General features: G+C 43.4%; 2 protein-coding genes, 1 non-coding gene and 1 pseudogene across 3 annotated transcripts; 2 read left to right on the forward strand and 2 right to left on the reverse strand.

The window, feature by feature from the left end:
* Nucleotides 1–908: 908 nt before the first annotated feature.
* On the reverse strand, nucleotides 909–504,084 carry LOC124555826 (prostaglandin D2 receptor). The gene is made up of 7 exons (XM_047129893.1): nucleotides 503,695–504,084; nucleotides 215,366–215,543; nucleotides 153,035–153,279; nucleotides 71,585–71,679; nucleotides 49,021–49,137; nucleotides 29,922–30,026; nucleotides 909–2,336 (listed from the first exon to the last, which is right to left on the reverse strand). The coding sequence occupies exons 1-7, from the start codon at nucleotides 504,082–504,084 to the stop codon at nucleotides 2,231–2,233; spliced, it is 1,236 nt and encodes a 411-aa protein (XP_046985849.1). The 3' UTR covers nucleotides 909–2,230.
* Nucleotides 82,619–82,693, forward strand: Trnas-cga. Its single transcript has one exon. It is a non-coding gene; the product is annotated as a tRNA-Ser (tRNA).
* On the forward strand, nucleotides 134,494–134,610 carry LOC124556890 (annotated as a pseudogene).
* A 599,576-nt stretch (nucleotides 504,085–1,103,660) lies between the features above and the next one.
* On the reverse strand, nucleotides 1,103,661–1,107,244 carry LOC124555827 (formin-like protein 5). The gene is made up of 2 exons (XM_047129894.1): nucleotides 1,107,070–1,107,244; nucleotides 1,103,661–1,104,124 (listed from the first exon to the last, which is right to left on the reverse strand). The coding sequence occupies exons 1-2, from the start codon at nucleotides 1,107,242–1,107,244 to the stop codon at nucleotides 1,103,661–1,103,663; spliced, it is 639 nt and encodes a 212-aa protein (XP_046985850.1).
* Between the last annotated feature and the right edge of the window lie 46,189 nt (nucleotides 1,107,245–1,153,433).

Here is a 1,153,433-nt window from a genome sequence, read left to right on the forward strand (position 1 = left end):
ATGTTGACATTAGAGATGGCTGAATGCTACATTAGTAAGCCTCAAAATTTTTGTATTACAGCTTTTTTGAAAACCTGAACAGTTCTTAGTAACATTTTGTTTATCTGTTCACTATCATCATTTTGTTGCTTCAAATTGTACGTCACAAGCTTATATGTACTTCATTAATTATTTCATGGAATGCAACAGAAACATTTATCTTTTTGCCAAGCCAATAGTGTTTGTCTAATATATTTATAGTAAATTACTCTATTGTAAGATACTAGAAAGAGTAGGTTCCTTCTTTAAGAACTCCCAGAGTTAGATTTCAACAACAGAATGAGAGAAAAGGTGCATATAGTATGTACTTTCTTTGGTAAGAGAACTTTATTGAAAATAAACAAAATTATATAATGTGCATAGATAAAGAGTCTCATTGAATTACTTTTGTGAGTTCCTCATGAACTACCTTCTTTCACAAGTGACTTCAATCAGCACTTACAGGAAACATTCTCTGAACACTGCCTCATATTGACCGTTGTCACCTAGAAACTGACTTGGTCAGTTTCATCAGAGTATAATAATTTTACTATGTGTGGTAAAAGTTACCTAACTCATATAGGTATTCTACAAAATATCCTTAGACACCTGTAATTTTCCATTTGGAGAGTGAAAGAAAACATGCAGAAAAAACCAAATAGTGAAGAAATATTATCACCTCCATGACAATAATTTAAGTCTCTGATAAAAACTCCTGAGTGCTGAGTTGAGAAAATGAGGCAGCTTACCACTATTGAAAGATAAAATGTATCCTTAGGCCTATATACATTTTTATAGTAATAACATCATAAATTTATAGTCTTCAGTTATGCAATTATATTGTATGAACAGGTATTTGTTTGAAAGTGGCAAAAGGAAAAGTCATTAACTCTTAGATAAAAATATGCTATATTTTGAATCATTTATCAACAACAAACACATTAGGGTTGTTCAAATGTCACAAGTGTATCTGTTGTTATAAGCAATACTCATTCGTGAAACAAAAGGCAAAAGATTTTCTTGTGCAAAGTATGTGTACATTTTTAGTAATTTCATAGTAACATAAGAACATATGCTGGCTAACATTAAGTTGGCTTAAAATTTTACGTATATGGTAAGTATTCAGTGCTTTGCACTAGAGGCTGTTTCTCACTAGGGATGAATAAACATTCTGAATGAAAGCAGCGTATTCTGCATGCACACACAGTAATAAAAGTGGCAGTAATTCGTGACATTCAATGTCACAGCTATAGTGCATGGAATGAAAATTAAATCTCATGTGATTTAACAAAGTGTTTGACTCATCTGTCAGTGAATTATCATTGAAAACAACAGAATTATTTCATGAACCAATAAGTGAAACATGTTGCACAATAAATTCTTGCATGTGAATTCATATTAGAGTAGAAAAATGTATCCTTAAACAAATCAGGGACTGTATACAATTATTACTTTGAGTAAAATTGTCCTACATTTTAAGGATCTAGTTAGGATAAGATAGCATTTTAAAATGTGCAGTGATATGCATTTACAAAGACAACTTACAGTGTGATACAATCATTTTTAAGTAAAATCTTTGACAATTACATTGTAGTCTTATTTGTTATGCACTCAGAAAGGAAAATGAAACAGAATTTACAGTTTTTTCCAAAGTTTTTCACTTAACTTTGATTCAGATGTGATAATCAGCATTACATGTTAAATATAGCATTCATCTGTTGTAGGATAAGCTGTTGTTTAATATATAATAATATTCTTTATTTGTTATTAGAATATGTTGCTGAGATGAGCATCATGAATGATAAGTATAAATCTGAAATATGATCTAAATTTGTTTTAATGTTTCAGGATAACTCAACTATAGTTGTTCCTTAACACATAACAATGTTCTGTGTTGGCTATTAGAATGACTTATTTTAAACAGAATGATGAATAATAATATTATATAAAAAGTAAAATATGATATAGATTTGTCTAATATTTGAACAGGTGCTTCACAGCTTCTTATCTGAGGGTTGTTCAAAATTACAATAAATATTTCTTCAGTTCACAAATCTATGAGATACACTGTCAATTTGAGATTGAAGTTGGTAGGATTGTCATTCAGTAGTTATGCACCCTGAATACTAAATTTTCTTCTGTATTTGGAGGAATGTACCAAATACTTTCTCAAGTAGAACCAGTTTTATATAATCATAAATGCACCAAAGCTTCAGTACCTGTCATGAGCAAATACTAAGTTTGAGGTGCTATTTTGGTCTCTACCATTACTGCTGCTGCTGGAAGAACTCTGCTCTCTTTCAGTATCTCTGTTTTGCCTGAAAATACACGAGATGCATCATTACACAGGTGGATGTATGCATATATAATCTAATGAAGACATTTCTGAAACTGACAAGGGAAATTCCCCATTGGTGGTAAGATGGCTCAATGGATATCCCATTAAAAACTGAACACAGGTCAAGCACGAAAACAGGAAGAAGGTGTTCTAGGGGGGAAAAAAAGAAAAGGGAAAAAAAACAGTGAATAGTTGAAGGACTAGAAGTGCAATATTCAGCAACCTATAGTAGTAATGATGAGGTGATTAAGTGGTCATGGTGTTGAACTGCCATGTGGGCAAGCCATGTTCAAATATCACGAGTGGTAATTTTTTTCTTCTCTGTTTTCAAATTTGTGTCTGTGTTATGGTGTAACATCCATTTGCAACAACGAGATATAAGGAAGGGCCCTATAATGACAGTTGATTCTGCACAACCACTCTATTTGCAGTTGAAAGGAAGTGGCTTGTGAATGGGAATTACAAAAGTTTGATGAGAAGGTGACAAGTCAAACGAATCCTCCACCAGAAAACACATCTGGTATGTCATACACACCATTAGTGACAGTACGCGTGTCATATGATAGGCATCTCTTACTGACACATCTAATTTGTACACCTGGTAAGTGAGTGAGATATGCATCATTGTCCAATTTAGGCATACGTACAAATCTGAATGTGATCACTCTCAAGGAAATGATGAAAACATAATAGTTTGTTACATAGCCTGATACAAATGAACATAACAGTTTCACAATCACACAGCTTCTCTGTGCTCTGTCAAAACAAATGTTTTTAACATTTTTGGAGTTGCATTCTGTTTTTTTAAGTTTTGACTCTTGAATTTCTTTGTTATATCATAATTCACACCCAGCTATTTGTTGTTTTCATTTTTGTGAGATGTCTATGTGGTATCTCGCATGCTCTCACCATTCATAATGTTTACTTGTAATGGTAACGTATTCTTACCATGTGGCTTATATTCTGTAACCAGAGTATGACAACTGCCAAGACTACAGACAGAGAACAAACATTTCAATGACCAGTCAGACAGATCATACTATTGTGCAAAAAAATAAAAAATAAAAATAAAAGACATGAGAGAGATTTGAACACAGGTCACCAGCATGGCAGTCCAACATTGTGACTACCTTTTATTTGTTTATTATTGTTCATTGTATTTGATCATAGTGGATGTCACACGTCATCCATTGAAGTCCGTTATTGATCCCTTCACTCAGTTTTTTTACTACAGAAACCAGCGAGCTCTCTGACCAAATATGCTGAGCTACCGTGCTGGCTTAAACAATGTTCAAATGTGTGTGAATTCCTATGGGACCAAACTACTGAGGTCATCAGTCCCTAGATTTACACACTACTTAAACTAACTTAAATTAACTTATGCTAAGAACAACACACACACTCATGCCCAAGGGAGGACTCAAACCTCCGGCGGGAGGGGTCACACAATCCATGACATGGTGCCTCTGACCATGTGTCCACTCTGCGCGGCACTTAATCACCACACTGTTGCTGTTATAGATTGCTCTATATTGCACTTCTTGACCTTCCACCACTCACTTTTCCATTTTGCTGTATTCACAGTTCAGTACACCTTTTTCCTGTTTTAATGCTAGGTCTGTGTTCAGTTTGTGATAGACAATCCACTGAGCCATCTTACCACTAAATCTGAGGGGATGTGATGGGGAGTTTTCCTTGTTAGTAAGTGTGCAGTATTGCATGACATCAGTAGTTTATTGTGAACTCAACTTCAGAACCCAGTTAAAATGTTTAGATGGTCATGAAAAATAGATAATAATGACTTAATAAACTTTTGTAATCATTCACTCTCTGTGTTTATTAGAGTTTTCTGTGCATTGAAGTCATTTAGTAAATTTCGTGCCTTAGTTTTCAACTGACATTTCTTATTGTTTCTAGTGAAATATTTCAGTAAAAGTTTCATTCAGTGCTTTAACTTTACTTAGTGTTCCAGTGGCTGTTTGAATTTTTTGGTTTTAGCTAATAATTTTGTTAAGTTTTGTTGGTATTGGTATTAGCTGTGGTGTAGCAGTATTAATACGAGTAGTTGCTTTCTTAGTAGGCAGAGAATTTCGAGACCATGATTGCTAGTTCTTAAATAGTTCTACTGGTGTAACTGAACTTTGGTAACTTAGACGTATGGTTTTTTTAGTAACTGTAAAATTTTACCGTGAATGAGAAGTGTGGGCTCTGTCATAGGTTTGTGAGTAGTGGATTATTGTGGGATTTGTTCAAAGTATTTTCTCTGGGGGGAATGCAGTGGGGAAGCCAGTGGGCATTTTAGTGAGATCCTCTCCTGGGAATGCAGAGTCTGTAGTAGAAATAAGTTGACAGAGGAGCAGGAGCATAAGATCTGTGCCCTTCAGATGCAGTTACAATGTGCAAAGGAGGAACTAAATAGGTTGAGGAGGGTGAAGGGTGGTGGGGAACGGCAACTGGCAGTTGGCAAGAAGGCAGCTAGGAGGAGGTGGTATTCAGACAGTTTTACTTTACGTACATGCAATAGATACGACCAATTGTCAGATTTGAGTGGAAAGGAGCCTCGTGTAGCTGTAGATGTAGGGAACATGCAACAGTCCTTAGCAATTAGGAGGCCTAGGTTAGTTGTAAAGTCTAGCAGAAAGAAGGTTCTGCTGCTAGATAGTTCCCACAGTAGAGGTGTGGGCCAGCAGTTGCAGGAAGTGTTGGGGAGTGAGTACCAGGTCACCAGCATTGTGAAGCCTAGTGCAGGGTTGGCTCAGGTGACTGACAGCATAGGGGAGTTATGTAAGAAATTTATGAAGGAGGATCAGGCAGTGATAGTGGGTGGAGCAGGGAACAGTCTTGATAGGGACGGGGAATATGATGTAGGTGGTGACCTGGTTAAGATAGCTACTCAAACTGGTGGCACTAATGTGCATTTTGTGCAACTGTTTCAGGTCATGATCGGTCTTACCTTAATGCAGCTGTTCGGCACATTAACGGGGAGCTGGGGAGGGTGCTGAGGGCAGAGGGCATGGGTCACATCTCAGTGGTGCCATTTGGGTCTATCAGTAGATCAGGTTTCACTAGGCATGGCCCGCACCTCAATAGGTATGGGAAGGGGAGGCTGGCTAAGCTTATAGGTGACAGTGTAGTTGGTGGTGGTGGTGGTGGTGGTGGTGGTGGTGTCACTCATGGAAAAATTCCTGTAGTAGTTGGTGTTAGAGCTGCACCTTTTTTAGATTGAAGTCAGCTGACAGGTATACCTGCTTAAAGGAAATCCCTCTAAGTAAGGGCTCACCTTCCACGGATGTAATGTTTCCAAGTAGAGAAGGAATTAGCATATTTCATCAACATTAAGAGGGATTAAAGATAAAGTTAGTAAACTGCTTATAGATGTTGACTCTGAAATTATTGGTATATCAGAGCATCACTTAAATAATTTGACAATTCATAGGCTTCCTTTAACAGGCTACAGATTAGCTTGCTGTTTCTCAAGGAGTTCCTTGGGGGGTGGGTACGTGGCTATGTATGTAAAAAACAGTATTCCATTTGAGTCCATAGACATATCACGACACAGCACTGAACAAACATTTGAGTGTTGTGCAGCAGTAGTTGAATTTAGTGAAACTAAACTTCTAATTGTTGTTGTTTATAGGTCCCCTAACTCTGACTTCAGAGCATTTCTGCTCAAGCTAGAGAGGGTTCTTGATTCAATTTCCAGGAAGTACCAGAAAGTAGTTATATGTGGTGACTTCAATATAAATTTTGTATATGATGGTGCAAGAAAAAGGATATTGGTAGATATCCTAAATTCATATGATCAGATGCAGACTATTTTTTTTCCAACTAGCATGCAGGGGAACAGTAGCACAGCCATAGACAATATTTTTATTCATTCTTCATTACTAGATGGGCATTCTGTTAGTAAAAGTGTGAATGGCCTTTCAGACCATGATTCACAAATTTTAACACTAAAAGGCTTTTGTACTCAAACCAATGTCATATTTAATTAAAAACGATGTAGGAAAGTTAATCCAACAGTTATAGAGAGTTTTTTAAACCTTGTCAAGGAACTAGAGTTGCAGGATGTTTATAGTGCCAATAACATAGATGATAAGTACAATGCTTTCCTTAACACGTTTCTCATGCTCTTTGAGAGTTGCTTTCCATTAGAACATTCTAAATGGGGTACTAGCAGTAGTGGGCAGTCCAGGTGGCTGACTAGTGGGGTAAGGATATCATGTAGAACAAAGTGGGAATTATATCAAAATGTTAGAAGTAGTCACAATCAAGCTACAGTAGCCCATTACAAACAGTATTGTAAGGTACTTAAAAATGTTATTAGGAAGGCAAAGAGTATGTGGTATGCAAATAGAATAGCTAATTCACAGGATAAAATTAAAACCATATGGTCAGTTGTGAAGGAAGTGTCTGGTCAGCAGCACAAGGTCGATGATATAAAGTCAGTTCACAGCAAAAATATTTCTGTTACTGATAAAACAAATATATGTACAGTATTTAAGAATCATTTTCTGGGCATTGCTGGTGAATTAAATAAAAATTTAGTTTCTACAGGAAATCATATAACTTTCTTGGAAAATGCCTTTCTGAGATTGATGGCTGAAATACTCCTCTGTAATACAGACAAGATGGAGATTGAGTCAATAATTAAATCACTGAAGACTAAGGGCTCTCTTGGTTATGATGGGGTGTCTAGCAGAATATTAAAGTACTGTGCTGCATATGTTAGCCCTGTATTTAGCCATATTTGTAATTTTTCCTTTAGGAATGGTCAATTTCCTGAGCAATTAAAGTACCCAGTAGCAAAGCCGCTTTATAAAAGGGAGAAAGGGATAATTTAGATAATTTTAGACCTATTTCTATGCCATCAGTGTTTGCAAAAGTTATTGAAAATGCTGTGTATGTAAGGATAATTGATCATTTTATATCACATGATTTGTTATGAAATGTATAGTTCAGCTTTAGAAGCCATTTAAAAACTGAAAATGCTATATTCTCTTTTCTCTGTGAGGTATTGGATGCGCTAAACAAAAAGTTTTGAATGCTTGGCATATTTTTTGATTTAACTAAGGCATTTGATTGTGATGATCACAAAATATTGCTCCAGATGTTGGGTCATTACGGAATACATGAAGTAGCTCTCAATTGGTTGACCTCTTACTTTAGCAAAAGGCAGCAAAAGGTCATTATTCGCAATGTTGATAACGGCTGTGATGTGGGGTTTGAGTGGGGTACTGTCAAGTGGGGGGTGCCCCAGGGATCAGTGTTTGGGCCACTCCTGTTCCTTATTTATATAAATGATATGCTCTCTAGTATTATGGGTAACTCTCAACTTTGCTTATTTTCATTCACTGATGTCATATGGTATTTGCTTGGTAGTAAAGGATGTGGTGTGCAACATTGGCTCAGTTTCAAGTAGTGCAGTACATGACCAAAGTTCATTTCTTGTAGAAAATAAACCAATGCTAAATCACAGTAAGACTCAGTTTTTACAGTTTCTAACACACAATTCAACAAAACCTGACGTTTTAATTTCACAGAATGGGCATATGATTAGTGAAACCGAACAGTTCAAATTTCTATGTGTTCAGATAGATAGTAAGCTGTCATGGACAGCCCATGTTCAGGATCTTGTTCGAAGACTTAATACTGACATTTTTACTATTCAAACGGTATCAGAAGTCAGTGATAATTCGACACGAAAATTAGTCTACTTTGCTTATTTTCATTCGCTGATGTCATATGGTATTATATTTTGAGGTAACTCTTCCCATTCTAAAAGGATATTTTTGGCTCAGAAACTAGTGGCTCCGGCAATAAGTGGTGTGAGTTCACGAACTTCTTGTTGACCTCTGTTCATGAGCCTGGGTATTTTGACATTGGCATCTCAATATGTATATACCTTATTGTCATTTCTTGTTACCAGTATTAGTTTATTCCCAAGAATAAGCAGCTTTCACTCGGTTAATACTAGGCAGAAATCAAACCTGTATTTGGATTGGACTTCCTTAACTCTTGTGCAAAAAGGTGTGCAGTATACTGCTGCATCCATTTTCAATAAGCTGCCACTCGAATTGAAAAATCTTAGCAGTAATCCACGCACTTTCAAATCGAAACTGAAGAGTTTCCTCATGGGTCACTCCTTCTATTCTGCCGCGGAGTTCCTTGAAAAATTAAGCTGATTCTTATTGTATTGTTGATAGCGTTTGCTTAAACTTATGAACTGACTTTTTTCAGGTTCATGAACTTTTATTTTTACCTGTTATTACTTCTATGTTGTAATTTCATGTACTGACACTCTCCATGACCTTGGAGATTTGCTCTTCAATTTGGTCCTATGGAACTTGACGTGTAAATAAAAATAATAATAATAATAATAATAATAATGATGATGGTTGTGATGACTGGAAACCGTTCATAAAAAAGACAAGACACTGAATAAAATGCTCAACATTATTATTATTATTATTAAAACATTTAGTAATGGCATTTGCATGCTAGTTGGGACTTACAAATGTTTGAAACTAGGTATGGTTATAGGGAAAATTGTGAAGACAAAGCACATTCACGAACATGATGGGACTAGTATTAAAGGTCTAGAAGATGGGGTGAACTACAAGTACTTTGATATAGAGAAACATAATGAAAATGCTACAGGAGGATAAACATGTTGCTAAGAACTGAACTCAACTCCAAGAAAAAAGTTATAACTACAGGATCCCACAAAGTTCCTGTAACTGAATATAGCATTGGTCTCGTAGAACAGACCCAAAAAGACATTTTATCTAGAAATAGTGAGACATGAAAGCTGCATACCATGTATGGCATAATTCAGCCAACAAATTACACTGACCGACTATACATGACATATAAGGCAGAAGGGCGAGATCTGAGACAAATAGAGGCAGCTTACCATAATTCCACAGCTGGATTCATCAACTATTTGACCCAGCATGTGAGTGATCTGTTAATGCATCAAATAATATAGTCTGGGATTTTAAATGGACAGGATTCAGAAGTTACAGGTTATCAAAGAAATAGGAATAAGACTTTCTCAGACAGTGTTGCTGTCAATGTGGAAAACAGGTTTGATCTGTTGTCACAGTTGGAAACTGATGAGCCCCAAGTCAATGGAGGAGTAGACAGGACACAAAAACTTTCAAAGAATGTTTGAGAAGTAAGAAAAAGTTGTGAAGAAGAAAAACATTTTGTTGTTAGGTTGTTGATGTGGTAGAGGTGGTCAGCTGTTGCAGGATGAACTAGTGTCAGGTTGCCAGGTCACAAGTTTTTTAAAATAGTCCAAGTCTAGGTCAGATGATGGAGGATGTAGGTTCACTTTGCAAAGATCTCAAAAAGGAAGACACCGTGGTAACAGTGGGTGGGGTGGGCAACAGCATAGATAGAGAATGTAATTAGTCAGTTCAGGGTGACCTGGTAAAGTTAGCTTCAGCAACGAGACATATTGGTGTTGGGATTGTATCTGTTCTGAGGCACTATGACAGGCCTCATTTAAACTCTTCATCTACATCTACATCATACTCCACAAGCCACATAATGGTGTGTGGCGGAGGGTACTTTCGGTACGGTACCATCTGATCTCTCCAACCCTGTTCCACTCGCGAATAGTGCGTGGGAAGAATGATTGTCGGTAAATCTCTGTATTGGCTCTAATTTCCTGAATTTTCTCCTCGAGGCCAATACACGAGATGTATGTGGAGGTAAGTAATATATAGTCTGAGTCCTCCTGAAAAGTGCTGTCCCAAAATTTCAATAGTAAATCTGCCAGTGGAGTTTGTTTAGCATCTCCGTAATGCTCTCTCGCCAGCCAAACAATCCCGTGACAAAACGCGCCGCTCTTCGTTGGATCTTCTTCATCTCCTTTATCAGTTCTACTTGATAGGAATCCTGAGTCTGGTGTCTGCTTTTCCCACTATCTATTTTGTATGGTCATTCCACTTAAGGTCGCTCTGTATGTTTACGCTTAGATATTTTATGGCAGACACTGTCCCCAGCTGTTTGTCATCAATAGGGCAGCTGTACAGTAGTGGATTTCTTTTCCTGTGTATGTGCAATATGTTACATTTATTTATGTTCAGGGTCAACTGCCAGAGTCTGCACCATTCATCAATCCTCTGAAGGTCATTCTGCAAATTCTTACTATTTTCTGGCGTTACTAATTTGGTATAAAAAACTGCATCATCTGCGAATAGCCTTAAAGAGCACCCGACGCTGAACAGTAACTTTCCTATTACACTTCCATCTGGTACTCTGGATATTACCTTTACATCTGTCGATTTAGTTCCGTTAAGAGTGACTTGTTGAATTTTATCTGCAAGAAAGTCTCGAATCCAATCGCAGGTCTGCTACAATATTCCGTAAGCTCATAGTTTTTTCATTAAACGGCAGTGTGGGATGGTGTCAAATGCCTTACTGAAATCAAGGAACACAGCATCAGTCTGAGCGCCGTTGTCCACTGCGCTGTGGATCTCATGGAGGAACTGAGTGAGGTTAGTTTCGCTGGATCTCTGTTTGCGGAATCCATGTTGATTTTTATAGAGGAGCTGTTCATTTTCCAAGAACATCGTAATTCTTGAACATGAAACATGTTCCATAATTCTACAACAGATTGACGTCAACGATATAGGTCTATAATTGGTTGGATCTGTCTTATGGTATTTGTTAAAAACGGGAATGACCTGCGCTTTTTTGCAGTCATTAGGTTCCTTTCATTGCTCAAGCGATCCACGATAAATTACTGTTAGAATGGAGCAAGTTCTTTCACATAATCTTTATAGAATCTCATAGGTATCTCATCTGGTCCTAAAGTCTTCCCACTACTAAGCGATTGTACCTGATTTTCAATTCCGCGATCGGTTATCTCAATATCTGCCATTTCGACGTTCACATGACGATTGAAAGGAGGGGCAGTGTTTACGATCTTCCGCAATGAAACAACTTCAGAAGACCGAGTTCAGTGTTTTGGCCTTCTCTCTGTTATTTTCCGTTTTGGTGCCGGTGTAGTCGCTGAGAGAATGAATACATGATTTTCAGCCACTTACTGATTTTACATACAACCAAAATCTCTTAGGGTTTTTACTCAGGTCGGTTGACAATGTCATACTTTCCAAATCACTGAATGCTTCTCTCATTGCTCCCCCTTACACTCAATTTCACTTCGTTCAGCTTTTGTTTGTCAGCTAGGTTTTCATTTCTCTTGAATCTGAGATGAAGGTCTCTTTGTTTACGTAGCGCTTTTCTAACATGGCTTTTAAAACATGGTGGATGTTTCCCATCCCTTAAAAGCTTACTCAGAACATATTTGTCTAGGGAATATTCGTCCTCATCACCGACTATTTGATGCTGACTGCTGAGATATTCTGAAATTCGTATGATGTCACCCTTGCTGAGCAAATATGTCTTCCTACCTTCCTTAACTATCCTTGTAGGACCCATCATCATAGATGCTGTCACAGCCTTATGATCACGGATGCCTTCCTCTACATTAACTGATTCAATATTTTCAGGTCTGTTTGTTACCAGGAGGTCTAAGACGTTACCCTCACAAGTTGGTTATCTAACTATCTACTCAAGGTAATTTTCGGACAAGACATCCAGAACGATGTCACACGATTCCCTGTCTCTGGCACCAGTTTTGATGGCATAACACTTCCAATCTACACCTGGCAAGATGAAGTCATCCCCTATTACAATGGCATGACCAGTAAAATTACTAATGATATTCTGCAAGCTCTGTCTGAAGCATTCAACAGCTATAGATCCTGACCCAGGTGGTCTATAAAAGCATCCGATCACCATTTTTGACCATTCTTTGATACTCAATTTCAGCCAGATTAATTCACATTCGGAATCCGTGATAACCTTGCTAGATTTTATCGAATTTTTTACTGCAATAAACACGTCGCCACCATTGGCGACTAACCTATCCTTACAATAAACATTCCATTCTGAACTTAGGATTTCGTTGTCATTGACGTCTGGCTCCAACCAGCTTTCTGTTCCCAATACTATCTGTGCATTATAACCTTCAATAAGCAATACGAATTCTAGGTTGTTTCCTTGGATGCTCCTGCCTACTAAAATCATATTAATCTTTTCTATCTCTGATCTGCCAGGACCCAGATTCTCTGAGGTCGCTGTGGCTGATTTAACAGGCAAATCATGTTTATTCCCAAGGGAGGGGTCCTCTAACCTAAAAAAGCCGCATGTGCACGCCACACGAACTCCGCTACCCTAGTAGCCGCTTTCTGCGTGTAGTGCACACATAACCTATTAAGGGGAACCCTACAATTCTGCACCTGATAGCGGAGGTCGAGAAATTCACATCTGATACCATCACAGAGCCATCTGAGCCTCTGGCTTAGAACTTCTACTCTGCTCCAAACCAGAGGACTATGATCAGCCATGGGTACAATGCTACAAATAGACAGCTGAGCCTGCACTCCACATGTGTTGCTAGTTGCCTTCACCAAATCAGCCAGCCATCAAAAGGAGCCGATGGTGGCCTCAGAACCTGAGCAGCAGGTGTCATTTGTGCCGACACATGCCACTATGTGCTGCCGGTTGCACCCAGTGCGCTTGATAGCAACGTGCAGGGCCTCTTCCACATCACGGATGATACCTCCTGGCAAAAATACCGAATGCACACTGGAATTCTTTCCCACCTAGCATGCTATCTCCCTGAGGATCTCCATCACCTGCCTAACATTGCAGCTACCAATGACTAGCATACCCACCCTCTCTACTTGTCCAGACTGGGCAGGAAAATCGACCCTGGCATCACAGGACACACATCGTGTGCTGGGTCAGAGTTATCATCAACACTGGGAAGCACCTCGTACCTGTTGCTAAGATGTAGGGCGCCAGCTGCATGGCCTGCTCCCTCTTTTGCCTTCTGCCGAGTGACACATGAACCCACCACTGTCTGCCACCCACACTGGAGGGAGGACGTACTGGTCACATGTTGCGTATCAGAAGTCGCAGTGACATCCAGAGCAACAGGGGATTCCAGTGGCACCGAAGGTGTCGCAGGTCTCATCACTGGGGCACGTTGTCACCGCAACTTCGAGCATTAGCTAGAAGCTTGTCGACAGTAGACAATGCAGCTACCGGGTGTTTACAGACAGCGGCCAAAATTTCCTTGTGTCTGCTCACAACAAGCACAGTCCCTAGCGATATTGTATTGTGTATAAAATAGATATGTGGTCTAAATGGCACTACTGTGTTTGAAAATATACCAAAGGAGAATAAAATAACACTAAAAGTTGGTGTGCAGATTTCTCACTGAACTCTGAGACCGCAAGCTATTAACCAGAAATAAATTTCTCTAAATGGAAAATTTATACTAGGAAGCCGCCCTACACAAGGATATTAACAAGACTTCACTTCTTTGCAGAAGCACGCAAAAAAAAAAAAAAAAAAAAGGTTAAATTAATTTACAGTTTATCACCCAGGTGCTGCTGCTGCTCTGCTGCGCATCCTCTCGGCTTGGTGGCTGCCACTACATTGGATAGGACACTTAATTTAGAGGTGGAATGGCTGCTTCAATCAGGTATGGGGCCTTATGTCAGTGTGGATCCTGTTGACTCTGTCAGCAGTTGGAACTATACTAGGCATGGCATTCACCTCAACGGGAAAGGGAACAGAAAACTGACTGGACTAATAATAGCAAATAACTTGGGGGGGGGAGGGGGGAGGAGGGTCACTATCACAAGTGGTAAAGTACCATTGGTTACAAGTGACAGAACAGCAATTTTTATGGTAGGGAGGGCAGAAACAAAAGATGTTCAGAGAAAGGTGAAAATGACATTCACATAGGTAAAACAGGCAGTGAGACAGAAAATTTTAATGTAGACAATTCATGTAGAGGGTCTTTGATTGGAACTAGAGATATTCAAAAGTTGACAGAAAAATTAGGTTCATCCAGTTTTAATTCAGCCAGTACACAAAATCAGTTTTCTGTATTGGATCAGAATATCTGAGGACTAAGGGGTAAGCTTAATGAGCTGCTTATTTGTGTTGAAGAATTAGAGTTGAGCAAATCAGTTGATATAATCTGCTTCTCTGAACATCATGTGACCACTAGTATAGATATGATAAATGTTACAGGTTTCAAGTTACCTTCTTACTTCTGTAGAGTGAATATGGAGAAAGAAACTTTTGAATATTGATAGTAATAAATTTTGCTCATAGCAGCACTTAGAAGATTGTGCAGCAGAAGTAGTATTTCATAATAAATTCTTTATAATAGTAAGTATATACAGAGCACCTTCAGGAAACTTTAACCTCTTCATAGAAAATCTGGAAGCTCTGTTGTCCCATCTCTCAGTTGCTGGTGATGGATTCATCAGTGAACAATTATTGCAATCAGTAACACTGTCATTCAATTTAATGCCTACTGTGAAATTTGCAACGAGGGTATGTAAATGCTCTGAGACAGCTATTGATAATATCTTTGTACACAAATCTAGGAAAAAAATTCGTACCACAAAACCAATAGTAAATGGGCTATCTGATAATGACATGCAGCATCTTGTGTTAAATGTTGAAACTTGTCAGGATATAAAAAAGTCTGTTAGATCTGAGCACAGGAAGGTAATAAATCAGTCAAAAACTGATAATTTTAGAAGATTGCTCAAGGACATGAAGTGGATAGATGTTAACAATTCTTCTGACTAAAATGGAAAATGCAAATCATTCATTAATAAAGGTACTTCCTCTTTTGAAAATTGTTTTTCCCTAAAAGTAGTGCAAATCAAATACAATTCTAAAAATAAACCATGGATTACACAGGGAATAAAGATATCATGTGGAACAAAAAGATTGTATCTAATATCTAGGAACAGCTGTAATGTTAACGTTGTAATGCATTACAAAGGCTACTGCAAAATATTGAAGCAAGTAATCCAGGAATTGTAACAGCTTTATTATGAGAAAAAGATAATTATGAGATAATTATATCAGGCAACAAAATAAAGTTTGTATGGGATATAGTGAAGACAGAGACAGGTGGGGACAAAAAGGAAGGGGAACAGATAGCTCTAAAAGTAAATTAGACATTGTTAACATGTGCATGCAGTGCTGCAAACCTCTTACACAAGTACTTTGTTTCTGTTGCTGACAGGTTGGGGTTATCAGGCTTCATAAACAGTGCAATGGAGTGTCTGAGACCAGTATTACAAATAACTTTAGTAAAATGGAAATGACACCCACATCTCCCAAAGGAGAGCATCCATCATAAAATCTAAGTATTCTAGTGGTTGTGATGACATACAAGTTAATCAAAGAGTGCTCATGTGAGTTGAGTTCTATCTTAAGTTATTTGTCTAATCAATCTCTTATAAGCAGAACATTTCCAGACTGGCTAAAAGATGCTGATGTTAAACCTCTTTACAAGAAGGAGGATAAAGAGATATCATGCAACAGTTGACCAATTTCACTGTTTCTGGCCTTTTCAAAAATATTTTAAAAGATTCTGTTCAAACATCTCTTCAAGCATGTGACTGAAAATAATAAATTGTCCAAGTCACAGTTTGGGTTTGTTAAGGATTATGATATGGCGAAAGCTATTTACTGATACAATGGAAGCATACATAATTCATTAGACAACAGATTAGAGGCTACTGGCATTTTCTGTAACCTGTCAAAAGCCTTGGACTGTGTGACTCACAGCATTCACTTGACTAAATTAGATATTGTGGTGTCACTGGCAGTGTTGTGAGATGGTTTGAGTCTTATCTAACTAACAGGAAATGGAAGGTGTCATTGTGAATACCTGTGCAGCAAGCAGTCAGTCTTCATCTGATTGGGAATCAACTACATGCTGTGTTCCTCGAAGTTCCATCTTGGGTCCATTGCTTTTTCTTGTGCACATTAGTAACCTCTCATCTGTTACAGTGTCATATTCTAATTTTGTTTTGATTGCAGATGATACAAACACTGTCATAAATAGAAAGTCAAGTCAGACTTAGAAAGGGCTGGTAATCAAATTTTCATTGGCATCAATAGAAGGTTTTAAGTTAATTCACTGTCATTAAATTTTGAAAAGACCTACTATATGCAGTTCAGAACCTGTAAGATATTTCCTTCGAGCATGTGTATAACATATGACGACACACAGATCGAAAAGGTTGACAGTGTTAAATTTCTTGGATTACAACTCAATAATAAATTCAGTAGGGGAAGTGCATACCTCAGAATTTGCAGTGCAAATTATGTCAGATGTAGGAGATATAAATATAAAATAACTTGTATACTTTACTTGCTTTCATTCTATTACGTCATATAGGATTATATTCTCGGGTAAACCATGAAAATGAACCAAAGATTTTAGTGTGGAAGAGTGTTTAATAAGAATCATTTGTGGTGCCAGAACATCATGTAGAAACCTCATTCTGGAAACATCCCCCAGGCTGTGACTAAGCCATGTCTCTGCAATATCCTTTCTTTCAGGAGTGCTAGTCTTGCAAGGTTCGCAGGAGAGCTTCTGTAAAGTTTGGAAGGTAGGAGACAAGGTATTTGCAGAAGTAAAGCTGTGAGGATGGGGCGTGAGTCATGCTTGGGTAGCTCAGTTGGTACAGCACTTGCCTGCAAAAGGCAAAGGTCCCGCGTTCAAGTCTCGGTCCGGCACACAGTTTTAATCTGCCAGGAAGTTTCATATCAGCACACACTCTGCTGCAGAGTGAAAATCTCATTCTGCAAACATCCCCCAGGCTGTGGCTAAGCCATGTCTCCGCAATATCCTTTCTTTCAGGAGTGCTAGTCCTGCAAGGTTCGCAGGAGAGCTGCTGTAAAGTTTGGAAGGTAGGAGATGAGGTACTGGCAGAAGTAAAGCTGTGAAGACGGGGCGTGAGTCATGCTTGGGTAGCTCAGTTGGTAGAGCTCTTGCCCGCGAAAAGCAAAGGTCCCGAGTTCGAGTCTTGGTCTGGCACACAGTTTTAATCTGTCATGAAGTTTTGTATCAGCACACACTCTGCTGCAGAGTGAAAATCTCATTCTATGTAGAAACCTCTTCAAAGGACTGTGTGTTCTAACAACTGCTTCTCAGTATATTTATCCCTTAATGAAATTTGTTGCAAGTAACATATCTCTGTTCTCAACTAATAGTTCAATACACAGGATCAATGCTAGCAATAAGAACAATCTACATGAATACATAAAATCACTTACCTTGGTCTAAAAAGGGGTCCATATATTCAGGAACACACATATTCAATAAATTGCCAGCAACCATTAAAAAGTTGGTTTCAGATACAGCACAGTTTAAAAAGAGTTTGAAAGACTTTTTGATAGACAACTCCTCCTACTCTATAAATGAATATCTTAACAGGGATTGTTACACCAGTTTAAGTAAAAATGTCTGTTAGATTTCAGTTTTGACAGCAGTTTGTCACAACTGTCAAGATTATGCGTTTTGTGTATCATAAATTCATTAAAATTGCATAGCTGTTTCATTCTGACAGTGTATTAATTCTGTAAATATTAGCAGTTCCAGTTTACTATAATATATTCACCCATTTTGATGATCTCCTGACAAATGATCAGGGTAGTGAATATTATATTCAAATTCTGTATGTTTTTTATGTTATACTTTCTTACATGTTCCATACCCACAGGAATCATCTCATTATTGGCTCTATGAAACAGGAAACTGAATCTAATCTAATCTGATCTAACTGACTCACTTCTATGCAGTACAATCAAAATGAAAATCCAGAGTCAACTAAAACAAGTGTGAAGAAAGCAGTATGCACTGGTCAGTACCTAAATCACTTTGGGAACATAGATATTAACTGAGAGCAGACACATGTGGGATTGAAAAGAACTAGACTGGTGCTGCGGACAAAAAGAACTACACAAATGTTATCATAAAAACCACTCAATGTGGACTTTGTGGACTGTACTCTGAGTTTAAGGTCCATCAATTTCAGGCTGTTCTATCTTGGCAAAGAATGAATTCCTCACAAACCACAATAAGTTGTGCTCATACCTTCATTGTCAAATATGCAGAGCTCTAAGAGTAGCAGTTTCTCCAACAAATAGCACTGCCAAAAATGTAAAGCAGTCACAATAACTTTATGTAACTCTATACAGTCAACAAATATTGGGGGGAGGGGGGGTCTCCAAAACAGTAAGTTACAAATATCTTCCCATGCTGAGACCATTGCATAACAAGAGGAGCATATTATCAGAAGAGATTACATATTCTGAGTTTCTTGCAGATGTAGTTCTGGTATGGTATGGTTAGCAGGTGTATCACAGTATGGGAGTGAAATGACACAGTGTTTCGACATGTACTCCAAGGCTAAAGTACACAGTACAATACAATTCTTGTGGACAAAATGTCTAAAACACACAGCTTCACTGTAAAGTTCTTGTGGTATTGGACCAAACGCAATATTGTGTCCAGCCATGGTGAAATGGTGCCAACAGTTTTTCCAAGGCAGTACAGACATGAGTGATGCTGATCAGGCAGGAAAGCCATTGACACTGATCACAGACAACAATGCCCTGGCAATTAAGAAACTGATTTGCAGCAATTGCAAATGGTAACATAATGGTTCTAGAACTGCTCTGTGACCAAGGATTGGATTTCTGTCATCAAGAAATAGAACAATTCCAGAATTCGCAGGAGAGCTTCTGTAAAGTTTGGAAGGTAGGTGACGAGGTACTGGCAGAAGTAAAGCTGTGAGTACCGGGCGTGAGTCGTGCTTCAGTAGCTCAGTTGGTAGAGCACTTGCCCGCGAAAGGCAAAGGTCCCGAGTTCGAGTTTCGGTCGGGCACACAGTTTTAATCTGCCAGGAAGTTTTAATAGAACAATTGGTAGAATGTTCCAGTCATTGTTTACAGAGACTTCATGATTATCAGATGGAGTCACGTATATTGTGAGTATCCCATTTACCTTTAATAGAATTCTATGAAGTTCAAGCTTCAAAATACTGAGCGCTTCAAAATCTAAGGATATTAATATTTCTATATATGCATCCCTTCAAAATATAAGATGCAATTCCTGCTCTCCACATACCTGACCCAGATTCCTATTACAGTGGTCAAATAATGTTCTGAAACATGTATTGTAACTATAGGATTTGTGGCTACATTGGAAGTTCATTGACTTTATTTTTTTATCTCTACGTATTGTTTGAGCCAGCGGCCTTGCAGCAATGGTAACATCAGTTCCCATCAGATCATAGAAGTTAAGCACTTTCAGGCTTGAACAGCACTTGGATGGATGACCATCTGAGCTGCCAAGTGCTGTCGTCAAGTGGGTTGCACTCAGCCCTTGTGAGGCTACTTGACTGAGAAGCAGTGGCTCTGACCATGAAAACTGACAATGGCCAGGAGAGCCAAGAGCTGTGCACATTCCCCTCAGTGTCTGCATCCACTGATGCCTATGAGCTGAGGATGGCGTGGTGGTTGGTTGTTACTGTTAGATCTTCCGACAGGCCTATTCTGACAGAGAATATAATGTCCCAACTGATTGATTCACTCACTGACTCATCACCACTCAGTCCAAACCATTAAGGACATAAACTTGAAATTTAAGAAGGGATTTTTAGAAATTCCACCCCTAAAGGGGTGATATAGGGGAGGAAAGGTTTTTTTGAGAATATGTCATTATTAAGCCAATTTTGAAGCTAGACGTACGAAACTTGGTATTTGTTTTCTTAGTCAGAAATAAAGAAATACGTGTTTCAGCATTTTTAGAAATGTAATCGTTATGGGACTGAAATAGTTGGTGAATTTGTTTTTTGACAATAAATCATTGTTACAGAACTGATAAAGTGTTTTAAACTATATCCACAGAAATTAGTATTTGACTTATCAGTTACAAATAAAAAAATACATGTTTTGGTGTTTTTCTAAATTCAGCTCGTAAGGAGGTGAAATAGGGAATGAAATATTTTATGATATATCTTATTATGAAAGCATTTTTAAAGCTAAATAAATCTATAAAAATTTGAATTTGGTTTCTTGGTTGTAAAAAGAAGTGTTTTTGGAAAGTAAGGCCCTATGGGGGTGAGAGGTAAATGTTTTATGAAAGTATTTTATTTTGAAAATATTTTTGAAGCTAAATCTATGAAAACTGGTATTTGTATTCTTGGTTAAAAATGAAAAAATATATGTTTCACTATTTTGGGGTGATATAGTGCCAGACTGTTTCACTGATCCAACATCACTCAGTTCAAACTGCTAAGCATAGAAACTTGACATTAGGAGAAGGTGTGGATCATATACTGTAGGCATCATTTAAAATTTTTTGTTATGCTAAAAAAATTAAAACTAAGTTTATGAAAATTGTAAATCACTTCTAGATTAGTTATGAAGAAATATGTGTTAGGGGACAAAATTTTCTATGGAAATATCACCACAAGCAGGCAAAAGGCATGATTAACAAAAACCGTAGACTCCAGCTACCAGAATCACATTTTGGTCAGAAATATTTTCAGAAAAGACCATGTTTCCATCACTTTAATTAGCATGAAAAGCTTAGAAGTTGTTGCAATTTGTGGACAACATAAAAATTTGATTAAAGAAAAAAAAAAAAGAAAAATGTGCCTCTGTACAGTCTACATGAGTTTTGGTTGGTTGGTTGGTTGGTTGGTTTGGGGAAGGAGACCAGACAGCGTGGTCATCGGTCTCATCGGATTAGGGAAGGATTGGGAAGGAAGTCGGCCATGCCCTTTCAGAGGAACCATCCCGGCATTTGCCTGGAGTGGTTTAGGGAAATCACGGAAAACCTAAATCAGGATGGCCGGACGCGGGATTGAACCGTCGTCCTCCCGAATGCGAGTCCAGTGTCTAACCACTGCGCCACCCCGCTCGGTATGAGTTTTGGTCACAAAAGTTTTTGTTATATTGCTTTTAATACCAACAGTGTACAGTCTACATTTGTCATGAGAAAAGATGCTGTCCTCACACTAGAGACTACCAGAATACTCCTATAAATAACAGTATTTCCCTTTCTATTTTTATGTGTTACCGAGATGTAAGCAACGAGTCACATAATTCCATTTGCCAAAAACATCAACAACAATCAAAGACATGTTTGACCCCATAACTGATAGATGTATTTGATTAAACTCCATGTTGCTCCAGCTTGATCCAACTGACAGAGATGTTCAACAAGAACCTACTACAGTTCCTCAAACACTAAAAATTCTCAACATTTGTATGGTTTGTTGCTGAAGCAATCTTTACTATGTCTTGCCCTGACCCATGTCCATTTTGTTTCTTGCCCCATCCACTATCACCATATGATTTTCCTTCTCAAAATATCTGCACAAAGAACCCCCATCCTCTATCACTTGTATAAAACTTGCATTTGGTTTGAAGAAATTGCTAACTTGTTACTTGTTTCTTAAATCTTCTTGCAGCTATTACTCCACACTCTTTCCATGACTACTACAACAGTTGGACTTTACTCTCTCTGAAGTGATCATTTGTATATTAAATGCCTGTTCTGCCTTGGCTGCATCTACATTTGGTGCAGACTCTTGCTTATCTAACACATATAACAGGGCAAACTGTCAGTAACTGTTCTCTTTGTGTGACATTAGCACTTCCCAGTTTCTACTTCTCTCACATTAACCTTTTCAATTCCTTGCTATCAGTGTCAAACTCCTTCTTAAGGGCCATGATTTTTCTCTCCTGTTCAGCTATTGTTTTGTCTCATGCACAGACATTGCAATACCACAAAAGACGCTCATTTACATCACCGTTTCCCACACAACTGCTTTATGTCCAATGAAACCATCTATTACAGTAACTGCAATGCAGGCCAGAACTAACTTTCATATGGCAGTTCAAACACTTGACAACACTGGAATCTGTATCGACTAATACAACTAAATTATTATACACTACAGTCAACACTTGAGCCATATTGTACACTGCAGGTGCAGTTACACTCCTGGAAATTGAAATAAGAGCACCGTGAATTCATTGTCCCAGGAAGGGGAAACTTTATTGACACATTCCTGGGGTCAGATACATCACATGATCACACTGACAGAACCACAGGCACATAGACACAGGCAACAGAGCATGCACAATGTCGGCACTAGTACAGTGTATATCCACCTTTCGCAGCAATGCAGGCTGCTATTCTCCCATGGAGACGATCGTAGAGATGCTGGATGTAGTCCTGTGGAACGGCTTGCCATGCCATTTCCACCTGGCGCCTCAGTTGGACCAGCGTTCATGCTGGACGTGCAGACCGCATGAGACGACGCTTCATCCAGTCCCAAACATGCTCAATTGGGGACAGATACGGAGATCTTGCTGGCCAGGGTAGTTGACTTACACCTTCTAGAGCACGGTGGGTGGCACGGGATACATGCGGACGTGCATTGACCTGTTGGAACAGCAAGTTCCCTTGCCGGTCTAGGAATGGTAGTACGATGGGTTCGATGACGGTTTGGATGTACCGTGCACTATTCAGTGTCCCCTCGACGATCACCAGTGGTGTACGGCCAGTGTAGGAGATCGCTCCCCACACCATGATGCCGGGTGTTGGCCCTGTGTGCCTCGGTCGTATGCAGTCCTGATTGTGGCGCTCACCTGCACGGCGCCAAACACACATACGACCATCATTGGCACCAAGGCAGAAGAGACTCTCATCGCTGAAGACGACACGTCTCCATTCGTCCCTCCATTCACGCCTGTCGCGACACCACTGGAGGCGGGCTGCACGATGTTGGGGCGTGAGCGGAAGACGGCCTAACGGTGTGCAGGACCGTAGCCCAGCTTCATGGAGACGGTTGCGAATGGTCCTCGCCAATACCCCAGGAGCAACAGTGACCCTAATTTGCTGGGAAGTGGCGGTGCGGTCCCCTACGGCACTGCGTAGGATCCTACGGTCTTGGCGTGCATCCGTGCGTCGCTGCGGTCCGGTCCCAGGTCGACGGGCACGTGCACCTTCCGCCGACCACTGGCGACAACATCGATGTACTGTGGAGACCTCACGCCCCACGTGTTGAGCAATTCGGCGGTACGTCCACCCGGCCTCCCGCATGCCCACTATACGCCCTCGCTCAAAGTCCGTCAACTGCACATACGGTTCACGTCCACGCTGTCGCGGCATGCTACCAGTGTTAAAGACTGCGATGGAGCTCCGTATGCCACGGCAAACTGGCTGACACTGACGGCGGCGGTGCACAAATGCTGCGCAGCTAGCGCCATTCGACGGCCAACACCGCGGTTCTTGGTGTGTCCGCTGTGCCGTGCATGTGATCATTGCTTGTACAGCCCTCTCGCAGTGTCCGGAGCAAGTATGGTGGGTCTGACACACCGGTGTCAATGTGTTCTTTTTTCCATTTCCAGGAGTGTATTAAATAACATGACAGATAAAATGTAGTTATATGGAAATTTTTCAACTGTAGTCAGCAAAAATTAGAGCATTGAGCACACAGTGAAAAATTCAGAAGAAAATATTTAAAAAAAATACTGATCAGAAAACTAAATTATGATCACAGAACTGTCCACCCCAGTAGCTGAGTGGTCAGCGTGACAGACTGTCAATCCTAACGGCCCGGGTTCGATTCCCGGCAGGGTCGGAAATTTTCTCCGCTCAGGGATTGGGTGTTGTGTTGTCCTAATCATCATCATTTCATCACCATTGATGCGCAAGTCACCGAAATGGCATCAAATCGAAAGACTTGCACCAGTCTACCCGACGGGAGGCTCTCGTCACATGCCATATATATGTAATAGAAAGAAACATTCCACATGGGAAAAATATTTTAAAAACAAAGATTCCATGACTTACCAAACGGGAAAGCGCTGGTAGACAGACACAATAAAAAAACACACACACAGAATTTCAAGCTTTCGCATCCAACAGTTGGTTCATCAGGAAAGAGGGAAGGAGAGGGAAAGACGAAAGGATGTGGGTTTTAAGGGAGAGGGTAAGGAGTCATTCCAATCCTGGGAGTGGAAAGACTTACCTTAGGGGGAGAAAAGGACAAGTATACACTCGCACACACACACATATCCATCCACACATATACAGACACAAGCAGACATATTAAAAGGCATAGAGTTTCCTTCCCTCTTTCCTGATGAAGCAACCGTTGGTTGCGAAAGCTTGAAATTCTGTGTGTGTGTTTTTTTATTGTGTCTGTCTACCAGCGCTTTCCCGTTTGGTAAGTCATGGAATCTTTGTTTTTTTATATATATATATATATATATATATATATATATATATATATATATATATATATATATATATATATATGTATGTATGTATGTATATCTCACAGAACTAATATAGACAGAATGCTAATGTACCCAGAAAGATCATGTTATTCCCATAAATTATGGGTAAGTGATTTGTCAGCAAAGTGCTGGCACTCTACAGAGACCAACATGTGTTCCACAGTGTTCATATTTTGTGAATCTGATGATGAACACACCAACAAGAGATTATTTTCATGCTCCAGAAACCATTGTACATGATTCTGGCCATATGAATTCCCAGGTGAATGTGCCCCCAAAGCATAATACTGCCTCCATCAGTTGGTATCTGTCTACAGTGCATGTTTTGAGTAGCTGTTCACCTGGATGACAGCGTATCTGGACACAGCCATCAACCTGGTGTAACACAAAATGTGATTCATCAGACATGTGACACATTTCCAGCGATCCACAAACCTGCCTCTATGATACTGTGCCTACTGCAGTCGTAACTGAGAGATGTTGTAGAGTCAATACGGAAACACATAGGGGTCATGTGCTGCTGAACCCTATATACAACGATATGTGCCAAACAGTGTGCTCAGAAATAATTTAGCCTGCACCAGCTTTGTATTCAATCACCAAATCTGCCACAGACTACTGTCCATCCCGTTTCACATACTTGAAAAGCCTCCAATCTCCTTGTTCAGTGCTAAGTCACGTAATTCCAACACCTTGTGGCCTGCTCACAGTTCCGCAATCCTTCTACCATTTTCTATAGAAGCTCATGACAGTAGCACATGAACAGCTGGCCAGCTTTGCTGTTTCCAAGCTGCTTGCTCCTAAGTTCTAGGCCATAACAACATAACATTTGTCAAAGTCACTTATTTCAGTGGATTTCCCTATTTTCTGCTTGTATCTTTGCTGCAATGGGACCCCCATTCATCTCTGCTCTGCTTCTATACTTTTCTCCCATGTCCCATTCCTGCAGTACCACCAGTTGGATTTCAATCTCATGGTGGGCAGTGGTCACAATCATTTTCCCACAATAATTTTCACTCATCAGTGTAAAACCTATGAAGAACTTGCAGCAGATTTGATAGATGACATATATGCTTTCACAGGTGATCCTGCCTATAGTGGGGTAAGACATGCCTATGATGTGACTGGAATAAGGTGTGTGATAGGGTGCATGATGAAAGTTTTGCACATGGGTTTCTACCATAGATGTGTTATAATGGAGGGGGAGGCTGGAATACCATTGTAGCAACCAGGAGGGGGGGGGGGGGGGGGGGGAGGGGAGCATTAGTGAATATGAGTTTGGGAAGGATATTCCACATTTCATAGTGAGATGAGAGGTAGCCTTGATGGAGAATGTGGTTAGTATCTTCCATCTTTCCGTACCATATGTCCATCATATCACCGGTCAGGCACAAATGCAAGTCCTGTCCCATTCACCCAATCAGAACAACCTTTGCCAGCTGTGTTGCAGATGTATCTTACCCCATCAGTGACAGAACAATCTGTGAAATCAGCTGTATCTAATTTCAAATTCTGCCCATTCTGTGGGCATATTGTGTGCATCACCAGCTGTGGTCTGTCTACTTAAATAAGTGACCATAATAATGGGAAGATCAAAGGTGATCACCCTATGGCTATTTACTAAAATATGCTTAAGTCAAATAATGGCTTACTTAACCAATGAAAAATGCGACCCAGTTGCTCTGTAGAAATGTATGTTGTCACTGGTAGGTTTGGCTTTTTTGTTAAGCCATTCTCAAGTGGATTCATAACTGCCATACATGTGATGGATGTATACATATAGATGACTGAAGATGGAAAAACAAGGTTCCCATATGTTTGTGTACAGACTTGAGAATGGCTTAACAAAAAGCTGAAACTGTTAGCGGACTAAATAAAGTTCTACAGAACAACAGGAACAGTCCTTTTGCTAATGAAACAAACAGTTATGGAGCACATGGAGTAACTAGTAATGAATAATGTCTGTTTCACTACTTCTGGCTTCTGGAACCTGCACTCCCCACATCCTCTTTTCTCCTTCCAACAATTCAGCTGGTCTCAGTCTCTGCTAGTGGTTATCCCATGATAAACTCTGTCCCTGTTCCCATGACTTCTCTCTCTCCCCACTTCTCTCCCTCAACACCTCTATAAAACTTTGTTTCCATTTGGTTCACTGTTGTTTACTTTGTTCATCTCTTGGTCTCCCTCTACATTTTTTACCCCTCAATACTAAACTGGTAATCCCTTGGTGTCTGAGAATGTGTCCTACTGATTGATCTCTTCTTCTAGTCAGGTTGTGCTACAAATTTCTTTCCTCTCAATTCTGTTCAGTATTTCCTCATTAGTTATGTGATCTAGCCACCTAATCTGCTGCGTTCTTCTGTAGCACAACATTTCAAAAGCTTCTATTTTCCTCTTGTCTGAACCATTTATTAGCCATGTTGCACGTCTACACATGGCCACACTGCATACGAATACTTTCAGGAAACACTTCTTGACACTTAAATCTATATTTGATGTTAACAAATTTCTCTTCCTCGGGAATGCTTTCCTTTCCATTGCCAGTCTATATTTTATGTCCTCTCTACTTCAGCCATCATCAGTTATTTTGCTACCCAAATAATGAAACTTGTTTACTACTTTAGTGTCTTGTTTCCTAATTTAATTTCCTGATTTAATCAGACTACATTCCATTATCCTGGTTTTGCTTTTGTTGATGTCCATCTTATATTCTCCTTTCAAGACACTCTTCATTCTGTTCAACTGCTCTTCCAAGTTGTTTGCTGCCTCTGGCAGAACAACAGTCATGAGCAAACCCCAAAGTTTTTATTTCTTCTCCATGAACTTTAATTCCTACTCTAAATTTTTTTGTTCCTTTCATTTCTTGCTCAATATACAGATTGAATAACATTGGCAATAGGCCCTGTTTCACTCCCTTGTCAACCATTGCTTCCCTTTCATGCCCCTCAGCTCTAATAACTGCCATCTGGTTACTGCACAATTTGTAAAAAGCCCTTCATTCCCTGTATTTTACATCTGTTACCTTCTGGATTTCAAAGAGAGTATTCCAATCAACACTAGTAAAAGGTTTCTCTAAGTCTACAAATGAGAGAAATGTAGGTTTTCCTTTCCTTAACCTATCTTCTAAGATAAGTCATAGGGTCAGTATTGCCTCATGTGTTGTTATGTTTCTGTGGAATCCAAAATGATCTTCCCTAAGGCTGGCTTCTACCAGTTTTTCCATTCTCCTAATATAAAGAATACATGTTAGTATTTTGCAACCATGACTTATTACACTGATAGTTTGGTAATATTCACACCTATCAGCACCTGATTTCTTTGGAACTGGAATAATTGTATTCTTCTTGAAGTCTGATGGTATTTCACCTTACTCCCAGAGCCTTGTTTTGACATACACTCCTGGAAATGGAAAAAAGAACACATTGACACCGGTGTGTCAGACCCACCATACTTGCTCCGGACACTGCGAGAGGGCTGTACAAGCAATGATCACACGCACGGCACAGCGGACACACCAGGAACCGCGGTGTTGGCCGTCGAATGGCGCTAGCTGCGCAGCATTTGTGCACCGCCGCCGTCAGTGTCAGCCAGTTTGCCGTGGCATACGGAGCTCCATCGCAGTCTTTAACACTGGTAGCATGCCTCGACAGCGTGGACGTGAACCGTATGTGCAGTTGACGGACTTTGAGCGAGGGCGTATAGTGGGCATGCGGGAGGCCGGGTGGACGTACCGCCGAATTGCTCAACACGTGGGGCATGAGGTCTCCACAGTACATCGATGTTGTCGCCAGTGGTCGGCGGAAGGCGCACGTGCCCGTCGACCTGGGACCGGACCGCAGCGACGCACGGATGCACGCCTAGACCGTAGGATCCTACGCAGTGCCGTAGGGGACCGCACCGCCACTTCCCAGCAAATTAGGGACACTGTTGCTCCTGGGGTATCGGCGAGGACCATTCGCAACCGTCTCCATGAAGCTGGGCTACGGTCCCGCACACCGTTAGGCCGTCTTCCGCTCACGCCCCAACATCGTGCAGCCCGCCTCCAGTGGTGTCGCGACAGGCGTGAATGGAGGGACGAATGGAGACGTGTTGTCTTCAGCGATGAGAGTCGCTTCTGCCTTGGTGCCAATGATGGTCGTATGCGTGTTTGGCGCCGTGCAGGTGAGCGCCACAATCAGGACTGCATACGACCGAGGCACACAGGGCCAACACCCGGCATCATGGTGTGGGGAGCGATCTCCTACACTGGCCGTACACCACTGGTGATCGTCGAGGGGACACTGAATAGTGCACGGTACATCCAAACCGTCATCGAACCCATCGTTCTACCATTCCTAGACCGGCAAGGGAACTTGCTGTTCCAACAGGACAATGCACGTCCGCATGTATCCCGTGCCACCCAACGTGCTCTAGAAGGTGTAAGTCAACTACACTGGCCAGCAAGATCTCCGGATCTGTGCCCCATTGAGCATGTTTGGGACTGGATGAAGCGTCGTCTCACGCGGTCTGCACGTCCAGCACGAACGCTGGTCCAACTGAGGCGCCAGGTGGAAATGGCATGGCAAGCCGTTCCACAGGACTACATCCAGCATCTCTACGATCGTCTCCATGGGAGAATAGCAGCCTGCATTGCTGCGAAAGGTGGATATACACTGTACTAGTACCGACATTGTGCATGCTCTGTTGCCTGTGTCTATGTGCCTGTGGTTCTGTCAGTGTGATCATGTGATGTATCTGACCCCAGGAATGTGTCAATAAAGTTTCCCCTTCCCGGGACAATGAATTCACGGTGTTCTTATTTCAATTTCCAGGAGTGTAGATCAGAAACCAGATTTTAAATTGCAAGACATTTCCAGGGGTAGATGTTGATTCTGGCCAGAATTTATTGGTTGTGAACTGTAGATTAAAACTGAAGAAAATGCAAAAAAAAGTATGATATTAAGGAGATGGGACCTAAAACAGTTGAAAGAACCAGAGGTTGTTGAGAGTTTCAGGAGTTTTAGGCAACTGGAACAGGAGATGGGAAAACAGTAGAAGATAAATTGGTAGCTTTAAGAGTTGAAATAGTGAAGGCAGTAGAGGATCAAATAGGTAAAAAGACAAGGCCTAATAGAAATCCTTGAATAACAGAGGAGATACTGAATTTAATTGATGAAAGGAGTACATATAAGAAAGAGGAAAAGACCTTCACCCACCTCCTTCTTATTCCTGTCACCCACTCCACCTAATACACCTCCACACCTCCCCAATCTAGAGAGCCTGCAGTGCCAGAACAGTGATGCCAAGTGTGTGCTATGTGTCTTACACTACAACTAAAATTCATCACCTTTCATGCGCAAACACTAAGTTTGAGATGTTATATCGATTATCTTCAGAATTGCTGCTGCTTCTTCTAGAAGACCTTTGTGCACCTTCAGCATCCACGTTATCCCTGAAAATGACAAAAAATTGTAGCAAAGTTTTGTTACACATTTACATTTGTATAATTTTGTGTATATACCCTCTTTATGCCTTTTAAATACAGGCAACTATTTATGTAGAGCTAATTACATTGAGTTCATGGAGCACTGCAATATGGCAGTCTATGACATTTGACATGAGTGTTTCAATAAAGATATTAATACAGACAGATAATGTTTGCATAGTAGGTTGCTGAATGTCAATCCTTACATCAGCATATGTGACTTTCATATAGGATCATTTAAGCATTATTAGCTAGAAATGTTTCACAGGATCATATCTAATGTCAGTGGTTAGTGTTTAATATTTTGATAAGCTTGATTAATCTTCTCCTTCCATATATAAATGGAAAATTCATCATACTCTAAATACCTTTCCTTAATAGAGCATAACACATGATTCCACCATAAAACCTGCCCCTGCTGCAAAGCTACAAGACAGTGTCATGGCTCAGCATCTCATACAATGCTCAGATCATTATTAACAGTTTTCCTGTTGTGACAGTGCCACGACATTTAACAGTGCCGCCACGACAGTACGTGCAAACAGCGATAGAGGCGCTCCGCAACTCGGCTGAGTGCGGGAGCGCCACCTAGCTACGAACGGCGCCGGCCGCATGTCACGGCACGGCAGTCGAATAAGAGATACTGAGTTGTTATCATGCAACCAGCTATTGTTTCTAAGTGAGTGTGTTCGAATATCCATGCAATTATTGGTGATTAAAGGTTATAACACTTTTTGGCAACGAGGATGGGATATTTTCACTGTGTTGTGGATTTGTGTGTTCGTGACAGGGCAGACATGGAACAGCTTATGCAAGCGCTCATTGAACAACAAACACAGCTGACGGCTGCTATTCAGGCACAACAAACACAGCTGATGGCTGCTATTCAGGCGTTGTCGGTGTCGCTTACTCATCGTCTGTCTTCCGTTTCTCCACCTCCATTCCCTCCTTACGACGAGGCCGCTGAAGACTGGGAGGATTATGAGAAGCGTTTGCGGCAACACTTCTTGGCTTTCGGCATTGTCGACGCTCCTATGTGTAAGTCGTTATTTCTATCTTGGATTTCCCCATGGATCTATCAGCTGCTATCTCAGTTAGCCCCTCTGCGGGAACCTGCCTCTCTGTCCTTCCAAGAAATGTGTGACTTATTGTCTAACTATTACCGAAAAAACACCCACGTCGTTGCCGCCTGCGTGGCATACTACCAGTGTCGTAAGCAGCCCCATCAATCTTACCAGGCTTGGGCGGCGGAACTACACGGTCTGAGTAGGAAATGTTAGTTTGTCACGGACACTCATCATGAGTCTTATGCTGATTCAATGGTTAGGGATGCTATTCTATGGCTTGCTCCTGATAAAGAAGTTTGGCAACGTGCCCTACAACTGCCAAACCCGTCGTTGTCGGAAGTTCTAAGCATCGCTCAATCCTTTGAAGTGTCTCACACTGCTGGCGCGCAAATAGACGCATGGTGTGATGTAGGCGCTGTACAGTCAACTTTCGACACGGACAATTGGCCTGTTTCACAGGAGAACGAAGATGTGGCGGCAGTTCACTCACGTAAACAGCGTTGCGTTGGGCCGCAGTGCTCGCAGCGAAAACAGCAACCACAGAAGCAGGTTCGTTCCGCACTTCCTTCTTGTCCACGTTGTTTCGTACAGCATGACAGGGCCACGTGTCCAAAACGTTGGGCCACGTGTAATTCAATTAGGAAAAAAGGCCACATTGCTTCTGTGTGTCAGTCCCCTAAAGTTCCTGTCGACGAGGATGAGGCATCGGATATGGATGTTAACTGTGTGCTTTCTCAAACAAATAAGTTGTTTGTTACTGTTCGTGTTCTGGATAAAGACATTCACATGCAAGTTGACACTGGCTCTGCAGTAACTCTCATTAATTCTCGCACGTATTTGGAGCTGGGCTCCCCTCCCTTGTCTCCAGTTACGCGAAATCTGAGAACTTATAATAACCAGAAAATTTCTATCATTGGCCAGTTTGATGCTTCCACTGCCTACAAGTCTGTTGTTAGGCCCCTCACGTTTAATGTGGTGGATCATGCGGGCACTGAAAACCTGTTCGGTTATGATGCTTTCCAGTTGTTTGGGTTCTCCATTGATGATGATGTGCACCTCATATCTGAGGATATTCCGTATCAACAGCTGGATGGATTGTGTTCTGAATTTTTGTCCGTGTTCTCTGCTTGTCCGGATCATGCCAAGGATTTTGATGGCCACATTACTCTTAAACCTACAGCTCGCCCTAAGTTTTTCCGGGCACGCCCTATTCCTGTGGCGTTGTGTGCACCTGTCAAGGCTGAGATAGACAGGTTAACAGCTTCAGGGATTCTCCTTCCTGTTACCTCCAGCGAATAGGCATCGCCAATCGAGGTGGTTTCTAAACCAAATGGGAGTCTGCGATTGTGTGGTGATTTTAAAGCCACCGTCAACGCTCAGAGCCTCATTGACACTTATCCTCTTCCCCATCCTGAGGAGTTATTTACCAAGCTCGCTGAGGGCCAGTTCTTTTCCAAACTTGACTTATCGGAGGCGTACCATCAGTTGCCGTTGGATGCTTCTTCCAAGGAATTTCTCGTCATCAACACTCCTTGTGGGTTGTATCAGTACCAGCAGTTACCATTTGGTGTCGCTAGCACGCTGGCCGTTTTTCAGCGGTTTTTGGAACAGCTCATGGCTTCCGCTCCCGGCTGCATAAACTATCTGGATGACGTTGTTGTCACGGGGGCCTCCACTGAGGAGCACCTTTGCAATTTGCGTTCACTGTTTCGGGTTTTGCATTCGGCTGGGTTGAGGTGCAATCTGGACAAGTCACAGTTCTTCCAACCCTCCATTGTGTATCTTGGTTTCCACTTGTCCCGTGAGGGTATACATCCTCTACGTCAGCACATTGCGGCCATTAACGCTCTACCCCGGCCAACTATGGTCAAAGAACTTCAGGCGTTTCTAGGCAAGATTGCTTATTATCACAAATTCATTCCATCCGCGGTGGGGTAGCTCATCCTCTGCATCAGCTGTTACGCAAAAACGTCCCTTTCTGTTGGTACGACGAGTGTGAGCAGGCTTTTGTCTGCCTGAAGGCTCATTTGCAGTTGGCGCCTTGTCTTGCCACATTCCGTCCGGGTTAGCACTTGGTTCTGGCGACTGACATGTCACAGTATGGCCTAGGGGCTGTTCTCGCCCATCGGTATGAGGATGGGTCAGAACGACCCACTGCCTATGCTTCCAAGACCCTCAACAATGCACAACGGCATTACTCTCAAATCGAAAAGGAGGCGCTCGCCATCATTTATGCTCTAAAAGAGTTCAGCGTTTTTTTGTATGGCTCTAAGTTTCACCTCATCACCGACCACAAGCTGCTGGTTTCTCTGTTAAGCCCATCGGCATCGCTTCCAGATAAGGCAGCTCACCGCCTGCAACGTTGGGCCTTATACTTGTCTCATTTTCACTATGAGATTCACTATTACCCCTACGGCCCAGCACGCCAATGCTGACGCATTGTCGCGATTGCCGATGGGCCCCAACCCAGTTTTCGATTGTGATGAACTACTCCGTTTCCACATTGATGAGGAAGAATGTCATGCGGTCGAGGGTTTTCCACTTACAGGTTCGCATGTCATGTCGGCTACCGCGCGGGACCCGGTCCTGCGTCAGGTGATCAGTTTTGTTCAACGGGGTGGGCCGGGCATCGGATCCCCTTCGCAACTACCATGCCTTGCACCTTTGTGATGGTGTTGTTCTTCTGGCCACGGATGGCGCATCTCCACGGGTTTTGGTGTCAGCCTCTCTTCGCAAAGATGTTCTCAAACTATTGCATGAAGGCCATTGGGGTATTTCTCGGACTAAGTCCTTGGCCCGCAGGCACGTTTATTGGCCCGGTATTGATTTGGACATCACCCACATGGTTTCTGTGTGTGGTCAGTGTGCTCAACAACTGGCTGCACCTCGTACAATGCCCTATCCGTGGCCTGATCCGGTGCAGCCATGGGAATGGGTGCACGCTGACTTTACCAGCCCCTTCCTTGGTATTTATTGGCTACTGTTGATTGACGCCTTCTCGAAGTTTCCGTTTGTTGTTCGATGTCCGTCGCCCACCACTGCGGCAACGACGCTGGCTTTGTCCAAAATCTTTGTGCTAGAAGGTCTTCCATCCACGATCGTCACGGGCAATGGCCCTCAGCTCTCTTCGCAGGCCTTCCGTGATTTTTGTACTGGACAAGGGATTCATCATGTTACAGCACCGCCCTTCCATCCGCAATTGAATGGGGAGGTCTAGCGCCTTGTCCGCACTTTCAAAAGCCAGATGAACAAATTCCTTAGTGATTTTTCCACAGATGACGCTCTGCTGCAATTTCTGAGTTCTTATCGCTTCACGCCTCTGGGTGATCGCAGCCTTGCTGAACTCTTGCATGGCCGCCAACCGCGCACTCTACTGCACCTGCTTCACCCTGTCAGGCCTTGTGCTGTGTCCCTTAGTGTGGGAAAATACTCGGTGGGCACCGACGTGTGGGCACAAGGGTATGGATCTTGCCCTAAATGGATTCCAGGGGTGGTCAAGGCTCTTCGCGGCCGCCAGCTTTGTGAAATACGTACGGACAACGGCATGGTTGTTCGCCATTATGACCAGATGCGCCCACGAGTGGTAGCCACGCTGGTGCCACTGCCCCTTCCTTTTCCTCCACCAGCCCGAGAAGCCAGTCCTGTCGCTGCTGTCGATCTACCATAGGTGTTGGTGCAGCCGACGTCGCTACCGCTTCCAAGTATGCCGAAACTGGCCCCAGTCGCGACTCCGCCTTCTCCGGGACCCATCTCGCTGGAGCACACCCCCAGGTCCACGACACCTATGGATGCTGCTCCGGACTTTTCACCTATCATCTCGTCCAGGAGGCACGTTCCATGCATGAGCTTCCGTCCTGGACATTTTCGACCATACTCTCGTGTCTCTCCATGGGATCTTCTCGGGGCCTCGCAAGTGTTGTGACAGTGCCACGACATTTAACTGTGCCGCCACGACAGTACGCGCAAACGGCGATAGAGGCGCTCCACAACTCAGCTGAGCACGGGAGCGCAACCTAGCTACGAATGACGCCGGCCGCATGTCATGGCACGGCAGTCGAATAAGAGATACTGAGTTGTTATCATGTAACCAGCTATTGTTTCTAAGTGAGTGTGTTTGAATATCCACGCAATTATTGGTGATTAAAGGTTACAACATTTCTATACCATCAGGTCATATGATACTATGGAGAACCTTGGAACATAATCCATAATACTGGTACAGAAGTAAATTGTCAGAAATTGTGCAATGCAGACTCCACTCTGTGTAGCAGCCAGTATCTACTCTAAAAATTCTTAAAATTTAGGAAATAAAACCACCACTTTCTGAATGATCACACTCACATCATAAGAAGTTACTCACTACAGAGGCAGTTATGTCAGAATTGTAAACCACAATATTGTAATGAGGTTATATTATCCTGATTTCTAGCAGTTTCCTCCATTACTTTCACACCTCTCTGCACATTGATGGAAATGAGAGGCGGAAAATTGTGCTTCTGAATAGTGTGGGCAAATACAGTTTTCATAGTAGTACTTACTCAGCTTTTCCAATAGAAGAAAGAATTCTTTGTACTAGATAATAAGGGCAACATATTTGTGCTCTCAGCTATGGTTTTTCATCTATTTATCTTTTTACAGTACAGGAGATAGCAGAATTCCGACAACCATTTTTTCTTTGTTAATACAGTTAACATTATTTCACTGATATTGAAAACTCAAAAATTATCTGCAGTAATGCAAAATGATCTCAGTGATCTCCATAAATTTAGTATTTTCCCATTCTCTATATATTTACCAATTTGGAGATTTACTCTAAAAATCACCTTCTAATCTGATAACAATTAATTACTCCTTAATGCTTTTAATGCCACTATTCTAATCCTTTATAATGAGTTTTCCTAATGGGGCAAGTCCTAACTTAATACATCAACCTGACAAAAAAAACAAGTGAGGTGGCACAATGGCACACTGGACTCGTATACAGGATGATGGTTAAAACCTGCATCCAGCCATCCAGATTTGGATTTTCCACGATTTCCATAAATCACTCCACACAAATGCTGGGATGGCTTCTTTCAAGAGGCATGGTGGATTTCCTTCCTCATCCTTAACACAACCTGAGCTTGTGCTCCATCTCTACAGCTCTACTGACATCGACATTGAGAAGAAAAGAAAGACAAGGAGATGACAGCTACTGTTTAACATGAGGAGGTGAAAAGAAAGGAGAGAGAAAATGCTTTCATTGCTCTAAATATCTCCAGAGGGTAATCCACATTTTTGTGACCATAATAGAAAACCAAACAAATAAAGAAAAACCATGTAAAAATATAATAAGGAAATTACTATTCTTTTCAGTCACAAAAATAAATCAATTGTAGTTTTTACTGAAACTCAATCACTAAAATGTCAAAATGCCATCAAATGAAGCTAGAAAAAGCTTTTTCCTGTCAGATGCTAACAAAAATACCAATGGATAAGAGGCAACAGTCAGTTATAATACTCATACATTTCTATTTAGGGTATATAGGGTGCCATAGGATAGCTACTTTTCATTGTATAAATTTAAAAGTATGAGTAGGCATCTAGAATCCCTGATGAAAAAAGATGGAGCAAGAGTAGACAATTATGAATCTGCATTATTAATATCTCTCTTGTTCTGTTCAGTAGCTCATTATGGGATCTTAGAACCCAGAAGAGCCATGCTTTGTTGATTAATAGTCCTGTCTTCTCCAATATTCTTCTATGTATTTCAGTATGAAGGAACTTTTGTGCAAGTCTGCTACCATCTACAAGCAATAGTAATCTCTGGCTTTTATTGCACCACTACCTTTCAGCTTGGTAGCTATAACCTGTGGCCAAGCAAACAGAAAGTTGTCACCACATTCTCACACAAGATACTGTAAAGAGGCTATTCTGATATGTTGGAGGCCTCCACCCTCGTCCTAGAGCAAGACTAGTAACCATACATCCAGTCCCCATTGCTGTTGGTAGGGCTGGAACACTGTTGAAACAGCATGGTATGGAGGCCTGGCCCATTTCAGTGGTTATCTGAATTATACCATGTCCAAGCCTGGCAGTGTGCCATTTTTGGGGCCTATGTGATGAGGATTGATGTCCTGTCACAACAGGCCAGGGTTGAGTGGCCAAAACTACTACCTGCCCAAGCTATACAGTGCCTGTCATCATGCACAGCCAGTTCTGAGAGGTACTACATGACAGTTGTTGACCAGATGCAGCTCATCCAGCCTACTGCTAGTAGATACTGCCTCCACTAGCCATGGGGATACGGGCTGTGCCTACTCCTAGTGCTGTTGTGAGCTGAACTTGTGCCATTCAGCAGGGGGCCATCTGCTGGCTGACTTCTGGTTGCCTTGCATGCACACACTGTGCTACTACTGGACTGCATCCATGGGCAGCTGATGCTGTATCCTACAGTGGATTCTTCACCACTGTGCTTGGATGTTCCCTGTACTGGGCCCACTCAGGCTGTTAGTTGCTCATGCATCTGGTCCAAATGACATGACCAGCTTACTATGGAGCCTGTTGTTACTGTATGCCTGCCAACTACTTGGGCTGACACAGCACTACACTCGATAAGGTGCTGACAGTGCTTTGTAGCAGCTGCTGCCTGCTTCACTTATTGTTTCTTCACTACTTCGCTTGGCAACTCCATGAGCTGGCCACCTCCTGAGACATGTGCTGAGCTAAGTACACACAACTGCCCAAGAACAGCCTATTCCGCTGTGTGCTACAGCAGGAAGATGACATTTTGGCTGCTGTACTGATTGTAATAAATAAATTCATTATTGTTTCCTCACTACTTCTACTAAAGCTCTTCACCTGGTTCTACATACCTGCTATCCTGCCAAGCATCCTGCATTGTCATTTCAACGTGCAATGAGGTCAATAAATGCTCAAGCCATCCTGACTCAACTGCACTTTTATGCTACATGAGAGAGATGATTCTGACAACAGCACCTCTTAGAGTGTTGAAGAAGAAGACATGTGTTAAGCTTAAATAGGCTTATATTGGTAAATTTTTTACTATTTACAATTTTGTACTGAAGAATTTTTTTTGTATCTTTTAGCTGTTGTGTACAAAAAATGAGTGCCAAATGATAATCATAATAATTTTTAGAGATTTTAAGTTGAAAGTCCATTCCAGTAAACAGTTTCAGTCTATAACAAAATTTTATTAAAGTATACACTTTGCAGCAGAGTGAAATCTTTGTTTGGGAAACAATCTGTGCTGGTGTTAACTCCTTCTGTACTGCATCCTGTCTCCCAGAGGTGCCTTTTGTTATGGAATGATAACTGAAAAAACTGCTCAATTTCAGTTAAATTAATGAAAAGGTAGATAGAAAACAAATATGAAAAGTTGTGTGCCACTTATAATAAGATAATCAGAAGGTAATGACATTACTGATTACTGTCTTTCCCATTCCTTGATTGTCTGTCTGTACATCTTACTTACAACAGTTATCATTTTAACAGATGCTCAGTAAAGAAGTTTTACTACATATATAACATGCAATAGTTACAAATATAAACTGAAAGCATTTTTGCTTAAGCAAGAGTATATGAAGTACTTGCACTTTATGCAGAAATTTCTGCTTTTTTGTGGTGATTAATTGGTATGATCTGCTAAAGTAAACTGCAAGAAATTTTCTCAATTTTGGCTGAATGTAGAACTGGCTCACTCTGGATCCCAAGACGAGGGATGGTGAGAATCATCAGTTCTTTAATGCCATGTTCTCTCTACATGTTTCAGTGATTATCTTAAAAGCACATATGATGAGTAAAACTTAATCCTCAAGGAAGTGAGGTACAGGGAAGTTCACTGGTGTGGTATATAAGAATTCCATATATTTGTGTTAAGTGAGTGTTCAAGATGCAATTCTTTGTTTATAAGGCAATGTTTTAAAACATCAGTATCTCTGCTATAGATTGAAGTAACAGATGCAAATACCAAGAAATGTGTGTGCAAGTAAATGTTTCAGATTGTTGTTGCTACCTTGTTTGTTTTTGTCCCAGAAAAAGTGACAGAGATATAGATATTAAAGATTTTTCTTTTAAGCTACAACTGCAGTGTATCTTCAGCACACATATTTCTCATTAGGTTAGTTGTGTAACTGAAACTAAGAACAGTAGAAACAAAGCAGGGTCCAAAACAACAAACCTCAGAGCTGTGCCCTAAAAAACGATATTTGTGCAACTTCCAATGAAGCAAAAGCTAATATTAACAGGTCTGAGATGGAATGGGATCACTGGGTGATAAATACAGAGAATTTCGAATTCTCATGTGGTTTGCACCTGGAAATAAGAGAGAGAGAGAGAAAGCAAACATTTTGGACTGAAGAGTCAAAGAAACTGGTATACCAGCCTAATATCATGTAGAGCCCCTGTAAGCATGCAGAAGTGCTGCAACATGATGTGGCATGGGCTTGACTAATATCTGAAGTAGTGCTGGAGGGAACTGACACCATTAATCCTGCAAGGCTGACCATAAACCCGTAAGAGTATGAGGGGTTGGAGATCTCTTCTGAAGAGCATGTTGCAAGGCATTCCAGATATACTCAATGGTGGCCAGCGGAAGTGTTTAACTCAGAAGAGTGTTCCTGGAGCTACTCTGGTTGTGTGGGGTAATTCCAGAATTGTCCTGCTGGAACAGCCGAAGTCCATCAGCTATCAGAATGCACATTGAACATGATGCAGGTGATCAGACAGGATGCTCACGTACATGTCACCTGTCAGAGTTGTATCTAAACATTTCAGGGGTCCCATATCACTCCAACTGCACATGCCCCACACAGTTACAGAGCCTCCACCAGCTTGAACTGTCCCCTGCTGAAATGGTGGGTCTATGTATTCATGAGGTTTTCACCATGCCTGTACATGTCCATCTGCTCAATACAATTTGAAACGATACTTGTTCAACCGGGCAACATGTTTCCAGGCATCAACAGTCCAATGTCAGTGTTGACAGGCCCAGGTGAGGTGTAAGGCTTTGTGTCATGCTGTCCTCAAGGGTACACAGTGGGCCTTCAGCTCCAAAAGCCCATATTGATGACGTTTTGTTGAATGGTTCACACACTGACACTTGTTGATGGCCCAGCATTGATATCTGCAGCAATTTGCAGAAGCATTGCACTTATGTCACGTTGAATTGTTCTCTTCAGTTGTCATTGGTCCTGTTCTTACAGGATCTTTCTCCAGCTACAGCAATGTTGGAGATTGGGAAAATCCCTACTTCATTGCTACCTCAGAAATGCTGTGTCCCATCGCTCATGCACCAACTATAACATGACATTAAAGCTCACTTAAATCATGATAAACTGCCATTGTAGCAGCAGTAACTGATTGAACAACTGTGCCAGACACTTGTTGTTTTACATAGGTGTTACTGACTGCAGTGCTGTACTCTTCCAGTTTACATACCTCTGTATTTGAATATCCATGGCTATACCAGTTTCTTTGGTGTTTCAGTGTTCATGTTTTGTGGCTTTGCATTCACTTGTCCTAATGAAAGAACCTGACTGAATGCCTTGCAAGGCAGGAGCACAGCATTTAAGAGTGCATATAATCATATTTAGTAAGCCTTGTGTTCATGCCCTTGTCTATCTAACCAGAACTCACTGGTTGTGCATTTTTATAAGTGGAAACAGACTGTATTGTACTTGAATGGGTACATCACATCTTTAGTTTCCATCAGAAGATATTGATGTTGATGTCTTCAGTCCAAGGAATAGTTTGATACTGCTTTCCATTCTAGTACATGATATGTAAGACTCTTCATCTCTGAATAACTAGTGTAACATGTGGGGAAGCAAGTGAGGGTTCCTTCCAGCCACCACCTTTAGACGCACAGTCAATTGTTCTGTCTATTGTTCATGCTGAGTGCATTTCAGTGATATCACAGCCTGTTGTGATGTCATATTAGAGCTGATAAGGAAGCTTGTGTAGCAAAAATAATGTTGCCATTATATAGAGTGTACCAAGAAAGCAAGTTTGCAAAATTTCTTAAAAATTAATCACATACTTTGCAGATACCAGTGTTTTTATGAGTTATGGCCACTAAGGAATGACAGTAGAGAGCTGTGACTCAACAGTACTGTGTATTTCATATACAGCAAACAGCCTCCATGTCCATGGAGAAATATCTTTCAATTTGATCCAGGTATTCTAAAATTGATAATTTCATTAAATGTTGTGAAAATTGTTTAGATTAACTAACCTATGTTTTAATCCATCAGTATAGGTATTTTGCTGTTCAGGTGTGTGGTTTTGGAGCAATTTTAAGTATTAATCTGGCCAAAATGATGTCTTTGAGTTCTTTCAGAGCTCACAGCTAACAGTGCCACATCTTTAACAAATTCCTGTGTCTTTGTTTTGCAGATTATCCTTTAATGTTAAAAAAAATTATAAATCAAAAGAGAGATCCAACTTGGAATGCTATGACTGATCTATTTGTTCAGATGGTCCAAATTTTGCTGAAGGTCAAAGCAGCCACTAGTGAGTTACAGGTAGTTGTCCCATTTGCCACCCACTCTGCCAGACAAAAGCTGTACTCCTCAATGAACAAAAGTCAGCTGAAACCAGTCATTGTGGCACAAAGATTCCATCATTGTACTTGTCTGCACTCTGCCTCAGAAACCATGTTGTGTGTGAAGTTAGAAGATTTTTCAACATGATAGATGGTAGGCTTAGGAAGAATCTACCCACTTGAGTTGCTGAAGCACTGTAAATGTTATTAACTGTTTCTCATATAATGTCAACATGCCTAGTGAACAAGTTCTTTTCATTTTAAGGAACTTTAACTGAATTTTATGTTTTCAAGAAGGAAGCTATTAAATGAATTTTCCTGAGATAACTTGCAACTTCTCAGTTAGTTTATAAAGCTACAGTGAGTGTGGGCTCTGAATGTCAGTCATGATGGAAGAACTCTGTTGTGTTATTGTAGAAACAACAGCTGTAAAGAACTTGATCACTATAAATTTTTGAAGAGTTTGTGTCACAAAATGTATCTAGTCATCTACAGAGTGTTTTAAGAAGTCAGTTGTTGCCTCTTTACCTCCATCTCATAGCTGTGATGGAGAGTTGTTTCTCAAGGAAAACACCTGCAGATAGTCACTGCTTTTACCAGTAATTTTCATGTGACAATACCGTTTTTTGGAGCTGCTTCTGTAGAGTGAAATGGAGAGTTCATATCATCATAATTAACAGCAACTGACAACAGAACCATACACATCCCTAACCTACATTCACTTGATTGTGCTTACTGTAGTCAAGCCTTGATCTCCCTCAACGATTATTTCCCACTCTTCCATCTCTTGCCAAGTCGATTTTTCCTTGATGCCTTAGGATGTGTCACATCAACTGATTCTGCACCTACAGCTACATGACTACTCTGCATTTCACATGTAAGTGCCTAGCAGAGGGTTCATCAAAGCACTTTCACTCTAGTTCTCTGCTGTTCCACTCTCAAATTGTCAGTCAATTCTATCTGATAAGGATCCCATACTGAATAGCATTAGTCTAGCAGAGGACTTAAAAGTGTAATGTAGGTAGTCTCATTAGTAGGCGTGTTGCATCCCCAAGTAAGGTGGCACAGTGGTTAGCACACTAGCATCGCATTTGGGAGGATGATGGTTCAAATCTGCATCCAGCCATCCTCACTTAGGTTTTCTGTGATTTCCTTAAATTGCTTCAGGCAAATGCCTGGATGGTTCCTTTGAATCAACCAACCAACCATGTTGCATCTTGAAACTTCCTGGAAAATTAAAACTGTGTGCCGGACCGAGACTCGAACTCGGGACCTTTGCCTTTCACGGACAAGTGCTCTACAAACTGAGCTACCCAAGCTTGGGTAACTCAGTTGGTAGAGCACTTGCCCACGAAAGGCAAAGGTCCCAAGTTCGAGTCTTGGTCTGGCACACAGTTTTAATTTTCCAGGAAGTTTCATATCAGTGCACACTCCGCTGCAGAGTGAAAATCTCATTATGTTGCATCTTGTAAGTGTTCTGTCAATAAAATGCAGTCTTTGATTGTTTTCTTCCCCACAGTAGTATCTATGTGATCACACCAATATAAGCTGTTTGTAATTGTAATTTCTCAGTATTTAATTGAATTGGTAGCCTTTAGATTTGTGTGAGTTATTATGTTACCAAAATTTAACAGACTCCTTTTGGTACTCATGAGGATGATCTCACACTTTTCATTATTTAGAGTCAGTTGCCACTTTTACATTATACAGATATCATTTTCCAATTGGTCTTGATCTTCTGATAGCTCTACAACATGGAAAATTATAGCATCATCTGCAAAAAGTCTAAGATGGCTGCTCATATTGTCTGTTAAATCATTAAATGATGCTCCCCAAGGAATTGTTACAGCCCTCTGCTCTTTCTAATTTATACAAAATTTGTATAGATTAGAAACAGCAGAGGGCTATGACATTTCCTTGGAGAGTGCCAGATATCACTTCTCTTTTACTCAAAGACTTTCTGTCAATTACTATGAATTGCATCCATTGTGACAGGAAATCAGAAACCCAGCATACAACTGAGATGATACTTCATAGGCTCACAACTTGATTATAAGGTGCTTGTGAGGAATGGTGTCAGAAGCCTTTTGGAAATCCAGAAACATTGAATCAATTTTAGTTCCCTGTTCATAGCACTCATTACTTCGTTTGAAGAAAGAGCTGGTTTTTTTTTCCCCAAAAGAATTGTATTTTTGAACTCATATTGGCTATTTGTCAGTATATGGTTTTCTTTGACATAATTCACAATGTTTGAACAAAATCCTACAGTAAATCGACATTAGTGGTACAGGTGTGGAATACTCCTATTTCTTTTCTTTAGTATTGGTGTCACCTGTGCCACTTTACAATCTTTAGGTACATATCTTTTGTCAAGCAAGTGGTTGTAAGATATCTAGTGGTTCTTTATTTCAATTCTGGAATATTTACTTTGTCTCCTTTGGTGAAGGAACTTTGGGTAACTGTATTTAGTAACTCCACTTTTGTGGCTCTGCCATAAGTAACATTACCATCACTAGAATGAAATTTTCTCTCGACAGCAGAGTATGCGCTGATATGAAACTTCCTGGAAGATTAAAACTGTGTGCTGGACCGAGACTCGAACTCGGGACCTTTGCCTTTCGCGGGCAAGTGCTCTACCAACTGAGCTAACCAAGCAAGACTCACGCCCCGTCCTCACAGCTTTATTGTACTGGCAGAATTAAAGCTGTGAGAACGGGGCATGAGTTGTGCTTGGGTAGCTGAGTTGGTAGAGCACTTGCCCACGACAGGCAAAGATCCCAAGTTCGAGTCTCAGTCTGGCACACAGTTTTAATCTTCCAGGAAGTTTCAACATTACCATCACTATTTGGCATTGACGGTATTGATTGTGTCTTGCCACAAGTGCACTTTACATATGATCACAATCTCTTTGGATTTTCTGTCAGATTTTGAGAGAGAGTTCCATTGTGTAAACTATTGAAAGCATCTCACATTGAAGTTTGCCCTAAATTTCAAGCTCTCTAAAACTTTGCAAATGTAAGGTATTTGCATTCTTTCAAATTTTGCATGCTTTTTTCATTGCTTCTGGTAGTGTCCTCAGTTGTCTTGTGTACCATGGTGGCTTAGTTCTGTCACTTATTAATTTATTTGATATAAATCTCTCACTTTTGTGAGTACTATTTCTTTGAATTCAGGCCACATCTGGTCTATGCTTACATAGTTAGTTCAGAAGTAGTGGAGGCTGCCTATTAGGAAGGCATGAAGCAAATTGTTATCATCTTTTTTAAATAGATATATTTTGCATTTATCTGTAGTGGGTTTGGATGTGGGTTATTTAGTCTCAATACAATGACCTTGTGCTCACTAACACTGTATTCATCACAATACTCCAAATTTTTTGGGATTATTTGTTGCTAGGAAGTTGAGTATGTTTTTGCAACCATATACAATTCAAGAGGGCTCCCAAAATAATTGTTCGATCCAACTGTACTAAGTACTACTGAATTTAGGATGGACAGTGTACTTAACTCAGTGGCTACATACCATAAAGGTACAGCTAATTGATTCGAGAAACTGTCATTGTGTTTAGTGTCAACCCTTATCAGGTTAGAACAATGTGGTATTACATGTTGCTGTTATACTTGATCCAGCCATCAACCACACAGCAGAGTGCTGCAAGTTCCTGCCCTGCCAAGGTACCTGCAATTAGATCACAGCACATCATGCCTGCAGCAGCCATTGCTGTATCTGGTGATGCTACATTTGCTGGATACAGTGCTGCTGTCACCAGCACTAGCTGGCCTCTGAGAGCCATGTGGCATTATCACAATTTCCTGGTATTCTTCCACCAGATGGATTTATAGGATGCCACCCAGATGTTCACCAGTCAGTTGACATTGGCAACTCATAGCTGCAGTTCTCTGGGCCAAGAACCAACTGCACAAGCAGTCCCACAGTCAGGGCTCCAGTCATCAGAACATAGCACCAACTAGCTGGAGCCTACAACCTCACATACTGCATCCAAACCACCAAGTCTTTGTGAGTACTGCAGCCACAGACTGTGCCAACATGGGACATTTCCTCAACACATAACTGCTACTGAATTTAAGATGAACAGTGTACTTAATTCAGTGGCTACATACCATAAAGGTGCAGCTCATAGATACAAGAAACTGTCACTGTGTTTAGTGTCAACTCTTATCAGGTCAGAACAATCTTAAGTGGTATTACTTTGGAAGCTGTTTGCTGTTATATTTGCATAAGGTACTGTGTAATAAAGTTCCATTGTTCTTTTAGGTACCTAGGCAAATCTATCATTGTAGCGCACACCTCCTATGCACAGTCTTCAACAGATTCCTTGTTTTAGTCATTTTTTGCCATAAATTACACTTCTCTGGGATTCAGTTCGGTACCTCTTTATTAATTATGCAGTCTACTCATCTAATCTTCAACACTGAAAGATATTATTTCCAATCTTCAAAATTAAATGAAGTTCATAATCTTTATGCTTAATAAGGAATGTATCTGCTACAGATTATCATAAAATGTCTTTATGGAATGACTGAGATACCTGAAGTGTTCTGTCTTGTTTAGTTTCATAAAATGTCTTAGTAATCTGGATAAGAATACTGCCACACTGCTTATCCTTTGTGTGAAGCTCCTTCCTGAAGTTGCTGAATATAATTGATTATGATACATTATGATTGATCACAGTTGTTTGCAAAACTGTCTATTTGCAACTGGTATGTACAGATTGATAAACAATCATTTACGCTTTGATGAGAGCGCCTCATTGTACAAAACTGACAGAGGGTAATGCTATCCATCTGCTTGTGGAACATTTCTTTAAAAATATTCATGTGCAAAGATTAAACCTTTGTTTAGTCTGCATATTTAAATGTTTACAGAACATGTTATTTTTTGAGAACCATGATCCCACCATATATGAGTTAAATAATTTTATCTATGTATTTTATCATTTGTTATTGTGAATAGTGTAGGTGAGAAAAGTTTGTTAATGGTGAGATATATGACTGACAATGTAATTGCTGTGTACCAAGCAAAAGGTACACAACAAATATTGTGAGAGACAGCCATCACAAAGGCACAACCACTCACATTGCATCTCCATATGGTGCTCACGAACATTAACTTCTGTCTGCTTCCATGCCACTTCCTCTGGCACGTTGTGTGTCTACCAATAGTGGGGACAGCCAATAGGGAACACTGTCAACTGTGGACTATTTTGCTTTCACTTTGTACTGCCCAACATGGAATTTTCCACCAACAGGCACCAAAACATAATACACTGCAGACAACTAGACAGTTCTGCAACAGCAATTACCCAGCACCATTCCATGCCTGCAGTTAGCTCAGCACAGTACTCTCAAGACTACCTCCTGAAGTAGCAGTTGCTATTGACAGAGAACTACACCAGTAACAATGTGTCTGCAGACATTACTATCTTTGAAACTTAAAATACCATAGCCTTCAAAGAGAGAACATTTTTAGTTAGATATCACTGTATTAGGTTTAGGACATCAAGCACCACACATCAAAGTTAAGTACTATTTTGTCACATACTCTTAATAAATGTCATTTGTTGCCTCTTATTTTGTTGCCATATCTCTGTTATAGAGCACTCTATCATACCAGTACTTAATAATCTTAGCATGCAGTGGCAAGGACCCATAGCAGGAAAACATTTTTCTGCTACCATTAATGTTTGGGCTGAATTAATACTACTATTCAGTTTCTACATTCACAACAATAATGAACTCGTAAGTAATTCCAGTTAACTGACTGAACAGCTCTGTGATCCTAACATTGAGAAGCAATTAGACCACTGGAGTCATGCTTTAAATGGCGATGCTTTTTTTTCCTTACTTCATAATGATAAACTGAGACTGAAAATTAAAGAAGTATAGAAACATTTTCATGCATATTTTAAGATAATTTTTTCAGCTTGCTTACAAGGGAAATTCCCCATCGCATTCCCCTCAGGTTTAGTGGTAAGATGGCCCATCAAAACCTGAACACAAATCAAGCACTAAAACAGCAAGGAGATGTACTGCACTGTGAAAAAAGAACCAAAATAGAAGCAGTGAACAGTCCAAGCTCAAGATGTGCAACCTCAAGTGATTTGGAAGAACCATGCATTGTGGCTTTGTGATCATGGTTTTGGACTGCAAAATGGGAGATCTGTGTTCAAATCTCCCTCGTGCTACATTTTTTTCACAAAATTATGATCTGTCTGTCCAGTCATTGATGAGTCCATTCTCCTTGTGTAGTCCTGGCAACTGACAAACTATATATTAGTTATAGAATATGAGTCATGTGCTAAGAATATATTACTGTCATAGGTAAATGTGATGAATAGTGAGAGCAGGTGAGATGGCACATAAATCTCTCACACATATGAAAACAACAAATAAATGAGCATGAACTATGTTACAGCAAAGGAATTCAAGAGCCAAAACTTTCAAAACAGAATGCATGAGTCATAATATGTGGTACTTCAGTAGGAAACATAGGAGATACATGTGTGTAGAGGTCCATTCCTTACAGCTCGCCATCACAAATGGATATCATAAGGGAGATTTGAACATGGATCTTCCCTTTTGCAGTCCAACACCGTGATCACATAACCATAACACCGTGGCTCTTTGAATTCATTCAAGGTTGCACATCTTGAGCTTGGACTGTTCACTGCTTCTATTTTGCTTCTTTCTTCACAGTTTGGTACACCTTCATTCTGTTTTTATGCTTGATCTTTGACCACTTTTTGTTGGGTTATTTGCTGGGCCAACTTACCACTAAATCTGAGGGGTGGGGGGGGGGGGGGGTGATGTGGAATTCCCCTTGTTAGATCCAGGAAGGAGGGAATAAAGATCAGATTTTGGTATTTCATCATCAACTATTTCCTTATACAAACCAAACTCACTTATTTAGAGATGAATGAGCAAAAGCACCATCCAGGGCCAATTATAGGAACAATTTTTGCATTTGCATGAAGTGATTTAGAGAAACTAAGGAAAATGAACATAAATATGATGAGACAGATAAACTCAACTTCTGTTTAATTTAAGTGTTATGTTATAAACACTGTGCCACCTCACAGAGACAGTCCAGTGTCTACACAATGCAACACCATTTAAGGTAGGACAGTGCTGGACATTCAAGCAGCAAATGTATGGTCCAGAAGCTTCTGATGTTAAACATTTAATATCTCTAATTCAAGATCATTTTATTGTGTCATTATTTAAATCAGAATTTCACTTGAGGAAATATCAGAGTCATTATAATTTTGTAATATGGAAAAAGTAATTATCAATTCATATTAAAGTAATGTGAATAAATCTCAGATAAATACCCTGTGTACATGGAGAATCCTCTTTTGGATAATTCTTCATCTGGTTGTATGGTTGGGCTCAGGTAATGGTATACTTTATTGTCCTTCTGCTGCAGTTTTTCGAACCTCTTCATTAACCTGCAAGTAAAAATATACTGAAACTCAAAATCAGATACTGGATTTGGTTTCACATGAACAAGTGTATTTTTCTTCCAGTTATGAAATCAGACAGTGTAGTGACCCTTCAAACCAGTAGTTAGAACAGTCAACATATAAATACATTAAAAGGCCCATCCACTTGATATAACTATTGCACAACATTAAACACCACATTTAAAACATTTTAAGGTCTAATTATTGAGTCAGCACACTAATATTTTCAAGAATCAGCAACCTAAAACCTGACATTGTTTAATGGAGTAATAATATAATTTTGTGACCATGTAACACTCTCACAAATTAAATGTGGTCAATATTTTATTGAGGTAGCCCCTGTTTTTACAGCTATAGAAAAATATAATGAATGTTAGCAAATAAAATGGATCTATATTATTTTTAAAAAATACAATAAATTAATACAACACATTCGAGAAAGTTATTCTTTGCAGAAGAAATTTAAATGTAACTAACAAACAAACAAGAATGAATAGGATTTAAAAACATTTCACTTCAGCGTTTCAAAAATATGATTAGCATGGATTAAAATAAAAATATGAAAAAAATCTTGAACGTTTGGTGCTCTGCAGCTTTCAGACATTTATTAAGACATTTTTAATACACCATGAGCAGCACTACAAATGTTTTATTTGACAAAACTGGATTTTGAGTTTGTATCTCATCCTCAGTGGCATTTGATACAGAGGTATGAACAACTGTGTGTGCATCAATTTCTACAAAATGATAACTGTACATATATAGCAGTAATATAAGTCTACTTACATTATACAATTCTACAGCAATGACATGCTTGTCAGTTAATGTGACAGGATCTGAAATGTGTCCTAGAACATAGTATACACTTTGCCATGTACATTACTGCTATCAAATTTTAGGCAGTTATAATTCTTGATAATGTTTGTCATAACTGTCATAAGACATAATCACACATATAAATGATCTTGGAAATAACAAAAGACAGCTAATTTAGACTCTTTGACCAGTCAGTTCCACTTTTACTATACATGATAGTTATGTGAAATATTATCAAGATTGTCACTGCATAATATTTGATAGCAGTTATGTACATGAATATTGTGTACTGTGTTATAGGACATATCTGAGATCCTGTTTTATGAACTGACAAACATGTCATTGCAACAAAATGCATAATGTACGTAGACTTAATGTTCCTGCTACATACGTACAGTTACCATTTTGTAGAAATTGATGCACATGCAATTGTATCAGATGCCACTGAGGATGGGTTATAAACACAAAGACCAGTTCTGAGAAATAGCTGGCCGTGGTGGCCGAGCGGTTCTAGGTGCTACAGTCTGGAACCGCGCGACCGCAACGGTAGCAGGTTCGAATCCTGCCTCGGGCATGGGTGTGTGTGATGTCCTTAGGTTAGTTAGGTTTAAGTAGTTCTAAGTTCTAGGGGACTGATGACCTCAGAAGTTAACTCCCATAATGCTCAGAGCCATTTGAACCATAGTTCTGACAAATAAAGCATTTCTAGTGCAGCTCATGTACAGAAGATGTCCATTAATAAAACTATGAAAGCTTAAACTGAAAGTAAATAGTTGTTCAGAACACATTGTTTTGTGGGAGATGTTCCAGACAGATCTTGTGGAAAACTAAGCAATTAAAAGCAACAAACTGGATATTAAATATAAAAACAAAGATGAGGTGACTTACTGAACGAAAGCGCTGGCAGGTCGATAGACACACAAACAAACACAAACATACACACAAAATTCAAGCTTTCACAACAAACTGTTGCCTCATCAGAAAAGAGGGAAGGAGAGGGAAAGACGAAAGGAAGTGGGCTTTAAGGGAGAGGGTAAGGAGTCATTCCAATCCCGGGAGCGGAAAGACTTACCTTAGGGGGAAAAAAGGACAGGTATACACTCGCACACACACACATATCCATCCACACATACAGACACAAGCAGACATCTTTTCTGCTTGTGTCTGTATGTGTGGATGGATATGTGGCCAGGTTGGGAAAAAAGACCACTGCTTACTTGACTTCTTCAGCAGTGATGTTTCCTCCTGACAAGTGGGCAAACTAGGTGTAATAGACACCATTAGTGCTGTCAGTGACATTGAGAGAGGAAGCTTGCACAGTTACCTTTCTGTGAAAATGGTTAGTTTTTTCAGTCATTTGATGTAAGGTAAGTCACTCATATTACTTTAATTGCTTCACATTTATGTAGAGCAATAGATTTTTGCAATACCACAGTTCATGCAGTGCCTTTTGGCTTACAAATAAAATCAAGGATTATATTGTTTCATGTGTAAACCATTAATACAGACATGCCATCCAGTCAGGAAAATTGGCCATGCTACACATTGGGACAGAGGGCCACTGTTCCCAACTGTTCATTTTCAATCTGTTTATCCCAATGAGACTTATCTAATTCCATATTTTATGCATAGTATAACAACTGAAATTAAAATGTTACAGATTGTTTTATGCACAAAACTGGTAGTCATTTTCTGCTCTTCTGTAGGGGTTTGCTAGAGCTTCAAGATGCCAAGAAAATACATCCAGAAAACATAGCAACAAAAATGGGACCCTGTTGTGATGCGAAAGCCAATTGGAGCAGTAAAGAATGATAACATGCCTTTTTCAACAGCAGGAAAAATTTCAGTATTCCACATAATATGCTGAATATAATATAAATATAAATCCGCATATAATATGCAGTTCTTTAGAGAACACCATCTTAATATTAGTCTTAGAAAGTCAGAATCTGGCTCTATGGCTAGAGTACATGCACGTAATGAAATGAATGTAGACAAGTTTTCTGTTACCCTTAAAACATTGCAAGATAAACAATTTCATCTGGCTCATCATATTTGTAATGCAGCTGAAACCAGTTCCCTGACAGTTCAGTCCAAGAACAGCAAAGTGTTTGTTCTCAAAGGAAGATGACAAGTTGGAGCCATTACATTAGCTGGTAAAGGTTTGCTGTAAAATTTGTAGTGTGCGTGTCTGCAGGAGGAAATTTCATTCCCCTTTTTGTAATCTTCCCTATGCAAAAAATGAAGGTTAACCTTAAAGTTGGGCTCTGCCAGGAACTGAATTTGCATGCCACCCTGACAGGCGGATACAGAGTGAAAATTATTTGGATTGGTTTGAATATTTTCTATAACATCCAAAACCAATTGCTCAAGATCCAGTTCTACTAATCTTAGCTGGTCATTCTACCCATACTAAGAACACAGGTTTAATTGATAAGGCCAGAGAAAATCAAACAACTTTTGTGCACTTGCCCTCACACTATAACCACAAAATCCAAAACACAATAGCTTTTAAAAAAATTTGTTCACAATAATCCAGGTAGAACTATTACACAGTTTCATGTAAGTGCACTCTGGAGTGAAGCATTTCTTTGTACACCCATTGCAATAACAGCAATAAATGGCTTCAGGAAGTGTGGATTTTTTCTTCTAGATCCTAATGTGTTTACCAGTGAAGACTATACTGCAGCTGAGATTACTGATATTCCTTTGGATAGGGACGCCAATATTGTGCCTTGTTCTAATATTGGTTCTCCTCATTGTGAAACTGCTGAGCCTTCAGCAAATACTTACCCAAATTCTGTAATAATTATAAACATTTGGAAGAAGAACTACCAGAATACTTTAAGTATTTATTTGGTTCTATTTGAAAACATATTAGCAAAGCCAGCCCTTATTTTATTCTAAAATAATTACTAGATTTGTCAAAAGTATAGTTTGTGTAACTATATCTGTTAATTTCATTATTTAAAGAAATAATTTGGCCTAACATTTTTGACAGAAGGAACACATAAAAAGGTGGTATATTGCAATGTATTCAGTTAACTGATTGAGTTATGTTTTAATTGTAATTTCTGTAAATTAAACATCTAACAATGTATAGTTTCAGTACCTATTATTGTGAGGATATATAAAGGCCCAATTTTTGGTCCTGAGACAGTCAGTCCACGGCTGATTTTCAGAGGGGAATTCTGTATCAGTTAGGGTAGCAATAATACAGTGGAAATAGTGTAACACCAATAGGATGTGTGTTAAAACAATGACAGTGTCTGTTCAATTTATTTGAGAAATAGTGTCACACGTTCTGTATTATTCTGAAAGAACTGTGAACTGTGTGGTTAGGTTTTTACTGCTCATAGATGTTCAACAGCAAACTATTGTAGCAGTATGCTGATGTTTGCCTGGAAAGTATTAATGAGGCTTATCGAAGTTTACCAATAGTGAACTGGCCATATATCTGTGTAATGTTGGGCGGTTGTGAACAGTGAAAATAAAGAACAGTAAAGCACAACTGTGCAACTGTTGTCTACATCATTTATAGTAGTCAGTGTTGAACTTCCAACCCTCATTTTTCAGCCAGTATTAAAATGCAGTACGTCAACACTGAAGATGAAGAAACAAAGCAGGCAAAGGTCACACAATGACAGAGACTGCTTTTACTGCAAGGAAGTATTTTCTAGATCTAAAGAAAATGAAGGATGGTTAAGATGTCAAAGCTGTAAAATACTGGGCCCATGAACTGTGCGTTGGATGTGATAAGGATGATGACAACTTCATGTGCAAATTTAATACTTCACTTGATATTGTTTCTGAATGGATAAATTGTGACAGAATTAGACTGAAATAGTAACCCACAGTTAGTCACTGATTTCTCTGTTTACATCATTAGAACTAATTAATACTTCTCATTTGTTGACCTTTTGGTGCCAAAACTGTATTGCAACACATTTCTTTTTCAACTGTGTCATTGTTCTCCTAATAATAACCAATGTTGAAAAAAAACTATAAGCCTACTCATTTTTTGAACTAAACAGGTCTGGAAACTTTACGCCATTAGGTAGGGAAAAGGGGCCACTACTTAAGCATTCAGAAACAAGTTTATATATTCTGAAAAATATACTTTTACCTTGGCTATAAATACTTGGTGTGATACCTTAAAGTATGCAAATTCAAGATGTATATGCCACGAGCTTCTGTTAATAGCCATGGCTTCATGAAAATTCAATTTCACTTAGAATGGCCATTTTCCCCACATTTCCCTACAGATCATATTTTTCACAGTAACAAATCATTACCAGGCATGAAAGAACCAATAAATGTCAGAAAAAATACTTGAGCCAGCTGAGGACAGAATCTCTGGCCTTATAATTTGCATTATCGCTCCTACCTACTGAGTCACCCTTTTTTTGTTGAAATAAAGTAATCTCTTCAAGAAATCATTATGACAAATTTTCTTGGGAAAAAATAAAACTCTTCTTGTAGAAATACTAAGACTCTTCAATGTGAAAGAAATGTACTCATGCAAGATATAAAACTCTTCTTGGAAAACCGTCTCTTCATCGAATAGCAATTAATGACAAAACAAATGAAGTTTTTAAAGGAAGTTTAAAAAACATAAATTGTGGTGAAGTTTACAATGCAAGCTCTAATAATATTTCTTAGTGAGTATGTGCCTCTTTTCCAAAGTAATTTTCCTAAAAAAGATGTTTAAATTTAGTACTGGGAAGTCACTAACAAACTCTTGGATCACTGCAAGTACCAGAGTAGCTTCACAAGAAAAAGGGACACCTACAAAATAGTCACAACAAATCATGGTCCATAAATTCTTTCAGATTATAAAAAGTACTACAAAATATTAAGAAAAATGTTAAAAATCCAAGAACATACATGTTTGTCTGAAACTGACAGATCAGACAATAAAATAAAGCCACTATGGAATATTGTTAAAGGGCAGACAGGAAAAGAAGCTGTAGAAGTTGACATTACTTCTGTTAAAGAGAAAGGGAGTATTTTGGAAAAGACAGTTAATATGTAGCAAATATTTTTAACAATTACTTTTGAAAAATAAGAGAGAAAATTTGTGCATATAGTTTAGAAGAGGAAGCAAGATAGTACAACAAAGAAGTGATACAGAGGACATTAAATTGAATGGAAATTAAACTGACATCCAAATATGAAATAAGGAAGATCATTATAATTCTAAACAATAAAAGTTCTTGTGAAATGTATAACCACAGTCGAGTAGTAACTCCCATCCCTGCAGCAGCTCATCAAAACTCTTAAATACCTTGTGTGTTTGTGCCTTTATCAGGTACAGTTCTGCATTTTAATAACTGCGTAGAGCACAATACAACTCTGCATTGTGACAAGTGTGTTTTTGTTTAAAGAGTAAGTTACAGTTTTTAGATCCTTCAGTTGAGTGGTAGATTCTGTCCCTGCAGTAATTGGATTGAAGCACACCATTTTCTTTGTAAGTTGACATAGATTCTAATAAGAAGTTATTTATTTGGAATTTCATGTGTGCTCTTTAGTTTAAACTCATAAATTTCTTGCTTGCTTCTGTATTTATTGGGCACAGTTCCACATTTTAATAATTCTCTAGAATATACTTTTTCCATCTTTAATATGGATAGAGACTGTGATTGCTGTGTTCAGATGCAAGCTGAGTTGCTGGCTCTTCACTCACAGCTCCAAGCAGTAGTGACTTCAGTCATACAGCATGAGGGCATTGCCAATGGGCATCACTGATTGAGGGGGCGAGGGGGGAGGCGGGGGGGGGGGGAAGGAGGGCGACAGATGTGGGGCTCCAAGTGACATCCATTACCTCCCAAGTATCCCCCGGAACAGTCCACTATTGTGGCCACCCTGGGTACTGCCTGCACTGAGGTTGACCGCTCACTCAAGGTCGAGTGGGTGACAGTGGAAGGCTTTCTGGGGTGCTGATCAAAGGGCCTCCACAGTTTGTCTGAAAATCAAGTATCAGGTTCAGTCTGTGTCTGACAAAGATCCTGAGCCAGTTGTAGTCACTTGCTCTCAGGCGAAGCTTCTCAGCCTGCAAGATCTGGTCAGTCATAGAGGATGGGGTTACTGGTAGTTGGGAGCACCAATGTTAGGTGCATAATGGGGCCCCTTAGGGATATGGCTGTCAGAAAGAGTAAGAATTCCAGTGTTCAGTCTGTGTGCATACCACGAGGAGTCATCCCAGGTGTGGAATTGGTGATTCTGCATCCCATGAAGAGCATAGCATAGGGTGCAGTTGCTGCAGGTGGTGGCTCATGGCTGTAGCAATGCTGTGTGTTTTGGAATGGAAGAGATTTTTTTCTAGTTTTGGGCAGCTATCTGAAATAGTAAGGACTGCCAGTCTTGCTTTCAAGATGAAGGTGAAGGTCACCATCTGTAGTATCATTGACAGGAGTGATTGCAGACCTTCAGTACAGATCCGAATGGAGGGTTAGAGTCTTAGGTTCAGACGGTTCTGTGATTGTCTACGCTGCAGATTCCTCAACTTGTGCCATAGGGTGGTAAGGTTTTGGATTCTGCTTAATAGATTTGGGATCCACTACACACAGGAAACAGTTGCATGGGTAGCAGTGGCTGTGCAGAGAGGACTGGGTGGTTTTAGAGGTTAGATTGTCTCAGGAAACTACAGATATGGAGTCAGTGTAAAAGGGTGAAGGGCAAACACAGGACAAGGGTAGACCTTGTGACAAACAGTACTGTAATTGTAAACTGTTGTAGTTGTGGAAAGAACCAGAGATATCAGTGCTAATAGAAAGCACTGAAGCCCAAAACATTATAGGTACTGAAAGATAAGTTCAACTGAAATTTTTACAAAGGATCTAATGGTCTTAAGAAAGGATAGATTACAACAGTTGCCAGGGGAATGGTTATTGCTGTTAGGAGTAGTTTACCCTGCAGTAGTTCCTATGAGTTAGGAGGGGTAGAGGTCATGTTTTGATGATGGGAATAAATTAATAATTGGTTCTTATTACTGACCCCCAACTCAGATGATACAGTTACTGAACAGTTGGAAGAAAATTTGAGTCTCATTTCAACTAGGTACCCCACTCAGACAACTATAGTTGGTACTGACTTCAATCTACCCTATGTTGGCAAAAATACATATTTAAAGCCAGTGGTAGGCATAAAAGGTTGTCCAAAATTGTACAGAATGCTTTCTCCAATAATTATTTTCAGCAAATAGTTCATGAGCCCAGTTGAAGTATAAACAGTCATGAAACCATAACTTGACCTCTTAGCAACAAATAATCCTATGCAAATACAGAGCATCATTATGGATACAGAGATTAGTGGACACAAGGTCTTTGGTGCAAGACTGAATACTGTAACATACAAAAGCACTAAAAATAAATGCAAAATATACCTATTTAAAAAATCAAATAAAAATTCACTTAGGCCTTTTTAAGATAGAGTCTCTACTCCTTTCAATCTGACAATGTAAATGTATACCAGATGTGGTTTAAATTCAAAGAAATAGCATCATTGGAAATTGAGATATACAGGGTGATTCAAAAAGAATACCACAACTTTAGGAATTTAAAACTCTGCAACGACAAAAGGCAGAGCTAAGCACTATCTGTTGGCGAATTAAAGGAGCTATAAAGTTTCATTTAGTTGTACATTTGTTCGCTTGAGATGCTGTTGACTAGGCATCAGCATCAGTTGATGCTAAGATGGCGAGCGCTCAACAGAAAGCTTTTTGTGTTATTGAGTACGGCAGAAGTGAATCAACGACAGTTGTTCAGCGTGCATTTCGAACGAAGTATGGTGTTAAACCTCCTGATAGGTGGTGTATTAAACGTTGGTATAAACAGTTTACAGAGAATGGGTGTTTGTGCAAAGGGAAAAGTTCTGGGTGGCCGAGAATGAGTGATGAAAATGTAGCACGCATCCAGCAAGCATTTGTTCGCAGCCCAGGAAAATCGACTCACAGAGCTAGCAGAGAGCTGCAAATTCCACAATCAACTGTATGGAGAGTCCTACGAAAAAGGTTAGTTATGAAACCTTATCGTCTGAAATTGGTTCAAGCACTGTCTGCAGCTGATAAGATTAAAAGAATCGATTTCTGTGATTTTATCCTTGCTCAAATGGAAACAGATGAATCTTTCGTTTCAAAGACTGTGTTTAGTGATGAAGAAACTTTCCACACTAACGGGAAAGTCAACCGTCACAATGTCTGTATATGGGGCACTGAGAATTCGTGGGAAACAACTCAGTATGAACGTGACTCGCCTAAGGTGAACGTTTTCTGTGCCATTTCAGCCAATAAAGTTTTTGGTCCCTTTTTCTTCGAAGGTGCTACTGTAACTGGACTACAGTATCTGGAGATGTTAGAGAATTGGCTGCTCCCTCAGCTCGAACAAGAAGCACAACAATTCATATTTCAGCAGGATGGAGTGCCACCACATTGGCACTTATCTGTCCGTAACTACCTGAACGTCAACTACCCGAGGCGATGGATCGGCCGCCAGGCAGCCCGTGACAGAGCACTTCATCACTGGCCTCCAAGAAGCCTTGATCTTACCCCCTGCGATTTTTTCTTATGGGGGTATGTTAAGGATATGGTGTTTCGGCCACCTCTCCCAGCCACCATTGATGATTTGAAACGAGAAATAACAGCAGCTATCCAAACTGTTACGCCTGATATGGTACAGAGAGTGTGGAACGAGTTGGAGTATCGGATTGATATTGCTCGAGTGTCTGGAGGGGGCCATATTGAACATCTCTGAACTTGTTTTTGAGTGAAAAAAAACCTTTTTAAATACTCTTTGTAATGATGTATAACAGAAGGTTATATTATGTTTCTTTCATTAAATACACATTTTTAAAGTTGTGGTATTCTTTTTGAATCACCCTGTATATAACAAACAAACTAAGAAGAGTTGGTACTGATCCCTCATAGTGCACAAAACAGGTAAAAACAGTTGTGGAATCAGTGAGGAAAAGCATGCCAAATTTAAAAGAATGCAAAATCTTGTAGGCTGGCAATGTTTTATTGAAGCTCGAAACTTAGTACATTCTCCAATGTGAGATACTTTTAATAGTTTACACGATGAAACTCTGTCTTGAAATCTGGTAGAAAACCATAAGAGATTCTGGTCATATACAAGGTATACTAGTGGCAAGACGCAGTCAATACCTTCACTGTGTGATAGCAATGGTAATGTTACTGACTACAGTGCCCCTAAAGCCGAGCTGCTAAACACAGTTTTCTGAAACTCCTTCACACAGGAAGATAATGTAAATATTCCAGAATTTGAGCCACAAACAACTGCTAATAGAAGTAGCTTGAAAGTAGGTATCCCTGATGTAATGGAGTAGCTTCATTCACTTAATAAAGGCAAGGCCTCTGGTGCAGAGTGTGTAACAGTTAGGTCTATTTCAGAGTATGTTAATACAATAGCTCCATACTTAGTAGTCAAATACGACTACTTGCTCAATGAAAGATCACTACCTAAAGACGAAAGTTGCTCAGGTCACACCAGTACTTAACAAATAAAATAGGAGTAATCTGCTGAATTGTAGACCCATCTTACTAATGTCCATTTGCAGAAGGATTATGGAAAACATACTGTGTTTGAACATTATGAATTACCTCAAAGAAAATAATATATTGACAATCAGCCATTATGTACTGTTTGATAATGACATATTTACAAGAAACATTGTTTCCTACAGTGTTGGTAGGAACATGCAAACCTTGAATCTGAAGATCTCTACAACTGATAGGGAAATTCATTACTAAAATATAGTTTTAAAGAGTAAAAGTGTAGCCATGTAAGTGCAAGAATTCCAAGGTCATTGAAGAGGGACCTGAAACTGGCTCGTTTGAGAATTCTACATAAAATCTGCATGGCCCATTTTATGGCTGTAAAGACTTCATAGATCGTAACAGCAACCACTTGGAAGGTTATCTAATATTAGAATGGCATATGAAAGACCTCAAAATATGCTAACATTTGTATATAGTGGTTAACACAGTGAGGAAGTTTTCTTAGTGCAAAGCAAGCTAGATTGTCTTATTATGATCAATTTATCAATGTGATGATTACATTTTAATTATCTGTGGGTGTGGACATAAAAGAATTTTATATATAGAATGTATCATTTGTGAAGTAAGCTATAAAAATATTTCTGGAGCCTTTGATTTATACTAAGATTAGTAGCCATCAGGTTGGTTTTTGGCAAACTTTCTGTTGTAAATCAATTACATGACTGTTCTACTGTCTCATTGTCTGCATTTGATGTGGATGATTTTGTGGTTTCTGTTAGTATACATAGGTCATTAGCAAATAAAAAGTCTAGCATGATATGTTAATAATGACTTTGGTATATAATTCAAGCAGGTTTAAAGGTGGAGTGGTCACAATGCTGTACCTCGTGGGATACCAAATTTAATTTTTGCCTGCTAACAATAAAATGGAAGCAAGCACAGAAAAAGGGAAGGAAAGATACAGAACCAAAGCAGAGAAAGGAACAGAAAATATCACATCAGATTGTGGCCATGGGCCGATGAAAATGAAACAGGTAGAAGAAGTTTATAAATGTATGAGAGCATAAGTGCTTGTGGTCAAATGAAACATCAAGATCACTTGAATGATGAATCAATTTGTCTACCCCTTACTAACACAATGGACACTAGAAAGGTATTACAATACGACCATTTTTATGTAAAAGTTACAAATACTCTAATGGAAAAAAAATTCAATACCAAATAACAATTAATGTAAAGTAAGGAAACTTTGGGAATAAATTTGTCTAGGCAACATATTTAAGTGTTTAACACAGGTTAATATAAGGGAAAAATTTGGAAATTTGTGGTAAGGTCTTATGGGACCAAACTGCTGAGGTCATCAGTCCCTAAGCTTACACACTACTTAATCTAACTTACACTAACTTACGCTAAGGATAAAGCACACACCCGTGCCCGAGAGAAGACTCAAACCTCTGACGGGGGGAGCCGGGTCGACTGCGACAAGGTGCCTCCGACCACTTGGCTACCCCGCGCGGAAAATCTAATGGTGAGATAAGCCGTTGCAAATGTGAAATGCTAATTCATTAATACCCAGTGTAACCACCAGACAGTTGAATGAAAGCATGCAGACATGCATGTATTGTGTTGTACAGGTGCCAGATGTTAGCTTGCGGTACGGAGTTCCGTGCCCGTTGCACTCGATAGGTCAGTACAGGGACCATTAATGTTGTTTGTGGATGACGCCGGAGTTCTTCTCCGATGATGTCCCATATGTGCTCGATTGGAGACAGATCTAGTGATCGAGCAGGCCGAGGCAACATGTTGACGCACTGTAGAGCATGCTGGATTACAGCAGTGGTTATCCTGTCAGAAGACACTCCTGGAATGCTGTTCGTGAATGTGAGCGTGACAGGTCAAATCACCAATTAATGAAGAATTCTGCAGTCAGGGTGTGTTGGATGACCACAACAGTGCTCCTGCTGTCATATGAAATCTCGCCCCAAACCATAACTCCAGTTGTATATCCAGTGTGTGTAGCATGCAGACAGGTTGGTTGCAGGCCCTCAATTGGCCTCATAACCAACACACGGCCTTTACTGGCACCGAGGCAGAACCAGCTTTCATCAGAAAGTTACACCCTGCTCTCCAATGAGCTCTTGCTTGACACCACTGAAGTAACAAATGGCAGCTGTTTGGGTCAGTGGAATGTATGCAACAGGGCATCTGATTTGGAGATGTCCTTGAAGCAACTGATTTGTAATAGTTCACTGTATCACCATGGTGGCAACTGCTGCTCAGATTGCTACTGCAGATGCAGTATGGTGCACCAGAGCCATATGCTGAACATGACGGGCTTCCCCCTTGGCAGTGCCAGATGACCACCCGTAGCCTGGTCTTCTGTGATTGGCTACATTCCTGCCAAGTCTTCCTCCATTACTGCAGAAGGAACATCCACCTTCTCATAGCCCTATTACACAACCTTGTTCAAACTCAGTGAGTAATTGATAATGGTGTCTCTGTTGGCTTAATGGCATTCTTGAGTAACATCAACTCAGCACATCCAACCTCAAAGGCAACTAATGCTCAGGACCATTACAGCTTGTATTAAAGCAAACCTGATTTGCATATAAAATTATTGTGAAATCTGAATAATCGTCATCTTTCAAATGTAGAAACATGCCTACCAACTTTTGTTTATGCAGCAGAACTCCTTTTGGTGTTATGTTTTTTTTCCTGTCATTGTAACTTCTGTACATACTTAAATCAGTTTCATATTATCATAAAGAGGAGATCTTATGTGCAACTGTAACTGAAACTTCCACCATTTATAAATATTGTGATTATTTTTTGTGTCTACCATCCTCCTTCATAGAGGAAAAGACAGTACTTGAGGTAGCATGGTGTACATAAAAAGAATGAAAGAAAATCCTAATGTTACATGTACTACAAGCAATACCTGCTCATATAGCATAATGTCCAATGGTCTGGCTTGTGAGGTAGGAAGGTGAGCGAGAACTGAAGTGAATCCATGTGGCAGATAGTTGATGCACAAATCAGTGTGGTGTGGTTTTTAAATGGTTTACCATACTCGTTTAAACAAATTCTTGGCTGGTTCCCAATTTCCATCTCAGAAAATGTAACACACAGATAGTTAAAATATAATCACACTCAGAAGAAACTTTGCACAATTTACAGACACGTAACACACATGATTCACTTCCCCCAAATTTTTTCAGTGATAGGAGTCTAGTAGATAGTAGCAGCAAGGTATACAGACCTGTGTCAGTTGTATGTTATTCACATTGCAATAAGCTGGACATTATTGAAAGGGATTTGGATTTGGAGAAGAAGGACTGAAAAGAAGCTCTCTGAGAGCTTGAGATTGTCGGCTCATCCAGCACTCTCCCTGCCAGGTTGATGACAGTCTTAATATTGCTGGCTTTCTCCTCCTGTTGATGTCTGCCCAGAAGTCTGAGGAACTTTTGGCACTGTTTGTTGGTGGCTTTCTTCTTGTGGATGGTGTTGCCATGGGTTCCCCCCTGGCCCCAGGTATTGCCAACTTGTACATGGAGCACTTTGAAGTTGCGGCACTGAACACCGCTCACCATAAACCAAAGGTGTTCTACAGATATGTAGACAACACTTTTGTAGTGTGGCCCCATGGCAAGAAAAAACTACAGGCGTTCCTACGCCATCTCAGTGGCATACATGACAGCATCAAATTTACCATGGAGGTAGAAGAGAATGGCTGCCTTCCCTTCTTGGATATTTTGATCAAGAAAAATCCAGACAGTACATTGGGACACTCTGTCGACAGGAAGAAGACGCACACAGACTTATATCTCAATGATTAGAGCTACCACCATCCAGCACAATGTAACTCAGTACTGAACACCTTAGTACAAAGAGCCAGGTTGATCTGTGACAGTGAGAGTTTGCCGCATGAGTTAGCACATCTGTGGGAAACATTACATAAGAATGGCTACACTGAGACGCAAATAAAACATGCCTTGCATGCAGACAAGAAGTGGGAGGAGAAACAAGAAGAAGACGAAACAAAACATGTGGCGTTTCTGCCGTTTGCTGGACAGCCAACAGCCAATATCGCAAGAATACTAAAGAAGCACGAAACAACGACCATCTTTTGTGCACCAAAAAAAGTCAAAGATATACTTGGCTCAATCAAAGACCAACTGGGGCTGCAGATGCCAGGCATTTACAGTATTGAGTGCCAATGTAGGATGGAATATATCGGGCAGGCACAACAATGTATCTCCCAGCGCTGTACTTATGACTAGTACAGATGAACAAGTCCGCTGTAGCAGAACATAGCATTATTGAGAGACACACCTTTTAATTCGAAAAAATGTAGAAGCTGTGCAGTGCCAACGGTTTCTGGGACTTGATATTCAAAGAGGAAGTGGAGATACGTCTGCACAACAATTTAGTAAACAGGGATAGCGGTTTTCAGCTCAGTGTAGCATGGAATCCCATAATTGACAAAATACGTCAGGAACGCTCCAATCTGAAGGCAGTGGCATTCACAGAAAGATGGGATAGCCACCAGATCTCAATGCCGGTCCGCGCCACAGACCCCCCACCACCACCGACGTGGTACCCTCCTTCCGGAGGAATGTGATTGGCCAGCCTACAGTATCGGATGATGGCCGAGCAGCTATATAGATATGCAGAATGCAGCATCCCGACACTTTGCCAGAAGATGATGGATACGAAACTAATTGAAATATTGCAACAAGATGATGCCACCACTCTGCTGATAACCTGAGAAGAATTCATCAGTGGAATATGCCAAGAAACACTGAAATCAAATAGCTCTTTCACAGTCATCTGTCTTAGGTGGAAACTGGGAAAGGGAATTTTTTCACAATTATAGAGTAGACTGAGTCGCTAATGACATTACTCATAATATCTCCTTTAAATTGTACACTTCTAGCTGACTATGTTAGCATGGTCAATGTGCATCCTTTTTTAAGAATAAAAGTGCAGTAAGGTAAGCCTAATAGTAAAAAGTTGCTCATTCACTTGATAGTAAATCAATGTCCATCTTTGAAGATTCCAATTCCATAACAGATTTTGTTTGAGAAGTATTTAATTAACTGCATATAATGTGAAGCAGTAACTCGTACTATACAGCTCTTGTCTTATTATATATCTCATTTTCAGTAAAGATATCTCTTATCTCTTATTAACATTCAAAGGTTTCTTATTTAAAACACGAGAGAACTATTTATATAAATGATCAAGAACACTAGTTCCACCATAGTATCCAAAATTAACTAATTATATTAATTTCCTAATAAAGAAAACCTTCCTCTATTTGCATTCCACTGAATGGATTAGTGGAAACAGTATTTCTTGTTTTTATGAATTAATCTGCATTATGTATAGCATTATGAGCAATGTCTATTAATCAGTGTCCTATGCATTGACTCTTATAGCACAAAACAACTCATCACTTCATTTCCGATCATATGGAATTTATATAGCTTTATAGTGTGCATGTGTGTGTGTGTGTGTGTGTGTGTGTGTGTGTATGAGAGAGAGAGAGAGAGAGAGAGAGAGAGAGAGAGAGAGAGAGAGAGAGAGAGAGAAAGAGATCTTCACTGTATTTGTGACATTTGAAATGAAAACTGTATTAACTGTAATCAGAAAGATCATTTCGAAACACAGATTTCTGTCAAGTGTTTTCCTCAAATTATCAGACATTGTGTCTTTCATTTTAGATACATTTGCACTGATTGCTCTTCACATTTTGAATTATAGTTTTTGTTTCCTCTCTTCATGTCCTGATAGCTTGTCATTCTTATGAAAACAATGCTGAACATATTCCATGCTCGTTTAGAAAGGCATTACAAGCATAATGAAATATATAATATATAATGCATTGTTATTATGGAGTAACAACAGTTGGTTTCTGGTGGCCAAATAAGAATGATCTGGTACTGAATTGTTCTGGTGTCTCACGCAGTTTGAGCAATTGCTTCAAAAGTAATCTCCTGAGCTTAAACTTCAGCGCTTTGCCTACATAGCAGAGTGTTTTATTTACTGCCAAGCAGATGGCCCGTGTTCAATTCCTGGTACTGCCACGAATTTTCCCTTCGTGAAAGTACTGGAATAAGATACAATCAGCTTCATGAGGTCAACTGATGAGCTACCTGAATGAGAAGTAACAGCTCCAAAGTCTGAAACCCTGACAGTAGCTGCGAGTGCAATGTGATGTCACCACACCCTTTCATACCCTATGCAAACACTGCCATTTGGTAGAGGATGCAACAGTAGCCAGTCAGTGTCATATCATCCTGTGAGCCTGATCACAGAAGTAGTCCATCTCTCTTGGGATTTTTTACTTAAAAAAAAAAAAAAAAAAAAAGGAAAGAAAGAAAGAAAGAAAATCAGTTTATGCAATGTGACAAGTTGTCAGTTATGAGCAAACACCTATTGCATATTTTGTGTTAGTGTCTCAACACTTTGACATTGACATAATGTAAGGGGAGGAGGGGTCTGGTGTAGAGATGGGGGATCCGCTCCTGAACTAATTCATAGAGTTGAATCTTTCAAAGGAGTGAACAATCAGTGATTCAGAAAAAAAGAACGGTAGCTCCAAACGTTTCCCACAGCAGAGAGAGAGAGAGAGACAGAGAGAGAGAGAGAGAGAGAGAGAGAGAGAGAGAGACAGTCGGAGCAGACCAGTGGGGCCTCTGCTGGTCAGAGCACACTGCACGCCACACAACACAGCCAGCGCCGGCCTCTACCCTGCTTCTGCCTTGGCTGCCTGCATTGTGCAGTGCCCCATTGGATTTTGTGTTTCACATATGCCGTGCCCTCTCTGTGCTTCCTCTGCCACGTGCAGTGTCTGGCGCACCTTAACTTAGCATAGCACTCCGTCGGTGATCGTTTCAGTCGCACGGCCTGCCCTCTGGGCAGTTGACGCGAGCAACAGGACAGAGAGCCTCCTTGCGGAGAACATAAGAACTACTTGTAACAACCTGCTCGCAAGAGAACGGACGATTTGTCTCCGAGCGGGTGAGTGGTGGCAGTTCACCGCTCCCCCCACCCTTGGAACTCGCCCGCTCGACGCTCACCCCACCGTTCCCAACTCTAGCCAGAGCGTTGAGCAAAGCAACTCAGGTGTCACTCTGGTCTCTGTGGTCTTAGCTCATGCAGTAATACAGCTCACGGCTCGACCTGCTTGACTCAGCGCCTCTGCATCACAGTTCGTCTCTACTGGATATTGTTCTTCGTAGTAATACCGTTATGTATATTACATAATTATGTTATGTATACATCATTTGTTTTTATTTGTTTAAACTGATCAGATTAGGTTCCTGACGGCTCCTCTTACTATAGAATTTTTTATTATGGTCACTCGAATTTACACTTTAATTACGAGCGAACCGATAAACATATAGCAAAAGTGATACACCAATATTTTCCTTGTTTTACTCTGCAGAAGGCTATATGCAGCACTTTGGTCTTACAGTCAAATTTATATATTTTTTTCTTATTGTAGTACGGATTTTGTGATTTTAGGCGTCTTCGGAAGGAAATGTTCACTTTAAAAATATATGGCTTGCGATGTATTTGTACGAGGTTAATGAAATTTTAATACATTATAGCCAAATATATTGTTAATGTAAATCTCAAGTTACAACATTTTCTGAGCACCCACAAAACCATGATAGTGCAAAATAAATCAATAATCAAAAACTTTGTCATATCGTGGAAATTTCAATAAAAAATACAAAATTCTTACTCATTATCTGTGTTACTTCAAAATAGGATCAAATAAGATCAAAATACAGGTATAGTACTGGAATAAACCAAGTTTAAAGGGCAATGTGCCTTCCATTTATTTTCTGTTGTGAATGATTGGTGAGTCACGAAAAAGAGCTAGTTCATTTCAGGGAGTGAACAGTTCTGATCCGATCTCTGAAAAGAACAGTTTTGCCCATCTCTAGTCTGGTGCAGCGACGAATATAAAGAGCCTGTTAATCCTTAAAAAAGACAGTAAAGACTCTGGAAATCTTAGTTGTAATGAGTCACATAAAAGAATATTAAAGAGTGAGAAATTACTTGCATTGCTTTCAATATATATTTTTAAAACTGTTCAACTAATTTTAAAACATAAACAGAACACAGTCTGAACAAAGATGTATATATTTATAACAATATAACACTAAGTTACAACGTTACTTTCACCTGGAAAGGCATAACACAAAAGGTGCAAATAGTGACTGCTAATATATAGTGATCAAATATCTCATAAGTTTAAAGGGAAGCTGTTTTGCTTAATAATAAGTGTTATTATAGTATTAAACAATCTGTTCTAACTACAAGAATGCACAGAAAATGACAGACAAAACTCTTTATTACATCTAGAAATAACTTGTACAAGAAGACATGCTGGAGAGTGGCTACACTACTAGTCCAATAATTCTAGTCAGAATGTCAATATGTAACTGAGGGTGAGGTTAGTCAGGCCTGACTCTTTAAGCTGTTGGTTGACTGGTGGCATGCACGGAGGAGAGGCTACATGTGCACCCGTTAGTGGCGGGCCCTGATAGTCCTAGCAGCTACTGGCTTCTGTGACCTGCCTTACAGCTGTACACCTGGATACTGGATGTGGAGTCTATGAAGGTCACTACAAAATTCCTTTCGGAGAAAAAGACTATCTTCATTTGTACCAAATGTGTAACATATTTCCATAATTCAGAACAAATCTTGAATTCTTCTGTAATGAATAAATACATAAACAAAGCAACTGGAGAACAGAAAATCATGACCAATTGGATAAAAAATAATGAAGGTGTCTGTAATAGCTAACACCACTGGCATATCAAAAAGAGATTTAAAGAATGGAACATTTTGAGGAGGAAGCTCTTGAATCAGCACATCTAAAACCCGTCTGTTTCTTTAGATATGTGGCTGATACCTTCATTATCTGACCACATGGAAGAGATAAACTGGCAGACTTCTTCACACATATCAACTCCATACACGAGCATATTAAGTTCACCACGGAGGGGATGCTCCCTTTCCTAGATGTTTCGATTAGACGACAAGCTGACGGCACTTTGGGCCACGGCGTGTATAGGAAGAAGACACGCACCGATTTGTACCTATGTGCGGATAGCTGCCACCACTCGGCACAAAAGAATGGCGTGCTCAGAACTCTTGTACACAGAGCTGACACCATCTCTGACAGGGACAGACTCCGACAAGAATTGGACTGTCTGAAGACCATGTTTCGGAGGAACGGTTACGAGGAAGGGGAAATTCGGAAGGCTCTACATCCCACACCTGCAGCACCGGCGGAAACTAAGGATGAACCTCAGGAGGAGGCGGCCTTGCTATTATTCCATTTTGTGGGGCCTTATCCAGAAAAATTGGACGCATTTTACGTAAACACCGAGTGAAAACCATCTTCCATCCTCTGAGCAAAACCGAGAGCCTTCTCGGTAGTGTTAATGACAACCTCGGTCTACGTAAATCAGGGGTTTATCAGATACCTCACCAATGCGGGAGTGTATACATAGGTCAGGCCGTTCGTACCACTGAGGACCGATGCCGAGAACATCGACGGCACACTAGACTGCAACAGCCCAGTAAGTTGGCAATCGCTGAGCATTGCCTGAAGGAACTCCACAGCGTGGATTACGACCAAACCAAAGTCCTGACACAGACTTCCAAATACTGGGACTGTGTTATCAAAGAAGCTGTAGAGATTAGAGTAAGGGAGCCACAACTAAATCGTGACAGCGGTTACATCCTTAGCGAGGCGTGGGAACCAACGATCACCCAGATTGAGAAGAAAAAGGATATTTCCCAGAGTGTACTGACTATGGGGGAGGAGGGAAGAATAACGAGAGCGGTGCCGGCAGTCCCTTCTAAACGAGAAGATGTAGGACGCGGCACCCAGACGGTGGGAAAACGGACGCCGGACCTGGACCACGCGTGGGGCGCGGACCACACTGACTCGTAGGAAGCACCTGAGGGAGGAGGGAGATTGTCCTATATATACCTGGCGCCGGCCCACCACCGGTCAGTACATTGGTGCACTGACGGTGGCAACGTGGTCGATTGCCGAAATATTGTGTCCTGTGCACAATCATACCAGGCTGTTCACCCGAGATTTATTTCTTCAGATATAAAGTACATTTTAAAAGTGAGATAAATTGTGATAAGGGCTTGTGGAAGGAAGGTGACACACACACTGAATGATGTCAAAAAAATAAATGTGAAACTGGATTTCTAAGAAATATTTAGATAATTTAAAATAAAATTCTAACAGATTTTGTATGCTGAATTGTTATTGTGAGTGAGGAACTTCATTACAAGAAGACTACAGCAAAGTGGTGACACTGATTTCATCTGCTTGAAAGACCATGGTCAGTTGTTATTGGTATCTCCATCTCAAGTTTACTGAAATTTAATAAACGAGAATATTAGACCAAATGCATTTTGCTTTTATTTATAAAGCATCTTCAGTGGCCATTCTGCAAACTGGATACATATGTTTGTACATCTTTCATTTTTTAGATTAAAAACAGTATTTTGTATATAAAGTTGTGCATTTTACTTATGGTGTTCCTGCCCCATGTTTGCCTGTTCTCCAGACCCTGCTTCCTCCCTCTTGGTTAACGTAAGTATCATAAGCAAATTGCACACCAACTTTTTATGCAAAACACTATTTTTAATTTAAAAAACCAAAAATGTGTAAATATATGTATCCATTTGGAGAATGACCACATAAGATGATTTATAAGTAAAAGTAAAATGCATTTGGTGTAAAGTTCTCTTTACTTAAACTGCAATAAGCTTAAAATGGAGAAACTAATAATAACTTATTTTAAGAGTTGCTGTGGAAGATAGCCATGCAAAGAAATGTATTACATTCAGTGTTTTCTGGGATGCTAAAGGGATTTCTCTGAAAGGTTATCTTCCAAAGTGGAAAAAAATAACTGACAACCACTACACAAGTCTTCTGGAACAACTGTATAAAATATTGTATAAGAAGAGGCCTATATTTAAAAATCAAAATGTTACCTTTCATCAGAACAGTCCACCTGCCCATTGAGTTAGTTAGGTAATGGGAAAACACGCAAATCTGAAGTATAAATTGTTGGATCATCTACTCTGTTCACCAAAGTAGGTACCTTTTGACTTACACCTGTTTTCATACATGAAGAAATTTTCTAACCGGAAAAATTTAGAGCTTGATGAAAGGTTTATGGCAACTATAGGTATGTTTGTAAAATATTGGGAATCTCACTTCAAGAACTGCACCTAATCACTGGAAAAATGTAAGACAAATTTCTTTTATTTAAAAGAGTGTGGTACCATAAAAAGGAAATTTTGACATAAAATACTTAACGAGTCCCTTCTGGGCTAAAAAGTTTTACCTAATCCATAAATCTTCGAATTTAATAGCAGTGGATAGGGGTATTTGTGTTTTAAGTGTTGTTTCTAAGTTACTTCTGAAATGAAGATAAGGATTAATTAGATGCAATTTATATGAAGAAAAATTAAAACTTGACAGGTATTTTATTTTTCTTCATAACCTACAGCCCATTTGGAGCATGTAGTAGCTCTTTTCACTTTAATCAGTGTGGTCATGAAATTGTTTTATATCAGTAACCTTTTTTGTTGTTAACTATGAACCAAATATTATCTCAGTTGTGTGCTATGGTTTCATAACTAAGGTTTGTAGGTCTGCACATCTCATGTTGGTGCAAATCACGAAATTATGTCATTTTTGGAAGCTACTATGTACTGAAATTAACAGTCTACAATTTTTGAAGCAACCAGTAATACAATAAAATCTACTTCTAAGTTGCTGCTCAGAATCAGCAGACTAATCTTGTTCACTTCTGAAAAGATTCTGCTTATAACAGAGAATCTAAATGCAAAAATCTATGGGTGATGTTTAAGGCAACTAATCTGTTTATTATTATAGGTTCATAACAAGTGAAAAATGTAGCAAACTGACTGTCCATAAATTGATATATGGATACAAGTTACAAAATAAAAAATGACAAAAGCATTTACAAATAATAATTTAAATGTGTTTGTATACATTTACATTTACTGGTTACTTACCTACTGAGCTGCCAGTATGTGAAGATGACTATCACAAAAAGTGCAAAAAAGAGACCTCCTGAAACTCCTGCAGTGATGTAAACTGGAGTATTATCCTAAAATAAAAAGATGTTAATGCAGACCATACTATCCTATTCCTTACTGATGGTCTTAAGTGCAATACATTTGGATACTAATAATGTTATGAGGAAAAAAATTTAAAAATGGTTAATAGAATTTTACAGTGTACTAGATATGTAATAGAATTTATCAAGCAACAATTACAACAGCAGTTATCTGTATAGATGACACAAATTTGCATCCATATAAACTGTAAGCAGTGAAGATCATACAGTTACATAAATCATTAGTTATTAGAGTTATTAGAAACCTATTATTCCACAACTGTATACAGTGTAACAGACAAGAACAAGATGAATCTGAATCCCAGAACTACTTGAGTTTCTAGAATCTTCTGAAACAAAAGTGGTAAATGAGGAAAAATAGGAAATAGTAGTTCATTCATCTTTTTGTTTCTTTACATGGAACTGGAAGAAGCACTAATATCTCGTACAATAGGAAGTATCCTCTGCAATGTACTTCACAGTGGCTTGCAGGGTGTGGATGTAGATGTAGATGTATATGGTAGTTAAGACATGTAATCATTTAAGAGAAAGCTGGCAAATTAAAATATTTGTTACTTTTGCTCTGTGACAGTAGTACAAAAAAGAATAAGTTCTGTGGGTGATGTAAATCAGTTTTGTATAGTATTGAAGAAAAATTTTCCATTCACAATAAATGGATGTAAAGGAAATTTGACTTACATGATATAAAGGAAAATCATATGCTAAATTATTAAGGCAATGAGCTATGAAGCCGCAACCTTACTCACTTCATACATAATTTCTTAAAGTACAAATTGCTTCTCTATTACTAATATTTAATCATATTTCATTGGACTTGAAGTGAAATGTCTCCCATATGGGTAATGCCACCAATTAAAAAAAACTGAATCATGCTTTAGCTCTTTTTTTATTGTAGAATAAGGAACATTGTATTAATATTATTGTAACTCCAGGTGATACTTCATGTAGAAGGGTGTAAAGCATGGATGATTCACTGTTTACAGAGAGTAAATTCGTATATGACACATCAAAACATTGAATCAAAATTCTTACAATTTATGTGCCATTAATTGTGTAATTTCCCACTTCTGTTCCTATCAAAAACTGTTATTTCTTCATCTCATGTGTTAACTGGACATAATATTACAGACTTCTGTCTCCACATTATGCATAATCTAAACTTTATAAATACCCAATACTCAAGACCAGTACTATAAATATGTTTGTGATGATACAGAAAGTTTCTGTTAGTGACAATGCATAATAAAAACTTTCAGAAGACGCAAGTCCCAGTACTGCTAATAGAAACACTTAAAACAGTTCATAGCACTCCTAACTTTCAGAACAGTAAGATCATCATTATGAGAAGGTATACCAATACTGTACTCAGAAATTTCTGTGTAAGAAAAGATTTATAATAATTCAAAGAGAGCCTTTATGAATTCACAAAAAAAACCACAAAGTTGTATTAGTAAAGGAAAATGGCTGTTTTATGACTTGGATATGTTTAATTAACTTGTATTAATAATAATAATTTGGACTATGTTTATCAATTGAGTAGTTTCATTTTTTTTTATATTTGGACTCTCTATATAAGAGAGAGGGAAAATATACAAAACATATCAAGACAGTAATCATAGTAATATTGTGGGAGAGATTTTCAGCTGATGTGACTGTTCTGCAAATGATACTGACAATGTGACTATTTTACTTCATTATAGTGTTCATTTGATTGTTAACGTATAAATACACAATGTTTGAACTGTAAGCTAGCTGACTTCCACAAGGGGTTGTGGGGAGGGACTGAAATGAGAATGGCTCCCATGTAGGCTGCTATAGGCTGAGGAACCCTAATCTGTGAAAGTAGACATCACAGATGGAAGTGTATATAGCGTACATGTTGTTTGTAATTCAGACTGAAATTGTGTGATGTATTGACATATTCTGTAAAAATCTTATCACAAGGGAAAGGAACTGTATGAAATAGAAATAATATTTACAACACAATGAATGGCAGACTATTTTTGGCATTTATTGAAGCTTTTGTACTTCATATTTCAAGAGGTGAGGTCATATGGTTTCACTGTCATCTTGGTCTGTGTTCTGTGTGTGTGTGTGTGTGTGTGTGTGTGTGTGTGTGTGTGTGTGTGTGTGTGCGCGCGCGCGTGCGCGCGCCCAACTCTTACTCGCTTGTACCAGATGTGACTGTACTTGTAATTATTTCTTCAATAGCAATTTTGACAACGTCATAACATATTTAATATTCTTCCCCTATCTCTTGCACTTTACTGCAGTATCCTCCCAAAACCAAAGCTGTAACTGATTATAATGAAGTAAATGATCTGATGGTCTTTCCTTTCAGCCAAAAATCCCACAGCACACAGTTTTTTGGCCTGGTTATTTGCATGAACTGAGTGTACAGAGTGAAGTACAAACCACTAACACAACAGACGAAAGTGGCTACCTCACCCAGTATTATCAGCTAGGTAATGATGGCTGTTACCAAAAATTAATGACTGACCAAAGCCTTCTGATGCTTACCAACTTATACTAGTTCAGGTCCAGGGAACTAACAGAAACAGAAATTTCCCAACAAACTACATCAGATGCTGATGTAGGTTGGTCTGTATGTGATAAATTTGGCAAAGTGTCTGCTACTCAAACAATTCAAAATAGGGCTTATTTGTTGTAGATTCTATATCACTGAGATTTTGCTGTTAACAAATAAAAGAATTTGCTCTTCTCTCATGAATTCTGCTTCAGTTTCTAGAATGATTTTCATCACATGTTCATCTGGAGGAGAAATTTTAGCAAGTGAAATCATGAGAAAATCATAGAAAGTAGGAAGTTAGCTGGAGACGTTGCAGAAATGGTGTTGGGAGGCTACATGTTGCGTGAGTGTATATAGCAGCATATATATATATATATATATATATATATATATATATATATATATATATATATATATATATATATTAGTGGTCAGATGAATACTGTTAATACCCTGATATATGAAGATGAGGCACTGCAACTACATTAATTTCTCATTCTAGAGGTGCAATTGTTTGAGACTTCCTTTCATGGATCATCATACCAACCTACAACAAGCCACTTAATGGATGAATTTGTTGCAGGTGACTACATCCACCATATGGACTGAGCAGCAGGGACTCCAGATTTGAATTCTATAAAAAATGTCTGAGTACAATGGAGAGGAAATTTTCAATCTGAAACTTCTGGAAATTTTCAATCTGTGAACCACCACTAGTAACTCTTCTAGATCCCCATACAGATATTTCTCACTGATGGAATTAACTGCCCACAGAGATCTTGCATTACCTCATAGAGAGCATACTCTGTATGCATGTTAGGAATGAACATATGCCATATTAAATGTTTTGTCATCTTGGAAGAGAGTTTCTGAGTTTGAAAACTTTATATAAAATATATTTAAGTTTAGAAATTTGATGAGAATTACAACTGCAACTCCAAGAACATAGCATGTAACAAACTTCAAATTGGCCTGATGTATACTACATTCTTGAATATGCAAGTGATTAGCATTTCAGTACAATTGTAAAAAGTAGTTAGAAGTAATACCACTACACTATTTATGTGAGGGAAGATTACACAGTAGGTTTCTTATTCATTAACCACATTTTAATATTGCTTATTTACAAGGAGAAACATCTGACACAACATGTTAGAATTCAACAGCAGCAGGATTGCGAGCCATTGAGACTGTGCATTATTGTTCCATAATATGTTATTCATGCTATTCACAATCCCATGACTCATGGCTGTACAAGATCATACAGCCCTGTTACAGACCTTGGGTCAGAAAATGGGCTTGATTGTATCAAGTATCAATGCAAACAGTGTGACAGGATCATTGGACACAGAAGTGACACCATGTTACCTTTTCAGACAGGTTCTTGTTCTGCATTCTGCATCACAATAGAAGTGTCCATGTGTGGAGGCTCTGAAGGTAACAAAAATTGACAGATTGCTTTTGTCATTAACACTAGGGCACACCACTGGCAATTTTGACAGCAGATATTACATGCATTAGGGCTGGTTGCTGTGCATTACTTTTGAGGTCTCCACAATGGTACCTTTCAAGAAGATAACTTACAACCATATGTTGCCGTGTTGTCCTGATATACCTCAAAACAGAAAGCACTCAACTCTTTCCCTTGTTATCACTTTCTCCAGATACCTCAACAATTAAAAATTCTGGTCATGGGTTGCCAAGAGATTGAAATGCCACCATTTGACTGTCACTGTTATTGATGAACTCTGGCATAGAGTTGAAACAGCACAGAATGGCATACCCTTAACTTTCAGCCAAGCTCAGTTCAGCTTGATGCCCAGTCATTGTTGCTGCCAGAGATCTGTGTACTAAATTTCCCACCTTCTGTACACACAAATCCCCTGCAAATTTAATAACATGCTATTCCTAGTGTAACATACACTGGAGAGCCAAAGAAACTGGTACACCTGCTCAATATCATGTACGGTCCCCTCGAGCACGCAAAGGTAGAGCGACACGACACGGCATGGACTCGACTAATGTCTGAAGTAGTGCTGGAGGGAACTGATGCCATGAATCCTGCAGGACTGCACATAAATCAGTAAGAGTACAAGATCTCTTCTGAACAGCATCTTGCAAGGCATCCCAGATATACTCAATAATGTTCATGTCTAGGGAGTCTGCTGGCCAGCGGAAGTGTTTAAACTCAGAAGAGTGTTCCTGGAGCTACGCTGTAGCAATTCTGGATGTGTGAGGTGTTGCATTATTCTGCTGTAATTGCCCAAGTCCGTTTGAATGCCCAATGGACATGATGAATAGATGCAGGTGATCGGAAAGGATGTTTACGTACTTGTCAGCTGTCAGAGTTGTGTCTAGGTTCCATATCACTCCAACTGCACATGCCTAACACCATTAAAGAGCCTCCACCAGCTTGAACAGTCTCCTGCTGACATGCAGGGTCCACAGATTCACGAGGTTGTCTCCATACCCGTACACGTCCATTCGCTCGATACAATTTGAAATGAGACTCGTCCGATCGGGCAACGTGTTTCCAGTCATCAACAGTCCAATGTCAGTGGTGATAAGCCCAGGCGAGGTGTAAAGGTTTGCATTGTGCAGTCATCAAAGGTACACAAGTGGGCCTTCATCTCCAAAATTGCATACCGATGACGTTTTGTTGAATGGTTCACGTGCTGACACTGGTGGCCAGCATTGAAATCTGCAGCAATTTGTGGATAGGTTGCACTTCTGTCAGATTGACTGATTCTCTTCAGTCATCATTGGTCCCGCTCTTGCAGGATCTTCTTCTGGCTGCATCAATGTCAAAGATTTGATGTTTTACTGGATTCCTGATATTCATGGTACACTCATGAAATCGTTGCATGGGAAAATCCCCACTTCATCACAATGTCAGAGATGTTGTATACCATTGTACATGCACCGACTATAAGACCACATTCAAATCCACTTAACATCTCGATAACCTGCCATTGTAGCAACACTGACCCATCTAATAGCTGCGCCAGACACTTGTTGTCTTACATAGGCATGCCGACCACAGTGTTGTGTTCTGCATGTTTGCATATCTCAGTATTTGAATACACGTGCCTATACCAGTTTCTTTGGGTGTTTCAGTGTATGTATACAACAAGGAATACATGTTTTGCACACTGTCGTATGTCAAATATCTTATGTTTAACCTTTAGCACTTTGAAAAAAAGTACACTATAGTTTATAAATTTTGCTGTATTTAACTGAATTTATATACATCGATTTTTTTGTGGCATTTCATGTCTACAGTTTGCGTAACTTTTAATTACTGCTGTATGTAAATGAATTTATGTAGCTTTATCTTTTATATATTATAAATTAAACTTTTTACTGTAAGGAGTTGTGTGCCTGCAGAGCTATTGGCATAGAGTTGCCTTCAATTGTTAAGCCTAGGCCTTTAGTTTATTTATTCATTGTGAGATATGATTTACAGTATTTTACAAGTTTATAGCATTTGTGAGAGTTTGTTCAAGGAAGATGTGCATAATTCAAGAACTTTATCACAGAGCACACAATACTAATTGATCTACCAGGTGGAATTTAGTTTCATTGTTGTGCTAGACTATGTTAATCACACAGTTTATTTGCTGTTAGTTAGCTAACAGTCCAGGGAGTCACTGTTATCTTTTAGTTCTTATGCTTCTTGTTAAAATTAGGAAATATTCATTAAATGTGGTTTTCACTAATTTCAGTGTTCCCACATCTACCCGTCCTGTATTGGGAAAGAGGATTAATGAGCAGCCCTCAGTTATTTGTTAATATTATCATCTAGTTCAAGGTTTTTTTACAAGTGAATCATGTTGTTGTAGTACAGTCTGTAATGTAATATAACTCACTGATAACTGCTGAGCCCCTATATTAATAGTTTAATTGAAAACGTTGTTCTCATGCAACACTGATTTGCAATAGCCATTGTATAGGCACAAAGAGCCCTAATGCATTTTAATTGTCATTCTTACTCATTGTCTTCTAATGCAGGCCACAGTATGTTCAACACCTGGTTGGCAGAGCTTTTAGTTAGCTACAGATTGGCAATGGTCATTCATATAGATAAACAAATGGTTGGCATTGTATACTCATGGAATACTGCACAGTAATCACAGCTTGCCTGGTAAATAACACAGCTGCTTTTGTAAGTGCCTTAGATTTGATAGGATAGGAAATGCCCATTTCTGTAATACAGTAAAAGAAGGTAGGAGTGTATATGAGACATGTTTTGTACCTGGGTTATTCAAAACAGAATTATGATTGGCACTATTATTCTATGGCATTTCCCTGTCTGAGTGTGGTGAGTTGCCTATGATCTTGCCAAAAAGCTACAGCTTAAGTAAAATTTCAATAAATTAACCAAAATGACTGAAGAAGACTGGATAAATGGTTTTAAAAAAGAGAAATCCCAAAATAACCACAAGAAAACCATCAAGCAAGTACAACAGTGTTCTAGGTTTTGATGAAGCTGAAGCTGCTGTTTTTTTTCCAATTTGAACACTGTTTTCAAAAAAAACATGCTATGTATGTATTTTGCTATATTTTAAGATGGTGAAATTTGTTGGTTTCTTAGAAAATTAGTTTTATTATGTCTGTATTTCATACTCTATAAGGGTGTCAGTATTACCCAGGTACTCAGGGCAACACCAAAAGGTTGCAGGTTTGAGAAAATGGATATGCAGTTATGAAGATATTCAACATCCTTTTTCTTTTATTTTTCTCATACAGCTGTCCATCTAACATTCCAGGATCACACAGCGCATCATGAATTTTTCCATGCAAGTGACAGGATTCCAAACCAAAATAAAAAATCTCTTAAGGTGTCAGTATTCCCCTGGTGTCTTCTACACATAATGCTTATTGCGAGAATACATGAAACTGTCACATTTCTGTCTGTGCTGTATTTAAGTGAACTTTATAATTCAATGTGTTTCAGACCACTGATGATAACAGTCTAATTACTTTTTAAGGAAACATGTTCTTTCTTGAAATATTCTAAATTTGTGATTCACTACAGTCACTAAAAACATTTTATCTTCAAAATTTTATTTCACTAATAATTCTTTAGGATTAAAATATATTAATTGAAAGCCCCCATTCTCCACATTGCAGCTAACATTTTACTTTTTCTGGAAACTCTGTATTACTACTATTCAAAATGATTCTGTTCTGGTGCATTTGTATCTTAAAACATAATATACTTTTATAGTTTTGTAGCACTGATTTTTCTGATTATAAAAATATGTAACTTTCCTAGAATAACGTTTTGGTTTTTAAAATGTTCAGATTAGAAAATTTAACTTTTCTGAAAATTCTTGTGGGCTTTGGACATCCCCATGCACATTAAACCTCTGCTTCATAAAATAATGCATATCATTTTGCCATTTTTTTGCTTATACAGACTACAATTAATCCAGATAGCTTCACTGACTAATGTATTTTTGTATTTTTTTTACTTTTGTTGTAATTATATTATTATTAAAGCTGTAAATACTGAGTACTTTACAATTTTTTAGTTATTGTAGCATGTGTGTCTTTATGCAGGCATTCCATACAAAGTCATAGTTAGGGCTGAGCAGTTAAACAGTATAGATGTTATGTGTTAGTCAGCATTTCATAATCATCCTGTAACACTCCATGTCAGTTAGGTAGTGAACCTTCAGTCATCACCATGCTATTATTAAGTCTGTGATGAGTATTCAGTCAGTGCAAAACTTTGTCATTCACTTTATTAGTCAGTCACGCTTCAGCAGTCAAGGTGTTAGTTATTTGTGTTGTCACTTGTAAAATTTTGACAGAATATTCATAGACTATGCGAACTGCTGACTTATGTTTTACTGCCTGGCAAAATTACTACTTAAAAGTTTATCATTGTATTTTAGTACAATAAAGATAAATCAACTAAAAAGTAAATCTGACTGTGTTGTGGTGAATCATTATTAACTGTTTAATTCACTTAGTAGTTATCATAACACAGTTTTGAAGATCAATATCAAAGACACTTAAGAGAAAAAAAAAGAAAAAAAAAACATTTCGGTTGCTTTACAGGGTCTAAAAAGAGCAATAAGGCATTGATTGGGAGTGGGGTGGGTAGGGTGGTTGAGAGTGATGGGTTCAGTGTAGTGGTACTACCAGATAGGAGTAAGAAGTAGGTTAGATAGTTTCCTCAAAAGACATTAAGAATCTTTTTCCAGTTGTAGGATGGCAGCTGTCTTGATAGGGTGCAGGAAATCACTGTCACACCTTTACAGAATGTGAAATCCACACAATATCCTACTCATTCCTATACCATCATGAGACATTTACTTGAGGGTATCCCAGATGTAAGTCCTTAATCATATACCAATCCACCACATCCAACTGTAGCTCCGTCATGTGTATATCCTACCCAATCAAAGGTAGAAGTAAAAGCAGCCAGGACATCCACAAGTGTGGTGCAGTTACTCTGCTGTGTACACAGTACATATGATAACTAACTAGCTGCTGAACATGCTGCATACTACAACATAATTCTCTTCAAACGAGGCTGCATTATGTGTAGCCCAAAACCAACTGCTCTGAGCTACACAGGAAACTGTCATTCCAGCATATCATTTACTGATGCAATTCCTCTTCAATGATGCTCTTCCTCCCCACCATCACCAGACTCTGTAAACTACATAGGTGGCATCTGGTTGCTGTAGGATATCCTCTGTTTTAATATTCCTCACTTAAAACTCCATTAATCCCATTCTTTAGCTTCTCTCATTCTATGTATTTGCAGTAATCATGTACTCTGCTTTTATTTTCCATCCAGAGATTCTGCTAGCAAGACAAGGTTATCACTCACAGGCAGGGGCAGCTAGTATAAGATACCCACCAGATAGACCTATTACATGCATTCTGTGGAGGGGCAAACCACATGCATTCATACTCTGTGGAACAGTCATATAAGCTATGGCCTGTCAGCCTTACTGCCGCCCATGCGTTAACTGTTTTCACACACCTGACACTTGTACCCATTGGTGCCCGGCTGCCTACCAGGATGCACATGAGCTAGAAGAGCCTGGCCTTGGCCTTGCACCCCCATGTCCCCATACATATTTCTCCCTTTCTCTCTTTCCCATCCACTCATACACCTCCCTCCTTGAAATCTACTACTCATTCTCTCCTTCTTCTCCTCCCCCCTCCCTCCTCCCCCCCCCCTCTCTCTCTCTCTCTCTCTCTCTCTCTCATCACAAACATACATGCATACACACACTGACACACACTTACACTGATGAGCCAAACCTTAACCACTTGCGTACTTGCATGTTTGTCCACCTTAGGAAAAAAAAAAAAAACCAGGAACAGTTCTCATTTTATGGATCTGAAAAGTCCTTGGTAGGTTTCTGGAGGTATTTGGTACCAGATGTCTCTGAATAGATCATGTAATTCCCATAAATTTTGGACAGTTGATTCGTGTACACAGAGCGAGTGTCTGAAAGTGTCCCAGATGTGTTTCATCAGGTTTAGATTAAAGGAATTTGGCAGTCAAGACATCAACATGAGTTCCCTACCACGCTCCTCAAACCACTGTAGCATGGTTCTGATATTTGACAAGGGCAGTTACCCTGCTGGGAGATGCTGCTGCTGTCAGGGAAGACATCAAGCATGGCAGAATGCAGGTAATCAGCATTAATTTTCATGTAAAACTTCCTGGCAGATTAAAACTGTATGCCAGGCCGAGACTCGAACTTGGGACCTTTGCCTTTCACGGGCAAGTGCTCTATCAACTGAGCTACCCAAGCATGACTCACGCCCCGTCCTCACAGCTTTACTTCTGCCAGCACCTCGTCTCCTACCTTCCAAACTTTACAGAAGCTCTCCTGCGAACCTTGCAGAACTAGCACTCCTGAAAGAAAGGATATTGCGGAGACATGGCTTAGTCACAGCCTGGGGGATGTTTCCAAAATGAGATTTTCACTCTGCAGTGGAGTGTGTGCTGATATGAAACTTCCTGGCAGATTAAAACTGTGTGCCAGGCCAAGACTCGAACTCGGGACCTTTGCCTTTCGCGGGCAAGTGCTCTACCAACTGAGCTACCCAAGCACAACTCATGCCCTGTCATCACAGCTTTACTTCTGCCAGCACCTCGTCTCCTACCTTCCAAACTTTACAGAAGCTCTCCTGCGAACCTTGCAGAACTAGCACTCCTGAAAGAAAGGATATTGCGGAGACATGGCTTAGCCACAGCCTGGGGGATGTTTCCAGAATGAGATTTTCACTCTGCAGCAGAGTGTGTGCTGATATGAAACTTCAGGAGAGCTTCTGTAAAGTTTGGAAGGTAGGAGATGAGGTACTGGCAGAAGTAAAGCCATGAGGACGGGGCGTGAGTCGTGCTTGGGTAGCTCAGTTGGTAGAGCACTTGCCCGCGAAAGGCAAAGGTCCCGAGTTCGAGTCTCGGCCTGGCACACAGTTTTTATCTCCCAGGAAGTTACATATCAGCGCACACTCCGCTGCAGAGTGAAAATTCTCATTCTGGAAATTTTCATGTAGTCCACAGATGTCATAGTGCCTTGGATTCCTCCCATGGGTCTCAGTCTGGGTGAATGCCCCTCCCCTCCCCCTTCCCTCCTCCCTCCCCCTCTCCATCATAGCACAATACTGCTCCAATCAGCCAGTGGCCAGTGTCGATGCCTCAATGCATGTTTCGAGCAACCATTCACCTGGATTACAGCACATCTGGTCACGACCACTCACTGGGTGTAACAAGAAACATCAAAGTTGTTAAATTCTTATCTATGCTGTATTTCACTAAACTTTATTATTCAGTTTATAGTTTTCAGATTACTGATTATAAAATTATAATTAATTTTCATGAAATATTTTAAACTTATGTCATTAAAACCATATGCTATTCATAATTCAAATCAACTAACAGTTGTCTATTTTAGGCTCGAACTACCATGTCTAAAAGCACACTTTTTTATGTTTCCAATGAACATCTTACTTTATTCTGAAAACTGTATATTTAAAAAGTAATACTAATTCAAAATTGTCAATTTGAGGAAGCTTTATCTTAAAATGTGATCAATTGTTACAAATGTGTAACCTTGATTTTACTGCTTGCAAAAATGTTAAGTGTCCAAAATAACATGCTACTTTGTAAGATATTCAAATTAGAAAATCTAACTAGAAAATTCTTGGTGGTCTTTGGAAATCCATATGCACAATAAAACTTCCAGAGCAGAAAATAATACCTATCACTTTGGCATTTTTTGATTATAAAGCTTATAGATAATCAAAATACCTTCACCACATCATATGTTTTTGTATTCTTTCCTTTTGCTGTTTTTTTATATTATTATAGAAGATGTAATTATGGAGTATTTTACCATTTCGTAATTTCTATACTATGTGCATCTTTCTGTAGGTATCGTGCACAAATCCATAGACAGTCGTGGACAAACACTCAATTAGTTCAGACAATGTGTTTATTGAGTTAGAGGTGGTGGGTATTCAAACAGTCCAAATGCTACGTTATTCAGTCTGCATCTGTAAACTTGAATATTTTTTAGTCAGCTTCCTTAGTCCACCTCTGGTAGTCAAAATTTAAACAATTATGTTGGTCGGAGCTGGAAAATCAGCAGTCTTTGTGCAGCCTCTCATGTGTTACAAATCAGTCTGCTGCTGCTGCCCTAATTTTTTTCCCTTATAACTATTTACATAAGAATTTTCTCTGTGTTTCTAATGTTGCTGACGAATTTCTGTCTTAATTTTGATTAGGTGTTCATTTACACATTATTCCCTTAGAGATAGGATGCTATCAATGTTTTTCCCCCTGGTATTGGTATTATAAAAGCTGAAAATTTAATTGTGATGGGGCTCTGGAATTCAATAGTAGGAGAAGGATGAGAAGGAAAAATAGTAGGTGAATATGGACTGGGGGAAGGAATGAATGAGGAAGCCACCTGATAGAATTTTGCACAGAGGATAATTTAATCATTGCTAACACTTGGTTTAAGAATCATAAAAGAAGATTGTATACATGGAAGAAGCCTGGAGACACTGAAAGGTTTCAGACTGATTATATAATGGTTAGACAGAGATTCAGGATCCAGATTTTAAGCTGTAAGACGTTGTCAGGGGCAGATGTGGACTCTGACCACAATTTATTGGTTATCAGCTGTACATTACAACTAAAGAAATTAGAAAAAGGTAGGAAATTAAGGAGATGAAACCTGGATAAATTGAAAGAACCAGAAGTTGTTGAGAGTTTCAGAGGGAACATTAGGCAACAGCTGACTAGAACAGGGGAAAGAAATACAGTTCACGAGATGAAGTAGTGAAGGCAGCAGAGCATCAAATAGATAAAAGGACAAGACCTAGTAGAAATACTCAGATAACACAAGAGATATTGAATTTAACTGAAAATTAAAAAAATGCAGCAAATGAATCAGGTGAAAGGGAATACAAACTTTAAAAAATGAGATTGAGAGGAAGGGCAAAATGGCTAAGCAGGAATGCCTAGAGGACAAATGTAAGGATTTAGAAGCATAATTCACTAGGGTAAAGATAAATATTGCCTACAGGCAAATTAAATAGGCCTTTGGGAAAAAGAGAAGCAGCTGTATGAATATCAAGGGCTCAGATGGAAAAGCAAAGAAGGGAAAGCTGAAAGGTGGAAGGAGTATATAACGGCTCTATACAAGGGAGATGAACTTGAAGGTAATATTATAGAAAGGGAAGTGGATGTGGATGGGGAAAAGATGGGAGATGTGATACTGTGAGGAGAATTTGGCAGAGCTATGAAAGGTCCAAGTTGCAACGAGGCTGCAGGGATAGACAATATTTTGTCAGAACTACTGATAGCCTTGGTAAAGCCACCTATAACAAAACCCTTCCATCTGATGTGCAAGATAATGCGACAGGAGAGATACCCTCAGACTTCAAGAAGAATGTAGTAGTTCCAATTCCAAAGAGGGCAAGAGCTGACAGGTGTGAAAATCATTGAACTATCATATATTTAAAAACAAAGATGATGTGACTTACCATACGAAAGTGCTGGCAGGTCGATAGAAACACAAACAAACACATACATACACACAAAATTCTAGCTTTCGCAACCAATGGTTGCTTCGTCAGGAAAGAGGGAAGGTTGGACCAGCGTTCGTGCTGGATGTGCAGACTGCGTGAGACGCCGCTTCATCCAGTCCCAAACATGCTCAATGGGGGACAGATCCGGAGATCTTGCTGGCCAGGGTAGTTGACTTACACCTTCTAGAGCACGTTGGGTGGCACGGGATACATGCGAACGTGCATTGTCCTGTTGGAACAGCAAGTTCCCTTGCCAGTCTAGGAATGGTAGAACGATGGGTTCGATGACGGTTTGGATGTACCGTGCACTATTCAGTGTCCCCTCGACGATCACCAGTGGTGTACGGCCAGTGTAGGAGATCGCTCCCCACACCATGATGCCGGGTGTTGGCCCTGTGTGCCTCGGTCGTATGCAGACCTGATTGTGGCGCTCACCTGCACGGCGCCAGACACGCATACGACCATCATTGGCACCAAGGCAGAAGCGACTCTCATCGCTGAAGACGACACGTCTCCATTCGTCCCTCCATTCACGCCTGTCGCGACACCACTGGAGGCGGGCTGCACGATGTTGGGGCGTGAGCAGAAGACGGCCTAATGGTGTGCGGGACCGTAGCCCAGCTTCATGGAGACGGTTGCGAATGGTCCTCGCCGATACCCCAGGAGCAACAGTGTCCCTAATTTGCTGGGAAGTGGCGGTGCGGTCCCCTACGGCACTGCGTAGGATCCTACGGTCTTGGCGTGCATCCGTGCGTTGCTGCGGTCCGGTCCCAGGTCGACGGGCACGTGCACCTTCTGCCGACCACTGGCAACAACATCGATGTACTGTGGAGACCTCACGCCCCACGTGTTGAGCAATTCGGCGGTACGTCCACCCGGCCTCCCGCATGCCCACTATACGCTCTCGCTCAAAGTCCGTCAACTGCACATACGGTTCACGTCCACGCTGTCGTGGCATGCTACCAGTGTTAAAGATTGCGATGGAGCTCCGTATGCCACGGCAAACTGGCTGACACTGACGGCGGCGGTGCACAAATGCTGCGCAGCTAGCGCCATTCGACGGCCAACACCGCGGTTCCTGGTGTGTCCGCTGTGCCGTGCGTGTGATCATTGCTTGTACAGCCCTCTCGCAGTGTCCGGAGCAAGTATGGTGGGTCTGACACACCGGTGTCAATGTGTTCTTTTTTCCATTTCCAGGAGTGTATTTTTCCCGCGTGGAATGTTTCCCTCTATTACATTCATATCATTGAACTATCAGTTTGATAAGTCATAATTGCAAAAATTCTAACACAAATTCCTTACAGAGGAATGGAAAAACTGGTGGAAGCTGACTTCCGGGAAGATCAGTTTGGATTCCACAGAAATGTACAAACACACGAGACAGTATTGACCCTACAGCTTATCTTAGAAGATAGGCTAAGGAAAGGCAAACCAACATTTGTAGACTAAGAGAAAGTTTTGACAATGTTGACTGGAGTACTCTCTTTGAAACTCTGCGGGTAGCAGGGGTAAAATACACGGAGGAAAAGGCTATTTACGACTTGTACAAAAATCAGACAGGACGGGTATGAAAGGGAAGCAGTGGTTGAGAAGAGAGTGAGACAGGGGTGTATCGTATCCCCAATGTTATTCAATCAGTACATTGAACAAGCAGTAAAAGAAACCAAAGAAAAATTTGTATTAAGAATTAAAGTTTGGGGAGAAGAAATAAAAACTTTAAAGGTGTGCCAATGACATTGTAATTCTGAGGCAGCAAAGGACTTGGAAGAGCAGTTGAATGGAATGGACAGTGTCTTGAAAGAAAAATATAAGATGAACATCAACACAATCAAAACAAGGATAATGGAATGTATTCAGATTGAATCAGGGGACGGTAATGAAATTATATTAGGAAACAAGACACATAGTAGGTGAGTTTTGCTATTTGGGCAGCAAAATAACTAGTGATGGCTAAGTAGAGAGAATATAAAACATAGACTGGCAATGGCAAGGAAAGCCTTTCTGAAGGAGAGAAATCTTTTAACATTGAATATAGATTTATGTGTTAGGAAGGTTTTTCTAAAGGTATTTGTATGGAGTGTAGCCATGCGTGGAAATGAAACATGGATGATAAACAGATTAGATAAAAAGGGTATAGGAGCTTTCAAAATGTGGTGCTACAGAAGAATGCTGAAGATTAAATGGGTTAGTCATGTAACTAATGAGGAACTACTGAATGGGATTGGGGAGACAAGAAATTTGTGGCCCAACTTGACCAAAAGAAGGAATCGGCTGTCAGGACACATTATGAGACATCCAGGGATCACCAATTTAGTACTAGAGCAAAGTGTGGGGGGTAAAAATTGTGGAGGGGGTCCAAGATATGAATACAGTATGCAGATTCAGAAGGATGTAGGTTGCAGTAGTTATTTGGAGATGTAGGGGCTTGCACAGGATAGAGTAGCATGGAGAACTGCATCAAACCAGTGTTTGGACTGAAGACCATAACAACAACAACATTGTCACAATACAAATCTGTATCATATTTTGACTATTTATTGAGGAATACAATAATAAACTATATTGCATTTGATAATTACAGTACTAACTCTGGTCAAAATTGCATCTGTGACAGTTTTTTCAGAAAACACCTTTGTGAAAGACTGACAAACACTGAATCTACCACTTCAACTGAGATTTCTTTTGTAGTCAATTTATGCTCAATTACAGTGATACTGATAAAAATTTGTGCTGTCTCCAACTCAAATTACAAGCATACCAATTTAACTGTTTTACTGAGATTTATTTTAGCAAATAATGCACTAATTAATGATGCCGGTGTTCATTAAAGATTTTTTATGTCTAAAACTATTATGTAGTAACTACAGTGTACAGAAGCATTTCCTTTGAAATTATTAGAAATGCTGTCGCATCCACACAACATCTCATATTAACTACTCTTTCTTAGCTCTTTTTGCATTGAAATCCACCTCCCTTAATCAAAAGGCTGCAGTAACAGACTGAAAAATAAGTTATATGTTCTTTATAATGTGTTCAATTTATAAATATTTTGCAACTGTTCCTGTTAGTGCTGTGGTTCTGTTTTAAAGGAAGTTCCTTTAGTTAGTGAAGCTTACATCAAATGAATGGTTTGCTTTGACCATTCAGCTGCAATCATTTTCACCTTCTAAAGGGTATGCCCGGCCTGTGATGTGGTTTGTTAATGATGGGAAAGCATCCATATGCTTTATTATTTACCTTAATTTTGTTGTAAGATGATCTTATCAGAGATACCAGCATATGTTGGAAGCCTTGTGTGCTGTCTGCCTGAGATTCATATAAAGTTTGCCATGTTTGTATTCATGTTGTAAATGTTTTTGTGTCCTGCTTCTGAGGCAGAGATCAGGAAACAGGTCAGAGTTTTCTGGTTCAAGGATTCATCCTAACTCTGACTGATGTTCTAATCCAATGAGCCACTGTTATTCACATCAAATTCAACTACCATAGTTAGGTAACGATATAGTACCTATGTTAGTACAACTGCTTGATTTAAAAATAAGTTGTCATTTCTTCTTGCACTTAGTCCTTCTTTCTTTGTTAGGGCTGGTACAGCGCAAAAAGTACTGAACATAGGTATCAGTAACTTCCATTTTTCTTGATCAGCACAGTTTTCCAAAAATTAACATTTTTAATAATCACACACAGTTTTCAGAAAAGTGTCTCAAGCTTATGGAGCTAAAATGGTAGCCAAGAATTTTTCTTGATTCAAAGTGATGAAGGAAATTTCAATGAGCAAAAGTACTTGTAAATTAAAAATAAATTTACTGTTATGAAGTTTAGAGCTATAATGAAAAGAAAAATTGGGACTTTAACATCATGAAGGTTTGAATGTAATGAAAGGCATAAGTTTTATGACAGAAGAATAGTTGAGATGTTCATGAAAACTAAGGGGCTCATGCCCCATGAATCTGGATGAGAAAGATGTAATTTAAAAACCTTGAGCTGAGGCTCCATGAAAGCTATTTCCAGGTAACCTGTTAACAGATCCATAGCCAGGGAGGTTATTTTACCTCTAGAATATTTTACTGCCATAATCATTAAACTATACATTAGAGCAATATGCCCTTGGGAAATGTAATTACTGTTGTTTCCACATGCTTTCAGCAATATACAGTACCAACACAGCAAGGCCATTTTGGCCAATGTTACAAGGCTAAATCATCCAGACTGTTAACTCTGTAATTGCTAAAATGGTTGCCACCCATATGTTAGTTTGATCTCTCTACAGGTACCCCTCTGGTGTGGTCACACGTACATAACAGACATCTGTAGTGTTGATGAATGCAAGCCATTTCACTTTGATGATTTCTGTGGTTGGTTTCATGCTAAATATTCACATGTGTAGATTTCATAGTAATTTAAATCTACAGTTAAATTTAATACCCAACAATGATCCATACAGGTATATCATATATTTGAAAGATTCATCTAAAGAGTGAGAACTGTAGAGCAGAAATGATTTCAATTTGTTTTAAAATAGTTTTTCATTACCTAATGATACCTTTAATTCAAATATTTTTATGACTACATTCTTTGTGCCCTTCTGTGCAAGAGTAAGTGTAAATTGTGATTAGCAGAGGCCCCTTTTATTCCTAGTGGTATGTTTATGAATGTTATTTTCAAATTGTAACTTATTTTTAAGAAAACAATAACAAGAGAAAATATGTACTGTGATGCTTTTGTTAAACTGCCTAGTGCAACTGTTTGTTTTAATTGTTGCCTATATGAGATCTGAGGATGTGCACCAGGTATTATCCAAGACGTGCAATGAGAACTTTGTGTTTAGGCGTGGAACTGCCCCAAAATCTTATTTCATGTGTTATTAATGAATGGAAGTGTGCAAAATAAGTTGAATTTTTTGGTGCTTTCACCACAAAAGTCTTCAGTCAGACAAAGCAAATGTTACTTAACTTAGTCATTTGGGAAGCTCTATACTATGTGACTTCCAATTCAACTTCTCACAGAATGCTCATCCAAGAATTATGAACATTTGATTTTAGATATTTTCTTTTTAATATACTCTGTTATTATAGGTGATGTCATATCTTGCCTTTTTACAGAACTGAATTAATTTGTTTTTTTATTAAGTTAACCGACAGACAATTTACTGGAATGGAAAATGAAAAGCATTAATTAATGAACAGAGAATAGTGATGTATAGAACATAGTGATAGGTAAAGGTACCAGTATGAGATTATTAATAGGCTGTGAATCAGATTGATTTTTAGATCTGACTGAACAATATGTAAGATTTCCCATTTATCAGCTTACTAAAGTACTGGAGTCCTAACTGAAAACACCATGAGCCCAAGCATGCTGATGGCTTCTCACAAGGTTTATTCTGTTGCCTGGCAGATTAAAATTCAGTCAATAGTATCAAAGAGCTATTACTACATTCTTACATCATTTAAATAGTACTTTTGATAAGAAAGTAAATAAATACACCTCCAAGCAATTTGGAAGAGATATTTTGAGTGTAATATGAGAAAGACCTGTAGTGCTTTCCAGTAAATCTTCAGGAAGGTCATTTCCTTGAAGATAGTTACGTAAGTTAATAAAATATAAGTGGGAATATAAAAGGCTCTTCTGCACAGAAAAAGTAAATATCTTTATACACATGTTAGCCAAGGAAACATGGGAAAACATATTTTCGAAAACAACAACCGATGACTCGTACAACACTTTTTCTAGTACTTTCATGTTTCTATTTGAGATGTGTTTTACAAAAAAGCTTACAAAAATCAATGTCATACGAAGGAACAACAGCCAGTGGATATCACCTGCCATCAGAGTATCTAGTCAAACTCTAAAACATTTCAGTCAAATCAAAAGAAAAAACGAAAATAAACAATTCACAGACTACCTTAAGATGTATTTATATTTATGCCAAATTATATGCATCAAAGGAACACATGCTACATTTTTACTGTTATATAAGAGTAATGATAAGCACTAAGTATGAGCATTTTAATAATTTTTACTTCTATTTTGACAACTTAGTCACACCTTTTAATTTTTTAATTGGGGGCAGTTGGATAGAGAGAGAAAATTGGAGACCCCCAAACACCCCCTTCCAAAGAAGAAAGAAACACAGAAAGATGGAAGAGATACTAATCATCCTGCCATACAATGGAAAAATGGTCTGTTTCTGTATAAACAGTATGGCAGTTCCATTTTTTCTCCAGTATCAAATATAACTGGCATGAACCCAATAATTAATTTTAAAAAATACTTCCAGCAGTCAAGCAAACACATCAAGGTTCCTCAATGCTCCATTCTGACAGAATACAACAATAAAATGCATGGAACCGATTGAATGTGTCAAAATGTGAATCAGTACAGGATAAATATCCATAACAGGTAATAGTACTGGACAATTCAGTTGGTTATTGGATGCCACTGTACACAATGTACTGATACTCTACCACAAAAAATGAAAAGGTGTCAAACAGAAATTGTGCATCTCTACTTGAGGAGTGCTTGAGCACACCCTGTACTGCAGGAGTAAAGTAGATAGGATCCAGTTTGATGGAATGAAGCACCTGATTGCAAAAATATGAGATCCCAAAAAAGAAGACAATGTGTTGGAACAAACAGTAAGACATCAGCACATACCCAGTGCTATGTAATTTGGGACAGTGTGTAGAATGTTTTGCTGCTATCATACCATGTAATTTTTTGTTTTTGATTTTTAATTTGTACTCGTGTTTAATTTATTTCATTCAGTACAAAAATGTGTAATCTTTTGATATGCATGTCTCATTTTCTCTCAACAGTGCTTAGCATTACATATATATGGCACGGTATATTATATTTTCACTTTAAATGTTCTTTTCAGTGTAACAAACAAGCTGAAAGTAATCAATGTAAAAAATTAACAAAAAATTAATTCAGGCACTGATGACTTAAAGTACTAAATTGTTTGGAAATCAATACATACTCTTACCTGGTCCATTTTAAGAACTAGCTGCTGTTCAAAAGTAAGCAGTTGCAGTAGCTAATGTGTGAAAATGAGGCTCTGAAGAAGCAGAACACAACACAACTGAAGACTACAGCTTGTTTAACACTTCAGTTACGAAAAGAACACACACAACACAGCTACACTGAATGTCTGTGACATCACTTCTTTCGGTATGTCAGAAATTATCAAAATATCAGAGAAATGGATAAGAAGATATCTGTCTTCTGATAAGAATAACAGTGATAACACAAGTGCCTTTAGTGAGTGTGACATCTAAAGTAAGATGTACTGCTTTTACACTGTGAATCCAGAGATGTTTTGAGACAACTGGAAAAATGTGATAATTCGAAATAAATTCATTACTAAAATGTTTTGATTATAGTCTCGTGTTTGATGTGGATTTCATTTCTTTATCATTTCATGTTCACGGTTGGAACCCTCAAAAAAGTTCCCCTTCTTAGCAACATTTGCACTGAGAGACACTAGGTGTAGGATCTAAACCAAACTGCCACATGGCTAATTGTTCCGTCCTTTTAAGTACTACAGACTTTACTGCACTAGTGCTGACTGAACATTTACATTTCCGTGAATTTAATTAGCCATTTGAAATATAGGTGGAAATTATTTCACTAACTTATTTTGTTGAACAAAAGCAAATTGCAACCATTTTTGTTATAAGCCTAGCGTATATAGTTATTGAGATTGAAAAAACTACATTCTGACTGTAAGTAGGATTTTGATGGAATCCTACTTTAATCATTTTATCATCATATCTCACATATTTGATTACTTGTATCAAAAGGCTAAACTGCTTTCTCAAAGTAAATGGTTTAAATGGCTTTGAGCACTATGGGACTTAACTTCTGAGGTCATCAGTCCCCTAGAACTCAGAAGTACTTAAACCTAACTAACCTAAGGACATCACACACATCCATGCCCGAGGCAGGATTCGAATTTGCGACCGTAGCGGTTGCGCGGTTCCAGACTGTAGTGCCTAGAACCACTCGGCCACCCCGGCCGGCCTTTCTCAAAGTACAATATGTGTACATTTATACCAGATGTTAGACTGTCACTTGTAATGTTATGTTTTGCATTTTATGATGGATTTTCCTTTCTATATGAATGCTGTTCCAAATGACCTGGAGATATTTTTACTGGGAAATCTAATATAGTTGTTCATTCACACGGTACTGTTGGTTGTATTACCCACAGAGTTATCAGAGATATAACAGGTATCACCTGCTTTCACCATCTTATTACATTATTATTTGGCCAATAGTTACATTATCAAGGAGACAGAAAATGATCTTCATCCTCAACATCAGTGCCACTAAAGCAATAGTAATAAAAAATAATGAGCACAGAAATAATGATAGCTCATATCACTTGTGTTTGCCCTACTTTCTTGTTTTCATTATTCAGATAACATATTCTGAGATCTTATAAGTGCCACTTTGGAATCATCATTGATAAACAATCTTTTTTTCAATTGTTAGTGTTTGAAGATTTGAGGCACAAGCCATCTTTGAATTATCATTATAATTTCAGTAGTACATTAAGCAGCAATCCATGATAGCTATTCCAGAACAAGTGGTACAGTAGTGATATGTGACCTAATGAATGTCTTATGAAACAAATATCAGCTACATTTGAGCTATTTGATGAGTAAGCAGACACAGAGAGTTTCGATTTTTTGTGTTTTGTTGACCACAATGTAGAGGATAGCCATGATAGCAGCGTATATGAATGCAGACTACTGACAGTGTTACTTGGCTGTTTATAAATAAAGTGCTGATTCTCTAACCAAGTCTTGAATCTTCAATGTAGTGTCATCTGGCATATCTGTTATGGATGCAACACAAAATTAAAATATATGTAAGTAGACAGAAAGACTGGATAACAGTTGGAATTAGAATATCATGTGCCAGGAAGGAGGAACTTCACACAGAATGGAGGAGTAGTACACCCAAAGCAGTGAAAATACACTATACATGAGATAATGTAAAATCTTAAACTGTGTAATCAGGAAGGCCAAAACATTGCATCATACACAGCAAATTAACAGTTTAAATAAACAAAGCAAAAATCATATGAAAAATCATAAAAATCTGAAGCAAACAGATACAAAAAATTAGAACAATCCAGGGTAGCACAGTTCATAGAAAATGGGACAGACCAAAGTAATCCGAAACGGTCAGCCTCTGAACTTCATAAATGTTTCTTCCCCATAACCAAAAATATAGAGAACCAAAGGATGCAGGCCCCCTCACGATACATAAAACTACTTAATCTTCCCCAACACACACCAATGATGACATTGCATTTCAAATCCACAAAACTTAATCAAATAATAAAAGGCATCAGATCCATAAAAAGCACCAGCACTTCTGGGTACGACACTATACCAAATTATCTGGTGGCTTAATCAGCAACTTAACAGTCTGTGAAAAGCAGGTTATTTCCTTAGAGATTAAAGTGTGTTACAATGATGCTAATACACAAAGGCACTGAGGGAAATATAATCACTGACTATCAGCCTATCTCTCTGCTGTGAGTTCTTTAAAAAATATTAGAGAGGGTTGTGTGCGACAGGCTGTATGAACACCAAACACAAAATGACTTACTGACAACCTCCCAGTTTGGTTTTTGCAAAGGGCTCTCCCCAGATGGAACAATACTCAGTCTCACAAAAGAAATTCTAGGTGAACTGAACTGGAGATGGTATCCTATGGGGACTTTTTGTGATGTTGCTAAAGCTTTTGACTGCTTGAAACATAACACATTAGCACAAAAACTCCCACAGTATGGCATAAAAGACTAATCACTAGCTTGGCTAAAATCTTACTTACATAAAGGGAATAAAGAGTTGCTCTAACGGTTGCAGTTGACAAAATAACATCATTTTGGAGAACTACTCAGTATGGTGTTTCATGGGCCACTGATCTTCACAGTTTACATTAATTACTTCTAGTATCAAATGCGATACTGTTGGGCAAATATAGAATGTTTGTTAATTATACAAGTATCTTGATCAAAAGTGTGAAACTCTCAATGCAGATTACTGCTGAAACATAGCAAGTATTGAAAATTAAACCTTTCTAAAACAAATCTAATGCATTTTCAGACAGCAAGTAACAAGCTCTTGTAATATATATCAATAGTCGTAAAATAAATGGAACTTAATGTATAACACTTTTTTGGCATGCGAATGGATAATAAATTAAGATGGAACGAACATATTGATCACCTGCTCAAAAGGCTAAGCTCTTCAACTAAGCACTATTTCGTCCTATGTCAGGAGGGATATAAAAATACTGTCATGTTTCACATATTTGTAGTCTGATCTCATATGGTATAATTTTCAGGGCAAATGCTTCCAAATTGGAAAAGTTTTTAAACTGCAAAAACAAGCTGTGAGGTTGATCTGTGGTATTACAAATCAGATATCCTATAGGCATCTATACAAGATCCTTGGTGTACTGATGTTTAGAAGTATCTAAATCTCCTCACTGATGATATTAACATCAAAAACTTTTCTGAACTAATTGTGGCATTCACTGAAAGAGTTCTTCATAAATCACACGGTATATAATTTAAAGGAATTTATAGAAATACATATTACATAAAAGATGTATCATATTATGAATGGGGGACTGATGACCATAGATGTTAAGTCCCATAGTGCTCAGAGCCATTTTTTATTATGAATGATGATGTGATATTTTATGCTAATACATGCATTATCGCATACCCAATATGTATATTATTTGCAGTATTGTTTTCTTGAAACCTGGAAGGTGATATTTTATATCTTGTATGTATATTGTTTGCAGTATTGCTTATTTTTCTTCACTTTTTCTCCATGTTATAGTGCATTGTTTGACTTGTTCTACATTACAGCACAACTTTTGTACAGAATGTAATTTAATATGGTCAGATAAAATAGCAAATCAAATTTATTATTTTCGAGAATTATCTGCAGTGAGTGCATTACTGCCCTTATGTGACTTGGTCTAATTGTCATAATATCTACTCTATATTTTGAGAAGAATTTCTGGGATGCATATGGGCTTTTAAGATAATAATACAGCATTATTTTTATCATTTTTTTATTTCTGTTACAGCACTCATGAAATTATAATTACAATGCTTTAACAGAGTGATATTTATTAATAAATATTTGGTATAGCAGACATTTCATTCTCACAGGAAACACACATAATATATGATTCATTTTAAAAAAAATGTTGTCATGGTCTGATTAACATGCTTTGTGCTAGAAAAATTTATCTAACTTATCTGAATACTTTCTACCTAGATTTATTTCTGCAAAAGTAGTTAAAAATAGAACCACATACAACAATATAAGAAGCAAATGCTCCTGTGTTTTATTATACACATTACACATGTGATGTTCACATATGGATATAGATGGCTCTGACAAAATTGCAGAAAATTCTGCACAACTGACTAGAAGAACTCAAGAATTTTAAGAATGATAAATAGCACAAGTGTAATGTATAATGCAGCTTACACAATTTTTCTATGAAAATGGAGTAGAAAAGTAAAGTTGACCAAACAGTGAAATTCAGTATTAATATTACCATTCTCTAATGTGCATTCTTATGTTAAAGTATTTATCTTTGGTTACAAAATGGCACATACTTATATGAAATAAAAATAAATTGAATAGTAGACTAGGATTAATATCTTAACATTATTATGAGTATACATAAAGACGAGAAACATATGATATTTTTCAAACTAAATTGCAGGAGTGGTGTTTAAAATTGGATCTTCTACAGTTACAGAGGAGTCAGCATTGAGTTACTTTATATGATTATTTCTGACAATATGGCCATTCTACAGACTAGACTTTTTTCTGTGTAGTTATCAGACTGGAATGCTGCTGATAAATGTGAATAATAGTTAAAAACTGTCAGCCCTAGTTAATACATACAGTGTCATAGATAGCTTTACACTTATTTCCAAACAATACATGACATAGGTTTAATATAGTTGTCGTATAAATGGTTAACAACATTAATTTTCTTTTATTCAGTGAATATTTTTTCATTCTTATATTGTTAATTGCATAAAGAATAGAATGTTTCAGACCTGTCCTAGAAATGTTTGATACATTTTTAGAAAAGAAGAGGCATATGGAGGATATGGTGGTACTGAGGAGAAAGAAAAGGAGGGATGAGGAGGAGGAGGAGGAGAAAGCAGAGATAGTAGAGGAAGAGAAAGCTCTACACCATAAAAGTTAAAATTCCATTCTGTTAGATGATTTGTTTGTCATATTACATTGCACTTCCTGCAAACTTTAATACATTGTGTGTTAAGGTGATAAAAGTGTTATCATTTTTAATAAGATGTAATCCTTTCATAACAAGAGTGGTATATGCTTAATCATAGTCATGTACTGGAACACTACTTGCATAATCTACATTACAAAGTGAAACTCTTGCAACAAATATTACATTCTAGTCTCACTAAGGAAAGAAGGGAGAAAATACATCCAGCAAAGGTCATCTCCTCACATCTACTTTGGCCAAAAATTGATTAACTGAGTGTAAATGCCCAAATACAGAACATAACATATTACCCACATAAAAGACTAACATGCCTTGAAAATGAGTGTATTGATTTCTTTGTAACATAGATACAACAGAAATACGTTTTAGCTGGTATGTGGTACAAGTTTTCTGGAGAATAGTAGGAGTGAACATTGTGCATTGGCTTAAAACATTTTCACCTAATATTTCACCTAATATACCATTTCACCTAATTTGTAGATTATGGGAATTGTGGTGTAATTCAAATGAAAATAAGAAGTCTTATAGCTAAAATTTTACAGCATTTTTTAAAAAGTAGATCTCACTTGCAATTGATTGGCTTACCCTTATATCTGAAATGAACTATCTCACTCCTAATGCACTCATTTGATTGTGATTAACATAACTGTTGCCAATCATACTTACAGCTAGCCTAATAATTTTTCCATCACAAAAACGTATTTCTTACAAAGAAAAAAAATGGATCAGATTTTCCATAAGAACTGCCATGTATCATATAAAAATGACAATAAACTACACGGGCACTATTAGTATGAGTATTTATCAACAAAAAGTACTGATACTGTTAAGATTAACTGAAACCGTAATTTGATGTAACAGCAGTAGGGGGTTTATTTTATTAACATAATGTAAAAAGTAATACAGTTAAATAAATCTGGTTGTCAATTTACAGAACAGTGTATTTTGTAATAAACTTCATTCAACATATCAGTTTATTACCTCAATCTCCATCACTCCTTTTTACGAGCATTCAGGCTGACGGGGTTACGTTATTCTTAATCTGTCATGATGTGATGCCACAGATTGGATGACATTGAAAGTATGTCACCGTTATTTAGCTCAAGATGATGACTTTTGGTACATATAACTGATCTGTATGACTACCTTCTAATAACTTCCGTCAAAATGAACGGGTCATGTGGTACAAACATTAACATAAGTAAGTTATAATATTTTTGTTAATTATGTTATTATAATATTGTTGTCATCTGTATTTTTTGCTTACTATTGTAGTGTTACTTCATAATAACCACTGAAGGGCTACATTCCTTGCATCAAGTTAATTAAAATGTCATAATCTTCCAAGTAATCATATTAGTTTATTACACCCTTTGGAAAAACTTCAGTTGTTTTTGAGGATTAAAAGGCGTTATCAAGTTATCTCAGTAAAAATAAATGAGTATTAGTTCTGAGTAGTGTTTTGTTATAGTCCATAAAAGACATAATAGTTCCAAAACAGCAGAAAATATATTTGTGAAGGAGAAAAAGGAAAAAAGAGCATTGGTGTAATATTTTTACAACTAATCTGATTCAGTCATACAATAACAGGCATTCATACTAACATTTGCAGACACTGAAAGTAACAAATCTTCTGCAAACTGAATTTCACATTAAACTTTGGTAAGCTTCTACAAACAACACAAAGCTAGCAGTGCCTCAATGTGCCATTGCTTGAAGTCCAACTATTAATTTCTAGACATTTTTAACAAATGCTCTCTCTCAGAAGGCATAAGGGAACTAGTAAACCAATCGTAATAGCTAAATCATTTCACATGTTAAGCAACTCTGAAGAAAGTTTAAACATTTATTGTATAGTACAGCAAACTGTTCGGCATTTTTCATTCACACTTTGTGTAAAGTTAATAAACTTATCAACTGGCTCTAAAATTGAATTGTGCAAAAATATTAAGTTAAGAATTTGGAAAACAGTGCTGCATTATTATTGGTAACATACAAAGATATCTTTGGAAACACACAGAGGTGAGACAGTTTGGTTCCACATATCCTTTCAACTCATAAAATATGAGTGTGCTTGAATGTAGACGTATGTTGTTTCCTAGTTCGAAATCAGAATTATTATCAAGTAATTCCAAGTAAGGTTATGTAACATTGTTAAAAATCATAATGGAATATGTTTCACATTCAGTAAAATTTAATTCTGATGTATGTTACATAAGCTTTATTTACTTATCAAATATATTAACATCAGATTTGAAAGATTTTCTGATGTTAGATTACACTATGAATAGCAGAATGTTTGGAGCAGAAATTAAACTTATTAACTCATTTTTCACTGTAGAAATTGTCATAATTCTCTATTAGTCATTTGAGAAAAACTTCCTAATCTATGAAGTGTCATTCATGCAAAAATAGGAAAAAAACTTTTTATAATACATGTGTAATATTTTTCAGAATATATGCTTTAATAGAATGAATATTAGAGACCTCATTCTTTTTGTGAACTGCCAAGAGATATAACTGCTCTCTGTTATTAAACTTTTCTGCCTGAGATATGTAGAGTAAGCTGTCAGCTTAGAATGTATCCTACAAGATGTCAGTAACAATGGATATGAGTTCATTGTTGTAACACATGAGCAGCTACTATCCAGCAGAATAACAATGTTCCAGATGGTATAATGCCTGCTGTTCCATCTCATGAATCTTTTCTTCCCACAAGATTTTATCTCTTCAGGAGGACTGACTTTTTCTCTTTTTGTGAAAGAAAATGTAAGGCAGCATAAAGCAGATTCCTAAACTGAACTTTCAATTTAGATTCTCATATAGCTTTCATCGCATGCTACTTATTTTATAAACTGTCTCTTTTAACATAATATATTGTAATATTTCTCTTCACACAATGAGCCTACAAACAGCCAACTATTATGAAAACTGAGTAGGCCTTTAAGTATTTGTTATAAAGGAGAATTTTCAGCTTTTCTTTGGTATAGAAATTGTGTTGTAAATTCTATTATGATACATTAGAGACACTGTAACATGTGTAGAATTAGTATAAGGCAATGATGTTGGATATACATTCTGTGCAAAGTTCTGATGGAAGTATTAGCCTCCTATGGAAGTAGTCAAAAGTATTTTTGGTAATGTGAAACTTCTACTGAAGACAGCTTATGTTTGTCATATTATTTTTGTAGCTGTGATACCTTATAACTCTCGTTATACACACCATGCAATAGAAATGCCATTATTTTAGCAATATTACAGTATCTGTAGGCAGAGTGACCATTCCTAAAAGGAGGAGGAAGTGTTCTTGCACTCAGTACTGATATACATAAAGAGAACAATAATTTACAACATTCATAGACCTTTCATCTTAAATTACCAATTTTCTGTAAAACTCATTTAACAAACAAATTCTCTTGAAAGCAGTATAATGTTTTCAGAAGCAGTTTGTGTGCAGCATACCAGTAATTTTTATGCCAGATAATGGAAAATGTTACAATTTGTTCATGATTCTTACACTGTCATATTTATTCCATCTTATATTTTGTTACAGTTTTTGCCATACCCATAAACTGTAAAGGCTATTATCAAACCACCTCTTTAAGTACAAAACTGTTGGCATTTCCACACGCATAGTACATGTTGGCACTGCATATTGGTACTGATCAGTACTGTATTCAGCAAAGTTTTTCTAGTCATGACATGGCTTTGCATTTTTAAAGCTTGGATATTTCATATCAATTTACAAAAGTGGTATTATTTAATTTGTTAATAGATTCAGCTGTTGCAGCAAATTTGCATTATGTGACAAGCACTTGCTGTCCACTGTTTTGGCTGTTTAACCTGGCTATCATCAAAGGACTAACATCTCTTTGACAGTGCTCAAGTCACAAAAAGAAAAAAGGTAGACTGTGGTGGAAAGGTTCTCAAGTTAGTAGGATGTTCATAGGAAAACATAAGTCATCTACACAGTACATATTCAAGTAATGGTACAAAAAAGAATCAAAGAATACAGTCACTGCTGCTGCACTCCATTATCTGAACAGTTTGTACATTTATCAGTAATTGTGAACTTAACTTACTGAATATTAATTGCACTTTAAATGTCATACCATATAATGACAAGCATAACATATCTTGTATATGTCAATAATCTAATTATTGTATTTTAGAACAGAATGCTATTCTTGAAGCAATTCCAATCAATCATAAATTTCCACATCAATACTGTCCATCTTCACCAATACACCGCACCGTGCATGTGGCACTGCACAAATAAACTGAACCATTACGTGATGGATCAGTACCACCTCTCAGTGATCAAAAAAATGTGAAATATAACCACCTGACAGAACTAAAATTCATGATGTCTGATATAAGTGCCAAAATCAACAGATCCGATGTTCCGCAAGTGAATTCTGGTGGTCAGAGTTTACTACACTAACCTGGTGTAGCAAACTGAAGCAAATGTTTGATGGCCATCTTTCAGCTAGGCTGTGTTACTGTGGTAATTATTGAGAGATGAAAAGAGTGAAAAAAGTTAGGACTCACAAAGAATTTCATAAGAGCAGTGAGGACTATACATGATGAAAGTACATCTAAATCAATGAGTAGAGATAACTGTAAAGCCTTTAGTCCTAATGCAAGTATTGGGATTCACATCTAGTTTGATTTTTAAGTGGGAATACTCATTGAAATTTAAAATTTTGTCTGTCACTGTAGCCTACATTGTTTTGAATAGGTGTAACTGTTGTTAAGTTCTAGTCTCCTGGTCTGCCACTCTCCTTTTGTTTCAGTTCCAGGTCCCTTAGTAAAGCAAGAGCCAACTGCATTGGTCAAATCAATAGAGTAACAGAATACCCTATAGCAAACATGAGATATTCCTGTCGACTAGACAGATGACAAACCACGTCCAAACAATCCGCCGATTACCCGCTAAGAGGTGGTTTTTTAGTAGAGGGGTGGATGTCACAGCAGTCTGCTTCGCATAATCTGCGAGATAATGACAGACTTCTATCCTTTATGTAAGCTACTCTCAATCACCGAATACCCTGTTGAGCACAGAATAGATATGTATCAGAAGAAAACAATGAAACGTGTATGAGTGTATGATTCGGCCAAAAGTTTATAATTACTAGGTGTATGTGTGATAGATGCTTCAAGAAGAACTTTCTGTGGAGCTCGAGTTCTACTGTGAACGAGCAGAATGAAGAGATAGAAATGACATCACAACAGTACAACGTAATGTATCTTGTCACACAAATCCACTGTACTCGCCGCGCATGGGGTGGTTACCAGTAACAAAGCATTTCTGTGGTTTGGCTCCGATTACAGATAAAACAAAAGAGACGTGGATGATGGTAGAAAAAAGTACGCAACTGGAGCGACATTTGTATAACTGTTGAATGTTAAAAAGAGAGACCTTATAGTAAGAAACTATTCTTATTATGTTTGGAGAATTGGAATTTCGCGCGTGTTATGTGAAAGTAATATTTTCGGGCAGGCTGCAACCAGTCGGGTATATGGCCATAAGTTTTATTTTATACCATTAAGAGTATTAAAACACGAAAAATTCTGAAACAGTTCGTAATTTAATAAAAAAAAGATTAACACTAAATGCTTGAAAACAGTTATGAAATAAAATTGTAGTAACGCACTTGATTGATTGCTGTCGTTCTAAAATTCTTATAACTTCCTTATGTGTCCTGACACGAATCAATGATACTGATCCTATGGAAAAAGTGGACATGATTTTTTTCGCAACTGGACCAAGAATTGTATAATGATAAAGGAGGAAAGGCAGCTGTGACTAATAGGTTTGTTTTCAATTTCTTCGTGAAACATACACGAGTTTAGCCTTAAGTCCGACTAAAGTACTTTACATTAAGGGAAAATTGTCAGTGCAGAGCCAGTAAGAATCAATTTGTGGCTAACATGTGAGGACAACAGTAACAATATTGGTAGAGGCGAAAAGACGATCACTGAATAGGAAATTGTGTGTCACAACTTTTTTATTATTATCTTAAGTAGTGGGATACAGATATCTTTCAACAACAAAACATAATTCCCTTGCGGAACCATATACAACCGGTATATCGTTAGAGGTGGTTTTGTACGCATGCTGACGCTCTTACGAGTACTGAATCGGCCCATGGACAACTTAACATAAGCGCAAAGTTATTTGTTTTCGCATTTTCTGACCCGTTGTATTATTAAAGGAGTTATTATACTCGGCATCTTGTCATGTTGACTTTTTTTTATAATCTCATCCTTCCCAGAGATACATATCTTCATAGCGCCAACGTCAAGAGTTCGTTTCACTTATCCCACTAAATCGCTGGGTAACGAAGTTTTCATTTTTACGTCTTTCACTAATAGGCAACACAGAATTTTGGATGGATCGCAAATTACTTTGATTCATGTTTCCTTACGTTGCGTCTCAGCGGTCACTGTCATCACATCTGTATATGTGGGGAGCAGATCTAAGGAGCACACCAAAATGAAATGATGTAACGAACGAGATTAGTTAGCACGTGACATCGTAAGAAGGTATAAAGTAACAGAGAAACAAAAATATAGATGCAACGTATTCTGGCAGAGGGTACCGTGGATACGAGAAAAACTGCAAATCGTGACGTCTGCCTGAAATCCTACGAAGAAATCACAAAGTGACACTATAGTTATGTACGGACGTAGTACCACTGGCTCTCGTTGGCTCTACCCGCCAATAATATCGCTGCCCTACCGCAGCAAGAAAAATTGTATCTTCGTCAGATCAGTTCTCAGTAGTACGCGCTGTGAGCTACACGTTTTGTGTATGCGCCGTGAGAATAAAGGTATTCATAGTAAGTGACGGGAGTGCGAGTGATTATTTACCGTCGTAATTACCACGGCCGCTCCCAATTACCTACAGTTACATTACAGATTATCAAACCAGCGGACTATAAAGACACAAATTTAATGTCGAAATAAAATGATACAAAGATAATAATTTAATCTTTTTGTGTCATTTTACGTTGGCACTAAACTTATTTCTTTAACACCCAGTTGGGTTGCGGCAACTGACTATCTCAGTTAGATGTCCCAGTATTCCGTTTAACACTTTTCTGTACACTGTACGGTACGCTTTGACAAGAGACGTCGTATCTATAATTTTTGTTTCTTCATCACGGTATCTCATGTGCTCACTGGATCTGTATTTTGTACCATATCAATTTTGATGTGCTCCTTGCGCGTATGCCGACTGTCGAAGAGCGTCGTAAGAAAAACTCGAACGATAAAATAATTTGGCATCTAGGCAAAACCCTTTACGTAAGTCCTACAAGCGATTATTGACTTCTTTACTAATTTTCTATCCTATATTGCGCTACTAATTTCAAATCCTAACGATTCACTCTATTATTAGATTTAAAAATGGCTGTAGTGTATAGCACTTTGTTTACGTAAGTCAAGCCCTCAAAACATTCTGAACATTTATTTGCGAAAGAACTGGCGAAAATAACTCGGATGGAACGGTTCACGCGGATCAGCAACTATCTCAGGATGTACTGTTTGCACACGGAACAGTGTCGTATCTCCGACGCACTAATGAAATAGGCATATTAAGAAAAGCGCTACTACTCGCATTGGCAATACACGTTACACAGCAAAGTCGAGGACGTCGATAATTACCAGTAGCTGCAATACGCATAGAAGGCGCCGCTATTCGTAGCTTCTGGCGAGATAATATAAAAGATTAAAACACGAGAATGGAACATTGAGTTACCGTTGAGAAAATCACGTTAAAGGAAGCTTGTCGCTGTTTCCTAAGGCTCTTAACAGGGGTTTCGCACCCGATGTAGCAGAAAACAAACAGGCAAGAAGAAGCCGCACCCTGCTAACAAACACCACGAAGAATTGTAATAGCTCACACTCGCGAGTTTCAGCGATGCGATTCTCGTTACAGATGCGAGCTCGCAGGAGTAGGTAGAGCTGGTTTCCTCACTGCAGGTGATGAGCCAAAGACGTGTTTCCAGCTTGCTGCTCACTAAGATTCGCAAGGCGCCCTTAGACAGCCGTGGGCTGCGGCACGGGCAGCGGGGGCGGCGGCGGTGGGGGCGGCGGCGGGGGCGGCGTGGCGGCGCAGGCGAGGCTGGGCCGGCCGGCGCTGGAGGCGGGCTCGTGGTCGGTGAGCGCGAGCGACGCGCTGGCCGTCGCCGTGCTGGTCGAGCAGCGGCGGAAGACGCGCTTCAGCAGCCCGGGCACGCAGGTGCCGCGCCGCCGGTGGCGCAGCAGCACGTACACGTACGGGTCCAGCATGAAGTGCAGTGCCAGCAGGCACTCCGCCACGTCGAAGAACAGCTTGTACCGCGACCCCTCCTCCACCAGCTGCGTCATCGGGATCGACATCTGGAACACCGGGGAAACGGGGTCTGCAGATGCGAACCGCACTGACAGGTTCTCGAAAACTGACAAAGGTGAGCGTATCCGGAGGTGGGGGTGGAGCGACGGGGAGAACGCCGTAAGATACGAGGTGTGTGCCAAAAGTCGTAAAATAGATTTTTAAAAAACATTTATTAACAATATCTGTAGGTCGTATTCGTGTCGGGTCTTCGGCCGGATCGTATCGTCGTCTGGACACGATATTTCGGCGGTCCGTCTTCGGGTAAGTAGGCCGTCGCACTATCTCGCTGGAACTGAAATCGGACACTTTTTTCCTTCTTTCCTTATTGTATTTCGATGCCCCATCTGGGGCGGGCTGGCAGCAACGTATGCGCTGCTCTTCAGCCGAAAGACATTAATTATACAAAGGAAGACATCTGAAGGAACAAAAAGGAGAAAATATGGTGTACATATACATAAAAAAGGAGGAACAGTACGGAAGAGAACAGACAAAAAGCGGGCCACTATAAAATGCAGATAAAAACCGTAAAAAAATGAGTGCACACAAAACAAAACCACACACTGGATCGTAAAAGTATCGACGGATGGCGTAGCACGTAACAATCACTGGCAATAACACTACGTACAAGTCCGGCACACAATTAGAATCGCAGCTCTCGACGCACAGGAGAACGGCACCAAACGCGACACTGGCGTAGTACACTGATGACGATGACCAAACAGAGAGGATCTGCCAGAGGCGTACAGACGAGGGGGAAGGAAAGAAGGGGGGAGGAGAGGGAGGGGGACGGGCGGGTGCGAGCCGAAGAGGGAAGGACGTGGGAGGGAAGCAGTCGAGGAGGGAACGAGGAAAATCCACTCTGGGAGAAGGAGGGAGAGCGAAAAGGGGGCCCAGGGGAGGAGGGAGAAACAAGACAAGGTTACAGTTGGAAGGAAGTGTACAGCTCACGGCGAAGTTCAACATCCGGGAGGGGGAGGTGCTGCAAATTGCCCTGATGAAGGAGACGGAGGGTTCGGAGGTGGAGAGAGCGAGGGATACAGCGATAGAGGTGTGGCATCGGGCGGTGAGTGGAGAGGAAGGAGGAAACCGGCGAGTGGGAGGGGGGGAGGGAGGATCGAGCCTGTAGACAGTGTAAAGGATGCGGCGATGTTCGAGGAAAAGGAGGAGGTGGGGGAAGGGAATGAGGTCGTACGGGAGCCGCGTAGGGGAAGAAAGGAGGATACGGAAGGCGAGGCGGAGGGCGTGGCGTTCGAGGATTCGGAGGGCCTTGTAAAAGCAGGTGGGTGTGGAGATCCGGGCAATGCTGGCATAACAGAGGATAGGACAGATGAGGGATTTGTACGTGTGGAGGACGGTGGAAGGATGCAATCCCCACGTCCGGCCAGACAGGAGTTTCGGGAGGCGGAGGCGGGAATGGGCTTTCTGCCGGACGGTCGGGAGGAGAGGGGTCCAGGTGAGGTGACGGTCGAGGGTGAGGCCAAGGTATCTCAGTGTGGGGGTGAGCTGGATGGGGCGACCATAAATGGTGAGGCAGAAATCAGGGCGATAAATCGTACACGCCGCGGTGGCTCCTATTTTGCACCGACCGTGAGTGCACCGCGCGCGCGCGAACGTAACTGCCCTCTAGCGACAGGCACAACAGTGTACCAATGGTGTAAGCTTGCAGAAACAACAAATCGATATCAAACACTACTGACAGTTTTGATAATAACCGAAGCAGGGACTGTTGTTTCTTAGTGTCAAATAGAACAGGATTCCAAGACTTACTTAAAAGGATACCCCTTATCTCTTTTTATAATATTGTCAGATAGCCGGATTTCAATGGCTTCTTTCACTACACAGTCCGAATACCGCGACGCAGGGGCAACGACTTGTGACTCATCGTATAACATTTTATGTACTTCAGTAAGACAATGTTCTGCCACTGCAGATTTTTCTTCACAGAAAGCCCGGGGTCTACAAGATCCCCTGCCATTGTGGGAAAGCCTGTATCGGACAAACGATTCGTACAGTCCGTGATCGTTGCGTGGAGCATATTGGTCACGGGTGTTTATTTCAGCCAGAAAAATTTGCAATAGTGGAACATTATCATACTGAAGGACATAAAATGTTGTACGATTTCAGTTCCGGTGAGACTGTGCGACTGCCTACTCACCTGAAGATGGCGGCCAGGTGGACCGCCGAAATATTGTGTCCAGATGACAATATGGTCTGGCTCAAGATCCGACATGAATACAACCAATTACAACAGATAGCGTAGTGGCACAGCTACAAGGGCGCCATCTGTGTCTACCCTTTAATAGGGAATGCTCACAGCCAGAGGGCTCAGTGTGGTGCAAATGTGTGAAGCGAGCAGACAACGATGCCACGAAGACGCACTCGTGCTTCCTACAGCCAACTGAGCGAGTTTGAAAGGTGTCAAACTGCGGCCTACGGCCTTACGAGTGGCGAGATGGTCTTTTCGGAGAATTGCCACACAAGTTGGACGTGCTGCGTCAGTTGTGCAACGATGCTGGTATCAGTGATCGCGTGAACATTGTCACACCCGTAGGCGAGGTTCTGGACTTCCGCGCAGCACAGAAGCCCGCCAGGATCGTCGTACTGTAAGGACAGCAGTGGCTGATCTTACAGCTACCACAGCACAGATAAGAGGGCTTGTGAGCCCAGTCTTGTCAACACAAACTGCTGCGAACTGGTTATTAGCACTCGGACTACGGGCACATACACCTCTGGCCCATCTTCCACTCACACCACATCATCGACCGGTGTGGCCGAGCGGTTCTAGGCGCTTCAGTCCGGAACCACGCGACCGCTACGGTCGCAGGTTCGAATCCCGGCATGGATGTGTGTGATGTCCTTACGTTAGTTGGGTTTAAGTAGTTCTAAGTTCTAGGGGCTGATGACCTCAGACGTTAAGTCCCGTAGTGGTCAGAGCCATTTGAACCAATCATCGACGTGCACTGCTCGACTGGTGGCGTCAGGGGGTCACTTGGAAGGCGGAATGGCGCGTAGTGGTCTTTAGTGATTAAAGCAGATTCTGCATGCACCAAAGTGATTATCATTTGCGGGTACGATGTAGACCTTTTGAGCACTGTCTTGTAGAGCGCATTCGCTCAAGACACACAGGGCCCCATCCCAGGCGTTACGGTCTGGGGTCTGATAGTCTACAATTTTCGTTCACCTTTTGTATTTGTAGAGGGAACCCTAACCAGCGCTCAGTATGTCCAGAATGTTTTTAGACCCATTCTTTTGCCTTTCTTGCAACAAAAAGATGTGTTGTTCCAACAGGATAATGCTCGCCGATGCACCATTTTGTCTCAGCCGTTGCTGTAGTCGGACGAAAATGGAATGTGATGTAATAATTACAACAGGGACCGAGGACGGCGCCCAGTTCTCATATTGCGTGAGTACTGTGAAGCGGGAGATTTGAAAGCGATTCGATCTTCAAACTTATTTTATATCCAAACGGTACATTTCCGAATATGGGTTTCCTATCAAAACTAAACTGCCGGAGAAAAATTAATACACCCTTTTAGAGGTTTTCAGTTCATTCAAGATTTATTGTCGCTCGAGTTCGTACGGAATACACGAAATAATTACATTTACATATCTATAGCAGAAGCGCTTCTGAAGTACGACGTATCGACCCACGCTGAAACACCATATTGGTATGTAGTGTAGTCTCCACGGGCGGCAATGCAGGCGCTGACTCTGACGTACAGTCGACCGAGCAGATAGCGAATATTGTTCTGGGATACGTTATTCCACGACTTCTCGACCTGTTCGCGCAGTCCTGCAAGAGCTGTCGGTTGACGAGTCGTACGAGTCACTTCTTGTCCCACACATGCTCGATTGGAGATGAGTACGGAGATCGTGCTAGCAACGAAAGTTACTGCACGTCTTGCAGAGCACGTCGAGTTTCACAGGCAGTGTGTGGGTGAGCACTAACCAGCTGGAACTACACACCGCCATCCTGTCTGAAAACATTCTGACCGAACCGAGCGCTGGTTAGTGCCCTCTTCAGAAACACCAAAGGTGAACGGGAGTTGTTGACTATCGCATCGAGGACCAGTGTGTGTTTCGGGCGAGTGAACTCTGTGAGACAGCGCTCACCAGTATGGCGTTTGCGCAAACGATCATCAGTTGCGTGCAGGCAGAATCTGCTTTCATTGCTAAAGACCGTGGCGCGCCACTGTATCTGTAAGTGATCCTCTCACGGCACGAGTCGAGCCGTGCACGTCGATGCAGTGGCGCGAGTGGAGGACGGGAGGGGCTGGAGGTGTACCTCCCCGTAGTCCCGCTGCTCTCTTGCCTTTGATGTAGTAACTGTTCGATCTGACACTGCTGTCCTTACAAGATGACGATTCTGGCTGGCGTCTGTGCTGTGCGGAAGTCCAGAACCTCGTCTATGGGTATGAGAACGTTCACGTTATCACTGATACCAGCAACGTTACACAGTTGATACAGCACGTCCAACGTGTGTGGCAGTTTTCCGAAAGGACCATCCCGCCACTTGGAAGGCCACAATTTGACCCCTTTCAAACTCGCTCAGTCGGCTGAGGAAGCACCTGCGCATCTTCCGGTTGTCTGCTCGCTTCACACGTTTGCACCACACTGAGCCCTCTGGCTGTGAGCATTCCTTATTAAAGGGTAGACACAGATGGCGCTCTGGTAACTATGCCACTACGCTATCTGTTAGCGGACGACGTTGAAACCATTATCAGTACATCTACTATCGCCCAGGTGGCATACGCCGTCATCGGATCAAAACTGACGTCGTCTTTTCAGGAGTACTAATTTTTGTTTCTCCGGCAGTGTATATCTACTAAGTCCCCCGCTACGTCCCCCTACAACCTGTAACAGGAATTGTGAAACACTCTGTATTGTCAGAAGCTAATGAGAAACTCGCCAGAACCGAAAGAAGAGCCTGCGTTTATTAATGTTGTCTGTCAAACAAGTCATATGAGGAAGTTTTTTCTGTAAAGGCTGCACATGGAGAGCGTAAACGGGGTCAGTGGTGAAGGGCAGCACTTGCGCGCTGAGTGATGGCCCGCGGGCCGGCCGCTGCTAAGTAAACTACACATGTCACGCCGCCCGCCGGCTCCTGTATTTCTCCGTCACTTGTGCACTCATCTCGCTTCTCGGTGGGCGCCAACTGCACTTCTCATTTTTTGCCGCTCGCACCATCTATTTCCAGTATGCCTCACATGGCCGAGGAATACGTGCAAACGTACCAAGTAACAGAAGTCTCGTCGTCGCTCAGTACGGATGCGTTTGCGAAAACATTGATAGGCAGAATTAGTTGGAAGACATCGGAGCTTTCAGCAGTCGTTGTAGGTGAGGTGCTGTTACTGCGGTACGTCGCGTCGTCTTACACTTCGTGGAGAGGCTGCTGTGCAGAGGTGATACCGACATGGAGGCGGTATCTGTCGATTGCAGTACGACTGTCATTTCAATAGGTGCTACGGCTTGGCTAGATGAGCATCGTGCTCTTGTTGTGGTGGACTGTATTAGTAATGATGGTTCTGTGATTACTAGTCAGCAGCCAATTCGCATTCGGATCGAACATGACCGACACGATCCTGTTCCTGATAGAAGGACTATTCGAGTTTGGGTATCTGACTTCAGACCATCAAGTTCTGTACTGGAAAGAAAGTCTACTGGCCGACTGCGGACTGAAACAACGCCGGGAAATATGGCGGTTGTGAGAGCGTCCGTCCAGTAATCTCCAAAGTGTTCAGCACTTAAACATGCAGTTGCCCTCGGACTGTCTGATAGGAGTGTCTGAAGATCCGGCACACAGATCTTCACATGCACCTCTAGAAATTCTGAAAGAGCTGTTTCCTAGACGTCTTCTGTCTTTGCAAGGGAGGACGACTGTTCAAACCCGGTTTTCATGATTTCCCTAAATCGCTTCAGGCAAATACCGGGATGGTTCCTTCGAGAGAGCACGGCCAACTTCCTTCCCCATCCTTCCCTAATCCGATGGGACCGATGACCTCGCTGTTTGGCCCTCTCTCCCAAATCAACCGACCAACCGATCTTCGAGAGGAGATATCACCTGGCTATCAAAGTCACCCAATTTATCACCCTGTAATTTTTTTCCTTAGGGACACTTCAAAGCTCAAGTGTACAAACATCGCCCCATATTCCTGCAAACACTTAAGGACGCACTCACCCTGGAAGTGGCTGCCATTTCACCGGAGATGACACAAACTAGGAACAACTTCCGGGAAAGGCTTCCTCAATGTGTCATTAACAGAGGACACCATTAACCGGACATAATTTTAAAAATGAGATAGTGTTCACAAATGAAAGTGTTTTCTCTATATCGTTGTTTGTTTGTAGTTACTTTTTGAAATACGGCAGGTCTTTTTGTCGGACACTGCATCTGTTTACAGTTGTTGTTTGAGGTAAGCATTTCTCTTTCGTTTTTCTTCGTGCTATCCCTTCATACGAGGTCTATAGTTTTGTGTAGCTACATTTCTCACGTGTGATACGTTCTAATGCCACCCTGTGAGTAACTTGAGTTCAGATTTATATGAAGTATGCTCAGATGCGTAGGAGTACGATCGGGATGCCCTTTATGGATCCTCAAAAAAGTGTACAGGGTAAATATCAACATTTGATACAAACTACACCACACAGTTCCATAGAGAATAGCAATAAAAGGGGACTAATGAAAATATGTTCGTAACGTTTGTTCTTTTTTTTTTCTCTCTTTATCAGTGTTTCATCCTTCTCGACCTACACAAGCGAGGGTTGGGCTGCGAGTGGTAACATATCCGCTCTTCAGCGAGAGAGATTAATGAACAATATGCGAAAGTGATTTAAAAACTTTACATGGTGATAATACTCTCTCGAGCTTCCAGCCGCGTCAAATGGTTTAAAACCCTCTAGCTTGCGGTAGAGTACTTCTCGGCCTGTCAAGTGGTGACTGTCTTCTGATTGCTGCTACCGCCCTTACATAGCCGCGCTGCCTTCTGTGACGTCACTGGTGCTCGCTCCAGCGCCATAAAAGGCAATGTTCTCGTTGCGCGCCCGCCGCCTACGCTTCAACCTTTCGATGACCGAGTCTTCAACCGTGCTTAGCAGCAGGCCGCCGTCTTTACTGAGGGTGTTGTCACTAAATTTTTATCACGATTGCTTCTTTTATTACGCTATCGCAGAAATTATTAATCCGTGTAATAACAGATAAGTACTCTGCTGAAAGCTCTTGGGTTTTAATCCTTTCAGACAGGAATTTTTTTCTGGAGGAAGGGAAATGTTTCCATGTGGTAAAGCTCTTAGGTGGCTTTTTAATGGTTCTAAATGCAAGATTTATACAAAAATATGTGTTTTCAAAACATGCTTTGTACACTTGGTTTCATTTTATGGAATAAAATAAATGATTATAAAATATTCTCTATTGTAGTAAACATTAAAACGATCATGTAATAACTACCATGCAAAATAAAAATAATATTCAACTATACAGTGGAATACAGCGAACCAACCACAACCGTGCATTCTGGTCGTCCAAGTTGCTGCGAAGTGCTACATTGACTTGCTGATATTTTCACTGTGATGTCCCACAGTTGGCACCGTTTTCGCATGATTAAAAAGTTGAACATCCACAAATGTGTACCTCAGGTTTCCACTGGGAAAAACACTTCTGTTGCAGCTAAGACACAGTAAAAGTTAATGTACACAACTGCAACCAGAGTCTGAATGGGTTAAATCACATTACGCTGTAGGTAGCCTCAGAGAATTATATCAGTACATATCGCCGTTAAACCATGCATTCGTACTTTAGAAGATGTTGGTAATGTCGTGTGGCTAGGGCCTCCCGACGGGTAGACCGTTCGCCTGGTGCGAGTCTTTCGAGTTGACGCCACTTGGGCGACTTGCGTGTCGATGGGGATGAAATGATGAAGATAAGGACAACACAACACCCAGTCCGTGAGCGGAGAAAATCTCCGACCCAGCCAGGAATCGAACCCAGGCCGTTAGATATGACATTTCGTCAGCTACCAGGGACGGACTTAGAAGATGTTAAATGACATAAAGGTTTAAGTTAAAACGGCAATAATCTTATAGAGATTTTCTTAAGGTAAAAGCCGAATTTCTAAAAGATTAGGGGTGAGCAGGAGGCGATGAGCGTTTTGTGGGGAGTGTGTTGGAATGAAATGGGATGGAAAAGACGGAGATGAGGACCCTGAACAAAGTTCTTGGAAAGGGAAGGAGAACGGCGCTAAGACCCTGACATAGTGAAGGGATGATTCTTATGAAGCTGGAGGGATGTATGGACCTCTAGGCGTATTTCGTGGTTAGCCAGATGCAGGTGGTTCAAGTGTCATTGGAATAGACTGCGAATAGTGGAAGCTTTTCGGGATGTTTTGGTCCACCCGCGGTGGAGTGCAAGGATTGGGAATCATGGCCATGATTTTCATACTAGATGCCATTTTATTTTCTTCATGCAGCCTTCTGTTCGGAGGCATCTGGAATACATCTTCCGTACCCCATAGATCGGACGAGGTGGTCTAATTGACTGTCCTTCGTGGTCACAGGTTCTCAATCCCTCGGTCTTACACCTATGGGAGTGCGTGAATGATATAGTCAGAGACATGCTAGAAACACATATTTATGCTGCCTGTGACGGATTCTGGATGCAGGCTGATGAATTTGAACGAGAGTGAAAGCCCATGCTGCGATGTGTGCGTAGATGACTCGAAGTCTCTTCTAACACCACCTCCTGGCTAACTGACAGCCTGTCATCCACTTGAATGCATTGTACATGGTGCTGCATAGTGTGAGTTATACAGTCTCTGTCATCAAAACCACACATCTGGAGCCATAAATAAAAAAATTAGTCACCCCTACCGAAATCATTACAAGCATCACTTAAAACCGCGTAATTCCGCCCCTAGATTTGTGTCCGCGCTTTACCCGCTGTTCCAACATGTCCCATCGATTTTCTAAGGGGTTCAAGTGAGGTGATTTTGCACGCCTATTGTGATGTAATAGGCTGGGGCAGTGTTTCGGAGACCAGTTACATATTCTTTCAGCCCGATGAAATTTGCTTCTGTCGTCTTAACGCGCCTGTGTGAGCAATGGCCTTCTGCGAGGTGACCAGCTCGAAATGTTCACTGCATGCAGCTCCCGTCGCAACATTCTCTCGCCAACAGGTTTGAATGGACCTTCATTCAGTGCCTGCAGCAGTTCTTGTCGGGGTTGGAAGCCATTTTTATTCACAATTCGAGAAACGCGTCTCCGGTACCTCTCAGACAGGATCTTTTTCCGACCACTGTTCTAACTTCATGATCACGTGTGTTACACCACTGCTTGTAGACACTTTGAACAGTATACCACAAAGCACCAAGAAATCCAGCGACTTCCCATACCATATGGCCATGGACCCGGCCAAACACAATTGCTCCTTTTTGTCACTCTGTCACGTCCATGTTTACGTACAATGTCCGCTTGATACACAAATGTTTCACCGATCGCTACTGCCTTATGCCCACGCAGAGGCAGTGTGCACGCAGTTGAGCACGTGACTCGATCATTGTACCATGTGTAAAGGCTGAATGATTCACCTGTGCTTGCTCACTAGTGTCACTAATTTTCTGCGTGGTGAGCATATGTTCATAATAACGTGTACGGGGTGAACATTAATAAAATCGACACATTGTTACGATGGGTTCCTGACTGGATATGGAAGAACAAAGGTCCTATGAACATGTGTCCGGAAATGCATCGTTGCCACGGCAGGTCGCGCTGACGAATGACAGTTAGTGTGACCACGTGCCATTGTTCTTTTTGTGTTGTAATCGGTGTGATTGACGTAGCAGCAGAATGGTCCGATATTCATGTTGGGAAAAGTCGAGATGACGTTTGTGTACGACCAAGCAGATGGAAACGGTCGAGAGGTAACACGGCTATACCACGACAAGAAACCTCACAGACACCAACCGCAGCACACAACATTTCAAGCCCTTTTTGGGCGTTTGCGTGAGCATGGTTCTTTCACACAGACGAAAGTGGAGAGACGGCGAACTGTGCATACACCAGATCTGGAGGACTGCGTTCTACAGGATACTGAGTACAAGCTCCAGGCAAGTGCCCCCCCCCCCCTCCCCAAGCATGGTGTACGCCAAAGTACGATTATGTGTGTCGTGCATGACAACCGTTAGTATCTCTGTCACCTGAAAGGAGTATCGGCAGCGCATTTCCCTCTACGGGAAGCATTTTACACCGGATCATCACAATTACGGGATTTTTGTCATCCATCCTCTTCACAGTAGACTGTGTCAATCACACAGCCTGCAACACACAAGGAACACACGGCACGTGGTCAGAGGAACTGTCATTCGTCAGCGCCGTCTAACGTGGCAACGATGCATTTCCGGACACATGTTCGCAGGATCTTTTTTCCTCCATTTGCAGTCAGAAATCCGCCCCTGCAGTTTGTCAGTTTTATTGATGTTCAGCTTGTATATGTTCCTTATCCTTTCAGCCGTCATCATCTGAAGGATTTCGCGGTTGTGCAAAATGACCCTACACAAATTTGAGTTCAGAGTCAGTATATGATGCAGTCTCAGAAGGCTCAAACGGAAGAACATGGTCTCCAAAGAAAATTATTCCGGTTCGAATTCCGATTTGCCACACAGTTCACTTGTAAAAACCGAAAAATTCCGTATGTGCATAGCCGAAAGTAAAAGAATATGAAATTCAGAAGGCATCTTCTATTTTCGTAGCTGAGGAGCCAGCGTTTCGACGAAGGCACGAAGTTCGATCATCTGTTTCACCAGGGGTATTTTTCGTGGGGATGAGGGATTCACGATAAGTGGTCAGGGGTAGACTCGGGCTCAAGATATGTCGTAGTGGCTACGAATGATTGCTCCTCTGGTTTCGTAAGCCCACAAAAATGGTCGAGGCTTAGGTCTGCGGATGATATGCTTGTCCTGTAGACCGCCAAACGACGCCTACAGGGGTTGGGAAAAAAAGGGAAACACCGCGGGAAATGCACACTTGAACTTAAACGTAGATTTTTCTGTCGTAACCACAAGCTTCGGAACGACGAAGACGAACGGAAGACCAGAGATGGAGGTCAGGAAACGTCGGCCAATGGTGCGCGGAATTGGACCGCGCAGAGCTAGGAGCGACACCTGGAAGCAGGGAATATAAGCGCCGCCCCTGCCAGCTTCGGCCGCTCAGATCGGCCCAGTCTGCAACGGGATTAGTCGTGGTACGTTTCAAGTGCTTACTTGGACTTGGTGTACAGCAAGAACTCTACTGTTTTCATGTCACCTCTCGCTAGCGACATTTGCTGTAATCAAAGTTAAGTACTGTCAATTTGCTTTCTAAAAATAAAACTACTAATGTTATTTGCTTTCCGATGTGGCCGAGCGGTTCTAGGCACTTCAGTCTGGAACCGTGCCACCGCTACTGCCGCAGGTTCGAATCCTGCCTCGGGCACTGATGTGTGTGATGTCCTTAGGTTAGTTAGGTTCAAGTAGTTCTAAGTTCTAGGGGACTGATGCTCAGAGCCATTTGAGCCATTTGAATGTTATTTGTTTAAATTGTTGTGTAGCATTCCGAGAACGCAACATCCCTTAGGCACCCTGTAAGCAACGAGTGGGCAAGACCCCACACAGATACGTGTACTAACCAAGCTTACAGATGGCGCTTTTGTATTTGACCACGAATGGCACCTCTGAAATGTCCTCAACACACAAGCGTCACTCGTAGTCAGAACAGTGTTCTGTGTAGTTGTGAAAGCATTATGTCGCAGCTAAGTGAATTCGAAAGTGGGCAACTTGTTGGTGTTCATATGCTGGGTGATTCCGCGCCCAACGGAGCGGAAGTGTTTACTGTTCTAAGAGGCACAGTACTGAGGATTTGTATAACGTGGTGCCGAAGACATAAAACCTGAAATATGGAGCAATGGAAGAAAATCATTTGGTCGGATGAGGCTTGTCTCTCACTGTTTCCAATTTCTGGGAGAGTTTATGTTCCAAGAATGAAACACGGTTAGGTTCTGGTGATGATTTGGGCTGCAATATCGTGGTATTCCATGGGAATCGTGGGTACTTCTGCAAGGTCGCATTACTGAGGATTACTGTCAAGGCTTACGTGACCGTCCTGAGTGATCCAGTCCATCCCACGGTACAATGTTCGTTCTTCCACGGTGATGCTGTGCTCCGAGACGATAGCGCCACAGTTCACATAGCTCGCGTCGTCCGGGATTGGTTTTTGGTTTTGTGAGCAGGAGGATGAGTCCTCCCACTTTCTCTGGCCGCCAGAGTGTTGTACGACATGACATCATGTATCACGTTACTTTACTTGACACGTTACATTATATTAAGCGACATGGGTACTAGCACTACCAAGTAAAACGCGCGAATATGTCAAGATGTTTCGATTGAAGTGTCTCTGAAGCTGGCAGATGAGTCGAAAAGATAGTTTCCTTCTTTTCAACCCTAAATCCGCCCATGACGTATTAAACTTATTTGTGCTACGCTAGGAGCATTTTTCGTTCTAGTGAAGTAATAGCCATGGACGAGGCCGCGACGAAATAGCATGGGATTAAATGGAAAGGTATGTCCACAATACATATCTGAACTCAACTGAGTCTTTATCTGACCATTTACAACTTCAGCTGCAAGCCAGATGAGACAGCATCAGCACAACCGTTCGCTACTGGGGGAACTCGTTTTAGAGAAGAGTATTACGTCTTCAAAATTTTTTTAATTTTTGCGAATTTGGGTACCTCAAATTATAAATCTTTCCAGACGGTCTGCTCTTAAAAAACAACAGAAGCTCTGTAACGTTACACGTGGTGCGTAGATTTTTCAGCATCATCTGCCTCGGCTGGTTCGTTATTTTCCGAATTTTTTTTTCTAGGAACGACACCAAGGTTTTAGATCTCTTTCACTTTCTTTGCGAGGGTGAAAAATATTATTTTACTAACATCGTTGACGATAGCTTTCCTATAGCCCATTATATCACTGTTTCAGCCTTAGTGAACAACAGTCATTATCGTCCCACCCGCTCCCCTCCCCCCCCCCCCCCTCCCCAAAGAAAAGGAGAAAAAAATATGACTCACAAAAGCGGTCCTTGAAAGAGAAGTTGCAGCTCCGAAATATGTCGAACTTAAATAGACTACTACAATACTGTAATTGAAAATAGAATGTTTTGTTGATGTATGTATAAACTGAAAGGAGTTACGGATAGTTCACAACGTCAAAATGCTTGAGGCGTATTATACTTGTAGTGCAATAAACTTTAGACGCTCTAGATTGGGAGTCGAAATGCGAAACGGAAAGAAGGAAGGAAGATTAGAGGTTAATGCACCATCCACGGCGAGGTCATTAGAGACGAAGAACAACCCCTGATTACAGACACTTGAGGAGGAGAATCGGCAGTGCTCTTTGCGAAGGAACCATGCTGGCATTTGCCTAGTGCAATTTATGGAGACCGCGGAAAACCTAAATATGGATGGCCGGACGGGGATTTGAACCGCTGTCCTCCACAGTACGTGTCCGGTGTGCTAACTACTGCGCCACCTCGCCCGGTCGAAGTGTGAACTTGATCATCGCATAGTGGCTGCACACTAGAGCAAACACTTCTCACAAATTCCCGATAAATTGCCACGACGAGAAGTTAATTTCTGTTTAGGTATACGACACTACGTCAGCTGAAAAAGGTTCTTATTATTTCGTGTTTCCCTCTAATATAACTGAGGTGATTCTAGTGGATGGCAATAACGGCTTTGATTTAAAATTGATGGTCTTCTTCAATGGCTGAGTAATTCCGCTTTTATTTACCCATAAGCCTGATCTTAACGAGCGATATTGACGTCTCTGAGATCTTCGGCAGCGACTTTACTGAAACACACTTCCGCAGCACTGCTGCGAATCGACTACTTCTTGATACTCTAATAACAGATAACGTAAACAATATTTGTGACACCCTAAAGCTTTCCTTTCGAAAACTTCGTTATAATGAAACCGGCAAGAACACTCAAGATCGTTAAGACTTGGCAGATTTTCCGCGTGTCTTTCAATAACTTTGCTGTGCTTTATACGTGATATCGCAGCCAGCTGATTAGGAATTTACGATATTGTATAATAGCGTTTATTCTGGAAGTGTCGGGAGTAGCTAATACATTTTCACAGTTAATAGCGCGTTATCAAGCATCAAAAAACAGTTGACTTTTACTGAATGGGGAGCTATGCTCTTCAGTCACGTCCGTATTATTACTCTGTTTGTGACTTATATATGCTCTAGGATTCCGGTAAACACGAAAGAAAAAAATTCTGAAATTATTGTTTAAGTCACATATTTTGAAATAATTTATAAACTGTCGAAATCGGTTACGTAGACACTGCTTTCCAAAAATTAGAACAAAATCACACAAATTAATGACTCTCGTAGGATCATAAAACAGTTGATATGAAACTTGAGTATATTGCTACCACTGCAGTGGTGTGCCAACTTATCACACACACCTCAGACGCTACTATCCTCTGGCGTCATCTAAACATAGGAAACAACAGCATGTTTGAGAGTACAACGACAGGTGTTTCTGGGTGTGAGGGAGTACAAATGGGATGGCCAAACTTGTCTGAATGGCGTTGAGGTAATATTTAGCAGACAAACTGCGATCAGACAAATATGGCCAGATGGATGAACTTCGATATTCGCTAATCATAGACTGTGGAAATAATTCATAATCACGGGTTCGGCATTCAGCAGAAGCCCTCTCCCACGCCCTTGCAGCGGTGAAAGCAGCATTACGAAAAAATAATGTCGTTCGCTTCCTAGGGAGCACCGAGAAGCCGCCATTAATCACAACACACATCGATTAATGCAATGTATTGCTGTTCGGGGAAGTGACGTTATTTGCGACACAGTCAAGTACGACAATAATTTTGTACACTCGTGTTTAGAAAATACAGAACACCTTTAACGACTAGAGATGGGACGCTCATATTCACAGGACATGCACATCAGTATGTTCTTCAGAAATGATTAGCATTTCAGTCACCTCGGTTCAGCATGTTTCCTGTTGGCCCGCACATGGGCCCTGATAACTCGTTCCATACGTGATGGCATCGATGCTTACAAGGCGCGAATGGCGTCCTGTGGTATATCCATCCGTGCTGCAATCACTTGATTCCATAGTTGTCCGCAGCTCGTGGTCGTGCGGTAGCGTTCTCGCTTCCCACGCCCGGGTTCCCGGGTTCGATTCCCGGCGGGGTCAGGGATTTTCTCTGCCTCGTGATGACTGGGTGTTGTGTGATGTCCTTAGGTTAGTTAGGTTTAAGAAGTTCTAAGTTCTAGGGGACTGATGACCATAGATGTTAAGTCCCATAGTGCTCAGAGCCATTTGAACCATTTTTGTTCCATAGTTCATCTGTGGTGGTTAGCACTGGGTCACAGTGCTGCACCCGTCGTTTCACCATATCGCAAGCATTTTCGATTGGCGACAAGTCTGGTGATCTGGCAGGCCAGGGCAAAAGGCTGACATCCTGTGACACCAAGAAGACACATGTTCGTCCAGCAACATGGGGCCGTACACTGTCTTGCTGAAAAATGGCGTCTGGGGTGTTGTGCAGAAAGAGTATGGCTGCGGATCGCAGGATGTCATTCACGTAGGCCACACTGGTCACAGTGCCCTGGACACGCACCAACTACGATATGTGGCTGTACCCAACACCACCCCACACCACAACGCCTCGAGTTGGCGCTGTATGTCTTGTGTGGATGCACTCAGCCCTGATAGTGTACGATGTGTTACACTGTTTCATGCTGTGCCAGAGCCAATGAGGACGCCGATCTGTCCTGCAATGCAATTCCTATGAGATATCGATCTTCTCGGGGGGTGGTCTGGGTGGTGCGACCTGACCCATCTCGTTGTGTTCTACGGTCGCCCGTGAACCATTCTGCACACACTAGTTGCACTGGCGAAACACTCCGTCCAACACAAGCAGCAGTTTCCCGGATGGATGCATCACGTTCTCTCATGCCGATAATGCGCACCCTCTCAAACTCTCTGATTTGACGGTACGGTTCGCGTGTATGTCCGCTAGGCATCCTGCACGTCTGCCCAAGTCGTACTGATGCATTACCTTCCGTTTATAGATATAGATATTGACCTCGAATCAGCGGGCCAACATGGGTCGAATGCTAATCATTTCTGCAGAACATTTTATAAATGTACTGTGAATATGAGTGTTCTATCTCTAGTCATTAATGTGTTCTTTTTTTCTGATCGTGAGTGTATATTTGAAACATGTTCGTTATCCTATCACAAATTCAGAATCCAGAAATGTGTTTTGATGTTTTATTTATGCTTTGGATGACTGATTTTCAGTGCAGATGATACATCGCATTTAGAAGTGTCACAATTTTTCATATATTTCTTGAAATGCGGGAAGTGGCGTCTGTGAGTTGCACAGGTTGTTTAAACCAGAGTGTTTCGTATTGTACAGAACATACTGTATTATACGGACTATAAGACGCACCTCAATTTTTAAGCATTTTTAAAAATAACATTTTTACCATTTTTATCATTAGACAGCAGAGCCAGACTAAAAAATTCTTAGTTTATGCAACCGAACTGACCTTTAAAATCCCTGAAAATTACCATATGAATACCATTTTGCCGGTGTCCTTGAATGCATTTCAATACGTCATCTTCTAGTTTTGGTCAGTTTGCATTCAGTCCTCTATTTGCACATTTAGTCTTCTTCATTTTTTTCAGTTTTTCTTTACTAGCCCGCCAATAGCGTATGGTTTTTTTTCTGTTGGTGGAGGGCCGAAATGCCGCTCAGCTGCTCTGTTTCCGTATGTGCTACTACTTTCAATTTATATCCCGCGTCACACGAACACTTTTTTTATCATTACGAAAATAGCTACTAACAAAAATATTGTATTGTTACCGATAACATTAACCACTTGCAAGTCAAGTTCACTGGCACCGTAGACTGCAATGACGCACCATAGGCTTAGACAGTGTTCTGGGTTTGTGATGGTGGACGGAAGGGAGCCAGTGTTTGCAAGCTTGTGAATTCCTGAAACTCACGACCGTCACATCGGTGCCCTGCTGCTGTCAGTTGAATCGAGTGTTGCCAGATAGAGATAGGTTTCCCGCGGCATCGAATATATGGTCATTTTTAAGACTGGGGGGAATTTTAGATCAAACACAGGACATTTTAATATTAATTTCGAGTATAAGACGCATCTGAAATTTGGAGGCAATCTTTCGAAGAAAGAAGTGCGTCTTATAGTCCGTAAAAACGGCTTGGTCAAAACTACAAGTTTCATTTTGTTACAGAAAATAGTTTCGGTCAAAACTAGAAGTAAAGTCCTACAAACACATGTCCAGGAACGAAACCTTTTTGGTGTACAGGCTGTTCTCTCCTGTGATAGCCTATTCTGCCCTATGATAGCCATGTATCTATTGACACTTCAGGAGTTGTTGGGTACCACCTGTTGTCACACTAAGAATCAAATGGTTCAAATGGCTCTGAGCACTATGGGACTTAACATCTGTGGTCATCAGTCCCCTAGAACTTAGAACTATTTAAACCTAACTAACCTAATGACATCACACACATCCATGCCCGAGGCAGGATTCGAACCAGCGACCGTAGCAGTCGCGCGGTTCCGGACTGCGCGCCTAGAACCGCCAGACCACCGCGGCCGGCACTAAGCATCATGAACATAGAAAACACATTCCTGTAACGTCTCTACGCTGTCGATCGCTGAGGCTTACATCTATACGTTTAAATGGCCCCACATCAAGAAATCCAAACGATTAATTTCATGTGGATATGCAGCCCTCGCTATTGGACTTCCTCGACTAATCTATAGTTCATTGCAGGTTGAAATTAGATATTGCCATGAAGTGAGTAAAAAATGCGATGGGGGGGCGAGGGGGGGGGGGGGGGGGGACTGTGTGAAATCAATCGTCCGCAGCTCGTGGTCGTGCGGTAGCGTTCTCGCTTCCCACTCCCGGGTTCCCGGGTTCGATTCCCGGCGGGGTCAGGGAATTTCTCTGCCTCGTGATGACTGGGTGTTGTGTGCTGTCCTTAGGTTAGTTAGGTTTAAGTAGTTCTAAGTTCTAGGGGACTGATGACCATAGATGTTAAGTCCCGTAGTGCTCAGAGCCATTTGAAATCAATCCTTCTTATTCAAAGCCGCTGAAATAACCTGTTGAACGTTTTGAACTTCTTTTTCGGACGAAATTTCACATTCTGGACGTCGTTCTGCGTACATGATTCCAACCCGTTTATTAATACCATTAGCTAAATCATAGCAGAATATCGAATCCTTCTTTTCCATCGTGCTACAGTAGAACTCTGCTTCAGTGTTAACGTTGTTCACACTGCACGGAATCACTCGCTCTAATAGCAGTAAGATGACTCAGTGGTTGAGACACTGGAATTGACTGTGGGAGGACCATGTTTAAATCCCCGCTCTGTCACCCAGATTTAGGTTTTTTATAGTTTCTCCCGATCAATTAAGAAAAATATCGCGATAGTTCACTTGAAAGAGACACGGCCAATTTCCTTCCACCAATTTAGCCAATACCTGCCATTCACACCGTGAAGTACGTTCTAAACCTTGCCGATCACATGTCGCAGAGGATCGTCTTAATATTTACGGATTACGGCGTGACTGTAATGTCGCCATTGTGTACAAACTGTAAGACTCCTTCATAGGTTTTTTCCTCACATCCATTCAGAAACATCACTTAGATGGTCGCTGCACACGCTGTAACATCGGAATTATTAAGAAATTAAGATTTCATTGGTGGTAGTATCGCATGAACAACGTAAAAAAAAAACAACAGTGCATTCGTAGAACTGTCATTTGTACTCAGGAATTAATGTGAAAATGTTTCCGACGCAATTATGTTGTTTTAAGATCTTCAGTACGAAGACTGGCATGATGAAGCTCTCCGCGCTTCTGTATCCTCTGTAAGCCTCTTCATCTCTGCGTAACGACTACAACCTTCATCTATTTGAACGTGCTTATAATGGTCAAACCTTGGTCCCCTTCTACGATTGTTACTTCATATGCTTCCATCAGCAAACTGACGATTTCTTGATGCCTCAGGATGTGTCCTATCAACCGATCTCTCCTTTCAGTCAAGTAGTGCTACAAATTTCTTTTTACCCAGTCCAATTCGGTACCTCGTCATTAGTTATTCGACTTAGCATTATTCTGTAGAACCAAGTTTCAAAAACTTCTATTATCTTCTTGTCTGAACTGTTTATTATCCACGTTTCAGTTCCATACAAAACTACACCCCAAATAAATACCTTCAGAGAAGTCTCCCTAAAACGTAAATTTATGTTTGAGGTTAAGAGATTTCTCTCTTTTTAGAAACTCTTTTCTTTTTATTGTCAGTCTGCATTTACTCCTCTCTGCCTGGACCATTTGCACTTACGCGGTTGCCTACGTCACAAAACTCCTCTACTTCTTTTAGTATCTCATTCCCTAATCTGTCAGCATCACCAGAGATTATATGGCAACATTCTACCACTCTCTTTTAGATTTGTTGATGTTCTTCTAATAATCTCTTTTCAGGACTGACTACATACGCTCTCATTTGCAGAGACGACAGTTTAGCATAGCTTTCAGCTACGTCATTTGCTACGACCTAGCAAGGCGCCATATTCAGTTACTATAATTACTTCAAGAATGTATTCTGAACAGATAATATTGTGAATCATGTACCGTCAAGAGCGACGTTCATCATTAATGGAATAAAGTTAAGTATCAAACTAATTATGTCCGCTTTCTGAATTCTCATTCCTTGTCAGGTTCCAGACCTCACGTCAGTATAGTTCTTCCCTCCTCATGCCAGCCTGCGTGAGCTAAAACGCGTGCATTTCGGCCTCCACTCGTAACACAGTGTTGGCTCTTCTGCTAATACAAAACAAATGTCTACTGATTTGTATCTATTGGCGATCGGAAGAAGTAAGCGCTTCCACACAATTGTCACTGTTTTTAGCCACTCAAGAACAAACACTGATATCCTTGACAATATTAAGTCTGCTTTATATAACAGTATTGACTTAAGTTTTGAGGTTGTATTTCTGTAGCGGCACAAGGTAATTTTATTTGTAGACTAGCTGAGTATCTGCCATTTCCCAGGTACATATTAATTCCAATCTCCTATTAGTTCATCTCATTCTTCCACATCTCTCTGCCCATATCCTCCTTCATCCCCTCTCTTTCCATCTCCTCCACCCCCTCTTTCTGTCCATCTGTTCCGCCCACCTGTGTTGGTCTCCTCCCTCCCCCTCAGTTCTTCCCCTCCTTCCACCTCTAATTCCATCTCCTCTTCCCTCCACTCTCTCTCCATCTCTTGTTCTCCCCGCTCTCTGTCCATCTTCTCCTCTTTCCTTTTTCGCGCAACTCAATATTTATGACGTCGTATCATCTGAAATATGACACGTACAATAATATAATTTTGCATTTCCATCCAATGGTATGTAATAGTATGTTTTTTGAACAGAGCTAGTAACAAAAAAGTAATAAATTAAAACGTCATGCATGATGTGGCAGTATTTCACGCATCACAGAGTCTATGATCTAATATCTCCTGAACTATGTGTCGCACATGATATACTTTTGTAGACACGTTCAGTGGTAGACGTGAATGCTGTCTGCAAAATATGTCGTCAGTACGGTTTGTAGTAAAGAAGTAATAAATCACATTGACTTTAAAAGCCTATGGGATACCTCCTAATATCGTATCGGATCTCCTTTTTCCCGGCGTAGTGGAACAAGTCGCCGTGGGAAGGACTTAACTAGTTGTTGTGGGTCCTCTGCAGAACTACTGAGCGATGCTGCCTCTACAGCTGCCCATAATTGCAAATGTGTTGCCGGTGCAAAAACTGACCTCTCGATTATCTCATATAAATGTTCGATGGGATTCATGTCGGACGATCTGGCTGCCCAAATCATTCGCTCAAATTGTCTAGGTAAGTCTACAACCCAATCGCAAATAATTTTGCCTCGATGACATGGCGCATTTTTGTCCTTAAAATTTCCATCGTTGTTTGGGAACCTGTAGTTCACGAATGGTTGCAAATGGTCTCCAAGTAGCTGAACGTAACAATTCCCAGTCAATGATCGGTTCAGTTGGACCTTAGGAATCAGCCCGCTCCATGTAAACAAAGCCCACACCATTGTGGTGTCACGACCAGCTTCCACAGTGCCTCGCTGACAATTTGAGTCCATGGCTTCATAAGATCTGCGCCACACTCTAACCCTGCCATCGGCTCTTAACCAACTGAAATCCAGACTCCTCTGACAGGCCAAGGTTTCCTAGTCGTGTAGGGTCCAACCGACACGGTCAATAACCGAGGAGTGGTGCTGCAGGCGATGACGTGCTGTTAGCAAAGGCACTGGAATCGGTGGTCGGCTGCTGTAACCTATTAACACCTTATTTCGCCGCATTGTCCTATCGGATACGTTCGTCGTACGTCGCACATTGATTTCTGCGGTTATTTCACGCAGTGTTTCTTGTGTGTTACCACTGACAACTCGAGGCAAAAGCCGCTGCTCTCGTTCGGTGAGTGAAGGCCATCGATCACTGCGTTGTCCGTGGTGAGAGGTAATGCCTAAAATTTGGTATTCTCGGCACACTCGTGGCACTGTGGATCTCGTAATATTTAATTCCCTAACAATTTCCGAAAAGGAATTGCCTATGCGTCTACCTCCAACTACCATTTCACGTCCAGAGTCTGTTAATTCCAGTAGTGCGGCCATAATCACGTCGGAAACCTTTTCACACGAATCACCTGAGTACAAATGACAGTTCCGCCAACTCACTGCCCTTTTATACCTTGTGTACGCGATACTACCTCCATCTGTATATGTGCGTATCCCTATCCCATGACGCCGGCCGCGGTGGTCTAGCGGTTCTAGGCGCTCAGTCCGGAGCCGCGCGACTGCTACGGTCGCAGGTTCGAATCCCGCCTCGGGCATGGATGTGTGTGATGTCCTTAGGTTAGTTAGGTTTAAGTAGTTCTAAGTTCTAGGGGACTGATGACCATAGATGTTAAGTCCCATAGTGCTCAGAGCCAGCCTATCCCATGACTTCTGTCGCCTCAGCGTAAGATGTCATTCCTGACGCAGCAGTTTTACTGTGTGAACAGCAAAAATGTAGTAAGCGATAAAATTTTTCATAATTTTGTGGCTGCTGTCAATGATAAAAAGTTTCGTACAAGTTTGAAATTATTTGTAAAGCTGCAATCACTAACTCCTCTCATTCTCAGAAACGGCTCAAATAAAGTTTGCGAATTTGAACTACACTTCCTTTTCACTCCCGCCCCTTTGATTGTATGTGGTTCTTATCCCCATAGCGATCACTAGGTGATATGTGTACCAAGTTTGGTTGAAATCGATACGTACATACATACACATATACATACATTCATTTTTATAATTTGTATCCATGTATGGATTTTTAAGTACTTCTAACCGTCTTTGTAATTTCATCCGTTTGAAGTCTGTTAATTCCAGTCTTGGGGCCATAGTCACGTCATAAATGAATGTGAATATGCATTTTTTTAGAAGCTTCCTACTGAAACAACAGACAAATCATTGTTTTCGTCTTATAATTTTCAATTATTTGGTGCCCTTTTCAGGCAGACCAAGTCGCAATCTCTGACGACCTAAACTACATTGTTAGCATTGGCGTAATCAACTAGGACAGCTTATTACCCTTGATTTCTACTTCGTTTTAAATTTTCGGCTGTCCCGTTAATGAGATTCATTGCCAACAAGGATTTAAAATTTAAGGAAGAAGACTTGTATACTAGTCAGTGAGATAGAAGTATTGAGACTGTAAAATAAGATATTTGTTGTGGTAATGGTGTACATCAAGCGTCACAAAAATTCAGGCCGACAATGACAAACTAACTACAATAAAGGGAGAGACGCGGTAACTGATGTTCTTCAGTTCAGCAGCGTTGTTTGTGAGTCGTCAGCCACCGCTCGCTCTGGGATATCTGTCATACGTCAAACCGTGGTATTTAAAGAAAGCAGCTTGACGGTTGACTCGCGTTTATGTATATGTGTGTGTGTGTGTGTGTGTGTGTGTGTGTGTGTGTGTGTGTGTGTGTGTGTGTTTCAGAGGCAGAAACAGAGGAAAAGGAGAAAGATGTGTATTTTTGACACGAATACTTGGTTGTGTAATTGGAAACCATTTGAGAATCGTTGACAATATCGACGCAGGGTTTTCGGCAAGTGGCTGAATGCAATAGGGTTAGTATTTGTCAGCAGGGTCGATGTTCGTAACGTGTTTATCAGCCGAAGAGACTACGTTTTATTAATAGAAGCACTTACTTTTTCAATGGAATGCGGGAGCGTGGAAAATGGGAATACGGTGAGAGTAGCACGAATGTTATGGGTTACAGTGTGTACTCTTTTTCAAAACTGCTCATATGAATGTCGTTAGAGACGACAGAAATTAGTTTCGTCTGCTATGTCAAGTAAACGCCCGGAACAGGGCGAAACGTGCACTGTGAGACACTCTTGGACTTCATATTTATCGTACTTCTGCACTGAAGAGCCAAAGAAACTGGTCCCCAGCGAGCACGCAGAAGTGCCGCAACACGACGTGGCATTGACTCGACTAACGGCTGAAGTAGTGCTGGAGGGAACTGATACCAAGACTCCTGCAGGGCTGTCCATAAATCCGTCAGAGTATGAGGGGGTGGAGATCTCTTCTGAACAGCACGGTGCTAGGCATCCCAGATATGGTCAATAATGCTCATGTCTGGGGAGTCTGGTGGCCAGCGGAAGTGGTTAAACTCAGACGAGTGTTCCTGGAGCCACTCTGTAGCAATTGTGGACGTGTGGGGTGTCTCATTGTCCTGCTGGAACTGCCCAAGTCCGTCGGAATGCAGAATAGCCATGAATGGATGCAGTTGATTAGACAGGATGCTTACGTACATGTCATCTGTCAGAGTCGTATCTAAACGTATCAGGGGTCCCATATCACTCCAATTGCACACGCCCCACGCCATTACAGAGCCTCCACCAGCTTGAACAATCCTCTGCTGACATGCAAGGTCCATGTGTTTATGAGGTTGTCTCCATAATTGTACACGTCCATCCGCTCGATACAATTTGAAACGAGACTCGTCCGACAAGGCAACATGTTTCCTGTCATCAACAGTCCAATGTCGGTGTTGACGGACCCAGGCGAGGCGTAAATGTTTATGCTTTGTGCCTTGCAATCATCAAGGGTACACGAGTGGGCCATCGACTTCGAAAGCCCATATCGAAGATGTGTCGTTGAATGGTTTGCACACTGACATTTGTTGATGGCCCAACACTGTAATCTGCAGCAATTTACGCAAGATTTGCACTTCTGTTACGTTGAACGAATCTCTTCAGTCGTCGTTGGCCCCTTTCTCGCAGGGTCTTTTTCCGGCCGCAGCGATGTCGGAGATCTGATGTTTTACCGGATTACTAATATTCACGGTACACTCGTGAAATGACCGTGGGAGAAAGTTCCCACTTCAGCGCTACCTCGGAAATACTGTATCGCACCGCTCGTGCGCCGACTGTAACACCACATTCAAACTCACTTAAATCTCGATTATCTCTCGATTGTACTCGTAGCAGCAGTAACCGATGTAACAACTGCGCCAGACAGTTGTCTCCTATAGGCAGCGCCGTATTCTACCTCTTTACACATCTCTGTACTTGAATACGCATGCCCTGTACCAGTTTCATTGGCGCTTCAGTGTACTTCTGTTTGTAAAAAGTTTAAAAAACTATTGTCAAACATTATATTTCTTCTTCCATGGACTATACAACGCCGTAAAAATACGAACAATTCATAATGAAAATGGACATAGTTGTTTAAGTAGACAAAACGATAATGAGTACTGACGTGTACAGAAAAATACTTGGCTCTTCACATACTATCGCGTACGGAAATACGTTTATCGACATCTTCAGCGCATCAAGAAACATTTATAATTAACTAATTATATTACGCGTCCTATACACATAACATAGGAACCTCTTCTATTTGCCGACGACAAAACAAATATCGAAACAAGGTTGTCAACAAGCGGTAGTCCCTCATGCGGTGAAGAGAGTTGCATGTATTGATACTCTTTGTATTTTAATGTAACGGCTTGGTGAAACAAATACGCCTTTTTAAAATGAAGCCCTTTACTTTCGATAGTTCCGAAATAAGATGTACACTGACATACAGGGTGAATTCTACCTCCTGTGAAAAAAATTTGTAGATTGTTCGGCGATATTATCTGAGTATTTTTGGTGTAAGACACCCGTGGTTTCCAGTGGCTAGTTACAGAATAATTGCATTTCGTTTGATTTCGTACCTCCCTTTATCTCTGCGTCTGTCTTGCACTGAAAATATCTGCACAGCATTGGAAACGTCGACGGCATGAGCTGAGTGTTGTTTCGAAACAAAATTGTTCAGTGCACTCCCGGTGCGTGCTGCTGACAACAGTAATGCTCTCTTTACTTTTCGCCCTGAAGCTTACATTCAATTCTGCTCGGTCCTGTCTCGGGTTTGTTTTTTCCGCAGTACTAGTACAGGCGGCAACTAGAAAACTGATTCTCCTGTATTGGATGTTAGAACTGAAGATATTTGGTCTTCTTTACAGAAAAAGGTAATTTAAGCAATACAGCAACGTAACTGCACTACTCTGTAATAAGCGACGGGAGACTACGGGTCACTAATACCAAAATACGTGTAAAATACTCTCGTGTGCAAAACTTAAGGACGAAAGTAGTTTTCCCATGACGTGTCACTGCCAAATAACACAGCTGGATGAAACTTGAACCGCCGGTACAGCTAACTGAAAGGAATACGTACAGAAACGAATAGGAATGACACTGTTTCTGAACATAACAAACGGCGGGACACGAATTCTTAATGGGGTGCGTCATCACCAAGGATGGCAGTGCTCTAGAACGTGCATCCATTGTGGCCAAACGGTTTGTAACAAGTACGTTTGGTAAGGCGTTGCATTCCTCCACCAGGATGTCTCGCCACACCATAACACGTGGACCACCAAAAAGGATCATGTTCGACATTGCTCCTCGGTGCTTTACGAGTTCGCATTTCTCGCCATATGAGGGTATGTAAGCACCCACGAACATTGTTGATCGTGATCATTTTGGTGGTCAACGTGTTACAGTGTGTGGACGCCTCCAGATATATGAGCACGGTATACTCACCGGTCCAAGTTATTATGACAATGAACTCTTTTCTCGTGTGCGTTTTTCTAGGCGTGCGTTCGCCCCGATGTCGTTGTTGTGGATGACAATGCGCGAGCATCGAACAACGCAGGTGGAGAACGAGACGATATTCGGCGAAAGGACTGGCCTGCCCGTTCCCTCCAACTTGTGGGATGCGTTGAGGAGACGTACACTTGTAACAACGACCGTATAAAAATGGTTCAAATGGCTCTGAGCACTATGCGACTTACCTTCTGAGGTCATCAGTCGCCTAGAACTTAGAACTAATTAAACCTAACTAACCTAAGGACATCACACACATCCATGCCCGGGGCAGGATTCGAACCTGCGACCGTAGCGGTCGCCCGGTTCCAGACTGTAGCGCCTAGAACCGCACGGCCACTCCGGCCGGCAACGACCGTATAGCGGGCGTCAACTGCGCTCCTAGAACTCGGTATCAGTCTTGTGGCCACGATGCCATCCCGTCGTCACACAGCCTATTAACAACTACCTGTATGTACCGCCCTTTGTAAGATCCAGGGAATCATAATGACGTCAGTATAATTTTTGTCTTTGAATAAAAGTGTCATTTCTGTTCATCTCATTGCGTATTTCATTTAGTTATCTTTTGTACTCTATTGTAGCAGATCTTTCTGTGTATGGTCCAAGTTTCATCGAGTTATGTTGCTCGGCAGTGACACATCGTGCGAAAGTTACTTTAGTCCTTAGGTTTTGCACACCGGCGTATTAGAGAACAACCTCCGCAGTTTTGTCTGCGGGGTTCAAGCATTATGAATGTTTACGACAAATGAGTTTGCAAAAACAAACCCGGGCATATGTGTCCCGTGACAGGTTATCAGAGAACTGGTGGCAATTTTCTGCATGTTATTGCTACGTATCAATGTCCCCGTGGTAAAGGGAAGCCTAATAATGATTTACGAAATTCCTATAATTACAGCTGGCACTTGTAGGTTGTGCTGGCTTCAAGTTTCACTGTTAACCCTCTGCTCCATTCAGCATTGTCGCATCGAATTAGTTGGGCAACACAAAGAACAGATTTACAAAGCTGCTATCGCTCCTTTCCCAGGAAATTCGTGTCACAGAATTGCACGCACATACTGACGTTTGCCGCTTCACAAACGGAGCCTGAGCACCTCTAACGTAAGTTAACAACTTGGAATAATGCTTTATCCACTGATGAATGTTTGTTTTCGTTGTGCCTTGTAGTTTTTCCACAGTCGTCTTCGCGAGCCCTGGAGGTAATTATGAGTAACCCTGTATTTCCAGTTGACCCCACGTTGGAAAACGAAACGGCGAAAAATATACAATTCAAATTGTTACTTCTGATTACCACATTAACTAAAATAACCATACATTACTGTCTTTTATTCCAAAAAAATTTCTAGGTAAAGGATTAAATAATTATGGTTCGTATAGATAACCGCGCTGCATGCCAGCTTGCGAGAGAGGACGGGAGCCAGATCCGGGTCGAAGCCAGGTGTGGTTTTGAGCAAGTTTCCCAGGCTCTGGTAGGCAAATGCTGAGTCGCCCCACAATCTCTGCCTCAGAAAATACCATACGATTCACAGACAAATGGCGCACTCGACTTCACTTAGGTCAACTGACAAATGACGCGACAGGGCATCTGACCACTAAGTTAAGTAAAAGAAATTCGGCAAATCACATAAGCAGTGGCCCCTGTACAACGTTATATTTTATGTATTTATTTATTTACTTATTGAACCCGATCTGATTAGGGCCATCAGACCCTCTCTTGAGCCCTGTCTTACACCGGACGAGGGTTTCACATGTACAATATCTCTTTTACATCATAGTTTCCTAAGAAATAACAATTTTAATATAAAAAAGAGTATTAAAATGATTTGAGTGGTTGAAGCGGCAATTTTGAATAAGTAATACTGACTATGAACTAATAAACTTAATGCTAGCAGTACTTGTACTCCTGCAGCTGCTGCAAATAACAGTGATAATAGTAATAATAATAATAATAATAATAATAATAATAATAATAATGACGAAAATAACAGTAGTGATAGATATAAAAATAATTTAATGGTGTACAAGGCAGATGTTTTCTCATACACCGAGTTCCGAGGAAAGGAAATTGGAGACTGAGAAAGGAAAAAGGTCTGATTGGGAAGAAGGATGTACGAGAGTAACGAGTGCGTACAGGGACAATTGTAATTCTTATTGTTGCTTTAGTATATATGGCAACGGTCTTACCGCAGTGCTAACATCGGTTCCCGTGAGATCACCGAAGTTAAGCGCTGTCGGGCGTGGTCGGCACTTGGATGGGTGACCATCCAGCCGCCACGCGCTGTTGCCATTTTTCGGGGCGCACTCAGCCTCGTGATGCCAACTGAGGAGCTACTCGACCGAATAGTAGCGGCTTCGGTCACGAATACCATCTTACGACCGGGAGAGCGGTGTGCTGACCCCACGCCCCTCCCATCCGCATCCCCCACCGGGGATGACACGGCGGTCGGATGGTCCCGGTAGGCCACTCGTGGCCTGACGACGGAGTGAGAGTGCTTTGGTATATATGTCCTTAACTGCTTTCTGAAGCTGCAGATGTTATTCAGGTATCTAATATAATTCAGGAAGTTATTCCAGAGTAGGGTTCCTGCTACTGAGAAGGACTTCGAGCGTTAAGGTTGAGGAAAGATATAAGACCGTAGAGACGACAGAGGGTATCGAAAGCTCTGCGCTTGTCTGCACGCAGCCAGGACAGCTGTGAATGTCATGGTGAAATGTGATCAAAGGGTCATAGATCACAGATACAACGAACACAGGAATTCATAGCAGATTAGAAGCGTCGTCAGCTTTCCTGAGAAATAGCTTGCAAGATAACAGCGCTGAAATCGATAGCTGGAGGTATAAGCGTTTGTACTAGTTTCTTTTGAAATCAAGAGGGAAGAGCTTTTTATATTTTTGTAGGGCATAGAGAGATGCTGATGCCTTCTTGCACAATACAGTTACGTGCTCAGTCCAATTTCTACTTTCATCTATTATTTAGACTCTTTGCTGAAGGAGAGAAGTTGATATTTGTCCTACTTAAGGCTAAAGAGGTAGAGATTCCCAATATTTCGGGCTAATGAGCCTAGAATGAGCAACCATTAGCACCTGGATTTTAGATGGGTTGAGCTTTAACCCTGTATTATGGGCCCATTTTGGTCGTGCACACAGGTGAGTTTTGAGATTCTCGATAGCTGTCTTCAGGTTTATTGATTTTGCACTGGAGGCCATCAGTATACATGTCGTATTTGCAGTTGGACAAAGCAGATGGATGGCACATCATTTACGTACAATGAAAGTAGTAGAGGACTTAAAACGGAAGCCTGGTTGACGCCTGAAACTATCTGCCCCCACTGTGACTTTACGGTGCCAGACATGACGCACTGATGGAGAGACGTCAGGTATGAGCCAATCCACTGCACTGCACTTGGTACGGAAATTATGCTGCTAAGTATGACAAGTAAAACGTCGAAGTCGTCAGTGTCAAAGGCTTTGCTGAAATATAAACGCCAGGAAAGAGCGAGAACGGCGAATTGATATGAAACTGGATAATCACACAGTCAATGCTGATCTGTCAACCTACCGCAGCGTCTAATACACGCTACCGATTTCATAAGCTTATATCGTCCATATGAATGGAGACAGAAACTTAATCTTACGCATAGGACTACAAAGTATTTTTTTTATCGAAAGACTCAACCAGTTTTATACGTAAAAAATTGTAAATTTGTGGTAAGATCTTATGGGACCAAACTGCTTAGATCATCGGTCCCTAAGCTTACACACTACTTAATCTAACTTAAACTAACTTCCGCTATGGACAACACACACAGCCATGCCCGAGGGAGGACCCGAACCTCCGACGGGAGGAGCCGCGCGGACCGTGAAAAGACACCTTAGACCGCGCGGCTACCCCGCGCGGCTAGTTTTATAAGGGTATATCTTTTAAATGTATGCAAATACAACCTTTGGTAGCCTTTTACAATTACGTTTAGGATCGAAGTGTTCATTTACTTTTCACAGATGTTCAATGTATCTTCCACCGTATGCACAAAAAAAATCCAGAAGATAGTTAAAACCGAGCAGCACCTATCCGACTGGACTCGCATTCGGAAGGATGACGGTGGAAATCCCCGTCCAGTCATCCAGATTTAATGGTGCAAATGGCTCTGAGCACTATGGGACTTAACAGCTGAGGTCATCAGTCCCCTAGAACTTAGAACTACTTAAACCTAACTAACCTAAGGACATCACACACATCCATGCCCGAGGCAGGATTCGAACCTGCGACCGTAGCAGTCCCGCGGTTCCGGACTGCAGCGCCTAGAACCGCACGGCCACTGCGGCCGGCCGTTAAACCATAATTTACCTTTTTTTACAGTAGTCACACTCGTCCCAAACTTCTGTGAGCATGTCTGCAGTCACTATACGCACTACTGTTGTTATGGGCGTCGCTGTCCACCCAAAGATGTTGGAAGGGAAGGCAAATAAACGGAGTCTTTCACAAATTGCCACAAAAAAATCACATATTGTGAGGTGAGGTGACCTTGGGAGGCTAATGGTGCAATGCGAGATCCACGCGCCCCTTACGGTTGATCCATCGTCGAGGCAACCCATTGTTCAGAAAACCTCTCTTACATGCAAGTGCCAGAGCGATAGTCCAGTTGAAAAATCGAATGTTCGGCATGTTCTCGCAACTGTGGAAAAAGTCCGATCTCCAACGTTCCAGGTATGTAATTCCTGTAGACGTCTTTTCAACCAAAACGAACAGTCTGTTTTTTTTTGGGGGGGGGGGGGGGGCGCAAAACACAAGCAGCTTTGGAGAGTCTCTCACAAGGTCGGCTAGGGTATACTTTGTATGACTGCTGTCTTCCCGGTTCACTTTTTCGCTTGAATGGAACGTAGTCCCATCACTGGTCACTGAACGTTAACCTTAATGGTTACCGTCCATCTCCATGCTGAGAACGAACTCACTGAACTTTGCATGTTCTTGCTTATCACTTGTCAACAACAACGACTCTCACAAAGGGCAGATTATTATTACGCACAGCCTGTGAACGAGTATCTCGAAAACGGCGAAGCTGGTCGTATGTTCACATGCTACTGTAGTGAGCATCTACGGGAAGAGGTAGGAGGACAATGAAACTACTACTAGGCGCTACGTGGTTGGGCGTCCACGAAGTCGTGAGGTTTCGAGGCTTGTCTGCTCTGGCGATTTGTGGCATCTTTGCCGAAAGAGTATAATGCTGGTGCCCGCACAAGTGTGTCGGAGCACACCGTTCATTGTACACTGTTGAAAATGAAGCACCAAAGCAGACCACTTCTACGTGTTCACATGTTGACCCAACGACATCGTCAATTACGACTGCAATGCATATTGGACCATCGGGATTCGACCGTCGATCAAGGGAAACGTGTCGGCTCTTTGGGTGAATCACATTTTTGCTACACTGAATCGTCATCTCCACAAACGCCGTTATCGAGGTGAACGGCGGCTCGAAACGTGCAGCGCGCATCGACGCAGGCTGGTGGGAGCACTATTTTTCTACGGGAGACATTCTCCTGCGCTTGCATGGGACCTGTGGTAGTACTCGAAGGCACGCTGACAGCTGCGAACCACCCGCATCCTTTCATGGTCGATGTCTTTCCCGACTGCGATGTCGTCTTTTAGCAGTATAACTGTCCATGTCTCGGAGCCAGAAACGTGCTACAGTGCGCCATCACCACGAACGCAAATCAGCGGTCCGTTATTTATGCGAACTACATGACCTGTGCGTAGACATCTAATGCCACATACCTCCGCAAACCTACCAAAAAACTGTCGGATCACTGATACGCAGAATCACTGATGTATTTTGTTCCACAGTCGGACAAACAAGATGTGGTCGTAATGTTTTAGCTCATCGGTGTACATACTCCGCAAGCCGCCATATGGTGCATGGCGAAGGGGACCTGTTCCCACTAAAAATTTTTACCTTTACCGTTCAACTTCCAAATGGTCGAGGGGAAAACGACTCTCTATATCCCTCCGTACAAGCCCTGATTTATCTTATCTTGTCTTCGCGGTCCTCATGCAAGACGTGTCTTGCCGGCAGCGGAATCGTTCTGCAGTCAGCCACAAATACCGGTTCTCTAAATATACTCAACAGTGTTTCGTGAAAAGAATGTTATCTTCCTTCCAGGGATTCCCATTTGAGTTCACGGAATATTTCCCTGATAGTAGTGTGTTGGTCGAACTTGCCGATAACAAGTCTAGCAACACGTCTCTTAATTCCTTCGATGTCTTCCTTTAATCCGACCTAGTGCCTTTAATATTACCTTCCGAATATCACAAACACTGAAGCAGTACTACAGGATGGATGGCAGTAGTGTTATTACACGCGGTCGCCTTTATAGACGAACTATAGTTCCCTAAAATTACACTACTGGCCATTAAAATTGCTACACCACGAAGATGACGTGCTACAGACGCGAAAGACAGGAAGAAGATGCTGTGATATGCAAATGATTAGCTTTTCAGAGCATTCACACAAGGTTGGCGCCGGTGGCGACACCTACAATCTGCTGACATGAGGAAAGTTTCCAACCGATTTCTCATACACAAACAGCAGGTGACCGGTGTTGCCTGGTGAAACGTTGTTGTGATGACTCGTGTAAGGAGGAGAAATGCGTACCATCACGTTTCCAACTTTGATAAAGGTCGGATAGTAGCCTATCGCGATTTCGGTTTATCGTATCGCGACATTGCTGCTCGCGTTGGTCGAGATCCAATGACTGTTAGCAGAATATGGAATCGGTGGGTTCAGGAGGGTATACGGGACGCCATGCTGGGTCCCAACGGCCTCGTATCACTAGCTGTCGAGATGACAGGCATCTTATCCGCATGGCTGTAACGGATCGTGCAGCCACGTCTCGATCCCTGAGTCAACAGATGGGGGCATTTGCAAGACAACAAACATCTGCACGAACAGTTCGACGACGTTTGCAGCAGCATGGACTGTCAGCTCGGAGACCATGGCTGCGGTTACCCTTGAAGCTGCATCACAGACAGGAGCGCCTGCAATGGTGTACTCAACGACGAACTTGGGTGCACGAATGGCAAAACGTCATTTTTTCCGGATGAATCCAGGTTCTGTTTACAGCATCATGATGGTCGCATCCGTGTTTGGCGACATCGCAGTGAATGCAGATTAGAAGCGTGCATTCGCCATCACCATACTGGCACATCACCCGGCGTGCCATTGGTTACGCGTCTCGGTCACCTCTTGTTCGCATTGACGGCACTTTGAACAGTGGACATTACATTTGAGATGTGTTACGACCCGTGGCTCTACCCTTCATTCGATCCCTGCGAAACCCTACATTTCAGCAGGATGATGCACGACCGCATGTTGCAGGCCCTGTACGGGCCTTTCTGGATACAGAAAATGTTCGATTGCTGCCCTGGCCAGCACATTCTCCAGATCTCTCACCAATTAAAAACGTCTGGTCAATGGTGGCCGAGCAACTGGGTCGTCACAATACGCCAGGCACAACTCTTGATGAACTGTGGTATCGTGTTGAAACTGCATGGACAGCTGTACCTGTACACGCCATCCAAGATCTGTTTGACTCAATGCCTAGGCGTATCGAGGCCATTATTACGGCCAGAGGTGGTTGTTCTGGGTACTGATTTCTCAGGATCTATGCACCCAAATTGCGTGAAAAGTAATCACATGTCAGTTCTAGTATAATATATGTGTCCCACGAATACCCGTTTATCATCTGCATTTCTTCTTGGTGTAGCAATTTTAATGGCCAGTAGTGTATACGAACAAACAAAAGTCGACTATTCGCCTGCCCTATAACCGTCTTTACGTACCCCTTCCATTTCACATCGTTTTGCAACGATGCACATGAAAGTTTCATCACCGTGACTGTGTCAAGCGACACATCACTAATACTGTATCTAAACATTACAAGATTGTTCTCCTTATCATCTGCATAAACTTACATTTTTCTACATTAACAGCAAGATGCCATTCATGACACCAACTAGAAATGTTGCTAAGTCATCCTCTAGTTACTCGACGACGACATTTCCCTATACACACAGACTCATCCTTCTTAGTAACTAGCCTTTCTCTTTTAAGTTTCCACAGACGTTTTACATTGTCGCTTTATTTCCAGCATGTGCCGTAATTAAGAAAATAAATGTCGTATGGCATTTTTGGCTAGAATATCCCACGGGGTGGGTTCGGCCGCCTAGCGGAAATGGTGTTTTCCCCCGTGCGCATTGGCCTCTTTTGTTGCGGTTGTGTGAGAGTTGTATCTGTGGAATGTAGGTGAGTGTAATAGGTGCGCGTAGATTATAGTGTTAAGTTTGTGTTGTATGATGATGATGAGACAAGGGAGAGGGTGAAACCCGTTGCCAGCACATAGCCTAATCCTCTTAAGTAGCACCACGGGGGCAACCGACCATCCGACGGACGGATCACTATCAACAGTAAAACATGCCTTTACTTCACGAGAGACTGGAAATAGGTTTGGAATTTAATGCAGGACGTTGGTGCAAGAACTGGTGATCGTGAACTTTACGCCACAATTCTCCTTCCTTTGTTGGCCAAATACCGCCAGTGAAAATTTCATCCACCATCAGGACTGGAACTCGCTTACATCCAAGCTGAGCCCCGCCGCACAAACGTGCATTAGTCACGTCAAGGAGGCGGGGCTGCGCGGTATTCTTTGTATGTGGTAGATGTAAGTGAGCGGAAATGTTTGTCTAATTTTATTTGTTGTTAAACTTTCGGCGTCGATGTCCCCGCAATTGGTGGATCCCATGAAAGGATGCTGGGTCTACGAGGCAGTCAGAGCGGTCTGATGATTTACTCTTGTCTCAGTCGATGAACCTTTCACTCTGAAGGAAAGATTTGGTTTAACGTCCCGTTGACATCGTGGTCATTAGAGGCGCAGCGCAAGATCGTATTGCGTCAAGGATGAGGAAGGAAATCGGCCGTACCCTTTCAAAGGTACCATCTCAGCATTTGCCTGGAGCGATTTAGGGAAATCACGGAAAACTTAAATCTGACGGCCGGACGCGAGTTTGAACTGTCGTCCTCCCGAATGCGAGTCAAGTGTGTTAACCACTGCACCATCACGCTCGGTCTTTCATTGTGAGGCGACCTAATTAGTTTCAGTAAGAGATAATAGTGGGTAACATTGGAGGCATCTAATTTTACCTCTAAAAAGTGCTGGAGATTAATAGCGGTCAATAGAGCCTACTCGTCATTAAAAACAACTATTATCTTCAAGGTTGGCAACTCGTATTAGCAAATAAACTCATACATGTCATAAATATGTATGTATGTATTCATGTTCTGCATCCCCTCCTAAACCAATAGACCGATTTCAACCGAACTTGATGAACATGTGACATACAAGAATCGCTGTACTGGTAAGAAACACCTGCCTATCAAAGGGATGGGGGTGGGGGTGGAAACGGAGTGCAGCTGACGGCGCGCGAATTCTCAGACTTCATTCTCCAGTATTTGAGAACTGGAGCGCTTAGTTACTTGCAACGGACTTCACACATAATTTCAAACCTTTACGGAACTTCTTCTCGCAGACAACCCTTAAAAAATGATGAATGAAAAGAAAAGTATATCGCTTACTACATTTACGCTGATCGTACAGTAAAATTGCCGCACCAGGCACTAAGTTTTAATTTATTGCATATTTACTGCAAACTGTATTCGCAACACATTTTGCAGACCGTGATCACATAAACCACTGAATGTACCTGAAACATTACATCATTTTAGGACACACAGATCAGGAGATATGACGTCATAAATATTGAGCTACGTGAAAACGAAACTGCATGGACAAATTCGCTAAAGATACAGGTGAATATGGATATAAACATGTGTGAAATATGTAACAATATTGCCCATATAGCAGAGATGCTGATTCGCAGATAGGCACTCCCGGATTTTCAATTGTGAAATATGTAAAGTATATGTGACTTGTGCGTATGCGGCCAAAGAAGCGCATAAAAACCTCCTCTTAAACGCAGGGGTCGATTTCAGCCAAACGCGGTACACTATCTGGAAGAAATACTGTAGTGGTAAGAACCAGCAAACTATAATTGCGTAGGCTTCCGTGGCTAGAGTCAGTCGACATAAAAGGTTTCTGTGTTTGGTACCGCGTCATAATGTAAAAACTACTGCTGCTGAAAAAAAAAAAGACCCAGAAGAGGGCTCCTGCAATCGTGGCCGAAACGTTCGTTTTCTTTTTTCTCCAGGAGCAGCAATTTTTACATTATGACGCTGTACCAAACCCAGAAAACTTTTATGTCAATCAGCAAACTCACTTCGGGGAGGGGATGATAACGTGGAGAGAGTACGGGGGGAAGGAAGAGATGGACAGACAGAGGCGGAAAAAGGAGGTGGACACAAATCTGAGGGGGGAGAAGGAAATGGACAAAGAAACGGAAGAGGAAGAGATGGACAGAGAGGGGAGCAAATGGACAGAGAGAGCGAGGAGGAGCAGATAGACAGAGAGAGGGAGGAGTAAAAGACGCACAGAGAGAGGGGCTGGAGGACACGGGTAGAGCAGGGGTGATGGAGAAGGTGGACAGAGGAGGGGGGAAAGCGGACGGATAGAGTGGGAGAAGGAAACGGACAGAGAAAGACCGAGGAGGAGCAGATAGACAGAGAGAGGGAGGAGTAGAAGACGCACAGAGACAGGGGATGGAGGACATGGGCAGAGCAGGGGTGATGGAGAAGGTGGACAGAGGGAGTGGGAAGCGGATGAAGAGAGGGGGGAAGGAAACGGACAGAGGAAGAGCGCGGAGGAGCAAATAGACAGAGACAAGGAGGAGTAGAAGAGGCATAGAGAGAGGGGCTGGAGTACATGGGCAGAGCAGGGGTGATGGAAATGGTGGACAGAGGGAGGGGGAAGCGAATGGACAGAGGGGGAAGGAAATGGACAGAGAGAGAGCGAGGAGGAGCAGATAGACAGAGAGAGGGAGGAGTAGAAGACACACAGAGAGAGGCACTGGAGGACACGGGCAGAGCAGGGGTGATGGAGAAGATGGAAAGAGGGAGGGGGGAAAGCGAACGGATGGATGGGGTGAAGGAAACAGATAGAGAAAGATCGCAGAGGAGCAGACACACAAAAAGAGGGAGGAGTAGAAGACGTACATAGACAAGGGCTGGAGGACATGGGCAAAGCAGGGGTGATGGAGAAGGTGGACAGAGGGAGTGAGAAGCGGATGGACAGAGGGGTGGGGGGGAAGGAAACGGACAGAGAAAGAGCGAGGAGGAGCAGACAGACAGAGAGAGGGAGGAGTAGAAGACGCACAGAGAGAGGGGCTGGAGGACACGGGCAGAGCAGGGGTGACGGAGAAGGTGGACAGAGGGAGTGGGAGGCGGATGGACAGAGTGGGAAGGAAACGGGCAGAGAAAGAGCGAGGAGGAGCATATAGACAGAGAGAGGGAGGAGTAGAAGACGCATAGAAAGAGGGGCTGGAGGACATGGGAAGAGAGGAGGTGATAGAGAAGGTGGACAGTCGGAGGGGGGAAAAGTGGATGGAAAGAGGTGGTAAAGGAAACGTACCGAGAAAGGCCGAGGAGGAGCAGATAGACAGAGAGAGGGAGGAGTGGAAGACGCACAGAGACAGGGGCTGGAGGACACGGGCAGAGCAGGGGTGACGGAGAAGGTGGACAGAGGGAGGGGGGGGGGAAAGTAGATGAATAGAGGGGGTGAAGGAAACGGACGGAGCAGGGGAGATGGAAAAGGTGGAGAGAGGGAGGGGGGAAAGCTGATGCATAGAGGGGGTGAAGCAAAAAGACAGAGAAATAGCGAGGAGTAGCAGATAGACAGAGAGAGGGAGGAGTAGAAGATGCACAGAGAGAGGGGCTGGAGGACACGGGTAGAGCAGGGGTGATGGAGAAGGTGGACAGGGGGAGGGGGGAAAGCAAATGGATAGAGGGAGTGAAAGAAACATACTGAGCAGGGGTGATGGAGAAGGTAGACAGAGGGAGCAGCGAAAGCAGATGGATAGAGGGGGTGAAGGAAACGGACAGAAGAAGAATGAGGAGGAGCAGATAGACAGAGAGAAAGAGGAGTAGAAGATGCAGAGAGACAGGGGCTGGAGGACATGAGCAGAGCAGGGGTGATGGAGAAGGTAGACAGAGGGAGGGGGGACAACGGATGGATAGAGGGGGTTAAGGAAACGCACAGAGAAGGACTGAGGAGAAGCAGATAGACAGAGAGAGGGAAGAGTAGAAGACGCACAGACACAGGGGCAGGAGGACATGGGCAGAGCAGGGGTGATGGAGAAGGTGGACAAAGGAAGTGGGAAGCGGATGGACAGAGGGGGGAAGGAAAGGGTCAGAGAAAGAGCGAAGAGGAGCAGATGGACACGGAGTGGGAGGAGTAGAAGACGCAGAAGGAGGGGGGCTGGTGGACACGGGCAGAGCTAGGGTGATGGAGAAGTTGGACAGAGGGAGGAGGGAAAGCAGATGGATAGAGGGGGTGAAAGAAACGGACAGAGAAAGAGCGAGGAGGAGCAGATAGACAGAGAGAGAGAGGAGTAGAAGATACACAGAGAGAGGGGTTGGAGGACACGGGCAGAGCAGTGGTGATGGAGAAGGTGGACAGAGAGAGTGGGAAGCGGATGGACAGAGGGGGGAAGGAAACGGACAGAGAAAGAGCGAGCAGGAGCATATAGACAGAGAGAGGGAGGAGTAAAAGAGGCACTGAGACAGGGGCTGGAGGACATGGGCAGAGCACGGGTCACGGAGAATGTGGACAGATGTCGGGGGAAGTGGACAGACAGATTGGAGAACGAAATGGACAGAGAAAGAGTGAGAAGGAACTGATAGACAGAGAGAAGTAGGAGTAGCAGACGCACAAAGAGAGGGGCTGGAGGACAGAGGCAGAGCAGGGATGATGGAGAAGGTGGACATAGGGAGGAGAGATAGCAGATTTATAGAGGGGGTAAAGGAAACGTACTGAGCAGGGGTGATGGAGAAGGTGGACATAGGGAGGAGGGAAAGCAGATGGATAGAGGGGGTGAAGGAAACGGACAGAGAAAGAGCGAGGATGAGCTGATAGACAGAGAGAGGGAGGTGTAGAAGATGCACAGAGACAGGGGCTGGAGGACACAGATAGAAAAGGGGTGACAGACAAGGTGGTCATAGGGAGGGGGGAAAACAGATGGATAGAGGGAGGAAGGAAACGTACAGAGAAAGAGCAAGGAGGATCAGATACACAGAGAGAGGTAGGAGTAGACGATGCACAAAGAGAGGGTCTGGAGGACACGGGCAAAGCAGGTGTGATGAAGGAGATGGACAGAGGGAGGAGGGAAAGCAGATGGATAGAGGGGGTGAAGGAAATGGACAGAACAGGGGTGATGGAGAAGGTGGACAGAGGGAGGAGTGAAAGCAGATGGATAGGGAGGGTGAAGGAATCGGACAGAGAAAGTGCGATTCAGAGCAAAGAGACCGAGAGAGGTAGAAGTAGAAGAAGCACAGAGAGAGGAGCTGGAGGACACGGTCAGGGCAGGGGTGTTGGAGAAGGTGGTCAGAGGGAGGTGGGAAAGCGGATGGATAGAGGGAGTGAAGGAAACCGACAGAGGCAGACCGAGGAGGAGCAGATAGACAGAGAGAGGGAGGAGTAGAAGACGCACAGTGACAGTGGCTGGAGGACACGGGCAGAGAAGGGGTGATGAAGATGGTGGACAGAGGGAGGGGGGAAAGCAGATGGATATTGTGGGTGAAGGAAACGGACAGAGAAAGAGTGAAGTGGAGCAGATAGACAGATAGAGGGACGAGTAGAAGATGCACAGAGAGAGGGGCTGGAGGACAGGGGCAGAGCCAGGATGATGTAGATGATGGACAGAGGGAGGGGGGGAAGCAGATGGATATTGTGGGTGAAGGAAATGGACAGAGAAAGAGCGAGGTGGAGCAGATAGACAGATAGAGGGGCTAGTAGAAGATGCACAGAGAGAGGGCCTGGAGGACACGGGCAGAGCAGGGGTGATGGACAAGGTGGACAGAGGGAGTGGGAAGCGGATGGACAGAGGGTGGAAGGAAACAGACAGAGAATTAGCGACGAGGAGCAGATAGACAGAGAGAGGGAGGAGTAGAATGCGCACAGAGAAAGGGGTTGGAGGACACGGGCAGAGCAGGGGTGATGGATAATGTGGACAGAGGGAGGTGGGAAAGCGGATGGACAGAGAGGGTGAAGAATACGGACAGAGAAACACCGAAGAAGAGCAGATAGACAGAGAGAGGGAGGAGTGTTATATGCACAGAGAGAGGGGCTGGAGCACATGGGAATAGCAGGGGTGATGGAGAAGGTGGACAGTGGGAGGGGGGAAAGGATGTAGATAGAGGGGGTGAAGGAAACGTACAGAGAAAGAGTGAGGAGGAGCAGACAGGCAGAGAGAGGGAGGAGAAGAAGACACACAGAGAGAGGGACTGGAGGGCACCGGCAGAGCAGGGGTGACAGAGAATTGGACAGAGGGAGAGGGAAGCGGACAGAAAGGGGGGGGGAAGGGAACAGAGAGAGAAAGAGCGAGGAGAAGCAGACAGACAGAGAGAGAGCGAAGTAGAAGATGCACAGAGAGAGGGGCTGGAGGACACGGACAGAGCAGGGGGATGGAGATGGTGGACAGAGGGAGTGGGAAGCAGATGGACAAAGGGGGGAAGGAAATGGCCAGAGAAAGAGCGAGGAGAGCCAGATAGACAGAGAGAGGAAGTAGTAAAGGACGCACAGGGGGAGTGGCTGGAGGACACGAGCAGATCAGGGGTGACGGATAAGGTGGACAGAGGGAGGGCTGAAAGCAGATGGATAGAGGGGGTGATGGAAACGGACAGAGCAGGGGTGATGGAGAAGGAGGACAGAGGGAAGGGGTAAAGCAGATGGATAGAAGGGGTGAAGGAAATGGACAGAGAAAGAGCAATGAGGAGAAGATAAACAGAGAAAGGGAAGAGTAGAAGGCGCACAGGGAGAGGGACTGGAGGACACTGGCAGAGCAGGGGTGATGGAGAAGTTGGACAGAGGGAGGGGGGACAGCAGATGGATAGAGGGGCTGAAGGAGAATGACAGAGAAAGGGCGAGGAGGAGCATATAGACAGAGAGAAGGAGGAGTTCAAAACACACAGAGAGAGGGGCCGAAGGACAGAAACACAGCAGTGTGATGGGGAAGGTGGACAGAGGGAGGTGGAAACGGATGGACAGAGTGGGGAAGGAAACATCCAGGGAAAGTTCGATGAGGAGCAGATAGACAGAGAGGGGGAGGAGTAGATGACGCACAGATAGAGGGGCTGGAGGACACAGGCAGAGCAGGGGTGACGGAGAAGTTGGGCAGACGGAGTGGGGAATGGAGATGGATAGAGCGGCTGAAGGAAACTGACAGAGAAAGAGCGAGGAAGAGCAGATAGACAGAGAGAGAGAGGAGTAGAAGATGCACAGAGAGAGGGGCCGGAAGGCACGGGCAGGGCAGTTGTGCCGGAGAAGGTGGACAGAGGGGGGGAGAAAGAAGATGGATAGAGGGGGTGAAGGAAACGGGCAGACAAAGGGCGAGGAGGAGCAGATAGGCAGAGAGACGGCGGAGTAGAAGACGCACAGAGAGAGAGGCTGGAGGACACGGGCGGAGGAGGGGTCGTGGAGAAGTTGGACAGAGAGAGGGAGAAGCGGATGGACACAGGGAGGAAGGATATGTTCAGAGAAAGACTGAGGAGGAGCAGATAGAGAGAGAGAGGGAGGAGTAGAAGATGCACAGAGAATTGGGCTGGTGGACATGGGCAGAGCAAGTGTGATGCAGTACGTGTACAGAGGGAGGGGGAAGCGGACGGACAGAGGGGGGAAGGAAACGGACCGAGAAAGGGCGAGGAGGACCAGATAGACAGAGAGAGGGAGGAGTAGAAGACGCACAGAGAGAGGGGCTGAAGGACACGGGCAGGGCATGGGTGACGGAGAAGGTGGACAGAGGGCGGGGGAAATGGACAGACAGATGGGGGAATGTACGGACAGAGAAAGAGCGAGGAGGAGCAGATAGACAGAGAGAGGGAGGAGTAGCACAGAGAGAGGGGTAGGAGGACACAGGCAGAGCAGGGGTGATGGAGAGCGAGGAAGGAGGCAGGGGGGATAGCAGATGAATAGAATGGGTGAAGGAAGCGGACAGAGAAAGAGCGAGGTAGAGCAGATAGACAGGGAGAGGTAGGAGTAGACGATACACAGAGAGAGGATCTGGAGGTCACGGAAAGAGCAGGGGTGACGGAGAAAGTGGACAGAGGGATGGGGGAAAGCAGATGGATAAAGGGGGTTAAGGAAACGGTCACAGCAAGTGTCATGAAGAAGGTGGAAAGAGTTAGTGGGAAGCTGATGGACAGAGGGGGGAAGGAAACGGACAGAGAAAGAGCGAGGAGGAGCAGATAGACAGAGAGAGGGAGGAGTAGAAGAGGCACAGAAAGGGGGGCTGGAGGACACGGGCAGAGCATGGGTGACAGAGAAGAAGGACAGAGGGAGGGGGCTCAAAATGGTTCAAATGGCTCTGAGCACTATGGGACTCAACTTCTGAGGTCATTAGTCCCCTAGAACTTAGAACTAGTTAAACCTAACTAACCTAAGGACATTACAAACATCCATGCCCGAGGCAGGATTCGAACCTGCGACCGTAGCGGTCTTGCGATTCCAGACTGCAGCGCCTTTAACCGCACGCCCACTTCGGCCGGCTGAGGGAGGGGGGAAGGCAGAACGAAAGAGGAGGTGAAAGAAACGGACAGAGCAGGGGTGATGGAGAAGGTGAACAGAGGGAGGGGGGAAAGCAGATGGAGAGAGTGGGTGAAGGAAACAGACAGAGAAAGTGCGAGGAGGAGCAGATAGACAGAGACAGAGGAGTAGAAGACGCTCAGAGACAGGGGCTGGAGGACATGAGTAGAGCAGGGGTGATGCAGAAGTTCGACAGAGGGAGTGGGTAGCGGATGGACAGAAGGGGGAAGGAAACGGACAGAGAAAGAGTGAGGAGGAGCAGATTGACAGAAAGAGGGAGGAGTAGAAGATGCACAGAGAGAGGGGCTGGAGGACATGGGCAATGGAGAGGTGACGGAGAAGGTGGACAGAGGGATGGGGGAAAGCAGATGGATAGAAGGGGTCAAGGAAACGGACAAAGATGGGGTGATGGAGAAAGTGGACAAAGGCAGGGGGGAAGGCAGATGGATAGAGGGGGTGAAAGTAACGGACAGAACAGGGATGATGGAGAAGCTGGACAGGAGGAGTGGGAAGCACATGGAGCGAGGAGGGAAGGAAAGGGACAGAGAAAGAGCGAGGCGGAGCAGAGAGACAGAGAGAGGTAGAAGAAGAAGAAGCACAGAGAGAGGGGCTGGTGGACACCGGAAGAGCAGGGGTCTTGGAGAATCTGGACAGAGGGAGTGGGAAGCGGATGGACTGAGGGGGGGAGGTAACGGACAGCGAAAGAGCGCGGAGGAGCAGATAGACAGAGAGAGGGAGGCGTAGAAGATACACAGAGAGAGGGGCTGGAGGACACGGGCAGAGCAGGGGTGACGGAGAAGGTGGACAGAGGGATGGGGGGCCCGCATCTCGTGGTCGTGCGGTAGCGTTCTCGCTTCCCACGCCCGGGTTCCCGGGTTCGATTCCCGGCGGGGTCAGGGATTTTCTCTGCCTCGTGATGGCTGGGTGTTGTGTGCTGTCCTTAGGTTAGTTAGGTTTAAGTAGTTCTAAGTTCTAGGGGACTTATGACCACAGCAGTTGAGTCCCATAGTGCTCAGAGCCATTTTTTAGAGGGATGGGGGAAAGCAGATGGGTAAAGGGGGTGAAGGAAACGGACAAAGCTGGGGTGATGGAGAAGGCAGAAAGAGGGAGGGGGGAAGGCCGATGGATAGAGGGAGTGACGGAAATGGACAGAGCAGAAGTGATGGAGAAGCTGGACAGAGGGAGTGGGAAGCAGATGGACAGAGGGGGGAAGGAAACGCACTGAGAAAAAGCGAGGAGGAGCAGATAGACAGGGAGAGAGAGGAGTAGAAGATGCAACTGAGAGAGGGGCTGGAGGACACGGGCAGAGCACAGGTGATGGAGATGGTGGACAGAGGTAGGGGGGAAAGCAGATGGATAGAGGGGGTGAAGGAAACGGACAGAAAAAGAGCGAGGAGGAGCAGACAGACAGAGAGAGAGAGAGGAGTGGAAGATGCACTGAGAGAGGGATGGAGGACATGGGCAGAGCAGGGGTGACGGAGAATGTGGACAGACGTAGGGGGGGAAGCAGATGGATAGAGGGGGTGAAGGATACGGACAGAGAAATAGCGCGGAGGAGCAGATAGACAGAGAGAGGGAGGAGTAGAAGACGCACAGAGACAGGGGCTGTATGGCACGGGCAGAGCAGGGGTGATGGAGAAGGTGGACAGTGGGAGTGGGAAGCGTATGGACAGAGGGGGGAAGGAAACGGACAGAGAAAGTGCGAGGAGGAGCAGATAAACAGAGAGGTTGTGATGTAAAAGATGCACATAGAGAGGGGCTGGAGGACACGGGCGGAGAAGGGGTGACGGAGAAGGTGGACAGAGGGAGGGGAGAAAGCAGATGGATAGAGGGGGTGAAGGAAACGGACAGAGAAGGGGCGAGGAGGAGCAGATAGACTGAGAGAGGGTGGAGTAGAAGTCGCACAGAGAGAGGGGCTGGAGGACACGGGCAGAGCAGGGGTGATGAAGAAGTTGGACAGAGGGAGGAGGAAGCGGATGGACAGAGGGGGGACTGGAACAGACCGAGAAAGAGTAAGGAGGATCAGATAGACAGAGAGAGGGAGGAGTAGAAGACACTCACAGAGGTGGGCTGGAGGACATGGGAAGAACAGGGGTGATGGAGAAGATGGACACAGGGAGTAGGAATAGCTGGACAGATGGGGGAAGGAAACGGACAGAGAAAGAGCGAGGTGGAGCAGATCGACAGAGAGAGGGAGGAGTACAAGACGCACAGAGAGAGAGGCTGGAGGACACAGGCAGAGCAGCGATGACGGGGAAGGTGGACGGATGGAGTGGGAAGCGGATGGACAGGGGGGGGAAGGAAGCGGACAGAGAAAGATCAAGGAGGACCCGATAGACAAAGAGAGGGAGGAGTAGAGGACGCACAGAGAGAGGTGCTGGAGGACACAGGCAGAGCAGGGGGGATGGAGAAGGTGGACATTGGGAGGGGGGAAAGCAGATGGACAGATGAAGTGAAGGAAACAGACAGAGAAAGAGCAAGGAGGAGCAGAAAGACAGAGAGTGGGAGGAGTAGAAGACGCTCAGAGAGAGGGGCTGGAAGACACAGTATAGCAGGGGTGACGGAGAAGGTAGACAGAGGGTGGGGGGAAAGCAGATGGATAGAGAGGGTGAAGGAAACTGACAGAGAAAGAGCGAGGAGGAGCAGACAGACAGAGAGACGGAAGAGTAGAAGACGCACAGAGTGAGGGGCTGGAGGACACGGGCAGAGCAGTGGTGACGGAGAAGTTGGACAATGGGACGGGGAAACGAATAGACAGAGGGGGGAAGGAAACAGACAGGGAAAGAGCGAGGAGGAGCAGATAGACGGTGAGAGCGAGGAGTAGAAGACACACAGAGGGGCGGGCTGGAGGACAAGGGCAGAGCAGGGGTGATGGAGAAGTTGGACAGAGGGAGGGGGGAAAGCAGATGGACAGTGGGGGTGAAGGAAACGGACAGGGAAAGAGCTAGGAGGAGCAGATAGACAGAGACAGGGTGGAGTAGAAGACGCACAGAGACAGGGGCTGGAGGACACGGGCAAGGCAGGGGTGACGGAGAAAGTGGACACAGGAAGAGGGAAGCAGACAGACAGAGCTGGCAAGAAAACGGACAGAGGAAGAGCGAGGAGGAGCAGATAGACAGAGAGAGGGAGGAGTAAAAGACGCACAGAGACTGGGGCTGGAGGACACGGGCAGAGCAGGCGTGATGGAGAAGTTGGACAGAGGGAGGGGGAAATGGATGGACAGAGGGGGGGAAGGAAGCGGACAGAGAAAGAGCGAGGAGGAGCAGATAGAGAGAGGGAGGAGATGAAGACGCACAGAGAAAGGGGCTGGAGGATACAGGCAGAGCAGGGGAGATGGAGAAGTTGGAGAGAGGGAGGGGTAAGCGGATGGACGGGGGGGGGAAAGGAAACGGACAGAGAAAGAGCGAGGAGGAGCGGATAGACAGAGACAGGAGTAGAAGACGCACAGAGAGAGTGGCTGGAGGACACGGGCAGAGCAGGGGTGTTGGAGAAGGTGGACAGTGGGAGGGAGGAAAACAGATGGATAGAGGGGATGAAGGAAACGGACAGAGAAAGAGCGAGGAGGAGCAGATAGACAGAGAGAGGAGGAGTTGAAGAAGCACGGAGAGAGGGACTTGAGGACACGGGCAGTGAATGGGTGATGGAGAAGGTGGACAGAGGGAGGGGGAAGCGGATGGGGAGAGGGTGGAAGGAAACGGAGAGAGAAAGAGGGCACGAGGAAACGGACTAAGAAAATTGAAAAAATATGTATCTCCTCAACACCGTGTACTCAAATGGTTAAGAGAATAATTAGATTGGCGGAGAACTGCAGAGAATGGGTTGCTGGGATGGAAAGCTCGAAGGGAGAAGAGTGAAAACTTGTGTACAATTCTCGAAGAGGCGAGGGTTCGAAATGAACTGTAGATGCACACACGATGATAAGTAATGCGGTAGTGCGCTACAAAGTGAAGGGGAGTAAAGAGAGAGCGTACCAGCTGCGGCACCCAGCACACAACGAACATGATGCAGAGCACGGCCATGAGGCGCGCGAAGGCGACCTCCTCGGTGGTGGCGGCGTTGTACATGATCTCGGAGGCGGCGCCCGGCTCTCCGTGTCGGCTGGCGTGGCGCAGGATGCGCACCCCGAGGCGCCGGCGCCGGCCGCGGCAGCCCAGCTGGCACAGCGCGCGGATCACCGCCAGGTTGCACACCACGATGCACGCGCACAGCACCGTGCCTGCAACAGCAGCGCCGGCTGCAGGTAGCGTCTAATAGAATTAAGGGGGGCGGGATGTAGCCCAGTGGTCAGCGTGTCTGTCTATTACGCGGAGGATCCGAGTTCGATTCTCGGTACTGCCAGAGAGTTGCTCGGCCGAGTAGTAGCCACTCCGTATCACGAAAACGGAGGTGCGTGTGCTGATCCTACGCCCCTAAACACCGCATCCGAGTAGCACTCGGGCGAAAGCGTAGTAATTCGGTTGCCAAAGTCGTTAAGGTTTTAGAGAGAACTGTCAATGGAATTTTTGGTGTTTTAAGTGATTTACCCCACGCCTGGTGTCAGCCACATCAGGATCCGTAAAAGTTTCGACTTATCGTCGACAGGCGCGGATTCGTGATCTCTTTAAGCTAGGGGAGAGACATTTACACATACATTTATAAGTTAACGAGGTACATCGGAAAACGTACAGTATGTCTTAAGTAAGATACATAGTGTCTTCAGACAGCTTACTGACTGGTGACGTCATAGCAAATTCACGCTCCCACCGTTTGCGTTTTACCGGGATATTCCAAAGTGAATTAAATAAATTCGTTTCAAAAAATACTACATAATTTTTATACAAAATAGTTTATTCGCTGTAACATTTCTATTACTACCAATTGCTTACAGTTACAATACGTTGTTTTTAAAATTGAAAAAAATGATTTTTGCACGAAAACGAGTATCAACTTTTGGTGGACTATGTATAGTCGTTCACATATTAATAAATCGTGATGAATACCTTAATGATTTCAACTCTTTTTACATTTTACTCTTCTCAATTCATTAAATAATACATCCACATCTACATTATATGGTTACTCTGCAGTTCACACCTAAGTGCCTGGCAGAGGATTCATCGAACCATTTTCATACTATTTCCCTACCATTCCACTCGCGAATACTGCGTGGGAAAAAGGAACACCTAAATCTTTCCGTTACAGCTCTGATTTCTCTTATTTTATTATGATGATCATTTCTCCCTACGCAGTTGGGCGTCAACAAAATATTTTCACATTCGGAGGAGAAAGTTGGCGACTGAAATTTCGTAAATAGATCTCGCCGCAAAGAAAACTGCCTTTGTTTCGGTGACTGCCACCCCAACTCGCGTATCATATAAGTGACACTCCACCCCTATTGCACGATAACACGAAACGAGCTGCCTTTGTTTGCACCTTTTCAATGTCCTCCGTCAATCCTACCTGGTAAGGATCCCACACCGCGCAGCAATATTCCAGCAGAGAACGCACAAGTGTAATATAGGCTGTCTTTCTAGTGGGTTTGTCGCATCTTCTAAGTGTTCTGCCAACAAAGCGCAGCCTTTCTTTCGCCTTCCTCACAGTATTATGTATGTGGTCTTTCCAATTTAAGTTGCTCGTAATTGTAATTACTACGTACTTAGTCGAATTGACAGCCCTTAAGATTTGTGCGATTTATCGTATACCAAAAATTTATCGGATTTCTTTCACTACCCATGTGGATGACATCGCACTTTTCTTTGTTTAGCGCCAATTGCCACTTTCCGCACCATACAGAAATTCTCTCCAGATCATTTTGTAATTCGAACTGATAGTCTGATGATTTAACTAGACGGTAAATTACAGCGTCATCTGCAAACAATCTAAGGGGGCTGCTCAGATTATCACCTAGATCATTTTGTAAAACAGGAACAGAAGAGAGCCTATGACACTACCTTGCGGAATGCCAGATATCACTTCTGTTCTACTCGATGATTTACCGTCTGTCACTACGAACTGTGACCTCTCTGAGAGGAAATCACGAATCCACTCACACAACTGGGACGATACTCCATATGCACTAAACTATTAATAGCATCTCGCATTGACGTCCGCACTAAATTTCGTGCTTCCGTGAAACTTAGCCAGTCTTGGGGATTTTGCGTTCTTCTAAATTTGGCATGCTTTTTTCGTTGCTTCTGCAACAGTGTTCTGACGTATTTTGTGTACCATGGTGGATCAGTCCCGTCTCTTATTAACTTATGCGGTATGAATCTGTCTATTGCTGTCGATACTGTATCTTCGAATTTGAGCCATATCTGGTCTACACTTACATAATTAGCTTGGAAGGAATGGAGGCTCTCTTTTAGAAAGGCATAAATCGAATTTTTATCTGCTGTTTCAAATGCACTACTGGCCATTAAAATTCCTACACCACGAAGATGACGTGCTAGAGACGCGAAATTTAACCGACAGGAAGAATATGCTGTGATATGCAAATTATCAGCTTTTCAGAGCATTCACACAAGGTTGGTGCCGGTGGCGACACCTACAACGTGCTGACATGAGGAAAGTTTCCAACCGATTTCTCATACACAAACAGCAGGTGACCGGTGTTGCCTGGTGAAACGTTGTTGTGATGACTCGTGTAAGGAGGAGAAATGCGTACCATCACGTTTCCGACTTTGATAAAGGTCGGATTGTAGCCTGTCGCGATTTCGGTTTATCGTATCGCGACATTGCTGCTCGCGTTGGTCGAGATCCAATGACTGTTAGCAGAATATGGAATCGGTGGGTTCAGGAGGGTAATACGGAATGCCGTGCTGGATCCCAACGGCCTCGTATCACTAGCAGTCGAGATGACGGGCACCTTATCTGCATGGCTGCAACGGATCGTGCAGCCACGTCTCGATCCCTGAGTCAACAGATGGGGACGTTTGCAAGACAACAAACATCTGCACGAACAGTTCGACGACGTTTGCAGCAGCATGGACTGTCAGCTCGGAGACCATGGCTGCGGTTACCCTTGAAGCTGCATCACAGACAGGAGCGCCTGCGATGGTGTACTCAACGACGAACTTGGGTGCACGAATGGCAAAACGTCATTTTTTCCGGATGAATCCAGGTTCTGTTTACAGCATCATGATGGTCGCATCCGTGTTTGGCGACATCGCAGTGAATGCAGATTAGAAGCGTGCATTCACCATCACCATACTGGCATATCACCCGGCGTGATGGTATGGGGTGCCATTGGTTACACGTCTCGGTCACCTCTTGTTCGCATTGACGGCACTTTGAACAGTGGACATTACATTTCAAATGTGTTACGACCCATGACTCTACCCTTCATTCGATCCCTGAGAAATCCTACATTTCAGCAAGATAATGCACGACCGCATGTTGCAGGTCCTGTACGGGCCTTTCTGGATACAGAAAATGTTCGACTGCTATCCCTGGTTAGCACATTCTCCAGATCTCTCACCAATTAAAAACGTCTGGTCAATGGTGGCCGAGCAACTGGGTCGTCACAATACGCCAGTCACTACTCTTGATGAAATGTGGTATCGTGTTGAAACTGCATGGACAGCTGTACCTGTACACGCCATCCAAGATCTGTTTGACTCAATGCCCAGGCGTATCAATGCCGCTATTACGGCCAGAGGTGGTTGTTCTGGGTACTGATTTCTCAGGATCTATGCACCCAAATTACGTGAAAATGTTCACATGTCAGTTCTAGTATAATATATTTGTCCAATGAATACCCGTTTATCATCCGCATTTCTTTTGGTGTAGCAATTTTAATGGCCAGTAGTGTAGGTATATTTTGCGTTGATTTTTAGTGATTTTGGTTGATACGGTTTTGAGCCTCGCTACAGTGACCTTGTGTTCACTAATCCCTGTATCCGTTATGACGCTGTCTATTAGATCAGGATTATTTGTGGCTAAGAGGTCAAGTGTGTTTAGGCAACCACTTACAATTCGTGTGGGCTCATGAACTAATTGTTGAAAGTAATTTTCAGAGAAAGCATTTAGTACAATTTCGGAAGATGTTTTCTGTCCGCCACCGGCTTTGAACATGTATTTTCGCCAACAAATCGAGGGTAGATTGAAGTCTCCACCAATTATAACTGTATGAGTGGGGTACTTACTTGCAATGAGATTCGGATTTTCTTTGAACCGTTCAGCTATTATATCATCTGAGTCAGGGAGTCGGTAGAAGGAGCCAGTTATTATTTTGGTACGGCTGTCGAGTATAACCTCCACCCATAGTAATTCGCAGAACTATGTATTTCAACTTCACTACAAGAAACCTACTACCAACAGACACAAACACATCACTACCTACTTTATTTAATCTATCCTTTCTGAACACGGTTTGCGCCTCTATAAATATTTCGGCAGAATTTATCTCCGACTTTAGCAGACGACGAATTCAGCTTCAGTGCTTTCTATCAGCGCTTGAAGCTCTGGTACTTTTCCAAAAGAGCTACATTTTACAATACCGACTGTTGCTTGGTCGATTCTCGTCATTTATTTGCCCTGAACCCTTTGAGACTGGAGACTGCCTAACCTAAAGGATCGACCAGTCCACGCCAAACAGCCCTTGCTACCCGTGTAGCCACCTCCTGCGTGTAGTGGACAATTGACCTATTTAGCGGAATCCGAAACCCCATCACCCTATGGCTTAAGTCGAGGAATCTGCAGCCTACACGGTTGCAGAACCGTCTGAGCCTCTGATTCAGACCCTCCACTCGGCTCAGTACCAAAGGTGCGCAATCCGTCTGTCGACGATGCTGCAGATGGTGCGCTCTGCCTTCATCTCGCTAGCAAGACTGGCAGTCTTCACCAACTCAGATAGCCTCCGGAAACCAGAGAGAATTTCTTCCGATCAATAGCGACACACGTCATTAGTGCCGACATGAGCCACCACCTGCAGTTGGCTGCTCCCTGTACCCTTCATGGCGTCCGGACCCTTTCCATACCTTGGATGAATCCCCCCGGTATGCACACGGAGTGCACATTAGCTTTCTTCCCGTCCTTAACTGACATATCCCCAAGGGGCTCTATCACTCGCCTAAATTGGAGCTCCCAATGACAAGCAAACCCACCCTCTGTGCTTTTCCGCACCTCTCAGGAAGACCGGACACTGCCGCAACAGGCGAGGCTGCCCTTGCTCGATGAGAAGTACTTTCAGTAGTGGGCAGTACCTCATATCTGTTACGGAGGCGTAAGGGTACAGCCTTGCGGCCAGCACCAACTTTCGCCTTCCGGCAAGGGATTCGCGACCCCGCCACGGTTCGCCAATCGCCGTCAGGCAAGTGTCGACCGGCAGGGACTTCCGAATCCAACGGCGTAGTGGCATCAGAAATCGTAGGCGATGCTACAGGTTCCAGAGGCGCCATAGCGCTCGCCTCGTGTGTCCCAATGTTGCCGTGGCCCAGGGCAACAGCCTGGAGCCTGTCGACCACGGCCAACACAGCTAACAGCTGCTTACGGACGGTGGCCAATTCCCCCTGAATCCGTGCACAACAGGAGCAGTCCATATCCATCGCTAACAATTTTTTTCTCTCTCTTTTATCTCACAAGCCGTTCAAAAGAAACAGATGACTGACTACGAAGCGAATTTACACTGTTGTTGTTGTTGTGGTGGTCTTCAGTCCAGAGACTGGTTTGATGCAGCTCTCCATGCTACTCTATCCTGTGCAAGCTTCTTCATCTCCCAGTGCCTGCTGCAACCTACATCCTTCTGAATCTGCTTAGTGTAATCATCTCTATGTCTCCCTCTACGATTTTTACCCTCCACGCCGCCCTCCAGTACTAAATTGGTGATCGCTTGATGCCTCAGTATATGTCCTACCAACCGATCCCTTCTTCTAGGCAAGGTGTGCCACAAATTTCTCTTCTCCCTAATTCTATTCAATACCTTCTCCTTAGTTATGTGATCTATCCATCTAATCTTCAGCATTCTTCTGTAGCACCACATTTCGAAAGCTTCTATTCTCTTCTTGTCCAAACTATTTATCGTCACCCTTGTACAAATCCTCTATATACTCCTTCCACCTTTCTGCTTTCCCTTTGTGTTTAGAACTGGGTTTGCACCTGAGTTCTTGATATTCATACAAGTGGTTCTCCTTTCTCCAAAATTCTCTTTAACTTTCCTGTAGGCAGTATCTATCTTACCCCTAGTGAGATATGCATTTACATCCATACATTTGTCCTCTAGCCATTCCTGCTTAGCCATTTTGCACTTCCTATCGATCTCATGTTTGAGACGTTTGTATTCCTTTTTGCCTGCTTCATTTACTGCATTTTTAAATTTTCTCCTTTCATCAATTAAATTCAATATATCTTCAGTTACCCAAGGACTGCTGCCTTCACTATTTCATCCCTCAAAGTTACCCATTCTTCTTCTACTGTATTTCTTTCCCCCATTCTTATCAATCGTTCCCTAATGTTCTCCTTGAAACTCTCTACAACCTCTGGTTCTATCAGTTTATCCAAAAAAAAAAAAAAAAAAAAAAATGGGACTTAACATCTGAAGTCATCAGTCCCCTAGAACTTAGAACTACTTAAACCGAACAAACCTGAGGACATCACACCCATCCACGCCCGAGACTGGATTCGAACCTGCGATCGTAGCGGTCGTGCGCTTCCAGACTGAAGCACCTAGAACCGCTCGGCCACTTCGGCCGGCTACCATTTTGCAGTTTGTTCAGTTTCAATCTACAGTTCATAACCAATAGATTGTGGTCAGAGTCCACTTCTACCACTGGAAATGTCTTACAATTTAAAACGTGGTTGCTAAATCTCTGTCTTACCACTATATAATCTATCTCAAACCTCCCAGTATCTCCAGGCCTCTTCAATGTATACAAACTTCTTTTATGATTCTTGAACCAAGTGTTAGCTATGATTAAGTTACGCTCTGTGCAAAATTCTACCAGGTGGCTTCCTCTTTCATTTCTTATCCCCATTCCACATTCACCTACTACATTTCCTTCTCTTCCTTTTCCTACTATCGCATTCCAGTCACCCATGACTGTTAAATTTTCGTCTCCCTTCACTATCTGAATAATTTCTTTTATCGCATCATACATTTCGTCAATCTCTTCGTCATCTGCGGAGCTAGTTGGCATATAAACTTATACTACTGTGGTAGGCATGGGCTTCGTATCTATCTTAGCCACGATAATGAGTTCACTATGTTGTTTGTAGTAGTTCACCCACACTCCAATTTTTTTATTCTTTATTATACCCACTCCTGAATTACCCTTCTTTCATTTTGTATTTATAACCCTGTACTCACCTGACCAGAAGTCTTGTACCTCCTGCCACGAACTTCAGTAATTCCCACTATATCTAACTTTAACCTATCCCTTTCCCTTTTTAAATTTTCTAACCTAACTGCCAGATTAAGGGACCTGACATTCCACGCTCCGATCCGTAGAACGCCCGTTTTCTTTCTCCTGATAACGATGTCCTCCTGAGTAGTCCTCGCCCGGAGATCCGAATGGGGGTCTATTTTACCTCCGGAATGTTTTACCCAAGTGGATTCAAGCTGCATGCCCTCGGGAAACATTACGGCTGTAGTTTCACCTTGCTTTCAGCCGTTCGCAGTACCAGCACAGCAAGGCCGTTTTGGTTAGTGTTACAAGGCCAGATCAGTCAATCATCCAGACTGTTGCCCCTGCAACTGCTGAACAGATACCCCTCCGTTGTGGCTGCACCTACGGTACGGCTATCTGTATCGCTGATCCACGCATGGCTCCCCGGCAAAGGCAAGGTCCATGGTTCAGGAGGGGGGGGGGGGGGGGGGGGGGTAGGAGCATTAAGCTATGAAACAAATAAGTGAGCTATGAGTGCTACTTGCTGCTTATCCAACGGCGGCAGGGAGTTCACATATGTATAGTAAACTTTTATACAATTAATAAATATACCTTAAATGCTGCGATGAAGCCTTTAATTTTAAAACTGCTCTAAAATGCTATTTTTGTGATTTTGTTTTAAAAAAATTTCCTCTGGCAGGGCCTGCACCACAAGTTCAGCCTAGAGATCTATACCTCGTAAATATGGCACTGATACCAAAAGTTTATCGAGACGTGGTGGATCGTTAAAGCCATTAAGTGGTATCGATGTTCTGACGACATATACTGCAGGTTTATAGCATTAAAGCTGTCACTCATATGCAAGTCTTGGGTCCTAGACAGTAATTCAACCGCGTGTTATTAAAATTAACGCATTTTTGTGCAAAACTTAAACTAACGCTATTGTTAATACTATAGTTATGTCACACTTTAATTTTCCATAGTAAATGTCATTTCCAATCAACAGTGCCAAAAACCCTCTGCTTAAAGTAATTATAATAGCGCGAAACAGACATATCCTACACACCTCATAGTGCTTACGTAAGTCCTCATAGTGCAGATGCAGGATTTTAACTAAGTAGTTAAAACAAAGTGCACACCTCACTAAATTCACGTTTTTACGTTCAAAATCACTTCGCCTTCCAGCAGTATAATATGAAAAGCCACACTAATTACATTTTCAAATGATGATACGGCTATGTCAATATCATAGCCTGTCCTTCACCAAGCGTATTGCAACATAGGCGTACACTTTGATGCAGAAGATTGACTGTAAACGACAGAGTGAAGTTTGATGATGAAATAACGACCGTGTATCTTCACTTGTGAGTTGGCACATTGTAGTCTTAAAAAATCAGCAATCCTTCTGATACAGAGCTTATACTGCGGAAAGAAGGGGTTGGCAATATTTTGTTGTTTTCGGTGGTAACATCTTCAGCACAACATCTTCGTTTGGAAAACTTGCATCTAGAAGGACACGACCTGTATGACCTGACTAGAAATCACACAGCAATAGTCTCTTTTCACTTGTTACATGTTCCCCAAGGACTAAAGTTAGACAACGTTTCACGTGTTCTTTAGACATTTTTCCAATTTCGGTTGCCTCTACATGAACGTTTCGTGGGTCGGTTGTTTTAGTTTCTTTGAAATATTTGGGCCGAAAGTGCTTTGTGCTTCGGCCTTCTGCCCCTTGAAAACAAATGCATAGCTTGTTTGTTATTCTGACTGTCACTGATAAAGCAACATTAGTTGTGTAGCTGTGGGTAGACCTATCTACAGACTGCATCACACTAGCTGTATTTTTCTCTCCTCTGTGAAAATTGGAAATTTGTGGTAAGGACAATGGGACCAAACTGCTGAGGTCATCGGTCCCTAGGCTTACGCACTACTTAATCTAACTTAAACTAATTTACGCTAAGGACAGCACACACATCCATGCCCGAGGGAGGACTCGAACCTCCGACGGGGTGAGCCGCGCGAACCGTGACAAGACGCCCTAGACGGCACGGCTACCCCGCGTGACTTCTCCTCTGTGAGACAGTGCTGATGATGAAGACATGTCACACTGGAATTGACTCTGGTCGCAATTCAAAAGTTTCGTTTCTCCACACTCTGCTCTGTCATAAACATGTTCACTTCCTCCACAAGTTGTAGTGTCTTCTGGCGTATTCTACCATCGTTTTCTGTTTCCTTACATGTGACAAATGTGGTAATATGCCTATATGAATTCCAGATTCAGCTTTAAGATTGTCGATAAAAGAAATCGAAGCTTTGAAATTTTCCAATCCAACCATTTTAAACGCTTCTAGTGCCCACATTTGCAGATGTCAATAGCGAACTGTAGATCCATACGAACTTGCTCTATCAAACTGCGATATTAAATGCTCTTTTATAGTTTTCAATTGCGATAGTCTGTTTCCTCTGAAACGAGTTCCTGCTGGCCTTTTGATAGTTACATAATTTAGAATTAATCTGCATTTTGATTTACTTTTAATGCACTTATAGCGACTCATTAGTCTGCTAGAGGAATCTAAGCCACGAATGTAGTAGTCTTCACAAGAGTTCTCTAGTAGCCTGTAGTCAATATGTTCTAATACAGTGGGCCTCGATTGTTTGTGTGGAGATAGTTGGTGCTCACTTTCACTGGACGCTTCCTGTTGCTCTGGACATGTACTGCTTCAACAGTCACATTCAGGTCCAGCTTCTTCCTATCCTATCTGTCGAGCATATCGTCATCTACTTCTGTGTCATTCCCATTATATTTCTGAAATTATGATGATATATAGTGTAACTAAGAACTCTCTATCGTCAGCCCAGCCTTCATGTCCATATTCAGCACGTAGCAACTTTGTCCCTGACATTTGGACCACATTCGTAGGATTCATGCTCTTCATGATATCACTGTACACAGTTTACACAGAAGAGCGCATGCCAACACTCCAGAGACATATTCATACTGCAGCCATACCATTCCCGCATCACGAGCACTTGGTGCAGCTACACCATTCCACCGTCTGATGGCGCCGGCAGTTTTGCAAGGAAATAACACATGCTCTAGTGTTGGTCTAGGCATGGTTTCGTGCGGTTCCGAGCATTCGAGGACAAAGATGTCCCTTCTGAGATGGTTTACGTAATAATTCATTGAAAGTACAGGGAGTATCAAAAGAATCGTCCGACTTGGCGCGTCTGTGTTTCTGAAACTAATAAGCATATACAGTGAATTGTGTTTTTTGATGAGCGGGAAACTCAAAAAGTTTTTTTTCATCTCTTTTCATAGGTGTTCAATGTGCCCCCCCTCCCCAACCCCTCTTGAGATGCACGGCATATGTCAGTGCGGTACTCAGATTGTTCCCACACTGCAGCGAGCTTGTCTTGAGCTACAGGTTCTACAGTAGCTGTTATGGAATGTCTCAGTTCACTCACTGTTGTTAGTAATGGAGGCACATAAACCGAGACTTCATAAACCCCCACAAGAAATAATCATAAACAGTTAGGTTCGGTGGCTTTGGAGACCAGTAATGTATGGCTGAATCATTTGGTCCAGTGAGACCGATCCATCGTTCAGAAATCCTTTGATTTAAAAACTCCCGCACTTCCAGATGCCAGTGCGGCGGTGCCCCATCCTGTTGGTAAATAAAAACGTTCGACTCAGTCTCCAACTGTGGGAAAAGAAAGTTCTGAAGCATATCGAGATATGTGATTCCTGTAACAAAGAAAATTGGATCATACACCTTTTTCCTTGAAACTGCACAAAACACATTAAATTTTGGATAGTCCTTCTCATACTGTACAACTTCATGTGGTTGTTCTGTGCCCCATATTCTGACATTATGACGTTCCACCTTTCCATTTAAATGGAATGTAGCCTTATCACTAAACACTAAGCGTGGAAGAAAACTGTCATCCTCTGTCTTGCCAAGAACGAAAGTACAGAACTCGACACGTTGCTGTTTTGTCACCTTGACGAAGAGCTTGCAGTAGCTGAATTTTGTATGGTTTCATGTGTAAACGCCGACGCAACACACGCCAGACGGTCATCGGGATATGCTGAGGTGTAGCGCTGCACGGCGAGCGGATTTCGCCGCGCGGGATTAGCCGAGCGCTGGTCCTTCGAATGGTCGACGCAGGATAAATACATACCGCCCACAATGGCAGAAATGATCAAGATTATATGGCTTTCTGCCAGATTTATGATGCGACACCGCGTGATGCAGGGATTGTGATGCAGATGATAAATTCATTTTCACTCCCGCCCGTGACTAGGATTGTCATTTACTTTATTCATGTTACAAAAAAAAGAAAAGAAAAAAGGACGGCCTTTACGTTGATTTTATATTTTATGGTTTCCAAATTGTAAAAAAAAAAAAAAGTCCCGGTCTCAGCATTAATTTTGATTTACTTCTTCAGCTTCCAAAGTTATCGTAGATAAATTAGAGACTTAAATGTCCCAGGGAAATTTAATTTAAGATCTATAGTTTAAGTAGTGTGTAAGTTTAGGGACCTATGACATAAGCAAAAAAAAAAAAAAAAAGTTGGTAGAGCACTTGATAAAAAAAGAAAAAAAAAGCGGTCAAAGGCGCTGCAGTCATGGACTGTGCGGCTAGTCCCGGCGGAGGTTCGAGTCCTCCCTCGGGCATGTGTGTGTGTGTTTGTCCTTATGACAGTTTAGGTTATCTCCTTGTGAAACTATGGCGGATGCGGTCGGCGTCTGTCTCGGACAGTCGGGGATTGCCCAGCGATTTGCCTTTACGCAAACAACCTCTTTCTCGGAATTGTTCATGCCATCGTCTAATGCTCTGTGCTGTAGGAGGATGCACACCATACCTAGTACGAAAGTCACACTGAATGTTTGTTACTGACCGGCACTGCGCAAAACGTAGAATACAAATCGCCTTCTGTTGTCCCAACACATTTTTACTAGAACTGGTGCTACCGAACGGCAACCATGTAAAGCTCGACTGTTTGTGTGGTGTCACCGCCAGACACCACACTTGCTAGTGGTAGCCTTTAAATCAGCCGCGGTCCGTTAGTATACGTCGGATCCGCGTGTCGCCACTATCAGTGATTGCAGACCGAGTGCCGCCACACGGCAGGTCTAGAGAGACTTCCTAGCACTCGCCCCAGTTGTACAGCCGACTTTGCTAGCGATGGTTCACTGACAAATTACGCTCTCATTTGCCGAGACGATAGTTAGCATAGCCTTCAGCTACGTCATTTGCTACGACCTAGCAAAGCGCCATTACCAGTTACTATTGATGCTGTAAAACATGTACCGTCAAGAGCGATGTTCACCATTTACGGATTAAAGTTAAGTATTCCAACAGCTACGTCCTTTTTTGCTAAAGTCTAACTTCCTTGTCCTGTTCCAGACCTGACGCCAGCCTGCGTGAGCTAAAACGCGTGCCTTTCGGCTTCCTCTCATAGTGGGTTGGCTGTCTTGCCAATCCACAACAGTTTGCTCTTTCCAACAGTACACTGTTGCCGGTCGGTGTGGTCGAGCGGTTCTAGGCGCTTCAGTCTGGAACCGCGAGACCGCTACGGTCGCAGGTTCGAATCCTGCCTCGGTCATGGATGTGTGTGATGTCCTTAGGTTAGTTAGGTTTAAGTAGTTCTAAGTTCTAGGGGACTGATGACCTCAGATGTTAAGTCCCATAGTGCTCAGAGCCATTTTTGAAGTACACTGTTCACGCGCGTACCTCAAATAACATAGTTACGATTTTTTTAAAATCGGATGATTCTTTTTGATAAACCCTGCACATTCTTCGTGCTATTTTATTTGAAACTCGTGAATTGTATGGAAACCATGTTGTTCGGGCGATGAAAACAATTTTAGGCAAAAATTAACAGAAGCGATATAAAATCCTAATTTCAAAATTGTAAGTAATTGAAAATGTAGTAGTTAGTAAGAAAACGCCTTTTTGCAGGCACATGAATTTTTATTAATACATCCAGTAGAGCTTCACGCTTTTTTAACGAGGCATTCCCAGTGGGTGTCCGTGAATATTACACGACTTCTTGTTTTCATATATCCTCCAAAAGTAAACCCCGTTCAGAGTCGCATTTTTTCGTATAGTCATTGTAATTTCGTAACATAACATTAATTCGACTGACATTTTCGGTGCCTAGTGTGTCATTTGGTTCTGTAAGTGATGCCAACTTCCCCGATTTTCCTAAAATTCGAATTAATGTTACTAAATGACAATGATTTTACACTAAAAAATGTGACTTTCAACAGGTTTTACAAATGGGGGAAAGCTACATGATCTTCAGCTAATGAATTAGATGTTTACTGTAAGTACCTTTTCATCTTATTGTGAGATATTTACGTGTACTGTTTTAAATCTAAAAAACACTATGTGAAAACTGAAAATCATCTAATATTCCGGGATACCCATTGAGCATGCCTTGTTAAAAAGTCGAAACGGATCTGTGTATAGTAATAAAAATTCATGTGAAGCATACAAAAACGCAATTTTTTGCTTATTACTACAGTATATACATACTTGCTGTAAGAAATGGCCAACACAAGATACTTGTTAATCGAAAATGTGATGGAAAGATATGAATATTGAAATATGGCAAAAAATAGTAAAATTTAAAATCAGTATTATAGCAAGTTTTTCTTCTGTATTATTTTCTTTGTTTTGGCGCCAACATTTCCGAGAGACGCATGACTGTAACGTGGTAGAGATCTCACGGAGAGTGTTCCAAGACGGAGCTTTTTGCAAAAGTTTTTGTGTAGAGCTTGTGGAGTAATCATAGTGAGAATTATTCGAACTGAAAATTTGAATTCCTTCGACTACAATATGCTTTAATGATATTCTGTGTAAACGGTGTATTAAAAAGTGAAAAACATAATAAATGGAAGATTTCTGCAACTACAACTTTGGCTTGCAACACTAGGCCTATAATGAGAACCCAGTCCCTTGGAGTTCTGCATATTCCACATACGTTCCTGAGACCGATAAGTAGAACTACAAGACTGCAGCTAAAATAACCAGATTAATACTCGACCTCAAATTTATTGTGCTTTTCAGTCTCTCCAACTTCAGAAATAAATCTACAAACATATGTTCAACATATATGCGGTTGCAGGTTAAAACTGTTGATATTTTTCAAAACATCGGGGATCCAGTACATCGATATTTCAAAATAATTTCATTATCTGCCGTCGATTTATCGAGAAGAGGTATCAATATATCGCTATATCGAAAAAATGTCGAGGTAGCGGCCTTAGAGCTGTATATTTAAGTATTGATTTATTATTAGATATTCTGTACATCAACAAGCTAGCAGCCTGCTTATCCCTCTTAGAGCAAAATTGAAAGGAAAACGATGCAAGTTGACACTTGGATAGCCACTTCGCTAATAATGGTAACTGCATGTAAGTGGCACAATAAAAGTTGTCCGATGGGTCCGTCATTCGGTTTCGTCACGTATCTGATTTGTCCGGGATAATTCAAGTCGTCTTCCACGATTTTTCATTCCTGCAAACGCCAGTGACCTCTCAGTTGTAGTGTCAAAATTGCATGGTGAAGTTAAAAGTTGTAGTTTCTGTTGGTAGCGCTGACTACGTCAGCACTTCCGCTCACATGCCTCCGCCCACCGCAAAGACCAACTTGTCATTTAGATTTTTATACATCAGTTTCAGCAACTGTTTCTGAAGAATGCCGATGTGAAGAAATAGCACTCTAGTTGCCTTAAAATTGTTTTTAACGTAACTGGTGTGCTATTTCTTCACATCAGATATCTTGTTTTTTCATTCACACCGCCACCTCCCAGTGCAACTCGACTTCTTCTTTGTGCCACCTATACATGCTTCACACAGTCAAAGTAAAAGACTGGACGTGATGAAAGCTCAAAAAGTAGTCAGACTCCTTCACCTGGCGAAAGTAAAATTACGCTCTGTTACAATTTCGAAAGAACAATTTCAAATATTTACCAAACATTGGGATTAAAGTATAATATAAAATAAACATATCGGCAACCGACATTGGCATTTCGAGACAGACATATCGATATATCGGGAACAGAAGCGTCGCCGTTATTTATCGACATTCCTCGGAAAATACCTATATTTTATGAGCAGCCCTATTGCAGGTGGAAAGCACTACACAGCAGCATAAGCGATTTTCAATGGGACCCAGCTCACTAGAAATTTGGGACTCTTTTAGATCTGTCATTGATCAACTTTTTTCACAGTTTTTCCCGGACTATCAGCTTTAAAATCTGTTATGGTACTCGTTAACAAGGAGAAACCTGAAGGTCCCCTAGTTCTTGAGCCGCGTACCACTTGCACTACCGTGCGTCGTAAACCTGCCGCATAACCTTTCGAGGTCTACAACGACACGATGCCGTATATTATTCACATACGGGCAAAAACGTGGTTCACCAGAGCACATAACACGTTTACAGTCCACTGTCATCGGCTCTAACCAGAAAAACTTTGCAAGCAAGGATTGACCAGGTGTCGCCTATGTGGAATTGCGTTCCATCTGTAACACTTATATCGATTAGTAGAAAGTTTATATTAGGTAACTGTGTATCTCCGATATTGGAGTGTGTATTCTTTGGTAGTTAAGGTCATTCATTTGTGACAGGAAATTTAAAGTCACTGGAAACCAACCCTAAAAAGAACTGTCAAATTTTAGCTAAATATTTTCACTCACTTCTCGACTGCGAGCCTCCGACAGAACAAATATATTTCGAAAAACCCACATCCAATCCCGATTCAAATTCACCATCACTTAAAGAGGTAAAGGAAATAATCAATTCTTTGAAGAACAACAAGTCTCCAGGGGTAGACGGAATCATAGGAGAAGTATGGAAATTAAATGACAATAATCTCACACAGGCAACCCACAGAATTATATCAAATATTTGGAAAACTGAACAAATACCTGCAGAGTGGAAATGTCCATTAATTCATCCTCCCCAGAAAAAAGGTGTAAAAACCGATCCAAATAATTACCGGGGATTTCACTGCTCCCTGTAATATACAAAATTCCTTCAAAGGCCCTGTTAAACACACTCGAGGAACAAGCGGACCAATTAATAGGGGAGTATCGGGCAGGGTTTCGCAAAGGTCGATCTTGCATCGAACAGATATGGAACTTAAAAACAATTTTGCAAATGAGAAGATGTAGAAATACTGTGGTAACTTTTGTCGATTTTAAAAAGGCTTACGATTCAATAGACAGACAAACATTCAAAAATGTTTCAAATGGCTCTGAGCACAATGGGACTTAACATCTGTGGTCATCAGTCCCCTAGAACTTAGAACTACTTAAACCTAACTAACCTAAGGACATCACACACATCCATGCCCGAGGCAGGATTCGAACCTGCGACCGTAGCAGTCGCGCGGTTCCGGACTGAGCGCCTAGAACCGCTAGACAGACAAACATTATTTCACACCTTAGAGGAGTTCAGGATTGACAGCAAAACAAGGTCAAGTATTCAATAACAGATACAACCTCCAAAGTTAAATTCATGTGATAAACATCAGAAGCATTTCATATTCATACTGGTGTTCGCCAAGGAGATGGAATGTCCCCACTTCTGTTTAACATTGTTCTGAAAAAAATTGTGAGGACATGGGAAAAGGAAATAAAAGGAATTCAGCTTGGAATTAAAAAAGAGCAGAGAATTAGGGTGCAGTGTCTGGCTTTCGTGGACGATCTTGCCATTATAACGAACAATAGAGAGGAAGTCAAACTTGCATTGGAAAAACTACACGAAATCTCACAGAAAACTGGGCTACAAATCTCCTACGAGAAAACACAGCATATGGAAAACAAACCTGTAGGTAATCTTCCCATTACTACTCAATACGGGAAAGTGGCACATGTTGCCCTCTTCAGGTATCTGGGAGAGATAATCCAACCATCAGGACAGAACTCAATAGCCAATAAGGGTATTATCTCCAGATTACAAAAAGCATATAAGCTCACTTGGAAACACTATAATAAGAAATCTATTTCTGTCAATGCGACACTAAGGCATCACAACACAGTAGTCCTACCAGAAGCACTTTATGCTGCAGAAGCTACAGTGTTTCATGGTCATACTAAGATCAGAGAAATTGAAAAGCAGGAAAGAAAAATTCTGAGGTAAATATATGGACCAGTGTTTCGGGAAGGAATTTGGATGAAGAGGCCAACTAGAGAGATTTACAAAGACATAGAAACAATAACAGACACCATTAGAAAGAAAAGGATGAAATTTTATGGACATATCAGCAGGATGAATAAAAGCAGGCTCATAAGACAAATCTTTAAGATAGTAAACAAGAGCAAAAACAAGACAAAGTGGATCACTGAAGCAGAAGACGACATTAAAGAACTGGGGATCACACAAGACAACATAAACAACAGAGAGCAGTTTAGAAACATCATACAGAAACACACACTTAAACAAGAACATAAGGAGAACAGAACGGGAAAAAGATGGTCGGAGATCGCAAGAGAGAACACAGTGAACGTATGAAGAGAATTTGGGAATAACGAAGAAAGAAGAAGAAATCATGACTACTCAAGTTCAATCGCTCTCTCAAAAGGGAATAATCGAAAATAAAAATAAAAAAATACACATGGAAAAAGATAAATGATTGTTTAAAATAATGAATTTTTAGAGTATGTGTTTATTTAAGGTCATTGGTTAGTGACGGGAAATTTAAAGTAAGATAAATGACTGTTTAAAATAATGAATTTTTATAGTATGTGTTTATTTATAAGAGAAAGAATGTATATTGGAAGCTGGTTCAAGCTTAGGGCGCTAGTATTGTAAAATGTAAAAGACGTAGGGAAGTCTCTCTTCAGCGGAAGTAGCATGGCGCTATGTAAAAGGTGGTTTTGGCAGTCGAACTGGGCGGCTCCTTGGTGGGAACAGTACGCAGTCGGTGGCTAGCCGTTGCACGGTATACATCGACGGTGCCAAGAGAGGCAATTGGAGGCAGCTTTGCACGGAATTTTGCCACGGATGTGGATTTGGCTGTTGCTTGGTACACTCGGCAATATGGAATGGCTCTAATAAGTTGAAAAACCGTCGCCAAGAAGAAATTTCATAAGTATTCAAACATCAAGAGCCATGTGTAGAGTTAGCCGCCACGTCGCTTGCCACAACTTCGACACTATACCAACTTCATGCATACAGATATGTATCAGAGCATGGACCAGTTAATTTGTGTGAGGGATTTTAATAGTAATCCAAATGCTATAAATCTGTGTTTTGAACCGTATCATCTATCCTGATCATGAACCAACGCAGCCCCCCCCTCCCTAAGTGTTTATAAAACCGAGTATCCTGTTTCAAATAAACCAGAGATTTATTTATGTTTGTCAAATGTGCAAGGATCAACAAAAGTGAATTTAGTTAGAATTTTGCTAAAGTACTCTCAGCTTATTGCAAAATACCGTTTTGCAGAAATACTGTGCCAGATTGTGTATATGTTACTGTCTAAAATATCTGCTTCACAGGTGATGAAGAAGGTAAATAAGTTAAACTCGTTTGAAACATAATTTAGCCTTGATTACTATCATGAATGATGTTTTTTGAAGTTAATTGAGCTCAGTGTTGAAAATTTTGTTGAAAAGTAAAACATAAACTAGCCCAAGTGAAGTTAAGTAGTGACTTTGTTTAAATAAAATTTTGCAACTGAAATAATCATAGAGCTTGACGAGTGATACTATACCAATTTATGGGTCCCCACCACATTCTTCTCATATTATAAAGATAATTGGAATATTATTGCTGCTAAGGAAAACAAATATAAGCAGAGGGATATGAACAGTGTAATTGTAGTATCATTTATCTTTATTTGTGGTTTTTACTTGTCAGTTAAGACAGAGGCCCCTCAGGTCTATCTTTAGGCCTGCACTTCTTGCATTAACATTGCAGTACTGGCTCAAGTAATGATCTATTGATACGTAATCAGCATGGTTTCAGAAAACATCGATCTTGTGCAACGCAGCTAGCTCTTTATTTGCACGAAGTAATGGCCGCTATCGACAGGGGATCTCAAGTTGATTCCGTATTTCTAGATTTCCGAAAAGCTTTTGACACCGTTCCTCACAAGCGACTTCTAATCAAGCTGCGGGCCAATGAGGTATCGTCTCAGTTGTGCGACTGAATTCGTGATTTCCTGTCAGGAAGGTCGCAGTTCGTAGTAATAGACGGCAAATCATCGAGTAAAACTGAAGTGATATCAGGTGTTCCCCAGGGAAGCGTCCTGGGACCTCTGCTATTCCTGATCTATATATAAATGACCTGGGTGACAATGTGATCAGTTCTCTTAGGTTTTTCGCAGATGATGCTGTAATTTACCGTCTAGTAAGGTCATCCGAAGACCAGTATCAGTTGCAAAGCGATTTAGAAAAGATTGCTGTATGGTGTGGCAGGTGGCAGTTGACGCTAAATAACGAAAAGTGTGAGGTGATCCACATGAGTTCCAAAAGAAATCCGTTGGAATTCGATTACTCGATAAATAGCACAATTCTCAAGGCTGTCAATTCAACTAAGTACCTGGGTGTTAAAATTACGAACAACTTCAGTTGGAAAGACCACATTGATAATATTGTGGCGAAGGCGAGCCAAAGGTTGCGTTTCATTGGCAGGACACTTAGAAAATGCAACAAGTCCACTAAAGAGATAGCTTACACTACACTCGTTCGTCCTCTGTTAGAATATTGCTGTGCGGTGTGGGATCCTTACCAGGTGGGATTGACGGAGGACATCGAAAGGGCGCAAAAAGGGCAGCTCGTTTTGTATTATTGCGTAATAGGGGAGAGAGTGTGGCAGATATGATACGCGAGTTGGGATGGAAGTCATTAAAGCAAAGACGTTTTTCGTCGCGGCGAGCGGCGAGATCTATTTACGAAATTTCAGTCACCAACTTTCTCTTCCGAATGCGAAAATATTTTGTTGAGCGCAACCTACACAGGTAGGAATGATCATCAAAATAAAATAAGAGAGATCAGAGCTCGGACAGAAAGGTTTAGGTGTTCGTTTTTCCCGCGCGCTGTTCGGGAGTAGAATGGTAGAGAGATAGTATGAATGTGGTTCGATGAACTCTCTACCAAGCAATTAAATGTGAATTGCAGAGTAATCATGTAGATGTAGATGTAACTGTTATTAGTATAAGTTTAGTACAATTTTTGCTTTCTATGATTACTAGTTTGTACATTATTGATAACTACTGCCACCCACAGCTTAGTGTCCACTTCTATCCTGTGTGCTACGCAAAGGGAAATATTAATGAAATTAACTTCAGTAACTAACATTCAATTTCTTTAAACATATATTTCCAAATTCATGTGCCTAATTGGGCTGGCAACCGTTCATTTTTTCATACGTATGTGAATTTTTCTACTTTCATTAACCCCCAAAGTTTTGTTTTTCTGTTTATTGCACCATATTCAAAATTATAGTCCGATACCTTCATCCACTAGACGCGGTCAAAACTCAAAATCCTTTCAGAGGGTAACAGTAGTTTGTATGACTGCAGACTAATGTTATACGTGACAGGACTTATTGTTCAGTAGTTAGGCAAGAGTGGCGTATAACGTGTCACAGCAGACTAGTGTTATACGCCCATTCATTTGGTACAATTCTGTTTTGTGTGGGAAGGATCAGCGTTGATGTCCAGTGCAGCGTCGTCTCCCCTCCACGGACGATCTAAGGTTTATCTACATTCAGGAATAAGCTGATGTCCATTGCTCCTCCTCATTTCATACCAAAGTCTGAATTTACTACTTCTCTTCTGCAGTAATCAATCCTAGGAATGCTTAGCAGGAGATTTTCACTCCTCACGCGTTCCCAAATTCTTCTAAATTTCTGCGTAGGTCTTGCACGTCACATCATCCATCATTTGGTCTGCGTACGTCAGTCGTAGTCACCCTTTTGGTCTCTTCCCACTAACATACTTCTCTATTGCTATGTGCTAGGATCTCTCACGTCTCAGCAGATGGCCAGTAAGCTGTTCGTCAACTGACTTCCATAGGGTTCTCTCCTCACCCATTCGTTTCTAACCAACTCAGTCCACTTTATTTATTTTTATTTATTTACACGTGAAGTTCCGTAGTACCAAATTGAGGAGCAAATCTCCAAGGTCATGGAACGTGTCAGTACATGAAATTACAAGATAAAAGTAATAACCGCTAAAAACAAAATGTTTATGAGCCCGAAAAAAGTCAATCCACAAATTTAAGTAGACGCAATCGACAATACAACAAGAATCAGCTTACTTTTTCAAGGAATTCCTCGACAGAATAGAAGAAGTGAGCCATGAGGAAACTCTTCAGTTTCGATTTGAAAGAGCATGTTTGAATTCGAGTGGCAACTTACTGGAGCATTTCCCGCTCCCGCTCCCGCTTACCGCGAGCGGTCGCCTTACCATTTGGCTATCCGAGCGCGACTCGTGGCGTCAACCATGTGCTTCTACATCCATTATGTATATTCCCGTACAGGACACAAATTTTATTGGAAAGTCGCTCGCGCCGTTTTGGCGGATAAATACGACATTGCAGTGCCTGCAGGAACTTTCCACCGTAATTCGGAATAACACAGGCACTGCAATATCGTATCGAATGAATTTAGTTTCTTCTCTCCACCAATTCCCAGAGTCCAGGTTTCACAGCCATAACATGCCACACTTCAAACGTAAGATCTGTTGGAGGTAGTTTTTGCTTGAACAATTCCGCTCCTGACTTCTCCTTTTCTCCACCCATCCCCACTTATCTTACTTTATTTCTACGTCCGAGATAACCAACTTTTTTATCCGGATGGTATGTTTTTGCCGGCCGAAGTGACCGTGCGGTTAAAGGCGCTGCAGTCTGGAACCGCAAGACCGCTACGGTCGCAGGTTCGAATCCTGCCTCGGGCATGGATGTTTGTGATGTCCTTAGGTTCGTTAGGTTTAACTAGTTCTAAGTTCTAGGGGACTAATGACCTCAGCAGTTGAGTCCCATAGTGCTCAGAGCCATTTTGGATGGTATGTTTCCATACAAGAAACAGAATTTGAGCTAAACTAAAATCCAGAAGTATGTTTCTATAAAGCTGTATATATTCAACAACTATCCGATAGGCTTGCATCTTCACAGAATGATTCGACAATGGAGCTACAACGTAGTACCGAAAGCCAGCCATCCAAATTCTTCCAACAAATTTTCCCTTAATAAGGTGTTTTATTTTTGTCACCAGTCTTCTGACTGGATTGATGCGGCCGTCCACCAATTCCTCTCCTGTGCCAATCTCTTCATCTCCGACGAGTCCAATATTCGGCTTGTTAATGGTTTTAGTAATTATTGTTATTAGCTTTCTGTTGGATGGTTGGTAGATGGGTGCCGAGCTAGCGGTCGAGGGTTAATACAGTGTGTATTAATGTATTAGTAACACTAATGGATTGGCTATGGATGCGTAACTGGAAAACAGGGAGATAGAAACGACAGGTACTGTGTCTACGATTTTTGCCTAGGTTTTGACGGGCTGACTTCGAGACAGCTGAGGTTACACCAGTGGTTGAAGTTAATAAGGTGAATCTGGAGGGATCCTTGGATAGCCAGGAAGGTTAGGTGGAGCGAAAGGAAGATGATGTCGTCGGCGTAGTAAATCCAATAGACGAGGCCACGCAGCAGGGTAGATCAGTTGTATTGAGCACATACAGACATCAAGGCAGAACCATTCGTGGAGCGCTGCTGGAAAGTGCGCTATTGGGTATAGCTGTTGGTGGCTAAATATGAGCGGTAGGTAGAAAAAGAAGTTATAAGGCGGATATGTTTGTTTGGTAACGCATAGAAACGAGACCAGCATATCATACAAGGTCAGCGACTTTTTCATGGGCTAGGGAGGCAAAGATAGCGTAACGGTGTTTGTTCAGTCGTAGGGAAAGGAAGTGGATTAGGTTAAGAAGCTGAACGTCTGTAGCGTAATTGGGGCGGAAGCTGCACTGGGTATTAGGAAAGGGTGAGTACAGTTCTGGATGTACATGGATGCGCCGGGTTAGGATGCATTAAAGTCCCTTGCGCAAGACTAGAGTTGAACTAATGTGTCCGTACGATGAGGTTACAGTCTTCCTGTGTAAGTTTTGTTTTCGTAAGACGAACAAGTAGCAGATTGTACATTGTGATGTGGTTCTTTAATGATGTCTGACGCATTTGTGACTTGTTTACCGTAACTGTTTTGGCGCTGCCTACGGGCGACATTTGGTCCTCTCTGCGTCTTGGAATCCGCCGTTGTCCTAGGACCTAGGCCTTGAAAGCGTGAATCACGCTATCGCCTCCGCATGGGTGTCACGTGAAGACGCGCCGCTTCTATATTCCTATCAGGCGGTCTCCTGTGCCCCTCTCAATGTCACTGCCTCGCTGGCCAGTTCTTAGCGTCCTGTCATTTTGTCGCTCCCTTGTCCTCAGATACGGCTCGACAATTTTACCACAAATAATGGCTCTCGCAGAATATAACGCTAAGTACCTATCTAGAGCGATCAAATTTCATCTTTGGCATTTACTGAAAGTTTACGAGTTTATTTCATCGCTGATATGATGATTTAGGCATCCGAAACTTTTCTTATGCTGTGCTAGGAAAGTATTATATTACACGTGATGACACTGATATGCGATAACATTGATAGTATTCTATAACAGGTTCGCTCAACTGCCTCCCCTATTTTAGGCATGGTAATTCTTTCGCATTGTGTGAAGTATTCTGTCGTTATTCCTCTTTCGTAGCAGTCATTTAATAATTGGTCTTTCAAGTTTTTAACTAATTTTTTCAGCAGATCTGCAGGAACGCAATCGACACGAGTTGCTTTTCTTGCTTTGAGACTTCAAAGGGCATGTTCAAATTCATGTCTCATGATCTTATTTGATCCATTATAAATGGTTTTTGAAAGCCTGCGACTGTAGAAACAATAGGCTTGTTTATAAATAAATAAATCTTCTGCTACCAGTCACGATTTATAAACAAACCAGTACGAAAAGTAAAATAAAGAGAAATCGTGACTGGTAGCAGAAGATTTATTTATTTATAAATAAACCTATCGTGTCTCATGATTGGAGGACATTGCACTTCTCTTTCACAATCGTTGATTTCCTCGATTAGATTACTTTCGTTCTTGAATTCTTTATCATCGTACAGCAGTTCTATTCTTTTCAACGAGCATATATCTCATCATTGTCTATGAGTAATATTTCCTCATTATTTTAACTACTAATGATTGTGTTATACGTTTGTACTGAAGGGCTCTGTTTTCTTACAAAGTTGCTCCTGTTTTCCCTTTTCTTGATCTGGTTCAAATGGCTCTGAGCACTATGGGACTTAACATCTGTGGTCATCAGTCCCCTAGAACTTAGAACTACTTAAACCTAACTAACCTAAGGACATCACACACATCCATGCCCGAGTCAGGATTCGAACCTGCGACCGTATCAGTCCCGCGGTTCCGGACTGAGCGCCTAGAACCGCTGGACCACCGCGGCCGGCTTTTCTTGATCTTCTTGTATCTCTTCAGCAATGTTTTTGGCCCATTTCTCTTTTCTTCTCTGGTTGAGATGTGATTTTTAATTCTTTTGTACACATCTAAATTGTTTCCCTTCCTGAGCTTATTCCTTTACTGAATTAGATTTAGTATTTCTTCTGTCACCCAAGATTTTCTGGGTTCCGTGTTCCTCTATCCTAAAACCCCATATATTGCTTCAATTACCTCCATCTTGATATTATTCCGCTGCATTGGCTCAACACTTCCAATAACTATTTTATTGGTTATTTCTTCAAAAGCCATCTTCATTACTTCTTCTTTTACTCTTCATTTCTCTTCCACTGATCTCTTGGTTCTTTTACATGTAATGTTGCACTTGGATATCACAAGTGTATGGTCACTAGCTATGTTTCGACCTGAATAGCTGCGGAATGATTTTATCTACTTCTTTTGCCTTCATTTGTATATGATCTAACTGAAATCGTCTTAGCTTTTGTGTCAACCAAGTGTACATCCTTCTAAGAGGAACTCCAGATAATTTGCACGTAATCATCAATGATTTTGGTTGCAGAAATCTGCCAAATTTTCACCTCTTTAATGTTTCTCCTACTGTCTTACTGCCTGTGTGGGATCCTACTACCCATTAGTGCAACATTATCGTTTTCTTTAGTCAGTGTTAATAGTTCTTCATACATAGTCTGCATTTCTTCCTAGTCATGAACCGACGCTGGGAATTACGTCTGAATTATTATCAAATACACATGTGTATTACTTATTTTTACCATCATTAACTAATCGCTGACATGGTAAATATTGCGGACATTATTTGACCATTTTTTCTCTTGTTACAACTGCCACTCCATGCCTTCCTCTTTCCGCACCACCACTCTACACTAACGTGGCAAAAGTCATGGGAAACCTCCTAATATGTTGTCGGACCACCTCCTGCAACTCGACGAGACATGAACTCAACAAATCGTAATTGTCCCCTGTAGAAATATTGAGCCATGCTGCCTCTATAGCCGTCCATAATTGTGAAATTGTTGCCAATGCAGGGTTTTGTGCACGAACTGACCACTCAATTATGTCTCACAAAGATTCAATGGGATTCATGTCGAACGATCTGGATGGCCATACCATTCGCTCGAGCTGTCGAAAATGTTCTTAAAACCAGCCGCGAACAATTGTAGCCAGGTAAAATGGCACATTGTCATCCATAAAATTTCCATTGTGGTTTGGTAACATGACGTCCACGAACGGCTGCAAACGGTCACCAAGTGGCCGATCACCCAGGGGACCAGCCCACAGCCACCGCCAGCTTGCACAGTGCCTCCACGGCTTCGTTGGGCTGGCGCCACACTCGAACCCTACCACCAGCTCTTATTAACTGAAATAGGGACTCATGTGACCAGGCCAAGCTTCTCCAGTCGTCTAGGGTCACGAGCACAGGAGAGGGGCAGTAGGCGATGTCGTCGGTTCTCTGCTGCTGTCGCGCACTGACACCAAATTTCGCCGCACTCTTCTAACGGATACGTTCTTCGTACGTCCCACATAGATTTCTGCGATTATTTCACGCAGTGATGCTTGTCTGTTAACACTGAGAACTCAACGAAAACGTCAAGTGAACGCCATCGGCCACTGCGTTGTCCGTGGTGAGAAGTAATCTCTGAAATGTGGTATTCTCGGCACACTTTTGACACTGTGGACCACGGAATACTGAATTCCCTGAAGATTTCCCAAACGGAATGTCACATGCGTCTAGCTCTAAATATAAGTGCGCCTTCTAAGTCTGTTAGTTCCCGACGTGCGGTCGTAATCACGTCGGAAACCTTTTCACACAAATTACAGATGACAGTACCACCAATACATGATGTACGCTATACTACCGCCATCTGTATATGTGCATATCGCTATCCCACGACTTTTAGCATCACATTGTAAATTACTCTAAACTCATCACCGTAGAAATCTTCATTTCCTCCCAATCTTGTCTCACATAGAACTAGTATATCCACTCCATTCTTCCTCATCTGGTCCTTCGTTTCAACCAGTTTTTTCGTTTTCAGTACTGTTCGTACATTCAGTGTTCCAATCTTCATTGGGGTTTTAGAGGGATTTTACGTGATGATGACTCGCCTTATCTTGCCTTCCAGTAGTTAACTCGTAATTTTTGTAAACTTCCGTTGTTGCATTCTACTTTGGATATCCTTAAGATCTTTAATGGAGTTGTGTCCCGTTGCCTTCTATGTTCTGTGATGGTAACAAAGACGCATTGGTTCATTCACCTTCAGGGGCGGTTTTTCACCCAAGGGCAAACGACTGCCTTGACCTCAGTTCGCTCATCCATACTCGGAAGAGGCTGTTGGCGACATTTATACCGATGATCACTCTGTTGAGTTAATGGGAGTAATTTCTTTCTCAGACAGAGAAATTGACTCGTATATTGAGTATTGATAATGGTTGTGATGCAGCATGTCCCTGTGAAAATTTTGCGTGGCAGGTCTGAATACGTACAAGCACTGCTTAACATGCAAAATTGCTCGGAATCATTTAGAACTTTTTTTCTTTGCACTGGATATATGATTGGTTGAAATACTACCCAACCACATTTCAGTTTCAATCGGCTTCGAGGACATTATTGCTGAAGTACACTGTTGTAACAGCGATCAGTAATGTTAACCGAAAACTTAGAAGTGAACTGCTTCAGCGTTAGTGGATTCATTTGCCGTGTAAAGCTAAGTGATAACGAAGAGGATGGTTGCATTCATTTTGAGGTTGTTATTGCATTAACATTCAGTCACCAGCAGGGCAGTGTCATATACTACAACTCAGTGTATGCTTTCTAGTAGCTTTTTACGATGTTGAGTTGTGGAGAGTGTAAATGACTGACTATTACGACGTACGTGTCATTGGTGACCACACATACAGCAAATTCATGTTGCGAATAGGGCTACCTTCACGTGAAAGGTCGACAGATGTGGTTGGTAACGTTTACTTGTGTGTTTGCCATTTTATTAGTCTGGCGATACCCAGCTTAACTCCGTTTTAAAACTGTGGAGCCAGGAAAATGTTTTCTTTCTGTTCTAGTGATATCTGACAGGACACCGCAGTTGTTCCCGGACTAATTAATCCTCTTGTATTATTGACTGGCAAATAAGTTAAATCTATTTTGTAAAATCGTATACACTAGGACCTGCAGTTGATGTGAAGCTTCGTACACTCACACCCAGCCTCGGATTGGAATGAATGTTACGGAAACGACCCGAGCTTACGAATAAAGGACTACGAATACCAACATGGAATGTAAAAACATTACACGCTGCAGGGTAGACAAAAATACTTGATGTAGAACTAAACACAGCGCAGGTCGTGTGGCTAGGGCATCCTGTCGGGTAAACCGGTCGCCTGGTGCAAGTCTTATTAGTTGACACCACTTCGGTGACTTGCGCGTCGATGGGGATGAGATGATGATGAAGACAACGCAACACCAAGTCCTTAAGCGAAGGAAAGCTCCGAACCAGCTGGGAATCGTCATGCATGGCATTCCGTCGCGCTGACCACTCAGCTATCGAGGCAGACAACAGAGCGCAAGATGGATATTAAGCCCCCAAGCACAGAGAGAAAAACTATTCAGCCATATACAGCGGAAGCAAACATGGCCGCCATATATTTGGGACAGGATTTGCGGTACATAATAAAATAATTGTCATTGTGATGACACTAGAAAATGTCAATGAAAGGATATGCTACATCAGAATCAAAGATAAATGTAGAATATATCATTAGTAAGTGTTATGCTCCAACCGGGGACAAGGAGGAAGACATAAAAGACGAATGCTATGACACCTTAGACCAAATGTGCCGCAGATTACTACAGTATAACACCAAAATTGTGTCGGGAGACTTAAATTCCGCCGGCCTGGGTGGCCGTGCGGTTCTAGGCGCTACAGTCTGGAACCGAGCTACCGCTACGGTCGCAGGTTCGAATCCTGCCTCGGGCATGGGTGTGTGTGATGTCCTTAGGTTAGATAGGTTTAAGTAGTTCTAAGTTCTAGGGGACTGATGACCTCAGATGTTAAGTCCCATAGTGCTCAGAGGCATTTGAACCATTTTTTGAACTTAAATTCCAAAACAGGACAGGAACACCAATGGCAACCTCGTATACACTGTGTGATCAAAAGTATCCGGACACATGGCTGAAAATGACTTACAAGTTCGTGGCGCCTTCCATCGGTAATGCTGGAATTCAATATGGTGTTGGCCCACCCTTAGCTTTGATGACAGCTTCCACTCTCGCAGGCATACGTTCCATCAGGTGCTGGAAGGTTTCTTGGGGAATGGCAGCCCATTCTTCATGGAATGCTGCACTGAGGAGAGGTATCGATGTTGGGCGGTGAGGCCTGGCACGAAGTCGGCGCTCCAAAGCATCCCAAAGGTGTTCTGTAGGATTCAGGTCAGGACTCTGTGCAGGCCAGTCCATTACAAGGATGTTATTGTCGTGTAACCACTCCGCCACAGGCCACGCATTATGAACAGGTGCTCGATCGTGTTGAAAGTTGGAATCGCCATCTCCGAATTGCTCTTCAACAGTGGGAAGCAAGAAGGTGCTTAAAACATCAATGTACGCCTGTGTTGTGATAGTGCCACGCAAAACAACAAGAGGTGCAAGCCCCCTCCATGCAAAACACGACCACACCATAACACCACCGTCTCCGAATTTTACCGTTGGCAGGACACACGCTGGCAGATGACGTTCACCGGGCATTCGCCATACCCGCACCCTGCCACATTGTGTACCGTGATCCGTCACTCCACACAATGTATCTCCCCTGTTCAGTCGTGCAATGTCTACGCTCCTTACACCAAGCGGGGCGTCGTCTGGCATTTACCGGCGTCATGTGTGGCTTATGAGCAGCCGCTCGACCAAGAAATCCAAGTTTTCTCACTTCCCGCCTAACTGTCAAAGCAGTTGCAGTGGATCCTGATGCAGTTTCGAATTCCTGTGTGATAGTCTGGATAGATGTTCAAATGGCTCTGAGCACTATGAGACTTAACATCTATGGTCATCAGTCCCCTAGAACTTAGAACTACTTAAGCCTAACTAACCTAAGGACATCACACAACACCCAGTCATCACGAGGCAGAGAAAATCCCTGACCCCGCCGGTAATCGAACCCGGGAACCCGGCTGGATAGATGTCTGGCTATTACACAGTACGACCCTCTTCAACTGTCAGCGGTCTCTGTCAGTCAACAGACGAGGTCGGCCTGCACGCTTTTGTGGCGTACGTGTCCCTTCACGTTTCTACTTCACTATCGCATCGGAAACAGTGCAGCTAGGGATGTTTAGGAGTGTGGAAATCTCGTGTACAGATGTATGACGCAAGAGACACCAAATCACCTGACCACGTTCTAAGCCCGTGAGTTCCGCGGAGCGCCCCATTCTGCTCTCTCACGATGTCTAACGACTATTATGGTCGCTGATATGCAGTACCTGGCAGAAGGTGGCAGCACAACGCACCTAATATGAAAAACGTATGTTTTTGGGGGTGTCCGGATACTTTTGATCGCATAGTGTAGGTATGTTCGTCTTGCACAATGAATCATATGGTAATGGTATAAGGTTCATGAACTTCGTCAGGGCTAGTAACATGAAAATAGTCAGTATATCATTTCCCCATAAAGATACACATAAAGCAACATGGACATCACCGGATGGGCTAACTAGGAACCAAACAGACCATGTGTTGATAGAGAAAAAACATAAGAAGGCAATAACAGACGTTAGGACAATAAGAGGGGCTGAGGTAGAATCAGACCGTTCTCTTGTACTAATAAAGATGTAACAACCATTACCATAACAACCAAGCAAGAGCAACAGTGACAAAAGAGCCCAAAGGATAGATGTGAGTAGGCTACAAGAAGAGGAAGTGTTCAAACACTTCAAGGTTAAGCTTAGAAATAGATTCACAGAATTAGATAACAAAAGCAACAGGAAAGAAGATGAAGAAATCATTACAAAATGGAACAAGATAACAATAGTTATAAAAGAGACAGCACAGAAAGTACTTGGAGATAACAACAATAGCAATATCAAGTGCAAACCATGGTTCAATGAAACACGTACAAAAGCAGTTCAGGACAGGAAGACAGCCAGGCAGGCAATGATGAGCAATGACAAATACGAAAACCAAACAAAATACAGGAGAGCCACGAGAGAAATGAAGAAAGCAATCAGACGAGAGAAAATATCATTCATAAATAAACAGATAGTGAAGGCAGAGGACGACTACAGCCAAAACAACAGTAAAGAGTTTTACATAACAATGAGAAGCTATAGAAAGAAGAACAGAGCTAACCCTGTAATAATGATGGGTGAGAATGGAAAACTGATCACTACAAATGAAGGAAATATAGAGAACTAAAGGAGACACTTCAAAGAACTGCTGAACAACACGGTAGACACCTGCGACAACGAAAACAGGGCAGAAAACAACCACAGCGTATAACCATTAGCCGAAGAACTAACTCTGATGGAGGTGAAGGAGGCAATAAAAAGACTGAAAAATGGGAAGGCCCCAGGCATAGACATAATATCAGCAAAGCTCATCAAAGAAGGGGGAGACAAGACATATGAATCGTTAGCCGAATTGATAAAAGAGATGCGGAGGAAAGAAGTAATGCCAGAGGAATGGGGTTGGGTTGTTTCGGGGAGGAGACCAGAAAGCGAGGTCATCAGTCTCATCGGATTAGGGAAGGACCGGAAAGGAAGTCGGCCGTGCCCTTTCAAAGGAACCATCCCGGCATTTGCGTGGAGCGATTTAGGGAAATCACGGAAAATCTAAATCAGGATGGCCGGACGCGGGATTGGACCGTCGTCCTCCCGAATGCGAGTCCAGTGTGTTAGCCATTGCGCCACCTCGCTCGGTGACAGAGGAATGGAAAGCATTTGCTGTATGTCCCATATACAAGAAGGGAGACAAAATGTTGACGCAGAACTGTAGAGGTATATATCTACTATGCACGTGCTATAAAATAACAAATGGTTCAAATGGCTCTGAGCACTATGGGACTTAACTTCTGAGGTCATCAGTCCCCTAGAACTTAGAACTACCTAAACCTAACTAACCTAAGGGCATCACACACATCCATACCCGAGGCAGGATTCGAACCTGCGACCGTAACGGTCGTGCGGTTCCAGACTGAAGCGCCTAGAACCGCTCGTCCACACCGGCCGGCTATAAAATAACATCAAGAATTATAATGAACAGGCTCAATCCACACAATGAAGAAATATTAGATGTAGCACAAGTGGGGTTGAGAAAGAGTTAGTCGACAACCGACCAAATATCCACACAGAGATAAATACTAGATAAGAACTAGGAGCACAAGCTGGATACAAGGTGACAATTATTGAACTATATGAAATAAAATCGTCATAACTTCTGAACTGTTTCCGTTAGGACGTTCAAACTGCACGGTTGGCCGCGTGGCATGACGGTAATTAGTATGCGTATGCATGGTTCGGGTTAGCGACGAAGCTCACTTTCTTTTGGATGGGTTGGGCAATAAGCAAAACTGGCACATTTTGGGGACTGGAAATCCGTATTTCGCGATCGAGAAGTCTATTCCCCCTCAAAGGACGACTATGTGCTGTCCAATGTCCAGTCACGGAATAACCGGTGTGATATTCCTTGATGACTCAGTGACTACCGAATGGTTCGCGAAGGTTTTGGAGGATGACTTCATCCCCATTAGCCGAAATGACCCTGATTTCGACATGATGTGTTTCATGCAAGACGGAGCTCGACCCCATCGAAGGAGTAGAGTGTTTCATGTCCTGGAGGAGCACTTTGGAAACCGCATCTGTCTCTGGGGTACCCAGATGCCACTGGCATGGGCCTCGATTGGCCGCCATATTCTCAGGATCTGAACACATGTGTCTCCTCCATGTGGGGCTACATTAAAGACAAGTTGTACAGCAATAAGCCACAAACCACTGCTGAGCTGAAAACAACCATTCAGGATGTCATCGACAGCATCGATATTCCGAAACGTCAGCGTGTCACGAAGAATTTCGCTGTTCGTCTGCGCCACATCATCGTCAATGATGGCAGGCGTATCGAACATGTATGTCATAACCTAAATCCGAATATCTGTAGTGACGTTTACATGTTGAATAAAGTGTGTGCATGCCATAGTTCGAAAGTAATTTACGTTTTTTTCATATGGTTCAATAGTTGTCACCCTGTATGCTAATAGACTTCAACAAAGCATACGACAGTGCAATGAGAGAGGAGATGTGGAGGATAATGGCAGAGTGTGGGATACCCGGACAAGCTGATAAAGCTAACTAACGTGTGTGACGTAAAAACAGGAATGAGACAGGGAGATATTATATCACCAACCCTGTTCAGTTTGGTACTCAAAAACACCCTGAGGAAAAGTAACACTAGAATGAGCAGGAGTCATCATAGGGAAATAGATAAATGTTCTGACATTGTGGAGATAGGAAAGAGGATGGAAGATCTGGAGAAAATGGGAACTATACTGATGTATAAGCTAAGAAAGTAGGTCTAAGTATAGCTGAAAGTAAAACAAAGTTCATGGAAATAGGAACATGAGCTCAGATAGGGCTAAACCACCTACCAATCAGCAACCTAACACTTCAAAAGACAGACACGTTCACGTACCCCGGGCTGTGGACATTATATCAAAGACACCGTCCCTTTGACTGTTCAGGGATGTCACTAAACCTGCCCAAAGATGTAAAAAACCATGCATGAGCAGCGCCTATTAGACGGAGGGGATCTGACAGCCGATCAGTTCCAGTCATTCCACCAGGGAGGAGGTACACGGCTCGTGTTGTCTGTAATTCAACCAAGCCTACACGGTCAATACCGCGGTTCGGTCGCGTCCGCATTGTTACTTTGTACCAGGAAGGGCTCTCAACAAGGGAAGTGTCCAGGCGTCTCGGAGTGAACCAAAGTGATGTTGTTCGGACATGGAGGAGATACAGAGAGACAGGAACTATCGATGACATGCCTAGCTCAGGTCGCGCAAGGGCTACTATTGCAGTTAATGACCGCTACCTACGGATTATGGCTCGGAGAAACCCTGACAGCAACGCCACCATGTTGAATAATGCTTTTCGTGCAGCCACAGGACGTCGTGTTACGACTCCGTGCAGCGCGGTACAGATGGGCGCAACAGCATGTCGAATGGACCACTCAGAATTGGCATCACGTTCTCTTCACTGATGAGTGTCGCATATGCCTTCAACCAGACAATCGTCGGAGCCGTGTTTGGAGGCAACCCGGTCAGGCTGAACGCCTTATAGACACACTGTCCAGCGAGTGCAGCAATCTGGAGGTTCCCTGGTGTTTTGGGGTGGCATTATATGGGGCCGACGTACGCTGCTGGTGGTCATGGAAGGCGCCGTAACGGCTGTACGATAAGTGAATGTCATTCTTTGACCAACAGTGCGACCATATCGGCAGCATACTGCCGAGGCATTCGTCTTCATGGACGATAATTCGTGCCTCCATCTTGCACATCTTGTGAATGACTTCCTTCATCGACATCGCTCGACTAGAGTGGCCAGCATGTTTCCCAGACATGAACCCTATCGAACATGGCTCAAATGGCTCTTAGCACTATGGGACTTAACATCTGAGGGCATCAGTACCCTAGAACTTAGAACTACTTAAACCTAACCAACCTAAGGACATCACACACATCCATGCCCGAGGTAGGATTCGAACCTGCGACCGTAGCAGTCGCGCGGTTTCGGACTGAAGCGTCTAGAACCGCTCGGCAACCCCAGCCGGCCTATAGAACATGCCTGGGATTGATTGAAAAGGGCCGTTTATGGACGATGTGACCTACCAACTGCTCTGAGAGATCTACGCCGAATCGCGGATGATGCTGTAGTATATCGAGAGGTTTTAACAACGGAAAATTGTACTGAAATGCAAGAGGATTTGCAACGAATTGATGCACGGTGCAGGGAATGGCAATTGAATCTTAATGTAGACAAGTGTAATGTGCTGCGAATACATAGAAAGAAATATCCATTATCATTTAGCTACAATATAGCATGTCAGCAACTGGAAGCAGTTAATTCCATAAATCATCTGGGAGTAGGCATTAGGAGTGATCTAAAATGGAATGACCATATAAAATTAATCGTCGGTAAAGCAGATGCCAGCCGGCCGGTGTAGCCGAGCGTTCCTAGGCGCTACATTATGTAACCGCGCGACCGCTACGGTTGCAGGTTCGAATCCTGCCTCGGGCATGGATGTGTCTGATGTCCTTATATTAGTTAGGTTTAAGTAGTTATAAGTTCTAGGGGACTGATGACCTCAGAAGTTAAGTCCCATAAAGCTCAGAGCCAAAGCAGATGCCAGACTGAAATTCATTGGAAGAATTCTAAGGAAATGCAGTCCGAAAACAAAGGAAGTACGTTACAGTACACTTTTCACCCACTGCTTGAATACTGCTCACCGGTGTGGGATCCGTACCAGATAGGGTTAATAGAAGAGATAGAGAAGATCCAGCGGAGGGCGGCGCGCTTCGTTATAGGATCATTTAGTAATCGCGAAAGCGTTACGGAAATGACAGATAAACTCCAGTGGAAGACTCTGCAAGAGAGACGCTCAGTAGCTCGGTACGGGCTTTTGTTGAAGTTTCGAGAACATACCGTCACCGAGAAGTCAAGCAGTATATTGCCCCCTCGTACGTATATCTCGCAAGAGACCATGAGGATAAAATCAGAGAGATTAGAGCCCCCACAGAGGCATACCGACAATCTTTCTTTCCACGAACAATACGAGACTGGAACAGAAGGCAGAACCGATAGAAGTACTCAAGGTACCCCCCGCGACACACCGTCAGGTGGCTTGCGGGGTGTAGATGTAGATGTAGAATCTAGACCAACAGTGCCTTGATGAACTTGTGGATAGTGTGCCACGACGAATTCAGGCATGCATCAATGCAAGAGGACGTACTACTGGGTATTAGAGGTAACGGTGTGTACAGCAATCTGGGCCATCACCTCTGAAGGTCTCGCTGTATATCGCTGTATGGTGGTACAACATGCAGTGTGTGGTTTTCATGAGCAATAAAAAGAGCGGAAATTATGTTTATTGTTGATATCAGATGTGTGTGAAATCTTATGGCACTTAACTACTAAGGTCATCAGTCCCTAAGCTTACACACTACTTAACCTAAATTATCGTGAGGACAAACACACACACCCAAGCCCGAGGGAGGACTCGAACCTCCGCCGGGACCAGCCGCACAGTCCATGACTGCAGCGCCTGAGACCGCTCGGCTAATCCCGCGCGGCCAAAACTTTTTTTCATGTGTCTAGAACAAGAGAGCCTAACGAGAATTCAAGCCAGGGGAAGATGTCTAGGAGCTATACATAACATCATAAGATCAGTGAAAATAAAAAAAAAAACGGATAATAAACTCGTCACTGTTGAAAATAAAGTTCTGAGAGAAATATATGGATGAGTGAAAGAAAATGAGTAGCGAACATTTGGACAGTTGTCACATTTGTCAGCAGTTGCCACCACTTATCGTCGAGCGGTCATCGCACAGTGTCGCAGTATTCGCCGTGTGCCGCAGTGTGCGTTATTAATAGAGGCAACAGTCAGATGCTATCACCGACAGCGGAACTAGACTGGAATTATTATTGCGTTAGGCAGTCCTCATACACTGGAGTTAGGTTTAGACCGGTGTTCAGAACGTTAACATCAGTGCCACACCTTTTTATCAGCATCACACTAACACCGAGTATTTCTTCAAATGGCGATCAGGCAGTTTTGAGGGCGTTGCTGCAGCGTATATGCAACTTAGCGCGTCTTTAATGCGGGTATATAAGCACCGACATGTAGACAACAGATCAGTGTGGCATTCGTGTCTTTCCAACGCGCGTGCGGTGAGTGAGGAAACGTTATGGTGACGTTATTACCAAGTGTATCCACACAGAACCAACGTGTTATTAGTTTTTTCTTGGATACCGAAGGACAATCACCGATAGACATCCACTGGTGAATGAACAGTGTGTAAGGAGCAGCATGTGTGTCGAAAACCACCGTTGTGGAATGGTGCGCCTACTTGGGTGCTACTCGCGATTCGACTCAAGTGGGAGACAATCGAGCAGCCGCCTTATAGTCCTGATTTCTCCCCCCCCCCCCCCTCCCCCATAAGATTAGTATGCCTTCGGTCCCTTGGAAAAGACCTTGAAGGGTCGACGAGAATGAGCTTCAGGCAGTTATGGATTTTTTCAAGCAGCAGAACACGGTGTTTTACCAAATGGGTATCTTCAACTTGGTGCATTGGTTGGATGATTGCCTCAATGCTCACGGCGATTTTGCCTGATTGGCATACCGATGTTGGGGCTGTACGGCCTACCATCAGAAACTTCTTGATCGCCCCTTACCCATATTACTTAAATAAATGATTCTTAATTGTTTCTTATTGTGTTGTCAACATTACTTGTGGTGGAGTTCATTTTTGCCCTTTTACACGTCGGTTGCTACACACCGCTTCCTGCTACCTTTATGTTGGACGCCAAAATTATTTTGTGGCTACAACAAACAGCAACCTAGAAAGGGAAGAATAACTATTGAATTTCTCTTGTCTGGCAGAACAGCACGTAGTAAACTGTCACGGTGGTTATGACGCCATGCGTCACACGAAGTAGTCCCTCCACTTTAGTGCTGTTCTCGCTACCTACAATTGACATGAGCATCACAGTCGGCGGGCTACGTACAGAAACAAACACAACCAACTATAAGCAGTGAGCCTTAACAGGAAGACTGTTTTACGGCTAGGCACTCAGGACCCTCGGCACAACTAAAGTGACCTATATGTCAACAGTTATTTGTTTCTAGGCATATGCTTGTCAGAAAATTTTTCTATTTTCGACCAATATTTGTTGTGCCAAAACATGGGACACCTCTTTTAAACACTCTCCGATGGTGGAAGGCGCTCTCCAGAAAGAGACTTTTACTAGCGTGCAGGTGCACCTCATAGAATTTTTAGAAGTAACCGCCAGCATAAGATGAGTGGGCGAATCGTTAATACTGAAGGTTTAGCACGTGAACCACCGCATAATTTATGCCGCTAGGGCAGCGAGAAATGACGCCGCTGTGTGTCTGGCCGCAAGACGCGACCTCCCGGCAGTGCAGCTCGTGACATTAACCCTGGAATACTATTACGATTCCAAACGCTTCCATCCCTACACCTTCGTCGACTCGAGTACCACACGTACTTTTGGCCAGTAAAATGGTTAAAAGCTACGCAACGATAGAATTATAAACCATTTATTGAAGGAAAGTTAAAGAAAATACAGTCCAAGGTATACACGGTCTTCCCTCTCCAACAAATCACAAAAACTCGCACTGCACAGCTTCACAAACAAATTGGCATTGCATGTTTTTCATCGAGCGGGAACACTATGGAATAAGTATCCAAAAGAAAACTGCATAAACTCTTGCATAATGTGAGTGATGACGTGTCAAGAGTATCAAATACAAACAGTAGTTACACAAACAACAGAGGAAGAAAAGTACTTAATCAGTTTATCTAATGAATCAAAAGTAACTCGACGAAAAATGTGGAAACAGAGAAAGTACGTATCAGAATAGCCGACATAAAACCGAATACAGCACCCGGAAAAGAGACAAAAAATAAATCAAAGCTTGACTAAAGAATATGGGTACATATCGCAGTTGGCCTCTTGACTACAAATGATACGTTGAGAAAGTGTACAAAATCGACTGACACCCTCTGGGAGACAGGTAATTCATCCCGACAATGTGAATTTCTTCAGGCTTCTGATCGCACGTATTGCACACAGCCTTGTTATGTTCCCCGCACACAGTCGCATCACACGGTACACACTTGTTTTTGGTTATTCTTCACAGCTTATAGCTGCAGCCTCTGCAAATGTGGCGTTTCTTAGACTATGAGTGCTGGATTGGGGTGCGGCTCCTTGGCCTGCGTTGAAAATTGCTGGAGGAGGGATGGAGTTACTATTCCTTTTGTTTCGGGAACCGTTTAAAGACGTTCGTAACATCAACACGTTTTTATTCTCTGCTGCATGTGCCGATGTTGCCCTACAATATCTTTTCTTTCAACGAGCCATCTGCAAGAGAGAACATGAAATTCAGACACGCCATTCCTGTCTTAGACATTAGCTCGCATTTGGATGGCACCTAGATGTATTGGAAGTTGTCTCCAGAGGACGGAATTGTTGCCAACGACTGGGAAGCTCCTGAGGAAATTTTCCTTCTCGAACCATTCTCGTTACTTATGTTCTGCACATTTTTCGGTCGAGTATTTTTGGGACGAACAGTTGACTGTTTTGCTTTCTTCTTGCTTTTCGCAACAGACGCTCCCTTCTCAGTATGGGTCACCGTTGAGTTGAGTGTTTCTTCATCCCAATCTGATGCAGAGTGGATAGTATCATCGCAAACGATGTGTTTTTCTTCACGTTGTAGTCTTCGTCAGAATCAGCAGATGATGATATGTCAACATCTGATTCCATTGCATACATCCTCTCAGTTCTGTGTAATTCGTCAGGACCTAAAAAGAAAATGAAAGTTGTGGAATACGTACTGCAACCCACTTGATGCCGAAGTTCTCTTTTCATCAAACATCGAAACTGCAAATTGGTCGCTCATTACTAAACGTTCGTCGAATCGACGAGTTCATTTTGTTCGTGAATAGTGCACATCAGTCGTTTCAAAGAATCATCACTTACCCACACACCTATATCTTCGTAAATTCGACGCTTTAGCTTCGGGACGAAATATGGTTAACTGATCGAAGAGCGGCGTAGGTCACTTGAGCTGGCGGAATGAGTGAGCCAACTGGACTGCCGAGGACGGCGTGCGGCGTGCCCCTCCCGGCCGCAAAACGAGGGGGCTTATTGAAGGGAAATGTGCTCGTCCAATCGAAATCAATAGCATTCTAGAGTTAATTAAGATCTCGTCGGGATGGCTGGATACTGCTTAGCCAATATTGTGTGTCGAGAGATAAAGAAACGAGAGACGTATAGGTGGGCGTCCGAACAACTGGAAACCAAATATCATCGTCATGACCCCGTCGCCAGCCGCTAGTGCGTGCTTTGATAAACAGTGTAGCAGCAGCGTTTTACATTATGAAACAATGTGTCTACTATATGCGCATTTACTGTAGTTGAAAACTGAATTTACAGTTCAACACTAGCTTTTACATTATAATAAATTATTGCAAGATGGTATTAACATGACAATACAGTGCGCTAGGAATAAACTGAATGAGGTTGTTGTGTTTTAAACAGACTGCCATTGTATTCGGAAGGATAGAGACTCTAGCTCAATTGGCTGTACTGATTTAAGTCTTACGTGGTTTCCGTAAACGACAGACTCTCTGCCCGATCCTTCTCACACTACACATGAGATAACGTAAATGTCTATATTTCTTGTGTATGTTGTTCTGCAGCCTCAACAAATTGCATGAAATGCTTACTATTGTAGCAAGAAACCACCAGAGTTGAGTTTTATATTTTATTTACCGCTACCGATTTCGAGCGATAGTTCATTCTCAAGTGGTTCAAAAATGGTTAAAATGGCTCTGAGCACTATGGGACTTAACATCTGAGGTCATCAGTCCCCTAGAACTTTTTTTTTTTTTTTTGGGTCATCAGTCCACTGACTGGTTTGATGCGGCCCGCCACGAATTCCTTTCCTGTGCTAACCTCTTCATCTCAGAGTAGCATTTGCTTGACGTATTCCAATCTCTGTCTTCCTCTACAGTTTTTGCCCTCTACAGCTCCCTCTAGTACCATGGAAGTCATTCCCTCATGTCTTAGCAGATGTCCTATCATCCTGTCCCTTCTCCTTATCAGTGTTTTCCACATATTCCTTTCCTCTCCGATTCTGCGTAGAACCTCCTCATTCCTTACCTTATCAATCCACCTAATTTTCAACATTCGTCTATAGCACCACATCTCAAATGCTTCGATTCTCTTCTGTTCCGGTTTTCCCACAGTCCATGTTTCACTATCATACAATGCTGTACTCCAGACGTACATCCTCAGAAATTTCTTCCTCAAATTAAGGCCGGTATTTGATATTAGTAGACGTCTCTTGGCCAGAAATGCCTTTTTTGCCATAGCGAGTCTGCTTTCGATGTCCTCCTTGCTCCGTCCGTCATTGGTTATTTTACTGCCTAGGTAGCACAATTCCTTAACTTCATTGACTTCGTGACCATCAATCCTGATGTTAAGTTTCTCGCTGTTCTCATTTCTACTACTTCTCATTACCTTCGTCTTTCTCCGATTTACTCTCAAACTATACTGTGTACTCACTAGACTGTTCATTCCGTTCAGCAGATCATTTAATTCTTCTTCACTTTCACTCAGGATAGCAATGTCATTAGCGAATCGTATCATTGATATCCTTTCACCTCGTATTTTAATTCCACTCCTGAACCTATCTTTTATTTCCATCATTGCTTCCTCGATGTACAGATTGAAGATTAGGGGCGAAAGGCTACAGCCTTGTCTTACACCCTTCTTAATACGAGCACTTCGTTCTTGATCGTCCACTCTTATTATTCCCTCTTGGTTGTTGTAAGTATTGTATATGACCCGCCTCTCCCTATAGCTTACCCCTACATTTTTCAGAATCTCGAACAGCTTGCACCATTTTATATTGTCGAACGCTTTTTCCAGGTCGACAAATCCCATGAAAGTGTCTTGATATTTCTTTAGCCTTGCTTCCATTATTAGCCGTAACGTCAGAATTGCCTCTCTCGTCCCTTTACTTTTCCTAAAGCCAAACTGATCGTCACCTAGCGCATTCTCAATTTTCTTTTCCATTCTTCTGTATATTATTCTTGTAAGCAGCTTCGATGCATGAGCTGTTAAGCTGATTGTGCGATAATTCTCGCACTTGTCAGCTCTTGCCGTCTTCGGAATTGTGTCGATGGTGCTTTTCCGAAAGTCAGATGATATATCGCCAGACTCATATATTCTACACACCAACGTGAATAGTCGTTTTGTTGCCACTTCCCCCAATGATTTTAGAAATTCTGATGGAATGTTATCTATCCCTTCTGCCTTATTTGACCGTAAGTCCTCCAAAGCTCTTTTAAATTCCGATTCTAATACTGGATCCCCTATCTCTTCTAAATCGACTCCTGTTTCTTCTTCTATCACATCAGATAAATCTTCACCCTCGTAGAGGCTTTCAATGTATTCTTTCCACCTATCTGCTCTCTCCTCTGCATTTAACAGTGGAATTCCCGTTGCACTCTTAATGTTACCACCGTTGCTTTTAATGTCACCAAAGGTTGTTTTGACTTTCCTGTATGCTGAGTCTGTCCTTCCGACAATCATATCTTTTTCGATGTCTTCCCATTTTTCCTGCACCCATTTCGTCTTAGCTTCCCTGCACTTCCTATTTATTTCATTTCTCAGCGACTTGTATTTCTGTATTCCTGATTTTCCCGAAACATGTTTGTACTTCCTCCTTTCATCAATCAACTGAAGTATTTCTTCTGTTACCCATGGTTTCTTCGCAGCTACCTTCTTTGTACCTATGTTTTCCTTCCCAACTTCTGTGATGGCCCTTTTTAGAGATGTCCATTCCTCTTCAACTGTACTGCCTACTGCGCTATTCCTTATTGCTGTATCTATAGCGTTAGAGAACTTCAAACGTATCTCGTCATTCCTTAGTACTTCCGTATCCCACTTCTTTGCGTATTGATTTTTCCTGACTAATGTCTTGAACTTCAGCCTATTTTTCATCACTACTATATTGTGATCTGATTCTATATCTGCTCCTGGGTACGCCTTACAATCCAGTATCTGATTTCGGAATCTCTGTCTGACCATGAAGTAATCTAATTGAAATCTTCCCGTATCTCCCGGCCTTTTCCAAGTATACCTCGTCCTCTTGTGATTCTTGAACAGGGTATTCGCTGTTACTAGCTGAAACTTGTTACAAAACTCAATTAGTCTTTCTCCTCTTTCATTCCTTGTCCCAAGCCCATATTCTCCTGTAACCTTTTCTTCTACTCCTTCCCCTACAACTGCATTCCAGTTGCCCATGACTATTAGATTTTCGCCCCCTTTACATACTGCATTACCCTTTCAATATCCTCATACACTTTCTCTATCTGTTCATCTTCAGCTTGCGACGTCGGCATGTATACCTGAACTATCGTTGTCGGTGTTGGTCTGCTGTCGATTCTAATTAGAACAACCCGGTCACTGAACTGTTCACAGTAACACACCCTCTTCCCTACCTTCCTATTCATAACGAATCCTACACTTGTTATACCATTTTCTGCTGCTGTTGATATTACCCGATACTCATCTGACCAGAAATCCTTGTCTTCCTTCCACTTCACTTCACTGACCCCTACTATATCTAGATTGAGCCTTTGCATTTCCCTTTTCAGATTTTCTAGTTTCCCTACCACGTTCAAGCTTCTGACATTCCACGCCCCGACTCGTAGAACGTTATCCTTTCGTTGATTATTCAATCTTTTTCTCATGGTAACCTCCCCCTTGGCAGTCCCCTCACGGAGATCCGAATGGGGGACTATTCCGGAATCTTTTGCCAATGGAGAGATCATCATGACACTTCTTCAATTACAGGCCACATGTCCTGTGGATACACGTTACGTGTCTTTAATGCAGTGGTTTTCATTGCCTTCTGCATCCTCATGTCGTTGATCATTGGTGATTCTTCCGCCTTTAGGGGCAATTTCCCACCACTAGGACAGGAGAGTGCCCTGAACCTCTATCCGCTCCTCCGCCCTCTTTGACAAGGCCGTTGGCAGAATGGGGCTGACTTCTTATGCCGGAAGTCTTCGGCTGCCAATGCTGATTATTTATCAAAATTTAGGCAGTGGCGGGGATCGAACCCAGGACGGAAAACGTTTTGATTATGCATCAATGACGCTACCCGTAGACCGCGGGTACTTAGAACTACTTAAACCTAACTAACCTAAGGACATCACACACATCCATGCCCGAGGCAGGATTCGAACCTGTGACCGCAGCAGTCGCGCCTAGAACCGCTCTTCCACAGCGGCCGGCTACTCAGTTGGTGCTTACATGAAATAAAGATATTATCAGCATTTACAACTTTTGGTTGTATGTATAGTTTTTACGTACGTTATAACATCTTAGCTGTTGCCGGCCGGAGTGGCCGAGCGGTTCTAGACGCTACAGTTTGGAACCGCGCGACTTCCACGGTCGCAGGTTCGAATCCTGCCTTGTGCATGGATGTGTGTGATGTCCTTAGGTTAGTTAGGTTTAAGTAGTTCTAAGTTCTAGGGGACTGATGACCTCAGATGTTAAGTCCCATAGTGCTCACAGCCATTTGAACCATTTGATCATCTTTGCTGTTATTTTTCAGTTACGGCCTACTTTTGTTTTGTCATATTTTTACTTGACTGTTTATGTGTCAGAGATATCATTTGTTATTAACTTCATGTCTTTGATGGAAATCGATTTATATGTTATGTAAAACTTAATACTGTATTTTTGTTCTAAATTATCTGTTACTCATAAGAATTTGGACAAAGTTCTCAATGTACTTTGTATTTTTAATTTTCGATTATTCGTTTAAAATGTTACTTGGATTTTATGCCATGCGTGTGTAGAGTTATAGTTCTTCTAAGATGCTTATGTAGCTTACTTTATCGGCTCTATGAACGCTGGAAAGAGTAGCACATATACTGTAGACTGTCGATTTTCTCTTGTTCGGACGACACAGCAGTTTTCGCTTTTGTTTATATCTTCTTTTTATCTTGTAGCAAATTTTCATACAAACTGTCTACATGTCTCTGTACAAGCCCTAATTTTTTTTGTCTTTGCGGTCCTCACGCGAGATGAACCTTCGAGACAGAACAATCGTTCTGCAGTCAGGCGCAAATGCCGTTTCCTTCCTGGGATTTCCATCTGAGTGCATCGAAAATTCCCGTAATACTTTCGTGTTGACCGAATCTACCGGTAATAAATCTAGCAGCACGCCTCTGAATTGCTTCAGTGTTTTCCTTTAACACGACCTGCTGAGGATTTCGAACGATTTAGCAGTACTCAAGAATGCGTCACACCAATGTTCTATACGCTATCTTCTTTATAGATGAGCTATAGTTTCCTAGAATTCTCCCAACAAACTGAAGTCAACTATTCACCATTCCTATTATGGACGTCATGTGCTCATTCCATTTGATATCGCTTTGCAACGTTATGGTTCAAAATGGCTCTGAGTACTATGGGACTCAACTTCTGAGGTCATTAGTCCCCTAGAACTTAGAACTAGTTAAACCTAACTAACCTAAGGACATCACACACATCCATGCCCGAGGCAGGATTCGAACCTGCGACCGTAGCGGTCTCGCGGTGCAACGTTATGCCTAGACATCTAATCGACTACGGTATGTCCTGATCTTCGTAAAAGTGGTCCACGGATGAACAAAACAAGTATTACTACTGCTACTACTACTAACACTACGACTACCACTGCAGTTGTCAGGAAGTAATCCTGTTGTGGGAGTGTCGCCAGTAATGTTAGATAAGTCCGCAGGATTTCTTGGTGGTTGTCTTTGAAAGTAAAATATGGGGGCTTATAACTGAATACTTCACATCTGTTGGTTCCCACTGAAGTCCTCAATAGACTTACGTGATACACCACCCAGAAAACTAACTTCTGATACTCAAATGTTAGCCTGTATCCTTATAGCCAATTGAAGCAATTAAATATGAAATATTTCACTTTGTTAACATATTCCTTTCAAATCACAACATGCGAACCATAACAATTTGCCCCATCAATCACAATAAATTAGAAACATAAAAAAGATACATTTAACCAGAAAACAAACAATGAAATAATGACAAAATTATGGTAATGGAAATTCATTGTTGATGGCCATCAGGCAGTTACCTTAATTTTTGTGATTTATGCTATAAGGGGTGATCAAAAATGTTCGCCAGAGGGCGTTGCTTCAGCGTATATGCATAGTAGCGCGACTCCGATGCGGACATGTAGGCAAGTGGTTAGTGTGGCCTTCGAATGGAAACTTTTTGTTTTCCCCTTATGCTACAAAAGATACAGTTTTGATTAAATTAATTGTGGAAGTGTTCTGAGGTAGTTATAATGTTTTCAGAAACCTATTTATTGATAGATATGTTAACTGAACAATGTTGATAAAGGATTTCGTAATTGTCGAAATTTGGGAGCTACTGATGATGATTATGAGTTGAAAGAGACAAAACATCTATGGCCATTAGTCCATTATCATCCCTGCCCCCTCACTCCAGGACGGAATATAGGTATTGTGTAAAAAATGGCCCTAAGCACTATGTGACTTAACATCTGAAGTCATCAATCCCCTAGACTTCGAACTACTTAAACCTAACTAACCTAAGCACATCACACACATCCATGCCCGAGGCAGGATTCGAACCTGCGACCGTAGCAGCAGCACCTAGAACCGCTCGGCCACAGCGGCCGGCTAGGTACTGTGTACCCATCTGTCTGCGTGTAGAGTAAATCTGATGTGCAAGTATGAGATTGTTGTCTGAATGTTGGCGTACCTTCTGTCTGAGGAGGGACGTGGATACCAGCCCGGTACATACCTAGTGAGATGTGGGAAACCGCCTGAGAACCTCATCCAGGCAGGCGTGCTCCTCAGACCTCACCGTTTAGTCCGCGACGCAGATTCCATCCGAGTCAAGCTCGCTTCCTCACGTTAGCGCGCGCGTCTATCCGGGAGGAAGGGTGTTACTGACCAACGGTTTACTGTAATCAACACATTATTTATTTAAATTATCACTTTCCTAAAGAAAGTGGTAACTGAAGAAGATCATTGGTAGCTGCGACGTGTGTTAAGAATTGGGTATATTTGCTTGCGTTACATACATACATACTCTCACATATCGGCGATCACAGACTCCGAGGATCATCCGCCGATCTTACAACGTTCCTCCACAGATGGTGATCTTGTGGACTTTGGATTCAGGTCTCATGAACACACAGCTGCCGAAGGTCCTTCTGCAGTTCATCTTCCGTAGCTTCCCTGGTCTTGCAACTGAACGGATTCCATCAGGTTTTCCCGTAAGCACAGCTTTGGCCCGGCAAGCGTCTGGCCCCCTGGCAATGTGCCGTGCCGGGCTTACGCCTGTTCTCTGCGCTTTCAGTTTCAGAACGATGTTCCGTTGTTTCATCACGTCGTATCGTTCCCGGTTCTTTCTACCTCTCCAGGTATTTTCTTTGTGGACTGGTCCTAAGACCTTCCTCATGATCTCCCGTTCAAAGATCAACTTATTCTCTTCGCCTTTTTCTGAGGTGCTTAAGGTTTATGTTCCATATAACAACATTGGTGCACTCACAGCATTATGGTCTTAACTGACTCATTTTTTTGTCGACGTTATCTGCTCGAAGCTGAAATAAGTTTTAGACCTATTAGCAATACGTTGATTAATTTCTTATTTTAGGTTATTACGCCTGTTCAACCAGGTATTAAGGCATTAAAGATTTTCCATTCTAGCTATGTTCGATATCCCTACCTGTAACGGGTTATTATTAGAACCGTCTCTGGATACTTCTATCATTTCAGTCTTCTCCGCACTAATCCTCAGTCCAGTCTTACTAGCATTCTTTGCCAAGTCCCCCACGCATTCTGCTCTCTCTTCCTCTCACTCACTAAGGCTACAACGTCGTCTCTATACCCCAATAATTGTGTTCTTCCATTTAGCTCCATGCCTTTGCCTTCCCTTTTTATATCCCGAATTACTTTCTCCATGACCACATTAAAAAGGAATGGTGAAATGGCATCACCTTGTCTCACAGCTGTTCTGATGATGAGTTCCTTGGATAGCTCCGTGAGGAAACACATGTGTGGACGTCGTTTCAGTCGGACCAGGACGTGCAACAGTCGGTGCGGTTGTGGACCCGTCAGCGACGGACTGCGTTCTACGAAGCAGGAGTTGTTCGTCTCGTGTCCCAGTGGGAGAAGTGTCTTAACGCATATAGTGATTCCTTTTGAATGGAACCACACCGTGGTCCTGTTTTGGTGGGTGTTCGGTTTTCATTTGACTGCCCCTTATATAAATAGATAGTCTAGGGGTGTTGGGCGGTGATAAGTTGCTATAGAACCAGACTGCTGAGGTCATCGGTCCCTAGGCTTACACACTACTTAATATAACTTAAACTAACTTACACACCCATGCCCGAGGAAGGACTCGAATCTCCGACGGGGGAGCCGCGTGAACTGTGGCAAGGCGCCACAGACCGCGCGGCTAGTCTGGGGCAGAAGGAGTCTCCCGAAGAATTTTGCCAGGAGTGACCTTTCGCGGCGAGAGAAGGCACACCATCGGGAGATACAAGCTGTCGATTCCACTACGACTCCCAGCAATAACTATAACCGTTTCTCTAGATATTCAAAGGAAAATGCGTAATATCTGGAGTACCATAGGAAAGTGTGATAGCACCGTTGCTGTTCACAATATACATAAATGACCTAGTAGAAAGCGTCTGATACTCTTTAAGGCTATTCGCAGATGATGCAGTTGTCTATACCAAAGTAGCAGCGCCAGAAGGTAGTAAGAATTTGCAGAACGACCTGCAGAGAATTGATGAATGATGCAAGCCTTGGCCATTGACCCCGAACGTAAATAAATGTAACATATTGCGCATACACAGGAAAAGAAATCCACTACTGTACAGCTACACTGTTGATGAGAAACAGCAAGCGACAGCGTCTGCCGTAAAATATCTAGGCGTAATTATCCAGAGCGACTTTAAGTGGAATGACGGTATAGAACAGACAGTGGGAAAAGCAGACACCAGACTCAGATTCACTGAAAGAATGTTATGGAAATGTAACTCATCCACGAAAGAAGTGGCTTATAAAGCGCTCGTTCGCCCGAATCTTGAGATTTGTTCATCTATCTAGGGTCCCTATCAGGTAGGACTTATAGAGAAGATAGAGAAGATCCAACGAAGAGCGGCGCGTTTCGTCACGGGATCGTTTAGCTGGCGAGAGATTGTTACGGAAATGCTAAACGAACTCCACTGGCAGATGTTTCCTCCCACATATGTCTCCCGTATTGGCCACGTGGAGAAAATTCTAGAAATTAGAGCCAATACAGAGGCTTACCGACAATCATTCTTCCCGTCCGGTACCGAGCGCCGCGGGTTTCGAATCCGCGCCACACGGCACGGATTACCATTAGAGGGCTCTGCAGCCGTCACGCCGTAAGATGTGGCTGCGCCCACTCCTGGCCCACGCATAATGTGAGGGCGCCACGGTGGAGCACGTGGTCCCAGCGGCCAGCAGCTACGTACCCTATCATGTATTTAAGCGCCTGCCTCTCGCTGAGCGAGGGCAGACCTAGAGGGTTGGATCCTCTCCTTCGAAGACGACAGATTGCAGAGCCTGGGCTACCCTCAGGGTGGAACTTTTGTTGCTGTTGCTGTTGTTGTGTGTCTGTGTGCCGGCCCTAATCGTCCGTCCGCCATAGCCGCCGCCCAGTGCTCGCTGCTGCTGCTGCCGCCTGCCTGACCCCCCCCCCCCCCCCCCCCCCCGCCACCGCCGCCGCCTGAGGATTGTTGGCCGTCACCTTCTTGGCGACGTCGTCCAGCTGCTGCCCGGAGGGATTTACCGGACCGCTTTCATCGTCTGCTGAAGGGGCTGCCAGCTCGTTCACCGCCGCCGCCGCCCTTCACCGCTGACGCCGTTTCTCATTTCCTGCCGCCGCCGCCGCCGCCGTCACTGTCACTGCCGCCGTCACCTCCGTCGCGGTTTTCGCCCCCCTCTCGCACTCCACCACCGTGTCCCACCCCACCACCTCTATCATTTTCACCTCCCCCTCAGCTGCTCCGACCACCGTCACACGGAGCTCATTCGCCACCCCCATTCCTGTCCTTGCTTCCCTCCCTTTCCACACCGCTCCTGCGCCGTTTTCGGCTGTAGCTACCCCCAACTCTCCCTCCCTTGTCGCTGTCGCCCCTTCGCCACCTGCAGACTGCCCACCAGTCCCTGCACCACGTCCGACAGGCTCCGGTACGGATTTCGGCACGACGCTCCACGGTCTCTGTGCCACCCGCGCACCCTCCCTCTGCGTCATCTGCCCCTCGGGGGAAAACTCCCCCCGCCATCTCCCCCTGCAACCCATCCCCCAGCCCTTCTTCAACCTGTCCTGCCCACGAAACCTTCCAAATGCCCTAATGTCGACCCTTCCCCCGCAATCTCCACAGAGAAAACCCCCAATCCCCGTGACCCACTCACCCCTGTGGACGCGACCCCGACCTCAACCCCTACCACACCTGCCACCCGTGATTCTGTCCTCTCCGATCCCGACCCTCGATGCCCGCAACCTCACCCCGGCCGTCTGTAAATACTTCCGCAGTGCCCCCGTCTCCCCTCTTATTCCTCGCGAGGACTCGGTCCTCCTTAATTCCCCGATACCTCCTTCTGCACCGATCTCCTCTCCCAAATCCCACGCGTCCGATTTGGCCGACAAGCCACTCTGACCTCCTACCACACCCTGTCCTCTCCCAGTCGGCCTCTACCCTCCCGACATCCGCCGGCCTCCACCGCTACGATCACGGGGCTCAGCCCTGTGGTCACGGAGGCTGAGGCGTCGGCGGAACTCGATTCCCGGCCCAACATCGAAATCTGCTAGGCTCGTCGCATCATTAATGATGCCGGGCCGACTTATCTAATGTGGATATTCACCGAATCCTCCTCCTCTATTGACCGCTTCCTTACAGAGGGAGCCTTCATATACAATTGCCATCACAAAGTGGACCCCCCTGTTCCCCAGTCCAATCCTACCTCTGCCAACACTGCCTCAAGTACAATGACCACATTAGCTTCGCCCACAAGAACTGCCCTACCTGTCTCCACTGCAAAGCTTAAAGCTTCTTAAAAAACTGCCCCAACCTCACCTCTTCCCCCTCCTGCAACACCTGTAACGAATCCCATCCTACCTACTCCAGGAAGTGTAAAGCGAAGCCTCCTCCAGCCACCCACGAGCTCACCGTCCCTTCCTGTCCCATTAGTGACCCCGTCCACTGCAACAACTCGCTCCGCCCTCCCCCTACTGCAGAGGACATCATCCGTTTCATCACCATTGTGCTCCAAAACATCCACCCCTTCCGACGCTCCCACACCCTTTCCCAAATTGCCCTCGCTGCCCGTTCCATCTTCCATCATACCACCTATGCCACCTACTCCCACAACCAGGCCTACTTTACCTTCATCCCCCTCACCACCCTTGTATAACTCAACCCCTTCAATGTCACGACAACACTACTGTATCCTGTACCATAATATCCACTCTCTGCCCACCCACAAACTCCTCTTCCTCCACACCCTCCATCAGCATCGCATGGATGCCTTCGTGCTAAATGAAACCTTCCTTCAACCCTGTATCTCCATCTCCACAGCTCCTTACACCCTTCACTGCACCGATAACCCGTACCCTCTGGTGCGTGGCGGGGTTGCTATAGGCCACCTCAAGCACCTCCCTGTTCGGCCCCAACCTCTCCTCAACAATCCTGCTGAGCATCTCACCGCCTCTTCTTCCTCACCCTTACTGTCACCTGTGCCACCATTTATGTCTGCCCTCGAACCCCCATCCCGTACGTTTTCTTGGCCCACATTGACCGCACCTTCTTCACCTACGTGGTTTCCGCCTACCACAATCCACAGCCGTGCTCCTGCCGACCTCTAACAGTAGCATCGGTTTATCACCACCCTCCAGGGAGACCTGGTTCCCCTCTCCCAGCACACCAGACCCGAATCCAACACCACTTCTGATGTGATCGTTGCCTCTCCCAACCTCCTTGGGCGTATCAGCACAGATGTCTTTGACCTCATTTGCAGTGACCATGCTCCCATTCTCCTCACTATCTCTAATGGTCGCCATCCCCAGCCCATTCCTCGCCCTGATCCCTCCTAAACTTGTCCATAATTACTCCCGTGCCAGCTGGGATGCCTACTGCTTCCTGTGTCTTTTATTAGCATCGCCCACCCTTTGTTTTATGTTTTAACTTTCCACAATTTTCCGCCGTTTTACAATTTAAATCCCGTTTTATCGCCTGTTTTTATTGTTTCTTGTCTTCTGAAGTCCAGCGTACTAAGCTGGTGCCAGTATGCCCCCATTCGGGGGGAATCGAAATTCAATAAAGGAAAAAAAAAAAACTGAGCGAGGCAGTCTGATATTCTCGTGAGTCTATCGACATCTCGCCTACAGACAGCTTGTTGACTCTACTTCATTTACGTGGACGTTGTCGATTCGTGAGGTTTTCGCTTGTGACCCCGTTGCTTCTTGCGTGTTGATGTTCGTAAGGTTTTGCTCGGTCGTCCGTCGTTGTTCTTGCCCGTCCGTTCCCGTTCGTTTTGTTTGTTCGCGGGCTGCTCCTGTTTGGTCCCGCCGCGCTTTCGTTCTCGGCAACCCCGCGACCGGTTCGGTCGCGGTTACATCCCGTGCACTATTAGGGAGTGGGAGAGGGTTGGAGGGATCAGGTAGTACCCTCTGCTACACAGCATTAGGTGGCTTTTGGAGTATGCTGTAGATGTTGGTACGGGTACGTACACCACCAGCCATTGCCTCAGTGGCATCGAAGAAGACAGCGCAAGAGAAACGGAGATATATTTTAGTGGTGATCTACGTTTTAGTGGTTGAAGTAAGCGCAGGAAAACCCTCTCCCTAAATTTCATTTACGCCGTCTCAAAGGGTCAGCTATCAAGCTGGCAAATACACTGTCCTGAGTAGGATGATTAAAACCTAATTTTACTTTGTATCCCTTGTCTCTATTATCTTCAAACAGCAGCGACATAAACTGTCGAAAATAAGTTGCGAATAGGCTTTTATGGAAACTGGTGGAATTACACCTCAGTTCTGGTGGAATTACACCTCAGTTCCATATCCAAACACATAATACTTGTGTACATCTTCTACCATGAGCAAAATTTCGCATCGGAAAATATAGTACTGTGGATTTTTATTTTTTATTTCTGTGATTTCCGACATCCTCCAGGATGAGAACGGAGGATTTATAAATCTGAGGCCAACCTTTTGTTGGCAGATGGCTCTGTAATGTGAGACACATTAACCTAATGTGTATACATCGTGTCTCAGACAGACTAGTAATTGCTACGCTATTTGATAGCTGCAACGCAACGGTTGACCAAGATAATCATGACACTGCGTTTCAGTTGTTGCGTAAAGAGGCGATACATTGACCTTGTTAACAGACGCTGAATTAATTTGAAATCATTTCGATGAACAAATTGCGAGCGGTGGCTTCTTTCAGAATTATTCTTTGCCTAATATTTTAGCGAGATGACTTTCTACAGCCATCAGATAGTTAAGGAACTGCATTTTTAACGATCAGCTGAACAAATAGACATTTACTATTTACCAGTTTCGGTCTCTCAGGCCAACATCACAGGAATAAATAGCAAAAACATCAAATGAAAAAGCAGTTTATCTTTCTCTTACATGTTTCGCAAGTCCTCAGAGTTACAATAAGTACACACGACAATCTGTCACATGTCATGGTCTTAACCAGCATCAGAATGGTTTTACTATAATACACGACCATATATAAGGGAACTATCATAAAGAATTATCCCACTGACGCTATTTAAGCTCATAATACGCGATAGATTGTCATGTATACTCATTGCAATGTTAAGGACTTTCGAAACATCTAAGAGAAGGATGAACTGCGTTTTCACCTGATGTTTTTTGCCTTTTCTTTCTGTGACGATGGTTTGAGAGACCGAGACCGGTAGAGAATAAAGGACTCTTAGTACAGCTGTTGTTTAGAAATACGTTCTTTAGGTTTTCTCTGTTTATTTGATAATGGTTTATACAAGGTTATTATAAAAGATTGACCCGATTTCATAAATTCACTGTAGGTAGCTACATTAATTGACATATTATCACGAAAATCAAGACTTGCGTAGAAAAACTGATAAAGTGTTTTATTGTTGCAGCCGCACTTCAGATTTCCTTCACGAGAGTGCAACAGTAAGCAGTCTGCCGTAACAGTGAAACGACACTTTATAATTTCGTACGTAGCCCACAGAAGTCGACGAACAAAGGAAGTAGAGCTGAAGCCTGATCGCTCGCAATTGCTTCAAGCCCGGACTCGCGATGACAAAATCAGATGCTTTAAATTTCCGGCACAGTTGCAATAGCTTATGGAAGAGGGTGGGTTTTGTGAGATACTCATCTTCAGTGATGAAGCAACGTTCTTTGTGAATAGCACAGTGAACAGGCAGAATGTGCGATTGTTCTGTGCAGTCTCGCGGCCTAAAGTCTACGACTCCTTTTTCTTCTCCGAAAAGACCGTTACAGGACACGTGTATCCGGACATGCTTCAAATCTGGTTCATGCATCAAACGGAGACCGACAGCGTGGACTTCATCTACGGACAGGATGGCGCTCCACCACAATTCCAATATGATGTTCGTGAATTCTTAAACAGGAAATTGAGAAACCAATGTATCGGTAGGGGTGGGGTTGATCAGCAATTCATGTCATGCTCTCCAGACCTCACCTCATACCATATTTTTGTGTGGATTTATGTATAAGATCAGTGTTTACGCCTGCTCTACCAACAGATCTATTGGAACTGCGAGCTCGCATCAACAGCGTTTTGAACTCATTGACAGAGATGCTGCGCCGAAAGTGGGAAGAACTTGATTATCGCCTTGATATCTGCAGAATTTGTTGGGGCACATATGAAAGACTTGTAGTATGCTAAAACAACGCTTTTTCAGTTTTTCTATGTGGGTACAAAGCACTGTGACACTATGTCAAATAATATAGCTACAGCAAATAAAACTCTAACACTGATGAAGGAAACGTTAACTGACTCTAGCTCTAAAGTTAAACTCATGGGAGAAATTTCTGAACCACCTGGTTAACTAAGTGCTCGCCTACCTTCGGAACACAACGCTGCAGCGATTCTGCGTGGTATGTATTCGACAAATCCTAGGCAGATTTCCAGAGGTATGTGACACCAGATGTCTACGCACAGGTGACGCAATTCCAGTAAATCACGGGCCGGTGGTCTGTGTACACATAGTTAGTGCCCGATAGCGTCACAGATGTCACCCGTCGGATTCAGACCGTGCGAATTTTGGCGGTTAAGAGAGCAACATGAGTTCATCGGCATGCTCGTCAAACCACTGTAGTACGACTCTGGCCTTATAATATGGACGTTTAGCCCGCTGGAAGATGTCAGTGCCATCAGAAAAGATATCGACCATGAAGGGATGCATATGGTCCGTAATAATGTTCACGTAGTCCACTGCTGTTATGACACCTTTGTTTGCTACCACAGGTCCCATGGAGGCCCAGGTGAATTCATCCCAAATCATAATACTGCCCCCAGCCGCCTTTGTGTCCGTAGCTCGTGCTCTAGTGGCTAGCGTTGCTGCCTCTGAATCATGGGGTCCCGGGTTCAATTCCCGGCCGGGTTGGCGATTTTCTCTGCCCGAGGACTGGTTGTTTGCGTTGTCCTCATCATATACATCTACATCTACATACATACTCCGCAATCCACCATACGGTGCGTGGCGGAGGGTACCCCGTACCACTACCAGCAACTTCTCTCCCTGTTCCACTCCCAAACAGAACGAGGGAAAAATGACTGCCTATATGCCTCTGTACGAGCCCTAATCTCTCTTATCTTATCTTTGTGGTCTTTCCGCGAAATGTAAGTTGGCGGCAGTAAAACTGTACTGCAGTCAGCCTCAAATTTCCTCAGTAGCGATTCACGAAAAGAACACCTCCTTTCCTCTAGAGAATCCCACCCGAGTTCCTAAAGTATTTCCGTAACACTCTCGTGATGATCAAACCTACCAGTAACAAATCTAGCAGCCCGCTTCTGAATTGCTTCTATGTCCTCCCTCAATCCGACCTGATAGGGATCCCAAAAGCTCGAGCAATACTCAAGAATAGGTCATATTAGTGTTTTATAAGCGGTCTCCTTTACAGATGAACCACATCATCTCAAAATTCTACCAATGAACCGAAGACGACTATCCGCCTTCCCCACAACTGCCATTATATGATTGTCCCACTTCATATCGCTCTGAAATGTTACGCCCAAATATTTAATCGACGTGACTGTGTCAAGCACTACACTACTAATGGAGTATTCAAACATTACAGGATTCTTTTTCCTATTCATCTGCATTAATTTACATTTATCTATATTTGGAGTTAGCTGCCATTCTTTACACCAATCAAAAATCCTGTCCAAGTCGTCTTGTATCCTCCTACAGTCACTCAACGACGACACCTTCCCGTACACCACAGCATCATCAGCAAACAGCCGCACATTGCCATCTACCCTATCCAAAAGATCATGTATGTAGGTAGAAAACAACAGCGGACCTACCACACTTCCCTGGGGCACTCCAGATGATACCCTCACCTCCGATGAACACTCACCATCGAGGACAATGTACTGGGTTCTATTATTTAAGAAGTCTTCGAGTCACTCACATATTTAGGAACCAATCCCATATGCTCGTACCTTAGTTAGGAGTCTGCAGTGGGGCAGCGAGTCAAACGCTTTCCGGATGTCAAAGAATATGGCATCCGTCTGATACCCTACATCCATGGTTCGCAAGATATCATGTGAGAAAAGGGCGAGTTGCGTTTCGCAAGAGCGATGCTTTCTAAAGCCGTGCTGATGCATGGACAGCAACTTCTCTGTCTCAAGGAAATTCATTATATTCGAACGGAGAATATGTTCGAGAAACCTGCAACAAACCGATGTTAAGGATATTGGTCTGGAATTTTGAGGAGTTGTACAAACACCAGCATTGCGCTCTTTCGTCAGATCTACCACAGATCGCCACCTATACTCCTTATGGCACACAGAGAGGCCAAGCCTCCGACCTTTATGTTCTGTGATGTGGGACGATCATCCAACTATTTGCTGCCTTCTCGAGGTTTCATCGTCTTTCAACCACTTTCCATAGATGCTCATGACAGTAGGTTACAACGAGTTGAACATCAACATTTCCGAAATTCTCGTTTCCAAGCGACGGAGCATAACAACCCGCCTGTTGCCAAAGCCCCTTGTGTCAATGGATCACCTGTATAGTCGTGATTCCCCACTGTCTCTGTTCTGCTACCTAATAACTTCCAAAACACCGGACCTCATACTCGGGTTCTATTGGCGACAAAAAGGTAGGCTTCAGTGTTTCAGATAGCCCTTGGTATAGGGACCGTTTGTACACCCATCAGAAATATCGTCTTACTGTTACTGTCCTACAGTACAGGGCCCAAGTCTGAATACTACACAAAGGTCTTCCAGATTAGGCAAATGGAGCAAATCAGTTGGTTCTTTTTGCATTAAATATGGTGTAATACAATAGAAACGGATAATCTTGAGGAACTAATATCAATTTTAAAACAACATGCTGAAGAATCGGCCCCAGCAAATCAACGTAAAAAATATGCATGGTCAACTACGGAATGCGATGAAGTTCATGATGAAAGATGTCAAGCTTGGATAAAATTTCAAACTCATAAAACAGAAGAAAATGTAGTTAATCTCAGATACATAAGAAAAAAAATTCTTTCAAATTATCAGAAAAACAAAGCGGCAATATCAGAAGGATCTACTGAGTTCCATTGAAGGAAACTACTACAAAACCAATTCCACAGATTATTTCAAAGCCTTTGATAAACAATTACGTAATTACAACACTCCCACACTATTGATGAGAAATAAAGGTGGAAGAATAGCTCACAATAACAAAGAAAACGTAGAAATCATGGCAGAAGCATTCAACAAGCTCTTGAACTGTGGTGAATCTGAAAAGCTTTTAACTATAGACACAAGCAACTCTGTAAGAACCAATCCAAAAGATATACACCCATCTACAGTACAAGAAATAGAAATTGTACTTAAAGAAATGAGAAACTACAAAGCACGTGGTGAAAATCGAGTGTTTGCAGAAATGTGAAAGTATGCTAGTAAAACAACTCAGACATCTTAACATATTATTTTACAAAAAAACTGGGCAGCCGGAAAATTCCCAGAAGAACTGACCACAGTTATAATTAACCTACTTCATAAGAAAGGAGACAAAAGAGAGCCAGATAACTATAGAGGAATCTCGCTCTTGGACTGTACCTACAAGGTTTTTTCCAAGATTTTACACAATAGGATCAAAGAACAACTGGATAAGGAACTAGGGGAATACCAAGGAGGCTTCAGATCTTGGAGAATCTGTGCCGGACAAATAATTAAACTGAAATTTACTATGGCTTATTCCCGCAAACGAAAAAAGGCTCCCTCAATTACATTTATAGATTTTAAGAAAGTGTATGATTCTATCCGTAGACTCACTATTCAAAATTTTGATACATTTCGGACTCCACTCAAAATTAATTAAACTGATAGAACTTACCTTAACGAATATGAATTCGAAAATTAAGTTCAGAGGGGAACTTTCTAAATCATTCTTGGTAAAAATTGTTTTAAGGCAGGGAGACGGAATGTCACCACTTCTTTTTAATTGTGTCCTGGAATACATAATGAGGGAATGGTACAAGGACAATCCAAAGAACATTAAGGTTGGAACACAAGAACATGACAAAGTTGAACTTTTTAGGATTTGCTGATGACCTCATTCTTGTCGCCAACAACATTCAAGAACCCAAACAACAAATACAATCATTACAGGAAATAGTCCAGAGCGTTGGCCTTAAAATATCATTTGAAAACAGAAATAATGCTAACGGAAACGCCACTGGCAAACAAAATTGGAATCGGAGAACACGAGATAAAAATTTCTGGAAAGTTTAAATACTCGGGAGAAATAATAACACGCTACCTGAATGAGAAACCATCATGGAAGAGTAGAATAAACAACCAGATTAAAACACATCATGTTACCAATACCATATGCAACAAACAATGCCTCTCAATAGCCACAAAACTGAAAAAGTACAAAACAGTCACACAACAGAAAATAACATATGCTAGCGTAACTATGTTTTAAATAACTAGATGATTACTTGAAATAGAAAGAAGAATAATCAGAACAGTTACAAATACAAAATACCAAACAGACGGAATTTGGAGAATAGCTTCAAATTAAACAATTTATAAAGAAATAGAACCAGTGACAAGTACAATGAATAAGAAACGATGTCTTTCACCGTACATTTCATGTGGACAACAGAAAACAGAATTAGCAAGAGAATAAATGGGAAGCTATGGATTAGTAACAGCGGCATTTGGTGAATCTCAGAGATCAATGATGATGAAATTAGAGATTACGATGGAGGATCTGAAAGGCAAGACATACGCGCTCAAGATACTTCAGGAAAAATATGTCTCACTACCAATAAAAACAAACAGAGAATGGGAAGGGTGATTTCGGATGAGGAGAGAAGGGCACGATCTGAAAGGATGAATAGTATTGGGCCAACAGAAAACAGAAGAACCTAATTCATAATATTGACTAAAGTGGTCCAATGTTGGCCATAAAATAATAATTTTAATAAAATGTGGTCTGAAGTGGGCTCCAAGGGGCTTATGGAGGCACCATTTAGTTCATGAGCGGTTTCTGAGAAAGACCAAAAAACATAATTTTTGGAGCAGCGGATTACAAGACGGCTATGCCCAGCAAATGGCTGACATTTTTCCGATATATTGCTTAGATGCCGTTACAGAGCTTTAAATGTTACCCTACTCGTAAACGTTCGCTCATTTTATTCCACAACCACTGTCTACTGTCTTCCAGTATTTATTACTTTTCCATCTCTTTCCCACTCACACTGTTTCCTTCTCACTCAGTATAAAAAGCGCGTATATGCTTTTGGCAATCACAAATGTCAAATAGCACTAGAAATTCTCCCGAAAATCAACGAATGCAAGAAATTTTGAAATTAATAATCTCCGTGAGGTCTCTCCAAAACTTTTGGTAAATAATGCGATTCAGTGCGTCTTCTCTCAGATTCTTCGTCCTTCGAAAGCTCTTCAACTGAGAATGTGTATGATGAGTAAGTTTCTGAATTATGCTAATGGCCAGACGCTTTTTACGATTTTTATTTGTCGCGCGGAATTATCCGGATGGCATGGAAATCAGTAGATGTGATGTACATATGCAGGTAAACAAATTATTACACTTTCAGAAAAAAATGGATGATTTATTCAAGAGAAAGACCTTCACAAACTGAGCAAGTCAATAACCAGTTGGTCCATCTCTGGCCCTTATGTAACCATTTATTCTGCTTGGTATTACTTGATAGAGTTGCTGGGTGTCCTAAAGGATATCGGGCCAAATTTTGTCCAATCAAAATCCAGAGCTGTTTGGAGGGCCGTGCCCTTAATGCTCCTAAAGTTCTCCATTGAGGAGAGATCCAGCGACCTTTCTGGCCAAGGTACGGTTTGGGAAGGGGGAAGAAAAACAGTAGAAACTCTGAAACTTCCTGGCAAATTAAAACTGTGTGCCGGACCGAGACTCGAACTCGGGACCTTTGCCTTTCGCGGGCAAGTGCTCTACCAACTGAGCTACCCAAGCACGACTCACGCCCCGTCCTCACAGCTTTACTTCTGCCAGTACCTCGCCTCCTGAAAGAAAGGATATTGCAGAGACATGGCTTAGCCACAGCCTGGGGATGTTTCCAGAATGAGATTTTCACTCTGCAGCGGCTGGTGCGCTGATATGAAACTTCCTTTCTTTCCGGAGTGCTAGTTCTGCAAGTTTCGCAGGAGAGCTTCTGTAAAGTTTGGAAGGTAGGAGGCGAGGTACTGGCAGAAGTAAAGCTGTAAGGACGGGGCGTGAGTAGTGCTTGGGTAGCTCAGTTGTATTGGACTCGTATTCGGGAGGACGACGGTTCAATCCCGCGTCCGGCCATCCTGATTTAGGTTTTCCGTTATTTCCCTAAATCGCTCCAGGCAAATGCCGGGATGGTTCCTCTGAAAGGGCACGGCCGACTTCCTTCCCTAAACTGATGAGACCGATGACCTCGCTGTTTGGTCTCTTCCCCCAAAATCAACCAACCATCATCACAGATATTCGAAATAAACGAAACATTTTATGCCAGCACGGTAGCTCAGCGTGTTCGGTCAGGGGGTTAACTGCCCTCTGTGATAAAAAAAACTGAGTGAATGAATCAATAACGAACTTCAACGGGCGTCAGGGGACGTCCGCCACGAACAATTGCAACGAACTATAACGAACAAAATGAGATTTTAAAAAAATAAAAAAAATAAAAAAGTTGGTAGAGCACTTGCCCGTGAAAGGCAAAGGTCGCGAGTTCGAGTCTCGGTCTGGCACACAGTTTTAATCTGCCAGGAAGTTTCATGTCAGCGCACACTCCGCTGCAGAGTGAAAATCTCATTCTGGAAAGTAGAAACTCTCCTTGTGGTCAGGCGGCTATTATCTTCCTGAGACTGAAGCCCCCTTTGGCTTGCCACGAAGGGCAACAAAACGAGTCAGAGGATTTCGTCGATGTCGCATTGTGCCGTCAGTTTGCCATGGGCGACAACCAAAGAGGTCCTGCTATGGAAAGAAATGGCACCCCATAGCATCATTGTCGGTCCGTATGGCGGGCTACAGTCAGTTTGGTGTCCCACTGCTTCCTGGGGCGTCTCCAGACACGTCTTCGCTGGTCATCAGGGCTCAGTTCAAAGCGGGCTCATCACCGAACACAATTCTACTCCAGTCAATGAGTTACAGCCCGATGACGTTTCTGGACAGGCTCCAGACACTGGTAGGATACAAACCCGACTGTCGGTCGCGATACCTCCCGACAACCAGCAGTGATAGTCTGGGGTGCCATTTCATATCACAGCAGGACACCCGCGGTAGCCTTACAGAATATACGACAAGAGTTTCCACTGCTTGCCTTTGTGCTTGCCAAACGCTACCGTGGCCGACAAGATCGCCGGATCTCTCCCCAGTTGAGAACGTTTAGAGCATTATGGGCAGAGCCCTCCAACTAGCTCGGGATTTTGACGATCCAGCGCGTCAATTGGACAGACTTTGGCAGAATTTCTCTCAGGAGGACATCGAACAACTCTGTCTTTCAGTGTCAAGCCGAACAAATGATTACGTAAGAGCCAGAGGTGGACCAGCGCGTTATTGACGTGCTCAGCTTGTGAAGCTCTTTCTCTTCAATAACTCAGCCAATTTTTTCTGAAATTGTAATCGTTTATTTGTCTGTACATGTATTTCACACTTACCGATTTCCGTCCCATTCGGATAATTCCTCCGTTGTGCGACGCTTTTTTGTCTAATTTTTTTGACTTAGAGTCTGTAAGGGTTCGGAGATGCTTAGGTTCGCCAAAATGAGAAGACTTCAGTGGTGCGCAAATTGCTTTTGTCTATGTCATTAAAATGTCTACTGAGGATACAGAGCAGTGCAACGAGAAGTAGAAAAGTGGCGAAATGAAGAGAAGCACTCACCGAAAGTAAAGTAGAGGTATGCGTAGGCCACGTCCTCGGGTGCCTTGGCCTTCCTCAGGCGCACACACTTGCCGTCCTCAAAGTAGATTCCAAATCCGGTGAGCGGTAGGCACACCAGCACCAGCACCACGGCCCACAGGATGAAGATGGACTGTTTTATCATGTGGTACGTCACGTGCTGAAACAGAGAAAAGAGCGGTTCATTTCTCGTGTGCCACACCTACAGGGGTTGGACAACAATATGAAAACGCAGCGAGAAATGCATGCTCGAACACAAACGGAGATGTTAGGCAAGCCTGCAGGTTGAGATGTTGTATTTTACCACGAATGGTACGTGGGCAAGTGTCAGTCGTGGTCAGAAGAGTGTACTCTGTAGTTGTGAGTGCTTTACAACGGAGCTAAGTAACCTAGGGAGTCGAAGTATTTAGCGTTTTAGAAGACGCCGTATCGAAGATTCGTGCTGCACTCAAGGAAAGCGGAAAAACATCGTCCACTCAGTCATAACGCGGACGGAAGTTTGTGTTAAGTGATAGTGAGAGACGGTCATCGAAGAGGATTGTGACGAAATACGAGAAGACGACACCCGCAAAACTGCTGCAGAACTAAATATAGCACACATAAACCCTGTCAGCATCAGAACAATACGAAGGGATCTCCATAAACACGGAATTGCATGGCGAGCTGCAATTCTAAAGCCACTCATCAGTGATGCAAATGCCAGTAGCGCGGAAACGGGGCGCCGAAGTCATGGAGCAATGGAAGAAAATAATTTGGTTGGATAAGTCTTGCTTCACACAGATTCCCACCTCTGGTCGAGTTTACAAAAATGGCTCTGAGCACTATGGGACTTAACGTCTGAGGTCATCAGTCCCCTAGAACTTAGAACTACTTAAACCTAACTAACCTAAGGACATCACACACATCCGTGCCCGAGGCAGGATTCGAACCTGCGAACGTAGCGGTCGCGCGGTTCCAGACTCAAGCGCCTAGAACCGCTCGGCCACACCGGCCGGCTTCGAGTTTACATCCCAAGAGTTATATATGTCGGGGGGTGGTACTCCATGTGCTCTATGGTTTCTGAGCAGGACAGCATAACCGCCAACGATTACGTTATAGCTGATCAGGTCCATCCCGTGATACAAGTTTCCTTCTCAGTGGTGATGCTGTATTCCAAGACGACAGGTTCCCCGTACACACAGCTCGCAACGTCCAGGACTGGTTTTTAAAGTTTCGGTTTGAGGACGGTGCTGCAGCGTATATGCAACGCAGTGCGATTCTGGTGCGGGTATATAAGCACCGACATGTAGGCAAGGGGTTAGTGTGGCCTTCGAAAGGAAAATTTTTTATCGTCTCTTAGAAGTGCACGATGATGAATTGTCGCAACTTCTCAGGCCAGCACAGCTACCAGATTTCAATACCACTGAGCTTTCGTGGTCTACATTGGAGAGCAGTTTGCATAATTGCTATCCCCCTCCATCACCATTACCTGAATTCGTCAATATTTTGCAGAAAGTAGATTCTCTTGAAAATCATACATTCCGAGATGACTGGAAGCTCGTTTGAATGCCAACTGGTTTGATACGCCTTATTAGGCATGGTAGTGTATTGAGCTTTTTGTTGTTTCCATATTTTTCTCCACCCTATGTATATTAAATACTTACATTACTGCCACAGATGGACAAAATAAGAGTGGCTCGGAAAATATTTACAATAAGACGGATGCGGGATGTATCCTTGTTAATGATCATCCGATTGTCCTCTCCTCACATCTGTGAAACCGTGACAGGGCTGACAACGCAGTGTGTACTGTTGCCCCGTTTCACTGAAAATATCCATACAGTCGTTCATCTTGTGTGACGTGATCCTCATATGGAGTAAACGGTTGCTGGATATACCAGTTAGCACTAACTGTTTGCTGAAGAGTCTTATTACGATGCAAATACCAAATATTGCGCACCAAACACCAATTCTAAGATTATGCAACGCCTCTTCAAAGTACATACGGGGATTTTCTGATGCATAATGTAGCATATTCTGTCAGTGTATAGACAGTGACAGGCTCAAGCAAACCTCATATGAAAGAAGGAAAGAACCGAGGTTCCAAAAGTTCTCATTCCACTTCGCTCACAAACGAGCAGCAGAACTCAACACGCGATAGTTCGTCTGGGCCGGCCGAAGTGGCCGTGCGGTTAAAGGCGCTGCAGTCTGGAACCGCAAGACCGCTACGGTCGCAGGTTCGAATCCTGCCTCGGGCATGGATGTTTGTGATGTCCTTAGGTTAGTTAGGTTTAACTAGTTCTAAGTTCTAGGGGACTAATGACCTCAGCAGTTGAGTCCCATAGTGCTCAGAGCCATTTGAACCAGTTCGTCTGGACGCTATTAACTCATTCACAACAATAAATTTGTAATGATGCAGACGCAGGCCCTTTTTGATGGTATTAAACATTTTTGGAAGGTGACTATCAACAGCCGTCAAGGAATACATAAAATGAATGTTTGAGCATCAGGTACTTTTATTTTAAACCCAAATGTTCCTCGGTTTCAGTCACAGACCATTTTCACGGATTACGGTTAAAATATTTTATGTCAGAGTACTGCTCTGCTCACGCTTGTTATTAGTCCGTTTGCTTCTAAAAGTCCTCTGTTGTATACTAGAATTCAAGACATGCTCTACACATTAGACGTGACCATTATTTGAGTAATGACAAATGTGATGTTGTGGCTTAAACTGTTTTAATCTTAATCCACGATGATAGTCTGTGACTGAAACCTATCGATATTTGATGGTCAAACATGGATTTTATACTTTTTGATGGAGGTTGGACACGACGAGTTCTCAATTGCCACTTGCACAGATTGTCGTTGAGATTTCGACGGACTTTGTTCCAGGCTTTCCTTCACTGGAGCTATGTTTTCTGGTTTTCCAACTCTTTTTGAATAGTTGCGGTTTTTATTCGCTATATTGCTCGTTTCGCATCATTTTGCCACTACATCTCGTATTTCACACTGTGCTGGAGGTTTTGATAAAACACTCCCAGTATGAAGTACTTGCGCAAACAGCCCCGTACAAGTTTCTCACGAACGGTGCCTCGCAGAACGATCGACAATGAACTCGCGCTGTTTATCATGAGCATAATTTTGTGCTGGATTCATCTGGTCACTAAACACGTTTGCTCCTCTCTTTCAGTCAGACGTAATGACACACCGAAGTACACGATGAGTGTTCTACCTTGGAATACTTTTTTAGACTTGTACCTTTACCCAGATCTGTAATAGGAGTTTAATATATTTTCCTATTCTGTTTTTAAATGATGGCATTCGCTTTTTATATGCTGTCGTCTTGTTTGAAATTACAAAAATTACTATGGAAAAGTGAGATTTTTCCGAAGTGAAGCATGTTTCAAGGTACAATATGGTCATGTATCTAGGAACAAATATTGTGTTGAAATTCAGAATCGTTGCAGTCGAGAAAATCTTTTCAGTACTTTTTTTAGTCATCTATCTGTTACATTACTACTTTGCTGCACACCAATAATCCGTAAGTTAAATCAAATAAAGCAGACGTATTATCAAAAACCAGTTACAAGTTAAATACATTTTGAAACTGAAGCTATTGGAACCTGACCCAAATTTCCATTTTCAATACAAGTAAAATTGTGCAGACATAACGAAAACTCAGTTAATTTGCAAATATCCCTGCTTTGAAACACTTGTTGTTTTTCCCACCCCATCTACGAATATGTCGCCAGCTGCAATTGTATGGATTATTCTCACTCTAATAATGAATTTTCAGTTGGCACCAACAACATTAGATTTCTATCGAAACTGCCTAGTAGCCGATATCATAGAAGTACACTGACGGGAAAAAACACATCAAAAAACAGTTAATGTAGAGCAATGAAATTTCGGGAATACATTTGTCTAGGTAACATATTTAAGTGATTCACATTGCAAGATCACAGGTTAATGTAAGTGCGGCGTCATTGTAAATGTGAAATGCTGGTACATTATAACCGATGCGGCCGCCAGAATGCTGAATGCAAGCATACAAACGTGCATGCATTGTGTTTTACAGGTGGCGGACGTCAGTTTGTGGGCTGGAGTTACATGCCTGTTGCACTTGGTCGGACAATACAGGGACAGTTATTGGTGGCGTTGGCGTCCGATAATGTCCCATGTTTGCTCGAATGGGCGCAGATCTGGTGATCGGGCAAGGCAACATGTCGACACTGTAGAGCATGTTGGGTTACATCAGCGGTATGTGGGCGAGCGTTACCCTGTTGGAAAACACCCCCTGGAATGCTGTTCACGAATAGCAGCACAACAGATCGAATCTCCAGACTGACGTACAGCTTTGCCGTCAGTGTAGGTGGGATAACCACGAGAATGCTCCTGCTGTCATACGAAATCACATCCGAGACCACAACCCCAGGTGTAGGCCATTTTGTCCAGCACGCAGACAAATTGGTTGCAGGCCCTCAACTGGATTCCTTCTAATCCAACACGTGGTCATCACCGGCACCGAGGCAGAACCAGCTTTCATCAGAAAAGACAACAGATCTTCACCCTGTTCTCCAATGAGCTCTCTCTTGGTACCACAGAAGTCGCAAATGGCGGTGTTTTGGGGCCAGTAGAATGCACGTTACTGGGCGTCTGGCACGGAGTTGTGCTTGAAGTGACCGATTTGTAACAGTTCTTTGTGTCACTGTGGTGTCGACTGCTGGTCAAATTGCTGCTGCAGATGCAGTAAGGAGCACCGAACACGATGGTCTTCCCTCTCGGTAGTGCCATATGACTACCCGGAGCCCGGTCTTCTTGCGACTGTACATTCTCGTGGCCACCGCTGCCAGCAGTCATGTACAGTGACTACGTTTCTGCCACGTCTTTCTGCAGTATCGCAGAAGGAACATCCCGCTGCTCGTAGCCCTGTTACATGAGCTCTAAACTCATTGAGGCGTTGATAAGAGTGCCTTTGTCGTAGCGGTCGCGCGGTTCCAGACTGAAGCGCCGAGAACCCCTCGGCCACCGTGCACTCTTGGCTAACATCAACTCACTACGTCCAATCTCAAAGGTAATCATCCCTCACGATTGTGACAGCATGTACTTAAGGCAAACCGGATTTGCATCCTTATAGTGGCGCTACTTGCGCCACTCTTATGCGACTGGAGCGAAATTTGAATTGACATGATCTTTTAGGCGTACATGGGAGGGCAAATAGAAGTGGCCCGGGCGAGTGGATACGATCGAACGTGTATTTATGCATATAACCACACGCTGTAATGCGCACACCACATGTACGCCCGCCACGTGATCCACACCGGTTCAGACCGTAATGCGGGCTGTCTGTGTGAGTGGGGTTGTTAGCAGAGGTCAGTCGGGTCACGGTCCTAGCTGGCCACCCAGATCACCTGACCTCTCAGTGTGCGATTATTTTTTGCGGGGAGTCCTCAAGTCTAAGGCTCATCATAAACAAGCCTCATAGTCTTCAACAACTGTAGCAAAACATTTCAGACGAGAATGCAGCAATCCGAGCAGTCCAGCTTCGTTCCGCTTTGATCAACTTGCTGACATTGGCCCAAAAGTGCCAAGAGATGAATGGTGGTCACTTTCAGCGTCGGCTGTATTTCCTTTCCTTGGCTGTGTTTCTTTGCACCCTGGAACTCTGTTCTCCGGGCCACTTTTATTTCCACCAAGCTGTAGAAACACTGCTACCAACTTTCGTTTATGTCGCACAGCTCTTTCTTGGTGTTGCGGATTCTTTTTCGTCACTGTACATCCTTACTAGCTTCACTAATTGTTGTGGCCTATAGAAACTCTTGTTTCACCTGCAGACAGTTTCAGGACATGCTATTGGCGTGCTTGTGATTCTGTTTTGAAAATAAATAGGTTTCTGTACATTCCTTCCTTACTGATAAAGATGTATTAACATCGCACCAACGGCGCTTCATTTTTAGTTGAAAAACGTTATCAGTGACGATTTCAACCAGAGAAGTCAGGTAGCTGCAAAATTTGCCATGGTGAAATTCTTGGCTAAAAGGTTTTCGTGTTACTTACTGTGTGAAATTTAGTAAACTGTCAAGCTTTCTAGGCATACTGTCGTCACCTTTTTCAAATGCAAGGAAGTGACTATGTTTTCTTCTTTTTGCCCAGTAATCGACTTCATTATGAGGTAAACAAGTCGACATTTGATTTACCGTCGGAACTCGCGTGTTTTTTGGGCAAGTGATCGCGTTATATCGCTTCTAACTCAGTCCATCTTCTTGACATCATGACGACGTCGTGATGGCATTTACTACTTGGGCATCAAAGACGAAACGAGATAGTCTATTTATTTTACAATTAGTTTCTCGCTTGTGAAGGATGAGCCGGATTGCCCAAAGTTTGAGGTTAATTCAAATTAGATGTAGAAAGAAAACCGAGAACATTTTATCGATAGTAGTCTACTATTTCCGTTGGTGGCACAGCTGGTTATTGTCGATATAGTTCGTAAGAACTTCTTCATTTACGTTTCTAAATAAGAAAAACTACTCTGCTACTGCAGTGAATGCTATGTGAATTGGCTAGCTGCGTTAGCAGACCTCCCGTCGCGTATCATCGGAGTCCAAACTACCACTCCCATTCAGTGCATTGACAATCAACTAAAAAGCTCTTGATGATTTCAGCAATTCGCGCAGAACTGTTTTCACTTTCTGATAGCAGGAGAACGGTATTGACGAGCGTTGCCGATTTGCTTAGGGCAGCTATATCTGCTTGTCTGCTGCTGCAGTGAATGCTTCGTAAATTGGGGTGCTGGGTGGGCGGTGTTCTCGGGACTTTGCGACGCCGCCGACAGCTGCTTCGTTAGAGGCTCGAGGTTCTAGCCGCGTAAGCGGCCGACGGTAGAACACGCGCCTTTGTACGTGACAGTGTGAACCCAGTCAAGGAGACGAAGCGACAGCCGAACGGATTTCAAAAAGTGAATTACATATTACTACAACAGGCCAAGTAACTTGTGCTGAATACTGCACTACATTTTAAAGTGCGGCAGATACATGACACCATTTTGCAGTAGTCTCTGCAAACAACGGTCAGAACTTTCTGTCAATCGTACAGTCCATAGACGATAGAAGTCTGTTCCTTGATCATGGAGCAATTCGAGGAGGAGGAGGAGATTAGTGTTTAACGTCGTCGACAACGGGGTCATTAGAGACAAGCACAAGCTCGCATTAGGGAAGGATGGCGAAGGAAATCGGCCGTGTCCTTTCAAATGAACCATCCCGGCATTTGCCTGAAGCGTTTTAGGAAGATCACGGAAAAGCTAATTCAAAATGGTATGAACCGTCGTCCTCCCGATTGCGAGTGCTAACCACTGCGCCACCTCGCTTCGTGCACAGCAATTCGAGAACTACTGTGTGAACGTCCTCTTCATTGAAAAAACTGTTTTCCCACAGATGTCCTTTTAGCTTGACGGAAAGGTGGAATTCGCATGGTACACGATCGTGGAACCCAGCGTGAACACAATTTGCGACAGTGCAGACGATCTCAAAAGATGGAATGAGCACTGTCTATTGAGATGCGATTCTCCTGAACAGTGTCTACGATAGTCACTCTGCGATTGTTGGGAATCAGTTTCTCGATTGTCTGGACATTGTTGTCTGTGGTCGATGTCGATGGCCTTCCAGACAGGCATCACTCACATCTGTGGGTTTGGTCAAATAAAACTTCCTGGCAGATTAAAACTGTGTGCCCGACCGAGACTCGAACTCGGGACCTTTGCCTTTCACGGGCAAGTGCTCTACTGGCAGAAGTAAAGCTGTGAGGACCGGGCGTGAGTTGTGCTTCGGAAGCTCAGATGGTAGAGCACTTGCCCGTGAAAGGCAAAGGTCCCGAGTTCGAGTCTCGGTCGGGCACACAGTTTTAATCTGCCAGGAAGTTTCATATCAGCGCACACTCCGCTGCAGAGTGAAAATCTCATTTTGGTCAAATAGTTGGCACCATTTCACTACAGCTGGAGGCGACTTTGTACGATTATTAAGTTCGTGCGTAAGTCCGTAACGTTTTTGTTTTGCATGTCCGTATTCCGGTCGCTACTGGTTTATTTACCGATTGTCGTTTTTTTATTTGTAATTCACTATTGATATTCAAGTTCTGACATCGGTATTTTGTCATTTGGAGAGAGTCGAACTGTGGACGCTAGAAAATGGAGTCCTCAGTGGGGAAATCGGACCATTTCCGACATGTTCTTCTGTCTGAGTTCAATAGAGTGGTTAAAGCACCGGACGCAGCCAGAAACATTTGCACCGTGTGTGAGGATAATGCCATTGGACAGAGTAAGGCAAGGAAATGATTTTCTAGTTTTAAGGAAGATTGTTTTGACATGAATCACTCTCCACGTTCAGGAATACTTTCTAGGTTTGATGGAGACCGTTTAAACGCATTAATTCACAATGATCCACATCAGTGTACGCGAGAACTGGCAGATGTGATGAACTGTGATCATTCCGACATAGTGCGACATTTGCATGCAGATGGGAAAGTTCGAAAACTGGGTGTATGGGTATCGAATGCTCTAAGGCAAAATCACAAAAATCTGCGGGTGGCCACATGTGCATCTCTGCTTGCTTGAACAACACCGGCCATTCCTAGCCAGTATCGTTACTGGTGACTAGAAATAATGTCTTTGCGCTAACGTAAGAAATGAGTCCAAACAAAGCATCGACTGCCCGTTGAAAGACCTGCGCCCGTCCAAAAATAAAAAAAATAAAAGATAATGTTATGCATCTGGTGGAACAGCGACGGTGTGTGTGGTGTACTACGAATTGATTCCCCGAGTGTAACCGCCACTGCTGATATTTACTGTGAGCGTCTGAGGCGCCTTGCAGACGCAGCTCAAGAACAACGACCAGGAAGACCGCGTGAGGTGATGATACTCCACGATAACGCACGCCTGCATGCTGCTAGACTGACAAAAACGCTGTACAGGAGATGGGTTGGGAAGTCAGTTCGCACACACCTTATTCACCTGGTCTTGCGCCCTCAGATTTTCACCTTTTCCGCTCTCTGCTGAACAACCTTCAATGAACTTCCTTTCCGGATGAAAATGCGCTGCAGTCATGGACTGCGCGGCTGATCCTGGAGGAGGTTCGAGTCCTCCCTCGGGCTTGGGTGTGTGTGTGTGTGTTTGTCCTTGGGATAATTTAGGTTAAATAGTGTGTAAGCTTAGGGACTGATGACTTCAGCAGTTAAGTCCCATAAGATTTCACACACATTTGAACATTTTTTGAAAATGCGCTCCAAACATAGCTCGAGGCGTTCTTCGCCTCGCAACCACGTTATTTCTCCAGTCATGGAATCGAAAAGTTACCCCAGCGTTTACATGCTGTTGTAAATAGTGAAGAATAATATATTATTGATAACTAACGTCTCTGTCACGTGTCTCTGTTGTGTTTATTAAACTTAATGGAGAAACGCTACGAACTTATATACCAACTTAAATGTACTACCTTTCCCGACAATACGCTGCTCTTATTGCGAAATGGTCTTTGCGTGTGACGACACGTGTAACAGTTCCTACGTACAATGGGATGGAATTTCTCTTAGTTGTGCCAAGTATGTACAGTGATATAGTTCACGTAATATTCACCGCTTTGTGGATTACATCTTTTCTATCTGAACACCACTGGAGAACACTCAAAGTTTTTCATAGATCGATCCTCTCGTGGTGATCACTATCACGCTTCATCAGAAACACAGACGTCGGGTCTTGGTAACATCGCTTGAAAACACGAAACGACCATCATACCAGAGAACTATTTATTGTACTCATAGACGAACTGTAATCGCTCGTGTCAACATCCAGTCTAGGGTTTGGTCCCAGAATTAATATGTCGCTCCGTAGCGGAGTATGCCCAGTAATGAAACTTTCTGACAGATTAAAACTGCTTGGCGGCCGGGCACGCACTTTTAATCTGTCGGAGAGTTTCGCAATATCACGCAGTTTGTTAGTCGAGCGAATCTGTGAGACACTATTTCTCTGAAGCAATACACGATTAACGAACAGAATGCACTGGGGGGATATGTTGGACCACTATTTCAATGCATGACAATTGCTAAGGAGCATAGATATTGTTAGACAGGAGTAATCACACGCAGTATTGGACGGCATGAAACACAGTACATTCGTAATAGAGGTGGAATGGTATATTTGTATCGAAAAATGGTACAGATTTCACGACATGGGAAAGTAGGATAACAGATATAAGTAACGGTCATGTTCGATACAGGTGAGACTCCGATCATAAAGGTCGATGTCAGACACTCAGTAAGTAATATGCCCTCCTACGGCACTAATGCACATTTTGCACGTGTTACTCAAACTGGCTACCAAACTGCTGAGGAGCCCTTGGGGGGATATTGTCCCTCTCCTCTCTCAAGACGGTTTTCACATTTTTCACGGTTAGGAAGTGGGTGTTTATTGAGAAGCGTGTCTGCGAAGAGCATCCCAGACATACTCTATAGGGTTTAGGTCCGGGGAGTAGTTAGGTCATTCCATAGATTCAATATGTTCAGTTTGTAGTGTGTCCGACACCTCAGTGGCGGGTACAGAAAGTCGGGATCTAAACAGACAGACATGATCCACAGTAATCTCCCTGTGTTGTAACGGTACTCGCGCAAAGATACGTGTCCGCAGCTCGTGGTCTCGCAATAGCGTTCTCGCTTCCCGAGCACGGGGTCCCGGGTTCGATTCCCGGCGGGGTCAGGGACTTTCTCTGCCTCGTGATGACTGGGTGTTGTGTGTTGTCCTTAGGTTAGTTAGGTTTAAGTAGTTCTAAGTTCTAGGGGACTGATTACCATAGCTGTTAAGTCCCATAGTGCTCAGAGCCATTTGAACCTTTTTTTTTTTTTTAGCAAAGATACGCACCCGTGTCGGCCATTGTTCATAATGCCTGCCCACGCCATAATGCACAGGCCATACCGATCTCCTTCATGAACATTCTGTGGTGTGTAAGGTGTTCCGCTCGCTCGCTCGCTCGCTCGGTCGCTCTCTCTCTCTCCACACGAACTAATGGCCAGAATCACTTGCCACAGTGAAGCAAAATTCGTCGGAGAACATCTCTTTGGACCACTGTTGCTGACTCCACCAACATGCTTCCTACACCAACGAACTCTTTCTCGAGGATGACGCAGTTGAAGTGGGATGCCTTTAACAGGCTTCCGAGCATGCAAATCAGCCTGATTTAATCGCCGCGAAATGGTTCTGGTAGAGACATGTGTACCGGTAGCGGATACAAGGCCTGCATTGCCACTAGGGCTACGTACCGATGCTCTTGCGGTGTGGTGGTCCGCCTACGGTACGAGCACCTGCATGTTTTCGCGTAGCATTTCCACCTTCAGCGGCCTTTCTAATCACGAAATAGCACTTTTCGACAGACTTATTAATGTGGACACAGTAGTGACACTTGACCGGTTTCGAGTCGTCCAACTGCTCGCGCACGACCGTAAACATTTAAATGCTGTCTTTCAGACATGCTGCCGTGCCACACGGTATGTTGCACTAATCGGTTCCACAACCACCTTCGTCAAACACCGAACTGCATGAACTGTCGAATGCGTACTAAGCGTTCGCGCAGGCTTCGCTGCAGTAAACACTTCTCGCCTTCTACATATATTTTACTATTATTCTTCGGGTGTTCCGTAGTATTTGTCGGTTGTTCTGCAGCAATTGGCAGTTTTTTCTTAGCAAGCGTTCGTTGTTACTTAGCCCATGTCGGGCAGTGCATTTATCTCGTTTGGAGAGATCACTATAAATTCGAACAATTTTCGGAAACGTTCTCAGTAAGAGTTCTGTAACTATCTCATTGTAAGTAATGGCGCTGCGGTTAAGGTACTGGACTTGTATTTGGGATGACCTGGGTTCAGATCAACAACTAGCTATCTGAGCTTTTGTCTTGTGCATAATGAACTCCTCGTCAACGGAAAATTACAAATTAATCGTCCTTCCTTTATTATTTGAAAATATAATTGTTCCATTAAGCCGGCCGGGGTGGCCGAGCAGTTCTAGGCGCTACAGCCAGGAGCCGCGCGACCGCTACGGTCGCAAGTTCGAATCCTGCCTCGGGCATGGATGTGTGTGATGTCCTTAGGTTAGTTAGGTTTAAGTAGTTCTAAGTTCTAAGGGACTGATGACCACAGATGTTAAGTCCCATAGTGCTCAGAGCCATTTGAACCCATTTTTTTGTTCCATTAAAATCTTCGAATCGAACGGAGATTGTTACTATATTTTTCTATTTTATACCAATGTTTACCAAAATTGGTTGATCAAGAGAAATCTCATTATACCACAGACAACTTACAAGACAATACACAATGATTATGCTTGAAGAATCGTACATAACATCTGATCTTGACATTGCAGTATTGTGTAAACTACTTACAGGATGTAATCACAGCCTCTACGGGTCGTGGCATGGAATCAAAAGATACGTCCCTGCGAAATAGCAACTCTTTTTCAGTCAGGTAGCTGAAATGCCGAGAAAGGTAATCATTTATTTTAATCACGATTGGTAATTTACCTTTCTTTGCTGATCCTTCGTCGGTTCTCTACTTGTTTATCTTTGATTTTAAAAGTAATATTGATGTCGATATAGCTAAAATTTAACGTTTGAGGAAATATCTGATCTTTTGAATTAAAATCAACGTTCATCATCTAGACTGAGATAAAAGGCGTACTGAAGTATGTGGATACCTTTCAGGAACAACCAGGAGGATTCACAGTAATAATTCAGGAGGAATGAACAGATGCATAAGGTAAGGGAACATAGCGTTATCTTCCGACGGTGAAGAGCGCAACTTAGATGTGTAGATATTAGTTAATAACTGGATTATAGAAAAATCTAAACTCCAGAGCTAGCCATGAAATCTCACTTGAAAGAGGTCTTGAAGTGATTGTAGTAGGTAACACGAAGTTAATAAACATAAGTATCTCCGCTGCTTCTATAACAACGTCCTGAGGCACATTCAGCATCACTTTTGTGTTACATGATTGTTATCGCTCAGCACTACGTCACATTGATCTGAATAACGGTTATTTCATTTACACATGAATATGAATACAATTTCTTTCATTTTTTTTACTTTTTTAGCACCAACAAAAAATTGAAACATCGCAGGTCTCAAGAATTCAAGCGATATTTTTATGGGTAAGCTTCTCAAATTATTACATTCCCTTCATAGTTATTCTATGCTATACTCAGGTTTTATGAAGCAAATAGTTGGACCAAGCTGTTTTCTTTTCAGTTGTCTATTGCTTGCTTTTCGACGCACACAGACCTGTGTACCCCAAGAAAGTCTCACCAGCGTTTGGATCACTTTTCACTACTCTTTATAGTCAAGATGGCACACCACACTGGCAGACTTTCTCCTTTGTATCCTCTTCCTCCTTCCCCCAGAGGGAAATAGTCCAGTGTTTTAATGTACCACACTCGCAGTGGGAACAGTCCGGTTTAAATTCAAGTCTAGCGATGCTGATTTAAGAACTCGGTGGTCTTCATAATTCACGTATAGTGAATGTCGGAATGCCTCCTCGAACATGCAATGACCACTTCGCTCTCACCCTTCTCATTCTACGACTGACCAAGGGCACAGTCTCTAATAACCTAGACGTCGACGACATGTTAATTCGTAGCCACGGTTGAACTGATTTCTCGTTGTTTCTTGGTTTTTGGCGTCCGCATGTGATGAACGTTTAGTCATCCCAGATTTGGTACTTTTATTTCGGTGGAAAGGAAGTCGACGGCCTTCTGGTACTGGCGAAATGGGTCCGTGCTTCTCAATTCTAAGTCTTTGAATATTCGCTATCGGAGCTAGATATGGATGACCAGCCGCAACGAATGAAAGAGGCTAGCAGGCGTAGCAGATTCGACCTACATTTGCCTCCCATTTGGTGCCACAAGAGCAGGAGCGCTTACCGCTGGGCTCCGTAGTGAAATACTGTGAAGATGACGCAGCTCGTGTCAGCTATTCCACCAGGGCCCACTTAAAACGGAGTCTTAGCTTAACGAAAGTATGTTACACAAACAATGCTACCGACAATATTTGCACACGAGCAGACGCTTCCCCAGTCAAATTCCTGCACGGGATGTGCTTTGTACCGGCAACTCCTCTACGTTACTGTCACTAATATTCTTTCCATTTTGATATGTTCTTGTTGGATATCCAGGTCTGGTAACCACAGAGGCACAAGGGGAGGTACATTAGCTGGTTGGTTCAAATGGCTCTGAGCACTATGGGACTCAACTGCTGTGGTCATAAGTCCCCTAGAACTTAGAACTACTTAAACCTAACTAACCTAAGGACAGCACACAACACCCAGCCATCACGAGGCAGAGAAAATCCCTGACCCCGCCGGGAATCGAACCCGGGAACCCGGGCGTGGGAGGTACATTAGCTCTGCAGTCATTTAGGGAAACAATGGAAAATTGGGATATGGATAAACAGACGGGGATTTGAACACTGCTCCTCCCGGATGCGAAAACGCTATCGTAATCACAGAGTCACAACGCTTGGCTTATTCCTCTTGAGTTATTCAGAGTCAGCACGAGAGAATAATCACTCAAACGCGGTTCATTCCCATTAAAATCCCACAATGGTATTGCCACTTTGCCACGTTTTCAGCTGTAACGGAGATCTCTTTTATTATAAGGAGCTATCAAAAAGTTTTTGTTCGAAGGCCGTACAGTCCGGAATCGATATCCCAATCAGACAAAATCACCGCGAGTACTGAGAAAATCATCCTACCGACGCACCAGTTTGATAAAACACGATGTCCTCCTGCACATCCTCGTCCGACAGGAATCGCCGACCATCAAGGCGCTTTTTAAGCGAGCCAAGTCGTTACATTATCAGGGAGAGAGACCAGGGGGCAGGGTGGCCGAGTCTCTCCCATCTGAGTTGGCGCAACTTCTGCGTTACGAGATTTGCGATATGAGGACGTAAGTTAACATGGAATCGTGGAGCAGCAGCATCCCTCGGTGCACGATTCCACAACGGTGGTTTCCGACAGACGTGCTCTGCCATACACATTCTTCATTCTCTGCTGTATATCTAACGGCATATGTCTTCGGCAGCGAAGAAAAAAATAACAGGACTTTGGTTCTAATTGGTAATAACGTCGCCATAGCTGACGCTCCCGCATTTGCCACACGCAGAGAATGCGACTGTGGTATCGTTAAGAGATAGCGGTGCCACACCAAAGTCGGTAACCACAGACATCATCGAGGACTCGCTGCAATAAGCAGCAACCACAAGGCGCCCTCCCTGTCAGTATAGCAGCGTCCTCGCGCTGACGTCAGGGTGCGAGAGTGACCTCAGCTACATCAATCGACATCATCGTGTAGGACAGTGACAATTAAAGTTTCTGATGAAATGTGCTTTCGTAAATGTCGCATTTTGTATTGCAAGAGAACAGTTGTTAATTGGGAAGTCAAATCAGACACCATTCAGCCGAATAGTTTCCAAACTTATTTTACTTTGCTACCAGTTTCGGCGATTTACTACGCCGACAGTCGGCAGATGATGGTTGAAGTGATCGATATAACAAGCAGAAATCTACAGATATCAGAATTCGAATGTTGGCTCCTGTTATGACCAGAACAGAGGTGGAATCTTCCTACACGTCAGTCAGGAGCCTGAAGGTGGCGTAGTAAATCACCGAAACTGGTAGCAAAAGAAAAGTTTGGAAACTAGACGACTAAAAGATGTTTGGTTTGACATCCTGTATCGAACAGCAGGGTCCCGCAATCATCTCTGAAAAGATGCACATACAGGGACTGGTGTTATTTAGTGCGCCAAGTGATGCTTTCACAGACAGTGACAGTTTAAATCATCAAGCAATCCTGTGGCAAAGAACTGTGTGAAACTTAAGTAAATCCTTTATTCATTTATGTAACAAAGTGACCTAATATTTCACGTCTTCTAGTTGGACGAGCAGTCTCACAGAGCAATCAAAGAACCCACAGTTATGGTAGGACAACTTTAGTTTCGTCTGGTCACAACAGCCACATAATCCGTTGCCTACATATCGGTATTTGTTATACACTCCAACGGAAGTAACGCTACGATGCATTTAGGATGCAGTAACCCCCTCAAACGGTAATTTTTTCATCGCCCCTCATAAATTCGTTTAATGAAGGCAACAGTGATGTCACATTCCGTCGCAACATTTTCGATACATCGATAAACTGAGCGAACAACATACTAGTTATCCACTTAATAGAACACACTGGTCGCTTTGGAGAGCAATAGGTGGAATAGAATTGGTAGCAGACGGTCATATGATCATCCAAAGCTAACGTTAAGTCATGGCGGTGAAGTGGTGTATAAATGTCTGGCGGTTCAACGGAGTCGGTGTAGTAAGATGACGTGGAGACATAAAAGAATGGTAGAAAGGAGCAATCGAGGTTGGACGTCGTGCCCATGACAACACCGTTAGTGAAATAGTCTACATGGAATTGTGCCACTCGCAGCAATGTAATTAAGAAAGGTGTTCGTAAAAAGTCGTAATCGACAGAAGCGGATGCAAGTGTCACGCTTTGTCAATGACAACCGGTTTAAAACTCGACATACATTTCTGCTGGCTGTGGTTGCACGTCCTTCTCAGGCTGTGGTTGCACGTTCTTCTCAGGCTGTGGTTGCACGTTCTTCTCAGGCTGTGGTTGCACGTTCTTTTCAAGCAGGCTCCGAACGAAAATGCGTTGGATATTTGGGGTCGGTTACCTCCCTAAACGCCATGTCTTACAGCGGCATACGAAGCTTCACGTCTTCTGTTGGGCGAAAGAATTCAGATGATAGACAGTAGGTGATTGGATGCCTGTAGCGTAGTCTGACGAGTCAAGATTTTGCCTTTTTTTCAGATGAGGCAAGACGTCGAGTACAACGACGGCGGCATGAAGTAGCGTGTGTAGGATGTGGTTCATGTTGTAGATGTTTCTGCGATGTTTTGGGGGTGTTTTCCGTGCCATTCCTAGGACCGATTCACTCAGGTTACCGTAGACATCAACTGCGATTTTTTTCAGCATTCTCTGTGACCAGGCGAAGTCCTTTTTTCTACATCTTTATGATGAGTATGCTATGGAAACTCCCGTCTTTCAAGATGATGACAGCCGTTTTCACAGGGCTGGTTTGACGTAACTCGAGCACCTATCGTATCTTAACTGATCTGCTAAATTACGCGAGCGAACGTAGCAGTCATCGTACTGCATCTGCAGCAGCATTCTGACCAGCAGTTGGCATCACAGTGAGACGACGAGCTGTTACAAATCGGTTACTTCAAGGACAGCTCCGAGCCAGACGCCCTGTGGCGCGCATTCCTCTGACCCCAAACCACCGCCATTTGCGACCTCAGTGGTGTCAAGCAAGAGCTCATTGGAGGGCATAATGGAGGTCTGCTGTGTTTTCTGGCAAAAGCTGGTTCTGCCTTGTTGTCAGTGGTGGCCACGTGTTGGTTAGAAGCAGGACAGTTGAGGGCGTGCTTCCAATCTGTCTTCGTGTTAGACATACTGGACCTATACCCGGAGTTATGGTTTGTGGTGCGATTTCGTATGACAGCAGGAGCTCACTTGTGGTTATCCCACGCACCCTGACTACAAATTTGTAAGTCAGTCTCGTGATTCGACCACTTGTACTGCCATTCGTGAACAGCATTCTAAGGGATGTTTTCCAACAGGATAACGCTCGCCCAAATTGCACTGTTGTAACCACCATTGTCTACAGATTGTCGACTGTCGGCATTTTACCTTGGCCTGATCGATCACCAGGTCTGTCTCCAATCAGTCACATTCGGGACATCAACGCCAGCGTCATCCACAACCAGCATTAACCGTCCTTTTATTCGCCTACCAAGCGCAACTCCAGCCCACAAGCTGACATTCGGTACCTGTACAACACAATGCATGCACATTTGCCTGCTTGCATTCAACATTCTGACGGTTACACCTGTTATTAACGTATCAGCATTTCACTCTTCAGCTCGCACGTAAATTAACCTGTGACCGAGCAGTGTTAATCAGTTTGTTACCTAGGAAAATGTATTCCCGAAATTTCATTACTCTACGTTTGTTATTTTTTGGTGCTACGATTTTTTTCCCTCAGTGTACGTATGTGGAGAAATATTAAAGTTAATGGGCTCATTGACGTGGAAGATATTAAAGATTGGATACTGGGTCAGGGCAGGAAGGATGTATGAGATATAAAACGCCCTGGCCGTTTTGAAGGCAATATTTGGGGATTTAGCTAAATAGATTCAGTACAATTTTCAACTGGATGGTCGGCTAGAAATTTAAATCTCGCTCATTCCGAGAACGAGGCAAATATCCCAACCACTGTTCTTTTTGCTCAGTTTGTGTGAAAATGTATGAAAAGTTTCGTGAGGATGTTTATAACAGTCGTAACGACTGCTTTAGTGAAACCTCTGCCACTTCTGTAAGAAGACAGAGCTGTGGGCAGTGTGACAGAAGCGCTGAGAAGGGACTACAAGGCCGCCTGGGAATGGAAGGTGTTCCACGGCCGTCGCCTTGCGGTCATTGTCTTGCCGCTGACGGCCAAGTGCGTATCGTCTTGGCAATACTTAACAGGCTCTCGTTATACGGACAACCAAGGGGCCGTTTAATAGCCCAGCACGCACGGTGAATGGCTGGTTACTGCCATTTTAGCGTGTTCGGCGTCGCATCTCCTATGATGCCATAACAGATTAAACAAAGAGCAAATTAATCAGATTTGAAAGTAACGTTCTATCTGCCGGATTGAGGAGAACAGAAGTTCCACACTGCCGCCTAAGAAGAAAATTCGAGCGTACAGAATTTCAGACCAGCTGTATAACTGGACTGACGAGATTATAGCAAACATAGGACATCATGTCATGATTATCGGAGAGAAATCTTCAGTCGTAAAAGTAACTTCGGACGTATCTCAGGGGAGTGTTATTGGACCATTACATTTCGTAATATATATAAACGACAAAGTGGATGACGTCGGAAGCTCCACGAGGCTTTTCGAGGACGATGCTGTTGCATACAGAGGATACGTAAAGCTAGAAAACTTTAGCCAATCACAGGAAAACCTACAGAGGATCCATACATGGTGGAGGAATTGGCAACTGACCCGCTACATGAACAAATGTAACTTATTGCTCATGAACAGGCAGAAACACCCGTTATTGTACGATTACACGATTGCATAGCAATGACTGGCAGCAGACACATCCATAAAATTGTAGGAGTAATGCATACGTAACGATTTGAAGTGGAACGACGTCATAAAACCATCCGCAGGTAAGGCAGATGCCAGACCGTGATTCGTTGGAAGAATCCTCAGGAAATGAAATTCACCCACAAAGCAAGCAGCTTACAAAACCCTCGTTCGACCAATACCTGAACATTGCTCGGCAGTCTGGGATCCGTACTACGTAGGATTGATGGAGAAACAGGGAAGATACAAAGAAGAGCAGCATGTTCGTTACAGATTCATTTTCTAAGCGCTGTGGCGTGACGGAGATCCTCAGTAAAGTCATGTGGCAGACGCCGCAAAAGAGGCGTTCTCCATCACGGTGTGATTTATTATTAAAGTTCCGACAGCGTGCGTTCCTAAAAAATGTCAACCAATATAATGATTTCTCTAGTGTATATCTCGCGAGAAGGCCATGAAGGTGTACCAGCAATCGTTGCTCCCACGAAACATTTAGAACTGGACAAAGAAAAGCGGAAAGCGACAGCGGTACATAACGTACACTCCGCCACACACTGTAAGGTGAATTGCGGAGTATAGATGTAGGTGTACACATACATTGTGTTACACTGAAGTTTTCAGAAATTCAGCAAGATATAAGGTGGAGGATTTTGACGCACGCTCTGCTACTCACGGGAAATTTAACCCCTTACCAGTTGTGAGACTCGTGGTCCGGTATCCGGGCCAAATGTAATTACTACGAACCTAGCGCGTGGAACTTCACGGTCCTGGCGCACGGTACGGCCTTCGGGCGAAATGTGAACTGCATAGGTCTGGTCCGTGGTACCGTACGTCAGTCGGGAGAAGCTCGCACGTAAAAAATAAAAAACAAATAAAGTAAAAAATTTAAAAGGTAGTAGTGAAACAATGTGGGACTTCAAGAGATCCAAACTTCCATTACATGTGCCCGTATGTTTGGAATGATATCACACCCTTGAAGATTTGTGTTGTTGATTTTTGTAAGAGTGCTAATTATGTGAATTGTGAGCGTATTCAGGAATTGGAGATAAAAGCTATTGATTTATATTCTATTATATTGATTGATAATAAATGCTGTCGCTTATCAAATATTTCAGGAAAAACACATGTACTTACATTCCGTAAGTCGTGCGCGATTGTTACAACGTCGGACCGATTTGCCGAAACCTGGAATGGCTCGAAGGCCGGGCGATCGCGTTCACATTTTGGGTCCGAGCCGTTGGAACTTAAATCGTAAGATTAGGAGTTAATGATCTACTTCTCGTAGCGAAAATCCACAGCGTCTATAAATTCTTCAAACGATGTCATTTTCCGCTTTTGGGCGTAACTGCTTTTATTGTGCTGTTGCAATTTCGGCTTATGTGCTACTGTCAAGCATAAGATTCGATGTCATACTACGGCACAGAAACAGGTTAAAAACAACAACTTCCTTATAGTGCTGCGTCAGCCTTGGTGGAAGAAGTACGGTTCTTATCAATGACACTTGGAATAAACGCCTAAAATCGCTACTGCAAGAGTAAGAGCAGCAAGCAGCAGACACGAGCTGGAACACTATAACAACGTACAATGTGCTTTTGACCAGTTTGGTTCCCAAGTCACTCCTAGGTTTAAACACACCCGTACATGTTGGCTGTCTTCAGCAGAATGGATGAAAACTTCCAGCAAGACAACATGGCGTGTGGTGTGTCACAGGGCCTAAAATGTCCAACAGTAGCCGCACACTCCCCTGGTGTCACTTTGGAAGACCTAAGAATGACTGTATTGTGCTTTGTAGAGTCCTTTTCTTATACAGCACAGAAAAGAGGTGAACATGAAAATAGTCCAAAGACACAGTATGTGCCTTAAGCGTTTTATGATCCCAGCGCTGAATACGCGGTCGTGCCAGCATAATGGTAGAACAGTCTTCTTCGAATACAGATTTTCTATTACCTAACAGGGTTTCGTGAGAACAGCGTCGTATTTCTTACACGAATTTCCATTTACGCTCCCCGAAAATTTCTCTTGCACTTTCGTATCAGCTATACGTATCTGTTACGATCCTAGCAGTGTGTCCCCTGAGCTCGTTTGATGTCTATCGTTATGAATACATGATAAGAATTTTTCTGCCAGTATCGGGCCGGCAAAAGGAGGAGAGGTGGTCGTATAAATTGCCTCATCACCAGACTTTGCTTCAATATCCTGCATTAAATTCCAAACTTCTTTTTAGCGTCTCAAAAAGTAAGGGCATGCTACACTGTTGATTGTGATCGTCCGTCGGCTGTGGACGTTCGGTCCGGCGGTCCCCTCAGTGCTATTTGCTGGCACTGGGTTTCATCCACTCCCTTCTCTCTTCATCATACAATACAAACTTGACGCCACCCTACAAACAACCATTCCGGTCACCAACGCCCTACAGATACACTTAACACACAGCTTTCACACTTCGCGAAGAAAAGGTGTCACTGCGCGCGAAGAATGGAAAAAACTTTGCAATTAAACGAGTGAACCCCACTGGGTGTCTCCCGGCCAATCAAGTCATACGATAATTAATAATCAACCACCACTGCAAAAATACTCTGTATTTGATACTTAAATCAGACTATTTTTATGGTATGTATGGCTGGTATGCATGGCTGTTAGTTTTATTAATATTTTTTAAGTTTTATTTTTCTTGTGTATTACTATGCCTTTTGTAGAAATTGTTTCTGCTAATTCAACTTACGTTGTTGCTCCACTGCTTTCTATTTGGAACAGATCGCAAGATGGCAGGGGCCGAAACCGGTAATGCTGAATTGGCCATGTTATGCAATCGAGACGGACTCTAACAAACAAAGCGTCATAACACGGTCGCCGACTCATTTACAGACTTTATGTCTTCAGTTGATCAATTAATGTAGAAGAGTTCGCTGTGTTTGTTTTATTTACCACTTGGGCCCATAAATTGTGTAATTTCAAGTCTTCTTCTCTGTCAGAGTTGTTTTTGTGCTTCTGAATTTCTATGGCCTCTCTGTACATCCTGACACGGTGGTGATTATATCTTGAGAAAGTTTCAGTGGCACAGAGATTAATTTGGTGGTTCCCTGACCCAGTGCATTATCTGCTACTGCTAATTTATCCGTGATCTCCAGACGACAATATATATATATATATATATATATATATATATATATATATATATATATATATATATATAAATAATAATTTTAAATTTTTTCACAAAATTAACATGTATCGTCACATCAAGCAATGAATACAAGAAGAATTTGGCAAAAAGTAAACAATCGATTATTTTTAAGGACATAGTTTCACTCTGGAATATAATCTTCCAAATGTTCAGAAAATTAACCTGTATTATCATAAAAAAAATAGCCTGTGACATTTTTTTCCAGAACCCTTCCAACAAGTCTAAATTCTCCAGTCAGCTTCCCTATAACTGCATTTACATGATCGTCCCATTTCAAACAGCTTCTTAGAGCTATCCCTCGATACTTAACAGCGTGACACGCTCAAGATGTGCTACACTAACCTTGTAATACGGTAATTTCTGTAACAAAGAGAAAGAACCCGATAGTATCTAAAACTTACGGCCATTAAATAGAGCTGTCATTCGTTGCACCAAATGAGAATTTTGCCTTTCTGAATTTTGTTACCGTACTTTCCTGTAGGGAACAGTATCATCAGTAAACCATCGTATGGAACTGATAATAATGTTCTATAAATCGTTTGTGTTTACTGAGAAGATCAGCGGTCCTTTCGCACTTTCTTGGGGCGTATTCGATGTCACTTTTCTTTCTGTGAAACACTCATTTACCAGCACATCGTACTAGGTACTATTGGTCAAATATTCAAACAACCACAACATATTTGCGACGACATTTCGTACCATGGTATCTTGGTTAGTAATCGACGATATGGCACAGTGGTAAACGTTTTTTTGGAAATCTAAGAAGGGGGAATCTACCTGTTCACCAGTATCTGTTGTATGCAAGATATCATGTACGAAGAAATCTATCTATTCATCAGCATCTATTGTACGCAAGATATCACGTACGAAATGGCTCTGAGCACTATGGGACTTAACTTCTGAGGTCATCAGTCCCCTAGAACTTAGAACTACTTAAACCTAACTAACCTAAGGACATCACACACATCTATGCCCGAGGCAGGATTCGAACCTGCGACCGTAGCGGTCGCGCGCTCGTTATACATCACCCACTATGGGCGAACTTCATCAAGGATGTTAAAATATTTGGGCCAAAGCATAAAGGATTTTAAAGTGGTGTTACTACACTATTGTCGCGCGGTATTAGCTGAGCGGTCTGAGGTGCTGCAGCCATGGACTGTGCGGCTGGTCCCTGCGGAGGTTCGAGTCCTCCCTCGGGCATGGGTGTGTGTCTTTGTCCTTAGGATAATTTAGGTTAAGTAGTGTGTAAGCTTAGGGACTGATGACCTTAGCAGTTAAGTCCCATAAGATTTCACAGACATTCGAACATTTGAACTACACTATTCAACCATCATTTGCGCGTAGACTGTGTTTTTTTCAGACGTTATACACTTTTAAGTAGATTCTAAGTGTTTCTTCTTCTTCATCTGCATATCCATTAATGGATGTTGGCGACCACATGATGCATCTTTATTCTATCAAATGCAGCATGTAATAGTTGTTCTGCGCTTGATAACCATGTCCACTGCTTTATGTTATTTAACCTAGATATTGTTCTTCGCCCTTTTCTTCTTTTTCACGTAGTCTTCCCTTCGATTATCAGCTGTAGAAGCATATATTTGGTGTTCCGTAATATGTGTCCTAGATATGCAGTATTTTTTCTTTTAATCGTTGCCAACATTTCTCGCTGTTTGCGTATTCTTCGCAGTACTTCGGTTTTAGTTACTCTTGCTGACTAATGTATTTTAAGCATGCTGTAGCAAATCCACATTTCAAAGACCTCGATCTAATTTGCTGTTACCACTTTTAATGTTCATCCTTCAGACCGTATACAAGCGAGTGCATTCTATCTAAGTTGCCACACCTAATATCTGTTGTGCTAAACAGAGCAGTTACTAAGGAAATAAGCTAAAGATGATGTTTTAAGCTCAACAGTCAAGCTAGAAAACTTTAAATTCCTATCCATATCCTGTTACGTTAGACGCAAATTTTCTGTTTTGTTTATTGACTATACCTTGATTAGTATGTTTACTATGCTAAAAATACCGTAATGGTGCTAATGTGTTAAGATAATAAGGTGCACTGCAGAAATTACGCTGTAGTGAAACTGTCGAGACATGGTGCTCTGAGGTGCATCGTTATTGATAATGAAATCCAAAGGCTACATTTTTGCTAATGTACAAAGAGCACGAATGCACTTTTATTCTAACAAGTACAGCAGGTAAGTGTGAACTAAAACAATGGTGGGAACGAAAAGAAAAATTAAAATTTTGAGCAATCTGTTTTTCGCAAATCGTAATGTTTTACAGCAAATTATCGAAATCCTAAAACTGCTACAAAGCTGGCATTGTCGAAGAAATGACTGGTGCACCGTCTCGATCATTTCTGGCATGTTGCGTATGTTTGTCGCGGCTTCAAAACACGCCCACTCATCGACTAACTTCCGCGCGCGCGAAGCTGATTGGCTGTGGTTTCATGGCACTAGCGGAACGGTGCAATTCCGGTCTGTGGTTAGTTGGAAAATTTTGCTCGATATTATCATCACATTGTTTTCCTCCACCATACAGATCCTCCATCTTGCTCCTTACGTTTGCTTCAAAATACGTCACAGTATATTCCACTCGTTTGTCGAATATCATGACTAGCCTTGATAGATGCTGGTGGTTAAATCACTTGACTCGTGTGTGCTCTCTTGCTGGGCTGATAACGGAGTAGTCAGTCGTTATTGGTTGCAGGTGCTACCGCAAGCGCTTCTCGCTTCGTCGAGAGCTTGATAACGGCAATTAGTGTGCTGACGGCGCTGCGGAGACAGGCAGAGCCAAAGGCAAGCGGAAGAGCTGTAGCTAGGCCCATCTGCTGCCCGGAAGCCCGCGCAGGAAATCGTTTCTGATTCTAGCAGCACCGCGCGCCTGTACAACCACTCACCAGTTTAACCTCAAGCGTTTTTTTTCTGGTATTTGCTGCGGCAGAAAATTACGATGTGAATTTTCCAATTTTGACTAAACACACAGGTGAGACAGGAATTAATTAACACCGTAGTTACAGAACCAAAGGGTCTGTAAACAGAAACCAAAAACAAATTAAATGATCTATTGCTATGACTATTCCACGAATAAAACTGTTAGCCTAACACCTAGACGATTTAGATGACCGTGTTATTGCTTCCGCTCACTCCACCGTGAGCGGTGCGGTGTAATGTGTTGTAACTGGAAAGAGAACAGATCTACAATCTACGACTTAAAATCCCATTTTAGTATGGCAGAACAGATAATTTAACTATTGTAACTACTAGTAAGTGATGTGAGGCATACTCAGCAGCAGATTAACAATCGTTGGTCTGCTGTACTGGCCGGTATGAGTGTGATTTTTAGACGGTTATCGAAGCTTGTTTAGGTAAATGTTGGGCTGGTGTCAATCTCAACCTCAGGAAATACCGTATACAAACAGTTAATGCGATAATACACGGAAAAAATTTGTGCAATGTATTGTCATGACAGCCCACTATACCGCAATCTCATGACGTTTTCATCAGTACATGTATCTGCATATCCATACACATTTTAAAAATGGATGCGTGTGCCGGCCGGGGTGGCCGTGCGGTTCTAGGCGCTACAGTCCGGAACCGTGCGACTGCTACGGTCGCAGGTTCGAATCCTGCCTCGGGCATGGATGTGTGTGATGCCCTTAGGTTAGTTAGGTTTAAGTAGTTCTAAGTTCTAGGGGCCTGATGACCTCAGATGCTAAGTCCCATAGTGCTCAGAGCCATTTGAACCATTGAACTGCAAATCGCAAACAGCTGTAAGCGGAAAAAATAGAGCTACGAAGAGGCGTTGCGATAGAGACGTTAACAAAATCGCGTTGTAGGCACGCGAAGCAGCAACGCCTAACATACAGAAACTGTACATTTCTAACGTAAAACTGACGAAATGAATACCCGGATAGTGCCATGTTTGTCAGCTAGTTTACACAAATGCTTGAGATTTGGTTGCATTATGATTTTCTGCTTTCACAATAAGATCGTAAATTGTATTTTTCAAATATAATGTACTTATGTTTTGTTATATTTGTGTATGTTTGTTACATTATCGATCTAACTGTCAAAGATACAGTCTGCTTTAAAATTTTTACCTCTCCCCAACTGAGAACGTTTGGAGCATTATGGGCAGGGCCGTCCAACCAGCTCGGGATTTTGACGATCCAGCGCGTCAATTGGATAGAATTTAGCACGATATCACTCGGGAGGACATCTAGCTACTCTGTCAATGCCGAGCCGTAATTGCTTTCATAAGGGACTGAGGTGGACCGACGTGTTATTGATTTACTCAATTTGTGGAGCCCTTTCTCTCGAATTAAACATCCAGATTTACTGAAATTGTAATAACTTGTTTTTCTGTACATGTACGTCACATTTACCGACTTCCGTCCGTCCCATTCCTTCGCGGTGCGTCGTTTTCTTGGGTATATAACAAACAAAAGTTCATCACATTTAAAAAATACCATTTACGACCTTATTGTGTGAGTAAAAAAATTATAATACAAGCAAATAATATACATTTATACGAGTGTATATAGATATATGCGCTGATAACAACTTGACTATATTTGGGCAATGCTTGAAAAGGAGCCTTGCTCGGAACCGGTAACAATAAATACAGATTTATGTAAAGAAGCAGCTCTATTGGACTATGATTGCAACGCATTTCATAAAATTTGTAGCTGCGAAACAGTATACTAAAGGACTATTGAACCAGCTCTATTGTACTATGATTACAATGCATTTCATAAAAATTTGTAGCTGCGAAACAGTATACTAAAGGACTATTGAAGAAAAAAATTGCGTGCTTAATTGACAGATGGTACACACGATTTCAGGACATGTATCCGGCCACGAAGGTAAATAAAAAAATGTTCAAAAACAGCAGACCCTTTACGACGGGATAGACGCTAAGAAAGAGAGAGAAACTGTGGTATCGATAGCAACGATGCCACGGCGTAGGTGCAAGTTGATAAGTTGGCACTACGAGACACCGACGGCAGCGCCCTCTAGCCGGCGCTGTGGAGCTCCACGAGCTCCGCTCCAGATTAATCACATTTCATCAAGAGCAGACGGCTGGCGTACTTCGCTTCATATACCGACTTGCACTACGTACGACGGGTCTAAGGCTTGCTCATCATTGCAAAGTTATGTAACCATTTATTAACTCGTTTTTGCCTACAGTAAACATCTATAATTCACCAACGCAGTACCGACGTGTTTTACCTTTTCCTGCTCCTACTCACTTCCTACATTCGGCCAACCTTTCAGTTTTCAGGAGCAGATCCACGCGCTGCCTTCCAGGCGGAATACAAAAGAAACAATGCAAGTAGTATATGCATTAATACTAAACAACGGATACGATGTAATCTCTTACGATGAAAATGTGATATGATGTACCACAGTAGCGATTACAGAAACACTCGCCAGGCCACAATAATCCACAGAAACATGACAGGCACAAAGGGTAAATACTAAACAAAACAAGAAAAAAATTTAGGGAAGATTTTGGGATTAGGAAAAGGACAAGCAAAGGACTGGACTGAGATGACGCACAAGGTAAAACAAATTCTACGGGCACGTTACAAAGTGTGAGCGAGAGTAGGTCAACACAGAAACCCTTCACCTACATCTCCTCATTAAATGGGAACAAAAGATGGGTTGAGGAAATAAAAACATACACGGTCATCGTTGGGGTCCATCCGAAGGTTATTTTGGATAAAGACAGAATTCGAACTGAGATCAATCACTAACAGAGGTTGCACGAAACACAATGTGCAAAGGTCAAGAAGACTGATAAGAAGAAACTGGGAAAAAGCTCAGTGAAAGGAAGAAGAACTTCTGATAGGAGGAGAAGAGACAACCACGTACATCAGTTCTCTGTATGTCCATCTTTTAGAGATGGTTGCGGGACTCGGCAGTTCGATAGAGGATGTCAAATTAAACACCATTCAGCCGTCAAATTTCCAACCTTATTTTGTTTGGCAACCAGTTTCAGCGTTTTACTACGCTATCTTCAGGCTGCTGACCGGCGTGTAGGAAGAATCTACCCAGGTTGTGATCAAAACAGGAGCCAGCAATACTGGTATTAATAGATTTTTGCTGTAGTGACCACTTCAAGTGTTGTTACGCATCGTGCGATACCATACGAGGAAACGGAATTACAACTCTTGTTGAGGTTCTGAATTCCATTGACAGAGGTACACAATACACGACAAGTGCCATAAAGGACCCATACCGCGTTTCCCGGTATAATTTGAATGCACAACCTTGTCTTACGTGTTAAAACATTGCCGCGGCACCACTGAGTGCACATATTGTAACCGTTCATCATATTGTTATGTGGATTGCGAAGATTTGTTAATTTATAAACCCTAATGTACGGCTGAAACTAGGCTAGATAGTGGAGATGAGAGTTGACGGTCCTTCAGGGAAGGTAGAAGAAATATGGGACACAAGAATTAGAGCACCCATGCACGGAAAGTAAGGATCATCTGAGATTGTTTTGTAGACATGAGTATAACGGGATATGGCAACTGTGAACGAGACCTCGCGAAACGCACGAGGTATATTCAACAATCAAGTACGGAGATCCGAAGCACCTGCTACGTATAAAAGTACTTAGGTAGGTGCCCACGGTAGAGGAGGGACGTCAAAAAGTCCACAGTTTTCAGGCATTCGGAGACAGAGTGCTGCATGTGTGTGGCTTTCTGTCTAGCCGCGGACAAATACGTCGAGATCTTTTACATTCTTCCTCCTATAAGAGCCTTACTGGCACGCCACCATGACCAGGTGTGACGACATCACGATTACGCTCCCAGATCTTTCTCAATATGTCAACGGACTCACTCAAATTGCTCATAGAGTAGACACTCTTTGGAAATTTTTATTACTTGTCACCAGCTTTCAAATCTGTCATTTTAGTTCACTGTAAGACAGGGCATGTCGGATAGTATGTGATTCCATCAATAAACTGTGAGATAGGTAGCACAGATACTGTTCGCGTATATGGGAGAGGTGGGTTCAGTTCTTGATCGACCACGCCGATTTAGATTTCAGTGGCTTCCCCGAATCAAAGCAAATGATGATATGGTGCCTTCAAAACGGTCGCATTCGGATGCCTACCCAATTCCCGTCGAGCTTAACATCTATTCCGGTCGATGCTTTTTAATTAAATGAGAGGAACGCAGATGATTAGGTTGCTTTTCTTGGACGGCATACAGGCTACATCCCCAACCCATCTTCATTACTCTATTGCAAATGTTTTGCAATTTCGCTCTTTATCCGAAACACGAAATATTTCATTGTACTACAGAAGATCGTTTTTTCTGCTTTGGCCGACCCATTTTAGCCGGAAGTGCTGTGGAGCGAATATGTATAAGAAATGACATGGTGGCAACTGTCAAACCAGCATGTTCGAACAAAGAGTATTATTCGACCATGCAGCCAGATGTAACCAGCTTGCCTGAAAGTGCACCAAAGATACATTAACGGTTTACTTGATTTGATACCACGACGTATAACAGGTCTACCAGCATCTCTTATTTCGTGCCTGTCAGTCGTTATAACAGTTCATATTTTAATCTCTGAGTAATGGTACATTTGGTGATAAATAGCATTTTAATTAGTTGGTGATTACTCTAATTTTCAGCACGATCGGCTATGATTACATTCATTATTCTTAGCAAGCGAAGCATTGTGTATAAAATAATACCTATCTGGTGTTACCAACTCAAGATGGAAAATTGTGAGTGCACTATTTTCCTCCTATCCTTTCGGGGTGCACTCAGCTTCGTGATGCCAATTGAGGAGCTACTCGACCGAATAGTAGCGGCTCCAGTCAAAGAAAACCATCATAAAGACCGGGAGAGCGGTGTGCTGACCACGCGCCCCTCCTATCCGCATCCTCATTCAGGATAACACGGCGGTCGGATGGTCCCGATGGGCCACTTGTGGCCTGAAGACGGAGTGCTTTCAGAAATGAAAGGAATTCCTTATCACTAACACAAAGACGTTTTATCAATTTTTTTGACGCAAACGCTTGTTATCGAGTCTTAATCTGGTATTAAGTCTGCAACGTTTCGCAGGATGTCGTGAATCATCAGGAGCTTAGATACTGATAGCATTTCAACGTTATCGTTAGCGTGTAGTGAAGTACAGCTACGGAGAACCTTATCGGAACCGTCTACGATAATGTTCGATTTCAACAGTAAGCAGTTTATTAGTAAGTTGCCGATACAGACAAGATAAGTATCTACAGATTATTATCTCAACACATTGGTGTATCTAAATGTCACTGAGACATTCTGTTCCTGTGTAATTGGAAACTCGAGCACAAAGATTCTATATGAACATTTTGTAATTTGCTTTAGCAGCAGAGTTTCGACGCACATCAGTTTCACTACGTCAGAAACAGATGTGTAGTTTCACACTAGCCGGCTCCGTTCTGAATTTGCAAGAGAATGATTATAGGAATTCATTCAGAGTAGAGTCGAGCAACAATCATCACTTCTTTATATTATTGCGAATTCTTCAGCAGATGTGTCAGCACTACCTTCACACGAGTTCCTAGCCTTCTTTTGCAGTAAACATGTTCAGAACATAAATACGCTTGAATTCTTGGTGCTCGGTAGGTTTCATATATTTATTAAAGGACATCATGAGATGCACTAGAAATTATTATTTGCCAAAACCAGTTTCCGGGTTTATAGCTCATTATCAGTGGCATGTAGGCTGCGTGGCACGGTATCTGGCGTCTTAATCGCCATACAGCGATTACAGGGGGTCTTCTACAAAACATCTGCACTTGCGTACTACGAACACAGAAACGGAAGTACAATCGTTTTCATTGGTCAGTTTTTAAAGATGCCGTTTGCACGTCGTGGACGAGATTGTTTCGCACCACTGCGTCTACTTGATTCTCGTTTTCTCGTTTTCTGTGTACCCTCCCCAATCGCCCCATTCATTGGTACCAACTGTTATTCTTGCCACGTTCAAGTCCATTACGTCCCATTAGGGTCTTGCGTCACCAAGAGGGCTAGCAACGTGCTTTGCAAATAATTTCCAAAGTCGGTTACCATTTGTATGTATTACCACTGTGGAACCACTAATTATGCCATTTAACATTGAATCTGACAAGCGCATGCTGTTTAGTACAAATCTCCATGCGTTATTATTATTACTATTATTGTTATTATTTTCGATGGAAAAGTGGGAACATCATGTCCATTACGGTTAGCGAAACAGCGTAATTCGAAAACGAACAATCCACAATTAGCAGTGACCATACTCGCACCGAAACGGAAGATGACAAAGACAAGGCCGAAATACTGAATTCGGTTTTCCAAAATTGTTTCACCACTGAAGATCGTAACACGGTCCCTCCTTTCAATCGTCGTACCAACGTCAAAATGGCTAATTTTACACTATGCAACAGTTACGTCAAACTTCGTCAAGAATTGTCACTCCCTAATATTTGACTGAAGTAACATACATGACAATCTGTATACTATATGATAGGACAGATTTCAGATCCTATCGTATTAAATGACACGCATGTCATTGCTACAGAAGTACATACTGTAAGTAGACTCACAGGGTGACAATTACTGAACTATATGAAAACAAACGTAAATTAGTTACAAAGTACGGCGTGCACACACTTTATTCAACGTCACTACAGATATTCGGATTTAGGTTACGCCTGTCATCATTGACGACGATGTGGCGCAGACGAATAGCGAAATTCGACATTACCCGCTGAAGTGTCGGGACATCGATACTGTCGATGACCTCCTGAAAGACTGTTTTCAGCTCAGCAATGGTTTTGGGGTTGTCACTGTACACCTTGTGTTTAATATAGCCCTACAAAAAGAGTCGCATGTGTTCAGATCCGGAGAATATGGCAGCCAATCGAGGCCTGTGACAGAGACCTCTGGGTACCCCAGAGCCAGAATGCGGTCCCCAAAGTGCTCCTCCAGGTTATCAAACACTCTCCTGCTTCAATATGGTCGAGCTCCGTCTTGCATGAACCACATCTTGTCGAGATAGGGGCACTTCAGACAATGGGGATGGAATCATCTTCCAAAACCTTTACGTACCGTTCGGTAGTTACCGTGCCGTCAAGGAATACCGCACTGATTATTCCGTGACTGGACATAGCACAACACACCCTGTTGAGGGTGAAGAGACTTACCGATCGCAAAATGCGGATTCTCAGTCCCCCAAATGCGCCAATTTTGCTCATTGACAAACCCATCCAAATGAAAGTAGGCTTCGTCGCTAAACCAAACTATATTTACCTCTAAGTCCTGCTGGTCAATTCTGTGGACAATCGTGTTGGCGAAACGCAACTGTAGTTCCATGGCTCTGGGGCTTAATGGATGATGGGTTCCAATTTTGTATGGGAAGAGTTGCAGGTCGTCAACAGCTGTTTGTCGCAGTGTCTCTCGGTTGATTCCCACCTGTTTTGCAGCTCGTCTGATCGATTTCCAGTGGCCGGTTTGAAACAGAGTGCGTGTCTTCTCGATGGTTTCAGGCGTTTTCACCATTTTACGACGACCGACATTGTCAACGGTGTCATCTCGAAGGCCATCGGTTCTCTCAAACTTGCGGATCAACTTCTTGATTGTTAGCACACTTGGACCGGTTGTCTTCAGCTTGAACTCGGTGGCAAACTTCCGTTGAGCCGCAGTTGGGCTCTCACGTGCAAATGGCCGACAACAAGGCGCGTGCGCTTTCGAAAACTAATTCCCATCACGCCCTGCGGCCAACCGCGCAGTTTGAACGTTCTAACGCAAAACCGTTCAAAGATTATGACGATTTTATTTCGTATCATTCAATAATCGTCATCTGTAGATTACTGCTACTATACACACACTTCTCACTTTCTAGAAATCGAAGTATATACAGTTGTTCGTTCTGTCAGATGACACTGATTATGAGTTATAAACCCGAGAACAGATTTTGGAAAATAAGCATTTTTAGTGCAGCTCATGGTGTACAGAAGACGTCCTTTAATAAATACTCTGATTACATAACAGCTGCATTTATATTTCTGAAATATTGGTCCGTTCTTTAGAGCAGCCTAACAGCTTAGTAAACATTGTAAGACTGACAGGAGGCGTTCAAAAACACAGTTTGTGCAAGGTAATGTATTGCAGTGAAGTGGCATTGGAGCCTGCGGGAGACTGAATGGCATTTCCGAAGAGGTGCATAACATGTTGGACGCGAGGTATCAGTTGAGTATCGGCGTTGTTTCCGTTCAATAATAGTACGCGTGCTGGCCGGCCGGGGTGGCCGAGCGGTTCTAGGCGCTTCAGTCTGGAACCGCGCGACCACTACGATCGCAGTTACGAATCCTGCCTCGGGCATGGATGTGTGTGATGTCCTTAGTTTAGTTAGGTTTAAGTAGTTCTAAGTTATAGGGGACTGATGACCTCAGATGTTAAGTCCCATAGCGCTCAGAGCCATTTTTTGAGTACGCGTGCTGCTAGTCATTGTTCTGAACGGCAGCGGCATACGGATTCACGCATCAGACGAGTAGCTTTTGGTGATAACGCTGCACCCGTAGTGCGAATTACGACAGATGTTGCGCCCAGATTTCCACTGTGCTACTCGTCACGTTTCCTCGGGACCGTATGGACCACTTACCATGGTGAACCGAAAGACGCAACTTGACGAATTAACTGTGTAAAGTTTTACTTATCTATAACAGCAAATTTTACTTTCTGGGCCTCCAAGTTGTTCGTTCACTCTCCCGACCAGCGCGATCGCCAGACGTCAGCCCGTTGAGCGTGTTGGGATGACATCTGGTTCGGTTTAAATCACCGTAAAAATCATTCGACCGATTGCGACAAGACGAAACATGGAACACTAGTTTCCAGAGGCGATGTCTGACATTTCTATGATCGCCTCTTTGCCAGACTGCAGGACTACATTGTAGCTACACTGTACAAAAGAATTAAATGAACACCTTTTCGAAACCCCGTAATTTCCACCCATTAGGTTTGGAATTTGGGTCAAAAGCGGGTGCCGCCTTCTTCTATAATGGCGCAAAAGCGTGGCGCCCTTCGGACTTGACGACGCGTCAATTAGCAAGGTGTCGACACGTGCGGAATAAAGGCCATAGCTCACAAGTTCATCTGTAGTGTAATGGGGGTAATGGTGTAATATTCTCACCAAATTTCGCGACAGTTATGCTCAGCTAAACAGTGGAAAGGTCGTAACAGTTTCTCTTAGCCACATTTCACCCCTTCTTTTCTAGCCTGCGCGGGAGTTGTCAGAACGGCGAGGCCCGGCGTTGAAATCACGCGGTTTTCTTATGAGTGCCGTGGAAAACAGACCAGAAAAACTGCTGCTCGGAACTAGCACGAAAAGGTCACAAGGGGTGGGATAAAGGACTCAATGAAAGCACTCCGTTCCCCAGGGAATCGATTCCCATATTCCGCGGTCGCACACGACAGTTCGCAGTGCAATGAGCAACAGCATAACGTTATTAGCAACCTTTGGCAGTGCTGATGCCCTCGGGCGTTTCAACCTTTCTGTAAAGACACTTCGGTGCTGCCTCCCCGTTAAACGTGTCCTGACTCCTTTGGAGCGCAGCGCGACCGCCATTTTCGCTCTCCTGCACAGGTTGGGACCACCGGGTACCCTCGAACACTATTCTACGAAATCTGAATGTGGTCTGAATCAGCAAAGGGTGCTTAGGCTTTTCCGTCCCACCTATTTCGCCCTCGTGCGGCGTGATCACTGGGGATTGTGAGTTTTACACGTGCGTGAATAAAACGACAAAGGGTCCTTTTCAGACCCCCAAGTTCGGCAAAAGCCTCGGTGCCACCCAGCCACCTTTGTTGAGAACATTGAAAGTGTACTTGTACAGACAGAATCCGTGACGGGGGTCCCTGGTTCTTTCGCCACTACACTGCGTCTGATAGGCATCCGGGACTGGAGAGTGTCGAAGAGGTTGCCGGTCTCCAGGTCCCTAGGACTTCGTCACGGGTTCTCTTTGTACAGGTACATTTTTAAAATTCTCAATAAATGTGGGCGGGTGCCACCGATGGTTTTGCCGAACTGGGGGCAGGAGTCTTAGAGGAACCCTTTGACATTTTATTCGTGCATGTCTCAATGTCGCATCCTCCCACGATCACTTCACAGGAGGACACCAAATAGGGGTGCTGAAAAGCATAAGCAACCCTTGCTGCTTCATATCACGTTCAAATTTCGTCGAATGGTTCTGAACGGTTCCAGTCTGTACGCGAAAATTGCGTTCGACGGGGATGCAGCAGAACAGTTGCCTTAGACGAGGGTTGAAATGGCCAAGCGTGTCAGCAGTGTGAAGAACGTCTTCCTGCTGCTGATCGCACTGGGGAGTGGAGGCCCTAGGGACAGGGTATGCCACCCCCTGCCGCTTGTGAGCGGCGCGGCGTTGTGTCTGGAATGTTTTCTTCGGCCACTGATAAGAAAACCGCGTGATTTGAACGCTGGGCGTCACGGTTCTTACCTCCGTGGCACAGGCATCTCAAGAAGGGGTGAAATGTAGGTAAGAGGGGGTACACGTCCACGGTGAAATTTTGTTCCAATGTGACATCATTAACCCACCTCGCACCTCACATCAACGTCTGAGCTGTGACCTTTTTTTCGCATTCGAAGAACAGTTGAATGCAGGAAACTGAGAATGTTGGACATTTAGAAAAACAAATGAACCTCTGTATTAAAAAGATGGCAGTTACAGTGATGTGTAACGTAAACAGTGAACTGAAAGTGAACTGTAAGATGTCCACCTGGTTGCCAGATGAGAAAAAGCAGTTTGCTTAGATGCAATGAATTAGATGTTACCTGTAAGTACCTTTCCATTTCATAAACAAACGTTGAGGAACTGTTTTTAAATCTATAACGTAGATGTGAAACCATAACCTATGTGTAAAAATGGACAAATCGTGTAATATTTCAGGACATCCACTGAAGATGCCTTGTAAAAAAGGCGATACGCGTCCGGCTGCATAAATAAAAATAAAAATTTGGAACTGCAGCTTGCATAAAAGGCATTTTCTTTGAAACAACTGATTGATTAATTTATGGAAAGTGTTCAGACTGCAACTGTAGAAAACAAACACTTTCACAGTGACGACTCTGCATTTCGGCGTTTATAAATTTCACGAATATTTCTGTACGAAATCACAAACAATACAGGCGGGAAATGTTTGTGATGAGAGAATATGGAAACTGTTCCTACACTAAGATGTTCTTATCAATGGGAACATTACGTACGAAAGAAACTGGGTTTTACAAGGAATTTCCTTATTTATAAGAATTTTACAGGATTTTATATAATAAAAAAGACATGCTTTGTTTCAACGGAGCTCCTGATTGCATACTGTTTATTTCTGATCTTTTTAATGTTTTTTGAATGTTCTCTTGTAAATCTGTGGTGTTAAATAGCTTTATGACAAACAAATATGTACACATCTTTTAGTCTGATTTACTGGATGTACAGAGAGATTTGGTTTAACGCCACTAACAAATATGTGCACATGTTTTAGTCTATTGTGCTGAATGTACACAGAGATTTGGTTAAAGCCACTACTTTCATTTGTAGCTTTAAGTGCTGTTATGATTACCCTTCACTTTCTGTAAGCTTGCTTTGTACATGCTGATATACACAACATTTATATTCTTTTATTATGCAGGGGCCTGAAGATAGCAAAGTGAAATGCTGAAACTGGTAGTCTTCAAAATAAAATAAAATAAAATAAAATAAAATAACATCTTAAGTTACTCGGCTGTTGGTGTATTTCATTGCCATTCACAATTACTTAACCAGCCGATGGCCCCTGTCCATGATGGACCAACAGAGAAAAGAAACTGCAGTTACGTACCTACGTGCAAAACACATATACTCTCTTTATAGGTAACAGACGTCACAGATGATCTCGTAGCAGTGGATCATTATTTCCCTTTTATAAATTTTGGATTTAATGTAAGTCTGATTTTCAAAAACAAAATTTGGACTTGTTGTATTGACTTTGTGCGACATTAAAACGATATAATCGAAAAACATTGCGATTATGCGTCCTAGCATCTCGTTCAAACAAATCTGTAAAATCCTACTTGTCTTTCCACAAAATGAATCATATGAATCAGAATTATACTTATTTCAAGATGCTGCGGTGTTCAATACTAACTGAAGGGAAAAACTTCATTTGACCTGTAGAAATAGAACCTGAAATAAATTTCGGTGTAATGAGCGTATATAGACTTTTATGAAACCGTTATTTCATTGCCCTTTCAAGCCTATCAAAATAAGGTACACCGCTGACACTAAGTTTATGAATATGATGAACATAAAAGAATACACGTAACACCTGAAGTCAACGTTGGTGTAATGATTATATACAGTCTTTTATGTCATCGTTACTTCATTGACCTTTTAAGCATATCAAAATAAGGTATGCTATTTACACTCAGTTTATGAAAATGATGAAAATAAAATAAAACCGACGAGGGAGTGTTCTCCACGAAAGTGAAGGCCTAGGTTCGAGTTCTGATGCTGCACATAATTATGATCTGCTAAGGAGCTCACTTTATACACGCTAACAAAATACGAACTGTTCGTGCAATTTGTTCTACTGGTCTTTCACATTTACCAGACGGACTGAGTGACAGGATATTATGCAGATACGACACGTCACAGAGCCTCTGCTGTTCAGCTCTATCACGTATCTCAACACAAATTGTACATTATCTGACAGCACGCTGTGAACTGGAAGGGAGAACATAAATTTCTGTCACTAAGCTGTCATATGATATCGTTTCACACAAAAAGTACACGACTCATGTATCTCAGATCTGTCAGTATGGGCGTGGCATTGACCATTTCTTACATATTCTCAGTATTGCATACGAGAAACAGAAAGATATAAAAACTACATCGTTGCTGCAATGCACTAACTTCAAGGACTCATGCCTCGTCCAACCGCAGAATTAAGTAATGTTTTCCTAAAAGCAACGGGACAGATGCAAGTACTTTGTTAATAATAAAATTAATAATATTATTATTACACACGTTACAGGCCTTTATGAGACCACGTGAAGCATTTATGACTCCTTGTTCTTCGTGTTCTTCCAGTACTCTTTCATTTGTGCGCTAAGGGCCCTTTTCCTTTCTGCAGTCCACTTCGGTCTTTGGGCTTCAGGCGCTGTCTTCTCTCACATTACTTCCCACTTGTGTGTTTTGCGTCTACAGACCTTTCTCCAGATCAATTTTGACTTGTGCCATCCAAGGTGTATTGGTTTTGGGCCTCTGTGTGTCTGTTGGTGAGTTGGGGCCGTGAAATTTTAGGCGCCTTTTTCTGATGTCCGCTGATGGCTAGACAACTTCTCCGTGGTGTCTCTGGAGTGAAGCCTGTATCCTTCGTCTGTGAGTTTTGGTCCAATAATTTTCCTAATAATTTTGCTTTCCTCTGTGAGGGTTTTCTCTAGGTCGCCCTTGGCGTGTAGCGTGGCATTATTTGTTGTAGATACCCTGTGTTTTGTACAAGGCTCTCTTCATCTTCAGTAACCAGGTGTTCTGCGTGGTTTTTTCCTTTCCTGTCGGTTCGAGCACCTGAAAATTTCTTACTCTGTTGATCTTGCCATATTTTGTGTTTTAATTCAGTATGTAGAATTTCGTGCAGAAGAACTCTGATTTTTGGAAGGAGATCTGTAGCCCTACTTTTTCTGCGCACTCTTTGAGTACTTCTACCTGCCTGATTGTTGTGGTTTCGTCGTCTGCAAGTAGTGCCAGGTCGTCCACGAAGGCTAAACAGCCAACTTCCAGTTCATCCTTGGCTCGCCCTAGTCGCACTGGCTTCCAGCATCTTTGTAAATTCAGCTCTTTCTCCCATTCCTTAATGACTTTGTCCAACACAAGGTTGAAGAGGGGTGTTGAGTGACTATCACCTTGACCCATGCATGTCCCGATCTCAAAGGGTTCAGAGATTTCCCCCCTAAATTTAACTTTTGATGTCGTGTTTGTCGGTGTCTGTTTGATCAGTTGCAGTGTCTTGCTGCCCAAACCTTGTTCGTATAGGATGTTCAACAGTGGCTCAAATGGTTCAAATGACTCTGAGAACTATGCGACTTAACTTCTGAGGTCATCAGTCGCCTAGAACTTAGAACAAATTAAACCTAACTAACCTAAGGACATTACACACATCCATGCCCGAGGCAGGATTCGAACCTGCGACCGTAACGGTCGCTCGGTTCCAGACTGTAGCGCCTAGAACCGCACGGCCACCCCGGCCGGTTGTTCAATAATGACTAGCGGTCAACGGAGTCATACGCTTTCTTAAACACAACGAAAGTGCATATGATTGGCGTATTTCTAAGGGCTTTGATACTCGGCGTATTCTTCAAATTGAAGATTTGTTCTGCGCAGGAGCGATCAGGTCGGAAGCCCGCCTGGTACTCGCCGATCTTGTGGTCCAGCTGGTCCTGTGTCCTTCTGAGTAGGCATGCGTCTGTGGACCTCCTCTCGTGTCGAGGGTAGTGAGTCTGTATGCTTCTCTGTCGGTTCTTCCTCTACGAATTTCTCTGTGTCTTCTGAGGTCCTGGGCATTAATAATAATAGCCGGCCGGTGTGGCCGAGCGGTTCTAGGCGCTTCAGTCTGGAACTAGCCAGCCGGTGTGGCCGAGCGGTTCTAGGCGCTTCAGTCTGGAACCGCGCGACCGCTACGGTCGCAGGTTCGAATCCTGCCTCGGGCATGGCTGTGTGTGATGTCCTTAGGTTAGTTAGGTTTAAATAGTTCTAAGGCCTAGGGGACTGATGACATCAGATGTTAAGTCCCATAGTGCTCAGAGCCATTTGAACCATTTTGAATAATAATAATAATAATAATAATAATAATAATAATAATAGTTTTCCTCACTCTAGAAACTAAGTAAAGCGGACTGGCGTTGTCACATATTTTGCTTATGGTGTATAAATGATATGATACAAGAGCACTACGTTAGCTCTGTAATATGGAACAAAAATAAAAATTCCGAATCACCAAGATGCTAAAACAAAACAAAACAAAATAAGGCTTGTGTAGGTTTTTGTATAGGATCAGTTTACGTCCACATTCATTGAATTAATACATAAAAACGTATGTTGGAAACAATGTGTCTGTACAACGTTGCAAGTTCTTCAGCGATTAATACAAGGTGCGAGTAGTCTTACCATATTTACAGATGACAGCCAGCATGAAAATAAAGAAAGAACTAATACATGTGCGACATGGACTATGTTCAAGGAGAAGACTTATGTTTAGTCCATATCTCCGTCAAATAAGGTTCTCGAATCTTAGATAGTGTGTGTATATGGCCAAAGTCTGAAACACATTGCCAAGATGGCGGGTTGCATCATTAGTTTTGAAATGTAACAGACTCTCGTAACTATTTTCTGTTTTTATTCGTTTTTCAAATTTACGTTCTGTTAAGGCCTTGTCACACATTTACTCCAGTATTCTTTGAACGTTTCAGACGGGCTGAAGGCATAAAAAATGTATAGTTGGGAGTTCACAGTGTTAATTGTTATATGTTGTTGTTAAGTGTTACAAAAACTGAAAAAATATGCTACTGTCAAATGTCGAATTTTTGTATCATTCTCTTGTTCGCTTTTAGGAAACCAAACGGAGAACAGGTTTGGCGACACCATCTCTTGTGGGCCGCTTGAATTTGCACACGCAACGCACTGATTGGCTCACTTCAATGCTAATTAAATCAGAATCGGTGCAATATATTGAACTTTTTTTCTTAACCATTATTTCTCAGCGCAGCCTACCCTGAAACAGGATAACAAAACTTAAGGCTCTGTTTGGTTCACCAAACGAAATCATACAGAAAGAGCAGCAGTGTTATCACTTTTTTTTTAAATGACAGTACGTTTTAATTTTTCTGATCTGTTGACTAACAGAATGGTAAAAGAAGAAAAGAGAGTGGAAAAAGAGTGCAAGAAGGAGAGAGAGCAGGGGAGGGAGAGAAGGGAGTGTGTGTGTGTGTGTGTGTGTGTGTGTGTGTGTGTGATAGAGAGAGAGAGAGAGAGAGAGAGAGAGAGAGAGAGAGAGAGAGAGAGAGGAGGAGGGGGGAATTTCAGCGTGAGTGAACGAGGCAGAGAGAGGGAGGAATAGAATATGATGTAGTGAAAGAGAGGAGCACGGGAGGTGGGGGTAAGGAGAGACAAAGAGGTAAATGAGAGAGATGGAAGCTGACAGAGAAAGGGAGATCTGGGGAGTGTGTGAGATATATATATGGAGAGAGAGAGAGAATGGGCAATTGACGGCGTGACTGAGTGTGTGTGTGTGTGTGCCAGGGGGGGGGGGGGGAGGGGAGGGATTGAAAGAGGGTATCAGGGAGATAAGGAGACACAGGAGAAGTGACGTTTGATACCTAAAAGAGAGCCTTTAAATTATTAAAATATAACGATGGAAAGGCTTGCGATAAAGGGCCACACACGTAGAATGTGTGGATAGAGTGAAGAACAAGCAATTGAGGAGAAATGGCCAACCAGTCGAAACTAGCTACTCCGATTCATGGCAGCATACTGTAGTTTTAACTAGCACTTCAGTAGCTGATGATTTGGGTACATAAAAATGCAGTTAAGTCAAGCAGAGATGACGAATGAACATGTATTTGTGTAGGAGAGAAGTGGCTCTGATAGCGAGACGGCAATAACTGTGGCAGCGCTGTGGCAGCTGCCCAGCGGACGCCAAGTTGGGGAAACTTCTCTCGTAACAAGAACTTTTAATTACCGTAGTGTGGCGTTGTGAAGTGGGCCTATTGTGGTGAGTTTGGCGTTAACGAAGGCTCGGGATTAAGAACTGCTTCCCCTGCAAACAGTAATAATCCACTCGCTTGGGGTCTCGCTAGTCTTAATCGCCAGGCGCACCCACGCTGGCCGTATCACAGTCTAGCTGCCTCGATAACGATTCTTATCTCCCTGTACACACGGCTGAGCTGCTGCTGATACTTGTTTTCGTCTTAGCAGGAAGAAGCAAGAGCGGCCAGCGAACTTACTTCATAGTTTCTTTCCCACATTCTCGTTCTTAGTTACGGAAGAGAATATTGTTGTTATCCTTATCACAGTTGGCTGAAATTGCATTAATTATTTTTTGTTTTCTCTCATTGTATCAGTAGTACGACGTACAATCAGTTATGAAAGTTTCAATAAAAGCGTTTGTAAGTTAAAAGCGTTATTACCAAACAAAAATCTAGAAAATGTATAAGATAAATATTTATATTTCAAACCAAAATACACGTCTCAGAAAGGCTTTCAAGTCAGGTTACTCAAACATTTTACAATTAATTTACTTTTACATCTACATTTATAGGCAACTCCGCAAGTCACTGTACAGTGTACAGGGGAGAGTGCAGCGTCAAATATTATCCATGCTCTATCCCATCCCATTAGTGTACAGAACGCGGGGAAAATACTTGTTTATATCCCTCTGTACGTAAGCTAATCTCTCTTATCTTATTCTAGTAATACAACTTGAGATAGCAGTGGTGGCAGCACAATAGTCGCGCAGTTTTCTGAGAATATAATTTCTCTAAATGTATTCAGCAGGGTTTCGAGAGAACCACGTCTTCTTTCTTCCAAAGATTCTAGTTTAAGTTTCCAGAGAATGTCTGTTACACATTGATGTTGGCTACACCGACTGGTTACAATCCTAGCATCACGGCCTGAATTCGTCCATTTCTCCTTCAGGAGAATTATCAGCCAAAAGTAGTACGATGTACGAGTACAATGTTGGCAGGATGACAGGCACGTTTTGGCTGAATGTTCACAGGGATACTTTTAGTACTAACTTACCACACTATAAACTCTGAACGGAAAAGGCATTATAGGCCAGTTCAAACGAAAACAAGCACTCGAACTTACAAGGTATATACTACGAGAGATACCATTCGTTGGCCACTGTGAAATACGAGACACACACATATACACACACACACACACACACACACACACACACACACACACACACACAGTGTGTGTGTGTGTGTGTGTGTGTGTGTGTGTGTGTGTGTGTGTGTGTGTGTGTGTGTGTGTGAGAGAGAGAGAGAGAGAGAGAGAGAGAGAGAGAGAGAGAGAGATCTTGTTTTTCCCCACTATTTCGATCATTCAGTTTGAAATGCGATGGTGGTTCTTTTAACGTATATGACATTCAGTACCTTGTCTGCTTACAATGATATGCAACAGATACTTTTAAGTTTACAAATAATATTACTAACGAGATTCGTATACGTTGTTAGTGCCGTTTATGATAATACAAAAAAATTTTCTTAGCTATTAGACCCGATAATATTACGGTAGTCAATTTATTTTTAAAGTTTTCAGCTTAGCCGACTTTGGAGTCACGTACGTTGTGTAGATACCAATTCAATAATCACTTCAGTGTATTTCCATGCAGTATTTTTCTAATGTCTATGGCGGTTAAACCTATTTTCGTATATATTCCGTTCTTCAGGGTGAGTATATTCAATTTTGGAGTTTAAATGGCTCTGAGCACTATGGGACTCAACTGCGGAGGTCATTAGTCCCCTAGAACTTAGAACTAGTTAAACCTAACTAACCTAAGGACTTCACAAACATCCATGCCCGAAGCAGGATTCGAACCTGCGACCGTAGCGGTCTTGCGGTTCCAGACTGCAGCGCCTTTAACCGCACGGCCACTTCAGCCGGCGGAGTTTAAATCATTGATTCATTATAGACAAGTACAAGGCGAATAAATCACGTGCAAAAACTGATCAATTTTATATTGTGCGTACACATTCTGCTGCATACGTTTCTGAGACACATTGTGCCTGTGTGCAGCTATTGGTTCTCAGACGTTAATACCCACTTAATTGATTATGTGTGATACGATATCATATCAATGCAGGAGTAGGTTTAATAATGAATAAAAAAAACAGGAGTGTGGGTAGCCACTACAAACAGCATAGAGAACGCATTATCGTGGCGAAGATAGACACGAACCCCACGCCTACCACAGAAGAATAAGTTTATATGCCAACTAGCTCCACAGACGACGAAGAGATTGATGAAATGTATGATGAGATAAAAGTAATTATTCAGATAGCGAAGGAAGACGAAAATATAATAGTCATGGGTGACTGGAGTTCGATAGTAGGAAAAGGAAGAGAAGGAAACGTAGTAGGTGACTATGGAATGGGGGTAGAGAATGAAAGACGAAGCTGCCTGATAGAATTTTGCACAGAGCATAACGTAATCATAGCTAACACTTGGTTCAAGAATCATGAAAGAATGTTGTATACATGGAAGAGGCCTGGAGATACTGGAAGATTTCAGATAGATTATATAACGGTAAGACAGAGATTTAGGAACCAGGTTTTAAATTGTAACGCCGGCCGGAGTGGCCGAGCGGTTCTAGGCGCTACAGTCTGGAACCGCGCGACCGCTACGTCGCAGGGTCGAAGCCTACCTCGGGCATGGATGTGTGTGATGTCCTTAGGGTAGTTAGGTTCTAGGGGACTGATGACCACGGAAGGTAAGTCCCATAGTGCTCAGAGCCATTTGAACCATTTAAATTGTAACACATTTCCATGGGCAGATGTGGACTCTGACCACAATCTACTGGTTATGAACTGAAGAAACTGCAAAAAGGTGAGAATTAAAGGAGATGGGACCTGGATAAAATGACAGAACCAGAGGTTGTAGAGAGTTTCAGGGAGAGCATTAGCGAACGATTGACACGAATGGGGGAAAGAAATACAGTAAATGAAGAATGGATAGCTTTGAGAGATGAAATAGTAAAGGCAGCAGAGGATTAAGTAGGTAAAAAGACGAGGGCTAGTAGAAATCCTTGGGTAACAGAAGAAATAATGAATTTAAGTGATGAGAGGAGAAATATAAAAATGCAGTAAATGAAGCAGGCAAAAAGGAATACATACGTCTAAAAAATGAGATCGACAGGAAGTGCAAAATGGCTAAGCAGGGATGGCTAGAGGACAAATGTGAGGTTGTAGAGGCATATATCACTGGGGGTAAGATAGATACTGCCTACAGGAAAATTAAAGAGACATTTGGAGAAAAGAGAGCCACTTATACGAATATCAAGAACTCAGATGGAAACCCAGTTCTAAGCAAAGAAGGGAAAGCAAAAGGGTGGAAGGAGTATATACAGGGTCTATACAAGGGCGATGTACTTGAGGACAACGTTATGGAAATGGAAGAGCATATAGATGAAGATGAAATGGGAGATAAGATACTGAGTGAAGAGTTTAACAGAGAACTGAAAGATGTAAGTCGAAACAATGCCCTAGGAGTAGACGATAGACGATATCCCGTTAGAACTGTTGATAGCCTTGGGAGAGCCAGTCATGACGAACCTCTTTCATCTGGTGAGCAAGATCTATGAGACAGGCGAAATACCCTCAGACTTCAAGAAGAATATAATAATTCCAATCCCAAAGAAAGCAGGTGTTGACAGATGTGAAAATCACCGAACTGTCAGTTTAATAAGTCACGGCTGCTAAATACTAACGCGAATTCTTCACGAACGGATGGAAAAACTGGTAGAATACGACCTCGGGGAATATCAGTTTGGATTCAGTATAAATGTTGGAACACGTGAGGCAATATTGACCCTACGACTTATCTTAGAAGATAGATTAAGGAAAGGCAAACCTACGTTTCTACCATTTGTAGACTTAGAGAAAGCAATTGACAATGTTGAATCGAATACTCTCATTGAAATTCTGAAGGTGGCATGGGTAAAATACAGGTAGCGAAAGGCTACTTACAATTTGTACAGCAACCAGATGACAGTTATAAGAGTCGAGGGGCATGAAAGGGAAGCAGTGGTTGGGAACGGAGTGAGACAGGGTTGTAGCCTATCCCCGATGTTATTCAATCTGTGTATTGAGCAAGCAGCAAAGGAAACAAAAGAAAAATTGGGAGTAGGAATTAAAATCCATGGATAAGAAATAAAAATTTTGAGGTTCGCCGATGACATTGTAATTCTGTCAGACAGAGCAAAGGACCTGGAAGAGCAGTTGAACGGAATGGACGGTGTCTTGAAAGGAGGATATAAGATGAATATCAACAAAAGCAAAACGAGGATAATGGCATGTAGTCGAATTAAATCGGGTGACGTTGAAGGAACTAGATTACGAAATGAGACACTTAAAGTAGTAAAGGAGTTTTGCTATTTGGGAATCAAAATAACTGATGATGATCGAATTAGAGAGGACATAAAATGTAGACTGGCAATGGCAAGGAAAGCGTTTCTCAAGAAGAGAAATTTGTTAACATTGAGTATAGATTTAAATATCAGGATGTCGTTTCTGTAAGTATTTGTGTGGAGTGTAGCCATGTATGGAAGTGAAACATGGACGATAAATAGTTTAGACAAGAAGAGAATAGAAGCTTTCGAGATGTGGTGCTGCAGAAGAATGCTGAAGATTATTTGGGTAGACCACATAGCTAATGAGGAGATATTGAATATAATTGGGGAGGAGAGAAATTTGTGACGCAACTTGACTAGAAGAAGGGATCGGTTGGTAGGACATGTTCTGAGGCATCAAGGAATCACCAATTTAGTGCTGGAGGGCAGCGTGGACGGTAAAAATCGTAGAGGGAGAGAAAGAGATTAATACACTAAGCAGATTCAGAAGGATGTAAGTTGCATTATGTACTGGGAGATGAAGAAGCTTGCACAGGATAGAGTAGCATGGAGAGCTGCACCTAACCAGTTCTGGAATGAAGACAACAAAAACAACAACAACAACGCGATATCATAATCATACACGACTATTGTGAAAATTACAGCACCGTAAAGTAGATGCGCAAATAAAATGAAACAAATTAAGCATCCAAAGTATAGCATGACGTTTATGCAATTATAGTTAGATCCTCCATGGCTGCGTCTCTGTTCTCGCAGTATCTTGATCTACCGTAACTTCCACGAGCTACAATTCTCTGAATATGAAATTACGGTTGTGTCTTCAGTCGAATGTCTTTCCCTTCCCCCAATTTAAGGTCCCATTATTTCTTACAAACACTCCAGGGCAAAACTTGAACCATTATCACACGGACTTATGAGGATTGTACCACTAAACCAGACACATCTACAGCATTTTTCCCCTGCTTACATATCGCCGCGTCTGTAAATCACCTACAGAACCGATCGCAGCTCTTGCAGACGACCAGGAGCTAGTAATTATCAAGTAAGTCCGACGGCACGACTCAGTACCGTCTGGATCACCAAACAGACACTTCTCGGCCATCACTTGGCCAGTTGCCATTTTCTAGATTGAAGTCACCATGCCAGAAGTCAATTGATACGAGCATACCACTTCTTTTTAATTATTTAATTCTCTAGTTTTTCATTCATTCTGCGCCGAAGAGCCGAAGAACCTGCTACATCTGCCTAATATCGTGTAGGGTCCCCGCGATTACGCAGAAGTGCAGCAACACGACGTGGCGTGAACTCGACTAATGTCTGAAGTAGTGCTGTAGGGAACTGACGCGGTGAATCCGGCAGGGCTGTCCATGAATCCGCAACAGTAGGAGAGATGAAGATCTATTCTGAACAGCACGTTGCAAAGCATCCCAGGTGTTGTTGTTGTGGTCTTCAGTCCTGAGACTGGTTTGATGCAGCTCTCCATGCTACTCTATCCTGTGCAAGCTTTTTCATCTCCCAGTACCCACTGCAACCTACATCCTTCTGAATCTGCTTAGTGTATTCATCTCTTGGTCTCCCTCTACGATTTTTACCCTCCACGCTGCCCTCCAATACTAAATTGGTGATCCCTTGATGCCTCAGAACATGTCCTACCAACCGATCCCTTCTTCTGGTCAAGTTGTGCCACAAACTTCTCTTCTCCCCAATCCTATTCAATACTTCCTCATTAGTTATGTGATCTACCCATCTAATCTTCAGCATTCTTCTGTAGCACCACATTTCGAAAGCTTCTATTCTCTTCTTGTCCAAACTATTTATCGTCCATGTTTCACTTCCATACATGGCTACACTCCATACGAATACTTTCAGAAATGACTTCCTGACACTTAAATCAATACTGGATGTTAACAAATTTCTCTTCTTCAGAAACGCTTTTCTTGCCATTGCCAGCCTACATTTTATATCCCCTCTACTTCGACCATCATCAGTTATTTTGCTCCCCAAATAGCAAAACTCCTTTACTACTTTAAGTGCCTCATTTCCTAATCTAATTCCCTCAGCATCACCCGACTTAATTAGACTACATTCCATTATCCTTGTTTTGCTTTTGTTGATGTTCATCTTATATCCTCCTTTCAAGACACTGTCCATTCCATTCAACTGCTCTTGCAAGTCCTTTGCTGTCTCTGACAGAATTACAATGTCATCGGCGAACCTCAAAGTTTTTATTTCTTCTCCATGAATTTTAATACCTACTCCGAATTTTCTTTTGTTTCCTTTACTGCTTGCTCAATATACAGATTGAACAACATCGGGGAGAGGCTACAACCCTGTCTTACTCCCTTCCCAACCACTGCTTCCCTTTCATGTCCCTCGACTCTTATAACTGCCATCTGGTTTCTGTACAAATTGTAAATAGCCTTTCGCTCCCTGTATTTTACCCCTGCCACCTTTAGAATTTGAAAGAGAGTATTCCAGTCAACATTGTCAAAAGCTTTCTCTAAGTCTACAAATGCTAGAAACGTAGGTTTGCCTTTCCTTAATCTTTCTTCTAAGATAAGTCGTAAGGTCAGTATTGCCTCACGTGTTCCAGTGTTTCTACGGAATCCAAACTGATCTTCCCCGACGTTGGCTTCTACTAGTTTTTCCATTCGTCTGTAAAGAATTCGTGTTAGTATTTTGCAGCTGTGACTTATTAAGCTGATAGTTCGGTAATTTTCACATCTGTCAACACCTGCTTTCTTTGGGATTGGAATTATTATATTCTTCTTGAAGTCTGAGGGTATTTCGCCTGTTTCGTACATCTTGCTAACCAGATGGTAGAGTTTTGTCAGGACTGGCTCTCCCACGGCCGTCAGTAGTTCCAATGGAATATTGTCTACTCCGGGGGCCTTGTTTCGACTCAGGTCTTTCAGTGCTCTGTCAAACTCTTCACGCAGTATCATATCTCCCATTTCATCTTCATCTACATCCTCTTCCATTTCCATAATATTGTCCTCAAGTACATCGCCCTTGTATAGACCCTCTATATACTCCTTCCACCTTTCTGCTTTCCCTTCTTTGCTTAGAACTGGGTTTCCATCTGAGCTCTTGATATTCATACAAGTCGTTCTCTTATCTCCAAAGGTCTCTTTAATTTTCCTGTAGGCGGTATCTATCTTACCCCTAGTGAGATAGGCCTCTACATCCTTACATTTGTCCTCTAGCCATCCCTGCTTAGCCATTTTGCACTTCCTGTCGATCTCATTTTTGAGACGTTTGTATTCCTTTTTGCCTGTTTCACTTACTGCATTTTTATATTTTCTCCTTTCATCAATTAAATTCAATATTTCTTCTGTTACCCAAGGATTTCTACTAGCCCTCGTCTTTTTACCTACTTGATCCTCTGCTGCCTTCACTACTTCATCCCCCAAAGCTACCCATTCTTCTTCTACTGTATTTATTTCCCCCATTCCTGTCAATTGCTCCCTTATGCTCTCCCTGAATCTCTGTACAACCTCTGGTTCTTTTAGTTTATCCAGGTCCCATCTCCTTAAATTCCCACCTTTTTGCAGTTTCTTCAGTTTTAATCTACAGGTCATAACCAATAGATTGTGGTCAGAGTCCACATCTGCCCCTGGAAATGTCTTACAATTTAAAACCTGGTTCCTAAATCTCTGTCTTACCATTATATAATCTATCTGAAACCTTTTAGTATATGCTCGATAATTTTCATGTCTGGGGAGATTGGCGGCCAGCGGAGTGTTTAAACGGAGATTGGTGGCCAGCGGAGTGTTTAAACTCAGACAAGTGTTCCTGAAGCCACTCTGTAGCAATTCTGGAGTGTGGGGTGTCGTATTGTCTTGCTGGAATTGCCCAAGTCCATCGGAATAGACAATGGATATAAATGGATGCAGATAATCAGACAGAGTGCTTACGTCCGTGTCACCTGTCAAGAGTCGTTTCAAGATGTGTCAGGAGTCCCACATCACTCCAACTGCATACGGCACACACCATTACAGAACCTCCACCTGGTTGAACCGTCCATTGCTGACATGCAGGGTCCATGGATTCGTGAGGTTGTCTCCATACCCGTACACGTCCATCCGCTCGATACAATTTGAAACGAGACTCGACCAACGAACATGTCACCAGTCATCAACATCCAATGTCGGTGTTGACGGCGCCAGGCGAGGCGTAAGGGTTTGTGTTGTGTAGTCATCAAGGGTACACGAGTGGGCCTTCCACCTCGAAAGCCCATATCGATGATGTTTCGTTGAATGATTCGCACGCTGACACTTGTTGATGGCCGAGCATTGAAATCTGCAGCAATTTGTGTAAGAGTTGCACTTCTGTCACGTTGAACGATTCTCGTCAGTCGTCGTTGGTCCCGTTCTTGCCGGATCTTTTTCCGGCTGCCGCAGTGTCGGAGATTTATTGTTTTACCGGATTTCTGATATTCACGGTACACTCTTTAAATGGTCGTACGGGAAAATCCCCACTTCACCGCTACGTCGGGGAAGCTGTGTCCCGTCGCCCTTGCGCCGACTGTAACACCACGTTCAAACTCACCTAAATTTTGATAACCTGTCATTGCAGCAGCAGTAACCGATCTAACAACTACGCCAGACACTTGTCTTATATAAGCGTTGCCGACCGCAGAGCCGTATTCTGCCTGTTTACATATCTCTGCGTTTGAATGCCCATGCCTATACCAATTTGTTTGGCGCTTCAGTGTAAAAAAAACTAATGACAAATGAAAAATGAACATACCCAACAACGTGACAAAGAAATTTCTTATTTACCTGAGACAATGAGAGAGTGCAGAAAATGTAGTGATTCGAATGGCTATGCTGTGGCTATGCTATGCAGGATGGAAACTCAGAGTTCATAAAAACTGTGTTTGAACACTCTGTTGTTTTGTAGGGTTAGTATATGTTGTAGATATTCCAGGACGGTTCCTTCTAGTAACTATTAAAAATTCAGTCACGTCTGTGATGTGCACTGGAGGTGTCAGGTGCGTATCAGAGTTTCTCGTAAGTTATTTACCGGACAGTGATCAAGCTGATTAAATATACTGGAGATGTTTAATAAATCTGGAAACGGCCAGTAACTTTCTTTGTAAATCCCTTAGCGGCTTGTTATGTACTTTGTAGCAGCGGCCTGTATGCGAAGTTATTTAACTCAGGTTAAGATTGTGGACAGTGTTGAAGCATAGCACTGGAAAGCAATTAGTGTTTTAAAAGACTTAATCAGAATGACCATACTGAGATCTGCATGTACTCTTTTCACAGTGCTAGTATTCAGCACAGCAGTAGCTCGGCTAACTACTGGGCTCATATTCGTAAGGAGTGAGGTTGAAATAGCCTGTCCAGATATCCTGCTTTAAGTTTCCCACGTTATCTCTAATAAAATTAGGAGAATACCAAGATTACTTCCTTAAACATGGGTACAGTATGTTTTGTTCCTATTCGTTCCCTTTTGAGCTCGTGCCCTGTCGCCAATGACTTCGATGTCAACATGATACACTATGTAATCAAATGTATCCGGACAAATGGCTGAAAATGACTTAAAAGTTCGTGGCGCCCTCCATCGGTAATGCTGGAATTCAATATGGTGTTGGCCCACCCTTAGCTTTGATTACAGCTTCCACTCTCCCAAGCATACTTTCAGTCAGGTGCTGGAAGGTTTCTTGGGGATTGGCAGCCCATTCTTCACGGAGTGCTGCTCAGAGGAGAGGTATCGATGTCGGTCGGTGAGGCCTGGCACGAAGTCGGCGTTCCGAAACATCCCAAAGGTATTGTATATGATTCAGGTAAGGACTCTGTGCAGGCCAGTCCATTACAGGGATGTTATTGTCGTGTAACCACTCCTCCACAGGCCTCGCATTATGAACAGGTACTCGATCGTGTCGAAGGATGCAATCGCCATCCCCGAATTGCTCTTCAACAGTGGGAAGCAAGAAGGTGCTTAAAACATCAATGTAGGCCTGTGTTGTGATAGTGCCACGCAAAACAACAAGAGGTGCAAGCCCCCTCCATGAAAAACACGACCACACCATAACACCACCGCCTCCGAATTTTTTACTGTTGGCATTCCACACGCTGGCAGATGACGTTCACCGGGCATTCGCCATACCCACACCCTGCCATCGGATCGCCACATTGTGTACCGTGATTCGTCACTCCACGCAACGCTTTTCCACTGTTCAATCGTCCAATGTTTACGTTCCTTACACCATGCGAGGCGTCGTTTGGCATTTACCCGTGTGATGTGTGGCTTATGAGCAGCCGCTCGACCATGAAATCCAAGTTTTCTCACCTCCCGCCTAACTGTCATAGTACTTGCAGTAGATCCTGATGCAGTTTGGTATTCATGTGTGATGGTCTGGATAGATGTCTGCTTATAACACATTACGACCCTCTTTAACTGTCAGCGGTCTCTGGCAGTCAACAGACGATGTCGGCCTGTACGCTTTTGTGCTATACGTGTCCCGTCACGTTTCCGCTTCACTATCACATCGGAAACAGTGTACCTAGGGATGTTTAGGAGTATGGAAATATCCCGTACAGAAGTATGACACAAGTGACACCCAATCACCTTACCACGTTCGAAGTCCGTGAGTTCCGCGGAGCGCTTCATCATTCTGCTCTCTCACGATGTCTAATGACTACTGAGGTCGTTGATATGGAGTACCTGGCATTAGGTGGGAGCACAATGCACCTAGTATGAAAAACGTACTTTTTCGGGGTGTCCGGATACTATTGATCACATAGTGTATTAAACTCTATTCGTCATTCCTTCCAATCTTCGGCAGTTTCCGTGGATTTTATCGGCTACTGTTTGTTCGTTTGCCGTTCTAGCAGGCTGTCGATGCTGCAAATCGTTGAGTATAAATTTTTCACTTCTCATAACAATTTTCTCACCATAGACTGCACCGCATTTTTACAGTTTGCTTATCTGGCATTAATTACATCTGAACACTTCTTTTTATTGAATATCAGGTCGTTTGCATTGTAGACATACACGGCTGTAGCTGCTGGTTGCATCTCATCTTCCAGAAGCAACAAATAACAGAGCAGCTTAACTTTGAACACGGTTTCACGAGTTTAAATAAATGTAAATAACGTTTCACCCCGTTTCCCTTTCGGAGTGGGTAGCTCAGAAATAAGTAGTCGGCGCCAATAATTTCGTCAGATCTGTGCTGGCCTGGTTTCCTGGAATACATTGTGAGGATCATGTCGTCACGGTTGGCGCTCTTAAAGCTGGCTGCACTGAAACGTGATGAGGAGACTGGCGTAACAAGCCAACGAGGAGTAAGCGGCTTACTTCCTCTCCTGTTTTTAAGGGCAACCAAAGCTTTTAGATCAGGCGAATATGTGATGGGCCAAGAGGGTTAAGCAGGTTTTTCGTTGACAGGCTTCCATTTCTCGTAGCACACTTTTACACAAAGCGGTTCAGTTCTGATGCTTCAAAAATGGCCTGCGTAACTCACGGCTAATTCCCGAAATCTTCAAAAGACTAAGGACTCCTTTTGGACGGAGGTGTAAGACGGCTTCAGAGCGATTGTCATTACTGCTGTCTGTAACTTTATACGTTGTATTCTAGTATAATACTCTCAATGTTCATTTAAGAATCTACTTTCTTGCTGTCAACATAAACCAATCCCGTATACACAAAAGGTCTCATTGGACTCTCTACACTTACATCCTTGAATTACTGGAACAGATGAGTAAATATTCTTTTAAAAGTCCCTACACAAGTGGTATTTTAAATTATTCCAGAAATAACGACTTCGTCATAAATAATAATTGATAGCAAAATAAAAATAGCCTGCAGGAACTGCAGTGAGCATCAGGTCTTTGAATTCCATAGTTACACTGGTTGAACATTATCACGGGACGAAATTTCCGCATATGTCATCCGTTACAGTGATATATCGCCATGTACTTACTTGTAGAAGGTACTAACGAAAATGTATGACCTTGCATTACGAGCAACAGCACTCGGATATCAGCGAACAAGCTGCTCAGTCGGTCTGCAAGCTACGAATGACATAGACATGAGTTGCTATGACTGATGAACGGTTGATCAGCTTGAGATGTATCCACTGCAAAAGTCGTCATGAGTGCGGCTCAGAAATGTGATCACGTGACTGAAGAATGCTATTATTACATGTAGAATTGATGGATCTATAATTCAAATGGCGAAAAAGCATAATTTCGTCTCTCTCTCTCTCTCTCTCTCTCTCTCTCTCTCTCTCACACACACACGCACACAGTGAAAACGTATCAAATTCCTTACAGCAGGTTCTGAGATTAGCCATCACATACAGATAGAGAACTGTGGCGGGCGACTTCAATTTGTAATGCGAGTACCAGGTGTAGAAGTGTGAAACCGGAATTTAGTTGCAATAATTACGCGTCTGTTGTTCAAAATAATCCTCACTGCTATTTATACATTTCTCCCACCTTCCCGGCAGGCTACGAATGCCACACCAAAAAACCAGTTCTTCTTTTGAAGCGAACCAGTCAGCGGGCCATTTTCGCACATTTTCATACGAATTGAAGCGTTGTTCAGCGAGAGCGTGTCCCAGTGATGCAAATAGATGATAATCGAACGGAGCCAAGTCTGGAGAATAAGCCGCATGCCCTAGTATTTCCCAACTGAACGCCTCGATCGTTTCCCTAACCGGTTTTGCTGTGTGTGATGGGGCGTGATCATGGAGCAATATGACTTTGTGTTGCCTTTTTCCAAATTCCGGTCGTTTTTCACGTAATGCTCGATTTAAATGGATCATTTGCTGTTGGTAGCTATCAGTGTTAACGGTTTCACCAGGTTCTAGCAGCTCATAATAGATGACACCCTTCTGATTCCACCAAACAAAGAGCATTGTCTTCTTTCCAAAGCGATTTGGTCTTGCAATGGATGTCGATGGTTTGCTTGGATTCACCCAAAATTTACGACCCTCAGGATTCTCAAAATATATCCATTTTTATCATCTGTCACTATTCGATGCAGAAACGACTTTCTTTTGTATCTGCCGAGCAGAATTTCACAAGTGGTCTTTCGATTTGCTTGATGTCTTTCATTCAGTTCATGCGCAAATCATTTTCCCACTTTCTGCACCTTTCCCATAACTTTCAAGCGAAGAGAAACGGCTTTTTGCATCATATTCAATTGTTCCGTGAGTTGCTGTTGAGTTTGAGTATCATCTTCATCGAATAAGGCCTGAAGTTCGTTGTCTTCGAACTTTTTCGGTGATTTCCCGAGCTCGTCGTTTCTCATGTTAAAATCACCACTTTGGAATTTTTTGAACCACTCGAAATACTGTGTTTTCCCAAGAGCATGGTCGCCGAATGCTTCGACAAGCATTCGATGCGATTCTGCAGCCGTTTTCTTCAAATGTTAACAGAAAACCAATGCTATCCGCAAATCGTAGTTCGTATGCACAAAACTCGACATGTTTACGCGTTTGAAACAGATACCCATGTATGGAACTTGGGTTGCTGTGTGTTGACATTCGTTGTCAGCCTTTACAGCAAGCAGATGGCGCTGCAAACGCTGTCTCAACGGCCCTACACTGACGGCTAGCACAATTTGTAGAGATTCCGGTTTCATACTTCTACACCTTGTATGTATGGATGTCGAACGTTGCTAGTGTATCAAGCATCTACATCTTCTCCAGAGCCGTTTCAAGACGACCGTTAAATGTCGGACTGTATAATCGGATGACCTAAATGGCGTATTCAATTTACTCACAACCAACACCATACCAAAATGCAGTAGTTTAGTGAACATCGTAATTGGGACCAATGTGGGTTAACCAAGGAGTTGTTTCCAGATCAATGTCATACCTACGTAACGAGCAATTTTCGACAGAAACTAGTGTGGAGTGAACGAGGAACATGTATGATGTTCGAATGATGTTGTGATGCAATAGTTGCGGTGGATTTGCAATGGTTTTATGACGCAGTACAATGGTCATTGCGCGCACCAATATGCATCTTCCCAGCAGTGTCAGTAACAGGAGAAAGGTATTGTGATAAGGTATTTCAGGGATAAGTTCAATTTTCCAGTGGTCCAACGGATTCCTAAATCTACACACATCCACAGAGACGCTCTGCAAGCCACTATGCAGTAATACTCATAGACAACAGAGCCCATCCGCAATAGAGCAGCACGGAGAAGTAGAGAATACGCGAGGAAAAAAAGAGAATGTAAATTTCTGGATGTTAATTCCATGTGTACGGGTTAACTACTTTTGGGAGTCGTGTTGCGCAGAGGGTGAGTCACCTGAAGCTACCGATAATGGATATCAGCTTCGACCTGTAACGCAATGATGTGGTGTGTGAACTCATACATGCGAAAACAGAAACAGAACAGAACACTAACAACAAGTCCAAATTAGTTTTTGGAATGCAGGTTGTGGTGACTAACTGATCTGTAGCGTAGTCTGAAGTCTGTGTTAGGCTCAAAGGTGATAGTTTGATTATGAGAGTTTGCTAAGCAGTATCGAAGGCTTCAGTTAATCTCTAGACGATGATGTGCTCTCCTGAAGTCCCAATACTCATGGTAACAAGAACTGCATTACATTTCTTCATCAGCTGTCAAGCAGTTTAGTGTGCGACACGAGACACTGTTTGCTGGAGTAAGCGAATTGAATTAACACGTTGAATCATGATGATAAATAGTTGGCTATGCGATTGACAAGCCACATATTTATTAAATAACGAAGAAGAACATGAACAGAAAAAAAAATGAAATCACCGTTAGACTAAATCTGTGCGCACAGCTCGATTTAAGCCATCTTCTACTCTCCAATATTCATAGGAGCTTTTCTGCATAGCTTGCTGGACTCTTGAGACAAAGGTTATTGAGGAGACAGTAGGAGAGGGGTACTGGCGGAAGCGTAACTGTGAGGGAGGTTGTAAGCCGTATCTGGACAGCACAGTTGTTAAACGCATTGAAAGACTCCGTCTTGGAGTCCCGGTCCAGCACACAGTTTTATCTGCCAAGATATTCCACAACGGCGCATACTACACTGTAGACAAAGAATCATTCACTGGACGAAGATGTTAAACGAAACAGCTGCCATTATGGGCGTACTGGTACTACATCGCCCGACAAAAGAAAGTAAAGCACTCGGAAGAGGAGGAGGAAATGAAGCTTCACAGGCTGAGCGAATGCGTGGCGTTATTCGAGTGATTATAAAATCGAATCAAATTTATTAAAACTTGATAGAATGAACCCACTTATGGCGTTGCGCCATCTCTGGCCCGGATGTGTACACTGATTCGGTTCATAAGGCCTTTGTATTCTCCCCCGAGGCAACCTGGCACGCATCTTAACAAGTGCTCTTTGATATCACGGATACTGGCACTGTGATACAGTTGACGTCCGAGTTGGTCCCATGCATTCTATTGGAGACAGATCTGGTGATCTTCCTAGCCACGGGTGCACCTGAACGCTACGCAGACAGTTCATAGAAACACATTCCGTGTGTGGACCAACATTGCCCTGTTGGAAAATGGCGCCACAATACTGTAGAGGAAGACAGAGATTGGAATACATCCCGCAAATAATTGTGGACATAGGTCGCAAGTGCTACTCTGAGATGAAGAGAGGTTAGCACAGGAGAGGAATTCGTGGTGGGCCGATCAAACCAGTAGAAGATTTATGACAAAAAAAACTGTCGCAAGAGAGGTACACATGAGTACGCAGCATGTCCGTGACGTACAGTTGTGCCGTCAGAGTTCCTTCAGAGACAAACAGCGCTGTACATAAGTCGTACCCCACGGCGCTCCGTACCATGTCCCCAGGAGTAACAGTGGAAGAATGTGACCTCTCGCCCGGTCGCCGCCACACTCGCCGACTGTGCTCATCTGGGGTAGTGCAGAATCACTGAACAGAACGCGACGCCACTCATCAGCAGGCCACGCTTCCCAGTCACGGCACCATTCCAAAAGCAGCCGCTTGTGTTGTGCTGTTAACGACAGCCTACGCAGATCACCAACCAGTGGTGTGGGATGACACAAAATGTTGCAGGCTGTCCGTTACTTCTTCTACAATGGCAGGCGCTGATGTGTAGGGGTTACGATGTGCTCGGTGCACAGCACTGCGATCCTCCCTAGTGGTGGTCAAAGGCGGCTAATCAGAACCTTGACGACGAGCACAGCTGCCCTAACGTTCACATCCAGTCCAGCAATGGGCTACTGTCACATCTGAATGCCCCATAAATCTGGATATTGCACGAATAGACGAGGCGACCGACTGGAGGCCTACAATAACATCCATTTCAAACTGTGTCACGTGACGATAACGCTTCCCCCTACGACTACGTGGCATCCCCGTGTGCTTTACAGTGATGACTCAACATACGACGTTATTCGCGCCCCCATACTCTGAGGTGAAAAAAGTAATGGAATGCCTCCTATTATCGTGTCAGCTCTCCTTTTATCCGGCGTAGTGCAGCAACTCGGCGTGGCATGGACTCCACTAGTCGTTGGAAGAAATATTGCAGCCATACAGAAATATTGAGCCATGCTGCAGCTATAACCGCCCATAACTGTGAGTGTTGTCGCTAATCTCTCGACTATGTCCCATAAATATATTGGATGTGTGGCCAAATGATTTGCCCGAATTGTCCAGAATGTTCTTCAAACTAATTGCAAAGAATTCTGGTCCACTGACATGGCGCACTGTCATCCATCAAAATTCCATCGCTGTTTAGGAAAATGAAGTCCATGAATGGTTGCAAATGGCCTCCAAGTAGCCAAACAAAACCATTTACAGTCAACGATCGATTCAGTTAGACCAGAGGAGCCAGTCCAGTCCATGTAAACACTGCCCACACGATTCTGGAGCCAACTCCAGCTTGCACAGGACTTTGTTGAGAACTTGGGTCAGTGGCTTCGTGGGGTCTGCGCCACACTCGAACCCTCCCATCAGCTCTTACCAACTGAAATCGGGACTCATCTGACCAGGCCACGATTTTCCAGTCGTTTAGGGTCCAAATCATATGGTCACAGGCCCTGGAGAGGTGCTGCATTCGATGTTGTGCTGTTAGCAAAGGCACTCGAGTCGGTTGTCTGCTGCCGTAGCCCCTTAACTCCCAACTCCGCCGCTCTTTCCTAACGAATACATTCATTGTACGTCCCACATTGAATTCTGCGGTTATTTCACGCAGCGTTGCTTGTCTGTTAGCAATGACAACACATAAACGCCTCTGCTCTCGGTCGTTAAGTGATGGCCGTCGGCCCCTGCGTTGTCCGTGGTGGGAGGTAACGCGTGAAATTTGATATTCTCGCCACACTCTTGACACTGTGGATCTCAGAATTCCCGAACTATTACCGAAATGGAATGTTCGATGCGTCTAGCTCCAACTACTGTTTCGCGTTCAAAGTCTGTCAATTTCCGTCGTGCGGCCACCTTTTCACATGACTCACCTGAGTACAAATGACAAATTCGCGAATGACTTTTTTACCTTGGGTACGTGGCACTACCGCCCTCTGTACATGTGCATATCGCTATCGCATGACGTTTGTCACCTCAGTGTATATTCTGTCAGGCCCGGTAGCGACACCCATCACGAACAACATTAGCCCATCATGTAGTACTTGCTGGTGTGGAATTTTTTGACACTGTCTTACAGAGTAAAGGTAAACGCTGATGACGATACATCCGTAGGTTGAGAACAGCAATATTAGTTGCTACATTAAGTTTGTAGCCAGCGGTCGGCTGGGCACCTGTCCGTCGTGCTCAGGTGACCGTCGAAGGCTGACGAAGACACCCCCGTCCCGCAATTTATTAACGCGCTGTGAGTATTCCGCGTATGCTTTAACATTTTGGTCAGACCGACCACACTATCCAGCAAGCAGCGCCCTCGCTGGTCGATTGCGGAGCTCAGCTGTCCTCCGAGTTGCCGCTCGTCGTGGCCATCGACCACTGTTTGATCTTCGTTTAGAGCAAATCGTGGAAGTGGTGGGGTTCCAGGAATTATCTGACTGCTACCCGCTATCACAGTGCAGATTTTCCACCGTGCATGTTTCCACGAATTCTTTAATAATGGATTCCCAAAGAGATGCTCTTGTGGCTAAAATTATTGTTTCATCGTGATTCATTGGATGTTCAGTGTTCAGCAACAGTAGACTTAATTGGACACAGAAGGCTATGTCAGCGTTGACGCTCGAATCAACTTTCTTCTAAATATGCTTGGTCTAGCCTATGTAATGGTCTAGCCACTACATTTGCAAAGTATTTAGCGAATTTCTGCCTTCCGCAAAAACAAATCGTCCTTCAGAAGGTTTGCTGTCTTAGGTGGTGGGTGCAAAACCACTTAGTCTGAAATTATGGCTATCTTGAACGAAATATTTCCGATAAAGGGAAGAAATAATAGGGATTTTGCTGGCGTGCTCCACTCTTTACCCGCATCCTGGTTTTTGGCTTTATCTGATAATGCCCTGTCAATCTTCTGGGTAGAATTTCTGTTTTTCACTGAACACTGTCTTTAGCTGGACGAGCTCTTTAGGGAAAGTATCTGGAGCCGAGGCTGTGTGTGCTTTATGTGAAAGTGTTTCAAGCACACTCCCAGTTTGCGACGAGAGGTGACAACTCGACGATTGAATATATAAATCGGTATTAATAGGGTTTACGATAAACTGAATTCCCCGTGTAACCAAAATGTCGAGAAAAGGCAGACAACCATCTTTCTCTGTTTCTAAAGTTAATTGAACGTCCTCATGAGTGGAATTAAAGTGATGTAAAACCTCCACTAATTTCTCTCTCCGTGAGATCACACTATGAAAGTTCTACTCATAGTGACCCCGTCACTCTTCTCGAAAGATTGGGTGAACGTAAAATGGGTTTAAGAAAGAGCAAGCAAAAAAAAAAAAAAAAAAAACAGTGATGCCCACCTATCATGTGTTGGCAGTTAATGCCAAAAACTCTGCAAGGGGGACCTTCGTAAAATGTGATATGACATGATTGCTAACAAAACCCAGTTTGTTAATACCGTCTGGAGGTACTCAACAATGTGGTCTTAAACTTTTAATGGTCTGTTGAGGTAAGGAGGAATAATTCAGAACTGTGGAAGTTTCCAGTTGCACACGTGCTTTGCGGTCGTAATTAATCCCCCTATAAGTAGAATCGCTCAAATTCGCAGCAGTTTTGGAGACTGCTTTAGAAGACATCCTTTCGCCACCCTTTTCTACAATTTCAACTTTTAACCGTAACTAAACACGTAAACACTACAGTAAGCTTCGTCCGCACACGTTACAGCCATTTACAACGATCAGACGTGTAGGCGAGACATAACGTACCAGTTGTAGAAGGAATAACAGCATTTCAATTGCACTAAGGCCTGCGATATGGACGATCTACAACTGAAATCACAACTTGTCATTGAATACGTTACCTCATTTTTTATTTCTTATTGAAGGCAACATATTTCACATTGAATAGCCCCACTGTGTAAGCCACATTCGATTTATTAGGTTCAGTACAGTATATCTTAAGGGATATACTGCTTTGCGTATGTACGACGTATTTTGGAATCGTACACATTGTTCCCGTATAAAATTATTGTGGCAGAGCCAATGCCTGCAATGAAAACGAGCGAGGAAGAGACGATCGGAGCGAGGACTGAAAAGGAGCGACAACACAATAGCAATATTTTCCGTGCAACTTGAGATCGACGCCTGCGCTGAAAGCCAGGAAGAAGTCTGGAGGCTGGTCTCGTGTGACAACATGGGGCGCTGACCCGGCGAACCCATTCTGTGCCAACGAACTCCCCGCTAATGAAATGTTTTTGTCCGACACTGTAGCTTTACTGTTGCTCTGATTTTACTACAGATACACTTCTCTCGACATCATTAGCTGATTAAGCAGTGTAAATTGCTGTTGACGAACACTTACATCATCAAATATTTGTCGTAGTCTTTGTGAAAGAACTGCCTCATATAAACGTCTGCGTTGGGTAAGAACGAACTGTAAGCACAGAAGTCTTATCCATCTTTCACGCTACTCTATGATACAGAAGTATGGATAAGTTTGCAAAAGCCTCAACATCATTTCGTTTTATTATGACTGACTACTTAACCAGCGGGAATAAAGTAATTTTATTTCTAGGTGACGTTCTTCAAGTTTAACACCCTTTTAAGAACAGTTTCAACACCAGTTAAGTTGGTCGCAAAATGACTTTACAAACATCGAGAACAGTGCCTACTATAAGTAATTTTGTTCAATTACAAGTAATATAAACAACCACAGCAAAACATTTACATGAGAGGGTGCTAACAACTACAATTTCAGATAGACGACGTCGGACACATCGTCGCCATAATTTAGGTTCGCAAGTTTAGCAATGTGGAAAATTTATTTGTCAGAGTTGCGACGGCACGGCTGCCGAAAGCCAAAACGTGAAATACGCTAACATCTTCAAAAAGTTTGCAAAGAAGCTATTTGAGCATCGGATCCTCGCAGCCAAACCTGTTTCCTATAGGCAGTTGCATGAAAACATGTTCCGTTGTGGTTCTACAAACGTCAGTATATTGGTTAGTTCTGGTCTTCAGTTCGAAAACTGATTGGTGCAGCTCTCTACTCTAACCTATCCTGTACAAACCGATTCATGTCTTCGTAACTATAACAACCGACATTCAATTGAAACTGCTTACTGTCGCCTAGCCTTTCTCTCCTCTTATCCACTACCTTCCACTATGAAATTGGCGATACCTTGATGCAACTGAGTATGTCCTATTAACCGATCCCTTCTTGTCAAGTTTCGCGATAAATTTCTTTTTCACCCCAATTCGATTCAGAACTTCAACATCCGTATCCAATCTACTTATCTAATCTTCTTCTGTATCGCTACAATTTAAAAGCTTCTCCTCGTCTTGTTTCAATTGTTTATCGCCCACGTTTCACTTTCGTCCAATGCAACCCTCAAAATAAAAATGTTCAAACTTACATTTACATTAGATGACAAATTTCTATCTTTCAGAAATGCTTTTCTTGTTATTTCCAACCATAATTTTATATTCCCATCAGATAATTCTAGTGGCCCAGTTCCTGAAGTAATTCCCTTAGCATCACTCGATTAAATTCGACTACATCCAGTTACACCTGCTTCACTTTTGTTACGTTCATATATTGACTTCTTTTCAACACGCAAGTCATTCTGTACAGCTGCCCTCCTAAGTCTTCTACCACATCTAATAGAACTACAATATCATTGGGCAAAGAGCAAAAGTTTTGTTTCTTCTCCTTCAACTTTAATTCGCTCTCAAAAGTTCGCCTTAGTATACTGAGAGTATAGGCTGAATAGCGTCGGATATGAGCCATAGCCCTGTCCCACTACGTTCTCAACTACTGCTTCCTTTTCTGCTTTTTGACTCTTATTATTCCAGTCTCGTTTCTGTACAAGTTGTGAATGACTTTTCGCTCCTTGTATTTTATCCCTGCCACCATCAGAATTTCAAATAATATATTGTAGTCAACATTGCCGAAAGTTTTCTCTAAAACGTATGTTTGCCTATCTTCTAACGTCAGTATCGCCTTGTATGTTACTACATGTCTCCAGAACCCAAAATGACCTTTCCCAAGCTCGTGTTGCACAAGCTTTTCCATTCTTCTGCGAATAATTCGTGTCAGTATGAAGCGAAAATGCAGGTCGTCTTTGAATAGAGGTGGACTGCAGCCGTCCGAGAGGCTTTCTTTATCTGGCGCATCGAAACATCTCTTCGTGAAGTTTGAGTGCTGTCACATCTTCAACTTTTCTGGTATGACCACTGACCACCGCGACGTCGGATGCCGCCTGGTGGCGTTGTGGGCACGTGATGCAATACCCAAAGCATAAATACCAAAAAAGAAGCGGAACGGACACGGACGGGGAAGATATGGCCGGAAATGGGGAAATCCATTGAGATGAGCTTCTTTGACAAAGAACAGATTATTATTACACAGAGCCTGTGAATGGGTATCTCGAAAACGACGTAGCTGGTCGGATGTTCACGTGCTACTGTCGTGAGCATCTACGGAAAGAGGTAGGAGGACAGTGAAACTACCACTAGGCGCCAAATGGTTGAACGTCCACGACTCTTCACAGAACGTGGGCTCCGGAGGCTTGTCTACTGTGTAAAGTAGGATATCTGTTGATGTCTGCCATCTCTGCCGAAAGAGCACAATGCTGGTGCACGCACAAGTGTTTCGGAGCACACCGTTCATCCTACATTGTTCAACACAGAGTCCCACACCGGACCTCCCCTATGTGTTCACATGTTGACCCAACGACATCGTCAATTATGACTGCAATGGGCACAGGATCATCGGGATTCGACCGCCGATCAATGGAAACGTGCCGGTCGCTAGGCTGAGTCACACTTTTCCTACACTACGTGACTGGTCATCTGCACAAACGCCGTCATCGAGGCGAAAGGCGGCGTCACGGACGCGGACTGGTGGGAGCACTGCTTTTCTCCTGCACTTGGTTCAAATGGCTCTGAGCACTATGCGACTTAACTTCTGAGGTCATCAGTCCCCTAGAACTTAGAACTACTTAAACCTATCTAACCTAAGGACATCACACACATCCATGCCCGAGGCAGGATTCGAACCTGCGACCGTAGCGGTCACGCGGTTCCAGACTGAAGCGCCTTTAACCGCACGGCCACACCGGTCGGCTCCTGCACTTGCATGGGACCTGTGGTAGTGCTCGAAGCTATGAACCTCCTACATCCCTTTATGCTTGATGTCTTCCGCAGCGGCGATGTTATCTTTCAGCAGTATAACTGTCCGTGTCTGCCGCGCGGGGTAGTCGCGTGGTCTCGGGCGTCTTGTCACGGTCCGCGCGCCATCCCCCATCAGAGGTTCGAGTCCTCCCTCGGCCATGGGTGTGTGTGTTGCCCATAGCGTATGTTAGTTTAAGATAGATTAAGTAGTGTGAGATTAGGGACCGATGACCTAAACAGTTTGGTCCCATAAGATCTTACCACAAATTTTTTTACAATGTCCGTGTATCGGAGCCAGAAATTCTATGGAACCCATCTGGGTCGCTGTTGGGCGCCGTCACATGGTACGCAAATCAGCAGCTCGTTATTTATACGAATGACATGACCTATGTGTAGACATCTAATGCCACATACCATCTCAAATCTACCAGCAAACTGTCGGATTTCTGATACGCAGAATCAGTAATGTATTTCACTCACAACAAGTTATTAAGCAGGTGGTCACATGTTTTGGCTCATCAGTGTATAATTATTACTTTTGGGACCATTCGATCACAAATGAATAAAACACAGTTTCTTGCCATATGCGTTTCGCCTTTATTCTTTGCTAGGCATCTTCCCATCGTATTGGAAAACATTGTATTTTATTGAGTTGTGATTAGATGGTTCCAAAGTAATGATGATCAACATACCTTAATTTCAATGCTGCATCTCAAGTGCACAGGCGTCCGCAAGGTGGTGGTGGTGGTGGTGGGTGGAGGGAAGGGGGGGGGGGGGGGTGGAGCTGGGGTGGTGACACTTTCTCCCTCCTGAAATCTGGGATACAAAATTCTCAACAGACTGTTCATGGGAAATCATGCCTTTTCTTTGGCGCCGCGTTGATTTCGGCATTGTCCTACATTCAAGGTGGAAGTTGCGATTTACAGAAAATTGCGAAAATGTATTTCCCAAACCATTCTCTGCCTCTTCCTCACACAATCATTACCGAAACTCTAGAAAGAGACCGTTCCAACATTCTGGCGCGCGAATTCCTGCACCTGTTTCCAGCATAAAATAAAAATGCCTGAGTATACCTGTCCAATATTCGTCCCCAATTTCCGCAAGGACATCCTGTTCTCCTGCAGCACAAATGAATCACAATAGTTTATCATTTGTTTACAATCGAGAAAGACCTGTTATGGCTTGCTGATAGCCCTTTTAGTTTTAAAACTGCCAAACGATTGTAGCAGACTGAAAAACACTAACTTAGTATACCAGAAGTGAGATCATCTGTACTTCGTCAGACCGAGTGAGGTGCCGCAGTGGTTATCACGCTGGACTCGCATTCGGGAGGACGACGGTTCAGTCCAGCGTCCGGCCACCCTCATTTAGGTTTTCCGTGATTTCCCTTAGTTGCTCCACGCGAATGCCGGGATGGTTGCCTTGAAAGGGAACGGCCGACTTCCTTCCACGTCCTTCCCTAATCCGATGAGACCGATGACCTCGCTGTTTGCTCTCTTGCCCCAACCAGCCCAACTCTTCTACTTCGTCTATGGGCCCAAGTGCATCGGTCGAATACAGTTAATACAACTTTCTGCGCCGATAGAGAGGGAAAAAATGTGAAGAAAAGATCTTCGCTCATGAACTAGAATTGCGAATTCAGCTGTCCAGTTGACATTACTGCACAATCACGGTTCTTACTGAGGGACAACTGTTAGGGCTCGATTGTACAGCCAATCTGTAATGTTTCTGTTGTGGATTGGCATGAGAGCCAACCCACTAATGGTAGAGGAAGCCGAAAGGCACGCGTTTAAGCTCACGCAGGCTGGCGTGAGGTCTGGAACAGGACAAGGTAATTAGCACTTAGAAAAAAGGAGGTAACTAGTAGAATACTTAACTTTAATCCATTAATGTTTAACGTAGCTCTTGTCTGTACATTCTTTACAATATCAATAGCAACTGATAATGGCGCCTTGCTAGGTCGTAGCAAATGACGTAGCTGAAGGCTATGCTAAATGAGAACGTATTTTGTCAGTGAACCATCGCTAGCAAAGTCGGTTGTACAACTGGGGCGAGTGCTAGGAAGTCTCTCTAGACCTGCCGTGTGGCGGCGCTCGGTCTGTAATCACTGATAGTGGCGACACGCGGGTCCGACGTATACTAACGGACCACGGCCGATTTAAAGGCTACCACCTAGCAAGTGTGGTGTCTGGCGGTGACACCACAGTTTCTACATTCATGTGATACACTGTTTGCCCAGGCTACTCTTCACGCAGACAAGTCAAAAATGTAGCTCTGAAAACACGTATTATTAAGTATTAAATAAATCTATCAACTTCAAAAAATAGAAGGCATGCAAATAACGCTATAAAACCACTGACATTATCCCACGCGAATTTTTGCAAACACATAGTGTTACATGTGACACAACTTGAATAAGCTGTTTTTAAGTTTATTTCCTGTTTTTTCAATCTGAGAAGCATTAATCAATGGCATTTTTCTGGTTGTTTTTGCTAATAATGAATAGGGCTCAAATGGCTCTGAGCACTATGGGACTCAACTGCTGAGGTCATTAGTCCCCTAGAACTTAGAACTAGTTAAACCTAACTAACCTAAGGACATCACAAACATCCATGCCCGAGGCAGGATTCGAACCTGCGACCGTAGCGGTCTTGCGGTTCCAGACTGCAGCGCCTTTAACCGCACGGCCACTTCGGCCGGCAATGAATAGGAATATCTCAAGTTTCACGAAATCAAAAGTGATGACTGGGTGTTGTGTGATGTCCTTAGGTTAGTTAGGTTTAAGTAGTTCTAAGTTCTAGGGGACTGATGACCATAGATGTTAAGTCCCATAGTGCTCAGAGCCATTTTTGAACGAAATCAAAAATAACAATTATAGAATCTTGACCCCTCTTGCATAAAAGTCTACGGACGCTGATGCTCAGGTGTAAACTATGTCTTGTACGTGACTGTACTGAGTGCGTGTGGAGTGTACCGTAAATGGGAATTAATTAAATGCCTGGAAATGATACGAGTGGATTGATGGGGATGAAGTCAATGAATGCAGTAACATGAAGTGTTAGAAGCGCAAACAGTTCAGATATGCTGAATCTTCGTTGCAATAGACCTAATAGGGAAAACTGAAAATTTTTACCAGACAAGGAGCCGAACTGGTGTATCTTGCGTATGACAAGTTGTCACCCTAACCATTAGGCTTTCTGAGCACGCCCTCACTCCTGGCTGAGGCGTCTTGTCGCGGATCGCGCGGCTCCCCCCGTCGGAGGTTCGAGTCCTCCCTCGGGCATGGGTGTGTGTGTGTTGTCCTTAGCGTAAGTTAGATTAATTAGTGTGTAAGCCTACGGACCGATGACCTCAGAGGTTTCGTCCCATAGTCTATACCACTAATTTCCGAATTTCACTCCTGACTCAAATGTTCATTGTGAGTGATGTTTGCACCTATGATCCCCAAACACTGCTACCAAAGTACCGCGGTGGTATGTTAAGGCGACTGATCGTAAAACAGAAAATAAAGGTGCTAATCCCGATCTGGCACAAATTTTCTATGGTAGCTGTAAGTTATTTCACTGGGAATCTTTAAAAAAAAAAAAAAATTCTCTGATCTAACGAAAACGCGTTGGGTAACTTAAGGGAACATGTATTTGACATAAAGCATGGCACAGTTCTATTACCTCCATCGTACAGGGTAAGCAGTATAAAACTGACCCGGAAAATATTTCATGCATCTTTAGGTACGCAACCCAACTTACATCATCTGCCCCGGCTGTGGAATATGTAACTTGGGTTGCCTGTCTTCAGGTGAATGAAATATGTTCCAGGCCAATTTCACGAGGATTATTCGGAAGGTAAGGTGAAACTGGTCGTGAAATAGAAACGACAGTGGAAATAAAAAAATTTATTTGCAACAGTTAGCTACACTTTGCAGGTACTTCTGTACATAGTCCCCGCTCCGACTGAGATAGCATTGTCGTAGCATTGTACCAACTTCCGAATACCCTCATCACAGAAGGCAGCCGCCTGTACTTTCCATCCCTTCTCTACGCTAGTCTGTAGTTCGTTGTCTGTGCCAAAATGTTGACTTCGTGGCCAGCGGCTCATGTGAGCAGAGATGAACGTCAGAGGGAGCGACCGAGCGAGGTGGTGCAGAGGTTAGCACACTGGACTCGTATTTGGGAGGACGACGGTTCAAACCTGCGTAGGGCCATCCTGATTTAGGTTTCCTGTGATTTTCCTAAATCGCTTCAGGCAAATGCCGGGATAGTTCCTTTGAAAGGTCACGACCGACTTCGTTCCCCATCTTTCCCTAATCCGATGGGACCGATGACCTCGCTGTTTGGTCCCCTCCCCCAAACTAACCGACCAACTAACCATCAGAGGGAGCGAAGTCCCGGCTGAATAGTGGGTAATCAAACACTTCGCATCGAAAACGCCGCAGGAGCTTCCTCATTGCCTTTGCAGTGTGCATGAAGAAGGAAATGCATACACGTTTGTTATGTGGGCTGCATGAAATCAGGTGAAATCTCTTACAGGCAGTTACACATTATCTTCTAGGCATCTTTACGTCCTCGCTGTGCGCTCAGAACTCAAAAGAGCGGCGTGACGCAATCGACAAGCATGCTAGAGACACTGTCCAACACATCTACGCAAAGCTTCATCGGATTTTCACTGTGATTTCCATTTCGCGGCCGATCAGACCGTACTTTCGAATATCCCTCGTGTTTTACCAACCCTGTATATCTGGAATAGAGATTGAGACAATAAAATAAGGCGGATTAGTACGTGTACTGAGGGATACACGGACAGTCACAACGAAAATGGAATGTCATAATAAGCGGCTGATATTGGCACGTTGTGCATTTTAACGTACACTGCGCAATATCTTACAGCGGGTATACATAATGTAGCATTGAGTTTGCGTTGTTGATGTTAATGGCAGAAGGAAGAGGTGAAAGCTAGTGCTCATACAAAGCAAATGGCACAAAAGGGGACCGATAAACCCGAAGAGCCACCTGAGGAATGGAGCGCCATCAGAACAATCACACGCCCTCAATCCATTACTCATTGCGGATGTGTTAGCAGCGTATCTCGGGACTTTGAGGCAGAGTCTGATCATGAACTGCACACCATTATCGCTCTTTCAATTTCCGGCGAAATACTTCGGATGAAAATTCCTTCCCCTTATTAGACGAGCGCAACCGTTCACCGTATTAGCGAATTCAGCCGACACTCGGATTAGGAAAATCCCATCTCTTTTCTTCATTTTTTTTATTTAGGAAAATGGTTCTGAGATGGTCTTGAAGTATAAAGGCGGGGCGGGAGTACAGACGCGCTCATAGAATAAGGAAAATCTGAGGAAGCACTTTCGGCCACTCAGTGCCTTGGTCGCTGGAACTTTCGGAATGGAGCACTGGGGGGATGGTGCTTTTTCGGCAGACCGTAACACTGACATCTGCAGAGTGCCTTCCCAAGCGAAGCAGCAGCCCATCGCATTGCCCTGCCTCCCGCTGCTCTGCCACAGAGCCTCCACACACACACACACACACACACACACACACCTCTCCCAAGCGTGACCAATGATGCTACGCGTTTATACAAGTGGCCTCTGGAAATCAGTTCTTCAGATTTCTTATTTAGTCAGCACAATGGCTGTGTCTCTTCATTAAATATCGGAGGACGACAACTTCGTCCTCAGTCTCATATTTCTGCTTCTCCTTCACTGCACGAAAATCTACTGCGTCCAGATTAGCCGATAATGTTTAAAAACAGTATGTGAGCCGGCAACGAAAGCACGTTTCAAAAACGGTTGTACATTTACATGGGAGCGGAAATCGATTGTGGAAGAGGAAATCTAGCAACTAGAACCGCATTTACAGAATATATGTTTTAGTGTTACGATGACCAACAGAAGCGGTATTGGAGAATCCATTTAGGAAATCCGGTTTTGGGAGCCCCAGAGCGAGTGAGTGCCTCTCTACGCCTCTCATCCTGTGTGTACTAGCACTACGTTTTTCTATGGAACGTGAGAACGCCACGCAGCTAAGTAAATTATATTTTAATTGGTTATTACAAATAAACACTCTGCTATATTCCATAAGATCTGAAATGTGGTCTACGGGATTCGAAGTTAAGGGCTACAGCTAACACGTGGAATGCTGAAGCATATCCTTCAAACAATGAGACCTCTAAGAAGCCACAAAAGCTTCTCGGATCTTTAACTCTTCCCTGCAGTTTCAGTGATCACGGGAAACTCACAACGCTTTCTGAATCATTACAAGTACTTGGAAAGTTGACTTCCAAATACCAAACCAATTTAGCATTATCCCAACACGGAGGCTGTTGGGAACAACAGCCTTCGAAACTTATCGCTTTGCTAGACTTCAAAGTAGAATAGGGAATATCTCCGTCAAAGCTCGGAAGCTGTGATTTATTATTTTATTTACCCATTAACTTTGCAGAATGGCCAGTACAGTGACGGCAAGATTTTTTCACGAGAAAATTTAAGAATCGAGCAGTGAATAACGAAACGGTGTAAAACATTAAACAAATAGAAAGTGAGATGAATAATGCTGGAATAGTGAAACAGACGATAAATGTAGTCAGTGACAATACAATGTAAATGTGCATCTGTATATCAGATGTCACCATAGAAACATTTCATAATTTCTTATATTCACATTTGTAATATGCGGATAGTTCATATTTTCTACGAATTAGACAATCATTACAAATTTTTCATCACGAAGGATAGCGCAGCTGAGAGGTTAAATTCTTTTTAGAAGCAAAATTGTTGGTTTAGTGGATGTGTAGATTAGCTGTCCGTGGTGCTACGAAGCAAAGTACACCCTTTAGAAAATTTACACGGGCATTGATGTCTAGTGGACTTCGGATCAAGTTTTTGTCTATGAAGAAAACTTAAAAATTTGGTGACAGTGACAGCTTCACTGGAAAATTCACGCTATATTTATATTTTGGTCATAAAATTAAAGAAGCAGTCATCGGAACGTGGTCTGGATATACAGAATAAAAAGTCGTTAAAACACAAGAATTTTATAGGAAGTTGCGAACTGCGATGGAAACTAGATAGGCACGAATCTTCAACAATTTTTGTTTTATATTTTATTATCAGAGGCATAAATTAAGTCATCGCAAAATCAGAGGCGCGTCAAAACATTTTTGCTTCTGGACTGTATCTGTAACAAGGGATTTTATGCAAGTTAAGAAATGAGCAAAATTGTTATCCTCCGGTAGTAAACGTAAATTATGTTTTCATTTCCGTAAAGGAGAAGGCAACTTGAGAGTAACGTGTTTTCTTTTTCTAAGAGGAAAAGGCAGCATGAGAACACTTCTCTTGGTTGCCTCGATGTAGTATGTAGTAAGCGCGATGAACAACTCAGAATGAACTTGTACATTCTGTGAGGCAGACAGAGTCCAACGATGACAAAAATAGTACTCTACAAGTGGTTTAAACGGAATGTAAGCTTCAGTTGTCACGATGTGGGCGCCAGATTCGAAGCAGGCCGACTCCCCTCGAAACGGTGATGGAAGAATTGGTCGGCTTGGCAGTGGATGTTTATATCTCGCTGGAGAGAACGGCGGGGCCTACTCCAGAATGCCTAAACAAACATTCGAGCTACTATCATGGAGAGCTGAGGAGATACGCGTGGATATCATAATTTTGTGCCTATAACAATAAATCTGCAAAGGTAACGGTAATATTTCTAACGTCGATCGTTTCACGATTCTTCTCCTTCGATAGACAAATTGCCTCGTTGCAAGTTCGTAAAGACCTTTCACGTTATGGTGCAGAGAACGACACTGCTTACCTAGAGCTCCACCCGAAACACCAAGCTTTTCGTCACTTCTTCTAATTCCACGTTAACAACTTCTCCTTCGGGTGTAACCTCTTTTCCGAGTTATGGCACCAGTACTTTTATTACGCGATTTCAAATGAAGTTGTTAGTAACTCCCTATAGAAAACCGTTTGACCTGTTTCCGAGGGCCTTACTGAAACCTTTAACGCCTTCCAAGTTGACGATGCGGTTAGAACTATTCTGTCTCCCAGTTTAGATACATTTTTCTACGATTTCGCTATTGTATCCCCACACCACATCGATTAAAACGTTCACTTGGCTCTTAGTTCCATCTATTTTACAGTATGCAGGGAGGGAATGAATTTCTTCTAGTTCTGCATAAGCTCTTTTAGAAACATAACTGTTTTCCTAATGCCATCACTACTTTCTCAGGTTAATGAACGACACGGCCCGGTCCATCCAAGTTCCAGATTGAGTCAGAATTGTCCTAGATGGTTAGTTTAGTTATAAGCTCCTCTGATTCGTTGTAAAAGTCTTCAATAACCTTTCTTATCACCCATTGAAGCTCTATAGGCAGCAAGATTCTGAAGAATCTCCTCCTGAAACAAGCCCACCACCACTTTCTACCAGTGTCACCGCCGGCGTTTGGATATCTCTCTCCTCTTAACACTTCTTGCTACCTGATAGGCAACTCTTCTTATAGTGGTAACAGTTAATCCAGATCTCATTTCTTGCATCCTTATAATATAATTAAAGAGCTGGATTTCCGTACAGATGTTAGTGCAAAACGCCTTCCTAGTAGGCAAATTTACTGCTTCTACCTCTGTTGAATCCGCCTCCGTAGCGGAGTGGTGAACGCGACAGGTTCTCATGTGAGAGATCCTGATTCGATATCCGGTAATGCTAGGGATTATTCCTTGGTGGGAGGATTGGACTGGGGTGGATTCAGAGTCCTGATGTCAACTGAGGAACTACTTAACTGAGAGGCCGGAACGTCGACAACGGCCGGGGTGTGATGTACTGACGCTATGCGCTTCCATACTGCATGTCTGAAGATGATAAGGCGGTCGGTTGACTGTCACGTGGTCTTCTGGGCCTCATAGTGGGATTTCATTTCTTTCCTTTCGAATGCCGCAGAATAATTCCCCTCTCTTTGTACCTGTATAAATCGATAATTGGCATAAAGTTTCACCGATACCATGAATTCACTTATCCTTTCTTTTATTTTTGCACATTCTGAACCAAAAAACGAAGAAAGTATTTTAAGGTTGACAGTAATTATGAAACACACTTTAAAAATTCCGTAAGGTTGCTCAAAATTATTCGCTGGTTTCCTGTGAATTTCTTTATTGTTTCTTGTCAGGACGCGTTTGAGTATTATCCCTTCATCTGATGACCTGATAAAGAAGGCGAAGTCGTGTTGTACATATATACTCTATCGTTAGTATCGGAGATTTATATTTTATTACTCTTGAATGTTGTTCCTTTGTAATGATCATTATAAGACTCTTGCAGCATCTACCACACGTAAAAACAAATTATTTATCAGGTGATCAGATGATGAGGTAATCCCGAAACGCGTCATTACAAGAAACGATAAAGAAATTCACAAGAAACCAGTGAATAAGTTTGAGAAATCTTAAAAAGTTTTTAAAGTCTTTTCATAATTATTGTGATAATGGTTGCATTCCTCTTAAAGGATTTTCAATCCAATTTAGACAGTTTCGTGATAGGCCGAAATGAAAAAATAATTACATGAACGTGAAGCTAATTATATAACTCAAACGGCTCTGAGCACTATGGGACTTAACATCTATGGTCATCAGTCCCCTGGAACTTAGAACTACTTAAACCTAACTAACCTAAGGACATCACACAACACCCAGTCATTACGAGGCAGAGAAAATCCATGACCCCGCCGGGAATCGAACCCGGGAACCCGGGCGCAGGAAGCGAGAACGCTACCGCACGAATAATTATATAACTAGCAATTTTCTTAGTCCTCTATGTTCAGTAAACACAACGATACCAATTATAATGCAAAACAGTGGACCGTGCGTAAACGTCAACTTTACACATACTATGAAGCTAAGAACTTCCACATAACAGTTAAACTGAAGATTTCGTCACGTAAATAACAAAAATAAGTGCGATAAATAACGAATTAATAACGTTCTTGGCTAACAAAATGAAATTTTCTTTTTGCTCTTATCTCAAATTTTCTGCAACTGTGCACGCAATGCTATAGCTATTCAATCTTACGGCGATCAATGACACAAATATTAACTTTTTGCTTTCTCGACAGAGCGCTTGCTGCTAACTCAGCAATATCTTGTGCTGTCAACAATGATATCCCAAGGAACTGAAAGCTCAAGTAGTGCACTGCGCCTCCAACAGGTTTGGTCGCAGCGAGCTAACAGGAAAGTACTACGAAATTACCTGCATCACCAAACTACTTCCCTCTGGAATAATTCCGTAACCGGATGAGTTAGTTGTGACAGAGTACCATCTGAGTCAGTAAAAATCTTACTTCCAAATTCAATAGCCAGATTGATTGAGGTAGTAAACGAAATTATGAGTAAGGAATTTGGGCCTAAAATCTACTTTAGACCACTCTAGGCCGGCCGGAGTAGCCGCGCGGTTCTAGGTGCTACAGTCTGGAACCGAGCGACCGCTACGGTCGCAGGTTCGAATCCTGCCTCGGGCATGGATGTGTGTGACGTCCTTAGGTTAGTTAGGTTTAATCAGTTCTAAGTTCTAGGCGACTGATGACCTCAGAAGTTAAGTCGCATTATGCTCAGAGCCATTTGAACCATTTTTTGAAGACCACTCTAGCACCTTCACCTAAAATGTGCAACGCAAACAAATGCAAAGAATATAGGAAAATTAGTCTTATCAGTCGTACTACAAAGGCTATAACGAGGGTCATACTAAGGAGAATTGAAAAGACAACTGACGAATATACTGCGAAATCGGGATCAGAAGGTGTACAGAAACTGGAGACGCTATAGTTTGTCTCAGGATGACTGGAGAGAGAATGATTGAAATGAACAAGGAGGTGTATGTTTTATCCTCTGGGAGAAGGCACTCGAAAGAATCAACTGAGGAACACAGCTAAGAATTTTAAAAGATATTGGTATAGACTGGAAAGATAGACGGTTAAGAAAGGAGCTGTACAGAAAGCAGAAGGTGACCGCTCGAGTAGGGAGTGACGAGAAGGAAGAGATGAGGACTGGAAGGAGTGCAGGGCGAGGATGCTCACTATCACTGAAGCTGATGAATGTATACGGAGAAAAACTGATAGGCAAGGCTATAGAGGACGCAACAGGCACTGCAATTGGAGTAGAAAGGATGAAGACTATAAAATATGCGGATCATCGAGCAGTGCTGGTGGAATCAGAAGAGGAGCTACAGCAGATATTGAAGCATTTTGCTAGAAGAGGTGAGGAACATGGATTGCAGATAAGTATAGGAAAGACAAACGTGCTGAGAATAAGCAAGAGGGAAGCGAGAGAACAAACGGAACAAAAACATAGAACATACAAAATTCGTTATGTACCTGGGCATTTTAATAACATGGAACGGAAGCTGTACAGAAGAAAAGTAGGAGGACAATATCTATGGGAAAAAAAGCATTTGAAAACATGATGAAGTTACTAACAGCTACAAGAAGTCCAATGTAGCTGAGGAAAGGATATGCTAAATGTTACGTCCGGCGTTTACCGTTACGCAGCAGTGAATCGTGCATAGTTAAGAATAAAACGCACTTCCTTAATAGTTAAAAACATACATCGCCGAAAAGAAGCGAATAGTAAACGGTTGTTAAAACACACTTGACCTCTTAGCAACAAATAATCCTGAGTTAATAACGAGCATTAAAACCAATGTAGGGATTAGTGAACACAGGGTTGTCGAAGCGAGATTGAATATTGTAATCCCCAAATCCTCGGAAAAAAGCGAAAAATATACCTATTCAAAAAAGCAGATAAAAATTCACTTGACGCCTTCCTGAGAGACAATTGCCACTCATTCCAAATTAATAATATAAGTGTAGACCAGATGTGGCTTAAATTCAAAGAAAAAATATCGACAGCAATTTATACCAAATAAACTAACTAACGACGGAGCTGGTCCTCCTTGGTACACAAAACGGGTTAGAACACTGTTGCAGAAACAACGAAACAAACATGCCAAATTTAAACAGACGCAAAATCCCCAAGATTGGCCATCCTTTACAGAAGCTCGAAATTTAGCGCGGAGTTCAATGCGAGACGCCTATAACAGTTCCCACAACGGAACTTTGTCTCGAAACCTGGCAGAAAATCCAAAGCGATTCTGGTCGTATGTGAAGCATGTTAGCGGCAAGAAACAATCAATGCCTTCTCTGCGGGATAACAATGGAGATACTATCGAAGACAGTGCTGGCAAAGCAGATTTACGAAACACAGCCTTCCAAAATGCCTTCACAAAAGAAGACGAAGTAAATATTCCAGAATTCGAATCGAGAACAGCTGCCAACACGAGTAACGTAGAAGTAAATATCCTCGGAGTAGTGAAGCAACTCAAATCACTTAATAAAAGCAAGTCTTCTGGTCCAGGCTGTGTACCAATTACGTTCCTTTCGGAATATGCTGATGCATTAGCTCCATACTTAACAATCATATACAACCGTTCGCTCGACGAAAGATCCGTACCCAAAGACTGGAAAGTTGCACAGATGACACCAATATTCAAGAAAGGTAGTAGGAGTAATCCACTAAATTACAGGCCCATATCGTTAACGTCGATATGCAGTAGGATTTTGGAACACATATTGTGTTCGAACATTATGAATTACCTCGAAGGAAACGGTCTATTGACACAAAGTCAACATGGGTTTAGAAAACGTCGTTCCTGTGAAACACAACTAGGTCTTTATTCACATGAAGTGCTAAGTGCTATTGACAAGGGATTTTAGATAGTTTCGGTATTCCTGGATTTCCGGAAGGCTTTTGACACTGTACCACACAAGCGGCTCGTAGTAAAATTGTGTGCTTATGGAATAGTGACTGGATTTGCGATTTCCTGTCAGAGATCATAGTTCGTGGTAATTAACGGAAAGTCATCGAGTAAAACAGAACTGATTTCAGTCGTTCCCCAAGGTAGTGTTATAGGCCCTTTGCTGTTCCTTATCTATATAAACGATTTGGGAGACAATCTGAGCAGCCGTCTTCGGTTGTTTGCAGATGACGCTGTCGTTTATCGACTAATAAAGTCGTCAGAAGATCAAAACAAACTGCAAAACGATTTAAAAAAATATATGAATGGTGAGAAAATAGGCAGTTGACCCTAAACAACGAAAAGTGTGAGGTCATCCACATGAGTACTAAAAGGAACTCAAACTTCGGTTACACGATAAATCAGTCTAATCTAAAATCCGTAAATTCAACAAAATACCTAGGTATTACAATTACGAACAACTGAAATTGGAAGGAACACATAGAAAATGTTGTGGGGAAGGCTAACCAAAGGCTGCGTTTTATTGGCAGGACCCTTAGAAAATGTAACAGGCCTACTAAAGGTACTCCCTACACTATGCTTGTCTGCCCTGTTTTAGAATACTGCTGCGCGATGTGGGATCCTTACCAGATAAGACTGACGGAGTACATCGAAAAAGTTCAAAGAAAGGCAGCACGTTTTGTATTATCGCGAAATATGGGAGAGAGTGTCACAGAAATGATACAGGATTTGGGCAGGAAATCATTAAAAGGCGTTTTTCGTTGCGACGGAATCTTCTCACGAAATTCCAATTACCAACTTTCTCCTCCGAATGCGAAAATATTTTGTTGACACCGACCTACATAGGACGGAACGACCACCACGGTAAAATAATGGAAATCAGAGCTCGTACGGAAAGATATAGGTGTTCATTCTTTCCGCGCGCTATACGAGATTGGAATAATAGAAAATTGTGAGGGTGGTTCGATGAACCCTATGTAACCTCTGTTTGTTTTCTCTAACCTAAATTGCCTAGTCATTGTCCTGTATTGCTGCTGAACCCTTATTCAGCTGATGTGTCGTTAGTTCAACACTGTTCCATAAATCAATTTTGGTTAATCTCAACATTCATTCATTTCTGATGTACTGACTGTATACATACTGCTCGTGCGTATATTATAACATATTTTCATTGAAAACTATATCTTCTATCTGCGAAGCTAAGCCGTTGACAGGAAGTTACATAGCACAAAACGTTCTGTTGTGTCTAGACAAGACAGCCTAGACACAATGAGAGGAAGCCGAAAGGCACGCGCTAAGCTAAAGCTGGATGGCGAGAGGTCTGAAACAGGATACGTAATGAATGCTATAAAGAAAAGTACGTAGCTTCTGGAATACTTAACTTTAATCCATCCTTGTGGTACATCTGGAGATTGTGGCGATACAAGTGAGACTCTTTAGATACATGCAGTGTTACTAATGGCGCCTTGCTAGGTCGTAGCCATTGACTTAGCTGAAGGCTATTCTAACTATCTGCTCAGCAAATGAGCGAGGCTTCGACAGTGTAGTCGCTAGCTACGTCGTCCGTACAACTGGGGCGAGTGCTAGTCCGTATCTCGAGACCTGCCTTGTGGTGGCGCTCGGTCTGCGATCACACAGTGGCGACACGCGGGTCCGATATGTACTAATGGACCGCGGCCGATTTAAAACTACCACCTAGCAAGTGTGGTGTCTGGCGGTGACACCACACGTTCACCTGTTTGCAGCGTTATACTATAAAGAATGAAATCGGGGAGGAGGAACTGACATTTATGGAAGACAGAAAGGAATTAGTTTCATCTGGCAGCCCATACGCAAATTCTGTTATACATAAGTAATATACAATAGTCATTGGTTTACTAACTATGTACATTCCTCTCACTTACTCTTTAACTTACACAGTACAACACTGTATGAAGACCTTTCTCAGAACGTTTGAAGTTGAGTCGAAAGGGGAATGGAAATGAAACACCGAAACATCCTGCTTGTGGGTCTAATTAAGGAATGGGTTAAGTATAGAAATAGTCAGAAGAATAAATCGTCCAATCGTATACAGAGCGCCACGAGAGCTGTGAAATACAGAAGAGTGATTTTCTATAATCGCTAAGCCTAGGTGTACTCCCGAAGACTCACTTCAGAGATTAACATCTCTGTCTGTAGAGTGAAAGATCTCTGTCGGCAGAGTAAAAGAAACGAAAAGTAACTGGACAAAACTGGAGACACCTTTCGGAAAAGTGGGTTTCAAATTACCGTCCATGTGTGCTGCTTTTTTTCCCTTGGTTTCTGTAGATCATTTCAGGTGGGTGACGGGATGATGGGATGGTTCCTCCAAAACAGCCCGGCCGTAATTCCCGTTCCCGGCCTTTTCCGGACGAGCTTTATTCCCCATACCGAATGATGCTGTTGTTTACTGACGGCAAATGTTATTCCCTTCATAGGAAACGACTGACAAGAAATACTGCACAACTAATAAAGTAACTGTTGTGGATTGGCAGGAGAGCCAACCCAGGAATATTAGAGGAGGCCGAAAGGCACGCGTTTTAGCTCACGCAGGCTGGCGTGAGGTCTGGAACAGGACAAGGAAATTAGAATTTAGAAGAACGGACGTTGCTGGTGGAATACTTAACTTTAATCCATTAATGATGAGCGTCGCTCTGGACGGTACATTATTCACAGTATCAATAGTAACTGGTAATGGCGCCTTGCTAGGTCGTAGCAAATGACGTAGCTGAAGGCTATGTTAAACTATCGTCTCGGCAAATGAGGGCGTATTTTGTCAGTGAACCATCGCTAGTAAAGTCGGTTGTACAACTGGGCTGAGTGCTAGGAAGTCTCTCTAAACCTGCCGTGTGGCGGCGCTCGGTCTGCAATTACTGATAGTGGCGACACGCGGGTCCGACGTATACTAACGGACAGCGGCCGATTTAAAGGCTACCACCTAGCAAGTGTGGTGTCTGGCGGTGACACCACAATAACATCCAGTCAAAGACGGGACCATTGGAGACAGAGCACAAGTTGGGATTGGTAAGGGTAGTCAAGCAAATAGGCGATGTGATTTTCAAAGGAACCATCCGAGCCTTTGTCCTACGTGGTTTAGAGAAACCACGGAAAAACAAAACTTGGATTGCCCGACCGATGTTTCATACCTTTCCAAAGTTCTAGCCTTTTTCAATCGATTGCTTATACTAATACGCTTAACTTAAACGTGGAACTCGTTGTGGAATAGGAAACGAGGAAAAATGTTGGAAAGAAGAAGGCACAATTTTACTTTCGCTAACTTTAGTTGAGAAACTTACAACATATTACATGTCAAAGGGATAGGCAACAAGACTATGCCACTTGTATTCAGAATACAAAATTAAATTCAGTTTGAGTTCGGCATTAGATAATGAACTCCAGCAAAAGTCATTATAGGAGAGCGATGTTATCGAAATATATTCTACACAGATTGCTTGAAAATAGCTCGTGAAAATACGCGATTTGAGACATGTTACACAGTTTATGCGGTTCTAAAGTGCGTCAGCGACAAAAATCGACTAAAGAAATTACAGTTTCACGTTAATGATTCAGTGCCATACTGATGTTATTTTACATACAATTCTCATAATCCTCGGTTTTCTGCAGTCTATCATTTCTTCCTTGTATGGACTGAAGAAGCAAGAAACAAGTGAGTTGGAGGAAGGTCTTGAAATTCTTGCTAGTAATCTAATTTATACAGGAAGAACAGAAAAATATCCACTATTTGTCCTGTTTGACATTATTCACATTACATACGGGGAAGGCGGCTCACACGAACATCTAAACGGAGAATTCACCGTTACTGGGTATCGTGTTATACGACCCATTATTAAAGATGAAAAAACATTGTCACTCACAGTAGCTTGACACTTTGTGTACATAGCGGTTTATTTTCCTTGTGCAGGATGACGAAACTGCTGAAGTAAACATACCTGTACTTTCAACAATAAACAGTTGCGCTGTTGTACAGCTTCTTCCACTAACTTGCCGGACGCAGTACATAATGCGAGTCTAACTGGTTTCTGTACGTGCTGCTCTTCCGAACTATCCAGACTACAAACGCCTGACAAGTATACTACTCGCTACAACGCTGTATCACGCATTTCCCCACAGAGCGAGGCAGACACTTCAATTGGTGTCTTCAAGCTGCGAAAGAACACGGTCTCCGAGCATGGAAATAATTCTAGTCTATAATCGGCTTCTGTTTATGAGCTGGGGTGCGGTTTTCAGACATCCAGTTTGGCAATGAAGGTGAGAGTACTACGCTATTTTACGAAGATCAATAGGCAATAAGGATACTTTCCATTGCTCACCTAGAACACTTGTTCTTAGACAACCATAGACATTTTGGGAAATCTTCTCTGTTCGAGGATGATCACCCCTTAAAAGAACACTAGATTATCCGCCACGCCTGAAAACGAGAGACATGAACTCTCTATCTAAAGTAAGTACTCAAATTTTCCCTCAGCATGTAATGCTGTGCATGAATAAAATAATTATTCTTTTCTTCCTGTTGATCTTCTCCGCCCAATGAATGGGAGTATGATTTTATGTTGATCGGGGGAGTTACATTCCTCTCCAACCACATCGCACTGTCCGTGCGGGCGCAGAGGCCTGCTACATGCTATGCCCCGGTAGCATAGCAACTCACAAGCCGGACAGCTTTTAGTCGATGGACCAGAAGAAGTGTGTCTCACAGTGCCTCATCTTCCTGCTCATTACCCTTCGTCCTAGCACATTTTTAAAGACAGAGGAGATGAACTTCGACAGCGATAGAGAAAGCAATTCGTCTAGGGGAAATAAAAAACCGTGGTTCTCCAGGTTCGCGGTTGGCGATGGGTTATCACTGAAAACGTGGTAACGGTAAACGGAATACAATAGAGCTTTGTAATTTCATAATACAAAATAGATGAAAAGTTCGACGATAAGGTATACGATATGAAACATGAAATATTCGTAGATTACACAAACCAGGTGTCTCAATTCCTTTAGTCAAAGAGATCGAAAGATACAGGATGGATTTAGACGCTTTACAGGAAGTTCGTTGGGAGGACACTGGTACCATTGATGTTGAAAAGTATACAGTTTTTTATGGAAGCTATGAGTCAGCATACAAGTTAGGTATGAAATTTTGTGGGAGTATCTGGGTTTCCGTCAGTGACCCCTGGAATAGAAGTGCTAATAACGGAGACGAAGGGATGTAAAATATCTCTTGCGAATCGAAATGCGCCCACAGAAGAAAGCACACCCGAAGGGTAGGACGAATTCTATGCAGAATTGGATGTAGGGCGGTGGATGTCATTCCGAGCAGCAAATGAAAAGTCGTACTTGACGATATGAATGCTATGAGGGAGAGAAGACATTAATACATTCAACAACTGGAGGACACAGTTTACATGAAGTCAGCAACGCAGTGCACCATGTTCATCGCTTTTGTAACATGAAAGGGATGTTACACAACAGTACAAATTTCCAGCGGAATTACATACACAAAACAGTTAAGATCCTTAGACGCCAGGAAGGCATCTGGCCGTGACGATATCCCCGTAAGATTTTATGTTGACTATGCCACAAATATAGCACCATTCTAATCCATCATCTAACAGAGATCATTGGATCAGCGGAAAAGTCCACGGGACTGGAAGAAGGCCCAGATCATAGCAATCTATAAAAAGGGTAGAAAATCGGATGCACATAATTACCGGCCGATTTCACTGACATCGATTTGTTGTAGAATCATGGAACATATTTTGTTTTCAGACATAATGACTTTTCTAGACTCTGAGAAGCTCATCTGCAGAAACCAGCACGGTTTTAGGAAACAGCGGTCATGCGAGACACAGCTGCCCCTCTTTGTGCATGATATACAACAGGCTCTAGGTACCGGCTCCCAGGTTGATGCCATATTTCTCGACTTTGGAAAGGCGTTCGACTCACTCCCGCACTGTCGCTTGCTCCAAAAATTGCGCGCATACGGTCTGTGCGATGACATATGCTGTTGGATAGAAAGTTTTCTAACGGACAGGGAGCAGTATGTCGTCCTGAACGGGGTGACTTCAACAGAAACAAGCCTAACTTCAGGTGTTCCCCAGGGCAGCGTAATAGGTCCGCTGCTTTTTACGATTTACATAAACGATCTGGTTGATGGTATTGACAGCGTCATTAGACTGTTTGCCGATGATGCTGTAGTCTACAGGAAAGTAGTATCACACGAAAGTTGTGAACAAATCAATGAGGATTTGCAGAAAATAAATGCGTGGTGTAATGACTGGCAGCTATCTCTCAATATTAGTAAGTGTACGCTACTGCGTATAACAAGGAAAAAATCCCCATTAATGTAAGAGTACAAAATAAATGCCCAGTCATTGGGAGCGGTAACATCCATCAAGAATCTGGGTGTGATTATTCGAAATGATCTCAAATGGAATGATCAGATTACACAAGTAACGGGTAAGGCGAACTCTAGATTTATTGGTAGAATCCTGAAGCGATGCAGTCCTTCAAGAAAGGAAATAGCTTACAATACGTTAGTTCGTCCAGTCTTAGAGTACTGTTCGTCTGTATGTGACCCTCACCAGTTGGGTCTGAGTCAAGAGATTGAGAACGTCCAAACAAGAGTGGCAAGATTCGTGAGTGGTACATTTAGCCATCGCGACAGCGTTACAAATCTCATAGAAAGTTTGAAGTGGGACACACTTACAGATAGACTGCGCGCTACACGGAAGGGGCTGCTCATTAAAATCCGAAATTCGATCTTCACCGAGGATGTAGAGCATATATTATTACCACCAACTTTCAAATCGCGCAATGATCACCATTAAAAGATAAGGGAAATTAGAGCTCGAACTGAGGCGTTCAGACAGCCATTTTTCCCTCGCGCGATCCGCAAGTGGTACAGTGGGTGGGGGCCGGGGGGGGGGGGGGGGGGGAAGGGGAATATGACTGTCACGAATTGTACCCTCCTCCACACACCGCTTGGTGGCTAGTGGATTATATATGTAGATGTAGAGGCGAATTGTGTCGTCCTCCACACACCGCTTGGTAGCTAGTGGATTATATATGTAGATGTAGTGGAACTTGGGGTGTGATCAGACGGTAAAACAGTTAATCAGATAGATCGCATTACAGCTGACGCCAAAACAAAGAACTAGATGATGGTTGTAAACACAGCACGCGTGTGTAGCGCAAGAGTGATCGCTTCCTAGTAAAAACGGTGGCTATATGTACAATCGAAAGCCAGCGTCAGAAACAATCTTAAGAAAGTGGTACGCCACCTTGCCTATACTGTCAAAGAAGCTAGAAAGAAAGACAAATTTCAGCTCTAGTTCAGCAACCACATTGAAATTCTGCAAGAAGTACGGAAAGAAGTCGAGGAAGCTGGAAATAAGGTCGCAAATGCAATCATCAACAAGCATATCCAGGACAATAAGATTGCTTTGGAGGGCGAATGCATTAAGGCATTAGCTACTACAAGAAAAGCTAAGGAGAGATGTGTAGACGCGCAGCTTTTGCACAAGGCAAAACACAAGTCGAAGTAGGAGAACAACACGAGGAATGCCTTGCTACAGATCACCGTAAAGTTAACTTCTTTAAGAGCGGTACCAGAGCTGCCGAAAGTTCGCTAAGGAGAATAATCCAACCAGTGAGTTTAGCACTGCTGAGAGGTGGAAACAGTACTTCAAAGAGCTCGTCAGCAGTGATGAACCTAAAGATCTGTTCGAATTTCAACCTGCTAAGATTGTAGATTCAGTTTATCTGCCACATACACTGGAGAAAAAAAAAAAAAAGAAAAAAAATCAAACGACGAAGCTGAAGAAGAACGAAAGTCCAGGAGAATACGCAATCCAGGCAAAAGTCATTCAAGTTGGAGGGAGAGACTCCACAAGGGAATTCCCCAACTAATCAAGAGGATCTGAATTGTGAAGTAGATCACAAAAGACTGGAAGGCAGCGGTCATTTACCATATGCAAAAGAAAGGTGACAATATGGACTGCGAAAAATGTAATCTCCTTACTACAGAGGTTTTATTCGGCCAGATTGCAAAAAATACATACATAAACGCCTAGTTTCGGCAATTTAAAATTCTATCTTAAGATCGGAAAAAGTAGCAGAAAAATGTTTTTAGTGTGTTCCGTATAAATAGAACATCTCAAAAAGCATTAACTCTAATTTTACCGCTATACACTGAGATGACAAAAGAGATGCGATAGCGATATGGACATATACAGATGGCGGTAGGATCGCTTATACACGGTATAAAATGTTCAAATGGCTCTGAGCACTACGGGACTCAACTGCTGAGGTCATAAGTCCCCTAGAACTTAGAACTACTTAAACCTAACTAACCTAAGGACATTACACACATCCATGCCCGAGGCAGGATTCGAACCTGCGACCGTAGCGGTCGCGCGGTTCCAGACTGTAGCGCCTAGAACCGCTCGGCCACACCGGTCGGCTATACACGGTATAAAAGACAATGCATTGACGGAGCTATCATTTGTACTCAGGTAATTCATGTGAAACGATTTCCGACGAGATTATGCCCGCGGAGTGGTAGCTGGAGCTAGATGCATAGGAGACTCAATTTTGTAAACCGTTAGGGATTCTAATATTCAGAGATACACATTGTCAAGAGTGCGCCGAGAATGCCAAATTTGAGGTATTACCTCTCACCACGGACAACGCAGTAGACGACGGCCATCACCTAACGACACAGAGCAGAGGCTAGCAGTGCTAACAGACAAGCAATGGTGCGTGAAATAACTGCAGTAATCATTGTGGGATGTACGACAAACGCATCCGTCAGGACAGTGCGTTAATGGGTTATGACAGCAGGCGACCGACACTAGTATCTTTGCTAACAGCACGACATCGCGTGCAGCACGTCTCCTCGGCTCGGAAACATATCGGTTGGCCTCTAGACGACTCGAAAACCGTCGCCTGGTCAGACGAGTCCCGAAAAGCTGACTGTACGGTTCGAGTACGGCGTCGATCCCACGAAGCCATGGACCCAAATCGTCAAAAAGGTACCGTGCAAACTCGTGTTGGCTCCATAATAGTGTGGGCTGTGTTTACATGGAACTGAGTGGGTCCTCTGGTCCACCTGGACAGATCATTGACTGGAAATGGCTATGTTCACCTACTTGGAGACGATTTGCATTCATAGATTTCACGTTCCCAGACAACGATGTCACCGGGCTGCAATTGTTCGCGATTGGTTTGAAGAACATTCTGGACAGTTCGAGTGAATGATTTAGCTGCTAAGATCGCCCGACATGTAACACATCGAACATAATCGATAGCTGATCTCATACACAACTTCCTGCGCCAGTAATGGACGGCTATGAAGGCAGCATGGCTCAGTCTTTCTGCAGGGACTTCCGACGACTTGTTGAGTCCGTGCCACGACGAGATTCTGCACTACACCGAGCAAACGGAGGTCCGACGCGATATTAGCAAACTTCCCACATCGGGTTACTGTTGATGTATGTGCACTGAGGCAAACTACCTCCTGACAAACTCTTTGTCGTCACCATTTTAGTCTACCTTTTAAACGTAGAATTTTATGAAATGTTTTTACTTTGCTCTTATAAATTGTCTGACTAGTATACATCGTATTTACTACGCTCCTAAACTGTATCCCTGTCGCAGCTGATTGGTACTGCCATTTTATATCATTTAATATAAGAAACTGTATGGAAAGTGATTAAATTTTAACTGTAGATTTACATTATCTTTTTACATATTATACAAACACGAAAAATATGTATGTATTACGTTCCTAAGTTATTAGTGTGGAAGACCGTTGCCATCTGGTGGTACCCCGTAAAAACATACAGTCCGTTTAACCATTGGCTGGCAGTGTGCCGTCAGCTCTTAATACAGACACAATATGTAATATCCGGTGAAGGAAATGTATTTTATCAGCAACTCTTGTGAGTGGTTACCAGTGGTATGGTTATGTTATGATATATGACGCAATACTGGTACGTCTTCTTCGACGAGGTATGTGCACCTTTCGCATGTGCTATTTATAATCTTGATGTTGAATTTCCCATTATTGTTTTTCCCTATATTAAAGTTGCTCCAACATGTGTTTATGACTAGATGACAGTACAGTACATAGAATTGCACAATGGTTAATGTACGTAGATGGTATGCGATACGTGTATTTGGTAAAGAATTTTTTTCGTTATAACGAATGGCAATTATTAGAGCCTTTAAATATTTAAAAAAAAATATTTGTACTACTATATTAACAGAATCATCCGTCGGTTCTTGGTAGAACAACATTATAATAATAAATGAAAAGCACCAGTTTGCTTCTGTTCTACCATATTACTATTATTGCTAACCGGTTTTCGGCTTACAAGGCCATCTTCAGACATTTACTGAGTATTATCACCAAAGAAGTTAAATGTCAACAGACAACATTGGAAGAGAAGTAACGCATCTAGAGCGAAGTAGAAACATACAGTAAGTAACATCTTTGCAATGAAATAGTAAAAACTGAACAGTACATAAATAACAATGAAGTTGACAGGAAAACCTTTGGCACAAAATAGGGATAGCATGCCTACACAACAGTTTCTATTAATAAACAAAACTAATAAAATAAGATAAAATTAATACTAGACGAGGCTGCATCAAGAGGTATGAAACATGGAGAGTGATACACAACCAATTAAAAAAGAAGAGACAGTTGTCTCTGTAAATACACAATACATAAGGAACTTAAGCAATATCAATAAGATAAACAGAAATTAATAAATGCAGGAAAATGGAGGTGTTTGAGGGAACCTACAGTTTGGGAGTGTGGTGGTCCTGCATTTTAACATTAACATTATAATCAAAGCAGTGGCTGTGTACCAGTTTTCATTAAATAAAGTAAAATATGAACAGTATTTGATGAGACAACTACAAGGGGAGTTAAACAGGGACAGTAATACAAGTACAAGTTAAAAAAAAACCTTAACTATTGAAACTACAGCCTATGTGGAATACAAAGACAACTGCAACAAATAAAACAAATTAATGAATACAGGAAAATGGGAATATGTAGGAAGAGAGTGTGTGGGTAGTAATGAACAACAAAGATGATTATATGAAGTTTAGGAGAGGGGAAGTGTTGAGTTGTGTCTGGTCATTTAGGATGAGATCTGGACTGTGAGCAAGATGTTTGTTAATTTCCAGGGCTTCCAGCAGTTTGAGTTTATGGCCTTTGTTCGCTAAGTGAAGTACATGGAACACTGGCTGGTAGTTGTGACCCTCACTCAGTACATGCTCAGCAAATGCAGAGTCTTAATTCTGCAACCTCCAGCTGCGTTCATGTTCAGCCAGCCTAGTTGATATGTCTCTCCCTGACTGACCAATGTAAACTTCGTCACAATCAGAACAGGTGATTTTGTATACCCCACTGTTGGCTAATAACTGAATCTTGTCTTTGCTATTAAAAACACACTGGGCTGTAGTGCTCATGACATAGTAGGAAACCCTATACATCCAGGATTTCAGTGCTTTGGCTGCATTCTGTAATACCGGACCTAGAAATGGTAGTATACACCATTTCTTGCAGACAGTCGATGGGGAAGCAGGTGGGGCATAGAGAAGGGGTATAATTTTCCGTTTTTGTTTCCTGGACAAGATGTGGTCAATAAGAACAGGATTGTAGCCATTGGCTGTGGCAATAAATTTCATTGTATCTAACTCTGCTTTAAAATCATCTCTGGACATGGGGATAGGTATGAGACGGGTACCATTGAGTGGAAAGCTGCATGTTTGTGAGCTATGGGGTGTTCTGAGCAAGAAGGTATTACTGTGTCTGTAGTTGTTGTCTTTCTGTAAATTTTGAAACAATGTGTGTGTGTACTCATGTCAATGGTGAGATCTAAGACGTTTATGGATTTGTTGCCAACTTCCATAGTGAACTGGATATTTTTATGTTGACTGTTTAGGTTTTTCAAGAATGTGTTGAGTTGTCTTGTAGTACCAGTCCACATACACAGGACATCATCTACATATCTAAGCCAGTATTTGATGTTTGCACTCAAAGGTTCTGTTTTTAGAAAATGTTGTTCAAAATGGTCCACAAATATTTCAGCCAACAGTGGACTAAGAGGGCAGCCCATAGCTAAGCCATCTAATTGTTTATAAAGAGTGCCTTGGAACTGGAAATAGTTCTGTGCAAGGTATGTCTGCGTGGCCAGTCTCAAGTCATTCAATTCCACAGGATTGACATTAGAATTGTGCATCAGCTTTGTCAGAATATCAATGCATTCTACTATTGGTATGTTAGAAAACAAACTGCTGACATCAAAGGATACTAATTTATCACGTGAGACAGATATACCTTTTAACTTGTTTACTAGGTCCACAGAGTTTGAAATGCCATATCCAGTTCACTATGGAAGTTGGCAACAAATCCATAAACGTCTTAGATCTCACCATTGACATGAGTACACACACACATTGTTTCAAAATTTACAGAAAGACAACAACTACAGACACAATAATACCTTCTTGCTCACATCGCCCCATAGCTCACAAACATGCAGCTTTCCACTCAATGCTACACCGTGTCATATCTATCCCCAAGTCCAGAGATGATTTTAAAGCAGAGTTAGATACAATGAAATTTATTGCCACAGCCAATGGCTACAATCCTGTTCTTATTGACCACATCTTGTCCAGGAAACAAAAACGGAAAATTATACCCCTTCTCTATGCCCCACCTGCTTCCCCATCGACTGTCTGCAAGAAATGGTGTATACTACCATTTCTAGGTCCGGTATTACAGAATGCAGCCAAAGCACTGAAATCCTGGATGTATAGGGTTTCCTACTATGTCATGAACACTACAGCCCAGTGTGTTTTTAATAGCAAAGACAAGATTCAGTTATTAGCCAACAGTGGGGTATACAAAATCACCTGTTCTGATTGTGACGAAGTTTACATTGGTCAGTCAGGGAGAGACATATCAACTAGGCTGGCTGAACATGAACGCAGCTGGAGGTTGCAGAATTAAGACTCTGCATTTGCTGAACATGTACTGAGTGAGGGTCACAACTACCAGCCAGTGTTCCATGTACTTCACTTAGCGAACAAAGGCCATAAACTCAAACTGCTGGAAGCCCTGGAAATTAACAAACATCTTGCTCACAGTCCAGATCTCATCCTAAATGACCAGACACAACTCAACACTTCCCCTATCCTAAACTTCATATAATCATCTTTGTTGTTCATTACTTCCCACACACTCTCTTCCTACATATTCCCATTTTCCTGTATTCATTAATTCGTTTTATTTGTTGCAGTTGTCTTTGTATTCCACATAGGCTGTAGTTTCAATAGTTAAGGGTATCCTTTTAACTTGTATTACTGTCCATGTTTAACTCCCCTTTTAGTTGTCTCACCAAATACTGTTCATATTTTACTTTATTTAATGAAAACTGGTACACAGCCACTGCTTTGATTATAATGTTAATGTTAAAATGCAGTACCACCACACTCCCAAACTGTAGGTTCCCTCAAACACCTCCATTTTCCTGCATTTATTAATTTCTGTTTATCTTATTGATATTGCTTAAGTTCCTTATGTATTGTGTATTTACAGAGACAACTGTCTCTTCTTTTTTAATTGGTTGTGTATCACTCTCCATGTTTCATACCTCTTGATGCAGCCTCGTCTAGTATTAATTTTATCTCATTTTATTAGTTTTGTTTATTAATAGAAACTGTTGTGTAGGCATGCTATCTCTATTTTGTGCCAAAGGTTTTCCTGTCAACTCCATTGTTATTTATGTACTGTTAAGTTTTTACTATTTCATTGCAAAGATGTTACTTATTGTATGTTTCTACTTCGCTCTAGATGCGTTACTTCTCTTCCAATGTTATCTGCTAACATTTAACTTCTTTGGTGATAATACTCAGTAAATGTCTGAAGATGGCCTTGTAAGCCGAAAACCGGTTAGCAATAATGGTAATATTGTAGATCAAAAGCAAACTGGTGCTTTTCATTTATTATTTGTACTACTTTTTTCAGGTTTGAATATGGCAGTTTGAACTGCCGAAACTAGTTGTCTATACATGTGTTTATTGCGATGTGAGCAAATAAAACTTCTCTATTAAGAAGATTATCCATTTCAAATTCAGAGATCCTGCTGACAACGTTAGGTAACGAACTTGGACTGCGCCAACTGCAGAGGAATCACCCTACTGAAGTCTGCAGTAAGATCTTATCCAACCGTAGACCGCACAGAAACCAGCCATTTGCAGAAGAAGTGATTGGGTAATATCAGGGCGGAGTCAGAAAGCGCTGTCGACTGTGGACAACATCTACGTACTGCGACAGCTCACCTAGAAGATGTGGGAATGTGGTGAACACCTTCATGTGCTCTACATAGTAGAGTCCAGTTGGCAGGTACTCAAAAAGAAAAGTGAGGAGGGGGCATGGGGCGTACCATACGAAAGGTTCGAATTTTGTGAAATTTTAGTGTATTGTGCATAGGTGGTCTGCAGTCAAGATCCAAGTTTTCGATCGCTAGTACCCTCTGCTAACTTTTCAAACTGTTTCTGACCACCCTGGTATAACTAGGGGAAAGGTAAGTACCACCTACAGGAAAATTAGAGAGACGTTCGGAGAAAAGCTACCCCCATGAACCATGGACCTTGCCGTTGGTGTGGAGGCTTGCGTGCCTCAGCGATACAGATACCCGTACCGTAGGTGCAACCACAACGGAGGGGTATGTGTTGAGAGGCCAGACAAACGTGTGGTTCCTGAAGAGGGGCAGCAGCCTTTTCAGTAGTTGTAGGGGCAACAGTCAGGATGATTGACTGATCTGGCCTTGTAATACTAACCAAAACAGCCTTGCTGTGCTGGTACTGCGAACAGCTGAAAGCAAGGGGAAACCACAGCCGTAATTTTTCCCGAGGGCATGCAGCTTTACTGTATGGTTAAATGATGATGGCGTCATCTTGGGTAAAATATTGCGGAGGTAAAATAGTCCCCCATTCGGATCTCCGGGCGGGGACTACTCAGGAGGACATCGTTATCAGAAGAAAGAAAACTGGCGTTCTACGGATCAGAGCGTGGAATGTCAAATCCCTTAACCGTGCAGGTAGGTTAGAAAATTTAAAAAGGGAAATGGACAAGTTGAAGTTAGATATAGTGGGAATTAGTGAAGTTCGGTGGCAGGAGGAACAAGACTTTTGGTCAGTACAGGGTTATAAATACAAAATCAAATAGGGGTATTGCAGGAGTAGGTTTAATAATGAATAAAAACATAGGAGTGCGGGTAAGATGCTACCAACAGCATAGTGAACGCATTATTGTGGCCAAGATAGACAGGAAGCCCATGCCTACTACAGTAGTACAAGTTTATATGCCAACTAGCTCTGCAGATGATGAAGAAATTGATGAAATGTATGATGAGATAAAATAAATTATTCAGGTAGTGAAGGGAGACGAAAATTTAATAGTCATGGGTGACTGGAATTCGAGAGTAGGAAAAGGGAGAGAAGGAAACATAGTGGGTGAATATGGATTGGGGGAGAGAAATGAAAGAGGAAGCCGTCTGGTAGAATTTTGCACAGAGCATAACTTAATCATAGCTAACACTTGGTTCAAGAATCATAAAAGAAGGTTGTGTACATGGAAGAATCCTGGAGATACTAGAAGGTATCAGATAGATTATATAATGGTAAGAAAGGGATTTAGGAACAAGGTTTTAAATTGTAAGACATTTCCAGGGGCATATGTGGACTCTAACCACAATCTATTGGTTATGAACTGTAGATTAAAACTGAAGAAACTGCAAAAAGGTGGGAATTTCAGGAGATGGGACCTAGATAAACTGACTAAACCAGAGATTGTACAGAGTTTCAAGCAGAGCATACGGGAACAATTGACAGGAATGGGAGAAAGAAATACAGTAGAAGAAGAATGGGTAGCTCTGAGGGATGAAGTAGTGAAGGCAGCAAAGGATCAAGTAGGTAAAAAGACGAGGGCTAGTAGAAATCCTTGGGTAACAGAAGAAATATTGAATTTAATTGATGAAAGGAGAAAATATAAAAACGCAGTAAATGAAGCAGGGAAAAGCGAATACAAACGTCTCAAAAATGCGATCGATAGGAAGTGGAAAATGGCTAAGCAGGAATGGCTAGAGGACAAATGTAAGGATGTAGAGGCTTATCTGACTAGGGGTAAGATAGATACTGCCTACAGGAAAATTAAAGAGACCTTTGGAGAAAAGAGAGCCAATTGTGTGAATATCAAGAGCTCAGATGGAAACCCAGTTCTAAGCAAAGAAGGAAAAGCAGAAAGGAAGGAGTATATAGAGTTTCTATATAGGGGCGATGTTCTTGAGGACAATATTATGGAAATGGAAGAGGATGTAGATGAAGATGAAATGGGAGATACGATACTGCGTGAAGAGTTAGACAGAGCACTGAGAGACCTGAGTCGAAACAAGGTCCCGGGAGCAGACAACATTCCATTTGAACTACTGACGGCATTGGGAGAGCCAGTCCTGACAAAACTCTGCCATATGGTGAGCAAGATGTATGAAACAGGCGAAATACCCTCAGACTTCAAGAAGAATATAATAATTCCAATCCCAAAGAAAGCAGGTGTTGACAGATGTGAAAATTACCGAACTATCAGTTTAACAAGTCACAGCTGCAAAATATTAACGCGAATTCTTGACAGACGAATGGAAAAAAATGGTTCAAATGGCTCTGAGCACTATGGGACTTAACTGCTGTGGCCATCAGTCCCCGAGAACTTAGAACTACTTAAACCTAACTAACCTAAGGACATTACACACATCCATGCCCGAGGCAGGATTCGAACCTGCGACCGTAGCGGTCACGCGGTTCCAGACTGTAGCGCCTAGAACCGCAGGCCACTCCGGCCGGCTACGAATGGAAAAACTGGTAGAAACCGACCTCGGCGAAGATCAGTTTGGATTCCGCAGAAATGTTGGAACACGTGAGGCAATAGATTAAGGAAAGGTAAACCTACATTTCTAGCATTTGTAGACTTAGAGAAAACTTCTGACAATGTTGACTGGAATACTCTCTTTCAAATTCTAAAGGTGGCAGGTGTAGAATACAGGGAGCGAAAGGCTATTTACAATTTGTACAGAAACCAGATGGCAGTTATAAGAGTCGAGGGGCACGAAAGGGAAACAGTGGTTGGGAAGGGAGTGAGACAGGGTTGTAGCCTCTCCCCGATGTTATTCAATCTGTATATTGAGCAAGCAGTAAAGGAAACAAAAGAAAAATTCAGAGTAGGAACTAAAGTCCACGGAGAAGAAATAAAATCGTTGAGGTTCGCCGATGACACTGTAATTCTGCCAGAGACAGCAAAGGACTTGGAAGATCAGTTGAACGGAATGGATAGTGTCTTGAAAAGAGGATATAAGATGAACATCAACAAAAGCAAAACGAGGATAATGGAATGTAGTCGAATTAAGTCGGGTGAGGCTGAGGGAATTAGATTAGGAAATGAGACACTTAAAGTAGTAAATGAGTTTTGCTATTTGGGGAGCTAAATAACTGATGATGGTCGAAGTAGAGAGGATATAAAATGTGGACTGGCGTTTCTGAAGAAAAGAAATTTGTTATCATGGGGTATAGATTTAGATTTAAGTGTAAGGAAGTCGTTTCTGAAAGTATTTGTATGGAGTGTAGCCATGCATGGAAGCGAAACATGGACGATAAATAGTTTGGACAAGAGGAGAACAGAAGTTTTCGAAATGTGGTGCTACAGAAGAATGCTGAAGATTAGATGGGTAGATCGCATAACTAATGAGGAGGTATTGGATAGAACTGGGGAGAAGAGGAGTTTGTGGCACAACTTGACAAGAAGAAGGGACCGGTTGGTAGGACACGTTCTGATGCATCAAGGGATCACAAATTTAGCATTGGAGGGCAGCGTGGAGACATGATACTGCGCGAAGAATTTGACAGAGCACTGAAAGACTTCGGTCGAAACAATGCCCTAGGAGTAGACGATATTCTGTTAGAACAGTTGATAGCCTTGGCAGAGCCACCCATGACAAAACTCTTCCACCTGGTGTGCAAGTTGTATGGGACAGGTTAAGCACGTTCAGGAAGAATGCAATAATTCCAATTCCAAAGAAACCAGATGGTGACAGTTGTGAATATTACCGAACTATCAGTTTAATCAATCATGGTTGCAAAACACAAAGACGAATTTTTTACAGAAGAATGGAAAAACTGATGGAAGCCGACCTCGGTTGGATCAGCTTGGATTCCGGGGAAATTTAGGAACACGCGAGGCAATACTGACCTTATGACTTATCTTAGAAGATAGGTCAAGGAGAGACAAGCCTACGTTTATACCGCTTGTAGACTTAGAGAAAGCTTTTGACATTGTTGTCTGGAATACTCTTTTTGTAATTCTGAAGGTAGCAGGGGTAAAACGCAGAGAGCAGAAAGCTGTTTACAACTTGTACAGAAACCAGACGGCAGTAATGAGGGTCGAGGGCATGAAACAGAGTTGCAGCCTATCCCCGATGTTATTCAAGCTGTACACTGAACAAACACTAAAGGAGATCAAAGAAAAAATCTGTAGTAGGAATTTTAAAGTTCAGAGAGAAGAAATAAAAAGTTTGAGGTTTGCCGATGATATTGTAATTCTTTCAGATACAGCAAAGTACTTGGAAGAGCAGTTTAGCGAAATGGAAATTGCCTTGACAGGAGGATATAGCATGAAGATCAACAAAAGTACAGAAAGGGTAATGGAATGTAGTCGAATTAAATCAGGCGATGCTGAGGGTATCAGATTTGCAAACGAGACACTAAAAGTAGTATATGAGTTTTGCTATTTGGGCAGTGAAATATCTTATGATGGCCGAAGTAGAGAAGATATAAAATGTGGATTAGCAATTGCAAGAAAATCGCCGGCCGACGTGGCCGTGCGGTTAAAGGCGCTGCAGTCTGGAACCGCAGGACCGCTACGGTCGCAGGTTCGAATCCTGCCTCGGGCGTGGATGTTTGTGCTGTCCTTAGGTTAGTTAGGTTTAACTAGTTCTAAGTTCTAGGGGACTAATGACCTCAGCAGTTGAGTCCCATAGTGCTCAGAGTCATTTGAACCATTTTTTGCAAGAAAATCGTTTCTGAAGAAGAGAAATTTGTTAACATCGCATATGGATTTAAGTGTTAGAAAGTCTTTTCTGAACATATTCGTCTGGAGTGCAACCTTGTAAGGAAGTGAAACATGCACAACAAACTGTTCAGACAAGAGGAGAATAGAAGCTTTTCGAATGCGGGGCTACAGAAGAATGCTGAAGATTAGATGGACAGATTATGTAGCCAATAAGTAAGTACTGAACAGAAATGGGGAAAAATTAAATTTGTAGCATAGCTTGACTAAAAGAAGGGATCGGTTGACTGGACACGCTCTGAGATACCGAGCGATCACCAATTTAGTATTGGAGGGAAGTGTGTGAGTTAAAAATTGCTGAGGGAGAGCAAGAGATGAATACAGACAGCTGGTTCGAAAGGATGTAGGTTGCAGTAGTTATTCGGAGAGGAAGATACTTGCACAGGATATACTAGCGTGCAGTGGTTCATCAAACCGGTCTTAGGACTGAACAACAACAATGGTATGTTCCTGAACAACAACAGTGGTACGATCCTCTAATGGCCTACGTTTATCAACCCCAAGAAGCCCACTCCTATGAATGGGATATTCATTTCTGCTAATTTTAAAGACCTGGTTGGCCAGATTGGTCGTTATCTTTGGAAGACCCGAAGCGGTCAGTATTTCCTATCCCCCTCCTCTCACTAGGCTGTTGAAAACGGGATTTGTCTCAGATAGCACTGTATTCATACAGCTATGCAAGTATTGACGAATGTGCACTCTAATAAAAAAACTTAATAAAAGATGAACGGATGATCATAGGAACCTGCATGAAGAATGTGCCAAGAAAAGGTTTTCTACTTCCACGCAGCAGGTCATTTGAACTATGCTAAGAGTGCTCATCTGTGGTAACAGGGCATGATTCACAAATTCACGAGTATAAGTCATCGTCCTGAAAAATTCTAGTGTGCTATGTGAGCAGACATGAGCACAGAGCAGGTCATAAGGATGGCAGTGAAGAGTTATGGAACACTGACTGACGGTGCTGCCATATCTATATCTACAAGATTAATCTGCAAGTCACACTGAAGCGACTGGTAGAAGGTATTGTGTTATCTCAACAGATTTTACGTGTGCTATGCCTACGCCTGTGAGCGAACAGTGATGTTCACTGAATTACGATCGGGAACATTTGAGCAACATGTGGATATGAGGCATTTCCATGCAACCAGAGTTATCTGAACATCTACCGTTCCTTGAGGCTAAGGATATTAAATTAGCACAGCAATTAATTGATCACGAAGAGGTGGACTTTTATTTAGCTCGAGAAATTGTCATCAATTCCGTGACGAAAATAGCGGGTTAAAATTTTGAAAATTTGAAATTCAAACGAAGGAATAAGTTTGTTACTCTACCCTAAGTTTCATGTGCCCCTAAAATTTCAGACTAGAAAAGGTAAAGTAGAACCACTTATTCTCTCCTAACGAGTTTGCTTTTCCAAGCAGTCTGATAATAAGCCGAGAGAACTGACCAAATCTGAGTTTGCACTCTTTCCAGCGCATCTCTTCACTGAGGATGGTGTCCGCAAGGACACATAGTCAGCGTTATATGCAGCCTTCACTCCGATACAAGAAGAAGAAGAACCTGTCATGCGCAAACATGTAGTAGTTTACGGCGGGTAGCTTCTACGTAAACTTGCATGGAGTACGACTGTAACAGCTAAGATCGAATCAGTGTGCAAGGCCTACTTGACGCAGCGGCCTTTCCTGGACCCGTCTACAAAATTATTCTTCTCCACAACAATAGCCGTTACCTTGCCACAAGAATTTTTTTTTATCCAGCCTCATTTCATTGTTGTAGACTGAAGTGGATGCAGAGGGAATTACGGTTAAGCAAGCAACAGAAGAAAGCGAACCGATGGTAATGAACACTCCTACATCCAAGGGATGCTGCCTTCGATAGTTTTACCATCACAGGGGAAGACGTAGATATCCGAGAATAGCCCAAAGCATTAAATCTCCTCCCAAAATAGTGAGGAGTGGGAGGCAAAATATCTCCAGCCTTTTGTACTCCTTAGCGTCATGCTGTTTCAACTCACAGAATACATTTCCTTTCGTACAGTAAGAGGGTGTGATACTACTTTAATTCCCTTTGGGCACGGGAAGACGGAAGTCAGCACAATTTACGACAAATCCTTCTCTGTCCGACTTCAAACAGTCACAGGTAACAGCACGTCTGCGGCCAATTCCAAATTTCGACTTGCGAGACTGCCGCCTACTCGAGACACCGCCCAGTAGCTACCTACAAACATAGGCGTGGCTGAACAACCAATAGACTTCATCATCTTGTGGCTAGACGATAGAAAGAGGAGGCGTGATCCCATAACAACAACGAAAAATGCAGGTCAAGTCTCCTTACTGAAACAGGTTTTTGAAAATATACAGAAGGGGATAGCACATGGGTCTACAGTTGCAAAGAAAGCTGAACTTCGATGCTCTGCCATTTGCAAACATTGTTTTTGTCAAGCGTGCAAGAATGCGCCCGAGTCGGACGTCTACGAGGAGTATGCTAAAGCGGGTTACGAAGATGGGGATATCCTAACCGATGAAATCATCGCTGTAGAGGATGAAGAAACTGATACATAATCTGAATTGGAGTATGACCAAAGAAGTCCACGCATTATCTTTTTTGGATAATTCTGTATTCTGTTAAATGTTTTTTTTTCGTTCATAGTAATTTTAATTCTTTAAATTCATATTGAGCATGTAAGTAATGATATTTTATTAGTTATAACTAGATATATTTAAAAATATACATTCTATAGATCCATAATTACGTTTTGCTACGTATGTGTATTGAAAGAAGTACCCGTTGAATGCAAGAAAGGGAGGTGTATTTGTGGTTGCCACACGTCGACAGTTAAAAGCAACTACAATGGAAAAGTCATTTTTTGTCATTTTTACGACGGCTTAGCAGAAATGAGAATTCCATTGAGGGTAGGGGCGGGGGTCTTGATGTTAAGCATTTACCATTAGAGGCATGTACCTTTATCGTTTTAAAACAGTTGTACAATTAAAATTATAATGCTAAAACCTGTCTATTTTGCAGTTATTTGACAAGTTTAGAATTGTGTCGTTCCTTTGAAGCTCGGTACCGAGGCGAATATGTGGTATAAAAATACAACGAGAAGGGTCTGCGTGCTTTTATCGTAAGACGCGTGGTAAGAAAATTACGGAGAAAAATTCGGACATTTTGTAAGGTCCAATCTAGATTTGTAAAGTGGTATTGAGTAACCGGCGGGCACTATAGTTCGGGAAGCTCAGACATACTTCCTCCATCCTTACAGCACCTCACCTCGCCCGAGGCGGTTACTCAATGTTCGACACGTGGGTATTGCAGGAATCCCGTCCACTTCGTCAAGGTATACTAACAAGAGATCGTATAGGACTTAACGGGGCGAAGCGCCTATTTTACGCTGATCGTGTCGAGGCAGCACGAGGCGTACAAGAAGCGCACGCCCTTTCGGACACTTGCTGGCAACCTGTGGCGGCCGCGGCGAGCACGTGCCGAGAATTCGGAAGTGCAGCCGCGGCGCACGACGTCACACGACACTCCTACGTCTCAACTGTAATGTCACCTCCTCCGACATATTCTAGTGGATAAATAGCTACATGTGAAATTAATGGCTCTCGTAACGTCCTCTCAGCATGAAACGTTCTCTCAGCATATTGAGTCGTATGGTATTGCCAACTAAAATATGTGGCAATGATTCTCACACTTTTTTCGCCGCGAAACTTTTAATCTGTCGTGCGATTCACAAGAAATCGTTGCTCGCCTCGTATTCCGCATCGCCGCGTAACAGAGCAACGAAGAATCATCTGTGCGGAATTGCATGCGCTTGCTCGGATCATTAACGTGCAGCAGTATTCCAAAGTTTCAGACGATGAGGGAGAAAATGGATGTCAAGTGGTAGGCTTCGCAGAGTTGTAATATGTTGTAAGATGTTCAAAATCTCGTAAGAGGGACATTATCCGATCAAAAGTATCCAGACGCCCATTAGTGTACATTTAATACGTGTTGTGCCCACCCTTCGTCTTTTTAACGGCTTGAGCTCTGCTGGGGACACTTGAATCAGAAGTGTATAATGACTGCGGAGGAATAGCAGCTCATTCCTCCTCAAGAGTCCAAACCAGAAGAGGTAGTGTTGTTTGACTTTCTAACCGATCCCAGAGGTGTTCCATTGCATTCAGGTCAGTCCATTTCAGGAATGTTGTTGTTCATAAATCGCTTGCTGCCTTATGACAGGGCATATTATAACGCTGATACAAAAGACCACCGTATCCCAAATGTTCCTCAACTGTTCGCAGTAGTCAACGCTGCACAATCCTCCTCCTTATGGAGCTTAGGTACTCCGCAGATTCTAGCAGGAACAGGCACCTTGGTTATTAGTCTCTTGGCTGTGTCAGGATCAATTCTAGAGTCCTTTACTTGGGCCTTCGTATTTCTGCCTATCCTCGCCGTCGGGTCACTCCTTAGTACTCTGTAAATGGGATCGCTTAGCAGTTCGTCCATCTTCTTTTCGTATTCAGAAGTGCCCATCAGAACCGTAGCGTTTCCTTTGTCCGCATGTAGGACCACAATATCCTTGTTATTTCTGAGCTCCTTTATTGCCTGCCTTTCTTCATGTGTGATATTGGCTCTGGGTGGTTTTGCTGTTTGTAAAATTCTTACAGTTTCCTGCCTTATCTCTTAACAGTGAGCTGAGTTTGGCAAGAACTCGGCGGACTCTACATGACTAGCTTAGCGCCCGCTGCTTCGCTCGAGTAGACTGTATGGCCTGCAGAGAGTTTTTTGTTTTAATTTAATCGAATTTTTATGTTCACAAATTGCAACACTTTCTAAGCTTTCCACGCTAATTAAGGCCATATAAGTACTGTCTTTTTCAAATGTACTTCCGGCAAAAAGCGATTCTGGTAGCTAGAGTCCAATTTTTTTGTTAGTCATGCCTTTTGCGTTCTTGTGTAGTAATTTCCATTGCAACTTCCATCCCCTAACAAATATTTCTTGATATCTAACCGAGAAGTGAAATACCTATTTCCATAAATTTAGCTTTAAATTTTTTAATGTAACGAAATATTTCTTTAAAATTTTCATCCTCTATTTCACTCTCTTAGGGATTGAATTTCCAAAAACACTGAAACACGTAGTTTTTTTATTTCTAACCGACAAGTCAAATACAAATTGTCATAGATGTAGCCGTAACAATCCTTTAGTAGTTCGGTAATTATTTACTTAAAAAAGACTTTCTCCCACTATTTTAACCTCTTAATGGTTGAATTTACAAAAATGCTAAAACACCTGTTTTTTGTATTCTGACTGAGAAACCAAAGACCAGTTTACGTAGTTCTAGCTTCGAAATTCCCTTGATAGCAACATACTTTCTACAAGCCTTTCATTCCCTATTTCACCCCCTTAGGAATGGAGTTTCGGATAATCCCTTCTTAAACGATCCCTCCAATATAAGATCCACACCCTCTCCAAACTTCAAGTTTCTGCCCTTAGCCGTTTGGGGTGGGCGATGATGAGTCAGTGAAGTCACTTTTACCCTTAGAGGTTGAATTTCTGAAACTAGTGACATGTGTATATTTTAGTTCTAACAGAGAAGCCAAATGCAAATTTTCATAGATTTAGCTTCAAAAATGCGTGAACAATAAAATATTTTCATAAAAACCTTCATCCCCCGTTTCACGGCCATAGAGATTGAATTTCCAAAAAAAGTGAAATACGTAGTTCTTTATTTATAAGTGAGAAGCCAAATTTAAATTTTCATAGATTCAGCTTTAAAAACGCTTTTATTATACAATATTTTCATAAAACATCTCATCCCCTATTTCACCCCCTTAGGGGTTCAATTTCCAAAACCACTGAAACACTTTTTTTATTCGTAACCGAGAAGTCAAATATCAATGTTCATAGATGTAGCTTTAAACATACTTTATTACTTCTTTAATAATGATATATTTTCAAGGAAAGCTTCCCTCCACTATGTTTCTGACCGAGAAACCAAATACCAACTTTCGAATATCTAACTTCAAAATTGCCTTCATACGACGTCTTTTTTTTTTTTAAAAAAAAAACCTTCATCCCTTATTTCACCCCATTAGGGTTGTAATTTCCAAAAATCCCTTCTTAAACGACGCTTACAGTATAAGATCCACAGCTTCTCCAAATATCAAATTTCTGTCCTTAACGGTTTGGGCTGGGCAATGATGAGTCAGTCAGTGAGTGAGGACATTGCCTTTTATATACAGAGATTCTAATGGAGAAGGTTTCTGCTCTCGAAAAACGTCACAGCATGTGAGGAGAAAACATGTTCCATAATTCTATAACAGAGTGACATCAGTGATATAGGCCAATAATCATTTACATCAGTCCTAGAACTCTTCTTGAAAACGGAAATGTCCTTTTCTTCCCAGTCGCTAGGTACCCTTCTTTGATCAAGTGACTTACGATAAACTACTGTTACAAGCGTAGTAAGTGCTTTCAAATAATCTCTGTAGACTCAGGTACCTCATCTGGTCCAGAAGCCTGTACACTATTGAGCACTTTTATTTGATTTATACTCTGCAATCATTTATGTTAATATCCGTCATTTCGGCGTTCGTCGATGCTTGAAAGAATGAACCGTATTGCGATTTTTCGCAGTGAAACAGTTTCGGAAGACTTAGTTAAACTTTTAAGTCTCTGCTCATTCATTTCCCGTTTAGATGCCAATATGGTCATCGAGTGACTGGATAAATGTTTACGATCTGCTTACTAATTTTACGTAATATCAGAACTTCTTACGATTTTTAGTCAGAACGGTTGGAAAAACTTAACTTTGAAATTCACTGAACGTTTTTGCATATCCTTACTTACGCTTATTTTACTTTCATTCAGCTGTTGACTGTCAACTGAGTTTTAAGTTGGCTCTGAGCACTGTAGGACTCAACTGCTGAGGTCATTAGTCCCCTAGAACTTAGAACTAGTTAAACCTAACTAACCTAAGGACATCACAAACATCCATGCCCGAGGCAGGATTCGAACCTGCGACCGTAGCGGTCTTGCGGTTCCAGACTGCAGCGCCTTTAACCGCCACTTCGGCCGGCAGTTTTAAGTTCGCTGTGATAAGTGGTAAATTTCCAACCATGTGATATCTGACGCACAAGAATATGTTCATATTCCTTTCTGTCCAACTCGCCTTTGTTCAAGCGAAGATTCAAGCATACAGCAGAAATACCACGAGGATCAAACCCCTATGACCAACCCGAAGGGCCTAAATATCCTCAAAACACTCATACCCCCGTTCTGTCGTCCTTTTTCACACCCACTCACAACACTACAACATTGCCACCTTGCGCAGCACCGGTGTTCATCAGCTTCAGCATCAACATCTGATTCTGTGCCACCATAACTGTCAGTACAACCGAGATGCTAGCTACAGTGTCCATCATCATAGCAGTGACAACACCGTGACAGTCCAAACAATCACAAATTCGTCAATATTCACATTGCGCACGTATGTGGAAACAATTTCATGGAAAAGAGCAGCGTACCAGTTACTGGTACATAGTTCCACAAGAGGGATGAAAACAATGAATAAAAAATCGAACTCGTGCTGCATTTCCACAGCGCTTTAACTGGGAATTACTGTAATATTCTTTTAAACACTTGGAAACTGACAATGTAAAAATTGAATAATTTGAAGCTTTTTCAGAGTGGTCGAGCTGATCAGTAACTGACAAATTTCGGGATATACAATATCACAAAACCATTAATAAATGTGGAATTTACATTGTAGCGCTTTTACCAAGTGAATTGCCCACTCAGAATGTTGTAGGAAGTTGAAGAACGGTGATATCGTGCTTGCGGGAAGGGCTCACCTTGCGTATAGTTTTAAAGAAATGAAGTGTGTGTTCGCCAAACAGTATCTACAAACATGGCCCTTTTCATGATTCAGTAGGAACATCATGTTGTTTATTTATTTATTCTTCCCGATCTACCGAATCGTGCAAAAATGAAGGAAAAAAAGGACAAAGTATATAACGTTCCGTCGACATCGAGGTCATTAGAGACGGCTGCATTTTGCAGTTCTCGATGTTAGAGCTACGTTCACAACAGTATCAGCGTAAGTCTCCTGATTTGCATTGTCGTCCGCTCCAAAGATGCCAGCAATTTAAAGAATGAGTGTAGGGAATTCGTTTGATGCTACTTCCTACTCCGTGATGTTCTAATTACGTGATAAACGAACATACATGAACATTTACAGTCTCAAGAATTTAATTGTCTGAAGAAAACATTTTATAAAAATTGATTTGTTCCCGCGGAGAAGCGTTTGTAGGGTCTGATGGAATGTCTCCTGAAGAGGGAACGCGTAACACTGGAGTTAGCGCAGTACGGCCGAGAAATATGTATTGCTTGCTAGCTGAGGACTTAATAGGCTGCTGAAGGCGTGTATGTCTTTGACTTTCAGAACAGTGGTCCGCGACATTCGCTCTATATACACCTGGCCCCACACTCTTAGGGAATCCTGTATAAACCTGCATTACTTCGCAATAGAAACAAACTGGGCTTGGATTTTTGAGAGCGGATGATCCGAGAAACTTAATTTGTTAGAAACGTTTATACGGATAGTTAGTTGGTAGCTGGTGACGGGCTGTTAGGCTGCCATCACGTCATTAGGAGAATAAAGATGGAGAACTTTGGCAAACACAAGTTTCAGCTACGATTACTATATGATCATCATAGGTTACTTAGAAAAGGGGAAATGAAGTGTGAACATTTCTACATTTTCAAGAGAAAATGGAAACTGGTGCTGTCATGAAGGGCTTAAAAATATTGTGCAGTGTGGCGTAGTGAAGCGCTAGGCTCGACGACACGGGTCAGAAGCGGAGACGCTCCTGCGTCGCAACTGGTTTAAGTCCTTTTTTTCCCATTCCATTCGGCTGGCGGAGGCCTAGGCGATACAACTTTCCCTAACGGAACAACGCGTTTTCAGTGGACGTCGTAGCCGATTCTGAGATGCATAGGCAGAGCAACTTATACAAGACACATGACTAATAAGCACGGGAAAAAGAGCTATCTGATGTTTAGACTAGTAACTTTTGTTTGTTGTTGCAGGTCCGTGTACACCAACGTAATCAGCACTGAATGATTAGCGATATTACAAAAAAGAATTTACAGCCATAAATATTAAAGCATTGACTTACTGCGGAACTCCCTATAATATTACTTGATTCATGGATCGAACATCCACACATGCTAGCGGCATTCTGTGTATAAATATGAAGCATTACGAAGTAATTACGAATAAACGCATTGCTGAAGAAGCACCGATAATAATTTTGAAATCTGAGACATTTAACCCCAAGCGATTTTCTTAGCGAATAAATATTCAAGCCACCTTGTGATACTACTTTTATTTTATTAGGAAATTAAGCTATAAATTAAAATAGATACCTCTGACTCCCTATTTTCTGTGTGTCTCCGAGAAGAGAGTGAAACGGAAATTACTCAACATTGCTCTCCTGTGCAGGAGTTATTCTGGACCAGGTTAATCTTAAGGTAACAGCTTTCAAACTGTAATTATTGGTAGTCATCTAGGTGGCGGGAACCGTTAAAGAAGCTCCTTGGTTGCCAGGAAAGCAGGGATACGTTGCTGGGAGGCAGATGGCGTTAAGCACCAGCCAGGTAATGGCTGAGAGCTCCCTCAGATCTCGCTCGTCAGACGGACATAGCTTTCTGTAGGAACGGCCGTTTAGAGGGGAAATAGAAAACAGTGCTATCCTGACAGTCTGGTGTTTCCTGCTGGGACAAGCGGCCTCTCTTTTGTTGGTGTCCTCGGACAGTGAACACGTAGCGTCCGTGCCCCTCACACGGGACCTCATGGACAACCAGCAGCCGCCGTTGGTACAACACGGCCAGATGCTACAGCTTACAGCAGTTCTTCCCCACCTGGAGATAATTACCGCATTGGGGGTAAAATGAAATTTTCTAAGTGGTAAAAATAAAAGAATTCCATTTTGTTACGATCACGAAACTACATCACTTTTTAAAGATCATTATTATTATCACTATTTCGTAAGACTCTAATAATGATTACCAAGTTTCCAGCCTTTATCTTTTTTTGCAAGCACGAGCATTAACCCGTGATACAATTTGGTTGCGGTTGAAGCTGATGAAAGGAATGTATGAACATCTTTTACCCACATAGTTCACTTTTTACACACAAACTTTTTACTTTGTGCCTTGCATCTACGACAGTGAAACTGAGAGGTATACACTACATTTGCCCTAATATCTCATCAAAACGCAATCTCTGGGTTGGAGGTACTTCCCGAATGGACCTCAAATTGCTTCATTATTCATTTGGCAACAGATAAGCCATCTATCTGATGGCACGGCGCAGCAGTAACTATGCAATAGTTCCTAGAGTGCTGAGTGCTGTAGGGCCAACACAGTCTTATTATTATTAAAGCTCTGGCAGCCTAAGGTCTTCCAATTTCTACCAGTTCAGAAGTAAGGAGTCCAGCAATGAAGTGATTTACGAACAGTAAGTGTCCCGCGCGCATTTCAATTCGGCTGCTTTTAAATGAAGGTATAGAGAGTGAGTGAAGCAAGAGTCGCTAGGGAGAGGAGTGGAAGCATATTTTGTAACAAGTGTCTACTCCCAATGTGGATAGCTTTCTTTTCTGAAGAGGAGTTGCAAGTAGCACTAGCAATGCACTGCTAAGTGCTTCACCTTTCTATAAAAAGAGATTGTTAGAAATAAGCAGAATCATTACTTTATGATATAATGAAACACCTACAGAAACCATCTTTCGTCATTCTGTAAACAAAAGTGTTCAAACTCAATTTTTTTTTCATTCTATAGTTTAATTAGGCACTGATGTTTGTGATGTTAGTGGTGGGGAGTACTAGGTAATATCTGATTGCACTCAGGGGTAATGGCCTCAGAAGGGTTGGGAAACACTGGTCAACAGGCCACGTAATGTGCCATCATGCCCCGCTATTTCCAGTATTTCTTTCTCGCGCCCGTCTCAACCTCGTAGGGACGTCATTGATCGCATTTTCGTGTGGTAACTTTTATTTTAACTGATTCTTGATGACATGTGAACTCGATACTAAACACCGATGCACACTTTCCTACCGATTCCAGTGGGTAATATTAATTTTCTGTTCTCGAATGCATTCTTCATCACTATTAAGGAGTGGAATTTGGGCTCTTCCCGTTGCCACGATTGTGGTACTGCCCATTCTCTTCACCTACTCCTCCACGATTAGTTTTGATTAATCAGTGTTCAAAATGGCTGCTTGAGTCACACCTCCAAGCAGGATGGCGCCAGCTGCTTCCAAGTTCACTGGCTTCCAGAAGTGGTGGGCTGGCCAGATGTAACACCACAGCCATGGTCGCTATTCACACTACAGCGATGACCCTACAGTTGCTGGTACCCAGCTGGAGTTCGGTGGTGAAGGTTATTTTCATCATCAGTGTTCGGTCGTCAAGTACAAAAGAAGTGGTGACATGAAGTTCGTGATCACCAGGCTATGTGTCACTTTCCTCGATTTAAGTCTATAACTCTTCGCAGAGTTTCGTAGAGTGGGGATATATCCTACACTGTTGATGGTGATCTGTCCGCCAGACGCGAATACTAAGCTCGGAGGACTTCTTGGTGCTATTCGAGAGGGATAGGCTATAAAAAGGACCGGGTTTCAACCTCTTCCCGCCCCTGCATACTGGTGCAGAACAACAATGCACAAGAAAAATCAAATTTTCAAATGTGTGTGAATTCCTTAGAGACCAAATTGCATAGGTCATCGGTCCCTAGACTTACACACTACTTAAACTAACTTATGCTATGAACAACACACACAGCCATACCCGGGTGAGGACTCCAACCTCCGGCGGCAGTGGCCGCGCAGCCCGTCACACGACGCCTCAAACCGCGCGGCCACTCTGCGCGGCAATGCACAAGAACTCATCACACATTAGACATACGCAGTTGACACTTCTCAATACGGCGGCTGAAGGCAGCATTAAACAGTACGAAATTGCGCAGGAGAGCAATGCGAAATTCTTGCATTGATCGTAATACTCATTGCCTGAATAAGGTACTTTGTTTGCCTCTAAGAAAGAATTATATTTTCACGGAACGCACCAACAATTTCATCAACGAGTAAGAATTTACATGATGCACAATTATAAGGAGTAGTCAAACGTAAACAACATAGACTATATAAAGGGCATAGTGCGGACGTTGGTAGTACAGGTAGGTGTAAACAGGAAGGAACAGTGTGAACGTTCCCCGCTAAGCATTTTGTGTGTTAGACGTGGTCAACGTGAGGTCAGCGAGTCCAACCCCACTACGGAGGCCGGGAAAGGCGAACAGCGAGGTCTAGTGCGGTTTTGACTGCGGAAGGACTGTCAGGAAGTGAAATTCGTGTCCAAATGTGTGTTGCGTATGGCGAGCACAGAATGCCACGTGCGCTTCTGTTCGCGTGGATTAAACGATTTAGAGAAGGTCGGGTGACACTGAAAGTCAACAGTCGGCAGGAAAGGCTCACGATGTCATTCAATTCTGTAATTACTGCGATGGATGCTACCATCACGGTACCGCTCACGCCATTACGACAGAGCATCTGAAATTCCCGAAAATCTGTGCGTAGTGGATTCTCGACAACCTGACGGAGGAGCGGAAGTGAACAAAATATCGACATCTCTGCAGCACCTGGAACTAAAGAACATCGTTTTGTGTCCCTTATTGTGGCGGAAGGTGAAGCGTGGTGTCGTCTGGAGAGCAAACGTCAGAGCCAGCAATGGAAGCACACGGATTCACACCCACCGAAAAAATCCACAGCTGTACACGCCAGCTATAGGAAAGACACGACGATCTTTTTCTGTCACTTCAAGTGCCCGTTGGTCATTAATTTTCTGGAACACAGCACCACAATTAACTCACAGCGGTACGTGGAAAATTTGCAAACGTCGAAGCGCGCCCTCGAGTCTATACGTGCCGGAAAGTTGTCGGATGACAACACACTGTTGCAGGACAATCCCCGCCCACATTTTACCGACGTTGTTTCGGCTACGCAGCAGAAAAGTCGCTGGGAAGCCCTAACACATCCTCCATACAGTCCAGACCTCTACCCATGCGATTTCCACATTTTTGGAATCCTGGAGAAATATATTCGTGGCCGTCGATTTACTTCAGACGGAAAGATGCACGCCTGGGTACAATCGTGCCTCCGTACGCAGTCTGAAACATTTTTCCGTGAAGGCACTGACCGTCTTGTCTCACAGTGGGATAATGTAACTTTTGAAATAATAAAGAGTTTACTTACTTTCTTCCACCTGTCTGTTTCTTATTTGATTGTCCTTTGTAATTAGAATGAGGAAATAGGACAGCGGTTGTTAGTTAGAGACGCCTGAAAAACTGATGAAAAGAAATCGTGAAAATCTACAGTGCTGAACTACAGCTTTTTTGAGATAAGTAATGAAGACTACGTAAGTCTCTTACACAGGAAAAGAGAAGCGATGCGAGTATTAAAAATATTATTTTTACAATAGTGTGTTTAAAATGGGATATTCACGCAATGTCTCTTTAGATTTCACTGCACTCTAAATCTTTGTTCGTTATAAGGCCTTTGTTTGGCTATAGGGCTTTGGAGCAGTCTGAATAGCGGTCTTCCTTCTCTCCTTACATCTACTTGCATCAGAGGCGTAATTAAATCAATAGGTAGACACCTAGACAAACTAGTTACAGTAAATAAAATGAACATGGGCTATATGTAATGTAGAAATAACTTTTGAAGCTAGGCAGGATAAAGAAGCGCCTATCCTCCATTTCGCGGGACAAGCAACCATTCCATTCGTATAGCAAATTATTCCACGAAATAACACTCGAGGACTGAAAGAGACGTAATATCTCATGACGAATTTTACAGCCAAAGGGAATGATATGATCATCTGAAACAAAACCATCGAGAAACCATTAAGACGCTAAAGCAACAGACTTTCTGTTTGAATGTGAAACAGAGTAGTATCAGTAGAGACACTGTACATAAAAGCGCGATTTTACTTTCTTTTCTGGAGTGTATTTTACAAAAAGGACAATAACCTCGATGACTGAAGTTTAGGAATTACATAACTTAAACATATTTTATGCAGTATGACACGGAATTTGGGACTGCTACGCCTAACCATAATATCTGAGATAGAACACACACATCAGTACGTAGGCGTATTCATGTGGTCCAGATATGTGAGGAAACGAATAAGAAGCTAACCTTAGCTTACGATACGTTAAATGAAAAGAGCCACAAAGAAAAACCTGTTACACAATTAAGTATGCGATATGAATAACTCTATCTACATTCATCACTGTCAACGAAGAACAACTTAGATGCAAGGCATTCTACGCAAGAGATTAATGATCATCATTGTTAAGCTTTCTTTCCGCAGCGACTTCGGACTACAGGAAGATAAAGAAAAAAATTACTTGTACAAGAACTTCACTTAAAACGCCAATGATAAATCACATATCTAACGCGACTGTCTCGATAACGGAAAAAATGGAAAGACTCACGGAGGAAGGGACGGGGGGCAGCTGATATGGAAGTATTTGTGCACAATTCATTTTCTACGATATAGTTTTGTTTCCGGAATATTGTCGGACGTACTTCGATAGGGTCTGTGTTTTCGTTGTTCTAGCTGTAGCAAGGCATAAAGATGATATCTGTGGTTGGTAAACCTTTTACTGTTGAGAGTAAGGCAGATTCGTATCTTCCCCGATACCCGTACAATAATCAGCCTTCTGGTTGTGCCGCATGTATACGCCTCCAACTAATGAAGTACGCTGCAACATAAACATTTTTGGAGCAAACATCGTTAGAGGACGCTCTCTGCAAACAGAAAACACTGAGAATTTAACAGCAGCTAGGTCAAGCGAAGTGTGCGCCTCAGTTGAGAGAAAAGTACTTTATCGAGATAAGCGTCGTTAGTTCAGTATGTTGTGACGAATAATTAGGACTCTGTATACGCGTAAAAGAACGAGACACGAAGCGATGTGAAAGTTTACTAAATATGTTTCTGGGGCGATGATACACACTTGCTTGGAAGGTGAAGGAAGGAAACTGCATCAGTTCCAGTAAGGGAATCACGATCCGGAAATTGCTGTGTCTAATGTTACGCGTACGAGAAGATGAGATCATTTCAGACTTGCTGTCGGTCTGACTACAATGACAAAAATCGAGCAATATTTTTGTAACGATTTTATTTATCTGCACAGCCTGTAGAAAGCGCCATACTCGCTCTCATCATAAGCATCCGGAGACACCTATGTAACGTGGAACTGACTGGTGGACCGAGCGAGGTGGCGCAGTGGTTAGTACACTGGACTCGCATTCGGGAGGACGACGGTTCAATCCCGTCTCCAGCCATCCTGATTTAGGTTTTCCGTGATTTCCCTAAATCGTTTCAGGCAAATGCCGGGATGGTTCCTTTGAAAGGGCACGGCCGATTTCCTTCCCCATCCTTCACTAACCCGAGCTTGCGCTCCGTCTCTAATGACCTCGTTGTCGACGGGACGTTAAAACAACACTAACCTAACCTAACCTGACTGGTAAATGTCACTAGAGACGGACGCGCGAGTATAGAAGGACTATTGTGTTGTCATTGGAGAAGCAGCAGCAGCAGGATGGGTTGGTTGGGAAAGCTGAGTGACTTGGAATGTGATCTAGTCACTGGGCGTCACATAAGTAACAAATGGCTCTGAGCACTATGGGACTTAACATCTGAGGTCATCAGTCCCCTAGAACTTAGAGCTACTTAAATCTAACTAATCTAAGGACATCACACACAGCCATGCCCGAGGCAGGATTCGAACCTGCGACCGTAGCGGTCGCGGTTCCAGACTGTAGCGCCTACAACCGCTCTGGCACTTCGGCCGGCAAAGAAACTGGTACAGGCATGCTTACTCAAATAAAGAGATATGTAAACAGTCAGAATACGGCGCTGCGCTCAGCAGCGCCTACATAAGACAACAAGTACCTGGCGCAGTTGTTAGATCGGTTAAAGGTACTACAATGACAGGTTAGCAAGATTTAAGTGAGTTCACAAAAATGGTTCAAATGGCTCTGAGCACTATGGGACTTAACATCTATGGTCATCAGTCCCCTAGAACTTAGAACTACTTAAACCCAACTAACCTATGGACAGCACACAACACCCAGCCATCACGAGGCAGAGAAAATCCCTCACCCCGCCGGGAATCTAACCCGGGAACCCGGGTGTGGGAAGCGAGAACGCTACCGCACGACCACGAGATGCGGGCTTAAGTGAGTTGAACGTGCTGTTATGGTCGGCGCACGAGCATGGGACACAGCATCTCCGAGGTAGCGATGAAGAGGAGATTTTTCTATACGACCATTTCACGAGTGTACCGTGAATATCAGGAATCCGGGAAAACATCAAATCTCCGACATCGCTGCGTGGGGAAAGAGATCCTTCAACAACGGGACCAACGACGACTGAAGAGAATCATTCCACAAATTGCTGCAAATTTCAGTGCTAGGGCAACAACAAGTATCAGCGCGCGAACCATTCAACGAAACACATCGATATGTATTCATGTCCATTGTGCATTCCGACGGACTTTGGCAATTCCAGCAGGACAATGCTATACCCCACACGTCCAGAATTGCTACAGAGTGGCTCCAGGAGCACTCTTCTTAGTTGAAACACTTCCGCTGGCCACCAAACTCTCCAGACATGAACATTATTGAGCATACGTGGGATGCCATGCAACGTGCTGTCAGAAGAGATCTCCACCGTCTCGTGCTCTTACGTGTTTATGGAGAGCCCTGCAGAATTCACGGTGTCAGTTCCCTCCAGCACTACTTCAGATGTTAGTCAAGTCCATGCCACGTCCTGTTGTGGAACTGCTGCGTGTTCGCGTGGGCCCTACACGATATTAGACAGGTGTAACTGTTTCTTTGGTTCTTCAGTGTAGAATATATGTAGGGATTACAAAGTCAGAGTTCTTACAGCGTCGAAAACTCTATGCTGAGTCACGCAGGGCATGGGATGCTGATCCCTTAGGAATAAGCCGCAGTTGCCAGTCGAGTCTTCCAACCTTCATTGCAAACAGTCCTAAGCCGAGTCATTCATCCGCGAAGCTCCCATCCACCTAGCTCCAGGTTGGTTGGTTGATGTGGGAGAGGGGACCAAACAGCGAGGTCATCGGTCCCATCGGATTAGGGAAGCATGGGGAAGGACGTCAGCTGTGCCATTTGAAAGGAATCGTCCTGACATTCGCCTGAAGCGATTTAGAGAAATCACGGAAAACCTAAATCAGGATGGCCGGACGCGGGTTCGAACCGTCGTCCTCCCGAATGTGAGTCCAGTGTGCTAACCACTACACCACTGTGAAGATAGATACGACTGGCTTTGGCATAAGTGTGTGAAATATTAGAAGCAGTCTAACGGAACCTCGAAGACGGTTTACAAGCGGCTGTTACAACAGGCACAACAGGCATCCCGCAAGTCTGCACAGGCAGCACGTAGCGTTGGGCAGATATTGCAAACAAATACATCAACAGCGAACGCGTAATTTTTTTGCTGTGTCGATATCGCCCCTGTTGGTTCCAGACACGCCATTAGTTGCCCTCGCATCTCGATTATTCCTAATTTTATTCATGGCAGGTCTGTGCCTTGAAAAGAACGGGAAGCCGCTACTATCATGAGAGAGAGCATCTGCGTGTCAGTGGACAGCGAGGAATACGTCAGCAGCTCCAGTGCACTCTGTTGAAGCCACAAACCACTGGATCATTTTACCAGGCGCAGTTCAGTGCCTTATGCCTCGTCCTCCAGTTCTCAGTATCTTTGATAAACTGGGGCAAATTTCTTAGGCTAAGATCACCAAAGCTAGTGTCATCACAGTGCAAACTACTAGGTTACTTCGACCACGGAAGTTTTTCTGTGAACACATCATACAGGTAAGTGAAATACAGCTCACTGTTTCTAGCAGGAGATTTTCCCAATCTGCAGAACAGTTTTGGCCTGTGTAAAGGCTCATTTTCACGGCTCCGCGTTTCTTTCGCGCTCGCCACTGGTAGTTATTCGTAAGGGTAACGAATAACACCTGCGTGGAAACTTCAAAGCCACATGAAACTCTCAGTTAGTAGTGAATTACACACATCAAAAAAAGTTTTGCATCACCTCGGTTCTGAGAGTTCCGCAACGTGTACAGAAAATTGGAATAGAGATCAACGTAAACTTCATTTCTACCCTTTTTATTGCCCATGAAAACCACACATTGCCTGCTGCACCACCATACAGCGAGACCTTCAGAGGTGGTGGTCCTGATTGCTGTACACACTGATACCTCTAATACCCAGTAGCACGTCCTCATGCATTGATGCATGCCTTTAGTCGTCGTAGTCGTCGTGGCATACTATCCACAAGTTAATCAAGGCACTGATGGTCCAGATTGTCCCACTCCTCAACGGCGATTCGGCGTAGACGCCTCAGAATGGTTGGTGGGTCACGTCGTCCACAAACAGTCCTTTTCGTGTCTGGAGAACATGCTGGCCACTCTAGTCGAGCGGGCGTTATCTTGAAGGAAGTCATTCACACGATGTGCACGATAGCGGGGGGAGGGGGGGGGGGGGCGAATTGTCGTCCATTAAGACGTATGCTGCCGAGATATGTTTGCACTATGGGTCGGAGGATTGCATTCACGTATCGTACAGCCGTTACAGCGCCTTCAATGACCACCAGCGGCGTACGTCGACCCCACATAATGCCACGCCTAAACAGCAGGGAACCTTCACCTTGCTGCACTCGCTGGACAGTGTGTCTAAGGCGTTCAGCGTGACAGGGTTACCTCCAAACACATCTCCGACGATTATCTGGTTGAAGGCATATGCGACACTCATCTGTGAAGAAAACTTGATGCCAATCCTGAGCGGTCCCTTCGGCATGTTGGGCCAGTGTGGGTGCCATTTAAGAAAGTCATACCGCTGTTCATATCTTTGTCAAAAACAAAGCTACAAGGAAGGCAATCATGCTGATATATATCTCCCTGACGGCTAATGAACATTTGCTTGGAACATTTTGTAATTTGTGTAGTAACCAAAACCAACCGCGCGAACGCCTTGGGCTGCGGATCGGAGCCGCCAGGCGGGGAAGCCGCCGGCGGTGGAGCACGCACCACCGGGTAAACACAGGACGAGTCGGACGACAGACCAACGACAACCGACAATGACCGACACAACAAGGGACAGATAAACAACGGAGGCTTGTAGAAACCACAACACCAAACACCAACAGTAAATCAACTCGGAACCATCCAGGCAAATGTCAACAACGAGCAACGACCAGAACGCAGTACTGCCGAGATAGAGACGCAATCCAGAGCGAGTACCAGAGTGACTGGACTAGGGCAGAACCGGAGGGAGCGGCTGTTGGCCGGTCTGCACGTGGTGTAGCGGTGGCGCCCTCGCTGCGCGGAATAACCGCCGCGGACGCGGAGCCCTCTACGGGCTGGCCACGTCCATTGTTCCGGCGCGTGTTCGACTTCCGCGCCGGGAGGTACTAGAATTTACATTCGGACAAACTGTTATTTAGGGTGGTCAAGATAAGTTGGATATTGGAAATTTGTGGTTAGGTCTTATGGGACCAAACTGCTAAGATCATCGGTCCCTAAGCTTACGCACTACTTAATCTAACTTAAACTAACTTACGCTAAGGACAACACACACATCCACTCGAACATCCGACGCGGGGAGCCACACGGACCGTGACAAGGCGCCCCAGACCGCGCGGCTACCCTGCACGGCGGTCAAGATAAATGGAACACGCTGTATAATAACCTCATCAATAGTCGAAATAGCGTACATACACATGAAATCGTCAACACTGCCAGACTTCTCGAGAAATATCTTCCTCTGTAAATGTAACTGTGACAGCGATTAAAGTCAGAATAGGTATAATGGGGAAGAATATCGGTCGCAATTTTGGCTGATGAATAATTTTCTGCAACCTACGATATCTAAAAAAAATTTTGTACCGTACCTTTTCATAAAGTGTAAGGAGAACACAGGAGAAACCGAGAGTCCTGAATTCAACTCCATGGAAAACCTCTTGACTATTAAGAAACTGGCTGATGAACAAACAACATCAGAAATAAAATATAGAGGAACATGTTCCTAGAAAGCCACAGAATCTGACAAGGAACAATTGTGGACGTATATCCTCAAGAATTGAAGTCAGTCTCATTCGCAGCCGATTAAACGTTGGAAGTACTGCAGGAGTCCTGTTATGAAGTATCTGCATCATGTAGATGTTTGATGAGTGCACGCGCGCTGATTTGTTACGCGATATCACGCATGAGTACAGAATGGAAAAGAGGAATATGTTGAAACAAAGTGCCGGTATATATCCTACTCTTCTTAAATAGCACCAAGGGGTCCGGCACGGATTTTCCGCCCCCGATAGATACTGTATATTACGATTTGCAATGTCACACAGTGACAGGAAATTGGATTGTAATTTAAAGCATAATGTTATTGGGCAGTGGTGAGATAGTGGTCTCCACCTCCCTCACTGTTACTGGTGATAAAAATATTTTACATCACCAGGATTCGAGTAGTATCGAGCTGGCATACTTCAGCGACCTCGATTACAGAGTCGGCACACAAGCACTAAAATTCACACACAGAAAAGTTATGTATCACCAGCCAAACGAAAGTTCTAAGGCACTATGTGCAATAGTGAAATGGTGACTCATAAGTAATGAATCTTACATTATATTGATAGTCAAAACCCAAAAATCACTTCGACTATAATCTAACTGAAACAAAATCACTTTTCCTGTGATAAGCCCATTGTATAATAACGTCATTAAGTACAGATAAATATGTCCAAATGGTTGTCCGAATCTTACGTGCGATGCTACGGGCGAGATCATTCAACCACTGCTGGTCTAATTTATTCCATTCTTCAGTGGTAATCCTCTGCAACTTCTGTTAATTTCGTGGTGAATCAGGATACACAAAAACAGCTCTTTTCTGTCGATCTTAAGAACGTTGCATGGGATTCGGTTTGCAGGCCAGTCCATTCGGGCAATACCGAGACGGTTGATGACATCTTTGGTTATGCCTAAACGATGGACTCGGGAGTTGGCGTCGATAAACTTGAATTCCTCCCGGAAGAGGTCAATGAAACGGTTCAACGATGAGTGGGAGGATGTTATTCCTGTACTGTGATGCGCTGTGTTTGCCCTGGCGTCCGACGCCTCTATGTGACTCCACTGCTCCGATACCTTGCTGTTTCCATTTGGCGGTACGTCTCTCGGCACGGGTTCCTTCAGCACACGTGGCGACGCTCATATAGTTATCACACACACACGGCATACATCTGTGAAGAGAACGTTGTTTCAAGTTTCCGTTGTCCATCCTTTGTGATTTTTTTGCCCATCTGTGCTGTGCACAATGGTGTCTAGGTGTAAGGGCCGGGAATCTCCCTAGCCGTCTAGTAGAGAAACATTGTTTCGTTATTTTGGTTGGGAACATGCGTCCCAGTGGCACTCACAAAGTCATCGTTTATTGTGGTGGCAGTCTGGTCGCGGTTTATGCGAGCTAGAAGTCGCAGCTGCCGGTTATCTACGCGGTTGTACACTACGGGCCGGCCGGAGTGGCCTAGCGGTTCTAGGCGCTACAGTCTGGAACCGCGCGACCGCTACGGTCGCAGGTTCGAATCCTGCCTCGGGCATGGATGTGTGTGATGTCCTTAGGTTAGTTAGGCTTAAGTAATTCTAAGTTATAGGGGACTGATGACCTCAGACGTTAAGTCCCATAGTGCTCAGAGCCATTTGAACCATTTTTGTACACAAGGGCGACCAACAAGAGCAAGTCATGAACACTATCTGCGTTTTGGAAACGATTCCAGGTCCACAGTTTCTCTTGCTGACATAAAGCAACAATTCATGTACGACGATACGTAGATATCCGCAGAACGTTAATATACTATTTACAAAAGCCCTACACTGTTTTCTGAACAAAGACACACACTGTGTCACCGCCATTCTGTGAAATGAGTATGCGTGCTACACCGGGCTATATGCAAGGCTGTTTACATGTTTAGGCATTTCGAAAGACCAGATGTTTCGAATCATGTCAACGTAGGCCGAGGAAGTATGTCTTCATGGTATACACAAATGATGCAAAAACTTTCTTGGGGTGATTCAATTTTGTTTTATGTGTCTATTTGAGGTTAATTCATTATAAGGCCCCTGGGCTAGACAACATTCCGTCAGAACTGCTGATAGTCTGAAGAGAGCCAGCCATGACAAAACTCTTCCATCTAGTGTGTAACATGTATGAGACAGGCAAAATACCCCAGTCGTCAAAAATAAAGTTATAATCCCAACACCAAAGACAGCAGTTCCTGACAGGAGCCAAAATTACCGAACTGTTAGTTTAATACACTCAAGAGCCAAAGAAATTGGTATACCTGCCTAATATCGCGTACTGCAGCGGCCAGCACGCAGATGTGCAGCAACACGACGTGGCATGGACTCGACTAACGTCCGAAGTAGTGTTGGAGGGAACTGACGCCGTGAATCCTGCATGGCTTTCTATAAATCTGGTGAGTCTGGTGGCCAGTGGAAGTGTTTAAACTCAGAAGTGTGTTCCTGGGGTCACTCTGTAGCAATTCTGGACGTGTGTGGTGTCGTATGGTCCCACTAGAATTTCCCAAGTTCGTCGGATTGCGCATTGGACATGAATGAGTGCAGGTGATCAGACACGATCCTTCCATATGTGTCACCTGTCAGAGTCGTATATAGACGTATCAGGGGTCCCATATCACTGCAACAGCACACACCCCATACCATTACCGAGCCTTCACCAGCTTGAACAGTGCCTTGCTGACACGCAGGGTCCATGGATTCATGAGGTAGTCTCCATACCCTTAGACGTCCATCCGCTTGATACAATTGGAAACGAGACGCATCCGACCAGGCAACATGTTTCCAGTCATCAAAGGTCCAATGTCGGTGTTGACGAATCCAGGCGAGGCGTAAAGCTTTGTATCGTGCAGTCATCAAGGGTACACGAGTGGGCATTCGGCTCCGAAAGCCCATATCGATAATGTTTCGTTGAATGGTTCGCACCCTGACACTTGTTGATGGCCCATCACTGAAGTCTGCAGCAATCTGCGGAAGGGTTTTACTTGTGTCACGTTGAACATTTTCTTCAGTTGTCGGTGGTCCCGTTCTTGCAGGATCTTTTTCCGGTCACAGCGATGTCGGGGATCTGATGTTTTACCGGATTCCTAATGTTCCTGTGTCCCATCGCTCGTGCGGCGACTATAACACCACGTTCAAACTCACTTAAATATTGTTAACCTGCCATTGTAGCAGCAGTAACTGATCTAACAGCTGCGCCAGACTCTTGTTGTCTTATATAGACTTTTCCCGACCGTAGCACCGTATTCTGCCTGTTTACATATGTCTGTATCTGAATACGCATGCCTATACCAGTTTCTTTGTCACTTCAGTGTAAGTCATGATTGCAAATACTAACACGAATTCTTTACAGAGGAAAGGAAAAACTGTTAGAAGCCGACGTCGGGGAAAATCAGTTTGGATTTCGGAGAAATTTAGCGAGGCACTGCTGACATTACGACTTACCTTAGGCGATAGGTTAAGGCAAGACAAACCTACGTTTGTAGCATTCGTAGACTTTTGACAGTGTTGACTGGTACACCTTTTGACGATGTTCATTGACACACTCTTTTTGAAATTCTGAAGGAAGCAGGTGTGAAGTACAGGGAGCCAAAAGCAATTTACAACTTGAACAGAAACCAGATGGCTGATATAAGAGTCGAGTGGCATGAATGTGAAGCAATGGTGAAGAAGGAAGAGAGACAGGGTTGTAGTCTATGCCTGATGTTATTCAATCTGTTGACTGAACAAGCAGTAAAGGAAACCAAAGAAATGTTTAGAGTAGGAATTGAAGTCCAGGGAGAAAAAATAAAAACTTTGAGGTTGGTCGATGGCACAGTAATTCTATCAGAGACAGCGAAGGACTAGGAAGAGCAGTCGAATGAAACGGACAGCGTCTTGAAAGGAGAATATAAGATGAACATCAACAAGAGCAAAACAGGGATAATGGAATGCAGTTGAATTAAATCAGGTGATACTGTGGGAATTAGATTAGGAAACGAGAGTGGTAGAAGGGTTTCATTATTTGTTGCAGAGCTTGACTAAAAGAAACTATCTGCTGATAAGACACATTCTGAGACATCAAGGGATCACCAGTTTAGTATTTGAGGGAAATATGGGGGTTAAAATCGTAGAGAGAGTAACCAGATTCAGAAGAATATAGGCCGCAGTAGTTATTCGGAGATGTTGCACAGGATAGAGCAGCACGGATAGCCGTAGCAAACCAATCTTCGGACTGAAGACCACACCAACAATAAGCAGCTTACGACGAAATCACTCAGAATCTTTAGGCGGGCATTAATTTGATAAACTACTGGTCGAACCGTACAAACGCGATTCCTCGCGATTTACGGCGCCCGTCGTTGCGCGCGACCGCAGGCGTGGGACTGCTTGAAGACAGCTGGCGCAGATTCTTCGGGTGGAATGCTGTCCCGCTCTCTCACACCGACCCTGCGCCTCCGCCTCCGCTTTAGGCACGGGATCATTGAGCCATTACATACAGGAGGCAACTACGATATTGTTCAGCTGACAACCAGCTGACTCACCGTTAAGTTTAACAGAGTCATTACAGTCCTTTAGCGGCGCTGGGCGCGACATAAAAGAATACTCGACCGCTTCCGGAAGAACCTCTGACGCAGTATACTTCCATTCGCCACCTCTTGTAATGTCTGTGACTCGGAATACGTGCAATTCGCAAGGAGCCCATTGGTAGTGGAGATAGTAGCAAAAACTGTGCATGGACGAGGCTACAATGGAACTGACTCTAACAACTGTTACACTGAAGCACCAAAGAAACTGCTATAGGCATGCGTATTCAAAAAATAGTTCAAATGGCTCTGAGCACTATGGGACTTAACATCTGAGGTCATCAGCCCCCTAGACTTAAAACTGCATAAACCTAGCTAACCTAAGGACATCATACACATCCATGCCCGAGGCAGGATTCGAACCTGCGACCGTAGCAGCCGAGTGGTTCCGGACTGAAGCGCCTAGAACCGCTAGATCACAGTGGCCGGCGATGCGTATTCAGATACAGAGATATGTAAACAGGCAGAATACAGCGCCGCGGTCGGCAAAAAGTGTCTGGTGCAGTGGTTAGATCAGTTAATGCTGCTACAGTAGGAGGTCATCAAGATTTAAGTGAGTTTGAACGTGGTGCTATAGTCGGCGCACGAGCGATGGGACACAGCATCTCCAAGGTACCGATGTAGTGGGGATTTTCCCATACGATCATTTCACGAGTGTACCGTGAATATCAGGAATCCGGTAAAACATCAAATCTCCGACATCGCTGCGGCCGGAAAAAGATCCTGCAACAATGGAACCAGCGACGACTGAAGAGAATCATTCGACGTGACAGAAGTGCAACCCTTCCGCAAATTGCTGCAGAATTCAGTGCTGGGCCATCGACAAGTTTCAGTGTGCGAACCATTCGACGAAACATCATCATTATGGGCTTTTAGAGCTGAAGGCCCACTCGTGTACCCTGGATGACTGCACGACTCAAAGCTTTACGCCTCGCCTGGGGCCGTAGACATCGACATTGGACTGTTGATGACTGGAAACGTGTTGCTGGTCGGACGAATCTCGTTTCAAATTGTATCGAGCTGATGGACGTGTACGGGTATGGAGACAACCTCATGAGTCAATGGACCCTGCGGGTAAGCGGGGGACTGTGGCGGCTCTTTAATGGAATGGGGTGCGTGCAGTTTGAGTCATATGGGACTCCTGATACGTCTAGATACGACTCTGACAGGTGACACGCACGTAGGCATCCTGTCTGATTACCTCCATCCATTCATGTCCATTATGCATTCCGACGGACTTGAACAATTTCAGCAGGACAATGCGACACCCCACACGTCCAGAATTGCTACAGAGTGGGTCTAGGAACACTCTTTTAAGATTAAATATTTCCGCTTGCCACCAGACTCCCCGGAAATGAACATTATAGAGCATATGTGGGATGCCTTGTATCGTGCTGTTCAGAAGAGATCTCCACCCTCTCGTCCTCTTACGGATTTATGGACAGCCCTGCAGGTTTCACGGGGTCAGTTCCCTGCAGTACTACTTCAGACATTAGTCGACTCCATGCTATGCCGTGTTGCGGCACTTCGGTGTGCTCGAGGGTGCCCTACAGGATATTAAGCTGGTACCAGCTTCTTTGGCTCTTCGGCGTATAATTTGACACAATCATACAGTACGAGTATACGAAAAGTACGTGCTATAGTTAACCTTGATTCTTCTTTCATTTATTAATCCGATTATCCGGCTGGCTTGTCCACACAGTTGGGACATGCTTTCATACGGGAGCTGTTCTGTCATAACGAGATAATCACCGTACCACTGTAGGCACGAACAAACACTGTTCCTGTAGAATGCACGTCGTGCGTCAATCAAGGCTCATAGCAGGTTCCGGAGATTCTTTCTGTCGCCTTTGTGTGCAAAGAATGGGAAATACTGCCGATTCAAGAAAATTTAACGAATAGTAGGGTGCGATTCCCTACCAGCTGGGAATGTGAATTAGAGCGAGGTTCTTTTGACATTCGAGTGCTGATTTTGTATTCTCTATCGAAAGTGGGTCAATAACGGTGAACCATATCGAAGATGATACAGCGTTGGACATCATACAAGCACGTGTGTGTCATTGTTATATCTGATCCGTGAAAGCACAACAGAATATGCAGCAATCTGTAGAGCTAGTTACAGTGAAGAGCACATGTGAGGAAAATAAGTGTCTTTGTGGGATTCCACAGCAGATGATTTGTATGTAATCGCTTTTAAACTAAAGATATTGTCAACAACGTTTCATTGGTGCAGGAACATAATGCTTCGATCAGTGGAAGCGAGTTGACTGAGCAGCGTTCTATTGGCTGACGTCGTCTCACTGCCTTCTCGGCTGCAACGTTTCGGGCCGACGTGCCAGCGCTTGATGTCACGCCGGAAAAGATATTCTGATCGTAGAAACTCTGGGGTTTATTCGATGTTACCGAATACTCCACGAATGTGGATATTGCACGATTCGGCCAGCTGATGAAACAGAAATCCACAATGAGGCCCCTTTCAAGCTCTGTCATATGCTAATGATGGTGCCTCACACGAGTACCCCGACATCTCCGCGCCATTCACATCTGACACCGTGCACGTCCCTTGTGTGCCATACCAGACCCGATAACAACACTAAACACGAACAACATAACGCACTCTGGTAGCCGTTCTACCTCTCACAGAGAACTGCAACTCTAAATCACATACCGCCAACATTGATATTCGACCATTTTTTCTGAGTGCTTCACTTTTTTGACAGGCATTTACATAATTATAACGCGTGCATGGCTGTGATGAGACCTTGCGGAATATACTGTGGTAACTGCATAGCTAAGTTGTTATGGGTATGTTTTCTGTGACTCTTATATGACAATTTTTAAAAATTGTAATAATTTTTCTTGACCTAGCTTACGAGAATAAGACGGCAAGTGCCACTACTCGAATTTCCAGAAACTTAGCTCAGTGGAAGAGGAGCCAAAATAAGCGAACACGCGTCTTGGCTTATCCGTTGATACTCGACCGCCTCTGAGATGACGATCAAAGTTTTCGACGTACTTAAGATGATTTTTTGAGCGCAGTTATCTCAGCCGAAATGATGCCACACTGGCTAGCGTCGCCGACGTCCCAGTTTTGCGCCCCGTGTTCGAAACTTTATTATTGTATTTATAAGTAATTTTTGAGAACATTTCTCGTGGAGAACAGCGGTCTGGCAAAAAGTACTTTAAAATGAACATAAACAGCCTCGACCTATATTAATTGTAAAATTACAACTGGGTTTCACGATGTCGTAAATTTATCATACCACATACGAGTATGTGTGTGTGGTATTTTCAGGGGTACCTTTTTAAATTATCATATTCTTATATTTCATTCTTATATCAGTTGTTATATTAATTGCTATACTTTATTCTTATGTTTATTCTTCAGGAGGATTTGGTGAATTCCCTTGGAAGATACCGATCGTAGAAACATTCGAAACGTAGAAATTCCGCACACGACGTCGCGCGAAGGCATGTTTCTTGGTATGAGTCTCACTCGGAAAAGGAACGTCGTCAACATCGCTTCAGCGTTGGCAATAATTTCGGGGCAAACGGCGCGTAACGGATCACTTTTCCGAAAACTGGCGCTTGCAATGGATTGAATCAAAGATACAACAAGAATTACCACCGAAAACAATTTCAAACATTTTGTCATTCATTTGCTGTTTCTTTTTTTTTTAAATTCATTCAGCAGACATACAATTAGTAGATGAATAAGAATGTCATTTCAATACACATTCGAAACAATTTCTGAAGTAATATTCTACGGACATGGATAGATTAACAAAAACAAAAATAAAAGTAATAATCACGTCCCGAACATGGGGCGCAAAAATATGAAGTAGAGCGACTCTACCCACCGCGCCGAAGCTCCGACTGAACTACTCAATCGTCAAAAGGCACATAAGCAACTCGAAAACTTTTCTAAGAAACGGTCGAGTATCTACGTATAAGCAGAGATACGTGTTCGCTTATTTTGACCCCTCTTCTACTGAAGGAAGTTTTTGGGAAATCGGGTTATGGCACTTGTGGTTATTTACTCGTTAAGAGGAGTTGGAGAATGGGTACCTCTGGGGATCCAAAGTCAAGAACTTTAAAGAAAAAAGAAAGCTAACTATCAAAATATTACTTCTGCATGATAAATTCAGCCAACACCTAATGCTACATGTTGTTTACTTCGTTCTCCTTGACTGAATCCTTTTTTTTTTATTTCTCTGGTGCCATATGTCAGGTGGCGTGATGCGGTCAGTGATCTCTACGCAAGGCGATAGAGCGTACAACGAGCACAGCCGTTCCTTTTTACGACCCATCCAGGACCACGCCATTCGTCTTTCACATTCTGGAGAAGGTAACAGCCGTACAAAGTGCAATTCCTTCGTCTTCAATTCGTTTATGGGAAGCAATTGAAGTTCTTGGGCCGGCCGGAGTGGCCGTGCGGTTCTGGTCGCTTCAGTCTGGAACCGCGCGACCGCTACGGTCGCAGGTTCGAATCCTGCCTCGGGCATGGATGTGTCTGATGTCCTTAGGTTAGTTAGGTTTAATTAGTTCTAAGTTCTAGGCGACTGATGACCTCAGAAGTTAAGTTGCATAGTGCTCAGAGCCATTTGAACCATTTTTTAAGTCCTTGGCTGTAAACAATGATTAGGGTAAAGTTGGTTGTTTTGATTAAGTACACAGTAAGATCTTATAAATAAGATATTTTAAGTACATCTACTGTAATTTTTTATTCGGCTAAGTGGTTCTTTTCAAATATTTCTGGAGTAACGACGTTTTTAAAATAGTAAATAATATCCAAAATTTTATTTTTAAAAATACGTCATTGGGTAGTTAACTCTGTTTACTTGCAAGGCGTGCACTTTACGTGCGTTCCTCCCAAAAATACAAATTTAAAAGCTCCAAAGTGTTTCAGTTTATGATACTAATAATTCCATCACCACTTTCTGGAATAATGTAGTATAAGCACCTCAGAAAGTAATCTATGGTATTAAGGATGTATATCCCCAAAAATTTCTGTCCTTACTCTGTCACGTAAACAATCGAACGAGACAACTTAATGTTTGTTTAGTTGCTTACAGAATTATTCACATTTACCATATTAGCAACAACTTCTCAAGCGCATTTACGCATAAGAACATATTCAGATTCCTTATCTGAGTCGTTGTGAACTTCATAATCCTTGGATTTGTCCAAATCGTCCCTGTAAAAAATTTTCCTGTCACGACAATCGCACACGTTACTACTACTAGCAGCTACATTTTTAGCTCATACCGCTATTTACATACACACATCCTGACAAGTGGCCATTAGTTAGAACCGACAGAGCTGCCTTTCTCGGTTTGGAATTATCAACTAATATGAATAAACCACAACAAGTGCAGTGTTCTGCATGCAGTAAGTCTGTTTCTCGTGGAATGAACCTTACCGTATTTGTTTGCTCGGGTATTACTCTGATGTGGTAACTGGAAGCAGAGTGCCATCTGATAAACAAAAGTTAATGACTACACAGACTTATGAGTCAATGCTCATGTAATTGATAAATTCTGTTGTCAAATTTACCCAGTTTTTGGCCAATTAATGGTTGAAAGAGGAGCCAAGTTTCCTGAATAGAACCCATCACCACCTTCAATAATCTTCTGTATGTATGGAATAACAACCGCTACGAGTTTCTTCTGTAAGACATTTTCCTGTAATATAGGCTGTTTTATACGCAGGCAAGTGGCTTCCCTCAAGAACGACCACTAGTTATTGAAAAAGTCGTGTTCTGTGTAAGCAGTGGCAAGGAGGAAGCAAATATGAAATTCACCAGTTAATTGAGTTTCGTATTTCTGTATTTAAAATACAAATTGTACACATAAATATATTTGAAAATATAAGTCCGCTACTCATTCAATGCTGGTAATTTGATGAGCCATACTTTTTGCTTGAAATGCTGCCGCCCAAGAAGCACAAGAAGAATCAACCCGAACAGCTACTAAATGGGAAACAAACGTCACTTTCCATCGACTTCTTGGTACTGCCAAACCTGAATGATTACTCAATCCATTTTTGAAAATCAATTAATCAGCAATTCAATTATTTTAGTGTTTCATATTTGAGAATGCATTATTTTGTTTATGTAGAGTTGCTAATTAATTTCTTTGATGGTTATAAATTATTTGCTGTGTATGTTTGTATGCTGTTTCTGTCCAGCCTACAGCTTTGACCTATAAGAGTTTAATGTCCTGCAGGCAGAGAGCTCATTAAAGGGGACATTTTAGCTCAGGCAGGCGTGGATTGGAAATGAAATCAGCCAACAGGCTTGTTAACAGAATCAGTGAAAATGATATCGAAATCTTTTTGACAGAGAAGCGTGCCACACACCTATGATGCGGCACATTGGCAATGAATCGGCTACATCACGCCGCTAAAGGCATATGAGGGCATCAGACACCCTTCCTGCAACGATTATTCGGGCGAATTTTATGAGCAACTTGGAATTCCAACAGTTTCCTCGGAAGACATCGCTCATCCCGCAGACTGCTGTTTAATTGTACACACGAGATACTGATCAAAGCCGTGTGCAGGAGCACAGCTCAATGTCTTTTTTATAAACAAACTCTGACATTTAATAAAAGGACCTTGAATGTGGAATAGGTTCATGCCACACGAGGCAAGCGTGGTGTATATGTGAATAAGAATTTATGTTAAGCGAATGAGAATGAAAACAGGACATTTACTGGAGCGTGATGGACCAGCAGAAACAACCAAACACCAAAAAGTCAAGGGTAAAGAAGAACATTTCAATAACACGGAAAACTTTACTGTGTCACGGTTGGACCTTACGACAGAAGTAGTTATAGTTTACTGTCAGATACAACGTTACACATAAAATGCTGTAGACAAGATTCTCTAAAAGCGTTTAAGGAAAACAAAGTCAAGAACTGTATAAGAATCTACCACATTCTTGCAGGTATTTTTGTTCTGTCATTACAACTACAAAAAGTGCGTGTTTTCTTTTTTGAGCAGGCGCGTTTCGCTTTATTGAGATAAAGCATCATCAGTGGTCTGTATAAAGTTATTTACGTTTCGATGCGCTTTACTATCGAAAAACAGTTCGTTAACAATATGTTGGCCTTTACTTACGGTGATTTCTCGCCTACATCGGGAAATGCCGTCTGCTAGCACATCGTTGATGTTTTTCTTCTTTAGACAATGATAGTTGTAGTCTAAGTTTTAGTTGCTCTGCAGAACTATGCATTTTTTGTGTTTTACACAGCACACTTTTTAGCACAGCACTATTTTCTGTTTCTTTTAATACCTTAAGTAAATATTGTGGTATTTTTTTTTTAAATTGCCAACGTAACATTGCTACTAGTTTTTCTTTCACCTATACCCTTTTTTATCTTGAGATTATTATATGTGTGTAATTCTATTAAATTATGTTGCTATGCATTTATATATTGTGTAAGAGAAGTGAATGAATAGTGATGGAGATTTTTTTGGCTGTGGGAGGGAGAAGTCATGATGAGTGGACATAAGTGTATAGTAAGTAGTGCGATGGAGTGTGAGTTGGAGGAGAATGTGAGTTGCAAGAAGTGAAATGAAATTGGATGGAAGGGAGGCTTAAGTGGGAGAATGTGAAGGATGGAAAAGGCTCTTTTCTTTTTCATTTAATTTCGTCAATTATTTTATATAAAGTTTAGTTTCCAATATTTATTTGGTGATTGAGCAACTGTTTATTTTGTTTTAATGATTTGTGTATGAAGAACCTAGCAACAAATGAAGAATCTAGCACAACTAATAATGTCTAGAATTTTTTTCTGAGTTCACGCCACTAAACAAGCCGTATCGTCCGAAATGTTTACGTAGGTATGTCGGGCGACAGTGTGTTTCTTCTGATAACTGCTGTTACGATCCAGCGACAAAGATGAACTTTCATGGATGTTACACTCATAGTCAGTCATGTTATGCTGCAATGTGCAGGTAAAGATGAAACATGTTTCAGTATTTGCGTAACAAGTGAAATAAAGAAATTTATGGAGAAATAGGAAAGATTTTAATCAGATGCGTATTTGAGCAAGGAGTATGTGTTTCCTATACAAGATATCACAACGCCGGATTACAGTGAGGTGTTGGATATAATTTACAGTGTTCGCTTAGTTTTCATCTATCAGTCTCCTCATTTTCTGTTTAAGCTTAACTTTCGCACTCTGGTGTAATACTCGATCCACAAAATAAATTCAGTTTATGTTGAAAGTGCTGCACCAGAAAAGCTAAGAAAATTCAAATTTTAGTGTACCCTCAGAGTAATATACACATTAATCTGAAGTCCCTCTTATCGACGTAACTTCATTAAGGAAGAAGCCTCTTAGATGGACGCCAGTACAAGGGTTTAAGGAAACAAAAATATTTTTGCCGGATCAAACAAAATGCCTTTCAGCCCGAAGACCAATAACAGGAGACATTCTGACATTACGATTCGTTCTGCAGGACATCCTTAGGAAAGGCCAATTATAGCGCCATATTATGGACCAAGCATACTGCAGCGTAGTGTCGCAGCGGTTCAGAGGGAATGCACAAAGGAGAGAAAGAAGGAAGATTAGAATTTAACGTCCCGTCGACAGCGCGATCATTGGAAATCGATGCATTATTTTTTTATTTATTTAGTTTTTTAGATTTGGGCAGCGAAGACCATACAGCCGACACTAGTTACGAAATTGCCATATTAACATAACTGCAATGTCCACAGCCGAACAAGAAACAAAGTTCGATGTACAAACATAAATCTCTTAATGTAAATTAAAAATACTAAAAGCCGAACACCAGACAGCCAGCAATAGTTACAACACTACCACGTTAACTCAAGCGCAATTTTGAAAATAACACAACTATAAGAGTGTGATGTACAAGGATAAGTTCGTTAAACAAATCAAAAAAGCACAAAATTACGTCCCAAAGTTCGAAGCGGGCCGGTTCTAGAGCAGAATGGCATCCACAGCTACTTATAATTGAAAGCTGGACAACAGCGACGTTTACAAAGATAAGTTCTTAATGCAAACACAAACAGACGTTCCAGTTTTCGAACCGGACTGGTTTCATTGGAGGACAAGATCCCCACAGCGTATAGGTCAAAGCTGAATACCGGCGTCTTTTAAATACACTTGTGTACAAAATTAAAGCATTAAGCGGAAATTTTACAAGGTTTCTTGTATTTTGCCACAAAACAGTACGCAAAGGTGGTAGTAAAGTACAAACAATGTAAAGAATACAGAACGTAAATAACTACAACATGCATAACGGCAGACAAAAATGTTCTTCGTTTTTTTATAACTTAACGGATTTGCACACACCTACCAACAACTGGTTAATGTTCTCAGTATGGGTGTGACCACCTCTGGGAGCAATACAGGCATGACAAAGACGGGGTATGTCGTAAATAATGTCATCAATCTCAAGTTGAGGCAACAACGCCCCTTCTTCCTGCAGAGCTGCTCGCAGTCTTGGAGAGTGGTTGGTGGATGCTGACGTGATGCAAGCCGTCTCCCTAGTGCACCCCAGACATGCTCTGTCGAATTCAAATCAGGAGAGCGAGCAGGCGACGCCATGTGTGCAGTACCTTCCGTTTCCGAGAAAACATCAACCATCCGTGCTCTATGAGGTCGAGTATTATCGTCTATCAATACGAAGTCTGGGCCCAAAGCGCCTCGCAACAACCACACATGAATTCCCAAGATCTCGTCACGACACCTGACACAAGTTAAACCTTGCCGATTCACCCGTACAATATCTTGAAGAGGTGTTCGTGTGGTTAACATAATCCCTGCCCACATCATTAGGGATCCTCCTCGATATCAGTCTAGTACACAGTGTTTGGTTCCAGAAATCTAGTTCCACGTTCCCTTCAGATGCGACTCCTTCGAGTATCACTCTCCTGACCAAATCGGGACTCATCTGTGAAAAGAACATTGGCCCACTGTTCGACCGTCCAGGTGGCACGTTGATGGCTCCACTCTAGACGTTCCCTTCTGTGGAGACGTGTCAGAGGTACACGTACAGCAGGCCTCTGACGTTAAAGGCCACTCTGTTGAAGCCTTCTGTACACCGTTTGTCTCGATACAACACGTCCAGTGGATGCCGCGAGCTCACATGCCGTTTGCCGTGCAGTACCAAGGTGGTACCGTCGTGCCCTTACAGTCAAATAACGGTCCTCTCTGTCTGATGTCACAAATGATCTGCCATGTCCTGGCCTTCGGGAAACAGTTTCGGTCTCCATAAACTGTCGCCACATCCGAGAAACAGCAGAACGATTCACATTAAGCCATCGAGCAAAATCAGTTTGCGACTGTCCTGCGTCCTACGGCCCTCCACCGCAGAGTCTGGTAGGCATCTTCTCTGTGTCACACTGCACCGGCTGTGACTGTGTACACAGCGAGTGCGGGTGTAGGAATACACAGCAAACACTACCTCGTTTCATAGGTGCCCTGACGTCATCGTGTCGTGGTTGTCCGTTGGCCGGAACGCCATCTTCCGTGCAGAACACGATCGCACGGACATTTGGTTGACAGTTCGCATGATTATATCGTGAATTAGACACAGGACGGGGAAATAGTTGCTTTACTTGTGGACACTAGTGTGCAAACAATTTGGAAAAAACACTACGGAGACTGCACAACATGAAAAAATTTCCCGCTTGGAGATTTTAACAGGGAGTTCCGAGCCTACACACAACTACAACACAAAGTGCTTTCAGGAATTTACGTTCCGTGTACTCACACAAGATACATTCCCAGGGTGTTTAGGGATTATATTATAGATTCGAAGCAGGAGTAAATTAACTATTGTTGTTTCTGAAAATATCTGATATGCGCCACTTCTGTACATCAAGACCGTTTCAATTTTTTTTTTCATTCGTCCTTTACATGGCATTAACAACCGAAATCTTTAGAATCTTTTATCCTATATCACCCATAAATTGAATTAAATGTTACATTCAGTGCACAAGTGGTCCAGTTAATCGATTATGCATCTGTATTGTTTTCTAATTTCTAGGTTTCAAAGCATAATCATTTTCTCGCACCTTTTAAGCATACATTATATACTTTTGTTTCCTCCTCGGTCACTCTGACACATAGTTTCGGTCTGCCATTAAATTAAGTAGATATGTTTTCCTAGACTCAATTAGGCAAGATTTAAAAAGAAGCTATGAATCTGTGATGTGTGCTGTATTAGTTATGACATTGGAACAATAAGTTCGCGCTGGTTAGGTAACATGGGCAGTCGGTGCACGAGGCGATCAAAAAATTTTTCATTTTAGTCTTTTTAGGAAAACTTTTATTTATTTTCCAATCTCGCTACGTTACCACGTAAGTGGATTACTAGTTTCGGCAATATAAATTGCCATATTCAGATCTATAAAACAAAATATGCAGAGGTTACAGGCTTAAAGCAATATAAAAACACAGCAGAGCATATATAAAAACTTAATAACAACTTGGTACTAATAAAAGAATCTCCACTTGTACATGTTGCAGGTCTTATGAGAATAATAGTAACAAAACACTTATAATCCATGGTAGTGGTATATATGCAACCAACAAATCTAGTAGTACATGGCAGATAATATCACGATGATTAAAAAATAATAATATTTCGCTGTTCATGCCGACGTATTCAGAATGTATAAATAAAATATCATTGCGTTTGTGTAACATAATCGTCCGATAAGTGTAAGAGCTGATAACTTCCTTTAAATGGCTAGCGGCTCTATGTGTTATCAGAACTGGTGTCTAATGGTTGTATACCAACTACAATTTTATTTATACAGTGATAGCACGTTGATGTAAATACGTAAATGTTATAAATAAAATTATATTTTATATATATATATTTTTGGACTAGCGCATGTTTTTAAAAGAAACTTTTATTTGTGAAATGTATTTCACATTGCTATTGTACATTGTGTGGCAGCTTGCTTTACAGTTTCTAGTTATATTATCCTTAATTTCTGTCATATTTCGCTTGCAGTGAAACCAACTGCTAAGGTCAAATCTTATTGGGTTTCTCTGTAAATGCCGACGTTGTAGTTTTCCTCTAAAGGCAGTTCTGTTATGTATCTTGTATGACGTAAAGCTGTCTCCCTTTAAGTATAATTTGTGTAATTTTGCTGTTAACGTTACTTGGTGCTTACTTTGTTAAACGTAATGTTATACAAACGTGGGGCCAAATTAAGTTATTTTTAATTGATGGCATTTATTGCGGACCGCCATCTAGTGGTGAATTCCGTTGTACTCTAGGTCTGATCGTCAGTTACTCTATCATAGCCAACATGGCCTTAAACTGTGAAATAACATAATGCGGCATTTATTTGTTTTGTTCCTGCCAGCCAAATACTGAGTGGTGGATACATTACGGTTGCACAGCTGGCAAGTTATTGTAATGCCTCGGCTTTCTCGTGGTTATCTTTTATTTACTTTCACTTATTAGACGAAGTTGAAATTCACTCTAAGACAAAAATAGACCCATCACGAAGGAATTATCCGAATGGGACGGAAGTTGGTAGGTGTGATGTACATATACAGACAGACAAATGATATCAATTTCAGAAAAATTGGATGATTTAATCAAGAGAAAGGGCTTCACAAACTTAGCAATTCAGTAATGCGTTGGTCCGGCTCCGGCACTTACACAAGCTTATTATTCGGCTTACCATCCATTGACAGAGTTGCTGGGTGTCGTCCTGCGAGACATCGTGCCAAATTATGTCCAATTGGAGCGTTAAATCGTCAAAATTCCGAGATGGTTGGAGGGTCTTCCAAACATTCTCAACTGGGGAGAGATTCGGCGACCTTGCTGGCGAAGGTAGGGCTTGGCATGCACAAAGACAAGCAGTAGAAACTCTTGCCGTGTGTGGGCGGGCATTATCTCGGTGAAATGTAAGCCCAGGATGGCTTGCCACGAAGGACAAGGAAATTGGGTACCACTGCGCTATGAGGGCACCGCGGATGGCAACCAAAGGTACCACCAGTGCTGGTTGTCGGGCAGCAGGCAGATCGGTATGCCACCGTTGTTCGGGGCATCTTCAGGCACATCTTCCGTGGTCATTGGGGCTCACTTCGAAGCGGGACTCATCGATGAAAACAGTTCTACTCCACCCGACGAGATTCCAGGCCGAACACGCGTCTGCAGATGCCCGCGATGGGATTTCTTCTTGACTATTGCCCGCCATACAACCAGGAGTTTCTTTTCGTTGCAGGACCCCTTTGGTTGTCAGGCGCGGCACTCTTATAGCGGTAGGCCTACACCCCGTTTTTTTGTCCTTGATGGCAAGCGATCCTGGGTTTACATTTCAACTAGATAATTACCGACAGCACGCGGTCAGAGTTCCTGCTGCTTGTCTCGTGCATGCCAAACCTCACTTTGGCCAACAAGCTCGCCGGATCGTCCCCAATTGAGAACGTTAGGAGAATTATGGGTAAGGCCTTCCAATCAGCTCGGGACTTTGACGATCTAATGCGCACCAGTTGTTCCACAGAATTTGGCACGATATCCCGCAGGAGGGCATCTAACTACACTATTAAATGGCTCTGAGCACTATGCGACTTAACTTCTGAGGTCATCAGTCGCCTAGAACTTAGAACGAATTAAACCTAACTAACCTAAGGATATCACACACATCCATGCCCGAGGCAGGATTCGAACCTGCGACCGTAGCGGTCACGCGGTTCCAGACTGAAGCGCCTTTAACCGCACGGCCACACCGGCCGGCCAAGTACACTATTAATCAGTGTCTAGCCGAATAACTGCTTGCGTAATTGCCGTACATAGACCAACGCGTTATTGAATTGCTCAATTTGTGAAGCTCTTTCTCTCGAATAAGTCATCAATTTTCTTGAAATTGTAATCACTTATTTGGCTGTACATCTACATCACATCTACGATTTCCGTCCCTTTCGGATCACTCCTTCGTGGTGCGTCCTTTTTTTCGTCTTAGAGTGTATATTATTCGAATTGTATACGACATTAAAAATTTTGTACGGTACACTCAGTTAGATGATATGTGGTTTTTAAATAATAAATTTTTATTTTCTTTTATCTCTGCTCCCAGATTTCTGCTGATGGTGACTACAGCCACGAAGTAAAGAGACGCTAGGGTTACTTGGTAGAAAGGCAATGTTCAATCTGGACGATGTTTTAAGAGATAGACGCATAACTTTAACAGCAAAGTTCCGTATAGTAAGGGCTATAATCTTTCCAGTTATGATGTACAGATGCGAGACCTGGACCACAATAAAGGCTGAACGTCGCCGAATAGACTCTATTGAATTCTGGTGTTGGAGGGAACTCGTGGATTACAACCTGGGAAGTGTTCGAGAGAGAGTGCAGCAATGAAGAAGTTGCAGTGCTTTAGCTCATACGCTCATGACTAAACTACCAGAGAAAGAGAGAGAGACAGAACAGACTATAGCTCAACGAGCTACTCTGCTCCTACTAAGGATGCATGCGTTTTTCTAAACCAGCAGTTTAGATTCTTCTGTTGACTTCATGTTACATGTAAACTACTGCTTATTTTAATTCTGAGTGATTTACAGTGTTCTAGTTACACTAACCGACACTTATTCTCGATAGTTCTCATCTTTCTGCGTGTTGTTCAATGACACCCGCTACACTCAGCCACTGGTTTGCATTCGCACATTCTCTGCCTCGACCTGGGGGTTATCTTTCACTAACAAGGGAACATTCCCAAGTGTCAATAAACGGTCATGATGAATCTTGGCGAGTGTGTAGACGGAGTAAAATAGTGCAATACGAATGTTTTCGTTTGTGCCCAATTTTGCATTTAAGGGGTTAAACAGACCCCGAAAGTAATCTGGCGTTGTATTCCATGCGTACGTTTCCACTCGGGGGTACCATAGCAGTTATAGTCACCCACGCATCATTACCGTAGATAGAACTAAAAACTTGACGCGGTTTTATACGACAGTAACGCGCCTGTGCCTTATAACAGCGTATTCTCCTAACACGCGAGCTGTAGCAGAAAAGCCACCTGGATCTCAGAAAGAGCCAGGCCTATTACAAAATTACATCTGCTGGGTTCTGCCAATGACATAAAAACCGATCCTGCATCGCGACTGTTCACGTTTCGTAGCACATTGCGAAAATATCATGCGGTCTCTTCTGGTGTCCATTTTCGCAACTTCTTCGCCATATGAAATACCACGTTATGACTTTACAAATCTCGTTCCACATCACGTTCCCGTTAACTTCCCTTGTAAGGATGACTTTACTGTGTGTCCAGACAGATATAAGATAACGAAAGTATGTATGTCAATGTATATGAGTGTGTAGTAGGGACTGCTGACTCATACTAGAAAACAGACGTCGTTAAACAAGATGGTTAGCTGCCTGAATGGCTGATTAGCTGAAAGTCAAATTTAAAAGCGTGCAAATAAAAAAAAAAATGAAAATTGATGCGTGTCATGGAGCCCACAATGAATCTTGCTACTCTCAGTATCACACGACTTCTACTTGCATAATCAGTATTATGAACTTGAGGATTCACATCGAAATCGAGATACATTATGACAAGTTCGGGCACGATCGGAATTCAGTGAAAAGTTGGAGTGTCTCATAATGTAAGCTGCGTTATTATCGTAGCATTATGTTTTTGCATCCATAACACATTCAAAACGTAAGACTCAATGGTTTTACTTACGGAATGGTACTGTCTGATAATGACGGAACCGTAAATAATTCCGGGACACTCCTCATTTTATGCACAACAATGAATTAATGTGGACAAACCGGAACCAACTTAGGAAGGAGGGAAAGTATATAGTTGTCACTAATACAGGTTCTTTGAAATTCGATATTACTGCCGTAACTGTTTAACTGATCTTCATTTATCAAATTAGAGAAATTTCTAAGTCAAAACTGAATTCAGTGCTGATACAGAATTTTCAAAATGCAGGCAAGTGGCTCTAATAGCCCAAAGCTGGAAAATCAAGAAGAAAGAAAAAGTATAATGAACAGTGTAACCTTGCAGAGCATGAACCCTAATCCTCAAAAATTTATTAAGAAAGTCTAAACAAGAACAATAGTTTAATCCATATGTTCCTAAATACAAAAATAGCAGAACACATGATGAAAGATGAGTCCTCAGGAAAGTGTGCATGAGCAATATTTCCAAATCCTCTGCTCTCATACCTCTCCTTAACTTCTCTGTTGGCGATGAAGTAACCTTGTCAACCAGTCTTTTGCTGCTCTTCTTCACATTAATTTCCGTCCAGTCAGGTGCTAAACGTAACATCATATCTTCCATACTGGAATCGCCCCGGTCACTATGAATGGCGATGCACCAAAACAATCGTCTCAGGAACAGAGGCTATCAATATGTTAAAAAAATGTTCAAATGTGTGTGAAATCTTATGGGACTTAACTGCTAACGTCATCAGTCCCTAAGCTTACACACTACTTAACCTAAATTATCCTAAGGACAAACACACACACCCATGCCCGAGGGAGGACTCGAACCTCCGCCGGGACCAGCCGCACAGTCCATGACTGCAGCGCCCAAGACCGCTCGGCTATCAATATGTTCCATCTTTCTGTTTCCTGGTGACTTTTTCAGAGGTGATTAAAGATCGATCGCTGCGTACCAGCCGTCTTCGCTTCGCTATATTTTTTGCAACCCACGGTTTTTTTTCCCATACACTCCTCTGCGCGGAAACGTGGAGATACGCGCTGTTTGCTTTTTGCTATTTCCATTATGTAAATGCTCTTTCTGCCTATAGCAACACTGACGGAATGAGTGTTTGGGATAATAAAATCGATTCCCATTATGTCGTCGATGACATCCTGATTACGCCGCTGCTCTAGAGAGTCTAGACTGTAGTATCTATGGTATGAACGTAAGTGTTCATCTGGGTGAGGAAGGATGGGATTTTGGTGTGCTGACTAAGGATTCATGCAGTGTTAGGTAAGCGGATGCGGAAATGAAGATGGACCGCATGGCGTTCGACGTCTAGGAGAGAACGATTAAGTTTTGGGCGACAGTTAGCTTGGAGGAGATCAGGGCTTTGTAGATGTAGCAGATGATGGAGAAATATAATGCCATGTTCGTCCAGTTAGTTGTTTTAGCCTCTTGTGGGATCTTTGATTGACTGTAGGTGCTACTTGTGTTAGATGTTAATACTATTGCGAAGGATTTTAGCTTGTTGAGTATTTAAATGAGACAACTGTACATTGATATGTACAAGCCATGGAGTGTGAACGCTACAAAGCTGCTGGTAATACTATTCCTCTGAAGTAGGGGAGTTCGTTGGCGTGATAATCCTGTAAGTTTTTCGTGGTGTCTCTAAAGTACTTCAGACCAGTTTTTCACTTATCCTTTCTGTGTTGCACTGTGTCTTACGGTCTTACTCTGAGTGGAAACTCAAACTCTGAAAAGCGTTTATTTAGTTGAAACGGAAATGATTTTGATAATGTTTTCATACTTTTGGGCCACAGTCATGTAATATTGTTTGAATGATATTTCCACAATTTCATTGTACAAACTTCTATATTTTATATTGTTATCACGATTTCGGTCTTAAGCCATTACCAAGTATAACAATGTTGAATTCCGCCATTTGACTGCTCAAACTTCTTTATTTCATATCACTATCATCATTTCGACCTTAAACTGAAACCAAGTACAGCAATACTGGGTATAATTTGACACTGTCAAGTGAAGTGATCGTCAAGATCTAGTGAACTGGGTGTCCCAGCGTGGACATAAGTACAAAATCACCGAAATGTATGACAGACAGGCAGCAAACATGTTTCCCAGCCATAGAACAATTAGGCCACAGAATGAACATCACTACAGTCATTACACGTGCGGTGAAAATATTGATATTCATTCTGTGGCTCAATTGTTATATGGCTGGAAAATATGTGTGCTACCTGTCTGCTATACATTTCGGTGATTTTGGACTTATGTACACGCTAGTACACCCATTTCAATAGATCGTGACGATGATTTCACTTAACAGTGTCAAATTATACCCAGTATTGCTGTACTTGGTTTCAGTTTAAGGTCGAAATGATGATAGTGATATGAAATAAAGAAGTTTGAGCAGTCAAATGGCGGGAATATCATTGAAAGATAACAGTTTTTCCATAGACACTTTGGATATCTTCAAGGTATCATCGCATTTTATGAGTACTTCCTTTTCCAAGCATATTTTTAAACACAGTTTATAATGAACGAGGAACTCACAACGGGTTCAATTTCCCTGTACTTGCACCCAGTCCATCCACAAATAAGTTGATATATGGCCGTTAGCTACTGACTCTCGTAAAATCTTGCGCATCGATTTCGTTGTAAATTTGAATACAGTGAATACTTTTCTAAGAAATTATTCTACGCATCATCGTTGTGAAGCATATGTAGGCAGAATTCTGCAAACGAATGCATTTTCCGGACGCAGCGCGTCACCTCGTGGACCCGTAGTTCCCAGCTCCGCTCTGTGCCTCACAATTGCTGATAACGCAGTTGAGTACCAGCAGCAACTTCCGCGGAAATTGCCACTGTCCACGTCTCTCGGGAAATAAACTTCTGCAAGTAACGTAAAATAAGTTGGAGGTCCCGATGCCGCATCTGCGTCACCGCCGAGGCAACAGAATGGCCGCTTTTTAGCGTCAGGGCAGACCGTGTGACCAGTGCAGGCGCCAGTGGGCCACAGCACAGAATAGACAGGCCGACGTCCTCCGGAGAACAGCTTTCGCAACTGGCGAAACGTCCCAACTGCTCGGCAGTATGCCCGCATTGACAACCATTGCGAACCACCGGTATCGATGACGAATATCTTTCCCAGAGCAGAGAAGACTACGGTAGTAGCCACAAGTATCGAACATCTTCGGTTTTGACGGTTGAAAGTGAACCTCAGCTACATTTTGAATTCTATGTCACCGTTATCGGCCAGGTCTCATCGCACTGATTATATTTGTTTCGTGACCCCTTCCGTTTCTCGATAAACAATCTTCAAATGTTTTATATAATAGCTGTATTTGTAACGTCTTAATCGGCGCCTTTTGACCAAAGTCGTCACGTACAAATGCTGGCTGTCATGTTTTTGTGAATACTGCACACAAGCTTGCTTATTTAGAGCTGAAACCAATCGTGCATCAAATAATCGTAGTACTCGAGATTGTTCAATAAACTTCGCACGTACAATTCAGAAAGCCGTAATGTCGATTCTCGGTAATTCTTAATGTTTCTGGATTTTGAATGTGCCCGTGTTGTGTGTCCATTTGCGGCCTATACAGTGGCGTCTCACGTCCGGAAATGTCTTTCAGATGCCTCAGGGATTATATCAGTGCGTTCGAAAGTGTATGTATATGAGGAGACACAAAACACTAAGACTGGAAGCTCTTGTAAAATGAGAGAGTTTATTAAATAGTGAACGATCAGGATCTCAGGCACTCGCCTGACAACACATCTGCAGCTGTATCTGGGCCAGAGGCAAGCTAGAAGACCAAAACGTAGCGTGTAAAACGCTTATCCGCGACACATTCGCAAACATTTGAAACTGGGGCCTCAGGAATGACGAGGATCTGGTTCATAAAACCGTTCCAGTTACGCTTCTTCTTGAGGGTAACAGCAGACAGACGCCTCCCCTTAGAAGGGAACATTCCCAAGTGTCAGTAAACAATCTTGATGAAACTTGGTGGGTGTGTAGAGGAGGCAAAATAGTGCCCCAGACCGAGCTAGGTGGCGCAGTGATTCGCACATGCTACTCGCATTCTTGAGGACGTCGGTTCAAATCCGCGTCTGACCATCCGGATTTAAGTTTTCCGTGCTTTCCGTAAATTGCCCCACCAAAATGCGGGGGAAGGTTCCTCTATAAAAGGCATGGCCGATTTCATTCCCCATTCTTAGAACATTCCGAGCTTGTGCTCCGACCCTAATAACTTCGATGTCGACAGGACGTTAAACACTAATCTTCCTTCCTTTCTTCGTTCCTAAAACATTCCAGGCATTGTACATAAAAAGTGATTGTGTGCATCCCCACTGATCATGTACAAGTGAAAGCCTTAGGGAAACTTGAAAAGCATGGAGACAAAAAAGGTAAAAACGGATTCTTTGATGACATCCAAAACACGTATTCTAGTAGTGTAACAGTTAGAGACTACGATAGATATTCTGAGCTCCACGTCCCTGGTCAGCCATTAAGGTTTATCACTGATAAATTTTCGAATCTTTACTTGCTTCTTCAGATACGATGTCAAAGAAATTTTGTTTACGAGTAATTGGAATGCTGTCAAAGTTCTCCCTTCAGTACATTAAACGCCCTAATTCCATTGACATTCTCGCAATGTTTGAAATTTTCTTCGTCCATCTTCTAGAATCTGTGACAAAGTTATCGCAACATCAGACAAACTGGTATAGAAATTCTGCCAGATAGCGTCGATTTATTTTTCTTTGGTACAAAAAAATGGTTCAAATGGCTCTGAGCTCTATGGGACTTAACATCTGAGGCATCAGTCCCATCAGTCCTCTAGAACTTAGAACTACTTAAACCTAACTAACCTAAGGACATCACACACATCCATGCCCGAGGCAGGATTCGAACCTGCGACCGTAGCAGCAGCGCGGTTCCGGACTGAAGCGCCTAGAACCGCTCGGCCACAGCGGCCGGCTCTTTTGTGCAGCTACTGATTCAGGATGTACTGTGGTTAAAAGTCTAGGCCCACATTCGTGAGAAAGCCGGGTCAAACCGCCTCCAGCTATTCAAAATTAGACATTCCATGCTTTCTCTAAAGCATCGAAATCAACTACGGGGATGGTTCCTTTGGAAAAAGTCGATTTCCTTCCGTAATCCGAGCATATGTTCGTGTATACTGACTTTATTTTCCTCCGGGCAAAGAGACACTAATATTCGTATTTACTGCAGCTGTCTCACGGATATCCGTGTCCTGAAACAAGGTTTGTGTACTGGCGCTCCGTAAACTGTCGCTCGAGATGGCTGCGTTTGCGAGCACGTCCCGTGTGGCCAATGTTGTGCTTTCGGAGTCCTCCCTGGGGTATAGGTGTGTCTTTTGTCCTTAGCGTAAGTTAGTTTATGTTAGATTAAGTAGTGTGTAAGCCTAGGGACTGATGACATCAGCAGTTTGGTCCCATAGGAACTTATCACAATTTCCAAATTTCGACTTGTTAATTCCTTTCTCTGCACAATGTTCCGACCACCGCCCCAGTAGTCTTCTTAAGGTGCTGTGAGCCACTTTGTTATGCTTACTGTAGGGTGCCTGGACTCCAAGCACTCTGGAGTACTGTTGGTGTTGCACTGCTATTTTACCCTTGTTCGGCTCCCGGCGCCTGATATGGTCTTTGGTGATCATTTGTTTTTTGGAGCTCGTTTGCCAACTCTGATCGATCGCTCTTTTCCCCCCACAGGTTCTTTCAGCTTGCCGTAAAGATGGAAATGGCACGGTGCCCGATCATCGTCTGCCACGTCTGTGTGACCATTCACTACAACTGCATTTGGTCCATGAACCGGTAGAATCATGCAGCGAATTTGAGTGCATTGTAAACGTCTCGCCCACACGAATTTTGCTATCCTGCGTACTTCATCTCTGGAATACGTTTCCTATTGCAGCGACGATTCACTTCTACAGTGTGACACACCTATTATCCGTGCCGCAATAGAACAGTGTCTGCAGGAAACCTGGATCATGTGCTGTCTTCGAACAATGCGCCAAACTTGTTGCGCATAGCGCGGGACAACTGAAACTTAAATTTTGATGCCCCTGCGTAGAAGTGAGAAAATAGTTTGAAATGTTCAAATGTGTGAATTCCTAAGGGAGCAAACTACTGAGGTCACCGGTCCCTAGACTTACACACTACCTAAACTAACTTATGCTAAGAACAACACACAACCCATGCCCGAGGGAGGACTCGAACCCTCGGGTGGACGAGCGCGCAGTCCGTGACATGGCGCCCTAAACCACGCGGCCACTCCGCGCGGCTAAATAGTTTGAGCTTTGCTTTTCTGCTAACCTAATTATGAATAAGTGGCTAAGTTCGTTCTCGTATCAGTGCTTCTGAATCAGAAACCTTGTAAATTCTGGTCACAGATAAGCACAGAAAAATAACAATTAACTGGAAATCGGGTCACGTTATCAGCAACAGTAATATGACCCGCAGTTTGTTACCGTCATACCATACCATACCAGTGTGCCCCCTGCCGCCGTTGGATAAGCAGCTGAGCAGCAAGTCGTATACTCCTAGCTCACTCATTTGTTACATAGTTTAATTCTTAATTTCTTTGCGTGTTTTTCGTACTTGCATTGTGTAATTCATAAATTTCGGGCGTATTATAGTATTTGAGAGTTGTAGCATCGCGTTTTAGTACCTGAATAGTGTAAATTCGCGTAGTCGTTTGTCTACTGTTTTGTTTTGAACGGCCAGTGTCGGTTGGTCGCAGTCAGTGTGCCCCCTGCCGCCGTTGGATAAGCAGCTGAGCAGCAAGTCGTATACTCCTAGCTCACTCATTTGTTACATAGTTTAATTCTTAATTTCTTTGCGTGTTTTTCGTACTTGCATTGTGTAATTCATAAATTTCGGGCGTATTATAGTATTTGAGAGTTGTAGCATCGCGTTTTAGTACCTGAATAGTGTAAATTCGCGTAGTCGTTTGTCTACTGTTTTGTTTTGAACGGCCAGTGTCGGTTGGTCGCAGTCAGTGTGCCCCCTGCCGCCGTTGGATAAGCAGCTGAGCAGCAAGTCGTATACTCCTAGCTCACTCATTTGTTACATAGTTTAATTCTTAATTTCTTTGCGTGTTTTTGGTTATTGCATTGTTTAATTCATAAATTTCGGGCGTATTATAGTATTTGAGAGTTGTAGCATCGCGTTTTAGTACCTGAATAGTGTAAATTCGCGTAGTCGTTTGTCTACTGTTTTGTTTTGAACGGCCAGTGTCGGTTGGTCGCAGTCAGTGTGCCCCCTGCCGCCGTTGGATAAGCAGCTGAGCAGCAAGTCGTATACTCCTAGCTCACTCATTTGTTACATAGTTTAATTCTTAATTTCTTTGCGTGTTTTTGGTTCTTGCATTGTTTAATTCATAAATTTCGGGCGTATTATAGTATTTGAGAGTGTAGCATCGTGTTTTAGTACCTGAATAGTGTAATTTCGCTTAGTCTCCTTCCGCCGCTGAGCAGTGTCAGCAGTGCGCAAGTAGCAGCATTACTGCACTTACTAGGCAATCTTGTATTTTAATAACCGTTTAAATTTTGTCGATTTGTTTGCGCTCTCTGTAGATTAGTTCAGACGTTCTTAGCAAAACAGTTTTTAGCATGGATAGGGACTGCAACTGCTGTGTTCGGATGCAGGCTGAGTTGGCATCCCTTCGCTCCCAGCTTCAGGCAGTGTTGGCTTCGGTCACACAGCTTGAGGCTGTTGCCAATGGGCATCACTGTGGGGGTCGGGATGGGGGTTTGTCGGGGACGGCCAGCTCGTCCCACGCATCCCCTGATCGGACTACGACTGTGGTTGCCCGGGATACTGCCCGCATTGAGGCTGATCCCTCACCTGTGGTAGAGTGGGAGGTCGTTTCAAGGTGTGGCAGGGGGCGAAAGACATTCCGGAGGGCTGAACGGAAAGCCTCTCCAGTTTGTCTGACGAACCGGTTTCAGGCTCTGTCTCAAGCTGATACTGATCTTCGGCCTGACATGGCTGCTTGTCCTGTTCCAGAGGTTGCCCCTCAGTCTGCAAGATCCGGGCAGTCGCAGAGGGTGGGCTTACTGGTAGTTGGGAGCTCCAACGTCAGGCGCGTAATGGGGCCCCTTAGGGAAATGGCAGCAAGAGAGGGGACGAAAACCAATGTGCACTCCGTGTGCATACCGGGGGGAGTCATTCCACATGTGGAAAGGGTCCTTCCGGATGCCATGAAGGGTACAGGGTGCACCCATCTGCAGGTGGTCGCTCATGTCGGCACCAATGATGTGTGTCGCTATGGATCGGAGGAAATCCTCTCTGGCTTCCGGCGGCTATCTGATTTGGTGAAGACTGCCAGTCTCGCTAGCGGGATGAAAGCAGAGCTCACCATCTGCAGCATCGTCGACAGGACTGACTGCGGACCTTTGGTACAGAGCCGAGTGGAGGGTCTGAATCAGAGGCTGAGACGGTTCTGCGACCGTGTGGGCTGCAGATTCCTCGACTTGCGCCATAGGGTGGTGGGGTTTCGGGTTCCGCTGGATAGGTCAGGAGTCCACTACACGCAACAAGCGGCTACACGGGTAGCAGGGGTTGTGTGGCGTGGGCTGGGCGGTTTTTTAGGTTAGATTGCCTTGGGCAAGTACAGAAAGGGCAACAGCCTCAACGGGTGCGGGGCAAAGTCAGGACATGCGGGGACCAAGCAGCAATCGGTATTGTAATTGTCAACTGTCGAAGCTGCGTTGGTAAAGTACCGGAACTTCAAGCGCTGATAGAAAGCACCGAAGCTGAAATCGTTATAGGTACAGAAAGCTGGCTTAAGCCAGAGATAAATTCTGCCGAAATTTTTACAAAGGTACAGACGGTGTTTAGAAAGGATAGATTGCATGCAACCGGTGGTGGAGTGTTCATCGCTGTTAGTAGTAGTTTATCCTGTAGTGAAGTAGAAGTGGATAGTTCCTGTGAATTATTATGGGTGGAGGTTACACTAAACAACCGAACTAGGTTAATAATTGGCTCCTTTTACCGACCTCCCGACTCAGCAGCATTAGTGGCAGAACAACTGAGAGAAAATTTGGAATACATTTCACATAAATTTTCTCAGCATGTTATAGTCTTAGGTGGAGATTTCAATTTACCAGATATAGACTGGGACACTCAGATGTTTAGGACGGGTGGTAGGGACAGAGCATCGAGTGACATTATACTGAGTGCACTATCCGAAAATTACCTCGAGCAATTAAACAGAGAACCGACTCGTGGAGATAACATATTGGACCTACTGATAACAAACAGACCCGAACTTTTCGAATCTGTATGTACAGAACAGGGAATCAGTGATCATAAGGCTGTTGCAGCATCCCTGAATATGGAAGTTAATAGGAATATAAAAAAAAGGGAGGAAGGTTTATCTGTTTAGCAAGAGTAATAGAAGGCAGATTTCAGACTACCGAACAGATCAAAACGAAAATTTCTGTTCCGACACTGACAATGTTGAGTGTTTATGGAAAAAGTTCAAGGCAATCGTAAAATGCGTTTTAGACAGGTACGTGCCGAGTAAAACTGTGAGGGACGGGAAAAACCCACCGTGGTACAACAACAAAGTTAGGAAACTACTGCGAAAGCAAAGAGAGCTCCACTCCAAGTTTAAACGCAGCCAAAACCTCTCAGACAAACAGAAGCTAAACGATGTCAAAGTTAGCGTAAGGAGGGCTATGCGTGAAGCGTTCATTGAATTCGAAAGTAAAATTCTATGTACCGACTTGACAGAAAATCCTAGGAAGTTCTGGTCTTACGTTAAATCAGTAAGTGGCTCGAAACAGCATATCCAGACACTACGGGATGATGATGGCATTGAAACAGAGGATGACACGCGTAAAGCTGAAATACTAAACACCTTTTTCCAAAGCTGTTTCACAGAGGAAGACCGCACTGCAGTTCCTTCTCTAAATCCTCGCACAAACGAAAAAATGGCTGACATCGAAATAAGTGTCCAAGGAATAGAAAAGCAACTGGAATCACTCAATAGAGGAAAGTCCACTGGACCTGACGGGATACCAATTCGATTCTACACAGAGTACGCGAAAGAACTTGCGCCCCTTCTAACAGCCGTGTACCGCAAGTCTCTAGAGGAACGGAAGGTTCCAAATGATTGGAAAAAGAGCACAGATAGTCCCAGTCTTCAAGAAGGGTCGTCGAGCAGATGCGCAAAACTATAGACCTATATCTCTTACGTCGATCTCTTGTAGAATTTTAGAACATGTTTTTTGCTCGCGTATCATGTCATTTCTGGAAACCAGAATCTACTATGTAGGAATCAACATGGATTCCGGAAACAGCGATCGTGTGAGACCCAACTCGCCTTATTTGTTCATGAGACCCAGAAAATATTAGATACAGGCTCCCAGGTAGATGCTATTTTTCTTGACTTCCGGAAGGCGTTCGATACAGTTCCGCACTGTCGCCTGATAAGCAAAGTAAGAGCCTACGGAATATCAGACCAGCTGTGTGGCTGGATTGAGGAGTTTTTGGCAAACAGAACACAGCATGTTGTTATCAATGGAGAGACGTCTACAGACGTTAAAGTAACCTCTGGCGTGCCACAGGGGAGTGTTATGGGACCATTGCTTTTCACAATATATATAAATGACTTAGTAGATAGTGTCGGAAGTTCCATGCGGCTTTTCGCGGATGATGCTGTAGTATACAGAGAAGTTGCTGCATTAGAAAATTGTAGCGAAATACAGGAAGATCTGCAGCGGATAGGCACTTGGTGCAGGGAGTGGCAACTGACCCTTAACATAGACAAATGTAATGTATTGCGAATACATAGAAAGAAGGATCCTTTATTGTATGATTATATGATAGCGGAACAAACACTGGTAGCAGTTACTTCTGTAAAATATCTGGGAGTATGCGTACGGAACGATTTGAAGTGGAATGATCATATAAAACTAATTGTTGGTAAGGCGGGTACCAGGTTGAGATTCATTGGGAGAGTGCTTAGAAAATGTAGTCCATCAACAAAGGAGGTGGCTTACAAAACACTCGTTCGACCTATACTTGAGTATTGCTCATCAGTGTGGGATCCGTACCAGGTCGGGTTGACGGAGGAGATAGAGAAGATCCAAAGAAGAGCGGCGCGTTTCGTCACTGGGTTATTTGGTAACCGTGATAGCGTTACGGAGATGTTTAATAAACTCAAGTGGCAGACTCTGCAAGAGAGGCGCTCTGCATCGCGGTGTAGCTTGCTCGCCAGGTTTCGAGGGGGTGCGTTTCTGGATGAGGTATCGAATATATTGCTTCCCCCTACTTATACTTCCCGAGGAGATCACGAATGCAAAATTAGAGAGATTAGAGCGCGCACGGAGGCTTTCAGACAGTCGTTCTTCCCGCGAACCATACGCGACTGGAACAGGAAAGGGAGGTAATGACAGTGGCACGTAAAGTGCCCTCCGCCTCACACCGTTGGGTGGCTTGCGGAGTATCAATGTAGATGTAGATGTAGAAGACGAAAGCAGGCGAGTGGCACCTTCAAGTCCAGCTTTATGCGATGAATGACGTAACGTTTTTACATTAGTATCAAATGTCCTGATATTCTTTTGTAAGCCCTCGTCGCTACTGCTGGGGAGGTCGGGTTGCCACTGTTGTTACGGTAGGCCGAGTTTGTGAGTTCGTGAAACGGCTTCTGGTGCAGTACACCGCTACGACAATTTCTCCCTGCCGCTACTACAAAGCTATGCCCCGGCGTCAGGTAAAAGGACAGGAGAACGAAGGTTCTACAACACTCCAACAAATCAGTAACAAAGTCAAATGGTTAAAATGGCTCTGAGCACTATGTGACTTAACATCTGAGGTCATCAGTCCCCTAGAACTTAGAACTACTTAAACCTAACTAACCTAAGGACATCACACACATCCATGCCCGAGGCAGGATTCGAACCTGCGACCGTAGCAGTCGCGCGGGTCCAGACTGACGCGCCTAGAACCGCTCGGCCACACCGGCCGGCAGTAACAAAGTCACACAAATGAGTTAAAAAGATTTATTTCTTCGTGTTTGTGACTTGTCGCCGGCCGCGGTGGTCTCGCGGTTCTAGGCGCGCAGTCCGGAACCGTGCGACTGCCTCGGGCATGGATGTGTGTGATGTCCTTAGGTTAGTTAGGTTTAAATAGTTCTAAGTTCTAGGGGACTGATGACCACAGCTGTTAAGTCCCATAGTGCTCAGAGCCATTTGAACCATTTTTGTGACTTGTCGAATTATTAAGTCTGCAACACTGCATGTAATATAACAAAAAAGGCCCTCAATGGCTAAGTGGAAATAATCGTAGGTAAACTTCACAGCCGGCCGGGGTGCCCGAGCGGTTCTAGGCGCTACAGTCTGGAACCGGGCGAACGCTACGGTCGCAGGTTGGACTCCTGCCTCGGGCATGGATGTGTGTGATGTCCTTAGATTAGTTAGGTTTAAGTAGTTCTAAGTTGTTGCGGACTAATGACCTCAGATGTTAAGTCTCATAGCGCTCAGAGCCATTTGAAACATTTCTAAACTTCACAGTACATAGCAAATGCAATTTACAACAACTGTCTGTTCACTTCTAAGAGTTCAGAAAACGACGTTCCCTGTCTAAGTCAGCCCTGGATGATGATCTATAACCAAGTGGGCGAGCGATGCTCTTCTATCTTTCGAATAGGCTTCTGTCCGTTGTCGTCTGGTTATTGTCGGACTGTACTCGTCCGGCAAATGGCCGAGGCGAAGTCGGTATCTTGATCGACGGCGCCGCCCGTGGTGCTGGTGGAATCCGCGCAAGTGGCGAGTCTCTATGGCACTGGCAGCAGCTCGCATCTTCGCGCCTGTGGTGCTTTTGCACTGGCTGTGTCTTGTTCGGACGACACACCATATTCGACATATTTTCGCAGGAATCCCAGCACGATAGTTCATTTATGAATTTTATCCATATAATGTTTGTTGTGATAACGCTGCGTTTGATATTTGGGACAAATACTAGTAGATTCCCACCCTCCTCGGTGTCGTATCGTTATTTCCGTAAATTGCATACAGTCGACACACTCAATTTTAATATCTCATAGGCATATCGTCTTCTCTGACAGCACTTCTTCTGAGCAGTCCTCGCTCCTCTTCACCAAACTATTTTACGCAGTTACTTCCCAAGAGTCCACCGCACTGTAACAACTCACACAACTTTGACCGGGAACGTAGTTGTACCCAGTCACGCGACTAAGTAACCATTACGGCGGGATCTACAATTTGCTTTGTTGAGTAATAATTTTCTTTTCATTATGTCTCACACTGGGTAAAAATGTTGCTTACAAATTAAGGTCTCTAGACAATGGTTTGAACTGGGGTTTGACTATGAATCTGAGTTAAAGAGAGTTAGAATTGCAATGTCCCTGTGCTGTCCTAAGAATGTTGATGAAGCCGGCCCGTGGCAGCCACAATTATATCTTTGCTCCATAAAACATATGGACAATCAGTTTATTTTATTGATGCGCTGTGGTACTGAAGAGTTAACACTTTGATGGTAGTTTCTTCGTCCAGTGTCTTTGCTACGTACGGAAGATACACTCACTATGTTTTCACTTTCAGCGGGTACTTGGGCTTTCCCTAGTGCCCTTAGTACGTCTGTTGAGTTGTATTCATGTTTTATTTTATTCATTTGTTGTCTTACCATTGTTTGGTAAGCGCCTCTATTTGAGATTTTCTTTTTCTGTTTTCCTCCATGGTTGGAAACCATTGCTCTCGGGAGTGTATACACGATGATTCAGGTGCCCCTAACGATCCCGCTTTATGCAACCCGCAATGTTATTTCTGACATTCAAAAACCACGCGCCAGATGTTCATATTCTCTCGCTCGCTACGCGCAAAACTATTAGCCCTGCAGAAAAATTAACTTGACCTTCTTTCATAGGAAATTAAATATAGTTAAAATTTCTACGGGCACATGATTTCGCTAAAGGCCGTAGTTCTCGAGTTATTCAAAGAAACGTACAAAAGTGAGCCTCAGACCCTATTCCCAGACTCCGCCCCTACCGGTCAGGATTTGTAGTATGTTGCTAATGGCACTCCCTCCTACCACCGCACAGATATTCGCGACTGCACGTATTATTTACCAAATTCGACCTTTTTTAGTCTTCACTGGCTGGCCTTATTACGCCACCGGCTTAATCAAGCACTTCCAAACTGTAAAATCGGCGATTGTATAAATTTAATCTAACAATTTTGTGAATTTTAATAGCATAAAATAAACAATTATATCGTTGTTTTCATCAGGTCTTCTGACTACGAAACTACTATGCTTGTAAAGATTAAGTCTGGATCGAATTGTTGACGTAATTAGCTTTAGTATAATGTTTACAAATGTGGTTTTTATTTCGCCGGCCGGGGTGGCCGAGCGGTTTTAGGCGCTACAGTCTGGCAGCGCGCGACCGCTACGGTCGCAGGTTCGAATCCTGCCTCGGGCATGGATGTGTGTGATGTCCTTAGGTTAGTTAAGTTTAAGTAGTTCTAAGTTCTAGGGGACTTCTGACCTTAGAAGTTAAGTCCCATAGTGCTCAGAGCCATTTGAACCATTTTTTTGGTTTTGTTTTTATTTCATTACCCTCACGGGCACGTTTAAATTAATAATGTTAACTAAATAGCCGACGATGCTGGTGGCGTAACAGCCCAATCAATGGAGGCCAAATAAGGTCGAATATCGGGAATAGTTCGTATAGTCGGAGATGTTTGTATAGTGGCAGGAGGGAATGCAATGAGCAACATACTAGAAATCCTGACCGGTGGGGGCTGAGTGTGGGAGTGTGGTTTGAAGCTCACTTCTGTACGTTTTTCTTTAATAACTCAAAAACTACGGCATCTAGTGAAAACGTATCCCAGTAAAAAATTTAACTACATTAAATTCCCTACAAGAAGGATTACGTTAATTTTTCTATAGGGCTTAAACTTTACGCGTAACGAGCGAGAGGATACGAAAATTTCGTGTGTGGGTTTTCAAGGCCACTCATAACATTGGGGGGTGCAAAGGCAGCTGAATCACCCTGTAATTATCCCACCTTTGCAGTTCTATTGTTGCCACATATCTGAGTCTCGTATAGTGTTTGTATTGTTTAACATTCAACTACCGTTCTGTCATTTTTATAAGCATTTTCCGTTTAGTATTGCGTGTACTTCTGAAGTTCTTGTTCACCATGGAACAATTAAGCAACACTTACAGCATTTGTTCTGTGGAGTTTGTGAGTGACTGATGTTATTTTGCATGGCCGTTCTTCATACATGTATTCGTACAATAGGGTAATTTGCACTGTCGGTTATAAAGCCGAATTACTGTTTTCGCGTTTAAATCTTTGGTAGTGAAGGCAAGTATCTGTGTTCTGATTACTTAGAGAACATTCTGTCTTTTTTTTCTTTTTTCCAGTCACGTAAGGCGTGAACATATGGGATGTACCTCGGTTCATTTTACTCTTTCTCCATTCTTTCGTTCTCTTTATTTGTGCCGATGATTAGTAATACTAGAAGGAAACTTCATGCCTCTAGAGCACAGCCCGGCATTCCTCGTTCTGCCGCGCAGCAGCGTCACTTGTGGATGTGCTAGTGAACGGCAGAGATGCCTTACATCGCACTTCATCGCTTCCGAAGTCTGTTGACGATAAGGCGCGTGGCGCGCGCCGGCTGGCAAACATGTAACAGGTGACAGGCAGAATTCTTTTTTCCCCACTGTCCAAACACTAGAAGCATACTTTCCGTGCTATGTGAAGTTTTCTGCAAAGTAACTTGTGCTCTTCTAGATCCGGTAAAAACACAACTTCAGTACCAAACAGCGCGAAGGACGTGTCCGGCTCACATAGCAACGAAAACAATAGAAAACCGAAGAAAGACATTTACATATATCGAGTGCTCCAAGTAACGTGGACATTCACAAATGTACATAAGCTATTCGATACAACGGAACATTGTGTAGTATGCATAGTACCAGGCGAGGCTGCGCAGCAGTTAAGGTAGTGGACTCGAATTCAGGAGAAGCGGGCTTCAAAACCAGTCGGGCCGACCATGACAATATGTCGCATCGACCCCGGTTAATGTATCGTGGCCTCCAGCAGGATGCGATACTGAGTCCCTTACTATATGCCCTTTATGTTTCTGACCTAGAGACTTTTGTTTAGCGCCACCCTCAAAGTTCTTCAGTACAGGGACCACGTCTATATTTACGCTCCCTTGTCGTGCTTTTTGGTAACACACCTATGGTTTACCGACGCATGTGAAATGGTCGCACGGGAGTTCGAAAATGAGCACACATTGTCACTTGACAAATCAGTTGCTGTAATATTCACTAGGAAATGGAGTAATAACTTCGCATCCGAACTTTATCTTGGCCCGTACACATTTCCTGTTCGGGTAGAAGCAAAGTTCCTTGGCATCTACTTCGACAGCAATATCTTGCGTATGCTTGCCCAAACACAGTGGGGAGCGGAACCGATTAAGCTCTTGATTCTGTATAATATTTTGGCCCGCTCTTTATTAGGTTATGGTAGTACTGTCTACGTCACTGCAACGCAATCAACGTTGCGCAAGCTCGATGTTACTCATTATACAGTGATTCGTCTTGTCCGCTGAGCCACGAAATCAACGTCCACGAACGCGCTCATGGAGCGAGCATCCCACATGCCGTTGTCCATAAGACGGCAAGTGCTGTCTGATATTTTTCTCCTCAGTCGATCTTCGATATCAGATTGTGCTTGTCTTAAGGTGGTGGTATGTTTCTGGAGACTCACACTGCCACCTCATGGACGCCCACTGACCAGAATTCCTTTACTAGTTCGCAGCTACGAGAAATGGCGCCCTCTCTCTCCCTCTCCACTCATTCTACAGCACACAAAACTTCCCTGTTTTCGTTTTTCGTTTAGTGTATTCTTCACTCCAGCCCCAGTGGCATACCTGCCGTCCGATTCCGAACGGAGACCAGCAACACTCGGGACCTGGAGCATTTTCTCAGCATACAATGGTCGCAGTACGCTCACATCTATCTGAACGATTCTAAATACGAGGAGGGTGTGGGATACGCTTTCTTTTTCCCTTCTAGTGGAGCCTACCAGATGTTTGCACTTCCACCTGAATCTTCTATTTACATGGCGGAGCTACTAGCCGTCAGGGAAGCTATTATGTACGGTACCCGAACATTCAAGTTCGTCCTGATTCTTACGGAGTTTCAAAGTGTGCTGCAGAAATTGCAACATCTAGTGTTTGATAAACAGATCAACAGGTATGTTCTGCACATCTTGGCGGCCACAACAGACGCGCAAACCTTGGGCATTACCGTTCAATTACTCTGGAGTAAAGGACATCATGGCTTTCTTCATAATGAAATTGTTGACCGCCTTGCCAAGAGGAGTATTACAGAAGGCCAGTTACGCCCAATGCCGATCCCTTACACGGATCTCACATCGGCAAAACGGAAGGATGCTTATCACGCTTGGAACTGTGAATGACGTGTCTCTCAGAGCTGTGAGGGTGGCCATACAACCGAACATCTCTTCTCGACCATGGTTCGCCTCGGTGGAACTTCGTAGATGTCATGTCGTTTCTACCATTCGCATGAGGCTAGGCCATGGGCGTTACGCCGCGCACGTACACTATGTGATCAAAGGTATTCGAACACCTAGCTCAAAATTACTTAAAAGTTCGTGACGCCCTTCATCGGTAATCCTGGAATTCAGTATGGTGTTGGCCCACCCTTAGCCTTGATGCCAGCTTCCACTCTCGCAGGCATACGTTCAATCAGGTGCTGGAAGGTTTCTTGGGGAGTGGCAGCCCATTCTTCACGGAGTGCTGCACTGGGGAGAGGTATCGATGTCGGTCTGTGAGGCCTGGCACGAAATCGGCGTTCCTAAACATTTATTTATTTAAATAAATAAATAAAAAGTTCCTAAACATGCTGTTCTATAGGATTCAGGTCAGTAATCTGTGCAGGCCAGTCCATTACAGGCGTGTTACTGTCGTGTAACCACTCTGCCACAGGCCGTGCATTATGAAAAGGTGTTCGATCGTGCTGAAAGATTTAATCACCATCCCCGAGGTGCTCTTCGAGAGTGGGAAGCAAGAAGGTGTTTAATACGTAAATGTAGGCCTGTGCTGTGATAGTGCCACCCAAAACAACAAGGTGTGAAAGCCCCCTTCATGAAAAACACGACCACACCGGAACACCTCGGCCTCCGAATTTTACTGTTGGCACTACACACGCTGGTAGATGACGTTCATCGGGCAATCGCCATACCCACACCCGGACATCGGATCGCCACATTGTGTACCGTGATTCATCACTCCACACAACGCTTTTCTACTGTTCAATCGCCCGATGTTTCCGCTCCTTACACCGAGCGAGGCGTCGTTTGGCATTTACCGGCGTGATGTATGGCTTAAGAGCAGCCGCTCGACCATGAAATCCAAGTTTTCTCACCTCTCCTCATGAACCATGGACCTTGCCGTTGGTGGGGAGGCTTGGGTGCCTCAGCGATACAGATGCCCGTACCGTAGGTGCAACCACAACGGAGGGGTATGTGTTGAGAGGCCAGACAAACGTGTGGTTCCTGAAGAGGGGCAGCAGCCTTTTCAGTAGTTGCAAGGGCAACAGTCTGGATGATTGACTGATCTGGCCTTGTAACAATAACCAAAACGAACTTGCTGTGCTGGTACTGCGAACGGCTGATAGCAAGGGGAAACTACGGCCGTAATTTTTCCCGAGGGCATGCAGCTTTACTGTATGATTAAATGATGGTGGCGTCCTCTTGGGTAAAATATTCCGGAGGTAAAATAGTCCCCCATTCGGATCTCCGGGCGGGGACTACTCAAGAGGACGTCGTTATCAGGAGAAAGAAAACTGGCGTTCTACGGATCGGAGCGTGGAATGTCAGATCACTTAATCGGGCAGGTAGGTTAGAAAATTTAAAAAGGGAAATGGATAGGTTAAAGTTATATATAGTGGGAATTAATGAAGTTCGGTGGCAGGAGGAACAAGACTTCTGGTCAGGTGACTACAGGGTTATAAACACAAAATCAAATAGGGGTAATGCAGGAGTAGGTTTAATAATGAATAGGAAAATAGGAATGCGGGTAAGCTACTACAAACAGCATAGGGACCGCATTATTGTGGCCAAGATATATACGAAGCCCACACCTACTACAGTAGTACAAGTTTATATGCCAACTAGCTCTGCAGATGACTAAGAAATTGAAGAAATGTATGATGAGATAAAAAAAAATAATTCAGATAGTGAAGGGTGACGAAAATTTGATAGTCATGGGTGACTGGAATTCGGTAGTAGGAAAAGGGAGAGAAGGAATATGGATTGGGGCTAAGAAATGAAAGAGGAAGCCGCCTGGTAGAATTTTGCACAGACCATAACTTAATCATAGCTAACACTTGGTTCAAGAATCATAAAAGAAGGCTGTATACATGGAAGAAGCCTGGAGATACTGACAGGTTTCAGATAGATTATATAATGGTAAGACAGAGATTTAGGAACCAGGTTTTAAATTGTAAGACATTTCCAGGGGCTGATGTGGACTCTGGTTATGAACTGTAGATTAAAACTGAAGAAACTGCAAAAAGGTGGGAATTTAAGGAGATGGGACCTAGATAGACTGAAAGAACCAGAGGTTGTACAGAGTTTCAGGGAGAGCATAATGGAACAATTGACAGGAATGGGGGAAAGAAACACGGTAGAAGAAGAATGGGTAGCTTTGAGGGATGAAGTAGTGAAGGCAGCAGAGGATCAAGCAGGTAAAAAGACGAGGGCTAGTAGAATTCCTTGGGTAACAGAAGAAATATTGAATTTAATTGATTAAAGGAGAAAATGTAAAAATGCAATAAATGAAGCAGGCAAAAAGGAATACAAACGTCTCAAAAATGAAATCGACAGGAAGTGCAAAATGGCTAAGCAGGGATGGCTAGAGGACAAATGTACGGATGTAGAGGCTTACCTCACTAGGGGTAAGATAGATACTGCCTACAGGAAAATTAAAGAGACCTTTGGAGATAAGAGAACCACTTGTATGAACATCAAGAGCTCAGATGGAAACCCAGTTCTAACCAAAGAAGGGAAAGCAGAAATGTGGAAGGAGTATATAGAGGGTCTATACAAGGGCGATGTACTTGAGGACAATATTATGGAAATGGAAGAGGATGTAGATGAAGATGAAATTGGAGATACGATACTGCGTGAAGAGTTTGACAGAGCACAGAAAGACGTGAGTCGAAACAAGGCCCCCGGAGTAGACAACATTCCATTGGAACTACTGACGGCCTTGGGAGAGCCAGTCCTGACAAAACTCTACCATCTGGTGAGCAAGATGTATGAGACAGGCGAAATACCCTCAGATTTCAAGAAGAATATAATAATTCCAATCCCAAAGAAAGCAGGTGTTGACAGATGTGAAAATTACCGAACTATCAGTTTAATAAGTCACAGCTGCAAAATACTAACGCGAATTCTTTACAGACGAATGGAAAAACTAGTAGAAGCCGACCTCGGGGAAGATCAGTTTGGATTCCGTAGAAATGTTGGAACACATGAGGCAATACTGACCCTACGACTTATCTTAGAAGCTAGATTAAGGAAGGGCAAACCTACGTTTCTAGCATTTGTAGACTTAGAGAAAGCTTTTGACAATGTTGACTGGAATACTCTCATTCAAATTCTGAAGGTGGCAGGGGTAAAATACAGGGAGAGAAAGACTATTTACAATATGTACAGAAACCAGATGGCAGTTATAAGAGTCGAGGGACATGAAAGGGAAGCAGTGGTTGGGAAGGGAGTGTGACAGGGTTGTAGTCTCTCCCCGATGTTATTCAATCTGTATATTGAGCAAGCAGCGAAGGAAACAAAAGAAAATTCGGAGCAGGTATTAAAATCCATGGAGAAGAAGTAAAAACTTTGAGGTTCGCCGATGACATCGTAATTCTGTCAGAGACAGCAAAGAACTTAGAAGAGCAGTTGAACGGAATGGATAGTGTCTTGAAAGGAGCATATAAGATGAACATCAACAAAAGCAAAACGAGGATAATGGAATGTAGTCGAATTAAGTCAGGTGATGCTGAGGGAATTAGATTGGGAAATGAGACACTTAAAGTAGTAAAGGAGTTTTCTATTTGGGGAGCAAACTAACTGATGATGGTCGAAGTAGAAAGGATATAAAATGTAGACTGGCAATGGCAAGGAAAGCGTTTCTGAAGAAGAGAAATTTGTTAACATCGACTATAGATTTAAGTGTCAGGAAGTCATTTCTGAAAGTTCAAATGGTTCAAATGGCTCTGAGCACTATGGGACTTAACATCTGTGGTCATCAGTCCCTTAGAACTTAGAACTACTTAAACCTGACTAACCTACGGACATCACAAACATCCATGCCCGAGGCAGGATTCGAACCTGCGACCGTAGCAGTCGGGCGGTTCCGGACTGCGCGCCTAGACCAGCTGGACCACCGCGGCCGGCCCATTTCTGAAAGTATTTGTGTGGAGTGTAGCCATGTATGGAAGTGAAACATGGACGATAAATAGTTTGGACAAGAAGAGAACAGAAGCTTTCGAAATGTGGTGCTACACTAGGATGCTGAAGATTAGATGGGTAGATCACATAACTAATGAGGAAGTATTGAATAGGATTGGGGAGAAGAGAAGTTTGTGGCACAACTTGACCAGAAGAAGGGATCGGTTGGTAGGACATGTTCTGAGGCATTAAGGGATCACCAATTTAGTATTGGAGGGCAGCGTGGAGGGTAAAAATCGTAAAGGGAGACCAAGAGATGATTACACTAAGCAGATTCAGAAGGATGTAGGTTGCAGTAGGCACTGGGAGATGAAGAAGCTTGCACAGGGTAGAGTAGCATGGAGAGCTGCATCAAACCAGTCTCAGGACTGAAGACCACAACAACAACAACGGTCTGGATGGATGTCTGCCTACTACACATTACGACCCTCTTCACTGTCGGCGGTCTCTGTCAGTCAGCAGACGAGGTCGGCCTGTACGATTCTGTGCTGTACGTGTCCCATCACGTTTCCACTTCACTATCACATTAGAAAGAGTGGACCTAGGGATGTTTAGGAGTGTGGAAATCTCGCGTACAGACGTGAGACACAAGTGACATCCAATCACCTGACCACGTTCGAAGTCTGTTGAGTTCCGCGGAGCGCCCCATTCTGGTCTCTCACGATGTCTAATGACTACTGATGTCGCTGTTATGGAGTATCTGGCAGTAGGTGGCAGTACAATGCACCTAATGTGAAAAACGTATGTTTCCAGATACTTTTGATCACATAGTGTATATCGGTTGAAGATTATCACGTCTGAACACTGCGATAAAGGCACAATGGCAGTAACGGATCTTAACCACATCATATTGTCATGAACCAAGTACACGAATGCATAATCAGACTTGTATAAGAAATTTGTTGCGAGATGTTACCCTTTCCCCACCAGTGTGTGAATTCCTAAGGGACCAAACTGCTGAGGTCAGCGGTCCCTAGACTTACACACTACTTAAACTAATTTATACTAACGTATACTAAGAACAACGCACACACCCATGCCCGAGGGAGGACTCGAACCCTCGGACGGGTTGGGTCGCGCAATTCGTGACATGGCGCCTCAAACCGTGCGGCCACTCCGCGCGGCCCAGCGTTCTGATAAATATGACTTGATCATAGATGATTGGAAAGCCACCGGCAGCCAAATTTATTTTATGAGTTGTCGAGGTCTTTATTTAAACATGGCATCAGTACGGTTCGTAATCGGGTGCGCACAGGCCGCTATTTGTATATTACATTTTCATTTCTGTTGTCTCGTTCATTTTGTGCCACTGTTCTACTGGCACTATTGTACATACCGTTGGCTGTATTATGTTTCTCATTTATGGTTTTTCTTTTATCTTAAGAATGTCTGTCTGCATGCTACACTTCTCACATGGTTATTGAGCCGTGTGTCGGCTCTCAACATATATCGCGCTGTTAAGATTGTTCTGAGTCCTTCCATTCCATCGTTAATCGATTCTTTCATATTTATCGTTATGCTGCGTACGATTCTGTTGAGATTCCCCTCTGGCGCCGTGTCTGGTCTTATCGATCTTCGAGTCGTTGCTTCATGTTAGCCTTGTGCAAGGGAATAAGATCTTTGGGGGGATTGCCGGTTGGTTGCCTAGCGGTGACGAGTCGGTCGGTCGGTTTTTAAAATCGGGAATTAGAGAATGTCGTACGATGAGACCGCAGCGTGGCCTGGCGGTGGACAGTTGGCTGTTGTTCCGTGAAGCCGCGTGGTCTATCGGGGCTGTGCGAGACGTGTGGGACGAGTTGACGGGAGAAAGCTGTAAGCTCTTGCTGTGAGCACCCGGGGGCCACGGCTGTGGTTCCGAGTCACTACTTGGTGGGAGCGGCAACGGATGTCTTTAATTTTTCCGTCTGGAGGCGGGAATGATGGACTAGTAACTCGCCTAACCTGAGGAGTGGTATTTCGCCGCCGTGGGTGCAGAGAAGACGAGGGCTCCGGTGACAGAGCGCGTGGCTGTGCCCAGTTGGGTACGCTGGCGACGTGGACACGGTCGGGTGTGAGGAACCTTTGCATCGGAGTTCACCTGATGTTTCTCTGATAAACTGCAAGTTAAGCTGGTTAAAGGATTAGATGTTAACTGAAGAATTTTGGATTGTGCAACCAGCGTCTTTTCTGTCTTGTGGCTCCCTGCGTTCGGGTTTCCTGTCCCTGTCGCCGGTGTATTTATAGACAGTGATCTTTTCCGCTTCTTATTACTACTGCCCGGTAAGAAGTGTATTTTTGGGCAGGGATTATGGTTCCTGATTTGATTTCTCCTCCTCCCCTGGCCACGCGTGTGGTCGATGTGATTGCTGAATGTGAGACGTTGTGGGTCTGTTAGTCCGCTTCTAGCATGAGCATCCTTCGGGAGACAATTGTGGCCGCCCTTACACCCGGTCGGTTAATTATTTCTATCCCAGGACATTTTGGTGGCAGGACATGGTATTAAAGTTGTTAGTTATTGTAAAATGTTAAATGGCTGTATTTTACTCTGATTGTTTTTGGCCACTCTTTATAAAGGTTAAGTTTGCCTTTCATTGGTGGGTTTTTTTACAATTACGTGGCTTTAAAATTGTTAGTTATTGTAAAAGGCGAATGACTGTATCTTTACTTTGATTGTTTTAATCTACTTGGCATCCTTAGAAAATGCTAGTTCTGCCTCCCTGTTAGCGAGCCCTTATAATTTGATATCTTGTTGTGCGAAAGTTTAAAAGAAGTTGGCTCCCTACATGTTCGTTACGACGAAATTGTATACAAATCGGTGGTTTTTTGTTTCATTACTTGGAAAGTTTTAATTTTGTTATTAAATGCTTTATCAGAGTCTGTTTTAAGTAAAATGGCTTGGCTATTAACGATAAAGTAAAGTTTTTAATTCCATTACTTGGAAAATTTTGATTTGTTATCAAATGTTTTATCAAAGTCGGATTTAAGTAAAATGGCTTGGCCGTTGACTATAAAGTAAATTGATTTGAAAAGGCACTCATGCCTGCTAGCTTTTTTGGATCTGTTCCTGGTCAAGTGGTAGAGAAATGACTTTTAATGGTTGAAGTAATCAACAAAGAAATTGTAAATTGCAACTCGACAGTAACCAACTAAATTTGGCCCCGTTTCCCAACTGGGGGTTTTCCTTGATTAATCGTAACAAATGGTTCAAATGGCTCTGAGCACTATGGGACTTAACATCTGTGGTCATCAGTCCCCTAGAACTTAGAACTACTTAAACCTAACTAACCTAATGACATCACACACATCCATGCCCGAGGCAGGATTCGAACCTGCGACCGTAGCAGTCGCGCGGTTCCGGACTGAGCGCCTAGAACCGCGAGACCACCGCGGCCGGCGATTAATCGTAACACCCGTCTCAGTTATGATGTTACAGTATTTGCAGTTTTGTGCTTCAGCTATCGTTGTACTTATTGTATGATGTACGATGTTTGCCCTGTCATGTTTTGTCTTTTACTATAAGAGCACATGCATGTTTGTCATAATGTTGCTGTGCAGTGCTGTCTGCAATTCTGCTCTAATGTCTTCTATTACTGCCGCCGGCTGTCTGGTGTTTGTTAACTGCAGTTTTATTTTACTTTATGAATGTGTTTGTATGCTGACTTCGTAGTTTTGTGCTCTTCTGCTTTTTTTGCGATGATGTTTCTTCGGCACTTTATAATCGTTGTTGGCTGTATGGTCCTTGTAACCCAAAGCCAAAATATAAAAATTCAAAAATGAAATAAATCTATTTGGCCCTCCAGTTTAGGTTTGCCGTGTTTTGCCCAAATAGATTAAGGCGAACATCGGTTTGGTTACTTTCAAAATCACGCGGTCGATTTCCTTGGTCATTCTGTTCCCGTCCGAGATTGTGCTCCATTTGTAATCATTTCCTCGTCAACAAGATGTTAAAACCTAATTTTTCTTCCTTTCGTTAGAAATAAAAGAGCAGAAATATCGTTATATGGCGAATACTCGTATTTTTGTTTGCTAATATTTCGAATAACTGTTTTCCTCTTAGTGGCGATATACTTTTTAATGGTATTTTACAGGTTATGGAAACCAGCGTTAAGTATTTGTCTCCAGGAAGTGTGCTAAAAGGTAGGCCAAAGTCTGCCGGCGTAATGGAGTCCCACTTTCTGTTGATGCTGTTGTTGTTTTTGTTTTTGTGTTGATGGTGGTCTTAAATCCGAAACTGGTTTCATGCAACTGGTTGCGCTAGTTTATCCAGTGCACCTCTCTTCGTCCCTTCATACCCACTGTAACCTACCAGCCTTACATACAGCATATCTTCTGAGTATTTGTGCGAAAGGTTTCAATATGAGTATGTACTATAGCTAGAAGCGAGTAGTCGCAGTAATATTGATTTTGCAGGTGAACATTTTGCCTATACGAATATCCACCGATGTATCTGCGAATATCAGCAATAATAATTACATCGTGGCCTAAATTTAAATGACAGTGCCAATTTCACTATTTTAGTTTACTTCTTGCTACACAAACAACTGATAACAATGATGATTGTTGTTTAAATCATTATTATTTCCTACTCGTGACAGGGTGCCACCATACTGGATTGAATACGTTGTCCTGGAGACGGTAGATGCGCTGTTGACATTTGCAGGAGCTAAAGAAAATATTACCGATATTACCGATATTCTGCACAGTTTCACGTACATTCTGCTTCCGTTGTACGACCAGCTGCCTTATGTGAGAGTCGTTCCTGTTTTGCTTGCATAAGCAAAAGTCACTTACATAATAACAGAAAGCTGTTACAAAGTGACATGAAAGCTGTTCTAGGACACTAAATTCATTGGGATCTCCGCTTCATGCTCTGACTCCTTACAACGATAAGTTATGTTGGGTATAAAATCACAATAGCTTGAATACGTTTACAAGTACACAATGCAACGCATATTACATAGAGTAGTGTAACACTTTAACGTGATTTAACGATATGCTTAATTACCATAATTAGATAAACGAACTATGGGCAACATGTGACGAAAACTTGTAATACGACTTCACTAAACTTTCTAAGGTTGAGGAAATTTACAGTGCAGACATCTAACTGTATCACTGGACTTATCTTCTGACGAACATTAATGCCGTTAAAATCAGTATATCGTTCTGCTGTAACGACATGACAGTGAAAGATCCTCTCTTGGAATGGACTCCGATATTTTATGCATTATACAAAGGTAAAAAGAACATAAGTACAGCCTAAAATGCACCAAAATTCTGATTGAAGTTACCGAAACACGAAATAAATCGATAAATACAAGTTTCGGTTCACAAAATGATGGCGAAATAGAAAATCGAAGGAATGTGAAGGCATTGAATTAGGTGGAACAAACGTGATGCTGGATGGGTATACAAGTGACTGCTCGTCATGTGCTTCCACCCACCTTTAGGTTACAGACGCAATACAGCAGTCACGGCCAAGAGCAATTGCTGACTATCGCCACAGTCAGTACGGCCACGACAGCAGCCAGCTTTGCGGCGGAGCACACGTCATTTGCAGATGGTCAGAGCTCATATGTCTGCAAATGCGTACCTCTGTCATTGCAAGCGAAACGAAGGACGAAATTTTATTGGGTGCGTCCTCCGTTATGAGTTTTGCTAGTTGGCAATAAAATAACTGATGACGGCCGAAGTAGAGACAGTATAAAAGGTAGTTACAGTGGCAAGAAAAGCGTTTCTGAAGAAGCGTGATTCGTTAACAATGGATCTAAATTTGAGTGTTAGGAAGTCTTTTATGAAAGTATTTTTATGGAGTGTAGCCATTTGTGGAAGTGAAATATGACCGATAAACACTTAAGGCAAGAACTGAGTAGAAGCTTTTGAAATGTGGTGCTACAGAAGAATGCTGAAGATCAGAGGACGTAACTAATGAGGAGCTAGTTAATAGAATACGGGGAAATGAAATTTATGGCACAACCTGACAAGAAGAAGGGATCGCTTGATAGGACACACTCTGAAACATTAAGAGATCACCAATTTAGTACTGGAGGGAAGTGTGGGGAGTAAAAATAGCAGAGGGAGACCAAAAAATGAATACAGCAAGCTGATTCAGTAGGATGTAAATTGCAGTAGTCGCTCGGAGATGAAGAAAATGGTAAAGGATGGAGTATCATGGAGGGATGCATGAAACTAGACCACAACACAACCTATGTTACGTTTCCACTCCACAAATGGCGTGGTTGCTACATTTGTTTGTGAACTTTGCAAACATGAAGAGGAATTTTTCAGTTTCACCAAAATGACTGTATAAGGTTTTGATGAAATATTAAACACAATAGCAGAGTATCCACTGTGTGGCCTCTTCCATGAAACCGAGCGAGGTGGCGCAGTGGGTTGCACACTGGACTCGCATTCGGGAGGACGACGGTTCAATCCCGTCTCCGGCCATCCTGATTTAGGTTTTCCGTGATTTCCCTAAATCGTTTCAGGCAAATGTCGGGATGGTTCCTTTGAAAGGGCACGGCCGATTTCCTTCCCAATCCTTCCCTAACCCGAGCTTGCGCTCCGTCTCTAATGACCTCGTTGTCGACGGGACGTTAAACACTACCCATCACCACCACCACCACCACCACCATCTTCCATGAACCATGGACCTTGCAGTTCGTGGAGAAGTTTGAAGCTTGCGTGCCTCAGCGATACAGATAGCCGTACCGTAGGTGCAACCACAACGGAGGGGTATCTGTTGAAAGGCCAGACAAACGTGTGGTTCCTGAAGAGGGGCAACAGCCTTTTCAGTAGTAGAAGGTGCAACATTCTCGATGATTGACTCATCTGGCCTTGTAACATCAACCAAAACGGCCTTGCTGTGCTGGTACTGCGAACGGCTGAAAGCAACGGGAAACTACAGCCGTAATTTTTCCCGAGGGCATGCAGCTTTACTGTATGGTTAAATGTTGATGACGTCCTCTTGGTAAAATATTCCCGAGGTAAAATAATCCCCTATTCGGATCTCTGGGTGGCAACAACTACTCAGGAATACGTCGTTTTTAGGAGAAACAAAACTGGCGTTCTGTGAATCGGAGCGTGGAATGTCAGATAGGTTAGAAAATTTAAAAAGGGAAATCGATAGGTTAAAGTAAGATATATTGGGAATTAGTGTAGTTCGCTGACATGAAGAATAAGATTTCTGGTCAGGTTTATATAGAGTTATAAATACAAAATCAAATAACTGTAGAGGAGGAGTGGGCTTAATAATGAATTAAAAAAATATGAAGGCGAATAATCTACTACGAACAGCATAGTGAACGCAGTGTTGTAGCCAAGATAGACACGAAGCACACGCCTACCACAGTACTAAAAGTTTATATGCAAACTAGCTCCACAGATTATGAAGAGATTCAAGAAACGTATAATGCGATAAAAGAAATTATTCAGATAGTTTCAAAGCGAGACGAAAATTTAGTAGTCATGGGGGACTGGAATGCGACTGTAGGAAATTAAAGAGAAGGAAAAGTAGTGGGTGATTTTGGACTGGGGGTAAGGAATGAAAGAGGAAGCCACCTGGTAGAATTTTGCACAGAGCATAACTTAATCATAGCTAAACTTGGTTCAAGATCATTAAAGAAGGTTGTATACATGGAAAAGGCCTGGAGACATTGGAAGGTTTCAGACAGATTATATAATTGTAAGACAGAGATTTAGGAACCAAGTTTTAACTTGTAAGACATTTCCAGGGGCAAGTGTGGACTCTGACCACAATTTATTGGTTATGAGCTGTAGATTAAAGAAAGCGCAAAAAGATAGAAATTTACGTAGATGCGACCTGGATAAGCTGAAAGAACCAGAGGTTATAGAGTGTTTCAGACAGAGAATTAAGGAGCGATTGACAAGAGCAGAGGGGAAGAAATACAGTAGAAGAAGAATGGGTAGCTTTGCGAGATGAAATAGTGAAGCAGAGGATCAAGTAGGTAAAAAGAAGAGGTCTAGTGGAAAATCCTGGGTAACAGAAGAGATATTGAATTTAATTGATGAAAGGAGAAAATATAAAAGTGCAGTAAATGGAGCAGGCGAAAAGGAATACAAAGGCCTCAGAAATGAGATCGACAGGAAGCGCAAAATGGCTAAGCATGGATGGCTAGAGGAGAAATGTAAGGATGTATCACTAGGGGTAAGATAGATATTGCCTACAGTAAAATTAAGGAGACCTCAGGAGAAAAGAGAACCACCTGTTTGAATATCAAGAGCTCAGATGGAAAATCCGTCCTAAGCAAAGAAGGGAAAGCAGAAAGGTGGAAGGAATATATAGAGGGTCTATACAAGGGAGATGTATTTGAGGGCAATATAATGCAAATGGAAAGAGACGTATGTGAAGATGAAATGGGAGATATGATACTGCATGAAGAACTTGACAGAGCGCTGAAAGACCTAAGTCGAAACAATGCCCTAGGAGTAGACGATATTCCGTTAGAACTGTTGATAGCCTTGGGAGAGCGAGTCATGACTAACCTCTTTCATCCGGTGAGCAAGATGTATGAGACAGGGGAAATATCCTAAGACTTCAGGAAGAATGTAATAATTCCAATCCCAAAGAAAGCAGGTGTTCACAGGTGTGAAAATTACCGAACTATCAGTTTAATACGTCACTGTTAGAAAATAACACGAATTCTTTACAGACGAATGGAAAAAACTGGTAGAAACCGACCTTGGGGAATATCAGGTTGGATTCCATAGAAATGTTGGAACACGCGAGGCAGTACTGACCCTACGACTTATCTTAGAAAATAGGTTAAGGAAAGGCAAACCTACGTTTCTAGCATTTGTAGACTTAGAGAAAGCTTTTGACAAAGTTGACTGGAATTCTCTTACAGATTCTGAAGGTGGCAGGGGTAAAATACAGGGAGAGAAAGGCTATTTATAATTAGTACAGAAGCCAAATGGCAGTCATAGGAGTCGAGGGGCATGAAAGGGAAGAAGTGGTTGAGAAGGGAGTGAGACAGGGTTTTAGCCTAGCCCCGATGTTATTCAATCTGTATATTGAGCAAGCAGTAAAGGAAACAAAAGAAAAATTTGGAGTGGGAATTAAAATCCATGGTGAAGAAATAAAACTTTGAAGTTTGCCGATGACATTGTAATTCTGTCAGGGACAGCAAATAAGCAGGAAGACCATCTGAGTGGAATAGACAGTGACTTGAAAGAAGGATATAAGATGAACATCAACAAAAGCAAAACGATGATAACGGAATGTAGTCGAACTAAATCAGGCGATGCTGAAGGTATTAGATTAGGAAATGAGACACTTAAAGCAGTAAATGAGTTTTGTTATTTGGGAAGCAAAATAACTGATGATGGTCGGAATAGAGAGGATATAAAATGTAGACTGGCTATGACAAGGGTAGCGTTTCTGACATAGAGAAATTTAACATCGAGTATAGATTTGAGTGTCAAAAACTCCTTTCTTATCGAGTGTACCCATGTATGGAAGTGAAATATGGACGATAAACACTTTAGACAATAACAGAATACAAGCTTTCGAAATGTGGTGTTACAAAACAATGCTGAGGATTAGATGGATAGATCACGTAACTAATGAAGTATTGAATAGAATTGAGAAGAGGAATTTGTGGCAAAACTTGACAAGAAGGGAGGATCGGTTGGTCCCTCCGTCCGTTTGTCGGGAGGTGTGACCTGAGGTGTGAACAATCACCTAAGGCGGGAGAGCCCTCAGAGAGGGCCCCCATAAGGGAGGAGCGCGCCATCGGAGACGCCGGTAATCATGGGGGATTCTTCCGCAATGGTTTCCTCACCTTACACTATGTCTGCTCACAAACGTAAGTTCACTGAGTCTCAGCCACAGTCAGTTTTTCCATCGTTGCCACAGTTCCTTGTTGTTTCTCGGTCTGACGAAGGTCATGACTTCTCCACGTTCAACCCTTTCATTATTCAGAAAGGTGTCGACGCAATTGCAGGTCCTGTAAAGTCTTGTTCCAGATTACGGAATGGCACCCTGTTGTTAGAAACAGTCAGTGCCCTCCAGGCACAAAAATTGCTGCGTACCTCACTACTACACACCTTCCCTGTCCGGGTGGAACCGCACCGTACTTTAAATTCCTCATGTGGAGTCGTTTATACACGCTCCCTCGATGGATTGTCTGACGAAGAAATTCAGCACTACCTGTCTGACCAGGGCGTAACGGCTGTTTATAGGGTTATGAAAAGGGTTGACACGAACATCATTCCAACCCGCACTGTCTTCTTGACATTTGATAAAGTTCAACTCCCATCGAAAATCAAAGCAGGCTATGAGATAATTTCCGTTCGCCCTTTCGTCCCAAACCCTACGCATTGCTATCGGTGTCAGCGGTTCAATCACACCAGCCAGTCCTGTTTCAATCCGGCCAAATGTGTTACGTGTGGCAAGGATGCCCATGAGGGTGCTTGTCCACCTCCATCCCCTCGCTGCGTCAACTGTATGGGTGACCACGCTGCTTCCTCTCGAGATTGTCCCGTTTTTAAGGACGAAAAGCTCATCCAGGAAATTAGAGTAAAGGAAAAGGTGTCGACCTTTGCTGCTCGAAAATATTCGCCAGTCGACAGCCCACCGTGCCTCAGAAAGGAAAATACAGCACTGTCCTTGCTTCTCCTCGGCCAACAAAGGAGGCGGCCACGCAGACTTGCGACCTCACCTTTAGTGCCACGGTCGTCAGATCGGCCAGCGCAAAGATCGCCCATTCAACCTCACCACTTTCGCCTGCCCACTCCCTGGCTCACCCTTCGTCGAGTTCTGCTAAATCTCGAGCCCAAAAGTCAGACACCAAGACTTCGAAAAAAGAGCATACTCGTGAAGAGTTTTTACGTACCGCAACTTCCCAACCATCGGTTCTTCCTTCCTCTAAACATCATACTTCCAAGAAGGCTACAAAGAAACCCAGTTCCTCTCCTTCTCCGCCAAGGCGTGCCCCATCTACAGCACCACCTGGCGGAAATCGCCCTCGGCCGTCTTCTGTGTCGCCGAGGCGCACTGCTGGCGGCCGATCAACCGGCCGATCGCTGGTGGCAGGAGCTGCTCCTGACCAACCTATGGATCAGGATCTTCTGCCTTCGGCTGAATGCCATTCCATGCTGTCGGTCGCAAGCTCAGAGCAGTCGTTGAGTTGACAGCGACCTTGGTCACATTCCTCCATTTTCTGTTCACCCTATGTCCATTATCCACTGGAATATCCGCGGTATTCGAGCCAATCGGGATGAATTGTCGATCCTCTTACGATCCTACTCGCCGGTCATCTTTTGTCTTCAGGAAACAAAGCTCCGTCCCCATGACCGCTTTGTTCTCCCTCATTTTCAGTCCGTCCGATATGATCTCCCCTCTGTTGAAGGCACTCCAGCACATGGAGGACTCATGATACTTCTCCATGAAACTCTCCATTATCACCCAATCCATTTAAACACTTCCTTCCAAGCTGTCGCCGTCCGTCTTTCCCTTTCCGGATACACGTTCTCTCTTTGTACTGTATACATTCCATCGTCCACACCAATGGCACGAGCTGATCTCCTTCATCTTCTTGGTCAGCTTCCACCCCCATATTTGCTGGTTGGGGACTTCAAAGCCCACCACCCGCTTTGGGGATCTCCACATCCTTGTCCACGTGGCTCACTATTGCTAGACGTCTTTCACCAAGCAGATCTAGTTTGCCTCAACACTGGGGTCCCTACATTTTTGTCTGCCTCCACGACAAATTTATCTCCTTTGGACCTTGCGGTCGGTACTGTTCCGCTAGCTCGGCGCTTCGAATGGTTCGCCCTTGATACACACTCGAGTGACCACTTTCCATGTGTCCTTAGACTGCAGCCTCAACTGCCCTACATGCGCCCGCGACGCTGGAAGTTTGCCCAAGCCGATTGGACACTTTTTTCGTCTCTAGCGACATTCGATGACCGTCACTTTCTCAGCGTCGACGATGAGGTCACACATATTACCGACGTTATTCTTACAGCTGCGGAACATTCAATACCACGCACCTCCGAATTGCCCCGGCGCCCCCCAGTTCCTTGGTGGAACGAGGCATGCCGTGATGCAATACGTGAGCGGCGACGTGCTCTCCGCGATTTCCGCCACCATCCTACTTTGGCCAACTGTATCCGCTATAAGCAGTTCCGAGCGCGATGCCGTCGTGTCATCCGCGATAGCAAGAAGGCAAGCTGGAAATTCTTTATTAGCTCATTTAACACCTTCACTCCCTCCTCGGAAGTTTGGAGTCGGCTTCGACGGTTCTCAGGCGCGCCTAGTTTCTCCCCGGTCTCTGGGCTCACTGTCGCGCATGACACATTAGTGGACCCCGTCGCAATTTCTAACTCGTTGGGTCAGCACTTTGCTGAGATTTCGAGCTCTTCAAATTACCCGCCAGCGTTTCTCCCGAAGAAACGTGCAGCGGAAGTGCGACCTCTTGCTTTCTCCTCTCAAAATCGCGAAAGCTACAATACTGTTTTCTCCTTGCGGGAACTCCAACATGCACTCTCTTCTTCTCCTCCTCCGCCCCAGGACCGGATGGTATCCACGTCCAAATGTTGCTGCATTTATCAACCCATAGTCTGCGTTACCTCCTTCGCCTTTATAATCGAATTTGGACCGACAGTACTTTTCCCAGACGATGGCGGGAAGCTATCGTCGTACCGAAACCTGGAAAGGACAAACATCTCCCCTCTAGCTATCGCCCCATTTCTCTCACGAGTAGTGTATGTAAGGTTTTGGAGCGTATGGTGAATTGCCGTTTAGCTTGGTGGCTGGAGTCCCGCAGTCTTACCTGCCCAATGCGGTTTCCGAAAGCATCGTTCTGCAGTTGACCATCTTGTTGCTCTCTCCACTTATATCATGAACAATTTTCTCCGGAAACGCCAAACAGTAGCAATATTTTTTGATCTGGAGAGAGCATAGGATACCTGTTGGAGGACAGGCATCCTCCGCACACTGTTCTCTTGGGGCTTTCGAGGTGGGCTGCCCCGTTTTCTTCGCGAATTTATGGCAGAGCGCACATTTAGGGTGCGGGTGAACACTACTCTCTCCCGTACTTTCTCCCAAGAAAACGGGGTACCCCAGGGCTCCGTGCTGAGTGTTGTACTGTTTGCCATTGCCATCAATCCAATTATGGATTGTCTCCTTCCTGATGTCTCGGGCTCCCTCTTTGTGGACGATTTTGCGATCTACTACAGCTCTCAACGGACCAGCCTTCTTGAACGACGTCTTCAAGGATGTCTCGATCGCCTCCACTCTTGGAGCATCGAAACCGGCTTCCGTTATTCTCCCAGTAAGACCGTTTGTGTTAATTTTTGGCGACGTAAGGAGTTTCTTCCGCCCTCCTTACATCTAGGTCCTGTCAACCTTCCGTTTTCAAACGTCGCTAAATTCTTGGGTCTTACGTTTGACAGAAAACTGTGCTGGTCCTCCCACATTTCCTATCTTTCGGCTCGCTGTCTGCGATCCCTTAACACCCTCCGTGTCCTGAATGGTACCTCCTGGGGAGCGGACCGAGTGGTCCTTCTCCGTCTCCATCGCGCCTTAGTGCGCTCGAAATTGGGCTATGCAAGCATAGTCTACTCCTCTGCTCGGCCGTCTATTCTTCGGCGTCTCGACTCTATCCACCACCGTGGATTACGTTTAGTGTCTGGAGCTTTTTACACCAGCCCTGTGGAAAGCCTTTATGCTGAGACTGCTGAACCTCCGCTGTCCAATCGGTGAGCAGTCCTTCTGAGTCGTTATGCTAGCCATCTTTCTTCCATGCCTGCTAATCCAGCCCATGACCTTTTTTTCGACGCCTCCTTCGATGTAGGGTATGCAGGCCGCCCCTCCTCCCTACTACCACCGGGAGTCCGCTTCCGTCAACTGCTCCATTCTCTTTCCTTCCGCTTTCCTAAAACCTTCTTGACAACTTGGGGTATAGCACCGCCTTGGCTCCGTCCCCGGATCTGCCTGCTCCGTGACCTTTGTCGATTTCCCAAGGATGGTACCCCTTCACTTGTTTATCGTCGGGCATTTGCTGCTCTATGTGCACAAATGACGGACACCACATTTATTTACACCGACGGCTCGAAAACATCGTTAGGTGTAGGGAGTGCCTATATTGTTGGCGACACCCCAAATCACTTTCGGCTTCCCGACCAGTGTTCGGTTTATACTGCGGAGCTTTACGCTGTTCTCCAGGCCGTCCAATACATCCGCCGCCATCAGCGGATACAGTACGTTATCTGCTCAGATTCTCTCAGCTCTCTCCTCAGTCTCCAAGCTCTTTATCCTGTGCACCCTCTGGTCCACCGGATTCAGGACTTTCTGCGCTTGCTCCACCTGGGGGGCGTCTCGGTGGCGTTCCTCTGGCTCCCGGGACACGTTGGTATCTGTGGAAATGAGGCGGCCGATATTGCAGCCAAGGCTGCAGTCTCTCTTCCTCGGCCAGCTATTCAATCGATTCCCTTCGCCGATCTACGAAGCGTTCTATGTAGACGTGTTGTTCATTTATGGCACACGCATTGGTCGACACTTACCCTTAATACATTGCTGGACATGAAAGCTCTTCCTTGTGCTTGGACCTCTTCCTCCCGAACGCGTCGTCGGGAGGAGGTAATTTTAACTAGACTCCGGATAGGGCACTGTCTTTTTAGCCATCGAAATCTTTTAAGCGGCGATCCTCCCCCACTCTGTCCCCACTGCTCTCAGCTGTGGACGGTAAGACACCTTTTAATTGAGCGCCCCTATTTTAATCCGTTACGCTCCCGTCTACAGCTATCGCCTGATATATCGTCGATTTTAGCAGATGACACGCGCTCAGCCGACCGCGTTCTCAAGTTTATTAGTGCCAGTGAAATGACGTCAGTCATTTGAAGCTTTTTTTGGGGACAACCAACCCCTTTCTGTAGTGGATTTTTAAGCCTTCCTTCCGCTTTTAGTTTCTCCAATTTTATGACTTTCGTTCCCATTGCTGCTGGTTTTCAATTTCGTTTTTTTACTGTTTCCTAAGTCACGGACCGGGCGCTAATGACCATAGAAGTTTTGTGCCCTAAAACCAAAACAAAAAAAAGGAAAGAAAAGCACTCTTCATAAAATCAACAGTATCCTTTCCTTCATTCGTGACGTGTTTCGCGGGATTAAATGTCTCAACTTGAACTACATAGTCTAGTTACGTCACTGAAATGTAGGCGATGTAGACTTGATGCTCAAAGTGGAACGTTTTTGTAGTGTAATGTCACAACTAAATAACACAACAAATATATATCATACTTTTACCGACGTGATTATGACCACACGACACCAATTAAATTTTGAACGTGGAATAGTGGTTGGAGATAGACGCATGGGACATTCCTTTCCGAAATTTTTAGGGAATTCAGTATTCAGAGAGCCACGATGTCAAGAGTGAGCCGAGAATATCAAATTTCAGGCATTACCTCTCACTATGGACAACGCAGTGAAAGACGACCTTCACTTAACGACCGAGAACAGCGGAGGTTGTGTAGAGTTGTCAGAGCTAACAGAGAAGCAACACAACGTGAAATAGCCGCAGAGATCAATGTGAAACGCACGACGAACGTATCCGTTAGGAAAGTGCGGCGAAATCTGACGTTAATGGGCTATGGTATGAGAGTGAGGCGAGTGCCTTTGTTAATGGCACCAGTATCGCCTGCAGCGCCTCTCCTAGGCCCGTGACCATATCTGTAGAACCCTACCGTGGCCTGCTCATATGATTTCCAATGTCAGTTGGTAAAAGCTGACGGTAGGCTTTGCGTGTGGCGCAGATCCCACGGAGCCATGGATTCAAGTTGTCAAGAAGGCACTGTGCAAGTTGGTGGTGGCTCAATAATGGTGTGGCTGTGTTTACATAGAACGGAGTAGGTCCTCTGGTCCAACCGAACTCATCATTGAGTGTAAAGGGTTACGTTCGGCTACTTGGAGGCCATTCGTTGACTTCATGTTCCCAATCAAGGGTGGAATTTTTATTAGGCGCAGGGGACTTCCAGAGACTTGTTGAGTCCATGTCACGTCCAGTTTCTGCACTACGCCGGGCAAAAGGAGGACCGGCACGATATTAGGAGGTATCCCATGACTTTCGTACCCCCTCAGTGTATTTCAACACACAAAATGTAGCGAAAGTAATAAGAAAAAGTTTGCTTACAGAATCTCTGTCGGTGGTTTAAAAAAACGGGTTTTCTACTGCCTGCGCGAAAAGAAGTTAAAAGTATTTAGAATGAAAGAGCTGGAAATGACATTCCGAGGTATAGGGATCGAGGAAATATGCTTGAAGGAATCTACAGAAATAAAAAGACTAGACAATCTGAGAAGATGAAGATGTAGGAATCTAGGTGGAACAGAAAATAATAACTAAGAAGCACTTTAAACTGACACATTTTCGCAGCTAGGCAGGAAACAGGCTGAATAATTAAACGAGAGTGAATAATATAACTACAATGTCTGCGATATTTTGAAGACACATTGTAACTCAATGAGGAAGAAACGTGTACTCAGAAATACGAATCCACTGCAAACAGAATACTGTGCAGGACGTCTGCGTTGTCTAACGGAAGTCACGTCACTGCAGCAAAGCGCACAAAATAGAAAATTATCAACAGGCTGATTAACGGCAACGAGAACTCAAACAACCAGAAGCAGCGTGGGACGACGATGATGCGATGCCAGTAGCACGATGTGGAGAGTTCTGCTGAACAAAATGAAGATGACGACTAATTACAGTTTTGGTTGGCTGTTTATCATCATTTTTATGCAAGTACTCGGTAACAGAAGACTCTACCTCCTCGAATGCTAAAACTATTCGGTTATTAATTTTTTATCTCCATGACCTTCCTAAACAGACATCAAACAAAACACCACCACAGAATACATACGTATGAACAGAAATCTGAATGTGCCGGCCGGGGTGGCCGAGCGGTTCTAGGCACTACAGTCTGAAACCGCGCAACCGCTACGGTCGCAGGTTAGAATCCTGCCTCGGGCATGGATGTGTGTGATGTCCTTAGGTTAGTTAGGTTTAAGTAGTTCTAAGTTCTAGGGGACTAATGACCTCAGAAGTTAAGTCCCATAGTGCTCAGAGCCATTTGAACCAAATCTGAATTTAGGAAGATAACAGTACGCAACAACACATTAGGAACCGACCGGTTGAAACTAATGCTGGTATTTTAGTTCTGAATAACCCGTGTTTTTCGTTGTTAGGTCTCGATTACTACAGATGTTTTTTTTATTTTTTCCTAGCAACCGGGTAAAAAACCGAAATATCAATTATCCATAGCTGCTATGCTAAAATTTTTCGTCTTGAAATAAACCTTTTTCAGAGAACGAGTAATTTTTAATCGTAAAATTTGCATTGCTTTGAAATATTGCGTTATTATAGAAAATGGGAAAAGCGGCCGTGCTGTTTTAATAACATTGCCGACAGAAAGGAAAAACAGACACATAGCACAAGAATTGGTACGATATTGCTAAGATGATAATGTATCTTTTACTATGTAGCGTGGTCTATTAGATAGCACGCGTGTGCGTGTAATGTGCAAGACTGGCCCCATATGTTGTGTGGTAGTGTGTCACTGTCGTCATTGGACATCAGTTGTATTACAGAATGGCACCATCCCTGGTTGGAAGTATTTTACGAAGAATGGTATCAATGAAGTACAATGCTCCACTTGTTTTAAAAGATTAAAAACGGGAGGAACCGTAACAAACTTGTGACATAATATAAGGCAGTTCATTCGCAGTTACAGATATCAGCTGACCCGCTGCCTGTGTCTACACAACACACCTTTATCTGCTTGTAGCCCTTGAAAACAGACAAATTAACACGAAAAATAGAACTCTTCAATTTTAGTTTTGACGCTTTAGCACTGACTACTTGTAATATCCAAATAGTGGTATGATCCTCGATTAAAACATGATTTTTGAGCAGAGTTTTAAAAAATTACAATCTATAGGGTAACACTGCTGATTTTTTGTAGCAGTCGACCACTTATTCTTCAAGCAAAGCAACGAAAGGTGGGCAGATTAAGTTTTCTTTTCTTTGCCTATTTAATTTAGTATCTTGATCCTAGGTGTCATGGAACTGAGGGAGTCATTTTTTTCAGTTTTTGTTCGAAATTCACGTTTACTACAGGAGGTAATAAGAATAAAAAACTGAAAATCGGTTATTTCAAAAACTGGTTATTTTGAGTGGTTTTAACACTCCGGTTATACAGGCGTTGAGAAAAACGATATAACCGAAAATAGATTGTTTCAGCGATTAAAGCCATCCGTACAACACATCAGTTCCCTAGCAGTCGAAAGGAGATAAAATACAATCGAAGATCTGCCCTCTCTGAGAGTTCTAACATTCGTTACCTCTTTTTTAGCACTCTGCAGTCATAGCTTAATGACTTGATAAAGGAATAACCGAATACAGGAACATGGTAAAGTTGGGTAACCTATCAGTAGTGTATCATATCGAGAATAGACTGGACGTCCATAGACTGAAGATTCTTAATGCCTTTGAAACAAAGAACTGCACTCGTTTCTTAGTCACAATCTGGAAAAGAAGAAAAAATTTTGTAGCCGTAACGGTTGTTACTTACAAACAGAACGGACTGTAGTAATCAGAATACTTGACGGGACATGGAAGAGGCTGCCATAAGCAATTTTCCTTATCGTGGAGTGACAAGCAATGTACAACTTAGACCATTGGTAATGTGCCAGACAACGGGTTCGAAGGTGTCCGGTTCAGCCCCTGGATAGTTCTAGGGCTTTTGACTTTCACTTATCACGTCTTTCACCTCTAAACAACGTTTGTTTATATGTTGCAGTATGGTTCAGGATCCACTTTAAACTGTAGATTCCCCTATAATTGGCTGGGTAAGTCAGTTCTAAGGTCAGAGAAAGGCAACGACATACATCCCCCAATAAAATTCTGCCTAGCAAAGCACTGTGATGTTAAAGCCATCTTTCAGGTTGGTGACAGCTTTACTTAGGTTCATAGAAAACTGATGAGCTAAACACGTCCAATCAATCAGTGCTTAACACGCCGTTTGCAATGAAGACACCGTCAGAAGCGAAAATAATGTCGGGTATACCGCTGAGAGTTGTAAAACGATAGTCATCAAAATTTTGTATTTGTGGGGATCCACACGCTCCAGATATTTAACAGAGGTAAACATTGTCCGTAGTAGACTGTAAAGTGATTTCTATTTAATCGTGCGTTAAGCTAATTTTGACTATTTGTCATTGTCAAGCACCTGTAAAACCACTACGTTGTCTGTATACATCGGCATGTATAAATAACACTTTACACACCTGATCTTAAGATAATGTTTTGTCTTAATGTGAGGTGTGTAAAGTGTTATTTATACATGGCGATGTATCCAGACAACGTAGTGCTTCTCCGTGTTGGTTTTACAGGTGCTTGACAATGACAAGTAGTCGAAATTAGCTAATCGCACGATTAATTAAAAATCACATTACAGCCTCTTACGCGCCATATTTACGTTTATTGCAAAATATATAAATGACCTCGTAGATATCGTCATTGCTTTTGAGGGTGTTTCCGGACATTACAGTAGGCACTAGCCTCCGCTTGTGATATATGAGGAGAGTAGGCAAGACACATATTTGGCTTTCTTTGTGCGTTTTTATAGTTTAATCATCAAATTTATTGCGTTTGTGTATTTAAGAGGTGTTCAAATGGTTCAAATGGCTCTGAGCACTATGGGACTTAACATCTGTGGTCATCAGTCCCCTAGAACTTAGAACTACTTAAACCTAACCAACCTAAGGACATCACACACATCCATGCCCGAGGCAGGATTCGAACCTGCGACCGTAGCAGTCGCGCGGTTCCGGACTGAGCGCCTAGAACCGCCAGACCACCGCGGCTGGCTTTAAGAGGTGTAATCTCGCGTTTAGTAACTATGTAATATCGATTAACGCAGCCTGTAGCGCACGTTTCCCGTTTTGAATTGCCAGCGAGCGGTGGAGACAGCTCAGTCTGACGCTAGCTTCCTCTTGTGACACATCAGAAGAGTAGAAAGTTACATATTTAGCTTTTTCTGTGTGGTTTTACAGTTTCATTTTTGAATTAGTAGTAGCAGGATGAATAAGGTGTGTACATGCTTTGTGCGGACGCAGGAGGAGATGGACGCAGTTGGTGAGCAGCTGAAGACAGTATTGGCCGAGATCAGCCGTCTGCAGGCTGCGCCAAGGGGTGTATCGGAGGCGGAGAGTCTGGCGGAATTTGTGAAGACTGCTAGCCGCACTCACTCTCTGGTTTGGAGACGAGTGGACGGTCTCAAACAAAGGCACCGTCCATTCTGCACATTTCTGGATCTGTATTGGACTTCCTTTGAGCACTACACACATGGAGCAGCTACTAGTGAGTCACTTTTATATAGACTAGGCGATAGTCTCAAGACCTCAATTGAGCGCTCGTCGGTCGATACACAGAGAACAAAATCACATCGTGTACAAAGTAAAGACGTTTAGACTGTCAAAATTTTGATAGTAAATTGCCGACGCATTCGTATCAAAGTTCCAGAATTTACTGCCCTCCAGGAAAGTTGCTGCGCTCAAATTGTTGTCGCAACCGACAGCTGGATAAACAACGTGGTAGAAGGTACTGAAATATTTAACAAGGCATGGACCGTATGTCGAAAACCCGTAACAGACGACACTGGATGGGAGAGTCTTCATTTGCAGTCGTCAAAATATTGTATCTATCAAGACTGAAATTGAATTTACGTGTGAAGTTATCTGCAAACGAGTAATTGTCTAGGTGAACTCCAGTCAATCATCAGATGTTTGGGCGGAAAGGCACAGAGCGTGCAATACCGGTTGGGGGCAATTTTAACCTACCGAGTAAAGACTGTCTATGCATTCGTTGCAGATAATACAGACGGACAGTATGAAGCAGTTTTGAACATGTTTTATGAAAACCATCTTGAGCAGCTAGTTCGATGATCTACTCGCTATGGAAATATTTTAGACCTCTTAGCTACGAACAGGCCTGATCTTATCGACAGTGTCAGTGCAGATACAGGAATTAGTGATCATGATTCTGTCATAGCCATGTAGGCCACTACGATAATAAATCCACCAAGAAGGCTAGGAGGGAAATTTTACTAAGAAGAGCAGATAAGCAGTTGTTTATATTAGACAATAGATGGCCATAATTTAGTTCCAGTATGACGTACGTAAAGGAACTACGGGCAAAGTTTAAACACTCTGGTCAAGTATGTGTCGCGCAAGTGGACTACGGACGGCGAAGACCCGTAGTAGTTTAATAACAAAATTCTGAAAACTCTGAGGAAGCAGATATAGTTGCACCCTCGCGTCAAAAAAGAACGTGGAAATGTCAATAGGCAAAATTTCGTAGAAATAAGTGCGTCTGTAAAAAGATCGATGTGCGTAGCATACAACTTCTAGCGAAAGATCTCGCCGAGAACCCGAGAAAATTCCAGTTCTACGAAAAATCACTAAGCGGTGCGTAGGCTTCTGTACAGTCACTCATCAGCCAGCTTGGTGTGGCAATAGAAGACAGCATAAGAAAAGCTTATGTCTTAAACTCCACGTTTAAGAACTCATTCACGCAGCAGACATACCGTAGTTTGATCGTCGCACAGACTCCCGTACGGTGGACATAGTAACAGGAATCCCTGCGATAAAGGAGCCACTGAAAGATTTGTAAACAAATATATCCCCAGGTCAGGATGGAAACCCAATTAGGTTTTACAGAGAGTACTCTACGGTTCTTAGGTTGCATTTATCCCCAATGTTTCTCCAAACGCAAACTACCAAGCTACTGTATGACATTCTATGAAAGATACCTACGTATAGTTAAACCACCAATGAGAGACCTATAAAATACTATCCGACCAGTCCTAACGTATCGTTCGTCTGTGTGAGACACCTGTCAGAATGGTTTAACGGAAGAGACAGAGAATACGCGAAGAAGAGCTACGTGAATTGCCACGTATTTGCTCAGTTACCGCACAAGCATCACAAAAATGCTACAACAAACTCCAGTGGGTGACGCAACAGAAAAACGGCGTTGTGCCTCACGTAGAGATTTCCCGTAAAAGATTCCGAGAATATGCGCTCCAAAGAGAGACAAGCAAATTTTCACATAGCCTACATTTCACTTAATGTTTCGTAAAAGGGTCTTACCAGGTGACATAAGATTAGTTTCTTGCCATGTAACGCTATCTTATGCTAACTTGCAAAAAGTCCACATGTTACCTACAACGGTACAGCTCTTACAGAAGCGTAAGAGTTAACAGCTTCACACGCGTACAAAGGCCAGCGCGCACAGAGTCCCACATCAAGACTATGTTGCTGTGACTGATATCAAAGGTTCTTACCAAACGCACTGGATACCTACAGCATGCCTACCTGAGGTGGCTGGACAGATGCTGTTAGCTTTACTATCTTAACATTTCCCACCAAAGTAAGAGCCTTTCAGGGAGCTGGCCAGACCGCGCACCACCGAAACTGGTAATGATTTGGCTTTGCCTCTAAATACCAGGAGCCCCAAATACCTGTCATATGCTACCAGAATCGCTAATTACATAAACATTCTTTGAAACTGCAAGAAATCTACGAATACATAACTGATGAATCACCTGCTTTTAGATGAGAAGCTGGGATATCTCTAAACATTTGCAATAGATTAACTACATTAACCTGCGCTTGTCAACAAGATGAATATTGCTCACACCGCTTGTGCTCCGATGAGAAAACAACATGTTCAGTCACCATGTCATAATCAGCGAGGGTAAATCCCTTTCACGAGTGCATTCTTTTACGGAAGGACATTAATTCCAACAACCGAGGTTTATTGACTTTAAATAAAAAGCAGAGTACGAAACTGGGGTGTAGTCAAGTAACCAGATATGCAATGACTGTGTATATTAATTGTGAAAGTAGTTTCGTAATGGAGCTTGCTCACACACGCTAATCTGATTGCGATAGACCTGGAGGTAGTGGTTGGAATCCTGGCCATGAAATAAATTTTCATTACGCTATTTCGGCCGTCGAGGTGAGGAGACGTGACGACATACAGCTTCTGATAACTACACTCTCAGCTAACTTCCTAAATTCAATAGACCTCAGGAAATTAGGGCGAATGACGCTGTTGAAGAAAAAACGTCAGTTGCATAGGAATGTTAAACATACGGTCTTCTTGATGCTGCCCAAGCCGGCCGGTGTGGCCGAACGGTTCTAGGCGCTTCAGTCTGGAACCGCGCGACCGCTACGGTCGCAGGTTCGAATCCTGCCTCGCGCATGGATGTGTGTGATGTCCTTAGGTTAGTTAGGTTTAAGTAGTTCTAAATTCTAGGGGACTGATGACCGCAGATGTTAAGTCCCATAGTGCTCAGAGCCATTTTTTTTTGCTGCCCAAAAGGTGTAAGCTAGGTGCCAATAACCCAGCACGGTTTGCATCACCTCCCTTCCTATATTTTCTACAGTCATACCTAACAACACAGACCTAACGCTGCCCTGGACGGACAGACTCTGCTGCTACCCAAACAACACAGATGCTCGCTAAACACTCACTACCGCTGGGGTTGGCATTGACAGCATTGTATCTCTGTAATCAGGAGTACATATACATGCCAAGTGACGATACTATAACACAGTAGCCACATAAAGCCACTGAACATCTGCAGACAAATACGTTAGGGAGAAATAAGGTGCTGCTTACAATTATTTTTTATGACAAATATTTGGCCACAGTAAGAGTGTTGTTTAAAACTTTGCCAAGTCTTCCGCACTGTATGCAGCTGGACTCAGACTTTGCCCTTTTTGGTGGCCTTGTGTGGCTGACGGAACAGATATTGGAAGATATCAAGGACTAGCTTCTATGGTACTTGAGGAAGCTATAGACGGCAAAAACAGTACGGGAAGACGGACATTGCAAGACACACAACAAGTGATTGAAGAACTTTGTTGCAAGTTCTACTCTGAGGTGAAGAAGTGGGCACAGGAGAATATTTTCTGTTAAGCCGCAGACTGATCACACCCCCTCCTCCCACCTCGTAAAAACTTTGTATTAAAGATGTAGCCACAAAATGGAGGCTCCAGTTCCTAGCTTCATCTGTAAAAATTAGATTTATGCCTCGTGAGACCAATTTACAGGTGGTTAAGCTACACTATGTGATCAAAATTATCTGGACACCCCCAAAAACATAGGTTTTTTATATTAGGTGCATTGTGCTGCCACCTCCTGCCAGGTACTACATATCAGCGACCTCAGTAGTCATTAGACATCGTGAGAGACCAGAATGGGGCGCTCCGCCGAACTCATGGACTTCGAACATGGTCAGTTGGTTGGGTGTCACTAGTATCATACGTCTGTACGCGAGATTTCCACACTCCTAAGCATCCCTAGTTCCATCGTTTCGAATGTGATAGTGAAGTGGAAACATGAAGGGACACATACAGCACAAAAGCGTACAGGCCGACCTTGTATGTTGACTGACGGAGACCGCTGACAGTTGAAGAGGGTCGTAATGTGTAATAGGCAGACATCTATACAGACTATCACACAGGAATTAGAAACTGCATCAGGATCTACTGCAAGTACTATGACAGTTAGGCGGGAGGTGAGAAAACTTGGATTTCATGGTCGAGCGGCTGCTCATAAGCCACACATAGAGCCGGTAAATGCCAAACGACGCCTCGCTTGGTGTAAGGAGCGTAAACATTGGACTATTGAGCAATGGAAAAACGTTGTGTGGAATGACGAATCACGGTACACAACGTGGCGATCCGATGGCAGGGTGTGGGTATGGCGAATGCCTGCTGGATGTGGTTCAAATGGTTCAAATGGCTCTGAGCACTATGGGACTCAACTGCTGTGGTCGTAAGTCCCCTAGAACTTAGAACTACTTAAACCTAACTAATCTAAGCACATCACACACATCCATGCCCGAGGCAAGATTCGAACCTGCGACCGTAGCGGTCGTGCGGTTCCAGACTGTAGCGCCTTTAACCGCTCGGCCACTCCGGCCGGCCCCGCTGGATGTCATCTGCTAGTGTGTGTAGTGCCAACAGTAAAATTCGGAGGCGGTGGTGTTACGGTGTGATTGTGTTTTTCATAGAGGGGACTTTCACGCCAATTCGGGGATGGGGATTGCATCTTTCAACACGATCGAGCACTTGTTCATAATGCACGACCTGTGGCGGAGTGGTTACACGACAATAACATCCCTGGAATGGGCTATACTGTACAGAGTCCTGACCTGAATCCTATAGAACACCTTTGGGATGTTTTGGAACACCGACTTCGTACCAGGCCTCACCGACCGACATCGATACCTCTCCTCAGTGCAGCACTCCGTGAAGAATTGGCTGCCATTCCCCTAGAAACCTTCCAGCACTTGATTGAACGTATGCCTGCGAGAGTGGAAGCTATCATCAAGGCTAAGGGTGGGCCTACACCATACTGAATTCCAGCTTTACCGCTGGAGGGTGCCACGAACTTGTCATTTTGAAACAGGTGTCCGGATACTTTTGATCACATAGTGTACGTACTTCCAAGCGCCCCAGCGTTCGACGTTGCTTGGAATAGTGTTTCATCTGACGCCACCCTGTCGTTAGACTGCTGGTTCGTAACATCTGTAATCTCGTTTGCTTAGCTGGTCTCACAAGAACTTCAGTTTGACTGGTATCCGAACAGATGATAGTGTGCGTTTAGATCTCTTTCTCTCTGTGTGTGCTACGTGACGGCGCATCTATCGAGGTGCTATTTCAACTAGATAGTACAGCTCCTCTAAAGATGGAAGTTGGAAACAACGTGTGACAAGAAACTTCCTGGCAGATTAAAACTGTGTGCTGGACCGAGACTTGAACTCGGGACCTTTACCTTTCGCTGGCAAGTGCTCTACTAACTGAGCTACCCAAGCACGACTCACGCTCCGTCCTCATAGCTTTAGTTCTGCCTGTACCTCGTCTCCTACCTTCCAAACTTTACAGAAGCTCTCCTGCGAACCTTGCAGAACTAGCACTCCTGAAAGAAAGGATATTGCGGAGACATGGCTTAGCCACAGCCTGGGGATGTTTCCAGAGTGAGAAACGTGGAAACGTGTGACAATCTACAAGGGCTCTTCGGAAAGTAAGGAACGATCTGACGCGGAATGGAAACCGCAGTGCAAATAAAAACTGTTTTATTTGCAACAGTTAGCTACACCTCACAGCTACTTCTTAACATAGTCGCTGATCTGAATTAGACATCTGTCGTAGCGTTGTACCAACTTTACAATACCCTCGTCATAGAAGGCAGCCTCCTGTGCTTCATGGCAGTTTTCTATGCTGTACTGAAGCTCGTTGTCTGTGCCAAAATGTTGTCTTCATAGCCAGCGGTTCATTTGAGCAGAGATGCAAATCAGAGAGAGCCAAGACAGTGGTGTATGGTGAGTGATCAAGCAGTCCCCACCGAAAACGCTGCATTGTACGGCCGAAAATTGCCATGACGTGGAACTGAACGGCACTTACGGTATGTGGGGTTACATTAAGGCAGGCAAAATCTCTCGGCAGGCGGAAGACACTATCGTTCGAGGCATCTTTTCGCGCTCACAACCGAGAAGAGCGATGTGACGCTATCTACGGGCATACTAGAGCCACAGCCCAACACATCTGTGCAAAGCTTCATCGGATTTTCACTGCAGTTTCCATTTCGCTATCGTTCGTTCTTTACTTTCCGAACAGTCATCATATTTCAGTATTGAATGCCAAGCGAAGTAGATCACAGCGTTCGACTACACATTATAAAAGTCAACCACGTGTCCGTCTGTCTCAAGAGAGACATGTGTTTATTATATTCGTACTGGTTCCACCTAGCTATTCCAGGCATTGTCAGGGACCTTTTGTTTCTTCTGCTGCTAGAGGGTTAAGTTACTCTCAAGCGGCGCAGCCTTTGTTGAGTTCTGGGACAGTTTTTCATCTGATATAATAGTTTTTGTTAGTTGTGTTCCACAGCTTTGATAATTCGTAGAAATGACATTATTATATGTGAAGCTGGTGAATAATTTGTTTTTAATTATACGACCTGTTTTGTGACACCTGATCCAAACAAAAACTCTAGTGTAAAATTGTCTCCAACCGAAAGCGGTCGTAAAATTAGAAATAAATTATTAATTTTTAAGAACATTTGTCTCGAAGAAAAGCGGTTTATTATTACTTTAAAATGAACGTAAACAGACACAACCGCAAGAAACTTTTTTTACGTTTCTTGCGGTTTTTTGTTCATTTTATAGAAATAAATTATTCATCAGCTTCAGGTGTTATAGTATGTCATTTCTACGTTTCATCTCATAGCACAGAGTGTCCCATGTGGAACGGTCAACATTTAGGGATATGGTAGGATCGATCATTCGAAGCAAAAAGGTCCAGTAAACATGTGCTATAAAGGGTATAGCTTAATAAGTCTGAGCAGTTCATCTCCGGTGCTACGAAACACATCTCTTCTACTGAACAAGTGCTCATAGTTCTTAACGAATGCATTTTAGAGCCCATGTTTACCAGACTTTTTTGCTTCGAATAACTGTTGCTGTCATTTCCCTGAATACTGATCATTTCTCTTGGGAAAATTTGTATATCTAAACAATTAGAACATTCACCAGCAAGAGCGGTCAATTCCCTAACACCGATACACACCTTGACTTATCTGCTGTTAGTTCCAGTCAGCAATAAAGCAATTTATAGAAGTGGCAGTAAGTAAGAATCTACTGCTTCCGATCATTCGCAAAATTTCATCATTCAAACGTGAAACTCAGTATGGAAGTAGTGTATTTAATTTCTGAGCAATGACCGAGACACGTGTGAGTACAAGCATTGCTCGTTAGAGGGTCTAGGTGTGGGCAGCTACTGAGTGGCGAGGTGGTGAGAGAGCTTCAAAGCAGGAGGAGAGAGAGAAACTGATCGTCTGAGGAGCTGAAGATAGACAGCCTGCTCTCAGGCAACACGTCTGCCCAGTGTCAGATAAGCGCAGGCACTTTTACTGACATTATCACCGGCCACTTATTTTTAGATCACTCTCCGCAAAACAGCAGTTACCTATACCTATACGCACAACATGGTAGGAAACGTTAGCTTTCAAAAACCCATCGACTCGTATGTTGGAACGTTCTGGGAAAATATATTGACGGAAAACAATTGTATTACCAAAAACTAATTAATGTCTAGTAATAAAATTTTGGAAATACTTTTCTCTGGGTAACATATTTGAGTGATTGACACTGCAAGATCACAGGTTAATGTAAACGCGAGAGAAGCCATTGCGAATGTGAAAAGCTGGTATGCCGGCCACTGTGGCCGAGCGGTTCTAGGCGCTCCAGTCCGGAACCGCGCTGCTGCTACGGTCGCAGGTTCGAATCCAGCCTCGGGCACGGATGTGTGTGATGTCCTTAGGTTAGTTAGGTTTAAGTAGTTCTAAGCCTAGGGGACTGATGACCTCAGATGTTAAGTCCCATAGTGCTCAGAGCCATTTGATCCATTTGATTTGAAAAGTTGGTACATTAATAGTAGGTCTGACCGTTAGAACGTTGAATGCAGGCATGCAACCGTGCACGCTTTTTGTTGTACAAGTGCAGGATGTCAGTTTGTAGGATGGAGTTCCATGCCTGTTGCACTTGGTCGGCCGCGTGGTATTAGCCGAGCGGTGTGAGGCGCTGCAGTCATGGACTGTGCGGCTGGTCCCGGCAGAGGTTCGAGTCCTCCCTCGGGCATGGGTGTGTGTGTTTGTCCTCAGGATAATTTAGGTTAAGTAGTGTGTAAGCTTAGGGACTGATGACCTTAGCAGTTAAGTCCCATAAGATTTCACCCACAACACACGCACCTGGTCGGTCAATACAGGGACGGTTAACGCTGCTTGCTGATGACGCTGGAGTTGTCGTACGATGATGTCCCTTATGTGCTCGATTGGAGACAGATGTGGCGATCGAGCAGGCCACTCTGTACAGCATGTTGGGTAACCACAGCACTGCGTGGGCGAGCGCTATCCTTTTCGTAAGCACCCCCTGGAATGCTGTTCAAGAATGGCAGCACGAGAGGTCGAGTCACCAGACTGGCGTACTGTTTTGCAGTCACGGTGCGTGGGATAACCACGAAAGTGCTCCAGCAGCATACGAAACTGCACCCCAGACCATAATTCCAAGAGTAGGTCCAGTGTGTCTAGCACGCAAACAGGTTGGATGCAGACCCTCAACTAGCCTCCAGCACGGTCGTCGCTGGAACCGAGGCAGGACCAGATTTCATCAGAAAACACAGCAGACCTCCCCTTGTCCTCCAAAGAGCTCTCGTTTGACACAAGTGTGATCGCCAATTGCGGTGGTTAGGGGGTCAGCAGAACGCTCACTACGGAGCGTCTGGCAAGTAACCGATTTGTAACAGTTCGTTGTGCCAACTGCTATTCAGATTGTTCTGGAGATGCAATACGATGCGCCAGAGCCGCACGCCGAACACAGTGGCCGGTAGTGGCACGTGGCCGGTCATCTTGCGACCGTACACTCTCGTCACCAACACTGCCAGCAATGGCTATCTTCCTCACAAGTCTTTCTGCAGTATCGCAGAAGAAACTTCCAGCTTGTCGTAGCTCTATTACACGACCTTGTTCGAACTCAGTGAGATGTTGATAATGACGTCTTTGTCGCCTTAAAGGCATTCTTCACTAATATCCACTAACACTGACGACCGTTACAGCGGGTATTTAAAGCAAACCTGATTTTCATCCTCATAGTGGCGCTACTAGCGCCACTCTTCTGCGACTGGCGCGAAATCTGAATAGAAGAAGAAACACGCTTACCAACTTTCGTTTACGCCACACAACTTCTCGGTGTCGCAATGTTTTTCCGTTAGTGTATATTTGAGTCGTACACTGCAATAAAATTAGAGAATTACCAAAAACTCTTTGTACAAGAAGGCTATCGCGTTTGGTACGGCTCGGATACAGTCAGTCGTCATTACTCCTGGCAAAGAGTAGGTTGTTTCTCACTTAGTGACGACAATTTGAAAGAAGCGTTTATGGTGGCCACTAGTGTCTACTTCGTTTAGTAATTCCTGACTATTTTTATAAAATTAAATTCTTGAAAGTGGCAAGCCTTTAACCGCAGTTTTGTCCATACTGCCCAGAAATTACTTTTGACTGTAGAAATATTATGGGGAAAGTAATGTCGTTTTTGCGGGTGTCTATATTCGTTTGTCATATGTCAGCTCATTGTGTATTTTAAAGTCACGCCAAAGACACTTTAAGGTTAGAGTGATTTGTTTACTCGTAAATAATTAAATCTTAAATTTTTCTTGGCGATATATGATGAAGTGGCTTGCCAAATACCACAAGAGGTACATATAGAATGTCTTTTGAGTTTTGCAATGGTGGTACGCAGTAGTTGCTGCCAATAATATTTTCGATGTTTATCCAAATGAATTAGACGTTCGTAAAAGTCAAAATTGGTTTTCTAAGTAAAATTCGTAATTTTGATCTTTCCGACTCGTATCGATCACGGATACCAACAACTATAGACAATGACACGTTAAGGGTGGAAATGGAAGGAAATCCGTGTCAAACAATCGAAGAACTGTCAAACACCGTTGATAATCCTTTATCGGCCATCCGAGAACACCTGCAGCAGATTAGTAAAGATAAACAAAGCTAACTGATCCGCAACATGCAGCTTATTGCTTCAATGGCATAATACAGAAGCGGTTTTTGATCGCTCGATCACTGGAGATGACACATGGGTCTTAAACGCAAAAGTCAGTGGCTGTCTCCGAATGAATTGTCAAGAAGTTCATTCAAGCCAGGTTTACACCGAAAACAGACCCTTTTGTGTGTTTGGTGAAATATTCACTGGGTAGTTGATTTTTAGTGCTGAAACCGAGACACTGTGACTGTAGACCTTCGCTGTGAACAACTGGATCGAGTAAATCAGTCTGTAACTGAAAGGTGTCCAGTGGTTGTCAACAGAAAAGGCGTTATTCTGCAACACGATTTTGTAAGACCGACTGTGCAAGATAAACCGCAGAAAAAATTAATTAATTTTGGTGGGAGGTAATTCCGCGCCCACCACACACACCCGATATTGCACCACAGGATTTCCATTTATTCCGATCGCTACATTTTCTAAGTGGCAAAAAATTTGGAAATGTGGATGACGTCCAAAATGCCGTTTACAGATATTTTGCTCAAAAACCAATTATTTCGTATCAATTAGGCATTAAAATTTGCATACGAAATGGCAGAAGTCTATTGATAACGAGAGTGGTTACATCACTGATTAAAAATAAAAACTTAACTATTTACCTGTCTCAATGTAGCACAAAAAGCTACATTACTTTCCCGTCCCGCTAATATAATGACATTGTTCCCCTAATATAATGAAATTATTATGATATTATTTATGTATTCCAAGTACATGTGATAATTAGGGGATTGTATTGTACCTTGGTACACTTTTCAGACTTCCGCCTCTAGTCAGCCCGACAACGGAAGTTTAATATATTTTCGTATACGGTTTTGAAATGAAAGCATTCAATTTTCGTGTTCTGCAATGTTTTTCTGAAATTACAAAAAAATATTGCGGAAAGGCGAGATTTAGCAGATTTGAAAATCTGTTCCATGGTAAAAGTTCATTTACCTAGGAACAGATATTTTATTCAAATTAAAAAGTGCTGAAATCGAGAAAATTCTGTCAATAGTGTATTTAACAGTCTACGTGTTACATTAATATTCTACTAAACAACAACAATCAGTAAGTAAAATCAAATTAAGACGTACTATAAAAAGTAAGTTAAAAGTTAAAAGCATTCTGAAATAGGAGCTATAGGCAACTAACACTAATTTCCATTTTCAAGGCAAGGAAAACGATATTCCCTTCAAAATAAAGAAAGAAGTTGTTCTAAATACAGTAAAATACAGAAAACTACACTGGTTCGCCCAATGAATGGATAATAGGAATAGGTATTAACTGCTGCAGAACGTTATTCAAGGAAAGGTAGCTAATGGAGGAGGACTAGGAAAAAGAATAAGAACATCTTGACTCGAAAACTTACGGACACGGACTTCCTACGCGAGCGAGAAACTTTTTTGTAGAAATGTGATACGGCTGCAATGGTCACCAATATCCAGAACGGACTGGCTATAGAAGAAGAAATAGAAGCACTGACCAGTAATTCACTTGCTGCAATTACACGTTGTTCACAGATGAGACGAAAGTAATATCGAAACAGCTCCGTTAGGAGGAAACAGTGTGTAATTCTCCAAATTGTCACCACACCCAGTTCTGAGTCCTGGGCTCCAGTCGAGCAATCATTATACAACTGTGACTTTGAAACTGGAAGTAGACAGCCAAATATCGAAAAAAAGTACAATTCCTGATTGTTTTTGAGCTTCTTATCCGGAATTTGCATATGTAATAGGTTCCAAGTTAGTACTGATTGGCGACTCCATGGCGTGTTGTGTGCACCACGACCAAATAGTGGATAGAATTGGAAGGAAAATCAGCATTGGCCGTATTTTGTTGCTTTATTGTCAGCAAAATCGATTTTCTGTCACTTAGTGACCATCCTCAGTGATGTAACATACAGTTAAAATTGGTAGGCACTAACTGACCGAAAATCGATTTTGCCGACAATAAAGCAACAAAATACGGCCAATGCTGATTTTCCTTCCAATTCTGTCCAAGTTAGTACTCTGGTGGAAGTACCGCGACTTCCCCACATCTCATTGCACCAGAATGTCCTTGTTCTCGTTTCCTCGTGACAAGTCGGGCAAGAGACGACTATTAGCATGTTTCCGCAAAGCTCATCTCATTAGCATGCAGGCAGAGGGCAGAAGTGACCGCAGGGTGTACTGGAGCGTGTGTGGCACAAGGACGACCTCCAAGGCCCCCAGCCGTGGCGTCTGCGGTCAGCCAGCCCTCACATTGCCCTACCGCTCCTGTCAACGTAGCTCGCTTCTAAATACAGTCGTCCCCTAAGTTCCATCAACTGCTGCTCCAGTCTCTGCTACAGCTATTTTACCGCGATGGAAGGCGCAATGATTGACATTGAATTTCACAGAAGCAAGGTTCAAGACTCCTCCCTTCGTGATACAGGTTTTCAGTGGTTTATGTAATCACTTCACGACAATGTGAGACCGTGGCCGCTTCCTTTTTCATCCATGTAAAATCATTTCATTGTCTTTAATTATCCCAATGTCGACGGGACGCTAAAATCTAATTTCCCCCCCCCCCCCTCCTTGTAGCTACCATCCAAGACCGAAACAGTGACAGTCACCAATAAAAAGGGCTGAAAGCAAGAAACATGTGGAAAAAAACCCTGTTCGTTAACTATTCCGGAACTAAGACTTAAGAAAATTTCATGTTTTTCACGTATAGCGATGTAAAGGATTTTACTGCGTTTAATGCAGAGCGCGACTTGATAGTTTAGCTCTTTATGAATAGAATGCTGAGTGTTCTAGGTTCGCTTCCCAGCTGATGGAGCCTCTTCCTTTTCTCTTTTGGAGTGACTTACTTCAGACTTGAAAGTATAACAGAGGTTCCTACAAAGACGTCAAATATAGCCACTTTTCAGTTATTTTAACGTCCAGAGCACATCGGTATTATTAGAGGAGCAGCAGTAGCTTGTATTGGAATAAGCTGGGAAAAAAAATTGACCATGATCTTATTGAGCAAATCACATTGTCTCCGAAAGGCTTAGGAAAACAACGGAAAAATTGATCAGAACTGAGAGAGGGGAATCGAACCCTACTCTTTTCAAATACAAGCTAAAAGTTTTAGCCTCCCTAGGGAGTAACTGTAAGATTACGGCCTTTGAGAAATACTGTATTTAAGCACTGTTTGCACTTGAGGCTGGCGTTTTCCTGTGGTCCACTTCCCAGAAAATGAACTGCATTTTGCGAGTTTTGCTGACATGTTTAACTCTCTTCAATGAATGAATGCCATGGCTGCCATTAGGTTCTACACAGAGCTGGATTTTAGAACTTCCATGGACCATCTTCACCTTCAAATATCTATTTTCAGTTTTAGTACTCATTTTTATATCTTATAAATAAATAACGACAATGCCACCTGTAAATATTCCATTCATACAGAGAAGGGCGTTATCTTTCAACTGATTCACTAGTTCTTTGCGTCAACGTAGATGGAATACCTTCTGCTCCTCTGTCAGGATTAGTGGGGGGGGGGGGGGGCGGGGGGGGGGGGGGGGGAATTTAATGTCCCCGTCGGCGATGAGGAAATCGGAAACAGACTACAACCTTGGACTGAACGAGAATGACGGACGATACAACAGGCAGTATGAAAGTAATCATCCCAGAACTGACCTTACTCGTTATAGGGAAACTATGGAAAAAATTCCTAAAGGCTGGACTTGAAATTCAGTCCGCACCTTCTGAATGCAAGTTCAGCGCCTTACCCACCGCTCCACAACCAGAATGCGGTCTTCCAGAACGGTTTGGCTGCAAGTGGAAAAAGCAAAGCAAAGCAAAGCTCTGCGTTTTGGCCCATAAGAGCCAATCGGGATCCACCGACCATCGTGCCATTCTCAGCCAGTGCGGTATGGAGGACGTGGGGTCAGAACACGGCTGGCCCACTTGTTTCCTGTCCTCAGAGCCGCTACTTCTCAACTGGAACTGGCATCATGAGGCTGACTGCAACCCGTTCAAATCCCTGGAAGTACCTCTGTATAGCAGTCAGACACGCACACCATGAGTTACGAAGGCGGACAGCTGCAGTTAGTGATGGCCCAGAAAAAATTCATCGTCCTGGTTATTTACTGTTATCGCTATTGCAGTGAATTTTTTTACTGTGACCAACACACACATCTTTCTTCCACTATGACATTTCTTAATAACTGGTAAGAACTATATCATAGCCGATAGTATAAGCTCTGGGATCTAACACATACATGGGGTAACGCACGGACGTCTGTAAGTTGAGTTAGACCTTGTTAAAACGCGTCTTTTTCGGAGGTGATACATTAAGCTAGGTGGGCAAAAGCTATGTTTGTTCGGTCCGAGGAAACCAAACGAAGAACACGTTTGACGACACTGTCTGTGGTAGGCTGCTTGAATTTGTGCGCACCACGACCTGATTGGACAACTTCAGTATTAAGTAACACGGAAAAAGCGCAGCGTGTCAATTTTTTTACTTAACTATTATTTCACAGCACAAAGTTTCCTTCAATACCCTTATAAACTTTTCGGACTGTTTCTGACCACCCTGTATATCTGAGCCAACAGCTCAGTTCACGGAATCAATACTAGAAATAAGAATAATCTTCAAAAATGATTCAAATGGCACTAAGGACTATGGGACGTAACATCTGAGGTCATCAGTCCCCTAGACTTTGAACTACTTAAACCTAACTAACCTAAGGACACCACACAAATCCATGTCCGAGGCAGGATTCGAACCTGCGACCGGAGTGGCCGTGCGGTTCTAGGCGCTGCAGCCTGGAACCGAGCGACCGCTGCTTCCTTTTTGTTACCATAATGGATACCATAACGCGCGACCTTTACGCTTATGATGTGATGCTTGCGGCAGATACCAGGAATGATCTTGAAACTGAAGTCCAAACATGTCATGACCGTCTGCAAAGAACCGAGCGAGATGGCGCAATGGTTATCACACTGGACTCGCATTCGGGAGGGAAACGGTTCAAATCCGCGTCCAGCCATCCGGATTTAGGTTTTCGGTGATTTCCCTAAATCGTTCCAGGAAAATGCAGGAATGATTCCTGTGAAAGGACACGGCCGATTTCCTGCCCCCTCCCTAACGCAATTCGAACCTGTGCTCCATCTCGAATGACCTCGATGTCGACGGGGCGTTAAACCCAATCTTCCTTCGTTTGCAAATAGTTGGCCTATATTTAAATGTCCACATGACCGGGTAGCTCGAACTGATTCTATCTCCTGTAACTTTACATATTAGCTCCTCACATTATGGCGCGTACGTGTCGATACCTAGGCTATCGACTACAGAGTAAGCTCTATATGAATGAGGATGTACGAGCATGAATCAAAGCGTCCTGAATGAGATTCAGAGACGTCACTGGTGTTCTTTGTGATAAGAAAAAGCCTATCCGCCTATGATCAAAGCTATACTGCACAATGGTGAGGCCAGTTGCATTATATGGTACCGAGTGTTGGCTCGCAGTTAGAAATGCTAAGCACTCACTCCTTGTCATGGTAAGGTGGATACTTAGATCATTAGACATTTCTCAGCTTGACCATGTCGACAACACAACGATTCGACAGCTAGCTGGAGCGGCTTCAAGCAATGAGAAGATGCAAGAATGGGGACTTAACCGGTATGGACAGATCGTACGGGCACGCCCAACTCATTCGTCAGCTCAGCCCATCATCTCACTGTATAAGGCAGAGACAACGTAGAAAACCTTAATTACAATGGCTGGACATCATAAAAGCGGTCCGAGTTCCGACGGTAAGGCACCAGGAAGAAGAAGATTATGATGAAGATATGCTGTTCCTCCGTCCCAAATATCACGCAATTTGGAATGCCCTTTCTTGGTGCAAGTCTTTTTCTCCTAGAGTATACAGCGTATATAAAAATACTAAAACATTTAAAGAAAAACTGAAGTTGTCGAATAGGCCCACGGGTTTCCATGAAACGTTGATGAAGTGTTATTACATTATACATGTCTGCTGCGCAACCCATTCGTGTTTGGTGGCCCCACAGATAATAACGCACAGAATTGAGGTCGGGGTGGAACGCGTAAGCCACTCAACTGGTGCTCCCCTACTTATCTATCCATCAAGGTAGATAACATCCAGCGCATCTCGAATACTGTAATTCAGATGTGTTGGAGCCCCATCATGCATAACCCATGTGCCTTCTCTCATATGCAGGGGCATATCCTGTAGCAAATCTCATCAAGGCGTCTGGGCAACACCTGCATGACAGGCGGGGGCAACATATGAGAGTGCCAGTCTCGTGCCACTCCAGCTGGTGTTGAACCTGAGTTGTACCACGAGGATTTTCGTGTACCCGCGTATGCTATCGTAGTGTAAGTTCAAATGGTTCAAATGGCTCTGAGCACTATGGGACTTAACTTCTGAGGTCATCAGTCCCCTAGAACTTAGAACTACTTAAACCTAACTAACCTAAGGACATCACACACATCCATGCCCGAGGCAGGATTCGAACCTGCGACCGTAGCGGTCGCGCGGTTCCAGACTGTAGCGCCTAGAACCGCGCGGCCACACCGGCCGGCGTAGTGTAAGTATATGTAGAAATAATCGGAGAATATGTGTAACATTTGTGATTGTTTTCTGACCAAAGAACTTCGGAAAATGTAGTTTAATTAATAACTGAAAAACCAAGTATTTTCTGATAAAAGTTTATGTGGACATTTTTCTTGTTTTCGTATGAGGCATCTGCTCCAGAAGTTTGTGCAGGTACTTACGGTTCATCATGTACACACCGTTCTAATGCTTGTGAATGCACAAACATATTAAGTGTCTGAAATCAGTGGAGAGTGACCCGGGTTTCTGATGACACATAGCGATGAGATATGTCGGCTTCTGAATAAGGAAGGATATGTGACGCCAGATGGGTGAGAAGTCGTTCTACCCCCTCCCCCCACCACCCACTCTCAAGATGTGCGAAAGTCCAGCGTTCCTCGACTCAAAGCATCTCCGGCTACTTTGGTGTTGGCGGGGGCAGAACTGCAAGAATATCCTAAGTAATTGAGGAGACACAAAAGCTGATTAAAGTGCTTACACTGGCACTATGAATCTGGTGTCGTTCACTGGCACGGATATGGGATTGAAAGATCCCTGAAGTAAGTCTTTCTTTTTTCATGAAAACAATGCTTTGTACTTCGTCCACCAGTGAGCTCATTTTATCACTCGATATATTTATTTACATATATAGCTTATTGTGGCTGATTTCCATTCCAACATTACTGAGGCAGGACACATTTCAAAGCAACACTCCTGCCAAAGGCTCTAGAATCCACAAACTTCTTCACGAGACAATATATTCGTAAATTCTGTAATAAATTTTGTAATACAATTACGATTTCTTTCAAATGAGCTCCACTGAATCCATCTTTCTGTCTCTAACTTGGAAGTTGATAATCAATATATACTACCTTGTATTTGTGAACCTATTTAATATAACTTTAATTGTTTTTTTAACTGATTCAACAGTGGGTTCTCGGACAAACACTGTATATAGTATTAACTGAACGAAACACATTTTAGCCTTGTTTCACAAACTTCATAAGTGTACGACCTAGCTTTCGGCTTTCGGCTCATAAGCCCATTTTATAGTACACAATTGATACGAAAGATGGAAACGAAGCAAAGACAGACACGTCAAGTTCTTAATCTGCCGATTCCCGACTTAAATTATAAAAGAAATCTCTGTTGACAATTTTGACAGGTACGTAAGTATTTAACAAAATGCATTAGAACAGCAATTACATTAACTATGAATAAACATACACTGGAGTAGAGCTGTGTATACAGGTACAGGAATTTGTGGCATTATCTGCTTATGAATGAAGGCACCAAGATCCTTCTCCTGTGTAGAGCTTGTAATATTGTATACGAAGGGTGAATAATTGAATTGAGTTTGCTCAACCACTGGTAAATGTGCGAATATTCCCATCTGTTTCTTAATTTCTGATAATCTAATAATTCTAAATGAGTGGGCTTTACACTATTTCTCTGTATGGGTAGGTATTCTACATGTATTATGTATTTGTTTTCGTTTAAGCAATTTTCGGCAGAGGATGCCTCTGCCATCTTTAATCTGCAACTTGTCTGGTATTCTGTGAGCCGAGTGGAGACGGAACTCCAGTCTGTCCAAAACAGGAGGACTGGCACACTTGTCAGATCATCTCATAAACCCCACTTTTCATGCTGTATAGGTGTTTATCTTTTGTACTGAAGAAACATCTATCCAGTATCTATGGGACATAAAAAAAACCAGAGGAAACCTTTGCCTCTAAAATGCTGGTTATTCTGTTTACAATTTTACCTATAAAACATGAAGTACAGTATTTCCTTTCTGATCTATCTACGGGTTCGAGGTCATGACTTGGGGCTATTGTTTTTATCACGTAAGAGTTCCCGGACATAGCGTTGTAGGGAGTTAGGGATAGAAAGGGGACGGGTAGCTGTTTTCTGTCTGTAAGTTGAGGTATAGGAAGTTACTGATGGAACCCTCACCTCCATAGTTATTTTCTGTTAGTATACCAGTTATTCATATTGTCCAAGAACTTGCCCTCTGCTTCTTATAATTGCTCCCTTGGAAGCAAAAATAATTCTTATTTAAACACTGCACTAATTATGCTCATTTGTTCTCCTGGATTGATGATGATTAAATACATTGATCGTGACACCGTGTCTATATATAGTTTTCCACAGATACGCTCGAGAACAAGCATTGTACAACAAAAGAGACTAATTTAGTGTATTTTGGAATCTTAAACTCTGTTAACTTATTTCCTAATCATAACTGTTCTTAATGCTGTATTTCCCTTTGAAGTTCAGTTTCTTCCTAAAGATGATGTTGATTCTCTTAGCAATATCGTACACTGATGCTTGCATTGGAGTTACCACGGCCCTAAGATAACTTAAAGAATACTGTCAAAAACATATCCAGACGAAACATTGGAGCACTTGTTTATTAATTGCTGAGCTTGATCATTTTATTCAGCTGTTCTCTCTTCTGTAGTTTTAGCAACTGCACAAACTGCAAAAATTCTTCCACTTCGTTTGATTCAGACCTTCGACCATGTTGATGGCCTTACAAATCCTGGTGTCTCCCCATGCCATTTCCACATTTTTTTGAGCCCTGAAGAAAGATATTCATGGCCGTAGACCCCCCTGCAGGTCTGGGGATTAGAATAGGCCCGAGGTACTCCTGCCTGTCGTAAGAGGCGACTAAAAGGAGTCACTCCCCCTCAAGGGGGTAGTTAGCGCCTGCGTCTGGCGACGGACGGTTCCACGACCTATATTTGCGGTCATTTTGGTTTTTCACTTCTTCTCGTTTCTTCCTTCCTTTGGTTGGTTCCTTTCTTTGTTCTTCTCCATCTCACTGTCTCCCTTACTCTTTCCCTTGCCTTCTTTCCCTTGCCTTCTTTCCCTTGCCTTCTTTCCCTTGCCTTCTTTCCCTTGTATTCTCTGGTCTCCGCCTCGGCGTTTGAGACTGTCCTCTCTCTCCCTCTATCTCTTCTCCTTCCTCTTCTTCCTTCCTCCCTGTGCGCGCCTGAAGGCGTAGCCGGCGACGGGGTAACGCGTAATTCCCGGCCCTGGGTAGACAAGTAAGGCACGCACGTACCCCCTAGTAAAGGCCAGGCCCAGGGAGGGGTGATTGCCTGAGCTGATACCTTCTGACCATGCCGATTGGTCCCTCTGTCTGTTTCTCGGGAGGTGTGACCTGAGGTGTAAACATTCACCTAAGGCGGGAGTGCCCTCTGAGAGGGTCCCCACAAGGAAGGAGCGCGCCATCGGAGACGCTGGCAATCATGGGGGATTCCTCCGCAATGGGTTTCTCTTCTTCTCTCTCGACTTCTGCCCACAAACGGAAACTTGACCAGCCACCAGTGACAAAAGTACTACCGCCTGCCCCACAGTTCCTCGTAGTTTCTCGATCTGAGGACGGCAAGGATTTTTCCTCTGTCAACCCTTTCGTTATCCAGAAGGGCGTCGATGCCATAGCCGGATCTGTCAAGTCTTGTACCAGGTTGCGTAATGGTACCTTGTTACTAGAAACTGAGAGCGCCTTTCAGGCACAAAAACTGCTTCGGGCCACACTCCTGTACACGTTCCCTGTCCGGGTGGAGGCTCACCGCACATTGAATTCGTCTCGTGGCGTGGTATATACTCGATAACTCGACGGATTGACTGACGAGGAGATTCAGTCTTTCCTCGCTGAGCAGGGCGTGACGGCTGTCCATAGGGTCATGAAAAAGGTCAACAATGACCTTGTATCGACCCGGCCACTTTTCTTGACCTATGATAGTGTTCAGCTGCCGTCGCATATCAAAGCGGGCTACGAGGTTATTTCTGTTCGCCCCTATGTCCCGACACCTACGCGCTGCTACCAGTGTCAGCGTTTTAATCACACTCGCCAGTCTTGTTCCAATGCGGCTAAATGTGTCACTTGTGGCAGGGATGCCCATGAGGGTGACTGTCCACCTCCGTCTCCTCGTTGTGTGAACTGTCTGGGTGACCATGCAGCGTCCTCCCGCGACTGTCCCATCTACAAGGAAGAACGCTGTATCCAAGAAATTCGGGTCAGAGAGAAAGTGTCTACCTCAGCTGCTCGCAAGCTATTTGCTAGTAGGAAGCCCACGCTGCTCCCAGCGGGAAAATACAGTACTGTCCTCGCCTCTCCTCGGACTACCAGGGAGGTGGCGACGCAGACATGCGATATGACCTTCAGCACCACGGTCGTCCGTTCGGCCAGTGCTAAGATCGACGTCTCCTCTTCCTCCCGTCACCCCTCAGACACAAGCACCTTCATCAGCTTCTGCCAAGACGAAGACCCAGAAGTCAGATGCACGGGCCTTCAAGAAGGAACCGTCCCGTGCAGACTTTCTACGTACCTCTAACTTCCAGCCGTCAATCAGTACTTCCACTAAACGACCTTCCAAGAAGGCTCATAGGAAGCACAGTTCTCCTTCTCCGCCACGGCGCATTTCTTCTCCTGCACCACCCATCGGTTGCCGCCCCAGGCCGTCATCCGTTTCGCCTAGCCGCACCGCTGGTAGCCGAACATCTGGCCGTTCACCCCCAGAGGAAGCTCCCCCTCCCGGCCATCTTAACAAGATGGCCGATGAACCTATAGAACCAATGGACGATGACTGTCCGCCTACTGATTGCGGCGGTAGTGCTCGCTCGAAGCCAGGCCCTCAGCGGCCTTCGAGGTGACCCCTTCTTTCATCTTCCTCTTCTTGTCACGATGGCACTTATTCACTGGAATATTCACAGCATTCGCTCCAACCGAGAGGACTTAAAGTTGCTGCTCCGCTTGCACCGTCCGCTCGTCGTAGACCTCCAGGAAACGAAGCTACGCCCATGCGATCAAATTGCCTTGGCACCCTACACCTCTGTACGTTTTCACCTACCCCCTGTGGTAGGTATTCCGGCTCATGGAGGGGTTATGTTGCTGGTCCGGGATGATATTTATTACGATCCCATCACATTGCACACCGGCCTGCAGGCAGTTGCCGTCCGAATTACTCTCCCCACTTTTACATTTTCCATTTGTACCGTTTACACTCCATCGTCGTCTGCCGTTACCAGGGCAGACATGATGCAAATTATTGCTCAGCTACCTGCACCATTTTTGTTAACTGGAGACTTCAATGCCCACCATCCCCTTTGGGGCTCTCCAGCATCCTGCCCGAGGGGCTCCCTGTTAGCAGACCTTTTCAACCAGCTCAATCTTGTCTGCCTCAATACTGGCGCCCCTACTTTTCTTTCGGACACATCTCACACCTATTCCCATTTAGACCTCTCTATATGTACTACCCAACTTGCACGCCGGTTTGAGTGGTATGCACTTTCTGATACATATTCGAGCGACCACTTCCCGTGTGTTATCCATCTCCTGCATCATACCCCCTCTCCGTGCTCAACTAGTTGGAACATCTCCAAAGCAGACTGGGGGCTCTTCTCTTCCAGGGCGACCTTTCAGGATCAAACCTTCACAAGCTGCGATAGTCAGGTCGCACACCTCACGGAAGTCATTCTCACTGCTGCTGAATATTCCATCCCTCACACTACTTCTTCTCCACGTCGCGTACCGGTCCCCTGGTGGACCGCAGCATGTAGAGACGCTTTACGTGCTCGTCGACGTGCTTTATGCACCTTTAAACGCCACCCTACAGTGGCGAATTGTATCAATTATAAACGATTACTTGCGCAGTGTCGTCGTATTATTAAAGAAAGCAAGAAAGTCAGCTGGGCTGCTTTCACAAGCACCTTCAACAGTTTTACTACTCCTCCTTCTGTTGTCTGGGGTAGCCTGCGCCGGCTATCTGGCACTAAGGTCCACTCACCAGTTTCTGGCGTGACGGTCGCGAATGACGTCCTTGTGGCCCCTGAGGATGTCTCCAATGCCTTGGGCCGCTTTTTTGCAGAGGTTTCGAGCTCCGCTCATTACCACCCTGCCTTCCTCCCCCGCAAACAGGCAGAGGCGGCTAGGCCACCTAACTTCCGCTCCTCGAATCGTGAAAGTTATAATGCCCCATTCACCATGCGGGAACTCGAAAATGCACTTGCCCGGTCACGGTCCTCCGCTCCAGGGCCTGATTCTATTCATATTCAGATGCTGAAGAACCTTTCTCCTGCGGGTAAAGGTTTCCTTCTTCGTACTAATAATCGCATCTGGATTGAGGGACATGTTCCCGCATGCTGGCGCGAGTCTATTGTTATACCGATTCCTAAGACGGGGAAGGACAAGCACTTGCCTTCCAGTTATCGACCCATCTCGCTTACCAGCTGTGTCTGTAAGGTGATGGAGCGAATGGTTAACTCTCGATTGGTTTGGCTGCTCGAGTCTCGACGCCTACTTACCAATGTACAATGTGGATTTCGTAGGCGCCGCTCTGCTGTTGACCATCTGGTTACGTTGTCGACCTTCATTATGAATAACTTCTTGCGGAAGCGCCCGACCGCGGCTGTGTTCTTTGATTTGGAGAAGGCTTACGACACCTGTTGGAGAGCGGGCATTCCCCGCCCCATGCATACATGGGGCCTTCGCGGTCGCCTCCCTCTTTTTATTCGTTCCTTTTTAATGGATCGACAGTTCAGGGTACGTGTGGGTTCTGTCCTGTCAGACACCTTTCGCCAGGAGAATGGGGTGCCACAGGGCTCAGTTTTGAGCGTCGCTCTCTTCGCCATAGCGATCAATCCAATAATGGATTGCCTCCCAGCTGATGTATCAGGCTCCCTTTTCGTGGACGATTTTACCATCTATTGCAGCGCGCAGCGTACATGTTTCCTGGAGCGCTGTCTTCAGCGTTCTCTTGACCGTCTTTACTCGTGGAGTGTCGCCAATGGCTTCCGTTTTTCTGCCGAGAAGACGGTCTGTATTAACTTCTGGCGCTACAAGGAGTTTCTCCCACCGTCCTTACGACTCGGTCCCATTGCTCTCCCATTCGTGGAGACAACAAAATTTTTAGGTCTTACATTTAACAGGAAACTTAGCTGGTCTCCACATGTCATATTTGGCTGCCCGTTGTACCCGTTCTCTAAATGTCCTCCTGTTCTCAGTGGTATGTCGTGGGGAGCGGATCGAACCGTCCTACTTCGCCTATATCGGTCGATCGTCCGCTCAAAGCTGGATTATGGGAGCTTCGTATACTCCTCTGCACGGCCGTCCATCTTACGCCGCCTCAACTCCATACAACATCGGGGTTTACGTCTTGCGATCGGAGTGTTTTATACTAGTCCCGTCGAGAGTCTTCACGCTGACGCCGGTGAATTGCCACTCACCTACCGGCGCGATATACTGCTTTGTCGGTATGCCTGTCGGCTACTGTCAATGCCCGACCACCCGTCTTATCGTTCCTTTTTTGACGACTCTCTCGACCGTCAATACGGGTTGTATGTCTCTGCCCTGCTACCCCCCTGGAGTTCGCTTTCGTCGCCTCCAACACCTTGATTTTTCACTCCCTGCAACCTTTGGAGTGGGCGAGAGCCACACGCCACCTTGGATCCAGGCTCAGGTTCGCGTTCACCTTGACCTCAGCTCGCTCCCAAAGGAGGTTACCCCTGGTTCAGTATACCACTCCCGTTTTGTCGAACTTCGTTCAAAGTTCATTAATATGACCTTCATTTATACAGATGGCTCTAAGACCAATGACGGGGTCGGGTGTTCCTTTATTGTCGGGGCACAAAGTTTGAAATACCGGCTCCATGGGCATTATTCGGTCTTCACAGCTGAGTTCTTTGCCCTCTACCAGGCTGTTCTTTACATCTGCCGCCACCGACATTCTGCTTATGTCATCTGCTCCGATTCCCTGAGCGCCATCCAGAGCCTCAGTGATCCGTATCCGGTTCACCCTTTCGTGCACCGGATCCAACGCTCTCTTCAGCAGCTGGTGGACGACGGTTCTCCGGTTAGGTTTATGTGGGTTCCTGGTCATGTCGGAATCCCTGGGAACGAAGCTGCAGATGCTGCGGTCCTCCAGCCTCGAACAGCTTCTTGTTGTGTCCCTTCATCAGATTGTAGCAGGGTCATTTGTCGGCGCATTTTATCGCTGTGGCATGCCGATTGGGCTGCACTTACGGACAACAAGCTTTGGGCCTTGAAACCTCTTCCCGCGGCTTGGACGTCCTCCTCACGCCCTTCTCTGCGGGAGGAGGTAGTTTTGGCCCGGTTACGGATTGGACACTGCCGGTTCAGCCATCGCCATCTGCTGACGGCTGCGCCGGCGCCGTTATGCCCATGTGGGCAATTGCTGACGGTCCGCCACATTTTAACGTCCTCTCCGGATTTTAATACACTGCGTCTTGATCTTGGCCTGCCATGTACTCTAGATGCCATTTTAGCGGATGACCCAGGAGAAGCTGCTCGCGTTCTTCGTTTTATCAACTTGACAAACCTGTCTGACATTTGATTATGCTGTTTTTTTTTCCTATGCCTGTCAATCTGTGTTTTATCGTGTTTTCCCTTTTAGTTGCTGTTTTAAACTTGTGCCTCGCGGTGCATTCCTAACGTAGTCTGGGCGCTAATGACCATTGAAGTTGTGCGCCCTAAAACCACAAAAGAAAATGGCCGTCGATTTGCTTTGAACGAAGAGTTGCGCGCCTCATATAAGCATGTTTCCGTAGACAACCGAAAATATTCTTCCATGGAGCCACTGACAGTCTTGCCTCACAGTCAGATACCCGTGTAAATAGCTATGGAGATATTTTTGAAATAATAAAATGTTTACTTACTTTTTTTCGTCTGTCTCGTGTTCATTTCCATGTCCTTTATCGAAAATGGTATCACAACCCAAAACCCAGGCCTACATCTACATCCACATAGGTAGTATGCAAGCCACAGTATGGTACGTGGCGGAGGATACCCTGTACCACTACTTGCCATTTCCTTTCTTGTTCCACTCGCAAAAGGAGCGAGAGAAAAACCACTATCTATATGCCTCCGGACGAGCCATAATTTCTCGAATCTTATCTTCGTCCTCGTTACGCGCAAGGTATGTTGGCGGCAGTAGAATCGTTCGGCAGTCAGCATCAAATACCGCTCCTCCAAATTTTCTCAAAAGTGTTTCTCGAAAAGAAACGCTCTTCCCTCCAGGGATTCCAATCTGAGTTCCCGAAGCATCTCCGTAGCATCTAGCAGTCCGCCTCTGAATTGCTTCGATGTCTTCATTTAATCCCATCTGGTATGGATCGCAAACATTTGAACAGTACTCAAGAATAGGTAGCATCAGTGTCCTAAATGCGGTCTCCTTCACAGGTGAACCACTCTTTCCTAAAATTCTCTCAATAAACCGAAGTCGACAATTAACCTTCCCTACCACAATTCTCACATGCTCGTTCCAGTTCATATCGCTTTGCAACGTTACGACCAGGTATTTAAACGACTTGACTGTGTCAAGCAGGACACTAGTAACGCTGTATCCGAACAATACAGGTTTGTTCTTCCTACTCATCCGTATTAACTTAGATTTTTCCACTTTCAGAGCTAGCACACCAACTAGAAATTTTGTCTGTCTTATAACTTCCTACAGTCTTTCAACTTCGACACCTCACCGTACACTACAGCATCATCATCAACCAACCGCAGATAGCTCTCCACCCCGTCCACCAAATCATTTATACACTCCCGGAAATGGAAAAAAGAACACATTGACACCGGTGTGTCAGACCCACCATACTTGCTCCGGACACTGCGAGAGGGCTGTACAAGCAATGATCACACGCACGGCACAGCGGACACACCAGGAACCGCGGTGTTGGCCGTCGAATGGCGCTAGCTGCGCAGCATTTGTGCACCGCCGCCGTCAGTGTCAGCCAGTTTGCCGTGGCATACGGAGCTCCATCGCAGTCTTTAACACTGGTAGCATGCCGCGACAGCGTGGACGTGAACCGTATGTGCAGTTGACGGACTTTGAGCGAGGGCGTATAGTGGGCATGCGGGAGGCCGGGTGGACGTACCGCCGAATTGCTCAACACGTGGGGCGTGAGGTCTCAACAGTACATCGATGTTGTCGCCAGTGGTCGGCGGAAGGTGCACGTGCCCGTTGACCTGGGACCGGACCGCAGCGACGCACGGATGCACGCCAAGACCGTAGGATCCTACGCAGTGCCGTAGGGGACCGCACCGCCACTTCCCAGCAAATTAGGGACACTGTTGCTCCTGGGGTATCGGCGAGGACCATTCGCAACCGTCTCCATGAAGCTGGGCTACGGTCCCGCACACCGTTAGGCCGTCTTCCGCTCACGCCCCAACATCGTGCAGCCCGCCTCCAGTGGTGTCGCGACAGGCGTGAATGGAGGGACGAATGGAGACGTGTCGTCTTCAGCGATGAGAGTCGCTTCTGCCTTGGTGCCAATGATGGTCGTATGCGTGTTTGGCGCCGTGCAGGTGAGCGCCACAATCAGGACTGCATACGACCGTGGCACACAGGGCCAACACCCGGCATCATGGTGTGGGGAGCGATCTCCTACACTGGCCGTACACCACTGGTGATCGTCGAGGGAACACTGAATAGTGCACGGTACATCCAAACCGTCATCGAACCCATCGTTCTACCATTCCTAGACCGGCAAGGGAACTTGCTGTTCCAACAGGACAATGCACGTCCGCATGTATCCCGTGCCACCCAACGTGCTCTAAAAGGTGTAAGTCAACTACCCTGGCCAGCAAGATCTCCGGATCTGTCCCCCATTGAGCATGTTTGGGACTGGATGAAGCGTCGTCTCACGCGGTCTGCACGTCCAGCACGAACGCTGGTCCAACTGAGGTGCCAGGTGGAAATGGCATGACAAGCCGTTCCACAGGACTACATCCAGCATCTCTACGATCGTCTCCATGGGAGAATAGCAGCCTGCATTGCTGCGGAAGGTGGATATACACTGTACTAGTGCCGACATTGTGCATGCTCTGTTGCCTGTGTCTATGTGCCTGTGGTTCTGTCAGTGTGATCATGTGATGTATCTGACCCCAGGAATGTGTCAATAAAGTTTCCCCTTCCTGGGACAATGAATTCACGGTGTTCTTATTTAAATTTCCAGGAGTGTATTTACAGAGAACAACAGCGGTCCTATCACAATTTTCTGGGACACTCCTGGCGATACCCAATTCTCTGCTGAACATTTGCCGCCAAGTACAACCTACTGGGTTCTATTACTTAGGAATTCTTTGAGCCACTCACTCGTCTATGAAACTTATTCCATATGCACGTACCTTCGTTAATAGTCTGGAATGGGGCACCGTGTCAAATGCTTTCCGGAAATGTAAGCTGAGTTTCGTACAAGCGATGCTTTCTGAAATCATGTGCTGATTTGTGGACACATGCTTCTCAGTCTCAGGAGCGTTTATGATACTCGAAACTGAGAACATGTTCAACGGTTCTACAGCAAACCGAAGTTAGGGATATTGGTCTGTAATTTTGCTGGTCCGTTCTTTTACCTTTCTTATATACTGGAGTGACCAGGGCTTTTTCTCAGTCGCTAAGGGGCCAACACCGCAGAGTACTCTCCATAAAACCGGACTGGGATTCCATGCGGAACTGTTGATTTATTTTCTTTCAAATCTTTAAGTTGTTTCTCTACGCCAGGGATGCTTATTAGTATGTCGTCCATACGGGACTCTGTCCTATGGTCAAAAGACGGTGCGTTTGTATGATTCTCCTGTGTGAACGATTTCTTGAACTGTCCGATATGCACCTCGTGTATGGGCCCACTGAATGCAATGGAAGAGCGGCACAACGCCACTACACTGAGCTGTTCCTGCAGCGATGGCAACCACGTCACAGTACCCTTGTACACGAAGGTTTTGCGTTGTAAATTTTGGTAATGGAATATTACAGGCTTCACTGTTGTAATGGTATTTTCACAGAAAAAAAGTAATTGGGGTTGCAAACCGAATGGTCCGCAGCTTGTGGTCGTGCGGTAGCGTTCTCGCTTCCCGCGCCCGGGTTCCCGGGTTCGATTCCCGGCGGGGTCAGGGATTTTCTCTGCCTCGTGATGACTGAGTGTTGTGTGATGTCCTTAGGTTAGTTAGGTTTAAATAGTTCTAAGTTCTAGGGGACTGATGACCATAGATGTTAAGTCCCATAGTGCTCAGAGCCATTTTTTGCAAACCGAATGAATCATAATAAGATTACTTGTAACTGACCAACGGGTAGCACCGATCCCTTGTACCAAAATACTCAGAAAATATCCCTGAATAATTTCCGAAATTTTGATAGTGTAGTAATTGTTCACTCTACATACAGGCCGTTTCAAAATTCATGTTACACACGTCTAGAGATTGTGCAGGGGACTCAATAGATAAATTTTATTTAGGAACCCATGTCCGGAAATATTATCCAATGACGCTATAGAGCGTCAAAGTCATAGGCACCGGCGCATATAAATACATGTACTGGGTGACAATTACTGAACTATATGGAAAAAACGTAAATTAGTTACAAACTACGGCGTGCACACACTTTATTCAACGTGTAAACGTCACTACAGAAATTCGAATTAGGTTACGACATTTTCGATATGCCTGCCGTCATTGGCGACGATGTGGCGCAAACGAATACTGAAATTCTGGAATACCGAAATTCTGCATTCTGAAGTGTCGGAACATCAATGCTGTCTATAACCCGAAAGGCGTTTTTCAGCTCAGCAACGATTTTGGGGTTATTTCTGTACACGTTGTCTTTAATATAGCCCCACAAACAGGTGTCGCGTATGTTCTGACCTGGAGAATATGGCGGCCAATCGAGGCCCATACCAGTGGCCTCAGAGTACCCCAGAGCCAGAACGCGGTGTCCGAAGTGTTCCTCCAGGACATCACTCTCCTGCTTCGATGGGGTCGAGCTCCGTCTTGCATGAACCACATATTGTCGAAATCAGGATCACTTTGGGTAATGGGAATGAAATCATCTTCCAAAACCTTCACGTATTATTCGGTAGTCACCGTGTCGACAAGGTATATCGCACCGATTACTCCGTGACTGGACACTGCACACCACACAGTCATCCGTTGAGGTTGAAGAGACTTCTCGATAGCGAAATGCGGATTCTGAGTCCCCCAAACGTGCCAATTTTGTTTATTGACTAACCCATCCAAATAAAAGTGGGCTTAGTCGCTGAACTAAACCATGCATGCACATACTAATCCCCTTCATGCCCCGCGGCCAACCGTGCGGTTTGCACGTCCTAACGCAAACCATTCAGAAGTTAGGACGATTTTATTTCATATAGTTCAATAATTGTCACCCTGTGATTCCCTGATGATGTTCCACAGTTTCTGGGATCCTGGAGAAGGATAAACGTATCAATTTGAGGTAAGGGTCCCTGCACCAAAAACGAACGAGTCGAAAGTTACAAGCGGAAACCGCTCTGATACCTCTGACAGTGGAATACGTGTACTAGTACTGCTGTTGCTGAGATTGTAGGGTAGAAACTTTCAGAGGTGGTGGCATGGACAAAACCAAGAAAAATTCCTGGTTAACATGGGCTCTAAAACGCATGCCTGAAGAGCTTTGAGCGCTTGTTCAATAGAGATGTGTTTCACAGTAGCGAAGATGAGTAAATGCTCATAGCTCCCCAGCTATGCATTTTAGAGCTCATCTTTACCGGACAGTTTTTCCTTCTTTTGGCCGATAGTACCACCTCTGAAAGTTGTCTACCCTATAATCTTATCAATAACAGTACCAGCACCTGTGTTTCAATGTCAGAGGTATCAGAATGGTTTTCGCTTATAAGTTTCGACTGGTTCGTTCCCGGTACAGGGACACTTAGTTCAAATTGATACATTTATCCTGCTTCATCGTCCTAGAAAGTCTGTGACATCATTACGGGATCATCCTATATAAACATACATACATACATACATACATACATTTACTGGCGCCGGCGCCCATAATTTTGACGCTCTGTACCGTCGTTGGATGACGTTTCTGGCCATGGATTCCTATGTAAAGGCCGGCCGGGGTGGCTGAGCGGTTCTAGGCGCTACAGTCTGGAACCGGGCTACCGCTACGGTCGCAGGTTCGAATCCTGCCTCGGGCATGGATGTGTGTGATGTCCTTAGGTTAGTTAGGTTTAGGTAGTTCTAAGTTCTAGGGGACTGATGACCTTAGCAGTTATAAAACCCATAGTGCTCAGAGCCATTTGAACCTATGTAAAGCTTGACCTAAGAAGTCCCCTCTACAACCTCTAGAAGTGTGCAATTTATTCTTGTCTTATGTTTGCAAGATGATTTACCGTCACTTTATAACTTCGGTGTCTTATAATAACGACGTATACTATTTACCCAAAATTCACTCACAATAATGCCTTTGCTGTATTACACTAGTGAACACAAACAATTTTCACAATATTTCACGTTCTTTTAAGAAACAGTATTTTGAGCAAATCATGTCGTAATTGCCTAGCTCATAATTTAGAATAAATCTTTAGAGAATGAATCGTGAAAATGCACAATAGAACTGGATGTATCTTGAGGAAACGGTCATCCATGACTTTTCATTTGATTACTGGAACCTGCTCAGAGGTATAAGCCTCACCCAAACATTTAGCATCCAGGCAAACAACGAGATATGAAAATGTTTCACGTATATTGTTTAAGGGAATAAATATTTAATGATGCTGTCGACAACTCTGAGCCGAAATGCTAACTTTATTTCACAAGCTTACCTTAACTTTACTGTCCAGTTCATAGTTCTAGTTGTTTAATTAGAAATTTATACATTTACACATAACAAGGTAGTAGCGACCGTAGCATCGTTGAATGCTTCTCCAACCGTTCTCCGACGTCTGACATAACTCTCTAACTAGAAGGTGCTTCCTAAAGTGCCACTTCTGTCTGATTAATTCAAGAGTTACGCAGATAACAACATTTGGGAATTTAGGTCAGGTCTGATGCTGAGAAGAATATTAAGAACTCGTCCTAACGATGCTACTTGATACGCTCAATCCTTAGGCTTGTTATATCCGCATTATGCAACGTTACTGTAAACACAGGAGTGGAGTGTCCAGGACGTGCGTGCGTTTCAGTGCCCCACCTCAGACAGCTATGTAACATGTCAGAAACGTTTCAAATTGCACCGATGGTGTCAATAGGCCTGTGATAAAATCTCATCAGAAACAGTGCCATAAAAGCTTCCAATTTCCGTGCAGTACTCACACTTTAACAGGCATTGTAGACGTGATTTATAGCAGAAATTTTCCATGTTTCTAACACTTCGGATGCAGGAGCAATACCGGAAATTCTTTCCAGACACACGCATGCCATGTATACATGAAAGTATGTTTTTGGGAGTTAATATGATACGTACAGTTTATTGGTTCGAGTAGCAAAAAATGCTACACATATACAAGAAGGTGAGCATCATATTCTGATAATTTTTCATTGGGAAAGTCAGTCACAAACCGCTGTATTTACAATCAAAATGATCCTTGGTCGAATATTGGTTTTGGACAACCTAATTTTCATTTCCGCTGTTTCTCCAAATGGTAAAATGAGACTTACAAAAGTTCAATGAGGAAACCACAGAACTTCCCTAGTCGACCATACCGAGACCTGAGGGAATACTAACCTCAAACTCATCGAACATTCCACAATAACAGGGCAATACGTATTTTCAGCTTTTTATCTGCATTACCTGTTTTTTTTTTTTTTAATAGGAGCATCGATCACAACTAAATGTGAGTAGAATTAAACATATGTATGTAATAACGCGTCATTCTCGAAGTTTGCTTTCATCCATTGATTGTTATTAGTGACAAGCATTGGCGATTTCGTACAGCAGCATGTGAGGTGGTCGAGAGGTTAGGTTGTGGCTTACACTGTTAATAATTCACTTAATTATAATTAATCGTACACTTAATTTTTAACAGTATAAATCAAACCTAGCTTCTCGGCCGCTCACATGCTGCTACACGAAATGGCCGATACTTACCACTAATAACAATCATGTAAAAGACACTTATCTGAAGATGATGGTTAAGTATCGAAATGTAAAATGAATGATATAAAACTTTGTCACTGACGCAGAATTACATATATGTTTTTTCATTCTAATTAGCAGTCGCAGTTCTCATGCATTTAATTAATTTGAGAAGAATAAGTAAACATCGATTCAAAACGATCATTAACAAAAAATGACACGGAATTCAATAGATGTGCAACATTAGCTCTAAAAAATGTGCCATAATATTACTGAATCAAGAGTCTCGACACTGCACTATGTGGCACAGGGAAAACATGGTATAGGTAAATCACGAAGGCCGGACAAGGATTTGTGAACGGCTTCTATCGAATGCTGCTCCAATTTGTTTGGTTCCTTTAGTGTTTCTGATGAGCCATTCATACGTCGTCTTATTGGGCAGACGCACTAACCATTGCGCCACCCGGACACAGTGGACAGAGCAACTGCATGGACTACCATAACACACCTCCCGTCAGACCTGCTTCTAAACTTATTCACACACTATAGGTGTAGCGTCCCTTCCCCATTATCCTCATTATTCGCGGCATTTCGGCCATTCCCGTAATGGCTCCAGCGTGGGTTTTCATGTTGTCGAATCCCGGTGTGGCACACATTTCCAACTTTCCCCATTGATTTAAATCAAGGCCCAGTAACAGCTAATGTCATTCATTCCTTTGTGGCTTGATTCATAATGGCTGTGGGATCAAAATGTGTCTGTTCTTTCAGACATGTCCAATAGAACAGACACCATATATATTTTGTTTGTCAGTTAGAGTTTGACTTCGCCTAAATCTGCAATGACGCTTTCTTTGCTTCCGCAGCAACTTTCTGTCTCCCATACCGTAAAACCTTGTTCAGAATATATTTGTCTAACGAGAATTGCAAGATATTTTTGAATTTTATCCTTTTGTGCTCCACATCTTCGTTCTCAGAATTGAATATTAGATGTTTATTACTTAAAAGCCTGCAATTTATATCTTGTCACTCCTACCAAGCGAAATTATTTTCTATCTTTCTCAACACTCCTTGTAACACCTGTAGGATGCTATCATACAGCCTTACGATACTTGATGCACTTGTCTACGTTAACTCATTCCTAAAATTAAGATCTCTTTGTTGTTAGAAGACTAAGAAGATCTCTAACTAGTTAATCGAAATAATTTTCGGACTAGACGTTCAAAACAACACAAGAATCACTGTCTCTGGTATTAGTTTTGATCTCATGATTCACTCATTCCATAGCTGCCACGTTGAATCTCCCCCTATTACACTAGCATGATCAGGAAACTTATTCACGACATTGCGCAAGTTCTCCATGAAGCACTCTTAATACTACGCCTCCTGACACAGATGGTCTAAAGAAACGTCCTATTACCATCTTTGATACTTAACGTCACCTACATTATTTCACACTCGGTAACCATACTAACCTCACTAGGTACTATCGAATTCTTTACGACGGTAATGACTGTAACGTGCAAGCTGTAGTGTCATATTGGTGATGCTGATGGGAGAATGAATATGACTGAATCATTGCTAGCACGTAGTGTATTCCTTTTTAATATTAAAATGTGGGTGAGCCAGCATAATGTAACAGATGGCTGGACAGATCACCGCCGACAGTGTCACATGCCCTCAGTCCCCGAGACGTTGCGGCAGAATGGAGTTTCACCCATGGCAGTGACGTGGAGTCTGGTGGTTAGGATCTCCACATTACCATCTCGCACCCCCTTGCCGGCTAAAAACAGACGATGAACATTTCTCGACCCCATAATTCGAACCGATTACCTCCGAGCAGAGAGGAATCGCACAAGTGTGCGTAAGTGACCTCGGCTGTAGATGCGAGTGACAGAAAAAGTAAAATATCCAGAAAACAATTTAATAGCAGAAAATTTTTTGTTTATCCATAACATTGTATAGGGTGAATCAATGATGATGATGCGAACTTTCAGAGATGATAGACAAGGGTAAATGTATCAGTTTGTGGTACGGGAGACTGGTCGGGAAAATCCGTGTCTAAAGCTATAAGTGAAAATCGTTTTGCTACAGTGGACCTCTTTTACTGCAAGCTCTTTGCTTTCATTTTGGGAGGAGGTAGTATCGATCAAAACAAGGAAAAATGGTCTGGTAAAGATGGGCTCTAAAATGTGAACATTAAGAACTATGAATACTTGTTCAGTAGAAGAGAGGTGCTTCAAAACATGGAAGATGAACAAGTGCTCATAGTGCTTACAGTGTGCACTTTAGAGTCCATGTTTATTAGACAGTGTTTTTCTTGTTTTGGTTCATACTACCTCCTCAAATGGCTCTGAGCACTATGGGACTCAACATCTTAGGTCATAAGTCCCCTAGAACTCAGAACTACTTAAACCTAACTAACCTAAGGACATCACACACACCCATGCCCGAGGCAGGATTCGAACCTGCGACCGTAGCAGTCTCGCGGTTCCGGACTGCAGCGCCAGAACCGCTAGACCACCGCGGCCGTCTATACTACCTCCTCCCAAAATATGGAAAACAAAGAGCTTGCAGTAGAAGAGACCCACTGTGAGAGGTAACATAACGATTTTCATTTATAACTTACTACTTGGTCGGTTCCCAACAGGGGTCCTTTACCTCAGATTGATACATTTACCCTTCTCTATCATTCCTGAAAGTTTGTAACATCATCACGAAATCATCCTATATGAGATCTTAATGTGATAGGAGTCACGAACCCGGTATCAAGATACAGACGTCACTGTTGGTAACACAATAAAAAGAAAAGAAATTAAGAAAAGTATTTAATGCACCGATGACGACAACTTTAGAAATGTTTCAGCAGCTCGATTAGGAGGAGATGGGGTATAAAATCAGTTTCGGCCTTCTCGGTCAGTCGATCCAGACATACGTCTCAAGTGACAGAGGGAAGCAACGGGAAACATAAACCACGATGATCAAACGAGGGTGTCCACATTTACGTATACACTCCGCAAACTACTGTGCAGTCCATGACGAAGGATACTTCGTGCTAATATTATCGATTTTCTGTCCTACTCCATTGACATAATCAGCGAGAAAGAAATGACTATGTCTTTGCATCCGCACGTTCCTCAATCGCTCTTACATTATTCTCGTGGTCCCTACGCGAGGTGTATGTTGATAACAGCAAAATTGCTGCACAGCCTACTTCGAATACAGGTTCTCTTAATTTACTCAAGAGTGTTTCTCAATAACTACGTCGTCTTTCTTCCAAGGATTCTCATTCAAGTTCCCCTAGCATTTCTGTTACACTTCCGTGTGGCCTACACTCATTCGTTACGATCCTAGCAGTGCGTCTCTGAATTGGTTCGATCTCTGTTCGCCGGCCAGAGTGGCGGAGCGGTTCTAGGTGCTACAGTCTGGAACCGCGCGATCGCTACGGTGACAAGTTCGAATCCTGCCTCGGGCATGGATGTGTGTGATGTCCTTAGGTTAGATAGGTTTAAGTAGTTCTAAGTTCTAGGGGACTGATGACCGCAGCAGTTAAGTCCCATAGTGCTCAGAGCCATTTGAACCATTTGATCTCTGTTCAAATTGGTTCAAATTGCTCTGAGCACTATGAGACTTAACATCTTAGGTCATCAGTCCCCTAGAACTTAGAACGACTTAAACCTAACTAAACCTAAGGACATCACACACATCCATGCCCGAGGCAGGATTCGAAACTGCGACCGTAGTGGCGATCTCTGTTGCCACCCCTACTTGATAAGGACTCCAAACACAGGGAAAGTACTCTAGAACTGTTAGCATTAGCGTCTTGAATGAGATTTCCTCTGCAGATGTACTACACCATCCTAGAATTATTCCAATAAATCTAAGCCTTCTCTGATACTGGTTTTACGTGATAGTCCAATTTCATACCGCTTCTTAATATTACCCCTAAGCATTTATGCAATGTGAGTTGCTCGAGATTTTCACTATTAATCTTGGAAGCAGACGCTATCGGATTCTTTCTCTTCGTTATGGTCATTATAATTCATTTTCGGTCATTATCATTCATTTGCACACCTTTAAAGACAGCTACCATCCATTAAACCGAGTGGAAATTTTGTATAAGGCTTCCTGCATTCTCTTACGCTCGTCCAACGACGAAACTTTCCCGCAGACAACCTAATCGCTAAGTAAGTCTTACAGTTTGACAACTTTGTGCTTCCTTGGGGCACATCCGATGACATGTTCATTTCTGTAGAACACTCAATCGCCGGTATAACGCTATGGGTCCTATTAGTCAAATATTCATCTAGCAAACCGTATTTCTCATACCTCCGATCCCCTCGAATGCGATTTCATTGGCTCTCAGCTCAGTAGCGTTGATTAAGTCCATGCTGCTATAGATTACGTGTGAAGTCAGAACAAACTGGACCAAAGTTCCCGTTAGATATATTTGGAGGCCTTTGTGAAGGGTCATATGGTGGGGCTACATGAGGGTTGTTTCGGTGTGCGCAGAATAAAGCGTCGTTGGCTTTGTTTTCCATCCGTGGTTCGAGAAGTATTCGTTGATACAGGCGGATTCCACATTCCTAGATTTCCGTAAAGCATTTCACACGGTGCCACACTGCCGACTGTTAACGAAGGTACAAGGAAACATAATAGGTTCGCAAATATGTGAGTCGCTGGAAGACTTCTTATGTAACGGAACCCAGTATGCTGTCTTCGACGGCGGGTGTTCATCTGGGGCAAGGGTCTCGTCAGGAGTGCCCCAGGGAAGTGTTATAGGACCGCTGTTAGTTTCTATATACATAAATGATCTGGCGGTCAGGGCAAACAGCAGTCGGCTGCTGTTTGCTGATGATGCTGTCGTGTACGGGAAGATGTCGTTGAGTGACTGTAGGAGATAAAAGTAGACACAAATTTCTAGTTGTGTGATGAATGGCAGCAAACTCTATATGCAGAAAAATGTAAGTTGATGCAGGTGAGCAGGAAAATAAACCCATAATGCTGGATTACAGTATTAGTAGTGTGCTGCTTGATATAGTCACGACGATTAAATATCGAGGCGATATATAGTGGAATGAGCATGTAGGAAGGCGAAAGGTCTACTTCGTATTATTGGGAGAATTTTAGGAAAGTGTGATTCATATGTCAAGGATAGTGGTGCGACTCATTGTTGAATACTGCTCGAGTGTTTTGGATCCGCATCAGGTCGGATTAAAGGAAGATATCCAAGCGATTCAGAGGCGGGCTGCTAGATTTGTTACCGGTAGGTTCGAACAACGTGTAAGTATTACGGAGATGCTTCGGGAACTGGGGAGAAGGCGACGTTCTTTTCGAGGAGCATTACTGAGAAAATTTAGGGACCGGTATTTGAGACCAACGTACACTTTCCGTAAGGACCAAGAAGATAAGATCAGAGAGATTAGAACTCGTACAGAGGTACACAGTCGTTTTTCTCGCGTTCTATTTTACAACAAGAAAAGAGATGACTAGCAGTGGTACAGGGTACCCTCCGCTACACACCATACGGTAGCTTGCGGAGTATTTATGTAGATGAAGAACATCCTCACAAATGCTACTGATGAATTTTTATCATTGTGCAAGAGATCCACTCGGAGCCAACTCAGTGAAGCTGGGCTACAATTACAGTGTCCACAGAAAAAGTTGCGTTTGATGGCATGTCGATATTCTATGGTACCAGACGCATGAGCGGCATCGCTTTACATCCTTCTACAGTCCACGTTTCACATTATGCAGCAATGATGGACGCAGCAGATGTTTGTATTGTCTGGCGAGTGGAACAATCCTGCACTTTTTGTGCCATCAGCCGAAGTTCTAGCGCGCCACTCTAGCGATTGCGAGTGGTTTGTTGAATGTTTATCATTACGTCCATCACATTCCACAACATATTGTTTGCCACTTTTGCGATGTGTAGAGAACGTCAATTTGCAGAGAATGCTCGATGTCACACGCAGACATGACTCAACGTGCTTTACAGGTTTCTGACATTCTTCACCGAATCTGGACGTTCTCGGATTTTACACTGTTTCCGGAGTCGATCCACAGAGTGTTCGGCTGAGTCATCTAATTCTGCAAATAACCTTTCTGAACTTCGTTCACGGTTTTAGAAGTGTAATGATATCCCTCAAAGTGACGTACTGCCACAGTATGACACAATATATGGCATATCGTTTGCTCGCGCAATTGTAGGAAGTGGTTACATCGCCATTTTCATTTTTCCCCGTTTTCAATTACATTTACAGCAAATTAATTTTCATGTTGCGAATATCGTTTCCTCGTCTGAATGGTCTCTTCCTCTACTTATTTCATGAGGTTTATATGATTTTGTAAGATTGTGAACTTTCTCAGTACGGTAGTGTACCCACCGAACTTAAGAATGTTCGCCGACGTAGTGTAGCAGTGTACGATAAACTCGTCATAAAAGTAAAGAAAGTCGATCACCTATTCCCTTAATCTACTGTTCATTCATCCCTAGCATGACATCATTGCGAAAGCAAATACGCTCCACACTTATCTCGAAACAATCACTCGACACTTGCCATTAGCAATATAGTTTCACAGCTGGCGCCGCGTCCAACCCACTGTTCCATCGTTAACCTTGCAGCCGAGGACCAAATAACGCTGTTTGTATGCTACATTGGTTTTAGTAGCCACTTAACACTTATGTATTCCTGACGTAGCCTTAGTTGAGTTTCAACGCCTCCACCAACAGCACATTCGCTGCAGATGACGTCATAGCTCCCAAATTTGTTTGCAGGGCCTTGTGCTGCAGTTTATTCGTTTCTCAAGCTACGCTGAGAAAGCTACTAAACAGCGTAATTCTGGCCATGTTGTGTTCCTATACCATCCGTAATCGCCGTTCTTAAATCTGCGTTTGCCCGTCTAACATTCAGGGAGCAGCCTGTTTCACAGTCACAACCTGGAAGTGTGATTATTTCTAAAGTTTGCCAACAACCAAAATCTCACTTATCTGAAAGAAGTAACTGGAGCTACACTAAGCAGACAATTCTACAGTCTCGAGGTTACGCAAGCATAAAATCCCTCTTATTTCTCCATAGGCGGTTCAGCGAAATGCTGTCGTTACTGTCATCTGAAGTACGACAGACTGCTCTCATTCACGATGATAATTTTGTTTTTAGAAGTGAAATAGGTTTACTTCATAACGAATTTTTCGTCTTTTGCTGCTATATATATAAGAATAATGAAGATAGGTGCTGCCTCATTCTTCCAGGCAATACATGCAAAATTGTACCTTTTTATGTTAAACGTTTGTAAATTTGGGTAAAGAGAACGTGATCTGATATAGTTAGTATTCGTGCAGGCAAATATGGAAAACCCAGTGAAAGATCATTCTTAAGTCGTCGCACGGTGGCGGCGCGTTCTTTTCTTGGACCAGGCCCTCACTTGTCACTTGGCTCATTTGGAAAACGCAGGTTCCTAATGATCTCCAAACGGTTTTATACATTCGATTCACGTAGAAGAGCTGAAAATTTCCGTGTCTTTAACACTGTACATTGACAGACTTTTGGAGGTAATTCAGTCCCCATGGAGTTTAGATAATCACCGTTCTTCGATTATATAATTGATTTACCCATTACCCCAACTCTTGTTCCATTACCTGCATCTCCGCATACATGTTATACCACCAACTTTCAATTATTCTGGACTTTCCCACTCCCTGAGTCACCAGTTAACTAATCCTGGATGGCTTAGAATGACTGCAAACATCACGTCCTTAACGTGGCAAGATTCTTTAATAAATGTGATTTTTCTCCTGTTGTCCACAATTTTCTCGACTGCATATTTTTGACCACAAAATTTCAACTTCATATTACGGCAATGTGGCTCTAATGTTTCCAACATACTCTTACTGTTCTTTCAAACCGTCAACGTTCCCCTTTCAAATTAGTTTGTGCTCCAAAAACAAGTAACGAACGAGATAACTGTAAACATGGCATTGGCATTTTGAAGGAGCGTTCATCAAATGTCAGTCCGGCTATGCTGCGGTTTCTCTAACTCTCTTCCATTACCTTCACCTCTCTAAGAACATCACGGCTGGAGCCAGTACAAGGAATATCACTCAGGAAGTCGAAGTTAGTCCCATACTCAGGTGCTTCAACGTTGGAGACAGTGAGAATATCCATGATTGCATTCTTTACCAAGGTACTGTTAATTATATTCCATATTTTACGCGATTTTTATTTTTAAATGTGTCTATACGTGTGGGGTAATCTTAACACTTTTGGTAGTAATTTGCGCCTATTTACATAGCACAGTTCTTTACTTTTAGTATAAGACGTACCTACTTCTGTAAACGAGTTTGGCGACTGTGCGCCACGAGTATTTTAAGGTTGTACTTCGTACTACACTTCAGTTGTCACAGAGAAAAATATTTTGTAAATACTGCGAAGGTTTTGATCATAAGATGGTCTGATGGTGGGACGTGGTAGTGAAACCGGGTCATTTGTTAGAATAAAAGTGCCACTCTAAAGTAAAGCAAATTAATTTAATACTGTGCTGGTCTCGCTGTTCTAACCCACCATATGTTGGGAATATGTGATGAATATGACTCCTATGATGTGAACGCCAATTACAAGCTTTCAAAATATTCTGTAGGTTTAATAAATAGCCGGCTGGAATCCTAATCGACTTCCTGGTAAATGTTTTCATTTCCATTATTTAACTGGTCAGAAAAGAGAGGTTGTGTCTAAAAGTCTCTACTAACGCGACCGAGCTCCATTTCCTGAGTCAGATCCTAAACCTCTCCACTGTGTCTCATGATTTGAGGACACTGGACACTGGCTATTCGAGTCACTCTATCGAATGGGGAATTTTTTGCTCTGCAACCACTTTGGTACAACTTCATATGAGTGGACTATGTATCAGCACCGGATTGCACCCTCTTTCTGGTGGAATGTTCCTCATAATAAGACAAACACAACACTCCCTTGCTCAGTTACTCATAAGACTTATCCATGCAGTACAGATACACAGCTGACAGCAACTTCGAAGCAAGGACTACTGCCTATAACAGCAATGCAGGTTTCCTACCTGTATATAAGACTGAGTTTTGGTAAGTAAAGTACGTGGCATCGATGACAAAATTATCGAAAAGCTGACTATCTTTCATGTGGCTCGCTTCTGGAAAAATGTTGTCTAAACGGCTTAGTATTCCGGTGAATGATTCGCAGCTCTGCCTTGGTATATGGTTCTGACACGAAGAGGAGGAGGATGAGAGGTTAAAGTTTAATATCCTGTTGACTACGGGCATATTATGGATAGAGCTCAGGCTGTGAATGGAGGGGAATGGGGAAGAAGACCATCCGTTTCCATTCCGAAGGGAGACCATCCCAGCATTTACATTAAGCGATTTAAAGAAACCTTCATATGGTAGGGATTAGTGCCGCAGTCCTCCCAAACGCAAGTGCAGTATCTCAACACACTCGACGAAAAAACTAAAAAACTAAAAAAAAGTAATGAACGATGCGATATCACATAGTCTCAAGGATACAAATCCCACACGACGTGAGAAGCGTGGATGTGATTCTATTCGTCAGTCTTTCTGCGGTGGGCACAGGACTAGTACTGCTTCCGGCCGTTCGCAGAACATGTCATTCAGCTATGGTTTGCGGCGCCTTTTTAATTCCACTGCGCACATCAGCGATATCCGCTGCGAAGAATGCTGATTGCACAAGATCTCTGGCATCACTGCCAACGCTTAACAATCGATTTACAAACTCGCCGCATCGTGTCTCCAGACGTAGACAGGATAATATATGGGAAGTTGCGGAAAGTTACCTCGGTACACGAAAACTCAATGGTGCCGAGGCAATGACAGGCGGAAGTTCACTTACATCCTACCGCCTGTCACAGTGATCATTATTTTCTGTGTCTGTCCTGTGTTTTCCTAATCAAGCACTATGCGTTTCCTTCACTTGCTAGCAGCATCGCGTGCCAGTATAATTTGATCTTGTTGAGCCATTGATTTTCGGTTCTTGTAACAGGGAAACTATAGCCTAAGAAAGATATGTGTTTGTTTCCTCACACCGCCTTTTTGACTCCTTGTGAACCTGACAGCAAATCCATAGTCCGTAAGTTATTTTATTTCTTTTTTTACACGTATAGTTCCGTTGTATCAAACGGAGGAGCCAATCACCATGGTCATGGAACGAGTCCATACATAACATTACATCAGAGAAGTTAATATAAGTAACAAAAAATTTACACGAATCCTATGCAGACGACACGTTGCTGAGTATATATTAGCGTAATCAGCAACATAAGCAAAGAATTTGCTCAATTTTTTTCAGGCGCTCCCCTGCGTAGTAGGAGGGAACCACGAGGAAATTCTTCAATTCAGACATGAAAGTGCGAGGATAGCTGCTAACAGTTTTTGATTCTTGTGGCAGCTCATCGAATGGATGCTACAGAAAGCTGTACCCCTCCCTTCAGGTTGTTTGGTTGGTTAGTTGGTAGGTTAAAGAGGGGAGGGACGGGACCAAACTGCGAGGTCATTGGTCCCTTGTTCCTGGTAAAATAATTATACAAGGGGAAGAAGCAAAGAAAGGAGACGTACAACATAGCAACAGAAGAAAGGAAGAACCAGAATAACGACAGAAGGACAACCAACACTACTATGGACAGAACAGGAAAAGAAAACCACAGAGAGAAGCAAGAAACAGATAGAAGGGATAAAAACACAACGGCAGATGTCCGTGGCTGGCCGACCACGAGAATAAAAGGAAAATCCAGTCACTCTACGACACATTAAAACATCCAGACTAAAATCATTAGAGTGGAGAACACAATGGGACAAAGGACATGCGCTAAAACTTATATAGAATGATAAAACCCACCGTCACGTATAAAACGTAAAACTAAATTAGCCGATGAGGCGTTGTCGGCTAAAATTAATGACAACGAGCCCAGTAGCTGAAGAGTCCGTCGCAGAGCAGCCAAAGGAGGTCAGCTCACCAAGATATGGGCCACTGTCAGCCGGGCGCCGCACCGACACTGAGGTGGGTCATCACGGCGCAGGAGGTGGCCGTGTGTCACACAAGCGTGACCAATGCGGAGCCGACAGAGAACCACAGAGTCCCTGCGAGAGGCCCGCGAGGAGGTCTTCCACACATTCGTAGTCTCCTTAATGGCACGGAGTTTGTTGTGCGTACTGAGGTTATGCCATTCCGTCTCTAAAAGCTGCAAAACATTGCGGCGTAGTACCGAACGCAGGTCAGTTGCAGGGAAGCCGATCTCCGTAAGCGGATTCCGCGTAGCCTGTTTGGCCAGCCTGTCGGTAAGTTCGTTGCCTGGGACGCCGACGTGACCTGGGGTCCAGACAAACACCACCGAACGACTGGACCGTTCCAGGACATAGATGGACTCCTGGATGTTCGCTACCATAGGATGACGATGGTTGCACTGGTCTATAGCTTTTAGGCTGCTCAAGGAGTCAGTACTCAGAAGAAACGGCTCCCAGGGTATGAACGGATGTGCTCCAGAGCACGGGACATAGCCACCAGCTCGGCAGTGAAAACTCTGCAGCCATTGGGCAAGGATTGCTGTTCAGTATGTCCTCTGTGGACATACGCGAAGCCGAAGTGATCATCAGCCATCGAGCCATTGGTGTAAACCACTTCATGGCCTCGGTACATGTGAAGAATCGAGAGGAAATGGCAGTGGAGAGCCTTAGGGTTAACTGAGACCTTATGGCCATGTGAAAGGTCCAAGCGAAGCGGCGGCCTAGGTGTACACAATGGAGGTGTACGTGAATGGACCTCGAATATAGATGGTGAAGGCAAGGACTCCAGTTCAGATAGAAGGGATCGGACACAAACTGCAATTGGAAGCCCTGACCTGGGCCGCCGATGCGGGACATGAATTGCCATATATTGGAAAAGGAGATGGTAATTCGGATACGCAGGGGAACTACGAACGTGTGAAACGTAACTGGCCAGCAGTTGTGCGTGCCTAACCTGCAATGGAAGGCCTCCGGCCTCCACCAGGATGCTGGTTACCGGACTCGTCCTAAAAGCTACTGTCGCTAGGCGAACGCCACAGTGATACACTGGGTCGAGTAAGCTCAACGCTGAGGGCACTGCCGAACCATAAACCAGACTCCCACAGTCAGGGCGAGATTGAACAAGGGCTCTGTAGAGCTGCAGCAGCGTAGAGCGATCTGGGCCCCAGTTGGTGCTAAGGCAGTGGAGGGCATTGAGATGCTGCCAGCACTTCGGCTTGAGATGACGAAGGTGAGGAAGCCAAGTCAATAGGGCGTCGAAAACCAGTCCTAAGAATCGATATGCCTCCACTACATTAAGGTAAAGTTCTGGTTCTGGATGAACAGTACGACGCTGACAGAAGTGCATAACACACGACTTTGCGGCCGAAAACTGGAAACCGTGGGCTAGAGCCCATGACTGCGTCTTGTGGATGGCTCCCTGTAGGCGTCGCTCAGCAACACCAGCACTGGTGGAGCAGTACGAAATGCAGAAGTCGTCTGCATACAGAGATTGAGATGGATGGCCCTACAGCTGCTGCTAGACCATTAATGGCCACTAAAAATAAGGATACACTCAATACAGAGCCCTGCGGGATCCCATTCTCCTGGGTATGAGGGGAACTATGGGAGGCATCAACTTGGACACGGAAAGTACGAAGCGACAGGAAATTTTGGATAAAAATCGGGAGCGGGCCTCAGAGACCCCACTCATATAATGTGGCAAGGGTATGATGTCGCCAGGTCGTGTCATACGCTACTCGCAACTCAAAAAAATATGGCAACCAGGTGTTGCGTCTGGGAAAGGCTGTTCGGATGGCAGACTCGAAGGACACAAGATTATCAGTGGCAGAGCGTCCCTGGCGGAAGCTGCCCTGACATAGAGCCAGTAGGCCACATGACTCCAGGACCCGACACAACTGCCGACATACCATTAATTCCAGCAGCTTGCAACGAACGTTGGTGAGGCTGATGGGCCGACAGCTATCCACATCTAGCGGTTTGAGCACCAGCATGATGGTGCTCTCCCGCCATTGCGATGGAAAGACGCCATCGCACCAGATCCGGTTGAAGATGACGAGGAGATGTCGCTTGTAGTCAGATGAGAGATGTTTAATCATCTGACTGTGGTCCTGATCTGCCCCAGGAGCTGTGTCAGGGCAATGTGCAAGGGCACTGAGGAGCTCCCACTCTGGAAATGGGGCGTTGTAGGATTCACTGTGGCGTGTAGTGACTGAGAGGACTTTCCCTTCCAGCCACCGTTTGAGAGTGTGAAAGGCTGAGGAGTAAGTCAGGCTCGAGCATAGTGCTCAGCAAAGTGCTCGGTAATCGCGTTTGCGTCGGCAGATAAAACGCCATTTATGTTAACAAGAGGAACAGTTGTTGGGGTCTGGTACCCGAAAAACACGTTTGATCTCTGCCCAGACTTGGGAAGGTGACGTATGGCACCAATTATCGAGACGTATCCCTCCCAACAGTCCTGCTTCCGTCGTTTGATAAGTTGGCGAACGCTGACACAGAGCCGTTCAAAGGCTATGAGGTGCTCCAGGGAAGGGTGCCGCTTATGCTGCTGTAGCACTCGCCGACGCTCCTTAATTGCTTCAGCGACTTTCGGAGACCACCAAGGGACTGCCTTTCGCCAGGGGCAGCATCAAGAGTCAGGGATCGCGTTTTCTGTCGCAGAAACGATTGTTGTAGTCAGTTGCTCAACTATCACGTCGATGTTACCGTGTGGGGGAGATTCAACGATGACAGCAGAGGTGGAAGTTTCCCAGTCCTCCTTGTTTAAAGCACATCAGGGCAGGTGTCCTTGGCCTGCGCCGGGGCAGTGACAAGAAGATGGGGAAGTGGTCTCTACCACACAGGTCATGTGCTCTCCAGTGGATAGATGGGAGAAGTCCTGGGCTGCAAATTGATAAATCAATGGCTGAGTAACTGCCATGAGCCACACTGAAATGTGTGGCGTCCCCAGAATTCAAGACGAAGAGGTCGAACTGAGACAGTGAAGTTTCGACATCTCTGCCTCAGCCAGTAAGCACGGTGCCACCCCACAAGGAGCTATGGGCATTAAAATCTCCCAAAAGTAGGAAATATTTAGGGAGTTGATCTATCAGTGCAACTAATACATTCAGGGGTACTGCACCATCTGGAGGAAGTTATACATTGCAGATAGTTATTTCCTGTGATGTCCTTATTCTAACAGCCACGGCTTCAAGAGGTGTTTCAAGGGGCTCAGTTTCACTACCGGTTGAGTTTAGGGCATAAACGCAACCTCCACCTGACACTCGATTATAGTCGCTACGGTTCTTGTAATATCACTTATAGCTGCGGAGGGCATGGGTCCGCATTGCCGGGAACCAGATTTGCTGGAGGGCAATGCAGAAAGCAGGGATAAACCTTAACAGTTGCCATAGCTCAGCCAGGCGGTGGAAAAAACCGCCGAAATTCCACTGGGGGATGATGTCATCGTGATACTGGGAAGGCATGGAACATTCAATGAGGCAGTTTACACCTTAGTCACCTGCTGCCACCGACTTACTGCCTGAGCAGTCTATATCGATTGTGTCTGAGGTTCCGTCGTGATCTAGGTCCTCCCTCAGTGGATGCCCGAATCTCCACCTTATCTTAAGACACAGAGCTTGTAGGTAGCGGTATGTGGTTGCACCACAATTCCCTTGGTCTTGGGGATCTTCTTTATGGGTTTTTCTTGCTGTTCTTTGGGCTTCCCTAGCTGGGAGGACTTCACTGATTGAGTCTCTGGGACTGAGGATGAGCTGAAGCCCTACAACCAGCTGCTTTTGGGCTCTTCAGTAACTGGCGGGTGTCATCTTTCCCACTAGCAGAAACCTGGGAATGGTGTGACTCAAGGGAGCGCTTCCTAGCGATAATTGCCGAATATGTCCGCTTCTCCGGCTTGGAAGTGGGGACAGACTTCCCTGATGGTTGGGGGGGGGGGGGTGTTGCTCCTGAAGTAAGTGGTGCAAGAGCAACAGGGGGGGAAGTGCCCCTCACCATCAAGGTGGCAGGTGGCAGGTGCAGTCTTCCACCTCTCAGAGGTGACACGGGTTGGCACAACTGACGGGAGTAGAACTGTCGTAGCAGCGGCATAAGATGATTTCGTGCATACAGGATGTAGGCATTCAAATTTCCTCTTGGTCTCAGTGTAGGTCAGTCGGACCAGGGTCTTGTACTCCATGATTTTCCTTTCTTTCTGGAGAATCCTGCAATCTGGCGAGCGAGGCGAATGGGGCACTCTGCAGTTGACACCGATGGGAGGCGGGGCAGATGGAGTATTGGGATGTGATGGGCATCTGCAATCTCCACATGTGACGCTGGAAGTACAGCAGGAAGACATATAGCCAAACTTCCAGCATTTAAAGCACCACATTGGGGGAAGGATCACAGTGGTAGACAGTGGTAGACCATCACCTCGACCTTCTCGGGTAATGTACCACCCTCGAAGGCCGAGATGAAGGCACCGGTGGCAACCTGATTATCCCTCGGACCCTGGTGGACATGTCGAACGAAATGTACACCTCGCCACTCTAAATTGGCACGTAGCTCATCGTTAGACTGCAAAATAAGATCCCTGTGAAATATGATACCCTGGAACATAATTAAGCTCTTACGGGGTGTGATGGTTACAGAAACATCCCCCACCTTGTCACAAGCGAGTAACGCCCGTGACTGGGAAGAGGATGCTGTTTTGATCAAGACTGACCCAGATCTCATTTCAGACAATCCCTCCAGCTCCCTAAACTTGTCCACTAAATGCTCAACAGAAAACTGAGGCTTCATCGTCATGAAAGATTCCTCATCAGCTCTCAAAAGCATACAAGGTACCGGGGCGAATAAGAGCCACTGCCATCCTTAGCCTGACGTTCCTCCCAAGGTGTAGACAAGGAGGGGAACGATTTGGGGTAGTACTTCCGTGCGTTGAATGGAGCCCGTGAATGCTTAGAGACTGCTGGTATTTGACCACCAGCAAGAGATGATAGTGTGTCATCCGCCCTGATGCTACCCACTCGGACCAGGGGCCTCCCCACGGGACAAGCCAGCCGTAGAAAAGGCCGCCTGGCAGGAGGGCCACTGCCGGGAGTCCGAGGCCCGAGGGGGGTGGGCACACGTGGGGAGTTAACGGCGCAGGCATCAGCAGAGCGATCCCTGTGTGGCCAGGGGGCTACAACCAACAGGTACATCTACATCTACATGGATACTCAGCATATCACATTTAAGTGCCTGGCAGAGGGTTCATCGAACTACCTTCACAATTCTCTAATATTCCAATCTCGTATAGCGCGCGGAAGGAACGAACTTATCTCTTTCCGAACGGGCTCTAATTTCCCTTATTTTATCGTGGTGATCGTTTCTACCTGTGTAGGTCGGTGTTCACAAAATATTTTCGCATACGGAGGAGAAAGTTGGTGATTGGAATTTCGTGAGAAGATTCCGTCGCAACGAATAACGCCTTTCTTTTAATTATGTCCAGCCCAAATCCTGTATCATTTCTGTGACACTCTCTCCCATATTTCGCGATAATACAAAATGTGCTGTCCTTCTTTGAACCTTTTCGATGTACTCCGTCAGTCCTATCTGGTAAGGATCCCACACCGCGCAGCAGCATTCTAAAAGAGGACACACAAGCGTAGCGTAGGCAGTGTCCTTGGTACATCTGTTACATTTTCTAAGTGTCCTGCCAATAAAACACAGCCTTTGGTTAACCTTTCCCACAACATTTTCTGTGTGTTCTTTCCAATTTAAGTTGTTCGTAATTGTAATACCTAGGTATTTTTATGAATTTACGTCTTTTAGACTAGACTGATGTATAGTATAACCCAAGTTTAATGAATTCCTTTTAGCAATCATGTGGATGACCTCACACTTTTCGTTATTTAGAGTCAACTGCCAATTTTCGCTCCATTCAGATATCTTTTCTAAATCGTTCTGCAATTTGTTTAGATCTCCTGATAACTTTATTTGTCGATAAACGACAGCGTCATCTGCAAACAACCTAAGATAGCTGCTGAGATTGTCTCCCAAATCGTTTATACAGATAAGGAACGGCAAAGGGCCTATACCACTACCCTGGGAATTGCCAGAAATCATTTCCGTTATACCCGATGACTTTCCGTCAGTTACTACGAACTGTGACCTCTCTGAGAGGAAATCACAAATACAGTCACATAACTGAGACGATATTCCATAAGCACGCAATTTCACTACAAGCCGCTTGTGTGGTACAGTGTCAAAAGCCTTACGGAAATCCAGAAATACGGATTCGATTTGAAATCCCTTGTCAATAGCGCTCAACACTTCATGTGAATAAAGAGCTAAGGCGGTCCCACCACAACGGACTGGCTACCGCGCTGGATATCAGGTGCCAACAAGGCCATTACCATCGTCAGCGCAAAAAACGATATTGCCCAGTGGTTGGAGGGTGACCTCGCCCAGCAGCTGGAAGATGAGCGGAAGTGCAGATCCACGTCGACGCACGATGCGAAAGGTGTCAGCACACGATGGACACGATGTACCATGTAAGGCGCCCTTCACGAATTGGCTCACTCCCCGGGAAAATTTTGAAATATGGAGGTCAAACCCTACAGGGGACCGTTACGTAAAGGCCGAGACATGTGAGACTCTTTTTAGTCGCCTCTTACGACAGGCAGGAGTATCTGGGGCCTATTCTAACCCGCAGACCCTCATGGGCCTCCTGCAGGAGAGTCAATGGGGTGCGATGCAAATGCAGATTTAATTTGTGCGTAGAATTAATTGAGTGAAAACTGACAATTCTTGGGAAAAGCTGATATTGTTCACAACAAACAAAATTAAAGAAAATTTATATTGAGAGGGCAATGTCAGAATTCCCAGACTCCTGAATAAGGGCCGACAGGCCGTTGGCGAATTTACACAACACATTGGCCGAACTACCCGCTTATGAACCAAAAATAACGTTAGCGAATGGTTAGAGTTAACTCATAATCTAATGCTGCATGTTACAAGCGAATGAAAATAGGCAATTTTGAAACCGAATTAAAAACAGTCTTCACTGAAATAAAATATTTATTGTAATTGGTAATCGGTTTCGGTCAAAATGTGACATCTTCAGGCCTTATTACATTACAATGGCAAGTGGCAGGGGTGAAGACAGCAGGTTTCGTGGATCCACGAACGTATCGATACCTGCTCCGTTCAGCGCCACCGCCTGCGATCATGGTGTAATATGGTCTCAAGATGGTCACATTTATAAGTAATACACGCCCTTCAGCCAGAAAGCTATGAACACTCTCCTACCATCGGGAAGAATGCGCCTACATCATGTGGAGAGTTGAATGCACGTACAGAGACTGGAAACAAACTAATGAAAAAAAAAAAGAGTACATTGCGGTAAATAGCCGAAGGGATCAAATATCACAGAAATCTTTATTGTGGATACCTATCCAATTTTTTGTCTGTTTGGACGGCCGCATGATACACTGAAGTGCCAAAGAAACGGGTATAGGCATGCATATTCAAATACAAATGGTTGAAATGGCTCTGAGAACTATGGGACTTAACTTCTGAGGTCATCAGTCCCCTAGAACTTAGAACTACTTAAATCTAACTAACCTAAGGACATCACACACATCCATGCCCGAGGCAAGATTACCTGCGACCGTAGCGGTCGCGCGATTCCAGACTGTAGCGCTTAGAACCGCTCGTGCACTCGGGTCGGCCCAAACACAGGGTTACAGTGAAACAGTATGTAAAACAGGCGGAATACTGCGCTGCGGTCGGCAATGCCTATATGCGACAACTAGTGTCGAGCGCAGTTGTTAAATTGGTTACTGCTGGTACAATGGCAGGCTATAAGATATAAGTGAGTTTGAACGTGGTGTTATAGCCGGCGCACGAGCGATGGGACACAGCATCTCCGAGCTAGTGATGAAGTGAGGATTTTCCCGTACGACCATTGCAAGAGTGTACCGTGAATATCAGAAATCAAGTAAAACGTCAAATCTCCGACATTGATGCGACCGGAAAAAATCGTACAAGAGCGGGACCAACCAAGAGAATCGTTCAACGTGACAGAACTGCAACCCTTCCGCAAATTGCTGCAGATTTCAGTTCTGGGACAACAACAATTGTCAGCGTGGAGAGTATACAGAGTACATCATCCGACAGGAACATTTTGAAGAGCACAAGAAGTGGACATGCAGAGACATTTGATATCAAGAGCATAGTGTTCTATGTAGGTCACAGTCCGTATCTGCGATGACTTCAGCAGGTAGCTACTGTATGCTTAAATGAATTATAGAAATATGAGGAAGAGATGCTTCCCTTCTGTGGGATGCTGGCTTCAAGCTCGTAAGTCGTGGCTCGCGCGCCTTGCCAAATTTACCTGCTCCACCAGTGTGACACGATGTCAGGTAGGGGTTTTCACAGGAGAGGCACTGTTCCTCGAAACATCAACGAATCCCTAGACGGAACGATTATTAGAAATACTGATGTCGTATATTGGTAGAGTGGATTCCAAATCCTCTCCTAGCCATCCTCCCTTCAATATTTTCCGCAAATTGTTTACATTGGAAGTCTGGTTACTTCCTCCGATCTAGCCACAGCCGATCCCCTCCGCCATATTTCCTGAAGTGAGCTAGTGTTCAGTCTACAATGTTTCACGAGGAGGTAACTGTTTGTAACAACAACTGTACATATAATAATTTTTTCTTCTGATTTTCGATAAATTAGTGTAAGCAATGTTTTGATTTCATTTCTTTTTCTTTTCGTGTCATTATGTTAAAGAAACTGTAAGCAACTTTCGATGTGAATATTAATATTTATGTCAAATTTCAAGCAATGCTATAACAGAATTGAAGTGTAACCCATGTTGAATCTATCGTAACAGGTTTAAAATTGTAATTGTGCGCCTGGTCCATACGTAGGTAATGTATTAGGATATGTGGAGTGCAAAACCTTTGGTGAATACCCTGTCTGTAGGGGAGCGGTAAAAGGTGGATGGCAAGCGAGCGCGGGAAAATGCACACGGGCGCGGAACGGCATAACGGGCTCAGCAGTAGTAGTCGGAGTTGGGCATCGGTCTGAGAAACACGCTCTGGATCGAGGAGGCTCTCCTGGAAAACCCCCCCCTGCGGGTCCGGGGGTTAGAATAGGCCCGAGGTATTCCTGCCTGTCGTAAGAGGCGACTAAAAGGAGTCCATCCCCCTCAAGGGGGTAGTTGGCGCCTGCGTCTGGAGACGGACGGTTCCACGACCTATATTTGTGGTCTTTTTGGTTTTTCCCTTCTCGTTTCTTCCTTCCTTTGGTTGGTTCCTTTCTTTGTTCTTCTCCATCTCACTGTCTTCCTTACTCTTTCCCTTGCCTTCTCCTGCTTGCCTTCTTCTGCTTGCCTTCTTCTGCTTGCCTTCTTCTGCTTGCCTTCTTCTCCTTGCCTTCTTCTACTTGCCTTCTTCTACTTGCCTTCTTCTCCTTGCCTTCTCTGGTCTCCGCCTCGGCGTTTGAGACAGTCTGTCCTCTCTCTCTTCCTTTTCCTCTTCTTCCTTCCTCCCTGTGCGCGCCTGAAGGCCGACCCACGCGTTCGCACGAGTAGCCGGTGACGGGGTAACGCGTAATTCCCCGCCCTGGGTAGACAAGTAAGGCACGCACGTACCCCCTGGTAAAGGCCAGGCCCGGGGAGGGGTGATTGCCTGAGCTGATACCTTCTGACCATGCCGATTGGTCCCTCCGTCTGTTTCTCGGGAGGTGTGACCTGAGGTGTAAACATTCACCTAAGGCGGGAGTGCCCTCTGAGAGGGTCTTCATAAGGAAGGAGCGCGCCATCGGAGACGCTGTTAATCATGGGGGATTCCTCCGCAATGGATTTTTCTTCTTCTCTCTCGACTTCTGCCCACAAACGGAAACATGACCAGCCACCAGTGAAAAAAGTACTACCACCTGCCCCACAGTTCCTCGTCGTTTCTCGATCTGAGGATGGAAAGAATTTCTCCTCTGTCAACCCTTTCGTTATCCAGAAGGGCGTCGATGCCATAGCCGGATCTGTCAAGTCGTGTACCAGGTTGCGTAATGGTACCTTGTTACTAGAAACTGAGAGCGGCTTTCAAGCACAGAAACTGCATCGAGCCACACTCCTGTACACGTTCCCTGTCCGGGTGGAGGCTCACCGAACTTTGAATTCGTCTCGTGGTGTGGTCTATACTAGATCCCTCGACGGATTGACTACGAGGAGATTCAGTCTTTCCTCGCTGAGCAGGGCGTGAGGGCTGTCCATAGGGTCATGAAAAAGGTCAACAATGACCTTGTACCGACCCGGACACTTTTCTTGACCTTTGATAGTGTTCAGCTGCCATCGCGCATCAAAGCGGGCTACGAGGTTATTTCTGTTCGCCCCTATGTCCCGACACCTACGCGCTGCTACCAGTGTCAGCGTTTTAATCACACTCGCCAGTCTTTTTCCAATGTGGCTAAATGTGTCACTTGTGGCAGGGATGCCCATGAGGGTGACTGTCCACCTCCGTCTCCTCATTGTGTGAACTGTCAGGGTGACCATGCAGCGTACTCTCGCGACTGTCCCATCTATAAGGAAGAACGCTGTATCCAAGAAATTCGGGTCAAAGAGAAAGTGTCCACCTCGGCTGCTCGCAAGCTATTTGCTAGTAGGAAGCCCACGCTGCTCCCAGCGGGGAAATACAGTACTGTCCTCGCCTCTCCTCGGACTACCAGGGAGGTGGCAACCCAGACATGCAGTCTGACCTTCAGCACCACGGTCGTCCGTTCGGCCAGTGCTAAGATCGACGTCTCCTCTTCCTCCCGTCACCCCTCAGACACAAGCACCTTCATCAGCTTCTGCCAAGACGAAGACCCAGAAGTCAGATGCACGGGCCTTCAAGAAGGAACTGTCCCGTGCAGACTTTCTACGTACCTCTAACTTCCAGCCGTCAACCAGTACTTCCACTAAACGACCTTCCAAGAAGGCTCATAGGAAGCACAGTTCTCCTTCTCCACCACGGCGCATTTCTTCTCCTGCGCCACCCATCGGTTGCCGCCCCAGGCCGTCATCCGTTTCGCCTAGCCGCACCGCTGGTAGCCGAACATCTGGCCGTTCACCCCCAGAGGAAGCTCCCCCTCCCGGCCATCTTAACAAGATGGCCGATGAACCTATAGAACCAATGGACGATGACTGTCCGCCTACTGATTGCGGCGGTAGTGCTCGCTCGAAGCCAGGCCCTCAGCGGCTTTCGAGGTGACCCCTTCTTTCATCTTCCTCTTCTTGTCACGATGGCACTTATTCACTGGAATATTCGCAGAATTCGCTCCAACCGAGAGGACTTAAAGTTGCTGCTCCGCTTGCACCGTCCGCTCGTCGTAGACCTCCAGGAAACGAAGCTACGCCCATGCGATCAAATTGCCTTGGCACCCTACACCTCTGTGCGTTTTCACCTACCCCCTGTGGTAGGTATTCCGGCTCATGGAGGGGTTATGTTGCTAGTCCGGGATGATATTTACTACGATCCCATCACATTGCACACCGGCCTGCAGGCAGTTGCCGTCCGAATTACTCTCCCCACTTTTACATTTTCCATTTGTACCGTTTACACTCCATCGTCGTCTGCCGTTACCAGGGCAGACATGATGCAAATTATTGCTCAGATACCTGCACCATTTTTGTTAACTGGAGACTTCAATGCCCACCATCCCCTTTGGGGCTCTCCAGCATCCTGCCCGAGGGGCTCCCTGTTAGCAGACCTTTTCAACCAGCTCAATCTTGTCTGCCTCAATACTGGCGCCCCTACTTTTCTTTCGGACACATCTCACACCTATTCCCATTTAGACCTCTCTATATGTACTACCCAACTTGCACGCCGGTTTGAGTGGTATGCACTTTCTGGTACATATTCGAGCGACCACTTCCCGTGTGTTGTCCATCTCCTGCAGCATACCCCCTCTCCGTGCTCATCTAGTTGGAACATCTCCAAAGCAGACTGGGGGCTCTTCTCTTCCAGGGCGACCTTTCAGGATCAAACCTTCACAAGCTGCGATCGTCAGGTCACACACCTCAAGGAAGTCATTCTCACTGCTGCTGAATATTCCATCCCTCACATTATTTCTTCTCCACGTCGCGTACCGGTCCCCTGGTGGACCGCAGCATGTAGAGATGCTTTACGTGCTCATCGATGTACTTTACGCACCTTTAAACGCCACCCTACAGTGGCGAATTGTATCACTTATAAACGATTACGTGCACAGTGTCGTCGTATTATTAAAGAAAGCAAGAAAGCCAGCTGGGCTGCTTTCACACGCACCTTCAACAGTTTCACTCCTTCTTCTGTTGTCTGGGGTAGCCTGCGCCGGCTATCTGGCGCTAAGGTCCACTCACCAGTTTCTGGCTTGAAGGTCGCGAATGACGTCCTTGTGGCCCCTGAGGATGTCTCCAATGCCTTCGGCCGCTTTTTCGCAGAGGCTTCGAGCTCCGCTCATTACCACCCTGCCTTCCTCCCCCGCAAACAGGCAGAGGAGGCTAGGCCACCTAACTTCCGCTCCTCGAATCGTGAAAGTTATAATGCCCCATTCACCATGCGGGAACTCGAAAACGCACTTGCCCGGTCACGGTCCTCCGCTCCAGGGCCTGATTCTATTCATATTCAGATGCTGAAGAACCTTTCTCCTGCGGGTAAAGGTTTTCTTCTTCGTACTTACAATCGTATCTGGATTGAGGGACATGTTCCCGCATGCTGGCGCGAGTCTGTTGTTGTCCTGATTCCTAAGCGTTTGGTTTGGCTGCTCGAGTCTCGACGCCTACTTACCAATGTACAATGTGGATTTCGTAGGCGCCGCTCTGTTGTTGACCATCTGGTTACCTTGTCGACCTTCATTATGAATAACTTCTTGCGGAAGTGCCCATCCGCGGCTGTGTTCTTCGATTTGGAGAAGGCTTACGACACCTGTTGGAGGGCGGGCATTCTCCGCACCATGCATACATGGGGCCTTCGCGGTCGCCTCCCTCTTTTTATTCGTTCCTTTTTAATGGATCGACAGTTCAGGGTACGTGTGGGTTCTGTCCTGTCAGACACCTTTCGCCAGGAGAATGGGGTGCCACAGGGTTCAGTTTTGAGCGTCGCTCTCTTCGCCATAGCGATCAATCCAATAATGGATTGCCTCCCAGCTGATGTATCAGGCTCCCTTTTCGTGGACGATTTTACCATCTATTGCAGCGCGCAGCGAGAGCCACACGCCACCTTGGCTCCAGGCTCAGGTTCGCGTTCACCTTGACCTCAGCTCGCTCCCAAAGGAGGTTACTCTCGGTTCGGTCTACCACTCCCGTTTTGTCGAACTTCGTTCGAAGTTCATTAATATGACCTTCATTTGTACAGATGGCTCAAAGACCAATGACGGGGTCGGGTGTTCCTTTATTGTCGGGGCACAAAGTTTCAAATACCGGCTCCATGGCCATTGTTCGGTCTTCACAGCTGAGCTCTTTGCCCTCTACCAGGCTGTTCTTTACATCTGCCGCCACCGACATTCTGCTTATGTCATCTGCTCCGATTCCCTGAGCGCCATCCAGAGCCTCAGTGATCCGTATCCGGTTCACCCTTTCGTGCACCGGATCCAACGCTCTCTTCAGCAGCTGGTGGACGTCGGTTCTCCGGTTAGGTTTATGTGGGTTCCTGGTCATGTCGGTATCCCTGGGAACGAAGCTGCAGATGCCGCGGCCAAGGCTGTGGTCCTCCAGCCTCGGACAGCTTCTTGTTGTGTCCCTTCGTCGGATTGTAGCAGGGTAATTTGTCGGCGCATTTTATCGCTGTGGCATGCCGATTGGGCTGCACTTACGGAGAACAAGCTTCGGGCCTTGAAACCTCTTCCCGCGGCTTGGACGTCCTCCTCCCGCCCTTCTCGGCGGGAGGAGGTCGTTTTGGCCTGGTTACGAATTGGACACTGCGGTTCAGCCATCGCCATCTGCTGACGGCTGCGCCAGCGCCGTTCTGCCCATGTGGACAATTGCTGACGGTCCGCCACATTTTAACGTCCTGTCCGAACTTTAACACACTGCGTCTAGATCTTAACCTGCCATGTACTTTAGATGCCATTTTAGCGGATGACCCACGAGCAGCTGCTCGCGTTCTTCGTTTTATCAACTTGACAAACCTCTCTAAGGACATTTGATTATGCTGTTTTTTTAATCCTATGCCTGTCAGTCTGTCTTTTATCGTGTTTTCCCTTTTAGTTGTTGTTTTAAACTTGTGCCTCGCGGTGCATTCTTAACGTAGTCTGGGCGCTAATGACCATTGAAGTTGTGCGCCCTAAAAAACCACCAGGAGATGTGATAAAAGGGTGCGAAATGGACTGCCCAAATCTGAATAATAGGCAGAAAATGTGTGTAGCAAATTTTCTGAATTTTATTGTGTTTTTTTTAGGAAGTAAGGAAATGGACTGCCATTCAATGCAAGCAGCAACAAATTGTCTTATAGTGTATATATATATATTTGTATTTGCTTTTGTAGTTAAGTGTTAGTGTTCCAGATTTTGAAATTATTTCTTTGAGAAATTTAATAAAAATGAGTAATTTGCTATTTAAATAATGTTGTGATAGGAGGTTGGACTGTGCCAAAGGCATTTAAGAAAATGATAAGTAAATGTTCTTGATATGTTAAAAAGTGTAGACCTATATAATGTGAGTGAAAGGAAGCTTGTGGTATAAATTGTTTTTTGGATGGGAAATTCACATAAAGATTCGGAACCACTGATGTAAAATTTAGTGTTCCCATCAAATTTGTACTTAGTAAAATTTACTGGAAACAGGGCTCAGCAGTAGTAGTCGGAATTGGGCATCAGTCTGAGAAACACGCTCTGGATCGAGGAGGCTCTCCTGGAAAACGTGATTTCATTGAGCCTCGGATGTGCCGTTTCCGACGACTATACAGCATGGCTATATTCCATAGGCACTAAATGGAAAAGGATTGCGACACTAAGATGAAGCAAAGTGCCGATACAACAACAGCCATAGCTGTGATTGTATGTGTGCTGTGCGCCTCGCCATCTCGCCGCCCGCCAACCGCCGCATCGACACGAACAGGTTGAAACATTTAGTACTGTATTCGTGTGGACCAGTGTTAATTTTGTTCCTGACTGTTCAATAACAACTTAACTTTTACCAGAATTGTCCTATCATTTAATTATCCTCATCACTGACCTAGACAGGGTCCTTTCCACATGTTGTGCAATCCGAGTGTCCCGAAATGAAGATTTAAAGTTTATGTTAATAAGAATTACCTGCAGACCTATCTATGCTAGAATGATGTTTAAGGAACTTTATTGTTAATGAATATACAAGTAAAGAACATAGGTCTGACAAAGTTGGAAGATAATGTTGAAATTGGTTTAGTAATGAAGTATAATTAATTTGAGACAAAAATAATGGTAGTTAAATAAACAAGAAATAAGACAAAAAGAGTAGTAATTCATATATTGGAAACCTTGAGTGCTTAATGAGTTCAATAGTCAAAGAATTTCAATACAGTGACAATTACAGTTTCAGGGTCTCCCCCCCCCCCCCCCAACCCCCCTTTTCTTTTCTATTCATTTAAATTCTGAAGTGAACTGAACTGATTTGACCAGCAAAGTTAATGTCAATATAAAACCTAAATTTATCAGTGTTTTACCCTTCTTAAAATTGACATTGTATGTGTGTTTCAAAAGTGCTATTTCTAGGGTAACCTATGCCCGATTTCAGTCGGATCAATAGACAAAACGCAGTTTCTAGTAATCATTATAGTGAAATGTTGTGTATTTATAGCTTGTCCAAATTAGTACAGAAAGGGAAAATATTAGTTCAGTAGATTTTTCTGGTTCTAAAATTTACCATATAATGCAGTATTACTACATGTTGTTATGCTTGTACGTACATCCACTTGTACAAGGAAAAAACTCACTTAATGCCTAATCAGGCTGGCGACCGTATTATTAACAATTGGTAGCATCTGCTGTGTATGTTTCTTGCCCGTCCTAACGTGTAGTTGCACTTTACACTTGCTTGACGTATCATTGTTGTTACTGAGTGGGTGTAAGTCTGATTTTGCCTCCATTCAGGTACACGCGGTCAACATATTTACTAAAATCCTTTCTTATAAGGTGAAGCCCGTCAACTTACCATAGTACAGGCTTTAAAGAGTTAACGTACGCCCGAGCGCAGACGTTACAAGTGGCTTCCCGGTGACAGGACATTCAATTGTTATCGGTCACAAATTAATGTGAATATCGAGCAGTGGATGTTCAGTGGCACCATTTGCAATATTATTTAGTAAAATAAATAACAGTGAACGTCAAATACGATAGTGTAGTGCAATTTGCATTCAGTATGGACGGGAGAGTAGACAGAGTAGATGTGCCGAGCGTAATGGAAGAGGCACATGGCAATAGCAGGATTACGCGGCCAGATAACAGATGGCGTTTAGCGAAAGGCAATTGGCGTATATACAATATCACGAACATGTTAATGAACAGATTGAAATGTCGAGATTGCCTCGAACACAGCAAGAGATAAAACAAGAAGTAGGGGATGACTTTGTAGACGATAGTGGGTACGTGAACGAATCCACTGACATGTTTGATTCTCCACAGATAAAGAAAGAACCGAAAGAAACTTTTGAGGTAGGATCGGAACACACTGATTCCGTAGAACAAAACAGTATGAAAATTTTAAGCATGAATGATTTATTTGATCAATTAACCAAACAAATTGTAGGACAGAGTGATCAGCTTCAAAAACAAGTCAGTAATCAGGTTAGTCAGCTCAAAACACAGAATGATCAGCTTAAAAACACAAAGTAATCAGATTAAAGCACAGGTCGAAGAACAAGGAATTAAAATAAGTAAACAAATAGAACAGGTAGAACAAAAAGTGGGTAATTTAAGTTCTGTGGTAAATACTATGAAATTTGAAATTGACACAATTAACAAAAATATGGATACTATGCAGGGGGAAATTGACAACATTAACAGTAGGTTTGATGTTGAAATTCTCAACATCCAAGAGAAAGTAGAGCCTCTAGTTGAAACGAAAGTAGACGAAAACGTTTTCGGTCTTAAAACTGAGATCGTAAACGAATGTCAACACGGAATATCACAGTTGAAAAAGGCAGTTTCAGACACTGAAAGAGAATTAGGCGAAAAGGTGACCGGATGTGTACTAAAGTGTGAACAAAATACATCGAAAATTCAAGGCAAAATTTTCGATCTTCAGGGTAAAATTAAAGATAGGCCTGGTGTTGTCTGTAATGGCACACCACTTACGAAGCTACTGGAAGGTGAGGAACGCTTTGATCCCGCCAAGAAACATAACGGATGGCATCCGTTTGATTTCATCAAAAATTGCGAGAGAATATTTCCTGAACGCTTGTCTGATCAGGAAAAGATAAACGTAGTAATTAGCGCCTTAGCAGGGGAGGCTAAGCGCTGGGGAATTAATTTGAATACCGAACGAATAACGTTCGAAGAATTTAAGCAAAAGTTTACGGAAGAATATTGGTCCGAACAAAAACAGTATCATTTGTGGCGCGAGTTTATCATGGCCAAACTTCATGATAAAAGGGGCAGGAATTCTTTAAAAGATTTCTGCGAATATTGGTACCGGAAGTTGAAGCATTTAAGAGGAAGAAGATCCGATTCTGAAATAATATGGGAGTTATATAAAAAGCTTCCAGAAGATTCGAAGAGATACGTGGGAAGCAATCATCGTAGCTTCCAAGCATTTCTCGAAAGGGTCGAAGACGAAGACCACTGGCGCGAAAGTCGTGCCAATTATCAAAATATTGGTAACAGGAATAATCGTAATAATGACGAGAGAAATGACGGCGAAGGGTTTCGCGTCAACGTGATAGAGAGAGGAAGAGGAAGGGGAAGTTACCTAGGTCGCGGTAGAGGGTATACCGCGCAAGATAATAACGACGCGGGAATCTGATTTCCGCGAACGTTGCGGGCCAAACGGAAGCGGACAGTACATACCGGCCCCGATTTAAGAAATGTTACCGGACCGACAGTAAAGTTATGAGACAGGTTAGAGACAGGCTTGGAACGACACAACGTGTTGTTGCGAAACAAGCGTCAGGTGCGGATATAAATGAGTCATCGTTGCCGCGCAGAGCGCTACATGTTAACAGGCGAGTGGAGCATCAGAGGGCAACGGCCCAGCCTAGCAAAACAGCTGTTCAGAGAGAAACCGATAGCAATGCGGCAGCATTAGATACGAGCACTGCCGTAAGTACTGGTGCATACATTACGAGTGGTAATTCCGTGGCGATGGAAATAGTAGATGAAACGGTGGAGACACAGAGGCGCGGTTAGCAGTGTTAGCAAAAAAGTAAATGGCGAGAATGATCTAGCAGAAGTAACTGATTGGTGTGTGCAGGTCGACGATCTGTACAAGGGCCTAAAGCAATGCGAGTGGGAGGATTTTAAGAAGGAGTATGAGGCAAGGAAGTTGATTAGTGAAAAAGGAGATAATAGGGACGTCGATAAGGTGACGTGGCCCAAAGTTGAAGAGGAGAGAGTAAACAGCGCCGCGCTGAGTACGCGTGCTGTCGATAGGACGATGATTAAGGATAGGAAGGAATTGGAGGATGAAATACTAAGCATTGACGAGGAAGTAACTTCTGTTAACGATCCGCCAACAGTACGAGCTGCTACCGAAAAGCACCGTGAGGAAGGAACAGGTAATTACCTGAAAGTAATTGAAGTCCACGAGGATTACACGAAATATGAATTAACAGTGGATGTGAGTAAAGCTGAGAATGAGGCCGTTTTGCCAAAAGAGGATACTGAATTGAAATTAAAGCCTGACGAAAATGCAGAGGAAGAACTTAGTGCCTGTCTCAGAAAAGCTTTTATGTTAGAACCTGGAAGCGATCCAGAATGGTCGGATTCTGACGATAGTTCAGATGACGAATATTTCGGTACTAGTGAAAATAATGGGGGTACAGCTAATTGCGATATTATACCTAAAGATGACGAAGTTTCAAAACAAAATCCAGATGCTGAGACTGAACAAAGAAAGAAAGAGCCACCGGACGACTCAGTTTTTATTTTGCAACGAGTTCAAGTAAATAAAGAATTTGAACTCCAGAAACCGAAAAAGCCGCCAGATATAAATGGTTCACAGGTCAGGAACGTGTCTTGGGACAATGTCACTGTCGACCAAGGTGCGTTGTGGAAAAAACAGGAAGGGGCATGATTTAAAGTCTGGGGCAGATTTATATTGGACTTTGAGAACGTCATGAACACAGTACATCATAAAACTACTGGGTTCCCACCGGAAGAAATTTTGTTAGGCAGCAGAAGCAAAAGTTTAATTGAGGAAAAACTAGAGTTTCCACCTTGTACAAGCTTGGGGTTGAGTCAAAAGAGAGAATTAGTCAGAAAAAGGGCAGAGCAAAAAGCTGAATCTAGATCTAAAAGATATGATAAAAATCTGAAAGTTACAAAATTTAAAATTGGGGATTATGTTCTTTTAAAAACCCACGAAAAGTCTAGTGAACTGAACCATGAAATTTCCGAATTTCAATATATTTATAATGGACCGTATATAATACAGAACATTCCACACGATAATGCTTACTACCTGATCTACCCAAAATCCAAAAGACCTTTAGGTGTAAGAAATGTTGTGGACCTGAAACTGTATGTTCCTAGGAGTGAGTGACCTAAGTACACTCAGAAAGCAATTTGCAATAAATATGATATATTTTATATTGAAACTATTTTATTCCAAATGTAACAAATCTTTGTAAATATTTGTGTACCAATATCAGTGTGCTAATGTACTTATGTGAGTTTCAGATTACCAAATGTACTGTAAATGTAAAGATGTATGGAGAAAAGGGCTGAAAAGAAATAGCAAATGCTGCAAGCCAAATAAAAGATGGGACTGCCGAAAACCAAAATAGGCAGTATATGAGTCACAATCTAAAGGACTGCCAAACACCAAAGAGGGCAGATAAATAGTTAAAGGAGAATTGTAAGTGTGATGCAGGAGATGTGATAAAAGGGTGCGAAATGGACTGCCCAAATCTGAATAATAGGCAGAAAATATGTGTAGCAAATTTTCTGAATTTTATTGTGTTTTTTTAGGAAGTAAGGAAATGGACTGCCATTCAATGCAAGCAGCAACAAATTGTCTTATAGTGTATATATATATTTGTATTTGCTTTTGTAGTTAAGTGTTAGTGTTCCAGATTTTGAAATTATTTCTTTGAGAAATTTAATAAAAATGAGTAATTTGCTATTTAAATAATGTTGTGATAGGAGGTTGGACTGTGCCAAAGGCATTTAAGAAAATGATAAGTAAATGTTCTTGATATGTTAAAAAGTGTAGACCTATATAATGTGAGTGAAAGGAAGCTTGTGGTATAAATTGTTTTTTGGATGGGAAATTCACATAAAGATTCGGAACCACTGATGTAAAATTTAGTGTTCCCATCAAATTTGTACTTAGTAAAATTTACTGGAAACAGGGCTCAGCAGTAGTAGTCGGAATTGGGCATCAGTCTGAGAAACACGCTCTGGATCGAGGAGGCTCTCCTGGAAAACGTGATTTCATTGAGCCTCGGATGTGCCGTTTCCGACGACTATACAGCATGGCTATATTCCATAGGCACTAAATGGAAAAGGATTGCGACGCTAAGATGAAGCAAAGTGCCGATACATCAACAGCCATAGCTGTGATTGTATGTGTGCTGTGCGCCTCGCCATCTCGCCGCCCGCCAACCGCCGCATCGACACGAACAGGTTGAAACATTTAGTACTGTATTCGTGTGGACCAGTGTTAATTTTGTTCCTGACTGTTTAATAACAACTTAACTTTTACCAGAATTGTCCTATCATTTAATTATCCTCATCACTGACCTAGACAGGGTCCTTTCCACATGTTGTGCAATCCGAGTGTCCCGAAATGAAGATTTAAAGTTTATGTTAATAAGAATTACCTGCAGACCTATCTATGCTAGAATGATGTTTAAGGAACTTTATTGTTAATGAATATACAAGTAAAGAACATAGGTCTGACACAAAGTTGGAAGATAATGTTGAAATTGGTTTAGTAATGAAGTATAATTAATTTGAGACAAAAATAATGGTAGTTAAATAAACAAGAAATAAGACAAAAAGAGTAGTAATTCATATATTGGAAACCTTGAGTGCTTAATGAGTTCAATAGTCAAAGAATTTCAATACAGTGACAATTACAGTTTCAGGGTCTCCCCCCCCCCCCCCCAACCCCCCTTTTCTTTTCTATTCATTTAAATTCTGAAGTGAACTGAACTGATTTGACCAGCAAAGTTAATGTCAATATAAAACCTAAATTTATCAGTGTTTTACCCTTCTTAAAATTGACATTGTATGTGTGTTTCAAAAGTGCTATTTCTAGGGTAACCTATGCCCGATTTCAGTCGGATCAATAGACAAAACGCAGTTTCTAGTAATCATTATAGTGAAATGTTGTGTATTTATAGCTTGTCCAAATTAGTACAGAAAGGGAAAATATTAGTTCAGTAGATTTTTCTGGTTCTAAAATTTACCATATAATGCAGTATTACTACATGTTGTTATGCTTGTACGTACATCCACTTGTACAAGGAAAAAACTCACTTAATGCCTAATCAGGCTGGCGACCGTATTATTAACAATTGGTAGCATCTGCTGTGTATGTTTCTTGCCCGTCCTAACGTGTAGTTGCACTTTACACTTGCTTGACGTATCATTGTTGTTACTGAGTGGGTGTAAGTCTGATTTTGCCTCCATTCAGGTACACGCGGTCAACATATTTACTAAAATCCTTTCTTATAAGGTGAAGCCCGTCAACTTACCATAGTACAGGCTTTAAAGAGTTAACGTACGCCCGAGCGCAGACGTTACAAGTGGCTTCCCGGTGACAGGACATTCAATTGTTATCGGTCACAAATTAATGTGAATATCGAGCAGTGGATGTTCAGTGGCACCATTTGCAATATTATTTAGTAAAATAAATAACAGTGAACGTCAAATACGATAGTGTAGTGCAATTTGCATTCAGTATGGACGGGAGAGTAGACAGAGTAGATGTGCCGAGCGTAATGGAAGAGGCACATGGCAATAGCAGGAGTTTACGCGGCCAGATAACAGATGGCGTTAGCGAAAGGCAATTGGCGTATATACAATATCACGAACATGTTAATGAACAGATTGAAATGTCGAGATTGCCTCGAACACAGCAAGAGATAAAACAAGAAGTAGGGGATGACTTTGTAGACGATAGTGGGTACGTGAACGAATCCACTGACATGTTTGATTCTCCACAGATAAAGAAAGAACCGAAAGAAACTTTTGAGGTAGGATCGGAACACACTGATTCCGTAGAACAAAACAGTATGAAAATTTTAAGCATGAATGATTTATTTGATCAATTAACCAAACAAATTGTAGGACAGAGTGATCAGCTTCAAAAACAAGTCAGTAATCAGGTTAGTCAGCTCAAAACACAGAATGATCAGCTTAAAACACAAAGTAATCAGATTAAAGCACAGGTCGAAGAACAAGGAATTAAAATTAGTAAACAAATAGAACAGGTAGAACAAAAAGTGGGTAATTTAAGTTCTGTGGTAAATACTATGAAATTTGAAATTGACACAATTAACAAAAATATGGATACTATGCAGGGGGAAATTGACAACATTAACAGTAGGTTTGATGTTGAAATTCTCAACATCCAAGAGAAAGTAGAGCCTCTAGTTGAAACGAAAGTAGACGAAAACGTTTTCGGTCTTAAAACTGAGATCGTAAACGAATGTCAACACGGAATATCACAGTTGAAAAAGGCAGTTTCAGACACTGAAAGAGAATTAGGCGAAAAGGTGACCGGATGTGTACTAAAGTGTGAACAAAATACATCGAAAATTCAAGGCAAAATTTTCGATCTTCAGGGTAAAATTAAAGATAGGCCTGGTGTTGTCTGTAATGGCACACCACTTACGAAGCTACTGGAAGGTGAGGAACGCTTTGATCCCGCCAAGAAACATAACGGATGGCATCCGTTTGATTTCATCAAAAATTGCGAGAGAATATTTCCTGAACGCTTGTCTGATCAGGAAAAGATAAACGTAGTAATTAGCGCCTTAGCAGGGGAGGCTAAGCGCTGGGGAATTAATTTGAATACCGAACGAATAACGTTCGAAGAATTTAAGCAAAAGTTTACGGAAGAATATTGGTCCGAACAAAAACAGTATCATTTGTGGCGCGAGTTTATCATGGCCAAACTTCATGATAAAAGGGGCAGGAATTCTTTAAAAGATTTCTGCGAATATTGGTACCGGAAGTTGAAGCATTTAAGAGGAAGAAGATCCGATTCTGAAATAATATGGGAGTTATATAAAAAGCTTCCAGAAGATTCGAAGAGATACGTGGGAAGCAATCATCGTAGCTTCCAAGCATTTCTCGAAAGGGTCGAAGACGAAGACCACTGGCGCGAAAGTCGTGCCAATTATCAAAATATTGGTAACAGGAATAATCGTAATAATGACGAGAGAAATGACGGCGAAGGGTTTCGCGTCAACGTGATAGAGAGAGGAAGAGGAAGGGGAAGTTACCTAGGTCGCGGTAGAGGGTATACCGCGCAAGATAATAACGACGCGGGAATCTGATTTCCGCGAACGTTGCGGGCCAAACGGAAGCGGACAGTACATACCGGCCCCGATTTAAGAAATGTTACCGGACCGACAGTAAAGTTATGAGACAGGTTAGAGACAGGCTTGGAACGACACAACGTGTTGTTGCGAAACAAGCGTCAGGTGCGGATATAAATGAGTCATCGTTGCCGCGCAGAGCGCTACATGTTAACAGGCGAGTGGAGCATCAGAGGGCAACGGCCCAGCCTAGCAAAACAGCTGTTCAGAGAGAAACCGATAGCAATGCGGCAGCATTAGATACGAGCACTGCCGTAAGTACTGGTGCATACATTACGAGTGGTAATTCCGTGGCGATGGAAATAGTAGATGAAACGGTGGAGACACAGAGGCGCGGTTAGCAGTGTTAGCAAAAAAGTAAATGGCGAGAATGATCTAGCAGAAGTAACTGATTGGTGTGTGCAGGTCGACGATCTGTACAAGGGCCTAAAGCAATGCGAGTGGGAGGATTTTAAGAAGGAGTATGAGGCAAGGAAGTTGATTAGTGAAAAAGGAGATAATAGGGACGTCGATAAGGTGACGTGGCCCAAAGTTGAAGAGGAGAGAGTAAACAGCGCCGCGCTGAGTACGCGTGCTGTCGATAGGACGATGATTAAGGATAGGAAGGAATTGGAGGATGAAATACTAAGCATTGACGAGGAAGTAACTTCTGTTAACGATCCGCCAACAGTACGAGCTGCTACCGAAAAGCACCGTGAGGAAGGAACAGGTAATTACCTGAAAGTAATTGAAGTCCACGAGGATTACACGAAATATGAATTAACAGTGGATGTGAGTAAAGCTGAGAATGAGGCCGTTTTGCCAAAAGAGGATACTGAATTGAAATTAAAGCCTGACGAAAATGCAGAGGAAGAACTTAGTGCCTGTCTCAGAAAAGCTTTTATGTTAGAACCTGGAAGCGATCCAGAATGGTCGGATTCTGACGATAGTTCAGATGACGAATATTTCGGTACTAGTGAAAATAATGGGGGTACAGCTAATTGCGATATTATACCTAAAGATGACGAAGTTTCAAAACAAAATCCAGATGCTGAGACTGAACAAAGAAAGAAAGAGCCACCGGACGACTCAGTTTTTATTTTGCAACGAGTTCAAGTAAATAAAGAATTTGAACTCCAGAAACCGAAAAAGCCGCCAGATATAAATGGTTCACAGGTCAGGAACGTGTCTTGGGACAATGTCACTGTCGACCAAGGTGCGTTGTGGAAAAAACAGGAAGGGGCATGATTTAAAGTCTGGGGCAGATTTATATTGGACTTTGAGAACGTCATGAACACAGTACATCATAAAACTACTGGGTTCCCACCGGAAGAAATTTTGTTAGGCAGCAGAAGCAAAAGTTTAATTGAGGAAAAACTAGAGTTTCCACCTTGTACAAGCTTGGGGTTGAGTCAAAAGAGAGAATTAGTCAGAAAAAGGGCAGAGCAAAAAGCTGAATCTAGATCTAAAAGATATGATAAAAATCTGAAAGTTACAAAATTTAAAATTGGGGATTATGTTCTTTTAAAAACCCACGAAAAGTCTAGTGAACTGAACCATGAAATTTCCGAATTTCAATATATTTATAATGGACCGTATATAATACAGAACATTCCACACGATAATGCTTACTACCTGATCTACCCAAAATCCAAAAGACCTTTAGGTGTAAGAAATGTTGTGGACCTGAAACTGTATGTTCCTAGGAGTGAGTGACCTAAGTACACTCAGAAAGCAATTTGCAATAAATATGATATATTTTATATTGAAACTATTTTATTCCAAATGTAACAAATCTTTGTAAATATTTGTGTACCAATATCAGTGTGCTAATGTACTTATGTGAGTTTCAGATTACCAAATGTACTGTAAATGTAAAGATGTATGGAGAAAAGGGCTGAAAAGAAATAGCAAATGCTGCAAGCCAAATAAAAGATGGGACTGCCGAAAACCAAAATAGGCAGTATATGAGTCACAATCTAAAGGACTGCCAAACACCAAAGAGGGCAGATAAATAGTTAAAGGAGAATTGTAAGTGTGATGCAGGAGATGTGATAAAAGGGTGCGAAATGGACTGCCCAAATCTGAATAATAGGCAGAAAATATGTGTAGCAAATTTTCTGAATTTTATTGTGTTTTTTTAGGAAGTAAGGAAATGGACTGCCATTCAATGCAAGCAGCAACAAATTGTCTTATAGTGTATATATATATTTGTATTTGCTTTTGTAGTTAAGTGTTAGTGTTCCAGATTTTGAAATTATTTCTTTGAGAAATTTAATAAAAATGAGTAATTTGCTATTTAAATAATGTTGTGATAGGAGGTTGGACTGTGCCAAAGGCATTTAAGAAAATGATAAGTAAATGTTCTTGATATGTTAAAAAGTGTAGACCTATATAATGTGAGTGAAAGGAAGCTTGTGGTATAAATTGTTTTTTGGATGGGAAATTCACATAAAGATTCGGAACCACTGATGTAAAATTTAGTGTTCCCATCAAATTTGTACTTAGTAAAATTTACTGGAAACAGGGCTCAGCAGTAGTAGTCGGAATTGGGCATCAGTCTGAGAAACACGCTCTGGATCGAGGAGGCTCTCCTGGAAAACGTGATTTCATTGAGCCTCGGATGTGCCGTTTCCGACGACTATACAGCATGGCTATATTCCATAGGCACTAAATGGAAAAGGATTGCGACGCTAAGATGAAGCAAAGTGCCGATACATCAACAGCCATAGCTGTGATTGTATGTGTGCTGTGCGCCTCGCCATCTCGCCGCCCGCCAACCGCCGCATCGACACGAACAGGTTGAAACATTTAGTACTGTATTCGTGTGGACCAGTGTTAATTTTGTTCCTGACTGTTTAATAACAACTTAACTTTTACCAGAATTGTCCTATCATTTAATTATCCTCATCACTGACCTAGACAGGGTCCTTTCCACATGTTGTGCAATCCGAGTGTCCCGAAATGAAGATTTAAAGTTTATGTTAATAAGAATTACCTGCAGACCTATCTATGCTAGAATGATGTTTAAGGAACTTTATTGTTAATGAATATACAAGTAAAGAACATAGGTCTGACAAAGTTGGAAGATAATGTTGAAATTGGTTTAGTAATGAAGTATAATTAATTTGAGACAAAAATAATGGTAGTTAAATAAACAAGAAATAAGACAAAAAGAGTAGTAATTCATATATTGGAAACCTTGAGTGCTTAATGAGTTCAATAGTCAAAGAATTTCAATACAGTGACAATTACAGTTTCAGGGTCTCCCCCCCCCCCCCCCCCAACCCCCCTTTTCTTTTCTATTCATTTAAATTCTGAAGTGAACTGAACTGATTTGACCAGCAAAGTTAATGTCAATATAAAACCTAAATTTATCAGTGTTTTACCCTTCTTAAAATTGACATTGTATGTGTGTTTCAAAAGTGCTATTTCTAGGGTAACCTATGCCCGATTTCAGTCGGATCAATAGACAAAACGCAGTTTCTAGTAATCATTATAGTGAAATGTTGTGTATTTATAGCTTGTCCAAATTAGTACAGAAAGGGAAAATATTAGTTCAGTAGATTTTTCTGGTTCTAAAATTTACCATATAATGCAGTATTACTACATGTTGTTATGCTTGTACGTACATCCACTTGTACAAGGAAAAAACTCACTTAATGCCTAATCAGACTGGCGACCGTATTATTAACAATTGGTAGCATCTGCTGTGTATGTTTCTTGCCCGTCCTAACGTGTAGTTGCACTTTAGACTTGCTTGACGTATCATTGTTGTTACTGAGTGGGCGTAAGTCTGATTTTGCCTCCATTCAGGTACACGCGGTCAACATATTTACTAAAATCCTTTCTTATAAGGTGAAGCCCGTCAACTTACCATAGTACAGGCTTTAAAGAGTTAAAGTACGCCCGAGCGTAGACGTTACATGTTCAACTACCTTCTTTCCATAATGATTATTGTAATATATATATATATATATATATATATATATATGGTGTCTGTTCTTTCGGACGCTTTCAAGAATATAGACATCGGTTTGATCCAGCAGCCACTAAGAATGAAGGCGTGAAGGAATTACAGACATTGGTTGCGAGTGGGCATTGATTTAAATCAATGGGGAAAGTCGAAAATTTGTGCCAGACTGGGATTCGAGCCCCAGTGTGCTGCTTACTATGCAGATGCACTGACCACTGCGCCCTCCGAACACACAGCTGCACGGACTACCCAAGCGCACGTCCTTTCACACTCAAATTCTCAACTTATCCACATGCTACGAATGTTCCGCCACTTGACCGCCAGTCACTCGCGACATTTCGCCTACTCCAATAAGAGTTCGAGTCTAATGTGCATCCGCAATGAAGTGATCATTGGCCGTCCGCGCCTTAATTACATATGTACAGGGTGTTTCAAAAATGACCGGTATATTTGAAACTGCAATAAAAACTAAACGAGCAGCGATAGAAATACACCGTTTGTTGCAATATGCTTGGGACAACAGTACATTTTCAGGCAGACAAACTTTCGAAATTACAGTAGTTACAATTTTCAACAACAGATGGCGCTGCGGTCTGGGAAACTCTATAGTACGATATTTTCCACATATCCACCATGCGTAGCAATAATATGGCGTAGTCTCTGAATGAAATTACCCGAAACCTTTGACAACGTGTCTGGCGGAATGGCTTCACATGCAGATGAGATGTACTGCTTCAGCTGTTCAATTGTTTCTGGATTCTGGCGGTACACCTGGTCTTTCAAGTATCCCCACAGAAAAAAGTCACAGGGGTTCATGTCTGACGAATAGGGAGGCCAATCCACGCCGCCTCCTGTATGTTTCGGATAGCCCAAAGCAATCACACGATCATCGAAATATTCATTCAGGAAATTAAAGACGTCGGCCGCGCGATGTGGCCGGGCACCATCTTGCATAAACCACGAGGTGTTCGCAGTGTCGTCTAAGGCAGTTTGTACCGCCACAAATTCACGAAGAATGTCCAGATAGCGTGATGCAGTAATCGTTTCGGATCTGAAAAATGGGCCAATGATTCCTTTGGAAGAAATGGCGGCCCAGACCAGTACTTTTTGAGGATGCAGGGACGATGGGACTGCAACATGGGGCTTTTCGGTTCCCCATATGCGCCAGTTCTGTTTATTGACGAAGCCGTCCAGGTAAAAGTAAGCTTCGTCAGTAAACCAAATGCTGCCCACATGCATATCGCCGTCATCAATCCTGTGCACTATATCGTTAGCGAATGTCTCTCGTGCAGCAATGGTAGCGGCGCTGAGGGGTTGCCGCGTTTGAATTTTGTATGGATAGAGGTGTAAACTCTGGCGCATGAGACGATACGTGGACGTTGGCGTCATTTGGACCGCAGCTGCAACATGGCGAACGGAAACCCGAGGCCGCTGTTGGATCACCTGCTGCACTAGCTGCGCGTTGCCCTCTGTGGTTGCCGTACGCGGTCGCCCTACCTTTCCAGCACGTTCATCCGTCACGTTCCCAGTCCGTTGAAATTTTTCAAACAGATCCTTTATTTTATCGCTTTTCGATCCTTTGGTTACATTAAACCTCCGTTGAAAACTTCGTCTTGTTGCAACAACACTGTGTTCTAGGCGGTGGAATTCCAACACCAGAAAAATCCTCTGTTCTAAGGAATAAACCATGTTGTCTACAGCACACTTGCACGTTGTGAACAGCACACGCTTACAGCAGAAAGACGACGTACAGAATGGCGCACCCACAGACTGCGTTGTCTTCTATATCTTTCACATCACTTGCAGCGCCATCTGTTGTTGAAAATTGTAACTACTGTAATTTCGAAAGTTTGGCCGCCTGAAAATGTACTGTTGTCCCAAGCATATTGCAACAAACGGTGTATTTCTATCGCTGCTCGTTTAGTTTTTATTGCCGTTTCAAATATACCGGTCATTTTTGAAACACCCTGTATATGGTGCCTGTTGCTTCGGACATGTCCGAATACATAATTAAGGCGGGGTCGGCCAATTCTCTCTTCATTGCGTATGCACACTAGGCTCCAACTCTTTAAGGGACTCGGCGAAATGCCGCGAGGTATGACAATAATGGAGAAGGGGCACTACATGCGTAGCGTGTGGACAAGTTGAGGTGTGGTAGGGTAGTCCGTGCAGCTGCGATGGCCAGTTTGTCTAGATGGCACAGTGGTTAGTGCATCTGTCTGGTAAGCAGGCGACTGGGCTTCGAATCCCAGTCTGGCACAGATTTTCAACTTTCCCCATCGATTTAATTCAGTGCCCACTCGCAGCTGATGTCTACAATTCCTTTCTGTATTAATTATTGAAAGGTCTGAATGACTGGACGACAACTGCCCTTCTCATCAGTTATATCCTTAGGCGTGCGGGTTACGGGCACTGACACTGTATCCTGTAGTTGTGCTGTGCTATAGAGAAACTCACCGAAAGCGCCTCTAGCTACGCATGCTGGCAGAAGTACACGTCTTAGAGAGTGCTCCTAGACCTCACACCTTTTGAGGGTAGTACACATTCAGGGTGCAGGCCTACTCCAAAACACCCTACAAACGGATTTGTGATCTGTGCCCATAGATGGTACCAAGCACGCGTAATGGTTGGAAGCGCATCACTAAAACACAGTGATGTCATAACAATAAATATAATAATAAAACATAACTCCGCGGTTAGTCCCAGAGGACCCACTATATTGACAGGCCGTCCGGTCATCATTTCCCAAGTGGACAGCACACCGCTCTCCTACGCATTCTCAGCCTTCCTGACCTTGGACCCTCTACTTCTCATTCACGTTGTTCGTCAGTTGGCTTCACAAAGCTGTGTACAACCCTCTGCAGTTGTCCCACCGAGAAGAAATCCTTTATACGACCGGGAATTGAAGCTGGATCCAATGCATGGCACTCGGACACACTCACGTCTCATTTAGGGCATCGGTAAAATGCAACAGAGGGCGTCCACTGTTAGGAAACAACGCCGCTAGATGCGATGAGTGCTAACACGGAGTTACGTTTGTCAGCTCAAATAATTCGAACTCCACGATGTATCCTGAATCTCGTAGGGAAACAACAACAGGAAATGAATTAAATACACTGAAATTAAATGAATTGCTGGATGAGGATGAAATACACACTCCACTCACAATAACGTGACCATCTGACTGTAGCAGCACGTCTGGCATCGTGGACGGACAGGAAGAGAGCCATTTAGGTCCAGGGAGGTACCAATAGAGACTCCAACGCCGTGGCTACCTGCGCTAGGTTTCTCGGTTGAGAATCCGTGTCACGAATAATCCGATCGAGGTGGTCCCACAGATTGTCGATTGGTTTTAAATGTGGCGAGTGTGGTGGGCACGTGAGTGGGATGAACTCATCCTGGTGCTCTTCGAACCACGTACGAACACTGAGCTGTGTGACACGTCGCATTGTCCTGTTGGTAGATGCCATCGTGCAGAGGAAATACAAACTGCACGCAGGGGAGCACACGGTCCCCTAGGATAGATGCACACAGTGCATGCTTGATCCACTATGCCTTCCATAATGAAGAGATCACGCAGGGAATGCCACGAAAACATTCCTCAGACCAAAGCGCTAAGCGCTCCCTCCTCCGGCCTGGTACCTTCCGACTAGTATTCTTGAACACCGATTGTTGACGCATCCGATATTATCGACAGTATTTCTAAAAACTATCGATGTATTGATTAACTATCGATTGTATCATGTAGGTATTTCAAATGAAAAATAGCTTTCTAAGAATTTTCATTGCATAAAATACAACAATACAAGATATGCAAATATAGTTTTATAAAAAGTAAGGTATTAAAATTCTTGCCCTTTAGTCTGTTGTTTAAAATACAACATTAAAAGATATAAGTAAGGCGTTTAAATTCTTCTCCTTTACTCTGAAGCGTTTTTCAATGTTTATTTATCCTGCCTTCGAGAAAACCCTCTCTGCAGGAACTTAAGTCACTGGACACCACAAAAATTTAGTGGCCGTTACACTCAACATACTATTAGATTTTGCACTGTATTCTAAAACACAAGCTAGACCATTAGAGGTTTTTCAAAATATTGATGTAGGTCAGTTATGGATTCACTGACCAGTGTAACGACATCGATGTTACGCTGTTGCTAATTGGGCAAAAAAAAGGTAGATCAGCCAATTTCAAACTGGTAGACGTATCAGTAGACGTACTAACACTGCTCATAGATGCTTCCGTTTCAGGTATTATTCTTGTAATTGACGCGATGATACCAGCATACTCTATCTGAAGTACTTGTGCAGCACCTTCTGCCCCCTGAAATGTCCTGAAACAAGTTTTTTAAACCTCAGATCTAATGATGTCACAAGCATATTAACAGTCAATATGTTAAATGGTTTCACTCTTTCATTAACTGCTTTAATCAAGCAATTCGGAATACAGAGTCCTTCATTAGTTGTTAAGGTGCTTTCCAAGTCTGAAAACTTTGCAAAAATACCTCGTATAAGAGGTACAATTAACGAAGCAGTGATGTATATGACTCCCCTGGGATTGTTGTTGTTGCTACTTCAAAAGGTTCGAGAACAACTATTATCTCTTGTACAGCTAAGCAACTTTCTGCTGTGAGGGTAGTCAGTGCTTTTGAACTTTGATTGATCGCAATCTCAAGCTCACTTCGTACTTAGAAAATTCTTTTGAGAGTGTGGCATGAGCTGTTACATCGGGTCGGCACCTCTTGTATCAGTCTCAGTTCTTTTTTGTTTGCTCTTTTTTGAACATTGCGCAGTTTGTCACTCGCTAGTGTAGAGTTATGAAAGCAAGTCACAATAGCCTTCGTTTTCAATACAATTTTGGAAAATGTTACTTCTTTGAAACAATCTTGTACTGTTAAGTTGATGCAGTGGGCAAAACAGGGTGAAACAGCCACCATACAAATAAAACAACTTGACGCTCGACGGGTTTTGCTTTACTGTATTCAGTTTTGCGGAAGCTGGTGTGTCCTTGGAGAAACAAGCTCTGCTAATCGAACACAGCTCGGATAACCAACATATGAATATTATTTGTGCTTCTAAAAAAGCAGAAGTGACATAGCGGCATTATGATTGCGTTTTTGTGTTTTCCAATCACGTTAAACATTAACATGTGCAACTGAAAACAGTTGTAAGTATAATGAGGACTCAGAAACAGGACAGTAGCAGCTGTGTTTAATTAATTACGTCAATAATTGTAGTTATTTTAAAGTGCATTATACGGTACAATCAAAATCACAAGCACTTAATAAATATTTAAAATGTCACTTTTTCCCCTAATAACTGCAAAGTATTACAACCTTATTTGCATTTGCATTCCTTGCTACAAGTAAGCAAGTTCACACATTTGAAGATCACAATTTGTATAATCCCCATACATGTTATTTACGTATGCACTTTTTACCATAAGCATCTGGTCGGTACGAGGAGCACAGGACCATGAGTTGTCATCGCTGGAAGACAAACAAGAAAATTCCTTTTCTGACGACTCCCCCCCACAGCGACCAACATAGTTTATAAACCACATAGATTGGCTAAGGCGCCACCATATTTGATGTTGATTAAATATCTCCATACAATCCACTTTCCGTCTGCACTCCAAACGCCATGGAGGAACTGACAATTTTTCAGGCGCCAGTTGAAACAGAATTACATTATAGACGATAGGACTATCGATAGTTAAACCAGACTACTGATAGTGAGGATAGTGCTGATGCTATCGATCAATCGATAGTTTATCGATGTTTAAGTAACACTGCTTCCGACTATTGTTACAGGGTGCAGTACAAAACGTGATTCGTCTGAAAAGGCCACCTGTCGCCACTCACTTGTGGTATTGGTATGCAAATTCCAGCCTTCATCGTCAGTTGTGGAAGCCTAAACGCAGCAACGTTTACTGAAAGATCGTTGCAGAGACACTGTTGGTAGCGTCTCACTTAATCTGCGCGCGCAAAATGGTTACTGCACGTTGACGTCAAACATAGGTGGTTGTCACATTAATGTGACTGCACCTTGTAAAATGAGATCTAATGACACGAAGTGATGTCAGCGCAAACTCTTAACGTAAACTGAACCTTCAGTGCAATTAACCTGTAGTGATAGTTGATGAAAATGTTGACGGACCGGGGTCTGACCGTGGAATGGTAGCTGCTGCAAGAAACACTAGCTGAACCAGTTAGAAAAGTTGTTGAGACTTGCGAGAGCCATCGGCCACTGTGGTAATAATGTAGTGAGTTTCTGCCAACGAGAATAGCACTTCTTAATGGCCGAGACCTCCAGCGTCCGATCGGAACCATACGAATTAACAGACGACTGACCGTTCAGATAAAACTGCACGCAAGAGAGAGGCCCTACGAGAGATATACTGAAGAGACCAGTACGGAAACGTACATGCGATATGGCAGTAGAAGACAGAGGGAAGGGCCGTGAAAAATAGCGCGCCTACGAAACCAGTGCCTCTTTTGAACACACAAACGCAGTTCTATTCAAAAGTGCAAAACACCTGGCTGTATAAGATTACATTATTATCGACACATTACTAGGGCCGTTACACTTCGTTTAAATCCTAGGCATCACACTACGATGCGATTTCAAGTGAAATGAACACCTGAAATCAGTAGCAAGCAATGTCTGGTTGGTTGGGGTTAAGGGACCAAACAGCAAGGTCATCAGGCTCTCGTTTTGAGGATAGCGCATCTAGAGTTAGTGACATCAAGCAGACTTTGATCGAATTGTGATAGTATGTAGGAGTGGTAAAATCGAAGTACTGAAAGTAATATTGATGTCAGAAATAAGGAATGATTTAAATAGAAGTAAAAGTATATGGACCGTACCATTCTGTAGGTAGCCCATGGCACAACTGCGCCGAGAGGCACTTCACCAAAGCATGATCCCCGCCTCCTCGATGAAGGGATACGACAGTAACGAAATAATTAATTTCTTCTAGTCATTTTGAGAAGAGATCCATAACAGTAAAAGCGGAAGGGCAAACAAAATCGTAATGAACACCAATAAAACGAGAAATAAAACGTACAAACGGGCCTTGAAGGCCCAACGGTTCCGACCGGCCGCCGTGTCATCCTCAGCCCTGAGGCGTCACCGGATGCGAATACGGCGGGGCATGTGGTCACCACACTGCTCTCCCGGCCGCTGTCAGATTTCGTGATCGGTGCCGCTACTTCTCAGTCGAGTGGTTCCTCAGTTGGCCTCACAAGGGCTGAGAGCACATCGCTTGCCAAAAGCACTTGGCAGACGTAGACGATCGCCCATCTAAGTGCTTGCCAAGCTCACCGGTGCGTAACTTCTGTGATCTGACGGGAACCGGTGTTACCACTGCGGGAAGGCCGTTGTCATACATCAGCAAAAACGAAAGTAACGAAATGAGGTGAGGGAAACAATCGGGTCAGTAACTGAATTGGTGCAGTCGCGTGTCCCCCAGGGCTCAGCATGCAGCGGGAGACGTCCTTTCCACAACCGTCCCACGCCCGATGTGTTAGTCAAAGCTTTACAGATGCAAATAGAACCCACTCTCTCGGAGGAAGTTTAAAAACCTGTTCAACGGTTCTTTCGTCACCAGCCCGTATCAAGTATAAGAAATCCTTAAGATCCTGTCTTCATTGGTGTGCTATATGAAAGAGCGCTCCTGTAAAAGTAAAAAGAGATATGACACAAAAATGGGCTAACGGCATATAAATCGAATTGAAACACTGTAAAAGAGATATGACCGTGGCAGCTAGCGGAAGAAGTAGGATAGGGTCGAGGGCCCTCGTGTAGAAGGGAAGGGGCGTGGACATGGTTAGATGCGAGAATTTTGGGGGGAGTGCTGCAGTACATTGGTTAGGCAAACTCCGTGAGAATGTCTAGTCCGACCTATCTAACAGAACTGCTTCTGTGTTTGAGGTCCTTATGGTGTCAAACTACGTTAAGTATTCAGAGGCACGCTTCTAGCACGATAAAATATCGGTGCAGCCCATACGGGAGTGTAACAGAACCACTCGGGCAACTTAACTGGGAATCTGTAGAAGAAAGATGATGATTGCTTCGCAAACTTTGATGGATAAAAAAATAGTGTTTTACACGGGCTATGTAAATATTCTACAGCCTCTATTATATAATTTGTAAAGGGAAGACGTGTATTACATGAGATTATGCTGTATACAGAGAAATGCCATCAGCCATTTTCTCCCGCTCCACATGCGAATGCAGTGGTCAGCTGAGTAAATAACAATGATAGTAAGTAGCTTTCGCTATGCCCGCCCGGCTAGCCGCGCGGTCTAACGCGCTGCTTCCCGAGCGGGAAGGCGTTCCGGTCCCCGGTACTAATCCGCCCGGCGGATGAGTGTCGAGGTCCGGCGTGCCGGCCAGCCTGCGAATGGTTTTTAAAGCGGTTTTCATCTGCCTAGGCGAATGCGGGCTGGTTCCCCTTATTCCGCCTCAGTTACACTATGTCGGCGATTGCTGCGCAAACACTGTCACTGTCTCTACGTACGCGTACGCCATAATTACTCTACCACGCAAACACTCGTCTGGTATGAGACGTTCCCAGACGGAGGGGGGCTACTGGCACATAACGCGGCAAGGAAAGTATTTAAGTGGATCAGAGACCGATGGGAATCATTCTAGCGACGATATGGGCCGAAAATGAGGAAAATGGTTCAAATGGCTCTGAGCACTATGGGACTTAACTACTGAGGTCATCAGTCCCCTAGAACTTAGTACTACTTAAACCTAACTAACCTAAGGACATCACACACATCCATGCCCGAGGCAGGATTCGAACCTGCGACCGTAGCGGTCACGCGGTTCCAAACTGACGCGCTTAGAACCGCACGGCCACATCGGCCGGCAAAATGAGGAAACACTCTGACAAAAGTGACTCTGACAATTGGCAGATTGTCCCGTTCCGTCGCCTGGGAATGAGCAGCTGGTAAAAGGACTAAGCTGGTCGGCTGTTCGTGTGCTGTGGAAAGTGGTTGAGGGACGGTAGGCGACCAGGTCCGAGTCTTCATCACAGGACGTGGAGGTCGAGGGCTTGCCGCCTCCGTAAAACAGGACAGAAGGCGACCTTCGGCAAATCTGGCGACAGAGTACAGCACTGGTGCAGGCACAACTGCTTCGTTCAGCACACTGTACAACAGTGGACTGCACAACGGACGAGCCTTAAGTGCTAAAATATTGGCCGAAAGAAATCACTAGTTACGACTGCAGTGGGTATGGCATCGTCGAGATTGGACCGTAGATCTATGAAAACGTGTCGTCTGGTCGGATGAATCACGCTACTTGCTACACCTGATCGATGGTCGGCCGGTCGAAGCGGCCGCGCGGTTCTGACGCTGCAGTCTGGAACCGCGAGACCGCTACGGTCGCAGGTTCGAATCCTGCCTCGGGCATGGATGTGTGTGATGTCCTTAGGTTAGTTAGGTTTAACTAGTTCTAAGTTCTAGGGGACTAACGACCTCAGACGTTAAGTCCCATAGTGCTCAGAGCCATTTGAACCATTTGATCGATGGTCGTTTCCGGATGCGCTGTCATTCCGGCGAACGGCTTCTCGAAACTTGCACTGTGCCACGGATGCTGGCTGGTGGTGGCAGTCTTATGCTGTATTCACCTGGGCGTCCACGGGAGTGGTATTAATGGAAGACACTATGAACGATATACATATTACTGTGGAACACCTACATCCCTACACGCACGACGTCTTCCCCGACAGCTACAGTACTGTTGGGCCTTCGGAGGGCTGTTCGGTCGAAGTTTAGTTTATTTAGGGTGAAACACGAAGAGCAACAAAGACTGAGCAGTGCAGCTGTGCAGCGCGCTGGAGTGCTAGACATTCTTGAATACCGCATTAGACTCATGTGGGATCGCTCTATCGAATGGGCACGTAAAATTCAGCTTTAAAAATTATTTTGTTAGTAAAGGGAAACTAACCGACGCTTTCCATAAAGAGTGGGCGTCGCATGAAAGAAGTGACGAGCAGTATTCGTTTGGGCTGACTCCAGCTACACACTGCAAAATCTAAATTGTAAATACTTCCGAAACATCAGAAAAAATGCGCCTGACGACTCTTTGGAGGGACACCCGGAGAACCAAAATGCGCGCTCTCGGACGCTACTCCTTCTTACATACCAAATGCACAAAAATGTCACAAAATTTAGTTCCATAATACTTTTGTTAGGAAATGGTCGTCAAGAAAGACAATCTGGTAACACTCCAACCAAATGAGCGTCCAATATCTTCTTTCAATGCCGGATGTAGTTGTGCTGTACAGCTGGTGCAGTGGTTAGAGTTTTGCGTTAGAATACACCATTTCGATTCTGGGTCTAGTTTTATATTTTCTAATTTTTACTGCGACGTACGGTATCTGGCTTCTTAATCGTTGTAAAACAAATTATTTTTACAGCAGGTCTCACCCTACGGATTACTTCCCATTTAACACTCTATTTCTTGTTGTCTACTGGATGACCACCCACGCCTATTCGTGTACTCCTGCTACGTAGCATTCCAGGACGACAATAGGCCATTCCGTCGAGTCATTATTGTTCGTGACTAGTTCTTATGTGATTTCGATGAGTGATCTGGTTAAGTAAACTGCCCTATTTTAATCCAGCCAGATGACTGCGTGACCTTTTCGCGAAAAATCTGTTGTGTAACATCCCTGCAATAATGGCCAGATATCGAGATTATGTGACGAAAATCTCGCAGGAACTTTCGATGTGTGTTAGCGCCTGGGAATGTTGAACTGCTGCATTTAGTCGTCCTGCACCGTATCCCACCGCTGCCACTTCTGTGTCCAGCTGTGTTATGTATAGGAGCAAATAAGCCTGTTACTAAACTCAGTTATGAAATACCGAACTGTAAATGAATTTAATGCCGTATTTTGGTCATATTTGGTGCTTTTACTATTTGTTGCAACACTCTCGTCGAGTAAGTTGCCATTTTCTTCTCGAATCTTTTTTCCCAGAACAGCATGAATTTCTTCTGCACCTAGATTTTTTATTTGGTTCCTGTTTTACGTACCATTTCTTGTTATTTTTTACATTAAAGATATGATTTTTGCAGTTAATGGTAGTTTCTTCTTCTTAAGCTTACTGCAATTTAATTACAGAGAATTTTACACCAGACACCTTTCACTTTTATTTATAAAGCATCTTCTGTGGTTATTCTGCAAAATGGATACATATGTTTGTACATTATTTTTTGTTTTACATTAAAAACGGCATTTTGGTTGTAAAGCTGGTGTGCAATTTATTTACAGTATTTCTGCGTCTTGTTTGCATATTCTGCAAACCATGCTTCTTCCCTCTTTTTTAACAGAGGTTGATGTAGAAAGACTTCGTTTCACACATACACTAGGCGGTTTTTATTTTTCTGCAATTCGTAAACTTCACCTTACTTTTGGAATTAAAGCTGAAGTTATGTGTGTGTTCTGACTCAGGACAGTATTACAGTATTTATGTCTGTTCGTTTGTTTTCGTGTAGGTTGTGAGCATTGCCAATCTGTGAAACTACAATTTTTTAATAATACTATTCGCGCGCGCGAATATACCAGCTAAAATGCAATATATATATATATATATATATATATATATATATATATATATATATATATATATATATATATGATGGAAGATACATAGATCAAACCAGGAGGAGCCGGCCGCTGTGGCCGTGCGGTTCTGGCGCTGCAGTCCGGAACCGCGGGACTGCTACGGTCGCAGGTTCGAATCCTGCCTCGGGCATGGGTGTGTGTGATGTCCTTAGGTTAGTTAGGTTTAAGTAGTTCTAAGTTCTAGGGGACTTATGACCTAAGATGTTGAGTCCCATAGTGCTCAGAGCCATTTGAAACCAGGAGGACATTTGACACCAGATACAAAGAACATGTAACGGCATGAAGTATAGGACAAATCATTCAACTTTTGCAGAACACTTACACGAGCACTAACATAAAAATACTACCAGAGACAAAAGACATAGAAATCATAAGGATTAAGAACAACAAAAAACACCTCATCTTAGAAGAAATACCACATTCAGAAAACCATAACAGAAACAACTAATAAATGATCATACCAACCTGATAAACTACAGACTCTTTAAACTGACTGACCACTTAATATAACATTAAACATACACATATAACCACAAACTCCATTTGTCACTATTGTCGCCTCTCAGTCTCTTTCGTATACTCACCATCCCTCCCCCACCCCCTTAAAAAAAGAAAATACAATTCCCAATCATCCGCCTCACTCTCCCCAACCTCTTCCCACATCCCCGCCGAACATACAAGATATTTTCACTAATTTGCACTAACTCAAACACACACACACACACACACACACACACACACACACACAAACGCGAGCACGCGCAAGCGCTCGAATTATATTGTTAAAAAAAGGAAGTTTCACAAGTTGGCAAAAACATGAAAACAGACGAACAGGCATAAAAACTGTAATATTTTCCTGAGTAAGGATACACACAGCTTCAGTGTTTTAACGTCAAAAGTGAGGTGAAGTGTAAATAGCGCAACTGCAGGGCAAGGAAAAGTGCAGAATGGTAACAGCCGCCTCGTGTACGTGTGAAACGAATTCTTTCGCAATCAACCTCTGGTTAGATAGAGTGAAGAAGCAGTGGATTGGAGAACATGCAATGAGGCAGAAACACTGGAAGTAAATGGGACACCAGCTTTATAAACAAAATGCTGTTATTAATCTAAAACAACCAAAAATGTTCAAACATAGGTATCCATTTTGCAGAATGACCACAGAAGATGCTGTATAGGTAAAAACGATAGGCGTCCGGTGTAGGGTTCTCTTTAATTAAATTGCACTAAGCTTTAAGAGGGAAAACAAATAATAACCGATTTCAAGAGCTGATGCGGAAGATGTCCACGCAGACAAACATATATGTTTTTTCCCTTCTGAATTAAACAATATGGTGAGAGAAAAGTCACTGATCGAGACGATTACAGACGATTAACACCGCATTTGGATCATCGGTTGTCTTTGCTACCAGCTGCGAACGTCTACAACAATTTTGCTACGATAACTGTTATCACAACGAGTATGTGTATCTTAAACACTGTAGTGACTGTTCTATATGACATGAAAAAAAAATCATTTAAAATTTTGAAATAAGTGTCTGCTATCTAAGCTCTAACCACCAGAGGACCTCCTCAGCCTCATTAAAAAGAACAGAGGAATTCCTACATCGTTCACAGACCACAGCAGCAAACTGAATAGGTTCTAACTGCTCGTTCTCCCGTCTACAGTCAACGTGTGGCTGTGATCCTAATTATGGCGTTATAGGACAGAAACTACTTAAGATGGTGTCTAGCAAGTGAGCAGGAAACGACGAAAACATGCTATGACCCTCTCGTTTACGTCTGAATTAAGACCTACACACATGTGAAGTATTTTGGATACCATTGTTTTCTTAGTTACAGATCACATAACAGTGGTGAGAAAATCCCAAGAAATACCTTTAAACGAATAGACGACAGCTAGTTAACGCAGTAACAGGAGGGTGCTCAAAGCGAAGGAAATGAAATATCTTTATCTGTGTCAAGGGCATTGGTGTTATCACCAACGGATCACTGACTGGCGATGGGATAGTGTTCGGCGATTGCCTTCCTTGTGAAACCACACTTTCATTCGGCTGAAACTATTTAGAGAAACGGTGCGAACGCCAGCGCTATGGAGATGACATACAGAAAGCGTCCTCGATATGTGAGCCCAAAATAGTACGTGTGATAGAGAGCCCCACGTGATTATTTTGAGACATCGCACGAGTACAACCCTGAGACGCTGTCAAATATCAGAGCCTAAATCAGTTCGCTTTATACAAATTCCTTCCGATAATGTGTGCACGAGAACTGATGTAAATTCAAAAAATCTCAGTTAAAACTATATTTGATCATATCCGGTATCCGTGCTTCCTAAAGCTGCACGCTGGGGAACGTTATTCCAGCCGGAAATTCGGTTGGAAGAAGAGTCGTAACTTTGCGCACAGACAAAATATTCTGCGTTTCAAACACATCATTTCTTTAATCTGAAGAACAGAAGTGTTTATATTACGATAAGGCTATCTTACTTTTACAGAAGTAAGCCCTTGTTTTTGTAGCACAATTACATTCAAATATGAACTTGACATTAGAAAACAAAACCATTTAGCATTTGTATTCCAAAACAATTCACAATATTATTACTTAACGTATTTTAGATCTGTCTAGCGATTGTATTAACGTACCTAGAGCACCATAAGCAATTAAACACCATCTGCGGACACTACGACCAGAGAAATGAAGAATTTGTTCCACTGTATTTACTGCCAGCGATGCACCTTCATGCTTTATCGTCAAGTGTTTACTCGAATGACATAGACATTAAGCAAATGACATGTTGGAATCAGGGAACGTCTTCCATTAACGATAGCTGTTGACACACAGGATCAATCATTATATTCCGAGATCTAAATACGAATAATGACTTTTAGAAGGCAACTTCACTATAAAAATGAAGTTCGAGTCTCGGTCCGGCACACAGTTTTAATCTGCCAGGAAGTTTCATATCAGTGCACACTCCGCTCCAGAGTGAAAATCCCATTCTGGAAAATTCATTATACGTATTTGCACGTGTACATCTAACTCGTATGCCTGAGAATGGCTAAACCTCGCCCGCAGGCGGCAACTCAGAGAACTGTAACAGCAAGAGCGACAGTCTTGAGGATTATTTATGAAGAAAGAAGACAAATGCAGATGAGTTCATTAGAGTTAAGAGGCAAATGGTCCTCTGCAGGCCCAAATTAAAACATTTACAATAGTAATAAGAAAATCATGAAGAATACAAGCTAGATCAATTAAATCCAACATCTATAACATCTCTTAAGCGTTTCAGAATATCTAAATGAAATATTTGATCCATAACTATACCGTGCTCTATGATTACCTTAAAGTGCAGCAAACTGCACGAATGAAAACGCTGAACCAGCTTCAATAGGTTCTTTGGCAAACAATGCAATTTCCAGTTTTACAATGTCATCATTTGGAGAATGTTCTCAATATCCACGAACAGTATGCACAATGGATACCTGGTAGGCACTATCCCATTCGTTCTACCTCATAAGTACTGCAAAATCTTCGTGAGACAGAGAGGTTCTCCTCGAGAAAGCGTTATGAATCCGTAGCAAGATACACCAAGGTTGCATGCTATATGGAGCCGCGCGTTTGCGTTGAATGTTTCAAATAGTTTCAGTTCGCTGCACTATGCGTCTGCGAGGGCAATATTATATCGACATCAGTTTCTATCATGCAGACAGTCCTTCAGACGGCCTGAAACGGTATAATTTTAATCAAGCCATCATATTGAGAGTAAGAACATGTTTTTCCCCACATTGGAAAATGTCCAAATCACGATTTCTTGAAAATGATTCAAATGGCTTTGAGCACTATGGGACTTAACATCTGAGGTCATCAGTCCCCTAGAACTTAGAACTACTTAAGCCTAACTAACCTAAGGACATCACACACATCCATGCCCCAGGCAGGATTCGAACCTGCGACCGTTGCAGTCGCGCGGTTCCGGACTGAAGCGCCTAGAACCGCTCGGCCACCTCCGCCGGCTCATGATTTATTTTGGAGGATAATGCTTTCTGGAAGAAGGAAAGCAAAAGACTATTACTAGCAGCACACTGTAAGGTCGTGGAGTATTCGTCCCTCCAACGTTAGTTTTACCTTTGCCGAGCATCTTCTTCTTTTCCCTGGTCTTAGTTCATATCTTCACGGGGTCGCCATGTTATTCTGAATTTGGCAATGTTAGTAGTAGAGGGTGCCCAGATGAATCCTACTCGTCTCGAATAAGAGTCTCGCATCTTAACACGTGAGCCATCTGGCTTGATAATAGTAGACTGGACATCTAAAACAGTATCCAAAAATTTGGTCAACTTTTGTGCTAAGGTTCTCATTTCAAAATAACAGAAAACGACATGTTATCACGAAATACTTCATTCTTGTCGTCAGTCTTCTGACTGGTTTCATGCAGCCCGCTGCGAATTCCTCTCCTGTGCCAATTTTTCATCTGCGAGTAGCAGTTACAACCTACCTCCTCTTTTATTTGCTGAGTGTATTCCACTCTGTGTCTTCCTCTACAGTTTTTACCCTCCACAGTCTACAGCTCCCTCCTGCACCACGGCAGTCCTATCATCGTGCCCCTTCTTCTCATCATAGTTTTCCTTATATCCCTTCCCTCGCCGATTCCGAGGAGAAACTTATCACTCCACCTAATTTTCAACATTCAACTGTAGCTCCGATTCTCTTCTGTTACAGTTTTTCCACAGTCCATGTTTCACTACCGTATAATGCTGTGCTCGAAATCTACACTCTCAAGAATTTATTCCTCAAACTAAGATCGATGTCTGATACTAGTATATTTCTCTTGGCCAGGATTATTGGAATAATATTTAGTGTGAAGTTACCCGTACATGTTAACCTGTTGATGAATTCATATCACGTACACTGCCGTGTACGGGTACAAGGTTTATGGGAAGGGGCGGAAGGCTGAGAAGGAAGGTATTTACGTACTACAAGAATAATTTCAATCAAAGTAGACCTTCCATTCAACAGGCGCTGTGTAGACGATTAAAGAAAAGCGTGGTCCGAGGACTTCAGGCACGTGGAAAAGCTAGAAGAGAACATTCTGAAATTTTCCAGGAGTTTATAGCTTATGTGAACACCTCCTGCGAGCTGAATACAGTCTACTAAAAAAAATGTTCCATTTAACAATTTTCTTTCAATGACAGCTAAAAGCCGAAGTATTTATGGACAAAAATTACATGCGATTTTATCATTATTTGCCTTCTTCCGTTTCAGTTTGTAAGGTACCCCACACGCTTATTTCGATAAAGGATTTGTTTACGCTCTCTACGTAAGGGTGTTGGAAATCTTTATGAACAGGTTGCAATTAATGCAAGCCCTGAGATCCAGCACTCAATTTAACTCAATTGTCAGAAAAGTAAAACACCCAGGAGATGTGTATTTCACGGAATAACAGCACGGGTGTAGGAAAACAGATGCGTATCTATCTAGCGCCACACTTGACAATTATATACAACCGCTCGGTCGACGAAAGATCCGTACCCAAAGACTGGAAAGTTGCAGTGCTATTAGCATGGTATTTCAAACTGATTCCGTAATTCTAGATTTCCAGAAGGCTTTTGACACCATACCAAACAAGCGGCTTGTAATGAAATTGCGGGCTTATGGAATATCGTCTCAGTTATGCGACTGCATTCGTGATTTTCTGTCAGAGGAAGTCGTAATAATTGACAGAAAGTCTTCGAGTACGGCAGAAGTGATTCCTGGCGTTCGCTGAGCTGGTTTTATAGACCCTTTGCTGTTCCTGAGACAATTTGAGCAGCCGCATTAAGTTATTTCCAGAAGATGCTATCGTTTAGTGTCTAGTAAAGTCGTCGAAGATCAAAGCAAAGTCTAAAACGATTCACAAAAGATATCTGCATAGTGCAAAACTTGGCAATTCACCCTAAGCAATGAAAAGTGTGAGGTCATCCACTTGGATGCTAGAAGGAATCCGTTAAACTTCGGTTACACGATAAATCAATCAAATCTAAACGCCGTAAATTCAACTAAATACCTAGGAATCACAATTACGAACAACGTAAATTGGAAAGAAAACATAGAAAATGTTGTGAGACAGACGAACCAAAGACTGCGTTTCTTTGGCAGAACACTTAGATATGCAACAGATCTATTAAAGAGACTGCCTACACTACGCTTGTCCGTCCTCTTTTGGAGTACTGCTGCGCGGTGTGGGATCCTTACCAGATAGGATTAACCGAGTACATCGAGAATGTTCAAAGAAGAGCAGCACGATGTATGTTATGGAGAAATACGGGAGAGAGTGTCACGGATATAATACAGAATTTGGGGTGGACATCACTAAAACAAAGGCGCTTCTCGTTGCGGCGGGATCTTCTTAGAAAAATTTCAGTCACCGACTTTCTCCTCGGAATGCAAAAATGTTTTGTTGATGCCGACCTACATAGGGAGAAACGATCATTATAATAAAATATGGGAAATCGAAGCTCGCACGTAAAGGTATAGGTGTTCGTTTTTTGCGCGCGCTGTTCGAAAGTGGAATAATAAAGAATTATTGTGAAGGGGGTTCGATGAACCCTCTGCCATGGTGATTTACTGAGTATCCATGTACATATATACGTAGATGCAAGGGGCAGCGGGAACCTAAATGGGCTCATCACCAACACTACATCAGATACTGGATAGCGTAGAGGCTGCGAGCCACATGAAATCGCCGTTCGCAGCACTGGAGCACTGGATCACTGATACACTGATGTAATGTTTACCCCAAAAACTGGTATGATGTAGGTCTCCGTGCTAGGCTATCCTGTGAAAGCTTCTTCATGCCAGTATAACTACTATAGCCTACATCCATCCAATGTGCTCGCAGTGTTCATCGCTAGGTAACCGTCTACAATGTTAACCCCCCACACTTCCCTCCATTACCAAACTGCCTGTGCCTTGGTACCTCAAGATGTGGCCTAGCAACCGATCCCTTCCTTCAGTCAAATTGTGCCATAAATTTCTTCTTTCGTCATTTCGATTCAGTACCTTCTCATTACTTGCTCGATCTACCCAACTAATCTTCAGCATTCTTCTATAGCACCACACTTCAAAAGCTTTTATTCACTTCTTTGATTAACTGTTTATCGTCCACGTTGCATTTCCGTACAAGACTGCACTCCATATAAATACTTTCACAAAAGACTTCCTAATCCTTAAATTTGAGTTAGTTGTTAAGAAATTCCTCTGTTTAAGAAATGCCTTTCGTACTACAGCCAGACTGAATTTCTGAATACTGTATCATTTTTACTTCAGCCATCATCAGTTATGTTGCTGCCCAAGCAGCAGAATTCATCTACTAACTTTAATGTCTCGTTTTCTAATACGAGGGGCATTCAAAAAGTATTCCAATTATTTTCTCTCTGTCAGTTTCGACTGAAAAAATGCTGAATTTGTGGTGGGACATCGTGGAAATCCCCACTTCAGCCCCTATGGTTTCATGAAGTTCCGGTAGCTGGCGGCGCTATGAGCAGCCTTCAAAATGGCGTTCAAAACGGAAGTGCGTTCTAAAAAGACAGCTGTCATTCAGTTTCTTTTGGAGGAAAACGAGAGCATCGCAGATATTCATAGGCGCTTGCCGAATATCTCCAGAGACCTGGCAATGAACAAAAGCACGAAGAGTCGTTGGGCAAAGCGTCTGTCATCGTATGCCGGCCGGCCGCACACAGCTGTGACCCTTGCAACTTCAACATGTTCGTTGCCACAAAAATGCAAAAGAACTTCTCCTTTTCCATGACAACAGAAGGCCTACCACAGGTCTCCGCGCCCGAGAGGAGATCACAAAATTTCATTGGACTGTTCTTCTCGTCCCCCCTACAGCCCGGATCTCGCACCTTCCGATTTCGAACTCTTTGGCCCAATGAAGGATGCTCTCCGCGGGAAGCAGCACGTGGATGATGGGGAGGTTGTTGATGCAGCAAGGCGACTGCTCCGTCACACCCTCACAGTAAAGTGGCCACTCAAAGTAAACTATGTTCAAAAACAAGGTTTTGTAGCCAAAAGAGTGGCATTTAGTGGAGTCCCGAATAAAACAAACCTGCTTAAAAAAAATGTTTTTCATTACTTGTTGAACGCCCCTCGCGTGATTCCACAACATCGCCTGATTTATATATACTACATCCCGTTATCCTTGTTTTGCTTTTGTTGATGTTGATCTTTTAGCCTCCTTTCAAGACACGGTCCATTCCGTTCAGCTGAACTTCCAAGTCCATTGCTGTCACTGACAAAATTAGTGTCATTGGCATACCTCACAGGTTTTATTTCTTCTACATCAACTTTAATTCTATCTCCAAATTTTTCTTTGATTTCCTTTACTGCTTCCTCAGCATAACATCGTTTGTGGGCTACAACCCTGTCCCACTTCATTCTCAACCACTGCTTCACTTTCATGTCCTTCGACTCTCCCAAATGGAGTCTGATTACTGCATAAGTCGTAAATAACCTGTCGTTCCCTGTATTTCATCCCTGCCACATTCAGGTTTTAAAAGAACTCGCACAGTGAAACATTGTGCAAAAAATGCAAACGTGAGCGTCGTTGGAAACTGTAAACCACATTTGTTCTTTATTTGGATGTGAATATTGATTCTCAGCAGTCGAAGTGGTGCGAACACACAAAGGTACTTGCAAACAGAATGTCATCAGCATGTTACGCCCATAGAATCCTATCATCAGTGTGTAACGTGCAGTGTCTGTTAGTTACATGTTATTCATATGTACACTCAGTTCTTGGCTATGGCATTCTTTTTTGAAGAACAAATGCACACTAGTCGAGCTCATTGTAAAGATCTGTTCAAAACACTGTGGATTTTAACTGCTCGATGTGAATACATTTACCAGTCAGCTGTACACATCAAAAATAACATTGGTAATTACTGCACAAACAGCTCTGTCCATGACCATGCAACAAGAGATAGACTCAACTTACATTTACCAAGAAAACATAATCATCAAACTCAAAACAGCATTTTCTACCAAGGAATATACCTGTACAATAAATTACCAAAAGAGATTAAAGAAATTGCAAAAATACACTTATTTAAAAAGGCAGTTAAAAAGTACCTGTTATGCAATACATTTTATACATTGAAGGATTACTTAGCTAAAACAGAGTAGGGGTTTGATAGAAAATGTTATACAAGTAAATAATAATGATTATAAAATATCCAACATTCCACATAACACCTTCACTTTGTTTTTTCCTTCTTTTTTTCGTTTCTAGAAATACTTACCTCCAAGCTATGCATGGCACAAAACTAACATATCTTCCTCTTTCTGAGCTCAACATCTCACTCATTATGGAGGGATGCTGACTCAGGTTTTCAGGGTAGCAAATGGGAAGTTGCGGTACAGAAAATGACCCAGAGATCGCCAGTGTGTGTGTGTGTGTGTGTGTGTGTGTGCAGTGACTGATAGTGAGAGATGAGTGAACAATGTGACATTACATTATTTAATAAGTTATTTTTAAAGAAAGTATTCGATACCAGAAGTAAACCTAATGATTGTCTCTAACTAGAAGTCTGTAAATATATGTGTATACGAATTAGCTTATTTTAGAATGATCTAAATTTGTAAATACTTTCACATGTCCTATATCCTTGTAAAAAGAGATCTACGGATGAATAAAGCTGCTGCTGCTGCAACTACTACTACTACTACTACTACTACTACTACTACTCCCTTAAAATATGTCCAAAAATTTTTGATACCGTTTGTTTAATAAATAAACCCGGACTAAGGCATCCATTCAGTCAGTTGTTGAACTGTCTTGTGTGACAGTTGAAGATAGCAAAACGAAAGGCGAAGTTTCAAATTTCACGTTCAAGAAATTGTTCATACAGGAGAATCATAAAAACATGCCGCATTTGGCCATCGGACAGACTCCTGTATGGAAGCTATAGTAAAAAGCCTTTCTGACGTACAGAAACAACTGAAGGATTTGAAAGAAAAGAAATCACCAGGCCAAGATGGGAACCCAACTCAGTTTCACAAAGAGTAAAAAATGGTTCAAATGGCTCTGAGCACTATGGGACTCAACTGCTGAGGTCATAAGTCCCCTAGAACTTAGAACTACTTAAACCTAACTAACCTAAGGACATCACACACATCCATGCCCGAGGCAGGATTCGAACCTGCGACCGTAGCAGTCGCACGGCTCCGGACTGCGCGCCTAGAACCGCGAGACCACCGCGGCCGGCCACAAAGAGTACTCGACTGCATTGGTTCCGTACCTATCTTGCATTTATCGTGAATCTATCACCCGGCATAAAGCCCCAAGCGAATGGAAAAAAGCGCAGATGACTCCAGAAGGATAAAAGAACAGAACCGCAAAATTACAGACCAATATTCCTAACTTCTGTATGCTGCAGAATCTTTGTACATATTCTCAGTTCGAATATAATAAACTTTTTTGTGGCTGAGAAGCTTATATCCACAAACAAGCATGCTTTTAGAAAGCGTTGCTGGGACGAAACTCAGCTTATCCTTTTCTCGCATGACATACTGAGAACTTTGGAAGCACGGCAACAAGCAGACTCCGTATTTCTAGGTTTCCGGAACGGATTTGACACGGTGCCCAATTGCAGACTGTTAACGGAGGTACGAGCATATGAAGTAAGTTCCCGGATATGTGAGTGGCTCAAAGACTTCTTCAACAATAGAAGCCAGTATGTTGTCCTCGATGACGGGTGCTCATCAGAGACTTGGGTATCGACAGGAGTGCCCCAGAGAAGTGTGATAGAACTGCTGTTGTTCTCTGTATACATAAATGGTTTGGCTGACAGGGTGGGCAGCAATCGGCTGTTGCTTGCTGATGGTGCCGTGGTGTGGGGTAAGGTGCCAAAGTTGAGTGACTGTACGGAGATACAAGACGACTTGGAAAAAAATTTATACAGTTGGTGTGATTAATGGCAGTTAGCTCTAAATGAGGAAAAATGTAAGTTAATACGGGTGAGTAGGAAGATAAAACCTGTAATGTTCGGATACAGTATTACTACTGTCCGGCTTGACGCAGCCAAGTCGTTTAAATATCTGGGCATAACGTTGCAAAGCATATAGGACGCTGGTGCGATCTATTCTTGAGTACTGCTCGAGAGTTTGGGATCCGTACCAGGCGGATCGAAGGAAGACATCGAAGCAATTCAGAGGTGGGCTGCTAGATTTGTTACCGGTAGCTTCAAATAACACGTAACTGTTACGGAGATGCTTCGGGTACTCAAATGGGAATCCCTGAAGGGAAGGCGACGTTCTTTTCGAGAAACACTATTGAGAAAATTTAGAGAATCGGCATCTGAAGGTGACTGCCGAACGATTTAACTGCAGCCAATATAAATTACACGTAAGGACCACGAAGAAAAGATACGAGAAATTGAGTCTCATATGGAGGCATACAGACAATCGTTTTTCCCTCGCTAGGTTTGCGAGTGGAATAGGAAAGGAAATGACTAGTAGTGGTACGGCTTACCCTACGCCACGCACCGTACGGTGGCTTGCCGAGTGTCTGTGTAGATGTAGATGTAAATGTAGAAAATGCAGCTACTTACAGACGTCCAGAGTGGACTGTAATTATGGTATGGCAGCGAAACGTGGTGGATATTGTAATGCGTTAATGCGGAACCGATTTACGCTGGGAACGAAAGTTAGCTCCAGTTTTGGCCTCCAGGTGCAAACCTGGCGGTGTACAGCATCTCGTCGACGTTTCTAGTGAACAAATGGAGAAAGCGGCGCTTAAAAATAAAACCAAAATTGTGCTTTTCTCACTTGCTTCACCATTTACACCCACGTCACTTTCCTAATGTAATACATATTGAAACACTGCTATACGTCTTTCTTGCATTCACAGCACCAGGTTTTCAATTGGTGGCTAAAATTGGAACTAATTTTTTCCAGTGTAAATAGGTTCCACATTAACGGATTAGCATATTTACCAAGTTTCGTTGCCATACGATAATTACGGTCCATACTGTACTTCTGTGAGTGGGTGCATTTTAATTGTAACCACCTGGTATATTCATATAACAATGTTGCCCGGATGAGATTTAAAACTGCAAGGAACAGGAAAGTCAGTACAAACTGCTTCAGAGGCGCTGAAAGTACCAGTCGCTAAGGAGGATGGCGCTGAAACGTTCTGAATGCAAGAAAACACCGACAAGTAGTCTAAACATCCTCCCGTATCTCCGAAACGGCACAATTGAACGTTCGATAAGGTCTGAGACAACAAGGGCCCGATAAGCGCAGGCCGGCCCGGCAACTGGCAGTGCCTCTCGCTGCGTGGAATAAAGTGGCGCGCCGGTCGTGTGTCCGCAACGGGAAATAGTCACGTCAGTCACTGTGCGATGGCAGATAAAAGCCCCTGTCACTGCGCGTTTTAAAACGCTACATCGGTTTCGTACTAAGACGAGAAATTACAAATCTCATTTTACTTCATTAAAATGTTAGAAAACAAAACATTAGGACAACAAAGGTGGTAGCAGTAAAGTGTGCCCGCAGACTACAGCCAGACTCTCTTTTAACTAGTTGCTAATGACAGAAACATCGAGGCCAGGATTTTAACTTTCATGCAACCTATCACGGAGTTTTGCTGCCATACAATAATGACGGACTGCTTTGAATCAAAATAATTTAGTTTAATTATGTAAAGACATAACAACGTGATAATTAAGATAGTAATTCCTGGGAAGTCAACCAGTTAACAACCAAGCGATATTAAAACCGATCAATTGCAGAGTGTGTACCCTAATGCCCAACATCCTCGTTAAATGTAGGACAGCTGTACTACTCGCTACTATTCATGAAACTTGTATCCGAGTGAAATCCTTATTCTCTTGCCTGAGCGAGTTATATGTCGTTGTTGTCGTCGTCGTCTCGTTTTCATTGTTGTTGTTGTTGTTGTTGTTGTGGTCTTCAGTCCGAAGACTAGTTTGATAAAGTTCTCCACGCTATCATAAACAAGCCTCTTCATCTCTACACAACAACTGCATAATACAGCCATTTGAACTTGCTTATTGTTGTCAAGATTTGGTCTCACTCTACAGGTTTACCCGCCATCCCCCTTCCCGCCTACACACACACACACACACACACACACACACACACACACACACACACACTTCCTTCGATACACACACACACATCCTTCGATTAGGAAATTCTCATTCCCCATTATGTGTCTTGTCAACGGTTCCCTTCTTTTAGTCAATTTGTGCTGCAGATTTCTTTTTTAGCAGTTCGATTCAGTACCGCCTCATTAGTTATTCGATCTACTCCTCAATTTTTCAACATTCTTCTGTAGCATCTCATTTTAAAAGCTTATATTCTCTTCTTGTATGAAGAGATTATCATCAGCGTTTCACTTCTGTAGATGCCTACACTCCATACACATATCTCCAGAAAAGAATTCCAACACGTAAATTTATTTTTGATGTTAACAATTTCCTCTTTTTCATAAGCGCGTTTCTCCCAACTGCCAGCCTGAATTTTATGTCCTCTCTATTTCGGCCATCGTCGTCAGTTATTTCGCTGCACAAATAGGAGATCTCATCGAGTACTTTTAGTGTCTAATTTACTAATCTGATTGTCAGGATCACTTGATTTAATACGACTACGTATAGTTGCCCTGGTTTTATTTTCGCTAGTGTTCATCTTAGAATCTCTTTTAAGGCACTATCCACTCCATTCAACTGCCCTTGCAAGCCCTTTGCTGTGTCTGACAGAACTACAATATCATCGATAGATCGCAAAGTTTTTATTTCTTTTCCCTGACCTTTAATTCCTTTCGAAATTGCTCCTTGGTGAATTATATAGGTGGCTGATATCTGTAATATGATGAAGTACCTTACCGTTTTCACTTCGAATACTTTCCTCTGTTTCAGTTCTTATCCAGTAAACTAGTCACTTATTGATGATATGAAGTGCTGATTTTGTTTTTCCTCACGCATAATGAAAGCGCCGTGTCATACTGTGGTTTTTATAGTATCGTATCCAGGAGGAGAGAGAACCAAACTCCCGCCAGTCGTCCCGATTTACCCATTTCGGGGTTTCCGTGCACACCATTTCAGAGGAATGAAAGTAAGAATTGTTACGACAACAAGATCTTAGTCTGCTCCTTCCCACATCCGCGTTCAACAGATTTGGCTCAGTCCCTAATGCCCCTGATGTCGACGTTGATGGGACTTTAAACTCTGCACGGCGAGGGGACTCAGTTGTTAGAACAATGGACTCACATTTTTGAGGAGTGTGATTTGAATTCGAGCCCTTGCATCTCGATTTAGGTTTCAGTAGATCACTAAATCACCTGCGATGAATGCCGGATGACTCCTTTAGCGAGGTCACAGCCTAGTGTACTCCACAACTAGCTGTTCTTTACTTTACGTCGGAATGAGTGAAGGAAGTGTAAAAGTTGGGAGACAAGAGCTCAAGGATCCCCAGAGCGGTCTCCTACAAGATTGGCGTCCTGCAGCTGTTGAAGGACTGCTATTAAACTATTGGAATCATGTCTTCACAGAAACGTCTAAGTAATACTTCCTCCCGCCTCGAGTGCGCAGTGACAAAAGACGGGAGATAAGGAGTGTACAGCAGGATCTTCCTTACCGCCGAATTGTTTAGGGTCTGGGACAGGACCCCACTCTGCATTGCTCGCTCGATACGCCTCTTCCTCTTAGTAAAATAGACACCGCTACATGTTTATGAAGACTGCCTGCGCAGAAATGGCGGAATTGAGACGTTTCTGATAATGGGTCAGCCGAAAGTAGCTCCTGAGGTTTTTCACGAATGTCCGTGTGTGAGTGTATGAGGCTAATGGCTCTGAGCACTATTGAGCACTATGGGACTCAACTGCTGAGGTCATTAGTCCCCTAGAACTTAGAACTAGTTAAACCTAACTAACCTAAGGACATTACACACACCCATGCCCGAGGCAGGATTCGAACCCGCGACCGTAGCGGTCTCGCGGTTCCAGACTGCAGCGCCAGAACCGCGCGGCCACTTCGGCCGGCAGTGTATGAGGCGCTACTTCAGTGTCTGAGGGTACTTGAAATTCTGACCTGAAAAATATACACACAGTGGATACTCAGAATTGAAACAATAAATCCCCTGAGAATTATAGGTATGGAGAGGAAGGTGGGGTCACAAGGAGCTCCTGAAAAATCAAATTAACTGTGAGTGGGGGATTAGAGGGGATGGGCGATACCAAACGATACATAATGACTTTACTTTCCCCTCAGCTGATATACAGTAGCTATAAGCAGTAGTTTAACTGCAGTCTTCAGACACCGATAATTCATACGGAGTTAGCGCCAGATGTGTCGAACACGGATGTGGGAAGAAACCGGCTATGATCATGCTGACGTAACAGTTCTTTCTTCCATTCCTCTGAAGTGGTTTGCACGGAAACATCGAGATACGTAAATCGGGATGACTGGCGGGAGCTTGGTTCACTCTCCTCCTATTCATATAATTAACACATTTTGAAATATTAAGTATTTTAAAATTTGTGGTCTATAAAACTAAATAAAATTAAATTTCTGTGGTAAGTGAAAAACACAGAATTCCCTCGGATTTTATGAAATTCCTGAAACTTCTTGAAATTCACTGATTTTTTCTAGGCAAAATGTAATTCCCTGAGAATTCCCGATTTTCCAGAAGAATCGCCACCCTGATAGAAGATGATTTTGTGTTACAGAGAAAAAAAGTAAACGAGCGAACCAAAAAAGGGTAATAAATAACTTTACTCATGATGGAGCATAGGCTGAGATTCATATTTGTCAAAAGTTTAAGCACGATTTTAATTTGTCAGTAATGTTAATGAAATATAGTAATTTATAGACTTCGACTGTGATGAAGTCGCGGGTCTTTATAACGAATCTGTGAGCTGTGTAAGTGCTCGTAATTTGTCCTTAAACTTCATTGCACGGCATATAGTTACTTGGGCTTCTGACAGAGACCATTACCGCAATCCGCTAGTGCCGAAACGTGTTCCAGTAGTACTGGAAACGTTGTAATGGGAAAAACGGGGAGACTCCGACTTCATTCTTTGGATACACTGGTATGCATTAATAAGATCCTAAGAACAAGTTAGCATAATTATCTGTTCTCAGGTGTTTGTGCAGTTTCGTTACTTATACCTTTTTATATATTTTAAGACTGTACCAAACTGTTGTGTAATGTAGGAGGTCACTCCCGCAAGTCAGATATCATTTGTTAAATTCGAAATGTCTGTTATGGCTGTACGAAATGCATTCTACTTCATGCTTTTCTCAGCACAGTAGCGCTTTTGGTTGTCAGCAATTTTTCTTGTAACAAACCCATTTGTACTTTAATCTTTTAGAAGTTGCGTCCACTCGCCCACCAAGGGACCGCAAATCCCTCACGTACACTTCCTGAAGGCAAGAAGAGTGTTCAGTGTCGATCGAGCGGCTTGACACTGCTGCATTAATCCCAAGCTACACTCGCCTCGTGCCTAATTCTTACGCAACTAGTACGAAAATGAGAAAATGAATACAATCCAGCGAACATGTATCTGCAGCAGGGGTCGCCACACTACACGCGTGTTGGATGTGTGCACCGCGTGGGGACCGACGTTCGGCCCCTCTCGGCTTTGCTCGGTCATTCTCGGAAATACCTGGTAAAGCGCCGCATTTCATTTAGTACTGCGGTGCGGCAATTTTCGATCGGTTCTACTCTCTTCATTTCGGCAGAATCGTGATGTCACCGCTGTAACCCTTCGCTATTTGTCGGTGGTATGAAAGACGTCCGCAAGTCCAGTAGCTGTTCGCAATTTTTTAATTGTGTACTTACTGCGACAGTACGGGCGGCTTTTTTGTAATATTGTCCATCTGTGTGCTTCCATTTGGATGGCCGCTTGGTACACCGCTTCACACACTTTTACACAATCTGTATACTTTTACACTGTGATAACGAAACTTTGCCAGCGTCCAGCATGTGCTATACAGCTGTTGCTTGTTACAAAGATCTTGCCAAAATATATGACATCGCCCTACTTTCCTCAGAGATGTTATTTGTTTTTGTTTGCATGTATTAAAGTCGATATATGGACAAATGCTTTAATCAGACTGGCGTTAATATGAGAGGTCAAAATAAAATAAATTAATGCATGAATTTCTACAAGAACAAACTCCAAGTTATCCGACGTCTTATCCATATTCGTATATTAACGTATAATACAGCGAGTTTATGACCAAATAGTTTAATCGAGATTGGCATTAACACGAATGCCCAGGAATAAAATAATACAGAGTTTTAGTACTTGCAATGAAATGCAGCTGTTTGTGAGTAAATTTGTATGTCAATTTAAAACAACGTCCACATCGGCATCTGACCATGGCATCATACTTGCTAATTATTTTATTCCTCATCTGCATATCACAGATTATAACAGTCAGGTTGCCACGTAATAGTGACCTATTTAGTTTTAAAGCAAAAAAAAAAAAAAAAAGTTTTTCACACATATATCTTGATGGAAATATTGTAGCACTTTAGCAACTTCATTATGGAGACGTGGAAGCTCTATCTGAGGAAAACAATGTTGACATACTGGAAAGTTTTAAAGTAAAAGGATTTGTTTTTAAAACAGAAATTACACTGCAGAGCAATCAGTTACATGCGCACATACGCAGTGGCAAACTGAATCGCCAAACCGTCTCGAGAACAGATGAAAGGTTGCCACTGTCCTCGAAAGATTAGAAAACTATCCTTATAATTCTTTGTAAGGCCACAATGCAGTCTTCAGATCTGGTGTTTTCCTTAACACCAGTGTGCTTAGGTAACTGGACTATCTTTGGGAGAACTTCTCTCTTCTAGAATGCGATTTTCTTTTTGAATACATCCCTGTCGAGTCTCTCACCTTGCAGTGTCTTACTGTTGGCAGTATGCAGTCAAATCCACATAACATGCGAGGTCTAAAATCAATTCTTGGTGCTCTAATTTTGGTTCATACACTCCTAATTCCTTCATAAATTCATCAATAGCGGGATTTAAATCGAAAAATCTTTCTAGGCATGTCCCTTGACTTGACCAACTACTATGGGACTTAACATCTGAGGTCAACAGTCTCCTATATACTTAGAACTACTTAAACCTAACTAACCCAAGGACATCACCCATATCCATGCCAGAGGCAGGATTCGAACCTGCGACCGCAGCAGCCACGTGGTTCCGGACTGAAGCGCCTAGAACCGCTCGGCCACCACGGCCAGCAACTACTTTTCAGTAATACATAAATTATCCACACTCTTCGTTCGGTTCCATCAAAAACTGTTGCAACCGACAGTGGAATAATGTGTGCAACTTCAGGAATTATACTATTCATACCACCAATTTCTTCACGTGCTCCATACCTGCAATTAGCACACAATGCTTCTTGAAACTGATCGTGGCGGCGAGTACGAACTGGTGTCACGTCACAGACGCTCCAAGGAGCAGGCGAAAGGGACGCTTCAGCAGGTACTGCGTATTCACGTTGGCGGTGTATCCACCTCGTATAGCAGGCTTCCCATTGCTCTTGACATGACGTACAGCCTTACGACTTCACATTGAGCCATCGTCATCCCTGCCTTCAAGTTACAAACATGTATACTACGCATGCAAAATCACAGTTTGTGGCGGAGAGTACTTGTTCGGTCTCTTGATCCTGAAAAACTCACTAATTGGTGGAGTGTCTCCTCGATTGCACTCACGAAGCTTAGTGCCCCCCGTAAGAGTCCTCCTACCACAGAAACATGAAACATCACTGGCAGTTCTGGGAACCGAGTCCAGGACCTCCGCATGGCAGTGAGGCGGACGTATACTTGTAGGTAAGAGGAGTCAATATGTTGGCTGACACTTCCAGAAACGTACGCTCTCGTAGTTTTAACAGTAATACACATCGTAATGCACAGCTTCTCTACATCTACATCTAAATCTACAAGATTACTGACAGAGGGTTCATCGAACCACCTTGAAGTTATTTCTCTACTGTTCCATTCGCGAAAACCGCGCGGGAAAACGAATACTTTAATCTTTCCGTGCGAGCTCTCATTTCTCTTACTTTATTTTCATGATCATTTTTTCCTATGTAGGTGGGCACCAACAAAACATTTGCGCTCTGGGAGGAGAGAGTTTGTGACTGAAATTTCATGAGGAGCTCCTACCGCAACGAAAAACGCCTTTGTTTTAACGAATGCCATACCAGTTCGCGTATCATATTCCTGGCACTTTCTCCCCTAATTCGCATAGTACAACACGAGCTGCCCTGTGAACTTCTTCTGTATTCTCCGCCAATCCTATCTGATGCAGATCCCATACCGAGCAGCAGTACTCCGCAAGGGGAAGGATGCAAATAGCTTGTGTAAATCATTTTGCAATTTTTTTGATACTACAATGGCTTTACAAGACGATAAATGACAGCATCATCAGCAATCAATCTAAGAGGGCTGCTCAGATTGTCTCCTAAATCTGTTTTACTCGACGACTTTCCGTCAACTACTACTTTCTGAGAATCACGACTCCAGTCGCGCAACTGAGACGAACTCCGCAAGCACACAGTTTCATTAGAAGTCGATTGTGAGGAACGGTGTCAAAACTTTCTAATAACATTAACAATATGGAATCAGTTTGACATCCTCTGTCGACAGCACTCATTACTTCGTGAGAATAGAGAGCTAGTTGTGTTTCACAAGAATGTTATTTTCTGAATCCCTGTTGACAATTCATAATGTTCGAACACAGTGTACGTTCCAAAATCCTACTGCAAATAGACGTTAGTTATATGGGTTAGTAATCAATGTATTGCTCCCATTTTCTTTTTTGGGTACTGGTGTGACCTACGCAACTTCCCAGTCTTCAGGTACGGATATTTCGACGCACGAAGAGATTGGGTGCTAAGTATGGAGCTATTGTATTCTCTGAAAGGAACCTGACTGCTGTACGATCTGGACCAGAGGCCTTGCCTTTATTAAGTGATTTAAGCTGCTTCGCTACACCGGGGATCACGTTGGCAGTTGTTCTTGTTTCAAATTCTGGAATATTTACTTCGTATCCTTTCGTGAAGGAATTTCGGAAAACCGAGTATAGTGATACGGCACTGTTATGAGTAACATTACCATTTCTATCGCTCGGTTACGTTACTGATTACGTTTTGCCGCTGTTGTAGTTTACATATAACCCCAATCTCTGAGTTTCATGATAGATTTAGAGATAGAGTTTCGTTATGGAAGCTATGAAAAGCATTTCGCATTGATGATTGCGCTAATTTCCGAGCTTCTCTAAAACTTCACCAGTCTCTAGGCATTTTGCGTTTTTTAAATTTTCATGTTTCTTCCGTTGCTTCGGCATCAATTCTGACCTGATTTGTGTGCCTTCGGGATCAGTATCATCTGTTATGAATTGATTTAGTATATATCTCTAAATTGCAGTCGATACTATTAGCTGTATTTAAACCTGATCTGGTGTACATTTGTATAATTAAATTAAGAGTGCAGATTGTCTCTTAGGAAGGCGTCAAGCGAATTTTAATCAGATTTTTTAAATAGATATATTTTGCGTTTATTTTTGGTCAATTTGGATGTTACGGTGTTCAGTCTTGCTACGAAACTTTGTCTAGAAACCTGGCAGAAAATCCAAAGAGATTCTGGTAATATGTGATGTATGATAGCGGCAAGAAACAATCAATGCCTCCTCTGCGCGATAGCAATGGAGATACTATCGAAGACAGTGCTGCCAAAGCAGAGTTACTAAACACAGCCTTCCGAAATGCCTTCACAAAAGAAGACGAATTAAATATTCCAGAATTCGAATCGAGAACAGCTGCCAACATGAGTAAGGTAGAAATAAATATCCTCGGAGTAATGAAGCAACTTAAATCACTTAATAAAGGCAAGTCTTCTCGTCCAGACTGTATACCAATTAGGTTCCGTTCGGAGTATGCTGATGCATTAGCTTCATACATAACAATCATATACAACCGTTCGCTGGACGAGAGATCCGTCCCAAAGACTGGAAAGTTGCGCAGGTCAAACCAATATTCATGAAAGGTAGTAGGAGTAAGCCACTAAGTTACAGGCCCATATCGTTAACGTCGATACGCAGCAGGATTTTGGAACATATATTGTGTTCAAACACTATGAATTACCTCGAAGAAAAACTGTGTTGACATACAGTCAACATGGGTTTAGAAAACATCGTTTCTGTGAAACACAACTAGCTCTTTATTCACATGAAGTGTTGAGTGGTATTGACAAGGGATTTCAGATCGATTCTGGATTTCTGGGAGGCTTTTGACACTATACCACAAAAGCGGCTTGTAGTGAAATTGCGTGCTTACGTAATATCGTCTCAGTTATGTGACTGGATTTGTGATTTCCTGTCAGAGAGGTCACAATTCGTAGTAATTGACGAAAAGTCACCGAGTAAAACAGAAGTGAATTCTGGCGTTCCCCAAAGTAGTGTTACAGGCCCTTTGCTGTTCCCTATCTATATAAACGATTTGGGAGACAATCTGAGCAGCCGTCTTAGGTTGTTCGCAGATGACGCTGTCGTTTATCGACAAATAACGTCTTCAGGAGATCAAAACAAATTGAAAAACGATTTACAAAAGATATCTGAATGGTGCGAAAATTGGCAGTTGACCCTAAATGAGTGCTATAAGGAATTCGTTAAACTTCGGTTACACGATAAATCAGTCGAATCTAAAAGCCGTAAATTCAACAAAATACCTAGGTATCACAATTACGAACAACTTAAACTGGAAGGAACACATATAAAATGTTGTGGGAAAGGCTAACCAAAGACTGCGTTTTATTAGCAGGACACTTAGAAAATGTAACAGATCTACTATGGAGACTGCCTACACTACGCTTGTCCGCCCTCTTTTAGAATACTGCAGCGCGGTGTGGGATCCTTACCAGATAGGACTGACGGAGTACATCGAAAAAGTTCAAAGAAGGGCAGCACGTTTTGTATTATCGCGAAATATGGGAGAGAGTGTCACAGAAATGATACAGGATTTGGGCTGGACATCATTAAAAGAAAGGCGTTTTTCGTTGCGACGGAATCTTCTCACGAAATTCCAATCACCAACTTTCTGCTTTGAATGCAAAAATATTTTGTTGACGCCGACCTACATAGGGAGAAACGATCGCCACGATAAAATAAGGGAAATCAGAGCTCGTGCGGGATGATATACTGGGTGATCAAAAAGTCAGTATAAATATGAAAACTTAATAAACCACGGAATAATGTAGGTAGAGAGGTAAAAATTGATTACCATGTTTGGAATGACCTGAGGTTTTATTAGAACAATATATATATATATATATATATATATATATATATATATATATATATATATATATATATATGCGTGAAAGATCTCTTGCGCGCGTCGTTTGGTGATGATCGTGTGCTCAGCAGTCACTTTCGTCATGCTTGGCCTCCCAGATCCCCAGACCCCAGTCCGTGCGATTATTGGCTTTGGGGTTACCTGAAGTCGCAAGTGTATCGTGATCGACCGGCATCTCTAGGGATGCTGAAAGACAACATCCGACGCCAATGCCTCACCATAACTCCGGACATGCTTTACAGTGCTGTTCACAACATTATTCCTCGACTACAGCTATTGTTGAGGAATGATGGTGGACATATTGAGCATTTCCTGTAAAGAACATCATCTTTGCTTTGTCTTACTTTGTTATGCTAATTATTGCTACTCTAATCAGATGAAGCGCCATCTGTCGGACATTTTTTGTACTTTTGTATTTTTTTGGTTCTAATAAAACCCCATGTTATTCCAAGCATGTGTATCAATTTGTACCTCTGTATCTACATTATTCCGTGATTTATTCAGTTTTCAAATTTATACTGACTTTTTGATCACCCGGTAAGTTCGTTCTTTCCGCGTGCTATACGAGATTGGAATAATAGAGAATTGTGAAGGTGGTTCGATGAACCCTCTGCCAGGCACTTAAATGTGATTTACAGAGTTTTCATGTAGATGTAGATGTACGACGACCTTGTGGTCATTAATGGCTGTACCCATCACCACGCTCCCTATTTGCCAAGGGTTATATGTTGCTAATAGGTCAAATATGTTTTGCCAACTATTTACACTTCGGGTGGGCTCCTGCACAAATTTTTCAAGATAATTTTCTGAAAAAGCATTCAGAACGATTTCGGACAATGTCTTATGCCTACCATCAACTATAAACAAATATTTTCACCAATATGTCACCACCAACTATAAGTGTAGGAGTAGGATATCTATTTGAAATGAGGCTCACTTTTCTTTGACTGCTATGCAAATCATCTGAGTATGGGGGTCGGTAAAAGGAACCAATTATTAATTTATTTTGGTTGTCTATTAGCGCTGGTGCTCTGGTTGTCTTCCAAAACAGCTTCGACAATTTACAACACCGATTGTGGAAATAGTTCACGGGTGAATTGCCGGATGTCAGTGTCCGGCAGTTCATCTGTGAACTATTTGAAAATGAAGTACGCCGGGAGAAGGCGAAGAGTCACAGAATACCGACTGTTACGAGGACTACCTTCCTGCGTTTGTCCTGAACCTTTTCAGACTGACGCCTTTCTTGTCATTTCCCGAGACCCTCTACTCTAAAAAACCGCCCAGTCCCCTCCACACATGCTGTGTGTAGTGGACCCCTGACCGATTTAACGGAACCCGAAAACCCACGACCATACAACGGAAGTCGAGGAATCTGCACGCTGCACGTTCGCAGAATCGTTTGAGCCTCCAATGGAGACCCGCCACTCGGCTCTATATCAAAAGTCCGCAGTCAGTCCTATCGACTACACTACACACGGTAAGCTCCGCCGTCACATCGCAAGGAAGACTGGCAGTCTTTACATATTGAGCTAGCTGCCCGAAATCGGAGAGAATCTCTTCCAATCAAGTGACACACATTGTTCATACCGATATTAGCCACCATCTGCAGCTGGCTGCATCTTTTGCGCCTCATAGTATCCGGAACGATCTTTTCCACACTGGAATGACTCCTCCCAGTACGCACACAGAGTGCACATTGGATTACTTCCCGTCCTTGGCAGCCATAATCGTAAGGCGTCCTATTACATGGCTAACGTTGCAGCTCCCACTTTCTGTGACTGCCAAGACCTTGCAGGCCGAGAGGCTTCCCCTGAAACACGCAAGTGACTGTATCTGGCTCAGTGTGTTTATCAGACACAGTCAGTACCTGAAACCTGTTCAGCACTCTGGTGGGCCCCCTGAAATGCAGCACCTTGGGACGACGTCACACTCGACAACAGGTGAAGAGTCAACCTCAGTGCGGTCAGCACCCAGGTGGCCACAATAGTGCGCCGATCAGTGAAGACGCGTTACGTGCTGGACTTCCGTCTCATCTCCACGTCCGGCCCCACACAGTGATGCCAATTGGCAACAGCCTCAAGAACCGTGACCAAAGTCAGCACAACCCGTGGCTGTGAGCAGAGGGTCACCAACTTAGCTTACATCTGAACAGAGCAATCGCGGTTCCTACCAGTACTGAAGTCAGTACCGGGAGAGGCGGCACAGTCATTAGCACACTGGATTCGCATTCGGGAGGACGACAGTTCAAACCCGCGTCCGGCCATCCTGATTTAGGTTTTCCGTCATTTCCCTAAATCGCTTCAGGCAAATGCTGGGATGGTTCTTTCGAAAGTGTACGGCCAATTTCCCCTTCCCTAATCCGGTGGGACCGATGACCCCGCTGTTTGGTCCCCTACCCTAATCAACCAACCAACCGACACACTAAATACAGCATACATATGCTCCAGCCAGTTACTATAATGAAAAATTGTGTCTGATAAATACACAAACACGCACCAAATTTAGGTGTTCAAACTAAAGAGCACAGAGGAATTTCACAATAAGTCACATCTTATGAGAAGATCACAAACGAAACGGTGTACTTCAACGCGCTACCTCGCGACGAAAGCACCACTCTACTTTCTCTTCTATCGTCTGCCACTGGAATTGGATGAACATCCTATGAACTTTCCCCACCAATTCTTTCTGGTACGAATCCCAGATGGACGAGAAACACTGAACTACTGCTCGGAGAGGAGTTTTGTAAGCTACTGCATTTGTGGGTGGACTACATTTGCAGAAGATTCTCCCAATGAATTTCAGTCTAGCGTTTGCAGAAGATTCTCCCGATGAATTTCAGCCTGGCATCTGACTTTCTTACGACTAGTTTTACGTGGCCGTTAATCTTTAAATCTCAGACATTTTATAGATGCGAGTGTTTCCAGGATTTGTTCGGCAACCTCGAAAGCACAGCACACAGTAATGGAGGCTGCAAAGGTTTTGGCGACGATTTTCCGTGGTCGAGCAGTTATAGGTGCTTCAGTCCGGAACTACGCGGCTGCTACGTCGCAGGTTCGAATCCTGCCTCGGGCACGGATGTGTGTAATGTCCTCAAATTAGTTAGGTTTAAGTAGTTGTAAGCCTAGGGGACTGATGATCTCAGATGTTAAGTCCCATAGTGCTTAGAGCCATTTGAAACATTTTGACGATTTTCCTGCCGTCACCACTGTCGGAAGCGAAGCGCGAAACGCGTGCAGGTACTTACCATTTGGTAGAAGAAAGGGTGCGTGAGCGCGAGCCAGCGCTCTACAGCCATGACGATGGCGACGCAGCCAGAGCCGAGCCCGAAGAGGCGCCAGAGGACGCGCACGACGCAGGACCAGTACTCGGAGAAGTACTCGCAGGGCAGGTAGAGCTTGAGGTAGAGCTGCAGCAGCATGCCGGTGAGCGCGACCAGGTCGTTGGCGGCGAGGCAGCGCAGCATCAGCGCGTGGCGGCGGTGGCGCGCCTGCCCGCGCAGGATCAGCAGCGCGGCGACGTTGCCCGCGACGCCCAGCACGTACGTGAGTGTGATGGCCAGCTGCCGGCCAGTGCCCAGCGGACGCCGCCCGCACCCACCCTGCGCCGCCGCCGCCGCAGCAAGCGTCGCGTTCATCTGCCGGCACACACCGCGCGCCCCATTAAACTACCCAACTGACTACTGCATCATTCGAGGGGACAGTTTACATACACCAACAGCATGTGAAATACTATCATCCGAGAACAACTACAACTAAAACTAAATTCCGTCAGAACAGGCCTCGAAAGACCCGATGGTACCGACCGACCGACCGACCGACCGCCGTGTCATCCTCAGTCTATAGGCGCCACTGGTTGCGGATATGAAGGGGCAGGGCTGGCCAAACGATACTCGCGTTCGAACAGGCTCGAAATTTCCCGGTACGCCTCAGCGTTCGATTCAGTATTGAGCTCGTTCGAACAATGACGTATTGACTCGCGCGGCGCGAGTGCAAGACATACGCAAGAAACTACGAACGAGCAACAACAATAAGTTATGGCTCTGCTTAAAATTTGACAATTTCGTGAAACACTTGAGGAAATAGCGTTAAATCCTACCACAGCACAAACTACTACTGCGTTTGTACAAATTGACGAGTTCTCATACACCACCGATATGTATGGATATATAAACACTTATGCACTTTTTTTTTTTGCGTTAAGGTAACACACAAAGACGAATACGTTTTCCTCCAAAAGATAACACCTGACTGAATCCAGTGTAATATTTTATTTGCTTATGAGGTACGGTAATGATTTTCAAAGTATTTTTTAGCAAATGAGCAATTAAATCCCTGTCCATATAGTAGAACAACAGATAAAAACTTTATCAGATTTTAATCAGTTTGCCGGCCGGGGTGGTCGATCGGTTCTAGGCGCTACAGTTTGGAACCGCGCGTCCGCTACGGTAGCAGGTTCGAATCCTGCCTCGGACATGGATGTTTGTGATGTCCTTCGGTTAGTTAGGTTTAAGTAGTTCTAAGTTCTAGGGGACTGATGACCTTAGAAGTTAAGTCCCATAGTGGTCAGAGCCATTTAAACCATTTTTTAGTCAGTTTGAAAACAATACGACAGCATTCAGATGAAACAATCAAAACAAGTAATTAAGAATTAAATGCTGGACAAACGAAACAGATCGTTATAAAGTGACGAACTTTTTTCGCGCGAATGAGTTACAGCCCTAAGACCCGTCTCGGAAGTAAAACAATCAGACGTCACTATATCGCGGGACGGAGTAAAACTCGAGAATTCGACAGAATCATTATTGCGATCTTTTATTTATATATTAGTTGCCGTTGATATGTATGACCTGCATTTTAGAAGATATTTCAGACCGTATTCCACATTTATTTTTATTACTAAAATCAAAAGCGCTAACACACGTCGTCGGGATAGTACCAACAAAAGTCTCTAGATGACAGGCCGATCAAAAGATCGAACAAAACCCGAGATTTTCGGAACTGTGACGTAAACGTAAACTGTTCGAACAGTTCGAGTCGTGTTCAAACACAGCCCTGTGCACGGGCACGTCATCAGCCCAGCGCTGGCCGTTGTCAGTTTTCGTGACTGGAGGCGCTTCTTCTCGAGCAAGTAGCAGCTTTCCGCAGATCAGGACCGTCACCTATCCAAGTGCTAGCCAAGACCGACAGCGCATCATTTTGGTGATCTGACGGCAACTGATATTACCACTGAGGCAAGACCGCCGGCAAACAACAGTTATACCTTACAATATTTTAAAAATTAAGAATTATTTTTTCTCTTAAAGCAACTCTTACGCGGTCCATCCACATTAATGTGATCACCGTCTACGTTCGACGTAAAGGTGCAATATCAACTCAGCGACGGGAGGTGGCAGCACGGGCAATGGAGGGTATACACAGTGTGTCGAGGAGGACGCGGAAAACAGTGCAGTCACTGGCGATTTATCTGACGGGCAGTAGGGCACGATCATTGGCGTTCGGGCCAAGAGTCGAAGCATATCCGAAATAGCTGTTCGGGTGCCGTCGCGGTTAAAGTACTCCGTGGACGGTAAAACGGTGCTAAACAAAACCGGCGCCAAAGCAACTGTGGTGCACCACGGGCAATAGATGACAGGGATCAACGGCGGCTGCGGAGATGTGTACTCCCCGGATTTAAACCCAATCGTCTGTGGGACCACCTCGATCGTGCTGTACGCGCCACGGGTCCTCAACAGAGAAACCTGGCGCAGCTGCCCACGGCACAGTTATCGGCATGCCTCCACATCTCTGTCGGTACCTTCCAGAATCTCACTGACACTCTTCCTGCACGTCTCGCGCTGCAAAAGGTGTTTATTCACGCTTCTGACAGGTCGTCACATTAATGTTGCATGCATAAATCTGTTGAGAAATCTACTTCCCATTTCATTCGTCTTTATAAACGGGAACTTTAAAACTGGTGAGCTTCTTGTGTTTCTTTATGTAATCTTCCGTATAGTTTGGTTTTACACACATCAAAAAAAGTTTTGCATCATCCCGATTCCCAGAACTCCTGAAAATAGACGTTGACTGTGGATACTGTATCACAGACCCGGTCCCTTTGACTGTTCAGAGATGTCACTAAACCCGCCCAAAGATGTAAACAACCATGCATGGGCAGCGCCTATTAGACGGAGGAGGTCCGACAGCCGATCAGTTCCACTCATTCCACCAGGAAGGAGATACACAGCTCGTGTTGTCTGTAGTTCAACCATGTCTAGACGGTCAATACCGCGGTTCAATCGCGTCCGCATTGTTACTTTGTACCAGAAAAGGCCCTCAACAGGGGGAAGAGTCCAGGCGTCTCGGAGTGAACCAAAGCGATGTTGTTCGGACATGAAGGAGATAGAGAAAGGTACTGTCGATGACATGCCTCGCTCAGGCCGCCCAAGGGCTACTACTGCAGTGGATGACCGCTACCTACGGATTATGCCTCGGAGGAACACTGACACCAACGCCACTACGTTGAATAATGCTTTACGTACAGCCACAGGACGTCGAGTTACGATTCAAAGTGTGCGAAGTAGGCTGCATGATGAGCAACTTCACTCTTGACGTCGTTGGCGAGGTCCATCTTCGCAACCACATCACCATGCAGTGTAGTACAGATGGGCCCAACAACATGACGAATGGATCGCTCAGGATTGGCATCACGTTCTCTTCACCGGTGAGTGTCGCATATGCCTTCAACCAGACAAAAGGGCTGTTTATGGATGACGTGACCCACCAACCACTCTGCGGGATCTACGCCGAATCGCCGTTTTATATATACAGGGTGAGTCACCTAACGTTACCGCTGGATATATTTCGTAAACCACATCAAATATTGACGAAAGTAGGCCGGGGTCACCTTTTAAGAAATGCACCGAAGAACCAAAACATTATGACAAACTACCATCGCGAAATTGAATGCAGATTCTTGGCGGTGTGAGCATGAGAAGCGACAAGGCAACTATTCAAGGCGAGCAGAGACGAATGGGTAATCATTCTTCCAACAATACGGGCAGAGAATGGAAGAAATCCAATAACGTAAGAGATTTGACAAACCGCAGATTGTAATGGCTCATCGTTTGGGAACGAGCGTCTTGAAAACAGAGAAACTGGTCGGATGTTCGTGTATAACTGTCATAAGAACATGCATGAAAAGTGGCTGAAAGACGGCGAAATCACAAGTGGGCGATAGAGTGGTCAACGTGTACGCCTCATTAGAGAACGTGGAGGTCGTAGGCTTGATCGCACTGTAAAGCATAATAGGTGGCCATCTTTGACAGAACTGACAACAAAATGCAGCTGCCTGCACAAGTGATCCACACACCGTTCAGTGCACATTACTGAACATACGGCTCAGCAACAGACGACACGTACGTGTTCCAATTATTGACCCAACTACGCTACTGGCCATCAAAATTGCTACACCACGAAGATGACGCGCTACAGACGCGAAATTTAACCGACAGGAAGAAGATGCTGTGATATACAAATGATTAGCTTTTCAGAGCATTCACACAAGCTTGGCGCCGGTGGCGACACCTACAACGTGCTAACATGAGGAAAGTTTCCAACCGATTTCTCATACACAAACAGCAGTTGACCGGCGTTGCCTGGTGAAACGTTGTTGTGATGCCTCGTGTAAGGAGGAGAAATGCGTACCATCTCGTCTCCGACTTTGGTAAAGGTCGGATTGTAGCCTATCGCGATTGCGGTTTATCGTATCGCGACATTGCTGCTCGCGTTGGTCGAGATCCAATGACTGTTAGCAGAATATGGAATCGGTGGTTCAGGAGGGTAATACGGAACGCCGTGCTGGATCCCAACGGCCTCGTATCACTAGCAGTCAAGATGACAGGCATCTTATCCGCACGGCTGTAACGGATCGTGCAGCCACGTCTCGATCCCTAAGTCAACAGATGGGGACGTTTGCAAGACGACAACCATCTGCACGAACAGTTCGACGACGTGTGCAGCAGCATGGACTATCAGCTCGGAGACCATGGCTGCGGTTACCCTTGTCGCTGCATCACAGACAGGAGCGCCTGAGATGGTGTACTCAACGACGAACCTGGGTGCACGAATGGCAAAGCATCATTGTTTCAGATGAATCCAGGTTCTGTTTACAGCATCACGATGGTCGCATCCGTGTTTGCTGACATCGCGGTGAACGCACATTGGGAGCGTGTATTCGTCATCGCCATACTGGCGTATCACCCGGCGTGATGGTATGGGGTGCCATTGGTTACACGTCTCGGTCACCTCTTGTTCGCATTCACGGCTCTTTGCACAGTGGACGTTTCATTTCAGATGTGTTACGACCCGTGGCTCTACGCTTCATTCGAACCCTGCGAAACCCAACATTTCAGCAGGATAATGCCCGACCGCATGTTGCAGGTCCTGTACGGGCCTTTCTGGATACAGAAAATGCTCGACTGCTGCCCTGGCCAGCACATTCTCCAGATCTCTCATCAATTGAAAACGTCTAGTCAATGGTGGCCGAGCAACTGGCTCGTCACAATACGCAGGTCACTACTCTTGATGAACTGTGGTATCTTGTTGAAGCTGCATGGGCAGCTGTACCTGTACACGCCATCCAAGATCTGTTTGACTCCATGCCCAGGCGTATCAAGGCCGTTATTACGGGCAGGGGTGGTTGTTCTGGGTACTGATTTGTCAGGATCTATGCACCCAAATTGCGTGAAAATTAATCACATGTCTGTTCTAGTGTAATATATTTGTCCAATGAATACCCGTTTATCATCCGCAGGTCTTTGTGGTGTAGCTATTTTAATGGCCAGTAGTTTACATCGTTAGTTACGACTGCAGTGGACACGGGATTATGCTATGACAGACAGTCTCCTGGGCTTCCGTGGGACCAGTGGTAGTAATGTAAGGCACCAGACAGCAGTGGAGCACGCCAACATTATTGGGGACCACCTGCATCCCTTCACGTTTGATGTCTTCTCTGACGGCGATGGCCTCTTCCAGCAGGATAACTGAACGTGCGACAGTGGTTTGAGGTGCGTGATTTGAATTCACGTTGATGTCTCGGCCACCAAATGCTCCTGATCTGAACGTGATGGAAACCATCTGGAACGCCACCGGGCACCAGCTACGCGCCTCCTCAAACCACCGGCTGCTAATTTGAGTAAACTGCGTGACTTATGGGCAGATATCTGGTGCAAAATACCTACCAATAATACTTCAGGAGAACTGCTGTTCTACTGCGTCCACAGGCAGATCGCCACGCTTTTAACGTTCTGGTTCGTCAGTCTAAAATTTTGCGAATAATTATTAATAACTATCACGGTATTCGGTGCATGAGCCGATTCGAGATAATTACACTGTCATTTCATAATTGTGCAGCGCAACAGTCGCTGAATAAATTGCATTTAATATGTACATGACGTTAGTCAGTCGAACGAAGCTTCACACGTACTAAATTAGTAACATCATCAGATGCTACTCGCAGATTTCACGAGGCATGACTGAGCTGCACACAAACTGGAAATTCGTCGCTCCCTCGAAATTACTTAGTGGCGCTCCTGGTCGTACACTGAGCGAATGATTTTTCAGAATATGATAGCCCATTCACTCAGACGATACTGTAACGGTAGAGGTAGAAAATTATATGTTACGATGTCATCCCTCACAGCAGTGAATTTTCCTTTCGCTGCATGTGGACGTTCGTAATATTTGTAGCCTTAAGAGCGCAAGAGCGTGGAGATCTATGGGATAGTTTGAAAGAAATTGGAGTGCCTGCACATCTTGTTACGTCAGTCAGATGGCTTTATTCCAATCGAGAGGTAATAATTCAAAAACAACATTGGTAAGTGACTGGCTCATACAAAGGGTATCAAAATTTTCAATTCGAAGGCCACTCTGAAACTTACCTACATGTCGGAGCCTACTTACCCGCATCGGAGTCGCGCTGGCTTGCATTTACGCTGCAGGAACTCCCCCCCCCCCCTCCCCCCGCAAGCGAAAATTTTTACCGCCAATTATAATGCGAACTGCTACATATCAGGATTGTATTTTACGATCTTTTCTCTCCAACAGATATACAGAGAAAGACAGGTTTCATAGAAACTCTCGCACTGGAATAGTAACTCGTAATATAGGCCCTAATTATGCACAAGACACAAACGTCTCACAAGAAACATCTGATCCTGAAGTTAATAACTAAAAATGAGAAGTCCAGCAATTATTTGAATATCAACAGGATAAAAACCGTAAGTGTCAAGAATATCTTTAAAAACATTAATTGAAGTTATTTATGGGAAGTATGTCTTGTTAGGAACGGAAACCTCAAGAGAGAAGATGGAAGTCACAGAACGCTTTGGGTATATAGCTTGAAAAAGATCTGTGTATAATCACAGCTGAAGTGATGGAATAGACTGGGATTGGGATGTGCGCTGTATAAAAAGACTGAGTGAGCTGACGAGTCACCTGTTGTGAGTCTTTTCACTGAACGCCACGTCGGCACCGACCGAAGTGGCGCAGTGGTCAGCATACGGGAGGACGACGGTTCAAACCCGCGTCCGGCCATCCTGATTTAGGTTTCCCGTGATTTCCCTGTATCGCTTCTGGCAAGTGCCGGGGTGGTTCCTTTGAAAGGGCACGGCTGACTCCTTCCCCGTCCTTCCATAATCCGATGGGCCCGATGACCTCGCTATTTAGTCCCCTCCCCCCCTAATCAACCAGCCACGTCAGCGACTTAGGTGTCACTATCCCCCAGGCGCATCTTCGCATCATACAGAAGTGAAGACTAGGTTGAATGCAGACTCAGAAATCCATCGTCCGGCCGGGATTTGATTGCACGACCTTTCGTTTTCCAGGCACGCGTTTCAGCACAAGACCACGAGGTCCAGCAACTGAGGAGACGTATGGTACTCCCAAACCAGTATGTGCGTCTGCTTTCCTCCTCCTTATCGCTGAAAGTGGTAACGGCTCTGTGGTGGTTTCAGAATATTCCACTAACCCCACTGTAACGCTCACAGAGAGAATGTGAGCATTTGAAGTGAGCAAGAGCTTTGTACGCTTGCGATGACGCCCGTAAGAAGTACGTCGTCATCCACGCTTCTTCCTGTGTTAAGGTATCGTTTGACATTTCGTGGATGAAATTCAATACCTTCCACAGAATTCCCAGTCATCTAGTTGGAAAATTATGGATCAAATTTCGTCTGTGTCAGAGTCAAGAATTACCTCTGCCATTATCGCTGACATTTTTCCTTACTGCTTGAAAAATAATACAACTTTACTCTCCACACAGTCCACGAGATGTACCAATTGAGTCCCTGACAGATTCATGTGGTGTTTCCTCTACTCCGTATTAATCAATGCGCAACGGGTGGCAGAGTGAAAACAAAATAAAGTATCTACTTGTTGTGACTCAGATTACACAACTCACGCTAGAGTGTTGCCACGTCTCTGGCATGAAAACAGCTCGGAGTCGTCGATCTGACAAGGAGACCAAGCGCCAATCATATTTTAGTAATTTTTTATAGTTATGGCACGTGAACTTCAGAACTCAGATAACAATCCTGCAAAGCATGACAATGCAACTCTAACATGTTCTCGAGAAAATCGACTATGAAGTTACCCGAGCACGTTAATACCCTGAAGTAAGATCAATGTTTCAACATGCAGCATGGCTCTATGGTAGAACCTTTGCCTGTTACCTAAGCGGTATTATATGTTCAACAAACATTTCCGTGAAGTGTAGAGTACAAAGAAAAGAAAAGATAATTTTTTTGGTTTTTTTAACTGAAACAATCTTTATTAACAATGTTTTATAAAAGATGGGTAATTAAGAATTTATGTTTACAATCAAAACTCGATTTATAATTCCATACGTAATTAGACATAAGAAGGCGTATATTTTTCATAATAATGACAATTATGTTTGTGTTAACTGAACAAAAAAAAAAAAATAATAATAATGACCGAAACAAGACTCGAACCAGCTGCATGCTACTCATTTTTTCCCTGTCTTCACGTATTTTACACTTCACAGCAATTTTCATAGAAGCTGAACCTTTGTTTAAATACTTGCGTCAGTCAGCTGGGAATCGAACGGAGGCCTCCTATGTGCCAGGTTAGCACTCTACCACACTGCCACGCAGCCTGTCGAATTAGGGATCGTGTTTTGGGGTATTAAAGTCCCTCCGATAACTTCAAAGTCGATTTTATCGAGAATTTTTCAGAGATGCATCGAACAGCTTTGGGAAACTGGTATTTCTGTTCCGAGCTTCACTTACCACAAATGTGTCTCCTTGTGACGTCGTTACTACCCACGAAATAGAAGGAACGAGCCGGACTACAACTGCTGGCCTTTCTTACGACTCGTCCGCCTCCGTAGTTGAGTGGTTGCCATGCAGAGGACGGAGGTTCGATTCCCATTACTGCCAGGGATTTTTTTCCTTTGTCGGAGGACTGATACGGAATGCAGTCAGCCTCGTGATGCCAACAGAGTTGTCATGTGACCGAGCAGTAGCGGCTCCACGGTCTGGAACGTCTGCAAAACGGCCAGCAGATTGGTGTGCTGACCACATGCTCCTTCTCACCATGCCCGCATACCGCCACAAGGCAGAGGATGACACGGCGGCCGGTAGACATCCCTTGGGCCTTCACGACCTGGACGAGAAGCTCTTATACCTCACTTTACAGACTGATAAGCAGATCTACATCAAAACAAGTAAACTATTCATACAGAAACCTAGGTACGTAGGACAACATAGCCGCTAAGCTAGCCGTTCAGCGGACTCCAGTCGTCACACTGGAACAACTGGTTAGTAAGTCCGGCGTATGCATTCATCAGTTGTTTTCTGTGTGTTCAAGTCTTTTCGTAAATTTGGTGCTTGAGTTTTCAGCTGACGTTTCTTATTGTTTCTAGTGAAATATTTCAGTTGAATTTTCATTCAGTGATTTAACTTCGTTGGGTGTTCCAGTGGCAGCTTGAATTTTTGGTTTTAGCTAATAATTTTTGTTAAGTTTTGTTGGTATTGGTATTAATTGTGGTTTACTAGTATTAATACATGTTGTCGCTTTCTTAGGATAGAGAGAATTTCGAGAGCACTGTTGTTAGTTCTATACATAGTTCTACTACTGTAACTGAACTTAAGTTACGTAGACGTATAGTTTTTTTTCAGTAACAGTAAAAATTTACCATGACAGAGAAATGTTGAGTCTGTCGTAGGTTTGTGAATAGTGGGTTACGGTGTGGGGTTTGTTCAAAGTATTTTCATGAGGGGGGGGGGGGGGGGTTATATGCAGTGAGGAAGCCAATGGGCATTCTAGCGAGATGCTTTCCTGAATGCAGAATCTGTAGTAGAAATAGGTTAATAGAGAAGGAGGAGCGTAAGATCTGTGCCCTTCAGGTGCAGTTACAACACGTAAAGGAGGAACTAGATGGTTGAGGAGGGTGAAGGGTGCTGGGGAAAGGGAACTGGCCGTTGACAAGGAGGACGTATTCAGACTGTTATACTTTGCGTATATGCAATAGATTCGACCAACTGTCAGAGCTGAGTGGAGAGGAGCATCTTGTAGCTGTAGGTGTAGGGAACATGCAGCAGTCCTCAGCAGTTAGCAGGCCTAGGTCAGTTGCAAAGTCTAACAGAAAGAAGAAGCTTCTACTGCTAGGTAGTTCACACGGCAGAGGTATGAGCCAGCAGTTGCAGGAAGTGTTGGGAGTAAGTACCAGGTCATCAGCATCATGAAGCCTAGTGCAGGGTTGGCTCAGGTGACTGACAACATAGGGGAGTTATGTAGGAGTTTTACGAAGGACGATCAGGTAGTGATAGTGGGTGGAGCAGGGAACAATCTTGATAGGGACGGGGAATATGATGTAGGTGGTGATCTGATGAAGATGGCTACTCAAACTGGTGGCAGTAATGTGCATTTCATGCAACAGTTTCATCGTCATGATTGGCCTCATCTTAATGCGGCTGTTAGGCACGTTAACGTGTGGCTGGGGAGGGCACTGATGGCAGAGGGCATGGGTCACATCTCAGTGGTGCCAGTTGGGTCTATCAGTAGATGGGGTTTCACTAGGCATGGCCTGCACCTCAATAGGTATGGGAAGGGGAGGCTGGCTAAGCTTATAGGTGACAGTGTAGTTGATGGTGGTGGGACCACTCATGGGAAAATTCCTGTAGTAGATGGTGTTAGAGCTGCACCATTTTTAGATTGAAATCAGCTGATAGGTATACCTGCTTAAAGGAAGTCCCTCTAACTAAGCGCTCACTTCAGAAGACGTCATGTTTCGAAGTAGAGAAGCAATCAGCATATTTCATTAAAATATAAAAGGTATTAGAGATAAAGTTAGCGAACTGCTTACAGATGTTGACTCTGAAATTATTGGTGTATCGGAGCACCACTTAAATAATTTGACAATTCAGAGGCTTCCCTTACCATGATACAGATTGGCTGGCTGTTTTTCAAAAAAAAAAAAAAAAAAAAAAAAAAAAAATGGTTCAAATGGCTCTGAGCACTATGGGACTCAACATCTATGGTCATAAGTCCCCTAGAACTTAGAACTACTTAAACCTAACTAACCTAAGGACATCACACACATCCATGCCCGAGGCAGGATTCGAACCTGCGACCGTAGCAGTCGCGCGGTTCCGGACTGAGCGCCTAGAACCGCTAGACCACCGCGGCCGGCGGCTGTTTTTCAACGAGTTCCTTGCGGGGTGGTGGAGTGGCCATGTACGTAAAGAACAGTATTCCATTTGAGTCCATGGACGTATCACGGCATTACACTGGACAGATACTTGAGTGTTGTGCAGGGGCAGTTGAATTTAGTGAAACTAAACTTCTAATTGTCGTTATTTATAGGTCCCCTAAATCTGACCTCAGAGCATTTCTGCTCAAGCTAGAGAGGGTTCTTGATTCACTTTATAGGAAGTACCAGAAATTAGTTATATGTGGTGACTTCAATGTAAATTTTGTATATGACGGTGCAAGAAAAAGGATGTTGTCAGATCTAAATTCATATGATCTGATGCAGACTGTGTTTTCTCCAACTACGATGCAGGGGAACAGTAGCACAGTCATAGGCAATATTTTTATTCATTCTTCATTACTAGATGGGAATTCTGACAGTAAAAGGGTGAATGGCCTTTCAGAACATAATGCACACATTTTTAACACTAAAAGGATTTTGTACTTCAACAAATGTCACATAAATTTACGAACTATTTAGGAGAGTTAATCCAACAGCAATAGAGAGTTTCTTAAACCTCGTCAAGGAACAAGAGTGGCAGAACGTTTATAGAGCCGATAATATAGAAGACAAATATAATGCTTTCCTCAACACATTTCTCACGCTCTTTGAGAGTTGCTTTCCATTAGAACGTTCTAAACGGGGTACTTGCAGTAAAAGACAGCCAGGGCGTCTGACTGGTGGGATAAGGACATCATGTAGAACAAAGCGTGAATTATATCAAAATGTTAGAAGTAGTCACTATCAAGCTACAGTAGCCCATTACAAATAGTACTGCAAGGTGTTTAGGAAGGCAAAGAGTATGTGGTAAGCAAATATAATGGCTAATTCACAGGATAAAATTAAAACCATATGGTCAGTTGTGAAGGATGTGTCTGGTCAGCAGCACAAGGTCGACGATATAAAGTCAATTCGTAGTAAAAATATTTCTGTCACTGATGAATCAGATATATGTACAGTATTTAACAATCATTTTCTGAGCATTGCTGGCGAATTAAATAAAAATTTAGTTTCTACAGGGAACCATAAGTCTCTTGGCAAATGCCTTTGCGAGATTGATGTCTGAAATACTCCTCTGTGGTACAGACAAGGGGGAGATTTAGTACATAATTACATCGCTGCAGACTAAGGACTTTCATGGACATGATGGAGTGCCTAGCACAATTTATAGTACTGTGCTGCACATGTTAGTCTGTATTTAGCCATAGCTTGTAGAAAATAAACTAACGCTAAATCGCAGTAAGACTCATTTTTCACAGTTTCTAACACACAATTCAACAAAACCTGTCGTTTTAATTTCACAGAGTAAGCGTATGATTAGTGAAACTGAAAAGTTCAAATTTCTAGGTAGTCAGATAGATACTAAACTGTCGTGGAAAGCCCACGTTCAGGATCTTGTTCAAAGACTTAATGCTGCCATTTTTACTATTCGAACGGTGTCTGAAGTGAGTGATCATTGGACACGAAAATTAGTGTACTTTGCTTATTTTCATTCGCTTATGTCGTATGGTATTATATTTTGTGATAACTCTTCCCATTCTAGAATGATATTTTTGGCTCAGAAACGGGCGGTTCGGGCAACAATTGGTGTAAGTTCGCGAACCTCTTGTCGACCCCTGTTCACGAGTCTGGGAATTTTGACATTGGCCTCTCAGTATATATTCCTTACTGTCATTCCTTGTTAACAATATCAGCTTATTCCCAAGTATCAGTAGCTTTCACTCAATTAATAGGCGGCAGAAATCAAACCTCCATTTGGATCGGACTTCCTTAGCTCTTGTGCAGAAAGGTGTTGCAGTATACTGCCGCACTCATTTTTAATAAGCTATTACTATAATCCAAAAATAATAGCAGTAATCCACACGCTTTCAAACCGAAACTGAAGAGTTTCCTCATGGGTCACTCCTTCTATTCTGTCGAGGAATTCCTTGAAATATTTATTATTATGGATTAACTTTTTTCGGGTCGATAAATTTTATTTTTATCTGTTATTACTTCTATGTTGTAATTTCTTGTACTGACACGTTCCATGACCTTGGAGATTTGCGCCTTAATTTGGTCCTACGGAACTTGGTGTGTAAATAAAGAAATAATGATGTAAATTTAGTAATCCCACTCTTTCTCCTCGGGTGTCTAGCTACTGTGCCTTGCGGTTAACTACCATTAGAGCAATTCGAATCTTCTAGCAACTTCTGAATCTTCCATCAAAGAGTCACAATATCGTTATTGACGAACACACATTTTCAATGTCCTGACAGTAGCCATAGAAAGTTTAGCTACCAATAAACTTCTCTTTAAGAGGAACCTAAAGGGTTTATTGGTGGCCTACAACTTCTAGTCCACTGTCGAATTTCTTACTAAAACCAGTTAACGTACACTCATGTTAAGAAAAAAACAGAACACAATGAACAACTTGAGATAGGATGTTCATATACACAGGACATGTAAATTAGTATGATTTTGCAGAAATGATTAGCATTTGAATCATGTCGGCCCGCCGGTTCAAAGTCAACATGGATATCGGGGCGTAACATCAACTACCGGTAAAATGTGCGTGCGCCTCTCGTTGCCGCTATAAACCGAAGGTACTGGATCAGTGTGACTTGAGCAGACGTGAAGGAAGCCTCGCAGACGTATACGCCAGCCATACCGTAAAATCAGTGACTTTGAAAGAGGACGTATTATTGAGGTAAAAGAATGTGATGCATGCGTCCAGGAAACTGCTGCTCGTGTGGGACGACGTATTTCGGCAGCGCAATGGGTGTGTGCAGAATGATTCACGGAAGGCCGTAGAACTCGACGAGATGTGGCAGGTTGCCCCACCCAGACCACCAGCCCAGAAGATCGACACCTCATTCTAATGGCATTGTAGGACATATCTGAGTCCTCCCCGGCTATGGTGGAACAGTGTAACACATCGTACACTATTAGGGGATAACAGTCCATCGTCGTTTATTACTCCACGGGTTACGTGCGCGTCGTCCATTCTCCGCCTACGTTTGACGAATGTGCAGAAATATGCTAGACTGTAATAGTGTGTGGAATGACTTCACTGGAGAACTGGGGACAGGAATGACATCAAACAGCGTTTTCGTGTGAATCCAGGTTCTGTTTGTTTGAAAATGATGGCCGCCACAGACAGGGGGAGCGCCATCACAGTGGCTGCACTCGCATAAGACATACAGCGCCGGCTCAAGGCCTTATGGTATATATATGGCCATAACATCTTGGTAGATGATTGTTGCAGTGTCTGTGTGTTTATGGGTTGCATTTTTTCATATGATTTGTCAAACCAATGGCAGCACGGCATCTCTTGCCGCAATTATCACAAGTGTATCTGGCTGCTGAGGCAGGAGCAGTGGTAGCACTGCGAAGCTTTTTCTGTCTTAATCTGTCTAACAAGCCTTCATCATGCTTCGACATTCCAGATGATATATCATCACGCTACTCTGGTCTCATGCTAGCTCGTGCCTCCCTTCTGTTTGTGTCGATTCCAAAGCTCTCCATGTCTTGTTTGTAGGAGTCCTTGAACCTCAATACAGGACGTCCTACAGGTCTTTTTGCTACAGAGATCTCTCCAAGCATCACCTCACGTGGTAATCTGTCAGGATCCATACGGTGGACGTATCCCAGCCAGCGGAGTCGTCTCTGCTTCAAGATAGCTGAAATACTGTTGCAGTTAGTTTTAGATAGCACTGCTTCGTTGGTCACTCGGTCCTTCCACGTCACTCCGAGGATGGATCTCAGGCACCGCATGTGGAAAGCATTAAGGCGACGTTCTTGTTTGGCATTGGAAGAGCTGCGACAACTTTTGGCAAACTCTCTACACGTGTTTGGAAAAACAACAAACTCTCTTTGACCACCAAAATTCTTGCATATCAAACTTGCGTCCTCAGCATCCTTTCGTATGCATCGGAAACATAGACTACCTTATGGTATAAGGTAGGTAATATTTGGTACAACCACAAATCTCAGTTGAAGCGTGTCCGGGGACTGTGTCCAGTGAGACTTACGTGAATGATATCTTGTGACCCGTAGCCATACCCGTTCTGCACAACACCCCAGACGCCATTTTCAGCAAGTCAACGCACGACCACATGTTGTTGCACGAAATCGTGCCTTCTTTGTGTCACAGGATGTCAGCCTTTTTCCCCAACCCTCGTTGTCGCCTACCGAAAATGTGTGGGAGATGGTGAAACGATAGGTACAGTGCTGGGACTCAATGCCGACCACCACAGACGAACTTTGGAACCAGGTGAATGCAGCACGGATGGCTACACCACAGGACGCCATTCGCGCCAATGCCATCACGCATGGAAAACTTTATCAGGGCCCACAGTGGAGTCCGTGCCTACAGGGCAACAGAGCACTTGCTGAACCGAGGTGCCTGTAAAGCTAATCATTTCTGTAGAACATACTAATGTGCATGTCCTGTCAGTATGAACGTCCTATCTTTAGTAGCTGAAAGTTTTTTGTGGAAATGAGTGTATTTATTACTAATTTTATTAAATAAAGTGAGTCTTGCGTAAAATTTGATTCGCATGCATCTTCGTGGCAGTAATGTGATAATGTAAGTACGTTTTGCAAACTAATTTTCCGTTCGATGATGTGTGGCTACAATGACCTAAGACTCATCGTATGTATCTTTGTCTATAGTATATTTAGATACTTTGTGACAAGTTTTTTATTACCTCTTAAATGTTTATGATATTTGACATATTACACATCCACGAGTACCATTTCACTTAGGATCTGTGAAAGGAAAATATTCTTTTTTTGAATATGTGTTCTTGTTTTATGACATGCACACATCAGTGTGGATCTGTGGAACAGAAATGTGTCCATTGTAATAGAATCTTTGCTCGACACGTGATCGTACACGCCTTGTGTCATCACAAGGAGACAACCAAAACACTCCACACTAGTCTTATCGACGCAGTCTTGAATTTTCCCCTTCGTATGGAGTAGATTGCACGCGACTTTATACTCCTTTCGTTTTCCTTGGGTTAATGGCCGGAATATTACAGTAGCGGCAGTAAGTATTTTGACAAACCCATTTTCGCCGCTAGGGCGTCCGTCGTGTATTTCCCTGTCTCGGCTCACTGTGCGTTCATATAAACGCACGCATCGCGATTCAGCGCAGTGGCGTTAAGCACAACACTGACAATGTTGTTGTGGTCGGTCCAAAAGTATTTTGAGACTGTTGTTTACTGTCGGAAAACAAATGCCTATGGCCAGTATTACGTCGAATACCTTTGGTTTACGTTAGCAGCTTGCCGAAGGTCAAAGAGTATTCAGCGGACCTCAAAAATGCGGTTATCGATGACCAACAGCTAGGCAAGTCTCAGTCAGATGTTCGGAATTTTGGTTTGTCCAGAAAAATTGTGAGTGTTTGGAATTATAAGAAACGGTTAACAAGTGTCACAAATAATAAAGAAAGCACGGATATGTCCAGCAAAGGCACACTCCGAACGCAGAATCTCATAAGGAGGATGTCAAACGACGACCCAAAGAAGACTGCTGTTGACACAAAAAGAGAGCTGTATGAATTCTACACCGCGGAAATATCGATCAGTACTGAAAAACGGATCCTCGTAGAGTCTAATCTTCATGCCCGGCGCCCGAGCAAAAAGCCTGAGAAAAAATAGGAAAGTCCGAACTGAATTTGCCAGGGCGCATGACGACTGGGCATCACAACAGTGGTCGTGTGTGCTCTAGAGCGATGAAAGCAAGGTTAATTTGTTTTCTTCCGATGGGGTTCGATATGTTCGAAGACCGGTCAATGCAAGAAACGATTTCCAGTAACTAGTAAACACTGTTACGCATTATGGCGGGAACGTCAAGTGTGGGAATGCTTCTCCCGCTCAAGTGTCGTCTCTCTAGTGCCTATTGAACGCATTATGGTTCGTTTCAACTACCATTAAACCTTGAAAACGCATATGTTGCCCCATGGCAAAGATAAAATGGCACGAAACTGATAATTTCAAGGCGACAGTGATCCTAAGCACACCTTGCTCGTATCATAGGCTTTTTGAAAAGGATACGAGTAAGGATCCTTAAGTGGCCAAGCCAAAGCCCAGATATCAATCCGATTGAAGGCCCGTGGAAGGAACTCAGTCGAAGGCTAAGGCAATTCTGCAGCTGCGACCAGTTATTGCAACCTTTGGTTAAAGAACTGCAGAAAATCCTCGTGCATCGTTTAGCTGATCTCGTTGACTACAAACCATCACGATGTGGGTCTGTTACGAAGGCGGAAGATTAAGTATCCTAGTACCAACGGCTATGTACGCTCATTCAGGTTCCACAAGTCTTTTAATCTGTAACATGCTTGCTGTCAAACTACAATAATTTTGTAAAACTACCTGTGATATTGCCAGTTATGGAACACAGTGTTCCTTGTTTTGTGATATTATAGCAGTTAGCGCTGTTAATGAAGTGACATAACAGCTATAAAGATTTTCATTTGAATAAGTTGTTTTTCTTATGAAAATGTGTTTGTCTGTTGGTTGTTTGGTTGGTTTGGGGGAGGGCACCAAACAGCGTCTTCATCAGTCCCATCGGATTAGGGAAGGATGGGGAAGGAGGTCGGCCATGTCCTTTCAAAGGAACAACCCTGTCATTTGCCTGAACGGATTTAGGGAAATTACGGAAAACCTGTCCGCAGCTCGTGGTCTTGCGGTAGCGTTCTCGCTTCTCGCGCACGGGGTCCCAGGTTCGATTCCCGGCGGGGTCAGGTTCAAATGGCTCTGAGCACTATGGGACTTAACTGCTGAGGTCATCAGTCCCCTAGAACTTAGAACTACCTACACCTAACTAAACTAAGGACATCACAAACATCCATGCCCGAGGCAGGAATCGAACCTGCGACCGTAGCGGTCGCGCGGTTCCAGACTGTAGCGCCCAGAACCGCCCGGCCACTTCGGCCGGCGCGGGGTCAGGGATTTTCCCTGCCTCGAGATAATTGGGTGTTGTTGTATTGTCTTCATCACCACCATTCATCCCCATTACGGTCGGAGGAAGGCAATGGCAAACCACCTCCGCTAGGACCTTGCCTAGTCTTTGGTGCGGGTCTCCCGCTTCGTCGCCTACGCCCCTCGGAGTATGGGACCTCAGCATCATCACGGAAAACCTAAATCAGGATGGCCGGGCGCGGGGTTGAACTGTCGTTCTCCCGAATACGAGTCCAGTGTGCTAACCACTGCGCCACCTCGCTCGTTAAAATGTGCTTGTCAAAATAGTTATTTTCGCTGCTGTATACTGAATACATCTTGACATTTGTCGAGAATACGCCAACGATTTCGAACCTGCAGATTCATAAACAGATTAATATTTGTTTTTGTCTGCTTGTGGGTTGAAGTGTATGTCTGTCAGGTCAACCAACAGGTACTCAGAGAAGAGTCGCTGTTTCAATTCAAAGCACTGATGTCACTGTGAACTTTACGTGATTCGTTGTAATGGTATTAACAAGCCCGTTGCCATTCCATCCGATTACATTTGTAATCGTTCGTACGTACTTGTTGAAGGTGAGGGCTTTGCTATGCGTTGTGCGCCGGATGGTGGTGACGTTTTCTGGTCACGGAGAGCTCGCAGCTGCGTCTGGCGGAGCCTTGCTGGACGCTCGCCTACCAAAACAGTCGCTACGGCATGACTCAAGATCCTGCTCATGTTTTCGTTGGCGGAACTTTGTTCCCCTTATTTACTATATTCAGGCGATAGGGAACGCTTCTCTCGGGCTTACTGAGCAACCGACAACGAATGTGTCAGTCACTTCAGATAAGAGACTGCCCTTCCCGCAGTAGCAAAATGGAGAGTGTGGTTTTCGAAGAAAGTGCGCGTCTTTCATTCTCTCTAGATTTTGATGTACAGAGATACTCGATACTAAAGAGAACTGTAAGAAAAGGAATGGATTGTCTCAGTATTTCAGTTACTTACAGGGAACGAATGTCCGCTTCTATAGCTGAGTGGTTAATGAGACTGCTCTGCAGGGGGTCGGGTTCGATTCCCAGGACTACCAGTGATTTTTTTCCTTGGGGGCGGACTGGTACGGGGTGATACTAGCGTCGTGAGGGCAACTGAGGAACTGATCGACCGATTAATAGCGGTTCGAAAGCCAAGAAACCCGAGAACGTCCGAGAAACCGGTGTGCTAACGACATGCCTACCCATAGCCATCTAGTGACGCCACTGACAGAGGATAACACGGCGGTCGGTTGGGCGCGATTGGCCCGTCTCGGGTCAGAAAGCGGAACTTTTACGTATGATGAATAGAATTACTTTAGTGACATGGGATCGTTTCTCGATGAAACTTGGTTGTATTAGAAAAATCTCTTCAGGTCACTTGCTTGTGAATCTGCTTTAAAGCATCTTTTTTTTTCTTTTTCATCTTAAAAATATGCTTACAGCTTTTTGAACAAAATAGCAGTTAAAAGAATTGAGTTGGGCAACGGGGAGTTATTTAAAAACCTACTTAAAGACCTCTCGGTCTTCGGCCACACTCATATTTCCGCTGCTTTCGCACGTCAAAAGACATTAGACTCCCATTCGAGAAAGATAAACTATATAATGGTTTCTCGAGTTCGCAGCCTTGTTAGAAAATACACTTTGCAGTGGTCTTATGTTTTTCCTTGTATAGTTTTGGTTTTCGGCGTTGTTTTGCTTATAATCATTTCTGTAGTTTGCGTTTTTGCTATTTTGGCATTCTATAAAGTTATTATGCTTACAAAAAAGTGTTTTGGTACTGGTGTGAAGATCTAGAGCTGCTAGGAATATATCCTGGGTTGAGGATGGCAACCGATTCCATGAGAGTGGCCAAAGATGAGAAGTGGGTCCTAAAGAGGCCAGAATAACAAGGAGAAACAAGGAAAGGAAGAGAGGATGAGCGACATGTACACCAAGAGGATATGCAGCTGGAAGGTATTAGGAACAACAGAGGTGAGCCACAGTTCAAGTATGTCTCTTAATTGAATTTCCTGAGAATTAAGTTTTCTGGCATGTTTATTTTATTCATAGAAAATCTATTTGGGCTAGAGGATTGAAATTATTTGGGATGTTTCAGGATACTATTTGGAGTAAATTAGACACTTATGTACTACTAACAGGAAGAAAAATACATACTCATTAGTCATAGAAACGTAACCTTAATTTTGAATAGCACACGTAAATATTTATAGAATAAAAAATTGTGGCTAAAATGACATTATTGTAGTCTACTTTTTAGAAGGACGTGTTGTTAATGTGTCCATAGCGTTTGTAGCATCTAACCAAGGTATTTATTCACTGCATAGATTCCAAGTATTGACAGGCAATTAGAACTTGTAATTTACTTTACAAAATAATTGTACATCAAAATGTTCAGTAAGAAACACTCCTACTGTACGATAATTTTCATTCTACTAAGAGTTCACTGTTTTTAGTTAGAACCACGTAAATTTTATGAAACTTGTTAGTGTCTTCCAGGTGTTCACAGACAATTTACCTTAAATACGATTTTGCAGTGCCGGCACTTATCTGCCGATACCGGGCATGCGACTTTCAAGCACAGCGTCTGATCTGTACGGGAATACACATAATGGGTGTGCGAGTACAGAGGGAAGCTTGGGCGTGGCCGTGAGTCGTGCACGGGTGGACAGCTAGCTGGTCTCTCTAATAAATAAAATGAGTCAGGGGATCAACAACGAACTTCAACGGATGTGATGTGACATCCGCTACCATCAAATACAACGAACAATAATGAAGAGAAAAAAAATGGTAAGGCGACCGCGGCAAATCCAGGTTCGAGTCCCGGTCCGGCGCAAATTTTCATTGTCGTCATTCCATTCTACACCTGATGGTAGCCATTATTCGTAATTGCGAATTCATCTGATGTATTTACCTTAAACGTCATTAGCCTTCGTAGTTCAGAGAATGCTGTATCAATCATTTGGTACAACAGATACAGTACTAAAAACTACCGCAATAATCTACAATCCTCCATACGGTGCGTATACCAGTATCACACTCTTCCATTCACGGACTGAGCACTTGGAGAACTGGCCGCGTGGGATTAGATAGACTGTGCACTGGTCCCGGCGGAGGTTCGAGTCCTCCCTCGGGCATGGGTGTATGTGTTTGCCCTTAGGATAATTTAGGTTAAGTAGTGTGTAAGCCTAGGGACTGATGACCTTAGCAGTTAAGTCCCATAAGATTTAACACACACTTGGAGAACGAAATTTTGACAACACCGCTGCTCGTGACGCACAGCGCCTTTCCTGTATCGTCTCTGATTAAAGATAGTACCATATTTTTGTGACGCTCTCGAACCGACGAAAGAGATCTATGACAAGCGTGTAGATCCTCTTTGAATCTGCTCTGTCTCTTCAGTTAATCTAATTTTGTTGTGGACGTTCTATCGTCCACCTCCTTCGTGAGTAAACTACCGTTTGTTAGAATTTTCCCTCACTGGTTCTGACTCTGCGTCTGCCTTCCACAGAACTTAATTTTCGTAATCAGTTCCTCTGATACCGCTCCAGATGGATAACACCAGATATTTGACAGATACGTCTGATTCCAATGATTGTTCGGCAATGCTCTTTCTGTATGGTTACGAGTATGGTGCTATTCCATGTTGATCGACAGCTGCTAATAGTCATTATATCTTCGAGAGGTTTTCGGTATTTCGATCTTTGCAGTAAGAATACCTTGTATGTTACGACTGTTGAAACAGAATTCCTCAAAGTGTTCAAACTCTGATACACCATGTGAATATCATCATCTCACATTTTCCGTTATAACTATCACGTTCTACACGCTAGGGAAAGGAAGGAAGACTGGGGTTTAAGTCCCGTCGACAAAGACGGGAGAACGAATACACGGTCTCATTGCAAAGGGTGCGCAAAGAAATCGGCCGTGCCAATTCAAAGAGACCATGGCGGCACTTCCCTTAAGCGATTTCGAGAACTCACAGAAAAACTGCAAATTGATAGCCTGACGGTGATTTGAATCGCCGTTCTCCCAAATAAGTTTGCAGTGTTACCACTGCCCAACACTGCTCGGTTCTACATTATGGGTACCTCTGTCTAGCTTATAAGATAGGCCTCGTAGACAGCGAGAATCTCCCATGGATAGCAGTTAAATGTTGTGGGTCACGCTTTCGGATTTACCGCTAGCACATAAAATTAAATTACAGTCATTAGCTTTCTTTTGAAATGCACTATCGATACTTAATGAAACAGACATTAGAAATAAAGCGGAAATATCCAGCAAAATCATAGAAAATTCCATAGAGCTCTTACAATTGAGTAAAAAGAGAGTAAATGTTTTAAGGAAGAGGTTTATTGAGGGGGAAAAGGATGCTATCGATAGGAAAAAAAGAATGGGACACAGAGATGAAGAGAATGAAAAGTCACAGTTTAGTGTGCCGCCAACGTCGATGTTATAAGATGCGAAACACTTTCTCAAATGTGACAATGATAGGAAGGGAAATCGGACATGGCATTGTAACGGAACCGGCACAGTATTTGCTACAGTGATCTAGGAGAACCTAAGTCAGTATACCTGTGGATGAAGGGCCGGGGATGAAGAAATTTACACCGTGTTTCTCCTGAATATCTGGCGCATTCTGCTAACTCGCACGATTATTCTTGGAAGAGGGCGGATTCGGACGAGAGAACTTGAATCCGAGAGAATGAGTACTACAAGGATTAGATAAGGCTACAAAAATGTGAATGAATATGTAACAGAATGGACAAGCCGTGCCATTACGAAACAAGCTCGAATACCAAACCAAAGAAGCTGATGTGACATCTCTGGAGTGACCTGACAATAGCTATTCGTGGCAAAAACACTGCGATATGAACAAGACGACATACGATGTAAACACCTAACGATATAAGCAAGACGAAGGATCCCTGCAATTCAGCGATGATTTCACGGTTTACTACAAGGTGCAAATCGCACGAATATCCTCGCAAGCTCCACTCCCTCTCCCCCCTGCCACGACTCTTTACCTCTCTCCGGACTTATTCTGTTCCCTCCACCCCCCTTGCACTAAAAGTTAAACAGCAGGCTGATCAAATAGTCTCCAATGGTTCCACTGTCAAAAAGTTGCTACATCAAAGAAAAACACCTAATATAAATTCTTCGAAATTTTCACGAGTAAGTGAAATTATGAAGCAACTTACTCTGACGAGCCTAGGCATTATGCTAACAGGTCAAGGGGATATTAATGCCGTCCGGTTGCGATGCAGACACGTGACGAGTAAGGAAAGTATATGAGTGGATCAGAGACAAATGGAGAATCACTCTAGTGACATAAGGGGCCACTAATAGCACCTTTTTTGCGAGCTACTGTCGTGAGCATCTACAGAAAATGGTTGAAGGACAGTGAAATTACGAGTAGGCGACAAAGTACTGAATTTACTCGTCTCTGTCAGCTCTGTAGAGGGTGATAGGTGTGCCATATATGACGACAGAGTGGAATGCTGATGCGGGAAGAAGTGTTTCGGAGCACACTGTGCGGCCCACATTGTCGAACACGGGTTTTCGCAGTAGACGACACCTACGTTTCCCCATGTTGACCCGACGACGTCGTCAACTGCGACTGCAGTGGACACGAGATCATTGAGGTCGGACAGTGGATGAATAGGAAGGTGGCGCCTTGTCGGTGGATGTGTTCGGACACGCCGTCGTCCACGCGAATGACTGCTCAGAGCATGCACCGCGCCAGGGAGAGTTGCGGAATACTGGGCATTATTGTGGACTACCTGCGTGCCCTTCTTGTTCGAGTCATCTTCCAAACGGTTTCATGTGTCAGCCACCAAATGCTGTGATGGGACACATCTGGGATGCCACAAATCATCGACCCGCAATTTATGAGAACTGAATGACCTGTGTGTAGACATCTGCTGCCACATACCTACCAAGGACTTCTGAAATACATGCCACGCAGAATCACTGTTGCGTTCCAAAGGTGGACCAACACACTACTAAGTAAGTTAAAAAAAATGGCTCTGAGCACTATGGGGCTTAACGTCTGAGGTCATAGGTCATCAGTCCCCTAGAACTTAGAACTACTTAAACCTAACTAACCTAAGGCCCGAGGCAGGATTCCAACCTGCGACCGTAGCGGCAACGCGGTTCCAAAATGAAGCGCCTAGAACCGTACGGCCACTCCGGCCGGCACTAAGCAAGTAGTCATAATGTTTTAGCTCATCAGTCTAGTAGAATCCAACATAACCTCACTAACCAACAGTTTCCGTTGCTAGCTCACTAAAATATGGCCAACTTTATCATTATCTCCGTGTCCGAGCAACAGGCAGAACCTGCCTCTGATGTTCATTCTTTGCTTTTCGTTCATTTCTGCTGTGTAGTGTCGCATTTCTGACTTGAAAAACTATTGATATAACGCGGCCAAGACATTGCCGGTTCCCTTGGGGACGATGAGGAGCGATTGCTTTTTCTTCTGCTCATTGACTCTCTCTTTCGCTCTCTCTCTGTCTCTTTCTCACTCTCTCTCTCTCTCTCTCTCACACACACACACACACACACACACACACACACACACACACACACACCTTATTTTGGTTCCCATAAGCACAAGTTTTGATTTCGTTAAACCGGTTAACGCAAATGCTATTATCGTTCCTTCGAAAAGAACACGACCGATTTCTTTCCCTATCCTTTCCACGTCTGCGCATGTGCTCCGTCCCCAATGACACCGTACTCGACGTGGTGTTAAAACCAGACATTCCTTCCCTTTGCCGGCCGAAGTGGCCGTGCGGTTAAAGGCGCTGCAGTCTGGAACCGCAAGACCGCTACGGTCGCAGGTTCGAATCCTGCCTCGGGCATGGATGTTTCTGATGTCCTTAGGTTAGTTAGGTTTAAATAGTTCTAAGTTCTAGGGGACTAATGACCTCAGCAGTTGAGTCCCATAGTGCTCAGAGCCATTTTGAACCTTCCTTTTTTTCTTTCCTGGCAGAGGACATTGAGCAACTGGAATATCAGAACGGGTTATTCGTTTATTTGCATTCAGCTTCCAAATCACACAGCCCGTTGATTCGTTCTGGAGTCAGCGACCTTTTAGTTCACACATCACATTCTAATGTAAAACATTTTAAATTATTTCAACACATTTTTCTTGTTTTCTTATTCGCAATCGCATTGCTAAAGTACGCATCCTGTAACTATAGAGTAGAAACACAGTACCGCCACATTTAAAACCTGCAGCTTCGATGGAAGCGGGACGAGACATGAGCCCGTGATCATCCGTTTACGAAGCAGCAAAGAAGCCATCTCGGAACACAGTGGTCGGCTGTCTGTAATGAAGTCAACAATACCGACATTAATGCATCTTCCATTTTATGAAGTTCCACACAAGATGCTGCACAGCTTAAGGATAGTTATGCGCATAATTTTCTAGCTCATCATATGGAAAAAATAATGGAACCTATTTCTTAATTATCAACCTTTAAGAAACTTGACGTGAACTCGGTTTGTTATACAGGTTATTCAGAATTTTGTTTCATCGATTTTCAGTGGATGTTTCTGTCACAGCAGAGGGAAACTGCCTGATGATCTTCTTGTACAGCTTAAGGCGCAGCTCGGTAGCTTATGAGAGAGAGAGAGAGAGAGAGAGAGAGAGAGAGAGAGAGAGAGAGATGAGACACAACCGGACCGAATCCACGCTCGTCTGGTACAACAAGTAGTCTGATTGTGGGTTTTCGGCGGTTTCCCACTCTCCTTTATGTTAATGCAGGGCGAGTCCCCAATTTATGCCACAGAAAAAAGATATTTCATACTATTGGGTTGTAGCATAAGTTCATGGCGTTTTATCATCAATTTAATAAACACAACATTAGCACAATGTCACCAACAATATATTCTCGTTCACTATTTACGACAGTCTGCCAACCGACTGTGGTTTTGAGACGAGCAACTGGTCGAACCGTGTTCGGAGCGCATTTCCGTCCGGAGAGGAAGTTCCTAGAAGGGCAGAAAAGATGAAATATGAGGGCGCAAGTTCCGGTGAATAGGGCGGGTGCGGAATGAATCCCCAGTCCAACTCCTGTATAGTGTTTTTTTGGTCGGTCTAGAAGAATGCGAGCGGGCGTTATCACTGAGTAGCACCACATCACGCAGCCTGCCGGGTCTTTGCTCTTGGATTGCGTCTCAAAGACATCTCAGTTGTTGACAATAAATATGAGCAGTGATGGCTACACCTCGCAGTTTAGCACACCGTCGCTGTTCCACCAAATGCTTACGAGTAACATTATCTTTTGTGGATGCGCACAGGTCTTTGTACGGGGACTTGGTACTGTGTTTTGGCTGAGCCGTTCCTCTCGTTTCCTTATGTTAGCATAAAGACACCATTTCTCGTCCCCAGTAACGATGCGGGACAGTAATAATCAGCATTATTCACGAGCCAGTTGATGACGAGCAAGCAGAGATGCGCGTATGGCCACCCGCTGATTTTTGTGATTTTGGCTTAGAGCATGTGGTACCCATACGCCCGATTTTTGAAGCTTCCTCATTGCATGCAAATGTTGCACGATGGTGGAATGATCGCAGGTCATCATATTTGCCAATTCTCGAGAACACTGACGTGGATGAATGTGTTTAAACGTCTTCATCAAACCCCGAAGGTTTTCTCGAACGTGGAGAGTCATTCGTGTCAGAAGGATCCTATCAAACACGAGAAAACCGTGTTTTGTTCAATGACATTTTCCCCATACAAGGCGTAAATGTTTTTGACTGCCTCTAATGCTGTCACTCCTCTACAGAAGAATATGTCGGAAATGTTCCGATTTCTTCACTTGGCACTCCATTTTCTAGCGTCCACAGCTCCCCTCACTATCTCCAAATGATAAAATGACAATATGCGAACTCAAATAGCAACAATGAACTACAAATAGCAACAATGAACTACAAATAGCAACAATGAACTACAAATAGCAACAATGAGCTACAAATAGCAACAATGAACTACAGATAGCAACAATGAACTACAGATAGCAACAATGAACTACAAATAAAAAACGACAATCGATAAATAAACCCATAGCAACAGGAATATCAACATGTAGAACAAAAACGCTACGAACTTCTGCACCAACCTAATAGTTGGTGTTTTAATAAGTTGTTATTGACAACTTAACAAACATAAGTATATAATCAAAAAGTTTGGATTTTGGGACGACATGCAACGCCCACGCACTTTCAAACGTGTCGTAAAATTTCCGGGAACAACCTTATACTAGCTAGTGTTTTTTTAATGCATTATTAGAAATGTAAACTGTTGACAGAAAAAGTTAGGAACCTGTATACTATTCAAAGATGCATTCTAACGAATGTTATTAATAATAGCATTACTGTATTGTAAATATCAAAAAAGTTATATTTATAATATAGATTCGTTTATTATCACAAATATTTAAAACAATTAACTTGAAAAAAGTACTAAATAAGAAGACTTTGAATAAAGAAAACAATAAAACTTATTCGAGGCGCGCATCGCACGCGCATTATCACTTTCAGCGTTGCTGACTGTCTGAATCTCAAAAAAATTCTATTTTCTAATTTTCTTATAATAATGTGTTCGACACGAAGCAAAAGACAAAGGTTTTAAAGAGCATAAAATGGTTCCACCATATACATTTTTGACACCTCTGGAAAGTTTCTGACGGTGTTAGTCTCAATTAGATGCTTCCTGACTTTTTTTGTCAGTGATTTATATTACAAATACTTCGTAAACATTTTAGCTAGTATAAAGTAGTTCTAGGATATTACATTTTCGACACTTCTGAAAGCGCGTCGCATGTCGCAGAATCCAAACTTTTTGATAATAGGATTTTATTTGTTAAGTGTGCTAATAACAGCACAGTAAAGCGCAAAGCAGTATAAAATTGTATTATCTTTTGTCACGGGCCTCCGGACAAATAAAAAAAACAGTTAACATACGATAGCACACAGAACAAAGTGTACACCATTCAGAGACACGGCACACTACTTTACTCCCTTGGTTAACCGACGACAGTGACTGCTGTAAGAGCAACAACCCACAAACTTTATTCAGTGGAAAAAAATTGTCGGATAATGAAACTAGCGGATCCCGTACGATTGGGTGAAACCCAGGAACGAGACAGTTGTAATCTCTCCCTTCCTTCCTTCTTCCATCTATTGTCCACATTAAACAATTGCCAGTCCAAGTAATTAATAAGCAAAGTCTTTTATGAAGGTTTCAGAGGAGCGAAGATTACAATAAACTCTCAGGTTTACTTAGCTTATCGTATTGAGATGGCTACCGTTCCTCTTGTCTGATTCTTGAAGCTGGAAAACTAACATCAAGTCCTCGCGGTTGGTTTGAACTAAATAAAATTGAAGATTGTTGTTGCAGATTATTTTACGTAAATATAGTTTCCACTGATTTTCTAACGTTTTAGTATATCATATGGTATGATAATTAAATCGAATGAGCACACTTTGCCCGAACTCTTACGGGAGTCGTCAGTCTGGCGCGAGCAATGAGTGAATGGGCAAATATCTATTAGGAACCCTACGAATGTAGGTTGTGGACAGTTGGGAATGCGGGTCTCACGGGAAGCGTGCAAGGAATAAGTCCCTGCAGTCGCACTATCCTCTGTGCCCTCGGTGGCTCAGATGGGCTGCCGGCACGGTAGCTCAGCGTGTTCGGTCAGAGGGTTAACTGTCCTCTGTAACAAAAAATAACTGAGTTAATAGATCAACAACGAACTTAAACGGTTGTCTTACGACGTCCGCCCCGAGCATATGCAACGAACGAAAGCGAACAAAAATGAGATTTAAAAAAAATGGATAGAGCGTCTGCCATTAAGCAGGAGATCCCGGGTTCGAGTCCCGGTCGGCGCACATATTTTCAGCTGTCCCCATTGAAGTATATCAACACCTCTGGGCAGCTAATGGTTTCGATTTAATCATCATTTCATTCTAAAGAAGCTGCACGGTCGTCAACGGTATCTGTTCTTTCAGGAACAGATACCATCTTCATATATCATATGTATTTCGATTTTTCTCATTAACAAAGCCGAAATTACATTGTTCGCACCTGTTATACAAAAATACGTCCGATCACATCAGAGGCAAGCTTACGACTATCACACTATGCGGAAATAACAATATTTCAAAGGGCTTACAATTTTTCGTAACAAATGAATTCCTACTAGTCTTCGTTACATTATTAATTTCTATTATCATTACATAAATGAATCAAGAAATAATCATAGTAAACAGTACAGGATTGCGTAATCAATAACATGTTTTGTGTGTGAAAATAAATCGTAATTTCAAATGTTTCTAAAAAAAATAATTTTACTGTACATTCAGAACAAGTACTCTGCAATTATAACATCGAAAATAAAATATTTTATAAAGTAATTCCTTTTCATAAATTTTAGCTTGAAATACACTCCTGGAAATGGAAAAAAGAACACATTGACACCGGTGTGTCAGACCCACCATACTTGCTCCGGACACTGCGAGAGGGCTGTACAAGCAATGATCACACGCACGGCACAGCGGACACACCAGGAACCGCGGTGTTGGCCGTCGAATGGCGCTAGCTGCGCAGCATTTGTGCACCGCCGCCGTCAGTGTCAGCCAGTTTGCCGTGGCATACGGAGCTCCATCGCAGTCTTTAACACTGGTAGCATGCCGCGACAGCGTGGACGTGAACCGTATGTGCAGTTGACGGACTTTGAGTGAGGGCGTATAGTGGGCATGCGGGAGGCCGGGTGGACGTACCGCCGAATTGCTCAACACGTGGGGCGTGAGGTCTCCACAGTACATCGATGTTGTCGCCAGTGGTCGGCGGAAGGTGCACGTGCCCGTCGACCTGGGACCGGACCGCAGCGACGCACGGATGCACGCCAAGACCGTAGGATCCTACGCAGTGCCGTAGGGGACCGCACCGCCACTTCCCAGCAAATTAGGGACACTGTTGCTCCTGGGGTATCGGCGAGGACCATTCGCAACCGTCTCCATGAAGCTGGGCTACGGTCCCGCACACCGTTAGGCCGTCTTACGCTCATGCCCCAACATCGTGCAGCCCGCCTCCAGTGGTGTCGCGACAGGCGTGAATGGAGGGACGAATGGAGACGTGTCGTCTTCAGCGATGAGAGTCGCTTCTGCCTTGGTGCCAATGATGGTCGTATGCGTGTTTGGCGCCGTGCAGGTGAGCGCCACAATCAGGACTGCATACGACCGAGGCACACAGGGCCAACACCCGGCATCATGGTGTGGGGAGCGATCTCCTACACTGGCCGTACACCACTGGTGATCGTCGAGGGGACACTGAATAGTGCACGGTACATCCAAACCGTCATCGAACCCATCGTTCTACCATTCCTAGACCGGCAAGGGAACTTGCTGTTCCAACAGGACAATGCACGTCCGCATGTACCCCGTGCCACCCAACGTGCTCTAGAAGGTGTAAGTCAACTACCCTGGCCAGCAAGATCTCCGGATCTGTCCCCCATTGAGCATGTTTGGGACTGGATGAAGCGTCGTCTCACGCGGTCTGCACGTCCAGCACGAACGCTGGTCCAACTGAGGCGCCAGGTGGAAATGGCATGGCAAGCCGTTCCACAGGACTACATCCAGCATCTCTACGATCGCCTCCATGGGAGAATAGCAGCCTGCATTGCTGCGAAAGGTGGACATACACTGTACTAGTGCCGACATTGTGCATGCTCTGTTGCCTGTGTCTATGTGCCTGTGGTTCTGTCAGTGTGATCATGTGATGTATCTGACCCCAGGAATGTGTCAATAAAGCTTCCCCTTCCTGGGACAATGAATTCACGGTGTTCTTATTTCAATTTCCAGGAGTGTATAACATACACTGTACAAAATTACACGAAAGTTTTCAGAAAAGCAACTGAGATAATATTGACTTGTCCAAAATTCGAAAAGTAATACTGGTATCGAAAACTACTGTTGAGGAAAGGTAGTGCTAGAGGAGGATGTCCCGTTACACAGTCAAACTCAGTTTTGTAGTTACATAAGCATTACGTCTCGCGATATGTGTCCGTTTCCGGTGGACAGTGTGGTAGTGAGACGTTTTGTAATTTATCCTACGAGTTTGAGATCGCGCACTGTTTCGAAAAGTGATATATTTTAGCTTGTCACCGTCTAAATTGAATGCAAACTCAATATTTGATATATTCGCTGCGAGTTCGCATTTAAGGTTTTCTATTATATATGATAAATAACACTAACAAGGGGAGGCCGCCAATTGTGAAATTCAGATTCGATTCATACTGCGCATAATAGAAGCTCATGGCCAGAGGTGTAATGTGGCAAAGCACCAAGATGCACTTCTCAGCCGTTGTCGAGAAAATCGAGTTAAAAGAAACCTGAATTCGTTGCATATTTGATTACAGTGACATTTAAAGGAATTGGTGTTGTAACGCGACATCTTCCTATAGCATAACTTTTCCTCGACAGTAGTTCTCGATACCAGTATTATTTTTAGAATTCTGATCAGTTGCTTTTCTGAACATTTTCATATAATTCATTTCAAGCAAGTATTTATAAAAATGAATTACTTTATAAAATATTTTAGTTTCGATGTTATAATCGATAAGTACTAGTTCTATATGTACAGTTAAAACAAGTTTTCTTAGAAACATTTGAAATTACGAATTATTGGTACACTTAAAATTTCTATTATTAATTACGCAATCTTGCACTGTTTAATATGTTTATTTCTGGATTCACTTATGAAATAATAAAAGAAATTAATAATGTAACGGAAACTAGTAGAAAATCATTTGTTAAGAAAAATTCTAAATCCTTTGGAATATTGTTTTTTTTTCCGCAGAGTGTGGTTGCCTCTGATGTGATCGGACGTATTATCGGGCGAACATTGTAATTTCGGCTTTGTTAATGTGAAAAATCAAAATACTGTATGATATTCTAAAATACGAGACAATCTGTGGAAACTATACTTACGTAAAAAATTCTGCAACAACAATCTTCAAATTTATTTAGTTCAAACCAACCGTGAGGACTTGATATTAGATTTTAAGCTTCAAGAATGATACCCCTAGACAAGTAGAACTGGAGCCATCTCAACATGATATGCTAAGTAAACTTGAAAGTTTATTGTAACCTTCGCTCCTCTCAAATCTTCATTAAAGACTTTGCTTATTAATTACTTGGACTGGAAATTGTTTAATGTGGACAATAGATGGAATCAGGAAGGGGGAGGGAGATTACTGTGTTTACACAACACAGCGACAGTGTGCAGACGTTTAAGAACGTGCGATTAACACTTGTGACGTAGTCCGAATGGAGCCAGCGTATTTGAAAGAGTGCGTGATCCACTACGAGGAAGGACCAAAGGATGTGTCAGGATGTTGGAAATCACATATAGCACTGCCTGTAGTTTTTGCAGAGTAGTTACAATTAAACTTCCGCTACCTGAGCCAGTGTAGATGGAACACTATTTACAGTATGGGTACCCAACTTTGTAGGAATGATGTTCACACTGTGCGCTGCAGCATCTGAGTTGTTGTGTCATGGCTTGCCGTTAGGATTATTGTAGTCTGGAAACGCCAAAAATGATGGCAATGCCTTGCCTCGTCTGACTACAAAGTTGTTGTTAGATCTGGCGTGGCCAGTACTTGGATCATCAGACCATACGCTGATGTCGTGGATCATTAGCGGGGGACATGTGACACTGTCGATGGAGATCCTCCATCGGAGGGGGACATTAAGCTGGGCGGTCCCTGAGGAGCACGCCATGTGCCGGCAGCCTCTCATCATCATCCAACAAAACATGACACCACACGGCACACACGACTACTACAATCACCTACACTTATCACACTGCACTTAAACACACAACTCTCATACTTCGCACCGGACACGTGCCGTAGTTGCGAAGGACGGAAAAACCTTTCCAATTAAGCGGATGAGCTCGCCCTTCTGAGTCTCCAAGCTAACAGTACCATACGACTTTACATTGTTTTATGGACAATGATGCAGTCCTATAACACCACATAAACTATCAGTCACGTTTGCATTTCGATGACGAATAAACGAAAAACCTACAACACAGAAACTTCCATTATGGGGAATCATCATCATCATCAGTTATCTGCTATATTAGCAGGTCCTTTGCCTCTCCATTTTCTGCGATCCATTGCTTCCTTCTTAAGGCTGCTGTATGTTGTACCGTCCATCATGTCATCCAGTATCTGGAATCTCTTCCTTCCTCGCTTCCTTTTCCCTTCTACATAACCTTCTAAAACTGTTTTTATCAGTCCGTCATTCTTTCTTAATATATGCCCAATCCAATTTCTTTTTCCTCTCTTTATTACATCTAGTAACTGCCTTTTCTCTCCCACTCTTCTCAGTACCTCTTCATTTTTTACTCTGTCCATCCAACTTATTCCTTCCATCTTCCGCCATGTCCAGATCTCAAATGCCTCCAGCCTTTCTCTGTCTTTTTTCCTCATAGTCCATGTTTCAGCGCCATATAGAAGAACACTCCATACAAGACATTTTATGAGTCTCTTTCTGAGTTCTCTGTCCATACCGCTGCAGAAGATTCTCCTTTTCTTATAAAACGCCTCTTTTGCCATTGCTATCCTTGTTTTAATTTCTGTGGTGCACTTCCAGTCGGTGTCTATCCTGCTTCCAAGATACTTAAAATTTTGCACCTGTTCTAGTTTTTCTCCATTCAGCACAATTTTTAGTTCCTTATTTCCTCCTATTGCCAATACTTTTGTTTTATTTGTGTTAATTTTCATTCCATATTTTTTTCAGTTAGTTGCAATGGTGTCCACCAAATCCTGTAATTCTTTTTCCCCTGTGGCTAGAAGGACCATGTCATCAGCAAATCTCAAGCACCCTACTCTTCTTCCTCCAATTTCTACTCCTTTGTCATCTAATGAGCATTGGTCAATCATATTTTCCAAGTACAGGTTGAAAACAGTAGGTGATAAACAGCATCCTTGTCTTACTCCTTTCCCTAGTCTGATCCAGTTTGTACTTTCTCCTCTCACTTTAACTGAAACTTTTTGATTAAGGTACAATGAGTTTATAAGTCTTCTGGTTTTCCAGTCCACTCTCTTTTCCCTCATAATAGTCGCCAGCTTGTCCCAAACCACATTGTCAAATGCCTTTTCTAAATCGATGAAGCACATATATAGGTCTCTTCCTTTTTCAATAAACCTTTCTCCTAAGATTCGTAGGAGCCCTATTGCATCTCTGGTGCCCGTATTCCGTCTAAAGCCAAACTGCTCCTCGCCGAGATTCTCCTCTATTACTTTTTCAAGTCTTTTATTAATTATTCTTAACATCACTTTGGCTGCATGTGAAATGAGGCTGATTGTCCTGTGCTCGCTGCATTTCTTGGTTCCTTGTTATTTCGGCAATGGAATCATTACTGTTGTCAAAAAGTCCTCAGGCCATTCACCACTGTCATATATTTTATTACATAACCTCAATATTTCTCTTATTCCATTGTGGTTCAAGCATTTTAGTATTTCTCCCGGTATTGTATCTGTACCTACTGCTTTGCCATTTTTCATTGCAGCAATAGCAGACTTTACTTCTTCCATTATGATGGTCGGTCCTTTCTCTTCATCACTTACACTGTTGTGTGATTCAAGTTCCAGAGTTTCTGGTTTGCTATTTGTGTCATATAGCTCTTTTATATATTCTTCCCATCTCTGGAGGACATCGTCACGATCTTTATACACTACCTCTTCGTCTTTACTCAAAATTTCCATAGTAGCACTTCCTGCTCTGTTTTGTTCCCATGTCATAGTCTTTACTCTGTTGTATAGTAAGTCGTATCTTCCTTTCCTGTCCAGTTCTTCAATTTCATCACATTCCTCTTTTAGCCATTTTTTCCTAGCCTGCTCTGTTTCTCTTCGCAGTTCGTTATTTAACCTTCGGTATATCTTTCTTGCATCTTCAGTGTTCTTGTTTTTCCATTTTCTTCTCTCCTCCATCTTGGAAATCATTTCTTGTGTGACCCATGGTTTTTTTGACCTTTTCCCTTTTACATATCCTATATTTTGCTGTCCTGCTTTAATGATTCCTTCTTTCAGCATATGCCAGTACTCGTTGGCATTATCAGGTGCTTCTTTGTCTCGTAATGTGTTTAGAAAGTCCCGAGACAGCATTTCTGTAATTTGTTCTTTGTTGGACCTTATCTTCTCTAGATCCCATTTCTTCACCATTGTCGCCTTTTTCAGTTTTTTCATTCTTATTTCTATTTCTGCCATAAGTAAGTTGTGGTCACTATTAATATCTGCACCTGGTAATGTGTGCACCTTCTTGATTCCATTCCTGTATCTTTCTTCTACCAGTATAAAATCGATTTGGTTTCTATATTTATCCCCTGGTGATTTCCAAATGTAGAGCCTCCTCTTATGGTTCTTGAACTATGTGTTTGCCACTATCAGCTGCCTTTCCCTGCAGAAGTCAATTAACCATTCACCTCTGTCATTTCTCTTTCCAAGACCATGACTGCCTACTATGTTTCCCTCTTTCCCTTCTCCCACAATGGCGTTCCAGTCTCCCATTACTATTTTGCAGCATTTTTTATTTTCGTCCATTATTCTCTCTATTACATTGTACGTTTCCTCTACAATTTGGTCATCATGTTCTGAAGTTGGCATATACACCTGGACAATCAGTAAATCTTTTTGTGTTCCTTTCAGCCTTACACCAATAACCCGGTCATTTGCATAGTCTACATATTCCACACATTTAGCCAATTCCTTTGTCATAATCATTCCTACTCCATTAATTCCTTTTACTTCTCCTCCTGAGTAGTAGAATACATATTCATCTGACTGCAACTCTCCATGTCCATTCCATCTTACTTCAGCAACTCCTACGAGGTCCATATGATTCTTTTCCATCTCTCTTTTAAGGTTTTCTAGTTTTCCTGCTTGTAGCAGAGTTCTGACATTCAAGGTACCAATTCTCGTTTTGATTTTTTGCCTCCTTTCAAGTTGTCCCCCCCGGAGATCCGAATGGGGGACTATTTTACCTCCGGACACTGATTTAACATGAGAGGAAGCCATTTTTTGTGCATAAAATGGAGACTGCATAAAATGGGGAATATGACTCTATAAATTCTACTTCAAGAATACTTTCAGCTTTTTACCAAATATTGTCTCATACATTACTTTTATCGACCTATTGCTCATTTGTTTGTTAGAAGTCTCGTTCCCTCAGCTACTTTTCTTTAGATTCGTTAATCTTCAAACATCGATTCTTAAATATGCAGAATTTTACAGATAAATAACCTCGATGGATTATAGATCACTTCTTCTTGTTTTAAAATTATGTTCATTTGTTTCTAGCCATTTGGGCTGTGCTACTTCCCTTCCTGTTAGAGATGTGCCTTTTATAGAACCTCCGCCGGTTGTGAATTTTCCTCACTTCCGCTGCTCTCTGCTGAGTGTGACGCGTCCGACACGTGGTCCCGGCGGGCATCAAGATTTCACGAGGCAACGAAGCTACGACTCCCTTGGGAGGGTATGCTTCCAGTGTGATCCACGTGGGCAGGGTACGTTGTTCGAAATCTACACTCGATGGTAGTTCGCCCACGCCTCGCAACGTGTGTAGCTAATCGCTATAGGTCAGAAACGACGCGCTTGGCTAACTTATTTTGCAGAACATTACATTAGGAACAGTGACCGACTCTAATAGTAACAATAGCATCATTCCAACCTTAAATCTACATCTAAGATTACTTTTGTGGAAAACGGCGCTTCTATTGTACCGTAAGTTAAACTTTCTGCCGCTTGTATATACGAATAAACTGTGAGAGAAATTTTGCTAATATGCCTCTATTTCTCCGTATAAATCCTCTAAGAAAAAAAAGAAGCACCACGTAGATGTGATGCAGATGTACAAACTAACAATAGATTACCATTTCAGAAAAATTTGATGGTTTATTCGAGAGAAAGAGCTTCACAAATAGAGCAAGTCAGTAACATGTTGGTCCACCTCTGCCCCTTATGCCAGTAGCTTTCGGCCTGGCATTTATTGACAGAGCTGTTGGATGTTCTTCCTGAGAGATATACACTACTGCCCATTAAAATTGCTACACCGAGCTGAAATGCAGGTGATAAACGGGTATTCATTGGACAAATATATTATACTAGAACTGACATGTGATTACATTTTCACGCAGTTTGGGTGCATAGATCCTGAGAAATCAGTACCCAGAACAACCACCTCTGGTCGTAATAACGGCCTTGGTACGCCTGGGCATCGTAACCAATGGCACCCCATACCATCACGCCGGGTGATACGCCAGTATGGCGAGATGAGTACACGCTTCCAATGTGCGTTCACCGCGATGTCGCCAAACACGGATGCGACCATCATGATGCTGTAAACAGAACCTGGATTCATCCGAAAAAATGACGTTTTGCCATTCGTGCACCCAGGTTCGTCGTTGAGTACACCATCGCAGGCGCTCCTGTCTCTGATGCAGCGTCAAGGGTAACCACAGCCGTGGTCTCCGAGCTGATAGTCCATGCTGCTGCAAACGTCGTCGAACTGTTCGTGCAGATGGTTGTTGTCTTGCAATCGCCCCCATCTGTTGACTCAGGAATCGAGACGTGGCTGCACGATCCGTTACAGCCATGCGGATAAGATGCCTGTCATCTCAACTGCTAGTGATACGAGGCCGTTGGGATTCAGCACGGCGTTCCGTATTACCCTCCTTAACCCACCGATTCCATATTCTGCTAACAGTCATTGGATCTCGACCAACGCGAGCAGCAATGTCGCGATACGATAAACCGCAATCGCGATAGGCTACAATCCGACCTTTTTCAAAGTCGGAACGTGATGGTACGCATTCCTCCTCCTTACACGAGGCATCAGAACAACGTTTCACCAGACAACGCTGGTCAACTGCTGTTTGTGTATGAGAGCCGGCCGAGGTGGCCGAGCGATTCTAGGCGCTACAGTCTGGAACCGCGCAACCGCTACGGTCGCAGGTTCGAATCCTGCCTCGGGCATGGATGTGTGTGATGTCTTTAGGTTAGTTAGGTTTAAGCAGTTCTAAGTTCTAGGGGACTGATGACCTTAGAAGTTAAGTCCCATAGTGCTCAGAGCCATTTGAACCATTTTTTTTTTTTTTGTGTATGAGAAATCGGTTGGAAACTTTCCTCATGTGAGCACGTTGTAGGTGTCGCCACAAGCGCCAACCTTGTGTGAATGCTCTGAAAAGCTACTCATTTGCATATCACAGTATCTTCTTCCTGTCGGTTAAATTTCGCGTCTGTAGCACGTCATCTTCGTGGTGTAGCAATTTTAATGGCCAGTAGTGTAGTATGAAATTCGGCAAAATCCCGAGCTGGTTGGAGGATCCTGTCCATAATGTTCCAAACGTTCCCAACTGGGGAGAGACTCGGCAACCTTGGTGGCCAAGGAAGGGTTTGACAAGCAGTAGAAATTCTCGCCACGTGCGGGCGGGCATTACCTTGCCGAAATGTAAGCCTAGGACAGCCTGCCACGATGGGCAACAAAACTGGGCGTAGAATATTGTCGACGTGCCGCTGTGCTGTAAGGGTGCCTGCCATGAAAAGAAATGCATCCCAGGCGATCACTCCATTTTGTCGGGCCGTATGTAGGCAACAGTCAGGTTGGTATCCCACCGCTGTTTGGGGAGTCTTCAGACATTTCTTCGGCCTGGAATCTCATTGACTGGATTAGATTCTCTTCAATGATGAGTCCCAATGACCAGCGAAAACTGTCTGGCGACGCCGCGTATAGCGACGGGATACCAACCTGAGTGTCGCCCGCCGACAACAGTGGTGCCATTTCATTACATAGCAGGTTCCTTTAATTGTCATCCGCCACACCCTTTCAGCACAGCGGTACGTCGACGATATTCTACGCCCCATTTTGTTGCTCTTCGTGGCAAGGCATCCAGGGCTTACATTTCAGCAAGAGAATGCCCGTCCACACACGCTGAGAGTTACTACTGCTTGTCTCCACGTTTGCCAAGCTCCACCTTGGCCAGCGAGGACGCCGGATCTCTCCCCAGATGAGAACATTTGGAGGATTACGAGCAGAGCCCTCCAACTAGCTCGGGATTTTGGTGATCTAACCCGCCAATTGGACAGAATTTGGCACTATATCCCTCAGGACATCCACCAACTCTCTTAATCAATGCCAAGCCGAATAAATGCATGCATAAGGGCCAGAAGTGGACCACGGTGTTATTGATTTGCTCTATTTGTGAAGCTCTTTCTCTTAAATAAGTCATCCAGTTTTTCTGAAATTGTAATCATGTGTTTGTCAGTAGATGTACATCACATATGCCGATTTTCGTCCCGTTCGGATAATTCCTTCTTTTTGTCTTAGAGTGTAATCGACATCTTTCCTAAAATGTCTGTTAGTTGCGACTTTCCAGCCTTTCTGCTGCAACCTCTCGCCAGTTAAGCAAGACGACCATAACGCTCTTATTTCTTCACTTTGGCGAATTCTACTCTATCTGTTAGTTCTTCTACATTCTACTATTTATTAAACTAAGCATTTTAGTAAGGAAATATATCATTCAGTATTTATTCTACTTTCTTCTACTTTTGGTTAAACTGTCCAGTGTTTCATTGTTGAAGTGTACTATCCCGCAAGTTTATGTAAAAAGAAGCTGGCACCGAAGCAAACACCTCTTTGAGCATACTTCTTATGAGCCTATAACTTATGGCCGTGACTTTAACACGATCAGCTTCATACATGAACGGAGTATATTTCGAGACTGTCGTCTATCTCGATTGAATGGAGCGGAAGAATCGTATTATCGGTAGTATGTGTGGTGTCACCGCCAGACACCACACTTGCTAGGTGGTAGCTTTAAATCGGCCGCGGTCCATTAGTACATGTCGGACCCGCGTGTCGCCACTGTCAGAGATCGCAGACCGAGCGCCATCACAAGGCAGGTCTCGAGATACGGACTAGCACTCGCCCCAGTTGTACGGACGACGTTGCTAGCGACTACACTGACGAAGCCTCGCTCATTTGCCGAGCAAATAGTTAGAATAGCCTTCAGCTAAGTCAATGACTACGACCTAGCAAGGCGCCATTAGTAACATTGCATGTATCTAAAGAGTCTCACTTGTATCGCCACAATCTCCAGATGTACCACAAGGATGGATTAAAGTTAAGTATTACAGAAGCTACGTACTTTTCTTTATAGCAATCATTACGTATCGTCCCTGTATTTACCGACCAGATCCCACAAACTGACATCTGGCACCTGTACAACACGATGCATCCGCGTCTGCATGCTAGCATTCAACATTCTAGCGGTTATACCGGTTATCAATGTACCAGTATTTCACATTTTTGATGGCTTATCTCGCGCTTACATTAACCTGTCATCTTGCAGTGCTGTTGTTGTTGTGGTCTTCAGTCAAGAGACTGGTTTGATGCAGCTCTCCATGCTACTCCATCCTGTGCAAGCTTCTTCATCTCCCAGTACCTAGTGCAACCTACATCCTACTGAATCTGCTCCTGTATTCATCTCTTGGTCTCGGTCTACGATTTTTACCGCCCACGCTGCCCTCCAATACTAAACTGGTGATCCCTTGATGCCTCAGAACATGTCCTACCGACCGATCCCTCCTAGTCAAGTTGGGCCACAAATTTCTCTTCTCCCCAATTCTATTCCATACCTCCTCATTAGTTGCGTGATCTACCCATCTAATCTTCAGCATTCTTCTGTAGCACCACATTTCGAAAGCTTCTATTCTCTTCTTGTCTAAACTATTTATCGACGATGTTTCACTTCCATACATGGCTACACTCCATACAAATACTTTCAGAAAGGACTTCCTGGCACTCAAATCTATACTCGATGTTAACAAATTTCTCTTCTTCAGAAACGCTTTCCTTGCCATTGCCAGTCTACATTTTATATCCTCTCTCCTTTGAACAAAATCAGTTATTTTGCTCCCAAAACAGCAAAAATCATCTACTACTTTAAGTGCCTCATTTCCTAATCTAATTCTCTCAGCATCACCCGACTTAATTCGACTACATTCCATTATCCTCGTTTTGCTTTTGTTGATCCTCCTTTCAAGACACTGTCCATTCCATTCAACTCCTCTTCCAGGTCCTTTGCGGTCTCTGATAGAATTACAATGTCATCGGCGAACCTCAAAGTTTTTATTTCTTCTCCATGGATTTTAATTCCTACTCCGAATTTTTCTTTTGTTTCTTTTACTGCTTGGTCAATATACAGATTGAATAACATCGGGGATAGGCTACAACCCTGTCTCTTTCCCTTCCCAACCACAGCTTCCCTTTCATGCCCCTCGACGCTAATAACTGCCATCTGGTTACTGTACAAATTGTAAATAGACTTTCGTTCACTGTATTTTACCACTGCCACCTTCAGAACTTAAGAGACAGTGTTCCCGTCAACATTGTCGAAAAAACACATGCTAGAAACGTAGGTTTGCCTTTCCTTAATCTATGCCGGCCGGTGTGGCCGCGCGGTTCTAGGCGCTTCAGTCTGGAACCGCGTGACCGCTACGGTCGCAGGTTCGAATCCTGTCTCGGGCATCGATGTGTGTGATGTCCTTAGGTTAGTCAGGTTTAAGTAGCTCTAAGTTGAAGATGTTAAGTCCCATAGTGCTCAGAGCCATTTTTTGCCTTCATCTATCTTCTAAGATACGTCGAAGGGTCAGTACTGCATCACGTGTTCCAACGTTTCTATGGAATCCAGACTGATCTTCCCAGAGGTCGGCTTCTACCAGTTTTTGTCCATTCGTCTGTAAAGAATTGGCTTTAGTATTTTGCAGCCGTGCCGCATTAAACTGATAGTTCGGTAATTTTCACATCTGTCAACACCTGCTTTCTTTCGGATTGGAATTATTATATTCTTCTTGAATTCTGAGGGTATTTCACCTGTCTCATACATCTTGCTCACCAGATGGTAGAGTTTTGTTATGGCTGGCTCTCCCAAGGCTGTCAGTACTTCTAATGGAATTTTGTCTACTCCTGGGGCCTTGTTTCGACTTAGGTCTTTCAGTGCTCTGTCAAACTCTCCACACAGTATCATAGCTCCCATTTCATCTTCATCTACATCCTCTGCCATTTCCATTTTATTGTTCTCAAGTACATCGCCCTTGTATAGACCTTCTATATACTCCTTTCACCTTTCTGATTTCCCTTCTTTGCTTTGCTTTGAGGGATGAGGCAGCAGAAGTACGTAAAAAGATGAGGGCTAGTAGAAATCCTTGGGTAACAGAAGAAAGATTGAATTTAATTGATGAAAGGAGAAAATATAAAAAGGCAGTAAATGAAGCAGGCAAAAGGAATACGAACGTCTCAAAAATGAGATTGACAGGAAGTGCAAAATGGCTAAGCAGGGATGGCTAGAGGACAAATTTAAGAATGTAGAGGCATATCTCACTAGGGGTAACATAGATACTGCCTAAAGGAAAATTAAAGAGACCTTTGGAGGAAACAGAACAACTTGTATGAATATCACGAGCTCAGATGGAAACCCAGTTCTAATCAAAGAAGGGAAAGCAGATAGGTGGAAGGAGTATATAGAGGGTCTATACAAGGGCGATGTACTTGAGGACAATATTACAGAAATGGAAGAGGATGTAGATGAAGATGAAATGGGAGATGTGATACTGCGTGAAGAGTTTGACAGAGCACTGAAAGACCTGAGTCGAAACAAGGCCCCGGGAGTAGACAACATTCCATTAGAACTACTGACGGCCTTGGTAGAGCCAGTCCTGACAAAATAACCATCTGGTGAGCAAGATGTATGACACAGGCGAAATACCTGCAGACTTCAAGAAGAATATAATAATTCCAATCCCAAAGAAAGCAGGTGTTGACAGATGTGAAAATTACCGAACTATCAGTTCAATAAGTCACGGCTGCAAAATGCTAACACGAATTCTTTACAGACGAATGGAAAAGCTGGTAGAAGCCGACCTCGGGGAAGATCAGTTTGGATTCCGTAGAAATGTTGGAACACGTGAGGCAATACTGACCCTACGACTTATCTTAGAAGAAAGATTAAGGAAAGGCAAACCTACGTTTCTAGCATTTGTAGACTTAGAGAAAGCTTTTGACAATGTTGACTGGAATACTCTCTTTCAAATTCTAAAAGTGGCAGGGGTAAAATACAGGGAGCGAAAGGCTATTTACAATTTGTACAGAAAGCGGATGGCAGTTATAAGAGTCGAGGGACATGAAAGGGAAGCAGTGTTTGGGAAGGGAGTGAGACAGGATTGTAGCCTCTCCCCAATGTTATTCAATCTGTATATCGAGCAAGCAACAAAGGAAACAAAAGAAAAATTTGATGTAGGTATTAAAATCCATGGAGAAGAAATAAAAACTTTGAAGTTTGCCGATGACATTGTTCCGACTTTTGACAATACAGCATCTTTTCTGGTAGTCGAGCAGCACGCGGCCTATTTACAAACGGAACTCGTTCGCATTTCGTACTGCATCTTCTCTAGGCAATCGCTGCAAGTTACAGAGTAGATTCCGCCCACGTATATATACATGATGCGACTGATGCCGTGGACGCTGAGATATTTACGCGCGGTCTGAGGAGCAGGACTGTTCAAGGACGGCGGCAGTGGCCGGGGGGTGGGGGGGGGGGGGGGGAGGGGAGGGGTTGGCATCTGCGACCTCACCTGAGAGTGCAGTCAAAGCAAACCGTCCTGCTGGGTGAACCAACACTCGGACACCATAGTGCCATTCCTTGCATACTAACGGCACAAAAAGTATAGGATGTCCCAGGATGAATGTTCATTATACAGGGATATGACAAGAACGATCATTTGAAGCAAGAAAGTATAGTAAACGTGGTCTCTAGAATGCATACCTTTAGGGCTATGAGCACTCCATCTTCTATACCAATCACTTCTACTGCAAGCTCTTTGATTTCCGTATTTTGGGACGAGATAGTATTGATAAATACTACAAAAATTATCGAGGAAACATGGGCTCTGAAATACGTATCTTAAGAGCTATGAGCACTTCTTCAGCAGAAGAGAACATTAAATGGTTCAAATGGCTCTGAGCACTATGGGACTTAACATCTGAGGTCATCAGTCCCCTAGAACTTAGAACTACTTAAACCTGACTAACCTAAGGACATCACACACATCCATGCCCGAGGCAGGATTCGAACCTGCGACCGTAGCGGTCGCGCGGTTCTAGACTGTAGGGCCTAGAACCACTCGGCCACCCCGGCCGGCAAGAGAAGATTAGCGAAGATGAACAAGTGCTCATAGCTCTTAAGGTATGAATTATAGAGCTCATGTTTACTGGATTTTTTTCTTGTTTTAGTCCATACCACCTCCTGCCAAGATATGGAAAACAAAGAACTTTCAGTACAAGAGATTTGTTTGAAAGTATCGAAGATGAAGAAGGTAAGTATTTTAGAGCCCATATTTACTAGATTTTTTTCCTTCGGGTGGTCGTTCCTGTCGTACCCCTGAATACCGACCGTTCCCCCTCGGATACCGTGTATCTAACAAAACTTCGTTCTGTATGTATTTTCGGTAGAAAACTGGCGACAAAGAAGGGCAATTTGGTAACATTGTGATCACCTGAAAGACAAGTATTTTTCTTGAATACACAGTAGCTGTACTGCCCTGTTGATGAAGTGGTTAGACTATTGTGTGTTCGAATCACCGTCTACAATCAATTTTTATTTTTTTTTATTTTCTGACTTTGGTCTGCCGAATAATGCTGTATAGTACTCTGTTTCTTAAACGATACATATCCTGAAAATACAGTTTTTCACGTTGACCGTAACGATTATTGGTTTGAAATCAGTTTAAAAAATTACCTGTCATACGACAGAAATAAGTACAAAACTTTTCAATTTGGAGAAGTTTAGACACACAAATAGTATTCACTAAGAACGCCCTGCTTTTTCGAGAAGGCGCATATGTAAAGAAACGGGCAGCAATTCTGGCAATGAACCGGGAAGCATAGAGAGATGTAGTGTGTGGAAGAGAACGGAGTGAACGTTTAAAGACTAAACACGTCTTTGAAAATGGAAGAGCAAAAACGATTGTGCTCTCTTTTCTGTGTCTGTATTAAACAGCTGCAGTGTTTTGTATAAGAGCTGCTATAATTGCTGCATAAAGATTTTGAAAAAGTTGACATTACTTTTATTTACGTTTGGGGTCAGCACTCAAGTCGCTTATCAACTGTCAGCATCACAGTATTTCTAGACAAGTTTCTTACGACGTCTTCACAATAGGAACGACGGTCTGTATCCTGCTTGCTAGGAAGTATCCACTCATATCTCATATCTGTCCGAATATTCTGTGTTCTCCGATGGAGAGCATCCGGACACCTCTACGTAATGCGGAATCGGCCACTAGAGATGACGACAGACGGAGCCGCCAGTATAAAAGGAAGCAGAGAGCGTTGTGTCGTCAGCAACAGCGGTAAGGGGAGCTCACTGACTTGGAACGTGGACTAGTCACGGGATGTTACACGAGTAACAAATTCACCGACATTTCAGCCCTCCTAAGGCTGCCCAAGCCGACCGTCGGTGATGTGATTGTGATGCAGAAACGCGAAGGAACGTCAGAGAAGGTATGAGGAGAAAAATATTAGCGTTTAACGTCCCGTCGACAACGACGTCATTAGAGACGGAGTACAAGCTCAGATAAGGGAAGGATGGGAAGAAAAGCAGCCGTGCCCTTTCGAGGGAACCTTCCTGGCATTTGCGTTAAGCGATAGCGAAATCACGGAAAAAATCAGAATGCCCGGACGCGGATTTGAACCATCGTCCTCCCGAATGCGAGTCCAGTGTTCACGGATAAACCAGTGCCAGGCAGATCTCATGCACAGACGGACAGCGTTGCAGATATAGTTGTAAAAAAATCCCTTCGTTACACATGGCAGTTGTAAACGGACATTGCACTAAGCACAGACATAAATTTGAATAGAGCGGACTGACACGTCAATGACCGGACGGACAGTTCACAATTTTGTGAAATATAGGGCATGCGGGAGATTTCAATACGGATCTCGCCCTCCGCGCTCCAACACAGTGACTACACTGTCAATTCGCTCGATGTTGCACAGCTCGAGCTTGGGCAGTTCAATGTTTCTATTTCGCTCCTTTTCTGACAGTTCAGTGCATGCTTGATGTGTGTCCAGTTTTTGACGGGCTATCCACTGGGCCATCTTACCACTAAATGTAAGAACAGTGTCACTGGCCCTCATTATGAATAAATACGTTGCTAGCGATAAATAGAACCCACGTGAAAAGTCAGTTGTAGGCCGTGTAAATGGAAAAAAAATTCGATTATCTCGGGATAAACTATGGAAGTACAGCGCACGTCCGAGTGAAGTAAAGTCATTCTACTTCAGCTGTAACCATTTACAAGGAAGTACTGCAGAGATAAAGAAAGAAAATTAAACTGAATTTTTGGAAGGCAGGTCATAATGGTGTGACACGATATTGGGTAAAATTAAGGGACAACTGTTGGATAGGGTTCTAAACAATTATTCTGTTCACATTGTATATTTAACTACCAGGGAGATGTTGCATTTCCACTGCAGTCTCTCTGTCCCCATATGATATTTGTGTCTGTAGACATAAACTTATTTTAGAGGAAACTTATTTTAGAGGAATAGCAGCATCCATTCGGCGAGGACAAAGCAGAGGAAGGACGTTTATGTTGTGAGTTCATCTTTAACTACTGTTCGAAAAGGTAGACAACATTCTACTGCCGGCCGCAGTGGCCGAACGGTTCTAGGCGCTACAGTCTGGAACCGCGCGACCGCTACGGTCGCAGGTTCGAATCCTGCCTCGGGCATGGATGTGTGTGATGTCCTTAGGTTAGTTAGGTGTAAGTAGTTCTAAGTTCTAGGGGACTGATGACCTCAGCAGTTAAGTCCCATAGTGTTCAGAGCCAATACTCTACTGTACGAGGAAGTGTGTAGCACTCACTTACAACAGTCCCTCACAATATCGGAGGGCTGTTGTGACAAACTGCACATTTTAAAAGTCAGTTTAAAAACCTACGTTTTGACAAATTCGTGCAGTCCCCCACAATCAATATAGGCCAACGTAACTCTGCTAAGGTAATTAGATGTAAAGCAGGGAAAAACGCTTTACGCACATAGTATTTACGCTTGTTAATCAAAATTTAGATTTTCTACGATTTTCCCGAAATCACGTTTGAAAACGACGGGATAGTGCCTAGTGATAGGCCACGTCCAACACTTTCCACAATTTCGTCTATTATTCACCTTCTAATAAATGAAGTAAATTACTGTGCAGAACCTAGAGCGAGTTTTCACCCTGCAGTGGAGTGGGTGCTGGCCGGTTAAAACTGTGCGCCTCTCGCGGCAAGTGCTCTGCCGACCGAGCTCTCCAAGCACGACGGCATTCTGCTGTACACTGAAACACTCTAGCTAATAAGGAGACAAACAGACCTGTTAATCACAGGTACTGATGTTACAGTGTGGTGACTCCCAGCTTTTCTGAGAGCATTACCCCTGAACGAGCTCAAATGGCATCCCACGCCGTAAACAAAGTTTAGGGTCTAATTAAACATTGGATATATAATGTGTCAATGGGGTGTTTGGTTCAACTTATTTCTAACGATCCTTTTCCTTATATTTGGTTTTTTGCCCGCCATTGCACATCGGAAGTCGTGTATCAAGCTCATTCTGTTCTTTAGTTTTGTTTTTATTATTACCGTAGTCGAAAGTCCAGTTTCACACCTGTAAATCTTTCGGAATAGAACCGGTATCTCTTAAAAAATTCTTCCAATAGCAATAGCTGGTAACGAACAACTGGTCGCTGAAACAATGGCAGTTCTGTTGCATGAAAATCTGTTTATAGTGTGTTGCATTTGCGAAGACCAAGAAATACTACTTAGGCTAGAATTTCACTACTTGAAAATATTCCTTCATCGAATGACACTGGTCTTACAACCCAGGTCGGTTTTCTAGATATGAAAAAAATAATTCCTATGAGAATCTGTCACTGGTGGCAAGTGATTACTACCATAGGATGGACAGCAAAAGCAATAAATAAGAGTTAAGCTGAACAGAATACTGTCGGCAAACTAAATAGATGTTCAAAATTTAGCTTTTAATATATATGAAACTGAACGTCAACAAACCGCTCGTATTAACAGTTGCGACTCGTGACAGTGGGGCGTGATCTTTTATCGCGAAGACCAGTCAAAATTTGAGGGTGCCTCATAGATTAATGGAGTGATAACAGTTGCAAATTATTGGAAGAGACAGGAAATCTAATAATGGATTAGGAAACAGTTTAGATTGGGAAAGGGAACTATGATAGCGATAACAAAAAAAGGAAGTGGGCTGAATAGTACCCAGGAAGGATGGTAGTAGGATGGCCAGAGGAAGTTCGTTTCTGGATTCCAAGAAATAATTAAAGATTGAGAAGACAAACTTATGATGGAAAGTAGATAGTTGAATTATAAAATATGGAGGAGAAATACTGATTTGTATCGCTGAAGACCACATTTCGTGGAAGAACCTAGAATAGGCTTCTGCTGAACTGTTCGTATCAAATGCCAGTTAATTTTCATAACAGATTATTTTTAACAAATTAATTTAGAGCGGTCACTAAATCTTCATCGAATGTGTTTTGTTTTTACCACTCAGAAATTGTCATTTTACCCCTCCATGTTTAATTACAGCCAGGTTGGGAGTCACTGTTGTAGACAGACCTGTCTTTTCACTCGACAGCTCTAGTTTCTCCGAAAATCGATGATGAAATTTTACGCGTACCACCAATACCTGTAACGCTAGTAATGTTCCGAGCAAGCGCAAGTATGACAGCGGCTAAGGTTCACAGGTATGACGCTAGTGGTACAGGTTCAACTGCGCCGAAAATGACTATTTTTGAATAATTATTCATGTGATATACTATTTTATGACACTCTGTACGATGAAACTGAAAAAAAAATTACACCGGCAGGAGTTGAACCTGTACCTCTAGCGTGGTAACTGTGAACCTTAGCCGCTGCGCTACTTTCGCTTGGTCGGAATTTGACTAGCATTATGGTATAGGAGGTACATACAAGACTTGAACATCTATTTTTAGGAAACTAGGAGTCGTCGCATGAAAATTCACAAGCTAGGTACTCAGGGCAGGTCCTCTACAGCTTGTCTAAGACACACCACAATCCGTGATTAACAGGTCTATGGTCCCCTTGTAAACCACGTCACCACAGTATCCTTTCTCCCAGGACCATTAGTTCCCCAAGGAATGCCGGAGAACTTCTGTGAAGGTCCCAAGGTAAGCTGTCAGGCCGGATGCTTGGGTACCTCAGTCGGTACAGAAATTTCCCGCGAAAGCCAAAGGTCCCAGGATCGCGTCCCACTACTGCACACAGTCAGCATCTGCCAGTAGGTTTCTTACGATTAATGTTTAAAATACTAATAATGAAGGTTATAACTTAATGCAGTAGTTACGTGCAGATGAAAAGATTTGCACAGGGTAAACTAGATCCCGAGAGGTGCATTGAAGTAGTTTCGGGGCTAAACAGCAGAACAATAGCAACACTATGACAGTTATGTGTATATATATCTAAGTGTTTTACGCACTCTGATAACTGTTTAGCAGCGACTTTAGACGCAAAACAAAGGAAAATAGTACACAATATGGAAATGAAGTCCCATGCTTCTTGACAGAGCGTAAGGGAACGATGCGGAAGACGCGCACCGCACCTCCTAATGAAGGTGGTGTGCCGTTGCCTTCCTCCGACCGTAGTTGGGATGAATGATGATGACGAATACGACACAACTCCGTCGTCTCGGGGCAGGTGAAAATCCTTGCCCCCACCAGGAATCGAACCCGGGACCCCGAGCTCGGAAAGCGAGAACGCTACCGCGAGACCACGAGCTGCACTATAATGGGTCAAAATTGCAAAAATGAAATCGACATTTTAAAAACTTGAAACAAGAAGTATATTCTAAAATAGAAAAAGTACGTATACAACGAGCAAGTGGAGAGTTCGGTCTTATGGTCACGAAAGTGACTCGAAGTGGACGAAACCTTCGAACTATTTGCCTCAAAACAGAAAACGTGAATTCCTTGTTACATGAACGTAAATAGAGATCTACAAAAAATGGGTGTACAACCGGAAGATGCGGAAAACCGAGACATCTAGTAGTCCCATTTGGGACTTTTCGAGATGGGAAACAAACAGCAGATGTCATGTTATCAGATGAACGTGGTTCTAGAAGCATCTGACTTAAACGGGAAAAGGAGAACTGAGAGCAACTTTCGTAATGACTGTAAGTTCATCATGGGCACTAAACAACCGGATAACGAAATAAATAAACTAGTGATAATACACTGAGGTGACAAAACTCATGGGATAACGATATGCACACATACAGATGGCGGTAGTATCGCGTACACAAGGTAAAAAAGGGCAGTGCTTTGGTGGAGCTGTCATTTGCACTCAGGCGATTCATGCAAAAAGGTTTCCGACGTGATTATGGCCCCACGAGGGAATTAACAAACTTTGAACGCGAAATGGTACTTGGAGCTAGACGCAGGAGACATTCCATTTTCCGGCCGGTGTGGCCGACCGGTTCTAGGTGCTACAGTCTGGAGCCGCGCGACCGCTACGGTCGCAGGATCGATCCCTGCCTCGGGCATGTATGTGTGTGATGTCCTTAGGTTAGTTAGGTTTAAGTAGTTCTAAGTACTAGGGGACTGAAGACCTCAGAAGTTGAGTCCCATAGTGCTCAGAGCCATTTGAACCATTTTTGAACATTCCATTTCGGGAATCGTTAGGGAGGGAGCAGCGGCGTTTGTGTAGAGTTGTCAGTGCTAACAGACAAGGAGCACTGCGTGAAATAATCGCAAAAATCAATGTGGGACGTACGACGGACGAATCTTTAAGATATTACGTCGAATTCTGGCGTTAATGGGCTATGGCAGCAGACGATCTACGCGAGTGTACTCGCTAGCAGCACGGAATCGCCTGCAGAGCATCTCTTGGGCTCGTAACCATATCGGTTGGAACCTAGCGGACTGGAAAACCGTGGCCTGGTCAGGTGAATCCCGATTTACAGTTGGTAAGAGCTAATGGTAGGGCTCGAGTGTGGCGCAGACCCCACGAAGTCATGGACCCAAGTTGTCAACCAGGCACGGTGCAAGCTGGTGTTGGCTTCGTAATGCCGTAAGCTATGTTTACTTCATCCAGCATATGTCCAGGGTCAGCATGGTTATTAATGGGTCCGATTAGTTTAAGAGGCGGCTGGTTGCCCTTCCTGTCGTCACCTCGTAACTCCCTGGGGAGGAATGTGTGTACCCAAAATGTCTGCCTGTAGTGTTATTCGTGGAGAAAGTGAGCGAAAATTTTCTAAATACTTGAAAATCGTGAACTGAGGCGGGACTTGGGTACCAGCCCGGTATTCACGTGGCTGGATGTGGGAAACCACATATAAAGCACTTCCAGTCTGGCCGGCACACCGACCCTCGCTGTTAATTCGCCGGGCACACCACCGCCGTCCCGTGAGCGGCTCTTTAACACACGGGTCAGCCACTCCTATTTTATAACCGAATATTTAACTACACACTAGCATCATGTATGATACTTTTTTTAAAAGTACATTTACTATGCTGTTAATTTCATTTCACTTGTAACACGAACAGTGAACAATACTAATATTTTTATAAGCCACTGTGTTATTTAGTGTCCCGCAAATGGCTACTATGTAGTCATTAACAAATAGTCTGTATACTGTCTCTTCCCACATCTATGAAACATGTAACTGACTACGTGAGTAACTAGTCTCGGTGACTAACGACAATGACTGGATGCATGTTCTCATTCGTTTGCAACATGTACAATGTCTTATGTATCGTGCGAATACTTATGCAGTGAGCTGTTTCAGTTTGAGATGAATTTGGAAGGTACAGAAGCAAACAAGGAGAAATACAAACTTATACGATGAGCAATTTCCCAGTAAGGCATAAGAATTAGGTTTAATTTTATTTATTCTCTTTTTCATTATTATTGGTGTTTGTACACCTAGGGTGGATATACCAGCATTTGTATTCGAATTCTCGTCCGTCCATTCAGGTTTAGTTCTTCCATAGTTTCGCCAACTCTCTTGAAACATGTACCAGAATGTACATAGGTTGTTTCCTACTCTAGCCTTCCCCAGTCATGCCATCCTATCCGTCTCTGATACCCTCATAGTCAAAGGGGCGGTAACCCCTAATCTTCCTTTAATCTTAAACCACCTCAGTTAACCAATTATCAAAGCAACTTTGTGTGCAGATGATAGAAGACTTAGTTGTTTTCCTTGCGCAATTCGTGCCCCTTCTCCAGTATCTTGTTATCCAGTTTTTGCCGGAGACTTGCGTACTGTCGCTAATGTTTTACACATTACGAATTAATCGGTAAGAAGGATCACAGAAAACACTGGAGACAGCTTTTCCTGCACACGAAATCAACTTGGCCTACTTTGGTGCTGGGCTACCGGCTACCGGCTACCGTCCGCTTCCCTCACTGTAGTTTCGTGTATTGTTAGACCCACGGCAACAAATCCATGTTCCTGGGCTTGTTTTTTAAATCATCTAACTGTTACTTTTCGTATTTGCTTTTGGTTCACATTCGACGAATGCAGCACCCAAATTGCACTGAATTTTTTTCCCAGTTCAAGTAAAAGATATCGTATTCTTTCTTCAGATATGCGTATGGCGTCATGTATTTCGTTCACTTTCAGTCTGCGATCGTCCAGTACCATTGGACCACTTTCTTGATGTTTTAGTTTGTGGTTATACGTCCTTAACTCTGATCATCTGGAAATGCCCCCAGATAAATGCGCTCGCTGTTGTTTCATCCCATCGGTTGTAAGTTGATAATATGAAGCTTTTTGTTGTGTTTTGTGAAGTGCTATCTGCTGTACAGTTGTTTCATGAAATACGGATAATGACGCTCTGTATGCTGCAGTCCGCGTTATCACGCTGTGCTGTGCCGTTGAGCGGTGGCTGAGGCAGCTGTTGGTCGTCACAAATAAGGTTAACGGCAGCGTGGAGTTTTAAAAGCGAACCTCAAACATTCGAAGAATTTTATCATGTAGCCAGCAATAGCAGTCAGCTTTCATTGATGTATCTGACGTAACGCATGTAAGGAAAAACCGTCTGCACTCATTGCATTTCAAGACGAGCAGAAGAGATATTTACTTGCATGTTATTACACGACGCTGCGTCGAGAAAGCGAGTTACGAGCTACCGATAACGTACAAGGGACTCACTGACGGTTCTTAAAAAACCGTTGAAATGTCTGTGAATTCCAAAGGGGCCAAACTGCTGAGGTCATCAGTCCCTAGACATACACGCTACTTAAACTAACTTACGCTAAGAGCACACACACACACACACACACACACACACACACACACACACACACACACACGCCCGAGGGAGGGCTCGAAACTCTGGCGGGAGGGGCCGAGCAATTCGTGACATAAAGCCCTAAACCTTGCGGCCACTACGCGTGGCGACGGTTCTTATTTTGGTAGGAAGTGACTGAGCATATTTTTTTTATATTAGCGGGAAGAATAACTAGTGAGGAGCTTTCTCCTCAAATGGCAACAGTACTTTAGCTAGAGGTTAAGGAAACGCTTAGAATTACTTTGCTTTTGACGAGATAAAGGTCAGATGAAACAGAAAATCGGGAATTGATTTACGTTTCTCCTTTCGACTTAGCAAGCTACGTCAGTGTGAGTCATTTCGGAAATAAGCATCTTTCTAAGGTGTTGTTGGATTTATAAGAACACGTCTTCGAACTGACTAGAGACAACGGGCCACTATCGTTTCATTTCATTTGTTTATGAGCTTTAACCAAATTGGTGATCAGATAATAAGCATCAGTCCCATTTTATTTAAAAAAAACGGAAAAATGCTAGTAGGACTCGCGATCTGAAGGTTCCGTACAAACTTAATTATGTACATAGATGATAATAACAATAATAATAATAATGTCGCACGGATCGATGGCCTGGTGCAAGTCTTTCTACTGGACGCCACTTTGGCAACTGCCATGTCCCTAAACCACCCCAGGTAACCAAGCGGGGATAGGGATACTCCAGAACAACTTGGAATCCGAACCATGTGTCTTTTCCGATGACTCCTCAAGTCGGTGAGAGGTGAAAGCTAGGTTAAAACGTAGACTGAAAAATCTGTGGTCCGACAGAAATTCGATTCCTCTACCTCCCGCTTTCCGGGCACACGCTGTGTCGCTTTTTTTTCCCTTTCTTTCGCCATTGTTCTCGTCTTTTGGTTTGGGCGAACGTCACAGGAAATTTCTTCAAGAAGATCTTTGACTACCTCACTCATTATTTTTTCATTTATTTATATTTTTATTTCCTTTTTTTATTTTACAGAGGGCAGCCCGCCGAACGACGTAAAACGTTGAGCTACCGTGCCGGTACCGCTTCACCACTAGGAACGACATGTATATAGATTGATAGATTGTTCGTCTATATGTTTTGATGATTGGATTTGCGAGTGTCAAAATAAGCGACATATATGGCTGTTTCTTCTGACAGCATTGACTTAGAAGCTTAAATTATTTATGCCGTCACGTAACCAACTTTATACCTCTACCCGTTCCTGAAAAAAGGAGTCACTGCAGGCGGCCGTATCTTTCGATTGCATTGACTTCTACATGTACAGTTATATGGATACTCTGCAAATCACATTTAAGTGCCTAGTAGAGGGTCAGTCGGACCACCTTCACAATTCTCTATTATTCCAATCTCGTACAGCGCGCGGAAAAAACCAACACCTATATCTTTCCGTGCGAGCTCTGATTTCCCGTATTTTATCATTATGATTATTTCTCCCTATGTAGGTCGGCGTCAACAAAATATTTGCGCATTCAGAGAAGAAAGTAGGTGATTGAAATTTCGTGAGAAGATTCTGTCGCAACAAAAATGATGTCCTCCCGAAATCCTGTATCATTTCTGGGACACCCCCATTTTCGCGATGATACAAAACGTGCTGCTCTTCTTTGAACTTTTCCGATGCACTCCGTCAATCCTATCTGGTAATGATTCCACACCACGCAGCAGTATTCTAAAAGAGTACGGACTTGCGTAGTGTCGGCTGTCTCTTTAGTAGATATGTTAAATTTTCTAAGGGTCCTGCCAATAAAACGCAGTCTTGGGTTAGCCTTCTCCGCAACATTTTCTGTGTTTTCCTTCCAATTTAAGTTGTTCGTAATTGTAATTCCTAGGTATTTAGTTGAATTTACAGCATTTAGATTTGACTGATTTATCGTGTAACCGAAGTTTAACGGATTCCTTTTAGCACTCATGTGGATGGCCTCACACTTTTCATTATTTTATGGTCAATTTCCAATTTTCGCACTGTACAGTTATCTTTTCTAAATCGTTCTGCAGTTTGTTTTGATCTTCTGATGACTTAACTAGACGATAAACGACGGCTTCATCTGCCAACAACCTAAGACGGCTGCTCAGGAAATCGTTTATATAGATGAGGAACAGCAAAGGGCCTTGGGGAACGCCGGAAATCACTTCTGTTTTACTGGATGAGTTTCCGTCAATTACTACGAAATGTGACCTCTCTGACAGGAGATTACGAATCCAGTCACATAACTGAGACGATATTCCATATTTCACTACAAGCCGCTTGTGTGGTACCTGAGTATTCGACATAAATTTCTATTTGATACTTCTTCCTGTTCCTGAGAAAAAGTCGTCTTAACAGGCGGACAGATAGCAAATGGCAAGAAGTATTTTTTATGTCATATAATTAAAAATTAACAATTTCGTTATTATTTTTCTTTACGTTTACTGTGAAACTTGGTTTCTTGATAAATTTTGTATTTCTAGGTGAACAGGAAGTACCCTGCAGGTTTGTTTGTATCAGCATATGTGACATAGATGGCCGTAGACTTCAGCACCTCAGCAGAAAAATGGGTCCAAACAGACGGACAGACAGCAGAATGTGCAAAAAACAGCCATGCATGCATGCACGTGCAAAGGAACGTTTCGTCGTTATTCGGAATAACACAGGCACTCCAAGCGATAAATGGAGTCCGGCGAGTGCAGGATTTACCTAAAGCCCCGTAGAAGAACATGGGGCTGGCAATTACCATTACACATCTCACCTCAGACACACAGACCTACAAGTTCAGCAGGGAGATGGGCTATTCATCTTTTGAGCCGGTATCTTGTACAGATGTTAGCCACCTCTAATCGCTGACTAGAATAAATTGCGGGTTGTGAAGTATCGGGACAGGGTTCCCCAACCTACTGTCCAGTCCGACAAACAATATTTCGACGATAATTTTATCTTTAAATGCAATAATGCACTGTCATACTGCTCACATCTCTCACACTTTTTCCTTCAGGAGAGAACCTACTGAGTGGAATGGCTTGCGATATCTGCCGATATGACTCCTATTGAGAATGCTCGGAAGAAGTTAATTTTGGCACCACGGATGACCTCAGGAGAGCCGCAGTCAGAGTGGGAAAGGCTCGAGCAGCAATGCCTCGAATACCTAGTGGACAGGATGCAAGAATGCAAAGGAGTGTGTAAACGTGTAAACATGTTACAATGTACGGCGTGGAGCGACATAGAATTGTATGTCACCCGTCAATATATTTTGATTTCACAGTTGCGTAAATATATGCAATTTGAGCAGACTACATTTTTATTTCTTTAATTTTAAGAATCGAGTTTTTTTTATTATTCTAAGAGGCTTATATTTTCATTTCCTCGTTCCTTTGAATCTACGGTCGTACACTTCCGCAGACATGCAGGTTGTGCAAATCTTTTTTGAGCCGTTTATGCAGTATGCGATCAAAAGTATCTGGACATCTACGGGTGGACATTAACACGGGGGTGTCCATCGGTCTCCTTTACGACGGCTTCAGCTCTGATGAAGCCAGACGAATGGCAGCCCATTCTTCCTCGAGAGTCGAAACTAGAGAAGTTAGTGATGTGGAACGCCGCAATCTGGAGGCAACTCGCCGTGCTAACTCATCCCAGAGATGTCCCACGGGACTCTGGACACGCCAGTCCATTTCGCGAATATCATTACCGACAAAGATTGCCCTGTGACACAGTGCATTGTCACGCTGATACAAACAATTATCATCTCCGAACTGTTCCCCTGTACAATGTGTTCATATCCTTCCACATTTAGCTCAGTGTTTTCGTAAGCGCAGTAAGGGACCCTAACCTAACCACGAAAAGTACCCCACTATTGGCACTTCGCACGATGGCAGGTATCGTTCTGCAGTAAGTCGTCAAACCTAAACCCCTCCGTAGGAATGCCAGAGGGTACAGCGCGATTGATCGCTCCAAAGAGAACTACAATTCAAATGCCTGCCCGGCCATCGACATCTAGGTGTTTTGTGATTTTTCCTAAACTGCTTCGGGCAAGTGTCGGTCGAGCTAGTGCTCCATCTGTAATGACCTCTTTGTCAACAGGACGTTCCTCCTTCCACTCCAAATCACTACCGTCCAGTGGCGTCGCTGTTCGCACTTGGAATGTGGGGATTATGACGAGCTGCTCGAGTGTCGTACCCCACATTTTTAACTCCCCACGCATAGTCATTGTGCCCATTTGGACTTCTGGTAGCACTTTGGAACTCACGCGACATTCCTTCCGCTGATTCCGTGAAATTTTTACAGCCACCCTCCGCAATGCTCCGTGTTGTCTGTCCGTCAGTACAGGAGTTCTGCCTCGTCCTGGTTTAGCCACGGTTGTTCCTTCGCGTTTACATTTCTGGGAAGCTTTAGAAGGGTTGAAATAACCAAAATGAATTTCTTACTAAGACGTCAAAGTTGGAGGTGACAGGCTCCTCCTACTGCTCATCTAATGACAACACAACGCTCCGCCTCCTTTCACACTGGCGTGTCCGCCTCTCGTGACATCTAGTCGTCAATTACGCATTACATAGGACTGTGATCACAAAGCGTATAATTGATCTCCATTATTCTTATTTGCAATTTATTGCGATTACCGTAGATGTCAGTGCTGTTACTACCTAGCCCAAAAATAATATCGTTCGGAAATTAGTGTTACAGCTTAACTGGTTCCCTTTTCACGTAAAGCAAAAGTCTGTTTCAGAATAGTGGGTGTCCCAGGATGACTGACCAGCGTTGAGAGATATGACAGGAACGATCAATCGAAGCAATAAAGTGTAGTAAACATGCATATCTCGAGAGGTATAAGCACCTGTTCGTCTGCGCTAATATGAAAAACATCTCACCTATCGAACAAGTGCCCGTATGGATTTTAGAACCCATGTTTACTAGACAATTTTTTCTTGCTTTAGTCCATACTACTTCATCCCATAAATGGACAGTGAAGAGCTGACAGTAGAAAAGATTTGTTTCACAGTATCGAAGATGAAGTAGTGAGCATAGCTCATAAGGGATGCGTTCTGGAGTCCATCTTCACTAGACATTTTTGCTTCGACTCATCGTTCCTGTCACACCGCTGACTATTGCACATTTCTCCTTGGAATCCCTCTACAACAATTCTAACACGAAAACTGCATAAAATTCGCGTTGTATTAACTCAACAAAGATATTAAATTTGGAAGGAATTGTAAATCCGTGCGTCAAATGATCCTATTAACATTTACAGCGATTAAGTGTTGTACTGCAGAATAATAGTACTCCACCATTCGATAATTGTTATGAACCAAAGATATACGAAAAGCGCGCAGGATACCGGTGTAAAAAATTTAGAAATTTGTGGTAAGGTCTCACGGAACCAAACTGCTGAGGTCATCGGTCCCTACGCCTAAACACTACTTAAACTAACTTACGCTATGGATAACACACACACCCATGCCCGAGGGAGGACTCGAACCTCCGACGGGGGAAACCGCACAGACCGTGACAAGGAGCCTTACACCGCGCGGCTACTGGTGTACATTTCTGTTTTCTACAAAAGTGTGATTACGTCGAAAACTTTCATTTTCGTTGGTTCCTAAGTCATGTTAGATTTTAACAGTGTTGCCGCGAGGAGTGGCCGCGCGGTTAGAGGCGCCTTGCACTAATCGTGCGGTCCTCCCGCCGGAGGTTCGAGTCCTCCCTCGGCCATGGCTGTCTGTGTTGTCCTTAGCTTTCACTTAGTTTAAGTAGTGTGTAAGTCTAGGGACCGATGGCCTCAGAAATTTGGTCCCTTAGGCATTCACGCACATTTGAACACTTTTGTAACATTGTTCCGCCTACAGCTATCCTTTTCATTGGTCCACTATCAGTCTGTTTCAACGACATAGCCATTACCAAATGGTATCTGCATGGAATTTATACGATTCCCGGCGGGGTCAGGGACTTTCTCTGCCTCGTGATGGCTGGGTGTTGTGTGCTGTCCTTAGGTTAGTTAGGTTTAAGTAGTTCTAAGTTCTAGGGGACTGATGACCATAGATGTTAAGTCCCATAGTGCCCAGAGCCATTTGAACCATGGAATTTGTAAATAAACAAAGGACATTAATTGTATAAACGGTTCTTCATTAATCTACTGAATCTTTTTTATTGCACTAACTTCTGTTTGATTGAAACACAAAAAACAGACCACTTAACGATTCGTATAAAGAAAAGTATCCTGCAGATCCGACACTTCGACGATTCAAAGCTATGGTGATCAACTGCCGTAATCACCAACGAAATAATTCAAAATTTTTGGCTATTTCTGGTAACCCTCTCCACTCAGACGTATTCTAGGTAAGCAAACGGCAGCGGGTTCCAGATCCACAATGGGCAGATTATGAAAATTTTGTAACTACCTATTGCTCGTGTGCGTTTTGTCGTTTGTATTCTTCTGACGACAGCTATACGTAACGCCGTTCACACTGCCTCAGACTTTATCTATGCGCCAGTATCTACTGTTGTCTCAAGGGAAAAATCATTCAGTGAGTAAGCTATTCAAAATAGTCATAAGTCTCATTTAAGTGCACAATACTGTAGCCGCCTATTAGCTACACGAGCCATTCCTTGATGAGTAGCACGATATTTTGCGTGATGTGGCATGCAACTTGATACACACACACACACACACACACACACACACACACACACACACACACAAAGCGCGCGCACCCACACACGCACCACAGATTCTCTATCTTCTAAGCACGCTTTCTACAAAATTGCTTGTGCTGCTTCGGGGAGTGATAGACTGTTGAATTTCTCGTAAAATACGCCTGTCCTCGAAACATCACAGCAGTTCCAGCTGAAAGGGCGGAAGGCGATAGTAATGCCTTGAACATTGGTGAAATTATCATAATAAGTCACATTCTTTTGCATTCATCTGCGTGAAGCTGCATAAATTATATCTGCAACTGGTCGGAAAAATATTTGATGTGAACGGTTTCCACGAGTGACCATGTAAAATACGTGGTCTAACGTGTGAAATAGGATCTGAAAGCGATCTGCGTGGCCCCAGGCTCTATAAACCAGCGTTTACAGATGTAGACGTAGTGCATCAGCATTATTGCTTTTTACTGGGATCGAGGGCCTGTGAAAAATTGTGTATTCCGTACTTAATCATTTGCACAGCGCTCAAATAACGACTTTCATTTGCATTATTATTCAATTCAATCTTCCCAACACCTGTGTAAATGACTAAGTACGTAATGCAGTGTGTAACGCAAAATTAATTTAAGAATACGTTGTGCGCAACTGGATACATTTGTGTACAGATGTCGTGTAACGGACTCTGCGAACAATTTTCTGAGTTATCAGTAATTACTGACCTTTTGAAGAAGGCCAATAATTACAGTCAAATAAAAGAAAAAAGGAATTAAATTAATGAAGTTATGGGTATGTTTTCGTCACAATGCGAAGGAAATTTGGAAATTTGTAGTAAGGACAATGGGATCAGACTGCTGAGGTCATCGTTCCCTACGATTACGCACTACTTAATCTAACTTAAACTAACTTACTCTAAGGACAACAGCCAGCCGGAGTTGCCGAGCGGTTCTAAGCGCTTCAGTCTGGAGCCGAGCGACCGCTACTGTCGCAGGTGCGAATCCTGCCTCGGGCATGAATGTGTGTGATGTCCTTAGGTAAGTTAGGTTTAAATAGTTCTAAGTTCTACGGGACTGATGACCTCAGATGTGAAGTCCCATAGTGCTCAGAGCCATTTGAACCATCTTTTTCTAAGGACAACACACACACATGCCCGAGGGAGGACTCGAACCTCCGACGGGGGAGCCCCGCGAACCGTGACAAGACGCCTCAGACCGCACGACTAGCCCGCGCGGCTCAGGATACGAAGGGAATGAATTCTACCGTAGTATAATTTGAGAGGCACATAGTTTCCGCCATTCTGTCACAGACATTTCACAAGAGTTAGATGTGACCATGTCCACTGCTGGCGCTTTTACTGTGAAGAGGAAACTATAGAGAGAGACTCAACTCAATCATCGCTCCCGAAGGAACTTACTGATAGAAATATCAGATGCGCACTGCATGACCAATCGTGAGACTGCCTTGTCAGCTACTGCAGAGAAATTCCGTTGCAGCGTGGATACAAAGGTCAGAGATAGACTGTCCCGCATATGACCATATAGCCGATGCTGTGCTGTATAATTGTCTAGGCTTGCAGCTCTGAAAATATACTTAAAGTCTCTAAACAATGAGGTACACTTTCTTTACCTTACACAGACGTCCTACTAATATCGTTCTACATCTACATCGATACTCTGCAAATAACATTTAATTGCCGGACAGAGGGTTCATCAAACCACCTTCACAATTCTCTATTATCCCAATCTCATATAGCGCGCAGAAAGAACACACATCTATTTTTCCGTACGAGTTCTGATTCCCCTTCTTTTATCATGGTAGTCGTTTCTCCCTATGTAGGTCGGCGTCAGCAAAATGTTTTCGAATTCGGAGGAGAAAGATGGTGATTGAAATCTCGTGAGACGATTCTGCCGCAACGAAAAACGCCTTTGTTTTAATGATGTCCATCCCAAATCTTGTAGCATTTCAGTTACACTGTCTCCCCTATTTGGCGATAATACAAAACGTGCTGCCCCTCTTTGATCTTTTTCGATGTACTCCGTGAATCCTATCTGGTAAGGATCCCACACCGCGCAGCAGTATTCTAAAAGAGGACGGACAAGTGTAGTGTAGGCAGTCTGCTAAGTAGATCTGTTACATTTTCTATGTGTCCTGCCAATAAAACGCAGTCTTTGGTTAGCCTTCCCCACAACATTTTCTATGCGTTCCTTCAAATTTAAGTTGTTCGCAATTGTAACTCCTAGGTATTTAGTTGAATTTACGGCCTTTATATTTGACTGATTTATCGTGTAACCTAAGTTTAACGGATTCCTTTTAGCACTCATCTTTTCTAAATCGTTTTGCAATTTGTTTTTATCTTCTGATGACTTTACTTGTCGATAAACGACAGCGTCATCTGCAAACAACCTAAGACGGTTACTCAGATTTTTCCCCAGATCGTTAATATAGATAAGGAACAGCAAAGAGCCTATAACACTACCTTGGCGAATGCTAGAAATCACTTCTGTTTCACTCGATGACTTTCCGTCAATTACTACGAACTGTGACCTCTCTGACAGGAAATCACGAATCCAGTCACATAACTGAGACGATATTCCATAAGCACGCAATTTCACTACAAGCCGCTTCTGTGGTACAGTGTCAAATGCCTTCCGGAAATCCAGAAATACGGAATCAATTTGAAATCCATTGTCGATGGCACTCAACACTTCGGGCGAGTAAAGAGCTAGTTGTGTTCCAGAAGAACGATGGTTTTAAATCGGTGTTGACTGTGTGTCAATAGACCGTTTTCTTCGAGGAAATTCATAGTGTTTGAACACAGTACATGTTCCAAAATCCTGCTCCGTATCGACGTTAATGATATCGGCCTGTAATTTAGTGGATTACTCCTACTACCTTTCCTCACAATATTCAGAAACATTACTGCATATGTAAGTAATTTTGTCAAACTAAATTTTGGAAATGAGTAAAGAGGACAGTAGACAGTAGTTATGCACGCACGCTCCGTCCAAAAGGTTCCGAAACTGATTTTACTCCTGGCGTATAAGCGACGCCAGCGCAGTAACTACGATGCCAGCGTGAACTAACAGCAAATAACAGATGTGCTTTCCACCATACAGTTCCGAGCAGTTACAAGCGACCGTAGTGTGTCAACATTGTTCTGTCATAAATCGCATTCGAGCAATATCTATAAATCAAGTATTCCCAAAGTGTTCTGAAGAATAGAAATGTGAGTGCAAAGTTAGTCTCGAGCACCTCGACTCCTGAACAAAAACGACGTTGTGGACGTCTGCTGTGACTTGACTGAAATTCAATACACGGAGAGTTCTCATCTGCAAAAACTCATCATGGATGACGAGACTTCCTGTTATCAATACAAATTACGACAAAGTACACAGTGTAGACTCACATACAGATTCAACTCTTTGACAACATAACCGACATTGAATACAATGTGACGTGCGAGTTGAACAACATCCTGAAGAAGGACTTTCCTAGCATTGCCACATTGTTGTATATAGAACGTTCTGAAACCAGCGTATTGACCTTTCTCTGTTTTTAGCGATCCCGTTTCGTAACTTTTCGGACTGCGTAGGAGAGACTAGCGTGGATAGCTGCATCACACATTTCTTCCGAATGATTCCTACAACACTGGCAACAAGTTTCACAGGTTCTGATACAAAAACGTATAAATCCGTACGTCTATCGTCGAAAAGGTTTCCGTTGCCGCGACAAAACGGAACGATTGTCTGAGGGACAGCGCATCATTTTGGAACTAATTGATCAGCTGTATGTTGCGAGCGCTCTTATCTGTTATTATTCCGTATTCCTGCCCCAGGGAGGAGACTAGCACGGACCTTGAGACGTGTTGCTGTTACATTTCTCATTTTCGCTTAATAACGCGTATAGCTCGAGTCCGCTCAGCACTTGCTGCAATCTCCAGCTACACATTTCCTTCGGTAGGGGTACACTATTTGTGGAACTCTGTATAACAAATGACTGGTTACTGAGCGGTGTTAGATAGATAGTGCACAGCGATCAGTACGCACCTGCCAGTCTGGTAATTAGAAGACTCTCGGGCTGAGTTGTGTAGCAGCTGAGCAGACGCAGAGAATACATGTCCGGCCCCGCTTCCGATACTCGGAGTAAACTTCTTGTCTCAAGTGGCCGCGTGTCGCAACAGACACAGCTGCCCGCTTATCTTCCCTGTGCGTCTCTGTTATGAACAGTAACCAGTGATTATCACCGAGGAAGCGTGTTCACTAAACTGTTATGCTTTTAATACCTAACGTCTCGGTTATAGACTGCTAAGTGCTCAGATTCATAGAACGTTAACGGTTACGCGGAGTCCGTCCGCATCGCCAGTCGGAAATAAATTGTGTACAGTGCGTTTCTAATGGTATAAATTACTTTTCGACAACCAGTTGAGTCGGCACGCAGCAAATTCATCTCTTCCACAGACGCATCTCAGTGACCGAGGCAGGTAATAGTGCGACGTGACAAGTTTACTGTTTGACACAAAGATGGCACTACTTTCAATGATTTTTGATGTTCGTATACGTTGCGCTACACCGCAAGTGAAGTGTCGACCAGACATGTTTAATAATTGCGTTTATACAGATTTTTAAAGTAGTCGTGTTACGTGTGCTTCATTAAAATAGATTAACTGGATTGCCCAACAGACATGATATTCTTTGTGTTGGATTTTTACGGCTGTGGAAATGCATCCAGAGTAGACAAAGGCTAAATAAGTATGTTGTATCATGTTCAATAGTCAATAAATCGGTGACCAAATTTAGAAGTGACGGTAGTTGTCCATTTGAAGGACACCCCAAAACTGCAAACACAGATTAAGCCACCGAGAAAGTGATGACATCATAGATCTGTCAGAACAAAAAACAGAGTACATTGTAGATAACATTATATGATGGGTCCCTCATTTCTTGAACACTGGCCAAAAGAAAATACGAAAACAAATTTGTGAGTGATGCTGAGCCCATTTAAAAAAGTATTCAGCTGATTTTTCGCGCGGCTTTATTACTGCGGATAAGGCGTTGGTTACCATTTGGCGCTACAAACGATGCAGCAACAGAAAATACTACTATTGTAAAAGGCAAAGAATAATCACTTTAGCATTCCAGAAAACACTGTCGGATAAAACCGGCTTTACCATCTTTGGTGGGTGGCCACAGGCCACCATGCACTGCTTGGGCTGCTGCTTCGTTTCTGGCGCCAAGTGGTGAACCAACGTCTCATCCCATAAAGGTGCTTTAGCAATGGGTAAGGATAGGGATGTGAAGCACGAATTAGTATTATAAAGAAAGACAATTCCTAATGTTGTGCAAAATTATTTTATTTGGTCACGAACCTGCTTTCGGCTTCTTAGGGCATCTTTAGGTGACAACTGACTGTCGCAAACATAGATAAACATGATGTGCTACTTACATAGATATTATTGGTACAGAAGATACGAAACTGAAATAGCTTAATCTGCTGCCTGAAGTTGGCCTAAGAAGCCGAAAGCTGGTTCGTAACCAAATAAATTTAATTTTACAGAACATTAGAAGTGCTTTCCTTTTTATGTTATCATGTTCTGCCAAGCACCGACGAAAAATTCAGTTAATCGTCTGAAGTACGAAAATTTTGAATATGCACCCTATTCACCAGCTATTGTACACTTAGTCTTCCCCGTTTCTCAAAATTTAAAGAAATTTGTAAGTGGATAAATTCTGAATCTAGAGAATACGTTATGGTAGCTGTGGATTTGAGAGACCTTTGAGAATCTCATTTCAGGAATGGAATCTACTCACTGGTAAAAACGCTAAATACAATTACTAAGTTTTTTGTAATCTACGTAACACCGACCTTCTTTCTCAGGCTGAGAAATATGTACGTAATCCTAGCAATTCGCGATGGCAAGGTAGTACCGACTGGAAGGTTGGGAATTGGTACTCTTGTGGTGAAAAGACATTTTCGTCATTAGACTTAGCCTGGTACGGAAAAGACTGATGACAATGTACAATTTCCTCATCACACGAAGCCCACGTCAGTCTGTCTTCCCTGTTATTTATTCCTGCTTCGGCGTCAGCATTCGGTCATCACTAAACTTAACATTAATATACTGTCCAATCATATTAATCTGACCAACTGTCAAAAGCCTGAATATGGTACCCCAAGATAGATCCATTGATCCATTGTGGCTTCCAGAATGACGAGATCACCCAGAGAACTGCACGAAAACAGTCCCTACAATATAACGCACCCTGCTCCGGCCTGGGCCCTTTCGTCGATTGTTGCAGGGTATTTGCTTTCAGATGTTTCACACCGTACCCACCAATGACCATCTGTCCGGTGGAGCACAAAACGTGATTCATCTGAAAACACCACCTGTCACCGAGCGGGGTGGAGCCGGCCGGTGTGGCCGTGCGGTTCTAGACACTTCAGTTTGGAACCGCGTGACGCTACGGTCGCAGGTTCAAATCCTGCCTCGGGCATGGGTGTCCTTAGGTTAGTTAGGTTTAAGTAGTTCTGAGTTCTAGGGGACTGATGATCTCAGATGTTGAGTCCCATAGTGCTCAGAGCCATTTTTTTCGAGCGGGGTGGCGGAGTGGTTGGCACACTGGACTAGACTGATGTGATGTCATATTACATCGTTAGTGGACTGTTCTATAACTGTCACTGCTTTAATAAGATGGTAAATGATGTCAAGATGTTGAAAATAAAATGTTAATCACGACGTGACAGCAGTCTGAACGCTCCACTCTTACGACGCTGTATTTTTACGAAGATTGTGCAGATGGACAGCGATATTATTTTATTAACTAAAATTTGTTACGATTGTCTTTGGTTGTTGCATATGTTACTTCCGATTTACCTATTTTCGTGTTCTAAAATTTCAATAAAGTTTTTAAGGTAGCACTTGAGTCTAAGACCTGAATGTTCGATTAATATTTCATGTGGGTATTTTCTCATGTACATATGGATTTCTGATTCTTCAAGAATGTTCACTGCAAAACCTTTTGGTATTCCGAGCAGAATCTGTAGTGCATTTTAGATCATATCAGCAGTGTGATTTTGATTTTTCAAATGTAGAAATAAGCTCGACTGATTATGCATTCGCTCTCTCTAATGTGTTCTTTATACCTCACGTTAAAATTTCTTGCCTTTTACCCATGCAAAAGCTTTTACACTTTCCCACATGAAATGTTATATATGTCTGGGTTATCATATTTCGATGCTCTAGTGGTGGTACAACACGACATGGTATGGATTCGACTAATGTCTGAAGTAGTGCTGGAGGTAACTGACACCATGAATCCTGCAGGGCTGGCCATAAATCCGTAGGAGTACGACAGGGTGGTGATCTCTACTGAACAGCATATTGCAAGGCATCCCAGATTTGCTCAATAATGTTCATGTCGAGGGAGTTTGGTGGCCAGCAGGAGTGTTTAAATTCAAACGAGTGTCCCTGGGCCTACTCTGTAGCAATCCTGGTCGTGTGGGGTGTATAATTGTCCTACTGGAATTGCCGAAGTCCGTCGGAATGCACAATGGACATGACTGGATGCAGGTGATTAGATGGGATGCTTACGTACGTGTCACCTGTCAGTCGTATCTAGACGTATCAGAGGTCCCATATCACTCCAACTGCACTCGCCCCACACCATTACAGAGCCTGCACCAGCTTGAAGAGTCCGCCCATGGATTCATGAGGTTGTCTCCAGACCCGTACACGTCCATCCACTCGATACAATTTGAAACGAAACTCGTCTGACGAGGGAGCATAATTCCAGTCATCAACTGTCCAACGTCGGTGTTGATTGGCCCAGGCGACGCATAGAGCTTAGTGTCGTGCGGTCATCAGGGGTACACGAGTGGGCCTTCGGTTCCCAGCAATTTGTGGAAGGGTTGCACTTCTGTCACGTTGAACGATTCTCTTCAGTCGTCGTTGGTCCCGTTCTTGCAGGATCTTTTTCCGGCCGCAGCGGTGTCCTCTGTCACGATGTTTTACAGGATTCCTGATATTCACAGTACACTCGTGAAATGGTGGTACGGGAAAATCCCCAATTCATCGCTACTTCGGAGATGTTGTGTCCCATTGCTTGTGGGCCGACTATAACACCACGTTCGAAATCAATTAAATCTTGATAACTTGGAATTGTAGCAACAGTAACCGATCTAACAACTGTGCCAGGCACTTGTTGTCTTATACAGGCGTTGCCGACCTCAGCGCCGTGTTCTACCTGTTTACATATATCTGTATTTGAATAGGCATGCATATACAAGTTTCTTTGTCACTTCAGTGTAAATGACATTGGTATCCATACCTGTTTTCACCTAAATTGTAATTGCAGATATCTGAAAATGGCAATAAAGCCGAAGCAGCCTCTTGTAGATAAAGATTACTTATTATCAGCAGCTATCTGTCGTGTCCACTCTAATAATATATTATGCTGCTGGCCCTAAAGAAGAAAAATTCTCTAAATCGATTCAGGAAAATGCCGGGATGGTTCCTTTGAAAGTGCACAGCCGACTTCCTTCCCCATCCTTCCCTAATCCGATGGGACCGATGACATCGCTGTTTGGTGCTCTCCCCCAACTCAAACAACCAACCAACCGACCACCTGTCGCCACTCAATGGACGTCCAGCTGCGGTAATGGCCTGCAAATTCCAGGCTTCGTAGCCGATGAACAGCAGTCAGCGTGGATACGTGCATCGCAGCAACGTTCCATGAACTGTGGTTGAGGAGACACTGTTGGTTCGTCTAGGCGGTCGATTGCTCAACAGTTACACGTCTATTCGGGAACATTTACATTCCGTCCCACGACTTCCACAATCACGTTTGAGTCATCAGCTTCTGATCTGACATGTCATTCACGTACATTAAGAAAACCTTTCGATTTAGAGAAGACCCTGCGACACCCGACCGTTGTTTGCAGTCCAGACAGATTCACAATTGTTCTCTGCACGTCGTCAGCGTTGTTACTCTGACCAGCCAACACTGTGTGATGGAAATTGTTTCAATCGCGGAGTTTGAACCGGCTGCCTATAGTTGGAAGTGACTGCACATCATCGCAATTTTCCGACGTAGATGGATGACGTAATAGATCGAAAAATTAAACATTCCCGTCATCAAAGGAACCCTTCCATAAGAACATTATCTCTACAAAAGACAGATTCACGAATTTAGAATCGCTTCAGAATGCAGTCTAGTCTACATTTGAAAAATCATTTCGACTTTTCCAGAACCATTTCAGAAAATGTAAAATAGGATTTATTGATTGATATGCAATTCCTTTTTTTCTGCATTAGAGTCAAGGTTCTAAATATTGTTTGACTGGTTGTACTTCTGCTTCATGGTAGGCGAATTATATGAGAATAAATAGTAGTTCTTCTTCTCCCTCTTTTGTACAGGTTAAAATGTTAACTTGAACGAAGGACAAATGAAAAAATAAGAGTGGAAATAAGCATATACTCCTAGAAAAAATTAAACAACTAGACCTAAGAATGTGGCGTTGTTACAACCTGGGATATTGAACTTGTGACCTACCGTTGCTAAACCTCTGTCTAAGGTGTCACTGGACTTTAGTTGTCGAAACGAAAATGATCAGCACACAACTACGGGTCGTTAATACCAGCTTAACAAATCAGACATGCAATTCCCTTTAATTGCTTCAGCTCTCCGTGCTAGGCTGAGCATATACTCTGTTCGAACATCGTGAATTACCTTGAACAAAATGATACGTTGACAGTCAGCATCGATTCATACAAACCAACGCTATCGACAGGGGTTCTCAAATTGATTCCATATTTCTAGATTTCCAGAAGGCGTTCGACACCGTTTCTCACAGGCGACTTCTAAACAAATTGCGTACCTACGGAATATCTTCTCAGGTGTGCGACTGGTCTTGTGATTTCCTGTCAGAAACGTCACAATTCGTAGCATCTGGCGAGAAGTCATGGAGTGAAACATAAATGATATTTGGCGATCCCGAGGACGTTTTATAGGCGCTATGCTGTTCCCCGTCTATATAAACGATTTGGGAGACATTCTGAACAGCCTTTCAGATTTTTGCAGATGATGCTGTAATTTACCGTCTAGTAAAGTCATCAGAAGATCAAAATCAGCTACAAAATCATTTTGACAAGATATCTGTATGGTAAATAAGTGGGAATTGAATCTAAATAATGAAAAGTGTGAGGTCATCTACATGAGTACTAAAAGAAAACCGTTAAATTTCGGCTACATGATATTCACACAAATCTAAGGGCTGCGAATTCAATTAAATGCTTAGCGATTACAATTACGAATAACTTAAACTGGAACGATCACATGGATAATGTTCTGAGTAAAGCGAACCAAAGATATGTTTTATTGGCAGGACATGCAACAGGTTTACGAAAGAGACTGCCTACACTACGCTTGTCTGACCTCTTCTGGAGTATTACTGCGCGGTATGAGAGCCACACCAGATAGGATTGACGCAAGATATTGAATAAGCTCAAAGAATGACAGTTCGTTTCGTATGATCGCCAACTTGGGGTGGTAGTGTCAAGTGTCACGCGTGTTGCGGTGGCAATCATCGAAATATAATCGTTTTTCGTCGCGGCGAGATATTTTCACGAAATTTCAATGACCAACTTTCTCCTCCGAATTCGAAAATATAATGCTGGAGCCCAACTTCATAGAGAGAATTGATTATCCTAATAAAATAAGAAAAATCAGAGCTCCCACGGAGAGATTTAAGTATGCGTTTTACGCGCACTGTTTGAAAGTGGAACGGTAAAGAAATAGCTTGAAAGTGGGTCGATGAACTCTCTGCCAGGAGCTTAACTGTGACCTGTAGAGTTTTCGTGTGGGTGTAAAAGTAATATATTGCAGATAAATAGGCGATAATTCCATTACTGGCGACAAGTCACTGGAAACAGTAACTACCGCACAATACCTATGAGTAACCACCTGGAGCGACCTAAAGTGGAATCACCACATGAAACAAATAGTACCAAAAACAGACTCCAGGTTGAGACCCATTGAGACGATCTTAAGCAAATCTAATTCGTCTCCGAAGAATGTGGATTACAAAACAATCGTTCGTCCTGTTGTCGAATACTGGTCTCTAGTATGGAACCCTTAAAGGACTAGATTCATTCGAGAGACAGAAGAGAGCCAACGACGAGTAGTGAGACTCATCTAGTGACCGTTTAGTCGGGGCAAGAGTGTTGCAGAGATGACAAACTCTAGTGGAAGACGCTACCAGACAGGCGCTGTGCATCTCTGAAGTGAACTGTTGAAAATTTCCCCCACATATACCTCGTGAAATGACCACGACGTGAAAATTAAAGCAATTTGAGCTCATACGGAGCTTAACCGACACTCATTCTTCCCATCCGCCATTCGCGAATAGAAGGGGGAAATTAGGGGGTTGGCGGCGCTGGAGATTGGGGCTTGTGGCACCAGAAGTACGCACATCGTTTGGTGGCTTACAGAGTATATATGTAGTACTGCCTCTATCTTGACGTAAGTAGAACGTAACATCCATATGGAAATCAGAGTGGCATACAAATAAGAAACATGGGTGGGTTGGTTCATTGGTTGGTTGGTTCGGGGTAAGGGAAAAGACAGAGGGGTCATCGGTCCCATTGGCTGAAGGAGGGATGGGGAAGGAAGTCGGCCGTACCGTTTTAAAGGAAACATCCCAGCATTTGACTGAAGCGATTTAGGGAAATCACGGGAAACCTAAATCAGGATGGCCGGACGGGGGTTTGAACCGTCGTCCTCCCGAATGCCAGTGCAGTGTGCTAACCAGTGCGCCACCTCGCTCGGTAAGAAACGTGGGCGTGTGGCATCATTGCACCGACCTCCTCAAGTTGTAAGCAGAGCAAATATTTAGAACCAGATCGAGCTACTCGATAATAGCCGTCTACTAAACATGGACAACTTCGTGCAGAACGCTTTTCTACTGTTTGTGCCCAGTAGAGAAACTATTACAGTACGGATAAAATGTGTTCCACTTCACAAACTGTATTTTCCGCTGCTGCCGAAACTTAGCATACTGTATTTACAAAGCGCGTGCAAAATTTTCCGTAAGACGCTTTAAAGAAAAACCATTGAGCAGGTGAGTAAGTCGTTGGCCGCTGTAACGCAAGTGATGAGAGGTCGTGTTTGCAGTTGCACGCACTGTTCGCCACACGGCGGCACCGAGGATGCCGGCCATCTGTCTTCGCTGTCACACCGGAGGGACCGACTGTTTTTCTCGCTTCGTGGCAAATAATCATGCAAATGGGCTGCGGGAACCTCGTTTATTCACACAAATAACTCGAAAACTACGGCGTATCCAATAGTGAAATATCCGAAACAAGTACGAATACACACAACAGAAAGTTATTATATTTTGGTTCTCTACAGAAATAGAGAGACTAACGTGCGTTTCCATGACCACAGCGCATTGTGGACAATGAAACTGGATTCATTAACAGAACCAACATTTTTATGTGTATATGCTTCGCGGAGTTACAAACATATAGTCGGCTAAGGAGATTCAGCATATTCTACTGAAAAAACAAAACTGAACACCTGGAGAAATATTCCCATATGAACGAAGTTATATTCTCGAAGAATTATGATTTCACACAATAGTTGTATGGCACTTTATTTAATCTGCTAGTTTCGACTTCACATATATACAGGTTGCACACTGCGAATGACCATAATTACACCTTTCTATCACCCTCACCATCACCAACACAGTTTGTAACTCTGCTCTCGCAAAAGCTTCAAGGACCTAGAACACCATGCAATACACCTCCCCTTCCGTGGCTGTTAAGTCTCCTTCCAGCTTCCTGCTCAAATTCCTTGAACATCTTGGCAAAACCTGTATATCCTATAGCCTGGAAGATTAAAACATCAATTTATTCCCGAACCTCCCTATACCACCATTTGTACTCCTCGCCCTCCCCCCCATACCAAGAAAACTTCAATAAGCTCGCTCCCAATAACCCATAAATCCGTCGTGACAACCGCCCACCCTCCCAGCTGCGACACCCCATGTGGCACCACATACTCTTTCCTCAGATATAACTCCAACCCCCACCTCTCCGAATCCGACAACCATCCTGACCATATACTCATCCTCGCACCTTCCAGTTCCAACGCCCATTTCTGGAACACACTTCCCAGCCAAACATCATCCCACTTCCCATCCTCCTCCCCCCTCCCCTTCCGCCACATCCTCCTCCCCCGTTGGCTGAAACTCGGATTGCTGCTCATCCCTTATCCCTTCATCGTTCTTTCCTACTCTCACAGGCCTTATCGGTTGTTGTTTTCACGACTTGCCCGAAGCAGCATCTTCATTTACACAACAGCACGAACCACGTCTTCTTCATCTGTGTTTTTTTTATAATTGCAAAGGAAATCGTCTCTTACTGTGTTTTAACTGCTTTACCCCAAAAACGTGTATGTATATTTTAATATCAATTGGCTGAAGAACAGCATACGGCTGCTGCTATGACAAAATGACTCATAAAGAAAAAACAAATTAATCATAAATAACCCTACACCTGTTGACAGCGTTCTGGTAAACAGTTTCTGCCTTTTGGATAACTACAGTTCAGCGGTGCAGTGCCGCATAGAGACGATCATAGAGGAGTTGGATCTCATTATGCTTATGGGATGTTGGCGGGCTTTGTGATTGGACTGGTGACTATCACATAGAACTTAACATGTCTCGCTAAACGCGGAGAAATCGTCAGATGTGAAAACAGGTATGGACATACCCCACCGAAGTGTTATAAGGTTCCTGCTATTCACTACGTACATAAAACATCTGACTGATATCGTCGGAAACTCCGCAAGGCTGTTTGTGAGTGATGTGCATCTGCAGAAAACAGTAGCGGAATGCAAGAAGACCCTCATGGGATCGACGTTTTGTGCAAGGATTGGGATTGATCCTCAATATAAATAAATGCAACGCATTTCGCAAAAATTCACGAAAACCCATTATTATTCCATTGCTGGAACGACAATGAATAACCCTAAACGATAAAATATTCAGGAGGCAACGTAGATGCCAGATTCGGAGTTACTGTAAGAAGCCTAATTTAATTCATCCACGGAAGAAGCAGCTCACAAACCGTCGTTCGATCGATTCTTGAGTATCGCTCACCAGTCTGGGATCCCTACCAGCTAGGATTAACAGAGAAGATAACGATCCAAGGAAGAGCAGTCAGTGTGGGCACGGTTTTGTTTAGTAAGCGCTGGAGCGCCACCTAGATGCTCAGTGTCAGACGCTGTAGGAGAGGCATTGTGCGTCACGGAGAGGTTTACAGTCACAAATTCTGAGAACGCACGCTGCAAGAAGAGCCAAGCAACACATTACTTCCTTCCAGCTCGCGAAATGGTCATCGCGACGAAATCAAACTCTAGCTAATAAGGAGCGCTGCTGAATTTTATATCGGGTCCCTCGACTTCTCCCCTGTATTTCGACACTGAAGGTCGCAGTGAGTGCAGCGAGACTGGCGATACTATCAAATTACGTATCAGTACAAAACGGTCTCTTTCGATGAATGCAGTATGGAAGGCAAAAGGAAGCCTCAATCAGCGCTACGTATATAGTCATCATTCAATGATCACACAGTGTGTATGTTATTTTCTTTCAGTGTACAAATGAAAACAAAAAGTTCACTCACAAACTCAGTGGATACCTTCATACAAGGTTAACAGATCTATCGTGTTGTTTAAAATTACTTTTTACTTAAAAACTAGAGAAATTTCAATTTTTTTCTTTCTTTCACATGCAAAAATTTCCAGCAGCGTCATAAAGTGTAAAGCCTTGCGTCTAAGAGGCTCACTGTAACACGAGGAATTTATGGGTTTGTGTTTCAAGCAGCACCAGTCAGAGGATTTTTTTTTCTCTTACTTATCGTTACTCCCATAGTGCTCAGAGCCATTGTGGTGCATCCGCCGTTAAAGTAGAAGTCCTCCTGTCAGTGCCTGAGTAAGGCTGTTCTTATGTCGGAGAACTGTGCCCAGTAAAGTACTGTGGGATTTAAATAAACCTTCTAGAGTGTTGACTACATTACTATTATTCCGTGGCATTGTTTATAACGATAGTCCACCAACCATCCGCATCTCCATCCACTCCACAAGGCCGATATTCGACGTTAATGTGGGATAGATATATCGGCACCAAATCACTACTTACCAGCTTTCGAAAGTATAACGTCTAACTTCCAGCACGAACTTTTCACTCTGATGCGGAATGTACGCTGTTATGGAAGTTCGTGGTAAATTAAAGTTTTGTGCTGGATCGGGAGTTCGAACAAGGAGCGCTGCCTCTGGCAAGCAATGCTCGTACCGAATGAACTACCCACATACACAGTCAGTTTAACAACAGCGTTATGTCAGGAGTGCTAGTGGAGAAGGTATAGAGCAGGGCTTCTAATTGACCGATATAAAAGATGGCACACTCAAGTTGTGCGGGACGTACCTATGTGACTTAGTCGTTACGAGTACTGCCTTCGAAAGGCCAGGCGCGGATTGAGGCCTCTGTTCTGTTACGGATTATAGTTTGTTCGTGATCTACGGCGATTTGCAAAGTGTTACATCTTCGGCGTCTCCGTTGGGAGGAGGAGGATGACAGCGACATCCAAACTTCCTCAAGAGTGTTTTGCTGCTGTTCAGTACGTAGGCTACTTTCGCTTTGGATTATCCGTGTCCACAATTTCTGTCTTGGTTGCACATACACTCTTGCCAACTTTTCGCTGAGACCACTTTTCTTACGCTGCGATGGCGTTATTTCCACTTCACCTCACTTTGTAAAACTTCACAAGAAAAATACAACTGTGGATTCACAAGTTCAGCACTTTAAACAGTGTTTATGTTCCTTAATTTGTTTCCATTGTATGTGGTCAGCAATGCAGCCGGCGCGTGTGTGTGTGTGTGTGTGTGTGTGTGTGTGTGTGTGTGTGTGTGTGTGTGTGTAAGGAGAGCTGGAGGGAGCGGAGGGGAGAGAGGGAGAGGGAGAGAGACTTGGTTGGTTGCTTTGTGGAATCGAAGGGACCAGACTACTAGGGCCATCGGTCCCTTTTTCCATGAATTTGAACCCCCCACAAGGAATAAAAACAAACAATGGAGATGACAAGAGACGACACTGGACCAGAAAGACACAGACAGACACCAGACGAAAGGAATTAAAATCACACAGAGTGTTACAGTGGTTGGCCGACCATAGAAACAAAAAAGGATAAGCCAACCACCGAGAAACGCACTAAAAACCCCAGTCTAGAATCGTAGGCCAAAGGCCAGACTGAACACAAAAAAGGACAAACCCTTAGATCAAGCGATAAAAGCCCCTGCACGAATAAAACTCAAAACTAAATCTGCCATCGTAACGTCACCTGATAAAAGTGCAGGAAGCGTGTCAGGCAGCGCAAACGTCTGCCTGCGCGGAGTTAAAAGTGGGCAGTCCGACAAGGTGTGGACCACAGTCAAAGCTGACCCGCAGCGACATAAATGTGGGTCCTCGCAGCGCAATACGTAGCTGTGCGTTATCCAGGTGTGGCCAATGCGCACCTAGCAGAGGACAACAGAGTCCTTGCGAGAGACCAGCAAGGAGGAGTGCAACGCACCGGTAGCCTCCTCGATGGCCCGAAGTTTGTTGGGTGAAGGAAGGGTGCGCCATTCTTCACCCCACGTGCGAAGTACCTTCTGCCGCAAAACTGAGCTGAGGTCACTCTCCGAAAGGCCAATCTCCGAGGCTGGTGCACTGACAGCCTGTTTGGCCAGCGTGTCAACACGTTCATTTCCCAGGATGCCTACATGACCTGGGGTCCACACAAAGACCACAGAGCGGCCGCAACGGGAAAGAATATGGAGGGGCTCCTGGATAGCCATCACCAGACGTAAGAGAGGGAGACACTGGTCAATAACTCGTAAACAGCTCAGGGAGTCACTGCAGATAACGAAGGACTCACCTGAGTAGGAGCGGATATACTCTAGGTTGCGAGAGATGGCGACCAGTCGGCAGTGAAAACATTGCAGCCAGCCGGCAATGAGTGTTGTTCATAATGATCCCCTAGAGTGAGAGCTTAACCGACACGACCAGCAACCATCGAACTGTCAGTATAGACAACGTCAGAGCCTTGAAACGCGGCGTGGATTGAACGAAAGCGGCGGCGGAGGGCCTCAGGAGGGACTGAGTCCTTCGGGCCCTGTGCCAAATCGAGCCAAAGGCACGGGCGGGGCACACACCACGGGGGTATACGCAGAGGGACCCGGAAAAGAGGTGGAAGAGGGAAAACCTCAAGCCCAGAGAGAAGAGCTCTGACGCGAACCGCCATCTTACACCCTGACCGGGGCTGCCGTTCCAGAAGATGGACGACTGACTGAGGGAACAGGAGACGATAATTGGGATGCCCGGGCAAGCTACAAACGTGTGTAGCATAAGCGACCAGTAATCGCTGGCGCCGGAACCGCGATGGAGGGACACCTGCCTCCACAAGTATGCTGTTGACAGGGCTTGTCTGGAAAGCTCCAGTGGCGAGTCGGATCCCATTGTGAAGGATGGGGTCCAGCAACCGCAATGCAGAAGGGGACGCCGAACCGTAAGCCAGGCTCCCATAACCTAGATGGGACTGAATTAACGCCTGGTACAGCCGTAGAAGGGTAGACCGATCGGCTCCCCAACTGGTGTGACTTAAGCAACGAAGAGCGTTAAGATGCCGCCAGCACGTTTGTTTAAGCTGGCGAATATGAGGCAGCCAGATCAACCGTTCAGCAGCTGCAATGCCAGTGGAGCTATAATTTAGGCAGAAGTCGTCAGCATACAAGGAAGATTTGACAGACGTTCCCACCATTGTAGCAAGCTCATTAATTGCAGTCAAAAAGAGACACACTTAAGACAGATCCTTGCAGTGCCCCATTCTCCTGAACTCTGGAGGAACTATGGGAGGTTGCAACTTGCACACAGTAGGCACGAAGCGTCAGAAAATTTTGTATGCAAATCGGGAGTGGACCACGAAGACCCCAACCATGAAGCACAGAGAGGATGTGACGTCATCATGTCGTATCGTATGCCTTCCACATGTCAAAAAAGACGGCAACCACATGCTGATGGCGGGCAAAAGCTGTGCAGATGGCAGACTCCAGGCACACCTGATTATCGGCGCCAGAGCGGCCCTTCCGGGACCCACCCTGAGATAGAGCCAAAAGGCCCCGAGACTCAAGTAGCCAACTCAACCTCCGGCTCACCATGCGTTCGAGCAACTTGTAAAGAACGTTGGTGAGGCTAATGGGGTGGTAGCTGTCTACCTCCAGTGGGTTCTTGCCAGGTTTCAACACGGGGATTACGACGCTTTCTCGCCATTGCGACGAGAACTCACCCTCAACCCAGATACGGTTGAAAAGGTCTAGGAGGCATCGCTGGCAGTCCACTGAGAGGTGTTAGAGAATATGACTCTGGATGCGATCTGACCAGGGAACCGTATCAGGGCAAGCCGCTAGGGCACTTTGGAATTCCCACTCACTGAACAGAGCATTGTACGATTCAGGGTGGTGCGTGTGAAATGAAAGGCTCCAACGTTCCAACCACCTTTTCAGGGAGCGGAAGGCCAGTGGGTAATTTGCAGAAGCGGAACTCTAAGCAAAATGCTCCACTAAGCGGTTTGCAATTGTGTCAGAGTCATTACAGACTGCTCCATTCAGTGAAAGCACCAGCATGCTGATAGCCATAGAGTCGTCTAATCTTGGCCCAAACCTGCGATGGAGAGGTACGGAGGCCAATGGTGGAGACATACCTTTCCCAGCACTCCTGCTTGCATTGGCGAATGAGGCAGTGGGCTCGCGCACGGAGCCGTTTAAAGGCGATGAGGTGTTCCAATGAGGGATGCCACTTGTGACGCTGGAGTGCCCGCCGGCCATCTTTAATCGCCTCAGCGATCAGGAGAACAGGAAATGGGAGATTCTGCAGCAGTAACGATGCCGGTGGTGACCGGGTGAACCACCGCATCAATGGCGTCATTGGAAAGAGGCTCAATGGTGGCAATGGAGGTGAACAAGTCGCAGTCAGCCTTATCCATAGCCCATCTGCAGGGGTGCCCAGAAGAGTGACGCTTTGGCAGTGACAGAAGGATCGGAAAGTGGTCACTACTGCACAAGTCATCATGCACACTCCATTGGACACATGGTAATAGGCTAGGGCTGCAGATCTAAAGGTTGGTGGCTGAGTACCTGCCATGCGCCACACCGAAATGTGTGAAGGCACCATTATTTAAAAGAGAAAGGTCGAGCTGTGTCAATACTTGCTCACCAATGTTGCCTCGGCCTGTTACCACTAATCCACCCCACAGAGGGTTATGGGCGTTGAAGTCGTCCAGTAACAGAAAGGGTGGCGGCAATTGGGCTATCAGCGCAGCCAGGAAATGCTGTGGGACATCACCATCTGGTGGAAGAAAGAGACTGCAGACGTAACAGCCTGAGGCATCCACACCCAAACAGCGAGAGCCTCCAAAGGTGTTTGTAGAGGGACAGACTCGCTGTAAAGGGAGTGAAGGACGTAGATGCAGATGCCACCAGATACCCTCTCATAAGCTGCCCGGTTCCTATAATAACCCCAATAGCCACGGAGGGCGGGGGTTCGCATCGCTGGAAACCAAGTGTCCCGAAGAGAAATGCAGAGGAAAGGGTGAAGGCTGAGAAGTTGTCGGAGCTCAGCAAGATGGTGGAAAAAACCGCTGCAGTTGCACTGGAGGATGACATCGTCCATGGCCGAGAAAGGCGTGAAGGGACCAAGGAGGCAGATTACGCAGCTGGGTCACCTGCTGCCACTGACTGAGTACCCGTGTGAGTGACATCCATTGTGTCTGAGAGTCCGGCGAGATCTAGGTCGTCATTGGACGCCAGAATCTCTACCTCATCCTCAGACACATAGCTTGTAGGTTGCGGTGTGGCGAGATCTAGGTCGTCATTGGACGCCAGAATCTCTACCTCACCCTCAGACACATAGCTTGTAGGTTGCGGTGGGGTGGGTGCCACCGCATGTTCCTTTGTCTCAGAGGTCTTCTTCTTAGACTTTTCTCGCTGATCCTTGGGTTTCACTGGCTGGGAGGGCTTCACCGATTCAGTCTCTGGGACAGAGGAGGATCGCGAAGCCCTACGACCAGCTGATTGTGGGCACTTATGCCACTGTCAAGCATCATCCTTCCCACTTGTGGAAACCTGGGAAGGGAGGGACCCAAGGGCCCCTTGCAAGTGAGAGGAGCCAAAGAAGTTGGACGCTTCTCCGGCTTAGAAGCAGGGACATTGCTTCTTTATTAATTATGTTGTATCCTCACCGTCATGTATTAGCGCCAGCTGTCTAGTTTCATTTCTGATGCTCTGTCTGACGTTTGTTCTTCTGTTTTGTCCGTTATGCCCCTTTCTTCATCTGACATCCAGTTGATTTATTTTATTAATTCCTGGTATTTTACTTTCAGCGTTCGCAACATTGCTGTCAGTGTAACTGTCATTCTCATCAATTTGTGTTGCAATTCTGTTGCTGCTCTGAAACTTTCTGTCAGTTCTTTCGAAGCTCCATCTGTACGTTACACTGACAAGAGCTTCTCCCACTCACAAAAATACCGTCAACGTATATTGAGCTTCTACAACGAAACGTAAATGGCATGAATGTAGCCAGAAGAAGACATCACGAGAGTTAAGCTCGTACTGATATAAACAGTGTAAGACAGGGATGAATTTTGTAATCCCTTATGTTCTGTTTTGGTTGCATGAGCCAGTGAAGGAATTTAAAGAAAAGAACTGGAAGAAACGCGAAAGTGAAACAATTGCCAATATTAAGGCCCGAAGACAACATTGTTCATGTAGCAAACAGTAAGAGAACATTTAGGATCAACGACAAACACAACAGTGTAAAAGAAATTAATAGTTACTGGAATTAGAATAATAACCAGTTTAGCTACAAGGCCATGACAGATACAGCACAAGCGGTGGACAACTTCTGCTGGCTATTTAGCAACATGAGACACATTGGTTGAAGAAAAAGAAAGAAAGATTAGGACTGAACATCCCATCAACGATGACGTCATTCTAGATGGAGCACAAGGTCTGGTTGGTCAAAGACAAAGAAAGAGAACAATCACTCCGTTTTAGAAGGAATCATCACGGCATCCGTCATACATCGAAATTATGGACAACCTAAATCTGTATTACCAAACAAGGATCTGAATCTTGTCTTCCTGAGTGTGACTCCATTGTCTGACCACTGCACCACCTCAACAAGGTGAAAATAAGAGCAGGTCGGCATTGGCGGAAAATAGTTCCCCCTGCAACAGAAATTCACTGGCGTCAAACTCAGAAATGAAGTAGAAATTTCTGAAGCAGTATGTTTGGAGCAGTGTAATACAGTGCGACAATTGAACCTGGACATTGGAATTAGAGGTTAACGTCTCGTCGACGTCCGGGACATTAAAGAATAGACGCAATGCTCATATTAATCAAACGTGAGAAAAAACTCTCGACCATTTAAGGAATCTTCTCAGGAATCACTTCAAGTGATTTAGGGAACTCGTCGCTAGGCTTTCTCGCTTGGAGGCGTGCCTTTCAAGTAATAACTATTGCTTCATTTAAAAGCATGAAGATAATGTAGTCTATAGTAAATGTTTCATACTTACAATCAGTGTCTACCTGGTGGGAAATAGACGATTCTGTTACTCGTGTTTAATTCATAAACCGCTTTTAAGAGACTACCCTCAGCGACAGAACAATAAAACGTGTGAAGGCCCAAGTAAGTTAATCCGTCACACGTAATATTTGGTAGAAATTGTTTGTGCTTTGACATACTCTTACATCACAATTACTACCGTTGAAGACAGGCTGGTCACATGTGTTAACACGACTTGCCGAGTGACAAATCATTTATTATTTCAGTCTCACGATTCACATACTGACGATATTTGAAAGACCTCTCCATGAACCCACCTCATGATATCACACGAGCTAGAAAGTGTGTGTGTTACTGTGATGCTCATGTAGCTGAGCTGGACTCCTTTTGCCAGGCAATCCCCTCACGACACGGCGGCGGTGAACTTCAGAATTTCACTCTATGCTTCGTACCTGCTATGGGTCCACTGTCAAAGGGTGAAGCTCCTCAATAGCTAAATATTCCTGGAACGAAAATGATAATTACGGAAACACCCAGAGATACTGCAGAACCCCTGATCCATACACTTTACAAAAATGGATGCACGTATTTATGTATGTATATTCAAGATCTCCTCGTAAACCACAGCACCGATTTCACGCAAATTTTGTACACACATCACTTACTGACTATAAATCATCGCTGCGGGTAAGATGGTCCCACCTATCAAAGGGATGGTGGTGAAAAGCAGTGTAGCTCACGACGCGCCAATACCCATATTTTAGTCATTCAGTATTTGAAGATGAGAGCACCTGGAGGCCCGCGACAAACTTTACACATAATTTCAAATCTTTATGAAATTTTTTCTAGCTGACGACCCCCACAAAATGACGAAAGGAAAAAAGTTTATCGCTTACTGCATTTTCGGTGCTCATGCAGTAAATCTGCCGCATGATGAATGACGTTTTAATTTATTACACACATCAAAAACAGTTGTGTGTCACCTCCGTTCCGAGAGTTCCGGAACTTATACAGAAAATTGGAATAGAGATCAATATAAACATCATTTCCGCCCTTTTTATTGCTCATGAAAACCACACATTGCTCCGGGTACCACCATACAGCGAGACCTTCAGAGGTGGTGGTCCAGACTGCTGTACACAACGGTACCTCTAATACCCAGTAGCAGTAGGACGTCCTCTTGCATTGATGTATGTCTGTATTCGCCGTGGCATACTATCCACAAGTTCATCAAGGCACTGTTGGTCCAGATTGTCCCACTCCTCAACGGCGATTCGGCATAGATCCCTCGGAGTCTTTGGTGGATTACGCCGTCCATAAACAGCCCTTTTCAATCTGTCCCAGGCATGTTCGATAGGATTCATGTCTGGAGAACATGCCGGCTACTCTAGTCGAGCGATGTCGTTATCCAGAAGGAAGTCATTCACAAAATGTGCACGCTAGGGGCGCGGATTGTCGTCCATGAAGACAAATTCCTCGCCAATATGCTGCCGATATGGTTGCACTATGGGTCGGAGGATTGCATTCACGTATCGTACAGACGTTACGGAGCCTTCCATGACCACCAGCAGCGGACGTCGGCCCCACATAATGCCACCCCAAAACAGCAGGGAACCTCCACCTTTCTGCACTCGCTGGACAGTGTGTCTAAGGCGTTCACCCTGACTGGGTTGCCTCCAAACACGTCTCCGACGATTGTCTGGTTGAAGGAATATGCAACACTCATCGGTGAAGATAACGTGATGCCAATCCTGAGCAGTGCATTCGGCATGTTGTTGGGCCCATCTGCACCGCGCTGCATGGTGTCTTGGTTGCAAAGATGGGCCTTGCCATGGACGCCGAGAGTGGTTGGTTGGTTGGGTTGAAGGGACCAAAGAGAAAAGTCATCAGGCCCTTGTTTCAAAGGTGGTCCATTCGGACTGATTTACATCTCAGAAGAGTCATAACGATAAAAAATAAAAGGCTAAAAAAAAGCGTAAAAGTGCAGTCCTGTTGTCAATGGTGAAAACAAAAGGAGGCAAGTCAGCAAGTGGGCAACCCCAAGGCTATGCTAGAGGCAGGAAATATCCAACCTCTGATGCAGTATAGGCAAGACCACCTGCTGTTCAAAAGCGTTCAACTGCTAGAATGTGAAAGTGCGAATTGTGAAAGGAGACTAACCAAATCTAAAAGGCGATAAAAAAGGAGTAAAATGGAGAGGAAAGAGGATCTTTGCCAGGGAGGGGAGTCAGGAATCGCCAAACACAGCCTACAGTGGGAGACACCCCAACCCTCACCACCCTGCCCCTACTCCAGATGGAGATTAAAAACCTTAGAACTGAAAATAAAAACCACCTTCACAGAGGAAACTGAGAACCAGTTCAACCATCTGGGAATCGTGTGCCAACATTAAAGGTAAAGTGTGGGGAAGTCTGTACTCAATACACAGAGTCAAAATAAGGGGCCATTCCACCAAAATGTGGGCTACTGACTGGAAGGCTCTACAACTGATGTGGAGACGACACAGGGTGGTCGAGACCTGTCGGGAGAGGCAGAAGGAAGAATCCCACAGGACAGGTGTCACCTTTATTGCACGAAGTTTATTAGACAGGGAGGTAGCCTGCCAAGAGTTGGCCCATGATTGTGCAAAGTGGGATTTGAAATGAAGCTGTAAATCCGCCGCAGGAGGGGTGACAGAGAAGGGGGGTAAGTGTCTGCTCCCCCAGCCAAACGATCAGCAAGTTCATTACCTGTGATACCCACATAGCCAGGGACCCAAAGGAAGTCAAAGGAACAAGCAGCATGGTGAAGATCAGCGAGACGGTTATGGATGGCCGAGACCAAGGGATGGTGGGAGAAACACTGGTCAATAGCCTGAAGGCCACTCATTGAGTCTGTACATACCAAAACGTGGTTGAGTTTGGACTGTTTAATAAAGGTAAGGGCCTGGAAAATCGCCATCAATTCAGCAGTAAACACTCCACATGCAGTTTGCAGGAGATGATTTTCCATGCCAACAGAGTACATGAAGGCATACCTCACACACTCAGCAGATTTAGAGCCATCGGTGTAAAAAACAACAGCATCCCGAAACGCCCATAAAATTCGGCGGAAAAACAATGGAACACCATCGGGGAACGGAATCTTTCAGACCTCGGCGGAGATCCATCCGAATCCGAGGCCGAGGAACTAACCAAGAGGGGGGGGGGGATATTGGGGAAGGAACATGGGAGACAGAACAAAGAAGGAAGCTGAAAATCACGGCGAAGAGACGCAAGGCGGAGCCCAACCGGTAAACCTGCCCGAGGGTGGGAATCAGGTGGGTGAAGTCATTGGTCTGGTAACATGGTAGAACAGGAACGATGAGTGGGAGAGGAATGGACAGCGATTGCATAAGAAACCAGAAACTGGGACCGCCAAACAGAAAGGGGGTGGGGGGATCCCAGCTTCAACCAGGAGACTGTCAACAGAGCTAGTAGGGAAGACACCAGTTCAAAAATGGCTCTGAGCACTATGCGACTTAACTTCTGAGGCCATCAGTCGCCTAGAACTTAGAACTAATTAAACCTAACTAACCTAAGGACATCACACACATCCATGCCAGAGGCAGGATTCAAACCTGCGACTGTAGCGGTCGCTCGGTTCCAGACTGTAGCGCCTAGAACCGCACGGCCACTCCGGCCGGCTGAAGACACTGGTACCAGTGGCCAAATGGATACCACGATGGTGGACCAGATCCACGAGGTGCAGTGTGGAAGGAGCAGCTGAACTATAAACTTGACAACCATAGTCCAAGCAAGACAGCACAAAGGCTGGTAAAGGCGGAGAAGAGTGGAACGATCTGCACCCCAAGAGGTGTGGGCAAGGAAGTGAAGGACACAGAGTTTACAGAAACATCCTATCTTCAGAAGTCTGATATGAGGCAGCCAAGTGAGCTTGTTGTCGAAAAGAAGACCCAGGAAACGAAACTGTCGAACCACAGGTAATTGTTGTGCATCAAGGTAGAGCTCCAAATCGGGGTGGACTGTAGTACAGCGACAGAAATGGAGCACCCGCAATTTTAAAGGAGGGAATTGAAACCTGTGTGAGAGCGTCCATGCAGAGACACGCTGTATAGCACTCTGGAGCTGCCACTCTGCAGAGACCATCGAAGAGGAACTAACCCAATTGGAGAAATCATCCACATACAGAGTAGGACTGACGGAGGCCACAAGTCCATCTATACCAATGAGGAAGGGAAGTACACTCTATACGGAACCCTTGGGATGCCATTCTCCTGGGTCCATGGAGAACTAAAAACAGTACCAACCTGAACCCTGAATTACCGATGGAACAGGAACTGGCGGATAAAAATCAGGAGTGGGACCCAAAGACCACACTCATGAAGTGAAGTGTAAGAAAGATATGACGGCGCCAAGCCATGTCATAGGCCTCGCGAAGGTCGAAAAATAATGCAACCAAATGGCGGCGCTGGAAAAAAGCCTGCCGAACTGCAAATTCCAAGTGAAGTAAATGATCGATCAGAGACCGTCCCTCTCAGAAGCCACACTGGTAAGGGGACAATAGGTCCTGAGATTTGAGGACTCAATTGAGCCGACAGGCTACCATCCATTCAAGTAACTTGAAAACAACGTTGTTTGTCAGACTAATTGGCTGATAGCTTTTGACAGACAGGGGGTTCTTAGCAGGCTTAAGGACGGGAACCACGATGCTATCCATCCATTGAGAAGGGAAGTCACCCTAGAGCCAAATACGGTTAAGCACCCGGAGAAGATGTTGTCGTTGTGGAGCACTGAGATGTTGAAGCAATTGATTATGAATGGAGTCTGGGCCAGGGGTTGCATCACGAGAAGAAAGTGCGAATGGAAGTTCCTATTCAGTAAAAGGTTTGTTGTAAGATTCTGACTGACATAAGGCGGAAGCTTCAGCCCACAGTCTCTGCTGAAGGAAAGCACTGGATAGGAGGTTGATTCTGATGCTGTTGCAAAATGGGTCGCAAGATGTTCCACGAGAATCAACTGGTCCATGCAAAGGCCATCTGGGTGGGCCAGGCCCAGGAGGGTAGACTGCCAATGGCAACGTTAGAGAGAGCAAAGTGTAGCCCATACCCATGACATAGGGACAGTAGGCCCGACAGAAGAAACAAAGCGTTCCCAACACACCTGTTTCCTTCGTTTGATTAAGTAACGGGCTTTGGCGGTTAGGCGTTAAAAGGTAATAAGATTGGCAGTGGATGGGTGCCTCTTAAGGTGTTGCAAAGCTCGACAGCGATCATGGATGGCAATGGCCGTACTCAACACGAGACTTGCCAGCGGCGAAATGGTCCAGATGAGCGAGGGATAGCATGGCTAGCAGCGCGAACAATCACATCAGACTCGTCACGTAGGACGTCATCAATACAACCCGACAAAGAAGGAGAAAAAACGACCTGTCCAGTATATAGATGCCAATCGGCGCATTGGAAAGACCAACGAGGTAACCTGTCCATCAGGGAGTGGGAAGGGAGCGAGAGAATCAACGGGGAGTGGCCACTAAAGCGAAGGTCGTCGTGTGGCGACCAGTGTAATGAAGGGAGAAGGAAGGGAGAAGAAAGAGAAAGATCAATGGCGGAAAAGGTACCATGACCAGCATTGAAATGGGTAGGGGAGCCATCATCAAGAAGGTACAAGTCATGTTCTGCAAGGAACTGGTCTATGAGAAGACCCCAACTTGATGGAAATGCACTGCCCCACAAGGGATGATGAACATTAAAATCCCCGAGGAGGAGGAAGGGAGGAGGAAGTTGCTGAAGAAGGGCAGTTAAGGCAGCAGGTGTAAGAGTCCTGTCAGGAGGGAGATAAAGATTGCAAACTGTGACCCCAGAGTCCAGGTGAACTCTAACAGCAACCGCTTCCAATGTAGTTTGAAGAGGAATCCACATGCTAGCAACATACGCATGGACCAACATACAAACGCCGCCAGAAGCCCGCAGGGGGCCGACCTGATTTCGACAGAAAACATAGAACCCACTGAGTGTCGGTGAGTGATCATCAGTAAAATGAGATTCTTGTAGAACGACACAAACTGCAGAGTAAAACGAAATAAGGTATTTCAACTCTGGAAGGTGACGGTAATATCCATTACAATTCCATTGGATAAGCACAGAAAGATGATTCAAATAAAGGGGTGAACAGGCTAAAGCTAGTCATGCCGCCAGGTCACCATCTGTCACCGACAAAGAGGGGGCGAAATCCATGAACAGCAGGTCAGAGTCAGGTTGCGAAGGTGGGGATGGGACCTCTGGCGACTTGTCCCGGGACTTACGTTTCTTCTTGTTTTCTGTTTGCGATCGAGAAAAGATGTGCTGCAAAAAGGAGCCAGCTGCAGCAAGATCTGGAACAAAGAGAGCAGGCGACCTGGGAGCCCACAGACCATGGTTCTCGTGGTCGTCATACGGCAGCAGACCTTTGGCCTGGAAGGTCCAGGAAGAGGGGCCCTGGGAGGGGTGCCCTTGACTGGCAGATGTCAAAGAAGTGGGACACTTCTCCGGCTGGGAAGGGGGAGAGGCGCCCAGAGGGGAGGGTGTGGGAATTGTGGGGGAGGGGGGAGGAGAGGGGTTCGGGACTGAGATAAGGAAGGGGGAGGAAAGGGAGAAGATGTAACTGAAACATAGCTAGACGTCATTGACACAGGATGAAGACGTGCATACTTCTTAGAAGCCTCAGTGTAGGTTAGACAATCAAGGGACTTATACTCCTGTATCTTCTTTTCCTTCTTATAAGCCAGGTAATCCGGTGCATGTGGAGAATGATTGCCATGACAATTAACACACACAGTAGGAGGAACACCGGAACTCCCGTCATGGAGTGGACGTCCACAGTCACCACAGAGAGGGGTCTGTGAACAGTGGGAAGACATGTGTCAAAAACGCAAGCGCTTAAAACATCTCATAGGTGGTGGGATGTACGGCTTCACATCACAACGATGAACCATAATCTTGACCGTCTCAGCGAGGGTATCCCCTCCAAAGGCCAGGATAAAGGCACCAGTATCAATTCGAATGTCCTTCAGGCCCTTCTGAACATGCCGAACAAAGTGAAAACCCTGCTGTCCTAGATTGTCCCTTAGTTCCTCTTCAATTTGAAGGATGAGGTCCCTGTGAAAAATCACACCTTGAACTATATTCAAAGACTGGTGAGGGGATAATGGACACAGGAATTGTGTCAAGATGGTCACAGGCACAAAGGGCCGCAGACTGGGCAGCTGAAACAGTTTTGATCAACAATAAACCTGACCACTTCGCCAAACTTGTCTTCAATGTGTTCAACAAAAAATAAAGGATTGGTATTGGTGAAAGAATCCCCATCAGTCATGGTGCAAACCAGATAGCTGGGGAAAGGTTTCGCCCCTAGCTGACGAGCCTGACCATCCTCCCAGGGGGTAGCTATGGAAGGGAAGGCAGAAGGGGCAGAAGAAGCAGCACTAAAAAAATCATTTCCATTGAAACAGACGGCCGTAGAAGAACGGCCAGAGTTCTGGACCTCTATGCGTTTCATTTGCATAACGTCCACCCTGATACGACCCACACCAATCAGGGGCTCTCCCAACGGGCACCACCCAGCCACAGCAACGGCCTTCTGGTACGGCGGCCGTTGCCGGGAGTCCCAATGCTCCAGGATGACAAGCAACCACTCCTACGCTTACATGAAGAGGTCGCAGCACAGGTATCAGAAGTGTGATCCCTGCGTTTTTAGGGGGCTCAACCAAAAGGGTACATAGCGACCCCACCACACAGTCTGGCTACCGTGCTGGCTATGTAACCTAGCATCAGACAACAACGTGAAGGGATTGATGGAAGGAACTAGGAGGGCACACGCTGGAGACATTAGGTAAGGTGCTCTTCCGCAAATCGCTCAGAGGGGGACCACAGAATGCCAGAAGGATGTGGTAATTCCTCAACAAAACCAAATCGCAAAGGCAACATAACCAGGAGGATAATGGGGCCAACATAAACAAAGACACCAAGAGAGGGAGAGGAGAGGGTGGAGCTGAAGGAGTAAGGACAGGAAAGGAGGGGAAGAGAAAGGAAACTCAGTCCGGGAAAGAAGGAAGGCTACAATAGCTCGGGGCCCCGTGTTCGCCACTCACGTACTCACGAAAGGACTGTGAACCCCCCGGGGGTTCGTCGAGAGTGAAGTTGCGCATCATGCAGCCTATTGCGCACAGTTCGATTCGTAACACGACGTCCTGTGGCTGCACGAAGAGCATTATTCGACATGGTGGCGTTGCTGTCGGTGTTCCTCCGAGCCATAATCCGTAGGTAGCGGTCATCCACTGCAGTAGTAGCCCTTGGGAGGCCTGAGCGAGGCATGTCATCGAGAGTTCCTGTCTCTCTGTGTCTCCTCCATGTCCGAACAACATCGCTTTGGTTCACTCCGAGATGCCTGGACACTTCCTTTGTTGAGTGCCCTTCCTGTCACAACGTAACAATGCGGACGCGGTCGAACCGCGGTATTTACCGTCTAGGCACGGTTGAGGTACAGACGACACGAGCCGTATACCTCCTTCCTTGTGGAATGACTGGAACTGATCGGCTGTCGGATCCCCTCCGTCTAATAGGCGCTGATCATCCATGCTTGTTTACATCATTGGGCGGGTTTAGTGACATTTCTGAACAGTCAAAGGGACTGTGTCTGTGATACAATATCCACAGTCAACGTCTCTCATCAGGAGTTCTGGGATCCGGGATGATTAAAAACTTTTTTTGATGTGTTTATTTCTTTACTACTAAATCTGTTCCCAGTATATTTGGCAGACATAATTCACATACGTCGCCGAATGTACCTGAGAAGTTATATCATTTTACGACATATGGTTCAGGAGATATGACGCCATAAAAACTGAGATGCGTGAAAAACGGCCGCGTCATGCCAGACGTGTAAGTTTACTGTATCATGTAGTTCAGGAAATACAGAGAAAAACTGCCGCATCGTGCATTACATTTTCATTTACTACTGTTTTACTTCTGACTCAATTTGCAACACATTTCTCAGGCAGTAGCCACATATACCACTGGATGTATCTGCGAAATTACATCACTGTACACCACATATTTCAGGAGATACGACGTCATAAACATTGAGATACGTTAAAATGAAACTCCAGGGTGAAATTCGCTATAGATACGTATGAAGTATGTTAAAAATATGTAAAATATATTTGATCTGTGTGTATGCTGGCAAAGCCATAGGTGAATAGCTCATCCTAAACCTGTGGAATAATTTCAACCAAATTTGGTACAAATATTAGTTACAGTCTGGAAAAAAATACTGTGAAGGGGAAGAAGCACCAGCATCCCACTGGGGTGAGCGTGATAACGTGGAGAGAGGAGAGGGGAGGAGGAGATAACAGAGAAAGGGGATGGGGAAATGGACAGAGACAGGAGAGAGAGGAAGTGACGGATAGAGAGAGGAAAGAGGAGAAGATGGACAGTGAAAGGAATGAGGAGGGGATGAACAGGGCGAGGGGAAGGAGGAGATAGAGAGAAGGGGGAGTAGGAGATGGACAAAGAGAGGGTAGAGGAGGAGGGAGAGCAGATGGACAGAGGGGAGAGGAGCAGATTGACAGAGAGAGGGGGACGAGGAGGTTAGCAGAGAGTGGGGCACGAGAGGTGGGGGAGGGGGTTGAGGAGGTGATCGTTTAGGGGGTGAAGAAGGAGATGGAGAGAGAGAGGAGGAAGTAGGAGATGGACTAACAGAAGAGTGGAATAAATAAATACTCAGGCAATGTCACATACTCACCTAGTCATTCCATAGAAAAGAAAGGTTGTAAGAAATAAGCAGTACCAATTGGCTCATTGACTCAGTAGCTCGTGGTTTAAACTCGAGAGTAATGGTCTCAGAAAGGCTAGACCACTGCTCTATAGACAGAATGCCTCTGTAGCTGAGCTGGCTGTCAGACTCTTTTTTTTTTTTCAAACAGTCCCCTCACATCAGGTTGGCAGAATTTAACTCGACACTCCCTATCAGTCATATGACCACTGTATACTGGTGAAACGTAATCTATTTACCTACTCGGTGCTATTATGCAGAAGTGCTTTGTTTGTAGCAAACGTAATGTCAATTTGACGTTTGTTGCATTCTGTCTTGATAGTGTTGCAGCTTTAATGGCGAGTGGTGTACATAGCTATTCTGGCATTACTCCTTGTATTGTACCAACGTGACTGTATTAATCATGTATGATGATGAGATAAAGCGCAAACAGGCAATGTGCACCGTATGGAAGAAGATAATTTATGCCATTACTAGCCACTACCTGTCATTGTTGCATTCCTGCGAGGAACGGGGAAAAATAATTGTCTATATGACTCCATAGGCACCCTACTCTTTCTTACCTTACTCTCGTGATACCTACACGGAGGTACGATGGAGGCAGCAGAATTTACCAACAGTCTGCCTCGGATATCGAGTCTGTAAATTTACTCTACACGATTTCGCGAGATAAACGTTGCCTTTTCTCTAAGGATTCCTATTTAATTTACCTGAGAACCCATCGTGCAATTTCGTAAGGGCTGTACCGACCGAAAACCATCCCAGAAGGGCATCAAATAATATCAGAACGCTTGCAGATGGTCCAGATGCTTTGTATTTGTAGTCTGACATCTAGTAAGTCATCAAGCTCCACCAAAAACACAAACATTATTTGACACCATAGAGTCACAGAAGATAACTCCTCTGAGCATGCACTAGAAACAAAGACCATTGTTTTTGAACTTAGTTTTTCATGAATTAGACAGCGAGGTTGACAGAGGGGGAACCTAACTGAAATCGATCACAATCGCAGAAACAATTAACTGAGGCTTATAACTAAAGAACCGTCCTGTTGGCTTGAACTGACCTAGGGGCAGCTGGCTAGTATTGGGATGGTCATTTCCATCCTCTTATCATCCTTAGAGCCAACGGCCTTGCTGCAGTGGTAACAGTGGTTCCCGTTAGATCTCCAAAGTTAAATGCTGTTGGGCTCGACTATTGTTCGCGTCATGTAAGGCGGCAGCCAAATTTTGAGCCGTTCTGCGCATCCCCCTCCACTAGCCACTGACAGCCAATAATATTCGTTCTCTTTCCTAACGGCTAGCAGAGAGTTGCAGCTAGAGAGCTAGAATCTCACTCCTACATGCTGCACTGTTGCCGTACTTCGCAAAAACTGAATTATCCATTCAACTATAAATTTTTTGGTTTCCTTTTTTTTCTTGCAGTAGTACAGCTGTGAATGTGTATCTTGTGAATGTTTAAGTGCGATTAAAAGAAAGTCAGGTGTCGGCAATAAACGTGAAGTGCTTCACAAGCAGGTGAGGCGGATTATTTTCCTCATTTATAACTTTTTCAAACGTGAATTTAAAAGCAGGTCTCCTACTGTTGACATTGAAAAACACAAGAAAGGACTCTAGAACCATGTGGTGTTGGCCAAGAGAACTGTAAAGGGAAGTGTCAGAGCTGTAGGAACTGTACAAACAGTTGGTTTCGTGTCGCCTGGAAAGCATCGAAACCGCAAGGAACCTGTAACACAAATAGAAAGTTTTAACAACGTTGTTTTAAAGTGCTCCACGTGAATGATGAATGCCAGACATAACAAAATCGTGTTACAAAAATGTTCAAATGTGTGTGAAATCTAATGGGACTTAACTGCTAAGGTCATCAGTCCCTAAGCTTACACAATACTTAATCCAAATTATCCTAAGAACAAGCACACACACCCATGCCCGAGGGAGGACTCGAACCTCCGCCGAGACCAGCCGCACAGTCCATGACTGCAGTGCCTTTGACCGCTCGGCTAATCCTGCGCGGCAATCGTGTTACAGTTATGCAGGCGTCAATGGTAAGCGCTTAGCCAAGGTAAAGAATTTTAAAAGACTGGTTCCAGATATGTTAAGAAGAGAGTTTTAGTTCAAAGAAGTGACCTAGGTGCAGCATGAACTATAGCCCATATCAAGATTCACGATACAAGAGGAGGAGGAAAAATGGGTCAGTTAGAATCATTCCAAGAAGATCTGCTGGAAAATGAGTGATGGTACTGGCGGTTTTGAAGTTCTCATAGGGATAGGTTCTCGGATAATTATTCTGCATGATGACTCTTCTTCTGATTTTACTTCTGAGAATAAACTTGTATTTACATGCAAGAAAAACAGCAGTGATTACCATTCGGAAATGAACGCTGTCAGTTTCGTGATTTGATTCACAATTCCTGTCATATCTTGCTTCGAAGTCGGTCATTGGCAGTTATAATTCAACTCTTATAGAGAAAAAGTAAGTACAAACACTAGAAAAGCGGATATTTTTCCCCGGTTTAAAAATAAAAATATTAAGCACCGTATAAACCAGACTCGTGCCGATCTCCTGCAGATCGTTAATTTATACTGTACAAATCACTTGCCAGAACGTACAAACTTGACTTCCTAGCACACAATGGTATCACGCAGTTTTGCGTTTACCCGCATGTCACTGTCATTGTAGTCCCATGGAATTAATTGGGCACAAGGTTTTAAGGCTATGTGGGAGAAAAAGCAAGTCATTGAAGATAACATACAGTGAATCACTTGTGCATGAGGCAATAGACAATGAGGCAACAGACAACATCCCACCTGTAGCGTGGGCACAGATTGTGTGGCATGCTGAAAAGCTTCAGAAAGAAGATTTTGACAGGGAAGTGATGATGGATATAAGCCTTGAACCTATCATTGTAAATTTAAAATCAGATTGCTCGGAAACAGACTCAAATAATGGTTGGCTCTGAGCACTATGCGACTTAACTTCTGAGGTCATCAGTCGCCTAGAACTTAGAACTAATTAAACCTATCTCACTTAAGGACATCACACAAATCCACGCCCGAGGCAGGATTCGAACCTGCGACCGTAGTGGTCGCTCGGCTCCAGACTGTAGCGCCCAGAACCGCACGGACACTCCGGCCGGCAGACTCAAATAGAAGTGACGAAGACTCGTGGTTTGAAAAATGTGTTTGTCAACACATCAGTTGTATACATAATAATGAGAACTTCCTAGCCTTTTTTTATTAGGGCTTTGTATCCTTTTAATTATTCAGACTATAATGTTCAACATAGTGCCCAAGGAGAAGTTACGCATCTCCCACCATGTTGTAAACCTATGTCATTTTCAAGGCACGAACTGGATAAGGCCCTACAATGACAGTAACTGTTACTTCCCGAGATACCGGTGGTTTTCGATGTTATCGGTCAGATTTCCTGGAGTTATTCGCAGATGACGGTTAATTGTTTGCTTGTTCAATGGATTATAAATGCGGTATCTCGCTGTAATATCGAACGTGTTAGTTTACACTCATAATACCCGTTAACAACGAGAAATATGACAACTTACTGACCATTTTTACGATAGTCTTTTACACTAGTCTTTTCTACCACTAATTCTCTTTTATTTACACAGTGATTTAACTATCGTCAAACACACACACACACACACCTTACACATTTTTAAAAATTCTATTGAGCAGAAGCAGTTGTCAAGCAAATATAATGCTTTCGGTTTGTGCTTGAAGTTAATTTTGTTGTCTATTAAATTTTTACTTGTAATACAGTTCAAATTGCAATAAATGGTAATTATTGCAAGCAGTTTAAATGTCATTTTGAGAAAAATTATACTTCACGCCTTCACAAAGCTGTGACAGCTGTTATCGCCTCCCAACATCACGCAGAGTAAATCTGTGAAACAGTCGACGTGAATTAATGACGTGAATTAATATTTCTCTCATGACAATTGATCGAAATTGGTTTTAATATTTATTATTCCCCTCACAGGTTTCATCGTATAATACAATGTACGATATTCAAATCAGCCTGACTGTTACCCGCAGCAATGCAGTTCGGCAACATGGACTTTGTTTGCCCTCTCTGCTGCCGCGCATGCGCAGTTTTCTCCCCCCCCCCCCCCCATGCTTCCTTTCGGCTCCGCCTCTATGCGCGGAAGCGCCGTCCTAGGTGACGAGGACTTTAGCACTTGGATGGGCGACCGTCTGGTCTGCCGAGCGGGGAGCGGGGTGCACTTTGCCCTTGTGAGGCAAACTGAGGAACCATTTCACTGAGAAGCTGTGGCTCCGGTCACGAAAATTGACAACAGCTGGGAGAGCGATGTGCTGACATCACGCAACTCCATATCCGCATCTGGTGAAGCCTACAAGCTGAGGATGACACGGCGGTCGGTCAGTACCGTTGGGTATTCAGAGACACGTTCGGACGGAGTTTAGTTTAGCTATCCTTACAATTACCCAGTGCTTGCTAAAAGTTCTTAGTAGCACTGTAGTGTGGACTCCATTAATCTGTTCTCTTCTTGACTGCTCGGTCATACAGCTAGATCACCAGAATTGAAATTTCTACCACCTTTTAGGCATGCAGACTCAGAACAAGTCAATTGCTTTGTGCACTTCGTACCATGCATTTTCTATCATACAGAAAAAAATGTTTTGTAAACGTTTCTTAAGGACTTATTTTAACTACGGACTGTGGTTGTTTGATCATTGTACGGCCTGATAATGAAGTATATTCCCGATTACTCAGGATAATGTCGGGGAGGAGATGCACGAATAATCGAAAACCACAAATAATCGAGGAAAGTTTATCCAAGTTCCCTGCATAGTTACTGTAGGTCTGTTTATTTCTTAAAATTGTCTGTGATGTTCATCTGATTCTGACAAAATCTGACATTTTTTCACAAGGTATTTCGAATTTTTCTTGCAGCGATAATATCATTGTACTGAAACTCGCCTCTGGCCCATATAATCTACAAGAGTATCAAGGTATGCAATGCGATACAATGAACTGAAAAAGTCACTGTCTTCATCCCCACTTCATATTCACTGTCCTCATCTTTTTTATTTTTTTATTTTGTTGTTGTGAAGCAGCGGCCACAATTTCTACGTCACTCATGTACTGGAGGGAACGCTGACATGCGTCAATCTTCAACCACTCATTCAAGTTTTCTTAATCGACATCTTCAAAACCATTTAAACCCGTTGCCAGATTCATTATTTGTGCAGTTGTTATTTCATTATCACTCAAACCTCGAAAATCACCTTCTTCTCTATCTGGAAGAACTTTCCTCCATGATCGGAATAGTACATGTGGCTTGACTTCCTGCCAGGCATCAGCAATCCCGTGTATGGCACCTAAAATTGTCTGTTCTTCCAGAACTCCACCAAATAATTCTCAGCAAACCAGCCCGGTAGCGCTGTTTTACCGATGCAATTACGCCGTGGTTCGTTGGCTTATAATGGCAATCACGTTGGGAGGTAAAAACTTAGTTACGATGAGACCAGCATCAGATGCGAGAGTCTTCTCACCAAGATGTAAAGGGCCGTTGTGAAGCAACTGAACAGCCTTCTATGTCAATCATTTCTCTTCTAGAAATCGCCGAACTTGTGGTACAAAATTTCACTATCCATGTTCCTTTTTCGTTGTAATAATGCATAGAGAGATGCTTAGGTGTGACATCTTTCAATGCTCGTTTTTATTTTATTTTCCAATCACTAGCAGTTTCACTCTGTGGTTCCCAGAGGTTTTAGCGAAGAGCAACGTTGTAACGCGTTGTTTATACGAGTTACACGCAAGAGCACGAACTTCGCTGTTAAAAGCAAGACTCGGTTGGTAGACATTTCCCATACGCACTGTTTTCGCCTGCATTATAAATTTGGTCTGGTGTGAAATCCTTTTCTTCGACAAATTTATGGATCTCTTCCCGAAAGGAATCACTTGTCGCAACATTTGAACTAAGCCGCTCTACTTGCACGGTAAGTTCGCGAATTCCGTGGGGTGGTTTGAATCTGGTCAGCCATCCAGATGAGGTACTAAATCCTCTTTCTAACCCTAGAGCTTCATGAAAAACATTAGCTTTTTCGGCACACATCGCGGCTTAAACAATGACTCTTTCTGCTCATGATTGGCTAAACCACCGCAAAAGAGCAGCATCTAATTCATTACATGTAGATTCCGTACAGATGATCTAGAACCAAAATTGCATTTTCTGACAAACTCCCGTATTTTCTGCTTACTCTTTTCGATTTCCTGAACAGTCTACATTTCAATACGAGAATCAGCACTTAGTTTTGTAGCAGTTTCCCCCCTTCTCAAATCTTTCAATTAATACTAATTTTTGTTTTAATGCCAACACAAGTTTCTTTCGTTTCTCCGCCATCTCTTTTTAGACATTTCTTTTAAGTGGCTTCCTTGACACCTACACGCCGATTAATATCGGAGAACTATGTCCCTGTTTTCGATTTACACTGAACAGGCTGTCGGATAAAAGAGGAAACGGTACTCTGTTGTCACGCTGCAGTCGGTTAAACAATGTAAATGGCACTATTTGATAGAGAAAAATATTTCTCTCTTTTAAACAGATGCCCGAATAATCCGTGTACCGTATACTCGGCGCACATATAACCGTGAGTACACTGTACTTGGTACCGGCACCGGTGGCCCAGTTGGCAAAGTAAAAGTGCGATTAAATAATTTTTTTCTGATTGTGTCAGTTGCTGTACGTCGGTAATATGTATTACGTAAACACAGTACATGTTGTATTTATTTTATCACAAAAGATTATGCGCTTCCTTATTCATTTCATTTCACATGTAAGGTTGAAGCAAACAAAGGCTATGAACTGTATAGTAATGGATATACAGGACGTGCACAGTAACACCACATTTAAAAGCCGCGCTCGGGGCCGAGGCAGGACTCGAATCCACGACCTTCACTTTATGAAGGGCAACATCCAGATTCCATATTTATAGATTTCCGGAAAGCATCTGACACGGTGTGCCGCATTGAAGGCTGTTAACGAAGGTACAAGAATATGAAACAAGTTTACAGATATGTGAGTGTCTCGAAGACTTCCTAAGTAATATAACTCAGTACGTTGTCATCGAGGGCGAATGTTCATCAGAGACAAGGGTATCGTCAGGAGTGCCCCACGGAGGTGTGATAGAATCGCTGTTGTTCTCTGTATATAAAAATGATTTGGTGGGACAAAGTTGGCAGCAATCTGCGGTTCTTGGCTGTTAATGCTGCGGTGTACCGTACGCTGTCGAAGTTGAATGACTGTAGGAAGATACAAGGTGACTTAGACAAAATTTCTACTTGGTGAGACGAATGGCACCTAGCTCTAAAAGTGGAAAAATCTAAGTTAATGCGGATGAGTAGGAAGAACAAATCTGTAGTGTTCTGCTAAGCATTAACAGTGTCCTGCTTGACACAGTCAAGTCGTTTAAATATCTGGGCGTAAGGTTGCAAAGCGATATGAGATGAAACGGGCATGTAACAACTGTGGTACGGAAGGCGAATGGTCAGCTTCAGTTTATTGGGAGAATTTTAGGAAAGAGTGGTTCACCTGTAAAGGAGACCGCAGATACGACCCTGGTGCGACCTATTCTTGAGTACTGCTCGAGTGTTAGGGATCCGTACGAGGTAGGATTGAAGGAAGACATCGAAGCAATACAGAGGCGGGCTGCTAGATTCGTTACCGGTAGGTTCGAACAATAAGTATTACAGAGATACTTCGGGAACTCAAATCGGAATCCCTGGAAGGAAGGCGACGTTCTTTTAGAGAAACACTGTCGAGAAAATTTAGAGAAACAGCATTTGAAGCTGACTGCCGAACGATTCTACTGCTGCCAACTTAACACTGCGCGTAAGAACCACGAGGATAAGATTCAAAAATTAGAAATCATACAGAGGCATACAGACAGTCGTTTTCTATTTGGGAGTGGAGCAAAAAGGAAATTAACAGTAGTGTCACAAGATACCCTCCGCCACTCACCGTACGGCGCCTTGCGGAATATCTGTGTAGATGTAGATGAGGGAGCGAGGCTATCCCAACTCCACAGAGGCCGGCAAAATTCCTGCTTGCGTCGTGAGTCGCCTAATAGCACGCTGATGCGCCGGTTCACGGGTCGATGGAGGAGAAGGGCACATTTTACCAGGAAAGCGTGGACATGCCGAACCAACCTTCGGGTCGTTACTTCCTTTACTTCAGAGTGACATTAGCACACCTCTGCCCGTCAAATTAAAATGAGAAGTAAAATTATTCAGAAAAAAGTTTTGCAACACGTAAGTTCTTCAGTTCGCTACGCCATGCGAAAGATAAAAAATTGTACGTTTACGCACAAGCATTTTTAAAAAAAAATTTTACCATCTATGTTTGTTAAGCAGAATCAGTATTTCACTCTGCAGCACATTGTGCGCTGTTATGAAACTTCCCAGGAGTGTGTGTGTGTATCACACCGAGACTCCACCTTGGCCGGCCTGTGTGGCCGAGCGGTTCTAGGCGCTACAGTCTGGAACCGCGGGACCACTACGGTCGCAGGTTCGAATCCTGCCTCGGGCATGGGTGTGTGTGATGTCCTTAGGTTATAGGTTTAAGTAGTTCTAAGTTCTAGGGAACTGATGACCTCAGACGTTAAGTCCCATAGTGCTCAGAGCCATTTTTTTGACTCCAGCTTGGAACCTTATTTTCCGCGGCACTCCTCTTATGGAGTGAGCTATCCAGACACGACTTACTACTGAACCACTTTTTGCAAACCTATAACCGAAGCTCTGAGGGCGAGCAATGAGTTCTAGTTCTTGTCCGGAATACAACTAAAATCTGTTAGAAAGTTTCCGAACCAGAGCACATTCAGCTGAGATGTGAAAATTTCGTTCTCGAGGCAGTGTTTAGATTTTAGAGGGGTTTATAAAAATATCTCATTATAGCTCTGCGTAGAGTAACACCTTGTTTGTGTCCGAGAACACCTAATAATACGAACCGGAGCTGCCATACTGGTTTTAATGAACCGAACCTGAGAGAAGTATCTTTACTCCTATTCACACGATCCTTTGATCCATGTCAGACATAATCGTCAATTACTATCTGTGAAAGTTAGGCAATTACCTAGTACCATCGTAATTTAAGAAAAAGGTGATCGTTGGAAAGTTGCGTTCAGGTAGTGAGTGGGTGAAAATTAGGCACCGCCATAGAGCCCAGTCTACGTGCGAGATCCCACAGCAGCCACGGAGAATGACAACGTAATTAATCGAATGAAGAGGTGTAGCGGTTACGCTATTTGTCTCTTATTAGGGAGGATCACTGTTCTAAACCTCACCATGCCACGGTAATTTAACTTTCACGTGTTTTTTTTAAATCATTTCATGTGAAAGTAGCGACGGTTCTTTCAAGAAGACCATGGCCGATTATTTCCCTAATCCTTTTCCATGAGCCGTCTGGATTTGCTTAAATGTCGACGACACGTTATGCTCCAATCGACCCCCTTTATTGATTCAACATATTCCCCATTACAGTTCTTCCAACAAACTGGAATGGCAGCACAGTGTGCTAAAGCGACCACCTCAGTGCTGGACAAGAGCAGGTCCAAAACGGGGGATTTATATAGACTTACTATGTGTCAATCTCTCCCAAGATCCCTCTAAACGGCATCTAGTGGTTATTCAAATGGACCATTAGACAATACTACATCCGGTTCCTTCCCACACCCTATCCAAATACGGGCTACGGCTTCATCACGAATGTCCTCATTATTGATAGTATGTTGAACACTACGAAACTGAAAAAACATATATTCGATGCGAACCACCGTATAACAAAAGGGATACGCTCTACGCGATAACATAGCTATGGTAGCAAATTCGAGAGATATACTTTTTATTTCTAATAATGAGAACGAACCCAAGAGCCAAATGTTTTTAACGAGATAGAAAATGCAACCAGGTACAACGACTTCTTTTTGGGCTTACGCTTCAAATATATACTGAAAAACAATTGCATACCTAAGAACTTTTATATCGTAACACAGAATAAACGAAGTTAGGAAGGAAGCTTTGGAAGGAAACGCCAATCGTCTCATGAATTTGGCGAGTCATTTAGTAACTACTGAAAATAATTTACAACCATTCACGAGTTTTGGATGCGTTTTTGTTGGAGAGAAAGTGTTCAAAACATAGAAATTACTACTGTACAACTCGAGTTCTTCCATTCGAACGAAACCCACAAAGACGAATACTTTAGAAAGCCGTATAACTATTCCACAAACCAGGCTGGTACCTGTCTAATGGTACTGCGAGACGTGTAACAACATAACAAAAACAAAACTTCATTGAAATCAATGCTCTCTACGTCCCAGACCGCCAAATTTGTTTCTCATTCTTATACGTAGCATTATGGTTCTATATCTCGCATAGGTGTCGACTTATTATTTTATGCAGCTGCAAATGCAACGAAAAAACTGTACGCAAAGAAAAACAATTAAATGAAATTGAATCTTACAGAAGCAAATACTCGCTTCCTGCTTCAGCATGCGTGTAGTTCACGGTTCGTCGGCATTCGTTTCTTCGGAGTGAGGCCGTTAATACTTGTCAGTCGCCGGCAGCGTTCCTCACGAGGTTACGCGATGCGATGCGATGCGATGCGAGTAAACACTACCGTTTTGTTGAGCGTGGCACGATACGAAAGCAGCCAAGCAAAACAAGGTGATGCAAGCGGAAACACGTTGGGCCCTTGTTCCAGGAAAAGTCATTTAAATTCATGATCCTGTCTTTCACACCACTGCTGTATAAATCCACTCAGTTCGTGTAATAAAAGTCTCACGGTGTTCCCCCAACACTGATTTAAATCGTAAATGTATTCTAGTCCGGGTTCCAAAGTTAGCTGCAGTTCTCCAGTTAACTGTAGATACCTGTAGATATGAACCTTAATACGTTAGTGTGGTAGCCATTGTCACTACTTTTTCAAGAACGTTTGAGTCCTTTCGCAGCTTTGTAGATTTTGGAAAGGCTACACAAATGTACAAGATGAGGAAAGGGGTTGCAATCCCAGCATTCGGGCGGAAGGCGTTGGAATTCTTGGGACCAATACTATCAGTAAGTCACGAAACCCTTTCGAAACTGAGATAGTGGAAAGCTGTGACCTGGAATAGTCTTTACGCCAGGAAACGTGCGCCCACACACTGACGCCCGTAGTATCCAGACTGTTTGGCACTTGGAACCTTCGGCCACCCCATAATAGCAAGGTTGGTAACGCACGGCTTGGCGACGGCGCTCGACTCGAAGGTAAGGATCCTGGTGGTGGGCGAAAAATGCGCAGCCATTAGCCGGGCGCCAACTTTTCTAATCTCCAGTCCTGGATTAAATTAGAAACATGAAGTGAGGGCGTGTGACACGGCTGATGATGATTCGACGCTGAGCTCGGCGGCCCCTTGGAGAAGGCACCGGGTTTCATCCTCATCATCATAATACAACATAAGCATAACGCTATACGATACACACACCCTTTACGCTCACCTACACATACGACACAACTCGGATATACGCAGTGGAAGTGGCCAATGTCTATGAAGGAAGAAAACCCATTCCGCTCGGCGGCCGAACCCACCTTGTGGAATATCCCGGCCGTCAATGCCATACGACATTCACATATTTTTTGCGTTCCGTACTTCAACCGGTAGAAAAGGCACCTTTGTAGGATCGCTTTGTTGTTCCAAAATTGTTAATTTGTAATTCTATCACACGAAAAAAAATTAATTTTCTACATCTACATCTATACTCCGCGAGCCACCTTACGGTGTGTGGCGGAGGGTACTTATTGTACCACTATCTGATCCCCCCTTCCCTGTTCCATTCACGAATTGTGCGTGCGAAGAACGACTGCTTGTAAGTCTCCGTATTTGCTCTAATTTCTCGGATCTTTTCGTTGTGATCATTACGCGAGATATATGTGGGCGGTAGTAATATGTTGCCCATCTCTTCCCGGAATGTGCTCTCTCGTAATTTCGATAATAAACCTCTCCGTATTGCGTAACGCCTTTCTTGAAGTGTCCGCCACTGGAGCTTGTTCAGCATCTCCGTAACGCTCTCGCGCTGACTAAATGTCCCCATGACGAATCGCGCTGCTTTTCGCTGGATCATGTCTATCTCTTCTATTAATCCAACCTGGTAAGGGTCCCATACTGATGAGCAATACTCAAGAATCGGACGAACAAGCGTTTTGTAAGCTACTTTTGTCGTGTATTATCCGACTGCCTGTCTGTTAAGACATTTCTTGCTCGAGAAAAGGAAAATATATCAAGTATATACTAAGGTAGATGCTCCCTAGTCGATGCAAAAAACTTAAACTTCTAAGTCAATGCAATCAAAAGATATGGCGATATACATCACATATTTTCATGCTCGCAAACGCACTCCCAAAAATATAGGGTAGGCTGCTTTCCGTTGACATGGAATCATAAAATTTGGCAAGAAGCAAGGTTTCACAGTACAAGTAAACGAAAAATCGGAAAATTTTTAGTTTCTAGCAAGGTTTCACAGTACAAGAAACGAAAAATCCGAAAATTTTTAGTTTCTAACTGTATCACACGAAAAAATACATTTTTGTCATTTATTTATGCTCAATTCTATCCAGTCCTCGTACTCAAGAGTACACCTGTACTACGCCTCGCGAAGTGAGTAGCTTCTTAACGTTTTGAAGAAAATGAAGTGCTAAAGTGTTAAGAACTTGAGTTTTGCAGTGGCTGAAAGGACTGGCGGCGCACTTTTGTGCTTGTTAGACGGCATCAAAATGTCGGTGGAAAGTATTACTGATAACGCTCACAGCAAAAGTGTAATCACAAGAGTAAAAAAAGCCTCGAATGCTTTCTATACCACAGTCTTTTCAAATCTAAATTTCCAGTGTGTCTAAAAAGGAAAATGTATATTTCGAGTTTAGCTTATGGCGACGACTAATATACTGAAAAATCAAGAATGGTTAAATGAGCAACGGAGATATACAAATTGGAAGGAGTTAATTATAGCTGCAATGGAAACGATATGCAGAAGGGTGGGACACACAGCCACGTTAATACATGGAGAACTGTCAAAGGAAGTTCTTTGCTCGATTGCCTGAGATATGGAAAGACCGAGACGACGAGATAGTGAGAGGTGGGAAGGTGACAAGCTTTTATGCGACAGCAAGATGGATGCTACCGACGGAGACGGTAAGGCATGACGTTTCTAGGGAAGGCAGTTATGCAGCAGAGGATGTCAGATAGCTGACACTGGTGCACAAAAATGTGCAGGATGTGTGTGTTTGCATCTCATCATAAATTTTTGACCTACACCTTTCGAGATCTTTCCCTATCGAAACGGTCATTACGTGAGAAGCGCCTCGTTCTAATTTCTCAAACTGTAAACTATTTTAGAGGCAGAAATAAGCTGTTTGCTTTATGGGAGTGGTGGACCACGTATTTCTTTTCTACTCTCATAATAATCTCGCGTGCTCAGCACACAGTAGGAAACGACAGAGTCGGCGTTCTGGCAGGGTATAGATCTCTCCTATCCCTTACAGCGTTTCCCGCAGGGAACAGAAGGTGGGATTCGCCAACTTCTCCCAGCTCAAAAGTTAAAAAGCGTCATTTATTCAATGTTACGTTAAGGTAGCAATGTTAATTTCATTAACAACTACTTTCAGCAATTGCGATCAGCTGATCCGATTTCACTTATGTTTATTCGCATACGTTGACCCGTAACAGGTCTAGACACCTTACAAAAAATGACTTACGTGTGGCATATACATCTGACATGATACAACGTATCCGAAGAAACACGCATCAAGTGGAATCTGAAGGTTGCAGTCTCCGAAACTATTTATTAATTAAATTAAAACTGCGATTATGACGAAGAGTGTAACAGAAGGCATGCAGAAACTAATCGCAGACTCTTATTTGATTTTATGCAATTGTTGAAAAGTGTATCTGATCTAATGTATCCGGACACCAGTTGGTGGGCATTAATATGGGGTTTGTCCACCCTACGCTTTCACGTCGACGATGTGTCTGAATGTCTGCGAAGGAAATGCAGCCCGTTACTCCTCACGAGCCGTAACCAGGGAAGGTAATGTCATCCAAAAAGTGTTCCAATGGATTCAGGTCGGGACTCTGGGTAGGCTCGGCCATTGTCGTTATCCACAGATCACCGCTTCACTGATGTTGGTTTATGACAGGGTGCGCTGTCGTGCTGATACAGTCACCTTCTCCGAACTGCTCCTCCACTGTATGCAGTACAAAATGCTTTAACATCTGTCCATACCGGTTTCTTAAGCGCAATATGGGCCCACGCCCTAACCACGGATCGCCACCCGTCCCTAGCCCGTAACACTATCGCTTCCGTACCTGACTGTTGGCACTACACATTATGGCAGGCAACATTTCCCGGGCATTCACCAAATCCGAACCATTCCATACAATCGCCACAGAGTGTAGCGTGATTCATTACTCCTAATCATTCGTTTCCAGGGATTCATTGTCCAGTGGCGTCACTATTTACACCACCTCAACCTTCGCTGGGCATTGATTATTATAAATGTGTGGTTTATGAGGAGCTGCTCGACCATTATACCCCATTCTTTTTAGTTCCTTACACAATCGCTATGAACCAGCCTCCGCAATGCTTGAGGATTTCTGTCCAGTACGAGGCCTGCCTGGTCTTGACTTCGCGTTTCTACTTCACAATCACATCACCAACAGTCGATCTGGGCTGATTTAAAAGGGTTGAAACGTCCCTGCTGGCAACATCCAATGGGTAGTCTACAGTCATAGACACTGAACTATTCCGAGCGATCGATTCTGTTGTTACTGCATACCTATTTACAACACAATACTCCACGCCCCCGTTCAGACTGATGGATCCGTCTGCCGAGACATCTAGTGGTCAATTCCGCATTACATAATGGTTCCCGTTTCGCTTGGTTAGTAGAGTTCGCCATGAAAACGCAAAAAACAAGCGCCCCCCATAAGGGTTGGAACTTAAATAGTGGCAACTATTTATTCACAACCGATACAAAAGAGTTACATGTTTCCACCTGTTACTGTCCTTCAAAGTAGTCACCAGCGTTGTGTAGAATCCGTTGCCAGCGATGTGGAAGGCGTAGTACACCGTTAGCAGAGCCTGTTCTGTGGCTGGTGTGAATGGAGCGGCCTACGGCCTGTCGAATCTCTGGAACAGATCTGAAGCGAATGTTGCGAAGTGGTTCCTTCATCTTCGGAATCAAATAAAAGTCACAAGGACTTAAGTCCGGGGCGTATGGTGGACGGTACAGTACTTCCAAGTCCCATCGACCGAACAGAGCAGCCACAGCTTACGCTGTATGCGCTCGCGCATTGTCGTGCAAAACGATGAGTGGGTTGCGCAGAAAGTGTCGCCGCTTCTTTCGCAAAGCTGGTCGCAGGTCGTGCTCCAAAAACGAACAGTAATACTGTGCATTGACGGTCTGCCGTGGAGGAACGTAATGCGTTAGGATAACACCATCACAGTCGTACACGAGAAACATCATAACTTTCACCATACTGGGCTTTGACACACTTTCGACTTTCGCGGCGATCCATAATGACACCATTCGTTGGATTGGCGTTTCAGTTCGCGCTCATAGCGCTCCAAGTGCGTCTGAGCAGCGTTGTAACGTATCCATTTCTGCATTTCCTGCAAGTCATGCGAAACCCATCGCGATGCAATTTTTCGCGCGCTCAGGCGTTCCTTCAGGGTGCAAAGCACAGTCGTATGCGCTAATCCGGTTTCGTTGGCGAGCTCACGAATCGTATGTCGTCGATCACTGTCCACCAACGCGGCAACAGCATGCACTTCTTCAGAGACGCTAGGACTACCTGCCCGATGCATGTCTGTCACAGTTTGCCGACCTTCGTTGAAGGCTTTTACCCAACGTGCCACTGTTCCGTACGGCAATGCCGATTCCCCGACGCCTCTTGAAGACCTTGTTGACACTGATGACATTCAATCTTGATCCAACTCCGCTGTTCCTGTTTCGAAACCATAGTGACACCGTTACGTTACACCGCTCACTCACAAGTGACTGTTTCCGTCGATTGTGCGCAAGCCGGTGACCCTCTGAGGTAAGGTAGGTGTGTCAACAACGTGTGCTATCAGTGAAAATAGTAGATTCCATTGCACAGTGTCTCCACAGCAGTGTTGCCACTATTTAAGTTCCAACCCTCGTATATGAGTACCTGGTGTTGCACGTGTATGTGTTTATTCCAATCTCCTATTAGCGTATCTCTTCCTCCCCCGTCTCTCTATCCATCTCGGAATTCCCGCTCGTACTGTCCGCCTCCTACTCTCTGTCCCTCTCCCTCTCTGTCTCTTTATCTCCTCCTCCCTCACCCTTCTCTGTTCGTCACCCCCACCGCGAAAGGAGATCGGTGGCTGTCAACTCCAGAGTATTTCTTTCCAGATAGTAAGCACCATCTGTACCAAGTTTGGTTGAAATAGATCCAGCGGTTTGGAAGGAGCTATTTACCCGCGGCTTCACCCATGTACTCACCTGTCACGTATATTAAACTTATTTTAGATGTATGTGTACACGTATTTCACATTTGTCTCTAGCGAGTTTCGCCCTGAGGTTTCCTTTTCAGGCAGCTCAATGTTTATGAAGTCCTATCTCTTAACTATGTCTCGTACAATGGTACAATTTTGAGGGTATATTCAGCGGCATATGTAGATAACGTCTGCGAAATAAGTTGGGAGTAGAGTTTTTAGCAGTAAGGAAGTAATAAACTAAAACGTCATGCCTCGTACGGCAGTTTTTCTGCGTGAACAGCGAGAATGTATTAAGCGACATTTTTTCTCTCGTCATTCTGCTGGCGTGAGGGAGTGAGGGGCATCAGCGAGAAAAAGGTTTGAAATTATGTGTAAAATTTGTTGCAAGTGACTAAGTGCTCTCGCGAACTAATACTGGATGAATAGAGTATGGGTATCTGCGTGTCGTGGGCTACACTTATTTTCCACCCCCACTTCTTTCATAGGTACACGGTTCTTACCCCCACAGAGCTTTCTTCCAGACAGTAAGTGGTATGTGCACCAAGTTGGGCTCAAATCGATCCAGTAGTTTAGGAGGAGGTGTGGAACATACATACACACATACATACATAATTGCACTGACGTGACAAAAGCCCCGGGATCCTGACGCCGTGGCGCGCCTCCTTTTACCTGCCGTAGTACAGCAACTCGACATAGCATGGACTCAACAAGTCGTTGGAAGTCCCCTGCAGAAATAGTGGGCCATGCTGCCCTTATAGCCGTTCAGAACTGCGAAAGTGTTGTCTACGCAGGAGTTCGTGCACGAACTGACCTCTCGATTATGTCCCACAAACTGTCGATGAGATTCGTGTCGGGCTATCTGGCTGGCCAAATCACTCGCTCGAACTACGCAGAATTTTCGTCACACTGATCACGGACAATTGTCGACGGTGACATTATGCGTTGTCATCCATAAATGTTTCATCGTTGTTTGGGAACATGAAGTACATGAACGGCTGCAAACGCTCTCCAGGTAGCCGAAGATAACCATTTTCAGTCAATGATCGGTTTAGTTGGACCAGAGGACCCAATCCATTCCATGTAAACACTGCCCACACCATTATGGAGCCACCACCACCTTGTTGACAGCTCGGGTCCGTGGCTTTGCGGGGTCTGCACCACACTCGAACCTACCATCAGCTCTTACCAGCTGAAATCGGGAATCATCTGGCGAGGCTGCTGTTTTCCACTCGTCTAGGATACAACCTGTATAGTCACGAGGCGAGGAGAAGCGCTGACGACGATGTCGTGCTGCTTGCAAAGACACTCGCGTCGGTCGTCTGCTGTCATCGCCCATTAGCGCCAAATGTCGCCGTACTGTCCTAACGGATACGTTCGTCATACGTCCCACATCGATTTCACGCAATGTTGCTTGTCTGTTAGCACTGACAATTCTATGCAAATGCCGCTTCTCTCGCTCGTTAGGTGAAGATCGCCGGCCACTGCGTCGACCTTGGTGAGAGGTAATGCCTGAAATCTGGTATTCTCGGCACACTATGGCCACTGTGGATTTCCGAATATCGAATGCTCTAGCGATTTCCGAAGTGGAAATCCCATGCGTCTTGCTCCAACTACCATTCCGTTTTCAAAGACTGTTAATTCCTAACGTGCAGCCATAATCACGTCGAAAATCTTTTCACACGAGTTACCCGAGTACAAATGACAGCCCCGCCACTGCACTGCCCTTTTATACCTTCTTACGCAATACTACCGCCATATTTATGTGTGCATATTGCTATCCCGTGACTTGTCACCTCAGTGTATATACTATGCTGAAACATTCGTACCCAGGACAATACCCAGTATTCGCTTGTAATGTCTTAGGAAAACAATTTAAATTAAGTAGATCAGTAATTAGTACATACCTAGCTGTTGCTGAAAAATGTGTTGGTGCGAAACCAGTCGATCTCCTTGTCTTATAAGGACATAAAGAAAATATTACAGTAATACTGAGATGATTTGCTCTTGTTTAGCTGGGAAAGAGAGGTCTTTCTTTCCTATCCCTTAGCATGAAAATTATAGACTTGCGTACGCAGAAGCGATAGTGGACCAGGGCATTGTACTGTTAATAAGGTAGTACCACGCGTGTTCTCGACTGTCACTAAAATTGTAAGTCCTCGTCCTTTTACACTCGCAGCTCTTACTGTGAAGAACATCTCCTCCCTCCCTCCCCTCCCCCCGGGCAAAGACTCGGAAGCGCAGTCCATGACATAATAAATCACATTAGTTCCGAGGCTGCAACGGACCGCTTACCGAATCAAGTTATCCTCTTTCTTCCCTGTATACTAGCGCGCCTGCACTGACTGCGTCGCACGTGACGTGCTGAGCAGGGAACATGAGAACATTCGTAGGAGCAACAATGATGGGGAGATGAACTACAATCCTTTGTTCAGAAATATTCGCTGCTGGTTAATTCACGCGGTTTCCCCCGTCGGAGGTTCGAGTCGTCCCTCGGGTAACAGTGTGTCTGTGTTGTCCTTAGCGTAAATTAGTTTAAGTTAATTAAGTAGTGTGTATGCCTACGGACCGATGACCTCAGCAGTTTGGTCCCATAGGAACTTACCACAAATTTGAATTTTAAAACAGAACATGATTGACGAATAGAGAGTGACAAATCCTCATCATGATTAACGGGTGGCGTTTATCTCATCCACATCTTCAGAGATTCGTTTATGGTTTTACAATACGCCTGGAACATCACAGTGCGCCGACCGATGTTCTAGGGGACAGATGACCTCAGATGTTAAGTCCCATAATGCTCAAAGCCATTTGGCCCATCTTTTGAACACCGCAGTAACAGAGAAATATGTCACATGTAACAATGCTATTCGTGCTCTACAGTCAAAGGTTTTTGTACTCGCAATACGAAAAGTTTTCTCAGGTTGTCGTGCTCTTGCATAGTGTAGTGCAATGTACATTAAAAAAAAATCTAATATGGTATCTCATTGTTGATTGGGATACTCCAGTGGGTAGTTTCACTAGACCACTACGAAAAGTTTACTTCTTTAAACACTTTGGGTTAAGCGTAAATCTTCAATTTAGGTGAGAGTGATGAGTGCGAGCCATCTTGCTGATGGCGATGGCACAGAGAAAGGGGGACGCCCTCCACCTCTACCTCGATACAGGGACACGGTCTGATGGTCAGAAAATGTACACCTTCCTCTCCTCTCTTTTTCCAAATATTGCCGATGCAAACTTCTCCCACCAGCAGGATTCGAATCGGCAGTCTTTAGATACAAGAGAAGTACAATGCCCTTGAAATGTACATATGATATTTTTGGCCGAGATGCCCCTTCTGGGGAATTAGGCCGCCTTTTGCAACTCTTTTTGTTTGACGCCACTTCGGCGACTTGTGCGTCGATGATGATGAAATGATGATGAGGACAAAACACACACACACACACACACACACACACACACACACACACACACCAGCGCGAAGAAAATCCCCGATCTGGCCGGGAATCGAACCGGGGCTTCGTGGTCGAGAGTCATCAACGCTAACCACAAGACCACGAGCTGTCAATGCCCTTGGCAGGTGCCGATAGGCCTAAGAATTCCTTTACGTGTTAGCATAGCACCCACTGGTGCTCCTTCGTCAGTTTATCTAAAACTCCATGCACCATCATACTTGGCCCTTGTAAGGCAAACTAAGGAGCTATATGATTGAGAAGTAGCGGCTGAGGTCTCGTAAACTGACATACGGCCGGGAGAGCGGTGTGCTGACACCATGCCCCTCTATATCCGCATCTAGTGAGGCCTGTGTGCTGAGGACGACACGGCGGCCGGTCGGTGGAGTTTAATTTTATCATGCACCATCAAGATATGGTAGACCACTGTAGACGATCTTTTACTTACTTAGTGTCAACATTGAGATGTATTTTACATCAAATGTTCTCGCTTTACCACCGAGACCGCTCGATCTTAACTGGTCTACGACTACGGCGAAGATAATAGCAGAAATTCGAGCTCTTGGTTACATTACATACATGGAGAGGTGTGACTTGTACACGTGCAGGTTCCTCTTCGTTCTCCTCGAAACTCATATCTAGCACTGTGGGGCGCTTGATAAGGACTGGACTGTCATTCGGGAGGAACAGGGTTCACATCCTAGTCCAGCATACAGATCTAGCTTTCTCTGCTATAATTTCTCAAGTCTTGTGCCGTAATGGTTCATTTGAAACGACATCGTCGTTTCTCCTTCACCATACTTGTCCACTCCCAGCCTGTACTTAGTCTCTAATAACCTCGTCATCGACGAGACGTTAAAACATACTCTTCCTTTTTCTTTAATTTCATAGTACTCTTTCATGCATCAACCAAGCGCGTTAACAGACCACTAAATGTTACCATCTCAGGCGCTGTTGAATATTCAGAAAACGAAATGAGTCCATTTAGTTCTGACGTGGATGGCTAATCGCCGATTAAAGAGTTGTTGATCATAACTGACGATATCAGAGGGAGCCTTCTGGACTGTCACAGCTCGTCAACCGCAAAACTAACAAACTGTCATGTACCGGTGGACCCGCGCTCGGCCGGCGCTGAGACTCTCGCTCATCAATTAATCTGCTATATTCTCCGTGGCAGAAGTCCTTCATGATACCACGTCACTTTTGCAATGCTTCGGTAGAGTACAAAATTTCATCTTTGTCTGAAACTAGAGTGGATTCTGTTCTGCGTAAATCTGCATTTTAATCATTTGTATGTCATCAGAAACATCGCAGACGACGGTATCGTCAGAAGCGCCCCATGGAAGTCTGACAGGATTGCTATTATTTTCAATAAACATTTATGATCTGGCGAATAGTGCGGGGAGCCATCTGCAGTTATTCGCTGACGATACAGAAGTGTACAGGAAGGTGTCGATGTTGAGTGACTATAGGAGGATTCAAAAGGACTTAGAGAAAAATTTGTACTAGATGTAATGAATGGCGACTAACTTTAAATGCAGAAAAATGTAAGTTAATGCAGATAAGTAGAAAAAAGAAACCTGTACTGTTCGTATACAACGTCAGCAGTGTCCTGCTCCCCCCCCCCCCCCCCCCCCCCCCCCATGAACCATGGACCTTGAAGGTGGTGGGTAGGCTTGCGTGCCTCAGCGATGCAGATAGCCGTACCGTAGGTGCAACCACAACGGAGAGGTATCTGTTGAGAGACCAGACAAAAGTGTGGTTGCTGAAGAGGGGCAGCAGCCTTTTCAGTAGTTGCAGGGGCAACAGTCTGGATGATTAACTGATCTGGCCTCGTAACACTAACCAAAACGGCCTTGCTGTGCTGGTACTGCGAACGGCTCAAAGCAACGGGAAACTACACCCGTAATTTTTCCCGAGGGCATGCAGCTTTACTGTATGGTTAAATGATGATGGCGTCCTCTTGGGTAAAATATTCCGCAGGTAAAATAGTCCCCCATTCGGATCCCCGGGCAGGGACTACTCAGGAGGACGTCGTTATCAGGAGAAAGCAAAGTGACGTCCTACAGATCGGAGCGTGGAATGTCACATCCCTTAATTGGGCGGGTAGGTTCGAAAATTTAAAAAGGGAAATGGATAGGTTAAAGTTAGATATAGTGGGAATTAATGAAGTTCGGTGGCAGGAGGAACAAGACTTCTGGTCAGGTGAATACAGGGTTACAATTACAAAATCAAATAGGGGTAATGGAAGAGTAGGTATAATAGTGAATAAAAATTTAGAGTGCGGGTAAGCTACTACAAACAGCATAGTGAACGAATTATTGTGGCCAAGATAGACACGAAGCCCACGCCTACCACAGAAGTACAAGTTTATATGCCAACTAGCACCGCAGATGACGAAGAGATTGATGAACTGTATGATGAGATAAAAGAAATTATTCAGATTGTGAAGGGAAACGTTTAACAGTCATGGATGACTAGAATTCGATAGTAGGAAAAGGAAGAGAAGGAAACGTAGTAGATGAATACCGAATGGGGGTAAGAAATTAAAGAGGAAGGCGCCTGGTAGGATTTTGTACACAACATAACTTAATCACATTTAACACTTGGTTCAAGAATCATGAAAGAAGGTTGTATAAATGGAAGAGGCCTGGAGATACTGGAAGGTTTCAGATAGATTATATAATGGTAAGACAGAGATTTAGAAACCAAGTTTTAAATTGTGAGACATTTCCAGATGCAGATGTGGACTCTGACCACAATCTATTGGTTATGAACTGTAGATTACAACTAAAGAAACTGCAAAAAGGTGGGAATTTAAGGAGATGGGACCTGGATAAACTGACAGAACCAGAGGTTGTAGAGAGTTTCAGGGCGAACATTAGGGAACGATTGACAGGAATGGGGGAAAGAAGTGCAGTAGAAGAAGAATGGGTAGCTTTGAGGGATGAAATAGTGAAGGCAGCGGGGGATCAAGTAGGTAAAAAGACCAGTGCTAGTAGAAATCCTTGGGTAACAGAAGATATTTTGAATTTAATTGTTAAAAGGAGAAAATACAAAATGCAGTAAATGAAGCAGTCAAAAAGGAATACAAACGTCTCAAAAATGAGATCGACAGGAAGTGCAAAATGGCTAAGTAGGGATGGCTAGAGGACAAATGTAAGGATGTAGAGGCTTATCTCACTAGGGGTAAGATAGACACTGCCTACAGGAAAATTAAAGAGACCTTTGGAGAAAAGAGAACCACTTGTATGAATATCAAGAGCTCAGATGAAAACCCAATTCTAAGCAAAGACGGGAAAGCAGAAAGGTGGAAGGAGTATATAGAGGGTCTATACAAGGACGATGTACTTGAGGACAATATTATGGAAATGGAAGATAAGGAAGATGAAGATGAAATGGGAGATACGATACTGCGTGAAGAGTTTGACAGAGCACTGAAAGACCCAAGTCGAAACAAGGCTCCCGCAGTAGACAACATTCTATTAGAACTACTGATAGCCGTGGGAGAGCAAGCCCTGACAAAACTCTACCATCTGGTGCGCAAGATATATGAGACAGGCGAAATACCCTCAGAATTCAAGAAGAATATAATAATTGCAATCCAAAAAAAGCAGGTGTTGACAGATGTGAGAATTACCGAACTATCAGTTCAATAAGTCACGGTTGCAAAATACTAACACGAATTCTTTACAGACGAATGGAAAAATTGGTATAAGCCGATCTCAGGGAAGATCAGTTTGGATTCCGTAGAAATGTTGGAACACGTGAGGCAATACTGACCCTACGACTTATCTTAGAAGATAAATTAAGGAAAGGCAAACCTACGTTTCTATCATTTGTAGACTTAGAGAAAGCTTTTGACAATGTTGACCGGAATACTCTCTTTCAAATTGTGAAGGTGGCAGGGATTAAATACTGGGAGCGAAAGGCTATTTACAATTTGTACAGAAACCAGATGGCAGTTATAAGAGTACAGGGGCATGAAAGGGAAGCAGTGGTTGGGAAGGGCGTGAGACAGGGTTGTAGGCTATCGCTGATGTTATTCAATCTGTATATTGAGCAAGCTGTAAAGGAAAGAAAAGAAAAATTCATAGTAGGAAATAAAATCCGTGGAGAAGAAATAAAAACTTTGAGGTTCGCCGATGACATTGTAATTCTGTCAGAGACAGCAAAGGACCTGGAAGAGCAGTTGAACGGAATGGACAGTGTCTTGAAAGGAGGATATAAGATGAACATCAACAAAAGCAAAACGATGATAATGGAATGTAGTTGAATTAAATCTGGTGATGCAGTGTGAACAGTGTCCTGCTTGACAGAGTCACCTTTTTTAAATATCTGGGCGTAGCGTTCAGAGCGATATGAAATGAAACTAGCATGTGAAGATTATGATAGGGAAAGGGACTTGTCGATTTCGATTTATTTGGAGAATTTTGGGAATCTGTGGTTCATCTGTAACTGAGGCAGCATATAGGACACTAGTGCGACCTATTCTTGAGTACTGCTCGAGTGTTTGAGATCCGCATCAGGTCGGAAGACAGAGAAGCAATTCAGAGGTGGGCTGCTAGATTTGTTACTGGTAGGTTCGAACAATACGCAAGTAGTACGGAGATGCTTCGGGAACTCAAATGGGAATCGCTAGAGGAAAAGCGACGTTCTTTTCGAGGAACACTATTGAAAAAATTTAGAGAACCGGCATTTTAAGCTGACTGCAGAACGATCCGACTGTTGCCAACATACATTCCGCGTAACGACGACGAAGATAAGATACGAGAAATTATGGCTCATACGGAGGCATATAGACAGCTGTTTTTCCTTCGCTGTATACGTGAGGAAAGGAAATGACTAGAAGTGGTACAGGGACCCTCTGCCACGCACCGTACGGCGGCTTGCTGAGTATGTATGTAGATGTAGATATTGAATTTTTTAGGAGGAACAGGGATATTATCCTCTCAGTGATCGTGGAAATCTGCCTAATACTTTGGTTTAATGGTATGGTAGAAAAATTGTGGTTAATTTGGCGCTCAGACTCGACTGGAGATGGTAACTGCATGGTGCGACAGCTGGCAGCTTTCCCTAAACGTAGATAAATGTAATATAATGCGCATACATAGGGGCAGAAATCCATTCCAGTACGACTATGCCATAGGTGGTAAATCATTGGAAGCGGTAACGACCGTAAAATACTTAGGAGTTACTATCCGGAGCGATCTGAAGTGGAATGATCACATAAAACAAATAGTGGGAAAAGCAGGCGCCAGGTTGAGATTCATAGGAAGAATTCTAAGAAAATGTGACTCATCGACGAAAGAAGTAGCTTACAAAACGCTTGTTCGTCCGATTCTTGAGTATTGCTCATCAGTATGGGACCCTTACCAGGTTGGATTAATAGAAGAGATAGACATGATCCAGCGAAAAGCAGCGCGATTCGTCATGGGGACATTTAGTCAGCGCGAGAGCGTTACGGAGATGCTGAACAAGCTCCAGTGGCGGACACTTCAAGAAAGGCGTTACGCAATACGGAGAGGTTTATTATCGAAATTACGAGAGAGCACATTCCGGGAAGAGATGGGCAACATATTACTACCGCCCACATATATCTCGCGTAATGATCACAACGAAAAGATCCGAGAAATTAGAGCAAATACGGAGACTTACAAGCAGTCGTTCTTCCCACGCACAATTCGTGAATGGAACAGGGAAGGGGGGATCAGATAGTGGTACAATAAGTACCCTCCGCCACACACCGTAAGGTGGCTCGCGGAGTATAGATGTAGGTGTAGGTGTAGGTGTAACTCGCGTGACTGACGAGCACTTGTGTAGCTGAATACACATCGCGCTAGTTCAGTTTCCCAAATTGTCGAACGGCAACGTACAGGAATGTACAGTTTACATTGTATGTATCGCTGTGAATAAAGCCGATTTACGCTGGACTATCAACTGCAATTTCGTTCTTTTCTAGGTTGTCATGCTCATTTATTCCTTTTTCTCCAGGTCAGGAAATAGGACATCGAGGTCATTAGTGACAGAGCACAAGCTCGTATTGTTTCAAGGATGGGGAAGGAAATCGGTGGTGCCTTTCAAAGCAACCGTCCCGGCATATGCCTGGAGCGATGTTGAGAAATCACGCATTTGAAGCGACGTCCTCCCGAACGTGAATCAGTGTGGTAACCACTGCGCCTCCTCGCTCGGTCCGTGGAGTGGCGTAGGAACAATGCCGTAATATAATGCAATTCCGCAGAAGGTACGTTGATGCCACTGAAAATCTCAAGAAATAATGACACAACACTATAGTCCGAGTGAGAACATATCAAATTGATGTAATTTTTGCAATATGATAATCTAGCGTTGAGAATGCTTATGAACTGCTTCAAAACTCCAATTTTATGAGATAATAAAATTTTACTAAATAAGTAATACAGTTATATTTTTAGGCATTTCTCTATATCACCTGGAAAATTGGTGCTATCGGGATTAAGAACATCCGAAATACTAGAACCCGTCATCTGATATGGAGCTCAAACTGAATTTTGTTACAGATTCAAAGCATAGGGCGAGTACATTTATTGCCATTCTGTGCAATCGAAATTCTTCTCTAGGACATTTCGAAGAACACATCTTATAGTTGTTTTGCTCTGTACTTCTGATATTCCGCCAGTCCCTATATTATTTATCATTTCCAGTTTACAGCTCAACTACGCTAATATACTGTATCTCTGTTTAAGAAACCTGATGAATACGAAACATATCATAAACTGTAAGAAATAGAGTGTTTTGTGATGATGAGCGGAGGTTCTAGCCACAGACCCCTCAGACTGCAATGCCTTTAACAAAAATGCTTCGTCAGGAACACCGACATTTCATTACAGTTATGAACAATGTCACCAACTGTCAGTTAATTGACACCTCGCTTGACGAGTACAGACCTTTAGCTTAGAATAAAGTTCAGATGAATTAAGTCAGAAATACCGTAAAATGATTATAACTAATCTCTTCTTTTACTTTCAACTCACTGTTACCACAGACCACGTCTCTGATGCAATTGTAAAGACCATACGCTTCTTATTACACACCCATGCAAATGAACTGCTGATAAAACTATTTACGAGTAACAGCGAGGAATTTCAGCTGCTGAATTTAACAATAAACTGGACGTTTAAAAGTAAAGATTTACACATCATTTTTCAGACAGCCTGTCGACAACACAGAGGTAACTTTGTTGCAGTGTTTGTGTTCGTTTTGCTACTCGTCGTTTTACTAGAAAGTTCTTACGAGACTCGTTCTGGTTCCGTATACGACAAATTTACTAAACCGAGCAGTAATTGCCGGTGATCGTTACGAACACTGCTTCTCAGCCATCATCCGATCCCGGAGAAGCGTGTCAGTAAATGCAGAAGACAATGGTGCCCGGTTCCTGCAGTTTAGAGGTCTGTTCACAGAATAAACATGACAGTACACTTCGCTTATGGGAAATGTAGATGAGTAAATTACCTTATCGTATTACATAGAGCCAAGTAGCGTTAGAGAGAAACAGTTCGCAAGGTGACAAATTTAGACACATCCCCGTTGCATAAATGCATGGATCTCGCTCTATTACAATGGAATCGATTCCCAGTCAGTCTCACGGTAACGACAGTGGCGTCCTGAAAGCACTCTGCGCGCACACACATACCGTGCTCACAGAGAAAAACAAACGTGAGGCGCGCACTCACATAGCCTTGTTAGCACCAGATTGGAGCATGTGTCGTTCCTTTGAATGGATGATTACGTCTGTACTTACCACTGAGTTGACTACGAACTTAAAGAAAAGAGTAAGGTGTACAAAAACGTAAAATTGTTGTTATTAGTAGTTAACGAAACTCACAAACAACAGGAAAACTTAGAATCCGGGTCGTAGTGCGGAAGTGGTGCCGTCAGTTACTCTTTCTCGGGTGCTCGATCAGTCTGATTCTGGCGTACATAATTTCCGTGTTAAGGCACGATCAGAGCCGATGCATGCACTAACTGCATATGTACAAACTAATAAGTGATACGAAAATTGGAACAAGTGCAGCCGTCACTTTCGCATGTCATATATTTATGCAACCAGTTTCGGTGTTCCATAAATAAATGACGTGCAAAAGTGATTGCTGCAGGTGTTATAATTTTCATTCCATATTGAGTAGCCGAACTCATGTTAACCGTCACTTAACGAGGATGGACATAGTAAAAGTAATAAGTGGTTGTCACGTTACTACGTACCGGTAACATACAATACACGCACAATATGACGCATTTCGTGCCGAAAAGTTGCCAACAGAGCTGCGGACACAGCATCGCGTAACAATGTAGCTTACTAGAAGGTGCAGTATTGAAATTTAGGTTACGTTTCTCTTATGTTACATTCAGTTTATTAGCTGCTACTCTATTGTTCAACAGAAACGTGGAAATTACCTCGAGCCCAGCAGCTGCTTCTGTTAAGCGACCATCTCTGCAACAACACGACAAGACAGGATGCCGGCAGACGTAGGGCTGCAGTGACTGCTCCGGTGGACACGCTAAGCCCAGCTGGCGTTCCCCAAAGCCTCTAGCAGCACCTGGTCGGCGGCGTCAGTTGTCGCTGCCTCATATCACCCGAAGAGCACTGGCGACTGCCGACTCTACGAACTCCGGAGACGACTCAGATATACACCCCCGCGTGTAAGGAGTGCCACCACGGAGCCCCTTTCAAGAGTCAATGTTTAAAAACCCAGCGCGGTGACAGTTCTAACAAGTGGCCGCCAGGGGGAGGGCGTCTGTGTGGTGAGCGCGTTCGCTGGCCCTTCTTGCAGAGCTGCCGGCAACGCAGTGGAGAGCCGGTAGCGCGAGGGATGCGTGTGCCCTGCCGTGGCCGCGCAGCCACTTGCCGACCGCTTCCCTTCGCCTTCCCGCGTTTTCTGACCTCTGTTTACGACCACCGGCGCGGACCCGAGCGGCGCGCCTGCGCAGTGCGTTGTGCGCAGCTGCCCCTACCACAGCCGCCCAGCCGTCAGCCGCACCAATCTCTGAGGGGAAGAAAGCGCGTGGCTTGTCCTTCGGCCGTGGCCAGGGACGCTTTTGAGGTGTACAATACACACCGGCGCTCCCCAATCAGCCAGTTACGCCCCTGCTAGTGGCACGTGCCTGCTGCGATCGCAGGTAATCACTCACAAAAGGAGAAGGAAAATGCGCGCTGAAAACACTCTTTTCATACTCGTGCCGAAATTGTCCAGGATACATAAATTACCTGATGGACGTAAACATGTTTACTTTCACAAGTTGTCATCCGCCGTCAACAAGACCGAGAAAACACATCTGCACACCAGGTAAATATGAATTACTAATAAAGAAGGAGATGTGAGAACCGTCCCTTCATCCACGTGTCAAGGTTATTCACAGCACTACATTGACAGTCGCGGAATTCGCTTCCTCCCATTGAGGGTCACAATACCAGGATAACCCATCACATCACCACAGGCATGAAAATGACCGAACAGATATTTTTCTTCCGAATAACAAACTTCCGTGTTAAATGCTGAAGGCGTGGGAAACGCTACTATCTTTAGAGACCAGATTTCGTCAAAAAGATCAGGATCGCACAGAACACCAACGGGAAATTGTAAATGATGTAAGTAAAGTCACAAGGCGTCTCTTTAATGCGAAGTGCAGATGACGTTAAATACCAATTTAGTATGGCACAGACAACGACAATGCGATGAGTTTCATCTTGCAGACTGGGAATGGTATCCTGCTGATGCATATCCTTATATTTTTGCAGACGGATCCGCACTTCCGTAAGACGTTGTAGCATATATTAAAAGCAGTGAGTCGGTGACAGTCCTAGAACACAGAGTCACCGACAGACGCGGCGCTCTTTCTTAAACTCTTGTAATCTTGCTCCGAGACAACTTTAAAAACACGGAAATGATCGGAAGGTGGTGCCACAACTTCCTCCAGATGACACATCGAGAGGAGAGGTAAGAAGTTTTAATGATAGCTCCACAAAAATTAATGCAGATTGTACACAAGGCTTAGCGTGCACACATCAATAGTCGACTGTGCCATTGTCTCTTAAAGTGCGGCTGTAATATGGAGACAGGAGTGAGATACGCAACACAGCACAGTAGGCCTACACCATGGTGTTGTGACGTGCTCTTGAATTACTCACGATACGCTGCACAAAGCCCAGGGCTCGAGGGTAACAGAAGAGGACACCGTGTGTGAAGCCGATATCCAGTAAATAGCTGTTGTGCAGACTAACTCTCCAGTATTTCTCTAAATGCGACGGAAGTGTCACGTTTGCCGTGAAAGTCATGTGTCACGGTAATGTGTCTTGACGAGTTCACGAATTGAGAAATGAGGACGATAGAGGTAATCCTCTTTGAGTATGCTCAGTTAGAGACTGAGATCAGAAATTACACAACTAAAAAAAAGTTTTGCATCACCCCAGTTCCCAGAACTCCTGAAGATAGACGTTCACTGTGGATACTGTATCACAGACACTGTCTCCACGTACGTGTACATAATTACTCTACCACGCAAACATCTGGGGTGCACACGACTGGTATGAGACGTTCCCGTATGGGGAGGGGAGGGAGGGTTGGCGGGGGTTTGGGGGGGAGGGGTCCACAGGGGGCCGAACCGCAGAATAATCCTACGTTCGGTGTGGGGCGGCGGTGGGGTGGTTGGACTCCTGTGGCCTGTTGTGGGGTTGTGAACCGCTGACGGCTATGGCGGGACGAAGCTTCTCCGTCGTTTCTAGGTCCCCAGTTCAACACACGCACACACATACACACATCACAGACACAGTCCCATTGACTGTTCAGAGATGTCACTAAACCCACCCTAGGATGTAAACAAGCATGGATGATCAGAGCCTGTTAGGCGGAGGAGGTTCGACAGCCGATCAGTTCCAGTCATTCCACCAGGAAGGAGATAGACGGCTCGTGTTGTCTGTACTTCAACCATTCCTCGTCGGTGAATACCGCAGTTTGATCGTGTCCGCATTGTTACTTTGTGCCAGGAAAGGCTCTCAACAAAGGAAGTGTCCAGGCATCTCACAGTGAACCAAAGCGATGTTGTTCGGACATGGAGGAGATACAGAGACAGGAACTGTCGATGACATGCTTAGCTCAGGTCGACCAAGGGCTACTACTGCAGTCGATGACCGGTATCTACGGATTGTGGCTCGTTGGTACTCCGACAGCAACGCTACCATGTTGAATAATGCTTTTCTTGCAGCCATAGGACATCGTGTTATGCCTCAGACTGTGCGCAATAGGCTGCATGTTGCGCAACTTCACTCTCGACATCCATGTGGAGGTCCATCTTTGCAACAACGACACCATGCAGCGCGGTACAGATGGGTCCAACAACATGCCGAATGGACCGCTCAGGATTGGCATCACGTTCTCTTCACCGATGAATGTCGCATATGCCTTCAACCAGACAATCGTCGGAGACACTGTCCAGCGAGTGCAGCAAGGTGGAGGTTCCCTGATGTTTTGCGGTGGCATTATGTGGGGACGACGTAGGCCACTGGTGGTCATGGAAAGCGCCGTAACGGCTATATGATACGTGAATGCCATCCTCCGACCGATAGTGCAACAATATCGGCAGCATACTGGCGAGGCATTCGTCATCGTAAACGACAGTTCGCACCCCCATCGTGCACATCTTGCGAATCACTTCTTTCAGGACAACGACATCGCTCGGCTAGAGTGGCCAGCATGTTCTCCAGACATAAACCCTATCGAACACGCCTGGGATAGACTGAAAAGGACTGTTTATGGACGACTTCACCCACCAACCACTCTGAAGGATCTACGCCCAATCGCCGTTGACGAGTGGGACAATCTGGACCAACAGTCCCTTGATGAACTTGTGGATAGTATGCTACGACGAACACAGGCATTCATCAGTGCAAGAGGACGTGCTACTGGGTATTAGAGGTACCTGTGTGTACAGCAATCTGGACCACCACCTCTGAGGGTCTCACTGTATAGTGGTACAACGCGCAATGTGTGATTTTCATGAGCAATAAAAAGGGCGGAAATGATGTTTATGTTGATCTCTATTCCAATTTTCTGTACAGGCTTCGGAACTCTCGGAACCGAGGTGATGCAAAAATTTTCTTGACGTGTGTATATTGTAGTTCTGTCAATAAAGTGCTCAAAGGTACAGAGAGTTAGAGAATAAGCAAAATAATTCATATGTGCAGTAAAATGACTGAAAAGGGGCGTATAGGTCAGGTTTGCACTACAGCAAGGAAGCAGTGACTCGCACTGCAGAGTTCTTGTGGAGTGCACATGGGTTTTTTCTCAGGCTAGCCGGTAGTTTGAGGCCCTCTCGCCAGTCCGTAAGCAGAGAGCAAAATCAGACTGCATACTAGGTAAAGACACTTCGACTGTCAAAACTGTAACAGGAAACTGTCGAAACATTCCTAACAAAATTCCTGAATTTACTGCCCTCGAGGTAACATGTCACACTGAAATTATTCTTGGAAGCGAGAGCTGGCTGAAACCCGCAGTAGAAAGCTCTGAAATAGTTAGAGAGGCATGGAACATAGATCTAGAAGACATATTAGATGTCATAGGAGGGGGAGTGTTCATCGCAATCGACAAAAATACTGCCTCTATTGAGGTCGAAATTGAATGTAACTGTGAAGTTACACTGAAGAGCTAAAGAAACTCGTAAACCTGTATAATTCGTGTAGGGGCCCGCGAGAACGCAGAAGTTGTGGCATGTTCGCAGCTCGTGGTCTAGTGGCTAGCGTTGCTGCTTCTGGAACACGGGGTCCTGGGTTCGATTCCCGGCTGGGTTGGGGATCTTTTCTGCCTGGGGAGTGGGTGTTTGTGTTGTCCTCCTCATTTCATCATCATCATCATCATCATCATTCGTGACAGGGGCTAGATTGGACTGTGAAAAAAATTGGACTGTGTAAAAATTGGGACTTTGTACGGGTGCTGATGATCGCGCAGTTGAGCGCCCTACAAATCCAAACATCATCATGATGATCACGACGTGGCATGGACTCGACTAATGTCTGAATTAGCGCTGGAAGGAATTGACTTCATGAATCCTACAGGGCTGTCCATAAATCCGTAAGAGTACGACGGGGTGGAGATCTCTTCTGTACAGCACGTTGCAAGGCGTCCCAGATAAGCTCAATAATGTTCAAGTCTAGGGAGTTTGGTGACCATTGGAAGTGTTTAAACGCAGTAAAATATTCCTGGAGTCACTCTGTAGCAATTCTGGACGTGTAGGCTGTCGCATTGTCCTGCTGGAATTGCCCAAGTCCCCCGGAATGCACAATGGACATGAATGGATGCAAGTGATCATGCAAGATACTTACGTACGTGTCACATGTCAGAATCGTATTTAGACGTTTCTGGGGTTCCATATCAGTCCAACTGCACACGCCCCACACCATTACAGAACCTCCACTAGCTTGAACAGTCCCCTGATTCATGAGGTTGTCTCCATACCCGTACACGTCCATCAGCTCGTTGCAATTTGAAACGAGACTCGTTCGACCAGGAAACATGTTTCCAGTCATCAACAGCCCAATGGCGGTGCTGAAGGGCCCAGGCGAGGCGTAAAGCTGTGTGTCGTGCAGTCATCAAGAGTACACGAGGGGACCGTCCACTCCGAAAGCCCGTATCGATGATGTTTCGTTGAATGGTTCGCACGCTGACATTTGTTGATGGCCCAAAATTGAAATCTGCAGCAATTTACAAAGGGCTGCACTTCTGTCACGTTGAACGATTGTCTTCAGTCATTGTTGGTTGCGTTACAGCAGGATCTTTTTCCGGCCGCAGTGATGTCGGAGATTTGATGTTTCACCGGATTCAAGATATTCACGGTACACTCGTGAAATGGTCGTACGGGAAATTCTCCACTTCACCGCTACCTCGGAGATGCTGTGTCCCCTCGCTCGTGCCCCGACTACAACACCACGTTCAAACTCACTTGAATCTTGATAGCAGAAGTAACCGATCCAACAACTGCGCCAGACATTTCATGTCTTATATAGCCATTGCCGACCGCAGCGCCGTATTGTGCCTGTTTGCGTATCTCTGTATTTGAATACGCAAGCCTATACCAGTTTCTTTGGCGCTTCAGTATCTATGGACACGAGTAACCGGCCTAGATCAACTCAAGCTAATTAGCGGATGTTTCAACGGCCACTGGACCCGCTGTCACAGTTTTACAATCATTCAAAGAAAGTCTAGAAGCAGAATCGCGGAAATACCCACACCATGTAATGTTAGTTGGAGACGACTTTATCCTACCGCGTATAGACTGGGACTCTATGGATGCATTGCAAGGGGTACGAATAGGCCAAGTACTATTGAACACGTTTTCTGAAAACAGTCTGGAGCAGCTAGTTCGGTAGCCGACGCGGTTTGGAAACATTGTAAACCTTGTAGCTTCATACAGGCCTGGCTTTATCGACAGTGTCAGTATACAGACACTGATTAGTCATCATGATATCATCATAGTTACGATGGTTACTAAATCCATCCCGAAGGCTAGCGGAGTAATATTGTTGGAACGAGAAGATAAACACTTGTTAGCAGCCCACTTAGAAAATGAATGGATATCAGTTAGTACCATGACGATGTATGTCGAGGAATTACGGGCAAAGTTTAAACGGATTGTATATCGCGCCCTGGAGAAATGTGTGCCGAGTAAGTGGATTACGGACGGAAAAGGCCCATCGTGATTTAATAACAAATTGAGAACTTACTGGGGAGGCGGAGACTGTTGCACTCTCGGTTCAAAAAAGAACGTGCAAATGAAGACAGGCAAAAGTTTATAGAAATTCGTGCGTCCGTAAAATGATTGACGCGCGAAGCTTACAGCAACTACGACCGTCATACATTAGCAATAGATCTTGCTGAGAACCCGATAAAATTTTAGTCCTACGTAAAATCGCAAAGTGGGTCTAACGCTTCTGTCCACTCACTCAGCAAAAGTAACTCCGAAATTATAAATCTGGCATTTAAGAAATCGTTCACTCAGGAAATAGTGCAAACCTACCGTCGTTTGACTCCCATGTGGAGGACATAGTAACAAGCATCTATGGTGTAGAGAAACAACTGAAAGAGTTGATAATAAATCGATGGAATCCCAGTTCGGTTTTATAAAGAGTAGGTACTCTACAGCATTGTACTTATCGCTAATCTATTGCTCGGCGCTAAGTCCCAAGCAAATGGATAAAGCGCAGGTGACTCCTGTTAGTAAGAAGAGTAATATAACGGATCCGCAAAATTACATACCAACATCCTTAACACCAATTTGCTGCAGAATTCTTGAACACATTCTCATTTCGAATATAATAAATTTCCTTGAGACGGTAGAGCTTTTGTCCACAAATCAGCGTGGATTTAGGAAGCATCGCTCGTTCGAAACTCAGCTTGCCCCCATGATATCCCGAAAACCGTGGATGAAGGGCAACAAGCAGGTTCCATAATCTTAGATTTCCGGAAAGCGTTTGAAGCAGTGCTCCTTTGCAGACTGTTAACGAAGATACGAGAACACGAAATAGATCCCCCGGTATGTTAGTGGCTCGAAGACTTCTTAAGTAATAGAAGCAGAGGCAAGGGTATCGTCGAGAGCATGAGCACCGCTCTTATTGTCTATATACCGTACATAAATGATTTGACGGTCAGAGTTAGTAGCAGTCTGCGACTGTTTGCTGATGATAGTGTTATGTCCTAGAAGGTATGCTCATCGAGTGACTGTGTAAGGATACAATATGACTTAGGCAAAATTTATAGTGGCACATTGCATTAAGTGTAGAAAAATATAAGTTAACGCAAGTGAGTAAGAAAAATAATCCCGTACTATTCTAAACAGCAATAGTAATGTACTGTTTGACACAGCCACATCGCTTAAATGTCTAGATGTAAAGTTTCAGGCTGTATGATATGAAATGAGCACACAAGGACGAAGAAGGGAGAATTTTAGGAAAGTGTGCGTCATCTGTAAAGGACACTGCGTGCAAAACTCTAGTTTAACCCATTATTGAATACTGCTTCAGTGTTTGGGATTTCCACCATGTCGAATTAAAGGAAGATATCGAAACAATTGAAAGGCGGGCTGCTAGATTTGTTACCTGTAGCTTCCATCCCATCAACGCGCGAGTATTACGGAAATGCTTCGCGACCTTCCTGGAGGGAAGACGTCGTTCTCGTCGCGGTACACTGTTGAAGTAATGTAGGAAGTGGCATTTGAAGCTGACTGCCACCAACATATATTTCGCGCAAGGTGTATGAAGATGAGATGAGAGAAATTAAGGCTTGTACGGAGGCGCGCGGTCGTTTTCTTCTCTCTCTCTCTGTCTCTCTGCGAGTGGAGCAGAAAAGGAAACGACTAGTAGCGGTGGCTTCCGGAGTATGTATGTAGATGTAGATGTAGATGTACATCTCATTCCCAGCCAGGAGCTAAAACCATTTCATTTAGATAATGAACGTGGAGAGAAACTATGGTTCTTATCGAAACGCATAGTCGACGAAGCTGTAGAATAGTACTATGTAAGAGAATAAAGAAAGATGGTGGAAATTGCCCTTGGCTGATGTTATGGTCTTCCGTCTGAAGACTCCTTGCTAGTCTGTCCTGTGCAGGCCCCTTCATATCTGCATAACTCGCACAACCGACACCCATTTGCACCTGCTTAGTGTAGTCAAGTTTTGGTCTCACTCTACAGTTTTTATCTCCCCACACGAAAAGAAACTTCCTTCCAATTCCAAAACGACAACTGTTCGATGCCTAAGGATGTGTCCTATCTACTGAAACCTTCTTTTACTCAAATTGTGCCATAAATTTCTTTTTCCCCCAGTTCTTCTTCTTTAGCTACACGATCTACCTATCTCATCTACAACATTCTTCTGTAGCGCATTTCAAAAGCTCCTATTCATTTCTTTAGTGAACTGTTTGTAGTCGACCTTTCACAACCGCACGAGGCTACACTCTAGACGGTGGTCGTGCGGTTCTAGGCGCTCCAGTCCGGAGCCGCGCTGCTGCTACGGTCGCAGGTTCGAATCCTGCCTCGGGCATGGATGTGTGTGATGTCCTTAGGTTAGTTAGGTTTAAGTAGTTCTAACTTCTAGGGGACTGATGACCACAGCAGTTGAGTCCCATAGTGCTCAGAGCCATTTGAACCATTTACACTCTAGATAAATACTTTTACGAAAGACTTCGCAATATTTAAATTTTGATTCAATGTTAACAATTTTCTCTTTTTCAGAAATTCATTTCTTGCTATTGTCAGTCTGCATTTTGTATTCTCTCCACTTCGGCCATTGTCAGTTCTTATGCTGCTCAAATAGCAAAATGCGTCTACTATTTTTAGTGCGTCATTTCTTAATCTACCTCAATTCTCTCAGCATCGCCTGATTTAAATCGATTACATTCTATTACTTCCTTGGTATACCTTCAATATCAGGAAGCTTCTTAAGAAACAGCGTAGTTTCAGAATATTGAGAGTCTAAAGCGTAACTCCGCTACTATTTATTTTTTATTTATTCATGTAATCTAATCTGAATAGGACCATCATGCCCTCTCTCAGACTGGACCAGAGTTTCACACATCTAGTTCCTTTTTTACATCCTCGTTACTTTAGAAACGACAGTTTTAATACGACAGATAGTATTAAAATGATTTGAGTGTCTACAGTGACAATTTGAGTAAATAACACTATGAACTAACAAAGTTAATACTGGCTGTACTTCTACTACTCCTGCTGCTGCCACTAATAGTAATAATAATAATAATAATAATAATAAAGACGGTATAGTGACCGGACTACTGAGAAACCTCGGACGAAACTCACTTAGAGAACTCGCACAGATTATCACAGACATCTGGACGTCATAAAAGCTGCCAGATGACTGGAAATGCGCACTGATTCATCCATTACATAAAAAAGGCGATCGTACAGACGTAAACAACTGTAGGAGCATTTCCCTACTACAATTCCCATATAAGATCCTTTCAGCATGCCTACTCAAAAGGACACAGGACCAGCTGGAACACAAGATCGACGAGTACGAGGCGAGCTTCCGACCTGGTTGCTCCTGAGCAGAACAAATCTTAAATTTGAAGACTATGCTGAAAATCAAAGCCCTCAGAAATACACCAATCATATGCACTTACGTTAACTTTCAGAAGGCATATGACTCCGTTGACAGCGAGTCATTGTTCAACATCCTACACGAACAAGGTTTGGACAACAAGACACTGCGACTGACCAAAGAGACACTGACAAATACATCAAAAGTGAAATTTCGGGGGGAAATCTTTGAACTCTTTGAGATCAGGACAGGCGTGCGTCAAGGTGATGGTCTCTCACCACTCCTCTTCAACCTAGTGTTGGACAAAATCATTAAGGAATGGGAGAAAGAGCTGATATTACAAAGATACCGGAAGCCAGTGCGACTAGGACGTTCCAAGGATGAACTGAAAGTTGACTGTTTAGTCTTCGCGGACGTCCTGGCACCACTTGCACACAACGAAACCACAGCAGTCAGGCAGGTAGAAGTACTCAAAGAGTGTCCAGAAAAAGTAGCGCTATAGATCTCCTTCCAAAAAGCCGAGTTCTTCTGCACGAAATTCTACGTACTGAATTAAAACACAAAATATGGCAAGATCAACAGAGCAACACATTATAAATACCTAGGAAGCAAATCACGCAAAACACCAGATTACTGAAGATGAAGAGGGCCTTATATAAAACACAGGGTACCTACAACAAAAAATTTCTGTCCGCCTCCATCAAAATCCGTCACTACAATACCGTAATCAAACCTGAGGTGCTACACGCCTGCGAGTGACTGACGGTGCACACCAAGGGCGGCCTAGAGAAGATCCTTACAAAGGAAAGAAAAACTATCAGGAAAATTATTGGACCAAAACTCACAGACGAAGGATACAGGCTTCACTCCAGAGACACCACGGAGAAGTTGTCGAACCTCGCAGCGGACATCAGAAAAAGGCGACTAAAATTTTACGGCCACATCAGCAGATTCCCACAGACCAGACTCACCAACAGAATACTCAGATACACACAGAGGCTCAAAACCACTACACCTTGGATGGCACAAGTCAAAATTGATCTACAGGCAGAAGCGGCTATAGACACAAAATGCACAAATAGAAAGTAATGTCAGAGAAGACAGCACCGAAAGCCCAAAGACCGAAGAAAGTAAGAGAGCCTTCAGCGAACAAATGAAAGAGTACTGGAAGAACAAGAAGAACAAGTAGTCATAAATGCTTCGCGTTTTCTGATAAAGACTTGTAACGTGTGTTACAATGATAATAATAGTAATAATAATAATAATAATAATAATAATAATGACAATAATAACAATAATGATAGTGGCAGATATGAAAAGAATTTATAGGTATACAAATGGGTGTTTTCTGATATAGCGAGAGCTGGGGAAAGGAAAGCTAAGCTAGCAAAGGACATGGTGAAATTAGGAAGACCTGGTTGGAAAGAAGGATGTACAGGGGTAACGAGTGCGTACAGGAACAATGGCAGTTATTATTGTTGCTTTGGTAGATATTCCATTGACTGTTTTCTGAAGCTGTAGATGTTATTCAGTTATCTAATATTATAGGTTTGGTCTCGGATGGGAAAGGATGTTTCTGCACTGTTGTACAGACAAGAGCGTCAAGGTCGAGGAAATGTTTCGTTTTCATGTCAAGAGACCTTGCTACATTTTTATAGGGCAAGGAGAGATGCTGATGCCTTCTCGCACATTGCAGTTACGAGCTCAGTCCAATTTAGATCTTCATCTATTATTACTCCTAGACTCTTTGCTGAAATAGAGAAGCTGATATATGTCCCATTTGGGGCTAAAGGTGATAGGTATTTTCGATAATTCGTGCTAATGAGCGTAAAATAACCACTTGGGTTGTGGATGGATTGAGCTTTAACCCTATATGCTGCGCCCTTTTTGATGGTGCACATAGGCCAGTTTCGAGACTCGATAGCTGTCTTCTGGTTTATTTGTTTAGTACGCGGATCCCGCCCCCATGAACCATGGATCTTGCCGTTATTGAGGAGGCTTGCATGCCTCAGCGATGTCATCTCCAGCAGTATAATTGTCCGAGTCTCAAAGCCAGATCCGTGCTATAGTAGTTTCAGGAGGATGATAGTGTACTCAAGTTGATGTCTTCGCCACGAAATTTGCTTGATGTGAATCTAATGGAACCCCTATGGGCCTCTATAAGGCGTCATCATCACGTACACAAACCAGCGGCCCACTGCTTAAGGAAATTACACGACATTGCGTGGACATTCGTTGCGACACAGCTCTAAAAACGTACAACAAACTGTCGAATCCTGGATACTCAGAATCGGCAACTTATTGCTTTCAAGATATGGACCAACAAGTTATTAAGTAGATGGTCATAATGTTTTGGGTAGTCAGTGTCTATGATCCTTTAAGCTTTCGTAATTTGTATGTGTTACCTTAAAGCAGGTCATGCGCAAACGTCATGCGAATTGGTCGATGCCATGAAGTGTGTGGCTTGAGTATGTGATATTGTGAGTGTTTGGCATACACTGACAAAAAAAATCGCAACACCAAAAAATAATTAATGTAGAGTAATGAAATTTCGTGAATACGTTTGTCTAGATAACGTATTTAAGTGATTAACATTGCAAGCCTCCCCCCATGACCCATGGACCTTGCCGCTGGTGGGTAGGCTTGCGTGCCTCAGCGATACAGATAGCCGTACCGTAGGTGTAACCACAACGGAGGGGTATCTGTTGAGAGGCCAGACAAACGTGTGGTTCCTGAAGAGGGGCAGCAGACTTTTCATTAGTTGCAGCGGCAACAGTCTGGATGATTAACTGATCTGGCCTCGTAACACTAACCAAAACGGCCTTGCTGTGCTGGTACTGCGAACGGCTCAAAGCAACGGGAAACTACACCCGTAATTTTTACCCAGGACATGCAGCTTTACTGTATGGTTAAATGATGATGGCGTCCTCTTGGGTAAAATATTCCGCAGGTAAAATAGTCCCCCATTCGGATCTCCGGGCAGGGACTACTCAGGAGGACGTCGTTATCAGGAGAAAGCAAAGTGACGTCCTACAGATCGGAGCGTGGAATGTCAGATCCCTTAATTGCGCGGATAGGTTAGAAATTTTAAAAAGGGAAATGGATAGGTTAAAGTTAGATATAGTGGGAATTAGTGAAGTTCGGTGGTAGGAGGAAAAAGTCTTCTGGTCAGGTGAATACAGGGTTACAATTACAAAATCAAATAGGGGTAATGGAGGAGTAGGTTTAATAACGAAAAAAAATTAGAGTTCGGGTAAGCTACTACAAACAGCATAGTGAACGAATTATTGTGGCCACGATAGACACGAAGCCCACGCCTACCAAAGCAGTACAAGTTTATATGCCAACTAGCTCCGCAGATGGCGAAGACATTGATGAAATGTATGATGAGATAAAGGAAATTATTCAGATAGTGAAGGGAGACGGAAGTTTAACAGTCATGGCTGACTGGAATTCGATAGTAGGAAAAGGAAGAGAAGGAAACGTAGTAGTTGAATACGGAATGTACAGAACATAATTTAATCACAGTTAACACTTGGTTCAAGAATCATGAAAGAAGGTTGTATAAATGGACGAGGCCTGGAGATACTGGAAGGTTTCAGATAGATTATATAATGGTAAGACAGAGATTTAGGAACCAGGTTTTAAATTGTGAGACATTTCCAGACGCAGATGTGGACTCTGTGTGGTGTCACCGCCAGACACCACACTTGCTAAGTGGTAGCCTTTAAATCGGCCGCGGTCCGTTAGTATACGTCGGACCCGCGTGTCGCCACTATCAGTGATTGCAGACCGAGCGCCGCCACACGGCCGGTCTAGAGAGACGTTCTAGCACTCGCCCCAGTTGTACAACCGACTTTGATAGCGATGGTTCACTGACAAAATACGCTCTCATTTGCCGAGACGATAGTTAGCATAGCCTTCAGCTACGTCATTGGCTACGACCTAGCAAGGCGCCATTATCAGTTACTATTGATATAGTGAATTATGTACCGTCCAGACCGACGTTCACCATTAATGGATTAAAGTTAAGTATTCCACCAGCTATGTCCTTTTTTCTAAATTCAAATTTCCTTGTCCTGTTCCAGACCTCACGCCAACTTGCGTGAGCTAAAAAGCGTGCCTTTCGGCCTCCTCTAGTAACACGGTGTTGGCTCTCCTGCCAACCACAACACTCTGACCACAAGCTATTGGTTATGAACTGTAGATTACATCTGAAGAAACTGCAAAAAGGTGGGAATTTAAGAAGATGGGATCTGGATAAACTGACAGAACCAGAGGTTGTAGAGAGTTTCAGGAAGAACATTAGGGAACGATTGACAGGAATGGGGAAAAGAAATACAGTAGAAGAAGAATGGGTAGCTTTGAGGGATGTTATAGTGAAGGCAGCAGAGTATCAAGTAGGTAAAAAGACGAGGGCTGGTAGAAATTCTTGGGTAACAGAAGAAATACTGAATTTAATTGATGAAAGGAGAAAATATAAAAATACAACAAACGAAGCAGGCAAAAACGAATACAAACGTCTCAAAAATGAGGTCGACAGGAAGTGCAAAATGGCTAAGCAGGGATGGCTAGAGGACACATGTGAGGATGTAGAGGCATATCTCACTAGGGGTAAGACAGATACTGCCTACAGTAAAATTAAAGAGACATTTGGAGAAACGAGAACCACCTGTATGAATATCAAGAGCTCATATGGAAAACCAGTCCTAAGCAAAGAATGGAAAGCAGAAAGATGGAAGGAGTATATAGAGGGTTTATACAAGGGAGATACACGTGGGGGCAATATTTTGGAAACGAAAGAGAACATAGACGAGGATGAGAAGGGAGATATGATACTGCGTGAAGAGTTTGACAAAGCACTGAAAGACCTAAGTCGAAAGAAGGCCCTGGGAGTAGACAACATTCCGTTAGAGCTACTGATAGCCTTGGGAGAGCCAGCCATGACAAATCTCTTCCATCTGGTGAGTACGTACATGAGACAAGTGAAATACCCGCAGACTTCAAGAATAATACACTAATTAAAATTCCAAAGAAATTAGGTGTTGACAGTTGTGAAAATTACCGAGCTATGAGTTAAATAAGTCACGGCTGCAAAATACTAACACGAAGCCTTTACAGAAGAATGGAAGAAGTTGTAGAAGCCGACCTCGAGGAAGATCAGTTTAGATTCCGGAGAAATGTAGGAACACTGGAGGCAATGCTGACCATACGAAATCTCAGAGAAGATAGGTTAAGGAAAGATAAACCTACATTTATAGCATTTGCAGACTTAGAGAGAGCTTTTAACAACGTTGACTGTAATACTCTCTATTAAATTCTAAAGGAGGCAGGGGTAAAATACGGTGAGTGAAAGGCTATTTACAACTTGTACTGAAGCCAGATGGCTGTTATAAGAGTCGAGGGGCCCAAAAGGGAACCAGCTCTTGAGAAGGGTGTGAGACAGGGTGCCGGCCGGGGTGGCCGAGCGGTTCTAGGCGCTACAGTCTGGAACCGCGCGACCGCTACAGTCGCAGGTTCGAATCCTGCCTCGGGCATGGATGTGTGTGATGTCCTTAGGTTAGTTAGGTTTAAGTAGTTCTAAGTTCTAGGGGACTGATGACCTCAGATGTTAAGTCCCATAGTGCTCAGAGCCATTTGAACCATTTTTTGAGACAAGGTTGTAGCCTATCCCAAATGTTAGTTAATCTGTATATTGAGCAAGCAGTAAATGGAACAAAAGAAAAAACTTGGAGTAGGAATTAAAGTCCAAGGAGAAGAAATAAAAGCTTTGAGGTTTGCCGATGACATAGCAATTCTGTCAGGGGCAGCAAAGGACTTGGAAGAGCAGTTGAATGGAATGGACAGTGCCTTGAAAGGAGGATGTGTGATGAACATTAACAAAAGCAAAACGAAGATAATGGAATGTAGTCGAATTAAATCAGATGATGCTGAGGGAATCAGATTAGGAAACGAGACGTTTAAAGTAGTACATGATTTTTGCTATTTGGGGAGCAAAATAACTGATGATGGCCAAAGTAGGGAGGATATAAAATGTAGACCGGCAATGGCAAGAAAAGCGTTTCTGAAGAAAAGAAATTTGTTAGCATAGAGTATAGATTTAAGTGTCAGGAAGTCCTTTCAGAAAGTATTTGTATGGAATGTAGCCGTGTATGGAAGTGATACACAGTCGACAAACAGTTTAAACAAGAAGAGAAAAGAAGCTTTTGAGTTGTGGTGCTACAGAAGAATACTGAAGATTAGAAGGGTAGTTACGTACCTAATGAGGAGGTACTGACTAGAATTGGGGAAAAGAGAAATTTGCGGTACAACCTGGCTACAAGAAAGAATCGGTTTTTAGGACACATTCTGAGCCATCAAGGGATCACCAATTTAGTACTGTAGGGAACCTGGAGGTAAAAATTGTCAAGAGAGACGAAGAGATGAATACAGTAAACAGATTCAGAAGGATTTAGGCTGCAGTAGTTACTCAGAGATGAAGAGGATTGCACAGGATAGAATAGCTGCATTAAACCAGTCTTTGGACTGAAGATCACAATAACAAAAACGGGAGTTCATCAGAGTTCATGTGGTATTTGTAGTAAGACAAAACTGATGACACTTTATTGATATATAATGGAAAGAGTTTAGCGAACCTTGTGGGAGGCCATATGCTGCTGGCTCCACTGTGATTTTATGGAGACGGGTATGACGCACTGCAGGCGAGATGTTAGGTATGAGCAAAACCATTTCTGTGCATTTTGCGAGAAGTTCAGGATGCTAAGTTTGGTAAGTAAAATGTCGACGTCGACAGTGTCAAAGGCTTTGTTGAAGTCGAAAAGCACATAATAGAAGCCTTTGTGCGTCCATGGCAAGCTTCGGGTCATCTATTACCTTTACTAAGGCAAATATTGTGCTGCGATGTTTAAGGAAACGTGATTGATATCCGTCTAGTAGGCTGTTTGTAGTTTGGTAGTTTGTCAGCTGGTTGTGGACTGTATATTCTAAGGGCTTGGACAATGCAGGAAGAATGCAAATAGGTTGGTAGAGGGTGCTGTAGCAATGCTCTTTTTTAGGTAGGCGCTTAACTGATTTCTGTATCCAGAACGCTGGGAAAGCTCTTGTGGTTAAAAAATGTTTGAAGATATCTCTTATAGTGGGCCAACATTTGATGATAGAATGTGCTCGATCATCAGAAGGGCAATGCGTAAAGCATCCAACAATTACCTTACCAAAATGTTGTTTTTGGACTACTCCGAAAACTCCAAGAAATTTTAGCTATATGATAAGATGGTCAGTGGCACAAGAATTTGCCTCCAGACACTTCTAGGCGAGACAGGAAGCGAAAGGAGAAATTGCAAAACAAAAGCCTGAGTGTTGAAATCTGACTTCAAAATTTTCCTTCACGAAGAAAAAGCAAGAAATTTTGGACTCATTCTATAGCACCATTGATGCAAGAACTGGTATTGTTGAAAACTGACTTAAACTGCTAAGTCCCAATGGATTACCTGTCAATACTTATACAGAATCAAATAAATTAGCTCCACTCTTGACCACAATTTACGCCAGATCTCTTGCGCAGAGAAACATTCCCAGCGACTGGAAAAGAACGTATGTCACACCCACACACAAAAAGAAAGTAAAGCTGATCCAAAGAACTACCGTCCTATGTCACTCACATCTATCTCTACGAGAATCCATGGAGAGCAACATCGTTTCAGACAGTGTGATGTATCGAGAACTAAGCCACGCTCTTCACGGACAATATCTTCGTGCCATGTATACAGGAAATCAGGTTGCTTATGAGTTCTCAGTTTTCGCAAATCTTTCGATTCAGTACCATATCGACGCTTTCTAAAGACAATGCATCCATATGGAATACGTAACACACGGGACACTGACTTAATACGTGTTTTGTCTCAGGGGAGCGTAATAAGGTCATTACTATTCGTGTTACATATTAACGACTTAGTGGATTGTATTGGTGCCAATCTCAGTCTTTTCACAGATGATGCATGTATCCACGAGTTAATTCTATCACGTAAAAGTTGTAATATTATTTAGATCTCAACAAAATGTTAGCTTAGAACAAATAGCTGCTAATGTGGAGAAATCTAAAGTTTTGACTTCAAGAGACGCAAAGGCATGTGTCCTTTGATTGCACGGTTGGTGAGTCACAAATTTTGTCAGTCATGTCGTACAGAAATTTAGGATTTAGGAGATACGATGTTCAGACACATGCAAAGAAAAAAGATCACATAATTTCAGTTGTAGGTAAAACGAATGGCAGGTCAATACTCAATGGTAGGGTACTGGGAAACTACAGTTCGTCTACAGCAGAAATTGCGTACAAAACACTTGCGCGACTGATACTTGAAAACAGCTGAAGAGAATGGGATCTTTATCAGATGTTACTGACAGGAAACGTCGATTGTACAGAAAAGAGTGTGCTATGAATAGTATCCAGTCAGTTTTATTTGCGTATCAGTAGAGTCGAACAGAAATTTTGCAACATCTTAACTGGCAGGTCCTCTAACAAAGACGCCGTCCTCCGTCGAAAAACTACTTACAAAACTCCAAATCCTTTTCAGCCCCATACATATCGTTCCAGCAGGGATCGTACAGAGAAAAGTAGACCAATAACGAATCGAACAGAGGCATACAAGCAGTCATTTCGTCAAACTTCCCATCAGTAAATGGATTGCGAGGAAACCTTAATATTTGGAAAATAACAATAGCCACCGCGGTATATTTCATAGTAATTCACAGAGTATAAATGCATAGGTAGGCTTTGTCTAGTGACGCAGGTCATCCCTGTAACTCTGGATCTAAACATATGCTGCCGAGTGACATTAAAACAGTCTTCCAGACGGTGTGACTAAATGTCTGCGGGCACGTGTTTTCTATTACGTCAAGCTGTGTGTTCGAGGATATGTCCGCGCAGGTAGCATGCCTCAGCAACACAGAAGTATCGAGATTCAATTCATTCTGCAGCGGAATGTGCGCTCATATAAAACTTCCTGGCAGATTGAAACAGCGTGCGGGACTGGGACTCGAACAGGCAAGTACTCTGCCGAATGAGCTACCATATTCGTGCTCGCTCCGCTACAGAGCGAAAATTAAATCTAGAAGCAGTTCTCCAGGCTGTGGCTAAGCCATGTGTCCGCAATATGCTTTTTTCCAGGACTGATACTAAAGAAAAATTCTTTGAAGTTTGGTAAGTAGGAGATGAGGTACTGAGGGAAGTAGATCTGTGAGGATGGGTAATAGTACTTGCGTAGCTCACTTGGTAGAGCACCGGGTTCGAATCACGGTCTGGCACACAGTTTTAATCTGCAAAGAAGTTTCAGTACAGAAGTATTTTCACTTATAATGAATGACTGGAGAAAAGTGAGTTAGACTGGAATAGTATGATTGTAGAAGGTTACAAGTTGGGGAATACCGTCAAGGAAACTTCACATGTATAATACGTGCCAAAGTCAAGCTACTCGGATAGCAGAGTACTTGTGGCGTGCACATGGGTTTTTTTTAGGCTAGGCAGTAGTGCGAGGTGTCCTGATGAACACTCACCAGTCGACGTGCAGGCAGGGAAATCAGGACGCGCTCAGTGTAAAGACACTTCAGCTATCAAGATATTAGCAATAAATTTTCAGAGTGTTCGGAATAAAGTTCCTGAATTAACTGCCCTCCAGGAAGCGTGTGGTGCGCAAATTATTCTTGTGACTGAGACCTGGCTGAACCCTGAGATAGGAAGTTCTGAAATTTTTAGTGAGGGTTGGAACGTGTATCGGAAAGACAGATTAGACACCGTAGGAGGTGGTGCCTTCATTGCAGTTGACAAAAATGTTGTGTCTACTGAGGTCGAAGTAGAGTGTAATTGTGAAGTTATCTGGACACGTTTAACAGGGCTAGGGGAAATTAAGTTAATTGTGGGGTGTTATTACCGGCCACCAGGTTCCACCGTCACAGTTCTAGAATCATTCAAAGGGAGTCTACATTCTGTATCGCAGAAGTACCCATGCTATATTAGTCGGAGGCGACTTCAACCTACCTAGTATAGTCTGGGATGTCTATGGATTCATTACAGATGGTACAGACAAGCCGTCGTGTGAATTACTTTTGAACACATTATCCGAAAACTGTCTTGAGCAGCTAAATCGACAGCCAACGCGTAATGGAATATTTTAGATCTGGTAGCCACGAAAAGACCAGACCTCATCGACGGTGTCAGTGTTGAGACAGGGATTAGTGATCATGATGTTGTCATTACGACTATGGTTACGAAAGTTAAAAATTCGGTCAAGAAGGCTAGGAGAGTATTCTTACTAGAAAGAGCAGACAAGCAGTTCATAGTATCCCACTTAGTAAATGAATCGACTTCATTTACTTCCGGTACGATGGACGTGGAAGAATTATGGGCAAATTTTACACACATTGTAAATCACGCATTGGACAAGTATGTGCCGAAAAAGTGGGTTACGGACGGAAAAGACTCACCGTGGTTTAACAGCGCAATTCGGAGAATGCTCAGGAAGCAAAGCCAGTTGCACTCGCGGAACAAAAAGATTGGGAGAATGAGGACAGGCAAAAGTTAGTAGAGATTCGTGCTGCTGTAGAAAGAGCGATGCGCGAAGCATTCAACCATTACCACCGTCATACCTTAGCAAAAGATCTTGCTGAAAACCCAAGGAAATTCTGGTCTTACGTAAAATCGGTAAGCGGGTCGAAGGCTTCCATCCAGTCACTCACTGAACAATCTGGCCTGGCAACGGAAGACAGCAAAACGAAAGCTGAAATTCTAAATTTAGCATTTGAGAAATCTTTCACGCAGGAGGATCGTACAAACATACCGCCGTTTGAGTCTCGTATAGATTCCCGTATGGAGGACATAGTGATAGACATCCCTGGGGTTGTGAAGCAGCTGAATGGGTTGAAAGTAAATAAATCACCAGGTCCTGAAGGGATTCCAATTCGGTTTTACAGAGAGTACTCTTCTGCATTGGCTCCTTACTTTGCTTGCATTTATCGCGAATCTCTTGCCCAACGTGAAGTCCCGAGCGACTGGAAAAAAGTGCAGGTGATGCCTGTATATAAGAAGGGTAGAAGGACGGATCCTCAAAATTACAGACCAATATCCTTAACATCGGTTTGTTGCAGGTTTCTCGAACATATTCTCATTTCGAATATAATGAATTTCCTTGAGACAGAGAAGTTGCTGTCCATGCATCAGCACGGCTTTAGAAAGCATCGCTCCTGCGAAACGCAACTCGCCCTTTTTTCACATGATACCTTGCGAACCATGGATGAAGGGTATCATACGGATGCCATATTCCTTGACTTCCGGAAAGCGTTTAACTCGGTGCCCCACTGCAGACTCCTAACTAAGGTACGAGCATATGGGATTGGTTCCCAAGTATGTGAGTGGCTCGAAGACTTCTTAAGTAATAGAACCCAGCACGTTGTCCTCGATGGTGAGTGTTCATCGGAGGTGAGGGTATCATCTGGAGTGCCCCAGGGAAGTATGGTAGGTCCGCTGTTGTTTTCTATTTACATAAATGATCTTTTGGATAGGGTGGATAGCAATGTGCGGCTGTTTGCTGATGATGCTGTGGTGTACGGGAAGGTGTCGTCGTTGAGTGACTGTAGGAGGAGACAAGATGACTTGAACAAGATTTGTGATTGGTAATAAGAATGGCGGCTAACTCTAAATATAGACAAATGTAAATTAATGCAGATGAATAGGAAAAAGAATCCTGTAATGTTTGAATACTCCATTAGTAGTGTAGCGCTTGACACAGTCACGTCGATTAAATATTTGGGCGTAACATTGCAGAGCGATATGAAGTGGGACAAGCATGTAATGGCAGTTGTGGGGAAGGCGGATAGTCGTCTTCGGTTCATTGGTAGAATTTTGAGAAGAGTACTGCTAGAGCGTTTGGGATCCCTATCAGGTCGGATTGAGGGAGGACATAGAAGCAATTCTGAGGTGGGCTGCTAGATTTGTTACTGGTAGGTTTGATCATCACGCGAGTGTTACGGAAATGCTTCAGGAATTCGGGTGGGAGTCTCTAGAGGAAAGGAGGCGTTCTTTTCGTGAATCGCTACTGAGGAAATTTAGAGAACCAGCATTTGAGGCTGACTGCAGTACAATTTTACTGCCGCCAACACACATTTCGCGGAAAGACCACAAGGTTAAGAAAAGAGAGATTAGGGCTCGTACAGAGGCATATATGCAGTCATTTTTTCCTCGTTCTGTTTGGGAGTGGAACAGGGAGAGAAGGTGCTAGTTGTGTTACGAGGTACCGTCAGCCACGCACCGTATGGTGGATTGCGGAGTATGTACGTAGATGTAGAAGTTCACTGATAGCGATGTTATCACGAAGAAAAAGGTTAAGGGAAGCACTAAACTAAATCATATCTCTGGTAAGATTAAAAAATTGGCTTCTAGAGACTTCTGAATTCTAAAGCATACGATAACAACCACTTACCACATATGTATCAACAGTTGCAAAGGAATATCATTATTGCTCGACTACCGAACTCATCGCATTTCACAGTCGTGCTGCTTCCCAGAAACTCGTGTCCACGAAGCATGTGAACTTGAAATGCTGAATTACCCTACTCACAGTCCCAATCTGAATCATATTGAACGTAGAATTCGGCTGCATGCCGGATCAAAATTCAAAAACCCTGACAACTGTTTTCTATGTTTCAGGAAGAACGGAAATAAACTCTGCCTTCATCATAAAAGAACTTAGCGGAAGGTTTTGCTCGCTGTAAAAAAAAAAAAAAAAAGTAGATGTCCAGAGACTTTTTGGCATAGAGATGGAGAGAGCTGCCTACAAGGTGTAACAAAAAGTATGGCACCAATTTCAGGTTACATTCCTCAGATGTAGCCGATCACATTATGTCACATAAACATGGGTTTGGAAACATTCTCTTTTCGTGTTACAGCTCATTTTCTCCAGCACATCTATCATGAGAAACACACAAGAACAGAACGTTAGAATCATTGGAATCATGGGGAACATGCACCCTTGGTGACATCTGGTTACGTTATGCACCATTAGTGTTTTGTTTTACATACCCCTGTTGCCATGCGACCTACGTCATTGCTTGTTTACAGGTAACATCAACTAGTCCAGCGGTCAGTACGACCGTTGCAAGCCCACGGGTTATACGTAGAGTTAATCACAGACTTGGCTCGTTGCAGTGGCAATGAACACCAGCTCGGTTCCGCCTGTCGCGGCATTCGGACGTTCTCCCTAATGCGCTCCGTGTGGTCGTGCTTTATTTACGTTTCGCGAACGAGTGTGGCACTTTGTACTCTTCGCGCTGTTTCTCGTATTTCCTTGTTTATACCGTCGATTTTCGAGGAGAATCGTTTACGTGCAGAGTAGCGTACGACATATCGTGTGTTCAAAATGTTCAAATGTGTGTGAAATCTTATGGGACTTAATTGCTAAGGTCATCAGTCCCTAAGCTTACACACTACAAATTGTTCAAATGGCTCTGAGCACTATGCGACTTAACTTCTGAGGTCATCAGTCGCCTAGAACTTAGAACTAATTAAACCTAACTAACCTAAGGACATCACACACATCCATGCCCGAGACTAGATTCGAACCTGCAACCGTAGCGGTCGCTCGGCTCCAGACTGTAGCACCTAGAACCGCACTGCCACTCCGGCCGGCTTACACACTGCTGAACCTAAATTATCCTAAGGACAAACACACACACCCATGCCCGAGGGGGGACTCGAACCTCCACCGGGACCAGCCGAACAGTCCATGATTGCAGCGTCTCAGACCGCTCGGCTAATCCCGCGCGGCCCCATATCGTGTGTGTTTTCTTCATCACACGTTCGTGGCGGTAGTGCTGTATAGTTTACAGTAAAACGGCCGATCCCCTGATACGGGTCTAGTCATACACTCGGCACCAGAAATCTGCCATCAGCACGCACCGACACACGTTCCGCTGCTACCGATGTTCGACAACCATACAACCATGGTGAGATCGAACAGAGATCTACTCTCGGATACACAGATTCTTCAGCATCAGCAGCAGCAGCAGCAACAACAACAACAGGAACTACAACATCAACCCGAACAGCAGCTTCTGCACCACCATCATCAACAGTTGCAATTTCAGCAGCAATAACTGGCTTAACAGCAGCAGTTTCAACTCTTGCAAGTACAACAACAGAAACTCCCGCAACATCACCACCTACAACAACAGTTGCATCAGGTTAGTCAGCGAGTTAGCCATCCCAGGGACCCTTCCAGCTTCGAGCTTGAAGACAGTGCAGCTGCAAGTCAACAGCAGGAAAGTGGTCCCACTAGTAAACGGCTGTGTGTCGACTCACCTCCTGTCCCAGACTGTGATATGCGTGAGTTACCGGGTTCGGATCCCCCTTCTAGGAATTGTTCAATGCAGACAACCTCAGAACGTTCTCAGAGTCAACTGCTAACTTCCACTGCTGCGGTCGTATGGCCTAGTGTTATAAAATCGGTACAGTCGATCAGATGCAGGCCCCTATATTGTCTTTGTGGGGAGCTTAGATAAGAACGTTGGCAAATTCCACCTTATGTCGGTAGGCAATTTATTATTTTCTTATAACTCTCATCTCAAGTATCACATTGATGAAATTAGTTCGTCGGTCAGAAACAGAGTCAAGATAAAACTGAAAACTACTGCGGCTGCAAAACACTTTGATAGAAGACTCTGTTTTCAAAGATCGTAAGTTTGATGTCTATATTACCAACTTCCTGCTCCATACATATGGCATTATTCGTGATGTTGATATCAGCTTGACTGACAAGGAGATCATAGATGTAATGGAGACCATATATCCTGTCGTAATTATCAAACGATACATTACGGAACATCATTCCCATCCCGAACAAACGGTAGCCGGCCGCTGTGGCCGAGCGGTTCTAGGCGCTTCAGTCCGGAACCTCGCTGCTGCTGTGGTCGCAGGTTCGAATCCTGTCTCTGGCATGGATGTGTGTTACGTCCTTAGGTTGGTTAGGTTTATGTTCTAAGTCTAGGGGTCTGATGACGTCAGATATTAAGTCCCATAGTGCTTAGAGCCATTTGAAACTGAAAGGATGGTACCGATTCCGGTCTGTCTGGTGGTGTTTCGCTCCCAGGCACTGCCCTCCCATGCTGCTTTTCTGGAGACGCGTTGTCCACTGAAATGATACGTCGCTCCATTTATCCAATGTCGAAAGTGTTGGCGTTTTCATCATCGGGCAGGCCAATGTAGAAGTCATTCTCGATGCGGCAAGTGCTGTGGTCGACACCCAGCGGATTCATGTAGGGAGCCGTTTCCGACGTGTTTAAACTGCACTGGTCCGCACCCAGTGACAGACCGTTCATGCACGGCCTCTCTCCATGAAAAAAAGGTCCAACGTGAAAAAGCCCACGCCACGTCGGGAAGTGTAATTGGCAGCCCCCAGCTCTCATACTACGCTGCTCTTCCCCAGCCTCCTAGCTCCCAAAACCCCTTGGATTTCCCGCCTCTACCTCCAAAGTGTTCACCCCAACCAGTAGTCGCTTTATGAGATCCTTCTACGCAACTAACGCTGCCACCAGTGTCGCCCCTGTTAGGCTCTCTCCCTTAGCGTACCACACGTCATCAACATGACTTCCAGTTGACAGACAGATCGGGTGTTATCTCTGACACAGGATGTTCATCGAAATGGAGTGTCCCTAGGCCAGTCTGGCGTCAGGGATTCTCAGACATTCGTCACTAATATTCTGTCTCACAGCATCTCCCCCAAGCCCCACTACCACCCAACCCATATCCTCCACACTACAGTCAACAACCGCCGCTACTTTGTAATAGTAGATAGTATGTCATCGAAAAGATTATCTCTTTTATCATGCACCTCTTGGAAGACGCGAAGACACAGCCACGTGGCACTCTACAGATACAACCTCTACAACAACGATTAATGACCGTACTTACGCCTAGCAGCTGTGGTGGGCTTTAGGATCCTTCAATGGAATGGACAATCTGCGATTTCCAGTAAATGTGTGCTTCAGTAAGAGCTTTGGCCGTGGAAGATAGCAGTGGCTACCATCTCAGAGACGTGGTTCAACTGGGTTCTGTTGTCTGCTTTCGAGGATACTAGGTTTACCGCCAGGTCAGAAAAGATGGTCGAGGTGGTGTCGCCCTCTTTGTTAATAATTGACTGTGTCACACCCCAGAACAGATATCCCACGAGGCTATCGATGGTCTTCAAGTGATAGCAGCCAGGCTATCTACTCCAATAGGTCGCAAAACCATTGTGGCTCTTTACAGCCAGCCAAGGTCGTATATTCCCTTTGAAGAATGGTACGCACTGGTTCGGCAGTTGGGACCTTCATTCTTATTTAGTGGGGATTTTAACGCATACAACAGACTGTGGGTCTTTACCTGTAATGATAGGTTGGATGACGGGATCCTTGAGATTCTCGATGAGTTGAGTCTTATCCCCCTCAATGATGTATCCCCTACGTTTCTTCCGTTATCAGGACAGAGATTCTCAGCCATTGATTTGACTCTGTGTTCGGTGTCATTTTTTTATATGAACTACTCTTCCCTATCCTATGGGATCTAATAACTATGCTCTTCTTATATCAACTTTCACTGCAAAGCCTATGAAGGCCTATAAGCCATCTCGTAAATGGAACGTTATGCATGCAGATTGGTCGTGGTATGACACACTAATGAATGCCCAGCTATCGTCATACCTGACTGTGGTGTCCACGCCAGCAAGGTACATTATGTTTAGGAATTACGTCAATGTAGCAGCACCGCATTCTATTCCACAGAAGACCATGATGACTCGCACCAGCTGATCCCCAGTTCCCTAGTGGGACCCAGAATGTGGTGGTGGCGCAACGGAGACTGGCTTGCAGTTGTCTTAAGCAGCATACCATGTGGGAGAACTATGTTGCCTACAAACGGATGGATGCGTCCATTAAGCGCTTTCTCAAGCCCACTGGAGGAAGTTCTGCGAACAACTATCTGTGCACACTCCTGTTGGACGCATTTGGTCGATGGTGAACTCGCTCAAACGGAAACTGGTACCTCCCAAGCGGTTGCAGATCTGGATAGATGAGTTTGCCGCCATTGTAACACCTCCAAATGCCATGCAGGAACCAAATGATCTCGTGGCGACAGATGCCACTGCCAATCTACGAGACGGGTTAACCATGCCATTCTCTCTTGCTGAACACAGCGCCCTGACGTCCTCATTAGACACATCGCCTGTCTACGACCAGATCAACTACTCCATAATTTTTAATTTGTCTGACGATGCAAAATGTGTTCTTGTGAACATCCTCAAGAACGTCTGGAGGGATGGGGCATTCCCGATGACTGGAAGGTTCAGATATTGAACCTGGGAAAGACCCTGGTAAAGCGACATCGTATCGCCCTATTGCACTGTCGTCCTGCATATGTAAGACATTCGAACGTCTCCTTCAAGTTTCGCATAGAATGGTGGTTGGAACATGAAAACGTGCCCCCGCAAATATAAAACGGCTTCCGTAAGGACAGAAGTAATTATGATAATATTACTTTGCTTGCAATGGACATTGAAAACACGTTAGTAGGGGAACAAATGGAGTGTCACCCTAAAGTATCGTTATCCAAGATGGCTGCGATGACCTCATCCAAGTTGGCGGCTGTGATGTCATCTGATTACGTCATCCAAGATAGCTGCTTTTTGCGGGAAATTTGAATATTGGCAGGAAGATAGGTCAATAGGGCTACCTCCACTAACCTAACCCTCCATCCTCCCCTCCCCTAGAGGAAGAAAATTGCGGGAAGTTCAAATTCCATCAGGACAATGCAACACACCTCTGCTCACCTAAGAAAATGGCGGGAAAATAGGCCCCTTGGGTTACCTCCACTAGCCTCTTCATATGGATTGGCGGGAAAATGACTCAGCCTGCGCTGTGCTGTTGGAGAGAAGAAGGGATGTACTTTATTTATTTTGGGACAATTTATTTAGGGGTGGATTTTGAGAAATAGTATATTTATTACACTGATACAAAACACACACTCTGACACGATTATGGTCACGCCACACAGCCTACAGACTTGTAAACTACTCCTAACTTTCCGAAATAACCCATGTATAATGTACTGCAGACACACTTGCTAATTGTAAACTGTCTAAATAATGCACTGCACAGTATACAGACCTGAAAACAACTAGTAAATCATGCAATACATTTGTGTCCAGAGAGCCAAACAACTCATAAACTGACAAAATAATAACCCATCTAAACACCCTGCAAACACACTTGCTAATCATCAACTGTTGAAACATGCACCAGCCTTTATTTAAACAATTTTAGGCACTACCATCATCCAGCGTGTTCGCCATGGGGTCCGGAGTCCAACTGACCTACTACACAGTACTGTCACCAGAGGGCACTGTCATCTATTCCTTGGCTGGTCGTTGTGGCCGAGCGGTTCTAGGCGTTTCAGTCCAGAACTGCGCGACTGCTACGACCACAGGATCGAATCCTGCATTGGGCATGGATGTGTGTGATGTCCTTAGGTTAGTTAGGTTTAAGTAGTTCTAAGTTCTAGGGGACTGATGACCTCAGATGTTAAGCCCCATAGTGCCCAGAGCCATTTGAACCATCAATTCCATGACGTAATCCAAGATGGCGGTAGAAAATGGAGGGATACAGTGTGGTTGGCATGGGGTCCGGAGGCCAACTCACCCAGTACACAGTACCGCCACCAGAACACTGTCATCTGTTCAGTGATGTAACCCAAGATGGCGGTCTGGAGGTGAAAATGACTCAGCCTGCAATGCGCCGCTTGAGAGAGGAAGGAGTGTACTTTATTTATTTTGGAACAAATTATTTAAGAATGGAGTTTAGATAGTATATTTATCACACAGATACAAAACACATGCTCTGACATGCTTGGGGTCATGCCACACAGCCTACACACCTGTAAACTACTCATAAATTATTGAAATAACGCTCTGCAGACACGCGAATAACTCCTAATTACCGAAATATTTCGGTACACAGCACACAGACATGCAAACTCCTCCCAAATAATGCAGTACACTGATATGCAGACACAAAAGCAACTCGTAAACTGTCAAAGTAATGCAGAGCACAGCCAACAGACCTGCTCGCAAAATAGTGCAACAGACACGCAAACAATGTGCGCAGGCACCGCCTGCCGCCCCCTATCCACTGGACCACGCAAGAGGCTACTGCACACGCTCCCAGATGTCAGGATGCACCGGCAGCTGACAAGCCATGCACAGGTGCTCATTCGGGTCCCTCAAGCATGAGGCAGTGGCATCCCTTTCAGACTTGACACCTGATAAATTCCTCTTGAAATACGTGATCACCTAGGCACTGCAGCTGATATGGCCGGACGGGGTCAAATACCTATTTTCAGAGCAAAGATGCTCCAAGGGCGCGGGCGCCTCGTCACCGCCACGAGCCACCACCGGACGCAACTAGCGCGAGCCATCGCTCTCACGCCACTGCTGCATACAACGAGCAGGTGAAAGTTGGGTCTACTTTCGGGTATACAGTTAGAGTTCTACAAGTGTTATACTGACGTCACAGAACTCCAAGGCGCACTCACGCTGGTCTCAGACATGAGACGCCTCTGGGCAGCACGTGTGTTTACCGTTGCTGATATATCTGTGGACACTGATGCCACAGAATAGGTGCACTGTTCCTAGCAATCCTAATGGGACATGCAAGCTGCATCTAGCTGTACACGCGTACCCAGCGTGGCTGACAATCATGCGAAACATTCATCCTGCTATCAATATACGTTAAATGTTCTCACCGCTAAAGGACTGTGCAAGCTTGCGAAAACACCATTACTCATAAATGCATTCTTGTTGTTTGGAGAGAGAGGACACTCTAAGCACAAACGGGTTGGGGGAATCAGAACAATTACAGAAACAGAATTCGAAGCACTGTCGTACAGAAGAGAAAATAATGGCCAGAATTTTCGCTATCCTACAGCTACAGGTCTGAAGATGTCCTAATGCCACAGTGGTGAATGAGTGACGGCATCCCTGCCAGAGATGGATGGTCTGCTTTCCACTTGTCCTTGAATACTTGCTTTCTCAGAACACACTGTTCATACCTTGTCTCCATCTTGGTCGAATCAGTCTGTAGACGCTCCTAGTACGAAGATGTCTTGTGAATGAATACAGCATTATGATTATATTTTGTACAGATCACCATATTGCACTGACAATTAAACCCTGCAAAGTGGCCTTCATATCGTCAAATACGGAAAGACTCTTACTCAGTTACACTGCTCTCCCACTGAGGACAGGAGCTTGAATATTAGAGTGCGAAAAAGATCTCCAACCCAGCAACAAATCACCGAATACTGTGTCTGTGTAGTAAACATACACTCCTGGAAATTGAAATAAGAACACCGTGAATTCATTGTCCCAGGAAGGGGAAACTTTATTGACACATTCCTGGGGTCAGATACATTACATGATCACACTGACAGAACCACAGGCACATTGACACAGGCAACAGAGCATGCACAATGTCGGCACTAGTACAGTGTATATCCACCTTTCGCAGCAATGCAGGCTGCTATTCTCCCATGGAGACGATCGTAGAGATGCTGGATGTAGTCCTGTGGAACGGCTTGCCATGCTATTTCCACCTGGCGCCTCAGTTAGACCAGCGTTCGTGCTGGACGTGCAGACCGCGTGAGATGACGCTTCATCCAGTCCCAAACATGCTCAATGGGGGACAGATCCGGAGATCTTGCTGGCCAGGGTAGTTGACTTACACCTTCTAGAGCACGTTGGGTGGCACGGGATACATGCGGACGTGCACTGTCCTGTTGGAACAGCAAGTTCCCTTGCCGGTCTAGGAATGGTAGAACGATGGGTTCGATGACGGTTTGGATGTACCGTGCACTATTCAGTGTCCCCTCGACGATCACCAGTGGTGTACGGCCAGTGTAGGAGATCGCTCCCCACACCATGATGCCGGGTGTTGGCCCTGTGTGCCTCGGTCGTATGCAGTCCTGATTGTGGCGCTCACCTGCACGGCGCCAAACACGCATACGACCATCATTGGCACCAAGGCAGAAGCGACTCTCATCGCTGAAGACGACACGTCTCCATTCGTCCCTCCATTCACGCCTGTCGCGACACCACTGGAGGCGGGCTGCACGATGTTGGGGCGTGAGCGGAAGACGGCCTAACGGTGTGCGGGACCGTAGCCCAGCTTCATGGAGACGGTTGCGAATGGTCATCGCCGATACCCCAGGAGCAACAGTGTCCCTAATTTGCTGGGAAGTGGCGGTGCGGTCCCCTACGGCACTGCGTAGGATCCTACGGTCTTGGCGTGCATCCGTGCGTCGCTGCGGTCCGGTCCCAGGTCGACGGGCACGTGCACCTTCCGCCGACCACTGGCGACAACATCGATGTACTGTGGAGACCTCACGCCCCACGTGTTGAGCAATTCGGCGGTACGTCCACCCGGCCTCCCGCATGCCCACTATACGCCCTCGCTCAAAGTCCGTCAACTGCACATACGGTTCACGTCCACGATGTCGCGGCATGCTACCAGTGTTAACGACTGCGATGGAGCTCCGTATGCCACGGCAAACTGGCTGACACTGACGACGGCGGTGCACAAATGCTGCGCAGCTAGCGCCATTCGACGTCCAACACCGCGGTTCCTGGTGTGTCCGCTGTGCCGTGCGTGTGATCATTGCTTGTACAGCCCTCTCGCAGTGTCCGGAGCAAGTATGGTGGGTCTGACACACCGGTGTCAATGTGTTCTTTTTTCCATTTCCAGGAGTGTACAATTCGTATCCTGCGCCATACAAAATCGGCTCTTTTAAGTCATTTGTACATATACTGTGAAGACAGACATCACCGTATACACTCCCCACAGCACTAGATATTTCCCTACGAGGTCAGCAGTCATCCAGCCCCAACAGGTGACTAGAGCGTCCTCAGCGGACTGAAGTCACCCTCAGAACTGTTCTACAAATTCGGGCTCGTTCCCCCTCGGCACAACCGCGTTACTGTTTGTGGTCCAGCCCTGCTTGCTTGCTTTTTCTACACGCATCTCCAGACTCTGGGATTACAAGAACATATGGTTTGCCATAATATTATACCATTTTCGCGGTACTTCTCGATATCAAGCACACAGCCGTACCCTACTGATAGCTGGCGCAACATAATTTCGAAGGTATAGACTGGAAATGATTTCTCTACAAACCCGAAGCTTTAGCTAGGTGGGGCGTGCTGTAAACCACTGACTGACTAGAAACTTGTCACGTCTGTGAAGACATTTACGCGGAAACTCGAAAAAATAGAGAAAACTGATATTTCCACTCACTAATACGCCAGTGACGTAGCAGATTCCAAATCATCCCTATAATTTACAAGATCAACTAAGATGTTTCTCATGTCTAGAGAACCAGCAAACGTATCTTCCACATACTAGATGCACACACCACCATCGACCTTCCCTCAACTAAATAAAGGCGAGAAATATGCAGAAGCAATTTACATGGGAGGGAATAACGGTCCAGCGAAAACACATTTCCATATTCAATCTTCTAAAATTTCCACACAATCATGAAAGCTATCCAACACATACTAAGTATTAGTTTGCTATTCAGTCGTCTAGATTACAACACGGTTATGCCATCTACATTCCTACACTCCAACAGGTCTCTCCATTCGGACAGCTCCTACCATTAACAAGAAACATGAATCATCCCCACACAGGTCACTGGCGCTACCAGCCAAGCACGCACACGTAGAATCATCATGCTATGAAATCGGTCACGTATATATTTTATCCCTGTACCTACAACTCAATGTTACGATCGCCGTCTCAGCTGAACGATATTCGACAATGAGCGAAGTACTGAAAATACAAACCAGTTGATGGCTTTGGCTCTGGAAATAGAAATATCAGTTCTGTTCTTATGACTTGACATACTCTTCCCTGTGCTATCACAGTGCTCGACGTCAAATCCATACCTTCCTTACAACTAGACATAGTCATTTCCTTTGCACATCTCAGAACACAAAAACATACTTTATAAGCCTGATGCTCAAGGCAAACCTATGACGTACCTCCTACTACTAAGTATAATACTTCAGCAATGACTGATTTCTGGCGATATGAAATGATACTGACCGAAAATAATTGATGGGTGGACATGTCTCAAATGTTTTTCTTGCAAGTGCTACCACCGTGTCTCAAAAAGGGAGGTTTAATCGTCTTAGAAACCACCAGATGTTAAAAAAAAACCGATCCCGACAACTACTATATGTTACTGTCACAAGCGGTCTTGGTTACACATGTGCACACTTGTACCACGCTGGATATGAATGCGCAGCAAGACGCAGCTTGCACGTCCCGTTAGGATCGCTAGGAACAATGCACCCTGTGCTATTCTGTGACGTCAGTATCCAAAGGTATCGCATCTGGAATGGTAAACACACATGCTTCCCAGAGGCTTCTGGACTGTGGGGCCGACGTGAGTGCGCCTTGCAGTTCTGTCATGTCAACTTGAAGAACTCTAACTGTATACCCGACAATAGACCCAACTTTCACCTCCTTGCTGTAGGCAGCAGCGGCGTAAGAGCGATGGCTCGCACTGGCTGTATCCGGTGGTGGCCGGCAGCGGCGTCGACACGCGCCCAACCTTGGAGCATCTGTGCTCTGCAAATAAATCTTCAACCCCGTCCGGTAGTGTCAGCAGCGCTGCCTAGCTGATCACGTATTTCGAGAGGAATTTCTCAGGTGTCAAGTATGAAAGGGATGCCGCTACCGCACGCTTGAGGGACCCGAAGGAGCACCTGTGCGTGGCTTGGCTGCTGCTGATGCATCCTGACATCTGGGAGCGTGTGCAGTAGCCTCTTGTGTGGTCCAGTGCACAGGGGGCGGCAGATGGTGCCTGCGCACCTTGTTTGCGTGTCTGTTGCATTATTTTGCGAGCAGGTCTGTAGGCTGTGCTATGTGTTATTTGGACAGTTTACAAGTTGATTTCTTGTCTGCACATCAGTGTACTGTATTGTTTATTGTGACCGTATTATGGAAGGCTGCGAAACCATAGGCAATACTCTAGGGATACATCAAGGCACCAAAGTTTCATGACGACAGTGGGATGATGCATGTATCAATGCCTACTGAGGGCATTCTGAACATCTCCTGTGGGAAAGAGTTGCATGTGGTATGCTGGTACGTTCTGTTCGTGTGTGTTTCCCATGATTAATGAGATGGAGAAAATGAGTTGTAATATGGAAATGAAGCGTTTCAAGACCGCTGTTCATATAATTTCTTCACCTATGTGCGAATAATATGTCCTGTAATTTTTGCTGTACATTTTTGTTATACCCTGTGTAGTGCCGTCTCCTAATTTGTACCTCTACTACAAAATTCATGCATCTTGTACTACCCAATTAGTAAGGACAGCGCTAAATTTGTGCTTCTTGGAGCTATATTGCCAACTATAAGTTCTATGTGTTGAGGAACAGATGGTCTGAAGACAGCTTTGATTTTGTTGTAGCTTCCATCTATTGTTTGATTATTTAGTTTTTTATGTACGCGGCAAAGTGGATTACTGTTATAAGGCAAGTGTCAACAAAATGTCCTATTTATGGTTGTATATATACGTAATAACTTTAATTTTCAGGCAGTCATGGAAGTATTCGTTCTGGTTGGTTTGTAGGACACTAACAAAGAGAAAGCAGGGACTTTACTTGATATGTACCTCTGTAAGTTTCCGATAGTTTACGGGTACAATTTAAGAAACTTGTTGGTATAGTGAGCTTCAGAAACATAGCTTAACATTATCAGTGAATTTTCTAACGTGTTCTTTATCCAAAGTTATTAATTAAATAATTATTTTGTATTACAATACGGCATCCAACATCCGTGGAAACTGTAGCAAAAATGAATAGCATTTAGCTGTAACAGTATATCCAAATCTGGATATGGATTAAATAAATGTGCACTCACATAAAATGTGCCTAAGCCAACAGGCAAGCTGAAAATAACGACAAAAATGCAAAAACGAGAATATAAGAGTTTTAGACGCAGTAAAGAATTTTCCAGAGAAGCTGGAAACGAATTAGAAGAGCATATTCTTACATTTTAAGAGATTATCGCTTTAAGCATGTCGGACCTAATAAAACTTGCATTCGACCTTGTAGAACGAAACTGATTGTCCCACAATTTCAGTACAGAAGAAGCCATCGTAGGCGAAAAGTTGGCTGAATCCATTCAAGAAATATTGCAGAATCCAAAAGAAATTGTGAAAGCTCTAAGCAGAACTTCCAAGGCCTAGCCAAGAAGCTTGTGAGCTGACGATCACCCTAAAGCTTACCACAGAAAACGAGAAGGAATCTGGAAAAGGAAATGTTCTGAAGACTCTGCTGGAAATCCATCAGAGAAACTCATTCGTAAACAGAGGAACGGTTTAGGAAGCTGTGTGAGGAAGAGTGACTGGAATAAATGTTGAGATGCAGCAAATGCAAAATTTGGATTCATGAAAAGTGTGCAGGTCCGCGAAAGGAAGGGAAAAGTAATATTTATTTATTTTTGATGTGGTATAAACTCTTGGTACATTGAGCATTTAAATTACTTCATTAGTGCAGCTAAGAAAACAAGTACATCAAGTTTTGTGTATATAAAACACAAAATAGATATAGAACATGCAGTAAAATTGAGGACCACAATGTGTGATGAAATGAACTTTAAAATGGCCAGGAAAAGTAGGATATACATTAAAGTGAGAAGTTGAATGAACATAAAAGTAAGCAATAAAAACAACATTAAAATGGAAAATAAGGTAAGTAACAAAAAGAACAATGAAATGAACAATAAATTTACACTAATAAAGTTGCCTGGATAAAGGAACAAGCAACGTGGAGAGCAAGCATAATCCTGCTATACAACGATAATTTGAAAAGTTTTCGGAATGGAATAGAAAGAAACGAATTACTCAGTAAAGCTTTTTTCTTTTTCAATGTAGTGTCACTGTACCACTAATGCACCAGGTCTTGCGATGTTCCAATGCCGTGATCCAATTTCAAAAATTAGATTCCACCAGGCCTGCAAAATACCCGTCAACTTCTGCTATAGGTCTTCGTTTGAAGAGAATATCCGTCCACCGGGGAAAATTTTAAGCATGGGTAAGACATGGAAGTCTGTTGAGGCCAAATCAGGCAAATAAGACAGCTGTGGCACCAGTGGTTATCTCAGTTCATGTATTTTCACCATGGCAACAACTCCTCTATACGTGCGAGCATTGAATTGTTGAAAGATAACTTTCTTTCTTACCAGTCCTGGCCTTCTTTCGCGTGTCTCACACTACAGTTGGTGTAGAAGGTTAGCGTAGTACTGTCCCGTAATTGTTTGACCAGTGGAAGAATCCCTTTCGCATCCTAGAAAACAGACGAATAACCTTCCCAGCAGACCGTATTGTCTTTGCCATTTTAAGTAGTAGTGGTGGTAGTAGTAGTAGTGGCGGTGGTGGTAAATCAACACGTTTCTCCTGCTTTGGCTGTTGTCTTGTGTCTGGGGTACAGCACAGGACCCAAGTTTCATCTGTGATCACAATCCCGTGCAAAAAATCTTGTTGGTTGCTATGAAAACAGGTCAAATTATTATTCAGACATCTTCATTCTGATGCGTTTCTCATCCGGCGATAATATTGGCGGCACAGATCTAGCAGATAATTTTTTTTTTTCATATCCAATTTCATTGTTAAAATGTGATATGCCTTTTCAGATGACATTGCTACAGCTTCAACAATTTCTCACACTTTCATTTTACGCACTTTTACAATAATTTCTGGGATAATGGCACATCTTGGCGGACCACTATGTAGATCATCGTCTAAGCTGCCCCGACCAAATTTTTAAACTCGTTTGTCCATTTAGCAACAGTTGCGAAGTCCCCTAGTGTGTCCTGAAAATTGGTATAAATTTCCTTTGCTGTCATACCTTTCTCTACGAAGTACTTAATCACTGTTCGAATCTCAATTTATTCCATCTTCGCAAATCACTACACGGGAACAACAACAGGGCAACATCCGCATCACAGATCACTGACACGCCACGTGTTTACTCACAAAGGATGGTGTATTATTGTGCAGGAAACTGGTCGTACTAGCGCTGGTATCTAGTGGTGATCCCGCGAACGTTTTAAACTGCACTTGTGGTAATGTCGCAGCCATCTATCCAGGAAAGTACCGCATCCTTCAGTACATATGGCACTGTTTTGGTCCCAGGTAGGCCCTGATGTTGCACTCACGCACAATGTTGTCAGCTATCTGACGCAGTGCACCACAGTCACACAAATGGCTGAGGATTTTCCCCATTTGTACAGGAAGTCCTGGTAGGCTCCATGTGATGTTCGAATACTGGTAAGCGCTTTCACCTTTCGGCGGGGAAGTTCGAACCCAATAGGTCTTCGTGTGGGGTCGGAAGTGGGCCAGTGAATCGTCAAGTTGTCGGCTCAGCTCTGTCCACCAGTGCACAATGATGTTGAAAGCAGTGTTTAGTAGTTGCTCCGCTAATGCCTGTTTTACACGATGAACAAACTTGTAATCGATTAACAACCAATTACGTGAATGGCAGCCGTCTGTCGTGTGAACAGGCTCTCCATTATGATCACGTTAGTAGTAATAATTGTAGGGACAAAGGAATGGGCCAGTTCTAAATTCGGTACTAGTGGTCTCACTATGCATGTGCGAGCTAGTAGCTGTCTACTACGATCACGTATCAGCTAAGTGATGAGTCTGCCATATTACTTTCTGGTGCACTTACCGCATGTTGAGTTTTGTTTCTGTTTACGTTCGTTTCGTTATCACAATGAACTTCCTGAGCAAGTGAGTACAGTGCACTGTTCGTAAATATTTTTACGGGAGTTTTTAAATCTGTGTAAATTTCACAAATAATTAATGACACGCTAATGTGAAATCACGACTTTGGCACTGTTATGCTAGTAGCGGTACTCTGTGTTTACGTTTATCATTTAAACACGCTACGGCAAGATCTTGTACGAGTTTATGGTTCGGGCCTAGTACGCTTGGAGTGATTCAGTAGACTATAATCCTTCTTGAAGACTTTCGTTCAGCGTGTAAAAAAGGCTTAAGACTAATAGGGGTTTTCTGGACCTCAAAGCCCTTAGTGACATATGAGGAATGTCCTTACACTCCGCCCAAGGTAGCTGAGTGGTCAGCGTGACAGAATCTCAATCCTAAGGACCCGCATTCGATTATTGGCCGGGTTGGAGAGTTTCTCCTCTCAGGGACTGGGTGTTGTGTTGTCCTAATCATCATCACTTCATCCCCATCAACGCGCAAGTCGCCGAAGTGGCGTCAAATCGAAAGATATGCACCCGGCGAACGGTCTAGCCGACAGGAGGCCCTAGTCACAAGACATTTATTTATGTCCTTACACTCCAGGAATTATGGTTCACTTTGAATCCTCTTCAACTGACGAACCAAGAAGCAGTTTATGTCTACCAGAGGCTGGGCAGCACTTCTCAGCACGGACAACCATAGCAGGGGTGTACTTTTAATGCATCCACTGATGATACGCCCCGCGTTCTGTATTTTGGCATCTAATTTCCTTACATGGCTGCTCTTCAACCACACAGACGTGGAGTATTCCGCGACAGAGTATACAAGACCGAGGGCAACGTGGAAGCATACGCTCTCCACCTGCTGCCATACAATTTATACGTGATTTGTTGCACGTGTTGGATTTAGCAGCATTGCTCCTAGGTGTTTGCCAAAGGACGGGGTGTGATCCAGTTTGACGCCAAAGTACTTAGAAAACTGATTAAGAGGAGGCACTTGATTGTTGAAGTATACTTTGGGAGATTTTGAGGCTTCCCTATTACTCAAGTGAAAACACGTTGTTTCTGTTTTGCTTGTGCTGAGTCAATCTTCAGGCAATGTAAAATTTCCCAACAACTTTAAGATCAAGCGAAAGGAGACTGTCAGCATCTTCTAAATCTATGCGCTTAGCTTCGACAGCTATGGGCAGGTCGTCGGTATGCCCAAATTTACGTTTTTTTGTTTCTGGCATATCTGATAAAGACAGACTGAAAAGTACAGCTCCTTCAGAGAGACTGTTGTTTATTTTTTGGACGCTACCTTTATTGTGTAGTGGGATAATAGTGCCACTGGATTATTGGAACCTACGATTCGTTCATATCCAGAATGGAATTTTCACTCTGCAGCAGAGTGTGCGCTGATATGAAACTTCCTGTCAGATTAAAACTGTGTGCCGGACCAAGTCTCGAACTCGGGACATTTGCCTTTCGCGTAAAGTGCAACATATATTGTGTTAGAACATTGTGAATTACCTCGAAGAGAACGGTCTGTTGACGCATAATCAACACGGATTTAGAAAACGTCGTTCTTTTGAAACACAACTAGCGCTTTACTTATACAAAGTGTTGAGTGCTATCGTATTTCTAGATTTCAGGCTTTTAACACTGTACCTCCCAAGCGGCTTGTTATCAAATTCGCTGCTTGTCGAATATCGTCTCAGTTATGAGAGTGGATTCATGATTTTCTGTCAGCGGCTACAGTTCGTGGTAACTGACGGAAAGTTATCGAGTAAAACAGAAGGGATCGCTTGTGTTACCTAAGGTAGTGTTGTAGGCCCTCTGAGTAGATTGTTTCTGTAGGTTCTGGCTCACTAACTCAATGTTAAAATAAATTCTGTATTTTATAAGTAAAACAAATAATTTTAAAATTTTTAAAAAATTCAGTATATTTAATTAACTAAACCGATTCTAAAACGTTAACTAAGTACCTATTTTTTACAATAATACAACTAATTAAAATAACTAAGTGATTTATTTAAAATACAACACGATTTTTAACACAATAACACTTATTAGTTAAAAAAGTAAGTAAATAATTAAAATGTATTGGTTAACAATGTATATTATTTTAGAAAATCACATTGTGAATATAAGTAAATTAAAACAAAAGGACATTATTTTAAAAATTTCAGATTGTGAAAACAAGTAAATTAATTAAAATGTATCATTTAACAAAGTATATTATTTTAAACATTTTACATTGTGAATGTAAGTAAATAAATAAAATAAATTATTTTAAAATTTTCAGTTTTTATTTTTTCTGTCTATTTTAAAATGTTTCAGAAATGTATATAAGCATGAACATAACATTTTTATAGATTTTTTAAGTTTTTCATTCATTTATATAGAAGCAAATGTTAATAATTAAAAATTTTCGGTAAGTAATCTATGTTTTGCATGATAAGTAAAATTTTTTTTACCATACATAATAATATAAGCAAGTGTATCATTTGGATTTTTATCATTAAAAGTTGCATAAAGTTTCATATTTGTTTTTTGTGTTGTTATAACATTTTACCACATGTAATTTTGATTACATAAATTAGGTTATTAGTTATAAGACTAAATGGATTAATATCAGTGTCTGATTTTAGTAAAATAATTCTTTTAAAATCAAGAAATACATCATATGCTTTTAGAAAATTATTTGGTGGCTTAATATTCCACATTTCTTGAGGAAAATCTTCATTTTTACGTTTTGTTAACTATATATTCTGTAGTTTAACATGATCAAATAATGATGAATCAACTGATTGATTATTTTTTCGATTTGTTTGAAATACAACAAAACATGGCACAGCAAATTCTATAGAATTATAGTAATTTGTTATATCTCGTTCAAAATTATTTTTACCAGATAATCCAGCAATTTCTTCTGTTTGACGATCATAAAAAGAAATAGGAATTTTAAGATTTTTAAAAATGTTTTCACATTGTTCTAGTTCATAATTTAGTTCATATTTAACAGCTGGTACCCAAATTTCCATATATTCCATAGTAATTTTTACTTCTTTAGGAAGTGTATCTTTTATTTCAATACCAGCATCATTTTTATCAAACCAATGTAAAATTGGATCTCCAGAAGATGAACTACAAGTAAAAACTGCAGTTAAGTTTCCTTCAAACATAATTTCTTTATAATCTTTAAAGAAATCCACGTGTAATGATAATGGATAAAGTACTTCATTTGTTTTACTATTTCTTTTTCCTGTATTAAGAATATGTCCTTCTAAACTTATATTGTCAGTAACAGATGAAGTTAAATGTAGCAAAAATGTTGATGAAATAAAAGGATGTTCAATTCTAGATAATATATGATTTCCCTTTTATATTGTTATGAAGTCAAACAATTTAGTTACACAATTATCAATTAATTTTTTATTTGATTTTCTATCATAAGTTGGATAATCTGTGCCATCATTTCCAATTATACTAAAATTCATGTATAATTGTGTACTCTTATGGTACAAGACTCAACACTAACCACATCAACAAAAGATTGGCAAAAGCATAACTCGAATGTAACTGTATGTACACATTATTATTAAAATTGCCCCTTTCCTCGAACTGGACGAAAATGTTCATGAACACTATGCAATAATGTAAATATCATGTTGCTCTGATGGTTGAGATATCCCAAGGGTTGTGTTCAGCCACTTGTCGGAAATGGTGTTCTTCTTCCTTAAACATTTGCTTGTGTCCTTGCAGATCTGTGAGAGTTGACATATGTGTATGTGTAGAGTGTAGGTAGTTGTATATATAGCTGGCCGAAGTGGCCATGTGGTTAAAGGCGCTGCAGTCTGGAACCGCAACACTGCTACGGTCGCAGGTTCGAATCCTGCCTCGGGCATGGATGTTTGTGATGTCCTTAGGTTAGTTAGGTTTAACTAGGTCTAAGTTCTAGTGGACTAATGACCTCAGCAGTTGAGTCCCATAGTGCTCAGAGCCATTTGAACCATTCTTTTGTATATATAGTTTGTGGTATGTTTGTGTTGTATGATGATGAGGAGGAGAGAAGGCAGAAGGTGATATCTAGTCTCTTCTGCTCTCAAATAGCACAAAGGAATGCCACCGAGCTAAACATCCTTATCCGACAGACAGATCACCATCAACAATGTACGCCCTCACTTTCTGAGATACTGCAGAGAGGTTTGGAATTTAATTCCGAATATTGGTGTGAATACTAGTAATCAGGAACTTTACACCACAACCTTTTCTCCCCTCGCCGGGAAAATACTGACAGTGCAAATGCAGATTTGAATCAGCTTACCACTCTCCGAGTCGAGCGTCGCCATACAGGTGTACGATAGCGATGCCGGCTACAGAGGCACATTAAACCATTACACAGAGGCCACAAAAGTCATGGCAAAATATACAGAAGACGCTAGTATTGCTCTCACCTTAACCTACTGTTATGCTAATTGATTTACGACCCCCTGAGGGTTGATTTATGACCCCCTCAGAATAGTCCATCCTTCTGAGAAACCCTCCTCTTCCACCACTACCCAGGGACAAGGGGTGCCGAACCTGGAACATTTTTTTTTTTTGTCAGTCGCTCCCCAGTTCAGTTCTAAGCCACTTTTCCCTCCTTTCCCGTCCTCTCCTCCCCCCTCCACGCCTCTTCACCCCTCCCCATAAGGAAATTGGTGGGAAACTCTCAGAATCTGCTGAGCTGATGATGTGGAAGGATCTTTGTTACTTTACTTTACTTTACTTTACATGTGGCAAGGGCCTTATCGGCCATACACCTGCTCTATGAGCCTCTTCCGCCTCTGCCTGTCCAATGCGCTGTTTGTCCAGTTGCTGTTGCTGTTCATCCTAGTTGTGTCCTCCCGAATGTTATCCCGCCATCTGATTCTGGGTCTCCCTCTTCCTCTCGTTCCATCTAGTGTTCTGCTGAATGCCCTTCTAGGTAGTCTATTCTCTGTCATTCTTGCTATATGGCCTGCCAAATTCAACCTTCTCCTCTTGAGCACTTCGACGATGTTACGGTGTGTGTACAGCCCTCTTAATTCTTCATTTCCTCTTATTATCCATTCCATGTTATTTTCGTCGTATACAGGTCCAAAAATTTTCCCTAGTACTTTTCTTTCGAATATTAACAGTTTTTCTTCATCTTTCTTTCTAAATATTAATGTTTCACATCCATATAACATCACAGGTATAATGCTCGATTGATATAAGCGGATATTGAAGTTACTGCTAAGTGATCTTTTTCTTGGAATTTTGATGAAACTAAAAAGTGTCTTGTTTGCTTTTGATAAACGGGCATCTATTTCTAAATCTGTTCTGTTGTTATTACAGTACTAAAAGGACTTCCTGGGTACTTGAAGTGGTCAACAGTGTTCAAATTGAATCCATCTACAGTCAGAGGTGCATCTTTTCTGGTTTTCTTACTTATGAGCAGGTATTCTGTATTTTCTTCATTAACATGTAATCTTGTTTTCTCAGCAATTTTGTAGTAATTTTGCATCTTTCTGATTAATTCTCTTTGGGAACTACTTATTAGTGCTACATCATCTGCATAGGCAAGTCTTGTAATGTTCACATCCTGTAGCTGGATCCCTTGTGGACTTGTTTTAGAAAATTTACTATCGATCTTCTCTAGGACAAGGGTAAATAAAACAGGTGAAATGGCATCCCCTTGTCTCAGTCCAGTGTACACTTTAAAATCTTCAGTTTCTTCTACCGGTGTCTTTATGAGACATAAAGTTTCATTTATACACATTTTAACTAATCTGATTAATTTTAAAGGTATTTTAAATTCCTTCATTATATTTAGGAGTATCTGTCAGTGTATGCTATCATAGGCCTTTTTAAAATCTACGAATAATATGTGGACATCTACATTGAATTCCCACGCCTTCCCAGTTACTTGTCGTAGGGTGAATAAGTGACCTAATGTGGATCTGTTTCTGCGGAAACCGCATTGGTAGTCCACAATCAGTTCTTCTGTTATTGGTGTCAGCCTGTTTAATAGGCAGCTCGATAAGATTTTGTAGGTGACATACAGTAAGGCAATTCCTCTGTAGTTATCACAAATAAGTGGAGCATTTTTCTTAAATATGGGGCACACAATTGCAGTTTTCCAATCTGTAGGAATGGTTTCTGTCTCCCAAATTGTTTCTATTAACGCCTGTATTTCTAATTCCAGTTATGGGCCTCCATTCTTTAATAACTCAGCGCATATCTTGTCCTCACCACAAGCCTTGTTATTCTCTAATTTCTTTATTGCTTGCTGTATTTCATTTACCGATGGGGTAGTAACTGTATCAGCTGTATCAATTGAATCAGGTTCTTCCAGTTTAAAGTATGAGTGTGGGTCATAGCAGTTGAGAAGTTGTGAAAAGATGTCTTCCATCTTTTTTGTATGTCACTTTTGATGGTCAATATTTTCCCATACTGATCCTTTATAAATTGTTCCCATTTATTGAATTTACCAAAGGATTTTTTTTATATTTTGATACATCTGCCTTGTCCTTTGATGTTGGAAATCATCCTCTGCTTATCTGATCATATTGTTATAGTATTCCCTTTTCTTGTCTTAGGGTTCTTTGCGTTTCTTGGCGGAGTTTATAGTATCTCTCCTTCAATGTCATATTGTCCTTTCTTTAATCCATGCATTCCTCGCATTTCTTCTTTCCAGCGCTTTTTCATGATACTTTGTGTTAAACCAACGATCTTACAACACGAAATTCAAATCAATGTCAATTACTTTGCTGAGGACATGTAATATAAAATTCAGTTTGCATATTCCTTAGCCGGCCGAAGTGGCCGTGCGGTTAAAGGCGCTGCAGTCTGGAACCGCAAGACCGCTATGGTCGCAGGTTCGAATCCTGCCTCAGGCATGGATGTTTGTGATGTCATTAGGTTAGTTAGGTTTAACTAGTTCTAAGTTCTAGGGGACTAATGACCTCAGCAGTTGAGTCCCATAGTGCTCAGAGCCATTTGAACCATTTTTGAGCCATATTCCTTATTTACTCAGTCTGCACGACACAGCGCTCCTCCCTTCCCCACCCCCCGTTGTGAACTTGCGGGAAAAAGACTCAGTCTGTGGTGAGCTGCTGGAGAGGTAGGATATAAGATACTACCTTCATTTATATATGGATTGTCCTACAGCTGCCTACCCTCCTCAACTTGTTCATTAGTTGAGCAGCTGGACTGGCAAGACCTCATGACAGGAAATGGGCAATTAATTTGAGCAATATATTGTTTATTTATTTAAATTTCAATTTAATTAATTAAACTGGTGGCAAATATGTTCAACTGACGAAATGTTGGTGTAAGACAGCTAGGTATTTACTATGATCATTACCCATAAGCATACAGCTGAGGACTCATTTTGTAGCTCATAGAGACTATTCCCTGTGCTGGAGCTGTTCACGTTTTTTGAAATGGCCGATCAATCCACAGTGCAGGAGACAAATTCGCTAATTCCAGTACCCATGACTGAATAAACTAGAGATGCTCGCCTTTGTGTTTGGGACTCCACTGAGGACACTTGAAAACGGTTTTGTTCCCCTTTCTGATCGCGTGTGTGTGTATTTTCACCTTTCTGTGTGCCCTACTCCACAACGCCACTCGAAATTGGCGGGAAACTGTCCTACAGCTACTGCTGGAAGAACTACCTCCCACAGATCTACAGGCGTATATCTGCAGAGGAAGCTGTACACAGACACGTGGAATGAAGGGATAGGATAGCAAACTATCACTGAAGTGTACGAACAGTTGCCTCTTACCGATCTACAGGTGTACAGATGGTGAGGAACTTATACACAGATACACGGTAAGAAGGGATAGAGCAGCAAACCGTCACTGAAGTGTAAGAAGGCCAATTTGAGACGCTACCACAACTGACGGAAAATACTTCATTACTCTAATTACACAGCGAAATTGTCGTGAAAAAGCCACCACTCATAAACAACGGATCATAATGCAACACATGCACTGGGAATTGAGAAAATTTACTGTTATAACACAACTACCACAAAAATCGACCACAAAAGCACTCGCCAGGATAGAGTGGAGGCAGTGGCAGATGCGTTCACTTCGATGAGTGGATACAGACTATATACTGTTTCCAGTCTGCAGAAATTAGTCACAGACTCAAGAACAGGACGCTTCCTGCAAGCCCTTAAACGTACTCCTCAGACAACAGCCAAGTACCTGACTACCCGTCTCAGATGAAGAACTCAACAATCAACACACCAACTTTTTCACGCAAACTCCCTGAAGGCTTTCTAGTTGACACACTCCAGTGCACTGAACAATAGCTTTGTGTGTGTTTTTTTGTTAGTGTTCCCATATGCTGTGGAGGAATGAGATATTCTGCTTATCTCACAGATTGTCTTCTTCATCTCCGTCATTTAGGAACATCCACCCAAGTAAAATGCCTTGTTGACAATGCTCTAGGTACGTCTGTGGGTGGTTGAAACCTGGTCCAGAAGAAATACGCACACACAACCATTGAGGGACGTTAGTGCTGAAAGAGAGGCATTCCTGCTGTACAGATGGTGGAAGTACAGACGGTGGTGGAACTTTACACAGCTCACTTGCAACTCATGGAGTAACACACTGCGTGTCTGCCTACGGTGTTGCTCTTCTTAACAGCTCAACTGCTGCAATGCAGTTCATTTATTTAAAACACGTGACTGAATAAACATGAACACTCATTTGAAGCATAAAGAATTACCATCGTGTACTCTCCAGGCGAGATTATGATGCTTAGTACAACGAATATTGAACTGAGAGCATTGGATCTTGCGTTGAATATACCACAAAACAAGCACTTAACATCATCCAACATTCCTTAAGCACACATTTAGCTAGCAAGTTCCACACGCTATGGTGAGTAGAAGACTTCACGAATAAGTTAATGTTATTACAGCCCGATAACCAGTATTGAGTGAATATTCCAGGATGGTTAGACGTGTTTTTCTTATGAGCGTTACCAGCGTGTCTTAGGAGGAAAGAGGCATAATCCTCTTATATGCGAGCAACTATCATAAAAAACACAACAGCAATGACTACATTATGCTGTGAGTGCATCCCGGCCTCTCGCATTCGGGAGGACGACGGTTCAATCCCGTCTCCGGCCATCCTGATTTAGGTTTTCCTTGATTTCCCTAAATCGCTTCAGGCAAATGCCGGGATGGTTCCTTTGAAAGGACACGGCCGATTTCCTTCCCCATCCTTCCCTCACCCGAGCTTGCGCTCCGTCTCTAATGACCTCGTTGTCGACGGGACGTTAAACACTATTCCCCTCCTCCTCCATCCCAGCCTTTCTTCTAGAGGAAGATGAAACACTGTCATATCACACAACAATTAAAAAAAACCTTACAGAAGAGCTGTGCATGTGTCTTCACCTCGGTCTGTGGATACAGACTAGAAGCAGCTGAGAACCAGACCTCCCTACCCTCCAACCTCTACTCCTGCCACCCTCTCCTCCCCCATAGGTAGAACAGGCCTGGAAAAGCAGTATCGCTACCTTAACGGTAAAATATTATGAATACATATTTGACTTCATTTTCCTGAAGAGCAATAGTATTACAGATAACTGAATCATCGGCAAGAAGTCTGAGGTTACTTTTAGTATTATCTGCCAGGTCTTTAATATAGAATATGAACAACCGCTTTTACAACTTAAGGAAACTTGTACTTGAATAGCTGTCAAAAAACAGATTTTTTAATTTTTGTCTTAAAATTTCTCTGTAGCTTTCTCAACGAGAAAAAGTTTATTCCCAGGAAAATGGAATACAGAAAGTACCAAAGCAGAGTAATTTATAAGGGGCTGCACGAAGTCCCCATGGCACACAGTCAGCTCTATTAAAAATAATGCTTTGCTCTCATATGTTTCGTTTTTATAACTTTTTAGTCCCTTAATACGAGGGCTAATAGATTTCCTTGGGTAACAGAAGAGATACTGAATTTAACTGATGAAAGGAAAAAATATAAAAATGCAGTAAATGAAGCAGGCAAAAAGGAATGCAAACATCTCAAAAATGAGGTCGACAGGAAGTTCAAAATGGCTAAGTATGGATGGCTAGAGGACAAATGTAATGATGTATAGGCGTATATCACCAGGCGTAAGATAGATACTGCCTACAGGAAAATTAAAGAGACCTTTGGAGAAAAGAGAACCACTTGCATGAATATCAAGAGCTCAGATGGAAACACAGTTCTAAGCAAAGAAGGAAAAGCAGACAGGTGGAAGGAGTATATAGAGGGTCTATACAAGGGCGATGTACTTGAGGACAATATTATGGAAATGGAAGAGGAGGTAGATGAAGATGAAATGGGAGATACGATACTGCGTGAAGAGTTTGACAGAGCACTGAAAGACCCAAGTCGAAACAAGGCTCCGGGAGTAGACAACATTCCATTAGAACTACTGATAGCCCTGGGAGAGCAAGCCCTGACAAAACTCTACCATCTGGTGAGCAAGATATATGAGACAGGCGAAATACTTCAAGAAGAATACAATAATTCCAATCCCAAAGAAAGCAGGTATTGACAGATGTGAAAATTATGGAACTATCAGTTTAATGAGCCACGGTTGCAAAATTCTAACACGAATTCCTTACAGACGAATGGAAAAACTGGTAGAAGCCGACCTCGGGGAAGATCAGTTTGAATTCCGTAGAAATGTTGGAACACGTGAGGCAATACTGACCCTACGACATATCTTAGAAAATAGATTAAGGAAACGCAAACCTACATCTCTAGCATTTGTAGACTTCGAGAAAGTTTTTGACAATGTTGACTGGAATACTCTATTTCAAATTCTGAAGGTTGCAGTGGTAAAATACTGGGAGCGAAAGGCTATTTACAATTTGTACAGAAACCAGATGGCAGTTATAAGAGTCGAGGGGCGTGAAAGGGAAGCAGCGGTTGGGAAGGGAGTAAGACAGGGTTGTAGCCTATCCCCGATGTTATTCAATCTGTATATTGAGCAAGCAGTAAAGGAAACAAAAGAAATATTCGGAGAGGGAATTGAAATCCATGACAGGTACAATAACATTATTCTACAGACTTCAGAAAAAGTAGCTTATCACCGTACGAAAAATGCTGTTCAGGAAAGTTTAGACATGAATGACAGCAATACATCTATGTCTCCGGCCCTGGATGCATGCTGGCAAAGAAGAGGCCACAGTACCCTAAATGGTGTAGTGACAGCTACCTCCATGGACAATGATAAAGTCATGATTTGGAATGTATTACCAAGTACTGTCATGGCTGTACTAGTAGAACTGAAAATCATAAATGTTTGATTAATTTTAGTGGTTATAGTGAAAGGATGGAATGTGAAGGTATTGTGAAGATATTTCACAGGTCAGTGGAGAAATATGGTGTCACGTACACATCTTACCGAGGGGATGCACTATCCGAAAATTACCTCGTGCAATTAAACAGAGAACCGACTCGTGGAGATAACATCTTGGACCTACTGATAACAAACAGACGCGAACTTTTCGACTCTGTAAGCGCAGAACAGGGAATCAGTGATCATAAGGCCGTTGCAGCATCCCTGAATATCTCAGACAAACAGAAGCTAAACGATGTCAAAGTTAGCGTAAGGAGGGCTATGCGTGAAGCGTTCAGTAAATTCGAAAGTAAAATTCTATGTAGCAACTTGACAGAAAATCCTAGGAAGTTCTGGTCTTACGTTAAATCTGTAAGTGGATCGAAACAGCATATCCAGACACTCTGGGATGATAATGGCATTGAAAGAGAGGATGCCACGCGTGAAGCTGAAATACTAAACACCTTTTTCCAAAGCTGTTTCACAGAGGAAGACCGCACTGCAGTTCTTTCTCTAAATCCTCGCACGAACGAAAAAATGACTGACATCGAAATAAGTGTTCAAGGAATAGAAAAGCAACTGAAATCACTCGACAGAGGAAAGTCCACTGGACCTGACGGGATACCAATTCGATTCTACACAGAGTACGCGAAAGAACGTGCCCCCCTTTTAACAGCCGTGTACCGCAAGTCTCTAGAGGAACGGAACGTTCCAAATGATTGGAAAAGAGCACAGGTAGTTCCAGTTTTCAAGAAGGGTCGTCGAGCAGATGCGCAAAACTATAGGCCTATATCTCTGACATCGATCTGTTGTAGAATTTTAGAACATGTATTTTGCTCGCGTATTATGTCATTTCTGGAAACCCAGAATCTACTCTGCAGGAATCAACATGGATTCCGGAAACAGAGATCGTGTGAGGCCCAACTCGCTTTATTTGTTCATGAGACCCAGAAAGTATTGGATACAGGCTCCCGGGTAGATGCCATTTTCCTTGACTTCTGGAAGGCGTTCGATACGGTTCCGCACTGTCGCTTGATAAAGTAAGAGCCTACGGAATATCAGACCAACTGTGTGGCTGGATTGAAGAGTTTTTAGCAAACAGAACACAACATGTTGTTCTCAATGGAGAGGCGTCTACAGACGTTAAAGTAACCACTGGCGTGCCACATCGGAGTGTTATGGGACCACTGCTTTTCACAATATACATAAATGACCTAGTAGATAGTGTCGAAAGTTCCATGCGGCTTTTCGCGGATGATGCTGTAGTATACAGAGAAGTTGCAGCGTTAGAAAACTGCAGCGAAATGCAGGAAGATCTGCAGCGGATAGGCACTTGCTGCAGGGAGTGGCAACTGACTCTTAACATAGACAAATGTAATGTATTGCGAATACATAGAAAGAAGGATCCTTTATTGTATGATTATATAATAGCCGAACAAACACTCGTAGCAGTTACTTCTGTAAAATATCTGGGAGTATGCGTGCGGAACGATTTGAAGTGGAATGATCATATAAAATTAATTGTTGGTAAGGCGGGTACCAGGTTGAGATTCATTGGGAGAGTCCTTAGAAAATGTAGTCTATCAACAAAGGAGGTGGCTTACAAAACACTCGTTCGACCTATACTTGAGTATTGCTCATCAGTGTGGGATCCGTACCAGATCGGTTTGACGGAGGAGATAGACAAGATCCAAAGAAGAGCGGCGCGTTTCGTCACAGGGTTATTTGTTAAGCGTGATAGCGTTACGGAGATGTTTAGCAAACTCAAGTGGCACACACTGCAAGAGAGGCGCTGTGCATCGCGGTGTAGCTTGCTGCCCAGGTTTCGAGAGGGTGCGTTTCTGGATGAGATATCGAATATATTGCTTCCCCCTACTTATACCTCCCGAGGAGATCAAGAATGTAAAATCAGAGAGATTCGAGCACGCACGGAGGCTTTCTGGCCGTCGTTCTTCCCGCGAACCATACGCGACTGGATCAGGAGAGGGAGGTAATGACAGTGGCACGTCAAGTGCCCTCCGCCACACACCGTTGAGTGGCTTGCGGAGTATAAATGTAGATGTAGATGTAGAATGGAAACTCGAAAGGGTACCAAAAAATTTGTGAATCCGAACCTTATGCTGACACAAAAAATGAAAGAAACGGAATGTGTGGACATGTCCAGAAAAGGTTAAGTACAAGATTCAGGAACTTGAGGAGGAATCTGAAGGGAAAGAAATTTGCTGATAGTAAGTGCAATAGTGGACGTGTTTGGCTTACAGACGAAGAAATAGACGGGTTGCGGTATTATTATGGACATGCCATAAGACATAATAAAAATGACCTTGAGGGAATGAAAAAGGCTACATGGGCTACCTTCTTTCATAAATCCTCCACAGATGACAATCCATGTCTGCTCGCCTGGCAGTGATTCATGGCGTGGCTACCAGAGGGCTGCTACTCAAAGTGAGACCTACAACCATAAACATTCTTTGCCATTTACGAAAATGGAAGTTATAAAACCTATATATAGAGATCTTAAGTGACACAACATTATCAGAGAAATGTTTATATGGTAGGACGAAATGAAAATTTCAACAACTGTATGTGGGAACGGATACCAAAAACTCTTCTAGTAGGAATAAATACATTGAAAACAGGTGCGCCAGAAGCTGTTTTATGCTACAGTGAAAGTGCAGTGTCAAGACTCAATGTTATGGAACTGATTGGTGTGCCTGGTGGACTAAATATTGAAGCAGAAAATCAGTATTGGAACCCACCAAAAAAGCAAGAATAAGAAGAAGTGTGAAAAATAGAAGAAACGAACCACAACACAGGCATCAAACTGACTATGGACCTGGGATGCATTAGTGCCATGCAAGTTTAATAGAAAAAGCAAGTTTTAACTTTAACTTGAATTTCCCGAAAGTTAATTTATTTCATGTTGTGGTACACTGTGGCTAAAAACTATTAAAGATAGAGAGCTGAAATTTTGTATACTCTCTTAAAACATGCTTAACTAAAAAGTAGACTATTCTTGTGACTTAACTTCGAAAATAAAATGTTTTTGTGAAGAAACACCCTGATCTATATAAATGACCTGGGTGACAATCTGAGCAGTTCTCTTAGGTTGTTCGCAGATGATGCTGTAATTTACAGTCTAGTAAGGTCATCCGAAGACCAGTATCAGTTGCAAAGCAATTTAGAAAAGATTACTGTATGGTGTGGCAGGTGGCAGTTGACGTTAAATAACGAAAAGTGTTAGGCGATCCACATGAGTTCCAAAAGAAATATGTTGGAATTCGATAACTCGATAAATAGTACAATTCTCAAGGCTGTCAATTCAACTAAGTACCTGGGTGTACAAATTACGAACAACTTCAGTTGGAAAGACCATATAGATAATATTGTGGGGAAAGCGAGCCAAAGGTTGCGATTCATTGGCAGGACACTTAGAAGATGCAACAAGTCCACTAAAGAGACAGCTTACACTACAATCGTTCGTCCTCTGTTAGAATATTGCTGCGCCGTGTGGGATCCTTACCAGGTGGGATTGACGGAGGACATCGAAAGGGTGCAAAAAAGTGCAGCTCGTTTTGTATTATCACGTTATAGGGGAAAGAGTGTGGCAGATATGATACGTGAGTTGGGATGAAAGTCATTAAAGCAAAGACGTTTTTCGTCACGGCGAGATCTATTTACGAAATTTCAGTCACCAACTTTCTCTTCCGAATGCGAAAATATTTTGTTGGGCCCAACCTACATAGGTAGGAATGATCATCAAAATGAAATAAGAGAAATCAGAACTCGAACAGAAAGGTTTAGGTGTTCGTTTTTCCCGCGCGCTGTTCTGGAGTGGAATGGTAGAGAGATAGTATGAGTGTGGTTCGATGAACCCTCTGCCAAGCACTTAAATGTGAATTGCAGAGTAATCATGTAGCTGTAGATGTAGATTCATTTCCAAAATTTTTGATAATGGTACTTAAATTATTTTCGTACCAGAATTTATGACAGCACCATCTTTTCGATAGTCTGCTTTAAAGATAATACTGTAAAGACCCCCGCCCCCATGAACCATGGACCTTGCCGTTGGTGCGGAGGCTTGCGTGCCTCAGCGATACAGATAGCCGTACCGTAGGTGCAACCACAACGGAGGGGTATCTGTTGAGAGGCCAGACAAACGTGTGGTTCCTGAAGAGGGGTAGCAGCCTTTTCAGTAGTTGCAGGGGCAACAGTCTGGATGATTAGCTGATCTAGCCTTGTAACACTAACCAAAACGGCCGTGCTGTGCTGGTACTGCGAACGGCTCAAAGCAAGGAGAAACTACAGCCGTAATTTTTCCCGAGGGCATGCAGCTTTATTGTATGGTTAAATGATGATGGTGTCCTCTTGGGTAAAACATTCCGGAGGTAAAATAGTTGCAATTTCGCATCTCCGGGAGAAGGCTACTGAAGAGGACGTCGTTATCAGGAGAAATAAAACTTGCGTTCTACGGATAGAAGCGTGGCATGTCAGATCCCTTAATCGGGCTGGTAGGTTAGAAAATTTAAAAAGGGAAATGGATAGGTTAAAGTTAGATATAGTGGCAATTAGTAAAGTTCGGTGGCAGGAGGATCAAGACTTTTGGTCAGGTGAATACAGGGTTATAAATACAAAATCAAATAGGGGTAATGCTGGAGTAGGTTTAATAATGAATAAAAAAGTAGGAGTGCGGGTAAACTACTACAAACAGCATAGTGAATGAATTATTGTGGCCAAGGTAGACACGAAGCCCACCCCTACTACAGTAGTACAAGTTTATATGCCAACTAGCTCTGCAGACGAAGAAAAAATTGTTGAAATGTATGATGAGATAAAAGAAATTATTCAGATAGTGAAGGAAGACGAAAATTTAATAGTCATAAGTGACTGGAATTCGAGAGTAGGAAAAGGGAGAGAAGGAAACATAGTGGGTGAACATGGATTGGGGGAGAGAAATGAAAGAGGAAGCTGTCTGGTAGAATTTTGCACAGAGTGTAACTTAATCATAGCTAACACTTGGTTCAAGAATCATAAAAGAAGGCTGTATACATGGAAGAAGCCTGGAGATACTAGAAGGTATCAGATAGATTATATAATGGTAAGACAGAGATTTAGGAAGCAGGTTTTAAATTGTAAGACATTTCCAGGGGCAGATGTGGACTCTGACCACAATCTATTGGTTATGAACTATAGATTAAAACTGAAGAAACTGCAAAAAGGTGGGAATTTAAGGAGATGGGACCTGGATAAACTGACTAAACGAGAGGTTGTACCGAGTTTCAGGGAGAGCATAAGGGAGCAATTGACAGGAATGGGGGAAGAAATACAACAGAAGAAGAATGGGTAGCTTCGAGGGATGAAATAGTGAAGGCAGGAGAGGATCAAGTAGGTAAAAAGACGAGAGCTAGTAGAAATCCTTGGTTAACATAACAAATATTGAATTTAATTGATGAAAGGAGAAAATATAAAAATGTAATAAATGAAGCAGGCAAAAAGGAATACAAGCGTCTCGAAAATGAGATCTACAGGAAGTGCAAAATGGCTGAGCAGGGATGGCTAGAGGACAAATGTAAGGATGTAGAGGCTTATCTCACTAGGGGTAAGATAGATACTGCCTACAGGAAAATTAAAGAGACCTTTGGAGAAAAGAGAGTGTAAGGTGTCAGGCAAATCCAACACCTTCCATGAAAACCCTGACATGATAAGCAAATCCAGTAGTATGTCACATAGCTCCGAATAAATCGTGACATTAAATTAACCAAAGTAATACGAGTAACGAGTGAGCAAATGGAATACCACAGACTAACAAAAGAATGCCTAAATGAATGTCATATCTTCCCACAGTGAGACAGACGCAGTTCCGAGAGGAGAGACGAGAACAGAAGCCGAGAGCAGAACCGTGTTAAGCTGAAGGCCCTACGTTAAGGGACGGACACCCATGTTGCCAGCTAACCGCTAGGACCGCCCCAGCCGCAAGTTTTAGCGTGAGACTTTTTCGCGTCTCTGTTATGTCAGGACCACCCCCAGCCCATGTTAAAAGATAGAGCCCTCCAGAAGAACAGTATAGATCTTACGATAACGCTAAAAGGACCACACCAGCTGCAAGTTTAAGCGTGAGACTTTTTCGCGTCTCTGTTACGTTGCAAACTTTAAAAACATTGCCCCACCACGAAAAGTGTAACGTTTCTCATTGGATAGACAGAATTTTTGTAGGCGGAGCTTAAGGTTAACATTGAGACCCTGATTGGTCAGATGAAAACACAGCCAGATAGTTTTTTTAAACCAACTTCGGTAAATTGTAGTAAGGAGAAGTTAAGAAAGAGTTGCTTCCGAGACGGCGAGGTGGGCGGAGCTGTACTGCCCGCTGCCCCTGACGAACACCGACAAGGTAATGAACGCACGCGATGCTGCATAACAGCGCATAAAGCTTCACTCAGAACTGCAGAAGTCTCATCTGTTACACCCCCTTTTTACGTAATACTAGTGTCGATCGTCAATTAAAGCTCATGGTGTTCACATTTGCCACTTGAAGTAAAAATCTGAAACGCGATGATTTTTCTGTTATATAGTTATTGAGAAGCCACATCAGCCACTGTAAATTACGACAAGTTAGATAAGTAATTAAAGGTAATTGAGGGTCACTGTAGACCATTTTGATAGTTTTCTCTTTTGTGAAACTTAATTTAAATCTGGATTATAGATGTGATATGGCATAGGTCATCCTTCGATCCATTGTAGAACTTGGAAACCCATTCAGGGAATATTCGTTCACATTTTTGTTGAACGCAGTTGGTTTTTACCATCCTGTATTAAAACAGTTCCTTTTATCAATGGTGCAATTTATAAACAATGTTTTGTGAGTAGAATAAAATTTCCAGTAAACTTAACTGCTTTTTCGACGTTATTTTACCAGCTAACTAAAAATAGGAAAGCCTTGAACCCCTTCCACTAAATTTAGTTAGTATTAAGATTCTTTTACAGGGAGTGCAGTGGAGCTGACGCTGAAATCATTAAGTATTTGGTTATATCATCGCTAGTCTCACTGAACTCTTCTGAACTCTACATGTCATGTGTGGTCTGACGTCTCCTTACCAACAACAGGTCCCAGGTTCAAACTAGTCAATTCCCTAAAAAACACGCTCAGAGCGTCGTTGCGCAAAAGTGGTAGGGAGACACGATATAGAACAAACAGACACCACGCAGAATGTTAGAAAATGGCGACCCTGCCAGGATGGTAAAATACTATGATTGAAGGTCAACCACATGCCTAACTATGTCAGAAAAATATCCTGTTGAAAAATTTTCGTAATAAAAAAAATTTTCTGAACGTTATAAATAGTCGAAAACAGTAGCTGCAGCGATAGATAGTAAGAAAGTATTCAATAAAAGTGAGACATTCTGGCAGAGACAATAGCATAATTAAGTTATGAATTTTAAAAATTGTTAGAATTAAGTTTTCTCTCCAATGCAAGCGCACAGGTGGCGGATACATCATTGACGAGTTGGTTCTGACCTAAGATGTAAGTGAATTGATTGTCAAGTCGTGTGTGCAAAAAGTTTATGAAACGCGTGAGGTCGTATGAGCGCATGTTGACTCGAAGTAGGGCGCGTGAATTGCTTTTAAAACAGAAAATAAGGGATTCGGAAAGATTAGCAATGGCAAATCGAGACCTTGACCGAATTGAGGTAGAGACCCAGCATGAAAATGGACAGAGAATAGAGGACAGTACAACAGACGATGCAGTATCGCGAGAAATAGGAAATATAACGCACTATAACGAGGATAATGTACGTCAAGGCATAAAAAACTTAAGTCAGCATACGACAGAGGAGCAGGAAAGTAGAGAGACAGTCGATGAGGAATCTAACTTGCGTCTTGAATACGTAGAACCCATAGTACAAGTAATCAGAGTTCCCTCACCACAGAGTACAAGGAATGCGAGCAGAAACGTGTCACAGCACAGTTGAATGCAATCGGTTGCAAAGCAACAATTGGGCGAAGACACAGAGCGTAGGACGTCGGAGGAAAACGCAATAGCACCCACCAATCTGGCAGAATTATTGCAATTAATGACGGAAACCATGACAAGATAAAATAAAGAAATTGCGAACCAAATTAAAATTCAGAATGCAGAAACCACAAGACAAATTCGTGAGATTAAAGAACAAAACAAAAAAATTCAGTTACACCTAAGTCATATTGAAGACGAGGCAAAAGAATCTCGAGAAGTGATAGGAAACTTAATAACAAGTCACAATCAATTGAGAACAGACATTGACAAGCTACAAGCGGACGTACAAACATTACGTAGTGACATTCAGGACGAGATCAAAACATTACGTAACAACACCCACGGAGAATTCAAGAAACTAGAGAAACTGATAAACGTAATTACTAGACAAGCAGCAGGTACAGCGCGTGAAGTTGTTGAAAATAGTGTGTTACACAAACGGAAAAGCAGCGCTGAAAAGATATGGTAACCGCATAGTCAAAATAGAAGCGCAAACGAAGCGACAATTTCAGAAATTGTGAACAGAGTTGTTGCAAACTATTGAAGAGCGTAGTGAACAGGATCGAACAAGCACAGAGCCTGCAACCACATCCGTATCTGTAACAGCACCGGAAAAACAAGCAATTAACGAAGATATCATGCATTTGCGATTCCAATCACAGGCGGAAAGTAACATACGTGACAATGGAATGCCAGGTCGCGAAGAGTACAGTGCAATGCATTCAGCTACACGTTCACAACCGATGGAAGAAAATTATTGCGTACCACTCCAACGATACTACGCAAGGGTAGGCGAAAGTTATAGTAGACAATATCCAATGGATCTACCACAATCGGAAAGAACGACGGAAGAAATGATCAGAAACAAAAGTGGCGAAGAATCGCGAATTTCATATGGAACTATGACGAAGTACGACAACGATCATTTCCTCACAGTCAGAAAATTTCAATACTGTCGAGAAGGAAACTCATTACATCCACGAACTTTTATTGATCAATTCCGAGTAGGATTACCAGAACACTGGACGCTAGCACACAAATTAGACTTTATATGTGCACACATGTCAGGAACAGTCGCAGAAACCATGCAGAATGTTGCAGCGACATGCCGATCGTACGAAGATTTCAAAGAGAAGTTTCTCTCATGATACTGGTCCAGCGCAGCACAGAACAGAGTAGAGTACGAATTATTACAGAAACCATATTTTGAAAATTCAGGAGAGAAGAGTCCCGTGAAATTTTTCGAATTAATGGCAAAGAAAAATCAATGCTTAGATGTACAATAAAGTGACGGAGAGTTGATTACATTATGCGCTATGAAGCTACAATTGAAATACCAGCAATCATTAGTAGGTCGCGGAGGCAGTGACGTCGAAGCATTTAAAGGTATTCTAAGGGAACTAGAGTTCATGTTTTCGGAAGATGACGCAAGAAAAAGACGAAGCGCACGTGAAAACGAAAGCAAAAAGCAGTGGAATCCACAAGACACAGTACGAAGAAACAATAATTACGAACCATGTGATAACTTCGCACCAAGAAACGACAATAGATTTCAACAAAGAACCGGTTATGGATTTAGAAGAGAATATGGCAATAACTATAATTCACCCAGGAACGGCAACAACTATTACAGAGGGAATAACGATAACCGGAACGGGTACTGGAGAACCAATAGACCGACAATTTATCAACAAAGAAACCACTATCAACAACCTGAACAAGAAAAGAGAATACAGATAGAAGAGGTGGAGGTAAGACCACCAAACCCCGATAAACGTTCGAATTGACACCTAAGCGCCCATGCCAAAGAGAATGACGCACCGACCCAGGACAATTGCAGCACCTTGAACAGAGAAGTAAAAATCTTATCACGAGAAGAGAAGAAGGAAGAAACAAGTCCGCAGGGACCAGATGAAAACGAAGACAAGAAAATAACAATATCGTGTTGGGACGAAATTAATTTGGAGAATACTGACGAGGAAGATGAATTACCAGAGGCATGCACAACGAATGTAGGAGGAAAGGACGAAGTAATGAGTATTGCAGAGCTATTTGAGATGGAAACCCGGGAAAGCGAATTCAATGAGGATAATGCACAGTCGACAGAAGTTGAAAATAAGTTACGAGTGGGCACACAACACAATGTATATAATGAAGGAAGTTATGAAGCGATAATTAGAGCATGTAGATGCGATTATGTGGAAGTAGCGACGAAGAAGGAGAAGATAGACGAGGATGAGGAAAAAGTAGAGGATGTTGAAGAAAGTGTAAATGAAAGAAGAAATAGAGAAGAGGAAATAAAAGAGAGAGAAGTAGCAGTCGAAGCTTATCCTACAGAAAGTTCGAATTCACAAGGGAAATTCCTAAAAATACTCATGTATGATTCAGTGGAGGATTCGTTGATGCAAGAAGAAGAAGAAGAACAGAACCAACCCTTTCAAATTCAACCAATTGTGAAGGGGATGGTAAAGCATATCCCAGTCAATATTGTAATTGATAGCGGAAGTGAACTGACTGCGATCTCAGAAAATTTATTCATGCAGTGTAATGCCAATGAGGAATTGCCAGTTCTGAAAACACGTAAGATTAAAGTAAGAAGTCCTATTAGAAACAATGCTGCGGAAGTTACGAGACAAACAAGGTTAACTCTTTCGTGTCAAGGTCAAAAGATCGAAGCCAACTTCGTGATTATACCTAAACTAACTGTAGATTTGATTATGGGTGCAGATTTTTTAAATGAGAGACAAGCGATAATAGATATGGGGAAAGGTAGCGTAACATTCGAGAATGTCACACTTCTCTTTGAGCAAAAGCTAAAATTAGAAGAAATACCAGTTATAAACAAAGAATTAAGAGTGATGCGTGATAAAGAGGATGAAGAATTAGAATGGTATGCACAAAAGGGGGAATCGCCTCAACTCATGTTAGAAGTCCATAAAGAAATCGACGAAAAATCACAAGAAGTTCAAGTAAATAATTAGCAAAATATTTCAAGTTTATGTTGCAGATAAGATCGTCAGGAGAAAGAAGAATGAAGAGAGAGGAAGGTGGGACAAAGAAAGCAGATTCAATAGAAACAAAAACAAAAATAACACGAATAGTACCATGGATTAAGGTGAAGGGATAAAGCGTAGATAGTCTAATAGCATGAAATACTAAAATTCTATACACCACAACACTACACAAAAATAAAAAACGAATTTGAGGTTTCTTGTATAAGTTAAGACTCAAAATATCTTAGAATTGTAACACGGAAAGGGCACCAAAATTTGTAAAGCTTTTTAAAAAGGTGTAAAACAATGTAGGTACTATACATATGTTAGATGAATATAAGTAAAACTTTTTGTAAGAACCATTGTAAAAACTCCAGCAAAGACCAGATGCAATGACCCACAAGTTGCAACAAGAGAAGTATCAAGAAAGAAAAGGACGTAATTAGCAAGACACGATTCCTACAAGGCAGAAGCATCGAGAGAAGGGAAAGGACAGTGAGACCAACAGAGGGCTCTTGTATCGGAAGTGGGCAATAAATCTGCCTGCTAAGGGGAACCCTACTGTGACAGAACACGGAAAGCCAAGAGGGTCTTCGGACTGACAAGCAAACACCATACTTTCACTGCTCGTAAACCCCGGGACGCCAGACTCAGCAGAGCGAGCAAAAAATGCCCCGACAAGAAGACGGTTTGGGCAAGCCACCACTGGCAAAAAAATATGTGTAAAAGTCACACTACTGCTATTAAACAGCACGCTGATGCACGAAACTGAAGAAAACTTCCACAAAGTAAAAATGACATGCCCAAACAATTTATCAAGCTGTTACTAAGAGGAGAACTTCAAAGCGACTAGTTATCAATAAATATTTCCATATCCTGCCCAGAGAAGAACCAAGAAGCAAGTAAGAAGCAGAGAAAAAGCAGGAAGAACAGAAGTTGAAGATTCGCAAGATTGAGACCAAAAAAGAAGATGGGTGAAGAATAGATGACATACCTTCCCAAATCCCTAACCTATTGTAAACTAGTCGTCTGCGAAGTATTACAACAAAAAACGACCGCTTTCAGCGACACATAACGATGACTTTCACGCATACAAAGCCAGTAAACCACGAGATTCTGCACTCACTGCTCCATTCCATTATGGGACCTCCACAACAGCAACACACACTTGCAAAGCCAACAAGGAACGACGAACGAAGCTGTACATCAAATACTTGCCCACATCCATCTCGCTCAAGTCCATCACCTTCGTGCAAAAAACATTTGCCAACTTCATGCTTAAACATTCATAGGATTGTGTGAATTTGTGAAATCAAATTATGTGATGTAGGAATTGTGCAAAAGAAACATGCGAAAAACTAAATAAGTTGAGCACACCAGACAGCTAATAAACTACAAAATAACAGTCATTGACTATGGACTTAAGTAAAAAATAGACTATCATTAAAAATGTCATTAGTTCTGAAATGGACAGTATATAAAGAACAAAAGTAAGGTATAGTAAACACTAAAACTATATGCCACTTATTATCCCCTCACAAAAATAAAAGAATAACTATATTTTACTTATTTTCTCCTTATAAAAACAAAGAATAAAAAATAATCTTGTTGGATGTATTCCCTCTTTTTTAACATTTGTACTATTTGTTAGGATAATATCTCAATACTTGTGTATGTATATTTCTTTGTCAAAGCAATTCTTGGAAATAATTCTTATTTGTTAGTGTAACAATGTTGAAATGAAAAACATTTTACTTGTACATGATATTTAGAAAATGTGTTAGGAATAGATTTTACTTAATTACTACATTTATAAAAACAATATTTCTAAGAAAATCGATGTGAAAGACTCCTCACTTTCGATAACAAACTTCTTAAAAAACAAACTTCACAACTAAATTAAGAAAGAAAATAATTAAGAAATATAAACTAGTAACACAAACTAGCATAGAACAGAATAACGTGGCTGAACAGTAAGCAAGAAAATTTAGATAACGGAATAAATTTGACTGGCTTAGACAACGATTCAATCATTACCTAACTTCAGTACAAAAATTAAGTTCGAAGGATGGTGATATGTAAGGTGTCAGGCAAATCAAACGCCTACCATGAAAACCCTGACATGATAAGCAAATCCAGTAGTATGTCACATAGCTCCAAATAAATCATGACATTAAATTAACCAAAGTAATATGAGTAATGAGTGAGCAAATGGAATACCACAGACTAACACAAGAATGCCTAAATGCATGGCATACCTCCCCACCATGAGACAGACACAGTTCCGAGATGAGAAACGAAAACAGAAGCCGAGAGCAGAACCGTGTTAAGCTGAAGGCCCTACGATAAGGGATGGACACCCACGTCGCCAGCTCACTGCTAGGACCACCCCAGCCGCAAGTTTTAGCGTGAGACTTTTTCACGTCTCTGTTATGTCAGGACCACCCCCAGCCCATGTTGAAAGATAGAGCCCTCCAGAAGAACAGTATAGATCTTATGATAATGCTAAAAAGACCACACCAGCTGCAAGTTTTAGCGTGAGACTTTTTCACGTCTCTGTTACGTTTCAAACTTTAAAAACATTGCCCCACCACGAAAAGTATAATGTTTCTCATTGGATAGACAGAATTTTTGTAGGCAGAGCTTAAAGTTAACATTGAGACCCTGATTGGTCAGATGAAAACACAGCCAGATAGTTTTTTTAAACTAACTTCGGTAAATTGTAGTAAGGAGATGTTAGGACAGAGTTGCTTCCGAGACGGCGAGGTGAGCGGAGCTGTGCTGTCTGCCGCCCCCTGATGAACACCAACAAGGTAATGAACGCACGCGATGCCGCATAACAGCGCATAAAGCTTCACTCAGAACTGCAGAAGTCTCATCTGTTACACCCCCTTTTTGCGTAATACTAGTGTCGATCGTCAATTAAAGCTCATGGTGTTCACATTTGCCACTTGAAGTAAAAATCTGAAACGCGATGATTTTTCTGTTATATAGTTATTGAGAAGCCACATCAGCCACTGTAATTTACGACAAGTTAGATAAGTAATTAAAGATAATTGAGGGTCACTGTAGACCATTTTGATAGTTTTCTCTTTTGTGAAACTTAATTTAAATCTGGATTATAGATGTGATATGGCATAGGTCATCCTTCGATCCATTGTAGAACTTGGAAACCCATTCAGGGAATATTCGTTCACATTTTTGTTGAACGCAGTTGGTTTTTACCATCCTGTATTAAAACAGTTCCTTTTATCAATGGTGCAATTTATAAACAATGTTTTGTGAGTAGAATAAAATTTCCAGTAAACTTAACTGCTTTTTCGACGTTATTTTACCAGCTAACTAAAAATAGGAAAGCCTTGAACCCCTTCCACTAAATTTAGTTAGTATTAAGATTCTTTTACAGGGAGTGCAGTGGAGCTGACGCTGAAATCATTAAGTATTTGGTTATATCATCGCTAGTCTCACTGAACTCTTCTAAACTCTACATGTCATGTGTGGACTGACGTCTCCTTACCAGCAACAGCTCCCAGGTTTAAACTAGTCAATTCCCTAAAAAACATGCTCAGAGTGTCGTTGCGCAAAAGTGGTAGGGAGACACGATATAGAACAAACAGACACCACACAGAATGTTAGAAGAGCCACTTGTATGAATATCAAGAGCTCAGGCGGAAACCCAGTTCTAAGCAAGGAAGGGAAAGCAGAAGGGCGGAAGGAAATGCTTCTATCCTCTGCCCGAAAGCCAATGATTGCGACCTTTTGGACGTCCGATAAATCGCCACGTTTCCGCATTATGACATCGACTTCACTGTTTCCTGTGTCCTCACGACACGCTATATATACCCACTGCTAGCGCTGCCATCTTCCGTCTCGGATTGGTTATTTGCGCATTGACATCGAACATAGGCGGTGTTCAGATTAATATGACTGGAACATGTATTTCTCAACAGCACTCTTGGAAACACCCTGTTTGACAATTACTGTCTTTCGTTGTTGCTTGCACTATCAAACATTAGCGTGACTCAACAGTATCGGTTTAATTAGTGTACTTCACATATTCAGGAATAAATGAGGAGGACAGAAAACAAACAAGATAAACTAACACATTATTTAGTCGAAGTCAGAAGTAGGAGGACAAGGGTGGTGCCAGCGCACGTTGCATTGTTGCCAAATTTATTCAAGAGCCATGCAGGAAAACAAATGTGGACCAGGCTTTGAATATTGTCATATGTGCTTGATGCTCTGTATAAAAGTTTGAATGTTTAATTGCGTTTGGTATTTCTGGGTGTGTGTAAAATTAATTTTACTGTTGAAAGTGAGAGAATGATGAGTTGATTGGTGTTTAGATAGAGGCTACGTTTGTAATTCGAAAAGAGGGGATGAGAATGGTAAATTGATCGATGGGCATGGTTTGTGGGGTGATATATTGAAACGTCCCCTTTTCAACATTTATATATGTGACTGAGCTTAAACTGACACACAATATTTTTAGCGCTACGCAATCTGACTTTCAAAAATCCCTACAAAAGAATAGCCCTGACTAACATTAACCTATACCTTTCACAAATCACTTACCTCACCAAAAATCTTCGTTACTCGAACTACTGCAATACAGCGAGCGCCACTACTGCCAGCTAAATAAAAGATTCAAACTACTGAAGGCACTAACTACTAATAGGCATAGTTAGCAAATGAAAGATTTTGATAGAGAACAAACAATGTATTGACCTCAATAGTGTTCAAACGTCATAATGTATATAGCAGTTCATGATATCCAGTCTTACAAATTTCAAAACTCCGCCATCTCTCTCCCCACATCCACCACTGCTGGTGGCTCACCTCCAACTGCCGAACGCTATGCGCTGTTAACATCCAGCTGCCCAACATTAAAATGGCAGACAACAATGCAAACTAGCCACAGACTGCAGACTGCACAGCCAGTGATTTTCATACAGAGAGCTACGTAATGTTGCCAATAAGAAAACATAAACAGCCTACTTACATAGCCCCCATACTCCCCACAAAAAATTTTACAAGTTGTTTTGGGCAGTGGCCAATAATGATTTGATAAAATTTTTCATAATTACAATAACAAAGATATCAAATGCACACACTTATTGATACAATGTTGGTCAAAAGCTAAAATTTTCTCACAGTCCATAAAGACAGTCCTGATCGTTCATCACAGTAAAATAGCAGTGTTTTTCTCAAACTCTGAGCAGTAGAAGAAAATGCACACGGAAGTAGTGGATTTCCATGCAGTCTTGAAGTAGTGTTGTCCTTCCAACGAAAAGACAGTGCTGACTCTTGACATGCAGGCAGGTAATGGGCCACAACAGAGCAAACCCACTGCAGAGTCAGTCGAAGTTTTGAAGAATATTGGTAGGTAGGTCATCACAGAGTAGACCCACTGAAGTCCTGGTAGAGATTACGGTATTGGTGGGCCACCAGAGGTGCAGACCCACTGTAGTCCTGGTAGAGATTGTAGTATTGGTGGGCCACCAGAGGTGCTGACCCACTGCAGTCCTTGTAGAAATAATGGTACTGGTGAGTCAGCAAAGGTGTAGACCCACTGTAGTCCTTGTAGAAATAATGGTATTGGTGGGTCATCAAAGATGCAGACCCACTGTAGTCCTTGTAGAGATGGCCAGCAGCCATCTGTTGTGACTGTGCACGTGCACAATCACCATTGAAGAGTCTTGCGGATAATATAGCAAGTCCATAACCACCACTTGTGCACTCACAAAGTTTTTGGAATTGTCCATAGAACCAGCAATGCTGTTATCCAGTCCCTTGCTGAATTATTAACACACATGCAAACACTAACAGTCCCTACTTCTCACATATTGTCCATATACTATGACCAACAGAAACATGTGCAGTGAAATGTAACTTACAAGTTAATAATATGATGAACTGGTGTCAACTACAATTTTATAACATAAGAATACAATTACAAAGGTACAAAACAATACAGATAACATTAGTAGTACAGGCTTCACAAAAGAATCGAAATAACATATAGATCAGTGTTACAGGAATTACGACATAAGTACATACATAAAAGATAAGAATAACTTTTGAAACATCAACTTTACACATGAGCATTAAAACAAAACAGAATAAATAATGTCTAAACATCTTTACAAAGTAAATAACATATTATTAGAAAAATTCCACAACATAACTCATATCAGCTAAACACATAAAGACAGGAAAAACACAAATATACATAGCGTAATAACACAAAAATACACGACAGGATTTGTTTTCAGTGTGACATTTGGTACTGCAGTCCAACCCAAAACTTCATTCCATAGATTTTTCGTCTTATTTCAACATTTGTTTCCACCAAAAAAATCCTATCCAAGCATGCTTTCAGTATTTATATGTTCACATATTTCTTACCTCATTATTTATTTTCCATTATCTTACCTCATCATTTATTTCCAAGAAAATCCTACCTAAACCTGTTGTCCCTAAACCCTACTTTTTTGTTCATATCCTCTTTCAAAATACTTTTTTTGGCCAAACCATTTTCTTATAGCTTCTCAATGCATTTCTTCCAATTCATCACAACTCGTTCTCTTATATAGCCTACCCCATCTTAAGCTAACTTAAATCTACTGAGCTCAGATGCTAAACTAAGGGACGAGGCAATGCAACAGCACAAAACAATTAATACAAACAGCAATGAAAAAAATTCAAATTGGCAAAGCAATTGCAATATTACAACTAATATAAGGCACTGTGCAGCAAACAAGAAAAATAAATCCGTAATAAAACTGGCTTAACAGCGTAATACAAAGTCAAATTCAGTAACATTATGCCTGGCAAACAGCAGCAGCAAATGCAATAACTTGTATCTAAACATGACAAAGCTCAAGCAGAAAAAATATTACAGTAAAAATGGCTATGTTTAATACCTATGTCACTTCTTAACACTAGGGTGATGCATCACCTTAACTTACACTGCAAGAAAGTTACCAAGTCATTAAAAAATTATTTATGCAGTTCCTGTGAAGGGAAATGTCTATTTATGTTCCCTCATTTTCTTGGAAGTAGATCATAAATTTATAATTGACTGGATCTGTAGGCATAAAATAACTATATTAGTACATCTATTAAATTTTATTTTAACCAATGCTGCAGTGCAGCTAGAAACTAGATATTAAACAAAATGAATAAATAAATACATAAAGCAAGCCATATGGCATTTCTCTCAACTAGCAAGACAATAGCCGTGAAATGTTTCTCATCGTTTCATTAGGCATTTTAGTAAATATCATAAATTAAGAGCTCCACAGTATAATCATATGTTTTCAAGTTTGAGCGTGTCGTATTTGCGATGCTTTCTACAAAGGAATGTCAATAGCGAGGATAATGGCCTCCCTTTTTTTTTCTACCTGTGCCTCTGAAAAGGCACACACTAATAGCTTTTTCTCCAGGCATCTGACACAGCTGGGTGCCCACGACGCATTACGTGCAGGTGGTCACTTAACTTTCTTACGGAAATATTTACGACAGCAGTTTCCGCTATAGTGGCAGTCTCATATATAAAAAAAAAAATCCACAGGTTGAGAATTTGCGTTACAAATGTGTAGAAACAAAATCCTATTGATATAACAGTATCCAAAAAATTTTTGTCGGCATTGTGATACGTTCACGCATTTACATACATTTCATAGCTCTTAAAGTACGATTCTTGGTTTCCAATAACCTTTTTCACAAATCAGCGTCCCTAACCACTGCTCATTATTCCTTACCTTATTACACATATACATATTCGTAGACATTCTTCAATATTTCATCATAATAAATATGTAGCGTAATCAAATTCCTCATATAGCATCATCTTATTGATCATAAACATACCTCAACAGCATAATACAAATCATCGTCATAATAATAACATCATAACAGATCAATCACATCTCAAAATCGTCGTAGCTTTATGAATATTTTAAAACCTACAAAAAATTCTCTGCTCGTTTCAAAAGTGTCATCTACCTCAAACGTACTTTAAAAATCATGATCCCATACCAAATACATCATTCAAAGCCCTCATAGTATCACAATGGTTATGAAAAAATATGAAGAGTTCACAAAGTACAGACAAATACAATTTCGTAAGTGTGAAGTTACCAACTGTGTAATTGCATAAACATGTGCCACTGATGTAGTAAAAAAATGTTTGTTTCTCTGTTAAATAATCAGGTAGCTGTGTAGTTCTGTGTTGGAGAAATATGGTACCGATGTATAAAGTTGTATAAGCAAACACCATATTAGCTAGGGCTCCTTGTGCTTGCCACACACATGGTACACAAAGTAAGCGTGTACCCCCCTGAGGATTAATGTAATTATACCCTCAGGTGTTACAGATTACAGCAATGGAATGAAATGTATCACGGAAAACTTTCTTTGTAATTCAAAAATCTTTAAAAATAAATGTTTTAAGTACAAATTTAATCACTCAAATACGTGTACTGTAGAGCTAAACTGTGCGTCTTGTTGCAACATAATCTCTGTGGAAGTATCATAGTTATCGTCCTCCGAAAGCTAAGTTCTGCGGAAGTCAATGTACTTACCTCATGATAAACAAAAGTGAAATGCTTTGCGTGTAGATATCGTAGTTATTATGCTTATTGGCGTGATGAAGAAAGTACTGTACAGTAACGTATTGTTGTGCCACGAAAAAGGCTGTCTCATTGTTGCTATACCACAAAAGTTACTACTAAAACATGTTTTACTTTCCAGAATAATGCAGAAAAACTGTGCAGATATAAAACAGAAACACCGAAAAAGCAACATTGTAAATTTTCACTCATTAGTAGCGTCGTGATAAAACCGTGTAGTTGTCACATAAACTAACCACTATGTCGTCTGGTATCTCACAGAAAGTACGTTAAATCCAGAATGTATTTTCAAGTAAACCAAAATGTTGCATTAAAATCTCATTAGCAGTACTGGTAAATGTTCTAAGTATGTGAGCCTTATAGTCGTTACATAATCATGCAACTAACAAGCAAGAATGTACACACACAATAACACTGTGTCGTCTGTTCACTATAACAATGCATTCGTAATTTCTGTTTCAATAAGTTCTCTTGGTTCTTGACTGGATGTCTAACTTCAAACATTGTTGCATGTTTTACATGTGAAATGTGGTGCAATCCCTTACTCTTCCTAGTACGCAGAGGTTCAACTTGAACGGAATTATCATGCGGTATACGTCGGTGAGGAATGCTAAAATTTTTCTCAAGGTTAGCGTCTGCGTTAGTTTTCTCTGAGCTAGCCGGACCATGCGGCGGCTGCCTGCGGTGCGAGTCATTGTCTGTTCCTTTGTTGGCGCGCGTCGTTATTGGGATTAGGAGACCTAACTTCTACAAATTCACCTTGTCGAGAGTGCCCTGCTCTGTTTGAATCTCGCCAGTTCTGATGCAATTCAGGTCTGTCGTTACGATCATATCGTCTGTCGTCATGTCGGTAGATTCCATAGTTTCTTTTTTGTCGGTCACGTGGTGGAGAATTTCTCCCTGAATCGTAACTGCGCGCTGAACTGTTGCGTCTGAAGTTATTATGTCTCCCTTGATAATAATTGTTTTTGTTCCCATATTGTCTGTTTCTATGGTTGTCTCTGTCACATTCATTACTATGGAAAAGCGATCTTTCTCTGTAACTATTATTCTGCCAACGGTTGTCATACGGATGGTGTCTGTTTTGGTCACGATTTGTGTTGTGAGAATAGCCTTGTCGTGTCCAGTTATTATTTCTTTCGGCGCGGAATTGTGACGGATGTGACCTGTAATTGTTGTGTTCCTGTTTTCGCGTTCCGCGATTTCCGCGATTGTCAGTGTCAATTTCCAGTTCTTGTAAGAGTCCCTGAAAAGCTCCAATGTCATCTTTGCAACGTCCTGCCAAAATAATATGTCGTAAATGTTCAGGTAATTTGATTAAGCAAATGCGGATGAGTTCTGAGGGGCTGTATGGGTTTGACAGGTACTGATTCTTGTGCAACATGTCTTCAAAATATTTCACAAGACTGGAAAATTCAGATTGTTCGAAATGTTTCATCATTATGATGCTATGTTTTACTCGGTCTTGTGTAGCTTGAGACCAATATGCTGAGAGGAAGGCATGGTAAAATTCTCCTTCACTGTGACAATCGTGAATGACCGATCGCATTCTTACAGCTGGTTCATTCTCTAAGTAGCCACACATAAATTCTAATCTGTGCTCTAATGACCAGTTGGGAGGAAAACAATGAGAGAATTGATGGAGCCATGCTTGAGGATGAATGTCGTTGCCAGAATTCTTAAATGTTCTGAATTTACATGTAGTAATGAACAGCTTATAGTCAAAATCATCATGTCGGCGAGTCACATGTCGGTCATTGTTACGTTTCGGCGGTTCCATCTCAAAATTCGGTATGCCTTGGCAATTTCTTTCATAATTTCCGAAGTGTCCTGTGTTATTATTTTGTGGTTGTTCCGTATTTCTAAGTCCCTCTACCTGTGTTGGAGCGCGAGTGTCCTCTGAAATATGTAATTTTTGTATTACTTGTGTCAGCTGATCTTGTACTTCCCGGATTTCTCTTTGGTGTTGCGTATTAATTTGATTCTGATTTTGTTTGAATTTCCTCATTTGTTGGCACTCTTCTGTGTCATTAAAGACTATCGGTTTTGTGTCATTCAGATTATCATCTACTTTAGTAGATAATTTATTTAGCTGATCCAAAAGTTGAGCTACTTTCTCTGATAATGAACTAATTTCCTCCATGTGTCTTTCTATTGTGTCCTTTAAGTTTTCCTGAGTTTTTGCAGGTTGCGTAACCGAATCGGTAGATGCAACTGAGTCAATTTTAGCTTGCAAGGTCTCATGATTTTCATGAACAATGGTTTGCAGTTCTTTTATGGCTGCTTCGTGATTCTGTAACGCATTTTCATGCCGCGAAAAAATGGGTTGAAAATGTTCACAAATTTGTGTTTTTACGTCGTTACAGACTTTTTGACACTTCGATTCGATTTTATGTAACTCAGTAGTTAAATCTTCACGTATTTTCAAGCGTGGTGTGAAGATTTTGTTCCATTGCGTCTAACTGTTGCTGCGTTTGTCTCTGGTGTTGTTCCATTGTGTCTAACTTTTGAAGATTTTGTTCCATTGTGTCTAACTTTTGAAGCTTTTGCTGTGTTTGTCTCTGGTGTTGTTCCCTTGTGTCTAACTTTTGAAGCTTTTGCTGTGTTTGTCTCTGATTTTGTTCCATTTGTTGCATTAGCTGTAATAACAATGCATTAGTGTCTGGAATCTGTTCCTCTACGCTTTTCGGCAGTGCATTTGCACCGGCAACATTCACATTTTGACAAGCAGAAAATGTGTCTTGACTTATTTGAGAAAACGGTGAGGACGCAAAACCTGAATCTACAGTATTTGCAAAATTGTGTCCTGTCATTTCGGATTCCTGAGGCGAGCTATTGCCGACCGATTGATCGATAATGCTTCCCTGTTCACTAATTGTTTCACTGCCTATGCCATTGTTTGCCGCCCGCTCCATTTCCCTATGCACAATTACCAAATTACTATGTTGAACATTAGTTAATTCATTACACGGTGGCGCTAACACACTGCTTTCGTCTTCACTGTCATTTGTCAGTTTACTTTGGAGCCTAGTATTACGTTTTTCACACACCATTATTGTCACAATATTTCACACGACAACACAGAAAAACACAATTTGAAGAGCAAAAATAAGAGAACACATTAACATAGCACTGAAAATAATATCTAGTTAATTGCAAGCGCAGCTGCGAAATACTGGCTGCAAATCTACATGCATGCCACAACTGTTTCACTGTACAACAATGAAAAACTACAACTACAAAGGAAATTCTCTCTATAATTACGTGCTAGCAATAAACAAAAGCTACACTAATTACAGAAACTACAAGAAAAAATCAGTACATTCCAATGAGGTATCCTGGCAGGGTCGCCATATGAAATGTCCCCTTTTGAACATTTATATATGTGACTGAGCTTAAACTGACACACAATATTTTTAGCACAACGCAATCTGACTTTCAAAAATCCCTACAAAAGAATGGCCCTGACTAACATTAACCTATACCTTTCACAAATCACTTACCTCACCAAAAATCTTCGTTACTCGAACTACTGCCAGCTAAATAAAAGATTCAAACTACTGAAGGCACTAACTACTAATAGGCATAATTAGCAAATGAAAGATTTTGATAGAGAACAAACAATGCATTTACCTCAATAGTGTTCAAAAGTCATAATGTATATAGCAGTTCATGACATCCAGTCTTACAAATTTCAAAGCTCCGCCATCTCTCTCCCCACATCCACCACTGCTGGCGGCTCACCTCCAACTGCCGAACGCTATGCGCTGTTAACATCCAGATGCCCAACACTAAAATGGCAGACAACAATGCAAACTAGCCACAGACTGCAGACAGCACAGCCAGTGATTTTCATACAGAGCGCTACATAACGTTGCCAATAAGAAAACATAAACAGCCTACTTACAATATGAGTGACAAGATGGGGTTGAGGACGTCTGCGTATGTTGATGGTGGGACGAGTGTGAGGTTAGGTGCAGTGGGAGGTGTAAAATAGATCTTATTCTTTAAAAAAAATGTTGTAAAGTAGGAATAATATTGAGAAGGTTTTTAGATGGCTGGTCACGCGACGAGGCGAGAGCAGGGATGTGTAGTTATGTTTAGTTAAAGGGCTGTGTAATGTGCAATGTGCTACAGTGTCATAGGAGGTAAAGACATTTGCTGCTATGATGTGTCTAGCGTATGGATGCTGCGCTTTGGAATTATGCTACGTTGATATAAAGTTGACTTTCACCCGCGTTCGGTGGTCGCGGCTCGGGATCGCGGTCCTGGACGGACGTATGTGTGTGCTTTGACCGCTGACGAGCGCGTTGACCGCGCCAACTCACGCTTGCGGAAGCCGAGCAGGGGCTGTGCGAGGTCTGAAATCAGACGGAAAGGTGACTTCACGATCCTGTGGGCAGGGTGCAGAGTGGGGGTACCTGCGCACGTCTGCTGAGTTATTTTGCGAGCGGATCTGCAAGCTCTGCTATGCGTTATTATGATAGTTTACGATTACTTAGCGTATCTACACATCTGTGTGATGTATTATTTAGTAGCAGTTTGCTGTAGTGTGTACTGAAATTATGATTGGGTGCGTGTCTGTGGGCTGTGCAACATGGCGCAGGGCACATCTGGGATTGGTGTTTTGTGATGGCGTGATAGATACACTGTATGGTTAAATAAGTTGTTGAGAAAAATAAATAGAGTGTTCTCAATGATTACACGCGCCTGCAGCGCAGATCAGAGTGATTTGGTTTTTCTGTCACCATCTCGGTTGCATGCGAGCAGTAAATGTTATCCCGGCCGCGTTAATCGAGTGTGTTAACGAGCTATGGGCTATTCTGAGAATAGACGTGAAGGCAGGTCCAGACATGAGACGCCGGCGGTATACATGAGAAGAACAATGCAGCTTTCACATGTGTCGGCTGTCACGAGCACTCGGAAGCTGAACTTGGCTGGAGACTTTGGAATCCCCTTTCCCGCCGACCGCACGCGCGCGCGGCCTGCCTTGGACCGTAATCTTGGCTAGGCGCAAATTGAGACGCGTATAGCGCGTGTGGCGCGACGCAGCGCAGCGCGCGTTTTTGTAACATCGCAGGTTCAAATGGAACCGCGCAAACTGCGACGCGACGCGACTGGGACGCGACACGCGCCTGCGCCAGGTCGCGCGGCGTTGTGGTTGAGGCACAGTTTCTCGCGCCGCGCGTCGCGCTTGCCTCGCTAGCACCGTGGGAAATTTGAGGAGGGGAGCGGAAAAGTAGCCCGGCCATATGCTCACATCGGAACGGCGCATATCAGCAGTGGTAGTATTGCCAATAAGATAAATTTTGCCTTACTGTGTACTGAATTTTATTGCCTTTGGGTAGTGTTTCGTTTTTCGCCATTTAAACGCTGCAGCTTTCTTCGTTAGCACGTTATACTTTTATGTTATTTATATCTGCATAGTTTTGTTTTGTTTTTCTTCTGTCAAGAAAAATGTATACTTCAGTAACTGATGAGCCATTGGCCGCTGGAATTGCACCATATGCCTCCGCGATGTTTTCAGATCGCAAGAAGGGACAGAGGGTAGTGAATAAGGAATCAAGGAATATTATAAAATCATGTGGTTAAGAATCAAGGCAGGAAAGTAAGGCAAGGTTATATTCTCGCTGCCTAGTAAGCTAGCGTATCTGTACGATCTGTTACAAAAATTTAGAAAGGGGTAATCTCCACAGGTGTGATCTCTTTGTTCTTGTGGTAAAAAGCGCCCAAGATCTGAAGTATAGAAGTTTCACTGTGATTACTCTGATATGTATGTAATAATGTAATACGACACACTGTACTACATGCATGTGAACAACATATTTCCACTGCAAGCTAGAAACAGTCGAAAAGCAGTCACAAATAACAATGTTTTAATTGGTTCGCCGTGATGAGAAAAAGCATTTCAATTGTTGCATGGACATTATCAGCATTAATAAACTAATTATACAACAACGGGCTACACAAATGAAGAAAATGGTCGGTATTATTATGAAAGTAGGAATATCCTAAAAGAGTGTTATGATTAGATATATTTAATTTGTTGAAATGTGCTGCTGACAAAGGCAGATCTACTTTCATGACAATGTTTTTCGAACTCCATCTCACAAGGCACACATGGCTATCTTGTGCATTCCTGTCGTGCTCATTATCCTTCGCTGCTGACAATACACTGACCATTGTGTTGTGCGACAGATCAATTGTTTATTTTTCTCAATAACAACTATTTTATTCGCGATCACGTATTGTCAGTTTGGCAAGCCCTAGGTGAGTAAACAGTATCTGGCATGTGCCTATCATTCCGCCTGAAGGAACGCTCGTCATTATTTTAATACTGCTCAGATCAAGAGAAGGAATAAAATCCTTTGGTAAGTTTCCATTCCATTCGCTCATTGTTAAAAATACGATGGGTTACGGAGATTCCACCAAAATTCCAACAGATTTGCCAATCTGTTTTTGTGTGAGTTGTTAACCTTTTCTCATTCGAAGAAGCATCACCATTTATGAGTAAAGGCCACATTTCTCTTGGTGACTGGTTTAATTGTACTTCCTTTGTCACAATGTAATTTGCCAAACTCATCTCACAGCAGCTATTGAGACAGAATTCCGAAACGTAGGGCCTCATTAAACAAGTAATTGACAATTACAGAGCTCAATAGCTTAAGAAAAACCTCATAGTATCGGTTTGCAGTAACATAAAAGTAGAAATTTCATATTTATTTTCATACTAGGAAGCTCTTGTTTCGCTAGCTGTCGATAACTCTTAGAAAATTACAGTCACTGGAGTGAAATAAATAAAAAAAGAAGTATAAGTAGTGATATATCGCCATAGATAAGAAAGTTCCGTGTGTTTAATAATTGTCAAAACACTCTCCTCCTTGTGTGCTATCATTCGCCAAACTTTCGTTTCGATGTCTCTAGCGGTTTAGTAGACACGAGAGATGTTGCGAGTATTTCATTCTCGCGAGCGTGAGATCGGAAGTGAGCGCGCTACATGGGATCCATTTTCTCGAGATCGGAGGCAGATAGAGATCTCCTCCCAAGTCTAAACAAAAATTCAGCATGTTAGCTAAATTTCATACGCAGCAACATATGGTGTAATTCGCACCAAACGCAAAATCACAGCGACCCCTAATTTTCGTTGCAAACTTTTTGAGCTTTGCGTAGTGTCTTACTAAAATGTGTACATCACAATAAGAATGGTCATTAGCGAGGTGATGGGCACTTCGTCACGAAGCTGCCATATAAAGGCAAAAATCATATATTTTCAGAGAATAGTTTTTGTAAAATCGTTTGTGAAAGATAAGTGGTTGCGCGCGCTTCGGTTCAGTCGGCGCGTGCGAAGTATGGTGTACGCGTCGCAATATGCGCTGCACCCGCGCGACCCGTGCGGCACGTGCGTGTCGCGCTGTAGTGTCGTGTCACGTCACACGTGCTATACGCTTCTCAATTTGCGCCTAGCCTAAGGCGCATAGGCGATATCAATTTCTCCGGTGATAGGTGCGAATGCGACTGTGTTGAGGTCATGTTTTGGGGAGACCGAGCAGAGACTTTTGGTCGGTTTGGCAGCTGGTGGTGTTTGGGCGCGTCTATTGCACTATTTTGCGAGCATGTCTGTGCACTGTGCAGTGCTTTATTTGGAGAGTTTAAGAGTACAGAGCTCGTCTGCTGATATTGTGTACTGCATTATTTAAGAGCTGTTTGCTATTGTGTGGTGAAATTAGGAGTTGTTTACGTGTTTGTGGCCTGTGTCAGATGACCACAGTGGGATCAGTGCGGGTGTTTTGTGACAAATATACTCCACGACTAAATAAAAGGGCTGCAAATAAATAGAGTGCAGCCCTTCCTTACTTCCCCAAGCAGCACAGTGCAGTCTGAGCTGTTTTTGCGCAATAACGGCAATCTGGTCAGAATGTGAGTGAGTAGACAAATAACTGGACAAATTTATCTGTAGAGGAGTTACAGGTCTGGATTGGAATGAATATCTTGATGGGTGTGGTTGTGTTGCCAAGTGTAGTGCACTACTGGAGTTCAGAAACTGCCTTTATGTCAGCCTTACATATCGAAACCTATGAGAAGTAAAAGTTTGAAAAGGTATGCAGCAAATAAATAAAGTACACTCGTTCTTCCTTCGGTCAGCCTATGCACTAACATTATTTGCGAAAATTAGCAGTTGTTTGGCTATTTGGAGGTAAATGTTTTACGTTATTTACGAGCGGTTTGCATGTCTGTAGGCTGTGCTATGAGTTATTTTTAACTGTTTACAATTAGCAAGCGTGTGTCTAGAACATTATAAATGAGTTATGTAGGAGTGTTTTGCAGGTCTGTATGATGTGGGACATGTCGGTGTGATATATATATATACTCCATTCCTAAATAAAGTAAATTCGTTCCTCGGTCCATGGATCTAGTGCAAGATGAGTCCGTTTACCAGAAACGTGTAGGAAGAGGTTGAGTGCTGGTGGCTTAGTTCGAAACAATTTTCTTAGGTTGGTGGCGGAAGCGCAAGTGAGCTTTGTTTACTGGCAGATTTCAAACTTGGTGCTGGTTCCTAGGAGGAGGAGGAGGAGGAGGAGGCGTTCTGGTCCTCGAAAAGTAGTTGAAATTAGCGAGTTGAACACGTTTGCATACGTATATGAAATTGTAAACTCGGTTATTTAATATAGCGGGGTGGTGAGAGTGAATTAGCGAGCGTTCTCGCGACGAGCAAACGCGCTGTTATACGGTCATGGTGGATTCCACTGTCGGTCAAACTCTAGCGCCAAACGTATCCTTTGTCCGGCACGCGGTCGACAGGTTCCATCATGTTCAGCGTTAAGTGCTCGCGGGCGCTGATAGATGTTTACATAGTCGGACCCTGAGGCGCCGCTCGCCGCCTACCTGGTGCGCTGGCCGTGGGGCTGTGCGGGCCCCGTCGGTCGCTTGACGTCAGCCGGCCAGGGAGCTGTCGATGGAGCGGGCTCAGCTGGCCGCGCGTACGTCAGCTGCAGTCTGGAGTTTCACTGTGAGAGCATAGAGAAGTCAGCTAGGATACACCTGCATGACTGTAATGTCTGAAATAAAGTCATTTTCCAGGTATTTACAGAAGGCTATGTCCGTCGCGTGTATGGAGCGTGTGTGAGGTAAGCGGGGCGGCGGCGCAGCGATTGTACGGTTATTGTGCGCGCGCTAGAGCGAGTCAATTAGCGGGCGTTCTAGTGCGGTCCAAACGTGCTGTTATATAGTCATGGCGGATTCCACTGTCGAGCAAACAGGTTTGAACGTGGCGCCAAAAGTGTTGCAGGGAAACAACCGACCATTGTGTGATTGAGCTCCGAGGCAGACAATTTTGGCGGGAAACGTGCGGAGGCGACGAATGCATGTGGTGAGCGGACAAGGGGCCGCTGTGGCGTCAAACTCGACAAGTTCCATCATGTCCAGCGAAAACATGTTTACGACGTGGGAGCGATCGCTGGGCTCGCACCCCACGCTAGTGGCCGGCCGCCTCATGTGACAGGCGTAGGCAGTGTCTCCGTGCGCTGGCCAGGGGGTGGCGAGGATTTGAACTAATTCAGTTGGAGCGCGGATGTCGTGGTGACTGCACTGCGATATCAAAGATGTGTGTGCTGACTGTGTTGGCGAACAAGTGATGACCGTACTGCTTGAAATAAAGTCTTCAGTCCCTGCCCCCCCTGCAAAATCAAGGGACGTGACTTACGTTACTATAAGTGCAGTTTATTATTTGACGCGATTATGATAGGCTACCAGTGAAAAAAGATAAGTGACGGAGAAAGCTCGTACATGTGATCAATTATGGTGTTGAGGATTTGAACTTGTGATAGATTTTTGTTATGGATGTAAGGAAAATGGCTTTCTCACCGAGAAAATCGGACATCTTGAATAAATAATAAATGATAATAATACATAGAAGTACAGTTTTCGAAATATTATTGTGTTGGAATTTGAATTTGACGCAATTTTCTAGTGGAGGTAGGCCTATAATAATAAATGATAATGAATGATAATAAATGATAATAAATGATAATGAATGATAATGAATGTTAATAAATAATAATGAATAATAATAAACAAAAGAAAGGTTTTGCAGCCATTATCGTGTTGGAATTTGAATTTAAAGGGAATTTTCTAGTGGAGGCAGGTCAATAATAACAAATAATAATAAATGATAATAAATAATAATGAATGTTAATGAATGATAATCAATAGTAATAAAAAGACAAGTACGGTCTTTGCATGCATTATCCTGTTGGAATTTAAACTTCCCGCCATTTTTTCTTCTGGAGGCTTAGGTTAGTGGACTATTTTCCCGCCACAATTCAAACTTCCCGCCATTTTTTCTTGAGGTTAGGTTAGTGGACATAGCACAATTGGACTATTCTCCCGCCAAAATCCGCTATCTTGGATGACGTCATGTGCTGTTGCCAATTCTACATGCTGCCATCTTGTATGACGTCATCGCCGCCATCTTGAATAAATTTGGCAACAATGCAACTTGCGCTGGCACTACCCTTGTCCCCCTACTGTCAGCAACACATAACTTCATTTCTTAGAATAGATAATGATATGTACTGCTAGAATATGCCTTGATTATAGATTTTTGGGTTTGATGATCTCAGATGCACATATTATTCATAGATATTACTATCCCTTTAACGTATCATCAAATTGGTATTAAGAAGAACTACTCTTCAGGCCACACTTCTTTGTATTCACGTCACTCCACTTGTTTCCCTTTTTTGACATGAACGACCCAGAGTTCGTTTGATTTGTGTGGGCACTCTCCAGCTCCTTACTCTCACTCATGCTCCCTGACCCCGCTGGATTGCGGACAGTTATTTATAAAACATTTTATTGTTCAAACAGTTGTAAAACAATTACCTATGCGTATATAAAACAAAGAAATTTCACAAACATTTTCTTAGATAATTAACTTCATATTTGCCATATTGCAGATCTGAACTACTTCCAAAATAAATTCACCTTCCAGCACAACCATTTAACCGCCTGTAAATGACAAGAGGATATGAGAAGGTACTAATAAAGTTTCGCACAAGGAACTATGGAAAAATATATAAGAAAGCAAGAAAACTAGAAATCTTATTTTGGATAGACTCCGTATTCCATTACCTAAGATCTCAAACACACTGTAACAAACACGACGAGAAAGCTGTACAAGTTCCCAAGTTTGAGTAGCTCAAGAAATGAATATCTAAAGCCATCCAAGGTGTGAAGAAAGGTGTCATATATAGTTAATGGTGTCTCATTACATACGTTTAAAGTTGGAGCCAAAGCAATACGAAAGCAACATAGAAAAAAGAATGCCTGTATGTCCGCAGTCGAAGACGGTTTTCAAAACAGAAAAAGTTCCGCAATTGCTTTACGCTTCTAGGCATTATAACTACAGTACCAACGAGGATAGCAAGTAACGGAATTTTACTCACTGTGCGTATAGCACTCCGTCTTCAGGCCACAAGTGGCCTATGAGGACCATCGACCGCCGTGTCATCCTCAGCTGAGGATGCGGATAGGAGGGGCGTGTGGTCACATACTGCTCTCCCGGTCGTTATGATGATTTACTGTGACCGGAGCCGCTACTATTCGGTCGAGTAGCTCCTCAATTGGCATCACGAGGCTGAGTGCACCCCGACAAACGGCAACACCGCATGACGGCCCGGATGGTCACCCATGCAAGTGCCGGCCACGCCCGACAGCGCTTAACTTCGGTGGTCTGTCGGGAATCGGTGTATCCACTGCGGCAAGGCTGTTGCCCTGTTGTGCGTATGCTGTATCTTTAAAGAATAAACCCTCTTCAGTCACCAGTAATTTCTTAATTTATTGCACGACCGGTTACGTAGCATAGCGCTTCATCTCCAGCTGCCACCAACTACGAGCAACAGGACAAGCGCCCAAGTACTATGCAGTTGACAAACCAAAATGAAAGCTACAGTAGTGAGAAGTGTTATACTCACATAAATGTGTGGCGGTCTGGCAACTCAGTCGTGGTGTTCACACCCACGTTAAACAAGTGCAACTGATCGCACCCGCAGCAAAAGCAAAGAGTACGATACGGAAGTCGCTAATGCAGACGGACAAGTAGCCTCGTGACCGAGGCGGCGGAAGCTACTGATGTAGTACCAAATAAAGTGGGGACCGAAGAAGATAGCCGCATAACAGAGGGAAACGGGGTCTGACTTCCCCGTCCGCTTACGTAAGTGAGGGGCACGAGGTCGAAACAAAATAGAACTACAAATATAAGAATGAATATAACATGCAGACGTAAGTATTCGGCAAAAATGCCTAAAAGCTAACGCATCAGATTAAAGAGATATAAGATATGAATTTAACTAAAACAAGCGGTACTCATGGTATATAAAAATATATCTAAAAACTCAGCAATAAGACAACGAGAGATGAGATGTGGTAGGAGAAAGATGCCAACTGTAAGCATCGGTACTCATGTACGCAAAGACTAGCCTTAAAGAGCAAAAATCTCTTTGCATAAAAAGCTTAGTTGGCTTAAGCTGATGCGCGTAATAGGATAACGGTGCACACATATGAGACTGCTCCAGACGTAATAAAAATAAGTGAGAAGTGAAAGGGGGTGTAAACCAGGACTAGGGAAAGCGAGTAAAGAAACTAAGCGTACATGCAGTCGATGGGATCCCTGTACTTTGAGTACAGTAAGATTAGTGCAACGGTAGGGTCGCAGAAATGAAATACCATGAAGTATATTAGATATATGGGAGAGTCACCGTTAAGATACTATAATAATACATAAACGTAAGTGTTCCGGGAAAATGCCTAAAAGTCAACGTTACAGAACGAATGGCAATAAAAAGGTACTGATAGTATATAATAATTATATCTAAAAGTTGTGCAATAAGACAGATGAAGGGTGACAAGAAAACATCAACCACTGAAATCGGTAAACATGTATTGTCTCGTCTTTAAGAGCCAAAACAAGGTCTTAATATAACAAGTTTAGTCATGGTGAATGGTTCAAATGGCTCTGAGCACTATGGGACTTAACATCTGAGGTCATCATTCCCCTAGACTTAGAACTACTTAAGCCTAACTAACCTAAGGACATCACACACGTTCGATGCCCGAGGCAGGATTGGAACTTGCGACCGTAGCAGCAGCGCGGTTTCAGACTGAAGCGCCTAGAACCGCTCGGCCACAGCGTCTGGCTTAGTCATGATAAAACTGATAAATACAACGGGAATATCAATCAAGACATTAAAACAGAGCGGTGCGCCAACTTTTATAAAAATAAGCGAGAAATAAGAGGTGGTCTAAACCAGAACTAAGTTGAATCAATGTAATGGCTGAATCATTAAAATAAAATAGCAGGAACTATGTTACATACATGGGAGTGTCAATGTTAAAACAATTTATCAGTCTCTAAAGAATGGTAACTTGGTAGACTTAAACAAGCAAGCATCATTTAGTGTTTCAGAAATTCATAGTTACTTAGAATGAACTTGTATTTAAGCATGGTTTCTTCATCTAGCGTTAACTCAGGGTTCTGGATCAGAGAGAGCAAAATTTCTATTTCTGCAAGGATGTCAAGTATACGTCCTTTAGGTACGTGCCGGAGGATGCTGAGGTTTCTGCTGGTTGGCTGATAGAGGAGGGGGGGGGGACCAAACAGACAGGTCATCGGTCCCATCGGATTAGGGAAGGATGGAGAAGGACAACGTCGACCGTGCCCTTTCAAAAGAATCATACCGACATTTGCCTCAAGTGATGTAGGAAAACCACAGAAAACCTAAATCACTGTGGCCGGACGCGGGTTTGAACCGTCGTCCTCGCGAATACGAGCCCAGTGTGCTAACCACTGAGCCATCTCGTTCGGTAGGTTTCTGTTAATGTCAGGGACTGAGTGCTTACAGGCCTTAAGATGGCTGGTTAAGGCAAATTTTGAATTACTTGGATGCTGTAGTTCCTTAAAGCTGACAGCAAACGTCTATACTGTTTGGTCTACACTCCTGGAAATTGAAATAAGAACACCGTGAATTCATTGTCCCAGGAAGGGGAAACTTTATTGACACATTCCTGGGGTCAGATACATCACATGATCACACTGACAGAACCACAGGCACATAGACACAGGCAACAGAGCATGCACAATGTCGGCACTAGTACAGTGTATATCCACCTTTCGCAGCAATGCAGGCTGCCATTCTCCCATGGAGACGATCGTAGAGATGCTGGATGTACTCCTGTGGAACGGCTTGCCATGCCATTTCCACCTGGCGCCTCAGTTGGACCAGCGTACGTGCTGGACGTGCAGACCGCGTGAGACGATGCTTCATCCAGTCCCAAACATGCTCAATGGGGGACAGATCCGGAGATCTTGCTGGCCAGGGTAGTTGACTTACACCTTCTAGAGCACGTTGGGTAGCACGGGATACATGCGGACGTGCATTGTCCTGTTGGAACAGCAAGTTCCCTTGCCGGTCTAGGAATGGTAGAACGATGGGTTCGATGACGGTTTGGATGTACCGTGCACTATTCAGTGTCCCCTCGACGATCACCAGTGGTGTACGGCCAGTGTAGGAGATCGCTCCCCACACCATGATGCCGGGTGTTGGCCCTGTGTGCCTCGGTCGTATGCAGTCCTGATTGTGGCGCTCACCTGCACGGCGCCAAACACGCATACGACCATCATTGGCACCAAGGCAGAAGCGACTCTCATCGCTGAAGACGACACGTCTCCATTCGTCCCTCCATTCACGCCTGTCGCGACACCACTGGAGGCGGGCTGCACGATGTTGGGGCGTGAGCGGAAGACGGCCTAACGGTGTGCGGGACCGTAGCCCAGCTTCATGGAGACGGTTGCGAATGGTTCTCGCCGATACCCCAGGAGCAACAGTGTCCCTAATTCGCTGGGAAGTGACGGTGCGGTCCCCTACGGCACTGCGTAGGATCCTACGGTCTTGGCGTGCATCCGTGCGTCGCTGCGGTCCGGTCCCAGGTCGACGGGCACGTGCACCTTCCGCCGACCACTGGCGACAACATCGATGTACTGTGGAGACCTCACGCCCCACGTGTTGAGCAATTCGGCGGTACGTCCACCCGGCCTCCCGCATGCCCACTATACGCCCTCGCTCAAAGTCCGTCAACTGCACATACGGTTCACGTCCACGCTGTCGCGGCATGCTACCAGTGTTAAAGACTGCGATGGAGCTCCGTATGCCACGGCAAACTGGCTGACACTGACGGCGGCGGTGCACAAATGCTGCGCAACTAGCGCCATTCGACGGCCAACACCGCGGTTCCTGGTGTGTCCGCTGTGCCGTGCGTGTGATCATTGCTTGTACAGCCCTCTCGCAGTGTCCGGAGTAAGTATGGTGGGTCTGACACACCGGTGTCAATGTGTTCTTTTTTCCATTTCCAGGAGTGTATATATTGGCAGTCACAGTCTCCTAACTTAATTTTATAGATACCGAATTGTGTGTATGGTTTTTTGTTCGGGTATCATGCCGTCTGAATTGAAGGCATACTCTTTTTGGGATATGGCAAGCTGGTGTGGTGTCACCCTACCTTCGCTATTTTCTTAGTTTCACGGATACAGTCCCTGGGGATGGTACTTTTCAGTGTTTCTTGCTGTTCGTTTCGTAATTAACGGTTATCTCATGGCTCATACTGGTGCGCTTCATTGGCTGAATCTGCCGGTCGAGAGAATTGACGGCTTGTTTTTGCAGTTAACATGTGCTTGTTCGGATGGTTAGATGACTCACGAATAATGGTGTTCGTGGTTGAGTCCTTCCTGTAGATGTGATACATAATATTTTCGTCCCGTACGGAGATACGAAGACGTATGAGAGGTAGTGGTAAGTTTTCATGATCCTCCAACTTAAAATGTATTTGATGGTGCATACCATTCAGATCATGTTGGAACTGGATGACTTGTTTCTTAGTGCATCATCTACGTAGCACTGTATTACCAGGTGCGGATCCAGGGTCGGTTCTGGAGGGGCACAGTTTTTCACTGTTTATCCCTCCCCTTCTCCTCTCCCTCTCCCGAATATAATTTACCGCTAACTTCATATATATTACTGCACAGACGCCTAGGATTTCAATAGCAGTAACTTCTGGTTCGGTTACACAGTGGTAAGAGATAACTTGCCGTCGGCGACGGAGCGGCAAGAACGTGTGCTTAGCGGCCCGCCGGTCTAGCGGCGTGCGCGGGTTTATTCACTTCCGCGATTGCGAGTCGCTTACTACAGGTTCACTGAAGTAACATGGCGAACTGCTATAGGAAGAACACCATCAAGATTGCCTCCCAAGCCGAATATCCACGACCGCGAGCGTACGAAGTGGATAACTTCTCGAGTGATGAACTACATCTAGATCCATAGGACATCATTCGTATTCACTTTTCGAGCACGGCCAGTGTGGTCAGCGTTACGATGATCAATGAAGAAGTGTGCACGAAGGTGTTTACCGTCGCTGCCTGCAAGGTGCACTTTAGGCACTCAGATGGACATATCGGGTCTGTTGCCTTTGAACACTCCGGATTTTCGATCTACCTTTTAAGGTACCCGCCGATTTCGTTATCTCGGCTCTTAAGCCATACTGGACTGTCATTAGCCGTGTGGCTGAGAAGTGGCGGACCTTTACAAAGTATTCCGTTCTCAGTGGAGTAAGACACGTCAATCTCGAACTCACAAAGCATATTCCTTCACACTCAAACATCGCCGGTTGTTGTGCAGTTATCATATACGATAGACAACGGCACACATGCTCTGGATGTGGACAGTTGGGTCATGTTCGCTCCGATTGTTTGCAGCGGCGTATCACCCAGTTTCCATCAGGGGAAGCGGTACAACAATTTCTTCCTTAGATGCTACCCATTATGTATGCACAAGTGACGACACCTACTACGTGTAGCGGTGGGTATGGGGATAGGTTACCACCGCAGATAGACGGACATTTTATTGACAAGGCACATGCTTCCACTCGCTGCAGAGAGAGAGCTCCCGAACAGCAACTTCCACTTAGGAAGATGTCTCCGTACATAACGGGCAAATGGACGTTGGTCCGCGTACCAGCCTAGGCACAGAGGAGTCCGATCTACACTCACATTCTGACACGGAGACGCTCGTCCGCAAGCAGCGTTCGCCGCGGAAGCACACGAAATGCCGATGAACGCCGTCTGACGACAGTCTCAGATACACACGATCGTACTAATCTCGGCCGTGTCGTCGACGCATCTGCTCACGGAGGTGTCGACCGATACCGCTTCCTTTTCGGAACTGAGGTGATGGATTCTTCTTCTCCTGAACATCAATTCGGAGGCACGGTACCTGAAGAGGGGAAGTTACAGCCACCCCCGCCACCTCCAATCTCCCTCGGACGGCGTGATAATAGAGACGACAGTGTGGTGTTAGGATGACAAAACTCATTACCACTGCTCACACTAACGATTACCATTGCCTTAGTGGATGAACGACAGCCATATCGATTCGCGACTATTAACATCATCAACACCGTCCGGTCGCGTGCGAAGATGTCATTGTTGCGCGGCACACTTTATGCGGCCGACATTGAAGTGTCTCTATTGCGAAAGGTATCCGTTAATGGCTTCCTCGACATCGCTGGATACACGGAAATATCCTATGCGTTGATACGGGCAGTGGCATCAAAATTCTTCTCAAAGAAGGTTTAGTAGCCACCGATGTACATTACCTACCGAATCCAAGGGGAATGGCACGATCCAAGGGATACACCTCCTCACTGTTTACACACCTTCGTGTCCCAATAAGAGCCGTGAATGATTGCTGATCTTTGCAAAGGATTTAATGAAATTGTGCCAAGGCAGGCTAGATGATATGGTGATCGGGCGCTTTAAATGGTACTCAATCTCCCAAGGACCAGATTCCTCACCATTCACCGTACTGAGAACTCGGAGCTGTCATTCGCGATCTCGGTTTGGTAGATACTTGGAACATCATCTATGCTGATAGACCGCGTATCATGCACTTCACGAAGCATTCTTCTAGCAGAATTGACAGGGTATACATGCTGAGTCACTAACTATAGCCACCAAGAATAACTCCGAAAGTATTCCTACCTGTTACCAACTGTTGTCGAAAATTGTGAGCCATATGTTTGTGACTATTACAGCGCCATCTATCACAAAGCGAAAAAAGTGGTCCAACTGAAACATTCATATTTCTTTACGTACTACACGAATATGTAATAAAAAAATGAGGGTTCCCATTTTAAAAAACGCAGTTGATATCCGTTTGACCTGTGGCAGCGCCATCTAGCTGGCCAACCATAGCGCCATCTGGTATCCCCCTTCAAGCTAGACAAGTTTCGTTCTTTGCAGTTTTTTCGTTTGACGCTTATTTCGTGAGATATTTGGCCCGGTCACGATCAATGGACCACCCTGTATATATTCCTTACTATCATTTATTGTTAATAATATAAGCTTATTCCCAAGGATAAGGAGCTTCCACACGGTTAATACTCGGCAGAAATCAGACCTGCATTTGGATCGGACTTCCTTAACTCTTGTGCAAAAAGGTGTACAGTATACTGATGCATCCATTTTCCATAAGCTACCACTCGAATTCACAGATCTTAGCAGTAATCCACGCGCTTTAAAATCGAAACTGAAGAGTTTCCTCATGGGTCACTCCTTCTATTCTGTCGAGGAGTTCCTTGAAAAATTAAGCTAATTCTTATTGTATTGTTGATTGAGTTTACTTAAACTTATGGACTGACTTTTTTCGGGTTCATAAACATTAATTTTTATCTGTTATTACTTTTATGTCGTAATTCCATGACCTTGGAGATTTGCTCCTCAATTTGGTCCTACGGAACTTGACGTGTAAATAAAAAAAATAAAAAAAATCCCTACACAAGAACTCTAGCCAACTCTACACCAAAAGCTAATAAACTAGAGAGTTTACTGTAATCTTCGACCCTCTCAAGTTTTTCATAAAAGACTGCTTATTGTGGACAACAACTGGGATAAGGAAGCAGGGGGAAATTACAAGATTCCCTCAGACAGAACAACTAAGGTTACTTTTTATTGTACTATTTATCATATACTGCTGCCGTGTGGTAGACTATACTTCTCTACGTTTAACGCTTATTCCAAAATCGATTTCACTGTAGATGGAGGACACAATTAAAACTAAAGAACCTTCTAGAAATATGAGAACGGATTCAAAAAATAGAGAAATAGGTACGCTTACAACAACTTCTACGTCTGCAGACCTCAGGGCGGAGGTCTTTCACTTATGACAACTGTATGCCGTGCCGTATATTGAATCTACAGGGTGCAAGCGATAACTGTTTACAACATACCAGTGTGGTATAGAGAAAGTCGAGACCAACAATTTGTTATATGACGCTTGTGGTCTACCAAGTCGAGAAACAACTTAAAAATGCCCTACAAAAGCTTTGGTGTTCTCTGAAGAGTGCGGTCCCAGATTTTAAAGTTGTTATCTCATGACCGGAACACGAGCTAAGGACAGTTGCTGCCAGACGTAGATAGGAAAGAGAGGCATAGGCGAAGACATACGCTCAGGAGGTTCGGTGTCCCACCACTGCTGGAAATCCAGTTATGTCGGAGTGCAGCGCCGTTCGCCCCACTCTCCAACAGCTGATTGCAATAACAGCATCACCATAGCTCAGATCCGGCACGAGCTGGTATTTTTAGTCGGAACTGTGTTCTAGAGTTTATAATTAAAGGTGCAGTGATATGTGACTGTCATCTAGTACTATTCGAAGTAATGAACAGTCACTGCGTTCAACGACAATACCATAAATATGTACTGTCATCCATGTGGGCATGGATTGCATTCAAGTAAAGCATTTGATATTAAAGAGTTTTACTAAGGTAAACTAATGTTTTATGTGTGTTGGAGCAACTGCCTCTGGAAGTAAAACTATAATAGTGTCGTGTACGGTTGCTACAACACACAAGGGGCGTTGGATGATTAACGCAACATATTTTTGCTGTAAACATATTGGTTTTATTCAGGATCCCAGTACACAATATTATTCTCCACTCTTTTGTCTACAAAACCCTATTTTACAACATGTTCTCCGTTCAGTGAGACTCCCTTACTCCACGTTGGAGGGCCTGTACGGCTGCATGGTACCACTCTACCGGTCGACGTCTAAGCTATCGTCTCGCTCCATCAATGACCTACCCACCATCCCCGTACTGCTACCCTCGGCGTGGATGCTTGATTGGGCCAAACATTGAAGTCGTAAGGTGCGATATCCGGGCTGCAGGGTGGATGACGAAGAACTCTCCAATGAAGTTCAGTGACCACCTTTCGGGTGGCCAGATTTGTGTGAGGTCTTGCCTTGTCATGGCGAAAGAGAAGTTAGTCTGCATATTTGTGGTTACGAACACGCTGAAGTCGTTTCTTCAGTTTCCTGAGGAGACCGGACAGGTTTACGCGAACTGGTTGCGATGATGACAAACGCCACGTTCAACGACTCACCGTACTTTTGTTCACTGTTAGGTCTCCGTAGACATTCTGCAGGTGCGTATGAATATCTGCGATGCTTTCGTTTTCCACCAAAAGAAGCGGAACGTACCACCGTTACAGACGACGCTTTGAAAGCTACGTATAGTGCCGACACCTATCGGAACTTCATCAAACTATTGGGCTGAAGCGGGAATTCTGCACGATATTCCCCAAAGCAGCAAAGCAAATTCCGCATTTTCGCAACCGAAATAGCCGCACGGGATTAGCCGATCGCTCTAAGGCGCTGCAGTCATGGACTGTGCGTCTGCTCCCGGCGGAACTTCGAGTCCTCCCTCGGGCATGGGTGTGTGTGTTTGTCCTTAGGATAATTTAGGTTAAGTAGTGTGTAAGCTTAGGGACTGATGACCTTAGCAGTTAAGTCCCATAAGATTTCACACACATTTGAACATTTGCAACCGAAATAGGGCGAGAAAAAAAGTGTCGCATTACTTATTGTACGTCCTCATACATCAAAATCCTGTCGAGCTACAGCGCTTGCACCCTATGTCAGATTTTGTGTATCCTCTCGCACTCTTATACCACCTGCTTTCGTTTCTGTGTGGGCCAACACACCCGTCCTGAAAGTAACTCCACCCCCGATCTTATCCTCGCTTCCCCCAACGAACTTGGTCGCATCGCCGTGGACGTCCTCGATCCCGTCGGTAGTGACCATCTCCCTGCCCTTCTCACCATCTCCTCTGCCCGTGACACCCCTGCAGCCACCCACCCAGCTGCCCCTTCAAAGTCTGTCCATGACTACCGCCGTGCCGACTGGGATGCCTACCGGGAATCCATTGCCTTACAGGTTGAAAGCCATCCACTCACCTTTCAGCATCATGCTGACATCACCCATACCTCTTCCTTCCTTCAGAAGACCGCCACTGACGCTGTGGAGGCCCATGTCCTTAGCAAACTCATCCACCCTCACCGCCCTATGCTTCCTCCACAGGTCGTCGTTCTTCTGCGTGAATCCCGCAGGCTCTACCGCTCCTTCCTCCGCACCCTCGATTGGAATACACTCATCCGCCACCGGAAATTACAGCGACACATCCAGAACCTCCACACAGCAAAGAAACGCCGGGACTGGCGCCAGACATGCACACTCCTCAACTCCACCCTCCCTGTCAACTCCTCCAAATACTGGTCAGCCTTCCACCGCCTTACTGGTAGCCATCCCACACAGCATTACCCTATCCTCCATGACGATCGACCCTTTCCTGACAACCTCAGTAAGGCTAACCATTTTGCTTCCCACTTCTCTGAGGTCTTCTCCATTCCTGACGATCCCCATTTTGATTATTCCCTCTTCCACACCATCCTTCACCGCACTGACACCTCTGTCCCACTGCTCGCTCCTAGCTTCCAGTACTTGGATCAGTTACCCCTTAGACGTCAACACTCCCATCACCGCACATGACATCACACTCGTCCTCCGCTCCAAACGCAACACTGCCCCTGGTCGTGATGGCGTCATCTACTGCCACCTCAAGGAATCCCCCCCATCCTTCCTGGCTGCCCTTGCTATCTTGTACAATGTCCTCCTCTCCACTGGATTTTACCCCGACCTGTGGAAGATTTCCCGTGTCCTGCTGTTCCCTAAACCCAACAAACCCCCCTCTGATACCTCTTCCTGTTGTCCCATCCAGCTCACCTCCGTGTTCAGTAAGGTCTCCGAGACCATCCTCTCTCACCGTCTTCACCATCACCTTAACCAGCACCACCTCCTTCTCCTTACCCAGTGTGGCTTCCGGACTTCCTTCTTAGCCGATGAACAGCTCCTTAACTTTACCAATCTTCTTTCACTCCAACATAACTCCCGTCATTTCACTATCTCTGTTTCCCTTAACCTCCAGAACGCCTACAACCGTGTCTGGCATCCTGGGCTCCTCTTCAAACTCCAGACCTATGCTCTCCCCATCAACTTCGTCCATCTCGTTGCTTCCTTCCTCTGCCATCGTCCCTCCTATATGACTATCAATTCCAACTCCCATACTTTCTATCCCTCTGCCGGCGTGCCCCAAGGCTCTGTCCTTTCCCCTCTCCTCTATCTCCTGTACACTCCCCCACCTGTTCCCTGTTCATCTCCTCCAATTTGCTGATGGCACCGCCCTCCTAGCCCTTTGTCCTACCCTTCAATGGTCCTAACGTACCCTCCAAACCCACCTTGACCTATTCACTGCTTGGTGCAACCAGTGATTCCTCCGTATCAGCCCCTCAAAGACCCAGGTGATCACCATAGGCTGCACCACCAACTTGTACCTGACCATTTATGGCTGTCCTATCCATCTCACTCCTACCCTCAAATACCTTGGCCTCACTCTCGACCACCACCTCACCTGGAGTCCCCATCTCCTTACCATCCAACACAAAGCTGACAACAAAATCCACCTCCTGAAACTCCTATCTGGCTGGACAAGGGGTCTGCACCCTTCCACCATCCTTCACACCTTGATCCGCCCCATCCTCTGTTATGCCAGTGTTGCTTGGATTTCTGACCCTCCCAGGTTCTATAAATCCCTCCAAATCCTCGAACACCGTGCACTCCGCCTCTCCTTCTGCATCCTCCTTCCATCCCCCACGTGCGTCCTCTACGACGTCATCCCCTTCCCCTCCCTTCTCCTTTACCTTGAACACATCTGCACACTATATATTGTCCGCCACCTTGATCCCCCTCACCCCCTGGTGTCTCCCTTCCTCTCGACCCCCAGCCCGTTGCCACGCCTCTACCGTTGTGTCACACCCTCTCTCATCTCCACACCCTCTGCCTCCTTTCCCTACACAACTTCCACCATCTACCCCTCCCGGATGACGAGCTTCGCCCTGACATAGACCCTTCCTACCAACTCGAACCCCATCTTCCTCCTATCTCCTCCTCAGGGCTTCCTATCCACCCCCTCCCTTTCCTGAGTGGCTTTCCCCTCCTACTCCCCCTCCCTCTCTTGTGCTCTTGTTCAGTGTCTCTGCCCTCCCTCCTGCCTTGTCTTCCCTCTTCATCTCGCGCCCCACCTGTCTCCTGCCTCTTGGTGCACCTTCTGACGCCCCTACTCTTTTCATCCCGCCTCTCCCCTCCTGCTGCACGTTGCTCTCCCCTCCATTTCCATCCTCTCAGGCCTCTCCCTCGGCAGCTCCCACCTGGCAGTTTTATTCTTCATCGTGTGTGCTCCAAGTCGGTTTAAAGTGTTCTGGAGTGTTTTTAATACTGTGGCCAACTTTTAACCTGTGCCTGTGCCTTCAGTGTCTTTTCTTGTGTTCTACGAATCGCCAACTGTGTTATTTTTACTTTATGTCGACATTTTTAATTGTCCCCCCCCCCCCAAGAACGTCCCCATGTCAGTGTATTTTTACCTCCATTATCTCCCCTTACTCTGTTTTATGTCCCCCTTTTTTATCGCCTTATATGTAACATTTTATTCTTGTATTAGTTGTCATGTCACTCGGCTGAAGAGCGGCGAATAATGCCGCTGACAGCCCTCCCCTGCACGTATGGGGCAGGGGAATGAAATCACAATAAAGAAAAAAAAATTATGTGTGGGCAATGAAAGGAAAAGACTCTTGAACAAGTTATTCAAAAGTTAATTACTTTCCCAATTCAATCGAAGCTTAATACTGATGAGCACAGTTATCTCGGTGTAAGAAGGCAGCAAAACGATTTATTTGTCACGTTTATGCCGTTAAAATTCACAAAATAGTAAGATATGCAAACGTATCTTTTACAATTTTTAAGTGCACGACTAAGGCGGTGGCATAAGGGGACGAAAGGATGAGGTGTGTCAGTGTGAGGCAGGGTTGCCTCCTCATATAAATTCATCTGTGAATGTCGATATGCTAATTTGGGGACTAATTAACTCATGCTTACGATTAAACCGATCCGCCGATATCAACGAGTGGTTACGCAGTCCATTTGCTATTTAACTTCATATCTTCCTTCGAACTGCGTTTAAATCGAGTGCTTATACATTTTTAGTGACTTGCTCAAACTGGACCCCGATTTCAATTACAGTAATTACAAGGGAACCTCCCCATCGCACCCCCCTCAGATTTAGTTGTAAGTTGGCACAGTGGATAGGCCTTGAAAACCTGAACACAAATCAACCGAGAAAACAGGAAGAAGTTTTGTGGAACTATGAAAAAATAAGCAAAATATACAAACTGAGTAGTCCATGTGCAAGATAAGCAACAACAAGGATAGGCTAAGCTCCGGAGCGCAGTGGTCCCGTGGTTAGCGTGAGCAGCCGCGGAACGAGAGGTCCTTGGTTAACGTATTCCCTCGGGTGAAAAGTTTAATTCTTTATTTTCAGTTTATGTGACAAACTCTTATGTTTTCATCACGTTTTTTGGAGTGGTTATTACATTCACAAGAAAACCTAAATCGGGCAAGGTAGAAGAATGTTTTTACCCGTTCGCCAAGTGTACAAGTTAGGTGGGTCGACAACATATTCCTGTCATGTGACGCACATGTCGTCACCAGTGTCGTATAGAATATATCAGACGTGTTTTCCTGTGGAGGAATCGGTTGACCTATGACTTTGCGATCAAATGTTTTCGATTCCCATTGGGGAGCACGTCCTTTCGTCTACTAGTCGCACGGCTTTGCGGTGCGGTCGCAAAACACAAACACTAAACTTATTACAGTCAACAGAGACGTCAATGAATGAACAGACAGATCATAACTTTGCGAAAATAAAGATAGTAAAATTTTCACTCGAGGGAAGACTTGAACCAAGGGCCTCTCAGTCGGCAGCTGTTCACGCTAACCACGGGACCACGGGACCACGGCGCTCCTGGTCTCACCCTATCCTTGATGTTGCCTATCTTGCACATGCACTACTCAGTTTGTATATTTTGCTTATTTTTACATAGTTCCACATAACTTCTTCCTGTTTTCTTGATTGATCTGTGTTCAGTTTTTCAAGGCCTGTCCACTGTGCCAACTTATAACTAAATCTGAGGGGGGTGCGATGGGGAGGTTCCCTTGTACGTAGAATTTTCCGGGGTAACGATAAGCACCGACACAAAGAGAAAGAACGCAAAAGCAGAGAAGGCTGTGAGACGACGTCAGCGGACCAGGACCGTACCACCGACCTCTAGCCGAAGACAATATAGGCACCAGTCCTGCCAGCCTCGGCCCGACAGCAGAAGGCGCGCACTAGCACAGCCAGTAGCACACCTGCACTACAAACTCCATCGTATATAGCGGAGGCCAGTGATAAGTTGCATGTCGCCCAAAGTTAAGTATTGTCAATCTGTTCTGTTGTAATAGAAACCATTAATGTGATTTGCTTGAACTGTTGTATAGCTATCCGAGAAAGCAGCTCCTTTAAGCACATTGTAAGGGACGAGTGGGCAGAACCTCACACCTTTACACAGTTAATCTCCATTAAAATAAACACCGCAGGACCTCACACTTTTACACAGTTAATCTCCATTAAAATAAACAGCATTTCCATTGCATTAAACATCTGATAGGGAGCTGTCTTTCTTACGTAACTCAAGAAGCAGTGGACTCTTTTTTATTGGACATTGGTTCGCATCTTGGTTAGTACTTCGGAAGCAATTAAAATCCCATGCGGTGAGGATTCTCTGTAACTTAGGAGGCTCTTATAAGCCAATTTGAGGTTGTTTGTCGGCAATGAAGACCACCAATGCCTTATATCAAATTTTTAGTCTCGTCTCCACTTGCACCACTGTGCTACGTTGTAAAGAGCTTTAGTTAACGCCCTTTATAGATCTGTAGTCTCAGACTGTGATGCGGGCCTAAACAAGAAATTTTGTCAAAAGTATTCGCAAAAGCAGCATTTTAGAACAATTTTCAAATGAAAAGCCTGTAACTTACCACTTACGGTTCGTTATTGAATTATATACAATTTTACACATCAATTTATGAGTTAATGAACTGACGAGATGGAAAATTTTAATAGAATCGATATCATACAGGTCTTCACAACACTAACACACTATTTACTAACATCCTTGTGACCAACTACATTTTATTTAGAAACAAGAAAACTGGGAATCCTGTCAATGCCAAAATCAGTATTTCCATTTTAAGAATAACATACTGTAATTACACTAACAAGAAGGAGTTGTGTGACAAACGAAAGTTGGTAGGCGTGTTACTACATTTGAAACATGATGTCTATTCAAATTTCGCGCTGGTGCCATAAGATTGGCACTAGTAGCTTCACTATGAGTATGAAAATAAGGTTTGCTTTAAATAAACCCAATAACAGTCGTCAGTGTTAGTTACCTTTGAGATTGGACGTGGTGATTTGATGTTCGTCAAGAATGCCTTTAAGGTGACAAAGACGCCTTTATTGACATCTAATTGAGTTTGAACGAGGTCGTGTAATAAGGCTACGAGAAGCTGGATGTTCTTTCTGCGATGCTGCAGAAAGATTTGCCAGAAATGCAGCCACTGTACACGATTGCTGGCAGCGCTGGTCCCTAGAATCTACGGTCGCGAGAAGACCGGGCTCCGGACGGCCACCGAGACAGAGGACCGTCGTGTTCGGCCTATGGCCCCGGCGCATCGTACTGCACCACAGTGACACAACCAACTGTTACAAATCGGTTACTTCAAAGACAGCTCCGAGCCAGACGCCCTGTGGCGTGCATACCAATGACCCCAAATCATCCCAGTTTGCCACTTCAGGGGTGTCATGTGAGAGTACATTGGAGGTCATTAGAGACGGATCACAAGCTCTGGTTGTGTCAAGGATGGGGAAAAGAAGGCCGTGTCCTTCCAAATGAACCATCCCGGCATTTGCCTGCCGTGATTTAGGGAAATCACGGAAAGTCTACATCCGGATGGCCAGGCGCCGGTTTGAACCGTCGTCCTTGCGAATGCGAGACCAGTGTGCTAACCGTTGCGCCATCTCGCTCAGTGAGAGGTCATTGGAGAGCAGGGTGGAGGCCTGTGGTGTTTTCTGAAGAAAGCTTGTTCTCCGCCTGTGCTAGTGATAGCAGTGTGTTGGTTAGAAGGAAGTAAGCTGAGGGCCTGCAAGCAATCTGTCTGCATGGTACACTCAACTGGAGCTGTGGTCTGGAGTGCGATTGCGTATGACACCAGGAGCACTCTCGTGGTCATCCGACGCACACTGACTGCAAATTTTTAGGTCAGTTTGCTGATTCGACCTGTTGTTCTGCCATTCACGAACAGCATTCAATCTGGTGTTTTCCAGCACGATGACGCTCGCCCACATACTACTAATGTAACCCAACGTGCCCTACAAAGTGTCGACCTGTTGCCTTGGAATGCTTGATCACCAGAACCATCCCAGTCGAGCACATATGGGACATCATCGGACGGTGATTCCAGCGTCGTACACAAACAGCATTAACCGCCGTTTTATTGACCGACCAAGTACAACAGGCGTGGAACTCCATCTCACTAGCTGACATCCGACCTGTACAACACGCTCCATATACGTTTGTATGCTGGCATTCAACATTTTGGCGGTTACATCGGTTATCAATGAACCACCATTTCACATTTGCAACGACTACCTCGCGCTTACATTAGCCTGCGATCGTGCAAAGTTAATCACTGAAGTATGTTGCCTAGATAAATGTATTCCCGAAATTTCATTGCTCTATATTAATTATTCTTTGGTATTGCGACTTTTTCCGTCACTATCCATGCAATTAATAGTAAGTATGATAAGTAAAACAAAAAATATTCAAAGAAATTATCTTTGTTTTAATCAATGAGTTTGTTTATTTGACTTTCAGATTTCCCGAGATAATCTTCACAGTGTCGAAAACTTTGCTAAGACATCACAAATCACTAAGCTTTCTGAAAGACGTTATATATACTGAAGAGCCACAGAAACTGGTACACCTGCCTAATATCATGTAGGGTTCCCGCGAGCACGCAAATGTGCCGCACACAACGTGGCATGGAGTTTCGTGGCCAGCGGAAGAGTTTAAACTTAGAAGAGTGTTCCTAGAGCCACTCTGTAGCAATTCTGGACGTGAGGTGTGTCGCATTGTCGTGTTGGGATTACCCACGTCTGTCGGAATACACAATGGATGCAGGTGATCAGACACGATTCTTACGTACGTGTGACCTATCAGAGTCGTATCTAGACGTATCAGAGGTCCCATATCACTCCAACTGCATGCATTCCCCCACTACTACAGAGCCTCCACCAGCTTCAACAGTCCCCTACTGACATGCAGGGTCAATGGATTCATGAGGTTGTCTTCATATCCGTACACGTTCATCGGCTCGATACAATTTGAAACGTGACTCGTCCGACCAGGCAACATGATTCCAGTCATCAACAGTCCAACGTCGGTGTTGACGGGCCCATGCGAGAAGCAAAGTATTGTCTCGTGCTGTCATCAAGGGTGCACGAGAGGGCCTTCGGCTCCGAAAGCCCACATCGATGATGTTTCGTCGAATGGTTCGCACGCTGACACTTGTTGTTGGCCCAGCATTTAAATTTGCAGCAATTCTTCTGTCACGTTGAACGATTCTCTTCAGTCGTCGTTGGGGCCGTTCTTGTAGGATCTTTTTGCGGCTTTAGCGATGTCGGAGATTTGATGTTCTACCGGATTCCTGATATTCACTGTACAGTCGTGAAATGGTCGTACGGGAAAATCCCCACTTCATCGCTATCTCGGAGATGCTGTGTCCCATCGCTCGTGCGCCGACTATAACGCGACGTTCAAACTCACTGAAATCCTGGTAACCTGCCATTGTAGCAGCAGTAAACGATCTAACAACTGCGCCAGATACTTGTTGTCTTATATAGGCGTTCCCGACCCTAACGTCGTATTTGACTACGCATGCCTATACCAGTTTCTTTGGCGCTTCAGTGTGTCTTAAAACCTGTTGAACGTTTCCACATCACATTAAAGAATAAAAGTATCAGAAAATAGTTGTCCTCGCTATTTAGAGCTGGTGAACACTTGTCTGGCGAGGGGAAATAAAAATATAAATTGTGTACCCTGGTTTGAATGGAATTAGGTATGAAAAAAAATAGGGTTTCTGCGAAATCGAACCCATATATAACTACCCAAATTTATTAATCGTTCTTTTAAAAGTCTTTTGGATTTTGCAAATTGAATGCTATCTGTTTGACAGCTTGCCACAAGGAATTTGATGCAGGTGGCTTTGATTCGTATCAGCTACCTATTGAAAAATTGAGCTGAATATACCCCGACAAAATAATTACAGCTGTGAGACAGCCCACGCCACAGATTTAAAAGAATGATTTCCTTTATTTCAAAATTTTGTGGTGCGAGTCCTTAGGCTACGGCGTTGATACTCTGCACATAAATATGGCCCTCGTGTATCAAATAAACCAGTGTCCCTAAATCAAGGAATAACATAAGGATGGGAATTTGTCTCATTCGAGAGTCTAAAGAAGAATATACTAATTCCCGAGAATCACGTGAAGCAGTTCCATAACTGTTGACCGGTGCTGCACTCTCTTGATCAGGTACGCAATTCAACGTACTTTTAGTGTTCGAATTACCTCCTAGGAGTGCAGCTATCGGATGAGGCGGTGTATCGATTAAGCGCAGCTGCTGCGCTCTCGAACCTGATTGCTGCCGCTCAAAAGGATACTCGCGTGACGTCGATGCATGGCTTTAAAAGGAAGCATTTAAGGCACAGATGTTGAGACAGCTCCTCTAAATTAATATACTAACGGTTCACTTACAAAAAGAAATGGCATAGTATAAAACCCAATTTAATTGGCTTTCAAAAACAAACGTAATTTATCGTTTACCACAGCATGAAGTTTGTACGCTGTCCATTATACTCGCAGCTTTTATTGGTAAGTTTACACTCTAAGAAAAACAAAAAATGGAAGAAACGACGCACCACGAAGCAATTATCCGAATGGGATGGCACTCGGTGGATGTGATGACATGAACAAACAACAAATCATCAAAAATCCAGAAACGCATTGGTCCACCTCTGGTCCATATGGAAACAGTTATACGGCTTGGGATCGGTTGATAGATTTCTTCGTTGTCCTGAGGGATATCGAGCCAAAGTCTGTCCAACTGGCGCTCAGATAGTCAAAAATCCCGAACTCGTTGGAGGTCCCTGGCCATAATGCTCCAAACTTTCACAACAGCGGAGCGATCCGGCGACATTCCCGGTCAAGGTATGGCAACGAGCAATAGAAGCTCACGCCTTGTGCGGGCGGGCATTATCTTGCTGAAATGCAAGCCCAGAATGGCTTGGCATAAAGGGCAACAAAATGAGGCGAAGAATATCGTGAACATACCGCTGTGCTTAAAGGGTGCCGCAATGAAAAGAGATGGCAGGCCATTCCTGGTTGTCGTGCCGTATGGCGGCCGACACTCAGGTTGGTATCCCACGGCTGTTCGGGGCGTCTCAGGCCCGGATTCTCATTGAGTGGAGTACAACTGTCTTGGGTAATGAGTTCTGCTTGGAACTGAGCCCCGATCACCGGCGGAGACGTGTCTGCATGTAACGCTATCACCGACCACCTTTAAACGGGAGTCGATGCTAATATTACACCTCTGTTTCTTGACACACACACACACACACACACACACACACACACACACACACACACAAAACTCTTTCTTTATGTCTGTTCACACTACAATACAGCATCCTAACCTTGCAGGTAAAGGTGCTACTAGCTAGTAAGTCAGATAAGCAAATGGCCAATGAGATAGTAAACACCAACATTTGCCTCTCAACAACAAGTACCTTAAATGAACTACGTGCAACAGTTTATAAAACCAAATACCAACACACATGAAACTAGTAGCAATACTGAACAGGGAAAAGCTTGAAATGATTCTGAATCTAAATCAGGGAGTTTACTAAAGATCATAATCTACAACTTCATTGTCTAATACAGGGTCTCTATGCCTCAATGGTTCAAATGGCTCTAAGCACTAAGGTTAAGAAAATGGCTCTGAGCACTACGGGACTTAAGATCTGAGGTCATCAGTCCCATAGAACCTAGAACTACTTAAACCTAACTAACCTAAGGACATCACACACATCCATGCCCGAAACAGGATTCGAACCTGCGACCGTAGCGGTCGTGCAGTTCCAGGCTGAAGCGCCCAGAACCGCTCGGCCACATTGGCCGGTAAGCACTATGGGACTTTACATCTGAGGTCATGAGTCTCATAGACTTACAAGGGAACCTCCCCATCGCACCCCCTCAGATTTAGTTATAAGTTGGCACAGTGGATACGCCTTGAAAAACTGAACACAGATCAATCGAGAAAACAGAAAGAAGTTGTGTGGAACTATAAAAAAAATAAGCAAAATATACAAACTGAGTAGTCCACGCGATCATACGCAACATCAAAGATAATCGTAAATCAAGAGCGCCGTGGTCCCGTCGTTAGCGTGAGCAGCTACGGAACGAGAGGTCCTTGGTTCAAGTCTCCCCTCGAGCGAGAAATTTTTCTTTATTTTCGCAAAGTTATGATCTGTCCTTTCGTTCATTGACGTCTCTGTTCACTGTAATAAGTTTAGTGTCTGTGTTTTGCGACCGCACCGCAAAACCGTGCGATTAGTAGACGAAAGGACGTGCCTCTCCAATGGGAACCGAAAACATTTGATCGCAAGGTGATGGGTCAACCGATTCCTCCACTGGAAAACACGTCTGATATATTCTATACGACACTGGTGACGGCACGTGCGTCACATGACAGAAATATGTTGTCGACCCACCTAACTTGTACACTTGGCGAATGGGTAAAAAGAATCTTCTACCTTGCCCGATTTAGGTTTTCTTGTGGATGTGATAATCACTACCAAAAAAGTGATGAAAACATAAGAGTTTGTCACATAAACTGCAACAAATGAATGCAGCAGTTTCACAGTCGCACAGTTTTCTCTGTGCTCTGTCAAAACATATGTTTTTAACGTTTTCAAATTTTTCCGTGTGTAGACCGTCAAATCCTGCATATGTCCAAGCAAATCTGAACATGTCCTGGAATATTGGAGAGCGAAGTTGATTATGTGTGAGTGCCTGAACTTTGATAATTGTCTGAAAATAAAAAATTAAAATTTTTCTTCGAATAAAGACCTGAACCAAGGACCTCTCGTTCCGCAGCTGCTCACGCTATCCACGGGACCACGGCGCTTATGAGGTATGCCTGTGCTTGAAACTACTTATCTTGCGCATGGACTACTCAGTTTGTACATTTTGCTTATTTTTTCATAGTTCCACACAACTTCTTCCTGTTTTTTCGATTGATCTGTGTTCAGTTTTTCAAGGTCTATCCACCGTGGCAACTTATAACTAAATCCGAGGGGGGTGCGATGGGCAGGTTCCCTTGTTAGAACGACTTAAACCTAACTAACCTAAGGACATCACACACATCCATGACCGAGACAAGATTCGAACCTGCGACCGTAGCAGCAGCGCGGTTCCGGATTGAAGCGCCTAGAACCGCTCGGCCACAGCGGCCGGCCTCTATGCCTATGCATTAACTAACTTGCATTCGAATAGGTAACACAAACAGTTCTTTCTTAAACTCGGTTTGAAGCAACTAAACAGAATGCAAATCTAACTACACTGGTTCTGAAGGAACCTTTGCATTACTTTATTAAATAACTAGGCTGGTGCATGAGGACCCTTAAACTTTCATGGTTTGAAGAACCATGCTCATTCACAACACTACACCAGTATGTATGAGAAAAAGCAAGTATTCTTATCATTAATTATTAGTTAAGGAAAGCAGAAGAAACTATAACTCTTTAAATAACAAATGTGTTTTCATATTCAGTCTTTTTACCTACTCAAAATTATAATTGGCTCTGAAAATGTCAACATAACGTTAAATTCAAGTTCAGCCACTTTCTCATAATAAATTAAGACACTCGAAATTATATTTACTAAGATAGAAATGCTATCCAGGTTTGTGATTTGGGATAATCACGGCTGTAAGATTGAGTTTTTAGTAACACCACGATTAGTATTAAATTTAAGCAAATTCATAAATATCTGGTCCATTTACAGAGTGCCAAATGCAAAACAATTTACTAGAAGGCTGATGCAACGGTGGCGCAATTTACAGTAGCTATTAACCTGGCGGCGATACAGTCATAGTAGTGTCGACCTCGCCCTATTATTCATCTTCTTCGAGTCGAAATAATATTTTTGTAGGGCCAAAAACAATGCCATGATAATGGTATCACCAAATTCAGCATCCGGGGCCCATAAATACTGCCCTTACGCTCTTGTGGCCTCAAAACTGCAGGAATATGAACCACAATAATCCACTACTTCTAGCGACGTGTTAACCACACCACTGCTCAGCCCAGACTCCTGACCCGTCACAAAGGACGAGTTGCCACTTGCGCGCCTACCACACCTTTTCCACTCTGCCAGTCTACTTCCGTAACTGCGTGGCTTCCCCACATCTTTTATATTCAACCCTACGTTCCCTAACTATGGACCAAGTCATTTACAATACATCACATAACAATCATTCCATTAGTTATTTTAATCCACAAGCATAATTTAAACAACACCGTTCGAAAGTTTCACGTAACTGAAACATATTTGCGTAGTCAAACACATTACACATAAGTAATACTACAATTGACATAAAAATATCGATACAGATACAAAATAACTCAAGAATAGGTAAGAAGTGGAGACGGTGGGATACCAATCTGACTGTCAGCCGCCACACAGCGAGGTGGCAGTTCATTACGTAACAGGACCCCTTTAGTTGTCATCCGCGGCACCTTTACGTCGACGATAGAATGCCTTTTGCATCTCGTCATGGGAAGCTATCCTGGGCTTACATTTCGTGCTTGCCAAACCCTACCTTGGCCAGCAAGATCGCCAGATCTCTCCCCAATTGAAAACGTATCGAGCATTATCGGTAGGACCCTTCAATCAGCTCGTAACTTTGTCGATCTGACGCGCCAACCGGACAGAATTTGGCACGATATCCCTCAGGAGTACCCCCAACAACTGTATGAATCAATGCCGGGTCGTAAAACAGCTTTCACAAGGACTAGAGGTGGACCAACATGTTATTGACTTGCTCAATTTGTGTACCTCTTTCTCTTGGATCAATCACCTACTTTTTTCTGAAATTGTAATCATTTGTTTGTCTGTACATCTACATCGGACCTATTGATTCCAGTCCAATTCGTATAATTCCTTCATGTTGCGTGGTTTTTGTCTCGCAAGGGGACTTCACGGTCTCGGAAATTCAGTTCGGGATGAGACTTGGTTGGTTAGTGGTATATCTCAACTGGTGTCCACTCACAAAAATTGTACAGCGTGCTAGCCAGAGGATTCGGAGAAAAAGGGCTGTAAAGCTTTATACACTCTGGCAGCACGGCGAAATGGTGGCATCTATTGCGGACTCGCTTGCTATGAGAGTGACTCGAGTTCAGTCCTACCTTGGGGTGCCTTTTTTATTTTGTTTTTTTTTAATTGTTTGAAAAATTACAACAACTTTTAAACAAAGCCAATGACCTAAAATATTATTAATTACATCACAAACAGCTCTGGTTATTTATGACTTGCCTCTTACAGCTAATTAACAGTAAATGTGAACTAAAATTAATACTGCGTACTCAACTTTCACCGCCAATTTTTAATGAAATGATCTGGTACTCTCTCAGGCTTCATGACGAAGAGAAGTCTGGATGAATGTTATCGGAGTACGTTTTTCGACAGATCTTTTTTCTTAAAACGTTCTCAAAATTGTGCAAGATGTCAGAACATTCTTAGTTTTCAATGTTTTTATGATAATTACCGTTTTGTTGCTTGTATGTAAAATACTAAATTGACAAAGGTGATATTCAAAAATTTTCATAAACATAAAACCCTCCCCGAAATTTTGTTACAGTGGTAATTAAATCTTTAATTTACCTCCATCATCAATACATTTGAAATTATTCAACTTTTAAAAAGAAAATAACTATTGTAAATCACATTTTATGTTAATTAGCTGTAACAGTCATTTCACAAACAAAATAAAATTATTTATGATTTGTTAATTTTTATGTCATTAACTTTAGTTGAAAGTTCTTACAGTTTTAAAAAAAAATTTAAATACGAAAAGCTACCTGGAAGTAGTAGCGAACCTGAATTTCCCTTTCATTCAATTACTTTCTCACTTTTCTGATTACAAAGGAACCTGTAAAAAAGAGGTTCTATTTGTCACCGCCACTTTGACAAAAAAAAAAAAAAAATGCAACCTGTATCACTTCAGGCGTTGGGTCCTAGCTTCGTCTACACCAACAGTTCTACCTAAACTAAGAAAGGAGGAAAAGAAAGGGGGGGAGGGTCTCAAATGCACGCAACAGAGAAGAAATTTTTTTTTCCTTGAACCTGTCAAGTCCATGAAAGCTGCCTCTAGCCGTAAAGGAATCCATACAAGTCTTCTCGAATTAAAGGGGAATGTCGATGGCGATCACAGTATCAAAAATAGTACATAAGATCAAGTGCTCACTGCAGGGAGATACCAACTATACGGCCGGTCATACAAAGCACTCCGAAGGAAGATGGAAAAGAATTGACTGTATTTCGGCTTACGAACAATGGCGATATTTCGTTCGTTCGCATAAGTTCAAAAATCGAGAATACTAGTCTCGCTGGTGCCAAAAAAATATCGAACTGCAAGTTCGCGGAACCAGTTCACATAGTGAGTCTTCGTCTGCGAGTAGTAAACTTCATCCATAAACAACATCGTGTGCGTATTTATTCGCTGAGGAGTAGCATGTGTGAAGGAGGCCAGAATTCGCTGGACCAAGAGCCAGACGTCTGCTGTCGGGCCACAAATGAAGTGGTGATCTTCCGTAAAGACACCATGTATGTGACACAAAGCGAGGACGAGAACGATTTGGTTGTTTCTCTTTGACGGTAACATCCCAGCCAGAGGGTGCAGCAGTTTCAAGAAAAGGGGCGCTCACCCCCCACCATATATTGCGCCATCTGTAGTGGGGGTATTTCTGTTCTATTGGATTGGGGGCGCGGGTCAGTTGCATCTCAGTGTAGACAGTCTTCGTCGACAACGGGTGCACAGGCGGCAAAGAGGCAGAAAGATAGCTGTGCTCCAGAAAAAAAAGAGTCCAGTGTGCTAGAAGGGCGCTGGGATGTCCGACAATGTCGCTGCAGGGGCCAATGACGCCGGATCGTATGCATCGAGCAGTAAGCCCGTAAGGCACGTCGGGCAATGCCGCAACATCGTCGACTCTGAGCTGACAACAAGGGCCCGAGCTTTATCTGGTTCATGGTAAGGACTCTCACCTCGTGGAGCCTGGGGAAGGGCGACGGACTCGTAGTGAACTTCGGAAGATCATCCCCTGACTAACAGAGGAACCCATCGTCGCCAACATGAGGCGAGCCAGGGTGCACAGAAGAGTTTGTGCTACAGGCAAGAGGCAGCTTAAGGTATCGGCAGGGATGTACTAATATACATAGCCCTCGATTTACGTACATTAAGGGTGCTGTCTGACGCCTAGCCATAGTTCGCCACCCATGCAAGCGGCGCCCGTGTATCGTCGGTACTTTGATAGCAGAAGACCAAATCATCCAGTTGGGGATGCTGCAAAATCGATGTCTACCTAGCGACATCGCCGTCAGTCGCTGTTGTAGGGTACATAACAATGTTCCTAGGGCGAAAGTGTGCAGCATTGCAGTGCTGACAAGGGGCAACCCTGTCGCATCGAGCACGTGATCAGGGTCGGTTCCTCGAGCCTACCATTTTACAGCACCCGGCATGTTACTCAGCGCGGGAGGTGAATGATTACCTTGACAGTAATTTCTGGGTATCCCATACGACGGAGGACAGCTGTAAGAAATGAATGATCGACCCAATAAAACGTCTGCCGGCCGAAGTGGCCGTGCGGTTAAAGGCGCTGCAGTCTGGAACCGCAAGACCGCTACGGTCGCAGGTTCGAATCCCGCCTCGGGCATGGATGTTTGTGATGTCCTTAGGTTAGTTAGGTTTAACTAGTTCTAGGTTCTAGGGGACTGATGACCTCAGCAGTTGAGTCCCGTAGTGCTCAGAGCCATTTGAACCATTTTTTAATAAAACGTCTGGCTGAGGTCTAATGACCCCAAAGCAGTGGGCAAACGCTGACCTCGAGTGAGGGCAATTAGATTACTGTAGTGGCAGAGCGCTGTCCTAATGTTGTACACTCCACCTAGATCTTTATGCGACTGTTTAGCAGGGTCAAGGGCGATAGTCACAGACGTGTGGAACCCTTGTGGGGTTTGTGAATAGGGACAATGAGGCCCCCTAGAAAGGTATCAGCGACCTTCAGCATGGGGACATCAGTACGCGGGCGCTAAGAAATGATGGAAAGCACCATAAAATTCGAGAGGGATGCCTTTACTGCTCGGTGCCTTGTTAGCAGCTCCCACTTGGATAGCATCGAGTGGTACATCAATACAGCTTCCAAAGCCATGTGGTCACAAGTCTGGCCTCGCACATCCGTCCCTTCAAAGTGGCAGTGTGTGAGAGCTGTGATCTGTGCTCTGGCGTGGTTCACTTTTGTACATAGTTCAGGCGAAAACGGCATCATAGAGCAGTCCCTCAACACTTGGTAATAAAAGTCCAGGGATTGCTTCCTCCAAGCTGCCGAGTCTCTGCCATGCCCCATCATGGTCCAGCTTAGGGCAGGTTTAGCGTAGGACAGCCACCATGACAACAACGAATGGTAGTGCCATGGCGGCACTGGCATGAATCCCAAGTCACCTCGATAAGCTGCCGACAGGCAGGAGACGCCAGTAGGGCCACATTCAACTTCCAGACATCCCTTCCATGCCACATACACTGGTGGTCGAGGGTGACAGTGCAGACATACCCTTCATGGTCGGAAAAAGCGACAGGCCAAATCTCAGTCAGTTGGGTTCCTTCCACTGGCATGCAGGAGATATACAAGTGATCAAGGCGACTGGAAGAATGTGCAATTTAGTGCATGAGACTGGGATGGTCGTCCGGCCATAAAGTGAAGGCAGTGGACGATCGTGGCAAGCTCTACTCAAGTCGAGTGACGTGGCAGCTGATCTTTGGGGCGGAGGGGTGGAATTAAAATCGTCACCCAGTACCAACGCACATTGCTGCCATGTGAAAAGAGTTAAGACCGCTTCCACAAAGAAGGTAGAGCCTTCCCTTCACCTCTCTAACCCTGAAGAAGTGTAGATGTTACTAATTCGGACACTGAAGAGTGTGAGTACCATGCCTTTCACAGCCAGGAGATACTGTATATCATCGGTGGGTAGCCCTTCACGGAAGAGGGTCGCCACACCGTACTGATTCTGACGTGTGGTTAACGAAAGGAATGTACACAAATGGGTTAACAAAACCATTAATATGTACGTCTTGTAAGAGGGCCACGTCTAAGTGCACCGCACGAAGTATTTTGTGGAGCATAGCCAGTTTATGTGGGGCACGGATAGCAGCAACATTGATCATAGCTAGGCGATTCGTCTGTTCTGACACTTCTGGTGTCGAGACATGGGGTCCATCAGTGACATCTGGCCGGGGCAGACCACGTATGGCGCTCGAAGCCACGGCGTTCACTGTGATGAGTTAGTGCGCGGCACAAGCTGTCAAGTGCCCACCCACGCCATTCCGATTCCTCCTCTATGTCAGCTGCTAAAGAAACGGAAGCAGCACCAGTGCATTGTCCACGGGTAGAATCGTCAGGGTGCCGCCGCATGTCAGCTACCTTCAGAGACGGCTTGTTAACAAAGGACACGGACAGTGGAGTGCAAGGCGTCACAAGCTGTGAAGGCCAAACTGCTGAGGTAGGTGGGGAAAGAGACACGCTCAACAGCAGGCCTTCCCAGATCTATACATCGTCCGACGTAGATTCACCATCCTGAGGAGATCACAGTCAGACAGTGTACGACTACATCTCTTGCGCTTCTTCAGTAAATTCTGCTTCCCAACACGTTGTTCTGTATCGGAGTAGGATCGGTCACCATCCGGCAGTGCATCAACTAGAAAGAAAAAAAGAAGTTAATAGGATGTCTGAGTCGATGTCCATCGCTACAGAACATCGCTTCTCAGGTTCTGACGTGTGTCCGAATGCATTGTTTCCACTTGGGGTGATGGAGAGGGAATCTGAAGACTCACCTCCCCGTCAGTGTCCGGCAACAATGACAGATAGAAAGGAATCAGGGCCGAAGCATCGGACACGTTCGGAACAGTGGCATAAGTGCCACAGGTGGTGCGACATCTCCTACCGGCCACAGAATCAGAAGTCTGAGGAGGCAACTCCACCAGACGTGGCGCTCCTGGCCACAACCAACACAAGTTCGCGGCTGACTGCCGTACATCACACCGTCAGTTATCCAATAAGAAGGCCCGTGCTTCTTCAGTTCAAGTTTGATCTAACTCATGCCATTTAACATGTGGTAAGTTTCTAAGGTCCGCTAGTTTTTTTTCTTTTTTCTTTCTTCTTTTCAGTGTGAGGTCGAAAAAAAGATACAACCGCATCTTGCGGTTCGAAAACATGCAGAGTGCAGAGGCCGAGGCCTGCTTCATCAATCGAAACGGCTCCGATCTGGTCGTCATGGTGTTTGAATTTCAGTCCCTGGATGAAACGTCGACATCAGTTCAAACTTCTTGGGTCCACAGTTTGATGTACACGACATTTTGAGATGCGAGATGAAGTTAGTCATACGAACTGTTCCACTTCGCCGGCCGCGGTGGTCGTGCGGTTCTAGGCGCTCCAGTCCGGAGCCGCGCTGCTGCTACGGTCGCAGGTTCGATTCCTGCCTCGGGCATGGATATGTGTGATGTCCTTAGGTTAGTTAGGTTTAATTAGTTCTAAGTTCTAGGGGACTGATGACCACAGCAGTTGAGTCCCATAGTGCTCAGAGCCATTTGTTCCACTTCGTGCGCTCGAAGTCGTGCATATTCCGCCTGTAAGGTGATCTTTATAGTCACACGGCGGAAAGATAACGCCATTGCAGGTCAAAACTTAAAGGGATATAGCGACTTGCACCAGGCGCTAACAAGTAAACAAAAACACGCCCTCGGAGCTCTGCTCGGAGCGCCGAGCACTTCCGCCTTGCATCACAGCTATGAGCCGACTGTTCCAGTGGTAAGCGAGTCCGCTACAGGAGCAGCCACTTCGCTCTGCTGCCATAGCGTGTAAATTTTCTGGTAAATGAATACGCGTAAAAATTTTGATCCTTTTTCTTGGAATCGTTACAACTTTAATGGTGGACTTCATTGAGTTATACTAATAACCTCACCTCGAACTGAATTTCTGAGACCGTAAAATCCCCTTGTTATAATGTATGTCACGTGTTATTACCTCGCAGGTTCACTGCAAGAATGCACATCTGTATCTAGTTACTGATTTGTACAAACGGAAACATCTTTGGGACATCAGTAAGCGTTGTCGGAAGAAATCGGTTGCACAAGCAAAGGAGGTTCATGTATTCCTTGTAACGTTCTGGGGGCAGCTGGGTTGAAGCTCCATAGCTTGCGCAGCCGTATATAGGTGTCTGATCTGGACAGTGGGCTCACACGGTTCACTATATGGGGCTCTGCAGATGGTTCAGATGGCTCTGACCACTATGGGACTTAACATCTGTGGTTATCAGTCCCCTAGAACTTAGAACTACTTAAACCTAACTAACCTAAGGACATCACACACATCCATGCCCGAGGCAGGATTCGAACCTGCGACCGTAGCAGTCGCACGGTTCCGGACTGCGCGCCTAGAACCGCGAGACCACCGCGGGCGGCGGGGCTCTGCAGTTTGGCAAGGCGCTGTCTGGTTGTGCAGGGTTGAGCGCATTTGGAACACGAGTTTGTTAATCACTTACAGATATTGAGTACACCTTGAAAAACAGAACACCGCTTCAGCTGTATGAAAATCCTTTATATTGGACTCATGACCGGCTTTGTGGCACTACAACGACATCTTCAGCTGATCATCTAGATAGCCATTATATTTACCCTGTGGCATAAGTCCTCAGTCTTAAAATGTAACGGTTATAACGGGTATTTACATATCTCAGGTCATAAGATGATCAACACTGGGGTCATATGGAAGACCCAACATTCGTCACAATTTAGATCGAAAACTAAACCGCTATAGAGGCGTTACGCCAGAAATGGAAGATGCGTGCGGCAGCCAGATCCCTAGTCAATTCGCAAGAATTAATAAAGACAGTTAAACGCTGTGCGACAACTGAAGAAATCACACGAACATTATGTAGTTAAGTAGCAAGTTAAAATACGGGACCAAATATAAGGGGCTCACCGGAAGGTATAATCCGATGGTGTAACTGTCAAATAGTTTGGGACATAAATAGTGGAAAACAATGATAGGTCCAAGGCTGGATAGCCCCTGTAGAAAAACCAATACCTAGAAATAAAAGAACAGTGCCGGCGGCAGCAAGGCGATTGGGGAAACTCACCATTATTCAGGCACCCGATCCCATAAGGTCCTTGGTAAACTGTAAAACACGCGGTTCAGTCACATTAATGCGACAACCGCCTATTATCGACGTCAACGTGCAATAACCAATGACAGACGGCATGTGGAAGCACTAGCAAAGGGGAGTACGAGTATATAAAGCGTGTCTGGGAGATGTATTTTCTCGGGAATCTTTTCGTTGCATTCACTTCGTGATCAAGTCATTCTGGAAGGCACAATAGATCAACACAAGTACCCATCTATTATTAGGAAGCCATGTCCTTATATGTAGTTTGTTTATCATCGCACGATGCTACCTACTAGCAGGATAATGCAAAGCCTTACATATCCCGACATGATAGTTTCAACTTACACAAAAAAAGTTAAAGATTTAGCTGGACTTAATAAAAAGAAAAGTACAAGTTTATTGTTAGATAAAAATGACAAAATAATTCCTGATGTTAAAGGTAAACTGGACAGGTGGACAGAATATGTCAAAGAACTATTTGAAGATACAAGAAAAGATCAAAAATTTTATAATAACATGATCGGAGAACGAGGACCAAGCATATCGAAAGAAGAAATATTACATGTTATCAACAAATCAAAGACAGGAAAAGCCCCTGGACCGGATAAGATACCAAATGACATCCTGAAACTCATAGGAATAGACCATATAGATATATTTGTACAATTGTTTAATGATATTTATAATTCGGGAATTATTCCTAGGGATTGGTTGACATCTACCTTTGTTACATTACCCAAAAAGGCTAATGCCAAAACTTGTAATGATCACCGTACAATAAGCTTAATGAGTCACACCTTAAAGATATTTCTAAAAGTTATACACCAACGAATATACAAAAAAGTAGAAGAAGGTATAAGTGAAACACAATTCGGTTTTAGAAGTTCCCTCGGTACAAGAGAAGCATTGTTTGCTTTTAACATATTAGCGCAACGATGTATGGAGGTTAACCAGCCACTATATGTGTGCTTCCTGGATTATAATAAAGCATTTGACAAAGTTCGTCATGATCATCTCATAGAATTGTTAGAAAAGAAAACACTTGATAAGAAAGACATCCGCATTATATATAACCTCTACTACAATCAAACCGCAACCGTGAAGGTAGAAAATGAGTTATCGAATGATATAGAAATAAAGAGGGGTGTGAGACAAGGTTGCGTTCTCTCACCCTTATTGTTTAATATGTATTCAGAAGACATAATCCAGGCAGCTCTATCAGATGAAATAGCTGGCATTAAAGTGAATGGGCTAAACATTAACAATGTTAGGTTTGCTGATGACACTGCACTACTAGCTGGAAACCTCAAAGATCTACAATTACTTCTTGACAAAGTCGCAGAAAAAAGTGAAGAATTTGGCTTGACTCTTAACGTAAGCAAGACTAAGTTCATGGTGATATCTAAAACACACCAACAAGAAAATCTTACAATCAATAGGGAAAGAGTCGATCAAGTACGTAAATTTAAATATCTCGGAACAATTGTAAATGAGGAGATTGAAAGCTCAGAAGAAATTAAATCGAAAATAGGACAGGCCAGAAGTATCTTTAATAAGATGAAAAATGCATTCTGTTCGAGAGACATTTGTTTAAACACAAAAATGAGGTTGCTAAGATGCTATGTATTCTCAAAATTATTATACGGAATGGAAGCGTGGACATTGAAAAAGAAGGACATGAACAGTTTAGAAGCTTTTGAAATGTGGGCATATAGAAGAATGCTTAGAATTAGTTGGGTGTCGAGGATTACTAATCAAGATGTCCTAAGAAGAATGGGAAAGGAAAAAGAATTAATTAAAATTATTAAAGTAAGGAAGCTACAATATTTAGGCCATGTTATTAGGGGAGTAAATTACAAAATATTGCAAATAATACTAGAAGGGAAAATTTGTGGGAAGAGAACGAGGGGTAGAAGACGGACATCCTGGATTGACAATTTAAAAAATTGGTACAACTGTTCAACGTCAGAACTCCTTAGATCAGCCAAATCAAGATCAGAAATTGCCATGATGACAGCCAACCTTCTTAGAGGAGACGGCACATGAAGAAGAAGACATATCCCGTAGAGTAAACACGTGGCTCGATGACCACCAGGATGAGTTTCCCGCAGTCTAAATTGGTCTGTTCGCGCCATGAATCTTCAACCGAGAAACCTAGCGAGACTCGCAACGGTAATGGAGTCAGCATGGCGCCACATCCCTGTCGGTTCCGTCCAGAAGGTCACTGACTCTTCCTGCACGCCCTGGAAAAGTGTTTATTCAGGCTTGTGACAGGTGACCACAATGTGACTGGACGGTGTATAAACACATGTTATCACGGTGTTTTATGTACGGTACATGTTCTTGGGTACATGTCAACATAGACATCACTCTACTACAACATTCCAAAGGGTAAGTTACTTTTATTTCACATGTAAAAGAAAACAAACAAACAATTTAATTTTTGAAAGATTGCGCAGGGGACGATGGTAATCCTTATTGTTGCTTTAGCTTGTGTGTCATCAGTTGTCTACTGAAGCTGGAAGCTCTAATATAATGCAGGACGTTATTCAAGAGAACGACTTCCATGTGGCTGAACGATTGCGTAGGAAAGGAAGGATTTTACTCTGATGGGAACGGGTGTTTCCGCCGTGTTGTTCAGACAAGAGCGCTGAGATCGAGCAAAGATATGAGGGACAGTGTTCATTAATAACACAGTAGAGAAGACAGAGGGTGTGGAAATCTGTACGCTTGTCTGCACGCAGTCAGTATAGCTGTGCATATGATGGTGAAATATGGTCAATACAGACATTCATGCCCAGTTCAAGGCGCCGTGAGCTTTCTTTAGAAAGGCCTTACAGGATAACGTCGCTATAATCAAGAACTGGAAGTATAAGTGTTTGTACACATTTCTCTTTCAGGTCGAGAAGGAAGAGCTTCTTACGATTTTGTAGGGCATGGAGAGATGCTGATGCCTTCTTGCACATTGTACTTACGTGCTAAGTCCAATTTACATTTTTATCTATTATTACTCCTACACTCTTTGCTGAGCGAGGCAAGCTGATATTTGTCCCATTTATGATTAAAGATGTGAGGCATTTCCAATTTTTCGGCCTAAAGAGCCTTGAATGACCAATCAGTACCGTTTGGGATTCGCATCGGTTGAACTTTAACCTTATATCCTGCGCCAATTTCGATAGTGCACGCAGGTCGGTATTCAGATTCTCAATAGCAGTTTTGAGATTTATTGGTTTTGCACTTAGATACAACTGTAGGTCATCAACGTAAATGTTGTATTCGCACTAGGACAAAGCTGATGACGTAACATTTACTTTCTTGTGGAGACATTGCCCTAGGGTGTCTCTTCTAATTTTTTCATTTGTGTTCCGAGATGGAGATATTGAATATTTTTGACTGTTTTAAAGAAGAGTCTGTGGTATCAGTATGACATACGTCAAGATTTCAGACTGTGGATTGTTTTCTCCTCATTATTCGAATCGTAGTGCAACTTCGGAATTCCGAACGCTGACGTAGAATGTTTCTTGCGTCTGGTATAATTAGTCGATATCTGTTTCCTTGTTGTATTTCTGAAACAGTAACTTTTTAATATTTATTTCAAAAACAGAATTAAGTTGTTTACTTGCACTGGATGCTACTTAAACTATAAAGATTAAAAAGACAACTTTTTCTGTTAGTAACAAGACCAAGAAAACGTAAATTTATCTTATTTGGCTGCAGGTAAACTGGTAAAGTTTCAGGTGAAAATGTTCTTTAATACACAACTGGCCATTAAAATTGCTACACCACGAAGATGACGTGCTACAAACGCAAAGTTTAACCGGCAAGAAGAAGATGCTGTGATATGCAAATGATTAGCTTTTCAGAGCATTCACACAAGGTTGGCGCCGGTGGCGACACCTACAACGTGCTGACATGAGGGAAGTTTCCAACCGATGTCTCATACACAAACAGCAGTTGACCAGCGTTGCCTGGTGAAACGTTGTTGTTATGCCTCGTGTAAGGAGGAGAAATGCGTACCGTCACGTTTCCGACTTTGATAAAGGTCCGCTTGTAGCCTATCACGATTGCGGTTTATCGTATCGCGACATTGCTGCTCACGTTGGTCGAGATCCAATGACTGTTAGCAGAATATGGAATCGGTGGGTTCAGGAGGGTAATACGGAACGCCGTGCTGGATCCCAACGGCCTCGTATCACTAGCAGTCGAGATGACAGGCATCTTATTCGCATGGCTGTAACAGATCGTGCAGCCACGTCTCGATCCCTGAGTCAACAGATGGTGACGTTTGTAAGACAACAATCATCTGCACGAACAGTTCGACGACGTTTGCAGCAGCATGGACTATCAGCTCGGAGACCATGGCTGTGGTTACCCTTGACGCTGCATCACAGACAGGACCGCCTGCGATGGTGTACTCATCGACGAACCTGGGTGCACGAATGGCAAAACGTCATTTTTTCGGATGAATCCAGGTTCTGTTTACAGCATCATGATGGCCGCATCCGTGTTTGGCGATATCGCGGTGAACACACATTGGAAGCGTGTATTCGTCATCGTCATACTGGCGTATCACCCAGCGTGATGATATGGGCTGCCATTGGTTAAACGTCTCGGTCACTTCTTGTTCGCATTGACGCCACTTTGAACAGGGGACGTTGCATTTCATATGTGTTACGACCCGTGGCTCTACCCTTCATTCGATCCCTGCGAAGCCTTACATTTCAGCAGGATGATGCGCGACCGCATGTTACAGGTCCTGTACTGGCCTTTCTGGATACAGAAAATGTTCGACTGTTACCCTGGCCAGCACATTCTCCAGATCTCTCACCAACTGCAAACGTCTGGTCAATGGTGGCCGAGCAACTGGGTCGTCACAATACGCCAGTCACTACTCTTGATGAACTGTGGTATCGTGTTGAAGCTGCATGGGCAGCTGTACCTGTACACGCCATCCAAGCTCTGTTTGACGCAATGCCCAGGCGTATGAAGACCGTTATTACGGCTAGAGGTGGTTGTTCTGGGTACTGATTTCTCAGGATCTATACATCCAAATAGCGCGAAAATGTAATCACATGTCAGTTCTAGTATAATATATTTGTCCAATGAATACCCGTTTATCGTCTGCATTTCTTCTTGGTGTAGCAATTTTAATGACCAGTAGTGTAAGTATCAGTTGCTTGGCGAATCGAAATCCAATTCTTGTGCATTTTTCTGAGGGAAACATTGAGAACATTTTCAGAAATCGGTTCCGCTTGTTGTTAACTTTCCTGGGTTTTGAGAAATAGTTTGGAAAATGTGTGTTAATCTATATTATGAAACAATGTTTACTTTGTCACCAACCTTGAGTTTGTTCGTGTGCCCTTTGTGACAGTAAGTGGACCGTTATACTATTTAAACGTAATATGAGGTAAGAGGGACTCATTTCTATTCATTTTAGTACCTCTTTCTAGAAATCTCGAATGATTTTCAAATGTGTGTTAAGGGGCCCTGACACGTTTAGTAAAATTGTCCAACCGTCAACATATTTATTGACTGAGGGCACGTATTGACATATTGCCAATATCAGAAATATTAACGCGCAATACTGATAACCACAAAATATTCTCGGTACTGACAATACGCAATGAGCGTGTGTGGGTTGGGTATTGACAGTTTGACACTATTCGCCATTCGGCTGTTGACAAAGGCTCATGAAAAATCCCCAGGGCGTTATAGTGTGTTCTGTTTCTGTCTCTGCCGCGCGGGATTAGCCGAGCGGTCTAGGGCGCTGCAGTCCAGGACTGTGCGGCTGGTCCCGGCGGAGGTTCGAGTCCTCCCTCGGGTATTGGTGTGTGTGTTTGTCCTTAGGATAATTTAGGTTAGGTAGTGTGTAAGCTTAGGGACTGATGACCTTAGCAGTTAAGTCCCATAAGATTTCACACACATTTGAACATTTTTTTGTTTATGTCTCTAATTCGTCTTTGTTCGTTTAGTAGATGTTCTGCTTTTTAAAATGGACAAAGAAATGATAATTGAATTTATCGAGTGCTACAGAAAAAAAAACTCTGTGGAGTCAATCTCCAAAGTTAGATTTTGGCAAAAAAATTTTAAAAAATGCTACCTGTGAAGAGTTACTGACCATTCACACAAAACAGGTATTCTAGGACTATGCAGGGGTAGTCAACTGGATTTGTAAATTTAGGATAGTCACGTCGAGGAATCATTGTGGCACTGCTTTCTTTACTAACCAAAAAAATAGTTTCTCTTTAATTATTTAGCACAGCAGGAAAAAGCTTCTACTTCGAAAATTACGTCATACAAACATCAACAATAGTTTTGCATCATTCATATATGTCATTCAGGTGTGTTGCTATTGTGATTGTTCCTGTACCGATCGGAAGGTTGCTCCTGAGGTAGTTTGTAAACATGCATACGGGTGAAACGCTACACCCGAATGATTGCAGCATTTGTCTTGAAAGTAAAGCATCAGTAGGGATACGTCAGACACGTCTTTGGAACAGTAGAGTGAATATCCATCATGCGATGAAGTCCAATCGCGATAATTATCGGGTCCGCATTGTCACGTTGCGCGGAGAAAGCTTGTCAACATGGAAGTCGCTTGAAGTGGGCACCGGAATCAAAGCGACGTAGTGCGGACGTGGAATCAGGCCCAACTGACAATAAGTGTTGAGGCTAGGACGACCGACTCGTGAGTCAAATGAACCGTGGGCTGGGTGCTTCAGGGCCGAATTCGGCGTTCAGAGGGGTTACCAGGCGTCACGTATCGCATGAAACTTTTAGGAGACGGCTCCATGACGTGAATATCCATTCCTAACGACCATGGCGAGCACCGCACTGTACACCACAACACCATGGACTCCGTTAAAGATGAACAAGAGATCATGCAGAATGGAGACCCTAGGATTGGCGTCTGGATATTTTTTGTTTAGAGACGAAACTAGGATCTGTACATACCCTTACAATCGCAGACAATGTGTTTGGAGACAATCTGGTAATATCGAACGCTTCTAATAACGTGTCCCACGTGTGCAACAAGGTGGTGGTGGTGGTGGTGGTGGTGGTGGAGTGATGGAATGATATTCTGGTATGTCATTATATTTGGTACCGTAAATCTCTCGTTGTTATCGAGGGCAACCTCACTGCTCTACGGTACAGGGACGAGATTCTGAAACTAATAGTGGGATCCTATAGCCAACAATTTCATCTCGGTGGTGATAACTCGCGTTCTCATCGTTCTGTTCTCATGAACACGTTCCTTCAGGATACTTGGATCACCAGAATGTAGTGGCCTGCCTGTTTGCCGGACATGAACCCAATCCAACATGCGGGGGATCGACTGAAACGAGATGTTTTTGGACAACAACAATCACCAACTCTGCACAACATACGCAGAATCTCCATTGTAGAGTGGGGCGATTCATACCAAGGCTGGCTCGATGATCTCATCGATGGTCTGCTATGAAGGATTCCAGGTTGCATTCGAGCAAAGAGACGTATCACCTGTCGTTACTCGGGAGTGCTGCAAAAAACTTCACATGGGGAACGGACGATTTTTTCGCTATGCAAATGTTTTTATTTTATTACTTTCATTTTTTTTTTTTTTGGTGATCTGGACACATCTCAAATGAATATAGTATACGCATGCCTCAGAGCCGATTTTTGTTTTCTCTGCCATGAATTTCGATTTAAAGGGATGATGCAAAACATGTTGATGTATATGTGCATATATGTCTGTGAACCTTGTGTTAGTCTCGCTGAATTATGACAAAACGTAAAAAAAAAAAATGTTTTACGTTAATTATCCGAATCTGTCCTTGAAGGGCAGATACAATTGCTTCACAAGTTGGTTAGCAATTTTATTAACTGTGTTTGCTGACATTACAGCACCAAACTTCAAGCTTTCGAGTGACCCAAATGTAGCCAGAAATCTCCAAGTTACTCCTCATCTCTCGTCGACTGCGATCTCCTTAACGTACCTTGCTCTTTTTTTCCCATCAACATTAATAATATGTCGTCCGATGCAGAACTCATCGGAAAATAGTTTCCGAAATCTTTCGGATCCACGGTTCCGATTTTAGTCAGTAACTTAAAATGAGACTATTCGGTTATTTCTTCGACTATTCTCGTGCCTATTTCCACTTTCCGTTGTTTTTTGCCAGCTATAGCCAATACAAATGCGGAATGGACTTTCTTTTGGGTGTTCGGGATCTTAACCTCGTGACATCGTTTGTCGGCTTACAATACTAACAATATCACTAATGGTGTGAGGTTTGCCTCAATATACTGAAGATCTGACAAAATACGATTGTCAACAAAGATTGATCGTGTGGAGGCCGCATTTAGAGAAGAGTGCGTGAGCTGGCGTGCAGCTGTCTCCGCACTGCACGCTACGAGACGGCATTGTCCACGGCTTCAGCTTCACAGGCGCCCCTTGTCCTTATTCCGCTCCCCTGCACACATCACAATAACTGCGCAGTTTGACATCCACACAAACCGGTAGTTCCGAATAGGCTCCGGCATGCAAAAGTAAGTTGACTGGCATCCCCGAAAACCTGGACCCGACTTTAATAGTAAAGTTCAACCTGAAGCAGATCCGTCAGTGTGAAAGTGAATCACAAATATGTCCAAACATTCTAAATAAAATCAGTTCTCTTACTATACATTTACATCTGTACTACGAAAAGCATTTTAATGCGTAGCTGAATGTTATTTCCACAGTATCGTTTAAAAGTGTCTTCCTGTTCCACTAACAGATGGAGTGTGGAAACAATAAATACTTATACAGATTTCGCCTTGTAATCCTACGTAGGATTTCTCAAGATATTTGACGTCCTTGTGTTTGCCATTTGAAATTTTTTTAGCATTTCTGTGAGTTTTCCGCGAGACAAGGAAGTCTCTGAAAATTCCCACTGCTCCATTCACGAGCGACGTACCTTATTCGCCGTGCTCACCCAAACAGTGCTCCAATGCAGGCTCTACAAGTAGAGTGCAAGAAATTTTCTCAGGAAAACCAGACATTCACGTAATCTTGCTAATGCATACAAGACTGACTTAGGCCCTCGAAGTTCATACATAACTGTATCAAACACTGGAGCACATTAACCTACCTGTTCACAGATACCATTTTAGGGCATTCATCGTCTTTCTTCGAACAGCTGACTATTTAGACCTCCTCATACAAAGCGTTATCACTCTCTGCTGGTATGGGTCATCGTTACGGAGAAGTGACAAAAATCATGGGATAGCGACATGCGCATACACAGATGGCGGTAGTATCGCGTACATAAGATATAAAAGCGTAGTGAATTGGTGGATCTGTCATTTTTACTCAGGTGATTCATGTGAAAACGTTTCTCACGTGACTATGGCCGCACGACGGGAATTAGCAGATTTCGAACGCAGAATAGTAATTAGAGCAAGACGCATGGGACATTCCATTCCGAAACTAGTCAGGGAATTCAATATTCCGAGATCAACAGTGTCAAAGTGTCACCTCACCTCGGACAACGTATTGGCCGACGGTTGTCAGTGCTAATAGACAATAGACAAGCCATACTGCGCGAAATAACCGCAGAAACCAATATGGCACGTACGACGAACGCAACCGCTAAGACTGTGCGGCGAAGTTTGTAGACAATGGGCTGTGGCAGGAGACGACTGAAGCAAGTGCCTTTGCTAACAGCACGACATTGCTGCAACGCCTCTCCTGGGCTCGTGAAGTTATCAGTTGGAACCTAGACGACTGGAAAACGGTGGCCTCGTTAGATGAGTCCCGATTTCAGTTGGTAAGAGCTGATGGTAGGGTTCGAGCGTGGCGCAGACCCCCATGAGGACATGGACCCAAGCCGTCAACATGGCTCCGTGAAAGCTGGTGGTGGCACCATAATAGTGTGGGCTGTGCTTACATGTAATGGACTGGGTCCTCTGGTCCAACTGAATCGACCACTTACTCAAATTGGTTATGTTCGGTTACGTGGAGACCATTTGTCGCCAAACAACGATGGAATTTTTATGGATGACAATGCGTCATGTCACCGGACCATAACTGTTCACGTTTGGTTTGAAAAAGATTCTGGACAGTTCGAGCGACATGCATCCAACAGAACATTTATGGGACATAACTCAAAGGTCAGTTCGTGCACAAAAGGCTGCAGCGGCAACACTTTAGCAATTATGGACAGCTATAGAGGTGGCATGGCAAAATATTTCTGCAGGGGACATCTAACGACTTGGTGAGTATGTCACGTCGAGTTGGTGTACTACGGCAAGGTCCGATACGATGTTACGAGATATTCCACGCCTTTTGTCGCTTCAGTGTATGTTGCGTATTGTAGCAAGTTTAGTTCAGTAGAAGGTCGAGCGGGTAATACTCGCAGAAATTATTAGTAATTTATTAAAACTTGAAATTGGTAAACACTTAACTTTGGAGAAAAATGCAGATGAGACGAAATTAATGCTGTCGCTGCCACTTGTAACATTTAGTACTTCACAACAGGATGGTAGTTTCACTTCGGAGTCTAATTATCTTTTACATAATATTATGTTCAGTATCACTGTTCTAATCGCTCGCAGCTGGATCTGTATATTCGTTCATAAGCGATGATGGCAATTGCACGCTGACTACATAAGAGAATGTATAACCCTACCACTACTATTGTAATTTAATATGCTTTTACCTAAATAACAGAAACCCTGTCTCTATGTTGCCACGTATAACCCTCTTACTAAAATTTAGCTTAGTTTCCAAATGAAGTACACTACGGGAGGATAGTCCTGTTAATAGGAAAAGCTAATCAATAGAGTCACCCTTTTTACAGAATTTGACCGTGTGTTGTGTCTAATGGACAAGTAAATCAGACTATTCACTTCTTTTCCTAAGATCTTACCCAGCAGTTAGATAGAAACGCAGTATGAATAATATTATACTGAAGCTATGACAACTCAGTTCCAAGTTCATTTAGTGGTTTAAGACATGTACTAATGGTCGCCAGCCTATCCAGGCAATGGAAAAGTGAAGTATTGGAAAAGCAGAAGTATGAATTTTGCCTATTTTCTGGCTACTGTTTGATTTGGTTCTTCAAATAAATATTATTCCAGTCAAACAATTTTGAACTACACCCTTATACATTACGGCTTTAAAAGAGAAAAAGTCCAGTACATGGCTTCAAGGACGCTAAAAAAATTTGGCCAGGGGGGACCTTTATAAAAGTACGTTCCATAATCAAAAAACTTAAATACTTAGATTTTTGCGCACGCTTTTTACACTGAACTTTTCACTTCAAGAAAACCTCTTTCTTACTGGAATTTACTTTCAAAAGCTGTTATTGTTTGAACTAACTCTGTGTAATCATTTAACATATTCTAATAACTTAGCTACACTCTGATTGAATTTTATGTAAGCAAACTTTTACTGTAAAAAAAAAAAACAATTTAAATGGTGCCTCTTTATATGGCACACGATGGCAGAAGACTGGACAGTCTGAAGAACTACCATGTGAAAATCTGCTTTCGGCAGAATACTAATGATGATGATGATCTTTATATTAACTTGCCACTTTATAAGTCTGTAAAACAGGATACTTGGATAAATCAAACACCAAGAAGGAACCCTATATAGGTGTATGATTAGGATGAAATAACAGGGTGCACCAGTTTCTTTAAAATTCAAGAATGGTTATTAAAACACAGTTTAAATTAATGGTTCACGCTGTACAAAAGTGAAAATACAAAAAAATCTTATCCCGTGGCTGTAAGCTTGGATATGGCGAACAGTTATGACGGCTGCACTACCCACAGTACAGCCTGCAAGTATCTTTCTGTATGGGCTCAGTTTCTCTTCTTAGTGTCGTTCAGTTTTTCATACAGTAGCCCAACAACTCGCAGCTATGCCGTAAGCCGTTTGCAGTCTTCATCCGAGGCATTTTTGTGCAAATTTTCAGACAAAGCTTCTCCTGCTCCACAAAGGTGTTGCCTCAATCACTGCTGCCTACACACTGTGTGACGTAATTCCCGCGCTTTCTCTAGATAGCGCCCCAATTCCCCCTTAGAGCCACGATCGTTTCAAACAAAAGTACACTGGCTTTTAGATAACACCTACTTCTTACACTGTTTCTAAGTGTGATCGTTTCTTAAATTGGCAAATTTTCATCAACATGAACATTTTATACACACAACTATTTTTAAACACAAAATGTCATTAGAAAATTATTTAACGTATTAAACAATTTACACAGTATTTTACATACATTAATTACATGCAATGCAAAGAACTTCAAACTCCAGTATAGCACACTTAACTTTACATCTACAGAAAATATAGTACCAATATGCGAAAATTTTAAAGCAAATAAATTATAAAAATTTAAATGAACGATAAACAAATAATGTTTTAAGTGGAATGGGCGGCTCTGCGACCAACATAAATAACTTTCCGGCTGCGGCACCGTGACGAAACACTTGAGGGCGTTTCTATTCCGACGTCTCCCATTCGCTGACGCGCCTGACAGCGATTGTCTTTACTTGTGGTATCGTCTTCAGGTACCAACTTTTGCACGAGACCTCGTTCTGTAGGAGACACCACACGTCATGTACGTAAGTGTGTTTCAGTAACTAATTTTGCAATCATTTTTAGTATAAACATTTACCGCACACATGCTAATAAAAAGAAGACAATAAGAAAGCCTATACAACTACAAAGGGCTAAGGATGCTGCATTTTAAACAGCTGTTTGGATTTCATTTTCATCGGGAGATAGGTAACAGGTATGTTACAGGCCTTACAATTCATACTTAAAGAAACAAAAAGATCAAATGGGTGAAAAGGAAGTCCAATAAAAACATTATACAACATACGAGGTATTGAATTTAATTGACAAAAGGAGAAAAGGAAAAAATGTAGCAAATGAAGCAGGCGAAAGGGAATATAGGTCTCTAATAAACGAGACTGACAGAAAGCGCCCAACAGCTAAGCAAGAATGGCTAGAGGACGTATGAAAGGCCATACAAGCTTGTATAACTAGTAATGATAGATTCCACCTATAGGAAAATTAAATAGAACGTTCGTAAAAAGAGATGAAGCTGTGTAAATATCAAAAGTTCAAACTGCAAACCAGTACTACGCAATGGAGGGAAAGCTGAACTGTGGGAGGAATATGTAGAAGCGCTACACAAGGGAAATGAGTTGAAGGTTATATTATGGAAAGGAAAGTAGATGAAGATGATGTGATAGATATTCTATTGCAAGAAGAAGTTGACAAAGCACTGAAAGACCTAAGTCAAAAAACGGATTCTGTAGTGGACACGATTCTCTCAGAATTCGTGGGATCATTGGGAGAACAAACCATGTCAAAACTATTCCACCTGATATGTAAGATACACACTGTCCTGTCACATTAATGTGGCCACCTGTCAAAAGTCAGAACAACCACATTTTGCAGCGAGAGATGTGCAGGTTCAGGATCCGTGGCGCGAACAGCCCATTGAGGTAGTCTCACAGATTCTCGATTGGCTTTCAGTCCGGAAACCTTGATGGCCAGCGGAGTACGGTAAACTCATTATTGCTGCTCTTCGAACCACTCACATACGCTGCTGTGTAACACGTTATAATGTCATGCTAGCAAATGCCATCGTGCCGAGGAAAAGCAAACTGCATTTAAGGGTGGACATGGTATCCAACGATAGATGCATATTTTTGTTGATCCGTTGTGCCTTATACAATGTCGAGATTACCCCGGGAATGTCACGAAAACCTTTCTCAGACCACAACGCTCCCTCCTGTGGCCTGAACCCTTCTGACGATTGTTGCAGGGTATTTTCAGACATTCCACGCTTTACACGCTAACGGATATCTGTCCGATGGAGAATAAAACGTGATTCATCTGAAAAGGCCACCTGTCGCCACTCAGACGTACTGGCGAGCAAATTCCAGCCTTCGTGGCAGATAAACAGCAATCAGCATAGGGCGCATGCTGCGGAGGTCACCACGCAGCAACGTTCGCTGAGGAGGCACTGTTGGCAATTGTTGATTCATCTGAGCTGTCAGTCACTCAACAATTGCACATCTATTCGCGCGTGTGCATCTCTCAAACTGTCGTTCAACCCTGACATTTATGGCTTGTGTTCCTACACAGTTGCCTCGGTGCTGGTTTTGGGTGCGCCATTTTGCCATGCTTGGTATACTTTATTCTCGATGGCACGCGAACGGCTTACAGACTCAGCTGTTTCGGAAATGCTTCCACCCTTGGCCCGTATGCCAATGCCCTTTTGCACGTCAAATAAATCACACTTATGTAAATTGAGGGTGGAGGGGAGAGAAAGGAAAAGAAATGGACTATTGATGTAAGCACCATATGGACTTGATGCATAATCAGCGGCGACGAGTGAAAATCTGTGCCAGACCGGGATCTCCTGCTTACTGTGCAGTTGTGTTAACCACTGCGCCGTCCTGACACGGATTAGTTTTGCACGCCTCTCGGCCGAACCACATTCTCACCTAATGCTACTTATCCGCAGTCCCTGTCCATGCTACTTTGAGATTCCCGCAGAAAATCGGACGTAATCGGTAATCGTACATCAGCACTGAAGATGGTGGATTCATTGTCCATCGAGGTGAATCAGTCATATGAATGAGTGGTGTCTGTACTGTCCAACAAGTCGGAAAGTACAGACACCATGTATTCATGTAAACGACTGCACTGTTCCCCGCGTCCTGCCGTCGCACTTCTCTACTGCTAGTTGACGTCGAATACAGTCACACTAATCTGACTGGACCGCGTTTTACTTTACACATCTAGTTCCATAGGACCAAATTGAAGAGCAAATCTTCGAGGACATGGAACGTGTCAGTACATGAAATTACAACATAAAAGTAATAACAGACAAAATAAAATATTTAAGACCCAAAAAACCAGCCATAAGTTAATGTAAACGCAGTCAACAATATAACACAGGAATCAGCTTAGTTTTCCAAGGAACTTCTCAACAGAATAGAAAGAGCAACCCATGAGGAAACTCTTCAGTTTCGATTTGAAGGCGCGTGGATTACTGCTAAGATTTTTGAATTCTTGTGGTAGCTTACTGAAAATGGATGCAGCAGTATATTGTACACCTCTCTGCATAAGAGTCAAGGAAGTGCGATGCAAATGGAGATTGAATTTTTGCCTACTATTAACTGCGTGAAAGCCGCTTATTCTTGGGAATAAGCTGATATTGTTAACAATAAATGACAGTAAAATATTGCCCGAACCGTCCGCTTCTGAGGCAAAAATATCCTTTGAGAATGGGAAGAGTTACCCCAAAGTATACTACCATAAGACAGACGCGGATCAGAATAAGCAAAGTAGACTAATTTTCGGTTCGAACGATCACTTACTTCAGATACCGTTCGAATAGTAAAAATGGGAGCATTAAGTCTTTGAACAAGATCCTGAACGTGGGTTTTCCACGACAGTGTGCTTTCTATCAGAACACCTAGAAATTTGAGCTGTTCAGTTTCACCAATCATCTGCCCCTTCTGTGAAATTAAAATTTCGGGTTTTGTTTAATTCTGTGTTACACACTGTAAAAAGTGTGTCTTACTGTGATTTAGCGTTGGTTTATTTTCTACAAGCCATGAACTTATGTCATGAACTAAACTATTTGAAACAGCCCACTGTTGTGCATAACATCCTTTAGTACCAAGCTAGTGTCGTCAGCAAACAGAAATATAAAGAAATATTTTAGAGTACCAGTAATACTAGAGGACACATCATTTATATAAATAAGGAACAGGAGTGGCGCCAACACTGACCCCCCCCCCCCCCTCCCCATTTCATGGTGGACAGTGCCCCACTCAAACCCCACATTACAGACATTCTCAACACTGTGAATAATGACCTTTTGCTGTCTGTTGTTAAAGTAAGAGGTGAACCAATTGTGAGCTACTGCACGTATTCCATAATGGTACAACTTCTGGAGCAATATTTTGTGATCAACACAATCAAACGCCTTAGTTAAATCAAAAGAAATGTACAACATTCGAAACCTTTTGTTTAATCCATCCAGTAGATCACAGAGAAAAGAGAATATAGCATTTTCCGTTGTTAAATCACTTCTAAAGACGAACTGTACACTTGGTAGAAAATTATGTGACATAAAATCACGACATTACTCCAGGTGGTCAATCCACCGCCGGTATTACTTGCGCAACTGTTCTTTCGGATTTGGGGCGGCCGGGTTAAGACACAGTGTGATTCAACAGAGGAAGTCTGAGTCTTCTGACCAGCTTAAAACCAAAACAAATACATTTTTTGCAACATTTAACATACAAACACTTTTGTAACCAAGTAAACCTCATAAATTGGGACAGACATTAAAGGAACAGAAGATTCAAAAATTGGCACTTCGAGGAACATGTATGACGTACAATAACACCATGGATTTCGGCAATTATCGTCTTTTTAAAAGTAAAAATGATAGAAGAATATTTAATAATATACCACGTCTGGGAGTTGCTTTTATAGTCTCCAAAAATATTTTAAATTCAATAACGGAGGTAAAACCCATTAATAATAGTCTAATGGAAATTTCTCTTAAACGCGCAAATAAAACATACACTTTAATTAATGTCCATATGCCAGTCAATAAGTATAACCGTAAAAAACCTGAAGAAGTTAATGGAGCTTGGAAAACGTTAGAAAACGTGATCTCGAAAATTTCCTCAAACCATGTTAAAATTTTAATTGGAGATTTTAATGCTCAACTAGGTAAAGCGAAAAAATATAAGAAAACGGTGGGTGAATTTCCTGCGCATAATTGGACAAACTAAAATGGCCAAAGACTTGTTGAAACGTGCAAAAATTTTAACCTTAAAAACATGTCAACACATTTTAAAAAGAACCCTTCTAAACTAAAAAGTTGGTGGGCATCCAATACATTTATTGGGGAATTTCAAATACAGCATGTAGCAATTTCATACACTAGCTTCAAAGAAATTTTAAATGTTCAATTCAGGAAAGGGGCTGATATTGATTCTGACCATTATATAACGCGAATAAAAGTAAAACTTGTAATATTAGTAATTTTCACCTCACAAACATTAATATACGCTCAATAGTAAACTCCTGATGGCCTAAAGTTACGAACAATTGTAAAGTAAAAGAAATGAACCATCACATAGCAGCGACAGAGTCTATTGTTCTTTATCTTTTTGCCGTTATTGCGCGGTGCCTGTAAATCTCTCGTTTAATGGTATAAAAAATAATTCTGTTGTTTCAAGACAAATGAGGCTTTTGGCGCCTCACCTTTTACTGTTTGTGTTCTATGAAAGGCGGACGCGGACTTGCTGCGTTCCGCAACTGTATTTCATATTTTGTGTGAAAATATTGAGTGAATATGCTAATTGTTATTTTTTTCAATCAGAAAACATGTATCAAGAGGACATTTTGACTGTTATGTATAAAGTGTTTAACCGTAATGGTCATCTATTGTTATTTAATATGAAAAGGTACGTAGCATTAAAAAATGAGTTACAGATAAGTGTGCTTATTTTAGTAAATTAAGCTTGCTTATTTCCATCTCCTCATTCACTCAATTGATAATTATTTTGTGTTAGTTCATCACGAGAAATTACGATCACGCTGATGGGCCGAACGCAGCATGAGGCAGAAGGAACATTATCGTTTTCCTATAATTTCTGAGCCAATTTTTTTTTTAAATTGTGTAGTGTTGCATTTCTTTTAAAGTCCATAAATCTTCTGGTCCCTTAGTGTTGTTCCGGGTATGACTACATCGCGAATATAAAAATGCACAGAAATGATAATGTTTCTCTCATTCAGGTATTTAATGCTCAACGTATGTTGTTATAATAGTGTAATCAACCCCTGATTCTGTTGCCAAGTGGCCCACCAAAATATTCACTGTTTCGACATTCTTTTTTAAAAAAAAATAACAATTCTTTTTCTTTTGGCGCGGTAGTTTGAGAAGATATTTTGAAAAGTATTGAGCGAAAATCAAGTTCTGGGATGCGCCGATCACTGCCGAAGACGTAATTATGGTTCTAAAAACTAAGCTACCGATTGCGGTCAGAGAAAAGCTAGTAAACGTGTCTGAGGACGATACGGACACCTTCCTATCTTTGTTAGACTCATTAGATCTGATTTACGAGGACGCTAGAGTTGATGTTGGCAACGCCCACTTCAGTGCAGGCGGCCAGCACAATACGGAGTACGCAGGCAACAATGGTGGCCGAGCGATAGCGCGTCACAGCGACGGCTAATACCAACCCCACAACGGTTTCAAAAATAAACACACTACGTACTCTAACAGTAAATACAAAAGTAAGTACAATAACGGCCAGAGATACAATCCAATATGTAACTCGTCACCACCTCAGTACGGAAATGCACTTTATAATACACAGCCCCAGCAATATGGAAACACGCAACCGATCAACGGTAATTATCAAAACGATCAGTCTTACGAATCAAATCGTCAGTGGAAAGGAAATAAATGGTATAATCAAGGTGGAGACCAACGTACACCTTTCAGTAACGGTTTCAATAAACACAAGCCACAGCAAAATACCTTTCAGCCACAAAATATACACTTCACGCAACAAGCGAACGGACCTTCGGGAAGTCTGAAGCCTAAACGCCCGCATAATACGCAAATTTATTATGCGCAAGCGAATACGCCAGGACAACAAGATCCATTTCCACCCGAGTTCGCACCACAAAACCAACACCAGTTCCAGACGGAAGAAACTTTAAGAAATATAAATCAGCAGGAAAGTAAGCGTCGAGCGAAAAATTAAAAGCAGCACCTTTGAGTCTCCTAGAGGATGCTGCAGGTTTGAATGGGGGCACCCTGTCCCTTAGTCCACACGAAATTAAAGCAATTACTTATGACAAAGAGACAAACTTACGGGATGATGTAGTAACAGACACTGAGGCGAAAGACAATGATAACGTATGGGACGAGCAAGTTCAAGCTTCCATAAGAGTATCAATTGCCAACATACCAGTAACAGCCATTGTAGATACAGGAGCTAATATAAATGTCTTATCTTTATGTTTATTTAAGCAAATATCCTCTGTATGCAAAGTTTTATCATCTCCAATTCAAGGTTGCACCGTTTCGGGAGCAAATGGTTCAAATGGCTCTGAGCACTATGGGACTCAACATCTTAGGTCATAAGTCCCCTAGAACTTAGAACTACTTAAACCTAACTAACCTAAGGACATCACACACACCCATGCCCGAGGCAGGATTCGAACCTGCGACCGTAGCAGTCCCGCGGCTCCGGACTGCAGCGCCAGAACCGCACGGCCACCGTGGCCGGCTTTCGGGAGCAATTGGTACACTTACACAACGTGTAAATCTTCAGACTCAACTTCAAATCCAGATAGAGTCTATTTCAGTAACGTGCATTTTTCTTATTGTTAAAAACCTATCAGTGCCATGTATCCTGAGTATGGAATTCTTGAGGCAGACGAAAGCTAAAATTGACATCGAGTGTGGAATCTGTACTCTAGTAGGGAGTCAGCAACAAGTAACTGTAAATTTGTTAAGGAGTAAGGTGAAGACAAACTTTGGCGTGCTTCAAATAGCAGTGCGGCCATGGACTAAAAGACAACGATACAGTCAGACAGAAGACATGACAGGTCTTGAAAGTTTTAATGAAGATGAGTATAAAGACCTAATTCCCGGTCAGAATGAATTATACGGTAAAGCTAGCGAATCCACTGAATTATCCAAACAACAGAAGAATGAGCTTTACAATTTGTTAACACATTACGTTCAAGTATTTTCTAAGAAATATGGACTAATAAAGGCTTTGCATATCGAATGGATGTCCTGCCCCATTCAACCTACTGTAGAATAAGCTATTCCATTCCATATGCGAGACGCGAAGCTGTCAAGTGCGAGATCAGGAAAATGTTACGCTGGAATGTGATAGAAGTATCTCATTCACCTTATTCGAGTCCTTTATTGTCTGTACTAAAATCAGATGGTAGCGTAAGGCTAGTCCTAGATGCAAGATTAATCAATAAAATTATAGTACCCATAAGGACGAGACCAGAGGCTCTTGAAGAGCATCTGCAGAAGTTTCATGGAGTTAAGTATTTGAGCACCCTTGATTTGAAAAGCAGTTACTGGCAAGTAAAACTTGCGCAGGAGTCTAGGAGGTACAGTGCGTTTATATTTGTAGGTAGATCTTACCATTTCAAAGTTGTACCGTTTGGACTAAATGTGAGTTCCGGAATTTTTATTTCAGCCCTTGACTATGTACTTGGTCCTGAACTTTTAGATGAGATAACAGTCTATGTGGATGACATTCTTGTAGCATCGAAAAACTGGGAAGATCATGTGGCCCTTCTGCAAAAGGTATTTCAACGTTTCAGAGAGTATGGTGTTGCAGCAAATCTTAAGAAATCCAAGTTTGGAAAAAGTGAAATTAAATTTTTAGGACACATCATCACCCCTGAAGGAATTAAACCTGACCAGGAAAAACTGTCTGCTACAAAAAAACTTTCCAACCCCTGTTACTAAAAGGCAACTGAAAGGATTTATCGGTCTTACGTCATTTTTCAGACGTTTTGTTTCCAATCAGGTATTGAACAATCCCACTCTTCACAACCTTTTAAAAAAGAATTCACATTGGAATTGGACACCGGAATGCCAAGACGGATTTCAGAAAGTTAAAGACAGTTTGCTTAACAGTGACATCCCCATCATCCTCAGACGGATAAGGAATTTTGCATTACTGCAGACGCTTCCTTTGTGGGTATCGGCGCTTGTCTTTCCCAGATTCAATTAGTAGATGGACACGAGCAAATCCAAGTGATTAGCTTTGCGAGTCGAGTGTTATCTGAGTGTGAAAAGTCTTATTCGGTTATGGAGTTGGAGGCATTTGCCGTTGTATGGGCCTTTAGGCGATTTAACTATTATATCTATGGAAGAAAAATTAAAGTCTATTCAGACCATCAAGCCTTATCATTCCTCCTTACATGCAAGTTGCAACATCCCCGTCTTACTCGATGGTGCTTATTCCTGCAGGAATATGACTGACATATACAGGGTGAGTCACCTAACGTTACCGCTGGATATATTTCGTAAACCACATCAAATACTGACGAATCGATTCCACAGACCGAACGTGAGGAGAGGGGCTAGTGTAATTGGTTAATATAAACCATAAAAAAATGCACGGAAGTATGTTTTTTAACGCAAACCTACGTTTTTTTTAAATGGAACCCCGTCAGTTTTGTTAGCACATCTGAACATATAAACAAATACGTAATCAGTGCCGTTTGTTGCATTGTAAAATGTTAGTTACATCCGGAGATATTATAACCTAAAGTTGACGCTTGAGTACCACTCCTCCGCTGTTCGATCGTGTGTATCGCAGAACACCGAATTACCTAGGGATCCAAAGGGAACGGTGATGGACCTTAGGTACAGAAGAGACTGGGACAGCACATTACGTCCACATGCTAACACCTTTTTATTGGTCTTTTTCACTGACGCACATGTACATTACCATGAGGGGTGAGCGAACTGGTGGAACAAATGTCTAATTATAAAGTTTTGTTAATGAAAGATCCAATTCATAGAATGTATTTTCTTCAGTTATGTAGGCAGATTCAGATTCTTCATAATACAGATCCAAAATGGAAAAAGGTTGACAAATTCTTCACGAAAATCCAGCCCACAAGTTGTCAAAGTTTTATAAAGTTTATAACCAAGTGCTATTTCATAAGACGTCTGAGTCATCTGAGAGGTGGTGTGTTTGCATCCCTCGAAATTACATTGAACATCTTCTGTGGTACACTCACATTTCATGTAGTAAACGCCTGATGGCCTAAAGTTATCGAACAATTGTAAAGTAAAAGAAATGAACCATCGCATAGCAGCGACAGAGTCTATTATTCTTTATCTTTGCCGTTCTTGCGCGGTGCCAGTAAATCTCTCGTTTAATGGTATAAAAAATAATTCTGTTGTTTCAAGACAAATGAGGCTTTTGGCGCCTCACCTTTTACTGTTTGTGTTCTATGAAAGGCGGACGCGGACTTGCTGCGTTCCGCAACTGTATTTCATATTTTGTGTGAAAATATTGAGTGAATATGCTAATTGTTATTTTTTTCAATCAGAAAACATGCAGTTTCTTGTAACTGATTACGAACAGACAGCATCAAGAGGACATTTTGACTGTTATGTATAAAGTACTTAACCATAATGGTCATCTATTGTTATTTAATATGAAAAGGTACGTAGCATTAAAAAATGTGTTACAGATAAGTGTGCTTATATTAGTAAATTAAGCTTGATTATTTCCAGCTCCTCATTCACTCAGTTGATAATTATTTTGTGTTAGTTCATCACCAGAAATTACGATCACGCTGATGGGCCGAACGCAGCATGAGGCAGAAGGAACATTATCGTTTTCCTATTATTTCTGAGCCAATTCTTTTTTAATTGTGTAGTGTTGCATTTCTTTTAAAGTCCATAAATCTTCTGGTCCCTTAGTGTTGTTCCAGGTATGACTACATCGCGAATATAAAAATGCACAGAAATGATGATGTTTCTCTCATTCAGGTATTTAATGCTCAACGTGTGTTATTATAATAGTATAATCAATCCCTGATTCTGTTGCCAAGTGGCCCACCAAAATATTCACTGTTTCGACATTCTTTTTTAAAAAAATATAAAATATCAATTCTTTATCTTTTTGCCCCCCCCCCCCCCCCCCCCCCCCAAGAGCAACGCTACAAACTTCAACCTCAAACACTCTTCAAAACAAAAAATGTTATCCCAAAATTTACCACTGCTGAAATAACCCCAAATCTAACAAGCGAACTTGGCAAAAAAACAATCCAACAATGGGCAAAGTCTAAAAGAAAAGTTCATCAAAAGAAAACAGCACAAAATTTAATTCCGCTTCGAAAAAAACAAAAGCATTCTTGGTGGAACGCGGATTGTAAAACAGCAATTAAGTCTCTGAATGAGGCATTCAAAAACTGGAATAGTAAGAAAACTGAAAATATGTACAACACCTTTCTAACTGTAAGAAAAGAAACCTCTAAATTAATTTGACAGACTAAAAGAAACTACGAAAATTCCCAACTTTTATAAATCGAAAAAGACTTCCAAAAGATCAATACAAGAAACTTTTATAAAACATTCAAAATAAAACTAACCGGTTACCAACCTCAAAGTATTTGCCTCAAAAATGAAAATGGAAGTTTGGCTCTTCAACCAGTAAAACTGTAAGGTACTGACTAATTGTTTTAAAAACTATTAAACTGTCCAGAACCAGCGAATTCATTCCAACCACAGCAAACTAATAACATGAACCCTAACTCTAAAGATCCTGCCGAAATCGAAATAACTAAACAAATTAAGAGACTTAAAAACAATAAAATAAGACGGTATAATTGCAGAACTACTAGGATCAGCTGGCCCTAACACCATAAAGGAGATCAGTCAACTGATAGGACATGTCTGGCAAACTGAGAAAATACCTGAGGACTGGAAAACTGCCCTAATTCATCCAGTACATAAAAAAGGGGATAGAACCGATGTTAATAATTACCGAGGAATCTCTCTTCTCTCGGTCACATACAAAATTCTCTCCCAATGTTTTCTTGATCGAGCCCAAGAACAGTTAGAACCTAAACCTGGTGAATATCAAGCAGCTTTAGACCAAAGAGATCCTGTCAGGAACAAATTCTTAAACTAATCCTTAGCCACCAAAAGATTTCTAGTAACAATATTGTATGCACATTTGTGGATTGTAATAAGGCCTACGACTCAGTTGATCGTGAATATCTTTTCTAGATTTTAAAGGAACAAAGGCTAGATAATACAACTCTGACAGTGATTAAGTTAAATTCATGGGAGAAGTTTCTGAACCATTTGATATAAAAACTGGTGTTAGATAGGGAGGGACTCTCCATTAATGCTTAAATGTGTTTTGGGAGAGGTAATTATAGAATGGCGAGAGCAAAATATAGATCAATCAATCAAATTAGGTGGAAGTAATATTAGGTTGCCTCACCTTTGCAGATGATCTCGCAATTTCAACTAGGGATATTACCACTGCTCAAAAACAAATTGAAAAAGGCAATGGTTTTCCAGTAGTCTAGGTTCCAATCGATATGGTCACGAGCCCAGGAGACGCTGCAGGCGACGTCGAGCTGTTAGCAAAGGCAATCGCGTCGGTCGTCTGCTTCCATAGCCCATTAATTTCAAATTTCACCCCGCTGTCCTAACGAACACTTTCGTCGTATATCCCAGATTGATGTCTGCGGTTGTTTTACGCAGTGTTACATGTCTATTAGTACTGACAACCCGACACAAACTCTGCTGCACTCGGTCGTTAAGTGATAGCCGTCGGCCCCTGCATTGTCCGTGGTGGGAGGTAATGCCTGAAATTTGGTATTATCGGCATAGACTTGACATTGTCCATCTCAGAGTACTGACTTCTCTAATGATTTCTCGAAATGGAATGTCCCATGCATCTAGGTCCAACTACCATTCTGCGTTCAAAATCTCTTAATTCCCATCGTGCGGGCATAATCACGTCGGAAAGCTTTTCACGCGAATCACTTGAGTACAAATGACAGCTCCGCCAATGCACTACCCTTAATACCTTGTTTACGCGATACTACCGCATGTCGTATATGTGTATATCGGTATCCCATGACTTTTGTCTCCTCAGTGTATAACACGTTTTTAGAGCGATACTCTCTCCTTGTTTTTTGTGTGGTCAAATTCCTGGCTTCATTCTTATGTTGTTATGAAGTCATGAGCATTGTTCTGTAAACCTCAGGGCTTTGTGCTTCTGTCGAAGGCCACCTTGAACAGGCGTATCTCCTCGCGAACGTCAGCTTTCTTCTGTGATACTGATCAGATGTTAACACGTCTCAGATCCCATCTATAATGGCAGTCTGCATAAAAATAAGACTAGTTTATAAACAACACTAGGTGAAATGAAGCAATGGTTAAGGCAATGAGATTTTTTCACAACGAGCACATTAAGAGCGACCTTTCAACTGTCCTGATTTAGGTTCCGTGCAACTTCTTCCAAAGTCTCTTTATCGGTGGAACAATATACTTTCACCGTTGTTTTTCATTTATGTAATGGTCTGATTACCATGGCTCGTAGGTCCACTCGACGTTAGGTGTAACTATTGGAAATGGTGTCTTCTGCGATCTTGGTAACTGGTCTCTAGCACCCGCACATACGGGTATAGTGCAACCAATAATATCCATATAATCAGCATGCAGTTGATATGTATCTAATCATACATGTGCGTATCAGTCACTATTTGACAGTCTTACAAAAAAAAAAAAAAAAAAAAAAAAAAATGGTTCAAAGACTCTGAGCGCTATGGGACTTAACATCTGTGGTCATCAGTCCCCTAGAACTTATAAATACTTAAACCTAACTAACCTAAGGACATCACACACATTCATGCCCGAGGCAGGATTCGAACCTGCGATCGTAGCAGCCACGCGGTTCCGGACTGATCGCCTAGAACCGCACGGCCACCGGAACGGCGACAGTCTTACACATTGGTGACTTACTGTGTGACCCTTTGAGTGATTCAGAGTCAAGTGGCACATTTCACGCAACCTACAAACAGCTGAAGCACGAAGACTGAGCCATTTCGCAATGTAGATGCGCCTTTACCCTGATTATCGTAGTTTATCACGTGTGTATCATAGTTGTTTATGGGACAACTAACTTTTCCCAGGCATTCTGCTGTTTTTACTCATCAACACACTGCATACGTGCTCTAATAATGCCATTCAGTCATTGAATGAAAGATTTTCTTGGTAGTTTCTTAAGGGATCACCTCTGACAACTTCGCTATGCCACAAACCTTCAGAATGCATCAATCCAGCTTCATTTTACGTTAAAATTATTTTTCCAGATGCTTTGAAAAAGTTTTCATTTGATGTCCTAGCGAACGATGTATGCTGTTCCCTGCTTATATGATACGGTATCCTTAGTACTGAAGTACTCATCGCAGTCTACTATCTGAGACGAAACGTTCCATTTCACTTATTTTATCGACCAGATTTCATTAAAATATCGTGTTTGTAGATCAAAGCCGCATTTATGCTTGGACGTAGTTCCCATTAAGATTAATGCGCTTTGTTCAAAATTTTGAACTTGAGTGAATTCAGTCCCTGGGTATTCACTCTGGAAGGTTTACAAAAAACGCTGCCAGAAGTTCTTTAGTCTGAGACCGTTTTCCAGCTGAAGTCGATTTCGCCTTCTCTCGTGGAGGGCCACCCTGTTTTTACAGTTGTTTTTAGTGACGTGCACTGGTGCAGCCATATTTCACACAGTATGAAAACAGTGCAAAAAATGAATTGTAGCTTTTTAAAAACAGTCCTGATATTGTCTGTTAAATCAAATCAGAATTTCGCTTCGCTCAGCACACACTAAATTCGGAACCAGTATTGTACAAAGTCCTGTTATCATTAACTCTCCATTTAAATAGTATTTTACTGTTTCTCGTAATACGCCTATGGCATCAACTACTTCACACAACTTGTCCACTACCACAATTTTCATCAGTACTTGCAGTTTCGGGAAGTTCTTAACGTCGGTCCTCTTTAGGAGTAGTAAGACAGGTTTCATTTCAGTCACTCATTTCTGAATTGTTAAAATTGTCCAGATGTCTCGTTTTAAACCTTCAACAAATCTGGATGAATTTCAGCTTGCGATAAACTGCCAAAATGGAGAATTTTGTAGGAATGTTGTACTTCAGTTCAATAGCTTGACGAAACATTCGTAACACATTGCTATAAATGGCTGTCTATACAGAACTACACCGCAGGTCATATTTATATTTATACTTTAGATAATGCACAACACGTACGAACACAACAACAAAAAATTTCATTTGTATTGAGGCCTCCTCAGGTCAGGTGTAGAACATTTCTTCCTGTCCTTGTATTTGGACTGATGACCACAGATGTTAAGTCCCATAGTGCTCAGAGCCAGAGCCTTGCATTTAGCTCACGAAGAAACATACAGTGAACATTTATTTCCAGATGTGACCTGTTCCGGTGCAGGGACTCAGTTTCGTCGATCTCGCAGTCCTCCAGCAGCAGAAGCAAGGGCACGAGAGTGTTTGGCAAGCAGTCCGCGGCTCGCCACAATGGCACGCTGCCATCAGCGCAGGAAACGGTTGCCACGTGCTCCTAAAAATTCTGACAACTGCGACCTGATGTGGGTGAACACGCTACGTGTGGTCCCATAAAATGCTAACCAAAAATTTAGCATGACATTCATAGTTTGTGTATCTGAAAACTCTTTCGCAATACCCTTTCACCTCTGTAAATCACTACGTACCTGTGTAACGGAGGTAAAACCGAATCTGTGGGCTGTAGTGTTCTTACAGGGAGCGGTGATACCTCGTTATGAATAATAACGGTTTAAAATTCGTCGACTGCATAAATCCATGTGCAAATCACTACTTATTTATATTAGTTAGTTATTTATTAGTTTGCTCTTTGTCTTCTTCGGACAGAGTGGGAGAAGTACGTATAGTGAAATCTTGTACTTTGTATTAAAGTCGTCGTATTATAGTTGCTGATTTCCGTGTTGCTTATACAACCAGAGCTTATACTTAACGAAACGGTCACCTTCTATTATAAGATAAATTTTAATATTTTCTGTTTTTCTTCTTCGTAGTTACTTTTAATTAAATGAAAATTAATTAGTTGTCCTTCAGTTCCCAATAGTAGGTTACAATGTTCTTTAAAAACACTTATTACTCAGTTAAAACATGTTTCACCGTTTTATTTCAAAATCAAAAATATCATTAGTTTTGCAATTTGCGCAACCTTCACCATTCCAATCCTGAAAGTAAAAGACAGAGAGAGAGAGAAAATTTTGCACACTTCACCTTCAAGACAGAAGGAAGATCACTACAGGCAAAAGATTTCATAATCTGGTTTGAAACATTTACGTATGTAATATATGAAAGAGTAAGGCTGTTACCAAAAATCTCTAAACGTTCTTGCCAGATTTACTTCAAATTTCTACATTCAAATGAAACAATGCAGAAAATCAATGAAAAATTAAATGCCTAAAAACGAAATATATGCAGGTAAACTGACTGCAATTCCTATCGCGGGAATGAATTACAGCGAAAAATACCTGTCTTGGAGATAATACCGTCACGCGTCACTATATCACGTGACGAGCGAAAGCTCGAGAATTTGACAGAAACATGATTTGCAAACACTTATTTATTGTTTAGTTACATACGACGCATATTAGGTCGCGTTTCACAGTTATTTTTATTATAAAGATCTACAATGATATATAAACGCTAACCAGGTCGTGGATATTGTACCAACAAAAGTCACTAGATAGCAGGCCGATCAAAAGATCGAACAGAAACAGAGATTTCCCAAACTGTGAGGTAAGCTGTTGGAACAGTTCGAGTCGTGCTCAGTTGAAACAGTCCTGTCTGAAACACTGAAAACTGAGCTGATACAATAAAAGACGATTTCTCCAAAAAACAATTAGATACTTATTGCAAAATGTAATGACAGAGGCGCAACTAATCATTTTTCCATACAGGCAAAGACATATTCATTCGCTACATTCCGTTGAACCCGTGTTTCAAATATGCCCTTCGATTTAAAGAGATTGCAGTTTCCAATGCGGCTTTCATTCGCTATGGGTATCAACAAGGCACAGGATCAATCACTTTCTGTCGTGGATGTTTAACATCCAGGACTACGCCAGGAACTGCAGTAAAACTCCGAAACACGGTGATGCGCCTACAAGATGGATAGGAAACACCACTGACGATATATCGGAATGGAGTAGGAGACGGCATGGGACTTAACGAGTATATTGATTTTTACTCATCCGATGATGCAGTTATCCCAAAACGCGTAGTGAGAGGATAAATAAGAATTATATTCGTGACCAAGGCAAGAGTATTGTTTGACTCGCGGCCAACACCCTGTGCCGCAGGGAGGACTCCTGGTAGCACTGTTACGTGGCCGTTAGATTTGACTACATCGAGAACCTGTAGTCGACGGTCACGTGAACTGCGTCCGTAACGTCCTTGAGTTTCAAGAACTCGAGCCGTAGTAACGAAGTTCCTTCGCCCTTTTGGCAAGAGGATTGCCTCGCAGCCCTAGTCCTGCCCCCGCCCATGCCACAACAGCGGGCGTTGGCAAAGACGTGCGTTGAATCGCGCCTGCTTACACATCTGCACTCACCTTCAACCAGTGCGTAGCGTCCAACGATAAGAAAGACCTGTCAACATCAAACGAAAGCAACCACTCATTAGAGGCTAACTTTACTCATCCAGGTCTTGCGAAGGTAGTCTGGTTCAAATTTTCCTTAAGCTCGTCCTGGAAGTACTGTAAATAGGTGATGCGAACAAAATAGCTGATTTCTTTTCATGACAGCAGATACAGCTATTACCGACGATGGAAAATTATGACAACGTAGCTCTTTTACGCGTACTGCTTCGTTTGGCAGCTGGATTACAAATGGTTCAAATGGCTGTAAGCACTATGGGACCTAACATCTGAGGTCACCAGTCCACTAGTCTTAGAACTACTTAAACCTAACTAACCTAAGGACGTCACACACATCCATGCCCGTGGCAGGATTCGAACCTGCGACCGTAGCAGCAGCGCGGTGCCAGACTGAAGAGCCTAGAACCGCTCGGCCACAGCGGCCGGCAGCTGGATTACATCTGATAATAAAAGTTGGTGTTGTGGAGCCAAGATGAATCCAGCCTGTGTAAGTGCAAGAAAGCTTCAAAACAGCAGAGATGGATGACTAGTTCGATGTCGGCCAGAGACATGGAATAAGTTACTAGTAAGTGTGTAAGAGGTGCGTAAGCACTGCTCTCGACAGAATATGACAAGATGAGAGATATTAGTTTGGCGAGAGGGAGTAATTCATTGAGAATTACTGAAATATTCCATTTGATTCGGAAGTGACGTCCATCAAAAAGATCTGTGTGAGGTGTGACTTCCGGGGGGAACGAAGTCACTGGAGACTTAACTTAGGTACGAGCGTATGGAATAGTTTCCCAGCTCGAAGACATCTTAAGTAATAGAAGCCAGTATTTTACCTTCGACGGTGAGTGTTCATCGGAGACAAGGGTATCGTTAGGAGTCCCTCAGGGAAGTGTGATAAGACAGCTATTGTTTTTTACACACATAAATGCTCTGGCGGACAGGAAGGGCAGCTATGTGCAGTTGCTTGCCGATGGAGCTGTGGTGTACGGGAAGGTGTCGAAAATGAGTGTCTATAGGAGGATACAAGAAGACTTAGACAAAATTTCTAGATGGTGTGATGAATAACAGTTTGCTCTAAATGTAAAAAATGTAAGTTAATGCAGATGAGTAGGAAAAAAAACCGTGATATTCGGATAAAGCATTAGTATTGTCCTGACTGACACAGTCACGTTGTTTAAATATCTGGACGTAGCGTTGCAAAGCGACATGTAACTGAATGAGCATGTGATGGTCCTGGTAGGGAAGGCGAATGGTCGACTTCCGTTTATTGGGAGACATTTAGAAAGTGTAGTTCATCTTTAAAGGTGACCGCATGTAAGATGTTAGTGCGACCTATTCTCGAGTACTGCTCAGCTGTTTGGGATCCGCAACAGGTCCGATTAAAAGAGAACATCGAAGCATGTCAGAGGTGGGCTGCTAGTTCTGTTACCGGTAGGTCCGAACAATACGCAAGTGTTAAGAAGACGCTTCGGAAACTCAAAATGGAACGTTTGGAGGGAAGGCGACAATCTTCCCGAGAAACACTATTGAGAAAATTTAGAGACCCGGCATCTGAAGACGACTGCCGAACGATTCTACGGCCGCCTACCTATATTTCGCGCAAGGACGAAAAAGATAAGATTCGATAAATTAGGGTTCCTACGGAGGCATTTAGACAGTCGTTATCCCATCGCTCTCTCTGCGAGCGGATCAGGAAAGGAAAAGATCAGTATTGGTGCAGGGTACACTCCGCCATGCACCGTACCGTGACTTGCGGGATTTTTATGTATGTGTAGATATTCGTAGTGACACTGAGGCAAACAGCCTCCAAAAGTTGTTTAGCCATGATTGAGACACATCCTTTGCCAATCCTTGAAGACTGCAGGCTGGACGCTGGAAAATGGTATAAAAGTACATGTCTTCCCATCACATCCCAGACATACACTGAATGACAAATTATCAGGAATGGGCAGGAAATATTGGATCCATTCATTTGTCAAGGAATTTGTGGTGTGAAATTCTGTGTGGGGTCTTCATTATCCTGCTGGAATATGCAATTTTATACCTTTATCTTTAACAGAATGACAACTGGGTTTACCATTCTTGACATGTACTGGCTAGTATCCAGTCTCCATTCAAGAATTATCGAACCAGTGCTGTTTTCATATACAATAGCTCCTCATATCATGATTCCACACTCTGAGGGGTGTGAGTCTCAACAATCGCTGTTTCCTGTAATCGTTCACCAAGTCGTATACGGATACGTTGGTATCAACAGAAACGAGATTCGTCACTCAAAATCACAGTACGCTATTCGGCATTAATTTCCAGTAATCTATTTCCGACGGTTCGTAGTGACACTCTGCATGTAAACACTGACCGGAGTTCAGTTGTTGTCATTCGTCGAAGCCAGTCGAAATATCCTACCTTCTTTTCGTGGCGTAGTTCTTGTGGAAGGATCCACGAGTACTCTTCAGGCCATACTGTGTCCTTTGTTCATACTGTCAGCACTCGTTCCTCTGTCAGTGTACCAAAACCAACTGTCTCTTGTAACTTTCGGTAGAAAGTGCCAATATTCGAACTCTCTCAGTCCGAAAGATGGTGATGAACTGCATGTGCATGTCCTCTCGGCGTGTTCTATTGCGATCTCCTCCCAGGACGCTCTACAGGTTCAGTTACGTTAATGTGACCACCACCTGTGTATGACGTCAGCATGCAGTAACCACTCACAGACAGCAGGTGGTAGCACTAGCAGTGGAAGGTATATAAAGCACATCGGAGGGACTCAGGAAACAATGCAGTCGTCGTCGTAATGCGGAAACGGAGCTATTTATCTGATGTCCAAAAGGTCACGATCAGTGGCTTTTGGGCCACGGGTGGAAGTATTTCCGAAATACCTAAGTTTGTAAACTGTTCGTGTGCCGCTATGGTTAGAGGATACCGTCCATGGCAAAATGGAGCTATCCAAACCCGGTAACGAGGCAGCTGTGGTACGCAAAGAACCCTAGTTCACAGGGGTGAACGACGGCCGTGGAGATGTGTATGGGCGAATAGACGTGATCACCCACATGAACCAGTGGGTAGCAACAGTGTCTCCTCAACCACCGTTCAGCGAATGTTCCTGCATATGTGCTTCCGCAGCAGATGCCTGGCTCATGCACCCATGCTGACTGTTGCTCATCGTCGACGAAGACTGGAATTTGCGTGCCAACACCGCAAGTGGACGTCCACTGTGTTACGGCGTAAAGACAAGCGCCGGTGGGCCAGTCGGGAACGACAGGGAAGGGAAGGCTTTGAGAAGAAGTCAGCCAGTCGTCCGCTGACCGACCTCCATCCAGGACGACAACGCAACAGCACCGGCGACTATGTGCAGAGGACACAAGCGACGCGACCGACTGGTGACGGCCCAGTTCAGTAGCAGCTACAAGACTAGCGACTTTGATAGAAGCATCAACGCTAATTACTTCGCTTGTACTCTCTATGTAGCACAGACTTGGAACTGTTTATACTAAAGAATATTGATTATTTTGTATGTCGCGAGTTGCTTGCGACACATCTTTGTAATTGCAAAAGTTAAGTATTGTATCTTTTCTTATTGTGATTAAACTCAGTAATACGACTTGTTGATTGTTTGTCTAGCGAAGCGAGTACGCAGGTTTCCTAGACACCACACACCGAGTGGCGACATGTGGCTATTTCAGAAAAGTCACGTTTGATCCACCATCGGACAGATGGCCTTTGTACGATCCTGCAACAATTGTCAGAATGTTCCAGGCCGAAGAAATGTGTGTTACGGTCCGGGGAATGTTTTCCTGGCATCCCCCGAGTGAATTCCATGTATAATGGACCAACACAAGTATGCATGTATCCTTGAAGACCATATCCATCCTACATGCAAATTTCTTTTTGCATGCAATTTTGTTTTTTGCAACGTGTCACACAGCTCGCTGTGTACGTGCTCGGTTCGAAGAGCACCAGGATGAATTTAACGTACGCCTCTGGTCACCAAACGCCACAGACTGAAACCCAATCGAGAATCTGTGGGACCATCTGGATCGGGCTGTTCGCGCCACGGATCCTCAACCGAGAACCCTGGCGCAGCTCGCCACGGCACTTTTGTCGGTACCTTTCAAAACCTCATGCACTCTCTTCCTGCACATCGCGCAGCGGTCCACGCTGCAAAAGCTGGTTATTCAGCCTTTTGACAAATGGTCACATTGATTTGGCTGGACAGTTAGGCACACCTAATAGCAATCACGTACTCCACTCGTGACATTCTTCATCTGTGTGGAACGGAGTTTTCCTGTAGTTAAAATATTCAGATTAAGCTGGCATAAGGATGACATTTACGTCGACATATCCTACATGGAAATATTGGAGTATCTGTTTTGTAGCGGTCAGACAACGTGTTCGTGGATTAACGTTTTCCTTTTCCATCACTGTAGTTGAACACCTCTAAAGCAGAATATGCATGTCCAGTATGGAGTATTTCGTGTCACGACAAAACAGACCTTGTCGCTGTACGGGAGACATGCCCCCTTGCGGTCACAGGCTGCGTACATACTATAAATTTGGCAATTTGTGGTAAGTTCCTGTGGGACCAAACCGCTGAGGTCATCGGTCCCTAGGCTTACAAACTACTTAATCTAACTTAAACTGACTTAATCTAAGGACAACACACACACCCGTGCCTGAGAGAGAACTCTAACCTCCGACGGGGGCAACCGCGCGAACCATGGCAATGCGCCTCGGACCGTGCGGCTACCCTGCGCGGCGTACATGCTGTACTTCTCGACGAACTGCACTGCTTGGCTGAAATAGGAACACCGGACTTACGAAGGGAAAGAGCAACCAGTAGAGTACGGATTATGGTACTAACATCTCTGCCTCAGACTTTGTTCTGGTATTGCCTAGAACGTTTCAAATAAAGGAACGATTTCCTAAGACATGTAGAAGCAGTTTCAGGAACACTGTAGCAGTATCGAGTACAAAACTGGCGGGCTAGAGTTCATCACCTTACTCAGTGAGTTTTTCAACGTTTCAGATCATTAACAGTCTCCTAAGACTACCAGGGCCAGTTTTAGGAGCACCTCATAAAACTGAAGTGCTTACGTGATGAGCTAGGGCCCATAAACAGAGTCAGTGGCCGATGCAACCGCAGAGAGGATTAGGGAATATGGGAGGCGCTTAACAGACTGCTTACCAATACCATGACACCAACAGGAAAATTCCACAAGTGGGATTTAACGCTGTGTGAGTACGGAGAAGAACGTCTCATAATCTCAAAAAATCATCAAATGACATAATAACATATAATGCTGCAAATAAAATCAAAACAGCCTGGAAAGCTGCAAAAGAAAAATCATTTATGATATACGTCACTGGCGGTCCAGGTAATGTTACACATCGGGAAAAACTCTTTTTGCTGGTAACAAGAACACTGTAAAGATAGATAAAGCACCAGAGCTCCTAGAGAGCACGAAACTGAAACTCTCAGGGATATTTACAGTTGGTCATTATGCATAAAATAGCAATGAACGTAAAAAAACATAAAATATTTCCTGGCCCACTCGATAGCATTGACGATATTAATGACTTTCGCTGTCCATGTTAATACTTTGACGCAGGTGTGTTACAGGATGTCCCAAAATTATAGGTCCAAAACTGTACAGCTGACAGATGATCCTGAAAAAAATGGTTCAAATGGCTCTGAGCACTATGGGACTCAACTGCTGAGGTCATTAGTCCCCTAGAACTTAGAACTAGTTAAACCTAACTAACCTAAGGACATCACAAACATCCATGCCCGAGGCAGGATTCGAACCTGCGACCGTAGCGGTCTTGCGATTCCAGACTGCAGTGCCTTTAACCGCACGGCCACTTCGGTCGGCGATGATCCTGAGCTGAGTACCTTAAGGTGACGAAATGATGGCCGTAATAGAATATTTAGTTTTTTATAAATGAAAAACGCAGTGTTAGGGGTATTCTACAAGACGGTTCTCAGCCTACAAGTCCATCTTAAGACTTAAAGTAACTGTCGTCGTCTCTCTATTTGAATACGCATGCCCTTACCAGTTTCTTTGGCGCTTCAGTGTAATATTGACCTAGCAGATATTGACCCTGGATGTAAGGTCCGCCAGTTATGTCTGCTGATATATGTCTGGGTCTATATGAAGAAACAGTGTTTAGTATAACGGACCTTATATCCACTAAGTTTTAGTTGCAACCACGGCTTATGCAAGAGCAGCAGTACCTAGTGACGAACATAGACCCAAAAAGTTTGGGACACCATGTATACACAAAGCAAGCTATTTGCAATTCAGAGGATGCGAATGCAATTTTGTCCACCCTGCTCATGGCAGATAACTACACTCTATATGTCTCACAGCAATACAGCAAGCAGCACCAACACTGTATTTTCACCATTTCTGTGAAAATCCATCGTCTCGACTTGCTTTCAATCCCCTCTAATAATTACCTTGTCATTTGACGTTAAAGATCTTTTTGCTCTTCAGTATCAAGAGCATTAAGGGGAAACAGTATCTCAGATTAAAGAGTCGAGGTAAAAAATTTACCTCTTGCGACATTTTACATGTTACACATGTTAACGCACAAAGTGTTGAAGTGTTGAGTGCTATTGACAAGGGATTTCAGACCGATTCCGTATTTCTGTATTTTCAGAAGGTTTTTGACACTGTACCACACAAGCGACTTATAGTGAAATTGCGTGCTTATGGAATATCGTCTCAGTTATGTGACTGGATTTGTGATTCCCTGTCAGAGAGATCACAGTTCGTAGTAATTGACGAAAAGTCACCGAGTAAAACAGAAGTGAATTCTGGCGTTCCCCAAAGTAGTATTATAGGCCCTTTGCTGTTCCCTATCTATATAAACGATTTGGGAGACAATCTGAGCAGCCGTCTTAGGGTGTTTGCAGATGACGCTGTCGTTTATCGACTAATAAAGTCATCAGAAGATCAAAACAAATTGCAAAACGATTTAGAAAAGATATCTGAACGGTGTGCAAATTGGCAGTTGACCCTAAATAACGAAAAGTGTGAGGTCATCCACAGGAGTGCTAAAAGGAATCCGTTAAACTTTGGTTACACGATAAATCGGTCAAATATAAAGGCTGTAAATTCAACTAAATACCTAGAAATTACAATTACGAACAACTTAAATTTGTAAGTAGGCTGTTTATGCTTTCTCTATGTAAGTAGGCTGTTTATGCTTTCTCTATGTAAGTAGGCTGTTTATGCTTTCTCTATGTAAGTAGGCTGTTTATGTTTTCTCTATGTAAGTAGGCTGTTTAGGTTTTTTATTGGTAACGCCACCTCTGTATGAAAATCACTGGCTGTGTTGTGTGCAGTCTGTGGCTAGTTTGCATTGTTGTCTGCCATTGTAGTGTTGGGCAGTGGCAGCTGGGCTGTTAACAGCGCGTAGCGTTGCACAGTTGGAGGTGAGCCGCCAGCAGTGGTGGATGTGGGGAGAGAGATGGCGGAGGTTTGCAATTTGTCATGAACTGATATATATATATTATGACTTGTGATGATATTAAGGTAAATACATTGTTTGTTCTCTATTAATATCTTTCATTTGCTAACTATCCCTATCAGTAGTTAGTGCCTTCAGTAGTTTGAATCTTCTATTTAGCTGGCAGTAGTGGCGCTCGCTGTACTGCAGTAGCTTGAGCAGCGAAGATTTTTGTGAGGTAAGTGATTTGTGAAAGGTATAGTTTAATGTTTGTCAGGGCCATTCTTTAGTAGGGAATTTTGAAAGTCAGATTGCGTTGCGCTAAAAATATTGTGTGTCAGGGTAAGCACAGTCCTGTATAATTGTTCAAAGGGGACGTTTCATATGGCGACCCTGCCAGGATTCGAACCTGGAATCTTCTGATTTTTTCTTGTAGTTTGTGTATTTAGTGTAGCTTTTGTTTATTGCTAGCGCGTAATTGTAGAGAGAATTTCCTTTGTAGTTGTAGTTTTTCATTGTTGTACAGTAAAACAGTTGTGGCATGCATGTAGATTTGCACCAAGTATTTCGCAGCTGCGCTTGCAATTAACTAGATATTATTTTCAGTGCTATGTTAATGTGTTCTCTTATTTTTGCTCTTCAAATTGTGTTTTTCTGTGTTGTCGTGTGAAATACTGTGACAATAATGGCGTGTGAAAAACGTAATACTAGGCTCCAAAGTAAACTGAGAAATGACAGTGAAAATGAGAGCAGTGTGTTAGCGCCACCGAGTAATGAATTAACTGATGTTCAAAGTAGTAATTTGATAATTGTGCATAGGGAAATGGAGCGGGCGGCAAACAATGGCGTGGACAGTGAAACAATTAGTGAAGAGGGAAGCATTATCGATCGATCGGTCGGCAACAGCTCGCCTCAGGAATCCGAAATGATAGGACACAATTTTGCAAACACTGTAGATTCAGGTTTTGCGTCCTCACCGTTTTCTCAAATGAGTCAAGACACGTTTTCCGCTTGTCAAAATGTGAATGTTGCCGGTGCAAATTCACTGCCGAAAAGCACTGAGGAACATGTTTCAGACACCAGTGCATTGTTATTACAGTTAATGCAACAAATGAGACAAAGGCTACAAAAGTTAGACACAACGCTTGAACAAAATCAGAAACAAACACAGCAACAGTTACACACAATGGAACAAAATCAGAGACAAACACAGCAGAATCTTAAAAAGTTAGACACAATGGAACAACACCAGAGACAAACCCAGCAACAGTTAGACACAATGGAACAAAATCTTCAAAAGTTAGACACCACACTTGAACAAACACGTGAAGATTTAACTACTGAGTTGCATAAAATCGAATCGAAATGTCAAAAAGTCTGTAACGACGTAAAAACACAAATTTGTGAGCATTTTCAACCTATTTTTTCGCGGCATGAAAATGCATTACAGAATCACGAAGCAGCCATAAAAGAACTGCAAATTATTGTTCATGAAAATCATGAGACCTTGCAAGCTAAAATTGACTCAGTTGCATCTACCGATTCGGTTACGCAACTTGCAAAAACTCAGGAAAACTTAAAGGACACAGTAGAAAGACACATGGAGGAAATTAGTTCATTATCAGAGAAAGTAGTTGAACTTTCGGATCAGCTAAATAATTTATCTACGAAGGTAGATGATAATCTGAATGACACAAAACCGGTAGTCTTTAATAACACAGAAGAGAGTGAACAAATTAGGAAACTGAAACAAAATCTGAATCAAATTGATACGCAACACCAAAGAGAAATCCGGGAAGTACAAGATCAGCTAACACAGGTAATACAAGAATTACGTATTTCAGAGGACACTCGCGCTCCAACACGGGAAGAGGGACTTATAAACACGGAAAAGCTGCAAAATAATAACACAGGGCATTTCGGAAGTAATGAAAGAAATTGGGAATGTGCACCGAATTTTGAGATGGAACCGCCGAAGCGACGTAACAATGACCGACATGCGACTCGCCGACATGATGATTTTGACTATAAGCTGTTCATTACTACACGTAAAATCAAAACGTTTAAGAATTCTGCCAACGACATTCATCCACAAGCATGGCTCCATCAATTCTCTCATTGTTTTCCTCCCAACTGGTCATTAGAGCACAGATTAGAATTTATGTGTGGCTACTTAGAGAATGAACCAGCTGTAAGAATGCGGTCGGTCATTCACGATTGCCACAGTGAAGGAGAATTTTACCATGCCTTCCTCTCAGCATATTGGTCTCAAGCCACACAAGACCGGGTAAAACATGGTATCATAATGATGAAACATTTCGAACAATCTGAATTCTCCAGTCTTGTGAAATATTTTGAAGACATGTTGCACAAGAATCAGTACCTGTCAAACCCATACAGCCCCTCAGAACTCATCCGCATTTGCTTACTCAAATTGCCTGAACATTTACGACATATTATTTTAGCAGGACGTTGCAAAGACGACATTGAAGCATTTCAGGGACTTTTACAAGAATTAGAAATTGACACAGACAGTCGCCGGATGCGAAAACAGGAAAACAATCACTTCAAGTCACATACGTCACAATTCCGTGATGACAGAAACAATAACTGGACACGAAAAGGCTATTCTTACAACGCAAATCGTGACCAAAACAGACACCACCCATACGACAACCGTTGGCCGAGTAATAATAGTTACAGAGAAAGATCGCATTTCCGTAGTAATGACTATCTCAGAGACAATCAGAGAAACAGACAATATGGGAACCAAAACAATTATTACCAGGGGAGACAGAATAACTTCAGACGCAACAGTTCAGCGCGGAGTTACGATTCAGGGAGAAATTCTCCACCACTTAACCGACAAGAAAGAAACTATGGAATCTACCGACATGACGACAGACGATGTGATCGTAACGACAGACCTGAATTCCATCAGAACTGGCGGGATTCAAACAGGGCAGGGCCCTCTCGGCAAGGCGAATTTGTGGAAGTTAGGTCTCCTAATCCCAATAACGACGCGCGCCAACAAAGAAACAGACAATGACCCGCACCGCAGGCAGACACCTGCGCCGGCTGGCTCCGAGAAAAATAACATAGACGCTAACCTTGAGAAAGATTTAGCATTCTTTACCGATGTATACAACATGATAATTGCTTTGAAGTTGAAAGTCTGCGTACTAGGAAGAGTAAAGGATTGCACCACACTTCACATGTAAAACCGCTTACTGAGAGATAATCTGCCTTTTAACTTTGTCTTTGTCATAAAATTTTTCGCTTCACATTACTAATATGCTTTGTCAGATTTAGAATCTGTTAACATTCAACAATGTTTGAAGTTAAATATCCAATCCAGAACCAAGAGAACTTATTTAAACAGAAATGACGAATGCATTGTTATAGTGAACAGACGTCACAGTGTTATTGTGTGTGTACATTCTTGCTTGTTTGTTGCACGATTACGTAACGACTATAAGGCTTACATACTTAGGACACATACTGGTACTGCTAATGAGATTTTAATGCAACATTTTGGTTTACTTGAAAATACATTCTGGGTTTAAAGTACTTTCTGTGAGATACCAGAGGACACAGTGGTTAGTTTATGTGACAGCTACACGATTTTATCACGACGCTACTAATGAGTGACAATTTACAATGTTGCTTTTGCGGTGTATCTGTTTTATATCTGCACAGTTTTTCTGTATTATTCTGGAAAGTAAAACATGTTTTAGTAGTAACTTTTATGGTATAGCTACAAGGAGACAGCCTTTTCTGTAGCACAACAATACGTTACAGCACAGTACTTTCTTCATCACGGCAATAAGCGTAATAAGTATGATATCTATACGCAAAGCATTTCACTTTTGTGTATTATGAGGTAAGTACATTGACTTCTGCAGAACTTAGCTTTCGGAGGACGATAATTACGACACTTCCACAGAATTATCTTACAGCAAGACGCACATTTAGCGCTACAGGACACGCATTTGAGAGATTTTGTACTTAAAACATTTATTTTTAAAGATTTTTTAATTACAAAGAAAGTTTTCCGTGATATATTTCATTTCATTGCTGTAATCTGTAACACCTGAGGGTATAATTACATAAATCCTCAGGGGGGTACACGCCTACTTTGTGTACCATGTGTGTGGCAACCACAAGGAACCCTAGCTAATATGGTATTTGCTTATACAACTTTACACATCGGTACCATATTTCTCTAACACACAAATTACACAGCTATCTGATCATTTAACTGAGAGATAAACATTTTTTTATTACATCAGTGACAGATGTTTACGCAATACACAGTTGGGTAACTTTATACTTATGAAACTGTATTTTGTCTGTGCATTGTAAACTGTTCATATTTTTTCGGAACCATTGTGATACTATGAGAGCTTTGAATGATGTATTTGGTAAAGGGATTATGATTTTTAAAGTACGTTTGAGGCAGATGACACTTTTGACATGAGCAGAGAATTTTTTTTAATTATTGGAGGAAGTTACGACGATTTTAAGATTTGACTGAAGTGTTATGAGGTTATTTTTACGACGACGATGTGTATTATGCTGCTGAGGTATGTTTGTGATTAATAGGCTGAGGCTATACGAGTTATTTGAATATGCTTCATATTTATAATGACGAAATATTGACGAGTGTCGATGGATACGTATATGTGTAATAAGGTAAGGAGTAATGAATAGTGGGTAGGGACTCTTGACTTGTGAAACAGGATGTTGGAAACCAAAGTGACCACCTGCACGTAATGCGTCGCGGGCACCCAGCTGTGTCAGACGCCTGGAGAAAAAGCCATTATTGCGAGCCCTTTTCAGCGGCACAGGTAGAAAAAAAAAGAAAGGGAAGGCCATTGTCCGCGCTACTGACATCTCCTTGTTGAAAGCATACTGTGGAGCTCGTAATTTATGATATTTACTGAAATGCCTAATGAAACGATGAGAAACATTTCACAGCTATTGCCTTGCTAGTTAAGAAAAATGCCATATGGCTTGCTTAATGTATTTATTTACACATTTTGTTTAATATCAAGTTTCTAGCTGCACTGCAGCATTGGTTAAAATAAAATTTAATATATGTACTAATATAAATATTTTATGCCTACAGATCCAGTAAATAATTTTATGATCTATCCAAAACAAATGAGGGAGCACAAAAAAAAAAAAAAACATTTCCCTTCACAGGAATTGCATAAATAATTTTTTTACGATTTGGTAACTTATCTACTAGCGTAAGTTTTTGTGATGCATCACTCTAATGTTAAGATGTGACATAGGTATTAGACATGGCCATTTTAGTGTAATATTTTTTCTGCTTGCGCTATGTCATGTTTAGGTATAAGTTGCTGCTGTTTGCCAGGCATAGTGTTATTGAATTTGACTTTTGCTCATTTATGCTGCTAGCTTTGCCAATTTGCATTTTTTGCATTGCTGTTGGTGTTGATTTGTTATGTGATGCTGCATTGCCTCGTCCCTTAGTTTAGCATCTGAGCTCAGTAGATTTAAGTTAGCTTAAGAGGGGGTAGCCTCTAAGAGAATGAGTTGCGATGAATTGGAAGAAATGCATTGAGAAAACAGGTTTAGGTAGGATTTTCTTGGAAATAAATGATGAGGTAAGATAATGGAAAATAAAAATGAGGTAAGAAATGTGTGAACATATAAACACAGAAAGCATGCTTAGTTAGAATTTTTTTTGGTGGAAACAAAGGATGAAATAAGAGGAAAGATATATGAAGTTTTGGGTTGGACTGCAGTACCAAATGTTACACTGAAAACGAACCCTGTCCTTTCCTATTGGTGTTATCCCACTATGTGTGTGTGTACCCTTGTGTATTTGTTTTCTTCCTGTCTCTGTGTAGTTTCATAGAATTTTTTCTTCTTTTAATATTAAGCTACATTCACTATGATGAGGAACACTATTATCCTCGAATATAATTGGCATTAATAATATGTTATTTACTTTGTAAAGATGTTAGACATTAATTCCGTTCTGTTTAATGCTCATGTGTGAAGTTGATGTTTCGAAAGTTATTCTGATCTTTTATGTATTTACTAATGTCATAATTCCTGGAACACTGATGTATATGTTATATCGATTCTTTTGTAAAGCCTGTAATACAATTGTTATCAATATTGTTATGTTCTTTAATGATGTATTTTGTACCTTTGTTATTGTATTCTTCTGTTATAAAATTGTAATTGTCACCAGTTCATGATATTAGTAACTTGTAAGTTCCATTTCACTGCACACATTTCTGTTGGTCATAGTATATGGACAATATGTGAGAAGTAGGGACTGATAGTGTTTGCACGTGTGTTGGTAATTCAGCAAGGGACTGGATAACAGCATTGCTGGTTCTAAGGACATGTCAAACAAATTTTTTGTGAGTGGACAAGTGGTGGTTTATGGACTTGCTATATTCTCCGCAAGAATCTTCGATGGTGATTGTGCACCTGCACTGTCGCAACGGATGGGTGCTGGCCGTCTCTACAAGGACTCCAGTGGGTCTGCATCTCTGGTGGCCCACCAATACCATTATCTCTACAAGGACTACAGTGGGTCTGCATCTATGATGACCTACCAACGCCATTATTTCTACAAGGACTGCAGTGGGTCTGCACCTCTGGTGGCCCACCAATACCGTAATCTCTACCAGGACTCCAGTGGGTCTGCTCTGTGATGACCTACCTACCAATATTCTTCCAAACTTCGAATGACTCTGCTGTGGGTTTGCTCTGTTGTGGCCCATTACCTGTCTGCATGTCGAGAGTCAGCACTGTCTTTCCGTTGGAAGGTCAACACTACTTCTTCAAGACTGCATGGAAATCCACTACTTCTATGTGCATTTTCTTTTACTGCTTGGACTTTGAGAAAAGCTCTGCATTTTTACTGTGATGAACAATGTGGACTGTCTTTATGGACTGTGAGAAATTTTGATCTTTTGACCAACATAATATTAATAAGTGTGTGCATTTTATATCTTTGTTACTGTAATTGTGAAAAATTTTTGTCAAATCCGTATTGGCCAGTGCCCAACACCATTTGTAAAAATTTTTGTGGGGAGCATGGGGGCTATGTAAGTAGGCTGTTTATGCTTTCTCTATGTAAGTAGGCTGTTTATGCTTTCTCTATGTAAGTAGGCTGTTTATGCTTTCTCTATGTAAGTAGGCTGTTTATGTTTTCTCTATGTAAGTAGGCTGTTTAGGTTTTTTATTGGTAACGCCACCTCTGTATGAAAATCACTGGCTGTGTTGTGTGCAGTCTGTGGCTAGTTTGCATTGTTGTCTGCCATTGTAGTGTTGGGCAGTGGCAGCTGGGCTGTTAACAGCGCGTAGCGTTGCACAGTTGGAGGTGAGCCGCCAGCAGTGGTGGATGTGGGGAGAGAGATGGCGGAGGTTTGCAATTTGTCATGAACTGATATATATATATTATGACTTGTGATGATATTAAGGTAAATACATTGTTTGTTCTCTATTAATATCTTTCATTTGCTAACTATCCCTATCAGTAGTTAGTGCCTTCAGTAGTTTGAATCTTCTATTTAGCTGGCAGTAGTGGCGCTCGCTGTACTGCAGTAGCTTGAGCAGCGAAGATTTTTGTGAGGTAAGTGATTTGTGAAAGGTATAGTTTAATGTTTGTCAGGGCCATTCTTTAGTAGGGAATTTTGAAAGTCAGATTGCGTTGCGCTAAAAATATTGTGTGTCAGGGTAAGCACAGTCCTGTATAATTGTTCAAAGGGGACGTTTCAAATTGAAAGGAAAACATAGAAAATGTTGTCGGGAAGGCTAACGAAAGACTGCGTTTTATTGGCAGGACACTTAGAAAATGTAACAGATCTACTATGGAGACTGCCTACATTAAGCTTGTCCGTTCTCTTTTAGAATACTGCTGTGCGGTGTGGGATCCTTACCACATAAGACTGACGGAGTACATCGAAAAAGTTTAGGGAAGGGCAGCACGTTTTGTATTATCGCGAAATATGGGGGAAAGTGTCACTGAAATGATACAGGATTTGGGCTGGACACCATTAAAAGAAAGGCGTTTTCGTTGCGACGGAATCTTCTTACGAAATTCCAATCACCATCTTTCTCCACCGAGAGCGAAAAATGCGAAAAAACCGACCTACATAGGGAGAAACGATCACCACGGTAAAATAGGGGAAATTAGAGTTCGTACGGAAAGATATAGATGTTCGTTGTTTCCACGGGCTATACGAGATTGGAATAATAGAGAACTGTGGAGGTGGTTCGATGAACCCTCTGCCAGGCACTTAAATGTTATTTGCAGAGCATCCATGTAGATGTACGTGTAGATGAACGACTACGGCCCTTAAATCAGTGAGACCAATCTGGCTGTGCACTTGTGCTCTTACTACTGACTGTAAGACATTAGTAAGCATTCATGTAATTGGTACCGACATTACCTGCAGACATAGCTATTAATCCTTACAGATCTCCTTTTATCAGTTGAGTAATGTTGTTAATAACAGTTCTCTTTGGTTAACATGAAATAATGAACTGAAGGTGAAAAAGCAATGGGTTTCTCAAATAAGTAAAAAAAATCATTTAAACGTCATTTATTGTGACCACAATTAGCCCAAAGTTTCCTATGAATAAGAAAAGCTGGAAACACTTGTGATCATAAAATAAACAATAGTAAACACAAAATCCACAGGCAAATTTTAGAACCCTTCGGAATGGAAAATGGAGTAAGACACGATGACAGATTTTTCCCTTTCCTATCTTTTTTTTTTTTTTTTTCAACAACATGAAAAAGTAAAGTGGCACCGAGACGGGAAGAAACTCTTTCACAGAATTAACCAATCACATTCGACCGAGTTAGAGAAAAATTGGAGGGACAGTCTTGCAGTTGTAAATACTAGAGCAGTCTTTATTAGTAACATCGCAAAACACCAGACTGAACTCTTAAAAGACATTACAAGAAGACTTGCTCTACATATTTCATTTCAAGTACGAAAACAAAAAAAAAAAAAAAAATGACTAGGCGTGAATAGGGCTCGCGCATTGAGGGTTCCGTACAAACTTAATTACGTATGTATCAGTTCATCCATTTCGAATATCGAGGATATCGACGATTGTTGTCTGTTACAGACATTGATGCTGGGAAGACACCTGTCCCCGGGACTCCGAGACTTTCGAGAAGGTTTTAAAGTCAAGTTTGAAGTCGGATAATAAGTGGCAAAGGATTTTTTTTTCGTGTGATATACGAGGAGCGTTCAATAAGTAGTACAACACATTTTTTTCCGAAAGCAGGTTGGTTTTATTTAGGATTCCAATACACGATATTATTCCCCACTCTTTTGGCTACAAAATTCTAATATTAACATAATTTCCGTTGAATGCGACGGCCTTACGCCACCTTGATGGGAGGGTCTGTACGCCCGCACGGTACCGATCTGCTAGTCGACGCCAGAGCCAATGCTTTGCTGCATCAGTCACCTCTCCATCACGTACGTACTGCTCCCCACGGAGTACATTCTTCATTAGGTCAAACAGATGAAAGTCGGAAGGTGCAAGTCTGGGCTGTAGGGTGGATGATAAGAACAGTGGCGATAATGACAGACGCCTCGCCCTGTTCTGACGTAACCACAAGCGACGGAACGAAGAAGAATAGCCGAAGACCAGAGAAGGCGGTGAAACGACGTCGGCCAATGGTGCGCTGATTAGGACCGCGTCACGATAGGAGCGATCTCTGCAAGAATTGAATATCAGCGCCAGCCTCGGCCTGACGTTAGTGGGCAGGATTCGCAGTGTTAGCACGGCCTAGCAGAAAGTACTACGGGAACAGTTATTAGTGATCCACAAACAGTGTGTCAGACGTGTAGGAACCTTGCATATAGCCAAGGACTCTGATTTATATTGCATGTCGCCCATCGCTTGCGACAACATGTAGTACATTCAAGTTAATTATTGTCAAATCTGCTTTACTGAAATAAAACTATTAATGTTATTTACTTGAATTGTTGTATAGCATTCCGAGAAGGCAGCTTCCTTTAGGCACCCTATACGATACGAGTGGGCAAGATCCCACATTTGGCGACGAGGACTCAAGACGCCCAGTGATTCATCGTTCTTTTGTTAACTGGCAGGTCTCTGTAGAGATTCAGCAAGTGCCTAAGAATATCTGAGATGCTCTGGTTTTCTGCCAAAAGAAACTCAATATCAACTCAGTGCAAGGTACGCACCTCTGTTACCGACGCCATTTTTAGGCAACCTGTAGCGCAGCTACCTATCGAAACTTCGTGAAGCTATAGGTGCTGAAGTGGGAATATTCCACGATGTTCCCCGATAAATTCAACGTTGTTCCAACTGAAACTGACCTACAGAAAAATATATGTCATTACTTATTGGATGCCCCTTGTAATTACGACCTACACTATCTGATCAAAGGTACCCGGATACCTGGATGAAACTGACTTACAAGTTCTTGGCGCCCTTCACCGGTAATTCTGGAATTCAATATGGTGTTGGCCCACCCTTAGCCTTGATGACACCTTCCCTTCTCACAGGCATACGTTCAATCAGGTTCTGGAAGGTTTCTTGGAGAATAGCAGCCCATTCGTCACGGAGTGCTGCATAAAGGAGAGGTATTGATGTCGGTCGGTGAGACCTGGCTCGAAGTCGGCGTACGAAAACATCCCATATGTGTTCTATAGGATTCAGGTCAGGACTCGGTGCAGGCCAGTCCATTACAGAGATGTTATTGTCGTGTAACCACTCCTCCGCAGGCCATGCATTATGAACAGGAGCTCGATTGTGTTGAAAGATGCAATCGCCATCCCCGAATAGGTCTTCAACAGTGGGAAGCAAAAAGGTGCTTAAAACATCAATTTTAGCCTGTGCTGTGATAGTGCCACGTGAAACAACATGGGGAGCAAGCCCCCTCCATGAAAAGCACGACCACACCATAACACCACTGCCTCCGAATTTTATTGTTGGCACTCCACACGCTGGCAGATGACGTTCACCGGGCATTCGCCATACCCACACCCTGCCATCGGTCGCCACATTGTGTACAGCGATTCGTTACTCCACACAACGTTTTTCCACTGTTCAATCGTCCAATATTTACGCTCCTTACACCAAGCGAGGCGTCGTTTGGCATTTACCGGTGTGATGTGTGGCTTATGAGCAGCCATTCGACCATGAAATCAAAGTTTTCTCGCCTCCCGCCTAACTGTCGTAGAATTTGCACTGGATCCTGATGCAGTTTGGAATTCCTGTGTGATAGTCTGGATAGATGTCTGCCTATTGCACAATACGAACCTCTTGAACTGTCGGCGGTCTCTGTCAGTCAACTGACGAGGTCGACCTTTAAGCCTTTGTCCTGTACGTGTCCCTTCACGTTTCCACTTCACTATCACATCGAAAACAGTGGACCTAGGGATGTTCAGGAGTGCGAAAATCTCGCGTACAGACGTGTGACGCAAGTGACACCCAATGACCTGACCACGTTCAAAGTCCGTGAGTTCTGCTCTCTCACGATTTCTCATGATACTGAGGTCGCTAATATAGAGTACCTGGCAGTAGGTGGCAGCACAACACACCTAATATAAAAAACGTATCTTTTTGGGGGTGTCCGTATATTTTTGATCACATAGTGTATTAGACCGTTTAGCAAGTGTATCTGAAACTGCCAAATGTTAATACATAATATTATGGTCATATAGATATTTCTGTCCTTTATAAAATCTTGGTGCCCATTATGTTATGCATTAACATTTGGCAGTTTGAGACACGCTTGATAATGGCCTAATATAAAGGCCTAAACTGATCATTTGAACTTAATGAAGTTCTAAACATAAAAGCACCTCGAGCGGCTTTTCGTTAACTGAACAACAACTGCGGAATCACTACCATCCAGACATGGACAAATTAATACAGGAGAAGTATAGAAATGTTACTAATAGTATCCGTCATTGCTGTTACTTGTTAAAATGTTTCCTGTCATTTCCTTGAACGTCTATGGTGAAAGTTCCAGTATAGCTCCCTACTTAAAATCACTGCCTACATTTTTTCTTGGTTCTTGAAAGTATAAAAAATTAAGGTTTAATAAAAGAGGAGGGATTACGAAATAACATCCATCGGCTCGGGATGAAAATCAAGTTCTGACTGGAAGAGAATGGCGCAGGAAATCAGCCGCCCTTTTTCAAAGTAATCACTCTACACTTGGGTTAATCTATCCATAGGACCATCGGGAAATCTATATCTGAATGGATGGACGGAGAATTGAACTCGGCTTCTCTCAGACTCGAGCCCAATTTCTTAAACACTGCGCCACAGTCACACCAAATGTACGACAGCGTGCTGTAAAGTAGTGCTTTTGAATCTTGTATGCGAAAAATCTTGAAGCTTTTTAAATAACACAAAAGGTATTAACATTCTACGTCTTCATTCTTCATGTCTGGATATTTATTTCTCAACGTAGTCACTCCGAAAACGAACACATTTGTCACAACGAGAGACCGGTTTGTTGATGCCGTCACTGTAGAATACTTGCCTTTTTGGCGGAGCCACAACCTCATCTCTGCTTGTACAGCTTCGTCTATCAAACTGAAGTCCTCGAAGGTTTTCTGTAAGTTTTGAAAGCAGATGAGTATCGGATGGGGCTAAGTCGGGACTGCATGCAGTATGATCGATGACAGTGAACGCAAGGCGTCGGATTTTTACAGATGTCTCAACGCTCGTGTGTGATATGGCATTGTTATATTGAAGGAGAAGGTGCTCCATGAGTGGACGAACTCTTCGAATTTGAAACTCAATTACAGCACGCTGTTTTTCACGCTCCGATGCAGTTACATACCGCCATGCTACACACCGCAATTCGGAAATCTCTAGCGGCAGATGGGTGCGAATATAGAGCCATGAAGAATAATGATGTAGAGCAGGGGTTCCCAACAAAATTTTCTCGAGGACCCCCTCATCGAGCATGATTGGTACCTTGTCATATCACAGTATCAAGTACCTACGAAAGCCAAATTAAGAGTCTCTTTATAAGTTTTCTATTTTTGGTACTTGGAAAAAACATTGACATATTCATTATTGAAAAAATATTGAGCTTCAAACTGTTCATGCAAGAAGCAGCTAAAACAAAATATATGTTATCACACGAAATATATTTAATATATTTTTTATTCTAATAGCATCTTGCGGACCCCTCTGGCATAGGTTGCGGACCCCTGGGGGTCCGCGGACCACCTGTTGGGAACCACTGATGTAGAGTGTTATTAGTGTTTGTTTTCTGTAGAAAGCGTTAAGTTTTTTCACGTGAGACATTGGGGAGAATTACTTTTAAGTACGCCCTCGTATTTGCATCTACGTGCTCCACAAGCCACCATAGAGTCAGTTGCTCAATTAGGAATTCTTTTTCACGTTCCTGGTTTGAAAAGATTAATCTGTCATCTTCAGAAGCCTTCAAAATTTGCAGTATTACACGTCATTAGAAGTGCGTTACAAAAACATACTTAATATTCCTCTAGCAGACCATGTTAGCTGAATCTTCCGTCGGTTCTTGGTAGAACAACACTATAATAAATGAAAAGCACTAGTTTGCTTTTGGCAGATGTCAATAGCGTCTGCACAGAAGCATAATGCCATGACATGTTCAAAAATGCACATACTATATGTGATAGCCAAGCCCACAAATTGATAATTTCAAGTAAATGACTTACATATACGTTCATAGTCGAGTAATTGTGTTAGCCGCAAGGAACATATACAAAACCGTGTAATACTGTCCTTATACTTTACATACATGTGTAAGGAGGCTTTTTAGATTTTTATGTTGGTAAATCCACGTAGCGCTCTGTATGAAAATCACTGACTGTGCTGTGTGCAGTCTGTGGCTGGTTGGCATTGTTGCAATATTCGCTATTGTAGTGTTGGGCAGTTGGATGTGAACAGCGCGTAGCGTTGCGCAGTTGGAGGTGAGCCGCCAGCAGTGGTGGATGTGGGGAGAGAGATGGCGGAATTTTGAGAGCGGATGATCTGGACGTGTGTCCATCAGAGACAGTAAATTTGTAAGACTGGATGTCATGAACTGATATATATATTCTGACTTTTGAACACTATTAAGGTAAATACATTGTTCATTCTCTATCAAAATCTTTCATTTGCTAAGTATGCCTATCAGTAGTTAGTGCATTCAGTAGTTAGAATCTTTTATTTAGCTGGCAGTGTTGGCGCTCGCTGTATTGCAGTAGTTCGAGTAACGAAGATTTTTGTAAGTGATTCATGAAAGGTATAGGTTAATGTTATTCAGGGCCATTCTTTTGTAGAGATTATTGAAAGTCAGATTGCGTTGCGCTAAAAATATTGTGTGTCAGATGGTTCAAATGGCTCTGAGCACTATGCGACTTAACTTCTGAGGTTATCAGTCGCCTAACTAACCGAAGGACATCATACACATCCACGCCCGAGGTAGGATTCGAACCTGCGACCGTAGCGGTCGCTCAGCTCCAGACTGTAGCGCCTAGAACCGCACGGCCACACGGGCCGTCTATTGTGTGTCAGTTTAGTGTTGATTGGAATAGGTAAAGAGCGAAATGTCTGAGTACGTTCAGTTCTGCTCAGCTGTTTGAAAATCAAATAATTTAAGGGATTTACTAGCACAGTAATTCATTAATTTTTCTAAGGGGAGGTTTCATATGTCGACCCTTAGCCGAGGATACCTCACTGGAATCTTCTCATTTTTTTCTTGTAGTTTGTGTAATTAGTGTAGTTATTGTTTATTGCTAGAGCATAATTGTAGAGAGAATTTCATTTGTAGTTGTACTTTTTCATTGTTGTACAGTAAAACCGTTGTGGCATGCATGTAGATTTGCACCAAGTATTTCGCAGCTGCGTTTGCAATTAACTAGATATTATTTTCAGTGCTATGTCAAAGTGTTTTCTTATTTTTGCTCTTCAAACTGTGCTTTTCTGGTTATCGTGTGAAATACGTGATAATTATGGCGTGTGAAAAACGTAACACTCGGCTCCAAAGTAAATTCAGAAATGATAGTGACGACGAGCGTATCTTATCAGCACCACCGTGTAATGAATTAACAGACATTCAAAGTAGTAATTTGGTTATTGTGTGTGGTGTCACCGCCAGACACCACACTTGCTAGGTGGTAGCCTTTAAATCGGCCGCGGTCCGTTAGTATACGTCGGACCCGCGTGTCGCCACTATCAGTGATTGCAGACCGAGCGCCGCCACACGGCAGGTCTAGAGAGTCTTCCTAGCACTCGCTCCAGTTGTACAGCCGACTTTGCTAGCGATGGTTCACTGACAAATTACGCTCTCATTTGCCGAGACGATAGTTAGCATAGCCTTCAGCTACGTCATTTGCTACGACCTAGCAAGGCGCCATTACCAGTTACTATTGATGCTGTAAAACATGTACCGTCAAGAGCGATGTTCACCATTTATGGATTAAAGGTAAGTATTTCACAGCTACGTCCTTTTTTGCTAGTCTAATTTCCTTGACCTGTTCCAGACCTCACGCCAGCCTGCGTGAGCTAAAACGCGTGCCTTTCGGCTTCCTCTCATAGTGGGTTGGCTCTCTTGCCAATCCACAACATTGTGCATAGGGAAATGGAGCGGGCGGCAAATAATGGTGTGGACAGTGAAACAATTAGTGAACAGGGAAGCATTATCGATCGATCGGTCGGCAACAGCTCGCCTCAGGAATCCGAAATGACAGGACACAATCTTGCAAATATTGTAGATTCAGGTTTTGCGTCATCACCGTTTTCTCAAATAAGTCAAGACACATTTTCTGTTTTCTAAATGCGAATATTGCCGGTTCAAATGCACTGCTCAATAGCACTGAGGAACATGTTTCAGACACCAGTGCATTGTTATTACAATTAATACAACAAATGGGACAAAGGCTTCAAAAGTTAGATACAACACTTGAACAAAATCAGAAACAAATGGAACAAAAGCTTCAAAAGTTAGACACAATGGAACAAAATCTTCAAAAGTTAGGCACCACGCTTGAACAAACACTTGAAGGTTTAACTGCTGAGTTACTTAAAATCGAATCGAAATGTCAAAAAGTCTGTAATGACGTAAAAACACAAATTTGTGAGCATTTTCAACCTATTTTTTCGCGTCATGAAAATGCATTACAGAATAATGAAGCAGCCAATTCGGTTACGCAACTTGCAAAAACTCAAGGAAACTTAAAGGATATAGTAGATACGTTTTCAACACAAATGGACACTCTGAAACTTGGTTCAGAAAAACACACCGAGGAAATCAGTTCATTATCAGAGAGAGTAGTCGAATTTTCGGATCATCTAAATAATTTATCTACGAAGGTAGATGATAATCTGAATGACAGAAGACCGGTAGTCTTTAATGACACAGAAGAGTACGATCAAATTAGGAAATTCAAACAAAATCAGAATCAAATTAATACGCAACACCAAAGAGAAATCCTGGAAGTACAAGATCAGTTGGCACAAGTAATACAAGAATTACATGTTTCAGAGGAGACTCGCGCTCCAACATCGGAAGAGGGACTTAGAAATACGGAAAAGCCACAAAATAATAACACAGGAAATTTCGGAAATTATGATAGAAATTTGCAAGGTGCACCGAATTTTGAGATGGAACCGCCGACACGACGTAACAATGACCGATATGTGACTCGCCGACACGATGACTTTGACTATAAGCTGTTCATTACTACACGTAAATTCAAAACATTTAAGAATTCCGGCAACGACATTCATCCACAAGCATGGCTTTATCAATTCCCTCATTGTTTTCCTCCCAACTGGTCATTACAGCACAGATTAGAATTTATGTGTGGCTACTTAGAGAATGAAACAGCTGTAAGAATGCGATCGGTCATTCACGATTGTCACAGTGAAGGAGAATTTTATCATGCCTTCCTCTCAGCATATTGGTCTTAAGCTACACAAGACCAATTAAAACATAGCATGATAATGATTAAACTTTTCGAACAATCTGAACTTTCCAGTCTTGTGAAATATTTTAAAGACATGTTGCACAAGAATCAGTACCTGTCAAACCCATACAGCCCCTCAGAACTCATCCGCATTTGCTTAATCAAATTGCCTGAACATTTACGACATACTATTTTGGCAGGACGTTGCAAAGACGACATTGAAGCTTTTCAGGGACTGTTACAAGAATTGTAAATTGACACTGACAATCGCGGGACGCGAAAACAGGAACACAACAATTACAGGTCACATCCGTCACAATTCCGCGATGAATGAAATAATAACTGGACACGACAAGGCTATTCTTACAACGTAAATCGTGACCAAAACAGACACCACCAGTATGACAGCCGTTGGCAGAGTAGGAATAATTACAGGGAAAGATCACCTCTCCTCGGTAATGACTATCACAGAGGCAATCAGAGAAACAGACAATATGGGAACGATAATAATTATTATCAAGGGAGACATAATAAATTCAGACGCAACGGTCCACCGCGCAGTTACGACTCATGGAGAAATTCTCCACCACGTGACCCACAAGAAAAAAATTACAGGAACTACCGACATGACGACAGACGATATAATCTTAACAACAGACCAGAATTTAAACAAAATTGGCGTGGTTCAAACAGGGCAGGGGCCTCTCGACAAGGTGAATTTGTAGAAGTTGTCTTTAATTTTGAAAATGCTTACACTGGACCAGTGGCTATTAACAGGAACAAAATGCAAAATGTACAACTTTTGCTTGATTATATTCCGCATGAATATAGGTATTTCTAAGATGATTTGATGATATGCCCTGTATGTAGCAGTGCTGCTGCAGCTGATGATGATGATCATCATCAGTGAAACCATTTTATATTAACTTTTATTAGAGTTACAATACTGTGGAAATGTATGAGTAAAAATGAAACAATATAAAACACTTCTAAAAATGTAACTTGACCATGAGAATGAATTACTTCCTCATGAAAATGACCTTATTCCAAGAATTTGGACTTCTTTATCCAAGGAGATTGGAAAACATTGCAACTGCAGCAATGGCACAATATCAATTTCATTCTGTTCCTTAAACATTGGAAAGCCCATCTTGTAACGTCGAATAAATCTATCTGCAGACATTTTTCCTTAGTTCCTGGAACATAAGGGTTCGGAGTAAGGTCCTTTTAAAAATGACTGTATCAATTTCCACTTCGATATCATCAGTTTTCACCTTTGGAGTTGTTACAAATCCACTGGGTGTTCCAGGCGAAATAGTCGATACTGAGGAATATGACAGGAACGATAGTTCGAAGCAAAAAGGCTAGGAAACATGAGCTCTAAAACGCACGTCGGAAGAGCTATGAGCACTTCTTCGTCTTTGCTACTATGAAACATCTTTCTTCTACTGAACAACTGCTCGTACATCTTACGGTATGCATTTTAGAGCCCATATTTACTAGCCTCTTTTGCTTAAAGTGATCGTTCCTGTCATATCTCTGAATACTGACGATTCCTCCTGGGACACCCTGTATTATAATGGGGCAACTGAGATTTTCATTTGTCCTTAACAACCCGATTTACCGAAACGCCACTTAGCCTTTTTTTTGGAATGAAACGCCCCAAGCTGTTTGATAGTTTTTGCTTAATGTGCCCTACATAGTAATTTTCACCCTCTCCCCCTTTCGAATCTGCTTACTACATTCGTTACAGTAACCTAACATAATCAAAACAAGAAAGAAATTAGCGTAGTTTGGATCCACATATACAGTGAAACCGAATGTGATATATTCAACTTCTATAAGAATTTCGAGTCGTTAAAATCCTACAAAGGCATGTGAACTACCTCTGTTGAAGTATCCTTCCTAACAGACATGTTTGCGTCAATGGTTTATTACTGTTTGTGAGAGTTTCTCTTAGAGACTAAACTGGCAGTCACCGTAGCTGTTTCGGTCCGACTTCGGTCGCCGGAAAGATACACATCCTCCAAATAGCTGACCTGCCAGGCCTAAACTTCTCGCAATTTCGGAAACCTTGCCGTGTCATTCGAAACGACGTGCAATCAACGGCACAAGATTTCCTCGGAGACCGCCAACCCATTTCCACTTACCGACCCGTATCAGGCTGATGTAACCGATTCCCACGGATAAAGTTACCATTCTCATCTCGGAATTTTCCGCTGCGTTCCGTGAACAAACAAGTAAGTGACTTTATCCAAATTTCATCTATCATTTCACATGCAGAAACCGCATGAATACGGTGACAGAATTTCAACGCGACCGAGGAAGTATGGCTTAACCGTCGACAAGTTATGTAACTAGTTTTAAAAACATTACTCGTCATAAAACTCTGTAACTGAAGAACTGATTATAACTGCGCAATAAGAAAAAATGTATCAGAAATTAGTTCTCAGCTACAGTACAGTTATCAATGAAAGACGTTAGTCTTTGTGTACAAGTATAAGGAGGTTCTTTCTTCTTTTTAAAAAAAAAGTGCCACCATTTTGTAATATATCTCTTCCGATTACATATCAACTTCGGGTCACGTCTTCCACAGTTGTTCATCCACACATTTCACACATTTTACTCTAATGAGAGAGTCAAATCACCTTTAACTGGTACACTGAAAAATGAGTACAGGTTCAAATGACGAACTAGATCTGAGACCCGCATAAATACGTATGCTGCAGTTGGGTGACTTTCGCTCGTAACAGAATATTAGTATATTTTCTTATTCCATCTTTAAAAGACAGCATTCACTTGTATATGCTACAGTCTCTTTCTGAAATTACAAAAACTACGCCGGAAAAGCAAAGTTTTTCCAAATATGGAAAACTTCCAAGATACACAGTCTTGTACCCAGGAAAAAAAATATTCTATTCGAAATTAAAGGTAATTCAATCGAGGAAATCTTGTAAATATTCTGTTTAATAGCCAATGTGTTACACTATTGCTATACTTAGCAGTAATAATCAGTAACTGAAATAAAAATTAGCAGAAGTAAGAGAAAGAATTACAAGTTAGAATCATTTTGAAATAGAAGCTATTGGCAACTAACACAAGACTCTGTTTTCTAGATGAGGAGAACTGATACATTACAGAAAATTAGTTCATTTGCAAGTATCATTTCTTCCAAGGTAGAAGACGTTCCGTTTGGAGGTACAAGATGGTGCACGACGGTGGAAGTTGACTTAACCGTCGACACGTTATGTTACTAGTTTTAAGAAAATTCAGAATATTACTCACCATAAATCTCTGTAATTGAAAAATTAACAATATCCTCAAAACAACTTTAATACATTATACAGCACATAAATATGTAGGACTCATAATATTTACAAAAGCTGCAGAAAACACTACCTAATCTCTCACATCAACAAAAACAGTAGGTAATGCCGATCTTAAGTGCACGTTCCTTCATGTGATTCTAAAATCGGTCACCAGACTGAAAAACCGACTAGGAAACATCATGTATCACTAGGTACACTCTCCTCTAGGTACAACAGTCACCCCTAGATTAACTATGTAAACTCACAACACGTACTGTAACAATCTTCTAGAATGTTTGCTAAACTTATATAGAAAAGTTTTCTACAAACGATATAGTTATGTTGTTAAGAACAAACATAAATATTAATTATGAAACATGTAACATCTAGAAATGGTATTTATAATGATACTGTGCACATTTACAATAAATATGAAAACACAATTACTCTCACCTAATATTAAGTGAAGAATCAAATTACATGAAGAAACAACGTGATAAACACAATGAGGTGACAAAAGTCGCAGAATAGCGATATGCACATTTACAGATGGCGGTAGTGTCGCGTACACAGGGTAAAAATGGGGAGTACCTCGGCGGAGCTGTCATTTGTACCTAGGCGATTCATGTGAAAAAGTATCCGACGCGATTATGGCCGCACGACGGGAAATAACATACTTTGAACGCCAAATGCTAGTTGGAGCTAGACACATGGGACATTCCATTCCGGAAACCGTTAGGGAAATCAGTATTCCGAGATCCCCAGTGTCAATAGTGTGTCGGGAGTACCAAATTTTGGCAATTACCTCTCACCATGGACAATGCAGATGCCGACGGCCTTCACTTGACGACCGAGAATAGCGGAGATTTCGCAGAGGTGTCAGTGCTAACAGACAAGCAAAACGGTACACTGCAGAAATCAATGTGGGACGTACGGCGAACATATCCGTTAGGACAGTGCGGCGAAATTTGGCGTTAATGGGCTATGGCAGCAGACGACCGACGCGAGTGCCTTTGCTAACAGCACGACAACGCCTGCAGCCCCTCTCCTAGGTCGTGACCATATCGGTTGGACTCTAGACGACTGGAAAACCATGGCCTGGTGAGATGGGTCACAATTTCAGTTGGTAAGAGCTGATGGTAGGGCTCGAGTGTGGCGCAGATCGCACGTTGTCAACAACACACTGTGCAAACGGGTGGTGGTTCGATGGTGGCAGGGGCTGTGTTTACGTGGAATGGACTGGGCCCTCTGATACTTGGAGACAATTGGCAGCCATTCGAGGACGTCACGTTCACAAACAACTATGGATTTTTTTAATGACAATGCGCCATGTCACCGGATCACATTTGTTCACGATTGGTTGAACATTTTGAACAATTCGAGGGAATGGTTCGGCCACCCAGATCGCCCGTCGTGAGTCACATCGAACGTTTATGGGACATAATCGAGACGTCATTTTGTGTACAAAATCCTGCACTGGCAACACTTTTGCATTTGTGGACGGCTATAGAGGCTGCATAGATCGATATTTGTGTGCGGGCCTCCAGCGACCTGTTGAGTTCGCCACGCCGAGCTGCTGCACGACGTCGAGAAAAAGGAGGTTTGACACGATGTTAGGAGGTATCCAATAACTTTTGTCACCTCAGTGTAAATCTTGGACTTGTTTTACAACGTCAATACAACATTGGCGACTGTTTCAGATTGGACGTTCGACTGAAGTCATTCCAGAATCTTCAAAAACAATAATTGAGACTCAGTTGCTTTTACTTAGCATACTTGTAACATTAAACACCGTGGTATTATTAAATCCGAAATTTTGATGAACTGGATTTGCACACCTGGTTAATCATGCTAAACAAATCGTGGGATGCAGTAAATGAAAAAGAAATACATTTCCTTAGTACCAAATATCGTAGATGTTTGTCTGCTCGTCGAGGTGAATCACTATACGCTTATATGTCTAACCAAAGAGTTCAGGCAGAACGCAGATCGGTTTACAAAATTGGAAAACGCGTATGAAGGGTGAGTCGATGTCAATAAAATAAGGATAGATTCCCACTTAAATTTACTGCTGCTATGTTATCAGATTATACCTCAATACGCCATACAAGTCACAAACTGATAGGTCGTTCCCCAGCCATAAGTCAACAACACAGAGATAGGTTAATGTCACTTCATCTTGCTTCTTTCGCCAGAAGGCCGGCCGCGGTGGTCTCGCGGTTCTAGGCGCGCAGTCCGGAACCGTGCGACTGCTACGGTCGCAGGTTCGAATCCTGCCTCGGGCATGGATGTGTGATGTCCTTAGGTTAGTTACGTTTAAGTACAGGGCTATTACAAATGATTGAAGCGATTTCATAAATTCACTGTAGCTCCATTCATTGACATATGGTCACGACACACTACAGATACGTAGAAAAACTCAAAGTTTTGTTCGGCTGAAGCCGCACTTCAGGTTTCTGCCGCCAGAGCGCTCGAGAGCGCAGTGAGACAAAATGGCGACAGGATCCGAGAAAGCGTATGTCGTGCTTGAAATGCACTCACATCAGTCAATCATAACAGTGCAACGACACTTAAGGACGAAGTTCAACAAAGATCCACCAACTGCTAACTCGATTCGGCGATGGTATGCGCAGTTTAAAGCTTCTGGATGCCTCTGAAGGGGAAATCAGCGGGTCGGCCTGCAGTGAGCGAAGAAACGGTTGAACGCGTGCGGGCAAGTTTCATGCGTAGCCCGCGGAAGTCGACGAATAAAGCAAGCAGGGAGCTAAACGTACCACAGCCGACGGTTTGGAAAATCTTACGGAAAAGGCTAAAGCAGAAGCATTTCTTAAACAGGAGACTGGAAAACCGATGGATCGGTCGTGGTGGAGATCATGATCAAAAATTCATGTCATGACCTCCACGCTCTCCCGACTTAACCCCATGCGATTTCTTTCTGTGGGGTTATGTGAAAGATTCAGTGTTCAAACCTCCTCTACCAAGAAACGTGCCAGAACTGCGAGCTCGAATCAACGATGCTTTCGAACTCATTGATGGGGAAATGCTGCGCCGAGTGTGGGAGGAACTTGATTATCGGCTTGATGTCTGCCGAATCACTAAGGGGGCACATATCGAACATTTGTGAATGCCTAAAAAAACTTTTTGAGTTTTTGTATGTGTGTGCAAAGCATTGTGAAAATATCTCAAATAATAAAGTTATTGTAGAGCTGTGAAATCGCTTCAATCATGTGTAATAACCCTGTAGTTCTAAGTTATAGAGGACTGATGACCACAGCTGTTAAGTCCCATAGTGCTCAGAGCCATTTGAACCATTTTTTTCGCTAGAAGGATGGCCACCACAGCTGGATAGTTAATTTCACAGAGTGTAGCTTACTTTTCGTTATTTCCAGTGACATCCAATTCCTCACGACATTCTGGGCCAACAGTGGCGAAAAAGCTCGGGATAGTATTTTTTCTGCATTTTTGCCTGATGGGCTCCTTTAGATATGGTGTTAGCTTTCCCTTATTTCACTGTAGTCTGACTTGCTCTGGGACACAAAAATGCGTAGTCTCGAATCATTTGAATCGCTCTCTCTCCTGGGTACTTCTATGGAATCGCTTGGAGAGCACAGAGGGAATCGGAGCAGCTGAGAAAATTCTTCCGCCAGTTCCGTCTCATCTGCCTCAGAGCCTTCAGGATTACGTAGAATTCTGCACTGTAGAATGTAAATTGGTTTGCCAGGTGAATTTCATAACATGGTCAGGAAATGTACCTCAGTAGCCATGAGAGTCCCCCCACACCCCTGTCTCCTTTCACCCCATCAGTATACGCTGTAACACAATTGCAATACTTGTGTAAAAGATTTCGAAAGGATTACTAAAAAATGTCTTGAGGCTTAAACATTTCGAACATTTTTTGCTACGGATGCGGAACGTTACCTATGTATTATCTGAAATCTCTTGAGTGAGGGCGTCAAGTTTCCGTCATTTCCGACAGATTGCGTAGCTGCAGGACAGTTTCAAAATGGCGTCTGTAGGTGATTTACGTTACAAACAAGGTGCCGTTATTGAATTTCTCACTGCAGAGAAAGAAACTGTGGGGAATAATCACAAACGCTTGTACAGAGTCTATGGAGCATCTGCTGTCGACAGAAGTCCAGTTAGTCGCTGGGCATGGAGGGTGAGGTCATCAGAAGGCGATTCCGCGGAGCTCACGATCGGGGAGACTGTCAACACTTGACATGTTGCAGCGAGCTGATGTCATTCGAGCGGACAGACGCATTACAACTTCGCAGTTGACGCTGCATCCGTCAGTCAGCAAAAGAAGTTCAACAGTGAAGCACTGGTTCCACCATCAGGACAAAGATTGGTACCGACTGCGCACACACGCCCTTGTTTCGCGCTTGAGGAAGCCCATAGAATGAGATGGAGATTACGTGGAAAAATGGGGTGTGTTGATAAAACACCATTATTTCGTGTGTGTAGTTCTCATTGTGTACAATAAAGAATTGTTAAAGAAAAAAAGGCGGTGCATTACTTTCTGGGCAACCCTCGTAAATAGTTTTTTTAACAGTTCAGAATATCAAAAATAAAAGCTCAGATCATAAAACACACACACACAGACACACACACACACACACACACACACACACGCACACACACACAGACACACATACAGAGAGAGAGAGAGAGAGAGAGAGAGAGAGAGAGAGAGAGAGAGAGAGAGACTTGCTGTCTCCTTCAAACTTTACTTCCATATAATCTTTGCCACAGTAGATCTCTGAGGGGGCCGTACTTTAGTACATCACTAGTTGCCCATTACATGTGTTCTACAAATACGCTTTATCCGTGGTCTACTGGTCCTGCCAGGACCACACAGCATTGTACTTCGCCAGCTACATAACACTGCACTTCAGAGGTTTCGCTGCAGGTTGTCAACACTCCTTACTTATGTGCTCTCTCATCATCGTAACCAATGCTGTTGCTATTACTCAACACTAAATATGTCGTCAAACTCTCTCGTACATCGTTGCTGAAATCGTTACCTTCTCCATTGTTCACGCTTTTAAATCTCCGTCTTACTTTCGCCACACTCAGCAGCATATCTATTCTTTCCGCTTTTCACCCACCTTTTTGTAACGTTTACAGATCGCTGCAGAACAAATCAGATATAGTTGTAGAAATACGACGTTCGGATATCTGCATTTGCGAATGCGCTAGCGTTCAAGTTGGTAGATTAGACTGAAATGGGGAGAGACCGGCAATGATCAAATCATTTCGGAATTCACTAATATCAAATGTGATCTTTATATTACAGTTTCGGGGGCTTAGGGAAATTAGTCGTATGACGTGATATTGGACCCTGTTTGACAGTGCACGCTTTTGTAGGACAACAGATGTCAACAAGACACGATCCTGCAGCGTATGTACGGTCGAAAAAACAAAACTGTTTGCATGGAAAATGGCTAAGTCCTACGTCAGCCATTCTCGTCTTGTACGGCCACCTCACAAACTGCGTCAACGCTATCGCCCCATTACGGCCCATGTTGTGTTATGAAGGCAACATATCATACCAGCAAGAGGTGCTATATACAACATTGGAAAGTAATACCACTTAAATATTATACACTCAAGAACCAAACAAAGTGATACACCGGCCAAATATCGTGTAGGGCCCAGGCGAACACGCAGGAGTGTCGCAACACGACGTGGCATGGACTCGACTAACGTCTGAAGTAGTGCTGGAGGGAATTGACACCAAGAGTCCTGCAGGGCTGTCCATAAATCCCTAAGAGTACGAGAGGATGGAGATCTCTTCTGAACAGTACGTTGCAAGGCATCCCAGATGCAATCAATAATGTTCAAGTCTGGGGCGTCTGGTGGCCAGCGGAAGTGTGTAAACCGAGAAGAGTGTACCTGGAGCCACTCTGTAGCAATTTTGGACGTGTGGGGTGTTGCATTGTCCTTCAGGAATTGCCCAAGGCTGTCGGAATGCACAACGCACAAGAATGGATGGAGGTGATCAGTCAGGATTCTTACGTACGTATCTAGACATGCAAGGGGTCCCATATCACTCCAACTGCACACGCTCCACACTATTACAGAGCCTCCACCAACTTGAAAAGTACCCTGTTGACATGCAAGGTCCATGGATTCACGAGGTTGTCTCCAAACCCGTGCACGTCCATCTGCTCGATACAATTTGAAACGAGACTCGTCCGATCAGGCAACATGTTTCCAGTCATCAACAGCCCAATGTCGGTGTTCACAGGCCCAGACGAGGCGTAAAGCTTTGTGTCGTGCAGTCATCAAGGGTACACGAGTGGCCCATATCGATGATGTTTCGTTGAATGGTTCGCAAGCTGACACTTGTTGGTAGCCCAGCATTGAAATCTGCACCAATTTATGGAAGTGTTGCACTTCTGTCACGCTGAACAATTCTCTTCCGTCGTCGTTGGTCCCGTTCTTGCAGGATCTTTCCCCGGCCGCAGCGATGTCTGAGATTTTATGTTTTACCGGATTCCTGTTATTCACGGTATACTCATGAAATGGTCGTAGGGGAGAATCCCCACTTCATCACTAACTCGGAGATGCAGTGTCCCATAGCTCGTGAGCAGACTATAACACCACATTCAAACTCGCTTAAATCATAATAACATGCCATTCCAGAAGCAGTAACCGATCTAACAATTGCACCAGACACTTCTTGTCTTATATAGGCGTTGCCGACCACAGAGCCGTTTTCTGCCTTTTTACATGTCTGTGTGTTTGAATACGCATGCCTATACCAGTTTCTTCGGCGCTTCAGTTTATATGGATGTGTAGGAAGTCGACAGCGATCGCGAAATATGTAGTGATTTGACCGGCAGCGATTGATGCGTCCGAAGGAGCTGTTGCCGTTTCTGTGCAAGTAGTTCAAAGTTAAAGTGCCCGGTCATCATACGGTGAATGAGAATTAGGTTCTGCCATATGGCTAGCTTCATGTCTCCGTCGTCATAGATACCAACGGTTTTTCTGTAGTAGATTCTCTTTTATTGATGAGCACAACACTGGTGCATATAAGTGAACTATTGCGGTATGAGATAACAAAAACCGTATCGCAAAATTTTAAACAAAATTCATTTAAGTTATTTTAATGGCGTTTATTTTATAAGGGTGAGAGGGTATCATTTTGAGGAGTGAGTTTAGATAATCAGACTTGTAGAAAAATTTTATCTTTTGCAAAGCTCGTATTTCAAGTGTAGGAGAGAGTAAGCAAACGAATAATGATACACTTTTTTTCTAAATTACGCTCTCAAATATAAGCTCCAAGCTCAACACAAATCTTTTTTCCTTTCATCCGGCAAAATTAAAACTCACTAACACTTCCAATTTCGAATGCAGTCAGGACCAAATTACGTTGCCAATGAGAAACTGTTGTCTGAATGCATAAAATCTTTCACAGAATTAGCAGACAGATCGGAAAACAGACGCAGAAGAATTGAGTAAGAGAGACTACAAGTTTGATGATGAGCTCATAAATTTTGGTGTGTAAGTAAAATTACATAAACGCTGTAAAAAAGGTAAGTTCAACGTATTGGTTCTGCCAGAAAATATTTATTAAAATCCGTTTGGACATTTACAAATGAGATAAGCAGGTACGAAATTCCACGATTTTCCAATCGACAGGACAAGCGTAGAATACTTATTTACAAAGGAAACTATGATTCATTTCTCCCTAATTTTCAAGGAAAATAGAACTCAATAGTTTCGGTGGTCTGTGGGTATGAAACCACAGATGCCAGACGACGGAATGCACTACATTTTGTCTTACTTCAATTACAATTTAATTAGAAAAATGACTATTTACGTTCTGATTTGACGTTGTTTTTAAATTACCCTGCAGATATTATCATCATTGAAATTGTTTTTCAATATAGAGGAAACGCATCTATTATGGGAGAGTTCGCTTATGTGAGACAGATTCTGACTAAAGAAAATGCTCATCTCTGTTGGGAAGTATCAGAACCTAGCTGCTGGTAAACCTTTCACGACGTGAGGCCGTGGTCCCAGAAACTCTTCTGTTCCTGACGTTTCCTCCAGGACAACGCTGGACATCCTCAGAGGCGCTCCTCCGCTGAGTCTTGCCGACTGACCGGTCGGACGTCTGAGAGCGACATATATACTGTAGGAAAGGGGGCGTGGTTGAAGTAACACGTGATGAGCAGAGATAATCCTTGTCAAAGATAGAACTTAACTATCGATTGTCGTATTGTCAAAGATAAAACTGTCTATCGATTCTGCAGAGCTTTTTTCCGTATGTCGCTAAGTCACATTGCCTCCTCTTTCCTATTAAAATTGTCCTGATGCTTATAAATTTCAATGGCTTCTCTACATAGTCGTGGATAATAATTTGACGTTGTAGATAAAATTTTTGTTTCAGAAAACTTCTCTTCGTTGTTTCGTGACTGAAAAGCATGCTCTGCTGCAGCTGATTTCTCTATTTTTCCTAGTCGGCAAGGACTTTTGTGCTCTTTCAGCCATGTATTTAGGCTCCTCTTGGCAGTTACAATATAAACTTTACCACACGTACACGGAATTTTGTATACACCACATGTCGACAGACAAGAGTGGTTGTCCTTCACAGATCGGAGTACTTGACTTACTTTCTTTGTTGGTCTAAAGACCGGTCTGATGTCATGTGTCTGTAAAATATTACCTATCTGATCAGTTACTTTTTTAATAAAGGGGGGAGAAACACTATTTTTCCATCATTGTAGTTCATCCTTGTCCTTTGGTCTTGTGGTCCTTGGTCGACGAAGGACAAGGATGAACCTCAAAGATGGAAAAATACAGTTTCTCTCCCTTTTATTAAAAAAGTATCGGATCAGATCGATAAGATTTTACAGACACATAACATCAGACCGGTCTTTAGACCAACAAAGAAAATAAGTCAAGTACTCCGATCTGTGAAGGATAAACACTCTCTTCTGTCGACATGTGGTGTATACAAAATTCCGTGTACGTGTGGTAAAGTTTATATTGTAACTACCAAGGGGAGCCTAAATACATGGCTGAAAGTGCACAAAAGTCCTTGCCGACTACGAAAAATAGAGAAATCAGCTGTAGCAGAGGATGCTCTTCAGTCACGAAACAACGAAGAGAAGTTTTCTGAAACAAAAATTTTATCTACAACGTCAAATTATTATCCACGACTATGTAGAGAAGACGTTGAAATTTATAAGCATCAGGATAACTTTAATAGGAAAGAGAAGGCAATGAAAGATATCGATATTCGGACAGTAACTCTGCAGAATCTCTAGACAATTTTATCTTTGACAAGACGCAATCAATAGTTAAGTTTTATCTTAGACAAGGATTATCTCTGCTCATCACGTGTTACATCGACCACACCCTCTTTCCTACAGTATACAGGGTGGTCCATGGATCGCGACTGGGCCAAATATCTCACGAAATAAGCGTCAAACGAAAAAACTACAAAGAACGAAACTTGTCTAGCTTGAAGTAGAAAACCATATGGCGCTATGGTTGGCCCGCTAGATGGCGCTGCCATAGGTCGAACGGATATCAACTGCGTTTTTTAAAATAGGAACCCCCATTTTTTATTACATATTCGTGTAGTACGTAAAGAAATATTAATGTTTTAGTTGGACCACTTTTTTCGCTTTGTGATAGATGGCGCTGTAATAGTCACAAACATATGGCTCACAATTTTAGATGAACAGTTGATAACTGGTAGGTTTTTTAAATTAAAATGGAGAACGTAGGTACCTTTGAAAATTTTATTTCGGTTGTTCCAATGTAATACATGTACCTATGTGAACTTATCATTTCTCAGAACGCATGCTGTTACAGCGTGATTACCTTTAAATACCACATTAATGCAATAAATGCTCAAAATGATGTCCGTCAACCTCAATGCATTTGGCGATACGTGTAACGACATTCCTCTCAACAACGAGTAGTTCGCCTTCCGTAATGTTCGTACATGCATTGACAAGGCGCTGACGCATGTTGTCAGGCGTTGTCGCTGGATCACGATAGCAAATATCCTTCAACTTCCCCACAGAAAGAAATCGGGGGACGTCAGATCCGGTGAACGTGCGGGCCATGGTATGGTGCTTCGACGACCAATCCACCTGTCATGAAATATGCTATTCAATACTGCTTCAACCGCACGCGAACTATGTGCCGGACATCCATCATGTTGAAAGTACATCGCCATTCTGTCATCCAGTGAAACATTTTGTAGTTACATCGGTAGAACACTACGTAGGAAATCAGCTTACATTGCACCATTTAGATTGCCATCGATAAAATGGGGGCCAATTATTCTTCCTGGCCGGCCGAGGCGGCCGAGCGGTTCTAGGCGCTACAGTCGGGAACCCCGCAACCGCTACGGTCGCAGGTTCGAATCCTGCCTCGGGCATGGATGTGTGTGATATCCTTAGGTTAGTTAGGTTTAAGTAGTTCTAAGTTCTAGGGGACTGATGCCCTCAGATGTTAAGTCCAACAGTGCTCAGAGCCATTTGAACCATTATCCTTCCTGCCATAATGCTGCACCATACATTAACCCGCCAAGGTCGCTGGTGTTCCACTTGTCGCAGCCATCGTGGATTTTCCGTTGCCCAATAGTGCATATTATGCCGGTTTACGTTACCGCTGTTGGTGAATGACGAATCGTCGCTAAATAGAACGCGTGCAAAAAATCTGTCATCGTCCCGTAATTTCTCTTGTGCCCAGTGGCAGAACTGTACACGACGTTCAAAGTCGTCGCCATGCAGTTCCTGGTGCATAGAAATATGGTACGGGTGCAATAGATGTTGATGTAGCATTCTCAACACCGACGTTTCTGATATTCCCGATACTCGCGCTATTTGTCTGCTACTGATGTGCGGATTAGCCGCGACAGCAGCTATAACACCTACTTGGGCATCATCATTTGTTGCAGCTCGTGGTTGACGTTTCACGTGTTTCCTTAAATAACGTAAATATCCGGCGAACGGTCCGGGCACTTGGCTGATGTCGTCCAGAATACCGAACGTCATACATAGCACACGCCCGTTGGGCATTTTGATCACAATAGCCATACATCAACACGATGTCGACCTTTTCCGCAATTGGTAAACGGTCCATTTTAACACAGGAAATGTATCTCGAAGCAAATACCGTCCGCACTGGCGGATTGTTACGTGATACCACGTACTTATACGTTTGTGTCTATTACAGCGCCATCTATCACAAAGCGAAAAAAGTGGTCCAACTGAAACATTCATATTTCTTGACGTACTACACGAATATGTAATAAAAAATGGGGGTTCCTATTTAAAAAAAACGCAGCTGAAATCCGTTTGACCTATGGCAGCGTCATCTAGCGGGCCAACGATATCGCCATCTGGTTTCCCCCTTCAAGCTAGACAAGTGTCGTTCTTTGTAGTTTTTTCGTTTGACGCTTATTTCGTGAGATATGTGGCCTGGTCACTATCAATGGACCACCCTGTATATGTCGCTCTCGGGATGTCCGACCGGTCAGTCAGCAAGACTCAGCGGAGGAGCGCCTCTGAGGATGTCCTGGGCACTCCTGGACGAAACGTCAGGAACAGAAGAGTTTCTTGCACCACGACCTCACATCCCTAAAGGTTTTCCAGCAGCTATGTCATTAGGTCGTGAAAGCCTTCATTCTATTATCAGAACTTAGCTCTAAAAGCGCCTGAGGTGTAGAGCAGTTACAATATTTCACTACGCCGTTTTATATTTTCGAGAATTCATGATTTTTAAAAGTGTTGAATTACTAGTTCTTTGAGTGTATGTTCTTGCAGGGCTTTAATATCTGGAGCTGAAGAGCTGTTGCAACAATAGTTATACGACTATATTCTTCACGTTGTACTGTTCAGTCCTTCAAACCGATGAGTATAACAATTGGGCTAAATCTCTAGCATAAGATGGCTTATTTATAATATGTGATACCATGTGCGACAGTTTGGCATATTAGGGCACGCTATTTCATATTAGGATAACTTAAGCTTGCCATCGAAGTAGCTGGATTGAGACTCATAGTTTTACAAAGTGGTTTGATAGTTTTTTAAGCTTTGTGAAGCCTTCTGGTGATGATCCTTTTGTGCTGGTAATTAATGGGCATCATACCACATTTGTGTGGCAAACAAAGCAAGAGGCAATCGTGTCCACCTCATCTGTTTATCACCACATTCCACGTGTAAAATGCAGCCTTTTGTATGGAATTCACGGACCGTTTAGAACGCATTATCTCCAAGAACCACAAAGCTGATGGGCGAATAACACAAGTCAAGTAGTAACGTCTTTTTTATAATGAGGTTACTTGGAACGGTCTACGTGAGAGCAATAACAATGTAAAATGCTATAAGCGGCCTTTGCGAAACGGGAATCTTCACATGTAAAAGGCATATAATTGGAGACAATGGCTTTGCAGTAGACACGAGTTTGCCAAGCAAGATTCCAACAATGAAGTATATGCGAGTCCAAATGGTATCCGGCCAGCTTCCAAAATCAACAACCCGCATCAAGAGCCATCAGCTCCAGAAAAATCAACACGTTGTGAAAGTGACGGATAGCTAACATCGTCTCCATACAGAGAACGTTTGAAACAATTCAGAGACGAGGTAGCTGTGGAAGAATCAAATGTGATAGAAGCAGAAGTTTTGTTCTTGAAAAAAAAAAAAAAAAGAGAAAGAGAAAAAAACAGGAAACATAATCTTCCACTATGATACAAAATTAATAGAGAACAGTGCTTCAGATGTGAAATCTAAAGAAGAAGAAGAAGACACTGAATGAACAGTCTGCTGTGGTCGTTTCTCTGAAGACTAAAACAGAGAAATTAGCACAGTGATGTATGTGAATGAAGTGGGCTACCGATTAATGTTAACTTGACAAAGAGCTTTTACATGCACTGACTGCAGTTCTTTTTCACAATAAACGCAGAAAATGTAGAAGAAGCATTAAGGAAGTCAATCTTATTGTTTTATTTTCAATCCCGCGTCCGGCCATCCTCATTTAGGTTTTCCGTGATTCCCCTAAATCGCTCCAGGCAAATGCTGGGATGGTTGCTTTCAAAGGGCAAGGCCGACTTCCTTCCCCATCCTTCCCTAATCCGATGAGACCGATGACCTCGCTGTCTGGTCTCCTCCCCCAAAAACAACAACAACAAACTTATTGTTTTGCGCTGTTACCTGTTCTTACATTTTGCAATATTATTGTTTTATCTGAGTGTCTCATTAGGGCATCATTCATATTTGGATTCATGTGGGAAGGAAGGAAAGGGAGTAGGTGATAAATCGCGACTTCCAGCCGCACAGGACAGCGCAGTATTGCAATGGCGAAAGTTGGGAAGTTTTGTCGGACCGAGACTCGAATCCGGATGCTCCGCTTCTCCAAAAAGAGTTCAAAAAATGGCTCTGAGCACTATGGGACTCAACTGCTGAGGTCATTAGTCCCCTAGAACTTAGAACTAGTTAAACCTAACTAACCTAAGGACATCACAAACATCCATGCCCGAGGCAGGATTCGAACCTGCGACCGTAGCGGTCTTGCGGTTCCAGACTGCAGCGCCTTTAACCGCACGGCCACTTCGGCCGGCCCAAAAAGAGTTGCCTTAGGCGTCACAGCCACCGGGACACACCTCCCATCCGATCCAAACTCTCAACTTATCGCACACTGCATTGTAGGGTCCGTCATCCATTATACCTCCTTCTCCCAAGTTCTTTATTCTCTTAGAGGTTCGTACGATATTTGTGCATCCAAACTGAAACGTATGTCATGGAGCCGTCACCCTCGATTATATTAATATAACTCAGTGTTATCCGTTCTGTTGGACATGTCCGATAGAACAGACAATTCTCAGTTACATTACTTTCGATTCTAATTGACTTATTTGTGATTCATTCAAATTTACATGTATTGTTAATTAGCACGAAGTTAATAAATAAAATTTAAAGTACAATGATTTCATGCAGATTTCCAATAAACAAACATACAGTTATATCTAAAGTTGTAATAGAGAGTGGAGTAATTTGAAACGAGGAGCGTTTCACATCATGGATGAGAATAGTATGAAGTCCACCCACCACTGGCCTCAATTAACTGCCTCATCGAATGAGGCATTGAGGTGGTCAGTCTTTGGAAATATGTCTCATCATCCGCGAGACCCTCCCGTGTATCTAACACTAGATATCACAGTTGGCCTGATGTGCGTAGCGGCGATGTCGACCAGTGAAAGTTGACATGGTGCTCCATTTTGGCCCACAAAATTTCAATAGGATTAAAGTACGGCTCTCAAACAGGTCAGTCGATCAGGTCGGCGTCAGCCTGTTGCGAAAACCATTGCTGCACGATTCGACTCGAGTGACTGGTGAGTGATCCTGCTCCAACTGGGTCACTCCAATGGGATGGTTCATCGTCACACTCCGCACCATAGTATATTTCATGATGTGCACATACTGATCCGTGGCGAGGATCCCTATCCCATCTGATGACTACCACCCCACCACGGGGCTGTGATGCAACAATCAAGCGAATGTTGTGCCACTTATTGTGGGTCGCAAAGTGCTCTCTTTGGCCTGTAGCCGGCCGATGTGGCCGAGCAGTTCTAGGCGCTACAGTCTGGAACCGCACGACCGCTACGGTCGCAGGTTCGAATCCTGCCTCGGGCATGGATGTATGTGAGGTCCCTAGGTTAGTTAGGTTTAAGTAGTTCTAAGTACTAGGGGACTGATGACCTTAGAAGTTAAGTCCCATAGTGCTCAGAGCCATTTGAATCATTTTGTTGCCGGTAGACTGCCATTGGAGCCTCATTCACTAAGATAAGTATTGAGTCTTCTTACAAGGGAACCTCCCCATCGCACCCCACTTAGATTTAGTTATAAAAGGGCACAGTGGATAGGTCTTGAAAAACTGAACACAGATAAATCTAGAAAACAGGAAGAAGTTGTGTGGAACTATGAAAAAATAAGCAAAATATACAAACTGAGTAGTCTATGTACAAGATAGGCAACATCAAGGAGAATTGGAGCTCAGTGGTGCCGTGGTCCCGCGGTTAGCGTGGGCAGCCACCGAACGAGAGGTCCTTGGTTCGAGTCTTCCCTCGAGTGAAAAGTTTATTTTCTTTATTTTCGCAAAGTTATGATCTGTCCGTTCGTTCATTGACGTCCCTGATCACTGTAATAAGTTTAGTGTCTGTGTTTTGCGACCGCATCGCAAAACCATGTGATTAGTAGACCAAAGGACGTGCCTCTCCAATGGGAACCGAAAACATTTGATCGCAAGGTCATAGGTCAACCGATTCCTCCACAGGAAATCGCGTCTGATATATTCTATACGACACTGGTGACGGCATGTGCTTCACATGACAGGAATATGCTGTCGACCCACCTAACTTGTACACTTGGCGAATGGGTAAAAAGATTCTTCTACCTTGCCCGATTTAGGTTTTCTTGTGGATGTGAGAATCACTCCCAAAAAAGTGATGAAAACATGAGAGTTTGTCACATAAACTGAAAATAAAAAAATTAAAATTTCCTTTCGAAGGAAGACTTGAAGCAAGGACCTCTCATTCGGCAGCTGCCGACGCTAACCCCGGGACCACGGCACTACTGAGCTCATATTCTCCTTTGGTGTTGCATATCTTGCACATGGACTACTCAGTTTGTATATTTTGCTTATTTTTTCATAGTTCCACACAACTTCTTCCTGTTTTCTCGATTGATCTGTGTTCAGTTTTTCAAGGCCTATCCACTGTGCCCTTTTATAACTAAATCTGAGGGGGGTGCGATGGGGAGGTTCCCTTGTTAGAATATGAAGTGTTGTCAGTCACGGTCTACATTCAGCTCAGCGAACGCTAGCCTATAAAGTTTGTGGTCATCATACAGGATTTCTCTATTAGCAGCCCTATTTGTTCTAAGATCATCATCCTATTAGCAGTGCGAATAGTTTGTGACCGTCCAGGGAAATGGGTCTCATTCTGAAGTTGGACGGCGCTTAGAAACGGACGTTCCGTGCAGTTGTCTTGCTGAGGTGTCATCACCTTTCCTAAGCCCAATCCTCGGCGCTGGCCAGTTACCTATCTCGCGCCACAGCTTTATCCACTTCTGGGCACAGCGAGGTTGAACGCCGCACCTGGCTGCCCTTTCATGCGCACTGAAAGCATAAAACTGGACGAGTATCAGGACGCTGTCTCTCGGTGCCCTAATATGCAGACACATCCTGTCACTAAATGACTGGCATATACCTATCTCTGGCGCAGTGTGTTATCACGTTTGGCTTAAATCGGTTATATTTGTGTTACGCTTGCAACGCATCAAAAAACAATGCAATATAAAAAGAAATTGCATCGAGGGGACGCGAACCGTACTCGATTCGTAAAACCCCAGAGTCTGTAATGCCGGAAGGCGGCTACCAGGTAACAGTAGAGATTTGCTCTTATTAGTTTTATCAAGGTAGAAAAGTCTCGGTGTTTCAAACAGACGAAAGTAAGTGACAAAATGTGTATATTCCGATCAGCCAGAACATTGTAAGCAGTGTCCACTGTCCATGCGATAGCAGCGTCACCTTGCGAGCAATGTCTGCAAGTCAGGCATACGCATGGTGCATCTGCTATCAGTGAGCGTCGTGTCCGTATGCAGATTGGGGAAGGCGCGCCATCTATCTGAGTTTGACAGAGGGCAGGTTGTAATGACCTGGACGCTCGGAGCGAATATTTCGGAAACTGCACGAATTGTCTGGTGTTCGGGGAGTGTTGTGATGAGTATATGAGTGTCTTCAATACGTGGCGAAAACCAGGTGAAACCACATCCAGACGTCGTGGCGTTGGGCGGCCACCCCTCATTACAGATGTCGGACGTCGTAAGCTGGGCAGACTGGTAAAACAGCACAGGCGGCGAACTGTAACGGAACTAACATCAGACTTGAATGCTGGACGGAATACAAGTGTGTCTGAACACACAGTGCGCCGAATACCCGTAACGATGGTCCTCCGCAGCCAACAACGCGTGCATGCGCCAATGTTAACACCACGACATCGCCAACTACGACTAAAATGGGCACGTGACCGTCGGCACTGGACGTTGGTGCAATGACAAAGCGTTGCACGGTCTGATGAATCCCGGTACCTTCTTCGTCATGCCGATGGGAGGACGCGAATCCGTCGTCTTCCAGCGGAACAACTCGTTGACACCGGTACTGCCGGACGGAGACAAGCTGGCGGCGGCTCTTTTATGCTGTGGGGAACATTCACGTGGGCATCCGTGGGCCCAGTGCAGCTCTTGCAAAACAGCGTGGCGGCCGAGAAGTATCGTATACTGATTGCAAACCACCTACATTCCTTCATGACATTCGTGTTTCCCTATGGCAGTGGCATTTATCAACAAGATAATATGCCATATTACATGGCCAAGAGAGTGACGGAGTGGTTCGAGGAACACAGCGGCGAGTTCTAGTTGATGAGCTGGCCCACAACAAGTCAAACCTGAACACATCAAACACATCTGGAATATGACTGAACGTGGCGCCACAGCTCATCGTCCCCCTTCCCGGAATATACGGGAATTAGGTGACCTGTGTGTGTGTGTGTGTGTGTGTGTGTGTGTGTGTGTGTGTGTGTGTGTGTGTGCAGAAGTTGCACCAACTCCCTCCAGTGACCAACCGAGGCCTCGTTGCTTCCATGCCTCGACGCGTCGCCGCTGTTATCCGTGCCGAGGGTGAACATACTGGCTTTTAGGTAGGTGGTCATAATATTCTGGCAAATCCGTGTGTATAACTGTGGTGTCACCGCCAGACACCACACTTGCTAGGTGGTAGCCTTTAAATCGGCCGCGGTCCATTAGTATACGCCGGACCCGCGTGTCGCCACTGTCAGTGATAGCAGACCGAGCGCCACCACACGCCAGGTCTAGAGAGACGTACTGGCACTCGCCCCAGTTGTACAGCCGACTTTGCAAGGAACGGTTCACTGACAACTACGCTCTCATTTGCCGAGACGATAGTTAGCATAGCCTTCAGCTACATTTGCTACGACCTAGCAACGCGCCGTATTCAATTGATAATTAATATTGTGAAGCGTGTATTATCAAGAGCGATGTTCTACAAATGTGGATTAAAGTTAAGTATTACAGTAACTGCGTCCATTTTCTAAGTTCTCATTTCCTTTTAACTGTTCCAGACCTCACGCCAGTTTGCGTGAGCTTAACGCGTGCCTTTCGGCTTCCTCTCATTCTGTCTAGGCTGTCTTGTCTAGACACAACAATAACAATATGCGGTAATTATACTGCTGGACAAAAAATAGTTCACCTGGAAAGACGACCTGGATTTTGCTCCGACAACGGCATATGTTATCTGGGAGATAGTAAATGTACTGATAGTGGTTCAACGTCGTCCGCCAACACATAGCGTAGTGACATGGTGCCAAAGGGCCATCTGTGTCAACCCTTCACAGACAGAAGCCTCAGTGTGGGAAGCAAGAAGGCAACCATTCCACAGAGACGCAGTCGTGCTTCCTGCAGCCAACTGAGCCACTTTGAAAGGAGTCAAATTGTGGCCTTCCAAGTGCCGAGATGGTCCTTTTGGAGAACTGTCACTCAGGTTAGACGTACTGCCTAAGCTGCGCAACGATGCTGGTATCAGTGGTCACGTAAACATTCTCTCACTTGCAGACGAGGTTCTGGACGTCGACGCAGCACAGACGCCAGGCAAGATCGTCGTATTGCAAGGGCAGCAGTTGTAGATCGTACAGCTATAACACAGGTAAGATGTATTGTGAACCCAGACGTGTCAACACGGACTGTTGCGAACCGGTTACTAGCAGTGCAACTACGGGCACACACACCCCTGGCCCGTCTTCTACTCACTCCACTGCATCGAAGTGCGTGACTCGACTGGTGCCGTCAGAGGATCTCTTGGAAGATGGTATGGAGCGCCGTAGTCCTCAGCAATGAACGCAAATTCTACGTGTACGCAAGTGATGATCGTTTGCTCGTGCGATATAGACCTGGTTAGCGCTGCATTCGTCCAATAGACGCTGGTCCCACCCCTCAGGCCTTATGATTTGGGGTGCGATAAGCTGCAACTCTCCTTCACCATTAGTGTTTCCGGAGACGACGCTAACCAGCACTCGTTAAGTGCAGAATGTTGTTAAATCCGTTCTTTTGCCGTTCTTCCTGCAGGAAGGTGATTTGTTGTTCCAACAGGATAATGCCATCCCACATACTTCCCGTGAAAGTCAACGTGAACTGCAACGCGTGCAGCAACTTCCCTGGACAGCAGGATCTTCGGACTTGTCTCCAATCGAACACGTGTGGGCTATGATGGGACGAGAAGTGACTCGTGCGATTCGTCAACCGACAACTCTAACAGAACTACGCGAACAGTTGGAGCAGGCATGGCATCGTGTAGCCCAGGACAGTATTCGCCATCTGTACGAACGACTGGATGCCAGAAGCAGCGCCCGCATAGCCGCCCGTGGAGGCTACACCACGTGGTAGTACGTGTGTTTCAGGATGGGTCCATACCTGGTACGTCAGAACCGCTTGTGCTATGGATTTGTAAATGTAATCATTTCATGTACTTCATATGCAACAATAAATCTTGAGTAAATCGAAAAATTCTAAAAGAGTGTACGAGCTTTTTTCCGGCAGTTTGAAGGAAACACTAAATCATAATGGTACAGAAATCAAATCTTGACAGTAATAAGGTAACAAATACACTGCTAAGAGAGTGTTGCATGTGGTACTGCGTCATTGCCAGTGTGTGTTGCGTTATCATTGGCACGAGCTGTACACAGCCGAAGATACCCGTCAAGACATGCGAACATATTCGTTTTGTCGACTGTACATATCACACCTCGATTCCATGTAAATATTTCAGATACCTCTCATAAAGAGGCTAGAAGCCTCAAAATCAATAGAGAAAAAATAAAATGAAAAACTATTAATTGCAGTCGATTGCATCTTTCTCTTAAAACGCATTAAATCTTATTTTAGTCATCAGTCCTCTGAGTGATTCGATACAGCCCACCACTAATTCCTCTTTTGTGACGACCTCTCCATTTAAAAGTAGAATATATACCCGACGTTCTCTATTACTTGTTGTATGTATTACAATCTCTGTTTTCCGGTGCAGTTTTTACCCTTTACCGCTCCTTCTAGTAGCATGGAAGCTATTCTCTGATGACGTTCTATCATCCTGTCCTGTCTTGTTGTCAATGTTTTCCGTGTATTCGTTTCTTCGCCGATTCTGGAGAGAACCTCCTCATTCCTCACAATTGCAGCCCACCACATTTTCAACATCCTTCTATAGTACAAAATCTCGGTTCCATTCTCTCCTTTCTCGGTACCCCACAGTCAATGATTCTCTTCCACACAATGCTGTGTTCCAGACCTACAATTTCAGAAATTTGTTGCTCGAATTAAGGCCAACGTTTGATTTTAATAGACTTATTTTGGTATAAATACCCTCTTTGCCCTGCATTAATCCGGTCTTTATGTTCTCCTTGCATCATCCGACACGTGTTATTTAGTAGAGTTCCTTAACTTCGTCTACTTTGTAGTCCTCTGCTTTGATGTTAAGTTTGTCGCCAATCTTACTTCTGCTACTCATCACCTGCGACATCCTTCAGTTTACATTGTGCACTCATTATACTGCCCTTTCCATTCAGAATATCCTGTCATTCTTCTTCACTATGACTGAGGACAGAAATGTCATCAGTGAATCTTATCAACTGTATGCATCGCCAAGAATTTTAACCCCACTTTTGGAACTTTCTTGAAAAACTCGTATGGACTAGATTGACTCCTCGGTGTCTTCATTAAAACCTATTTAGACTTATCCCCTTTCGAAATTTGAAGGTTGCGTGCTTTCTGGACACCAGTTGGTGGACATTATTATGGAGTGTGTCCACCTTTTGCCTTGATGACGGCTTGACCTCTGCTAGAGACACTTTCCATGAGGTGTCTGGATGTCTGTTGAGGAATGGCTGCCCATTCTTCCTCAGTGAGAGAAGGTAGTGATGTTGGGCGCTGTGAACTGGAGCGAATTGCACGTTCTAACTCATCCAACGGGTTTAGGTCGGAACCCTTCCCTTGGCTGGCCAGTTCATTTAAGGAATGTTGTCCACAAAACATTGCCTCAAAGATGATGCTACAATCATTGTCTCTCTAGTGTTCCCATACAGTACACAGGACGCAATGTGTAAAATGTGTTAATATCCTCCCGTATTAAGCTTTTTCTTTAAAGCGCAATTAGGGAAACACACCCTGACCACGAAAACAGCTCCCTTACCTTAACACCATTTAACACTTCTGCGGATATCTCAAAGATCTGTACCAGGCGACCTTACCAATCAGCATATCGCTCCCCACGGGATCACATAAATTTAATTACAGGTGTCGCACACAGGATAACTTACTTAAATTAATTTATTAAACAGGGGTTGTCCTAATATACGTGAAACATGGGTTCTGTAGCTCACAGGATAATAAAAGTAGGGATTTCTTCGAACTACTGAATGAAACAATGATCACTATACACAGAAGTGACAAAAGTCATGGGATAGCGACATGCACACATGCAGATGGCGATAGTATACACAATGTATAAAAGGGCGGGGCACTAGCCGAGCTGTCATTTGTGCTCAGGTTTGGTTTGAAGAACATTCTGAATACTGCGAGCGAATGATTTGGCCACCTAGATTGCCCGATGTGAATCCTACCGAACATTTATGGGACACAATTGTGATGACAGTTCGGGCAAAAAATCCTGCATTGGCAACACCTGGCTCAATATCCCTCCAGGGGACTTGAGTCCGTGCCACGTTTCCGAAGGGATTATCGCCGCATGACGGGAGTTAACAGACTTTGGACGCGGAATGTTTGTTGGAGCTAGGCGCATGGGACATTACATTTTGGAAATCGTTAGGGAATTCAATATTCCGAGATCCATAGTGTCAAGAGCGTGCCAAGAATACTAAATTTCAGACGTTACCTCTCTCCACGGACAACGCACTGGCTGACGGCCTTCGCTTAACGAGCGAGAGCAGTGGCGTTTGTGTAGAGCTGTCAGTGCTGATAAACATGCAACAATGCGTGAAATAACCACAGAATCAATGTGGAACATACGACGAACGTATCCGTTACGACAGCACAGCGAAATTTAGCGTTAATGGGCTATGGCAGCAGACAGCCGAAGTGAGTATTTGCTAAGAGCACGACATCGCTTGCAACGCCTCTCCTGGCCTCGTGACCCTAGGCAACTGGAAAACGGTGTCCTGGTCACATGAGTCCCGATTTCAGTTGGTAGGAGCTGATGGTATGGTTCGAGTTGGCGCAGACCCCACGATGCCGTAGACTGAAGTTGTCAACAAGACAATGTAAAAGCTGGCGGTGGTTCCATAAAAGCGTGAACTGCGTTTACATGGAACGAACTGCGCCCTCTGGTCCAATTGAACCAAGCACTGAATGGAAATGACTATGTTAGGCTATTTGGAGACTATTTTTAGCTATTCGTGGACGAAATTTTTATGGATAACAATGCGCCATGTCACCGGGCCACAATTTTTCACGATTGGTTTGAAGAACATTCTGAACAGTTCGAGCGAATGATTTGACCACCTACATTGTCCGATATGAATCCTACCGAACATTTATGGGACACAATTGAGAGGACAGTTCGGGCAAAAAATCCTGCGTTGGTAACACTTGGCTCAATATCTCTCCAGGGGACTTCAAACGACTTGAGTCCATGCCACTTCGAATTTTTGCACTACTCCGACCAGACGGAGGTCGGCCACGATATTAGGAGCTATAGTATCACCTTTGTCACCTCGATGTAAAACCCTATTCATGACAACTGCCCATGACAACAACCAGAGAGGAAAGAAGGAATTAAAGAAATAATTATACATGTACCCACTATCTTGACTGAGCACATGTTGAGCTCAGATATGCTAATAAAAATGTGAAAATTGTAACATCCTTCTGAAACCTTTCTATACAACCTATACTCGAACTGTGAATGATGCAGTTGCTTACCATACTTATTTCTCTCTCTCTCTCTCTCTCTCTCTCTCTCTCTCTCTCTCTCTCTCTGAGTCTGGAATCGAAGTCCCTCTCTCTGATGAAATGTCCGCTGGTGAGTATCGGATGGAAGTAAGTTCCACTGAGTACTCCCAGCAAGAAGCAGAATTTTTACTCTATCTTTCGCGTGAGAGTCTTGTTCGTGATTTTGCTCGCCAATGACAGAGGTTCTTCAGAGTGTCAAGCAATCAGGTCGATTCTAATAATGCAACAATCTCCCTTCCATAATCAGTTTTAATATAATTAAACAGTCGCGGAGCTTTTTAGGATTGGAGCTCAGAAACAGGCAACATCTGACTGTCCGTTTTTGCACCTCAGCCAGTCAGGTAGCATAGACAGCAACAATTCAGTTAACTTGGTGCCAACCTGACGGCTATGGGTGCTGTGTTCTTAAGCACAAAAGATCTGGATGGTGTCTTCCCTCACGCCGCTTGAGGGATCTTATCTTTGTGCCACCCAAGGCTTAGCAGTTCCCGGAATAGATACTTCCTGCAGGGCGCAGGACATTGTGATACTGCATTCCTCGTCATTGTTGCCTCACGATGCGTCTCCTTGGCGCCAGTGGACTCGCCTCAGAACTCACTTCCTTCTGCTGATTTCATGTGATCTTTTTACAGCAGTGTTCGACTGTTCCTGTTCATCATTGTATGAAGTTTGCTTGATCTTGGTTTAGTTACGCTTGTTTCTCCGCGTCTCTACTTCACAGTCACATTACCAACAGGCGAACAGGGCAGCTTCAGAAGTTTTGAAACGTCCTTGATGAGTAGCCCACATTCGAAGTCACTTAACTCTGCTGACAGACTCTTTCTGTTGGTACTACTCCTATACTGAGAATACAATACTCTCCACCTCCTTTAATAGTGGTGTGTCCACCTCTGATGACATCTGGTGGTGAATTCTGCATTACATAAGTGTCTGGATACCTCTGATCAGATTGTGTATTTCAGATTCAGCAGCTTTGCGTACGCGATTAATGATTGCTTGTCGTCGATGATGATAGGGGAGAGAATGAAAAGAATGAAACGTGGTGGCCGCACATCGCTCTCTTCTCTCAACAGGCTCCAAAGGGTCTCCAAATCAACGTCATAATACAGATGTATTACTAGAACAGTGTCATATGTTCTCACTCCTTGAGCCACTGTTTATTCATAGACATAGGTACGACGACTGGTGATCAGTAACTTAGTTTCATCACCCTGGGAAAACGTGATTTATCAGTCTCGGCTACGGCGGCGGGCTTGACGTGATTTAGTGGAACTAAGGGAAGGAAGAAATAAATGTTATACCGTAACAATCTGTCAACATAGAGGCGGGACGCTAATTTCAATACGTAAGAACGAGAGTGAAATCGTTAATGCTTTGTCGAAAGAAACAAAGGAACATTCGTCAAAAGTCACTTAGGCGTGGTACTAGATGACTGACATAACGCGCAGCCAGTTACGCCGTGGGATTCCTGCAGCCGCCACCGCGGCACGAGAACACTGCCACGAACGTTTGCGCCGGAGATGCAAGCATTCCCTCTCCAGAGCTCCAGCGGCGGGTGTAATTAAGTTCAAACATTCAGTCACTGGCCCCATTTTGTGTGTTTGCCAGTTGAATACCATTTACAGACTTTCATAGTAGCCAGGGCTAGACACCTTCTGAATAGACATTGTATTGAAGAGTGACACATTTATACATCTACATGGATACTCTGTAAATCACATTTAAGTGCCTCGCAGAGGGTTCATCGAACCACCTTCACAATAATTCTTTATTATTCCAATCTCGTACAGCGCGCGGAAAAACGAACACCTATATCTTTCCGTGCGACCTCTGATTTCCCTTATTTTAATTTGATGAACGTTTCTTCCTATGTAGGTCGGCGTCAACAAAATATTTTCGCAATCTAAGGAGAAAGTTAGTGATTGAAATTTCTTAAGAAACTTGCACAGCAAAAAAAAAGCCTTTGTTTTAATGATGTCCACGCCAAATCCTGTCATTTCAGTGACACTCTCTACCCTATTTCGCGATAATACAAAACGTGCTGCCCTTCTTTGAACTTTTTCAATGTACTCTGTCAGTCCCATCTGGTAAGGTTCCCACAGCACGCAGCAGTATTCTAAAACAGGACCGACAAGCGTAGTGAAGGCAGCCTTTTTAGCAGATCTGTTACATTTTCTTAGTGTTCTGCCAGTAAAACGCAATTTTTGGTTAACTTTTTCCACAACATATTCTACGTGTTCCTTCCAATTTAAGTTGTTCGTAACTGTAATTCCTAGGTATTTAGTTGAATTTACGGAATTTATATTTGACTAGTTTATCGTGTGACCGCAGCTTAACGGATTCCTTTTAGCACTCATGTCCTCACACCTCTCGTTATTTAGAGTCAATTGCCAATTTTTGTAACATACAGATATGTTTTCTAAGTAGTTTTGCAACTTATTTTGATCTTCTGATGACTTTACTAGTTGATAAACGACAGAATCATTTGCAAACAACTTAAGACGGCTGCTCAGATTGTCTCCTAAATCGTTTACATAGATAAGGAACAGCAAAGGGCCTATAACACTACCTTGGGGAACGCCAGAAATCACTTCTGTTTTACTCTATGACTATCCGTCAGTTACTACGAACAGTGACCTCTCTGACAGGAAATCACGAATCCAGTCACATATCTGAGACGATATTGCATAAGCACGTAATTTCACTATAAGACGCTTATGTGGTACAGTGCCATCTGGAAATCCAGAAATACGAAATCGATCTGAAATTGCTTGTCAATAGCACTCAACACTCCGTGTAAGTAAAGAGCTAGTTGTGTTTCAGAAGAATGTTGTTTTCTGAATTCGAGATGACTGTGTGCCAATAGACCGTTCTCCTCGACGAAATTCATAATGTTCGAACACAATATATGCTTCAAAATTTTGCTACATATCGACGTTAATGACATGGGTCTATAATTTAATGGATTACTCCTACAACCTTCCTTTAACATTGGTGTCATCCGGGCAATTTTCCAGTCTTTGGGTGTGGATCTTTCGTAGAGCGGACGGTTGTATATGATTGTTAAGTATGGAGCTATTTTGTTAGCATACTCTGCAAAGAATCTGTGGTATATAGCCTGGAGCGGAAGACTTGCTTTTGTTAAGTGATTTAAGTTGCTTCACTACTCCAACGATATCTACTTCTATGTGCTCATGTTGGCAGCAGTTTTTTATTCGGATTCTGGAGTATTTACTTCGTCTTCTTTGGTGAAGGTATTTCAGAAGGCTGTGTTTAATAATTCTGCTTTGGCAGCACTGTCTTCGATAGTATCTCCATTGGTATCGCGCAGAGACGGCATTGACTGTGTCTCGCCGTTAGTATACTTCACATACGACCAGAATCTCTTTGTATTTTCTGCCAGGTTTCGAGACGAACTTTCGTTGTTGAAACTGTTATAAGCATCTCGCATTGAATTTCGAGCTTTTGTAAAAGATCGCCTATCTTGGAGATCTTGCGTCTGTTTAAATCTAGCATGTTTTTTTCGTTATTTCAGCAACAGTGTTCTGACCCGTTTTGTGTACCAAGGAGGATCAGCTCCATCGTTTGTTGATTTATTGGGTATAAATGTCTCAATTGCTGCCGATACTATTTCTTTGTATTCAAGCAACATCTGGTCTACGCTTACATTGTTGATTTGGAAGGAGTGGAGATTGTCTCTCAGGAAGGCGTCAAGTGAATTTTTATCTGTTTTTTGAATAGGTGTATTTTTCATTTATTTTTGGAGGATTTAGGGGTTACAGTATTCAGTCTCGCTACGACAGCCCTGTATTCACTAATCCCTGTATCCGTTTTGATGCAAGTGTATTTTCACAACCTTTTATTATTCGCGTGGGCTCATGAACTAACTGCTCGAAATAATTTCCAGAGAATGCATTTAGCACAATTTCGGATGATGTTTTATGCGTATGTCCGGATTTAAACATGTATTTTCGCCAACATATAGAGGGTACATTAAAGTCAGCACCAACTATAACTGTTTGAGTCGGATACGTATTTGAAATTCAAGATTTCATTTAATCTTTCAGCAATTGTAGCATCTAAATTGGGAGATCGGTATAAGGACCCAATCATTATTTTATTCCGGTTACCAAGAATGACTTCTGCCCATATTAACTCACATGAACTATCTACTTTAATTTCGTGACAAGATAAACTACTTCTAACAGCAAAAAATACTCACTGCCAACTGTGTTTAGCCTAGCCTTTCAGAACACCGTTAATTTCTTCGCAAAAATTTCGGCTAAACTTATCTCCGGCGTCAGCCAGCTTTCAGTGCTTGTGACGATTTGAGCATCAGTGCATTCTATTAGCGGCTGGAGCTCTGGTACTTTCCCAGCACAGCTACGACAATTTACAATTGTTATACCGATGGTTCCTGTATCTACGTCATTCCTGTGTTCGGTGTGCATCTTTTAAGACTGAAGCCCTTTTTGTGTTTTTCCGAGACCCTCTAACCTAAAAAACCACCCAGCCCACGCCACACAGTCCAGTCGACTCTGGAACTATTCAGCGGAACCTGAAACACAACCACCCTATGGCACAAGTCGAGGAATCTAGAGCTTACACGGCCTCTGATTCAGACCCTCCACTCGACTCTGTACCAGAGATCAGCAATCGGTCCTGTCGACTATGCTGCAAATGTTAAGCTTTGCTGTCATCTCGCAAGCAAGACTGGCAGCCTTCGCCACTTCTATTTGTCACTCAAAACTAGAGAGAATCTCTTTCGATCCAAAGCGACACACATCATTGGTGCCGACGTGAGCCACCACCTGCAGTTGGCCATAAGAGACCACGTATATGATGTAATTACAGCGATTACAATACTGAGTCAAATTTACAGTGGTAGTATGAACTCACTTATCAATAAAACTTTGCACACCCGCTGGGTTGGATGCAGTGACTCGGTTGGGATGAGTATCAGAAGGCTCTCGTGCCCTCTCCTGAAGGAAGCTGGCCGACAACTTACAGACCCTAATGAATATAAACATTACATAATGTAACATATGAATGTTCCATAATCATGGAACTTTTTCATCTGAGTGTGGTTTGGGATTTGAATGGTTGGATATATCAGCCTGCGGACGTGTTGAAGGATCCTTCTCAATGGCGTTTTTCGTTAACTAAGACCAAAATAATTATTATGAAGAAGACAGAGATGCGCAAGTGATAATGGTAAGTACCAAAGTCACAGCACAGTCACTGAAGTCTTTGTAAACCGATCGCATGAAATGCGTGATGTTGTAATTTAAATGGGAGGAAATTCAAGACTTAAAACAACAATATCACCCACTTGATCATTTGCAGGTCTTTCCCTTTTTATTGTGTTCAGGATCTAACAGCAAAACTTTAGTGAGAGAATTCCCGTTTTCTCTTCTCTTCAGTTTTCTGATATTCTCCTTAATATGTTATTATCCAATTCAAGTTAATGTTTATTTTAAGTTCTATAAATAAAAGTAAATAATCACTTTATTTTTCTTCAATTGCTATTTTCACATGAATTCGTAATTAAAAAGTGTACAGTTTTATAAAAAAAAGAGTAAAATTATGTAAAATTGCAACAAAAATGTCCAAGTAAAAACTTGAACTACCAAAAAAATGGGTTCATTCTGCATCAGATTTCTCAAAACAAAGTAACTTGAATACTAAACCATTGAGGATGTACCTATGAAAAAAAAATATTTGTGACCATGAGATGTCTCTAGAGGTTTTTCATCCATACTGAAAAATATTCCTTCTGTGATTTAGCTTGTTCTGATACTAGATGCCTCTATTAAAATAACTTTGATTTTAATTTATTCTTGGTGAACATTTTGTTTGTGCCGTTTTGATGTATTGTTTAAACTGGTTTTCAATGTAAAGTGCAGAAATTAAACACCAGTATTGCAACAATTACAATGTAAGTATATGTTTAATTCCAAAATTGAGAATTTCTGGTGATCAAGTTTGTTTTAGATGACAGTGGTCTGTCTAGATTTTTGTTGATTAAACTCTATATAAAACAAAATTAGAATTTGTTAAAACAATGGAAACGTTTCATACTTAACAACTCTCGCATACCCTCAAATCTTCGAACGTCATTTACTGGAGTTTTTTGAAAACTGTGTTGTACTGTTTTAGGAAATTAGTGACCAGTCACCATTGTTCAAATCCTGTAAGTGTTAAGAAAATCGAAGAGAGCCAGTGCGTAATGCCCCCCTGTTAGTGTGAATCCTGATGACGGATCTAGAAACATGTTTAATGAAGTGTGGCTTTTATAGATAGTTGCAAGAGTGGCACCATCTGGTGCAAGCTATCGTTCGTAGAATTAGAGTTTGTAGCAGTACAGGCTATTGTGTATTGATTTCGAATTATTTTCAAAGCCTCAGTTCGAGACTAATATTTTCTGTGGTGTTCTGAATTCTAAGTTTAAATCGAATGAAAGTATTGTGTATTCACTGATAAATGTACTTGAAAATCTTATTCGGTCGAACATTAACCTGAAACCTGAAGTTATAAAGCCTACTCTGGGTACATTACTGATACCCGTCGTTGTAATCGAACTTCTGAGTTTTATTCTCTGTCGCAAGCACGCAGAACTTGTGGTTTGTGGATTTGCTATAAAAACATAAATGGTCTTTGTGAATATTAATTAACCGTTTGTTGTCCAAAGTCAATTTAGCTACAGGTACATATTACAGGGGAGTGCTTGTATGGTCACCCATTGATGGTCAGTGAACCATAGCTAATCACAGTAAGCATACATTGTTTTTAGAATCTTTTTGTAACTTTACCCCAGATCAGCACACTGCAAGTGAAAACACAAAGTCTGGAGGAGCTGCAAAAGACATACCTATTCAGTCCACGTGGAGAATAAATCAGTAATTATACTGAGTTGTTGCAAATTAATATGTCTAACTGCTCATTCTGAAAATTGCCACTACATCAAGCTTGTAACCATGGAGTTAAATATCAGCTCAACAGCCGAGATTCGACAACGACTGTGAAATGCGAAGTGCCATATACGAACCCTTGCAACGCTCTGTAACCGAATTAGCGTTACCTTCGTAACTGAAGATTATACTATAATATGGACTTTTGCCCTTCTTTCTGTAGTATGCTTTGAGATGACTGGATACTGAGTGCCTTTGTTCACTTAAGTAATAAATATGTGATTAAATATTTTCCTAAGTGTCGTAGTGAGCACTGAAATCACTAGGAAGTTAGCAGTCAGTACCAAATAGGTCAACGTAGTCGTGTACAGTAAGCACAGTCAGTCAAGTGCAGTGGTGAATATGGAGACAGCTAATAAGGTGCGTTCATGTCCGCACTGTCACGTCTTTCAGTGAACGCAGATGTTTATTGAGGCTATCAATTTACACGACCTTTCCTCAAGTTGCCTAAAGCAGTTCGTACAAACTCGCTCAACGTAACGTGTACAGATTGGTATGCTCAGGAATATGACGTTTAGATTATTGAAAGAATAAAAATAATTCCCGTGGTAGCCCGGGAAAAGAATAGGCCTCCGGTATGTTTTGCCAGTCGTAAAAGGAGACGAAAAGAACAAACCACTAATAGGGCTAACCCCCCTTTAGCGTGATTAGTTGGTTCAGGACAGAACTAATGAAGCCTCGGACAAGTGCTGTCATGGTCGGGGACGACGCTTGAACCCTATGCCCGTCCACAATGGTAACGACACTGCTAGCCACACGGAAAATGATTTAAATCCAAATAGAGGTGTTTTGCGGGATATGCATCCTCCAACCACTCTAGAAAGAAAACAAAGACAGAGGATTAGATGGTCAGATGAAGTTAACCGACACCTCATGTTCTGTTATTACCAAGCAACAAACTTAGGAACCAACGCAACTGGATACAGATCACAAGTATACACAACATTTATTACCAGATACCCCGAATTAAAATTTCCAACAGAACGACGACTAGCTGATTAGATCTGTGTAATAATAAAAAATAACAGGATACACCAGTCAGAATTAGAAAATATCAAATAACAATTACAACAAATACTAGAACAAAATTATGTGCAATCAGAAGAAGAAAATACAGTAATGGACTCAAACATCCCAGAACAAACAAACAAAGAACACCGTGCATCAATTAAACAATCACAGGAAAACGAAATCTTAAGACAGCTACCAGAGCAAGCACAAATAGAACACGAAGTGACACACATGTTAGATATAGAAGAAAAATTTCAGCTGCCATATATAGAATACAAAGACACAAATACAGACATTAGACCATTCTTGCATCGACCACCAAATAACCCACAAGTCGAAACAACAATAACAACTATCAACACAATCATACACAACGAAATAAATGGAAATACAACTATTGACGAGTTACAACTACTGGTTTATATAGGCGCACTCACTACACTAAATATACACACTAGGCAGAGATCTGAACCAACCAACACACAGAAGAAACCCACAAAACCAGCATGGCAATACAGGCTACAGATCAGAATAGAAAAACTGAGAAAAGACATCGGACAGCTAACATAATTTATAAGAAATGAAATGTCAGAAAAAAAACGAAAAAGGTTAGGTAAAATCTCACAACAAGAAGCGATAGAGCAATTAGATGAAAAGAAGCAGAAATTACAAGCAATGGCTGAACGACTTAGAAGAAACAAAAAAGGTGAAAATAGAAGGAAACAAAACCAAACATTCAACACAGACCAAAAGAAATTTTACCAGACAATAGATAACACACACATTAAAATAGATAATCCACCAAACATAACAGACATGGAACATATGGTCAAACCTGGTACAACATAACAGGCATGCATGGTGGATACAATCAGAAACAGACACATACAAGATGATACCACAAATACCTGAAGTGATAATTTTGCAACATGAAGTCACACAAGCAATTAATTCTACTCACAATTGGAAAGCCCCTGGAAAAGATAAAATAGCAAATTTCTGGCTAAAGAAGTTCACCTCAACACATTCACATCTAACTAAATTATTGAACAGTTACATTGCAGACCCATACACATTCCCTGATACACTTACACATGGAATAACTTATCTGAAACCTAAAGATCAAGCAGACACAGCAAACCGAGCAAAATATCGCCCCATAACATGCCTACCAAAAATATACAAAATATTAACTTCAGTCATTACACAGAAATTAATGACACATACAACACAGAACAAAATTATAAATGAAGAACAACAAGGCTGTTGCAAAGGAGCATGAGGACGTAAAGAGCAACTGATAACAGATGCAGAGGTGACATATCAAGCTAAAACTAAACAAAGGTCGCTACACTACGCATACATTGATTACCAAAAAGCTTTTGATAGTGTACCCCACTCATGGTTACTACAAATATTGGAAATATACAAAGTAGATCCTAAATTGATACAGTTCCTCATCATAGTAATGAAAAATTGGAAAACCACACTTAATATCCAAACAAATTCAAATAATATCACATCACACCCAATACAGATTAAGCGTAAAATATACCAAGGAGACTCATTAAGTCCTTTCTGGTTCTGCCTTGCTCTGAACCCACTATACAACATGCTAAATAATACAAATTATGGATACAATATTACTGGAACATACCCACACAAAATCACACATTTGCTATACATGGATGATCTAAAACTACTGGCAGCAACAAATCAAAACTCAACCAATTACTAAAGATAACAGAAGTATTCAGGAATGATATAAATATGGCTTTTGGAACAGACAAATGTAAGAAATATAGCATCGTCAAGGGAAAAAACACTAAACATGAAGATTACACATTGGATAACCAAAGCGACTGCATAGAAGCGATGGAAAAACAGATCTCTATAAATATCTAGGATACAGGCAGAAAATAGGAATAGATAATACATATATTAAAGAAGAACTAAAAGAAAAATATAGACAAAGACTAACAAAAATACTGAAAACAGAATTGACAGCAAGAAACAAGACAAAAGCTGTAAATACTTATGCTATACCAATATTGACCTACTCATTTGGAGTAGTGAAATGGAGTAACACAGACCTAGAAGCACTCAATACACTTACACGATCACAAAGTCACAAATATAGAATACATCACATACATTCAGCAACAGAAAGATTCACATTAAGCAGAAAGGAAGGAGGAAGGGGATTTATCGACATAAAAATCCTACATTATGGACAGGTGCACAATTAAAGAAAATTCTTTATAGAACGAGCAGAAACTAGCAAAATACACAAAGCAATCACTCATATAAATACATCAGCTACACCACTGCATTTTCATAACCACTTCTACAACCCTTTAGATCACATAACATCAACAGATACGAAGAAAGTAAATTGGAAAAAGAAAACACTACATGGCAAGCACCCGTATCATCTAACACAGCCACACATCGATCAAGACGCATCCAACACATGGCTAAGAAAAGGCAATATATACAGTGGGACAGAAGGATTCATGATTGCAATACAGGATCAAACAATAAACACCAGATATTACAGCAAGCATATTATTAAAGATCCCAATACCACAACAGATAAATGCAGACTTTGCAAACAACAAGTAGAAACAGTAGATCACATCACAAGTGGATGTACAATACTAGCAAATACAGAATACCCCAGAAGACATGACAATGTAGCAAAAATAATACATCAACAGCTTGCCTTACAACATAAACTTACAAAACAGCACGTTCCCACATACAAGTATGCACCACAAAATGTACTGGAGAATGATGAATACAATACTGGAGCACAACCATTATAACAGATAAAACAACACCACATAACAAACCTGACATCATATTCACCAATAAAAAGAAGAAATTAACACAACTAATCGAAATATCCATACCCAATACAACAAATATACAGAAGAAAACAGGAGAAAAAATTGAAAAATACATCCAACTGGCTGAGGAAGTCAAGGACATGTGGCATCAGGATAAAGTTGACATTATACCAATTATACTATCAACTACAGGAGTCATACCACACAATATCCACCAGTACATCAACGCAATACAGCTACATCCAAACTTATATATACAACTACAGAAATCTGTAATTATTGATACATGTTCAATTACCCGAAAGTTCCTAAACGCAATGTAACATATACCGTACAGTTAAAAGGAAGTCACGCTTGATCAAGGTCCGTGTCACTTTTATTTTTGAGCAGACATAACGTCTGAGAAAAGAAAGAATAATAATAAAGATAAAGCATATTTACCCCAGGCGGTCAATCCTCTCGCCCTTTGGCGGCAATCAAGTTATCGGATTCTGGTAAGCTTGGGCTCGTACGACAAGGAAAGTCGGAGTTCTCTGGAAACTTTTCACGGACATCTCACATATAAAGTGGCACTTTTAACGTTCAAATACTTATTCAAACTTGCAAATTATAGAATCTTTCTACAGAATTCAACAGACAGAAAATTAAACTCCTTCCACTTCAAGAGACTAGATACACCGATTCAGAAACAACAGACTACAACAACTACCATATCTTTAAAAGCAAAACAGACTAGAAAATATGCAAAGGAACTGCGTTATTTGGAATGGCCTTTATTGTGAATAAGGACATCCTTGACTATTACAGATGTAAATCAAATCAGCAACTGATGTATGACTATGGGAATTAAACTCACCAACAAAACATATTCAATTATTAATGTTCATGCTCCTAGTAACACTGGCAACAAAATGGAACCTGAGAAGACTGAAAAAAATTTCTGGGAAAAACTTGCAAATTGATATGTCCAAAATTCCGAAGGAGGACGTATAAATTCTTCTAGATCATTTCAACACACAAATTGGCAAAGAAAGGAAATATAAAAAACAGTTGGAAATATACCCTGCACACAAGTTCACGAACAGGAATGGCATCAGGCTCATCGAATTGTGCCAACAGAACAATCTACAAATCATGTTAACATCGCTTAGAAAGAACCCTAACTAATAAAAAAAAAAAAAACTTGCCGATCCTCAATCCTTCAGCTATGTGAATTTCAAATAGACCACGTTACGGCCTTCTATGATTTCCAAAATGAAATACGCGAGGTTCAAGTCCGCAGAGGGGCATCTTACCTGAGTCAAAATCAAATTCACCCCAAAAAGGAAATGCCAAAAGGAAATACCACTAATTTCCAAATTTGATTTGAAAAACAAATCCAGGAATCAAAAATTACAGAATTATGGGTAAAGCAATCTACGAACAACTAGGGACATTTCAAAGCGAAAATGATACAGAAGACAAGTAAATTGATCCCATTAAAGAAAAGATCCATACACCCATGGTGGTATTGAGAGTATGATAACGGAACAGAAGAGAGGCAATGAGTCTTCTTAAACTACAAATGTGACAAATTAGAAACCACACTACAGAAACATTTCGAAGTCAGAAAACAAAGGGTTAAAATAGTCAGACAAACTAAAAGAAAATATCTTAATGAACAGGTAAACTCAAAGAGAGAAGGCCCTAGGAACCACAAAACACACGACTTTTACAAAACATTTGCAAAAAAAGTATAAGGATATATTCCAATAAACCTCTGTTTCAGGAAACAAAATGGAAAATTGACACTAACTAACAAAGAAAATTGTCAGAAATCAGTCAAATATTTCTCACAACTTCTAAATTTCTCACAGCCAAGTACGAGATTCCCCAGATTACAGAAAGAAAAAACGAATGAAATTTCACTACCGCCAACTAAAGAAGAAATTTATAGTCACATTAAAAAGCTCAACAATAACAAGTCATTGAGAGAAGATGGAACTGTAGCTGAGCTATTGAAGAACTTTGGTCCAAATTCCTTTAAACAGATCACTCAAATCACCCAAGAAATTTGGCAGACGGAAAATATTCTAGAGGACTGGAAATGAGCGCTAATTCATTCATTGCACAGAAATGAAGAAAGATCAGATGCAAACAACTACAGAGGCATTTCACTTTTTCCAGTCACTTACAAAATTTCATACGCATGTCTCCTAAAGAGGGAACAAGAACAACTACAACACACAATTTCATATTACCAGCTAGACTTTCGACCTAACAGATGATACGCGGCACAAATATTCAGTTTTAAAACTATTTTAAAAATTAAAGAAATCGGATAGAAACCAGTCTGCACATTCATTGATTTAAAAAGAAGCATACGATTCTATAGGTAGACAATCTCTTTGCAATAGTCTAGAAGAACGCTGACTAGACACCAAAACTGGAAAACTGATCGAACAAACACTGACAGAAACCAAATCAAAAATTAAATTCATAGATGAAATTTCGGAACTATTCTTAGTTGAAACAGGAGTAAAACAAGTAAATGGGATCTCACCCCTCTTATTCAACACAGTTTTAAAGAAAGTAATGAAAGATAGGGAAATAGTAGTAGGAACACAAAACTTTTGGAAGCCAATCGAACCAGGAAGTGGTCAAGGAAAATTGAACGTACCATATTTAGCATATAATCTAGACCCTCAAAAAATGTGCACAGAAGTTTGGCTAGCGTATCTTCTTTGAGAAGACTGAATTCATCTCTTCCAAATTAGATATTCCAAAATTTAAAATAAATCATGGTGAAATCAACAGACTCAAACACTTCAAGTATCTCGGTGAAATTATTGAACCATCAGGACTTGAAAAAATAGCACGAAACACAGACTGCAGAAAATCATGAAAGCGTCCGGACTTGTTCAAAATTTGTGTGACAAAAAATGCCTGTCAAAAGCCACTAAATTAGACACTACAACACAGAAATCAAACCGACAGTCACATATGCAAGTGAAACACATTCATTGAATCGAAAACTAGATTTACAAGAAATTAAGAAAGTAGAGAGAAGATTATTTGAAAAATTATGCGACCACGATACACACAAAATGGATACAGACTGAAAACTATCGAGACAACAGAAAAAGTATCAAACATCGAAACTGACATCAGAAAGAGACGAATGAAGTTCTGTGGACACCTAGAGAGATTACCTGGAAACAAACTAACTGAACGTCTATTGGTTTATGTGACATCACTTATAGAATCAATACCCTGGGTAACTGAAGTTAAGAACAATTTGCCAAACGCAAAAATTGACATAACACGCAAATCAGACAGGGGTACATTCTGAAGAAAAATTAACAAGTGGAAGTTTACTCCAGAAACGGAATCAGGACCATACAGACATAAGGGACCAAAAGAAAGAAAGAAAGAAGGCCTTTGGGGAGCAAATGAAGAAATATTGGAAAAATTAGGATAACGTTAAGGAAGACCGAAAATCATCTGCTTATCGTTGTCCAATGGGGACATTCGCTAATAATAATAATAATAATAATATTAATACTAATAATAGGAGTCTAACACCAATAGAAAAATTCAGGAAAAAGTTTGATTGCAAAGAAAAATAAAATACAATGAGAGTCAATCCTACAGTTATGTTCACAAATCAGTTCTGAATAAAATCTTCACAAGCCACCGGTTTTGTGTGGGCATTGGTAAAACTCGAGTCAGAGCACCTGTATGAGATTTTCATTTGCTAAATGAAGAACAATGATTTTCTGTAATTCGGTAGAACACGAATCTCCGTGTACCATGTAAGTTGGCTATTGCTAAGTTTCGTGATGCACGCTATGCCTGTACCAACAGTATGTAGCATGTCAAATCTTGATACAACAACTTTTACAACATACAAAAGAAAATAGAAACAACTGTTAAATGTACGTGTTAAATATATTAGGAAACAAAAACTGTATTAAATATATTAAAATGGGAGTACAACCACCCGAGAAGTGATTGACGCTTCAGCTACACTGCCTAACAAACAAAAAAGTGAAGCACGCGAAGTTCATAGTCGGATGCCAACGTATCTTCGTATACAAACAAACCACCAGAGTGTATGTAAATTATTAGAATTTCGATTATCTGTGACAGGAGGACACGATACTGCCGCGCACTCACGTGAGACAGAGTTATCAACACCTGATACAGTCTGAAAGGTGTCTAACAGTGTGTCTTCATTTGGCCAGCGATATAACCATAAAATATTTACATATGTGTTATATTCATATTTGACAGTGTCCCGATGTTGGACTACATGGGACCGTGAGGGCAGGCAAACTTGTTAAGGTCGACAACGTCTGACCATCACAAGAGAGGGTCACCGTTTTGTGCACCACGCACCTTCACATATGCACCTGCCATCGAGAACAAGTAACAGATTTTCTGAAACATTCTTTGTCATCTGGTACCATTGGTCAGGGGATAACAGTAGCCGTGCTAGGGAATTAGCGTCGCACGTGTACGCGGCCGTTAACTCCACAGCACAAACAGCAGCCTGTGGAGTAGGGCAGTGATCGAGAAAGCATGGACTGCTGGCGAATGTCGTCGCATTATGTCCAGCGATGAATCGTGATTCTGCACTAGTCTGGGTGACCATGGTCGATGATTATGGCGGCGACCTCGGGTCAGGTTGCACACTTCCACTATTTTGGTGCGGTACAGAGGTGTTACTCGTGATATGGGGATTGGAGCCAGCTGGTAGTGATTGGGGCACTCTGATGGCACAGGGCTGAGTCACAAACATAGTGCGTTCTCGTGTGTTACCTCTTATCCTGGAGTATCGTGGCACTTTTTTTTTGAAAGGACAATGCCCGTCCATAGCCGTCACGTGTCTATGAACTGTCTGTATAATGCTGAGATACTGCCATGGCCAGTAAGATCCTCAGATCTGTCCTCGATGGAGATGCGTGGGACCAGCTCAGCCGTCAACTCCATCTCAGTGCCAGTATCCAGGATATCAAGGAACAATTACAAAAGCTGTGGGCCAGTTTGCCTCAACAGAGGACACAGATTAGATTAGATTAGATTAGTACTTGTTCCATAGATCATGAGTACGACAATACGACACTTTGCAATGATGTGGAGCGTGTCACGTTAATAAAAGGTGTCTATACAAGATATTACATTACACAAAATATTACACGACACTCAATATTCTTAATTTTTTGTGGGGGTTGGGAAATTACCCACTTACTATATCCAAAAATTCATCTAATGAGTAGAAGGAGTCGCCATTAAGAAATTCTTTTAATTTCCTTTTAAATGCTATATGGCTATCTGTCAGACTTTTGATGCTATTAGGTAAGTGACCAAAGACTTTTGTGGCAGCATAACTAACCCCCTTCTGAGCCAAAGTTAGATTTAACCTTGAGTAGTGAAGATCATCCTTTCTCCTAGTGTTGTAGCCATGTACACTGCTATTACTTTTGAATTCGTTCGGAATGTTAATAACAAATTTCATAAGTGAATATATATATTGTGAGGCTACAGTGAAGATTTCTAGCTCTTTGAATAAGTGTATGCAAGATGATCTTGGATGAGCTCCCGCAAATTATTCTGATTACACGCTTTTGTGCAATGAGTCCGCAGCTCGTCGTCGTGCAGTAGCGTTCTCGCTTCCCACGCCCGGGTTCCCGGGTTCGATTCCCAGCGGGGTCAGGGATTTCCTCTCTGCCTCGTGATGACTGTGTGTTGTGTGATGTCCTTAGGATAGTTAGGTTTAAGTAGTTCTAAGTTCTAGGGGACTGATGACCATAGATGTTAAGTCCCATAGTGCTCAGAGCAATTTGAACCATTTTTTAAATTTTTTTTTTTTTGTGCAATGAACACTCTTTTACTCAATGATGAGTTACCCCAGAATATGATGCCATACGAAAGCAGAGAATGAAAATAGGCGTGGTAAGCTAATTTACTCAGACGTATATCGCCAAGATTTGCAATGACTCTAATAGCATAAGTAGCTGAACTCAAACGTTTCAGCAGATCATCAGTGTGTTTTTTCCAGTTCAACCCCTCATCAATGCATACACCTAGAAATTTTGAATATTATACCTTAGCTACCGATTTCTGATCGAAGTCTATATTTATTAATGGTGTCATCCCATTTACCGTGTGGAACTGTATATACTGTGTTTTGTCAAAGTTTAATGAGAGCCCATTGCAGGGAACCACTTAATGATTTTCTGAAAAACATCGTTTACAATTTCATCAGTTAATTCTTGTCTGTTGGGTGTGATAGTTACACTTTTATCACCGGCATCTTCATGAATATAGAATGGCAAGTCATTAATACTTATTAAGAACAGCAGAGGACCCAAGACCGAACCTTGCGGCACCCCATTCTTGATTGTTCCCCAGTTTGAGAAATCACCAGTTTTTTGCATATTATGTGAACTGTTTATTTCAACTTTCTGCACTCTTCTATTTAGGTATGATTTAAACCATTTGAGCACTGTCCCATGCATACCACAGTACTTGAGCTTGTCTGGAAGTATTCCATGATTCACACAATCAAAAGCCTTTGATATATCACAAAAAATCCCAACGGGCGACTTCCGGTTACTCAGAACATTTAATATTTCATTAGTGAAAGTATATATAACATTTTCCGTTGAAAAACCCTTCTGGAAACCAAAGTGACATTTTGTTAAAACTTTATTTTTACAAAGGTGTGAAGCAACTCTACAATGCATTACTTTTTTCAAGAATTTTGGATAAGGCAGTCAGAAGAGAGATTGGGCGGTAGTTGTTAACATCAGACATAGCCCCTCTTTTATGCAGTGGTTTAACAGTGGCATAGTTCAGTCTATGTGGGACAATACCCTGCTTCAGAGAACTATTACATATATGACTAAGAATCCCACTTATTTCTTGGGAACAAGCTTTTATTATCCTGCTAGAAATGACATCAATTCCATGTGAGATTTTGTTCTTGAGAGTTTATTATGTTCCTAATTAAGAAGGAGAGGTGGGTGGAATTTCAATTGTATCAAATGGTGTGGGTAAGGCCTCTTCCATTAACTGCCTTGCTTCTTCTAATGAACATTTAGATCCTATTTTCTCCACAACATTTAAAAAATGATTATTCAAAATGTTTTCGACTTCCGGCTTGTTGTTTATCAAGTTTCCATTCGCAACCTATGACACACTTACTGACAGAATCAGTGAACGCATCCAGGCCAGAGAGGCTGCAACGTCTTACTGATATGTGGGCATATACTGCCTAGTTCGTTGTAAATTTGACTCGATATTGTAATCAGCTTAATAACATCACATATCCTCTCACCCGTGGAGTTTCTTTTCATTTCTTCCTCCCTTTCTGGTGCTTCATTATGACTTTTTCTCGAGATGTGTGTGCATTCCTTCGCGTCCTGATCCTTAGCATTTTCCAGTTGGATATTTGGTTGACAGCGTTTCTTAATGCGTAATGAAGGTCCATAGCTGCAGCATCGTTGCCCTAATATTACAGTTTCGAGGGCACTGTAATATAATATGATCTGGTATGTCGACCTCTGCGCGCTCGCATCTATTGCCGATTTTCTGCAGACAGAGAGGGCACGGTCCATGCCCCGTTGTGTAGTGGATCATGCTTCCACTTGCTTTAATTTACGGTAATTTATTTCCTAAGTGAATGTCTGAGAACAATTCACGAACACCACGGCCACTGCCCTTATTGTTCAAGTCCCTTATTCAATTACTCTTTCTCCTGGACGGCTTGAATTTTGTTCGTGATCTGCCTCAACTCATTGTTCTGCACCTATCGGTTGTGTGCCTAATATGCCTGGGGGTTCAACTGGGGTTCACTACATTTATTGCATGATGCAGTTTAACGTTCCAAATAATTTAATTTTCTAAATTACCTAAAATACTTCTGTGTATCTAAATTACCTTGTAATTAGCCTGATGAATCTCCTCCAGAAGTATATTTGTAGTGAAAGTTCATCCTTTCTTTCCTTTTTGATGGCGAATCTACCACTCCCTTGTTGAAATCTGTAAGCCTGTGGATCATTTCCTTTTCAGTACATAGCATGGAAAGAACAGGCAGCCTATCATCCTCCAGGATAATTCTAAGAAACATTCTGACCCGCGAAAAAGTGGAGAAACACTTCTCTGCTTCACACATTGTCATTGGGATAGTAGCTACTGGTTTCAATCATTTCATAACGTCCTTACTTCTGCCAGTACCTCGTCTCTTACCTTCCAAACTTTACAGAAGCTCTCCTGCGAACCTTCCAGAATGGAACATCCCCCAGGCTGTGGCTAAGCCATGTCTCCACAATATCCTTTATTTCAGTAGTGCTAGTTCTGTAAGGTTCGCAGGAGAGCTTCTGTAAAGTTTGGAAGGTAGGAGACGAGGTACTGGCAGAAGTAAAGCTGAGAGGACGGGGCGTGAGTCGTGCTTGGGTAGTTCAGATGGTAGAGCACTTGTCTGCGAAAGGCAAAGGTCCCGAGTTCGAGTCTCGATTCGACACACAGTTTTAATTTGCCAGGAAGTTTCGTATCAGCGAACGCTCAGCTGCAGAGTGAAAATCCTATTCTCTTACAGTTGTTTGCTTTCCTGCATGATGGCCGTGTTAGACGCAAGCACCATCATAACTTCGAGATATTACTTCTTTTGCTTAGTGAACATTTAGGACATCTTTAATGCAAGCTACTAAGGAGGAAGTATCGTCACCCGATGGATTTAAAAATATCTAGAATATTTTAACAGACTCTGTAGTAGACAACAAATAACGAAATACTACAACCAACTGAAATGCAGAAGATACGGCAGAAGTTTCATCACGTATCATAACCACAAACTCCGCCTTAGCTATTTCTCTATTAATTTCCTCATGACACACATGTAACATTCACTCCAGAAATCATTTTGTGTATCTTTGCATGCACCCTTAAAGACTGTAGCAATGTTAAGGCGCTCTTTTACAACTGCATCTGGAGCTGAAGCGAAATTTATGAGGCCCTTGAATATTTCATGATTGATAGATTCTCCTGCGGTTTCGCCATGCCAACATAAGGCAAGTTCAAGCTCCCCACAGACCTTAATACAGTCAATTACTTTGGATAAAACATAGCGATTTCTTCTTACATTGTCATTTTATCTTACTATAATCTATCTGAGAGGTGAGCTAAGCTGTTGCCTAATTTATGTTTTTCAAAGGACTAATAAACCTAAATAAGCATTCTTATGTGCAATGCATTCCTCGTGATTCTTAACCTTCTGTGTTACATGACTTAGATCTGAGACGTCAGTATATGACCCACTTTTATCTTTACCATTAGCAAACAGCAAGCATGGAAAACAAAACAGAATTATGAATTATTTAAGAATAAAGGAGATGACTCACCGAAAGGCAGAAGCACTGCGTCGTCGATAGGTGCACAAACAGATTGACTACCTTTCAGATACACTTCATTTTTCAAGCTTGTAGGGAACACACACACACACACACACACACACACACACACACAGTCACTCACTCACAAGCACACACCTGTCTCTCTACATTGTGCTCAGCGGACTGCCAGCTCTTTCCTGGCCCATGGTGAGTAAACTGGGGTGAGTTGGCGTTGTGGGGTGGGGTGTGGTGAGGGATGGAGGGAGGTGGGAGGCGGGAAGGGGCTCCTGGGAGGGTGGGGAGCCATTGTTGGTGGAGGGGGCTGGTGTCAGACGGCTGGGCACGCGATTTCGTTAACTAATGTATGATATAACAGCACATAACTAGCTGATGTGGGGAAACAAACTGGGTGAGGGTACTGGGACATGGTGGTGTATACACACACACACACACACACACACACACACACACACACACACACAACCCAATGGGAGTGGTGAACATTGAGTTACCTTATGTATAGGCCATTTGGTATATAACAGCTACCTTCATGTGTGGCCCAGCCTCTGATGGGGGTAGGATAAGGTTTCTAATGGGACTGGAATAGGTGGTGCTGGGTGGGTGGATTGGGTAGGTCTTGCATCTGGGTCTCCCACAGGGGTATGATCCCTGTGGCTGGGGACTGGGGAATGGATTCCTCTAGGTGGCACATAAAGAGTTTGGCAAAGGAGGTTGCAATGTGTGTGTCCATGGCTGTGCCACCCTTTGTGAGGCCTTCAGCATACTGGGCAAGGGAGTTCTCCACTGCAGATGCGTCTACAATGGGTGGCCTGGCTGTATTGGAAGGATTTTTTGATGTGGAAGGGGTGGTAGCTGTCAAAGTGGATGCACTGTTGGTGATTGGCGGCTCTGATGTATACCAATGTGTTGATGGAGTCATCTGAGAGAAGGAGATCGACATCTAGAAAGGTGGTACAGTGTGTGGAGGAGGACCTTTTGAAGTGGATGGGAGAGAGGATGTTGAGGTTGTGGAAGAATGAGGATAAGGTGTCAATCTTGGGTCAAGATTATAAAGATGTCATCAGTAAACCTGCACCAGACCTGGGGTTTGGGATTTGGGAAGCTAGGAATGTTTCGTGTAGGTAGCCCATGAAGTTTCTCTTAGGAGGGTGCAATGTGGGCGCCCATGACTTTGCCACAAATTTGTTTGTATACTTTCCTTCAAAGATGGAGTAGTTGTGGGTGAGGATATAGTTGGTTACGTGTACAAGGAATGAAGTGGTGGGTTTGGAAACTGCAGGGCGTTGGGAGAGGTAGTGTTCAATCATGACAAGGCCATGAATATGAGCGATATTGGTATGTAGGGAGGTTGCATCAACAGTGATGAGTAGAGATCTGGGAGATAAGGGTGTGGGGATGGTGGAGAGCTGGTGCAGGAAGTGGTTGGTATCTTTTAGTGGGGGCACTATAACCAGCCACAATGGGGAACCTACGATTATTAGGTTTCTGGATTTTGGGGAGCATGTAGAAGGTGGTTTACAGGTTGTTGTTGGGATGAGTAGGAAGATGGGTTCAGGTGAGAGGTTCTAGGAAAGACATAAAGATTTCAGCAGGGATAGGAGGTTATGTTGGAATTCTGTGATAGTATCAATTTGGCAGAGCTTGTGGGTGGAGGTGTCAGACAATTGAAAGAGGTCCTCTGCCAGGTAGTCACTCAAGTTCATCACAACAGTGGTGGAAACTTTGTCTGCCAGGAGGATAATCAGGTCAGGATCTGTTTTTAGGTTGTGTAGGGCAGTCTTTTCTTCTGTTGAAAGGTTGTTGTTCTTAGGGAGGGACCTGGGAAAGGATGGTGATTCCAGGTTGGAAGTTAGAAATTCCTGAAAGTTGACCATGGGATGGTTAGATGGGACTGTGGGAGGGTTATGGTTTGGATAATGGTATGAACTGGGACAAAGAGGGTTCAATGTTGAAATTGGATTGGCTTTGGTTTGAGGGGTTGGTAGCACAGAAGTGTTGCCACTGTAGGAAGCAGGAGAAGGAGAGTAGGTCTTTCACAAATCCAACATGGTTAAACCTGGGAGAGGACTGAATATGAGGCCTTTGGATAGGACTGAAACTTCTGTGTGCCTGAGGATTTTGGTGGAGAGGTTAAAAACAGTGTTCTGGGATCGTTTCGGCTCTGGATTTCATGGAGTGTTGGTAGGGGTTTTTGGAGAATATGGTAGGTTGAGAAGGTCATTTAGGCAGAGTCTGCGTGCTTTGAGGGGTTGACAAGGAGGAACATTGTGGGTAAAATGGGAGTTGGATAGTGGTGTTCCAAGGTGGGAGTAGAATGTCAGCATGCTTGAGAGCTTGTGGATGTGGTGTTTCGAATGTTGTTCTAGGTGTTGGAGAGACAGGATTTCAATTTGAGTGATGAGGTGTAAGTACTGGGATTGCATAGTAACAGTATTCTGCAGAGGGAGTGGAGGTGGTTCAGGGATGCCTGTGCTACGAAAATGTGTTTTTTTAGAATGAGGTTTGTGAGAAAAGGGACTGTCAGAATCTGAAAAGCTGAAGGTCATTGTGGAAGGAGGAGTGGGATCCATAAATAGAGAATTTTATGTTTAGGCCACTGGGGTGGGGGAGGGAGGAATTCCATGTTTTTGACAGCATTTAAGAAACGAGGGCTAGGGATAGGGAAACTTTTCTGAACTGATGTAGATAAGTAGATCAGGAGGGGGGAGGAGAGGGTTAGCGCTGGGGAAAGACGTTGCGTTGGAAGTGGGTAGTAGAAGTGTCAGGTTGTTTTAGGGGGAGTTGAATAACGTTGACAGATGTAAGCAATGAAAGCAGGGGGTAGTATTGCGACTGGGGGTATATCTGATCGCCCACAGTTTATTTGGAGAATCGCAACCGCAGATCTACCTGTTTTATATTCATTCACATTAAAAAACCTGTGGAATGTCTTATCTCCGCTTGTTATAATTCGAACTAGGGCAGCGGCCTACCAAGCCTCATTATTTAACACTTATCTTCCTAGCTTAAAACTGAAAAATTTGTTTCTACAAGATGTTGAACGCTATTTATTTTTCTTTGAACACAAACTCAAAGAAAAAATGACTACTCATATGGACACTAAAGAACAATAAATAATTGCATTCTAAGAAAATTACTCCATTATAATGAAGATCCATGTACTAAATGCTTCGATTGTGGGCTACAGCCTTTCACTTCGGGTCGATTCATTCGATTCCATCAAAGTCCGACTCGCATTTGAGTTTGTGGCGGGCCAGGGTGGCCGAGCCGTTCTAGGCGCTGCAGCCTGGAACCGCATGACCGCTACGGTCGCACGTTCGAATCCTGCCTCGGGCATGGATGTGTGTGATGTCCTTAGGTTAGTTAGGTTTAAGTAGTTCTAAGTTCTAGGGGACTGATTACCTCAGGAGTTAAGTCCCATAGAGCTCGGAGCCTTTTTTTTTTTTTTTTGAGTTTGTGCTTCCACCAGCTCAAATGCACATATTGCTAGCGACGTTTCCTCTTCCGCCCACGTTCCCTCCCCCGCCCTCCCCCCCCCCCCCCCCACCCACCCATAAGCTTACTCACGCAGGTTCAGAGCAGAAACTGAACCTTGGCAGTGCCTGGGCAACGCTTTGGCGCATATGCGTGCTGTCTGAACGATTTACATGTGTATGTAAGTTATACGTATGGTAGCTGGCTGCACAGTTACGCTCAGAGGCCAATAAACAAACGCGATTTCCACTCTTAAACAATTTTAAAAATATTAACATCTTGATTAAAATACTACTTTTATGAAAAAATCTCATTCGAATAGGGTTAACTTTCGCCAGAATAGGTTTAAACTATTTTTCCAAATGTACACATTGTTAAACTAATTCCAGATACCTTTTCAATGCAGAACTATAGAGTAAGGACATGAAAACCTGTAGATGAAATTTCTACGTTTCTTAACTTTCTTCTATCACTTGAAGGCCCTACGAACACTTAATACAGTAACAGGGGCATGTTTGTGGAATATCGGTGGCCAGCGTAGGTAATGGTCTTAGGAGAGTGCGTAGGCTGAAAAGGCGTTATCTGTCTTTTGGGGTTACTGTGCCGCTTCAGCTTAAAGGGAAACTCTGCCGTCTTACAGCAGACCACTGGTCAGCAAATAATCCAGACCTTGAAACACAGTAACATGGATGGTATGTGCCGCTATTATAAAAATCAGTTGCTTCGTAACCGAATATTCCAGTCATTCGGTAAACAGCAGAGAATGCTCCTATGGCTTAATGTGCGGTTTTATCATTACAGAGTGTTTGCTGTTTAAACACTATTCTTCGGAAAGAAAAAATAGTCACACAGTTCAGTAGTTTAATTGGCGTTTTAAGCTGTATAGTGTACGTTGCAAAGGTATATGACGTTATGTGCCGTAACCGCAGCTTCTATTAATGTAAGACATTAGTCACATCATAAACTGCATGTATTTAATGATTTAAATAACAACTAGAAATAAGCACATGCAAAGGGTAAATACGCTCAATTTTTTTACAAGTTTCGTACCTTTTCAAAAGAAAGTAAATATTAAAATAAAATAAGATCCGATTAGATTACCGGCGCAGTTAGTGTAAATTCAAAAAGTCCGATTCGCTACTGGTATCATGGTTATCGCTACTGCACAACAAGAAATTGAGGTTTGGAGGAAAACGAAAGAGAAAGAAAGAAGATTAAAGACAGCAAAAATGATATTTTTGAGAATAACAGAGTGCACAAGAAAAGATACAGAAGTATATTGCAACCTGCGAAGAACAATGTCACAACAAAAACAAAATTTCTGTTCCCAAATTGACAGTAGCATTCCTTCAGTTGTTTTCACTCTTTTTTTGTATTTAGTCGTTTTCTCTACATCCTTTTCCTCTCATTGAATGTTTTTTGAGTGGTACCTTCCATTTTATTTTAAGTTCACTCTTCATGTATTTTTTTAATGTGACAATTTTTCTTACTCTTCTTCAACAGGTTAAGTCAAATTGGATCCCAGTTACAGCGTAATTTTCTATTTTAGTCAACAAAATTATTGTAACTGCAACATTAAAAGCAGCTCATGTTTTCTTTGCTGACCTCGCTATTCAAACATAAACAAATGTGATACGGACTCGGACTGCTTTTAGAACTTCTGAATGGCTGTTACCTCCATCACTTTGGATGTAAACTTTGATTAGATTCTCAAGGATTCCAGATTAATACTGCATTTTTTCAACACCACAGAGAGAGTTTCTTAATGTATGTTGTACTGACAAATGTTGTCAGAATAAAGCACTACGTCAAGCGTCCTCTTTTTTCCTGTAGTCAGCTCTTGACATCTGAATACTTCTTTCCGCTTCTTACTAAAAATAAGAATATAAGTTATCTATTTTAGTTTAATTACGTAGAGTTGTAATTGTTGATCTTTGACTTGTAAAACGCAGACAAAAACGTCTCCACCAGAAGTGTACAAAACTTGTCTACATTAGTCATTCTTTAAGTGTCTGGCTTACTAATCTTTTTTTCCTCTTTCTCGTCATTTGATACAATCTTTTATGCATTAAATATTTAACATTTGTCCTTTTTGAAAATAAAGAATGAAACATTTAATTCTTCATTCAAAGTCCTTGAAGACAAATTTCAGTATTCTTTAAATATTTTCACTAAATGTGCATGAATCACGATGAAGACCGAATTTGATTTTCCACCATTTATATACTCATGTGTAGTCAATCCTCAGAAACACTGCCTCTCAGTCTCTTACTGAGCGTGAGGTACCCCTTATGTCATTGTAAAGTAAGTTACACTTTATGAGACTTATGCGAAACCATTTTTAATTTTCTTTAATACTTTCCGATAGGCATGTTACTCAAATCTAAGGTTGTTATAAAAATACTTGCATATAAATATTTTGTTTTCATTTATAACGATACTAAAAGCATGGTTTAAACGTATGTGTTCTGCCTTGTTTCTAATACTGATATTTAGGTTTTCCTTTAGTGAAAAACTTTGAATTAAATTCACGCCCAAATTGCAAGCTATAGAAATCCCAATAATTCTTAAATATAGCATACTTTGAACGATTGTGCCATAATCGTCCAGTTTTCAGTTATCTGCGAAATGATTTTTAAAGTGCCCATATTGTAACTGTCCAAGAGTTCTAGAGAAGTAGGAACGTCTTTTTTCCCGATACTTCTATTTTTTCTCTAACAGTTCACCTGTATTCATATTTTTACCCGATACTTCTATTTTTTCTCTAACAGTTCACCTGTATTCATATTTCTTACATTTCTTCGCAACGATTTTATCTTCTGAGCGCTGAGCACTTTAAATTTATCAAATTGTTCAAGAGCCTCACTTTTGACTTCTGGTAACAGATCAGACGAACCTAATGCGAAGTTAGGATTCTTAAGGGTATGGTGAGTTGTAGCTGTAAGGCTATTACCATTTGTCAAATTTTATGCAGCATACATAATCCTTGTTTTAACGTTACGCAAGTTTCCAGTTAAGGAAACATTATCAGTTTCGAGTATCCTTGAATCCCAGCATGTTCAGCTACAAAGTGTTCACTGTTATCAAATATACCAATGCCTGCGACTACTTTCACGAATTCTTCTGTCAACGCTTAGTAAAATAACTTCATATAAGTAACAGGAACACAGCTTCTAAAAATTCTGTGATGTTATTGTAGAACATGCGCAGTTTTTGTTTCCTTTACTAAATGACTTTATCTGATCCATTAGAAATGGTTTGTGAATGTCTGCTACGGTGAAAATAATGGATTTGTATATGAAATAACTTTCTGCCACCAGTCACGAATAAAATCATGAGTGTTAGCAAGAAAGGTTGTCTTATAAACAAACAAATGAAAGACTATATTCCGAGTCATGCAGTTATTTTGTTTTCTTGACATCCAGACTGTGGTGTTTTGTTTTCTGTGAAGCCTACGTATCACATTTTCCGATCGTTTGGTATTATGTGCAGCAAACATCAGAGAAGTTTGTATTTTTTTCTGATCTCTGGAGAAGAGTCTAACCTATCATTCAATACAACATTGTATATCTCTATCCCTACCTATGTTTTTGGGAACCAAGTGTCATGCCTGCAAATCTGACATCCGCTTGTCGAGGCGTCTTCCATGCGGACAAACACATTCTGATTTAATAGAAGGGACATAGAGGGTTGACATTTAGGATAATTAAATTGTATGTGGTTAATTTATGCTTAAAGGGTTCCAATAATTTATTGAGCTGTGCACCAGGCTGGTTAGTGCAAACCAATTAAAACACACTGATTGACCAAAAGTCATGGGAATGAATTGCACGTTATATTGTCCGCAGAGTATCCATGGCTATGTGGAGACGACGTCACGTCCGTTCGTCAAACACTTGAGGTCGTCCTGTGTGGTGGTTTATACACAGGCCATCGGTTTGCAACATTGAGTTTCCATTGTCGACCTCATAAATCCGAATTCTTTTATAACCTCTGATATGCTATTAGGGATCGACTTTTCCAGAGCGATCACAGTTCATGTTGGCGAGATCAAGACCTTTCAGCCATCTCATAAAAAGAAAGACTATGTTACTTATCAGCCCCCCTAATTTCCGATCAAAGACTAGCCGCGTGCTCTGACCTAGATTGCAGAACCCCGCATTGCTATGAATTCAGAAATGGCATCGACGGCGCCAGACTTGACACCAGGCGCAACTGCGGTCGACGCTAAAGACTGTCGGCCACCGAAGCGCTGTCGATAAGCTGATGAGTGCTTTTGCCTATTCAGCACCTTGCAACCAGTCTCTAAAGCTCTCGTGGCTAGTTAAGAAATGTCATTCTCCCTTCGTGTGGTTTTCCCCTGAGATCACTTAAAATTCCAATCACTTTGTTTCCTGCAGAAGCCTGGCAGTTACTTTGTCCGCTCCCGTCTTGTCGTTCCGTCATTAATATGTTACGGGCTGGAGCAAACGTACGTCTTTATCTTTTTAATATCTTTCAGTTTATATCCTTTCCTGCGTGGAAAATGGCTGTTTCCGCAGACAGTCCGAGATTGTGGATTACTAGCTCCCATACTACAAAAGGCTGCCTCAAGTTTCATTTGTGTTTGAAGAATACATCTGTAACCATCCCACCTGTCTCAATATTATTCATCCAGCGAATTTCGACAGAAATACCTGCAACACGACGAGAAATCCGAATTAGGACGGGCACGGTTACAGGAAAATTTCTCTTGAGGCAAGAGAATACTACCAGAGAATAGCGAAGGTAGCGACCGACCGTTAAGGAAACAGGAAAAGTTGTGAAATTAATCTCAAATATTATTCTATGACCAATGCGTTTTTCACCGATTGTCATCCAACGTTTAAAGTGTCGTGCTGCAACACTCACCACATATTTGTCTGTAACAGACTGCTCGGATATCGTGTCGTCATATGCAGTACATTTTCAAATGGGAAAACGATGCTGTAGCTTTTGAACGCTATGCCCCCTGAAAGAGATACGATAGGAATATGATATGGAAATGTCTTGTATCAGACAGTGAAACATTCTCGTTGGTAACAGCATGGTTTAAAACATTACAAACAACGCTAAATAAGACAAGAAAATCTGTAATTTCAAATTACTGAGAAATACAAATATTTGTCAGCTGCTTACAGAGAAGGTCCTCCCAGGTCATTTTGCCAAGATTACACGAGAGACACGTGTTCTGTGCGATTAACAGTTCTGGCCTGTAGCAAGATGAGGCATTAGAAAAGAAAAGGATGACAGACAGGCTTCCTAATCGGACAACAGAGCGCAGAGCGGGACATAGATCTCCTCGTTCATCTTTGAGAAATAGTGCAGTGCTGACCAGTCCCATCTGCGACTAGTTCGTTTGTAGTTGTTCACTGTTCATTTTTCTTTAATTTGACTATGAAACACTGTATGTTTATCAGATTTTATTCTCATAAGACTAGAATTTAAGAATGGAAACGTTATTTTCATAAAAATGTAATTCAATATTTTAATTAACATTTTCGTGTGTTAGCATATGTAGAATTTCAATAAAAACTGAAAAGTTGCTCCTAGTGAAATTCGAACCAGTAACTTTACGGTTGCAAAACTTCTATGCTACTCACTGAGATACCCGCGACCACGCTGAAGTTCAGGGATTGTTTCGTCCTTAAGAGTTTAAAAATCTTCCGACCATCAAAGTCAGTTTATCAACTCTTTTGAGAATTGCGTCGCACTGCCTTTCGGGAAATGATGTCCGGCCACTAACCTTCAAATCCCCTCAGTACGAAGAAAATGGAAGGGGTAAGAACAGTCCACGAGGTTCCCACGCTAGATACGTATCCTATCCTCTAGTGGGATCAGTAATTTTCGAAATTTTAACTAAAATAAGTAGGGGTGACGTAAGCAAACGAAACTTAGAATGGACTCTAGGTTGCTCGACTGCCTTTAATTCCTTTAAAAGACTGCCAGTTGTGATTCAGAATATGAAGAGTGAAAGTCGTACTGTTTCGAGAAAGACAGACACAGGCACACACACAGACACACACACACACACACACACACACACACACACACACACACACGCACACACACACAAAATAATTCCGGAATAAATATTATTTGTATTTCCAAACTGAAAATTATGGGCACTTCGTCTTGAAAAGACGCACTAGCAAATAAAAATAAACGAGTTCCAGCGAATCAGGATATCTTGTGTTAATATTAACATATAATAAATTTATAAATTACTGGTTGTGGATGCCGAACGATGTACACAAAGAACAAGATGGAAAATTTCGAGAGTGGTTTGAAACTGAGCAACAACTGGCGAACTTAATGAACAGAAAGAACTAAAAATCAATGAAGAAAGGTGAAGCTGGAAAGAGGAACGACTGATGACCCGACAAAGAAAGAGACTGACTGAATGGAACTGAGGAGGGGACGAGCAACGATGGAACTAGAACTAGGAACAGACCAACTAGAAGGAAATCGTTCTTTGGTTCTCCCTCGGTCCTTCCGTTAATGAACCGTTCGTTTGGACCTGTCATTTCGCGAACGACTCCCCTCTAGCAGCAATTGCTTCCGTGTGATCGGCGCAGCTCGCGGTCCACAGTAGGGCATAGCGAAGCGAAGTGAGGGGCAGTCGTTCATTGCTCGTTATCCACACGGTTCGGTGTCTCTCTTTCACGCCGGCGAGCTATCTTCTATCGCAGCACGAAGCGTAGAGGAAGAGCATCGCGCCTGCTCACACTGCAACTACGCGGCCTATACGCATGTGCGAGAGTTGCATATGGCTATGCAGGCTGCATAGGCGACTGTTATTACGCAGGATAGTGTACGGCGTCTTAAAAATTTGAAATGTATGTGAAATCTTATGGGACTTAACTGCTAAGGTCATCAGTCCCTAAGCTTATACACTACTTAACCCAGATTATCCTAAGGACAAACACACGCACACCCATGCCCGAGGGAGGACTCGAAACTCTGCCGGGACCAGCCGCACAGTCCATGACTGCAGCGCCTAAGACCACTCGGCTAATCCCGCGCGGCGTACGTCGTCTTCGGAGACTTCTGACGAACGAACTGTTTCGTGTTCATTCGCCTTCACTCTCGCACACCGCAGCCGAATATACACGGGTAGGTTGCGTGGTTACAGTACTATAGTCCTAATGTCCATAGCAAGGTGAGGCGAAACTCTGACCATCAGGATGGAAAGATCGGTGACGCCGTCAATATTAGAGTGTGGACAGGGCAGCAGTGGCAAACACTGCAAAGATGCCATCTCGAACTAGCAGTGACTAGTGAGGCATACTGACTCGTCCAATACGCTAACAAATAGCACTTTCCAAGTGTTCTTCGCCAAGACTGTTCTGCCTGGCTCTTCCCATTATGCACTCTCATGGGTTCTTACGCTGTATGATCACAAACCAGTGGGATGTGACAGATTGTTTGCTATTCCTAATGAGTAACTGATTTCTCGATGTTTGGCTGTAGTGTCCCTCTGGCCGCGGGAGACTTTCTCCTGTGACATCCATGTTTTCATCGATTCATGTGTTTACTGTAGATGATCTACTCTGCGGCCGTCGTTCTCCGGAAAGAAACGTTTCCTCCGTCTAAGTTAGAGTTATGTTAAGCCATCTAACGATTGATAGGTAACAGAAGTTTGTAGGAAGAGTTCTTCTTGATGTAGCGGTGTACTTACCACGAAGTGCGTATGTAGAACGGGATCGTGGACAGTGCTAAAACGAGGAATCAAGTGACACAAAAAAATCACTCGCGTATTTAGGTGTTCCCCACGATAACACGATTTCTCAGTGAGCGAAATCTGATACGGCGGCAGTTCGGTTTTATCATGTGCCCCACACAAAATGACGTGGCACGATGGTAGCAGAGCTTTAACACTTCTGCACGCCATAGCGAAATATCTGATGCAGTCAGTCGTAATCATATGTCCGCTGACAAACACCAGACACATCTATTTCACTGGTCAACAGAATTTTTTTCAGGAACAATGCAAATGTACTTTTTAGGACATGCGTGGTTCCTGTATCCAAAACTAATAAATTTATTTTAATGAAGTTCGGTTTCCTTGTGACAGGTTATCATCTATGATATTCTTGGAAACAATGGTCTCTGGTTAATCTGATGGACCTCAATTTAATTATTTTGCAGATATAACTTCTGGACCACTGTTGTATTGTGTGTTAAGAATTCTCATACACAAATCTCAGTTCGGGAATTCATCTCCAGAAAGTAATGGAAATTAAGCAGCGTTCGTAGTTAGTCACACTCAAAGGCCTTCTACCTCTGTAAATAGAACATTTTTTATATCTGTGGAGAGTTAACTGTTTTATGAAAACTTAATCCTCTTCTGGAGAAGTTCAAAATGGTTGAAATGGCTCTGAGCACTATGGGACTTAACATCTGTGGTCATCAGTCCCCTAGAACTTAGATCTACTTAAACCAAACTAACCTAAGGACATCACACACATCCATGCCCGAGGCAGGATTCGAACCTGCGACCGTAGCAGTCGCGCGGTTCCGGACTGCGCGCCTAGAACCGCTAGACCACCGCGGCCGGCAGTTCAAAATGGTTCAAATGGCTCTGAGTACTATGGGACTTAACATCGGAGGTCATCAGTCCCCTAGAACTTAGAACTACTTAAACCTAACTAACCTAAGGACATCACAAACATCCACGCCCGAGGCAGGATTCGAACCTGCGACCGTAGCGGTTGCGCGGTTCCAGACTGAAGCGCCTAGAACCGCTCGGCCACACTGGCCGGCTGGAGAAGTTCTACATCTTTATTTAGGACGTAAAGTTGTCGACCAGGGGAAAAACTGGGCTGCCGCCAGCACACCGGTCGGCAAAGATGAAGTACGAAGATCGATTAGTAGGCACTGGATCAAGCGTGAGTATCATGAGAGAGGCTGGAGACACACCCACAAGCAACAATCCGCCAACGCCCTCTCGACAGCACTTATTTAGGCCTTTTTAGGCCACTGACTGAAGAGCCTCGCTCAATCACTCACTCACTCATCCAGTTTGGCGTCTATCAGTTTACTTGCACAGCGGGTTTAGTTCATCACAGGCTACGACAGTACATAGCGACCAGATTAGTGACTATAGTGGGACTATTACTGATGAACTTGTACCACAAAACATGGAATTTGTTCAAGTTAAGTAAAGTTTCCAGTTCATGTAAACAACAGTAGTAATCCACTACATTTGTGTTGTAGAAAAAGGACACCAGTCACCCATAACAACATTCTCTCCCTTGCTTCCTTGGGGTACAAGACCCTACACCAAGCCTCCACTTCTTTGCTGTTTCCATGAAACGGAGAAAACCAATGTATCACAAAATACTTCCTTATTTAAGTCCCATAAAAATAGAATCGCCGAGAAAACAAAACTGTGCTCTAATTAACGGTACCTGTGATTTCCAAAAATCTGACAGTGAGTGAAAATGAGTACTGTGACGAACAGTCAGAAGACAGAGGGCTACATGCATACTGACCCAACATTTCAGTAACGCATTTGTCCACAATGATAAAACCATGCTAGTATGGTCTTGACAGTAAAATTAAGATTATTAATTGTAATAGAAGGCAAAGAAAGGAAGAGTCCGCAGCCCGTGGTCTAGTGGCTAGCGTTGCGGCCTCTGGATTGGGGGGTCCCGGATTCGATTCCTGGCCGGGACGGGAATTTTCTCCGCCTGAGAACTGGGTGTTTGTGTTGTCCTCATCACCACAACATAATCTCATCATCACTGGGGTAGTGGCGAGACTGGAAATGGAAAGACTGGAGCTTGTGCGGGTGCTATGACCACGATGTTGAGCGCCCCACAAACTAACATCATCATGAAAGAAAGTAAGAGAGAGAAATGCATTCCTATGAAAGATGTTTAAGTATCAGGTCGGAAACGGTAGTAGAAAATGTAAAAAAAGTTGAATAATAAATGTCGAAAGCTGTCCGTTAGAAATATCTTTCATACACAACGTGTTGCAAATAATAGTTTCGTACATTGACCTAGGTTTCGACACCTCTAAGAATGTCTTCATCAGAATTAAATTTTAAAAGTCGTAAAATTACCCTGCGAGTAGGCAATAATCAAATTTTGGAGCAGACATGCTCAATTCAAAAATCAAAAACATTCCAGACTTTAATTTTTAATTTTTGGCTTGAGCATGTCTGCTCTAAAATTATCTATTGTCTTCTTGCAATGTAACTTTAAGACATTTAAAATTTCATTCTGATGGAGACATCGTTAGAAGTGTCGAAACCTAAGCCAATGTACTAAACAGTTATTTGCAACCGGTTGGTTGTGTCGTTTCTCCATTGAAACTTATATACGCTTGCTGAAAGACAGCCATGTTCAAAGCTTTAATCTTTCATACAATTTATCACTACGCGAGTTGCAAGACACTAGAATGTCTGAAAGGATATTCATTGTTTCCATCTCTTTGGGAATTCACATCGTTGGTTGTTTAGTAATGCAAAACTGCCCGATGAACTTCGAAGGCAGGATCCTTCCGACCAATCAGATAGCTAGCAGTTAGAATTTGAGATCCCATGGTCCACGTGGCTGCAGAACAAGACATTTCTTTTCTCACGTTCCCTACACTGGACGCATGCACTTGTTCTTACCGCTGTTTATATGCTCGATCTGTATCTGCAGCAGATAACCTCTTATGTCTATTAAATTTGAACGTTAGCAACTTGTGCGTTATAGATATGGGCTCTTCCGGGTAGCAGTATTCAGGATTTATTGTGAAAGCGTTGCTTGGTAGCGTTTCGTTGGCGTAATTCTATATTACATGACTTCTCAGCGCCACAGGTGCTTTAATTGCATGAGATGTTAGATCTTTGTCCCTATCAAGAATTTGTCCGTCGTACACTTGACGCAACAAAAAATGACCGTGGCTGAAATTTGAATTACTCACCATGTTACGCAGGAGCCAATCACATTGCAGGACCCATAGAAGTAAATAATACCTGTAACGTGAGTGCAGAGGATTATTACCTTTTTGACCCTTATCCTTAGGACGCACCCTCTAAAAAACGCAAGAAAATTGCGCCGCGTCATTCGCTGCATTGCAGACCTAGTGCAGGTATTTTATTTCGTGATGTGTTGTCGAGAGTGGTAAAAAGTACCTGAACCTGCCAGGTATAGCAAAATGCTTTTGTAGCTCGGTGGCATGGTAGGCTGTCTAGCAACTAACTCAAAAGAGCGGAGCATGTGTGTCCTTTACCACTAAACAGCACGTCCAAAGGCCTTAAATTTCAACGAATAACGGATATCTACGAGAAGGAGATTTTCTGCCGTCTCCTCCCGGCCAGCTCCCTAGCTGATCATCACGGGCTCTTAGCGCGGGGTCAGGCCAGTTCTCTCGCATCATCTGCTTCGTCTCAGACCATACATTTTCAAGAGGCTTTAGATCTGGTGCAGTAGGAGGCCAACCGAGATGAAAAATAGCATTGTGTTCTGCGTACCAAAGCTGCTCCATCACTGACATGTGTATAGAAGACTGGTACTGCTGGAAATAGATTACTCTCTCAAGATATATTCGGTTGGTGGGTAAGTGCGTTGCGTTTATCAATAATTTAATACGCGCAACAGATACACGTAACAGAGACTTAAGTCGTTAATAATATATTCTCCTTCACTTCATAAAACTGTGGGGTAAGTTTTAGATTCTACGAATGTAAGAATCACATGGCTTTCAGACGAAGAACTCGTGGAGTCATGTTCGGGGTGCATTTTCATCCGGAAAGGAAGTTCCTTAAGGTTGTTCGGAGAGAGCGGAAAAGACGAGAATCTGACGCGCAAGATCAGATGAATAAGGTGGGTGCGGAATGACTTCCCAACCCAACTCCTGTATTGCTTCTCTTTTTCTCAGTCTAGCAGAATGCAGGCGTGCGTTATCGTGGAGTATCATCAATTCACGAAGTCTTGCTGATCGTTGTTCTCGGAATGCGTCTCAGATGTTTACAATAAATGGCAGCAGTGACGGTTACAGCTCGAGGAAGCAATACACAGTATGCCACACCGTCACTGTTCCAACAGATGCGTAACATTATCTTTTGTGGATGCGCGCAAGTCTTTGTACTGCGAGTTTCTGCTTATTTTGGCTCGTGGATTCCTTTCTTTTCCTTATGTAAGGATAAAGACACCATTTCTCATCACCAATAACGATACAGGACAGGAATAGTCAGTGTTGTTCACGAGCCAGTTGATCACGAGCAAGCAGAGATGCACATATGGCCACCCGCTGACTTTGGTGATTTGGCTTAGAGCATGCTGTCAGTACCCATACAACCGCTTCTTGAGCCTTCCCTATTGCATACAAATGTCGCACAATGGTGGAATGATCACAGTTCATCACATTTGCCAGTTCTCGAGTACGATGACGTGGATGATTGTGGATTAATGCGTTTAAACGATCTTTGTCAAACCTCGTAGATTTCCTAAACGTGGAGAGTCATTAATGCCAAAACGATCCTCCTTAACAGGAGAAAACAATTTTCTCGCCGTGCTGTCCAGTGGCTTCGTCCCCACACACAGCGCAAATGTTTGTGGCTGCCTCCGCTGCTGTCACCTCTTTTGAGCTGGAATAGAAGGGTATGTCGCAAACGTGGCACTCCATTTTCTAGCGTCCACAACTCCACTCACCATCTCCAAATAACAACATGTAAACTCAAACAGCAGTAACGAATTGGAAGTAAATATAGCAATCGATAAATAATCCCAAAGCATCCGGAATACCAACATGCAAATCAGAAAACGCAACGAACTTATCCACCAACGTAGTAGTTGCCGCACTGATGAGGCCATAGTACGGCACATAATACGGGTGTACTGGGAAGCAACATCTGCCACATGTCCTGTGAAGCACTCTAAGCCACGGGAAAACGTCCACTCCGCAGCTGCTATACACTCACGTCCACAGAGAGATGATGAGTGTATCTGAGGTACAAACGGGCACCTTGTGGCCTCTATTCCACCTACAATCGCTGAGGACTGTACTGATTCGGGCGAAAATATCGTGTTTCACCTTTCACGATTCTTCTGCAAGCGCTAATCGGTAGAATCGATAATCAGCACGGAGCCTTCCCTTGATGGCCGCACGTTTACTAAGGCGGGCCCGTGCCGAACCGAACCCAACCCGTCGACTCGGAAAATCCAGTTGTCTCTTTCAGTTGCACCGCGTCTAAATAAAATTCTCGTGACCTGTTGACAATTTCATTCTCCTAAGGAGGTTTTATACACGCCAAAGTCCATTTCTAAACGCTTATTAGATACTGCAGTATCTCGATTTATGGCCACGCAGTGCACTCAGGAACGCCATACTGTACCCCGCACTTCGTCAACTTCCGTTCCTCCACAAGGGCAATGGCGTGGTCACGAATTAGACATGGCACTTAAATAATGTGAATCGACTGAAACCGATTTTTGTAGGCATTTTACATTGTTCATGTACTGTCATTAGCTATTAGAGTGTTGTGTCTAGACAAGACAGCCTAGACACAATGAGAGGAAGCCGAAAGGCACGCGCTTAAACTCACGCAGGCTGGCGTGAGGTCTGAAACAGGATACGTAATGAATGCTATAAAGAAAAGTACGTAGCTTCTGGAATACTTAACTTTAATCCACATTTGTAGAACATTGCTCTTGATGATACATTAATAGAATCTCAATATCAATTGAATTCGGCGCCTTGCTAGGTCATAGCAAATGTAGCTGAAGGCTATGCTAACTATCGTCTCGGCAAATGAGAGCGTAGTTGTCAGTGAACCGTTCCTTGCAAAGTCGGCTGTACAACTGGGGCGAGTGCCAGTACGTCTCTCTAGACCTGCCGTGTGGTGGCGCTCGGTCTGCAATTACTGACAGTGGCGACACGCGGGTCCGACGTATACTAATGGACCGCGGCCGATTTAAAGGCTACCACCTAGCAAGTGTGGTGTCTGGCGGTGACACCACATAGAGAATGATTAGTGTGTTTCCAGATGTAACTCGCTACTAGAGGACCGTCAGTCTGTTACTGTGTTAATACCAATGAAACTGTGTAAATAATTCTCATCGTAATGTGTCAAATGCTGCTGTTGTTGATGACGATGCGACTGCTTTCAGTCCGAAGATTGTCAGTCCGAGGATTGTCAGTCCGAAGATTGTCAGTCCGAAGATTATCAGTCCGAAGATTGGTTCGATGCAGCTCTCCATACTACTCTACACTGTGCAAGAGGCACTCCAGACAAACATTTTCAGAAATAAACTTTCACACACTTAAATTTGTATTCGATGTTAATAAATTTCTCTTTTTCAGAAACACATTGCCAGGCTACATCATCAACTGATCTGCTGCTTTCAGTGCCTTACTTCCTAATCTAATTTTCTCACCATCGCCTCATTTCAGTTCGACTACTTTTCATTACTCCCTTTTCAACCACTACTTTTCTTTTATGGCCTTCGACTCTCCGCACAAGTGGTATGTAACTTTTCGTTCCCTGTAATTTACACTTGTCACCCTCAGAATTTCAAAGAGCGTATGCCAGTCAGCTTCGTCAGAAGCTTTCTCTAAGTCTACAGATGCTATATGCGTCGATGTATCTTTCTTTAAGCCATGTTCTTAGATAAGTTTTAGGATCAGTATTGCCATGTGTGTTCCTACATTTCTCCTAAACCCAAACTGATCTTCACCGAAGTCGGCTTCTACCAGTTTTTCCAATTTTCTATAAATAATCCGTGTTAGTATTTTGCTACCATCAGTTACTAAAGTCTAAAGTGATAGCTGGGTCATATTCACACCAGTCAACACCTGCTTTGTCGGTAATTGGAATTATTACATTCTTATAGAAGTCTGAGGATATTTCCGCTTTTCGTATGTCTTGCTCACTAGGCGGAATGTTTTGTCATGGCTGGCTCTAATACAAATTACGTGAAATAGAGGTAGTAAATTTTAAGTTTTCGACTCCAGAGCCGTCATCCTGAACCAGTAATGGCTCATTGATTTCTAGCTACAATTCCTACGCAACTTCCGTTCCAAATTAACTGCACATCATCAAATGTTTCAGAGTGTGAGGTAACGGGTGAATTATGGCACCCTGGAAATATCCTTAGTTCAGAGTTGGCGACTCGGCAAGGCGTGGCTCGTTAGCAAGCGCGTGATGCCGCACATCGGCTGGACCACGTGGTCCACCGGCCGCGTGGCTGCGAATTCCATGGTGACTGTGACACTGAAGGAGACACGCCGGGAGTGCCAAGGATGGCGGACTTTGTGAAACCTTAATGACAGACATTTCACAGTCTGTATAGAAATTAATAGTAGCCAGGTGAATCATGATACCTCATAAAGAAACATGTACGTTACTGAGACCTTAACTTTTCCTGGAGAATTGAATGTTCAAATAACTTACGGGTTTACTGCCGGGTGACGTCGTCGAACACCGTCGATATTTCGACAGGAGCGCACCCTGCCATTCTCAAGGCACAAATGCAAGGAATAAGAAATGTACAAGCAAATTTAATACCTCGGTTCACAGAGGAGAAACAAAGAGCACACCACACACAGAACAAGTGTCAACACAACCAAAGATAACCAAGATCAGAAATATCGATAGTTACTATTAATCAACAGGTGAGGTAGCACTAATTCTGTCCCTCTGTTTTTTGATGAGAGACAGAGCCGGATTCCAAGCAGCATTTAAAAAAGTCCACCATCTCTGTTAATAAGGTTGCTTGATAGTCTGATTTCAGCAGCTTCCTTAATAACACTATTCCAATAGCTGGACGTACAAACCAGAATCTCCGTGTTGTTTTATTCCATAGGATGACCGGTGTCAAGGTAATGTTCTGCAATAGCGGATTTGCTCGGCTGTTGTAAGCGTGTGTGACGCTTATGTTCAATACACCGGTCTTACAGTCCTGATTGACCAATATATGACATGCCACAACTGCAAGGAATACGATAGACCCCAGCCTTACTCAAACCAAGATCATCTTTTACGGACGCCAACAGGGCCTTAATCTTAGAAGGTGGTCGAAAAACACATTTCACATCGTATTTCCGCAAAATACGGCCAATCCTGTTGGAAATGCTTCCTGCGTAAGGCAAAAAGGCCGTAGACTTAGGTGCCACTTCGTTGCTATCGTCACCCACCCGTTGCACAGAAGGCTGATGGCACAACGCACGTTTGATGTGCCTCTCATTAACCATTCTGACTAAAGGTGACTTCTAGATGCGATATCTCAGCTGCCAAACTTTCAGGGCCTGAGATAACGTGGGCCCTGTGAACCAAGGTGCGAAGTACTCCTTCACGCTGAGCTGGATGGTGATAACTATCAGCTCGCAGATACAAGTCAGTGTGGGTAGACTTCCTATAAACCGAATGCCCCAACGTACCAACACATCAAGGAAGGGAACGTATCCATTCTTTTCCACGTCCATAGTGAACTGAATATTTGGGTGGATTGAATGCAGATGTTCCAAAAACCGGTTTAAATTCTCACTACCATGAGGCCAAACAACAAAAGTATCGTCTACATATCTGAAAAAACACGCATGTTTCAAGGTCGCTGACTCCAATGCACGTTCCTCAAAGTCCTCCATAAACAAATTGGCCACAATAAGTGACAATTGGCTTCCCATTGCAACTCCATCAGTCTGTTCGTAGTACTGACCATTGAATAAAAAGTAAGTGGAAGTCAGCACATGTCGAAACAAATTTGTTAACTCGACACCAAACTTAACCTCAATTAGCTGCAACGAATCAGAGGAACGCGAGTGAAAAGAGAAACCACATCAAAACTGACTAAAATATCAGAGTCATTCAAACGCAATCCCTGCAATCGACATAAGAAATCTGCAGAGTTCTTAATGTGGTGTTCACACCTGCCTACTAGTGGGCTCAACAAACTAGCAAGATGTATAGCTACACGATATGTCGGAGCACCAATATTAGAAACAATAGGCCTCAACGGGACAGCCTCTTTATGGACCTTAGGGAGGCCATATAATCTAGGTGATACAGCACAGTAAGAATTAAGACTCTTGATAGTTTCCTGTGACAAAGAACTTTTCTTCAGGAGGTTATTTGTCTTTCTCTCAACACTGTTAAAAGGGTCAGCACCGATTTTGCGATACGCCGAATCAGAAAGTAGACACTGCATCTTTTGAATGTAATCGTGCTTGTTCAACAAAACGGTGGCGTTTCCCTTGTGCGCAGGTAAAATAACAATATCAGGATCCATTCTGAGTGAACGTAAAGCAGCCGCCTCAGCTGCTGTAATGTTACACTTGGGTGGACGGGCCTCAGTCAACACACGACAAGCTTCCCTCCTAACCTCTTCAGCAGCCTCGGAAGGTAGTTTATAAACAGCCTGTTCGATAGAACTAATAAAATCAACGACTGGCAAACTCTTAAGCGTCGGTGCGAAGTTCAAACCTTTCCCCAGCACAGACAAAGCTGCGTCGTCAAACGTTTTCTCCGTGAGATTGATCACAGAACGTCGAGAATTAGAATTAGACACTGAGCCAAGGAAACGTTCAAACTTCGCCGAATGACGAGCAGTTACAGATTGAAATTCCCAGTCAGACTGAGACCAAGAGGAACCGTCCACCCAATCCCAAGAAAATTCAGAAACATTAGACACCACCATTAAATGAAGCTGAAATAATTCCTTAGAAACAAAATCTAATTGACGGCGAGTATTGTGCATCCTTTCACGAACAAGAGCTAAACCAGCACGTTGCTTGATGCGATTGTCGGCAGGAGAATTAATATGATGCACAACCTTGGCAAACGTTGGAACCACACTATTATTTCGACACTTCAATAAAAACGATAATGCACATTCCAACCTTACTCTACTGCAGCGAAGTTTATCCAACCTCCGCAGGCAACGATACATTTCCTCCCCGTAGAAGTAAACAATGTGATACCTTAACTTTTCCCGGCGAATTGAATGTTCAAATAACTTACGGGTTTACTGCCGGGTGACGTCGTCGAACACCGTCGATATTTCGACAGGAGCACACCCTGCCATTCTCAAGGCACAAATGCAAGTAATAAGAAATGTGCAAGCAAATTTAATACCTCGGTTCACAGAGGAGAAACAAGGAAGACACCACACACAGAACAAGTGTCAACACAACCAAAGATAACCAAGATCATAAATACCGATAATTACTATTAATCAACAGGTGAGGTAGCACTAATTCTGTCCCTCTGTTTTTTGATGAGAGACAGAGCCGGATTCCAAGCAGCATTTTAAAAAAATCCACCACCTCTGTTAATAAGGTTGTTTGATAGTCTGATTTCAACAGCTTCCTTAATAACACTATCCCAATAGCTGGACGTGCAAGCCAGAATCTTCGTGTTGTTGTATTCCATAGGATGACCGGTGTATTGAACACAAGCGTCACACACGCTTACAACAGCCGAGCAAATCCGCTATTGCAGAAATTTTTTTTTTTTTTTCTACTAGCCCTCGTCTTTTTACCTACTTGATCCTCTGCTGCCTTCATTATTGCATCCTTCAAAGCTACCCATTCTTCTTCTACTGTATTTCTTTCCTCCATTCCTGTCAATTGTTCCCTTATGCTCTTCCTGAAACTCTGTAGAACCTCTGGTTCAAATGTTCAAATGTGTGTGAAATCTTATGGGACTTAACTGCTAAGGTCATCAGTCCCTATGCTACACACTACTTAACCTAAATTATCCTAAGGGCAAACACATGCACCCATGCCCGAGGGAGGACTCGAACCTCCGCCGGGACCGGCCGCAACAATATCTCGTTTAGTCAGTTTATCCAGGTCCCATGTCCTTAAACTCCCACTTTTTTTGCAGTTTCTTCAGTTTTAATCTACAGTTCATAACCAATAGATTGTGGTCAGAGTCCAGAACTGCCCCTGGAAATGTCTTACAATTTAAAACCTGGTTGCTAAATCTCTGTCTTACCATTATATAATCTATCTGAAACCTTCCAGTATCTCCAGGCCTCTTCCATGTATGCAACCTTCTTTCATGATTCTTGAACCAAGTGCTATGATTAAGTTATCCTCTGTGCAAACTTCTACCAGGCGACCTCCTCTTTCATTTCTTACCCCCAATGCATATTCACCTACTACGTTTCCTTCTCTTTCTTTTCCTAGTATCGAATTCCAGTCACCCATGACTATTAAATTTTCGTCTCTCTCCACTATCTGAATAATTTCTTTTATCTCATCATACATTTCATCAATTTCTTCGTCATCTGCAGAGCTACTTGGCATATAAACTTGCACTACTGTATTAGGCGTGGGCTTCGTGTCTATCTTGGCCACAATAATTCGTTCACTATGCTGTTTGTAGTATCTTACCCGCATTCCTATTTTGTTATTCATTATTAAACCTACTCCTGCATTACCCCTATCTGATTTTGTATTTATAACCCTGTATTCACCTGACCAAAAGTCTTGTTCCTCCTGCCACCGAACTTCACTAATTCCCATTATATCTAACTTTAACCTATCCATTTCCCTTTTTAAATTTTCTAACCTACCAGCCCGATTAAGGGATCTGACATTCCACACTCCGATCCGTAGGACGTCAGTTTGCTTTCTCCTGATAACGACGTCATCCTGAGTGGTTCCCGCCTGGAGATCCGAATGGGGGACTATTTTACCTTCGGAATATTTTACCAAAGAGGACGCCATCATCATTTAACCATACAGTAAAGCTGCATGTCCTCGGGATACATTAAGGCTGTAGTTTCCCCTTGCTTTCAGCCGTTCGCAGTACCAACACAGCAAGGCCGTTTTGGTTAGTGTTACAAGGCCAGATCAGTCAATCATCTAGACTGTTGCCCATGCAACTACTGGAAAGGCTGCTGCCCCTCTTCAGGAACCACACGTTTGTCTGACCTCTCAACAGATACCCCTCCGTTGTGGTTGCACCTACGGTACGGCTATCTGTATCGCTGAGTCACGCAAGCATCCCCACCAAAGGCAATGTCCATGGTTAATGGGGGAGAACTTTTAATATAATAAGTCATATGCATTTTTGGCAGAAGTTGACGGAAGTATGATCTAACGTTTAATATAATGGGTCATATTTCCGTCAACTTTTGCCAAAAATGCATAAACCGTTTCTCTCGTATCTTACGGGACACACGATCAGAAAATGAATATGTTGCTCACGAGACAATATTTAACGTGCTATTATGGAAGATAAACAGATAAATTAGTATACAGCTTTATTTCTCAGGACTGTAGCAGAAAATCGGTGTACCACAACAGTCGTTTCGCGAACATAAAACATTGTTGCGCCGAGTCGACAATACGCTCTCAGAGCCAACAAAGGCCGGTTTTGCCGTAATAATCATCGCAGTCGCACAGGTGTTCTCAGTAACCAGTTTGAATACAGCCTTTGCCTTGTTCAACATGCCTAAAGCAAAGTGCTCCGACAGCGTGAAGTTGCGAGGATATGTTCGAGAACTTGGAGAGAAGTTCTTTAGTACAGATGGGAAAATATTATTTTGTAAACTGTGTGAAGTTAAAGTTAGTGCAGAAAAGCACTTCAATGTGCAACAACACTGTAATACCGCTAAACACAGTAGCTGTGTAAAACGAGGTGCTGAAAATATCAGCAGGCAAACGCTGTTATTTGAACAGACAGGTCAATCGTCAACCGTGCAGTCATTCTGCAAGGATTTGTGTGAGATGATGGTGTCCTGCAACATCCTATTGGAAAAGCTGAAGAATCCACGCTCCAGACGGTTCTTGGAGAAGTACACAACACATCCAGTTCCAGATGAATCTGGACTGAGAAAGATCTATTTATCCGTAAGCTACAATGATGTGCTCAAGTAAGTACGAATTACTATTGCTGAGCAAAGGATCTGGCTGTCGATAGATGAAACTACGGATATTAGTGGGCGAGATATGGCAAACGTTGTTGTTGGTGTTCTAAAAGTTGATAGCCCTGGAGATATGTTCCTACTAACGTGTGAAGCTCTCGATAGAGTAAACAATTCAACGATTGCTATTTTGTTTGACAATTCTCTGAAGCTACTGTGGTCGGATGGTGTGCGAAGAGACAACGATTGCTGCTTGTAACAGGTGGTGCTTCATATATGGCGAAATCAGCCAAAGGGATTCAGATTCTCTACCCCAGTATGGTGTACGCCACTTGCCTTGCACATGCGTTGCACAGAGTTGCCGAAGAGGTGCGATCAAATTACCCTGACGTGGCCAAATTAATTTCCTGTGGCAATAAAATCTATGTGAAGGCTCCGCTACGGGTGTAGAAATTCAAGGAACAAGCACCTTCAACGCCCCTCCCACCTGAACCTGTTCTTGCACGATGGGGTTCTTGGCTTAATGCTGCTCAGTATTACTACACCAACTACTCCCAAATAAAGACAAGCTTCTGGAAGCTTGATAGCGATGAATCAAGTGCTATCAAAATTGTGAAAGAAGTTTTTACAGATACATTGTCTCGAAACTTGGCATACACCACCGCCAATTTTTCAGTGATATCAAAAGCCATCAAACTACTGGAAGCTGGTGGCACTCAACTATGTGAGGCCCTGAGTATTGTGCAACGTGTGCAGAGTGAGTTGGGTAGAGCTCGTGGTCATGTGGCTGACAAAGTGAAAACCAAATTGCAAAGTGTTCTCCAACGAAATCCTGGATATTCTACACTGTGCAAAATTAGTGACAGTCTTTCAGGGAATGCCGCAACATTTGAAGATACTGAAAAACAGCTGAACTCCAGTGACCTGGCTGCCTTCAAATACGCTCCAGTGACGTCTTGTGAAGTGGAGAGGAGCTTTTCCAGGTAAAAAACCTTAGATCTTTGACAATGGAAAACGTGAAAATGCACCTTGTGATCCAGTGAATCTTTGCAGATACTGAAGATTGACATACGGTATTAATTAATGTAAAACGCTTTAAATAGTATGTAGAAATAAAAACATTGTTTTACTGTTTCGATAGAAGATCTTTTCACTGTACTTTGTGTTTAGGAAATAAAACATCCAGACATTCAAAAAATAGGTGCAAATTATCCACAAACCCTACAGAAAGAAAGAACTATACTTACAATATTTTGAGAAGTGAATTTTGTGTTAGTTTATGGTGAATAAAAAATTAAATAAACAAACGAGATTGCTTTAAATAAACTTCTATTAAGTCATGTATTATTTTTTTGTCATATTTATGTAAGTTTTAGGTCATAAATGCTTGCATATTTCACTGTTTTTTAGGTAATTAAAATCCGGGCCCTACTAACTGTAGGAATCTATTGTTGCCCTGTTATTCAACTTATATTTAATTTAATTGCTGAATCATCGACACCAATAAGTGCTTTGCAGAAATATACCGCATTCTCAAAAGTACTTTTACTATCGTACTCATCATTTAAAGTCGTTAGGATAGTACCTGCAGATTTTATTTAATTGCAAACTTTCATTTGTAAATTTATATGTTACTTTCATAATTCGCAATTGCCAAGTGATAGAAACTTTGGAACATTCGATTCATGTGTGTATTCCTATCGTATACTGTAGACTCAGCAATATTTGGCCTGTAACGTGACAGCTACATATCCCAGCCCCTAGACAACGAAACCAGCCAAAACTTATAATATTTCAACGTTGAGTCGAAGGGTGCGTAATTATTTGAAAGCTTGCAAGAGGACTTCAGATTCAACATTTCTAAGTCAGAATAATGTGTATTCTGACGAAATAAAGAAAATCATATGGATTCAAAGCTGAAGCACATTACATATAAAGACTGTAAATTGTTTCCTTTGCTACAGTATTAATTTCGAAACTTATAACTATTCAGTTAACATGCCCTATATCTGTAGATAATCCCTACATACACTATTTCAGAAGGAATTTTGTGGTCACTGGGAGCAGGTCTGTAATACTGAGAAGATCATTTTCGTACAGTTTTTGAAATAATACTTTCTCGTCAGCAAGTTCGCAAGGTAAACAGAAAAAATATGGCATGTTTCATTTTATTCACGTCAGTGCTGTACGGACTTTAACTCTGGCTGCGATTTCTGCCGGCCAGTTTTTGTGCTGTCAAGTGTACAGCGATCAATGTCGCTGTCAGTACAACGAAAAACCAGTCCAAAGTTCGTTGCACATTATTGACATGGTTTCCACAGCTTCGAAACTACCATTTTTGGCTATGTTACAATGATTAGAAAATGGGTCTCGGCCCGAAACTAGTCATCCAGTGAACAAAAAAAGTAAAATTTGAGACTTTGGACTGGTTTGTCGTTGTACTGATTAACAGAAGTTGCTGATCCACAGCTACTCAAGCATGCTGGAACTTCGCCTATATCGCTTTTTCAGTAAGTCGTGTTCCATGTTCCTTTCTTACCCATCAAATAATATTTGCTGTTTTTGAGAATATCTTATGTCGTATGTCCATGTGGCCTGATAGAGGACATATGTATCGCTTGCTTGAGAACTTTCGTGCTTGCGTATTCAAAAATAATAGGATTTAATTTCAAGCCTATCCTTTACTTCGATGCCTATAAACATTTCTAAGCTTTGCGATATTTAATGCTTAATTTACAACTGCTTGCTTATTCTTTGTCGACGTTCGTATTTGATACGAGGGCAGCTCATTGAAAACAATCTGCCTTTCCCGGAATTAACAGAACGACAAACTGCTTTCGGTGCATACAATATGTCTCTGCTGTGTATGCATCTCTCACCCAATATAAGGAAGGTATGAGCTACACAGAACTTAGAGACAAGTGCTCCAGTCTTGAATTCATCGAGAGTTCGTTCTTTTATGATTCATGCTCCTTACTGGCTGCTGTTACGTGCAGTTTACAGCTGCATGGCACACTTTTCTCTATAAGAGAAGACGCACCTATATTTAGAGCTTGTGTTAGCATAATTGATTATCTCGGTTATAATTTTGTGTTACCCTAACACGTATTAGACGTCCCTTCATATATTCTGTTCCGCTATGCAATTGTGCTTACTACGTGATATTTTACTAATAGAAAACTGATCTCGCTGTTTTTCATTCACGGGTCAAAATTTTGTAAAAGAAGGGGAATATTTTCTGGGTATTAGTACTGGAGGCATATGAGCTATGCATTCAACTTGAAGTGTAATTATAAAATTAATTACGAAGTATTTATTTCCACAGTCACAATTTTCTTTTTCTAAGTATAATGATTACTGTAGGTGCCTGGCGATGGTACTGCTCGCATTACTGTGCTAACATGCTCACAATTATGGAAATTTAAGACTATGCTTTGTTCATATAATCGTAACACAGGACCTTGCAAGGACGGTGAATGTTTATCAGTGCAGTAAAGTTAGCTGATGCTTTATGACACTCTAGTGTTAGTTAACTCGAGAATCTTCACAAATTACTCTTTCTTACCAGTCAGGTAGCTCAATAATGCAGCTAGATTTCTCATAAAGATCTAAATGTTTCCTAGAGGAGGATGTGTAGACTGTTACAATTGTAACGGAAGTATTCTACAATAACAATTCACAAGCACGTTCTGATCTGCTTGTTTCAATATTTTTGATTTTGTGTCCAACTTTTACGTTGCAACTCCTCTTTTTTCCCCATGTTCACTCTAGATGAAAATGATGCCATTTTATAGTGTCTTACATTTGAATCCTTGTGGGCGCAAGGTGTTAAGAGAGGCATAAAAATGAATCCTTTCAGAACTACCCACATCTTCTAGGCATAGGACAAGCTCATCTACATTACGTTTAGCCCCATGATGTTCTGATGGATCAAACTAATTTTACTTCTCTGGAGACTTGCAAGGGTTGCCCAAAAAGTAATGCACCACATTTTTTTCTTTAACAATTCTTTATTGAACATAATGATAATTACACACACGAAAGAATGGTGTTTTATCTACACATCTTATTTCTCCGTCTCGCTCCAGAGCGAAACAAGGTCGGTACGAGTCCTTGTCCTGGTGGCGGAGCCACTGCTTCACTGTGTGAATCACCTCCTCATCGTCCTCAAAATGTCTTCCACGAATGGCATCCCTAACTCCCGAATGACATCAGCTCGCTGCAGCATGTCAGGTGTGACAGCCGTGGGTGGTCTCCCCGACCGTTGCAAATCGTGGAGCTCCGCCGAACCGCCTTCTGATGACCTCACCCTCACTGCCCAGCGACTAACTGCACTTCTGTCGCCAGCAGATGATCCATAGACTTTGCACAAGCGTTTCTGAATATTCCCCACAGTTTCTTTCGCTACAGTGAGAAATTAAAAGACTGCCCTGCAGCTACTCTATCTGTCGGAAGTGACGGAAACTCGGCGTTCTCACTCAGGAGACTTCAAACAATACACACGTAACGTTTCGCATTCGTACCATTGTTTTCGGCTGAGAAAAAAATGCGATTCATTACTTTCTGGGCAGCCCTCGTTCATGCCTGCTCTAGTTTCTTTCAAAATTGTCCGTCTATAACCTGGCATTAACCTGAAAAACGTGCCCTTTTATTCCATTAATGACAGAGGTTTGCCCTTGTGTGCTTGTTGCTCCCGTCATACTTTCTGCAAGACGTTCAGCTAATCTGCGCTTCCCCAGCCTATTCACGTGCACGGTATAATTTTTGTATCTCCATCTCAAAATTGCAGCAACAAGTTCAGCATAGATATGAGACTTTGTATCAGTCAAAACTAGTCCACCTAGCTCTCTTCGTTTACGCGACTGATATGTATATTAAAGCAGCGCTAGCCACAGCACTGAAAAACTTCCACAAACTCCACAGGATTGTGTGTGGTTGCTCCTCCTGTTTGCTCCGGGTCAACTAGACTATAGGGTGTGTGAGAAAATTAATGATACTGAGTTTTTATCTACGGCAGTTTTTATTTTTTCAAACAACAATATTGTCTTTAAAGAAGTTGCATTAGGCAGCTATACACCGGTGGAGTCGTTCTTCCCAGTCTTTGTAGCAGGGCTGAAAGGCATCAGCTGGTACGGCCTGTACCATGTCGGTCACATTCTTTTGAATGTTCTCCAGAGCCCCAAAATAACGTATTTTTGAGACATTTTTCAATTTCTGGAAAAGAAAAAAAGTCAGAAGGACTCAGATCAGATGAATATGAGGGCTGTTGAACAGCATGAATGTCTTGTGAAGTCAAAAATGCCGTGACGGAATGGCCGTGTGACATGGGTCACTGTCATCACGCACCATCCACTCGTCTGTACTGTCCGGTCTCACTCAGTTAGCCGTTTTCCGGGGCCTTTCAAGGACATCTTTGTGAAATACCTGGTAGATAGTTTGTCATATCAGGGAAAGAAATCAGCATTGTGTTGATCTTTGATTTCCTCATTCGAGCTTTTTTCGGTCGAGGAGATGTCTCAGTGTGTCACTCCCGAATTTGCCGCTTTGTCTCAGGACCGTATTCTAAAATCCAGGATCCGTCACCTGTGATTGCATGACTGAACTATTCGTGGTCATGGGCAAACCTATCAGCAGAAACCTTTAGCGTGTGAAAAACTTCGCTCAAACTTTGATGTACAGTGAGAGTATTTAAATTTAACGGGCCACCCATCATATTTATTGTTACACGTCGGTCTCATCTCACAAGAGCACACAAATGTTCGACGTTTTTGAAGCTGGAGGTCTCCCTGAGCGAAGTTCATCTTCAACGTGTTCTCGGGCTTCCAAAAATAATTTGTGCCAGCGAAAAACTTGGGCCCTTGATGACGAATATTCCCCATAAGCCTGTTTCAACTTTTCATTGGCCACACTCGCGGGTTCCTCAAGTTTAACACAAAACTTGATGTCATAACGTTGTTCTAAATTCCGCTGTCCCATTTTCGTAACATACAGAAAAAACACAATTTCACTGACGTCGCTCTCATAAAGGACGAGGTGACTGTACGAAGCTCAAACTCGGACTGAGCATCAGGAGGGGGTGAACACAACGGTTTACACGAGTAGAACAACACAGCGTTGCCGGATCGCTCGCAATGTTGTCCGGCTCATTACATCTCGTGCACTGTACTGTCATACTCTATACTATACTTTAAGCTCCTAGCCAGGGTGCTTCCTGCTCCTGCTACTGCTCCCCCCTCGTACCAAACTTATCTTCATCAAAATCTCTGCACAGTTCCGCTATTTTCTGTCACTTTCACTATTCTTATGTCTCGGTAGTTTACACCTAGCGTTTCCTGGAGCGTTTGGCCTACACCCCTCCTGTGACATACCTAGAAAATGGTTCAAATGGCTCTGAGCACTATGGGACTTAACTTCTGTGGTCATCAGTCCCCTAGAACTTAGAACCACTTAAACCTAACTAACCTAAGGACATCACACACATCCATGCCCGAGGCAGGATTCGAACCTGCGACCGTAGCGGTCACGCGATTCCAGACTGAAGCGCCTAGAACCGCACGACCACACCGGCCGGCCTCTACAGAAAAACTGCGATAAAGTAAGAACTAATGAAAACTTATCTTTCGATGAGTTGACCAGTTAATTTCAAGATGACGAGTGGACGTAAGTACGGGCATATAAACACCATACTGATGTCCGCTGAATATAAGTTCTAGGTCCCAGAAGACACGAAATGAATAAAATCTAAAATGCACGATTTTTTAGCAACAACCTCAGACAGAACCTATGAGGAAACAATGCAAGGCACTTTAATGAATCCAAACACTTAACGACTGGGCGGTTGGTGTAGGTAAACAGGAAACTGTGTCACCTCCTGTGGGTTAGGGTGCTCTGTTAGGGCTGACCTGGCTTCTGCTGGAGTTGACCTGACATTAGTTACTATTGACCAGAATTTTTGCAAATGTGATTCCATGATCTTCGCATCAGTACATGATTTCATGATCTTCAGAATTTCAGTTATCATTCTTCCGCTCCTATGAAGATCACGCTAGGTGTAGTGCCCCCTTACAGTATCGTTAACAAAAACAAATGCTGCATTGTCACAATCACTACCGGGTTTCTCAAGAGTTGAGAATGTTATGTCTTTTCATAGGTTTTATTTCAAGACCGACACATGACTTTTACATGAAATCATGTCTATGAGGGGCACTAACAACGAATAAATTCACTTCAGGAGTTTTCTTACAAATTGTCGCTAAAAACAGTCGCTGCAAATTTTCTCTCGTACACACATCACGAGTACCTTCAATTGACACACAGTCATTACCATGCTTTAGTATTTTCTCACAGCCTTTCAGCACTTCCTTCGTAGGGCATTGGGATAAGTGAAACCCGTAACTGTAGAACATGGTTCACTACTTGCCTTCGTTGTTGCTACTTCCCTTCCATGACAGTCAGATAGTACAGTAGTGTCATGCGTTCCTTGGTCTTGTCTCCCAGCATCACTTGTTTCAGTTGTTACAGCTTTGGCGCGTTCAGACATACTACTATATAATTTGACGAGGCCTGGCCTCGATATGAAATGTGCATCGCTACACGGTAATCGGAACCATTTTCTTGGCGTACAGTGACTGTCATACACAACAAATCTACGTTTCAAAATGTATTTAATGCAAGTTTAGTGTCCAGAACATACTTTCTCCCTTGCGAGAGTTCGTTCTGAAGAGCTCTTTCCACAGACTCTTCATGTTTTTAAATCATTCGGTACTAGCGGTTTCTCGTGGACTGAAATGCGTGAAACCACAAAAAGTTTCCTTTATTGTTTTCACTAAACAGGCTAAGTGTTCCACATATGCAACACAGTAAATCGTCTTACACCTTTCTATACATTTTATTGCATGAAATGCACTTTATACTAATAAAATTGCGAATTTCAGATGAGCGATTTACTATCACGCCTACATGTGACATCTTCTTGTCACAGTTCTTGTGTGTGCTCATGAAAGTCTGTTTTATTCCTTGCTGAAGTAATTTGCTATTTGCTTTATGGAACCTCCTTTTTTGAGAGTCATGCCTGGATGAAGTTATTGTCTTGCTCTTGTCTGCTGAAAAATTAGTTTTTACTTTTTGTAAATGGTTGTTTTTTAGTCTCAGTAACCTAAGCATATGATATGGAAGAATGTTTTACCTTTTTCATCATTAAAGAATCAGTATTATTAAACTGTGAACGAATGTGATTTTATATGACGATTACATGTTAACCTCCAGGGGAATACATATTATGATCTTGACGAACCCAAGGTCCCTATCTGTGACAGTATGAATTTCATCTTTTCTTTTGTGTACTGTCACCTGCTTTTATACTATCCTGTGTCTGTAAGTGTACATATTCATCACTGTATCTTGGAATGAAAGTTTCGGAAATTAAGAAAATGTAACTCCATGGTTAGTGAAAGTGAATTGCTGTTGAATATGGGGACTGTTTGAATTAATGCCACATGTCAAGAATTACTTTATGGGAAATAAGCTGAAATGAAGAATCTCGTTGTGTCTAAGTGAGATGTGCTTAAGGTTGTTTTATCTACTATGAGTTGTATCAGCCAAGGAATTATGCTGAATAACAGCTTTATAGGATTTCTGTTACAGTGAAGATTTTATGCTTTACTATATTATCGTTTCTCCAGACTTTGGCGGTGATTAAGACTGTTTGCAAGGATATTTAATACGCAATGTGATGTTTTCCTGGCGTATTTCTAACTTGTAGAAATTTCGAGTGTCTGCCTTGGTCACGTCGTAAATTCTCAACGATATTTCGGTGAACACACTCATTACCTCCTGCTGACTGCTGCTGCGTTGGCTGTTCCTGTCTCTATCTGTACAGCAATGCGGTGGGCGCTGCAAATGGTGGGGTAGTGGCTCCAGGCTTCGAACTTCCGTCTCCAGTGTTTGCGTGATTGTCATCGGATGCGGATGTCGCTATACGGGATCATTTTGCTTTTTCTCGGCTCAGTACAAGATTCCACGCCTGAATCAGTTGTAGGTCGCTGTCTGTGTTAATTAGACTGTCATGGACCCTAATTCCAATGGCCTCTTTGATCACGCAATTCTATTTGAAGAAAGACTACCTAAGTATCTTGGTCTTGTTACAGTCTACAGTACTGCAAGATTTGTACTGTGGCCATCTACGCAGATTTGGTGGTCTAAAGTAATTCAGAGTGATGTCTATGCTCACGGCACTTCTCTTCTACTGTGCGAACGTTTTCCTCATTGCATTCCTTGCTGCATTAGCAGGAGATTTTCGAGACCTCTGGTTTTCAAAGGCCTGGATCATCCTTAACTGAACCCGGCAGTGTCAGAGCCTATCGAGTGAGCGAAATACACATTTACCATTTGTCGTTCGAAGATTCCACTTAATTTTCTGGGGTCATTGCGAACAGAAGTGATCCATATTAGCGACATGTGCTCCTCTTTTTCTCCCTTCTGTTACCTAGGTACAATATTTATGAACGCATGCCTTACGTGCCTGCTGCTGTACCCTTTCTTCGGAATGCTGGGTCCAGGTGCTTCAGCTCCGTTGCCAGGCTATCTTCGCAGCACATGGATCGCACCTTGCGAACAGATGTGCAAAGAACACTGCACATACTGATTCCCAGCTTGCCGTCTGGTTTCAGTCGCATTTGCACATCAAGAAATGGGAGGACGCCGTCCTATTCGACCTGCATGGAAAACTGTACGTTGGGATGAAGAGAGTTAAGGTGACGGAAAAGTTCATCTACGCTGTCACGTCCGTGTGCCCAATTAAAAAAAAAAAAAAAGTTCAAGTGTGTGAAATCTTATGGGACTTAACTGCTAAGGTCATCCGTCCCTAAGCTTACACACAACTTAACCTAAATTATCCTAAGGACAAACACACACACACAGCCATGCCCGAGGCAGGACTCGAACCTCTGCCGGGACCAGCCCCACAAAGTCCGTGACTGCAGCGCCTTATACCGCTCAGCTTGTGCCCAATCAACGGAAGTGTCATCTACGTAACGGCAGAAACAGGTTGATACTAGTTGAGCTTGCTCCAGGACCTTCTCAAAATTGTCCGTGAAGAAACTTGCCACAACCGGCGACAGAGGACATCTCCATGGCCACGCCACCCATCAGTTCATAAAAATTTCTGTCGAGCAGGAAATAAATTGAAGTGAGCATAAACTCTAGGATTATCATCAAATTTGTCTCTAATTTCTTGCTTATTAATTCCTTGTAGTCCTTTAGCGACACCCTGATGAAGCGGGACACGATATCAAAACTCACCAAAAGATCAGTTATTGAGTCGAAGTAGTTTTAGATGTTAAATTAATGAAATTTTGGATGTGATATTGGCATCTTCCCACAGATGAACTCAGGAAAGCAGTCAGGTGTTTGGCCTGTCCGTATTTTCCTGACGCTATAATGTTAAGTTTGCGCTGCAGAGGGATGTCCTCTTTGTGGACTATCGGCAGTCCGTAGAGTCGTGACGGAGCAACAACTCATAGTCGAAGTTTCTTGGCAGTTTTCGCTTCATAGACACTGCGAAGAATCTCAGTGGCTTTTCTCTGCAGATCTGACAGATCTCCTATTTTACTGTGTGCTGCGTCATCGAAAAGTTCATAAGGTTTGTGTTTGTATTCTTCGTGTTGGAGAAACTGTAACATTCCGTCTGTCAGTGGGCATCACGACAATTCCAGGTCGACACATTAACTTCAGTAAGGCTGCTCCTTCCGCCTTTGAATGTTGCTCTTCGGTGGTTCAGTCCTGGTGAATGCGCGGCATGTTTTACGGCGTATTTACTCGGTCTCATTGACAGAGCGTAGTTGGCTTGTTCCACACGGCTTGTAATGTCCACAGTCGGTAGTGATGTAGGAGTGGGGGTGAAGTTTGGTCGTTTCTCGAGCACCGACATTGCTGCCCCGTTGATTCTTCTGCCTGAAAGGTTGATCACAGTTAGCTTAGGTGGTTCTTGCGTGTTTTTTTGTTGTGCTGCAATACGTTCATTCTTAGACATTTCTGATTTTCTTCCTGCACTGACCGCCTGTGTTCATGTGACAGCATCGACCCACTCCCATTAACTGGAAAAGAGTGCTAAAACTATCAAAAGATGGAAACCCAGTAGTTTTTCTAGGTGATACTGAGGTAGCGACCATTATAGTGGGTTGTCTCTTGCCTGCGCCAAGCTGGCTCGTTTTGTGATGTGAATGGCCGCTGCAATCCATATGTGGTGAGATATCTTTGCAAAATGTGGTATCAAAGTACCATCTCGACATCTGAGCAGGAATGTGAGTGAGCAGAGCAAGTTCCGCAGCTTGTCCAATATCTTCATTTCTTGAAGCATTTCCTCCCCGTAAAGGTACCTGACATTTGATCTCATGTTTTCCGAACTTATACAATTCTAGGATGTCTGCCAGGTCACGCCGTAAGATTCTAATTATAATTTGTCAAACTCACTCACTGCCTCCTTCAGGTGGTTTCTGATGACTGCCGCTCTGCACGTACCAGTATCCTACATACATTGGTCGCTATCCCCACCACCACTCCACTCCTGTCGCTACACAATATACAGCAACGCGGTGAGCGGTAGCAATGGTGGGATTAGTGGCAGCCTCCAGAGCCTGCAGTATGATCGGGTGTGAATCCCACTATGTGGGAACACTTTGCTTTTTCTCGACTCAGGACAGGGTTCCACGCGACTCAGTTGTAGACTGCTGGCATTGTTAATTAGACCATCTTGGAAACTAATTTCAATGGCATCCTTAATCGTGCAATCGTAGTAGCAAGAAGATAGCGTAAATATCTTGGTTTAGTTGCCAGTTTTTATACTACAGCCAGCTGCGGCTGATTTGGTGGTCTGGTATAATTCAGCGCGTCGTCTATGTTCACGGCACCTCTCTACTGTTCGAACATTTTCCCCAATGTATGCCTTACCAAATTGGCAGGGGATTGGGTACTCCCCTGGTTTGCGAAATATTTTGGATAATTTATGGCACGATCCAGGTACATACCTAAGAACTCTACAAGGATGTTTAGAAGTGAAAGATGTAATTATTTTATTAGTGGCTGTACTGAATATTATGATGAGAGTATCTGAGATGAATTTGTATAGTTATGGTCTCCTTTCAAGTTAGAGGCTGAAACAGTGATTTTGTGGTTTTTGTGTTGTCTTGTGGGTTAGTAAGAAGTATGTGATATTTCTGGTTTCTACAGAGAATGCAGGTTGTTACTGTGTGATGCATCTTTTTGGGTTTCTCGTTTAAATAAGGGGGGTAGTGGTAAAGGCTACACAGTGCTCAGCCTTGTTCTTAAGATGGTAACGGAGTTAGAAGTAATGAAGTTGATGAATTGAGGAACATGCGAACTGATGATGATTTATCTTCGTCGGTACTTAAAATAACTGTGCCATACACTGTATTGAGGCTATTTGTGTATTTTGCTGGTGCCAAAAGCACTGCAACAGAGTTTTTGTTTGAAATAAGAATCGAGGAGAGTGCTGTTTTCCGAGTGGGGATAAAGCAATCCTCTTTGTGTGGAATTACAAGACTGGAAGGAAACTAATTGAGATTTGTTTTGCTGAGAATGAGGGACCGCATTATTCTGTCATTTACATGAACAGATGCAGAGGAACTGATGAAAAAACAAAGAAAGCGTAGCCACAATAGGACTAATTAAACAAAAACTTGATCTGGAGCTGTGTAACAGTGAAGAACTGGAACCTGTGTATGAGTATATTAGCTTAATTTTTTGATTCACGCTGTAGAGCGTGCTCTAATACGAAGACATGTAGGTTTCAGACCAGGAAAAACTGTACATCCCAGGTCCTAAGTCACGCACATTTTATTGAGCATAGCTTTGATATCTGGAAAACTACAGGAGTAGCTTATATAGGCCTGACGGATGCTTATGACACTGTCAACTGTCGTGCAAAGCCACAGAAGATCTACGTGATAACGAGAGGTTAGAGCTTCACTAAACGTATTCAAAGTTTACTCCATTTTATGTTGACTTCCATGGTCAGTGTAGTCGATGGAGATCTGAAAGAAATGGCTTATCACAAGGAAGCATTCTTTCACCAGAGATACGAGGGTCGTTCTGAAAGTTTTTTCATGGAAACTACAGGAGATACATAAATCACAACAGCACAGCTAAAGAGAGCAATATTTCAGCTACGGAATGTCATTTTTCCACATTGTCACCAACATTCTTTATGCACTTTCACCAACGATGCACCAGAGCCTGCAGTGTGCGCTTGTAAAAATCAGAACCAGCTGATGCTAACCACTTCCTTACAGCTCTGATAACAACATCCAAGTCTTGAAAATGTTCTCCAGGTAGTCCATCTTTCAAAGGCTCAGAGGGGTGGAAGTCTCAAGGCGCTTAATCGGGACTGTTCGGTGGATGTTGTAAAACAATCGAGCCGAATTTTGTAATGAGTCGCATGGTCGCAAAACTGGTGTGGGCCCTGGCGTTATCATGTTGCACATGAAACTTGCTCTTCTTCTCTGGCCTTAGTCTGGGAATTCAGGCTTTCAGCTTAGTCAGTGTTGTCTTGTAGCGTGCTCAACTGACAGTTTCTCCAGGCTCCAGAACATCCAAAACAACCACACCCTGGCTATACCTGAAGATTGTGCGCATCATTTTGCCTTCAGACGGCTGTGTCTTGAATTTCTTCTTCAATTGAAAATTTGCATGTCGCCATTCCATGGAGTGTCTTTTGGATTTCGGCTCGTAGTGGTGACACCACGTCTCACCTCCGGCGACGATGCTATTCAGAAAATTGTCATCTTCAGCTTCATACCGGTCCAGTAGATCCTGACAAATTTCCATTCGGTGAGGTTTTTGTTGTTCGGTATGCATCCAAGGGACTCATCTCGCACAGACTTTGCGCTAATCGAGATGTTTCAACATTGTTTCCAAGGCATGACAGCCGACATTCAGTTTTGCACACAATTCTCTAGTATTTATGCACCGATCAGCACGGATGAATCGGTCAAGACGCTCTTCATTGCAATGGATGACAGCTGTGCAGGGTCGACCGGGCCATGGCTTGTCATGCACACCCTTTTCACCACCTTTAAAATGCCGTACCCGTCGCCTCACATTGATCACGTCTGTCGTATCGTCTCCATACCCCTTTAGCAAGCGTCGATGGATTTCAATCGGCGCAATTTCTTCAGCTGTGACGAATTCAATCACACATCGCTGTTTTACACGCGCGTCCATATCAGACTCCATTTGGAACACTACTCCGCTGGCGCCAACTACCGCAGAACAACGGAACCACCTGCAAATGAAACAGGAAGATTCAAGCATTAGCAAAACACCAAAGACATCTGACGCTGACATCCAAAGTCACCACAAACAAATTGGAGACATTATTTTCGGGACGACACTCGTATTTAACATCAATGTCAATGACCAATCACTTCCAGTAAACTCAAGGAGTTTCCTTCGTGCCGATGATCTGGCACTAGCGAGTCAAGGGAAATCTTTTGAAGATGTTAGAGTCCACCTGATCGATGCATTCAGGGAGCTGAATGCCTATTACTCTAACCATCAACTTGATCCAAACCCAGCTAAAACACAACTGTGTGCGTTTCATCTTAAGCACTATCAGGCACGACGCAAACCTGACATCACATATCAACGGATAACATTAGTAAATACGACCCATCGAAAATATCTGGGAATGACTCTGGAGTGTACTCTAACATTCAAGCAGCATTACGAGAATATGAGAATGAAGGTGGAAACCAGAAGACAACTGGTAGCACGTGGGGCTTCGAACCACAAACTCTGAGAGCGATAGCACTAGTAACTTGTTACAGTGCTGTGGTCTGGTACAAATCCACCCTCGAAAACATATTGAACAAGACAATAAACGAAATGTGAGGCTTATTAGAAGTTGTTTGAAACCTACACCACTTGTAACACTCTACCAGCTCACTGGCATAGCGGAACCAGATATTCGTCATGAGGTAGCTGCCATCTAGGAGAAAAAACAATGCTCATCTGGAAAGCAAACCACTGCATGGGCCTGTTCCAAAAGACTCAAGGTTCAAATGATTCAAATGGCTCTGAGCACTATGGGACCTAACTGCTGAGGTCATCAGTCCCCTAGAACTAAGAACTACTTAAACCTAACTAACCTAAGGACATCACACACATCCATGCCCGAGGAAGGATTCGAACCTGCGACCGTAGCGGTCGCGCGGCTCCGGACTGTAGCGCCTAGAACCGCTCGGCCACACCGGCCGGCGGCTCAAGGTTGAGGTCCAGAAAAAGTTCCCTCAAGACCACTTCAGTCTTGTAAACAACAGCAGCAACAGCAAGAAACCAACTGTAGGTCTTTCGACTTGAGAAGTATTATAGCTACTCGCTCCCTTTGGAAACCCTCCCAACTGGAGACTAACAGTATTGGATCACGTGGAGATCACTCACCTGTATTCATTCTGGTGTTGAAAGGTCCAGGAGTAACATCTATAAATGGCACTTCCCTGTGAATCCCACCAACTGTGAATGCAGAGGAGTATAGTCCATGGAGTACCTACTGGATTGTCAGCTATGCCCTGTATCTTGCACAGAAGAATAGGCTCTGCTTGCGACACCAGGTACAGTTGAAGAGGCTAGATTTTGGTCAAGAGTAGAGTAGCTTGATGATTTAATTTGCTTATAATGGTAGTTACCATGTACTGCATTTGTTTCTTTCTCCAATAAATAAATACGGTGTGAATGTTTTTTTTTTTTTTTTTTACTGGAGTTAGAGGTGTGCCAGTCCCAGATCGGACCCACCTGGCCGATTGACGATGAGGGCCAGTGTGGCAGCCTGCCGGGATGGCGGCTTCCCACATACCACCAGGTCAGGGCTTAACAACTCGCATTTTGTGAGCGTGAGCACTGGTTTTTTTGTTTTTTTTTTCTTTATTGTTATTTTCAAACCCATACAGGCTGTCAGCAACATGTTACGCCCCTCTTCAGCCATAGAATAGATCAAGAAACAACAGAAAGAATACACATAAGTGACATAACGGTGGGTGATAAAACAGTAGACACATAAAGACAAACACGGAGCCGTTCACACTCGACGATAAACCACACTACAAACTGTTGACACGACGCACAAACACTGAAGATGGCGATGGCACAGGTGAACGATTGAGTGTGACGGGGAACACTGAACATTAAACACGATGGCACACACGAGACACTGATGGCGATGATCTCCGGCGCGCGAATGTCCACTTAGCGTGTACGAATCCGGGTACCTGCCAAGAGGGGAAGAAGGGTGAGGTGGGGGAGAGGGGAGATGGGGGGAGGAGGAGACGGACAGAGGAGGGGAAGCCTGGGGGAGGAGTGGGGAGAAATGGAGGAGGGAGGGAAGAGGGAGAGAAGGAAGGGAGGGTGCCCAAAGGAGCAAACACAGGAAGAGGGAGGGAGGATCAAAGTTGGTAGGAGGGGTAGATGGAGGGAAGGAGGGCATCATCAGGGAGGGGGAGCTGGCGGAAGCCACCTTGGGAGAGGGTAAGGAGGGTGAAGAGATGGAGACCGGGTGGGACGTGGGAATACAGGCGCGGCAGCGGGTGGGGGCGGGAGAGGATGGGCGAGACAAGCGGGTGAGGAGGATCGTGAGCAGTGGCGTCTGCTCACTCTCTTATTTGCGATCAGAGCAGCTACGCCATGGTGGGGAGTGAGGGAAGTGTGCGTGCACCGTGCGCTCGCGACAACACGTGAGAAGCGCCGAGTGTGAAATGCGGGAAGGTCAACTCTGTGCATCAGTGGCCAGTCGGCACTCCATAACACCGACAATGTCTTCGCACCTCAGTCCTCTGTGGGACGAATCTTTTCTTTTTACACAAAACGATACGTACGCAGCTAGCAAAAGGAAAGTCAGCTCGTTTTCCTAAATTATCTTCTGTGCAAGACGTTGTTGTTGACAAAAGCTTCCAACTTTATACACAAATTTTAGTATCCTTTAAAGAGACGAGAGGACACGCAGCAGAGCAGCATCAGCACTTAGCTGATAAACTGTAAATTAATTTAGTCTTTGTTTTTTGTTCACGAGCTTCTGCAAGGGACTAACCTGTGCTGCACGGGATTAGCCGAGCGGTCTAAGGCGCTGCAGTCATGGATTGTGTGGCTGGTCCCGGTGGAGGTTCCAGTCCTTCCCTTGGGCATGGGTGTGTGTGTTTGTCTTCAGGATAATTTAGGTTAAGTAGTGTGTAAGCTTAGGGACTGATGACCCTAGCAGTCAAGTCCCATAAGATTTCACACACATTTGGACATTTCGACTAACCTGTACGAGTGTATTTTACTATGAACACTAGTGGTTAGAAAATTAATTTTTGTTTTTGGGTAAGTTTTGTGAATATCCAATGCGCAGGCGTCTTCCATTGCCAGGAACTCCGTCACGCCACTAAGTTTTAGCTTTGTGCTAGCATGCAGCACACAGTTTAAATCTATGCATTCTACTTTGAATATTTATCTCGTGCAGTAACCTTTCGGCAAACAGGCTTTCTAATAACATGTGTCTGTAAATACATCAATTTCAGCAGAGAAATTTATTTCTGTTTAATTGCTTGTAGTCTCAAAGTACAGTGAGAAATCTGCACAACAACTTTTAGTGTTACTTTATTCTCCTTTGGTATATTTTCAAACTTAGTGCTTCGGTAGTTAGGTTCTTGAATATCTACGTATTACTAGGCACAGTTCGTACGTTTTCGTCAGGGTCTACATTAGAGTTGCGGAGCACGTGCCGATAGTCCGTTTATCTGTTTATTTTAGTTTTCCACAGTCTTTGGTATGGAAAGGGCCTGCGATTGTTGTGTGCGGAACGGAACCGATTTGGTGACACTTCGCTCTCAGCTTCAGGCTGTGATCGCTTCGGTTACACAGCTTGAGGCTGCAGTGGATCGGCACCACAGTTGTGGGCCGGCCGTGGGGATCCAACGGACGTCCAGCGCGTCAGAGTCCTCCGATCGGTCCTCACCGGTGGCCAACCCAGTTACTGCTCGCACTGAGGCTGACCCCTCACCTGTGGTCGAGTGGGAGGTCGCCCCGGGGCGAAGCAGGTGGCGAAGACGTCCCAGGCGGCCGCACGTAACGCCTCCCCGGTTTGTCTGACAAACAGGTTCCAGGTACTGTCTGTGGCTGACACTGTCGCTGAGCCGGATGCTGCCGCCTGTCCTGTTTCAGGGGAAACCACTCAGCCTGCACGATCCGGGCAATCGCAGAGGGTGGAACTATTGGTAGTTGGGAGCTCCAACGTTAGGTGCGTTATGGGGCCCCTAGGGACTTGGCTGACAATGAGGGTAAGAAAACCAATGTGCACTCCGTGTGCATACCGGATTCCATGAAGAGCACAGGGTGTAGCTAACTGCAGGTGGTTGCTCACGTCGGTACCAATGATGTATGTCACTTTGTATCAGAAGAGATTCTCTCTGGTTTCGAGCGGCTAAAAGAAGTGGTTAAGGCTGCCAGTCTTGCTTGCAAGATGAAAGCAGAGCTGACCATTTGCAGCATAGTCAACAGGACCGATAGCGGACCTCAGGTACAGAGCAGAGTGGAGGGTCTGAATCAGAGGCTCAGACGGTTCTGCGACCGTGTAGTCTGCAGATTCCTTAACTTGCGCCAAAGGGTGGTTGGGTTTCGGGTTCTGCTGAATAGGTCAGGTGTCCGCTATACGCAGGAGGCGGCTACACGGGTATCAGGGGCTGTGTGGCGTGGACTGGGCGGTTTTTTAGGTTAGAGGGTCTCGGGAAAACACACGATGAGCTTCAGACACAATGGGTGTAGGCCGAACACAGGAACAATGTAGATACAGGAACCATTGGTATAACAGTTGTAAATGGTCGTAGCTGTGTTGGGAAAGTACCAGAGCTCCAAGGGCTAATAGAAAACATTGATGCTCAAATCGTTACAGGCACTGAAAGCTGGCTAAAGCCGAATATAAGCTCAGCTGAAATTTTTACGAAGAACCTAATGGTGTTCCGAAAAGATAGGATAAACACGTTTGGCGGTGGCGTGTTTGTTGCTGTTTGAAGTAGTTAAACTTGTCGCGAAATTGACGTAGAGACTTCCTGTGAGTTATTATGCGCAGAGGTCATTGTTCGCAGCCGGAATAAAATAATAACTGGATCCTTTTACCGACCTTCCAGTTCAGATGATACAGTTGCTGAAAGGTTTAAATAAAACTTGAGTTTGATTTCAAACACGTACCCGACTCATACAATTCTAGTTAGTGGTGACTTTAATTTGCCCTCGATATGTTGGCGAAACTACATGTTTAAATCAGGAGGTACGCATAAATTATCATCCGAAATTGTGCTAAACGCATTCTCTGAAAATTATTTCGAGCAGTTAGTTCATGAGCCCACGCGAATTATAAACGGTTGTGAAAACACACTTGACCTCTCAGCAACAAATAATCCTGAGTTAATAACCAGCATCAAAACCGATATAGGGATTAGTGAACACAGGGTTGTCGTAGCGAGATTGACTATTGTAGTCCCCAAATCCGCGAAAAATAAGCGAAAAATATGCCTATTCAAAAAAGCAGATAAAAATTCACTTGACGCCTCTCTGAGAGACAATCTCCATTCATTCCAAATTAATAATATAAGTGTAGACCAGATGTGGTTTAAATTCAAAGAAATAGTATCGGCAGCAATTGAGAGGTTAATACCAAATAAACTAACAAACGACGGAGCTGATCCTCCTTGGTACACAAAACGGGTTAGAACACTGTTACAGAAACAACGAAACAAACATGCCAAATATAAACAGACACAAAATCCCCAAGATTGGCGATCCTTTACATAAGCTCGAAATTTAGCGCGGAGTTCAATGCTAGACGCCTATAACAGTTTCCACAACGAAACTTTGTCTCGAAACCTGGACCAAAATCCAAAGAGATTCTGGTCGTATGTGAAGCATGTTAGCGGCAAGAAACAATCAATACCTTCTCTGCGCGATAACAATGGAGATACTATCGAAGACAGTGCTGCCAAAGCAGATTTACTAAACACAGCCTTCCAGAATGCCTTCACAAAAGATGACGAAGTAAATATTCTAGAATTCGAATCGCGAACAGCTGCCAACATGAGTAACGTAGAAGTAAATATCCTCGGAATTGTGAAGCAACTCAAATCTCTTAATAAAATCAAGTCTTGTATCCCAGATTGTATACCAATTAGGTTCCTTTCGGAGTATGCTGATGCATTAGCTCCATACTTAACAATCATACACAACCGTTCGCTCGACGAAAGATCCGTACCCAAAGACCTGAAAGCTGCACAGATCACACCAATATTTAAGAAAGGCAGTAGGAGTAATCCACTAAATTACAGGCCCATATCGTTAACGTCGATATGCAGCAGGATTTTAGAACATATATTGTGTTCGAACATTATGAATTACTTCGAAGGAAACGATCTATTGACACACAGTCAACATGGGTTTAGAAAACATCGTTCCTGTGAAACACAACTACCCCTTTATTCACATGAAATGCTGGGTGCTATTGACAAGGGATTTCAGATCGATTCGGTATTCCTGGATTTCCGGAAGGCTTTTGACATTCTACCATATAAGCGGCTGGTAGTAAAATTGCGTGCTTATGGAATATCGTCTCAGTTACGTGACTGGATTTGTGATTCCCTGTCAGAGAGGTCACAGTTCGAAGTAATTGAGGGAAAGTCATCGAGTAAAACAGAAGTGATTTCAGGCATTCCCCAAGGTAGTGTGATAGTCCCTTTGCTGTTCCTTATCTATATAAACGATTCGGGAGCCAATCTGAGCAGCCGTCTTCGGTTGTTTGCAGATGACGCTGTCGTTTATCGACTAATAAAGTTATCAGAAGATCAAAACAAACTGCAAAAGGATTTAGAAAAAAATATCTGAATGGTGCGCAAAGTGGCAGTTGACCCTAAATAACGAAAAGTCTGAGGTCATCCACATAAGTACTAAAAGGAACTCGTTAAACTTCGGTTACACGATAAATCAGTATTATCTAAAAGCCGTAAATTCAACTAAATACCTAGGTATTACAATTACGAACAACTTAAATTGGAAAGAACATATAGAAAATGTTGTGGGGAAGGCTAACCAAAGGCTGCGTTTTATTGGCAGGACACTTAGAAAATGTAACAGACCCACTAAGGAGACTGCCTACACTACGTTTGTCCGTCCTCTTTTAGAATACTGCTGCGCGGTGTGGGATCCTTACCAGGTAGGACTGACGGAGTACATCGAAAAAGTTCAAAGAAAGGCAGCACGTTTTTTATTTTCGCGAAATATGGAAGAGAGTGTCAGAGAAATGATACAGGATTTGAGCTGGAAAACATTGAAAGAAAGACGTTTTTCGTTCCGGCGGAATCTTCTCACAAAATTCCAGTCACCAACTTTCTCCGCCGATGCGAAAATATTTTGTTGACACCGACCTACATAGGGCGGAACGATCACCACGATAAAATAAGGGAAATCAGAGAAAGATATAGGTATTCATTCTTTCCACGCGCTATACGAGATTGGAATAATAGAGAATTGTGAACCCTCTGCCAGGCACTTAAATGTCATTTGCAGAGTATCCATGTAGATGTAGATGTCAGTAGCACGATTTGAGACATATCTATTTTACACACAGTAAGATATGGCTATGGACTGTGCTTCGCCGGTCAAAGTGCCCGTGCGGTTCTAGGCGCTACAGTCTGGAACTGCGCGGCCGCTACGGTCGCAGGTTCGAATCCTGCCTCGGGCATGGATGTGTGTGATGTCCTTAGGTTAGTTAGGTTTAAGTAGTTCTAAGTTCTAGGGGACTGATGACTTCAGAAGTTAAGTCCCACAGTGCTCAGAGCCATTTGAACCATTTTTGAACTGTGCTTGTTGTGAGCGGACACAAGGAGAGGTGTCTGCTGTCTGTAAACAGCAGGAAGCTGCGTTGGCTACCGTCGACAAGCTTCTAGCTAATGCTCAAAATTGCGGTGACGTCGGGGCGCCAGTGAAGAGACCTGCGACACCTTTGGTGCCACTGGAATCCCCTGGGTTCCTGGACGTCGCTGCGGCTTCCTATATACATCTGACATGTCAGTTCTCACTCCGGAGTGGATGGCAGACAGTGGTGGGTTCGCGTGTCACTGGGCGGAAGGCGAAAGAGGGAGCAGGCTGTGCGGCTGGCTCCCTACGTTTAACACCAGGTACGAGGTGCTACCAAGTGTTGATGATAACTCTGAGCTAGCACCGGATGTCTCTCATGCTCGGCCAGTGGTCGATTTTCCCGCCCAGTCTGGACAAGTACAAAGAATGGGTATGCTAGTCATTGGGAGCTCCAATGTTTGGCAGGTGATGGAGCCCCTCGGGGAGATAGCAGGCAAGGCGGGAAAGAATTCCAGTGTGCATTCGTTATTTTTGCCGGGAGGTCTCAACCGTGATGTGGAGGAGGCCGTGGCGGCGGGTATCGAGCGTAGTGGGTGCAACCGGCTGCACGTAGTGGCACGTGTCGGCACAAATAACGCCTACCGCTTTGGTTCTGAGGCCATCCTCGGCTCCTTTCTGCGGTGGCTGATATGGTGAAGGCAATTAGCAACGCACGCGGGGAGTAGGCTAAGCCGTCTACTTGTAGCATCGTACCCAGGGTTGAACTCGGTCCTCTGGTTTGGAGCAGAGTGGAAGGCCTAAGGCAGAGGCTCAGACGGCTCTGCGACGGTACCGGATGCGAATTCCTCGAGCTCCGCTATCGGGTGCAGAATTGTAGGGCTCCCCTTAGTAGGTCAGGCTTGCACGCAGGAACGGCTTCTAGGGTAGCTGAGTACGTGTGGCGTGCACATGGGGCTTTTTTAGGTTAGAGAATCCCTCCTCTGGGAGTAAAGACGATTTCCCTGGTAAGTCAGCCATAGCGACCTCAGAGAATCTTGGTCCTCGCAGATCAGAGATATAAAAGATTAATGCGATTTTAGTAAACTGCAGGAGCATCCAAGGAAAGGTCACAGAGTTAGTATCGCTTACTGAAGGTTATGATGCACAGACAGTATTGGGAACAGAAAGCTGGTTGGAACCGGACGTCAGTGACAACGAAATCCTAAGTTCAGACTGGAATGTTTATGGTAAGGATACGTCAGTCGCCAATCGTGGCGGGGTGTTTACTGCAGTAAAAAAAATTCGATAAAAGCTATCGAGGTTATCACGGATTCCGAATGTGAATTAATCTGGCTGAAATTGAGTATCAAAGAACGGTAAAAAATGGTGTTCGGATGCTTTTATAGGCTACCTGGGTCAGGATCTGTAGTTGTAGAACGCTTCAGAATGAACTTGCAGAATATCATTAGTAATTTTTCAGATCATACCGTTGTAATAGGGAGGAGGAGGAGATTAGTGTTTAACGTCCCGTCGACAACGAGGTCATTAGAGACGGAGCGCAAGCTCGCGTGAGGGAAGGATGGGGAAGGAAATCGGCCGTGCCCTTTCAAAGGAACCATCCCGGCATTTGCCTGAAGCGATTTAGGGAAATCACGGAAAACCTAAATCAGGATGGCCGGAGACGGGATTGAACCGTCGTCCTCCCGAATGCGAGTCCAGTGTTGTAATAGGGGGTGACTTCAACTTGTCAGGTATAGATTGGGAGTGTTATGCCATCAAAACTGGTGCCAGGGACAGGGAATCTCGTGAGGGTAACGTCTTAGACCTCCTGGCAACAAACAGACCTGAACCTACCGAATCAGTTAACGTAGAAGAAGGTAACAGTCATCATAAGGCTGTGACAGTACTTATGACGACGGGTCCCACAAGGAATGTTAAGAATGGTAGGAAGATATATTTGCTCAGCAAGGGTGACAATCGCTTAGTAGTGGAAAGGCTTCAGTACCAGATGAGACACCTATAAGTTTCTATAAAGATTATGCGAAAGAACTTGCTCCTCTTCCAGCAATAATTTATCGTTGATCGCTTGAGCAACGAAAGGTACCTATGGACTGGAAAAAAAGCGCAGGTCATTCCCGTTTTTAAGAAAGGCCGTAAGACAGATCCACACAATTACGAGCGTCGGATGCTCTTTAACTGATGATGCAGTTGTCAATTCCAAAGTCGCAAGGCCAGAAGATTGTAAGAATTTGCAGAACGACCTGCAGAGAATTAATGAATGGTGCAAACTCTGGCAGTTCACCCTGAACGTAAATAAATGCAACATATTGCGCATACATAGGAAAAGAAATCCACTACTGTACAGCTACACTATTGATGACAAACAGCTGGAGACAGCGTCTGCCGTAAAGTTTCTAGGCGTAACTATCCAGAGCGACTTTAAGTGGAATGACCGCCGGCCGAAGTGGCCGTGCGGTTCTAGGCGCTGCAGTCTGGAACCGCGAGACCGCTACGGTCGCAGGTTCGAATCCTGCCTCGGGCATGGATGTGTGTGATGTCCTTAGGTTAGTTAGGTTTAACTAGTTCTAAGTTCTAGGGGACTAATGACCTCAGAAGTTGAGTCCCATAGTGCTCAGAGCCATTTGGAATGACCACATAGGACAGATAGTGGGAAAAGCAGACACCAAACTCAGATTCATCGGAAGAATCTTAAGGAAACGTAACTAATCCACGAAAGAAGTGGCTTATAAGGATCTTGTTCGCCCGATTCTAGAGTATTGCTCATCTGTCTGAGATTCCTACCAGGTAGGACTGATACAGGAGATAGAGAAGATCCAACGAAGAGCGGCGCGTTTCGTCACGGGATCGTTTAGCTAGCTAGAGAGCGTTACGGAGATGCTAAGCAAACTCCACTGGCAGACGTTACAAGAGAGGCGTTGTGCACCACGGAGAGATTTACTGTTGAAATTTCGGGACAGCACTTTTCAGGAGGAGTCAGACAATAGATTACCTCCCCCGACATACCTCTCACGTATTGACCACGAGGAGAATATTCGAGAAATTAGAGCCAATACAGAGGCTTTCTGACAATCATTCTTCCCACGCACTATTCGCCAGTCGAACAGGGTTGGAGGGATCAGATAGTGATACCGAAAGTACCCTCCGCCACACACCATTAGGTGGCTTGCGGAGTATGGTGTGGATGTAGATGTAGATGAAGAAGAATTTGAGGAACGTTTTCAAGATCTGACGGTATTAGAAAGTGATTTTGATCTGTTCTCCTCACCATATTCAGCAAATATTGATGCTATTCGTCTTGAACTGCAACTAGAAATAATTGACCTGCTGTGTGACAGACAATACAGAGACAAATGTCAGTATAAGAAAAACATATTGGAAGTCTATAGACATATCCCTCAGGACAGATCTCCTAGTTTCCGCAAACAGGTGACTACAATAATAATCAGTGTTCGGTTCCGCGTATGCTTGTGAACAATCGTTCTCTGCAATGAAAAGCAAGAACGCGCCCCCGAGGAACTCGCTGTATTCGCAATCTAAACTGAGCGCTGCGTCTACAGTGCACAAGAAGAATACTCCGGACACAGAAGCAATTTTAAGGCGAAAAAGTACAAGAGAACCGAGAATCCCACGCCTCAATTACGTCATTTTTGTATGAGAGCTCACAAAGTAAAGTAAGACAAATGTACAAGAACATATTAAAAGATAATGTGGAACGTGTACATTTTTGTTTCATTTTTAGCATAATATTCCATATAGTAATTTCCATGTAGCTGATCGCGGGTTTAATTTACTTATGAACCTGCGACAGCGACTGTCCTCACTCCAACTCGTACTGTATTGTGTTACTGGAAAAGCTTTACTTCACGCGACTAGTAATCATAGTTCGTGACAGTTTATGGATATTAAACGGGAACAATCTTTTTATCGAAAGTGACAGAACATTGTTTAGTATCTCTGATATTGACGGGATTCCAAAAAATGGTTCAAATGGCTCTGAGCACTATGGGACTCAACTGCTGAGGTCATAAGTCCTCTAGAACTTAGAACTACTTAAACCTAACTAACCTAAGGACATCACACACATCCATGCCCGAGGCAGGATTCGAACCTGCGACCGTAGCGGTCGCGCGGTTCCGGACTGTAGTGCCTAGAACCGCTTGGCCACTCCGGCCGGCCCACGGGATTCCAGATTAGATGCTTATTCAAAGAACCCCTGTGAATGCGATCGTGTGAATCAACTGATTTATTAATAATTATTATTAAATAAAATAACGTGTTATTTTGAAACTGACTATTCGTCTTGAACTTTACTTCGATTTAAGTTACGTGATTTTCACCAAGAATAAACTGCAGACTAGTAACTGAAACAAGTGAACGAGAATCTATTGAAAACACTAGTATTAATTTACTTATGATTTTTTCCTTCAGGACTGGGAAGACAATAGGTGTAGTGACTCACTGGGGTTAATTTAAGAACTAGCCGGGATAAAACAAAACCCCTCAATACCAGTCAATGTATAGATAAATTAACATTCCTACTTTCATGCAAGATACGGAAGTCGGAGGAGGAGGAGGAGATTAGTATTTAACGTCCCGTCGACAACGAGGTCATTAGAGACGGAACGGAAGTCGGGACAGAAAAAAGGGTCACTACACCTGTTCCGGAAACCATCGAACGAAAAGTTAAAAGCGAAAATCGTTCTGATGCGTCTGCAGTAGATCTATTCTACTGTAAGCCCTTTCCCTTCCATATTTTGGGAGGAGATATCTAAATCAAAACAAGAACAAAATGTCCAGTAAATATATGTTCTAAAATCCATGCCTTGAGCACTTGTTCACTAGAAGAGATATGTTTCACAGTAGCAAATATGAACAATCGCTCATACCTCTTAAAGTATGCCCTTAGAGCCCATATTTACTGGACATTTATTCTATTTTTGGTCCATACTACCACCTCACAAAATGTAGAAGGCAAAGATCTTACAGTAGAAGAGTTCCACTGTCAGAAGGATAAGAACCATGTTCGCTTATAACTTTCGACTCGATCGTTTCCGGAACAGGCTCCCTTACCTCGAATTGGCCCATTAACCCCTCTCCATCATCCGTGAAAGTTTTTGACATCATCACGGAATCACTCTGTATTTAAAATATCGTAAATACCATTAATTAAAAAATAAAAATTATTAAATTAAACACGAAAAGAAAAATTCCCTCAATACCTACGCCTACTAAACAAGAATGAGGTAACTACCAATAGGATAAGCAGATATATTCGGTGTCTGTTCTGTCGGGCGCGTCTGAAAGAATAGACAACGTGATGACGGACAATCAGCCTGTCAGTGCAGATGCACACCAAACTCGAACTCTTCCGGGAATCGGTGAGATGCCGCTAGTTCAAATGTGTGTGAGATCTTATGGGAATTAACTGCTAAGGTCATCAGTCGCTAAGCTTTCACACTACTTAACCTAAGTTATCCTAAGGACAAACATACTCACCCATGCCCGAGGGAGATCTCGAACCTCCGCCGGGACCAGCCGCACAGTCCACGACTGCAGCGCCTCAGACCGCTCGGCTAATCCCGCGCGGATGCCGCTAGTAATGAGGCTAATGTGTAGAGGCACTACGTCAGTAGCGTGTAGTATAAGCCGAGAATTTTCGTCTGACAGAGGGCGTGCTAGAGTAGTCCATACAATAGGGGTGATCACTGCATCCAGATGGCGTAGTGGTCAGCGCATCTGCCTACTAAGCAGTCGGCCTTTCGCTATGGTGAGGCGCGCACGCTTTGCGTCTCGCCTGTTTTGCTGGTTGCGAGCGAGCGCGTGTTTGTTTGCTTCCGTGTAGTGGCTTGTCTCAGAGTCCGACTTTATTGACCATCAGGGCGTTTTCTTACCGCCAAGCCACAACTAAATTAAGTTTTCCATTAGATCACGAACGGCCGAAGGCGTATGAAGTTGAACGTTTTATACGGGATGAAATGCGTCTTCCGCCACAAGACATTCTCGGAATACATTTTTCGATCCTGAATACTACTGTGTACAGAAAACTGGCGAATGACGAGCTGCGCGGTGCCACACTAATGATCTCAAATTTCGATACTCTGACGGTCATATAGGGACTGTAGTGGTTGATCACTACTAAAGTAAGAAAGTGGCGCGAAAGAAAGGAAACTCGTACTAACCTAAGTAATCTGACTGCCACCTCTTCCTATGAACCAGCACCAAGTTTGACTTTGGTGGTAAAGAAAGGTCACTTGGTGTTTCGCTACCAACATAAGAAAATTGTTACAAAGAAAGGACACTTCGACTAACTTCAGTCAGCCGACTGCCAGCTCCCACAGAAAAATGGCAGGAAGATCTAATTCCAAAATCATAATGCATCACACCACCGTTATCTCTACTAAGCAAAGAAAATCGCGGGAAGATTGGTCACTTGGTCTACCTCCGCTAACCTAAGTCACCTGACCACCACTTCCTCCAATGAACTGGCGCCAAATTTTGAGTTTTGGCGGTAAACAAAGGTGACTCGTGGTTTCGTTACTAAGTTAAGAAAATGGCGCGAAGGAAAGGACAATTGTACTAACCTCAGTCACCCGACCGCCACCTCCTCCTAAGGATTTGTGGGAAAAGGACTTGGACGTAAGTCTTTATTTAACCAATTTGAAGGAGTGCAGCCATCCACTGAGTTCACCACGAGGTCTGGACTCCAGCTGACTTAGTAAACATCATCACCACCAGAGGGCGCTCTCATCTGTGATGTAATCCAAGATGGTGGCAAACAGTGTGTTCACCACGATATCTGGACTCAAATAGACTTAGTACACAGTACTGGCACCAGAGGGCGCAGTCGTCCAAGATGGCGGCAATGATGTCAGATGATGATGCAAGTCCCATTATCCAACATGGCGGCTTACATTGTGTTCGTCACGAGACCTAGTACACATTGACACCACCAAAGAGTGCTACTGTTGACTTGGAATGAATTTGCTCAAATGCCATGCCCACCTGGGCTTGGAAGGAAATAGTTAAAGTCTCCACCACGATCCCCAACCGACGCCATGTCCCCTTACCAGCCCATGATGTCAGGCTAATGTGCACTAACGTGTACTAATGTGCACAGTGCATGGCGTAATCCAAGATGGTGGGGGAAATGGCGGGAAAACGACTCTGCCTATGATAGACATAAGTTTTTATTTGCAAGCAATTTCTCCAAATGGTTCAAATGGCTCTGAGCACTATGGGACTTAACTTCTGAGGTCATCAGTCCCCTAGAACTTAGAACTACTTAAACGTAACTAACCTAAGGACATCACACACATCCAGGATTCGAACCTGCGACCGTAGTGGTCACGCTGTTCCAGACTGAAGCGCCTAGAACCGCACAGCCACACCGGCCACCGCAATTTCTCCACCACAAGATCTAGACTCCAACTGAACTAGTACACATTACTGCCACCAGTGGATACTGTCACCCTCCTGTGACCTAATCCTAGATGGTGGTCTGTAGGGGGAAAATGGCGTGAAAATGACTCAGGCTGCGCTGGGCTGCTGGGGAGAGTAAGGAAGGAGTGCACTCTATTTATTTTGGAAAATTTTATGTAGGAATGGAGTATATTTATCACACTGACACAAAACACTAGCCCTGATGCATTTTGGGTCACAATACACAGTCTGCAGACACGCAAACAACTCCTAATTCTCCGAAATAATATCAGTAGAGACATGCAGACTCCTCCTAAATAATGCAGTACACAGATGTGTAGACAACTTGTAAAACTGTCCAAATAATGCACAGCGCAGCTTACAGACCTGCTCGCAAAATAATACAACAAAGACACGCACAATCACCGTCCGCCACCCCATGTCCAGTAGAGTGCACAGGAGGTTAGCAGCAACACCCGCGAAGTGACGTGGCCGTCAGCTGCCGAACTACACACAGGTACCCTCAGGCATGAGGTGGTGACATTCCTTTCATACTTGGTACCTGACAAATTCCTATCGAATACGTGTTGACATAGGCGCCATTGATGACGCGATCGGAAGGGAGTGAAGACTTATTTAAGCAGCGCAAATGTTCCAAGCTGGGCCACATGCTAGATTTCGTCACTACCCTCCCTCTAACTGTGGTCCGGCAAAGGCGCTGCAGAAATCTGTTCCAGAATACCACATGCTGCTTTCTCCTTAGATTTTCTAATGGACAATGCGTGTCGTGTGGCTGACGCATCGCCACTAGTAGCTACTTACCATCGCAAGTGTGCCTAGCAATGTACCCAAGTTATACTGAAGCCACATTGCTATCTAAAATAATAACCAAGTCGAACTCTAGTAAATTGCATATTGTCCCAGAAATACTTAACGTGCACTTTTGTAGAGGTTTTCGTGTTGTCTCAGCTTGCATGCATGGAAATTCAAGCCCTAACAGAACCTCTTTACGAAAATAGCGCAGAATAATATCGAATGCACTCTTCCCAGCGGTCCTAACATGATACCCCAGTACATCAAGTGTTACCCTTCCTGATTTTAACACACACAAACGTTCCCACCGCTATGTAGAGGCTCCTATATCCCAGCACAAAGGATGTGAATGAATCGAGCATTATGATTGGCTCTTATGGAATTTACCTGTCGAATTACTGATGCCCTCAGTATCGAAGTACCATACACTTCATCTTCCTGTCTGCAGACGGGACTTACAGCATTAAATTTATTTTGCACAGATCACTAAATTATCGCTAAATTGCATTGACAGTTAAACTTTCAAAGTTGTTTACAGATCATCAAATAGATATGAGACTCACACGAATATAGGAAGCCAGGAGCATATTCACCAGTGTAACTACAATTAAATAATATGATTGCTGCTACAGTCTGACACTGATCGATCCAAAGGTAATATTTCCTCTTGACGGCTGTGCTTCTGGAACAAATCTCATTATCTGTAGTGCACATAATTTTCCACATGAAAAAATTATCGTATGCCTACACTCACACCGACTTTATGTCACGATGCTCCTCAGTCCTAGGGAAGCACTATCCACCTTTTTTTTCTTTCTACAGACATGACATTCAGCAGCAATAAATTATTTTACACTGATCGCCATATTGAACAGACAACTAAACCTCGCAAGGTGCCATACATATAGTCAAATACGGAAAGACACCTGCTCAATTACACTGTCCTCCCACTGGGGCCAGGAGCTTGAATATTAGTGAGTGAAACTGATCTCCAACTCAGCCAATATATCAACGCATACTATGTCAATGTAGTAAACATACAATTCACATCCTACGCCATACATAATCACATCTTTTACATCAGAAAGCCCTCAGTGAATTGAAATCACTCTCAGAACTGACGTGCAAAGACAGGCTTATTTCGCCCATGGTACAAAGCCGCTACTATTTCTGGTACAGACTTGCATGCTTGCTTGCATTTCTACATCCATCTTCAGACTCTGGGATTACATGAACACAAGCATATCCATACCATAATATTATATCATTTTCGTGGTACTTCCCGATATCAAGCACACAGCAGTAGCCTCCAGATCGCGCACGCAACATAATTCCGAAGATATAGACTGCAAATTATTTCTCTACAAACCCGAAACTTTAGCTAGGTGGAGTGTGCTCTAGACCACTGAGTAACCAGAAACAAACAGATGAAAAATGATATTTCCACCTGCGAATACAGTTCTCGCTGATGTAAAGGATTCCAAATCATCCCTATAATTTAAAAGCCATCTAAGGTCTTTATCATTTCTAGACAACAGGCAAAAATGTCTTCCACATGCCAGATGCACACACCACAATCGATCTTCCGTCAACTAAATAAAGGCGCGAAATGTGCAGAAGCAGTCAACCGAACAATTTACATGGGAGGGAATAACGATCCATCGCAAACGCACCTCCATACACAATCTTCTCAAATTTCCACGTGATCACTAAAGCCGCCCATCTTACGATCGTGGTCTCAATTGAAAGTCATTCAACAATGAGGCAAATAGCGGAAATACAACCTGCTGTCAACAGTGGCTCTGGAAATATAACTACCTATCTTATGACTCGATATACTCTTCCCTTTGCTGTAGTAGTACTCCAAGTCAAATCCATACCCTCCTTACGACTGGACATAGTCATTTCCTTTACACAAACACATACTTTATAAACAAGGACCTATCACGCATCCCCTTCTACAAATTATAATACTTTGTCAATAGCTGATTGCCTATAATACGAAATAATACTGAGTCAACATTAGCCTTTGCCGGACCACAGTCAGAGGGAGGGTAGCGATGCACCTGTTGTGTTGGCTGAAGAGCCAACAACGTGTTACAAGAAGAGACCGAAATGCGAGCGTTTTAGCTCACACAGGCTGCCATGAGGAGGGAAGAACTATACTGACTTGAGGTCTGGAACATGACAAGGAATTAGAATTCAAAAAGTGGACGTAATTAGTTAGATACTTAACTTTAATCCATTAATGATGAATGTCGCTCTTGATGGTACATGAGTCACAATATTATCTGTTCAGAATACATAGTAACTGAATATGGCGCCTTGCTAAGTCGTAGCAAATGACGTAGCTGAAAGCTATGCTAAACTGTCATCTCGGCAAATGAGAGCGTATGTAGACAGTGAACCATCGCTAGCAAAGTCGGCTGCACATCTGCGGCAAGTGCTAGGGGTTCTCTCTAGGTTAGACCTGCCGTGTGGTGGCACTCGGTCTGCAATCACTGCTGGTGGCGACACACGGGTCCGATGTATACTAACGGACCGTGGCCGATTTGAAGGCCACCACCTAGAAAGTGTGGTGTCTGGCGGTGACACCACAGCACCCACTCGTGCAGCCCAGCTTGGAGCATCTGTGCTCTTTAAATAAGTCTTTGCTCCCTTCCGATCGCATCATCAATGGCGCCATTATGAACATGTATTTCGATAGGAATTTGTCAGGTACCAAGTATGAAAGAGATGTCACCACCTCACACCTGAGGGCACCTGTGTGTCGTTTGACAGCTGACGGCCATATCACTTGGTGGGGGTTGCCGCTAACCTCCTAGGCACTGTACTGGACATGGGGTGGTGGACGGTGTACTGCATTATTTAGTAGGAGTCTGCATGTCTGTACTGAAATTATTTCGGAAAATTAGGAGTTGCCGGCTGATGTGGCCGAGTGGTTCTAGGCGCTTCAGTCTGGAACCGTGCGACCGCTACGGTCGCAGGTTTGAATCCTACATTGGGCATGGATGTGTGTGATGTCCTTAGGTTAGTTAGGTTTAAGTAGTTCTAAGTTCTAGGGGACTGATGACCTCAGATGTTAAGTCCCATAGTGCTCAGAGCCATTTGAACCAAATTAGGAGTTTTTTGCGTGTCTGCAGACTGTGTGTTGTGACCCCAAGCGCATCAGGGCGAGTGTTTTGTGTCAGTGTGATAAATATATTCCATCCCTAAATAAAATGTTCCAAAGTAAATAGAGTGCACTCCTTCCTTACTCTCCCCAGCAGCCCAGCGCAGCCTGAGTCATTTTCACGCCATTTTCCCCCTACAGACCACCATCTGGGATTAGGTCACAGAAAGGATGACAGTATCCTCTGGTGGCAGTAATGTGTACTAGTGCAGTTGGAGTCTAGATCTCATGGTGGAAAAATAGCTTGCAAAATAAAAACTTCTGTCCATCATAGGCAGAGTCATTTTCCCGCCATTTCGTGCACGTTAGTGCATGTTACCCCAACAACATGGGCTGGTAAGGGGACGTGGTGGTCGGTTGAGGGTTGTGGTGGAGACTTTAACTATTTCCTTCCAAGTAATGGTGTGTGTGGCATTCACGAATATTCATTCCAAGTCCACAGTAGCTCTGTCTGGTGGTGTCAATATTTACTAGGCTTCATGATGAATTCAATGTATACCGCTATCTTGGATAGTGGTACTTGGGTCATCACCTCACGTCATGGCCGCCATCTTGGACGACAGCGCCCTCTGGTGCCAGTACTGTGTACTAAGTCTATTTGAGTCCAGATTTCGTGGTGAACACACTGTTTGCTGTCAACTTAGATTATGTCACATATGAGAGCACCCTCTGGTGGTGGTGATGTGTACTAAGTCAGTTGGAGTCCAGACCTCATGGTGAACACACTGGATGGCTGTGCTGCTTGAAATTGGTTAAATAAAGACTTATGTCCAAGTCCTTTTCCCATGAATCCTTAGGAAGAGGTAGCGGTTGGGTGACTGAGGTAGTACAAGTGTCCTTTCTTTCACACCATTTTCTTAGCTTAGTAACGAAACCACGAGTGACCTTTGTTTACTGCCAAAATTCAAATTTGGCACCAGTTCATTGGAGGAAGTGACCTATCTTCCCACGACGATTTTCTTTACTTAGTAGAGATAACGGTGGTGTGATGCATTGTCCTGTTGGAATTTGAACTTCCCTCCATTTTTCTGGGGTTGGGGGTTGTGATACTTTTCCACCGAAGTTCAAACTTCCCTCGAAAATCCGCCATCTTGGATAATGTCATGGCCGATATCTTGGATAATGTCATGCGCTGTTGCCAAGTCTACATGATGTCATCGCCGCCATCTTGGATTGACCTGGCAACAATGGAAAGGGGGGTGGTACTAGCTTTTTTCCAATACTGTGGCAATCCTCTTACATGATGGTATGCTCACTCATGGAGTTGCCTATCTCCCTGATGCCAGAGGTATGGCTCTCACATCTCATGATCGTCAATGTCTATGTGCCCTGCGTTTCTTGTCGCTGCCTACCTTCTTCTCAGAGACAGTCACTGTTGTAACCATGTAAGGAACGGTCGCGGGGTTGCCGCTAAGAAAACGCGATGGGACTAAACGGGAGTGGCCCGCGAATAAACAAGAAGATGAATCGGATGGGAAGGACAAGCATGTCGACAGACAACCGAGCAAGACACCAAGATCAACAACAAAGTATTAAGCTATGTGGTCACAAGTGATCATCATCATCATCATCATCATTTAAGACTGATTATGCCTTTCAGCGTTCAGTCTGGAGCATAGTCCCCTTTATAAAATTATAAAAAATGCGTGTAACATGACCCCACCATCTAAGCCTGTTCGCCCTGACTGCTACATCTATGGAGTTCATTCCCAGTGTTTCTCTGATTTCCTCATTGTGGACACACTCCTGCCATTGTTCCCATTTACTAGGACATGCAATCGTCCTAGCTACTTCCATATCCGTAACCTCAACCTTATTGATAAGGTAACCTGAATCCACCCAGCTTTCGCTCCCATACAACAAAGTTGGTCGAAAGATTGAACGGTGCACAGATAACTTAGTCATGGTACTGACTTCCTTCTTGCAGAAGAGAGTACATCGTAGCTGAGCGCTCACTGCATTAGCTTTGCTACACCTCGCTTCCAGTTCTTTCACTACATTGCCATCCTGTGAGAATATGCATCCTAAGTACTTGAAACCGTCCACCTGTTCTAACTTTGTTCCTCCTATTTGGCACTCAATCCGTTTATGTCTCTTTCCCACTGACATTACTTTCGTTTGGGAGATGCTACTAATCTTCATACGATAGTCCTTACATTTCTGATCTAGCTCTGAAATATTACTTTGCAAACTTTCAATCGAATCTGCCATTACAACTAACTCATCCGCATATGCGAGACTGCTTATTTTGTGTTCACATATCTTAATCTGACCCAGCCAGTCTATTGTTTTCAACATATGATCCATATATAATATGAACAACAGTGGAGACAGGTTGCAGCCTTGTCTTACCCCTGAAACCACTCTGAACCATGAACTCAATTTACCGTCACAAGTGATGACCTCACGAAATCAAAACAACGTCCACTCATAAACAGGAAGTAAGCACATGCATTGTAAACACGATGTCTGTAAGTGTGATATGAACCAACTCAATGGGAATACCAGACTGCCTCGCTGCGTGAGAGTCAGCCGCCTACATTCACGACAGGGTATGTCACTATTGGCCACTGGGACCACGTGCTCCACAGTGGCGCCCTCACGTTAGACTGGGGGCCAGGAGCGCATGCAGCCATGGCTTGCAGGGCGACTGCTGCAGAGACCTCTAGTGGTCATCGAGTTCCGTGCCATCTGGAGTGGTTTCGAAATCCGCTGTTCTCGGTACCACAGTCACGCCTCTCTTCCTGGGCCGGCAGGATGTATTGATCGTGGGAGGCGATTTCAGCTGCATCCAGGCACCCATAGACCAACTACCACGTTACTCTCTGTGCACGGCGCTAGCAACAGTTCTCCAGCACCTCAGCCTAGTGGATTCTTGGGACCACGGTCCTGGCGATCATTCAGGGTTTACACATTTCACTAGCCATTCTTCCAGGTGATGCGATAGTGTATACATCTCCTGTGATAATGTCAGTGGGGCGCAAGCTGCTGAAGTCTGGCTCACTGCATTCTCTGACCATGGCGTATATATCTGCACCGTCAGTCCCTGCCGCCAAAGGCTGTGGCGCGGCCGTGGATCATGGAAATTCAACATGATTCACCTTACTTAACTCGACTGCCGGCAGCTCATCGAGACCACGTGTGCAGCTTATCGTCGACTCCGTGATGCTGTCATGGTGGGTGCTCTGTGCTAAGTCTGCTCTCCACAAGGCCTCCATTGGTTACAGAAGGTAGGCTGCGGCGTGGTGGCGACCGACTCAGGAATTCTATTTCACCATTCTCCGGGAATGTTCCATAATACCGTATTCGACAGACCGGCAGGCGATGGTGAATCGTGCCAAGGCACAGCTCACGTCGTCTCTCACCACCACCTTGAAGGAGCTATGGCCAGGCTGCACACACACGATGGGTTAGTGCAAGAGCGTCCATCTGTGTATCGTGTCATAGTGGTGGAAGACGCCACTGTCTGAGGAATTGGATTAATATTCTTACGGCTGATGATGGGCAACGTTTCCATACACAATGGGATATCACGTCTGCCCTCCATGCACATTATTTTACTCTGTACTCTGAACAACGCCACCACCTTACCAACGGCGGTCTCCAGACTCTTCTTTGGCTCGGTTCCCGTGGATGTGACGATGAATCTGATTGCTAAGGTCACGGCGGAGGAAGTACATGACGCTATCTAGGCGGACTCCAAGAACAGGTCGCCTGGCCCTGATGACCTCCCACTACGGCTTTATCGGACATGTCGTCCCCTTCTGGGTCCAGTGTGGACGGTAATTTGTCAGGATCTTATCTCATCTTCCGTGCCGATCCCAGACGGTTCCCTCAATGGTTTCCTCATTCCCTTCCACAAGCCTCGGGATACCTCATGGATATATGATTTTCGCCCTTGATGTTACTCAACAGCGATACAAAGGTCTTTACCCGGCTGTTGGCTGTGCAGCTTAAACAGACAGCTCGGTACATGGTTTCCCCCTATCGAACTTCTTTCGGAAGTACCGATAACATCCGCGCTGCCTTCTGTTACTATAAGGACATAATCACTCTTGCTCGCGCTCATCGTATGCCTGGACTTTTGGGAGCTCTTCATCCAGAAGTTCGATCGCGTCGATCACGACTTCCTGGAAGGGGTGCTCCTCAATATGGGCTACCCTGATACTACCGTCGACGTTGTAGTGCGTCTCCTTCGTGGAGCTACGTCTCGTGTACTCTACAATGGTCGCCTTACTCCACCCATCTCGATCCGTCGATCAGTGCGTCAAGGCTGCCCGCTCTCTGCACTGTTGTATGCATTCGCCATGGGACCGTTGCTATGCGGCCTCCGGGTCAACGTCTCTCGGGGATGTCTCTCGGTGACCGTGTATTCAGCTGCACTGCATATGCAGATGGTCTCGTCCTCGTTCTTCGTAGCGGTGCTGAGGTCAGGGAGTCACTGGCACGGGTTACCACCTAGGCGAAGCTTCCTGTGGCTGCCTTAACGTTCGCAAACCGAGCACCATTGCTATAGGTGTGGACAATGCTGCTCCTTTGCGTGTAACTGATACTATCCGATGCCTAGGGCTCGATTTCGCAACTGATCTGCGGCGGACAATTGCCCTCAACTGCCGACGTCTACTTTCACAACTACGGGCTGGGCTCTTAGATCATCATTTACGAGCACTCGATCTTCTACAACGCACACAAGACGTAAATGTAAATTTGGCGTCACGTATACCCCACGTGGCACAGACACTTCCTATTACGCCGTTCATGGCCCGCCGCATGCTAGCGGCATGGGGTTCCTTGTTTTTCCACGCCTTGCTGTTCAAGATAAGATACGAAACCCTCACCCTCCCGCGGTGCAGGGGCGGTTTGGGTCTGTATCATGGGCCTGACAGAGCGGTAACCCTTTTCATTGGCTCTCACATGACGTTATGGCGCCGTAGTGCTACGTGCCTTACCAGCCTATGGCTGGAGGCCCTTGCACCACACACTGTCTCAGCACCTATTACACTTTCGGAAGTCCTGCCTCCCTTCTTTTACTTCCGCCGCTTATTCCTTGAATTGAGCTACGTCCGTACTGCGATACTGCCGGCGCAGTTGACATCAACGAAGGCGATCTATGGTTTCCTTCAGTAGCATAGGTTACCGAATGTGGTTGAGGGGAAGCTTCCCCACGTCAACTAGCGTGCCATTTGGCGACCGCTGTGCGCTTCTTATCTTGACACTGACGTCCAGTCTGCAGGGTACCTTACTGTCAATGGGAAGCAAGTATGCCGGTCACGCCTTCATAGGATTCACTTCGCAGACCCTCCATTGTGCGCCGACTGTGATGTTATGGACACCGACGAGCACCGCTTGGTGTGCAGATCGGCGAGGGGTGTCTGGTTCTTGGTGTGGCAGATGTTGTCCATAATTACCCGTACGACTCCCCATCAGATACCTACTCAACTGCTCCTCTTTCTGCACACGGGGTACTTTCCGCAAGCAAAGACGAACTCTGGACACGCAGCACACTACTTGTTTGCTGATGGCGACAAAAGTATTCTTGGCCGCGCGGAGTGGCCGTGCGGTTTGAGGCGTCATGTCACGGACTGCACGGCCCCTCTCGCCGGAGGTTCGAGTCCTCCCTCGGGCATTGGTGTGTGTGTTGTTCTTAGCATAAGTTAGTTTAAGTTAGTTTAAGTAGTGTGTAAGTCTAGGGACCGATGTACTAAGCAGTTTGGTCCCTTAGGAATTCATATACATTTGAACATTTTTGAAGTATCCTTGACTTTAGGCAGTTCCTTAATGAACGCCATTGTACCGTTGTCCGCAATCCAAAATACAGACAATTTTTCTCTAATTTCCTCTGCAATGTCTTCCTATCATGAAGAGTTGATCCCCGCATATTCCACACTTAGAGCCAATATATTCACTGGTAATCGGAATGTTCTTCTTAGTCTGACGTCTTGCTGCGCCCTCCTCCTCGCGTGACGCCGGTTACCTGATATTCTCGGTGGTATTAATGACAAAAATAAATAAATAAAATAAATAAAAATAAAAAAGAACGGAAGGAAAAATAAATAGATAAACGATGTTCATTGTACCTCTGCTCCACATTTCCTACGCTTTCCTTGGTCCCTGGAGTGTGGGAACGGGACATTAAAAAAAAAAGTAAGCAGGGACCTGGGTTTGAATCCTAAAATGGCACAAATTTTCAACTTGCTTCATTCATATAAATCATTGTCCACTAGCAGCAAATGTTTTTAATTCCTTTGTGTAGTCGATAACTATAATTGTATAATTTTATTACCTTCACTTACAAAGGCTGCCAAAACTCGAAAATTTCCAGTATTCCATTAAAAGACAATATAACTGTATATAATCGAAAAAGATGCTGTTCTGGATTGACTGGAATTAAAATACCTACCTACTAGAGCGACACATATCACTTGTTGTAGACGTGCAAGGAAAGTATTTCTTGTTTTGAACAAGAAATTCTCATTACGTGGTTTATTTTTACCTGCATCTTTGGAGTTCCTGAGGTGCAGTATAGAGAACTACGAACTGAATTGAAAGTAAAAAATTTAACAGCGGACAAAGAACTATAGAACAAAATTCGATAAATCACTGAGACAGAAAGAACCGTCTTCGTATTTCAAAAGACATACATAAAAATCAGCTGCGGGGGTGGCCGCTCATTTGAATTACATGGTAATGGTGGAACGACCACGCCCAAGTAGCACTTTTAACAGGCTACACAGCCTAATTCGTGATGAGGATAATGATGAAAAACAGAGGATTAATCACCATTTAGCTTCAAAACTTACAGAAAGTACGTTTTGGATCAATATTATTTACAGATTTCAAAACACGGTTTATTAGAAACACCAGAAAGTATATATAGCCGGCAGATATGGCCGAGCGGTTCTAGGCGCTTCAGTCCGGAACCGCGCTGCTGCTACGGTCGCAGGTTCGAATCCTGCCTCACGCATGGATGTGTGTGATGTCCTTAGGTTAGTTAGGTTTAAATAGTTCTAAGTTTATGGGACTGATGACCTCGGATGTTAAGTCTCATAGTGGTTAGAGCCATCTAATATTATATATTGTATAATATTATAGTATACCAGCTATACCCGGCGAACTTTGTTCCGCCTCTGAAAATCTTTATATGTTATAGCTGAACCGGCAAACATTGTTTTGCCTTGTAAATTATCTCTAGTCTATAAGAATGATGTATACGTGTAGCACAATGTATACGTTCAACACAATACCCATTGTTGGCAGGAGCTCGTGACACAAACAATAATAATGGCCGAAAACTGTGTAGGGAGTGATAAAACGCTTAGGGGGAAGTCCGGCAGTATGGGCCACTATTAGTTCTACCGTTTCTACGGTAGATCACAGAGTTTTTACAACTGCAGCCGATACACGACTCGTCCATGAGCATACAAACATAACGGCAATTTCGTGTCTAAACGTGTTCGCCAGCATTATGAATAAGGCCAAGCGCACACGCATCGATTTTTATCGTAAGTAAAAATATTGCACGATTAAATTCTTTTAGGGAAGCAAAGAAGAACATAGGAACTTCTTTGTTCCCTCAAAAGAATTTGATCGTACGATATATTCCCGTACGATAAAAATCGATGCGTGTGCGCTAGGCCTAAACGTCAGTTTGGTGAATGACGCGTGCTACGTAGTTGAAGTTCTCGGTCTAGTTACGTCGATTCAAAGAGGGACAGTCAAGCCGTTGCTTTTGGTACGTTTTCTTCAATTACCTGTCTATCGAATAGTGAAAGACTATCACCGGTAGACACCTGGCAGGAATAACTAATCAAGTGATAATTGATCAGTTATCGACCGGGGTTGAGAAATATTAAATTGCAGAAAACGCTTTTAAAAAATAGGGATTGGTGGCAAAGGGTGAAAATTTAGGGTTGTGTTTGTTTTTTAATGACACGTCATAAAAAATAAAAATAAAAAGTTGTGTCCAAAAAATAAGAAAAACATTTTTGGGGTGGACCAGCTTTATTACTTAGGGGTATGAAAAACAGATTACGACCGATTCTCAGACCTACCGAATTTACATGTAAAATTTCATCAGAATCGATCGAGCCGTTTCGGAGGAGTAAGGCAACTAACACTGTGGCACGAGAATTTTATATATAGGGATTACATGACTGTAATCTTATTATTATCCAAAAAGTCAGCATCGACGAAATGTTGCAACGGTTGAAAAATATTCGGTCTTCAGACATTACACTCGTAAACGACAATTGTGTTTTCCGATAACAGAAATCCCTGATTGTCCTTTCTAAGGTACTAAAGTCAGAGAAGCTATACTTCGCACAGTGGACAGGTAAGTTAGATGGGATAACGAACACAGTCATTCACCTCGTTCGTTTTAATGCAGGCTACGCAGACCTTACCTGCATATTTCACGACCAAAAAGAAACACAGCTCTAAATCGCTATTGTCCCTGAAAGTAAATACGAATTCTCGTAAATTTCAGGATGCCGAGCAGCACGTAACTCAGTAGTTATTTTCTCAAGGTACGCCTCTCCATATAGGCCATTAAATGTCAACGAAAGGTATTCAGTCTAATGTACCTCTGCCACGCAATTTGGGTGCATAGATCCTGAGAAATCATTACCCAGAACATCCACCTCTGGCCGTAATAACGGCCTTGATACGCCTGGGCATTGAGTCAAACAGAGCTTGGATGGCGTGTACAGGTACAACTGCCCATGCAGCTTCAACACGATACCACAGTTCATCAAGAGTAGTGACTGGTGTATTGTGACGAGCCAGTTGCTCGGCCACCATTGACCAGACGATTTCAGTCGGTGAGAGGTCTGGAGAATGTGCTGGCCAGGGCAGCAGTCGAACATTTTCTGTATCCAGGAAAGCCCGTAGAGGACCTGCAACATGCGGTCGTCCATTATCCTGCTGAAATGTAGGGTTTCGCAGGGATCGAATGAAGGGTAGAGCCACGGGTCACATCTGAAATGTAACGTCCACTGTTCAAAGTGCCGTCAATGCGAACAAGAGCTGACCGAGGCGTGTAACCAATGGTACCCCATACCATTAGGCCGGGTGATACGCCAGTGTGGCGATGACGAATACACGCTTCCCATGTGCGTTCACCGCGATGTCGCCAAACACGGATACGACCATCATGATGTTGTAAACAGAACCTGGATTCATCCGAAAAAATGACGTTTTGCCATTCATGCACCCAGGTTCGTCGTTGAGTACACCATCGCAGGCGCTCCTGTCTGTGATGCAGCGTCATGGGTAACCGCAGCCATGGTCTCCGAACTAATAGTCCATGCTGCTGCAAACATCGTCGAACTGTTTGTGCAGATGGTTGTTGTCTTGCAAACGTCCCCATCTGTTGACTCAGGGATCGAGACGTGGCTGCACGATCCGTTACAGCCGTGCGGATAAGATGCCTGTCATCTAGACTGCTAGTGATACGAGGCCGTTGGGATCCAGCACGGCGCTCCGTATTACCCTCCTGAACTCACCGATTCCATATTCTGTTAACACTCATTGGATCTCGACCAACGCGAGCAGCAATGTCGTGATACGATAAACCGCAATCACGATAGGCTACAATCCGGCCTTTATCAAAGTCGGAAACTTGTTGGCACGCATTTCTCCTCCTCACTCGAGGCATCACAACAACGTTTCACCAAGTAACGCATAGTCAACTGCTGTTTGTGTATGAGAAAGCGGTTGGAAACTTACCTCATGTCAGCACGTTGTAGGTGTCGCCACAGGCGCCAACCTTGTGTGAATGCTCTAAAAAGCTGATCATTTGCATATCACAGCATCTTCTTCCTTTCGGTTAAATTTAGCGTCTGTAGCACGTCATCTTCGTGGTGTAGCAACTTTAGTGGCCAGTAGTGTATATAAACGATTTAGGAGAAAATCTGAGCAGCCGTCTTGGGTTGTTTGCAGATGTTGCCGTCTTTTATCGACTAGTAAAATCATCAGAAGATCAAAAGAAATTGCAAAACGATTTAGAAAAGATATCTGTATGGTGCAAAAAGTGGCGGTTGACCCCAAATTACGAAAAGTGTGAGGTCATCGACGTGAGTGCTACACGGAATACGTTAACTTCGGTTACACGATAAATCAGGTGAATAAAAGGTCTAAAATTCGACTAAATACTTGAAAATTACAATTAAGAACAGTTTAAATTGAAAGGAGCATAGAGAAAATGTTGTGGGGAAGGCTAACCAAAGACAGTGTTTCATTGGCGGGACACTTAGAAAATGTAACGGATCTACTAAAGAGACCGCCTACACTACACTTGTCCGTCCTGTTTTAGAATACTGCTGCACGGTGTGGGATCCTTACCAGATAGTATTGACGGCGTTTATCGAGAAAGTTCAAAATAGGAGAGAGTGTGTCAGTGAAATGATACGGGATTTGGTGTGGACGTCATTAAAACAAAGGCGTTTTTCGTTGCGACAGAATCTTCTCACGGCATTTCAATCACCAATATTCTCCTCCGAATGCAAAAATATTTTGTTGGCATCGATCTACATAGGCAGAAACGATCATAATAATAAAATAAGGAAAACCAGAGTTTGCACGGAAAGATATACACTATGTGGTCAAAAGTATTCGGACACCCCCAAAAACATGCGTTTTTCATATTAGGTGCACTGTGCTGCCACCTACTGCCAGGTACTCCATATCAGCGTCCTCAGTAGTCATTAGACATCGTGGGAGAGCAGAATGCGGCTCTCCGCGGAACTCACGGACTTCGAACGTGGTCAGGTGACTGGGTCTCACTTGTGTCCTACGATTTCCACATTCCTAAACATCCCTAGGTCCGCTGCTTCCGACGTGATAGTGAGGTGGAAACGTGGAGGGACACGTTCAGCATAAAAGGGTACAGTTCGACCTCGTCAGTTGACTGACAGAGGCCGCCGACAGTTGAAGAGATTCATATTGTGCAATAGGCAGACATCTATCCAGACCATCACACAAGAATTACAAACTGTATCAGGATCCACCGCAAGTACTATGTCAGTTAGGACGGAGGTGAGAAAAAGTGGATTTCATGGTCGAGCGGCTGCTCATAAGCCACACATCACGCCGGCAAATACGAAACGACGCCCCGCTTGGTGTAAGGAGCGTAAGCATTGAACGATTGCGCACTGGATAAAGGTTGTGTAGAGTGACGAATCCCGACACACAGTGTGGAGATCCGATGGCAGGGTGTGGGTATGGTGAATGCCCGGTGAACGTCATCTGCCAGCGTGTGTAGTGCGAACAGTAAAATTCGGAGGCGGTGGTGTTATGGTGTGGTCGTGTTTTTCATGGAGGGGACTTGAACCCCTTGTTGTTTTGCGTGACACTATCACAGCACCGGCCTACATTCATGTTTTAAGCACCTTCTTGCTTCCCACTGTTGAAGAGCAATTCGGGAATGGCGATAGCATCTCTCAACACGATCGAGCACCTGTTCATAACGCACGGCCTGTGGCGGAGTGGTTACACGACAATAACATCCCTGGATAGTTTGTACTCTTCTCAGGTCTCCAGCCGGGTGCAGTCGTTTTCAAACCACGATATTTCCTTGCCGTCATCTTCGGGTGATACCTGCAGACTGAATCTCCTCCCCTTTATACTCTGATCGCTCCCCACCCCTTCCCCCGCGCTCTGCCGCTCGCGGCGCTGCGTGGAGGGGTGGTGGGGAGGGGCGGGCTGCTGGCTGCTGACTGCTGGATGCGAACTGTGGACCATCAGATGGCCTGTGGCCTTCGTCGGGCATGGAAGTCGCTTCGGGTCGGCGCTGTGCTTTTAGTTGGCTGGGACCCAGGCTTTGCTGAGTTTGAACCCGGCGTCTCTGTTGATCAGCCCATCAGCTTCACGTATTTCAATCGCCTCCTTCCGAACACAGTCCCAAAAAGACGAGGCCTGCCGCAAAACTTCCGTATTCGCGTACTCCATATATCTCCAGTATCCGTGTAATGTTCCTCAACCGCTGATTTTGTAGGCTGCTTCAGTTCAGTGTGCCTTCTGTGTTCCTGGCATCTTTCTTCGATTGTCCGTACAGTTTGCCCGATGTATGCCTTACCACATTTACACGGAATACGGTAAACACCCGGTTTGCGGAGCCCCAGGTCGTCTTTTACTGTACCTAGCAGGGCACGCGTTTTCGGAGGTGGGCGGAAGACACATTTGATGTTACACCGAGCCAGAATTCTGCCGATTTTGTAGGATACTTTGCCGGCGTAAGGCATGTACGCCATTGTCTTCTCGTCCTCTTCGTTCTCTCTCTGCTGGGCTTGTGCATTCTGCCTGAAAGCAAGTCGAATTGGACTCTCGTTATATCCGTTCTTCTTGAAAGCGTCCTTAAGGTGGTTAAGTTCTCCTTGTAGGCTTTCCTCATATTGCGCGGGTCCTGTGTACCAGTGTTCACAGTACACCCTCACGAGAGTCAAACGTTTAAAAAAACGTTGTCTCTCGAAAGTTCTAGCATACATTTTATCTGCAGTATTTCACGTCCTGAGTAGCTCCGTTTCGCTCCGTGTATAAACCTGTTTGACAGCATAGTCACGAAGAGCAATATAATTCGGCGTCCGCTCCCGGTACCTGACTGGCTTGCCGGCACGGTAGCTCAGAGGGTTAGCTACCCTCTGTAATAAAAAACTGAGTGAACGGATCAACAAAGAACCTGAACGGGTGTCATCGGACGTCCGCCACGAACTGATCCAACGAACAATATAGAACAAAATGAGATCTAGAAAAAAAAAAGTGGTCAGCGCGACAGAATGTCAATCCTATCCGCTCAGGGGGTGGGTGTTGTGTTGTTCTAATCATCACCATTTCATCCCCATCTACGCCCAAGTCGCCGCAGTGGCGTCAAATCCAAAGACTTGCACCCGGCGAACATATATTGTAATTCGGCTCTTTTAAGCTTTCCTTAAAGATTGAAGACACTTTCTAATAATTAATTTTAGTGGGATACCACAATTTTCATTAAAACAGAGTTTTCCTCAGAAACTATAAGTAAAATAATGTTACAAAACTTTTTGGCGTGATCCACAACATGAAACACTTTGATAGTGAGAGGGAAATCTTTTGCAAGCTCATATTTATTGAGTAGTTGGGTATTTCGATGCCACCGATGCAGAAAATTGACATGGAAACTCTCAGATCTCTTAAACACGCCCAGCTCACTTGTTGTCAATTTCAACTGAAATCTAAGCAAATGCATTAAGCAAAATTTGAGCAAGTTGGCCACAAATTTTGACCTCTAGTGATTACCCAAAGTTTGAAACAATGTTTTCGCAGATCCTGGTACAATGCGAATTATTTGAGGCGGGTGAAATCTGGGATCTGTGACAGACCATACACTGACTAACCGTACATCAAACTGATAAATGCTTGGAATACCAGAAACCAATCAGAGATAAGACAGGTTTGGAAAAGACTACCAGATCCAATAGGATACGGAAGAAGAAAAACGAGAGGCCATCCCAATGAGATCACCGCAGACACGGTAGCGATAATGTGAAAAAAGCTAGGGACTGATTATGGGTCATTAGGTGCCAGGCAGATGATGATGCAATGTGCTGCAATAGGTAACTGATGAAATACTGCTAATTTTGTTGAATACAGAAGATTATAAAGAGCGTAGGACTCAAAAAACCTGGGCATATGAAGCTTCGGTAACTTTTTCACGAAAAGCAAGTCGCCATATTGAACGTACCTGGAAATAAAAATGGGAAGCTAATACACTGTAAGAAAAAATAGACGCACCATGAAGGAATTATCCGAATGGGACGAAAATCTGGAGATGTGATCTACATATACAGACAAACAAATGATCATAATTTCAGAAATTTGGATAATTTTTTCATGGGAACGAGCTTCACAAATTGAGCAAGTCAGTAACACGCTAGTCCTCTTCTGTCACTTATGGAAGTAGTTGTTCGTCTTCGCTTTGATTAATAGAGTTGCTGGATGTCCTCCTGAGGGATACCATGTCAAATTCTGTGCAGTTGATATGTTAGATCGGAGATGGTTAGAAGGCCCCACCGATAATGCTTCGAATGTTCTCAACCTGGGAAAGATCCGCCGACCTCGCTGGCCAAGGCAGGGTTTGGTAAACACGGAGACAAGCGTTAGAGACTGTGTACAGGCGGGCGTTATCTTGCTGAAATGTAAGCTTAAGATGGCTTGCCGCGAAGGGCAATAAAACGGGGCGTAGAATATCGTCGACGTATCGCTGTGTTGTAAGGGTGTTACAGAAGACAACCAAAGGGGTCCAGCTATGAAAAGTAGGTCTTCTCTGGTCATCGGGGTTCATTTCGAAGCTAGACTGATCACCGAACAATGACCGTATACAAGTGATGTTCCAAGAGATGCTAGCGGATTTGGAAGTTGCCGTATGTACAGTACCTACTACCCTACTTGGGGTAAAAGTGGAAGTTACTAGGGAGAGAGTCACAGAGTCACCCAGTTTTTGTTGCAGAGGGCTAGAGCGCATTGCTGATCTGTGAGATACGGCAGAAGGATATTCTGATCTCTTACGTACTGTACACTACGGAAGTCCAGACAGTTTGTATTCACGCCTATCAGTGTGGAAGAGTAGACGACATTAGAGAAGAAGAAAGGAAGAGTAGGGTTTAATTTCCTGTCGTTGGCGAGGTCATTAGAGACAGTACATAGCTCGGAAATAGGAAAGATTTGAAAGGACATCTGCCATTCCGTGTCAAATGAGCGATCCTGGCATTCGCCTTAAGTGATTTAGTAAAATAGCGGGAACACTAAATCGGTATACCTGGCTCCGAATTTGAACCACCATCCTCCCAAATACGAGTAGAGTGTGTTACCACTGAGCCACCTCGTTTAATCGATCGACATCGAACCCCTGTATGACCGTGATTTAATTTAGATGGACAAGGAAGGAATCAAGTTAGTCTTGCAATAAAAACCATACATATTAATTTTTACTCAAGAGGTCTAATAAAACCGCGTAAAACCCGAATCGGCGTGATACAACGCGAACTGGATCCCGCTCCTCTTCGGTACGAACACAGCTCATAAACATGCACTACGTGGTAAAGAGCAACCAGTTTCACAATAAGAAATGGCTGGTCATGGACTAACGTGTTGAGAATCCCAATGTGAACCGGACAAATGATTTACGGAGTGTTTCCCATATCTCAATTCACTTCACACTGCAAAATAGTCAAATTTAAATCAGCCCCAATACAGTTCTCCATGTACAATGAACTTCTGTTTGCCATGCCACTTTTAGTTACTTACAGCTTAGTATGTTGGTGGTGCAGCAGCTGTAATAAACGCAAAATTGGGGCCAAATCCCTATCAGACGTTCTGAGCAATTTTCTATTTACTGACAGATGAGTCTCATGAACTTGTGACAGCTTAGTGTAGGTGTCGTAAATGAAGAAAGAGGCTATCTTACGATCTGGATAGACAAGAGTGCAAAGTCGCCTAAGATGTCTAGCCACCGTGGGTGGGACTGTATGTAGGCTAGCTCCACAGGAGAGGCAACGTTCCGCCCTTTACTTACAGTAAAAGCGCGGATTCTGTGAGACATAAAGCAACATAACGGGAATCAGTACCATGAAATCGTGAAGCAGGCCGACAAAAGAGAATTTCGGTTCGTACGTATGTTTTCTGATTTTTTTACTCTTCATTCTTCGGGATAACTGATAACATGATTTGAAATTTTTGTTTATATCCGCTTTTCTTTACATTACTAATGTCACTTCTCATGGAAATAAAGTGACAAAAAATCGCAACGCCAAAAATAATTAAGGTAGAGTAATGAAATTTCGGGAAAACATTTGTCTAAGTAACATAAATTATTTAAGTGATTAACATTCCAAGATCACAGGTCAATGCAAGCGCGAGTAAGATACTGCAAATGTGAAATGATAGTACATTAACAACCGGTATACCCGTAAAAATGTTGAATGCAAGCGTGGAAACACCAATGTGTTGTGCTGTACAGGTGCCGGATATCAGTATTTGGGATAGAGTTCCGTGCTTGTTGCGCTTGGTCGTTCAGTACAGAGACGGTTAAGCAGGGTAGGACGTCAAACGGACCGTCTTGGAGCAGGATAGACACCACAGGACATTTTAATTTCCACTGTCTATACTTTTACGAATAAATTCATAAAACTTTGTCAGCATGACCAGGAAGGATTAAGGATTCACAATCATAGCAGTGGAAGTTCAAAAAAATAACAAAATAATTTTTTTACATGTGAAAGTTCGTCATTTTTTCACTTCTATTGGCTGCGCTTGTTGCTATAGGTACACGTTTCTTCATAAGTAAGAGAGATTCTTCGATGAATTTTGTACAGCATACAAACCATACTTACAGGTGTACGAAACTCTAGAAATTATTTAATTTATGAGAAAATGAATGCGCTGTTACATTTTAAACTTCATGTTTAGAAAAAACTCAAATTTTATAGTTAATTATCTCAATTTTTACCTCAGTTTTTAATAGATTTGGAAAATTTTAGAGTTTCATACACCTGTACGTACGGTTTGTATTCTGTGCAAAATTCATCGAAGAATCTCCCTTACTTATGAAGAAAAGTGTACCTATAGCAACAAATGCAGCCAATGGTAAGTGAAAAAAAGGTGAAATACAAATGTAAAAAAATAAATTATTTTCTTATATTTTTGAACTTCCACCACTATAAGTGTAAATCCTAAATCCTTTCTGGTCATTCTGACAAAGTTTTACGAATTTATTTTGAAAGTGTAAACAGTGGAAATAAAAAATTCCTGTGGTGTCTCTCCCGCTCCAAGTTGTCCCGTTTGACGTCCTACCCCCCTTAATGCAGTTTGTGGATGACGCTGGAGTTCTCGTTCGATAATGTCCAATATGTGGACGACTGGAGCTGGATCTGGTGATCGAGCAGGTCAAGGCAACATCTCGACATTCTGTAGAACACGTTGGGTTACAAGAGCCGTATGTGGGCGAGCGTTATCCTGCTGGGGAAGACCCCAGGAGTGCTGTTCATGAATGGCGGCACACAGGTCGAATCACCAGACTGACGTACAAATTTGGAATCAGAGTGCATGGGATAACCACGAGAGCGCTCCTGCTATTGTACGAAATCGCACCCCAGACCGTAACTCCATGTGTACGTCCAGTGTGTCTAGCACGCAGCCATGTAGATTTCAAGCCCCGAACTGGCTTCCACCCAACCAACACGCGGCCATCACGAGCACCGAGGCAGAACCAACTTTCATCAGAAAACACAAGATCTCAACCGGCCTTCTAATGAACTCTCGCTTGACACCGCTGAAGTCACAAACGTCAAGAAGGCAGTCTTTTTGCGACCGTACATTCCCGTGACCACCACTGCCAGCAATCGTGTACAGTGGCTACATTCCTGCCAGGTCTTCTTGCAACATCGCAGAAGGAACATCCAGCTTCTCGATGCCCTATTACACGACCTCGTTCAGACTCAGTGGTGTGTTGATAGTGGCGTATTTGTCGTCTTAAAGGCAGTCTTGACTAACATCAACTCACCACTCACTTATGTTCAGTCTCAAAGGCAAGTAGCGCTCACGACTATTACAGCGTATATTTAAAACAAATCTGATTTGCGTCCTCAGAGTGCTGCAACTAGCGCCACTCTTATGCGACTGGCTCGAAATTTGAAGAGAGATCATCTTTCAGATGCAGAATCAAGCCTAGCAACTGAAACGTCCCCTCTTTAACAATTATACATGACTGCGCTTAAACTGACACACAATATTTTGTTAGCGCAACGCAATCTGACTTTCAAAATTCCCTACAAAAGAATGGCCCTGACTAACATTGAACTATACCTTTCACAAATCACTTACCTCACAAAAATATTCGCTGCTCAAGCTACTGCAATACAGCGAGCGCCACTACTGCCAGCTAAATAAAAGATTCAAACTATGGAAGGCACTAACTACTGATAGGGATAGTTAGCAAATGAAAGATATTAATAGAGAACAAACAATGTATTTACCTTGATATCATCATATATAAATATAGCAGTTCATGACAAATTTCAAAACTCCGCCATCTCTCTCCCCACATCCACCACTGCTGGCCGCTCACCTCCAACTGCGCAACGCTACGCGCTGTTCACATCCAGCTGCCGCTACCCAACACTACAATGGCAGACAACAATGCAAACTAGCCACAGACTGCACACAGCACAGCCAGTGATTTTCATACAGAGGTGGCGTTACCAAAAAAAAAAACCTAAACAGCCTACTTACATAGCCCCCATGCTCCCCACAAAAATTTTTACAAATTGGATTGGGCAGTGGCCAATACAGATTTGAAAAAAAAATTTTCATAATTACAATAACAAAGAAATCAAATGCACACACTTATTGATACAATGTTGGTCAAAAGCTAAAAATTTCTCACAGTCCATAAAGACAGTCCACATTGTTCATCACAGTAAAAATGCAGAGTTTTTCTCAAAGTCTGAGCAGTAAAAGAAAATGCACATAGAAGTAGTGGATTTCCATGCAGTCTTGAAGAAGTAGTGTTGTCCTTCCAACGGAAAGACAGTGCTGACTCTTGACATGCAGACAGGTAATGGGCCACAACATAGCAAACCCACAGCAGAGTCATTCGACGTTTTGAAGAATATTGGTAGGTAGGTCATCACAGAACAGACCCACTGTAGTCCTGGTAGAGATTACGGTATTGGTGGGCCACCAGAGGTGCAGACCCACTGCAGGCCTTGTAGAAATAATGGTACTGGTGAGTCAGCAAAGGTGTAGACCCACTGTAGTCCTTGTAGAAATGGCCAGCAGCCATCTGTTGCGACTGTGCAGGTGCACAATCACCATCGAAGAGTCTTCCAGAGAATATAGCAAGTCCATAAACCACCACTTGTGCACTCACAAAGTGTTTGGAATTGTCCTTAGAACCAGCAATGCTGTTATCCAGTCCCTTGCTGAATTATTAACACACGTGCAAACACTAACAGTCCCTACTTCTCACATATTGTCCATATACTATGTCCAACAGAAACGTGTGCAGTGAAATGTAACTTAATTTGAAGAACTGGTGTCTGTACAATTATAAATTTACAACATGAAAATACAATTACAAAGGTACAAAATACATCATTAAAGAACATAACAATACAGATAACATTTGTAGTAACACAGGCTTTACAAAAGAATAGAAATAAACATATACATCAGTGGAATTATGACATGAGTACATACATAAAGGATCACAATAACTTTTGAAACATCAACTTCACACATGAGCATTGAACAGAACAGAATTAATAATGTCTAACATCTTTACAGAGTAAATAACATATTATTAATGCCAATTATATTCGAGGATAACAGTATTCCTCATCATAGTGAATGTAGCTTAATATTAAAAGAAGAAAAAATTCTATGAAACTACACAGATACAGGAAGAAAACAAATACACAAGGGTACACAAACACATAGTGGGATAACACCAATAGGAAAGGACAGGGTTCGTTTTCAGTGTAACATTTGGTACTGCAGTCCAACCCAAAACTTCATATATCTTTCCTCTTATTTCATCCTTTGTTTCCACCAAAAAAATTCTATCTAAGCATGCTTTCTGTATTTATATGTTCACACATTTCTTACCTCAACATTTATTTCCAAGAAAATCCTACCTAAACCTGTTTTCTCAATGCATTTCTTCCAATTCATCGCAACTCATTCTCTTAGAGGCTACCCCCTCTTAAGCTAACTTAAATCTACTGAGCTCAGATGCTAAACTAAGGGACGAGGCACTGCAGCAGCACAAAATAAGTAACACAAACAGCAATGACCAAAAAATTGGAAAATTGCAAAGCAAGCTACAGTAAATCTAAATTACCAAGCAATGCAACATTACAACTAATATGAGCCAATGTGCAGCAACAAAAAAATAAATCTGGCTTAGCAGAGTAACACAAATTATAGTTCAGTAGCACTATGCCTGGCAAACAGCAGCTTATATCTAAACATGACATAGCTCAAGCAGAAAAAATATTACAGTAAAAACAACAATGCAGATAAGGGAAATGTATAATCACATCTTAATGTCTATGTAATTAAAGTGGTGCACCACAACAACTTATTGTAAAAAAAATATTACCATGTACTTGAAAAGAATATTATGTATGCAGTTAGTGTTACTAGTCCCCTCTTATTGTTCTTTCCTTTCCAAGTTCTCCTTTTTTAAAGAATATGGATTACAAAATTATCATTTAATAGATCTGTTGACAGAAAGTGTTCACATTAGCAAATACATCGAAGTTTATTTTATGAAACCAGTGCTGCAACACAGCTGGAAAACAGATGTCAAATGAAATAAGCAATTACGCAAACCAAAGCATAAAAACGCGAGGATAATGGCCTCTCCCTTTTTTTTCTACCTGTGCCGCTGAAAGGCTAATGGCTTTTTTTTCGGGCGGCTGTCGCCCAGGTGGGTGCCCGCGACGCATTACGTGCAGGTGGTCACTTAACTTTCTTACGGAAATTTTTACGACAGCAGTTTCCGCTACAGTGACAGTCTCACATAAAAATATTTCACAGGTCAAGAATTTGCGTTACAAATCTGTAGAAACAAAATGCTATTGATATAACAGTGTCCAAAAAAATTTTCATCTGCATTGTAATACATTCACGCATATACACACACATTTCATAACTCTTAAAGTACGTTTCTTGGTTTCCAACATCCTTTTCATAAATCAGAGTCCCTAAACACTACTCATTATTCCTTACCTCATTATACATATACATATTCGTCGACACTTCTTCAATATTTCATCATGAGAAATACGTAGCATAATAAACATTCCTCAACAACATAATACACATCGTCGTCATAATAATAACATCATAACACTTCAGTCAAATCTCAAAATCGTCGTAACTTCCTCCAATAATTTCTAAGCCTAAAAAAATTCTCTGCTCATGTCAAAAGTGTCAGCTACCTCAAACGTACTTTAAAAACCATGATCTCATACCAAATACATCATTCAAAGCTCTCATAGTATCACAATGATTCCGAAAAAATATGAACAGTTTACAAAGTACAGACAAAATACAGTTTCATAAGTGTGAAGTTATCCAACTGTGTAATTACGTAAACATCTGTCACTGATATAGTAAAATAAATGTTTGTCTCTCTCAGTTAAATTATCAGATAGCTGTGTAATTTGTGTGTTAGAGAAATATGGTACCGATGTGTAAAGTTGTATAAGCAAATACCATATTAGCTAGGGTTCCTTGTGCTTGCCAAACACATGATACACAAAGTAAGCGTGTACCCCCCTGAGGATTAATGAAATTATACCCTCAGGTGTTACAGATTACACCAATGGAATGAAATATATCACGGAAAACTTTCTTTCTAATTCAAAAATCTTTAAAAATAAATGTTTTAAGTATAAAATTGATCACTCAAATACGTGTACTGTAGCGCTAATCTGTGCGTCTTGTAACATAATCTCTGTGGAAGTGTCGTAGTTATCGTCCTCCGAAAGCTAAGTTCTGCAGAAGTCAATGTACTTACCTCATGATAAACAAAAGTGAAATGCTTTGCGTATAGATATCATAGTTATTATGCTTATTGGCGTGATGAAGAAAGTACTGTACAGTAACGTATTGTTGTGCCACGAAAAAGGCTGTCTCATTGTTGCTATACCACAAAAGTTATTACTAAAACATGTTTTTCTTTCCAGAAGAATTCAGAAAACTGTGCAGATATAAAACAGATACACCGCAAAAGCAACATTGTAAATTGTCACTCATTAGTAGCGTCGTGATAAAAATCGTGTAGCTGTCACATAAACTAACCTCTGTGTCATCTGGTATCTCTCAGAAAGCACTTTAAATTCAGAATGTATTTTCAAATAAACCAAAATGTTGCATTAAAATCTCATTAGCAGTACTGGTAAATGTTCTAAGTATGTGAGCCTTATAGTCGTTACGTAATCGTGCAACAAACAAGCAAGAATGTACACACACAATAACACTGTGACGTCTGTTCACTATAACAATGCATTCGTCATTTCTGTTTAAATAAGTTCTCTTGGTTCTTGATTGGATATTTAACTTCAAACATTGTTGTATGTTAACAGATTCTAAGTCTGACAAAGCATATTAGTAATGTGAAGCGAAAAATTTTATGACAAAGACTAAGTTAAAAAGCAGATTATCTTTCAATAAACGGTTTTACATGTGAAATGGGGTGTAAACCTTTACTCTTCCTAGTGCACAGAGTTTCAACTGAAAAGCAATTGTCATGTTTTTTACGTCGGTAAGGAATACTAAATCTTTTCTCAAGGTTAGCGTCTGTGTTATTTTTCTCTGAGCCAGCCGGCGCAGGTGGCTGCCTGCGGTGCGAGTCATTGTCTGTTCCTTTGTTGGCGCACGTCGTTATTGGAATTAGGAGACCTAGCTTCTACAAAGTCACCTTGTCGAAAGTGTCCTGCTCTGTTTGAATCCCGCCAGTTCTGATAAAATTCAGGTCTGTCGTTATGTCGGTAGTTTACACAGTTTCTTTCTTGTCGGTCACGTGGTGGAGAATTTCTCCCTGAATCGTAACTGCACGCTGAACTGTTGCGTCTGAAGTTATTCTGTCTCCCTTGATAATAATTATTTTGGTTCCCAAATTGTCTGTTTCTCTGATTGTCTCTGTGATAGTCACTACTGCGGAGAGGTGATCTTTCCCTGTAATTATTACTACTCTGCCAACGGTTGTAATACGGGTGGTGTCTGTTTCGGTCACGATTTGTGTTGTGAGAATAGCCTTGTCGTGTCCAGTTATTATTTCTTTCATCGCGGAATTGCGACGGATGTGATCTGTAATTGTTGTGCTCCTGCGTTCCGCGATTGTCAGTGTCAATTTCCAGTTCTTGTAACAGTCCCTGAAAAGCTTCAATGTCGTCTTTGCAACGTCCTGCCAAAATAATATGTCGTAAATGTTCAGGTAATTTGATTAAGCAAATGCGGATGAGTTCTGAGGGGCTGTATGGGTTTGACAGGTACTGATTCTTGTGCAACATGTCTTCAAAATATTTCACAAGACTGGAGAATTCAGATTGTTCGAAATGTTTCATCATTATGATACCATGTTTTACTCGGTCTTGTGTGGCTTGAGACCAATATGCTGAGAGGAAGGCATGGTAAAATTCTCCTTCACTGTGGCAATCGTGAATGACCGATCGCATTCTTACAGCTGGTTCATTCTCTAAGTAGCCACACATAAATTCTAATCTGTGCTCCAATGACCAGTTGGGAGGAAAACAATGAGAGAATTGATGGAGCCATGCTTGGGGATGAATGTTGTTGCCAGAATTCTTAAATGTTTTGAATTTACGTGTAGTAATGAACAGCTTATAGTCAAAATCATCATGTCATCGAGTCGCATATCGGTCATTGTTAGGTCGTGTCGGCCGTTCCATCTCAAAATTCGGTGCACATTGCCAATTTCTTTCATAACTTCCGAAATGCCCTGTGTTATTATTTTGCGGCTTTTCCGTATTTCTAAGTCCCTCTTCCCGTGTTGGAGCGCGAGTGTCCTCTGAAATACATAATTCTTGTATTACCTGTGTCAGCTGATCTTGTACTTCCCGGATTTCTCTTTGGTGTTGCGTATTAATTTGATTCTCATTTTGTTTGAATTTCCTAATTTGTTCGTACTCTTCTGTGTCATTAAAGACTACCGGTCTTGCGTCAATCAGATTATCATCTACCTTCGTAGATAAATTAGTGAACTGATCCAAAAGTTCGGCTACTTTCTCCGATAGTGTACTTATTTCCTCAGTGTGTTTTTCTGAACCAAGTTTCAGAGTATCTACTGTGTCCTTAAAGTTTTCCTGAGTTTTTGCAAGTTGCGTAACCGAATCGGTAGATGCAACTGAGTCAAATTTAGCTTGCAAGGTCTCATGATTTTCATGAACAATAATTTGCAGTTCTTTTATGGCTGCTTCGTGATTCTGTAATGCATTTTCATGCCGCGAAAAAATAGGTTGAAAATGCTCACAAATTTGAGTTTTTACGTCATTACAGACTTTTTGACATTTCGATTCAATGTGATGTAACTCAGTAGTTAAATCTTCACGCGTTTGTTCAAGAGTTTGTTCCAATGAGTCTAACTTTTGAAGCTGTTGCTGTGTTTGTCTCTGATTTTGTTCCATTGTGTCTAACTTTTTGAGATTTTGTTCCACTGTGTCTAACTGTTGCTGTGTTTGTCTCTGGTGTTGTTCCATTGTGTCTAACTTTTTGAGATTTTGTTCCACTGTGTCTAACTGTTGCTGTGTTTGCCTCTGGTGTTGTTCCATTGCGTCTAACTTTTCAAGCTTTTGTCCCATTTGTTGCATTAATTGTAATAACAATGCACTGGTGTCTGAAACATGTTCCTCAGTGCTTTTCGGCAGTGAAGTTGCACCGGCAACATTCACATTTTGACAAGCGGAAAATGTGTCTTGACTCATTTGAGAAAACGGTGAGAACCCAAAACCTGAGTCTGCAGTATTTGCAATATTGTGTTCTGTCATTCCCGATTCCTGAGGCGAGCTGTTGCCGACCAATCGATCGATAACGCTTCCCTGTTCACTACCTGTTTCACTGTCTACACCATTGTTTGCCGCCCGCTCCATTTCCCTATGCGCAATTACCAAATTACTACTTTGAACATTAGTTAATTCATTACTCTGCGGCGCTAACACACTGCCTTCGTCTTCACTGTCATTTCTCAGTTTACTTTGGAGCCTAGTATTACGTTTTTCACACGCCATAATTGTCACAATATTTCACACGATAACACAGAAAAGTACAATTTGAAGAGCAAAATAAAATAACATAGCAATGGACATAATGTCTACTTAATTGCCAGCGCAGCTGCGAAATACTTGGTGCAAATCTACATGCATGCCACAACTGTTTTACTGTACAACAATGAAAAACTACAACTACAAAGGAGATTTTCTCTACAATTACGCGCTAGCAATAAACAATAGCTACACTAATTACACAAACTACAACAAAAAATCAGAAGATTTCAGTGAGGTATCCTCGGCTAAGGGTCGACATATGAAACGTCCCCTTTTTAACAATTATACATGACTGTGCTTAAACTGACACACAATATTTTGTTAGCGCAACGCAATCTGACTTTCAAAATTCCCTACAAAAGAATGGCCCTGACTAACATTAAACTATACCTTTCACAAATCACTTACCTCACAAAAATCTTCGCTGCTCAAGCTACTGCAATACAGCAAGCGCCACTACTGCCAGCTAAATAAAAGATTCAAACTATGGAAGGCACTAACTACTGATAGGGATAGTTAGCAAATGAAAGATATTAATAGAGAAAAAAACAATGTATTTACCTTGATATCATCATATATAAATATAGCAGTTCATGACAAATTTCAAAACTCCGCCATCTCTCTCCCCACATCCAACTGCGCAACGCTACGCGCTGCCGCTGCCCAACACTACAATGGCAGACAACAATGCAAACTAGCCACAGACTGCACACAGCACAGCCAGTGATTTTCATACAGAGGTGACGTTACCAATAAAAAAAACCTAAACAGCCTACTTTAAAACAAATCTGATTTGCGTCCTCAGAGTGCTGCAACTAGCGCCACTCTTATGCGACTGGCTCGAAATTTGAAGAGAGATTATCTTTCAGATGCAGAATCAAGCCTAGCAACTTTTGTTTATGTCGCACAACTCCTTGATGTTGCGATTCTTCTCCGACAGTATATTTTTGCTTAATGTCTTACTTATAGTTAAAAAGAGAAATAAAGAAAGCTGTACAACGGTAACTACTGCAAACATTAAAATTGGCCAGACGGCTTGCCAAATGTAGACGCGAAGGCCCTGGATTTTCACAGGTATCTCAACAACATCCACTCTGGAAAAAATGACGAAGTCAATTTAAAAAATGAATTAGTCTTCCAGGAGCAACACTGATACCAAATACTTACGTTTCAAAGTCAATAGGCGGAGCTCTGAAGCGAAAAAAGCAGCAGACAAGAATGAGAAAGAGGTCGCTGCACCACAGCAGCTGGGTTTTCCGCCACACATAGGCAGTGTGACGGATCGTACCGGAAAGTTGCTCTGGCGTAAGGTCTACAGCTTTTTTGTTTTTTTCAAAAACTCGTAAATTAAAAGATGTATGCAACTGATATTGCTTCTCCTAGTACCAGCTATGGTTATAACTATTACAGGAAGTTCATATGGGCACACGAACAGATGAGAGCCCCATAAATTATAGTTGAAAAGAAAGGAAAGTAATACTGTTTTATAACACTATTAGTACAGACTCTTCAGTTCTGTGGTGGATGACGGGAGCTGCCTGATGTATGAGCCTCATCTATCCCTTTGGATGTTATTTCAGCGTTTTTTTAAATACGTTCTTAGAATTTCAGCCATCGGAAACTACTGCCTTTCTGTTAAGTGAACATAGTACTCAAGATGGAAGCATGGAAAGCTGAGATTAAACTTCTACATCTTTGATACGACGTCTAAAGCACTAGTTGTGAATGGAACCATCCCAGCAGAAACTCAAAGTAATTTTAGGAAACGAAGGAAAATCTAGAAGAAGCTGACTGGATGGGAATTAGAGCCCAAGTTAATCCGAATCGAGTTCACTGTGTAAAGAACTGCGTAACTGCGCATGGATGAAAAACCAACCAAAGAGAACTCTAAGGGTAACGGCAGGCATAAGGGATGCAAAAGCTATAGCGACAAATGCGAGTACAAACATTCACTTCTGCTGTGTGTATTCTCAGACTGGCAGTAGAAGACGCCTGCCCCTCTACGGACCAGTAATTAAAGACACCTGTAGAACTGAGGATTGTTTACAGAAGGAGCAACCGGTACAAATACTTTTATTGCCATTACTAGACATCTCACAGTGCCATGGCCAATGTATGCATTCAGCAGATATAATGAACACACTTCCTCCTCTCCCTTCCTCTGTCCACCTCATCCTACCAGCTTTGTCCGTGTCTCCTCCTTCTCGCTGTCTGTCTCTTCATCTCCTCCTCCCCTCTAGAGGTCCATTACCTGCACCCCTCTCTCTAACTTTATCTTCCTCCCCTTCCTCCCAACCCTACTCCTCTCTTTCCACCTCTCACTTCCCCTCTTCATTTTCCACCTGCCCACTACCCCTCTACACCTTCTATATGCCTCATGCACCTCACCCCTCCTCGTGTCTGTTCATTTCCTCCTACCCCTCGCTTTGTCCATCCCCTCCTCTATCCCTCTCAACCTGTCCACTGCCACTGTCATTAGCACATGTAGCATCTGCAATACAGTTGAACAAAGCAGACCAATATCACTCCTACAACACACCTGTCATGCAAGGCTGGATGCACAAATAATTTATTTGCCTCTGACGTACAGGCCACCATGCTGTGCAGGTCAATAAAGTAGACTGATAAAATTCCAGCACAACACATCTGCCATGCAGGGCAGCCTGCATGTTGGGGCCTGGAAAACCGTTCCTTGCGCCTGCAAGTAGGCTGTCCTGCAAAGTAGGCTAATTTGGCAGGCTGATACTATTCCCAAATAACATGCCTGCCATGCAGGGCAGTATATACATCACAGGCTGGGAAAACACTTTTTTGCCAGTATCTCTGCTCTTATAGTAGTGAGGAGGTTATAATCCCCATTGTGCTGATACTCATGAGGCCTGCTGTTTCTGAGCCAAATTTGGCTGAAATTGATCAAGGGGTTTGGGAGAAGATCCCAGATACATGCACATGCATTCCAGATATATGGACATACATTCTGCTTTATGTATGTATACAGGATGGATCATTTTAATCCATAATGGAGAACAACTCAGGACAGAGATGAGATACAACAAAATGTTTTAGATAATGTAGGTGGCGAAGAGGTCACACATTGCTACTAATGTCCTTGATCTTGAATATGATTTTCAATATGATTTGGAGATAAAATTAATTTTTAAATGGGAACCTCAATATTTGATTCAAGGTTTGAAAAGAGTGGCAAATTTTACTTATAAAACGATACTTCGTTGTTCAAGGCCATAGCAAAGTTCAATGAAGGTCAAATAAGCAAATATACTTTTATTTCTAGTAGAGATTACCCCGGAACAGAGGAAAGATACAGCAAAATACAACGTCAGATAAAAACTGGAAGGGGAAGAAGGGGTCACATATCTTTACCAGAAACCATGATCTTAAAGGTAACTATCTAAAGTCTTTCGAATGATGAGTTTTATTTCATGGAAACCACTATTTGTGACATCGGATTTGAGAAAAGTGAAGCGAGATTTGAATTGAAAGTTTTAATTAATGTGGTTACTGGCGAATACATCACAATGTATAATGTTACTTTTGTATTTACAAGAAAAAACAAACATAAATAGAACTTAGATCATTGATTTACATGTCGTTGAGTGAGTCTCCTCGCCTCTCATTCCTTGAGATATCCCTTCCAGTTTGTATTTTGTACTTTGCTGTATCTGGCCTCTGTTCCGAGTTAATCCCCATTAGAACTAAAAACAAAAAAAAAAGGCTCTGAGCACTATGGGACTTAACTTCTGAGGTCATCAGTCCCCTAGAACTTAGAACTACTTAAACCTAACTGACCTAAGGACATCATACACATCCATGCCCGAGGCAGGACTCGAACCTGCGACCGTAGCGGTCGCGCGGTTCCAGACTGTAGCGCCTAGAACCGCTCGGCCACTAAGGCTGGCAACTACAAACATATTTGCTTCATTAAACCTTGCAATGACGTTGAATAATTTATCTTTTTATATGTAAAATTTTCCGCTCCTACAAACATTAAATCAAACATTAGGATTCTCACTTTAAAAAATCTCTTTAACTTCCAAATCAGCTTGAAGATCACGTTCAAGATCACGGCCACTATAAGCAATGTGTGACTCTCTTTGCTACCTACAATTTTTATCTAAAACATTTTCCTGTATCTCACATCTGTCCCAAGTTATTACCTATTATGAATTAAAATGGTTCCTCCTGTACAACAGACTGGTTGGGAGCGCTATCTTTATATCTGTTATATTGTTGGTGTTTCTACAACATACCGTCTGTTGCTAGATTTATTAAGCAACAGTAATGAATTAAAGTAGTTCCACCTTTTTGTAAGAACACAATTACAATTTTGGTTAATACCCAAAGAAGTTTCACCACAGTTGTGGTATCCTTAGTGATTTCCTTCCTTTTCCTGTTCCTGAATTTTATACACACAGATTTTATGTATGTTAAGAATATGTTACATCAAACTTCGTTACTTAAATTGACTATGTACAGGGTGACAATTATTGAACTATATGAAAAAAACGTAAATTAATTACAAATTACAGCGTGAACACACTTTGTTCAACATGTAAACATCAGTACAGATTTCGAATTTATGTTATGACACGTTCGATATGCCCGCCATCATTGGCGATGACGTGGCGCAGACGAACAGCGAAATTCTGCATGACCTGCTGAAGCGTACGAACATCGATGCTGTCCATGACCTCCTGAAAGGCGGTTTTCAGCTCAGCTATGATTTTGGGGTTATTGCTGTACATCTTGTCTTTAATATAGCACCACAAAAAGGTGTCGCACGTGTTCAGATCCGGAGAACATTGCGGCCAATCGAGACCCATGCCAGTGGCCTCTAGGTACCGAGGAGCCAGAATGCGGTCCCCAAAGTGCTCCTCCAGGACATCAAACACTCCCATGCTTCGATGGGGTCGATCTCCGACTTTCATGAAACACATCTTGTCGAAATCAGAGTCTCTCTGGATAATGGGGATGAAATCATCTTCCAAAACCTTGACATACCGTTCAGTAGTGACCGTGCCATCAGGGAATATCGCACCGATTGTTCCGTGACTGGACATTGCACACTATTTTAACAGTCACCCGCTCAGGATGAGGAGACTTCACGATCGCGAAATACGGAATCTCAGTCCCCCAAATGCGACAATTTTGCTTACTGACAAACCCATCCAAATGAACGTGGTCTTAGTCGCTAAACCATACCATATGTCTACCAAAATCCTGTTCGTCAATTCTGTGGACAATCGTGTTGGCGAAACACAAGTGCGGTTCCATGACGCTGGGGATTAATGGCTGATGGCTTCGAATTTTGTACGGTTTGAAACACAGAGCTTATTTTCTCATCGTTTTCAGAAGTTTTCATCCTTTTTGGACCACCGACATTGCCAACATTGTCATCACGAACAAACACTATCCGTTCTCTCAAACTTGCGAATCAAATTCTTTATTGTTAGCACACTTGTAACGGTTGTCTTCAGATTTAATTCGGTCGCAAACTTCCTTTGAGCAGCAGTTGGGCTGTTACTGCCCGCATAATAGGCCTTCACAAGCGCTATACGCGCAGGCACGCTGTAGGGTGACATTTGCACGTGCAAATGGCCGACAGCAACAAGGCGTATGTGCAGCCAACCGAGCAGTTTGAACGTTCTAACGCAAAACCTTTCAGAAGTTATGAACACTGTATTTCATATATTTCAAAAATCGTCACCCTGTACTTTGCATTTTTACGTTATGTGCGTCCTATGGCTGCCAACAGAAATCAGCCACACGTCTACATTAACACACAATGTCATCTGCAACACAGGGACGTTAAAGAAACAGCTAAATCAATTTTTTGTGTAGAATATTACTTTTAAACCTATATATTACAGTAAAATAGTGACCTATGCCCTTTTTGTGTTTAACATTGCTATATTTGACTTGTCAGGAGCTGTAAATGGATTTTTTTTACTGCTAAAAATGTTTTTATTGCCGCTTTTATATGACTTGTGGACACTGGTTAAAACTGTGTGTGTCTTTGGTTTGGATAATTATTTGTTATACTTTTTAATATATTTCACTGCGTATTTTAATAGCGATTACTTACGCTTTCTTCTACTCATTAGTGAATTTAGGGTTGCTGTGGCGTAGACGCATATTTCACTACACAATTTTCACTTGGATAACCTGTGTACAAATATCTCTGCACGTTTGTACCTTGTGTACGCGATAGTACCGCCATTTGTATACACTGATCAACCAGAACATTAAGACCACCGATTACTATCGATATTAACTCGCCCAGGCGACAGCAGCGTCAGCTACCGATGAATGACTGCTAGTCAGACACACACACGGTGCGAGTAGTATCTGTGAGCGTGTTGTCCGTGTGTGGAATGGGGAAGGCACGCGATCTGTCTAAGTTTGCGCTTGGGCAATTGTGATGGCCCAGAGGCTCGGAACGAGCATTTCGGAAACTCGACGACTTGTCGGGAGTTCGAAGAGTGCTGTGGTGAGCGTCTTCAGCACGTGGCGAAGCCACCGCGAAACCACATCCAGGTGACGTCATGTTGGGCGGCCGCCACTCTGTTTGGCGTCCTAGACAGGGGTCGAACTGTGGTGGAACTAACATCAGACTTTAATTCTGCGCAGAATACAAATGTGTCTGAACACATAGTGCACCGAACACTCCTAACGGTGGGCCTACGCAGCCGACGACCCATTCGTGTGCCAATGTTAACATCACGACATCGGCAACTACGACTAAGATGGGCACGTGACCATAGCCACCATACGTTGGCTCAGTGACAGAGCGTTGCACGGTTTGATGAATCCCGATACCTTCTTCATCACGTAGATGGGAGGGTCGAATCCGTCGCCTGCCAGGGTAACAGCTCCTTGACACCTGTACTGTGGACGAAGCGAAGAAGGCGCCGGCTCCTTTATGCTCTGGAGAACATTCACGTGCGCATCCACGGGTCCATTCGAGATTGGAGCCGTGAAAGGCACCATGACGGCGAAAGAGTATCGTACACTGGTTGCAGCCCAAGTATACCTCTTCATGACAGTCAAGTTTCCTGTCGGCAGTGGCATTTTACAACAAGATAATGCGCCTTGTCACAAGGTCAGCAGTGTGGTGGAGTGGTTCGAGGAAAACAGTGGCGAGTTCCAGTTGATGTGCTAGCCCCCCCCCCCCCCCCAAACTCGTCAGATCTGATCCCCAACGAACACATTTGGGCTGTGATTGAATGTGGCGTCAGAGCTCATCGTCCCCTCCCCTGAATTTATGAGAATCAGGTGACTTATGTGTGGAGATGTGGTACCAATTCCCTCCAGCGACCTAACAAGGCCTCACTGCATCCTTGCCACGACGCGTGGCCACTGTTATCGGTGCCAAAGGTGGACATGCCGGCTATTACGTAGGGGGTCATAATGTTCTGGCTGATCAGTGTACGACACTGCTGCGCTCTATGAGTCACTCTACTTTTCGATTGGCGGCAGCGATTGACGATATTTTTGCCCTTTTCGATAGCCTTTTGGATGTCATTATGGATCAAAGACTACGCAGCAACAAAACATTGATCAAAACTATAAGCGAACTACCAAACAACGTACAATAGAACTCTCTCTCTCTCTACCTCTCTCCCTCACACAGACACACCCGCACACACATCGCTCACAAATTGAAAATGCTTTGGAACAAACTCAAATTTCTCCCGCGTCCGGCCATCCTGATTTAGGTTTTCCGTGATTTCCCTAAATCGCTCCAGGCAAATGCCGGGATGGTTCCTCTGAAAGGGCACGGCCGACTTCCTTCCCCATCCTTCCCTAATCCGATGAGACCGATGACCACGCTGTCTGGTCTCCTTCCCCAAACCAACCAACCAACCAAACTCAAATTTCGCGATAGCCAATCGAAAACAAAAGAGTGGAACGAGCTGTTAAGAGCTCACCAGAAACGCAAATTGTGCAGTGTTTAAGCCACTGAAACATAACAAAATCACGATTTCAGCAATGAGCAGGAGAAAACATAGGCGCATCCAGTTAAAATACGCATCATAATCTTTAAATTAAAATCCGTACCATGTTGGTATCCAAAGTAAAGTCTCACAAAATGATTACCGACGACCACAGATCACTTGAAATGTAAAAGCAACCACAAAACATATTTTACAAGCGGATTAAAACCAAATCAACCCCAGGAAAACAAATATAGCAATTAAAAGCGTACAAAGGGACATATGCCACTGTTTTACCGAAATACATAGTCTTGAAATTGTCTTTTGTACGAAAATTCAATTGAGCCGTTGTCCAAACATCCATGTGTTGCAGATGACAGTATTTTTTAGGCCTGTGTCTGATTTCTGCTGGCAGCCATAAGGATACACATAATGTAAAAATGGTAAAGTACTTACGTAATTTGAAAAATAAGAACTTTGATGTAACATATTCCTAGCCTACATAAAATATGTATGTATACAATTCAGGAACACTAAAAGAAAGACAGCCTCCGAGGATGTCACAACTGTACTGAAACACGTTTGAGTATTAAACAATACAAAAATTGTGTTCTTGTATAAAGGCGGACTCTCTTCAAGCCACTATTTTCTGTAGGCACGGGAACAGAGCTTAATATTACATTATGAAAGTAGGTAATGTATATGTTGTCAGTATCACAATTTATAATAAAGAAATGATAAAACTATTAGAAACTAAATATGAGTATGACATACACTAAGGTGACAAAAGTCATAGGGTACCTCCTAATATCCTGTCAGAAAACCTTTCGTCTGGCTTCGTGCAACAACTCAACGTGACATGGATGCAACAAGTTCAAAATGTTCAAATGTGTGTGAAATCTTATGGGACTTACCTGCTAAGGTCATCAGTCCCTAAGCTTACACACTACTTAACCTAAACTATCCTGAGGACAAACCCACACTCCCATGCCCGAGGGAGGACTCGAACCTCCGCCGGGATCAGCCGCACAGCCCATGACTGCAGCGCCTCAGACCGCTCGGCTAGACACAACAAGTCGTTGGAAGTCCACTGCAGAAATATTGAGCCATGCTGCCTCTAGAGCCGTCCATCTACATCTACATCGATACTGTGCAAGTCACACTTAAGGGCCTGGAAGAGGCTTCATCGAACCAACTTCACAGCAATTCTCTATTATTCCAATCTCGAACAGCGCGTATCCTTCCGTGCGAACTATTTTTCCGTGCGGACTCTGATTTCCCTTATTTTATTTTTATGATCGATTCTCCCTATGTAGGTCGGCGTCAACAAATATTTCCGCCGGGGTAGCCGCGCGGTCTAGGGCTTCTTGTCACGGTCCGTGCGGCTCTCCCCGTCGGAGGTTCGAGTCCTCCCTTGGAGGCGTGTGTGTTGTCCATAGCGTAAGTTAGTTTAAGTTAGATTAAGTAGTGTGTAGGCTTAGGAACCGATGACCTCAGCAGTTTGGTCACGTAAGACCTTACCACAAATTTCAATTTCAACAAAATATTGTCGCATTCAGACGAGAAAGTTGGTGACTTAAATGTCTTGAGAAGATACCGCCGCAACGAAAAATGCATTTGTTTTAATGATTTTCATTCTAAATCCTGAATCATGTCAGTGACACTCTCTCCTCTATTTCGAGGTAATACAAAACGTGCTGCCCTTCTTTGAACTTTCTCGATGTACTCCGTCAGTCCTAGGTGGTAAGGTTCTCACATGGCGCAACAGCATACTAAAAGAGGACGGACAAGGATAGTGTAGGCAGTCTCTTTAGTAGATCTGGTACATTTTCTAAGTGCCCTGCCAATAACACGCAGTCTTTGGTTAGCTTTCCCCACAACATTTTCTATGTGTTCCTTCCAATTTACGTTGTTCGTAATTTTAATTCCTATTTAGTTGAATTAACGCCCTTTATATTTGCCTGATTTATCGTGTAACCGAAGTTTAGCGGATTCCTTTTAGCACTCATGTGGATGACGTCACAATTTTCGTAATTTAGGGCCGATTGCCTATTTTCGCACCATACAGATATCTTTTCTAAATCGTTTTGCAACTTGTTTTGAATTTCTTATGAGTTTACTAGACGATAAATGACAGCATCATCTGCAGACAACGCAAGACGGTTGCTCAGATTGTCTCCTATAAAGTTTATATAGATGAGAAACAGCCGTGGCCCTATAACACTACCTTGGGGAACGCCAGAAATCACTTCCGTTTTACTACATGGCTTTCCGTCAATTACTACCATCTGTGACCTTTCATAGGAAACCACGAATGGTAATGGTTCTGAGCACTGTGGAACTCAACTGCTGAGGTCATTAGTCCCCTAGAACTTAGAACTAGTTAAACCTAACTAACCTAAGGACATCACAAACATCCATGCCCGATGCAGGATTGGAACCTGCGACTGTAGCGGTCTTGCGGTTCCAGACTGCAGCACCTTTAACCGCACGGCCACTTCGGCCGGCAAACCACGAATCCAGTCACGTAACTGAGACTATATTTGATGAGCACGCAATTGCACTTCATGGCGCTTGTGTGGTACAGTATCAAAAGACTTCTCGAAATCAAGAAATACGGAATCAGTTTGAAAACCCTTGTCAATAGCACTCAACACTTCGTGTAAGTAGAGAACTGGTTGTGTCGTCGAGGAAGCAGTTGTATACGATTTTTAAGTATGGAACTATTGCAAGTGCGTATTCTGAAAGGAACCTAATTGCTATACAGTCTGGACCGGAAGACTTGCTTCTGTTAACTGATTTCAGTTGCTTCACTACTCCGCCAATATCTACTTGTAGGTTGCTCATGTTGGCAGCTGTTCTTCGTTCGAATTCTGGAATATTTACTTCGTCTTCTTTGGTGAAGGAATTTCGCAAGGCTGTGTTTAATAACTCTGCTTAGGCAACACTGTCGTCGGTAGTATTTCCATTGCTATTGCGCATAGAAGGCATTGACTGTAACTTGCCGCTAGCATACTTTACATACGACCAGAATGTCTCTGGACTTTCTGCCAGGTTTCGAGACAAAATTTCGTTGTGGAAACTATTATAAGTATCTCACGTTGAAGTCCGCGCTAAATTTCGAGCGTCTGTAAAAGATCACCAATCTTGGGGATTTTACTTTCGTTTGAATCTGGCAAGCTTTTTTTTTTTTTTTTTGCAACAATGTTCTGACATGTTTTGTGTATCAAAGCGGATCAGCTCCGTCTTTCGTTAATCTATTTGATATAAAGCTTTCAATTGCTGTCGATACTACTACTCTGAATTCAAGCCACATCTGGTGTACACTTACAGTGTTTATTTGGAAGGAGTGTCTCTCAGGAAGTCGTAAAGTGAATTTTTATCTGCTTTATTGAATAAGTATATTTTTGTTTGTATGTGGAGGGTTTGGGGGTTACAATATTCAGTCTCGCTACGACGGCTCTGTGTTCTCTAATCCCTGTATCCGTTTTGATGCTTGTTAATAGCTGAGGATTATTTGATGCTAAGAGGTCAAATGTGTTTTCACAAATATTATACTATTCGCGTGACCTCATGAACTAACTGGTCGAAATAATTTTCAGAGAATGCATTTAGCACAATTTCGGATGATGTTTTATGCATACCTCGTGATTTAATCATGTAGTTTCGCCAACATTTCGAGGGTAAATTAAAGTCACCACCAACTATAATTGTATGAGTCGGGTACGAGTTTGAAATTATACTCGTGTTATCTTTAACCTTTCAGTAATTGCATCATTTGAGTTGGGGAGTAAGGGGGGGGGGGGGCGAGCGGTAAAAGGATCCAATTATTATTTTATTCCGGTTGCCAAGAATGACCTCTGCTCATACTATCTCACAGGAACTATTTACTTGAATTTCGCTTTAAGATAAACTACTTCTAACAGCAACAAACACGCCACTGCCAACTGTGTTCTGCCTGTGCTTTCGGAACACCATTACGTTCATCGCAAAATTTTCGGCTGAACTTATCTCCGGCTTTAGCCAACTTCCAGTGTCTACAATAGTTTGAGCATCAGTGTCTAATTAGCTGTTGGAGCTCTCGTACCTTCCTAACACAACTACGGCAATTTACAACTCTTATATCAATGGTTCCTGTACTTACGTTATTCTTGTTCTCTATGTGCACCCTTTGAGACTGAAGTCCTTTCCGCGAAATTAGAAGTTTGTGCACGAAATGACATCCCGGTAATGCCCCACAAATGTTCTGTGGCATTAATGTCGGGCGACGTGAGTGGCCACATTATTCGCTTGAATTGTCCAGAACGTTCTTCAAACCAACCGTAAAAAACTGTGGACCAGTGTCAAGATGCATTGTCATTCATAGAACTCCCGTCGTCGTTTGGGAACATGAATTCCATGAATGGCTAGAAATTGCCTCCAAGTAACCGAACAGAACCATTTCCAGCCAATGATAGACTTAGCTGGACCAAAGGACCCAGTCCATTCCATGTAAACACAGCCTATACCATTATGGAACCACCATCAGCTCACAAAGTGTCTTGTTGACATCTGGGATTCGATGCTTCGTGGAACCTGCGCCACATTCGAACCCTACCATCCGCTCTTACCAACTAAAATCAGGGCTCATGTGACCAGGCCACGGTTTTCCAGTCGTTGAGGATCTAACCGATATGGTCACGAGACGAGGTGAGGTGATGAGGACGATGTCTTGCAGCTTGTAAAAGAACTCGCTTCGGTCGTCTGCTGCCATAGCCCATTAACGACAAATTTCGACGCACTCCACCTAACAGATACGTTCGTCGTACGTCTCACATTGATTTCTGGGGTTATTTCTCTCAGTGTTATGTATGTCAGCACTGAAAACTCTACCCAAACGCCGACACTCTGTTTGTAAGTGAAAGACGACGGCCACTGCGTTGTCCGTGGTGAGAAGTAATGCTGAAATTTGGTGTCCTCGACACACTCTTCACACTGTGAATACTGAATTCCTTAAAATTTCCGAAACCGATTTTCCCATGTGTCTAGCTGCAACTACCACACCGTGTTCAAAGTATGTTAAATCCTGTCGTGCGGCCAGAATCACCCCGGAAACCTTTTCAGGTGGATCATCTAAGTACAAATGACTGCCCCACGAATGCTCTGCACTTTCGTACCTTGCGTACACGATGCTACCGTCATCTGTATACACTGATTAGCCATAACATAAAGACCACCGACCTACTATCGATATAAGCCCGCCAAGGCGATGGCGCTGTCACTTGGAGAGGAATCACTGCTAGTCACACACACGCGGTGCATGTAGTATCGATGAGTGTGCTGTCGAAGAGAAGAATGAGGAAGCCGCATCATCTTTCTGAGTTTGGCCGAAGGCAGACTATGATGGGCCGGAGGCTCGGCACGAGCATTTCGGAAAATGCTCGACTTGTCAGGTGTTCGAAGAGAGCTGCGGTGTCTCCAACACGTGGCGAAACCGAGGTGAAACCACGACCAGACGTCGAGAGGTTGGGGGGGGGGGGGGCACCCCTTATTACAGATATCTGACGTCGTAGACTGTGCAGACTGGTGAAACAGAACAGGCGGGAAACTGTGGCGGAACTAACATCAGACTTTATTGCTGGGCAGACTACAAGTGTGTCTGAACACACGGTGTACCGAAAACGCCTAACGATGGGCCTACGCAGCCGACGACCCATTCACGTGCCACGATATCGGCAACCACGACTGAAATGGGCACGTGGCCGTCTGCACAGGACGTTGGCGCAGTGGCAGAGCATTGCCGTTACCACAAGTCGATGGGAGGGCGCGAATCGGTCGTCTTCCAGGGCAGCAGCTCCTTCACAGCAGTACTGTGGAAGAAGACAATCTGGTGGCGGCTTCGTTATGCTCTGGGGAACTTTCAAGTGCGCATCCGTGGGTCTAATAGAGTTCGTGTAATGTACTGTGACGGCCAAGGTGTATCGTATACTATCTGCAAACCGAGTACACCCATTCGTGACTATCATACCTGCCGACAGCAGAGGCATTTTTCAGCAAGATAATGCGTCGTTTCACAAGGCCGGGAGTGTGATGGAGTGGTTCGAGGAGCACAGTGGCGAGTTCCAACTGATGTGCTAGCCCCCAACTCGTCAGATCTGAACCCGATCGGAAACATCTGGGATGTGAATGAACGTGGCGTAGAGCTCATCGCTCTCTCCCCGGAATTTATGGGAATTAGAAGACTTGTGTGAGGAGATAAGGTGGCAGCTCCCTCCAGCGATCTACCGAGGCCTCACTGCTTCCTTGCCACGACGCGTGGCCGCTATTATCCACGCCGAAGGTGGACGTACCGGCTATTAGGTACGTGGTCCTCATGTTCTAGCTGATTAGTGTATGTACATATTGCTATCCCGTAACTTCTATCTCCTCAGTGTGTCATCAGTGGAAGATATAGAACGTGAAAAAGAAGTGCTAAAATAACGTTTTCCAGAGACTGATTTTCTAGTCCTGTTGTAATAAGTAATCTGTATTTTCGAGAAGTTACGCACTATGACTGAAGGCGACTAACAACATGTACACACGCTACTTGTGAATATCACATTTATGCAGTTATGTTTCAGACTTTCTGCTAAGCAAAGATAGCAAAATTCATATCGAAAAAAAGACGTAAATAATGCACAGGGCATACCCAAAGTCCACCGACAAAAACTGGAAGTTGTTCAGGGATGTATTCTGAATGTTTTGTATAAGGAACCCTTTCTCTCCAGTGCATCGTTACAGAGTAATTCAATTTCGTTTGACCTCTTAGCCCCATTATTCTTTGTATTTGTAAAGTACTGAAAATATTTGAACAACTGTGTAAATGTCAACGATGTGCACTATACGTCTTGTTTGGAAACAAATCTGTTCACGGGAATGCTGTAGGCAATTGTAATGTCCACTTTACTCTCCTCCCTCAGTATGGATAGGTTTACTGATGAGTTGGCCAATATGCACGTCGTGTATGCGTTCGTTCAATACGATGAACAGATTGAAGACACTAAGGTAATCGTGCATATGTTTCGTCTGAGAGCTGTTACATTCCTGTTTTTTGCGTAGTACGTTTTGTTGATTGTATATTACGGGCTCTTTCACTCTTGTGAAGGAATTTCACAGAACAAAAGGACTTGCGCTAACGAACCGAATAAACCATCACGAAGTTATTGCTTTGTGACGGAAGGTGCGGGAAGAGAGTCAGTGAGGTTCCGTACGGTATCGCCAGCGCCGTGACGAGCTGCGCTAGATGTCTTGGCTGAGTATCTATGGCACGAATAGTCCGATCCAGAGTGTGCCGCCACTTCTCGATTGGGTTTTAATCCGGAGACACCAGGCACTATACTGCGAGCTGTGCGACACGTTGCGTTGTCCTGAAGGAAGATACCATCGTGCTACGGAAAAAACAAATGGCATCTAAGGGTTGACAAGGTCCCCAAGGACAGATGCACGCTCGTGTTGATCCATTTTGCCTTCCACAACGACGAGATCACCCAGGGAATGCCACGAAACGTTCCCCAGAATATATCGTTCCTTCCTCCAGAGTTGACTCTTCCGAAGATTGTTGTAGGGTGTTTGCCATCTGCCCGATGGAGAAGAAAATGTGATTCGTCTGACAGAGCCACGTGTCGCCTCTCAGTGAGCGTCCAGTTTCGGTATTGGCCGATAAACAGCAATAAGCACGGGTGCACGAAGCAGGCGCCTGCAGCAACGTTCACAGACACAGTCAGTATTCCCTCGATTCATCTGAGCGGTCAGCTGTTTAATAGTTGCACGTCTGTTCGGCCGTACACACCCCCGCAGCCATTGTTCACGCCTATCGTCTGAGGCCCGTAGTGCACCACAGTTGCTACGGCGCCGTTTTTGGATAGCGCCATTTTGCCATGCACGGTATACTTTAATCGCGGCGGTATGCAAACAGTATACAGACTTTGCTGTTTCAGAAATTCTTCCACCCTTGGCCCAAAAGTCATTTACCGTGCCCTTTTGGACAGCGGATAAAACGATCCATGTCCGCATTACGACAATGAATGCACTATTTTATGTATCCTCGACACTCTTTATGTGCCCCCCACTGTTAGTGATGCCAGCTGGAAGGGTTATTGCTCACTGACGTCGAACGTAGGTGGTGCTCACGTTAAGGACTGCAACGTGTGTTTTGCCAGCGGAAGAATTTCCCTATCTGAGCACAAAAAAGGCGAATATGCTCCTGTTTATTATAAGACTGACTGAAAAGTGGGGTACCAGCTGCCTCAGTCTACACTTCTCGGCACCTTTGAAAATTTTCCCTAAAATTTTAACACAAAAACGTACTCGCTTTTTTTTTAACACACGGCTCACGTCTCACTCCCACTAACTCCCCTAACTGTAACTCGCTTACACCCACTACTTCAATGCCGTAAGTCGCTCATACCCACCCATTCCCACTTGTTCTACCCCATTCACGCATTCAGCCCAACTCTGTCATTATCACTTCGTGTCTCTCTAACTGTCGCGGTCTCCTGTCTCAAAGCCAAAGTCTCCTTCGTTCTGTCCTACTAATTCTGTGTCCTCTCACTGTCACTGTCACATTTTGCTCTCTCTTACTGCTACAATCAAATTCGTTCCTTCCAACTGCTAGTGTCTCTTCTCAGTGCCATTATATCTACATTCCTAGTTGACACTGTCATAGACTGTCTCTCATCGTCACTGACTCACACCCGCTTTCATTTTTCCTTCTCTTTATTCCACTCTTTATTCCTGCTACAACATGGCATGAATATTGGAACAAAGGGGGCACCATTCCAAAGTACTGTTATACAAGATGGCGGCGATGACGTCTTCCAAGATGGCGGGGATGACCTCATTCAAGATGGCGGATTTTGGAGAGAAGTTTCAACTTTGGCGGGAAAGTGCCACGCCCCCTCCCCTGGAAAAATGCCACGAAGTTCAAATTCCAACAAGATAATGCATCACACCCCAGTTATTTCTACTAAGGAAAGAAAATCGCGGGAAGAAAGGACACTTGGCCAGCCTAAACTAACCTAAGTCACCCAACCGCCAATTCGTTCTACGAACAGGGGACAAGTTTCAGTTTTGGTGGGAACATAGGTTACTTCGGGTTTCGCTGCTGGCGCGAAAGAAAAGACACTTGTAGTAACCTCAGTCGACTCCTCCACTTAAGGATTCGTTGGAAAAAAAGCACTTTCCTTTATTATTTGACCAGTTTCAAGCAGGTATGATCGCCACTGGGTCTGCACTCCAACTGCCTTAGTTCAGATCGCCACCAGCAGAGGCGCTCTCAGGTCGCCAGGTGATGACGCAAGAACCATTATCCAAGATGGCGCCACCCAGTGTGTCCACCAAGAGGTCCAGAGCCCAACTGGCTCATCGCCACCAGAGGGCGCTAGCGTGACGTCGGATCATGACGCAAGTACCGTCATTCAAGATGGCTGCATACATTTTCTTCACCATATCCTCTAGGATACACAACCACTGCACAGTCCCAACATCGTCTGTTCTATTTCTCTCGCGTTTGTGACCCACAAGCACGCGATTACTGACGTCACAACCTCCAGCCAGCTCTTTCATATCCGAGCCACAGATATCTGCAAATACCCTAGCGAATGTATCTGAACATATATGACACCCACATCACGCATCTAATGTATCAATTACCTAAGAACTTAATTTCAATTCAATTTTAATTATATTCCATAAATGAATGTACTATTTGTATATTCAATTATCAAATGAGTATTTTCAAATTTTTCCAATAGGAGCACAATGCTCATTCATTCATCATGTAGCACCCCTAAAATGCTGCACTCCTATTGGCTACTGCATTAGTCACGTGATTCTACACTCCTGGAAATGGAAAAAAGAACACATTGACACCGGTGTGTCAGACCCACCATACTTGCTCGGGACACTGCGAGAGGGCTGTACAAGCAATGATCACACGCACGGCACAGCGGACACAACAGGAACCGCGGTGTTGGCCGTCGAATGGCGCTAGCTGCGCAGCATTTGTGCACCGCCGCCGTCAGTGTCAGCCAGTTTGCCGTGGCATACGGAACTCCATCGCAGTCTTTAACACTGGTAGCATGCTGCGACAGCGTGGACGTGAACCGTATGTGCAGTTGACGGACTTTGAGCGAGGGCGTATAGTGGGCATGCGGGAGGCCGGGTGGACGTACCGCCGAATTGCTCAACACGTGGGGCCTGAGGTCTCCACAGTACATCGATGTTGTCGACAGTGGTCGGCGGAAGGTGCACGTGCCCGTCGACCTGGGACCGGACCGCAGCGACGCACGGATGCACGCCAAGACCGTAGGATCCTACGCAGTGCCGTAGGGGACCGCACCGCCACTTCCCAGCAAATTAGGGACACTGTTGCTCCTGGGGTATCGGCGAGGACCATTCGCAACCGTCTCCATGAAGCTGGGCTACGGTCCCGCACCCCGTTAGGCCGTCTTCCGCTCACGCCCCAACATCGTGCAGCCCGCCTCCACTGGTGTCGCGACAGGCGTGAATGGAGGGACGAATGGAGACGTGTCGTCTTCAGCGATGAGAGTCGCTTCTGCCTTGGTGTCAGTGACGGTCGTATGCGTGTTTGGCGCCGTGCAGGTGAGCGCCACAATCAGGACTGCATACGACCGAGGCACACAGGGCCAACACCCGGCATCATGGTGTGGGGAGCGATCTCCTACACTGGCCGTACACCACTGGTGATCGTCGAGGGGACACTGAATAGTGCACGGTACATCCAAACCGTCATCGAACCCATCGTTCTACCATTCCTAGACCGGCAAGGGAACTTGCTGTTCCAACAGGACAATGCACGTCCGCATGTATCCCGTGCCACCCAACGTGCTCTAGAAGGTGTACGTCAACTACCCTGGCCAGCAAGATCTCCGGATCTGTCCCCCATTGAGCATGTTTGGGACTGGATGAAGCGTCGTCTCACGCGGTCTGCACGTCCAGCACGAACGCTGGTCCAACTGAGGCGCCAGGTGGAAATGGCATGGCAAGCCGTTCCACAGGACTACATCCAGCATCTCTACGATCGTCTCCATGGGAGAATAGCAGCCTGCATTGCTGCGAAAGGTGGATATACACTGTACTAGTGCCGACATTGTGCATGCTCTGTTGCCTGTGTCTATGTGCCTGTGGTTCTGTCGGTGTGATCATGTGATGTATCTGACCCCAGGAATGTGTCAATAAAGTTTCCCCTTCCTGGGACAATGAATTCACGGTGTTCTTATTTCAATTTCCAGGAGTGTACATCATAGAACCCCAGATGGTGGTCTGTAGGGGGAAAAAGGCGCGAAAATGACTCAGGCTGCGCTGGGCCGCTGGGGAGAGTAAGGAAGGAGAGCACTCTATTTATTTTTTAAATTTTATTTATCACATTCATACAAAAGACATCCTTCAGCCCATCTCACACAGTCCACACATCTGTAAACCACTTCTAAACAACGCTCTCCAGACACGCAAACAACTCCGAATTTTCCCAAATAATCTCATTTCACACTTGCAGACTCATCCTAACTAATGCAGCACAGGAATGTGTAGACCCGCTCAGTACTCGTAAACTGTCCAAATAACGCATAGCACAGTCTACAGGCCCGCTCCCAAAATAATGCAATCAATGCACGCAGGAACCCTCCGCCAACCCCTGTCCAACAGAGTGCACAGACAACGCCAACGAAGGGGCATGGCCGTCAGCTGTCAAACCACGCACAGGCCCACGCTCGGGTCCCTCAAGATGAGGTGGCCTCATCCCTTTTCATATTTGACACAAAAGAAATTCCTATCGCAATACGTGTTCACCTAGACACATGTACTAGCACGACCGGCCAAGGACGTGCGCGCTGTCACTATCTCGAGCCGCCACCGAACGCAGGTCAAAGTTGCCTGCCCATATTTTCGTGTATACACACACGCTTATACTGACGTCACTGAATTCCAAGACGCGCTCACATGAGACACCTCTGAGCAGCAGATGTCTTTACCGCCGATGACAGAATAGCACAGGGTGCATTGTTCGTAGCGCGACATGAGACACCTGTTTAACAATACATGGCGAGTCGCCATCTAAAACATTCTCAGTGTTATTCTTACGTCACATGGCTTTGTAAAAAAAGAAATAAGGGCCAAGTAGACCTCTCGGGCATTGTATAAAGTCCCAGAAATAGATAACGCTCACTTTCTACATGTCTCAGCTTGAATGCTCCGAAATTCTTACCCTAACAGAACCGGTTTATGAAAATAACATCCAATTCACTCGTCCAGCACACCTAACGTGATACCCTTCCTGCACTCAACATAGGCAAACATCTTCAACGCTATGTAGAGGCTCCTATATCCAAGCACAAACGATGTCAGTCAATCGAGCATTATGATTCGGTCTTATCGAATTTACCCACCAAATCACTGATACCTCCGATATCAAAGCACTGTCCACCTTTTTTCCTTCTGCAAACCAGACTTTCAGGGGCTATTTTGCACAGATCACCATATTGCACTGACAATTAAATCATACAAACTACCATACATATCGTCAAGTACGGAAAGACTCTTACTACTTGCCACATAGTCATCCTCTGTAGTCAGGCCATAACATAAGCCATAATAACTATACAATGCAATATATACACATTATACACATCGTTAGCCACATTAACTTTACAATACAATATATACACATTTTACACAGACAGTGCAAATATGTTTTATATCTGTAAGCACCCAAAACAATTATGCTATGCCTACACTCACACAGGCTATACGCCACCATGCTTCCCAGTCCTAGGGAAGCACCGTTAGCCTTTTCTTTCCACAGACGTGACATTCAGCGCCATACCAAATAATTCATTTTACATCAGAGCACCCTCAGTGGACCGAAGTCGATGTCTGAACTCTTCTGCAAATTCGAGGTCGGTACCCCTTAGCACAAACGAGTTACTATTTCTGCTCCGAACCTGCTCGCTTTTCTACAGACATCTCCAGACTCTGGGATTACAAGAACATTCCTATTTTCGCATTATTCAGCATAATATTATATCAGTTTCACTGTACTTCTCCATAACCGTCTTGGAATCCGCGTCTAGGTTTTGGTTCCCAAAAATCATGTTTTATTTTGTTTCTCGATAGTGGAGGAAGAGTTTTGAAAACGAGAAGATGGCGTTTCCAGATAAATGCCTAGAGAATATACCATTAAAATTTGAGTAATTTTCTGCGGTTATTAATTATGTAGATTTCGTCTGACTCTAGATCTTACGTTGTACTTCAAGTGTACAAGTAGGTTAAATTTGAACCTCTGTATCTCAGAAACAAGTGAAGATGTCACGAAAATTTTGACGTTTTTTCGAGATCGGGAACGTAGGAATATATCATAAGAGTTACAACTATTTTCTATGCATGTCCATCCTAGAATCCGCGACTCGGTTTTGGTACCCAAAAATCACGTTTTTTGGATTTCTCAGGAACCAACCTTGAACTACATGGTTCTCCTTAAGCCTCTTAAGATGGGACCATAGACCACATCTAATGCGAAAAAGAACCAACCAGTTTACTCAATTGTCTTATGCTGGAGGAGGCGTGTAATTATTCATACTTTGACCCTGTTTTGTAGGATGATTATAGTAAGACGATCCTTCTTTTGGGTATACATATGGTCGCTAGCCCAACAGCTATTCAGAACCTATCTTTTTATCACCAACAGAATCCAAGGAATCAGCCCCGGAAAAATCCAGTTTTTATGCACAGCGTTTTGTAACATACGTGGAAGCGCATGCTGTCGAATGCGTACCAATGTAAGCAAACTTTCCTCGTGAACCGTGAGAACCGTACCAAAATCAGTGCAGTAGGTCCTGGGATTAGCCTTCACACATAAATAGAAAAACTCGGCGGGGGACTAAATTACAATCACACTCCCCGAAAAAATTAGTACGCCAGGAAAGGCGACGTGATTTTTGGGGGATAGTAGACGTAGTGATAATGGTTTCAACGTCGTCCGCCAACAGTTAGCTTAGCGGCATAGCTACCAGAGCGCCATCTGTGTCTACCGTTTAATAGGGAATGCACACAGCCAGAAGGTTCAGTGTGATGCAAACGTAAGAAGTAAGCAGGTAATCATGCCATGGGGACGCACCATGGGCTTCCTACAGCCACCTGAGCGAGTTTTTAAAGGGGTCAAACTGTGGCCATCCATGTGGCGGGATTGTTCTTTCGGATAATTACCACACAAGTTGGACGTGCTGCATCATTTGTGCAACGATGCTGGTATTAGTGGTCACGCGAACATTCTCACACCCGTAGACGAGGTTGTGGACGTCCATGCAGCACAGACATCCGCCACCATTGTCGTTTTGTAAGGGCAGCAGTGGCAGATCGTTCAGCTACCACAGAACAGATAAGAGGGCTTGTGAGTCCGCACGGGTCAACGTGAAGTGTTAGCAGTGGGCACGCACATCTCTAGCACGTCTTTCACTCACGTGCATGGCTCGACTGATGCCGACAGAAGATGACCTTGAAGATGGAATGCCACGCCGTGGTCTTCAGCGATGAAAGCAGATTCTGCCTGCGCGCCAGTGATGATCGTTTGCGCTAACTTCGTAGATCTGGTGAGTGCAGTCCAAGACACACTGGCCCTATCCTAGGGGTTATGGTTTGGGGTGTGTTAAGCTACAGTTCTCATCCACCTATAATGTTTGTGGAGGAGACGCTAACCAGCGCTTGGTACGTTCAGAATGTTGTTAGAGTGGTGTCACCGCCAGACACCACACTTTCTAGGTGGTAGCCTTTAAACCGGCCGCGGTCCGCTAGTACACGTCGGACCCGCGTGTCGCCACTATCAGTGATTGCAGACCGAGTGCCGCCACACGGCAGGTCTAGAGAGACTCCCTAGCACTCGCCCAGTTGTACAGCCGCCTTTGCTAGCGATGGTTCACTGTCTACATACGCTTTCATTTGCAGAGACGACAGTTTAGCATAGCCTTCAGCTACGTTATTGGCTACCACCTAGCAAGGCGTCATATTCAGTTAGTATGTCTTCTGAACAGATAATATTGTGACTCACGTACCGTCAAGAGCGACCTTCATCATTTATGGATTAAAGTTAATATCAAACTAATTCCGTCCGCTTTCTGAATTCTCATTCCTTGTCATGTTCCAGACCTCACGTCAGTATAGTCCTTCCCTCCTCACGCCAGCCTGCGTGAGCTACAACGCGTGCATTTCGACCTCCTCTCGTAACACGGTGTTGGCTCTTCTGCCAACACAAACAGTTAGACCAATTCTTTTGCCGTTCTTGCAACACGAAGGTGATGTGTTGTTCCAACAGGATAATTATCGCCCACACATTGCCATTAAAACTCTCAACATGCTCTGCAAGACGTGCATCAATTTCCCTGTCCATCACGACCTCCGGACTTCTCCCCACGCAAGCACGTGTGGGATATGATGGGATAAAAAGGCACTCGTGCGACTCGTCAACCAACAACTCTTACAGAACTACGTGAACAGGCCGAGCACTCGTAGTAAACGTATCCCAAGACAATATTGGCCATGTGTACGTTCGACTGGATGCCAGAATCAGCACATGCATTGCCGCCAGTGGAGGCTACACCACGTACTAACATGCGTGTTACAACATGGGTCGATACATGGTACCTCAGAACGGCTTCTGCCACTGATCTGTGAAAGTAATCATTTCATGTACTCGATATGCACTGTTGCAGCAAATCATGCTGTTACATACTACCCATATAAGCAACCCTTCTTTGGAATCAATTGATCGATTAGTGAGAACCGTACCAAAATCCCACAAGTAGGTCCCGGGATTAGCCTTCACAAACAGGCAGAAAAGCGCGACGGGAGACAAATTTGTAATGTGTCTGGAAGAGCTTGGCTGATCTCTGGAGTTGTGGCGGTTGTTTACTTTACCGCTTTTCCCGTCAGATACTGCCTCTTCTCTAGATGACCACCTGGTAGCTAACATCATTGGCGTGAGATATCACTCCAAACGCCTGTTAGGTACAGAACATATACTATGCGTTCATCACTACTGCAATTATAAATTACATATGCAAACCTTGCTCGTCAATCAATCTATCTACACTTGCGGAGAAACATCGCACCACCAAAAGATAGTGTAGAGTAACAAAACTTCGGGAATACATTTGCCTAGGTAACATACTTAAGTGATTAACATTGTAAGTTCACAGGTTAAGTTAAGCGCGAGATAAGCCATTGCAAATGTGAAATGCTCCTACATTAATAACCGGTGTAACAGCCAGAATGTTGAATGCAAGCATGCAAACGCGCATGCATTGTGTTGTACAGGTGCTGGATGTCAGTTTGTGGAATGGAGTCGGTCAATACAGGGGCGGTTAATGGTGGATAGGATGGCGCTGGAGTTGTCCGATGATGTCCCATACCTGCTCGATTGGAGACAGATCTGGTGATCGAGCATGCCAAAGCAACATGTCGATACTCTGTAGAGCGTGTTGAGTTACAACCGCGGTGTGTGGGCGAGTGTTATCCTGCTGAAAAACATCTCCTGGAATGCTGTCCACGAATGGCAGCACAACAGGTCGTATCATCACATTGACGTACAAATTTGCAGTTAGGCTGCATGGGATAACGACGAGAGCGCTCCGGCTGTCACACGAAATCGCACCCCCGACCATAACTCGAGGTGTAGTTCCAGTGCGTCTAGCACGCAGACAGGCTGGTTCCAGCTCCTCAATTGTCCTACTAAAAACCAACACACGGCCATCACTGGCACCGAGGCAGAACCAGCTTTCATCATAAAACACAACAGACCTCTACCCTACCCTCCAATGAGCTGTCACTTGACACCACCGAAATCGCAAATGGCACTGGTTTGGGGTCACTAGAATCTGGGTTGGAGTTGACCTCGAAGTAACCGATTTGTAACAGTTCGTTGTGTCACCGTGGTGCCAACTGCTGCTCAAATTGCTGCTGCAGATGCAGTGCGATGCGACAGAGCCATACGCCTTACACGTTGTTCTTCCGTCTCGGTAATGCCACGTGGCCAATCGGTGCCCGCTCTTCTTGCGACCGTACATTACCGTGACCACCGCTGCTAGCAATCACGTACAGTGGATACATTCCTGCCACGTCTTTCTGCAGTATTGCAGAAGGAACATCCAGCTTCTCGTATCCCTATAAAACGATACCGTCTAAACTTAGTGAGGTGTTGATAATGGCGGCTTTGTCGCCTTAAAGGCATTCTCGACGAACATCTACTCACCACGTCCAGTCTTAAAGCTAACTAACGCTCACGACCGTTACAGTGTGTATTTAAAGCAATTCTGATTTGCATCCTCCTTAGGCGACTGGCGCGAAATTGAAATAGACATCGTTTTTCAGATGTAGAATTACACTTGCAACTTCATTTACGCCGCCTAACTCCTTCTCGGTGCTACGACTTTTTCCCGTCAGTGTGTATGCAAATCTTCCTCGTGAATGAATCTACCTATTAGTGGTAATCCCACAATATATCCTGAAATTAATGTTCACGTACCGACAGAAAAGGCGCGGGGTACTTCAGTTTATAATATCTATAGATACATATTGCTTGTATGCTCCCGGAAAGTGTGGCAGAATTTATGGAAAAAAAGTCAGAGGTGTAACTGAGACTCGACACGGATAAAATAACACTTTGTGAAAGCAAAGCGGAAAGTAGAATTTGAGAAGCTGGAGAGTGTAGACAAAGAGAGCTGTGTCCGTGGCAGCAGGTGCTGGTGTTGTTGGGAGAGGCTAATTGTCCCTGCGGGAGGCAACGAGCGGAATAGGAGCGCCCAGCGTGAGCGCCGCCTAATCTTCCGGCGGACACAGAAATAGGCGACTACTATTTATACGACGCCATCTCGTGAACGGCGACTCTTGGCGATATTGACGGCACGAATACTAACAGCACGGCGCGCCGCCACGCGCTCCCTCCTGCATTGCTTTCTTGTGCGCTGCGGCCTGTCCGCTAACACGGCTGCGCGAACTGCAGGGGAGACAGTACAGGAAGAGCACACTGGCGACACGTCCAGTTAAATCATTAGAAAAAAAGATGCCCGCCTTATTCGTACAAAATTTAATATTGTTGTTGTTGTTGTGGTCTTCATTCCTGAAACTGGTTTGATGCAGCTCTCCATGCTACTCGATCCCGTGCAAGCTTTTTCATCTCCCAATACCTACTACAACCTAAATCTTTCTCTATCTGTTTAGTGTATTCATCTCTTGGTCTCCCTCTACGATTTTTACCCTCCACACTGCCCTCCAATACTACATTGGTGATCACTTGATGCCTCAGAACATGTCCTACCAACCGATCCCTTCTTCTAGTCAAGTTGTGCCACAAACTTCTCCCCAATCCTATTCAATACCTCCTCATTAGTTACGTGATCTACCCATCTAATCTTCAGCATTCTTCTGAAGCACCACATTTCGAAAGCTTCTATTCTCTTCTTGTCCAAACTAGTTATCGTCCATGTTTCACTTCCATACATGGCTACACTCCATACAAATACTTACAGAAACGACTTCCTGACACTTAAATCTATACTCGATGTTAACAAATTTCTCTTCTCCGGAAACGCTTTCCTTGCCATTCCCAGTCTACGTTTTCTATCCTCTCTACTTCGGCCATCATCAGTTATTTTGCTCCCCAAATAGCAAACCTCCTTTACTACTTTAAGTGTCTCATTTCCTAATCTAATTCCCTCAGCATCACCCGACGTAATTGGATTACATTCCATTATCCTCGTTTTGCTTTTGTTGATGTTCATCTTATATCCTCCTTTCAATTGACTGTCCATTCCGTTCAACTGCTCTTCCAAGTCCTTTGCTGTCTCTGACAGAATTACAGTGTCATCGGCGAACCTCAAAGTCTTTATTTCTTCTCCATGGATTTTAATACCTACTCCGAATTTTTCTTTTGTTTCCTTCACTGCTTGCTCAATATACAGATTGAATAACATCAGGGAGAGGCTACAACCCTGTCTCACTCCATTCCCAACCACTGCTTCCCTTTCATGTCCCTCGACTCTTATAACTGGCGTCTGGTTTCTGTACAAATTGTAAATGGTCTTTCACTCCCTACATTTTACCCCTGCCACTTTCAGAATTTGAAAGAGAGTATTCCAGTCAACATTGTCAAAAGCTTTCTCTAAGTCTACAAATGCTAGAATCGTAGGTTTTCCTTTCCTTAATCTAGCTTCTACGATAAGTCGTAGGGACAGTATTGCCTCACGTGTTCCAATATTTCTACGGAATCCGAACTGATCTTCCCCGAGGTCGGCTTCTACCAGTTTTTCCATTCGTCTGTAAAGAATTTGCGTTGGTAATTTGCATCCGTGACTCATTAAACTGATTGTTCGGTAATTTTCACATCTGTCAGCACCTGCTTTCTTTGGGATTGGAATTATTGTATTCTTCTTGAAGTCTGAGGGTATTTCGCCTGTCTCATACATCTTGCTCACCAGATGGTAGAGTTTTGTCAGGACTGGCTCTCCCAAGGCTGTCAGTAGCTCTAATGGAATGTTGTCTACTCCCGGGGCCTTGTTTCGACTCAGGTCTTTCAATGCTCTGTGAAACTCTTCACGCATATCGTATCTCCCATTTCATCTTCATCTACATCCTCTTCTATTTCCATAATATTGTCCTCAAGTACATCGCCCTCTATATACTCGTTCCACCTTTCTGCTTTCCTTTCTTTGCTTAGAACTGGGTTACAATCTGAGCTCTTGATATTCATACAAGTGGCTCTCTTTTCTCCAAAGGTCTCTTTAATTTTCCTGTAGGCAGTATCTATCTTACCCCTAGTGAAATAAGCCTCTACATCCTTACATTTCTCCTCTAGCCATCCCTGCTTAACCATTTTGCACTTCCTGTCGGTCTCATTTTTTAGATGTTTGTATTCCTTTTTGCCTGCTTCATTTACTGCATTTTTGTATTTTCCCCTTTCATCAATTAAATTCAGTATTTCTTCTGTTACCCAAGGATTTCAACTAGCCCTCGTCTTTTTACCTACTTGATCCTCTGCTGCCTTCACTACTTCATCTCTCAAAGCTACCCATTCTTCTTCTAGTGTATTTCTTTTCCCCATTCCTGTCAATTGTTCCCTTAAGCTCTTCCTGAAACTCTGTACAACCTCTGGTTTAGTCAGTTTATCCAGGTCCCATCTCCTTAAATTCCTACCTTTTTGCAGTTTCTTCAGTTTTAATCTACAGTTCATAACCAATAGATTGTGGTCAGAGTCCATATCTGCCCGTGTAAATGTCTTACAATTTAAAACCTGGCTCCTAAATCTCTGTCTTACTATTATATAATCCATGTGAAACCTATCAGATACTGACAAATTTAATTTAAAACCATAAATAACACGTTGCAAATACCAGGAGAAAAGAAATGCAAGGAAAAATTTTAGGTTCACTAAGCACCACAGAAGCCTGCATATCAAAACGTACTGGTTCTGTATGTCATAACACACAAACACTGATGACAAAAAAGGAAAATTTGATTTCTTTTACATTTAAGTACTATGGCAAAAGAAAATAACAAGAAACCAGGAACAAGAATTCAAATCAGATAGAGAACAGCAGAATGAGAAGCAAATTTTTTTCTCAGTCTTTCATTCCGACGTAAAAACTAAGTGACTAGAGTGAATCAATGAAAAAATAGAAGAGACATGAGGGCTTGATAAGAGGTTTCGAAAAAAGTAAAACAAATAACAGAAAATTAAAATAAGCCATAAGAACTTAAAGGGATAAAAACAATAAGAAAAAAGAACACTGTTAGTGTATACAGAGGTGACAAAATCATGGATTAGCGGCATGGGCATATAGAGATGGCGGTAGTACTGCACGGCAGTGCATTGAAGGAGCTGTAGTTTGTACTCAGGTGGTTCCTGTGAAAAGGTTTATCGTGTCAATATGCACACACGACGGCAATTAACGGACTATGAACGCAGCTACATGCATGGGACGTTCCAATTCGGATATCATTAGGGAATTCAGTATTCCGAGACCCACAGTGACAGGAGAGCGCCGAGAATACCAGATGTCAGGCATTGCCTCTCATCACGGACAACGCAGTGGCCGACAGTCTTCACTTGCAACGGCGTTTGCGCAGAGCTGTCAGCGCTAACAGACGAGCAACACTGCCTGGCATAACCGTAGAAATTGTCCTCTGGTCCACCTGAACTGGAAATGGTTATGTTCGGCTACATGGAGACCTTTTTCAGCCATTCACAGACATCATGTTCCCAAGCAACGATGGAGTTTTTATGGATGACAATGTGCCATGTCATTGGACCACAATTATTCACGATTGGTTTGAAGAACATTCTGGACATTTTGGAATGATATGGCCACCCAGATCGTCCGACACGAATCCCATCGAATATTCACGGGACATAATCGAGCGCTCAGTTCGTGCACAGAATCCGGCACCGGCAACATTTTCGCAATTTTGAGCGGCTATAGACGCAGGATGACTCAGTATTTCTGCAGGGGACTTTCAACAAGTTGTGGAGTCAATGCCACTTGGAGCTGCTGCACCACGCCGGTCAAAAGGCGGTGCAGTACGATACTAGGAGACATCCCATCACTTCAGTGGACATAGTGTTTTCACATGCCAGCTGACAGACATAATTTTTTCCGTATTTAGTTTACGGGGTCGTGAAGAAAGTTTATCGAGATAATATCCAAAATTGAGAATTTTAGCAACAAATGAATTCCTGTTTCAACGTAATTACCTCTTAGGTCGATACACGTTTTTGAAGTGTGTAAGTCACTACAAGTTAATCTCTTAAAGTGTTACACCCAGTCTGTCAGTTGCATCAACGAAGATTGAATGGCCAGTGCACAAAACTAAAATAACTTTGGTGTACAATTAGCTGAACATCATATAACTTGAGCTTATCAGAGTCATCAATAAACGCAGGCAACATTGTCACACTGTCGATATTTTAGCTGTAGTATCTTGTGACACAAGGGCTACACTAAAGAGCTATCCAAAGGTAACTTGAGGGTATGGACAATACGTTTAGAACAGGAATCCCATATTAAAAGTAGCAGATGCGGGTATTGTCTACCAGTAACGGTGTAAGTGTCTTGAATTGCAGAAAGACGGGAAGAGTAATTACTCCTAACATCTGTCAGCTGCATGTCAAAAAGCAAAGAAAGCGACAAATCAGCTGTTGCGAACCGGAACAATCAACTTTGGTAACCAGTTACCGGCCGCGACTCCAAGAGACCGGTGTGCCGTCATTGTGTTAAGAGACTGGTCTCCTTCGAAGAGGGCTACAGCGCGATCATGGAAAGGCGTCAGGTCAAAGTACAGTTTCACAAATTCTTATCACATTGTTTCTAAACTACTAACCTATGAAACTTGGCTGCATTAAAACAATTTATTAATTTGCCTCTGATATTTTAGGAAAAACACCTTTAACCTTAACTTTTGACCCGTGAAAAGGTAGGAATAACATTCACTGCAATGCACTGTTTGATGCATGTGATCGCTTCTCAACACTTAAATAATTTCAGTTTGTTACTTTGTGCAGGAGGATCGCCTGTTGAGCTGTGCTGGGCAACATTTCAAATGTTTTCTTCAGGTACTTGTTAAGTAATATTTAAAAAATTGATCTAAACATAGCGTTTTAAGCGCGCGCGCACCACACATACACACACACATACATTATTTACCCCCCCCCCCCTCGAAGCGATGTAAGTGACATTGACAAGTAATTTGATGTAAGACACATGGGGCCACAAATGTCGGGAAATATCCAAATAGCGGATGACAGATGTTGAACATGTGACGTCAACAAATGCCGTACATCGCTGCACGTGTTGCTGTTGAGCCTGTCGCTCTGTGGCACGTGATCATCCCAACAGCAGTCACGCATTCACGTCGCTGTGGCTCTGGCCCTACTTGCGTGACTTCAGCGCGTGGAGCTCAGAGTTCGAGTCTTGCAGCTGGCAAGAAGATTTTTTTTCATTGCGTTAGACAGTTATGTGTTTAATTTTGGATATGACTTATTTTTTTATGTACTGGTCTCCCGTTTTCTAATGGTTAACTGCAAGGCACTGTACGACAAAAATCTACCGTAGTGCGTTACAAGTAAATACGTATAAGCTTCCGAACTCCATCGTTACCAGTAAATGACCCACGTTTTCTTTAGTAAATAAAGTCTGTAAAAAAAAGGCCAAATGGATAAAACTCAAAATATTAAAAGGTCTTGCTTCGTTATAGTTTGTTAGCTTCTTCATTCACAATGAAAACAGAGAAGCGGAGTGTAGGATTGTCGATCGATGCATGAGCGGCGAGGTAAGGAACATGTTGAACATTTGTCGTCCATTTTTGGGGTATTCCTCTACATTTACGGCCCCATGTGTCTTATATTAAATTACTTTTCTCAGTGTCATCTGCCGGCCGAAGTGGCCGTGCGGTTCTAGGCGCTTCAGTCTGGAACCGCGTGACCGCTACGGTCGCAGGTTCGAATCCTGCCTCGGGCATGGATGTGTGTGATGTCCTTAGGTTAGTTAGGTTTAAGTAGTTCTAAGTTCTAGGGGACTAATGACCTCAGAAGTTGAGTCCCATAGTGCTCAGAGCCGTTTTTTCAGTGTCATCTACGTCGATTCGGGGTTTTTAAACGTTAGTAGGGTGTCCTAGGAAGAATGTTCAATATTTACAGATATTATACAAATGCTCCTCTGGAAAAAAACTTCATATGGACATATGCTCTATTCCGAATGGTTTCTGAGACAGAACACATTAAATTTAACTTTTGTACGTCTGTGTTGAATAATTCGAAAACTGTACCCTTAGCCAAAACATGTCACAGCACAGAATTAAACTACATTCAATTTCCAAGAAAAACGACATGTTCATTCTTTTCTCCACGACCAATAGTTCGCTCGAAGGGAGCGAGAGAATACTGAAAATCTGACGCGACGCGAATTCGCTGTAGGTAGTTCTCCGAACTGACAGACCTTAAGTGTCCTATATTAAATTGTTCGTCTCGACTTCCGCTATAGTACTGACTAGTGTGGTATACCAGTGACACTGTACTGAATAATACAGAAAATAATAACAATCTACATTAAATGTGTTCCGTTCTGAGACCACTCTGAATAGATCATATGTCCATACGAAGTTTCTTGCTTCAGATAATCGCTCCTGTCATATTTATGAATACCGGCCATTCGACCTAGAACATCTTGTATACAACTAAGAACACTTCCCGATGTCAACACATTATCAGACAGTAAGTTCGGAAGTTAGTGTGGTGCGTTCAAATGCTTGTATGCATTGGAATTGCAAACTTCTGTGGTATACAGAACATCTTGATTGGGACTGAAGTGTCAATCTCTCAGACAAATACCGGTTCAGTTATTCTGGACACAGGATAGATGGAGGGAAACACAGAACTTTCTCAATCCTCAAACCCAATGTAACCGAACTACTACAGCTGACTATCAATAATGGTACACTATCTGTATCTACATCTACATGGCTACTCTGTAATTCATAATGAAGTGCCTGGGAGAACGTTTATCCAACCATCTTCAAGCTATTTTCTACATTTCCATTTACGAAAAGGGCGCGAAAGAAACGTACAATTCAGTCTTTCTGTGCGAGCTCTGACTTCTCTCCCGTTACTACAATGTTCATTTCTCCCTATGTAGGTGGGAGACAATAAAATATTTCTGCATTCGGAGGAGAAAGTTGGTGATTGAAATTTCATGAGACGATGATGCCGCAAAGAAAAGAGGCTTTGTCTGAATGATTGCCACCCCAAATTGCATGTTATATCCGTGGCACTTTCTCCTATTTCGTGATAATACAAAACGAGCTGCCCTTCTTTGAACTTTTTCGATATCCTCCGTCAACACTATCCGATGCTGATAACACACCGCGCAGCACTACTCCAAAAGAGGATGGACAAGCCTAGTGCAGGCATTCTCTTTAATAGACCTGTTGCATCTTCTAAGCGTTGTGCCAATAATCGGATTCTTTGCTTCGTTTCCGCCACAACAGTATCAATGCGATCGTTCCAATTTAAGTAATCCTAAAGTATTCATTCAGTTGACTACACAGTATTTATATTTATTTAATTTATCATGTAATCTAAATTAGCGGATTCCTTTTATCACTTGTGTTGATGACTTCACATTATTCATTATTTAGAGTCAACTGCTACTTTTCTCGCCATTAAGGTATCTTGCCTAAATCATTTTTCAGTTGGTTTTGATCGTCTAAAGACTTTACAAAACGGTAGATTACAGTTTCATCTGCAAACAATCTAAGAAGGCTGCTCAGATTGACTCCGATATCGTTTATACGGATCAGGAACAGCAGAAGCCTATAACACTTCCTTTGGGGACGCCAGATATAGCTTCCGTTTTACTCAATGACTTTCCTCCAGGTACTACGAACTGTGTCCTTCCTAACAGGGACGCAACTTTATTAGACGTCACTTCCGAGGAACGATGTCAAAAGCCTTCCGTGAATCTAAAAACATGGCATCAATTTGAGATGCCCTGTCGACAGCACTCGTTACTTCGTTTGAATAAAGACCTAGTTGCATTTCTCAAGGACGATATTTTCCGAATCCGTGTTGGCTGTTTGTCAAAAAATTATTTTATCCAAGGTAATTCATAATGTTCGAACACACAAAATGCTCCATAATCATACTGCAAACCAACGTTAGTGATGGGGTTCTGTAATTCACTGGAAGACTCGTATTTCCTTTCCTGAGAATTGGTGGGACCTGTGCAACTATCCAGTCTTTAGGGTACCTATCTTCCGTCGAGTGAGCAGTTGTATATGACAACTAAGAAGGGAGCGATTGTATCAGCATTCTCCGAAAGGAACCTAAATGGTACACAGTCTGGGGCCGAGGCCCAGCCTTCATTAAGCGATTTGAGCTACTGCGCTATGCCCAGGATATCTACATTCTGAAACATTTACTTCATCTTCTTTTGTGCAGGAATCTCGGAAACTTCACCAAAGTATACGAACAACTGTTGGAGGACATTAATACAATGTGCGTCAACACTTCACCTTTATAACAGCTTGACGAACCGAGAAAAGCAGGTCGGGTCTCTGGGCAGATAAGTCCATTCCAGTAATATTATTGTCCACATCCACTGCCTCACAGATGCTGCTTTGTGGCACGGTGCATTGTAATGATACAAACAAACACGGACTCCGAAGTGTTCCTCTATTGTGCGCACTACACAATGCTGTAAGGAGGTTTACATCGTTTCCCACTTAGCGTTCCCGTAAGAGCATTAAGGGGACCACATCCTAACCACCATAAACATCCCATACTGTAACACCACCATCTGTGTACCCCATTGTCTGCACTACACATGATGGCAGGTGGCGACCCCCTGTCATTCACCAATACCAGACTCTTCCATCGGATTGCCGTAGGGTATAGCGTGATTCCTCACTCAAAAATTACTCGTTTCCAGTCGTCTATAGGCCGGCGACGTGACTCTTTACACCACCCCAAGTGTCGCTCAGCATTGACTACAGAAATATGTGGTTTATGAGAAGCTGCTTGATCATTGTACCTATTGTACCCCATTCCTTTTAACTCTTAAGTGTCTCCCACTCGAGTTGGCGTAGTCCGTGATGGAAGACGCTAACATCCCAGATCTACCTGCGTCTTGTGTCGAAGCGCGACCAGCACAGAATCTGGCACACCATTCAACAACGGTGGTTTTCGACAGACATGTTGCCCCGTACATTCTTCATTCTGCCATGAATGTCTATCCCGCTCGGACGCATTTGTTAATGACAGCGCCATAGTTCACGTTTCCACATTTACCGCACACACTTCGGACAGACACATGTCGGTGCTTGTATACCCGAATCGAAGTCGCAACTACGTTGCATATACGTTGCAGCAGTGGCCTCAAACGGAATCTTTTTGATCGCCCTTTCTTTTTAAACGTCGTGTAAGGTCTGGACTCAAACCCACACTTTTACATTGGAAATGGCACAGTGACTAGTCAACAACGCCTCTGCTATAGTGTTTTATCTGTTTATTGACCATAGTTCCGCTTTTATCCTAAGTTTTATGAGTTGATGCACTTCAAGATTTACTTTCGCTGTATGTGTGTGTGTGTGTTTTACAGGAATACGTTTTACGTTTACTTTAGTGAAAGTTTTAACATGTTATTGTTTTTAAACACACTAAAGACCTATTATTTATCATCATGATCTCGTCTAGTGCTATTATATTTCCAGCCCAGGAAGCAGAAACTATCGCTCACCTGGATCTAAAACCGCATCGGTGCGAATACCATGGGCTGCGTACGTTGACCTCAGCACTGTGACCGGCTTCCGATTAACAAAATGTGTAGTCACCGGCGCGGAACTCGGAAGTGTCCCTCGTGCACACAGAGGGACCACAGCGCCGATACGAGGCAGATGAGCAGCGCATCACTCTGATACCTCCCAGATAAGTTCAGTCACACTACATCACGTTTCACGAGCCATCAATATTCCGCCACAAAGCAATCACGTAATGTGGGGTCGGTTGTACTTTTCGGCGCAGTAGCTATTGCACCACGGAAGTCTTCTTTTATGCACTGACTAACTGCGTATATGAGGAATGATTGGAAAGGTTCTTTGCCCCAGTGTCATCTACTAAAAAATCTTAATTCACGAGTGTATTTTTATTACTTAGTAGTGGTAACATTGCTGCTCCTGCATAGGCGCGAATACAGAGACTTAGTTTCTTTTACAGTTAATTTAATAACCGTTGCGGGATGTTATTCGAAAATCTATTCCAATGAGTATATAGCTTCTCTCTCCAGTCTTTTCTCCAAATTATGACGTTTTAGAAAGGCACTAAAATACACACGAACAACAATGGCGGAATTCTGAGTATACAGGTACGTAGCAGCACAGTAAGTAAGACATGTTTACGCCGTACAGATTTCGTATTCTTTTCTGGAGAACACTATATTTTTCATGCATGTAAATTTTCCAGTGTACGTGTCACAAATCCGAAATGTAATTAACTATCTGATCCAGTGATCTCGCAACTAAGGTATATCAGTATATCGTAGATATTCCCGAGTGGTGCGTATGTGTAAAATACTATACAACCTTTATATAGTACAAGACCAGCTACACCGAGAAGTTTTGGCAACAGACGATATAGCAACATCGCAAAGGTGTTCGTATATGATGGCAACAGAAACCGTAACACTTTGTGCTTCTGACATAAGGATAAGGATTTATTGAATCTCTTGCAGACACTGATGTGGCTGCTATCTGCGCTAAATCCCCAATTACAATCGTGGCAGAAAATATTGCACTTCCATTCCAAGAAAATGTAATGTAGGTTGAAGTGTGACTGACGTATCAATCGACGCTGCAAACTCAAAGTAGCAAGAAAAACATGAAATAATTATTAGCGTGAGATCTAGAAGCAGGAAATGCTCTCATGTACAGGTTAAGTACAGAGGAAGATACTACTTAGGCTAACACGTATTTATATCGCACATAACTGTTACCAGAACTTCGAATAGATGCGATTGCATAAATACTGTCTCAAGTGAAACTCTGGTGGTTGATGGCAGGTTTCTACAGATATGTACAGTGGGAATTAAGATTGGCTTCATCATGACTGGTAACTGCAGCGCTCACCTACGATTTGACGATCTGGCAACCCACGTGTCGAACATATCTTTATTATAACTTCAGTTTTATCGAATGGGAACACTCATAAAATATAAGGCTTACTACAGCGACATATTAAAAAAAGTATTCAGAGGACGTCCAACACGTTTGTCTTACGGGTTGACTATTCAACCTCTACAAAAGTTGTTGAGCGTGTCTTGTGGAGACCGATTGTATTCTTTCGAATACTGGTAGTGTCCGAAAGCTGGATGCAAGGGCTGTACTGAAGCAGCAATCGTGCATAGACAACAGACTAGAAAACAATCTAATAATGCTATATACATCCTTTCAGTAAAATGTAACTTTCCAGCTGAGGTCTAATACTGAAAGTCGACCAAATATAGATTGAACCATAGGTATTTACTAGGTTTTTATGTGAAAAATAAACTGTACTACACGCATTGAGACAGCACTTACATAAAATTATTTCTGCCGACCCTACAGCTTATTGACTTTCATTATATCCTGTGGGGAAAAAAATTGCTCTGAGCACTATGCGACTTAACTTCTGAGGTCATCAGTCCCCTAGAACTTAGAACTACTTAAACCTAACTAACCTAAGGACATCACACACGTTCATGCCCGAGGCAGGATTCGAACCTGCGACAGTAGCGGTCACGCGGTTCCAGACTGTAGCGCCTAGAACCGCTCGGCCACTCCGACCGGCCCTGTGGGAAAGTATCATGCAGAAATTTTCTCTGCGCCAGTAGGGTTTTCAGAGAGAATATGGGCACTGAGACTCTTTTAAGATGGGTACAGCGATACCTTCATGCTTGTGCACAGAGTTGTGCCAATACTGGTCTAGCAGTTCATATGTGAGACATCGGCAAGGAGTGTGCCTAACAAAACACCAACAGTGATCAGCCACAACATTATGACCACCTACCTAATATCCGGTACGTCCACCTTTGGCACGGATCTCAGTGGCGACGCGTTGTGGCATGAAAGCAATAGGGCCTTGGCAGGTCCCTAGAGGGAGCTGCCACGACATCTGCACTCGCAGGTCACCTAATTCCCGTAAATTCCAGGGAGGGGGCGCAATGAGCTCTGACGCCACGTTCAGTCACATTCCAGATGTGTTCGATCGCGTTCAGATCTGACGAGTTGGGAGATCTGCACATCAGTTAGAGCTCGCCACCTTGTTCCTCGAACCACTCCACACTCCAGGTCTTATGACATGTCGAATTATCTTGTTGAAAAATGCCACCGTCGTAGGGAAACTGGGACATGCATACTTGGCCTGCAACCAGTATACGATACTCCTTCGCCGTCATGGTGTCTTGCACAAGCTCCACTCGACCCACGGATGCCCGCGTGCATGATCCCCAAAGCATTATGGAGACGCCCCCAGCTTGTCTCCATCACACAGAACAGGTATCAAGGAACCGTTACCCTGGAAGACGACGATTCGCACCACCCCAACGGCATAAAGAAGAACGTATCGGAATTTATCAGACCATGCAACGCTCTGCCACTGCACCAACGTCCAGTGTCGACGTTCAAATGCCCATTTCAGTCGTAGTTGCCGATGATGTGGTGTTGGCACTGGGAAATGCATGGATCGTCGTCTGCAGAGGTCCAGCGTTAGGATCATTCGGCACACTGTGTGTTCAGACACACTTTAACTATGCCCAACATTGAAGCCTGACGTTAGTTCCGGCACAGTTCGCCGCCTCTACTGTATTTCCAGTCTGCCCAGCCTACAACGTCCAACATCTGCAATGATGGGTGGTCGCCCAATCCCACGACGTCTGGACGTGGTTTCATCTACGTTTATCATGTGTTGCAGACACCTCAGCACTCCTCGAACATCCGACAAGTCGTGCAGCTTCCGAAATACTCGTGCAGAGACTCCAGGGCATCACAAGCTGCCTTCCGTCAAACTCAGATAGATCGCGCGCCTTCCCCATTCTACACACGGACAGCACGCTCACTGATAACACACTGCAGAGCCAAAGAAACTGATACACCTGCCTAATATAGTGTAGGGCCCCCACAAGCACGCAGAAGTGCCGCAACACGACGTGACATGGACCCCACTGGAGGGAATTGACACTATGAATCCTTCAGAGCTGTCCATAAATTTGGAGATCTATTCTGAACAGCACGTTGCAAGGCATCCCAGATATGCTCAATAATGTTCATGTCTGGGGAGTTTGGTGGCCAACAGAAGTGTTTAAACTCAGAACAGTGTTCCTGGAGCCATTCTGTAGCAATTCTGTTCTGGACGTGTGGGGTATCGCATCGTCCTGCGGGAATTGTCCAAGTCCGTCGTAACGCACAATGGACATGAATGGATGCAGGTGATCAGGCAGGATGCTTACGTACGTCTCGCCTGTCAGAGTCGTATCTAGACGTATGAGGGATCCCATGTCACTCCAACTGCACACACCCCACACCATTACAGAGCCTCCACCAGCTTGAACAGTCCCCTGCTGAGATGCAGGGTCCATGGATTCATGAGGCTGTCTCCATGCCCGTACACGTCAATCCGCTCGATACAATTTGAAACGAGACTCGTCCAACCAGGCAACATGTTTCCAGCCATCTACAGTCCAACGTCCGTGCTGACGGGCCCAGGCGAGGCGTAAAGCTTAGTGTCGTGCAGTCACGACTGGGCCTTCGACTCCGAAAGCCCATATCGGTGATGTTCCGTTGAATAGTTCGCACGCTGACACTTGTCGATGGTCCAGAATTAAAATCTGCAGCAATTTGCGGAAGGGTTGCACTTTTGTCACGTTGAACGATTTTCTTCAGTCGTCATTGGCCCCTTTCTTGCAGGATCTTTTTCCGGCCACACCGATGTCGGAGATTCGATGTTTTGCCGGATTCCTGATATTCACGGTACACTCGTGAAATGGTCGTACGGGAAAATCTGCACTTCATCGCTACCTCGGAGATGCCGTGTCCTATCGCTCCTGTGCCGACTGTAACACCAGGTTCAAACTTACTCACATCTTGATAACCTGTCATTGTAGCAGCAGTATCCGATCTATCAACTGCGCCAGCCACTTGTCATATAAAGGCGTTGCCGCCCGCAGCGCCGTAATCTGCCTGTTGTGTGTGTGTGTGTGTGTATTTGAATGTGCATGCCAATACCAGTTTCTTTGGCGCTTCAGTGTACATGCATCGTGTGTGTGTGTGTGTGTGTGTGTGTGTGTGTGTGTGTGTGACAAGCAGTCATTCCTCGCTGGGTGACAGTGGTATCAGCCAAGCGGTTTTATATCTGTAGCAGGTCTTCGGTCATTAGGTTATGGCTCATCAGTGTAACGCTGCAGCCATTTTCCTGCACAGCGGAAAGACTACAGCTGCAACTGACGGATGCTTGTAGAGTGGTGTTTCATTTTCCAGCGGAATATAGGGTACAGCTTGAGAAATCACACTGGCTAGTAGCATCTACGAACCGTCAGAACAGTGTGTATTCATTAATGTTTATAGTATCGTGAATAGAAGAGCCGAAGGTGTAGGATTAGGGTTTAACGTCGCATCTACAGTCAGATCATTACAGACGCAGAGAAAGATCGGAAAGGAAAAAGCGATTAAAATGGCGCCGTAGTTAAGGTATTGGGCTCGTACTAGGTTTTAGCGGGGTTCAGACCCGTGTCTGTCCTTCCAAATTTAAGTTTTCCGTAATTTTCTAAAATCGCACAATGGAAATTCCGGAATAGTTCCCGTGTAATTACGCGGAAAAGTTCCTTCCATTTTCTTGCCCCAGTACAGACTGTGCATCATTTCTAATGATACGACCGTCGATGGCACTTTAATACTTAATCTACCTATCCATCTCACTGGACGAGGATGGCAGAGGTAAGGTGGCTTTTGGAAACTCATAAAAACCAAAATCTGAATGATCAGACGGGGATTTTAATCTCATACTTCTACATTTTTCTTCTTACAGTCTGGAGCTGAACATCGTATAGAAAATCCAATGCCTAAACTATTGTGCCCGCCGATCGCTCGATCGATAGGGGAATGAAGCTCCACAATAAATAACGTTTTAAAAATATCTCAGGGTTTCACGACCTGACTGATAGATGTAGTATGCTTTCGGTTGGCCAGCCGAGTTGTTGACTGCACTTTTGTGCAACAATATTTCGACTACTGCCACAGTCGCCTTCTTCAGGCGTTACGAGCTGTATTATATCCACGTGCATACTTCCAGACAGCGGTCACTCGTAGCAAAACAATTCTGAGCACCTGAAGAAAGCGGCTTAATCGTTCATCTAAATAATGTACAGAAAAGTGGAATCAACATCTCAGCTGAACACCCGAAAATACACCATACACTGATGTGACAAAAGTCATGGGATGCCTCCTAAAATCGTGTGGGACCTCCTTTTGCCCTACGTAGTCCGTGTTGCCTCTATATCGGTCGGTAATTCCAAAAGCGTTGCCGGTGCAGGATTTTTTCATTAACTGACCACTCGATTACGTTCCATAAATGTTAGATGGGATTCAGGTCGGGTGATTTAGACGGCCAAACCATTCACTCGAACTGTCCAGAATGTTGTTCTTCAAGCCAATCGTGAACAGCTGGGGCCCGATGACATGGCGTTTGTCATTCATAAAAATTCCATCGTTGTTGAGGAACATGACGGCCACGAGTGGCTGCAGATAGTCTTCAGGTAGCGAAACATACAGAGGACCGAACCCATTTCGTGTAAACACAGCCCACACCATTATGAAGGCACCACCGGCCTGCGCAGTGACTTGAATTGGTGTATGGCTTTGTGGGGTCTGCGCCACACTCTAAATCTACTCTCAACTCCTACCAACTGAAGTCTGGAGTCGTCTGACCTGGCCACGGTTTTCGCGCCGCCTATGGTCCAACCGATATGGTCACGAGGACAGGAGAGGCAGTGCAGGCAATGTCGTGCTGTTAGCAAAGGAACTCGCGTCGGTTGTCTGTTGGCATAGACCATTAACGCCAAACTGCACCGCACTGTCCTAATGGATACTTGAGTCGTACGTCTCACATTCATTTCTGTGGTTTTGCACACAGTGTTGCTTGTCAGTTAGCACTGACAACCTTAGAGAAATGCCTCTGCTTTCGGTCGTTAAGTGAAGGCCGTCGGCCACTGCGTTGTCCGTGTTGATAGGTAATGCCTGAAATTTGGTATTCTCGGCACACTCTTGACACTGTGGATCTTTGAATTCTGAACTTCGTAACGATTTCCGAAATGGAATGTTCCATGCGTCTAGCTTAAACTACAATTCCCCGTTCAAAGTCTTAATTTTAGTTGTGTGGCCGTAATCGAGCCGGAGACCTTTTCACACGAATCACTTAAATACAAACGACAGCTCTGCCAATGCTCTGCCGTTTTATACCTTTTGTACGCGATGCGACCGCCACCTGTATACAGGGTGAGTCACCTAACGTTACCGCTGGATATAATTCGTAAAACACACCAAATATTGACGAACCGATTCCACAGACCGAACGTGAGGAGAGGGGCTAGTGTAATTGTTTAATACAAACCATACAAAAATGCACGGAAGTATGTTTTTTAACACAAACCTACGTTTTTTTAAATGGAACCACGTTAGTTTTGTTAGCACATCTGAACGTATAAACAAATACGTAATCAGTGCCGTTTGTTGCATTGTAAAATGTTAATTACATCCGGAGATATTGTAACCTAAAGTTGACGCTTGAAACCTCCGACGTTCAGTTGCGTGTTGTAACAAACACGGGCCACGGTAGGCGAGCAGCATCTGCAGGGACATGTTTTCGATGACGACCGTGTTTACGAGTGTGGCTGTAGTGCACTGTTGTGGTTTGGTCTAGCTGTCGCAGTGTCCGCATGTAGCGCTTGCTGCTATTGTTATTCTGCATTCGTCTCCGCACGCAGACCAACTGTAGTACACCGTGTCACCAGACGTCTGCGATAGTGTAGTGTTGTAGGAACTGTGACCATGGTGTATTCGAACTCTGAAAAGGCGGAGATGATACTCATCTATGGCGAGTGTCGACGAAATGCAGCTGAAGCCTGCAGGGTGTATGCAGAACGGTACCCGGACAGAGAGCATCCATCGTGCCGCACATTGCAAAACATCTACCGCCAACTGTATGCAACAGGTATGGTCGTAGCACGCAAACGGGTCCGCAACAGACCCGTCACAGGAGAAGCGGGTGCAGTTGGTGTGTTAGCTGCTGTTGCCATGAACCCACACATGAGTAGACGGGACATTGCGAGAGCCGGTGGACTGAGTCAAAGTAGTGTCATGCGCATACTGCATCGTCACCGCTTTCACCCGTTTCATGTGTCATCAGCAATTACATGGTGATGACTTTAATCATCGAGTGCAATTCTGTCAATGGGCGTTAACAGAGAATGCGTTGCAGTTCTACCTGTTTACCGATGAAGCGGGTTTCACAAACCACGGGGCAGTGAATCAACGGAACATGCATTACTGGTCCGTCGACAATCCTCGCTGGCTCAGACAGGTAGAGCGACAGCGACCGTGGACTGTAAATGTATGGTGCGGAATCATTGGCGACCACCTCATTTGTCCTCACTTCATTGCTGGAGCCCAAACAGCTGCAACATACATCGCGTTTCTACAGAATGATCTGCCAACGCTGCTCGAAAATGTCCCACTGGAAACGCGTCGACGTATGTGGTATCAGCATGATGGTGCACCTGCTCATTCCGCAATTAACACTAGGCTGACTTTTGACAGGATGTTCGACGGACGTTTCATAGGACGTGGAGGACGCATAAATTGGCCAGCCCGTTCTCCTGATCTTACACCTCTGGACTTCTTTCTGTGGGGTACGTTAAAGGAGAATGTGTACCGTGATGTGCCTACAACCCCAGAGGATATGAAACAACGTATTGTGGCAGCCTGCGGCGACATTACACCAGATGTACTGCGGCGTGTACGACATTCATTACGCCAGAGATTGCAATTGTGTGCAGCAAATGATGGCCACCACATTGAACATCTATTGGCCTGACATGTCGGGACACACTCTATTCCACTCCGTAATTGAAAACGGAAACCACGTGTGTACGTGTACCTCACCCCTCATGGTAATGTACATGTGCGTCAGTGAAAAAGACCAATAAAAAGGTGTTAGCATGTGGACGTTATTGTGACTTGGCAAGACAGCCAAGCCACTAGGAGGAGGAAGCCGAAAGGCACGCGTTTAAGCTCACGCAGGGTGGCGTGAGGCCTGGAACAGTTAAAAGAATAGAGACTAACAAAAAAGGTACGTAGCTTCTGGAATACTTAACTTTAATCCATAATTGGTGAACATCGGTCTGACGGTACATGCATCACAAGATAAATAGCAAATGATAATGGCGCCTTGCTGGGTCGTAGGAAATGACGTAGCTGAATGCTATGCTAACTATCGTCTCGGCAAATGAGAGCGTAATTTGTCAGTGAACCATCGCTAGCAAAGTCGGCTGTACAACTGGGGCGAGTGCTAGGAAGTCTCTCTAGACCTGCCGTGTGGCGGCGCTCGGTCTGCAGTCACTGATAGTGGCGACACGCGGGTCCGACGTATACTAACGGACCGCGGCCGATTTAAAGGCTACCACCTAGCAAGTGTGGTGTCTGGCGGTGACACGACAGACGTAATGTGCTGTTCCAGTCTCTTCTGTACCTAAGGTCCATCACCGTTCCCTTTGGATCCCTACGTAATTCGGTGCTCTCCGATACACACGATCGAACAGCGGAGGAGTGGTACTCAAGCGTCAACTTTAGGTTACAATATCTCCGGATGTAATTAACATTTTACAATGCAACAAACGGCAATGATTACGTATTTGTTTATATGTTCAGATGTGCTAACAAAACTAACGGGGTTCCATTTAAAAAACCGTAGGTTTGTGTTAAAAAACATACTTCCGTGCATTTTTTTATGGTTTGTATTAACCAATTACACTAGCCCCTCTCCTCACGTTCGGTCTGTGGAATCGATTCGTCAGTATATTTACGAAATATATCCAGCGGTAATGTTAGCTGACTCACCCTGTATGTGGACATCGCAAACGTAAAGCTTTTGTCAGTACAGTTTGTAACTGTTAAAGCCGCACCATCAGTAAAAACGACTCATCTGCGGTCGTGAAGCCTATCATTGTAGTCTTAGGAACTAGAAACATATGATATGGTCATACAGTTCTCATCGCCATTTGTTTCTATCTAAAGGTCGAAGTCACACTTGTCTGTATTAATTTAACAGTTTCCACGAATGAGACATTTTCGCAGCACGATTGTTTCAATGACTGATGACTTCTTACTAAAGGGTAAACCCTGTTCATCAACATACACGAACTGCCAAGTGTTCCAAGTCAACATCGGTGAGCGTTGGCAACAATGCAAGAATCTCAGACAGCGCCCTAGGGTAGATGGCTTGTCACAGCCTTGCTCTAAATTTCCGAACGTGTGTCTGTGATCTTTGGCATATTAAAATGTTTGTTTCTTCATTAGATTCTTTTTCTGTAATTATGGATTAATTTCTAACAGGAAGAAAGTCCACCGCGCGGGATTAGCCGAGCGGTCTTAGGCGCTGCAGTCATGGATTGCGCGGCTGGTCCCGGCGGAGGTTCGAGTCCTCCCTCGGGCATGGGTTTAGGTTAAGTAGTGTGTAAGCTTAGGGACTGATGACCTTAGAAGTTAAGTCCCATAAGATCTCACACACATTTTTTTTTCTTTTTGAAGAAAGTCCTGCAGGAGACACACAACTGTCACAAAACCTGCTTCATCTAGAATATGGCTTCCTATTCCCAGCTCAGAGACTCTATCCGCCAGGCGCATCACCACCGACGACGTCATACGGCGCGTTCTTAATCCATGAAAACTTGGAAGAGATGTTGAAATTATTGTAGAACGTTGGAGCACAGTCTGGTGATCAGGAATTGTACGCCTCCAGAATTCTGGCAATGAAAGCTGCTCCATTGCCAAAGTCAGCACAGGTTCCGTACGGGCTATCAGCCGTCGTCGTATCGTGCATTTGAGACGTTGGCTATGAAGGCAGCTGTAATTTCGAAGCTTAGTACCCGATGCAGCTATCACACACATATGGGAAAAAGAGTTTTTGGGACTTTCGAAGAGCTAATGTCATCTACAGATGTTGAGGTTTGTAGAGAGTGGCAAGTCCCAAGCGCTATATTTACATGGAACGTCTTACTTTGAGTCTGTATGACGTTCATTGGCATTATCACGTATCAGAAGGTGCTAGGTAGTAAATTTAAACGCTGCAAACAGAATGACATATTCGATTATTTATTTTATAATATGTAATATCAAATTTTAACGATAAGTAACAATTTCAACATTTTAGGGCCTTATACATTGAGCAAGCACTAAGAGAAACTGGCAACTGTTCGGGATGGAGACGCTTGGTTCATGGGGTCACGACGCTCACCACAGCGAGTTATGATGATAATGACATTAAAGTAATGTAATCTGGTTGTTAATTATATTAATGAGAGCTAGAACATTCAAACACTAGAAAGGACGAAGCTCAATATTATGTTAATAGATAAGTGATGTAAATTATGCAGAAAGCTGTGAAAAAAAAGATAAACGCAACGAAAATCTTGTAAAATCGAATAGCTAAAAGAAAAAGAAATAGTGGATATGAATAATGTGTGTAACAAAAGAACATATTTCTAGGAGTGTTGTGGTTGCGTATGCGGCATTTAGGCATTTATGCATGCCTACCGTCCCCGGTGCTGTTATACGTGAGTCGACGAGAACACAGAAACAGTAAAAAATTTTAAAATTTCTTCGTAACTGAGTATAAAAGTGAGAAGTCATTTTTACTTGATTTAATTTCAGAGAACGCGTGTACTCTTGGTTATAAACTTGACTGACTCGGCTCTTCAACAGGCAGACGAAGGAACTCTTTGGAGTATAACGTACAACTACAAACTGTTGAACGCACGCATGAAAGATTTTTGCGACATTTTCGGTATTTCCAAAATGAAACTTACCATTTCAAAAGGAGACAGAGCTTCGAGGAGGTTGGAAAATTAGAGATGATGATGATGATGATCTTGGCAATGAGAAACGACGAAACGTTGCAGTACCTCAATAACAATAATGTTGAAAGTATGTTGCTGTCTATCAGGGATCAGATAAAGAAACTGTCAGTGATTATTCTCACTATGGCTGTCCTAACAAGATATAATAAACTCTTGTATTCAGCAGTTGAGATGTATCGATTACATGAAATGGAATGTTATGAGGGTGGTGTAAAACTGTCATCACAATACGTATCCTATCCGTGTTTCACACAAAAGTAATTTAAATGATATATTAATTCCGCATTAGACTTCAGGATTCCATTTAAATTAGTCTTCTTAGCATGCAATGAATGTATTGCTTAAGAAAACGAAAGTATATGTCTGTGAGACTTGATAAGGATAAAGCTGATATAGATTACGCATTTTGCAACATATTCTAATTGGTTAAGAAAAGTGAAGAGTGTGGGTGCTACGAGGGTCACTCCAAAAGAAATGCACACTATTTTTTTAAATACATCTTTTACTTTACATGTTTGAAAGTTTTACATTGTGTAGATACATCCTTTAGGAACAATATTTTCATCTCTCCACATAATTTCCATCCCTCTCAACTGCCTTGGGCCAGCCTCTGTATAGCCGCACGGTAAGATTCTGGACCAACCTGTTGGAGCCACTGTTTGGCAGCGTGCACAAGGGAGTCATCATCTTCAAACATTGTTCCACGAAGAGAGTCTTTCAGTTTCCCAAAGAGACGATAGTCACATGGAGCCAGGTCAGGACTGTAAGGCGAGTGTTTCAGTTTTGTCCATCCGAGTTTTGTGTCAACATCCTGGGAACCCACCTGGCACAAACCTTTTTTAACGCTAACACTTTCAGTATTCTGCGAACACTTCCTTCCCCTATCCCAACGTAGCGTGACAATTCGTTCAGTGTGATGCGTCTGTCAGCAGCCACCAATTCGTTAACTCTCTGAACATTGTCTGGAGTGTGTGCAGTACGAGGCTTGCCGCTGCGAGGACAATCCTCAATATTGCAGTGCACGCTTTCATCACGTAACCTGCTTGCCCACCGACTAACTGTTCTGCGATCGACAGCAGCATCTCCATACACCATTTTCAACCTCTTGTGGATGTTTCCCACTGTCTCGTTTTGACAGCACGTTGCTTCTGACGAACGTCAAGTGTAGCAGCCATCTTGAAGACATGCTGTGACGGCACCACTCGCGGGAACAGGCTGAACAAAGTTTGAAAACAAGCGGGATGGATGTATCTACACACTGTAAAACTTTCATACATGCAGAATGAAAAATGTATTTTTACGAAAATAATGTTCATTTCTTTTGGAGCGACCCTCGTATTTAGTAATGGATGATTTATAACGAATATGGTCACCTCCAAGGCCATTGCCTGAAATAATCTTTAAACCAACTTTGGAAATTCAGTCCTGGCATCCACGTGTACAACGCAAACACTGCCTTCACCTATATGGGTTGGACAAAAATATGGTAACACCGCAAAAAAAAAAAAAAATGGTTGAAGAGGCAAGAGGCAGTCGTAGTCAGAGGAAGGGTGCTCCATGAAGGCACACGGGCAGTGCTATCGAACGTTGAGCGTCGAGCGCGCCGCGTTTCTGACGTCATAGCGGGGAATAGCACGCTGGGAAGTCTTTCCGAACGTGCAGAGCAATATCTGGCATGTCAGGTATTCTGAACGTGCGGTTGAACGTTGACCAATGAGGTAGTAGCACGCCACGTACGTCACATGCACGCCAGCTCCCTTCTGTGAAGAGTTGTGAGGCGCCATATTGGCTTCCAGTTGAAGCCCGAATGTATTATGCCGTTTCCGAGCACCAGAAAACTGGGGAGGTCTCCAAAACCCTCCGTTAATTGTATGATTCGTTATAATAAAATGATAAGAAACGTCATATTCGTGGTAAGAGAATTAGTCATATTCGTGGTGAGAGAATTATTGTAACTTCCGTTTTATGAGAGTCCTCTTGGTACAATTTGTTATAATTAAATTTCAATTAGTAACATAGCTACAATTAAAGCTTGTAGTACATCGCAGCATGTTAGATATGATCTCGAAATTCTCGTTGTCGTGGTAGCACAATGACGACAGCAGCGAATGCTGCTGCTTCAATCCACGACTGCTAATCGACAGGGTTACTGGATGGGGATATGTAGCCTACTGGGACAACGTTCCTGTTCGCTGCTGCTCTTCGTGCCTCCATGAGCGTCCCAGTCGTCCGAATTCCAAGACAAGTTTACAGGATTGGCTCCATCAATGTCAACACCATTGGCACCCCTGTCATGCTACAATTGCTCTGTGAAATGTTGAGGGCGTCGGACCTCGATGTTGCCCTTTTGCAGGAAGTTCGCCTGACGACGTTTCCTAATATATATGGCCATGTTTCCTACCTCACGCCGTCTGCTGACGGAGGCAGTGGGACAGCTATTCTTTTAAAGGAATGCATTGAGGTAGACGACGCGATTTGCCTACCATCGGCTAGGGATCTTGCTGTGACTTTCCACGGTGTCGGAGTCATCAATGATTACGCTCCCTCGGGCACGGCCAAGCGACGGGAACGGTCGTGATTCTATTCAGAACAGGCCGCTCCTTTGTTTGTAGGCCGCTACGACCATATTATTCTTGACGGCGACTTCAGTTGTGTGTTATCCCAGAAGGACCAACATCCCCATTTCACCACGTGCCAGGAACTCAAACTGCTCGTGCATGAACTGAACCTGTGCATGGTGATCGACCCGGATATACGTACGTCACCAGCCATTCAGCAAGTCGTCTTGACCGTGTCTACGTTTCCCAACGAATCGTAATTGCAACATTTGACGCTGAGTTATGGCCTACCACCTTTTCCGACCATATCGCCTACATTTGGACTGTTTCGCTTCAGAGGCAGAAGGTGTGGCGCGGTCGAAGGCTGTGGAAGCTGAACGTCACCCATTTCAAGGACTCGGAATGCAGGCAGGTCGTCGAAACGACGTGGAACAACAGTGTGAGACACCTTCCAGCGTATCCTTCAACACTACGGTGGTGGATCGACTGCACCAAGCCGTCCGTGTGGCCGATCGGTTCTAGGCGCTTCAGTATGGAACCGCGCTGCTGCTACTGTCGCAGGTTCGAATCCTGCTTCGGGCACGGATGTGTGTGATGTCCTTAGGTTAATTAGGTTTAATTAGTTCAAAGTCTAGGGGACTGATGACCTCAAATGTTAAGTCCCATAGTGCTTGGAGCCATTTGAGTTTGACTGCACAAAGTCTGGTTTACGTCGTCCGATGATGAATTACGGTCGCGACAAAATGCTGTGGCAACGACGTACCATGAAATACCATTTCACAATTCTCCGAGAACTCTCAAACGATACCCCCTCTGTTCAAGGAACAGGTTGAAATTCAACGTATTAAGGCGAAGATAATTTCTCTTATGCGTCACCGCCTTGAAAGCACGATAGTACGCGCAAGATGTCACGATTGTGTACTCGGAGAGCCCCCGTCCATGCATCGTTATCCCAGAGAAGCAGCGGTGTTAGACAAAACTGGTCAACGCCCTCGACATGTCAGATGGTCGTCGATTGACGTCCCGGAATGACATCGTAAAAGCCTTTGTGGATCACTACAACCAGTTGTATGCAGCAGAGGACCAGAACATAGCGGTAACGACTGATGTCCTCTGTTCAATGACGGGTACCCTGGATGAGGCTGCTGCGGAGATTCTCACAGCGACAATTACGGCTGATGACGTCGCGGATACTCTTCATAAGGGAGCGGCGAATAAAGCCCCAGGTCCAGACGGGTTCCCGCTGGAGTTTTACTGCACATTCCACGACATCATGGGCTCACGCTGGACTGCGATGTATGAAGAATTGATGAACCCTGACCTTCCCCTCCCACGCGAATTCGTAGAAGGCTTGCTTATCCCGCTTGCTTATCCCTGTCCCCAAGCCACCGGCGGGAGATCGGGGAGTTGGACATTATGGGCCGTTGACCATGTTAAACTGTGACTTCAAGATTTTTACCCGGATTCTTGCCGCTCGCCTTCGGCGCGTCATCCCTCAAGTTATCTCTCTGGATCAAACGTGCTTTGGTGGTGACAGCAACATTCAGACGGCACTCAGCGATTACCGTGACGTCATAGCCCTGGCCACGACCTGCCTTAGTGACAGTGGACTTCGACCACGCCTTTGATAGAGTGAGGCATGCCTTTCTAGGAAACGTACTCCGACGGATGGCCTTTCCCCACGGGTTTATACACTTCGTCTTGCGGCTCCTCCGAGGGGCCACGTCGCGAGTGTTGTTCAATGGCCGTGTGGCGGGCCCTATTGATGTCATGCGGTCTGTCCGTCAAGGCTGTCCGCTGTCGATGCTGCTTTTCGCTATCGCCCTTTAGCCACTGTTACACGGTTTGAGGAGCCGGCTGACAGGGATAACAATGAGGGAGAATGCTTCCATCTGTCGCGCCTATGCAGATGACGTGGTGTTCTTGGTTCTATCGGAGGATGAAGTGCGAGAGGCACTGGCATGGATCAACCAATAAGGAACTGCTTCTGGAAGCCGTGTGAACCTGACGAAATCTAGTGCCATGTCCGTCGGTAGGGGTCTTCCAGCAGAGAGTGTGGCTCCATTGCCATTAGTGGACAAGCTCAAATGTTTGGGGATCACCTTCACGCGTGATATACAGCGCACGATCTGATGTAACTGTAAACACCTGCTTCAAGCAATCCGCACGAACGTTCGTGGCAACCTCGTGAGGGCACTGGAGGTGTTACAAAGGGCGGATTTTGTTAACACTCATCTAGTCTCGCGACTACCCCATTTAGCACAGATTTTACCGATGCCAAAGGCAATGGCACAGACCTCAGGCGGCGTTCGGCTACTTTGTAAGCGCGGGTCTTATCTTCGAAGTCCGCTATGACACGCTGACACATCCTCCTCGAGATGGCGGCCTCGGCCTTGTCAACCTCCAAGCGAGAGGAGCTGCCCTTTATGTAAGTACGGTGGTTAAATCGTGGACCCGCCGCCGAACCGAATTATCGGGAAGCCTGATTGACGAACCCTTTCGAGTGGCACCCGTTGCAGTAGCCCATATTTCTCCCTCTCTCACACATGTCAGGACCTTTTTCATCGAATACCGTTATGTCCGTGCCGACTTGCCTAGTACCAGGAACCCTACGGCACGTGATGTTTACCGCCTAATGATGAGAAATTATACTCGGAATGTAGTGGAAAGCCGACATCCTATGATCGCACGGCCCGTGGTTTGGCGTTCTGCGCACCATATCCTCCTGGACACGAGCGCTCGTGCGACCTGGTGTCTGGTCGTTAATGGAAAATACATGATACAGCTTTGTCTACATGCCATAAAAATGACAGATTCGTCGCTGTGTCCTCGTTGTCACACGCTCGATACGGACGAACATCGACTGATGTGTGGATCTTCTACAGAGGTGTGGCAGCTGATACAGAAGATGCTTGCCTTTCTTCTACGTACGGCTCCCCATGCCATTACACCGAAATCTCTTCTGTTCCCATATGAGACATATTTGCCACGTACCGAGACCAATGCTGTGATCTGGATAAAAGGCCTCTCGATCTCTTATTTGTTCCGTGAAGGTGATAAGAGTGTTCTTGATTTTTGAACGCTCCTGCAAGATCGCTTTACTTTTCTCGTGCACCATCCGCGATACCGTCACTGCTATGCCAACTTTTTGGGTAGTGCCTTCTTTAATCCGCCCTGCAGCTGAGGTGTCCCAGGTATGAGAAGGTGATTTCAGTGCGATTGTGTAATACCAGGACTCGGTCCAATGTACCGGCAAAATGCAATATTCTTCGTGAAGACGTGCCTGGAACAGGCCTGACTGCCTTGGGATTCAGTGTGCGACTACTCACAAGTTGGCGGGACGCGGATGCCATTTTGTCTGTTCTGCCAGGAGGGCGTTCCTTTAATTACTATAATTCCCTTTTTATTTTGTTTTATTGATGGTAATTACACATCATTATTTTTCGCCTGATATCAAAAAAGTATGCTTATTTACACTTTCAACAAATATATTTTTTAATTTTATGCAGAAGGACGTCATTTATTTTAGAACACCAGAGAATTTTGATTTGCTTTGTAAAAAAAAAAAGTGGTTGAGACGACCACTTGCGGTAAGCGGAAAATCCTGGTTCGAGGCCCGGTCCCACATTAATTTTCATTTGTGACAAATAAATGACGTCAATACAGATTCGCAAAAAGCTAATCCATTTCATAACGCACCTTATATATTTTTTCATTCTTACGTAGAACAAACTAATTACTCATTTAATTATTCGATATGTTTTCAGAACTTTTGTGGACCGCAAACATTTGGCATTGCTTAGGTTTCATACAGCTGATGTAGAGAGTTAGTATGTCTCACTTTCGCTGGTCTCAGACTCTGAAAGAAAAGAAAGAAACGATGATTGTATTAAAATTAGATATACACTGTCTGTCATTCTGTGAAAAAAGACCTGTATTGAGCTGTATTGTATATCTGGCGAACATCTGTCTGTTAGGCTTTTAGAGCACTTTCACGGTTCTCTCAGAATAACTTAAGTGTATTGTTTCAGACTGGAGGTTACGAATCGAATTGTTTGTGAAAATTCATCATTGTTTGTAAAAATTCATATATGAGTCTGATAAATGTAGAAATGGCGAAGAGTTCATTGCTATCGGGATAAGCTGTGCAGTAAGTTGTATTTTCCGAACGTGTGCCTAGGAGCATCAAAATAAAAAACTGAGTAGCGTATTAATTTTTGTAGCAAATTGGAGGAATGTTTGTGGGTCAAATCGCACTATACACAATTTTTTTTCAAAGCTTCACTTTTTCAGAAGGTTCTGATACTTCCTTCTTAGTTTAGTATAAGTATATACTATTATATTCGATGTTAGATTAAATATAAGGACACTATATTTGAGGGATGAGTTTGTTCGATTGGCTTAATCGACAGGACACCCTGCACCAATTGCAATAAGATAGTCTGCCCTTTTTTTTAGATTTTGTATTCACATGTAGAGATTCTGCTACTGAATAAGAACAGTGATCAAGTAACAGTGACCTTAGAGTTTCATTAAAAAGTGAGAATGATGAGATAATGTTTATCCTACACGGAGAATTAATGTAAACTTGTATCGCGCTATTTGTAATGGAAATTATATAAGCCAATGTCCTCATTGAGCGGGACGTGGTGCTTTCCTTTTTGCCTTATAACATTTTCACCGACTTTGAAGTTTTTATTTATATCTAGTACAGACAGAGCAAGATGACTAGCATACGGACAAGGCATGAAAGTACGTTTTAATAGAGCCACTATAGCAATCTCACGCGCGCTCTATTCGTAAAGAGTGTGATTTGCGAGCCAGGTACAGCCGGCAATTGCCGCTGGAACTCTTTGCGATCGCGTATACCACGTTGTGGCTCACGTACCGTGTGCACGAGTCGCATCGTTTCTGAGCATTCAGCAGCACATTGAACTCAACGTTCTCGTTGGACAGCACGGTCCGTGTGCCGACGGCTAAGCACGGATTTGCAGGTCGAGCTGGAATTCCAAAACCACTCAGCCGTAACAGAAAAACGTCGTGCCGAAGCCATAAAACCTGCACAATGGACCAATGCAAGACACTTATTTGGTCGGATCAGTCTACTTTCACACTGTTTCCAACTTCTCGCTGATTCTGATTCACTTCCGAAGAATGAAACACGGCGGGGGTTCGGCGATGACTTGAGCAAGCCTATCGTGGTATTTCATTTGTACCACGATTACTCTGCAAATTCGCATTACTGTCAAGGATTATGTGACCATTTGGAGTGGTGACGTCCATTCCATGGTACAATGTTTGTTCCCCAATGGTAATGCTGTGTTCCAAGAGGAAAGGGTCCTGTTCACACAGCTCGCATCGTCCGGGAATGGTTTTGTGAGCACGAGGAGAAATTGTCGAAACTCCCCTGGCCAGATGTCAATATTGTTGAACATTTGTGGCCTACTTCGGAGAGAAAGGTGAGTATCCAGATACACCTCCAACATCTTAGCTGCACTTACCACTATTTTGTAGGAAGACTAGTGTAAGATTTCTTTGAAAACCATACAGGACCTGTTTGTATCCATTCGCAGACGAGAAGATGTTTTGAATACTAACGGGTTTTCTATTCAGTCTCAAGCAAGGAACTGTATTGTTTTGGAGTTGCGACCAGAAAGTAAAGCGTTCACTTTGTCGTCCGAAGCCACGTTCTTCTCGTGAACCGTATTGAAGGAAACAGAAAACAATACTCATAAAGGGAAGTTGGTTTTATTTTCAGATTCGTGTTCAATACAAGACAAAAATAATACACTCTTCAACCTATATCGTGAGCTGTATGATGGTACCGAAAATTATTTCTTCGTGTAGAGACATACTTACCCAGTGGCAGAATTTAGTGTGACAGAGAAAAAAATTAAGATTAAAAAGTCATATTTACACACCACGAAAGTGATGTAAGTCATTTAGTCATGTATTTCAAGGCCATAACTTGTATCAATGAAGAACGTAGACTTCAAGAACAATCAGACCATGAACCCAAAAGTAATAAAGCGTAAATATTATTCCCACAGTGAGCTACTATCGTTGTTTTTTAAAGGAAGAAGCATTGGTTAAATGAAACTATGAGATGTGCAACCTAGGAGATCTTTTATCTGAAACTATTTATCATTAGTTTTAAGATGCTTTAACAGCACAAAACTGTTCAGACTCCAACGAACATACTCATAAAGTTTAATACTGGACATATTTTTATTTTTAAAGCTTATCCAGTACTTTGAAGATTGTGTCTCTAAATTCAGCATTTCTAACACTGATTTATTTCATTAATAATGAAGTTTATGTTGAAAAATAATGTAAAATGTTTTTCAGTTTATGTATTTTCAAGTTATTTGTGATATGTAGAGGACGTATTGAACTAAGAGCTGACAGAGCATAACATTGTTTGTCAAACGATTCCCAGTAAAATCTTGTTTTTTTTAGATTTAGCCACATGTGGTGTAGGTCGCCTTGGCACTTCAAATGGTTCAAATGGCTCTGAGCACTATGGGACTCAACTGCTGTGGTCGTAAGTCCCCTAGAACTTAGAACTACTTAAACCTAACCAACCTAAGGACAGCACACAACACCCAGCCATCACGGCCTTGGCACTAATCCCATCGATTATTTCACTCTTCTTTAACTTCCTCTGCTTTCATTGGGAGTTGCCGGTGACTGTACTTAGGGTACTAACGCCTGTAAAACTGCCACATGAATTACGTAAGTGTCAGAGTTATTGCGTCAGCTCTGCGTGGTACCGAAAAGAGCGCTTATTTCTTCTTGTAGTTAACTGCTAATATTTAGCAGCAGTTCAGCTGACAGTCGGCAGTAACACTCTAGAAATAAGACTGCAAATGTTTATAACCGGAAAATACGTTCCTTTCCACAAACTGTAAACACAATACGGTCAGAAAAATATTTAAACTTATGGTTCTTGATTCTCTACATAAACACGAAAAAACTCCGTTAGCCATAAAAACTGCACGTGAATTTAAACTATCTTTTTCAACTGTCACAAGCATTAATAAATGGAACCCCATGTCCATTTACCTCTTTGATACTCAGGTTTATCCTCTAAGTTTTTGCGACACTTCAGTAGCATTCGGCTGTTCATTTTAATTTTGCGTTCAGACTCTTCGTTTAAATATTCAAACTGAAATTCTGCAGTCAGTGTTGGGCTTAGGCCTACTAGATCCACATAATGTTGGCTTCAGTGATCTCCCTAACAGATTTCAATTTGTATAACAGACTGAGCTTCAAACATGGACACTGGACTTTCAAGTTTCCTTATTTTTCGGCTATTTTAATGATTTACTATTTTTTAATTTGGCAGTCTAATTGTTACCACCAGATATTTAGATATGATGCCGGCTCATCACTATTTATTCGAATAATAATTATTTCGTATTGCAGCTTTCTTCGCAAATGTCAGGTATCGCCAGACAGTCGCATGGAAACGTGAAAGTATATTATAATCACATAAAACTGCCCGCTAGCTTTGTTGATTTTTTGCCTCTACGGGAAATACGTTTTAATTAGTTCGCGTTGCTTCAGCGCTATAATCAGCCGGCACTCGTTTCTTACTTTCTCCTAAACCGCACTTTGTGTGTTTGCTTACTACATGTCCTTAACTCATTATCACGCTACATGTTAAATTGCCCATGGTGTCGCAAAGGGTGATCTGGCTCTTCCAGGCGACGAAACCCGTTTGTAATTGCAGTGCGGACCTCTCCAACAATGTTTGCTACAGACCGCTCGAATCACTCCAGGCTGGAGCAGGAACTGAGGCACGGAATTTCTATTCGAGCTACTCAGATTCCCGTCCGGTCACTGAAATTTACACTTCTCACTCTTCCCCGAAATAGATTGATGCGAATGCCAGTGCTTGTGCCTTTGCCCCGCATCGACGAAGGGTCGGCATGATTATTTACGGACTTGCACAGTACATGGCGTTCCCCGGGTATGTACCGGGTAGTTATAAGAAAAGTGCAGCTATTAACGGAGGTTCAGTGTGGGCTGGAATCCCCGTACGGCAGACAAACTTGGTAGATATGCTCATGCGTTAATGCGGAAGCGATTTACGCTATAAAAAAGTTTGTTCCAATTTTGGCCACAAGCTGCAAATCTAGCGCTGTGAATGCAACAAAGACGCACAGAAATGATTCCATATGTAATGACTTATTAACGGGACGTGGGCAGACAGAGTCAAACAAGACAGGAAGGCATACTATTGACTTTATTATTGACCGCCTCTTACAAAATTTGTTCAATATAAGCACTGTAGATGTCGACGAGATGCTAGATCCGTAAAACGACGTGATCAACAGTTGCTCGCAGCAGTACCGGTGGAACCTGAGCAACGTGTTCCTGTATACTAGCCACCAAACGTGTCCGTGGCAGGCGCACTCTTTTAGATATCCCAGGGGCCAAAGTCACATGGATTCAGACCAGGTGATCTTGCAGGCTATCTATCTGGAAAACCTCTGGAGACAACGCTTTCGTTGAAGGTTGCATTTAGCAGATATTTCTCTCTGCGAGCGACATGAGGTGTTGCCCTAACTTCCACGAGAACAGCTGTTTCCACACTTGTTCTCTTCCAATGCAGGAATCGCATCCTGCGCAAAAAGGTCTCGATGAAGTGCAGACGTATCGGTACACCTGACAGGCCCTCAGTGTTTATTCTCTTCAAAGAAGAACGGACGGACATAGGTCCATTTGAATCCGCACCACACAGTCACATACAGCGAGTGCAGGCACAACACGCAGTTTGACGGTACCCGAAATTCAGCAGTTCTGTGTATTCACTGCACGCTGCAATGTAAAATGAGCCTCGTCACTCCATAGAATATTGCACAACCACATGTCATCAACTTCGATCCTTGCCAGAAACCGAAGAGCAAATTCAGAACGTTGCTGTGGATCATGAGGTTTCAGTTGCTGTACCATCTGGATCTTGGATGTGTACTAGTGTAAAACACCTCTTCCACCTCCTCTCTCTCTGTCCACGTCTTCCACCTCTTCCACCCTCTCTCTCTGTCCATCTCCTCATCTTTCCTTTCTCTGTGCATATCCTCTCCCGCCTGTCTGTCCATCTCCACATCTTCCCTTTCTCTGTCCATCTGCTCCTCCCTCTGCTTATCTCTTCCTTCCACTGTCTCTGTCCAACTCCTCCTCTTTCCTTTTGCTGTCCACCTCGTCTTTCCTTCCCTGTCCATCTCCTGCTCTCCCTGTATCTGCCCATTCCCCCACCCTTCTCCCTCTGTCCAGTTCCTCTTCCCCCGGCCCCCTATCTTTGCCCGTCTCCTCCTTTCCCCTCGCTGTCTGTCCACCTCCTCCCTCCCCTTTCTTTCACCACGTAATACCCTCACCCCAGTAAAAAGCTGATGGTTCTTACCCCACAGTATTTCTGTTCAGATTATAGCTAATATGTGTACTAAATTTGGTTGAAATTGTTTGAAGGGTTTAGGATGAGCTTTTTACCCGTGGCTTTGCCCACATATGCACATTTCAAAAATGTTCACATATATTTAACATATTTGACGCGGGTTATGCGGACATTTCACCTATATCTCAAGCGAATTTCGCCCTGCAGTTTCATTTTGACGCAGATCATTATTTACGCCGTTGTATCTCCTGAACTGTGTATCGTAAAATAACATAATTTTGCAGGTACATTCAGTTGTGTATGGGCTTACCGTCTGTGAAGCTTTTTGTGAACAGAGGTAGTAGTGAAGAAGTAATAAATTTTCTTGTCTTTACCACCTACGATGGTTCGTGTAGAGCGTTAAGTATATACCACTTATGTAGACTACGTATGAGGAAGTAGTTCCTAAAGGTTCGTGAGTAGAGCGGTATGGTCAGAGTTTTCTATAGGATATGAAGTGGTGGTTGAGCTGGGTATGAGAAACCGGATCGGGAAGTGAAATAAACTACTCAGGGTGCTGTACTGACTACTATATGGACGACCAACGAACAGATAACGACGATCTCTGGGCACTTGTGCGGAGTACATGTCTGATGTCAGAGCTTATTTGTTATCTTACGGGCTTCCTCCTTGTCATTCAGTGAGCCTCTTGTGATGGCTGGTAGATGATTAGCGTCTAACGGCTCGGCATTGTGAGCGCTGTCCCTTACACGGCAGCGTGCGTCGCCATTTCCGGATGCTCTGCTAAACACTAACGCTACCGCAACACTAAGAACTCTGCTTACTCGCGACACTCAGAGCCTAGAATTCGGACTAAGAACACAATGACGTAATCCAACTAGCCTCTTACGTTAACCATACGTGACTTACTAACGTTTCGGATTGTATCGGTGGCTCTGAGGAGACTGGGGTACCATCGAATGTCGTTTTCAACATTTGTACTTACAAGGTGGCCATAATGAGAATTCCTGTTTCAAAACGCTCTGAGAAGAGAACTACAACTCGGAATGACGTCAAATTTGGACAGCATATTATTGACGCAGGGAGAAACGTAGTGGAAGAAAAAATGTAACGCAATTTTTACAAATAGATAGTGCTGAAAGCGTCTTAACGTAATGACAGATCAGTCGCAGTACGACGGCTACGGCTTGAGTTTCCCACCATTCGTACAGTTAAATGTGCATGACTGCACAGATTCGGCAGTCAACAGTTGTGGCGCTCTTAGTTAGACAACCCCATCTACCACGGCGAGTTCCTACCACATCGGATGGGAAAAAATATGTTTATAATTGTCCTGAGGCCAGAAACTGCATAAAAAGCGAAGTGATTTTGGGCTCTAGTTGTCGTGAGATCGGCGCAAGGCCTGATCAATATGCTGTCCATCGATTTCTACCACATTCTGAAATCGAGAAACAGTATGTTCCACAACAGATCGGAGTGTCTCGGTGGTCACGTTCAGAATGCGTTGCTCAATGCGTGCCTTCAGTTCAGCTACGTTCGTAATTGGAGCACTGAACACAACAACTTTCAGATAACCGCTATAGCCAGAAGTCACACGGATTAAGTTCAGATGATCTGGACTGCTACGTTGTAGGGAAATGACGGCTGATAATTCTAGTAATTCCGAAATGTCTTGCAGCAACAGCTTCACTGGCTGCGCATCGTGCAAAAGAGCGCGACCTCGCATAAAAATTATCTTATCCACACATCCGCGCTGTTGAAGGATTGGAATGACATTGGTGGGCAAAAGACTGACAGCGTTTACTACTGATAGTATGGGTAACAACACCCGCAGGAGTCATCTTCTCTAAAAAATGCATCCATACGATAATCGGTGCCGTCAACCCGCACCACACAGACACCTTTGCAGAATGAAGTGGATTCCGGTTGATGTGCGTGAGTATTTTCCGTTGCCCTTATTCTGAACTTCTGATTATCGATATGTCCCTTGAGATGGAAATGGGTTTCGTCTGTCCAAAGAATGTTCCATTGCCATTCATTGTCCACTCCCATGCGAGCAAGAAATTCCAGAGCCAATGTTTGTGTTTGTGGTAGGTCAGCAGGAATCAACCCCTGAACGTAGGTGATTTAGTATGGGTGGCAATGCTGGATGCTTCGTAGGATTTTATGCATCCTGCTTGCTGGCATGTCCAACATTCACGGAATTCCCAAGCACTGCATGTTTGCACACCACCCATTGACCCCTACTGCAATGCTCCGGGCATTCGACATACGTCGGATCAATTGCTTTCCTCCCTCTGCCACACTGCACCTCAAAAAAACCTGTGTTTTCGAATTTTATTATCATTTTTCCACATCCGAAGTAGACATCGGACCATTCCTTTTTTTCATACTCTTGAGTGTCCGCACCTTCTGCTGGGTTACTGGCGCAGAGTCACCGTTCTTGTAGAAGAACATCAACAGCAGCGCGCCATCTTTTGTAGAGACAGTCATTTTTGGTGTCTCGGACGCAAACCAAGGAACAGCCGTATGCCCCGCTTCTGTTCACCTACATCTACATGGATACTCTGCAAACCACATTTAAGTGACCGGCAGAAGGTTCATCGAACCACCTTCATAATTGTCTATTATTCCAATCTCACATAGCACGCGGAAAGAACGAACTCCTTTATCTTTCCGTGTGAGCTCTGATTTTCCTTATTTTGCCATGATGGTCGTTTCTCCCTATGTAGGTCGGCGTCAGCAAAATATTTTTGCATTCAGAAGAGAATGGTGGTGATTGGAATTTCGTGAGAAGATTCCTCAGCAACGAAAATGCCTATGTTTTAGTTATATCCGTCCCAAATCCTGTATCCTTTCAATGACACTCTCACCCCTATTTCGCGATAATACAAAACGTGCTGCTCTTCTTTGAACTTTCTCGATGCACTCCGTCAATCCTGTCTGGTAAGGATCCCACACGGCGCGGCAGTTTTCTAAAACAGGACCGACAAGCGTAGTGTAGATAGTCTCTTTAATAGATCTGTTACATTTTCGAACTGTCCTGCCAATAAAAGTCAGTCTGTGGTTAGTCTTCCCCACAACATTTTCTATGCGTTCCTTCTAGTTGACGTTGTTCGTAATTGTAATTCCTAGGTACTCAGTTGAATTTACGGCCTCTAGATTTACCTGATTAGTGGTGTAACCGAAGTTTAACTGATTCCTTTTAGCACTCATGTGGATGACTTCACACTTTTCGTTATTTAGGGTCAATTGCCAATTTTCACACCAGGCAGATATTTTTTTCTAAATATTTTTGCAATTTGTTTTGATCTTCTGATGACTTTATTAGTTGATAAACGACAGCGTCATCTGCAAACAACCTAAGAAGGCTGCTGAGATTGTCTCCCAAATGGTTTATGTAGATAAGGAACAGAAAAGGGCCTATAACATTACCTTGGGGAACAATTTGAAATCCCTTGCCAATAGCACTCAACACTTCATGCGAGTAAAGAACTAGTTGTTTTTCACAAGAACGATGTTTACTAAATCCGTGTTGACTGTGTGCCAATAGACCGTTTTCTTCGAGGTAATTCATAATGTTCGAACTCAATATATGTTCTAAAATCCTGCTGCATATCGACGTTAATGATATGGGCCTGTAATTTAGTGGATTACTCCTACTACCTTTCTTGAATATTGGTGTGACCTGTGCAACTTTCCAGTCTTTGGGTACGGATCTTTCGTCCAGCGACCAGTTGTATATGATTGTTAAGTATGGAGCTATTCAATCAGCATACTCTAAAAGGAACCTAATCGGTATACAGTCCGGACCAGAGGACTTGCTTTTATTAAGTGATTTGAGTTGCTTCACTACTCCGACGATATCTACTCGTACGTTACTCATGTTGGCAGCTGTTCTTGATTCGAATATTGGTATATTTGCTTCGTCTTCTATGGTGAAGGAATTGCGGAAGGCTGTGTTTAGTAACTCTGCTTCGGCAGCACTGTCTTCGATAGTATCTCCATTGGTATCGCGCAGAGAAAGCATTGATTGTGTCTCGCCGCTAGCATACTTCACATACGACCAGAATCTCTTTGTATTTTCTGCCAGGTTTCGAGACGAAGTTTCGTTGTTGAAACTGTTATAAGCATCTCGCATTGAAGACCGCGCTAAATTTCGAGCTTTTATAAAAGATCGCGTATCTTAGAAATTTTGCGTCTGTTTAAATTTTTTTTTCGTTGTTTCTGCAACAGTGTTCTGACCCGTTTTGTGTACCAAGGAGGATCAGCTCCGTCGTTTGTTAATTTATTTGGTATAAATGTCTCAATTGCTGCGGATACTATTTCTTTGAATTCAAGCCACATCTGGTCTACGCTTACATTGTTAATTTGGAAGGAGTGGAGATTCTCTCTCAGGAAGGCGTAAAGTGGATTTTTATCTGTTTTTGTGAATAGGTACATTTATCGTTTATTTTTTGTGGATTTGGGGGCTACAATATTCAGTCTCACTATGACATCACTGTGTTCACTAATCTCTCTATCCGTTTTGATGCTCGTTATTAACTCAGGATTATTTGTTGCTAAGAGCTCAAGTGTGTTTTCACAACCGTTCACAATTCGCATGGGCTCATCAACTAACTGCTCGAAATAATTTCCAGAGAATGCGTTTAGGACAATTCGGATGATGTTTTATGCGTACCTCCGGAATTAAACATGCATTTTCGCCAACATATCGAGGCTTAATTAAAGGTAAATTAAAGTCAACACCAAATATAGTTGTATGAGTCGGGTACTTGTTTGAAATCATACTCAAATTTTCAATTGTATCATCTGAGTTGGGTGGTCGGTAAAAGGATCCAATTACTAATTTGTTGGTGTTATTCTGACGCTTACAGCGCCATCTGTTGTAAATTTTTTTCCATGACGTTTCCCCATGCATCAATAATATGCTGTTAGAATTTGACGTCATTCGGAGCAGTGGGGTTCTTTTACAGCGTTTTGAAACCGCAACTTTAATTTTGGACACCTGGAAACAAGCTACTCGAAAATGGCGAAGCTCGTCGACTGCACAGATACTACTGTCTTGAGAATCTATGGGAAGTGATTGATGGCGAGCGTTGACACAAGTAGGCGATTTAGTATTGAACGTCCACGTCTCATTACACAACGTGTAGGTCGGACGCTTGGACGTTCTGTAGCGTGGGATAGAATCGTACTACAATGGCTTGAGAAACTTAATACTGAACTCAGATTGATGTCTTGGTCACGAAATTCGTCTGATTTATAGCCTATGAAAAACATGTGAGACGTTAGCGGAAACGAGCTCCGCGCCGACGAAACACCGGCCGGTAATTTACGGGAAATGAGTAGACACCTGGTGCCCAAAACCTAGCAACGACTTTTGGAATTGATGCCACATAGAACTGCTGCTGCATTGCGTTCCAAATGTGGACCAGCACGCTGTTAGGCAATTGGTCAAATTTTTCTGACCCCTCAGCATTTTCATCTACGTCAATTTCATATAACCCTCAGATTTTACCGTGCATACTTTGGTCGATTTTCTCATTCTGGTCACAGAAATAAACGGAGCACACTACAGTTTTTGCTAATATAATGCTTTAGGCGTTCTTGAACGCAGTCTCCTGTATGGAGCGATTCTAGTTTTAGGTTTTCTGTAGTTTCGTAGTTTGATTGGTTCCTTTGAACGTGGACACAGGTGATTTCCTTCTTCATCCGTGACCAATTTGAGCTTGTACTCAGCCTGTAATGCAATATTTCACGATGAGTTCCCATAGAGATTCAAAGATATTGCACGAGTGAGGACTGATTTCGACTTATATGTCAGACTTTTCTTGCTTTTGACAGCCGATGTTCCTCATTACTTCCAATCTGAGCTGATAGACGTACATTGCAACGACCTGTCAAGAATTTACATAACTTTTATAAAATATTACCCAAGAGCAATATCCTCGACTGCGCAGAGAAGCCGCTAAAGTTATTCCAATGTTTGGCTCAACAGATGGGTGCGAGCGTTTTCTTTTTTCTTCTATTATGAAAGTAAAGTTCCACCATCATTCAAGTTTAACAGATTTTAATCTGCGTAACTCCATGCGCCTGACTATCACAAATCATAGTTAGAATATATTACATATTCTTAAATCGAAAAGTGTATAAACTTATTGTTTTGGCAGCAAAATTGAAAAGTTGAAATCCAGAGTGATAAAATCATCCTTGTTGAAACATGTTGATGAGCCAAAACATGATGAGCACCTGCTTAACAGGCTATTTGTCCGTCTTTGGAACGAAACACATCACTGATTCTCCATATCAGGGATGCGACAGTTTGTAGTAGGTTTGTGGTCTGCCCACAGATCACGTAATTCGAGTAAATAATGGCACGCTGATTTGTCTACGCGATGATACCCCCGATAGCCAGCCAGATGGATTTACATCAGGCGAATTTGGTCGCCGAGGCATCAACGATATAATGCTCCTCAAACCACGGAAGCACGATTCTGTCTCCGAGACAGGGACAATTATACTTGAAACTTCATTTAAATTAGTGTGTCTACACTCAAATTACAGAATGACAGAGAAGATTAAACTTCTACGTTATTTGATTCTGAAATCGCTGAGTAAAACTGAACTGAGCCTACTTTCTCTTTACTTTTTCTTATCGTGCCAACACTCACCAAAAATATTCTAGCGCAACGCAATCTGCCTCCTCGAAAAAATTACAACCTGACTTCAAATAATTAATTCAAAAGAATGGCCCTGACTAAAAAAAAATCTTAATAACCTATATATTTGATTGAGCACTTACCTCACAAAAATCTTCATTACGCGAACTACCGCAAAACAGCGAGCGTCAGTACTGCTAGCTAAATAAAAGATTCTAACTACTAAAGCCACTAACTACTAATAGGCATGTGGTTAGAAAGGGAAGATTTTGTTGCAAACCTAATAATGTATTTTTTACCTTAATAATGTGACATCCAGTTCAAACACGAATATAAATCGTCATTGACATCTAGTATAAAGGTATATAATCATGAATAATATTCAATCTCCAAGTCGAACATGTACAGATCGTTAGCCTACGCTAACACTTCAGACCTCTACCCTCCATCAATGCTAACTTCTCACATCTAACATCCATCACTGCTGGCTGTTCACCTCCAACTGCCCAACAGTACTTCCATCACTGCTGGCGACTAACTTCCAACTGCAGAACACTACTGGCGTTTAACTTCCAACAACGAGTCCAACCAGGCACAGTTTCTTACAAAGAAAGCGCAGTCAGAGATGCAACACAAAGCGCTACACAGCGCTGGCAACACAGAAGCCGCCCACTTACATACTGCTGAAAGATGACATCACCGTAGGGGAAGATATCAGGCATGAAGGGATGCAGGTGGTTCGCAGCTGTCATCGCGTCTTCGAATATTACCATAGAGCCCATGCAAGTGCAGAGGAATGTCACCCAAAGCATAATACTGCTCCCAGCAGCCTGTGCCCAAGGTGCGCTGCCCTGCACATTGAAGATAGCGTTTATGGAGACGACCATCGATCTAGTGTAGAAAAAATGTAATTCACCCGAAGAGCAGACAAGTTTCCATTGATCGACGGTCGAATACCGATGGCCCCGTGCCCACTGCAATCGTATTGGACGATGTTGTTGTGTCAACTCGTGAACACCTAGGGGTTGTCTGCTGCGGAGCTCCTCAGTCAACAGTGACGACGGATGGTGTGCTCCGAAACACTTGAGCGTGCACCAGCATTGTGCTCTTTCGGCAGAGATGCCACAGATCACCATCTAACTTACTTTACAGAGCAGAAAAGCCTCCCAACATTGTATGAAGAGTCAGACGTCCAGCCATTTAGAGCTTAGTGGTAGTGTCACTGCCGTAGCTCTTTCTGTAGATGCTCAGGGCCGTAGTAAATGCACATTCGACCAGCTTCGCCGTTATCGAGATACTTGTTCACAGACTCTGCGTAATAATAATCTGCCCTTTGTCAAAGTCGCTTCTCTCAATGGATTTCTCCATTTGCAGCCTATGTGTTCACTAGGGTGATCCGCTGACAGTATTCGCTCCGCTTACATACTTCTGCTACCGCGTCACATGCCTGCAACGCCACTAGCCTGCACTGGACATAATGCTTTTGCTTTCCAGTGTGTCTTGCAATGTTCGCCGCTTACAAGTAGCCGCACTGTGTTTCAGTACACGTCTTCCGAAGTTTCGCACCGGTGCAGGCTTCAGCATATAACTCGTCTCATTCACACATCTGCTCGGATTGCACAACGTTGGGGGAAAACGGGGCGCTGAGTAGAGTTGGGTGGGAGCCCAAATGTTGACCAGGCGTGATCGAAACTAAAATATCGTGCGTGCATTGTTGACATGTATTAGATACTGGCGAAGCGAATGTAACTTCTGTCAACGAGAAACTGCAAATCATATCCACGCCACTTGTACTTGCACCTCAAAATAAAATTATTTCCTATACATGTACTGAGTCGAAGACTTGTGTCTTTCGCTGTAAATATGAAACCCTCTGATCACATAAACAGAATTTTCTTTTCAGAATCTGTCGGGTAAATCGTTGAGCTACGGAAGTTCACGGCTGCCTCTAAGCTTTGAATAGATAAAAGTGGTCAACCGCCAGCAAAGTCATTAAGGGGCGAACGAAGTGCCTCACTGGGTACGACAGTGGATGACAAGGGTTCCAACACACTTGGGCCATGCAGATTTAGATTTTGCTTGGATTTCCTAAATTTCTAAATGTAAGTGTGGGGAAGGTTCCCTTGGGAAGGACACCTTCGAATCCCTTTCCCAATCTGAATTTGTGCAAGGTTTCTAATGACTTCATCATCGACCATACGCTAAATCCTTCTTTCTATAGTATTAGGTAGGAGTAGCGTTTCAATACCCGTTCACCCATCCCCAATTTTTTTTCCTATGTCACTTCAGGTTCCTCCAAGAAGATCACGGTAGATTTCCCATGCAATACTCAGCCAAATAAGTTACTGTGGCGTCTCTAAACACTCCAATGTCGGTGGGGCGTTACCCTCCAACTTTCCCTCCTGCATCAGAAATGTTATAAACACACCACTCATCGTTTCACTCTAACATAGTCCCTAGCTGAGGGTGTGGTGTTTGCCACCATAGTAGCTCAGCGGATTCGGTAAGGGGATTGACCACGCTCTGTAACAAGACATCTCGAAGAAGCTCTCATCGTTGGAATTTGAAGGAAGTCATGCTACATCTGCACAGAGCCACTGACGAAATAACAACGCAATAACAGATCGAAACAAAATAGAAAAGTGGTTAGTGTCACTGCTTCTAGATCGTGGGGTCACAGGTTCGCTACCTAGCCACTCTTCTCCGCTCGGGAACTGGGTCATCATCTCATTTCATTGTAATATAATATCTGTTATCCTCCGTCGTTATGAAAGAGCATTCCATGACCACTTATCTTGAATAAAGTTGTGTTTACTTCATGTCATCAACGACAAATACTTTGAATTGCATATGATAATGTAATTAGATATTTTCCAGACGAAGTGAGCAACCAGGAAGCGTAAATCATGGAAATTACGGCAAGAAAGAACACTTTCCTTCCTCAATATGTAAGTAGCACCAGTTCTTTCAGTCCAGTCGCGGTATGGCTACAAAGGCACAAAGCCTTCGCTCCCAGTTGATTGCCTGGGTGTGGAGTAGACATATCTTAATCCAAAGACTGGAAAGTGCGCGACTAACTACCAAGTCTGTATGACATACGTGCATGTTCTAAGAGCACTTCCGTGAAGCGTAAAACATTCAAACCGCACGTGACTGGCAATCGCTATATCGAGGCCCGTTTCAGTAATTATTTATTGTGAGAAACGCACGTCTACTTATCCTGAGGTGACAAATGTCAGCCGGCCGGAGTGGCCGAGCGGTTCTAGGCGCAGTCGGCTCGCAGCCGTGCTAGCGTGCGGAGCTGCTCCGCGCGCCGTGTGACGCTCCGCTCTTGGCGGTGTTTACTTCCGCGTCGCGGTGTTTGTATCTATCGAGTCCAGTACTAACGTACACCATGGCGCACTCGTACCGCCGTGCAACGATCAAAGTAACGTTTCAAGCCGAACATCCACGACCCAGAGCTTTCGAAGTCGAACAGTTCATACGTGAGGATCTACGTTTGAACCCCCAGGACGTAATCGGCATACATTTTTCCATCACTGGAAGTGTTGTCTACATCAAGATGTCGACGGAGGAAATTTGCAATGACATAATTCACCGTCATGCCACCGGACTAAAATTTAAACACTCTGATGGACATATGGGTGCTGTGACAGTCGCCCATGCTGGATTCGGTCTCCGGACATTGCGGGTGTTTGAACTCCCGTTCGAGGTGCCTCAGGATGTGGTCATTGCCGCTTTCCAACCATATGGCACCGTCTTGGGTCACGTCGCGGAGAAGTGGCAAACATTTACGACCTACCCCGTATTAAATGGCGTCAGGCAAATAAAAATTGAGCTGACGAAACATGTCCCATCGTACCTGCTGATTGGCGGTGTGAGGGCCATCGTCATGTATGATGGACAGCCACGAACGTGCGCAGGATGTGGCCAGGAGGGACATGTACGTTCCGAATGCTTAAACCGCCGTTTAATACAGACGCCGTTACGTGAAGAGACTCAGGCTTCGACGGTCACGTCCTTACCCATCACCTACGCCAAGGTTGCACAGGACCCCGTCGTACCAATCTCGATTGCGCCAGCAGCATCGTCAACGCCACCCGCCGCAGCACAACGCGCCGAGGACACAAGCACGGCGTCACCTCCAGTGCTCGCTTCAGGACCGTCCGGTTTGCAGACCGAAACCGATGTTCCTGTTGGAACCATGGACGTCGACCTCGGTGTCGTGCCGACGTCTGCCTTTGTCCAGACGGGTTCGGCGTCAGACGACGGGCGACCACATTCTGATTCAGAAGGCCACATCAGAAAACAGCGGTCGCCTCGCAAACACAGGAAACGACGACGAACGCCTTCCGATGACGCCCTTTCTCAGACGGCCCCACGAGATGTCGACCTGATGTCTGACGGTGATCTCCCACATTGCGTCCAGTCACGCGATGTGGCAGCAACAGGAGCCCCTCCGGTGACGCCTACTCTCCCAGCCAGGGACGTGTCCTCGCCGTTGTCAACGAATGATGACGGCGGTCCCCCTGCCACTCATGTTGCGGAATCCACAACACCCGTTCCGGAAGTACGTGACCTTCACATGTCCACGTCGTCAGCTTCCTGGGCCGATGACGTTGAAGAAGAAGCGGAACAGCCTGCCAGCGTGTCTGCACAGGAGTCCACCTCGGCGACACTGGGGCTGGCGCCCCGCCAGTAATTATCACCACTGCGGGACCACCGGCGGGTCTCCACCTGCCGGCTACTTCTACCGCACGTTCTGCACATACTGAGGATGGCCGCACGCAGCAATATCGTATCGCCACGATGAATCTCGCCACCATTCGTGCCCCACATAAACTGGCTATGTTCAGAGACACTCTTTACTCTGCGGATGTGGATATAGCACTCTTACAAGAGGTGTTTGTGGCAGACTTCCTAGTTCCCACCGGATACAACGCCCATGTTTCCCCCGCATCCGATACCGGTAGCGGCGTCGCCATCCTGCTACGCGACGGACTCCCTGCAGAGGACGTCATCTACCTCCCCACTGCGCGAGGTATGGCCCTCACACTGTTCGGCGTGCGTATTATTAATATCTACGCTCCGTCCGGCACTGGCCGCCGTCATGACCGACAAACTTTTTTTGCCGAAAGCGTCACACCCCTCTTCACCGGTCCGCAGGACGATTTGGTACTCGGTGGGGATTTTAACTCGACACAAGAGCCCGCGGACCAACTCCCGCGACATTCCCCTTGTGCATCTCTCTCAGTGGTCATCGACCGTCTCCGACTTGTTGACACATGGAAGAAGCTCCACGGAATTCAACCGGGCTATACATTCTACACCTCTCACTCGTCAAGCCGCATAGATCGCATCTACGTTACCCGCTCCCTTGCTGATGGCACACGTCATGCGGAAGTCTGGCCCTTGGCCTTTTCAGACCATTATGCATACCTCTGTGACGTCACTCTCGCCCGACAGCAAGTGTGGCATAGTCGTGGTCTGTGGAAACTCAATGTCGCTCACCTGACCTCCTCAGACTGTCGCCGTATGGTCGAAGAAGCGTGGGCACGCTGCCACCATCGTCGAGAAGCCTATGACTCCACCTTATCATGGTGGCTCTCCTGTGCAAAGCCGACCCTGAGGAAGACTCTGATGAGTTTTGGAAAGGAATTAAAGGCGTGGCAAACTAATACCCTGCACTTCTACTACACCATTCTACGTGACTGTGCGGCGATGCCTTTCTCGCCAGCCCGGCAGTCGATGGTCCATCGCACGAAGGCGCAGATCTCCTTGATCATGCGGCGTAACTTGGAAGGCACTGTAGTCCGTTCTCGAGCTTCCAATCGAATCCCTCAAGAACGTCCGTCGATGTACCACCTCCTTCAGGAAAGACAACGACGACGACGAGCTCTGATCCAAGTCCTCACTGATGTGGAAGGGCGCCGGCACGACACCCAACAAAGCATCGGTCGTGCTCTCCATGCTCATTTTGCCGGGCTATACGCAGCCGTACCGCATTCTGCAGCACTGATCACAGAAGTCGCTCAGCTCACTACGAACACTCTTCCGGAGGATGCTGTGCATGACCTCCAAGACGACGTAACCACAGATGAAGTGGTAGATGCTATCAAGGCGGGTTCCGATAACAGGTCTCCTGGACCTGACGGTATACCCATCGAATTTTATAAAAGTTTTCAGTATTTGTTGGCTTCCACGTGGACGGCAATCGCACAAGAGCTGATGTCACCGAGGACAGTGGTCCCGAGCGCCTTTCTAGAAGGAATTATTATCCCCGTACATAAACCGCGCGGGTTATCAAGGGTCCAGGACTATCGACCAATTACTTTGCTCAACAGCGACATGAAAATCTTCACACGGCTACTGGCATCGCGACTGAAGAAGGTCGCACGTTACGTCACATCCTGCGACCAGACTTCCCTAGGAGGCGACAACAACATCCGTACGGCCCTTTGCCGTTACAGAGACATGATAGCATTAGCGCATCATCAGCGTCTCCCTGGCGCCTTGGCTTCACTGGACTTTAGCCAGGCTTTCGACCGTGTTGACCACTTCTATTTACGGACAGTTCTTCAGCATATGGGTTTTCCTGGCGGTTTTGTAACAGTGGTTATGCGCCTGTTGAGTCGTGCAACCTCTAAAATCATGTACAATGGTCGTCTTACACCGTCCCTGGTCATCGCACGATCTGTACGGCAAGGTTGCCCTCTTTCCACGATTTTGTATGCTTTCGCCTTGGAACCCCTGCTCCAGGGCATGCGCCAACGTTTGGAAGGCATGGCTGTGCAAGGCCACCGTTTTTGTTGTACAGCCTACGCAGACGACATAGTACTATATTTGCGCAGTGAAGATGAAGTACGAGCAGCACTGACATGGGTGGCGACTTACGGCGAAGCGTCGGGGAGCTGCCTCAACGTGTCAAAATCCAAGGTCCTGCTCATTGGTGAGGGCTTGCCGGAGAGATGCGCTGCCCCCCTTAGTGTCGCCGCCACCATACGGTGTCTTGGACTTGATTTCACAGCAGACCTGCGCCGATCAGCGGCTATCAATGGTAGACGCTTGCTACAGACAATCAGAGCAAATCTCGCAGATCACCGGCTACGAGCTCTCGACGTTATCCAACGCGCGCAATACGTGAACATGTATCATGCTTCCCGTATACCACACGTGGCTCAAGTACTACCAGTTCCAAATCTCCTGGCGCGACGACTGTTGATGGCTTTCGGCTCCTTCGTCAGCTCGGGGATGTTATTCAAGGTGCAGTATGAATCCCTTGCACTGCCACGAGATCGTGGCGGGGTGGGACTCATCCACGTGCCGACTCGTGTCAAGGCACTATACGTCAGCTCCCAACTCAAACTTTGGCATCGTTGCCCGCAGAGCCTTACTAGCCTCCTGCTTCACAACTTTGCACCGGCCTCCTTGTCCGCCCCAGTATTGATATCGACCATTCCAACCCCCTTTTATTACATCCAACGATTTTTCCTGGAGTTCAGTTATATCTACCGGTCCTTACCACTTCCACGTTTGTACCTCACGAAAACAGTCTCCGAATTGTTACAACAGTGCCGCCCGTCCAACCCCATCGAACGTAAGTATCCACAGTACGTGTGGCGTCACATATGGAAGGCGATCCATGCGCGTTTTCTCGAATCAGACGTTCAATCAGCGTGGTACATCACCGTGAATGGCAAACAAGTTAACCGAGATCGTCTGCACCGCATCCATCTCGCCGATTCATCCGTCTGCACCCACTGTGGCGTGGATGACACGGATGTCCACCGGTTCCACTGTGGCACAGCGCTAGACGTCTGGACACTTGCGCGGCGAATTTTGGCGTTTCTTACTCGCCAGACATCGGCTCAGATCGACGTCCACATGCTTTTGTACCCCGATAAGACTTTCTACCCCTCCGCCAAAACTAACTCTGTGAATTGGATCTGTGGCCACACGATCCGCTATCTTTTTACTTCAGGCGACAAGTCTACGATAGGATATTGGACTTATCTCAACGAACGTCACTGCGTCCTGATACGCAACCCACGCTACAAACAATATTTTTCTAATTTCTTACGGAGCACTTTCGATGACCCACCTAGTAGCTGGAACGTCCAAGCCCTGAGAAGCTGAAAACTGTATAAAACGAACCGAACTGAATAGATCTGCTACCCAGAACTCACGCCTACGCCATGAGAAGACACGTTTGGACGAGCTGGCATGCTGTAGGCGGATACACTTCAGGAGCTCCTGTAAGAACTAGACTTTAACTACAAGTCGCATGACGACTTAAAAAGCTTTTCCTTATTTCTTCCTCATAGTTTGTTATTCAAGGAAAAAGAAATTTGATTTTGGCTTTGAAAAAAAAAATTTTTTTTGTTCCAAAGGATTGCTTCTTCGCCAACAAGACGAAGGACACTCATTTTTGTTTACTGGAAGGAGAAACCAGTATAATCGGAGTCTTTTTTTTTTTTTTTTTTTTAAAAAAAAAAAAAAAAAAAAAAAAAAAAAAGGCGCTACAGTCTGGAACCGCGCGACCACTGCGGTCGCAGGTTCGAATCCTGCCTCGGGCATGTGTGTTTTTGATGTCCTTAGTGTCCTTAGGTTAGTTAGGTTTAAGTAGTTCTAAGTCCTAGGGGACTGATGACCACAGCAGTTAAGTCCCATAGTGCTCAGAGCCATTTTTGACAAATGTCATGGAATATGTGTACGATTTCAGATGGCGGTAGTATTGCGTACACAAGGTACAAAAGGACACTGCAGTGGCGGAGCTAGCTGATACATGTGAAAAGGTTTTCGACGTGATTATGGCCGCCCAATGGAAATTAACAGACTTTGAACGCGGAATGGTAGTTGGAAATAGAAGCGCAGAACATTCGATTTCGGAAATCGTTAAGGAATTCAATACTCCGAGATCCACAGTATCAAAAGTACCAAATTTTAGACATTACCTTTCATACGGACAAGGCAGTGACCGACGACCTTCACTTAACGAGCGAGACGAGTGGCGTTAGAGTGGAGTTGTCAGTGCTAACAGTCAAGCAACACTGCGTGAAAAACCACAGAAATCAATTTGTGACGTACGACGAACGTATCCGTTAGAACAGCGCGGCGAAAATTTGGCCTTAATGGGCTACTGCAGCTGACGACCGACGCGAGAGCCTTTGCTAAAAGCACGATATCGCCTACAGCAACTCTCCTATCCTCGTGACCATATCGGTTGGACCCCAGGAGACTGGAAAACCGTAGCCTGATCAGATGAGCCCCGATTTTAGTTGTTATGAGCCGATGATACGGCCCGAGTGTGCCGCAGACCCCACGCAGCCATGGACCCAAGTTGTCAACAAGGCACTGTGCAAGTTGGTGGTGGCTCCGTAATGGTGTGAGCTGCGTTCACGTGGAACGTACTGGGACCTCTGGATGTTCGGCTGCTTTGAGACCATTTGCAGCCATTCATGCACGTCATGTTCCCAAACAATGATGGAATTTTTATGGATTAGAATGCACCATGTCAATGGTTCAAATGGCTCTGAGCACTATGGGACTCAACTGCTGAGGTCATTAGTCCCCTAGAACTTAGAACTACTTAAACCTAACTAACCTAAGGACATCACAAACATCCATGCCCGAGGCAGGATTCGAACCTGCGACCGTAGAGGTCTTGCGGTTCCAGACTGCAGCGCCTTTAACCGCACGGCCACTTCGGCCGGCACCATGTCACTGGGCCACAATTGTTCGTGATTGGTTTGAAGAACATTCTGGACAGTTCGAGCGAATGATTTGGCCACCCAGATCGCCCAACATGTATCCCATGGAACATTTATGGGACATAATCGAGAGATCAGTTCATGCACGATGTCCAGCACCAGAAACACTTCCGCAATAGGGTATTTGACTTTTCTGGAAATTGTCTTAAATGATTAATTACGTCATTTTATGCTCCTCTTTCCTTTTTTCCTCTTGAATTTCAGTATTCTTATATAAAAACGAAAATGAAATTCAAATAATTTGAACGGCCGCTAAAACGCTCCATTCGAGTCATGTGATGCCTGTGACGTCACTGGATAGCTCCAGCCCCGGATCTACGGAATTTCCGAACCGGGGCACAAACTTGATAGTGACGCTCCACCTCCCACTCGAGCGTTTGAGATAGGACGTCAAAAGTTTAAAAAAATTGATTTTTCAAAAATATGTTCATTTTGTAGCGCACATCTTTCTGAAGAGTTTTATGCATAAAACACATATGTTCGAGGAAAGCCGGCCGGAGTGGCCGTGCGGTTCTGGGCGCTACAGTCTGGAACCGAACGACCGCTACGGTCGCAGGTTCGAATCCTGCCTCGGGCATGGATGTGTGTGATGTCCTTAGGTTAGTTAGGTTTAATTAGTTCTAAGTTCTAGGCGACTGATGACCTCAGAAGTTAAGTCGCATAGTGCTCAGAGCCATTTTTTTGTTCGAGGAAATATAAGACATGTTATTTGGTTTAAGTGTGCCAAACTGCTGTGCCACGTCCTTTCACACAGCATTCTTCCATACCAGGTCACTGTATTTTACTCTGTAGAATTCAAACGTGTATATTTTGTAATGGAAGTCGTCAATCCTATATTCAAGACAGTAGAAATTAAAATGTCCTATGGTGTCTCTCCTACTTCAGTCGGCCGGTTTGACATTCTACCCCCGTAAAAAGCTCAGGGTTAATACTGGGTGGCATTATCTGTGAACGGGAGAATAAGAACTCTTCAGAAAATTTGCACTCTTCATTTCCTATTAGCTCATAACTTTCTCTTCTGTGTGACAAAGTTAAATATAGGAAACAAAACCAGTGAAGACAAGAGACAAGCAAGACGGTCAAGTGCACAGGTTTAATCTGCCAGGAGGTTTCATATCAGCGCACACTCCGCTGCAGAGTGAAAATTTAATTCTGAAGATAGTACATATTTCTTCAGTTCTTAGGTCGCAGCATTTTTTCCCTTTAATCTCGCTACAGCTTTACACTTCGTGCTTTACTTTCTGTGAAAGAATCTATTACCTCATCAAAGTTCGTCAAACGTTTTGCTACATCAAAAATCAAAATGTCGTTGTCTGATACCGAAAAAGCTGTTATTGCGAACAGTACCCAAGAGTGGTGTGGTTTCTCGACCTGATTACGTCTATTTTGTCACCGTGTGCTAGCTAAAACGAAATAGGCCTTCCTAGTATTGCACAGTTGTAGCACACGCCAAATAAGCGTGACTGTTTTCGCACAAATTGTCATTTTTATCTACCTTATTAACAGAAATAGGGTGAGTCAATAACTGTTGCCACCTAGAATTACTCCGAAAGGGTGATAGTAGCTGAAAAGTTTGTGGGACAAGTTGCATAGGACAACGGGGGACATAATATGACGTTGGTTTTTTGTTGCTAGGTGGGGTCACGTCAGAGATATGAAGGTCAGCTTTGTTTTTTTAAATGGAATGCTATAGTCTGGTACTTATTTTCTGATAGCGGCTATCGAGACGAGTCCAGTGACGTGTAACAGTAAGGTCTTTGAAGGTCAACGAAGGTCACAAAGCTGGCATGAACGTCTATTTACAGAAGGTGTTCGAAGTGATAATATTGGTATCAATGCAGTGCCGCAATCTTCTTATCATAGATTGAGTGGTATTCCTTTTCACGTCGGGACTTATCGAAGCACATGCTCTGACAATTCTCTCTCGTATATTGTGCAAATAGTAAATATTCGCCGATTACGGCGTTTCCGTCTAACGTGCTATTGACATGCAAACACCATTCGACGGTTTCTCAGCACAACACTAATAGGAACGGCAAGACTTGTATCGTTGAATCAAGCGAATGTGAATGATGTATTCCTTCGAGGAGCAAATCGATATGCTTCTCATTTTCGGAGAATGCCAACGAAATTCAGCGAGAGCTAGAGACTTATACGCTGAAAGATGTCCTCAACATACTCACCCTACACATCATACATTTAAATATGTGTATGATAAATTTAGAACAACTGGATCTTTAACGCATTGGAAACATATCCGGCATAGGAAAGTTACTAGCGATTAAACGGAAATTGGTACTCTTGCCACTGTTGTTCGAGATCCTTATGTTAGTCCGCATCAAATCACAAGGGAAACTAGCATGAGTCAGAGAAGTGTTGTTCGTGTTCTGCATCGCCATAAATATCATCCTTACCATATCAGTCTTTACCAAGAATTAACTGACACGGATTGTATGCGTCGCACTGAATTCTGCCGATGGGCTCAACTTCAGAATCAGAGGGATGGCACATTCATTAATTTCATTTTATTTACTGACGAGGCTACAATCACAAACCATGGAAATGTTAATTTGCATAACATGCCTTATTGGGCAACTGAAAATCCATGTTAGCTGCGGCAAGTTGCACATCAAAACCCGTGGTCGGTGAATGTATGGTGTGGGATTCTGGAGGACAGAATTATAGACCCCTACTTCATCGAAGGAAATCTTAATGGTAGGAAGTACACCACATTCCTGCAAGAATCATTACGTCTGCTATTGGAAGAAATACCTCCACGAACAAGAAAGAGAATGTGGTACCATGTAGACGGGTGTTCGGCACATTTTTCGCTGATGGCTGGAAATGAGTTGCAGAGACAATTCCCAAATCGTTGGACTGGTCGCGGAGGAGATGTGTCGTGGCCAGCTCGTTCGCCGAACTTGACGCCTGTGGATTTTTTTCTTGTGGAGATTCGTATAAGACATTGTTTATAAAGACGTTCCAACTATACCTGAAAATATGCGAGACAGAACTGTCAGAGCATGTGCTTCGTCAGTGCCGAAATGATAAGGAATACCACTCAATCCATGATAAGAAGATTGCAGCACTGCATTGATTCCATGGTCATAACTTCGAACACCTCCTGTAAATGGACGTTCATGCCATTTTTATGACCTTCGTTGACCTTGAAAGACCTTACTGTTACACATAATTGGATTCGGCTCTATAGCCGCTGCCAGAAAATAAGTACCAAATTAAAGCATCCCATTTAAAAAAAAAAAAACAAAGTTGGCCCTCATATCTCTGACGCGACCCCACCTAGCAACAAACAACCAACGTCGTATTATGGCCCCGTCGTCCTAAGCGACTTGTGTCCCACAAACTTTTCAGCTCCTATCATCCTTTCGGAGTTATTCTTGGTGGCAATAGTTAGTGACTCACCCTGTACAACACGGCAGAATATAGTTCCCGAAGTACCAATATCAAATTCCTATTAGGCTTATTACAAGTAAAAAGTTTTATGTTAGGAAATAGTTTCACATTCCATTCATATGCACCAGTTTCTCATGCATGAGATCGAAAAGTAGTAGTAGTAGTAGTAAGAAATTTTTATATGTACTTGGAATCTTCATATTCGTCCATATAATTTGTGTGATGTCCCCGTTTCTTCTCCTTCCTGGTTCTAACAAACAATCTTGTCATCACTTATTATGTAACTATTCCTGCCATTGTCAAAAATTATTCTCCGGTTAACTTCACTAACCATGCCAGAATCACCCGTTCAGTTACCCCGCGTTTATTTCCCGGTTAGGCGTTATTACGTGTTCGTACAACGCGTTTTCCGCGCTATTTCTAGAATAGAACTTAAGCTGCTGCTAACCGGTGACTGTACAATTGGTCCTTAGTAGTGTAGCCTTCCGGCAAAAATTTTCTGTCAAAATTTCATTTTCTTGGATACACCGGGAAGACAATATGTAATCTTTCTTACCTGTTATTCCCATGAGTCGTTTATTTCCACTCTGATAGTCTGACCATGGATTTCGCTAATAATTATAAAAACGCTTATCATTCGCATACCCAATCAACCACATAAACAAAACAGCGATTGGTGTTCATCTGTTTGCATTTATTCGGCTCAGCTCCATTAGCGCAGTCCCTTTTTGTCTGTGGGAAAGTTTTTTATTTCTTGATGCAATGAAGATTGCCCTGGCAGAGACCCATTCAAAATTCAACTTATGATTCTTTCCGAAATCAACTTATACAGTGTACAAAACCCAACAGCGGTTCATTTCAAAAACATATAAATATTCGATACTAGGGCCTTTGTAAAACAAGGTTTTTTTTTCTTCAGGAATATGAATTTGGCGCCGCTGAAATTGCCGTCCAGGAAACATACCCCGGTTAACACCCCCCCCCTCCCCCACGACCCCTTGCCACAAGATCCGGACCGAGCGAGGTGGCGCAGTGGACTCGCATTCGGGAGGACGACGGTTCAATCCCGTCTCCGGCCATCCTGATTTAGGTTTTCCGTGATTTCCCTATATCGTTTCAGGCAAATGTCGGGATGGTTCCTTTGAAAGGGCACGGCCGATTTCCTTCCCAATCCTTCCCTAACCCGAGCTTGCGCTCCGTCTCTAATGACCTCGTTGTCGACGGGACGTTAAACACTAACCACCACCACCATCAAGATCCGGGCCAGGCTAGCTCGCTGCTCTTACCCTCGTAATGCTAATTCACACAGAGCGACGTCTTGTTTCGGAATGGGTTACAAATGGCGTGTAGTAACATATTGTACAAATACATCTCCAAAAATTCTTGAAAACTTGTTTTTGAGTGTTCCAGAGAATGAGAAGGTGCGTAAAATGTAGTTCCACTGTACCGCGTAATTGCAACCACGTCGACACACAAGTTCACTAACTCAGTTCAAAATCTGTTAACATTAACTTATCTCCCATTGTAATAACGACGGATAGCGTCATTCAACGAAATTAAACTTCCAGTGAAAATTGCCGTTTTATCTAAATACACCTCAATTACATGGTAGCTCAGTTGTTGGAATTTTATTAGACGATGTCCATAGATCTCGGGTCCAGATCTAGCCCGAAAGAACATTTTAACTAATTTGGAAAACGACTCTACACTCCTCTCCTATGAAAACCAAATCACAGTTACATAACTTCACCACACCGACCAGAAACAGAATTTTATTGTGTTTTCCTTGCTGTTTACATGCACTTACATTTGCAGTCGCTGCTCACACACGTCCCTTTCAAAAAGGTATTTTCTAGTTAATATGATCACACACTTTTTACTTTATTATAAAGAATGTTTTTATCTTCGTAATGTCCAGCTAGGATCCTTATTGTTTAAACTTTTGCAGTTTCATCATCTTGCATAAAGATGAAGTATGTCTGCTTCAGACGCTAAAATTTGTTGATACTCATACAAACATCACAGCCCTTACGTTTGTGTCAGCTGCAAATTGTGCGCCCTTTATAGCTCTCCGTATAACCTCATCGACCTACATCTCGTTGTACTGTGGACGTATGGTGATATCTTCACTACTCGCAATGCTTTCCAAAAAAGTTAATTCTTTGTTCGTAAAGTAAATGCATTTATCCTCTGTTGTCCGTTTCTCACACAGACTAACGTGAAGCTGTATTTAATACACCCCACGATTGAAACAACAGCTACAATCAGATCTTGCTAACGCTGTTTTCGTATTTCGTGCACATCTTTTAAAAGTATGTGACGTCTTTTACTGTAGCCGAATGCGCCATCCGTTCGCCACGGGAAGCTTCCGGATGCAGCGTCTCTTCTGAGTGTCTTCTAAGGAGTTCTGCCCTAAGTTTTACAAAGAAAAATTTTGTTACGCTCTGGGTCGTAGCTCATGACTAACACCCGACAATCTAGTTATAATATGCGGACTCATTTGCAGAAGTTCTACAGTTCCTTAACTTCGAGCGAATTAAATGATGTAGCATTGAGCAGAGGAAAGATTGTCCGTCGTTGCACATATCGCCGCTCTAAATGGGTGGAGCATAAACTTACCAACTTTCGCAAGGCCTCCAATGTCAAAGTTCACAAAATTCCTTTCTATAGTTACTTAAAAGCTATAATTGCGTTTTCCATCACTAAATAGCTAAACTGCTTGCAGTAAAAGTACGTAAAAATCTCGTAGCTTTTGAGGCAGCATGGCTCAATATTTCTGCAGGGGACTACCAACGACTTGTTGAGTCCAAGCCGCTGCACTACGCCGGGCAAAAGGAGGCCCGACACGATCAGGAGGTATCTCATGACTTTTACGCATCACTGAATTTCTAATTATGCAACGTGATTCAGCTGGCCCTATCGATGTAGTTTTACGCAATTCACTATGTTGCATCTGGCCTTCAAAAATCACGTGTGACGTTTTCATATTGGCTCTGAGCACTATGGGACTTAACAGCTGTGGTCATCAGTTCCCTAGAACTTAGAACTACTTAAACCTAACTAACCTAAGGACATCACAAACATCCATGCCCGAGGCAGGATTCGAACCTGCGACCGTAGCAGTCGCGCGGTTCCGGACTGCGCGCCTAGAACCGCGAGACCACCGCGGCCGGCATTTTCATATTCTTCGCTTCCTACGCACAAACGGTTAGCCCTACAGAAAAAATAAACAGGACCTTTTCGTAGAAAATTTAATGAAGTTAAGTTCTGTTCTGGAATATATTTCCGCTGGAGGCCACAGTTTTCGAGTTATTCGAGAAAAACTTATACACGTGACTTTCAAACTCCTCCTCCACCCCACAGTCATCCCTCACTAGCCAGAATTTTCAGTATATTGTTCGTTGTACTCCTACCTACGACTTCACTAATATTTCCGACTACCCGAATTGTTCCGATATTCGAACTTGTTTCGTCTCTATTGATTGGGCTACTACACACCAGCATAGTCGGCTATTTCGTTAACATTATCAATTTAAATGTGGCCGTGAGAGCAATGTAAGAAATGTCCGGTAGAACTAGTTGCGTTGATAATTCGATCCAAACTTAGCCGTTACAACCACAATAGTTCCGTAGTCAGAAAGCCTGAGGAGTAGAACAATGTAACTGTTTCTTTGATGCTGTTAAAATTCACGAAACTGTTAGGTACAATTTACAGAAACGTTAATTTTACAATTTTTACACTACTGGCCATTAAAATCATTACACCAAGAAGAAATGCAGATGATAAACGGATATTCATTGGACAAATATATTATACTAGAACTGACATGTGATTACATTTTTACGCAATTTGGGTGCATAGATCCTGAGAAATCAGTATCCACAACAATCACCTCTGGCCGTAATAACGGCCTTGATACGTCTGGGCATTGAGTCAAACAGAGCTTGGATGGTGTGTACAGGTACAGCTGCCCATCCAGCTTCAACACGATACCACTGTTCATCAAGAGACTGGCGTATTGCGACGAGCCAGTTGCTCTGCCACCATTGACCAGACGTTTTCAATCGGTGAGACATCTGGAGAAAGTGAAGGCCAGGGCAGCAGTCGAACATTTTCTGTATCCAAAAAGGTCCGTAGAGAACATGCGGTCGTGCATTATCCTGCTGAAATGTAGGGTTTCGCAGGGATCGAATGAAGAGTAGAGTCACCGGTCGTGACACATCTGAAATGTAACGCCACTGTTCAAAGTGCCGTCAATGTGAACAAGAGGTGACCGAGACTTGTAATCAATGGCACCCCATACCATCACGCCGGGTGATACGCCAGTATGGCGATGACGAATACACGCTTCCAATGTGTGTTCACCGCGATGTCGCCGAACACGGATGCAACCGTCATGATGCTGTAAACAGAACCTGTATTCATCCGCAAAAATGACGTTTTGCCATTCGTGCACCCAGGTTCGTCGTTGACTACACCATCGCAGGCACTCCTGTCTGTGATGCAGCGTCAAGGGTAACCACAGCCGTTGTCTCCGAGCTAATAGTCCATGCTGCTGCAAACGTCGTCGAACTATTCGTGCAGATGGTTGTTGTCTTGCAAACGTCCCCATCTGTTGACTCAGGGATCGAGACGTGGCTGCACGATCCGTTACAGCCGTGCGGATAAGATGCCTGTCATCTCGACTGCTAGTGATACGACGCCGTTGGGATCCAGCACGGCGTTCCGTATTACCCTCCTGAACCGACCGATTCTGTTGTGACTTGGCAAGACAGCCAAGCCACTAGGAGGTAGCCGAAAGGCACGCGTTTAAGTTCACGCAGGCTGGCGTGAGGTCTGGAACAGATAAAGTAATTATACTAGCAAAAATGGTACGTAGCTTCTGGAATACTTAACTTTAATCCATAGTTGGTGAACATCGGTCTGACGGTACATGCATCACAAGATAAATAGCAAATGATAATGGCGCCTTGCTAGGTCGTAGCTGAATGCTATGCTAACTTTCGTCTCGGCAAATGAGAGCGTAATTTGTCAGTGAACCATCACTAGCAAAGTCGGCTGTACAACTGGGGCGAGTGCTAGTAAGTCTCTCTAGACCTGCCGTGTGGCGGCACTCGGTCTGCAATCACTGACAGTGGCGACACGCGAGTCCGACATATACTAACGGACCGCGGCCGATTTAAGGCTGCCACGTAGCAAGTGTGGTGTCTGGCGGTGACACCACAGATTCCATATTCTGCGAACAGTCATTGGATATCGACCAACGCGAGCAGCAATGTCGCGATACGATAAACCGCAATCGCGATAGGCTATAATCCGACCTTTATCAAAGTCGGAAACACGATGGTACGCATTTCTCCTCCTTACACGAGGCATCACAACGTTTCACCAGGCAACGCCGGTCAACTGCTGTTTGTGTATGAGGAATCGGTTGGAAACTTTCCTCATGACAGCACGTTGCAGGTGTCGCCACCGGCGCCAACGTTATGTGATGCTCTGAAAAGCTAATCATTTGCATATCACAGCATCTTCTTCCTGTCGGTTAAATTTCGCGTCTGTAGCACGTCATCTTCGTGGTGTAGCAATTTTAATGGCCAGTAGTGTAAGTGCTTGACTAAACCGGTGGCGTAAAAGGACAGTCGATGAAGACCAAAAATGGTTGAATGTGGAAAATAATTCGTGTAGTGGCATATTTTTGTAGAGTGGTAGGAGGAAGTTCCGTGAACAACATATTAGAAATCCTGTTGTGTTGGGGCTGTGTGTGGGGGTGGAGGTGCGTTTGAAGGTCGCCTATGTATGTTTTTCTTTAATAACTCGAAAACTACGGCCTCTAGCGAAAACTTATTCCAATACGATGTTTAACTAAATTAATTTCCTACAATAAGATCCTGTTTACTTTTTCTTCAGGGCTAATAGTTTTCGTCTAGCGAGAGCATATGAAAATCTCGTGCGTGGTTTCTGAAGACCTGATATAACAGTGTGGGCTGCATAAAATGACATTGGCAGGGGCAGCTGGATCACCTTGTATATTCCACACAAGAATCCAGTTTTCATTGCAAACAAAAGTTCTTAGTTACCGATTGTATAAATAATTGTTATTCAAAATTGTATAATGAAAAAATTACAAATTAAATACTTTTCTTTCTTTTTTTACGCTTCACTTAAATGCACATAGAACATGCACCTTTGTTTAAAAATCTTATTCCACCAGGATTCGGACCTAAGCCATCAGCGACATTTCAGCCCTTCTGAGGTTCCCCAGGGTGAGAGCTGGTTGTGAGACTGTGACGTGGAACGCGAAGCAGCAACCACAGCTGACCTCTTTTACTGACGGACAGGGAACGTCGAACATTGTGCAAGAGCGTCGCATGAAATCAGCGAGAGCAACAACTCGCTGGTGCAATGACTGTGCGTAGGGAGCCGAAAACAGTGAGATACAATGATCTAGCACCTCCTCATAAGTCACACATTTGTGGTCAATGTTAAGCAACGCTTAAAGGGAGGTTAAAAGCGACGCTGCCGGACAGTGGATGACTAGAAACGAGTGATTTGGAGTGATGGATCACGCTATACCAAGTGCGAATGTGATGGAAGGGTTTGTGTTTGGCGAATCGCTGGAGTCTGAAGTACGGAGGAGGTGATGTTACGATCTGGGGGTATTTTTCGAGAGTAGGCTGTATTCCCTTTAGTGTCCTCAGGAAAAAGCTAAATATGGAAGGAGTGGTTATTGCTTATCCACTATATGATGAAAGGCATTCGGACACCTGTATGTAATGTGGAACTGACCACTAGATGTGACGGGAGGTGGACCCGCTAGATAAAAGGAAGCAGAGAGCATTGTGTCGTCAGTAACAACGGTAAGGAGAGCTCACTGACTTCGAACGTTGACTAATTATTCGATGTCACCTGAGTGACAAATCCACTAGGTGCCTAAGTCTACTGTTGATGATGTGATTGTGAAGGTAAAACAGGAAGAAACAATCAAAGCTAAACCAAAACAAGCACTGACGGACAAGGACGGTCAAACATTGCGGAGGGTTACTGCAAAAAAACCGCATGAAATCAGCTGAGTTACAAAGTATGTGTTAGAATGGTCGAGCGGGGGGAGGGGTGCTGTTGTTAGCACAATGGATTGGCATTCGGGGGGATGATGGGTCAGAACCGCAGATTCAGGTTTTCCGTAACTTCCCTAAATCTCTCCAGGTAAATGCCGGTTTGGTTCCTTCGGCACCTTCTCCCCATCAAAATCATCCGAGCTTGTGTTTCGTCTGTAATGACCTTGCACTATCACAGCAGACTCTAGAATGGACGTTCGAAATTCGTCTGCCGCAATGCGTGCACGGGGACGCGCAGTAATGCTGCGTGTGATTTACAGATTAAAGTCTAATGCGTCCTCCCACTTCTCGCAAGTGAATTGTAGCCAATTTACTTACCTCGCGCCGCGCAGACTGGCTGCGCGGTTTGAGGCGCCTTGTCACGGATTGCGCGGCCCCTCCCGCCGGAGGATCGAGTCCTCCCTCGGGCACGGGTGTGTGTGTCGTTCTTAGCATAAGTTAGTTTAAGTAGTGTGTAAGTCTAGGAACCGATGACCTCAGCAGTTTGGTCCCTTGGGAATTAACACAAAGTTACCCGCGCCCCGTAGATGTTGCCCCAGTTGGTTTCTTCTGAGCTTATGCCCCTTACACACGAGCGGTTTCCGGCAGCGCTGCTGTACAGCGCGGCGGCAGCGGTCAGCATTCCATAGTGTAAATATGGCTCAAACGGTTCAAATGGCTCGGAGCACTATGTGACTTAACATCTGAGGTCATCAGTCCCCTAAACTTAGAACTACTTAAACCTAAGAACATCACACACATCCATGCCCGAGGCAGGATTCGAACCTGCGACCGTAGCAGCAGCGCGGTTCCGGACCGAAGCGCCTAGAACCGCTCAGCCACAACGGCCTGCGTGGTGCAAATACACTCCTGGAAATTGAAATAAGAACACCGTGAATTCATTGTCCCAGGAAAGGGAAACTTTATTGACACATTCCTGGGGTCAGATACATCACATGATCACACTGACAGAACCACAGGCACATAGACACAGGTAACAGAGCATGCACAATGTCGGCACTAGTACAGTGTATATCCACCTTTCGCAGCAATGCAGGCTGCTATTCTCCCATGGAAACGATCGTAGAGATGCTGGATGTAGTCCTGTGGAACGGCTTGCCATGCCATTTCCACCTGGCGCCTCAGTTGGACCAGCGTTCGTGCTGGACGTGCAGACCGCGTGAGACGACGCTTCATCCAGTCCCAAACATGCTCAATGGGGGACAGATCCGGAGATCTTGCTGGCCAGGGTAGTTGACTTACACCTTCTAGGACACGTTGGGTGGCACGGGATACATGCGGACGTGCATTGTCCTGTTGGAACAGCAAGTTCCCTTGCCGGTCTAGGAGTGGTAGAACGATGGGTTCGATGACGGTTTGGATGTACCGTGCACTATCCAGTGTCCCCTCGACGATCACCAGTGGTGTACGGCCAGTGTAGGAGATCGCTCCCCACACCATGATGCCGGGTGTTGGCCCTGTGTGCCTCGGTCGTATGCAGTCCTGATTGTGGCGCTCACCTGCACGGCGCCAAACACGCATACGACCATCATTGGCACCAAGGCAGAAGCGACTCTCATCGCTGAAGACGGCACGTCTCCATTCGTCCCTCCATTCACGCCTGTCGCGACACCACTGGAGGCGGGCTGCACGATGTTGGGGCGTGAGCGGAAGACGGCCTAACGGTGTGCGGGACCGTAGCCCAGCTTCATGGAGACGGTTGCGAATGGTCCTCGCCGATACCCCAGGAGCAACAGTGTCCCTAATTTGCTGGGAAGTGGCGGTGCGGTCCCCTACGGCACTGCGTAGGATCCTACGGTCTTGGCGTGCATCCGTGCGTCGCTGCGGTCCGGTCCCAGGTCGACGGGCACGTGCACCTTCCGCCGACCACTGGCGACAACATCGATGTACTGTGGAGGCCTCACGCCCCACGTGTTGAGCAATTCGGCGGTACGTCCACCCGGCCTCCCGCATGCCCACTATACGCCCTCGCTCAAAGTCCGTCAACTGCACATACGGTTCACGTCCACGCTGTCGCGGCATGCTACCAGTGTTAAAGACTGCGATGGAGCTCCGTATGCCACGGCAAACTGGCTGACACTGACGGCGGCGGTGCACAAATGCTGCGCAGCTAGCGCCATTCGAGGGCCAACACCGCGGTTCCTGGTGTGTCCGCTGTGCCGTGCGTGTGATCGTTGCTTGTACAGCCCTCTCGCAGTGTCCGGAGCAAGTATGGTGGGTCTGACACACCGGTGTCAATGTGTTCTTTTTTCCATTTCCAGGAGTGTAGATGGGGCATTTACACACGTGGCGATTCGTACGCCAGCGGCAGGGGCAACCGCGCGACCATCTGTGCAAGAGCGGCTGCCCGCTGCTGGCAGTGGTGTTTTCACACCTGTTACCTTTCACACATGGCGTTTCATTAGCGTATGTCTTTCTCACAGCACCGTGAGTTTTGATACTGAGCGTTTCATTTATGAGGTAGAAATGCGTCCTGCTATTTGGGGCTCTAGATGTAGCGAATACGGCAACAGGATTGTGAAACGCAGAACCGGGGTAGAATTGTGTGAACTGTTTATTTCAGGATTTGCGAACGAAACAACAGATTCGAAAAATCAAAAAGGTATGTATATGTACAATATGTTATATTATTATGTACAAATCTTAGAAGTCCCCAGATCGAATTTTGTTCAATTGCCATTTAACTGCACCTTCTTCACTCGCAAAGAATTCAGCAAATTTATCTCTCATAACAGCGGCTGATTTGCTCCCTGTTCTCGACATTTGGGCTTCCTCGATTCCATGTAGTCCAGCGATGTTCAATGTGTCTTCGATTGTATACCCATCTCTACGACGAACGAAATTATGTAATATGCAGCATGCTTTTATTATTTCTGAGGCCAAATCAATTGAAGCATTGAGTGGACGATGGAATATTCTCCATTTCTTTCTGTGTATTCCAGATGTACTCTCTATGAAACGTCTCGCTCGTGATAAACGATAATTATATACCTTTTTGATGACCTGGTTTGACAGAATATATGCAAAGACCCAATGGTGGAAATCACCATTGGGTTTTTCCATATATTCGGTCAAACCAAATGCTTCATCACCAACTAATGTAAATGGCAGTGACTCTCCTCCAGCACATATTGGTGTCGATCTAGGAATGTACATTTTGTTGTCTCTTATCTTATTGAATAGCGTAATGTTTTTGAAGATCTGTGAATCTGAACTTTTGCCATAAGACCCGACATCTATGTAAACTAAATTATAATTTGCATCACAAACTGCTAATAACACAAATGAGAAAAAGTGTTTGTAGTTAAAGTAAAGTGAGCCACTATGCCGGGCCTTAATCAAACGCATGTGTCTACCACCTATTGCCCCTATACAGATTGGAAAATCTGCATTTGTCTTCAAACCCTCTGCAATATTCAACCAGTCCTCTTCAGTAAGCATCGAAAATTTAGACTCGTTCAGAACATTCCAAATATTTTGACAAGTGTCCTTTACTATGCTTAAGATGGTGGAAACTCCACATCTATATGTGTAATATACATCTATGAATGTATTTCCTGATGCAAAACACCTGAAATCAGAAAAGAAATCTTTTTATTTCAGCAATGCAGCTGCAAAAGAGGTGGAAAAATGTAAGAGATTCGTACCCTCGAGAGCTGCAAAAACAGAAAAAAGTGAAGAGTGGCTCAGCCGCAGATGCCAGAAAGCAGTTACATTCTCTTCAAGCAACTTTCTTTTTTAGCGCCTGTATCTAAAACTAAGCCTCCTGTTGGAAAGACACAGACAATATGACAAATGAAGAGTCAAGCACTTGTCAAGAACCATCTCCTAATGTCTCAGGCTCTAGCGTTCCCAAAAAGAGACATTCAGAAGAGCAGAAAGTGTTCAAAAGAAATTAAAATTGATGGAGGAAGATCCTGATAGATTATTTCTCTCGTCTCTGCTACCTCATTTCAAGGCCATACCTGAAGAAAATCGATTTAATGCGAAATTCGAACTTATGAGTGTGCTGCAAAATATATTAAAAACGATACTGCTCACGGAAACGTGGCTGTATCACCGGGAAATGTTAGTGGAACGCACTTTCTGAAAGATGGCTCCTCTGCTTCTGTTACCACTTACGGCTCATTGTTTTAGGATGTCTACACATGTTGTAATTTTCTTACGTATTACAAATTGGTAAATTAAAATCATTTTTCATCAACTATTTGTACTTATCTTAATGTGATGGGCAACCATTCCTCTACAGAACCACTGTTTCTCATGCAAGTGTTCTGGCGTGAAATATGTGTTTTCACCAAATGTATAAGTTCGTCAAAGTTCGGTACTGACATCCTGAAGTAGTTGGAGAACTTGGACTGTCATCACGTAACTTACGGTATACAGTATAGAAGTGTCCGTATACACTACTGGCCGTTAAAATTGCTACACCACGAAGATGACGTGCTACAGACGCGAAATTTAACCGACAGGAAGAAGATGCTGTGATATGCAAATGATTAGCTCTTCAGAGCATTCACAAAAGGTTGGCGCCGGTGGCGACAACTACAACGTGCTGACATGAGGAAAGTTTTCAGCCGATTTCTCATACACAAACAGAAGTTAACCGGTCATGTCTAGTGAAACATTGTAGTGATGCCTCGCGTAAGGAGGAGAATTGCGTACCATCATGTTTCCGACTTTGATAAAGGTCGGATTGTAGAATATCGCGATTGCGGTTTACCGTATCGCGACATTGCTGCTCGTGTTGGTCGAGATCCAATGACTGTTAGCAGCATGTGGAATCGGTCGGTTCAGGAGGGTAATACGGAACGCCGTGCTGGATCCCAACGGCGTCGTATCACTAGCAGTCGAGATGACAGGCATATTATCCGCATGGCTGTAACGGATCGTGCAGTCACGTCTCGATCCCTGAGTCAGCAGATGGGGACATTTTGCAATACAACGACCATCTGCACGAACAGTTCGACGACGTTTGCAGCAGCATGGACTATCAGCCCGGAGACCACGGCTGCGGTTACCCCTGACGCTGCATCACAGACAGGAGCGCCGGCGATGGTGTAGTCAACGACGAACCTGGGTGCACGAATGGCAAAACGTCATTTTTGCGGATGAATCCAGGCTCTGTTTACAGCATCAAAATGGTCGCATCCGTGTTTGGGGACTTCGCGGTGAACGCACATTGGAAGCGTGTATTCGTCATCGCCATAATGGCGTATCACCCGGCGTGATGGTATGGGGTGCCATTGGTTACAAGTCTCGGTCACCTCTTGTTCGCATTGACGGCACTTTGAACAGTGGCGTTACATTTCAGATGTGTTACACCCCGCGGCTCTACCCTTCATTCGATCCCTGCGAAACCCTACATTTCAGCAGGATAATGCACGACCGCATGTTGCAGTTCCTGCACGGGCCTTTCTGGATACAGAAAATGTTCGACTGCTGCCCTGGCCAGCACATACTCCAGATTCTCTCACCGATTGAAAACGTCTGGTCAATGGTGGCAGAGCAACTGGATCGTCACAATACGCCAGTCTCTTGATGAACAGTGGTATCGTGTTGAAGCTGGATGGGCAGCTGTACCTGTACACACCATCCAAGCTCTGTTTGACTCAATGCCCAGACGTATCAAGGCCGTTATTACGGTCAGAGGTGGTTGTTGTGGGTACTGATTTTTCAGGATCTATGCATCCAAACTGCCTGAAAATGTAATCACATGTCAGTTCTAGTATAATATATTTGTCCGATGAATATCCGTTTATCATCTGCATTTCTTCTTGGTGTAGCAATTTTAATGGTCAGTAGTGTATTATACGAGTGGTGCACATTGAGTGTTGCCAGTATTTACGTTTACTACGTTCGCGCCTGAATTTTTTTTTGACAAACTAAGCCAAAGCCAATACTTTTTCGTCTGAGTCAATATCACCGACTGAGCGGGATGTGTAAGGCTGAGCAGAGCCGATTACGCGCTGCAGCAGAGTTAGCGACCGACGCCGCTGCTCAGCAGCGATGCTTAAAATCGCCCGTGTGTAAGAGGCCTAACGCTTGTGCAGTAAACAGTGCATAATAATGTGACAAGTAAATGGGTTTCTATGCTAAGCATAACAAAAATCGTAAAATGTTAGGATGCCACCTAATTTCGTTTTATTTCACCAATCGCTAAATTAGTACAACTATATCTAGAGCCAGTCTATCGTTAATATTTATAACATGATCCCTAGTCATTAACCATTATTTCCAGAGCGCAGTGAAAGTCAAAAAAATGCGTCACATGATCTTAGAAGACATCGTACAAATATGTATTCCGAGGTAATTTTTACAATTAATTCAGTTTTTACGCGATGTTGCATTTCACACATCAGCTCGCGTGTTGCCACCTCGAAAACCCGTCGTAGATTGCCTAGGATTAATATAACATTGCACAAGTACGTCGTTCGAGGCAGTTTTTGAAGAAACTGTTCCGTCTGTTCCGATTTTGTAGATGGATTCAAGTATTATCTCAGACTTGTAGCGAGCTACCTTACCAGTTTGGTGCCTGCCCGTTCAGGGCATCAATAACCACTGACAGTAACTAAAATTTGTAATTCACATTTCCTGTTGAATTGAGTGATATCGAAATTACTATTAACAAGTTCTCGGTGCAAGTAACGTCATCAGCACAGTTGCAGCTGTGTATTAATATTTAAGCAATAAATATAAATCAGATAAGATTCTTGTGGTGGACTGGCAAGACAGCCAATCCACTAGGACGGGAGGCCGAAGGGCACGCGTTTAAGCTCACGCAGGATGGCGTGAGGTCTGGAACAGGTCAGGGATATGAGACTAGCAAAAATAGTACGTATCTGTTGGAATACTTAACTTTAATCCATAATTGGTGGACATCGGTCTGACGGCACATGCATCACAAGATAAACAGCAATTGATAATGGCGCCTTGCTAGGTCGTAGCAAATGACGTAGCTGAAGGCTATGCTGACTATCGTCTCGGCAAATGAGAGCGCAATTTGTCAGTGAACCATCGCTAGCAAAGTCTGCTGTACAACTGGGGCGAGTGCTAGGACGTCTCTCTAGACCTGCCGTGTGGCGGCGCTCGGTCTGCAATCACTGACAGTGGCGACACGCGGGTCCGACGTATACTAACGGACCGCGGCCGATTTAAAGGCTACGACCTAGCAAGTGTGGTGTCTGGCGGTGACACCACAATTCTCTTCTTGGCGCCCCAGCGTGGTAGGTTAATCCTGACTGTCTGTGTCTGTTCCAGCACGTTACGACTCTTACCCTCCCGGCTGTTCTCGGTCGAATAGTCTACCTTTTGATCCTATCTACTTGTTAGCTCCTATAACAAAATCTTCTTATATTACGTATTAAAACACAGCAACAAAACTGTGATAAACGTGAGCAGGGATTTGGTACAAACCTCACAACCTCGTTATCGACGGGACGTTAACCCCTAATCTTCCTTCGTTCCTTCCTTGAGCAGCTCTCCACAATCCACACGTGAATGTACTACAGATCGCAAGTTGCTGTAAAGAAAATAGAGATTTAGATGGGACATAATACCTTTCACATTTTGCGTGTCATGCATAAAGGCGCCTAAGCAATTGAACCGCAGCTGGGACTTGTTCAGGCAGTTCGCGGTCGGCGCTGTCCTGTGCAATGTTTTCCGACAGTTCTCTCGTATTACATACAACTGCTGTCATTTTATCACTCAGCTTCTTCTAATCCTAAACAATTTATTTGTAGACAATGTTAACGCGTATGGAGAAGTAAGAGCAACCTTTCCAAGTGAACAGACTGCAAGCATCAGAGCACAACTGCGGCCCGCAACGTGTCAGAGTACTGTTCGTGCGTTTGCGACGTTAGTCATCATTTGGCAGATATTAATCAGTCGCCAAGTTCGACGCGCACCACGAAATGCACTGTACCTCATCCATCAAGGCTGCGCCACATGTCCGCTTCGGTAGCTGTGGGTTCAACGCGGCGGATTGCTAACCGAAGGGGGCGCGGTTTCAGTTACCGGCCGGGTTGGATACTTTCTCCGGTCAGGGAGTGGGTGTCGGGTCGTGTTGTCCCAGTTTTGGTAGCGTCGTAAAGGACACGAAAATCGAGTGCATGTCCTCACATGACAAGTCTAAGCCTTCGTACCAGGGAATGGCTTGATCCTAGAGAATATTCTGAATTGTCTCAACACTCTCTCGTATCGTCTTTCCAGTGTTGAGATGTATGCACGGACAAAACCCGAAGAAGGGGAAGAAAGGCGGGAGGCGGCGGAGGAGGATGGCTCCGCGCTGTGCAAGCTCACCCATCATTTCCACACTGTCCAACTTACATTTATTTGTACATTTTCCGCTAATTTTTCACTCGGCGGACGCAACCAACACAGTAGATCGAATTTTCTGTTCCAAGGATAGTGTGTTTCTTTTTCATGTATGATATTAATACACCCTGTGTAATAAACTCTTAGGCTGAATTCCGTCCAAAATAAAAAAATAATTAAAAATAGAGAAATAGGTTCCACTCTATGTTGGGCTTCTGATGCAGCAACCTGTTATGAATTTCTTGAAATAATTCAGTCTTGGTTGCAAATTGTTTTTTATCCGTTTATTGGCAATCACACGTTTCACACTTGGGGGCGTCTTCAGATTAACCTAGGGGTTTGTATGAGGCAAAGATCCAGGCTGTGTAGCTACGAATAACAATAACCGAAATTACGTAAGAAGTAAAGTGGTGAGCCAACATCTGTCGTTTAATGCCAGCATATGGTATTAAGGTAAAAATTATAAGCAAACATCGACCTACCGTTATTGGGCAAATAAAAGCATAAAAGACGTCAAACGAGAATAAAATTCCAATGTATAACTAAAACATCTACTGGAAAGAGGAACTATCGCAAACTAAGTAAAATATTTAAAAGAGCTTATTTAATACGAAGCCAATCGCGTTCCTGCGAACGAAGCATGGAGCGTAGCGCACAGCTGTCGAGAACACAAGAAGTCAGACCTCGCAGACGTCCACACAAACATAGAGCCGTAAAGTCAAGATTATACAACTGTAGCAACAGACATTAAGGGTAGACGGCGTTGGTTAACCGACGTACTTGAGAAAAGCGGTTGCACAGCTAAATTACATATGAGGAAAACAGTAAATTAGGTAAACAGTAAAATTATTAAAACTAACTTAGAGTGAAGGTAAATTGATAAAATAAGTGCAAAGTCACAAGCTGTGTAGGGGTAAAATGACCTCTATAAAGTATGAAATTTTTAAAACCTGCCTAACAATAAAACTTAAAGAGAGGAACATAAAATGTCAGAATATAAGAAACCATTAAGAATATATAGAAACGAATAAGGTAGCGTCACATTCACGATAAAGAACTATTGACGACTATGACCTCAGATAACTGCAGTCAGCGACGAACACAGTCCTAATATTATAGATGGTCTTTGTCAACAAAAAACCACTCCTGTTGAATCTGAATTTACATTAAGTCACTTATCCACTAATACTAGATTTATCAAAAACTCTTTTATAGACACTATCGTATGACGTCCCAAAGCATTTATAAAATATGGTGTGGACGTTACCTTTTTGTCGGCAAATAACGTCCAGCTCTTCACGCAGTATCATATCTCCCATTTCATAACATCCATAATGAACTATCTATCAAAGATAAATACCCTGACTCCAGGGACCATATAACTGAGTGCATCGACTGTGAAGCTTCAATATGTCGGCCAGACTGGTAGGAAATGTCGAAAAGATTTAGTAAATCTTTATATGACAAGAAAGGACACATTAATCAGCATTTGGCTTTTGCTGAACACCTAACATCTAGCAGCTGCCGGCCCCCCATGTTGGATTTACATGTACTCAATATTACCCGCGAAGAGAAAACTTAATCATAACTAACACTTGGTTCAAGAATCATAAAAGAAGGTTGTGTACATGGAAGAAGCCTGGAGATACTGACAGGTTTCAGGTAGATTATATAATGGTAAGACAGAGATTTAGGAACCAGGTTTTAAATTGTAAGACATTTCCAGGGGCAGATTGGTTATGAACTGCAGATTACAACTGAAGAAACTGTAAAAAGGTGGGAATTTGAGGAGATGAGACCTGGATAAACTGAAAGATCCAGAGGTTGTAGAGAGCTTCAGAGAGAGCATTAGGGAACGATTGACAAGAATGGGGGAAAGAAATACAGTAGAAGTAGAATGGTCAGCTTTGAGAGATGAAATAGTGAACGTAGCAGAAGATCAAGAAGGTAAAAAGACGAGGGCTAATAGAAATGCTTGGGTAGGAGAAGAGATATTGAATTTAATTGATGAAAGAAGAAAATATAAAAATGCAGTAAATGAAGCAGGCAAAAAGGGATACAAACGTCTCAAAAATGAGATCGACAAGAAGTGCTAAATGGCTAAGCAGGGATGACTAGAGGATAAATGTAAGGATGTAGAGGCGCTTATCACTAGGGGTAAGATACTGCCTACAGGAAAATTAAAGAGACTTTTGGAGAAAACAGAACCACTTGCATGAATATCAAGAGCTCAGATGGAAGCCCAGTTATACGCAAAGAAGGGAAAGCAGAAAGCTGGAAGGAGTATATAGAGGGTCTATACAAGGGCAATATTGAGAACAATATTATAGAAATGGAAGAGAATGTAGACGAAGATGAAATGGGAGATATGATACGGCGTGAAGAGTTTGACAGAGCACTGAAAGACCTGAGTCGAAACAAGGCCCCGGGAGTAGACAACATTCCATTAGAACTACTGACGACCTCGGGAGAGCCAGTCCTGACAAAGATCTAAGATCTACCATGAGACCGGCGAAATACATTCAAGCTTCAAGAAGAATATAATAATTCCAATCCCAAAGAAAGCAGCTGTTGACAGATGTGAAAATTACCGAACTATCAGGTGCAAATTACTAACACGAATTCTTTACAGACGAGTGGAAAAACTGGTAGAAGCTTTTGACAATGTTGAGTGGAATACTCTCTTTCAAATTCTGAAGGGGGCAAGGGTAAAATACACGGAGCGAAAGGCTATTTACAATTTGTACAGAAACCACATGGCAGTTATAAGAGTCGAGGGACATGAAAGGGAAGCAGTGGTTGGGAAGGGATTGAGACAGGTTTGTAGTCTATCCCCAATGTTATTCGATCTGTATATTGAGCAAACAGTAAAGGAAACAAAAGAAAAATTTTGGAGTAGGTATTAAAATCCATGGAAAAGAAATAAAAACTTTGAGGTTCGCCGATGACATTGTAATTCTGTCAGAGACAGCAAAGGACTTGGAAGAGCAGCTGAACGGAATGGACAGTGTCTTGAAAGGAGGATATAAGATGAACATCAACAAAAGCAAAATGTGAATAATGGAATGTAGTCGAATTAAGTCGGGAGATATTGAGGGAATTAGATTAGGAAATGGGACACTTGAAGTAGTAAAGGAGGTTTGCGATTTGGGGAGCAAAATAACTGATGATGGTCGATGTAGAGAGGATAGAAAATGTTGACTGGCAGTGGCAAGGAAAGCGTTTCTGAAGAAGAGAAATTTGTTAACATCGAGTATAGATTTAAGTGACAGGAAGTCTTTTCTGAAAGTATTTGTATGGAGTGTAGCCATGTATGGAAGTGAAACGTGGCTGATAAATAGTTCAGACAAGAAGAAAATAGAAGCTTTCGAAATGTGGTGCTACAGAAGAATGCTGAAGATTAGATGGGTAGATCACATAACTAACGAGGAGGTACTGAATAGAATTGGAGAGAAGAGAAGTTTGTGGCACAACTTGACTAGAAGAAGGTATAGGTTGGTAGGGCATATTCTGAGGCATCAAGAGATCACCAATTTAGTATTGGAGGGCAGCGTGGAGGGTAAAAATCGTAGAGGGGGACCAAGAGATGAATACACTAAACAGATTCAGGAGGATGTAGGTTGCAGTAGGTAATGGGAGATGAAGACGCTTTCACAGGATAGAGTAGCATGGACAGCTGCATCAAACCAGTCTCGGGACTGAAGACCACAACAACAACAACAACATTATGATGCCCGCTATGTTAACCCATCAATAGTTCTTTACCGCTAATGTGATGCTACCTTATTAATTACTTTATCTTCTAATTGTTTTTATGTTCGGACTTGTTATGTTTGACTCTCATTTTAAGTTTTATTGTTAGACAAGTTTTAACGATTTCATTCCTTATACAGGACGTATTTCGCCTACACAGCTTGTGCCTTTGCATTTATTTTATCACCATGTCTTCACTAATTTTGATAATATTACTGTTTACCTAATTTATTGTTTCCTGCATACAGAATTAGCTGTGCAACCGCTTTTCTTAAGTTCATTGATTAATCAACGCCATCTACCCTCAATGTCTGTTACTTCGGTGGTATAATCTTGTCTTTACGGCTGTCTGTGGCCGGCTGCGAGGTCTGACGTATCGTGTGTTCCCGACCGCATTAAATTTATGTTTCGCCCTCTATACGCAAGGCTCCGTGCTTTGTAGACCGAAACGCGGCTGGCTCCATATTAAGTAAGCTCTTTTAAATATTTTTCTTTGTTTGCATCAGTTCCCCTTTCCAGCAGATTTTTTAGTTTTACTTTGGCGTTTTATTCTCAGTTTCAGGTCTTTTACGCTTTTGTTTCCCTAATGACGATATGACGATGTTTCCTTATAATTTTTATCTTAATGCCATAGGATGCTACGGCATTAAAGGACAGATGTTGGCTCACTACATTACTTCTTACGTAAGTTCACAGTTATTGCTACTTGTAGAGAGAGCTACACAGGTTTGCCGGCCGCTGGGGCCGAGCGGTTCTAGGCGCTACAGTCTGGAACCGTGCTGCTGCTACGGTCGCAGATTCGAATCCTGCCTGGGGCATGGATGTGTGTGATGTTCTTAGGTTAGTTAGTTTTTAGTAGTTCTAAGTCTAGGGGACTGATGACCTCAGATGTTAAGTCCCATAGTGCTTAGAGCCCTTTGAGCAACACAGCCTGGAACTTTGCCTCATACTACCACCATCCCCCTGTTTGTAATGTATTTGTGCCTCACAGCGTTATTTTACACACCTAGGTTAATCTGAAGATGCCCCACAAGTGCGAAACGCGTCATTGCCAATAAATAAATAAAACAATTTGCAACCAAGAAATTCTTATTTCAAGAGAGATAAGGAAGTGCTGCCAAACAAACCTTCGCTGTAGACAACAAACTTAAAGTGTCCATAGAGACCTCTGTGACGACGTATTCTACTTGCCAGTGTACATCTGGAAGTAAGTTTCGCATCAGGACACATTCTTGAGGAACGTTGCCATTGAAGGTTCAACTGAATGGTGTGTTTCGTGATCGCACATGACTCTGAAATGTAGTTCGTTCGTCGTTTACATCAGTTAGATTCACTAAGTATGCGGAGAAAACCGAAAATCGAAGGCCGGAATAGTTAACCCAGCAGAATGTAGCCTCTATTGCGATTTATAGATGGCATAATGTGACAAATTCTGCCTTACCAGCAGCGTTTAGCTTCACATTTACCACACAACCTGACGGCATTAATTTAATTGCTTTTATTTGAATCATTATTAACTTCTACATCACCATACCTCTCTTTTCAAGTTATATACAAGCCTTTTCGAAAAGATGTGTCCGATTTCACGAGACTATCTTCTACATGAATGCAGGTAGAAACTTTGAGTGGATTTGAATGTACTCTGATGTCACTGGGGCGTTAAACCCTATTGTTCCTTCCTTCTTAATTTAAATTTTGGTTCATGTGGTTGCCATTAGGGATCTCCTGGCGCCGCCATCTCGTTCGCTGGAGACCTTTTCCACAATTGCGAGAACCCGCCGAAAATTTCATTTCTCAACAACACAGAGCACCACCGCAATGGCACCTGCATGTAAGAACTTTTCTTAACAATGAGCGCTCTAGCTGCCTCCACGATATCTGAAGGATGATGTAGACTTCGCACTGCACCATTGGCCTCCAAGGTAGTCTCATCTCACGCCATGACTTTTTTTTCTTTTTTTTTTAAGGACTTGGTCTCTGTGCCTCCTCTGCCAATATCTTTGGGTGAACAGCGATGCAACACAGCAATAGCAGGGAACGCAGTACCTCCAACACATGCTCGAAAAAAAAATATAGGACGAGTCTGACTGCTACGTAAATATTTGTCGTGCATCTGGTGGCCAGCACATCGTACATTTGTGAGAGGTAATCTGACCGATTAAAGTACTCGGTAGTGAAGCCACTTTATAAAAAGGGAGACAGGGATAATGTTGACAATTTTAGACCTATTTCTATGCCATCGGTGTTTGCTAAAGTTATCGAGAAGGTTGTATATACAAGGTTACTGGAGCATTTAAATTCACATAATTTGCTGTGAAATGTACAGTTTGGTTTTAGAAATGGTTCAACGACTGAAAATGCTATATTCTCTTTTCTCTGTGAGGTTTTGGACGGATTAAATAAAAGGTTGCGAACGCTAGGTGTTTTCTTTGATTTAACGAAGGCTTTTGACTGTGTTGACCACAAAATATTACAGCAGAAGTTGGACCATTATGGAGTAAGGGGAGTAGCTTACAATTGGTTCACCTCTTACTTTAAGAACAGAAAGCAGAATGTAATTCTCCGCAATATTGAGAGTGGTAGTGATGTTTAGTCCCAATGGGGCAGTGTTAAGTGGGGCATTCCCCAAGGGTCGGTGCTGGGGCCACTGCTGTTTCTTATTTATATAAATGATATGCCTTCTAGTATTACAGGTGATTCAAAAATATTTCTGTTTGCTGATGACACCAGCTTGGTAGTGAAGGATCTTGTGTGTAATATTGAAACAGTATCAAATAATATAGTTAATGAAATAAGTTCATGGCTTGTGGAAAATAATTTGATGCTAAATCACAGTAAGACTCAGCTTTTACAGTTTCTAACTCACAATTCAACAAGAACCGATATTTTGATCAGACAGAATGGGCATGTTATAAGCGAGACGGAACAGTTGAAGTTCCTAGGCGTTCGGATAGATAATAAGCTGTTGTGGAAAGCCCACGTCCAGGATCTTGTTCAGAAACTAAATGCTGCTTTATTTACCATTAGAACAGTATCTGAAATAAGTGACAGTTCAACACGAAAAGTAGTCAACTTCGCATATTTTCATTCGCTTATGTCGTACAGTATTATTTTTTGGGGTAATTCTTCTGATTCAAAAAGGGTATTTTTGGCTCAAAAACGGGCTGTTCGAGCTATATGTGGTGTAACTTCAAGAACCTCTTGTCGTCCCCTATTCAATAGTGTGGGAATTCTGACATTGCCCTCACAGTACATATTTTCTTTAATGTCGTTTGTTGTTAGCAATATTAGCCTATTCCCAAGAGTTAGCAGCTTTCACTCAGTTAATACTAGGCAGAAATCAAATCTGCATGTGGAATGCACTTCCTTGCCTCTTGTGCAGACAGGAGTGCAGTATTCTGCTGCATCCATTTTCAATAAGCTACCACAAGGACTCAAAAATCTTAGCAGTAGCCCAAACTGTTTTAAGTCTAAACTGAAGAGTTTCCTCATGGTTCAGTCCTTCTATTCTGTCGAGGAGCTCCTGGAAGAGCTAAAGAATTAAGCAAATTCCTGTGTTACATTGTTGATTTTCTTTATTTAAACTTACGACTTGTCGCCTGAATATGTTTTTTTTAATATTTCATTTCATCTGCTTCTACTATCGTGTTATAATTTCATGTATTGACTCGTTCCATGACCATGGAGACTTCTCTTTAATTTGGTCCCACGGAACAACAAATAAATAAATAAATAAAATAAACTAAACGTATTTGTAGCAAATACGTCAAAGTGATGTGTGCATGCAAGTAAAAAGTACACTGACGAAATAAATCGCAACACTTACAAAAATTAATGTAGAGTAAAGATATTTTGGGGATACATCTGTCTAGGTAACATATTTGACTGATTAACATTCCAAGATCACAGTTTAATGTGAGATACGAGCCACTGCAAATATGAAATGGTGGTACACTAATAACTGGTGTAACCGCCAGAATGTTGCAAGCAAGGATGCAAACGTGAATGCATTGTGTTGCACAGGTGCCAGATTTCGGATTGTGGCATGGAGTTCCACGTCCGTTGCACTGGGTCAAAAGAAGACTGAAAATTTCCATGGTCCAACCGGGATTTGATTCCTCGACTTCTAGATTGCCAAGCACGCGCTGTATTAACATCCCACGAGACTCAACTGTATGAGGAGTAGCCACACAAAGAAACTATTCGCCCCTAGATTGTGGGAAACCTTATTCCACAATCTAAATCCATGTCCTGTAAAGCGCACCTAAATGAGGTCGAGGAAGGGTCCGCTAATCCCCGGTCCCAACTCCGCGGCTTTCACGGCATGTAGAAGCGCCGAGGACCCATAACGGTCCGCCCTTATGTGATGCGTTGATGAAGGAGGATGGAGATGTTCTAACAAGAACTGTAACGCCCACATTTTACAATCTGAATTATGATTTTTCTAAATTTTTTGTCAGACCCAATATTTGTTTTTTCCTTACTTACGACCAGTTCATAGAGTATGTTTAAAATATGGCCGAAACCCTTGGAGCAGCATGGAGTACGTGTAATGTACGTAAGATGCGTTGTCATTCTAACGAAAAGGCCGTTATGCACGTATACAGGGTGAAGTAGAGTTCCACCGACAAAATTTCAATAGTTGTCGAAGGATATTTTCCGTGTATTTTGGTGTAATGTACCCTTTGTCTCCAGTGGGTAGCTGCAGAGTAATTAGTAATTACATACCGTTTAATTGCTTACCCATTACATCGATATTGCGTTGAAAATATCTACACAATATGAAAATGATGACGATGTGCGCTGTATGTCATGGTCGAAAATAAAATTGATCTGTTATCACACGGTACCTGCTGTTGATTACAATAATGTCCGCTTTACTCTGCGCCCTCAAGCTCGAGTTCAGTACTGCTCGGTCCGATCTCAGATTGGTTTTCCCAGTAGCGTTATTTGTACGTTAAGTAATACACAACAGTATGGATTGGCTTGCTGATGAAGAATAGACCGATATGCATCTGCTGTCGGTTCACTGAATGCAATGGAAAACCGGCACGACGACGATATGTTCAGCTGTTCCCGCGGCAACGTCAACAACTTAACAGCAGATTAGCATCTGTACATAGGCGTCTGCGAATAACTGGATCCTTTCGTGTTATTACGTTTTGTTGATTCGATGTTACAGGGTTTTCACTATTAAAGTATTTTCATAGAAACAAAGATAATCCTGGTAACAAAGCCAAACAGGTCATAATCACATTATTACTTTGAAACGACCCTCGGGACCACGGGTCCCCCGTGCTAAAACACTCAGGAAATATCCCTGAACAACCTCCAAATTTTGTTTGGCTTTCTCGTTCATCCTCTATAGGTTGCATGAACTGTACGTAGCTTCCTCTCCCATTCCTAGCGCTGCCTGTGTGGGTGGGGGAGGGGGGGGAGGGGGAGATTTGGTCTGTGACTCACAAATATGAAATCAATTTTCTTTATAACAATTATTCTACATCTACAGCCATACCGTTCAAACCACTGTGAAGTGCGTGGTAGAATGTATTTCCCACTGTACCGGTTATTAAAGTTTCCTAACGTTTCATTCACGTACGGAACGCGTGAAGAATGCTTGTTGAAACAACTCAGTGGGCGCTATAATTAGTCTAAACCTGTCCTCGCGATCCCTACGGGACCGACACGTGGCGATTGTACTACATCATTTACAGATGGTTCTTCAAGTTTACTGACTATGCTTCCTCGGAATAGTTTGGCTCGACATTAAAGCGTTTGCCAGTTCAGTTTCATCCGAATCTCCGTGACAGTCTGCAACTGGTCAAACCAATCTGTGACCATTAGTGGTTCCTTTCTCTTTTTCGCTCCATTCTCCTCTTATTCCTGTTTGGCACAGGTCTCAGACACTGGAGCAATATTCTTGGATGAGTGTCACAAGCCTTCTGTATTCAGTCTCCTCTGTAGGCTGGCTGTATTTCCCTGGTATCCTACCAATGCAGTGAAGTCTATCACCTGCGTTACCTGCGACTGAGCCTGTGTGACCATTCTGTTTCATACCCCCTGAAAACTGTTACGCAAAGGTACGTGTATGAGTTGCAAAAATTTGGGAATTTGTGGTAATTTCCTATGGGACCAAACTGCTGAGGTCATCGGTCCCTAGGCTTACACACTACTTAATCTAACTTAAACTAATTTTCGCTAAGCCACTACACACACCCATGGCCGAGGAGGACGCGAACCTCCGACGGGGGGAACCGCGCGAGCCGGTACGTGACATCCGTTGAAGTTCGTTGTTGATCCTCTCAGTTTTTTTATTATAGAGACCAGCCAGCTCTCTGACCGAGCACTATGAGCTACCGTGCCTGCTTTGAGAGGTGCATGTTCAATAGTTGGTTAATTAGGCACATCTGCCACCCAAAAAGTGTCTCCAATAGATGTTTAGAAGAAACTCCATTTTATTGTGGTCGATCGTTGCGCCTCAGACCGCGCGGCTATGAGTTGCAGATTCCTACTGTGAACTGATATTGTAGTCTTAGGATACCACGTTTTCATTTTCTGAAGTGCACAATTTTACTTGAAGATTTAAAGCAGGTTTCCCATCTTTGCATCACTCTGGAATCCTATCAAGATCTAACAGAATATTTCTGCTTCTTCATTATAGGTAACTACATCTGCGAAAAGTTTGGGGTTACTGAAATATTGTTTGCAAAGTCATTACTATACAACACTGACAACAGGGGTTCCGATACCTTTCCCAGAGGCACACTCTAAGTTGCTTGTACTTCTGTTGACTTTCCATCCAAGATAACTTAATGCGTGCTCTCCTAAATTCAGTCAAATTTCGCTTTATAACCCATACGATCGTACTTTTTATAGTAAGTATAGATTAGGTACTGAGTCAAATGCTTTTTCGAAATCGAGAAATACAGCATTTGCCTGACTGCGTTGATCCATGTCTTTGAGGAAGTCATATGGGAAAAAAACAGCGAGTTAGTTTTCACAAGGTCGATGTTTTCGAAATCGATGCTGTTTGCTATGGAGGAAATAGCTCATTACTTTTGAGCTAAGCATATGTTTTAAAATTCTACAACAAATAATTTCAATAATATTAGTTTTGTCGTTGACTTCTGATGTACTTCTTTTATCCGGGTGCTTTCTCCCCACCACTGGGCAGTTTTTTCTTCTAGGGATCCGTAATAGATTATGGTTAAAAGGGGAAGTAGCTCAGACGGAAATATTGAATAGGATATGACAGGAATTTCATCAGGTGCTGAAACTCTGTTACCTTTAGCGATTTCAGCTGTTTCTCAACACCACCGACAGTAATATCTCTATCACTTCTCTTTGCAGTGTTGCGAGAATTGTGCAGGCACATTACTACGGGGGTAGTTCAACATATCACCGTCGTTATTATGAAGTGGAAAATAAAACTTTATATTAAGTGTATATTAAGTAAGAAGAGTATGCATCACAACTTACATAATGTTGTGGCGTAACAAGACAGCTACGCCACACTGAAGTAGCCGAAAGGCACGCGTAATCTCAAGTAGGCTAGATAAAGGTCTGAAACAGGATACTTATTAATGTTATAAAGAAAAGTATGCAGCTGCTGGAATACTTAACTTTTAGTCCTTGTTGTATTCATCGTTCTTGATGAGACATTTCATACGATAACTATCAAACTATGTAAGGCTAATGGCGCCTTGCTAGGTCGTAGCCATGGACTTAGCTGAAGGCTATTCTAACTATCAGCTCGGCTAATGAGCGATGCTTCGTCAGTGTAGTCGCTAGCAAAGTCTTCGTACAACTGGGGCGAGTGCTAGTCCGTATCTCGAGACCTGCCTTGTGGTGGCGCTCGGTCTGCGATCACACATTGGCGACACGCGGGTCCGACATGTACTAAATGGACCGCGGCCGATTTAAACTACCACCTAGCAAGTGTGGTGTCTGGCGGTGACACCACACATAACATCACAAAAAAATTTTGTAAGGTGGAAAAGCATAACTATTTTTCATATTATGGTAGAATATGCATGGTGATACTACCGACGACAGTACTACAAAAGCAAAGTCCTCAACTACGGTTTTCTGTAATTCCTTCATCAAAGAAGACGAAGTAAATATCCCGGTACTCAAATCAAGAACTGCTGCCAACACGAGTAGCCTAGAAGTAAATACCCTCGGTGGAATGAAGCAACTGGAATCAATAAAGGCAAGTCTGGCAAGACTGCATTTCAGTTAGGTACCTTACAGAGTACGATGATGTAATAGCTCCATATTTAGCTATCATCTACAACCACTCACTCGACGAAATATTCGTACCTAAAGGCAGGAAAGATGAACAGATCACACTAGTACTCAAGTAAGGAAACACGAGTAAGCCACTGAATTACAGACCTATATCACTGACGTCGATTTTTAGTAGGATTTTAGACCATGCAAGTGTTGTGTTCGAACATTATGAATTTGAATTACCTCTAAGAAGTGTTATATTGGTTCTGCTGTTCCTAATCTATATAAATGATTTAGGATACAATCTGAGCAACCATCTTAGATTTTTTGCAGGTGGTACTGTCATTTACCGTCTAGTAAGGTCATCAGAAGATCAAAACTAATTACAAAATGGCTTAGACGAGATAGCTGATTGGTTCGAAAAGTTGCAGCTGACTCTAATGGAAGGTCGCGTGAAGGTGTGAAATCATTTACATTAGTACTACAAGGTTAGACGATAACTCACACAAATTTAAAGGCTGTCAGTTCAACTGAATATCTAAGGATAAGAGTTACAAACAACTTAACAACTTAAATTGGCGTTCCAATAGATAATGTGGGGAAGGCGACCCAAAGACTGCGTTTTATTGGCAGAACACATAGAGCATGGAACAAATCCACCAAAGAGATTGCCTGTCCATCCTCTTATGGAGTATTGTTTTGCGGTATGATACCCTTACCAGATGCGATTGATGCAGGACATCGAAAAATTTCAAAGAATGACGCTTTGTATTATCGCGAAATTGGGGAGAATGTGTCGCGGATATGATAAGCGAGTTGGAGTGGCAATCATTGAAACGAAGGCATTCTTCGCTGCGGCAAGATCTTTTCACGACATTTAAATCTCCAACTTTCTCCTCCGAATGCTAAAACATTTTGTTGACGCTCACGTGTATAGGGAGAAATAATCATCGTAATAATATGAGAAATCAGAGCTTTTACGGGAAGACTTAGGTCTTCATTTTTCCCTCGCGTTGTTAAAGATTGAAACGGTACAGAAATAGTGTGAAAGTGGTTCGATGAACCCTCTGCCAGGCATTAAGTGTGAATTACAGAAGTTATATAGCTGTAGACATGCTTCATAAAAGAAGGAAATATGGGTTATAAAAGTTAAAATAAATAGAACAACGGTCATATGCGTAGCAAGAGGTAATATCATAGAACATGATGTAGAAAATTTTTGATCGCGCTGTTGCTCCTTTTTCCGGAAGTAGGATATTTTGTTTATGTTGGTCACTTGCAAGGCGACACGGCTCGGACAGGAGTTGACAGCACCCCACTGGGGGCGTAGGGAGCGGGTGAGCGAGGATTGGGGTGCAGCTAGTTTCTAGGTAAACTAGGTGCAGATTTCACAGGTTTCTGGTTAGGTGCAAATATCACTGGGCGCCGTTATCGTATGTCCTTTGAATCACTGTTGAAATATCTCACACGTAACTTGATATCGTGTGATACTGTGAGGGAGGTGTGGGGGGAGGAAGAGGTAGATGGGGAGAGAGAGAGAGAGAGAGAGAGAGAGAGAGCGATTTTCGTTACTGCGTTTCAGCTTAGTGTCAACACAGGCTGCTGAGCGGTAGCTTCAGGAATGTGTGGTCGTTGTGAGTTATGTTATTGCATGCCATAAAATTCATAGCGTCCGAAGAGCGAACAGAAAGATTCCGTGCCAGCTTATCGCGTCGCCCATTGCTGTTACCGCGTTCTCACTGCGCGGCATTCCTGGGCGAGCGGAATCTTGCTTCCAAGTGGCTTCCGCTTGCGAAACTGCCCGTCATCCTGGTGTACTCATCGGAAGACGATTGAATGCGGCGCCGTCTCCGCCCATGACTCTCAGCGAGGCCACAGCACAAAGACGGCCTTCGTAATGTGAGACGTGACGCGAATCCTGGCGCCCTGTCCGCCATTGGCGTGCGGTTCTGGCCGGTTCACACAAGCCGCCGGGGCAGGAGAATCCCTCGGGATCCCCTCAAGTTATCTACTGCGCAGTCCCTATTACTTTCCACAGAAATTGAAAGGCCTTGTACGTGGTGAGGCTGGGGACGGCGTTTTGCTGACCGCAGCCCGCTGTGCTTCAGACAGGATATATTTCAAACCTAGAAATGTATTCCCCACCCCCCAATGGATGCAGAATGATTAGGTGGATTATTACTCGTATGTGTACAAGGAGGCAGAGGGTGTTTCGACCTTGAGAAGCATGTGAGCAGAACGTAATAGATGGTATTGAATGGTGCAAGGATTACGAAGATTAGGCTCGTCGAAATGCAAAATAGGGCAGGAGAGTGAAGCCTTGATTCACAAGGAGGATTGGAATGAAGATTTGTCTTTAATGTCCGGCAGACAACGATGTCGTTAGAGATGGAACACAGAGCCCGGCCCCATAGCCGAGGCACCTAATGCAAGGTAGAGCTGTTCGTTTCGAATTCTACTGGTGGAAAACATTTTCACGGGAAGTATGCGACCAGCAGAGCAGAGGAGAGGAGATGGCGCAACCTTTCAGGCACTGTTCACGGTGATCCGTTTGTCGGACGAAGAAGTCAAGTGCGGCGGCCCTCTTGGTGGTATTCGAGAGGGGTAATCTATGTGCCAGCACCGGATTTCTGTATCTTTCTTGCTTCGTGATCATTCAGCACAACCGTGACACCTGCCCCAACAGATACTCCTGAGACAACTCTCCCCACCACCACCGGAAAGAGGCCATTGTTGGCAGAAGAAGACCCTTTCCCTGTAGCCAACTGAACCTATCACTAGTGTTCTCCTGGTAAACAATACGACGCATGTTTTTTCTTCCTTTGTGGAGAACACGTTCGTAATGAGCAAATATGGGGCAGGAAATTGGCCCTATCATTTAAAAGCATCACTCGGCCTTGGATTTACACAACAAGGGAAAACACCGAAAAACTAAATTCGGGTGGTTGGATAGGAATTGGGAGCTCGGTCCTCCCTGAATGCGAGTCGCAGACCACGTGACTTGGTAGATTACAGTTACGGGTGAGTAGATACCAGCACCGAGTCCTGGTCTGGGAAGACATAACATATTCAGGATAGGATAAGTAGAATACGAAGACGATTGTGATGTGGGAATATGTTGGTATTTACGTGGCTAAGGCATAGGGTGGTAAAACTCTGAGGAAACGGAGTTTGTGCAATCTGGAAAGCCTTGCCACGGTTCGCACGGCTCCCCCCGTCGGAGGTTCGAGTCCTCCCTCTGGCATGGGTGTCGGTGTTGTCCTTAGGCGTAGACCTCAGCAGTTTGGTCCCATAGGAACTTACCACAAATTTCCAAAAACGGAGTTTATAGGAGTTATACGATCTTGAAAGAGGTTCCAGAATCTGAGAAGAGAAAGGAATTTTTTTCTGTATTGTATTATACCTTGGGTCAGGAGAGGTTTCCGCGAATGCACAAGAATAAATTATGAGTACTGTCTCGACTGGATCTGAGATAATACAAACGGTGGAAAGTTTGTACCAGGCACTGCTAGTGACAGTACTATAGAACGCATCTGATATATGTTGGAGGAAGCATCTATAACCACTTCCATAAAAGTGCAGGAGCAATCAAAAACCAGAATGAGGAAAGCAACTGCAGAACGCACACAGTTAGGAGTAAGATTTTAGTTACCACGCTGGCTGTTGGAGTCGGTGAAACAAATGGCGTTGTCTGTGGACTGTGCTGTGAAGCGCTGTGGCTAGACATGAGAACGCCCGTAACGCCAGCAGCGAGGTACGTAGGGAAAGCACAGCCAATTTTTTGTAAGCTTTTCAACAAATCAAAAGAAATGGGCTAGTAATAAAACTGAATTTGTATGACAGAACGTGTAAAATCACACAATGTAGGACCTGCTATATAATAACAGACAGCTGGTCTTTACTTAAGAAACAAATAAAAATAAATAGATATGTTAATATGACGCGAAGAAAGTAGTCTTGCTTAATTAACATTTGCTAATAAAAATCGCCCCCCCCCCCCCCCCCCCCATGTACCATGGACCTTGCCGTTGGTGGGGAGGCTTGCGTGCCTCAGCGATACAGATAGCCGTACCGTAGGTGCAACCACAACGGAGGGGTATCTGTTGAGAGGCCAGACAAACGTGTGGTTCCTGAAGAGTGGCAGCAGCCTTTTCAGTAGTTGAAGGGGCAACAGTTCGGATGATTGACTGATCTGGTCTTGTGACACTAACCAAAGCAGCCTTGCTGTGCTGGTACTGCGAACGGTTGAAAGCAAGGGGAAACTTTTTCCCGAGGGCATGCAGCTTTACTTTATGGTTAATGATGATGGCGTCCTCTTGGGTAAAATATTCCTGAGGTAGAATAAGCCACCCATTCGGATCTCCGGGCGGGGACTACTCAGGAGGACGTTGTTATCAGGAGAAAGAAAACTGGCGTTCTACGGATCGGAGCGTGGAATGTCAGATCCCTTAATCGGGCAGGTAGGCTAGAAAATTTAAAAAGGGAAATGGATAGGTTAAAGTTAGATATAGCGGGATTAGTTAAGTTCGGCGGCAGGAGGAACAAAACTTCTGGTCAAGTGTATACAGGGTTATAAATACAAAATCAAATAGGGGTAATACAGGAGTAGGTTTAATAATGAATAGGAAAATAGGAATGCGGGTAAGCTACTACAAACAGCATAGTGAACGCATTATTGTGGCCAAGATAGATACGAAGCCCACGCCTACCAAAGCAGTACAAGTTTATATACCAACTAGCTCCGCAGATGACGAATAGATTGATGAAATGTATGATGAGATAAAAAAAAAATTATTCAGATTGTGAAGGGAGACGAAAATTTAATAGTCATGGGTGACTGGAACTCGATAGTAGGAAAAGGAAGAGGAGGAAACGTAGTAGGTGAATATGGAATGCGGCTAAGGAATGAAAGAGGAAGCCGCCTGGTAGAATTTTGCACAGAGCATAACTTAATCATAGCTAACACTTGGTTCAAGAGTCATAAAAGAAGGTTGTATACATGGAAGAACCCTGGATATACTGGAAGGTCTCAGATAGATTATATAATGGTAAGACAGATATTCAGGAACCAGGTTTTAATTTGTTAGACGTTTCCTGGGGCAGATGTGGACTCTGACCACAATCTACTGGTTATGAACTGTAGATTGCAACTGAAGAAACTGTAAAAAGGTGGGAATTTGAGGAGATGGGACCTGGATAAACTGAAAGAACCAGAGGTTGTAGAGAGCTTCAGGGAGAGCATTAGAGAACGATGGACAAGAATGGGGGAAAGAAATACAGTAGAATTAAAATGGGTAGCTTTGAGAGATGAAATAGTGAACGTAGTAGAGGATCAAGTGGGTAAAAAGACGAGGGCTAATAGAAATCCTTCGGTAACAGAAGAGATATTGAATTTAATTGATGAAAGGAGAAAATATAAAAATGCAGTAATTGAAGCAGACAAAAAGGAATACAAACGTCTCAAAAATGAGATCGACAGGAAGCGCAAAATGGCTAAGCAGGGATGGCTAGAGGACAAATGTAAGGATGTAGAGGCTTACCTCACTAGGGGTAAGATAGATACCGCCTACCGGAAAATTAAATAGACGTTTGGAAATAAGAGAACCACTTGCATGAATATCAAGAGCTCAGATGGAAGCCTAGTTCTAAGCAAAAGAAGGAAAGAAGAAAGGTGGGAGGAGTATATAGAGGGTCTATACAAGGGCGATGTTCTTGAAGACAGTATTATAGAAATGAAAGAGGATGTAGACGAAGATGAAGTAGGAGATATGATACTGAGTGAAGAGTTTGACAGAGCACTGAAAGACCTAAGTCGAAACAAGGCGCCGGGAGTAGATAACATTCCACTAGAACTACTGACGGCCTTGGGAGAGCCAGGCCTAACAAAAGTCTATTATCTAGTGAGCAAGATGTATGAGACAGGCGAAATACCCTCAGACTTCAAGAAGAATATAATAATCCCAATCCCAAAGAAAGCTGGTGTTGGCAAATGTGAAAATTACCGAAGTATCAGTTTAATAAGCCACGGCTGCAAAATACTAACTTGAATTCTTTACAGACGAATGGAAAAACTGGTAGATGCCGACCTCGGGGAAGATCAGTTTGGATTCCGGAGAAATGCTGGAACACGTGATGCAGTACTGACCCTACGACTTATCTTACAAAATAGATTAAGGAAAGGCAAACCTACGTATCTAGCATTTGTAGACATAGAGAAAGCTTTTGACAATGTTGACTGGAATACTCTCTTTCAAATTCTGAAGGTTGGTTGGTTGATTTGGGGGGGGGGGGGGGGGGGAGACCAAATTGCCAGGTCATCGGTCTCATGGGATTAGGGAAGGATAGGGAAGGAAGTCGACCGTGCCCTTTCAAAGGAACCATCCCGACATTTGCCTGAAGCGATTTAGGGAAATCACGGAAAACCTAAATCAGGATGGCCGGACGCGGGATTGAACCGTCGTCCTCCCGAATGCGAGTCCAGTGTGCTAACCACTGCGCCACCTCGCTCGGTAAATTCTGAAGGTTGCGGGGGTAAAATACAGGTAGCGAAAGGCAATTTACAATTTGTACAGAAACCAAATGACAGTTATAAGAGTCGAGGGACATGTAAGGGAAGCAGTGATTGGGAAGGGAGTGAGACAGGGTTGTAGCCTATCCCCGATGTTATTCAATCTGCATATTGAGCAAGCAGTGAAGGAAACAAAAGAAAAATTCGGAGTAGGAAATAAAATCCATGGAGAAGAAATAAAAACTTTGAGGTTCGCCGATGACATTGTAATTCTGTCAGAGACAGCAAAGGACTTGGAAGAGCAGCTGAACGGAATGGACAGTGTCTTGAAAGGAGGATATAAGATGAACATCAACAAAAGCAAAACGAGGATAATGGAATGTAGTCGAATTAAGTCGGGTGATGCTGAGGGAATTAGATTAGGAAATGAGACGCTTAAAGTAGTAAAGGAGTTTTGCTATTTGGGGAGCAAAATAACTGATGATGGTCGAGGTAGAGAGGATATAAAATGTAGACTGGCAATGGCGAGGAAAGCGTCTCTGAAGAAGAGAAATTTGTTAGCATCAAGTATAGATTTAAGTGTCAGGAAGTCGTTTCTGAAAGTATTTGTATGGAGTGTAGCCATGTATGGAAGTGAAATGTGGACGATAAAAAGTTTACGCAAGAAGAGTATAGAAGCTTTCGAAATGTGGTGCTACAGAAGAATGCTGAAGATTAGATGGGTAGATCACATAACTAACGAGGAAGTATTGAATAGAATTGGAGAGAAAAGAAATTTGTGGCACAAGTTGACTAGAAGAAGGTAGAGTTTGCTAGGGCCTATTCTGAGGCATCAAGGGATCACCAATTTAGTATTGGAGGGCAGTGTGGAGGGTAAAAATCGTAGAGGGAGACCAAGAGATGAATACACTAAACAGATTCAGAAGGATGTAGGTTGCAGTAGGTAATGGGAGATGAAGATGCTTGCACAGGATAGAGTAGCATCAAACCAGTCTCTGGACTGAAGCCCACACCAACAACGACAATAAAAGTCGCTTTTATCCAATACAGATATTAGAAGCTTAGAGGTAATGAACACTTTCTTACAACAATGTCTTTATGCCAGAAATCGATCATCGTAATAAATAAATGAATGATGCTTAAGCTAACAAAACGCATGGCTACGAAATATCAAGAGGTACAGGCTGCGCACCATCGTCGCCAGTGGCCTATAGGGTCCCTCCCGATTTAGTTCTGTCGTAAGACCAAGCTCTCAGGAAATTGTTAGTTTTCAGTTAATCACTATTAATTGTGTTTAGTAAATAAATATATCATAATAGCGTCCCTTTTCAATGATATTCCGAATAATATAGCTTCCTGCTTCATCACTTAGAATCACAAGAAGTAGAATGTCACTTTAGAGCGAAACCGACGGCACCAATACTGCTTCTGCGAGGAACAAACTTCGAGAGCTTCTCGGCAAAACGGGTAGGAAGAATCCTACATGACTATTTACTAAGTAGCCCCAAGGACGAACTGTCCTAGTCTCCGCAAAACACTGATGGAAAACAAATGCAGTTATACGGTACGCCTCTTACACCATTTTCTATTAACTCACTGGCTAAACGTAGACATTTCTGGAGGCTTAGTAAATGTGTGTTGGTGGCGGTGGGGGGGGGGGGGGGGGAGGGGGGGCGACTCTCGCTCGCTGATTCACGCAACGTGTTGATCATTTAACCCTAGCAATACCAACGAATTTTACGTAACGCGTAACGCCAAGGGTGGGTACTTGGGCCCACCACCACAAAAACCTAAAAAAAAAAAAAAAAAAACAAATTTCTTTGAATGTGTTTTACTTTTATGAATACATTTTTTAAATACGTACTGATTTGTAGGAAGGGTACAGAGCCTGAAAGTATTCAGCATATCTTAGTTACACAAACGTAGTTTCTGTAATGTTCAGACCGAGTGGATGGGAATTTCATGTCCACCACAAGAAATATTAAAAAATACAAATTTCGTTGTCATTGATTTTCATTCACAACATAGCTTCTAATGTTATAAATGTGAGTTAGAAGAGCCTCAACTTGAAAATATGAATGACATTTGTTCTGACTAATCACATTCACTCCTAAGATGGAAATATTTGAGTTAAATTTTACTGAAAAATTTGAAACAGTTACGGAATCTGATACAAGAAACCATTGAAAACAATCAATTATTTTTCAAAATTTTAAAATATAAAGTACCATACTAATTAACGGTATTTTGAAAAGGTGGGCACAAAGTAATGTCCTTCTCCTCATTTGGCACTGCGAGAGTTAACTTCTTCTTCTACCGTCACCTGATAAATTGAGGAACTGAGTCTTCTGAATTCTTGGCGTATCGCCCTGCCCCAACAGCAACTTACCCGTGTCCCGTTCGCCCCTCTTAGCTTTCATAAGCCAACCGTAAGGCCATGTTAAATATTAGTTGCTGCATCAAAGTCAGGTCGTTGCCCACAATCAACTGACGGTCGCCTGCTAAATCCACTGACGGGTCGCGATCCACCGCCCTGTGCAGCGTCTTCTGCCTAGGGTGATCATTAAACGCCGAGACCACATCGTCGCAAATAATAGCGATTGACAGAACTTGAAAAATCCAAGTACAGTGAGTTGCTGTATGTATAGTAGACAAGTGACCGTGGTTTCTAATTTTATGTTAAACAGATATTGAAGAAATTGTTTGAGGCATCTAATTACTCATTAGAAGATCCCACCTTTTGGTATATCCTAATTGTAAACGTCAGTTGCATATAATCTCGTTCCATGGTGCAGACTTGCACCCAGAATCTTGTGGATAAAAGGAGATGGTGTGGGAGAATACCTGGTAACATTTATACCAATGCCGTATTAACTTTTGAAACTTCGTGAGTGTTTTATCTTACGTCTACTCTTCAACGTAGTAGCTGACAGGGCCGCTTCCACCATAAGACAAGATTAGGCGGCCGCCTATTTCGGCAAAATTTTAGGGACGGTATAAGGCAGAAATTTAATTTCAAATCAAACAGCGAAAAAATTGAGCAAGTGGGGAAAAAATGAGAGGAAGAATTAAAACACCGAATTGTTTCCAAAAGCGTACGGAACAATAACTTAATAAATCTTTACTGTCTTTGACGAATGTAGACACATTGTCCCTACTTATCTCAAAACAGAAGCAGCCGCTACTGAGTACAAAACGAAAAAAAACAGGGCTCTGATTCATCTACGTCGAACGCTGGCTTGCGCTCGTGTTGCAACTTGATACCGTAACTCCATCAGTCTCTCTGTTTTAGTGTTCGCATATCATGTGTCATGCGTCACTTGAAGGGAGGGCTATCCCCAGAAAATACGGACGTCCTCTCACCTTAGATTAATATTTGAAAGTATAATAGGAGATTTGGATTATTGTGCCGTTCGATGTCGATGGTATTCGGGGGTAGTAAGTGGGAGGTGGGGTGGGGTGGGGGGGTGATATCAGGTCTCTCTCCAGCCATCAACTGTCAACTCAGTTGATACTTTACGGCTGGAGAGACACCATCACTGTTACAGTCGCAAAAGAGTGGCACTAGTCGCACCATTATGTGGGTGTAAATCAGGTTTGCTTTAAATACACGGTGTTAAAGAGCGTGAGCGTCAGTTACCATCGAGATTGAACGTGGTGAGTTGATGTTGGTCAAGAATGCCTTTAAGGCGACAAAGACGCCATTATCAACACCTCACTGAGTTCGAACGAGGTCGTGTAATAGGGCTACGAGAAGCTGGATGTTCCTTCTGCGATACTGTAGAAAGACTTGGCAGGAATGTAGCCACTGTACGTAGTTCTTGGCAGCGGTAGTTAGGAGAATGTACGATCGCAAGACGACAAGGCTCCGGTTGGCCACGTGGCAGTATCGAGAGGGAACACCGTCGTGTTCGGCGTATGGCTCTAAAGCATCTTACTGTTGGCACCACAGTGACACAACAAACCGCTCAGAAAAATAGTTCAAATGGCTCTGAGCACTATGGGACTTAACATCTGAGGTCATCAGTCCCCTACGACTTACAACTACTTAAACCTAACTAACCTAAGGACATCACACACATCCATGCCCGAGGCAGGATTCGAACCTGCGACCGTAGCGGTCGCGCGGTTCCAGACTGAAGCGCCTAGAACCGCTCGGCCACAGCGGCCGGCAAACCGCCCAGAGGCAGATGCCTTGTAGCGTGCATTCCACTGACACCAAAACACAGTCATTTGCGACTTCAGTGGTGTCAAGCGAGAGCTCATTGGAGGGCAGAGTGGAAGTCTGTTGTTATCTGATGAAAGCTGATTCTTGCTCGGTATCATGTGTTGGTTAAGGGCCAGTTGACGGCCTGCAACCAACCTGACTGTGTGCTAGACGCACTGGACACACACCTAGAGTTATGGTACGGGGGGGGGGGGGGGGCGGCGAGCGATTTCGTACGACGGCAGGAGCACCCTTGTGGTTATCTCACACACCCTGGTTGCAAATTTGGGCGTCAATCTGGTGATTAGTGCTACCACTCATGAACAGCGTTCAAGGCGGTGTTTTCCAACAGGATAATCGTCGCCCACATACCGCTGTTGTATGCTCTACAGAGCGTCGACATGTTTCCTTGGCCTACTCGGTCACCAACTCTGTCTTTGGTCGAGCACATATGGTTCATCATCGGCCGACAACTCCAGCGTCATTCACAAACATCATTCGCCGTCCCCTTATTGACCGACTAAGTGCAACAGGCATGGTACTCCACCCCAAAAACTTACATCCAGTACCTTTACAACACAATTCATGCACTTTTGCATGCTTGCATTCAATATTCTGGTGGTTACAGTGGTTATTAATGTACCCGCATTTCACATTTGCTATGGTTTATCTCACGCTTACATGAACCTGTGGTCTTGCAATGTCAATCACTTACACGTGTTACCTAGACAAATGTATTTCCGAAATTTCGTTACTCTACAGTAATTATTTGTGGAATTTAGTTTTCCGTCAGTGCATATAAGAGCTAGTCAACTGAAAAAGGGGCATATGGGAAAAAAGCAAATAAATTGATCATTATTTTAAAAATAATTGCCGTAACTGTTAATACATTTATCCCACAGTGAGACTAGATGGTCAGTGCCTTCATGGAAGAATGTTTGCCGTTGGTTACGGAACCATGATTATACCAGCACCTCTTCCAACGAAGGAAATCGACGGGGTCGAATTTCTTTCTTCAAGGCTCCAAAATATGGAAATCGCATGGGGAGGAATAGGGATTGTATGGAGGGTGTGTAAGGGCCCACCAGCGAACTTTTGCACCGTATTTAAACAGGCTTGGCAAAATTTATTGACATCGCTCACATCGGAGTCTCGCACGGCGGCCCACGGGCTTGCCCGGTCCAGCCCGCTGACTGATTTTCTCAGCTGACGCGGCTGCACATTCGGCCCACAGCACTGGGCTGCTGAGACCGCCGAATTGGAATGGCTGCGCCGCCTATCGAACATACATCCCTCACTGCGTACCGAGCTTTAACGCTCTAGGGATGCTCTGGCCACCTCTGTGTGGGACTTCCCTATATAGCGTGAAAAGCCTTTAACACGAAACTGGTGGGCCCAAAATATTTTTCTTTGTTAAAAGAAATTCATTTTACACTAAGATTGCGAAATAAATGCTCTAGAATGTGTTAGAAGCAATTTTTTGAAATGCAATTTGCTGCTAAAATGTGCACATGCAGTTGCTAATATATCTGGTTGGATACATTTGATTACTCTTTAAATATCTTCATTTTAAGCAAAATGATAAGTTGTATTCGCATAGATTTCTGGGTCATTAGACACGTAAAATAGATTTCGACACATCCAGAACCGAATTCGAAAACTGAGTAGCATAATGACATGTGCTGACACTGGCAGTGTCTGAACCTGCCCAAAAACAGTTCGATCTAGCAAACTAAAATAAGAACAAACCTTCTGAGTGATGTGCAACTGCATAAAATATGTACTGAATATATAATTTTACTTATAAGCAGATTAGTGTCATACCAGACCATTTTGTTTCGTGCTAAAGGAAAACTGAGTATGTCATTACTCCGGTCCACAGTGCTATTTCATATCAACGGATTGTTTAAATTACGCGTTTTCATATTAAACAATTGTCACTGCACTAACATCAGAACATGATGAATTGGGGTGACATGAAAACCTGCCAACATAATGTCTACAGCGCAATAATAATTAACAAAGGAACAGGTTCGTTCATTTGGCGGCAACAAACCTACTCTAATTTGAGAACAATTTGCGTAAGTGAAAGCTATAAGCCACTGATGCAATAATCGACAATCGATTTAGAGAGAATATAAAACAAAATACGGTGTGAAAAATATTTACAACATGTTTCTTCATTCGTTTTCGCTGATATTGGAGTTGCTATGAATAAAGAGAAAGGGAAAGTTGAAGGATATTGGCTACCGTAATCCACCGACAACGCTTGGCAACATGCGTCAGCGCATTGTCAATGCATGTGGGAACATTACGGAAGGCGAACTAGTCGCTGTTGAGAGGAATGTTGTTGCACGTATTGCCAAATGCATTGAGGTTGACGGACATCATTTTGAGCGTTTATTGCATTAATGTGGTATTTACAGGTAATCACGCTGTAACAGCATGTGTTCTCAGAAATGATAAGTTCACAAAGGTACATGTATCACATTGGAACAACCGAAATAAAATGTTCAACCGTACCTACGTTTTGTATTTTAATTTAAAAAAACCTACCTGTTACCAACTGTTCGTCTAAAATTGTGAGCCGTAAGTTTGTGACTATTACAGCGCCATCTATCACAAAGCGAAAAAAGTGGCCCAACTAAATCATTCAAATTTCTTTACGTACTACACGTATATGTAATAAAAAATGGGAGTTCCTATTTTAAAAAACCCAGTTGATATCCGTTTGACCTATGGCAGCGCCATCTAGGGGGTCAACCATAGCGCCATCTGGTTTCCCCCTTCAAGATAGACGAGTTTCGTTCTTTGTAGTTTTTTCGTTTGACGCTTATTTCGATCATTTCCTGGTCAGAGGCCATTTAAACATACAGTGTAAAGGAAGAACGGGGCCTAAGTTAAAAAGAGTGGAAAGGTACCATGTGGAGAAACTGAAAGATGAGGCAACGAAGACCAGATACCAGTTGCAACTTAGTAACCGCTTTGAAGCACTCAGTGAAGTGGACGCGAATCAGGACCTCGAACTAACGTGGGGAAACATCCAGAGCTCAGTTAGGGATACAGCAAAGGAAACATTCATGGGAAACCCAGTGGGCAAGAAGATCTGGTTTGGAAAGGAATGTGCAGATCCCTGGAAAGGAGAAAGGAAGCCAGGAACAAATGACTGAAGGGGACAAATCTGGCACAGGCCAAAGCACAATTTGAGGAGGTCCGAAAGACTACACAAGCAATTCTGAGAAGAGCAAAGAGGAAATACATAAGGAATATCATCACTGAAGCAGAAACAGACTTCAGAAAACAAAAGACGAGGGAAATGTTTATGAGGGTGAAGTACCTCTGCAAAGGTCACCAGGCCTAGCAGAAATTTGTCAAAGATTCCCGTGATAAGAGCCTGACGAACGACAGGGACATAGCTGAGAGATGGAAAGAGTACTTTCGACAGCTGCTAAATTGCGATGAACCCGAACTGCAGTTTGATTTCCAGTACCCAATTACAGCCGATGCAGACTATCCCCCACCTACCCTGGGTGAGATAAAAACCAGAATCAGACACCTTAAACAGAATAAGAGTCCAGGTGAAGATGGAATACAGGCTGAAATGATCCTGGCAGGAGGAGACAAACTTGCAGAAAAAATACACCGACTGATACAGGCAATATGGAGCAAAGAAGAACTACCAGGAGAACGGAAAACAGCTCTGATTTGTCCAATACATAAGAAGGGCGACAAACTGAAATGTGACAACTATCGAGGAACCGCCCTGCTTAACATCTGCTATAAGTTCCTGTCCAATTGCCTCATACATAGAATTCAGCCAGTGGCAGAATCGGTGATTGGACAGTACCAGGGAGGTTTCCGGCCAGGACGGTCAACAGTAGATCACATCTTCAGTCTCCGGCAGCTCACTGAGAAACTGGGTGAATATGGTAAAGATTTGCATATTTTATTCGTTGATTTTAAGAAGGCCTATGATTGCATACATCGCAAGAGCCTGCTCAACTGTTTAAGGGAGTTTGGCATAGCAGAGAAACTCATCAATCTGATAAAGATCTGTCTGAACGAAACACATGCAAAGGTGAAGATGGGAAATCGCGTAACTGAGGAATTTGAAATTGTGACAGGACTCAGGCAAGGAGATGGGTTGTCCCCTATCCTGTTCAACTTTGCCCTCGAGAAGATCGTACGCGAGATCTTCCAAGAGAACGAAGGGATTGAAATCGAAGGAAAGAGACTGGCATACTTAGCCTATGCAGACGACATCTGTTTACTCTCTAGGTCGGAAAAGGAGTTGGAGCAAATGACCAAAGCACTAAAGGAGGCTGCCAGCAAATTTGGGCTAAGACAGAGTACCTCGTTATGACGCGTGGTCATTGTCAGACTGCTGATAATCTACAATCACTGCAGGTTGGGGACCATTCCTACAAGAGAGTGCAAGAATTCAAATACCTAGGGGCACTTTTCACTGAGAACTCGTCATGTGAAGCAGAGATCAATGCCATAACACAAGCAGGAAACCGATCTTACCACAGCGTAGCAAAACTGCTTCGGTCCAAATCTCTCTCCAAACAGTTCAAGATTCGACTGTACAAAACCCTGATCCAGCCTGTTGTTCTATATGGCTGTGAGACATGGAGTATCTGGAAACAGGACTTCCATAAGCTCCTTGTTTTTGAGAGAAAAGTGCTTCGGAAGATCTTCGGTCCGGTTCTGGATAAAGATACAAGGGAATGGAGGATCAGATACAACCAAGAGCTTGAGGAACTATACCAGCAGCCCAACATAGCAGGAACTGTCAAAGCCAAACGAATGCAGTGGGTCGGCCATGTGGCCCGGATGGAGGATCACAGATGGCCTCGGAAGCTCCTGGATATCACACCTACAGGAAAGAGACCGCCAGGGAGACCCAAGAAGCGTTGGAGGGATGGACTCCATGAAGATTTAAAACAAATGTCAATAGATGTGGACGAATGGCGGATAGCAGCAATGGACTGAATACAGTGGAGGAGGAAACTTGTAGATGCGTGCGGTCCACTGGGCCTGATCACGTAGTAGTAGTGGTAGTAGTAGCAGCTTATTTCGTGAGATGTTTGGCCCGGTCACTATAAATGGACCACCCTGTATATGGTAAGAAAATCATGGAAGTCTCTTATACCATAACTTCCGTTTGGGACATAATAAAACAAAGTATCTTTGCAAACGTCCGCCGCTCGTGGTCTTGCGGTAGCGTTCTCGCTTCCCGAGCTAGAGGTCCCGGGTACGATTGCCGGCGGGGTCAGGGATTTTCACCTGCTACGAGATGACTGGGTGGTGTTGTGCCGTCATCATCACCATTCATCCCCATTGCGGTCGGAGGACGGCAACGGCAAACTACCTCCGTTAGGACGTTGCATAGTACGGCTGTGCGGGTCTCCCGCATCGTTCTCCTACGCTCTGTCAAGAAGCATGGGACTTCATTCCCATTTCCATCTTTATAAAAGACCTTATTTAATGTTTCTGCAACAATTTGCTGGAATTTATTAACGATTCGCGCCTCATTAGTGCTACTGATTTTGTTGGAGTAGCTGTCTTACAAAGCATCTATTTTAGAAGCATGAAGACGTCATAATGTCGTACAACTGCCGTCATCCTGGTTACAAGAATTAAAACAGCTTAAACTGTGTGCATGGAAAGGGCCGAGGAGATTAGTATCATTAGATAAGGCAATAAAGTGGGCCATGTGAGGAAAGAGGGCAACGAATTAAGAAGCAATATTTTGCAAAATAGAAAATGCCAGTTTTTCTGTGAGTGCGTCTGCGAAGTGTACGCTCCTTTGGATTAAACTGTAAAGTGAGACTCCAAGGTTTCAGACATAATACGCATGTTTTTGCGTAAAAATACAAAAATCACAGTACGTTGTGAAAGAGAGATTGTCTGTCTGACAACGAACTAGATTGCTCGTGAAATAATATGAACAGATCTGTACGTGGGAGGAAAACTGCCTCAGAAAAGATGACGAAAATCGAGAAAAGACAGGGAACCTATTATTGTATGACTGTATACATAGAAGCAATAAAAGCGGTTGATTTATAATTGAATGACGGCTGCAGATGCATCTAATGAAATTAATAATAGTTCTACACCATAGTAGGCACACAAGTAAACATACATCTGGATATATTTGTAGATGTTTTGACACAGAGTCGTTAGTAAACATAATTTCATTTGATAAATGCAGGCACTCTCATTTCGTAAATCAAGCCAAAATAATATCTTTCACTCTTTGTCAACAGTAGTGAATTTCTCGATCAATTTTTCTGACCGAACGAATCTGCATCTATTTTTTTAAACAAGAATTTTTCAGCTATATCGATTCGACGTCCTTTAACAATGACCATGGGCAATGTTCACTATCTATTTGTGGCCAGATAAGCTTTGTTTCACATTCCGTGCGATATTTCGTATGTTACATATTTGATTGCGTGCCGGCTGTTGTGGCCGAGCGGTTCTAGGCGCTACTGTCCGGAACCGCGCGACCGCTACGGTCGCAGGTTCGAATCTTGTCTCGGACATGGATGTGTGTGATGTCCTTAGGTTAGTTAGGTTTAAGTAGTTCTAAGTTCTAGGGGACTGATGACCACAGATGTGAAGTCCCATAGTGCTCAGAGCCATTTGAACCATTTGATTGCGTATATGGTTCAAATGGCTCTGAGCACTACGGGACTTAACTTCTGATGTCATCAGTCCCCCAGAACTTAGAACTACTTAAACCTAACTAACCTAAGGACATCACACACATCCATGCCCGAGGCAGGATTCGAACCTGCGACCGTAGCGGTCGCGCGGTTCCAGATTGTAGCGCCTAGAACCGCTCGGCCACTCCGGCCGGCGATTGCGTATAACCACGTCTTTTGTACTGAGTTCAACAATTTTTTCTTTGGCCATAATGCATACAGCGTTGGGAAAAAGATCGTTATTTAAAGTCCTATATACAAACGGGGCCAAACCTACAACTTTCGGCAACAGAAGCAAATATTTACAAGTGCATAATGACAAACGCCAACACTGTTTTTTCTTTTTCATTCTTTTCAATCCAGATACACCTAAGACGCCACATTAGTATTTCTTACAATCATCTTCGTCATATTCTAGCTTCAGACGTTATAAAAACTATACGTAGTTTCAGAAACCGTGGTATACTAAAATTAATAAAAAGTCTAGTAGATGTATTTTTCGTAAATTGTTGAAGAAAATTTCATTTGTGAAATAGAATTACATAAATTAGCGATAAAATTAAGTAAATGTCCCCAGTTGTAGGAATAAAAGGTAAAATACTGTGCGGAACAGCTGGGTCTGCGCAGTGACGTCATGGTCTCTCTTCGTCCGACAGTCAATTCCCTAGTGCGGTGCCAGCCGTCGTCGGCCGGGGTGATTTGAAGGGTTGAGAGGGCAGCCGGCCCGTGCGGTGACGACACGGGATCGTTTCGTCCGAAACTGCTCAAGCCAGTGCGGAGCAGTGCGATTCGCAGCTTTGCAGTACTCTAGTCACATGACTGCACTGAAGGTGAGCAAAAGTCAGAATTTACGTAACACTTACGTTATTTTTGTTATTAATAATATTTACATGAACATTTTCTACTAAGAAATTTTTCAGTGTAATAGGGGTAATCTGTCACTGGTTTACGCCAGAGTTTAAGAAGTTAAATTTTCAAGTCCTCGCATCAGGTAAGTTTTTACAGTTTATTCTCGTCGATTCTGCTTTCTACCTGGTATGACAATTTCAATGATGCGCGCTTTCTTATAATCCAGCATTGAGATGTCTGTTGTACTATGCCACAACGTTCGATCTGTCTAAAGTCAGAACTACCACAGTATTTTGGCATGCTCGTTTTCGATAACGAATTTCTTTCTGTGACCTCAACTCTGTCCCAGTGCTTGTATTCGATATATCGCGGACCAGCTACAACATTTGTGGAGAAGCTTGCCTCAGGGGTGGATACAACGGCTTTGTGACACCCTTCCGGATCGTATCAATGGCTGCCTTCAGATTAGAGGGGACGTAAGCTCCTACTGATAAGGCGGCTCATAATGCGAAGCTTCTTGCAAATTTGACTCTACATCTACGTGATTACTCTGCAATCTACTGCCACCTTCAATCTAATACTCTACCGTTCTATTCTGAACACCCGGCCTCTGATTACCCAAATTTTATTAAGATCATTTCTTGCTATGTAGGTTGGCGCCAACAAGATTCATTCGCATTCGAAGGAGAAAGTTGGTGATGGAATTTTCGTGATATGAAAACGGCTTTGTTTTAATGATTGACACCTCAATTCGCGCATCATTTCCGTAGCTCTCCCGTAATTCGCGGTAATACAAAACGAGCTGCCCTTCTTAAAAATTTTCGATGTCCTCCGTCAATCCTATCTGATGCGGATCCCATACCGCGCAGCAATACTCACAAGAGGACAGACAAACGCATTGTCGACAGCCTCTTTAGTCGACCTGTTGCATTTTATAAATGTTTTGCCAGCAAATTGCAGTCTTTGGTTAACTTTCCCCACAACATTTTCTGTGTTATCGTTCCAGTTTGTTATTCGTAACTGTAGTCCCTAAGTATATAGCTGAATTCATAGCCTTTAGATCTGCGTGGTTTATCGTATAATCGAAATTTAGTGGATTACTTTGAGTGCTCGCGTGGATAAATTCATACATTCCATTATTTAGATTCAACTGCCACTTTTCGCATCACACATATACCTTGTCTAAATGAATTTGCAGTTGGCTTTGAGCATCTGACGTCTGTACAAAACGGTAAGTGACAGCATCATCTGCAGACAGTCTAAGAAGGCTGCCCAGATTCTCCTAAATCGGTATGTACTGTAGATCAGGAACAGCAGAGGGCGTATTACACTTTCATGGGGAGCGAAAGATACTACTTCTGTCGTACTCGAAGACCCATCGTCAATTGCTACGAACTGTGACCTTCGACAAGATCTCAAGAATCTGAGACGATAGTCTGTAGGCATGCAAATGGATTACAAGTCCCTTGCGAGGAACGATGTCAAAATCCTTCCGGAAATCTAATAATATGGAGGCAAGATCGGTATTTTCCGAATCTGTTGGCTATTGGTCAATAAATCTTTTTCTTCTATGTATCTCATAACGTTAGAACACAGTGTATGTTCCAAAATCTTCCTACAAAACGACATTAACGATATGGGTCTGTAATTCAGTGGATTACTCCTGTTTCCTTTCTTGGTGTGACTTCTGCAACTTTCCAGTTTTAGATACGGATCTTTCGACGAGCGAGTGGTTGTCTATGGCTGCTAAGTAAGGAGCTATGGAATCAGCATACTTGAGAGGAACATAACTGGTGCACAATTTGGATGGCAAACCTTGCCTTTATTAAGTGACTAGCTGCGTACCCCAAGAACATATTTATTTCATACTTCAATTAGTCCATCTCCTCCTTCCCTCTCTGTCAGTTTCCTCCTTCAGCCATTCTCCTTCAATCTCCTGCCCCCTCCATCCCCCCCCCACCCTGTCCATTTCCTCCTCTTTCTGTCCACCCCCTCCTACCCCCCTCTCTCTATCAAGCTGCTCCTTCCCCCCTGTCCATGTCCTCCTCTCCTCCCTAATTCCATCTCCTCATTCTCCTCTCTATCGCCTCCAGCCCCTCTCTGCCCATTGCCATCTGCCCTCCCCTCTCTGTTCATCTTCTCCTCATCTCTCCATGTTCTTCTCCTCCTGTTTTCTTTCTCAGATCACATTCTCCAATGCCCTCTCTCAGCCTGTCCCCCCTCTCCTTTCTCTCTCCATTTCCTTCTCCCCTTCTGTCTGTTCATCTCCTCCTCCCCCTCTGCATCCTGTCTCTTCGTCTCCTGTCTCTCTCCATCCCCTCTTCTTTCCTCTCTCTCTCTCTCTCTCTCTCTCTCTCTCTCTCTCTCTCTCTCTCCCTCCCTCTCTCGATGTTTTCCTCTACCATCTCCCTGTCCACTTCCCCCACCCCTCCGGCTATCCATCTCGTCCTCAACGTATCTGCGCCCATCTCCTCCTTCCCCCTCACTGGCCGTCCACCTCATTCTCCCCCGCCCCCTTTTCTCGTCAAGTTATCACGCTCACGCAAATGACAGACTTGTGGTTCTTACCCCAATGGCATTTGTTTCCAGCCAACTTCTCTGTGTAGGAGTGGACATGGTCCCCAAGGATAGATACATACTTTTTGACCCATTGTGCCTTCCAGAATGGCGAGATCACCCAGTGAGTACAACGAAAACATTCCCCAGGCCATAATACGTCCTCCCATTTTGCCTTCAGACGTTCCACGCCATATAGAGAAACAAGCATCTGTCCGATAGAGCATAAAATGTGATTCATCTGAAAAGACCAATCAGTGGGCATCCAGTTGCAGTATTAGCGTCAGATTCCAGCCTCGGTTGCTGATGAACAACAGTCAGCACGGTGCATGGACCAGGCACCTGCTTCAGAGGCCCTTACGCAGTAACATTGACTGAACTGCTGTTGACAAGACGCTGTTGGTAGCCCCTTGGTTCATCTTGCTCAACAGTTGCGCGTCTGTTTGCCTGTGCACCCCTCCGCAGCCATCTCTCATCCTCGTCATCTATGGACTGTGCTGCACCAGAGTTGCCTCGGCGCCAGTTTCTGGTAGCGCCATTTTTCCATGCACCGTATAGTTTATCCATTACAGCAAGCGAACTGTTTACAAACCTAGCCGTTTCGGAAATGCTGCCACCCTTAGTACGAAAGCCAATGGTCTTGCCCTTTTAGGCGTCAGGTAAATCGCTCCGTTTTCGCATTACGACAATGGCTCTTTGCTTCTTTCGCGTCCACCCAACACGCTTTGTATATCCTTCACTGTTACTGCTGCCACCTGCCATCTGTGAGTGGTCATTGCACGTTGACGTCGAACATAAGCGGTGGTAACATAGTGCGACTGGACCGTATGTATTTGATACGTATTTAACAATTTCACACGTGTTTGTATTCATATTTCGTCTGTAGCGAATTTCGCCCCGCTGTTTCATTTTCACGCTGTTAAATGATTGACATGTTATCTCCTGAACTATGTATATTACAACGATACAATTTTCCTGGTACATTTATTGGTGTACACAAATACTGTCTGCAAAAGGTGTCACAAATACAGTTAGTAATAAAGAAGCAATAAATTAAGACGACATGCTTCAAGCGGCAGGCTTTCTGTATGAACAGCGAAAAGGCAGTAAGTGATAAACTTTTTTCCTTTCGTCATTCTGTGGGGATTCTTAGCGAGAAAAGGTTTTGTTAACGTTTGAAATTATGTTGTTGAAAGTGTCTAAGTGGTCTCGTTCTCAAATACTGGATGGCTAAAGTATTGGTATTCACATATTGTGTCCTACTCTGCTTTTTCACCTTCTTCCTCCCCACTACTTTGATAGGTAGGCCATTCTTCCCCCCAGACAGCTAAGACTTCCAGGCAGTAAGTGATAAGTGTAACAAGTTTGGTAGAGATCAGTCCTGAGGTTTAGGAGGGGATGTGGACCATACATCTACACATACATACATTCTTACACTCATAAGTACTAGCTTTTCCCTGCTGCTTTCCTCACATATACATTCAACTCCTAATTTTAACTCTCCTCCTCCTCCTCCTCCTCCTCCTCCTCCTCTCTGTGTGTATTTCATCCTCCTACTCCTCTTCTCTCTTCATTTTATTCTCCCCCTCTCTTTGTCCATTTCCTCCACCCTCTCTGTCTGATAATATCTTCCTGCCCCTTGCCTCTCACTACATCATCCTCCCCCCCCCTCTTTCCATGTCTGTCTCCCCTCCTCTTTTCCCACCTGCCACTACCCAACTACATCTTCCTCCTGCCTCATGCATCTCTCCAACCCCCTCTCTCTGTCCATTTCCTCTTCCCTCTCACTCTGTCCAACCCATTCTCTATACATTTCACCTGTCACCAACCATTCTGATCAGCCTGCTTAGCCATGCAATACAGTTCAGTAAAACAGACCAATACTATTCCTACAATACCTCTGTCATACAGTACAGGCCACACATCAGAGGCCTGAAAATAATTTATTTGCACCTGCTGTACAGGCCCCCATGTAAAGCAAGTCGATGAAGCAGTCTGATACTACTCCAACTTGATATAGTGATCATGCAGGGTAGCCTACATGTGGGGCGTGGGAAACGGTTTCTTGTCCCTGACATATAGGCTGTCCTGCAAAGCAGGTTCATTTGGCAGGCCAATACTGTTCCACACAACATGCCTGTCATACAGGGCAGCCTATATGTCAGATGATAAACAAGTTTCTGCCCTTATCTTTGCTCCTTTTTCGAGCTAGGAAGTTAAAACCTCACAGTTCTGATACTTGTGAGATCTGCATTTTCCAGGCCAAATTTGCCTGAAATCGATAGAGGGGTTTCGGAGGAGATACTGGACATACACACATACACATATACTTATATATGTACTAGACTTTTCCCAGCATGTTCACCAGTGTACATGTACATCACATGTAAAGCACGCATCTCTTGGTCCATCTCCTCTTCAATCCTCTCTATTTGTCACCTCTTCACTTCCCTATCTGTCCATCTCTTCCTCCCACTTCTCAGCCCATCTCTTCTTCCCATCCCTCTTTCTATCCATCCCCTACTGTCCCCTCCTTCAGTCCATCTCATCCTCCCCTCTCCATATATATATATATATATATATATATATATATATATATATATATATATATATATATATATAGATCCCTCTCGCCCTCTCTCTCTCCCCCCATCTCCTTGTCGATAAAGCGGGTTGGTACAGCACCATTTTAACACCATTTTTTGCCATGGGATGTAGCCTGTCACGCAAAGCAGGCCAATAAAGCAAGCTGATACTACTCCAACACAACACGTCTGTTGTGCTGGACAGCATACACTGCAGGGGGCTGGAAAACAGTTTCTTGTCCCTGATGTGCAAACTGCGCTGCAAAACAGGTAGATAGTATTCCCAAACAATACAACTGTCGTTAAGGGTAGCCTATATGGCATTAACTTAAAAACCTATGTCTGCATCTCCACAAATATTAGAACTAGAGCGTTATAAATTGCCTTAAGTTGGCCCTCTCGAGGCAGGAGTTCGTGTGTCAGATTTTTCTTACTTCAGTCAAGAGTCCTGGGAGGAGCACTTATACATACATATCTACACTCAGATGTATATACATATCTAGTTTTATTATATGTATATATTTAAGCTCGTTCACTACACCAAGGATATATGCTTCTAACAAGGGGAGGCCGCCAATTGTGAAATTCAGATTCGATTCATACTGCGCATAATAAAAGCTCATGGCCAGAGGTGTAATGTGGCAAAGCACCAAGATGCACTTCTCAGCCGTTGTCGAGAAAATCGACAGTTAAAAGTAACCGTTGCGGAGAAATACTCTCAACGACGAATGATTTACCTACAGCGTCGTGGCGCTCCGGTAAGCGCGCGGGTTCGTAATCCGAAGGTCGCCGGATCGAATCTCGCGCCATGCAATTTTTTATTATTATTAGTTTTTTGTAATTCAAACATTAATGAATTGCTTATGCATGTTGGTGAAGGCGGATCGCTCTCCAATTGTACCGTCACCATTTTTCCGTTTGTTTAACAGGGTGTACCAAAGCTCTCACGTCTGCACTGATTTTCGACGATGTTATAAGTTGCGCTAGGGACCGCATCTACAGTACATTCTTTCGAAGTTAGCAGGCAACTACGCTATTACTCGGCGGCTCGTTTCGGCCCATTCAACATCTGTCCTTCAAGTGTAACGAGCGAGTAACGGAGTTTATATTTCATACCTGCCACAGCAAATTCATGTTCGCGGGGTCTCTATTCTAATTCGAACGTTTGACTTACGCTATACGTATTCGTTTCGGAATATCGTTTCTACGTCTTCCGTTAACTATACGTGGTTAACATTATGAAGACAATTAATAACATTTGTGAAATACAACTTTGTTTGCGGAAAACATAATGATGTTCGAAGCCGCCAGTTTTTCCACGTTAAACGACTTTCAACAACTTATTATATGCATAATTGTTGCAACTGATTGCCGGGAATTTTATATATATATATATATATATATATATATATATATATATATATATATATATATATATCAGTGCGGACGCGAGAGCTTTGGTACACCCTGTTAAACAAAGGTAAAAATGGAGGCGGTACGATTGGAGAGCGATCCGCTTTCACCAAGATGCATAAGCAGAGAGTATTTCACCGCAACGGTTACTTTTAACTGTCGATTTTCTCGACAACGGCTGAGAAGTGCATCTTGGTGCTTTGCCACATTACACCTCTGGCCATGAGCTTTTATTATGCGCAGTATGAATCGAATCTGAATTTCACAATTGGCGGCCTCCCCTTGTAAGTTACTCATGTTTTTCAGTCGTTCTTGATTCGAATTCTGGAATATTTATAATGTCTTACTTGGTGAAGGAATTTCAGAAAATCATGTTTAGTAACTCTGCTTTAGTGGCACTGTCATCAGTAATATTACCATTGCTGCCACACAGTGACTACATTGATTGTATCTTGTTGCAGGTATACTTTACATATGACCAGAATCTCTTTGGGTTTTTTATCAGATTTCGAGACAGTTTCGTTGTAAAAACTGTTAAAAGCAACTCTCGTTCAAGATCGCGCTAAATTTCAAGCTTCTGCAAAACTTCTCCATTCTCGGGGATTTTCCGTTTAATTTTTTTTTTAATTTAGCATGCTTTTTCTGTTCTTTTGCAACAGTGTTCTGATTTGTTTCGTGTACCGTGGGGATCAGTATCATCTCTTATTAATTTATTTGGTAGATACATCTCAATCGGTTTCGATACTATTTCTGTGGATCTAAACCACATCTAGTCTACGCTTACCTAGTTAGATTGGAAGGAGTGGAGACTGTCTCTTAGGAAGGCATCAAGTGAATTTTTACCTGCTTTTTTAAATCGACATATTTTGCGTTTATTTTTGATGGATTTGGATGTAACGGTATACAGTCTTGCTACAACGACCTTGTAGTCACCAATCCCTCTATCTGCCACGATGCTCCCTATTTGCTCAAGATTAATTGTTGTTAAGAGGTCAAATATGTTTTCACAACAATTTACACTTTGAGTGGACTCCTGAGCTGATTGTTCTCCATTATGTAATTACTGAAATATCATCTCTTACCGTTTGAATCTGTGAAGGTTAATTTCATTTCCTTCTCCCCTTCTTGGTGCTTTGCTGTTTTTTTCAGGCAGTGTAGCTATTTCTACATTTGTAAAAGTCAGTTCAGGTGTGAGGGGACCTTCTTGCAGCTATGTTGGTGAAAGCTTCAGAAATGCTCAACGCTATCCGTTGGAAGATACCGTCGACTATATTCATACTATAAACGTATTCGTATATTACAATGAATCAACTAACAAGATAGAAACCCCACTAACTGTCGTCTTTAGAAATGGGCGTATAGCGAATTCACAGTAGCGAAATATTAAAAATGTATACCAGGTTTGAATGTCTCAGCAAAGTCAAACACGTATTCCGAATACTGATCGTCCGTATTATTAAATTACTACAATACTCGATGTGTATTATGTACCTACAAAAAGTATGCAGGGTACGCACAACAGATACTGGAAAAATGCAAATCTTGTGTGGTCCCACGTTATTCTGAGATCACCAAGGATGGTTCCGAAAATATGGAGCTGCATAAAGTGAAATCTAGGCTTCTTCACCAGGAATTTATGCAGAATTGCTATACAGGATTATACGATGTTTCAAAACCACCAAAAATGTCTTAAAATAGCTGATCACATATAATCTACCAGCAGTCCTTTATCATAAAAAGTGTGTAAGTATTAAAAGCACTGATAAAGTGTTCAAATGACTGTTCTTTCGATATGATTCGTCCTACGAAAGCAATAAACCACTGAAAGTCGACTTTATGGCCAAAAATGTCAAACAATAATAATGAAAACAGTAATAATCGGAAAGTCAGAAGGAACCCCAAAGTGCAGTCTCTGCATAGAATCTGAGAAACAATCGACTACATCTTGAGCTGTTGCAAAAAGACAACTGAGATTTGTTAGAAGCAGGGGCACAGCCCTGTGGCACAAATAATCCATTGGAACGTACGCCATACCATGTGCCGGTGGCAACGAACTGGTGAGACAGAAACAGAAACAGAAACAGAAACAGAGACAGAAACAGAAAAAGTTATCGAAAGCGAACACGCCAAAATAGTGTGGGACCTGTGCCTTCAGACAAACACGGTACAACAGACATCGCAACTGTGGGTAGGTAGAAAGTGTGGATCGCTGACATAGCCATCACTGGTGACAGCAGAATTGCTGATGAAAAAACTGGAAAATCTTATTTTATGGGAGGAATTTAACTCACCAGTGAAAGTGGTCCAAGTGAGTCCCGGAACATTGAGAGTAGAACAAAAATATCTTAATTGGCGCTTGAAAACCATTGGCCTTTATAAAACACCTAACTACAAAAAGGTACTACCCTGGGATCTGCACGAATTATCTGCCGATACCTTAAGCAGTCCTAGACGCATGGGAAACGTTGCACAAGTGATAAAATGCGTTGATGAAAATCACGACACTAACAAGTTGTGTGGCGTAAACGAAAGATGGTAGATGTATTTCTACATCCATGATGTCTGTTCAAATTTCGCGCCAGTCGCATAAGAGCGGCGCTAGTAGTGCCACTATGAGGATGAAAATCAGGTTTGCTTTAAATACACGCTGTAACGGTCTTGAGCCTTAGTTACATTTGAGACTGGACGTGGTGAGTTGATGCTAGGCGACAAAGACGTCATTATCAACACCTCACTGAGTTTGAACGAGGGCGTGTAATACGGCTACGAGAAGCTGGATGTTCCTGCTGCGATACTGCAGAAAGACTTGGCAGGAATGTAGCCACTGTCAGAGAGTACTGGCAGCTGTAGTCACGAGAAGCACGGTCGCAAGACGACCGGGCAACGGTCGGCCACGTGGCACTACCGAGAGGGAAAAACCATCGTGTTCGGTGTGCAATGCACCGACCCCGAAACAGCTGTCTACAGCTTCGGTGGTGTCAAGGGAGAGCTCATTGGAGGGCAGGGTAAAAGTCTGTTGTGTTTTCTGATGAAAGCTGATTTTTGCCTGAGTGGCAGTGATGTCCATGTGTTGGTTAGGAGGAGGACAATTGAGGGCCTGCAGTCAACCTGTGTGTGTGATAGACACACTGGACCGACACTTAGAGCTATGGTTTGTGTGTGCGATTTCGTATGACGGCAGGAACACCATTGTGGTTATCCCACACACCCTGACTGCAAGTTAGTACGTCACTCTGATGATTAGCTCTATTGTGCTGCCACTCATAACAGCCTCCCAGACGGTGTTCTCCAACAGGATAACGCTCGCCCACACACCGCTGTTGTGAACCAACATGCTCGTCAGAGTGTCGATATGTTACCTTGTCCCGTTCGATCAGTAGCTCTGTCTCCAATCGAACACATATGGGACATCATCGGACGACAACTCCAGCACCATCGACAGACAGTGTTAACCCTCCTTGTACTGACCGACCCAGGGCAACAGACATGGAACTCCACCCCACAAACTGACATGCGGCAGCTGCACAACACAATGCATGCACGTTTGCATGCTTGCATTTAACATTCTGCCCGCTACACCGGTTATTAATTTTAAGAGCATTTCACATTTGCTATGGCTTGTCTCCTGCTTACATTAACCTGTGATCTTGCGATGTTAATCATGTTACCTTGGCAAATGTAGTTACGAAATTTCATTACTCTACATTAATTATTTTTTGGCTTTGATTTTTTTCCATCAGTGTACGAAGTTCAGCATAGTCATCTCATTCTTCATGTTTACTGTTATGATTAAGGAACGATAATAATACCGTTGGTTTTTATTTAATGTTTCACTGAGAAGTTTAGACGTCTCTGGAGAGTATACATGCGATGTTTAAATACAGGGTGTGAAACATGTCCAAATATCCAGGAAGTACTACTCATAGGTAGAAGAAGAAAATCTATTACATAGACATGGGTACAGAAATGCTACATTTCCGTATTAGAACTCAATGTCTACAACTCTTAAACTCTTCTGTAAACAGCACATTTGCACTAAGGTGAGGACTGAGATATTACTGAATTACCTATTCGCAGAAGTGTTCCTATGCAGGAAAAACAGCTGCCGACAGTGCCTGCATACGCTGTATATGGTATGGATACAGCAGTGCTTTCCTGTCAGCCATGCGGTCAGCATTAGGGCCTGCTTGTTGCAGCTAATTGTCTCATGCTGACATTAGAAAAAAAAAATGGTTCAAATGGCTCTGAGCACTATGGGACTCAACATCTGTGGTCATAAGTCCCCTAGAACTTAGAACTACTTAAACCTAACTAACCTAAGGACATCACACACATCCATGCCCGAGGCAGGATTTGAACCTGCGACTGTAGCAGTCGCGCGGTTCCTGACTGAGCGCCTAGAACCGCTAGACCACCGCAGCCGGCGCTGACATTAGAGTTAACGTGAACTGCATGAAGAACTTCCTCCTCTATTTGAGATGTCTTCGTCCTTCTAGGTCCGCCAAATCGCGAGTATCAGGCTTAAACGTCCCATTCTCCCTAAGACGTGATCATTTGTTTCAAATGTCCTCTTATCTGGGCACTGTCGTTCTGGAAATTGCTCCCTATACAAAAGTTAAGCGCCATTGCCATTATCATATGCTAATCTGTATAGCAAAATTGACATCTGACAACTCCACATTTGAACATACTTCCATTACACTGTGCAGGAAACCAAGTCATTATCATATGCTAATCTGTATAGCAAAATTGACATCTGACAACTCCACATTTGAACATACTTCCATTACACTGTGCAGGAAACCAAGTCAATGATGAACAGTTCATACCATGTACTTGATTACAATTGAGCAATGAAGTTAGTCACATGTCAAACAGGTAATGAAGTGAGTCATATGTCAACATTACCTTCGTTACATTGGAAGAACAAGCACTGGTGGTAAACCTAAGAATTACAAATTACTCTACATTTTAACCAAACATAACCAAGAGGAGTCCTTAAATAAATCATTTAAGAAAACGTTTCATATAGTGCTGGTACGTTCTGTTTCTGCATTTTCCCACTATTAATGGGATTAGGAGAAGTATTAAATGAATTCTAATGTGGAAATAAAGCATTTCTGAACCCATGTCCATACAACACATATGTCTATGCATAAGGGATGTTGAAACTCTTTGTTTACCCTGCATGTTTTGTAGTGGAGGCACGCATACAAACAGAAATGAAAGGTAAGTTAGCAAGTTATATGGAACATAGCATTTCCCTACGATAGTACACAATGGTGGCTAAATATCTAACATATCTGTTTGGAAGATAAATACACTTTGAATGTCCTAGCACTAATGAGTTCGAGTTGGAACAAAAACTCGGATAGGTAAAGCCTGTGAAACGAATTCGTCTGTGTGTTTTTTCATAAACACCACCGTGGCAGTAGTAGGCTAACTAGTGTTCTGTGGTGCATTTTGTTAATGTAGGATGCATACATTCAGGGGCAAACTTGATTATGACCTCACCTATTGTTTGCTAATTCATTTATTACCCCCTGGCAGCTGATTTATGACACCCTGGGCATAATCCCTCCTTCTGGGAAACCTCCCCACACCTCCCACCACACTCCTCTCAGAAACCTCCACCTCTCCCCCACTGCACTCAATGATACAAGCACACTTCTGGACCTAAGTTATTCGAATAGCACCCTCCGACTTTATCAATTTGATTGACTAATTAATTAAATTTATATCCTCGCATGTGGGACAGTTGCCTCGGTAGAAACTGACCTCTTCTGTCAATACTAATTGAATGCCTGGTTGGTGGGAAATCGACTGCAGCATATGGAATATAGTGTAAACAATTTCTGGTAGGCAAGGAAATATGGGGAATATTGTTTATTTAAAGAATTTATGGGATAAAAGGCAGTGTATGGAATACAGTTTCTTTAACCAATTTGTGAGTGACAAGGCAATATGGAATATTTAAACAATTCTGGAGCTTTTTTATTCTGATTGAGCAAGGAATACTGTCATGAAGCACTCACGAAACCTAGTTGCACTGTCACAGATCACACTGAACATCCCTCATGGGAAAAGAAACTCCAGATCACGTCACTGACTGCCAGGTGAGTTGCACGGCGTTCCTCTGGTCAGGAACCACCACACTTGCTGAACCACGCCAATCATACACAAACGAAACATAAGATAGCGGTAACCCTTTGAAATTTGATACCACACTCACTTCCTGCCTCTCCCTCTCTATGTGTGAAGTGCTTACTTCGTGTTCGTGTGAACCAATGTACGTAAACACACCCAGACCAAGATGTCCACTCCTCATCTCCTCCCTGACACGCTCGCCAACCATGCTAGCAGGTGCATGCTCATCCTCCAGCATCCACACACTCACCTTACCAAATGCTCAGAGGTCCGACAGACTGTACCAAGCAGTCAACCGATAAATTTCCACGAAGGAAGTAATTGTCCAGTGCTAACACCTGTTATATTGAATGTTCTCACACAACACATGCATACACTTCTGTCGCTGCTCTACTAACATGCTGGCTACCAGCTATTCAGAGGTAGCTGCGAGGGTAACCACCAGGACTTGTCTCCACGGCTGCAGCCTAGAGCCGACTAGCCGGCCAGCTGAAACTTTTGTTTTTACCTGCTGCTCGTGACAGCGTTAAACCAGAAATGACCATTTGTTCCAGTCACTGGCTACCTCTATCACGCACCCAGACGACGGGCAGAATCGGCCTAGGAAATCAGCCAGGTATTTGTCAGTGTATTTACAATTAAATGTAACGATTGAAGCCCAAATATCGTGACATTCGACAATGAGTGACGTGTCAGAAATATATCCTGTGGCTCTCGAAATATAAATTGCCCGCGTGAATCTGTGTCCTTATGACTGGGCATAATTTCCTGCGCCTGGTAGCAAGTCATTGATATCAGATTGACTGACTAATTAATTAAGTTGATCATGAGAGTCCCTTAGCACGGTGAGTATTTTTTGTTCCAGCAGTCGGATTGCACTTGCCAGGTAGATCAAATAGGAATTGCTGGAAGGAAGTCAATTTTCTTTTCATGGAACGCTATCGACAACCGACGTTTGAAGATTACTGCAGAAGGAATCTACCTCCACCAACACGCATTGTGCATAAGGATCACGAAGATAAGACTCGATAAATTAGCGGTCATAAGGAAGCATACAGATAGTCTTTCTCCCTCGCTCTGTTTGCGAGTGAAATAGGAAACGGAATGACTTGTAGCGCTACAGAGCACCCTCCACCACACACCGTACGATTCCTTGCGAAGTACGTATATAGATGTAAATATAAAATTAGTCTATCTGTTAAGCTGTCACTCTATCTATTTAGTAAGTGAGAAAATTCACAACCATGCACAGCATATGCGGACTGCACAAAGAACTTCGGAAGCATAATACGTATTATTCTTACATATCGAATGATTGTCCATAAATATCACCCACTATATTTCGTGATCTCCTTTATCGTATTCCTATGACTACTATTGTAGAAATACGGTAGTGTAGTGGTGTCAGGGACTTCACCAACAGCACAGTCTCTCTCTCTCTCTCTCTCTCTCTCTCTCCCCCTCTCCCTCTCCGTCCCTCCCTCCCTCCTCCCCCCTCCCCTCCCCCCTTCCCCTTATACAACATAGTGAAACTACGGACAATGCGCATATTAAATATGTACATATTGGCCCATCGGAGGAGATGGCCACTGATGGAAGTCGCTTGCACAGACATGTGTCAATTTTTGTCGCCTGTGCTGTAGGACGACCATATCCCACAGCCTATCAATCACACAGACGTTAACACGTTTCGACCCATTGACTCCTGCAGGAAGCTGAACATAGCGCACTGTGAACTAATCTGCTCCCACAACACACATAATGGTTGAAATAAAAGACAGATGCAGTGTTTCTTATTGACAAATAAGTGAAAGACATCGCAATATACGGAATGGCTCTGAGTACTATGGGACTCAACTGCTGAGGTCATTAGTCCCCTAGAACTTAGAACTAGTTAAACCTAACTAACCTAAGGACATCACAAACATCCATGCCCGAGGCAGGATTCGAACCTGCGACCGTAGCGGTCTTGCGGTTCCAGACTGCAGCGCCTTTAACCGCACGGCCACTTCGGCCGGCTATATACGGAATATGGAGGAGTTTGCGGCGTTGTGGAGCGTATCCAAACAGCTGTCTGAACGTCATGGCCTCTATATCTAATTTATCTTCCACAGAGACAAGTAAGCAGATGTCTCGGTGTTCTGTTTTCAGAGAGACCCACAGCACAGATTCTTCGCACTGGCGATGCATATTGCAACCAGGTATGTGATCACTTTCCGGTGTCCTACATGGCGGTCATCATGACCGCCAATTCATTGGATACTGCGTCTTTTATTTCTATGGCTTATAATGCATAAGCATATGTGGAAAAGGGAGGTATCTCATAGAGCACAGATAGTATGCACCATCAACTGTCAATTGTCCGCCCCAGTAGCTGAGTGGTCAGCGTGACGGATTGCCGTCCTCTGGGCCCGGGTTCGATTCCCGGCTGGGTCGGAGATTTTCTCCGCTCAGGGACTGGGTGTTGTGTTGTGTTCATCATCATTTCATCCCCATCCGGCGTGCAGGTCCCCCAATGTGGCGCCGACTGTAATAAGACCTGCGCTATGGCGGCCGGACCTGCCCCGCGAGGGGCCTCCCGGCCAATGACGCCAAACGCTCATTTCCATTTCAACTGTCAATTCCACCGATGGAGGAATGGAATGATTTTCGTATACCCAGGTATTTTAAGTACTCTCATCCCTCCACATTTTTTTATAGTAGTTCCATCAGTTTTACGTATTTTGCATCAGTTTTCGTAATTTTTTCAGGTTTTCCCTAATTTTAACGCATTTTACACACTTACACACTTTTTGTATCATTGCTAAACCCCATCCCCTTCTCAACTCTGTAAAAGGTCATATACATAAGGACATATTGCGAACGCTGTCACACTGCCTACATCATTATTTCTTAGTGTAGGAAATAACCATTAGCAGAGGGACGGTGCAAAAACTACGTTCCTTAGGCGAAACACATTACACATACGTTCAGTAAGATTTTTTTTATGATTTGCCGTCTCCCCCTATGTGGATGGGATTCGCAGGATAATGTCGGAGAATCAGAGATCTAGCAATCTTCCCTCTATTTCGAACCGGGGTACCGCTTCGTTGAACCTATCGGCTAAGGTCCCTGAGCAAAACAGAGGTCATGTCTATGCAATTAGTAACTATTCGTCTGTCTTTAACCAACCCTCCTTGCAACATAGACGCCGATTTAATTTGGAACTGACCGGAAGTAAGAGAGTACTATAGCCACTACATTTAATGTCTTGTGAAGGAACAGAAAGAGCTGAGTTTCACATCATCAATACACTTCAATATTTTTCTTTCTTAAAGAGTATAACACGTGTTCTAAACCTGTACTGACCGACGCTAGTGATACAGACCGGTATTCTCATTCCAGTACTGTAACTGCCGTTCTGCGAAGACTGTTCCGTACCAATCTTATTCACGTCATGCTCTCTCAAGATGCATGGATGCTGTTATAACAGACGAGTAAGAAGATGAACAAAATTGTGAGTTATGCATAATGGGGGCACAGACAAAAGGAGTTTGAAATATTTTACATAAATCACTGGCGCTATCAGTTCTATAGGTTTGTTGTAGTGTTTGATTCCATACCAAGAAGGTACTGGGAAGAGAGAAATGATCGTATAACATAAACATAAACTGTTAAGGCTACACGGTTCTGCACATAAGCATGTTATAATGTTAAATCAGTGTGATTTCCGATATATTAGTCACGTGCAATGAAACGCTGTTAATACTCCAATGGTGGAAACATATTTCCAAAATATGACATATATTCACCCTACAAGTTTTTATGGTGAGAAACTTTGAGATTAAAAAACCGCTACCTTCTACACCAAAGGGAAGAAAGTATTTGCGATCCATGCACTACATAGCTTTCCAGAGGTATATAGCGTCCACTGTTCACATCGGGTTACAGCCCTGAAATTATGATATGCTCGCATCACTCCTATAAAATAATCAGCAACGGAAAATGCATGAAACGACATCTTGCGAGGTTGATTGATTCGGGGGAGCGTACTAACCAGCGACATTTTATGAGAAAATAGACAAGCGCATAGCAGCGGTGTTCGGTATGTGAAATTACAAACCAGGCTGCTCTAACTCCGTGAACAGAAGTCTCATCCACACACGACGTCTATGAAGTAAATGTATCCACAGGGATTGCAGTACCTCACAGACCCCTGTCAGTAATTTAGAATAATTGCTGTTATGAAACTGAAGACTCGATTAATGTCAAAGATGTGGCAGAGGAATGGAGTACTTCACAGATATTTTCGTCGTCTAATGCAGGGTGCTGAAGCAGGTCTCCATAAGTTTGGTGGACATGATTCATCACACATCCGTTGGAGGTCCTCTGCTGTTAATGGTCGCAGGTACATAGCGCTCTAAGTTACACGTGGAACACACAGTTGTGTACGAGTCGAACAGAGGTTATACCACACACTGGTACACCCCGAGAGAACAACGGAAAAAAATACTTGAATGTGTGATAAATAACCTGCCCCAACATCTCGCTCTCTCTAGAATGCGTCATCAATCCACCATTGAATCATGCTGCGTTAGAACCCCTCTCAACCGAGTACTCCATCTAATGTCTATCGTCCTTTAACGCAGAACTGTGTCAATTTAGAAGCAGGTGGTTCTCGTATCCAGGAAAGCGTCAAAGGCAGCAGACAACTTGTATGTATCCATATTACCTCAAAAGATGTAAAACATAATGATTTTAGCAGGCATTCAGCAACTGTTCGCGGAAGGTATTTGTTAGCTGACATCGCACGGTTGGGATTGGTAGTGTGTACAGAGGACCACATTGTAAATACTATTTGTTAGGGTTTGAAACACGTAAGCAGTCTTTCACAACGCTGAACATGCGATCCATTCTGTAGCTGTGATACTGCAGCCAATAAGCTTGTAATACAATGCTCTTCAGTTAACGACACTTTATAAATATGTCTAAGGTGGTCACCAGTAACTCTGGGATCACACCTGGGCTTGTGATCCGACTTAAATAAATCTATGCTCTACATTTGGAGGTAATCCAGACGTTAAAAAATCTGTTCCAGCCGTCTTATCGCTGTACACGAAAAACAACGGTTTCCCTGCTTCCCTTTACCTCCATGTCAGCAAGTATTCCACTTGCTGTCACATACTGAGAATTTTTCTGCAACGAGACATGCAAGTACTCCCACATTCTCCATATATTTTTCCGCATCTGGGTGTATGTTCCAGTAATTTTCGCAATTTCACAGATTTTGTCACTTCTGCTCATGTGATCTTGACATCACTTATTGCCACGCATTCTAAAATTGTTTTTCCAACTGTAGTACAGCTGTGCACACCTAGCGCAACTGCCCTATTTGTGTGTATGTGTGTTGGGGCGGGGGTGGGGGTGGGGGTGGCGCACATGCGGTTTCACGTGTGGAGGGGGGGGGGAGGGGGGTTGGCAGAGATAGTACTTAATATCTTATCAAATTCTCTACCAGGTGACGCTTGTGAAGTTTTTATAGTTCGTAGTTTTCCTCCGTTGGATGTTATACACAACGAGCGGAGGGGGGGGGGGGGGGGGGAGGGAGGGAAGGAGGGAGGGGAGAGAGAGAGAGAGAGAGAGAGAGAGAGAGAGATGTCGGCGAAGTCCCTGACACTATTACACCGTCGTATTTCTAATGTAGTAATCATAGAAATACGATAAAGTAGATCAGGACATGTAGAGGGTGATATTTATTGACCATCATTGGATATCAGTGAATTATAGGTGTTATTGTTGTGTATTTCTTTGTGCAGTCCGCGTATAATCTCCATGATTGTGGATTCCCCCCCTCCCCCCCCTGTACGTTAGTGTGCTATCTTTGTTGTTGTGTTAGCCCTCTACCAAGTTAGTGACGGATGGAGGACTAGACATCCTTCTAACTTATGGAACAATGCTGTCACAACCAGATAGGATTACGTGGTAATTAGCAGGGGTTTTGACTTGGAGGGGGACATCTCATACTTGTGTACATCATGTGGATTCAAATGCAGTGTATCGAATATTTGAAGATTCTTGAGAATACGGCAGGTGAGCGAGACTCTAAGAAAGATGAGCTCTATGCCGCTTCTTCTAAGTGTTGTGGGCAGACATATTACAACCTCTCACATCCACCTCGCGAAGTGACTGTTATGAGAAAATTAGGACCTGTCACAAAGATTTTTTCCGCGAGACAACCAGCACGATAAATAAGAGTCCATATTTTTCCATGAGGTTTGTGTATAAATGGAGTGGCATCTCAATAGGTACTCTAAATGTACATTTACATCTATATGCTTGCTTCGCAAGCCGTCATACGGTGTGTGGTGGAGGGTACCCTGTACCAATACTAATCATTCCCTATACTATTCCACTAGCAAATAGAACGAGCGAAAGGACTGCCTATACGCCTCATTATAAGCGCTCATTTCTCGTATCATATCTTCGTTGTCCTTATGTGAAATGTATGTTAGCTGCAGTAGATCCCTTCTGTGGTCAGCTTCAAATGTCAGTTCTCAATAGTGTTCCTCGAAAACATCCTCTTCCCACCAGAGATTCCCATTTGATCTACCTGGCAAGTGTAATCTGACTGCTGGAAAAAAATTACTCACCATGCAAAGGGATTCTCATGATCAATTTAATTAGTCCATCAATCTGATATCAATGACTTGGCGCCAGGTGGCAGAAAATTTTGTCCAGCCATAAGGAAGACACAGATTCACGTGTGCAATTGATATTTCGAGAGCCACAGTCGTAAGGAGGAGGTATTTCTGACATTTCTCTCATTGTCGAATGTCACGATATTTGGGCTGCAATCGTAACATTTAATTGTAAATACACTGATAAATACGTGGCTGGTCTCCAAGGCTGACTCTGCCGGCCGTCTGGATGCGTAGCAGAGGTAGCCAATGACTGGAACGAAAGGGAATTTCCGGTTTAAGGTTGTCGAGAGTAGCAGGTAAAAGCAAAAGTTTCAGCTGGGCGGCTAGTCGACTCTTGCCCGCAGCCATGGGGACAAGTCCTGGTGGCGGCCGTCGCTGCTCCCTCTGAACAGCTGGTAGAGCAGAGACAGAAGTGGGTGAGAAGATTCAATACGATGAGTGTTTGTGCTGGACGATTACTCTCTCCATGTAAAATGATCGGTTGACTGCTCGGTGACAGCCTCTCCAACCTCTGAACATTCGGTACAGTGAGTGTGTGAATGCTGGTGGATGGGCGTGCAGCTACCAGCATGGCTGGAGAGAGTGTCAGGGAGGACATGTGGGGTGGACATCTTGGTCTGTGTTGGTTACATACATTGGTTCACACAAACAGCAAGTAACCACTTCACACAGAGATAGGGAGAGGGTGATGGAGAGGTAGGTGGCGTCCAGTATCAAATTTCAAAGGGTTACCGCTATCTGATGCTCCATTTGCAGAGGATTAACGTAGTCCTGCAGTTGTGTGATTGATCTGGCGTTCAGTGATGTGATCGAGAGATTTTTTTCCCTCCTCAGGTATGTTCAGTGCGATCTGTGACAGTGTAATTACATATGGTGAGTACGTTGTGATAGCATTCCTTGCGTTATCAGAATAAAAAAAGGGCCATACTTGTTTAAATATTCCATATTGCTTTTTTGAAGAAACTGCATTCCATACACTGCCTTTCATCCCACAAACTTCTAAATAAACAATATTCCTCACATTGTCTTGAGTACCAGAAACTGTCCGTACAATATTCCATGCAATGAAATCGATTTCCATCAAATAGCCATTCAATCAATATTTCCAGAAAGGAGCAGTATCCACCAAGGCAAACTGTCCCATGCAAAAGGATATAAATTTAATTAATTAATCACTCAAATTGATAGTGGAAGGGTGCTATTCGAATACCTTAGGTCTGAAAGTGTACATATATCAGCGAGGGGGAGTGGGGGAGGGGTGTGGGGGGAGGTGTGGGGAGGTTTCCCAGAAGGAGAGATTATGCCCAGGGAATCATAAATCAACCGCCAGGGGGTAAGAAATCAGTTAGTATAACAATAGCGTAAGGTCATAAATCAGCCAAGTTTGCCCTTAATGTATGCTTCCCCTGAATGTATGCAACACAAACAAAATGCACCTGAACGCAGCTTACCCTACTACTCATGCCGTCCGTCATATGTGATTTAGGGACACTATGGAAAACATATATTTGGGCAGTGGAAGAGGAATTTGATGCGCACTGTGTCTGAATGCATCACCTCACTCTGTGTCAAAGCAGGGCATATGGGATAAATGCCTTAGAGTATCGTGATTTTCTATTAGATCGCCAGCAGTGAAGCTATATGCCAAAAACGAAAAATACGCTATAAGACAAAAATAAATTTAAAAAATAAAAATGAGAGAAATTTTACATTCCAGAGACGTACTAAATCTCAGCTTAATCTGTGATTATGTGTACAGGATGAAGCAATGATTTACTCCCATTTCGTTCAATGATAAGTTTCTAATGCAGTGTTGGTGAGCCACTGAAATAATAGTTTGAGTTGAGAAGTGGAACATCTAAATGTGCTGAAGCGCGAATTTTAGTCTGTATTAGGGAGGGTGACATGGTAGGGTAATCTGTGCAACTGCTAGCCGCAGTGTCAGGATGGTACAGTATTTAGCGCATCTTCAAGGGAGCAGGAAACCTGGTTTGAATTCCTTGCCTCGGTATATATTTTAATTCATTGCTTGGACCTCTATTCTTACCATAAAAAGTAAAGAATACCACGCACCACAAAGGAATTATCTGAATGGGACGAAAATCGGTCGATGTAATGCACATGCACAGACAAGCAAATGATAACAATTTCAGAAAAATTCGGTTATGTATTCAAGGGAGAGAGCTTCACAAGTTGAGAAAGTCAGTAACGCGTTGGTTCACCTCTGGCACTTACGCAAGCAGTTGATTGACTGAACTGTTGGACGTAATCCTGAGGGATATCGTGCAAAATTCTGTCCAATTGGCGCGTTCGGTCGTCAAAATCCCGAAGTGGCTAGAGGGCCGTGCCCACAGTGCTCCAGACGTTCTCAATTGAAAACAGATCCGACAATCTTGCTGGGCAAGATAGGGTTTGGCAAACACGAAGACAATCGCTAGAAACCCTCGCCGTGTGCTGGCGGACGTTACCATGCTGAAATGTAATCCCAGGACTGCTTACCATAAAGGGCAACAAAACGAGGCCAAGAATATCATAGACGACTGCTGTGCTGTAAGGATGTCCTAGATGAAAACTACAGTGTTCTGCTATGAAATGAAATGGCACCCCCCAAACTCCTAGTTGCCGGCCTATACGGCAGGCGACAGTCAGTTTTGTATTCCACCGCTGTCCGAGGCGTCCCCAGACATTGCTTAGCTGGTCATCGGGGTTCAGTTCGAAGGGGACTCACCACTGAAAACAATTCTACTTCAGTCAATGAAATTACAGGCCGAAGACGTGTCGAGAGACGTCCTGGACAGCACTGGGATACCAACCTAACTGTCGCCCGTCATGAGCTCCGACAACTAGGAATAATGATCTGGAGTTCCTTTTCTTTTCATAGCAAGACTCCTTTGGTTGTCATCCGCAGCATCCTTACAGCACAGTGGTACATCGACGACGTTATACGCCCCATATTGTTACCCTCCATGGCAATCCATCCGAGGTTTACATTTTAGCAAGATAATGCCCGCCCGCACACGGTGAGTGTTTCTACTGCCTGTCTTTGTGCTTGTCAAACCCTACCTTGTCTTGCAAGATCACCGCATCTCTCGCCGTTTGAGAACGATTGGGGCATTACGCACAGTGCTCTCCAACCAGCTCATGATTTTTACGATATAATGCGCAAATTGGACAGAGCCTGGCACGATATCCCTCAACAGGACGTCCAACAAACAACTCAGTCATACCAAGACGAATAACTGCTTGCATAAGGGCCAGAGGTGAACCAACGCGTTACTGACTTGGTCACGCTACGGTCGCAGGTTCGAATCCTGCCTCGGGCATGGATGTGTGTGATGTCCTTAGGTTAGTTAGGTTTAACTAGTTCTGAGTTCTAGGGGACTGATGACCTCAGCAGTTAAGTCCCATAGTGCTCAGAGCCATTTGAACCATTTGAATTGGTAAATTTGTGAAGCTCTTGCTCTTCAATACATTATCCAATTTTTCTGAAATTTTAATCATTTGTTTGTCTGTACAAGTACATCACATCTGCCAATTTCCGTCTCAGTCGGGTAATTCCTTCGTGGGTCGTCGTTTTTTTTCTTACAATGTAAGGGTAAAAAGAATGAAGTAAGAGGAGTAGGTAAAACTTCTCAATTTGTTCTTCTTAATGGACCTACTTTATTTTGTGGTGCGAAGTTAAATTTTTCTTTAATGAAAGTATCTTCTTCTTCCAGTTTGTGTAACGGATGGATAACTGTAGCTTTCGTTGCTTGTAACAATGCTGGAAGAGCAGGTTTGGAATCCTTTGAAACTAGGGAAATTCTTGCTTACCGCACTATACCTGTTTCTGAGGTTATTATTTCTAGTGAGGGTTCCTACCTTTTACCGCACGGGGTACATAAACACATCAATAAATGTAATGAGAAATGAGAAGCCTACATTCTAAAAATGCAAGCAGGAAGAGTAACTGGAGGTTTTATTTACGACAAAAGCGCTCGAGAGCAGAACAATTATAGCTTAGAACTACAGGCTGTCTGAAGAGGAATGGTCATTATTCCGGGATATGACAAGAACGATGATTCGAAGCAAAAACGTCTAGTAAACGTGGGCTCTAAAATGCGTACATTTACAGCTATGAGCTGTTATTCAGTGGGAGAGATGTGTTTCACAGTATCGAAGGTGAAGTAGCCCTTAAGGTATGCATTTTAGAGGCCATGTTTACTGCACTTCGTTGCTTCGCGTCATCGTTCTGGTCGTATCACTGAATACTGACAATCATTCCTGGAACAACCTGCAGAAGCTATGGGTAGAACAAACATCACACGAACTGTGCAATGGTGGGCTCTCACTTGAGTATGGAACAGGCCATAAGATCAGAATTTTGAAGTTGAGAACAGTGAGGGAGAGGAGGAAAAGTATATAGCAATCCCACCCTCTTCAGTTATTGCAATCTGTCAGCATATTTCCTTCCATACCATCAGTGAAGACTGAGGTGTAGCATTCATTCCAGCAGAGTGACTCCCCCCCCCCCTTCAGGTCCAGGGGTTAGAATAGGCCTGAGGTATTCCTACCTGTCGTAAGAGGCGACTAAAAGGAGTCTCGCACTTTTCTGCCTTTATGTGATGGTCCCCTGTAGGGTTTGACCTCCATTCTTCAAAAGTTTTCCAACTGGGGAAGGGCGCCTTACATGGAGCATCGTGTCCATCGTGTATTGAGATCTTTATCCCACTTTCTCATCGTCGCATTTCAGTCCCACTCATTCTCCATCTCTTTGGCGAGGACACACTTCTGGGTGCGTTTTCCACCATGTACTATGCAGTGTCGCTTTCTGCATCGACGATGACCATGGACTTCTTTGCACTTGATACCCAGCACAGTAGCCAGTCAGTTGTGGTGGGGTGCCATGTACCCTGCTGGTTGTAGCCCTCTGACCACACAGGGATCGCTCTGCTGATGCCTGCACTATTATCTCCCCATGTATGCGAAGGGGTAAATGCCCACCCCACTGGGGCATCAGGACTCCCGTCAATGGTCATCCTACCAGGTGACCTTTGCTGCGGCTCGGTGGCGCCCGTATGGAGGGCCCCTGGTCGGAGCGGGTGGCATCAGGGTGTATGACACGCAGTGAAGTGTAGTCCATCATCTCTTGCTGGTGGTGAAACACCAGCAGTCTCTAAGCGTTCACAAACTCAATTCAACGCACAAAAGTACGACCCCAAACTGTTCCCCTCCCTCGTCACACCATAGGAGGAAGGACAGGCTAAGGGTGGCAGCGGATCTTATTCGGCCCAGTACCTTGTATGTTTGAGAGCTGATGGGGAATCTTTCATGACATTGAAGCCTCAGTTTTTTGTTGAGCATTTAGAGGACAAGTTTGGGAAGGTAAATGGATTGTCCAAAATGACATGTGGGTCAGTCTTCATCAAACCAGCATCCTCTGCCCAGTCATGGGTACTAATCGCTTGTGTCAAGCTGGGGGATGTTTCTGTAACCATCACGCCCCATAAGAACTTAAATATGGTCCAGGGTACCATATTTCACAGGGACCTTCTTTTGCAGTCTGACAACGATCTGCGCGCCAGTTTAGAGCGGCAAGGGGTCATTTCGTCTGATGTGGCCACCGGGGTCCAAGGGTAGCCACCGGTGCCTTCTTCTTGGCCTTCAAGGGTGATACATTGCCCGAGAAGGTCAAGGTCATGGTCTACCACTGTGATGTAAGGCCATATATCCCTCCCCCGATGCGGTGCCTTAAGTGCTGAAAGTATGGCCATATGTCTTCCCGCTGTACTTCCAGCATCACCCATCGAGATTGTGTTCGCCCATCACATCCCAATAGTCCATGTGCCCCGCCTCTTAACTGTGTCAGCTGCCGAGAGCACCATTCGCCAGACTGCATGATTCTCCAGAAAGAAAAGAAAATCATGAAGTACAAGACCCTAGACCGACTGACCTACACCGAGGCTAAGAGAAACTTCTGCATCCTGTACGTATCACATCGTCTTATGCCGCCGCTACAACAGTTCTGGCACCATCAGCTCCGCCAGCCCCAGTCACCTCTCAGAGCTGGAAGACTACACCTGCCCCCTTGATGGTGGGGAGCACTTCCCTCCCTGTTGCTGTCGCGCCATCTACTCCAGGAGCAATACCCCCCCAACCATCGGGAACGTCCATCCCTACTTCAAAGCTCGAGAAGGTTAGCTCTTCGCCTTCTCTCGCTAGGAAGGGGTCACTTGGGTCACTCTCTTCCCAGGTTTCTGCTAGTGGGAAAGATGACAACCACCAGTGGCTGAAGATCAAAAGCAGCTGGTCGTAGGGCTTCACGATGACCATGGACTTCTTTGCACTTGATACCCAGCACAGTAGCCAGTCAGTTGTGGTGGGGTGCCATGTACCCTGCTGGTTGTAGCCCTCTGACCACACAGGGATCGCTCTGCTGATGCCTGCACTATTATCTCCCCATGTATGCGAAGGGGTAAATGCCCACCCCACTGGGGCATCAGGACTCCCGTCAATGGTCATCCTACCAGGTGACCTTTGCTGCGGCTCGGTGGCGCCCGTATGGAGTCCTGGAGACTTAGCCAGTGAAGTCCTCCAACCAGGGAAACCCAAGGAGCAGCGAGAGGAATCCAAAAAGAAGACCCCTAAGACCAAGGAAATTGTGGTGGCACCCACACCACCATCTACAAGCTCTGCGTCTGAAGATGGGGTGTAGATTCTGGCGTCTGCTGAGGACCTAGATCTCGCCAGACCCTCAAACACAATGGATATAGATTGCTCAGGCAAAACGTCGGTGGCAGCAGGTGACGCTGAGGCGTAAACAGCCTCATTGAATGTTCCATGCCTTCCCAGTCTCACAATGACGTCATCCGCCAGTGGAATTGTGGCGGTGTTTTCCACTGCCTGGCTGATCTACGGCAACTGCTACGCTTTAAAACTGCTATCTGCATTGTAAAATTTGAAATTTTCCCAGCGAATGAACTGTTCAATAAGATTTCGGGCTTGCAGCCGGTCGTCGTAAACTTCATTGCACGATATTTCTGCTGGACAACTGCCAACCATCTTCAGGAGATCCGAATTAGGACTGACGAAGACGCTCTCTGCTCCGTCTCATATAGTGCACTGATAGTATTACCACGCAAGCGTTGCAGTCGCGGAGACAGCGACAATACCGACGGCAGCTGAGTATTGCAGTTCCACTAGCGAGGCCGCTGTCGCTGGGCGGTGTGGCCCTTCTGTCTCCGTAACAGCAACGCTTGCGCGGCAGTACTATCAGCGCACTATACAGGGTGAGTCACCTAACATTACCGCTGGATATATTTCGTAAACCACATGAAACACTGACGAATCGATTCCACAGACCGAACGTGAGGGAGGGGCTAGTGTAATTGGTTAATACAAAACATAAAAAAATGCACAGAAGTATGTTTTTTAACACAAATCTACGTTTTTTTAAATAGAACCCCGTTAGTTTTGTTAGCATATCTGAACATATAAACAAATACGTAATCAGTGCCGTTTGTTGCACTGTAAAATGTTAATTACATCCGGAGATATTGTAACCTAAAGTTGACGCTTGAGTACCACTCCTCCGCTGTTCGATCGTGTGTATCGGAGAGCACCGAATTACGTAGGGATCCAAAGCGAACGGTGATGGACCTTAGGTACAGAAGAGACTGGAACAGCACATTGCGTCTACATGCTAATACCTTTTTATTGGTCTTTTTCACTGACGCACATGTACATTACCATGAGGGGTGAGGTACACGTACACACGTGGTTTCCGTTTTCAATTACGGAGTGGAATAGAGTGTGTCCCGACATGTCAGGCCAATAGATGCTCAATGTGGTGGCCATCATTTGCTGCATACAATTGCAATCTCTGGCGTAATGAATGTCGTACACGCCGCAGTACATCTGGTGTAATGTTGCCGCAGGCTGCGACAATACGTTGTTTCATATCCTCCGGGGTTGTAGGCACATCACGGTACACATTCTCCTTTAACGTACCGCACAGAAAGAAGTCCAGAGGTGTAAGCTCAGGAGAACGGGCTGGCCAATTTATGCGTCCTCCACGTCCTATGAAACGCCCGTCGAACATCCTGTCAAGAGTCAGCCTAGTGTTAATTGCGGAATGTGCAGGTGCACCATCATGCTGATACCACATACGTCGACGCGTTTCCAGTGGGACATTTTCGAGCAACGTTGGCAGATCATTCTGTAGAAACGTGATGCATGTTGCAGCTGTTTGGGCCCCTGCAATGAAGCGATTGTCGGTATGCCTCTGTGTGGGCTCTAATCTCTCTGATTTTATCCTCATGGTCTCTTCGCGAGATATAAGTAGGAGGGAGCAATATACTGCTTGACTCTTCGGTGAAGGTATGTTCTCGAAACTTTGAGAAAAGCCCGTACCGAGCTACTGAGCGTCTCTCCTGTAGAGTCTTCCACTGGAGTTTATCTATCATCTCCGTAACGCTTTCGCGATTACTAAATGATCCTGTAACGAAGCGCGCTGCTCTCCGTTGGATCTTCTCTATATCTTCTATCAACCCTATCTGGTATGGATCCCACACTGCTGAGCAGTATTCAAGCAGTGGGCGAACAAGCGTACTGTAACCTACTTCCTTTGTTTTCGGATTGCATTTCCTTAGGATTCTTCCACTGAATCTCAATCTGGCATCTGCTTTACCGACGATCAACATTATATGCTCATTCCATTTTAAATCACTCCTAATGCGTACTCCCGGATAATTTATGGTATTAACTGCTTCCAGTTGCTGACCTGCTATTTTGTAGCTAAATGATAAAGGATCTATCTTTCTGTGTATTCGCAGCACATTACACTTGTCTACATTGAGATTGAATTGCCATTCCCTGCACCATGCGTCAATTCGCTGCAGATCCTCCTGCATTTCAGTACAATTTTCCATTGTTACAACCTCTCGATTCACCGTAGCATCATCCGCAAAAAGCCTCAGTGAACTTCCGATGTCATCCACAAGGTCATTTATGTATATTGTGAATAGCAACGGTCCTATGACACTCCCCTGCGGCACACCTGAAATCACTCTTACTTCGGAAGACTTCTTTCCATTGAGAATGACATGCTGCGTCCTGTTATCTAGGAACTCCTCAATCCAATCACACAATTGGTCTGATAGTCTATATGCTCTTACTTTGTTCATTAAACGACTGTGGGGAACTGTATCGAACGCCTTGCGGAAGTCAAGAAACACGGCATCTACCTGTGAACCCGTGTCTATGGCCCTCTGAGTCTGGTGGACGAATAGCGCGAGCTGGGTTTCACATGACCGTCTTTTTCGAAACCCATGCTGATTCCTACAGAGTAGATTTCTTGTCTCCAGAAAAGTCATTATACTCGAACACAACACATGTTCCAAAATTCTACAACTGATCGACGTTAGAGATATAGGTCTATAGTTCTGCACATCTGCTCGGCGTCCCTTCTTGAAAACGGGGATGACCTGTGCCCTTTTCCAATCCTTTGGAACGCTACGCTCTTCTAGAGACCTACGGTACACCGCTGCAAGAAGGGGGGCAAGTTCCTTCGCGTACTCTGAGTAAAATTGAACTGGTATCCCATCAGGTCCAGAGGCCTTTCCTCTTTTGAGCGATTTTAATTGTTTCTCTATACCTCTGTCGTCTATTTCGATATCTACCATTTTGTCATCTGTGCGACAATCTAGAGAAGGAACTACAGTGCAATCTTCCTCTGTGAAACAACTTTGGAAAAAGACATTTAGTATTTCGGCCTTTAGTCTGTCATCCTCTGTTTCAGTACCATTTTGGTCACAAAGTGTCTGGACATTTTGTTTTGACCCACCTACCGCTTTGACATAAGACCAAAATTTCTTAGGATTTTCTGCCAAGTCAGTACATAGAACTTTACTTTCGAATTCATTGAACGCCTCTCGCATAGCCCTCCTCACACTACATTTCGCTTCGCATAATTTTTGTTTGTCTGCAAGGCTTTGGCTATGTTTATGTTTGCTGTGAAGTTCCCTTTGCTTCCGCAGCAGTTTTCTAACTCGTTTGTTGTGCCACGGTGGCTCTTTTCCATCTCTTACGATCTTGCTTGGCACATACTCATCTAACGCATTATGTACGACGGTTTTGAACTTTGTCCACTGATCCTCAACACTATCTGTACTTGAGACAAAACTTTTGTGTTGAGCCAACAGGTACTCTGAAATCTGCTTTTTGTCACTTTTTCTAAACAGAAAAATCTTCCTACCCTTTTTAATATTCCTATTTACGGCTGAAATCATCGATGCCGTAACCGCTTTATGAGCGCTGATTCCCTGTTCTGTGTTAACTCTTTCAAATAGTTCGGGTCTGTTTGTCACCAGAAGGTCTAATATGTTATCGCCACGAGTCGGTTCTCTGTTTAAGTGCTCAAGGTAGTTTTCAGATAAAGCACTTTAAAAAATTTCACTGGTTTCTTTGTCCCTGCCACCCGTTATGAACGTCTGAGTCTCCCAGTCTATATCCGGCAAATTAAAATCTCCACCCAGAACTATAACATGGTGGGGAAATCTACTCGAAATATTTTCCAAATTATCCTTCAGGTGCTCAGCCACAACAGCTGCTGAGCCAGGGGGCCTATAGAGACATCCAATTACCATGTCTGAGCCTGCTTTAACCGTGACCTTCACCCAAACCATTTCACATTTCGGATCTCCGTCAATTTCCTTCGATACTATTGCACTTCTTATCGCTATAAACACGCCTCCCCCTTCACTGTCCAGCCTGTCTCTGCGGTATACATTCCAATCTGAGTTTAAGATTTCATTACTGTTTACGTCTGGTTTCAGCCAACTTTCTGTCCCTAGTACTATATGGGCGTTGTGACCGTTTATTAATGAGAGCAGTTCTGGGACCTTTCTGTAGACGCTCCTGCAGTTTACTATTAGCACATTAATAGCCGGCCGAAGTGGCCGTGCGGTTAAAGGCGCTGCAGTCTGGAACCGCAAGACCGCTACGGTCGCAGGTTCGAATCCTGCCTCGGGCAAGGATGTTTGTGATGTCCTTAGGTTAGTTAGGTTTAACTAGTTCTAAGTTCTAGGGGACTAATGACCTCAGCAGTTGAGTCCCATAGTGCTCAGAGCCATTTGAACCATTAATATTGTTATTCCCTGTTGCATTTTGCCTACTCCTACCTTGCCGCGTCTCAGGAGGCGTCTTGTCGGGCCTAGGGAGGGAAGTATCTAACCTAAAAAAAAACCTTGTGCATTCCACACGTACTCCGCTACCCTTGTAGCCGCTTCCGGTCTGTAGTGCACGCCTGACCTATTCAGGGGGACCCTACATTTCTCCACCCGATAGCGGAGGTCGAGAAATTTGCACCCCAGATCTCCGCAGAATCGTCTGAGCCTCTGGTTTAAGCCTTCCACTCGGCTCCAAACCAGAGGACCGCGATCGGTTCTGGGAACGATACTACAAATAGTTAGCTCTGATTTCACCCCGCGAGCGAGGCTTTCCGCCTTCACCAATTCCGCCAACCGCCTGTACGAACTGAGGATGACCTCTGAACCCAGACGGCAGGAGTCATTGGTGCCGACATGAGCAACAATTTGCAGTCGGGTGCACCTAGTGCTCTCTATCGCCGCCGGTAGGGCCTCCTCCACATCTCGGATGAGACCCCCCGGCAAGCAGACAGAGTGAACACTGGCCTTCTTCCCCGACCTTCCCGCTATTTCCCTAAGGGGCTCCATCACCCGCCTAACGTTGGAGCTCCCAATAACTAATAAACCCTTCCCCCCGTGTGGCTGCTCGGACCTTGCTGAAGGAGCAGCCACATGTCCACTCACAGGCAGAGCGGGCGATGCCACACGGAAAGCCTCCACATTGACCCTCCGCCTCGTGCGCCGCGAACGCCGCTGAACCCGCCACTCCTCTTGGGGCGAGGGTGGCCCAACCGCGCCCAGTACACGCGAAGATGTCTCGACAGCAGGGACAGTGGGTGAAGCATGTAGCACCTGGGGTGTACCTTGCGACGCACCAGACTCCCCACTGCCGCTACAGTCCGAGGCAGCAGCCTGAAGACGGCTGACCGCGGCCATCAACACGCTCAGCTATTCGCGAACAGTGGCCAGCTCCTCCTGCGTCCGTACACAGCAGTCACAAACATCCACTGTCGCTCTACCTGTCTGAGCCAGCGAGTATTGTCCACGGACCAGTAATGCATGTTCCGTAGATTCACTGCCCCGTGGTTTGTGAAACCCGCTTCATCGGTGAACAACGCATTCTCTGTTAATGCCCATTGACAGAATTGCACTCGATTAAAGTCATCACCATGTAATTGCTGCTGTAGCGACACTTGAAACGGGTGAAAGCGGTGACGATGCAGTATGCGCATGACACTACTTTGACTCAGTCCACCGGCTCTCGCAATGTCCCGTGTACTCATGTGTGGGTTCATGGCAACAGCAGCTAACACACCAACTGCACCCGCTTCTTTTGTGACGGGCCTGCTACGGACCCGTTTGCGCGCTACGACCATACCTGTTGCATACAGTTGGCGGTAGATGTTTTGCAATGTGCAGCACGTTGGATGCTCTCTGTCCGGGTACCGTTCTGCATACACCCTGCAGGCTTCAGCTGCATTTCGTCGACACTCGCCGTAGATGAGTATCATCTCCGCCTTTTCAGAGTTCGAATACACCATGGTCACAGTTCCTACAACACTACACTATCACAGACGTCTGGTAACACGGTGTACTACAGTTGGTCTGCGTGCGGAGACGAATGCAGAATAACAATAGCAGCAAGCGCCACATGCGGACATGCGAGAGCTAGACCAAACCACAACAGTGCACTACAGCCACACTCGTAAACATGGTCGTCATCGTAAACATGTCCCTGAAGATACTGCTCGCCGACCGTGGCCAGTGTTTGTTACAACACGCAACTGAACGTCGGAGGTTTCAAGCGTCAACTTTAGGTTATAATATCACCGGATGTAATTAACATTTTACAATGCAACAAACGGCACTGATTACGTATTTGTTTATATGTTCAGATGTGCTAACAGAACTAACGTGGTTCCATTTAAAAAACGTAGGTTTGTGTTAAAAAACATACTTCCGTGCATTTTTGTATGGTTTGTATTAAACAATTACACTAGCCCCTCTCCTCACGTTCGGTCTGTGGAATCGGTTCGTCAATATTTCAAGTGGTTTACGAAATATATCCAGCAGTAACGTTAGGTGACTCACCCTGTATAAGATGGAGTGGAGAGCGTCTTTGTCAGTCCTCGTTCAGCTCACCTGAAGATGGCTGGCAGTTGTCTAGCCGAAATATCGTGCAATGAAGTTTACGACGACCGGCTGCAAGCCTGAAATCTTTTTGAACTGCTATCGGCTTTGCCCTCCAGGAAACCTGGTTCGCAGCGATGCGGACACCTGCCCTCTGGGGCTATAAGGGATATTACAGGAACCGTTGCGACTATAATCGAGTGTCAGGTGGAGTTTGCGTTTATTCTAAACTCAGTCTGTAGTGATACTGTGCCCCTTCAAACCCCTCTTGAAACTGTGGCTGTAAGAATAAGGCGACGTAGGAAATTACTGTCTGCAATATATATCTTCCTCCAGATGGTGCAGTACCCCTGAATGTATTAGCTGCACTGATTGATCAGCTCCCTAAACCTTTCCTACTTTTGGGAGATTTTAACGCCTATAACCCCTTGTGGGGTGGCACCGTGCTTTCTGGCCGAGGCAGAGATGTCGAAACTTTACCGTCCCAGTTCGACCTCTATCTCTTAAATACAGGGGCCGCCACACATTTCAGTGTGGCTCATGGTAGTTACTCGGCCGTTGATTTAACAATTTGCAGCCCAGGACTTCTCCCATCTATCCACTGGAGAGCACATTACGACCTGTGTGGTAGTGACCACTTCCCCATCTTCCTGTCACTACCCCAGCGTTAGGCCCACGAACACCTGCCCAGATAGGCTGTAAACAAGGTGGACTGGGAAAGTTTCACTCTGCTGTCACTGTTGAATCTCCCGCACACGATGACATCGATGTGATGGTTCAGCAGGTGACTACAACAATTGTTTCTGCGGCAGAAAACGCGATCCGTCGCTCTTTAGGGTGCCTGAGGCGTAAGGCAGTCCCTTGGTGGTTGCTGGAAGTCGCTGAAGCAATTAAGGAGCGTCGGCCAGCTCTACAGTGGCATAAGTGGCACCCTTCCCTGGAGCACCTCAAGGCCTTTAAACGGCTCCATGCCCGCGTTCGCCAACTTATCAAACGACGGAAGCAGGGGTGTTGGGAGTAATACGTCTCGACCATTGGGTGCCATACGTCACCTTCCCAAGGTCTGCACAAAGATCAAACGTCTTTTCCGGTACCAGACCCCAACAGGTGTTCCCGGTGTTACCATAAATGGCGTGTTATCTACGGATGCAAACGCGATTGCCGAACACTTTTCTGAGCACTATGCTCGAGCCTCCGCGTCGGAGAATTACCCCCCAGCATTTCGCACTCTCAAACGGCAGCTACAAGGGAATATCCTCTCATTCACTACACGCCACAGTGAATCCTGTAACGCCCCATTTACAGAGTGGGAGCTCCTCAGTGCCCTTGCACATTGCCCCAACACATCTCCTGAGCCTGATCGGATCCACAGCCAGATGATTAAACACCTCTCATCTGACTACAAGCGACATCTCCTCGTCATCTTGAACTGGATCTGGTGCGATGGCGTCTTTCCATCGCAATGGCGGGAGAGCATCATCATTCCGGTGCTCAAACTCGGTAAAAACCTGCTTGATGTGGATAGCTATCGGCCCATCAGCCTCACCGACGTTCTTTGTAAGCTGCTGGAACGTATGGTATGTCGGCGGTTGGGTTGGGTCCTGGAGTCACGTGGCCTACTGGCTCCACGCCAGGGCAGCTTCCGCCAGGGTCGCTCTGATAATCTTGTGTCCCTCGAGTCTGCCATCCGTACAGCGTTTTCCAGACGCCAACACCTGGTTGCTGTCTTTTTTGATTTACAAAAAGGATATGACATGACCTGGCGTCATCAAATCCTTGCCACATTGTATGAGTGGGGTCTCCGGGGCCTGCTCTCGATTTCTATCCAAAATTCCCGTCGCTCTGTACTTTCCGTGTCCAAGTTGGTGCCTCTCATAGTTCCATCTATATCCAGGAGAATGGTGTCCTCCAGGGCTCTGTATTGAGTGTCTATCTATTTTTAGTGGTCATTAACGGCCTGGTAGCAGTTGTCGGGCCATCCGTCTACATCTACATCTACATGGTTACTCAGCAATTCACTGTTAAGTGCCTGGCAGAGGGTTCATTGAACCATTTTTATACTACTTGTCCACCATTCGAGTCTCGAATGGCGCGTGGGAAAAAGGAACACGTCAGTCTTTCCGTTCGAGCTCTTATTTCTCTTATTTTATTATGATGATCATTTCTCCTTAGTAGGTGGGTGTCAACAAAATATTTTCGCATTCGGAAGAGAAAGTTGGTAATTGAAATTCCGTATGTAGATCTCGCCGCAAAGAAAAGCGCCTTTGTTTCAGTGACTGCCACCCCAACTCGCGTATCATATCAGTGACACTCTCACCCCAATTGCGCGATAACACGAAACGAGCTGCTCTTCTTTGCACTTTTTCGATGTCCTCCGTCAATCCCTCCTGGTAAGGATCCCACACCGCGCAGCAATATTCCAGCAGAGGACGGACAAGTGTAATGCAGGCTGTCTCTTTAGTGGGTTTGTCGCATGTTCTAAGTGTTCTGCCAACAAAGCGCAGTCTTTGTTTCGCCTTACCCACAATATCATCTATGTGGTCTTTCCAATATAAGGTGCTCGTAATTCGTAGGTATTTAGTCGAATTGACAGCACTTAGATTTGTGCTATTTATCGTCTACCCAAGACTTATCGGATTTCTTTTAGTACCCCTGTGGATAACCTCGCACTTTTCTTTGTTTAGTGCCAACTGCCACTTTTCGCCACATACAGAAATTCTCTCTAGATCATTTTGTAATTGGAATTGATCGTCAGATGATTTTACTAGACGGTAAATTACAGTGTCATCTGCAAACAACCTAAGGGGGCTGCTCAGATTAACACCTAGATCACTTATGTAACCCGGGAACAGCAGAGGGCCTATGACACTACCTTGCCGAAAGCCAGATATCACTTCTGTTCTACTCGAAGATTTACCGTCTATCACTACGAAATGTGATCTCTCTGAGAGGAAATCACGAATCCAGTCCCACAACTGAGACGATGCTCCATAAGCACGCAATATGATTAATAGTCTGCGACCGAACCGCCGAATCTTTCCATCAGTAAATGGGGTATGTTCTCAAGTGACTCCGTTGTTTTAACCCCTCCACTGACAGAATGACACGCTTCCTACTTCCGTATGTATAAAGCCAATACGGACTTGTAGCTGTCACGCCTTTGCGCCTACTGCTACGTATTTTAACCGTAAATAGCTCAGCCCTAATGGTAAGAGTTAGTAGTGAATTCACGTTATTAATCTTTGAAGACAGCACAGCTGCCACAAGCTCAGCTCACTTTTACTCCACTCCTACCCTCGCCATTACACCACATTAACTAGGTGCTACATGGACCTTGCTAAATTCACTTGCGTATACATTTTTGACCGTTACTCGCCAGTATTTACCTATTGGATTAGTACACTCCTAACCGGACTATTTCTCAAAGAGCTGTGATGATTGAACGGGTTCGATCCACGGCCTACAGTGCCCTACAGTTCACACGGTAACACTGCCTACCTGACCCACTTAACTTGGTAGTGAGCTTATGTATCCAATCACCACTGCTAGCAGCAGTGGGTAATCCTATCAGCACGACGAGAGCAGCAGACTTACCGTCGAATCCTCCTGAAAATACTTATAACTACGGTCGCCAGCTCTGAAGGAGCAAAAGAATAAATCAGTTTTTTGGCTCGTTTCAAAGTGAAACGGCTTAAGTTGAATTTAAACTTAATTCTGAATATTACTATTTCTGATCATTCTAGGTGATTCTACAAAGCAAATACTCTCTCAATTTCTGTGAGTTGGCTTGGTAATTACCACCAAGACAACTTATGCAACTTAGGTTAACAAAATTCTATCCTTCAACTTATTTAATGACTTTGGGATATTACTCTTTAGACAATTGCTATAGAATTAGTTAAGTGACTTTACTTGAAAGGTTACTCAGAAAAATTTAAGTAACTATAAATAGGCGACTCATTCTGGTGTGACCATTGCTCTTTTCAACATTCTTATATGCTAAAGTATTCTACAACCAAAAGAATTGTAAATGAAAGAGGCGATGGTGGCCTCAGTCTGATTTCACTACACTATGTTTCAGGTTACTACACTTTACAATGAACAACATGCCTCGTAATTTTACTCATTACTATATTCTGTCCTCTGCACTTGCACAAAAGAAAACTGGTATTCTCCTTTTACATTTATACAAAGTTCGACTTAACAATTTCAAGCAGTCTTGCCTTGGGTAGACGTGTCAGTGCTGGTGGTGGGATGCATGTGGCTAACGCAGCTCTTCACGCCTCATGCCCTTAATGGCGGCTGGAACTACGAGCTGTAGCACTCGTATAAGCTACTGCACGTCCGCCATAAAATCTGGGCGCAGGAACTCTTACAATCAGCACCAGTGGCATAGAGACGGCTTTGACAACCATTCGTCGCGTTCCACTCCACAAACGGCGACGATATTCACCACTTCGCTGTTGCACAATCACTTTTACGTGAGCACAGTTACGCACGTCCGATCACGTCAACACTCCCCAGGCCAGTCCATTGTTCAGTCCCTGTGTCTCCAGCTACCTCTAGCTACGCTCATATCACCAAGAGTGGGGGTGTTCCCCTACCATCTTTTCACCGAAATCATTTAGTATTTAAGAATATTTATATTTATTACCCTGGAGTTCATACCAGTCATAATAATTTACTACTAGCGCCTTATAACATTAAATCATACACTAATAACTTATAATTACCAAGAAAAAGAATACATTTGACTCCGAGAGCTTAGTGCATTGTCTGAGAGGCAGCGCTAATTCCCAGTTTCGCCAATAGATGGCATCAGGGTGCACTCCCTGGCAGTCTCACACCAGTGCGCCCGTTTCCGACGCGCGGGCTCCAAATTACTGTCAGCCCACCATCATTTCAGTTCCGTTACACATGCCCCACTTCTTATTGAAGTATCTAACAGTGATAATTCAATAAGAAGTCTCTCCTATAATGAATCTGAAATTTTCGTTAAGCTTTTTACCAAGGGTTTTCCCTTTCTTACTGATACACCTCGGTACTTATATTACTTATTCAAAATTAAACACCAATTCTTTCTATCTTTCCTGCTAAACATTACATAAATGATTTACATATGTTCTTTACAATTTTCTTACATCTAAACACAGTACACTTTAAACATCTTTTTTACAAAAATTTTAAATACACTTCTTTTATCTCAGGCAAGTAAAACACACGTTAAGCGCCTATTACTTTATAGCCCGTCCTTTTCACTTTACCTCCTCACTTTTCTACCTCTTCCACAACACTTATTTACACATCTATTAAGGCTTTCTTAGAAGCTCAGTCTTTCCCAGTCTGTTTAGTCTCTACTTAAACTAGAAGTTTCATTAGAATACTGCAACATATTTTAGTGAACATTTACCTTTCACATAGAACAAAAGAAACAAAACTATTTACATATTGGTTTACTTTAATATTTATTTATATATTTAATTTCAATCTGGTAGAATTCGTGGTTCAGACCTTTTGAGATCCACTATGTTTCTTACTCCCAGGCGTTTGCCTGTTAATGGGTACTCTAAATAATAAGCGTTCACATTGGGTATGGACACTATTTTAAATGGTCCATTATATATATATTTAAATTTGCTGATCTCGTTATTAATTTCACTTGACTTTTCATGTGTTTTTACAAGAACGAGATCACCTATTTTGAATTTAGGATTCCTTACTTTTTCGTCATGACGACGAATTCTCGCATCTGCTTGTTTTCTCATCTTGTCTTTTACTAAGTTCTTTTTACTATCATAAGCTAATTCAACTCTATCTGGAAATTCTAGTAGGTCTTCTACTAGACTTTTACTTCTCGTCTTTTTCAGGATTTCTTCTGGAGTAAATCCAGTGCTCTCGTTTGTTAATGAATTCATGATTTCTTCGAATTCACTCACATACATACCCCACTTCTTGTGGTTACTATGGCAGTACGTCCTAAATAACCGACCTATCTCACGCATATATCTTTCTGCCGGATTGCTTGATGGGTGATAAGCTGAGATATGTACCACTTCTACCTGTTTCTCAGTTATCCCATCCTTCCACATCTTTGAGCAATACTGAACACCATTATCTGATAGTATTCTCTTTGGCTTCACTACTTTCACAAAATAATCACACACCATTTTATCATACACAGCTCTGGCAGTAGCTTTTCTCAAGGGATATAGCTTTATATAATTTGAGAAAAGTTCAACTGCTACAAATATGTACACAAAACCCCCCATGGTTTTCGGTAATGGTCCAAAGATATCTACTGCTACTATTTCTAATACTTCTTCAGGTTTTATTGATTGCATGGGCCCTTGATTAGTTGTATTTGTTACTTTCGCCTTTTGGCATAGATCACAAGCTCTTATCCTCTGTGCTACCCTTTGTGCCATGTTGTTAAAGGTAATGCATTCATCTAACTTATCGGTACACTTCCGTGCACCACAATGGCCATATGCCAAGTGAACATAATCTATCAGCACTTCAGTGTGTTGTTCTGGCCAACATACTCTCCACTTCCCTGAATTATTTAATCTTTGAAGATACAGTACACCTTTATGTATTTTATATGAAGCCCTTATGTTAGTTGCGTCCGGATTGTCAAACTTGACCTTTACCGACTTGAGTGCATCATCATCACTTTGATATCTTCGCATATTCCGACATATTTCCCTAATTTTTTCTCTTCCTTCCGCTTTTTTTAAGTAATTCACCTCAAAAACATCTTCCCTATTCTTTACACTTTCTAGTGTCTCACATCCTTCCGGTAATCTCGACAAAGCATCCGGTACTGCATGTTCTTTCCCTTTAACATACTTGATCTCTATATCAAATTGTTGTAAAAACAGCGCCCATCTGGTCAACCTGTTATGTAACAATCTGCAGTCCTTCAAAAATATTAAAGCTTTGTGGTCTGTATGGACCACAGTCTTACGCCCCCATAAGAAAAGTTGAAATTTCCTAAAACCCCATACTATAGCTAAAGCCTCCTTCTCTGAAACCGTATAGTTTCTTTCGTACTTAGACATGGTTCTACTCGCAAATGCTATTTGTCTATGAGTTTTTTCCCCATCTATCATTACCTCCTGAAATATGGATACTCCCAATCCATAATCTGAACTATCTGTTGCCATGTGGAATGGTTCACACAGGTCAGGGTGCCATAACTTTATGTTTTTAGCCAAATTGTCTTTTAGCCGATTGAATGCTGTTTCACATTCCTCAGTCCACATATACACACTGTTCTTCTTAAGTAGGTTGTTCAGATGTGGGCTATTGAACACCTGATCATCCACATACTTACGATAAAAGGAACAAAGTCCTATAAACGACTTTAGTTGTTTTTTATTCTTGGGAGCCGGACAATTTCTTATTGCTTTGACTTTATCGGGATCCTTTTCAATTCCCTCTGGTGTTACTATGTGACCTAAAAACTTTATTTCTTTCTTCACAAACTCGCATTTTTTCAGGTTCAGGGTCATTCCTCCTTTAATTAAAGCTTTGAACACCCTGTCGCATAACTCCATGTGCTCTTCCCATGTCCTTGTAGCAATTAACAGATCATCTACATAAACTGTGATTAGCGAACTAAGTTCACTCCCTAAAATTTTGTCTAAAGCCCGAATGAACACTGAAACGGAAGTATTTAGGCCAAATGGTACCACTGTGAAATGGTAGCATTTGCCATTGAATAAAAATGCCATGTACTTCCTAGACTCCTCACTTAATGGAATTTGCCAGTATCCTGCAGTTAGGTCTAAACTAGTCATGTACTTTACACCATTAAACTTCTGCAATAAATTATCTATGTTCTCTGGACGATCCAACTCCCTCTTCACTACTTTATTCAGAGTACGAGCATCTATCACTATTCACACACTTCCTTCCTTCTTACCTACTATCACCAGTGGGTTATTATATGGGCTAGAACTCCGTTCAATGACCCCACATGAAACCATTCTATCTATTTCTTTCTGAACTGCTTCTTTCTTAGACAAGGGTACATTATATGGTGGTTTAAAGGAAGGTTCATGCTCCTCTACCTCCATGCAGTACTCATAATTTATCACTCGTCCCGGTTTGTCCGAAAATATCTCCTGATTTTCTTTCAGAATTTGCCATAGATCCTCCCTTTGGGCCTCAGATATTCCTTCCGTTTTATCCACTACATTTCGAAGGAGTGTCTCCTTATTTCCATCTTCAACTATCTGCCTCACCAGACACCAATCGAATTTTTGACCTATTCCTGAATCATGATCATCTCTAAATTCTACCCATCTCAGCTGGTTCTCTTCCATTACTCTAGATGATTCAAATGGTATTTCTAATACCGCACTATCAACTTTACAAACTATTATCCCTTTGTCACAATCTATAATTACTTTCTGTTTTATTAACCAGTCAATGCCTAAAATGATCTCGGCACTGAGCTCTGGAACTACTAAAAATGCATTCGAAAATAGCTTGTTTTTTATCTTAAATTCCATCATCACTTGATGTTTAACAGGTTTACTACATTTCCCTGTCGCCCCTATCACTTTAACACCTGTTACTGGCATCATGACTACTCCTCGTTGCTCTTTGATCATCTCAAAAAATGCGTGCGAAATAGCACTTATTTGAGCACCCGTATCCAACAATACATATAAATCGTATCCACATATATTAATGGGTAGGATTGTTTGCATCCTATTGTCCTCTTTCATACTTTCTTTATCTTCCCATAATAAATCCTTTTCCACCGCCAAGTCTTGCCATATTATTTTTCCGGTTTTTATACTGACCATTCCATCTGGAGGTTTCTTTCTCCTTTTCATCCTAAATTCTTTCACCACTTTTTCCAATAGCCCTTCGTCTAGGCTCTTTAATACCATCTCGTTCTCATTCGAATCTGTCATGCCTGAACTCTCGGTTGCAGAATCGAAAACTTCCTCTACTTCTTTTTCTCCCTGGATGCTTTCTGATGATTCTGACGATAATTCCTCCTCCTTAGAAATATGACCTTCTTCGGATTCAAATAATTCTTGCAAATTATAATCCATTTCTCTACTTTCCCTTTGTTGGATAGTACGTTCGCCACTCTTACTTTCATTATTTTCCCCTACTAATGGAATTCCAGTCTCACTCAACTCATTTGCTTCAGTACTACAGGGATCACAACACTCTTTCTCTTGGTTAGATACACTTTCTCTAATTTCTTTAAAAGAATCTTCATCACAGTCGTGTACTCTTGCTGTCACTAGGTACACATCATAATCGGTATGGCTCTCTAACACTGTCATATTCGGGTCCAAATTAATCACTTGAGTGGAAGATCTTTCTAATTGTGCTGGCTGGCTTTTGAGCTGATGTACATATTCTGCATACGAGGTAATTTCTGAATCGGCATGCGTCTCTGCACTATGCCCCTTTTTCTTATCCACCCTTTCCTCTTTAATTACTTCTCGATGCGATTCGTCGACTATTCGTACGAACCTTTTACCATAAGTCACATCACTCCTACCTTCCCCTGCCTCTATGCACAGTTGCCATCCCTACCGACAAACAACGCCTTCTCTGACTCTTCCTTCATCAATTCGTCACTCTGACCTCGAATTGTACTTATTTCATTCACGTGAGCCTTCACATCCGACCGATATTCTTTTCCTACTTCATTTTCCTTAATAATTCCTCCCTGCTCTCTCTCCTCTGTTTGTATCCCTGCATTATACTTCGCAAAGTTTCGTTTATGTAACTGCTCTTCAGGCGAACGACGCACTATCCTACTATAGTACTGACTACTCCGATCTTCCCTATATTTGGGCCATTTCTTTCTTTCCGCGCGCGTTAGGCCCTTGACCTGCGCGGTATTTAGTTTTCCTGATTTTGATAATGCATCCCGTTTCCCTGATAGTGTCCTCTCCCTCGCTGAGAGTTACCTCCTCGACCTCTTCCTCTCATCATGTTAATTTGCGGTTCATTCCTACCACCTTTTACTATTCCATTCTGATTTCTGAAACCTCGAAACTCTCTAGTTTCACGCCACCTATCTTCATTCTTGATTTTTTCTAAAAATTCATCGAATGTTCGATGAGTGCCTCCTACATAACGCTTTGAATCGTCAGGTAGCTTTTTCCACAACTCCCACACTATCTCCGATTCTGATCTACGATCTTTTAGATACTCCAAACGCTTGAACCATCCTTCACAGTATTCTTTCATGAGCACACGCCCATGTTCTGGCATTCTGGCGACAACGAATTCTCTCCACAACCTATCCCTCTGTTGTGTGCCCCAGAATTCCTCAAGGAACTTTTCTTTGAAGTCTGTAAACTTCGAACTGTCGATATCCAAATTCAATCCCCAACGTTTAGCATGACCTGCTAAAGCGTCTATTACTAAATTAATTTTTTCTTTATCCGACATGTCTGTTGGTAAGACACGTTCACAATTTTTTATAAAATCCATTGGATGCCATCCACCTTGTTTCTTATGAGGATCGTATTTTTCCTCCCTACTCAGTATTTCCGATTTTTGCATTACCAATGGGATACCACTACAGTTAAGAAACGTCTGATTCTGAACTTGCTGACTTAACAATTTTATCTCATTACGCAGTGTATTTTCCTGCTCCTGCACACATGCATCAAAACTCAACATGGTATTGCGCAGTGTTTCAATATCAGCTGCCGTTTCTTTAACAATCTCTTTCTTTACAACTGGTACTATCACCTGTAATTTACTTTCAATTATCGGTTCTAATTTTTCACTAACCAAAGGTTCCACTGATTTCTCTATTTTCTGAATTTCGGTATCAAATCTTTTCTCTATTTCTGTGACTTTTCTCTGAACATTTGTTATTTCAGCCCTAATGCTATTTACTGATTTGTTTACCTCTGTGATACGTTGGCTTTGCGTATTCAAAATATCTAAATTGGCTTTTATTTTACCAGATAGGTTTTCATCCAGTTGGGATATATGACTAGCCATTTCTGCTTTCAAACTAGCATTCCCTTCTCGAATTTGCGCCATCATACTATTTAACAAACTTGTTAATTCCATATCCTCTCCCTTGTGAATTGCATCCACAGATACATTGGGTTCACTTTTCACTACCTTTGGTTTCACTTCCCGTTCCTCCTGTTTTGTGGGTGTGGATTCATCTATAGGATTTTCCAACCCTACAACAGTATCTATGGTCCCTAATTCTGGGTCTGACCTTGTAATGTTTTCGTCTTGCTTGTTACTATTCGACTCCATCTTATGCTGCTGTATTTCGTGCCTAATAGAAATGTTTATTAAACCAAGTATTACCTGTTTAACTCCTACTATTGGACTTTCTGTTGCTGCTTTGCAGGTTGTCGTCTTGAACTTACCAATTGTGGTATATATGTCTACAACAGAATTTTAAATTTTAAATTTTCTTGAAACTACAAGTTTATATAAAACACTTTTATTGGAGCCATTATTCTACAAAATTTGTAAGTCCTGTCACGGTCGCCACATGCGACCGAACCGCCGAATCTTTCCATCAGTAAATGGGGTATGTTCTCAAGTGACTCCGTTGTTTTAACCCCTCCACTGACAGAATGACACGCTTCCTACTTCCGTATGTATAAAGCCAATACGGACTTGTAGCTGTCACGCCTTTGCGCTTACTGCTACGTATTTTAACCATAAATAGCTCAGCCCTAATGTTAAGAGTTAGTAGTGAATTCACGTTATTAATCTTTGAAGACAGCACAGCTGCCACAAGCTCAGCTCACTTTTACTCCACTCCTACCCTCGCCATTACACCACATTAACTAGGTGCTACATGGACCTTGCTAAATTCACTTGCGTATACATTTTTGACCGTTACTCGCCAGTATTTACCTATTGGATTAGTACACTCCTAACCGGACTATTTCTCAAAGAGCTGTGATGATTGAACGGGTTCGATCCACGGCCTACAGTGCCCTACAGTTCACACGGTAACACTGCCTACCTGACCCACTTAACTTGGTAGTGAGCTTATGTATCCAATCACCACTGCTAGCAGCAGTGGGTAATCCTATCAGCACGACGAGAGCAGCAGACTTACCGTCGAATCCTCCTGAAAATACTTATAACTACGGTCGCCAGCTCTGAAGGAGCAAAAGAATAAATCAGTTTTTTGGCTCGTTTCAAAGTGAAACGGCTTAAGTTGAATTTAAACTTAATTCTGAATATTACTATTTCTGATCATTCTAGGTGATTCTACAAAGCAAATACTCTCTCAATTTCTGTGAGTTGGCTTGGTAATTACCACCAAGACAACTTATGCAACTTAGGTTAACAAAATTCTATCCTTCAACTTATTTAATGACTTTGGGATATTACTCTTTAGACAATTGCTATAGAATTAGTTAAGTGACTTTACTTGAAAGGTTACTCAGAAAAATTTAAGTAACTATAAATAGGCGACTCATTCTGGTGTGACCATTGCTCTTTTCAACATTCTTATATGCTAAAGTATTCTACAACCAAAAGAATTGTAAATGAAAGAGGCGATGGTGGCCTCAGTCTGATTTCACTACACTATGTTTCAGGTTACTACACTTTACAATGAACAACATGCCTCGTAATTTTACTCATTACTATATTCTGTCCTCTGCACTTGCACAAAAGAAAACTGGTATTCTCCTTTTACATTTATACAAAGTTCGACTTAACAATTTCAAGCAGTCTTGCCTTGGGTAGACGTGTCAGTGCTGGTGGTGGGATGCATGTGGCTAACGCAGCTCTTCACGCCTCATGCCCTTAATGGCGGCTGGAACTACGAGCTGTAGCACTCGTATAAGCTACTGCACGTCCGCCATAAAATCTGGGCGCAGGAACTCTTACAATCAGCACCAGTGGCATAGAGACGGCTTTGACAACCATTCGTCGCGTTCCACTCCACAAACGGCGACGATATTCACCACTTCGCTGTTGCACAATCACTTTTACGTGAGCACAGTTACGCACGTCCGATCACGTCAACACTCCCCAGGCCAGTCCATTGTTCAGTCCCTGTGTCTCCAGCTACCTCTAGCTACGCTCGTATCACCAAGAGTGGGGGTGTTCCCCTACCATCTTTTCACCGAAATCATTTAGTATTTAAGAATATTTATATTTATTACCCTGGAGTTCATACCAGTCATAATAATTTACTACTAGCGCCTTATAACATTAAATCATACACTAATAACTTATAATTACCAAGAAAAAGAATACATTTGACTCCGAGAGCTTAGTGCATTGTCTGAGAGGCAGCGCTAATTCCCAGTTTCGCCAATAGATGGCATCAGGGTGCACTCCCTGGCAGTCTCACACCAGCGCGCCCGTTTCCGACGCACGGGCTCCAAATTACTGTCAGCCCACCATCATTTCAGTTCCGTTACATGTCGCTTGTTAGGAACAGTATCAAAAGCCTTCATGAAATCTGGGAATATGGAATCGATCTGAGATCCCTTGTCGACAGCACTCATTACTTCATGGGAAGAAAGAGCTAGCTGTGTTGCACAAGAATGATATTTTCTGAATCCGTGTTGTTTATGCATCAATAAGTCATTTTCTTCAAGGTGATTCATAATGTTCAAATACAGTGTATGCTCCAAAATTTTACTGCAAACTGAGGTCAGTGATACGTTTCTGTAATTCAATGTGTTATTCCATTTCCCTTCTTGAATACTGGTGTGACCTGTGCAACTTTCCAGTCTTTAGTAACAGACCTTTCGTCAAGTGAGCGATTGTATATGATTTACAACTACAGTGCCGACTGTTAATTGATTGATTCTCGTCGTTTCTCTGCCCTGTACCCTTTGAGACTGGAGCCCATTTTGATCTTACCCGAGACTGTCTAACCTAAAAAACAGACCAATCCACGCCACACAGCCCCTGCTACCCGTGTAGCCACCTCCTGTGTGTAGTGGACACCTGACCTATTTAGCGGAACCCGAAACCCCACCACCCTATGGCGCAAGTCGAGGAATCTGCAGCCTACACGGTCGCAGAACCGTCTGAGCCTCTTATTCAGACCAGCCACTCGGTTCTGTACCAAAGGTCCACAATCGGTCCTGTCGACCATGCTGCAGATGGTGAGCTCTCACCAACTGAGATAGCCGCCGTGAACCAGAGAGAATCTCCTCCGATCCATAGCGACATTCGTCCGTCTCACCTTCTCTGTATGCAGACGACTTCTGAATTTCTTACTGCTTCTCCAGTACTGGTGCCGCTGAGCGTGGCCTACAGGGAGCCATCCACAAGGCGCAGTCATGGGCTCTAGCCCACGGCTTTCAGTTTTCAGTCGTGTGTCATGCACTTCGGTCAGCGTCGCACCGTTCATCGGGACCCAGAACTTCACCTTTATGACGATCCACTCACTGTAGTGCAGACATATCGATTCTTAGGACTGGTTTTCGACGTTCGACTGACTTGACCTCCTCATATTTGTCAGCTTAAGCAGGAGTGCTGGCAGCACCTCAGTGCCCTCCGTTGCCTGAGCAACACCAATTGGGGTGCAGATCGCTCTACACCGCTGCAGTTCTACAGAGCCCTTGACCAATCCCGAATTGACTATGGGAGTGTGGTTTATGGTTCGGCAACGCCTTCAGCGTTGCATTTACTCGACCCTGTGCACCACTGAGGGGTTTGACTAGTGACAGGAGCTTTCAGGAAGAGTCTGGTGACCAGCCTACTGATGGAGGCTGGGGTCCCTCCATTACAAATCAGACTCGCACAACTGCTCACCAGTTACGTGGCACACATTCGTAGCTCTGTTGAGCATCCGAATTACCGTCTCCTTTTCCCGCCCGCTGCAGTCCATCTCCCGCATCGGCGGCCCAGGTCGGGGCTAATGATTGCGGTTCGCTTGCGATCCCTTCTGTCTGGAGTCCTTGCCTGTACCACCTCCCTCGAGGTCCATCCACGTACACCTCCGTGATGTAGCTGTAGGCTGATTCTTCGCCCGGAACTTTCGCGTGGCCCTAAGAACTCCGTTAACGCTGCGGCTCTCTGCTGTCACTTCCCCTCGATTCTTGAAGTGTTCCGGGGCTCTGAAGTGGTTTACACCGACGGCTTGATGGCTGGTGGTCGCGTTGGCTTTGTCTACATTCACGGCGACCATATTAAACAGCATTCCTTACCCTATGGCTGCAGTGTATTCACTGCAGAGCTGGTGGCCATTTCTCGTGCACTTCAGTATCTACGCTCATGCCCTGAGGAGTCTTTTCTTTTATGTACTGACTCCTTGAGCAGCCAGTGCTACCCTTGTCATCCTTTGGTAGCGTCCATACAGGAGTCCTTCTATGCCCTGGAACGGTCCAGTCATTCAGTGATGTTCGTCTGTACCCCTGGTCACGTAGGAATCCCAGGAAATGAACTTGCTGACAGGCTGGCCAAACAGGCTACACAGAAACCACTATTAGAGGTGAGCATCCCCGCAACTGACCTGCGTTCGTTGCTACGCCAGAAGGTTTTTCAGCTTTGGGAGCATGCCTGGGCGACTCACGGCTACCTCCTGCGCCGTGAAGACCCACCTCAGTGTCGGTGCGGTGCCCGGTTGACAGTGGCCCATATTCTTCTGTTCTGTCCTCCTTTGGCTGCTGTGCGACTTCATCTTCGGTTGCCGGACTCGTTATCATTGATTTTAACAGACAAGGTCTCATCAGCTGATTTGGTTTTACGTTTCCTCCGTGAGGGTGGATTTTATTATTGGATCTGAGTTTTAGCACATGTCCTTTGTCCCTCTGTGTCCTCCACCCTAGCGCTTTTAGGGTGGAGGCTTTAATGTGTCGCAGAGTGGTCTGACAGCCACTGTAATCTGCTTCCTTGTTTTACTCTCTTCTAACTGTTTCTTGCACCTCTCTTTTGTTTTCTTGTCCTCTTTTGTTCATTTTAGTTTTCGTTGCCTTTCCTTCGTTCTTGTGGTCTTGCTTTCTTTCCATTTTGTGTTATATATATCGTCTGTTTTATTGTCACACTTGTGGCATTGTTTTATTAGGAACAAAGGACCGATGATCTCGTAGTTTGGTCCCTTTCCCCCTCTTTTAAACCAACCAGACAACCAGAGAGACTCGAACTAAGAAACATCTAGTGAAGGGCAACAAAAATTGATTGCAACGGCAGTACGAGAGACGGAGATGGAAACGAGCTTGGGCTCTTATGCTTCGATTAACTCCAGGTCTCTCAATATTACGAGACATTTGCATGTACATCAAATTACATCCTGTTTTGATAGAGAGGTCTTTACTTGCATCAGGATATATACCCTGAAAAGAAATGTAGAGTGCATAACAGAAGTCAGTTTTTGTTTGTATTGTTTATTTGTATTGTTTTTTAACGCTGTTGTCTGGCTATCGACATTTATGTATCCCGTGCTTTCACTAAATCATTTCAAGGAAATCCCATCAGTATTCCCTCGATGAGGCAACACTGGATTTCCTCTTCCATACTCTTCCAACCAGGCGCATGTTCCGTCGATAATCCCTCAGGGGCTCAGAATTCGTTTGCAGGATATGGCTTGGCGACTCCGGGGTTCCTGAGCTGGAGATTGGTAAGCGCCGCCAGTCGTCTGTCACATTAAGCTCTAGACATGCTTCAGCGACCAACGTGCGGCGTGGCGATGGAAAGTTGTGTGTCTCAGGGAATGGGGATCTTGGCTTGACCATCCGGATCGCAAGGATGGAATGGACCTTTATATATATATATATATATATATATATATATATATATATATATATATATATATATATATATATATATATAAACTCAATCTCAAGGTGTGCTATCCGCTGATGAGATGCGTGGCTGTTGAGGTGGAACAGTCATTAGCGGGCAATCTCTGGGGAACCTGCAGGACGTCAGCTGCATAAGGCTTACCTAGGCACGTGGCGTTACGTCTGAGTGGACTTCTATTTCCCTAGCTGCTCGTGGGACCTAGATGGAACCTTCGAAGTTTCCTCTTCCACCTCCCAGTGGAATGGGTGGGCCACAGATAGATACTGTCACCCTGTCAAGGCTCATGTAGCCAGTACTCCAGATTCAGGTGTTACACAGAATTTGTTCATGCATAGCAACAGACCACATACTGCCAGTCAGAATAGGTTTTTAATTGTGAAACGGAAAGAGAACAGTTTCGACAAAATTTCACCTTTTATATTCAAAAAGATTTGGAGGGCATCGCATGTTCACTGAAATCCGTCGAACGACTGTGCAATGGCTCGCTGGTGGTTGATACTGATAATTCTCAAAAGGAAACAAACCTCTGGGAAGCTAAATGTCTTGGTGAATACGCCATAGAAACGGAGCTCCACAACACCTTGAGCTATAGCAAAGATGTTGCGACCTGTTGAGATCTTGTCGATATTCCCAAGGAGGAATTGAAGGACGACTGGGCTCAGAAAGGGATCGCTGACTTGCAAAATATGTTGAAAATGGTTACTGGCGCTCTGATGAAATCTGACTCCTTAATCCTTACCTTCAACAGTGTATGCCCATATGTCCCTAAGCCAATGAGCTTTTTTAAGTGCCAGTGCATTGGGCACACCACCTTAGGATGTAAGGGTGAAGCCACTTGGGGTAAATGTGGCAAGGCCGCCCATGATGACGTTGGCTGCTTCTCCCCTCCGAAGGGTGTAAATTGCTCTGGGGATCACTCTGTCGGGAGTAAGGCTTGCAGTGACTTCCTTGGAAAGCGGAAGATGCAGGAGATTACGACTTCCAAACGCCTCCCATATGGAGAAGACCTATAAGGCCATGCGGCCTCCCACATTCTCTACCTCTTTTGCTTTCACCCTCGAAAAGCCTATTTCGACAGCCAACGTTTCTACACGAATGGAGGTTTCTAGTGTCAGTACTAGTACCCGCATCTGTCAGTTTACTTGTCTAAAATGGTTCAAATGGCTCTGAGCACTATGGGACTTAACGTCTGAGGTCATCAGTCCCCTAGAACTTAGAACTACTTAAACCTAACTAATCTAAGGACATCACACACATCCATGCCTGAGGCGGTCGCAAGGTTCCAGACTGTAGCGCCCAGAACCGCTCACCCACCCCAGCCGGCTTACTTGTCTAGCTACAGCTGTTTCTGAGCCCATAGCCCCTCTGAAAACATCAGAGAAGGCCACAGTTCTGTGAAGCCCACGGTACCTCCAAAGGCAGCCTTCTAAAAAATCCGACGCTGCCTCTGGGCTGTTGCGCTGCCTCCCAGTCGAAAAATCCAAATGGGAAGCTTCCGCCACTGGTGAAAACATCGGTAAACCATCAGACCGTGTTGTCATTCAACTTGATGGCCCTGCTGCTTCTGCTTCAGAGCCAATGGACTGTGAAATCTTCCCGGGGCAACCATATTGCCCCAAAGCTTAAACTCCAACTGTGTGGATTCCCACCCCAACTGAAAGTCAGGGTGAATGTCCAAGCACCATGACAAATGGCTCTCATACTGCAGTGTAACATCAATGGTTTCAGGACTCATATGAAGGAACTGAAACTCCTGCTTGTGTTTACAGGAAATGCACTTCAAAGCTACTGATGCCCCTGTGCTATAGGGCTACATCCTCCTCCGTAAGGATGACCTGACTGGGGAACAAGCCAAGGGAAGTGTTTCTGTGTTTGTCAATACACATACCACTCTTCTGCTCTTCCCTTAGTTACTGCCCTACAAGCCATAGCCACTGCAGTTCTTGAGAGTCTGGCAATCACTATCGGCTCCCTGTACTTACCTCTGCAGGATGCAATAGACTCTGAGGCTCTTCCAGGCCTTACTGAGGAAATCCCCCGCCCATTTCTCCTACTGGGTGATTTCAATGCCCATAGTTTGTTATGGGGCTCACGCTATACTTGCCCCAAGGGTTGAATGTTGGAGAACCTCACGATGGCTCAGGAGCTGTACAGTCTTAACACAGGAAGTCCCACACATTACTCCGCTGCTTCTGGGTCATCCTCCACCATCGACCTCCCTTTCTGCTCTCCAGCCCTTGGAGGCTCAGCATAGTGGGATGTAACTGATGACTTTCATTCCAGTGACCACTTCACACTGTGGGTCCACCTACTGGATGGAGGATTGCTGGAACAGACGCCACCAAATTGGATGATCAGCAGGGCTAACTGGGCGCTGTTCAGCCAGTTGGCTGTGTTTGAACACGATAACAGCGTCCAGGAATGAGTGGCAAACATCATGCATGTGATCCATCATGCCGCTGACCTATCCATACCACAGGCTTTGGGTCCTCTTAGGAGGCGAGTTGAACCTTCGTGGACTGAAGAATGTCGTTCGTCGAATTGGGAAAGGCGTGCCACCCAACAGTGAATAACCACACAGCCTTTCGAATGGCGAGAGCCAAGGCTCGACTCGTCATTAAGCAAAGCAAAAAACAGTCATGGCAAGTGTACCTGGACTCCATCAACCGTTCCACTTGTTCTGAAAAAGTATGGAAAGCCATGCAGAGGATTTCTTGTAAACATAGTCGTTTGGCGATAGCAACTATATTGAAACAGGGGTGTCTCCAAACGACGGCCAGACACATCGCCCAGAGCAAAAACTACAACTGATGCAAGTCAGGATCCGGCATTTCGTCGCTACCGTGCAACTGCAGAAAGGGGCCAGTTGGACATCGGATCGCACTGTTCTGAGGTCTACAGCACTCCTTCTTCCATGTAGGAGCTCGAATCGTCACCGTCTGAGACTCATGATACTGCGCCCAGTCACGACCAGATCCGGTACTGGATGCTTCGCCATTTGCCAGAGGCGTCAAAGGGAATCCTTCTCAAATGTTTTAGTATTAAGAGGCGGACAGGCACCTTTCCCAACTCGTGGTGGAAGGCGGTTCTGATCACTCTCCTGAAACTGGGAAAGGACTGTACATCTCCCTGTAGTTACAGGAGTACCACCTTAAAGAGCTGCGCAGCAAAGACCTGGATCGAATGGTTAATCGTCGTCTGGTCTGGTCTGGTTGTTAGAGACCAGATAACCCCTTATCCGCTTTCAGTGCGGATTCAGATTTCGGTCCACTGTCGACAGCCTGACCCTGCTAGAGGCGGTTATTCAGCAGTCTTTCCTACACAACCATCACTATATTAGTATATTCTTAGACATCAGTGAGGCATACGATACTACTTGGAAACACTGTATTCTCGCACAGCTGCGTCAGTGGGGCTTTCGTGGCCACCTCCCCATCTTCATACGGTCTTTCCTGTTTCAACGGTTTTTTCGGACCCTAGTTGGTGCCTCACTGTCAGATCGTTTAGAGCAGGAAACGGTGTCCCTCAGGGCAGTGTTTTAAGTGTTACCATATTTGCCATAAACAGTATCACATCTACGGTAACGAGTCTTGTACAGTGCTCCTTATTTGTGGGCGATTTTGCTGTTTTCTGTTCCTCTTCCAGTGTTGCAACAACAGGCCATCAGTTGCAAATTACAGTGTGGAGGTTAGAAGAGTGGCCTGCAAAGACGGGTTTTCAGTTTTCTGATGCTAAGTGTGTTTGTGTGTTCGTTTTAATCGTTCTCGTCGTATTTTTAATTTGCTTGGCTTGCACATTTTAGAGATTCACTGTGGTTTCTGGACTTCAGTTTTGAGTCGAAATGTTCGTGGTTGCCACAGATGAGAGACTTGAAAGCCTGAACCCTGAAGGTATCGAATCTCTTAAACTGACTTAGCCACACGTCTTGAGGAGCTTACAGGGTGTCTCTCCTCCAGTTTCATAGGGCTTTCGTGCTTTCGCGGCTGGACTATGGGTGCACGGTGTATGGATCAGTGGGGCCTTCTTACTTGAAGATCATTGACGCTGTCCACCACGAGGGAATTCGGCTGGCCACAGGTGCCTGCAGGACCAGTCTCATACCCAGCCTCTGTACTGATGCCGAGGAACCGCCACTTACCATCCAGTGGCAGCTTCTCATGGGGCATCAGGCATACAAGATCCTTGCAGGCCCGACTTCACCCATACATTGTATTGTTGCTCGTCTGCCTCTTGAACGCCTCTTCTCCAAGTGTCGACGAGCAACAATGCTGTTTGGGATCCACGTGGGGCATTTGCTGGAGTCACTCGGTGTTGAGCAAGTACAACCCCTGATCGAGGGTTTTAACCGTCTGCCACCCTGGTTACTCCAGCGGCCCAGCATCATTTTAGACTTAGTGCAGTACAGAGGAGATTTCACTCCTGCTTCTGTTTTCAATGTCATATTTTCAGACATTTCACATGGGCACCACAACTATGTTGCTGTATTTACGGATGGGTCTAAGCAGCCGGACTCTGTTGGTTGCTCTGTCATTTTCCCGGATCGTGTCCTCAAGGTCCGACTGCCTCAAGAATTTACTGTTTTCGGCGCAGAATTATATGCGGTCTTTCGGGCACTGGAGCAGATGAGACGTTCTTCCAGTGCTAAATTTGTCTGTTCAGGTTCTCTGAGCGCCCTTTACTCTCTACAATGTTTGTAAACAGCAGATAAAGTCATCCAGGATATTCAGCGTGCCATCCTCCAATTATGACTGGGGAAAGATGTGTCTCTTTGCTTGGTACCTGAGCACAAAGGAATTGCCGGAAACGAAAGGGCGGATCGAGCAGCCAGGGAGGCGCGTCGTGACCCTCAGGTATTTCAGTGTGCCATCGCCCTGCACGCTATCAGCTCGCCAATGAGGTACGAAGTCCTGCGTCACTTGGAAGACGAGTGGCTGGAAGTGACCGATTGCAAACTCCGTGTAATAAAGAACACAACTCCACCATGGGTTATTTACTTCCAGCCACGTCAACTGGACAGGGTCCTTACTCGTCTTCGCATAGGCCACAGCCCCATGACACGTAGATTCTTATTCCGGCCAGAGGACCCTCCAATGTGTGGTGCTTGTGGCGTGCAAATCACTGAACGCAACATTTCATGGGACTGTGCTTTATTTTCCGACCAGCAGACTGCGGCGGATTTGCCGACAGATCTGTCGTCTATTTTAAGCAGTGTTCAAACGAATGTGGTTAAAGTTTTAAAGTTTCGAGAATTGTCCAACATTTTTAACAAGAGTTTAGGGAGATGGTTTTTAATGTCTCAACGTGGTGTCTGGCTCACTCAAGTTTTTTGTAAGTGGTCAGCCAGTCACATTTCCCTGTGCTTTTCTTTTAGCTCTTCTGTGTTTTGTTTTTTCTCTGTTTTAATTTCATGTACTCGTATACCTACTAACTGATTTTAAGGCATGCGAGATACAGTGAATGTGTGGTCATTTCGCGTGCATGAGTGTATAACAATTTTAGTGTACCTCCACATTCGTTTGTTTGATAAGTGTAAGGGCGCTGATGACCTCTCCTCGCTGTTGTGCGCCCGTAAGATCTAAACATACACACACACACACACACACACACACACACACACACACACACACACACACGCACGCACACCATAATGCCCTCATCAAATAAAGTTAAACATAGCTCAATTTCTTCTATTCGCAGGGTGATTTTTCCTTTCGTGAAAGCGTGACGTTGGAGAAGTACTGTTTATAAGCGTCAGCGCAGACGCTGATTAATCTTACTGTAATTTTACGATCCGTGAGTGAATCGTGCTAACGGACTTGCGAATGAGATGCATTGGTCAGCTGCCACATGGAGATCAAAGCACTCCAACTTCTGTGTTATCCTATTAGCAGTTCCACAGTGGCTAGAGGTGTGAATGCTGACGTCGAACATGGTCAACAATGTGCGAGTAAACTTCGCAAACCTAAGTGGAAACCATAGTTGCTTACCAGTAAACGGATCTACTGATTTTCCGTTGTGGTTTTCAGTACATACTCTTCTCTGGTTACGAAAAAATGAAAGCTAAGCAATCAAACGGAAAACTTTTATCATGCGTTGCCATTGCACTGTTGGCTTGAGACGATAGAACCTCATAGCAAATGAAGCCTTCAGATAATTTAGAGCAGACGAATCTCTACTATCCTTTGCCCGTCATCATTTGCACGTTCTCTTTTGAACTTTCGCTTCCTCAGCATTTTCCGAATTTCGTTGCTAAACCACGTTGGGGTTTTTCTGTCCTTAATCCAGTTATTAGGCACATACTTGTCCAGAGCTGGATTTACAATCTGTTTAGCATATCACTTAGATTGCAATTATGTATTTCCAGTATGATAGACATAGAAGAATTATGGGAAAAGTTTAAACAGATTGTAAATCACGCTCTGGACAACTATGTGCCTAGCAAGTGGATCAAGGACGGAAAAGACCCACCATGGTTTAGTGACGAAATTGGGAAAATGAAGAAGCAAACGTTATCCCACTCTCGGTTCGAAACAGAAGACGCAAATGACGACATACAGAGATTAGTAGAGATTTCTGTGTCTGTGACAAGATCTGTGGGCGAACCATACAACTACCACCGTAAAACCTTTGTAAAAGATATGGCAGAGAATCCGACAAAATTAAGGTCCTATGCAAAATCGCTAAGCGGGTGTTCAAATGGTTCAAATGGCTCTGAGCACTGTGGGACTTAACATCTGTGGTCATCAGTCCCCTATAACTTAGAACTACTTAAACCTAACTAACCTAAGGACATCACACACATCCATGCCCGAGGCAGGATTCGAACCTGCGACCATAGCAGTCCCGCGGTTCCGGACTGAGCGCCTAGAACCGCTAGACCACCGCGGCCGGCTAAGCGGGTGTAAGGCTTCATCCAGTCACTCGTTAGCCAATCTGGTGTGGCTGTTCTACAGGGTGAAAAGTATTTAAACCGACAAACTCTGGAAGGTTGTAGGGGACATCGAAGCAAATAGTTTTCCCTAATGTCATTTTTTCCTACGAGGATTATTTAAACCGGTGGAGGCCGCATTATTCTCTTCAGTTGTTAGAGGCCGTATTACGATCTTCAGTTGTTAGATGGCGTATTACGCTCTTCAGTTGTAGGCAACTGCTGTCCACCAGTGTAGTAGTGCATTGTCTCTGTTTACTAATGGAGCGATACACCTGGAGTGAGTACACTGATATGGTTGGTGCGTACTACGTAGCGCACCACAACGGACGAGCTGCACAGCGGGTTTATCAACAACAATATCCTAATCGCCGTATCCCGCATCATACGACCTTTGCTGCTGTGTACCAACGTGTGTACCAACGTCTGCGTGAGATCGGGTCATTTAGCAGATTACCTGGACAGGGACGCCGTCGCACGGTAAGAACGCTGCAATTTGAGGAAGCTGTCTTGGAGCATGTGGAGCGAGATTCTTCAATCAGCACTCGTGCAATTGCACGTAACATGGGGACGAATCAGACGAATGTAAGAACAGTTCTTCGAGAGCTATTTTTACGTCCATTTCACGTACAGCGTGTCCACAACCTGGAACCAGTTGATTATCCACCCAGAGAACAGTTTTCGCAGTGGTACCTGGAACAGTGTGAAATGCAAAAAAATGGTGCAAATGGCTCTGAGCACTATGGGAGTCAACTTCTGAGGTCATTAGTCCTCTATAACTTAGAAATAGTTAAACCTAACTAACCTAAGGAAATCACAAACGTCCATGCCCGAGGCAGGATTCGAACCTGCGACCGTAGCGGTCTCGCGGTTCCAGACTGCAGCGCCCAGAACCGCACGGCCACTTCTGCCGGCTGTGAAATGCATCCTACATATCCATCCTCTGTGTTGTTTACCGATGAAGCAACGTTCGGCCGTGATGGAGTTTTCAACATGCACAATTCGCATGTTTGGAGTGATGATAACCCACATTCCACAGTTACTAGCGCCCATCAAGTGCGGTTCTTCGTTAATGTGTGGGTCGGTGTTGTTGGGGACTGTTTAATTGGGCTGTATCTGCTACCTAGGCTATTAAATGGCAGACACTATTACAATTTTCTCGCCAGAGGATTGCCAGAATAGCTGGCAATCCCTGCCACTCCCTACAAGACAACGCATGTTGTTCCAACATTACGGGGCGTCGGCACATTTCAGTCGTCGTGTGCGTCGATTCGTGGACCGACGGTTCCCAGAAACGTGAACTGGCAGAGTTGGTCCTGTACCATGGCCTACTCGATCGCCAGATATGTCACCTCTGGATTTTTTTGTGTAGGGAGACACGCGCAACCTTGTTTACGCAACTCCTGTTGCATCAGAAGAGGATCTGGTTGCCCTGATAGTAGCAGCAGCAGGAACAATTCAGGATACTCCTGGTGTTTTTGCCCGTGTCAGACAGAACATGATCCGACGGTGTAACCTTTGTTTACGTGTCAATGGAGGCATTTTTGAAAATCTACTGTGATTGAAATTGGGTTGTGTTAATGAGTTGTCTCTTGGTCATAAAAAATGGAAAAGTGTTTGTTGGTTTAATTAATTTGCCGCCAGAGAAATCTTACTCTACCGGTTTAAATACTCCTCATAGGAAAAAATGACATTAGGGAAAAATATTTGCTTTGATGTCCCCTACAACCTCCCAGAGTTTGTCAAAAAAAATGGCTCTGAGCACTATGGGACTTAACTGCTGTGGTCATCAGTCCCCTAGAACTTAGAACTATTTAAACCTAACTAACCTAAGGACATCACACACATCCATGCCCGAGGCAGGATTCGAACCTGCGACCGTAGCGGTAACGCGGTTCCAGACTGAAGCGCCTTTAACCGCACGGCCACACAGGCCGGCGGGAGTTTGTCGGTTTAAATACTTTTCGCCCTGTAGATAGCAAAACGAAAGCTGAAGTTTTAGATTCCGCGTTTCAGAAACGATTCACGCAGGAGAATCGTACATACATACCGTCGTTTAACCATTGCACAGAGTCCCATAAGGACGACATTGTAATAAGCATCCCTGGCGTAGAGACACAACTGAAAGGGTTGAAAACAAATAAGTTACCAGGTACAGATGAGATCCCACTTCGGTTTTACAAAGAGTACTGTACGACTCTGTGGCCTAGCGCAAAGTCCCAAGCGACTGCAAAAAAAACCCGCTGACTCTTGTACATGAGAAGGGTAAAAGAAAGGTCCCGAAAAATTACAGACCGGCATCCTTAACATCGGTTTGCTGCAGAATCCTAGAACATGTTCTGAGTTCGAATATAATACATTTCCTAGAGACGGAAGAGCTTGTATCCCAGAATCAGCACGGTTTTAGAAAGCATCGCTGTTGTGAAACTCATCTTGCCCTTCTCTCACATGATATACTGCGAACTGCGAATGAAGTGCAACAGACAAATTTAATATTCCTAGATTTCCGAAAAGAATTTGACACGGTACACCACCGTAGACTGTTAACAGAAGTATTAGCATACGGAATATGTTCCCACATATGTGAGTGGCTGGAAGACTTCTTAAGTAAAAGAACACAGTATGTTGTCCTCAATGTCGAGTGTTCATCGGAGACGAGGGAATCGTCAGGATTGCCACAGGGAAGTGTGACAGGTCCGCTATGGTTTTCTATGTACATAAATGACCTGGCTGACGGAGTTGGCAGAAATCTGCTCTTGTTTGCTGATGACGCATTGGTGTACGGGAAAATCTCGAAGATGAATGGTACGATGGTACAGGATGACGTAGACAAAATTTATATTTTATGTGATGAATGGCAACTAGCCCTAAATGTAGAAAACTTAAGTTAATGCGCACGAGTAGGAAGATCGAACCTGTAATGCTCGGATACTATATTACTAGTGTCCTGCTGGACACAGCCAATATCTGTGCATAACGCTTCCAAGCGATGTGAAATGGAACGAGCACGTGAGCACTGTGGTAGGAAGGCGAATGCTCGACTTCGTTTCATTGCGAGAGCTACAGGAACGTGTGGTTCATCTGTCAAGGAATCACATATAGCAGCTAGTGCGACTTATTCTTGAGTACTGTTACACACACACTACTTTTTGGGCATATAATTTAAAACCAGTCTATCCTTCCTATTCTTACAGTCTCTTAATTTTTTCGTTGCAACAGACGTGGGTTTGATGAGAGGCTGCAAGAAGAGCAGAAAATCAAAAACGAATCCACAATTAACGAACACTGAAAGGTGAACATAATGCTCTCTATAGGTATTAAAAACAGGGAAGCATTTAAAATAGCACTTTGCGGAACGCATTCCTCTCGAATAAAATGATTTAATAATACGTTACCAATAGCTAAAATAATCCTAAAATACACTCCTGGAAATGGAAAAAAGAACACATTGACACCGGTGTGTCAGACCCACCATACTTGCTCCGGACACTGCGAGAGGGCTATACAAGCAATGATCACACCCACGGCACAGCGGACACACCAGGAACCGCGGTGTTGGCCGTCGAATGGCGCTAGCTGCGCAGCATTTGTGCACCGCCGCCGTCAGTGTCAGCCAGTTTGCCGTGGCATACGGAGCTCCATCGCAGTCTTTAACACTGGTAGCATGCCGCGACAGCGTGGACGTGAACCGTATGTGCAGTTGACGGACTTTGAGCGAGGGCGTATAGTGGGCATGCGGGAGACCGGGTGGACGTACCGCCGAATTGCTCAACACGTGGGGCGTGAGGTCTCCACAGTACATCGATGTTGTCGCCAGTGGTCGGCGGAAGGTGCACGTGCCCGTCGACCTGGGACCGGACCGCAGCGACGCACGGATGCACGCCAAGACCGTAGGATCCTACGCAGTGCCGTAGGGGACCGCACCGCCACTTCCCAGCAAATTAGGGACACTGTTGCTCCCGGGGTATCGGCGAGGACCATTCGCAACCGTCTCCATGAAGCTGGGCTACGGTCCCGCACACCGTTAGGCCGTCTTCCGCTCACACCCCAACATCGTGCAGCCCGCCTCCAGTGGTGTCGCGACAGGCGTGAATGGAGGGACGAATGGAGACGTGTCGTCTTCAGCGATGAGAGTCGCTTCTGCCTTGGTGCCAATGGTGGTCGTATGCGTGTTTGGCGCCGTGCAGATGATTGCCACAATCAGGACTGCATACGACCGAGGCACACAGGGCCAACACCCGGCATCATAGTGTGGGGAGCGATCTCCTACACTGGCCGTACACCACTGGTGATCGTCGAGGGGACACTGAATAGTGCACGGTACATCCAAACCGTCATCGAACCCATCGTTCTACCATTCCTAGACCGGCAAGGGAACTTGCTGTTCCAACAGGACAATGCACGTTCGCATGTATCCCGTGCCACCCAACGTGTCCTAGAAGGTGTAAGTCAACTACCCTGGCCAGCAAGATCTCCGGATCTGTCCCCCATTGAGCATGTTTGGGACTGGATGAAGCGTCGTCTCACGCGGTCTGCACGTCCAGCACGAACGCTGGTCCAACTGAGGCGCCAGGTTGAAATGGAATGGCAAGCCGTTCCACAGGACTACATCCAGCATCTCTACGATCGTCTCCATGGGAGAATAGCAGCCTGCATTGCTGCGAAAGGTGGATATACACTGTACTAGTGCCGACATTGTACATGCTCTGTTGCCTGTGTCTATGTGCCTGTGGTTCTGTCAGTGTGATCGTGTGATGTATCTGACCCCTGGAATGTGTCAATAAAGTTTCCCCTTCCTGGAACAATGAATTCACGGTGTTCTTATTTCAATTTCCAGGAGTGTATCTGAAGATGAGTCTAGAAGACAAATGCTCGGAGCCGTTTCGGGATACTATGCCTCGTTTTGTACCTCGCCTGGAAGGCGGCTCCTGCGTCTGCTCCTGTGATCTGAAATATTGGCCGAATGAAGGAAGCGAGTAGCAGCAGGTGAGGTAACGCTTTTCGGAACTGCAATTAAAGTTATAGCACCTTTACTGGTGTATAATCGTATACAAACATATTGCGTAACTTTTGCCCGATGAGCACGTAGGGTGCAGCCAAAGTCCAGGTCTACGCAAATACACAGTCTCAGTAGCATGCTAAGTTGTGTTGTGACTTGGCAAGACAAAAAAAAATGGCTCTGAGCACTATGGGACTCAACTTCTGAGGTCATTAGTCCCCTAGAACTTAGAACTAGTTAAACCTAACTAACCTAAGGACATCACACACATCCATGCCCGAGGCAGGATTCGAACCTGCGACCGTAGCGGTCTCGCGGTTCGAAACTGCAGCGCCAGAACCGCGCGGCCACTTCGGCCGGCTGTTGGCTAGACAGCCAAGCCACTATGAGATAGCCGAAAGGCACGCGTTTAAGCTCATGCAGGCTGGCGTGAGGTCTGGAACAGTTAAAGGAGTTGAGTCTAGTAAAAAAAGTACGTAGCTTCTGGAATACTTAACTTTAATCCATAATTGGTGAACATCGGTCTGACGGTACATGCATCACAAGATAAATAGCAAATGATAATGGCGCCTTGCTAGGTCGTAGCAAATGACGTAGCTGAAGGCTATGCTAACTATCGTCTCGGAAAATGAGAGCGTAATTTGTCAGTGAACCATCGCTAGCAAATTCGGCTGTACAACTGGGGCGAGTGTTAGGAAGTCTCTCTAGACCTGCCGTGTGGCGGCGCTCGGTCTGCAATCACTGATAGCGGCGACACGCGGGTCCGACGTATACTAACGGACTGCGGCCGATTTAAAGGCTACCACCTAGCAAGTGTGGTGTTTGGCGGTGTCACCACAAGTTGAACCAACGTTTCCAGGCTGTCTGCTCTCGATCAACTGGGCAGGAAGTAGAGCGGCGCTCGTCGAGCTTCACAGCATCGGCTAGAGGGCGCTGTGGTCGGTGTAGTTCGTCCTCTCTCGTAGTGTCAACCTACGCCGTGACATTGTAGCTATCTATACCACACCCCTCCCCGCCTGAAACGGTGCACCTTCATGGAATAGGGCTTCCGACGGCGGCTGGAGGGACCCAGGAGCGGCGCAACTGAGGGGGCGGACAGCGGAACCGCCGGGGCGTGCTGCCCAACCGTGTCCCCGAATTGCTCGTAAGGGGGCGAGGAAAACGCCCCTTCGAAAACGTGCCCGGAACGCGCACCGCCACTGGGTATGCCCGGATGAGGAGGCGGAGCAACCACCTCCGTGGGCGGCGGCGGCGTGACGGCAGCCTCAGCCTCAGCATACATCGGCTCCGGCACTGCGGAGAAACGTGAAGGCGGCCGTGGCGACAGCGGCGGCCGGAGGCGGGGCCGTGGCGCCGGCAGAGACAGGCCAGGCCAGCGGTGGCACAGCCAGCGGCGGCGGAGGCGCAGTCGGTGGGGCCACGGGCGTGCTGGCGGAAGCCGCGAAGCGTCCAATTCTGCCGGAAAACAACCAGAGGCAGAAAACCGAGGACGCCACAAACGGATCTGGTTCCGGCGTGCAGTAAGCGGAGGATTTCCGACTGCAATGAACGAGGTACAACCACACGAGACTGATCATTGTCAGTTCGTAACAAAATAACACCACGGTGTACAGCCAAGTTGTGACGTTGTGCAAAGTAACGTCGAACAAGGGGATCACTAATCTGCGTAGCAGACGGAGGCCAGTGAGTTCGAATATACTTTAAAACAATCTGCAAAGAAGCATCGGCGGCTATCGCGAAAGCAATGCGACGAAAATCCACCTGAAAACCATCGAGTAATTCCTTATCTTGCGAACCAATAAACGTGCTTGACAATTCAGAAGACTCGAAGTCGTCATCAGGACCAATAGGTAGACGAGACAAAGCATCGGCATTGCCATGCTGGGCCGTAGCTCGAAAGAGAATTTCATAATTGTAGTTAGATAAAAACAAAGACCAACGTCGCAACATTTGTGTAGTACGGTCTGGAACTGGCTTTGACGGGTGACAAGATGACTTCAAAGGCTTATGGTCGGTGACCAAATAGGACTTGCGACCGTACAAAATTCGCGAAACTTGGCCACTCTATATACAATAGATAAAACTTCTTTCTCGATTTAAGAATAGTTTTGCTGGGCTGACTTGAGCAACTTAGACGCAAAAGCGATCGGGTGATCTACAGAATTAATTCGGTGCGAGACAACCTCTCAGACGCCGTGAGAAGATGCACTGACAGCCAAAACAACTGGTTTGGGGAGATCGAAGGACTCAAACAGCGATCACTCAACAAAGCAGATTTGAGCTTGCAGAAAGCAGCATCACATTCCGAAGACCAAACAAAAGGAAGGTTTTTACACCGAAGGCGATGCGAAGGCGCGGCAATCTGCGCCGCATTTGGTATATACCGAACGTAACATGTAATTTTACCCAACACATATTGAAGTTCATTCAAGTTCCTGGGTGATAGCAAGTCTCTAATCACACGGAGATGTGACGGTGGGGGTGGATACCCTCTCCGTTAAACGTATGTCCTAAATACTGAATCTCAGTTTGAAAAATTTTGCACTTGTTACTGTTACGCTTGAGTCCTGCCGGCAAAAGGACAGTAAATAGGGCACACAAATTCTGCAAATGTTCGTCAGGGGTGCGACCTGATACGACAATATCGTCCAGATAATCGGAACAACCAAGGACAGTGGCAACCAACTGCTGCAAGTAGGACTGAAAAATAGCAGGATCTGAAGCACAACCGAACAGAAGGCGACGGGACTTGAGCAATCCAAGGTGGGTGTTGATCGCAAAATAGCGCTGCGACTGTTCGTCGAGCGGAATTTGAAAGTGTGCGTCCCGCAAGTCAATCGTGGAAAAGAATTTTCTCGCTCGAAGTTTATCAAAAATGTCTTCAGGACGCGGTAAGGGAAACGTAGCTACCACTGTCTGTGGATTTACTGTAGACTTCTAAGTCAGCACAAATACGGAGACAACCGTTTGGTTTCTTCACGCACACTATAGGCAAAGCCCAGTGCGAAGCAGAAACAGTTTCAATGACAGCACTGTCTTGCAAATGCTTAAGTTCAGCAGCTACGGTGTAGTGCAGTGCGTGTGGTACCGGGCATGCGTGCCGTAAAATAGCCATGGCATTGTCTTTAACTACAACATGCGCAGCAAAATCCGTGGCACAACCGAGGCCACCAGAAAAAGAGTTCAGCAAAATCATCGCATAGCGCGGCAACACTGTCTGCACGGTCACTAGCCTCGATGCGAAGTACATTGTCCTGAATTGCGAGGCCAAGAAGTTCAAATGCGTCCATGCCAAAACTGTTCGGAGCATCACTAGAGCGGAGCACATGGAAAGACACTGTACGTGTCGTTGCACCATACGTGGCCTGCAAACTACACACGCCGAGCACTGAGATTTCCTGTCCAGTAAATTCAGTCAACGTGGAATGCAAACGACGAAGCGGGGGCGAACCAAGTAAGTCATACTTTGACCTGTTCAGTAAAGAAACAGACACACCAGTGTCCAGCTGCATTAGACCAGAACGTCCACAAATGCTCAAAGGCACAAAAGTTTCCTCGCATTGTGCTGAATGCGAGAGGAAGTGTCTGGCGAATCTTGTTTATTCACACGACGAGCTGTAGAAGCACGTGAAGCAGAAGACTTTGAATAAATGGCATTAACGTCCATAGGCTGATGTGAATCATGATCACGGCGGTTTCCATTGTGCTGATGCCCACGCGCATCACGCGAACGGGAAACAGGCTGTGAATTAGAGTTTCTCTTGCTACACACAGCTTGTACATGTCGTTTCTTATTACAAAAAGAACACTGTGCATGATGGGGTGGACAACTGTTCAGTGGGTGGGCACGAAAACAGTTCGGACAAGATTTCAGTTTCTTAGTGGGTGCCTGGTTGGAAACTTGTTTAGTTGCGCGCGAGTGGCGAGGTGTGGCGCTCTGTGCCGGGTCTGGGCACGTGTTGTGCCGCGCTAACAGTACACACACCTGCGGTCACGTCAAACGGCGAAGTAGCCATATCTAATGTATCTTATCTGTCTAGCAAGTCCACTACTTCCTGCAAAGACGGGTTTTTAAATCTTACGATTTGCTCGCGGGTGTGATGGTCCGCCACATTCTGCACAATAGTGTCTCTAATCATGATATCCGCATATGAGCGTCCACAGGAGCGATTAACGTCACAATCAGATGTTAGTCCCTGAAGGTCCGCTAACCGAGATTTATTGGACTGAGTAGGACCACGCCGAAGACGAAAGAATTTGAAGCGTGCAACTACTACATTTACACTGTCACGGAAGTGGAAGTTCAATGCATCAATCACTTCTGCTTAAGTTTTAGTCTCTGGACACACGGTATAACACTACACTCGCGTTGGCAATGAAAGAGGCAAGCCACTCTGTACCTGGTATGTTGTATGCAGCGGAGTGTGCCTCGAACTGGGCGATGTGTTCTGGCCAGCGTTCGACGTCCGAATTGAAGGCATGAAATGGCAGCGCGATGGGCTTCGGCCGTGGTACAGCCGGGACCGTAGTAGCTGCAGCTTGTAGTGTGACCAGTCCAGCAACCAGCTGCGTCATTTGCTGAGCCTGAAACTGTACAAGATCGGACAGCGAAGCCTGTTCCTAAGGCGAAGCTATCTTTGACACGAAATAAAGTCTTATAGCGAAGGGTGGAAGCACTCATACACTGATTCACACGGAAAATTAGCGAAAAAATAAAGCAGTACAGAGCAAAAAAACGTAGATAAGTAAAAAAATTTTATCCCATGCTCGTCGCCATTTCTTTTGTATCCCGCCTGGAAGGCGGGCCGAATGAAGGAAGCGAGTAAAAGCTGGGGAGGTAAAGCACTTCGGTACTGCAAGTAAAGTTATAGCACCTTTACTGGTGTATAAACATATACAAGCATACTACATAACTTTTACCTGATGAGCACGTAGAGTACAGCCAAAGTCCAGGTCTGCGCAAATACACAGTCTCAATAGCAAGCTAAGTTGAAGAGAGGTTTCCAGGCTGTCTGCTTTTGATCAGCTGGGCAGAAAGTAGAGCGGTGCTCGTTGAGCTCCACAGCGTCGGCTAGAGGGAGCTCTGGTCGGTGTAGTTCCCCCACTCTCGTAGTGTCAACCAACTATCGATACCACACATTGTATAAGCTTCTCATACTGCTTGTAGTCGAATATCTCATGAACCCGGACTGAATACGATAAAGTAGCTGCTTCGTTTCTGAGATCAAGGAAACCAGGACGTTTATCACTTCAAGGTCTTTCCTATACGGCCGATGAGGAAGCGATTGCGATAGCTGTTTTGGCACGCACAATACTTTCTAGATTCGATGAAAGGAATTTCATTTCCTCCTGAGTGGGAAACTATCCTGTTCCATAGCTGAAGTTAAAAAGGTCGCGGAGAATTTCGTCAGAAGTTCTGGTGAGATGTAACGGTATGTTGTAATGGATTTTGTCGAGGCTTGCTGAACGTGATCCGTGCTGCATAAAATTTCGAACACAGCTCCGACAGAGAAACAGAAGTTATAAACTTTATCGTTGAGACAAGCGTGCTCCCCTCAATGATCTTCCAATGGAAATTAAAAGGTGGGTGCTGACTGACACTGGCTATCACCCGAGCGAAATGCTCCGTCATGTTACGGCCAGTGGGTCCTTTCCTGGTCTGGTGAATACTGTCCCTCATTTTAGCTCTGATAGGATACTATTTCACACATGATTTGATTTCTTCCTGATATGTTCTTGTATACTTGAAGATTTGGTGGAAAGATACATAGAGTTAAAGATTTCTCCCTGTTATGTTATTGTTCTCCTTAATTATACGAAGAAATTCTGCCCTCACGACCTAAAAGACTGCAAAGTTCTCAGCAGAGCCGCACGCGTGTCCGTGATTGCAGAATTTCACTCGTTGCACGAATTTATTTTTTCAGTCCGAAAAACGATTTGATGCACCTCCTCACGCTAGACTAGCCTGTGAAAGCCCTTCCATCTTTGCATAATTACAGCAACCTACAGCCATTTGACTTGCTTAGCCTTTTGGAACGAAGCCTTGGTATCGTTCTACAAATTTTAAATTCCGTGCTTGCCCAAATTACCAAATTGAAAATTCCGTGACGCCTCCGGATGTGTCCTATCAATCCATACCTTCTATTAGTCACGTTGTATCATAAATTTCTTTTCACACCAATTAAATCCAAAACCTTTCCATTGGTGATCCGAGCTACCCATCCGATCTTCACATCATTTCAAAAGCTTCTACTCTTCTTGATTGGACTGTTCATTGTCCATGTCACGCGTCTGTCCAAGGCTACGCTCCAAACAAAAACCTTTATAAAAGACTTCGTTACATTAATACACGGTGCAGTCACGTTGTGACAAATTGAAAGGTACCGACAGGGATTTGGAGCATACCGACTCTTGTGCCGTGACCAACAACGCTAGATATCGCGTCTGAGGATCCGTGGCAGGAACAGTCCGATGGAGGCGGTCCCACAGATTGTCAACTGGGTTTAAATCCGGGCGGGTTTGGTGTCCAGGGGAGTACAGTAAAGTCATCCTGGTGCTCTTCGAACCACCCACGTACATTGCGAGCTGTGTGATATGTTGCATTGTACTATTGGTAGATGTCATCGTGCCGATAGACACGTGACCGAATGATGGATATATTCTTGTGTTGACCCGTTGTGCCTCCCAGAATCGAGAGATCATCAAGCGAATGACACAAAAACTTCCCTCAGACCTTACCGCTCTCTCCTCCCACGTGGAAGCTTCCGACGATTGTTTCAGGGCCGTACACGCCAAAAGCTATTTGCTAGTTGCGGTATTTGGTCGGAAATTCCAGCGTTCTTCGCCAGTGAACAGCAGTCAGCTCGAGTGCACGAATTAGGTGCCTGCTGCAGAGGCCCATACGCAGCAACGATCGCTGAACGGCCTTCGAGGAAACACTGCCGATAGCCCTCGGTTCATCTGGGCGTTCAGCTGCTCAACAGGTGCACGGCTATTCGCCCATAGACACCTCCGTAGCCATCGTCGACCCCTGTCACCTGTGGTCCGTGGTGCACCACCGTTGCCTCGGCACTAATTTTGAGTAACATCATTTCGCCATGTACCGTGTACTTTATCCACAACAGCAAGCGAACTGTTTACAAACTTAGCCGTTTCGTTGGCCCGATAGCCACTGATCATACCCTTTTGGACGTCATATAAACACTTTAGTTTCCGCATTACGACAACAACTGCACTGTTTACCGTGTTCCCCTGACGCGCTTTATATACCCTCCACTGCTAGTGCTGCCACCGCCACCTGCCGTCTCTGAGTTTTCATTGCGCGTTGACGTCGAATATATGCGGTTGTCACATTGTGACCGGACCATATATTCACATTAGATGTCAACAGATCTCTCTCCTTCAGAAACGCTTTGGTTGATATGATAATGCCGGAAGCTGAAGAGATATCGTAGATAAGGTTCAGACTTAGGGAAAATTTAGTTATATGAGACTTGGTTGCCATTGGTAGTGTTCATTTTACATCCTCTCTATTTCGACCATCGCCAGTTATTTTGCTTCCGAAATAACAAAACTCATTTACTACATTTAATGTCTCGTTTCCTAATTTCCTCAGAATCACCTGATTAAACTAGACTACATTCTATACTCTTATTGCTTTTGTTGTTATTTATCCCATAATCTCTTTTCGAGACACCATCAATTCGATTTAACTGACATATTTACTATGTCATAGGCACACTGTAAAGCTTTCATTTCTTCTCCTTAAAGTTTAATTCCTCTTCCAAATTTCCTTTTGGTTCCCTCTACAGCTTTCTCAAGGTACAGACCGAATAACGCTGTGTGTGAAGTACAATCTAGTCTCACTTCCTTCTCAACTACTGCTGCTTCAATTTTGTGTCCTTCTCCTGTTATAACAACAGTCTGGTTTCTACGCAAGTTGTGGATAAAGTTTGTCTTCCTAATTTATCCTTGCTGCCTTCAGTATTTCTATGAGTGTTTTCCAGTCAACATTTTCAAAAGCTTTATGTTAATCTACACATGCTATGAAAGTAGGTTTGTGTTTTTTCAGTCCATCTTCTAAGACAAGTAATGGGTCACTAAGCTTCTAAGCGCCGCGCGGGTTGGCCGCGTGGTTAGAGGCGCCATGTCACGGACGGATTGCGCGGCCCATCGCGAGTTCTCCCTCGGGCGTGTGTGTGTGTGTGTGTGTGTGTGTGTGTGTGTGTGTGTGTGTGTGTCTGTTATTGTTTGTTTTTTGTTTGTTTTCTTAGCATCAGTTAGTTTAAAAGATAGTCCTCGACCACTTCGCATCCAGCATACTGAACGATCTGTGGTGAAGAACAGCCTAATAGCAGTGCTGAAGTGGGTGCTCTTGCCCATATTCTGAAGATATAGAATCATGGATAAAAATATGCACTGAACTGCTCGACCTATGGAGAGAGGCAGAAATGGAGCCCTGTAGAACTACTGTGTTAAGATGCGCACACAAGAGGAACTAGTAGGGGAACTGACTGTTGAGGATAGCGAGAGCAACTTGGTCTCCTGGTTCATGAATGGTACAAGACAGGGGGCACAAGTGGCTACCCTGTGATGCACATAGCCTGTTACAGTTACAACAACTGATTGTAAATTTGAGTGACAGGGAGAGGTCAGGAGTCGTATAAATCATCGACAAAGATGGACACTCCTCCTTTAGCTCCAAGCCCCCCCCCCCCCCCCCCCCCCCGCCTAATACTATAGGCATCCCTTCTGTGGAGGCTGCGACCTCTTAGCAAAGTGATATCAGTATCTTTCAAATGAGTGTCTCCCACAGGCAGACATTCTGCCTGTCCAGTGCTAATAGTCTCAAGACCTCCACGTTTATCGTGAACACATTGTGGTCCACTATAATAAGCGTTCCATCTTAGCGGTGAGGGTCTGCACTATTAATCCTGTATTATCATTTTCGTGTAGATTGGGAAAATGTCATGATCAGAGTTGTTGGTTCCTTCGTGCCCACTTCAAAGTCCATGTCACGTGCTAACTGGTCACGTTCTACCTCAGTTTAGACCAGTGGAACGTGGTCTGATGGCCTTAAATTTGACTTTTTCGTGTTCTTTGCCATTCTGCTTAGGTGTTCATTCATTGGAGACGATTGTTTCTTTGTAGTTTGGGGTAATTTGCTTGTCTGCTCTCCATCTGCCTTTACGTTGGACGTTTGTCAGAATTAGTCTCTCACCTATGTTGGTCGTTACAGAGGAGATTACAGGTCTGTCCCATCATTGTCATCATAATTATTCTCATCCTTGACGGTCTACGTCGATGTGCCCTCAAGCTGTTTCGACACTTTTATATTGTCATTGCCCAGGTTCCATTAGGTCGTCGTCGTTGTCTATCACTCTTGCATTAACACTTGCAAGCACATTCAATATACGGGATTCGCGTTTTAATTTTGGTCTCCTATATCTTCTTTACTTTGACGAATGTCTTACATTCTCGATTCCATACTCCATGATAGACCAGATTATTTACGCATTTGTTTGCCGCTTCACGAAATGTTCCTGTTGTATGTGCCGCTTGGTCAGTTCCCACACGTACCGTGAATGTTATATGCAATGGCACTGTGCTAACACTTCAAACAGTGCATCCGATTATGGTGTAGAGTTTCACCTGTTCAGATAAAAAAGCTGAATATAATGTCAGTAAAAATAGGGCCTTAGTCTAGAGCTCATCATCGACCATTTTCCACGTCTATAACTCCGTCTCGCTTTCATTCTTCGGTAAAGATGTGTATTGTCTGTCTGCAGGATAAAACACCCTTGTTGTAGTTGAGAGCTGGATCAAGTTCCTTGGCAATCGGATGCTTGCCCAGTTCGCCTAATGTGATACTTGTTAGCATCCTCTGCCAACACCCCCCTGCAGGTCCAGCGGTAAGATTAGGCCCGATGTATTCCTGCCTGTCGTAAGAGGCGACTAAAAGGAATTTCGCACGTTTTGGCCTTTATGTGATGGTCACCTGTAGGGTTTGACCATTCTTCAAAATTTTCCCGAAGCACGAGCCAACTGGGGAAGGGTGCCTTACATGGTGCATCATGTCTGTTGTGCATTGAGATCTTTATCCCACTTTCCTGTCGTCGCATTTCAGTCCCACTCATTCTCCATCTCTTTGGCGAGGACACCCTTCTGGGTGAGTTTTCCACCATGCACTACGCAGTGTCGCTTTTTGCGTCGTCGATGACCGTGGACTTCTTTGCACCTGATATCCAGCATGGTGGCCAGTCTGTTATGGTGGGGCCGCCATGTACCCTGTTGGTTGTGGCCCCCTGACCACACAGGGATCGCTCAGCTGATGCCTGGGCCGTGAACTCCAACGTATGCCAAGGGGTAGATGCCTATCACCCTGGGGCATCGGGACTCCCGGCAATGGCCATCCTGCCAGGTGGCCTATGCTATGGCTGAATGGCGCCCGTGGGGAGGCATCAGGGTGGCATCAGGGTGGATGTCACGCAATGTAGCTTAGTCCATCATCTCTTGCTGGTGGTGAAACACTAGCAGTCTCTAAGCGTTCACAAACTCAATTCAACGCCCAGAAGTACGACCCCAAATCGTTCCCCTCCGTGGCCACACCATGGGAGGAACGTCAGGCAAAGTATGGCAGCGGATCTTATTCACTCAGGTACCTCGTATGTTTGATAGCTGATGGAGAATATTTCATGACGATGAAGCATCAGTTTCTTGTTAAGCATTTAGAGGACAAGTTTGGGAAGGTGGAGGGATTGGGTCAGTCTTGATCAGAACAGCATCCTCTGTCCAGTCACGGGCGCTAATCGCCTGTGACAAGCTGGGGGATGTTTCTGTAACCATCACGCCCCATAAGAGCTTAAATATGGTCCAGGGTACCAGGGGAATTTCTTTTGCACTCTGACAATGAGCTGCGAGCCAATTTAGAGCAGCGAGGTGTAAATTTCGTCTGGCGAGTCCACTGGGGTCCGAGGGATAATCAGGTGGCCACCCGTGCCTTCATCTTGGCCTTCAAGGGTGATACATTGCCCGAGAAGGTCAAGGTGATGGTCGACCACTGTGATGTAAGGCCATATATCCCTCCCCGATGCGGTGCCTTAAGTGCTGTAAGTTCGGCCATATGTCTTACTGCTGTACTTCCAGCATCACACATCGAGTTTGTGGATGCCCATCAATCCCAGTAGTCCATGTGCGCCGTCCAGAGTGGCCGAGCGGTTCTAGGCGCTACAGTCTAGAAACGCGCGACTACTACAGACGCAGATTCGAATCCTGCCTCGGGCATGGATGTGTTCGATGTCCTTAGGTTAATTAATTATAATTAGTTCTAAGTTCTAGGGGACTGATGACCTCAGCAGTTAAGTCCCATGGTGCTCAGAGCCATTTGAACCATTTTCAGTCCATGTGTCACGCCTCTTAACTGTGTCAACTGCCGAGAGCACCACTCGCCAGAACTCATGATTCTCCAGAAAGAAAGGAAAATCATGGAGTACAAGACCCTAGACAGACTGAGCTACACTGAAGCTAAGAGAAAATTTGAATGCCTGCATCCCGTACGTATGACATCGTCTTATGCCGCCGCTACAACAGTTCTGGCACCATCGGCTCCGCAATCCCCAGTCACCTCTCAGAGCTGGAAGACTACACCCGACCTCCTAATGGTGGGGGGTACTTCCCTCCCTGTTGCTCCTGCACCATCTACTTTGGGAACAACACCCCGCCAACGATCGTGGACGTCAGTCCGAACTTCTAAGCTGGAGAAGCATAAGTCTTCTTCAGCTTCTCTACCCTAGGAAGGGTCACTCCCTTCCCAGGTTCCTGCTAGTGGGAAAGATGACATCCACCAGCTGCTGAAGATCAAAAGCAGTTGGTCGTAGGGCTTCACGCACATCTTCAGTCCTGGAGACTTAGCCAGTGAAGTCCTCCCACCAGGAAAACCCAAGGAGCAGCGAGAGAAATCCAAAAACAAGACCCCTAAGACCAAGGAAATTGTGGTGGCACCCACACCACCATCTACAAGCTCTGCATCTCAGGATGGGGAGGAGATTCTGGCGTCTGCTGAGGACCTAGGTGTCGCCAGACCCTCAGACACAATGGATATAGACCGCTCAGGCAAAAAGTCGGTGGCAGTAGGTGGCCGTGAGGCGTAAACTGCCTTATTGAATGGTCCATGCCTTCTCAGTCTCACGATGACCTCATCCTCCAGTGGAATTGCGGCGGTGTTTTCCACCGCCTGGCTGAGCTACGGCAACTGTTAAGCTTTACAACTCCTATCTGCATTGCCCTCCAAGAAACCAGGTTCACGACAATGTGGACCTCTGCCCTCCATGGCTATAAGGGATATTACAGGAACCGTAGCGACTATAACCAAGTGTCAGGTGGAGTTTGCGTTTGTCCTAAACTCAGTCTCTAGTGAAACTGTGCAGCTTCAAACCCCTTTGCTAGCTGTGGCTGTCAGAATAAGGACGACACAGGAACTAACTATCTGCAATGTATATCGTCCTCCAGATGGTGCCGTACTCTTAAATGTATTAGCTGCACTGATTGATCAATTCCCTAAACCTTTCCTACTTTTGGGAAATTTTAACGCCCATAACCCCTTGTGGGGTGGCAACGTGCTTACTGGCTGAGGCAGAGATGTCGAAACTTTACCGTCTCAGTTCGACCTCTGTCTATTAAATTCTGGGGCCGCCACACATTTCAGTGTGGCTCATGGTAGTTACTCGGCCGTTGATTTAACAATTTGCAGCCCAGGACTTCTCCCATCTATCCACTGGAGAGCACATGACGACCTGTGTGGTAGTGACCACTTCCCCATCTTCCTGTCACTGTCCCAGCGTCAGGTCCATGGACGCCTGCCCACATGGGCCTTAACAAGGTGGACTGGGAAAGTTTCACCTTTGCTGTCACCATTGAATCCCCCCACACGGTAACATCGATGTGATTGTTCAGCAGGTGACTACAACAATTGTTTCTGCGGCAGAAAACAAGATCCTCTCTCTTTAGGGTGCCCGAGGCGTAAGGCAGTCCCTTGGTGGTCGCTGCAAGTCGCTGAAGCAATGAAGGAGAGTCGGCGAGCTCTACAGCGGCATAAGCAGCACCCTTCCCTGGAGTACCTCATAGCCTTTAAACGGCTCCTTGCCCGCGTTCGCCAACTTATCAAACGACGGAAGCAGGGATGTTGGGAGTAATACGTCTGGACCATTGAGTGTCATACGTCACCTTCCCAAGCCTGGGCAAAGATCAAACGTATTTTCGGGTACCAGACCCCAACAGGTGTTCCTGGTGTTACCATAAATGGCGTGTTATCTACCGATGCAGACGAGATTGCCGAGGACTTTGCTGAGCACTACGCTCGAGCCTCTGCATCGGAGAATTACCCCCCAGCCTTTCGCACTCTCAAATGGCGGCTGGAAGTGAAAGTCCTCTCATTCACTACACGCCACACTAAATCCTATAATGCCCCATTTACAGAGTGGGTGCTCTTCAGTGCCCTTGCACATTGCCCCGACACAGCTCCTGGGCCTGATCGGATCCGCAGCCAGATGATTAAACACCTCTCATCTGGCTACAAGCGAGATCTCCTCGTCGTCTTCAACTGGATCTGGTGCGATGGCGTCTTTTCATCGCAGTGGCGGCAGACCATCATTATTCTGGTGCTCAAACCCTGTAAAATTCCGTTTGATGTGGATAGCTATCGGTCCATCAGCCTCACCAACGTTCTTTATAAGCTGCTGGAACGTAAGATGTGTTGGCGGTTGGGTTGGTTGGGGTCCTGGAGTCACATGGCTTGCTGACTCCATGTGAGGATGGCTTCCGCAAGGGTCGCTCTACCATTGATAATCTTGTGTCTCTCGAGTCAGCCATCCGAGCAGCGTTTTCCAGTCGCCAACACCTGGTTGCCATCTTTTTTTATTTACATAAAGCATACGACACGACCTGGTGACATCATATCCTTGCTACATTGTATGAGTGGGCTCTCCAGCGCCTGCTCCCCATTTTTATCCAAAACTTCCCGTCGCTCTGTACTTTGCGTGTCCAAGTTGGTGCCTCCCATAGTTCCATCCATATCCAGGAGAATGGAGTCCTGTTGGGCTCTGTATTCAGTGTCTCTCTATTTTTAGTGGCCATTAACGGTCTAGCAGTAGCTGTCGGGCCCTCTGTCTCACTTTCTCTGTATGCAGACGACTTGTGCATTTCGTACTGCTGCTCTAGTACTGGTATTGGTGAGCGTCGCCTACAGGGAGCCATCCATAAGGCGCAGTCATGGACTCTAGCCTGTAGCTTCCAATTTTCCGCCATGAAGACGTGTGTCATGCATTTCTGTCCTCGTCGTACTGTTCATCCGGAAGCAGCACTTTACCTTAATGACGATCCACACACTATAGTGTAGACTATCGATTTTTAGGTCTGGTTTTCGACGCTAGTTTGAGTTGGCTTCCTCATCTTCGTCAGCTTAAACGGAAGTCCTAGCAGCACCTCAATGCCCGCCTCTGCCTGAGCAACACCTACTGGGGTGCAGATCGCTTCACGCTGCTGCAGCTCTACAGAGCCCTTGTTCAATTGCGCCTTGACTATGGTTCGGTGGCGCCCTCAGCATTGCGTTTGCTCGACCCATTGCACCATTGCGGACTTAGACTAGCAACAGGAGCTTTCAGGACGAGTCCGGTGACATTTGTACTGAATGCCCTCCATTGAAGACCAGACGTGCCCAACTGCTCGCCAGTTACGTTGCACACATTCATAGCTGTCCTGAACATCCTAATTATCGTTTTTCTTTTCCCAACCACGGCGGTTTACCTCCCTCATAGGCGGCCCAGGTCAGGGCCAACGATTGCGATTCGCGTGCGATCGCTTCTGTCTGAACTGGAGTCCTTGCCTGTACCACCTCTCCTCGAGGTCCATTCACGTACACCTCCGCGGTGTAGCTGTGGGCCGAGGCTTCGCCTGGACCTTTTGCGTGGCCCTAAGGACTCCGTTAACGCTGCGGCCCTATGCTGTCTTCTCTCGATTCTTGAAGTGTTCTGGGGCTCTGAAATGGTTTACACCGACGGCTCGATAGCTGATGGTTATGTTGGCTATGCCTTTGTCCACAGAGGCCATATTGAGCAGCATTCCTTGCCCGATGGCTGCAGTGTATTTTCTGCAGAGATGGTGTCCATATCTCGTGCACTTCAGTATATCCGTTCATGCTCTGAGGAGTCGTTTCTTCTGTGTACTGACTCCTTGAGCAGCTTGTAGAAGCTATCGACCAGTGATACCCTCGCCATCCTTTGGTGGCGTCCATCCAGGAGTCCATGTACGCCATGGATCGGTCCCATCGTTCAATGGTGTTTGTGTGGACCCTAGGACACGTCGGCATCACAGGCAACGAACCTGCCAACAGGCTGGTCAAACAGGCTACGTGGAATCTGCTTCTGGGGATGGGTGTCTCTGAACCTGACCTGCGTTCTGACTTACGCAGCAGGGATTTTCGGCTTTGGTAGACGGAATGGCATAACAGAACGCACAACAAACTGTGTGTCACTAAGGAGACTACGAATGTGTGGAAATCTTCCATGCAGCCTCGTAGTTTGGTCCCTTCTCCCCTCTTTTAAACCAACCAACCAACCAACCTCAGCCAACAGTTTGGTAATTCGTTGACGTTCCAGTGATTTCAGCAAGCCTGTTATGTGATGACCAACTTTTCATGCGATCGCTTTGTTTCAGGGGCGGGCAAATGGCAGCCCGCAGGCCACATGCGGCCCACTAAGGCTTTATGTGTGGCCTGCCAAGACAGTTAGAAAAATCAGCCTTGAACCGAAATTTCCTTCCCAATGCACGAGCGAGGATTTCTACTAGGACGGCCACGTCAATACACATGCGGACTGCGCAGTGTGGATACTAATATCACAAGCAAAGTTGACACTCGGCGCGGTGGCTGATAGGAACGGTCATAAAGGCATTGTCTAATTGCTTATTGTCATACATTCAGATCACACTGTGAAAGACATATTTAATGGTGTGAGACGTTAGCCGACTTTTACAAATATTTTTCTGCTGAAAAATTTCTAGGTATGAAGAAATTTGCTAGGAAATGTTCTCTTATTTATATATTTATGAGCAAAGTTTTCTAGCTTGAAGAACAACAACGGTCAATATAGGCCCCTTGATGCTCTTTGACAGACATTAACCTGCAGGCTGTGATGAAAATCTCAACGATCAATATCACTGCTCATTAAAAAAAATTAGAAAAGGGTGATAAGATAAATTTCGCTAGTTAAATTGGTTTTGAATTTGCATGTGCTTGCGGCTCTAGATGGTATGAAATTAGCACAATAAATAATTGATTAAAACTTTCATTATTTTATTTTTTACATTTATTGATTTTATGGAATATTTATACCTTTTCTGAAATGTAAAGCTAACTAATGAATGCAATTACTTTAAAGGGTGCAGCCCTTCGCTAACCACCTCTTCCACAATGTGGCCACTGATCCAAAACAATTGCCCACCCTTTCTCTATTTTTTTTAGTAATCCAAATAATCTTTCACTGAAACACAGTTTCAGCAAACCTTCCATGGGCTGAACTTGTCGTTGGGCAATACAAAGCCCCGTCAGCGCAGTAATATTTCTGTAATTTATTATTTATATTGTTGGAAGAATTTTATGATCGATAATGAAGCAGACATTCGGTTAATAACATACAAATGTACAATCCTAGTTTCGAGATAAACCTCGTATACATGTCGAGTAGGTGTTATTGCTCCCATATTGTGTAGTCATCCAGTTCGGAATTTTTACTTTGGAAAATTGGAAACCGTGTTTCCACAAAAGCTATGCAAACGACTGTCTATCCAGACAGAGCTCTATATTAAACGGACAAATTCAATGCAACGGAGGTGACGCAAATGCCCCAGAAGTAGGCCACCAACAATTCTTTCGACTTAACAGCAATTGGTACGTAGCACACACAGAGAGTGCTCCTTTTGTGTGTTAAAGATAGTTTAGGTTGATCCTCGCGATCGTTAAGGTTAAGTCAAGATTCGCATTCCCTGTGACAACTACCGCCCCACCGTCGCGCCTGACTGGTCGATGAAGTACGCACAGGCAGCAGTCACGTGTCGCTACACAATGCCACGGCGGGCACCCCTCCCACTCCTCATCTAAATCGGAATTGGTTGTACCGTGCAGCTGATGTAGCAACGGTGACGACCTGAGACAAGGAATACTTCGTAGCGGGCGAGGCAGGTCTGCGTGCGACGGGCTAATTATTAGTCGTGCCTGTGACGGCTCATCGCTTCACGTCTGAATACCCCCATCTGTTCACTGGCATCTCCTGGCCGTAAATGGAGGTGGCATTAAGCCACGTGAATGACAATTCTTTATTTCTAATTTCTGCTACCAGTCCCTTTTTTATTTTATGTTTAATCTAACGTAATACAACGCGTTTCGAACACGTTCCGTTCATCTTCAGACGTTTATACATCATACAGAGAAATGTTACTTAAAATTTTAAGTAACATTTCTCTGTGTATATGTATGTATAAACACCTGAAGATGAACTGAACGTGTTCGAACCTGTTGTATTACGTTAGATTAAACATAAAGTAAAAAAATGACTGGTAGCAGAAATTAAAAATAAATAATTATCCCACACAGTCACGGTTTACAAACATAGCCATTACGGCCGAGAATAATAGCAAGTGAATGGTGTCTGGCAAGCCTGTGCGATACACGCCACGTCTGTAGGTTGGGCGACGGCCAAGTCGTCGAGCACGTGCCCTTCTTCGGCTGATGCAAATAACGATCCAGTCAACGAAGGAAAATTTAGGTAAAAATTAGTGCAGGTGCAAATTTTTGTATGGTGATTGGAGGGAGTGCTGTAAACAACGTGCTAAAAATCCTGACAGGTGGATTGCGAGCGTATGGGGGGTGGGGGGAGGGGGGGGGGGAGTGAGAGCTTTTAAAAGTCATCTCTCTGATTTCTCGAACAACTCAAAAGCTCTTAAATAACTCGAAATCTGTGGCATCTAGCGAAAATGTTTCTCTGTACAAAATTAAACTGAATTAAATTTCCTACAAAAATGGTCCAATTCATTTTTTTTTCCCTCTAAGACTAACAGTTCTGCGTTGCAAGGGATGAAATAATCGCAGGTGATTAAAAGCAGTGTCCTAATGGTATATAGTTAATGTTTGTTGTTAAATGTGTTACGGCGTAAAGTCAACCGCCGGCACGCCAGTCGAGAACGATAGAGAAGAGAAGGCTGTGAGAAGATGGGAAGACGTCAGCCAATCCCACGCTGACTGACCACTCTCCACGACGACACCGCGACAGCAGCGGCCCCTGTGTGAAGAGGATTTAAGCGCCGCGACAGAGTGGTGATGGCCAGTTCAATAGCAGCTTCAAGATTAGGCACTTGTATGGCCGCATGAACTCCATTCACTTCGCTTGACCTCTCTCTGTAGCACAGACTTGGAATTGTTTGCCGGCCGCGGTGGTCTCGCGGTTCTAGGCGCGCAGTCCGGAACCGCGCGACTGCTACGGTCGCAGGTTCGAATCCTGCCTCGGGCATGGATGTGTGTGATGTCCTTAGGTTAGTTAGGTTTAAGTAGTTCTAAGTTCTAGGGGACTGATGACCACAGCTGTTAAGTCCCATAGTGCTCAGAGCCATTTGGAATTGTTTAGGTTGGTTGGTTGGTTTGGGGAAGGAGACCAGACAGCGTGGTCATCGGTCTCATCGGATTAGGGAAGGATAGGGAAGGAAGTCGGCCGTGCCCTTTCAGAGGAACCATCCCGGCATTTGCCTGGAGCGATTTAGGGAAATCACGGAAAACCTAAATCAGGATGGCCGGACGCGGGATTGAACCGTCGTCCTCCCGAATGCGAGTCCAGTGTCTTACCACTGCGCCACCCCGCTCGGTCTTGGAATTGTTTATACAGAAGATTTATTATTATGTAAGTCGCCCTGCCTCCCCCCCCCCTCCCCCCCACCCCAATGACTATGGATCTTGCCATTGGTGGGGAGACTTGCATGCCTCAGCGATACAGATAGCCGTACCGTAGGTGCAACCACAACGGAGGGGTATCTGTTGAGAGTCCAGACAAACGTGTGGATCCTGAAGAGGGGCAGCAGCCTTTCCAGTAGTTGCAACGGCAACAGTCTGGATGAGTGACTGATCTGGCCATGTAACACTAACCAAAACGGCCTTGCTGTGCTGGTACTGCGAACGGCTGAAAGCAAGGGGAAACTACACTCGTAATGTTTCCCGAGGGCATGCAGCTCTTCTGTATGGTTAAATGATTATGGCGTCCTCTTGGGTAAAATATTCCGGAGGTAAAATAGTCCCCCATTCTAATCTCCGAGCGGGGACTACTCAGGAGGACGTTGTTGTCAGGAGAAACAAAACTGGCGTTCTACGGATCGGAGCGTGCGATGTCAGATCTCTTAATCGGGCAGGTAGGTTAGAAAATTTAAAAAGGGAAATAGGTAGGTTAAAGTTAGAAATTGTGGGAATTAGTGAAGTTCGGTGGCAGGAGGAACAAGACTTCTGGTCAGGTGAATACAGGCTTATAAATACAAAATCAAATATGGGTTATTGCAGGAGTAGGTTTAATAATCAATAGGAAAATATGAGTGCGGGTACGCTACCACAAACAGCATGGTGAATGCATTATTGTGGCCAAGATAGATACGAAGCCCACGCCTGCCACAGAAGTACAAGTTTATATGCCAACTAGCTCCGAAGATGACGAAGACATTGATGAAATGTATGATGAGATAAAAGAAATTATTCAAATAGTACAGGGAGACGAAGATTTAATAGTCATGGGTGACTGGAACTCGATAGTCGGAAAAGGAAGAGAAGGAAACGTAGTAGGTGGATATGGAATGGGAGTCAGGAATGAAAGAGGAAGCCGCCTGGTAGAATTTTGCACAGAGCATAACTTAATCATAGCTGACACTTGGTTCAAGAGTCATAAAAGAAGGTTGTATACATGGAAGAAGCCTGGATATACTGGAAGGTCTCAGATAGATTATATAATTGTAAGACAGAGATTCAGGAATTGTAAGACATTTACAGGGACAGATGTGGACACTGACCACAATCTATTAGTTATGAACTGTAGATTAAAACTGAAGAAACTGCAAAAAGGTGGGAATTTGAGGAGATGAGATCTGGATAACTGAAAGACCCAGAGGTTGTAGAGAGCTTCAGGGAGAACATTAGGGGACGATTGACAAGAATGGGGGAAAGAAATACAGTAGAAGAAGAATGGGTAACTTTGAGGGATGAAGTAGTGAAGGTAACAGAGGATCAAGTAGGTAAAAAGACGAGGGCTAATAGAAATCCTTGGGTAACAGAAGAGATATTGAATTTAATTGATGAAAGGAGAAAATATAAAAATGCAGTTAATGAAGCAGGCAAAATGAGATCGACATGAAGTGCAAAATGGCTAAGCAGGGATGGCTAGAGGACAAGAGTAAGGATGTAGAGGCGCATATCACCAGGGGTAAGAGAGATATTGCCTACATTAAAATTAAAGAGACCTTTGGAGAAAAGAAAATTACTTGCAAGAATATCGACAGCTAAGATGGAAGCCCAGTTCTACGCAAAGGAGGTTAAGCAGAAAGGTGGAAGGAGTATATAGAGGGTCTATACAAGGGCGATGTTCTTAAGGACAATATTATAGAAATGGAAGAGAATGTAGATAACGATGAAGTAGGAGATATGATACTGCGTGAAGAGTTTGACGGAACACTGAAAGACCTTAGTCGAAACAAGGCCCCGGGAGTAGACAACATTCCATTAGAACTACTGACAGCCTTGGGAGAGCTAGGCCTAACAAAACTCTACCATCTAGTGAGTAAGATGTATGAGACAGGCGAAATACCCTCAGACTTCATGAAGAATATACTAATTCCAATCCCAAAGAAAGCAGCTGTTGACAGATGTGAAAATTACCGAACTGTCAGTTTAATAAGCCACGGCTGCAAAATACTACCACGAATTCTTCACAGACGAATGGAAGAACTGGTAGAAGCCGACCTCGGGGAAGATCAGTTTGAATTCCGAAGAAATGTTGGAACACGTGAGGCAATACTGACCCTACGAAGCCGGCCGGAGTGGCCAAGCGGTTGTGGGCGCTACAGTCTGGAACCTCGCGACCGTTACGGTCGCAGGTTCGAATCCTGCCTCGGGCATGGATGTGTGTGATGTCCTTAGGTTAGTTAGATTTAAGTAGTTATAAGTTAAAGGGGACTTACGACCACAGCAGTTGAGTCCCATAGTGCTCAGAGCCATTTGAACCATTTTTTGACCCTACGACTTATCTTAAATTTGTCTTTCCTTAATCTATCTTCTACGTTTCTATCATTTGTATACTTACAGAAAGTTTCTGACAATGTTGACTGGAATACTCTCTTTCAAAAATAGAGGGAGCGAAAGGCTATTTACAATTTCAAACCAGATGATAGTTATAAGGGTCGAGGGGCATGAAAGGGAAGCCCTGGTTGGGAAGGGAGTGAGACAGGGTTGTAGCCTATCCCCGATGTTATTCAATCTGTATATTGAGCAAGCAGGAAAGGAAACACAAGAAAAATTCGGAGTAGGAATTAAAATCCATGGAGAAGAAATAAAAACTTTGAGGTTCGCGGATGACATTGTAAAGGACAGTAAAGGACCTGGAAGAGCACCTGAACGCAATGGACCGTGTCTTGAAAGGAGGATATAAGATGAACATCAACAAAAGCACAACGAGGATAATGGAATGAAGTCGAATTAAGTCGGGTGATGCCGAGGATATTAGACTAGGAAATGAGACGCTTAAAGTAGTAAAGGAGTTTTGCTATTTGGGGAGCAATGTAACTGATGATGGTAGAAGTAGAAAGGATATAAAATGTAGACTGGCAATGGCAAGGAAATCGTTTCTGATGAAGAGAAATTTGTTAACATCGTGTATAGATTTGTCAGAAAGTCGTTTCTGAAAGTATTTGTATGGAGTGTAGCCATGTATGGAAGTGAAACGTGGACAATAAATAGTTTAGACAAGAAGAGAATAGAAGCTTTCGGAATGTGGTGCTACAGAAGAATGCTGAAGATTAGATGGGTAGATCACATAACTAATGAGGAAGTATTGAATATAATTGTGGAGAAGAGAAATTTGTGGCACAACTTGACTAGAAGAAGGGATCGGTTGTTAGGGCATATTGTGAGGCATCAAGGGATCACCAATGTAGTATTGGAGGGCAGCGTGGAGGGCAGAAATCGTAGAGGGAGACCAAGAGAGGAATACACTAAACAGATTCAGAAGGATGTAGGTTGCAGAAGGTACTGGGAGATGAAGAAGCTTGCACAGGATAGAGTAGCATGGAGAGCTGCATCAAACAAGTCTCTGGACTGAAGACCACAACAACAACAACAATAAGTCGCCCTTTGCTTGCGACACATCTGCGTAGTTGTAGAAGTTAAGTATTGTAATTTACTTTTTGCAGTAAAACTCATTAATTATATTTGTTTGAATGTTTGTCTAGCGAGCCGAGTAAACAGGCTTCCTAGACACCACAAAATGAACTGGCTAAAGAACAAAAATTTAATATGTGTACCATATATATGTGCGGTATAACCGTATTTATAAACAAGTTGTTGAAAAATGGCTCTGAGCACTATGGGACTTAACTTCTGAGGTCATGAGTCCTCTAGAACTTGGAACTAATTAAACCTAACTAACCTAAGGACATCACACACATCCATGCCCGAGGCAGGATTCGAACCTGCGACCGTAGCGGTCGCTCGGCTCCAGACTGTAGCGCCTAGAACCGCTCGGCCACCTGGCCTATTCGGCAGTTTCACGCTGTTATCGCCGGACACCCGTTGTGTTACAGAATGGCACGAACCCTGGTCTGGAAATAGCAATGAAGAATGTTGTTTCTTTTGCTTTAAAAGATTAAAGATTTCTCTGCCATTTCTATGAAATAATGAGAGGAACGAATTCATGGTAACAGTAATAAATTAAAAACCTAACAGCAGTTAGCAATTTTTGAGAACGTTTCTCTTGGAGTACAGCAGCTTTTTTATTACTTAAAAATTGGCATGAATAGTCACAACCGCAAGAAACTTCTTTTTATGAGGTTACCGGTTACGGTCTGTTTTAGACCATCTTCAGACCTCACGTTGAAATATGTATGTACAATAGAATTAGAGGGATGTAAAAATATTAAAAAAATACATCTGACATAACAAAAAAGAAAAGAAATTGTAGTCGTGATGGTAGATGGCTGCTGTGAAAGGATCAGACGCTTCGACTTCACGAATGTTAATTGCTAGGGAAAGCAATGCTGCTGTTGCTTAAATACGTGATGCTCCGCCCACTGCATACCAAATCTATCAGCATACAAGACGTCAGACAGCTTTTGCAATAAACTATACACAAAATCGTCACTCGAAAGTTAGTGACAGATAAAGAAACAGGTGCCTCATGTTATATAAGGTAACGGCTATAAACAGTATTACGTCAATCTGTGATAAAAATACGTATAAAAGAGATAACTAATCATGAACATCGATAGCCAACAGTGAGGACTTATCGTAAACTCGTAGATTGTGTGGCAGCAAATATGACGGTTAGGCGACGCTAAATGTGCCCACGGAGACGGCGTGGTCATGTCGATAAGTGCCATCCAGCAGGAGAGGATATGGGAGATGTAACAGAGGCTGGATATCAAATACGTACTGGCATGCAGGCCGACATGTAGAAATGCATGCAAGTGATTGCTTATTGCTCTTGGATCGTAATACCGGTGAAAATACTGCTTGACCGATGGCGTTATCGTCGAAGCGGCGAGGAGCTAACGATTCACAGGTGCCGATTTCAAAGCTGTGACAGCGACTAGTTGTTACCAACTATTGGCATGCAAGTAACACGACTGTCGTAATGTGTGTCATGTCCCCCAGATGACATTAATCAAGCAACTAACAGGATAACAAAGTATGATACCTAAAGCATCAAAAAGGGAAAAAGACATGTAAGTTACATCAAAAGAATTATGGTACAAAGTCTCATTGACTCCAAGACATAAAACAATAAGCATAAGAAAAGTGAAGTTTGAAAAAATTTTGAACATAGTTGTTTTTAGTCATACCATAAAATAGGCGTACGAAATGTCAGACGTACAGAAATATAGGTTACAACACTTCAGTATAATGCATCATGGACCTATCTAAATTGTCACAAACTTAAAACAAATGCGTAAGCAGTCAAAAGTTAAACGACACTGCGACTGAAGTTGTTTACAGTCACTAAAAGTCCGTAAAATAGCAATAAGGATGAAGTTACAATTATTACTTGGAGAAATAAAAGATGAATAATTACGAACTAAAGAAAGATAGCGGTCTTTAGCTAGCCTAGGGCACAATTGTCATATTGCATGAAGTGAGGCACTACCCACAAACTGAGTAAAAAGTATAAAAACCTAAGCATGCAAGAGTTTAGAATAAAGTGCCCGAAGTTTATTACAATCATGAAGACATTCCATAAAACGTAAGATTGAAAAGGAACGGTAGAGCAGGAACATTCTATAGTAAGTCTTCAAGGAGATCATAGAAATATTTTTCTTTGAAGTCTAGTGGCTCGTTGAGTATGGGTGACGGTTTATTTTCGTGTGAACATAAATTTCTGTCACTTCTAATGTGTTAAGTAAGGATCTTTTAGATTGATTGGACGTAACACTAGTTGGACTGTCCACCACACTTCGCGAACGCACGGCTCAGTGCAAGGCCCACGGGAAATCAATTTCAATTTAAAAGATACCCACTAAAGGCCTATCGAGGACTTGCATGCATTTAAACACGCAGTCAAGAATTATTAAACTCGCCTGAAATAATTACTCGCTCCCCGCTGGCACTCGTAACACCGGCAGTGCCACGTGCTCTGACGTACGTCTCGCGGGCCTGGGTTTCAAGAAAATCATGTAAGCACGATAGATGTTAGAAAGTATAGATATACCAACCAGTACTACTCTCGTATCTGTGCCTTGTTTTCTTCGTAGGCCGAATGGGCCTAACACACAGTCAGAACCACACTACACGCAGAGCCAGCGGGACAGAGCAGAATTTGGCGAACAGCCGATGCCCACCCGTCCCTCGGCGCCACACTCGCTCGTCGCCCTTACGTATCTAATGAAGAATTTTATTTGGAATTGTTAAAATGGACAGAATATAACTTTGCAATTCCAGAGCATAATGCCAACGTCAAACGGGTGTTCTGTTTCATAAACGTCCAATGGACAAAGAATGCAATAATTTGCAAACGGGCAGAACAACAACAATCCTGTTGTTGTGTAATTTAAAATTACCCTGTCAAGAGTCTCACGAAATGGTTTCCAGGAAAAATGTTCTCGATAAAGTGGGTTCAAACGAGCAATATTAATAGTTATCTAAATATTATTGTTATCTGTTTATAAATGAAATGAAAGTTATTGGATATCTTTCCATCTTCTGTCCTAGAAAAACGTGCAATTGTTTATTTTGCTTACTGAAGAGCTTTTATTTTATTTTGATATAAGATTAGCTTACGAAGAAGACAGATATTAAGAAGACTGGGAACTTAGTTGCTGTCATAATTGGCAAATTATAAGGATGTGTACTGATAGTTTAGTTTACGCACGTTTAAGGTAGTTCTCACAGAAACTGATTGTATCTTATTATTAGTAAGCGACTGGAAATATCCAACTGAATCTATTTGTATTTCAAGCAGGCAGTACGGTCTTTTGGGGCAAAATATCCCGCTAAACAAGACGCCGAGTCCGGCTATACTGCTTTTGGACCCGGCAACATCACACGCATTATTCTCTGTGCAATGCTATACCGTTTCTTACGTTTTGTAATTGTTGCTACTTCCTAACTGTAGCGATATTATTAAAATAGCGCTGTCGGTTTTCCCAATGTCTGTTATAAATCAATATTTCAAAGCAGTGGAAATTTTACGAATAAACATCACTCCATTTTTAAAACATTAGCAAAACCAACAATTTTAGCGATGCTGCTGTGGCAAACTGATATACCGGCTTTTTACCCGGTTATTAGTAAAAAGTGAAAAAAGCCTGTTATCACAGAGACGAAACAAATTCTGAACAATACCGGTTACTCAGTACTAAATTACGGTTATCAGTCTTAACCGGTCGGTTTTACGCATCCCTAACAAGGGATGCAAATGGTCCGCAAAAATCCCCATAAGTCTACAAAAAATGGTTCAAATGGCTTTGAGTACTATGGGACTTAACTTCTGAGGTCATCAGTCCCTTAGAACTCAGAACTACTTAAACCTAAGGACATCACACACATCCATGCCCGAGGCAGGAATCGAACCTGTGACCGTAGCGGTCGCGCGGTTCCACACTGTAGCGCCTAGAACCGCTCGGCCACTCACAAGTCTACAGCTGTGACGGTGCCTTCGATTATTACCACAGTTCGTAAGGGAGCACAGGTGAATGTCCACCTGTGATCACGGCGCGGTGCACATTTCAGCCGTTCTCCTGGAACACAACCATCTACATGATGTAACAGCAAACGTTTTTCGTCCGACTAACCTATACGTTTCCTTCTATCCACGTTCTGATCTCGATGATCCCGTGCCGATTGCAACCGTAATTGATGACGTCATTGAGCAAACGTGTGATCACGTCGGGGTCGTTTGCTGCGGAGCGCCTTATTCAGCAACGTGCGCTAAATGATGCACTTCGAAACACGTATGCCTGCACCAGAATTGTAGTCCGTCATCAGATCAGCCAACACTCTTGGTTTACAGAAAAGCCTCCGAGCTGTGCCTTACGTGCGTGCAGGTAGCATTCCGTCTCACCGTGAGCAATGATCGTAATTGTAGTTGGCCACAAGGCCCTTAATTTGTTAATTGCCAGTTGACTCTAAATAGCCGGCCGCTGTGACCGAGTGGTTCTAGGCGCTTCAGTCCGGAACCGCGCTGCCGCTGCGGTCGCAGGTTCGAATCATGCCTCGGGCATGAATGTGTGTGATGTCGTCAGGTTAGATTACGTTTAAGTAGTTCTAAATCTAGGGGACTGATGACCTCAGATGTTAAGTTCCATAGTGCTTAGAGCCATTTGTACCAATTTTTTGACCCTAAATAACGAAAACTGGGAAGTCATCCATATGAGTACCGAAAGGCATGCGCTAAATTTCGGTTGCACGATAAAGAACACAAATCTAAATGCTGTAAATTCAGCTAAATACTTCGGGATTACAACTACGAATAACTTCAGTGGGAACGATGACATACACTGAAGAGCCAAAGAAGCTGCCTAATATAGTGTAGGGCCCCCGCGAGCACGCAGAAGTGGCGCAGCACGACGTAGCATGTACTCGACTAATGTCTGAAGTACTGCTGGAGGGAACTGACATCATGAATCCCGCAGTGCTGTCCATAAATCCCTAAGAGTACAGAGGGTGGAGATCTCTTCTGAACAGCACGTTGCGAGGCATCCCAGACATGCTCAATAATTTTCATGTCTGGGGAGTCTGGTGGCCAGCGGAAGTGTTTAAACTCAGAAGAGTGTTCCTGCAGCCACTCTGTAGCAATTGTGGATGAGTGGGGTATCGTTTAGTCCTTCTGGAATTGCCGAAGTCAGCCGCAATGAACAATGGACATGAATGGATGCAGATGATCAGACACGATGCTTACGTACGTGGCACTTGTCAGAATCGTATCTAGACGTAACAGGGGTCCATTTCACTCCAACTGCACATGCTCCACACCATCACATAGCCTATACCGGCTTGAACAGCCCCTGCTGACACACAGCGTCCATGGATTCATGAGGTTGTCTTCATACCCATACACGTCTTCCCGCTCAATACAACTTGAAATGAGACTCGTCCGACCAGTCAACATATTTCCAGTCGTCGACAGTCAAATGTCGTTGTTGACGGACACAGACGAGGCGTAAAGCTTTGTGTCGTGCAGTCATCAACGGTACACGACTGGGCGTTCGGCTCCGAAAGCCCATATCGATGATGTTTGGTTGAATGGTTCGCACGCTGACACTTGTTGATGGCCCAGCATTGAAATTTGTAGCAATTTGCGGAAGGATTTCACTTTTGTCACGTTGAATGATTCTCTTCAGTAGTCGTTGATCCTGTTCTTGCAGGATCTTTTTCCGCCTGCAGCTGTCTCAGAGATTTAATGTTTTACCGGATTCGTGATATGCACGGTACACTCGTGAAATGGCCGTACGGGAAAGTCCGTACCTCGGAAATGCTATGTCCCATCGCTCTTGGCCGACTCTAACATCACGTTCACAAACTCACTTAGCTCTTGATAACCTGCCATTGTAGCAACAGTGAGCGATCTAACAACTGCGGCAGACTTGTCTCATATAGGCGTTGTCGACAGCAACGCCGTATTCTGCCTGTTAACATGTATCTGTATTTCAATACTCATTCGTATACAATTTTCTTTGGCGCTTCAGTGTAGATAATGTGTGGATAAAGCAAAACAAAGACTAAGATTTATTGGCAGGACACTGAGAAAATGCAAAGGTCTACTGAAGAGTCTGCTACACTTCGCTTGTGCATCCTCTTCTGAAGTACTGCTGTGCGGCCTGGGATCCGCGTCAGAGATGATCGATGGAGGAGAAAGATGGGAGTTCAAAGAAGGGCAGCTCGTTTTGTACTATCGCGAATGAAGGGAGAGTGTGTAATGGATACGATATGTGAACTGGGGTGGTAATCATTAAAGCAAATGTGCTTTTGGTGGCGGTAGGAGCTTCTCGTGAAATTTCAATCGCCAGCTTTCTCCTCGATGTGTGAAAATATTTTGTTGGCACCCACCTACATAGGAAGGAATGATCATCACAATAAAAAACGGATAATCAAAGCTCGCACAGAAAGAAGAACACTTGTCGGTTTTTCCTGCGCGCTCTTCGACAGTGGAACAGTAGGGAAATAGCTTGAAAGTGGTTCGATGAACCCTCTGCTAGGCACAATTGTGAAGTGCAGAGTAATCGTGTAGATGTAGATGAGCTTCTCGTTCGCACTCGATTGTTTGCACCCATCGCGCGCACCCCGGAATAGCCACACACCAGCATAACCTGAACTCATCAGAACATTATACCCATCGGCGGCGCGGCGTGATTGTTGCCATAAATAGACATCTTGTCTAAATCGTTTTGCAATTTGTTTTGATCATATGATGACTTTATAAGACGGTGTATGACAGCATTATCTGCAAAAATCTAAGACTGCTGCCAGATTGTCTCCTAAATCGTTTCTATAGATCAGGAACAGCATAGGCCCTGTAACACTTAGTTGCAGCCGGCCGTTGTGGCCGAGCGGTTCTAGGAGCTTGAGTCCGGAACCGCTCTGCTACTACGGTCGCAGGTTAGAATCCTGCCTCCGGCATGGTTGTGTGTGTTGTCCTTAGGTTAGTTAGGTTTAAGTACTTCTAAGTCTAGGGGACTGATGACCTCAGATATTAAGTCCCATAGTGCCTAAAGCCAATTGAACCACGTGAACTTACTTTTGAAACGCCAGGTATAACAAGGTTTTGGCTGCTTATTGTTGTTTGTTTACTAAGTACGTGTTGAATACAGTACTACTACCTTTTGTTAGTGGATTGACTGTGGAGACTAAATCATGGAATCAGATTCTGGTCCACAACTGACGAAATTCTGTGGCTCCCTTTGTCAAATTCAAGGAGAAACTTAAGCTTGGCTCTGGTTCTTCACGCTGACAATTGCGGCAACCGTATTTAAATTGAAGAATATAAAGGCTAGGGGTCTTGTTAATTTCACAGATTTAACCTGTTGCTTATTAAGTGGCATAGATAGAAGGTTTGGACCTCTACTAGATGATGAACAATGCCAATTTTCTGCGGCTTTTCGTCCAAAGCTGCGGTTGACATGGGTATGTATGACAACAGTCGAGTGGAAGTAGTAAGTAAACGATTGGAAAAATTTGCAGATGTGGCTTTCAGGCACGAAGCAGAAGAAAGTTCAAAGAATACAAATGCTTTAAGCGGTGGTGGTGGAAGCAGCAACGATGAAGAGGAAGACTTTTTTACGTCTTAAGAGAAGCCTAGTAGTAACACATACGTAAAAAGTAAAGACCATAGTCAAGTAAAAATGTGGCTGGACATGAAATCGAAAGACTCGTTCAACGATGTGATATTTATTGGGGAAAAGGTTTTAATTCAGTTTATTACATATAATATATCTGTACCCTCTAGTGCTGCAGTCGAACGAGTTTTTCTGCTGACAAAGACACTTTGTCTCCTAAGCGAGTCTCACTCTCACAAGGGGAGGCCGCCATTTGTGAAATTCAGATTCGATTCATACTGCGTATAATGAAAGCTCATGGCCAGAGGTGTAATGTGGCAAAGCACCAAGATGCACTTCTCAGCCGTTGTCGAGAAAATCGACAGTTAAAAGGAACCGTTGCAATGAAGTACTCTCTACGATAAACAATTTTCTACAGCGTTGTGGTGCAGCGGTAAGCGCTCGGGTTTGTAATCCGAAGGTAGCCGGTTCGAATCTCATTATCTCTGCTTAGCAACGTAAACAGAGATCGCAGTTTGGTTCGCATTGTGAAATAATTTAAAAATATAGTTGTATTACAGACAGTTACACTTTGAGCGGTGTCCATTAGCGTTCATAGCCTTCTGACAAGCAATTACACAGAAGTTTCGTTTATCTGGAACCAGAATATCGGCTTTTCCGGCCGTCCTGAGCGGACGCGCTGTGGCGCTTCTGTTTGGATTTCATGACTCTGCGTAACAGTGTTGTGTAAAATTGTGATTGTGGTGATGCAGCATTTTAGTTTCCTTGTATTCACGAGCTGTTAACTGCTGACATGGCAACAATGTTTCGCAGAAAGCTTACCCTAAGATTTGGATTTGACAAAGCAACCCGTAATGTTCAGCCAAGTTCACTAGAAATTCATGACTGGATCGTTGACGTTATTGGCATTACTTCGGATCAGACGCACACTGCTTATTATGACTTGGAGCAATACTGCTTTTTTGTGAAGCTGCTTTCCCCGTTGGTGTTGGAACGGATTTTGCAGAAATTTGAAGGAAAAGCTGAATTCCGCCATCGCGATAATTCGGTGAGTACAGTTACTATTTCAAATGCTGATGTTGATTATAAACAAGTCAGAGTATTTAATTTGCCTCCTGAGGTAGAAAACTGCTACTTAAAAGACGCATTATCTAAATACGGTGACGTCAGACAAATTCGTAATGAACAATGGTCAAGCCAGCATAGATTGCAATGCTTTAGTGGCGTTCGTTCTGTCGATATGCATGTCAAACAAAACATTCCATCTCATATTTTGGTTTGTGGATACAAAGCGCACGTTATATACAATGGACAGACTTTGACTTGTCGTATATGTAATGAAAGTGGGCATCTTCGGCAAAACTGTCCAAAAAAGGTGTTTGTATTGCAGAATAATTTACAACAGCGTAAAAGGTTAACACTGGCTGATCTTGTGACTGAAAATCAGATGACGGGTGGTGAAGTTTCCAGCATTTCGGGGAATGTAGACGACAGGCCACAAAATACTCTTGAAGCATATCCACCTTTACTCAGGGAAGACACTGTAGACAATCCGGCTGGAAAAAGTAGTATAGCCACTAACAAGAGACGTCGAACTTGTGACGGCAGTAGCACAGATGAAGAAGATATCAACCTATCGCTGAAAGCTGTAGGTGACATTCAGAAAACAGTACTGGAAACTGTTTCAGACAATATTGTCAGCATAGATTCGAACTCTGAGTCAAGTACATCAGTAGACAGATCGAATATGCTACCATCACCTGAACAGATCGAAGTGACATCAGAGTCCCATTCTGTAGCGCTGGACGCGCCAGTGGTTGGCAATGCGCTGCTCTTGGTGACGCCACAACCTCGCGCTGCAGTACCCGTACGTCAATCAATGCAGACAGATTCACTCGCAGATGCAACTGAAAGCAAACATGACGAGGTAGCGAGTGATTGTCAACAACAGGCGACGTCACAGCCCAAATCCCAAGACGAAGAAGCGGAGTTTTACAACAATAACACACAAACAGTAAACGAAAGTGTTCATAGAAGTGATGGGGCATTGGAAGAGTGTTTGCAAACTGCTTCTGCGCTGCCTTTGGCAGACGAGATGGTGGCACACGACTGCCCCTCAGATCCACCGACACCGCTCTCGGTGGAAAACTGCTCAGGGGGTGGGCGGAGCAGACATTCGGTGAAGGCTAGTGTCAATGCAAACCGCAAGAAAAGTAAAAAGAAAGGTTCTAATGCAAACCGTGACGGTGGTCTCCAGTCAGATTCTCAGGAAGTATCCGGCATGGAGTGGCATGAAATGATAGACTAGCGGGAAAAAGGTCACTCCCCTATGTTACAGTCATATACGATTACCACGTTAAACATTAATAGAATACAGCCGGATGTTAAAATAGCTGCTCTGAAACAGTTTCTGTATGAGTCAGCGACGGATATTGCTCTCCTACAGGAAGTGGTATTCCCACAATTAAATTTTTCCAATTACGTTGATTTTTACAATATTTCCACTGAAACGAATGTTGGCACGGCCATTTTAGTTAGAGAAGGCATCCCCGTACATGACTTTGATAAATAAGAATCGGGGCGAGGTATTGGAATAAATGTAGCAGGAGTTACTATAGTCAATTTATATGCTCCTTCTGGCAGCAGTAATAGAGCTGCAAGAGCCACATTCTTAAATGAAAGCGTAATTTATTTACTGAGGAGAAACCCCCTCCAACTTATAATAGGGGGAGATTTTAATTGTGTATTGAGTCGAAAGGATCAAATCCCCAACTTCAATTACTCAACTGACTTGAGATGTCTTGTTGTTGATTTAAAATTAAAAGATGCGTGGGAAATAAAATACCCAACAATGGTGAACTTCACTCATATTGTTGCGAATTCCTGTAGTAGAATTGACAGAATTTACGCATCGGAAATTTAGCAGATAAAGTACTGAAAACAGAAACTGTTCCTGTTAGTTTTTCCGATCACAGTGCGTTGCTGACCTGCGTAAATTTAACACCACAACCTACCCGAGGAGTAAGAAGCCAGTGGAATTTAAATATATCGTTATTATCAGAAGAAGACTTAGAAGATGCCCTAACCAGAGCTTGGGTAATGTGTCTCCGTTCACTGAACAACTTTCCAAGTGTGATAGAATGGTGGACCCAACGAGCGAAACCGAAGCTAAGGAAAGTTTTAATATCTTTTAGTATAGATATGGCCAGAGAAAGGAAAAAGACTGTATAATTCTACTACAGCGTGCTCAGGGACCTCTACGATCAGACAGATGCAATTCCTACAAGATTAAAAGACATCAAGAAAATAAAAGCAAAGTTAATAAGTCTGAAACGTAAGGAGCTGGAGGGACTTAAAATAAAATCCAAAGCAAAGTCAGTCACTGAAGATGAGACTGCTGCATTGTACCACCTTGTCAGACACGCCAAAAATAGAAGAAGAAGTTTCATGGATGAACTTCAAATAGATGATGGTACCATAATCACCACCCAGAAGGAAATAATTAAAGAGATCTCAGCGTACTATGAACGTATGTATGCGCCAGGGGAAACAAACGAAGAAGAATACGATGAGCTCTTTGGTACATATCTTCCACGAATATCGCGAGATGGTGATGAGAACATTTCTTCGGACATCACCAAGGAAGATGTATTAGAAGTCGTGTGCAGCTCCCCTGCTAGAAAATCTCCAGGACCTGACGGACTGCCCATTGAATTCTATAAACGATTTTGGACCCTAATAGGAGAAAAGTTCACCGAAATTGTCAATGAAGTCTTACAAGGAAAGCCAGTGCCTGCAGAGTTCAAACAATGCAAAATCGTGTTGATCCCGAAGAACAGAGGCTGCAAAAAAAATAAACAACCTAAGGCCGATTTCGCTTTTAAATTCAGATTATAAAATTATAGCTCGAGTAATTAACAAGCGCTTTACACCATGCACTGCTGACGTCATAGGCCAACAGCAGACTTGTGCTTTTAGAAGAACGATTTTACAAACTGCGGCTTTGTATCGCGATGTCATTGCGCTAGCGCAGGCAAGTAACATAAAATGTGGACTGCTTTTCATAGACTTCCATAAGGCATTTGATCAAATTAATCACAAATACCTGATAGAGATAATGCGCCGAATGTACTTCCTGCCAAAAACCATCGACATCATCAAGAACATGGCAATGGGTGTTACTGCACAAATCTCCGTTAACTGTCAACTGACAAATAAAATTGAAATAAAAAGGGGTGTTACCCAAGGAAGCCCCTTATCCATGCTCCTGTTCGTTATATCGCTGGAACCTTTCTTGAGACAGCTACAGCACAGGCTGACAGGCATTACCATTCAAGGAACAAAGACCGTGGTAGGTGCTTACGCGGACGATGTAGGCGTAATCATCAGAGACCAAACAGATGTGACACAACTAGAGATGATACTTGCAAAATACTGTTCCGCATCAGGTGCGAGGGTATATGAAAATAAAAGTAAATTTCTAAATATAAAGCGGCTTGCTAACTTACGCATTGAGTGGGCGAACCATGTTAATGAACACAAAGCTCTTGGAATGGCATTGACAACGTCCCTTTTAAAAATGATAGCAATAAATTGGCGGGAGGTGGCAAGAAAAATCAAGGGAGCTTTGATTGAAAACTGTCAACGTAGCATAGACCAGTTCCAGAGAATACTGTTTATCAACATGTATATTTTATCCAAGGTCTACTACATAGCACAGGTTCTCCCCGTTGCATCAATGGTGGCGAAGACGATCATGTCCACCTTAGCAAAGTTCTTGTGGAAAGGGGAATTGTTTCGAGTGCCGGTGAAGACAGCAGTTTTGGATCCAAGCAATGGAGGAATGGGTCTAACCGACATCAAGTCTAAAGCGATGGCATTGTATGTCAAACGAACATGGAGCATAATGTGTAATGATCCAGGATGCATTACAGCAAAACTATACGATATTGTCAGGCCAGAAAGTGTAGAGCCGCCGATAAATATACAAAAAATAAGTTTTAAGCTGAAACACATTAGGGAGTATTATCTCGAACTAAGTTATCTCAGCAAAAAGATTTTAAACTCCAAAAACGTTACAGCAAAGGCGATTTTAGCTGAAAGACGGAAACATGAAAGGAAAAATTAACATAGAAACCAAATATGCTGGAATAGCATGGAATGTGGTCTGGAAAAACATCAGTAGTGATGTTCTTTCGTCTGACGTGAGAACAGCGTGGTACAAGGTAGTCAATAACATCATCAGCACTAATGAGCGCCTCTTTGCCGTCGGTTTAAGTGATACAAACCTCTGCAGCAAATGCAACCTCGTTGATAGTGTGCCTCATCGTTACACTTGTGGAGATCGGATTATCAACTGGAGGTGGACCAGGGAGAAAATTGCTCAAATAACAAGAACTTCAGCAAACAAGTACCGACTAACATTTTCTTCAGACCAGAGGAAAGTTACTACCCTCAGGCAAAAAATAACGCAGTGATTTGGTTAATGGGCAAATATACAAGTTATGTTTTTAACAATATTGGGAGCGATGAACATATTGAATACAAGATGTATATGGAAAATGAATTCGAGAAAATACTCAAATATCAGAATCACAATAAGAAATATGGTAACATGCTCCGAATTGTCTTCCACCGAATGGGTATAGGTTAGGAACTGGATTCCTAGTAGAGAGGGAATGGATTGGGTCACGTTCCCGACCCTAACCTCACCTGCAAGTCACACATGAAAAATAAATCAGCAGTACAGCAGATACAAGAATATGGCGAGAAACATCTGGTGTCTGATATAAAGGAAGATCTTGAACTCCCTATAGATGCGTTTAGAAGGCTGGAACTGACAAAAATAACAAGGCAGTGAAATATGTCGCTGTTCGGGACTTCTCTTCTGTCCATGTAATTTACCCTGGAAAGAACACATATCAAGGATTTACTGAATGATTAATTTGGGTCTGGGAAATGATGATGAGGAACCGGCTGCAGAAGAAGAAAATGTGCATGCTGAACTGCCACCAGTTGAAGGTGACAGTGAAGGTGCTAAATTGTGCTACTACTAAAGACTCATTTTTTGAATGCTGTAATTCATGACTGCAATTATCTGTCACCTTATTTATGTCATTTCATTGTAGCCATTTTTGTTACTGTTTCTAGTGAATAAAAAAAAATCTCGCGCCATGCAATTTTTTTTTTAGTATATGCTTTTTGTAATTCATATACATATATATCCTGGCAATCAGTTGCAACAATTATGCATATAATAAGTTGTTGAAAGTCGTTTGTCGTGGAAAAACTGGCAACTTCGAACATCATTATGTTTTCCGCAAACAAAGTTGTATTTCACAAATGTTATTAATTGTCTTCATAATGTTAACCACGTATAGTTAACGGAAGACGTAGAAACTATATTCCGAAACGAATACGTATAGCTAAGTCAAACGTTCGAATTAGAATAGAAACCCCACGAACACAAATTTGCTGTGGCAGGTATGAAATATAAACTCCGTTACTCGCTCGTTACACTTGAAGGACAGATGTTGAATGGGCCGAAACGAGCCGCCGCATAACAGCGTAGTTGCCTGCTAACTTCGAAAGAAGGTAGATGCGGTCCCTAGCGCAACTTATAACATCGTCGAAAATCAGTGCGGACGGGAGAGCTTTGGTACACCCTGTTAAACAAACGGAAAAATGGAGGCGGTACAATTGCAGAGCGATCCGCCTTCACCAAAATGCATAAGCAATTGATTAATAGTTTATATATATATATATATATATATATATATATATGAATTACAAAAAACTAATAATAAAAAAAAGTTGCATGGCGCGGGATTCGATCCGGCGACCTTCAGATTACGAACCCGAGCGCTTACCGCTGCGCCAGGACGCTCTGGAAAATTAATAATCGTAGAGAGTATTTCAACGCAACGGTTTCTTTTAACTGTCGATTTTCTCTACAACGGCTGAGAAGTGCATCTTGGTGCTTTGCCACATTACACCTCTGGCCATGAGCTTTCATTATGCGCAGTATGACTCGAATCTGAATTTCACAATTGGCGGCCTCCCCTTGCCAGATGAAAACTTTATTTATTTATTTATTTTATTTTATTTTATTTATTTATTTATTTATTTAACCTGGCAAGATTAGGGCCATCAGGCCCTCTCTTACATCTAACCAGGCATTCTACTTATTTTACATTCATATGTTTTAGTAGGCATGTTAAACTACATCTAGTACAAAAAGTGAAATAAACAATTAGAAAGGTACACCTGGAAAAATATATACATATAGAGTTTATATTCGTAGATCATAAGTACTGTTATAATTAGACATTACTGAAGAGACAGATTTTAGATAGGAGTGCTGGCAGCAGGGAGTATGAGGGAGACTCATGGTGAAGGGAGGAGAAGAATAGAGAGACATGATGAAACTTAATCAAGGAAATATAAAGGAAAAGAAGATTGCGTGGCTAACAGAGATAGGTGAAGAGGAAGGCATCTCAGGAGCAAGATAGGAGACGCTAGCTCTGCTATTTGACAGATGAGAGGATTGGCCTTGTGCATTAATTTTGTGGAGAACTTTATGAGGATGATAGTAGGAAATGCTTCAACTTCTTCTTAAAAGCAGCAGGAGATTGAATTTTGCGCAAGGTAAGGGGCAGTTTGTTCCAGAGGCGGACAACGGCAACTGAGAAGGAGTTTGCAAAAGTTTTTGTTTTGTGAGTGGGCACAGTTAGGATACCAAATAAAAGTGGCCTCGTGTTTCGATTATGATGGCATGACAGGTTTTTAATCTCTGAAGCAAGGTACTGGGGTGCTTGCGCGACGAGGAGTCGGTGAAGTAGACATAGAGTGTGGTAGTCACGCAATTTGTCCGGCCGCAGCCACCCTAGCTCGGAGTATGAAGCACTAACATGATCATATCGGCGAATGTTGCAGGTGTAGCCGGCCGCGGTGGTCTCGCGGTTCTAGGCGCGCAGTCCGGAACCGCGTGGCTGCTACGATCGCAGGTTCGAGTCCTGCCTCGGGCATGGATGTGTGTGATGTCGTTAGGTTTAAGTAGTTCTAAGTTTTAGGGGACTGTTGACCACAGCTGTTAAGTCCCATAGTGCTCAGAGCCATTTTTTTGCAGGTGTAACGCACACAGGCATTCATGGTTAGCTCTAGCCGTCTTTTGTTTTCACTACTCATGACTTGTTGAATCACATCAGAATAGTGGAGGTTCGGTAGAACGAGTGCTTGCACGAGCTGGCGTTTCAAGTCCTGTGGAAATATGTTCCGAAACTTTTTGAGAGCATAGAGACAAGCAGACGTCTTTCGGCACACTGCGACTGTATTCTCCGCCCAGTTGAGATGCTCATCCAAAGTTACACCCAGGTTCTTCACTGTTTTCTGATATGGTATTGGAGTACCGTCGAGCAGAATAGGAGGTAGCCGTTCGCGGAAATCTGAACTTATTAATTTATGATGGGCTATTAAGATTACTTGCGTCTTTTTTGCATTTAATTTAAGCCCCAGGTTTTTCGCCCATGTCACTACTGAAGACAGATCATCATTCATCTGAGCGATTGCAGTGTTTACATCTTCAGGTCTGACGCTTAGGTAGAGCTGGAGGTCGTCGGCATAGAAATGATATTTGCAGGAGGACAGAGCCGACGAAATATCGTTGACATGTAAAGAAAACAAAAGTGGTCCTAAGACTGATCCTTGTGGCACTCCCGAGGAAACATATTTCCAGGAAGATTTTTCATTTACGCAGACAACACATTGCTGTCTGTCTTTTAAGTAGCTTTCAAACCATCTCATTGCACTATCAGAGAAATTAAGCTGTTGCATTTTTCTGAGCAATATGTCAAAGTTAACAGTGTCAAAAGCTTTGCTGAAGTCCAGTAGCGTCAATATTGTTGCCTTTCGATTGTCGATGGCATATTTCAGGTCATCAGTTACTTTAATTAGAGCAGTGTTTGTGCTGTAATTTTTATGGAAACCGGATTGAAATTTGTCATACAGGCTGAATTCATGCAAGTGTTCAGTGATTTGGTCATGAACAATATATTCAAGTGCTTTGGAAACAGCAGGCAGTATGCTAATTGGTCGGTAATCACTAGGCAGTTGCGGGTTTTCGATCTTAGGGATGGGTCGAATTATGCTTCTTTTCCATGCAGTGTGGTATATTCCGTTCACGAGGGAAAAATTAAATATGTCAGTTAAGACAGGTACTAAGATATCGGCAACACTCTTAATCATGGTTATACCGATACTGTCGTTGCCTATTGGATCAGAAGAGATTCTCATTATTGCTTTTCTTGCCGTATTTGTTGTTACATGTTTTAGATGGAAGGTATCGTTGTTAGTTATGCTGTTTGGGGATTCTTGTGGACGGTAATTATCAGCCGTGCTGGTATTCAGAGGTGCAGAGAAGAATTCATTTAATTCGTTAGCTGACACATGAAAAGTAGTTTCCGATTTTGCCTTTCCGACCCCCAAGCTACGGAGATTCTTCCATAGAGTCGTGGGCGTCAGATCGCTGCATACAAGGGAGCGAGCGTGCCTGATTTTAGCATTGCGAATGCATTGTTTCACTCTGTTCCGTAGCTTTCTATATTCTTCGAAACGCTCGGGTTTCGGATCTGCCTTGAAACGCCATGTTGGTGAATAGAAATATTCATCTCACGTCAAATACTGAGTCTTGTGAACGGCAATTCTCCTGTAATTTAACATTCATAACTACATAATCACAAAATTAAATGATCAAACTGTTTTTTACGTATCTTCGATGTCATACCTAAACTTCCCCAACCAAAATATTTTTATTTAAACAGCAGTGATACGTTTGATTCACTTGCACATTTCAATACACCCACAAGATAAAATTTACTAATACGGGCTAAAGATTAATGCTTTGAGGTTTAACGAAGCAACTTGGTTAGTAACGGATTAACGACTAGCGAAATTAACTTTTTGGTTGACGTTGCGCAGCTATGGTCACAATGTGTTGCCTCAGCAGTGGAAATAATGGCATATAAAGTTAGAAATAAGGTACGCTTGTACAGGATGTTTCTGTAAAGCGTTCAAGGACACAGAAAATACTCCACTGAACAATTTGAGGTAGGGAACCTGGGCGCGGAGAAGCCATCTTACAGAAGTAATAGGAATAAAATCACATTACACCGTACTTTTTTTACCTACATTACTTGAAGTTTACTGCAAATACCATCACTGACACAATGAACGTACCATTTGTACCGTATCTTACAAGAAGTGCTGAAACTGACGACCGTCAACCTCAGTGCAAGCATAACACCGGCGTACAAGATTCTGACGCCCCCTGACAAATATCCCTAGTGTGGTCCTCATGTTGCCGTCTCCCGCATTCGTCGATCGGGAGAAATAAACACTCGTAATGAATGGGTCTATCGTCGATACATAGCACGTTCTGTCATGGGACAATGTAAATGTGATACAACAGAGCCACTTTACGGACAAGCAAACGAAACCTGCATCATGACTTCATAGTAATCAGACTCGTGGTCGTCCTTTCCGTGCAGGAAATGCAGAATATACAAGTAAATAAACAGCACGGTACGTGTAAACTTGTACGCATTTTAGTTGTAAATAAGCTGGAAAACAGTAATGCTAGACAAAGCGGTAGAGAAGTTTACTTCCGTATTTCGTCAGGCTGCCTTCTCCGACCAGAGGTTCCCTCCCTCAAATTGTTTTGTCCTCAAGTGTACATCTGCAGTTTGGATTCTCGCTACCTACAGGGCGTGACCCCCTGTTCTGCGCTCATAGGTAGCACACTGCGCCTAGTACACGTCCACCGCGGCGCTCGGGGGCCACAGCACAGTTGCGACACCTGGGGAAGGGCTTATGAGAACCCGAAACCGGTCATGATAACAAAATAAATTTACAACTGAAGCGGTATTTTCATCCTCTGGTATAGAGTTCAGTTGCGGATGTTCTTCCAACAGGATTGTTTGTACAATCAACAGGACTGGAGTACCCCAAAGAATTTAAATATCCTCACACAAAAAAAATTCTTCAGGTTCAAGTCGTGGGACCTGGCAGAGGATGGTATTGGCTAGCCACGACTGATACACTTGTTGTCGAAGATTTGTGCACGTATTTCCGATAAGCCACTTGAAAGTGTACCAGTGAACCATCATCCATGTACCAAATACGCATTCGTATTGAACATAATGCAAACAGTCGATTAGCTTGTGCATGACTAGACTTGTACATACATTGATCAGCCAGAACATTACGACCACAGATCCACTATCAATATAAACCCGTCCAGACGATACCAGCGTCATCTGGCGAGGAATGACTGCTAGTCAGACACACGTACGGTGCATGTAGTATCAGTTAGCGTGCTGTCCTTGTGTAAAAAGGGGAAGGCACGCGGTCTATCTGAGTTTGACCGAGGACAGATTGTGATGGCCCGCAGGCTCGGCACGAGCGTTTCGAAAACTACACGGCTCGTGTGCTCGAGGAGTGCTGTGATGAGTGTCTTCAACACGTGACGAAATCAGGGTCCAGACGTCGTGGGGTTGGGCGACCACCCCTCATTACAGATGTCGGAGGTCATAGGCTGGGCAGACTGGTAAAACAGGACAGGCGATGAACTGTGGTGGAACTAACATCAGACTTTCATGCTGGGCAGAGTACAAGTGTGTCTGAACACACACTTCACCGAACACTCCTTACGATGGGCCTCCGCAGCCGACGATCCGTGCATTTTAACACCATGACAAGAGCAATTATGACTCATATGGGCACATAACCATCATGACTGGACGTTGGCGCAGTGCCAGAGCGCTGCACGGTCTGATGAATCCCGATACCTTCTTCATCGTGCAGATGGGAGGGCACGAATCCTTCATCTTCCAGAGGAACAGCTCCTTGGCACCTGTACTGCGGGACGGAGGCAAGCAGGCGGCGGCTCCGTAATTCTCTGGAAAACATTCACCTTGGCATCCGTGGATCCAGTGGAGCTCGTGCAAGGCACAATGACGGCCAAAGAGAATCGTACACTGGATTCAGACCACTTAACCCTTTTATGACGATCATGTTTCACGAAGGCAGTGGCAGTGTTCAACAAGATTATTCGCCATGTCACAAGGCCAGGAGTGTGATGGGGGTGGTTCGAGGAACACAGTAGAGCGTTAAAATTGATGTACTGGTCCCCCAGCTCGCCAGATCTGAACCGGATCGAATACAACTGGGATGTGATCCAACGTGGCGTCAGAGCGCACCGCCCTCCTACCCGGAATTCACGCGAATTAGGTGACGTGTGTGTGCGGATGTGGTGCCAACTCCCTCCAGATACCTACTAAGGCCTCATTACTTCCATGTTACAACATTTCGCCGTTGTTATCAGTACCAAAGGTGCACATACCGGTTCTTAGTCAGGAGAATGTTCTGGCTGATCAATGTATATCGTATCCGAAAACCCATTAGCTTCCGGACATATACTTACTGGGATTATTTTCTTGTTCCCTTCTGCTCTATTGGCCTGTTTCGCCAGCACCCCTAACAGCCAAACACCTTGTACATTCGTTTCATTAAATATTCGTAAAAAAAGTTGACTTAATAGGGCAGTTTAAGATTAAAGTGAGACAATATTTCGTATTCACTTTCAACGCTGGAAGAGGTAACTAAATATGCAGATATTTTAAGGAATAGTCTCTCTGGCTGGCTCTGAGCACTATGGGACTTAACTACTGAGGTCATCAGTCCCCTAGAACTTAGAACTAGTTACACCTAACTAACCTGAGGACATCACACACATCCATGCCCGAGGCAGGATTCGAACCTGCGACCGTAGTGGTCACGCGGTTCCAAACTGACGCGCTTAGAACCGCACGGCCACACCTGCCGGCATAGCCTCTCTGATTCAAAGTATGTACTTCACATTTTATTTGAAAACAAATCGCATTTAAAGCAAATTGGGTGTTGTAGAATCGTGACTGAAACAGCAGTCAGCAGCATTCATTTCTCACTTTTGTTTGTCTTTTTAGAGCAAAGGCCCTGAGGTTACACAGTTCATTCTTTACAGTTGATTCACTGCATGATCATAATAGTGACACACCAAGGGAAATCGTTTTGCATTCTGCAGTGGCCAAAAAGAATTTCATTTGAGAAGCACGACACATATTCTAAATTCAATAAAACGTTTCCGGCTATGTGACAGCGTTCTCATGTTTCGGCCTCTGCTGCATGTCGTCTTCATCATAGTGATCTGTTATCCTACTGCGCCAGTACCACATTCAGATTCTGTACAGCGTAATCTCATCCTGTTGGGGGAGTCAGTCTGACAGCGATAGGAAGGAGTAAGATGGCAGATACTGAGAAACTATGGGCTACTTTTATTTTATGTGGTTCTCCTTTCTTTTCTTCTATATTCCCCTCAATATTTTTAGATGTTTATCTCTGCTTTCCAGGTGTCTCTTGTCTTCCTCCTCGGTTTTTCATTGAAAACTTTGGAATCTTGCAATATCTTTCTGAACAGCAGTCAAATGGTTCAAATGGCTCTGAGCACTATAGGACTTAACATCTATGGTCATCAGTCCCCTAGAACTTAGAACTACTTAAACCTAACTAACCTAAGGACATCACACAACACCTTCCCTAATCCGTTGGGACCTATGACCCCGCCGGGAATCGAACCCGGGAACCCTGGCGTGGGAAGCGATAACGCCACCGCACGACCACGAGCTGCCGACGAACAGCAGTCGTTCCTCAATATCTTGAGGAGTAATTCGAAGTTCGTCTGAGTCCCTCTCAATTTCTCTGCGTCATCTGCTAGTCATTTTTAAATTATCGAAATTGGTGAAAAGTATTTCTATCAGTCTGTTGAGTCATCTTTTCGGAGTGGCCATAGAAAGCTGCTGTTCCTTTCCTAACCAAGTCAATAATTTTTTTCAGCATGGGTACCGTATAAAAGTTCACTGTTATGACGTCATTGTATTTTGTTTGCTCTTTAGCTAGTTCCAAAAATTATCCTTAGTATTTTTCTCTTTGTGGTTTCCAGTGCTTCCATCATCGCCACCAGGCGAGGTGGCGCAGTGGTTAGCACACTGGACTCGCATTCGGGAGGACGACGGTTCAAACCCACGTCCGACCATCCTGATTTAGGTTTTCTGTGATTTCCCTATATCGCTTCAGGTGAATGCCGGGGTGCTTCCCGTGAAAGAGCACGGCCGACTTCCTTCCCTAATCCGTCGGGACCGATGACATCTCCGTTTGGTCCCCTCACGCGAATCAACCAACCAACCATCATCGCCTTTTTGTTTAAACACTCTGCTGCATGAAGTGTTAAAAAATGGCTCTGAGCACTATGGGACTTAACATCTGAGGTCATCAGTCCCCTTGAACTTAGAACTGCTTAAACCTATCTAACCTAAGAACGTCACACACATCCATGCCCGAGGCAGGATTCGAACCTGCGACCGTAGCGGTCGCGCGGTTCCAGACTGAAGCGCCTAGAACCGCTCGGCCACATCGGCCGGCGCATAAAGTATTTCTGAGCTCTTTACTCTCATTGATTTCGGTTTCTTCTAATGACATTCTGTATTCCCTTACGACTTTTTCTAGAATACAGTTAAAGAGCCGCGGGAAGAGGCCATCTCCCTATCCAACTCCAGTTTTAATCTCAAAACTTCTGGAAATATCACCTCCAATTTTAACTTTAGATGGGGTGTTTGCTAGCGTTTGCTCTGTTAGGCGGTTTTACTATCTAAACCCAGTTGGTTGGTATTTCAAACAGTAACTCCCTATCGACTGAGTCATGGGATTTTCTAGAGTCAGCAAAAGATCTTCTTTTCACTACTTTTATTGATACCACTTGTTAATTCCTGTTAGCTGGTATTGGTGAATGAGGAGCAAGCAAGTATGTGACATGTTATTTTGCTCTTCTGGGTATGCTGACAGCCGAGACAACTGACGACGGAACGGTCCAATCTGACATGTTGTTACCTGTCCCGAATTTGTTTATACAGGGAGAATACAGCGAAAGAAAAACACTCTCGAAATTTTAGCTGCTAAGACGCACTGCAGGTGTGTAAAAAAGATGTTGAAAATAGCCAAATTCATAGCTCGCCAGGCAGCTACGCCCCTACAGTAGCTATAGTACAGTGCACGTGCGACACACCAGGCGCTTACCTTTGGGTGACGGCGTATCGATAAACATATAACACGGCGCAACGCGGCCCGTTTCCATTGATAGTGTCTCTGACACAATTGTTGACAGTTGTTAATCGCTCGAATTTGCAACTCAATCAATTTTCATAATAATTTGTAGTTGTCTTTGCGGTATCGCAAAGTGGTAACAGTTGCTATAAAACTCCATTAATTTTCTATGTGCTTCTTTGTATATGTTTGTTACCAGCATCTGTCTTTGTGCAGATCCCAGAGTTTCATAGTAATGTGGAATCCAGTTAATGTTTTCAATCTTGCAAATATAAAATCTGAAGGCTGTGGCATGCAATCGCAATCATGCAGTTCTCCTGAAGACCTGTACGTGTATTTTTTATTAGTTATTTCTTTGCGTTCATTCGAGTGATGTCAACATTTCGTTATAAACTGTCGAATAAGAATTAAAAGAAACTGGAAATAGTTCTGAAGATTCCGTGAATTGTGGTCCCAACAATGATTGTTGTACTAATTGAAGTGCAGAAAAAGAGCACATTACCTACGTAACGCAAAGAAAACAGGTGCAATATTAGCTTTCAGTGACAAAGAAAAGGCTGCAATTTTTTTGGTTAAACAAAGGGGAGAGAAACTGCTTAAAGTTAAGACGTGTGCAAAGCCACTTTCATTTACTAAAATCTGAATGTGAGTTGTGTAAATGGAGGAAAGATATACACAAAGAACGAAATATGCGCCAAAATGAAACTCGCAGGAGTATGGAAAAAAACTGTCCGAAAGATTTAGAACTGCTCGTGAGAGTCAATGCACTGTTACTGGGGAGATCTACGTGAGAGAGTCCCCTGAATTTAATTTTTTGTTATTGTTATTTCCATATTTTTGGATTTGGGCTGTAAAGAGCATACAGCCAACAATAGTTACAAAAGTGGCATATTAAAGTAACTGCAACGTCCATACTTGAACAATAAAAAATAAAGTTCGATGTACAAACATATGATCTTAATGTGAAAGCTGGCCGGGATGGACGAGCGGCTATAGGCGCTACAGTCTGGAACCGCGCGACCGCTACGGTTGCAGGGCCGAATCCTGCCTCGGGCATGGATGTGTGTGATGTCCTTAGGTTAGTTAGGTTTAAGTAATTCTAAGTTCTAGGGGACTGATGACCTTAGAAGTTAAGTCCCATAGTGCTCAGAGCCATTTGAACCCTTTTAATGTGAAATAAAACCACTAAAAGACGAACACCAGGCAGCCACCGCTAGTTACAACAGTGCCAAGTTAACTTAAGTGCACTTTTCAAAATAGAACAATGATAAGAGTGTGAAGTACAAAGATAAGTTCGTTATATAAATGAAAAAACACACGATTACGACCCAAGGTTCTATCCGGGCCGGTTTGAGAGTAGAATGATATCGATGGCCATATGTAATTGAAATCTGGACATAGGCGTCGCTTACAGTGAAAAGTTCTTAATACAAAGAAAAAAACCAAACACACCTGTCTGGACATAACGACACCTCTGTCTTTAGGAGAACGGCGAAAAGACCGTTAATATAATTCGGATACCACCCAGAAGTAATAGTGTGAATTAGCCTCCATACAAAAAAAAATTCAGTAGTGCAAAGTGTTTTTCAGAAAATTGTCAGAGAACATAATTTCCGATAGCTCATGGTCATTTCAGGTTTATCAGCGGAACAGTATTGTTAAACTTCAGTAATTTCTGCATTGTCAGTTTGCATTATTAGGTTTTAAGAATTTGACCAAATATGCCTGGCACTCAGCACAATATGCAGGAAAACGGCCACCAATATTTCATACCCATTCCAAAACTGCCTAAATAAAAGCAGTAATTACTATAAGGTGCATGAATATATTAATTTTGCTTTTAACAGGCTGACTGGTGTAAGAAAAGTGTTAGCATCCATCATCAAACAGACACTATGCCTTCTTATTAATGATAGGGGAAAAAAAGTTACTAAAATATAAGACCCCGGGGTAGTCGCTTGGTCTGGGGCGTCTTGTCACGGTCCGCGAGGCTCTCCCCGTCGGAGGTTCGAGTCCTCCCTCGGGAATGGATGTGTGTGTGTCGTCCTTAGCGTAAGTTCGTTTAAGTTAGATTAAAGTAGTGTGTAAGCTTAGGGGCCCCCCATGAACCATGGACCTTGCCGTTGGTGGGGAGGTTTGCGTGCCTCAGCGATACAGATAGCCGTACCGTAGGTGCAACCACATCGGAGGGGTATCTGTTGAGAGGCCAGACAAACGTGTGGTTCCCGAAGAGGGGCAGCAGCCTTTTCAGTAGTTGCAGGGGCAACAGTCTGGATGATTGACTGATCTGGCCTTGTAACACTAACCAAAACGGCCTTGCTGTGCTGGTACTGCGAACGGTTGAAAGCAAGGGGAAACTACACTCGTAATTTTTCCCGAGGGCATCTAGCTATACTGTATGGTTAAATGATGATGGCGTCCTCTTGGGTAAAATATTCCGGAGGTAGAATAAGCCACCCATTCGGATCTCCGGGCGGGGACTACTCAGGAGGGCGTCGTTATCAGAAGAAAGAAAACTGGCATTCTACGGATATGAGTGTGGAATGTCAGATCCCTTAATCGGGCAGGTAGATTAGAAAATTTAAAAAAAGAAATGGGTAGGTTTAAGTTATACACTCCTGGAAATGGAAAAAAGAACACATTGACACCGGTGTGTCAGACCCACCATACTTGCTCCGGACACTGCGAGAGGGCTGTACAAGCAATGATCACACGCACGGCACAGCGGACACACCAGGAACCGCGGTGTTGGCCGTCGAATGGCGCTAGCTGCGCAGCATTTGTGTACCGCCGCCGTCAGTGTCAGCCAGTTTGCCGTGGCATACGGAGCTCCATCGCAGTCTTTAACACTGGTAGCATGCCGCGACAGCGTGGACGTGAACCGTATGTGCAGTTGACGGACTTAGAGCGAGGGCATATAGTGGGCATGCGGGAGGCCGGGTGGACGTACCGCCGAATTGCTCAACACGTGGGGCGTGAGGTCTCCACAGTACATCGATGTTGTCGCCAGTGGTCGGCGGAAGGTGCACGTGCCCGTCGACCTGGGACCGGACCGCAGCGACGCACGGATGCACGCCAAGACCGTAGGATCCTACGCAGTGCCGTAGGGGACCGCACCGCCACTTCCCAGCAAATTAGGGACACTGTTGCTCCTGGGGTATCGGCGAGGACCATTCGCAACCGTCTCCATGAAGCTGGGCTACGGTCCCGCACACCGTTAGGCCGTCTTCCGCTCACGCCCCAACATCGTGCAGCCCGCCTCCAGTGGTGTCGCGACAGGCGTGAATGGAGGGACGAATGGAGACGTGTTGTCTTCAGCGATGACAGTCGCTTCTGCTTTGGTGCCAATGATGGTCGTATGCGTGTTTGGCGCCGTGCAGGTGAGCGCCACAATCAGGACTGCATACGATCGAGGCACACAGGGCCAACACCCGGCATCATGGTGTGGGGAGCGATCTCCTACACTGGCCGTACACCACTGTGATCATCGAGGGGACACTGAATAGTGCACGGTACATCCAAACCGTCATCGAACCCATCGTTCTACCATTCCTAGACCGGCAAGGGAACTTGCTGTTCCAACAGGACAATGCACGTCCGCATGTATCCCGTGCCACCCAACGTGCTCTAGAAGGTGTAAGTCAACTACCCTGGCCAGCAAGATCTCCGGATCTGTCCCCCATTGAGCATGTTTGGGACTGGATGACGCGTCGTCTCACGCGGTCTGCACGTCCAGCACGAACGCTGGTCCAACTGAGGCGCCAGGTGGAAATGGCATGGCAAGCAGTTCCACAGGACTACATCCAGCATCTCTACGATCGTCTCCATGGGAGAATAGCAGCCTGCATTGCTGCGAAAGGTGGATATACACTGTACTAGTGCCGACATTGTGCATGCTCTGTTGCCTGTGTCTATGTGCCTGTGGTTCTGTCAGTGTGATCATGTGATGTATCTGACCCCAGGAATGTGTCAATAAAGTTTCCCCTTCCTGGGACAATGAATTCACGGTGTTCTTATTTCAATTTCCAGGAGTGTATATGGTGGGAATTAGTGAAGTTCGGTGGCAGGAGGAACAAGATTTCTGGTCAGGTGCATACAGGGTTACAAACACAAAATCAAATAGGGGCCATGCAGGAGTAGGTTTAATAATGAATAAAAAAGTAGGAGTGCGGGTAGGCTACTACAAACAGCATAGTGAACGCATTATTGTAGCAAAGATAGACACGAAGCCCACGCCCGCCACAGTAGTACAAGTTGCTATGCCAACTAGCTCCGCGGATGACGAAGAGATTGATGAAATGTATGATGAGATAAAAGAAATTATTCAGATAGTGAAGGTAGACGAAAATTTAATAGTCACGGGTGACTGGAATTCGATAGTAGGAAAAGGAAGAGAAGGAAACGTAGTAGGTGAATATGGACTGGGGGTAAGAAATTAAAGAGGAAGATGCCTGATAGAATTTTGCACAGAGCATAACTTAATCATAGCTAACACTTGGTTCAAGAATAATGAAAGAAGGTTGTATACATGGAAGAAGCCTGGAGATACTGGAAGATTTCAGATAGATTATATGACGGTAAGACAGAGATTTAGGAACCAGGTTTTAAATTGTAAGAAATTTCTACGGGCAGCTTCGGACTCTGACCACAATCAATTGGTTATGAACTGTAGATTAAAACTGAAGAAACTGCAAAAAGGTGAGAATTTAAGGATATTGGGTGGTGGTGGTGGTTAGTGTGTAACGTCCCGTCGACAACGAGGTCATTAGAGACGGAGCGCAAGCTCGGGTTAGGGAAGGATTGGGAAGGAAATCGGCCGTGCCCTTTCAAAGGAACCATCTCGGCATTCGCCTGAAACGATTTAGGGAAAGCACGGAAAACCTAAATCAGGATGGCCGGAGACGGGATTGAACCGTCGTCCTCCCGAATGCGAGTCCAGTGTAAGGATATTGGGCCTGGATACACTGACAGATGCAAAGGTTGTATAGAGTTTCAGGGAGAGCATTAGGGGACGATTGACAGAAATGGGGAAACAGATACAACAAAAGAAGAATGTGTAGCTTTGAGGGATGAAATAGTGAAGATAGCAGAGGATCAAGTAGGTAAAAAGACGAGGGCTAGTAGAAATCTTTGGGTAACGAAAGATATATTGAATTTAATTGATGAAAGGAGAAAATATAAAAATGCTGCAAATGAAGCAGGCAAAAAGGAATACAAACGTCTCAAAAATGAGATTGACAGGAAATGCAAAATAGTTAAGCAGGGATGGCTAGAAGACAAATGTAAGGATGTAGAGGCATATCTCAGTAGAGGTTAGATAGATATACCTACAGGAAAATTAAAGAGACCTTTGGAGAAAATAGAACCACCTGTATGAATATCAAGAACTCAGATGGAAACCCAGTTCTGAGAAAAGAAGCAGATGGAAGGAGTATATAGAGGGTTTATACAAGGGAGATAGATACACTTGGGGGCAATATCATGGAAACGAAAGATAACGTAGACGAGGATGAGAAGGGAGATATGA

This window comes from Schistocerca americana, chromosome X (genome assembly GCF_021461395.2).
Source record: "Schistocerca americana isolate TAMUIC-IGC-003095 chromosome X, iqSchAmer2.1, whole genome shotgun sequence".
NCBI classification, from domain to species: Eukaryota; Metazoa; Arthropoda; class Insecta; order Orthoptera; family Acrididae; genus Schistocerca; species Schistocerca americana.

What these genes read in the sequence shown, in the direction of transcription:
- LOC124555827 (XM_047129894.1), bottom strand. Translation starts at nt 1,107,244, where the DNA reads ATGACGCAGCTGGTTGCTGGACTGGTCACACTACAAGCTGCAGCTACT. An exon ending in CGCTGCATACAACATACCAG is followed by an intron (nt 1,104,125 to 1,107,069) that starts GTACAGAGTGGC and finishes GTTTTCCGGCAG; the next exon opens with AATTGGACGCTTCGCGGCTT.
- LOC124555826 (XM_047129893.1), bottom strand. Translation starts at nt 504,084, where the DNA reads ATGAACGCGACGCTTGCTGCGGCGGCGGCGGCGCAGGGTGGGTGCGGG. An exon ending in GGATTCTCCATGTACACAGG is followed by an intron (nt 30,027 to 49,020) that starts GTATTTATCTGA and finishes TGTCATTTTCAG; the next exon opens with GGATAACGTGGATGCTGAAG. An exon ending in TTAGTGTTTGCGCATGAAAG is followed by an intron (nt 2,337 to 29,921) that starts GTGATGAATTTT and finishes GTGTATTTTCAG; the next exon opens with GCAAAACAGAGATACTGAAA.